This window comes from Heterocephalus glaber, unplaced genomic scaffold (assembly GCF_053883595.1).
Source record: "Heterocephalus glaber isolate CG9 unplaced genomic scaffold, H.glaber_assembly_v1.0 deba00001720, whole genome shotgun sequence".
In the NCBI taxonomy this organism is placed as follows: Eukaryota; Metazoa; Chordata; class Mammalia; order Rodentia; family Bathyergidae; genus Heterocephalus; species Heterocephalus glaber.
In genome coordinates, this window is record NW_028258433.1 from 356,587 (window position 1) to 1,510,019 (window position 1,153,433).

The following is a 1,153,433-nucleotide window of genomic DNA, read 5'->3' on the forward strand; positions in this document are numbered from 1 at the left end:
AACTGATTTTAAACAAATAGTGGTCTGGAGAAAAAATTCTAATTATCTAGTAGACTCCACATAGGCCAATTTTTTTAAATTTAAATTTCAATACAGTCATGTGACGTGATGGAAATATAATCTGAGAAATATGTTATTAGGCAATTTCATCCACGTGTATCGCAAAGTACCACACAGAGTGCCAGCTTCTAAGTGCAAACTGAAAAGGTATATGTCAATCATCTGTGATGGGCCCTTGATATTATCCAAATATGGAGTTAAACGTGAGATACACGAGGCTACCACTAGCATAGCAGCACACTGTTTTACAGTAAACTCTTTTGTATAAGTAGGGTTATGCTCTAAAGGATGAAAAGCACAGCATGTTATTATAAGTACTTAAAACAGTAACAGTCATTTATCACACTATCAAGTACAGTGTACTGTACAGAGTTGTATGTGCTTCTTCTGGAAACATACAAGAAATATATTTTAAAATGTATGAAATTACTCAGTTTTCCCCAGTGTTTACTAACCTGTTATAAATACAAAAGTATAGTTGTTATTTATAAATAATCAAATAAGGATATTTGCTAATATATGAAACAGGCCAATATATGAAACAAAAGAAAGCACCTAAATCTAACAATATTCACATCATACAGAAAGGGAAGAGGACAACATCATATACTAATACCTAATTAGTAGTTCTAATCAGAAATTTAATTCTGTCTTTCTTTTGTGCTGGCTATTTTCTGCTCGCCTCAAGTGTCTGATCTCCTCTGCCCTGTTCTGTGCTTGGGAGGCTTACTCTCCCTGGACTTCCTCGCTGACTTAACTTTCTGTCACACTTGGTCAAAGGGATGGAGGATGGTGTTTCTTCTCTGTTTCGCCCCAATCTGAGCAGCTTGCTGGCAATCTTCACACTGTCCAATCCCTATACCAACCTTCGTAGAAGTCTCTTGATTTGAGCCAGCTGAGCGGGATTGTTTCCTGATAGGACTCAGATTCAGGAACAGTGGTAACATTTGTGGGGCCCAGTGTAAGAACATAATTAGAGTCATATATATCTATCTATCTATCTCCTAAGTACAGTTAGCCCTCTGTATCTGTGGGTTCCTCTTCTGGAGTTTTAATCAATCATGGATCAAAAATTACAGTTAGGCCAATCATGGCTTCATTTGCACTGAACATGTACAGACTTTTTTCCTGTCATTATTCCCTAAATTAGAGCATGACAACTATTTCCATATTGTTTACACTGTTTTATCTATTATACATCATCTAGAGATGATTTAAAGTACACAGGAGGGTATGTGCAAGTTTATGTGCACAAACATTGTACCATTTTATATAAGGGACTCGAGCATCTGTGGATTTTGGTTGCTTTGGTTCTGAAGCCAAACCTCCTCAGATACTGAAGGACATCTATATTTAAAAGTTATAAATCTGGCTAATGAACCATTAATTTTAAGATATGTTCTCTCTCTCCATTGTGGGAAACAACCTCTGTAATAATGGAAGGCTAGGGCCAGGGATTTAGCTCAGTGGTTCCGACGCGTGCCTCACAAGCTCAAGGTCCCGAGTTCAATCCCCGATACCAAAAACCAAAACCAAAACCAAACAAAAATAATGGAATGCTAGACATAAATGTAGAATTCTTAAATGTATAAGAATTCTATGTAGAAGCTGGACATGTGGTACACAAGCACCCAAGAGACTGAAGCAGGAAGATCATGAGTTCAAGGCCAGGCTGGGCTACATAGTGCATTCAAGGACAGCCAAGACTACAAAGTGGGACTCTGTCTCGCAAAAAAAGAAAAAACAAAAACAACAACCAAAAAGTTCCATGTAGGGACTTGATGGCCCTGGGAGAGCTGGCCTGTAGCCATTCCCATTCTGTTGTATGCCTTATTCCATTTTGCTCAGAAAGAGTGATCTACACACAGGTACAGATGCCCTGGCTCTGCAATTCCAAGGTCAATCTCACCTTCCTGTGAAGGGTCTCTCCAGTGGCTGTCTACTGTGGTCCAGAAGGAGCACACAGGGACATAGTTCACAGAAGAGGATCGCATGAGCAGTCACTGGACATGAACCCAGAGCCATCTGGACTGGAAACTACAGAGATCCATGTAGCCAGTGCTGGGCAGAAGGGGAGAGTGTTGTGGGCTCCCAGAGGACACATCCACTTGGTCCTCGGTTCTCTCTCCTCTTCTCTTGGGGTGGGGGAGAGCCAGAGAAAGGGCCTTGGGCAGGGGCTCCTTTGCCTGAGCTCACCACTCAATCAAAAAGATTGGGGCAGGAGGCTGTAGAATATTCTGAAGCATCAAACATACATAGGCTTAAGTCAGAACACTCACTATATTCCTTAAACAAATTAAACTCACCTTGTTCAGTAGAACGAACCACTCTTGACATCATGGATCTCAAAACAGACAGAGGCGCAATAAGAAAAAAGAACAGCACTCTGACTGTAAGAGAAATGATTGGATAAATGATCAGATAAGGCTAGTTTGGAACACTAATGGCGAATTTTACATGGAAAATACTCTGTCTAAACATTCATTTTGTATGAGCATCCTAAGTCATTGCATCTAAAGATCAAATTAATTGTAACATTCTGTTTAAAGACTTAAAAAGATTATGGATAGGTCATTTGAAAGTTATTCTGGAATTCTTATTTCAGTATTACAAACAGATGTTCATGGAAGTTTTAGGTCCAGATGTGTATAATCTGCCAATTGAGATTGACTTGCCTTTTGTTTTGATGATGAAGTAACCTCTTTTTTTTAGGAAGTTGTGACTGCTAATTAGATTTTTGACTGTTTTTGTTCTTGTTTTCCTGGCTTGGGATTCTCAGTGTTGCATTCCTTTACTGTATGGATTTGTTTATTGGTAAACTGGCTCTTTATCATCTTGCTGTTCATCTTGTGGCTGGATAACTTCATGAACACAAAATTACCTCTGTTCATAAATTACTACTGTTAATAGGAGCATTTTTAATTATGTCATAAAATAATGATGTATTACATTTACAGTTCACTTCAAAGTTTACAAAATATTTTCAGGTGTATTAACTTCAGTGGCCTTAGCAGTTCTTAGGAAGAGGGGAAAACCCACGTTTATTGAATAGAGGAAATTGTGCTACTTGCTTTTATTATCTAATATTCATTACAATACTCTGAATAAGTTATTCCATGCTCATTTTACAAATGAGAAAATGAGGGCTCAGAGGAGTTCAGCAATTTTCCCAAGGTTACTTAGTGGACTTGGTGGAAATTAAAGCCCATTGTTTGGTCACATTGCTTCCCTGACAGGCAGCAGGAATTAATACCTCCTTCACAGAAAGGACTAAACTGGACCTTTCCCAAAGTCCCACTTGACAGTTTCACTGCCCTTTCCAATGCAGGATTTCACTCAAACCCTACAAAAAGAGTTATGAGGTACACAGTCAAGGAAGCAGTCCAATTTGCCAAACAGCAATTCATCAGAAGTCAAGTCATGAAATGACTGGTTTCCTGAAAGATCTAGTTGCAAAACCTGCTTCAAAGAACTTTCTTCCTGAAGATCTGAGAGTCACTTTTCCTGGTGCTAACAGGGACAGGACCATCAGAGCAAACCCAGAGCACCTCTTGCCTCCTTCATTTCTTTGGAAGCAGTGTTTATGTCTGATTGAATGTACAGTTCATAACAGTATTTTCCACTTAGGTTGTGACCTATTATTGTACGGTAAAATTACTTCGGTGAAGCACATTCCAAATATTTTAAAAACAGAATATGACAAATGTCAGAAGACACTGAAAAAAAAAAGAATTTTCTTTTTGAATATATTCAATGAATATAAATTTTTCTTATAAATCTTTTGGGTATACTTTATTTAATTATCATAAATATTTTTATGGAAGTAGTCTATGGAGCAGCACTGTAAGAAATGTTCACTTTGGTAATAGTTACATGGAAGAACTGACTCACATGAAGAATGGGCTTCAAAACAATTTTTTTGGCAAATTTGGAAAATTGTGGTTTTTCAGTTAAATTTGTTTCAGCAAATTTGGCTTTTAGCTCCTGGCAAAATAGCTTTTTACTTTTAATAAATTAGGGTAGGATATATAGAGTTTTACATTAAAGGTTCTCTCCCAAAAGACTGAACTCATTTTATAGAAAAGTAAATACATAGTTCTGAGGCTACATTTGTAACTCACCTAAAAACATCATCAGCGTGGTTTTGGCAAAAGCAGTCACAACTATTCCTGCCATGGTGGTAAAAATTCCAATGAAGGCAATATAAATATCTTCCATGCAGTAGGAAAAAAGCCATATTCCAAGAAAACTACTAAAAAAGGAGACACTATCCAAAGCTGATCCATACCCTATAAGAACTTCATTCCAGCAGAGAGGGGAACCCAATTCATAAAGGATAAAAACTGGGAAAATGCCAATTATCACAAAAAAATAAATGACCATTGTGAAAAGTAATAAACAGAGAAAAGACCGCTGCTCGCCAGAAGCATTTTTAAAAAGCATGTAAGTTCGCTGAAACTGGTTTTTAAAGCTTTCCATACATGACATAGTAACATTCTGAGATGAAGACTCTTTCACTGAATCACCAAGGAAAAATAAAATAAAGACCAAATTAACAGCAAGAGCCACAGCAATAATTAAAAATGACAACACAAAACCTAGTTGTCTAATAAAATAGCCAGACGACAACCCCGTTAGTCCAGAAACAATTCCAAGCATGGAGTCAATTATAGCTATTCGAATTGTTTTTTGTTTATCTTCTTTACACTGATCAACTACATAAGCAAAACAAGCTGACCAAAATGTGTTGAAACTCCCAAAAAAAGCACCAATAAAAGTAGAGGCAATCAAAAGCTGGAATGGAAAAGCAAAATAGGAAAGCAAACATAGCCAAACATTAGTTGCAAGAATACCAATACAAGATAAAATCATAGGGAATTTTCGTCCACGCTGATCACTACTAGACAAAAGTATGAATGTAGACACCAGACCAGGAATTAACCCACTTAGTTCCATCTGCAGACTAAAAAGAGACACTTTTTTCTGAACTTCCTGTAAAGAAATAAAAAAGAAGACAATGGGTTTACAGAGGTTATACAATGTGCATAAAAATATCACAACGCATGCTTTTCTGGACATTGCCAGTAGGTGAAGGGTGAGGAATCTCTGGTGCATGGGGGACCAGATATGGCTTAAATCTTCATCGAGTATGCAAAGCAGGTGTCTAAAGGTGGCATAATTACAATCATGGCATTCGAATGCATGCACAGTGGAGACTTCAAACCATGAAAGAAAAAATGTATATATCGATGGGAGTCTGTCTTGTACAAAGTACCTGTATACCCCAAGGCCTCTAGTACTGGCCAGAATATGATTTTTCTTCCTTCTGGGAAAAGTTTGCACTGAGAGATCATGACCACTTTCCTAAAGCAACAGCAACAACCTTTCCTGAGATAGGTCTTTCTGCTTATGTCAAGGGACAGAGAATACCTCATACACACACCAGCCTTGATAGCTCTTTATTTAGGAAGCTCTCCATTGATGTTTTCACTTGTGCCTCTACAAACAGATTCGTGAGAAACTTATTCCTTTATTTACTGAACTTAAAAAATTATAAAAATAAGATAAATTCCAAAGAGGACCCTCGTATTGATTAAAGACACTAGGCAGCCTGCCATGAACTGAGGAATAAGATGAATGTAACTAACTCCTGAGGACCCAAACAATGAGGACAGACAAGTACATACACACACAGATAGAGAGCTGGGAGAACTACTCTATTGGTCATTTACTGGAAAGAATTTTGGATGATTTAAAAACATCTGCTTGCCACTTTTTCATTTTCCAAATCTATTTTTAATTTTTTTCTATTAAATTTGTAGATGTTTGCAGTACATAATGTTTGCATTCCTTGTGAGGAACTGCTGCATGTATATAAAACATCATACTTCTTTCATCCATCCCCTTGCCCTCTAGTCCCTCCCCCTTCCTTCCATCTCTTGGTCCCCTTCCTCTATGAGAAAGATCCATCTCCCTACTTCCTACTATCTTTTATTTTGCTCTTTATTTATACACTGGGTTTCTCATATAAAAGAAACTATGTGATATTTAAGTTTGTGGGTCTAATTTATTTCACTTAACATTATTATCTCAAGGTGCATGCATTTTTCTACAAATGACTAGTTTATTTTTATGGCAGAGTAGTACTACTTCATTATGGGTAAATAGCACATTTTTTATCCATTCATTTGTCGAAGGACATATAGCCTGCTTCCAAGATTTAGCTATTATGAATTGTGCTGCTATAAAAATGGGTATGCATGGATCACTGTAATACAATGTCTTTAAGTCTTTCAGGACGAGATCTAGAAAGGGAATAGCTGGGTCAGATAGAATTTTTAGTTTCAGTTTTCTTTGAGGACTCTCCACACTGATTTCCATAACGGTTGTACTAATCTACATTCCACTAACAGTGTAGAAGAGTTCTTTTTTCCCACAGCCTTGCCAGTATTTTGTTATTATTTGATTTCTTGATGATAACCATTCCTTCTGGAGTAGGATGGAATCTCAGTCTTGTTTTAATTAGCGTTTCTCTAATGGCCAGGGATGTTGAGAATTTCTTCATGTAAGTTTTTGGCCATTTTGCATTTCTTCTATGAAGTTGTCTATTCCACTAATGGAGAAGCTTTTATAGATGAGTGCCCAAACTGCAACCCATGACCCACTTATCTATCACAAAGTGCCAACACTGCAATTAAACCTGAATACTGAGGTTTTACTTTATTTATTTTTATTTTTTGGTACCCGGGATCAAACTCGGGTCCTTGCACTTGCGCAGCAGGCAGCGAAACCACTGAGCTAAATCCCCGGCCCCTGAGGTTTTACTTTAGAAAAAACAATTCATACATTAACATATTTTGTTAGCCTCCCAGAGTGCTGGGATTCCAGGTATTATCCACTTTCCTGGCCGTGTGTGTATTTCAGACACTGGAGAACTGCAGTTATATATCATATAAAGGTAGATAGATATTAAGTGCTGTTTCCTATCCAAGATTAGACAGGACAATAATATACTGAGACAAGGATAAATTAAGGAAGCAGTATCAACTTTAAAGAAGTCACAATTTCATAGGGTGAAATGTGTACATTAACTCCAGCTGAGTAGAAAATATTCCACATCGTTTTTCATAAGTAGGTGTCTGCTAGTAACAAAGGATGGCTTACAAACAAATTCCAGAGAATATAACTTCAAATTTCCCTCTCCAATAGCAGAGTCCCTGTCTTAAAAGTTGTCTGAAAAGAGCAGACTCCAATCGCCAACTTATTCCTTCAAAATTAATCATTCAACAGGGGAAGGAAGAAGTAGATTTAAAAAGTAGCTTCCCTCACAAAAGTCAACAAACAAGCCTAGAAGTTCTTACCCTTTTCCTGCCTAGCCAAGAGTTTCCCTGCCACGGCTGTGCCATTTTGGTAAGGGTCCTTTTGAGATTAATGTCACTGCCCAAGAGAAGTTTGTATTTGAAGATTTGTAAAGTAGGTAAAACTAATATGCTATTTGTGAGTACATATACATGTGTGTATTAATGCAAAATGGGTTAAAAGTAAGACTTTCATTCATATAAACTTTCAAAATGTCAAAAGTAAGTGAAAGAGCTCAGTTTATTGCTGTCTATACCCTGACATTCTCAATAGTTTGCATTGTAATACATAGACACCTGTGTGCATTTGTTATGTAGGAAGGATATATAAAGGTGGTAAGGATTATTATCATAACATTTACTGTCCTCTCACACACCATTGGTTCTCTGAGAGAAATAAGAAAAAAGCTGAGCTGAAGAAATCACTTATCTATTTTACTAGGGACTCCCCCAGTGCTGTGACATCTCTTATTTTTATGGTTCCAAGAACTGCCAAGCATGCTGGCATATGCCTGTAATTACATGCCTGTAATCCCAGCACTCTAGGACGCAGGTGCAGGAGGTCTGCAAGTACAAGCCTGGCTGGGCAAATTAGCAAAAGCTTTGCTCAAAATAAAAAATAAAATAGGCCTGGGGATGTAGTGCAAAGACCGTGGGTCCCATTCCCGGTACTGAGAAAACAAACAAACAAAAAACAGTTCACAAATCCCTCCAAAGTTTAGACTCCCTTTGGAGAACAAGCGGCCAGAGCCTATCCAACAGGGCTGTGTGCTAGAGAGGAAGCTGGGGAAACAGGAACCATTGCTCTTGGATAGGGAAGGGGCTGTTTCTCAGAGGAGCAGAGCAGGGATAGGATGGAGAAGGAAGCCAAAGGAAGTGCTGCAGGTGATGGGAGTCTCTGGGCAGAAATGCCCTTTTGGAAATGCTGAGTGGCCACCCACTGTGTCCCAGCTGGGAGCGGGGTTCCTAGTTCCACACTCTGAGGAAAAGCACCAGAGCCTAAGAACACCAATTTTAAGGGGAGGGATCTGCAGTAGTAGTATGTTCTCTTGAATATTAATCTAATTTAAAACAATAATGAAAAACAGACCATCAATTTGAAAACTGGGTCCAAACCTCTGATATGAACCACTGCTCTGGGCAGTAGAGGGCTCCCCGTGGCTGGGCCAGGCCAGGCCAGGTGAGGTGGGGGGCAAAACACTCATCACCTGCTCAGTCAAAGGCCAAGGTGCCTGGACCAGGCACCCACGGTCCTGGAGGGTGGGAGCTGCAGGTTTTTCAGGCCTCTCCACCCAAGTCCCTTGAAAGGGTCCAAGAGGGCCTTCTCCTGAACTGGAGTGGGGTGAACCAAACAGAGCTGATGAGTGTAAGGATGAAGGCCATATGATGAGACGATCTTGAAGGGAGATACAACCACTCAGTGAGGCCCTGGGTCCTCTCTTTACAACCTCACTTGAGGCCATAGCCTTACTGTCTAGGTGGCAGAATCAAGCAGTTTCAAGAAAGCTTCTCCCACAGAAATGAGGAAATGGGTACATCAGGGGCTGTGCCAAACAGCCGGGCCTCGCCCTAGCCAGCTTCCACCTGACACCTGGGGGATACATTCCCGCTTGGGGCCCTCAGCCGTTCCTTACTTTAGATCATCTCTCTCACAGAGTGAGTATCAGAGCCAGGGAAGGTGGCTCAATTCCCTTTATCTCTTCTCCTCTGTGACTGGAAGGGTAGCACCACTCCTCTGCTGTCACAAACTATCTCCAAGGGGAAGAGTTCTTAGTTCCTAAGCTGGTTTGTTCTGGGGGCTTTGGAGGGAAAAGCATTTTCAAATCCGAATTGCCATCACCTTTGCATCTGGACACTGACAGACTTCTGTAAACAAAACACTGGGGCAAGGAGCTTCTGAGGGAGCAGGTAAAGCCCCATGTATCTAGCTAAAGGTTTTCAGTGTTCTGAGAGCAAAAGTGAGTGCTTCCCACTCCAGATGTCCTCAGAGGTCAACGTGTGGGAGTCAAAGCCTATAATGCCACCAAATGGCAAGTGATAAACCCACCTCACCCAGTGACAGACACTAGCCCACTATCTTCAGTGACAGCCCAGTTTTTGGAGCTCCTGAAACATGCAGATGCAGTAGAAGGGAACAAAGAGGATGGGGATGAGGGAGAAGGAGACACACCAAGCTTCATCTACCCCTGTCCACCGAGTTGCTGGTTCCAGCAGGAATCGTTTTAGGACAGAGGAAGAAGACAACCACTGAGTACATGAGACTGGGCTGAGACTGTCCAAGAGAAAGAAGAGCTAATGTCACACAGGAGAAGGGGGTGTGAAGGAGAGGGAGGCTACAGATGCCAGGAAACTTCAAATGAGATGAGGACTGAGAAAAGGCCATTTGGTTTGGGATTTGAGAGTCTGGTGGTCACCCTGAAAAGGCCAATGTATGATGACTGCACCATCCTTTCATTTAAAACATGTTCCACATTCTCTTTTTATTATGTTTTAGGGATATTTTAATTTCTTACCTTTTGGAATGCAAAAAGTGTGCTGTTTTCATTTTGTTCACACTCAGAAATATTACTATCAAATGCAAAACTGTGATTGCCTGTTTCTTCCCATATTCTCCTATACACATACTGTGTTGTCAGTGGGGTGGTCAGACTCATAGCAAATGCACTAAGGAAAACGGCAGGTTCGACAAATAAAATCTTCATATTCCTTGAGTAGGTAGCTGACTTCTATTAAAGAAAAAGGGAGAGAAGTGATCTGTTGCATTCTAATCCCAGTGGCTAGATTTTTCACAGATGGTGAAGTCAGAACAAATTTGCGGTCTGAACATAAACCAGCAAAACCGAGATCACGAAAGCAGTGACCACTTCCTAGGAAGATAGTTTACTTTGGATCTACTCTAAACCCCAGACTGTCACCCTTTTCATTTTAAAAGTAGGAATTCTTAGGACGCAAGCCACCTTTAGGATGACTCTTTGCAATAATCTGACTAAATTCTCACCCATCCAGTGGTCACTCTGAGTCCCCACATTGTATATTACCAGCTGATTTTCGCAAGGCAAACAAAGTTCCTTTTGGGTCACGACAGTTGTGCAACTGTTATTGTTATTTTGCTGCGTATTAACAAACAGGGAGGGGGCCTTTCAAAACAGAAGCTCCTAATCGGAAGGTGTTTTTGTTTTATTCTGTTCTTAAACTCACCCACGACTACAGTCTTCTTGCCAGGCAAGGCGCAGGGCTGACCCTCTGCAAGAGCAGGCTCCTCCTCGGACGCTCCGGCTGGCAGACAGCTCCCGGGTCTGGGCCAGCCAAGGACGCCCCGAGGCGGGCGGTAAATTTTCTGTTCAGCTCCACCAAATACTGTACGCTGACAGGGAAACTCAAACCCTATTTTAAGGCAAACCAAGGGATGCGCACTTCCTGCGTCCAGAGCGATACCTGTGACGTTTGCTGTGCTGCCCGCGCCTCCTTGGCTGCCCTGGGACAGCGATCTCAGCCGGCTCTGAGCTCCGCCGGCGCGGTCAGCTGCAGGTCGCTGTGCGGTCCCCCCTGGCTCGCTCTCTGCAGTGACTCGGCCGCGGTCGGACAGCCCCGAAGGCGGGGCCGGCCGCTGCCTACGCTACCATTGTACCACCCCCCCCACACTCTCCTGCGATTGGGCCCCGCGGCCGGCTCCCTGCGAGGATTGGTCCGTCGGAACGTCACTCTCGTGTCCCCGACCCCGGAAGTCCAAAGGAGTCTAGTTGCCAGCCAGCGAGATGTACCCTCGCCGCGGGCTCCCTTTGCTCCAGTTGAGAAGCAAAGAAGCATTTCTGGGTTGAAATGTATTTCGTAGAAGCAAATGTAGCATGTGTGTGCTGCAGCTCCCTGTAGTATCCTGGGCTGCCGGGCAAGTACTGTGTGCGTGCGTGTAGGGGAGGATAGTGAGCGCCCGTAGTGGGCGCAGGAAAGTGTTCTTGACAAAAGAGCCCTGGTTTGGAATGTGGTCGCTGGCTCTTGCTAGTAGTACCTTGGTCAACTTTTGAAATCTCTACATGGACCTCCATTTCTTTATCTGCCAAGCAAGGTTAATAAACTTTACAGGGGAGTTGTTGTAATTAAATCCTTATCATGCGTCCACAGCACAGCCCCTGGGGCAGCGGAGGATGGTCAGTGCCCTTTGACACCCAAAGCAGGAGCACAACTGTAGAGTTGGGATATTACTTTTTCCAGCAAGGAGGATCCACACATGGAACCGTGGGCCACCTCAGCGAGAAAGAGCCAGAATTCATTATGGGCACGTTTTCAGTGACTTGGGGAAGAGTTCAAGAAATTAAGGTCTTACTCTGAAGTGGTCGCTGTCAGGAAGTGGGGCCAATTCTATGGCTAGGTATCCAAATAAATCTTATCTAGAAGGAGTCTATGATAAAGAGGCAGCTGCCAGTAATATTAGTCATTTTATGTTCAAGTTTTGTCTGTTCAGAGTGTTAGAGTGGTCTTGTTTTTGTCTCCATCACAGTCCAAAATGGCCTTGTCTGAACAATGGTGAATGGATGTTCTGTAAAATTTTTAGTCAATAGAACACCATGATCCAGAAAAGTTCACAGCAACTTGTAGATCTAGTTGATAGTTCCAGGCTAGAGCTGCTCTTTCTTCCGCAGTACTCATTAAATAATAAATATGTCACCGAATGTAGTCAAAAGCCTTTGATTTGACTCCTAATTGCTACTTGGTAGATCATAACCTTAGACTTCCCTCTTCTAGTTTCATTAAGCATTTATGAAGGGCTTACTACGTGTTTGAAGCAGTGGAGCATGGTTGTTGAAGGAATACAACAATGAATAGGATCCTGTTTCCTAGGAAGACATATTTTAAAATTGTAGTGCACTGTGCTAAATGCTAAGTTAGGGAGAATGGAATAGATGTGTAAATGGTATGCCCATGCTAAGTGAAGACCAAACAATGTCATTGCGTGTTCAAGAGAAGTTTTCATAGTATTCTAATAAAAAATAGGATAGAATTTTTCTCCCCGATACATGAATAGACAGACACACAAGAGGTGATAAAAGGTGAATGTTTAAATAAAAAATGTATTACAATGAAAGACACATTGTCATTAATCCCCCTCAAAATATGTCCCTTCATTTTGAACACATTTATCCCATCATTCTTGGCACTTTCTGAAGCAGACCTCTTTCATGAATGTCTTTACAAAGTGTGCTCAAAGTATAGTAAATACTGTTGCCAAGTGCTGTCAATGGAAAGACAGGTTCACAAAAACATTACAATGTGTCCTCACCCATGTTGTCAGATCTGTCACCTGTGACTTCTGGCTACCCTGAAGTCAAAATTACTATGGCAGGTAAACCTTTTGAATCTGTTCAGGACATGGAGGCCACTTTCAAGAAGTGGCAAGAATGATGGGATAAATACGCTCAAAGTAAGGGAAAGTATTTTGAAGGGGATTAATGACAATGTGTCTTTTACTGTAATACATCTTAAAAATGTAAACATTCATCATGTTTCAGCCACACATGTGCTGAACTCAGAAGAACCCATACTTCAGTTAGTAGTGTCATATTCAAGAGGAAAAAGCCAAAATGGAATATAACCGCTATGAGTTTTTGTTTGTTTCAAGAAGAATATGGCTTTTTCATTTCTGATAAAATAAACTAAAATGTGATGAAAAACTTCAATTAGAGCAATTACTGCTTAATAGGTAATTGTTAACATGGTGCTGATAAGAATCTAAGATGTTTTAACTCCCAGCACAAATTGTTGAAAGAAAATGTAATCCGATCATATGATCTTAGTCAATAATTTGCCAAAAGAGACTTGAGTAGGTCTAATTTAGGTAAGAAATTAGTAACATTGGGGAATAGTCTTTCTTTCCCTCTGGATTCCAGGACCAGACCCCATCTTTCTGCTACCCGAAGGGATTCTCCTTGGTTTCTCTCTGAGCTTGCTTCTTACATGCTGCTATTCCCTAGGCTTCATCTCAGCTCCCTTCTCCTGAGTCTCACAATCTCACTTGTGTCTTACGTCACAAATGTGCTGACCATTCCCTCTACCTTAAGCCCGCCATCTTCTCTCGGATCCCACACCCAGAGCTTCCACCTGAGTTGTAGGCTGATCATTCCTTATTCAAAGTGCTGAGATACGAAGTATTTCAGATTTTAAAGGTTTTTGGAATGGGCAATAATTGCATACACTTTAAAGACTGAGGAATCTTAATCCAAAAATCTGAAATTGTTTGAGCGCTATGTTGGTGTTCAAGAAGTTTTGGATTTTGGAGCATTTCAGATTAGGGATACCCAATTTGTATTTTAAAAAAATTTATACACTTTAAATGTCCAAGGCAAACTGAGTTTGGTGGCACCAGCCTGTAATCCCAGTACTCTGGGAGGCTGAAGTAGGAGGATCACAAGTTTGAGCCCAGCTACCTAGTGTGACTGTCTCAACAAATAAGAAAAAGGGCTGAGAATGTAGTTCAGTGAGAATGCCCTGTGTTCAATCCCTAGTACCCCAAAAAAGAAAGAAAAAATTCAAACAGATACAATCTTCCTTATAAATCTGATATTCTTTTGGAATCTTGTTTCATCTCTAACTTCTTGGTCACCACATGCATCATGAATATTTTACATCTTAAGAATAACTAGCATTATCGATACTTGTTATTGGTATATCGTTGTAAGGTAAGTGCCCCCCTGGTTTTGGGATATTTACACAGAATAGGTTGGGCTAAGGGATCGGGTAGAGGGTTCTGTCTTGACATTGCTCCATAAAGTGATATTATCAGGTTGATGGAGAGGAGGTGGGCAAATATGGAAAAAACCAGGGTCAGGTAAGAGCAGAGTGAAAAAACTGTATCTCCACCACCTCAGACCTTGGGATTCTTTAAGAGAAATAACTAATTAATTGTAAGTGAAACTATCGCTAGAGTGGTAACCAGGTACCTTGTGTCCGGTGTTGTGGAGTAACCATTGAAATGACCTTTACACCTGAGAGCTAAGTTTCCTGTTTACCAGACTCACCAAAGCTGAAGAAGGAACCTTAGGCAAAGCAATAAGACTTCTCAGTTTCTTTTCTGTACAACAATAATAAGTACCAAGGACAAACTCGCGTGGATTAGTAAAGCACAGGAGGGTTTTACTGTTCAAGGATGGGAATGCTCAGAGAATGAATGGACTTTGCACAGCAGTAGAATGAAAGCTCAAATAGGGTTTATTTGTGCAGTGATATTAATGAAACCATTTACAATGATGGTTATAATTTTCCTGTTGTTGGTTCCCTTTCTTTCCCCTCTGTTTAATTGCTTGCCTTGCCTAGTGGATGCATTCTATTGGGGCTTGTGGAATTATAGTCTTGTCTCTAGAATATCCTTCAGGATATCCTCTGGGAGTGCTGGTTTAGTGGTCATGAATTTCTTCAGGTGTTCTTTGTCATGGAAATATATTATTTCTCTTATCAGTTCTGAAAAATAGTTTGTGGGGTACATCAGTCTGGGTGTATTCCATGCACACCAACGACTGTGTCCACATCTAGAGCAGTGGCCTGCCATGGTAAATCTTTGTCAAATGAATGAAGTAAGGTGGTTTATTCAGTACTCCCAAATTATGTAATTGTATATTAAATATGCCCTTTGGAACCACAAAGAATAATTACCTGTTCTATTTATTTTTCTAAGAAACTGAGTTTATGCCAACATGCTCTGCCTTATTGAATAACTTAAATGTAGACCAGAACATTCAGCAAACTATGGTAACAGACAATATTTAAATATGATTTGTAATGTCAGAAATGGGAATATTTTATTCCTAAAGCCAGTCTAAAGTGTAAGATCCCAAACTAATTATAATTCTATCTGAAATTTTATTCCCTACCAGAAAAAAAGGGGAAAAAGATGTTGGACCTCATCAGTAATCAAATAAACACACATGACAGCAATTAAGACAACATATTTTATCTTCAAAATGGGCAAAGATTTTAAGATAAAATTTATTTGCCTACCCTGAGGTGACATGAACAAGCATTATTAAATATTGCCGATAAAAATTAAATTTATAAAACTTGTTTCAGAGTAATAATTTCATATATACACTAAAGTTATTATTACACATGGTCTACCCAGCAAGTTATACTGATGAAATAATGTAAATTTACATAGCCATTTAACTAATTAGTTTTATCATAATTTCATTTAATTCACAAATACCTATAACTATACATACATATACTTATCCATAACATAGTGAAATAGTGTATATATGTATATGTAAAATTACACATTTAGAAAAGCCATTATATTTTTATCAAATATTTATAAGGAAAAAATTTCATACTATGGCAGTATGGAAACAAAAACCCAAACAACAAAAAGTACATACAGTATATCCCAATTTTGCTAAAAAGTAAGTACATATATGAATACATATTAATTTATAGACAGAAAATGTTTAATTCAAAAGAAGTGAATGAGGTAAATAAAATAGTTACATGCAATATCATTCAAATTCATTTAAAAACATTATAAAACCCCTCAAACCCAAATCTTCACAAAGGCTGACCTTTTCAAAGTGATTCTATAAGCTTTAATGTTGAATCAGCAACCACATGGCACATGACACTCTTGGACTGTCACAGGTGGCCCAAGATAAGTTAGGATGGAGACCAGTTACTAGGTTTTTTTTTAATCTATAACAATTTTAAGAATGGAAAGATAACTGTTGTAAAATATAACAAGGAACCAGGGTGGACTCTTGGGCTTCTTATCAATCTGTCACCAGATGGGGAAACTCACCAGATTAGGGGACTGACAAGATACAGAAATCCTCTAGTCCAACAGCTGAACTTTACCCTTTTTAACTGAAACAACAGTGAAATGACTGCCATTTTTCAGAGAACATATCTGCTGTCCTCTAGCACTGTGTGAAGAGTTGTGGAAAAAATGTGCTTTGGAAACTAGGCTCTATTACTACTATTTTTCCTCCTTTATTTTCCTAACAGAAAGTAGAGGTCTTAAGGAGTATAAGGTAGTAGTTTAAAAGTATAAGACATTTTTAAAGAGGAGAGGCTCACTCAGCTCCATGCACTTGCCACTAGAAGGTAAAATGTACTATCTTATCTTTCCACTGATTTAGCTGCTTTTCTTATTACTTTGATTTTAGTATGGGTATCTTCTTGGCCACTTCCTTCCCAGGGTTATGAAAAGAAGATAGTCATGCCACTGGGCTCCAACCTTGAGGGGAGCCCTGCCCTAGAGTATTTTCAAATGAAGGAAAATAGAATTTGTGTTGTCAGCATTCAGACTAATACTGACCCATTATGGTTTTTTCTATTCCTATCTTCCTGTGCTCCTGACAATAGATAGAATCCTAATACTATATGCAGAAAACCCCCAGGTAGTCAGGATGGGACCTGCAAATATTGTTAACTGTTTTGTATCTGTGAGCTCCACATCTGCAGATTCAATCAATTGTGAATTAAAATTATTTAGAAAAAACTTTCCTCAGCAATGAACACTAGAGACTTCTTTTTTCTTGTCATTATTTCCTAAGCAAATAGTGTAACAGCTATTTACCTAGCATTTACATTGTATTCGATTTTTTTTTTTGGTAACAGGAATCAAACTCAGGACCTTGCACTTGTGAGGCAGGTGTGGCACCACTGAGCTAAATCCCCAGCCCAGCATTATATTAGATATTAAAAAGATGTAAAGTACATGGGAGGAAAAATGGAAACAAAGCTTTTCTACATGGGGGGGGATGTAAGGGGAGGGGGGAATTAGATAAAATAAAATAATTTTAAAAAATAATAAATAAATAAATGCTCAACAAATATTAAATAGAAACAAACCAAAAAAGTGTATGAGAAGATACACTAGATTATAGGCACATGCTACATTTTTTCATAGAAAGAAGTGAGCATCCATGGATTTTGGTACCTGTGAGAAGGTCCTGAAACCAGGGATTCCAAGGCTTAACTGTACTCAGAACGTAACTGAGAAAAACTCTCCATTAATGACCTTTTCTGTTCTTTAAAAAAAGAACTTTGTCTTTCTTTTCTTAACTCTTCTGCTATCCAGTTGTTGTGGTTTTTTTGTATTGGGAATCGAACTCGCACTTGCCAAGCAGGCGCTGCACCGCTGAGCTACATTCCCAGCCGTCCAGTTGTATTCTTATCTAGTGCTCCACTTCTCACCCAGCCAGGCTCTGCTTCCATCCTTGACTCCTCCCTGTCATGCATTCCTCTCATAAAATTGTTCATTTAGACCTGTTTATTCTTCTTTAGTTTTTCAATAAATATACATAGACTTCTGGTTTCAGCGTGGTTATAGAAATAAATTATTCAAGACACTTGGTAATGATGGTAAGGCAGACTTTAAAGGGGCTGTGGCAGTCGGCATAGGGACCACTGCTGTGGAGTCTTGCAGTGCGGGGGCGGGGGGTGGGGGTGGGGGGTGGGGCTAGGCTCAGCTCCAACTTCAACAAGGACAAGTGGGGATTTATAACCAAGCCAGAGTAGGGTCAATGAGTGTAAAATCAGGAAATATTGTGGTTTCTGGTTAAACTGACTTGATTGAATTTGTGCTGAAGGAAGGTGGTAGATATAAATTGACTTATCAGGATTCTTGATATCAGGATTCTATTATCTACAAGGGCAGAAAAGGAAGGTCAAGATCAAGTGTAGTCAGGCAGGGATTCAGAAGAGTCTGATTAAACGCTGGGTGAAAGTGGAGAGTTCTTGTCAAATTGTATATGGGAAGAGCTTAGAAGTCCTCACTCCCAACCTCAGAGCAAGAAAAAGTTCAGCAGACTAAAATTCAGTGCCTGTTCTCAGACCATCAGAGAAGTGTAGTCACAGGGCACACCCACAGTATGTTCTGGAGAGGCAGTGTGTTAGCCAGCTTTCTATGACTGGGGCTAGATGCCTGACATAAATCAATTTTATGGAGGAAAGATTTATTTTCAGTTCACGGTCACTTGGCCCATTGTTTCTGGGCTGTGGTGAGGCAGAGCATCATGGGAGAGGGAGTGTGGCAGAGGGAAGGTGCTTACCTCGTAGCAGCCAGGAAGCAGAGAGAAACAAAAAGCCAGAGAGACTGGAGGAGGCTGGGGGAAAAGAGATACCCTTCAAAGGCACAGCTCCAGTGATGTACTTCTGCCTTTTTTTTCACCCTGGTACCACAAATTGAACTCAGGACCTTGCACTTGAGAGGCAGGCACGGCACCACTGAGCTAAATCCCCAGCCACCGTACTTCTTCCAAAGAGGTCCCATTTCCTAATAGCTGTGAACTTGTCAACAGATTAATCCATGAATGAGGTTAGTGCTCTATCCAGGCACCTCTCTAAGCTCCACTCTGATAGACTCTTTGGGAAACACTTAATATTTAAACAACAGTAGACAGAGGCAGGAGAGTACCAAGTGAGATACCTTACCTGAAGCAGAAAGCCCAAGAGCCTCCAACTAAACACAAGTACTTTCCTGGTCATTGTCATAAATTGGTGGCGATTTTGGAGCGTGAACTGTATGGAGAGTAAGAGATCCAAGGGAGTGTGCTGTCCCGGTTGAGACCCACACAGTTGTGAATTTTACCTCCAGGAAGCCCACCAGGTTCTGAGGACACAAGGTCAAGAAAGAACCCCTTGGGGCCCTGGCAGCAGGAGGGTGTAATTTACCATTTCGAAACACGCCCAGAATAATCTCTCAATAGTCCTCTCTCTGTCAAATACTTTAGTAGTGCCTTATCTCATCCCAGGAAGGACATTTTCCTGCCCAACTCTAGCCTACCTGTGTCCCTTAACTGAGGAAAACGGAGCTAATACATACTTGTGAAAGTCTCAACCCATTCCACTAAAAGACTGCTATCAATTATAAGATTATATTAGAATGGTTCACATCCCACCCCCACACCACCACTAGAAAGCTCAAGTAAAATAACAGAATACAAATAAAATTACAGATGAAAGAGCTGTAAAGCAGACTCTATTTAGAAGTCTGGCGCCTCAGGCTACAACAGGGAAGAGCCACAGCCTAATCTCTACCAGATTAACATAAAAGCTCATTCCAAGGCTCCTTTATTTAGTTTCTATTTACCTGATAAAACCAATCTACCTTTTAACCAAAAAAACAGCAAAGCCCACTAAAGGCAAATAAAAACACCCATATTAAGCATTGGAACCAGATTCCAATATTTTTGGGCAATTTAAAATAACTATAATCTGCATGTTCAGGATCCTGCTGGAAAAGTAGGTGATTTGGAAAAACAGGAGTAATATAGCATAATGTAAATGTGAATATAGAAACTCTTAGAAACAACTAAAGGAAATGAGAGAAATCCAAATCATGCTCTCAGAAATGAAGAACATGCTTTTAATAGGTTCCACAGTAGATGTACATGGCCAAAGAAAGATTCAATGAGCTTGAAGTCTGACCGAAGTGTCTCAAGCACCCCTTTGTGCCATACAGTCTTTGGCACTGGTGAAATAGACCAACAGGTGACCTCTAACCTCTCATTGCTGCCTTATTTACAGCCAAGCAGAGAATTCAGAACCAATCTGTTATGGTTTGAATGTGTCTCCTCCAAGTTCATGTGCTGGACATTTAATTCTCACGCTCAGAGTTAATGGTATTTGGGGGGCAGAGCCTTTGAGTGGTAATTAGGATTAGATGAGGTCATAAGAGTGAGGTCTCCATGTTGACACGGATGGCTTTAGAGGAAGACGAAGAGACACCTGAGCTGGTCTGCTTACTCTTTCTCACCTAGTGATGATGCCTCTGCCATCATATGTAGCCAGAAGGCCCTCACTAAATACCAGCACCTTGATATTGGACTACCCAGCCTCTAGAACTATAAGAAGTAAAATTCTATTCTTTATAAGTTACTCATTCTCAGGTGTTCAACTATAGCAACAGAAGACAGACTGACATCATCCATTCACCTCTCAAGTCTGTCTTTGTCCTGACCTTCCCTCTTCACTGCCTGCTACCGTCTTGCTCTTGGCTTTAGCTTTTAGATACTGCCTGTATTGCTCTAACACTTCCACAACTGATCTTACCTTTCAATCTTGCCCCATTACCATTAGTTCTGTACATTGTTGCCAGATAAATCAATCTCAAATATAAAACAGGTTGCTTTCTCCTCAGTTTACTGAGGACTTGTTGTTATTGGGATAAAGTTCCTTTTTCTAGGCAAACTCTGCAAGACTGATCTCTGGCAAAAGATCCAGCTTTTGCCACTTCCTGCCTACAATTTTGCGTTCAGACACACTGAACTCCGATTAAGTAACTTCACATTGTGATTTGCTGAGTTTCCTCCCCTTAATAGATTGTACCTTCTCTTGCCTTTCCCGCCTTGCTTAGTTGTCCTATTTATCCTTTTAAGACACAGGTAATTGGCCACAGGAAGCCTTTTTTATCTTCTCTCCTTTCTCACTTTATCAGTGAGATGCTTCCTCTCTCTGTCATGGCACTGTCAGTACTCTGGATTACACTCATCTGTTTTCCTGAAAATTCTGCTCTGGATTCAGCTGTGGGTTCTTTAGAGGCAAGAAGTATGTTTTCATGTCTTTAGACACTATACATTCAAAGGACCTATACTTCATTTGACATAGAAATGTTTGAAGAATGAGTGAATGAATACATGAATGAATGCTGAAGCTCACATGAAAGAAGAAAATAGGTAAACACTGGAAACCAAACTATACCAGGAACCTTGGTCAAAAACCAGTCTGGATTCCTGATAACAAACAACTGAAGTTGACTCTGGTTTGCTTAGAGATATAATTTTCTAGAACGGTATGAATCAGCAGGATGGCTGGTGATCATTGAAAGATATAGGTAAGAGCTGGCCACAGGAATGGCCCACCAGGAAGTGAGGCTGGCGTCCCTACCCTAGCAGCTTTGCCGGAGTGCTCCTGCATTGCCAGCCACATCCACACTGTTGATCTTAAATTGATGCCTCAGTCACTTTTCTATAATCCAAAGCCTCAGAGGGAGACTGACTCACCATGTTTGGATGTTGTCTGTGAGGCAATTGTGCAAGAGAGATGAGGGAAGAGCTGCTGGTTTCCCCCTATTTGGAAGGATGTTTCCATGTTAAATACCCAAAACAAGAAGTTGAAATTGTATACAGTTTTCTTGAAGACGTGTGAATCTGCTTCTTAGGGCTGCCATAACAAAGTACCACAAACTGGGCTACCTAGACAGCAAAAATTTGTTTCCTCTTAGATCTGTAGGCCAGAAGTCCAACATCAAGGGATTGTCATGGCTGTTCCTTCTTGAGCACCCTGAGAGAGAATCTGTTCCAATGCTCTCCTACCTCTGGTGGCACCTGGCAACCTTTGCATCTCTTGGCTTGTAACCTCTGCCTCCATCATCATATGGGGCTACAATGAACCTATTTCCAAATTAGGGCATGTTCTGAGGCACTGGGAGTTAGAAGTTCAACTTACCATTTTGGGGAACATAATTTAACCATAGTGCATTTTCTACATCTGTTTTTTATCTACTCTGGTCAGCAAGCATAAGGAAGTGAGAGTGTTTTCTGCCCAACATGCAAACAAGAGGAAATTGTGAACAACGTGAAAAGAAAATAACCCAAAGATAATTTTCTTTTTATTTTCAACTTGTGTCAGCAGTCTAAACAATATCAGTAAATAAAGTACCACCTACCCAACATATGTTAGCTGGTTCTAATAGTTGTTTTAAAAATATGCCCACAGGCTGGGGTTGTAGCTCAATAATAGAGTGCTTGCCTAAAATATGCCCACAAATTTTTCACTACCTCTCCTTCTAGGGTTGGAGCCTGATTCTTCTCTCATAATGTGGGCTGAGCTTAATATTTTTCTTTTCTTTTTTTAAAATTAATTTTATTGGTACATTTTAGGTGTACAATATAATGACATTGATCATTGGAAATTTGCACATTTACATGATCCAACTTGGTTCTTATTTTTTTTATTATTTTAAAAAATTCTTTTATTGGTACATTTTAGGTATACAATACATTTACATTTATCACTGGGTGCTTGTACCTGTACATTATGTATCTTGGTTCTTATTTTTTCCCCATCACCTGTGCGCCCTTCACCCCCTCAACCCCCCGATCTCCAAAGACTTTGTCTCCGTTTTTTCTTTTTCTCATATTAATTCCATTCCCTTCTTTCCTTCCCCTACCCCTCCCACTTCCCCTTTGCCCCTTTTCTTCCTATTTCACATTACCTATTATACATTTAGTCCCCATTTACACTTTCAGTTTCTCACACCAGAGACACTATTCGGTATTCACACACGTGTGTCCCATTTATTTCCCTTAAGAGTATCGCCTCAATGTGCATCCACTTAGCTACAAATGTCTCTAGTTTCTTTTCTTTATGGCTGAGTAGTACTCCATTTTATAAAAAACCCACATTTTCTTTATCCAGTCTCCAGTTGATGGGCATTTGGGCTGCTTCCAAGTTTTAGCTATTACAGATTGTGCTGCTATGAACATGGGTGTACATATATCACTATGGTATGATTCTTTTAATTCTTTGGGGAAGATCCCCAGCAGTGGAATAGCGGGGTCAAATGGGACTTCCAGTCCTAGTTCTCTGAGGTATCTCCATACTGATTTCCACAGTGGTTGCACCAGTCTACACTCCCACCAACAGTGGAGCAGGGTTCCTCTTTCCCCACAGCCCCGCCAGCATTTGTTATTGGTTGATTTCATGATAGCAGCAATTTTTTCTGGGGTGAGGTGGAATCTCAGTGTTGTTTTCATCTGCATTTCTTGAATGACCAGTGATGTTGAACATTTTTTCATGTTTCCCCCCCCCCCCATTACCTTTATTGGTACATTTTAGGTATAAAATACAGATACATTCATCATTGGGATCTTGTACCGGTACATGAGTCTCTTGGTTCTTATTTTTTTTTCCCCTTCCCTTGCCCTCCCTTCACCCCCTCCACCCTTCCCTATTTGCAAAGACCTTTTTTCCATTTTTTTCCTCTTCTCATATTTTTTCCTTTCCCTTTTTTCCCTTCCCCTACCCCTCCCAATTCCCCTGCTCTTTTAGACCTTTTCTTCCTGTTACACAATGTCAGTTATACATTTTTTAAATTACAATATTAAGATCTAGGAGACATTACCACAGATTTTACAGAATTTAAAAGGATATAGAAAGCATATTACAAAAATCTGTTTTGAAATAAATTTGACAACTTCTAAGAAGTAACTTAGAAGACAAATTAATGAAACTAACTTTGGAGGAAATATAAAATTTGAATAGCACCTATTGAAGAAAGTATATTCCTAGCTTGAAAACCTACCTATATGACAACAGCAGGCTCATAAACATTTTAACTGATAAATTATATCAAACATTTAAAGCAGAAAAAAAGAAGGAACACTTCTCCCCTCATTTTAGGAAATCAACATTGTGCTAATCCTAAAACTGGACAAAGCTAATACAAGAAAAATGTATGAACATAGATAGAAATTTGTTTAACAAAACAAACTCTTAGAAGTCAGATCTGGCAGTATGTAGAAAGTGGTTTTATTATAGGGATGGCAGTGTTGGTTCAGCATTGGAAGATCCACCCCTAGAAGTAATCATTTTAACAGAGGACAGGAAAAAGCCATATGATCCTATCACTAGTTGGAGAAAGAGTATTGGACTAAATTCTACAGCTGTTCATGGTAAAAGCTATCAGGAGCCTAGAAGTAGAGGAGAACCTTCTCAATAGATCAAAGACGTGTACTCCATACTTCCAACAAAAACTCCTTCTATGAATGGAGACCATACAATGCTTTCTCCCTAAAGTGGGGAACAAGGGCAGATATGCCTACCCTTCATCTATCCATTAGACTTTGAAACATAGGTCTAAACCAAAATAATCTGGCAATAAAATGACACAACTAGGATAGGATTGGCACGGCAGAAGCAAAATCTTTATATGTAGATGAAATGATCATCTACAGAGAAAATAGTAAGAAATCTCTAGGAGCCCCTAGAACTTGTACTTGAATTTAGCAGGATTAGAAAACATAAGGTATATATAAAAATTCAGGTCTGTGTATACTTGCTATAGATGAAGAACTGGATATTGAAATTTAAAAGTTATGTAGGAGTACAAAGGACCCAGAAAAGCCAAAAACAAAAACAAAAACAGTGTTGGAAGACATTTAGCACCCAATTTTAAGACTTCTTCTAAAGCTACAGTAATCAAGGCAGTGTTGGTGTAAGGAAAGACATATAGACCATTGGAATAAAACAGAGAATCTAGAAATAGAACCACACATATATGGTCCACTGAGTTTTGAAAGATTATTTAACATTAGCATTTTATAGAATATAAACTCTATTCAAGAGCCGAAGAAGAGATAGTGTCTTCAGCAAATGGCACTAGAACACCTGGTATCCGTATGTAAAAAATTAACCTCAACCCTTTTTTTCCATACATGAAAATAACTTGAAGGGATCTATGAACCTAAATAAGAAAGCCTAAAAGTATAAAACTTTAAGAAGAAATTATAAGGGAAAATATTTATGAATTCAGGGTAGGCAAGATCTTCCTAGGATACAAAAAACATGATGTATAAAAGAAAAAAAATTGATAAATGAGATTCCATCAAAATTTAGAACTTTAAATGACATCATTAAAATGAAAAGTAGTCCTTAAACAGACCATATTTACAATGCATATAACCTATGACCAGAATATATAAAGAATTCTTAGAGCTCATCAATAGACAACCCAATTAAAATGTAGACATAAGAAGATGATAAATAGCCAGTACAGCACAAGGAAAGGTGTGCAACGCTAGAATCAGAAAAATACTAATCAGTACAATAACAAGATTGAATTATACACTCATTAGGGAGATGAAGTTCAAAGTTTTAAAAGCCTTGTCATGACTTTTCCTTTTTGTTGGATTCTCCCACTTTGCGTTTAATTTGTCACACCCAATGGATTCATTCTGCTGGGTTTCCTGGGGTTGTGATCCTCATTGTCTTTTCCTAGGATATTGTCAAACATTTTTTTGGAGTGCCAGTTTGGTATTCATGAAGTTCCTGAAGTGCTCTTTATTATGAAACTATCTTATTTCTCCATCAATTTTGAAAGATAGTTTTGCAGGGTACATCAATCTGAGTTGGAGGCTGTTTTCCTTTAGGGCTTGAAATACATCACTCCAAGCTCTTCTTGCCTTGAGGCTTTGCATTGAGAAGTCTGCTCTGATTCTGATGGGCTTTCCTTTGTATGTGATTTGTTTCTTTTCTCTAACTGCTTGTAGAACTTTGTTCTTCTGTTGGGTTTCTGGAATCCTAACTATCATATGCCTATGTGTAGATTTTTTTTTTGATCAAGGCTAGTTGGAGTCCTATATGCCTCATTTATCTGTATGTCAAGTTCTTTTCCCCTCTTTGGGAAGTTTTCTGCCATCACTTCTGTGAAGAGTTTTTTTATGTCATCTGCACTCTCTCCTCTTTCTTCATTGACTCCAATCAGTCTTATGTTATTCTTCTTTGCATCATCTAGCAGCTGCTGGATTTATTTCTCGTGTTCCCTTACAATTTTAAAGCAATTTTTCTTTTCCTCCTCACTAATTGCAATCTTATCTTCTATATCTGAAATTCTATCCTCACATTGGTTCATTCTGCTGTGCAGACTTTCGATGGAGTTTTTAATCTCTTGGAAATCTGTTTGTATCTGTTTTATGGATTCCATTTGTTTCCTATGTTGGGATTCCATCATGTTCCTCAGATCCTCTATTTTTTATCTGTGTCCTCTCTAGATTTGTTAATCATGTGTTGCACCATGAGCAAAATCTTTGCTGTTATCTGAGTAATTATTTCTGATTTCATTTTTTCCAGATCCTCTTTTGTTGCCAGTTCAGAGAGTCCAGGTGGTTGAGTATCAGATTGTTCCATCTCGTTTCCCTTTGGGGTTTCTGTAGGTGATCCAGAAGTCTGTTTTTGAGACTTGTTTACGTGTCTTCTCATTTCCACGGGGGTGGGGGGTGCTTCTGGCACCCACGTGGCTCACCTTCTGTGCCCTAGGAGCTTGGGATGGCAGCAGGGGAGCTTCCTTCCAGGTGCTGGGACTGGCTGAGCTTCTCTGCCCTACGAGCCTGGGATGGAGGAGGGGGAGCTTCCTCCCAGATGCTGGGACCGGCTCACCTTCTTGGCCCTAGGAGCCTGGGATCGAGAGTGACTTATGACTGGATCTAGTACTCAACTAGACACAAATTCACTTAATTCTGAGTATTCGGTGGGCTCCATTACTATGCTGAGGTCAGTAATGACAGAAGATAAATTCTCCTTATTCTGTATTTCCAGAATCTGAAATTCAAGTTGAAATGTAACTACATGGCAACTTCTTGACAATCTATGTCTCTGGAGAATTTTCTTTATACTTTACGAGATGGGGCTATAGCTCAGTGGTAGAGTGCTTGCCTAGGATGCACAAGGTCCTAGGTTTGATCTCCAGCCCGTGGTCTGGTGTTCCGGTGTCCTCTGCATCTTTGTAGTGTGGAACCAGGTGGCTGCCTGTCTGCAGCGGGCTGATTCGGCGTGTTCCGCACGACTTGCGACCTTGGTAGGGCATGTGCAGACCTCCATTTTTTCATGTTTATTTGCCATTTCTACTTCTTTATCTGAAAACTGTCTGTTCATTTCAGATGCCCATTTTTGGATTGCGTCTTTAAATTTGAGAGGTCTAATTTTTTAAAGTTCTTCATAGATTCTAGATAGTAGACCTTGGTCTGAGGAACAGCAGGTGAAAATATTTTCCCACATTGTGGGTCGTCTCTTCACACTGTTGGTCATTTCTCTTGCTGTGCAGAAGTTTTTAATACGATGAGATCCCAGTTGTTGATTCTTTGTGCTAGTTCCTGTGCTACTGAGGTTTTGTTCATAAAATATTTTCCTACACCAATGTCTTCAAGAGTTCTACCTAACCTCTCTTCCAGCTGGCTTAGTGTTTCTCTTTTAATATTTAGAACTTTAATCCATTTCAATTTTAGTTTAGTGCATGGTGAGAGATATAGGTCTAGTTTTAATCTTTGGCAAGTTGAAACCCAGTTTTCCCAGCACCATCTATTAAAGAGGCTATCTTTCCTCCAGTGAGGGTGTTTGGCTCTTTTGTCAAAGATGAAGTGGCTGAGTGTGTCTAGAGTTGTTTCTGCATCTTCTAATCTGTTCCACTAGTCCTCAGGTCTGTTTATTCTGCAGTACCATGTTGTTTTTATCTCAGTAGCTTTGTAGTATACTTTTAAATTGAGGGTTGTGATATCACCTGCCAAGTCTCTGGTGCCTAGAATTGCTTTTGCTATTCTAGGTCTCTTCTTATTCTAAATGAATTTTTGGATTGTTTTCTCAAGGTCCATGTAGTATGCTGCTGGAATTAAAATTGGGATTGCAGTGAATCTGTATAGCAGTTTTGGAAGTATGGCCATTTTCACTATGTTGATTCTTCCTGCCCAGAAGCAAGGGATGTCTTTCCATTTTCTTTTTTTGGTACTGCTGATCGAACTCAGGTCCTTGCGCTTGTGCAGCAGGCAGTGAAACCACTGAGCTAAATCCCTGGCATCTCCATTTTCTTTCTTTCTTTCTTTCTTTCTTTTTTTTTTGGTACCGGTACCAGGGATTGAACTTGGGTCCTTGTACTTGCAAGGCAGGTGGTGGAATGACTGAGCTAAATCCCCAGCCCTCCATTTTCTGGTATCATCTTCAATCTCTCTTTTCAGAGTCCTATAGTTTTCAGAGAAGAGGTCTTTGATTTCTTTTGTTATGTTGACTCCTAGGTATTTCAGTTTCTTGGATGCTATTGTGAAAGGAATTGTTGGCCCTATTTCTCTCTCAGTGAGTCTGTTGTTCATGTAGAGGAAAGCTATTGATTTTTGTGTGTTGACCTAGTATCCAGCTACTTTATGAATTTTGTTATTAAGTCTAGAAGACTTTTGGTAGAGTTCTTGGGGTCTTCTATATAGAGTATCATGTCATCTGGAAATAATGACTATTTGACCTCTTCATTTCCTATCTTTATTCCTTTTATTTCTTTCTCTTGTCTAATTGCTGTGGCTAATGTTTCCAAGACTATATTGAACAGGAGTGGTGATAGTGGACATCCTTGTCTTGTTCCTGATTTCAGTGTGAAAGATTTCAGTTTTTGACCATTTAGTATAATATTGGCTGTTCGGTTTTCATAGATGGCTTTTATGAGATTGAGGTAGAGACCATCTATTTCATTTTTTGTAGGGTTTTTATCATAAATGCTTGTTGGTTTTTGTCAAATGCTTTTTCTGTATCTATTGAGATGATCATATGGTTTTTGTCCTTGACTGTATTGATATAGTGTATTACATTGATTGATTTGAGTATGTTAAACCATTCCTGCATCCCGAGGATGAATCCCACTTGGTCAGGGTGTATGATCTTCTTGATGATATTCTGAATTCTATTTGCCAGTATCTTATTAAGCATTTTTGCATCTACATTCGTTAGTGAGATTGGCCTATAGTTCTCTTTTTCGGTTGGGTCTTTCTCTGCTTTGGGGATCAAGGTGATGCTTGCTTCCAGGGATGAATTTGGGAGTATTGCTTCACTTCCAATTTCACTGAAGAGTTTGAACAGTAGCGGCAGCAGTTCCTTTCTAAATGTCTTATAGAATTCAGTGGTGAAGCCATGAGGACCCAGGGTTTTCCTAGTTGGTAAGTTTTTAATTATGTTTTCAATTTCATTGATTGATATTAGGTTGTTTAGAATTTTTAGGTCTTTTTCATTCAACTGTGGTAATTCATACATGTCTTGGAATCTGTCCATTTCTTCTGTATTTTCCATCTTATTGGTGTATAGATTCTCAAAGTAGGTATTGATGATCCTCTGGATTTCTGCTGGGTCCATTGTAATTTCATCCTTTTCATTCCTAATTGCATGGATTTGGGCCTTTTCTTTCCTTTTTCTGATAAGGTTGGCTAAGGGTTTGTCAATTTTGTTTATTCTTTCGAAGAACCAATTCTTGGCTTCATTGAGTTTTTGTATCGTTCTCTTAGTCTCCATTGCATTGATTTCTGCTCTGATCTTTACAATTTCCTCCTTGATATGAGCTTTGGGTTTGTCCTGCTCTTCTTTTCCTAGAAGTTTTAGGTTCAGCATCAGGTTGTTTAATTGGGCTTCCTCTGTTTTCCTAATATGAATATTCACTGCTATGAATTTCCCTGGTAAGTTTGCTTTCATTGTGTCCCATAGATTCCCATATGTTGTATTGTCATTGTCATTTAATTGAAGGAACTGTCTGATTTCTTCTTTAATTTCCTCTGTGACCCATTGGTTATTCAGAAGTGTGTTCAATTTCCATGTGTTTATGAAATTCTTGTGGTTTCTATTGCTATGGATCTCCAGTTTCATCGCACTATGTCTGATAACTTCAATTCCTTTGCATTTACTTAAACATGTTCTATGAGCGAGTATTGTGGTCTATTTTGGAGATGACCTGTGTACAGCTGAAAAGAATGTATTTTGATTTTGTGGTGTGGAACACTCTGTAGAAATCTGTTAAGTTTATTTGTTCAAGAGTTGGATGGGGTTCTAGTATTTCGTCGCTTATTTTTTGTCTAGTTGATCTGTCTATTTGTGACAGTGGGGTATTGAGGTCCCCCACTACTATTGTATTAATGCCTATTTGATTTTTCATGTCTGTTAGTATTTGTTTTATATAGATGGGTGCACTAGTGTTTGGTGCATATATGTTTATGATTGTCATCTCTTCCTGTTGGATTGTTCCATTTACAAGGATGTAGTGAGCTTCTTTGCCTCTGTTAATCAGTGTTGGTTTGAAATCCACTTAATCTGCAAAGCAGATAGGTGCTCCTCCTTTTTTGGGGATTCCTGTTGCATGGAGTATTGTTTTCCACCCTTTAACTTTCAATCTCTGAGTTTCTTTTTGAATTAAGTATGTTTCTTGTATGCAGCATATTGTTGAATCTTGCTTCTTGACCCATTCTGCCAGTCTATTTCTTTTGATTGGTGAATTGAGACCATTAACATTGATTATTATAACTGATATGTATTGACTTATATTTGTCATGACTTTTTCTTTTTGTTGGATTCTCCCCATTTGCATTTAATTTCTTGTCATGCCTGATGGATTCATTCTGCTTTGCTTCCTGGGGTTGTGATCCTCATTGTCTTCTCCTAGGATATTGTCTAAAATTTTTTTGAGTGCTGGTTTTGTATTCATGAAATTCCTAAACTGCTCTTTGTCATGAAAGTATCTTATTTCGCCATCAGTTTTGAAAGATAGTTTTGCAGGGTATGCCAATCTGGGTTGGAGGCTGTTTTCTTTTAGGGCTTGAAATATGTCACTCCAAGCTCTCCTTGCCGTGCGGGTTTGTGTTGTGAAGTCTGCTGTGATTCTGATGGGCTTTCACTTGTATGTGATTTGTTTCTTTTCTTTAACTGCTTGTAGGACTTTGTTGTTCTGTTGGCTTTCTGGAATCTTAACTATTATATGCCTATGTGTAGATTTTTTTTTTGATCAAGGCTAGCTGGAGTCCTATATGCCTCCCTTATCTGTATGTCAAGGTTTTTTTCCCCTGCTTGGGAAGTTTTCTGCCATCACTTCTGTGAACAGTTTTTTTTTATGTCATCTGCACTCTGTCCTTTTCTTCAATGACTCTGATCAGTCATATGTTATTCTTCTTTGCATTGTCTAGTAGCTGCTGGATTGATTTCTCATGTTTTCTTAGTATGTTAAAGAAATTTTTCTTTTCCTTGTCATTTATTGGAATCTTATTTTCTATGTCTGAAATTCTGTCCTCACATTGACTCATTCTGCTGCATAAACTTTCAATGGAGTTTTTCATCTCCTGGATATCAGTTTGCATCTGTTTTATGGATTCCATTTATTTACTATGTTGGTATTCCATCATGTTCCTTAGCTCCTCTATTTTTTTTATCTGTGTGCTCTCTAGATTTATTAATAATGTCTTGCACTGCAGACAAAATCTCTGCTGATACCTGATAAATTATTTCTGATTTCATTTTTTCCAAATCCTCTTTTGTTGCCATTTCATGGAGTCCAGGTTGTTAAGCATCAGATTGTTCCATCTTGTTTCCCTTTGGGGTTGCTTTAGGTGATCTGGAAGTCTGGTTTTGAGAACTGTTTATGTGTTTTATCTTTTCAAGTCGGGGCAGGATGTTTGCTGCTGCTGCCTGTGTGGCTCACCTCCTCAGCACTTGGGGCAGTGGTATGGTGGCCTGGAAGGTTCACCTCCTCTGCGCTGGGGGCAGCTCTGTTCCTCTGCACTCCAGCTTAATATTTTTCTTTGGTACGTGAAAGTGTTAGTTTATACATGATATACAAATACAGGATTTGAGCTCTTTATTTGCATAGAAATTTATTAATTTTATTAGATGTTTTAAGACTAAAGAAGGGCAGCCAGATGTGGTGGTGCACACCTGTACTCCCAGCTATTCAGAAGTCTAAGGTGGAGGATTATTTGAACCCAGGATATCTAGGCCTGTCTGGGCAACATACTGAAACCCTGACTCAAAAGGGGTGACACATAAAGGGGGAAGAAGCAAACTAAAGGAGGAATCAAGTAAACAAATATAGAATTAATATAAAAAATTATTTTGAAGTTGGTCCCCTATATGGGCATCATAATTTAACAAGACTCCATCTTAAAATAAAAAATATTTAAAAAGCTGGAGATCAAGCTCAGTGCATAGGCCCTGGGTTCAATGACTAGTACCACAAAAAAATTATTTTTAGTAATTACTGGAAATAATTTTGTTTCCAGATAAGAAAGTGTAAAAAAATATGATTTGGCACAGTGGTCAAATATGCTGGGTATTATTCCCTGCCTTGTGTGTGTGTGTGTGTGTGTGTGTGTGTGTGTGTGTGTATGTGTGTGTGTGTCTGATATTGAGGATTTACCCCAGAGCCTTTCAACTGAGCTATATCTCCAACTTTTTTTATTTTGAGAAGTTCTCACTAAATTGCCCAGGTGTGACTCAAACTTGTGGTCCTCCTGCCTCAGGTTCCCACTGTGCTGGTATTACAGGTGTGTGCCACTGTGTATGGTATGCCATGGCTATTATATATAAACTTGAGACTCAGGATTTAATGAGGCAGAATAACATTTATAATATGCAAAGAAATTATGGCTCTTTTCAATGTCAGAGAGGTGGCTCATATGGAGAGAGAAAATTGGTGAGTGTACATTCCTTTGCTAGAGCTGCCTTACATTACCATACACTGGGTAGTGGAAACCACAAAAAGTTATTTTTTCAGTTCTGGAGGCTGGAAGTTCAAAATCAAGGTGTCAGCAGACTGGGTTTCTGCTGAGACCTCTTTGTTTTGTTATTGTTTAGCTCCTTCTAAAAGTAGCTTGCCAAGCTCCTAGAAAAAGAAGAGCATAACAAATCCAAAGCTCCTACAAGAGAGTAAATTGTAAAGATCAGAGCAGAAATCAATGCAATGGAGACTAAGAGAATGACACACAAAAAATCAATGAATCAAAGAGTTCGTTTTTTGAAAGAATAAATAAAATCGATAAACCTTTAGCCAACCTTATCAAAAAAAGGAAAGAAAAGGCTCAAATTCATGCAATTAAGAACAAAAAAGGTGAAGTCACAACAGATACAACAGATATCCAGAGGATCATCAATACCTACTTTGAGAACCTGTACTCTAATAAAATGGAAAACATGGAAGAAATGGACAGATTCCTAGACGCATATGAATTGCCAAAGTTAAATGAAGAAGATATAGAAATTCTAAGCACCCCAATTACAATGAATGAAATTGAAAATGTAATAAAAAAATTTACCAACAAAGAAAAGGCCAGGTCCAGATGGCTTCATTGCTGAATTCTACAAGACATTTAAAGAAGAACTATTGCCATTACTCTTTAAACTCATCAAGGAAATTGAAAGGGAAGCAAGTCTTCCAAATTCATTCCTGGAACCAAGTATTACTTTGATTCCAAAACCAGGGAAAGTCCCAACCCAAAAAGAAAACTACAGGCCAATCTCCCTAATGAATATAGATGCAAAAATCCTCAACAAGATACTGGCAAACAGAAAACAGAGGGTCATCAAAAAGATCATACACCCTGACCGAGTCGGATTTATCCCAGGGATGCAAGGATGGTTCAGCATTTGTAAATCAATAAATGTAATACACCATATTAACAGAGTCAAGGACAAAAACCATATGATCATCTCAATAGATTCAGAAAAGGCATTCGACAAAATCCAACACCCATTCATGATAAAAATCCTAGAGAAAATTGGAATAGAAGGTCTTTATCTCAACCTGATTAAGGCTATATATGAAAAACCAGCAGCCAACATCATACTAAATGGTCAAAAACTGAAAACTTTCACGGTAAAATCAGGAACAAGACAAGGATGTTCACTATCACCACTCCTGTTCAATATTTTTCTGGAAACATTAGCCACAGCAATTAGAAAAGAGAAAGAAATAAAAGGAATAAAGACAGGAAAGGAAGAAGTTAAACTGTCATTATTTGCTGATGATATGATACTTTACACAGAAGACATAAATACTCAGCCAAAAGACTTCTAGACTTAATTGACAGATTCAGTAGAGTATCTGGATACAAGGTCAACACTCAAAAAACAGTAGCCTTCTTGTACACAAATAACAGACTCACTGAGAGAGAAATTAGGGAAACAATTCCTTTTACAATAGCATCCAAAAAAATGAAGTATCTAGGAATCAATCTAACAAAGGAAGCAAAAGACCTCTACACTGAAACCTACAGCACTCTGCAAAAAAGAGATCAAAGAGGATACAAGAAAATGGAAAAACATCCTTTGTTCCTGGATAGGAAGAACCAATATAGTGAAAAATGGCCATACTTCCAAAACTACTATATAGACTCAATGCAATGCCGATTGAAATTCCAACGATATACTTCACAGAACTAGAGAAAAAAATCCAAAAATTCATTTGGAAGCAGAAGAAACCTAGAATAGCACAAGCAATTCTAAGCAACAGAGACATGGCAGGGGGTATCACAATCCCCAACCTGCAACTATACTACAAAGCTACTGTGATAAAACAGCATGGTACTGCCAAAAGAACAGACCTGAGGATCAGTGGAATAGATTAGAAGATGCAGAAACAACTCCAGACATACTCAGCCACCTCATCTTTGACAAAGGAGCCAACCACCCTCATTGGAGGAAAGATAGCCTATTTAATAAATGGTGTTGGAAAAACTGGATTTCAACCTTCTAACGATTAAAACTAGAGCCATATCTATCAGCATGCACTAAACTAAAATCAAAGTGGATTAAAGATCTAAATATTAAAACAGAAACACTAAAATTGCTGGAAGATAAGTTAGGTAGAACTCTTGAAGGCATTGGCATAGGAAAAGACTTTATGAACAAAATCTCAGTAGCACGGGAACTAGCACAAAGAATCAACAACTGGGATCTCATCTTATTAAAAAGCTTCTGCACTGCAAAAGAAACCACCAACAGAGCTAAGAGACAACCTACAACGTGGGAAAAAATTTTAGCAGCTGTACCTCAGACAAAGGACTACTATCTAGAATATACAAAGAACTGAAAAAATTCAGACCCCCCCCAAATACAAATACCCAATTCAAAAATGGGCATCTGAAATGAACAGACATTTCTCAGACAAAGAAGTAAAAACAGAAAATAAATATTTGAAAAAATGTTCAACATCACTGGTTATTTGAGAGATGCAGATGAAAACAACACTGAGATTCCACCTCACCCCAGAAAGAAAGGCTGCTATCAAGAAATCAACCTGCTGGGGATTTAGCTCAGTGGTTCCGCTGCCTGCCTCACAAGCGCAAGGACCTGGGTTCGATCCCCGGTACCAAAAAAAAAAAAAAAAAAGGAAAGAAATCAACCAGTAACAAATGCTGGCGGGGGTGTGGGGTGAAAGGGGCACTTCCCCATTGCTGGTGGGAGTGCAGACTGGTGCAACCACTGTGGAAATCAGTATGGAGATACCTCAAAGAACTAGGACTAGAGGTCCCATTTGACCTTGCTATTCCCCTGCTGGGGATCTTCCCCAAAGAATTAAAAGAATCCTACCACAGTGATATATGTGCACCCATGTTCATAGCAGCACAGTTTGTAATAGCTAAAGCTTGGAAGCAGCTCAAGTGCCCATCAACTGGAAACTGGATAAAAAAGGTGTGGTTTTTTAATAAAATGGAGCCATAAAGAATGGGAAACTAGAGTCATTTTTAGCTAAATGGATGCATATCGGGGCCTTACTCTTAAGTGAAATAAATAGGACACACATGTGTAAATACCAATAGTTTCTCCAGTATGAGAAACTGAAAGTGTAAATAAGGGTTAAAATGATTAAAATGAATAATTGATAATTTGAAATAGGAAAAAAGGTCCGAAGAGGTAAGGGTTAAGGGAGGGGAAGGGGAAAGGGAAAGGAAAGAAGGGAAAGGAAAAATTATGAGAAAAGAAAAAAAAGGGAAACGATGTCTATGTAAATAGGGAAGGGTGGAGGGTGTGAAGGGCGCACAGGTAATGAGGAAAAAATAATCAAGATACATCATGTACAGGTACAAACACCCAATGATTAATGTAAATGTATTGTATACTTAAAATGTGCCAATAAAAGAACTTAAGAATAAAAAAACCCAAAAAAACTAAAATTAGCTTGCCAGGAAAACATTACCAGGTTTTAGGTTGCTCACCCCCTCCCCCTTCTGGAATTAAGATTCCAAGTTCTTCTCATCTTGAACAACGAATTGAATGAAACAAGCAAAAAGCAGTGGCAAAATTTGTTTGAAAAAGTAAAAGTAAAGAGTGAGGGAGAAACTGGCTCTGAAGAGTGAGCTTGGGCTAAGTAAAAGAGGAAAAAGCAGATAAAAGTGCATTTTGGAGAAATCAGGGCAGGCTATCCTGAGGAAAGCCATGACAGTGGGTCCCTCTTGCTGTCTGCATCCTCATATGTTGTCCAAATCTCAACAACCTGCAAGTATGTGTATATAGGGCCCTGAGTGGCAGTGCCTGAATCCCACAGCTCAGGTGGATGTCAGGTCTAGGCCATCCTATTGAAAACCTGCTGCAGTTATCCTGAAAAGTACATGTGCAGCATTTTGGGCTCTGTTCTGCACACATGTTCCAGGATTTTGTAACTAACATGTTATGACCACTTTCCCAGCCAGTTTTGCCACACTCTAATCTCCTGTGTCACTTTGGTTTGCAGATGGCTCTGTCTCCTGTGTCCTGACATGGTCTTCTAATTCACTTCCTCTTCTCTTAGGGTCACAAGTTCTGTTGGATTAGGACTCACCCTAATGACCTCATTTTTACTAAAATTACATCTCTGAGAGCTCTCTCTCCAAATCCAAAGCTTCAGCCAATGAATTTCTGGCAAGCAAAATTGAGTTCATAATTGTGTGTTAGATTACCTAGTATCATTTTAGGGATCTAATACCATAAAGCTTTAGAGCTGCATCTGATTTTAGAAGTGTTCAAATTTAATTTTCTCTAAAAGCTAGACTCCCTGGAAAACAACAGCTGTTTCACTGGAAAATTGAACTTTTCCGATGGGCAAATCTGGAATAAAAGATTAATGATTAATGGTACCAAATAAAAGGGAGGGGGAGGAGGGTAATAGGAGTGGATGGCAAAATTTTGAATTCCCAAGCAAAATGGATCTGTATTAATAAAAGGAGGAAGTACTGATAAGAGAAGTGGAAACTAACAGCACATTAAATGTAGGGTCCTGAAAGACAGACTTGGCTTTGAGTTAAGGCCAGAAATTTCAGGGCCTGCCTTAAGTCCACACCTAGCATTGACTGTCCTGGGAATGTGGCCTCCACCTCCAGGAAAGGTGTGGACAATTAAATAATTGAGATAAGAATAAAGAATAGATATGACTACCATTATAGGATATAGATGAGGAGGAAGATGATCATTTCACATATAATTTCTCTTTCTAATTTCAATGTCTGCTAAGAGCGAGAGAGGTGCTATTAATAATTACATCAAGACAACAAGTGTGCCCAGGGAAACTGGGACGTAGGGTCATGGCAGCATTCCAGGGCAATTGCCAGGGAAGGCTCAGGAATGGGCATGGGGGTGTATAGGGTGCCACTCGCAGATGTATCAAAGCCCAGGTGTCTGAGGATGTCAGAGGACACCTGAGGACACAACTCTGTCATTTAGTGCAGGTGCATGACAGACTTTGTTATAATGATAATAAATCAGCATGGATGACCATGCATGTACCACATGGCTATTCAAGGCTGTTTTGTCTGACTGTGCCTCAGAAAAGCTGATAAAGACATGAAGCTCTTGAGCTCTGGAGCTGCAGCTCTAACTCTCATCCTGTGATGCTGCCCTGTGCTGGAAATTAAAGTTGGTTCCTGCTTTTTTATAATCTCTGCTCTCTGAGTGTTCTTTTCTTTGGGAACCTCACCTGACGGGACCTCCCTTCAGCACACCAGCCCAATGGGGTGGGCACTGGGAAAGATATCTTTATGACCTCTGAAAAGCAGTGCTCTCTGTGGTGTGCCACAACCTGTCTGCTTGCCTGTGGTGGGCTGAGGATAAAGGAATTTAAGGAGATAAACCCCTATTTCTTCTGGCAGCTCCAGAAAAGCTGCTACTCTCTGTCCCCAACTTTAACTTCCACTCACTGATTATAATTCTTTTCTCCAAGCTTTTAGGTCTATGTTTTAACCCTTCAGTAGTCAAAATCAGTACTTGCTAAATCATAATTGATTGATTCATATGGAATTGAAACGTATTACCAGATTCTGTTCCTTCCTTTTTAAGATATATCACAGAAACTGAAACCATGACTAGTCGAATATCTCATGAAATGTTAATGATCAGCATAAGGACAACATGAACACACACTTATCTTACAGGTGTTGAGATGTCTATCTTAGCAGAGGAGAACAAAGGCAGCACTTTGCTGGGAGCAACTGTAAAATGACCACAGGGCAAAAGTACAGTTAGAAATGTTACCAGTAAACTGCACATTATGTAAACCTAGCAGATGGAGCTGGTTATAGATGGGTTCCTCCCTCCATCCCCACTTCTTTCCACCATGTGGAGAGCCATTCTACATAATTTTGGGGGAAAATCATTTCATAATTAAAGTATGACTATAGCTGTCTAAGGCCCAATGTCACCTTGCCCGTGAGCTGGCTATAGTATGCCGAAACACAACTCTGTGTACCTCCGGTCACAAGTTAATGCCTCAATGGTCCCATGATACTGTGATGCTCAAGGGCAAGAGTACATCAGCTGAAGACATTTTGGTTCTTTGAGAACTGAGTAGTAATAAAAAAAGAGGTTTCACCTGGGGAAAGGACGGATTCCTTTTTAGCCTGCTATCTCATCTCACTTACCATGGTACGAATGTTCTGCTCATCTCACCATCCTCATCAACCCAAGATCCTCATCAACACAGGTTTACCACTGCCCTCTGAGTCACCCCATACCTTATCCCATCCTACACCACCACATGCATTAAGCTAGCTGTTAGAGCTTGCATTTTGTTCAGATATTTATGTTTCTCCATAAGCCTTGGCTTCAAGGCCATGGTTCCTCATCCCTAATTCCAGAGGTCAAATAATTATTGATCATTCTTCTTCTCTCTGATTACTTTAACAATGGGTGTGTGCTATAATTCTAGCTCACAATGTGTGCAAAGAGCTCTGCTGAGATGCTTCAGAGTTAAAAGGGGATGTCCCTTGTTTTACCTCTGGAAGCTGTATGATTGTGAAATACGGACCTGCTACAGCTATCTTGTAACCATGAGGAGAGCTAGAAGAGGACAAACAAGCTGCTGAGGATAGAGGGCAAAGTGAAAAGATAGAATTCAGATACCTGAATGAATTGTTAACTTGCTGACTGTCCAGCAGGGAAGCATGCTTTTCTCTGGAACTTTTGCTAATTTCTTGAAACATAGCAGCCATAAATGGTTTACAACTTGTATCTGATAAGTTTTTTAAAGTATGTATAGGTCCTTTTCTGCTGTTTCTTATGTCACTGGATTTTTCTCATGGAGTCTAATTTCCTGATTTGCCATTTATATTTGTGAAAGGCCAATGCCATTGCAAAATGAAGTCTGAGGATTCCAGAAGGCCTAAGGTAGAGGTTCTTCCTCTGCAGAAGATTTGTGTTGGCTTCTGCCAGGCACCTAGGGGCTCTAATGGGCAAGGACACCTCAACCATGGGTATGCCTGGGTTGAGCTTGCAGAAGGGAGCCTGGCCTGGAATATGCCCAAGGCTCTGGTGCAGACCCCTCTAGGACAGCTTTTGCTTCCTCTTTATTTTAACTCCAGTTGAATTCAGTACAGTACCAACTCCTTCCCGAAGTCTCCTAAGGTCAAGGGCACAGGAGGTTTATTTTAGGGCTCATACCTGACGGAGTGCCCTTTGAAGTGGTAGACTAGAGAATGGTCTCTGTAAGACCCCACTGGGCACAGACTTCTCCCTTTCCTTTTGGAAGGCCTAGAAACCAAAGCCTAAGCTCCTGGTTGCAGCAGACGTCCACCTTCAGGACAACATGGCTGAGGTCCTCTCACTTCTCCAGATGTAGGGTTCCCTTAACTTTGGCCTGAGCATTTGTGAATATCTAACAGTGCTTTTTTTGGATTAAATTCTTTTATTGGTACATTGTAGGTATACAACACATTTACATTTCTCATTGGGAATTGTACCTTTACATCATGCATCTTGGTTCTTATTTTTTCCCCATTCCCAGCCCTCCCTTCACCCCCCCCACCCTTCCCTATTTCCAAAGACTTTATTTCCATTTTTTCCATTTCTCATCGTTTTTCCTTTCCCTTCTTTCCTTTCTCCTGCCCCTCCCACTACCCCTACCCCTTTGGACCTTTTCTTCCTATTTTACATTATCAATTATTCATTCTAATCATTGGTACATTTTAGGTATACAATATAATGGCATTCATCATTGGAAATTTGCACCTTTACATAGTCTCTCTTGGTTCTTATTTTTCACTCTTGCCCAGCCCTCCCTTCAACCCCTCCAGTCCTCCCTATTTACAAAGATTTTGTTCCTATTTTTCCATTTTCTCATATTAATCCCATTCCCTTCTATCCTTTCCCCTATCCCTCCCACTTCCTTCCCCTTTGCCCCTTTTCTTCCTATTTCACATTTCCTATTATACATTTAGTCCTTATTTACACTTTCAGTTTCTCCCACCAGAGAAACTATTCAGTATTTACACATGTGTGTCCTATTTATTTCACTTAAGAGTATTGCCTCAATGTGCATCCACTTAGCTATAAATGTCTCTAATTTCTCATTTTTTATGGCTGAGTAGTACTCCATTTTATTTTTAAAAAACCACATTTTCTTTATCCAGTCTCCAGTTGATGGGCATTTAGGCTGTTTCCAAGTTTTAGCTATCACAAACTGTGCTGCTATGAACATGGGCGCACATATATCACTGTGGTATGATTCTTTTAATTCTTTGGGGAAGATCCCCAGCAGTGGAATAGCGGGGTCAAATGGGACTTCCAGTCCTAGTTCTTTGAGGTATCTCCATACTGATTTCCACAGTGCTTGCACGAGTCTACACTCCCACCAGCAGTGGAGCAGTGTTCCTCTTTCCCCACAGCCCCGCCAGCATTTGTTATTGGTTGATTTCATGATAGCAGCCATTCTTTCTGGAGTGAAGTGGAATCTCAGCATTGTTTTCATTTGCATCTCTCAAATGACCAGTGATGTTGAACATTTTTTCATGTATTTATTTGCTATTTCTACTTCTTTTTCTGAGAAATGTCTGTTCATTTCAGATGCCCATTTTTGGATTGGGTCTTTAAATTTGGGAGGTCTCATCTTTTTAAGTTCTTTATAGATTCAAGATAGTAGACCTTTGTCTGAGGAAGAGCAGGTGAAGATTTTTTCCCACATTGTGGGTTGTCTCTTCACACTGCTGGTGGTTTCTCTTGCTGTGCAGAAGGTTTTTAATAAGAAGAGATCCCATTTGTTGATTGTTTGTGCTAGTTCACGGGCAACTGAGGTTTTGTTCATAAAATCTTTTCCTACACCGATGTCTTCAAGTGTTCTACCTAACCTCTGTTCCAACTGGTTCAGAGTTTCTATTTTAATATTTAGATCTTTAATCCATTTTGATTTTAGTTTAGTGCATGGCGAGAGATATAGGTCTAGTTTTAATCTTTGGCAAGTTGAAGCCCAATTTTTCCAGCACCATTTATTAAAGAGGCTATCTTTCCTCCAGTGAGGGTGTTTGGCTCCTTTGTCGAAGATGAGATGGCTGAGTATGTCTGGCATTGTTTCTGTATCTTCTAATCTGTTCCACTGGTCCTCAGGTCTGTTTCTTTGCCAGTACCATGCTGTTTTTATCACAATAGCTTTGTAGTATAGTTGCAGGTTGGGGATTGTGATACCCCCTGCCATGTCTCTGTTACCTAGAATTGCTTTTGCTATTCTGGGTCTCTTCTTGTTCCAAATGAATTTTTGGATTGTTTTCTCGAGGTCCATGAAGTATGCTGCTGGGATCTCAATTGGAATTGCATTAAATCTATATAGCAGTTTTGGAAGTATGGCCATTTTCGCTATATTAATCCTTCCTACCAGGAGCAGGGGATGCCTGTCTGCAGCGGGGTGATTCGGCATCTTCCGCATGACTCAGGACCTCGGTAGGGCCACAGTGTTTTGATTGTTAAGGTGAAGCTCTTTATATTTCACCCAGCAAAATGCTGCTTCTGCTGGCAGGCTAACTCTCCCTATAGAGTTATTGGTACAGTATTCGAGAAAATACATTTATTACTGCCAAGTGGCCTGAGTCAGGATTTTCTGCTACTTTCTGTCAATTGTGAAACTGAGGGTTAAATGCACTAATCTGCTTCACCTGCTCCTGCTTTTGGTTGACTATAGACATGTGTGTAGTGATGGTAACAGTTGAACTCTGGTGTCTTTGTGCAAACCACCAATTGCTTCCTAAGTATCTCCAAATTTTATGCTTAGGGAGGCAGATTTGAGATTTGCTCTCCCACTTCCACACTTGGTTGTCTCATGAATAAACTTTGTGTTTTGCAAACTTATTGTTTCAATGACTGTCAGACTGCAGGGTGGACAGAAGAGGTTTGGTTCAGTAATGACTGGGTCTGGTCCTGACACCTTACCATATTTCAGAGGAATTTCTGTCAAGTCACCTGAAAGTTCATATATTTGGATTGGGGATGCTCTGGTGCAGTAAGGACTTCTTAGTTACTCCGGACACATCTTGTCTTAGTTACTTTTCTCATTGCTGAGACAAAATACCCAATGCCCAAAGTTAAGATAGGAAAGGTTTATGTAGATCACAGTTTGTAGAGGTTTTGGTTCATAATTGGCTGGCTCCAAGGCAGTGTGACATCACAGAGAACACTGCCACATTTAAAGTTTGTTGTGCAATTGACATGTGACTAGATGTTTTCAAGCTGGGACCTTTCATTAAATACTGTATTTAAAGCTATTGCTTTTGTGGCAGTGTTAGCCACTAGCTGTGATTCTGCCACACTCATGTGTGGAAATCCATGTGAGACCTCAGTACACATTGTACAATCTGCCCCAAAGAAAACACTCTCACTTTCTATTGCCAGTTTGTGATCAATTAGTTGTTAACACCACTGCACTTGGACTAGTTTCTATTGCAAATCTGTTGTAGGTGGGGATAGAAGAGAACAGATCTCTCTCGCGCTCTCTCTCTCTCTCTCTCCCAACCTCCCTCCCTTCCTCCCTCCACTTTCCTTTTTCTCTCCTTCTCCTTCCCTACCACCATCACATAATGTGGATAGCTGAGGGAACTTGGCCCAGAGTTTCAGTCTAGACATAATAAATGATGCTAAAGTATCAAATACCCATGAGACTTCAAAAAATATTGCTCTTCTCTTTGTCATATATGCCTAACATCTGCTTATATATAAATATTTTTATTTTGGTCGAGATATATTATGGCTATATCTAGATATCCCCCTGAAGACTCATAGATGGGGCTTTTTCAGAGGTAGCTGGATCTAGAGTGTGTGACCCTGGAATTGATTCATGGTGCAATGCTAGGATCAAGGGCAGTAGGATTAAAGGCATGAGTTCTAGCAACCCTAAATAGTCTGGATAAGGTAAAGGGGGCAGAAAGATGCTGTTAAGGTCCTTTATCCCTTGTTGCTTTGCTACCCTGTGCCTGACATGAACTGTTCTCTGTGATGTCACACTGCCTTGGAGCCAGCCAATTATATTTCCCAGTTTCCAGGGAAGACATCCTCTCCACTTCTCCATTTCTCTTCCTGGAAGGGTTAATCCCTAGGATTACAGCTTCTTTAAAAAAGCACAGCTTCCTAGAAGGGGGATCATCATAGATGTGATTCAGGTGGAGGTGGCTTCTAAGGGCCCTTTTATTACATTTATTACATTTGCGTGCTCTGATTCCTTGTCACCTGATAGATCTCCCTTAAACAGAGAGCACAGGGCTCATTACTGTGAAAGCAAAAGTCACACGTGCCTTGGTCTGTTGTTCTTAGGCCAAATATAGCTCTCTTCCTTCCAAAGCTCCTAGTGCTTCCAGTTTTACTTTCTCCCTCTTTACGCCTCTTGTGCAAGCTAAGAAAGAATTTGGGGACACTACAAATAATCACAGAAATGAAAATTGTAACAGATGAATTTCATCCTCTTCTATGCAGGGCACTCTATCATAGGGAATACAAAAAAAGTAGATGAAAATCCCTTGTTTTAAACTCCTTACAAAACAGAGGAGAGTGAGTAATGTACAGACTGAAACTTATTGTCATGGGAGATGTGCTCAGAAAGGAAATTGTTGACTCCTCAATGGAGAATTTGGTGAAGGTGGCCTTGATTCAGAAAATCAAAGTGAAATCCATAGCCTGTCACCTAGGGTAACTGGAGCCACAAGAACCTCTTTTTCTCATCACTACCATCAGTTAAGGATTAATGATCATTTGTCCTGACCATACAGGATATAACCTCCAACCTCTGGGGAAGATGGAGAGAAGAACCACCAGTCCTGCAGGTGACTTGGGGCCAGGTTCCCCTCACCCAACTTGGTACGGGCAGTGGATCATAAAACCTCTTCTTATTGTCTGATAAAAGGCTTTTGAGCTCTTCGGGAGCAGGTATGAACTAAACAGAAAGATTATGTTTGTAATTTTTAAATAAAAAATAGCGATGACTTTCTCAGTTCTGTCTGTACCAGCAACTGCTATTGTTTACAGGACCTACAGCCTCAACAAAAAGTTAGTATATTTATGTCTGCCCTGTTTCCTCTAGGAGTCCTATGTATGTCCTTAAAAAGCTCATGTCGATACAAACACATAACTTAGGTAATGAGAACAGGAAGTTCTCAAAGATTTAGATTAGAAGGAAACCTCTTCAAATCAGATAGAGAAGCACCAAGATTTAGCTAAAGGATCCATCTCCTGGCTTCTGATGGCTCCAGATGAAACCAGAACAGAGCACCTCATGTTTCTCCTCTTCTCTGGGACAATAAAATGTCAAGGGAGGATTAAGGCAGGTAGAGATTAGTAGGCAGTCTAAGACCACAGGAGTCCTAGGACAGTTTTGAAACTAAACTCTGGAGCCCGTCACTGGGCAACGCTAGTGTGAATGGACCCACTACCACTTTCTCTGCATTTGGCCAAGGCTCGAGGTTTTGTGGTCATAGTGAAGTGGTGTTTCTAGAACTCCTTTGGGGACCAGGGGAGATTTGGCTGAATTGGGCTATCTGTTCCGAGGTCAGTTTAAATCTTAAAGAAGGCTGGAGGGGAGACTCAGTGGTAGAGTGCTTGCCTAGAATGTGTGATGTGTGCAGCCCTGGGTTCTATCCCAAGCGCTGACAAACACAATAAAATAAAATACTTAGAGAGATTTCACAGAAAGTATAAATATCTTCAGGGTTCCCCAAGTCTAGCATTTCCTAGAAGTATTTAGATCTTTGCCTATTACATACTCAACACACACCTTTGACAATTTTATACTGCTCTGTTATTAGAAGTTTTATTTAAATATTTTTGTTTGTTTGGAAGGTGAGTGCTTTTTGGCCTCTATGGGAAAATGGATTCTTTTCTGCATTGTGTAATAAGTTCTATGAAAAAGAATGCAGGCACACCACTCACTCAATGATGTGCATAGAAAATATATTGTATTTGTATGTCAGAATTTTCTTACGAAGATTACTGTCAGTCATCATTTGATTTTACAGATATAAACACATGTATATATATATATACACATATGTAGAAGTAGATTAATATCATATATAAAGGTATAGTTGTTAAATATATATATATGTATGAAAGATGTAGTACTAATGTTGTATATATGGCTAGAGTACATGAGTGTAATATATAATTGTAAAATTTAAAACAAATTATAGTACATAGATCTAAAGCAAATTATAGTATATAGTATCATTGGCTACAATATATAGTAAACTATGTCCAAGACAAAAATATATTTGTAACAGAATATTGAAATCTTTGAACAATGGATTTGAAATGATCAATGTCCTCAATTGCTAATTTCAAGCTACATTTGAAGAAACAAAAAACCAGTTGTGTGAGTTTCCCGGAACAAACACTCTTCTGAGATCCATTTCTCCTCTTGTACCTTTGGATCTTTTTATTTTTACTTTTTTATTTTTTTGGTACGGGGGATTGAACTCAGGTCCTTGCGCTTGCAGGGCAGGCGGCGTAACCACTTAGCTAAATCCCTGGCCCCTTTTGGATCTTTTAAAACTGTCCCAGAATGTCCTGAATGTGGATCTTAAGCCTGTTTGTGAACAAAGCTATATTTTCACTTTTTGAAGCCTTACAAGCTCTTGAAGACAAAGGAGAGAGGTGACAGAGAAAACGCTGGGTGTTCCATGCTGGGAATCTACAAGCTGAATGGAGTAGAGAGAGGAGCGATCCAGCCTCGGGGCGCAGCTCCTTTCCTTGTGGCCAGGGTTACCCAAGAAGTTCGGATCCAGCTGGGATGTGGTCTTCCACGGGGCTCCCAGGATCCTTGTCTCTCCCACTCACTGCTTCTCGCTGTCTGCTGTCTGAGTGCAGTTTGGGTATTCCCAGTTCTGCCTGTGACTGACTCTTGGCTTCTCTGACTTCCCCTTTCTTTCTCCTCCCTTTCCTTGCTAAGCATATCCACTGTCTGCTTCCATTTTTACTAGTTAGCCCAATAAGTTCCAAAATCCACCTCTATCTCTGTTGCTAGGCCAACATTCCCAACAGCCTGCTGTTTTCTGTCAATTCTGATGAACTAATTCAGGTTGAACCTTTTGCTCCACGCCCTCTTAACAATATACCCTCTTCTGGATTTCCCAGTTTTGTAAACTAGACTGTCTTTCAGTGACCCACATATGAAACCCCAGAGTCCTCTTGACATTTTTATTGGCCCTCACATCCAAACAGACATAAGCCAGAGGGACCCAGAGGACAGGCAAGGAAGGTCCAAGCTATCTCGAGTATTTGTTGTCTAACCCTGGCAAGTTGCTTAGCCTCTGTAATCCTGGATTCCTAAGAGAGTTTTGATTCACATTTTTCCATCTCCTGGCTGCAACACAAAATCACAGAGCTAATAATATATTGTTTGAGTAATATCCTTTCTCTTTAAGGGTATTAAATTGTTTCTTTTAAATTATTCTTTATAATTGTGGTAAAACACATAATATAGTTTGCCATCTTAACCTTTTTAAAGTATACAGTTCAGTGGCATTAAGTATATTTACATTATTATGGAAGCATCACCACTAACCACCTCCAGAACTCTTTCATCATATGAAACTCTGATCCCATTACATAACTTCTCATTCTGCTTTCCCCTGGTCTCTGATACTCCCATTCCACTCCGTATGAATCAGACTACTCTAGGTACCTACTGTATGTGGGATCATACAACATTTGTTCTTCTGTAACTGGCTTATTTGACATAGTATAACGCCTTCACAGTTTAACTGTGTTGTGATATGTATCAGAATTTCGTTCCTTTTCACCAGAGATGTAGCTCAGTGGCACAGTACCTGCCTGGCAAGTGTGAGGCCCTGAGTTTGATTTCCGGTACCAAAAAAACCAAAAAGAATTTCCTTCCTTTTTAAGGCTGAGTAATGTTCCGTTGTATCTACAAACTGTGTTTTGTTCATCCATTCATTCATAAGTAGACATGTGGGTTGATTTTACATCCTGGCCATTATGAATAATGCTGCCGTGAACAGGATCATGAAAATCTTTCCTCAAGAACCTGCTTTCAATTCTTTTGGCCATATAGCCAGGAGTGGAATTCCTGAATCTTGTGGTGATTTTATATCTAACTTTTTAAGAAACTATCTCTCTCTCTCTCTCTCTCTCTTTTTTTTTTTTTTGGTACCGGGGATCAAACTCGGGACCTTGCACTTGCGAGGCAGGTGGTGGAACCACTGAGCTAAATCCTTAGCACTTCTTAAGAAACTGCCATGCTGTTTTCCACAAGAGCTACACCATTTTACATTCTCACCAGCAATGTACAAGGTTCCAAATTTCTCCACATTCTCATCAACATTTATCTTCCCCTTCCCCTTCTTCCTCTTCTTCCTCTTCTTCCTCTTCTTCTTCCTCTTCTTCCTCTTCCTCCTCCTCTTCCTCCTCCTCCTCCTCTTCTTCTTCTTCCTCTTCTTCTTCTTCTTCTTGTATTCTAGATTTGAATGTTCTTAAAAAATACAAGAAATTTAAGAGGTTTCAATTTTTCTGTAATGTGTTCTGAAGATCACCTCTTCAGAAGTGCCTGGAGTGCTGATAAAATGGAGACTCCTAACTCCACTTCCGAGCCTGGGTATACTGCTGCCTGTACCCACGAATGATGGTGGGCTGTGGAGGAGGAAGCTGGGGGTGGAGGACCCTGCTGGTCTCCAAAACCACAGCGCTAGGAGAACTCAAGCCACACCCACCAGAGGTACTCTCATCATATGGATTCAAATCAGAGGAGGGTTGCAGTCATCCTTAATTTTTTTCAAGTGTTCCATCTTTCCAATTATGATATACTAAAAATCAAGGCCTGGAAATAGGACATTTTTAGCTAAGGAAATGCTCTTGATCAAAAACCAGATTTTTCCAGGAGATACTCGAGTGAAATACCCTATTATCAGCTTCCTACAGACCTTAGAAGAGCCAGTCTCTGGCATTAGGGAAGCAATCCTCACCAGGGCCACTTCCCTGGCCATAATGCCTGTTGTGCTATGAGTCATGCCTTTTGTCTTCTGCCTGGAATCTGGGGATGTTTATGAAAAGTTGTTGTAAATGCTAGTCATAATTCCTCTTTTCACAGATTCTTTATTTCAGAAAAATGAGTATCTCATCACGTACAAACGTCATATCACTTCCAGCCCCATTGTTACCTGGAAATATTCCCTCTGCTGTTGCACTAGAGACTATTTAAAAGTTGACGAAAACCGTGTGTCATAGAAACCTTCCAGGGAACACCATTTTTGGGTTCCTGTGAATAATATTGAAACACACATTTGTATCATCTATACTGTAAGGGAAAAGAAGGTATCTTTCTTTCCTATCTTAGGTTCATGGCTGGGGTGCCTTTAACAAAAGAACAAGAGAAAAGCTTGCAAATTTATTTAATAGAAATTTTATGTGACACAGGAGCCTTCTCAAGGAAATGAAGACCCAAGGGAAAAAACAGGCCTTGTATTATATTTTTATGCTAGTTTTTAAAAAAATGATGTTAAGGCAGACTTTATGCATGGCAAGTGATAGGTTCAGGGGCACTGTTAAGGGGTCCTTGCTTGCAGGGAGAGAGACGGGGCTCAGCTTCTTTTATGATAGTTTTGATGAAGAAGTGGACAGTCATGGAGAAGTGTGATTGGATTAAAAAAGCATGATCTAGCGTTAATGAAAAGGGGGGGATAGCAAGGCCTGTTTGTTCAGATTTTTCTCTGTGACCTTATGCCTCCAGGAATTAGGATGTTCCCTTCCTCTAGGTAGAGGAGGTCATCTCTGAGGTGAGGGTTTTAGACCCTCTCTTTTCTAGGGTTTTTTCATTTTGTTTTTTGGGTGCTGGAGGTTGAACCCAGACCTTGGTGCTCTACTCTGGGCTACACTCTTTGTCTTATTCCACTGCATTTTGTGATGACTTGCCTTTGGTGAGAAAGGTGAGGGAAGGTGAAGGTAACATTTCTGCTTTCGTTTTCTCAAAGAACTATATTTTGGGGTAGCATGTTCTGAAGCCCATTGTTTCCAACTTCATCTTCTGAGGACAGAAAGGAGAGTCTTGAAATTAAAGCAATAAATGCTAATTAAAACCAAAATATCTTATTAAATGTAGGCTCCTTGAGTTAGAGTACATCTATAGACTTGCTTCATTTAAAATCCCAAAGCAGATGGAGATATGATTGATGTATATACATCACAATGACATTTTCCATAGCACAATAAAACCTTATTTTCAAACTAAACTGCTCTGCTGCTGAGCATTGACATTTTTAAGGTAAAGCATGATGGTTCATAACTTTTTAGGAAGACAGACTAGCTCATTTGAGCTTCCTCTCCCGGTAGCATCTCTCAGCATTCTACTTTAACTCCTGATATAGATCTTAGACTGAGACAGAAGAGGACATAGGCAAAAAAGCAAAGCAGCACATAGTCCACACTGCTCAGCCAGCCTTACAGAAAAGAGACCAAAACAAAAAAGAACATTCCACTGAATCCCTGTACATTACATGTTCTATCACCTGTCCTCTATCCCTATCTGAACTTGGCAAATGTTGGTGGAGGAAGAAAAGAAAGGCAGAAATAAATGATCACATGTGTGTGCCTAATCAATATCCTGGGAGAAATAAATACACTTATTTTTCTACAGTGCTGGGGATAGAACTCAGGGCCTTGCACTTGCTAGGCAAGTAGTCCACCACTGAGTTACACACCAGCCTGAGAACATAGTTTGAAGAAGTAAGCACTTTAAACTGATTTTTTATTTTATTTTATTTATTATTATTATTTTTTTGGTTCCACACCGGGGATCAAACTTGGGTCCTCGTGCTTGTGCAGCAGGCAGTAAAACCACTGAGCTAAATCCCTGGCCCCTAAACTGATTTTTTAAAATGTATTTTTACTTGCTACAGGGACATGCTGAAATGGACTTATCATTAGGAAGTGCAGGTCCATTCATGTAAACTTTAAGTATTTCATAAAGGCCCTAAGGTCAGTACTCATTGGGTGTTCGGTACTAATTTTACTGTTTAACAAGATGAGAAGAGAAGGCAGGCTGGAAAAGGCCTTGATTCTCTTTACTTCTTAATAAAGAAGAGTAACAACAAATTCTTTCCAAGGTGCCCTAAAATTCTGGGGAACAGTTTCTCAGTTTTTAATGTAGGCTCCCATCCCTTAGGGACAGTGTAAAATGCAGACTGTGGCTCTGAAGGCTGGAGAGTCTGAAGCTCTAACATGTTCTTAGGCACTGCTGATGTAGCAGGTGGAGGCTGGCTTTAAGCAGCACTTTGCAGTGCTTTCTCCTGTCCTCTCTCTCTAGGAGGGGGAAACACACTGAATCTGTACCTCATTAAAATGACAGCTGTGAAAACAGGTGCTTGCATTCTCTCCTGGCCTCAACAGAAAGCCTTGAACACAGGAAGACAAGCTCAAGCTCTCTTAGCTGTTAACCTGTTTGGCTCTATTGTTAACTAAACTGAGTCCTCGTTTTTGTATAACGTGTGCTTTGCACTTCCCAGAGGGGTCACAGAGTGCAGACAGAGGCTTGGCATGGATGGCTGATGACTCAGCAGGAGCCTCACACACAATACAGTTTCCACACTGCAGAGAAACAGCCTTACAGACAACACCCTTTGGAGGAGCCCTGGGGCCAGTCTCAGGAGAACTGCCCTCTCACAGTGGATTCTCCTTTTCCCACCTATATTCCTGGTCCTGCATGCTGGTTTATTTCACAAAAAGCATTAGTTAAAGTGTATCAGCAATGACAGGTCACCGTGTTCCAGTGGCCTCACACAGGCAACCCAAGGGCCTCTGGATCTTCTGTGAGTCAGAGACCAGGGCCAACTCATCAAGTCCTACACAGAGATATGCACCAAACCCCACTGTCAGCTGGGGCTGAGCGTTCCATTTTCTACGTGACTATTTTCCTTGTTAGTAGATGCTTTAAGAGTCACAGAGTTAAGGGCAAAATAGTTTCAAATATTTCCTGTGCCTAGAATGCAAAAATGCCACCTGCTCTGTGACCTCAAGGCCAAGCTGGCAACCTCAGGACCCACTTGCAAGGTCTTAAGCATTAGGTTTCTGTTTTTCTTGTCTCTATATGCACTGTCAACCACCAGCTTCATCCGGCCCTTTCCCTGAGGACATATGGACCTGCTAACCATGATTATGTTAAAAGATAAACTGAAACACAGTAAGATATTAAAGTCTTTATTTGTGCAGACAGTGATTCAAGAAGGGAGCAGCTCCAGGCCTCAGACAGTCTGGGACTCTGATAAAGGGGCAGAAGTCTTTTATAAGATGAACTGGAAGCAAGAGGAAGAAAATAATTGATTTGGTAAAGTGGAGCAGTGGCCTCATTTGGGTCACTGTAATAGAGTCCCTGATCAGACATTAACTGGTGGTTTCCGATTAAACTTTCTATTTATACAGGGCACTGGTGCACAACAGCCTTCCAGTTAATATTTTTTAGAAACACCTACCATCAATCTGGAGAAAATCTTCATGTGGGTCTTTAGTTGGACGACTGTGAAGTTAAAGTTGGGCTTTTGGGGTGACAGCATGCTTTGATATTATGCCATCTACATTCTTGGTTTGTTTGTTTTTTTGCCATCTACTTTCTTTTACTCAGTAACACTTACTAGATGTCCCAGTCATTGGGGCTGTGCTAAAATGAATAGTCCAATTCTTTTCCTTAATAGGCACACGCTGAGTTTGCACTTTGTTGACTCTTAAAGTTAGGCACAGGCTAATTTGCACTGGCCCATGTAATCTACGTGGAAGTTCTGTGTTACTACCAGAAAGTGTGATTGAGAGCCTGTATTCTGTTCTGTTCCCATTGGTCCACTATCACAGAAGCATCCATCTAAAAGGACCCTCCATCAGCTCATCAGCCTGGGCTTTTGGATGGTGCTAATGAGAAGAGTGACCCCATTGTTCTCCCCCAACCTGACACACAGTGTACACTTGTAGCTCTACAGGTAAACTTTGTTGTATTAACCAATGAGATGTGTGAGTGGGTGTGTGTGTGTAGATGCACACACACGTGTGTGTGTGTGTTCATGTTACAGCAGTCTGTTTTATTCTATCTCTGATCTACTAGTGTTCAGCTGAACAGAGATGCTAGGAAGCTGTCTTTGGGTACAGTCTTAATTTCTATTTTGGGATAGGGAAGGCCAAGAGGAAGGGTGAGTTTTTTCAGGTTTACAGAAATAGTGATCACAACCAACTCGAGGGACCATTTCTTCATCTTCTCAAAGAGGTGGTTAATAGTTCAGTCAAGAACTGAAATTAATTTTTGTACATGGCAAGAACTGCATAAATATTTACTTATTAAAAAATAAACTGTCTGAGACATTCCTGTTCATTCCAGCACCCCTTAAAAAGATACATATATATAGATATATCCAATTTTCAGTGAACGCTCTTAAAAGATAGAGAGGTGTAGCCAATCAGACTCAACATCTTTCTCTCAAAGGGGGAATAACGCAAATGCACTAAAGGTTTTGTGTGAGGGGTGGGGAGGAAGAATTCTGAACTACACCAACTTGGGTATTTTGTTGTATCTGTTCCATTCACTAACTAATTTTGGAGGCCTAGCTGATGCAGAAGCTTAGGTATTTTCATCCTTCTTGTCATTGTCTACTACTTCTTTGATTTTATGACCAAATCCTCCCATACATTTTCTACTCATCACATCTCACTTCTACTGACAGTACCAGCAGCCAGGAATCACAAATATTGTTCTCTTGTGGGCGTTCTCCACCACGTCTCTCTTTGGTACATTCTGGGTTTGAATTAATGTGAATCAAGAAAATATTCATTTCCCTTATCATTTTAAATTGTTGCCTCATTCCCATAGAGTCCACATCTGATCCTTACAAAGGCAAGACAACTTTTTTCTGGCTGCATGAGATTCAGTATTGTGAAGTGATTTTGACCTCTGACCTCAAGTTCCCTGGATCTGAATCCCTCTCTGATACTCACTAGCTGGGTGATCTTGGACAGCTTACTCAGCTGGGTCTTAGCTTCTTCATCTGTGAAATGGGCTTAAAATAGCATATCTTTCATTGGATATTGTTGTGAGAATTAAAAGAATTAGTACCTGTTGAGTGCTTTGAAACGTGCTTGGGAAATTGTAAGGGCCAGGAATGATTAAGTCCTAAGTGTCCAGGAAGGAATCAGGGTAGCACAGCTGAGAATACAGGGCATTATAACTGAGTGTCTCTTAGTCAAGTAAATGACCTCTCAGCTTCTGTTTCCTTGTCTCTCAAATGGGAGCCATAAGCACTGAGCTCATAGGAGTTTTGTGAGGCACAAATGAAATACTATTGTAAAGCCCTTAGCAAATAGTACTGGGCCATATAAAATGCTTAATATATACCAGTTATTATTATTGTTGCTGTTTCTAAAGTTCTCAGAATTTAAAGAAACACTCTATGCTTTCCCCTTCTTTTGGCAGTATTTCTGTAGCAGTTTGAAAGATTGAATTCCTGTTGTCCTCTAGCTTTTCTTTGATGGGTCAGAGTCAGAGTCTTTGATCCAGGGGATGAAGTGTTTATGCTGGCTGTCAACAGGGCAAAGCTCAGGAATTCTTATTTGTTAAATGGTCTCATGTTGTTTCCCAGAAAGTCTCCAAAAAACAAATGTCTTTAGGGTTAAAATAAATTTGAGACTTCCATGAGTTCTTAAAAACTCTTTGTAATCCATCTCTCAGGCACTTACACTTCCCTACATATCCTGACCCTGTGCCAGAATTGCATGGCTCTGACATCTAAGATGCGAATTGTTTGGGTTAATTCAGTACATTCCCTTTGGTCTGAGGTATATTTTGTACTGTAAGTTTAAAGGAATTATCTTGAATCTTTTATTTAGGCTACAGCAACCTGTTTTCCTATTCTATATATCTTTTCAGGTTTGTTTCCTACTTTATTTTATAATTATCAATAGGAAATTACAAGGCTCTTTTTGGCGAGATCTCCAAGTTTTTTAGAGTTAAGCAGACATTATTTAGCATTCCTTCACACCTCCAAAATACTCCTCATTCATCTTATTTCCTGTATGGAAAAAGTCTACAAATGTTACAGGTATAGAAGTAAACAGCATTTCTTTTTTCTCTCTTAACTGTGACAACATATCATCATATTTCTTGGTTCTAGGCAAGAACTACTTTCATTTCTCTTAAAATACCAACACTCAGTTTACTCTGAAGTAGGGCTGACTTTTACCGATTTTGAGAAAGAAGCACTGTTGCGCTGAAATGCATCCTGTCTGGAGCTTCTAAGCGCTCAGAGAAGTTGCCTAATCACTGAGTCATCTCTTGCTTCCACTTAGAAACCAGTCACATGCTGGCAAAGATCAGCAGGGACCTTCTTTAACTTTCACTAGTCTTACATGTAATGGGCCATGGGTCCTTATCATAACTAGCATGGCTTATTTGGTTGAGTTTTTAAAGCTTTTGACAAATAAAAAGATCACTGGGAAGGTTACTGGTCTTGACATCAATTCTTTTTTTGTTGTTTGTTTTGGTACCAGGGATCAAACTCACGACCTTGTGCTTTCGAGGCAGGTGTGGTGCCACTGACCTAAATCCCTGGCCCTTGACATCAATTCTTTGCTTGACTAAACTTTTAGTCAGATCCCTGAACCTGTAACCAAGTCCCCATAATGAAATGAATCAATGTTTATTCCTCTTATAAGAGGCCCAAGCCATTCTTGCTCCCTGAAGTTTAAAAACCCATCAGAGCACATTCTGTCTATGAACCCCAGGGGAAACCTGAATAAACCTCCCAGTTTCATTTGTGTCCAGTTATTTACTTTTAGGACTGATTTTAGAAGTTGCCTAGCAAACAACAAACTAATAATCTCATGCTAGCTTTGCTATCAGTAGCACCTCTGACATATTCATATGGCCAACTCGATAACAAGCTATTTTTTTAGGGACTTGGAGATAGCCTTGTCTAGCTCAAACCTCTTGAAGCTACCAATCCTTCGTTTGGGCCTGCACAAGTGTTGCCTGGGTGACCTGTTTGTCCTCAGAGACCCAGAACTCCAACCACAGATAGTGCCAATGTCCTTATCATCTGAACATATGCCTTGTGAAGAGCTGTGAAGTTTGACTGCTAATGCATGGACCACTGGTTTTGCCACATTTCCTTACCTCCAATCACCTCTCCCCATGCTTCACAACACCCTGTTTCTTTATTTCATAAATAACCTTAAACTTGTAGGAACAGGGGGTCATAGAGAAGAAAAAGGATAAAATAGGACCTCATTAAGCTTGATGAAAGAAATGAATAGGAAACCTTTCGTCTCTGCAGTTAGACTCCAACAATTAGAAAGAGAAAAACCAGGCTCGGGAAGGCACCATATAACACAATCAAAATAAGAATTTAGTGAAAAGAGTTGACTCACAAAACAGGGATGTGGCCAGCAGCATGAAAGGCCAGGATACCCTGCCCCTAATACAGCTGATAAAATGTAAAGGAGATAGAGAACAGCCACCTAAAGACCCTTATTTAATATATAAAGCACATATGCCCCTTTACATAATCATTAACCCTAAGTTACCTTTCTATAAGAGCCTCCTCCCACACTTACCCATTGAAAAGGGACAGGAAGAAATGAAATGGCCAGAGAGAATGTAGACAGAGGGGCTCAGGTTAAGATGAAAGGCAGCCAGAGAGCCAATCAGATAGCGCTAACTTCCAGGTGCCCACATGGGGGTGGGGAAAATTACTAGCCCTGAATAAAAAGGAGCTGAAGATAAAAATCCATGGGTATACACTTCTGGTGCTCCCTACTCTTCCAGGTAGATGTCTATCTTCTTCTTTTTTTTTTTTTTTTTTATCTTTTCCCAAAGAAACTGTATTCATTTATTTTAGACTCTGACTCTTTAATTGATTATTAAAGCTAAGAGTTTATGATCCCCATAGGATCCCCATAACTGCAAGTTCCAGCAGAACAGTGGCATGGCATGGTGTGGAATGGCATGGTGTACACACCTCCCCCAGATGTGACATTTTGGTGCATTGGCTGGGAAGAGATAAAAGAAGATGGCTGAGTACAGTCTGTAACCAGCCCTAGAGTGTTGGCTACAGATTAGCTGGGACCAACTCTAGGATGGCCCCATAAGGGGTGAGCTATAGGAAACCCAGCTTCAAAAAAGTATGTATTTCAGCTTCCACTGAGCTCACATTGACTGCTCTGGTGGTTTGGGACTGCAGCCAAATAGTAATGTTAGAGGGCCCCCTTGTGGACTTTGAAACTTTAACTGTGATTTTGTAAAATGCTGTAAAATGGATTTTAGATAAAATCTAGTTTATAGGGAATACAACTGTCTCATAAACTCAGGACTCCTTCAGCTAATTACATGAAATTATCGCCAATTGCTGATCTTAAATCTTGGAGGACAGGTTTTACTGGGACAGTCTGGCCTGATCCCCCTTCACACCCATGGAGGGGAATGTTAAGCCCGTACCCACTCAGTTTCCTTTCTGGTTTGATCCTCCACTGCTGAGGAGACAGTCTTCACTCTTGACATCCCTCACTCTTGCCTTCCCAGGTTGAGAGTGACGATTCATGGGTGGATGGTCTTATGAACTCACCTTGGCATGTGAGGAGCAAATCCTATTTTTGTTAATCTTTTATTCCAATCTTGTCACTTTGTGCTTTCCTTTTTTTGTAGGCATGGTTTCTGCTAAAGATCAGAGGGAAGGAGAATAATAGGAAGACCCTAAAAATGCTTAGTCAGCCTTTCTCTTCTTTCCAACAACTAAAACATCATTCATGTGTATGTGTTTTTGCAAATGTATAATTAGTGCTTACTGGACAGTGGGTACAAACTTTAATCTGGGAGTTTCACTTTAATCTGTAAGCTTCTTAGACGTATTACAGATACCAAATATTCTTTTCAGAGTGGGTTTTAAATAAAACCTGCCCTATCCTGCTGTTGAAAGAAATTACCTGGGTAATCCAGGGAGGTGATAGATCTCCTCTGTAGGCCGAGATTTTCCAATGTAACTTGTCCCTTTTGCCACTGTTCTTTCAAAAATAATTTAGGCGTTAAAACAAAGCCTGGCTGGACTGCTCCTGGGAACCCAGCAGAGTGATGCTCATTCACCTTGCCTCTTCCAAACATGCCACATAGTCTGTCACCTCCCACCATGGCCCTGCTAAGCTGCACACTGCCCATTGCCCCCAGGGGTGTGGTTGTGCCAGGTTTTGCAGCCTGCTCACACCCTGGCCTCAAAACAAAGACAAAAACCTACATCCATTATTAAAATCTGACTTTCACAGCTTAGCCCCTTTACAAAAGAAAGGGCCTTCTAGGAAGCTCCCTGTATTTGAGACACAGAGTAAACATCATTACCAGGGACACAGAGAGGGCCACCAGGGCCCCAATCCAATTCCCAGGGGAGCAAGAGATTTAAAAAAGGACAAGCAGGGAGAGCTGGCTTCAAGTCTATGAATAGGTGAAGTGGATAAATCTGAAGGTGGTAGGAGCCAGGGAGAAAAGTCAAGACCACATTTGAACTTCCTGGTGAGATGAGAGACCTCCTATTTCTGCTTTACAAGACAAGAAAAGAATGTGTCGGTAGACACCTGCAGCAGGGGGCCTAGGCAAACTTTCCCACTTTAGCCTTGGAACTAAGAGAGACTGCACTAAGGGATGCCCCAAATGTAGAGAGACTCTGACACTCACTTCCTTTAGCCCAACACATTCATCCCTAAAATGTCTTCTACAGCACTAGAGAGCATTAGATTCCCAATGTTTAAGAAAAAGGCCTGTATCTTATACTATACTATACTATACTATACTATACTATACTATACTATGGCTTGGCCAGGGTATCTTATGGCAAAATGCCCTCTGGTAAAAATGGTGGCCAAATGAGGGCTGTATATTATAATATTATACACCAATTAGATCTATTTTACAAAAAAGAAAAGAACACAGGATAAAGTGGCTTATATTCAATTATTTTTTAGTCTCAATAATCATCCCAAGTAGATGTCTCAATGTAATATTGACTCTCCTCAGTTAGCTGGTTTGGGACCAATCCCCTCCCCTTGTCCCGGTGGGCCCAGTGGGCCCAACCTTAGGGCCCCAGTAAGGATAGAACACAACCCAGAGAGGCTCCCTTCACCTTCCTCTTTCTTTTTTTAAAAAAACCACAGGCACAGGAAAGAGAAAGAAAAAAAAAGAAGAGTGACAACAGCTCCAGATCTGGATTATGTCATAAACTAAAGTAACAGTTGTGCCTGATTCATAAAAAGCCAAGGACAAATACATCTGAGCAGTTTATAAACAATTGTCTTATGTGTGCTTGTCCATCTGTCTGGTCAATAACCAGTTATAACACCTACAGCTGTTTTGTTTGAGCTCAACAATTTCTTTTTTGCTTTTTTCAAGATTTCCATGGAAAACAATTTATATAGGTTAAAATATTTATGTCTACAACTTAAGTTGGCTTATAGACAAAATAAATTTCATTAAAGTTAAAAACATGCTTCCACCCAGGCTGCCAGCCAATCAAAACAATGTCAAGGCTGGTTTTGCAAATACAGTGCCTATTTTTGTCTATGTACAATAACTTGAGAGTCTTTCATTGGTCAAAAATAATGTATTAATTGTTATGATCCGGTTGTCATAGGTCATCTAAAAATTTTGTTAAGATAACTAAATGGGGACCTTTGGGTTTGAAAAAAACCCCTGCTAGACAAGACCCCCTCCGATGACTAAAAGAGCAGCTGCCCAGAAACATTTATTCCAGGGCTGGGGATTTAGCTCAATGGCACCACGCCTGCTTCATAAGCACAAGTTCCTGAGTTCAATCCCCAGTACCAAAAAAAAAAAAAAAGAAAAGAAAAAAAAGAAACACTTATCCCAGTCTTTGTTCATTAATGGGACTCCCAATAATTTCCATAACCTTATGGGAGACACACCCCAAAGAACATGGCTAAATATGTTATTATAATATGTTTACATTAATTATCATCAAAGGGTTAAGTTCTCTGTGGCTAAAACAATAAGGTTTTTTTGTTAAAAGATGCCTAAAGCTAAATTAAGAGACAGAGGTTTCCATATAGCTGTGACACTTATTATTGCTTATTTCATAGTGTACTAAATGTATTCATGCCTTCTGGTGTACAGGTCTTCAAAGATGCAAAACTAGAAAAATGTCTTATCATACTGGTGGGTCCCAGGCTAGGGTTGTTTATGGTGATAAACTTTTCTTTTAGACTCAGATATCTGCATTCTCTCACTTGTGTTCCAGCTACTTGCAATAAGAAGTGCATGTTGAGTCAACATGAGACCACCAGCTAAATGATAATTTTTTTTAAAGCTTATGTGATGTGTATGTTATGTATGTGTCACTACACTTAGAGATGCTCAGGCACTTAGCAATCTAGACAATGTCACACACTAAAAATTAAAACTTATAAGGTACATCTATAAATAGGTGCATTAAAAAACTTGTAAGGGCCTGCTGCTCCTGGCCCAGAGGAAGGGGCTTCTGGGCCCCTGTCCCACCATTCCTGGCCCAGAGATAGGGGCTTCTGGGCCACCATCCATCCTACAACTCCTGGCAAGGAGGAATGGGCTTCTGGGCTGCCATCCATCCTGTTGCTCCCAGCCCAAAGGAAGGGGCTTCCTGGGTGCAGTCCATCCCACCGCACCCAGCCCAGAGGAAGGGGCTTCTGAACCGGCATCCCACTGCTCCCAGCTCAGAGGAGGTGAGCTGCACTGCCCCCTGCCAGGGTCAAAATGAGAAGACATGTAAACAAGTCTCAAAACCAGACTTCCAGATCACCTAAAGCAACCCCAAAGTGAAATGAGATGGAACACTCTGATACTCAATCACCTGGAATCCCTGAACTGGCAACAAAAGAGGATCTGGAAAAAAGGAAATCAGAAATAATTTCTCAGATAACAGCAGAGATAGTGCTCATAGTGCAAGACATGATTAATAAATCTAGAGAGGAGCTGAGAAACATGATGGAATCCCAACATAGGAAACAAATGGAATCCACAAAACAGATGCAAATAGATTTCTAGGAGATGAAAAACTCCATTGAAAGTCTACACAGCAGAATGAGCCAAAGTGAGGACAGAATTTCAGATATAGAAGATAAGATTGTAATTACTGACCAGGAAAAGAGAAATTGCTTCAAAATTGTAAGGAACCACAAAAAAATCAATCCAGCAGCTGCTAGATGATGAAAAGAAGAATAACATAAAACTGACTGGAGTCAAAGAAGAAACAGGAGAGATTGCAGATGACATTAAAAAAACTGTTCACAGAAGTAATGGCAGAAAACTTCCCAAGCAGGGGAAAAGAACTTGACATACAGATAAGTGAGACATATAGGACTCCAAATAGCCTTGATAAAAAAAAAATCTACACATAGGCATATAACTGTTAAGATTCCAGAAACTCAACAGAAGAACAACTTCTACAAGCAGTTAGAGAAAAGAAACAAATCACATACAAAGGAAAGCCCATCAGAATCACAGCAGACTTCTCAGTGCAAACCCTCAAGGCAAGAAGAGCTTGGAGTGACATATTCTAAGCCCTAAAAGGAAACAACCTCCAACCCAGATTGATGTACCCTGCAAAACTAGCTTTCAAAATTGATGGAGAAATAAGATACTTTCATGACAGAGCACCTTAGGAACTTCATGAATACAAAACCAGCACTCCAAAAAATTTTAGACAATATCCTAGGAACAGACAATGAGGATCACAACCCCAGGAAGCCCTCCAGAATGAACTCATCGAGTGTAGCAAGAAATTAAATGTAAAGGGGGAGAATTCAAGAAAAAGAAAAAGTCATGACAATGATAAGTCAATAAATATCAGTTATAACCATCAATGTTTTTTTTTTGGTTTTTTTTAAGCCGGTTGGCAAACATTTTATTTAATGTAAAAAAAAATCCACCACTTTGAAAAGGCTTCAGGGATACAACCATCAATGTTAATGGTCTCAATTCACCAATCAAAAGAAATAGCCTGGCAGAATGGGTGAAGAAGCAAAATCCAACAGTATGCTGCATACAAGAAACACACTTAATTCAAAAGGAAACTCATAGACTGAAAGTTAAAGGGGAGAAAACAATACTCCATATGACAGGAACCTGAAAAAAAGCAGAAGTAGCTATCCTCTTTGCAGACCAAGTAGATTTCAAACCAGCACTGATTAAGAGAGAAAAAGAAGGACACTACATCCTTGTAAAGGGAACAATCCAAGAGGAAGAGATGACAATCATAAATATCTATGCAGCAAAAACTAGTGCGCCCAACTAAATAAAACAAATACTAACAGACTCGATCAGTCATATATGCACTAGTACAATTGTAGTGGGGGACCTCAATACCCCACTAACACAAATAGGTAGATCAACTAGACAAAAAATAAGTAATGAAAGACTGGAACTCAATTGAACTCTTGAACAAATGAACTTAACAGATGTTTACAGAGTGTTCCACCCTACAGAATCAGAATACACATTCTATTCAGCTACACATGGGTCATTCTCCAAAATAGACCACATACTAGCTCATAGAACATGTTTAAGTGCAAAGGAATTGAAGTTATCCCCTGTATATTATCAGACCATAGTGCGATGAAATTGGAGATCCATAGCAAAAGAAACTCAAAAAATTTCATAAACACATGGAAATTGAACAACGCGCTTCTGAATAACCAATGGGTCACAGAGGAAATTCAAGAAGAAATCAGACAGTTCCTTCAATTAAATGACAATGACAATACAACATATCGGAATCTATGGGACACAATGAAAGCAAACTTATGGGGGAAATTCATAGTAGTGAATACACATATTAGGAAAACAGAAGGAGCTCAATTAAACAACCTGATGCTGAACCTCAAGCTTCTAGAAAAAGAAGAGCAGGACAAACCCAAAGCTCATACAAGGGAGGAAATTATAAAGATGAGAGCAGAAATAAATGCAGTGGAGACCAAGAGAACAATACAAAAAAATCAATGAAGCCAAGAGTTGGTTCTTCAAAAAAATCAACAAAATTGACAAACCCTTAGCCAACCTTATCAGAAAAAGGAAAGAAAAGGCCCAAATCCATGCAATTAGGAATGAAAAGGGTGAAATTACAACTGACCCAGCAGAAATCCAGAGGATCATCAATACCTAATTCCAGAACCTATATACCAATAAGATGGACAACACAGAAGAAATGGACAGATTCCTAGATACATATGAATTACCAAAGTTGAACGAAGAAGACTTAAAAATTCTAAACAACCCAATATCAACCAATGAAATTGAAAATGTAATTAAAAACTTATCAACTAAGAAAAGCCCAGGCCCTGATGGCTTCACTGCTGAATTCTACAAGACATTTAGAGAGGAACTACTGCCACTACTGTTTAAACTCTTCAATGAAATTGAAAGGGAAGCAATACTCCCAAATTCATTCCTGGAAGCAAGCATCACCTTGATCCCCAAAGCAGAGAAAGACCCAACCAAAAAAGAGAACTATAGGCCAATCTCACTAGTGAATGTAGATGCAAAAATGCTTAATAAGATACTGACAAATAGAATGCAGAAGATCTTTAAGAAGATCATACACCCTGATCAAGTGGGATTCATCCCAGGGATGCAGGGATGGTTCAACATATGCAAATCAATCAATGTAATACCCTATGTCAATAGAGCCAAGGGCAAAAACCACATGATTATCTCCATAGATGCAGAAAAGCATTTGACAAAATCCAACACGCATTTATGATAAAACCCTACAAAAAATTCGAATAGATGGTTTCTACCTCAAACTGATAGAAGCCATCTGTGAAAAAACAACAGCCAGAATCATACTAAATGGTCAGTAACTGAAATCCTTCACACTACAATCAGAAACAAGACAAGGATGTCCACTATCACCACTCTTGTTCAATATAGCTTTGGAAACATTAGTCACAGCAATTAGACAAGAGAAAGAAATAAAAAGGAACAAAGATAGGAAATGAAGAAGTCAAGTTGTCATTATTTGCAGATGACATGATACTCTATATAGAAGACACCAAGAACTCCACCAAAAATCTTCTAGACTTAATAACCAAATTCAGTAAAGTAGCTGGATACTAGGTCAACACACAAAAATCAATAGCTTTCCTCTACATGAACAACAGACTCACTGAGAGAGAAATAGGGCAAATAATTCCTTTCACAATAGCATCCAAAAAACTGAAATACCTAGGAATCAACCTAATGAAAGAAATCAAAAACCTCTTCTCTGAAAACTATAGCACTCTGAAAAGAGAGATTGAAGATGATATCAGAAAACGGACAGACATCCCCTGCTCCTGGGTAGGAAGGATCAACATAGTGAAAATGGCCATACTTCCAAAACTGCTATGTAGATTCAATGCAATTCCAATTGAGATTCTAGCAGCATACTTCATGGACCTTGAGAAAACAATCCAAAAATTCATTTGGAACAAGAAGAGACCCAGAATAGCAAAAGCAATTCTAGGTGACCAACACGGCAGGGGGTATCACAATCCCCAACCTGCAACTATACTACAAAGCTACTGTGATAAAAACAGCATAGTACTGGGAAAGAAACAGACCTGAGGACCAGTGGAACAGATTAGAAGATGCAGAAACAACTCCAGACACACTCAGCTATCCCATCTTCAATAAAGGAGCCAAACACCCTCACTGGAGGAAAGATAGCCTCTTTAATAAATGGTGCTGGAAAAATTGGATTTCAAATTGCCAGAGATTAAAACTAGACCTATATGTTCACCATGCACTAAACTAAAATCAAAATGGATTAAAGATCTAAATATTAAAATAGAAATGCTGAACTGGCTGGAACAGAGGTTAGGTAGAACCCTTGAAGACATCGGTGTAGGAAAAGATTTTATGAACAAAACCTCAGTTGCCCATGATCTAGCACAAACAATCAATAAGTGGGATCTCTTCTTATTAAAAAGCTTCTGCACAGCAAGAGAAACCACCAGCAGTGTGAAGAGTCAACCCACAATGTGGGGAAAAATCTTTACCTGCTTTTCCTCAGAGAAAGGCCTACTATCTCGAATCTATAAAGAACTTAAAAAGATCAGACCTCCCAAATTTAAAGACCCAATCCAAAAATGGGCATCTGAAATGAACAGACATTTCTCAGAAAAAGAAGTAGAAATAGCAAATAAATACATGAAAAAATGTTCAACATCACTGGTCATTTGAGAGATGCAAATGAAAACAATGCTGAGATTCCACTTCACTCCAGAAAGAATGGCTGCTATCATGAAATCAACCAATAACAAATGCTGGCGGGGCTGTGGGGAAAGAGGAACACTGCTCCACTGCTGGTGGGAGTGTAGACTCGTGCAAGCACTGTGGAAATCAGTATGGAGATACCTCAAAGAACTAAGACTGGAAGTCTCATTTGACCCAGCTATTCCCCTGGTGGGTATCTTCCTCAACAAATTAAAAGAATCATACCACAGTGATATATGTGCACCCATGTTCATAGCAGCACAATTTGTAGTAGCTAAAATTTGGAAACAGCCCAAATGCACACCAACTAGAGACTGGTAAAGAAAATGTGTTTTTTAAAAAATAAAATGGAGTACTACTCAGCCATAAAAAATGAGAAATTAGAGACATTTATAGCTAAGTGGATGCACATTGAGGTGATACTCAAGTGAAATAAATAGGAAACACGTGTAAATTCCGAATAGTTTCTCTGATGTGAGAAACTGAAAGTGTAAATAAGGACTAAATGTATAATAGGTAATGTGAAATAGGAAGAAAAGGGGCAAAGGGCAAGGGGAATTGGAGGGGTAGGGGAAAGGATAGAAGGGAATGGGATTAATATGAGGAAATGAAATAATGGCAACAAAGTCTTTGTAAATAGGGAGGGATGGAGGTGTTGAAGGGAGGGCAGTGGAAGGGGGAAAAAAATAAGAACCCAGATGGATTATGTAAAGGTGCAAAGTTCCAATGATGAATGTCATTATATTGTATACCTAAAATATACCAATGATTAGAATGAATAATTGATAATGTAAAATAGGAAGAAAAGGTCCAAAGTGGTAGGGGAATTGGGAGGGGCAGGGGAAAGGAAAGAAGGGAAAGGAAAAATGATGAGAAATGGAAAAAATGGAAATAAAGTCTTTGTAAATAGGGAAGGGTGGAGGTGAAGGGAGGCTGGGAATGGGAAAAAAGAAGAACCAAGATGCATCATGTAAAAGTACAAGTTCCCAATGAGAAATGGAAATGTGTTGCATACCTAAAATGTACCAATAAAAGAATTTTAAAAAAAACTTACAAGGTACAGTATAGACAGGTACATTCTTCTTCAGTGCCACCCTATTAAAGGATAACAAATTAGGTAAAAGTTTCTTTATGTCATTTAATGTCTCATAATTAGATAAAAATAACTGACTATATAAAAAAAAAGCTATTCTATACTAAGATGGGCATTTAAATGTGTTTCAAAGATAATAATGTCATTATGATTGTCATGCTAAAATGCTATTTAGGCCTTGATCTCAAGTTTTCTCTGTAAAACTTTGTAATTGTTATCTGTTAACATTCATCAGAGATTCAACTTCTAAGAAAACCATGATTGGTAAAAGAAAATAAATAACAGTCCTCTGGTTATACTTTATATTTCAAAGTGCTTGATATCCAGCTGAGATTATAATAGTTAAACTCACTGATTCCATTTCAGTACTGGTGCAACTGACCTTCTGTGTGTTCAACAACTAAGGCTTAGAGACAAATAGTAAAAAGGTAATGAGCTACCCTTTAGAAAGGGCCAGTATGTTAAAGATAGCCCTGGCCCTCCGAGGTCAATAAGAACCCAAAGCATAAAGAAATCTTTCTATAAGATTATACAACTTTCATGAGTCACCCAACCTCCTAAGCAAGGAAATTGTTAGAACCCAAAAGACAAGAGTCAACCAATATATAATGTGCCAATGAAGAGGGTCATTGATAAAGAAAAAGTCTTCTTTGCTTTCACAAGAAATTATCTGGTCAAGCAAGACCGTGACCCATCCTGGCAACTGACCATTGATAGAGGAGCTGAGAGGCTCTGTACATGGTTCCAAAAACAATGCCTAAAGAGCTTTAACTGACCTTGATAAACATCAAGGGATAAATTTTGGCACACACAGGTCTCACTTTAACTTGGTCCTAAACACCCAATAGAGAGTATAACCAAAGACATATCAGAGTAAGAACAATACAGGCTAAACATTAGAAGGCTCCAATCACTGACCGCTACTGGCAATTTCTAACTACACTTGTAGACGGGTGGAGGAGCCACCAGGTTACAATTGCTATTCCAATCCCTTAAAAACAGTCTGACGAGGCTCCTTCTCCAAACTGCCTTTCCACTCTAGTGCTTATACTATGGTCATAGGTGCCTTAATCTCTTGGTAAAGTTTGTTAACTTTTGCTAACTTTATTGTCCTTTCCCCAATCTGAGCCTTGACATCCTTGTGGTCATTTGACCACAGATGGAAGGATTCATTTCTGGGCTCTCTATTCTGTTCCATCGTTCTTAAGTTTGGGTTTATGCCAGAACAATATACAGTGGTAACTCAGCTCACAAACTTAATTCATTCCATGATTCTGGAAAACATGGCCAGGTTCATGTTCATGGGGGAAAGATGGCCATGGTCCTGTTTGTCACCTGATGCAGAGTTTGCAAACAAAAGAAAAATTTGCCAAATGCTTTTATTTGCAAACCAATTGTTTGCAAACAAAAGTGGTCATGAATGGAGGCACCACTGTAGTTTTGATTACTGTAGCTCTGTCATGTAATTTGAAAGCAGAAAGTATGAGGCCTCCAGGTTTGTTCTCTTTTTTCAAGATTGTGTTGGCTATCAGACTTAGCTGAGAGATCATATAAATTTTAGGACTTCTTCTATTTCTGCAAGAAGTGTCATTAGAAATTTGATAGTGATCTCATGAATCTGTGGGTTGCTCTGGGTAGTATAGATTTTTAATAATACTATGCTTTCCAATGCATGAACATGGATGTATTCCCATTTATTTGTGTCTCTTTAATTTATTTCAACCGTGTTTATGGTTTTCAATGTGCAAGTCCTCTGTCTCCTGGATAAATTTATTCCTAAATATTTTTTCTTTAATTATGCTGTTGTAAATGGGATTATTATCTTAGTATGCTTTGTAGAATAGAAAAACAATTGATTTAATATCCTACAACTCTGTCAAATTTATTAATTCTGATTGTATTTATATAATCTTTAAGCATTTTTATGTATAAAGTCATGTCATTTGTAAACAGTTAATTTTACCTCCTCCTCTCTAATTTGGGTGGTTCATTATCCTTTTCTTTTTAACATGTTGTTAAATATGATTTGCTAGTATTTTTTCTGAGGGTTTTTCCTTCAATATTCATCAGGGAAATTGGTGTGTAATTTTCTTTTTTTATGGTGTCTTTGATTTTATTATCAAGGAAAATGCTCGTCTCTTAAAGTGAGTGTGGAAGTGTTTCTACCTCTTTCCTTTTCTGGAAGAATTTGAGGAATGGTGTTGTTTTGTAGAATGTTTTGTAGAATTCTCCAGTGAACCCATTTAGTTCTGGGTTGCCACAAGGTTTTTTTGAGAGGGATAGTAATGGGATTGAATCCAGGGCCTTCGTAGTCCTATTTATTTATTTAGACAGAATCTTACTAAGTTGCCTAGGCTGGCCTTGAACTTGCAGTCTTCCTACCTCAGCCTTCCAGGTGGCTGGGATTATAGGTGTATGCCATTGTTCCCAGCCCAGTGTGAGTTTTTGATGTTATATAATAAAATGTTTCTACATTTAGAAGGTCTACATACTAGTAAACCAAAATTTTCCAACCAAACAATGTGTGATATTATATGGTGATTAAATCGCCATTTAAAGTGCAAGAAAACCAATGGATTTTAATGCAGCTGTGTACAAAAAGTTCATTCATACAGTTTCAGATTCTATATTGCAAATAGCCAATTGATATGGTTTGGTGTAACTTCAAAAAAGTACAGTATACCCATAATTATCTCAAGAATCTAGGTTGAGTTTTTTTCATATACTTCAACTCAAACAGTCTAATTATTGTGACAACAAGAAATTGTAATTTCTTGAAAGAAGGTATTTTCACTATTTCCATTCTATTCCTCAAAGTTTAGGACCTCAATTTTTTAAATACAAGATTTTAAAAATTCTAAGCATTTAAAAAATGCTGCAAATAGAAACCAATTTCTATAAAGCCATATGACCCTGTGTGTGTCTGTGTGTGTGGGTGGGTGTGTGTGTGCGTGTGTGTGTGTGTGTGTCTATGTTTATGTTAGTATGTCCAGTAATTCCTTTGCTTTGGTTATCTTATTTCTAGAAAGGTTGTCTACTAAGTAGATTGTAAGGATACTAAGATACAAGAAAGCCAATTTGTACAAATACATGTATCATAGCATAATTCATAGAGTGAAAAACTAGATCAGGCCAAATAACCAATGAAAAGCAAATGTTAAGTTAAGTGGTAATCATGTAATAAAACACTAGGTAGCCATTTATATATAGATTTTAGTATTTATATATATATATATATATATATATATATATATATATATTTTTTTTTTGGGTACCGGGGATCGAACTCAGGTCCTTGCGCTTCCGCAGCGGGCAGTGGAACCACTGAGCTAAATCCCCGGCCCTATATAGATAATATTTAAGGAAAATGAACACAGACAATAATTTATAGCACAACCACTATTTCTAACTCAACAGAAATTCATATTTAAATATGAACCAGAATGAGAAATGTTTTAATTAGGTTTTTTTCTGTAAAGTGATTGTGTGCACATTCACATTAATAAATAATAGATAACCCCTACAAGAGTATTTGGGTCTGGACACCAGAAGGGCAATGTAACAGGCCAGTGAGAGCCATTTTAACGTTAGTGGCTGCCTCTTTGGGGACGCCCACCCCCTCTTTTGTCTCCCATCTCCTCACAGAGAGAAAGGGTGGGGTGAAGAAGAAGGAAAGCAGGGCACTTATGGGAACCAACAGGAAAAAGCGTTGGCTGGGGTTCATGAGGGGGCCAAGCAGAGACTAATGTACCAGCTGGGGGTGTTGGATTGAGTCAGCAGTGTGTCATATCTCATCTGGTCTCCCCACTTACTCCTGGATTGGCAGGACCTGGAATCTTTCAATCCAACCTAAATAGACTTACTGCACGTTATGGAGTTCCTACTTGTGCCAGTCATTACACTAAGTCTTGGAACCAAAGTCTAAATAAACCACAGGTTCTGTCCTTAAGTAGCTGTAGCCATGAAATACATGGGCATCAACGTTTTTAGATAGTTTAAGATAAGAAGCTCCACTAATGAATTTCTTTCATTATTTTAGAGCTCCTGGAAGCTAGCTCAATGCCACTGCATTCCAGATTACCTTAGATTGAAGGAAGCTCAAAAAAAGAGGAGGCTCAGAAGGGAGGAAAAGAGACCAAAGTAAAACAAAAAAGCAATAATGTAAACAGGGCAAGTTAGTCATAGATTGCATGATGTTTTGGAAGAAGATGAATGAAAATAATTCTATTTCTGAAGGGAAGTATGTTGATTTGACTCAAAATAATTGTTTCTTCCTCCAACAATAACAACAACAAAATAAAGGTAAGGCCAAATGAAACTATCTCAGGGCCGTCTTTGGGAACCCAAGAAAAGATGACCATTCACTCTTTGTCAAAAAGTATCTTCCTTGACAGATTATAGTGAGGGTAGTAAAGAGGGGTTGGAGGGCTGGGGATTTAGCTCAGTGGTGCCACTGCCTGCCTCTCAAGCACAAGGTCCTGAGTTTGATCCCCAGTGCCAAAAAAAAAAAAAAAATTAAAGAGGGGTTGGAGACTGTAAAATAGCTCACCGTGTAAGATGACCAATGCTTACTTATATCATCACCATAGAATATTTTATAGACTTGGATATTGCAATAATGAAGACACATCATATCATTCATAATTTGCGATTTGGATGGTAATTTTAGATAGAAAGTACTCTATAGTTTCAATAATGAAATACAGAGAATAAGGGTTTTTTTTCCCCTAAATTGACAGAAAGCATATTTTCCATATGGTTTGGTCCCATAATCTGCAAAATCAGTGCTTATCTAAAATATCCATTAATCTTTAGAGATAAAAATTTTTCTTTCTTCTTAGCACACAATTCATAATATCCTGCAGGTCAAGGAGAAATCCACCAAGCCTAGACCCCCTCCACAACCATGGTTTTCAAACAACGTTTTCCCCCAATGGCTCAAATCAAGAACAAGATTCTCGAATTTTGTTCTCTACCCAAAATTCTGATTAATCCTGGGTCCTGCTGTTTGGAGGGAGCAGTTTGGGTTTTTTCTGGTGATAAGTAGAACAAAATCATTAGCAAGTGCCCCGCATAGTCCTCAGCCCCATCTGGCATGATCCACTAGAGGGCGCCATGGGCACTTCGACTGCTTTCGTTTGATGCGTTAAAGACAATGGCTGTTAGGAGTTCCCGCCCACTTCAAGGAAACCAAGGGGTCACCTGGAAGGCGTTAGTAGGGAGAGCAAAGGTGGATGAAGTGGATCCAGATGGAACGAGTCAGTAATACTTTTCTGACAATCTGGCAACCTGGAACATCTCATTCTGCCAGAGCAGCTATGTGCAGCTCCCAGCTTGGTGCTGTAGAGAAGGCAACAGATCTGAGGAGGAAGAACTATAAGAAAATCTAGGTGAGGGGGCCTCTTAGACGCCCTAGATCCTTCTCTGGGGCACCGTCTTAGGTTCACGAATCAGTTACTGGAGTCTGGGACCCAGAGTCCCTTCTGTGGAACTGAAGGGACTGACCTGTGTGTGGGGCCTGGCTCTCCCAGGCACAGGGAATCCAACTGGAAGGCTAGGTAATGGCTGGGACCAGTGCCAGAGTGGGGGCAGAGTGGGCTGGGAAGGGTCTTGAACAGGCCGGACACCCGCCTGAGTGCTCTGTCAGATGTGGCTCCCGAACCGAGTGCTGCTGAGGGGAGGAGACCACGTTCTGTGAATTAAGCTGATGACTCAGATCAATTTTGTAAGCACTAGCTCGCATCATTCCAATGGCTATATTTCATATATATATTATATAAAATATATCATATATTATATATATATTGAAGAGGAGTAAAGCAGTGTTTTCTTTATTTTTAAAAAACTTTATATATCCTTTTATTGGTACATTTTAGGTATACAATATAATGACATTCATCATTGGAAATTTGCACCTTTACATAGTCTCTCTTGGTTCTTATTTTTTCCCCCTTCCCCTGCCCTCCCTTCAACCCCTCCATCCCTCCCTATTTACAGAGACTTTGTTTATGTTTTTTCATTTTCTCATATTAATTCCATTCCCTTCTTTCCTTTCCCCTACCCCTCCCTCTTCCCCTTCCCCTTTGCCCCTTTACTTCCCATTTCACATTATCTATTATACCTTTTAGTCCTTATTTACACTTTCAGTTTCTATCTCTAGAGAAACTAATCGGTATTTACACATGTGTCCTATTTATTTCACTTAAGAGTATCACCTCAATGTGCATCCATTTAGCAACAAATGTCTCTAATTTCTTGTTTTTTTTATGGCTGAGTAGTATTCCATTTTATTTAAAAAACCACATTTTCTTTATCCAGTCTCCAGTTGATGGGCATTTGGGCTGTTTCCAAGTTTTAGCTATTACAAACTGTGCTGCTATGAACATGGGTGCACATATATCACTGTGGTATGATTCTTTTAATTCTTTGGGGAAGATACCCAACAGGGAATAGCTGGGTCAAATGGGACTTCCAGTCCTAGTTCTTTGAGGTATCTCCATACTGATTTCCACAGTGGTTGCACCAGTTCCACACTCCCACCAGCAATGGAGCAGGGTTCCTCTTTCCCCACACCCCTGCCAACATTTGTTATTGATTGATTTCATGATAGCAGCCATTCTTTCTGGAGTGAAGTGGAATCTCAGCGTTGTTTTCATTTGCATCTCTCGAATGCCCAGTGATATTGAACATTTTTTCATATGTTTATTTGCCATTTCTACTTCTTTTTCTGAGAAATGTCTGTTCATTTCAGATGCTCATTTTTGGATTGGGCCTTTAAATTTGGGAGGTCTGATTTTTTAAAGTTCTTTATAGATTCGAGATAGTAGATGTTTGTCTGAGGAAGAGCAGGTGAAGATTTTTTCCCACATTGTGGGCTGTCTCTTCACACTGCTGGTGGTTTCTCTTGCTGTGCAGAAGCCTTTTAATAAGAAGAGATCCCACTTGTTGATTGTTTGTGCTAGTTCATGGGCAACTGAGGTTTTGTTCATAAAGTCTTTTCCTACACCAATGTCTTCAAGAGTTCTACCTAATCTCTGTTCCAGCAGATTCAGCGTTTCTGTTTAATATTTAGATCTTTAATCCATTTTGATTTTAGTTGAGTGCATGGTGAGAGATATAGGTCTAGTTTTAGTCTTTGGCAAGTTGAAACCCAATTTCTCCAGCACCATTCATTAAAGAGGCCATCTTTCCTCTGGTGAGGGTGTTTGGCTCCTTTGTTGAAGCTGAGGTGGCTGAGTGTGTCTGCAGTTGTTTTGGGGACTTCTAATCTGTTCCACTGATCCTTAGGTCTTTTCCTTTGCCAGCACCATGCTGTTTTTATCACTATAGCTTTGTAGTATAGTTTCAAGTTGGGGATTGTAATACCCTCTGCCATATCTCTGTTACCTAGAATTGCTTTTGCTATTCTAGGTCTCTTCTTGTTCCAAATGAATTTTTGGATTGTTTCTCAAGGTCCATGAAGTATGCTGCTGGGATTTCAATTGGGATTGCATTGAATCTATATAGCAATTGTGGAAGTATGGCCATTTTCACTATGTTGATCCTTCCTACCCAGGAGCAAGGGATGTCTTTCCATTTTCTGATATCATCTTCAATCTCTTTTCAAAGTGCTATAGTTTTCAGAGAAGAGATCTTTGATTTCTTTTGTTAAGTTGATTCTCAGGTATTTCAGTTTTTTGAATGCTATTGTGAAAGGAATTGTTTGCCCTATTTCTCTCTCAGTGAGTCTTTTGTTCGTGTAGAGGAAAGCTATTGATTTTTGTGTGTTGACCTTGTATCCAGCTACTTTACTGAATTTGGTTATTAAGTCTAGAAGACTTTTGGGGGTGTTCTTGGGGTCTTCTGTATACAGTATCATGTCATCCACAAATAATGACAATTTGACTTCTTCATTTCCTATCTTTATTCCTTTTATTTCTTTCTCTTGTCTAATTGTCGTGGCTAATGTTTCCAAAACCATACTGAACAAGAGTGGTGATAGTGGACATCCTTCTCTTGTTCCTGATTTTAGTGTGAAGGATTTCAGTTTGTGACGATTTAGTATGATTCTGGCTGTTGGTTTTTCATAGATGGCTTTTATCAGATTGAGGTAGAGACCATCTATTCCAATTTTTTTTTTTTTTTTTGGTACCGGGGATCGAACTCAGGTCCTTGCGCTTGCGCAGCTGGCGGCAAAAACCACTGAGCTAAATCCCCAGCCTATTCCAATTTTTTGTAGGGTTTTAATTGTAAATGCGTGTTGGATTTTGTCGAATGCTTTTTCTGCCTCTATGGAGATGATCATATGGTTTTTGTCCTTGGCTCTATTGATACAGTGTATTACATTGATTGATTTGCATATGTTGAACCATCCCTGCACCCTTGGAATGAATCCCACTGGGTCAGGATGTATGATCTTCTTGATGATCTTCCACATTCTATTTGCCAGTATCTTGTTAAGGATTTTTGCATCCACGTTCATTAGTGAGATTGGCCTATAGTTCTCTTTTTTGGTTGGGTCTTTCTCTGCTTTGGGGATCAAGGTGATGCTTGCTTCCAGGAATGAATTCAGGAGTATTGCTTCCCTTTCAATTTCCTTGAAGAGTTTAAACAACAGTGGCAGTAGTTCCTCTCTAAATGTTTTGTAGAATTCAGCAGTGAAGTCATCAAGATCTGGGCTTTTCTTAGTTGAGAAGTTTTTAATTGCGTTTTCAATTTCATTGGTTGGTATTGAGTTGTTTAGAATTTTTAGGTCTTCTTTGTTCAACTTTGGTAATTCATATGTATCTAGGAATCTGTCCATTTGTTCTGTGTTTTCCATCTGATTGGGATATAGGTTCTCGAAGTAGGTATTGATGATCCTCTGGATTTGTTCTGGGTCCGTTGTAATTTCATCCTTGTCATTCCTAATTGCATGGATTTTGGCCTTTCCTTTTTCTGATAAGGTTGGCTAAGGGTTTGTCAATTTTGTTGATTCTTTTGAAGAACCAACTCTTGGATTCATTGATTTTTTGTATTGTTTTCTTAGTCTCCATTGCATTGACTTCTACCCTGATCTTTATAATTTCCTCCTTTCTATGAGCTTTGGGTTTGTCCTGCTCTTCTTTTTCTAGAAGCTTGAGGCTGAGCATCAGGTTGTTTAATTGGGCTTGCTCTGTTTTCCTAACATGAGTATTTCAGTGTTTTCTTTAAAGTGTTCCAATTGATATAATTGCATATATTCATCGTGCATAGTGTGACATTTCAATACATGTTTACAATGTGTAACCACAAGATCAGGGTAATTAGCATGTTTACCACCTTAGACATATATTATTTCTTTGTGCTAGGAATATTCAAAATCCTTTCTTCTAGCTACTGTGAAATACTCAGTGAATTGTGTCAACCAATTATCCTAATGTACTACAGAAATTACAACTTATTCCTCTCATCCAGCATCACCTTGTACCTGGTAACCATCCTACCGTCCTTTCTCCATTGCGCCCCCACCCCCCACCCCCGCCACTGCCCCTTTTCCCAGCCTATGGTAACCTCTGTTCTACTGTCTGTTTCTATGAGTTACATGCAGTATTTGTCCACTTTTTTTTGTACCAGGGATTGAACTCAGGTCCTTGTGCTTGTGAGGCAAGTACAGTGACACTGAGCTAAATCCCCAGCCCACACAGTATTTGTCTTTGTATGGCTGCCATTTCCCTTAACATAATGTCCTCCATGGTGGTGTTTCTCAAAGGATTGTCCCCAGATAGGAGTATCAGAAGCACCTGGATAGACTGGATAAGAAAGCAGACTTTGGTTTTGTGGTTGTGGGTGGGGGCTCAGGCATGTGCATTTAAGTGAGGGCTCTAAGTGCTACTACTTGCGTAAAGATCCTACCCTCAAGATGGATTTCTTAGGTGTCAAGGCAAAAAGGTGAGGGAAATATTTTTGACAGTTTCTTAGATTCTTCAAGTTGAATGATGTTAGTTGTTGTTTACTCCATCAAACCTTGAGAGAAAAATGTGTTTGGTTGTAGTAGAGAGTTGCATAGTATTCCTCATTTCCTTTTTTTCTTCTCTGGTCCAGAATCTCCAATGGTAATTCCTTTCCAGTGAGCATTCCCAGTTTGAGGGTCACATGAGTATCATTTGCCTTGCCTCCTTGATTCTTACCGGGAGACAGAAAACTTTTTTTTTTGTATTAAATTCTTTTATTGGTACATTGTAGGTATACAACACAATTACATTTCTCATTGGGAATTGTACCTTTACATAATGCACCTTGCTTCTTCTTTTTTCCCCATTCCTAGCCCTCCCTTCACCTCCTCTACCCTTCCCTATTTACAAAGACTTTATTTCCATTTTTTCCATTTCTCAGCATTTTTCCTTTCCCTTCTTTACTTTCCCCTGCCCCTCCCACTACCCCTACCCCTTTGGACCTTTTCTTCCTATTTTGCATTATCGATTATTCATTCTAATCATTGGGACATTTTGGGTATACAATATAATGACATTCATCATTGGAAATTTGCACCTTTACATAGTCTCTCTTGGTTCTTATTTTTCACTCTTGCCCAGCCCTCCCTTCAACCCCTCCATTCCTCTCTATTTACAAAGATTTTGTTCCTATTTTTCCATTTTCTCTTATTAATCCCATTCCCTTCTATCCTTTCCCCTAGCCCTCCCACTTCCTTCCCCTTTGCCCCTTTTCTTCCTATTTCCCATTACCTATTATACATTTAGTCCTTATTTACACTTTCAGCTTCTCACACTAGAGGAACTATTCAGTATTTATACATGTGTGTCCTATTTATTTCACTTAAGAGTATTCCCTCAATGTGCATCCACTTAGCTATAAATGTCTCTAATTTCTCGTTCTTTATGGCTGAGTAGTACTCCATTTTATAAAAAACCCATTTTCTTTATCCAGTCTCCAGTTGATGGGCATTTGGGCTGTTTCCAAGTTTTAGCTATTACAAACTGTGCTGCTATGAACATGGGCACACATATATCACTGTGGTATGATTCTTTTAATTCTTTGGGGAAGATCCCCAGCAGTGGAATAGCGGGCTCAAATGGGACTTCCAGTCCTAGTTCTTTGAGGTATCCAGGAGACAGAAAACTTATCAGCAGGCATACATTTGTTCTCTATGCTGTGTAGCAAATACCTACAAACCTAATGGCTTAAAACACCACCTATTCATTATCTCACATTTTCTCAACTCTGGAGTCCAGGTGTGGCTTAGTGGAACCTGCTCCAGGAAGCTGTGATTGAAGCTAATTATCACTGGGAGCTTGGAGCTCCACTCCAGGCTTTCATGGTTACTGGCAGAATTCCCTTCCTTATGGTTACAGAGCTAAATGGTCTGGCTTTGGTCATCAGCATTTCTTTCCTCCAAGAAAAATCCATCATAGTTTTCATAGGAAATGCAAAAATGTAAAGCCATCCCTTACTGGATCATTCTCATTTGCTCACTTCCCCTGGCTCACTGGGGTGGGAGGATAAGGGGCCAGAGCAGCTGAAGCCCATCTCAGGGGCTCAGCTGCTCTGAGGCAGAATGAGCAGAACCATCTTTCTGTCACAGGTCCTCTCTACTCTGGCCACCTGCACAATTCCAAGGGTATCTTGGAAGAAAACAGGACTTGCATTTAGTTAGCGAGGATCAGATTGTAAATATAGGCTCACAGGCTTTTTCCCATTTCTTTTACAAGTTCATGTTTTTAAATTTTACTTATTTGTTTTTAAAGGAATAAAGTAACTTTTAAAAATCTCATTACTCCAGTGTGTCATCCCAAGGATTTGGATTTGACAACAGGATTTTTTTTAACACAGTTTTGACAGCTTCTCATGTGGTAGATACAGTTCCTGCTTCTGGAGATTCACCAATGGGAAGGGTGGATAGCAGAGGGTGTTTGGGAGGGTGGTGCTGACAGAAACATACAAGGAAATACTCCGTAAATGGTCAGGTTGAAGGCCAGGTGCACCAGGTAGAGATTTTCGTTAATAGACAATGACTTCATTTTTTTAAAAAGATAAAAGAGAGATTTCCTGGAAAGAGAGAGTTGTTCACAGAATCAAAAGCCAGGCTGAAGAACCAAGATTTGGAAGCTCCAAAACCCAAATAATTGAAGACCTAGGAATCTGGAAGTGAGCAATTATGTCTTTCAGCACCTCCACTGGAATCAACGAGCTGCTGTCCCCTTCTGGGGGCGCGGGGCGGGGAGAGAAGGGAATAATTGGTTTCTCTAGCTGGAGTCAGCAGCCTAGAGCAGGACAGATGATCTACATAATGGTCCCCCCAAGCTTCTCTTCAATGGATAGACTGCTGACACTGCAAACAAAACTGGAGTGCTACTGCAGAAGAAGGAGAGATGGCTTTGGAATAGACGAAAAGGTGCACTGTTTCCTGACTTTAAGCACTTTACATAGAAGAGGCCTGGGGGCTTTAGCTTATGCAGATTTTCCAAAATGAATGTGATTTTGATTTGCATTCCATCCATGTGGGTTTCAAGGAGGTGACAACCCCATGGTTCTCAAGTGGTGAGAAGAGGGCTACGGATTTAGGTTTAGTTATTTTGAGAAGTGCACTGAAAATTCAAACTATATCTGGAGTAAAGGATGGTGAAGGATGTAGAAAGCTTGGTCTCTAAAGAAGAATTAAAGAATTGACTATAGCCTAAAGCCTCTAAGAGAGATATTAACTGTCCCACTACTGTGATGTACTATAAATGAGTTAAATAACAAGTTTTATTTCCTCTTTGAATATAATTTATTACAGAATATTATTCTATTGAAGATCTCATTATAGTCATAACTTTAAAATAGGTATCCAAAATGCTGATCATTTGCTATTTCTGCATTTCTGCTTATTCCTCTATAAAATGAATTTGAACCAGATCACCTTTGACATCTCTCCCAGTTTTAAAAGTTCTACGTTCTATAAATCTCATCATCTTTACCAATATGTTATGAGACAGCTATGCTGTAAATACTGTTATTAATATAGTACCTTTGGGTGCCAAAGTTTATTGTATAATATTTTGATTTTTCCCCAAAAAGTGTTAAACTAATCTTTGAAATTTCCCTTTAAGTATATAAAAGTCAGGTGGAATTTCTTCTATTTTAGAGGTTAGAAAATGTGAAACTGGTTACCAATTTTGTTTAGTCCCACAGGGATGCATTATTCTTGTTTTTTTGCAATATTATTCATCAGATATTACTAATCATACTGACACAATTATTATCAAATAGGGAATTTGATATTTATTTAAAATTATAAATGATGTACAACCTACTTGGTTACTTAGTTATGTCAAGGTTTTAAAAGCAGGTAAGATAAAATGGAACATAAACTGTGACAGAACCTAAGATCTTCCTTTCAGGAGAAAGAAGCAATCACAATTTGCAATTTAATTAGGAAAATACAATTAACGGAATGCAGTGTATAGTCCCCTGCTGAATATTAAAGTTTACCACAAAGGAAACCCTCATGTGAAATGTAGTTGTGGCTAATTACCTATAGTATATCAGCTAGAACAAGTGCCTTGTTCAGGGCTTGACAGTGAACTCCACAGGGCTCAGAGATCAATGGTCATTTAGGAAGCAAGCGCTTAGAGTCACATAATTTCAAACATGCCTGTCCACTGCACTGCTTCACAGTACACAGTACAATGCTCCCCTCCACATGCTGTCCTGGACATGGGCGTCAGAGCACAGAGACCAGAAGCAAACAAGGTACACACACATCAGGGGATGGTTAAAGGGTTGGACTATGCCTGCAGGGGCTGCTATTTTGGCTGGGACACCTCCCTGATAAGGTGACATCTGAACAGATCTGAATGAAGGTAGGGCCCCAGGGCCTCTAGGGAGGACAGTTAAGGGCTTCTTGGGAGAGCAAGCTTGGGTGTTCACATACCATGGACAAGGGGAAAATGGCTGAAGCCAGCAGGAAAGAGAAGGGGCCTGGGGAGAGGCGTTTTCTGTTCATGGTGGTAGTAAGCACCACAGTGAGTAACAAATCCCTTTCTTTCAGGGTAAAGAAAGCAGAAGGGGTGCTAAATCCAGCAGTGTCTGGATTTAGGGCTATAGGAGTTTAGTGGAGGCTGGGCTCAGAGGGAACAATCCTGCAGAAAGTGTGATCAGTCCCCTTCCAGACCTCTGCTTGGGCTCTAAGGTTCTGGGGCCATCATCTTGAAGCTATTTGTGTCCAGTAAGTGAAGTCTGGCCCACAGAGCATCAGAGGCTGGGTCACCTGCTGCTGCCTGCATCCAAACAGGCACCTGGACAGGTCAACAGAGACTGCAAATCAAAGGAGAAACTCTTCCTTTTTCTTTTTGGAACAAGAGAACTGCATTTCCATTGTGCACTGGCCCCCTGGTGCCCCTCTGGGCTGGGAATTTCATGTCACTTCCTTGGTTAGCGCTCTCAGTGGATCCTCCTGCAAGCCACTTTTCAAAACTTGGCCCTCTGGCTTTGTCCTGTGCCTCCTGTTGTCCTCTGCTGGACAAAGTAGGTACTAACGCTACTTTAAATCTGTGAAGAAAGTGCTCTTACTTACATCAAGAATTTCAAAATCTGATTTAATCCTTGCAATTCTCCCTGTGGGTTTTTGAAGGCTTCTGTAGATGTAAACAGACAATTCCAAGGTGAATTTCACTTAAGTAGGTGATTTTTGCTACAAAACAATCTCAAAACTTTAGTACCCAGATCTAAGATGCAGCCACTAACATTTTGAACACTTCACGGAGACTTTTACTGTGCCACCATGTAATCTTGTTTACTGTGTCTGAGATATTATTTATAATCTTTAAAATTAGTGTAATGGGCCTACCCATTAACTGACAGCGCTGTTCATAAACCCTAGACACAATCTCAGACTCCATAATACAAAATGTTGAAATTCTGAAAGATGGAATCCCTAAAATCTAGAATCCCAGAAATCCTAACTCTGAAAGATAAAATTCTGAAAGACAAGACTCCAAAAACAGCAGTTCTCACTGGAAGCAGAAGTTCTTTCTGCTTTTTTTGTACTTTTAAAAAAAGTTTCTAAAATATGGAATCCTTCTCGAATTTGTATGTCACCCTTGCACAGGGACCACGCTAATCTTCTCTGGAAAAAGAACTTCTATGCGGCATAAGAAGCTGAATTCAAGGGAAGAGATTAGTGATTTTTTTGCTTGTACACAGGATACTTGCACCATTCTAGGTGCAGTCAATACCTAGCACCTGGTAAAGTATTATTTTAGGAGTGTCTGTGAAAGTGTTTTTAGAGGAGATCAGTGGGAAGGTTCCCCTCAGTGTGGGCAGGCACCGTCCAACTGACCAGAGCCAGAGAAAACAAATACAGAAGGCAAACTGGTCTTTCTCTGAAAGTGGGGATGGAGTTTTCTTCTGTGGTCTCTGACATCAGAATTCCAGGCTCACTGGGTACGTATGTGGTGACCCGTCATGGTTTCTGCTGGATCTTGTCAAAGACTTGAGTTTTTTGTTGTGGTAGCTCAGATGACCCCACTTGTAAAGTCAGGGGCACACAATTACCAATCATAGTGGTATGTGTTTATACTTTCCCTTTATTTCTTTGTGAATATGGTTGGTCTACTTATAACTGTCATCTGCATGGGATTGTCATTAGTGTACCTGAGTGTTTATGCTTGTATAAATATGTATGTAGTTACTGCCTATTTTATCATAGAAAGTGGCCTATGGAGTAGTCTGTTTTGTTTCTCAAAGAAATCCCTTTTAAAAAGTGTAAATACATGTCCTTAAATTTGTTTTTTTGTACCGCGGATTGAACTCGGGACCTTGAGCTTGCGAGGCAGGCAGCAGAACCACTGAGCTAAATCCCCGGCCCACATGTCCTTAAATTTTTAAAATTATCTCTTCCAGAATTATATGTTTTGAATTTTACTCTTTCAGCATTTTAGACTTTAGGGATTTTGATCTTTCAGGCTTTCAATGTTTGGCACTATGGCATTAGAATTATATCTTTTGGGATTATGGCCCAAACCCATTAGTGGTAACTTTGTCCAGGATTTTAAGGACTTCATCATTTCCATTTCCACATTCTATACATCTGGCAACTTTTTATGTTACTGGACATAGGGAAACTACCTGAGAAACATTTATTTAATGATTATAAGGCAAAAAACCTTAATAGTCAAGTCACTGATTGTATGAAATGATATGATATGCTTCTCTTTCATGGCAATAATGGTCTCAAAACCATAGGAAAAAACTTCATTAAACGTGGTGGATTTCTGCTGTCCTTACCTTTCTGTGTGTGTGTGTGTTTGTGTTGCATGGACACACATGAAGGCGGTGTAAGTGAAAGGCAAAAGATGAGTTTGTTTTGTGTATGTGCACAGGGGTATGATTTACACAACTGAAGTCCTTGTGTGGACCTCACCATGTGCTGAGCACAGTGGCACACAGTTCATCTATCTTCTCTCAGCTTGACTTTACAGCAACTTTGCAATGAACGTCTTACACTTCCCATAGAAAACTGAAGGGTAGTGAAGTTAAATCACTTGTTCAAACTTGTGAAGCTAGTACAGTAATTAACAGTTTGGACTCAATGCTCTCTGTCCTTTCACTGTGCAGTGTGGCTGCCTAATGAATGACTCTAATCCTTGTTAGTTTTGTAGAGAATTAAAATCAGAAGGATTTTGCATAATCTGACGGCACGTTCAATTTACAGATGGCAAAATTATAGCCCAGGGGAAGGATGAGACCTGCCCTAAGCGAGGTGTTACCCCATCCAATGTACTACATTGCTAGAATAACTTAATTTTAGCAACTATGGGCAATCTTTTTAAATTCTTCCTTTCTTGTCTCCTTTGGTTCTTGAACCCTCTAAAACTAGGCAGAGTGGGAGACGCAGAGGAATGACATTTTGACAAATGTTGAAAGGAGTTGTATATTAGTCATGGTCTAACTGTTCTAGAAAGAGAATAGAAGCTAAGCGAATAGGCTGCCCACTTTAATATCACCCAGTGTGACCTTCTAATCAGTTGAACATCAGTCGACCAATATTTGCTGAATGTCTTCTATATGCTAAACACAGGGACATGTGCTAAAAACTAGAAATGAGGAAGGTACAAGCTCAGCCAAAGAGGATGAACAAATAAAGTACCCTGCATGGGCTGGGGATGAAGATCAGTGAGAGAGTGCTTGCCTGACAAGGGCAAGGCCCTGAAAAGAGAGTTCATTGTAATGCAAATCCTGAATACATACTGATGTGGGGCTACACAACAAATCTCACCTGGAAGAACCAGAGAAGTCTCCATGAATGCCAGACACGCGCCCAGCATCAGTATGGAAATGGAATTCACACAACATTTTTCCAGTCCTTTTAGTAATGAAATACACATTGGTCAGTTCCAGGTTGTATAGACCAGAGGATTATATGATCATCTGGACACTGGAAATAAACAATTTTTAAAAAGCAATTACATTGTTTTGACTAATAAGAAAGAGATGGGGCCAGGGATTTAGCTCAGTGGTTCCACCACCTGCCTCGCAAGCGCAAGGACCGGAGTTCGATCCCCAGTACGCCCCCCCAAAAAGAAAGAGAGATGTAGATTACCAAGAGATCTGGTAAATTCAAATCCTTTGGAGGCAATGGGAAGCAAATGAAAGCTTACTTTCAGCTTGCTTAAACACAATGTAATTTCAATCGTTAAATTGGCATGCTAATTTAATTAAAAATTTAAAGTGAAAAACAAACATGTTAGCTAAAGGGGTAACTACTTATATAATCTTAATGAGTGTTCAACTTAAACATTTTTCCAATTGGAAATAGAATTAATTTAGGGCTCCCACATATATTGAGTTCAGGAACAATGGATTGATAAATGATGAACATGCCCCTCTTATTCCAGATAGATTACAGAATTATGTATTTAATAATTTTAGAAAAACAGAAAATGGAATTGATTATTTGTCTAATATCAGAATTGAGAAAGATTATTTAACTTAAGAAATAGAAAAATAGCTGGATGTGGGGTGCATGTCTGGGAGGCTGTGGCAGGAGGCTAGCAAGTCTGAGTCTAGTCTGAGCAGCTTAGCAATTTAGAGAGATCCTGTTTCGAAATAAACAATGAAAGGTTCTGGAGAGATAGCTCAGTGCAAAGGCCCCTAGTTCAATCCCCAACACCACATAAACACACACAAAACAAATATAACGGAAAAAAAATGGGCAAACTTGACTACAAATTAATATTTCTTTCTGTAAAATTTAAGAAACAAAATACAAGGCAAAATATAATGTATGGGGGCTAGTTATGGCAATAAGCTAGTAATTACATTTAAAATCCTGAATATTGATAAGAAATTCTCTAATTCTAATAGATATATAGTGTACTAGGCAGCTGTTGTTCCATGGAAGAGATTCCCTTAAAACTCAATGCCTTACAACGGCAGATTTATTCTCACGCAAGTCGGAAGCAAACTCGGCTTGACTGAGCTAATTGGGACTGGGTTGGGTGACTGCTTCAATCTCACTTTCAGGCATAGATGTAAAACCTCTAAGGAAAATATTGCTACATAGGGTCTAACAGTGTATAAAAAGATGGCATATTATGAGACACCCCAAAATACTTTGGCTTAAATAAAAGCTTTTAGCTTGGCTGGTCTAGCTGGGGGACAGCTCTTCTTTGATGGGTCCTCCAGAGACTGAGGCTCCTTCCTGAACCATTTCGGAGCATGTCCTGATCTGCATGCCCAAGGCCAGGTCATACTCATGTTGATGTCCTTCTGGTCAACCCCATTATGAGGAAAGGCCGAAGCTTTGTAAAGGAGTGTTAAGTCTGAGGTACTTAGAAACTGCATGGTGCTCCTGGGATGAATGGATTATCTCACTGGGTGGCCAAATGCCTGAGAAATGGTGAGTGAATTTTTTTTGGAGACAACTGGCAATCTTCCAGATGAGGAATATATCTAACATAAGATAGGTAAGACAGAACACAGGCTAACATGAAATCTTATTAGAAAACATTAAAGAATGACTACATAAAAGAAACTGTATTCACATTTTTGGAGAGGAATTCTTGATATCATGAAGTTATTAATTCTCTTCAACTTCTAAATAAAAGATAAATGTTATTTTCATTAAAATTGACAGGTTGGTTCTAAAATTTATTTGGAAAAGGGTCAAAGACAGCTTAAGGTAGATCTTTGGCATGTATGGATTGAGTACTGGTGGAGGAAGAGAAAAAATGAATAACAGAACAAAATAAAGAGCTCAGAAAGCAGCACACATCTTACAGATCTTTGATATATAAAGGAAGTAGCAGTGCAGATAACTGTAAGGAGGGACATCTGAAATGGTTCTGGAACATCTGAGTGTCCATATGGATAAAATTGAAATTGGATTCTCACCTCCCACAAAACACAAAAATCAATTCCACTTAAGTACTTAAAATGTGAAAAGCAGAAATTTAAGACTTTTAGACCAAAATATAGGAGAATATTTTTCTAACCTTGAAATTTCTTAAACAAGGCACATTAACTTGTCATGAGAGAAAAGATTAACCACTTGAAAAATTTGACTACCTGAAAAATAAAGACTTCTTTTAAAAAATGTGTAAAAAAATGAAAGTCAAGAACATATTTTAATACATGTAACTAACAAAGGATTAGTAAATAGCATATTCAGTGCACTTCTACAAACCTATAGGCTAGATAACTACACACAGCTGAAAAAAAGGCAAATGGTATGAAGTGATATTTCACAAATGAGAAAAAAAAGTACGGCACCTAAGCATGAGAAAAGATAGTCTATCTCATTAGTCACTGGAGAAACACCAAGTAGGAGCACAGTCAGATATTTTATACCCATTAGATTGCCAAAAATTAATAGTTCAGACCTTATGAAATGGTGAGGAGGAGGAAGATTAATAAGAATGCTTATGCACAGCAGGTGGAGAGGTACATTGAAACAGCCACATTGGAAAAATGTTTGCAATTTTCTTGAATAATTTTCATACATCAAGTGATTTTTATGAGATCCTCATATGGATTCACAATAACAACAAGTAGGAACAACCAACCAGGAAAAGAATGGAGTATTATGTTGTAGTGAAAATAAATCAATTCCAATTGTGAGCCAAACATAGATCAATCTTAGTAATAGGATCTTGAGCAAAAAAAGCAAGTTGCAGAACTCTCTTAAGTATGGTACCATTGTTACGAGCTAAAAAGAAACTTCACCAGTATCTTAATAACCTGTATATACATATGTGATAAAATTATTTTGAAAGAAATAGAACAATACGCATAAAATTCAGGATAAATTTACCTTGGGGATGAGTGAAAAGGATGTAAAGCGACCAAGATAGAAGAGGACTCATCAATGGATATAGTTTATTGGTTTGGGTCATGAGTTTATATGTGTTTTATTTTGTTTTATGACTTACATAGAGGTTACAAAAATTCTTCATTTTTCAGTGTTACACTTTACAATCTGACAAATAAAAGGAAAGAAATCTGATACTATTTTTATTTACAAAATTTGAAAAAGTTTTAAAAGGCGATCAAAAGACAGCTGGCATAGTTTTTCCTTTACATTGATGTTGGAAGTATAAATTGGTGCGATCTTTTTAGTTAGCCCTACCTATGAGCATATATAAACACATAGATGTTCATAAATAGGTAAGTAGACATAATATCTCATATACATATGCTCTCTATCCAAGTAATTCAATTTGGGAAAAATAAAGGCTTTAAAACCCTGAAATTAAAGGAAAAAGTGATGGCACAAAGATATAGTTATCAAGTTCTTTTTCAGCTGGAAGACTTGTTACTTTCTCTTCCCTCCTCCTTCCCCTGGGACCTGTGACATGCGGAACCAAGCCTCCAAAGCACCAGTGGAGGACATCCTCACATCCAAAGAAGACACAGCCCTCAAGTTTCTATCACATCATTCTATTTACTTTTTCCCTGGTCCCTGCATAATCTGGAGTTGCCTAAGATGTAAACTTCCTAAGAGCAAGGACCCCGGGCTGATGTGTTTCTCACTGTCACAATGGGCTGGTAAAAAGTAGGGGCCTGGAAAACACCTGTTGAAACATGACTGCCTAGTAAAAGAAGAAATAGACTTCCTTGGACCAAACTGGTGAAAATATGGAAGGTCTGAAGGAATATACCAGCACTGTGAAAATTTTTAAATCATATTTGGATTTTTTGGTCAATATTTACTATTTTCTAGAGAAACATCTTTCTGAGACCTTAGATCAAATGCTAGGGGATCCTCATTTTGTGAAGAAATCCTCTTGTAAGGTCTTTTGTGATTAGGATTTTAGGAACTATAGCATAAAATAACAAGTAGGAAATCTGAGTCATTAGGAAAACTGGTTTGAATATACAAAGCTTCCTGAGAAGGATCCTTTGTATGCTATACATTGTGTTAATATATATAATATATATTAATATATGACTATATATATTAACATATATATTAATGTGTGTGTGTATATATATATACATTAAAATATTTTGAAATTTATTTGAGATGAGATGGGGTCTCTCTCTCTGTTGCCCAGGCTGGTCTTAAACTTGGGTGCTCAAGTGTTCTTCTAGAGCTTCCTTTAGCCTTTCTAGTCCTTCAGCCTCTGGAGTAGCTGGGACTACAGGCATGCACCACCACACCTCCTCTATGGTTACACTTCAGGAAGTTTTGCCACAATAACTGTATTTATTCCACCATAAGTACACAAAACAAGCAGAGGAAAGCAAAGAACATGTCTTTAGACATGCATTATTTTACTTATATCCCTAAATTAATGTCACATTCTCAAGGGACTCATAACGCATTTGAAATTCAAATAGCATGAAAGAGGATTATAGTCATTTTTCTTTTACTGATGCTTCAGCCATGGCAAACATAATTGCCTAGGGGAATTTACCTTAGGGTTAGGGACAGAATTTATGATTTTGCATTATTTCCCATACTTTATGCTACAAGAAAATAAAAGCAGTGTCAAATGAGAGGGAAAACAGCTTCACAGCACACATAAAAAAGTATGTATCACTGAGGCAAAACCAGACAAGCCAGTCTGTGCTAGGGTCTTTAGGGTATTAACTCCTGTACTCTAAATTGCAAGTGAATTTCAAAAGAACAAAAATACATCCCTGCACTCTTTGATATTAGTGTCAAGGGCAAATCACAGACAGGTTGCAAGAACAGTTTCCAAGTTCTGCATGTACTCTACAGCAGGGTCAGGCGGCAGTGGTAGTATTCAGTAACTGTAGCTGATGCTGAATGAACTGCTGGGGAGGTGAAGACAGAGTGAAGGCTGGCTCCAGGCGACACTGTCAGCAGCCAAGGAAGTGTCCCTTTCTGCCTCTACTTGTCCTGTTCTGCCTTCCCTGCTCTGCGTGAAAGGTGTTCCCTTCTTTCCAGAGGAGCAGCTGAGTGATATGGAGTAGGTGGGAGGTCCAGAGCCCCTCACAGGTGGGCCAGGCCTTGTGGGAAACACCTAGGGGTTGGGCGGTATGTTCAGAACGGGGAAGCGCAGTCCCTGTGTCATTGCATGGTAATGTCTGAGAGCCCCTGCAAACCTTGCCCAGCTCCAGGACAAGTCCAGAACGTTGTAGATCACTTGGCCTGGAATCCTTGGTGCAGTGATTGCCATCCCTTGTGCTCTCTCAAGCTCTGCTTTCAATGGAACCTCTGCTAGGAAAGTTAGTTCTTGAAGTGGCTCTAGAAAGCAGATCTTCAGGATGGATACTGGCTATTGGATCCCTTCGTGGGTAGTCTGCAGTAAGGACTCTACTGAAGTAGAAATTGAGAGTGCTAACTCTGGGATGAAGTAGCATTAAAATTACAAGGATTCTTTTATATGGTGGAATGGACTGAGGAAAAGGTGGAAGTGGAAGTATTGAGATTTGGAATAGATTTAGCACTTAGCAGTTTGGGGAGCCTGAGGCAGAAGGAGTGCAAACTCCAGCCCTGCTGGGTCAACTTAGCAATTTAGCAAGATCCTATCTCAGGGGGGAAAAATCCTGGGGCTGTAGCTCAGTGTGAAGGTGATGTGTTCAATCATCAGTACCCCCGCCTCCAAACTCCCACACACCAAAAGACTGTAAGGATTGTGGCAGAGCTACGAAGGGATTGAAGGCACAGCCCCAGCTAGTCTCCCATGTCCAAGTTGAGGTCCTGATATAGGACACATGCAGGATCCTGATACTGGGGAAGGGTGTTTGGGCTGACAAGCCTATTTTGAATTCCTAGATTTGTTTGAGCCATCTGGACTGGTTGAAGAAGCCCACTCCCTCTGGCTTGATTTCCTGTAACAATCTCACGTAAGGCAAATGCCTTCAATATTATGCTGTGCTTCTGACTGCAAGCCCAAATCATCACAGCACTGGCTCTAGGTTGTATCCCAAGTCAGCTCTTAGCTCAGCCTGAGTTGAAAAATACAGACTGTTGGGAGCCATTCTACATAATTTTTTGGAAAAAAATACACAATTAAATTATGATTAGGGCTGTATGAGGCCCAATCTTCTTGTGGGCCAGCAATGGCATGCCGAAAAATAACTCCATTTGCCTTCGGTCACAGCTGAAGCCTCGATGGTCCCTTGATGTTGTGATGCTCAAGGGCAAGATTACATCTGCTGAAGATATCCTGGTTCTTTGAGAACTGAGTAATAATACAAAAAGAGAAAGGTTTCACCTGGGGAGGGACAAATTCCTTATCAGCTTAACTCATCCCACCTACTGTTGTAAGATCGTTTGCTCATCTAGAGATGACTTGAAGTCTACCGGAGAGTGTGCAGAGGATATATGCAAATTCTATGCCTTTTACAATAAGGGACTTAGGTGTACTTAAACTAAAACACCTGTGCAGGGCAGAGCAGAAGGGTGGGGGCACATGACATGCAGGTCCACCTCTTGGGAATGGAGGGGCAAAGGAGGAATGATGGGGGAAGAAGAGCTCCAGATGGCATGCAATCCTGGGGGATTGTGGGAGTTCCTGATTAGAGGGAACCTGCTTCAGGTGGAAACAGTGCAGCTCTAGTGTTTCCACAATGCTGGGAAAAGTGGGGAGACTTGTGCCTTGGTGTGAGCACCATAGTGGATTTTAAGGTGTGGAAGCTGCATATTGTCATTTAGTTATGCTCCTGAGATCTTAGTGCCTCACCTTTATGCTGCCACAGAGACACGTGTCTCTACATAGAAGTAGAGGCATTGGGCCATCCTTTTAGGGTTTGCTAGTCAAGTGGGCTGCCACCTCAGCCCAAACTAAGGGACAGGAGGGTGGGGGGAGATGTCAAGGATTCGGAGGGCTCACCCACTTCAAGCAAAGGAAGGTGTGCACCTGAAGAACTCTCTGGAGAGCCTGGAGTGTGGCACAAATGTGATCCCAGGGACCGCTGCCTGTGGGCCACAGAGGATGCACGGGGAGGTTGTCAGATCAGCCTCCCAGGGCCCGCTGCCCTGCAGGGTCTGTGTGAGCTGGGCTGGGGCAGGCCACCCCCACCTACTCTGGAGGATAAGAGCCTCACAAGCTAGGGAGGAGGACATAGGAAAGGAAAGTGAAGACCAACAAAAGGCTTCTCCCTGTCCATAGGTTTCTGGGCATGGATCGGGCTGGTGAATGGAGGGAGGAGAGCAGGAAAGGCTTAAGTGGGATAAGATGCAGGTTATAATGTTGATTGTTCTAGACTTTGTAGTACCAATAAATCCAACTGTTCATTAAACACCGGAAAGTGACAGGAAAAGCTATAAAATCTGCCCTAGTTTCTTGCAGAGGAAAAGGGAGATCAGATGGAATAATTTTAAGAGACAGTAGTGTGAAAAAAGTGCTGTTTCATGATTTCCTTTCACCAAGTAGCCCAGTTTGTTCAAAAAATTAACTGGTCTAAAATACTGCTAAATACAGCAGTCTAAAAAATCTAAAAATATAAAGAAATTAACCAATCCAACCTAAACAATGCAAATAACAGCGCCACAATTTCACATGTGTTTATGTGTGTGTGTGTGTGTGTGTGTGTGTGTGTGTGTGTGTGTTTTACTGGGGATCGAATCCAGGGCCTTCACAGGGCACTGCATCTCCCGCCCTTTTATAAAACTTCACCATTTGAGACAGGGTCTGAATTACCTGGGCTGGGCTTGAACTTGTGATCCTTCTACCTTGGTCTCCCAGAGGGCCACTGTGCCCGGCTCCACCACTTCATCTTTATCGCGGTAAATCTTTATTCCATTGCCGTTTGAACTGGAGGCTGCAGAAGTCTTTCCCACCCGGCTTGCATTTGAAACATTCCAGGGCATGGCACAGGGGAGAGGAGTATTTCAGGCGGCACTGGAAGGGCCTCTGAGAAGTTACTAATTTATCTACTTGTCATAAGCGAGGTCAAGGATGGTCAAGGATGTACCTTCAAACAGAGGGTAGACACGTTTGGTGCTTAGGAACCACAGACATAAGCCTGCTTCTAGAACGAAGCGCCTGCCTTTCCTGCAAGCCCTTTTAAGAGACCGTTTTGGACTCCTGTGAATCAGGAACCATAGAGCTGTTCAAAGTTCTTCCCAACGCTCACCGGCAAGGCTTCCTGCCGAGCGCAGTCCGAAGCTACTCCTCCTTCGGTCCTTAGGGAAAAAGCGCATCCCACTCCCCGAACCTTCTTCCCCTCTTCGCTGCGAAGGGGTCTCCGACGCTCAGGACCTCGGAGGAGCCCCGCAGCCACCCGCGCCGCGCCCACCGCCTCCGCAGCTGCAGCGGCCGGCCGGCAGAGGGCGCTGCAGCTCCGGGCGGCGCGGGGCGCGGGGCGCGGGGCGCGGGGCGCGGGGCGCGGGCCGCGGGCCGGGAGGAGGCGCCCGGGCTCGGCTTGTGCGACTCCCCGCGGCCGGGAGGGAGAGCGCGCCTGTGCCGCCCCGCGCCGCCCGGCCGCTGTCACCGCGGAGGAACCTCGCAGGGTGCGCAGCGCGCTCTGAGGCTTAGGCTGGGCGGCCGCCGGCCCCTGGCTTCTCTTTGTCCGGCGAGGCGGGCAGCGCCGAGGAGTCGCGTGGCGGCCCCGGCCCGGCCCGGCGGTCCCGGGCTTGGAGCGGGCGGCTCCCGGGCGGGGCTGCGAGGTGAGCGCGGGCCGGGCCGGCGGGGGCGGCGGGGCTGACGCGCCCCTCGTTCTGCACCTGCGCCACCTCGGCCGGCGGCCGCCAAGTTTGTGTGGCCTTTTGCGGAAATCCCTGAGCGGTCAGCCGGGCTCCGGACCCGTCTGTAAATGGGAAACTCCCGCGGGGAAGGAGGAGCCGGGAGGGAGCGACTGTCCACCGTGGCCCGGGACGAGCGTCTCCCGGGGGCAGCGCTGGCCTTGTGAGCATCATGCGTGGCCCTTTCTGACCCAGGTGAGCGAATCCCCTCCGCACGGTCCGGCGGGGCGGCCTGCGGCCGCGAAGACAGGTGCACAGAGTTGGGGATGCGGCGGCTGCCCAGGGCGGCGCGGCGTGGGTTGGCTCCTGTCGTCAGAGCGCTTGTTCTTTCCTGCCCGGATCACCTATTCGGCGGAGACCTCGCAGCTTGTTCGGCACCTTCGCAGGCTGCCGGGTTGAACACCCCCGTTTCAGAGGCGATGGCAGGTTAGTTAAAGCGAGTTCCCCCCCCCCTCCCCCAGCTTTGGATAATTTGGTCGTGTCTTCGTCTTAATTTAGGATGAATGTGTTATTTCCTTGGAGCCTTAGGATGGAAAAGCAGTGGAACGGCTTGTTCCGTCCATTTCTTTTCTTCTTTTTTTTCATTCTGAGCCTGTGCACAGAAGGAATTGCAGACACCCAAGTAATGTTACTACCATTCTATTTTAAATACAAACACAAAGAAGTACGCTTGGAAGGATACCAAAGGCGTCTGTACTCACTGTTATGTAAGTGCTTTAAAAATATTTGCCCATTGGTAAAGTTATGAGTGATTATTACCAAAGTATCTAAGAAGAGCACAAGAGGTCAGAACCATAATTTCTGCCTTAAACCAAAACTTTCCTTGGAGATAAGCATGGTCTTGACTTGAGATATTCCTTTAAGATAAAATAGGGCCCTTTAAAAATTCCTTAGGTAAACTGTGAGGCATTACAACACAAAAACAGATTTGAAACCTATTATGAAAATTGACGGGAATTGGTGGATAGTGATTTAAAAAAAAGATCCCATCGACATCCTTTGTGACTTTCACAATTGAATGATTTATTTTGCTATGGGATGAAAACAGTAATTGTTATTAAAGATCTGTATTTTCCCTCTCCATCCTCTACCCTCAAGCTCTGCTCACATTTATAGTTATTTTTTTCAGGTAAAAAGACTAAAATAGAAAGCATCAGATATGCCAATGTCCAGGGACCCCCTTTGCCACCCCCCCATTCTGTTCTAATTGACCTAGGGGGGTACCTTGGCATCTATTATATGTTAATAGTTTTCCTGGTAATTTTACATACAGTGGTAAGACCAATTGGAAAAGTATTGTTTCTTTTAATTTGTCACTTTATTGCCTAAAGTGTGGCTACAGTAATTTAAAGTAAATCAAAAATATGTAACATCAGGGAGAAAAATGGTGTTGGAAAGGAGATGTGCTGGTGGATTTAAGCATGTACATGCTTGTGTTTTGTCCAAATAACTCCTCTTGATTTTTCTTAGAAAGAGTAGTTGGTGTTATCCAGGACCCATAATTTTGTGCGGAACACTCACAGAATTCTTAAGTGGTTATCATGCATTGTGCACAGGGTAGCTGGGAAAGTTGAATATTGTGTCAGGATATTCCTTCATGTTTACATTCTAAAATAATCAAGTCTCATTAAAGATGATTTTCCGTATGAAATTAAAAACTTATGTAATACAGCATAAACTAGTCAGTTAAGTGCAAAAGGATTTTTATAGCTTTTAAGGTCAGAAGGAAATCTGGTTGCTGAATCACTGATTTCCATCTGCCTTATGTAATTCCAAGTATCCAAGCAAGCCTGGGAGCAGATTTTATGGATGGTTTATGAAGGCTTATGTAAGAACTACAACTGTGCTTCTACTCCATTAAACTCCTTGTTTTGGGTATTACATAATTGTCATGGATCTAGGCTGTTAAAAAACCAAACTAGGAGGAGGATGCACCAACTCAATCCGCCCCCCCCAATTTTATAATGAATTGCTGCCACCAAATTAGAGGGAACAGCAGGGATGGTGCTTTGTGAAAGAAAGATAAGAATAGTGTATGGAGGATTGATGTAATAGACTGTTACGCTTGGTGATTTTCTAGAGATCTGAATGCTGTGGTAGTAGAAGCCTCTCTAGCCTTTTAGATCTCCCAGCAGAGGCAGTTAACGGAAGCTAATGAATCTAAAGCTTCAAATCTCTCAGTGAGGCTTCTTGGAGGGGGGTGTACTAACAATATGTTCATATGGTCATACTTAAGCCTGCGTTTGTAGTTTTGAATTCTTTTTAAATAGATCTTTCCACCCTCGTACCCCTCTCCCTAATTATATAAACCTAATGCTCCATAAACCCTGAATTGGCTCCCATTTCCAAATTATGTTCAAATGTTAACTTATAAAATTGCCTCTTCTATTTTTATTTTTGTTATGAAAAAGAAAAGAAAATAAATCTGGGCAACGCTGGAGTTGACCTGTTGAGAAGATGCAGATTTCTAGAAGCTAGGGCTGTGTGAAGCTCCAGAAATCAGGTGTTTACTTGGAGGACCAGGATCTGTGCCTTGTGATCTCACATGAAGGGGACTTTTTTGGATCTGAGTGTGAACTGGAGGTGGAGAAAAGCAAAGATGGGGGTGAGAATGTGAGAACAATGGGTTAAAACTCTTCCACATCTCAAGAGGCAGGCTGCCAAGGGGGAGGAGGAAAAGACCCAACTGCTGAATGTTTCAATAATAAAAAGCTAATAGGAATAGATAGCATAGCTCCATGGGCGACCTTTTTGTAAGCTCTTTAGGATCCATCTCCGGTAGGAACTTTAAAACAGTAAGCAAACAAACTGACACTTGGAAAATATTGTGCAGGAAACAAAGCAGGTTGCAAAGGATTAGATAAATTATCAGTTTGTTCTTATTAGCAGTTTTTATAAGCAAGTGTGAACCTTATATGCATCAAACTGAGAAGGTGTTGAAAAGAGTTGAGTTTATATTTTCTCTGTAGTGATTGCCACTTGATATCCGAGTTTAATGTGCTCAGATCTTTTCATCTGGACCCTCCTACCAATGCATTTGCCTCATCCTCCCACTCATAGATCCACCTCTCCATTATCCATTCATCCACGAAGACTCCTTGGCTCAATGTTACTCAGACTCTTCCTATGAACCTTTTTCTCAACTGGGTCCTGACTGTGGTTTGTAAAAACTGCAACTTTTAGCACAAATGATCCCCTGTCCCCAGGGACATTAAAACACTCTGACAAGGCTTGTGGCAGCTGAAGGCCATGTTCCTGGATGACCCAGCCCTTCTTGAGTTCTTGCCTAGAAAAACTCAAAGCTGTCCTCAAGGAATTCAGCTAAATAATAGCTCTCGACTTTTTTTCTGAGAGCATGTATTCAAAACCACTCAACAAAAACTTGCTAGTGTAAATCCTTTCCCTGTCCCTTTGTGATGTACATGTATGTTCTACTACCCAGGATTGTCTTTCTCCAAGACCGGAAGCCCTTCCTTTGAAATGTGGTCTTTAGTCTCTGAGGGAGGATAGATCTAACTTTTGACAAGTACGAGTCAGCAGACACAAAGATGGCCTATTGGCAATGACCATCGAATAACTCTGCTTTCTATAATTTTTACTTCCTTGACTCTGTTGGAGCCTGTACTCATTCCCCACTGCCGCATTCTTTTTTTAAAAACACCTCATCACCTCTGCACCATCAGACTTGAGGTTGGCTGTGTAGGGAAGTTTCTACCCTCTAATACTGGATAAGACCTGTCCTTACTGCCTTTCATGTCCAGTTTTTTAAATATAATTTTTAAAACACCATCCAAGAAATAATGATGAGTGTCTCTATGTGCCAGGCACTGTTCTAGGAGGTGAGTGTAGGGCAGTAAACAAAACAGACAAAAAACTGTGCCCGTGGGGAACTTACAGCCTATGGGAAGAATCAAACAGACTTAAAATATTCGTCAGGTAGAGATGGTACTATGGAGAAAAAAATAAGAGATGGGGAAGAAAAGGCTGTGCAATAGAAAATTGCTAATTCAAGCAGGGTGTTTGGATTCAGTATCACTGAGAGAGGTGCTGAACCAAGCCTGAAAGGTGAGGGAAGAGTGAACCATATGGATGAAGCCCTTTGGAGAGCAGTGATGGCAGGCTTCTGACTGAACAGAGCGCAGCTGCCACGTGTGAGGGGCTCAGCAAGTGCTGTAGGCACAGTGGAAGATTCTCACTCTCTTGTCTAATTGAACTGCCACCTTGTTTTCTCACAGCGTCCCTTCTCCTCCTCACCACTCAAAGCAGTCAATGCTGGGATTGCTCTGGGCTTCTCAGGACATCTGGAACCCAGCCTGGACCAGCACCTACAGAGGAGTAGGAAGGGAGGTTGTGTGTCTTCATTGATGACTCCCACTGGCCTGTCATAAGAAAAGAGGCCAACTGGCAAGTTCCATTTCATCTGGAATCCCTGCTGTCACCCTATTGTGATAGAAAAAGGATGTTGACAGTGGGGACCACACAACTGTTCCTTAAAGAACGTCTAAATGTCTGGAACTGAGAGCACCTCTCTGAGTAAAATGGAGGCAGAGAGAACCCTTGGCCCAAAGGCAACTTGGCTTAACTAGGGTTTAAAGGAGGAGAAATTGCTATGTCTGACTGAGGCCTCTGGACACATAGATGGCTACCCTGTACCTGATAGTTAAAATACACACACACACATGCATGCACACACGTGTGAGGAGCTCAGGCTGCAATGGATTCCTCTGTGCAGAGGGTGAGTGAGCCACAGTGAGCAGCAGCCTTTAGTTGTCTGCTGGCTTTTAGTTATAGCCTTCTTGGACACGTGGTGGGTAGTAGGACAGGAATGTGGAAGCAAGAGGGTATAGCTGTTTACTTTTCAAGCCATTAGCTTGTAATCATTTTAAACTCTCAATGACCAAAGAAGAAATCTTTCTTACAGGGCAGGCAACATCATAATAGCTTGAGTGAACACATGTGAAGGTGGGATGAGAAAGGTGAGATTGCTAGGAGACTGGCATTCTTTCTGTATCTATGTAGTAAAAAATTTATGTGGTGAAACCTTGGTTTGTGAGAATAATTTGTTCCTCTCCTAATCCAAAGCACTTGTATATCAAAGCAGCGAGCAGAAAGAGACAGACTAGTTGTGATCATGGGACATTCAGTGTGAGATACTACTCTTATCACGAGACATTGCTTGTTTATCAAGTTAAAGTTTCTTAGAAGTGTTTGACCATCTCGTGGAACCCTTGTGGACCAAGTTATTCACAGTCTAAGGTTTGACTGTATATGTTTATTACATAATCTACAACTAATAATTAGTATATGGGAAGCCATTGATTTTAAGATAGTCACATGTTACCAGGCATTTTTCAAACTCTTACTCATTTTAACCTTCTTGAGATTATTTTTCTTGTATTTTTTAGGTGGACACTAACTACGTCATCTGCTCGAGAAGTATGATTAGATAAATGGCTAAATGAATCATAAATGAATTATGATTTTGATCTTTTCTCTGATTTCTATTTCATATTTTAATATCAGAGTTTAGGCTAGCTAGAAAGAGAAGAGATTGTTACATAATTTGTTGAGAGTTTGTTTTTCTAATAAGATTATTATCTTTTAGGCAAATGTACTTGCCTTTTCCCACAGAGGAGAGGTTGTATGACCCCAGAAGACTGCTCTTTATTAGCCTTGCTATCCTCTGTGTGCCTGCAGACTTACTGAAACAGTAAGTGTGGTTCCTATAGAAAAACAAAACAGTGTGTACACAGTCATTATAATAAGTCAGCAGTGTATGTGATTAGGGCCAAAATAGTATTAATGACAAGTTGGTAGTGACTCTGGGAAGTTTGATTCACCTGCACAAATGAAAAGCCAATGCAGTGCATTAATTTCCTTTAAGAACTGTAATAAAGCAAATAAATCTGTCCACAATAGGCTAATACTGATATGGTGATTTAAAATGCTCTTCAGAAATACAATAGAGAGAGCATGGAGTTTAGAGCCATGAATTAGAAGAAATGATAGTAAAACAACAGAGGCAAATAACAAACACTTAATAAAGAAGTTAAATTTCTACACTTCACCTAACTAGTACTGCAAAGCACTAATCTGAAAACTTAATATGAACACTATCTCTGTTAAATGATAGTATAGGAGAAGTAATCTCAAATCATCCAGAATTAATTGTCTTTGTACCATAAGCTATTTGAAGTTACTCACTCAAAATAGCTTCTCAACACAGGCAGTCTTTCCCTATACACAAGTGATTGTCTTCTCGGGTTGGAAATTTTGCCATGTATTATGCCAAACACATTTTTTATTCCTAATTCTTACAGTCAACTTGATTTTAGGGGAAGTCAAATTGAGAACCAAAATTGTGCACCGGAGTAATTTTAGTTGAAATTGATATTTCTAAACTTAGTACATTTTCTGTTAGTGTTGCATGATATCTTAGAAAGTTTGTATGGTGGACATGCCAAATGTTTAATTTCCTGAGTACTTTATCAAGCATTATTTAAAAAATCTACATTGTGTTAACTGACAGTAATTTTTTACTCCTTTAATTTGCTGTACTAGGAGATTTATGAAGTTATTTTGGTGCAACTACATCGTTCTCCACCCTCAAACTGCTTACTGAAAAATCTCCTTGATTTTAGGATGATACATTTGAGTATAAATGTCGAGTTAGAATGAATATCTTAGTTTAGAGAGTAAAAACAGAAGTGCCTGAAAATCATCCTTCCTAGGGTCAGCAATACGGAGAGGCTACTCAGGCACTTGATTCAGGCACAAAATTTAAGTGGGCACCAAAAACTCAGTAATAAAAATAAATTTTTCATGTATTTTAAAAATTCAAAATACAAAACCCACATAAAATATTAAAAATTTTAATGAAGACAGGTTCATATTGGAGCCTGACACAGAAAGAAAAACCAGCAGTCCTGATCCTATCTTCTCTTAAAACTTTGATATTTTGTTCTTCATGGATATTTTACATTAATTTTAATTTTTAGAAAATACTGACTTAAATTATCACTTATCTTGAAAGCACATCTCTAATAAGGTTTTCTAATGAGAAAACACAAAAATTGTCAAAATATATTACTTTTTGAATGGCAGAATTAACCAAAAGATTTCAAAAATTTGAGGAGTGTTTATTCAAGAAAAAAGGATAGAATCTTAGTAAGAACAATGAACTTTATGGCATTTCAAGTTCCCTCTCCATCTAGCTTCATGGTGACCTTGAAAACTAATAACCTAGAAGCCACTAAAGAGGATGGCACAGATTTAAAGCTCTCCAAAAACACTCTTCTGAGAAAATGGTCACTGTATGATCTGTTTAGCAACTCCATGAAAAACTCCATTCTCCATTCTTGTTTTTATTTAACCTGCTAGAACTCATTCCATGTGAATAGCCTCAGGCATTTGCTGGGAACAACTAGCAGCAGTTGTTTAACATCACGGCTGCTTGAGGTGGTGGCTGTCACTTGAGGTCAACAAGAGTTTGACCTCCCCATATTAGTGAAATACTAGGAAAGGAGGTATCTGTAGATGGCTTTACAAAACTTTTACATAGCCCTTGTAATCTGGAATGTTCAAGGCATGTGCGCATGCCAAGGAAAGACTAGCTGATACTGATCTGTGCACAGGTGGGAAGACAAGGTGAAAGCAGAGCTGCAGACTGCATGTCGAAGTATAACGTCCTAACACAGCCCATCAGCAATGGCTGGGAGATGTGTTGGTTCAAGGTATTTAGGGAAACCTTTGTTCCACCATTGGATAACCACTAAAGTTAGACTTTACCATCTGTACCCGATAAAGAAAATCAGCTTTACATACTTAGTCTAGACTATTGACAACAGAAATAGGAACAAGAAAAACAGCAAATAACAACAAAACACCTTAGTGGGGAGAGTAAAATCTGATTTCTAGAGTTATCATATTAATTAAAATACAGCTTTCAATACAGAATTGCAGCACACATAAAGACACACGTGGAAAAGAACATATGGACCAAACAGAGGAAAAAATAAAAAAAACCCTGAGAAAGTTCAGACTGGGCTTATTAGACAAACATGTAAAGCCAGCTATTATAAATATATTCAAGCTGGAAGAATTCTCTTGTAAAGGACTAAAAGTATGAAAATGATGTTTCACCAAGCAAAGCATATCAGTAAGAGAGATTACTAAAATGTAAAAATCATAGAATTGAGAAGTATGAGAATTATAATGACCAGAGTGGCTCACCAGCAGATTTGAACCAGCAAAAGAAAGAATCAGCAAACTTGAAAATAGATTAATTGAAATAATATAGTCCTAGGAATAGAAAACCAAAAGAAAAACAGAGCCTCAGACTTATAGGGTACCTTCATGAGTATTCACATATACATAATAGAGGACTGAGAAGGGGAAGAAGAGAGCGAACAGGGAGAGAAAGACTGCTCAAGGAAACGGTGGTCAAAAACTCCTCAAATTTTATTTAAATATTAATCTGCTTTTTCAAGAAACTCTGACTCTGTGTATAAACACAAAAAGATCAGCATCCAAATTCAGACTCGCAAAAGGCAAAACAGAAAGGAGCAAGAGAAAAGAGAATCAACACATGTAGGGAATCTTCAATATGATTAACAGCTGACTTGTGATCCTAAATCATGGAAGGCCAGAAGGTAGTGAGATGGTGAATTCAAAGTGAAGAAAGAAAAAGACATCAATCAAGACTTCTATATTCAGGGAAAGATTCTTTAAAAATGTGAAGACATCTCGAAAAAGGAAAAAAAGAACAAAAACAGAATTTGTCACTAGCAGACCTGCACTACAAAAAATATTAAAGGAAATGTTTTAGGCTATAACAATGATGTGAGCTAGTAACTAAAATCGATAGGAAGACACAGACTGCCAGTAAAGGTAATTACATTGGTAAATAGAAAAAGAGTGTAAAACACTAAGAAAACTAAACTATGTAGTAAAAGAAGGGAATTAAAGTGGTATACTGAAAAATATTTATTTTACACAAGGGAGGCAGAAGTAGAGGAACAAATATATATACACTAAGACCTTGGTTTGCAAGCACAATTCTTTCTGGCAACATGCTTGTCATCCAAACCACTTGTGTACCAAAGCCAATTTTCCCATGGGAAGTAATGGAAACTCAGATGATTTGTTCCACAACCCCAAAATATTCATATAAAAATGATTACAATACTGTAATATAATACAAAATAATAAAGAAAATACAGAATATAATGAAAAACAAATTAACCTATACTTACCTTTGAGAACCTTCATGGCTAGTGTGAGGGAGATGAGAGGGGTTTTTGTATAGGACAACTTTCACTATCACTAAGAGAAGCACTGCTATCTATTGGCTCAATGGAATTTTTTTCTTTGCATGCACCTTTAACAAGGAATCTATTCAATGACACTTGCTTTTGCTGCCTTTTAAAGATTTTGTAGAAATGTGACCTTGCCCTGTCATTAAACAGATTCATCATTCACACTGCTACAGTGGTACTTTCCTACAAGATTTTGCTGTTTTCCACATTTTACACATCTCTCTAATCTTGTTTGAAGTGAGGGATTCCTCTGCTTTTTTGTCCTCCTCTACAGAACAAGATCTCCTCCATAACCTCTTGCTGTTGGGAGATAATCACCCACAACCTCACAGCAAGAGAGGGAGAAGATCCATTGGTTCATTTGTGATCATGTGGCATTCAACATCATTATGTTGCTCATATTGCAAGACATTGCTTATCAAGTTAAAATTAATTAGAAATGTTTTCTATTTGCTTGTTTTGTAGAACACTTCCAGAACAAGTTACTCACAACCCAAAGTTTCACTGTATTTCATTATATATATTTATATATACATATATATATTCTATACAGCATTTGTGACATATAGAAAACAAGTGACAAAATGGCATAAGTAAATCTTATCATTAAATGTCAGTGGACTAGGTCTGGGGATTTAGTTCAGTGGTTCCACCACGTGCCTCACAAGTGGAAGGTCCGAGTTCTATTCCTGGTACCCCCTCCCAAAAAAAGTAAGTGGACTAACACTTTAATGAAAAGACAGAGATTGGCAGAATGTATTAAATATGATCCAAATAGATACTGTACAGCAGACTCACTGTATATTTAAAGATGCATATACTTTTTTTTTACACATATGTGTCCTATTTATTTCATTTAAGAGTATGGCCTCAATGTGAAGATGCATATACTTTGAAAATGAAGGAAAAAATAAGATATACCATGCAAACTGTAACCAACAGAGAGCTGGAGTAACTATATCAGGCAAAATACATATTAAGTCAAAATTATAAACGACGAGGTCATTATATATTATTAAAGAGATGAATTAATTGGGAAGTTAGTTACAAACGTGGATTTACAAATATCCCCAAAATACATGAAGCAAAAATGACAGAATTGAAAGGAGAAACATAACATTCAGCAAAAATAGTTGAAGATTTTAATATTCTATATTCAACAATGAATTGAAACTATGAAGAATATCAATAAGGAATCCTTTAAACCAACTGGGACTAACCAACACCTGTGGTACACTCCATTAAACTACAGCAGAATATGCACTGTTCTCAAGTACACATAGAAAATTCTTTACAGCGGATCACATGTCAGACTTTAGAACAAGTTTCGGTGAATTTAAAAAGATTGAAATCATACAAAGAATGTCTGACCACAGAGGAATAGCAGAAGGACATTTTAGAAATCCAGAAAATGTGGAAATTAAACAGTATAGTTCCAGATAACCAGTGTGTCAAAGAAGAAATCCTAAGGCAAGACAGTCAATACTTTGAGGTGAATGGAAACAAAAATATAACATCTGAAGCTTTATGGGATGCACGTAAATCAGTATGAAGGAGGAAACTCTTAGTTTTAGTTGCCCATGTTAGAAAAAAAATCAATAACCCCATCTTTTTCCTTATGGAGTAAGTAGAACTAAATTTTAAAAAAATGAGAAGGAAGGAAAAAAGACTAAAGCAGAAGTAAATGAAACAAAATAGAAAAGCAATAGAGAGAAATCAAGAAAACAAAAATGATCTTTTGAAAAGATCAATAAAATTGACAAACTTTTCTCTAACTGGCTAATAGAAAAATAAGGGAGACTATAGTAATGAAAATCAGAACAAAAAAGAATCAGCACTCATTTTAAAGATATAAAAAGCCATATAAACATGATTAGTTTATATAAACAAATTAGTTAATGTAAATGTACAAATTCCTAGGAAGAACATACACTACCAAACTGACTTCAGAAGAAATAGAAAACATGAAGTGACCTGTAACAAAAAAGAGATTAATAATAAAAAATTTTCTGACAAAGAAAAGTCCATACCAAGGTGGTTTCATTGGTAAAATCTACCAGTCATTTAAAAAATTAACAGCAGTTTTGTCTAATCTTCAGAAAATTGAAAAGGAAGTAACATTTCCCAACTCTTTTTTTTTTTTTTTGTACTGGGGATTGAACTGAGGACCTTGTGTTTGTGAGGCAGGCATGATGCCATTGAGCTAAATCTCCAGCCCACCCTCCCCAACCCCCAACTCATTCTTAAAGGTCATGTTTACTTTGAATTGCAAACAAGAAAAGTACAGCCCAATATTCCTTATGAGTATAGATGCAAATGTCTTCCCCAAAATATTACCAAACAGAAAATAGCAACATATAAATACAGGGTCATTAAGCAGAAGTTAATTGTGTTTCTGTAGATTTACAGTGAAAGATCTGAAAATAAAAATTAAGAAAAATCTATCCTCTTACAATACCGAAATGATAAAAATACATAGCAATGGATTTAACAAAAGACAGTCAAAGCTTATATACTGAACACTGCAAAACATTGTTAAAAGAAATTAAAGAGAACCTGAATAAATGGAAAGTTATCCTGTATTAAGCCCTTACATTTATCAACAGTGGTTTTCGACAAGAGTGATAAGGTAACTCTGTGGGAAAGAATAGTTTTTAAAATGGTGCTAGTGTAACTGGATGCCCAAGTGCAAAACTATAAAGTTGGACCTGATTCATAGCATATACAAAAATTAACGAAAAATGGCTCGTTTACCCAAATGTCAGAGGTGAGACAATGAAACTCTTAGGAAAAGCATATAAGAGTAAATCTTCAGAATTTTGGGTTAGACAGTGGTTTCTTAGATATCCTGCCAAAAGTAGAGGTGACAAAATGTATAGGTTGGGTTTCATAAAAATTATAAAATTTTCCCTTTAAAAGCTATCAAGACTGGGTAGTACTCCATTTTATAAAAAACCCCACATTTTCTTTATCCAGTCTCCAGTTGATGGGCATTTGGGCTGTTTCCAAGTTTTAGCTATTACAAATTTCATAACTTACTCTTGGAGGAGTGAACTGGGATCCCATAAGGACAACCTTAATCTCTTTTGAGCGAAAAGCTTCCAATCACCTGACTACATCTGTGAGCCCCCGCCATTTAAAGTTCTCACCATCTCAGCACCACCAAATGGAGCACTAAGCCTCCTACCTATGAACCCTTGGAGGACAGGCAACCTCCAAATGATGGCACTGAGTTTTTTAGTTCTCATTCAATTTTGTGCATCAGGCAAATACCCTACTTCACTTTGGTCCTGCCTTGATTTTCTCTTATCAGCCTATTGTCTCAGAATTCAGTAAAATATCTAGATTAGAATTATATGTGAAGTGCCAATAGCTATAGTAGAGAAGAAGTACAATGCATGGCTAGAACTCTGAAAATAGTATTCTGTGAGTGTAGGGACAAACTATATATATCCAGCCAGGCCACACTGAATAATGTTCCAAGGTAGCCTTTGATTCTATCTGTGATGGCAAACCTATGGCATATGGGTTGTTATCATTGAAAGCTCTAAATGGTTTACCATTACTGTGTAGGAAATGTTAAATTATGCTTAGCACCATGTTGACAGATTTATTAATGAGGCTATACTTTATAGAGTGTTTCTGTCCAATAGAAATATGATGTGAGCTATGTATGTAGCAGTTTCTAGTATTTGCATTAAAAATGAAAAAACAGATGGAATCAATTTTGATATATTTAACCTTATATTTAACCTAATGTATCAAGATATTTTAACCTATGAAAATATTTTGCACTTTTTTCATAATGAATCTTTAAAATTATGTATTTTATACTTTTAGCACATCTCAGTTCAGCTGAGATGCAGCTAGCTGCATTTCAAGTGCTCAGTAGCCACCTCATATTGACAGTTACAGACTTTTGTAAAAGTAGATGACAGGCTTCTAAAAATATAGCACAGTATATTTGGGTTGGATCCAGATTGAAATTTTGGCTTTGGCTGTAAGGCTGCACTTATTATTTTTGAAACATTTACTGATACCTATTTTTAAAAAATCATGCAGTCTGCTCCTATGGTCAGACATAAATACTGGAGAGAAGTGTAGTATTATTTTGTTCCAGTTACTGCAGAACCCAGTCAAGGAAGGGGTTAGTTCTGAGTCAGAAGGGCTTCATAAACAAGTGAAGTCTCTCTTGGAAGAGAAAGTAGATGAAAGGCAGAGGCATTTTAGGAAAAAACAGGAACAAAGGCAGGAAGTTTGCAACAGTGCTGCCCAGGAATTTGCTTAGGAGTTTGGTTTGCTGTGGAGCAGGGATGTGAGTGGGTGGCTGGAGAAGTGGTGAGGCTGCAGTGGAGTTGGGGCCATGTTGTTGTAGGGTACTTGGCGGAGGTTGCCCCCACAGAAGAGCTGCAAGAAGAGTGTCTTAAGGTGGGATTTGTTCTTTAGTATCTTGGGCGAGGCATTGACCTCTCTGACCTCTTCAGTCTCCTCTTCTACAAAACTGTGTTATTGAAATCTACTCTGGGTTGCTCTGAAGGCTAAGTGACTTAGTGCTTGTCACATGCCTGATGGTCCTGATCAGACTTTTGGTGAATTGAGAGACTGCTTCTCTGATAATTTTCATAGATTGGCCCAAGATGGTTCTTCGATGTGGCTGTTCTCCAGCAGTACTTATGGAAAGCTTTCAAGAATGCACGTTCTTTTTTTTTTTTTTAACATTTGTTTGTTTATTTATTTATTTATTTATTTATTTATTTTGGTACTGGGGATTGAACTTGGAACCTTGCACTTGTGAGGCAGGCGCCGGAACCACTGACCTAAATCCCTGGCCCTAGAATACACATTCTTGGAGAACAAGGATCAGCCTTAGACTGAGGCCCATCGATATCTATTCTTAACAAATTATCTCCATGGGTATTTTGCAGACTGCAGACACTTGTTTACAGTTTACTCATCAATGTGCAGAGTTTACTTTCTCAGCCTTTTTGTATAGGACATAGGGGCATTAGGGACCATCTTGTCTCTTAGGCTCTTATGCCATCTTCCATGTACTGTTGCTTCCATGTTCTGTTCTGTTGCAGACCTTAGTCTGCTCATTTAATGGACCTTCCAGTATGTGGAGCAATTATTTAAACCCTCTCTGCTCCTCTCCTTCTTAGAAGAAAATACATTTTGTGAACATGTATGTTTTAGGTACTCACATGGCTTCTCTCCTGTTTGATGGCTTCTCTCCTGTTGGTTTTAATTTCATAGTCCTGTGAGCACCATGAATTATGCTAGTTGTGGGTTGTAAGATAGATGGGTTACTAAGTATTATGATGAGCCAGGAGTAAACCTTTGCTTCATTCCAACTGGACCTGGGCTTGGATCTGCTTAATTACCTCAGTGTGGTGTGCTTTCCCCTCCCACACCAGGACTGGATTTGTAGGAGGCTTACTGTTTGCTTCCCTTTACGTCTTCCTTCCTGCATCAATTCCCTGTGTCTTGTCTTTCACTTCTCTGTCATGGTTGCCAACTAGCCAACTCCACTTAGATACCGGCATTTTTTCTCTCACCTCTTTGCCTTCCAGACCTTATCTTTTCTTTCTGCCACATGTATGTCCTTGAGAGGTATTGTTAGTTAATTAGGACTGAATGGAATGAAAGAATTAAAAGGGTGTGTAAACCTTTCCAGATTCTGGAGGGAATTCATTTATTATCTTTTAGGTACCATTGGTGATGAGGTAGAACAGCAACAGTTAATAATACTCAGATTGTTGATGCTGCTCAAAAGAATGAGCTATGTTAAACAATAGGTAGTTTTGAAAATTTAAGTTTTATAATCAGTTTTTCAAATCCTGTTTATTTACTTAGAAAATTTGTCATTTTTGTAGGTGAAAAATGGTTGAATAGTGACAGTTTTTGATGATAATCCTGTATTATCTATCTCAGTAGCATTTGGAAGGAAAATTCATGTCTTTTCAACCACTAAATAACATATCTTCCTTCTGGACAATTTGGAGAAAAAATAATTTTTGTTGATTTTTTGAAACAAAGTTTTCTTAAGGATCTAATATTGTCAATATTGTAGGATTCTTGGTTCCTCTGCCTTTAAACTTATTCTAAATTAGAAAATAAGAATCATGACCGAATATAAATTTGGTACAGTTTAAGAAAATTAAGATCTAAAAAAAAAAAAAGAAAATTAAGATCTACAAATGGACTCGATTATTCATGTGTGCGAGGTATTCTTCCCCTAACAAATCTGTGTCTTAAATCCTTAAGATAGTTCATTTGTATGGTGTATTTAAGAATCAGTTTCCAGATCATTAACTATTTGAGGGATTAAGTTAGAAAGAAAATTGAAGTCATGCAATCCATTGAAGGTTAATCTACAAATAGGATTAAGTATCTCTGAAATCTTAGACTCAGCCAATGGATAAATGGAAAAATGGTGAGTTTACAGTTGGGAAGAGTTTGTTTGTGGTACAATTACTGCAAAGTCAAGGATTTCTGAACTAATTTCATTTTTTTAATGAGAAGTATTAGAATGAAGTTACTGTTTATGCTTTCCTAAATCTTTCTTGTTTCTTCAGAATTTTCCTGTATCTTTTTCCTTTTCAAGGTTTCCATAGCTGGACTATCCATGAGGTCAGACAGTCACCAATAGCAGTAAAACTTGTTTTTCTTTTGCCGGGGAGGAGGGTTAGGGTGAGTTTATGTGACGTTTACTTGATTTATTACTGTTTGAGTTGGTTGGCAGTTGCCTTTTACATGTTTCACACTTCTTGGTACTCATAGTCAATAGCTGTTGGTCGTGTTATTATAAATGATATTATTAATGAAATAAATCAATGGAAATGAATTCTCATGTGAAAGCTTAATTTCACTTTGCTTTTTTGAAAATGTGAGGAATATATTCAGACAGCAGCTGAAACCCAAGTTCAAGCATCATGTTTTGTTAATGATTCTAAATGTGTGGAGTGTGCCTATAATAGGCATCTCTTTCTTAGTGGCAATTACCCTACTACGACAAAAGGTTATTGTGTTATCATTAACATGGGTGTAGTAGTATCAGTTGACAGAAGTGGGACAGGCGGATGCAGTAGTCTGTGGGGGCTTGCGCTGAGTAGAGGATGTACTTGACAACTGGAGTTGTGAAGGGAGAAAGACCATATGAGGCAGGGGAAGTCAGCGCCCAGCGACCAGAGTCCATTCAACTTGGAGACGATTTAGTGGACAGACCAGACCATGGAAAGTTTAAAGCACTTGAGAGGAGCTTTTCTTGAGGCTGCCACTAGCCCGTATAGCACTGTGTGAAAATGAGACGAAAGTATTCCCGCAGCAAGACATCTTACTTCTAATCGGTGGGAAATTGTTGAATTGTGGTGATTTTCAGGACAAGATACTTCACTACCATATGCTAGAGAATTGTAGTATAAATAAATTATCCATCCTTAATGGTTTTAAGAAAAATACAAACAATTTTAAAAATAATTGAGATTCTCACACTGTGGCTGATGCCTCCTTGAATGTGGTACCCTTGCATAGTACACAATCTGGACAGCTGGCAGGCTGACTCTGCTGTTTGGGATTCACCTCATTACAGATTCTATGGAAGAGAGACTTAAGTTCTGGTCCTAGGGGTCAGATGATAAAAATAAAGATTTGAGCTATGACTTTTGTTGGAAATTTAGGTGGCTTGAAAGAATCTCAGTAGGAGCACAATAGTTTCTATAGGTTTGGGTCCCCAAAAAGGTAGTTTGAGCTTTTTAGGAGGAAGTTTAGGAAAGAAAACCCTAATTATGTCATCAGCCAAATTTATGATGCATTCCTACAATTTGTGCTACATGGTACGTACTTTCAGACTTCCCACACTGGAATCAAGTAAGCTTTATTCTTTTAAGTTGCCACCTGTGTGAGATTCTTGTTTTCAAAGACTATTTAAACTGAATTTGTTTTCTAGTAAAAGAGAGTTGAGTGTGTTTGTAACATGTAGCTTTTCCTTTCTTATAATTTTTTAGGATTGATTTTCTCTATTGGGCCAATGTTAATATATACTTGGTAGATATTAATTGACAAATGCAGGGACAAAGGAGTGTGGCAAGGTTTTGGGGCCAGATACAGTGTGGCAGGTGGAGTATGTGGTTGGTTATCGAACAGTTATTGGGACCCAAAAACAAAAGAAACAAAAATCTCTGGGGACCTTCCTTCTGCAGTGTGAAGAGCTGGAGTCCTGGGCAGGGTGGTGGCTAGTGGCAGCTCGGACTGCAGCTGAAGGGCTGGCAGCAGTTGCTGTGGTGCTGAGAATGTCCACAAAGGAAAGGAATGGCAGATGGAAGAGGTCAGGGAAGAGACACAAAAAAACTGGGCCTAAGAAAAGTCTCTGGCTTTCTTGGGTGCAGAGGACAGAATTGATCAAAGGGAAATGCAAAGGGCCTCCTGCTTGTGGGGGGCTAAGGCCATTTCCTCATCATGCCATTTATCCAGCTCTCCATATTCCCCAAGGGATCCCACACTCCCTTAAGAATGACAATGAAGGGGCCGGGGATTTAGCTCAGTGGTTTCACCACCTGCTGCACAAGCGCAAGGACCCGAGTTCGATCCCTGGTACCAAAAAAAAAAAAAAAAAAAAATGACAATGAAGAGACCTTGGAGAGTAGCCATAATTCCATGAGCCTCGATGTTTATTTCCTATACTCCATCTCACGACCCAGCCCACTCTGCCCTGTTTCTGGAAGGGAACTTGATATTGTGATACAGATATACAGAAAGATGATCAATTCCGAGAATCACTTATGAGACTTAGGGTAAAAGGCTCTGAAACCTTACATCTGAAACCTCCCTTTCCTCCCAACACACAAATAGTCTGTGTACTGAAGAAAGAAATGCAGATTTTTAAAAAGTAGGTAGAGAGGGCAGAAGGAAGAGGGAAAACAGGATAGATGTAAAGGCTTACATTAGTCAGTTCCTCCCCCGGATAATTGCTTAATTGTCTGTTTAACTTTGTGAATTTATGCCTGATTTTTTCTTTGTGTTTAGAATACCAAGAAAAGACTGAGTACGTGAAGATGTTTCAGAGCTGATGTTTGGCACCTGTGATATTGAACTAAAAATTGTGGTTTTTTTTCCCTCACTTTTCGGGGTGGGGGGAAGTGCTATATGCTATTAGAAAACACTGAGGGAACATCTGTGAAAACATCAGTTGAATGAATGTTAAAATGAAATAGAATGATAGGTTTGACACTGAACTGGGCTATCATCACTATGTGGTCCAAATAATTGCCCTGATTATTTTTAAGAAGAGAAGTTTTTTGATGATTATATAAAGATATACATACTTGGTAGGAAGAGAGATTTAGTCATAAAGAGCAAGTTTGTAAAAAGGGAGGTTAGGGAGTTGTCCTGTGATGGAGACTGTTTGGTATCTGGTGTCATCTGCTTGCTGTGTACTTATGGGATGGAATGACATCTCAGGGCTCAGATGCTAACGACCTCTGTCATACAGCGAGTGCTCTTTGTTTCAGTGCAGTGCTGGGTTTAGAACACTCCTCTCATTTGCTTTTTTGGGTAACACTCTGTAAGACAGGTCTGCTACCTCCCAAGTGGGGAGTGGTGGAATTGAGGCCACAGCCCCACATGCCTGTCATCACTAGGCTTTACTGCCTGGACATACTCATCTTCCAGGTCTTTTTTCTTTCCCCTAATCTACTCATTTCAGATCAGCCTGTCTTATCCCTCAGAACCGCTGTATAATCGAGCAGATAATTCTCTCATTAGGGACACCAACTAACAAGGGCGGGAGAATCCTGGAAATAAATGTGCACCACATGATGAGATGGGAGGGAATTGTTTGTCACAATATGTTTTCTAGTGCCTTCAAAGATTTTTAAGAGGTATGGGTATTTTTTTCCACCCAAGAAGGTCCTGTGATTCTGAGATATCTAAATGTTAAATGAAACTGAAATATCACCAGATTTGGAGTCTGGGAGGAAACCTAGCAGTGTGTATGTCCTTATTTTCTGCTTTCAAATGATCATCAGGAATAGGTTGGACATACTAGGGTCTCAGAGTTCGTTATTTTAGGGAGAGTGAAGTTAATCTTTTTCTGATCCATCTTTTCCTCACATAAAAACACAGAAGAAAAGGCTCATAAGCACATTTTAATATTTTAAATCCATGGATGCCCAGAATTTTAGGAAATTGGTTGTTGTAGGGGTGGGGAGAGGCAGTCAATATCACTTTGGTGATTCTGTTAGGGTGTTGGAGCCACATAAGCGTCTTTGTGTCCATTTTTAAACGATGCCTAAGACAGAGCAATTTTCCAGCGCATAGCTCTCTACTGTGCACTACCTTCTAGTCATTTTAGTGAGGAATTAAACTAGTGGCTGTTTGATGCAAGGCCAGAATGTATTAAACTAGGTCACCAGGGCACACACGTGGGGCTGGTCATGCTGGCATGTGTCATCTTTGGTAATTAAATGGTTAGGCATGCCAGTAGGCAAAATAAATGATTTCTGCTAGTAGAAGCTGATAGCAGGGACTTTGTAATATTTGAACATGTGTCCTATTAATGATGAATTTCAGTGGGAACCTTGGAAGGGTTCCTGTGATACAGGATGTCAAAGGAGTTCACCCGATTTGAAATTATCACAGAAATTACAGAACTAAAAATGAATCGTTATTATTCAGGTATTTTACAAGTTATTGCTTCAACTTGCACATTCAAACACAACGTGGATTTCTTGTTTAGAAGCGCTGAGAGCCTGAGCCGAAATCCCTACTTTGCAGTGGCTTCCTGTGGCAGAAGCTTAGGATTGTTCATAGGGAGATCAGTTGGTGATCCATTTATAGTTCTGCTTTTGAAGGTTTAGCTTGGTTCTGTCTAACAATAGGAGAATGAACTAAATGGCTTTTCAAATTGGCTTTGAGGATCTGCTTTTGCCTGAAAATAGTTATTCACTGTACTTAGTGTCTTGATTTTTAAAATATTCTGTAATTGTGTTTCATGTTCAGCTGCTAAATGTGGGGAATATACCTCTTAGATGCCAGAAGAGGAACTGTGTTTTGTTTTGTTTTTACAGCACTTGGGATTCAACCCAGGCCTTGTGCACGCGAGGCAGGTTCATTACCACTGATTTCCATCCTCATCCCCAAGAATTTTTTTTCCAGAAGTCGTTATGGACCCCATATGTCTTGGGTATCTGTCCTGGCTGTCTCTCATCTTGTTCTTGTGTGCTGTGCTCATGAACAGAATGCAGTCTTCACAAGGGCACGGATTTTGTTTCTTTATTCACTGCTGTTTTCCTGGTATGTTGACCAGTGACTGCCTGATACATACTGGATGCTCAGAAAATGTTTCTGGGATGAATGAAGCAACCTGCAGCTTTCTCTTATTCTTTCAACAGCACAGAGAAGTATTGAGAGATTAGGGCAACATTTCACTTAAGAAACTGGAAGGAGCAAACAGTCATTACTCACGGTATATAACTAACTTCATGGAAGTTTTTTTTTTTTTTAACATAGAGAACTTGTCATCCCAATCACTCACCAGGAAATGATACACAGATCATCAACAAGTTGTGCAGAAGGGCAATATGGAATTTGAGGATACTCTGAGACATGTCTTGGCTCTGGGATTTTACAGTGTATGACCTTACTTTATTACCATTTTTTTTTTGTAAATAAATTTAACCATTTCTTTACCTTAAAATAGGATGTTACCTGGCTTGTAGCTCTGTAATGATTCAATGGCATAACAAGGGAGAATGCCCGATACTACGGTTTCTGAAGCAAAGTAATGCTGCTTTTCTCTTCCAAGGGCAGCCATGTTCAAACATCTCCTTTAAGAAGCTGACATTTCTAGATTTGTCAACTCTTTTAGCACACATACAGTGTTTCACTTTTCTGTCACAGTAGGGTGTATTAAACCGAGTCCTATGAAGGAGTGGAGCTGAGTTATGATTTGGGTTTGTGAGACATGTTCAGGTATTTGTATAACCACATCCATCTGAACTAGTTTGTTAATGACCCAGCATTCTTAAGTATGGAAGCTGCCTAAGAGACCTCAGGGAAATCTAAGCTTTTGAGGTCTATAATTCAGAGCTGCATTCACTTCAGAGTTTAAAGGAGTTGTTATGCTCTGTAATAACTAAAATGCATGAAAGCATTAGATTGGAAGCACTTAGCTACTTATAAATTCTAAGATGCATTTTGGTTCCCTGGAGCATCTACCAGAATCAATAGAAACCATCTTTAGAGTCTCTAGAGTCAAAAGCTATGTGTGTTCTTTCAATATTTTAGTGCTCTTTCCTTTTATTCTTTTTGGGAGAAATTAAATTATCTGGACAGATTCATCTCCACAGACTATAATAAATGTGCAAATAATATACCATTTATGGTGTAGTTTTAGTAGATTGGTTGTCAGGGAATTCATGTTTTCTTCTACTTCATGTAGAAGCAGTTCTTGTTATGCATTCAGAAAACAAAGCAATCTTTTTTTTTATAAAGAAAATGCACACTTAACTAAACCAATGAATTTCAATAGGAAAAGTATATCAGACTTATTCTCTTCCTCAGGAGCAGATATAACAAAAATAATAGTCACCAGTTTTTCCCAAGTCCAGAGCACTTCATCATACCACATGGATAATACATGCTATCTGATACTGTAGTTATTTGCAAACATGATGTTTCCTTATTGGACACTCTGGCTCTTGAGTGATATAATCCATGTCTTATTCTTCAAAGTGCCTTATGCTTCATTGGGCTTATTAAATATTTGGTGAATGAATGAAGATTTTCTGTCTGAGCAAAGAATAGAAGGCTGGATTTGTTTTTGGTTCTCACAGTTGGGGATGGTATGTAAGTGTTTAATGTTCTTGTTAAATTTGAGAGAGACATTGCACTATGCCATATTTAGAATGGCAGGAAGACCATCTGAAAATTACTTTCTTTGTAAAGTGGGAAGATACTGAAATTAGCATGACTGATTTGGAGTTTCTGTTAATAAAGTCAGTATCATTTGAATTTTTTTGGCATCTTTTTTTTTTTTTTTTCATGTTGGCTTTAGTACAGAAAAGAGAATGGGGAGGAGGGTGAAGTCTGAGGTTTTGTCTTCCAGAGAGGGGGTAGAGGCATAGGAGCTCTGATTTTGGGTTTGTCATCGAGAGGGGAGAAGGAGTGTGAACAGTCAAAAGAAAAAGCAAAACAACCCACAAGAGAGGTGCTCAGTGGAATCCCCCCTGGGATGAGTCCAGAGAACACTAAGGGTAACTTTTGAGACTCTTTCCCTTTTTCCTGTTATTTGCACTATGTCTTCTGTCTTGTTCTTGCTCTTTCAGATGGTGGGGAATTGGTACAGCGTTCTACGGGGCAGACCCCATTTTCTTTCCTACATGGTCTGCCTTCTTCCACATGTGACTCTCTTGTTAGCATCTTCCCAAATCTTCGGTCCTTTGTTTGTTCATCACTTGCCAGGCCCACCTCTGAATAGGACCCTGTTGCAGAAACTAGGTAGCAGCTCTGAAGATTGATGCCACCTTGGACTTATACTTTTCAGAGCAGCTGGACCTTGTATAGCTGAGGCATCCAGGTGTCCATCCGCTACAGAACTCAGCTGGTGGAAGGAGAGTGACTAACCCTGCTCAACAGGACACAGGCTGGCGTTTACCTGGGCTTCCTGCCTGTGCCATTCTCGGTCCTCCTGTTATCCATCCTCTCTCTACATCCACCTCCAGCATATGTCCAGATGCCATAACAGGAGGACAGCACCCTTCACACACTGCATGTTTTACCTACATTTACTGCCACAACCTCCTTTTTAGCTGTGTGTCAAGGTATGTTTGGAACACTTGCTTTGGGGTAGTCAGTGCACTAGATGCTGAAAACATAAAAAGGAATAAAATTTGGCTTCTGCTATCTAAAAAATTACAATCTAAAAAACAATCCAATATATAAATAATCTCAGACCAATGAGTTAAAAGAATGTTAATGGGGAGGTGCAGGGATGGGACTCAGTAGTCCCTTTTTCTCTATCCTGCTTAAGCTGCTCGTGGTAAATATGTTTGGAAATCACTCAGTGTTGGTTCTGTATTGTTGTTTTACATCTGTAGTACTGGATGGGAATAATTGCTGTTCCAGAAAGTATTTTTTGAAACTATAGGACAGTGATGGCAAACTTTTTGGAGCTTTCAATGATAACAAACAGCTGGCTGCAGCACAGATGTCATAGGTTTGCCAACACTGTTATAGGATCTACAAAAGTCAGAAGGACTCAGTTAGTGGTCCCTAGTATGACAGGAAAGGAGAGTGATATTTGGAAATATTTTCAATAACAAAAGTGTAGGATTGTGGAGTTTAAAAGAATATTATTCAGAAGTCTTTCAGTAGAAATTCCTTTTAATGACCATTTAATAACATCCCTGCCCCCTTCCCTGCTTATCCTTTTGCTATTGGCAGAAGAATATTTTTAGTCAGAATTGTCTAGATTTCTATCCTGGGTGATTTTGCTTCCTCTTTTAGTGGGTTCTTGGCACTGTCTGGAGACATTTTTGGTTGGCATAACTGGGCAGTCCTGCTAGTAATCTCATAAGATCAGAAATCATATGTGTCCCTAAAGATTAAAAAAGAAGACTTTGAATAAAGGAGTTGGAGGGCTAGGTTTTGACGTAGGAGCATGGTAGTGATTTTCCACTTTTGGCTTCTTTTATTTTGGCTTTTGCTGAGTGGTCCTCTTGTAACAACTTTGTTTTTATTATTTAATCTTTATGATAAATTGTTTTGATTATTGTTTAGCATGATTTGGAGAACTTTACTAACAGATCCCACGTCTGGCACAAATCTTGTAACGTAATTTGCAATTCACATGTATTTGTTGGGCAAATGCATGAATGCATCATTACATATATTCCTGGAGAGTGTAGGATTTATTTTGTTGGTTTTCCAAATACCCCTCTTGAAAATGGAAAATTCTTCCAGAGTTTATGAAAGTCGTTTTCATGATTCACAGTGAATGTTAGATCAATAAAAATAAGAAGCCTGCTCTCCAAAAGGGGCATTCTAGATAGTTCACTAGTTGACTCTAGTGTCAGCTTGCTTGGAAAGCTGAACAGGCAGAAATATGCAGACATTCATGGAAGCCCACTAGGTCTAGAGCTGCAGAGGAATATGGTATAAGCAAACAGCTGTACTAAAAAGCAAACTCAACACAAACCTATAATAGGAAAATAAGCAGGCATGATACAGAGCCCTTAGAGAAAAGGAAGCTTAGCTGAATGACAACAGAACCAATGGGCAGGGCCACAGACTTATGTAATAAGAGCAAGATTAGACAGCACCTTATACCTAACATGAGGCATAACCCTATGGACTCCTTTGTGCTGGTCCTGCTGGGGAAGCTGGTCTTCTGATCTTAGTTTCCCTCTTACCATTTTCCTGGATGAACTCATTGCTCCAGTCAGATTTCCTGGCTTCTCTGCACGTTCTTCCTTTACCTGTTTGCTCATGGGCTTCTTCTGTCCCGAGTGCTTCTGTGCAGAATCTCTGCCTCTGAGTTTTTAAGACTCAGCTCCAGCCCTACACTCATTGTGAAACCCTTTCCAAGTTTTTCTGCATCAGAATTTTTTCACAGTCTGAATCCATCCTTTTCCATCCTCCAAGATCAGGAAACAGCTGGCAGGCATGGTTTTTTTGCTAGGGCTTGGGGCGTGACCATTAGGACCTTGCTCCTGGCTGTGTGTCAGTGGCTAGATGGAGGGTGGAGATAAGAAAGCCAGGAAGAGGATCCATTCTATAGATTTTCAGGTATCAGGCCGTGTGTGTGCGTGTGTGTGTGTGTGTGTGTGTGTGTGTGTGTGTGTGTGGGGGGGGTAGTTCAATGGTAGAGCTTTTGCCTAGTATGTGAGTTCTCAGGTTTGATCCCCAGCACAAGAGTGGTGGTGGTGGGGAGAAGAAACCTCAGATATTTTAAAAGTTACCTGGGAACAAATTCATCCTTTTATGGTCATGGGAACAGTCAGTGAAGATAGGAGAGCATCTCCCTTCTTTTTAGCAGGAACCCATTGAATGGATGTACTTACCTCCTGGCTTAAGATGGGAGAAAAGGTTCTGACAGAGCCTATCTGGACACAGAAGAGGTTTGAAGGAGGGCTTATATCATGCCTGCAAACTCCTGATCTAGAGACAAATAAAAATGTCAGTGCCATCCTAACGTGAGACATAGGTAATAAGTTCCCTTTTATGTGGGGGCTCATCCAGTTTTTTGGATACAAGTAAAATAAAGCCAGACCTTATTTTCCCAGGGTCCAAAGTGGAAACTGTGTTTGCCTCTTGCTGTGTTCTGGCCTCCACAAGCATGGGAAGAGAGGCCAAACTTTGTGAATTGGCCAGAGCCAGCTCTTCTGAGGTAGGGTTTCTGTCAGTCTCACCAGGGACCCTTTCTCCAGATTCATCTCACAATTTTGCAATATTGTGTAGTATTCCCAGCAGCAGTGGGTTTTGATCTGCTCTATTTACAACAGCAATATTAAAAACATAAATTGCCCAGAGGGTATGCTTAACATCAAAGTGTTAAGCAGTAGAAGGGAAAAGGGACTTGTGATAATGAAGTTTAATTTTGCTACAGAGAACTTCCATTCTTTCTGTAGCATTTCTTAAGGATGTCTCTACAACATCCTGGAGACCAGTCTTTAGACAGTGATTCATTTTACAGCAAAAAATCAGATGGATATATTAAAATTAAAACCTCATGCTGGGTGCTAAATTTTCATTATCATACCTGGCCTTATTACAATTACTTGTTTGCTATTCCTGTGAAACCACTGGGTAGAGAAAATTTACCTTGATTTTTGCATTCAGAATATTCAGTTGCCTATTTACCATGATTTCATTTATTTTTAGATGACAATTTCTCTGCTTTGTGTGCAGCTGAGTGTATCTCTCAGTTGCCAAGGAGGAGGGGAATATCACTATTAAATGAGGATGATCATTTGTTTTCAAGTTAAAATGTATTCTGAAAATGATGGAAGTTTCCTCTTGCCTGAAGCTTGTTTGATTCCTGAGGGCTGTGAGGTGTCTCACAGGGCCATTTCTGGGCTGTGTGTTTGTTCTGTGTCTTAGCAGTAAGGCCTTCGCTTATGTTGATATAGAAAGTAGGGAGAGTTGATAAAAATTCCTGGAGTAGACCTAGGAGAAATAAGAAACCTACAATATTTGCATAATTTAAATGCAGGGCTAGTGATTCTGAAAGATGCGAAATTGTGTTAGTAAATGCTATTATGTAAGCGTAACACTTGGCCATTGGCCCCAGTGGAATTCACCTTAAATGACCAATGGTATCCAGAGCTTTGGTGTTGCTTATCTATAGAGAAAGGAAGAGCACTTCTTTCTAAAACAACTCATCACATGCACACAAATTCAGAAAATATGTATTGAATGACTATGTGTATGTTGGGTACTATGCAGTTGTCACAGATACAAAGGTAAAGATGATAAGGATACTTGCCCACTAGGAGCTTAGAGTCAAAGAAGAGAACCAGATGAATGAATAATTACACAGGTGAAAAGAACTGTCTCTGACCAGGGGCCTAAGGCACGCACAGTTCTGGAGGCTTTCCAAAAAGAATATTCCCATTTACAAAAAGAGAACTTGGTAGAAAAATGAATGTATATTTCAAAGGGCTTGTGCAAGTGAGTCATTCTCAAGTGTCAGCTTCCCACCTCTGGCTCATGGGTTGTATCAGGACAGGGTAGGAGCTCCTGGGAAGGACCTAGCCTAGCACTCCCCTCTGGACTGTGGGATCACCTTTGGAGAAGGCAGCACTGTGGGTACATGTCATTTCTGCCTTTGTTTCCCTAAAGTGTTCTGCATACAGTAGCCTCCATGAACCTTTAACACCGAATTCAGATGATGTTACTACCCTGCTTGCACTTGCTTTCCACCACACTGAGTTAAATCCCATGATCGTCCTCCCCCTCATTTCTACTGTGCTAACCACTGATCCCTGCATTGTTCTTTGAGAACATTGTTCTTTGTCATCTTTCCATCTCAGCATTTGCAGAAGTCCCCTCCACTTGTAGGCTTTGTTTTTGGAGGTTGCTCCTTTGCTGCCTCTCTTCTGCTGTGCTTTGGAGATGTGTCTCCCAAAGGTCCCTGTGTTATAGGCTTGGTCTGCAGGGTGATGCCCTTGGGAGGTGTCATGGACTTTTAGGAAATGGGGCCTTACAGAAGTCTTTAGGTCACTGGGCCATGTTCTTGAAGGACACTGTGGGACCTGGTCTCCTCTGTCTTTGCTGCCTGGCTGATGAGGTGAGTGGCTTTGCTTTACCATACACTCCTACTGTGATGTGCTGCCTCACCAGAAATCCAAGGCAATGGGGTTACTCAGAAACTAGAACCTCCAAAGCCATGGACCCAAATAGAACTTTTCTCTTTTTTTTTTTAAGTTAATATTCTTTTATTTTGTTATGAGGAACAGAGGGACAGGAAGCTGACTGATACACTTTCTACTCAATTGTTCTTCCTCAGAGGGATCTCTCCTGCCCATCCCATCAGGAGATCTCTGCAAACTCTGCCTAGGTCATTCTGATTCCTTTCCTTTACAGCATCACAACTATGCCACATACTTATTTGTTTGACTCTCTCCCCACTGGAATGGAGGCTCAGGGAGTATGCCACAGAGTTGTGGGTCTCTGCTACATTCCCTGCATCTCAAGTGGGTCGGCCACACAGAAAGCATGTACTAAGCATGTGCTAGGTGAAGATGGGCATGAAAGGTGTGGGGAGTGTTCTCATGGGGACAGTCCCCAGGAGGTCTGTCTTTGATTGTTTGTGAAGAACTTTCCAGGGCACCATACCACTGCCCCCAGTGACTAGGAGCAGAGCAGCCCCAAGCATAGAGGAGGTGGACCTTCCTGGCAGCCGAAATACCCACCCCCAGTGCCAAGGACGTGAGTGCCAGCAGCACCCCCTCTGCCCTGCTTCCCCCCATTGAAATATGAAAGACACATAAACAAGACTCAAAACCAGACTTCCAGATCACCTAAAGCAACTCAAAAGGGAAATGAGATTGAACAATCTGATACTCAACCACCTGGACTCCCTGAACAGACAACAAAAGAGGATCTGGAAAAAATGAAATCAGAAATAATTTCTCAGATAACAGCAGAGATTGTGCCCATAGTGAAGACATGATTAATAAATCTAGAGAGGAAACAGATTAAAAAAAATAGAGGAGCTGAGGAACATGATGGAATCCCAACATAGGAAACAAATGGAATCCATAAAACAGATGCAGACAGATTTCCAGAACATTAAAAACCCCATTGAAAGTTTATGCAGCAGAATGAGCCAGTGTGAGGACAGAATTTATGATACAGAAGATAAGATTGCAATTAGTGACCAGGAAAAGAAAAATTCCTTTAAAATTGTAAGGGACCGTGAGAAATTAATCCAGCAGCTGCTAGACGATGCAAAGAAGAATAACATAAGACTGATTGGAGTCAATGAAGAAACAGGAGAGAGTGCAGATGACATACAAAAACTGTTCACAGAAGTGATGGCAGAAAACTTTCCAAATAGAAAAGAACTTGACGTACAGATAAGTGAGACATATAGGACTCCAACTAGCCTTGATCAAAAAAATTCTGCATATAGGCTTATGATAGTTAAGACTACAGAAACCCAACAGAAGAACAAAATTCTATAAGCAGTGAGAGAAAAGAAACAAATCACATACAAAGGAAAGCCCAGCAGGACCACAGCAGACTTCTCAGTGCAAACCTTCAAGGCAAGAAGAGCTTGGAGTGATGCATTTCAAGCCCTAAAGAAAAGCAGCCTCCAACCCAGATTGACATACCCCACAAAACTATCTTTCAAAATTGATGGAGAAATAAGACACTTTCATGACAAAGAACACCTTAGGAACTTCATGAATACCAAACCAGCACACCAAAAAATCTTAGACAAAATCCTGGGAAAAGACAATGAAGATCACAACCCCAGCAAGCCCAGGAGAATGAATCCATTGGGCATGGCAAAAAATTAAATGTAAAGGGGGAGAATCCAACAAAAAGAAAAATTCATGACAAGAATAAGTCAATACATATCAGTAATAACCATCAATATTAATGGTCTCAATTCACCAATCAAAAGAAATAGACTGGCAGAATGGGTCAAGAAGCAAGATCCAACAATATGCTACATACAAGAAACACACATAATTCAAAAAGAAACTCATAGACTGAAAGATGAAGGATGGAGAACAATACTGCATGCAACAGTAACCCCCCAAAAAGCAGGCATAGGTATCATCTTTGCGGATCAAGTGGATTTCAAACCAACACTGATTGAGAGAGATAAAGAAAGACACTACATCTAAGAGGAAGAGATGACAATCATTAATATATATGCACCAAACACTAGTGTGCCCAACTATATAAAACAGATACTAATGGACATGAAAAAAATCAAGCACGGATACAATAGTAGTGGAGGACCTTAATACCCCACTATCACAAATAGATAGATCAACTAGACAAAAATAAGCAATGAAATACTAGACCTCAATCGAACTGTTGAAGAAATGAACTTAAAAGATGTTTACAGAGTGTTCTACCCCACAAAATCAGAATACACATTCTTTTCAGGTGCACATGGGTCATTCTCCAAAGTAGACTACATACTCATTCATAGAACATGTTTAACTAAGTGCAAAGGCATTGAAGTTATCCACTATATATTATTAACACCATAGTGCCGTGAAATTGGAGATCACTAGCAAAAGAAACCACAAAAATTTCATAAACACATGGAAATTGAACAACAGACTTATGAATAACCAGTGGGTCACAGAGGAAATTAAAGAAGAAATCAGACAGTTCCTACAATTAAATGACAGTGACAATACAACATATCAGAATCTATGGGACACAAAGCAGTCCTACCAGGGAAATTCATAGCAGTGAATAGTCATATTAGGAAACCAGAGCGAGCTCAATTACACAACCTAATGCTGAACCTGAAGCTTCTAGAAAAAGAAGAGCAGGACAAACCCAAAACTTATACAAGGGATGAAATTATAAAGATCAGAGCAGAAATCAATGCAATGGAGACTGAGAAAACAGTACAATAAATCAATGAAGCCAAGAGTTGGTTCTTCAAAAGAATAAACAATATTGACAGACCCTTAGCCAAGCTTATCAAAAAAAAGGAAAGAAGAGGCCCAAATCCATGCAATTAGGAATGAAAAGAGTGAAATTACAATGGACCCAGCAAAAATCCAGAGGATCATCAGTGCCTCCTTTGAGAACCTACACACCATTAAGATGAAAAGCACAGGAGAAATGGATAGATTTCTAGATACATATGAACTCCCAAAGTTGAATGAAGACCTAAAAGTTCTAAACAATCCAACATCAATCAATGAAATTGAAAACATAATTGAAAACTTACCAAGGAAGAAAAGCCTGAGTCCTGATGGCTTCACTGCTGAATTCTAGAAGACATTTAGAAAAGAACTATTGTCACCACTGTATAAACTCTTCAATGAAATTGAAGGGGAAGCTATATTCCCAAATTCATTTTTGGAAGTTCTTGATCCCCAAAGCAGAGAAAGACCCAACGGAAAAAGAGAACTCTAGGCCAATCTCACTAATGAACATAGATGCAAAAATCCTTAATAACATACTGGCAAATAGAATGCAGAAGATCATCAAGAATATCATGCACCCTGAGCAAGTGGAATTCTTCCCAGGGATGCAGGGATGGTTCAACATATGCAAAACAAATGTAATACATTATATTACAGAGCCAAGGACAAAAACCAAATGATCATATCAATAGATGCAGAAAAAGCATTTGACAAAATCCAACAGCCATTCATGATAAAAAAAAAAATCCTTCAGAAAAACTGGAATAGATAGCCTTTATCTTAATCTGATAAAAGCCATCTATGAAAAACCAATAGCCAATATCATACTAAATGGTCAAAAACTGAAATCCTTCCCACTAAAATCAGGAGCAAGCCAAGGATGTCCACTATTACCACTCCTGTTCAATATAGTTTTGGAAATAGCCACAGCAATTAGATAAGAAAAAGGAATAAAGATAGGAAATGAAGAAGTTAAATTGTCATTATTTGCATATGACATGATATTCTATATAGAAGACCCCAAGAACTCCACCAAAAGTCTTTTACTTTTTATTTTTTTTTTTGGTACCGGGGATCGAACTCAGGACCTTGCGCTTGCAAGGCAGGTGCCCGAACCACTGAGCTAAATCCCCGGCCGACCAAAATTCTTTTAGACTAAATAACCAAATTGAGTAAAGTAGCTGGATACAAGGTCAACACACAAAAATCAATAGCTTTCCTCTACACAAACAACAGACTCACTGAGAGAGAAATAGGGCAAACCCTTTCACAATAGCATCCAAAAAAATTGAAATACCTAGGAATCAATCTATCAAAAGTAATCAAAGACCTCTTCTCTGAAAACTGTAGCACTCTGAAAAGAGAGATTGAAGATGATATCAGAAAATGGAAAGAGATCCCTTGATCCTGGGCAGGAAGAATCAACATAGTGAAAATGGACATCCTTCCAAAAGTGCTATATAGATTCAATGCAATCCCAATTGAAATCCCAGCGGCATACTTCATAGACCTTGAGAAAACAATCCAAAAATTCGTTTGGGATAAGAAGAGACTTAGAATAGTAAAAGCAATTCTAGGCACCAGAGACATGGCAGGGGGTATCACAATCCCCAACTTGAAACTATACTACAAAGATACTGTGATAAAAACAGGATGGTACTGGCAAAGAAACAGACCTGAGGATCAGTGGAACAGTTTAGAAAATGCAGAATCAACTCCAGACACACTCAGCCACCTCATCTTCAACAAAGGAGCCAAACACCCTCACTAGAGGAAAGATAGCCCCTTTAATAAATTGTGTTGGAAAAATTGGGTTATACTTGCCAAAGATTAAAACTAGATCTAAATCTCTCATCATGCACTAAACTAAAATCAAAATGGATTAAAGATCTAAATATTAAAACAGAAATGCTGAACCGCCTGGAACAGAGGTTAGGTAGAACTCTTGAAGGCATTGGTGTAGGAAAAGACTTTATGAACAAAACCTCAGTTGCCTGTGAACTAGCACAAACAATCAACAAGTGGGATCTCTTCTCATTAAAAAGCTTCTGCACAGCAAGAGAAATCACCATCAGTGTGAAGAGAAAACCCACAATGTGGAAAAAATTTTTTACCAGCTCTTCGTCAGACAAAGATCTACTATCTAGAATCTGTAAAGAACTTAAAAAACATCAGACCTCCCAAATTTAAAGAGTCAGTCCTAAAATGGGGATCTGAAATGAACAGATATTTCTCAGACAAAGAAGTAGAAATAGCAAATAAACATATTAAAAAATATTCAGCATCACTGGTTATTCAAGAGATACAAGTAAAAACAATGCTGGGATTCCACCTCACCCCACAAAGAATGGCTGCTATCATGAAATCAACCAATAACAAATACTGGTGGGGCTGTGGGGAAAGAGGAACAATGGTCCACTGCTCCTGAGAATGTCGACTGGTGCAACCACTGTGGAAATCAGTATGGAGATACCTCAAAGAACTAGGACTGGATGTCCCATTTGACCCAACTATTCCCCTGCTGGGGATCTTCCTAAAAGCATTAAAAGTATTCCATAGCTATATATGTTCACCCATGTTTATAGCGGGACAGTTTGTAATAGCTAAATCTTGGAAACAGCCCAATTGCCCATCAACTGGAGACGGAATAAAGAAAATGTGGTTTTTTAATAAAATGGAGTACTACTCAACCATAAAAAGTGAGAAATTAGAGAAATTTACAGCTAAATGGATGCACATTGAGGCGATACTCTTAAGTGAAATAAATAGGGCACACGTGTAAATACCGAATAGTTTCTCTGATGTGAGAAACAAAGTGTAAATAAGGACTAAAAGGTATAATAGATAATGTGAAAGGAAAAAGTAAGGACTAAAGGGTATAATAGATAATGTAAAATAGGAAGAAAAGGTGGGAAGGGGAAGTAGGAAGGGTAGGGGAAAGAAGGCAATGGAATTAATATGAGGAAGTGAAATAATGGAAAAAAGTCTTTCTAAATAGGTAGGGGTGGAGGGGTTGAAGGGAGGGCAGAGGAATGGGGAAATAATAAGAACCCAGATGGATGATGTAAAGGTGCAAAGTTCCAATGATGAATGCCATTATATTGTATACCTTAAATGTACCAATAAAATTAATTAAAAACAGATTGTGAAAAGGGAAATTAATGGTTTCCAGGAATGTCCATATCTCAAGAAGGTGAAAATATATTTTTTCTGAGCAATATAAATACGCAAAATTTCTACCTTTGGAAAAAAATTCCCTCCCAAATTCCCATGGATAGGCAGCATCTGCTGACCTGAAATAGGTCTGATAATGTAATTAATATCTATATTAAATATTCTGTTTAGTTTCAAATGCCTGCATTTTGGATCTGATTGGAAGAAGTTTTAAATTTGAGAAGTTGAAAAGGAAATGTTCAGATTGTGTGTGTGTGTGGGAGAAATATAATTTTCAAGAGGTTAAAATATCCCCCATAATTTGTTCTGATTAAGCATTTGTTCTACTTTTTAATAATGCATTTGGTCATTTGTCAATGCATGCAAAATGTGAATGCACCCCTCTGCTTTTTCCACTTTGCTTCTTCCCTAGGACTGTAGTGTCTAATGGGAGTGCTTTGGTGCACCTCATGAAATTCCCTTGGCAGTGAATGATGGAACAGAAGCCATGCTTTCTTGTACTTTGCTGTAAGGACCAAAGCAGGTGGCCTCACCTGGTCACCTGTAACATTCTGAACTGAGGTTTCCTGAGGAAGCTCATGGGAGATTCATCACATGGAGGGGAGTTGGTAGCACCTTCACACACTTGTCCCTTTTGTGCCATATGTGTATATGGTTAAGTCAATTTATAAATCACATCATCTAGTTTTAACTAAACTAACCTTCACAAAATAGATGAGTGGCTTAAAAACCAAATTGACCATTCTACTGAAAAATAAAAGTGCAAATGAACATTAAGAAATGTGAGAAGAGAGCAAGGTGTAGTGGTGTACACCTGTAATCTCAGCATGGAAGACAGAGGCAGGAAGATTGCAGGTCCAGGCCAGCTTGGGAAAATTTGCAAGGTACTCTCAAAATTAAAAGGTCTGAGGATGTAGCTCAGCAGTGTTAGTATGTCTGAAATTAGGGACTTGTCAAAGTGGATGCATATACAATGTATGAGTAAGCAAGTGTATGCATATTAAGAATGCATACACACAGCTTAACTGTTAGTGTCCATTCAAGACAGCTCAGTGTTCACTGCTCAAGCATCTTGCTATTCAAAGGAGGCATGATCTGGAATGTTATAGTAATGGAGAATCTTAGGCCTCACTAGCCCTTTACAATCAGAACTTGTAGCTCAGCAAGGTCCCCAGGTGTTTTGTGTGCTCATTACAGTTATGGAAATGCTGTGCTAGGCATGTTTTATAGTGCACTTCCTCTGTGCATCTGGGCCCAAGACGTGATTCCTTCCCATAAGAAACTGGAATGAAATGTGTGTGGTTTTAGATTTCAGTTCTTTTATTACAAACTTGATTTTAGGCAGCTTACTGACCCTCTGAGCCTGTTTCCACATCTGTACAATAGTGCCAGTACCCCCTGCCTTTCCAGAGGGCTGTTAGGATTGCCTGCTTGTGAAGCACTCTCAGATGTTGCAGTTCTGCCCCTCTTCCTCCTCCTCCCTTCTTCTTCTTCTCCTCCTCCTCCTCCCCCCCTCCCCCTCTCCCCTGCCCCGTGATTGCATGGTGGGGGCAGCTTTTCCTGATTTTTAAATTTCCAAGCACAGGTGTTTAAACTTTTTGCTCATGCATTTCCTCAAAGTGTCATGAAAAACTATGTAGGTCCTCATATTTTAAAAAGTTGTATAAGTTTCATCATATGGGTGAGAAGTTCCAAAGCAATCCCTGGGTTACTATAAACATTGACAGTATCTTAAAACTAGAACTGGTTACATCATTCTTTTCAGTCCACCCAGTGAAATCTGGATATTAGGTGATTTAATGTGCTCTCTAAGATGCCAGAACATGACTTCCCTCCCTGTCCCTCTGACTTTGATGCTATCTCCAGTAGCAGAAGGTCCCCTGGAAGATACAGACCCTACTGGATGGGCTCACAGTGGCTCTAGCTTCCTCAGTTTCCTTCCTGGGGATGCTCGTCCTGAGGCTTTGGTGACACCAGCTCTTCTTTCCTGTGCTCAGGTTGGTGCTGGCTTCCAGCTTTGGCTCATCACAGTGTTGCTCTGAGGTTCTCATTTCAGTGTTGCTCTGAGGTTCCCAGTTGAGTTCTGAGCTCTTCCTTCAGCCATGTGACTAATTGCCAGCACTAAGTGTCTATGTGCCAAATAAAGTAGACTTGTTTTTTCCTGGTTACACTGCCTGACACATATGCCCATGTTTATCGATAAAGCTGTATGTGAAATGGTCCTGTTGTCACTGGCAGATTTTATACCTTACAGAAATGTACTGTCAAAAGATTCAAGATGTAGGAGGGATGTGCTTCTCTAATGGAGGAAGGGAAGATGTGTGGAGGAAAGATATTCCCAGGTAGAAGAATTTTGGGAAAAATTGCAAATAGAACACAAGGACCTATGAAATGATTCTCATCGAATGAATATCTTGGAAAGTCTTTGTGAGCTGCATTTTGAAGGTTGTCTTACAACACAAGCACATTGAATATTTAGGCATGCCAAATGTTGTTTGAGTGAATGGATGGTCACCTATGTACCAAGGTCCCATATTGTCCAGGAAATCTTTATGGCAGTGATGCAGAAGCCCATATGAAGCTTGCTGAGTGGTATGCATGCTCAGCATGACACATCCTGAGGCTGCAGTTCATTCTGGCTATGCTGAGCATCTGTGAGGGCTCAGCTCTTGGCTGAGCAGGTTGAGCTACTGCTAGGGGAGCAGGCAGGTTCTTGGGAACCGAAACAATAATAGGCCATGAGCCCATAGCGGGGCTGCTGTTTTCACTTTGCCAGCAACAGTGGCAGCAGTGCTGATGTTTGCAGTTGTGCACATCTGCTGCTTTGTGTTGGCATTCTGCCAGTCACCCAGGAAAATATTTTTGACATACTTGTTATCAGAACATTAAAATGTGCATTTATTGGCTGGCCAACTGTTATGGTTTGCATGTGGTTTGGAGTGTGTCCTCTAAGGATTTGTCTGTTGAAATGTATTTCCCATTGGGAGGTATTAAGAGGGTGGAAAGTTAATCTGATTATTGTATTTAGAGGTGGGGCCTTGGGAAGTGATTAGGATTAGATATGGTCATCAGGGCAGAACCCTCTATAATTGAATCCTAGACTTTTCAAGGGCGGGAGAAAAGACAGCAGGGTAGGGGAGAGAAACATCACAGAGCTCAGAGAGAGATTGCAGGACACTTGCATACTCCCTGTCTCTTGCCAAGTGACATGTGATGCCCTTCCCTGCCTAGAGTCTCAGCTAGCAAGAAGGACATCACCAGATGTGAACCCTCAAAGCTCTAGACTGGTAAGTTAAATAAACCTCTTTTCTTTGTAAAGTTATCCAGCCTCAGGTATTTAATTATAGCAACATAAAAGAGCCAACTAAACTAAAATAACCTAAAAGAAAGACTTTGCTTGCTTGGTCATAGAACAAAGTCCTTTTTCTAAAAGAGTACTATTTAGCATCTTCGTTTTCACTAGGATTTTGTTACACTGAAAATACATCATGTTTCAATTCATGTTAAATTGAATGAGAGGAATTGATCTTAAAATACCAACACCTTCACAAACAAAAAATCAGAAACAAAAAAACAAGAGAATCCCTCCTCCAAAAAAAGGCATGCATGCAGAGAGAGAGAGAGAGCATCGGCATTTGTAGTGTGCTAACTGGGTGAGGTGCCATGCTGAGTCATCAGGTGCTTCACTTCTCACTTTGAACTTGTAGGTCAGTGTGGTTACTGAGTCCATTTAACTGATGGACAAGCTGAGATTCATGTAAAATAGCTTATCCAGAGTTGCACAGCTAAAGGAGTAAGAGCTAAAACTGAACTAAGAATCCTGGCTTAAGAACACAACTTTTCTTTTCATTTGTAGTACTGGAGATTGAATCCAGGGCCTTTGCAGTGAACTGCATCCCTAGCCCTTTAAATTTTTTTCTGTTTTGAGACAGCATCTTACTAAGTTGCTGAGGTGGCTGGGCTTGAATTTGTGATCTTCCTGCCTCAGCCTCCCAGATTTTTGGGATTTTCAGGTGTGTGCCACCATACCCAGCTCAGAATACAGTTTCTTAACCACTAAATTAAAGTGTATGAGCAACCGAGCACATTAGTCACTGAGTATTCAAGGAGTTAGTCATGTTTCCTGAGGGGCTCTTTCACCTGTTGCCTGGTTTGCCTGAGAGAGAGAGGACCCTGGCATTCTGTGTGTTGAAATAAACTTTAATTTAGAGTAATATTGTTTCAAAGGCTGCCCTGGGCTTTGTAGAATGGGTGATTTCTTACAGGAAATGTACCAACTGAAGGAAATATGCAAAGACAATAGCTCTAGGAGACAAAGGCAAGTCTTTTAAATGCCGAAATTTGACCTTCCACGTCATCATTCTTTTTAAACATCCCCAAATTTAAAGTCATATAGTCCATGAGCTTTCTAGGGAAACTAAAGAGCAGTGATTGGTTTTTAGGAAAATGTCATGTGGGAATGGAGTGGAGACCCAGTTAAGAACAAAGTTGGCTCTTGAAAGAAAAAGAAAGAAAGAAAAATTTAGAGATATCAAACATATAGAATAGGGAACCCAAGAAGAAATAAGGCTTTAAACTAATATGAAGAGGCAGTAAGGACAAGGAAGCAGGCTCTTTTGGGAAAAGGGAGAAACAGATAATTGTTTTCAAAGTGAAACTACAGATTTTCCCTTTTTGAATTTTTTAATAAAGAAGGGAATAAAATTATACTTGATATAGTAATGTGGAAGCAGGGAAGGACTTGTTAATGGGATTTTGATGAATAGTGTATAAGATAACTTAAGGAATGAGGTTATAAACAAATCAAAATCAGGAAAGATGAATACTCAAGTACAAGATCGCTCCAATGCTCTGTACAGAACTTTACATTATAATTTAACGTTGGAGTTCCCAGTGTTAGTAGTCATCAAATCTCCAGCTATCTATTGATCCATCTGTCTTCTGTCTCCCCATTCATCTATCCCTTCATCCACCCACTGATCCATCTGTCCAACCATCCAACCTTCTATTATTTCCATAAATACATTTAAGCACCTGTTATGTGCCAGCCCCTGGGCTAACCACCGAGATCACACTGGTGAGCATTGCCATGCATGACCCTTGCTTATTAAATGTCATTCAAAATCTCAAGAATCCAATTATACAGCTCTAAGTACTCTACGCGGGAGAGCTATGTGGCGCTTTGGATGTATAAGAGGGATCTGACCTGGTTAAAGTAGAGGGAAAGAGTCAGTGAGTGAGGGTATGCCATTTTTGAAGAGGTGGAGTGTTCATATGTTTTTTGGGGGGCTTTAGCCTATATAGAACTCCCCTAAGGTTTGAATACAGAATTCTTGAGTGAAGGTATCTAGGAATCAAAAGCTGTTTCTACCTTCTTGTATTAAAAAATAACCTGTCTTTTTGAGGTGCTGAGGATTGAACCTGGACCCTTCACATTGAGTTAATCCCCAGCCGGACATTTTTATTTTTTTGAGGGGGGTGGTCTCGCTTAGTCATTAAGTATCCCAGCCTGGGCTCCAACTTGCAAACCTGCCTCAGCCGCCTAGAGTGTGGAGATTAGAGGTGTGTGCCACCATGCAGGCTTTTTTTTTGGTCTTAGTTTATACCAGTATATTATCCTGAGGTTATGGTTCAAAAATTAAGCCCATGACTGAAGGCTGAAGTGTGTGTATTGCAGATTTGTCTATTTCACTGATCCGCTACATAAGATGACTAACATATGCATAAGCAATTAATAATTGGCCAAGTACTTTTATGTAATTATTAAGTTGTATCCCTCTCCTGAGCCTTCTTTCTTCCCTTTCTGCATCTACCACCTCCCAGGTCAGTAAGACAGGAAGGACATTACTGTCATTATTCCCAGCAACATCAAATGCATCTTGAAGTTTTTCTGTGGTAGAGGTTAAAAATGAACTTATGACTATGTGACCACCACTTACCCCTTTCCTCTTTAGAACTCAGCATCTAGAGAGGGGTAGAGATACTTTCAAATATAATATATTAATTTCTCTTGAAATTAACATGCACAAAGTTTATCAGAAGGAGGAACCTCTAATTTAGAACATAGGCTAAGCAGCCACTCAGGTGGGGAGGTAAAGTAAAGACAGCGATGTATGGAGTAGCTTCACCCAAGAGGCAAGAAGACTTTGGTAGTTAGAAGCAGCAAATACTCAGAACACACTGTCTTTTTGGAAAAGGGGAAAATAAATAATTATATGCAGTTGTTTTCAAAGGTGTCATTTCTGGCACCTTTATTGGCTCCATGTAGTTACATTTGCTCTTTACAACAATGCTCTGAAGTAGGTGTTCTGTTCCAAATTTACAGAGGGGGAAGCTAAGGCTCTGCAGGGTGGAACCCAGGCTGGACTTTCCACGTGTCACCTGTGTCAGTGAAAAGCACTGCATGGGCAGGGGAGGCCTGGTAGGAACTGTAAGCGGCTTGTCAGTCCCCACAGTGGTCAGGTGTGGATAGATCCCTGAGGGGCACAGTGAACAACAGGACTGTGGGACTGGCTTGGAGACCCCAGCCCTTCAATCCAGTTATTCTATGGAAAATGTGTTTATAGACCATTTATAAGTGGAGGCGGTCTACATGTGCCCTTCCTTTCTGGGACTGGGGGTTCATTAGGCACATGCTGTCGCCTTAGACTCTGTGCATCTGCCAGATCTCTAAATGCCATAATGATGGCTTTTCTGAGTTTTTAAGACTCCATGTAATTGGAGAAGTATCTACTGTTAACTATAGAGATAAATATTTTCCCCCTAAAATATGTTGGATTTATAAAGGCATGAGATAAAATCATCCTATAACTAATGTGTGAGAATCTGTGCTTATTTAAGGAGCTTCACAGAAATACATCATACATAAAGAAGAGATATAATATGGGAAATTTTATGTTGTTCAAGAGTTTCTGTAGGACAATCAGGATGTAAGGTGCTGAAAATGAGTGGTAGCTTTTCTGCACCATGTTTCCTCTGAAGCTCGATTAGAGAGAGACAGACTGTTGGGTTTTATTTCAGAGTTAATCTTGCTAATCAGTACACTTTATTTTGCTTTTGGTCCCAAGTACCTAATAGGGGAGGTGGGGTGGAGGGAAGGTATTAAAATTACATTTAGTTGTGATCAGTTAGATAAAGTGGTAGAGATCTGACAGAATTTGCTTAATTGCTGTTTGCTAGGATGGTGTTCTTCCATCTGATGGGAGAGATTCCATTTGGAGATAAAATAAAAATAAAATTTCTGGATTTTTTTTTCTTAAATTCTTTTATTGGTACATTTTAGGTATATAGTATGTTTACATTTATCATTGGGTGCTTGTACCTGTACAGGATATATCTTGGTTCTTATTTTTTCCCCATTACCTGTGCGCCCTTCCCCATTTACATAGACATCGTTTCCATGTTTTTTACCTTTTCTCATAATTTTTCCTTTCCATTCTTTCCTTTCCCCATCTCCTCCCACCACCCCTACCCCTTTGGACCTTTTCCTGTTTCAAAGTATCAATTATTAGTTATTAAACCTTTTAATCCTTATTTATACTTTTAGTTTCTCACACCAGAGAAGCTATTCGGTATTTACACATGTGTGTCCTATTTATTTCACTTGAGAGTATGGCCTCAATATACATCCATTTAGCTATAAATGACTTTAGTTTCTCATTCTTTATGGCTGAGTAGTACTCCATTTTATAAAAAAACCACATCTTCTATATCCAGTTTCCAGTTGATGGGCACTTGGGCTCTTTCCAAGCTTTAGCTATTACAAACTGTGCTGCTATAAACATGGGTGCACATATATCTCTGTGGTATGATTCTTTTAATTCTTTTGGGAGGATACCCAGCAGGGGAATAGCTGGGTCAAATGGGACCTCCAGCCCTAGTTGTTTGAGGTATCTCCACACTGATTTCCACAGTGGCTGCACCAGTCTGCCCTCCCACCAACAATGAAGAAGGGTTCCTTTCTCCCAACACCCTTGGCAGCATTTGTTATTGGTTGATTTCTTGATAGCAGCCATTCTTTGTGGGGTGAGGTGGAATCTCAGTGTTGTTTTCATCTGCATCTCTCGAATGACCAGTGATGTTGAACATTTTTTCATGTGTTTCTTTGCTGCTTTTACTTCTTTGTCTGAGAAATGTCTGTTCATTTCAGATGCCTGTTTTTGAATTGGGTCTTTGAATATGGGGGGGGTGTCTGATTTTTTAAAGTACTTTATATATTCTAGATAGTAGCCCTTTGTCTGAGTTACAGCTGCTAAAAATTTTTTCCCACAGTGTAGGTTGTCTGTTAGCTCTGTTGGTGGTTTCTCTTGCAGTGCAGAAGCTCCCCGTTGTTGACTCTTTCTGCTAGTTCCTGTGCTATTGAGGTTTTGTTCATAAAGTCTTTTCCTATGCCAATATATTTAAGAGTTCTAAATAACTTATCTTCCAGCAAATTTAATGTTTCTGTCTTAATATTTAGATCTTTAATCCACTTTGATCTTAGTTTAGTGCATGGTGATAGATATGGGTCTAGTTTTAATCTCTGGCAGGTTGAAATCCAGTTTTTCCAGCACCATTTGTTAAATAGGCTATCTTTCCTCCAACAAAGGTGGTTGGCTCCTTTGTCAAAGATGAGGTGGCTGAGTATGTCTGGAGTTGTTTCTGCATCTTCTAATCTATTCCACTGATCCTTGGGACTGTTTCTTTGCTAGTACCATGCTGTTTTTATCACAGTAGCTTTGTAGTATAGTTTCAAGTTGGGTATTGTGATACCCCCAGCCATGTCTCTGTTGCCAAGAATTGCTTTTACTATTCTTGGTCTCTTCTGGTTCCAAATGAATTTTTGGAATGTTATCTCTAGTTCTGTGAAGTATATTGTTGGAATTTCAATTGGCATTGCCTTAAATCTATATAGTAGTTTTGGGACTATGGCCATTTTCACTATATTGGTTCTTCCTACCCAGGAACAAGGGATGTCTTTCCATTTTCTTATATCCTCCTCGATCTCCTTTTTTCAGGGTGCTGCAGTTTTCAGTGTAGAGGTCTTTTGCTTCCTTTGTTAGATTGATTCCTAGATATTTTATTTTTTTGGATGCTATTGTAAAAGGAATTGTTTCCCTAATTTCTCTCTCAGTGAGTCTGTTATTTGTGTATAAGAAGGCTATTGTTTTTTGAGTGTTGACCTTGTATCCAGCTACTGTACTGAATCTGTCAATTAAGTCTAGAAGTCTTTTGGCCGAGTATTTATGTCTTCTATGTAAAGTATCATAGCATCAGCAAATAATGACAGTTTCACTTCTTCCTTTCCTATCTTTATTCCTTTTATGTCTTTCTCTTTTCTAATTGCTGTGGCTAATGTTTCCAGAACTCTATTGAACAGGAGTGTGATAGTGGATATCTTTGTCTTGTTCCTGATTTTAGCGTGAAAGTTTTCAGTTTTTGACCATTTAGTATGATGTTGGCTGTTGGTTTTTCATAGATAGCCTTAATCAGGTTGAGATAAAGACCTTCTATTCCAATTTTCTGTAGGGTTTTTATCATGAATGGGTGTTGGATTTTGTCAGATGCCTTTTTTGCATCTATTGAGATGATCATATGGTTTTTTTTCTTGACTCTGTTAATATAGTGTATTACATTTATTGATTTACAAATATTGAATCATCCTTGCATCCCTGGTATAAATCCTACTTGGTCAGGGTGTCTAATCTTCTTGATGACCCTCTGTATTCTGTTTTCCAGTATCTTGTTGAGGATTTTTACATCTATGTTCATTAGGGAGATTGGCCTGTAGCTCTCTTTATTGGGTTGGGTCTTTCCCTGGTTTTGGAATCAAGGTAACACTTGCTTCCAGGAATGAATTTGGAAGCCTTGCTTCTCTTTCAATTTCCTTGATGAATTTAAAGAGTAATGGCAATAATTCTTTAAATGTCTTGTAGAATTCAACAGTGAAGCCATCAGGACCTGGGCTTTTCTTTGTTGGTAAATTTTTTATTACATTTTCAATTTCACTCATTGTAATTGGGGTGTTTAGAATTTCTATATCTTCTTCATTGAACTTTGGCAATTTGTATGTATCTAGGAATCTGTCCATTTCTTCTGCGTTTTCCATTTTGTTAGAGTACAGGTTCTTGAAGTAGGTATTGATGATCCTCTGAATTTCTGCTCGGTCTGTTGTGACTGCCCTCTTTTCATTCTTAATTGTGTGGATTTGAACCTTTTCTTTCCATTTTTTGATAAAGTTGGCTAAAGGTTTATTGATTTTATTTATTCTTTCACAAAGCCAACTCTTTGATTCATTAATTTTTGTATCATTCTCTTAGTCTCCATTGCATTGATTTCTGCTCTGATCTTTATAATTTCTTCTCTTGTGTGAGCTTTGGCTTTGTTATTCTCTTCTTTTTCTAGGAGCTTGAGGTTTGGCATTAGGGTATTTGAGTTCTCTCTGTTTTCCTAATACAGGCATTCACTTCTGTGAATTTCCCACGTAGAACTGCTTTCATTGTGTCCTATAGATTCCTTTATGTTGTACTGGCATTATCATTTACTTGTAGAAACTGTCTAATTTCTTCTTTAATTTCCTCTGAGACCTATTGGTTGTTCAGGAGGGTGTTATTCAATTTCCCTGTGTTTGTGGGAGTTTTGCAGTTTCTCATGTTATTGATCTCCAATTTTATTGCACTATGGTCTGATAATATACAGGAGGTAATTTCAGTTCTTTTACACTGACATAGACATGTCCTATGAGCTAGCATGTGGTCTATTTTGGAGAATGACCCATGTGCAGCTGAAAAGAATGTGTATTCTGATTTTGTAGGGTGGAACACTCTGTAAATATCTAAGTTCATTTGTTCAATAGCTTGGTTCAATTCTTGAATATCGTTGTTAATTTTTTGTCTAGATGACCTATCTATTTGTGATGGTGGGGTATTGAGGTCCCCCACTACAATTGTATTAGTGCTTATTTGATTTTTCATGTCCATTAATATTTGTTTTGTATAGTTGGGGGCATTCATATTTAGTGCATATATATTTAGGATTGTCATCTCTTCCTCTTGGATTGTTTCCTTCACAAGGATGTAGTGACCATCTTTGTTTCTCTTAATTAGTTTTGGTTTGAAATCTACTTTGTCTGCAAATAAGATTGCTACCCCTGTTTTTTTCTGGGTTCCTGTCACATGGAGAGCCGTTTTCGATCCTTTTAGTTTCAGTCTATGAATTTCTTTTTGAGTTAGGTGTGTTTCTTGTACACAGCATATTGCTGGATTTTGGTTCTTAATCCATTCTGTCAGTCTACTTCTTTTGATTGGTGAATTGAGGCCATTAACATTGATAGTTATGGAAAGTGTTGTTAGGCTCCTAGGGTAGAGAAGGTGAGCCGGCCCCAGCACCTGGAAGGAAGCTCCCCCACCACCATCCCAAGCTCCTAGGGCAGAGAAGGTGAGCCGCGTGGGTGCCAGAAGCACCCCCCCCCCCGTGGAAATGAGAAAACACATAAAAAAGCCTCAAAAACAGAATTCCAGATCACCTACAGCAACCCCAAAGGGAAACGAGATGGAACAATCTGATACTCAACTACCTGGACTCTCCGAACTGGCAACAAAAGAGGATCTGGGAAAAATGAAATCAGAAATAATTACTCAGATAACAGCAAAGATTTTGCTCATGGTGCAACACATGATTAACAAATCTAGAGAGGACACAGATAAAAAAATAGAGGATCTGAGGAACATGATGGAATCCCAACATAGGAAACAAATGGAATCCATAAAACAGATACAAATAGATTTCCAAGAGATTAAAAACTCCATCGAAAGTCTGCACAGCAGAATGAACCAATGTGAAGATAGAATTTCACATATAGAAGATAAGATTGCAATTAGTGAGGAGGAAAAGAGAAATTGCTTCAAAATTGTAAGGGACCACAAAAAAATCAATCCAGCAGCTGCTAGATGATGAAAAGAAGAATAACATAAAACTGACTGGAGTCAAAGAAGAAACAGGAGAGATTGCAGATGACATAAAAAAAAACTGTTCACAGAAGTAATGGCAGAAAACTTCCCAAGCAGGGGAAAAGAACTTGACATACAGATAAGTGAGACATATAGGACTCCAAATAGCCTTGATAAAAAAAAAATCTACACATAGGCATATAACTGTTAAGATTCCAGAAACTCAACAGAAGAACAACTTCTACAAGCAGTTAGAGAAAAGAAACAAATCACATACAAAGGAAAGCCCATCAGAATCACAGCAGACTTCTCAATGCAAACCCTCAAGGCAAGAAGATCTTGGAGTGACATATTCCAAGCCCTAAAAGGAAACAACCTCCAACCCAGATTGATGTACCCTGCAAAACTATCTTTCAAAATTGATTGAGAAATAAGATACTTTGATGATAAAGAGCACCTCAGGAACTTCATGAATACCAAACTGCCACTCCAAAAAATTTTAGACAATACCCTAGGAAAAGACAATGAGGATCACAGCCCCAGGAAACCCAGCAGAATGAATCCATTGGGCATGACAAATTAAACGCAAAGGGGGAGAATCCAATAAAAAGGAAAAGTCATGACAAGGCTTTTAAAACTTTTGACTTCATCTCCCTAAAGAGTGTATAATTCAATGTTATTATTGTACTGATTAGTATTTTTCTGATTCTAGAATTGCACACCATTCCTTGTGCTATACTGGCTATTTATCATTTTCTTATGTCTACATTTTAATTGGGTTGTCTATTAAAGAGCTCTAAGAATTCTTTATATACTCTGGACATAGGTTGCATGCATTGTAAATATGGTCTGTTTAAGGACTACTTTTCATTTTAATGATGTTTCAAATTCTAAATTTTGATGGAATCTCTCTTATCAATTTTTTTCTTTTATACATCATGTTTTTTGTATCCTAGGTAGTTCTTGCCTATCCTGAATTCATAAATATTTTCCTTTATAATTTCTTCTTAAAGTTTTATACTTTTAGGCTTCCTTATTTAGGTTCATAGATCCCTTCAAGTTATTTTCATGTATGGAAAAAAAGGGTTGAGGTTAATTCTTTATATATGGATTCCAGATGTTCTAGTGCCGTTTGCTGAAAACCCTATCTCTTCCTTGGCTCTTGAATTGAGTTTATATTCTATAAAATGCTAATGTTAAATAATCTTTCAAAACTCAGTGGACCATATATGTGTGGTTCTATTTCTCGATTCTCTGTTTTATTCAAATGATCTATATGTCTTTCCTTACACCAACACTGCCTTGATTACTGCAGCTTTAGAAGAAGACTTAAAATTAGGTACTAAATGTCTTCCAACAGTTTTTTTTTAAACTTTTCTAGGTCCTTTGTACTCTTGCATAACTTTTAAATTTCAATATCCAATTCTTCATTTATAGCAAGTATACACAGACCTGAATTTTTATATATACCTTGTGTTTTCTAATCCTGCTAAATTCAAGTACAAGTTCTAGGGGCTCCTAGAGATTTCTTAGTATTTTCTCTGTAGATGATCATTTCATCTACTTATAAAGATTTTGCTTCTGCCGTGCCAATCCTATCCTGGTTGTATCATTTTATTGCCAGACTATTTTGGTGGGGGCTAGGTTTCAAAGTTTAATGGACAAATAAAGAGCAAGCATATCTGCCCTTGTTCCCCACCTTAAGGAGAAAGCATTGTATGTTCTCCATTTATATAATGCATTCTCACTGGAAGTATGGAGTACATATCTTTAATCTGTTGAGAAGTTTCTGTTCTACTTCTAGTCTCCTGATAGCTTTTACCATGAACAGCTGTAGAATTTAGTCCAATAATTTTTCTCCAACTAGTGACAGGATCATATGGCTTTTTCCTTTCCTCTGTTTAAATGATGACTTTTGGGGGTGAATCTTCCAATGCTGAACCAACTCTGCCATCCCTATAACAAAATCACTTTCTACATCCTGCCAGATCTGACTTCCAATAGTTTGTTTTGTTAAACAAATTTCTATCTATGTTCATACTTTTTTCTTCTATTATCTTTATCCAGTTTTAGAATTAGCACAATGTTGAGTTCCTAATATGAGGGGAGAAGTGTTCCTTCTTTTTTCTGCTTTAATTGTTTGATATAATTTATCAGTTAAAATGTTTATGAGCCTGCTGTTGTCATATAGGTAAGTTTTCAAGCTAGGAATATACTTTCTTTAATAGGTGCTATTCAAATTTTATATTTCCTCTAGAGTTAATTTCATTAATTTGTGTTCCAAGGTACTTCTTAGAAGTTGTCAAATTTATTTCAAAACAGATTTTTGTAATATGCTTTCTGTATCCTTTTAAATTCTGTAAAATCTGTGGTAATGTCTCCTAGATCTTAATATTGTAATTTAAAAAATGTATAACTGATATTGTGTAAGAGGAAGAAAAGATCTAAAAGAGCAAGGGAATTGGGAGGGGTAGGGGAAGGGAAAAAAGGGAAAGGAAAAAATATGAGAAGAGGAAAAGAAATGGAAACAAGGTCTTTGCAAATAGGGAAGGGTGGAGGGGGTGAAGGTACGGCAAGGGAAGGGGGAAAAAAATAAGATCCAAGAGACTCGTGTAATGGTACGAGATCCCAATGATGAATGTAACTGTATTTTATACCGAAAATGTACCAATAAACTTAATGGGGGGGGAAACATTGATAGTTATAATTGATAGATATTGACTCATCCTTGTCATGATGTTTTACTGTTGTTGGATCTTATTTCTTTTTCCCCTTTCCCTTTAGTTTCTTATCTCGTCTGGTGTCTTCCCTCTGTTGAGCCTCATGGAGTTGTGATCTTCATTGCCTTTTTCTAGAATATTGCTTAGAATGTTTGGAGTGCTTGTTTGGTGTTCATGAAATTTCTCAGGTCTTCTTTGTCATGGAAGTATCTACTTTCCCCATCGATTTTGAAAGATGATTTTGCAGGATACAACAGTCTAGGTTGGAAGTTATTTTCTTTTAGGGCTTGAAATTCTTGACTCCAGTCTCTCCTTGCGTTGACGGTTTGTGTTGAGAAGTCTGCCGTGATTCTGATGGGCTTTCTTTTATAGGTGATTTGTTTTTTTTCTCTAACTGCCTGTAGGATTTTGCTCTTCTGTTGAGTTTCTGGGATCTTGACTATTATATGTCTAGGTGTAGATTTTTTTGGTCATGATTAGTTGGAGTTCTATATGCCTCACTTATCTGTATGTCCATTTCTCTACCTGTCTGGGAAGTTTTCTACTATTACTTCTATGAATAGTTTTTTTATGTCAATTGTCCTTTCTCCTGTTTTTTTGTGGACTCCTACCAGTCTTATGTTATTCTTCTTTGCATCATCTAGCAGCTGCTGAATTGATTTCTCGTGCCCCTTACTGTTTTTAAGAATTCTCTGTTTTCATGGTCCTTAACCATGATCCTGTCTTCTATATCTGATATTCTATCTTCAGATTCCCTTAATCTGCTCTGCCTGCTTTCAGTGGAGTTTTTAATCTCCTGAATATCTGTTTGAATCTGTTTCATGGATCCCTTTCTTTCTTATATTGGGCAGTCATGGTTTCCATTTCTTTCTTATGCTGGGCATTTGTGGCTTCCAGCATGATTCTGAGCTTGTCTATTTTTTTTAAATCAGTTTGTGTTCTGGAGCCTCTAATCATGTCTTTCACTCTGCTCACAATGTAGTTATCTGGGAGATTATTTCTGCTTTGAATTTTTCTAGAGCCTCATTTATCTGTTTTGTTACTTCCTGTGCTATCAGTTCAGGGTGTCCAGGTGGTTGATTATCAGACTTTTCCACCTTATTTCCCCCAGAATTTGCCTTTTGGGGGGTGGAAGTCTGAGTTTGTGACTTTCTTAAATGTCTTCTCATTTTTGTTTTTGGTACTGTCCTTGGTTTAATTCCTGGGTTGAGATTTTGAAGTTGCTTATTGTAAGTATCTTTGTTGATGTATTTCAAACCCTTATGGAATGATTGCTTCTCAGAGGTGTCTTCCAGATATAGCTGGTCTTTAGGTTTTGAGTCTCTAATGGCTCTGAGGCTATCTCATTTTCATTATACCAGGAAGGACAACTGATTAGATCAATCACAACACCTTAGCCCAAGTGATACCATCAGTAACACCATAGCATCAAATACATCATTAGAGAATGACGATTTGTGATAGTTATTAATCCATCACCTGTAAAAATGAAGGGCCTCCTTCAGGGTATGTCTCTGCTGTCACAATAGACAATGTGGGCAGCAGTGTGCAGATATAAGTCAATAAGTCTCAGTAAGCTAGTCCCGGACCTGTGAGATTCAGGCAGATTTCTGGCTGCAGGTCCCACGTTGAGCTCCCTGTCTGCCTGCAGGGTTGCACCTTGCAAGGTTCTACTGCAGGTTCCAGCTGTCTTTCCCTTGAAGAAAGTCCAGGTTCCAATGGGAGCTGATGATCCTCCAACTTACCAAGCACTGTGGTCTGGTGTGCCTTTATTGCAGAGATTCTCTTCACTTTTCCAGTGGGTTTATTTTCATCTCATGGAGCCTGAGAGAGGCCCTCTCTGTGTTGTTCACTTCTGCAGCTCAGGACAATGGCTTTTATGTCCCCCTGTGCCTCTGCAGTGTGGAACCAAGTAGCTGCACAGCCAGAAGCCCAGAGGTGGGGGTGGCGGGACCTGTTGTTGGAGGTGCCCACGGGGCCAAGCTGGGGCTGGTGGGTGTGCCTGGGGGGGTCCTCCTCACCCTATCTTGGTTGCAAGCCTGTCCTGGTTGCAAGCTGGTGGAGCAAGCCGGAGGAAGCAGGTCCCAGTCAGGCTGCAACCACTCGGCCCCACCACCAAATTTCTGGATTTTATTGAGGGTCCTTCTCCCCTAAAAAAATACCATTTTTTTCCCCAGAAAGCTACATTCATTTTCTGTGACTGTATATGACTCAGTTGCTGGAGAAATGGATCAGCATTCCTGGTAGTCTCTCCTACTGGCTTTTTGTTGAAATTAGTCTGTTGGACCTTTTTCCTTGTAAGAGGACAGTGTCTGTGATGATGTGTCGGGAACTCTGAAGGAGGCAGGCACTATCGTCATGCTAGAGGGAGCAGTTTGGAAAGGAGACCTGGGTCTTGACATTTTCAGATTCTTCATGTGAAACCAGTGGAGAAACCCAACATCTTTATACTTACAAGTGTGGAAAATGTGATTGTGGCTGGGCTGTCTTTCTTCAGTTAGTTGTACACAGAAGGCAAACTAGTGCTTGGGAGCAAATCATCTCCAGGTACTGCCCATGGCAGCTTGAAGTGGGAAGTGTACCAGGCTCACCCCTGTAGCTGTAAGCTGATTTTGGTGTCTCCCTGGACCCTCCTTGCTTGCCATCCCCTTACTGGTTTTCTGTGTATGCTGGATATTGGAGGAACTGGGACACATCATTGTTGGACTGCTTTCAGAGCAACTTACTGAGTATGCACAGATGCTCCTCCTCCTGCATGAGGTTATTTCCTGATCAACCTGTGGTAAATTGAAAATATTGTAGGTAGACAATGCACTGAATTCACCTAGTTTACTGACCTTCACAGCCAACAACAGCCCACTGCAGAGTGCTGCTGTTTCTTCTTGTTACCTTGTGTCTAACTGGGAGTTGTGGCTCCTGCTGCTCCTTAGTGTCACAAGAGAGGATGCACTAATATTACTAGTCTGGGAAAAGATTCAAATTCCCAATTCCAAGTATAGTTTCTACGGAATGCCTATTGCTTTTAAACCATTGTAAACTTGAAACATTGTAAGTTGAACATCGTAAATCAGGAACCATCTGAATGTGAAATCTCCTTCTGTACACACTCAGGTTTTGCAAATATTTGTTGTTACTTAGTGGGTTGGATGTGTCAGTGATTCAATGTGTGCATCTTACGTTTTGGCTTGGCCCTGATGAAATGCTTCAATGGACAGCTGTAACTTGGCTTGAGAAGGAAACCTTGCCAATGGCAGGCAGACTGCCTCTTGCTAAGACCATCAATTAAGAAGTGCTGTTCTTGGGCCAGGGATTTAGCTCAGTGGTTTCGCCGCCTGCCTTGCAAGTGCAAGGACCTGAGTTCGACCCCCGGTACAAAAAAAAAAGGAAGTGCTGTTCTTATTCAGTAATCAGGCTATGAGAAAATCTTATCAGTCTGTAGGACAGAGGGTCAACAACTGGGCCAATGAAGAAGGGCAGAGCTCCTTGCTAGAGATCTCTAGGGGGTCTTCTGGGGGAGTTTTCCTAGTGCTATGGCATAAACAGAGTAGCCCCTGGGGTTAGGATGGCATGTAAAATGAGAGGCACTGAGTGATAGAACATTGTGCATTTGTACTTTTAATATGTTTGTGTGAGATTATATCAATTGCTTATTTTAACAATTATTGCTGGAATTGTGCTAGAGAATTAATTGTAGGTACTCTGCACATCTGAGTGAAGTTCTACAGAATTATAGCTTACATGTAGTTGGAGGTTGTGGGGCTAGATGGGCTTGGTGTAGATATAATTCTGTCACTTAATGGCCTTATATAAGCATTGTAGCTTTTCAGAATCTCAGTTTATTTTACTCTAAAAGGAACGTAAGAGCTAGTTCAAGGTTTGCTTTGAGGATTGATGAGATTATTTTATATGTGTGTGAATAAAGAAATGCCTAGCATGTACCAGGTAATCAGTAGGCTATAGCCACTATTATATTAAGGCCCAAGGCATCTGGGGGCTTGGATCAGTCTTGTTTTTTGCACATCCTAGAACAATGCCCAGCTTACTGGGTATCTGGAAGAATCCCAGGAAAGTGAGGAGCAAATGTTTTCCATACCCAGTGGCCTGAAGATTGTATGGGTGAAAGGGAATAGCTTTGGAAGCTTGGATGGAGATGGTGACCATGTGGAGTGGTTGATTGAAAAAGGCAGCCTTTGCTTATCCTTTGAGATTCTCAGAGAACCCTTGTAGTGTCCTTCTAGTCAATTTTCGGTACAATCTTCTTGCCCATAGGTACCCAGAAATTTGGGAAAAAGAACTCTTTGAATTTTCATTCTTAACATAGGAGAGAAGGCCAACACTTAAAAAACATTATCAGAAATAGACCCTAACACTTATGTATGTGTGAGTCTTTGCATGCGTGTGCATATGCCTGTGTTCTCTTCATCCACATGTGAATTTAATATATGTGTACCACAAAGAAAATAGTACAACTCAGTCTGAATGGGATTATTCAACAATGTTGGAGATATAACTGGTTTGAAATTTGGAGATTTATTTACAGTGATACTCAAATTCTATATGATTAAATAGTAAAGAAGGTGAACAACAGCATAATTAAACCAGAAAAAATATAATTTCATGTTTATGAATTTTAGAGGACAGATAACTTCCAAGGACTGTTAATGACCAAGGTTTTTGACCAAATAATGGTAAAATCCTCTGCTATAAAGACAAATGCATCCATAGTAGGAGATACACTTGTTGCAAATATGAAAAAATATTCATACGTTTGTTATACCATGAGCTTATTCAAATGGAGTAATACATATGTTGGGCAAAGAGCATGAGAAACAATTTGGAGAAATATAACTGATAAACATTTATAAATAGGTAGGCTCAGTTAAATAAAAAAATCAATTAGAAGCCTCTTTTTATCTACTAAATTTGAAGAAATATCAATGAAAATCATACTTGGACTGGCAAAGATGTATTCTTCTGTGTTTTTGAACCTTTGAAGAGCAATTTGACAGTTAATCAAAAAATCAGTAAATGTGTGAACATCCAATAAGCCAGTGTCCCACTTCTAGGGAATTATGCTAGTAAGGTGGTACAGAAAAGAAAACTCTCTACCCACAAGTGTTGACTATGGCTTTATTTGTAATAGTGGAAGGTTGGACACATTTTAAAAACTCAAGAGAGTGGGATGCATCCTCTGAGCAAATTCTCTCATCATTGAAAGTGACAATTTTGACAATTATTGTAACATAGAATTTGATGTAATATTGATTGAAAAATAAGAATCGTATCTTTATATACAAAATGAATTTTGCTAAATGTATATAAAAAAGAAGAAATGCATAATAATAGATGCATCCCAGTAGGGCAACAGTTTCTAAGTGATTCTTTTATTTCCCAAATGGGTTAAAACTTTTATTTTATAATTTCAAATGTATGTACTTAAATAGCATTACCCTTCTAAGGGAGATCAAAAAGAAAAAAATTTACAGAAAATGGAAATATATTGAGTCATCCACATATGGTCTCATCTTCTGTCCCTAAACATTTCACTGAGGCACAGGAGGACTTTGGTGGTAAAGCTTCATCTTTATTCAAAGATAGTTAAAATACAGCAGTAAGCACACTGACTTCAAGAACAACTTTTCTGCTTCCCTTTCTGCTTCCAACTTCCTTTGTGTTTTCCAAGCAATTGGCTTTTTGGACTCTCAGGAGGAAGTCTGCAGGCTGCTTTGTCTCCCAGACAAATAGATCATTCCTTATTGAAATCCAATCCCTCTTCTAATTCCGGCATTTCAGGTCATCTGTACCCCTCCCCCTCATTGACAGTTTGTTGTTAGAGAGACACATCTAGCCCACTGAGAAACTAATGACATTGACATAAATCACGATCTGGTCCATCAGCTCCCAACCTGAACCATTATGTCGTTAATGTGTTTGTGCTAAGTCTTGTGAGCATTCTGTTATAGCTCAAGGCTGAAGAACTTTGACCTCAGACATGAGAGGTTATTAATTAGGCCTTCCTTGGCTCTGTGCCCATTCTAAGCTTTGTGCACCTGTCTGCCTACATTTGCCTGGAGTAGGCTTTCCAGTGAGGAAAGGATAACTCATTTTAGCAGAATAATGTTTCACAGGTGCCGCAAGCCATTTTAGGTTCTGGTGAAAGCCGATCTGATTTAATGTAAAATTGATTATCAGCCCCCATGTAGTTCCTCATGTGGAATTCAGAAGCCATGAGTTAGGAATCACTAATTATATTCCCACAACTCTGACTCTCCTTTTCTCTCACTTGGTGAACTTCTGGAGAATCTTTAAAGATTCATTGAAGTGAATTTCTAACTACTTGCATCTTTCTCCACCATGTATTCACAGACACAGGACACTTCCTTAGAAATATAAAACAATTGTGAGTTTGTCATATAACAGTGGTTAACTACATACTAACCATAGCAAATATAAGATCCATGGGGGAGGAATAGGGAAGTGGAATTGTTTTCTACACTGGTTTATGGGGAAGACAGGGCTGACCTGATTTGGGGACTCTTTCCTTAACCCAAAATGTGAACCCTGAGCTCTCTAGCCAGGAGTTCACCATACTTTTAAGACTGACTCATGGCAAGTGGTTGGCACCTGTAAGTACTGAAATTTCCCTGTACCTTGGCCCATCACATTGATGGGGGAAGAGAAGCTGCCATAACTTACTAGGTCTCTACTGCTGCTGTCCTCACTGCTACCCAGGTCTTACTGGGTACCTGTATGGTTTACTGGACCTGAAAGTTTGAGGGGCTGGATATGGGCACATCATAGGTTCTAAGATCCTGGCTTCATTCATTTTTACCCCATATGTTTATTGAGGTCCTGTTATCTCTCCCGGTTGACCTAGTTTTTCTTTCACACTATTTTGAACCCAGCTGCAAGAAGATTATCCCATTCAGAGGGTACTGAACTCGTGGAACTTTAGGCGGTCCCATGTGCTACTATTTGCTCCTTAACTCGAGCTAGCTTCTTTTTCATTGCTTGCAGTTGGTCACCGCAAGGCCCAAGTTGGACTACAGGCAGCTTAGTTTACTTGAGCACTATTGCTGGAAAGCACTTTTGAAGTTTCTATTGCTTTTTCATCAAGGAAAGGCACCAGCTGATTTAATATTCCATTTCAGGGTACAAATGATCCTCTATTTAAGATGAGATTACACCTAATAAATTCATCATGCATAGAAAATACTGTAAATTGAAAATACATTTAATCCACCAAACCTGCCAAACATCCTATCTGGGCAGCACAGCACACAGTAGAGTGCCTGTCGTTTGCCCTTGTGATTGTGGGGCCGACTGGGAGCCACAGCTCACTGCTGCTGCCCAGCATCCTGAAAGCGTATCATACTCCATATTGCTAGATCTTGGAAAAGATCAAATATTAAAATTTGAAGTACAGTTTCTACTTAATAGTTTACACCATTACAAAGTCAAAAACTCCTAAACTGAACCACTGTTAAGTCTGGGATATCCATAACATAATGGAAGAAGGTCTTTATGTTCTGTTGGGCTCATTTCCTTATGAATTTACCCTCTGAGTGACTAAAAGTCAAACTCCTTGATGGAGTGTTCCATGAAAACATCAAAAGGAATATGCAATCTTTTAGCTTTGCCCTCAGAACTAAACAAAACCACCTGAGAGTGCCAGCTATCAACTCAGCAGAGGTCTTCAGGATGGAAAGGGACATGGGGAAGATGTTCCTTTCCCTTTAAAAGGGCTTCTAAAAATAAAACACTTTCTTGCAATGCTGTGTGTAGGAGAGGAATACGAGGAAAAAGAATATTCTAAAGGTTTAGTAAATTGTTTTGAGCCAAAATAAATCTGAGTGCTCTAGGGATTAAATGAGCTTGTTATCCATTTGAGTGACAGAATATTTATTTACCTTAAGTAAATGCCTCAGCTGCATTTATGTAATGAAATGGACAGAGATAAATAAATAGTGATAATTATTTATTGTCATAATTCCAGAATGTAAATACTTCAAAAATCAGTGTACCATGCTTTGTGGACTTTCTGAGGATTAGAGCACAGGGTGAGAAAGTTTTGTGGTGGCTCAGCTGATGTTTTAAGATCTGCAGCAAGGAATCTTGAATCCAATTTCTTAGAATGAATCTGAGATTGCTGAATAATTTATAATGCAGCTTTTTGGTTACCTGTAAAGAATTAGAGGACTTTAGTTCTCAGTCTTATTTACAAAGCCTGTTAGTAAGCAGTGGAGCAGAAAATTTTGAAAGGACTTTTTATATTTTTTTTACCATTTGATAAAATTCAAAGAAGTCATAATTGATAAAATATAAAAATTAACAGCAAATGAGTCCACAAATTTTAAAGCTCTGTGATAGTAGCTTAACCCTGACCAAAATGGGATTTAAAAATTTCCAAATGAGAGATTTTGTTGATCAAGAAGTTGTAGAACATTAAACTTACAAACAAAAACTTCCAATTCACCCCTAAAATGACAAGCAGTTACTTTAGTACTGTGGGACATTTTCATCCCTTCCTCCTCTGGGGAAAATTGGCTGACTTTCTAGAGAGAGGGAAATGTAAGTTAGTAAGACTGGCAAATTTGAAACATGGTCTTGAGATCAGCACTTTATTTTCATTGTATTGTTCTTAAAAAATTAATTTGCCCTTATAGTTAATAGATACCAGTATTTGATTCTTTGGTTAGTAGAGACATAATGACTCTTAAAGAATGTGAAAAATATTTGTACTTTTGACTTAAAATTTTAAATAAAACATGAAATACTTTCAAGTGAATATAACTGCCATGTGTGTTCATGTGTGTATATGCATGTGTATGTGTATATATGCATGTACTTAGTGTTTGTGTGTGTGTGTATGTATCTTTGTTAGGTTAACTCACTGAAGAGGAATGCACATATCTGTGAAGTGGACTTTTTCCTCAAGCAATAGGCCAGTTGATAGCCCATGGAGTGTATTTTAATGTGTGTAAGAATTACAAGTTCAGACTCCAGGGCCAGACTCTCGGTATTTTGTTGAGTAGCTCTGGGCTGGAGTTCAGGACTTTCTACCTTTGGTAAGTCTGTTAAAGAATGGGGCTACAAGTGATGTAAAAAGACATGATTTAAAAAGACATGGCTTAGTTTTAAGGAATGAGCATGGAGCATATGGAATCCCTTTCATTTGCTTTTTGGTTGTAGCTCTTCCTTCAATATTTTAGGTCAATCCTTAATAGTACTCATGTGTCAGAGTCAAATTAGAGCCATGAAACATCCAGAAAATATGAAATCTTCGTATGAAGTCAGCAGTCTGCCATGCTCTTCTCAGCCATTTGTGCTTTCAAGCATGGTTTTATGATTCCTCTGTTAGGTGCTTGATAGTGAGAGGCCAGGCTTAGTTATTCAAATTATTTTAGCAGCAAGTATCCATCAAGGGCTACACATTTGAATGGGGTGAAAATACAACTTGTGCTAAGTGAGAGTCAGGATTCTGGCTGCTGGTAGATTATGGCATGTCTGGGGTATTCCACTGAAAATGAGCCCATTGATTGAGCCAGCAATAAGGAGGAACAGCGTCATTGGGAACAGATTGTGGGTTTTCCCCATGGTGACATTCTGGGGAGGGTTGGTGACACTAGAGTGACAGGCTTTTGCATGCTCAGCTGCTGCAGGTCTTTGTAATTGCTTTTCTCTTGTGATTTTTTTGATGAATGTGCCGAAGTAGTCAACAAAACTGAAATAAACCAGCTGAGGTTGTTAGAGAACTCTGCCTAGAGTTGGAAGTCCTACTTCTGTCCATTTCAAAAGTGAGCGGCACGTTTTTAGTGTTCCTCATTTGTCTTTAAAAGGTCAAGTGTACATGAGGAGAAGGATGTCCACTGCCAGTGTGTTTAATTTTTCATGAAGAGGGCACTTTAGTGCCTCCCCAGGTAGATGATTCAGATGCTAATTAGCAAGGAGCCATTTGCTCTGCCTGGGAGTACATGGGTGCACTGCATTCTGTGTCTGCTATGAGACAATGCCACTGTTTTGCGTGGATTTTACTGCATAATCTGATTGTTTTAACCTTGTTTGAGTTTAAATGTCAGCTGAACCCATAGTTTACCATAAGTTGCATGACATTTTCCCCCGATAGTAAAATCTAGGTGATTGAAGCATCATGTTCCTGAAGCATCATGTTCCTGAAGCATCATGTTCCTGAAGCATCACGTTCAGAAACCTAGTTGGTAAGCACAAATGCTTCTAGAAGTGCTCAGGGGAGAGTGTGTTGGCATCAGACCTGGGTGCTGCCGCAAACTTCTTGGCTTGTGGCTTTTATGCCTTTTTTGATTGGTTCCTATGGCCTCTATGCCTCTTGGGTGCTGAAAACTATGGATTAGAAGTGTTTTCCACTAAAATAGTAAAACAACTGAGACTTGATTTTTTAAAGCCAGGTTTTAAATGTTATTTGGAAATGGTTTGAAGTAAATATTTAGTTTACTATAAACACTCCTTTTGTAATTATATGATTTTAAAGATGGCTTTATATAAAATTTATAGCCCATAAAGATAGCTTTATGTATTTGTGTACTATACTGATATATTTTCATATTATATATAAATGTATGTTTGCATTTATTTATTTAGAAAATAGTTTTTAGGTAAAGTACATGTAATTTTTACTTTCCCTGTAATTTAAATTTTCTTTTTTTAAATTAATTTTATTGGTACATTTAAGGTATACAATATGATGACATTCATCATTGGAAATTTGCATCTTTACATAATCCATCTTGGTTCTTATTTTTTCCCCCTTCCCCTGCCCTCCCTTCAACCCCTCCACTGCTCCCTATCTACAAAGACTTTGTTTCCTTTTCTTTTTCTCACATTAGTTCTATTCCTTTCTTTTACTTTCACTGTAGTAGTTTTAATTTAGCTTTTACTTGGGTTTGAGAACTTGACCATATTTTCCATCTTTCATGATTTGATGAAAGGAAATCTTTCCAGATGTGACTTCCGTGTCTGCATGTCAAAGTTGCTTCATCCTCCTTGAAATATATATTTAATAATTTATTACAAGGATTGAAATTGTAAACTGAATTTACATTCAGATAAAAGTTTGTTTGGTTTTTTTTTGGTACCAGGGATTGAACTCCAAACCTTGCGCTTGCAAGGCAGGCGGCAGGACCACTGAGCTAAATCCCTGGCCCTCAGGTAAAAGTTTTAAGGACAGCAGTGGGATCATGAATAAATCAGAGTGCAACATCTTACATCTCTTACCTAAAGTAAATGTTTAAGCTACATAAATAATTCTTAAATCCCATGAAACCATAAAAAGTTTTAAATCATACCCAGTATATTTCGTGATAGTTGGTGGACATAAGAGGGCAGAATTCTGGTGAAAGAATGAGAATCATTCTAATCTTGTAAAAAGACAGTTGTTGAAAACAGAGACATTTTTAGCTTCTAAAAGACCTTTGCTCCTAGTATTAAGCAAATGTTCCATCATTGTCACTACTTGATAAAACATTTTTGTGGCTCTAGCTCTCTGGTATATGATACCTATGCTCTCTTATTCTTCTCCCCTCATATTTGATTTAATATATTTTTAAAATTTAGGAAAGATTATAAGAAAATTGTAGGGGTGGGAGATTATATTGATCTACACCACAAAGTGAGATTTTTGGACTACTCAGTGTGCTATGACACATTTATATTTAATATGTGGACATACATTTATATATAATATATAAATATATATATGCACACAAAGTATGTATACTGCACACATAAAGGCAAGGTGTTATTCAAAATGTCAGTAAATCTCTTAGGCAGAGTTTCATTGCTGATTTTATCTTCTCTGCCAAATATCACTTTGTATTGATTACAGCAAATCCAATGAGAGGAAAAATGAAAGAAAGTCTTTTATACTAGAAAACCTATGTATTTTTATTCTAATATAACTCTTAATCACTAATGTGGATTTTCTTTGGTAGTAAGAGGAATAATATTGAAATCTCCTATATCAGGCAGAAAGGGTGGTGTTTTCTAGGAAGCAGGTTGGAGAGTGTGATTTCATTCAGATATCATGAAGAAGTTGGGACCTTTCACACCTGTGTCCCAGTGTATTGATTTGCTAGTGACAGACTGTTGCAAGTCCTGTTCTTTGTTCTAAAATATTGGAACAAGGACCCAAGGGAATGATTACACTGCAGAGCTTTTGCTGTGTAGCTGCCATCCCTAAGGTGCATGTTGTTTGCTCAGGCCTCAGGGCCCTCCCTGGTGGTTTGGTCTTGGGATACTGATGATCTTTGAAGGGAAATCTGAAAAGATCAGCATCAGCAGACAATTGCATAACTTCTTGCCTGCTTCTAAGGCATTCAAAGCACTTTCTGTCCGTATTATTTGTCTTTAGCTGCTTCTACCTGAGACAAATAGATTACAAGTCTTCTTTAAAGAAAATAAAGGGGAGGAAATAGATGTTGAAGAGAGAGAGAGTTTTCTCTCAAATTAAGAACCTAGATTTTGGATATGCATTTTAGCCTATTTAGGTGAGAATTCACCTACATTGTGGTTTGATAATGTGTCACTTATTACTTTATAATGGTCTTATCCTTTCTGACAAGTTTGTTTACCTGTTTTTTTTGCCTTGGACCTTTATTTCTGTAATGGCTAAGCTTTCATTCTGAGGTACTAGAAGGTCCAACACTGTGTACACAGTGGCTTTCTGTTCAGGTATGCCAGTCTAGTGAGTATCTCTCATTTTGCCAAATTGGAGCTGCAGAAGTAGAAAGGGACAAGTCATCCACAGCGGTGTGCTGGAGGGTGAGACCCATCTACCCAGGAGTTCTTTCTGCTTGGTTTTACTGCTACTTAAGAAGCTCCTCTTATCAAGCTTTTTGTTATCAGGCTCAGGCCTTGTGAAGAGAAGGACCAGATTTGCATCCTTAGTTTTTTGGGTTTTAGGGACCAGTTATTCCTTGGAAAAATACCCCAAATTTAATTTTATGTATTTATTTATTTAATATATTTTATTTTAATGGACACATGCTTGTATGTGTGCAGTGTGATATTTCAATACATGTATACAGTGTATAATGATTAGATCAAAATAATTATGTATATAGCATCTCAAACATTTTTTGTCTCTGTGTGTTGGGACCATTTAAAATCCTCTCAACTAGGTATTTTAAAATGTGCGGTTATGTGCTGTCAACTTTTGCTTTGCTATAGAACATATGAAGTTATTCTTCCTACCCAGCTGTACCCTTGCATGTGTAACCCATCCATCCCCTACCTCAAATTTTATTTTGATAACCAAGTATCTTAAGATATTCTCAATTATCATCCACCACCATCATTGTGATTCTCTCTTTACTTTTGTTGCCCATTAGAAGGTTCATAAAAGAAGAAGCATTCTACTCCAGAAAATAAGGAGAACTAAAATCTCAGGAGTCCTTCAGAAAGAGAATAAATTTAGCTTTATGAAAAGATCATTGAATAGCATCATTTGTTATTACTATTATTTCACCATAGGCTGAAGAAAAAAAATATTCCATTGCAGTGCTCTGGAGTATTGGGCTAGGTGATCTTTGGGACTTGTGTTGGTATCTCCGTTCCATGAGTTGTCCGTGAACAATACTTTTGGTGTCCCATTGCTTGAACCCATTCCCATTGAGTTCAAGGAGAAAGGAGAAGGTTAGTGCACATGGAGTTGGTATCCAAGATGCTGGCAGAAACTTCTCTGGGATTTCTTTTCAAACTACCCAGCTGTAATGTTTATACAGTATTGATCTGATAGTCTGTAAAGCAGCTGGAAATCCTTGAAGGCAAGAAACCTTTAGAGCTGTTGAAGTGCTCTTGGAACCCTGATTCTGGCTTCCACTCTTATACTAGCTACATCTACCTCTCTTAACTTGCTCTTGTTCCTCAAAGCTTGGTAATTAAAGCAGGCTCTCCCAGATCCTAATGAATTTAACTGGATGGCTCATTGACCAGGTGACTTCATGCTGACATCGATCATGGAGCCCTTTCAAAGCTATTAAGCTGCAGTTCACTTTAACTGGTCCTTAAAGTAATTCTATAACAGCTGGATTTTGGTTTATCAGTAAATCATTATATCAGTAATAGAGCATTGTTAAAAATAAGCAGTAAACCAAGATACCAAAGGAGCATATCCCTCTATTTTATGCGTTTGTTCCCTCCCTCTCTTCCTCCTTCCCATCCTCCCTCCATTTTGGTACTAGGGATTGAACCCAGATATACTCTACTACTTAGCTACATTCCCAGCCCTTTTATTTTTTTTATTTTTGAGACAGAGTTTTCCTCAGCCATTCAGGCTGGCCTTGAATTTGAGGTCCTCCTGCCTCAGCCTCCTGAGTAGCTGGGTTTACAGGCGCATGCCACGATGCCCTGCCTATGTGTCTGTTTTCTCTGTGTTACAGAGACCACTTCATTTATCGCCATGTATTTAAATTACTTAAAAATGGACTGATACAGACCCCTAATTTCTTCGTACCTGTTGGTAGAATATTATTAGATTAGAAATTAATGAAACCTTTACTTTTTAAAAACTTAAGTGTTGAGGAGGAATTGACGTGAAATATCTTTTGATGTTTGAGTAGTAGCGAGACAAAAAAGAATCTTGATGTTATTTCCATTATCCAAATGGTTGGAAAAAATGGCCTTACTTGGAAGGTAGACAGAGGACAGAAGGAGAGGAAGGAATGCCGATTGTAGTGAAGCGCCATGTCATAGCCTTTTTAGTCTCTTCCTCATGGCGTTCTCTGCTTGGGCTGCACACCATCTAATGTTGACCACCTCTGGTTATTGGTGTGTGTGGCCCTGGTAGTGATTAGTTGGCATTTATTGTGCTTGGTTCATTTTTTAATCGGTCAGGAAAGGTGGTAGGAAGACTTAGGGGTTTGTAGGCATAGCATAGAGAGTAGGGTGGTTTGGGAGCAGAGACTGGCAGAGGAAGATCTATGGATAGATAGATAGATGTACTTTGCTTAAGTTTGGGAAGACCCTGGACTGGTTGATTTTCTGAGAGGGGAAAATGGATTACTGTGAAATCCTTCCCTCTTAGTTTCTACCCAGTTGTTAAGTTTTAGATCTCAGCACAGCTTGTACATGGAAGGAATTCTGGTTCTATATAATTTATGTCATACTTTCTATCATGTTATAATTGAATTTGACAGCAAAAAAGCAGATTTTAGCACATCATTGTCAAATATCTACCAAGGTTTTCATGTGTCCAAGACACTGTACTAAGTGTTGTGATATAAGTGATATGTTCTCAGCCAGTATTAATGATGTAATGAGTATACGTTAAGCATGCAGTCCATGTGACAATTGCTGTCTCTTTATTTTCTGTAATCCTTATAACTTCATGACACATAAATGACAGGTCACAGGAAACAAAGTTGGTAGCCCTAAGATTCTCTAACTGACAAGCCTCTTCTATATCCTTATGTTATTTCAGCTGTGTGGTTTATGTAAAGGAGAAGTGAAAGAAAAACTTCAGGGGATTGACTGTGTTCCAGTTATAAAGAGCTCTTCATAGCAGGTGTGAAATCTGGACTTCATTCTGTAGGTTATTGTAGCTTTTAGAAAATTTTGAAAAGAGGTATTAAGTAATGGACACTTGTTCTAAGGACAGGAGAGAAACAGAAGAATGAGAGAAATTATAGAGGATGTCTGAATGAGATTTACATTTATTTATTCAATAAATATTAAGTGCTTACTATATGCCAACCAATCTTTTGATCACTTAGGATGTAGTAGTGGGCAAGAAAGACAAAATTCTTGTACTCATGGAATTTATATTTTAGTGGTAGGAGTCAGGCCTTAACAAATATACATCTGGAAATGCAATTTTATGTAGTTATAACTGGCATTAAGAAAATACAGCAAGGTAAAGAGGTAGAGATGATTGCCAAAAGGGGCTGCTTTAGAGTAGTTAGGAAAGTTCTCTCTATAGAAGTGACATTTGTACAGGGACCTGCATAAATATGAAAGAGCTCATCTGTTATGGCTTATATTTAGATGTACTCCCAAAGCCTCATGCGCTCATAACATGGGGCTCTAGGGAGGTGGTTAGATCTTCAGGGTGTGATACTGGATTAAGGATGTGATAACTGCATTAGTCCACTGGTTGGTTTAGCATTGTTCTGGGTATGGATGATGGGGAGGCCCAGCCTGGGTGCCGGTGGCACCAACCAATAGACTTGTAACTTGTATGAAATAGAAAGAGAAAGGGAGGCTCACTGCTCACGTTTTTCTGCCTGTTCTGCCATGGACTGTTTCTCCTGTGCCATGCCTCTCTGCCATGTCCTCGAGCCAGCTAACTATGGGCTGAAATTTCGAAAATAAACGTCTCCTCCTTTAATTTGTGGGTGTCAGATATTTTGTCCCAGCAGTGAGAAAAGTAACAGACACCACCATTCCAATCTTGGGGGAGGAAAGGTCCAGGTAGAGAGAAGGGCAAGAATTAAGGCTGTTTAGTGGGATGAAAGGCCCATACAGAGACAAGTGGATCTGAAACAGGAGAGAGTGTAGAAGGATGAGGCCTGGTACATCATGCTTAAAAGTGGAGTTTATTCCACCTGTGAAAAGACGCAGGAGAGTTTCAGGAAGGGAAGGAGGCTTGTCAGCTGACTCATGTTGTGACAAGATCTCCATGATCATGTGTGGAGAGTAGACTGTCAGTTGGCAAGTTAGGGGGCTCCCATGAGCAGACCTGGATCAGAGCTGAGAGGAGTGTATTCTTGCTGTAGCTAGGGAGGAAGATGGTGTGAACTTAAAATGTATTCTGAAGAATATGTCGATAGATTCAACAGGAATATGAGGGGATGAGAAGAATTAAGGAGCACTTCTGGGTTTTTGCCTTGAACAATTGGGTAGATGTGATGACCTTTATTTAGTGGAGAGGCTTGGAGGATAATAAGTTTGGCGGAGAATTCAAATGTCCTGTTTTGAGTAGGTTAAATTTGAGGCCCATACTAGGCATCTGAAGGGAAGGGTCTTAGATGTCTTTTGGGGTCTTTCAGACATCAGCAATATTTGAAGAGGTGATGGGTGAGAATTTTCTAAATCTGATGAAAGACATCCTAGATTCAAGAAATTCTCCCAACTCCAAATATATAATTTCTTCAAAAAAATAAACAGTAAAATGGACAGCTGACTTCTTAAGAGAAATGACAAAAGCCTGTCAACAATGAAAGGCTTTTCAAACTAAAGGAAAACAATTACTAAATTGAAAACCTATATCCAAAGACATAGGATAAATGAAGATATTTTCAGATAGATGGAAACTGAAAATGTATTTTCAGCAGAGCCAAATGGAAGTATGGAGATGTAAAACAGAATAATATATTTCAATGACACAGTTTTGTGTTCTTGTACATGCCACGAGGAAACATTGCCTGCTTTCCAAGAGTGTTTTGGGAACATCCTGTTTCCTTTGCCTGATGTTTTCCTCACCTATCATTTGGAGAGAAGCACAAATGTCACACCCCAAAAGCCTTCTTTGATAGCCTATTTGTTTGGAATGAGGTTAAGTTTTCCTGTAAAGGGTGTCATAAATATCAAATATGATTTACTAGACTGTTCTACCGCAGAGGGTGGGGAAGTTTTAACACAAAAAATCTGTGATCTGACAGCATATAAAATTAGTTCCCACTCACAACTTTTGCCTAAACACTAGCATTCATCTTGTCAATGTGTTGTATCCATTAATCTCTTAATGCAGAGCAAATTTTCCAAAGTAAAATCTCATATATTGCCACAGTTTCATGAATTTGATAACAGTGATGTTGAACTACCAGAACTTGATGCAGTGGTAATGACCAGTAAAGATCTGGCAGAGTGACTCTTGTTCATAATTAAAGATTGCAAAATGGGCAAGGCCTTTCAACAAACATTAATTTGGAAGTAAAAGAATTACAAAGATGCATTTGAAAAATCAATTATCTTTAAAAAAATCACCTATCATCATTATAATCCTGTAATAGTTCAAAATGACAATAAAAACTATATTATCGCTAATATATTGAGGAAAAAGTTTTTATTTTATTGGTACATTTTAGGTATACAATATACTAACAGTCATCATTGGAAATTTGCACCTTTACACAATATATCTTGGTTCTCATCTTTTCCCCATTCTCCTGCCCTCCCTTCAACCCCTCCACCCCTCCCTGTGTACAAAGACTTTCTTTCCGTATTTTCCTTTTCTTATATTCCATTCCCTTCTTCCCTTTCCCTGCTCCTCCTACTTACCCTTTCTCTTTGCCCCTTTTCTTCCTATTTCACATTATCTATTATGCTTTTTAATCCTTATTTACACTTTCAGTTTCTCACACCAGAGAAATTATTTGGTATTTACACGTGTGTCCTTTTTATTTCACTTAAGAGTATGGCCTCAACATACATCCATTTAGCTAGAAATGTTTCTAGCTTCTCATTCTTTATGGCTGAATAAACTTCATTTTACAAAAAAAACACATTTTCTTTATCCAGTCTCCAGTTGATGGGCAATTGGGTAGTTTGCAAGTTTCAGCTATCATGAATTGTGCTGCTATGAACATGGGTGCACATGTATCACTGTGGTATGATTCTTTTAATTCTTTGGGGAAGATCCCCAGCAGGGAAATAGCTGGTTCAAATAGGACTTCCAGTCCTAGTTTTTTGAGGTATCTCCATACTGATTTCCACAGTGGTTGCACCAGTCTACACTCCCACCAGTGGGAAGGATTTCTCTTTCCCCACGTCCCAGCCAGCATTTGTTATTGGTTGATTTCATGATGGCAGCCATTTTTTCTGGGGTGAGGTGGAATCTCAGTGTTGTTTTCATTTGCATCTCTCGAATGACCAATGATGTTGAACATTTTTTCATGTTTATGTGCCATTTCTACTTCTTCGTCTGAAAATGCCTGTTCATTCCAGATGCCCATTTTTGAATTGGGTCTTTAAATTTGGGAGGTCTGATTTATATATTCTAGATAGTAGACCTTTGTCTGAGGAACAGCTGGTAAAATTTTTTTCCCAGACTGTGGGTTGTCTCTTCACACTGTTGGTGGTTTCTCTTACTGTGCAGAAGCTTTTTAATAAGAAGAGACGCCACTTGTTGATATTTTTGTGCTAGTTCACATGCACCTGAGGTTTTGTTCATGAAATCTTTTCCTATGCCATTGTCTTCAAGAGTTCTACCTAACCTCTTTTCCAGCTGGTTTAGTGTTTCTGTTTTAATATTTAGATCTTTAATCCTTTTTGATTTTAGTTTAGTGCATGGTGAGAGATACAGGTCTAGTTTTAATCTTTGGCAACTTGAAACCCAGTTTTTCCAACACCATTAATTAAAGAGGCTATCTTTTCTCCAGTGAGGGTGTCTGCCTCCTTTGTTGCAGATGACATGGCTGAGTGTGTCTGGAGTTGTTTTGGCATCTTCTAATCTGTTCCACTGGACCTGAGTTCTGTTTCTTTGCCAGTACCATGCCGTTTTTATCACAGTAGCTTTGTAGTATAGTTTCAAGTTGGGGATTGTGATACCCCCTGCCTTGTCTTTATTGCCTAGAATTGCTTTTGCTATTCTAGGTCTCTTCTGGTTCCAAATGAATTTTTGGATTTTTTTTTTCTCCAGGTCTGTTGTGAAGTATGCTGCTGGAGTTTCAGTTGGGATTACATTGAATCTATATAGCAATTTTGGAAGAATGGACATTTTCACTATATTGGTTCTTCCTACCCAGGAGCAAAGAATGTCTTTCCGTTTTCTGATGTCATCTTCGATCTCTTTTTCAGAGTGCTTTAGTTTTCAGAGCAGAGGTCTTTGATTTCTTTCGTTAGGTTGATTCCTAGGTATTTCATTTTTTGAGATGCTATTGTTAAGGGAGTTGTTTCTCCAGTTCCTCTTTCAGTGAGTCTGTCATTTGTGTAGAGGAAAGCTGTTGATTTTTGTGTGTTGACCTTGTATCCAGGTACTCTACTGAAATTGGTTATTAAGTCCAGAAGACTTTTAGTGGAGTTCTTGGCATCTTCTATATAGAGGATCATGTCGTCTTCAAAGAATGACAATTTAACTTCTTTGTTACCTATCTTTATTTCTTTTATTTCTTTCTGTTGTTTAATTGCTGCTGCTAATGTTTCCAAGACTGTATTGAATAGGAGTGGTTAGAGTGGACATCATTGTCTTGTTCCTGATTTTAGTGTGAAGGATTTCCTTTTTTGACCATTTAGTATGATATTGGCTGTTCATTTTTCATAGATGGCTTTTATCAGATTGAGGTAGAGTCCCATCTATTCCAGTTTTTTTGTAGTTTTTTGTAGGGTTTTTTTTTTATCATGAATACATGTTGGATTTTGTCAAATGCTTTTTTTGCATCTATTGAGATGGTCATATGGTTTTTGTCCTTGGCTCTATTATTATAGTGTATTACATTGATTGATTTGTGTATGTTGAACCATTCCTGCATCCCTGGGATGGATCCCACTCGGTCAGGATGTATGACCTTTTTGATGATCTTCTGCATTCTGTTTGCCAGTATCTTGTTAAAAAGATTTTTGCATCTATGTTAGTGAGATTGGCCCATAGTTCTCTTTTTTGATTGGGTCTTTCTCTGCATTTGGGATCAAAGTGATGCCTGCTTCTAAGAAAGAATTTGGGCGTATTGCTTCCCTTTCAATTTCATAGAAGAGTTTAAACAGTAGTGACAATAGTTCTTCTCTAAATGGTTTTTAGAATTCAGTGAATGCATCAGGAACCAGGCTTTTCTTAGTTGGTAAGTTTTAATTACATTTTCAATGTCATTGATTGATATTGGGTTGTTTAGAATTTTTAGGTCTTCATTCAACTTTGGTAATTCATACGTGTCTAGGAATCTGTCCATTTCTTTTGTGTTTTCCATCTTATTGGTGTATATGTTCTCGAAGTAGATATTGATGATCCTCTGGATATCTGTTGGGTCCATTGTAATTTCACCCTTTTCATTCCTAATTGCATGGATTTGAGCCTTTTCTTTCATTTTTCTGATAAGGTTGTCTATGGGTTTGTCAATTTTGTTGATTCTTTCGAAGAATCAACTCTTGGCTTCATTGATTTTTTGTATTGTTTTCTTAGTCTCCATTGCATTGATTTCTGTTCTGATCTTTATTGTTTCCTCCCTTGTATGGGCTTTGGGTTATTCCTGCCCTTCTTTTTCTAGAAGCTTGAGGTTGAGCATCAGGTTGTTTAATTGGGCTCGTTCTGTTTTCCTAATAGGAATACTCACTGCTATAAATTTCCCTCGTAAGTCTGCTTTCATTGTGTTCCATAGATTCTGATATGTTGTACTGTCATTGTCATTTAATTGAAGGAACTGTCTAATTTCTTCTTGAATTTCCTCTGTGACCCATTGGTTATTCAGAAGTGTGTTGTGCAGTTTTCATGTGTTGATGAGATTTTTGCAGTTTCTTTTGCTATTGATCTCTAATTTCATCACATTATAGTCTGACAATATAGAGGGGATAACTTCAGTGCCTTTGCACTTAATTAAACAAGTTCTGTGTGTAAGTATGTGGTCTATTTTGGAGAATGACCCATGTGGACCTGAAAAGAATGTGTAACCTGGTTTTGTGGGGTGGAACACTCTGTAAACATCTGTTAAATTCATTTGTTCAAGAGTTTGATTGAGTTCTAGTATTTCATTGCTTGTTTTTTGTCTAGTTGATCTATCTATTTGTGACAGTGAGGTATTGAAGTCCCCCACTACTATTGTATTAGTGCTTATGTGATTTTTCATGTCTGTTAGTATTTGTTTTATATTTTTGGGCACACTAGTGTTTGGTGCATATATATTTATGATTGTCATCTCTTCCTCTTGGATTTTTACCTTTACAAGGATGTAGTGTGTTTCTTTGTCACTCTTAATCAGTGTTGGTGTGAAATCCATTTGACCTGCAAGTGGAATAGTTTTCCTGCTCTTTTTCGGGTTGCTGTCACATGAAGTATTGTTTTCCAACCTTTGCCTTTCAGTCTATGAGTTTCTTTTTGCATTAAGTGTGTTTCTTGTATGCAGCATATTGTTGAATCTTCTTCTTAACCCATTCTGCCTATTTCTTTTGATTGGTGAATTGAGACCATTAACATTGATGGTTATAACTGATATGTATTGCCTCATCCTTGTCATAACTTTTTCATTTTGGTAGATTCCCTCTTTGTGTTTCATTTCTTGTTGTGACTGATGGATTCATTCTGCTGTGCTTCCTGTGATTGTGGTCCTCATTGTCTTTTCCTAGGATACTGTTTAAAATTTTTTGGAGTGCTGGTTTGGTATCATGAAGTTCCTCAGGTGCTCTTTTTCATGGAAGTATCTTATTTCTGCATCAATTTTGAAGGATAGTTTTGCAGGGTACATCAGTCTGGGTTGGAGGTTGTTTTTCTTTAGGGCTTGAAATATTTCACTCCAGGCTCTTCTTGCCTTGAGTGTTTGTGCTGAGAAGTCTGCTGCGATCCTGATGGGCTTTCCTTTGTATGTGATTTGTTTCTTTTTTCTAACTGTTTGTAGAATATTGTTCTGTTGAGTTTCTTGAATCTTAACTATTTTATGCCTATGTGTAGATTTTTTTTGATCATGGCTAGTTGTAGTCCTGTACTCCTCACTTATCTGTATGTCAAGTTCTTTTCCCCTCCTTGGGAAGTTTTCTGCCATTACTTCTCTGAACAGTTTTATTGTATATCATTTGCACTCTTTCCTTTTTTTTCATTGATTTTGATCAGTCCTATGTTCTTCCTTGCATCATCTTGCAGCTGCTGGATTGATTCTCTGGTCCCTTACTATTTTTAAGAAATATTTCTTTATTTAGTCACTAATTGCAATCCTTTCTTCTATACCTGAGATTCTGTCCTCACTTTGGCTCATTCTGGTGCATAAACTTGCTTTTTTTTTTTTTTTGTTAAATTCTTTTATTGGTACATTTTAGGTATACAACACAATTACATTTCTCATTGGGAATTATACCTTTACATAATGCATCTTGGTTCTTTTTTTCCCCCATTCCTAGCCCTCCCTTCACGCCCTCCACCCTTCCCTATTTACAAAGACTTTATTTCCATTTTTTCCATTTCTCATCATTTTTCCTTTCCCTTCTTTCCTTTCCCCTGCCCCTCCCACTAACCCCTTTGGACCTTTTCTTCCTATTTTGCATTATCGATTATTCATTCTAATCATGGGTACATTTCAGGTATACAATATAATGACATTCATCATTGGAAATTTGCACCTTTACATAATCTCCCTTGGTTCTTATTTTTCACCCTTGCCCAGCCTTCCCTTCAACCCCTCCATTCCTCCCTATTTACAAAGATTTTGTTCCTATTTTTCCATTTTCTCATATTAATCCCATTGCCTTTTATCCTTTCCCCTAGCCGTCCCACTTCCTTCCCTTTTGCCCCTTTTCTTCCTATTTCACATTACCTATTATACATTTTAGTCCTTATTTACACTTTCAATTTCTCACACTAGAGAAACTATTCGGTATTTATACATGTATGTCCTATTTATTTCACTTAAGAGTATTGTCTCAATGTGCATCCACTTAGCTATAAATGTCTCTAATTTCTCATTTTTTATGGCTGAGTAGTACTCCATTTTATAAAAAACCCCACATTTTCTTTATCCAGTCTCCAGTTGATGGGCATTTGGGCTGTTTCCAAGTTTTAGCTATCAAAAACTGTGCTGCTGTGAACATGGGTGCACATATATCACTGTGGTATGATTCTTTTAATTCTTTGGGGAAGATCCCCAGCAGTGGAATAGTGGGGTCAAATGGGACTTCCAGTCCTACTTCTTTGAGGTATCTCCATACTGATTTCCACAGTGCTTGCACCAGTCTACACTCCCACCAGCAGTGGAGCAGGGTTCCTCTTTCCCCACAGCCCCACCAGCATTGGTTATTGTTTGATTTCATGATAGCAGCCATTCTTTCTGGAGTGAGGTGGAATCTCAGGTACAAATCTCATTTGCATCTCTTGAATGACCAGTGATGTTGAACATTTTTTCATGTATTTATTTGGTATTTCTACTTCTTTGTCTGAGAAATATCTGTTCATTTCAGATGCCCATTTTTCGATTGGGTCTTTAAATTTGGGAGGTCTGATCTTTTTAAGTTCTTTATAGATTCGAAATAGTAGACCTTTATCTGAGGAAGAGCAGGTGAAGATTTTTTCCCACATTGTGGGTTGTCTCTTCACACTGCTGGAGGTTTCCTTGCTGTGCAGAAGCTTTTTAATAAGAAGAGATCCCACTTGTTGATTGTTTGTGCTATTTCATGGGCAACTGAGGTTTTGTTCATAAAATCTTTTCCTACACCGATGTCTTCAAGGGTTCTAACTAACCTCTGTTCCAACTGGTTCAGAGTTTCTATTTTAATATTTAGATCTTTAATCCATTTTGATTTTAGTTTAGTGCATGGTGAGAGCTATAGGTCTAGTTTTAATCTTTGGCAAGTTGAAGCCCAATTTTTCCAGCACCATTTATTAAAGAGGCTATCTTTCGTTCAGTGAGGGTGTTTGGCTACTTTATCAAAGATGAGATGGCTGAGTGTGTCTGACATTGTTTCTGCAACTTCTAATCTGTTCCACTGGTCCTCAGGTCTGTTTCTTTGCCAGTACCATGCTGTTTTTATCACAGTAGCTTTGTACTATAGTTGCAGGTTGGGGATTGTGACACCCCCTGCCATGTCTCTGTTACCTAGAATTGCTTTTGCTATTCTGGGTCTCTTCTTGTTCCAAATGAATTTTTGGATTGTTTTCTCAAGGTCTATGAAGTATGCCGCTGGGATCTCAATTGGAATTGCATTAAATCTATATAGCAGTTTTGGAAGTATGGCCATTTTCACTATATTAATCCTTCCTACCCAGGAACAGGGAATGTCTGTCCATTCTCTGATATCATCTTCAATCTGTCTTTTCAGAGTGCCATAGTTTTCAGAGAAGAGGTCTTTGATTTCTTTCGTTAGGTTGATTCCTAGTTATTTCAGTTTTTTGGATGCTATTGTGAAAGGAATTATTTGCCCTATTTCTCTCTCAGTGAGTCTGTCATTCGTGTAGAGGAAAGCTATTGATTTTTGTGTGTTGACCTTGTGACCAGCTACTTGACTGAATTTGGTTATGAAGTCTAGAAGACTTTTGGTGGAGTTCTTGGGGTGTTCTATATAGAGTATCATGTCATCTGCAAATAATGACAGTTTGACTTCTTCATTTCCTATCTGTATTCCTTATATTTCTTTCTCTTGTCTAATTGCCATGGCTAATGTTTCCAGAACTATATTGAACAAGAGTGGTGATAGTGGACATCCTTGTCTTGTTCCTGATTTTAGTGTGGAGGATTTCAGTTTTTGACCATTTAGTGTGATATTGGCTGTTGGTTTTTCATAGATGGCTTTTATCAGTTTGAGGTAGACATCATCTGTTCCAATTTTTTGTAGGGTTTTTATCATAAATGCATGTTGGATTTTGTCAAATGCTTTTTCTTTGTCTATGGAGATAATCATATGGTTTTTGTCCTTGGCTCTATTGATAGTGTATTACATTGATTGATTTGCATATATTGAACCATTCCTGCATCCCTGGGATGAATCCTACTTGATCAGGGTATATGATCTTCTCGATGATCTTCTTCATTCTGTTTGCCAGTATCTTATTAAAGATTTTTGCATCTATGTTCATTAGTGAGATTGGCCTATAGTTCTCCTTTTCAGTTGGGTCTTTCTCTGCTTTGGGGATCAAGGTGATGCTTGCTTCCAGGAATGAATTTGGGATTATTGCTTCCCTTTCAATTTCATTGAAGTGTTTAAACAGTATTGGCCTGCTGCATAAACTTTCAGTGGAGTTTTTAATGTTCTGGAAATCTGTTTGCATCTGTTTTATTGATTCCATTTGTTTCCTAGGTTGGGATTTCTTCCTGTTCCCTTGCTCTTCTATTTTTTTTATCATTTTCTGCTCTAGATTTATTAATTATGTTTTGAACTATGACCACAATTTGTGTTATTATCTGAGAAATTATTTCTGACTTCATTTTTTCCAGATCTGCTTTGTTACCAGTCCCAGGAGTCCAGGTTTTTGAGTATCAGATTATTCCATCTCATTGCCCTTTGGGGTTGCCTTAGGTGATCTGGAAATCTGGTTTTGAGAGTTGTTTACGTGTCTTGTCATTTTATCAGATACAGCTTGCTGTTCCTTTGTTGAGGAGACATTCTACTCACCCAGTAGTCTTCAATTCTTAGCAAGCCACTGAGAGGCCTTTTCTCTGCTGCTCACCCCTGCACCAGTTCCTGGGTTCAGAATGTTGGCCTTCTGGATTCCTGTGCTGCCCTGCTGTCTTGTTGGTCTTCGGTCTGGGGCCTGTGCACACTTGGGATGGTATCTGGTCTTGTCTTTTGCTGGGTTCTGCCCCGCTATGTAGCTGTTGTCTGGGAGGGCCTTTCACTGGGGGCTGTGCACCCCTATTGCTGGTGTCTGGGTAGGCTACTGGTTAGTGTGTAGGTGTCTTTACTGATGGTATCTGGGCGGGCCTCTTGCTGTTGCTTGTGTGCCTGTGCAGCTGTTTTCCAGGAAGGTTTTTGGCTGGGGTCTGTTGGTCCAAGTGGCTGGGCTTGGGGTGGGGCCATACCTGGACCTGTCTGCAGACATGCCACTCTGGTGCATACCAGATTCTCTGGGGAAAATGCTATCTCCTCCTCTAAATCACCACTCGATTCATAGTGTTTAAGCATGATTCCTTAAATATTAGATGAAATAAACTCAGTATTCTTTACCTTTTCAAGATAAATTATTCAGTTTATTTATTGTATAATAATTCACACAAAATCTTTATGGTTTAGTATAATGATTTATTTTCTCTCATAGTTTCTGTTATCCAGGAATTCAGAATGCCTTGGCTATGTAGCTGTCTTTTGGGGTGTTTCAGACATTTGCAGTTGTATATTAACTGAGGCAGTAGCCATCCATGGGTGTGACCAGGCTGTGGTGGCCCGTGTATGTTTCTGGCTTTGATTTAGGGGTCTCAGTTTTGATTTAGTTGTTTAGTCTTTCTATGGGGCTGTTGGAGCATCCTTGGCTCCCCCTGCACAAGTTATACAAGAGGACAGGATAGAAGCTGCAATCCCTTTTATGGTCTGGCATTGGAAGTCACAGACTGTTATTTGAGTCTACCATTGGTCACACAGGTCCAACCTTGATTCACCATGGGATGGAACCGCACAAGGGCAAGAATATGAGAAATCATACATCATTTTGGTCAGTCTTGGGAGTTGGATGTCACATAATCTTTTTTTGCTTATAATTTGTTATGAATATTTTACATGGATTTATTCTAAGGAGACTTGATTTGGTATCTTTTCTCCTGAGATAGAGCCTCCCAGTCATTCTTTCATTGATATTCTTACCTGTATTAGTTAGCTTTCTATCATGACAACAAAATACTTTAGGCAATTAACTTATGAAGAGAAATGGTTTATTTTAGCTCACTGTTGTGGAGGCTCCATTCCATTATGATTGTCCCCCTTTTCACCTGGGGTTGGGCAACACATCACAGTGGGAGTGTGTTGCGGAGTGGAACCACTCACCTCATGGCCAAGAAACGAAAAGAAAGAAGAGGAGACCAGTATCCCATGATCTCCTTTGAGGGCATGTCTCCAGTTACCTGAAGACCTCCCACTAGGCCTCACCTCCTGAAGGTTCCACCATCTCCCAGTAGTGCCATCCTGGAGAACAGGTATTGAACACATGAGCCTTTGGTGACATTCAAGACCAAACTGTAGTGCTACCGTTGTAATTCACATATATAGAGTTATTTTGTTGTTTCCCTCTTAAGACAGTGTTTTACAAAGGCAGGGTCCAGTTTACCATCACCAACTAACATAGTACTTGGGACATAATAGGTGCTTGGTTCAAATGTATTAAATGAATGAATAAATAAATACAGTAGATGTTATTTGTTCTCGGTTAGAGGATCTACAAACTTAGATTAAATGGATTCATTTTTGTTTTGATTATGATCACAGACATGTTCTTCCACTGCTGTTATAGGAAGCCTGTCTATTGAGTGTTCTGTATTCATATTAATGTTTATTTTATAATGAATTAATTTAGTCTGGGATATTATGGAAAGGAAAGAAAACAGTAAATATAAGATTGATAATGGATTTTAGCTTCTTCCCAGGTAGAAATTGTTCAGCTGAATTATTTTTTTCCCAAAATCTGCTTTTTTATTTGTATATGTTTGAGTCAGTTAGTGCATTTTGTTTTAAATGAGTGATTAGCAAAAAATATATTAACATTTAAAAATAACAAATATACAAAAATGTAGCTTGTAAAAAAACCACAAATGTTTAAAAATATACTGCTACAGAATTCTTAATTTGCAAATTCATCTATGAAACCTGAAGGTCAGTATTTCATAAACCTTTTCTTGAGGGAGTTATAGTATCTACTAAATAAAGCCAAAAAGGCTAAACTGCAAGACTGAGGTGTCCCCCCTGCCCAGCCAGGTTCTGTGAAGAGACCCAGGAACAGCAGTTACCAGAGATGGTCTCTTGAAAGACCAGGCTGTCACCAGGAGGGACTTGCTAACACTGGACACCTTGCCCTTGCCTGCATTGATTACTCTGTGTAACTCAAGAATATTGATATTTACTTCAGTACTTTGGAGTAAGGAAGATAAAATTATATTTTTAAGTTAAATAATACTTGGTTTCTGTTTATTGATATTAAGGATATACTGATAAGAAAAAATTATTATTAAACTTATTTACAGGTATTAAAGTGATTATTTTGTAAGCTTGCTATTTATAGTGAAAAATTTATTTTATTCATTATTTGTTTTGTTTATTAAAATCTGTTAATTTTTTAAATTTAAAAATTGATGAGACTTGGAGCTGGGAATGTAGCTCAGTGGAAGAGCATTTGTCTAGCATGTGTGAGGCCCTGGGGTTGATTCCTAGGTTCCCAATCATGAGACTTGAATGTGTGTCAGAATGCCACAAAGAATCAAATTCTGTAGCTGCCTGCACATTGTCATTTTGAAGTGCTGTTATTTAAGTGGTTTAGCCAATAGCTAAAATATGACTCATTCTGAGGAGAGTTTAGTACCTTTAATCTTTTCCCCTGGTCTCTGTCTTTCTTCTTCTTGGCAGTTGTTTTCTGAGTGTTAATGTACCAATTCTTTGCTGAGTCCCAGTTGGAGATGGAGGGACACCCATAAGTTGCCAGTAAATATTTATTAATTTGTTCCTGTATCATCTGGTTTCAATGATTACTTTTCTTTCCTGGGAGATAAACATTTATACTTTTATTCATTCCTTATTATTGTCTTACCTTTAAATGCAATGAAAAAGACATATTTTAATAGCCTCTTGTTATCTCACAATAGAATTTTTAAAATAATTTATAATTTAGACAATTTGGTAGGCATATGGTTAGACAACTTTCTTAGCATATCCTAGTCTAAGGGCTCATTAGGAAATCTAAGAAAACAAATCTTACATTACTTATAACTGTGAGAGAGTAGAAGCACAACTGAGTATGTCATATTATAATGATGGCCTATGTAGGGACCATAAAATCTCACTTGTTGACATTTGTTCAGTTAAAAGAAGTGAGCTTACTATGAGATTTCTATAAATCCTGTAACTAATACAGTGATGATGTTTCTTTGATAAATGAATCCATAAGAAGAAGATTCTTAGAAGCTTTTGCACAGATCTATGGTAATATGGATATATGTATATTTTATCTTCTGATGTCATAAACTGTAATTATATTCTTCTGGTACCACTGTTGGCATGCTTAAAATAAATTTAGCATCCTGATATAATAGATTCCTTGGCTGATTCTCTACTCTGGTGCTTGTCTGGTAGACAGCACAGGCCTCAGAAAGGGCTGGCTTCTCTATTTCACCACATCCAAAATGTTCTCCTGTGCAGTTGGCATTGAGGATACTGACCTACTAAGTACAGAGCATGGTCTTAGGTGTTTTTCTTTTTTCCATTATGGTGCAAGGTTGATCATTTGAGTAAGGTACATGCTTTGTGGCTTTGAAAAACTTTAGTTGATGTATGTGAGAATAAAAGTTACATTTTTTGGTGGTCTTTAATGGCCTGGAATATGTTCAACCATTGAGCCTCGTGTTAATGTGTTTGTTAGTGGATAGGAAGACTAAGGTGAAGATGTCCTTTTCTCTAGGTCGTTTATGGAACCAGTGGGGAACTATCTAATACTATCGCTACTGGGGATAGTTTTAAGTATATGGTATTAAGATATTATAGTATCTGTGGTATCTTAATTACTCTCTGCTGTGATTTGGATGCAGTTTCTCCTACAAAGGATATCTGTTACAGGCTTGGTTCTGAGTGTGGCATGTTGGGAGGCGATAGGACCTTTACAAGGTAGGGCTTGGTGCATGGGAATCAGGTCATTGGAGAACTGCTCTCAGTAGGGATTAAGGTAGCTCTCATGCGACCTCACTTAGTTCCTGTGAGAGTGAGTTGTTATAAAAGAGCAAGATTGGGGTCCCACCCCACTTTATGGCTTTTGGTCTTGTCAAGCGAGCTCTCCTGTCATGATGACATTTGCTATGATGTAATGTAGCTATGGGAGCTCTTGCTAGAGCTGGCACCATTGTGTTTGGACTCAACCTCCCAAACAGTAAGTTAAATAAACCTGTATTCTTTAAAGTACCCAGCCTAAGTTATTTTGTGATAGCAAAAAAATGGACTAATGCATGACATAGGCTCTTCACCCTTTTTTATTTCATGTTTACATTCCCTTGTCTTGTTAATACCAACCAGGAAGTTCACATTTTAGAACTTGAATGTAAGGTCAGACTGTCAGGGTAGAACAGGGTCTGGGGATCTCATTTTGCTTCTTAGAGTGTGTGTTTCCATGGTTGCCAGGAGACTTTTCCTGGCCCATTGTCTTATGTACAAGTGATAGAAAATGTGACATTTAAAACTTGATCTGTGGGCCCTCCTTGTTTGAAAATAATTTTGAAGCATCCTTGCTGAAAACTTGATAGAAGTGAATTTCTCCTGGACAGGGCATTTTGCTCTGTGTGCTTCAAGAGAGAGTTTTCAGTGTTCTTCATCAAATAGGAGAGTCCTTTGATGATATAGCAGAAGTTGCATATTGAAGAGAGAAAAGACTCTCTAAAATGGAGTAGAAGAGTTTCCTTTTAGTATCAAATGCCAATTAGTACCAAGTGGTTTTCAGGGCAAGCACTTAACCACCCAGTTAAAAGCAGGGGTAGGTGAATTATCTCAGCTAGGGAGACTAAAGAGCAAGAAGTTGAGGATGTTTGTACTGATAATATTTGAAGTGGTTGACCATTAGATAGTGGCAAAGAAGTAAAGCCAGGAAGGATCCAATATATTGAGAGAAGACGAATTCAGTACTTAAAACTCTTCACTGTTTCATTATAATTTTAGTCAACTTTTGGTACTATTTTATTTTACCAGTATTCAGTCTGTTTCGATCAACATGTTTTTATTAATAATGTGATTTAAGGAAAAATCAATAGTCATCATGCTTAACTCACTACACAGCAACTCTGAAAAATATGGAAAAAAAATTGTGGGTGAAATGAAATCTCATTTCTTTTTTGACTACTGGTTATCATTTCCTTTTGGCTTATTACTTGAAGCTAATGAAAAATAAAATACATTTTATTAAGATTAGAATAAATGTAGAAAGGTTGATTCATGACTATGAAACACAACAGAAAGTTACTGAAGTAAACTGAGTAGGATTTGTTGTCCTACCTTGGATTTTGTGAGATGGAAAAGCAAAGTTGTAGACTCCTGGTAAGCACTGACATATTCATGTTACCAGCTTAGATGGCAACATTGCATTTATACTCCAACAACAAAGGTTAGAAAGAAATTAAAATTGAACATTGAAGATCCATGTATTTTATAAAAGGAAGAATAAGTCTTAATATCATATGTGTATACTTCGGGAAATTTGGGAAAGTAAGTAAGAAGGAAAAAACCAGGCACCACTGATCACACTACTCAGTGATAATCACAGATAATATTTTAATACTTTAATTCAGATTTAATTTTTCTGAGTATAAATTTTTCTCCTTAATTGTGGGGTGGGATTATTTTTAGTAAGTTTCAGCCATTTCTGTGATTTGAGAAATGAGGTAGACAGCTGAAGGAGAGAAAGATAACAGTTCATCCATGGTTAAAAGTGTAATATTGTCTATTGTTGAGCAAAACTTGATAAAAGACAAAGGTCTAGAATAGACTATAGTGAGCATAACATTGGCCCTGCACATCTGTGGATTCTGAATCTGTGGCTTTAACTTACAGTAGATAAAAAATATTTGAAAAAACTAGTCTGTGCTGAACATGCATAGACTTCTTTATTCTCACTGTTCTCTAAGCAGGATAGTACAAGTACAATAACTACAGAGCACTTACATTGTATTTGGCATTATATTAATTTATATTAATAGTTTAAAGACAATTTAAAGTATATAGGAGAATATGCATGAGTTATATGCAAGTATTACATCATTTTATTTAAGAGGTTTTCACATTTGTAGATATTGGCATCCTCTAGTAGTACTGGTACCAGATAGTGAGGCATCACTGTGTTTGTTTTTAGGATTAAGTCTTTTTGATGAATTATGTATGTACATATGAAGTGCTCATGGAAGAAAAAATAACATAGAATACCTAGTATAATTTTGGAAAGAATATAATTGAACGACTTACACCACTGAGCATGATTCTGGCCTAAAGATAGATACCAGGATCAATGAAACAGAATAAGAAATCCAGAAATAAACCTACACATTTATAGTCACTTGGTTTTGGACAAAAGTGCTGAAGTATTTTAATGGAGAAAGGATAATGTTTTCAATAAGTGGTAATGGAAACAATTGGATACCCATATGCAAAACAGTGGAATCACACACACAAAAATAACTCAACATTAATTATGGACATAAATGTAAGAGTTAAGAACTCTTAATGCCTAGAAATTTATTAATGTGTGGCACCCTGGGTTAGGAGAGATTTCTTAGATATGACATCAAATGCATGACACATAAAAGAAAACATCATAAATTAGACTTTACCAAAATTAAAAACTTACGCTTTTTGAAAGACACTGTAAGAAAATGCAAATACAAGCCATAATAAAATTCTTTTGCTCTGAAAAAGATTCTCTTGAGAAGATGAAAAGTCAGTCCACAGAATGGGAGAAAGTATTTTTAATCCTCATAGCCAAAAATGGACATTATGTAGAATATAGAAATAACTCTTAAATAGTAACAAAACAATCCAATTTGAAAAATGGTCAAAGACATGAACAGGCTTCATACACATTTCCCTGGAGATGTTATCTGTATCTATACCCATAGATATATGGCAAATAAGACTTGAAAAAAATGTTCAAATCATTAACTACTAGGGAAGTGAACATTAAAACCACAATAAAATATCACTACATATGAGAATGGCTAAAATAAAAATAGCCACAATACCAAATGCTGCTAAGAATGCAGAAAACACGGATCACTGGGTTATGTCTGGTGGGAATGTAAAATAGTGAAGCTCTGGACTTCAGTTTGGCAATTTTCTACATGATTTCTCTTATATGAGAAACCCAAAAAATACCTAATTTAAGGAGCAAAGTAAAATAAAGATGGTAGGAAACAAGGACATAAACTGTAGAGATGGGAAGCAAAACTGGGGTTAGGAGTAGACAGAAGGAAGGGGAAGGTAAGAGGAAGTAAAAAATGTGATATTTATATGTACCAACACTCTATAAACCAATACTCTATAAGAATTTTATTCATTATGCATTGCAAACCTATACTAATAAAAAATTTAAAAAGAGAAATGATACACACCACTTTAAAAAACACTAAATATGTACTTACCATATGACCCAGGAATCACACTATTAGATATTTATCCCAGGGAAATGAAAATGTATGTTGGCACATAAACCTATACATAATGTTAATAGCAGCCTTAGTCTTAATAGAAAAACAAGCTTACCTACACAGATGTCCTGTAATTGATGATTAGTTGAATAACTGTGGTATATCTCTACTATGGAATACTATGCAGCAATATCGGGAGAAAGTTATTGATACATGCAGTAAGCTGGATAGATCTCCAGAGAGTTATACCTGAGTGACAAAAAGCCACTGTGGAAACATTAAATACTATTTGTTAATGCAACATTTTTGAAATAACGAAATGATAGAGATGGAGAATAGATTAGTGGTTGCCAGTGATTTAGAATGGGAAAGGGTATGTGGCTATAAAAGAGTAAGGAGTGGGAGCCTTATGGTGATGGCACTGTTCTGGATCTTGGTTGTAGCCATGGCTACATGATTCTAAACATGTTATAAAATTGCAATGAAGAGATGTTCAGCATGACTAATCATTAGTGAAAATGCGAGTCAAAATTAAAGTGATATACCACTTCATACCAATTAGAATAGCAGCTATAAAAAATTGAGTAAATAACAAGTGTTGGTGTGGATGTGGAGGAATTGGAACCCTCCTGCCTTGCATTTGTGCATTGATGGTGGAAATATAAAACAGTTTAACTTCTATGGAAAGTGGTGTGACAGTCCAGCAGGAGTTAAAAGTAGCTATTATATGATCCAGTAATTCCACCTATGTGTGTACACTCCAAAGAATTGAAAATGGGGACTGAAACAGAAATCCACTACCTATGTTTTTAGCAGCACTATTCACAATAGCTTAAAGGTAGAAACAAAACAAATGTCCATTGAAAGAAGAACATAAACTGTGGTATATACATGTATGTGATAGACTATTACTCAATCCTTAAAATAAACATAATTCTGACACACACTGAAATGTGAATGAAACTCAAGGACATGATTCTAAATGAAATAAGCTGTCACCAAAAGACAAATGCCATATAATCCCACTGATACAAGGTGCTTAAAGCATGCAGTCTTAAAGTCAGCAAGCAGAATGGCTTCCAGGGGCTGGGAGGAGGGAGAAGTGGGTACAGAATTTCAGTTTTGCAAGATGATGGGAGCTCTGTGGATGGCTGGTGGTAAACTGCACCACAATGTGAATGTGCTTAATGGCTCTGAACTTAAAATATTTTACTTAAAATGTCTACTTAAAATGTTTTAAAAGGTGTACTTCATGCTGTGTATATTTTACCACAGGAAAAAATTGCATGCATGTGTACACACACATACACACAGAGAGAGAGAGAGAGAGAGAGAGAGAGAGAGAGAGAGAGATTGAGATTTAAAACTGATGAAATTTGAATAAAGTTTATAGATTGTACTAATGCAGTTTTCTCATTTGATATTTTACTGTGGTCAAACAAGGTGTTTTTATGAGGGAAATTGGGTAAAATTTACATAGGATGGATCTCCTTTTGCTTCTTACCTCACTCTAGGATTCTATTTTGTTGTATACATCATTTGGTAAATATTTGTGAGAAAATTTGATGAAGATATAGGCATTGTGTTCAACTAGATTAAAAAATGTGTTTGGAAACCAAATGATGCCAAGAACTGCCAGGGAGGAGTGGACCTCTTCTCTGCTCATCTAGGAATCTTATCTCTTCCTTTGGCCTCGCCTGTCATCTGGGCAGTTAGTTCCCCACCCCGTGATAACCAGACTTCCTTACATCTCATCTCTGTCTGGATCTCCTCAAGGATCAATGAACTTCATGTGTCATAAACTCTGCGTCTCTTGCACATTGCCCTTTCTTGAATACAGCATATGGACTTGGAGCTCTACTTACCAATGAGCTTTTCTCCTTTCCCCCAATATCTTTTGCCCCCACTTTTGCCTGTCAAAGCCCTGTTTCAAACCTTCTTTACTGCAAAAGCTTCCTTGCCTATTTATCCTTACCTTCATCTTCACTGGTGGAGGGAATTAATCCTGGGATCCTATAAAACACTGTCCATTAGTCTATATTGTTGGTTTGTACTATTGACCATTGTATACTTGTCTGGTTCTGAATGGATTAGATCATTTTCACTTTATATCCCTGATATCTCATATAATATATAGGATTCAGTTTTATTAATAACTGTTAAATGAGCAGTTATTTAATAAACAATAGGTATTGAAGCATGGCTTCAAATAGGCCATTGAAAGTTAGGAGAAAAGAGCCATATCTGATCAAGAAAACCCATCTCTGTGGTTTTCTCCTTGGCATCCTAATTAGGGAATGTTGTCAGTTATTATTCTGGCTGGAGACCTTCCATAGATCTTGTAAAATCTGAAAAGCAAGAGGTATTTTGAGAGAGAATTGGTCCCTTGAGATATTATAGTCGATCTTTGGGTATCATGGTTTATTTGGAGAATTGCACTGTCAATGTCTAGGGCAAAGGGAAGGCGCAAGCATATAATTTGGAAAGACTGAAAAAATAAAATTGTGTTTTAACTTGACATGCCCACCCTCAGTGTAACTGACACTGTAGTCTGAGAAGAGGAACCTGCTTAGAAGTAATTAGCATTTACTGAGGGTGCTTCATAGAATTCATTTGTTTTAATTTGTTTTTAATTCCTTGTGATGATGGTGCTGACAGGCTCATTCTTCACTTGTTCTCAGCCTTCCCAGGAGGTGTAAATCTTTACCTGCTCCTAGGTCTGTATGGAGCAGGATTCAGAAAAAAAAAAGGTTTCATGTTGGTGGCATCCCATTCAAGGGAAACAAAGTGGGAGGCATTTTAGGGGTTCAGTTGACCTGCCATGATGATGGAATTAAGACATGCCTTGCTTACCCCAGAGTTACTAAGCTCATTTCCATGCTAGCATTTTTTCTCCATACCAGTGCCAGGCTTTAGGTATGTGATCATTGCTTCTGATTTCCAACTGTGGCCATCATCACAGATTTGGGTGAGCTGCCCAGTTATTAGATATAACTCTCTTGTCTGGTGTAGAACTTGCATGTGGAGTTGTGATGAAGCTCAGGTATATGCTGAGGATGGGCGTCTTTTTTTCTAAAGCTTTGACATTTTTCCTTCATTTATGTGTTTATTGCAAACAGGTATTAAACATGGAGCAGTGCTTCATGCTTTGTACTGGGATTTGCATTTCAAAAGAAGGGTGAGGGTTTTTGTTCTCTTGGAGAGAATAGTATTGGTACCCTGGGGAGAGACATGGAAAAACACTGAGATGCCCTAATTTTGTGATTCTAAGTGATTCCATAGTAACCAGTAGCAATAAGCCTAAGGACCCCAAAGAGTAGCACATAAAGAACCTGGTTTGACCCTCTAAGGTGTATGTAGGTGTTTTCTGATCATAAGTGGAATTTAAGTGTGAAAAGGCTGATCTATTCCACTACAGTGGGGGGAATGTGAGGTTGGAGCAAGGGGGTACAAGATGCAGGGTGTCCAGTGAAGTTTCATTAGGGCCTTGGCTGAATTTGCAAGCTTCCCAGTGTTTGATTTGGAGGACATAGCAGAAAGGTTTCTGTGCAGTGTAACAAGTTTTTATTGAACTATAAACACAGTATTGTCTCCAAAACATCCTTTATTTTGGCAATTCAGCTTCACTTTTGATGATTTGTACTCTCTAATCATAGAATGGTGTAAATTCGAGGAGCTCTTGGTGGTCATATCAATTCTTGAAGATGGCTCAAAATGGGCCTTATTGATGCATCTATATAAATATGTTTCAAACGTCAGTTATTTGATAGCTATATTTGTGCTTTTTTCCATATCCATGAACTGCTTGTACTGTTATTTACTTACAAATGTCTTTCTGGATCATATCCCCTGTTTAGCCTAGTCTCATCCTAAACATATTGTCCCTATTTGATAACATTGCCGTGTGGGAGTCTTGAACTTGACATCATGGATTCAAATCCCAATGCCACCTCTTCCTGGTATTGTGATCTTGAGCAAGTCTCTGTGTCTGTTTTTGCCAAGTATAAAGTGGTATAATAACAGTATGTGTCTCATAAGATTTTTAGTGAGGATTATACTTTTAAAAAGTAAAATAGTTACAATAACATGTAGAACACAGTAAGTAGTCACAAAATGTTAGTTACATAGTTTTTAATAATCATGGAAATACTTAACCATTAAAATAAAAGTTACTTTTATGCTACCTAAAATCACATTACCTGGCATTAGCTGGAAATGTGTCTTTCTGTGAGATGCATTGGTTGGTCTTGTCATGGAGTCTCATACTTTTTCTGTGCTTGATTCTTTTCCACATTATCCTGGATTAAGGCCACCAGGGATCCCACTTCACTTTAGCCAGCAGAAACTGTTAGAACAGTGGCCTTCCATGAGTTCATAGCTTCCTCCCATGGGCTTTGTTTTACCCGTTGACATCGTAGGGCCCAACTCATCTCTCTTCTCCATTACAGCCCTTTACATAGTTGAAGAAAGCTGTCATGTCTCCCAAAGTCTTCTCTTTTTCCTGCCTAGTCAGAGTCACATTTTCTCTCTGTGCAAGCCCCAGCCTGCCTGGCTTGTCTCCTGTCATCCTTTTACATGGAAGGAAACTGTAGGGGAAAAGATTGTTGAAGGACATGTAGAATAATTTTTGCTGGTAATAATTAGTATTCATTGACCCTGTGAGCACCTGGGATGTGTGCACATCCAGTATATTTTCAGGTGCAAAAATTGCAGTTGGCAAGTAAGTTCAGCCAGTATTCCCACGAAGAGCCAGAAACCTTAGATGTTTTGGAAAACCCATATGTACTGGTGGTTACCTCCGAGAAAGGGAACTGAATGGCAAGTGAGCTAAATTTTGACTGTACTGTATTCTCTTTTATCATCCCTATCTCACACATATGTAATCAGTTAAATTCATACATATAAAAAGGCAGAACTTAGACTATTAGAACTGGAAAGCATTTTAAAAAATAACATGAGGAAGTGTTTTAATCACTTAACAGTTTACCCTAAGTGTGACTAAAGCAGTGCTTTTGTTTATGTACTGATTATCCTGAGCATTGCTTGGGCAAGTGTCATTTCAACCAGTCAATTTTTGTATTAATTTGATAAAATTGTCAGTTTTATATTTCCCATTATATTATTTTATAAAATTAACAAAAACATGGCAATTTTTGGTCATCTTGTATTTAAATAATTGGACTGATAAGTGGTTAAATATGAGTTTCTGACTAAGGAAATTGAAAGACAATTAGGGGCAGTATTCTGAAAAGGGCACTCAAATAAAAATAACAATGAATGATGAAACCTTATCTCTAACCTGTCTCTCACTCAATACATATCCCATTTTGTCTGGCTAATACCTTCTTCTCCATGAGGATCCAGTTCAGGTATTTTCTCCTGAGAAGCCTTCCTTAAGCTCCTAACCTGCTCCCAATTGGTCTAGGGCATCCCTTCGTGTTTTCTGAGCATCCTGTGAAGACTTCCTGATTTCTATGAATGCATTTATCATAGCCTTTCATAATGATCTATGATCTATTTACCTCTTATCATTTTTTTATTCCGTAGTCCAAAACTCCTTGAAGAAGGTTGTCTTACTTTGTTTTCTGTTACTATAACAGAATACCTGATTCTGAGAAATTTATAAAATCGAAGAAGCTTGTTTTGCCTCAGATTTGTGGAGGCTGAGAGCTTCAAGATCTGGCAGCTGCATCTGGTGAGACCATAGTGCTCTAACATGGTAGAAGTAAGAAGGGGAAGTGGGCATATGTGCAAGAGAGGAAATGAGGATGGGCTCACTTTATAACTGTTCAGTCTCTGGGTAACTAGTCTAGTCCTGAGGGTATAGCATTAATGTTTCTTAATAACTCTTTAAGGGCCCCATCTTCCACATTCACCACAATGACACAATTTTACCATGAACATTTGAGGGTACCACCATAGTCAAACCACAGCAGAGGGGCTGTCTCATTGTTATCTGAATTCCTAGGGTCTAGGAAATGCTCAGCATGGAGAATGCTTAAGATGTAAATTTACTGAGTGAGCAAACTGCATAGGCTGGTACTGGTGGTGTGGTGTGTGGTATTAAGGTGGCTTCATGAGGCAGCTGGTGCTTGAGCCACCTGAGGTCTCAGTGAGTATTTGGCAGGCTGAGGGGAAAAGGATGGCCCTTTAGGCAAAGCAGACGGCAAGTTCAAGGGCACAGAGGCATAGTTGAGGTTTTCCTTTTGGAATAACCCTCTGTACAAATATTTTAATCCAAAGAGGCCTAACATTTTATAGCAAAGCATTCCTACTTTTTACCCAAATTAGCGAAAAAATTTGTACTATTTTGCTCTTTTAGCTTTACTTCCAAATGAAGATCACTCTAGTTCATTCTTCACTTAATTTCAGAATGTATTTGGAATCATCCAAAGTGGTTGGATGAGAGGCTTTTGGAATTGGTTATTTTCTCTTTCCTGGCTTTTCTCTTTCCCTCCCTCTTACCCTGCAGTGTTTCTTCTCTGCTCATTTCTGTAAGACTGATGTAAAAGACATTGTCCAGACATTTGAGGGACCTGAGCGAGGAGTTTAATGTCTTGCAATGAATTCAATGTACCAGACCGTAACCTAAGGCAGACAGTGATCAATGTCACAGGAGAAAAGTCACTGGGATCTGCAAGAGTTCACAGGAAGGAGGGCTTAATCCCATCTAGGGAACATCAAAGAAGGCATCATGGCAGGAATAACAACTTTTCAGTGTGTAGAATTTAGGTGTGTGCAGATGTGGATGGTGGATGTGAGGTGGGTGGATGAAGGTGATGGGCATTCCAGGGGGGCAGCATTAGCAAGTATCTGAAGCTAGGAATCCTGCAGTGTGCCCAGAAGTGACTGTGTGCCATGTGGCTGAAGAAAGGGAGTAACAAGAAGTAACCTTAGAGGGTTCATTTGTGGATTATGAAGGATGTTTAAAGGTTAGGTGAGAAATTTGGGCTGCTTCCGTGGGCAATTAAGAGCCACTAAAGATTTTTGGGTATACATTTGATGTAATACAGCTGCAGTCAGAGTCCAGTGTCCTAACTAGACAGAAAAACTAGTTTAAGGAGCTTTTTGTTAGTCACTGGGCTCAAGTTATTCATGTAGGGAGAAAAAACAGCAAAAATAAGATGGAAATCACATGAAACTTTGAGGAGATCTTTAAGGATTCTGTCTGTCCCCAGGTTAGTTCAGAAAATAGCATAGAGCAGACATAGATTGTAAATCATCAAGGAAACAATGACAGTTTATTCTTGAGTGGCGAAGGTAAAGCACTGGTCAACTAATCTGATTTGTGTTAGAAGCATCTTGAAGCTACTAGGTATAGGCTGTATTATGGTTTTGTTATGTGTGCGTCTGTTAGCTTTGATCTTCCTGGTAATTGTTTCAGGGTTTTATAATGAATAATTCTGAAATTCTTTCGGAAATATAGCAACAGAAGTGTGCCATAAAACAAGAATCTGGGCTATGCTGGTTCCCTGGAGAGTTTGGATTTCTAAAACCTCAGAGAGAAGCTGTGTGAGTATTGAGATATCATCCTAATGGTTTTTACAGCTACAGCTGACTAAGTGAGAAGATAGGTTAAACAGACTTTCCATATGAATAGAACATGATTATAATTATTTCTATCAAGTTGTGCAGCTTGGTTTCTACCATGTGCAGATTTGCAAAATTATGTGACTCAAAGAAATACGTTCCAAAGCTAGGATCCAGATCTACATTGTTTTGTCTTTGCTAAAGACTTGAGATTCTGCATATATAGCAAGTAAGTCACACTTTGTTTTATAGAGATGAGCAGCAGGCACCTTGTGTAAGTTTGTTGTCAAGAGATCGTGGGGTTGTATCATTTGGTTGTATCAATTGTATCATTGAGTCTTTCAGGGCACTCTTTGCTACTTAACTTTTCATCTCAGTCTCTGCTATGAATTGAATTGTGTCCCCTCCAAATTCATATGTTGAATCCTCAATCCCCAATCTGTATAATTAGATATAAGACCTTTGGGAAGTAATTTGTTTTAGAAAAAAATCTCCAGACACTTAACTGTTCACAATGTGGCCACATGCTGGATTAGTGTCTTTATAAGAAGAGGGAGACAGACCAAAGTTTGCTTTCTCTATCTTGTGAGAACAGCAAGAAGGTAAACCATCTGCCATCTAGGAAGAGAACCTTCACCAGAACCCAACCATGCTGGTACCCTGATCTTGAACGTTCAGCCTTTAGAAGTGAGAAAATTTCGGTTGTTTGAGCTCAGCAGCCTATAGCATTTTGTTATGGCATCCAAAGCTGGCTAAAAGAGTCCACCATGAGCAAAAGCTACAAAAAAGTACAAATAAGGGATTATGTTTACATGTGTTTACTATATAGAAATACTTCTTCAGTCTTTGACTAGACTGTGTTGTGTAATATATTTTTGTCATATAAATATCGATAAAGACAGGCTGAGGTGAAAAACTTGAATCTACTTATGTGATAAATTATAGTAAAAAAGAGGGCATACTTTGCTTAAGAATCAATAAAATTCTTCCATTCCAGTATGGTAACTTGGACATTTGCACATTTGACTAGCTTAATGTTTTAAATTTAAAAATTCGTTTCTAAAAATCTCATACATAAAAATTTTACATAATTATTGGTATTTGATGGTTTGATACATTATATAATATTTAAATCAGGGTAAAATGTATTGACTCAAACTTTTAACATTTTTTATATTAAAAACATTCAAAATCTTTTCTTCTAGCTTTAAAATGTACAGAGCACTATTATTATCTATATAGCTTTATATTCAGATACAAAAGTTCTTAGATGTACAGTGAGATTAATCGAGTAATACCAAATTTTGAGGCCACAGTCCTGTACCAATAAATAAGCACCTAAGACGAATTTTTTCTTTTTAGTTCTTTTATTGGTACATTTTAGGTATACAGTTCGTTTACATTTATCATTGGGGGCTTGTACCTGTACATGATATATCTTGGTTCTTATTTTTTTCCCCATTACCTGTGCACCCTTCACCCCCTCTGCCCTTCCCCATTTACATAGATTTCATTTCCATTTTTTTTTCTTTTCTCATAGTTTTTCCTTTCCCCTTACCCTCCCTTCACTCCTTCGTCTTTGGACCATTTTTCCAATTTCAAATTATCAATTATTCATTTTAATCATTTTAACCCTTGTTTTTTTTTTTTGGTATCGGAGATCGAACTCAGGTCCTTGTGCTTGGGAGGCAGGCAGCAGAACCACTGAGCTAAATCCCTGGCCCCTTCTTAACCCTTGTTTATACTATCAGTTTCTCACACTAGAAAAACTGTTCGGTATTTACATATGTGTGTACTATTTATTTCACTTAAGAGTATTGCCTCGATCTGCATCCATTTAGCTATAAATGACTCTAGTTTTTCGTTCCTTATGGCTGAGTAGTGCTCCATTTTATAAAAAAACCACATTTTCTTTATCCAGTTTCCAGTTGATGGGCACTTGGGCTGCTTCCAAGCTTTAGCTATTACAAACTGTGCTGCTGTGAACATGAGTGCACATATATCACTGTGGTATGATTCTTTTAATTCTTTGGGGAAGATACCCAGCAGAGGAATAGCTGGGTCAAATGAGACCTCTAGTCCTAGTTCTTTGAGGTATCTCCATACTGATTCCCACAGTGGTTGCACCAGTCTGCACTCCCACCAACAATGGAGAAGGGTTCCTTTCTCCCCACAACCCCGCCAGCATTTGTTATTTGTTGATTTCTTGCTAGCAGCCATTCTTTCTGGGGTGAGGTGGAATCTCAGTGTTGTTTTCATTAGTTTAAGAGGTTACTTCCTCATGCTGGACTTTCCATAAGACGAATTATTTAAAGCAGAATAAAAAGGTTTAAGAGAAGTGTGAAAGTATTCCAAAAATCTTAAAGTCCATCTGTCACTTTAACTTTCCTAAAATCATCCATCCACAGCGGCTGAAGGCCGGCCTCATGTGTGCTAAGCTGTGAGGAAGAAAGGAAAGAAAAGCTCATCTTCATGTAAGTAGGTGGCCCTGGCTGTGTCTTTCTGCTTCCTGCATCCTAAGTACAGTGGACTACCTGAGAACAGTTTCATGGCCCTTGGAAGATCACAGCCCACTCAGAAGAGAATACATATCATAAGAGCCTTTTATTCCACTAGCCCAATGTAGTGGCAAGGTTTCATATGAATTGTTTTTTCCCCTAATTTGCACACTAATAACCTGTACTTTTATTGGGGTTTCAGAATATGGAAAGATATTCTGAAGAGTTCTATAATCCAAAGAAAGTTATAGATAAGTTTCTTGAATTTAGAACCATATGACTTCTCAGTATTAGTTCAGGCAGTTAAGAGAATGACATGAATTCTTTTAAATTAAATAATATTGATAAATAACGTGAATCTACCAGAAATAGTTTGAGCAGAAGGGAGAATTAGTTTATAGCTTAGTGAAAGTTTTTGCCCTTAAGATTTGCCTGAGCTCCTATAAGTCTGTGAAGGTAAGAGGTACATTCTTGAAAAATCAAATAAAACAACTGAGTTATTCATTGGGCACCTGTCTGCACCAGACTGTGTGGAAGCGACAGAGACACAGTAGACCTCTGCTGTGCATCAGTGAGGCGACTATGTTCACAATAACCTATTCTATGTTTTATGAAGATCTAGAAGACAGGAGCTGCAAAAATGCCGTTACTTCTATTTGATCAGTGCATGCTCTGTGCATGTGTTGAAATAGCATACTGTACCCCATTAATATGTACAATTGTTGCATGTTAATAATTCTAAAAAGTTAAGTAGACAATAAAAAAATTCTGTCCACCAGCTACACTTCAAACGCTCATGAGCCATGAGAGCTGTTGGCTGCTCCATGTGACATTGCAGCCTTAGAACATGTCCACATTGGTAGGAAGTTCTGGTGGATAATGTGTGGGCCATTTTCTCTGCCCTTGATTAATTTTAATCTATTTGAAATTCAAGACAAAAATATGTGAAAAAGGAGAGAATGAAAGAAAACATAGTTAACATTTTATCAGCAGCATCTGAGCAGCGTGTGATTATCAGATTTTGATAATTTTGTGAGTAATAAATTATACAATATATTAGGCTGAGAGTGAGGGAAGAATTGTGGTTTTTAATGGTTTTAAAATGAACTAACTAGTAGGCTGTAATACATGGCAATGCATTTGGAAGCATTGTAGGAGATCTAAAGACAGGTGGCTGGGGAGAGGAAGGGGAATAAAAAAGAATCAAAATGTGTTAAGTACATGTACCCACTCCCAAAGATGAACATAAACATGTATTCCAAACATGGACTAAAAAAAAAAAAAGAATTGATTGAAATTTTGTTGGGGGTTGAAAGAGGACAGCATAAAATGTGTTTGAGGCAGAAACAATTCAATAATTTGCAAGACTCAGAATAAAATGAAAATGTGGATCCTTTTGTTAAAACTTTATTAAGATTTCCCACACTACAATAGAAGGGCATTAATGCTAGCATAAGGCCTTTGTAAATGCAGGTTCTGTGGGTATGAATTGGGCCCTGGCTTGAGGGATAGTGAATAAGCTAAGTTGCTTGCTTCTAATGAGTTTTACAGGTGATTAATAAGATTTATGGCCCAAAGCAATATCAAAACTTAAACACCTTTTTCTAAGTCAACTTCATTACATCACCTTCATTACATTCATTACATAGGGTGTCCTCATGGGTTTTCATTTGAAGCTACAGCCCTGTTCTTTGTCCAGCAACTGGTCTTCCCATCCTGATGTCACCGAAGGTAGTGTTATTTCTCCGGTTGTAATGAAAAGCAATAGTGCATGGTGAGCGCCTTCCTCCCTGATGATTGCAACCATTATCTCTTCAAGGAAGATGAATGATGGAGTTTAGAGAGTTCCATCCAAGAGCCACATTAGCTGGGGCTTGCAATGCATTTGTATGTTAGCAAAATTGTACCAGAACTTTCTCTTTCAGTTTGAATGCCACAAAGAATTTATCACTTCAAATAAAAAAAAAATCACCGTGGAGGCATTGTATTTTTATTTTAGACATTTAAAAAACACTATGCATGAAGCTGAGATTCTTGGCACTTGAATTCTGATTTCACATGAACTGCCATGTGTGGTGCCATCTTTGGTTAAATATGTGCTCAATCTAGGTGCAGCCTTTTGTCTGTAAAGTAGGTTGAGTTAGAGTATTTGCCTGCCATATGGATGGTTAAGAAGAATAAAAATAAAATAATGCTGATTTGATGAAGATACATATTTTTTATTTGGGAAAGAATTCAAATTCTCTTTACACCTATCTTTTTCTGCAGTCCATACCATAACCACACTGATGTGACAAGGACAATGTATCATTTTTATTCTCCTAGACAGTCAACACATTTCTCTATGATTTTTCTTGCCCTTTTCCTCAATAATAATATCTTACAAAATTTCCTCACCATAGCCAGGATATGGTCATTGATACAATCTATGAACCATGCTTAGAGTCCCTCAGTTTTACCTGTACTCATTTGTGTGTTGTGTATTCTGTGCAAGTTTGCCAAATGTATAGTTTAATGTTTCATCTCCACAGTCGAGGTTCTGAGGTTTCATCATCACCAAAGTTTTTTGTATGCCTGACCTTTCATAAACCAAGCCACTATCATCCTTCACCCTTCCTTTCCCATCATCTTTACTCCTGACAACCACTAACCTGTTTTCCATTTCTATAATATTGTCTCTTCAAGATATGGCAATAATATGGTATGTAACCATTAAGATCAACTTTTTTCACTCAGCATAATAAACTGAATATTTACCCAAGTTGTGTGTATCAAAAATTTGTTCCCTTTTACTGTTAAGTAGTGTTTGTAGTATGGATGTACTTTTTAAAAAGGTTATCTTTATTTTGGGCTATTACAAATAAAGATGCTTTGAACATTCCTTGTATTGGTTAGCTAGGCTGTCATAACTAGTGCCCATAGACTAAGTGACTTAACAGAACTTTAGGACTTCAATATATGAATTTGAAGGATGGGTCTTAATTCAGGATTTAATATTCATGCATTTTTTTTTTGTTTCTCTGGATAAATGTTAAAGAGTGCAGTTTCTGGCTTATGTGGTAATTGCACATCTAGATTTTTAAAAGCACCAAGCTATGTTGGTGTGACTATACCAGTTTACATTTCCACCCACAATGTCTGAGTGATCCAGTTTCTTCACATTCTTAGCAGAATCTAGTGGTGTTGTTACTTTTTATTTTTGCCATTCTGATAAGTTATGTCACACTGGTTTCGATTTCCATTTCCCTAAGGCTGAATGATGTTGAGTATCTTTTCATGTGCTCATTTGCCATCTGCATATATTCTTTGGAGAAGAGTCTGTGCATGTCTTTTGTTCATTTCTCAAATTCTTTTTATTGTTGACTTTTGAGATGTCTTTGATTATTCAGGCACTAATTTATTTTCAAATTTTTGGTTTGCAAATATATTCTCTTAAAGTGTAGCTTGTTTTTTCATTCTGTTTACAGGGTCTTACACAAAACAAAAGGGTTTGGATTTGATGGCGTATAAATTATTGATTTTATGGATTATACTTTTGGAAGAAAGCCTAAGAATGCTTTGCTTAGTTCGATAATGCAAAGATTTTCCTCTATGATTTTAAAAATAAAAATTTCATGTTGGGGCTGGGGATTTAGCTCAGTGTTTTTGCCGCCTGCTATGCAAGCTCAAGGACCCGAGTTTGATCTCCAGTACCAAAAAAAAAAAAAAAAATTCATGTTTTACATTTAAATCCATGATCGCACTAGAGTTAATTTTTGCTATAAAATGTGAGGTGTTAAGTTCAGGTTCTTTTTCTGCCTGTGAAAATTGGTGCAGGACCATTTGTTGGAAAGGCTGTCAGCCTTCTCTTGAATTGCTTTTGCATCATTGTCAAATATCAGTTTGGTATATTTTTGAGAGTCAAATCTTGTGTTCTCTATTCTGTTCCATTGATATATGTGTCTATTCCTCTGCCAATACCAAACCACATTGGGTTCAGAGGTGGGGATTCTGGAACCTTTGAACACGAGTCTTTTGGGGGATACTTCAGATCTTAACCATAATAGTAGATATCCAATTTTCCCTCCACCATTTTTTAAAGAGATTATCTTTTATCTAATTCTCAATGCCTTTGCAAAAAAAAATCAGGGGTGTGTGTGTGTGTGTGTGTGTGTGTGTGTGTTTAATGCCAGTACTGTGCTGGTTTGGTTACTATAGCTTTGTAGTAGAATGCTTTGAAATCAGGTATTATGAGGCCTCAGGATACATTCTTTTTGCTCAGGATTATTTTTGGCCATTCAGGATCTTTTGTGGTTCCATATGTATTTTAGGATTGTTTTTCCTATTTCTGTGAGCAGTTCCCTAGAAGATTTGTTACAGATTGCATTGAATCTGTAGATCACTTTGGGTAATATGGAAATTTTAACAATATTAATTCTTCTAATTTATGAATGTGGGATGCCTTTCTGTTTTTTATGTTGACAGTGTTTTATAATTTTTATTGTAAAGTTTTTTTTGGAGTACTGAGGATTGAAGCTAGAACTTTCACGACTTAACTACATCCTGGGGCCTTTTTAATTTTAATGAGACAGGATCTCATTAAGTCACTAGCTTTCCCATTCTGGGTTTGAACTTGTGATCCTTCTGTCTCAGCTTCCCAGTGTACAGATCTTTTACTTCCTTTGCTAAATTTAATCCTATGGTTTTTCTTTCCTTTCTTTTTAACTTAAAAAATGGGATTGCTTTCTTGATTTGTTTTCCAGTTAATTATTGATGTATAGAAACTACCAATTTTTTTTGTGTGTGTTCCGGGATCGAACTCAGGACCTTGCGCTTGCGAGGCAGGCACCGGAACCACTGAGCTAAATCCCCGGGCCCTATCAACTTTTATATATTGATTTTGTATCCTGTGACTTTACTGAATTGTTGCTTACAACAATTTTTTTTAGTGATGCCTTTAGAATTTTCTGTATATACAATGATGTCTGCACACATGCAGAATTTGATTTTCTTCTTTCCAATCTGGGTACTTTTTATTTCTTTCTGTTGCCTTTTTACTCTAACTAGGAATTTCACTACAATTTTGAATGAGAGTGGTATTACTGCTTTTGGTGTATTCCGTAGGTTTTATTATATTGTTTCCATTTTAATTTTGTAAGAAAATTTTTAGTTTCCCTTTTAAGTTCTTCATTGAAACATTGGTCATTCTGGAGCATGTTGTTTAAATTCCACATTTATTAGAGTTATCAACTATTTCTTTAAAAAAAATTTAAAGCAACTATTTCTTACAATACTCTTTTAGTCAAATCTCTCCTTCTGAGACTCGAAAGAGATGAATATTGGATCTTTGTCCTGCAGGTATCTGAGACTTTGTTAACTTTGTTAGCTAGTCATTTTCTCTCCCTTGTTGAGACTGGGTACATTTTATTAGTTTGTCTTGAAGCTCACTGATTCAGGAGCACTGTATAGAACGCTTTCTAGACTGGGTCCTTGTGAAAGATCTTTCTTTCTCGTGCTGCTGGGTTCCCAGGTGCCTCTAGGGACAAGGGACTTATTAGGCACCTTTTTGTAGTTTCATTCTCTTTTTGGAGCTGCCTCTTCCACTCTCCCCACCGTAATTCTCAGGGACATTAGTATTTTTTTCCACCTGTGAGCAGAGCACTAGAACACTTACATTAGTAGGGGCCTCATCAGTCTCTTTGGTTTATTTGGTGCATTAGTCAAAATGCCTGACATAGACTATTAAAAAGAAAAGATGTTTATTTAGCTCACAATTCTAGAGGTTCAAAGGCCAAATGACAGACCGCAGGCTTGGTGAGAGCCACTCCTTGACTTATAGGGCTTCCAGGAGCAAGCAGGTTGTATTTCAGAATAGGAGTGTAGAGATGAGAGGGTCAGGGCTTGCTTCTTGAATAGGATGTAAAAATAATGAAGTTGTGTTATATACACGTATTATCTCCCCACAATGAATGCAATCATTGTATGATTACAAACATGTACTAATTTAAAGAAAAAAGGTCTTACCAGAACTCAGGGAGTCACATGATAACCATCCTCTGAGAGCACATTTCCAGTGGGGGTTCTTCCCACTAGGTGTTACTTCCTGAAGGTTCCTCACCATTTCTCAGTAATGCCACCCTATCAACAAAGCTTCCAATCACGTGAAAGTTTGAGGACACAGTTGAACAGTATGCAAAGAGCAGCACTTGGCATTGTCAACAGGATTCCCATTTGATTCAGGGAAGGAATGAGCTGCTTGACCTTCTGTTGCTGGGTTGAGAATCAGAAAGTGCCAGGTCTGGGTAGCTTTTGGCTTCTTGGTACAAGCTTTTGATGAATGCAGGTATAGAGTGACTCAGAATTCTTCTTTTTTGACTTATGCTTTATTTCCAGAATTTATAGTTGTACTTAGCATGGAGAAGCTGTGAGAGATGAGTGTATACCATTTTGTCCAGATACGTGCAGTTTTGGGGCAGATTTATTTCTTTTCTGTATTTATGCATACCTTTTTTGTTCTTGAAAAGATTTGAGAGTGATCCTGTATCCTCTTACTCTTCAGTAGAGAGGTACAGTGCTCTGCTGGACCTAGCCAATGCCAAGTCCCAGCTGCCTGAATTTATTTTGCTGGTGTGGAGTCATGTCATTTGGTTAATTTAAGAACAAAACTGTGTCCCTGTGTACAGAAAATGAAGGTGAGGGAGCTGCTGTTGCACATTTGTGGGGATGAAGGGCTGAGCTGGCTCAGCTCCTTTCTCTCTGGCACTGTATCTTTGGTCAGTGCTCGTCCTGGCTGGCTGGGAGGGTTGTGGCCATCTGGCCTCCCAGTTTTAATCATTGGAAGCAGTTCCCAGGAGCCCTGTCAAGGAACTCTGTGTTGTCCAGAATTAATTCCTGTATTGGGCAATGACAAAGAATGGGAGAAGTGTGGAAATCACTCTAAGATTAGTGAGTATTAGTAGAGGAGCAGATGAGATCTCTAGTGGATGGCAATTTTTCCTTTAAAAAAGACATACACATTACCTTCTGTTCCCAAAGATAAACCAGCATCAAATCTGTCTTGTCAGGCAGGATATGTTTCATTAGAAAGACTGATTTCCCATGTAATGAATTGCAAAAGAAATAATTTCACTCTTTTCCCCTACTTTAGCTTCTTTCTTTAACCCTAAGAGGACAGTAAGATGAGAGATATCTTGTTTACCTTGAGGATAAAGCATGGTGGGTCATGTAGGGCAATTTTGAATCAATACAGTTCTGCATTTTGCCCAGAATTGAAATATTGTATCTGGTACCTAGTAATTTTGACCTATGAAGCTGTTGACCATCCCCACTTTCCAGAAGTCATTGGAATTGAAGTTTTCCTAGAAAAGAATTTGAACTGTATTGATTCTATCTCGATTCACTTCATGATTGAACAATTAATGAATTGCTGGTTAAATTTCTATATCTTCTGTTTTATGTCAGGCTAGTATTTTCTTTGAATGCATGAATTCCCCTGCTAGGTATCATCCCCAAAGAATTAAAAGAATCATACCACAGTGATATATGTGTATCCATGTTCATAGCAGCACAATTTGTGATAGCTAAACCTGGAAACAACACAATTGCTCATCAGCTTGAGACTGGATAAAGAAAATATGTTTATTTTTTAATAAAATGGAGTATTATTCAGCAGTAAAGAACCAGAAACTAGAGCTGGGGATTTAGCTCAGTGGTTCCGGTGCCTGCCTTGTTAAGCGCAAGGTCCTGAGTTCGATCATGGGTACCAAAAACAACAAAACAAAACAAAACAAAAAACCCTGAGAAACTAGAGACATTTATAGCTAAATGGATGCACATTGAGGCAATACCCTTAAGTGAAATAAATAGGACACACATGTGTAAATACCGAATAGTTTCTCTGGTGTGAGAAACTGAAAGTGTAAATAAGGACTAAAAGATATAATGGATAATGTGAAATAGGAAGAAAATGTGCAAAGTGGAAGGGGAAGTGGGAGGGTTAGGGGAAAAGAAAGAAAGGAATGGAATTAATATGAGAAAATGAAAAAATGGAAATAAAGTCTTTGTAGATAGGGAAGGGTGGAGAGGTTGAAGGGAGGGCAGGGGAATGGGGAAAAATAAGAACCAAGATGGATTATATAAAGGTGAAAATTTCGAATAATGAATGCCATTACATTGTGTACCTGAAATGTACCAATAAAATTAATTAAAACAAAAAGAAAATGAATTTGATAATATTATATATGCGTGAAGAATCCATTGAAGTGTGTTAAACTAATACTTGATTATTTTTCATGAAAAATATTAATATTAACTACTTTTAAGCAGTTTAAACACTTATTAAATATTTAATATTTTTATTAATTATATTGGTACATTATAATTGGTACATCACTTAAGAGTATTGCCTCAATATGCATACATTTAGTTATAAATGTCTCTAGTTTCTTGTTCTTTATGGCTGAGTAATACTCCATTATACAAAAAACCCACATTTTCTTTATCCAGTTTCCAGTTGATCGGCAATTGGGTTGTTTCCAAGTTTTAGCTACCATGAATTGTGCTGCTATGAACATGGGTACACATATATCACTGTGGTATGATTCTTTTAATTCTTTGGGGAAGGTAATCCTCAGGGAAGTAGCTGGGTGAAATGGGACATCCAGTCCTAGTTTTTTGAGGTATCTCCATACTGATTTCCACAGTGGTTGCACCAGTCTACACTCCTGCCAGCAGTGGAGCAGGGTTCCTCTTTCTCCACAGCCCGCCAGCATTTGTTATTGGTTGATTTCAGGATAGCAGCCGTTCTTTCTGGGGTGAGGTTGAATATCAGCATTGTTTTCATTTGCATTTCTTGAATAACCGGTGATGTTGAACATTTTTTCATATGTTTCTTTGTTATTTCTACTTCATTGTCTGAGAAATGTCTGTTCATTTCAGATGTCCATTTGTGGATTGGCCCCTTAAATTTGGGAGGTCTGATCTTTTTTTAAGTTCTTTATAGATTTGAGGTAGTAGACCTTTGTCTGAGGAAGAGGAGGTGAAGATTTTTTCCCACATTGTGGGTTGTCTTTTCACACTGCTGGTGGTTACTGTTGCTGTGCAGAAGCCTTTTAATAAGAAGAGATCCCACTTGTTGATTGTTTGTGCGAGTTCACAGGCAACTGAGGTTTTGTTCATAAAATCTTTTCCTACACCAGTGTATCCAAGAGTTCTACCTAACCTCTATTCCAGCAGGTTTAGTGTTTCTGTTTTAATATTTAGATCTTTAATCCATTTCAATTTTAGTTTAGTGCATGGTGAAAGATATAGGTCTAGTTTTAATCTTTGGCAAGTTGAAGCCCAATTTTTCCAGCACCATTTATTAAAGAGGCTATCTTTCGTCCAGTGAGGGTGTTTGGCTCCTTTGTCAAAGATGAGGTGGCTGAGTGTGTCTGGAGTTGTTTCTGCATCTTCTAATCTGTTCCACTGGTCCTCTGGTCTGTTTCTTTTCCAGTACTATGCTTTTTTTTTTTTTTTATCACAGTAGCTTTGTAGTATAGTTTCAAGTTGGGGATTGTGATACCCCCTACCTTGTCTTTATTGCCTAGAATTGCTTTTGCTATTCTAGGTCTCTTGTTCCAAATGAGTTTTTGGATTGTTTTCTCCACGTCTCTGAAGTGTGCTGCTAGAATTTCAATTGGGATTGCACTGAATTTATATAGCAGTTTTGGAAGTATGGCCATTTTCGCTATGTTGATCCTTCCTACCCAGGAGCAAGGGATATCTTTCCATTTTCTGACATCCTCTTCAATCTCTTTTTTCAGAGTGTGAGAGTTTTCAGAGTAGAGGTCTTTGATTTCCTTTCTTAGGTTGATTGCTAGGTATTTCAGTTTTTTGGATGCTATTGTGAAAGGAATTGATCGCCCCATTTCTCTCTCAGTGAGTCTGCTTTTTGTGTACAGAAAAGCTATTGATTTTTGTGTGTTGACCTTGTATGCAGTTACTTTACTGAATTGGTTATTAAGTCTGGAAGACTTCTGGTGGAGTTCTTGGGGTCTTTATCTATATAGAGTATCATGTCATGTGCAAATAATGACAATTTGACTTCTTCATTTCCTATCTTTGTTCCTTTTCTTTCTTTCTCTTGTCTAATTGCCATGGCTAATGTTTCCAAAGCTATATTGAACAAGAGTGGTGATAGTGGACATCCTTTTCTTGTTCCTAACTTTAGTGTGAAGGATTTCAGTATTTGACCATTTAGTATGATATTGGTTGTTGGTTTTTCATAGATGGCTTTTATCACATTGATGTAGAGTCCATCTATTCCAATTTTTGTAGGGTTTTTAAAATCATAAATGCATGTTAGATTTTGTAAAATGCTTTCTCTGCATCTATTGAAATTATCATATAATTTTGTCCTTTGTTCTATTAATATAGTGTATTACATTTATTGATTTGCATATGTTGAAGCATCCCTGCATCGCTGGGATGAATCCCACTTGGTCAGGGTATATGATCTGTTTTATGATCTTCTGAATTCTATTTGCCAGTATCTTATTAAGGATTTCTGCATCTATGTTCATTAGTGAGATTGGCCTGTAGTTCTCTTTTTCAGTTGGGTCTTTCTCTGCTTTGGGGATCAAGGTGATGCTTGCTTCCAGGAATGAATTCAGGAGTATTGCTTCCCTTTCAATTTCATTGAAGAGTTTAAACAGTAGGGGCAGTAGTTCCTCTCTAAATGTCTTGTAGAATTCAGCAGTGAAGCCATGAGGACCCAGGCATTTCTTAGTTGGTAAGTTTTTAATTACGTTTTCAATTTCATTGATTGATATTGGGTCATTTAGAATTTTTAGGTCTTCTTCATTCAACTTTGGTAATTCACACATAACGAGGAAATTGTCCGTGTTTCCTGTGTTTTCCATCTGATTGGCATATAGGTTCTTGAAGTAGGTATTGATGCGCCTCTGGATTTCTGCTGGGTCTGTTGTAATGTCACCCTTTTCATTCCTAATTGCATGGATTGGGCCTTTTCTTTCCTTTTTCTAATAAGGTTGGCTAAGGGTTTGTCAGTTTCGTTTATTTCAAAGAACCAACTCTTCGCTTTATTGATTTTTTGTGTTGTTCTCTTACTCTCTATTGCATTGATTTCTGCGCTGATCTTTAATAGTTTTCTTCCTTGTATGGGCTTTGGGTTATTCCTGCTTTTCTTTTTCTAGAAGCTTGAGTTTCAGCATTAGGTTGTGTAATTGAGCTCGCTCTGTTTTCCCAATGTGAATATTAACTGCTATGCATTTCCCCCATAAGGCTGTTTTTATTGTGTCCCATAGATTCTGATATGTTTTATTGGCATTGTCATTTAGCTGTAGGAACTGTCTGATTTCATTAATTTCCTCTGTGGCCCATTGTTAATTCAGAAGTCTGTTGTGTAGTTTCCATGTATTTATGAAATTCTTGTGGTTTCTTTTGCTGTTGATCTCCAATTTCATGGCATTGTGGTCTGGTAATATACAGGGGATAACTTCAATGCCTTTGCACTTAAATATGTTCTGTGAGTGAGTATGTGGTCTATTTTGGAGAATGACCCGTGTGCACCTGAAAAGTAGGTGTATTCTGATTTTGTGGGGTGGAACACTCTGTAAACATCTGCTAAGTTCATTTGTTCAAGAGTTTGATGGATTTCTAGTATTTCATTGCTTATTTTTTGTCTAGTTGATCTATCTATTTGTGACAGTAGGGTATTGAGGTCCCCCACTACTATTGTATTAGTGCTTATATGATTTTTCATGTCTGTTAGTATTTGTTTTATATAGTTTGGTGTACTAGTGTTTGGTGCATAAATATTAATGACTGTCATCTCTTCCTCTGGGATTGTTCCCTTTACAAGGTTGTAGGGTCTTTCTTTGCCTCTCTTAATCACTATTGGTTTGAAATCCACTTGATCTTCAAAGAGGATAGCTACCTCTGCTTTTTTTTGGGTTCCTGTCACATGGAGTATTGTTTTCCACCCTTTAACTTTCAGTCTATGAGTTTCTTTTTGAATTAAGTGTGTTTCTTGTATGCAGCATATTGTTGGAGTTTGCTTCTTGACCCATTCTGCCCATCTATTTCTTTTCATTGGTGAATTGAGACCATTAACATTGATGGTTATAATTATATGTATTGACTCATCCTTGTCATGACTTTTTTGTTTTGTCAGATTCTCCCCCTTAGCATTTAATTTCTGGTCGTGCCTGATGGATTCATTCTGAAGGGCTTCCTGGGGTTGTGATCCTCATTGTGTTTTCCTAGGATGTTGTATAAAATTTTTTGGAGTGCTGGTTTGATATGAAGTTCCTAAGGTGCTCTTTTTCATGGAAGTATCTTATTTCTCCATCAGTTTTGAAAGATAGTTTTGCAGGGTACCTCAGTCTGGGTTGGAGGCTGTTTTCCTTTAGGGCTTGAAATATGTCACTCCATGCTCTTCTTGCCTTGTGGGTTTGTATTGAGAAGTTTGCCGTGATCCTGATGGGCTTTCTTTTATATGTGATTTTTTTCTTTAACTGCTTATAGAATTTTGTTCTTCTGTTGGGCTCCTAGAATTTTAACTATTATATGCTTATGTGTAAATTTTTTTTGATCAAGGCTAGTTGGAGTCCTATATGCCTCAATTATGTGTATGTCAAGATCTTTTCCCTTGCTTGGGAAGTTTTCTGCCATTACTTCTGTGAACTGATTTTTTATGTCATCTGCACTGTCTCCTGTTTCTTCCTTGGTTCCGATCAGTCTGATGTTATTCTTCATTGCATTGTCTAGCAGCTGCTGGATTGATTTCTCATGGGCTCTTTGTGTTTTAAAGAAATTTTTCTTTTCCTGGCCAGTAATTGCAGTCCTATCTTCTATATTTGAAATTCTATCCTTGCATTGGCTCATTCTGCTGTGTAAAGGTTCAATGGATATTTTATTGTCCTAAAAATCTGTTTGCCTCTGTTTTATGAATTCCATTTATTTTCTCTGTTGGAATTCCATCATATTCCTCAGTTCCTCTATTTTTTTAAATCTGTGTCTGTTCTAGATTTATTAATCATGTCATGCTTTATGGGCACAATCTCTGCTGTTATCTGAGAAATTATTTCTAATTTCTTTTTTTCCAGGTGACCTTTCATTGCCTGGTGAGGCAGTCCAGGTCACTGAGTATCAGATTGTTCCATCTCATTGCCCTTTGTGGTTCCCTTAGGTGATCTGGAAGTGTGGTTTGGGGATTTATTTATGTGTCTTCTCATTTCAGCAGATGCAGCCTGCTGTGACTTTGTTGAGGCGACTTCTTGCTCACCCAATTTTCTTCAATTCTCAGCAAGCCACAGAGCTGCCTTTACTCTGCTGATCACCAGTACACCAATTCCTGGGTTCAGAGTGGTGGTTTTCTAGATCCCTGAGCTGACCTGTTATCTGGCTGGGGCGTGAGCACCCTTGGGATGGTATCTAGGCGTGCCTATTGCTGGGGTCCCTATGTAGCTATTGTCTGGGAGGACATTTTGTTGTTGGCTGTGCACCCCAGTTTCTGTTGTCTGTACAAGTTTTGGTTAGGGTAGCGATGCACTTATCAATGGTATGGGGGCAAGCCTCTGGGTGTTGCTTGTGTGCCTGTACAGCTTTTCTCCAGGTGGGTCCCTGGCTGTGGAAGATGGTATGGCGAGCCTCTGGCTGAAGCTTTTGTGCTGGTACAGCCCCTCTCTGGGTGGGCCTTTGGCTTGGGAGTGTATGCCGGGGCCTCTGGTGTTGGGTGGAGCCCTGGCTGGGAATGGCCTGCAGAGGCACTGGTCTGGGCCACACAGGTGCTCCTGGGATCTGCCTGCACTTAATGATGGAACGGCGGGCCTGTGGCAGGAGCCTGCATACCCATGCAGCTGTTCTCTGTGCAGGCTCCTGGCCTGTGTGTGGGGGGGTGCAGGAACCTCTGGTGTTGGGGGGACCCCCGGCTGGGATCTGCCTGCAGCTGCGCAGGTCTGGGCCACACAGCTGCACCCTGGGATCTGCATGCGCTAACTGATGGAATGGCGGGCCTCTGGAGGGTGCCCGCATGCCCTACATATTTAATATTATGTTTTGGAAATCATACCTTCCATCTGAGTGACTCACATGTCTCTGTGGTGTGGGTCTTTTTCTTCCCACACTGAGGATATTGTGAGAGAAATTCTACCTTGTGGTTAAGGACTTGGATCTGGGTTTTGGGTGTGTTGTGTCTTGGGTGTATTGTTTATAAACTTTGGGCCTCATGCTTGTTGACTCACCTCTGTGGCCTTTCCTCATGTATATACTGGGAAAATATAATAATGTATATGGGATATTGGGAGTACTAAATGGAACAATGCATGAAACACATTTAGAACAGTACTTTGCCTATAGCAAATGCAAAAGAGCTGTTAGCTTTTCTTGTGGTGGTTGGTTATTGTTATTACACAACTGTATTAGCCTTGTTAAAATTGTATTAGGTCTTGTTACAATACAGTGGAACTGTACTACCTTAATACAATATCTGAGGACCAGTAATTTGTAAAGGAGTGAAGTTTATCTAGCTTAGAGTTCTGGAGACCCAAGAGCATGGAACCACCATCTACTCACCTCTTCTAAGGGACTCCTTGACTGTGTTACACGCAAATGAGATCATGCAGGCCAGTCATACAGATAGTAAGTCAAAGAATGGGAGTGGCCAGAATTTCTCTTTTGTAACAATCTTCTGAAAGGAATTAAGTGGGGTCCCATAGGAACTACATAAATCCCTTCTGAGGGCAATGCCCCCAGTGACCTAGGCACCTCCCATTAGGCTCCACTTCTTACAGGTTTCACCATCTCACCTTTACCAAACTGAGGACCAACATCTGAAAACTTGGAAGGCAAAGCATATCCAATCCATAGCAAAAAACAAAAGTAAGCAGGTATGCCTGTGGGAATTCAAATAAACATTTAAAACCACCTAGGCATTTTAGTCTCTCACCAGGACCTTGAGTGTTCTATATTAGTAATAAAAATGAGGGCTCAAGTTGGGCATGGTGATGCATTCCCATAATCACAACACTGGGAGGATGACACAGGAAAATTGAAAGTTTGAACCCAGTCTGGGTAATTTAGTGATTGAATAAGACTGTCTCAAAATTAAAACACACACACACACACACACACACACACACACACACACACACAGACAGTGAGGATATAGCTCAGTGTGAAGGCTCCTGGGTTCAATCCTCAGTGGGCTCATATTTCTCCTGATGCTGGATTGGCTTGCCTGAATCAGCAGTACCTTGCTTTGATTGCTGACTTCTACCACTTTTGATACCATCCCTTCCTTCCCTAATCCCAAAGGTGGGAATTCTCTTCAGTTTTTCACTATTATGTTCTTCATAATAGTCAATTAGACACCAGCTATTGCAGGCAAACATCTAATGTTTCTATAAAGTATGGACTTAAAATAGTGTACATTTATGATGGTTAATTTTGTTTTACTTTGTTATTAAGAGAAGATGGTATTAATATCAAATGAGTAATAAAAAATCAATTAAAATCATTTAGGAAAGTTAAAGTGCCAGCAAGTTCTTAATAGCTTTTCTGGTTGTGAAATGAGATCGACATAGATTAACAATTGATGGTAGGCAGAAATTTGCTGAATTCATTGAAGTCTACTTCCATTTAGATGACAGCTGTGCATAAGAACCGGCACTAGGGCATTTAGTTATGGGACCCATGAGTGTGAAGGAGAGAGCTAATCAAATAAGACAATTTGTACTTAATTTTAATTAGGTAAATTCCCCTTCACATTTTAATCACATAAACTTAGTCATGGATAGTGAGGAAGCAAGCAGTCAGCTACTTTATTACCTAGCTCTGTTTTCTCTAAAATTTAAAAAATAAACAGATATTATGCATTCTGAATTAACCTCTTGAAAGGATTTTGTCAGTTGTCATTTCAGTATTTGAAAATTTTGTCTCATCCCCCAAAATCATCTTTATAAAGGTACACCAAATGATGTAGTATAATTTGCTGTATAAAATGTAATTTAATGTAGAGATGTATCAGTGAAGCCATTTAGTTGTTGAAATATCAGTTGTGTACTTCTAAGATATTATTTTCAAAGAGAATTAAAGGCTTTTTATTTTGGTATGTATTGGGGTCTTTTGGCCATGTAGATATAAATGGCATTCTACCGTGTCAGTTCATTAGATTCCTGATTCCCTAGAGTGAGGGTGCAGAAAGACAGCACACAATCAAGATTGTGTTACATTTGTGGGCTCTAAGCAAGTGCTATTAAATCAGATTTTTCTCCTACAATATTTACAGCATGTGGAGCATAAAGTTATTTTTGGTTAAGGTAAAAGGAAGCATAGTATATGGATTTTGTAGTGGCCTAGGAGATATGATTCAATAACTTTTAATTATTACTGCCTTTAAAGCTATGCTATGCTACAGAAACATAAAGGTGAAGTGACAAAAGACCCTGCTTTTAAGCTCTCTATTTTGAAAGAGACAGACAGATAAATAGTAGTACAAGCCACCAGGAATCAGTTCCTAACAGAGATAAAATTATTTCAGTAGAAAAAATCTGAGAAGGCTTGAAACACAGCATCTGAGGTTGGCCTGTGATAAAAGTGTTTCAGTACATAGAAAATGGTGGAAATGTCCTTCCAGGCCGAAAGCCTGGTTTAACACAAGGGTCGAAGAGAGAATGCCCATGCTGCAGTCAGAGAGTGTAGCAAGCTTTGGTAAAATCATGAATAAGGGAAGGAAATCATGGTGAATGCTTAGTAGGAAATGAGTCTGGAAACCCAGATTAATTTGCTCAACCGGGAACTCTTCTCAGCACTTTCTTGTTGCCAGGGATGTGCTGGCTACATGGCCTATCTCGGTGGTCCAGACAGATAAAGCCCCTGCCTTCCTGGGAGCTGAGCATATGGATGATAGCTCTGCTGTGTCGTGCGTGCGTGTGTGTGTGTGTGTGTGTGTGTGTGTGTGTGTGTGTGTGTGTCAGAGCTGTTGTGAAATTGTGAGGATGAGAGTTATAGGATTTGACAAGTGTTTTGTGTAGGGAACAGGGAGAGGGGTCGTTACTGGAACCTCTGCAGTGAGTCCTAGTCTCCTGAGAGCCACGGCAGCACAAGGCGAATTACAGGAAAGGTAGAAAAATGAGACTGAGAAGAAGCTGAGCTCTGGGTCTGATCAGTGCTGCTCTGGGCGACAAAGACGAAATCCTCTAGCTTACTGCACCTTTGATTCAGTACATCGGGAGAAACAAATGTAACAAATGACTTGCAGAGAGTTCAGTACATCCGTGTAAACAAGATGGTAACAGTCCAAGAAAAAGGAGGAACTGAGTAGATGTTTGTTCCAGGATGTTTTCAGCTCCCAGGATGTTTCTTGTCCTGGAGAATCACAGCATCACTGGATCATTGAGGTCTCAGTTGTGACCTGAGGCCAAAATGGAATTATGTCTCAGAATTCCATAGCTGGGCTGTAGGCAGGAGAACTAGGCTAACCAAATGATTTTTCCCTAAAATTATGTAGCATTGCTCCCGACATTTTGTGATGAAAAAACTGGTGAGCTGTGGACAGAAAGATTGGACAGAGAGTTAGATTCAGAAGCAGTGAGAAGAGACAAGCCTGAGGATACGGGAGTGTAGGGTGGGAAGGTGAGGAAGGTGAACAGGTATAATCTTAGATGATGCAGAGATTTATTAAGGTCTAGGTTAATTTTGAGCCATGTCTCATTATGTCAGAACCTTTGCAAGAAAATAAAAATGTATATGGGCTGTGGTCTTTCATTTTTCTTACTTCAGCGGAACTTCTTTAGTCTCATGTAGTAAAATGAATATGCTCAAAACTGAGATTATCCATTAAATAAATGATAGCCTATGGGAAAAAATAGCAGTGTTTTATCTACTAGAAGTAGGATTTTCCGGGTAGAATTGACCATGAGCAGTCTTGAGAAGCCTTCTTACCATTTTTCTTGAAGGTAGAGAGAGGAATTCTTCAGAAGATGAGTGGTGGGTTCCATGGATTGCTTTTCACTGGGTTGGCTTATGAACAAGGAGAATACTGTGTGATGAGGGGTGAGCTATCCCTGCTTTCATCTTCTTTAAGGTTAGGAATGGGGCCAAGTGTGGTCCTTCGTAGCAGTTCTGGTTTTGATGGTTTCAGTAGAAAAAACATCTCACATATCTAAGATCTTTTTACCACTTCAGGTATGGATAGGAGATTTTCATAAGACCTATGATTTTTAGTTTAGTTCAGTCAGTAGATTTTGAGGCTCTGCCTTGTTCCTCTAGTATGATTCCACCCAGAACTTCTACTGTTCACAGTAGAATCAAGAACATTTTTTCTTGGTCTGATAGAGTTAATGGTAGACAGTGATGGCCTCAGCACATCTGAAGGAAGGTGCTTCTATTAGTAGTCACAGGGTACTATTGCCTGTAGAATTGGGAAAGATGGGGGGCATGGAAGGGAGAGGGTGGTATAGCTAGCTGATGGGCCATAGTTGGCTGAAAAAAATATACAGGTAATTACAATAACTCCTACTAATGGGATTGAGAGTCATTGCTCTTTAATGGCCATTTATTGAGAAGAATTAAAGTAGTCAGGGAGAGAGGCTGGAGTCAGATGGAAGTGGGTCCTTGTTTTAATTAGCTACTGTATGACTTTGGACAAATTCCTTGTGGTAGATTGAAAAACTAAACTCAAGTTTTCATACTGTGTTGTAGAGTTATACACTCTGGCCAAGGCCTCATGCTTAATAGAACTTACTTCCTTGACTTTGGTCTCATGACCTGTCTTATGGTTTAGATCTAAAATATTTTCCCCAAAGTCTCATGGGTTCAGAGGTGGGGCTTTTTGAAGGCAATTGGCTCATGGGGATGCTATCCTCATCAGTGGGATTAATCCATTGGTAAGTTGATAGTTGAATATGCTGTTAGAAGGTGGGGCCTCATTGTAGGAGGTGGGTCACTGGGGGCCTGCCTTTGAAGACCATATATCTACTCTGCCTCTTCCATGTTTTGCTGCTTCCTGGCTGTCATGAGTTGAGCAGCTTTGCTCCACTACGCCCTTCTACCATCTTGTTTCTTCCTCAGAACCAGATGACCATAGGCTGAAACCTCTGAAAACATGAGCCAAAATATACCTTTCTTCCCTTAAATTGTGGGTGCCAAGGATTTTGTCCCATAATAAAAAGCTGATACATACATGTGTGACTTACTTTGGCTAATAAAACATTAACAGGAGAGACATAGGAAGAAGTTTAAAGGTGCCTATGTGCAGGATTCTCATAGGCTGTACATTCAGAATCAAGTGAGTTTTAAATCAAGTGGGAGAAAGATAAATGTTTGTAGTTATAATCAGTTACCATTAAACCTGATGTCAACTTCATTTGATTAAGAAATACCTAACAGATTAGTAGACTAGTCTGCTGAGTGTGTCTTAGTGGGTCATGGAGGCATAATCTTGGATACTATATTTGGTCCCTGGCCCCTTTTCTCTGATACGGTTCCCATGCTCTGCTTCCTGGCTACCATCAACTACACATCTTTATTCTACCATACCCTTCTACCAAGATGTTTCTGTCTTTGGTCAAGCTGATTATGGAGTGAATCACCAAAACCATAAGCCAAATTGAACTTCTCTTCCTTTAAGCTGTGGGTGTCAGGTATGGTATTGTCTCTCAGAAATGGGAAAGCTAATAAATACATAAACCACTGAGACTTTGGGTTTGTCATGTAGTATCATGTGGCAATTTAGAGCTCACACTGTGCTGATTTTCCCTCTGTACAACAGGAATATTATGTCCTTTCTTTCACAGGGTGCTTCTAGGAGTTTAAATAAGATTATCTTGGGCCAGGGATTTAGCTCAGTGGCACAGTGCCTGCCATGGTCCTGAGTTCGATCCCCAGTCCCCCCCTCCCCCCCCCAAATAATCTTGTCAGACCATGCTTGACTGACAGACAGTAAGCAGGATGTAACTAAGTCATGGATATTTTTAATAATTAAAACATGAGATATATACAGTACACTCAAAATAAAGGGCAGTGGAGAAATAAGTAAATAAGAAAGGTAAGGCTCTCAGATTGTGTTGTATATCTATGGTGAACTCGTTACTGTTCTAGGTGCTTTGTGTTTATTCATTAGATGCATGTAGTATGTTTTTTTGATAAATACAATACATATACACCTATACTTATACATGTACATATGCTTATCTGTTCATTTATTGATAATTGCATAATTGTGAGGGTAGCAAATCTGAGGCTAGCGGGCTATAAATTTAGGTAGGAATGGATGCTGCAGTCTTCAGTCCACTGTCTGTAGGCCAGACAGTTTGAAAACTTGGTGGGTTTCTGTGTTCCTGTCTTGGGCCAGAATACCTTCCAAATTGAGAAGCATCCATCTTTGCTCTTAAGGCCTTCCGTTGATTGGATAAGACCTATTCATATTTGGAGGGTCATCTATTTTATTAAAGTCAATTTATTGTAAATGTTAACCACATATAAAATATACCTCCATGGGTAACATGGTATTGGAATACCATAATCTGGCCAAGCTGACACATAAAACAAATCATCACAACATGTATTTATGGGATGCCTTCGATTTGATTGGGCTGGGCTTCCAGTGGTGAGACAGTATAGACAGTGCCAGCCTTCCATTTGGCTTGGAGTCTAGTGACTGTTTTATTTTAACTTTGAAGAAGCGCTATAAAGACATGTCTTATTTCCCACCACTTCAGTGAGGAAATGGAAGCCCAGGCTAACAAGTCATTTAACTAAAGTCACACATTGGTCCACTCTAGAGATCTTACCATTTCAATTTCCAGTGCTGCTTCTAAAAGGAGACCATTTCCAGAAGGTCAAGGCCCTCATTCAGTGAGTAGAAGCTTATATGGAACTCTCTAGAGGAACTTACTTGTCTTTTAAATTTTTAAAAATTAAAAAAATATCTTTGTAATATAGAGAATCAAACCAAAGGCCTCACAGTACAAGGAAAGTGCTCTGCCACTGAACTATGCTCTAGCCAGGAACTGATTTGTGATTCCTAAACTTCATGCCTGGATGACTGTTAGTCATTTAGACTAATGAAATGGGAACTTTCTTTCTTTCTTTCTTTTTTTTGGTACTGGGGATTGAACTTGGGACCTTATGCTTCGAGGCAGGCATCAGAACCACTGAGCTAAATCCCCAGCCCTGAAATGGGAACTTATTGAGGGCATCTATGTATGCACTTTTTACATTAACAGATGACACTTCCAAGGAGTGGACTTAACAGCATTAACCCTCATTCTTCTACCATATACTCTCATTCCGTGAAAGTTCTTGCCAGAACATGAAATAAATCTATTGTAATGTCTGTATAGATTAATTACATCGTGCAGCAGAAAATTAACCTGATGTTTGTAGGTAATGGAGATACTGAACATTTTCATCCATAGTTTTTTGATGAACATAAGTACTGTTTGTTTTTTTTTTTGGTTTATACTCAAGAGAGAAAATTTTAGGCCATAGGATATATCCTATGGCCTAAAATTTATATATATATATATATATATATATATATGTTTTATATGTACATATTTTTAAATTAGGAGACATTGCCAAATAGTTTTGAAAGTGATTATACCAATTTATACTATCTTGAGGGGTGTATGATATTCCGGTTGCTCTATACTCTCACCAACACTTTGTGTGTGTGTGTGTGTGTGTGTGTGTGTGTGTGTAGGGGAGGTTTACTTCACCATGTCCTTGCACATGCCGGGAAAGTGATCTCTACCACTGGGTTACATCCTCAGCCTCTTTTTAAAAAAATTATTTTGAGACAGGGTCTTACCAAGTTGCCCAGGCTGGCCTTGAATTTGGATCTTTCTGCATCAACTTCCTGAATAGTTAGGGTTATAGTGTGCACCATCACAGCTGGCTCAACACTTGTTTTTTGTTTTTGTTTTTAAATATCATAGACAAGTTCTCTTGAATACATTTAAGGAGTTGGATAAGTGACTCTACTGGCGGCAGTAATCAGCACATGCTGCCTCTTATGATTTGGTTCTAAGATTAATGCTGTACCTGTTTGTTTGTTTTTGAGGATGGATTTTATATTAGGGAAACAAAGAGGAGTCTGACTTGAAATCGCTTTTCACTGAGTTACTTTAAAACTCCTGAGGAACTTTGTTAGTTGCTGTGATGATTGTGTGATTTTATGATACTAGTATGAAAGTGGGTGTCATGCTGCCTCTGTCACCTCTAACTCAACGCCCGCCCCCCCAACCCGGTGCCCGAAAGTCAACTTGGTTTATGGCATTTTCCTTTTACAGTTATAATATGTATTTCCCTTGGCTATGTGTTTTACTTGGAGTTAAAATAAGTTATTTTTCATCCTGACCTAGTTTGGCAATGCCACCAGTTGCTCTTGTTATCGATAGGAGTCTCCAGGGTTGTCTGAGGCTCACAGCTAAGAAAGTGGCAGTGCTGGCGTCTTCCCTGTTTTCCCATGCCTGTGCCTTTTGCTGAGCTCATTGTGCTGGGACTGGAAGCTGCTTATACCTGCTTTCCCCTTCTACTTTCTCAGGACCCAGAATTGGTCCTTTCCTACCGTATCTGTGTACGAAGTGTGTTGGGTGTGAAAAGACAGCCTTTTCCTGATCAGACATTCTCCAGTGTCCCCTGAGGCTTTGGAAACCATAAGGGCAAGAATTGCCTTGGTTATTTCTGCTGCCTTCTGGAATACTGACCCTGAGGAGCTGGTGATGAGTGCCTGGCACTTGAATAAAATCCTGTGCCATAGGGAAGGATGGAGGGAAAGAATGGAGGGGGAGCCGATCTGTTAATATTTTAGAGTGGCATCACCCATTTGTAGTTCTTGTTTGTTCCTTTGTGCTATAGCAATATGATTAACTTTCTGTGTATGATGCTATTAGAGTAGTGGAGGAGAAGGGGGCCTCTGTTCCCAAACATTCTGAATGTTAAAAGGTGAAACTACCAGAGAATAATCTCTGGAACATAGAGTTTGCTGGGAGAATTAAGGGGAGCAGATTCTATGGCTTTAGACTGAAGAAAACAATCATGCCCAGGAGGAGAAAGGTGGTTTAAGCCTCCTGGTAGACTCCCTAGCTCTTTGAGACTGCTGCCATCATGGTACCATGCTGAGAGTTCCAGCTCTTTTGGGGCAGTGCACATGGACTTGTGTGTCCTGAGAACTCAGCCTGGAGTAAGACTTGGTGAGAAGCCACTGCCTGCATAGTTGCTGCAGGAGGATGATTTCTGACCTAGTGGCAGGGACAGGCTTCTGTGATCTGTGGGTCCAGGGCATGGGTTAGTCTCTAGGACTGAAACGGGAACTTGAATAGGGGAGAAGGAAGACTTTGAGTCCCATGGGTCATTGTCACCTTCCTACCTTTATTTATTTATTTATTTATTTATTTATTTATTTATTTTCTTGAGCCTTTTTTCTTTATTAAGAAAAGAACTGTCTTTCATTCCTTCCTGAAACATGATCACAGGTCAGAGTAAAGTTCATATACAAACATAATTTAAATAGAGGTCAGTCTAAAATAACTGACTTAAAAAACAGTTTTATCCAGCCTACATGGGAGGGCAGTGTTGACGTCCCTGTTATAAGTAAACATTACCTTCCTACTTTCAAAGAAGAGCAAATCATGGAGATTCCTAAGTCCTGATCTACAGCTTTCCTTTTATCCAGTAATCTCGAATGCCTAGGTTAGGGATGCTTCCTTAATCCAATCTCTGTGGACACAGGGTCCTTAGAACATGAAAATTATAGTTTAATCTATTAAATGCACCTGATAATATTACAGATATATTTTTGTTTTCCTAAGAAATTTTACTAAAAGAATGATATCTCTGATTATTGTAATATTAAAATAGAAATGTTTTCTTGCTTTCAAGCCTGTGAATTAAGAGCTTTGAGATTACTGAGACTTTCAGGTTAAGACATTAAAAACATATGAAATCATTTTATTTATATTAAAATGGGATTCCATAAAAGTGAACAAAGTTCGATACTGTGTTTTCAAATGAACCCTCTGCAATTATAAGGATCACATAGGTATTAATAAAATAAACTGAAATCAGAGTTTTACACTTGTAATTCCTTCATTCTACTTCCAGTTTCTAGACTTGCAGGAATGAACCAAAGTAACCTGGTGTGTAGCCCCGTAACTGTCTTTCTCTTCTTTGTTAACTGAGTCTATTTTTGTATTTACATTTTCTTCTTAAGCTTTATAATAGCTCACATTTTACATTTAGTTTTCATAATTCTTAAGCTCAGATTTTTCTATTGAGTTGGAAGTCTGGGTTGCTTCTGTGCAACTACTATTTCTTTTATTAAAATTTTTTCTTTACTGTCAAATGCTAATTTTCAGTAGCCAATGTTCTTGTAGCCACTGTAGTACTTTTTTAGTGTAGCAAGATAGCTGGAAACTTGGTATTTTTAATTGGAGAAATAAAAGAAAAAGTACTGAAAACTATTTGTTTTTGTGTTTTTTTAAAGGGAATTTTCAAATTAATTTGTGCTGCATATGCATCTGAACCTGAGTTGCTTTTTTTTTTTTGTACTGGGGCTCAAACTTGGGTCCTTGTGCTTGTGCAGCAGGCAGCAAAACCACTGAGTTGCTTTTTATACTACTGATTATTTATGTATTTAGGCCTGAGGCAGGTTTGGGTAATATTTAAAAAGTAGTTTCCAAATATTTACCAAATTATTTAAAATTGAATTTTTGTTTTCCACTCCAAAAAATGTCTTCCCATTTCTTATTCATACAGGATCAATTTTTTATATGCAGTTTTACAAAATAAAATTTAAATTAGAATTTTAACAGAAGTATAAAATAAAACATAAATCAAGAAAAAGTTAGGTTTGTACACACATTTTCACAGCAATGCTATTGACAATAGCCAAAAGGTGGAAATAACCCAAATGCCCATCAGCAGATTAATGGATAAGTGGATTGTGATGCGTAAATACTATTGAATATTATTAGCTATTAAAAGGGACTGATGTACTGATACATGCTGCAATGAGGATTAATCTAAAAAACATGCTCAGTGAAAGAATCCAGACATAAAAGGTCACATACTGTATACTTTCATTTCTATGAAATATCCAGGATAGGTAAATCCATTGAAAGAGCAGATTGGTGGCTGCCAGTGGCTAGGAGGAGAGTGAAAATAGGAAGTAACTGCTTAATGGATATGGGGTTTCCTTTTGGAGTGAGGGGAATATTTTGCAACTAGATAGAAGGGGTTGCACTGTGAATGTACTAAACACCATTGAATTGTTTGCTTTAAAATGGCTTATTTTATGTGAACTTCACCTCAATAATAATTGAAAACAAAACAGAACTATATTTAAGGCACTGGGGCAATGCTGCAAGGGATCATGGACCCTCCATCCCAGAGAAGGGAGCCTGGCATTTGTCAGCACTATTTCCATGTAGCTGTATACCTGTTCAAACTGAATAAAGCTCCTGGAAGTCTCATAGCTATTAAAGCATGAAAATACAGTTCAGAGTAAAAGTCAGGGGGTTTTGGTAAATATATCATGCTCTCATTTGGGAATCATAAAATATAATCTAAGAATATGTGTGAGACGAAAACTGGCCAGCCCTGAAAAAGACAGAATCCTAGCATAATCCCTTACTAAATTAAGGCAATCTTCCCTTCCTTAAATGAGCTCCAGAAGAAAAATTAATATCCTTTATGGAGAAAGATTGCATGCTTCAGAGCTTAAATTATCTTTAACATTTTAATGGATAATTTCCAGTCTTGTAAATAATTAGGATGAAAAGCAAAAGAAATGGCTGAAACAAAGACCAAAGACACAGATCCTGCTGTTGGGACACCCTGTTGTTGGAGTTATCATATAGATTTTGATATAACTGTGATTACTATATTCAGGAAATTAAATAAGATGGAGAATTGAGTGAGAGCCAGAAGTATAAGAGAGCAGAACTGGAAACTATGGGAGAGTATAAAAACCTGGATCTAAAAATTTAACTGAAATTAAAGACACAACAATGGGTTTAAGTAGAGATCAGATCAGCTGCAGAGAAAAATAGTGAATTAGAAAATAGATTAATGTCCAGGGTAAAACATGAACATTACAAGAGAATTAGAACAAAATGCCAAACAGAAAGGAGCATAGGAGATACATGGGACATGATAAAAATATTTAGTGTAAGTATATATAGAACCCCAGAAAATGAGGAAGGAGGAATGGAGGAAAGGAAAGAGAAAAAGATATAATGATTGAGCAGAGAATGGCTGAAAACATATACCCAAAACATCAGTCAAAAGAAAGCTGGGGTAGATATACTGTTACCATCTCAGTAGACTTTGAGGTAAGGGTTATTATTAGAGATAAAGAGAGAATAACCATTATTCTAAATATTTAAGTACCAGATAACTCTAAAGCAAGAACAAACAAAAACTTAAAAGAAGAAATCAACAAATCCATAATCATACTTGAAGATTTTTTTCTTTTTAATTTCTTGGTACCTGGCATCAAACTCAGGACCTTGTGCTTGAGAGGCAGGTGCGGTGCCACTGAGCTAAATCCCCAGCCCATAGTTGATTTTAACACTTCTCTTTCAATAATTGATAGAATCACTATACTAACAATTATCCACCTTTTGTGGTCTTGAGTCTCATATACACATTAAAAGATTTTATTTTGGAGACAAAGTCTCACTCTGCAATTCTGGATGGCCTGGAACTCACTATGTAGCCCAGGCTGGCCTCAATCTCATGGTGATCCTCCTGCCTCAGCCTCCCAAATGCTGGAATTGCAGGCATACACCACTACACCTGCCTACACATTGAAAGAATTTTGTGGATTTTAAAGAGCTTGTATTTATATGGGTTATATTATATTTGCTGTATTATATGCTTTTATATGGATACTCTGAAAATGGTACTATGGTACTATGGAGATTAACTTAGCAATTTCAAAATATTTATGAGCATATAACAAAAACATACTTAAAATAATAAATCAAGACATGTTTATGTTAATAATTTTTATGGAAAATTATATTTCTAAATAAAGATGTATTGAAATATATGGTAGTTATTTATGTTTTTACCAATTTTGTAAATGTCTGACTTAAGATGTACACAATGGAAGACAATATGTTTGGGGTTTTTTGAGGTATCAGGGATAATATATTTGTTTTGATATGTTGTTTCTATTGAAGTACATGAGGAAAATTTAGCCTCATAAAGACATGTGATTGGAGAGGCAGGTCTGCGCATGCCCTACCGAGGTCATGAGTCCCGCGGAACACAACGAATTGAATCAGCCTGTTGCAGACAGGCAGGTCGGCGGACACCCTGCTGCTCCCAGCTGAGAGGAAAGGGCTTTTGGGCCACCATCTGTCCTGCCGCTCCTAGCCGAGAGGAAGGGGCTTCCAGGCCACTATACCTCCCACCACTCTCAGCCCAGAGGTAGGGGCTTCTGAGCCATCACCCCACTGCTCCTGGACTAGAGGGGGCTTCCCGGCCACCATCGCTCCCGCTGCTCCCAGCCCACAGGAAAGGGCTTTTGGGCAACCATCCCTACTACTGCTCCCAGCCCCTGTCCCACCTCTCCCAGCTCAGAGGAGGTAATCCATGCAGGCGCCAACAGCCTCCACCCAGTCGAAATGAGAAAACACATAAATAAGTCTCAAAACCAGACTTCCAGATCACCTACAGCAACCCCAAAGGGAAATGAGATGGAACACTCTGATACTCAACCACCTGGACCCACTGAACTGGCAACAAAAGGGGATCTGGAAAAAATGAAATCAGAAATAATTTCTCAGATAACAGAAGAAATTGTACCCCTAGTGCAAGACATGATTAATAAATCTAGAGAGGAGCTGAGGAACATGATGGAATCTCAGGATAGGAAACAAATGGAATCCATAAAACAGATGCAAATAGATTTCCAGGACATGAAAAACTCCAGTGAAAGTCTACACAGCAGAACGAGCCAACGTGAGGACAGAATTCCAGATATAGAAGATAAGATTGCAATTAGTGAGGGGGAAAAGAAAAATTGCTTCAGAATTATAAGGGAACATGAGAAATCAATCCATCAGCTGCTAGATGATGCAAAGAAGAATAACATAAGACTGATTGGACTCAATGAAGAAACAGGAGAGAGTGGAGAAGACATAAAAAATCTCTTCACAGAAATAATGGCAGAAAACTTCCCAAGCAGGGGAAAAGAGCTTGACATACAGATAATGAGGCATATAGGACTCCAAATAGCCTTGATCAAAAAAAATCTACACATAGGCAAATAATTGTTAAGATTCCAGAAACTCAACAGAAGAACAAAGTTCTACAAGCAGTTAGAGAAAAGAAACAAATCACATAACAAAGGAAAGCCCATCAGAATCACAGCAGACTTCTCAACACAAACCATCAAGGCAAGAAGACCTTGCAGTGACATATTCCAAGCCCTAAAAGAAAACAGCCTCCAACCCAGATTGATGTACCCTGCAAAAGTGTCTTTCAAAATTGATGGAGAAATAAGATACTTTCATGACAAAGAGCACCTTAGGAACTTCGTGAATACCAAACCAGCACTCCAAAGAATTTTACACAATATCCTAGGAACAGACATTGAGGATCACAACCCCAGGGAGCAAAGCAGAATGAACCCATCTGGCATGACAAGAAATTAAATGTAAAGGGGGAGAACCCAAGAAAAAGAAAAAGTCATGGCAATGACAAGTCAATACGTTTCAGTTATAACCATCAATGTTCATGGTCTCAATTCACCAATCAAAAGAAATAGACTGGCAGAATGGGTCAAGAAGCAAAATCCAACAATATGCTGCATACAAGAAACACACTTAATTCAAAAGGAAACTCATAGACTGAAAGTTAAAGGGTGGAAAACAATACTCCATGTGACAGGAACCCGAAACAAAGCAGGAGTAGCTATCCTCTTAGCAGATCAAGTAGATTTCAAACCAACACTGATTAAGAGAGATGAAGAAGGACACTACATCCTTGTAAAGGGAAAAATCCAAGAGGAAGAGATGACAATCATAAATATCTATGGACCAAACACTAGTGCGCCCAACTATATAAAACAAATACTAATGGACATGAAAAGTCATATATGCACTAATACAATTGTAGTGAGGTGACCTCAACACCCCACTGTCACAAATAGATAGATCAACTAGACAAAAAATAAGTAATGAAATACTAGAACTCAATCGAACTCTTGAACAAATGAACTTAACAGATATTTACAGAGTCTTCCACCCAACCAAATCAGAATACACATTCTTCTCAGCTGCACATGGGTCATTCTGCAAAATAGACCACATACTCACACACAGAACATGTTTAAGTAAGTGCAAAGGAATTGAAGTTAGCCCCTGTATATTATCTGACCATAGTGCGATGAAATTGGAGATCCATAGCAAAAGAAACTCAAAAAATTTCACAAACACGTGGAAACTGAACAACACACTTCTGAATAACCAATGGGTCACAGAGGAAATTAAAGAAGAAATCAGACAGTTCCTTCAATTAAATGACAAAGACAATACAACATATCGGAATCTGTGGGACACAATGAAAGCAGTCTTGTGAGGGAAATTCATAGCTATGAATACGCATATTAGGAAAACAGAGGAAGCCCAATTAAACAACCTGATGCTGAACCTCAAGCTTCTAAAAAAAGAAGAGCAGGACAACCCCAAAGCTCATACAAGGGAGGAAATTATACAGATCAGAGGAGAAATCAATGCAATGGAGACTAAGAGAATGATACAAAAACTCAAAAAAACTCAAAGAGTTGGATTTCTGCTGGGTCTGTTGTAATTTCACCCTTTTCATTCCTAATTGCATGGATTTGGGCCTTTTCTTTCCTTTTTCTGACAAGGTTGGCTAAGGGTTTGTCAATTTTGTTGATTCTTTTGCAGAACCAACTCTTGGCTTCATTGAGTTTTTGTATTGTTCTCTTAGTCTCCATTGCATTGATTTCTCCTCTGATCTGTATAATTTCCTCCCTTGTATGAGCTTTGGGGTTGTCCTGCTCTTCTTTTTTTAGAAGCTTGAGGTTCAGCATCAGGTTGTTTAATTGGGCTTCCTCTGTTTTCCTAATATGCGTATTCACAGCTATGAATTTCCCTCACAAGACTGCTTTCATTGTGTCCCACAGATTCCGATATGTTGTATTGTCTTTGTCATTTAATTGAAGGAACTGTCTGATTTCTTCTTTAATTTCCTCTGTGACCCATTGGTTATTCAGAAGTGTGTTGTTCAGTTTCCACGTGTTTGTGAAATTTTTTGAGTTTCTTTTGCTATGGATCTCCAATTTCATCGCACTATGGTCAGATAATATACAGGGGCTAACTTCAATTCCTTTGCACTTACTTAAACATGTTCTGTGTGTGAGTATGTGGTCTATTTTGCAGAATGACCCATGTGCAGCTGAGAAGAATGTGTATTCTGATTTGGTTGGGTGGAAGACTCTGTAAATATCTGTTAAGTTCATTTGTTCAAGAGTTCGATTGAGTTCTAGTATTTCATTACTTATTTTTTGTCTAGTTGATCTATCTATTTGTGACAGTGGGGTGTTGAGGTCACCTCACTACAATTGTATTAGTGCATATATGACTTTTCATGTCCATTAGTATTTGTTTTATATAGTTGGGCGCACTAGTGTTTGGTCCATAGATATTTATGATTGTCATCTCTTCCTCTTGGATTTTTCCCTTTACAAGGATGTAGTGTCCTTCTTCATCTCTCTTAATCAGTGTTGGTTTGAAATCTACTTGATCTGCTAAGAGGATAGCTACTCCTGCTTTGTTTCGGGTTCCTGTCACATGGAGTATTGTTTTCCACCCTTTAACTTTCAGTCTATGAGTTTCCTTTTGAATTAAGTGTGTTTCTTGTATGCAGCATATTGTTGGATTTTGCTTCTTGACCCATTCTGCCAGTCTATTTCTTTTGATTGGTGAATTGAGACCATGAACATTGATGGTTATAACTGAAACGTATTGACTTGTCATTGCCATGACTTTTTCTTTTTCTTGGGTTCTCCCCCTTTACATTTAATTTCTTGTCATGCCAGATGGGTTCATTCTGCTTTGCTTCCTGGGGTTGTGATCCTCAATGTCTGTTCCTAGGATATTGTGTAAAATTCTTTGGAGTGCTGGTTTGGTATTCACGAAGTTCCTAAGGTGCTCTTTGTCATGAAAGTATCTTATTTCTCCATCAATTTTGAAAGACACTTTTGCAGGGTACATCAATCTGGGTTGGAGGCTGTTTTCTTTTAGGGCTTGGAATATGTCACTGCAAGGTCTTCTTGCCTTGATGGTTTGTGTTGAGAAGTCTGCTGTGATTCTGATGGGCTTTCCTTTGTTATGTGATTTGTTTCTTTTCTCTAACTGCTTGTAGAACTTTGTTCTTCTGTTGAGTTTCTGGAATCTTAACAATTATTTGCCTATGTGTAGATTTTTTTTGATCAAGGCTATTTGGAGTCCTATATGCCTCACTTATCTGTATGTCAAGCTCTTTTCCCCTGCTTGGGAAGTTTTCTGCCATTATTTCTGTGAAGAGATTTTTTATGTCTTCTCCACTCTCTCCTGTTTCTTCATTGAGTCCAATCAGTCTTATGTTATTCTTCTTTGCATCATCTAGCAGCTGATGGATTGATTTCTCATGTTCCCTTATAATTCTGAAGCAATTTTTCTTTTCCCCCTCACTAATTGCAATCTTATCTTCTATATCTGGAATTCTGTCCTCACGTTGGCTCGTTCTGCTGTGTAGACTTTCACTGGAGTTTTTCATGTCCTGGAAATCTATTTGCATCTGTTTTGTGGATTCCATTTGTTTCCTATCCTGAGATTCCATCATGTTCCTCAGCTCCTCTCTAGATTTATTAATCATGTCTTGCACTAGGGGTACAATTTCTTCTGTTATCTGAGAAATTATTTCTGATTTCATTTTTTCCAGATCCCCTTTTGTTGCCAGTTCAGTGGGTCCAGGTTGTTGAGTATCAGTGTTCCATCTCATTTCCCTTTGGGGTTGCTGTAGGTGATCTGGAAGTCTGGTTTTGAGACTTATTTATGTGTTTTCTCATTTCGACTGGGTGGAGGCTGTTGGCGCCTGCATGGATTACCTCCTCTGAGCTGGGAGAGGTGGGACAGGGGCTGGGAGCAGTAGTAGGGATGGTTGCCCAAAAGCCCTTTCCTGTGGGCTGGGAGCAGCGGGAGGGATGGTTGCTGGGAATCCCCTTCCTCTGGACCAGGAGCAGTGGGATGGCAGCTCAGAAGCACCTACCACTGGGCCGGGAGCGATGGAAGGTATGGTGGCCTTGAAGCCCCTTCCTCTCGGCCAGGAGGAGCGGGACAGAAGGTGGCCCAAAAGCCCTTTCCTCTGGGCTTGGAGCATCGTGAGGGATGGTGACCGGGAAGCCCCTTCCTCTGGACCAGGAGCAGTGGGTTGGCGCCTCAGAAGCCCCTACCTCTGGGCCAGGAACAGCGTGACTCAGTACTCTGGTCTGGTGGTTTGGTGTCCTCTGCATCTTTGCAGTGTGGAACCAGGTGGCTGCCTGTCTGCAGCAGGCTCATTTGGCGTGTTCAGCGTGACTCAGGACCTCGGTAGGGCGTGCCCAGACCTGCCTGTCTGTATCGGGCTGATTCAGGGTTTTCTGTGACTCAGGACCTCGGTAGGGCGCAGGCAGACCTGCCTGTCTGCAGTGGGTTGATTCGGCATCTTCTGCGTGACTCAGGACCTCACCTGTTATTCTTCTTTGCATCGTCTAGCAGCCACTGGATTGATTTCTCATAGTCCCTTACTATTTTAAACAAATTTTTCATTTCCTGGCCACTAATTACAGTCCTATCTTCTATATCTGAAATTCTATCCTCGCATTGGCTTAATCTGCTGTGTAGACTTTCAATGGATTTTTTTATGTCCTGGAAATCTGTTTGCATCTGTTTCATGAATTCCATTTGTTTCCTATGTTGGGATTCTGTCGTGTTCCTTAGCTCCTCTACTCTTTTTTGTCTGTGTCTAGATTTATTAATCATGTCTTGCACGATGGTCACAATCTCTGTTGTTATCTGAGAAATTATTTCTGGTTTCATTTTTTTCCAGATCCTCTTTTGTTGCCATTTCAGGGAGTCCAGGTGGTTGAGTATCAAATTGTTTTATCTTGTTTCCCTTTGGCGATGCTTTAGGTGATTTGGAAGTCTGGTTTTGAGACTTGTTTTCCTGTCTTTTTCAGTAAGGTGGGGATGGGTTGGGGAGGGTGTGTGCTGCTGGCTCCCATGTGGCTCGGCTCCTGGGTGGTGCTCGGGTGGGGAGGCTCTGCTCCTTGGCACTGGTGGTGGTGGTACAGCAGCCTGGAAGGCTCCTCCTCAGTGCCGGGGGCAGCTCTCCAGATCTGTTAAATGTTATTACATTTCATTGTATGATATAAATAGTTCATCACCATCAGTCTCATCAGACAATTGAGATTACATTAAAATGAGATATTCCATTGTTAGGAAATCATTGAGTATGAAATGGCAAGTCACAGAATTAGAAAAGGTATTTTTAATGTTTTCAAGAGATAAAGATCTTTTATTCAGAATATTGAAATAACTCCCTTAAAACAATGATAATTAGGAGAACTTGGTAGAAATGTAGGCAAAAGACTTGAGATGTGCTTCATAAACCAGGATATTGAAATAACCAGTAAATAAGTATAAAGATATTCACCCTCGTTAGTGATCAGGCAAAGGTAACAATGAAATAATATAGCATAGGCTCCCTAGAATTACTACAATAAAAAAGCTGAAAATATTAATATTGACAGCACTGCAGAATATAACTCATAATCTGTTGATAGGAGTGATTTTATTACAGGAATTCATAATACTGTTAGTAGCTAAATATTTGCATACCCTGTTACCTAGTAATTCCATTCTTAGGAACATATCTTTGGGAAATGCAGCACATAAAAGCATCAGAAGACATACAAGAATGTCCATGACATCTGTTCAGTATTTCTAATAGCCCCAAATTAAACAACCCAAATGTCCTTCAGTAAAAGAAAGATCAATAGCCTGTAATGTATTCTTACAATGGAATCTTATACAGCAATCAATTGCATTTGTGGCTGTGCCATGAAATGGATACATCTCACAAAGTGTATGTAGTATGTGATTTCACTTTTATCAAGGCCAAAACCAGGTAAAATGAATCTATTGTATAATGAGTTAGGATAGTGTTACCTGTAGTTAGGATGTGATGGGCGAATGTGGGAGGGAAATATTCTATTTCCCAACTTGGATGGTAGTTTCATTGGTTTATATTGATTCATTTGATTATTTAATCACTTTTCTCTGTGTATATTATACTTTAATTAAATTTTATAGAAAGATACATTAATAATAAAATGTATATTAGAAAGTTACCATATTCATATCACAAAGAGCTGGAAACGTAGTTCAAAAAACACAATACCACAATGCCTCTAGTTGACATTCTTGTGGCATTGTGGTTAGACTGTTTATTAGGGGAATATGATTGGGAGAGGCTGCTTATTTCCTTAACTTTCTTATTAGTGAAATAGGAATTATTAGAATAATAAGCATTATTATTTCATATTGGTATCTTTAAGGTCAAGTAGATAATATATTTAATGTGTTCTGTATAGTGTTTGCTTAATAATACCTGAACTTGTTCATATCATAAACATTTACTTTGTTTCTGCTCATGTGCCTGTCATTGGGCTAGTGATAGAGATATAAGGAAAAATAAGGCAAAATTAGCACCCTCTTAAAGGATGTCTGTGTTGTTGAACTCTAGCTACGTATGGCAGTTAATATTGAAATTAAACAGCTCAGGTTCTCAGTTACACTAGCTATGTTAAAAGCACTTCATAACACCACGTGGCTAAGGGCTGCCATGTTAGACAGCACATATATAGGACATTTCTGTCAGTGCAGAAAGTTCTTCAGGAGATTGCTGTACAGGCCAGATGGTAGAGGTGCCACTGGCAAGTGTTCTGAGAGGATGAGACTTGAGCCTAATTTGTCTGTTTTCGTGTGCTGATGGAGATTGAACTGAGGGTCTCCCACATGCTAGGCAGCTGCTCCATCACTGTGGTAACATCCCGGGCCCTTGAGCTGTTTGGAGAGATGAATTTTCAGGTGGAAGAATGGGGAGATGGTCATTCCTGCAGAGTGAACATACAGCAAAGCATGGCTTTGAGCAAGATTTGACTCACTGGAGGTTGTAAGTAGATCAGTGTGGTAGGAGTTCAGTGTGCAGGGAGGAGGTTGGAGGTGTGGCTGGAGGGGAAGACTGGCCGGGGTCCTGGAGAGCTGAGAAAGCCAAGTTGAGATTTTCTGTGGGAAGCTCAAGAGTGCTTTCATCTATTATAGAAATAATGCTTCTTTTATCAAAAAAGAAGTTTATTTTTATCTAACCAAAGAAACTTGACATATATGGAAAAGTATTTTTTTTCATTAATGCTATCATTTGGATTTTAAATATCCCCAGTGACCTATAAATTAAAGGCTCATCCCCAGCCTGTGGTCTTATTGGGAGGTAGAGCCTCATGGGAGAAGTCAGATCACGGGGTGTGCCCTGGAAGTGGGTGCTGGAACCCTGGCCTCTCTCTGTCTTTGCTTTCCAGCTGCCATGAGGTAAGCAGCTTTGCTCCCAGCCATGATATTCTGCTACAAGCCCAAAGACAATGGGGAAATTGACCATGGGCTGGAAACTAAAACTGTGAGCCAAAATAAACCTTTTCCCTGCATGAGTTGATCTTCCTAGATATTATAGTGACAAAAAGCTGACTCACACAATAGTCTTTTGTTTAAGTAAGCAAAATAAAACATGTGGAGGTGTTAAATTTTTATGTAGATAAGTGTGCTGCTTTGCCATTAGAAGTTCTTAGCATAAGATATCACCTGTAGAGGCTAAGAAATTTCCAGTTCTGTTTGCTTTTTATTTCCTTAAGCTTGTATTACATTTAGATATAAAATAATATCAAGTTACTTTTTGTATGCTTGGAATGAGGTATCAAATATACAGAGAGAGAGAGAGAGAGAGAGAGAGAGAGAGAGAGAGAGAGAGAGATTAATTATTAGCTACTAATTCCCAAGCCATTTATTAAACATTTGCTGTTCCTGGTGGAGGATCTTTTGTCATATCACTTTCTTGTATATAATGAGATTTAATTCTGAGTGTTTACATCTATTGCTCTTTGTTTTCTTATGTCAGTGTAATATTGTTTATAATATAGACTTTCTTATCTACCTTTCTGTGTTTTGTATATTACAACTCATGATTTTTTAGTACATGATTACTCTTTTTATGTTTGTTTAAACATCAAAACTCATGATCAGGCCCAGCATCAGTTTCAGCAGCCTCAGTAAAGTCAGGAGTAGGATGGCATTTACTACAAACACTGTTCATATATAAAAGTTGTATTTAAAAATCTATAAGTTAGTCTCTTAGTAGTTTGGAAGACATCTTTATCTCATGATGATATATTCAATAGTACATTTAGCACACAGTTACATATACATGAAAAACATTTTGTATGGAGTGTTATAATCCTTTGAGATTCGCAGCAGTGTGGTCTAATATTGCCATGTTATAATCTGTAAGTATCAGCTATAGAAAAAAGATGCGTTACTGACATATTATAGATTAGAGAATTCAGAAAACTAAAAGTAATTACTATGTGTAAAGTACTTTAAATTAACTGGTGTAGCTAGAATTTCCAATGGTGCTTTTGTTTCTTTGTCTCACCTCTATATGTCTGCCCCTGCCCCAAAACTGCACATGTGAGCTGCTGAAGAGTGGCATTGAGGGATGTAAAGGAATAGGACTTTTGAAAGCTGAGGTAACTAACAGACATACAGTACTTCTTCAGAAGTTCCCACAGAGGAAGGCATGTGTGTTAGACCAAATTGTTGCTGAGACAAAATACCTGATACCCAAAGTTAAAGGAGGAAAGGTTCATTTAGCTCACAGTTTGTGGAGGTTTCAGTCTAGAATCAACTGGCTCCAATGTAGAGTGGCACATGGCAGAGGGGCAACCGTTCATGGCAAATGGAAGACTGCAAAAGCAACAAGGGACCTCAATAACCTCTTTCTGCCCCTTTTATCCAGACTTTAGGCAGATTATCATTGATAAAATGAAAAAATATTTCAGCTTTTCAAAGTTTTCTTTAAAGAGCAATTAGTAATTTTCTCTTAACAGTTTACAATTCAGACATTATTACTTAGTTTAAATAGGATAGCATTTTTAGAAATCAGTCAACAGATCTTTAAAAAAATAATTTAATTGCTTATTTTTGATTGATATATAATATTGGTACATATTTATGGGGTACAATGCAATGTTTTCATGTATACACTGGCAATGTTTAGCTAGGGTAATTAGCATATCTGTCACCTTAAACTTCTGTCATTTCTTTATGGTGAGTACATTCAAATTCCTCTCTTCTACTTTGAGAAACATAATGTATTATTGTTAATTATAGTCATTGTGCTGTATCATAGAACACTAGAACTTGTTTCTGTTATCAAACAATGTACTTATTAATCCTCTCTCTGTTTTCACTCTGTTTGCCCCAGTCTTTGATGATATCTGTTCTCTTCTCAACTTCTACAAGAGCCACCAGTCAACAGTGTTTAACTGTTGCCCTTTATTAATTTATTGTGTATTATTCCCATGTTGAAATGATTCTCCTTTGTAGAGAGGGTTAGCATTTCCAAAGCACTTTTTAAATTTCTTATCTCATTTGCTGCTTACAGCACACCTGTGAGATGAGTCTTCACATTTAACTACAGTTCACAAATGGTACCGCTCAGGCCATAAAGTAAGAATCATCCCCAAGAAAGAATAAATTCCTTTTCTGGTCTGCCATGTGCCTCAGATTTGTTCACAGACCTGTTCCTCAGGGTTTTCTAGAAAATAAAAACAAATAGAATCACTGTAATTATAATGACAATCCATCTGTCCATGATTATTCATGCTAATAAAGATTGATAGTATAACTGTGATTCAAGTATGCCTCACTAAATATTGTTTAATTATTACTTATTTAAAAAGCCTTTCAAGTATATAACATGAAAATCACTTGAGTTATTTTCTTATATAGGGTTTTGTTCTCCTTCTGCTCGCTCCTGAGACCAGCCTATGAGTTTTGCCATCTTGTGGAAATTTTTTCCATTGCTGTGTGCTTATAGGGTAGGAGGATTATTACAGGAGGCAACCAGCAGGGAATCACATGCCTATTTGAATTGGCTGCACTAAATGTACACATGATTTCATAGATTAGGTTACTCACTTTTACTCTTTGGTATAGAAAATTTTGGTCTATCAAGTATATTTACCACCTATAACTGATTTTCTGTTGCTCAGTGGGTCTGTCTTGGCCATGTGACATTCAAGACTGACTGTGCCTTATTCTCCCTGAATATGCACCTTGACATTCTTTTGTGAACTGTGAAATTTGCCTATGAACTTTGTGAAGTGAGTCTCAAGATGAATTAAGATATAACAATGCCCATAAATATGAACATGTTTCTTTCACATCTCTGGAAAATTTTGGCCTAAATACTTAAAGTTAATTACTCATATAGCAACAACTATAAAAGAAAATGTATGGCAAAGAGGAAGAAAATAATAAAGCATAGTTGAATCTCAGAAATAAACAGTTTCTTATCAGCATCTTCTGGTCTATGTAACATGGTTCAATTTCACTGTGGCAAATGAGAAAGAAAGTGTCTCTTTAATGCACTGCAAGTGTATTTTGTGGTAAAACTGCTGCACAGCTGCCCAGAGGCAACTGCACCCACATTTAATAGACATCTTTTTGGTTAAACTTTTTTATACTGCAGCCTACAATTTTATCCTTAGCCTTGGTTAAACTCCCTTTTTTTTTTTCTGAAATAGTACATAGAAACTACTTCTACCCTGCCAAACAATGGCTTCTCAGTTAACACCAGCTGGATTAGATAATTCAGTTGCTGTAAATTTACCTCTTTACTTTTTGCTTTCTCTCCATGATTGATATTTTATTGTATTACTGCACTCAAAGACCATGGTAGTCCTCATAAAGTCCATGCTCACTTGGACCATTTGCCTGCTGAAAGGAGCAGGATTTCCTGCACATCATATCTGTGCCTCTCCATCCACCATGCTCAAGATGGTTAGGTTGAGCGAGGGTGACTGGTAAGCATTCTGTTGACTCAGAAACTTCCAGGAAGATTTTGTGGAACATGATAGTTTCTACAAGAAACTTTTCCAAGAATTTCCTATCTGGACTTCTATGTATGCACTGTGACAAGATCTTACCAAGTTTAGTATCCTTTTCTGAGTAAAAAGAAACACCTGGGTGGTGAGTGCCTGTTAATTTATGTCTAACAGTTTCTACCTGATGTGATATCATTGTCCTGGAGATTTCACCTTGAGAACCACTGACCTAGGCCACCTACCTCAAAGCTCAGATGCCCAGTGTCTGTAAAATATGCATAAGAATTCTTTACTACCTTAAGAAGTTTTGCTTTGATGTTAGAGATGACCTCATATATATAAATTTATATATATAATTTATATATATATTTATTTATATATATAAAGTGTCAGGCACTAGAGACTGAATTATGGGTAGCTCCTGCTGGTGCTGTCATTTCTGTACTGTAATTATTTTTACATTATTATTTAAATTTAAATCATTTTTGAAATGGGATAACTGTGATGTCCCTCTGCTAGTGTACTAATTGTGCTAGATGAAATAAAAGATGAATAAGATTTTCGTGCCCTTAAGGAGCTCATAGTCTAGTGAGGGATATAAACAAGCTATACAAATAAAGAATAAGGTTGTGATGATCAGGATAACAGAAATAAAGTGATTAATTTTAGATGGGGGATTGGGAATACTCCATTAAGGAAGACATTACAGAATGAGTAATATTTGGACATAGGGAAGCAGAGGAACAGGACATTCCTAACGGAGAAAGTGGCAGAAAGGGGTCTGTGGGAATACTCAGGTGGTGACATGAGTAGAGAGAGAGAGTTTGCTTTAAATTGGAGCCAAGGGAGAATAGGCGGATAGAGATCATTAAAATTAGAAAGATGGGTTCAGATCATGGAATCTTTTGGATTCTTTATTCACTTTTCCTATCTCTTTGACATTTATAATTAAGCTTTTGAAAAACTTACAAGTATTATTATGTATTTCTTCCACAGAATTCTTCCATAGAATGTATTTCCTGAGCATTATTAGTGTGGAAGATTGGTATACTTTCTTTTACAAAATTATTTCTACAAAATTATAGAATATTCCTTAAAGACTACTTTGTCATTGAGACACAAGGCTCCTTGCCACTCAGATTTACATGAATCCTGTGGGATGACATTATGGAATTTGGCTGGTCAAAAAAGAGGTCAGTAGGATGTGGGGAAAAATCATTATCTAAAGCAGAGCTGGCAAACTGCAGCCAGTAGGCCATTGAGTTTGGCCCATTTTGGTTTGCCACTTTCTTTTGTATGTACTGTTAGCTAAGAATGGTTTTACATTTTTAAATGGTTAAAAAATAAAGAATGCCATTTTATGACATATAAAATCATATATAATTCAAATGTCAGTGTCCATAAGTAAAGTTTTAGTGGAACACAGCCAGTGTCCTTTGTCTACCAATCATCTGTGGCTGTTTTCATGTTACTGTAGTAAAACTGAGTAGTTGCAAAAGAGACCAAACATCTGCAAAACCTAAATTTACTAAGTGGTCCTGGACAGAAATTTTGTCAACCCTTTATGTAAGGAAGTGGTTCTCAAAAGCTTAACACCGGAACCACCTGGAGGGCTTGTTAAAACAGATTTCTGGGTCTCACCCCCAGGTGTCCAATTTAGCAAAACATGGCTCAAGAATGTGCATTTCTAGCAATTTTCAGGTTCTGAGATCCTGCTCTCCTGGGACCACTTTGAGACCTATTGGCCCAGTGCAGTGGTGCTCAGATTTTCACATGCCTACCAATCCATTGCAGAGCTTATTAAAAATGCAGATTCTGATTGATCAGGTCTGGAGTGGAGACTGAGTCTGCATTTTAAACAGGCTCAAGAGTAAAGCCACGTAGTGAATGTCCAAGTTTGATGCACTTAGGAAAGTTTAGCTAGTTGGTCCTTTTTACCTGAAATGTTGATAGGGCCAAAGAAGCAGACTTATTTAGAAATGGAGAAAAAAAATCTATGTGACTAGGTTGTGAGTGATTTGGAAAAATAAAATCAATCAGAAACTCTAGAGTGGTAAGCAGAGAACTATGCTTGAGCTCTTTATGTCAATTTTTAGCTCATGAGGATATTTAATTGCCCTTGATACCCTCTATACAAGTCTGAATAAACAATGACTAAAATATTTTTTACTTAAGATGCTTCTTTATTGTGATTTACTTCATTCTCATTACTGTGGCTTACATAAGATTTTATATTACTTTGTATAAGTATCTTCATTTGAGCCTTTAATGTGTTAATTAAAATTTCATTGAAATTTTATTTTTGGCTAACAAGACCTGCAGCTGAAAAGTAAGATGCTTCTTGAAAACACAGGTGCTTTCTTAGGTCTGGTACTTGGTGTGTGTTTAGTGATGTGTGTGGAGTCTGGACCTACATTAAAGATTAAGGGTCTGGACTATTAGTTTGGAACATATGAACAAATGTCAGCTTTATAGAATGGTAATACTTGAGAAAAAAATTTAAGGTAATTGTATAATTTCATTTTCATGAAGCATATAAAAGGCAATAATCGACATGTTTATAAATGATTTATTTAGGCTAAGAGATTTCAAAGTGTCTAACAAGGGCACATGAGTGTTTTTAGTTTTTGCAAAAAACAGTTTGTGACTATTAATAGAAACAAATTATGAGTGAGATCCCATTTTGGACCAAAGGCAGACTCCTAATCATAATTTAGTATGCTTATAATGTACAAAGAATTTATGCTTTAGCACTTACCTCTCCAATATGTCACAGGTCTTGCCAACACTTTAATTGACCTTTAAAATTTTATATTTAAGGAAAAGATAGTCAACTTTTGTCTTATTTTACTTTTATCTTTAATCAGAGAAAGGAAAATAATAATTATGTTTATTTCATTCTTTGATAAAGAATTTGAGGACATTTCTAAAAATAAGACCCATAAACACCTTGAAAAAATGGGATATATGGATAAACAGTTAAATTTTAACCTATGATTTAAAGAAAACTTTCTAATGCTAAATTGTTGGAGATGATGGAAAGAATAATTTATTATTTTTGGCATTGTAAATTTTGGTGGGTTGACTGAGAGTATTGTTGGTTTAAGTAATATTATTTATATCTTGAAGGTGTTTTTCTGGTTCAAAGACTTCATTTCAGAGTCAGCATACTTATGCAGTAACAATCATTGAGATAGATAGTAACTACTATTTAAAATTTTAATAGTCTTACTGTTAATCTGACCTTTAGAATCTAAGCTCTGTCAGGACAGGGATCTTGTGCCCAAGTGTTACTAAAAATCTGTGTATTCATTGTGAGACGTCCACATTCCTCCAAGCAAATGACACATAACCTCTGATGGCTGATTGGAAGGTTCTCAAATGATCTACAGTTGTCTGTATAATTTTAAGTAATCTCTCTATTTTAAGAAAATGAGGCTCAGGTCCAAAGACAGAAGTTATAGGGAAATAATTTTGGGTTTTATATAAAAAGGAACTTTATAATTCTTTTGGCTGCTCAAAAATAGAACAGGCAGTCTTGTCAGGCAGTTACAGCACCTACAATTAGAAGTGCTCAAGCAGACACAGACACACACCTATCAGAGGATCTGTAGGTGGGATCCTATATTATCGAGGAAATTAGTCTTATTGATTTCTCAGATTTTTTCTTATTCCAAAATAGCTTCTGTCTATAACTCTATAAAATAGCTGCTTCCACTCTGCTTAGATGCCAGAGTTGGCTTTATAACCTTGTTGGCACTGTTACCTCCTGTGGGTGGAATCATAGAGTATTTGTCTTTGGGGACTGACTTATTTCATTTAGCATAATGTCCTTAAGCTTCACCCATCTTATAATGTGTGTCAGGATTTCCTTTCTTTCTAAGGCAGAATGATAGTCCACTGGAATATGTGTGTGTGTGTGTGTGTGTGTGTGTGTTATGTGTGTGTGTATATGTATATTCCACATTATCTGTTTATCTGTTGATAAGATTTGGGTTACTTACACTTTGGTTATTGTGAATAATACTGCTGTGAACATAGGTTACAAACATCTCTTTGAGACTTTACTGAACATCTTTTGGGCACATATTCAGAAGTAGGATTGCTAGATCATGAGGTAATTTATATGATAATTCTCCTTTTTCATTTATTGAGAAACTGCCTTACTGTTTTCCACAATGGCTGCTCCCTTTTACATTCGCCCCAATGGTGGGTAAGGGTTCCAGTCTTACCACATCCTTGTCAATAATTTTTATTGCCTATTTTTTGATGGTAGTCATCCTGATTGATATGAAGTGATATCTTATTATGGTTTTAATTTGTGTTTCCCTAATGACTAATGATGTAGAACATCTCTTTATATGCTTAGTGGCCATTTGTTCATCTTCTTTGGAGAACAGTGCATTTGAAGGCTCTGCTCATTTTTAGTCAGGTTATTTACTTTCTGTTACTGCATTGTAGGTGTTTTTTTGTATTTTCTGGATATTAACTCCATGTCAGATATATGACTTGCAAAGTATTTTCTTCCGTCTCATAGGTTACCTTTTCTGTATGATGATTAGGTCCTATGATGCATAGATTTTTTTAATTCATTAAGTTTATTGGTACATTTTAGGTATACAATATGATGACATTTATTATTGGGAATTTGTACCTTTACATGATATATCTTGATTTTAAAAAATCTAGTCTAATTTGCCTATTTTATACTTTCGTTGCCTGTGCTTTTGGTGTCATATCCAATAAATCATTTTACATCCAAAGTTATAAAGCTTTTCTCTTGTGTTTGCTTCTAAGAATTTTGTAGTGTAAATTCTTATATTTAGGTCTTTGATCCATTTTGAATTATTTTTTGTATATACTAGATAAGGGTCCAGTGTAATTCTTTTTCATGTGGATATCCAGTTTTCACAGCACCACTTGTTGAAAAGATTGTCTCTTTTCCCTTGGGTAGTCTTGGTACCCTTGTTAAAAATTATTTGACCATGTGCTTGAGAATTTATTTCTGGTCTCAACTGTTTTAGCCCATTGGCCTGTAAGTCTGTCTTGTGCTAATGCCATATGCTTTTGGTTCATATAGCTTTGTAATGAGTTTTGAAATCAGAACATGTGAAACCTCCGAATTAGTTCTTTTCAAAAATTATTGTAGCTATTTGGCATCTTTTGTAATTCCACATCAATTTTAGGATGACTTTTTCTGCTTCTGCAAGAGCTACCATTAGGGTTTTTGTTAGAGATTGCATTGTGGCTATAGATTGCTTTGGGTAATCTACTCCATAAACATAGGGTGGGTTTTCATTTATTTGTGCCTTTCAAAATTTGTTTTAGCAGGGGCTGAGGATTTAGCTCAGTGGTTCCGCCACCTGCCTCACAAGTGCAACGTCCTGAGTTCGATCCCCAGTACCGAAAAAAAATTTGTTTCATTAATATCTTGTAGATTTCAGTGTATTTGCATTTGCCTCCTTGATTAATTTCTAAATATTGTATTTTTTGTTATTATAAATAGCACTGTCTTCTTAAATTTCTTCTTGAATTATTTATTGTTCTATATTGAAATGCAACTGATTTTTTTGTGACTTCTTTGTATTCTATCACTGCTGAATTTATTCTAATTTAATTTTTATTAGAATCTTTAGGGGGTTTTGTATACAAAATCATGTCATTATCAAAGATACAATTTTACTTCCCCTCTTCCCATTTGAATGCATTTTCTTTTTCTTGTCTATTTGCTACGTCTAGTGCTTCCAGTATTATGTTTAATAGAGTGGATAGTAAGAGTGGATGTCTTTGTCTTGCAGTGATCTTAGAGGAAAAGCTTTCAGTCTTTTATCACTGAGTATGATATTCACTGTGGGCTTTACATGTATGAACTTTATAGTAGTGTAGTAGTTTCCTTCTATTTCCAATTTGTTAAGTATGTTCTCTTAATTTTTAGAATTAAAAGCTTTGCATTTTCCCAAGCATCATAATTAGGAAGCCACAGAAAAGAATCTGAGTTGGACATGATATCTGTAAGTCATTGATCCCAGTTGACAGAGCATCTGGGCAGGGCAGAGTGTCGCTTATTGAAGGTCATGGTTAAAGATGGTACACATATGTGCAGCAACACATCTTCAGTGCAACACATCTTTAATGTAAGAGTATACTATTGGTAGATGGTAGGATGATGTGAAAAAAAATCCCAGGTGTATTACCTATTTTGTGTCACCATGTTTTTCTTTTTCGAGAAAATGAATTTCTTTATTTGATATTTTAGTTGTAGAAGTAATATATACTTGCTTTACTGAGTGAAGCAAGTTGGTACAAAGATCATATCCAGGCAGAGTTATTGATCTAATTCTCTTTTGATCCATTACCACCTTGTTGAGATAATCATTGTTAATAGCCTAGAACATATATTTAAAAACCTTTCTCCACCAATTAAATAAGCTTATTTGTACATATACTGGTGCTCTGTTTTTCTTTAAACAGATTGATTTTTTCACATTACTTTGCATTTTGTCATTTCATTTTAACAATAGTCTTGCACATTCTTATAGATGGAGAAACAGATCTAATCACATTTTATTTTTTTGATATGTATATCTAGATCATTATTTTTTCCCCTCTGATTTCACTTATTTCCTTCTCAATACCTAGCTACGCCATGTTAATTACTTGGTATGTGTCCTCTTGTGCTTTCTTCTATGCTCAGATAACCACATATCAATGAGTGATTACGTAAAGAGTTGAGGATAACTGCTTTATTCAGTTATATATTAAAGCATACTTTTCTGTATCTTAATTTTCTACTTTAACAAAATTTCATAGAAATCCCTTCAGTTTAAGGTGTATTGCTCTAATTCTACAATGGCTACATAATACACACTCATATGGATCCATTACCAATTAAGAGCAAATGTATGTCTTTTGTTTTATGTTTTTGTATGGTTTGGAGTTCAATCTATATTCACCCCTAGATTGTACATATAATCCCCTTCCTGGATCTTCTTTTAGAGTGTATTGGTTTATTTTTGACATCTAACTTGTCATTTATTTTTATATATGGGGTAAGAAAAAGAACCAAATTAATTTTGTTCCAAACAGATGGGTGAAGCACCAGTACCATTTATTGAAGTCCAAAAAAATATTGGAAGAGAATTGGACACTTTCCTTATTAACCATTAAAGCACAGTATAATGTCTGCTCTGATAAAATCAGTATGATAGTCAAACGCAGTGAGCCCTCTGTATATACGGCCTCTACATTCATGTATTTAGCCAACCATGAATTGAAAATATTTGAAAAAATAATTATATGATCATGTACAGACCTTTTTCTTATTTATTCACTAAAAATACAGTACAACAACTATTTACCTATCACATTGTATTAGGTATTATAAGTGATCTACAGGTAATTTAAAGTGTACAAGAGAAGGTGTATAGGTTCAATCCAACTACTGAACCATTTCTTATAAGGGACTTGAACCTTCAGAGACTTTGGTATCTGCAAGGGGTCATGGCACCAATCCCCATGGAAACTGATGATACTGTTCATGTATCAGTGGAACAGAATGGAGATGCCAGGAGTAGATTTTAATCCAGCATAAGCAAAATTCTAATATATGATAAAATGGTACTTAAATTCTGTTGATAAAAGTGAAATATTTTAGTGATACCTATTTCTTTTAAATTTCAGAAAGAAAAGTTAGAGCTTGTAGACCATGTTCATTTTCAGTAAAAAGACAGATAATAATTTACATTATTTGCCAATAAGTTCTGTAGATAAATGCAGAATCTTTGCTCAAGATATTCTTAGTGGCCTATGTTGAATGCATTGTAGTGACTGTGACAGTTAAAGTGATTTCCTGGCTTCACACCATATGTGTGGACAAGTCTGAATGAATTTCCCACTGTGTCTTATCTTAATGTCAAGTCACTGCAGATGACACAGTGACTTACCTATAAATAAACAATAAGTGACCTTGTATTAGTTTCTCCCCATTATTTCATGTACCTAGACTGTAGGCAGCATATTCTAACCAAACATCTGGGCTGAATTAGGAGAGAGGATGAATTCCTTCCTCCATTACTGTAAAGTACCCACAGTAACCCATGTGGGGTGTGGTCAGTACTAAGAGGGGAGTAGGAAGGGATTGTGAGTGGGAATGTTCTTGAAGTGGAGCCATGAAGCAGAGGGAAGATTTTAACAGGTGTCCATTTGAGGTTGGGAGAAGGTGGCTTTCCAAGAGTGTGCATAATATAAGCAGGTGTGTATGTGCACAGGGGAAGAACTGCACCTGCGAAAGAGGGAAGAATGGCCAAGTTAGGAACAAGTGAGTACAGGGGAGCTCCTGGCATAGGAATTTACATGAGGGTTAGGGTTTGTTTCTGAAAGTTTACCTCTGTGGGCGTTAGAGTAGAGTGCATCCAGAAGTATCTGTAGGTCTGATTTCATTTGGCATGTGCTCTATTTTACTATGCCTAAAACAACTACCAGTTGCAGCTCAATGTCTGGGACCAAAGTTCATCAGGTACCTTATATCCAAGAATACTGGTGGAGCTGGAATTCAGAGTCTATTCTGCATGGATCCAAAGACTGTGCCCTTTCCATTCTGTGACACATTTCCAACTGACATGTACATCATATGCGTGGCACCTAACTTCTGCAATGCCAGCTTGGCATTAAAAATGTTTTGTGAAGTTACCCAAAATGTAGCTCACATTATGGACAATTCACCCCATGTATAATTGGATTGACTTTTAAAAATAAAATATAAATACCAACTAAAAGTAGATTTATAAGTATCTTGAGCCTTTGTGTAGCATGGTGCTTAGGAAAATACTTTTATCTCATTGTCAGCACGATGCTATGCCAGCCGGAGCCCTCCAGATAGGAATGCAGTGGCCCACTTAGATCCTCTTTAATTGTTCACTATAAATAGCCTAATGATGTTCTCATAAAAAGGCTCTGTTATAAATGAGCAGCTCCACATGTCCCATATGTGTGATGTTTTTCTAGGTGCCTGGGAAATTTGATGACCATGTATGAGATGGTTTTGTTGTTGCAATGAAAGATTTATTTCCAGGACATGCATTCCTCTCGCACCCTTGTAGATCCTGCTGTTTCAGTCTTTCCTTTCTGCATTCATCACTCTCACATACTGGAAGAATTCCAGCACCTACTTGACCTGGACCTGGAGAGAAGTGCCACCAGGCCCATACTGAGGCCTAAGAGGAGCCCTTTCTTTCCAGCAGTCTGGGAGCCTGGGTGCCTTGCTTTGCTCTAGACATCGACTATGAGTTTTCTTGATTCAGCCTAGAGCTCCTCTGCCATTGTTCTCACCAGCCTTTGGCTATGCTCATGCCCAGGTAGGAGTTTCCCTGGAAGGTCACTCTTGTCACAGGTGTGGGGTCATCCCACATCAGTTCTGTGTGGCTGGAATAACCTAGTGCTCCTTTGGTGTCTCTCCACCCCAACTCCACTGCAGACTGGCGCTCTACCTTTGTATAGGACATCCCATCACAACTTGGTTGCTTTCCCACAAAAGTCTCTCTTTTCCAAAAGAATGGAATTGGAGATTTGAAAGGGCAGGAGGATGGTATTGAAAGAGAAGGGACTGGTGGCTAAAAAGTGTACATAATAAATATCCAAACACTAGGATAGTGTGTGTGTCTGGGGAAAAACCCTGAAACAAACACTATGACTTGGAAGATGAGAGAGGGAATAAGTGAATGAGTGTTGGAGGCAGTCATAGGGTATCTGGTAGGTGAGCTAATGGGAAGAATGTGTGATGGAGACAGAGGGGAACAGGTTATTCTAGGGGAGAAACAGCCTTCCATGGCTTTGGGCTTTGCATCTGCCTTTCCACCTGTGCCAAAAGATGCACCATGAATTCTAAAAGTCGACTCAACATTTTGGCACACAGATGCTAATGACTTGGTTGTAGCATTTGGTGTCTTTCAGTTCATGGAGAGGTGATCTTATTCTTTTTTTTTCTTTCCTTAAATTCTTTTATTGGTACATTTTAGGTAAACAATACATTTACATTTATCATTGGGTCCTTGTACCTGTACGTGATGTATCTTGGTTCTTATTTTTTTCCCCATTATCTGTGCACCCTTCACCCCCTCTACCCTTCCCTATTTACATAGACTTTGTTTCCATTTTTTTTCTTTTCTCATAATGTTTCCTTTCCCTCCTTTCCTTTCCCCCTCCTCTCCTATCATTCCTACCCCTTTGGACCTTTTCTTGCTATTTGAAATTATCAATTATTCATTTTAATCATTTTAATTCTTATTTACACTTTCAGTTTCTCACACTAGAGAAACGATTTGGTATTTAAACATCAGTGTCCTATTTATTTCACTGAAGAGAATGGCCTCAATATGCATCCATTTAGCTATAAATGTCTCTAGTTTCTCATTCTTTATGGCTGAGTAGTACTCCATTTTATAAAAAAAACACATCTTCTTTATCCAGGTTCCAGTTGATGGGTGCTTGGGGTGTTTCCAAGCTTTAGCTATTACAAACTGTGCTGCTATAAACATAGGTGCACATATGATTCTGTGGTATGATTCTTTTAATTCTTTGGGGAAGATACGCAGTAGGGGAATAGCTGGGTCAAATGGGACCTCTAGTCCTAGTTCTTTGAGGTATCTCCATACTGATTTCCACAGTGGTTGCACCAGTGTGCACTCCCACCAACAATGGAGAAGGGTTCCTTTCTCTCCACACCACCACCAGCATTTGTTATTGGTAGATTTCTTGATAGCAGCCAATCTTTGTGGGGTGAGGTGGAATCTCAGTGTTGTTTTTATCTGCATCTCTTGAGTGACCAGTGATGTTGAACATTTTTTCATATATTTATTTGCTGCTTTTACTTCTTTGTCTGAGACATGTCTGTTCATTTCGGATGTCCATTTTGAATTGGGTCTTTGAATTTGGGGGGTCTGATTTTTTTCAATTCTTTATATATTCTTGATAGTAGACCTTTGTCTGAGGTACAGCTGCTAAAAATTTCTTCCCACATTGTAGATTGTCTCTTAGCTCTGTTGGTAGTTTCTCTTGCAGTGCAGAAGCTTTTTAATACAATGAGATCCCAGTTTTTGATTCTTTGTGCTAGCTCCCCTGCTACTGAAGTTTTGTTCATAAAGTCTTTTCCTATGCCAATGTCATCAAGAGTTCTACCTAATTTATCTTCCAGAAAGTTTAGTGTTTCTGTTTTAATATTTAGATCTTTAATCCACTTCGATCTTAGTTTAGTGCATGGTGATAGGTATGGGTCTAGTTTTAATCTTTGGCAGATTGAAATCCAGTTTTTCCAACACCATTTATTAAATAGACTGTCTTTCCTCAAATGAGGGTGTTTGGCTCCTTTGTCAAAAATGAGGTGGCTGAGTATGTCTGGAGTTGTTTCTGTATCTTTTAATCTATTCCACTGATCCTCGGATCTGTTTCTTTTCCAGTACCATGCTGATTTTATTATAGTAGCTTTGTAGTATAGCTTCAAGTTGGGTATTGTGATACCCCCAGCCATGTCTCTGTTGCCTAGAATTGCTTTTGCTATTCTAGGTTTCTTCTGCTTCCAAATGAATTTTTGGAATGTTTTCTCTACTTCTGTGAAATATATTGTTGGAATTTCAATTGGCATTGCATTAAATCTATATAGTAGTTTTGGAAATATGGCCATTTTCACTATATTGGTTCTTCCTATCCAGGAACAAGTGATATCTTTCCATTTTTCTTATGTCCTCTTCGATCTCCTTCTTCAGAGTGCTGTAGTTTTCAATGTAGAGGTCTTTTGCTTCCTTTGTTAGATTGATTCCTAGATATTTCATTTTTTTGGATGCTATTTTAAAAGGATTGTTTCCCTAATTTCTTTCACAGTGAGTCTGCTATTTGTGTACAAGAAGGCTATTGTTTTTTGAGTGTTGACCTTGTATCCAGCTACTGTACTGAATCTGTCAATTAAGTCTAGAAGTCTTTTGGCCGAGTATTTATGTCTTCTATGTAAAGTATCATATCATCAGCAAATAATGACAGTTTAACTTCTTCCTTTCCTATCTTTATTCCTTTTATTTCTTTCTCTTTTCTAATTGCTGTGGCTAATGTTTCCAGAATTATATTGGACAGGAGTGGGCATCTTTGTCTTGTTCCTGATTTTAGCGTGAAGGTTTTCAGTTTTTGACCATTTAGTATGGTGTTGGCTATTGGTTTTTCATAGATAGCCTTAATCAGGTTGAGATAAAGACCTTCTATTCCAATTTTCTGTAGGGTTTTTATCATGAATGGGTGTTGGATTTTGTCAAATGCCTTTTCTGCATCTCTTGAGATGATCATATGGTTTTTGTCCTTGACTCTGTTAATATAGTGAATTACATTTATTGATTTACAAATGCTGAACCATCCTTGCATCCCCGGGATGAATCCGACTTGGTCGGGGTGTATGATCTTCTTGATGACCCTCTGTATTCTGTTTGCCAGTATCATGTTGAGGAGTTTTGCATCTATGTTCATTAGGGAGATTGGCCTGTAGTTTTGCTTTTTGGGTTGGTTCTTTCCCTCACTTTAGAATCAAAGTAACACTCGCTTCCAGGAATGAACTTGGAAGCCTTGCTTCTCTTTCAATTTCCTTGATGAGTTTAAAGAGTAGTGGTGATAATTCTTCTTTAAATGTCTTGTAGAATTCAGCAGTGAAGCCATGAGGACCTGGCATTTTCTTTGTTGATAAATTTTAAATTACATTTTCAATTTCACTGATTGTAGTTGGGATGTTTAGAAATTCTGTATCTTCTTTATTTAACTTTCACAATTCTTATGTATCTAGGAATCTGTCCATTTCTTCTGTGTTTTCCATTTTATTAGAGTACAAGTTCTTGAAGTAGGTATTGATGATCCTCTGGATTTCTGCTGGGTCTGTTGTGACTTCACCTTTTTCATTCCTCATTGCATGGATTTGAGCCTTTTCTTTCCTTTTTTTGATAAGGTTGGCTAAAGATTTATCAATTTTATTTATTCTTTTGAAAAACTAACTCTTTGATTCATTGATTTTTTTTTTTGTATCATTCTCTTAGTCTCCATTGGATTGATTTCTACTCTGATCTTTATAATTTCCTCTCTTGTACGAGCTTTGGGTTTGTTGTGCTCTTCTTTTTCTAGGAGCTTGAGGTTTGGCATTAGGGTGTTTATCTGAGTTCTGTCTGTTTTCCTAATATGGGCATTCACTGCTATGAATTTCCCATGTAGAACTGCTTTCATTGTGTCGCATAGATTCCTGTACGTTGTACTGGCATTATCATTTACTTGTAGAAACTAATTTCTTCTTTAATTTCCTCTGTGACCAATTGGTTGTTCAGGAGGGTGTTATTCAATTTCCATATGTTTGTGGGAGTTTTGCGGTTTCTTATGTTATTGACTTCCAATTTTATTGCACGATGGTCTGATAGTATACAGGGGATAACTTCGATTCTTTTACATTTACTTAGACATGTTCTATGAGCTAGCATGTGGTCTATTTTGAAGAACGACCCATGTGCAGCTGAAAAGAATGTGTATTCTGATTTTGTGGGGTGGAACACTTTGTAAGCATCTATTAAGTCCATTTGTTCGATAGCTTGGTTCAGTTCTAGAATTTTGTTGTTAATTTTTTGCCTAGATGATCTGTCTGTTTGTGATAGTGGGGTATTGAAGTCCCCCACTACAATTGTATTAGTGCTTATTTGGTTTTTCATGTCCATTAATATTTATTTTGTATAGCTGGGGTCATTCGTATTTGGTGCATATATATTTAGGATTTTCATCTCTTCCTCTTGGATTGTTCCCTTCACAAGGATGTAGTGATCATCTTTGTCTCTCTTAATTAGTTTTGGTTTGAAATTTACTTTGTCTGCAAATGAGATTGCTACGCCTGTTTTTTTCTGGGTTCCTGTCAAGTGGAGAACTGTTTTCCATCCTTTTACTTTCAGTCTATGAATTTCCTTTTGAGTTAGGTGTGTTTCTTGTATACAGCATATTGCTGGATTTTGGTTCTTAATCCATTCTGTCAGTCTATTTCTTTTGATTGGTGAATTGAGGCCATTAACATTGATAGTTATAATTGATAGATATTGACTCATCCTTGTCATGATGTTTTATTGTTGTTGGCTCTTTTATTTCTTATTTTTTTCCCCTTTCCCTTTAGTGTCTTACCTTGACTGTTGGCTTCCCTCTGTTGGGCCTCATGGAATTGTGAATTGTGACCTTCATTGTCTTTTTCTAGGATATTGCTTAGAATTGTTTGGAGTGCTGGTTTGGTGTTCATGAAATTTCTCAGGTGTTCTTTGTCATGGAAGTATCTAATTTGAAAGATAATTTTGCAGGATACAACAGTCTAGGTTGGAAGTTATTTCCTTTTAGGGCTTGAAATACTTGACTCCAGGTTCTCCTTGAGTTGAGGATTTGTGTTGAGAAGTCTGCTGTGATTCTGATGGGCTTTCCTTTATAGGTGATTCATTTCCTTTTTTAACTGCCTGGAGGATTTTGCTTTTCTGTTGGGTTTCTGGGATCTTGACTATTATATGTCTAGGTGTAGATTTTTTTTTGACTGTGGCTAGGTGGAGGTCTATACGCCTCACTTATCTGTATGTTCAATTATCTACCTCTGTCTGGGAAGTTTTCTACTATTACTTCTGTGAACAGTTTTTTTATGTCAGTTGTACTTTCTCCTGTTTTTTTGTGTACTCCTATCAGTCTTATGTTATTCTTCTTTGCATTATCTAGCAGCTGCTGGATTGATTTCCGTGGTCCCTTACTATTTTTAAGAACTCTTTGTTTTCATGGTCCTTGACCACAATCCTGTCTCCTATATGTGATACTCTATCTTCAGATTCCCTTAATCTGCTCTGCATGCTTTCAGTGGAGTTTTTAATCTCCTGAATATCTGTTTGAATCTGTTTCATGGATTCCATTTCTTTCTTATGTTGGGCTATCTTGGTTTCCATTTCTTCCTTTTTTTTTCCCCTTAAATTCTTTTATTGGTACATTTTAGGTATACAATGCATTTTCATTTATCATTGGGAACTTGTACCTTTACATGATGTATATTGTTTCTTATTTTTTCCCCATTCCCTGCCCTCCCTTCACCCCCTCCACCCTTCCCTATTTACAAAGACTTTGCTTCCATTTTTTTCCATTTCTTATAATTTTTGCTTTCCCTTCTTTCCTTTCTCCTACCCCTCCCAATTACCCTACCCCTTTAGACCTTTTGTTCCTATTTAACATTATCAATTATTCCTTTTAATCATTGGTACATTTTAGGTATACAATATAATGGTGTTCATCATTGGAAATTTGCACCTTTACATAATCTTGCTTGGTTCTTATTTTTCCCCCTTCCCTTGCCCTCCCTTCAACCCCTCCATCCCTCCCTATTTACAAAGATTTTGTTTCCATTTTTTTCATTTTCTTATTATAATTCCATTCCCTTTTTTCTTTCCCCTACCCCTCCCACTTCCCCTTTGTCCCCTTTCTTCCTATTTCAAATTATGTATTATACCTTTTAGTCCTTATTTACACTTTCAGTTTCTCTCACTAGAGAAACTATTTGATATTTACATGTGTGTCCTATTTATTTCATTTAAGAGTATCCCCTCAATTTGCATCCATTTAGCTATGTCTCTAATTTCTCAGTTTTTAAAAAATTCAACCTTTATTTAAACTTTTTCCCCCTGTTTTTGACCATTTGTGTTTCTTTTTATTTTGTGTATCCTTTTATTGGTACATTTTAGGTGTACAATATAATGACATTCAGCATTGGAGATATGCACTTTTACATATTCTCTTGGTTCTTATTTTTTCCCACTTCCCCTGCCCTCCTTTCAATGCCTCTATCCCTCCCTATTTACAAAGACTTTGTTTCCATTTTTTTCATTTTCTCATATTAATTCCATTCCCTTCTTTCCTTTCCGCTACCCTTCCCACTTCTCCCTCCCCTTTGCCCCTTTTCTTACTATTTCACATTATCTATTATACCTTTTAGACCTTATTTACACTTTCAGTTTCTCACACTAGAGAAACTATGTGGTATTTACACATGTGTGTCCTGTTTATTTCACTTCAGAGTGTCACCTCAATGTGCATCCATTTAGCAATAAATGTCTCTAATTTCTCATTTTTGATGGCTCAGTAGTACTCCATTTTATTAAAAAACCCCACATTTTCTTGATCTAGTCTCCAGTTGATGGGCATTTGGGCTGTTTCCAAGTTTTAGCTATCACAAATTGTGGTGCTATGAACATGGGTGCACATATATCACTGTGATATGATTCTTTTAATTCTTTGGGGAAGATACCCAGCAGGGGAATAGCTGGGTCAAATGGGACTTCAAGTCCTAGTTCTTTGAGGTATTTGCATACTGATTTCCACAGTGGTTGCACCAGTCTACACTCCCACCAGCAGTGGAGCAGTGTTCCTCTTTCCCCACAGCCCCACCAGCATTTGTTATTGTTTGATTTCATGATAGCAGCCATTCTTTCTGGAGTGAGGTGGAATCTCAGCACTGTTTTCATTTGCATCTCTCGAATGACCAGTGATGTTGAACATTTTTTCATATGTGTATTTGCTATTTCTACTTCTTTTTCTGAGAAATGTCTGTTCATTTCAGATGCCCATTTTTGGATTGGGTCTTTAAATTTGGGAGGTCTGATTTTTTTTAAGTTCTTTATAGATTCTAGATAGTAGGACTTTGAGGATCAGTAGGTGAAGATTTTTTTTCCCACATGGTGAGTTGTCTCTTCACACTGCTGGTGGTTTCTCTTGCTGTGCAGAAGCCTTTTAATAAGAAGAGATCCCACTTGTTGATTGTTTGTGCTAGTTCACGGGCAACTGAGGTTTTGTTCATAAATCTTTTCCTACACCAATGTCTTCCAGAGTTCTACCTAACCGCTATTCCAGCCAGTTTATTGTTTCTGTTTTAATATTTAGATCTTTAATCCATTTTGATTTTAGTTTAGTGTATGGTGAGAGATATAGGTGTAGTTTTCATCTTTGACAAGTTGAAACCCAATTTTTCAAACACAATTAATTAAAGAGGCTATCTTTCCTCCAGTGAGGGTGTTCGGCTCCTTTCTGAAATATGAGGTGGCTGAGTGTGTCTGAAGTTGCATCTTTGAATCTGTTCCACTAGTCTTCAGTTCTGCTTCTTTGCCAATACCATGCTGTTTTAATCACAGTAGCTTTGTAGTATAGTTTCAAGTTGGGGATTGTGATACCCCCTGCCATGTTTCTGTTACCTAGAATTCCTTTTGTTATTCTGGGTCTCTTCTTGTTCCAAATGAATTTTTGGATTGTTTTCTCAAGGTCAGTAAAGTATACTGTTGGGATTTCAATTGGGATTGCACTGAATCTATATAGCAGTTTTGGAAGTATGGCCATTTTCACTATGTTAATCCTTCCTACCCTGGAACAGGAGATGTCTTTCCATTTTCTGGTATCATTTTCAGTCTCTCTTTTCAGAGTGCTATAGTTTTTAGGGAAAAGTTCTTTGATTACTTTTGTTAGGTTGATTCCTAGTCATTTCTGTTTTTTGGATGCTATTGTGAACGGAATTGTCTTATTTCTCTCTCAGTCAATCTGCTGTTCGTGTAGAGGACAGCTGTTGATTTTTGTGTGTTGACCTTGTAACCAGCTACTTGACTGAATTTAGTTATTAAATCTAGAAGACTTTTGGTAGAGTTCTTGGGGTCTTCTATATAGAGTATCATGTCATCTTCAAATAATGCTAATTTGATTTCTTCATTTCCTATCTGTATTTCTTTTATTTCTTTCTCTTGTCTAATTGCTGTGGCTAGTATTTCCAAACCTATATTGAAAAATAATGGTGATAGCGGACATCCTTGTCTTGTTCCTGACTTTAGTGTGAAAGTTTTCAGTTTTTGACCATTTAGTATGATATTGGCTGTTGGTTTTTCATAGATGGCTTTTATGAGATTGAGGTAGAGAACATCTATTCTAATTATTTGTAGGGTTTTTATCAGAAATGCATGTTGGATTTTGTCAAATGCTTTGTCTGCATCTATGAAGATAATCATATTGTTTTTGTCCTTGGCTCTATTGATATAGTGTATTACATTGATTGATTTGCATATGTTGAACCATCCCTGGATCCCTGGGATGAATCCCACTTGATCAGGTTGTATGATCTTCTTGATGATCTTCTGTATTCTATTTGCCAGGATCTTATTAAGGATTTTTGTATCTATGTTCATTAGTGAGATTAACCTATAGTTCTCTTTTTCAGTTGGGTCTTTCTCTGCTTTGGTGATCAAGGTGATGCTTGGATTTCCAGGAATGAATTTGGAAGTATTGCTTCCCTTTCTATTTCATTGAAGTGTTTAAACAGTAGTAGCAGTAGTTCCTCTCTAAATGTCTTGTAGAATTCAGCAGTGAAACCAGTAGGACCTATGTACATCAATCTGGGTTGGAGGCTCTTTTACTTTAGGGTTTGGAATACATCACTCCAAGGTCTTCTCGCCTTGAAGGTTTGCATTCAGAAGTCTGCTGTGATTCTGATGGGCTTTCCTTTCTATGTGATTTGTTTGTCTTCTCTAACTGCTTGTAAAACTTTGTTCTTCTGTTGGGTTTCTGGAATCTTGACAATTATATACCTATGTGTAGATTTTTTTTTTGATCAAGACAATTTGTAGTCCTATATGCCTCACTTATGTCTATGTCAAGTTCTTTTCCCCTGCTTGGGAAGTTTTCTGCCATTACTTCTGTAAACAGTTATTTTTATGTCATCTGCCCTGTCTTGTTTCTTCATTGACTACAGTCAGTCTTATGTTATTCTTCTTTGCATCATCTAGCAGCTCCTCAATTGATTTCTCATGGTCCATTGCAATTTTGGAGGAAGTTTTCTTTTCCTGGTCACTAATTCCCATCTTATCTTGTATATCTGAAATTTTGGCCTCACATTGGCTCATTCTGCTGTGTAGACTTTCAATGGAGTTTCTGATCTCCTGGAAAACTGTTTGCATCTCTTTAATGGATTCTATTTGTTTCCTGTGTTGGGATTCCATCATGTTCCCTAGCTCCTGTCTATATTTATTAATCATGTCTTGCACTAGGAGCACAATCTCTGCTGTTATCTTAGAAATTATTTCTAATTTCATTTTTTCCATTTCCTCTTTTGTTGCCAGTTCGGGGAGTCCAGGTGGTTGAGTATCAGTGTGTTCCATGTCAATTCCCTTTTGGGTTTCTTAGGTGATCTGGAAGGCTGGTTTTGAAAGTTGTTTTCCTGTCTTCTCATTTCAAGAGAAGGAGTGGTGGTTCTGTTGGTGCCCACGCAGCTCACCTCCTCTGAGCTGGGAGCAGTGGAACGGTGGCCTGGAGGCCCCTTCCTGTGGGCTGGGCATGGTAGAATGGCCTCCATTTCTTTCTTATGCTGGGCATTCTTGGCTTCCAGCATATTTCTAAGCTCATCTATTTTTTTTTATCTGTTTTTGTTCTAGAGCCTCTAATCATGTCTTTCACTCTGCTCACCATCTCTGTAGTTATCTGGGAGATTATTTCTGTTTTGAATTTTTCTAGAGCCTCATTCATCTGTTTTGTTGATTCCTGTGCTATCATTTCAGGGTATCCAGGTGGTTTATTATCTGACTTCTGCACCTCGTTTCTCCCAGACTTTGCTTTTTGTGGGTTGGAAGTCTGAGTTTGTGCCTTACTTATATGTCTCCTCATTTTTTTTTTTTTGGTGCTGTCCTTGCTTTAGTTCCTGGGTTGATGCTTTGAAGTTGCTTACTGTAAGTATCTTTGTTGATGTATTTAGAACCCTTATGGAATGATTGCTTCTCAGAAGTGTCTTCCAGATAAAACTGATCCTTAGGTTTTGAGTCTCTAATGACTCTGAGGCTATCTCATTTTCTTTATACCTGGACAACTGATTAGATTAATCACAACACCTTAGCCCAAGTGATACAATCAGCAACACAATAGCATCAAGTACCTCTTAGAAAATGACAGTTTGTGGTAGTTATTAATGTATCACCTTTAACTGTGTGAATTAGATAAAAATCAAGGACCAACCCAATGTATGTTTATAGTGAATAAACTCCTCAATATAGGAACTTTACCCTTCAGAATGAGGAGTTAGGTGGAATTGGGTATGGGGGAATAGGTAGGCAGAAGAATAGTGGAAGGTTAGCAGTGAGGCTTGAGGACTCAGTTGAGAGAAGAAAAGAGAAGAAAAGAAAAATAAAGAAGAAATACAAATTAGGGCCAGAATAGGAACACAAAGGGACATGAAGAACAGTGTGGGACAGCAAGGGAGTGAGGGAGAGAGAGAGAGAGAAAGGAAAGAGAAAATAAAAAAATAAAAAAATAAAAATTTAAAAAATTTTAAGAGCAGAAAAAGAAGAAAAAAATTAAAAGTAAGAGCAAAAAAAATATTGGTACTTTTGAAAATGACAAAAGATAAAAGTGAAGGGCCTCCTTCAGGGTATTTCTCTGCTGTCACAATAGACAACGTGGGCAGCAGTGTGCAGATATAAGTCAGTGTGTCTCAGCAAGTCAGTCACAGACCTGTGAGATTCAGGGTGATTCCTGGTTGCAAGTCCCAAGTTGACCTCCCTGTCCTCCCACAGGGTTGAACTGTGCAAGGCTCTACTGCAGGATCCAGCTGCCTTTCCCCTGAAGATAGACCAGGTTCAGATAGGAGGTGATGATCCCTCCAACTTACCAAGTATGGTGGTCTGGTGTGCCTTTATTGCAGAGATTCTCCTCACTTTTCCAGTGGACTTCAGTTTTCATCAGGGGGCCTGAGAGAGGCACTCTATTGATCACTTCTGCAGTTTAGGACAGTGGCCTTTATGTCCCCCTGTGTCCGTGTAGTGTGGAACCAGGTAGGTGGTGGGTGTGCCAGGGGTTCCTCACTGGCTCCTGGTTGCAAGTGGGTGTGGCCGGCTCCTGGTCGCAAGGTGGGCGTGGCCTGCCAGACGGAGCTGGTCTCAGTCACCCACAGGGTGCTCTGCCAGCATGGCCCTGCTGGCATGGCTCCTTGGGCGGTTGGTGCGCATGCCTGGGGGTTCCTCACTGGCTCCTGATCTTATTCTTATACATAAACCATTTAATTCACTTAATGAATACTGGTGTTTAAAAAAAAATTATTAATTTTATTGGTACATTTTAGGTATACAATATAACAACATTCATCATTGGAAATTTGTACCTTTACATATTCTATCTTGGTTCTTATCTTTTTCCCCCATTTCCCCGCCCTCCCTTCAACCCCTCCACCCCTCCCTATTTATAAACATTTTATTTCCATCTTTTCGTTTTCTTAAATTAATTCCATTCCCTTCTTTCCTTTCCCGTACCCCTCCCACTTCCCCTTCCCCTTTGCCCCTTTTCTTCCTATTTCACATTATCTATTATACCTTTTAGTCCTTATTTACACTTTCAGTTTCTCACACCAGAGAAAAAAGACACACGTGTCCTATTTATATCGGTGTTTCTTTTGCACTGTTCTTTCTCTCCAAAGTGCATTATAACTCAGTCAAGTAAGAGATAATTTCCTTATTCTAATAGAGGAAGAAAACATTCAGTAATTTGTAGTTCATAGAGGTAAATTTAGAACTGTGATATTAAACTTACTCTTAGGATCCACATCTTCTCTCCCAGAAGCACAGATGCACATGCTCTCTGCTATCTTATGTCAGGAATTGATCCAAACACCATGGTCATCAGGAATATAGTCTCTTCTACATGACGTTAAACTCTATGGTGTGTCATTCACCAATTATTAGCCTAGGTTTCTTGCAAAAGCAGGCCGCTTGGGCATGATTTCTGAGCACAGCTTATTTCCTGAGACGAACAAATGCTCTGACTCATGTTAGAATTGCCAATGCTGGTTATTCTGCAACAACGATAGAATAGGAAAAAAATTCAAAGTGCTTATTAGGCATCCACATTTAACCTGTTCTTCCTGCTTAATTAGCACAGTAGTTTGAATTCCCAGCTTCCAACTTGTCTGTGATCTCAGGCACCCCCTGGGTAGTGAGTTCATAAAGTCACTAAGAGAGGGATGATCCAGCAGTCTGCAGTTGGCACAGGCCACCTGCTTTCTCAGAAGCCTATTGCGTGCTTGATCTATCTTAATTAAGGTAAAATAAATCTATAAATATTGTGGCACTCCATGCTGTTTGAGATCTTTTATGCCCAACTTCAGCCAGTTGGAATATGAGGAAAAAATTGTTAGCCAGAAGGACCTTAGTACAGCCCAAACAAATGTTGGAAAATTTGTGTATGATGTAGAGAGTGTGTTATTCTTGGTCTGTTTACTGTTGTTTAAAAATATCTCCAAAAGATTCAACTGTCTGGTTTCTGAGTTTACACACTGTTGAAGTAAAAGATTATAAGGTATGGGGATTCTCTGGGGGCAGCAACACTGACAAGAGTGAGAAATAGAAAACAGAACCAGTAATTATAGGAACTTCCAAAACTGGGTCAATAAGTCCCATTTAACAGAATGGCAAATAAGTAGCAAACTCAGAGGGCATCCTGAGTAATAAACTTACAGTTGTGAATATCTGTATTGCAATTTTTTCAAAAAACTTAGTTTTATGAGCCTATGTTTTGAAAGAAAATGGCTGTGCATAGTTCAATTTAAAGTTACTTCTACGTTTAAGATTTCACAAATAGATTCATTTTTTAAAAATTGTATTTAAAAAACAAACTGTCCTTCTGCTTCTTGGAAGATGGTAGGGAAACTTTTCCCCCTATTCCTTAGATACTACTGGAACTGTTGGACTTTATTTATTGATTTATTTATCTTCCAAACCTAGAGAATATGGCTTCTGAGCCAAGATAACCTCTGCTATGAAGTGTAGGGGAATATATCCTAATTTATGTTTTCATTTTTTAAGACATTTTCATAGTTTATTGGTACATTTTAGGTATACAATATAATGACGTTCATCATTGGAAATTTGCACCTTTACATAGTCTCTCATGGTTCTTATTTTTCCCCCTTCCCCTGCCCTCCCTTGAACCCCTGCATCCCTCCCTATTTACAAAGACTTTGTTTCCTTTTTTTTCATTTTCATATTAATCCCATTCCCTTCTTTCCTTTCCCCTACCCCTCCTACTTCCCCTTCCCCTTTGCCGCTTTTCTTCCCATTTCACATTATCTATTATACCTTTTAGTCCTTATTTACACTTTCAGTTTCTCACACCAGAGAAACTATTCGGTATTTGCACATGTGTCCTATTTATTTCACTTAAGAGTATCACCTCAATGTGCATCCATTTAGCAATAAATGTGTCTAATTTTTCATTTTTTATGGCTGTAGTAATCCACTTTATAAAAAAACTACATTTTCTTTATCCAGTCTACAATTCCTGGGCATTTGGGCTTATTCCAAGTTTTAGCTATTACTATTGCTGCTATTGGCTGGGATTTAGCTCAGTGGTTCTGACACCTGCCTTGCAAGTGCAAGGTCCTGAGTTCAATTCCCAGTAACAAAAAAAAAAGGAAAAATAAAAACTGTGCTACTATGAACATGGTTGTACATATATCACTGTGCTGTGATTCTTTTAACTCTTTGGGGAAGATACCCAGCAGGGGAATAGCTGGGTCAAATGGGACTTCCACTCCTAGTTCTTTGAGGTATCTCCATACTGATTTCCACAGTGGTTGAACCAGTCTACACTGCCACCAGCAGTACAGGAGGGTTCCTCTTTCCTCACAGCCCTGCCAGGATTTGTTATTGGTTGATTTCATGATAGCAGCTATTCTTTCTGGGGTAAGGTGGTATCTCAGTGTTGTTTTCATTTGCATCTCTTGAAAGACTATTGATGTTGAACATTTTTTCATATGTGTATTTGCTCTTTTTACTTCTTTGTGTGAGAAATATCTGTTCTTTTCAGATGCCCATTTTTGGATTGGGTCTTTAAATTTGGGAGGTCTGATTTTTTAAGTTCTTTATAGATTCTAGATAGTAGACCTTTTTCTGAGGAACAGCAGGTGGAAATGTTTTCCCACATCGTGGGTTGTCTCCTCACATTGTTGTTGGTTTTCCTTGCTGTGCAGAAGCTTTTTAATAAGAAGAGATCCCACTTGTTGATTGTTTTTGCTGGTTCATGGGCAACTGAGGTTTTGTTCATAAAATCTTTTCCTACACCAACGTCTTTCAGATTTCTACCTAACCTCTGTTCCAGCCGGTTTATTGTTTCTGTTTTAATATTTAGATCTTTAATCCATTTTGATTTTAGTTTAGTGTATGGTGAGAGATATAGGTGTTGTTTTCATCTTTGACAAGTTGAAACCCAATTTTTCAAACACAATTAATTAAAGAGGCTATCTTTCATCCAGTGAGGGTGTTTGGCTCCTTTCTGAAATATGAAGTGGCTGAGTGTGTCTGGTGTTGCATCTTTGAATCTGTTCCATTGGTCTTCAGTTCTGCTTCTTTGCCAGTGCCATGCTGTTTTAATCACAGTAGCTTTGTTGTATAGTTTCAAGTTGTAGATTATGATGCCCTCTGCTATATCTCTGTTGCATAGAATTCGTTTTGTTATTCTGAGTCTCTTCTTGTTCCAAATAAATTTTTAGATTGTTTTCTCATGGCCTGTGAAATATGCTGCTGGGATTTCAATTGGGATTGCATGGAATCTATGTAGCAGTTTTGGAAGTATGGTCATTTTCACTATGTTGATCCTTCCTATGCAGGAGTAAGGGATGTCTTTCCATTTTCTGATATCATTTTCAAGCTCTCTTCAGAGTGCTATAGTTTTCAGAGAAGAGATCTTTGCTTTCTTTTGTTAGGTTGATTCCTAGGTTTTCCAGTTTTTTGGCTGCTATTGTGAAAGGAATTGTTTGCCCTAATTCTCTCTCAGGGAGTCTGTTGTTCGTGTAGAGGACAACTATTGATTTTTGTGTGTTGACCTTGTAACCAGCTACTTGACTGAATTTGGTTATTAAGTCTAGAAGACTTTTGGTGGAGTTCTTAGGGTCTTCTATATAGAGTATCATGTCATCTGCAAATAATGACAATTTGACTTCTTCATTTCCTATCTTTATTCCTTTTATTTCTTTCTCTTGTCTAATTGCTGTGGCTAATGTTTCCAAGACTATATTGAACAGGAGTGGCAATAGTGGACATTCTTGTCTTTTTCCTGAATTTAGTGTGAGGGATTTCAGTTTTTGACCATTTAGTATGATATTGGCTGTTGGATTTTCATAGATGGATTTCATGAGATTGAGGAAGAAACCATCTATTCCAATTTTTTGTAGGGCTTTTATCATAAATGTGTTTCGGATTTTGGTAAATGCTTTTTCTGCATCTATTGAGATAATCATATGGCTTTTGTCCTTGGCTGTTTTGATATAGTGTATTACATTGATTGATTTGCATATGTTGAACCATCCCTGGATCCCTGGGATGAATCCCACTTGGTCAGGGTGTATGATCTTCTTGATGATCTTCTGCATTCTGTTTGCTAGTATGTTGTTAAAAAGATTTTTCATCTATGTTAGTGAAGTTGGCCAATAATTCTCTTTTTTGGTTGGGTCTTTCTCTGCATTTGGGATGAAAGTGATGCTTGCTTCTAGGAAAGAATTTGGGAATATTGCTTCCCTTGAAATTTCACTGAAGGGTTTAAACAGTAGTGGCAATAGTTCTCTGTTAGAATTCAGCAGTGAAGGCATTGGAAACCAGGCTTTTCTTAGTTGGTAAGTTTTTAATTACATTTTCAATGTCATTGATTGATACTGGGTTGTTTAGAACTTTTAGGTCTTCATTCAACACTGATAATTCATAATTGTGTAGAAATCTATCCATTTTGTTCTTTGTTTTCCATCTTATTGGTGTATAGTTTAAGTAGATATTGATGATTCTCTGGATTTCTGTTGGGTCCCTTTTACATTCACCCTTTTCATTCCTAATTGTAGGATTTGGGCCTTTTCTTTCCTTTTTCTGATAAGGTTGGCTAAGGGTTTGTCAATTTTGTTTATTCTTTTGAAGAACCAACTCTTGGCTTTATTGATTTTTTTGTCTTGTTCTCTTAGTCTCCATTGCATTGATTTTTGCTCTGATCTTTGTAATTTCCTCCCTTGTATGAGCTTTGGATTTGTCCTGCTCTTCTATTTCTAGATTCTTGAGGTTCAGTGTCAAGTTGTTTAATTGGGCTCACTCTGTTTTCCTAATATTAGTATTTATTGCTATGAATTTCCCTCATAAGACTATTTTCATTGTGTTCCATAGATTCCGATATGTTGTATTGTCATTGTCATTTAATTGCAGGAATTGTCTGATTTCTTCTTTAATTTTCTCTGTGACCCCTTGGTTATTCAAAAGTGTCTTGTTCATTTTCCATGTGTTTATGTAATTATTGCAGTTTCTTTTACTATTGATTGTAGGGAACAGGGGAAGGGGATGTTACCAGAACCTCTGCAGTAAGTCCTAGTCTCCCGCGAGCCAAGGCAGCACACGGTGAATTACAGGAAAGGTAGAAAAATGAGATGAGAAGAAGGTGAGCTTTGGGTCTGATCAGTGCTACTGCTACCCCCTAGCTTGCAGCACCTTTTATTCAGTACATGGGGAAACAGATGTAACAAGTGAAATGCAGAGTTCAGTATTTCACCTTGGGATAAACAAGGTGTAACAAAAGGCTGAGGGGCAGTGGAAATCTAAGAACAATGAGGAACTATGTAGATGAAGATTTGGTTCCTCCCTGGCACCTCGGTCTAGCAGGTGTGGTCTTGTCCTGGAGCATTACAGCATTGCAGGATCACTGAGGTCTCAGTTGTGACTGGAGGCCAAAATGCAGTTATGTCTGGAATGTCATAGCTGGCCTGTAGGCAGGAGAACTAGGCCTACTCAAATGATTTTTCCCTAGAATTATGTAGCATTGCTCCCAACATATCTCCCTTTCTTTTTGTTTTATGTGAAGGTGTTTTCAGGAAAAGTTGAGCACACACAACAATAGCTTGACCCTATATATTGTGAGGATCTATAGTGTGTTTGACTGGCTTAGCTGTCTATAATAAGCATAATTTCTATTAATTGGGGCTGTAAAAGTATGAAAAATCAAATAATAAATTTTTTTTTAAACAATGTTGGCTAAAAAAACTTAAAACTTTTGTTGAACTCAAATAGCTATTGTCTTATATGGTTACACTTTTCTACTGGATGTTCAAGACCAAGTTATGGTGAGACCTAATTAAATAAAGTCAATCTCTTGCTATCTTAACAAGGTCAATTAAGTCTCCACAGGCACTGTTCTTGGAACCATGCATAGAGCCTCTTAACTCCTCTGTCAGTGTCAGCCATCCATCAGGATATGTCACGGCCTTGCTTGACCATGTTGCTTTCTGCAAAAGCATGGGAGATTTTTTTTTCCTCCAGGTGACATTCTTTTGGCACACTTTTTGTTGGATCTTACCGTTTTGGTGTTCAACAACCTCCCTGCTCAGGAGGTTGGGTGACTCACCAAAGATGTAGGATCTTGGAGAAGGTTCCCTCATGTCCTGGATCTTTTTGTAGTAGTTGACCTTGGAGGGTCAGGGCCAAAATATTGGCTACCATCTTAGCCCAGATACCTTTTTAGTTCTGGTCTCTAAACTTTGGTTATTGAACACCCAGAAAAGAAGATCAATAACATTAGTGTTGTAAGAGGAGTAGTGAACTCAATTATTATAATTTTACCTGGATATTAAGCATTTTGGAATAAAAATATAGTTTAAAAACTGTTATTATTGCCAATCATGTTTGTTCTTGTGGTTGAATCCCTAAGTAGCTATCTTTTTATAGGATGTCATCTAAGGAAAATATATCAGCCTACAAGTGTGCCTATTATCATAGGTGGCTGGAGCATAAGAGAAGGGCAACTATCTGAATCAAAAGGTTATTACCATAAACAATGTTAGAAGACCCATACAATTAGAGGGCATAAATACATTTTGTACACCAGAAAAGGAGCAGTAATAAATATTACAGTTATATAAAACATTATGTTCTTCAATGTAGTTTGGTACCAAAAGCATCTTTCTCATAACACTCTTTTGTTTATACCACAGAAATCAATCTTTTGAAGATGACCAATGTAGACATATCACAATAACATATTCAGGACTTAACCAATGTAAGGATTTTTATAATAACATATTTAGTTCTTAAATGTCAATGATAACCAATGTCATCAATTTATAATAACATTTAGAATTTAAACTTCAATGATAACCAGTGTAATCAATTTATAATAACATATTGAGACAATATTTGTTGCGGTGTGTCTCCCATAAGATTATGAAAATTACTAGGGGTTCCCTTTAGTGAATTAAGACCAGAATAATTATTTTCTGGGTGGCCACTTCTTTATTCACCAAAGGGAGTACCCGCAGTCTCTATTTACTTTGACAAACAAATAATAAAAAAAAATATATCTCCTTATTTTACAACTACTTATTGCAATTTGATTATTGGATGTTGGTGACAATACACATTACTTCTATAAAATAAATCTCGGTGGCACTTTGATCAATTAGCAACCTGGGAAGGAGGGCATGCCTTTAATAACATTTATCTGTAAGCCAATTTAATAATAGGTGAATATCTTTTAAGAAAAAAAATTTCTTTTTCAAAAGGTGAAAAGGAAAAGAGAAAACCAAAAAAATTGAGTTCAACTGTACAAACAGACAGACAACAGACAAACATATAAGACAATTTATAAAATTAGAGTGCACTCAAATATATTTGGCCAAATTGAATTATAATATCCTTTTTATGATTATTAGATTTATAATTGTATGACCGGTCAAAAACTTTGGTATAGTCAATTAACAGAGATCTCTTGAAATTAGAATCAGCAGGAATGAAAGTGCTTTTATACCTGTAAATATAAAAAGAACATTTTAAAGTTGTCCCCCCCTTTTTAAAATTTTTTACCATAAATCTATAATTATTATTCCTCTGAGGGCATCATCTCAGTCTTGGACCTCGCTGTGGATTTGTTGGTCATCGCTGGTGAGGTGGGTCACTCAGGTGCTGCTGGCTCATAGCTCTCAGCGGGGTGCTATCCCTGGTCTTTGAAATGTTGGTGGTTCCACCAGTGTGACCCACAGTCTCACGTTCTGGGAGGGCAGCCACAAGGTTTTCTCATCTGTTAGGACACAGGCAAAACCTCTCCCCCAAGTTATTAAGGCAGGAGGAATTTTTTGACATATGGCCTTTTGTAATCTTAAAAACAAGTTAATAATTTAGGTTCTAAGGTAGAGCAGACCATAAGCTCCTTCCAGTCTTTGAGTCAACCAAACTGCATAAGAGGAATCACTTAAAATATTAAGAGGTTAGGGAGGGAAGTTTTCAATCACAAATATAATGGCTAGCAACTCTGACCTCTGAGCAGAGAGTCTAGGTGTAGGTAACATACAGCTAAAGGAAGAGCTCCAAATTGCTGCTTGGCCCTGAGAGGAGCCATAGGTGAAATAGATTGAGGCACCTTGCAGTGGCTGAAATTGAGTAGTCTTGGGGAGAATAAACTCATGTCGCGAAAAAGGCTGAAACAGAGGATCACTAGGGTAATGATTATCTATGTGTCCAATGAAATCTGTAAAGGCTACTTGCCAATTTAAAGCAGTTTGTAGCAGCATCTGCATTTGAGCCTTATCAATTGGGACAATGATGAAATGAGGGTCAGCACCAAATAATTGTCGGGTACAATTAGGTCCCAAGGAAACTATTTTTGTAATTTGCTCAAGATATAATTGTAGAGATTTCACTGTCTGGGTAGATAAAAACAACCATTCCATGGGAAAGACCTGTTTCTCATACCATTGACCTATTAAACCTGTAGGTGAGTGGGGGGTATTAAGCACAAACAGATGAACTGGGTAGTTAGAACTGATAAGAAAACCTGCCAGTTATGTATCCTTTGTTCTATTAATTGTAATTTCCATTGTAAAGGCAAAGCTGCCTTGGGCAGAGAAACCTCTTCAATAGCCCCAACTAAAAATTTTTTTTCGTATCCAATTCCAAGGTGATTATTTTTCTGTTGCTGTTCTGTAGGCTGCATTCCACCCTGAAGTTGCTTGCCTAATCCTATTTCTGGTTCATATCCAATTTTAGACATCATGTGTTGACCCAGTGAGGTTTCAGGGAATCTCTGTTCTTCCAATAAATCTCTGTCCCATAAATTTATAGATATGGGAGCTATGTAAGGACAAATATGTCCCAGTTGGTCATCAGGCCCTTCATAAGGCAGGGAAATGGAGCTCTGCAAAACTTGTTGGGGGGGCGGGGTGCCAAGGCCTACCAGAGATGTTTTAGTTGTTTTTTTCCCCCAAAATGATGGCCAGAAGCATGTGCCAATCACGGACACGTTCACACCTGTGTCTATCAGTCCCGTAAAGAATTTGCCATTCAGTTTAATTTTGCACATGGGCCTGTTTTTGGAAATCTCTTGGGTGAAATAAATCTCTTCTTGAGGAATTTCTGGCCGAGGATCCTCTCAGGAATTTTTAAAGCTAACATTATTTAATTTTGGTTTAGGCAAAAGCAACAATTGTGCAATATAATCTCCTTGTTCTACTACCCAAAGTCCTGTGGAGCTAACAGGAACACACAATTCAGAGGTACAATCAGAATCAACAATAGCCGGAATAATAGTAATGTCTTTCAAAGTTAGAGAGAATTTTCCAAGTACCAAACCAATTGTTCCAGGGGGTGGGGGTGGGGTCCATGAATTCCTGTGGGGACAGATACCAGAGTCTCACCTCCCAGCAGGTGAACTCTGTGAGCAGCAGGAAGATCTATTCCTGAGCTCCCCAGTTTCCCCTGACGAGGGAAGAAATGTCCCTCCGGACACCCATGCTGTCTGATTTTGTACTTGTGCATGGGTCTGAACTGGGTACTGCTGACTCAGGGGGACTGATGTCCCCTGGCCCTGATCCCCTATTGTTTCCTGAGCCCAATTTCCATTTTCCTGGCAGCAGTGTGCCATCCTTATCATATTTGGAGTGGTAGGCTTTAGCCCAATGAATGCCTTTTTGGCATCGAGGGCAAAGGCCAGGCGATAACTTATTTTCTCTGGATGCCTGACTCAGTGGCTCTGGGTCAGCTTGTAAAGCCACTTTCATTTTGCAGCTTTTTCTGAGATGCCCCGATTTTCCACAATTAAAACATTTTAAATCGCTGTGTGTACCATGTAAATGTTGGGAGATGGCTTGAGCCGTCAGAGCCGAATTGTATAAAGGAGATCCAATATTCTGGCATGCCTTAATATATGCTCCAAGATCTTTAGAGGAGCGAACAGGATTTATTGCCTGTTTGGAATTCATATTAGCATTTTCATAGGCTAGCTGTAAGATCAGGATATCTGCTGCCTGGGAATTAGAAATCTGTCTCCTAATAGTTTGTTGTAATCTCGCTATAAATTCTGTGTAAGTTTCCAATGGTCCTTGCATGATTTGAGTAAAAGATTTCGTCAGCGCACTATCAACTGGCACAGAAGCCCAAGCCCTTTGCAGGAGGTCCTCTAGCTGGTGAAAGAGTAATGCTGGGCAACAGGCCTGCCTGCTTAAATCCGAAAAGTCACCAGTGCCTGAGAACATGTCGATGGTAACTTCTCTCCACTGAGCATCTCCCTGAGCATTTTTATGAGCCTGTTCCCTGATTAAAGAACTCAGTTCCACCTGAAAGTGGAGATACTGAGCTGGGGATAGGCACGTTTTCGCAAGGTGAAAAACATCATAAGGAACCAGAGAATAAGTCTGAAGTACATTGTCCAACAAACCAACTGTATAGGGGCTTTGGACACCATTAGTTAGCACACTCTGCCTGAGGTACTTTAGGATGTTAAAATCAAATGAGGCATGAACATACATGTCCTGAGGTCTCAGTTGTGACCCTAGGCCAAAATGCAGTTATGTCTGGAATGTCATAGCTGGCCTGTAGGCAGGAGAACTAGGCCTACTCAAATGATTTTTCCCTAGAATTATGTAGCATTACTCTCAATAGTTGATCTCCAATTTCATGGCACTATGGTGTAACAATATACAGGGGATAACTTCAATGCCTTTGCACTTAAACATGTTCTATGAGTGAATATGTGACCCATGTGCAGCTGAAAAGAATGTGTATTCTGATTTTGTGGGGTGGAACACTCTGTAAACATCTTAGTTCATGTGTTCAAGAGTTTGATTGAGTTCTAGTATTTTGTTGCTTATTTTTTGTGTAGTTGATCTATCTATTTGTGACAGTGTGGTATTGAAGTCCCACACTACTATTGTATCAGTGCTTATATGATTTTTTCATGTCCTGCAGTATATTTTTTATATAATTGGGCGCACTAGTGTTTGGTGCATACATGTTTATGATTGTCATCTCTTCCTCTTGGATTGTTCCCTCTACAAGGATGTAGTGTCCTTCTGTGTCTCTCTGCATCAGTGTTGGTTTGAAATCTACTTGATCTGCAAAGAGGATAGCTACTCCTGCTTTTTTTCAGGTTTCTGTCACATGGAGTATTGTTTTCCACCCTTTAACTTTCAGTCTATGAGTTTCTTTTTGAATTAAATGTGTTTCTTGTATGCAGCATATTGTTGCACCTTGCTTCTTGACCCGTTTTGCCAGTCTCTTTCTTTTGATTGGTGAATTGAGACCATTAACATTGATGGTTATAACTGATATGTATTGACTTATCATTGTCATAACTTTTTCTTTTTCTTGAATTCTTCCCCTTTGCATTTAATTTCTTATTGTGCCTGATGGATTCATTCTGCAGGGCTTCCTGGGGTTGTGATCCTCATTGTCTGTTCTTAGGTTATTGTGTAAAATTGTTTGGAGTGCTAGTTTGGTATTAATGAAGTTTCTAAGGTGCTCTTTTTCATGAAAGTAATCTTATTTCCCCATCAATTTTGAATGATAGTTTTGCAAAGTACATCAATCTGGGTTGGAGGCTGTTTTCCTTTAGGGCTTGGAATACGTCACTCCAAGCTCATCTTGCCTTGATGGTTTGCTTTGAGAAGTCTGCTGTGATTCTGATGGGCTTTCCTTTCTATGTGATTTGTTTCTCTTCTCTAACTGCTTATTGAACTTTGTTCTTCTGTTGGGTTTCTGGAATCTTAACAATTATATGCCTATGTGTAGTTTTTTTTTTATCATGGCTAGTTGTCATCCTATATGCCTCACTTACCTGTATGTCAACTTCTTTTCCCCTGCTTGGGAAGTTTTCTGTCATTACGTCTGTGAACGGTTTTTTTTTTTATGTCATCTTCACTCTCCTGTTTCTTCATTGACTCCGATCAGTCTTATGTTATTCTTCTTTTGATCATCTAGCATGTGCTGGGTTGATTTCAGTTTTAAAACAATTTTTCTTTTCCTGGTCACTAATTGCAATCTTATCTTCTATATCTGAAATTCTGTCCTCATATTGGCTCATTCTGCTGCCCAGATTTACAATGGAGTTTCTAATCTTCTGGAAATCTGTTTGCATGTGTTTTATGGATTCCATTTGTTTCCTTTGTTGGGATTCCATCATGTTCCTCAGCTCCTCTCTAGATTTATTAATCATGTCTTGCACTATGAGCACAGTCTGTGCCTTTATCTGAGAAATTACTTCTGATTTCATTTTTCCCAGATACCTCTTTGGTTACCAGCTCAGGGAGTCCAGGTGGTTGAGTACCAGTGTTCCATTTCGTTTCTCTTTGGGGTTTCTGTAGGTGATCTGGAAGTCTGGTTCTGAGGCTTGTTTACCTGTCTTCTCATTTCAATGCAGGGTGGTGGTGGGGTGGCTCACCTCCTCTCTGGTGGGATAGGTGGTAAGTTAGCCCAGATGCCTCCTCCTCTGTACTGGGAGTGGTGGTGTGGACTTTATGAAAAAACAGAAGAAATACCTGAAGGAGAGAAGAAGGCAGGCAAGCTCAAGCCTCGAGATCTGAGGAATGAGTGAGGTCCTTGGGTTTTCTTCCTGTCTGATATCTCTGATTCAGAGCACAAGAAGCTGGTGACCAAAATCTTCTAATGGGTACATATGGCAAAGATCCAGGAAAAGCTTATTCTCCGTAGACAAAAGAACAGCAAGAGAGGGAACTTAGATGATCACCAACTTGCTGTATCCAAATACCATGGAAATGATTGCAGCCCCCTTCCAACCAAGTGGGGAGCCTAGGCTGTAATAAATCTGTGATGTAATAAGGCTGTGATATAATAAGGCTGTATTTCAGCTGCCTCCTGCCAGGATGGTGTTAGTGGAGGGAACTTGTACTGTAGATCCCTGTGGTTAGATTCCAGTATCCTGCCCATGATATGACATAGGCCTGAGAAATGCAACTAAAAGACAGAACTAGGAGAGAAAGCTGGGTGACAGGATGACCAATGCCCGTGCAATCGACAAAGGCACTGGTCAGTCCCAGGAGCTGACTTTTATTGGCAATCAATTGGGCTAAAGGCAAGCTACATGCAGTTTCTATGAAAATTAATGTAAGCAAGGCTCATAAAGGACAAGACCAAGTGTTCTCAAATTATGAACAGAATAGACAAAATATATGGTGTAATTAGAACATTGTCCCTCTGTCAGAAGGTTTTAGTTGTGGACATGGAATTTGGGTGAGAGTTACTCTGACCTTAGCATGTAGGCTTCAGCCAGACTCACTTCTCAAAACAATCCAATTGTGGGGTTAACTCTTCACAGCCTGCTTTGGGAATAATCAATATTACAGTCCTCTGCAAACCTGGACTTCCACCCCCCATCTGCGAGTTACAATGGGTCCCTGTCCTCCAAAAGGTGCCGGTGTCAGAGGAAGCCTATGTAGCATTAGCACATTCACCATGCCCAGTGATGATGATGCCATGTACCCTGACCATGTCTCAGCGGAGGCCACCTAGAAAGTCTGAATTTGCATCCCTACAGGAAAAGTTCCTTCCTCCCACTCCAGTTTCCTCTACCAGAGCATTTTCAAAAGGTTTAACACATTCACAACAGGGCCACAATTCATATGTCTTGCTTCCAGACAGCTCTGAACCACCGATGGTATATGCATGACTGTTCCATTGGGTGGCATAGGACAGTCTTGCATGTACCACCAGTGATTCAAGCCAGCAGGAACATGTTAAATAAGAGTCAGCTTCTCACAACACAGTAATAAAGTATGCAAACTGTACAGGCTTCAATAAAGAAGCATTTGTCATACTAAGATCTAGAAAAATCTCAGACTAAAAAAGACAATTGATGCCTATCTATGTTAGTATCACCTGACAATGATTTTAAAACAGCAGCATAAAAAAATAGTTTAACAACACATGAAGATGTTCAAGGGCTTTAAGGAAATGCAAATCAAAACCACAGTGAAACATGTTACACACCCACTAGGATGACTACAGTAAAAAAAAAAGGGCAATAAGAATGTTAATGAGGATGTGGAGGAGCTAGAATCCTGTACATTGTGGGTGACTGTAAAATGATGCATCCACCTTGAAAATCAGTTCAGCTGTTCCTCAAAACTAGACATAGTTACTATATAATTCTAATCCTAGGAATGAAAGTCCATGCAAAAACTTGACTCAGATGCTGATAGCATTGTTCATCATGTTCATAACATGTTCATAGCATTGTTGAATAGTAGAAACAAGAGAAATGTCCATCATTGATGAAGGCATAAAAGAAATATCATATGCCCATATCATGAAACATCTTCCTAGCACAAAAAGGAATGAAATAATTATCCATACAGTAACATGGATGAGCTTTGAAAACATTATGTTACATAAAAGAAGCCAGACAGAATGAGAAACTAGAGACATTTATAGCTAAGTGGATGCACATTGAGACAATACTCTTAAGTGAAATAAATAGCACCCACATGTATAAATACCAAATAGTTTCTCTGGTGTGAGAAACTGAAAATGTAAATAAGGACTCAAGGGTATAACAGATAATGTGAAATAGGAAGAAAAGGTCTAAAGGAATAGGGGAAGTGGGAGTGGTAGGGCCAAGAAAAGAAGGGAAAAGAAAAAATATGAGAAAAGGAAACAAATGGAAACAAAGTCTTTGTAAATAGGGAAGGGTGGAAGGGGTGAAAGGAGGGCATGGGAATGGGGGAAAAACAAGAACCAAGATACATCATGTAAAGGTACAAGATCCCAATGATGAATGTAACTGTATTGTATACCTAAAATGTACCAATAAAGTTAATGTAAAAAACCTCAGACATAGAATGTCATATATCATATGATTCCATTTATACAAAATGATTAAAGTAGGCAAATCCAGAGACAGATAGTAGATTAATGGAAGGGACTGGAGAGAGTGGTGTGAGTGAGTGCTGACGAATATGGTGTTTGTGTTGACATGGCACAGATGTTTTGGAATTAGGTAGCGGTGATAGCTGCCTAACTGTGTGAATGTTCTAAACCCCGAGTTGTTTTAATGTTATTGTGTATAACTTATATCTCAAACGCTTTGCAGTGTTCCAGAGAGAAATTACAAACATGTTTGAAATGAATAAAATAAATATCAACAAAAAACAGAAGATATAAAGAAGAACCAAGTTGAAATTTTAGAACTGAAAAATATAACAAATTTGAATAAAAAAGCTCAGTGGATGTTCTCAATGGAAGAATGAAAGGGACAGAAAGAATCAATAAATTGGAAGATACAATAATAGAAATTATCCAATCTCAGTAATAGAGAGGAAATAAAGGAATTAATTATCAAATTGAACCGAGGGGGTGTTCACAGAGTGGGCTGAAGGTGAATACTGGAGGACTTGGATCTCAGCTAAAGGACAGTATTCCAGTTACTGAACTTGGAGCAAGTGGGCCTTTTGAAAGTCATGATCTTCTGTGGAAAGGTTTTTCTTGTGTGAAAAATGAACTGTTACCAAGTCATCCTCTTGAATTGTCAGAAAAAAATTTCCAGCTCAACCAAGATAAAATGAATTTTTCCACACTAAGGAACATCCAGGGTCTCTTTGCTCCTCTAAAATTACAAATGGAATTCAAGGCTGTACAACAGGTTCAGCGTCTTCCATTTCTTTCAAGCTCAAACCTTTCACTGGATATTTTGAGGGGTAATAATGAGACTATCAGATTTAAAGATATTTTCAATGATCCATTATAAAGTGAACTCATGGGGGAACCACATTTGATGGTGGAATATAAACTTGGTTTACTGTAATACATGTGCTGTTCATGAAGCAGAGGGGCTGCATCTTGTGATAGCTGTCTTTTGTTATAGTTTGATGTACACAACATTAAAAGTACTGACACAGGAGAATTTCTGCTTAATAATATTAGTGATGATTTAAAATTATTTGAGTCTTTGGATTGTGGCTCTGCGACAATTGAAAGCACTAAAGGTAGATGATTTTGAAGCTCCTAATTTATAGTAAAAGAGTAGCCTTCCCTATCTTTCAAAAACTGTTTCCAGTGAATATCAAAAAATTTTCCAGAGGTTCCAACTCACCTACTTTCTAGGTATTCTATCAATTGAATTTTAAATGCCCATTATCAGTATTTGAGCCTACACACTTTCTGGTAGTATCAGAATAAACATATATACAGCAATACCTTGGTTCATGAATGCAGAAGTGTTTAGCAGAGTTTTACTTCTGCTCACAAACTCCTCATTCGATGACAGACAAAACCATGGCCCTGCAGAAACACAAATGCAGCTCTCTTTTCCAAAATCGTAAAACAAATTAAGTGCATAAACCAAGGTACCACTGTAATTGATTTCAGTGGCAGCACTTAAAATTGAGTATAGTAGATGTTTGTTATGTTTTTGTGTAGCTTATTAGAATAATGTTTGCTATATTAATTGTATTTACAATTATAGCTCTACTTTGATCCTGTCATGTTGAAAAGTTCCGAGGTTTTGATTTTGGTCTTATCTTTAAAGTGAAAAAGCCACCAGCAGATGTAGACTTAACAGCTGTACTTCATAAACTTAATATGTACTTAATTTATTACCAGGCAACACTGTCAAAATAAAACTCACTTTTCCTTATTTTTTTTTAAAAAAGAAATTAATTATCAGGCACCTGTGAGTGATATTCCTGTCACTAGAGACCTGGAGAAAGAGGACAGGCAGAAAACTTCCTAAATTTGGCAAAAGTATGATTTACAGATTTAAGAAGCAGAGAAAATGCAACAAAGGATATCACAAAGAAATGCACATCAGGACATACCCTAATCAAACTTCTGAAAATGAAAGACAAGGAAAAAGTATTGCATGTCATATTAGAAAATGACACCTCATCTAAAGAGAAAAAACAAATAGACATCGGATTTCTCTTTAGGAAAAAGCTAGATGCATTATATTTTGCTCCATTATAATTATTTCTATCAACTGCCCCTTCCCATTCTGCTAAAACTTAAAATTTTAAATTATTAAATCTCTGATTATAAAAATAAAATTTCATTGTTGCTAAATTGGCAAATATGATAACATAGAGAAAATGCAAATCACCCATAATCCTACCACTGAGAAAAGCATTGTGAACTTTGTGTGTTTATAGCCAGTCTTTTTATCATACAGTTTTCAAAATTGGGATCGTCTGAGATGTATTGTTTTGCAGTACAGTATAACTTTTTAAATTTTTATGGTAAGAGTTAATCAATTCTTGTTAAATAGTCTTCAGGGACATTTTTTTTTTTTTTTGTGGTACTGGGGATCGAACCCAGGTCCTTGCACTTGTGAGGCAGGCAGCAGAACCACTGAGCTAAAACCCCAGCCCTAGGAACCTGATTTTTAATGGCTGCATAACATTCTATACTCTGGAAAAATTATTTGTTTGATCATTTTGCTCATTTGCCAATTTCTGTTATTTTATTTTTTAAAATAAAATTCATTGTGTGTATTTAAGTTCTGTAGCATGATGTTATGGGACACATAGAAAAAGAGCTACTATATTGAAACAAATTAATGTACCTATTTCACATAGCTGCACATTTTTAAAAAAAATTTTTTGAGCAAGAGCAGCAAAAATATACTCATTTACCAGGAATCCTATATACAGTACAATTTTGTTCCCTATACTCTTCATCCTCATGTTGTACATTAGATCATTAGATTTGTTCATCCTACGTATATGCTGCTTCACAAACTCTCACCTATATCTCCTTTCTTTCCCCCTCTTAATAACTACTATTTTGTTCTTTGTCTCTGTATATATATTTGCATTTTTTTAGATTTCAAATATAAGTAAGATAATGTGATATTTTTCTTTCTGTGTATAGCTTATTTCACTTAACATAATGTTCTCTAGGGCCATCCAGGATTTTGTTCTTTTTGAGACTGAGTAATATTCATATATATGTGTATATATATGTTTCTTTAACTGTTCATACATTGACAGTTGTGTTGTTTCCATATTTGGGCTACTATGCATAATATTATAATGAACATGGGTGTGGATATTCTTTTCAAAGTAGTAGTGTCAATGTCTTTGAGCATATATCCAGAAGAGGGATTACTAGACCATATGGTAGTTTTAATTTCTTTAGAAACCTCCATATTGTTTTCCAAATAGCGGTACCAGTCTACATTCCCACCAACAGTATGTAAAAGTTCCCTTTTCTTTACTACCTCACTAATGCTTGTTATCTTTTGATTTTTGGTAATAGCAATCCTAATGGGTATTAGATTATATCTCGTAGTTGCTTTCATTTGCATTTCCCTGATGCTTAATGATGTCGAACACCTTTTCATATACATGTTGGTTATTTTTACTTCATCTTTGGGGAAATATCATTTTTGTTATTTTGAATAACACTCCCATGTGCATTACTGGATATAAATCTTTGTATCTTGAAGTATTTTCCTAGGATGGGGTCTTAGTAGTAGAATTCTTTGGCTAAAGTGAATAAACATTTAAAAATCTTTGACATATTTTGACAAAGTGCTGTACTAGCTTTCATGATAGGAAAATATATGTGTGTGTGTAAATAGGTATAAACTATGTATATCTTTTATAAGAAACAAAAATGTGAAATTAAAAAATATAAAATACACTCAAAGTCAAATGAAATCTTATAAAATATAGTTATAAAATATCAGATGAAATCTTATAAAAATATACAATTATAAAAATCAAATACACTCTTCAACCAATCAAATAAAAAATATTGACATTCTTCTGTCACTCTCTCTACATTCCCTCCTGTCCTCACCAGCCATAGTCCTGGCTCCACTGTTTTGCATATTCCAGTTTTCTGGGACATTAGTTTTAAAATGTTCCTCATAATTTTTTTTGGTACCAGGGATTGAACTCAGGACTTCGAGCTTGCCAGGCTGGTGCTGTGCCACTGAGCTATATCCCACTTCTTCTCATAATTTTTAAATAATATACTTAGATTTAAGTGTGAGCTTTTTGCTATTTTGCTATTAGTTCTTCAATTAAAATCTTCCTCTTGCAACCATTCCGTTTTTTATATATCCTCTTTAAGAATCACAGATCACTCTGAAGAATGGGTGGAAATGAAACTTTTTTGTTTAAAAGGGAACAAAAAAAAATCCAGTTTAGTGTTTCTACCCAGTATTTATGACTGACCAACATAATTCCTGAAAAACAATGACAATATTTAAGCTAAAATTTCTCTGTCTCCTTTTGTCTCAGTCTTACATTTATTGGGAATTTGTAGAACATATCCAAGCTTACTGGAATTTTTAAACCAAGGTTTGGGGAGGAGTGTTGTGTTACAGGAAGGGGCAAAGCCTTCTCTACCAAGACTTTTCTGTGCTACTCAGAAGTGCTTGATACAAAGCAACAGAAGGACCTCTCTAGTCTTGTGAACCCTGAGTTTCTGCAACGCACCCCACTGGCCCTTGTCAGTGTTACTTCAGGGGATGGTGGGGGCAGATGAAATGTCCTGAAGATTCCTATGGTTCTTCTAATACAAAAAGTTCTGTAATATAAACTAAATATCCATTTTGCACTAAATGCCTAGATCCTTTCTGTGGGGGTGAACAAATTGTTCTGTTTCAAAAAGCATAAATGTGTGTGCATATATATGTACACAGAGATGTATATGTGCATGCACATGTACATAGAGATGTATATGTGCATGCACATGTACATATGTGTAATGTTTATCTCTGCATCTGTGTTACACTATGTACATTTGTGACTAATTCTTTGTTACACAAGAAAACTTCCTTGGCCCCACTTCCTCCACCCATTTTGCAGTTTTGCTTGTAGGGAGACTTTGAAAGAGATGTCTGTGGAGATTGTTCCACATTTCATCCTCTCTAACCTTTCTTCATTGCTTTCTAATTAGCTCCCTTTCCATCATACTCCAAGGACTGTTTTTGCCAGAATCCTCAATAACTTCCATTCAGCAACTCTAGTGGTCACTTTAGTTGTTATCTTTCCTAACCTTTTGGGGGCCCTTGGCACAGTGGCACACACCTCTGTATTAGTCACCTTTTTGCTGCTATGACAAAATACTGGAGAAAATCAGCTTACAAGGAAGAAAGGTTTCTTTTGGCTTATGGATTCAGAGATTTAGGTTCATGGTCACTGGTCCTGTCACTTTGGGTCTGTGGCAAGGCAGTATACATGGCAGACAGTATGTTGTGGAGGAGGACTGTTTAGCTCATGGCAGCAGGAAGCAAAGAGTGAGGTAACAGGAAGTAGCTTGGAACCCACTATGGTCTTCAAGGACATGCCCACAGTGACCTCACTTTCTTTCACTAGGCTCCACCTCCAAAAAGTTCCATCACTTCCCAGTAGTGCCGCTGACTGGGGAACAAGCCTTAAACACATGAACCTTTGAGGGACATTTAAGATTCAAACCATAATGCCCTTCTTTTTGAAAAACACTTTCTCACCTATTATGATATCTCTGGCTTTACTGCTTCCTTCTGGCCTTGTGTTTTAAGTCTCCCCTTGAGCACTGTCTGTGTGAGCATAGGATACAGTGTTTTTCCTGACTGTGAGAGTGTCCTGTGGGTCAGTCTTGGGCTTTTGATCCTTTATTTTCACTTTTCCCATATGGTCTAATCCATAGCTAGGCTATAAAAGCCAAATCTCCAAAAATTAATGTTATTCCCAATTAATGTAATTTCACTGAGCTCCATATGTATTTGGCTAATTATTTAATAACTCAGCACAGGGGTCTAATAGATATCTTGAAGTGAACATTTCCACAATACTGTTCCCAGTTCTTCCTCACTGAGTTTGTTCCTCCCTAGGCATCCCTGTTCTAGTAAATAATAACACTTGTCAGCTCTGCTGCTTGAGTCAACAACCTCAGCGTGTCCTGTTGCCTCTGCTTTAAATGGTATCTCCCACTCTTTCCTCACTTCCCATATTCTAGTTCATGCCTGCTCTTACACCTACTCTATTATTTTGGCCTTTATTCTGCAGTTAAGACAGTTTTTGAAAATCTAAATTGGCTGTCATCATTCCCTTTCCCATTGAACCTAAAATCCTGACCCCATACCTTGTTCAACCGTGCCTGTCTCTGTTTCTTGAACTCGCTAGTCTTGTCTCCCCCACCTTTTTTTTCTAACCCTAAAGAGACTTTATTGGTTCACATGGTGTCATGTTTCAGGGGAGTCTTCTCCTTCAGGTGAGGCTCTATCCAGGACACTAGCAATGTTCCAGTCCTTCCGTCAATTGGATCTGCATTGAAACAGGCTCAGATTTCATCAGCCTCTTTCTTCATGTAACATGAAAGCTCCCAGAGGCTTCCAAACTACTTTCTCCCTTATTCAAAATTGTGAAGTCTTAGATACTGTTGCCGGCATGGCAGCATCGTTGGAACTTGGTGTCTCTTCATTTTTCTTCACTTTTATTTTCTCTGAGCTTGATTTTCATGAGACACTTCCCAAAGAGAGGCTGGATGGTCCCTGCGGTTTAGGTCCCCATTCTGCTGGTTAACAGCTCCTGGAAGGTCTTCTTGACCTTCCCTCAGCCACAGTGCTTGGTAGTGCCTGCATCTCAGAGGAGGTACTCGACATTAAGGAGGAAAGTGACTGCAGTTGTGGTTACAGAATTATAAGTAATATGGAGATGCATAAGCCTGCTAGAATGTTTTGAGCATTGCTTTGCGGGCCTCAAGTGAACATGTCAGTGTTCCAGTCTCTCTGAGTTTTAGTCCCATGGAGGAAGCTTTTCTGTGTTTTTAACATGTGAGTCATAGGTAGAAGAACACCAGTGCCCTAGGCCCCGTACCTTGTCATAATGGCTGGCCTTTCTTGATGATACATATCTGAACAGGATGACTGCATTCCCAAGTTCAGCTCTGCTTCATCTGGGCACAATCTTGTGCTATGCACGTGTACATGATAGTTCCATATGTTCTCAGTTTCGATGTGGCTCCCATTTTAGAAACAAGTGCTTTGTGTATGACTGCTCCCTTTAGCTGAAGAGCAGCACAGTAATTGCAGTCACCCAGTGACATATGTGTGACACTTTGTTGTAGAAACAAAATGGGAAGCGCCTCTTGCTTTAACCCATGCCTTCATAATGAGGTTTGTGTGGGTGGTTGTGATTTATTATTTTCACCTCTCAAGCTCTTCCTGCCAGTGTGCACTTCTTTATAACTTAAAACATTCTTTCAATAGACTTCATTTTATTTAGAGCCTTGGGAGGGAAACAGTAGTGGTAGGAGGTGCCCCCATTTAGTGCACAGGGGAACTAAGGCATAGTCCCTCAATCCCTTGTTAAGCTTCAATGTTTGTCCCATTTGTCTTAAGTCAGTCTAGTGTTTGGATTTTAAAGTGGGCTTTCTGGCATTTTCCACCCTACCTGCTTGTCTGAACTGTTCAGTGATTTCTATCTGAAGTATGGAACGGGATATAACATTGGTTATGGAAAAGAAATGATCAGAAAGCCTCTTTGCATTGAATTTTTAAAGTTCATAAATATGTTCCCGAGTGATTGGTTGTATTCAGGATCTTTTGAGAAACAAAACCAATAGAATGTGGGTATAGGTTTTATAGGTGGGTAGATAGATTTGTTTTGGAATTCATTCATGCAACTGTGGACTGGAAAGTCTGGAAACTGCAGGGCAGGCTGGCAAGATGATTACTTGTAGAAGAATTAATATTTCAGTTGGCATGTGAAGGCCATCTTCAGGCAGTTTTTGTTCTTGCCCTGAGAAGCTCAGTGTTGCTTTCTTAAGGCTGTCAACTGCTTGAATGTGGCCCACTTATATTATAGAATGTAATCTGCTTTACTCAAGCTGTATTTATTTATGTGTTAATCACATCTAAAAATACTTTTGCAGCAGTGTCTGGACTGGTTCACCAAACAATTAGGCACTATGGCCTAGCCACATAGAGACATAAAAGTAACTATCACATTGGCTAAGTAGGCAATGGTTAAAGATGACATCTTTACAAAGAGATTTCTAGCATCTAATAAAAATGAAATGTTTATATTGCTCCTTGTATTGTTAATCAGATAGAAATGAAATAAAATAATAATGAAGCCTTTAATCATATTGTTATTTTTATGACCTCCAAATAGTACCTAGTTAAAGAAATGACCACTTTTTTATATTAGCACCAAAATAGAAAAAATGATTAATTCCTAGAAAATTCTATAGCTCTTCCAAAGAAGATATTCTAATTGTCACAACATTTAAGAGACTTGCGTAAAGACATTCAATTTATTTGCCCTTGTTTGATTTGGAAATGCTTAAATTTTAAGTTCTTAGATAATTTTGCATTAAAGTTTTAATTAGCACTTGGTTCAAGAGCTTATTATCCTCTTTTGAACATTAAAAAAAAAAACTCAGAAGATATTTAATGCTAGCATTGCAAACCTGGGCTTATGCCCCACGGCAGTAATAGCAAACCTTTTAGATCTTTCAGTAATAACAAACAGCCCATTGCGGCACATGTGCTCTGGGTTCACCACCACTGCCCGATGGAAATAATATTCTAAAATATTAGGAAGTTAAAAAGTTATGTAATGTTTTTGATTTGAGGGGAATTTTTAAGAATAGTAGCAAAATTCCCCTAGATTAAATGTGGTAAATGTGAGGATCACCTAACACTATTATCGTGGGAGTGATGGTATTTTAATAGCAACTTCATGCACTGGGCATTTTAATGGGGTCATGAAATACCCTAAAAGATATCTAGGTACTATACTTAACCAAGTAAGCATAATTAGAATAAATTGTTACTACCTAATTTAATTATGGGCAGGAGTTAATGATGGAACCCTCTGTTAGGAGCATCATTGATCATGAAGATGAGTATCATACAAATTTCTTTTGCTTTCATTATGAGCATTTACCTAGACTAACTATTGTATTAATATCCCATGTACAATATTCTCCTTTTTCTATTGGAGGAAGGCAGGCATTGGCTAAAACTGTCTGTTCATCAATCAGGCAGTTTCCAGTAAGGTTTAAGGTAACAAAGCACAATTATGGTTTACTGAATATTAGATTACAGTGTGTAAGAAGAAAAAGAAGAGCTCTGGTCTACTTAAAAACACTTACTTTACCAAGTACAGGATTAAATGTCATTGTTTTGTCACTGTCATCATCATCATTATGAAAAAGGCCCCTATTGTGTTGTTGCATGTTCTCAATGTTTCTTCAAAACCACTGTCCTGTCCAGTTGGCTCTAGCTTGTGGTCTTAGAAATCTGTGAGTAGAGGTAGGATCTTGGGTTAGAGCCATGTGGCCATTCCCATGTGCTTCTTCCCAAGTTGTTCACTTTACAAACACACACACACCACTGCCACCTAGACAGCATGATCTGGGCAAAACATTTTTCATCATGGGAAAAGTAGCTCAGCATATATCCTGGAACCATGAGTATGTGGACAGTAATCCTCCCCTCTCCAAGGCTTTAGTTACCCAGGATCCGTTGCAGCCCCAAAATACAGTAGAGTAGCATAAGATATTTTGAGAGAGAGATCACATTTACATAATTTTTATTACAGTATATTTTAATTTCTCCATTTAAAAATTGTCATTGGTAGCCTTTCACTGTGCCTAATTTATAACATAAACTTTATCAAAGGTATGTAAGTATAGGAAGAGTCGTGATATATAGAAGGTTCACTACTGTCCACTATCTCAGGTGTCTACTGAGGATCTTAGTATCTCTCACATATAAGGGGCACTACTACATACAGAAAAAACAGTTTATTTCAAAGCTAGTATGTGATTTGTCTTAGTTACTTTTCTCATTGCTGAGACAAAATACCCAATACCTTAAGTTAAAGGAGGAAATCTTTATTTTGGCTTACAGCTTATAGAGGCTTCAGTCCATAATTAGTGGGCTCCCAGGCAGAGTGTCATGGCAGAGGGCCATCACAGAGGAGAAATAGTTCATGGCAAAGCAGGGTTGGCAGAATGGAGCCAACAGTGAAGCAGCCAACAGTGAAGCAGCAAGCAGCAAGTGACAAGGGACAATAGCAGCCCTCTTTCTGTCCCCTATAATCTATTCAGGATTCCTGTCCTTTGGAGGGGTAGCACTCACCCCCCCCCTTAGCACCTTTAATGTTATATCACACCATGAATCAATCCCAGCATTACATCCTTGATCCCAGCGTCACACACTGTAGATCCAGCCACCTCCAAAAAGCCCCACATAGATGATCACATGAGGCTTTGGGGAAACATCTCATAACTGGTCATGGATCCTGTGGTTATGTCACCTAAAAATGTATGGCCATGAAAATGTTGTAGACATGAGAAGAATGGTGTGTTATTTACTTTAGTAACATTTATTGCTTTTTATTATTTAAATATGGCTTATTGTTTACACAAATGAAATATGAAATACATGAAAATTGTCTAGGATGCCACCATTCAAAAATATCCCTGCTAACTTTAGAGTACAAGGACTTCAAGTCTCTCTACTTTGCTTTTTGTTGCATGATTTTATAGAAATTATCCACAGTAGTAACTTTTTAAAGTTAGCATTGCCTCTCAAATATTTTTTCCAAAAAATTACATTCAAAAATTAAATTTTAATATGAATTTTTTCATTATTTGAATGAACCAAAATATATTTTATATGATGAAGCTGGGAAAAGTATCTAGGAAGCCTGTATACCCTTTACAGCCTGTACAGCCTGTACATTTAAAAGTTATAAATTGAGTCTGTTAAATAAAATATGGTCTTTTCTACCTTGACAAATCTATTGCTGCAATAGAAAATTTTGAGAAATGTATAAAGTTATTATTTTTATATAGTGAATGTCATAAGATTAAATGACAGAATTTTTTATTCTGTACTATTCTTATATTCAGAAAAATGGGCCAGTGAAACAATTAAATATTGATTTAATAAACTAAATTTTCTAGAATTTTATCCTACCAATTCAGACACTAGACTGAATAAAGATATTTTTCTTGCTATAAATGTATGTATGTATGTATATATGCATTTGTTTTATTTTTGATACAGGGTATTTTTATGTAATTCAGGCTGGCCTTGAACTCACTAGATAGCTCAGGCTGACCTCAAACTCCTGGTGATCCTCCTGCCTCAGCCTTCCAAGTGCTGAGATTAGAGGTGTGCACATCACATCTGGATTTCTTGCTCCTTTTTTAGTGCCTTGATCAGTACTCTAATCTTCATTATGTATAGATATTATCATTTCTTCTTTATGAATTTCATGTGGTGCACTCAGTTTTAACATTTAACTGATTTAACTTGATAGCTTCTTTGAAGATTTTTTTAGAACTTTATAACCTTTTTATTTTCTGAATTCTACTTTGGTAATTTCTATTTCTAAAACAATCTTCATTTGTAATTATATCTCAGTTTCCTTAGGGATTAAAAAATAATTTAATCCTATCTAAAGCATGCAAAATATAAATATATTGTAATCAAAATATAAAGAATAATTAAATTGAAAATTTTAAATTATTCTCTCTGAAAATATTCAAAATTATGCAGTAAAAAGGCAGAATACAAATCTCAATTCATATCAGTTTTAAATAAAATTATTTTAATGAAGCCATAATTTTTTTTCCATTAAATTTATTGGTACATTTTAGGTATACAATGCAGTTACATTCATCATTGGGATCTTGTACCTTTACATGATGTATCTTGGTTCTTATTTTTTCCCCATTCCCCTGCCCTCCCTTCACCCCCACCATCCTTACCTATTTACAAAGACCTTGTTTCCATTTTTTTCTTTTCTCATATTTTTTCTTTTCCCTTCTTTCCTTTTCCCTAGCCCTCCCACTTCCCCTACTCCTTTAGACCTTTTCTTCCTATTTCACAATATCAGTTATACATTTTAATCCTTATTTACACTTTTAGTTTTTCACACCAGAGAAACTATTCGGTATTTATATGTGTGTCCTACTTATTTCACTTAAGAGTATGGCCTCAATGTGCATCCACTTGGCTATAAATGTCTCTAGTTTTTCGTTCTTTATGGCTGAGTAGTACTCCATTTTATAAAAAACCCACTTCTTTGTCCAGTCTCCAGTTGATGGGCAATTGGGCTGTTTCCAAGTTTTAGTTGTTACAAACTGTGCCGCTATAAACATGGGAGAGCATATATCACTGTGGTATGATTCTTTTAATTGTTTTGGGAAGATACCCAGCAGGGGAATAGCTGGGTCAAATAGGACTTCTAATCCTAGTTGTTTGAGGTATTTCCATGTTGGTTTCCACAGTGGTTGCACCAGTTTGCACTCCTGCCAACAATGAAGGGTTGCTTTCTCCCCACACCCCTGCCAGCATTTGTTATTGGTTGATTTCTTTTTTTTTTTTTGGTACCGGGGATCGAACTCAGGTCCTTCTGCTTGTGAGGCAGGTGGTGGAACCACTGAACTAAATCCCTGGCCCCATTGGTTGATTTTTTGATAGCAGCCATTCTTTCTGGGGTGAGGTGGAATGTCAGTGTTGTTTTCCTCTACATCTCTCGAATGATCAATGATTTTGAACATTTTTTCATATGTTTATTTGCTGTGAAGACATAATTTTAATACTTTGAAATTTAAATTCTCAGGTGTTTTTATGAAAGGATTTAAAAAAAAATTCTAGTGTTCATGCTCTAATTGTCCATGTAAAAAGTCAGTATAGATCTTCTTGCATGCTGTGTCTAGATACTTACATATACAAAGGAGAGAATAATGTAAATTTTTCAATATGGTAAAACATTCCTTAGCTATTATAGAAACTGGTGAATGCTGGGCTGATCAGTGAGTGTCTCCACAGGAGGGTCTGCAGCCATGGTCTGTGTGCCACATCTGTCTTGCCACCTGCCCTTGGGAATGAAATTGTACTAGAGCCCAACTCCCTTCATCCTTCCTGTGTTGTCTGTGCTACCTTCCCTGCAACAGCAGATTTGTCACAACAGAGATTGGATGGCCTGCAAAGCCTTAAATATTCACTGTATGGCCATTTGTAGAAAAAGTTTACCACCTTTCTACTCTGGAACCATGGATCAGAACACAAAGAAATGCAAGAAAATTAAAGCTTGATCTTTCTGGGAAACAAAATCTTTCATGTAAGCGGTTCATGCTATGGGTTAGACAAGTGTCCCCTAGAGGCCTATGTGTTAGGGTTTTGTTCACTAACCTATGTGCTCTTGGAAAGTGATGGAACCTCTAGGAGGTGGGGTCCAGTAGAAGAAGGTCTAGCAGAAGTTAGGTCATGGGAGGATGCTTTGAAGGAGATATTGGGGGCCCCAGATCCTCCCTCTTTCTTTCACTTCTGTACACCATGATGTAAGCAGCTTTCTCTGGCCTGGGCACCTGCCGTGGCTGTCTGCTTCACCACAGCCCCAGCAATCAGGTCAGCCTGGAATGGACTGAAACCTCCAAAACTAAACCAGAATAGACCTTTCTTCCTTTTAAGGTATCTTAAGTATGTTAAAGCTGACCATCACGGTAAGTAATGATTACACTTGATTTGTGTCGAGACAGAAGTTTAGAAAACTTAGTTTTTTTCTGTTCTTAGTGTCCTATCATGAAAGTCTTGTGGCTCCTGTGATGCAGTGGCCACCTCCATGTTGGCAGCAGCACAACCTACAAAGGTTTAGTGCATCCTAGTGCTTTCATTTCAGTGCCGTGAGGTTAGTGACCAGAGGAGATAGATGCTTAGGGATAGAGGGCCAGCTGTGCTCATGCTGAGGCAGGACCCACTCTGACAGAGGCATCCATGTGGCATTTTATCCTGTGTATTTGTGATTTGCAAGGACATTTGATGTACATGGAAGTAAGAGCAGCACTTGATGTTTAGTTTGCTAAATCACCAGTGTTTTGATGCAGATATTGGTCACATATTATTGTATACTCCTTGTCTGGGAGACACACACTGAAAAGTAGCGCAAAGAAATGGATATGGATGTTGGATTTGCAATTTTTCAGATTGCAATGGGAAAACTACCTCATTTTCAATTATTTGAAAACATTTTAAATATCTTGGAATTTAGGGCATTTAAAAAATAGGAACACAGTATAGTAATTCATTATCAGTGATATTTTTTCCTTAATGTCGATGAGTTGAAGTCAGACACATGGTTTCAGGACACTGAAAAGCACAAAATTTAGTTGTATCATAAAAAAATATGAATACCAGGAGTTTGGTATTGCACTCCTTGCATTGGTAAGCCAGGTTCCCAGGAACCCAAAGAAATCCTTGGGTATTAACTTTGAAAAGTAATCTGAGTACTTGCTCTCTGAAGCTGTAAAAGAAATTATGTATAAGAATTTGAATTAGTAGTTGAGAGAAATGTGAAACCGATTAAGGCTTTAGCAGTAAGAGCTATAGAAAATCTAAATGGGCTATGATGTACAAATAAGGAAATAGTGCTCTCAGGTGTTTATTTACATTGTATAATAGGATATAGATATTGCATTTATTGCTATTACCACTAATAACAGCACCACCTTACATTTTATGCTTTTTATTTTACACCAAATTTCCCAGCCATACAAACTCATTAAGTTCACATGTAAACACGTGAAAAAGTACAGACAAACTGGATTTCGAAACAGTGAAGGCACTTGTCCAAAGTCAGAAAGCTTTCATGTGGCCAAAATTCAGGTGTTCTTTTCTCATTCACTGTGTTCTTTCTGTGATCCCAAAGCTTGCTTCATAAGTAAGGTAGTAGATGAAATTTGTATGTTGCGTGCAAAACTATGCTAGAGAAATGAGTCGTGGTAACACTGATTCCAAGTGTTAATAGTTTTAGTAGTCAAGGGTGAAACCAACATATGATTTATGGCTTTACTATTAATGAGAACTTCTGAATTTCATAAGCTATAGATGGAATTGAGCCTGAGGCTATTAAAACTATACACATAAAGGTGTATATTGCTTAGGTCAAACCAATTTTGAATACTGCTCAGCACCTTAGATCTGCACAGAGGTGTCTCTGAAGGGTGAGGATGGTGAAGGGGTTCACACTCAGGAGAGGGGACAGTGCCAGATCTCATAGCCACAGTAGTCACAGGCATGATAACAAATGGCTTCTCTAATAAGTGACCCTTCCGTTCTTCAGGAAACTGGACCACAGAAAATAGTCAGCATTATTAATCCACAAGGTTTCTGCACAGTCCTTCTACATTATTTTAGTAGGTGGCAGTGTAAGGAGTCAGCTAAAATCTTGTGTGTTCAGCACCAGGTGGTGTTTTAACCACCAAAGTTTCAGAATAAGCAAGGTGCATTTGGGAGTAGGACATTTTAATGCTCAGAAACCCTAAATGAGCTTAGTTTCTCGAAAGGTCCAGCTGTAAATAATTTTGAAAGCATAATCATTTAGGCTAGCTTCATTTTCTGACCCAAGGTATAGTAAATCCTAAATATTAACATCCAAGCCCCCCATTGATGCCTCTAATTCTGATATCTCCTGGCTATTAGAGAGTGATTTTCAAATCCTCCAAGTTGCTGTCTTATAGGATAAAAATGTACCTTGAAAAGGTAATCTTTTAAAATTATTTTAAATATTTATTTTTTAACTCTTAAAAATGCAGAAAATACCTTTGATATACATCTGTATTTAGGAGATGCTGGGTTTTTTGCATTTTCTAAAGAGAAAAAAATGTTTCAGACATAGCTGTAGCCTCAAACTCTTATCTCAATCCCTTCCTGATGCACCTTCCCCAGGAAAACTGCTATTGATAAGTGTGAATGTTTCTTGGATTTCATCCTTTTACTATGTATGTATACATCCAGGAAGTACATATAGTAGCTCTAGTTTGAGGTTTACAGTGTACATACAGAGTGTACATAGCTTGATTTTTTTAGTAAAAAGATAGCATTGTTTTCTGAGATTAAATGGATGCATTTAATTTATTCACTTTAATTGCTCTATGACTTGAACATGATATTAATGTGTAATTTTATTTTTCTTGGTGGTTAGAGGACATTGAGATTATTTTTAATTTTTAACTCTTAGCAAAAGTAGTGCAACAAAATTTCTGATAAGTAACTCCATAGTTACATGACAGCCATGCCCTAGGCCATTGTTTTTCAAACTGTCACTCATTAACACGTCTTGAAATTAACTTAATAGATTGCAACCAACATAAAACAATAAAGATTGTAACTTGTATATTATGTAAATAACAAAATTATTTGCACATTTTTAAGATGTTTTGTTAAGCATTTCTTTTCATTAGATGTATGTGGTTGTAATGTAAAAAGTATGTCTTACTAAAGAACAAAGGTTGAAAGGTCATACTCTGGGACATGTACTACAAGTTCCGCTGTGGGTTATGGAATAGCTGCATCATTAGCCTTCCTGAATGTTGACAGATTGATCTTGGAAGTAACTGCATTTTATTTACAAGGTTCCTTCCTATTTCACACATTCTAGCCGTGGGGTTTTATGACAAAGATTTTAATTGTAATTTTAGTTTGCTTTTCCTGATTACTAGTTAATCTGAGAACAAGTCAATTCTAAGTTTTGGAAATGAATGGGGAAGATGTCTACATTTTTCGTTTTAGCACAGTATTGTATACTCATAAAAATTTAACCAAAAAGTAGAAAATAGAAGCTACAATCCTTATTACTAGATAGAGAAGGAAAGTGAGAAATACCTAATATTTTGATTATCGACATTAAGAACTTCAGTCTTAGAAAGTGACTAGAATTATTCTTTATGCCATCTGACATATGATAAACTATACTTACAGTAAAGGGTGAAAATACAGATGCCCTTGGCAGCCCTTAGTTTCATAGAACTGAGGAAATTGTGCTGGGTGCACCATGTTTGCACATCCAGTGGGTAGGGCAGTTCTTTACGGCTTTAGGCAATTATTCTGTCATTCAGTTTTCTCCACTCAGAGTGCCCTCTGAGCTTATCACTTCTTTTCCATCTTTGAAACTTGTGCAGATGCAGAGATTTTACAGAGCTGGTGTGTGGAGGGACGTGAGGGTTAGGGTTAGGGTCCTGAAAGGGTGAGGCCTCTTCACAGGGGCAGCTACAGCTCATCTCTAGGGGGTATGTGTTCTGTGGGAATGTAAATGTTGGTAGGTAAAGTAGAGATAGCATTAAAAATCAGTTACATTTTGTGAAATTCTTGATTTGCTTTGAAAAATACTGTGTCAGACTCCTACAAACATGGTTTGGGCCAAACAAATCATATTTGAATTTAGCCTGTTGGCCAGTGATTTGCAATTTGTGTTAAGATAACAGAATTGTGAAACAGCTAAAATATAAAAAAATTGTGAACATTAAGGTTGACTCCTTGTGATCTAATTTGTCATTTTTCCTTGTTATCTCTTAGGTGGATACCTGGGTGTTGAAGGAGCTATAAAATGCCTAATTATGTTTATTTGTTTTTGTTCCCTAACATCTAACACAGTGGTTGTTGCAAAGTCAGCTCCAAATAAAGTGTTTGTCAAAAGGAATGAATAAATGAGTGATGAAAATAGACAGCCCCTATATTCCTTTAAAATTGAAAATCTTATAAGTTAAAAACATGCAGTTACTATTGGCTGGTATTATATTATTTTCTTAGAACTAATAGCAGGAGGAAATTTTTGCTGCACAAGACTCTTCCACACGTCACACTCTGACAGCTTTACTGTTCACTAGAATGCCACAGAGCTAATTCATGATTTATAAAGAAAGCTGAGCACATTAATAGATTAGTCAGGAGAATGAATAATAAATGGCAAAGCTACATATACAAAGAAAATATGCATAGGTCTTGGAAAATCATATAATGAGGGTTGGCGCATCTGGAGCCTTTGCTTCCTGAGGGGAAATGTGAGGACTGAGCGATAATCCTTCAGTCATAAAAGGATAAAATGAGGTTCCATATGGGCATTTGATCAAGCCCAGGAAATTGTAGTGCTGAGGAAATTCTAGGACAATTAACACTTTTGCTCTTAACCCAGTAGACAGCTGGGTTGGATTGGCAGCAGTAGAATGTTATTGAAAATGCAATTATTGAATGGGTTGGAATTTGAGTCACAATCCTTTCCAATGCTAATAGTCAAAACCATAAAGATATCACTTTTAAGGATCTAAAGAACAAATCCAGAGCTATCCTCAGTTCTCCTTTCTCCCTGATTTCCAGGTCCCTACCTGAGGACTTCACCTTCCACCTGCCAGCCTCTTGACAATTCTGCCTTTGACTTACTTCCCTCTTCCTTTGTACCACAGAGGCTTGGTCATGGTCAGGGGGACCCTGGCCCTGCCCTACAGTCCTAGTCTTCTCTGGGCTTCTGTGACACCTCACATGGGTTCTTTGGGCAGCTTTTGTATTGGGAGTTTCCAGTCCCAAACTTAGCATCAGTGCCATCCCTTCCAGCCTCTTGTCTTTAGCACTGTAGGAAAACTCTTCAGATGCCTCTGGTGACAGCATGATCAACCAGCCCCAATATCTTTTCTTAATCTTTATACCACAGTTTAGATCTTAAGTGTCTCTCAAAGACCCATGTGTTAAAGGCTTAGTCCCCAGCCCACAACCCTATTGGGAGGTGATGGATCTTGAAGGGTTGGTTGCTGCTGGGAGATCTTCCAGGCATTGGGGGAGTGCCTTAGAAGGGGATAGTGGGACCCTAGTCCCTTTCTTTTTTTCACTTCCCAGCTATGTAGTGATTGGTTTGCTCCACTATGTGTTCCTGCCATGATGTTTTGCCTTGCCAAAGGCCCAAAAGCAATGGAGCCAACCAAGCAATGGATCTGCCTGGTCACGGACAGGGGTCTAAAACTATGAGCCCAAAATAACATGTAAGTTGATTATCTCGGGTATTTGTTGTGGTGATGTAAAGTTGACTAACACCTTTATTCTTTTTTTGATATTGTAATAGCATCTACTGAATGCTTTCCCTCATTTAATCTTTACCACAACCCTACAGGCAAAGTATTACTAATCCTAACTTTAGTGATGATAAAACTGAGGCACAGTACCATCTTTATTATCATCATCATTTTAAAACTAACTTCTCTTGCTTTCTATACCAGATCATGTCAATGGACATGAATATGCCTACTATACTTCAGTTATAAGATGTCTTCTCTCCTGGGTCTCAGAGTGGAGGTACTATATTATGATGTCATGCAAGAGAATATTGACTCAAGCAAGGCACCTGTGGACCTCTTTGTCTGCTATGAGATTCAGAGATGACTTCCTGGCAGAGGTGGTGTTCTGCTGCCTTGAAGGCTCAGTAAAGAGTTTGTGAAATAAAATGGGAGAATGTCCAGGAGGAGAGCACAGCATGAGCCAAGCCAGGGAGATCTGAAGTTGCCTGTTACATGAAGAGTACAAACTGTTTGCTATTACTAAACCAATGTGACTGATTACAAGGAGTGGGATATTGCAACAAGCATGTATTGTGTGCTAATGAATTTGGCCTTCCTTGAATACATAGTCATGGCTATTGAAGAATTTTAGGCTCAGTACAGATAATGGAATGAATTATAATTAAGTAGTTGGTGGTGCATTTTTGAGGATGAGTAGGAAGGAGCCTAAGAATCAAGGGAGATCAGTTACAAGACGGTTGTGAAAATCCAGGGTGGGATGATGAGGCACAGATAAAGTCAGTGGGAGTATAATAGAAAACACAAGTGAGAGTGGATGTGAGAAATATTTACAGGTTAAAATCAGCAGGATTTTTTTGTAACAAAAGACTGGAAATATTTATATGACTGTTAGTGAGGGGATGATAAATGATATTACATATATACAAGGGCATATGATTTGCCGTTAAAAATAGTAAAGCAATTTTATGTGGATTATCCTGGGCAAATTTACAAGATATTGGAAGTGAATGGGGAGTAAGGCACAAAATTATCTATTATGTTGATTATGACTGTGAAGAGATACGCGTAGACTAATTCTGGAAGGTTTTCTGGGTTCCCTCTTGGGAGGATGGTTAGGTGGTTGGGGGTAGGGAGAGAGGAGGGACCTTGGGCTTTATGTGTCCTTTCCACTTTTGAATTTTGTATTGTAGGAATATGTGACTTATTGTTAACAATCTGGCTCTGAATTGGATGTGAGGACTGAGGCAGAGAAATGAGTCATATATAACCCCAGGTTCCCAAATGCAGGTGAGGGGCAGGCTTACCAGGTGCGCTGTGGGTGGAAGAGGGGAGAAGGAGTGACAAGGGAGCTTTGCTCATAGTGTGTTTAAGTAATTGTCAATCTCACCACAGTGTCTCTTTTTCATTTGCAATCACCCAAAACATTGTTGCCAGCTGGGCCATTTCAACCCAGCTGGCCATTATTTAGGCTGATTTTGAGTAAGAATTTTAGCCTAGAAAAAAAAAATTAATAGAAAAAAATATATATAGTTCTTTAATTTGGCAGAAAAATTAGACAGGAAATTTCTCTTTCTGCAGGATAGAAGACAGCTACCAGAGCTATTCTTTTAGCTACGTGACAGTGAACAGTACTTCTCCCCAACCTTCCAAGAATGCACTTGACTGCCCTTGATTGCCTCCCCTTGTGCTGTCCTTCTTGTCCCTTCTGAGATTTTGCATGGGCTGTGGTGAACCCCCAGAAGCTCTTAGCTGGTTTATGAGTCCATGATGTGGGGCTACAGTGAACCCTCAAAAACTCTTAGCTGGTCTGTGAGTCCACAGTGTGTGGCGGTGGTGAGCCCCTTAGCAGCTCTTAGCCGGTGTATTCATTCACAGTGGACAAGGGAAGAGCTATGAAAAGCTGTGCTAGCTAGAAGGATTGACCCTGGGTTGATTTAAAGCAGGGGCAGCAGGCTGTGTGGGGATCTCGGGTGCAAAATATCTTCTCGTTGATGACTTACATGCCTCTGTTCTTATTGATTACCCTCCCGAAAGTTCTGTAAATTATATCTTTTGGATTAATAGTGAACTTTTAAAAGATGTAAGTATCTTTGGGTAGATCACAATGAGGCACGTTTTATAGTATAAATGACTTGGATGAGAGTAAAGTAGGGAGATCTAGTGAATTAAGGGATCTCCAGGTCCCTTCAACTCCAGGGTTCAGTGGACCAGGTTCCTGGCCCTGGGTTTAAGAAGTCCAGGAGCTGGGCATTGGGAACCCATCCAGTTTAGTGGCTAGAAGGCTATGTTTCAAGGCACAGAACAACTCAGAGGACAGTCCAGAAGCTTTATGTGTTTCTAAACATTTTGTCCAAGCTTAACATTCTTCTTAGGAGAAGAAAAGAAAAATCGTAATGGTCAGAACTCAGCAATTATAATCCACTGTTAATGGGTTCAATAGACTTTGGGGAACTGATCTAGAAACTTTAATTCCACTTGTGTGTGTGTGTGTGTGTGTGTGTGTGTGTGTGTATGAGATAATGTTTTCCTAGTTCTTACCAACTTAATACCTATTATCTTTTGAATATAATTTACATGGTGATTGGTTTTTTTATTTGCTTCCTTTAAGCAGTTACTTGACAAAACAGACTTTAATAGACTTAGTAGTTTCACATGGACCTCAATCATGATGCTATTTTTCTATATTATCTGGTGGGGATGAAAGCCTTTATAATCAAAATAACAAGTTAAAAATGTTTTCTTCCTTGGGGTGTAGGAAGAAAAAAAAGGTAATTTTAAAAACTAGTAGTGTGCTAATTAATTTTTGACCTGGTAGACCCCACCATTTTTAAAAATGGAAACTTCAAACCTTATTTACTTAGAAGGTGATCAACTTTGCAACTTTGCCTGTTTAATGTTTTTAGTTTAAAAGTACTAATTTACAAACCTGACCTCTCTCAGCACACTTTGTCCAGTTGTAATACATGTGCTGTCTTTTCCCCAGGCTAGCACAGTCCCCTACCAGGGACTCATCACCAAGCAATGGTCATGACGATGAAAAAAATGATTTCTAAATCATAGCATTGCATGAAGTGCACTATTGCTCCTAAAAATAGAATTTCTCTGCCAAATTAAACTCTATTTTTTCTTTTATGTTCTTCTTGCCAAATGCACTCTTTCTTTAACCATTTTTATTGCACTTGACATTCATTAGTGTGTATTAAGAATGTAGAAAGTTAAGTGAATTAGGCAAATGTTTTAAGTACCTACACATAAAAAATTTCCCTGTAGTTTAAAGATCTTACATTAGAAGTTTTTTGAGACCTACGAAACTATTCAGGAAAGGATGAAATAAACTGAGCCCTGACTCTTTATTTTGTAGACACAGTTCGTATTCGTCAAAAGAGCAGAATATCTGAAGTAGTAGTCTTCAGGATGCAAACTTTGACTATTGGATTAAATATCATAAAATGAATGAACTTAAGCATGATTTGCAGGAACAGACAGACTGGGAAGCGGCAACATTTATGTATTCATTTCCTCCTTAATGTGTGGAAATAGTAGAGCTGCCTTCTTATCTACTTAGCAGCCTTACAGTTTTCATAGGAACTTAATGAAAGTAGTAATCTCCACAATATATTGGAAATTATTGCAACATTATTCTTTATGCTGTGTTTTAAAATATGTATTCATTATAGTGTGCACTTCCTGTGGATTATAATTCTTCATGATAACATCCTTTTCTTTCAAGATGGCAGCATACCTCTGAGCCCCAGAAACCTACCAATGGGCTCCACTCATGGCTGCCTGACCTTGTTACTCCCCATCTCCTGATTGATCATGGGGCTTTGCAACTGCCAGGGCTGCTCTCAAAGGCCACTGGGCTCTGTCAGCCAGGATCACTGAAAGACAGCCAGCCACTGTGGTTACTTTCTGGGATCTACCTCCACTTTTCACTCAGAATGATCTTCCCAGAGTGCCTGCCTATTTCTTTGGGCTGTAAAAAGCAGCCCCCTGGTGGGTGGCAGGTCTCTTCCCAAAGGCATCTGGACTCTGGATCCACACATTGCAAGAAATACCAGTGAACATTTACGATAACTACCTGAGTCTAAGTGGCTCTAGTAAGGCACTGATAGTTGTTGGAAGGAAGCTTAACGGAGAGAGGCACGGTTCTCATGGCTAAGTTGTTGCAGATTTCTACTTATGCTTATATATCCAATCAGAATATTAGCTAATTATTGTTGCTCTATTTTTTAAAAAAATCATTTTTATAAGCAAGAATTATCATTGAAATTTAACAGTGCCTTTTCATCTAAAAGCTATGATCAGGTCCTTTGCATTTTGAAGAATAAAATTAAGAAAACTAAAGAATACACTGGGTTTTTAAAAAGGTAAACTGGGGTTTCCCAGTTAAAAACAATTCTATTTTTTTTTTAAAAAAAGAAAAGATAGATAGATTGATCGATTTAGGAAATTATCTTGAAGCCTATACCTATAGTACCACCACTTTCGGAGTTTGAGGCAGGAAGAGCACAAGTTTGAGTCTCACATAGGCAGTTTAGTGAGACTTTGTCTCAAAGTAAGAGAGGTACCTGTGAATAAAAATATAAAAAGGGCCGAGGATGTAGCTCAGTGTGACCCTGGGTTCAATCCTCTATACCAGGGGAACAGTAGGACAACACTTAGAAATAATAAGTCTGAAGTTAATAGTTCATTGGAAAAATATGTAGTTAACTATCAGTTTAGTTTTTTATGGCTATCTTGGGGTCCAGTCTTATTAGGTCTGCTGTGGTTTTCAGATTTAAAACAGAGAAAAGAATTTGGAAAAGCAACAACTATCTATAAGGCTCTGAGTTTAGTGCCTTAGAAAATGTTCACTTTCCTGAGATACAATGTAGGCCTACCTGTCCGAATGGCCTGAGTCCCTCACACAATGATTCTTCCCACATGCCTTGTTTCACAGTGGGAATTTGCATTCTGGCTTCAACTTTGAATTATCTTCTCTCCCTTGATCCTGTTCTGTTGCAGATTGTTGCTGTACTTGTTGCTGTGACTTCACTCTTGGGGTTCATTTGCATCTCTTAACTGTCTCAGTTCACTTGCTTTAGTCTGCTTGTTGAGCCATTTCTCTTTTTTTTGTTTTTTTTTGGTTACTGGGGATCGAACTCAGGTCCTTGCACTTGTGCAGCAGGCAGCGAAACCACTGAACTAAATCCCCAGCCCATTTCTCCTCTTTAAACTACCTACTAACCCAAGGTCATTTGTGGAGTTGCCACATGTTTGGAGTAAAATACTAGGCTTTTAATATGACAGGTCCAGCTACACGTAAGTGTGTACATGTACGTCTATGCCCATTTATGTATGGGTGACACAGTTCTATATACCACACATAGAGTCAGAATTGATTGGTAATAGCTGTGTTCCACATTATTATTCATTAGACTATGAGGTTTTCAACCCACTTGCACTTTTAAAACTTAACTTTTGAGAGGTACCTGTGAATATGTTATATTTTAGGACAAAAGAGACTTGATAGACATAATTAAGATTATAGATTGTAAAGGGAGATTTTGCAAATAGGCCCGATATAATCATATAAATCCATAAAGGCAGAGAATTTTCTCTGGGTGTATTCAGAGAGATATGGTAAAAGTCAGGGAAATTCAAAGCATGAGAGGATGACCCACCATGTGGAAGGGTGAGATTAGCCCCCAAGTTGCCCGGTAAAAAACTTGATTTAGACCTTGTGAGACTATAAGCAGAGGACACACCTAAACCACATCACTCTTGAACTTAACCAGCACGCAGTCCCACAGATTTTGAGGTGTGTTTAAATTGCTAAATTTGTGAGATTTTTGTTACAGTAATTATAGAAAATTAAATACTCATCTTTTACATCCAAACATACTTAAAATGTAGTTCAGGACTTAACAAATCTCAAGAAGTCTTTTATTGTCCTTCATAGACCATTTGTGATCCTCAGCATTGTTTTTAGGCTAACATTTAATGCACAGATTGAAACAATATTAAGATAGTGTTTTTAAATCTGGAGCAACAATTTTACATTTAAAATAATTACTTTTATCAAGAAACATTGTTCCCTTAAAAGAAATGAAATGCAGTGCTGAAGAGAATTAGACATCTTTTTCTTTAGAGAATTAGACATCTTTTCCTTAAATATGTTTAGATTTAAGGCAGGTCATCTCATGCTCAGCCAAATGACATGATGAGTTTTGAGAAGGACCAACTATAGGATAAATGTTCGAAAAGAAAGGGTTTTTTTTTCCAGATATTTGAGGGCTTTTGAGTATGTTTGTTATGTAAAAGGCAAATATATTTGTTTTATGATTATTGGAAATAGATTGGTTGTAATAAAAAGTTCATACTGTTCCATTTGGCAGTTCTTTTCCCAAAGGGATATTTCACCCCATTTTTCTTTTATTTAATAGCTTTTGAAAGGCACTATAGTTACACTGTTGAAAATTTTGACAGACATTAGAATGTATATCTTGAAAAAATTTATTGCTGCCCTCCTCCGAATTGTCACCTACCTCTCCATCCATAGACAGATATGCTGGTTTCTAGGTCTCCTCCCAGGATCTTTGGAGGAGTATCTTATACAACTGTATATTGCTCCTTTCCCACCACCCCTTTTTACCCAAAAAGTAGCATACCATATATATTGTTTGTTGCTTTCCTCACTTAAGGATATATACTATAGCTTTTTGCATATCAGCCTGAATAGAATTAAAGATCAAAGTTAACCATTAAATGAGGCCAGCCTCTTACATTAAAGCCAACAATGATGATTGTACAGGATGAATATACTTAATGCCATTGAGCTTAATGCCACTTAATCATTGTTAAACTAGTAAACTTTATGTTCTATATAATTTACACAATTTAAAAAATTAAAATTGAAACAAGGAACATACTATTCATACATGTACCTATGTGGATGAATTGCAAATTATGCAAAATTAAAGGAGATAGTCTCAAGAGGATAAATATTATAAAGCTTATGCTCATAAGATATTTTGGAAAAGGGAAAGCATAAAATGATCAATAATTTCAAGGGACTGGACATTTAGGGAACGCTGACTACAAAGGAGCAGGAGAAAATTTTGGAGGATGATGGAAGTATTCTGTATCTTGATTGTGGTGTAGAGTGTTTTTCCAAGACTTAAAGAATTGTGCATTAAAAGGACTAATTTTATTGGATGTAAATTATACCTAAATAAAAATGGAAAAAGAGATGGAAAAAAATAAAGTCACCATTATTTCTTCCTGCAAGATTTGGGAAAGTGTCATGCCTAATCTGGCATAATTGGGCAAGGGCAGCATAATCTTAGTGGTACTTGCCTATGGGCCTCTTGCCCATTGGCCACTATGTCACTTGCATTTTTCTAGCTATCATCAGTGGCCCTGCTGCCTTAGGAAATTGGGACTGTGGAGATTCCTCTTGCCTGTCTTGTGGATCTAAAACATGACAAGGTCAGGCACCTGGGGAGAGCCTGGCCGACTGGCACGATGCCACAGGGCTCAGTGGGTATGAGTAGATCTGGTCCTGTTCTACTTAGAGACAGTGTGGAAGGCAGAGGACTTTGTCCCAGTGTTCCAATCTTTTTTTACATGCCCTAAGGATTCCATCATTGTGTGTGTGTGTGTATGTGTGTGTGTGTGTGGATTCTTAAGCAGTGAATCAATCTTATCTGTGACAAAGAATGCCAGCTAATTGCTAAGGTGAATATCTGCTGTTTGAAAGAAGTAATTTGAATGTATGGATGGCCAAGAACAGAGAGACCCAGGGTAAATAGAGGCCACAGTCACAAAGATAGTGAAGACAGCTGGAGGTTTCCTGGGACCAGGCTATGGAACAAATGCCCAAATCAAGACAGGTCAAGAGTGAAAAGAAGAGGAAGCTCATCGTCACTAATCACTAGTTTCCTAATCATAGTGCATTGTATAGTTAGGTACACTGATATTTGGTGCATATATATATTTACAATTGTTATATCTGATTTATTTTTCCTTTAACAAGTATGTATTAACCTTCTTTGTTTCTTTTGATCAGTCTTGGCTTGCAATTCACATTGTTTGCAAGTAAGATAGCTACCCTGCTTTTTTCTGGTTTCCTGTTGCATGGTATATTATTTTCCATCTTTTTACTTTCAGTCCATGAATTTCTTTTTGAGTTAAATGTGTTTCTTGAAAGGCAGCATAGGGTTGCATCTTGTTTCTCAATCCATTCTGCTAGCCTACTTCTTTTGGTTGGTGAATTGAGACCATTTACATTGATGGTTATAATGACATGCATCAGTTTATCCCTGCCATATTATTATTATTATTATTATTATTTTGTATTAAATTCTTTTATTGGTACATTGTAGGTATACAACACAATTACATTTCTCATTGGGAACTGTACCTTTACGTGATGCATCTTGGTTCTTATTTTTTCCCCATTCCTAGCCCTCCCTTCACGCCCTCCACCCTTCCCTATTTACAAAGACTTTATTTCCATTTTTTCCATTTCTCATCATTTTTCCTTTCCCTTCTTTTCTTTCCCCTGCCCCTCCCACTACCCCTACCCCTTTGGACCTTTTCTTCCTATTTTACATTATCGATTATTCATTCTAATCATTCTTACATTTTAGGTATACAATATAATGACATTCATCATTGGAAATTTGCACCTTTACATAGTCTCTCTTGGTTCTTATTTTTCACCCTTGCCCAGCCCTCCCTTCAACCCCTCCAGTCCTCCCTATTTACAAAGATTTTGTTCCTATTTTTCCATTTTCTCATATTAATCCCATTCCCTTCTATCCTTTCCCCAGCCCTCCCACTTCCTTCCCCTTTGCCCCTTTTCTTCCTATTTCACATTACCTATTATACATTTAGTCCTTATTTCCATTTTCAGTTTCTCACACCAGAGAAACTATTCGGTATTTACACATGCGTGTCCTATTTATTTCACTTAAGAGTATTGCCTCAATGTGCATCCACTTAGCTATAAATGTCTCTAATTTCTCATTTTTTATGGCTGAGTAGTACTCCATTTTATAAAAAAACCCACATTTTCTTTATCCAGTCTCCAGCTGATGGGCATTTGGGCTGTTTCCAAGTTTTAGCTATTATAAACTGCGCTGTAATGAACATGGGTGCACATATATCACTGTGGTATGATTCTTTTAATTCTTTGGGGAAGATCCCCAGCAGTGGAATAGCGGGGTCAAATGAGACTTCCAGTCCTAGTTCTTTGAGGTATCTCCATACTGATTTCCACAGTGGTTGCACCTGTCTATATTCCCACCAGCAGTGGAGCAGGGTTCCTCTTTCCCCACAGCCCCACCAGCATTGGTTATTGTTTGATTTCATGATAGCAGCCATTCTTTCTGGAGTGAAGTGGAATCTCAGCATTGTTTTCATTTGCATCTCTCGAATGACCAGTGATGTTGAGCATTTTTTCATGTATTTATTTGCTATTTCTACTACTTTGTCTGAGAAATGTCTGTTCATTTCAGATGCCCATTTTTGGATTGGGTCTTTAAATTTGGGAGGTCTGATCTTTTTAAGTTCTTTATAGATTCGAGATAGTAGACCTTTGTCTGAGGAAGAGCAGGTGAAGATTTTTTCCCACATTGTGGGTTGTCTCTTCACACTGCTGGTGGTTTCTCTTGCTGTGCAGAAGCTTTTTAATAAGAAGAGATCCCATTTGTTGATTATTTGTGCTAGTTCACGGGCAACTGAGGTTTTGTTCATAAAATCTTTTCCTACACCAATGTCTTCAAGGGTTCTACCTAACCTCTGTTCCAACTGGTTCAGCGTTTCTATTTTAATATTTAGATCTTTAATCCATTTTGATTTTAGTTTAGTGCATGGTGAGAGATATAGGTCTAGTTTTAATCTTTGGCAAGTTGAAGCCCAATTTTTCCAGCACCATTTATTAAAGAGGCTATCTTTCCTCCAGTGAGAGTGTTTAGCTCCTTTGTCAAAGATGAGATGGCTGAGTGTGTCTGGCATTGTTTCTGCATCTTCTAATCTGTTCCACTGGTCCTCAGGTCTGTTTCTTTGCCAGTACCATGCTGTTTTTATCACAGTAGCTTTGTAGTATAGTTGCAGGTTGGGGATTGTGATACCCCCTGCCATGTCTCTGGTGCCTAGAATTGCTTTTACTATTCTAGGTCTCTTCTTGTTCCAAATGAATTTTTGGATTGTTTTCTCAAGGTCTGTGAAGTATGCCTCTGGGATCTCAATTGGGATTGCATTGAATCTATATAGCAGTTTTGGAAGTATGGTCATTTTCACTATGTTGATTCTTCCTACCCATGAGCAAGGGATGCCTTCCCATTTTCTGATATCATCTTCAATCTCTCTTTTCAGAGTGCCATAGTTTTCAGAGAAGAGTTCTTTGATTTCTTTTGTTAGGTTGATTCCTAGGTATTTCAGTTTTTTGGATGCTATTGTGAAAAGAATTGTTGGCCCTATTTCTCTCTCAATGAATCTTTTGATCATGTAGAGGAAAGCTATTGATTTTTGTGTGTTGACCTTGTATCCAGCTACTTTACTGAATTTGGTTATTCAGTCTAGAAGACTTTTGGTGGAGTTCTTGGGGTCTTCTATATAGAGTATCATGTCATCTGCAAATAATGACATTTTAACTTCTTCATTTCCTATCTTTATTCTTTTTATTTCTTTCTCTTGCCTAATTGCCTTGGCTAATGTTTCCAAAACTGTATTGAACAGGAGTGGTGATAGTGGATATCCTTTTCTTGTTCCTGATTTTAGTGTGAAGGATTTTAGTTTTTGACCATTTAGTATGATATTGGTTGTTGGTTTTCAATAGATGGCTTTTATGAGATTGAGTTAGGGAGCATCTATTCCAATTTTTTGTAGGGTTTTTATCATAAATGCATGTTGTATTTTGTCAGATGCTTTTTCTGCATCTATTGAGATGATCATATGGTTTTTTCCTGGCTCTATTGATATAGTGTATTACAATGATTGATTTGCATATGTTGAACCATCCCTGCATCCCTTGGATGAATCCCACTTGGTCAGGGTATATGATCTTGATGATCTTCTGCATTCTATTTGCCAGTATCTTATTAAGGATTTTTGCATCCATGTTCATTAGTGAGATTGGCCTATAGTTCTCTTTTTCAGTTGGGTCTTTCTCTGCTTTGGGGATCAAGGTGATGCTTGCTTCCAGGAATGAATTTGGGAGTATTGCTTCCCTTTCAACTTCATTGAAGAGTTTAAACAGTAGTGGCAGTAGTTCCTCTCTAAATGTCTTGTAGAATTTGGTGGTGAACCCATGAGAACCCAGGCTTTTCTTAGTTGGTATATTACATTTTCAATTTCATTGACTGATGTGTAGAATTTTTAGATCTTCTTCATTCAACTTTGGTAATTCATATGTATCTGAGAATCTGTCCATTTCTTCTGTGTTTTCCTCCTTATTGGCGTATAGTTTCTCGAAGTAGGCATTGATGATCATCTGGATTTCTGCTGGGTCCATAGTAATTTTATCCTTTTCATTCCTAATTGGATGGATTTTGGCCTTTTCTTTCCTTTTTTGATAAGGTTGCCTAAGGATTTATCAATTTTGTTGATTCTTTTGAAGAACCAACTCTTGGCTTCATTGATTTTTTTTGTATCATTCTCTTTGTCTCCATTACATTGGTTTCTGCTTTGATCTTTGTAGTTTCCTCTGTTTAATGAGCTTTGGGTTTGTCCTGCTCTTCTTTTTCTAGAAGCTTGAGGTTCAACATCAGGTTGTCTAATTGGGCTCATTCTGTTTTCCTAATCTGAGTAGTCACTGCTACAAATACTGGAAGATAAGTTAAGTAGAACTCTTAAAGACGTTTTGTGCAGGAAAAGACTTTATGAGCAAAACCTCAGTAGCATGGGAATTAGCCCAAAGAATCAATAATTGGGATATCATCTTATTAAAAAGCTTCTGCACTACAAGAGAAACCACCAACAGAGCTAAGAGACAGCCTACAGAGTGGGAAAATTTTTTATCAGCTACTCCTCAGACAAAGGACTACTATCTAAAAAATATAAAGAACTTAAAAAATCAGACCCCACAAATATAAAGGCCCAATTCAAAATTCTCAGGCAAAGAAGTAAAAGCAGCAAATAAACATATTAAGAAAATTTTCAGTATCACTGGTCATTTGAGAGATGCAGATGAAAACAGCACTGATTCCACCTCACCCCAGAAAGAATGGCTACTATCATAAAATCAACCAATAACAAATGCTGGCAGGGTTTTGGGGAGAAAGGAACCCTTTTTTGTTGTTGGTGGGAGTGCAGACTGGTGCAACCACTGTGGAAATCAGTATGGAGATACCTCAAAAAACTAGGATTAGAGGTCCCATTTGACCCTGCTGTTCCTCTGTTTGTTATTGTCCCAAAACAATTAAAAGAAACATATGAGAGTGACATATGCACAGCCCATGTTTATAGTGGCATAGTTTGTAATAGGTAAAGCTTGGAAATAGCCCACATGCCCATCAACTGGAGATTGGATAAAGAAGATGTGTTGTTTTTAAAAATGGAATACTACTCAGCCATAAAGAAGGAGAAACTAGAGACATTTATAGCCAAATGGATGCACATCGAGGTGATACTCTTAAGTGAAATAAATAGGACACACATGTAAATACCGAATTGTTTTTCTGGTATGAGAAACTAAAAGTGCAAGTAAAGATCAAAATGTATCACTGATAATGTGAAATATGTTGAAAAGGTCTAAAAGGGTAGGGGAAGTGGTACAAGTAGGGGAAAGGAAAGAAGGGAAAGAAAAAAAATGAAAACAAAGTCTTTGTAAAGAGGGAGGGGTACAGGGGTTGAAGGAAGGACAGGGGAATGGGGAAAAAATATGAACCAAGATATATCATGTAAAGTTACAAGTTCCCAGTGATGAATGTAACTGTATAGTATACCTAAAGTGTACCAATAAATTTAATGAAAAAAAGGTAGTTTTTAAATTTTTATTAATTTTATTGGTACACTTTAAATATACATAATGGTCACATTCATTAAAGGGAGTTTGTATATTGCTCATGGATAGGAAGTACCAACATAGTGAAAATGGCCATACCCCCCAAATTGTTATACAGATTTAATGCAATCTTAATCAAATTACCATTAGTATACCTCACAGAATTAGAGAAAACATTCCTAAAGTTCATTTGGAACCAGAAGAGACCTAGAATAGCAAAAACAATACTGGCTAACAAAGGCAAGGCAGGAGACATCACAATCCCTGACTTGAAATTGTAATATAGAGGTACTGTGATAAAAACAGCATAATACTGGCAAAAAAACAGACCTGAGCATCAAAGGAACAGACTAGAAGAGGCATAAACAACACTGACCACACTCAGCCACTTTATCTTTGACAAAGGGGCCAAACATGTTCAGTGGAGGAAGGATAGCCTTTGTAAGTGGTGCTGGAAAAGGCAGCTTTCTACATATTGAAGATTAAACTAGACCCATGTCTCTCACCATGCACTAAAGTCTAAATGGATCAAAGATCTAAATATTAAAACAGAAACACTAAATCTGGTGGAAGAGAGAATGGAACTCTTGAGCACATAGGGGTAGGCAATGATTCCATGAACAAAACACAAAGTGCAGAGGAAATAGTGCAAAGAATCAGCAACTGGGATCTCATCTTATTAAAAAATTTTTATACCACAAAAGAAATCACCAACAGAGTGAGGAAACAACCCACAGAATGGGAAAAATTTTGTCCTTCAAAGGACTAATATCTAGAATGTAAAAAGAATTGAAAAAAAATCAGTCCCCCACCAAGTTTAAAGACCCAGTCCAAAAATGAGCGTATGAAATGAATAGATGCTTCTCAGATGAAGAAGTAGAAATAGCAAACAAATATGAGAAAAAATGTTCAGCATCACTGGTTATCCAAGAGATGCAAATTATAATAAGGCTGATATTCCATATCGCTCCAGAAAGAATGGCTGTTACCAAAAAATCAACCAACAATTGCTGGTAAAGCAGTTGTGGGGAAAAAGGAACCCTTCTTCACTATTGGTGGGAGTGTAGACTGGTGGAACCATTGTGGAAATCAGTGTGGAGTTTCTTCAAAAAATTAGGAGTAGAGGTGCCATTTGACCTCGCTATTCTTCTGCTGGGTATCTTTCCAAGAGAATTAAAAGCATCATACCACAATTATATATGCACCCGTATTTATAGTGGCACAGTTTGTAATAGCTAAATCTTGGAAACAACTCAAATGCCCATCAACTGATGAATGAATAAAAAAAGATGTGGTTTTTATATACAATAAGCCATAAAGAAAGATAAACTTGAGACATTTATAGCTAGATGGATGCAACTTGAGACTATACTCTTATGTGTAAATGTCACATTGTCTCTCAGGTGGGAGAAACAAAGGATAAATAAGGACCAAAATGTATAATAGATAACATGAAATAGGAAGAAACTGTTCAAAAGGAAAGGGAAACTGTGAAAGGGGCAAAAAGGGGAAACAGGAAGAAAAAAGGCAAAAAAAGGGAAAAAAAAGAGAAAAGGAAAAAATGAAAATAAAGCTTTTGTAAATGGGGGGAGGGGAAGTTGAAGGGAGGGAAGGGGACTGGGAGAACAAGAGGAATCAAGATATATCATGTGCATGTGTAAATATCAAATAGTTTTTCTGATGTAAGAAACAAAATGTAAATATAAAAGGTATAATAGATGATGTGAAATAGGAAAGAAAAGAATGGAATTAATTTGAGAAAATGAAAAAATGAAAACAAAGTCTTTGTAAATAGGGAGGGATGGAGGGATTGAAGGGAGGGCAGGGGAATCGGGAAAAAATAAGAACCAAGATAGATTATGTAAAGGTGCAAATTTCCAATGATGAATGTCATTTTATTGTACACCTCAAACGTACCAATCAAATTACAAAAAAAGATATATCATGTACAGGTACAAAGTCCCTTTGATGAATATGATATGTATATTGAAATTGTACCAATAAAATTAATAAAAATTAAAAATTGAAAATAAAACTACCTTCTTTCTAATAAACGTCTGTATTCTTTTCCTCATTAAAAAAAGAAAATGCAAATCAGAACATTATGAAGTACCATGTAATATCCATGAGGATGGTTCTTACAAAACAAAAGCAGCAAGAGTTGTAAGGATGCATGTGGTGAAAATGGGATACTTGTGCACTATTGGTGTGGTTATATGATGGTGCAGCTGTTATAGAAATATTGTAATGGTTCCTCAAAAAAATTAAACAGAATTACCATACGACCCATCAGTTCTACTTCTGGATATATACCCAAAAGAAATGTAGGGATTCAGAGGGGTATTTGTAGACCCACGTTTGAAGCAACATAATTCACAGTAGTCAAAGGTCAAAGGAAGCAATGAAAATGTCCATTGACAAATGGATAAATAAATCAGTGGAGTACTATTCAGCCTCAGAAGAAGAAAATTTTGACACATGCATTAGGGGATCCTTGAGCTTCAGATGCAGAACGGAATAAAGCCCCTCCATTAGAGCTTGTTAGTAATATTCCTGCCTAAGCCTCATCATAATAGCATAATAGTCCTTCTATCTAGATATTGGGTGGAGGGCCATGTCCTGGACTTCAAGAGGACCCAAGATACCCATCCTCTATCATACTGAATGATGGGTGAAGATCTCTACTCCCTTGTTCTTGGAGGTTCTCTGATTATCACACAAAGATCCCTGCAGGTCGACCTCTCCATCTCTCCAGAGAAGCCTAATTTCTCTACTTTATTGGATGACTATCACTCAGGTGTAAACTATTCTGTGTCATTATTCACATGCTGTGACCATCTTTTATAACTATGCTGTCCAGACCAGCAGCCTGAAGATGTAGCTATTAAACACTTTCAGTGTGGCTAGTACAATGAGATGTGCTGCAGTATAAAATGCACACTGAATTTTGAAAACTTTGTGAGAAAAAAATCTATTAATATTATACAAATGGACAGTAAATAAATACATGGAGAAATGCTCAATATCACTGGCCACTAGAGAAATGCAAATTAAAACAACACTGAGATTCCATCTCCAGAAAGAATGACTATCATGAATAAATCAAATAATAACATGTTGGAGAGGCAGCTGGAGAAAGGAACCCTTTTACATTGTTGGTGGGAAAGTAAAGTAGTACAACCACTGTGGAAATCAGTATGGAGATTATTCAAAAAATTGAAACTAGAAATTCATTTGATCCAGCTTTTTCCCTTTTGGGTATCTTCCTGAAAGAGTTAAAGACACCTCATATTACAGTGATACTTGCACAGCCAAGTTTATAGCTAAATCTTGGAAGTGGGCTATATGTCCATCAACAGAGGAATGGATAAAGAAAATGTGTTATTTACATACAGTGGAATACTGCTCTGCCATAAAGAAAGAGATACTTCGGTCATTTGTAGGAAAATGGATACACTTTGAAACTATAGCGTTGGTGAAATAAATCAGAAGCAAGCTTAAATACCATATGGTTTCTCTTATGTGAGAAACCCAGAGTAAAATTATAGAGCAAAATAAAAGATAGATAATAGGAAGTAGGGAGATAGATATTTCTCAAAGGGGAAGAGGAATCGAGATGCTGGGAGTGGTGGTAGGAGTGGAGGGTTAGGAGATGAAAAAATAATTGGGATGTTTTATGTCCGTGTACCAACTCCATGCAAGAAATGTAACCATTATGTGCTGCAGATATGTACAAAAGAAATAAAAAGCAAAGGACTCAAGATATGGATAGAGGGGGGTGGAAGAGAAGGGAAGGGATAGAGATGAAAAAGAAATGAAGATGTGTTATAAACGTGTGTGCTAACTTCCCACAAGGAATGTAAACATTATGAACTACATACATGTACTAATAAGCTAGAATAAAATTTCAAAATTTCAAAAATTAAGTAATTTTCTGTGTTAACATGTTGTAGTGATAACATTTATTGAGTCCAATAAAGTACTAAAATTGGTCTTCTTGGATTTTGTTTTTTAAATACAACCACTAGAAAATTTTCTATTGTATGTGCAGCACACGCTGTCTTTCTATTAGCCAATACTTTTCTAGTACCACCTAGGATCTTGTTAGAAATGCAGAATTCTTGGGCCTTTGGAATCAGAAACCCTGAAAGTAGGGCCAGATCTTTTTGGACATCCTGAGGTCATTTTGAGGCATGCTCAAAGACTATCTTATCAATGCTGCTGCACACCTTTTCTTTTAAGGCTCTCTTTAGGAAAGGCCCATGAACGAATTAGCAATGAGCAGCTCACGGCACTCCCAACTGAAGCGGTTGTTTGAGATCTCTGGCTTGGCTTCAGGGTCTCTCATCTTTCCACTGTCAGATTTTTATTGCTTCTGACCCACTCTGCTTCTTCAATGCATTTCCAGCAATTTGAGCTCAAGCTTGCCTATTTCTGCTACTCGATGCACTGTAGTTAATGCTGATTACTGGGTAACCATGTCAACTTTGGTGAATTTTATTAATTTTTACTTAGGAAGCATGGGAAGATATGGAGAATAAGCTGGGTAAGAATGCTGGATTACCAATAGTTTTTGAAATCTCATGTAGTTGACAGACTGTTGGGGAGAATTGAAAACTCTAGTTATCCTTCCCTCTCTGTTTCTTTTAGGAGAAATTTGTGGTTTCTTCCTAGAATCTGTAACATGTTTACAATGGGGTTGTAATTTCTGTGCCTCATTGTTGGGCAGCTTGCCAGTGGGATTGTGTTAAAGGTGTCTTTATGAGACTTCTGTTTTTTTGTTTTTTTGTGTTTTTTTGGTACTGGGGATCAAACTCAGGACCTTGCGCTTGTGAGGCAGGCGGTGGAACCAGTGAGCTAAATTCCCAGCCTTGCATCTGGTTTTGATGAGACCCACATATATTTTAGCAAGTCATTTACCTTCTCAGTCCTCAGAATTAGTGGCTTCCAATGCCACATGATGGCCTGTGGCCCACTTTCTATAATTGCACATAGAAATGCTGAATAGCTATGGTACGGGTCAAGAATCCCTGTCCTTGCTTTGACATCTAATGGAAGTATATTTGGGTTCTTTTCAAACCTTGGAGACCTCATATATATGGGATAATGCAGATCCTCAATGCTGTCTGTAAGATTCTTGGGACCAAATAAATTCAGGAATTTGCACAGGTTTTTAGAATGTGCCTGAATTGTATTTAACATGGCATTCCTTGTGGGGTTTAGGACAACACCTTGTATCAATTACATTAATATTTCTGAAATGAAACATAAAGACATTCATGCTAACTAAGGTTTCAAAGTAGACTACAAATGGCTTCTTATTTTAGAGGGCTTTTGGGGGCTGTCAAATGAGTTATAAAAACACTGTTTTGATATTCAATAATTTGGATAAAGGATTGTGGACTTGGGTAGTGACTGTGTTATCTAAAATAATGGAATAAGCTCAGATTAGCAAATGTACAGTTTTGGTTTATTTTGGAATGGCTGAGGAATGTTCTGGATCAGTAAACGATTCCAAAGAGGTGATGCGTGAAAACTGTTTATAGTTGCTATTGATGCCAGTAACCTAAGAGGACTGTACTTCAGTGTTCAGAAGCATATATGGACATTGCCAAGTATTATTTCTTGAGAAATAGAATACAAAGTAGTTGCAAAAATCCACCACATTAGAGATTTGTGGTGAAGACTAAATGTGTTACTATATGTAAAGCAACAAGCATGGTGTAGTTCTTTTTTTCAAAATGTAAAATTATGTTCTTAGTGTTTTTTTTTTTTCTTCTTCTTGCTGGGTATTTAGCTCAGTGGTTTCACCGCCTGCTGCACAAGCAGAAGGACCTGAGTTTGATCCCCGGTACAAAAAAAAAAAAAAAATTTATGTTCTTAGGAGAAAAAATATATATATTATATCTATAAATAATTTATTTCAGTGCCAACAATTGGACCCAGGGCCTGTGTGAATGCAAGGCAATCCCATGTGTGGTTCTTAATAACTCAATAATGTGAACTGTGTATTATAGTGTTATTATAATTATAGATGTTAATAACAAGTGGCCAAAGTTTTTATTCATGGAGAGGGGAACGAAGTTGAAGGGAGGGGAGGGAAAGTGAAAAAAAGAACTAAGATATATTATGTATGGGTACAAATTCCCTATGATGAAAGTGGTCACTATGTATGGCAAACGTACTAATAAAAATAAATTTTAAAATGGTATCACCTACTTTATGCCAGATATAAATACATTTTATCAAAATTTATTATGTTTTGAAATAGTTTTAGCAATTGAAAAAATTATATTTTTGTAGTTTTAAAAAGTTTATCATTAATTTTCCTCTGGCTTTAATTCATTGTCTGTGCTCAAATAACTTGGTGATTTGCTAATTTTATGTGTCAACTTGACTGGGCCACTGTGCCCAGATATTTGCTCAAACACAATTCTGGATATTTCTGTGGGGGCACTTTGGATAAGATTAACTTTGAAGTTGTTGGACTTTAAGTAAAGCAGATTGTCTTCCATAGGTGGGTGGGCTTCTTCATTCAGTCAAAGGACTAAATAAAAGAAAAGACTGCCACCTTTCTTCCCCCAGCAAGAAGAGTTTTGCCAGAAGATAGCTTTTGCATTTGAATTGCAACATCAGCTTTTCCCTAGTCTGCAGCTGGATGAGCTGCCCTAATGATTTTGGACTGGCCAACCTGTTTATTCACATGAACCAATTCCTTAAAATAAATCTTTCTCTGCATGCGCACACACTGTTTGTTCTGCTTCTCTAGGGAACCCTGACAAAGAACACTCTCTTGACTTTATTTTGGTTTCTTATTTTATAGGATAAGAAGATAGGAGTAGATAATTTCTGAAGTGTCCTCTAACACTGTGAGAAGTTATTTGGGTCAGAACAGCTGGGTTTGGTAGCTGTCTAGGATAGCTCAGGTGAGAGGATGAGGTAGGAAGGGGAACGGGCTCTAGGGGCAGGCAAAGATAATGAGCTCAGTTTGGAGTGTGGGGCTCTGTGAAAATCCGTGTGAAGGTGTTCAGTGGACATTTGGACTAGGCTTGGTCCCAGAGGTGATGGTGATTTGCAGAGAGATGTTAAGAGACACAAGATATATGAATTTGCCTGCTCCACAGAGCAGTTCCCAGAGCATGCTCCAGGTGGGAGGACCAGCTTATCACAGTCAGACCCCAGTTTGAAGTCTGATTGCATGGGGACCTCCAGTGGGGACCTCTGCTTGATTGTAGTGAAGTTCCATCTCCTGTCATGGCTACGTACCTACCTCTTCACTGGATGCAGATTAACAGGACAAAATAATTCCTGACTCTTACTATATCTTTGATGAATTTTGGTCACTTGGCTGAGACTAAGAACCTCTTAAGAGGATCTCAAGATTGCCAGACATTTGTTTCTGCAGAGCCTGGAGTCCATGTGGCAGGTTTGAACTGGAAAAGTTTGCTGTTATTATTTTCTTTGTTAATGGTGACAACAGCAGTAGCTGTGTTTGCTGATGCTTGTGCAGTGTTCATCACTTCAGAGCTATGCCATCCAACAGGGAGCCACTGGCTCTGTGTGATTATGCAAATTGAATTTCAAATGAATTAACAGTTTACACAATTGAAAACTTAACTCTTGGTCACAGTAGCTATATTGCCAGGGTTCAGTGGACATGTGTGAGTAGTGCATGATTCCATGTCAGATAGCACCCATAGACCTGAACAGTTCTATCTTCACAGAAAGTTCTACTGGACAGTGAAGCTCTGGTTTAGAGCTCTGTATGTTTTCACATACTCCTGTAGTTTTGGAGTGAAAGTATTTATCCTCATTGTTTAGATAAAGATATTGGAGCATAGGCTGAATAAGTGGCCCTGAATCACTGAACACTCAAACCAGATCTTTCAGACTCTCCTTGAGTCCTTGACAAATTATTATATATGAATGTGTCAGTGGATGGAATGGCCATGACCCATGAATGTGCAGGATATCGTCCCTTGCTGTATGGCAAGAGAGAACCCTGGGTACAAAGAAGAGAGGGGGGACCCAGAGAGCATAGACACAGAAACTCCAGATGGGCACAGTGTTTACGAATATCCATTGGGTATAGGGAGTTAGCATTGATCATGCTTGGAATTTGATTTGGTAGCGTGAGATCATTGATCTGGACAGGGCAGTTTCAGTGCAGCAGAGAAAGAGGAAATCAGATTTCAGGGCTTTGAGGAGTGAACGGGAGATGAGAAGAAGAAAGAAACAGAGGGAATGATTGGAAAGAGACATGGCATCAAAAGATGGGACAGTTTTAGTTGTAAAGAGATTTAGCCCTGCTATAAAATAAAGCCTTTGTATGGGAACCAGTCTGGGAAGAACTTATGATGGGGGTCAATATTGCCTTGTCCCAGCTGACTGTTGCTGGGAGGCCACATTAATATGCTTTCTGTTGCCATCCAAACGTTTGTATTTTTAAATGCAGTGTCTCTAATTACAAACATTTTTAAAATGACATGGTATGCTCCTCCACAAAAAGCATATATTCTGTTGTAGAACACTGTGCATATATTTAATGCAGAGCTTCACACTTAAAAATTGCTAAAATGGTAAATCTTATGTATATTTTACTGACAAGCAAACAGACAAACAGCATATATCTCTAGGGTACTCTTGCCCACAAGCCATCGGTTTGTGACTAGGATAGGAGGATAGATTCTGCATGACTCTCCACATTGGTTGTGTAGTAGAATCTTAAAGCCTAGCCTATAGCTCAGAATAATGGTGTCAGAATGTCCAGGAGAGAAACCCAGGCATTTTGTTGTTTAAAAAAAATGGACAAGTAGTTATAATAAGAGGCTGTAGTATGGGAGATGAAATAATTGGAAGTTGGAGATAGCAAGGAATAGTGTATGGACCTAGCTGTAGGAATCTCTCTGCTTCTGGGACTAGAGGAACAAAAGTCAGGATGTGGGAAGATTATATTTGAAACGAAAGATGCGAAGTTACTTCAGGAATAATGGAGACTTTTATCATGTACTGTACGGTAACTCAACTATCCTTTAACTTTCCAAGTGTAAAGTGAGGAATGGTATGTGCGTCTTCTTAGCCATGTCTTCATGTTTGTGAATAACTGCTCTCCTTGGGATTCATTTTGTACAAAGGTATTGAAAGCAAAAGTGTCATTTTTGTTAGTGATGATCTTCTGGGAATCACTTTACCCTTTGATTTATCTCCCTACCCCACTACCAAAAAAGTTATTAATTTATTTTGAATTAATAGAAATTATATACATGAAATTAGATAAATGGATTTGTGAACAAAGAGATCAATCAGGAAAAATATTGAAGTGTAAATATATAGAGCCTCTAATGAAGCTTTTAGTCAACTGAACATGACCAAAATGTTTATTGAATATAGGCAATTATTTCAAGTAATATAATTATCACTTTCAATCCTCAAATGTTAAAAGTCCATTTATTACCAGGTATTCAAAGAAGTGCCTTAGGAGTAGACAAAGCCTGGAGGCATTCCTTAGAGGAAGCATTTTTATTAAGGCGGAGTGTATTTATGTGTACTGAAAATTAGAAGGTTTTGAATAATTCAGGGAGGGAATGAAACTTCATTTCCCTCTTGAATGTAATGTAGTTTGAGGTGAGAGAACCTCATGTCTAAAATATTAACTTAATATGAGAACAAGCTCCTTTGCAGCAGGAAGATGTTGCTCATACAGCTTTCTGTGTAACTATAAGCGATTGTTTGTAATACAGCTTTGTAGTGCTTTGATTCAATTGGTTTAGACCAGCTGAATCAAGGGATGCAAATGCTTCCTTTCCTTTCAGCAGATTCACTGGCTTAGACCTGTCTGCTGGGGAAGATTCATACCAATTCCATGTAATTTAAGATGCTCTGTTGGGTGTGCTTGATAACATCTGTGAGGCTGGCAGAGCACGCTGGAGCTGAGATTCTACATGGGTGTCAGCTGTTAGGTTGAGGAGCAGGGCATCTAGGCAGCCTCAGGAAATTGTTGCTTAGCAATATGGACCTTTGGGAATTAATTCTCATCTTTTGCAAGACCTAACCAGTAAAAAAAAGCTCATGAAAAGGAGGCCAAGATAGGATACCTTTTTAGATGAGGGCTAAAATGTATGAGCAAATTTTAGGGATGCACAGATGGTTCAGATGCACAGCTAAAAAATTAAAACAAATTGACCTCATTAACAGACTCCCTCAGTAGCTTCTGGAAGCCAGAAAAAGATCCCCTCTGTAAATTCACAGAGGTCACAGCTGTGAACGTGCTTACTTTCAGCTTGGTGGCGGGCATGAGTCTTCCATGAATCTGGGTCACCACATATGATGAGGGTTGTCTTCTGTTGCGTGGGTTCTCTGTTCGGGGGCTTCTAGGACTTCACAGGGGGAGGCTGTTTGGGAAGATGAGGGTAGATGAAAGCCACCTTGCACCTGCTGTCAGAGAACAGTATGGAGGGTGGGTGAGGTGAACAGGAAAGTAATGCTCCTCTGGACAGGGTTCCTGTGTAGGATTACGGGGCCATTAGTGTGGGCACAGTACCCACTGAAATGTGGGTACATTCAGCAGGTACAGCACCTGCTGATTGCTGCATAGGACCACTGGGTCATCAATGCCAGGTCCTCATTTTCCATCTTAAATCAGTCATCTGGATATTTTATGTGGAATTCCCTGGTTTATGCATGTTGGTGATGAGTTCAAACCATTACATTGTGAGGGTCAAATAAAATACTTCTGTAGGACAGAATAGACTCGTGTCTGCCTCTCTGATCCCTGTCCTTCTGTCCTAATGAGGGACTTGTGAGGAAGGAAGGCACCAGCCACTTCTCTTGCATATAAAGAATTGCGAACTGGCTTAGAGGCTCATGAGTCCTTTAACATTTACTGCGTACCCACTCTGTGCTAGTACAATGGGTGTGTAGACCTGGAGAAACCCAGGCAGAGGAGATGTTAGAGGCTGGGCCTTTGGCAGGAGTTGTTGTCCTTATGAAATGAATCTTTTCTCTGTGAGTAGAGAGAGAGGGACCATGTCACACAATGACAGTGGAAAGATAGGATTTGAAAGTTCAATCATACTTGGCAATTGAAGGGTTTTATAGTTGTTTAAGAGTTCAGGTTTTGCTGTAAGTGCAAAAGGGACCACTTATCAGGGCAGTGACATGATCAGATTCACATATTTCAAAGATAGCTTCAGTTGCTGTCAGGCAGAAGAGCAAGATGAAGCAGGAGGGCCACTACATGGTTACTTGAAGGACTAAAGAAAATTGTTCATTCAAGACTGCCACTAAGTCAACTTGTGAGTTAGGTTCTGTACTGTTCTTGGTTATGCAGGATAGAATGTAAGTAAATGTCACAAATTTTATGTATGTGGGTTGGACTTGCCTTTCCTGACCAGCACAGGCTGAGCAAATGTTTTACTTGATTAAAGAGTCCATTTTCTCCATTTTATTTCCACCAAAGTAATATACCCATGATGAAATTCAGGTGGGACAATTCAGTTCCTATAACGTAATTTAATGTTGACTCAGAACTCTTTCGAACTCTGAGCTGGGAGGAGATTCAGTGTTAGCTACAGTCTTTAGCTTCTTCTTTCCTTCACTTTCATACAAAGATCCTAGGGCTAAAGGAAGCAGCTAGGTATGCAGGACATGCTCTGGTCGTGGATCCATAGCCTCAATCTAAAGATATCGTGTAATTTCCTTTCTTGGGTGAGCCAGCATGCTGTTTCTGTACTTGGGAACCTGTGGATTTTGGGAGCCCAGGCTGTGCCTAACTGCAGCTGTACCTTCCTTCCTAGGCTCTGGTGGCATAGGAAAGCTGCCAGGACAAAGCCTGCCTATCTCTAGAAACCTCAGGCCTTTCTGTTTTGTTAGCCATGGACGTTTACTTTGGAGGAATCTCTTAGTTTCCTGCTCTTCTCTGCAGATCCCACAGGGGTTCCTCCTCTTACTTTAAGTCTCTTTTTTTCCCCTTTGATTTGTTTAAAGATTTGGAAAGCAAAGCCAGCAAGGAAAATGGCTTACAGAAACTCCTGGTCTCTGCAGAGTCACCAAGCTGCCTAAGGACAGGGAAGCATTGAGCCTGCTCAGGGGAGGCAAGAAAAGGGAAAATAGAATAAAAAACAAATTAATATTTCAAATTAATAGAAGAAAAACAAATTAATGTTTCAATGGATAGTTTTCCCTGGTGACACATTGATGTTACTGTTTGGTGTTAGAGCCAAAAAGGACCAGAAGCAAGGACTGTGGGAAAGAAGGGGAGGTGAAGGGGGAGCCAAATCCTGCCTGGTGAGAGCAGTCCTTGCCAGCTGGTAGGAGGGAAGAGGCATGGGCTGAGTGGAAGGAGAGGGTTTCTGATGGCTGTTCACAGACCAGAACCAGGGAGATGTTAACAACTTTACACACTGTGCACAGAATCCACACTTGTCATATTTCAAGGAAGGTGCTAATGAATATTTTTTTAATAATTATATTTTCAGTGGTTTACAGCCACCTGCAGTAGTTTGGATTGTACCTGGTTATTTCTAGGGCTTGGTTGAGCTGTCCATCTTCTGCTCCCCCAGGCCTTTGGAAGACTCTAGTCCTAGTTGCTCCTGTTTTTAATATTCTTTCATTGTGGTGAATTACACAGGACATAAAATTTACTATCTTAATCATTTTTAAATGTATTGTTCAGTGGCATTTACATTTATATTGTTGTGCAACCAACACAAATCCACTCTAGAACTCTTTTTATTTTTGTAAAACTGAAACTGTACCCACTAAAACAACAAATCACCGTTCCATTCTCCCAGCTTCTGGCAAGTACCATTCTACTCTTCCTGTGTAAATTTACGCTAAATGTCTAATATAAGTGGAATTATATAATATTTGTCTTCTTGTGACTAGCTTATTTTTCTTAGCATAATGTCATCGAGGTTCATCCATGTTATAGCATATGTTAGAATATTATTCCTTTTAAAGCTGAATAATATGCCATTAGGTGCATACACAACATTTTGTTCATCCATTTATCCAAAAGTGGACATTTATGTTGATTCAGTGTTTTAACTGTTGTAACTAATGCTAATGTACAAATAAATCTTTGAGACTCCAATTTCAATTCTTTGTGGTATATATATCTAGAAGTAGGATTGCTGGGTTATATGGTACTTCTATTTTTAATTTTTGGAGTCACTACACAATGTTTTCCACAGCACATCAACCATTTTATGATCATTATCAATAGCACACAAGATTCCATTTGTTTGTATATTTGTTGATACTTGTCATTTTTTGTTTTTTAAAATATTAGTCAGATGTTATATTATTGTAAATTTTTACTTACATTTTCCTAATAATGAGAATGATCATGAAAATCTTTTCATGTGTGAGTGTTCATTTTTATATATTCTTCAAGGAAATAACCTATTCAAGTTCTTTGCCCATCCTTGAATCTGGTTATATCTTTTTGGTGATGTTTTAGAAGTTCTCTGTATATTCTGAGTATTAATCCCTTGTCAGGTATATAATTTATACTTTTTTTACGTTTATGGATTGCCTTTTTACTCCACTGATAGTGTCTTTAAAAAATTTTTAGAGCAGTTTTATGTTCATAGAAAAATTGAGAGATAGTTCTTTTGATGAATAGAGGTTTTAGATTTTCATGCAGTCCAACTTTTTTTTTCCTTTTGCCTGTGCTCGTTGTGTCGTATTCAAGAAATCGTTGTTAAACCCAGTGTCATGAAGCTTTTGCCTTAAAACTACTTAAAGTTTCAGATCTCATTTTTGATTCACTTTTGTCCTTTGTGAACTTTTTCAATTTAAAAGTTTATTTTCTCTGAATTCAGCATAGCTTCCCCTGATCCTTTTTGTTAACACTGTTTGCATGGGACATCTTTTCTAGTCTTTTCATTTTCAAGTTATTTGTGTCTTTGGATCACAAATCAGTCTCTTGTAAACTGTGGAGAGTTATAATACATTATTTTAAAATCTACTAAGTCATCTACTAAGTCAATCTCTGTCTTTTAATTGGAGAGTTTAGTCCATTTACAGTTAAAGTAATTATAAGGAAGGATTTCTGTCATGTTGGTATTTATTTTCTGTTTATGCCTTATGTCTTTTTTGTTCCTTGGTTCTTGTATTTCTTTTCTTTTATATTTTGTCTATTTTTAAATTGTCTTATTTCTTTTATATATATTCTATAGCCGCTGTTCCTGTGGTTACCATAGGGATTACATATATCATCCTAAATTTATGATACTCTAATTTGAATTTATATCATCTTAAATAACATTAAAATTCATTTTAATTCATTAAAATAAATAAAATTTCTTTATAGCTGTCTTCATCCCTTTCAATTTTTGATATCACACAATTCCATCTTTATAGATTATATGTTCAAATATATCAGTAGTACTTTTTAAAATGTATTTTTCTCTTATGTAGAAAAGAAAATGTGTAGTTAGAAACCAAAGTTACAGTAATACTATCATTTGTACTTACCCATTTACCTTTACTGTGATATTTATTTCTTCCTATAGCTTTGAGTTGGTGGCTAATCTTCATTTCAACCTATGAGACTCTCTTAGCATTTCTTGCAGGCTTGATTTCCTTGCTTTTTATTTATCTGAAAAATGTCTTAATTTCTTCCTTATTTTCCAAGGACAGTTTGCTAGCTTTAAGGTTCTTGATTGATAGTGTTCTTCTCTTAACACTTTGAATATATCAGCCCATTGCCTTTTAGCCTCCAATATTCCTGATGAGAAATCTGCCAAAATTATTATTGAGAATACTTTGTGATGAGTCACTATTCCTGTACCACTTTCAAGATTCTCTTTGACTTTGGTTTCCTCTGTTTTGATTTTGATGTGTCTTGATATAGGTCTCTTGGAGTTTATCTCTCTTGGAGTTTGTTGAACTTCTTGGATGTTTATATTCACTACATTGATAAAACTTGAATAATTTTGGGCCACTTCTTGTTCAAAGTCTCTTTTTCTCCTTCTCTCTTTCATGCAGGTGTGCGCACACACACACAATACATATGTTGGTCTACTTTTTGATGTCCTACAGGATCCTTAAGCTTTCTTTATTTTTCTTCAACTTTTTTCTTTTTCTCAGCCTCATTAATTTTTATTATCCTAGCTTCAGGTTCACAGTTTATATCTTATCCCTGCTCAAATCTGCCTCGGAATCCCTCTAGTGAGCTTTTAATGTTAGTTATACTTTTCAGTACAGAAGTTCTTGGTCTCTTTTCAAGTTTTCCATTTCTTTATTGATATTTTGGTTTTGTTCATACACTTTTTCTTAACTTTATGTTTTATTTTAGTTCTTTGAGCATCTTCAAAACAGATATTTGAAAGTCTTTGTCTAATAGATCTGTCATCAGATCTTTTTCAGGGAAAGTTTCTCTTGTTTTATTGTTTTCTTTTGAATTGACTGTGATTTTTTGTGTTATGAGTGTCTTATGACTTTTTTTTCTTGTTGAAAACTAATTATGTGACTATAATAATTATAGTGACTATAATAATTTAGTAACTCTGAAGTTCAGACTTATTCCTTCCTCAGGTTGGCTGGTTTTGTTTTGATCACTGAAGGCTGTCTCTCTGCCTAAGATCAGCCTGAGATATAAACATAAGGTTTTTCCAAAGCCTGTACCTTTCCCTGGACATGCACAGTGCCTTTGTAATTTTCCCTATATATTCAGTTGCTTTTGAATGTCCTAGTCTTAAACATCTGGCTCCTAGATGGGAAAAAACAGAAAAATGAAGGCTTGCCTTCTAAGAACCCAGGAAATCACTCTGGCTAAAGGTAGAAGGGCTTACCACAATGAGGAGTTGTGCAGCCATAGTGCCTGCTTCCTCTGCCTCTGCACCTCCAAGACTAGAAGGAGCAATCAATAATCAAACAGTGACCCTTGATACTTGGAGGACAGAGACTATCTGCTCCTGTCAAATGCATCCAGTCTGATCCTGAAATATGTGCATGGCTTGACTGTAATTCACCATGATTCTCTGTCCAAGCCTTCCCCTGCATGCTGGAAACCTTCAGCAATAGACTATACATTTCCAAACTAGTTACATCAAACAGATTGTACCAATGTCATTGTGTGGATGAGGAGGCGGTTCCTGGTATCTTTCTAGAATCCTACTCAGCTGTCTTTCTAGAATTCTCTCCCTGACTCCTTTTATCAATAGCTGTTCTACCACAGCAGAACACCCGCCACAGTGTATATAAAACTGTCCGTATCTTTTGGTTAGTGGCTTCTCCTCTCCTAAATGATTGGAAGCTCTTTGAGGGTAAGAGTGTCATTTTTGCCATTTTAATCCAAATGCCTTGAGAAGAGATGGGTGACGTATTTTACAGTGTCAGGGAATGGCTTTCTGAAAGGTGAAACTTGAGAAGAGACCAAATGGTGACTTTGACCACCTATTTTCTCTTCCCTTTTCAGGGATTTTACAAGTTAATAATATGTTTTTCTCTTGATGGTTTCTTCCAATGGTATTTAGCCATGGATAGCTTTGATACCTTAGAAGCGAGTAGGAAGAAAGAGAGGAAAGAAAGAAGATGAAAAGAACAAAATCTCTTTTGGATTCCTCTTCCTTTCCTCCTACTGCCCTGGTGGCCCATGTCCCCATTTAGCTATATTTCATGGACAGGTTTTTCACTCTGCCTTCTTCATACCATAGCCTACTGCAATATGGCTTGAACCCCACCAGAACTACTTTTGTCAAAATCTAACAACTGCATGACATGAAATCCAATGAAACATTTTCAGTTTCCCCACCCCCCATTTTTTTTAACTTAACCTATCAGCAGCATTTGGTAGTAGTAAATACTGTTATTTGAAATTCTGGTTTCTTTTGCATTCTATCTACAAGGGCCAATTCTACTAAGTTTTTGTTCTTAACTCTCTAGCTATTCTTTCTCATTCTCCTTTGTAGGCTTCTCTTTCTTTTAAAAGACTCATTCCTGAGCCCTCTTCTCTTTTCCTCCTATATGCACGTGCTAGGTAGTCTTACTTTTTAAAATGTATTTGTATGGTTTAAATAACCATCTGTAAACTGTAGACTTCCAAGTATATATTTCCAGCCAGTGTATCCTAACTTTTCACCAAATTCCGTGTGACAATTGTCTTTCTAGCACTCTGACTTAAACATCTGCTATACACCTTGGTTTCAGCAGATTCATCTTGTTGCTTTTCCTGCTGAGTTTCCTGTCTGGCTGGTGGGATCTCTGCTATCATAGATAGCCATGAACTTATCCTCACCAGATTTTGCCACATATGCTCCCTAAATAGCGGAATACCAGTCCACTCCCCTCTATGCTGTCATTGTTCTCTCTCTGCTGGGCTCCTCTAGCAGCCTCCCAACACTTCTCCCTTTTTCCTTCTTCCTACACTCCCCACTTTGTCCCAGTGCAGGCTGCAGTCAGAGGTATATTTCCAAAGTACAGAACTGATGATGTCACAGCTCTGCTGAATACTTGTCAGCAGCCATCTCTGGTCCCTAGAATAGGGTCAGGCTTCTTCACATGGGGTCCCAAGCCCTTCTTCATATGCCTGTATTTTTTCTAATTTTCTCTCACAGTGTTTGCTTGGACCACACAGAATGACTTTCCCTGTAATGCTTATCATGAGGACTTTGGCTTTTATGCTGATATGAGATGGAGAGACATTATAGAAGTTAGAAGAGAGGAGTGTCATGTGATATAATTTTCACTTTTCAAAGACACTCTGGCTGTAGGGTTCAGAATGAGAGAAGAGGGAAGGACTGGAAGACCATACAGGCAGCTATTCCCAGTATCAGACTGAGAGAAGAGAGCAGCGTGGACTGGTGCTAGCTGCGGATGGAGGTAGATTGAGGTAGGCAGATGCTGGATTTGTTGTTAAAAGGCTGTCTGATGGTACTTGTGACAGGTTACATGGATGTGAGAGAATGAGGAGTTGGTGATTACAGTAGGTTTTTGTCCTTAGTAGTTGGAAGAGTGAACTTGCCATCAGCTAAAATGCAGGAAAACTATGGGCTGAGCTGTTTTCAATGAGATGAAGGCAATTGAGTGAGAAGATCACCAGCTTACTTTTTTTTAACTAGCTGAGTTTTGAGATATAGTCAAAGTCTGTGCTAATGTGGTGGCAGGATAATGGCCCCCAAATACGTTTATGTCCTAATTCCTGGGATATAGTATCTCATGTAGCAAGGGAGACTTTGTAAGCATGATGAAATCAAGGATATTGAGATGAAAGAGTATCTTGGATTAGCCACATAAGTCCAGTGAAATCACAAGGGTCTTTATAGGAAGGAGGTAGGTATGTCAAAGCCAGAGAAGCACATATGATGACTGATGAAGGATTTGGAATGATATGCTTTGAAGTTGGAGGAAGAGATCACAAGCCAAACAATGCAATTGTCCTCTATTTTGTTAAATCTATTTTTTCAGCTTCTTGCTGGAAAAGGCATGGGAAGAATTGATTTTAGTCCATTAAGACCCATTTCAAACTTCTGACTCCTAGAAATGTTTGATAATAAGTTTGTATTGTCTTAAGCAATTAAATTGTGGTAATATTGTTACAGCAGAAATTATGAAACTAACACAGTAGAGATGTTGAGTAGCTGTATTATATATGTCTGGAGTTCTGGGGACTTTTACCTTCTCTTAACTTCAGTGATTACTTATCACTAATCAAAACAGTGGTGCTGTTTGGCAACTTCAGCTAGCTTAACAGCAAAAATCTGGAAACAGTTTTTAGAGTGAATGTTTCCCACAGTATGCAGTTCAATTTCCCTATTCTTCACTGGTGGCTTCTGCCCACACTGTAATTGATATACTGTGTACTGTATGCTACATAGTTTTTGCGTTATACATAATTTTAATGTGTTGCAAGTAATTACAAATTATAAAAAAAGAAAAATTATATCCTGAAGTAGAAATAGTGATGGTTGCAAGATGTACCACTTAAATAACATTGAGGGGTGGAGGGAGATGCAGAAAAAGTTAAAGTAAAAGAGATTAAAGGCTCCAGTACACTTGTCCGAGAGAGTTAATAGTTTAGAAACAAATGGATTCTTAAAGCACAGTAGTTAATCTCCAAGATCATCACTCTGTTACAGGAGTCTAATGACTGATATACAGTGGTGACTGTGGAAAAACTACCTTAGTGTTGATGCACTCTTTCAGAAAGTAGAAATCCTGCAGTATATTTTACAATCTACCTCTTAACATAATTCAAACTTTCAGTGCATTCCCTCTTAGGTGTGCTTCAGTTGCTAGAAAATTGACTTATATGGAAACTTAGTTCTCCAGTGTCACTGGATTTAGCACTGGATAAATTCACAAATACTAATGTGAGTGAGACACTTAATGATTAATCTCTGTTTGTGCTCAGACCCTATTGTGAAAGCCTTTATCTACAGAATTGTAAATAACTAAAGTAAAGTTGTCCAAGAGCAACACACTGGAAGTTCACTCCCCATGTTAAATCTAAAGCAATGAGTTTGCTGTATGAGATGATGTTTTAATATTTCTTTAACAAAATTATATCCTACTCACTAGGTTCCTAGTTCTTCCCTAAATCTTGCCTATATTAACTGATTTTAATTTTCCTAAAAACAACCCTGTGAGTGAAGTACTATTATTGTTCCCATTTTACAGATGGCAGACCTGAGACAAGAGACAAGTAACTAATTCAAGTTCCTCCATCTGGTAAGTGGAGATTCAAATATGTGGAGGCTGCCTCTGAAGTCAGTGCTCTTAACCATACTCTGCAGCCATCAGTAGACCTTTCTAGCTATACTTCTGAATCACCTCTTCTCTACTTCTGAACCTCTGAAATGTGGTTCATGCAGAAGGTGCTAATGGGATTTCTCTTTAATAGTTTTTGTCTGGGCTCAGGTCTTCCTCTTTAGCTTGGTCTGGGCCAGTGGTTTATTCTTCCCTTTCTGACTCTGGTCTATAACAATTTACAAAGCACTGACTCACTAGATGTCATTTTTCCAGTTTAAAAATTTGTACCAATTTGGTCAGGCTTGATGGCACATGCCTGTGATCTCAGCTTCTTGACAGGATGAGACCTGGAGAGACCTCCCTGTCCTCTGCAGTCTATGAAGCCATGAGGCTCTGCATAGGCTCACAGGCTTGCTTTTACATCTAACTGATTCCCAATAAATATATAGTATATGGATTGACCTTGTTTTGGCAGCAGATATCCTGTGGACTTCTGTGAGAGCTCAGTGTTGTGGACATGGCCTCCCACAGAGGCCTTCATGAGGTTGAGGGTGTGGGAGCTCGTGGGGAAGTAGTACCAGCCCAGAAGTCAGAGTGGGGATAAAATTCACAGACATGGCTTTGATGGCAGTGCTGGCCTATCCATAAATCAGAAACAAGTTTCGTCCATCAATTCTGGGGCTGGCAGGGAATCTATAGATGCTACCAGGCAAGGACTGCCCTACAGAGAAGGCCAGTTCCATGAATAAAGTAGGTCAAGAAGGAAAGGGATGAAGCATATGCAGAAATAATCATCAGTAGTAAAGATAGAAGGAGATAAGTGACATAAGTGAGACACAGAGAAGGTACAACAAGTGGCCTTGGCCACAACCAAGTAGGGAACTCCAGATTGACTTTAGCATTTTGAGTCAGCCTTGTTGTGGTATATGTATTACTCTTCTGTAGTCATGATACCAGTATCTTAAAACTCTGCACTTTCCTTAATATAATTAACTTAGTACTATTAACCTAGTGTGCCATATTCGCCAAAGCACTTGTGTGTACTAGGAAACCACTAAGCACAGTTTGCTCTCCAGAAACATGCACCATGGAGATAATACTGAAAAACAATAATATAATTTTTCTGCTTTTTCAAGATGGAACTATTTCTGTGTCCTAGCAGATGGCCCATAGTAACGATTCTTTTCTTTGCTAATGATAGCCAATTCTTTTAAAGATGAAATTCTGCCTGAAGAACACTTTTCCCAGTGCCTTACTGTAAATATAAAGAGTGGGTCTTGTAATAGGGACTAAGTTTATCATTTGTTGAGGGGTTGTACACATTTGGAATGGAGTGAGTGGATGCCATAACCAGAAAGTAGCTGGACATCGGAGCAGCTTACAAGCTGTGGTTAAGAATGGGCAGAGAAAGGGGAAAGGTCCCAGGGAAGGAGGCTCCATGCTGTGCCATAGGGAGGTGCAGGTAAGGGGCCATGCTGTAGCAGAGGTCGTTGGGAACAAGAAAAAGCAAATAGCAACAAAAGTCATTTTTATATCTGTAGGCATTACTACCTTCTGAGGCCCAGTCAGCTGTATGATAATGAGTTTGTACCTATTTTTTAATGCAGTGACACAATACTACCATTTATTTAATAACCATGTGGCAGTGAGTCTCCCTCTTCTTTAATGCAGAAGTATAATGCTACTATTTGTTTTTACTCACCGGATATGTTGCCTATGTTTTTTTCCTAATCCTCACAACAAAGCTACAGTCCACTATTTTAAGCTGCATTAAAATGTAGGCAAGGAAACAGGATGAGGTTAGTGAGTTAGTGTATATTCAGAGGAGGGCACAACTGCCATTGAAAGCAGAAAGTGCCATATCTCAGTTTATTCCAGCATATTTTCCTGTCCTTACCTTGTGTTTGTGGTGGTCATGTGAAGGTGTTCTGTGAGGCCTAACCATGGGCAGATAGTTTTAATCTTTCCAGACATGACATATAGAGCCTTTGTCTTCTAGGTAGCAGGCTTCCTGATAGAACGTGGTGGGTACTTCAGAGACATACTGAGTTGCCACCCTGCAGGTCACTATAGCATCTTAAAATTTGCTTTGCAGGTGTCAAAAAAAGTATATGTCTCTCTTCAGACGTTGTGATTTTATTTTCATCCAGCAGGCTCAGAATTTCTTCAAAATCCTTTTATTTTTCTACTCAAGAATAGAAGAGAATCACTCTTTATTTGCAGCTCATCCACTGGAGAACACAGGGCCTTCTCTGCATCAGACAAACCAGACTCTCCTGCTGATTCAGTTTCTGATCTGGATGTCATGTTATTTCAGCAATAACATCCTATCTGTAGGGTTTCCAAGCATCAAATATAGTGATCTCCCCAGATCCATGAAAATTTAAATTTTAATTTATACTTGAAAAGTCAAAGTCAGTCTTTTTAATGAGTTTGTAGTTTTAGTTCCTTGAAATGGTCTAAATCTTCAAACTTTGAAATTTTCTTTATTCTAAAAGAAAATTCTAATTTTAAATTTTCAAAGTTTTATTATAGTGATAAAAGGCTTAGAACAAGAAGTTGACATACTCTATTCTCCCTTCCCATTACAAGTCTTATTCCTCAGAGGCCACAGATTTCAAATAATTCTGCTGTCTTTTCTGATAGCCAACTCTATTGTCCTAAGAATGTGCTTCATATACATATGTGTGTGTGTGCCTGTGTGTGTGTGTGTGTGTGTGTGTGCCTGTGTGTATGGTTTTGCATTACAGCAGTGGGCAATTCAGCCCTCTTACTGAGAATCCCTCCTCCTTGCTTCCCTTTTCCCAGACTTCCAAAATTTGGTTAAGTCAGCACCAACTATTTACATTTATATGACTATGACTTGCAATTCGCTGGTGATTCTCACTAGTATACTGTGATGATCCATTTCTTTTCTCATACAACTTTTTAAAAGTTCTATTTTCCTTTACAATTAGTAAATGACACCTGAGGCAGACATCGCTTGTTGCTGCCCATCAGCCATTTCCATTCCTTGTTGCGGGGTGAATTCCAGAGTTGTTCCTGTGTCCAAGCCTTTGCTGCCTGACTCACCAACTGCTCATCATGCCAACCCAATCACTAGAGCCCCTGCCATCCTCTGTGCTTCAGGGGAAAGCCTGCACTAGTTTGATCTTAGAGAAATAAACAAAGAAAGAAACAGCTTCTCCTATCATTTGGAGAGAAGAGTTCTAAAAGTCTGCAGCACAGTTACTGAATATAAATACCCAAAGTCATCACGTGGATTTTTCTCACTGGATCTACCTTCCACAATCTTTTGCTCCAGTCAGAGCTGATTCATCTCTGGATCTCGCCACCACCTGTTTTCTCTTGGTCTACCTGTCCTGGCTCCTCTGTCATCTTGCTTCATTTACATCATCATCTTGCAGAAACATCCTCTTTAGAGGTTCAGGAAATGTACACATACAATAATTTCTATATACTGGTGATTATGCATGATCCTGTGAGGTCTGTCTCTCTAGTTCCACACATAAACATAGGCAAACCTGAGCCCCAGATGTGGAGCTGTTAAACTGAATTCCTAGAATAAATAATCCTAAAATTTTCTAGCAGAATGATTCTTCTCATGCACTGTGTAACGGCATTTCAGTCAATGATGTACCATATCTACAAAGGTAGTTTCATGAGATTATAGCAGCTGAAGACCTGGAAGCCATCTTAGTTTGAATAAATATACTTTATGATGTTTTCATAATGATGAAATCATCTAACAATGGATTTCTTCGAATATATTTGTCATTACACAAAGCATGACTGTATTTAATTATTTCATATTTGAAAACGTATTCTGTAGTTATTTCTAATGATAATTTAGCAAGGTATACAATTCTTGGTGAAAATAATGATTTCTTGCTGTGTTATCATGGCTCCCAACTTCAAATACTCATTTTACTGTTCAGAAATCAGTTGCCAGTATGATTCCTTCTATTTGTGATCTATTTTATCTTTGTGGAAGATTTAGAACTTTCTCTTTATTCCTAGAGCACTGAAATTACTTGATATTTTGCCTTAAAACATGCCAATTTTTATCTTCATGGTCCTTAATGCACCCTTTAAATCTGAAGATTTATGTTTTTCAAAATTGAAAATTTTGTTTTGTTGGTAGTTTTCTCTCTTCTTTATTCCCCTATATATCCATTAGAATTTAAAGCTTTAGGTTCATCCTCTATTTTATATTTTCTCTATTTATCCTTTTTGAGGGGTTCTAACTTCTGAGTGTTTTCTTGCACTTTATTTTTACAGCCCTTAATTTCTTCTATTGATTTTTACATTTTAATTGTAGTATTTTGATTTTTTTCCATTGAGTTCATCGGTACATTTTAGGTATACAATACAGTTAGATTCATCATTGGGATCTTGTACCTTTACATGATGTATCTTGGTTCCCACTTTTTCCCCATAACCCTGCCCTTCTTTCACCCCCTCCACCCTTCCCTATTTACAAAGACTTTGTTTCCATTTTTCCCTTTTCTCATATTTTTTCTTTTCCCTTCTTTCCTTACCCCTACCTCTCCCACTTCCCCTACTCCTTGAGACCTTTTCTTCCTATTTCACATTATTGGTTATATATTTTGATCCTTATTTACACTTTTAGTTTTTCACACCAGAGAAACTATTGAGTATTTACACATGCGTGTCCTATTTATTTCACTTGAGTATGGCCTCAGTGTGCATCCACTTAGCTATAAATGTCTCTAGTTTTTCGTTCTTTATGGCTGAGTAGTACTCCATTTTATTAAAAAACCCACATCTTCTTTATCCAGTCTCCAGTTGATGGGCAATTGGGCTGTTTCCAAGTTTTAGCTGTTACAAACTGTGCTGCTATGAACATGGGAGAGCATATATCACTGTGGTGTGATTCTTTTAATTGTTTTGGGAAGATACCCGGCAGAGGAATAGCTGAGTCAAATGGAACTTCTAATCCAAGTTGTTTGAGGTATCTCTATACTGATTTCCACAGTGACTGCACCAGTCTGCCCTCCCACCAACAATGAAAAAGGGTTCCTTTCTCCCTACACCCTTGGCAGCATTTGTTATCGGTTCATTTCTTGATAGCAGCCATTCTTTGTGGGGTGAGGTGGAATCTCAGTGTTGTTTTCCTCTGCATCTCTCGAATGACCAGTGATACTGAACATTTTTTCATAGGTTTATTTGCTGCTTTTACTTCTTTGTCTGAGAAATGTCTGTTCATTTCAGATGCCCATTTTTTAATTGGGTCTTTATATTTGGGGGTTGATTTTTTTAAAGTTATTTATATATTCTAGATAGTAGACCTTTGTCTGAGGAACAGCTGGTAAAAATTTTTCCCACATTGTAGGTTGTCTCTTAGCTCTGTTGGTGGTTTCTCTTGCGGTGCAGAAACTTTTTAATAAGTTGAGATCAATTGGTCTTTGTGCTAGTTCCCATGCTACTGAGGTTTTGTTCATAAAATCTTTTCCCATGCCATTGTCTTTGAGAGTTCTACCTAACATATCTTCCAGCAAGTTTAGTGCTCTGTTTTAATGTTTAGATCTTAAATCCACTTGGATTTTAGTTTAGTGCATGGTGAAAGATAGGGATATAGTTTTAATCTTTGGCAAGTTTTTCCAACACCATTTATTAAAGAGGCTATCTTTCCTCCAGTAAGGGTGTTTGGCTCCTTTGTCGAAGATGAGGTGGCTGAGTGTGTCTGGAGTTGTTTCTGCATCTTCTAATCTGTTCCACTGATCTTTGGGTCTGTTTCTCTGCCAATATCATGCTGTTTTTAATCACAGTGGCTTTGAGTATACTTTCAAGTTGGGGATTGTGATACCCCCTTCCATGTCTCTATTGCCTAGAATTGCTTTTGCTGTTCTAGGTCTCTTATGGTTCCTAATGAATTTTTGAATTGTTTCCTCTAGTTCTGTGAAATATACTGCTGGGATTTCAATTGGTTTTGCATTGAATCTGTATAGCAGTTTTGGAAGTATGGCCATTTTTCACTATATTGGTTCTTTCTACCAAGTAACAGGGGATGTCTTTCCATTTTGTTATATCCTCTTTGATCTGTTTTTTCAGAGTGTTATAGTTCTCAATGTAAAGGTCTTTTGCTTCCTTTGTTAGATTGATTCCTAGATATTTCATTTTTTTTGCATGCTATTGTGAAAGGGATTGTTTCCCTAATTTCTCCCTCAGTGAGTCTGTTACTTGTGTTCAAGAAGGCCATTGATTTTTGTGTGTTGACCTTCTATCCAGATACTCTACTGAATCTCTCAATTAACTCTAGAAGTCTTTTGGCAGAGTTTTTTGGGTCTTCTGTGTAGAGTATCATATCGTCAGCAAATAATGACAGTTTAACTTCTTCCTTTCTTATCTTTATTCCTTTTATTTCTTTCTCTTGTCTAATTGCTGTGGCTGTTTCCAGAACATTATTGAACAGGAGTGATAATAGTGGACATCCTTGTCTTGTTCCTGATTTTAGTGTGAAGGTTTTCAGTTTTTGACCATTTAGTACGATGTTGGCTGTTGATTTTTTCATAGATAGCCTTTATGAAGTTGAGATAAAGACCATCTATTCCAATTTTCTGTAAGGTTTTTTTTTTATCATGAATAGGTGTTAAATTTTTTTGAATGGTTTTTCTGCATCTATTGAGATGATCATATTTTTTTTGTCCTTGGCTCTATTAATATAGTGTATTACATTTATTGATTTACATATGTTGAACCATACTTGCATCCCTGGGACAAATCTGACTTTGTCAGAGTGTGTAATCTTCTTGATGACCCTCTATATTCTGTTTGCCAGTAACTTATTGAGGAGTTTTGTATCTGTGTTCATTAGGGAGAATGGCCTGTGGTTCTATTTTTTGGTTGGGTCTTTCTCTGCTTTTGGAATCAAAGTAACACTTGCTTCCAGGAATGAATTTGGAAGTATTGCTTCCCTTTAAATTTCATTGAAGAGTTTAAAGAGTAGTGACAATCGTTCTTCTCTAAATGTGTTTAAGAATTCATCAGTGAAGCCATCAGGACCTGGGCTTTTCTCTGATGATAAATTTTAAATTACATTTTCAATTTCACTGATTATAATTGGGGTGTTTAGAATTTTCATATCTTCTTCATTCAACTTTAGTAATTCCTATTTAACTAGGAATCTGTCCATTCTGTGTTTTCCATTTTATTAGAGTACAAGTTCTTCAAGTAGTTATTGATGATCCTCTGGATTTCTGCTGGAGCTGTTGTGATTTCACCTTTTTTGTTCCTAATTGCGTGGATTTGAGCCTTTTCTTTCCCTTTTTTGATAAGATTGGCTAAGGGTTTATTGATTTTATGTATTCTTTCGAAAAACCAACTCTTCAATTCGTTGATTTTTTGTATCATTCTCTTCGTCTTCTTTGCATTGATTTCAACTCTGATCTTTATAATGTCCTCCCTTTTACGAGCTTTGGGTTTGTCTTGCTCTTCTTTTTCTAAGAACTTAAGGTTCAGCATTAGGTTGTTTATTTGAGCTCGTTCTGTTTTCCTAGTATGGGCATTCTCTGCTAGGAATTACCCTCGAACTGCTTTCATCGTGTTCCATAGATTCCTGTATGTTGAATTGGCATTATCATTTAATTGCAGAACTGTCTAATTTATTCTTAATTTCCTCTATGACACATTGGTTGTTCAGGAGAGTGTTATTCAATTTCCATGTGTCTGTGGAGTTCTTGAGGTTTCTTACAGTATTGATGCCCAATTTAATTCAACTATGGTATGATAATATACATGGGATAACCTAAATTCCTTTGCATTTACTTAAACATGTCCTATAGCTAGCATGTGGTCTGTTTTGGAGAATGACTCATGTGCAGCTGAAAAGAATGTGTATTCTGATTTTGTGGGGTGGAACACTGTAGACGTCTGATAAGACCATTTGTTCAAATTCTTGGTTCATTTCTAGTATTTCATTGTTGAATTGTTGTCTAGACGATCTGTCTCTTTGTGACAGTGGGGTGTTGAGGTCCCCACTACAATTGTATTAGTGCTTATTTGGTTTCTCATGTCCACTAGTATTTGTTTTATATAGTTGGCTGCACTAGTATTTGGTAGATATGTATTTGTGATTGTCATCTCTTCCTCTTGGATTGTTCCTTTTACAAGAATGTAATGACCTTCTTTGTCTCTCTTAATTAGTTTTGGTTTGAAATCTACTTTGTCTGCAAATACGATAGCTAGCCCTGCTTTTTTCCAGGTTCCTGTCACATGGAGAACTGATTTCCATCCTTTTACTCTCAGTCTGTGAATTTCTTTTTGAACTAGGTGCATTTCTTGTATACAGCATATTGTTGGATTTTGCTTCTTAATCCATTCTGCCAGTCTATTTATTTTGATTGGTGAATTGAGGCTATTAACATTGATGGTTATAACTGATATGTATTGACTTATCCTTGTCATGTTATTTTCCTGTTGTTGGCTCTTTTATTTTTTATTTCCCCCCCTCCCCCTTTAATTTCTTGCCTTTCCTGATGGCTTTGTTCTGTTGGGCCTCATGGAGTTGTGACTTTCATTGTCTTTTTCTAGGATATTGTTTAGAATTGTTTGGAGTGCTGGTTTGGTATTCCTGAAGTTTCTCAGGTTTTCTTTGTCATGAAAGTATCTTATTTCCTCATCGATTTTGAAAGATTCTTTTGCAGGATACATCAGTCTAGGTTGTAGGTTGTTTTCTTTTAGGGCTTGAAATACCTCACTCCAGGCTCTCCTTGACTTGAGGGTTTGTGTTAAAGTCTGCTGTGATTCTGATCGGCTTTCATTTGTATGTGATTTGTTTCTTTTCTCTAACTGCCTGTAGTATTTTGTTCTTCTGTTGGGTTTCCCGGATTTTGATTATTATATGTCCAGGTATAGATTTTTTTTTTTATTATGGCTAGTTGGAGTCCTATATTCCTCACTTATCTGTATGTCAAATTCTTTTGCTCTGTTTGGGAGTTTTCTGTCATTAATTCTGTGAACAGTTTTTTTATATCATTTGTACTTTCTCCTGCTTTTTTGTGGACTCCTCTATCAGTCTTGTTATTCTTCTTTGCATTATCTAGGAGCTGTTGGATTAATTTCTCATGGTCCCTTACTATTTTTAAGAGTTCTCTCTTTTCATGGTCACTGACCACCATCCTGTCTTCTATATCTGATATTCTGTCTTCAGATTGGCCCTGTCTGCTGCAAATACTTTCAGTAGAGTTTTTAATCTGTATATCTGTTTGAATCTGTTTCATGGATTCCATTTTTTTCTTATGTTGGGCATTCATGGTTTCCTTTTCTTTCCTATCGTGGATATTCATTGCTTCCATCATGATCCTGAATTAATCTATTTTTTTTTATATTGGTTTCTGTTCTAGAGTCTCTAATCATGTCTTTCATTCTGCTCATCATCTCTGTAGTTATCTGGGAAATTAATTCTGTTTTGAATTTTTCTAGAGCCTCATTCATCTGTTTTGTTACTTCCTGTCCTATCAGTTCAGGATGTACAGGTGGTTGATTATCAGACTTCTCCACTTCCTTTCCCCCAGAATTTGCCTTTGGTGAGCTGTACGTCTGGGTTTTGCACCTTGCTTAAGTATGTTCTCATTTCTATTTTTGTTGTTGGTACAGTTTTTAGCTTAATTCCTGGGTTGATACTCCAGTATTGCTTATTGTAAGTATCTTTGTTGCTTGTCTTTAGAACCCTTATGGAATGATTGCTTCTCAGAGTTATCTTCCAGATATAGCTGGTCTTTAGGTTTTGAGTCTCTAATGACTCTGAGGCAATCTCATTTTCATTATACCAGGAAGGACAATTGATTAGATTAATCACAACACCTTAGCCCAAGTGATACCATCAGCAGCAACAATACCATCAAGCACAGGTTAGAAAATGATAATTTGTGGTAGTTATTAATCTAGCACCTTTAACCATGTGAATTAAAATTGAGGAACAGCCCAAAATATGTTTATAGTGAAAAAATTCTTCAATATAACAACTTTACCCATCAGGATGGGGACTTAGAAGGAGTTGGGGAGGGAGGGATAGATAGGTAGGATAGGCAAAAGTTAGCAGTGAGGGCAGAGAACACAGGAAGATCACGCAAACTCTAGGAAACTGTTGAAGACAAGAGGAAAAGACAGAATGAAAGAACAAAAACAAGAACAGAACAACCAGACAGCAAAAGAGAAGCTAGATACTGTATTCACTTCCTTTTAAAACTAACGACAATCGGGCCGGGGCTTTATCTCAGTGGTTCTGCTGCCTGCCTCAAAAGCGCAAGGACCCAAGTTCGATCCCCGGTACCAAAAAAAAAGCAAAAACAAAAACTAATGACAATCGAGAGAAGGAAAAAGAGAGAAGAAAAAAGAAAGAAGAAATCCAAATTAGGGTGGGAACAGGAATAAAAAGGGAGGTGAAGAACAAGGTGGGAGAGCAAGAGAGCAAGAGTGTGAGAGAGAGAGAGAAAGAAAAGAAAAAAGGAAGAAAAATTTTGAAAAGAGAAGAAAAAAATGAAAAAATTAAGAAAAAGAGAAAAAATAATTTTGAAAGTCAAAAATCAAAAATAAAAATGAAGTGCAATCTTCAGGGTATGTCTCTGCTGTCATAATAGACAATGTGGGAAGCAGTGTGCCCATCTAAGTTAATTAATCTCAGCAAGCCAGCAGCAGTCCCCTGAGATTCAGGCTGATTTCTGGCTGCACGGCCCAAGGTGAGCTCCCTAAACTCTTGCAGGGTTGAACTCTGCAAGGTTCTACTGCAAGTTCCAGCTGCCCTTCCCCTGAAGATAGTCCAGGATCAGATAGGAGGTGATGATCCCTCCAGCTTACCAAGTACAGTGGTCTGGTGTGCCTGTATTGCAGAGATTCTCTTCACTTTTCCAGTGGACTTCAATTTTCATCAAGGAGCCTCAGAGAGGCCCTGTTTCTGTTGTTCAATTTGGCTCTATCTTCTGGAGCTCAGAACGATGGCCTTTATCCCTTGTGCCTCTGTGGTGTGGATCCAGGTGCTGGCGCAGGCTGGAGGCCAGAAGCGGTGTGTCGGGAGGTGCGCAGCGGCACTGGGATGGTGCTTCAGTTGCCTGCCTCTCCTCCTCTCTCGGGGGGTGGGGTGGGGTGGGGTGGGTGGGTTGGTGACAATGGCAGCCCGTGCAGCTCAGCTCCAAGCAGATCAGGTCTGATTTTCTAATTTAAATGCAATTTAATTAATTCTCAGACTCTCCTTTGCTATAATACTTTACACTTGTTTCATAGACAGTCTTATCTTTTTAAGAGAATAAATTAAAAATTTTAAATGTTTTCTTCGTTCAACTGGAAAGTAAATTTTAAAAGCTTCATATAGTCCTATAATGAAATATTACTCAGCAATAAAAAGGAAAATTATTAACACATATGGGGTAAATCTTTGATGTAATATGAACTTTTGTACTATAAATATTAATAGAATGTACTACATCCAATTAATTATGTATTAAATTAATATAACAATATAAGTAAATATTTTCGTTAGTCTGTGTTTACAACTCAATAGCTATATTTGTTTTGAAGAATTTATATATATGAATATATACATATATGTCTGTATATATCATATCATGTACATTTTTGATCCTTTTAGCCCTCTGTCCTAACACTCCCCTATCTCCTGATTTTCTTCCCCATCATCAAATAGTCTGCCTCCCTGTTTCCTACCATCTCTCTTTTATTTTATACTTTATTTATATTTTACTTTTCAGTAATATTCATAATTTAATGTTATTATCTAAATCCATCAATATTAAAACTAAAAGTTTTCTTCTTCCTGTATATTTGAATACTTGGTCTTTTTTATTTGAAGTCTTTTTGGATATTTAGAATTTCTTTGCTGTTCATTTATATTTAAGAATGAATGCAACTGACTGGATGTAGGGCCATGTGTTACGTACATTTGCTCCAAGTTAAGTATTAAGAGTATGGAAGGTGAAAGCTATACAGTATTCACAGACACACACACACACACACACACACACACACACACACACACACACATCCCTGCATATAGTCGGAATGACAGGCAAAGAAGTAGTAAATCATGGCTTAGCATTTTCTCCTAAATCAATTATCTTTTTCTCTTTCAGTGCCTCTTGAGTTTTTCCTCTCTATTTCTTTCCTCTTGGCTCCTTGGAATCAAAATCTGATTTTTGGTGGAAAATGGAGACTTGGCATCATTTGTCCAGTGTCACTTTATTCTTTTCACATTGTTATGGTTTGGATAAAAAATGTCCCCCAAAAGACTTGTGTGTTTGAAAGTGGACCCTGGTTGCAGGAAGTAGGTAATTAGGGTCATTGCTTTGAAGAGTGTACTATATCATGTTCTTAGCCCCTTCTTCTCTGACTCTTTCTGTGTGCTGTTTCCTGGCTATCATGAGATTAGCAGCTTTCATTTACCACACAGTTCTGCCATGATCTTTTTGCCCTGGAACAAGCTGATACCAAATCCTCTGGCACCATCAACTAAAAGAAACCCTTCTGCATTTAAGCTGTGTATATCAGGTATATTTGTCCAAGTAATGGAGAGCTAATGCATACATCAATCAGAGGTATGCTGCCTCAGGGATTCTGCTTTCTTCCTCTCTCTCCAAATGTGTTCTCAGCCTATGGTGCTTTGGCCTTTTGAGGCTAGTTTCATATGCATTCCTGTCCTTGGGGTTGGGAAGGCCACCCACTGTGGGAATTTAGGACCTTGTGTTTAGCCTTTGTGGCTGCTGGGGAAGCTTTGTCCCACCACTGGCAGAAGTTCCTTCTGATTTTCTTACAATGTTGGGATTTGTGTTGATATCAGAAAGTGCTCCCACAAAGAGTTCTATGGATCTGAATTTCTGGTTTCTCCTCTTCAGAAGTGTCCTCACATTTTAGTGAGAAAGAGCCCTGCTATATCTTGGAGATTAACTAGACTAGAGGTCCCATTTGACCCAGCTATTCCCCTGCTGGGAATCTTCCCAAAAGAATTAAAAGAATCATACCACAGGGATATATGTGCACCCATGTTCATAGCAGCATAATTTGTAATAGCTAAAACTTGGAAACAGCTCAAATGCCCATCAACTGGAGACTGGATAAAGAAGATGTGGTTTTGTTTTTTTTTTTATAAAATGGAGTACTACTCAACCGTAAAGAATGAGAAGCTAGAGTCATTTATAGCTAAATGGTTGCATGTTGAGGCCATACTCTTAAGTGAAATAAATAGGACACATGTGTAAATACCGAATAGTTTCTCTAGTGTGAGAAACTGAAAGTGTAAATAAGGGTTAAAATGATTAAAATGAATAATTGATAATTTGAAATAGGAAAAAAAGCTCCAAAGAGGTAGAGGTGAAGGGAGGAGAAGGGGAAAGGAAAGAAGGGAAAGGAAAAATTATGAGAAAAGAAAGAAAAGAAATGATGTCTATATAAATAGGGAATGGTGGAGGGGGTGAAGGGCGCACAGGTAATGGGGAAAAAATAAGAACCAAGATACATCATGTACAGGTACAAGCACCCAATGATAAATGTAAAAGTATTGTATACCTAAAATGTACCAATAAAAGAATTTAAGAAAAAAAAAAGGATGAGAAAAAAAATGCCCCCCAAAGTCCCATATGTTAAATTTCTGGTCCCCATGTACTATTGGGAAGTGAAATATGCAGCCTTGTGGGAGGTCCTTAGGTCACTGGAGATGTTCTTTCAAAGGGAGTGTGATACTTCAGTCCTTTTCCCACAACCATTGCCTGGCTGGTTATGTAAGTAGTTGCTCTGTCACACATGACTGCTGTAGTGTGCCATTTAATGCAATGGGGCTGCCTGATCTTGTACTGGAAACTCTAGAACTATGAGCCAAAATGAACCCACTCTCTATAAGTTAATTGGTTCATCTATTTTATTATGATAACGGGAAGCTAACTGTTAGAAGCCCAAAGAGTAGGCCTGGAATAGATTCTGTCATTCATCAGTGTACAGACATGCTAGTCTCAGCTTTTGGATGGAAGACTGTCCAGGCTGCTGCTGCCCTGGGGAGAGAAGCTAATCCTTGGGTCAGGCACCTCCCTGGAAGTGTCAGGACCATAGGCCATGGAGGGCACATTAGCATTGTTGCTCCCCTTTCCATGCCTAACCCATAGGCATACAAGTCATACGTGTAAGTTGAGATTGTCAGTCACTACATAGAGTTGATGAATTAGCTTTGTTTAAAAGACAGTAAGTATAAGCATTATGGCATTTCTTTGAGATTCTTTGATTCAAATGGATATGTTTGGGTATTTCATATTATTTAACAGTGAATTTGTAAGCTGTGATTTTAAATATTTAAAGCATGCTTATTAAAATTAATACTTAATTCAAGTTTGTACTTTCCAGGAATGTTTGCTTTTTGCTGCTTAGGGAAATTGTCTGTTTTCATAATTAGTATGTATAGAGCATCAGCCATCTCCCAGAATTGCTATCAGGGCAGTGTCCAACCTTGGGGTTATTGACTGAGGGATACTTAACACATTTCAATGTGTTATTATTTTGAAAAGGACTCAACTTTTGTCTTGAACATAAGTATTTTTCACTATTTTCCTTCAAGATTTAGTGAAATAGTTGAGAATTCTTAAAAATTAACTAAAGTAATACTATTTATCTCAGTTGTACAGAAAAACCAGTCAATCTCTCTGTAACATTTTTCTTCTATGTTTCCAGGCTGAGATAGTTCATAACTAATATTTTTTCCTTTTCATCTGTTTTCATTTTCTTATCACTTCCTTAGAGATAAAGATTTCCAATTCCTTAGAGATAAAGATTTCCAATGATGGTGTTCCCAAATGCCTTGTTCATTACATAGTGTAATTAATGAAGATATAAAGACACTTACAAAAAATCTGGGACCTGAAAGTATATATCTTTCCATTTTTTTAACCTTTCCATTTTGCTGGAGGTTTTCCATCCATCATTTGTGTAGTGTATTTACTTTCTTTCTTGGTGTTGTATCCTCCCTCTCACCTTTTTTTTTTTTGGCATGGGCTATAACACATGGGCTATAATATTTAGCTCCATCTTTCTAGGCATCTTTTTTATTTGACAGGAAAAAAAAGGTTATGAACTTCTGATGCACAGTAAAAGAAATTCATCTTCTGGAAAAAAAGGAATTTGAAGCAGCCCCATTTATAGTGACGCAGTGGAGGCTTTTGAACTGTGGATGATCATTACTTTATCCATGATGATGCTAGAGAGATTTTTTCTTCCTTTTAGATAGCATACATCCTTGAGGATTATAGCCTGTGGTCCTGTAGATAAGCAAGGCTGCTGTGCATCCTGTTTCATTAATGTATTCTGTGGGGCTGTGGTGCACAGAAGAGTTAGCTGCATAGAGCTCGAGCAGTCCTATGCTTTGAAATAACCCCATCGGGGAGAGTGGAGCAGGGCCAAGCAGGAGAGCTTGGGAAAGTGTTCTGACTTGCACAGGCCCAGCTCCTGGCCCCTATGATCATTTGCATGGGCTCAGCTTTCCTCCCTACCTGCTCAGGTGGACTTGCGGATTCTTCTGTCAGTGCTTAGTCAGGCCTGTCCACCTTGCAGAGGAGAATTGGGCTGTCAGATTAGTGACAAAAAAGAAATGAGGGGAGTGGGTTTGTTGAGAATCTTCTTATAAAGCTTTTGGGGTTAGGAAAAAGGGAATACGTTAGTAAAATATTACAGTGCTAGGACAGGTGACTGTCCTATATATATAATATATAATAGAAGGTGACACTCACTATCTAGCAGAGAGGATCCGCCCTCAGTTGTGTTCAGGTGTCACCTGGTAGAAAAGGATAAAAAACAACCAGGTTGCATTTATAGGCCCAGCAGCCACTGCAGGAGGAGAAGGCACACACCCTTCAAAGAGACATATGCAAATCATTCTTTAAAAACTGCTACCCCTCCTCTGAAGAAACGAAAACAAAATCCTCATCTGATCCAGCCTGCGAAATGACACTTGAAGCACCTATATAAATAAATTTCCTTTTCCATAATTCAGAAATTGTTTGCTTATATCTGGATGTGAAATCCTTGTCTCTTGTTTTAGTCTTTTAATAAACATAAGCACAAAGTTCTGTTACTGGAGCAATTTGGATCTTATCTAGTATTTTGTAGATAGCATAATATTATTCAGTATGTTAGCTTTTCTCACCTGTCTCATGAAGTAATGGCAGAGAATTAATCACCAACTCTTGATGGCCAGAAGTGTTCCTGCTGCCTTTTGAAACTGTCAGTCTTTTAAACTAGATGAAAAAATTTTCTTCTTTCACCAGAATAAATAACCCCCAGTTTTTCTGGCAAGACAGATAGGGATTGCAAAGATAATTGAAATCCATAGATAATCCCCAGGCTTCATTTTAGGTATTATTTTGCCCCCTTTCCTTATAAAATCCTTTCTAGAGCAAGCAGTGTTGGACAGATTTGAGTTTCACGTGGTTTCTTTTCCTTGCCATTGCACCACTGGGGGAATAGCAAGTAAATGGAGCTTAAGGAAGTGGTAACGGGGGGAGCCAAGGGGTCCTGCATTTCCAGAATCATCCGCAAAACCAATAATGATACCTTGAATGATGCATCCCTCTGGTATCTGTAAGTATCGGATGGCCAGCCTGAGACCTTGTGAAACTCTCTCTCTGCCTCTCTGACTCTGTCTCTCTTTCTCTCTTAAATTGTCAGAGACAAAAGCCTTTTTTCCCCAACCCCTCCATTGGAATTTCTGCCTCCTTACTATGACGTGGTGCTTAGTATTTCTGTTTAACAGTTTATGTTATTACACCCTGCCTTGATTTTACCACCATGGTTATTACTTATGTGTACATTTTATCCTTTTCCCTTAGGAGTTTGTAATTTCTGTGAGGATTGTTACTTTTTCTTTTATTTCCTCTTGCTCCTTGTACTGTGTCCTTTTTAAATCTATTTGATGCTCAATACATTGGTTCCATTTCAGAGCTCCTTTGAGTCCTGTCTCTGTGGCACTTTGTTTTTTTTTTTTTTTCTTAACTTCCTAGCTTGTTCTAGGGCTAAGAAGATGAATTCAAACTATAGTGGACATGAGGATCTTGACCCTAACCCTGTTGTCCCAGGGCCTTGCCTAACTACTTCACTCTGCCTCCTAAGCCTGCAGTTTCCTCACTTCTAAAATGAGGAGGTTGAACTAATTAATATCTCAGTTCCTTCCCCGTTTTAACACTTAGTGATGAATAAACGCTTAGCCTGGCATTAAATGGAGAGCTAAATAAATTAGGAAAGATTCAGTGATGCTGCCCTATGGAATCACTCAGCAAATATTTATTGAGTGCCTTCTGAATTGTAGTCTGATCACGGGGGTCTGTAGCAAGTAGGACTTATTTCTGTCCTCTTCATGAAGCTTTCTTATATTGAGTGAGAAAGACAAAGCATAGAATAGCTGCTTGCTAAAAGCTGTGAGCAAATTGACTAGGAGCTGTCACTAGAGATAGAGGATGACATCCAAGAAAGCCTGTCTAGGGAGGGTGCTGAGACCTGAAATGTAAGAAGGGTCTCACTTGTGGAAAGCCAGGTATTGAGTAGCAAAGCTGTGAGGACAGCAGTGCATAAGCTTTGGGCAGGAAGGTGTCGGTGTGGCGGGTCCCTGTGGCCAGAGCCAAGTGTGAGGGAGCGTAGTAGAAGGTAAGGGATTTTCACAGGGCCAGAGTTCAAGGAAAGAAAGCCTTTGGAGGGTTGGAGCTTAGAAATACCTTGATCTGATTAGTCAAGATATTCCCCTGGCTCTCTTGTAGATGTAAAGGAAGGATGGCTTCTTTTTTGTTTATTTTAAAATTTTACTTAAATTTTTAATTGACACATAATTGTACATGTTTATGGAATACAGCATGATGATTGAATACATATATACAATGTAAAAGGATCAAATCAGGGTGATCATCATTTCCGTGTCCTTATACATTTATCATTTCTTTGTGCTTGGAGACTTCAAGCTCCTATCTCTGAGTTCTCAATAAAATGTAGAATATATTGTTATAAACCCAGTTCACCTAATTGTGCTGACAGAACACTAAAACTTACGTCTGCAGTGTACCTATTATCCAAACTTTCTCCTTCCTCGGACTATTCTCCCTGGCCTCTAGTGACCATTGTCTGTTATCTTCTTTGAGGTCAACAGCCCACTTTCTAGCTTTCACATATGAATTTCTCTTTAAAGATGGAAGAATGGAAGCTGGGAGACTGAGTAGGAGACTTGTGAGTGGCTCCCATGGGAGGTGACCCAAAAGGGAAAAGTAGATGAGAGTGATGAACTTTGGAAGTCAACCACATAGCTCTTGCTGATGACTTGAATTAAAGGTAGGGACAAAAGACATTTCTACATTTCTGACTTTGGTGTTAGAGAAACAGTGGTACCAATTCAAGGAAAGGAGGGTGGGAAACTGGTAGTGTGAGGTGAGCATGAGACAAGAGGTCTTTTCTCTGGTCCTAAAGCCCTGGAACAAGTCCTTAGATTTCTAATATTCCAGTTCCGCATGGTAAAATATAAATTCTGGAAATAACATATCTCCCATTTTTGCTAATAAGTTTTGAGGAAAGGGATAGAACTGTAAGTGTAGACAACTGAAAGATAGACTAAAGAGTGACACATTTTTTTTCCTGAGGGAAATATATATTTTTTCAACAAACAATTACAGAGCACCAACTATGTGCCAGGCCCTCTTAGAAATAAAAATCCATGATGGAATTTAGAGATTTGTATTGATACAAATATGCAGAGAAATTTACACAGGGATTCTGCCTTTAGAGATATATCTGCAGGAAATAAAGGATGCATCACAGTGTGTATTCATCCATTTTCTATAAATAATTATTTTAAAAAGTCGATCTTGAAAATCTAAAGTCTAACAATAGAGGAATTACTGAGTAAATTTAAGTGATCTTCAGAAAGATGGGAAGAAGCCCATGATATGCAAATTGAAAAATTGTGGTTATAGAACTCATTCTATGAATGTAAAAAAGTCTGAGATACTACATATCAAATTCTGTTTCTTGAGGTGGAGTTGAGTGATTTTGATTTTTTTAAACCTTTTTTTAATGCAATGAAAATGCATTTTAAAAAATAATTGGCAATGTATTTCTATTTTGGCAAAATGCCTTCTAAGACAAAATAAAAGAAAATTTTAATCACAACAGGGAAGGAATGATTTTTCTGGCTGAAATTCTGTCCTGGAAAGGATTTGTTTTTTTTAAGCAATTAGTTTTGTTGGCAAATGTGAATGAAGCTTCTTTTGGAAAAGCATGTAGCATTTTGCTGGGGAGACTTTAAGTATCAATGAACATAATATTTTAATTAAATGTCGGATTGCTCTAATATTTAAAAAGCTAAGTTTCTTTCTCTCCTTGACTTCCAAACAAGGTGAGACAGCAGCATTTCACTCTTTTTCCTCAAGGTAAAATAAAAATAAAATAGCCTTTTCTATCTCAAAAGAGGTATTCTGGATAGAGTCTTGTCTGTATATTTGAAAAAAATGTGATAGTTACCCATGATATGTATGGAACATAAGGAAAACAAATCAGGATCCAGAGAGCTGTTAGAGTTTGTGTTATTTCATGTTCATAGAATTCAGCACCACAGACAGCTACAGTCTTTGAATATATATTTTAAAATATCCCAACAAATAATTTGACTTTTTTCCCCATTAAGTTTATTGGTACATTTTCTGTATAAAATACAATTACATTCATCATTGGGATATTGTACCTTTACATGAGTATGTTGGTTCTTACTTTTTCCCCTTCCCTTGCCCTCCCTTCACCCCCTCCACCCTTCCCTATTTCCAAAGACCTTGTTTCCATTTCTTTTCTCTTCTCATAAATTTTCCTTTCCCTTTTTTGCCTTCCCCTACCCCTCTCAATTCCCCTGCTCTTTTAGACCTTTTCTTCCTGTTACACAATATCAGTTATACATTTTTTAAAGTACAATATTAAGATCTAGGAGATATTACCACAGATTTTACAGAATTTAAAAGGATATAGAAAACATATTACAAAAATTGTTTTTGAAATAAATTTGACAACTTCTAAGAAGTACCTTGGAACACAAATTAATGAAACTAACTCTGGAGGAAATATAAAATTTGAGTAGCACCTATTGAAAAAAGTATATTCCTAGCTTGAAAACCTACCTATATGACAACAGAAGGCTCATAAACATTTTAACTGATAAATTATATCAAACATTTAAAGCAGAAAAAAGAAGGAACACTTCTCCCCTCATTTTAGGAACTCACCATTGTGCTACTCCTAAAACTGGATAAAGATAATAGAAGAAAAAAGTATGAACATAGATAGAAATTTGTTTAACAAAACAAACTATTGGAAGTCAGATCTGGCAGGATGTAGAAAGTGATTTTGTTATAGGGATGGCAGTGTTGGTTCAGCATTGGAAGATCCACCCCCCAAAAGTAATCATTTTAACAGAGGAAAGGAGAAAGCCATATGATCCTGTCACTAGTTGGAGAAAAATTATTGGACTAAATTCTACAGCTGTTCATGGTAAAAGCTATCAGGAGACTAGAAGTAGAACAGAACCTTCTCAACAGATCAAAGACATGTACTCCATACTGCCAGCAAAAACTCCTATGAATGGAGACGATACAATGCTTTCTCGCTAAAGTGGGGAACAAGGGCATATATGCCTACTCTTCATCTGTCCATTAGACTTTGAAACATAGGTCTAAACCAAAATAGTCTGGCAATAAAATGACACAACTAGGATAGGATTGGCACGGCAGAAGCAAAATCTTTATATGTAGATGAAATGATCATCTACAGAGAAAATAGTAAGAAATCTCTAGGAGCCCCTAGAACTTGTACTTGAATTTAGCAGGATTAGTAAACACAAAGTATATATAAAAATTCAGGTCTGTGTATACTTGCTGTAAATGAAGAATTGGATATTGAAATTTAAAAGTTATGTAGGAGTACAAAGGACCTAGAAAAGTTAAAAACAAAAACAAAAACAAAAACAGTGTTGGAAGATGTTTAGTACCTAATTTTAAGACTTCTTCTAAAGCTACAGTAATCAAGGCAGTGTTGGTGTAAGGAAAGACATATAGATCATTGGAATAAAAAAGAGAATCTAGAAATAGAACCACACATATATGGTCCACTGAGTTTTGAAAGATTATTTAACATTAGCATTTTATAGAATATAAATTCAATTCAAGAGCTGAGGAAGAGATAGTGTTTTCAGCAAACGGCACTAGAACACCTGGTATCCGTATATAAAAAACTAACCTCAACCCTTTTTTTGAATACATGAAAATAACATGAAGGGATCTATGAACCTAAATAAGAAAGCCTAAAAGTATAAAAGTTTAAGAAGAAATTATAAGGGAAAATATTTATGAATTCAGGGTAGGCAAGAACTACCTAGGATACAAAAAACATGATGTATAAAAGAAAAAAATTGATAAATGAGATTCCATCAAAATTTAGAACTTTAAATGACATCATTAAAATGAAAAGTAGTCCTTAAACAGACCATATTTCCAATGCATATAACCTATGACCAGAATATATAAAGAATTCTTAGAACTCATTAATAGATAACCCAATTAAAATGTAGACATAAGAAGATGATAAATAGCCAGTATAGCACAAGGAATGGTGTGCAATTCTAGAATCAGAAAAATACTAATCAGTACAATAATAAGATTGAATTATACACTCATTAGGGAGATGAAGTTTAAAGTTTTAAAAGCCTTGTCGTGACTTTTTCTTTTTGTTGGATTCTCCCCCTTTGCGTTTAATTTGTCATGCCCAATGGATTCATTCTGCTGGGTTTCCTGGGGTTGTGATCCTCATTGTCTTTTCCTAGGGTATTGTCTAAAATTTTTTGGAGTGCCGGTTTGGTATTCATGAAATTCCTGAGGTGCTCTTTGTCATGAAAGTATCTTATTTCTCCATCAATTTTGTAAGATAGTTTTGCAGGGTACATCAATCTAGGGTGGAGGCTGTTTTCCTTTAGGGCTTGAAATACATCACTCCAAGCTCTTCTTGCCTTGAGGGTTTGCATTGAGAAGTCTGCTGTGATTCTGATGGGCTTTCCTTTGTATGTGATTTGTTTCTTTTCTCTCACTGCTTGTAGAATTTTGTTCTTCTGTTGGATTTCTGGAATCCTAACTATTTTAGGCCTATGTGTAGATATTTTTTGATTAAGGCTAGCTGGAGTCCTATATGCCTCACTTATCTGTATGTCAAGTTCTTTACCCCTCCTCGGGAAGTTTTCTGCCATCACTTCTGTGAAGAGTATTTTTATGTCATCTGCACTCTCTCCTCTTTCTTCATTGACTCCGATCAGTCTTATGTTATTCTTTTTTGCATTATCTAGCAGCTGCTGGATTGATTTCTCATGGTCCCTTACAATTTTAAAGCAATTTTTCTTTTCCTCCTCACTAATTGCAATCTTATCTTCTATATGTGAAATTCTGTCCTCACATTGGTTCATTCTGCTGTGCAGACTTTTGATGGAGTTTTTAATCTCTTGTAAATCTGTTTGTATCTGTTTTATGGATTCCATTTGTTTCCTGTGTTGGGATTCCATCATGTTCCTCAGATCCTCTCTTTTTTTATCTGTGTCCTCTCTAGATTTATTAATCATGTGTTGCACCATGAGCAAAATCTTTGCTATTATCTGAGTAATTATTTCTGATTTCATTTTTCCCAGATCCTCTTTTGTTGCCAGTTCAGAGTCCAGGTGGTTGAGTGTCAGATTGTTCCATCTCATTTCCCTTAGGGGTTTCTGTAGGTGATCCAGAAGTCTGTTTTTGAGACTTGTATATGTGTCTTCTCATTTCCACGGGAGGGGGTGCTTCTGGCGCCCACGCAGCCCACCTTCTCTGCCCTAGGAGCTTGGGATAGCAGCGGGGGATCTTCCTTCTGGGTGCTGGGACCGGCTGAGCTTCTCTGCCCTAGGAGCCTGGGATGGAGGCCGGGAGCCTACTTCCTGGTGCTGGGACCAGCTGAGCTTCTCTGCCCTAGGAGCCTGGGATGGAGGCGGGGAGCTTCCTTCTGGGTGCTGGGACTGGCTGAGCTTCTCTGCTCTAGGAGCCTGGGATGGAGGCAGGGAGCTTCCTTCTGGGTGCTGGGAATGGCTGAGCTTCTCAATAATTTGATTTTTAACCATAATGTGGAAGTGAACTTGTAAATTTCATTTGGTGAAATTTTAGATTAGCTATAATTGTTCCTGATGTATATAGGTTGAGCATCTCTGATTTGAAATACTGAAATCCAGAATATCCCAATACCTGAAAGCATGAGTGCTAATGGAATGCCAGAAGTAGAAAATCCCAGACCTGAACTAATGTGATAGGATATATTCAGGATGCAGCTGTATTAAAAATATTGTAGAAAATTTTATGTTTACACTTGGGTCCCATCCCCAAAATATGATACACATGCACACACACACACACACACACACACACACACACACACACACACACAAATATCCTAAAATCTGAAAAAGTAAAAAATCTGCAATACTTCGTCATTTTTTTTTTCTTTTGGTTCACTTTATTGATACATTTTAGGTATACAACATAATTACATTTCTCATTGGGAATTGTACCTTTAAATAATGCATCTTGGTTCTTATTTTTTCCCCATTCTTAGACCTCCCTTCACCCCCTCTACCCTTCCCTATTTACAATGACTTTATTTCCATTTTTTCCTTTTCTCATCATTTTTCCTTTCCCTTCTTTCCTTTCCCCTGCCTCTCCCACTACACCTACCCCTTTGGACCTTTTCTTCCTATTTTACATTATCAATTATTCATTCTAATCATTGGTACACTTTAGGTATACAATATAATGACATTCATCATTGGAAATTTGCACCTTTACATAATCTCTCTTGGTTCTTACCTTTCACCTTTGCCCAGCCCTCCGTTCAACCCATCCATTCCTATTTACAAAGATTTTGTTCCTATTTTTCCATTTTCTCATATTAATCCCATTCCCTTCTATCCTTTCGCCTAGCCCTCCCACTTCTTTCCCCTTTGCCTCTTTTCTTCCTATTTCACATTACCTATTATACATTTAGTCCATATTTACACTTTCACTTTCTCACACCAGAGAAACTATTCAATATTTATACATGTGTGTCCTATTTATTTCACTTAAGAGTATCGCCTCAACGTGCATCCACTTAGCTATAAATGTCTCTAATTTCTCATTTTTGATGGCTGAGTAGTACTCCATTTTATTTAAAAAAACCACATTTTCTTTATCCAGTCTCCAGTTGATGGGCATTTGGGCTGTTTCCAAGTTTTAGCTGTTACAAACTCTGCTGGTATGAACATGGATGCACATATATCACTTTGGTATGATTCTTTTAATTCTTTGGGGAAGATCCCCATCAGTGGAATAGCGGAGTCAAATGGGACTTCCAGTCCTAGTTCTTTGAGGTATCTCCATACTGATTTCTACAGTGGTTGCGCCAGTCTACACTCCTACCATCAGTGGAGCAGGGTTCCTCTTTCCCCACAGCCCCTCCAGCATTTGTTATTGGTTGATTTCATGATAGCAGCCATTCTTTCTGGAGTGAGGTGGAAACTCAGCATTGTTTTCATTTGCATCTCTCGAATGACCAGTGATGTTGAACATTTTTTCATGTATTTATTTGCTATTTCTACTTCTTTGTCTGAGAAATGTCTGTTCATTTCAGATGCCCATTTTTGGATTGGGTCTTTAAATTTGGGAGGTCTGATCTTTTTAAGTTCTTTATAGATTCAAGATAGTAGACCTTTGTCTGAGGAAGAGCAGGTGAAGATTTTTTCCCACATTGTGGGTTGTCTCTTCACACTGCTGGTGGTTTCTCTTGCTGTGCAGAAGCTTTTTAATAAGAAGAGATCCCACTTGTTGATTGTTTGTGCTATTTCATGGGCAACTGAGGTTTTGTTCATAAAATCTTTTCCTGCACCGATGTCTCCAAGGGTTCTACCCAACCTCTGTTCCAACTGGTTCAGAGTTTCTATTTTAATATTTAGATCTTTAATCCATTTTGATTTTGGTTTAGTGCATCTTGAGAGATATAGGTCTAGTTTTAATCTTTGGCAAGTTGAAGCCCAATTTTTCCAGCACCATTTATTAAAGAGGCTACCTTTCTCCAGTGAGGGTGTTTGGCTCCTTTATCAAAGATGAGATGGCTGAGTGTGTCTGGCATTGTTTCTGCATCTTCTAATCTGTTCCACTGGTCCTCAGGTCTGTTTCTTTGCCAGTACTGTGCTTTTTTTTATCACAGTAGCTTTGTAGTATAGTTGTAGGTTGGGGATTGTGATACCCCCTGCCATGTCTCTGTTACCTAGAGTAGCTTTTGCTATTCTGTGTCTCTTCTGGTTCCAAATGAATTTTTGGATTGTTTTCTCAAGGTCCATGAAGTATGCCGCTGGGATCTCAATTGGAATTGCATTAAATCTATATAGCAGTTTTAGAAGTATGGCCATTTTCATTATATTAATCCTTCCCAGCCAGGAGCAGGGGATGTCTGTCCATTTTCTGATATCATCTTCAATCTCTCTTTTCAGAGTGCCATAGTTTTCAGAGAAGAGGTCTTTGATTTCTTTCATTAGGTTGATTCCTAGGTATTTCAGTTTTTTGGATGCTATTCCAAAAGGAATTATTTGCCCTATTTCTCTCTCAGTGAGTCTGTCATTCGTGTAGAGGAAAGCTATTGATTTTTGTGTGTTGACCTTGTGACCAGCTACTTGACTGAATTTGGTTATTAAATCTAGAAGACTTTTGGTGGAGTTCTTGGTGTCTTCTATATAGAGTATCATGTCATCTGCAAATAATGACAATTTGACTTCTTCATTACCTATCTTTATTCCTTTTATTTCTTTCTCTTGTCTAATTCAATAGCTAATGTTTCCAGAACTATATTGAACAAGAGTGGTGATAGTGGACATCCTTATCTTGTTCCTGATTTTAGTGTGAAGGATTTCAGTTATTGACCATTTAGTATGATATAGGCTGTTGGTTTTTCATAGTTGGCTTTTATCAGATTGAGGTAGAGACCATCTATTCCAATTTTTTGTAGAGTTTTTTTCATAAATGCATGTTGAATTTTGTCAAATACTTTTTCTGCATCTATAGAGATAATGATATGGTTTTTGTCCTTCTCTCTATTGATATAGTGTATTACATTGATTGATTTTTGTATATTGAACCATCCCTGCATCCCTGGGATGAATCCCACTTGATCAGGGTGTATGATCTTCTTGATGATCTTCTGCACTCTGTTTGCCATTATCTTATTAAGGATTTTTGCATCTATGTTCATTAGTGAGATTGGCCTATAGTTCTCCTTTTCGGTTGGGTCTTTCTCTGCTTTGGGGATCAAGGTGATGCTTGCTTCCAGGAATGAATTTGGGAGTATTGCTTCCCTTTCAATTTCACTGAAGAGTTTAAACAGTAGTGGCAGCAGTTCCTCTCTAAATGTCTTGTAGAATTGAGCAGTGAAGCCATCAGGTCCTGGGCTTTTCTTAGTTGATAAGTTTTTAATTACATTTTCAATTTCATTGGTTGGTATTGGGTTGTTCAGAATTTTTAGGTCTTCTTCGTTCAGCTTTGGTAATTCATATGTATCTAGGAATCTGTCCATTTCTTGTGTGTTGTCCATCTTATTGGCGTATAGGTTCTGGAAGTAGGTATTGATGATCCTCTGGTTTTCTGCTGGGTCTGTTGTAATTTCACCCTTTTCATTCCTAATTGCATGGATTTGGGCCTTTTCTTTCCTTTTTCTGACAAGGTTGGCTAAGGGTTTGTCATTTTTGTTGATTCTTTTGCAGAACCAACTCTTGGCTTCATTGATTTTCTTGTATCATTCTCTTAGTCTCCATTGGATTGGTTTCTCCTCTGATCTTTATAATTTCCTCCCTTGTGTGAGCTCTGGGGTTGTCCTGCTCTTCTTTTTCTAGAAGCTTGAGTTTCAGCATCAGGTTGTTTAATTGGGCTCGTTTTGTTTTCCTAATATGCGTATTCTGCTATGAATTTCCCTCATAATACTGCTTTCATTGTGTCCCATAGATTCCAGTATGTTGTATTGTCATTGTCATTTAATTGAAGGAACTGTCTGATTTCTTCTTTAATTTCCTCTGTGACCCATTGGTTATTCAGAAATGTGTTGTTCAGTTTCCACATCTTTATGAAATTTTTCGAGTTTCTTTGGTTATGGTCTCCAATTTCATTGCAATATGGTCTGATAATATACAGGGGATAGCTTCAATTCCTTTGGACTTAAACATGTTCTGTGTGTGAGTATGTGGTCTATTTTGGAGAATGACCAGTGTATAGCTGAATAGAAAGTGTATTCTGATTTTGTGGGGTGGAAGACTCTGTAAACATCTGTTAAGTTCATTTGTTCAAGAGTTTGATTGAGTTCCAGTATTTCATTACTCATTTTTATTCTAGTTGATCTATTTGTGACAGTGGGGTGTTGAGGTCCCCCACTACAATTGTATTAGTGCATACATGACTTTTCATGTCTGTTAGTATTTGTTTTATATACTTGGGGGCCCTAGTGTATGGTGCATAGATATTTATGATTGTCATCTCTTCCTCTTGGATTGTTCCCTTTACAAGGATGTAGTGTTCTTCTTTGTCTCTCTTCATCAGTGCTGGTTTGAAATCTACTTGATCTGCAAAGAACATAGCTACTCCTGCTTTGTTTCGGGTTCCTGTCGCATGGAGTATTGTTTTCCACCTTTTAATTTCAGTCTATGAGTTTCCTTTTGAATTGTGTTTCTTGTATGCAGCATATTGTTGGATTTTGCTTCTTGACCCTTTCTGCCAGTCTATTTCTTTTGACTGAAGAATTGAGACCATTAACATTGATGGTTATAATTGAAACATATTGACATGTCATTGCCATGAGTTTTTCTTTTTGTTGGTTTCTCCCCCTTTGCATTTAATTTCTTGTCATGCCAAATGGATTCATTCTGCTTTGCTCCCTGGGGTTGTGATCCTCAATGTCTGTTCCTAGGATATTGTGTAAAATTCTTTGGAGTGCTGGTTTGGTATTCACGAAGATCCTAAGGTGCTCTTTGTCCTGAAAGTATCATATTTCTCCATCAGTTTTGGAAGATAGTTTTGCGGGGTACATCAGTCTGGGTTGGAGGCTGTTTTACGGCTTGGAATATGTCACTCCAAGCTCTTCTTGCCTTGATGGTTTGTGTTGAGAAGTCTGCTGTGATTCTAATGGGCTTTCCTTTGTATGTGATTTGTTTCTTTTCTCTAACTGCTTGTAAAACTTTGTTCTTCTGTTGAGTTTCTGGAATCTTAACAATTATATGCCTATGTGTAATTTTTTTTGATCAAGGCTATTTGGAGTCCTATATGCCTCACTTCTCTGTTTGTCAAGCTCTTTTCCCCTGCTTGGGAAGTTTTCTGCCATTATTACTGTGAAGAGATCTTTTATGTCATCTGCACTCTCTCCTGTTCCTTCATTGACTCCAATCAGTCTTATGTTATTCTTCTTTGCATCATCTAGCAGCTGCTGGATTGATTTCTCATGTTCCCTTATAATTTTGAAGCCATTTTTCTTTTCCTGGTTACTAATTGCAATCTTATCTTCTATATCTGAAATTCTGTCCTCACATTGGCTCATTCTGCTGTGTAGACTTTCAGTGGAGTTTTTCATGTCCTCAAAAACTATTTGTATCTGTTTTATGGATTCCATTTGTTTCCTATGTTGGCATTCCATCATGTTCCTCAGCTCCTCTCCAGATTTATTAATCATGTCTTGCACTGGGGGCACAATTTCTCCTGTTATCTGAGAAATTATTTCTTATTTCATTTTTTCCAGATCCCTTTTTGTTGCCAGTTCAGTGGATCCAGGTGGTTGAGTATCAGAGTGTTCCATCTCATTTCCCTTTGGGGTTGCTGTAGGTGATCTGGGAGTCTGGTTTTGAGACTTATTTACGTGTTTTCTCATTTTGACTGGGGGGGGTGCTGTTGGTACCTGCACGGATTACGTCCTCTGAGCTGGGAGAGGTGGGACAGGGGCCAGGGGCAGCGGCAGGGATGGTCGCCCAAAATCCCTTTCCTGTGGGCTGGGAGCAGTGGGAGGGATGATGGCCGGGAAGCTCTTTACTCTGGATCAGGACCTGTGTGGTGGTGGCTCAGAATCCCCTACCTCTGGGCCGGGAGTGGTGGGAGGGATGGTGGCCGGGAAGCCTCTTCCTCCAGACCAGGAGCTGTGGGATGGTGCTCAGAAGCCCCAACCCCTGGGCCAGGAGCAGCAGGACTCAGTACCATGGTCAGGTGGTCCGGTGTCCTCTGCGTCTTTGTAGTGTCGAACCAGGTGGCTGTACAAAGGAGCAGGGGTCCAGTGGATTGTTGCCAGGGCACGGGCTGATTCGGCATCTTTTGTGCGACTCCGGACCTCGGTAGGCCATGCGCGGAGTTGCCTGTCTGCAGTGGGCTGATTCAGCATACTCCGCGCAACTCAATACTTCTAGTCTTAAGAATTTTGGATAAAGGATACTTAACCTCTAAAATATTATTAAATAGCATTGGATATGGTGGTGTACACCTATAACCTCAGCATTCAATAGGCTGAGGCAGGAGGATTGTTCGTTCAAGGCCAGCCTGGATTATAGAGCAGCAAAACATTGTCTCAAAAAATATGGAACAAGACCAAGAACCTGAATATTCCTAAGTAATTACAATTGCAGAAAATGTAATTATTGCCATGAAACTTTCTAAAGCAGATTAATAAATTAATTATATGTAAATATCACATGTGAATACATATAAATTTATCCCATTCAATGTGGTAGAACATTATAGACTAAATATATATTTCATAGAGATGTCAAGTAAAATTTAAAAACCAAGATTTTGACTTTTTGCATTATTATACTTACCACTGAATTTCAGGTTCATAGCCTATACAGTTTCCTGAATCCTCAGTTCTTCGGAAGTATTAATTATTGTGTGGCAAGAGCTGCAATTGGAGCTTCTTTGACACATAAGTTTATATCAGATGTTATATCAAATAGAATTATATTTACACTCAGAGGCACAGCATTTGAACATTTGTATGTGCATGAGAATTCACAACTGATACAACATTACACAACAGACCTAGCAGGTAGGAATGCTATAAAACAATATTTCTCAGTCTTTGAAAACCTGTGCCTCTTTTAGTAATATAAAAATCTATACTTTCTAAATAAATTATTATGACAAATATACATGATTAGAATGTATTTTTTTGTAAACTATCTCCTGGGTATTTTGCTGTATCTCTGGGGAGGAGGTCACCAGTTACTCAGTTCAGTAATGTGACTTTGCAATCTCAGCCTGAACAGACTGGGGAAAAATACCCTGCTATTTTGAAAACAGTGTGAACATTTACCTCTTTGAGCTCAAACTGGGATGAGATTACTTCATCCAAAGTGCCTACTGTGTGCAAAATACTATCCCCAAAACCACACAGGAAACAGAGCCATCTGAGCTGTTAATCTAGATCACTTATAGTTTCATAAAAGAAATAAGATACACATATTAACAAGGCACTCGTAGCTGCAACAACAACAAAAAAACCCATTTAACTATAAGATGTGCAGTCAGTTCTCCATCTCCATGGGTTCCTTATCTGTGGATTCAGCCAACCACAGATTGAATATATTTAAAAATCGTGTCTGTACTGACCATGTACAGACTTTTTCTTGTTGTTATTCTCTAAAGAATGCACCAACTATTTGCATAGGATTTATATTGTATTGATTATTATAATCATCACGAAATGATATAAAGTATATAGGAGGATTTGTAAGTTTTATGTGAGTGTTATGTAATTTTAAATAAAAGACTTAAGCATCTTCAGATTTTGGTCTTCATGAAGGATCCTGGAACCAATGCCCTGTGGATACTTAGGAATATACTCTGTTGTGTATAGACACCGTATTTTCTTTACCCATTCATCTTTTGATGGGCATATAGGCTACTCTGTTCCCATTCTTAAAATGATGCTTTTTCTTTTTCTTTTTTTCAATGTGATCTGTAGGATTTCATTCACTGGAAGCTGTTCTTTTTCACATCTCCCTGTTTCTGTCTCTGTCCTTTCTCTCACTTAGCTGTGTGGCTTCAGGAATGTTACCTTTTCAATGCTTTTGCCTCTTATGTGGAAATGAAAGAAAAAAGAAAAAAAGCAAGAGAATGTGGAGGTTCATCTGTGGAGGCTGTTACAAATACCACATTGCTTAAATTAAATATTAAATTTAAGTTGTGTATTAGTCCAGTTTGTTGGTGATATGCCATACCACAGAGTAGGTAAATTATAAAGACAGGACATTTATTTTTGCTTACAGGTCTGGCTCGTGGTTGAGGAGCTGCAACTAGTGTTGTCTTCTTGCTGGCAGAGTCCTAATGTGGCTCAGGGCATCACATAGTGAACGATAGGGTGTGTGCATGTGTATGTCCTGCTCACCCTCCTCCCTTTTCCTGAAAAGCCACCAGGATTCCATCATGGGGCCTCACTTTGCTGACCTTATCTAATTCTAATCTTACCCATAGTGGCTTAAATTTCTACCCTCTTAATACTTCAAAATGGGGATTAAATTCCAACATGGATTTCAGAGGGGACAAGCCATAGCAAATTGTACAGTTATGATTTTAAAATTATAATGTATCTAGGTATAGACAATTATACCCAAAACCTAGAAGGTTCTAGTTTTCCATGCCCTTACCAATAAGCACAGGTACTATTTACTGATGGAGTTAAAGAAGGCTTATGATGAAATCCTTTAAAAATTAAAATGCAACTTCCTCTAGCAAGACAGTAAATACCAGTTTGTTATTTTCTAGCAATTATGTTTTGCCTTGTGGTTTGTGATGCTCTGATTTTGTTTATTTCTGCTGAGCAGAATTTCTTTCTTTCTCCCAGCCTTGACAGTTCAAACTAAAGAAAGCTTTTGGATTTATGTTTACCATTCTGTGGATGGCACATATTTGTGGAATTTCTGGCTCTCTTTGACTTTCTGGGACACAAAATTCTTTTAAATGACTGTCTTATTGATTTGGCTGCTTGCTATTTGTGCCCAGAGAATGTGTGTACAGTATTTTTAAGGGAGGCATGTCCAAAATTGAATGAAGAGACAAGTAGGAGTGTAGTGATTTTCCTCTGTGTCAGGAAGCTGAGGCTGGGACCAGGGATCAACCTCTTTATTGAGGACTGTGTTAAGGTCATGCTGCACTTGGGGTGCTACTGATTTACTGAAGGCAGGTTTGAAAGAAGACAGAAGGAGGGAAAGAATGTGAAGTTCAGAGGATGTGGACCACAAGTGAGATGTGAAAAGAACAGAAAAGCAGTGGGAGGGAGGAAAGCCCATTCGTTTGTGTACAAGTGTGTATTTTCCCCATAATCGCAAGGATATGGCAAAGGGAATGTGAAGATCTAGACCAGGGTGTCAGTGTGTCTTAGAGTGAAGGGGAGAAGGGACAAATAAGTTTTTCAAAAGCCTGACCTCCCTTCCAGCTTATTGGAAAAGATCTCATTCAGGTATTTAAAAATACCTACTTGTTGGAATAGGAGGAGGCCGAGAAGGAGAAGGGCTCTGGAGTATCTGTAAGATGCTTGGGCTGGGTCCTTGGGTGTTTCATTATACAGATGTCTGCCTTTATTCATGAAGAATGTATTCCAAGATCCCAATAGAGGCCTGGAACTGTGGATAGTACCAAATGCTAGGTCTGTTGTTTTCTATATATACTTACCTATTATAAAGTTTATCTTATAAATTAGGTACAGGAGCAGATTAACAATGACTACTAATCATTTGGAATGATTATAACAAAATACTGTAATAAAATTTAGGTATTGTACTGTACTCATCTTTCTTGTGGTGATTTGAGAAGATCCAGTGCCCACGCAATGAAATGAAATAAGGTGAATGATGTAGACCCTGTGGTAAAGCACTGGGGACTACATAAGAGTTGCTAGAACACAAGCAGTGTCATACTGCGAGAGTTGATTTTATAACCTAGACAGCTGCTAGTGACTAAAGGGAGGACAGTGTCTACAGTGTGGATGATTCATGTTCCCAACAGAATGGAATGCATTGGCACATGATTTCATCACATTATTCAGAATGGCACATGACTTAAAATTTATAAATTATTTATTTCTGGAATTTTCTATTTAATGTTTTTAGACCACAGTTGACCTCTGGTAGCAGAAGCCACAGAAAGCAAAACCATTGAAGAGGGGAGACTATTACAGTATTTTGCTTTATAACATATATAATGCATATATATATATTTTAATATATAAAATGACATTAAACAATAATGAAGAAAAAATGTGATATTGCCACAGAATCTATTTCAGTTGAAACATAACAACAAACTTAGTTAGCTTTCCATCATTGTGACAGAATATCTGATGGAAATAACTTTTTTTTTTTTAACAGAGAAAAGCTGCTCACCTCTTGGTGGCTGAGAAGCAGAAACAAAGGGAGAAAAAGGCCAGCGACAAATATACCCTTCAAAGTCCCCTCCCAGTGACCTACTTCCTCCATCTAGACCCCACCTCCTAAAGTTTCCACCACTTTTCAGTAGTCCCACTTGGGGACCAAACGTTGGACACACACCTTTGGGGGACACCTGTTCAAACTGTAACAGTACTCTCAGGGGTGTGTGTGTGTGTGCACTTTTAATAAATTAGAAAGAAAGTGTGGAAGGATGTTAATTTGACTCCACATTGGGGTATCTGAGGGTGGGGAAGATCCTTGTCACTGTTAAACTCTCCCAATTCCAGTACCTAGTACAATACATTCATGGTAGTGGATAAAACAACACTGACCTTGGATTTAACAGTTTAGCGGTAACTATATATTTACTTTAACAGAAAAGTAAATCTGTATGCTGTTAGATTTTAAGGTCTATGAAGCCATATATAACATTGATCTTCCTCACCATTCAGTCATTTAAATATTCATTCGTGCTACAGACATATATCAAGTGCCTAATATGCAAGACAGATGTTGGATGATAGTAATTTTTTGTGTCTAATACATCTGAGCCTTTTAAAATTCTATAAAATAAAAAATAGGATATAATGACATTCAGACAGAATGTATTCTAGTGGCTCAGGGAGTCTTCCCTGGAGGAAGTGAAAATTGTACTACAAACGGAAGAATGCAGCAAAGGTGTTTGGGGAAAGTTGGGGAGGATTCCACATGCCATGTGGATAGATGAGTATGTGGAAAGGCCCTGAAGTAGGGAGTTAGGTGTATGGTCATGTGAGGAGAGAGGGCAGAAGGTGAGGGGTGGAGTTGGGGCTGAAGAGGTGTGCAGGAGCTGCACCACGGAGATTGTGAAGATCAGAAGAAAGTGCTTCCCCCATTGTTCTATTTTGAAAAATTTCAAGCCTATAGAAAAATTACCCTAATAATAAGGTCAGGTATCCAGCTTTTTAATTGGTTAGCATTTTGCCAGTTTTATTCTCTATTCTCCCTCTCTTCTTTGTCTTTCTGTCTCTGTCTCCCCCACCCATCATGTACCCACACACAGAGAGTTTTCTTTGCTAAATCACTTAAGATCAGAGTATAGAAATCATGTTAGGCTATTGTAAATTCTAAAGCATGTGTTTTCCAAGATCAAAGATAACCTGATATATTGTAGTACTATACACATACAAGAGAGTAACATTGGTAACATACCCTTACCTGATATGCAGTCCATATCGTATCTTTATTATCCCAATAATGTCTTTTGCTGTTTTTTTTTTAATCCAGCGTCCATTGGCATTCTGGGAGCAAATTAGGCCAGTGATTTTATAGAACATCCCTCAGTTTAAATTTGTCTAATTGTTTCCTCATGATTAAATTCAGGCTGATCATTTATGGCAAGAATACTACCAAGTAAATGATGTGAGCCATGGAGGACTGCCTGGCCACAGGGGCACACAATATCAGTTTCCATTATGTTAACTTTGATCATTTAGTTGAGATGCTGTCTACCAGATTTCTGCATTATAAAAATAATATTTTCCTTTTGTTGGAAATAAAGTAATTTGAGGGGTGATACTTTCAGATTCTGTTAATATCCTATTCCACAATGCTTTTTCATGCCATATTTCTACTGTCTATTGGTGTCTCTTGCCCAAGATAATTATTATTCTGGTGACTACAATATAGTGATTTTTCAAATTCTATAATTTTTCTACATTAATGGATATTCTTCTCTGAAGATGAACCTTGCCTTCTCCATCTTTTAAAATCAGGATCATTATGGACTTTTGGACTTCTAAAATTTAAAGTGATGATAACTTGCATTTATAATTCATTTCTAACATCCATCATTTTCATGTTTCAGTTTTTCCATATTTGGCCAGCAGGAGCCCCTATATGAAAGGTTTTTGAAAAAAAATATTGAGTGGATGAAATAGTATGGAATTGAGGAACACATTTTGTATGTTTACTGTGCCTTTTTCTCCTGAGCATCTATTTGTCAATCTAACATGAATGTATTCCTGTTTCTCTCTAGGTCTCATGGATTAATTGGCTCTCATTCAGCAGCAACCTAACAGATAAATCCTTCTGCTGTGTATCAAGACAATGCTTGTGAAAATGATTAAAGCTGTGTTGCCATGTGACATTGTCAGAGGAGGACAAGCAGCTTGAGAATTTCTTGTTAGTTATATTGCAACTTGAAGGAAGCCCCTTTCCATTAAGTAAGACTCCCCCACTGAAGGATTGACAATGAGCATCCCCGTGGCTCCTAAGAAATCATGTTTCAGTCAGTTGCAGGACAACAGAAATGGATCAAAAAATAATAATGAGAGCATTCTAAGTCTGGGAGATACAAATGCCAATCAGATCATGTTGGAGGTCAGCTCTTCTCAGGATGAGTCTAAGACATGTGACCTGACTGATCAAATTGGAAATGCAAATTCAAGTGGGCTGGAACACCATGTCCACTTCCAGAAGGAGCCTCACCAACTTCAGGGATTTAGGAGAGGGTCTCAGTCTGCCTCCACAAGCTTGAAAGATTTAAAACTTTCTCCTACTTTCCCTAGGGGGCTACAGGAAGATTGTACCATGGAGAGAGGCACTGATATCTCACAGACTCCTTGGAGTGCCCAGGGGCCAACCCTGTCAAGTTGGATGAATATGACGGGTGAGGCCAGTTCAGAGGTTTTGGCTAAAAAAGACGTTGAAGTTCCCCGGCATGTTCCAAAGGACAAATTGGCCAAGACCCTTGACAATGAAGAGTTGAGAAGGCATTCTTTGGAAAGTGCAAGCAGCTCTGCAGCTGTGGCTGGGAGCTTGCCTCCACAGCATCTGCAGCTTGCAAGGCCTAATGCCCTTGAGCCATGGGGTCCTGTGCCCAGGGATGGGGAGGAGCTGCAGAGGACGCTGGCTGACTACTCTTTGGGGACAGCTTTTCCTTCAGCTGACAATACCTCAGAGAGAAAGAGTGTGCATCCTCCTAAACCATCTACCTCAGAAGCCAGGAAGACCACCCCCTCAGAGGCCCAGATGGAGGGGGCACATACACTGAATGTTTGCAATGAGCACAAGTCACATCCTGCCCATTCTGAGCCTGCTCTGAATTCAACTTTGGTGTCAAAGGAAATCCTGAGTTATACTGAAGCACAATTAGGTCAGAGAAAGGGAGAGCCAAAGCTGGAACTGAAATATGTTCAACTCAGGGCTGGGCAGGAGCTAAAGTCAAACCTGGCAGATGATCTGGGATGTCACAAGGAAGAGAGAATGTCACCCCTAGAGAGAAAGGAGCCATGTGGGGAAGCACAGCAAGAAGCCACCAGTGCCATTAGTGGTCCATCAGACAGCATCTGCCATCATTTTGGTGTTGGCAGAGGTGGCAGTGAGGATACAGGAGTCAACAAAGGTGTGGAGGAATCTCTCCAGACCACCCTCAAACAGGTCACTGCTTCCCTGGAAGTGGCTGGTAATCAGCTAACCTGCAAAATGTCACAAAGCACAGGAAGTAAATTGGATGAAATGACATCCAGCGACTTTTTGCCAGGTAACGGCCATGTAGCCATTGTTCCTAATGGCCTGCCTGAGAGCAAGCCCTCAGATGTCAGTGAGGAAAGAAGGACGCTGGATATTGGGAACAGAGAGGGTGCTGTGGTGTTCGTATCAGATCCTTCTGTGAGAGACAGGAAAACTGAGGTCCCTGAGTCCCTGGATCTTCAAAGCAGAAGCTCAGAAGTGGGGGAAAGCAAGGATACTACAACACCTGTGACTGAACCCAGGAACCTTCGAGAAAATGCAGCCAAGACTGATATTACTCCATCTAGAGCAGATTCCTTTCTCAATACCCCAGCTACCCTCCACCCAGAGATAACTGTGAACATGACCCACCAGCCCACACCACCCAGTAGCATTTTTCAGGACCCTGGTGTGTTCATTGTGGATACAGGGTCACCCTCACTGGTCCCACCCTCCACTGACAGTATGCAGCTGTTGAACACATCCCCAGAAGTGCCTGACAAGAACATCTTCCCCAGTGGGATCCCCAAGCCTTTTGTCACACATTCCAAGGGCACAACTTCCTTACAGGAAGGAATGGAGAAACATCAGGTTGAAAAAATGGAAGACAGAACAGACACAAAGCCCATCATTATGCCCAAGCCCAAGCACGTGAGGCCCAAGATCATCACCTACATCCGGAGGAATCCACAGGCCCTGGGCCCAGTGGATACTTCATTGGTTTCTGTGGGCCTTCCCTATGCCCCGCCCACATGTAGCATGCCCCTACCCCAGGAAGACAGGGTAGCAAGTGGCGACCTTAAGTCATCTGCCAACATCTATGAGAAATTCAAGCCGGACTTGCAGAAGCCCAGGGTCTTCAGTTCTGGATTGATGGTGTCTGGGATCAAGCCCCCAGGGCATCCTTTTAGTCAAATGAGTGAGAAGTTTTTACAGGAGGTAAGAACATGGGACTGCAAAAAGATCTATAAATTGGGTGTTTGTTTAGTGAATTGTGAAAACAAACTATCCTCTCTATGCAAATTGTAGATGTTAATGGATATGTTTATACTAAAGTGGGTGTTACTGACTGGAGGAGTTGTCTAGAGCAATGGGCATTTTGGACTACGTGGTCGTAATAGATTGACCACATCTAAGGAAATCCATTTATTTTTTATTATTATTTTTTGTTAAATTCTTTTATTGGTACATTGTAGGTATACAACACAATTACATTTCTCATTGGGAATTGTACCTTTACATAATGCATCTTGGTTCTTATTTTTATCCCCATTCCTAGCCCTCCCTTCACCCCTTCCACCCTTCCCTATTTACAAAGACTTTATTTGCATTTTTTCCATTTCTCATCATTTTTCCTTTCCCTTCTTTCCCTTCCCCTGTCCCTCCCACTACCCCTACCCCTTTGGACCTTTTCTTCCCATTTTGCATTATCGATTATTCATTCTAATCATTGGTACATTTTAGGTATACAATATAATGACATTCATCATTGGAAATTTGCACCTTTACATAATCTCTCTTCGTTCTTATTTTTCACCCTTGCCCAGCCCTCCCTTCAACCACTCCATTCCTCCCTATTTACAAAGATTTTGTTCCTATTTTTCCATTTTCTCATATTAATCCCATTCCCTTCTATCCTTTCCCTTAGCCCTCCCACTTCCTTCCCCTTTGCCCCTTTTCTTCCTATTTCACATGACCTATTATACATTTTAGTCCTTATTTACACTTTCAGTTTCTCACACCAGAGAAACTATTAGGTATTTATACATGTGTGTCCTATTTATTTCACTTAAGAGTATCGCCTCAACGTGCATCCACTTAGCTATAAATGTCTCTAATTTCTCATTTTTATGGCTGAGTAGTACTCCATTTTATAAAAAACCCACATTTTCTTTATCCAGTCTCCAGTTGATGGGCATTTGGGCTGTTTCCAAGTTTTAGCTATCACAAACTGTGTTGCTATGAACATTGGTGCTGCACCTATATCACTGTGGTATGATTCTTTTAATTCTTTGGGGAAGATACCCAGCAGTGGAATAGCAGAGTCAAATGGGAATTCCAGTCCTAGTTCTTTGAGGTATCTCTGTACTGATTTCCACAGTGGTTGTACCAGTCTACACTTCCACCATCAGTGGAGCAGGGTTCCTCTTTCCCCACAGCCCCACCAGCATTTGTTATTGGTTGATTTCATGATAGCAGCCATTCTTTCAGGAGTGAGGTGGAATCTCAGTGTTGTTTTCATTTGCATCTCTCGAATGACCAGTGATGTTGCACATTTTTTCATGTATTTATTTGCTATTTCTACTTCTTTGTCTGAGAAATGTCTGTTCATTTCAGATGCCCATTTTCGGATTGGGTCTTTAAATTTGGGAGGTCTGATCTTTTTAAGTTCTTTATAGATTCGAGATAGTAGACCTTTGTCTGAGGAAGAGCAGTTGAAGATTTTTTCCCACCTTGAGGGTTGTCTCTTCACACTGCTGGTGGTTTCTCTTGCTGTGCAGAAGCCTTTTAATAAGAAGAGATCCCACTTGTTGATTGTGCTAGTTCATAGGCAACTGAGGTTTTGTTCATAAAATCTTTTCCTACACCAATGTCTTCAAGAGTTCTACCTAACCTCTGTTCCAGCTGGTTCAGAGTTTCTATTTTAATATTTAGATCTGTAATCCATTTTGATTTCAATTTAGTGCATGGCGAGAGATATAGGTCTAGTTTTAATCTTTGGCAAGTTGAAACCCAGTTTTTCCAGGACCATTTATTAAAGAGGCTATCTTTCCTCCAGTGAGGGTGTTTGGCTCCTTTATCGAAGATGAGATGGCTGAGTGTGTCTGGCATTGTTTCGGCATCTTCTGATCTGTTCCACTGGTCCTCAGGTCTGTTTCTTTGCCAGTACCATGCTGTTTTTATCACAGTAACTTTGTAGTATAGTTGCAGGTTGGGGATTGTGATATCCCTGCCATGTCTCTATTACTTAGAATTGCTTTTGCTATTCTGGGTCTCTTCTTGTTCCAAATGAATTTTTGGATTGTTTTCTCAAGGTCCATGAAGTATGCCGCTGGGATCTCAATTGGAATTGCATTAAATCTATATAGCAGTTTTAGAAGTATGGCCATTTTCATTATATTAATCCTTCCTACCCAGGAGCAGGGGATGTCTGTCCATTTTCTAATATCATCTTCAATCTCTCTTTTCAGAGTGCCATAGTTTTCAGAGAAGAGATCTTTGATTTCTTTCATTAGGTTGATTCCTAGGTATTTCAGTTTTTTGGATGCTATTCCAAAAGGAATTATTTGCCCCATTTCTCAGTGAGTCTGTTTTTCGTGTAGAGGAAAGCTATTGATTTTTATGTGTTGACCTTGTAACCAGCTACTTTACTGAATTTGGTCATTAAGTCTAGAAGACTTTTGGTGGAGTTCTCGGGGTCTTCTATATAGAATATCATGTCATCTGCAAATAATGATAATTTGACTTCTTCATTTCCTATATTTATTCCTTTTATTTCTTTCTCTTATCTAATTGCTGTGACTAATGTTTCCAAAACTATATTGAACAAGAGTGGTGATAGTGGACATCCTTGTCTTCTTCCTGCTTTTAGTGTGAAGGATTTCAGTTTTTGACCATTTAGTATGATATTGGGTGTTGGTTTTTCATAGATGGCTTTTATCAGTTTGAGGTAGAGACCATCTATTGCAATTTTTTGTAGGGTTTTTTTCATAAATGCATGTTGAATTTTGTCAAATACTTTTTCTGCGTCTATGAGATAATCATATGGTTTTTGTCCTTGGCTCTATTGATATAATGTATTACATTGATTGATTTGCTTATGTTGAACCATCCCTGCATCCCTGGGATGAATCCCACTTGATCAGGGTGTATGATCTTCTTGATGATCTTCTGCATTCTGTTTGCCAGTATCTTATTAAGAATTTTTGCATCTATATTCGTTAGTGAGATTGGCCTATAGTTCTCCTTTTTGGTTGGGTCTTTCTCTGCTTTGGGGATCAAGGTGATGCTTGCTTCCAGGAATGAATTTGGGAGTATTGCTTCCCTTTCAATTTCACTGAAGAGTTTAAACAGTAGTGGCAGTAGTTCCTCTCTAAATGTCTTGTAGAATTCAGCAGTGAAGCCATTAGGGCCCGGGCTTTTCTTAGTTGATAAGTTTTTAATTACGTTTTTAATTTCATTGGTTGATATTGGGTTGTTTAGAATTTTTAGGTCTTCTTCGTTCAACTTTGGTAATTCATATGTATCTAGGAATCTGTCCATTTCTTCTGTGTTTTCCATCTTATTGGCATATAGGTTCTGGAAGTAGGTATTGATGGTCCTCTGGATTTCTGCTGGGTCTGTTGTAATTTCACCCTTTTCATTCCTAATTGCATGGATTTGGGCCTTTTCTTTTCTTTTTCTGATAAGGTTGGCTAAGGGTTTGTCAATTTTGTTGATTCTTTTGAAGAACCAACTCTTGGCTTCATTGATTTTCTTGTATTGTTCTCTTAAGTCTCCATTGCATTGATTTCTCCTCTGATCTTTACAATTTCCTCCCTTGTATGAGCTCTGGGGTTGTCCTGCTCTTCTTTTTCTAGAAGCTTGAGTTTCAGCATCAGGTTGTTTAATTGGGCTTGTTCTGTTTTCCTAATATGCATATTCACTGCTATGAATTTCCCTCGTAAGACTGCTTTCATTGTGTCCCATAAATTCTGGTATGTTGTATTGTCATTGTCATTTAATTGAAGGAACTGTCTGATTTCTTCTTTAATTTCCTCTGTGACCCATTGGTTATTCAGAAGTGTGTTGTTCAATTTCCATGTGTTTATGAATTTTTTCAGATTTCTTTTGCTATGGATCTCCAATTTCCTCACACTATGGTCTGATAATACACAGGGGATAACTTCAATTCCTTTGCAATTACTTAAACATGTTCTATGTGTGAGTATGTGGTCTATTTTGGAGAATGACCCATGTGCAGCTGAGAAGAATGTGTATTCTGATTTTGTGGGGTGGAAGACTCTGTAAACATCTGTTAAGTTCATTTGTTCAAGAGTTCGATTGAGTTCTAGTATTTCATTACTTTTTTTTTTCTAGTTGACCTATCTATTTGTGACAGTGGGGTGTTGATGTCCCCCACTACAATTGTATTAGTGCATATATGACTTTTCATGTCCGTTAGTATTTATTTTATATAGTTGGGCGCACTAGTGTTTGGTGCATAGATATTTATGATTGTCATCTCTTCCTCTTGGATTGTTCCCTTACAAGGTTGTAGTGTCCTTCTTAATCTCTCTTAATCAGCGTTGGTTTGAAATCTACTTGATCTGCAAAGAGGATAGCTACTCCTGCTTTTTTCGGGTTCCTTTGGCATGGAGTATTGTTTTCTACCCTTTAACTTTCAGTCTGTGAGTTTCCTTTTGAATTAAGTGTGTTTCTTGTATGCAGCATATTGTTGGATTTTGCTTCTTGACCCACTTTGCCAGTCTATTTCTTTTGATTGGTGAATTGAGACCATTAATGTTGATGGTTATTACTGAAACATATTGGCTTGTCATTGCCATGAGTTTTATTTTGTTGGTTTCTCCCCCTTTACATTTAATTTCTTGTCATACCAAATGGGTTCACTCAGCTGTGCTTCCTGGGGCTATGATCCTCATTGCCTGTTCCTAGGATAGTGTATAAAATTCTTTGGAGTGCTGGTTTGGTATTCACGAAGTTCCTAAGGTGTTCTTTGTCATGAAAGTATCTTATTTCTCCATCCATTTTGAAAGATAGTTTTGCAGGGTACATCAATCTGGGTTGGAGACTGTTTTCTTTTAGGGCTTGGAATATGTCACTGCAAGGTCTTCTTGCCTTGATGGTTTGTGTTGAGAAGTCTGCTGTGATTCTGATGGGCTTTCCTTTGTATGTGATTTGTTTCTTTTCTCTGACTGCTTGTAGAACTTTGTTCTTCTGTTGAGTTTCTGGAATCTTAACAATTATATGCCTATGTGTAGATTTTTTTTGATCAAGGCTATTTGGAGTCCTATATGCCTCACTTATCTGTATGTCAAGCTCTTTCCCCCTGCTTGGGAAGTTTTCTGCCATTATTTCTGTGAAGAGTTTTTTTATGTCATCTGCACTCTCTCCTGTTCCTTCATTGACTCCAATCAGTCTTATGTTATTCTCCTTTGCATCATCTAGCAACTGCTGGATTGGTTTCACATGTTCCCTATAATTTTGAAGGAATTTTTCTTTTCCCCCTCACTAACTGCAATCTTATCTTCTATATCTGAAATTCTGTCCTCACATTGGCTCATTCTGTTGTGTAGGCTTTCAGTGGAGTTGTTCATCTCCTGGAAGTCTATTTGCATCTGTTTTAGGGATTCCATTTGTTTCCTATTTTGGGATTCCATTATGTTCCTGAGCTTCTCTCTAGATTTATAATTTATAATTATATTTATATTTATTATATTTATATTTAATTATATTTATAATCATATCTTACTCTAGGAGCACAATTTCTTCTGCTATCTGAAAAATTATATCTGATTTCATTTTTTGCAGATCTCCTTTTTTTGCCAGTTCAGTGGATCCAGGTGGTTGAGTATCCGAGTGTTCCATCTCATTTCCCTTTGGGGTTGCTGTAGGTGATCTAGAAGTCTGGTTTTGAGACTTATTTATGTGTTTTCTCATTTCAACTGGGGGGTGGGCTGTTGGCACCTGCAGGGATTACCTCCTCTGAGCTGGGAGAGGTGGGACAGGGACCAGGAGCAGCGGTAGTGATGGTGGCCCAAAAGCCCTTTCCTGTGGGCTGGGAACAGCGGGAGGGATGGTGGCCAGGAAGCCCCTTCCTCTGGACCAGGAGCAGTGAGATGGTGGCTCAGAAGTGCCTATCTCTGGGTCAGGAGTGGCAGGACTCCATACCATGGTCTGGTGGCCCTGTGTCTTCTGCGTCTTTGTAGTATGGAACCAAGTGGCTGCCTGCCTGCAGCGGGCTGATTCAGCATGTCCCACACAACTTGCATCCTGGGGATGGATCTTTAAAACACTATGTTAAGTAAAATAAGCCAGACACAGGAGGAAAAATATTGTATGACTGTGTCTATATAAAGTAGGAAATCCATTTAAATTTCAATCAGTATAATACATGTAAAATTAGATAAGTATTTAATTAGATAAACATAATTATTCTGTGAGCCAGGTCAAAGCAGGAAAGAATCCAAAGTAAATATATTCTTCAAATGGATCAGACGTATTCTTTCCTGGGTAGATTCTCCTTTTTGGGAGAATCTTATATTCATACATGTGAAGAACATACTAACTAAGCAAAAAAAAATAATGTATTGGCATGGGTTGTTTATTTTTAGTAAATATAATTACCAGTAACACTTAGTTGAGTGCTTACTGTGTATTTAATGCATATAATATATAACATATATTCATCATTCTTCACTAATCTGTAGAGTCATTCTCTGAAGGTTGATACTGTAATTTTTGTCATTGCATACGTGAAGAAATGGACTAGGAGAAATTGAAGTCACTCACCTAATGCCACAAAATAGAGCATGGAGATTCTCACTCAGGCTTGTGCTATTAAACTACATTGTTCTGTAAGATTTGTCCCCTGAGTCAGTCTCTGTCTCTGTGGCCTGGGATGGTTGGTTCTAAAGAAGGCACATCAGATCAGCTTGTCTCTAATGGCCTCTGAGACATGAAGTGGAACCGATGGCTCAGCCTTTCAGATGTTCTCAGTGTACCTCCACTGCCTATCTGCTCTGGTTCCCTTTCATTCTCCCTCTCTCATTCTGCTGCTGGAGGATCTTTCTGCTTCCTTCTGTTTGGAACACTCATCTCCCAGTTATCTGAATGGCTGTCCCTCACTTTCCTTCAGTCTGTGTTTATATAAAAACAGGGAAGATTTTGTACTGTGAAGTTTGAATATGAATTACCTTTCAGGGGAGTCAGTCTGTTTTTTATTAAAGTCTTCAACTGATTAAGGTGCATCTTAGGTTATAAAGGATAGTCTGCTTTATTCTACGTCGGTTGATTTAAATGTTGTGACCATCATTGTCTTTTCCTAGCATATTGTTTAAAATTTTTGGAGTGCTGGTTTGGTAATCAGGAAGTTCCTCAGATATTCTTTGTCATGAAAGTATCTTATTTTTCCACTGATTTTGAAAAATAGTTTTGCAGTGTACATCACTCTAGGTGGGAGGTTGTTTGCTTTCAGGGCTTGAAATACTTCTCTTCAGGCCCTTCTTGACTTGAGGGTTTGTGTTGAAAGTCTGCTGTGATTCTGATGGGCTTTCCTTTGTATGTGATTTGTTTCTTTTTTCTCACTGCTTGTATTTTGTTCTTCTGTTGTTTCTGGAATCTTGACTATTATATGCCTAGGTGTAGAATTTTTTTGATCACAGTTAGTTGGAGTCCTATATGCCTCACTTATCTGAATGTCAGATTCTTTTCCCCTGCTTGGGAAGTTTTCTGCCATTACTTCTGTGAATAGATTTTTTTATGTTGTTTGCACTATCTTCTATTTCTTCATTGTCTCCAATCAGTCTTATGTTATTCTTTGCATCATCTAGCAGCTGCTAGATTGATTTCTCATGGTCCCTTCCTATTTTTAAGAAATCTTTCTTTTCCTTGTCATTAATCACAATCCTGCCTTCTAGATCTTATATTCTGTCCTCACATTGGCTCATTCTGCTGGGTAAACTTTCTTTTTTTTTCCCCCATTAACTTTATTGGTACATTTTCAGTATAAAATACAGTTATATTCATCATTGGGATCTTGTACCATTACATGAGTCTCTTGGTTTTTATTTTTTTTCCCCTTCCTTCGCCCTCCCTTCACCCCCTCCACCCATCCCTATTTGCAAAGACCTTGTTTCCATTTTTTTCCTCTTCTCATAGTTTTTCCTTTCCCTTTTTTCCCTTCCCCTACCCCTCCCAATTCCCTTGCTCTTTTAGATGTTTTCTTCCTGTTACACAATATCAGTTATACATTTTTTAAATTACAATATTAAGACCTAGGAGACATTACCACAGATTTTACAGAATTTAAAAGGATATAGAAAGCATATTACAAAAATCTGTTTTGAAATAAATTTGACAACTTCTAAGAAGTAACTTAGAAGAGAAATTAATGAAACTAACTCTGGAGGAAATATAAAATTTGAATAGCACCTATTAAAGAAAGTATATTCCTAGCTTGAAAACCTACCTATATGACAACAGCAAGCTCATAAACATTTTAACTGATAAATTATATCAAACAATTAAAGCAGAAGAAAGAAGGAACACTTCTCCCCACATTTTAGGAAATCAACATTGTGCTAATCCTAAAACTGGATAAAGATAATAGAAGAAAAAAGTATGAACATAGATAGAAATTTGTTTAACAAAACAAACTCTTAGAAGTCAGATCTGGCAGTATGTAGAAAGTGGTTTTATTATAGGGATGGCAGTGTTGGTTCAGCATTGGAAGATCCACCCCCAAAAGTAATCATTTAAACAGAGGAAAGGAGAAAGCCATATGAGCCTATCACTAGGTGGAGAAAGAGTATTGGACTAAATTCTACAGCTGTTCATGGTAAAAGCTATCAGGAGACTAGAAGTAGAACAGAACCTTCTCAACAGATCAAAGACATGTACTCCATACTTCAACAAAAACTCCTTCTATGAATGGAGATGATACAATGCTTTCTCGCTAAAGTGGGGAACAAGGCCATATATGCCTACTCTTCATCTGTCCATTAGACTTTGAAACATAGGTCTAAACCAAAATAATCTGGCAATAAAATGACACAACTAGGATAGGATTGGCACGGCAGAAGCAAAATCTTTATATGTAGATGAAATGATCATCTACAGAGAAAATAGTAAGAAATCTCTAGGAGCCCCTAGAACTTGTACTTGAATTTAGCAGGATTAGAAAACATAAGGTATATATAAAAATTCAGGTCTGTGTATACTTGCTATAGATGAAGAACTGGATATTGAAATTTAAAAGTTATGTAGGAGTACAAAGGACCTAGAAAAGTTAAAAACAAAAACAAAAACAAAAACAGTGTTGGAAGATGTTTAGTACCTAATTTTAAGACTTCTTCTAAAGCTACAGTAATCAAGGCAGTGTTGGTGTAAGGAAAGACATATAGATCATTTGAATAAAACAGAGAATCTAGAAATAGAACCACACATATATGGTCCACTGAGTTTTGAAAGATTATTTAACCTTAGCATTTTATAGAATATAAACTCACTTCAAGAGCTGAGGAAGAGATAGTGTCTTCAGCAAACAGTACTAGAACACCTGGTATCTGTATATAAAAAATTAACCTCAACCCTTTTTTTGAATACATGAAAATAACATGAAGGGATCTATGAACCTAAATAAGAAAGCCTAAAAGTATAAAAGTTTAAGAAGAAATTATAAGGGAAAATATTTATGAATTCAGGGTAGGCAAGAACTACCTAGGATACAAAACACATGATGGATAAAAGAAAAAAAATTGATAAATGAGATTCCATCAAAATTTAGAACTTTAAATGACATCATTAAAATGAAAAGTAGTCCTTAAACAGACCATATTTCCAATGCATATAACCTATCAGCAGAATATATAAAGAATTCTTAGAGCTCATTAATAGACAACCCAATTAAAATGTAGACATAAGAAGATGATAAATAGCCAGTACAGCACAAGGAATGGTGTGCAATTCTAGAATCAGAAAAATACTAATCAGTACTATAATAACATTGAATTATACACTCTTTAGGGAGATGAAGTCAAAAGTTTTAAAAGCCTTGTCATGACTTTTTCTTTTTGTTGGATTCTCCCCCTTTGCGTTTAATTTGTCACACCCAATGGATTCATTCTGCTGGGTTTCCTGGGGTTGTGATCCTCATTGTCTTTTCCTAGGGTATTGTCTAAAATTTTTTGGAGTGCCGGTTTGGTATTCATGAAGTTCCTGAGGTGCTCTTTATCATGAAAGTATCTTATTTCTTCATCCATTTTGAAAGATAGTTTTGCAGGGTACATCAATCTGGGTTGGAGGCTGTTTTCTTTTAGGGCTTGAAATACATCACTCCAAGCTCTTCTAGCCTTGAGGGTTTGCATTGAGAAGTCTGCTGTGATCCTGATGGGCTTTCCTTTGTATGTGATTTGTTTCTTTTCTCTCACTGTTTATAGAATTTTATTCTTGTGTTGAATTCCTGGAATCCTAACTATTCTATGCCTATGTGTAGATTTTTTTTGATCAAGGCTAGCTGGAGTCCTATATGCCTCACTTATCTGTATGTCAAGTTTTTTTCCCCTCCTTGGGAAGTTTTCTGCCATCACTTCTGTGGAGAGTATTTTTATGTCATCTGCACTCTCTCCTCTTTCTTCATTGACTCCGATCAGTCTTATGTTATTCTTGTTTGCATTATCTAGCAGCTGCTGGATTGATTTCTCATGTTTCTTTACAATTTTAAAGCAATTTTTCTTTTCCTCCTCACTAATTGCAATCTTATCTTCTATATGTGAAATTCTATCCTCACATTGGTTCATTCTGCTGTGCAGACTTTGGATGGAGTTTTTAATCTCTTGTAAATCTGTTTGTATCTGTTTTATGGATTCCATTTGTTTCCTATGTTGGGATTCCATCATGTTCCTCAGATCCTCTCTTTTTTTATCTGTGTCCTCTCTAGATTTATTAATCATGTGTTGCACCATGAGCAAAATCTTTGCTGTTATCTGAGTAATTATTTCTGATTTCATTTTTCCCAGATCCTCTTTTGTTGCCAGTTCAGAGAGTCCAGGTGGTTGGGTATCAGAGTGTTCCATCTTGTTTCCCTTTGGGGTTTTTGTAGGTGCTCCAGAAGTCTGTTTTTGAGGCTTGTTTATGTGTCTTCTCATTTCCACACAGGAGGGTGCTTCTGGCACCCACGCGGTTCACCTTCCCTGCCCTAGGGGCTTGGGATGGCAGCAGGGGAGCTTCCTTATGGGTGCTGTCACAGGCTGAGCTTCCCTGCTCTAGGAGCCTGGAATGGAGGTTGGGAGCTTCCTTCTGGGTGCTGGGACCGGCTGAGTTTCACTGCCTTAGTAGCCTGAGATGGAGGCGGGGAGCTTCCTTCCGGGTGCTGGGACTGGCTCAGCTTCTCTGCCCTAGGAGCCTGGGATCGAGGTGGGGATCTTCCTTCTGGGTGCTGGGAGTGGCTCACCTTCTTGGCCCTAGGAGCCTGGGATGGCATCCTGGGATCTTCCTTCCGGGTGCTGGGACTGGCTGAGTTTCACTGCCCTAGGAGCCTGGGATGGAGGCGGAGAGCTTCCTTCTGGGTGCTGGGACCGGCTCACTTTCTTGGCCCTAGGAGCCTGAGATGGCCTGTGTAAACTTTCAGTGGAGTTTTTAATCTCCTGAATATCTGTTTGCATCTGTTTTGTGGATTCTATTTGTTTCCTATGCTGGAAGTCCATCATGTTCCTCAGCTCCTCTATTTTTGTTAATCTGTGTCTGCTCCCGAGTTATTAATCATATCTTTTACTATGGATATGATTTCTGTTGTTATCTGAGAAATTATTTCTGATTTTATTTTTTCTAGATTTTTTTTTTCATTGCCAGTTCAGGGAGTCCAGGTGGTTGAATTTCAGATTGTTCTATCTCATTGCCCTTTTTGTGATCTGGAAGTCTGGTTTTGAGTCTTGTTTAGGTGTCTTCTCATTTCAACAGATGCAGACTGCTGTGCCTTTATTGAGGTGACTGTTTGCTCTCCCAGTGGGCTTAAATGCTCAACAAGCCTCAGAGAGGCCTTCTCTCTACTGCTCACAACTGCTCCAATTCTTGTGGTACCTGGGTGGGCCTCTAGCTGGGGTTTGCACACCTGCACAGCTGTTGTCCTGGTGGGCTTCTGGCTCGGGCATGCATGCACTTACCGATGATACCTGGGCAGACCTCTGGCTGGGGACTGTGGGCCTGTGCAGCTGCCTCCCAGACAGGCCTTTGGCTGGGGCCTGTTTGCCAGCTGTTTCATGGGTGGGCTTCTGGCTGGGGCCTGAGCACCCAATCCACTGGTGTCTGGATGAGGAGGGGCCCCTTCTCCTTGCAGCTATCCTAGTGGCTTCTCAGTGAAGCTCCCATATTTACCCTGTGTCTCCAGCACAAGATCTCATTGAAAATAGGACAGGGCACAAAGGAAGAGGGGCAATGCCAGCAGAATTTGCTTGTTTGTGTCCTTTGATTTTAGGAATTTGAAACATAGAATTCATTTGTTTACTTTCAAAGTTATTTCTCTAAAATACTCAATTGGAGAAGGAAAACAAGCAGCAATATTTGGGTTTGATCTCTATTTGTCTATGACTGTGCACGGTTATCTGATAATGTTCAATAGTAGAGGTGAAAGAAAAGAATGTTCAGTCTTTTGTGGATTCCCTTGTTTAATTAAAAATGTATAAACTTGGCTTCTAAGATATACTTTTCACCTTTTTGAAAAATCTGTGCTCTTATGAGAAAGCAGCTACCCAATAAAATGATAGGCACTGAAGTTATTTAAATCTTGAAAGTCATTGCTGAGAGTAGGTTTTGACCTCTAGTAACCATCCATTTCCAAAGGTCTGAGTAATTACTTAGATCAACAAAGAACAATCCTGAGAACTTTACTGTGTAGTTTGAAAAAGATATTAATTTCCTCATGAGAGTATTTGCTCAAAGAAAACTTTAACACCAAAATTTAGACATTGAAATAAAAAATAGGAGATATCTAACTAGAAGAAAGCCAGAGATACAGTGCAAAGGCAGAGAATGGTAAACATTTTATCAGAGAGCAAATGTAGAATGTTCTTTGACAAGAATATAATTTAGTGTAACCTGAATACAGTCTTTCTACTGTAACAGTCATGCATATTTTGCAATGTGTTTATAATAAAACTTTGAATGCCTAATCTTTTGTTTCAATAATGTCAGTTTTAAGGAGAACTTCATGTTATCCATTTTTAGACTGCAAGAGTATCAGATTAAAGAATTATCTCTTCAACCGCTTGGATCAGAGCTTTTAGAGCCCCTATTAAAGAGTATTGTTAAATGTTTGAGATTCTAAACAGAAGTTTGACACAAAATGTATTGTGATTTACAGCAGAATTAATTAATAGATATATCTTTTCATACATTGCCCCTAGCAATGTTTCTGTTCATTATTACTTGAAGGAAATAGATTAGTTCTGACTCATTTTTCATGTTTAATATAAAAACAAGAGGCCAGAGGTGTAGCTTAGTGCTAGAGCACTTACCCAGCATGCACAAGGCCCTGAGTGCAATCCTGAGGAAACAGTACTTTAAATGGTACCTCTAAAGTTGTATTTTAGTCTGAACTCCTAAGCATAACAGAAAGTAACAGTATTGTTACATTATTAAATTGAGAAAAGAATGGAGTTAGGACTCCTTTGTTTAACAAATTTCCGTTGACTTCAGCTGTGTGTAGACACTATTGTAGATGTTATGAATTCAGCAGCACATAAGACTCTTCCTTAGAACTTTATTCCAATGAAACTTACCCAGATGTTCCATAGAGAATCACCTTACCAGGGAAGACAGTTTTTAATGATGTAAACACAGAGTAGAGGCCCTAAAACCTCTCTAATTTCTCTAAGTAGTCGTCTCTTCCATATAACAGAATATATTTTATTTTTCTACATTGCCTATGATAGTAAAGACCATATAAATTGATAAAGTTCATCCACTAAATGGTGTCTTTTTTCCACATAAATATAAAACTTTCATAATTTCATCAATGTTTGCAAAATCATTTCTTTGCTTCATTGACATTATGTATTTAAAGACTACAACTGTCTCAAATTCCAATTATTTTGCAATAATGAAAGTAGGAAAATCTTACAGAGTTCTTTTTTCTCCAGTGGAAATGTAGGTTCATATAGCATGCTAGGAGTGGAAGGGACCTAAGAGATCATCCAGTTGTGTTTCAATTAGAGATGAGGACACTGGGTCCAGAGACAGTAAGTGATCTGTGATCAAGGAACTCATTGGAGACAGAATGGCTGTTGTTTGAATTTGGATCTCCTGACCCTGTTTAGTCTCTACTATGCTGTGAAGTTCCTAATTGAGCTTCTGGTCATTTATTATAGGTGACAGACCACTCTGGAAAAGAAGAATTTTGTTCTCCTCCCTATACACATTATGAAGTCCCTCCAACTTTCTATCGATCAGCCATGCTCCTTAAGCCCCAGCTGGGATTGGGTGCAATGTCCAGACTACCATCTGCAAAGAGCAGGATTCTGATTGCAAGTCAGCGGTCTTCAGCAAGCACCATCCATCCACCAGCACCCATCACAACAGCGACAAGTCTCTACGCTTCTGATCCTTCAGGTAATGGGTCCAATGATTGCTGCCTTTTTCTTGCTGCACATTGAAGTATTAATCATGTAAAATGTTGTAACTGTCTAAAACATAAATACCTCATCTCTTAAAAGAAGCCTTTTCTTGTTCCTCCATCTGTCTGTAGATATAAATATTGAGAAAACTCATCTGTCTGCAACATCATCCTCTATGTCACCTTTACAATGGTGGCTTTTGTTATCACCTCCTGGCTTCTTAGGGTTTTTCTCTCTCTAAAAACTCTGTAGATCAGGGTTCAGAAGACCTTTTCTGCCAAAGGCCAGATAGTAACTACTTCACAGTTTATGGGTCATAGTTATCTATGTCATAAATCCTTGAAGCTGACATTTATAGCCTGAAGGCCATTTTAGTCTGAAAGTAGCAGTAGGCTGCCTGTGAGTGAACAGGTGCATTTCAGTATAACTTAGTTTTCAAAAATAGGTGGGGGCTGGATCACCAGCCCTTGAGCTATAGTTTGGCAGAGGGATATTCCCAGGGCGTCACAGTGATCTTATTGGCTTTTCATCTGTTCATCTATCTGGAGCACCTCACATTTGCTTGCAGAGTGGCTCTGCTGCTTTTCCCGGCCCTCTGCTCCTGTTGTGCAGTGGTGGCCACGGTCATCCCTGAGGTTCTCTGCACTTCTGCTGTCTCTTTCCTCCTTTCCCTATTCCCATGGTTTCCTTGAAGACTAATATATTATTTTATCACAGAAATAATACATATTCATTATAAAAAAAATTGAATATAGACAAATATGGCAAAGGTAGACCAATATGATAAAATTCTGAATATAGGCAAATATGAAGAAGAAACAAATTATACTTGCAATTTTAACATCCAGCTGGTGTTAATACTGTGGAATATCTTCTTCTAATGTATTCTTATGCATTTTTCAATAATTGAAATGACACTAAATGCTAATTTTGGTTTTTTTCACAAATGTCATATTGTACGAATTTCCTATGTGATCAGAGTGTTTAAGAAATATTTTAAAGAGTATAATATTCTTTCTATTTTGTTCATGTAAAAATTTATTCAATAAATTTTAGATATTTATGCTCTGGAAGTTGTGGATTTAGGACTTTATTGTGAATAAAACTGAGCAGCTGCCTTTCTGCAGTATACAGTCTAATCAATGGGATAGGTAATATAATGTAGGCACAAAGATGAACATATCATTGTAAATCTAATAAATGTTATGGAAGCATGGAAGTCAGTGCTTTGAGAAGTTGTTACCAGAAGAGTCTTATGGGTCGACAGAGGTGCTTCCAGGACAGCCTCTTAGAGAAAACAGGAAAAACAGGTGGCTGTGGGGAGTAGTATCAGAGTTTATTTACCCATTTTCCATTTACTTCCAATTGGGTTCTGCTTATTTTACATTACTTTAGATAATGTGGCAGTTTGCATTTTTGCATATAATTATATCTTTATTCATATTTCCATAGGATAAATTATTTGAAGTTAATTATTGGATAAAGGCATAATATTTTTCAGACTAACTAATTTTCTAGGGGACTTCTAATGATTGTTTTTGTGCTAGTGTTTCTTGAGTGTGCTATTTTCTTGCCATTTCTTTGCCTATATTGAGCATTAACATTACTATCATTACTTTCCTTTTATTATTGCTGGGGACAAATATCTTTCATGTTTGCCATTATGTTACTTTGTGAATTGTCATTTACTTGGGTAATTCTTGATGGTCTTAATGATTGCTTTTTTAGTAAGCAGATTACTTGATGGTTCCCATGATATGTACACATTTGATGGGGTTTTTTATTGTCGGAGCTGGTACAAGTCAGTTTAATTACTCAGTAGTGGTGACTGAGGGACAGAGGGACTGTTACCAGGAGGAACTGTTATTCCAGGAGTGGGGACAAAGCAGTAAAAACAGAAAAATCTTTGTCCTGGTGTAATTTAAATTTTAGAATGTAAGGCAAACTTTTTCTTAAAAAATAACTAAATACATCATTTTGGGGGAGAAATAAACAGTACTGAAGAAAATGAAACATTGGAGAAGGGGAATAGGAGGTGTTGGACAAGAAGGAGAGCGGTTACAAGTTTGGACTGAGTGGTTGGGAAAGGTTTTCCTGAGAAGGTGACCTTTAAACTAATCCAGAAAGGAAGTGGGGGCACATGGAGTTCTGCGGTATTGCATTCCAGGCAAAGAGAAGAGCCAGTGCAAAGGCCCTGAGGTAGCAAAAAGGACAAGGAAGTGGCACAGAGTGGAGAAGAGAGTGGCAGAGGAGGAGAGTAAGAGGAAGTTTGTTTTGGGAGTGGGGGGTTGCATGGGCCTTTACTGCCACTATGTGGTTTTAACTCTTATTAAAAGTAAGAAACAAAGCCATTGGAGGGTTTGGAGCTATGGTGGCATGATCTAACTTTTGTTTAAGTGGGATCTCTCTGACTCCCTTGTTGAGAACAGATTATAAGAACACAAAAGCAAGGTCAGGAGATAATTCGGGAATCCAGGTGAGAGGGCAGGGTACTGGACCATGCAGTGGTGGAAGACTGAGAAGGTAGAGCAAAAAGGAGTTCCTCACACTAGACGTGGGCTAGGAGAGAAGAGTAATAGAAGAGGATGACAGAGTTTTAGGCTTGGTCCACAAGAAGAATGGAGGGCCATGTAGAGAGGCAGGAGTGCCTCTGGCCATCTGTGAGACAGTGGTGGTGAATGTATGGCATGTGTGTTATTTGATTTTCTTTTAAGGCAAAAGATGCAAATGCATGAGTTTCTTTTTTTAAACTAAAACCTCAGTATTCAGGTTTAATTGCAGTGTTGGCACTTTGTGATAAGTGGGTTTGGGGTTGCAGTTTGGCATTTGTCTCTGAAAGGTTCACCACTGCTGCTATAGGATGAAGCCTTTGATCTCTGGGACTAGTGTTTGGAAATCAAGACCTGGATGGAGATATAAAAGTGCTAGGCACCAGCAGGTAGGAAGTATTTAAAGCCATGATGCTCTCCTTTGCTGGGATGCCAGTGCTCTCCAACACCACTGCACCTTTATTATTAAGCTATAAACTGGATGTGAACCTGAATTTTGTGCTTTTGAAATAGTATGATGTAACACTTGCAAAACTTTTTTATGCACAAATGTGGAAAAACTTCAAATCTCTAAAAATAAACTTAGTTGTGACTTGTCTTGCAATACTCAAGGTTTCAGGAATATACCACTTGCATAAAAATATCACAAATCTGTAGAGGAAGGCAGAGCTATAAGTTTCAGTGTCAAGAGTCTCTAAAATGCAAACAGCCCTATTATTTTTCTGCCAACTTCATTTGCCTAGAAAGAAACACAGGTTGAAAGAGGAATCTGTGCCTCACACACACAACTTCAGGTCATAAGGATCATCTTGGGGAGCAGCGAGTGCCTGCCAGCTTGGAACGAAGCCTGGTACCTTCCTCCATGAACCTCATGCAAAAAGCTACAGAGAAAGAGTTTGCATCATGAGAAGATGTATTGAAAAATCAGTCCCCACTTCTACACACCCACCCCTCTCTTCATCTGCATACCAGAGGCCTGGACTTTTAGGAAACCACTTTCAGTGTTTCTCTCACTTTCTCTTATATAGTCTCAAATGACAAATTTTTATGGAAACGTCCTCAATTTTATGTTATGATTCAAAGTGAGGTTCAGAGACTGAATCTCTCCCTTAAGCAGCCTCTGGAGCCCAGATGAGCCGGCCTCAATATAGACATTGAAATAACCTCATTTCAGCCAGCAGTAGAATCAGAAACTCCAGTCTTATATGTGCTTCTTACAAAAGTGAACCAATTCTTAACCACTGTAAAAATCTTATTTCCATTTTTTCTCTTCATCTCTCATAGCCTACTTTTCTGGAGTTTCTTTCTTAATCTCTGATTCTCAGAGATCTCCCAGGAATGCTCCTGTTCTTCTCCTGACACTCACCCTGGGCAGGCATCAGAATCTTTTCTACTCCCTTTCTCCTAAAGCCAGGCCCTCCAGACATAGTTTAACCAACTACCAGTCCTTCCACTCCATTCAACCATGTCCTGTGTTCACAGAGAAAAGATGGGGCAACTCTGGAGTTTCTGCCTCGTCTTGAAAAAATCTTTGAGCGTTACCATGTGTTTCTTTTTTGGACTCTCACTCAACTTATAAGGTGATATCTTCCTGTGTCTACATGTGTTCTAGGCAGAGGAAACAACATGCACAAAGGCCCTTGAGTAGGAATGAGCTTAGCATCATCAAGAACAGGCACAAAGCCAGACATAGGTAAGAGGAAGTGAGAGGTACATTGTACCCGGCTCTCTAGGCCAGCCTTGCTCTGGGACTGAGACCTGCTACTTTATTCTTCCTGACCCGGGGCCAATGAGGATGAAAGACAAAGAGACACGGAGTGAGCTTACCCTGTGGGGAGCCAGGGATTTCATGCCTCTGCTAGGCAAAAGAGCCTCGGCCCTTGACACACCTTGCTTTCATTCACGCAGACACAGGCACAAGCAATCAAAATGAGATTTATCTGGTTTCCGATATCCATTAGTACATTTTCTGGTAAACAACTCAACCTTAGCTGACTTATCTTTTCCCTCATATGCGGTCACACTTGAATGTAGCCTTTCTCCTTGGTGCTCACAGAGGAGGCCAATTAGGCCTTAATTTTCCTCTGGTCCTCAACAGTACAGAGTCGGGAGAAAGTAGGGAAGTGATTGATGGACGGATCGCATTGGGTCTGAAGCCCAGGTAAAGCATTAAATGTGATGAGACCTCTGAAATTTTAAATGTGATTGGAGTTTTTTTAATCAAGATCATCATGGGTAGTCTTTGTAGAATAGAAGAAGAGTAGAAGCACGGAGACCAGTTGGGAGCATTCAGAATTGTGTGAAAGATGGATAGTAACACTTGATAAAATAGAAATATCTGGATGTGTTAAGATATATTTTGGAAGCAGAGCCAATAGATTGGATAGTGAAGGTGGGTAATGGGGAAAGAGAAGAACCAGTTATAACTTCTAGAATTTTAGCTTGAGTAACAAGATGGATTGTAAGACCGAGGGCCTTACCAAATGCTCCGAGGAGCTGACTGCAGCGACGAACACCCGGGAAGGAACACACCAGACAAGTTGGAAAATAAAACAGACCTTTATTAGTCTGGCCAGACGGCACTCCCAAAGCAAAGTAGCTAAGAGAGGCAACTGGCTCAGAGTCCGAGGCTCTTTTATAGGGGGTTGAGGGGGAGGTTAACATGTAGATTTACGAAAAAAAGGAACAAAGGTTAGTGGTCGACTGTCACGTACTGATGGTCAGCAGACATACACACTAATGGTCATGACTGTCACGTACTGATGGTCAGCAGACACATTGATGGATTGTTCTACAGGTAGTGGGCCTGGGAACATTCGTTCTCTGGACAAACAAGGGGTTGAGCAATTTTACTTAGGCACTCTGTTTCGTTACAGATTCTATTATCCCAGAACTAACAAGCACATTTTAACCATTAATTTACAAGTACAATAGAGGCTAGGGGAATAATTGATTTTGGAATCATGCAGTCCCACAGGATGATGATGCCATTGATTAAAATAGGCTGACTAGGGGAAAAGGAAAGACCATGGCTTGGAGGAAACACAAAGTTCTGTTTGGAAAATTCTGATGGAGTTTTCACATGCTGCATATATGATCTATAATTCTAGGAGAAGTCAGGACTAGAGATTGAATTTTGGGGTTCACTAGATGCTAATGGGGGAATGCAGCTAGATAAAGGAAACATCCCAGGATAGGCGCCTACACCATTTCGACACCTAGATATCTAGCAAAGAAGACTATAAAGGAGAAGGCAGTGCAGACGGGGGCAAATCAGAAGACTGATGTCTTCTAGACAGCTGTCTAGAAGCTACAAGAAGAAAATATCCGAAAAATACAAAGAGAGGTTAATAATTTTGAATCCCACTGAGAGTACTGGGTAGTTTAAGAGCAGAGAAGGGGTCTATGAATTTGGCAGCATGGAAACTGTTATCTTTACAAGACCAGTTTAAATGGAGTAATGGGGACAATGCTTCATTTTCCAGATGGAAGGAAGTTGACACCAACTGTAGTCAGTCCAAGCTTGGGGGATAATTAGAGGCAAATAGCAAATATGACTAGATGACACTTGGTCAGTGTTCCTGGAAAATACTTATAATTTGGGATGATCAAACTAATGTGCAGATTTTTCTTGAAAGCTGCCTCTGTATTGACTGTGACCCAAACAGATACATCACCACTGTCAGCTGTACTCAAATATGTTGTGGGCCACAAAAAAATCGATTAACTTTTCAGGTAATTGACACTTCTGTCTTATCACTGTGAACATGCAAAATATTATCCTCAGTCATTTTCCTAGGTCTATTTGCTCAGCTTTTAGAAAATTAAAATAGCTGGAAAAGGAAAGTAAGGAAAGGAATAATGAATAAGTAAGGAAAATAAACCTGAACAAAATGGAAAATTGGACAAAACATCTGAATGGCTTACTGCTTACAAGATTTTTGAAGAAGAATGAAAGTTGAGAAAGCTATTGTGCTGAGCAGTGAAAGATACTTATTTTAAGGCTGAGGGAGATGAGTTACTGTGACATTCCTTTGTGAAAAGTAATGACTTGTTTTAAGGATAAGCTTGTATACAGAATAATACTTCACAATCTAAGTATAATTATAAAGATGGCAATTAATTTTAAATTGGCAGACTATTGTATAAAACAATGTTTGGTGTAATATGAAAATGACTGTATGAGAGTTCCCTTTGTTGCTTTCTGTCCCACAGATAAGGACATTTTTTAAAGGATGAAGCTCAGGATTAATATATAACTTTTAAAGATCAGAAATCTAGTTATTCATAGAAGTAGTACTAAAATGGAGTTATTAGTCATGTTATTAATCAGGATGATAGAACACTGCCTTTCAGCTGTAAATAGATGGCCCATCTCACTCTTCCCCTGGAGCAAATAGGTAGGATATAATATTGGGAGGTTTGCTAGTCAAGGCAAAACCTAGACAAATAAATATGCCTTGTACCCACACTAATGACACAGACGCTTTGCATAATTGAAAATAATTACCAATTTCAGGCAAATACTGATCATCCTTACTGATCATCCTGAATACAATCACTATATGTTTTCTTGACTGTCATATAAATGGAATCATATGGAGCATACTATTTTTTATATAATGTCTATACATGCATTTGTAGATCATTGCTTTTATTGATGAATATTCTATGAACACACACATATCACATACACACAAAGGTAAGTACTATGGTACAAAGGAAGATACTATGTTTGTATACAGGTCTTTTTTGTGGACATATAGTTTCATTTCCTTTGGACAAATACAAAGGAATGGAATTGCTGGACTATATACTGTTTGTTTAATTTTATATTAAGCTGCAAAGCTATTCTCCAAAGTGGTTTTCCTGTCTCAGATTCCTATGATTGATCTATGAGAGTTCCAGTTCCTTCATATCCTCACTAGTATCTGATATTGTTAGTCTTTTATAATAGCCATTTTAGTGATCAATCATTATAGTTTGAAGTTGCATTTCTCTAATTACTAATGACATTAAATATCTTTTTATGAATTTATTTGTGTTTATATGTCTTCTTTGGAGAAATATATTGTCATAGCCTTTGACTACTTAAAAATGTCGTGTTTTTTGTATTCACGCATAGGCACTCTTTATAAACATATAGACACAAGTTTTCATTTAGATATATCTTTTGAAAATGTATCCATCCAATGTTTTTCTTGACTTTTCATTTCTTAGCAGTGATTTTCAAAGAGCAGACATTTTATTTTGATAAAGTACAGTTTATAATGATTTTTTAGTTGTGGTTAATTATTTTTTCTTATCGAAGTAATTTACCAACCCAGAGTTTCATATTGCTTTCTGTATTTCATAGAACTTTTGCAGTTATATTTACATGTAGGCCTATGATTTATTTTGGGTCAATTTTTAGTCTGGTATGAGATAATCTATACATTGTAGAGTATGGCAGGATATAATTTGGGTGTATGGTAAATGTACTTGAAATAAATGTACCCATCATTGCTTTTCAGAATAATGTGTATATATGAACCAGTGCAAGAAAAGAACTCCAATACTAGTTGGATAGGAAAATTGAATTGTCAGATGTTTTTAACAAATGGATGATAATACTTTTTAAATAGAGAAATTTAATCAGATAAAAAAGTTGGGACTTACCTAACTTTTCTCAACTTACCTATAATTTTGTTATAAATTCTGTATATTAAAAAATTGTTATTTTTGAGTTTGACTTCCTGTGTAAACTTTCCTCTGGCGATTTTTAAAAAGCAGGACAAATTCTACCAAACTTTGAAATATAGACAATGAAATTATTAGCATATTTTGAAGAGCAAATAAACTTTATTGGAACAGTTTAAACAAGCAAAATCTGAATGATTATGACGTTAGAAATGTAGCAAAATATAAACATGTGCTCATTAATTCTGGTATAAGCCTTCTGAAGTGGCAATGTTATTTTCTCCCCTGTCACTTTTGGTTTTTGGGGGGGTACAAACACATGTAATAATTCTGAATCATCTTTTTTTTAAACTGTATATCCTTTTATTGGTACATTTTAGGTATACAATATAATCATTATTGGAAATTTACAGCTTTACATACTGTCTTGGTTCTTATTTTTCCGCTGTCCCCTGCCCCCCCTTCAACCCCTCCATCCCTCCCTATTTATAAAGACTTTGTTTCCTTTTTTTCATTTTCTCATATTAATTCCATTCTCTTCTTTCCTTTCCTCTACACCCCTCCACTTCCCCTTCCCCTTTGCCCCTTTTCTTCCTATTTCACATTATCTATTATACCTTTTAGTCCTAATTTACACTTTGTTTCTCACACGAGAGAAACTATTCAGTATTTACATACGTGTGTCCTATTTATTTTGCGTAGGAGTATCACCTCAATGTACATCCATTGAGCAATAAGTGTCTCTAATTTCTCATATTTTATAACTGAGTAGTACTCCATTTTATAAAAAAACCATATTTACTTTATCTAGTCTCCAGTTGATGGGCATTTGGGCAGTTTTAGCTATTACAAACTGTGCTGCTATGAACATGGGTGCACATATATCACTGTGGTATGATTCTTTTAATTCTTTGGGGAAGATACACAGCAGGGGAATAGTGGGGCCAAATAGGACTTCCAGTCCTAGTTCTTTGAGATATCTCCATACTGATTTCCACAGTGGTTGCACCAGTCCACACTCCCACCAGCAGTGGAGCAGGGTTCCTCTTTCCCCACAGCCCTGCCAGCATGTGTTATTGGTTGATCTCTTGATAGCACTCATTCTTTCTGGGGTGGGGTGGAATCTCAACATTGTTTTCATTTTCATCTCTCAAATGACCAGTGATGTTGAACATTTTTTCATATGTTTATTTTTCTATTTCTTTGTGTGAGAAATGTCTGTTCATTTCAGATGTCCATTTTTGGATTGGGTCTTTAAATTTGGGAGGTCTGATCTTTTTAAATTCTTTATAGATTCTATATACTATACGTTTGTCTGAGGGACCGCTGGTGAAATTTTTTTCCTACATTGTGGGTTGTCTCTTCACACTGCTAGTGCTTTCTCTTGCTGTGCAGAAGCTTTTTAGTAAGAAGAGATCCCACTTGTTGATTGTTTGTGCTAGTTCATGGGCAACTGACATTTTCTTCATAAGATCTTTTCGTACAACAGTGTCTTTAAGAGTTCTACCTAGCCTCTGTTCCAGCTGGTTCAGCGTTTCTGTTTTAATATTTAGATCTTTAATCCATTTCAATTTTAGTTGAGTGCATGGTGAGAGATATAGGTCTAGTTTTAGTCTTTGACAAGTTGAAACACAATTTCTCCACACAATTTATTAAAGAAGCTATCTTTCCTCTGGTGAGGGTGTTTGGCTCCTTTGTCAAAGATGAGGTGGCTGAGTGTGTCTGAAGTTGTTTCTGCATCTTCTAATCTGTTCCACTAGTCCTCAGTTCTGTTTCTTTGCCAGTACCATGCTGTTTTTATTACAGTAGCTTTGTAGTATAGTTTCAAATTGGGAGTTGTAATACCTTCTGCCATGTCTCTGTTACCTAGAATTGCTTTTGTTATTCTGGGTCTCTTCTTGTTCCAAATAAATTTTTGGATTGTTTGCTCAAGGTCTGTGAAGTATGCTGCTGGGATTTCAATTTGGATTGCATTGAATCTATATAGTAATTTTGGAAGTATGGCCATTTTCACTATGTTGATCCTTCTTACCCAGGAGCAAGGGATGTCTTTCCATTTTCTGATATCATCTTTAATCTATCTTTTCAGACTGCTATAGTTTTTAGAGAAGAGGTCTTTGATTTCTTTTGTTAGGTTGATTCCTAGGTATTTCAATTTTTTGAATGCTATTATGAAAGGAATTGTTTGCCCTATTTCTCAATGAGTCTGTTCATGTAGAGGAAAGCTATTAATTTTTGTATATTGACCTTGTATCCAGCTACTTTACTGAATTTGGTTGTTAAGTCGAGAAGACTTTTAGTGGAGTTCTTGGGGTCTTCTATGTAGAGTATCATGTCATCTGCAAATAATGACAATTTGACTTCTTCATTTCCTATCTTTATTCTTTTTATTTCTTTCTCTTGTCTAATTGCAATGGCTAATGTTTCCAAAACTATATTGAACAGGAGTGATGATAGTGGACATCCTTGTATTGTTCCTGATTTTAGTGTGTAGGATTTTAGTTTTTGACCATTTGGTATGATATTGACTGTTCGTTTTCCATAGATGGCTTTTATGAGATTGAGGTATAAACCATCTATTCCAATTTTTTGTAGGGTTTTTATCGTAAATGCATGTTGGATTTTGTCAAATGCTTTTTCTGCATCTATTGAGATAATCATATAGTTTTTGTCCTTGACTCTATTGATATAGTGTATTACATTGATTGATTAGTGTATATTGAGCCATCCCTACATCCTTTGGATAAATCCCACTTGGTCAGGGTGTATGATCTTCTTGATGATCTTCTGCATTCTGTTTGCCAGTATCTTATTAAGGATTTTTGCATTTATGTTCATTAGTGAGATTGGCCTATAGTTCTCTTTTTTGGTTCAGCCTTTCTCTGTGTTTGGGATCAAGATGATGCTTACTTCCAGGAATGCAATCAGGAGTATTCCTTCTCTTTCAGTTTCATTGAAGAGCTTAAACAGTAGTGGCAGTAGTTCCCCTCTAAATGTCTTGTAAAATTTGGCAGTGAAGCCATGAGGACCCGGGCTTTTCTTAGTTGGCTAGGTTTTAATCATGTTTTCAATTTCATTGATTGATATTGGGTTGTTTAGAATTTTTAGGTCTTCTTCATTCAACTTTGGTAATTCATATGCATCTAGGAATCTGTCCATTTCTTTTGTGTTTTCCATCTTATTGGCATATATGTTCTCGAAGTAGCTATTTATGGTCCTCTGGATTTCTGCTGGGTTGCTCATAATTTCATCCTTTTCATTCCTAATTGCATGGATTTGGGCCTTTTCTTTCCTTTTTCTGATAAGGTTGGCTAAGGGTTTGTCAATTTTGTTTATGCTTTCAAAGAACCAACTAGTGGCTTCATTGATTTTTTTTTTTATTGTTTACTTAGCCTCCATTACATTGATTTCTGCCCTGATCTTTGTAATTTCCTTCTTTCTGTGGTCTTTGGTTTTGTCATACTCTTCTTTGCTAGAAGCTTGAATTTCATCATCAGATTGTTTACTTGAGCTCGCTCTGTTTTTGTAATATGAGTATTCACTGCTATGAATTTCCCTCATAAGACTGCTTTCTTTGTGTCCCATAGATTCCGATATGTTGCCCATAGATTCCGATATGTTGTATTGTCATTGTCACTTAAGTGAATAAGTAATTTCTAATTTATCTTTAACTTCCTCTGTGACCCATTTGTTATTTAGAAGTGTGTTGTTCAATTTCCATGTGTTTATGAAATTCTTGTGGTTTCTTTTGCTATTGATCTCCAATTTCATCACACTATGGTCTGATAATATACAGGGGATAACTTCAATTCCTTTGCACTTACCTAAATATGTTCTATGAGCAAGTATGTGGTCTATTTTGCAGAACGTCCCATGTGCAGCTGAGAAGAGTGTATATTCTGATTTTGTGGGGTGGAACACTCTGTAAACATCTACTCAGTTCATTGTTTAAGAGTTTGAGTTCTAGTATTTCGTTGTCTATTTTTTTGTCTAGTAGATCTATCTATTTGTGACAATGGGGTATTGAGATACCCCACTCCTATTGTATTAATGCTTATATGATTTTTCATGTCTGTTAGTATTTGTTTTATATAGTTGGGTGCACTAGTGTTTGGTGCATAGACATTTATGTTTGTCATCTCTTCCTCTTGGATTGTTCTCTTTACAAGGACGTAGTGTCCTTCTTTGCCTCTCTTCATAAGTTTGGGTTTGAAATTCACTTGGTCTGCAAAGATGATAGCTACTTCTGTTTATTTTCGTGTTCCTGTTGCATGGAGTATTGTTTTCCACCTTTTAATTTTCAGGCTATGAGTTTCTTTTTGAATTAAATGTACTTCTTGTATGCAGCATATTGTTAGATCTTTCTTCTTGACCCATTCTACCAGTCTATTTCTTATTGGTGAGTTGAGACCATTAACATTGATTGTTATAACTGATACGTATTGAGTTATCATTGTCATGACTTTTTCTTTTTCTGGGATTCTCCCCATTTGCTTTTAATTTCTTGTTGTGTATGATGGATTCATTCTGCTGGGCTTGCCGGGGTTGTGATGCTCATTTTCTTTTCCTAGCATTTTGTCTAAAATTTTTTGGAGTGTTGTTTTGTTATTCTTGAAGTTCCTATGGTGCTCTTTGTCATGAAAGTATCTTATTTTTCCATCAATTTTGAAAGATAGTTTTTCAGGGCACATCAATCTGGGTTGGAGGTTGTTTTCCTTTAGGGCTTCAAATACATCACTCCAGGCTCTTCTTGCCTTGAGGGTTTGAGTTGAGAAGTCTGCTGCGATTCTGATGGGCTTTCCTTTGTATGTGATTTGTTTCTTTTCTCTGCTTGTCTAACTTTGTTCTTCTGTTGGCTTTCTGGAACCTTAACAATTATTTGCGTATATGTAGAGTTTTTTGATCAAGGCTAGTTGGAGTCCTATGTGCCTCACTTATCTGTATGTCGTTTTTTTCCCCTAGTTGGGAAATTTTCTGCTATCACTTCTGTGAACTATTTTTTTTTATGTTATCTGCACTCTCTCCTTTTCTTAATTGACTCCAATCAGTCTTATGTTATTCTTCTTTGCATTGTCTACCAGCTGCTGGATTGATTTCTCGTGGTCCCTTACAATTGTAAAGAAAATTTTCATTTCCCGGTCACTAATTTCAATCTTATCTTCTGTATCTGAAAGTCTGTCTTCTCATTGGCTCAGTCTGCTGAATAGACATTGAATAGAGTTTTTAATCTCCTGGAAATCTGTTTGCATCTGTTTTATGGATTCCATTTGTTTCCCATGTTGGGATTCCATCATGTTCCTCAGCTCCTCTGTTTTTTTATCTGTGTCCTCTCTAGATTTATTAATCATGTCATGCACTATGGGCACAATCTCTGCTGTTATCTGAGAAATTATTTCTGATTTCATTTTTTCCAGATCTCCTTTCATTGCTAGTTCAGGGAGTCCAGATTGTTTAGCATCAGATTTTTCCATCTCATTTCCCTTTTTGGTTGCTGTAGGTGATCTGGAAGTCTGGTTCTGAGGCTTGTTTATGTGTCTTCTCATTTTGACCAGGGTGGGGGGGATGCTGGCGGTGCCCATGTGGTTCACCTCCTTTGTGGTGGGAGCAGTGGTTGGGTGGCCTGGAAGCCTCCTACTCTGCGCTGGGGGCTGTGGCATGTTAATCCAGAAGCCTCTTCTGTGCTGGGAGCTGTGGCACATTGACCCTGAGGCCTCCTCTGTGCTGGGAGCTGTGTCAAGATGACCCAGAAGCCTCCTCTGAGCTGCGAGCTGTGGCTCGCCCACTCAAAAGCCGCCTCTGTGCTGGAGGCTGTGACATGTTGACCCGGAAGCCTCCTCTGTGCTAGGAGCTATGGCATGGCTACCTGGAAGCCTCCTCTGTGCTGCAAGCTGTCACCTGGTGACCCAGAAGCCTCCTCTGTGCTGGGAGCTGTCCTGAATCATCTTATTTGTATAATAATACTAGTTTCAATGTGTAACATATTAAATAGCTATTGAGGATATTCGTGTGAAATCCTTTGAGTAAACCCTGAAAGCAGCAGGACATTCTGAACTTCTTCATATTTTAGCAGAGCTCAGTATTAGAAATAATGTGGTCTAGGAATGCATTGACTCATTCAGGAAACCTGGTTCTAGCACCATCTCTGCAGTTATTATAGGAAAAAGAATGCGAGGGGGCAGCTTATCCTGGATTGGAAAATGCCTGAGGCTTTCTATAGCAGCTGGGCCTGGAAGAATACATAGGATGATTATGGAGAAAGAACGAGCTCCATGTAGGAAGAACATGATAGAGACAGGAGAGTTTGTGGCTTCTTTAGGAAATGGGTACCAGTTTTTTTGGTGGATGGTGAGCATGTGGATTGGGTGTTACTGGAAACAAAACCAGATGGATAAGTTAGGGCCAGATTGTGTGTGTGTGTTAGGGAATTGAAAACCTTTAGATTTTTAAATAAAAATTAACATAATTATGTATTTTGAAGAGATTATTAATGATGTAGATAATGTCAGGGAGCCCATTGAGGAACGTACTACCATAGTATGAACATAAGATAATAATATATTTTATTATTATTTAGCTTTCCAGGCTGAGAAAACATAAAGGTGGAATATATACCTGTTAAAGAGAGAAGCCATCAACCAATGAGGATCCCTTCCAGGAATCACTCACTGGATTACTGGGAGATGTTTTAAAGGACTGGATGTGGTAGTGGACAGTTATTAACTCATGCAGAGTTTGGGGTTCCTGAGGTACATTTAGATATCAATTTCTAAAATGACAAAAAAAAGCCTGAAGCAATGATATAAATGTGGGGCCATTACTCCAGAGATGTGAGTTGAAGCCAGGAGAATGGATGAGCAGATTCAGAGAAAGAAATGAAGGGTAGAATAATGAGATGTTTAAGAGAGGAGCTTTACATCCACATTTAAGGGACAACTGAAGAGAAAAGTCAGCAAGAGATGGGGAGAGGGGGTGAAGAAACACCAGGAAAATACAGTGTATATGTCTAAGGAAGAAGGAGTTTCCAAAGTAGAAAACGGTCAAAATGTTCTCACAGGAGAAAACAAGCAAAAAATACAAAGGCTGTTGGGATTGGAAATTAGGCAGCAGTTTGTGGCCTAGTTTTGAATGAGCAGTTTTAGTAAAATGTGGGGGTGGAAGTCACATATTAGTAGGTTGAGAAGTGAATGAAAAGGGAGGAATTAGAAGCAATGAGAATAGATTGCTGTTTCTAAAAGTGTGTTGATAGAGAAAAGAGCCACGGGTGCTACTGAAGGGGAAGCCGGGCTAGATTTTGTTTTGATTTTTAGAGTGTGGTGGATGGGTGGGTGAGATTGGAAATGATTTCAAATATGCGATAGACAGTGACCTGTGAAGAGAGGTTGATGACAAGTGTGGCAGTGATAACTGTTAGGGTTCCCTAGAGGATCCTCTGAATATTGGGTTCAAGATCATTCTTTAAAATCATGATACACAGTATATTGTCTATTGTTATAGAATTTTGTTTTAGGTAGAAGAGTGCTTTTTATATTTTAATATCTACTTGTATTACATTAAAATTTTAGAAATCTTACATTAAAATAAAAGAGAAATCTTGGGAGATAAGTGGAATACTGATTCTTCCAAGACAAAGAATGGGAAGTATTAATGAAAAACACAGTGGGAAAAGTGTTGATTCCTGTGTTGAGAATGAGAGAAATGTATTGGCATCTTATATATGCCACTTCACTATGCCATCTACCAATGAAAATTAAACCAGGTGGCAAAATATGCCCATAAAACAAACTGGTGAATTACTGGAATAATAAAAATAAAATGGACTAATTACAATTCCTTTGGCATGTAAGGATACCAGATGACCTTGGGACTTATCTTGGAAGCTGCAAGAGAACTATTCAATATATCCCTGATGTTTGTCTTAGAACATATCTCCAGCTTTTTTTGGTACCAGGGATTGATCTCAGGACCTTGCGCTTACGAGGCAGGCACGGTGCCACTGAGCTACATCCCTTGCCAGTCTTAGAATATATCTCAATGTTTCTAATTTCTCCCTACTGTTGAAATGGATATTGGTCATGGCTATATTTTTATTTTTGCATTGACCAAACAAAGTTGTTTAACCTTTGGCTTACTTTCACTGCAACTGAGCCTGTCTAACGATGGCTTAGAGCAGAGCTGGTGAACCTTTTAGAGACTAAGTGCCAAACTGCAATCAAAAACTCACTTATTTATTGTGAAGGGCCAACACTGCAATTAAACCGGAATACTAAGGCTTTGGTTTAGAAAATACAACTTTATATTAACATCTTTTGTCCTTTTTTAACCATTTTTACTTTATATTAGAAAAACAATAGGCATTTGTTTTCATTTACAAATATAAACACATAAATATTGAAGTTTTTCTTCAAATTACACGTGCACAACCACCCCCCATCTCCCAGATTGATAGGAACTGCACATTGTGATTAGAAATTAATGAAATAAGTAAACATTGTTTAAAACATATTTCTCTTTTTTAAATAAAATTTTAAACAATTGGAATATTAGCATAGCTCATTATGTGTTTCACCAATTCCTTATAACAGAACATTTAATCTTGTTTGGAAGATCATTGCAACAGTTCCAAATAGGAGGCCTGACAATGCCATGGAAGGGTTTTTGCTTTCTCCCTGGAATGGGTGGTATTAATAATTTGCAGTGTAGAGCAAAGAATATCAAAGTTTCTGAATTCTTTTCCCAAAAGTAAACTGTAGTTTTTCTGAAAACAAATAGCATTGTTATTACTGGCTTCAGGGGTGCAGGAATCTCCTTCTAGAGGTAGTTTCTAGGTTCTTTCTGACCTGAACAAAGAATTGGTCAAGACAAATGCAAACAATAGCAAAGTTTTACATTTACTAAAGGTAGGAAAAGAATCAGGGTTTGCAGAGTGAAAAAAAAAAATCAATGAAGAGTATAATGCCAGCTCTACTTCAACTTCATGGTGAAGAGGCATTACTAATTCTATCTGACTTAGCTGAGGCATACGGACCTTGCACGTAGCGGATTTAACTAATTGTGTTTGCTTTTCAAAATGACAGTAAAGATGAGGATAAATAATCTGGATTTTTTTTCTCCTGTTATTTTTGGCCTTTGGTTGATGTGGACTTTCAAGATGTCTGTTGTGTTTCTTAGTATATATGAATATCTAGCACAAAGATTGTCTTTCTGATTTTATATAATGGAAGGGGAGTTGTCATGGTTTGGATCTTGAATGTCCTCTTAAGTTCCATGTGCTAAAGGTCTGATCCCCAATGTGGCACTATTGGAAGGTGATGCAACCTTTGAGAGGTAGAGGGAAGCAGAAGGCCCTTAGGTTATTGGGGGTATGCCCTTGAAGAGGATTGTGGGACTCCAGTTTCTTCCTCTTCCTTTTATCGCATTAAGGCCATGAGGTAAGCACCTTTTGTGCAACATGCTCCCTGTTATTGGCATCTGGTATGCTCACCAGAGGCCTAAAAGCAGTGGGTATACCCAGTCACAGACTAGAAACTCTAAAACTATGAACCAAACTAAATCTTTTGCCTTTATAAGTTGATTATCTTAGGTATTTTTGTATAGTAATGAGAAACTGACTAATACAGGAATGTATTCTTATCTTTATACATATCACTCCTCCTTTGTATTCTAAAATAATGACTTCCAAGTACAGCTTCAGAAGTGGTAAAGTATTGAGTGATTTGGGACTTCACACTGGAGTGAAGGGGTAGAACCCAGCAGTAAATGTGTATGGACCCGAACTGTGTCCTCAGCTTTTTTGGTCTCAGGGAATCCTTTCCTCCTTTTCCTGGTATCTCCTCCTGGGGGCCTTTACGGTTTCTGTTTGCCTTATCAAGCATGTGTAGTTTTTCTGGGACTTCTCATTCTCTCTGCATTCTACCTCTTTGGTTTACTCATTTGTTTTGTTGGAGTGCATCCATGGTTATTTCCTAGGAGAAGTTTTAAAAAAAACAGTTGCAGAGTTTTTGCATTTTTGAAACTGCTTTTTGTCCAGATGGGTGTACATGTATATGCAACTACATGTACACAGATATGCACATGTGCAACAGCATTTGTGTCAGAGAAAGGAGAGAGATTTATCTTGCTAAGCACTTTTTAAACTTTAAGGCTCTTTCTTCAGCTCTGCAAATCATCCCTTGTTAATTTCTTTTTTTCCTAGAATTTCTATTATTTGGTTTTACATCTCCTAAACTAATTACTCTTGTTGTTACCTTCTTTTTATTTTATTTTTTCATTAAGTTTATTGGTACATTTTAGATATACAATACGATGGCATTGATCATTGGGAATTTGTACCTTTACACGATGTATCTTGGTTTTTATTTTTCCCCATTCCCCTGCCTTCCCTTTAACCCCTTCACCTCTCCCTATTTACAAAGACTTTGTTTCCTTTTCTCATATTTTTTCCTTTCCCTTTCCTTTCCCCCACCCATCCCAGTTCCCTTTCCCCTTTAGACATTTTCTTCCTATCTCACATTATCTATTATACAATTTTGATCCTCATTTACACTTTGAGTATCTCATACCAGAGAAATGATTCAGTATTTAAACATATGTGTCCTATTTATTTCACTTAAGAGTATGGTCTCAGTGTGCATCCACTTAGCTATAAATGTCTCTAGTTTGTCATTCTTTATGGCTGAGTAGTACTCCATTTTATTAAAAAAACCCACATCTTTATCCAGTCTCCAATTCATGGGCAATTGGTCTATTTCCAGGTTTTAGGTCTTACAAATTGTCCTGCTATAAACATGGGTGCACATATATCGCTGTGGTATGATTCTTTTAATTCTTTGGGGAAGATACCCAGCAAGGGAATAGCTGGGTCAAATGGTACTTCTAGTCCTAGTTCTTTGAGGTATCTCCATACTGATTTCCACAGTGGTAGCACCAGCCTACATTACCACCAACAGTGGAGAAGGGTTCATTTTCCTCACAACCCTGCCAGCATTTGTTGTTGGCTGATTTCTTGATAGCTGCCATTCTTTCTGGAGTGAGCTGGAATCTCAGTATTGTTTTCATCTGCATCTCTTGAATGACCAGTGATATTGAACATGTTTTCATATGTTTCTTTGTTGCTTTTACTTCTTTGTCTGAGAAATGTCTGTTCATCTCAGATGCCCATTTTTGGATTGGGTCCTTAAATTTGGAGGTCTGATTTATATATTCTAGATAGTAGACCTTTGTTTGAGGAATAGCTGGTAAAAATTTTTTCCCAGATTGTGGATTGTCTCTTCATACTGTTGGTGGTTTCTCTTGCTGTGCAGAAACTTTTTAATAAGAAGAGATCCCATTTGTTGATTTTTTGTGCTAGTTCACATGCAACTGAGGTTTTGTTCATGAAATCTTTTCCTACGGCAATGTCTTCAAGATTTTTACCTCACCTCTCTTCCAGCCAGATTAGTGTTTCTGTTTTAATGTTTAGATCTTAAAATCCATTTTGATTTTAGTTTAGCACTTGCTGAGAGATGTAGGCCTAGTTTTAATCCTTGGCAAATTGAAACCCAATTTTTCCAGCACCATTTATTAAAGAGGCTATCTTTCCTCCAGTGAGGGTGTATTTCTTCTTTGTCAAAGATGAGGTGGGTGAGTGTGTCTGGAGTTATTTCTGCATCTTCTACTTTGTTCCACTAGTCCTCAGGTCTGTTTCTTTGCCAGTACCATGCTGTTCTAATCACTGGCAGTTTGTAGTATAGTTTCATGTTGGGTATTGTGATACCCTCTCTCATGTCCTTGTTGCCTAAAATTGCTTTTGCTATTCTAGGTCTCTTCTTGTTCTAAGTGAATTTTTGGATTGTTTTCTCAAGGTCTGTGAAGTATGCTGCTGTAATTTCAATTGGGATTGCAATTGAATCTATATAGCAGTTTTGGAAGTATGGCCATTTTCACTATATTGGTTCCTCCTACACAGGAGCAAGGAATGTCTTTCCATTTTCTGATATCCTCTTCAATCTCTTTTTTCAGAGTGCTGTAGTTTTCAGACTAGAGTTCTTTGAGTTCTTTCATTAGATTGATTCCTAGGTATTTCATTGTTTTGGAGGCTGTTGTGAAAGGGATTGTTTCCCCAGTTTCTCTCTCAGTGAGTCTGTTATATTTGTACAAGAAAGCTATTGATTTTTGAGTTTTGACCTTATACCCAGCCACTCTGCTAAATCTGTCAATTAAGTCTAGCAGTCTTTAAGCAGTTTTTTGGATCTTCTATGTAGAGTATCATGTCTTTGGAAAATAATGACAGTTTAACTTCTTCCTTTCCTATCTTTATTCTTTTTATTTCTTCCTCTTGTCTAATTGCTGTGGCTAATGTTTCCAGAACTATATTGAAGAGGAGTGGTGATAGTGGATATTCTTGTCTTTTTCCTGATTTTATTGTGAAATATTTTAGTTTTTGACCATTTAATATGATGTTGGATGTTGGTTTTTCATAGATAGCCTTAATCAGGTTGAGATAAAGACTATCTATTCTAATTTTCTATAGGGTTTTTATCATGACTGTGTGTTGGATTTTGTGAAATGCTTTTTCTACATCTATTGAGATGGTTATATGGTTTTTGTCCTTGACTCTGTTAATATACTTATTTACATTTGTTGATTTATGTATGCTGAACCATCCTTGAATCTCTGGGATGAATCCAACTTAGTCAGGGTGTATAATCTTCCAGATCATCCTCTGTATTCTGTTTGCCAGTATCTTATTGAGGATTTTTGCATCTGTGTTCATTATGGAGATTGGCCTGTAGTTCTCTTTTTCGCTTGTGTCTTTCTTTGCTTTTGGAATCAATGTAATGCTTGCTTCTAGGAATGAATTTGCGAGTATTGCTTCCCTTTCAACTTCATTAAAGAGTTTGAGAAGTAGTGGCTTTAGCTCTTCCCTAAATTTCTTGTAGAATTCAGCAGTGAAGCCATCAGGATGTGAGCTTTTCTTTGTTGGTGAATTTTTAATTACATTTTCAATTTCACTGATTGAAATTAGGGTGTTTAGAATTTTCATGTCTCCTTTGTTCAACTTTGGTAATTCATATTTGTCTAGAAATCTGTCCATTTCTTCTGTGTTTTCCATCTTACTGGCTTATAGGTTCTCGAAGTAGGTATTGATGATTCTCTGAATTTCTGTTGGATCTGTTGTGATTTCACCCTTTTCATTCCTGATTGCATAGATTTGAGCCTTTTCTTTCCTTTTCTTCATAAAATTGGCTAAGGGTTTGTCAATTTCATTTATTCTTTTGAAGAACCAACTCTTTGATTCATTGATTTTTTGGTATCATTCTCTTAGTCTCCATTGCAATGATCTCTGTTCTGATCTTTATAATTTCCTTCCTTGTATGAGTTTTGGGCTTGTGTTGCTCTTATTTTTCTAGGAGCTTGAGGTTCAGCATTAGGTTGTTTATTTGAGCTCATTCTGTTTTCCTAGTGTGAGCATTCACTGCTAATAATTTCCCTCATAAGACAGTTTTCATTGTGCCCCATAGATTCTTGTATGTTGTATTGGCATTATCATTTAATTGTAGAAGCTGTCTAATTTCTTCTCCAATTTCCTCTGTGACCCATTGGTTATTCAGGAGAGTGTTACTCAATTTGCATGTGTTTGTGAAGTTCTTGCAGTTTCTTATGCTATTGATCCCAATTTAATTCAACTATGGTCTGATTATATATAGAGGATAACTTCAGTTCCTTTTCATTTACTTAAACATGTTTTGTGAGCTAGTATGTTATCTATTTTGGAGAATGAGCCATGTGCAGCTAAAAAGAATGTGTATTCTGACTTTTTGGGGTGGAATACTCTGTAGGCATCTATTAAGTGCATTTGTTCAGAAATTTGGTTAAGTTCTAGTGTTTCATTGTTGATTTTCTGTCTAGATGATCTTTTTGTGACAGTGGGTTATTGAGGTCCCTCACTACAATTGTATTAGTTCTCATGTGATTTTTCATGTTCATTAATGTTTTATATAGGTGGGTGCAGTAGTATTTGGTGTATATATATTTGTGATTGCCATCACTTCCTCTTGGATTGTTCCCTCTACAAGGATGTAGTGACCTTCTTTGTCTCTCTTAATTAGTTTTGGTTTGAAATCTAATTTGTCTGCAAATAAGAAGATAGCTACCCCTGCTTTTTCCGGGTTCCTGTCACATGGAGAACTGTTTTTCATCCTTTAACTTTCAGTCTATGAATTTTTTTTGAACTAGGTGCATTTCTTATATACAGCATATTGTTGGATTTTGCTCCTGACTCCATTCTGCCAGTCTATTTCTTTTGATTGGCGAATTGAGGCCATTAACATTGATGGTTATAACTGATATGTATTGTTATCCTTGACATGATATTTTCCTGTTGTTGGCTCATTTATGTTTTTATTTTTCTCCTTTTCCTTTAATTTCTTATCTTGTCTGATGGCTTCACTCTGTTGGGCCTCATGGAGTTGTGACCCTCATTTTTTTCTAGGATATTGTTTAGAATTGTTTGGAGTGGTGGTTTGGTATTCATGAAGTTTCTCAGGTGTTCTTTGTCTTGGAAGTATCGTATTTCCCCATAGATTTTGAAAGATAGTTTTGCAGGATACATCAATCTAGTTTGGAGATTTTCTTTTGGACTTGAAATACTTCACTTCAGGCTCTTGTTTACTTGAGGGTTTGCATTGAGAAGTCTGCTGTGATTCTAATGGGCTTTCATTTGTATATGATTTGTTTCTTTTCTCTTACTGCTTGTAGAACTTTGTTCTTCTTTTGGCTTTCTGAAAACTTAACTATTATATGCCTATGTGTAGTTTTTTTTATCAAGGCTATTTGGAGTCCTATATGCCTTCCTTATCTGTATGTCAAATTCTTTTCCTCTGGTTGGGAAGTTTTCTTCCCTTGCTTCTGTGAACAATTTTTTTATGTCATTTGTAATTTCTATTCTTTTTTTCTTGACTCCTGTCAGTCTTATGTTATTCTTCGTTGCATCATCTAACAACTACTGGATTGATTTCTCATGGTCCCTTACTGTTTTCAAGAAATCTCTCTTTTCATGGTTACTAACCACAATCCTGTCTTCTACATCTGATATTCTGTCTTCACATTGGCTCATTCTGCTGTGAGTACTTTCAATAGAGTTTTTAATCTCCTGGATATCTGTTTATATCTGTTTCATGGATTCCATTTCTTTCCTATGTTGGGCATGATGGTTTTCATTTCTTTCCTATGCTGGGCATTCATGGCTTCCATCATGGTCCTGAGCTCATCTATTTTTTTTTATGTGTTTCTGTTCTAGAGTCTCTAATCATGTTTTTCATTCTGCTCACCACATCTGTCATTATCTGGGAAATTATTTCTGTTTTGAATTTTTCTAGAGCCTTGTTCATCTTTTTTGTTACTTCCTGTGTTATCAGTTCAGGGCGTCCAGGTGGTTGATTATCAGATTTGTCCACCTTGTTGCCCCTAGCATTTGCCTTTGGTGATCTGGAATTCTGGGTTTGCACCTTGTTTAGGTGTCTTCTCATTTTCATTTTTGTTGTTGGTGATGTTTTTGGTTTAATTCCTGGGTTGATACTTCAATATTGCTTATTGTTAGTATCTTTATTACTTGTATTTAGAACCCTTATGAAATGATTGCCTCTCAGAGGTGTCTTCCAGGTATAACTCTTTAGGTTTTGAGTGTGTAATGATTCTTAGGCAATCTTCTTTTCAGTATACCAGGAAGGACAACTGGTAGATCATTCACGATTACTTAGCCCAAGTGATACAGTCAGTATCAATAATAGCATCAAACACAGCTTAGAAAATGACAATTTGTGATAGCTATTAATCTGTGACCTTTAACCACATGAACTACATCAAAATCAAGGACCAGCCCAAAATATGTTTGTAGTAAATAAACCCTTCAATATAGCAAATTTATCCTTTAGGGCGAGGACTTAGAAGGAGTTGGGGAGGGAGGGATAGAGAGATAGAAGGAGAAGGAAAGGTTAGAAGTGAGGTTAGAGGACAGGAAAATCACACAAACTTAGGGAAGACAAGAGGAAAAGATAGTGAAGAAACAAAGAAAAGAACAGAACAAACTAATAGCAATAGGGAAGCTAGAAGCTATATTCACTTCCTGTGAAAATAAAGGGAAAGGAAAAAATAAGAGAAAAGGAAAAAATGGAAAAAAAGTCTGTGTAAATAGGGAGGGGTGGAGGGGTTGAAGGGAGGGCAGGGGAATGGGGAAAAAAAATAAGAACCAAGATACATCATGTAAAGGTACAAATTCCCGTGATGAATGTAACTGTATTGTATACCTATGATTTTTCTTTTGTTGTTGTTGTTGTTTTTTGGTACCGGGGATCAAACTTGGGACCTTGTGCTTTCGAGGCAGACGGCAGAACCACTGAGCTAAATCCCTGGCCCTAACCTAAGATGTACCAATAATCTTAATGAAAAAAAAAATGACAATCAAGAGAAGGAAAGAGAGAGAGAAAAAAATCTGAAATAGTACAGGAGGAAGAAAAAAAAGGAAGAGAAATGCAGAACAAGAAGGGAAAGAGAGAAAAAGAAGAAAAGAAAAAATAAAAGGGTCTACTTCAGGGTATGTCTGTGCTGTTGCAATAGACAAAGTGGGCAGTAGTGTGCAGATAAGACGATTAGTCTCAGCAGGCCAGCTGTAGTCCACTGAGATTCGGGCTGATATCTGGCTACAAGGCCCAAGTTGAGCTCCCTGACCTCCTACAGGATTAAATTCTGCAAGGTTCTATTGTAGGTTTCAGCTTCCCTTCCCCCGAAGTGAGTCCAGTTCCCATGGGAGGTGCTGATTCCACCAATTTACCGATCACCATGGTCCCGTGCACCTTTATTGCTGAGATTTTCACTTTCCCAGTAGGCTTCAAATTTCGAGGAGCCTCAGAGAGGTACTGTGTGTTGTTCACTTCTGTTCTACCTTCTGGAGCTCATAACCATGGCCTTTATGGCCCTAGCTGCCTCTGTAGTGCAGATCCAGATACCAGCCATGCCATGCAGTGGCCCAGGGGCATAGCCCTCCACTCCACTGTTCCAGTGTCGGGGCAAGGGAGGTGGTCCTCGTCCCTCCACACCTAGGTGCTGGGTGCTGGGGGCAGTGGGGTGTGGTGCTGGTCCCCTCACACTATGGTGCTGGGAGCTGGGGTGGTGGCAGGCGGTCCTACTTCTTACCTTCTTCTTGCTTTATACTTCCTAATGTTTTCTACATTTTAGACAATTTTACTTGACTTCATTTCTAACCTTTCTGTTGATTTTTTCCTTGATATTTTAAATTTCTAAGAATGCTTTCTGGGTTTCTCACTGCTTATTTTTTTAGCACCTTCTTCATTTTGTTGCAGTATGTCCCCGAATTTCTTTGAGGAAATAGATGATACATTTTTTTGGCATAGATTTGAATAGCATTTTATGTTAATAGCAATCTATTATCCACTTATTCGTTCAATGATTTTGATAACATTTATTTAGATTCTCTCTGTTTTATTGTTAAGACCTTCTTAAACTCTTCATGATCTTTTATTATTGAGTTGGGTGAACTTATTTATCTGTTCTACTTTTTTAGGAGTCTATTTCTTCCTGCTCTGGTGCTTGGAAGGGGTGTGGGCTAGGAGGTAAATACCTGGGTTCTGGTGTGCACTCCATGCCTAGAGAAGCAGGCAGTGGATGGGGGTGTACACAGTTCCTCCCTCACTTCTCAGCACACTTCTTGCTCCACCTTCCTTTGGTTCTTTCTTTGAGCCCCTGGCTGTCCTGGCTGGAGGTCAGTGGTTGCTTCCTCTACTGCAGCATTGCTGTTTCATCTGCTGCAGGCTGTGCTTCTCCTCTGCTCATCAGTCAGGGCCTCCATCTGTGTTTTGTGTTCCGAAAACTCTTGGACTCTCTGGCTCAGTAAGTACCTGTCTCTTTTCTTTCTGTTGTTTAGATTGAAATAGGTAAATTGTGTAATAAAAATCGAACAATAAATACTACCTGTGATTTTTAACTTCTTAAAATTAAATTGCTTTCATTTTCAAGGCATCTTTGATTAGAGAAGATAAAAAGATCTATCTTCTCTCTACCACCTTTAGCTAGTAATGGTCTCTTATTCTACATAAATCAAGTTAAAGTTGAGGTCCAGCCTCTCTTATGGTGCTGTGCAGTATTGCAAAATGAGCACATTATTGTTAAAGCATTAATAGAAAATGTTTTAATCACATTATTTGTAGAAGACATCTTAGGTCATCATATTTTAAGTTTTCTTTAAGCAAATAGAGCACTTGCTTTTATTCTTCCATTTTGAAATGCTAAAACCATTGGTTAGGAAACAGATGAGTCAACTGAATTCATTCCTAAAGATATTGTGCTTTTTGATTAGCTTTTGAGCTTCTGATGATTTCCCTGAAAATCACTAATATAAATAGGATCCAGGAGCGTTATCAGTCCACATTTTTAACATAACAGTTTAGTAGCATGAATGGAAGTAGAATCAGTTAATAGTTTACTAACTCTTCTAATTCTGAAAGATGAGCTAATACAAGGTCACCCTGAAATGGTTTCTGTATATAAGTAGTTTCTGCCCAGTAGCAAAGCCTGACATTGGCAATTTTTATAACATTTGTACCTTGTACTCATTTCCTACGTTGATAATGCTCTTTCTTGCTCTATTCCTGACCCCCACCCCCGTTTTGCAATTCCCTAATACAAAGGCTTTGATTCATTTCTATATGGGCAGTTGTTTTATTCTGGGTCCTGGTTATATGGAAAATAGAATAGAAAATAGAAAAAGAAAATATGTCACTGGATATTTGTATTTCTCTAGCTTAACAACAATCACATTAGGTAATATAATAAGACAAACAAAAATGCAAATGCAGGCATTCAGATCCTATTTATTCTAATAATCCCAAATTATTATACCTCAATATTTTAGTTTCAAGAAAGTAAACCCAAGATTTGGACCTCAATTACAAAGACACTGCTACTTATAAATGGAAGTTTGTCTGGTCTTGTGGTTTATTGCTCATTTAGCACAGTGTCCTGTTTTTATCTTAGACTCATTTGTTCATAACTCCAAAGCATTAACAAAACAACTCACAACAAAAAACTAATTTCCCTTTCTATCCTGGTTGTTAATGTCAGTGAACTACCATTGTCTTGTATGGTTTTCTTTTGCTCATACTTTCATTATGCTTGCATAATGAAGTTAACAAAAGTGTGTGTGTGTGTGTTTGTGTGTCTGTGTGTGCGTTTGCTTTAACTTTGCTAGACAGAATTTTAAATCAAAAGCACAGGAACTAAGCCTTTTCCATCTCTTCATAATCTTGCCTATTCATGCATCACATTTACATATGGATCTTCTTCATTATGAACCTTTCTGGGTTCACTTTGCCAGTTACAGGAAGTGACCTTCCATTCTGACCAATCACATTGTAGGAAAGCCCTGCAGAAGTCTATTCTGTCCGCTTTCCTAAAGTCCCCCAAACTGTTGTATTTTCAGGTGTGCATGGTCAGAGTGGGGCATGGTTTAACTACAGTGGTTCCCTTGGAGACCTTCCAGGTATGTAAAATTTTTTTCTGGAAAGAAAGATAAATTACCCTTTCCTTGCCACCCACCCCCCCAAACTAATCAATTAGCAAGACCTGCTGATTTGGTAACTTCAAGTCATCACTCCTCTCCTTATTTGTTCTCAGTGAATCAAGACTTCTCTCTTCACTGCCGTTCCCCACCTGATTTCCCTACCTTTTGCCTGGCTCTAATCCAAGCTATCTTCCACACATCAAATCAAATCTTGCCCTTCCTTTACAATTATTTATTGGCTTTTCATTGTACTCAGAAGAATGATCAAGAGCCCTAATGCCAATCAAATGTGGTCCAACCTGCCTCTGCTGGTTGAAATGCCCTTTCCCTAACCTGGAAGCTCCTGCTGATCCTATACAACTCAGCTCAAGGCCACTCCACCAAGAACCCCTTTCCTTGGCCAACCTAGGCTGGACTAGGGGTCCCCTCTACTTCATGCTTCCACAGCTCTGTGCTCATGCTTCTGTCATGCCACTTAGCACATTTTATTGTCATTTTCTGCATTTATGTGTCTGATGGTGGTGTTAGCAGGGACAGTGGCCTGTTGAAGACCCAGAATGGCACCTAGTATATGTTCAATCAGTGGTACTGAGTGAAGCTGGAGGAGATTCAGCCCTGCTCTCTCTTCAGTTCAGTTCTCCTAGGCTGCTTCATTTTCACTCTGCTTGACATCCTCATCCAGTGTCCCCTTGTGTTACTCTAAAGTGACCATGGCATTCACTGACACCCATTAGTTATTCAGAAGTGGGTTGTCCAATTTCCATGTGTTTATGAAATTCTTGTGGTTTCTTTTGCTATTGGTCTCCAATTTCATCTCACTATGGTCTGATAATATACAGGGGGATAACTTCAATGCTTTTGGACTTACTTAAACATGTTATAAGCTAATATGTGGTCTCTTTTGGAGAACAACTTGTGTGCAGCTGAAAAGAATGTGTATTCTGATTTTGTCAGGTGGAACACTCTGCAAACATCTGTTAAGTCCATTTGTTCAAGAGTTTGTTTGAGTTCTAGTATTTTGTTGTTTAGTTTTTGTCTAGTTGATCTGTTTGTGACAGTGGGGTATTAAGGTTTCCAATACTATTGTATTAGTGCTTATTTGAATTTTTTATGTCTGTTAGTATTTGTTTTATATAGTTGGGTGCACTAGTGTTTGGTGCGTATATATTTATGATTGTCTATCTCTTCCTCTTGGATTATTCCCTTTACAAGGATTTAGCATCTCTCTTTGTCTCTCTTAATCAGTGTTGGTTTGAAATCCATTTGGTCTTCAAAGAGGATAGCTACTCCTGCTTTTTGGGGGGTTCTTTTCACATGGAGTATTGTTTTCCACCCTTTCACTTCCAGTATATATGTTTCTTTTTAAATTTTGTGTTTTTTGTATGCAGCATAGTGTTAGATCTTGCTTCTTGACCCATTCTGCTAATCTATTTCTTTTGATTGATGAATTGAGACCATTAACATTGGTGGTTATAACTGATATGTATTGAGTTATTCATGTCATGACTTTTCCTTTTTGTTGTATTCTCCCCCTTTGCATTTAATTTCTTGTTGTGCCTGATAGATTCATTCTGCTGGGCTTCCTGGGGTTGTGATTCTCATTGTCTTTGCCTAGGACTTTGTTTATAATTTTTTGAAGTGCTGGTTAGGTATGAAGTTCCTAAGGTGCTCTTTGTCATGAAAGTATCTTATTTCTACATCAATTTTTGAAAGATAGTTTTGCAAGGTACATCAGTCTGGGTTGGAGTTTTTTTTTTCCTTTAGGGCTTGAAATACATCACTCCAATCTCTTGCCTTGAGGGTTTGTGTCTAGAAGTCTGCTGTGATTCTAATGGGCTTTCCTTTGTATGTGATTTGTTTCTTTTCTCTAACTGCTTGTAAAATTTTGTTCTTCTCTTGGGTTTCTGGAGTTTTAACTATTATATGCCTATGTGTAGTTATTTTTTGCCCATGGCTAGTTGGAGTCCTATATGCTTCACTTATCTGTATGTCAAGTCCTTTTCCCCTTCTTGGGAAGTTTTCTGCCATTACTTCTGTGAATAGATTTTTATGTCATTTGCATGCTCTCCTGTTTCTTCATTGACTCCAATCAGTCTTATGTTATTCTTCTTTGCATCATCTAGCAGTTGCTGGATTGATTTCTTGTGGTCCCTTACTATTTTTAAGAAATTTTTCTTTTCTTGGTCACTAATTGCAAGCCTATCCTCCATATCTGAAGTTCTGTCCTCACATTGGCTCATTCTCCTGTGTAAACTTTCAATTGAGTTTTTAATCTCCTGGAAATCTGTTTGCATCTATTTTATGGATTCCATTTGTTTCCTGTGTTGGGATTCCATCATGTTCCTCAGCTCCTCTATTTTGTTATCTGTTCCTGCTCTAGATTTATCATTCATGTCTTGCACTGTGGGCATAATCTCTGTTGTTATCTGAGAAATTATTTCTGATTTCATTTTTTTCCAGATCCACCTTAGTTGCCAGTTCTGGGAGTCCAGGTCCTTGAGTTTATTATTATTCCATCTTGCTTCCCTTTTGAGAATTTATCCCAGGTTAACTGCTCATTCCTTACCAATAGTATAGGTATGTCTTTCTCCTTGTACTCTCTCTTCATAATCCAGGACTTCTCCACCTGTATCCAGATTCAAACCTTTTGTATAAGTGTTGAACATGATAGTTAAATCTGAGAACTATAACTATATTAAGGTTGTTTGGTTTTCTCTATGATGAGGGATATCCCAACATGTGAGACATGCAGCCTAAAACTGGGATAGTCTCAATGTAAAGCTTAAGCATTATTTTCCTGGGGCAGCAATTGCCACATTAGATTGAGCCTTGTAGTTATATCTGGAGTCATATGTCAGGTAAGCTGTGGTCATCTGAGAGCTGGAGGCTGCAGCACCTGTTTCCAGAGTGGCTCACTCCCTTGACTGACAAGTGTTGGCTGTTGGCAAGAGGCCACAGTTCCTTCCATGTAGGTCTGTATTCAAGGCTGCTTGCGTGTTCTCATGATATGTTTGTCAGCTTCCCCCAGAATGACCAGACCAAGACCAAAGAGGAAGCTGGAATGCCTTTTTTTGATATAGCATAAGATGCCTCACACCCTCAGTGTTCTATTAGTCATACAAGTCACCTCAGCTCACTGTAGGAGGGAACTAAACAGGGTGTGAATACTAGGAGGTAAAGATCATTGTAATGGGTAGGGCAGCACCTTGGAAGCTGGATACCACTGGTTGTTTTCTGGATTTCAGTTATGTATACTTTGCCCACTTGCAAAAAAAAATTACTCTTTTTGATGTACCAGCAGAGGCTCATTTTTTATAGTCATAGATACAGTTTTTATATCAGCTCTGTGTCTAGAGTGCTATCCTCTAAGTCAGGTCTAGGCAGGAATGAACCTACTTAAAGATAGTTGAGTATGTCTCCTGGGATCCAGTTCCTCAGGAAAAAAAACTTACTATCTAAAGAGATAAATTATCTCACCGTCATACAATAGACAGTGGTTGGATAAGCAGTCTACTTTGTAATCTGTTTCTTTTAAAAAAAGAGACACAACGCGGAGGGCACACAGGAGTCACTGGCCCATGGCACTCCTGAAATGCAACAGGACACATGTTATTGGTGTCTTGATTAGAACTAAGTCATCCTACTGCCCAAATGATTTTCATGACAGTTGCCTCCATATTCTGGGCTCTTATTTCTGCTCCCTTAGTCTTCCTCCCTTTTCAATAAAAGGTTTGACTCAGAGATGTTCTCAGCCTGATTTATGCATGTAGAAGTTTGACTGTCTAAAGCTCTTCATTCAATTAGTATTATCCCTATTTTCGTCTAAGATGACAGTGTTTATGTTGGTATAATTCTCTTTAAAAGTTAGTGAGTCTCCTATGAATGTTATTGGACTCCGTTATACAAAGCCATTCCCTCCAAATCACTTTAAAATAAAACTTTCTTTATTTTGGGCTTTTGCTAAGGTCACTGATCAATGAAAACCTTAATCTTCCTAGAAGACTTATTGCTTAACAGTTATTTATTTCATCTATTCCTTAGGTCAGATTTTATAAACCTATCTTTGGTTTCATCGTTAAACCATATTTTTTCTGATAGTGGTCTGAATATGATCATTGGCCAAAAGCTATTTATTAATTTTGTTATTGCTTTTCATCTGAGAGGCCAGGAATTTTCAAACCTAGCAAGTGCTACTTCCTTTACTAGCACCTTTATGTTGAATTCTTTAGCTTAGCTCTTTACTTTGCATGTTACCGGAGAATAAAAGGAAGCTGGGCAGTGCCTTCAGCACTCTACCCAGAAATTTTAGCTACATTCCAAAATTCATTGAGTATGATCTCTGTATTCCATATTACAGCATGTAACATTGTTGCTAAATTTTCTGCCGCTGATTAGTAAGGATTCACTTCCTGTCAGTTTCTTTTTTTCTTTCTTTCTTTTTGTTTTTTATTTTTATCCAGTGGTCCCAACACCTTAGGCCAATTACAATCACCTGGAGGTGGAGGAGTCCCACATTTCTGTGCTCCTCTGTTAGAATTTCTGATTCAGAAGGGCTGGGATACCAGAATTTTTTTGTCAGTTTCTTTTTCCTTCATTAAGTTTCCACTGACAGCTTCCTCGAGAGTTATAATGTTTTCTCTAAAAGTCTCTTTGAAAAACCTCTTCAGGTTTTTCACTTGTGTTCTCCTCAAGTGCCTTACAGCTTCCATCCCCTCACTGGCTCCAAAGCTGTTTCTACATTATTTAGTTCTTGTTATGGAATCACCTCTTTTCCAAGTATAAACATCTGTACTAATTATATGTTACTGAATTATAACTGGCTTAAAGTTACAACAATAACTTACCATCTAATGGTTTTGTGCATAAGGAATTTGGTACAGCTAGGCTGGATGATCCTGGCTTGTAGCCTCTCAGGAGGTTGCGATAAGGTCTGTACTCATCAGAAGAGATTTGGTTTGGTCTCCAATCACAGAATGTTCAGTGGAGGATGCAGTCCCCAGTTCCAAGGTGAAGCAGTTTCTCACATGGCTGACAAGGTGATGCTAACTGTTGCTGGAGACTTTGCTTCCTCCTCATGTGGACCTCTGCACAGGGTTGTCTTAAATGTTCTCATAATGTGGCTTCTTGTGGCATGAGGAATCCAAGAACAAAAGAAATAATCTCCAATATACAATCTTTATGACTTAGACTCAGCAGTCACACACTGTCACAGTATTTCATTAGTCAACCAAATCAGCCCTGATTTACTGGTGAGAATCACTGGAGGGCCATCTTAAAAACTGGTTACTGTGCTTCTTGACCTATTTTTTTTTGGTAGATGCTTTTTTGTAGTTATAACAACATTGCCTTTAGTGATAGCAAATACACTGTGATAGCAGTGTATTTGGGGTATATATTATATATCAGACAATATGATAAGCTCTTTAGCAGCAATTTTCACTGAGGAAATGGAGGTTCAGAGTTCGAGTGTGATCTGAAACTAGACACTTGGCAGTAATCATAGGAAATGCAGATATGAAGTACAATCCTGAAATGTTCTACTTCCCTTGCTTTGATTATTGTGTTCTTGTCTCCATCAGGAGAGCTGTAGCCTTAATACCAAAGGATTTGCTTGCAGAATTTTGTCACAGTGTGAAAGAAGCTTGGTGGAAACAGCTGTTGTCTGTTCATATTCCCAAGCAAGGTGAGAAGCAGAACTGCTTCTCAGCTATGAGAACAAAGCAAATCATTTCTCTACAAAGTGTCTGTGAAGGGAGAAACTGTCTATAAAAGTAACTAGCACGAAATATAAGAATATCAAGAAATAATTTGACTCAAAAATTGCATTGGCCTGGATATCTCAATATTCTAGAAAAATAAACCACTTCACCTACAAAATTATACAAGAAAAAATGACCCTTGAATAAAAACCCTAAGTCATTACGCTTAATGACCTTGCTTTCACTTGGTATTTTCTTTCTGTAGCCTTCGTATTGCCTCTGTTCTTGTTCTGCTGCTCTTTATCTTAGGTTGTGGCTATCTATGATGAATATGTGCTTTTGCTCCCTCCTGTGGGTGTCAGCCACACTTGGAGACCACTCTTAGTTTGTTTCTGAATTTACCATAACATATGTGAAGTCCCTTGCCAATGTAGGCATCTGTGAATGCACATTGACTTGGACTAATATACATTTACTTTCTTAACTTCTTTATTCTACTGCTGGGATGTCAAGAATGTTGGACAATGATGGATGGATATTCATTACTATAATATTGAACCTTAAATAAGCAGTCCAATGTGATTCTAGTTGATTGAGATATTTTCATAGCCTTCTAAAGTCATAATTTAGAAATACAGAAAAGAAAGAAAACTAGAACAAATATAGTTCAATTTTCCTTAAAATCAGATGCTTTTCTTTCTTCAAAGGATTTATCTCTCAAAAGAAAAATAATATTACTTTGAAACAGCAACACATTTTACAGCTTCAATAGACAGCAAAATCTCTTTTATAGTTCAAACAGAAGTTTTTTAAAATTTTAATTTCTTTTGCAAAATCTTGTCAGAATATGCGACCATGATAAAAGTAAGTTTACTTTACCTTCTTTTCATGAAATTTGAATATTTAATTATAGAATATTTTTTAATGTTTTCAACTTTTGAATTTACTGTAATTTCCTCATTATGGTTATGTTTATTTGGAAGAGTCTTTCATCTGCTATAGAGAACATTTGTTTCACCTGCCTGCTGGAGCTGTTTTGTGGAGGACTTACAATGACAGATCAAATTCTCTGACCTAAGACCTTTAAAACTGAAGGTACTGATACCCATTGGATTGAGGTGATAGCCGAGGCTCTCTCTTAAGGTTTTATTTAATTGGAGATAAAATTATGAATTCTATTTTAATTATTTTATTTAATAAAAAGACTTTATATATAATTCACATACTAATACAACTCACCTTTTAAGCGATACGATTCAGTGATTTTTAATGTATTCACAGAATTGTGCAGTCATCACAACAATTAACTTTAGAACATTTTCATCATTTATAAAAGAAAGAAACCCTGTGACCATTAGCAGGTATTCCTCATTTCCCTCAAACCCTGGTCCTGGGAAAGTACCAGTCTGCCTTCTGTTGCTAAGGATTTGCCTATTCTGGACATTTCATATAATGGAATCATATAATACATAAATTTTAGTGTTTGGCCTTAATATTGTCAAGTTTCATCTATATTGTAGCATGTACCTTATCCCTTTTGTGGGTAAATTTTCCAGTATACAGATATCTGTTCATTTACATTGCTTTCATTTTTATCTTTTGCGAATAATGCCACTAAGAAAATTGAGGTGCCCACAGGGATGTATGTTTTCTTTGGGTATATCTAGAAAGTAGAATTACTTGTCATATAATATTTCTATATTTAACCTTTCAAGGAACTGCCAGACTATTTTCCAAGTCTCTGCACTATGTATGTATGAGGGTTTTCATCTGCAAATCCTTGCCAACACTTGTTATTATTTATGTTTCTGATTATAACTAATCTAGCAGATATGTAGCAGTATGGCATTGTGGTACTGATTTGCATTTTTCTGATAGAGATGATATTTGCATCTTTTCATGGCCATTTGTGTGGCTTTTTTTGAGAGATATTTCTTTGAACCCTTCATTAATTATAAAATTTGTTTTTTTTCTTTTTTATTGTTGAGTTAAAATAGTTCCTTATACATTTTAGGTACTAGACACTTATCAGATATGTGATTTGCAAATATTTTCTCCCATTCTTAGTTTTTTTCCTTTCTTCGAAAGTTGGAATCTTTATTACAACTCACCAATTATGTTTTACTGATGACTAAAATATACATATTTTATTTAATCATTTAATTAAATTTTAATTTGTTTTGTAAATCATTATGGTTATTTATGAGTCTTGGACCCTGAAGTATTAAGGAAGTTAAAAGTTGCGTTTAATTTCTATTTAAGAGCCCAGCATTGTGTATTCTGAAAAGCAAAATCAGTGCCTTATTACTAGCAGCAGTGACTGGAGGTCCAAATTATATGAAGAATGTTCTACTGACACCTTTGTGTTATGGCTTCACTTGATGTAGAGGCTTGTGACTTTAATTTATATTTTAAGTAACTGTGGCAAGAGAGTCCCAGAATTAGTTTTTACTCCAACAGGGCAACTTGGAATAATAAATTGTTGCCACTGTTGGCTAGCCCAGACAGCCTGGCCGTTGGCCATGGCCCAGGACCATAAAAATATGCAAATGGTAACCAACTTTGGGCCAGAGCATTGAGTGCTATACCACTGTTTGAAATTTGTCAAGTTGTGCTAATCTTTGGACCCTGTTATGTACTGTTTGTAGTTTCTTAAGTTTCATATGTTGAAACTCTACTCTCCAGTGTGTAGTATTTGGATTTGGTCCTTTGTGGTATAATTAGAATTAGGTGCAGGTCGTGATGGAAGTACAGGAAGAGGCCATGATAGTAGTGCAATAAAAGACACCAGACCATCCTTTCTCTGCCATGTGAAGACACAGCAAGCATGCTGCTATCTGAAACCCAGGAAGAGATCCCTCTCCATAACCCAACTGTATTGGCACCCTGCTTTTAGAACTCTAGCCTCCAGAACTATGAGGGATAAATTTCTGTATTTTAGGCTACCCAGTCTATCACTGTGTATTATAGAAGCTCGAACTTCCTGAGAGTGGTCCCATCTCTTATCAGAGAAGTATTGACTAATGAATGAAAAGCAGTAGCTCTCTAGTAAGGACCATCAAGTGTGATGGTGAACATCTTAGTCACTTTACCATTGGTGGGACAAAATACTCCCCCAGATACCCCACACCCATAACCTAGAGGAGAGATTTATTTTGGTTCATACTTTGAGGGCTCAGACTATGCTTGGCTGGCTCCAAGGCGGAACTAGCATGGTGGAAGGGTCTGGTGGAGGAAAGCTGTTCCACTCATGACATCCAGATATCAGAGAGAGTGGAATGAGCTGGGAACAAGAATACACCCATCCAGGTTACACCCTTAGTGATCCACATCCTACAATCAGATCTCACTTATAACAGTACATTTAGCTATGAACTCATCAGTGGATTAATCCACTGATGAATACAACGTTCCTACAATCCAGTGACATTCCAAACATATGGATCTAATAACAAGATTCCAACCCAAAAGGTTCATGTCTATTTCATTATGCAAAATGCATTCAGTCCATCTCCAAGAGTTGTCTCAACAGTTTCAGCATTGCTCAAAAGTCCAAAGTTCAAAGTCACTCTGAGACTCAAAGTAAGCTCTTAGCTTTGAGCTCCTGCAAAAATCGAAAAGAAAGTTAAATAAATACTTTCAACATGTAATTCCAAAGGGTAACTATTCCTATTCCAAAAGGGAAGAATGTAGCATAGAAAAGAACTGAACTAAAGCAAGACTGAAACTCAGCAGGGCAAATGTTAAATCCTGTTGCTCCATATGTATCATCTGGGGCATGTGATTGTGAGGGATAAGCTCCGAAGGGTTCAGCGGCCTGGCCCCTATGACCGTGCTGGTTGCAGCCCACATGGTTTCTCTCTTGGGCTCTTTCTTTTTACTCTCTGTGGCTTTTCTCAGATGTTCCACATTTCTGGCATTTCCAACTCCCTTGGGTTTCCACTATAGCTATCGCTCTTGGCTTCATGCATCACTCCTGGCAGAGATTTTGCCCTTATTATACACATTGCCTGCTATCCCAGTCCTTCCTCTGAAATCTTAGTGGAAGTCTTCATGACACCATAACGCTTGCATTCTGCATGCCTATAAAAATTGTGTTCCATGTGGATGATACCTAAATTAGCCATCAGCTCAAGCAGTAGCCAGACTCCCTTGGACCATGGCTACCACAGCTTCTGGTTTCTGAATGGCTGAATTTGTGCGAGAGAATTCCCTAGCTAGCCCTGAGTGAACAGGGTGCCCTGGGTCTCTCTTCTCAAAGCTTCTTTTTAATGAAGCTAATCTGTTCAGCAACCACACCTTCAGGGGCTCCAACTTCACAGGTACTTCCTTTCTGGATAAGCTGAAAAGGTTTCAAATCATTCAGGTCTAATATTTGATCCTGATTCTCACTTTAGAACTTAAAGCAACCAAGGATACCTTTGCCACTGTCTGCATGTTGGGCTGCCTTAAAATCTCCTCCACCCAATTAATTAGACCACCACATTTTATAAATTATTTTTCTTTATTAATTTTATTGGTACATTTTAGATATACATAATGATCACATCCATCGTAGGGAATTTGTACCAGTACATGATATATCTTAATTTTTTCCCCCATTCCCCTGCCCTCCTTTTTTTTGGGGTGGGGGTACTGGAGATCGAACTCAGGTCCTTGCGATTGCACAGCAGGCAGTGAAACCACTGAGCTAAATAAATCCCTGGCCCCCCCTACCCTCCTTTTAACCTTTCCCTCTCTCCTTATTTACAAAAGTTTCATTTCCATATTTCTGTCTTTTCTCATTTTATTATTTTCCCTTTCTTCTCCCCCAACCCTCCCTAGTTCCCCTTCCTATTTGAGCATTTTCTTCCTGTTTCATAATACCTAATATATATTTTGGTTCTTATTTACACATTTAGTTTCTAACACCAGAGAAACAATGTGATATTTACACATGTGTGTTTGATTTATTTCACTTAAGAGTATGGCCTCAAGATGCATCTATTTACCTAGAAATGTCTCAAGTTTATCCTTCTTTATGGCTGAGTAGTATTCCATTGTATAAAAAACCATATCTTCTTTATCCATTTATCAGTTGATGGGCATTTGGATTGTTTCCAAGATATAGCTATTACAAACTGTGTGGTATAAACATGGGAGGGCATATATTGCAGTGATATGATGCTTTTAATCCTTTTGGGATGATACCAAGAAGGGGAATAGCTAGGTTGAATGGAACCTCTCGTTTTAGGAATTGCTACACAGCTTTCCACAGTGCTGCACCAGTTTACAGTCCCACCAACAGTGGAGAAGGGTTCCTTCCCCCGCCCCCAGCCCCTCCAGCATTTGTTATTGGTTGATTTCTTGATAATTGATATTCTTTCTGGAGATGGAATCTCAGCATTGTTTTAATTTGCATCTCTCGGATAACCAGTGATGTTGAACATTTTTTCATATATTTATTTACCATTTTTACCTCTGAAAAAACTATAGTACTCTGAAAAAGGACATCAAAGAGGATATCAGAAAATGGAAAGATATCCTTTGCTTGTGAGTAGGAAGAACCAACATAGTAAAAATGGTCATACTCCCAAAATTGTTATACAGATTTAATACAGTCCCAATCAAAATACCAATTGCATACCCCACAGAATTAGAGAAAACAATCCTAAGATTCATTTGAAACCAGGAAAGGTCTAGAATAGCAAAAACAATTCTGGACAACAAAGGCAAGGCAGGGGGCATCACAATCTCTTACTGGAAATTATATTGCAAAAGTACTATAATAAAAACAGCATAATACTGGAAAAAAAATCCAGATCAGTGGAACAGATCAGAAGATGCAAAAACAACTCCAAACACACTCAGCTACCTTATCTTCAACAAAGGGGCTAAATACCTACACTGGAAGAAAGATAACCTCTTTAATAAATGATGCTGGAAAAGTATGGGTTTATTTTACAGAAAAAATTGTATTTACACACTTGAATGTTTGTATATAGAGTCAATTATTGATTAACTAGTTTAAGGAGGAGGTTATAGATAACTTTGTGATGGCATATCCCTAATTCAAAAATTCAGAATCCAAAACATTTTAGTTTGATACTAAAAATGTTTCAGATTTTGGAGCATTTTGGATTTCAGATTTCCAGACTAGGGATAATCAATGAGTTAATTCTCTGAAAATATTAAAAAATTTGTAAAACTTTGAATTATGAAATACTTGTGGTCCTAAGCATTTTAGAGAAGGGATATTTAACCTTTTGTAAAAAATATTGTGATAGGTTTAATGTACACTTATTGTTTAAATTGCATTTGATTTTTAGAAGGTCTTTTACAGCTCTATAGATACTCAAAATCAGTTTGATGTGAACTAATTGTGAAAATGATATCTGGTACACAGGTACCCTTTACTGTTGGATGGGCATAGTCGAGAAGTCTATAAAATAATATGAGAGTGATTTGAAGGCCTTAAACATGACATTAATTGCTGATATTAATGAGCCATTACTACGTCTTAAACAGTGCATTATTTCTTCTTTTCATAGATGAATACTTTTTCCAAGCATTAGGGTAATGTATGGTGGGAATATTTGTAGCCCCAGGTCCTGATTCCCTTTTCCTTCTGTACTTACTTGTTTTCTCCCCTTCCTTTCCTAACACAGGAGTCAGGAAACCACAGGTGTGCATATTCAAGTTGTCCTTATCTGGACAACTGGCCATGGCTTCACTTTCAAGGGGAGCTGCTGGTAGAGGAGAAGGGAATTGGAGGAGACTGTCATTGACTTGGCATGGCCTGTTCTAGTTCTCTACATATTTCTACATGTACATACTTTCTAACATATGGTTTCTTCATTGGTATTTTTAAATAAGTGGGCCATTATTTAAACTATGTTTAGTCTGAAATTTGATTCATTTTTTATTAGATAATAAAGATTTGCTTAACCAAGAATGTTACTGAATGTTCTATATGCAAACCACTCAGGGTAAATATGGCTACAGGTAAAAGTTGTTAATTGATTGTATGAAGACAATATATAGAATATTAAGAACCTTGGACTTTATAAGATTTTAATGAAAAACATTGATGTATCGATAGCTTTCAAACTCCTATCTGGTGCTGAGCGCCTTTTTGTACTGTTGTGATGATCATCACTGAGCTGTTGATGGATCCTAGCTCAGGATTAGTTGTGGTGGTGCTGACATGCCAGATTAATTGATTGACTGATTAGTACTGGGAATTGAAACCAAGGTCTTTGCACTGAGATACATCCCCAACTGTTTAAATTTTAATACATGGGTTCCCTAAGTTGCCCAGGCTATGCTGAAACTTGCTATTCTCCTACCTCAGCCTCCCAGAGTGCTGGGATTGCAAGTATGTGCCAGCATACCTGGCCAACATGCCAGATTTTATACCATGACATTCTATATCTTAAAACAAGCTGGCTTTCACATATCTGGGAACTAAATTTGAAGTTTGGGCTAACATAAAAACAGATAATGGACAAAGGAAAAACCTAACATCAATTTGGACACCCATCAAGTCCTGGGGTACAAACAGTAATGTTCTTACACCGAATCTGTGAGGCCAGGCTTGTCATCATTCTTTACAGGATGTAACTCTGGTTTTTAGTGTTAGGGTAAAGGCTTTGGGGAAATATGGTGAATAGTTGAGAGAGCCCAGATTTCAATCTGTCTAGCCCATCTCATTCCTGCACCTCTCAAAAGGTTAGTGGGATGATTCTTCATACATACTTCTATAAAGACATGCTGACTGAAATCACTAGTGAGTATTTGTTGCAAGGGTTCTTTGCCAATCATATGTCAAAATTTCAGGTGAATCTCAATTCACAAATCTAGGTAACTTGCAACAATAAGTATTCTCTTTTCATCTGACACCCTAAGCATTTTATATTTTCCTTCAGCCATATGGTAGAGTAATTTATCTGTCCTTGACATATCTGCTTAATTAGACTGTGGACTTCTCCATGGCAGGAATTTCCCCTCCTCTTTCTGATCTCTCTGAAGCCTAGCCCATGGTATAGGGCCTTTCTCTTAAAAAGATTTATTTGCAGAATTGAACTCTACAAGATTAATTTTCATCTGTTTTTGGTGGAGATGGGTTACAATTCACTATCTGTGGCATTCTCTTTTGGTGAACTGAGAATTTTTGTTTTGTTTTGTTTTGACTTCATTTTAACAGATTTAAAGAAAGCCTCCAGTTCAAATGCTGCAAAATCTAATCTACCCAAATCTGGGCTTCGTCCTCCTGGATACTCACGTCTTCCGGCTGCCAAGCTGGCGGCATTTGGCTTTGTCCGGAGCTCCAGTGTCTCCTCGGTTTCCAGCACTCAATCTGTGGACAGTGCACAGCCAGAGCAGAACCGGCCGGTCACCCGTGAGTGGGGCCAGAGGGGCGAGTGGGGTGGGCACACACCTGAGCATTCTCCAGCAGGCCTGACTCTGTGCTGAGGACCGGTCAGTATTTCTGGGTCCCTGTGCGTTGGTTTCTTTGCCTGATTAAGACTACAGATAGACTCTTTTAATCTGTCCTTGTTATTATTGTTACTGCTTTTTAATCCTCCACTTAAGGAAAGTGGCCAATTTGACCCTCTTCTTTTCTTAGTCATAGGGGATTAATGTGCTAGGAAATGATTATAACAGTCTTAAAATCTAGAAAATGATTTACTTCGGAGACTGATTCCAGAAGCCCTTTATTTCATGGGTTCTAGGTAAGAAGTGAAAGATCCATGTGCTATCATGAAACATATTAGGTATTAAGTATTCCTTGAATGAATCATTTAGTGATCTTTGTTTCCCCACAATGACTTCACGTTGATGCAGCACTCAACTAGATTTCTAAAAGTTATCTAAATGGTGTTAATATGGATAAGCATGGCGGAGCAACTTTAAATCCATGGCAGCTAGGTCTCCATAGCTGAGACAAAATCACTCTAGGTCTTGTTTCCTGAGACATGTTGTAGGCTGTATTTTAGGGTGTACATTGCTAGCCCACTAAGCAAGTCATAATAGCCATGGTTCCTAAAGGTCTGGAGATTGATTATTTGACTGAGCTTACGAACCTCATCTTAGCCTCATCAAATTCAAAGTTATTTTTATGCAACTGAAGCCATGACTCTCAGATGTTGGTGATCAACAACTGGAGAGATGGGAAAAGCTCAGATGTTTTTTGTTTTGTTTTGTTTTGGTACTGGGGATCAAACTCGGGACCTTGAGCTTGTGAGGCAGGTGGCAAAACCACTGAGCTAAATCCCTGGCCCTAGCTCAGAGGTTTTTATGTGGAGAGCTGCTTTAAAGGAATTATAGAAATTGAATTGATCTGAAGTAATGGGGGAGAAAGGGAAGAGGGAAGAGAGAAAAGAGACAGAAAATACTTTTTTTTTCAATTATACTTCTCCAAGTTTGTTCATTATCTGGCCTTTTTTGGGATTAGAGACATGATGTGTAAAGCTTTCGTACCTTTATAGTTCTAAATTTTGGTCTACCTAGTTATTCCAGAATGCCATATGTTACATTTTCCTTTACCTTGATGTGGTTTTAAGTGGCTTCTAAGGGGATTTTCTTTGCTCTCTTGGTTTTCTGAAGGTGCTATGGCTCAGATCTGTTTTCATGTAGGATTCATTTTAGGAATATCACTATAATTAAGGATAACATCATTACATAGTAGCTGCCTCAAAATCTGAAACATAAATATAATAAAGAATTTGTAAGTGTGGAATCCGTGTTTGTGTATATGCACATGCATATTAATAGTCTTAAGATTTTAAAATACAGGAGAAACTATTTCTAATCATTTTTAGTTAAAGAACTAATGACATATTTCTCTTTTAGAGAAAACATTTAAAAAATCAGGATATTTCTTTCTAAAGAAAGAGTTAAAATTTTGATATCTTATGAAAAATAAATATTCTCAAAGTAAGTTAAGCCATATCCCCAGAATAACAGCTTTTGTTAAAAAAGAGCTAAGAAGGGTGGGCTGAACAATTCTACATATGCTTAGGATAGTCCCACTTCCACTTCAAGGGATACTAGCTAAGGATCCCCTCAATGTCCAGGGAACAAGGCCTGTTATGTTCCAGAGAAAATAATGCCTATTTAAAGACTTTATATTAAAATTGATATTTGCTCCTCAGAATTGTTTTCTATTTTACCAAATAGCATTCAAGAATTGATTTATAGTTATTTGGTACTTACTATAAAAAAATTTGTGCTTTATAAATAAACCACAGAAAACCTTTGCATGTACTTAAATTGATGTCTGAGTACCATCAACCGTTATAACTAAAATTATTATTAGATTTAAAGTCAAGAAAAATTGTGTTTTCCTTCTAGTGGAGAGACAAGGTGTAAGTACAATATGAAGCTCTTTAGAGACCTGGAAATTCTTAGATCATATCCTACTAGTAAAGCTTTGTTGGTTCAACTTGTAGAAACAGCCTATGTGATATAAGATTTGGTTCTTCTTTTTCTTCTTGGACGGTTGATTACATGCAGACATTATGGTCACATAGGATTCATTTTTAGGAATACCACTGTCATTAGGAATTATATCATAGCACAGTAGACATCTCAAAATCAGACACGTGAAAATAATACAGAACTACTTGCAAGTGTGTAATCCACACTTTCAGATGCTCATTCTAATATGCGCTTCTGAATAATGTTCACACTGACTGTTGCATGCTATATTTGGGATACTTCTAAGTGATGTATTATCAATTTATTACTGTTTCCTAGGCTATCTTGGCTCAACTGCAACTTGTTGCCCAACTGTTGTCTTCCTGGGTCCTGAGGACAAGTGGTGATAAGTGTGGAGAGGGGACCTAATATAGCCCCCCACCCCCGAAACGAGGTGGCAGGGGCCATTTGGGACCCAGCTGTTCAGCATGGATTCTTCTCTCATCCTTGAGCTCAGGTTCTGTGTCATTAGTTCAATCCCGCTAGGCAGTGGCTTTGTAAGTCAAGTGCTTTTCTTTGTCTTTGCACCTTTTCCACACATTATTTGCAAATGGATCAGACATACAGAAATGAATTATGTGCACAGAGAAATGAATTACGTTCATAGGCTATTAGAACTTTAAAGTATCTTACCATCATATTTTCTCTTTGGGGTTATCTAAGACCAGAAATCATGAGGCAAAGAATTTGAAAAGAGAAGTGAAAAAGAAAAATTAAGAGTTTTGTCCTATCCCCTTTCCTGGTAAAGAAAAGCAGTAGAATGACAGGGCAAGTGGGATGCAGGTGAGGAAGTAGAAAAGAGGCTAACATTCCTGTAGGTAATCAGGGCACAGGATAAGTGTTCTTAGAGCCTAGAAAATGACAGAGTTGAGGGCTGGAGGCTGAGAGCTAATTCCTGAACAGGTACTCGCGACTTTATCAGAGAGTGTTATAAACTAGGCAGTATTTGGACGAGTGGAGGTAGGCTCTAGGAGGTCATCTGAGGAGCCAGGCTATTGGTGCATCCAGAAAGCCTTCTGCATTCTAAGGCGTTCCCATCACTGGTGCTGTTCATTGTGATGGGTCTCCATGAGCCCCATGCATCTGAGCTCCTCAAAGTTTGCTCTCAGAATTTGTGCCTTCAATCTTTGCCTTGGTTAGCTCATCCATAGCTGTCAGCACACTGGATATGTTACTCACATCCATCTCTCCAGCCCCACCTCTTTCTAGAAGCACTCATCCCAATTCTGAATGCTCAGTCACATGTCTCCATCCAGGTGACCCAAGTCACTTCCAACTGAACATTTTCCCCCCAAACCCCAAAGTATTTGTTTTCTTTTATAGACCAACACCTCATCTCGAAGCTGCTGTATCTTTTAATGATGTCTGTGATTTGGCAACTCAGGCTGAAAGTTGAGGAATAAGAATTATCTGAAAAAAAAAAAAAAAGAATTATCTGTTACCTGCATTTTTGCCTTCTTTTATACTCAATAATCAATTCTGGTTAATTATTTTTCTCTGGCATATACTATATAATTTTTTATTTTCTCATTATCTTACTTGAAATCTGTGATAGCTCTCACCTTGAGCTATTCCTGACATATCTTGGTTCTCTACTTTACAAGACACACAGTCCAAAACAGCTTTCCCTTTGACCTTGGTTTGATTGTTCCATGATGTCCCTGCATCTGCTTCAACTCCTTGCTGGACATTCTAGGTACTCCATGAGCTGGACCTGCCTGATCTGCTTCCATATTTCCAGTACACCATCTTCCAACATACAGCCTTAGTGTTAGTTAATGAGCTGTTCACATTTTTTCTGAGGGCTTTCAGTTTCCTGCATTTGAGTTTTGGATTTTTCTCTGGAACATATTTCTCTGCTGTCTCCTATCTCTCTCTCTGTAAATTTCAGGTATACTTGAAATTCCTCTAAAAAGCCAATCCAGTATGATCTTTTCTCTTGGGAATTCCTAGGGCTCTTTCCTTATATCTTTTCTTATCATGTATTTATTTATTGTAGTGATTTGTTTCATGTCTTCACTGTAGATTATAAACTCCTTGAACATAGGGGTTTACTAATTTTAGTAATTCTCACACTAAAGTATACTGTCCTTCACCTTACCAAAGTTTTAAGGTAGTTCTCTCCCAAAAGAAATGTTTCCTTTTTTTGTTTTTAATCTAAGAGTGTGGGAAAGGAAACTTTTGAAGAAAGCTCAGGTAGTTTTTAGATTAGGCTGTATTTGGACCACATTTTTATTTGGTGTGCATATTTTCATAGTGAAGTTCATAATTATCGTTTTCACAATCTTTCTAGGATCTCTAAGTTACTATTTTCATTGACTTTGATGTACCTATAGATAACTTATGTCAAAAGATAGGAAAGATAATAGACAATCTAAAGTATAATTATCTTGAAAAAAAAGTCATACAGGTTGATCTAATAGTCTTACAAATGTGTAACTATATATCTCTTGGCATAAATTAAAAGATTTTTAAATATTGGGCTAAAACTTTATAGTTGAGACTATTCATGAGAGAATTTCAGTGCTTCCAAAATTAGATATCTTGATTTGAAAAGATTAGATATCATTAAATTCTTGAGTTTTATTTCTTGTTTTAATACTGAAAATAAAAAGATCTTCTCTTAATTATTGAATAGCATTTGGGTTCTGGGGTTAATAATCCAAAGCCAAAAATCACTAGCCTCTTTGGAAGGTTAATCAATGAAAATGAGGTTTAATATGAAAGCTTTTTGCAATGTTCATTCAACATTTACACTCATGAATACTACAAAATACATTTACATACATAGTTTGATTTTCTGTGTCTGACATATGTTTTAAGTAAGATCAGAATTGATAAGAAGTGTTAGTTTCTAATAACTCCTACAGCCATTAATCTATCTCATGTTTATTGGCAAAGATGGAGTCATTTTTTATTCATGAAAAAAAAGGAGCTGAGAATGGTTTGTGAGGTAAGATTTCAGAGAAGCTATTGCCTATTTGAGATTAAGCTTTATTTACATCTTTGTTCATTCCCTTTCAAAACACTTGGACAGTGATCAAGTCTTCCCAGAGATAGGAGTAAACTTGTTTTATTTTGCTTTTAGGAAAGTTGACCATTTATGGTTGTTAAGATAAACTGCAAGTTTGTGGAGCATATTTTTATTTATATTAAAACTGTCTAATTGAATGGCTTCATTTTTCTTGGCTGTCTTATTTTATGAAAATTAGCTTATCTACTTTCTCTCCCCCAGGTCCTGCATTCTTTTAGCATCTACCACATACTAAGCAATAAGCTCAGTGCGGGAGCCTGGACTCCAGTGTCCTCACCCTTGCAGGGAACTGTGAAGATAGGATTATACACAGAAATCCATGCAGGAAAATTCTGGGTGCCTATTACTAAAGAATAGACAAAATTTGGTGCACAGGTAGGAGAAGAGGCACAGGAAGGCAAGGATATCTGATTCCCTCTGAGCTAGGGTGAAGAAAGACCTCACATCCTGAGGGCCTCTTCAGGCTGGCTCAGCGCTACTGTATTATGCCTCTGGATTCCATACTGATTTCAGGTAATGACATTCTGGGTTTGCTGTAAAATGCTACAGCAAAGAAAACTTAGTGCAGGTGGGGAAGAATAGATGAAAAATGCTTAAGGAAGCTTTGAAATTCCATGAAGCTGGATGATGAAACCATGAGGGTTATGAAAATTATACTATTCCACTTCTTGTGTATGTTTGAAAATTTCTTTTAAAGACATTTTCCCTGTACTGGCTTTTATTTCATTTTATTTTCTCATATTTTTATATTTAGCAGTCTCTAGAAAGACCTTAGATATCTTCCTTGTTTTTCTTCCACTTTTATTGAGGTATAATGAATAAACAACTGCAACAACAAAAATGTATATTTTCAGTGTACAGTGTGATGTTTGGATATATCCATACATTGTGAAATGATTACCACCATCAAGCTAATTAATATGTCTATTAGCTCATATAGGCACCTTTTAGAAATGTGTTTATTGAGAATATTTAAGATCTATTCTCTAGCAAATTTCAAATACATAATACAGTATTTAAAAGTATTGACCCAGTGCTGTACGTTAGAGTAGCAGAACTTATTCATTTTCTTTAGTTGATACTTAATACCTTTTGACCAACATCTCTCTTTTTCAACAGTACAAAAAAAAAATCACACTCTGAAGAAGATTGCCTGGGTTTAGATGCTACCTTACCATTTCCCAGCTCTGTGACTTTAGACAAGATAATTAGCTTCATTATGCCCTTTTTTCATCATAGTAAAATAATAATACTATTAATAATAATTAAAATACAGTTTTAAAACCATCAATAAGGTTGATGGTAACATTAAATGGAATTGAATAATCAGTGGGCTAAAAACAGGCTTTTTGGTATATATCTAAAATGTCCCCAGAAATCTCATGTACTATATTTAAAAGGTGATTGGATCAGGTACAGTCACAGCAAATGCCCTACTCTAGGTACTAGTTTTCTATGTCTTCCTGCTTAATGGGCAGTTCTGATTGGATGTCAGAAAACCAGAAGGCTGATTGGGATCCAGACAGTAACGAGCAGGCTCAAGAGCTTTCAGGAGGGATAAAGGAGTCCATTGGCAGTTGAATTAGAGGCCATGTGTGTTATACTTTGGCAGAAAATTTGCCTTCATTTTCACCCATGTCCTGAGACTTTGCAGAAGACTGAGATGAAGGGTAGCAGATTAATTCATCTGCTGGAGGAAATTTCACAGCATCTCAGTGTTCAGGCTGTGGCATGGCTACTGCTGGATGCTTTTAGCCCAATCTACAGTGAGAATCAGGACCAAACAGCAGAGCTAAATGATTTGACAATTTTGTAGTTTCTCCAGAATGGAATGACCTGAAAAACTGGAGCAAAGGAAAGTATGATTGTAGAAGAGATTGACATTAAAAAGAAGCCAAGTACTTTGCATCATGACAACAGGAATGATGTTTTGAGGGCATCTCAGGATCTAGCAAAGCCCCACCTATCACAGGCTCAAGCATTCAAAACTTTAAACTTTCATTTGAGAAGGAATCCATTGGTACCTACTCAAGAACAGGCTACTACTGAATTGGTTCCTCAGGATTCATATCATTGTCTTCAGCCATCCCAGCACTCAGAAGTCACTACAACCATGGCCAAGGGAGCCAAGGCTATTGCTCAAGCCAGTGGCAGACTTTAGTTTCATCCACATGATTATATTTTCTCAGGCATGCAGAATTCAAGAGTTATGGAGTCATGGAAGTTTCTACTCAGGTTTCAGATAAAAGCCTCTATCCCAGGCGAAAACATGTGACAGAGTTAAAGTACCTGCTAGGTGCCTCTGAGAGGATGATGCATGAAGCTGTGAGGGTGAAACTGAAGATGCAGTGGAAACCCCAGTAAGTTAGAGATGCCAAAAACATGGAATATCTGCTGAGGATAGCCACAGGCAGTAAGCATAGCCAGCCCAAGTAGCCAGCCTAAGAGAGGCCATATGCACTACAACTAGCAGTGCAGTGGGGACAGGGCCACTCAAGCCATTGGAGCGCTCATTTTGCCATAGCCTTTTCAGGCTCTAAACATGCACCTGCAGGATTTGATGTTTGTCCTATTGGTTTTCAGTCATGCTTTGACTTAATTCCTTTGTATTCTGCTATTTTTCCCTTTTAGAATGGGAATGTTTATCCTTGTGGCATTGTATATTGGAAGTATTTAACTTTCTTTTTGATTTTTTTCAGGGACTCATATTTAAGAGTTTGTCTTGAGGTTCAGAGGAGACTTTGGACTGGACTTTCCAGTAACACTGGAACTATTAAGACTTTGGCAACTCTTAGAGATAAACTAAGTACATTTTACATTATGAGATGTACATTAACCTTTTTAAAGCTAGTGCCAGAATATTATGGTTTAATCTAAAATGTTCCCCAAAACTCTTATGTGTTTGGAAGGTGATTGAATCATGTTGACTTTATACTAATCAGTGTATCCATGTGTTGGTGAGGTTAGTAGCTGAATATACTGTTAGGAGGTGGGGCCAGGTTGGAAGAGGTGGATTACTGGGGCTGTGACCTGGAAGGTTGTATTCTTGTTTTCAGCTTCTCACTTCTCTCTTTGCTTTCTGGCCACAGCTGTTTTATCATACCATTTCTCCCTGAAGCCTGCTGATCATGGACTGAGCCCACTGAAATTGTGAACCATGACAGGCCTCTCCTCTAATTGCAGTTTTTGGGTATTTTGGCCTAGCAAAAGAAAGGAACTGATACAAAGACTTTGCATAATAAAAACACTCTTTGTGAGACTATTTCCATCCATTGGCTCTGTGTATAAAATTCAATGTTGAGTATTCAAAAGCAGTGTTGGAAATATAGTCAGGTTGGATGAATAATGTCTGGCAGGTGTTAAAAAGTGGTAATGATAACATATAAGTCAGAGAGCTGACTTAGGTGACCATTCCAGTTCTAAAGTTTTACAGTCATCTATCACATATATAATTAATGGCTTTTTGAGTGATAGACTAAAACAAATATTATTTATGGGACATGAAGATAAAAGTTGATGAGTTATTTTCATAGGAATCTGTTAGTTTTAGGCTATAATCTTGTAGTTGTTTGGATATTTATAAATACAAGCAAGAAAGTCATGTTTTGATTTCTTTATCTGAGAGTATTCTGCCAGCTCTTTAGCATATTATCATTTAAGGAAAAACATTCAATTGAGTTCCTTTAAATGAAACATTTATGCAAGGTGACTAATACATAGCACATTAATCTAAGCTGATGGCATTTAAAACCTCTGCTCAAAATAGAACTAAGAGTTGGATCTGATTTTATTTCTATGCTTTTGCAATGTGTGCTGGAAAAGAAATGGGAACATTTGATTTCACAGTATGTAAATGACTTTGCACAGCTTCTCACTTTGCTAGACTTTAATTTTCATTGTACTGGAGTTTGTATTGTCAAATGTCTCAATCCAGTTTGAGTGGGTGAGGGAAAGAGAAGAGTGAGAACAAAATACAAAATAAACTTCTAATTTTCTCTGGAAATGTGGAAGTCGGACAGATGTCACTGATGGATTTATGTATCTAGTTCCATGGAATCTATAATTATGTGATTTAAAGTATTCTTTATTAGGAAAAAATAGAATTATTTTCATTGAATCTTGCTGTTAATTTTCCCAGTAATTTCCGTACATTCAGTTGTTTTTCTTTACTTTTTAATACACATTTACAAAAGAGAACATGATTTTTCTGAGTATTATTTATTATCGCTTGTAAGTGAAAATACTTATCGTATATGTAATCATATCTGCCTTTATCCTCTATAACTCAAGTATTTGGATGAAAATGTTAGAAATCACATTGCCCCCCATGAGGCTTGAGTTAAAAATCAGAAACATGACATATTTGCATCCATAGCATACTTCAAAACCAGAATTTATAGTAATGGGGTAATTTTTGGGAAGTCAGTTCAACCTCACTGGACTCCAATTGCTATCGTTTGGACAAATGTCCCCCTAAAACACATGCGTTAATGGCTTAGCCATCAGCCTTTGGTGCTATTAGGAGGTGGTAGAACTGTTAAGAGGTGGTGGTCTGCTGAAAGGAAGTTAGGTCATTTGAGGTGTGCCCTTGAAGGGGATATTGGGATCCCAGCCCCTTTCTGTCTCTCTTTATTTTCTGGTCTCCATGAGGTGAAGGTCTCCTCCACCATGTACTCACAACATGATGCCACAGACCTAAAGGCAATAGGGCCACATGGCCATAGATTGCATCCACTTAAACTGTGATCTCAAATAAAACATTTTTTCTTTTAAGTTCTTTGTGTACACTAATAAAATGCTGAGTAGTACAGATATTGATTATAAAGTTGGGAGAGATTACATTAAATGAATTGAGTTTTGGTTCTCAAGAACTAGAATTCTATGACTTCATTCTATAAAACATGTGGAATCATTATAGTCTCAAATGAGGAATAATCAGAATTATATTAGAGAAAATGTCATAGGATAATGGTGGGTAAAGTAGGTTGGAGAACAGAAACAGAGATCATAGTTCTGCTAAAATTACAGATGCTTTCCTTCTGAGCCAAATATTACTTTTATTCTTTCCTTGTTATAATGAGATGAAATTTCAGAACACTAATGGAGAACAGCCCAAAGATTTTACTGTGCTAGCCTTTTTCTATGAAATGCAGGGATGCGAGATATTTGGAAATTATTTACTTGCCTCTGCACTCTGCCTAATGTGGGGCATATTGGTTCAGGACCAGAACAGAGATGAGGTGAAAAGAGGAAAAGGAGAAAAATGGGTCTACAGATGTCATGAATAGGAGATTCCTTCCTTTAGCTGTGAGTTTGAACAAAATGCATAAAGGGAGAAAGCATTTTTTAAATCATTAATTAAGTTTATTTGAACAGTTTAGAGATACATAATGATCATATTCATCATATGGAATTTGTAGCTGTACATAATACATCTTGATTCTTATTTTTTCCCATTCCCCATCTCTCCCTTTTATCCCTCTTTGGCTTCCTACAAGAGCTTTGTTTCCATTTTATCTTTCTCTTCTCATTTCTTTTTCTTTTCCCTTCCTCCCTTGTGCCACTTCCTATTTGAACATTTTCTTTCCATTTCACAATCTCTATTATACATTTTGGTCCTTATTTACACTTTCCGTTTCTTACACCAGAGAAACAATGCAATGTTTACACATGTGTGCCCTATTTATTTCACTTAAGAGTATAGTCTCAAGGTACATCCTTTTACCTAGAAATGTCACAAGTTTATCCATCTTAATGGTTGAGTAGTACTCCATTGTATAAAAAAACTACACCTTTATTCATCGGTTGATGGGCATTTGGGTTGTTTCCAAGATTTAGTTTATTACAGACTGTGCTGCTGTGAACATGGATGTGCATATATCACTGTGGTATGATGCTTTTAATTCTTCAGGAAGATACTGAGAAGAGGGCTGTCTGAGTCAAATAGAACCTCTAATTATTTGTGTGTGTGTGTGTGTGTGTGTGTGTAAATGCCACACTGCTTTCCACAGTCGCTGTGTCAGTCTACACTCCCACCAACAGTGAAGAAGGCTTCCTTTTTTCCCAAGCCTCTTCAGCATTTGTTATTGATTCCTTGATGACAGCCATTCTTTCGGAAGTGAGATAGAATCTCAACATTGTTTTAATTTGCATCTCTCAAATGACCAATGATGTTAAACATTTTTTCATATACTTATTTTCCATTTGTACTTCTTCATCTGAGAAGTATCATCTCAGATGCCCATTTTTGGATTGTGTCTTTAAATTTGGGGGGTTTGAATTTTTTCAGTTCTTTAAATACTCTAGATATCAGTCTTTTGTCTGAGGAACAGCTGGCAAAATTTTTTTTTTCACTCTTTTGGTTGTCTCTTTGTTGGTGATTTCTTTTGTTGTGCAAAAACTTTTTAATAAGATGAGTTCCCAGTTGTTGATTCTTTGTGCTAGTTCCTGGACAATTGAGGTTTTGTTCATAAAGTCTTTTCCTATGCTAGTGTCTTCAAGAGTTCTACCTGTTCTATCTTCCAGCAGATTTAGTGTTTCTGTTTTAATATTTAGATCTTTGATCCATTTTGACTTTAGTGCATGTTGAAAGATATAGGTCTAGTTTAAATCTTTGGCAAGTTAAAAGCCAGTTTTTCCAGCACCATTTATTAAAGAGGGTATCTTTCTTATAGTGAAGGTGTTTGGCTCCTTTGTCAAAGACATGTGGCTGAGTATGTCTGGAGTTGTTTCTGCATCTTCTAATCTGTTTCACTGATCCTCAGGTCTATTCTTTTGCTAGTACCATGCTGTTTTTATCACAGTGGATTTGTAGTGTAATTTCAAGTTGGGGATTGTGATACCTCCTCTCATGTCTTTGTTGCCTAGAATTGCTTTTGCTATTCTTGGTCTCTTCTGGTTCCACATGTATTTTAGGAATATTTTCTGTAGTTTTGTGAGGTATGCCATTGGTATTTTGATTGGGATCACCTTAAATCTGTATAACAATTTTGGGAGTACGGCCATTTTCACAATGTTGGTTCTTCCTACCCATGAACAAGGGATGTCTTTCCATTTTCTGATATTCTCTTTGATCTCTTTTTTCAGAGTACTGTAGTTTTCAATGTAGAGATCTTTTACTTCCTTTGTTAGATTGATTTCTGATATTTCATTTTTTGGATCCTATTGTAAAAGATGTGGTTTCCCTGATTTCTTTCTCAGTAAGTTTGTTATTTTATACAGGAATGCTATTGATTTTTGAGTGTTGACTTTGTATCCAGCTGTGCAACTGAATTTAGTTATTAAATCTAGAAGTCTTTTGGTGGAGTCTTTGAGGTCTTCTATGTAGAGTATCATGTCATCAAAGGCAGAAAGCATATTATAAGGAGATAAAGAAAGTGATGGGAAAGAGTATAGACTGCAGTTGAAAAGATTGGTGGAGGAACAGAAGGGCCATAGAGGAGTCCGTAGAATAAGAGGGAAAGTTGTTTTGTTCTAAGTTTGGTTTTGTAAAAAACTTTTAAAGCATGCATAATAATGCTTATACTTTGAGGTATGATCCAGATGTGATGGGGAGATTGAATATGAAAGCAAGTAAGGATAGTAGATAGAGCAAATAGGAGGGAATGAAATAAAATATGTGAGTGGCACAGATGGCCACTTTTAGACAGAAGGGAAAGAACTCAAAGCTCTCATATTAGGTGGCCTCATTTGTCCAAAGTAATTAAAAAGTAGGGTCATTGCAAAGAGCAAACATGAATGAGTCAGGTGTGGGACTGCATTAAGTAAAAGGTGTATAATGGTTGCTTTGAGCAATACACTTCAAGTCAGCATGGAGAATTGTAGCATTGCTCAGAAGACTGAGTTGAGGTTGGAGAACGTAGTTTTATATTAGAAACAATTCAACATACTTAGTACTGTCCCTAATGATGCAACGGATCACACTTCTTTCTAGTCATTACCCCAATATTCTGTAAGTTATAGCAATTCAAGGTTCAGAATGAACATATAATGTTTCTTAGGAGTTTCTAGTAAAGTGATACCCAGCTATACTGGCTGCAGGGACCTCTGAGTCCTGTCTTTGCCTTTCTTCTCTCTTCCATCCAGCTGGACCAATTTTTGTGAGCAACACCATGAAGAACAATTGGAAATTTCTGGGTTTTATGACAACAATGTCCACTTGGCTCAAGGGAATGCACAACTACAGACAGTGCACCATTAAAATTTAAGTTCTTAGTGATCATTACCAAGTAAGACATTTTTTTAACTCACTGATTTATAATAGGGCCCTTGTCTGTCTCCAGATCAGCTGAGCCTAACAGAACTTCCCGTGATGATGAAATATTCTATATCTGCATTCTTGATATAGTAACCACTAGTCACATGGGCTACTGAGACATTGACATGTATCAGGTGTCACCAAAGAACTGAGTCCTAGATCTCATTTAATTTTAATAATTAATTTAATTTTAATAACATTTGGCCAGTGGCTCCCCTATTGAACAACTCAATTCTAGACTGTATTATAAGTTGGATTTTCTAAAAGATGTAATTCTTTTTATCAGAACATATCTAAGATTTATAATGACAAGCATTTATTTCTCCTTGTGGTGGTGTCCCACATGAATGCCTAGGAACTTTAGGGTCCTGGATGGATGATTAGAACTAATGAAGGTCTTATATTCCATCCCTTTAAATCTTTGTATAGGAGTTAGGACTGGGAAAGTTTTTCTAAAACCATAGATCATTTCTGTTCCTAATTGATTGTTCTTATAAGTTCATAGACTTAATCATAATACCAGATCATAGAAGATGGAATAAATCATCCAAAGTGACAGAGGACAGAGCCATCATCTTTCATGTATAAGAATAGCAGAGTAAATGTAAGTTAATATTTTGTTTAAGATATCTTTCATGGATTATAAGTATGACGATTCCAATTCTTTCTGGACAGAGGTAGAAAATATCCTGTGTTAAAGGAAAATGTGGGGAGCAAAAGTGAAATACATTAAGGGAAGGATGGAAGGGGAGATTTGGATAATAAGATCTCCATGATGGGATACAACAGAGGAGGGTAAGAAGCCATCTGTACTCCATTGCTTCCTTCTGGGTTTCTCAATTATCCCCTATCCAGTGGCTCTCCTGCCCTGCCTTCCTCAAGGCAGTGATGCAAGAAGAAAGAGCAAAACTAAAGTGCGAGCTAAAGATGCACAAGTCTGTCATTTCAATTACGGGAGATGCCAGACTACTGTTGCAATACTGTTCAAACAGAAAAGATTCTTAAATAGGTATTTAAGGATAAAAAGAAAATTTCAGTCCCATGAAATGCACATTGGACCTTGTGAATTTGCTCTCCAGATGAGAGAACTATTAAATCGCCTTAGGTATCTCATATTGCACATTCTTGAACAAGAAGAGCCTGGATGGAAAATAAGACAAGGTTCAAGAAAAACATACAGTATAAATGAAGTGAAACACGGATTTTTATCTGCTTGCATATACTACATGATGAAATAAAAAATGATAGATGGAGCGATTAAGAATGTCCAGATCCCTTTCATGCCGTAAATGCTGTTGATATGTCTATTCAACCAGTAGATACCGACATTGTATCTGGTGAGTGTGAAAATTTTTCAGTGTTAAACTGACACATTTTATGGAATGTTTTTGCACAGGTGAGTGCATGTTGGTTGTATATATGTGGGAGAGTTTTGGTTCCTTTGGCATCTGGAGGTTCAGTTTTGGCCATGTTGTAAGAATAATTTTGTACGTGTCAAACAGCCACCTATTCCAAGCTAACCAAACCAGAGTCACTGAGCACTAGGTATGGTTCTGTTTTCCTTTAGATTTAGTTCACCTTGTGAAAAATCATGTAGAAAGAATAACTTCTTTAAATATTAGAAAAATTGTATACACTGAAGATAATGAGTGCTTTCTTTTTTTTTTTCAAGAATCATAAAGTTTACTGTTTCGTTTCCATCGTTTGACACATACCCAAGGCACATTAGAAAATTAGAAATCATAAATTATCTTGTAGAAAAAAAACCGATCCCTGCCTTCTATACATACACGAGTATTTCCAAGAATGTGCACAAAACCATTTCCCTATTACAAAGTTATTTGAAAATGTACCAAGGACAAACCCATGTTTGTAGCTGTAGGCCAAAAACATAAAAAACTAACAGTATAATCTATAGAAATTTATAAAAAGTAATGCATGGCAATAAATTCTAACTTAAACATTGACCTGGTTTGTGCTGTAAGTTTTGAATTTGAATCAAAAGACTTAAGGAAAGATGTGCCAAATCTACCCTCTAGTAACCATCCATTCATTAGGTGTGACCTTTAAAAGGTTCTTTATTAAATTTTATTTTTTTGGTGGTGCAAGGGATTGAACCCAGGGCCTCGCTCGTCCTAGGCAAGTACCCTGCTGCTGACTGCTGTCCTCTGCCCTTAAGGGAGGAGGTTCTTAACGGAAAGGTATATTTCTGGGAACACTGTTATAGGTGCATACACGCAGTGGCCAATGTCTGCTGGAAGAGAACAGCTCTTACGTGTGCTAAGATGAACATCAGAATGGTTCAAGTGCTGCTTTGCAAAGGAACATTTTCTGGGTTCCACTTATTTCTTCATTTCGATGTGACCTTTCTGCCTGGCCTCCATGGTACCATGAAACCTAAGTTTCTTCTCTTTGGCTTATCCCAGATGAAGGGATTCTCTTTGCATATGCTTTGCTAATTTATCACAGAGATGAGCACCTTGGGGTAGGAGGACGGAATCTGACAGTGAACCCTCTACCTGCAGCCAGGAAATTCCAATACTTAGAGACACACCTCAGATGAAGGAGCTGGACACTTACCGAATTTCTCTCCATTCCTTTTCAAGTGTATTCATTAGCTTTGAAGAGGAGAGAGATGGTGAAATGTTTTTGTTGCACTCATTCTTTTAGCCACAGAAAAGTTTCTGGGAACCTTCTGAAGACAGCCTCTCAAGCCAGTTATTTCAAATATACTTAGGTGTAAGCTGAATTCATGCTGAGTGTCATCTCACATGCTCACTTGCTGGCAGCAAATTTAACCCCATTACTGTTGAGGCTGGGATATAGTGGCCTCCTGGGAGGGTGTTAGGCTACCGGCAGTCTCTGGGTCCTTGGGGACAACCACGACATCAACAGTGTGCCTGCAGAGCATTCGCCGGTTCCTGGGAGCCGACTGCTTCCGTCCGGGCCTCTCCTCAGGCAGGTCATCACTTCCCTCATCAGCCGTCTGCAGTCTGCTCTGCTCTGGCAGGCGACTGGTTCTGTGTGCCTCTTTGCCTCTCTGGCTCATGCAAACAACCTTCTGTAAAATTAGGGACACTTCTATCTCTTGCTATAATCTCCCTTGAAGTCCTTCCCTTAAATGGACCAACTGAGGGAACAAAGTAAAACTGTCTTGTAAAAGGCTCATCTGGTAGATCATACATTTTTGAGTTCCACTTTTTCCTGATCTTGACAGTCACATACTCCTTGTGCTCTGTTTCAGCAGCATCATCTAATGAGGCAACACAACTTGGTACTACTTTAAGTAACTCCATTATTTTTGAATTCTGTTCTGTGCAGTCCATAGCTGTGCGCTGCCGCTTGTTCAGGATGTGCACCGACACCCTGTGAAGCAGAAGCAGCTCCACCACGAAGATGTGCTTTTCTATCACGGCTTCGTGCAGGGCTGTGTTGTTAGAAGCATTAATGGAGGCACTATGCTGCAACAGCAGCGCTGCAACCTCGTGATGGCCCCCAGAGCAGGTGTATATGAGGGGTGTGTTCCCACTTATGTCCTTTTTATTGGGTTTTGTGTTAGAATCCAGTAGGTACTTCACCACCTGAAGGTGGCCCTTCTGGCAGGCCAGGTGGAGGGGCATGGCTTGGTTTATGTTCCTGGCACTCGGGTTGGCACCGTGCTTCAACAGGAGGGGGACAAGGTCTGCTCGACCGTGCAGGGCAGCCATGTGCAGCGGGGAGGAGCCATCCCAGTTGGTCACATTCACCCCCAGCCCACTGGCAGGAATCTTTGCCAGCTTCTTTTGGGCTGGAGCACGTTTGGGGCACTGGCACAGGGGATGACAGAATCCAAGGTCCACTGCACTGACAGCATCCTCCACTTCGTCCAGGTCCTCCTCTGTCCACTCCAAAAGGTAGCGCACCTCTCTGTAGTCCTTCTTGGGGTCCTTTTGTTTAGAGCTCACCAACACAGAGGAGAAGCTGGAGGTGGAGGAGCCCTGGATGATAGAATCCTCAGAGTGTTGAGGGGACAGTGCAGGGACCTCAGGAGGCTTTGGCCTCCTTTCAAAGGACAGATGATGGGCTTCCATTATGGACAGGATCTTTGAGTTTAACACACACTTGAGCACCGTCTCTTTCCGCCTGTTTTGGATTTCTGTGGGTGGCCCATTCTGCAGCAATGTCTCTAAGATGCCTTGGTAACCCCAGCGTGCAGCTATGTGAAGGGGTGTGTCTCCTTTCTCTCTGCCAATATCCAGTCTGCAGGACTGCACATCATAGTAGGCCAAAGCCTTCACACAATCTTCGTGCCCGTAGGTGCAGGCCTGGTGCAGGGGGGTGTTGCCGTTGTTGTCGTGTACCTCAACACTGGCCTTGTAGTGCAGCAGCAGAGTCACGCTCTGGTAGCCCCTCTGACATGCCAGGTGAAGCGGAGTGGAGCCGTGATAGTCCATGGCATTCACCACGGCACCCTTGGAAACCAGGAGGTCGATGAGGGACGCCTGCCCACAGAGAGCAGCCACATGGAGAGGCATGTGCTCCCTGTCATCTCTGGAGAACGGAGTGACAATGGATGGATTATTCAGCCTCCCAGAGACCAGTTTCTCACAGTCATCACAGAAGCATAGTGGGTGACACATCTTTTGGACAGCGTCTTTGTCATGGTCTTCTTGGCTCAGAAGTCTTTCCACTTCCTTCTGGTTACCTGAAGCGATGTGCTTAAAGAGTCAGTCAGTAGGAGTTGAGGTCATCTGAGACAGTAAGCTCATCCTCTGCTTAAGAAACAGTCTGTCATCAAAGCCCTCTGACTCAGGTGGTTTAATGGAAAGGCTTCCTTGCCGAATATATTCGATTGCAGCCTCAACTGAGGTCAGGCAGTATCCCAATTCATCTTTCGCTGAGCTGCTAAATCTGTAGCTTTTGATGTAACTCAAATTTGCCATCCAATTAGGGATCTCTGTTTTCACCAGCAAATATAACAGGACTGAGAGAAGATCATCAGTACACACGGTCTCCAAGTTCACTCTCTGGCTGGGAGACTGTGTAATGAGCTGTACCACTTTTCACAAGCAGAGCAGCTTCTGCTGGGGCGAGGTGCATTTGTTCAGCTCAGCCAGCTCTCTATTTGCACAAGGGATGTTGAAGCTGAACTCACGTTTCACCCCAATATCTTTCTGCTGGAGATCTTGAAGGCTTCTTATGATTTTGTTAAAGGCAGCATCCTCGCTTGCCTCCATGGTCCCCACGTATTTGAAGATGAGATCATAAATATGGTGATGGACGTACATCTCCACTGCCAGCTTCACCAGGGTCATCTGGGCCTCCTGCTTCGCAAGCACTTTCAGGTGAGAGTCCCTCAGAAGCTGCTGGAGGCATCTAGTGTACAGGGCATTCACCGAATCTATGTGGTGACGGAGGCTCTTCCTTTCACATTCTCGGAAGGTTTGGTTGAAGGAGGCGATGTTCCTGTCAAATTTCTCAGAGTGTGTTCCCAAAAATGCTCTCACATCTTCGATGGTTTTCAGGGTAAAAGGATCTGAGGGGGCTGAAGACTCTTCTGAACTCTCTCTCTTTTCCAAAGGATGGGCTATGCACAGGATGCTGAAACTTTCTTCTTTTTCATTGTAGAAAGTTTCTTCAAAGAGGATGGGAACAGAGAGAAGATGGGCAAAACCGGCTCCTAATTTAATCCTGTTTCCTTGCATAGACACATCCTTTCCATTTAAGGTCTGAAAATGTCCTTCCACAGGTATCAAAATGTAGGACTCGAACTGACAGGCGGACTGAACACTGCTGGACAGGCTTCCTTTGCAGGGCACTAAGACAATGCCATGCATTTGGCCACCTTGCTGCACAAGTCTGGATGCCACTTCTGCAGGGCCAGATAGAAAGGATTTTTCAGGAGATCTTCATCATACAGAGCCATATGGACTTCAAAGGGATCAAAGGGAGTTTCCTGGTGTCATTGTGAGGATTAGAAAAAGGCACCTCATCTTCCCAGCGCGTGCAGTCCTGTGCCATGGCACATGGTGTGCTAAGGAGCTCTTAGCTGTGCATTGGGCCCCGAGAAATGAATGACTTAAGAGCCACACACTCCCACTTCCCATCTTTAGGCTGAGGAGGTACCTCGCAGGTCCTTGGTTGAGATCTTATTGCCCACCTCTCCATCGTGCGTGCTTTCTATTTTTTTAGCCAGTGAGTCTTTCAGAATTTCATAGGAAAACTTCTGTTATTGCTCCCTTAAATTATCAAAATAGAGAAATATAAGGAAGGTGATCTTGACTAATAACTAGGACTTTTGAGTGAGATAATTTGTTTGAGACTAAGATTCTTCATTGGTGAAATGAAGCATTTGAACTTAGTAATGTTCAACATTCCCAACCAAGTGATAGTAAAACAAAAAATCTCGTAATTGTTAAGTTGAATGACAGAATGCATGTGTTTATTTTACTTACTGGTCATGAGGCCATAACAGAGCATGATGTCAACCAGACCAACCAGGCAGGATAGCAGTGATAGTGAACCTTTTAGAGCTTTCAGTAACAGCCTGCTGTGGCACGTGTGCCATAGGTTTACCACCATTGAGCTATTGGGTTATTACTAACTCCTTCCTGTGCCGATGTGTATCTGTGTGTGAATAGTGTGCTGTTTTACTTGGGGTACAGAGATATAAACAAAACGTGAGCCAGTCTTCCATAAATCTGCCTCCATACCTGGCCCACCAGCCTTAATATCTCTATCATGTGTAAAGGCAGTGTTGGCTTCAACTCAGATCTGCTTGTCAAGTGATTCAGGATTTTGTAAAGAAAGAAGAAATTCACTGAGAAAAGCTAAGCCCATGAGATGAAACTAGATGGATATATTTACTCTGGATTATTTTTACAATATATATTTATATGCAACAAATTTATATGATAGGTTTTGATATAAATATCTAGTTCTTCCTCTTCAAGGAGATAGTGAGAAACTTCCACTAGTATAGCTATGACATTGAGATTTTGCTTTTTTAGATCAGGGGCCCTGGTTTATGTTCTATTTATGTAGTAATCCAGAGTTGCCTCTAAGTATAAGATATCTTCACTGTGTTGCCAAGAAGGGCTACTTCTTATAAAAAGTTGTGATGAATCCCCTCATTTCTTTTTCCTTTCCACACAAGGACATTTCTTTACTGTGTCCCTGGTACTCCTCTAGTTTGGGAGCTTTGTGTTCTCTCTGTGTACTGGCATCCTGTGAGTGAAGTTATTTTACTATCCCCTTGAGTATGAAACTTCTTAGTATAGATGCAAGGTTAAGATGGATGGATTTTTGCAGAAGAAAAATGAATGTTGTGACCCCAGCATTTTGTGTCTTCCTGCCTGCTGCCATTTGTGGGGACTTCTGGTTAAATGATCCCCTGCACTGCCTGCCCATCTGCCCTGACATAGGTTCCTCATCCGTCTTATTCCCACTGTGGTATTAATATGTCTATTCAACCAGTAGACATCAAGGCCACCCACAGCTAAGAGCCATAGGATAGTGTAATTCTGCTGTAGTCCATGTCTTTTAGTAACTGTCATGGACATGGTAAGTATTAGCAGGTGCTGGTACCTCCCTACTCACTCTCCCCAGTTTTAAGGTCAAGGATTGGCTACTAAAACTGTGATAGCAGTGATGAGGGATCCTCAGTCACCTCCCTCTCTCCCTCCCCTCCTTCCACTCCCTCCCTTCCCCGTGGTATATAAATGTGTATATACAACTTACAGATTTTTCCCAAAGCTGAGGTGAAGTCTCCCCATCTTTACCTCTTGCTCTTGTCAAAATATAGTTGACCCTTTGTAGCCACAGGCTCACATCTGCAAATTGAATCAACCCCAGATCAATAATATTTGGAAAAGCATATTACATCTGTACTTAACGTGTACAGACTTTTTCTTTCCTGTCATTATTCCCTAAACAATATAATATAATATAATAACTATTGCCATAGCATTTACATTGTATTTGGTATTACAAGTCATCTAGAGAATTTTTTATAGTATACCAAAGGATGTGCATAGGTTCTATACAAATGCTAGGTCATTGTACAGATTTTGGTATCCCCAGGGGATACTGAGGAATGACTATATCACGATAGGAAAGCAGCCATCCTAGGATCTCCCACCACAGCCATTGTGACGGAAAGCTGAAGTGTGAATCCTCTTCCTAGTGCTACTTATTAACAACCATGTATGGCAGGGAGTTGATACATCAGACAGCTGCAGCTGGCAATGGCCACCACCCACTGACTCTCATTTCTTTGACTAGAAAATGAAAAATGCCAACTCATCTTGGGCTCTGTCAGCCAAGAGGTGTGCCTCTAAAGTTGATGCTGACATGGGATACTTCTGGTGCCAGGACAGTAAGGTTTGTTAATGAGGGGGAAATAAGCCCAAAAGGAATCTGTGTCACTAGTTTCTCTCAAGAAATCAAATGAATGTTAAGAGCAGCTGTTGTTTCAACCAGGTGCCATTAGTTTGTGTTCAGTGGTGGCTCTGAAAGTGCATGAGAAATAGAAGATATGGCCTCACTTGCTGGAGACTGGCTCCTTGTTGAGAAACTGTAGGTTGTCTTTGGAGACTCCTTTAAATTTCTTGGGGATCCTTCACATGCTGCATTATGCCCTTCCTATGGCCTTAGTTGCACGGCTCTTTCAGGAGCCCTTGCTTACCATCACAGGAGGCTAGAATATTGATGCACATTAGATATTTGCCACATGAGCATGATCATTCCACAGAGCAGATAGATGCAGGAGAGGTGAGAGAACTTACCACTATTCCAGGGTACATTAGTGCTGGACCTGGGGCTGGAACAGTGCTCTGATGTCCTCATCCCATGATGCACACCAAGCAAGAGGCACTAAAGGTATCTCTGGGGTTTATTGGAGGAAGGGAGACTTGTTCCACAGATAGTTTGAACCTCAGGCAGAAGAGATTCCATTGTTGAGGCCCTACACCATCAACTGACATATTTCTTTGCTGAATACCTACAGATCACTGAGGTTGGCTGTTCCAAATAAACAGAAGTCACTTAGCAAACCGGTGTGGATACTGGTTGAGATTCTGTATGTATGAGTAGTTCCTGGAGAGCCCAGGAAGTAGGATATGAGCATTTGTATGCTCAGCATGGAAATGAAGACCTGGCACTCCTTCTCAAAGATTCAAGATGGGCAGCGAGGTGGGAGGAATGGTAGCTAAGGGCTTAGGACAGCACACATTCAGGTATTGGCCTATAAATGCCATTGCCTTCCCTATAAATTAAGGGGTCAGCAGGGGGTGGGACAGTGGTCTCTGGGATGGCTTTGTGTCTTCCAGATGCACAGGATGCTCTCCTGAACAGAAAGTTCTCAGGAGGTTCCAGAAGCCCTAGAACACAAGGTTGCTTCTTGTCATGTGTTCATTCAGAAACTGTCAGGAAAGACTCTAGATTTCCCATATTTTTAAAAATCACACTTGGAGGACATATAATTTATACTGTCCATATATGTTATACATCTAGTATAGCCAATAAAATTTGATAACTTTAATAATAACTGTATACAAAAATATACAAATATTACATCTTGCCATTTATAAAAATTTAAGCTCTTTAGATAGTGCAGTCATGTACCTCATAGCTGCATTTATTTCTGTCACTGGTGAACTGCTTATAAGATAGAGGTCCCATAAGATTATAATGGAGCTAAAAAAATCCTATCTCCAGGAATGTCAAATGCATCACTCACATACTTGTGATAATGCTGGGGTAAGCAAACCTCCTGCTCTGCCAGTCATATTAAAGTGTAACACATACAGTTACGTACACCTGATAATGATAGTGAATGTCTAGTTAATGGTTTATGAATTTACTGTACTTTTTTACAATTGTTTTGGTGTGTTCAACTTATTAAAAATTGACTATAAAATAATGTACTGTGTTGCACCAGCAGAAGTCTCATCCATCTTGCATTCATTGCATCTCCTGATTACATCATTTTCGTCGGCCTTTGACTTAATCTTATGTTGTTTTGAGCTTGTTCATCATGGTGTAGGAGCATTATGCTATACTATGTATATAAATTTATAAAAACACACACACTATACAGCTTAGCTGCTTAGTAAGTTGGTGTAAATATACTCTGCAGTGTTTTCACAATGAGCTTATTAGAATGTGTCCTTGTCATTAAAGAACACATGACGGAATTACAAAGGGGACACAGTCCTTAGTCTCCATACATAAATATAGATCAGACTTCTTTGAGGAATAAATGCTCAAAACTATTTTAAAATTTTGAATAGTGATAGTTATACTGGTTTCATATAGTTTCCTTTATTGCCGTATATCATATGGACTTCATACAAAGAAAAGCAATAGATAGCCTAGTATATCCTGGAAAATAGAGATCTAATGTTACACATTTTTTTTTTTTTTGGTACCGGGGATCGAACTCAGGTCCTTGCTCTTGCGCAGCAGGCGGCAAAACCACTGAGCTAAATTGCCGGCCCTAATGTTACACATTTTGAAATTCAGGACTATATATATGACAAAAAGTGTTTTATATATTACTTTATGTATTCTTTTGAAATACATACATTTTATAACCTAAAACATTAGATTATTAACCTTTTTAACTTACAAGTTTGAAATCAATTATATGGTTGTTATTAAAGTATAAAGTTAATTAAAATTCATAGGAAAGTTGTCAATAGAAAGAAGCATCCTTTTTTTTTTGCTACCAGGGATCGAACTCGGGACCTTATGCATGCGAGGCCGGCAGTGGAACCACTAAGCTAAATCCCCGGCCCTAAGTATCCTTATTTCTGATGCGTTGTTCTCCCTCAGAACCCTGACTTCCCTGTTATGACTGAAGGTGTGTCATAGCATAAGCTCACCAACTGCTCTTCAGCATGCTACTGTGGTGGCTTGTGTAGTTTTTAAGCATATGACTGCTTAAATTTGATCCCACCCCAAAATTCTGTCTGTATTAATATTCTCAGGAGGTGAAACAAATTTACAAAGACGTGCAATTGGCAAATGTCAAGATGGCTCATCATATCTCTGGGAGATGGCTATGGCCAGATCATGCCTATGGGTGTTGGGAATGAGACAACAAAAATTTACTGTCTTCACAACTCCTTTCTCTTGTTTTAATGATGCTGACAAAAGTTAATTAAGTGAGGAAAAGGCACATACTATAAACATTTCAAAGCAAGAGACAAAATGTTGTAATCATTGTAATTATAAGATACTTCCTTAGAAAATGAAAAACTGAATCATTTTGAGAAACAATAAAGAGGTGACTTCCAATGTAGGGAATAGAAAGCAACTAATTCTCTTCTTTAGGTGATCAACATGGAAGGTGGTAGAAGAAGCTCCAAACACTAACAAAGAAGCAAAAATTCAATGAACAGTATGCAGAATCTGTGAAGGAAACTGCAGAAATTTACTGAGGGATAGAAAAAAGATTTGAATAAATGAAAATGCTTAGCTGGTTTGTGGATGGGAAGATTCTATACTGTAAATTGTTGAATCCCTCCCCATGAACTCATGTCCTATCCCTAATGGGATAGGACTTGACAGATTCATCTATAAGAATAAATGTATAGACCATCAAAAATATTTAAAAACCAAAAGAAAAGATATTTGCCTTTCCAGTTTAAAATGTATTAGAATATTTGGAATGATTAAAATATAAATATGCAATTCTATGGAGTAGAATAGAAGATCTAGAATAAGCCAATCAACTAACTATAATCTCTTCATATATGTTGTATGTATGTGTACACTTATATATGTATAGCTAATAGAACAAATATGGAAAAGTGGATTTTAAATAAATTTAATTCAGAAAAAAGGAAGTTAGAGCTCTATCTTCTATCATACAACAATAAATAACTTCAAGATGAATTATAAATATAAACTGAAAACAAAAATAAGACTATAAAACACTAGAGGAAAGTATAAGTGTTTATGTAATCTTAAAGGTCAAGGATCAAGGTATGATATGTGTATGTACTAATTCCCACAGTGAATGTATTTATCATGTACCACAAACATATACTAATAAAATATTTTTTAAAAACAAGAGAAAGAGAGCTTTCCAATCATGATGCTGAAGCAGAAGCCATAAAAGAAAAGATGAGTTTCAGTGACTTCAGTCTACCTAAAAAGATGAAATGTTCAAATTTTTTGGCCTAAATTAAACTTCAAACTTCTATAGATTATTAAAATTTTAAGGCCAAGAATGAAGTGGAAACATTTGTACCTTTTATGGATAATAGCAAGCTAGATCCTTGAAAAATGAAGACGTGAGGACCAGACACCCAGTGGGGTAGTACCTTCAATTCTGGAGGTACTGAGGACAGAACAGTGATGTTCAGCCTCAAGTGGTCAGGTGAAAGCAAATACAACCTTCCTTCTTTCATTCTACACAGAACCTCAGAGGACTGGGTGAATGATGCCTTCCAACATTGGGAAGGGTGCATGTTCTTCTAAAAACACTTGCAGAAGTACATCAGCAATAATGTTTAACTGGGCATCCTATCAAGTTGACAGAATTAGTCATCACACCTCATATGTAAAGAGCTCCTACAGATCAGTTTTAAAAGTACATAAATGAACAATGCTCAATAACAAAGATAAGCAAAGGAGAGAAACGGGCTTTCATAAGAGAAATGAAACCAATATCCAACAAAGTTGTGGTATTTTATTACCATCATGATTTAGTGAAATGAATTAAACATGATATTTTCTACTGTTATTAGTCTGGCAGATATTGGAAATGATGATAATACATAGAATGGTAGTGACCATGTGGGAAACTGGGCACTCGATACACTGAGGTAAAATTCACAAATTTATAAGATATTTAAGGAAGGTATGTCAGTAATATTTTAAAAATGAAACCCTTAGTATCATTAATACCCTTTTCCCCAAGAAATTCCATGTAAGAAATATCTTGGAGAAGTAATATAGATGCATCTAAACGATATTCCTTCATTCCTGTTATAATAGCAAAATATCATAACAATAAAGATACGTATTTATTCATAAAGCTGTATGATTATTTAAATGGGAGAAATTTAAACTATATATGCATGAGCCTAGATTTTAGAAAACAGAAGTACCTAAATTACTTTCTTTTTAGTGTTAATACTTGGAATTATGGCAGACTTTTAAAAATGTTTTTCAAGTGAGAAAAAAGTGAAGGTGAAACTATATCTCACCTTGAAAAAAAGAGAAGAATAAAAAGAAGGGGAGAGAAGAAGACTCGTTGGCCTGTGATTACCAGGGCCCTGAGATGAAGCTTAAATCTCTGTATAAAGTGAGAGAAGTGCCTACCACTTCCGGATAGCTTGGACCCCTTGGGGACTGCAATGCATTGCAATTCTCTTTATTATAGAAGTCCGTTCATTTTCACATGGAGATCAAAGTGAGGCAGAAATAAATTTCAGCAACATTCTGACAAAAATTAAAAGATGAAAGAAGACTGTATAAAATAATTGATAGAGCAAGAAAAAGCAGAGCTTGCATGTGTTCAGAAAAGACTTTGATAATAGCCACTTTCATATGCTGTGTCATGTTATGAAACTGACAATATGTGAAACAAAATGCTGGAGAAGTTTCCTAGCAAAATGTAAGAGAGTTGTAGATTTTTTAAAATTAAGATCAAGATGTTTAATAACTTGCTGTGTTGGTGAAAGTATGAAGAAACAAACATTTTTCATCCATTTCTGTGGGAAGATAAACCAATAAAATTTTATGAAGGGAAACGTGGAGATATTCATCAGATTTAAAGAGCACACAACCTTTAACTGGGCAGTTTCTCTGCAAAATATTCTATGCATTTAACTCATATCTGTGTGATATGACACATATAAAGCTACTCAATGCCGACTAGCTGCAGCACTAAATTAGGAACCTCCTAGATGCTTAATGCAGGACTAAACTATCGAGTCAAAAACAGAAGGAGTTCTTTGCATATGGATGTGAAATGTTCTTGAAGAAGCACTAGCTGGGGAAAATCAACTTGCAGTATTTGCGCAAAAAAATGGAAGCAGAAAGTTAGATTATGTATATGATGGTGCCTCTAAAGTTTGTCTCTGGAATAATATATTAGCAATTGATAGTAGGGTTGCTCTGATGATGGAAATGCAAGAGTGTAAATACAAAGAATGACTTCCCTTGCTAACTTTTATAATTTTTGAACCGAGGTCTGTGTTGCATTTTCAAAATAAATGCAAAACCAAGTCTGTATATCTTCCTCTATTTAACTAAGGTATATATTAAAGCCAGTGTGAAAATTAGTTTGTCAGGCAGCTGAATCTTCCTGGAGCCTGTTTCCTGTGACCTCTACTTTTTTTCTCCTCTTGTGTCTACTCCAGTTGTGGTCTGAATCAGAAGATGGATCAGTTAACACTTCAAACAGCCCAGCACATTTGAAATTTTGCCATCTTCCAAATTTCTCAAGGGAATGTTGTTTCAGTGATCATGAAACTTCTCATGATTCTTTATCGCTTTTTAAGAGGCAACAATGTAGATTTTTTATGAAACAACTCTAAGAAGTAGTCCTCCCTCATCCCTAAGGAAACTATCATAGTACAGATTTGATAGAAGTTGCCAGGCATGGATTCCTGAAAATGCCTTTGATCAGTCTTTTTAAAAAACAAACTCCAGAGATATTGATTAATATCCCATTGGTTTTGTTCTGTGCTGAGTGCTTGAGTAATAAGAGAAAATTAGATAAAGAAAATTAGGGCATGGGCATTAAAGAGCATATACTTACTGGTTTAAAAAAGACTTCCCTATATGCAAATATATATATGTATCTCCAGACTTCTATTCACGGATTCTGCAACCACAGATTCAACCAGCGATAGATCAAAAATATTTGAAAAAAATTGTGACTATAATGAATATGGACACACTTTTCCATCATTCCCCAAACAGCACCATATTGCAAATATTAACATAACATTTACATTGTATTAGGTATTATAAATCATCTAGAAAGTATTTAAAGTATGTGGAAGGATGTATGTAGGTACAAATGGGGAATTTTAAAAAAGAAATATAGTAATGAAATTAAGTTTCATACAAGATGTATTTCAGTCTAATGCCAGGCTGGGAAGGAGCACATAACTTCCAGCAAGAAGACCTCAGTTGAAGTCCCCACTCTGCCACTGACTTACTCATTCTCTTACTTTTGCCCTTTTCCAAGCCTCATTTCCTACTATATTAAGGGAATGAAAACATGTAATTGAGACTTCTTGGGAGGGGTTAAAGATATCATATGTAGTGCAAATTGGAATATTTATTAAATAATTAAATACCAAGCAGAAATCTGGACTCTTTCTGGATGCTAAGTCTCAGCCTCTGTACTGAGGCCATCACCCCGAGTAGGAGCCAGTTGTTTCACAAGAGCAGTTGAGGTTTTATGAAGACAGAAGGGACTGGGCCACCCTTAAGTCTTAGAGGCTAGAGGCTTTGGGTTAATGGAAATCATGGGGACTTTCCAATAGGAATGAGTTGTTAATGAGATCTGCCTGAACCAGCTCACTACCTATGGCTTCAATATCATTCATTCTCAGTGGTCATGGGAACTGTTTTTACTGATGGTGAAACTGAGAATATATTTCCCTGCTATTCAGTAGGGACACATCCTTTCTCTGCCCACATATGTAGCCACTCTGGAGAGATTTAGGTTGCAATTGACAATACACATGAGATAGATGTTTTGTTAGGGTGTTGTAGACACAGCTGTACATATTTTCACTCATTTTAGCCTCTTTGTTTAGCTAATGCAGAGGGATGGAAAAGTTAGAAACAGGCAAAAAAAAAAAACCACCCAAAGTTAATTGATTACCTCAGACTCTCTCTCTCTTTTTTTTTTTTTTTTTTTTTTTGGTACCAGGGATTGAACTCAGGACCTTACACTTCAGAGGCAGGCGATGGGACCACTGAGCTAAATCCCAGCCCTTTTAGACTCTCTTTAAGGAGTTAAAATTTCCCACTTACCCAATGATCAGAAACAGAGAATGATGCCATATTATTTACACAAATTCACATTTCTACTCATATCATTGATTCCTTCAGCCTTTTTCAATTCTTATAGTTTTATCATATGGAAAGAGAATTTTAAAATGCAGACTTTTGTGGACCCTGATTGTTAACCATTAGATCATCAGTGCCTAATTCCGAGCCTGTGCTGTACTAGGTGTTCAATAAATGTTTAAACATTGGAAATAATGTAAAAACTATAGTAAAGATCAAACTGTAATTGTTCATCTTTATCCTTGACCTTCATGTGATTCAGTTTTTTGATGCCTCTTATCCCATCAATAATATATTGTATTCAAGTTTAAAATCAGAATTCATTGTTTTAATTTCTCTACTATCTCTTTTGCTTCTTTTCTCTGTTCTTGTACTTAAAGGTTACTATTTCCTGTTTATATCACCAGCTGAATTCATTTTGTCATTTTCATGGATAGTTTACTTTGTGATTCATTTTACTATTAATTTCCATTAATTTTTTTCTCATTTTGAGTTTTTTAATCATTCCTTAACTTACCAAATTGACATTTCTATTTTAATATTCAAAGCATAGACATTGGAAATACATTTTTCTCAAGTATGTATGGAGACTCTTGTATTAAATTGACAGTTTTCTCAGAGAATAACCTCATACTGTTCTCAGAACATGGCCACAGTCCTCTCCTGAGTCCTCCCCTTTATCCCTAGGCTGCCATCTTTGTTCAGACAAGCACTGCTCCATCCTAGATATGATTGTGCAGCTAGGTAATTGGACTGTTTGACTCAAGGTGCTCTGGTCATGACAACTATTGCCAAATGTTCAACTACATCATCTTTTCACAGAAACAACAAATACTTACTCTCCCTTATTAGTGGGGTAAATATCTTAGCCTGACACCAAGATATTTGTAAATGTGCAATAAATCCTTTTCCAAAGCCTTCTTGTTCCATTAGTAATGAGAAATGGAACAGGTATTCAGGGTGTTAAAGAGTGAAGAAAAGACCTAGTTCTTGCAAATGAAGAAGGTATAAATTAGTGGAGAAAGACACAGCTATTCTATCTAATGTAAATTATAACAATACAATGCAATGCTGAAGAAGTATAGATGAAAGAAAAGCATACAAAATTCAGTGGCCACATTACATCCATTAAGATGGCTACTGTTTTTTTAAAAAAGCAGAAAACAAGTATTGGTGGACATGTGAAGAAATTGGAATCCTTATACATTACTGGCAAAGCTAGAATGGTGCAGGGATTATGAAAAACAATATGGCAGTTCCTCAATAAATTAATAATATTACCACATGGTCATATGATTATACTTCTAGGTACATACTTAAATTTTTTGAAAGCAGGATCTTGAGATATTTGTACACGTATGTTCCATAGTCACATTATTGACAATAGCTGGAAAGTAGAAGCAATGCAAATGTCCATTGATGTATGAAAGGATTAAAAAAAAACATAAATCCACACTATGGCATATTATTTAGCCTTAAAAAGGAGGGAAAATCTGATACATATTACAACAAGGATGAAGCTAGAAGACTTTACGCTAAGTGATTCCTCTTCTATGAAGTCCCTAGAGTAGTCAAATTCATGGAAACAAAACTGCTTCTGAACCATCCACTTAAAAATGATAAATTTACATTAAATGTACTTTAAAATGTTTAATCTTAGATGATAATGTATTTTAACCCAGTTAAAAGTAATTTTAAAATATTCAATGAATGCTAGTGATGTCGTAGCTAATAAGGAAATAGAAAACTAAATCAAGAGGTCACTTTGAGGACTTCAGGGAAGCTCATTGGATCAATGGGGCACAGATGTTATATCCAATAGTGGTAGCATCTTACCATTAAGACTTCTGTATAAATGTGAGGTCTGTGTATATGATAGGAATCACATTCAGCTTGTCAGTGTCATTGGTTTAAAGTCAGTAGCTGCTTGAGTACTTTGCAGTTCAACCCAAGAAACAGTTAAGGTTGCCAAGCAACATGTGATTGCTGTCAACAGAAGCAAATCTAACATTAGTTTTGCATCTCCTACAATAACAGAAGAAATATTGAATGTTTTTATTTCTCCATTCTCTACCCAATAACATGAACATTTTTCAAGAACATACTGTATTATTTGTACAAGAACAATGTTTCATGCACAATCTCATGTTTTGTTTTCCTTGCCAAAGCACATTCAGTCTTTTAAGACAGCAGAGGTAACATGTGGATACTTGCTACTGTGTTTACATCATGAGAACTAATAGCTTTATGTGGGAAGTTTTGAAGTTAGTCCATAAAATAAAGCCACTGAATGCACACTCTTTCCTTAGTGATGAGTTTCTTTAAATCCAGAGGACTTCTTTACAGTTAAGCTTAGAAAACAAAAACAGTAGTTAGATTACTCATTATACTTCTTTCATAGAGTAACAGAACACATTTATTTTTTAAATTAATTTTATTGGTACATTTTAGGTATATAATATAATGACATTCATCACTGGGAATTTGCACCTTTACATACTCTATCTGGGTTCTTATTTTTTCCCCCATTCCCCTGCCCTCCCCTCAACACCTCCATCCCTCCCTATTTACAAAGACTTCATTTCCATTTTTTCTTTTTCTCATATTAATTTCATTCCCTTCTTTCTTTTCCCCCACCCTTCCCCCTTCCCCTTCCCCTTTGCACCTTTCAGAGCACATTTAAATGAGAGGGTTTTTTGTTTGAATCACCTGCTTACAAAAGCTATAAGCTACAGAAATAAAGTCAAGTCAATAGACAATGTTAAAAAAGAAAATGTTCAACTATGTGTCTGTTTTTTGTGGCTGATAGCACAATACCACAGTCTGGTTAAATTTTAAAGAAAAGAAGTTAATTTTGGCATAGATTTCTAGTCCAGGTCAAGGAAGGTGGTGTTGGCCTTCTTGCTGGCAGAGTCCTGAGACAGCACGGAGTATCACATGCTGAGAAACAGAGTATGTGCAATATCTGACCAAACCGGCCTTTACAGTGGCCCTGATCCAAGCTAACTCATTAACCGATGTTTCTCCTTTGCTCTGACAGCTCCATGCAGCATGCATGCCGTATTTCATGGCTCAATTTTATAATGAGCAATTGAATCTGAGGGAAAGTCAGTGCAATGTGTAATACTACATCCTTGAGCATAGTGAGAATTACTCTCTCCTGGAAAATGACTCTTCTAATTGACAGGGTCCCCCAAAGCTTCATGTGCTCACAGGTGGGGCTTTTGGAAGGCTATTAGATTATAGAGGCTTATAGCTGACTTGCTATTAGGAGGTGGGGTCTGGTCTGAAGAGGTGGGTCACAGGGGAGGTTGGCCTGGGAGGGTTTCTTTCCCCTGACCCAGCTCTCTGCTTCCTGGATGCCATGCCATGAGCAGCTCTCCTCTGCTATACCCCACATATGGCTTGGAGCCACTCAGGTATGGACTAAAACCTCTACAAAGTGTGAGCCAAAATAAACCTTTCTTCCTGGGTGTTGGGTATTTTGCCCCAGAAATAAGAGAAATAATCAAGACATAGGCTGCTCCCCATCAACCCTCTAGATGGAATCCTTGAGAGTCAGTGTCTCTCGAACTTCTCTCTTCTTGTCCTAGCCACAGAGGGTCATGGCTATTATCTGCTTTTCTGCTTTGCTTGCTGGCCTCAGAGATAGAATCAGTCATTTCCAGAATAATCATCCTTACTATGAAAATTCTAATTCTAAAATACTCCAAATATCAGAACTTTTTGAGGGCCAACACAATACCACAAGTGCAAAATTCCACACCCTACCTTTTAGGACAGGCTGCAGTCAGACTGCAGGCACACTAAAATACAAAATAACTTTCAGGGTACGTATATGTGAAACATTTGAATTTTGTATTTATACTTGGGTCCCATCTCAAAGACATCTCATTGTACACATCCAAATATTCCCAAATCTGAGAAACTTGACATCTAAAGGATTTCTGGTCCCACATATATCAGATGCAAGATGCTCAGCCTGTATTGAAGATCAGGATTTTCCTTCTCACTTCTGTGCACCTCAGTTTGGGTTTTCCTATACATACATCATTTGGATGAGGATAGTTTATAACAGTTATTCAGAGTGGGGTGACTTTTGTCTCTTGTTCATCTTCTCTAGGATTTTTCTTTCAATAATAGGATTTTGTGAGATTTCTGGCAACAGGGTTGTTTTGAAACTCAGGCTGAGGCCAGATATGCTCTTGGAGATGCTGGTATAGATTAGTGATTAGTGATATGTATTTACTCTGAAGTCCCGATTTTTCCTTAATGCTACTTTATGACATTTTAATTTTCCATTTGGAAGTTGCATTGCTCAATAATTGTTTCTACTATATCTTAGTTGATAGAGTTGTCTAGCAGGAGTCCAGAGTTTGACCCTTGCTTTTCTTCTTGACGTTTACTGCCAAGAAGGCCACCAGTGCTCAAAAATCATCTCTAGATACTGGCAGATCAATAAAGATCCTATTTCTTAGCTGACATCGCGGTGCTCAGGACAACTGGAACTGGTTGGATCTCTTTCCACATGACATAATGTATTTTGTCAAAGTTAGAACACGTTGAAGCTATGAACTCAGGCAGTTTCTTGAATTGTTTGGATCTAGAGATACTTGCAGGAACTAAAAATAGCTGAATTCACAAGTAGAAATATATCAGGACATTTCTCCTTTGGAAGGAGTGGTATTCATTCTGTCTCCAGCTTCTTGAAAAACAGTGTCTCTCATTCTAGTTCCAGGGGAGATACAGTGTGCCCAGACAATAGGTCAGTGACCTGTGTCCTCTGAGGATTGTGTTCAGTCCCTATGCTACCCTTGCTACAAGAGAGAAGAGCTCAAGGGCTGGGGATTTAGCTCAGTGGCACTGTGCCTGCCTCACAAGCATAAGTCATGAGTTCAATCCCCGGTACCAGAAAAAAAAAAAAAGAAAAGAGAAGAGTTCAGTGTCAAAAAAGGATATAAAGAATGGAATCACAGGGGTTGTGAGAGGCTCATCAGTGCTGGGTTTAGTGAGCAGGAGGTGGGGTGTACCTAGGGTATATAAAGGCAAAAGGGGGCTTCATAGCAGGAGTGGACTGAATTTTGAACTTGAATCATTAAATGGAGTGTTTGACAGTATCATCCCTACTAGAATATGAGCTTTGCTGCATAAATCACTCCATGCAAGTTCATGAGAGATAGGTATAGTGATTCCCTTCTTTCAAGTCTTTTATTTTTAGTAGAATGACTTACTGAGAAGTCACACAAAGTCTGGAAGAGAGCCAGGATGTTAAATTTCCCCATCTTGGTCACAACATATACTGGTTCTTACTTGTAAAAAAGAATGTGGACATAGATAATTTGGATATGAACCCTAACTGTGTCACTAAATAGTTCTGAACCCTTGTGCATTAGTTTCTTCATGTGTACAAGGAATGATTGAAAATACAGTGAATGTTTAATTTATTACTGTAAAAGACATATTGTCATTAATCGCCCTCAAAATATTATCCCTGCTTTGATCACAGCTACTTTATTTTGTTTTTGCTACTTTCTGAAGTAGTTCTTTAAATCTTCTTTTGTGGGTGTCTTTATAAGGTGTCATCAAAATAGCAGGTGATAAAAATGCAGTGAATACTGCTGCAAAATGCCATCCAATAGAAAAGCAGACTCAAAAAATATTACAGTGTGTCCTCATCCACCTTATTCACTGGATCTGGCACTATGTGACTTGTCTTCTCCAAAGTAAAAATTAACATAAAAGGCAAACATTTTGAATCAAATCAGGACATCAAGTCAGCCATGACAGTACAACTTAGGACATTTATGAAAGAGGACTTCCAGAATTGCTTCTAAAAGTGGCAAAATGATGGGTAAGTGTGATTTGAACCAAGCAGGAGGATTTTGAGGGGGACTAATGGAAATGTGTCTTTTACTGTAATATTTAAAAATTTTTAAACATTTTTTGATCATGCCTCATAAAATGGGAAAATTCCATTCTTCCTGCTATACAGTGTGGCTTTAAAGATTAATCTCTTCAGCAAATACTTAATAAATATCTTCTGTAGCCCATATACCTTGTGAAGTGCTGTAGCCACAAAACTAGAAAGGCACTATCCTTTTTAAGGCAGACCGATGGGGAGATAACTGTAAAGCAGATGTGTATACAGTGATGCAACAAAGATGTGTCCACGTTAAGTGAGCACATTAGAAAAGTGTCTGTGTTTGCTTGGGACCTCAGAGAAGGTGGTGAAAGAGGAGATAAACCTGAGGGAGCAGTAGAGTTGTTAGATGAGGTGGGCAGAAAACAGCAGAATGAATTCATGGAGACTTTATATGTTGAGCTCTAAGATGAGGACTATACCCCATGGATGCAATGAATGGATGCAATGGGAGACTGCAGAATAGGATTCAGCAAGCTGTGAATCAGATTTGTGAGTGAGAGACCACATGATGGGTAGTATGGATTAGAGGAAGTGAAGCTAGAGAAAAGGAGACCAGGTAGGAATAGACCAGGAATGTGCAAGTAATCAGATAGTGACAGAGTGGAGAATAAATCTCAGAGTGGCTGAGAGGGATTGAGGATTATCTAATTTTATACATTGTGAAGTGCCATAAAATGTAGGCTTACAAAGCAATATCATTATATGTAACTTAAACATCAATTATGTGGTTTTTGAAAACAGAGCCATCTTATGGAATGTGAATTATATCTCAATGAAAATGAGAATAAAAAAGAACTGTCAACACTTACATGAGCAAAGATGAACAAAAATATAATTCATCTGCTAGAGTTTGGATCTGGAATGTTCCTGAAAGGGCCACATGGTAAAAGAACTGCTAGAAGGTAGAGGAACCTTTAAGAAGTGGGCCCTAGTGGGAAATTTTAGGTCAGTGTAGCATCCTTGAAGGGGACTGTGAAACACTAGTCCTTTTCTCTTTAAGTTCCTAGAAGCTATGAAGTAAATGGTTTGCTCTGCCACGTACTCCTGCCAAGATGTACTGCGCCACACGGGGTGCAAAGCAGTGGAGCTAGTTGGTCATGGACTGAAACCTCCATAACTGGTTTAGAACAAATGGTTCCTTTTTATGATTCCTAGCTATTTTGTTACAGTAATGGAAAACAAATAAATACATTCTCGAAATCACTGCTATAAACATGGTTATATATGTGTCACTATAGTTTGAAGCCCTTAATTCTTTCAGGGTCTGCCCAGGAGTGGTTTAGCTGGATCTGTTTTGTCTTTTGAGGAATCTCCATGCTGATTCTCATAGTGATAGTACTGGTTTGCATTCCCACCAACAATATAGGAGTGTTTTTCCCTGTTTTGTCTTTAGAGGAATCTCCATGCTGATTCTCATAGTAGTGGTGCTGGTTTATATTCCCACCAACAGTATAGGAGTGTTTTTCCCTGCATCTTTGCCGGCATTCATTGTCTTTGTCTTTTGGCTGACTGGGATGAGATGAAATCTCCATGTAGTTTTAATGTTCATTTCTCTGATGGCTGGAGATGTCGAACATTTTTAATATACTTTTTGGCCATTTGCATTTATTCTTTTGAGGAGTATCTATTCACTTCATTTGCCCACTTGTTTGTTGAGGTTCACTGTTTTATAGCTGTTATTTTTAGTATTTTTGTACATTCTAGGTATTCTCTATCAGAAGAGTTGCTAGCAAAGATTTTCTCCCATTCAATGGGTTGTTTCTTCACCGTAGTGTTTCCTTTTCCATGAAGAAGCTTTTTAAGTTGTTGGTTCTTGATACTATTTCTTCTACTTTTGGAGTCCTTTTCAGGAAGTCTTTGCATTTACTTGTGGCTTCAGATATGTCCCCTGTGTTGTCTTCCAGCAGCTTCAATATTTTTGATCAATTTTGATTTGATTTGATTTTACTGCACAGTAAAAGAAAGTAGTCTAGTTTCAGTTTACTGCACGTGGATGTTCACTTTTCCCAGCACTATTTCTAAAAAAGTCTGTCTTTTCTCCAGCATATGTTTTTGGCTCCTTTTCAAAAATCAGATGGCTGTACGTGCTTGGGTTTTTTTTTTGTCTTCTGTATGACTCAGTCTAAAGTTTTTGTGCTAATATTATGGGTTTTTGTTGTTGTTGTTGTTGTTGTTGTTGTTATGGCTTTCTAGTATAGATTGAAGTCCAGTATAGTGATGCCTCCAGCATTGCTCTTTTTTCTCAGGGTTGCTTTGGCAATTCTGGGTCTTTTCTGATTCCAAATGAAATTCAGAGTTGCCTTTTCTAGTTCTTCAAAGAATGTTGTTGTTATTTTAAGAGGCATTGCATTAAATCTATAGATTGTTCTTGGTAATATGGCCATTTTAATATAATTAAGTCTATAGATCCAAGAACAAGGAATATCTTTCCATTTTCTAATGTCCTTTTCAATTTCTTTCTTCAGAGTTCTGTAGTTTTTGTTATAAAAGTCTTTTACTTCCTCAGTTAGGTTGAGTCCTTGATATTTAATTACTTGAACCTATAGTGAATTGTTTTCCTGATTTCTTTCTTGGTTGTTTCATTATTTGTATATAGAAACATGATTGATTCTTGTATGTTGATTTTTTATCCTGCCACTTTGCTGAATTTGTCTGTTCTAAGTCTGGTGGAATTTTTTGATATTCTATATAAAGAATCCTATCATCTACACTAGGGGTAACTTGACTTCTTTTTCCATTAATAACCTTTTAATTTCTTTCTCTTGCTTGATTGCTCTGGCTAACATTTTGAATACTATATTGAATAGGACTGATGAAAATGGACACACTTGTCTTCTTCCAGACTTCAGAAGGATTCTTTCAGGTTTTTCCCTATTTAATATAATGTTGGCTCTGGGTTTGTCATATGTCTTTTATCATTTTGAGATAAGGCCCTTCTATAACTATTTTCATCAGAGTTTTTACTATGAAGTACTGTTGAATTTTTCCAAAGGCCTTTTCGGTATCATCAAGATGATCAAGATGTGATTTTTATCTTTGATTTAATTTATGTGGTGTATTAAATTTGTTGATTTATGTATGTTGGGCCATCCTTGATTTTTGGGGGATAAAAACAATTTGGTCATGATGTATAATCTTTGTAGTATTCTATTTGTCATGATTTTATTAAGAATTTTTACATCTGTGTTCATCAAGGTTATTAGTCTATAGTTATCATTTTTCAAAAATCTCCTCCTGATTTAGTAGCTGCATAATGCTGGCTTCTTAGAATCAATTTAGGAGAATACAGTCTCTTTTTATTAGAAAGGAAAGTTTGGTATTGTTCTTCTCTAAATGTTCATCTGGTCCTGCACTTTTCCTAGTTTAAAAATGGCTTCAGGGCTGGGAATTTAGCTCAGTGGTTCTGGCGCCTGCCTCACAAGTGCAGAGTCCTGAGTTCAATCCCCAAAAACAAACAGAACAAAACAAAACAAAAAGAAAGTAAAGAGCTCTTTTGGGCCAGGGATTTAGCTCAGTGGTTCTGCCACCTGCCTCGCAAGCGCAAAGACCCGAGTTTGATCCCTAATACCAAAAACAAAATAAGTAAAATGGCTTCAATCTCACTGTTATTGATTTGTTCAAATTTTGTTTATCTTCTTGGTTCAATTCATTTTGGTCATATGTGTCTAAGAATTTATCCATTTAATATAGATTCTCCAATTTGTTGGCAGTTAAATTTTGAAAATGATTTCTGATGACCTTCTGTATTTCAATGGTGCCTGTTATAATTTCAACTTTTTCATTTCTAATTATATTAATTTGAGCCTTCTTTCTCTTTTTTGGTAAGTTTGACTAAGGATTTATTAATCTTGTTTATCTTTTCAAAGAATCAACTCTGATTCATCAATACTGTGAATTTTTATTTCAATTTTATTAATTTCCATTCTGATGTTTGTTATTTCTTTGCTTCTACTGGTTTGGGGTTTGGTTTATTCTTTTTTCCTAGGATGTTGAGGTGCATCATTAGGTTATGTATTTGGGCTCATTCTGTTTTTCCAATGTAGGCACTGATAGCTATAAACTTTTCTCTTGGAAAAGCTTTCATTGTGTCCCAAAGATTGTGATGTATAATATTTCCATTATCATTTGATTCTAGGAATTTAAAAATTTCTCCTCTAATTTCTTCAGTGATCCATTAATTTGTGAGGTGTGTATTATTCAATCTCCATGTGTTTGTGTAGTTTCTGTAGTTTCCTTTGCTATTGATTTCTAGTTATTTCCCTTGTGATCTGATAGGATGCATAAGATCATTTCAATTATTTTATAATTTCAGACCTGCTTTATGACCTAAAATATGATCTATTTTGGAGAAACTTCTGAGGGGTGCTAAAAATAAAGTGCATTTTATGGATACTGGATGAAATACTTTATAGATACCAGTTCAATCCACTTAATCTACATGTAACTTAATTTTGATATTTCTTTGTTAATTTTTTGTCTAGTTGGCCTATTTGTGCAATAGGGTGTTGAAGTCCCTCACTATGATTGTTTTGGAATCTGTCTGTCCTTTTATGTGAAGTAATGTTTATTTTATGAAATTAGGAACATCATCATTAGGTGTATATATATTAATGTTGTCTCTTCTTCGTGAATTCTTCTCTTTACCAATATGTAGTAGCCTTCTTTGTCTCTTCTACCCAGTTTTAGTTGAAGTCTACCTTGTCAGTGAGTTTAGATTTTTTTGTCTCCCTTTTCTTCTTAGCATTATTTAAAAATTTTGATTACAGCCACCTAATACTTAGTGGTTAGTAACTCATATAAAAGAATTCAATTTTCACTTTAACCGTATTCATTGAACTGGGCTCTCTCTAAGCTTTTATTCTTCCTGGGCCTCGGTGCTTTGCTCATATCTTAAGAACTGAGCAAGTGCTAAATATATTCAGTGTTGAAATGGGAAATAAGAAAAATAAGAATATCTTTATATTCTGTATCAAAGATGACCCCAGTTTGAAAGAAATTTGCAAATGATAAAACAAAGGCACTTTTCAAACCTAGAGCCTGGTAGAAAATGTCTTTAGGGTTTTCTAAATGTTGTGGCAAGCACAGTTTCACAGACGATGGACACTGTGTGCACTTTCTATAGTTTATAAATATTTAGTACCATGATTACTCATAAATGAAGGGATTGCCATGAACAATTTTTCTCTGACAGTCTACTTTTTCATTTGGAATGACATTAAGATTCAGAAAGGACTGACTGTCATTTAGCTGTATTACTTGGGAGAATTGTAATCCTGGGTTTCTGTCATTGGGTCAGGGCCTAGATTTTGTGGAATAATATTGTGATCTTCTTCCACATATGGAGTTACATGGCAGAAAATTTGGGTTCATGATGTCAGTCTTTTTAAAGGCCACTTCTATGTGCAACAGACTGGAGTGATCTGTTTTAGAATACATTTCCTAATCAAAATGACCTTTCCTCCTCATATCACTATTGTTCACATAAAAGAGGTTTGGCCAATTCAGTGAACATGACTTCATTTTTTTTTAGTTGGTGTAAAGATTTTTTATTAGTTGGAGATTGTGAGTGAAAGGAGGATGAAATGACTCTTGGTAACAAAAGTAAGTGTCCTGTGCCTAGAATGTGAGTCCTTGGGAGCTGGCCTTTGACTTTGAGATGATATGCTCTTCTTTGCTAATTTAGTGAAGCAGAAAATAGTCTCTTTTCAGAAAGTAATGGTTAGGGTAGAATGAGTGAATTGTGGTCCATTAAGGTCAGACAGTGAAGATTAGTTTTATTTTTACACTTTGATGAAACCCCAGGACCCCTCTCCAACCTGGGATGACCCTGTCTGCTGTTTGTTAATCATTGCTGTCAGGGAATCTCTGCCCTACATGTTTTCAGAGATCTTTGCAGTCCTGAGCTTTGCTTAGCTATAAGTTGAAAAACCAGGTCATTTTACTCTTGTCCCAGTGAGGACAGAATGGAGTGAGTCTAAGTAGAGATGAGGATTTGGCTATTTCTTGGACCCCCTTGCTGAAGGAAGCAAGAACATTGTAGATTTTGAGTGAAGCATTAATTTCCCCAAAATCTCTCAAAGTAGAATGGTTATAGATGACAGACAACTGCTGGGGGGAAGTTGCAGTTGTAGTTTTCAATAAAAGACAAGCATAAAGTTCTTGGATAAGTGATCATGTTTAACACATTTAACTCACATCAATTCTCTTCTACTCTCAAATATCGCATTTTTCTTTCCATTCAGAGTCAACTCTACATCCTTTATTATGCTGGTCTTCATGGTCAGGTTATGTGGCACCCACTCCTCTAAGACCCTTCTCTTGCTCCCCCATGCTCAGCTCTGCTGATCTATTCCAACCTCTTAGTACTCCTTCTGCCTACACACAGGTTCACCCCTCCCTGAGGCCTCGAGTACTGGTCCCCAGAACTTCTCTTACTCTCAGCTGTCTCTGCTCACAGTGGCCAGCCTTGACCACCCATCCATATTAATGACAACCTGCATCCTCCCAGTTGCATACACAACCTGCATACACAATTCTCTTTTCCTTTTTCCTCTACCGCTTTTCACTTCCAGCATACTTATTTATTATATGTATTTAATTTATATATAATTTACTTATTTTTATATGTAGTGATTATTATCCATCTCCCTCTGTGTTAAGTAGGATGATCTTTGTCTTTGGATTCTAAAACTTTGGAGTGTGTGTGTGTATGTGTGTGTGCATGCTATATAAAAGGCATACGCTTTTCTTATAGGGAATGCTATCATCTTTATTGAATTGAAGTGTAACTCAGTGTAAAGGGTCTGGGTTCAATCCACAGTACATGAAAGGAAGACAGGAAGGGGGAGAAGAGAGAAAAAGAAGGAATAAAAGTAAACCTGATGAGATAGACAGGTTCAATGTCATAATGATGTCAGTTCTTCTCAGATTCTTCTATATATTCACTGTCATTTCATTCACAATGCTAGTTGGACTTTCTGTAGATTTTTGTTATGATAAATGCATATTAAAATTTACTATTTTAATCATTATAAATTTTCCCCTTAACAGTGCTTTCATTTTCCCCCTAAGTTTTGGTATATGTGGTTTTAAAATTTCATTTGTGTCTATTATTTTCTAACTTTCATTGTTATTTCTTCATTGATCTTTGTTTATTTAACAGAGTATGTTGTTTAATTTCTACAAATTTGTGAATTTTCTGGGGTTTTTTGTAACTGATTTGCAGTGTCATCCTGTTGTGGTAGGAGAAGATGCTTTCTATAATTTGTCTTTATAAATCCAAGTTTAATTTGTAGCCTAATACATGGTCTGTACTGGAAAATTTCTCACGTGTACTTGAGAAACAAGTTAATTCTTTTGTTATTGGGTAGAGTGTTCTGTATGTCTGTTAGAGCCAGATGGTTTGTGGTGTTGTTCAGGTCTTTTATTTCTGTATTTATTTGTTATGTTTTTCCTATACATTTCTGAGAGTAGGGTATTGCAATAGTTGGAGAACTATTAGTGTAGAACTATTTCTCCCTTCAATCCTGTTAATTTTGCTTTGTATATTTGGGCAATCTGTTATAAAAGTATAAATTGCTATAATTGTTATACTTTTCTGCTGTATTGAATGTTTTATTAATACGTAATATACTTCTTTGTTTTTTGTAAATTTTTTTGATTTAAAACTATTTTGCCTGATATTAGTATAGCCACTCCCATCCTTTGCTTACTGTTTGCATGGAATATCTTTTTTTCATTCTTTTACTTTCAACCTATTTATGTTTTTGGATCTAAAGCCACTCTCTTATAGGTAACATATAGTTGGATCTAACTGTTGGATTTATAATCCATTCTGTCAATGTTAGTCCTTTCATTAAAGAGTTCAATTCTCTTACATTTAATGTAATTACTGATAGAAGGGATTTCTGACATTTTGTTATTTGTTTCCTATATGCCTTATACCTTTTTTGTTTTACATTTCCTGCATTACTATATCATTGTGTTTAGATTACTTTTTTATAGTGTAGTGAAATGTTTTAACTCCTGTCTTATCTCCTTTTGTGTATAGTCTATAGCTATTTTCTTTGTGGCTACCATAGGGATTACATTAACAATCTTAAGTGCTAACACTATAATTGGAATTTATACCATTTTAACTTCAATAACATACAAAAACTCTGCTCCTTTAAAGCTCCACTCACACCTCTTTCTTTTGTTAATGCCACAAAAATTGCTTCTGTGTACATTATATGTTCAAACACATAAATTGTTTTGTATATTAATATCTGAAATTATGTAGAAAATGATTGAGTTACAAACCAATGCTATAGTAAAATTAACTTTTTGACTAATAAGTTTTTTAAAAAGTGTTAGTCTCTTAAGTCATGTAGAAAATTCAAACTGGAGTTACACATCATTGTTACAATAATGCTAACTTTTATAATTGCTAATGTATTTTTATTGAGATTTTTATTTCTTCATATGACTTCACGTTACTCTCTAGTGTCTTTTTATTTCTACTGGGAAGAATCTCTTTAGCATTTCTTGCATGGTAAATCTAGTGCTAATGAAATTTCTTCGCTTTTTTAATCTAGGAATATCTTAATTTTTCTCTTTTGAAGGACTGTTTTGCCTGGCTTAGAAGGTGATATTGTAAAATATATATTTGGTTTTGACTCTGTTCCCTGGCATATACCTTCTTAAATCCATGGACTCTTCAGAGTGGTAAGAGTGCCCTTTGAATGGTAATAAGATGACCTGTGGCTGAGGACCTTTCCATAGCTTCAGGATGGTGGTTGGTCACCTGAAATATCAAACCATGATTAAACGATTGGGATTTTCAATCTCATCATTTAACCTCTAGGGCAGTGACGGTGAAGTTTTTAGAGACCAAGTGCCCAAACTGCAACCCAAAACCAACTATTTATTACAGAGTGCCAATGCTGCAATTAAACTTGAATACTGAGGTTTTAGTTTAGAAAAAACAACTCATATATTTGGCTCATGTGCCGACAGAGAGGGCTCTGTATGCCAGCTGTGAGACGTGTGCCATACATTTGCCACCCCTTCTCTAGGGAGAAGAGATGGGCCAAAGGTTGTGTTCATCACAAGTGGCCAATAATTTAATCAATCATACCTACATAATGAAGCCTCCATAAAAACTCAAAAAAACTTTGGGCAGCTTCTGGATAGCTGAACATGTGAGATACCTTCAGGGTAATAGACCCAGAGAAGGCATGAAAGTTCCATACCCCTTCTTATTTATCTTGCCTGGTCCACATTTTCCATTTTAATATTGATCTGCATTCTTTATGAAATGCTTAACAATTGATTAATCATAAAGTGTTTCCCTATGTTCTATGAGATGATTTAGCAAGTTAATTGAACCTAAAGGTGAATTGTGAGGACCCCTGAATTATAGTTGGTCAGTCAGAGGTATAGGTGACAACATACGACTTTTGTGATTAGCATTTAAAATGAGGAGCAGTGTTCTGGGATGGAGCCTTCAGCTTGTGGGCTTTGATGCTCTCTCCAGGTGGATAGTGTTAGAAGTGTATTGGAAGAATTCAACTGTTGTCAGCTAGAGAATTAATTCATTGCTGGTGGAGAGAAATCACAGGTGAAGTTAACTATGTTTTGTTGCCTATCAGCAGTGAAGAAGGAACATTTTCCCCTATATCCTTACAAGAACTCTTGGGTGACAGGTTTTTTTCTTTTAGCATGATGAATATATTAGCCCACTTCTGTCTTACTACTTTTAAAATTCTCTTTTGGTCTTTGTCTTTTGACAGTGTGACTGTTTGGTGGTGTGGATCTCTTTGAGTTCATCTGATTTGGAGTTGATTGAGCTTCTTAGATATTTATATTCATATCTTTCATCAAGTTTGGGAAGTTTTTAATTACTGTTTAGTCAGATAGTTTCTCTGCCCTTGTCCATTTTCTCTTCTCCTGGGATTATCACAGTGCATTGTTGGTCCATTGGATGGTGTTTCATAATTCCCTTGGCCTCTGATCACTTTTCTTCAGAATTTTTCCTTCTGTTTCTTAGATTTGATAATTTCCATTGTCCTAGCTTCAAATTAACATTTTTTTCTTCTGCTTGCTCAAATTTGCTTTTGACTTTCTCTAGAGAAATTTTATGTCAATTATTATACTTTTAGCTCCAGAATTCCTTTTTGCTTTTGTTTTTTTGGTTCTCTGTCTCTAATGTTTCTATTTTATTTATACATTGTTTTCTTGACTTTTCCATGTCATCCTCTAGTTATTTGAGTATCTTTAAAACAGTTATCTTACAACTCCAGGTACATTTAGCTATCTGATCTTTGACAAAGATTCCAGAAACATAGTCTGGAGGAAAGACAGCCTTGTTAACAAACGGTGCTGGGAAAATTAGCTACTCACATGAAGAAGATTGAATCTAGACCCACATCTCTCACCATGTATAGTGCTAATCTAAAATCAAAAAGGATCAAAGAGCTAAATGTTAAAATATAAATACTTAACCTGCTGGAAGATAAAATAGATGAGACTTTTGAGGACATAGGGGTAGACAAGAACTTTCTGAACAGAGCCCTAACTATACAAGAAATAGCATCAAGAATCAACAAATGAGATCACATCAAATTAAAAGGCTTCTGCACAACATCTAGACTCTATAAAGAACTATAAAAAAGTTCAAAACCCCGAAAATAAAAGACCCAATCAAAAAAATGGGCAACTAAAATGGGTAGACAGTTCTCAGAAAAAATACAAATGGCCAATATATACATGAAAAAGTGTTCAACATCTCTGGGCATTAGCAATATGTAAGTTAAAACAACACTGTACTCCAGAAAGAATGGCTATCATTAAAAAATAAAATAATAACAAATGTTGGAGAGGCTTTGGGGGAAAAAGAACCCTTCTACATTGTTCAAAGAAGGTAAACTAGGTCAACCACTATGGAAATCAGCATGGAGATTCTTCAAAAAACTAAAATTAGAAATTCCATTTGACTCAACTATTCCCCTTCTGGGTATCTTCCCAAAAGAGTTAAAGACATCATATTGCAGTGATATGTGCATGCCTATGTTTTATAGTTGTACCTTGAGACCATAATGATAAGTGAAATAAATCAGACATGCAAGCTTAAAGATCATGTGGTTTCTCTTATATGGGAAACACATGAATAAAGAGCAAAATAAAAGATAAATAATAGGAAATAAGGAGATAGCTCTTTCGTATAAGGGAAGGGGATCAAGAGGTAGAGGGACGTAGGAGGAAGGGGAGGGAAAGGGGATAAAAAAAAGAGTTAAGATGTATTAGGTACATGTGCCACCTCCCTATGAGGAATATAATCATTACATACTAAAAACATATACCAATAAAATAAATTTTTTTAAAGTAATTGCTTTAACGACTTTATCAAATCGTTCTTCCAGGGACGGGTTTTGCTGAATTATTTTTGGCTTTGCCTGAGGTATACTTTCCTATATCTTTGTATGACCTGTAATACTTTGTTTTGTTGAAACTAGACATTTGAATCTAATAATGTGGTAATTCTAAAAAGAAATTAAAAATGTAACAATTCTGTGAATTAGATTCTACCCCTTTTCCTCACTGTTTCTGTTTTTTTAATTTTGGCTTTTGGTTTTTGGCTACTGTAGGTTGTCTCAGTGCTAACAGTTAGACTGTGGTATAACTAAACTCGAGGTCTTAGGTCTTTTCTGAGCCTATGCCTTCCTTAGGACATGTACAGTGAATTTCTAAACCATCCACATATGCTTTTGCCTAATATTTAATGTCTAGTTCCCCAGAAAGGAAAAACAGAAAAAAGAAAATAGTAATCTCTTAGAATTCACTTCAGCCAGAGAAGAAAGGACTTAAAACATTGTGAGGAAGTGGAGTAATGGCCACTGCTTCTTTATCATCTCATGATAGAGAGCAGCAGGAGATCTCCAAAATTTGTAGCATAAGGCCTCATTTGCCCACCAGCTGGTCTGCAGATTCCCAGGAACACGTGTGCAGCTTTCTGCCCTGTGGCCGAGGGGTAGAGGATGGATAGCTGCTATTATGAAGAGGTTGAATTAATCAGAAGCAGCCACAATTTACCATCTTAATCTTTTCCTGAAAGTTTCAAACTTTCAGTAGACTCCAGAGTTCCAAAATAATTCCACCAGACAGAATCTGCCTGTGCCATTTTGTCTCTGTGGGGAGACACATTCCTGGAACTTCCTGCTCTACCACCTTCCCAGAATCCTCCACATATTCTGAAATACACATCTATACATATATATTTTATGATTTAACGACAAGGCAGGAAAACTTACTAAATATTAATAAGTGGATCACAGGGGTGAGTGATGACTAATGAGTCAGAGCTTCTTTTGGAGATGATGAAAATGTTCTAAAATTAGATTATAGGGATGGTTTTACAACTCTGTAAATACTTAAACCCATTGCATTGTTCCTTTAAATGGTGCAGTGAATAGCATATAAATCACATCTCAATAAAGCTATTTTTAAAAACAACCACAGTTAACACAAAGCCTTTTAAAATGTCACTGAGTAGCTGAACATGGTGGCACATATCTGAAATCCAGTACTCAGGAAGCTAAGGCAGGGGGATCACAAGTTCATGCCCAGCCTGGGCAATTTGGTGACTTTGCAAGATTCTGTCTCAAAAAATGGGTGGAAAGCTGGGTATATAGCTCAGTGCAAAGGCCCTGGGATTAATTCAGTCTTCAGTAACACATACACACACACACACACAACCACCATATAAGCAGTTTTGCTAAAAATGAGTCAGAATCTGGCCAGGGATTTATTTAGCTCAGTGGTTCCACCACCTGCCTCGCAAGCACAAGGTCCCAAGTTCAATTCCCAGTACCAAAAAAAAAAAAAAAAGAAAGAAAGAAATGAGTTAGAACCATAGTTTTGAGTGTCCCAAAATGCTTAGCACTAGAAGTGTTTCAGATTTTGGACTTTCTTGGTCTTTAAAATATTTATATATATGCAATGAGATATGTTAGTGGTGGGAACCAAATCCAGATATAAATTTATTTTTGTTTTATGTACATCTTCTACACATAGCCTAAAGGTAACCTTATACAATACTTTTAATAATTTTATGCATGACATAAAGTTTAGTGGTATGTAGTTTTCCACTTGTGTTGTCACGTTAGTGCTTATGATGTTTTGGATTTTGTAGCATTTTGGATTTTGAATTTTTGGATTAGGGTTGCTCAACCTGTATAGGAATATTTTAGAATAAGTAGAATGAAAAATTCTCAAAATTATTTTAAAAAGAAAAAGTAAGATTGTGTTATAGTAAGTTTTAGAGTCATTTTACTTTTTTAAATTGAAAGGATCATCCAATTCCTTTGGAAACTGCCCCTCAGTAATATGTAGTAAGTGCTTGTTCATGTTCATAGATATATGAAGTACAATTACTTCTAGTGTCCTCTTTTAATTATCTGAGGACTTCTCATGTTCCCAGTATTTTGCTAGATACTTGATGTATGCTCTGTCATGTAACCTATGCTCACATATGTATTCACACAAGACAACCCTGATGAGGGAGGATGCTTTAATGCACCCCATGTTACAGATTAAAAAACTCCAGCACAAAAAAAGATTAATTCAGGCCCTTGGTGTTAGTCATTAACATTTTTTCCTTGAATTTTGCACTGGGGTCATGCTCACACAATTCTACAATTCTCTACATCACAACTTCTGTTTTCTTCCAGTATTGTACAGTCATTGTATTTAAATCTTTAGAGCTATCTAGAATTAATTTGGTGATATAATAAGATAGCATTCTGAATTTATAATAAATGGTTGGCCAGTGGTTCTAAAGCAGTATGCAAAATGATCCATTTCCCTCCATGTTTATTGTAATACTAAATTCTAATGTCTAAATGTGACATATAATGTCAAATTTAATATCTATTGATGACCCTATGTTTTTCATTGAATCAGTCCAATTTGAGACAAGACATTTGCTGCCCTTTTACTTTCTTGTCCTCTTTACTATTCTTGGACTTCATAGTTTCAGGTCTAGGTAATCATGGTATCTTCTCACCACATATGAAAAAGTGTTGCAAATGTACACTAGAATGATTTAAATTCATTTGTTTTGTCTCCTTTTGATGCTTACCCATAGTCATTTTGTACTAATATTTCCTCATTCTTGTGTGTTTAGTAGAGGTCCTGAGTTTCTGAGATAGTGGATGCATGGGGAGGGTGGGGGGAGCCACTGTCTTCCCCTTCTTGGGGCCTTGTCTCTACCAGCCAGTGTTTCTAGGTTGGCTTTTGACTATTAAGCATCACCTGCCCAGTAATAGCAACTGTTTTGCCAAGCATTTGGTTCAAATATTAGGCTGTCTTCAGTTATGGATCTTGTTGGCTCTCATCCTGTATTTTCAGGATGGGGACTGCTATCCAGATAGCATTTTAAATACTTATTTTAACTTTCCTCCATCAACATACAGTTAATTTATGTATGAATATATGCATAATATCTCTTCTGATTTCATCAAAATAAGCAGTTTCTTAAATGAAAAGATCCTCATTTAGGAATAAATGAAGAAAAACTGTTAAATTTAGAAGCTTCAGATTTTTAGCAATAAGCTATGTATAGAGTGATGCCCCTTGGAAGGTGAAGGCAATCTCTCAGAGATGGCTTGCTCCTAAAGAATCTCAGGGCTACTCCAAGCATCCAGCATTTCCTGGCACTGCTCACAAACTTATGGCCAATGCAAACATGACTTTGCCATGAGGTTGGCTTCTCTGCAATCTCATGTCTTGTCAGGCAGAATGCCAGAGTAGTGAAGGAGAACAGAAATTAGTCCTAGAGGCTGTGGCTATTTTTAGAATGTCTTCCTTTTGTAGGAAACCAAATTGCTAATGTTGAGTGGTGCTCTGAACATATTGTTCCTGGTCCTTAGCACTGGTACGAGGGCTCACTGGGCTGGAAGATGCTCCCCTCAAGGCAGTTTGTGTGTTTTTCACCACTGCCTGCCCCAATTGCCTGGTAGGTGATTAGGCAACATCCATCATTAGAAAATGACCTTTTTCTCTGTGGAGCATAATTACTGGCCATCTGCCTAATTTTTTCCATCTCTATGTATAGTTTCATTGTTATTTTATTGTTATTGTTAATTGACGTAATAGCACATATTGTGGGGGATAGTGTGGCAATTCAGTACATGCATGCAGTGTATAATGATCAAGTCAGGATAATTAGCATTTCTTTGTGTTGGGAAACTTTTCCTCCTCTCTTCTAGTTACTTTTTAGATATATAGTAAGCTTTTATACTCACTCTACTGTGCTCCTGAACAGCACTATTCATAATAGTCAAGATACAGAATCAACTGTTTGAATAGTGCTCACTAGAGGCCAGGAAAGGTAGGCAGGATGGAGTTGCTGAACAGGTACCAAAGTACAGGTAGATGGGAGGGATAAGCTCTATCATGCTTACTTTTAAAGGGAACCATGTGGTTGCCAGACAGACTTCCTCGAGGGAAGCAGCAGAATGCAAATTGTCCTTGAAAATATAACCAAGTCTGTGCTCATGCTCATCCTAAATCTGGCATTATATTTCTGGATTACTGGAATACCTGCTGATGAAAATCTGTGTTGGTAGGCACTAGAGATCAGAAGAATACAGAAACAGTTCTCAGGGGTCTCCTCTGTCCCCTTTAACCAGCAGAAATGAATTGCATTTTATTCTGAACTAGATTGCTGAAATAGCTTATATTCATGTTTACCTGAGAATATTGAACCACAGAAAACTTCATTACACTTAACATCAAAACTTGCCCAATTATTTTTTTCTAGCCTGCAAACGTTGAGCACCAACTATGTGACAAACATTGCAATATAACAACGAGAACCTGATCTCAGGTGTTTGCAAGGTAGTGGGACAGCAGATAGGTAGAAGTGCTTTCATAATACAACATAGGAAAGACTAGAAAAAGATTAGATAGAGATTATCCAAGAGAGGAGCATCTCAGTATGATAGAGTGAGGGATCAGAGAAGCTTTCTAGAAATGGCTTTGAATAATACATGAGAAATATCTAGGCAGGCAGGAGGCATTGAAAGACACTGCAGACAAAAGATACAGGCTAGAGATGCCACTGGGGACATGCAGAAAGCCCAGTGCGGCTGCAGCATGAGAGCCCTAGAGTTGGGTTATAACATAACCCATTGAGCCCCAGGACAATGAGGTTTGTGTACAGAAATATTAAACTATCCAACTTTATGTTGGATACTTGAATGATAATTAATCAAGATGGGATAAAAAGATGGAAGATAAGTGCCATTTGGCCAAATAAGAAGCATGGACAAAATATGTGCAAAATACTATTCTATGGATGTTAAAAAGGCGGTCATAATACTAGTTAAGTTTTAGCATGTCCTTCCTGGTATCGAAACAGGTTGCAGTCCCAATAAGGATTGGGGTAAGCCACAAACACTAAGACAAACAGAATGCTGTTGTCTTTTTTCTAGTTATGAGTTGATGAGGTTTGTTATCCTCGGGTTTTATGTGCAAAAATAGCAACAGAAAAAAGATCAAATGGAAGAAACATGGATAAATCTATGGGAAACCCACAATTTGATAAGACAGATAAACAGATCTGTCTTTACACTTTAAAAAAAAATACAGCACTTCATGTACTTCAGTCTTTAATAAGCTGTTCATCATCAATAATAGCTCCCAAAATATTTTTCAGCCTCTATTTTTTATCAACAAAAGGGGGTTATATAACTAGTTACCACTGTGTATCACACAGATAAACAAGATAATTGTTATAAAGTACTTTGAACATTTAAATCTAAATATGATTATTATTGCTAATCACAGAACAAGAAACCAAGTTCTCATATGAATTTAAATTGGTTCAGAGAAAGGAAATTTATACAAATCCTTTCATAGAAAGGAGCTAATGGGGTGCCTCAGGGGTTGGTACCTAGCATAGGGAATAACTAGTTGGAGAAAAGTAACTAGTTTGTTGAAGTGGCTGATGACACAAAATATATACGCTAGTAAAAACCACAGAGAATTCCACAAAATATTCCAGAAGGAGCTAATCAAACAGTATGGCCAGAAAGTAGTACAGTAGCTCCAGTTTAATGAAGATAAGTTACTTATTTAGAAAGGGAAATAATTCCAGGTGTTTTTTTAGCATGTTGATTAACCAAAAGCTGTAAGAGGCAAAAAGCAATGTGTTATGGTGGTTGACACATGTATTGGAATAATGAGTTGCGGCTTTCATTCAACCATTTGCTGAACTCTGTTCACTTACTGACTACCTGTGTTTCAGACCAGTTTGCTAAATGGCAGAGGGAAAGTAAATCAAGACACTGTTTTTGCCTTTAAAGTAGCTCACAGTCCAGTGTGAGGGAAAGAAACAAATTTAACTATGAAAAAGTAATTGTATAAGTTTTCTAGTGTAACAGTTACACAAACTCAGTGGCTTAAAATCACATACATTATCCTTCAGTTCCCTGTGTCAAAAGTCTGAGCATGGTGTCTTGGGGCCTCTGCATGGGGCCTCTGCAGGCTGCTGTGTGACTGTGTGCATCCTCATCTAGTGTCTCAACTGGGAAAGAATCTATTCCTATGTTCACTTAGGTTGTTGGTAGGATTGCTTTGTTTATGATTATGTAACCGAGGGCCCCAGCTTTTAGTTTATTGTCATCTGGAGGCCACCCTCAGCTCCTAGCACCACCTGTAGTTCTTAGGGGTTACTCATAGTTCCTTGCCACATGGGCTTCCTTAATCTCTTCCTTTCTGAAATTAGTGTGAGTGAAATCTCTCATTCCAATAGATAAATATGTATGTAATCTAACCACGGAAGTGATACTCCACCACCTTTGCTATGTTCTGTTGGTTTTAAGTAAGTCACAGGTCCCACCTGTGCTCAAGGTAAGGAGATTATGTAGGCTATAAACCCTAGGAGCCTGATATTATAGAAAGTGGGATCACACTTTAGAGTCTGTCTTCCAGTCAGCATACTAGAGATATCCTAGTAAAGAACACATTTAAGAGAAATAATTTTGAAAGGTTATCCATTTCTCTTGACACTCTTGGTTGCATCCTTGGAAGTTATTGGATGGCTTCAAAAGAGGACTGTCTTTATTAGGTTGCTCTTTATTGTTATGATGTCAACATTTATCAAAGATTACACACAATAGCAATAATAATATAATAATTACTATAAGAATTAAACAAAAAGGGCCGGGGATTTAGTTCAGTGGTTCCGCCACCTGCCTCGCATGTGGAAGGACCCGAGTTTGATCCCCGGTTCCAAAAAAAAAAAGAATTAAAGAAAAGCAAAAGTAAATATTTTAACTTAAAGTTTATAAATATGACTGTATCAACATTGTGAAACCAAGGCCATTTATAATTTCCATTTCAGGTTTCTTTTTAGCTAAGGAAGCTTATAAAGACATGTCTGAAGTAATGTGAGTAGAAAAAACATACTTCAAAGTAATGTGTTACACAACTCACCTTTGCTTTCTTACAAACTTACAAGATTCCTAGAAACTTTTACCTGCTTCTTGCCTGTGTTACATCTTTGCAAAGCACTCAACCTCTTCTTCATAGAAATTTGTGCGCCTATATTTCAGTGTTATATTTTAGTTAAATTGAGTAAGTATAATAACAAGCATGAACGACCTGAATAGTTTTGGAAGCAAGCACAACCAACTCATGGTAGAATGTAAAACATGCCTTCAAATGGAAAAAAAACACCTGGGCTGAAGTTGTTTCCTCAAGTGACAACTTGTGTTCAACCAACTCAAGAGAACACTCTTACCTGCTGTGCCTCCTACTGTCATATAAACACGTGCTTCTACATTTATTTTAAAATTTGTTGTTATTGGTGGTGGTGGTTCTTTACATATCTTGGTTCAGTATATAAAATTCTTTATGTAAATTTATTCTCAAGTAACATGCCAACACCTTTGTAATAAAGCATCACTTCCAAATACTCTTTAACCTGGCTGGAGGGTAAAATACAAGATGGAAATATTCTGGATGCATCTGAACTTTAGAAATTGGGAAATTACATTTCTTGTTTTTAATACTGATACCTACAAAGGGCATGCTTCATGTTCAATTTAGAACAAGATCATTTGAAAAATAAATTTGAGAATTAAATCTTGAGATGCTATCACTATAATTTAAATCAGATTTATACTCATTTCCTGATCCAAAGATTTAAGCTCTTCAAACAGATATTTTGAAGAAAAATAACCAAGAAATTCATACTGTAGATCCTCCTATACCTAACATTAGCAGCTGCCATCATTATTTTAGAATTACACAATGTTTTCCATTTTCAAACCCTGAATCAGTCTTCCTTATTAGTGTTCGTAAACATGGAAAGAGTAAACTATTTATGTGGAACCTGAGACAAATAAATTATCCAATGAAAAAAGATACTTACTACCTATGCAAATATCACTAATTATTAGAATGAAGCCTAATGATATTTGGTCTGTAATGTTCATATTTCTTGGTGAGATTTAGTAGAAAGGATTGCTTTAAGGGTAAAAGATAATTTTTACAGCATGCCTACCACAGTACAGGATCTATTATGTGTGCAAAATGTGTTCGTTTAGTGAATGAATGAACAAAAATAATTTTGAGTAATTGTTGTGGCAATCAGTTTTCTTTGTTTCATTAATTTTATTGGTACATTTTAGGTATACAGTATAATGATATTCATCATTGGAAATTTGTACTTTTACATAATATATCTTGGTTCTTATTTTTTCCCCATTCTCCTGCCCTCCCTTCAACACCTCTACCCCTCCCTATTTTCAAAGACTTGGTTTCTATTTTTTCATTTTCTCATATTAATTCCATTACCTTCTTTCCTTTATCCAATCCCTCCCACTTCCCCTTCCCCTTTGGACCTTTTCTTCCTATTTCACAATATCAATTATGCCTTTTGATCCTTATTTACACTTTCAGTTTCTCACACCAGAGAAACTATTCGGTATTTACACGTGTCCTATTTATTTCACTTAAGAGTATTGCTTCACTGGGGATTTAGCTCAGTGGTGCCACGTCTGCCTCGAAAACACAGGGTCCTGAGTTTGATCCCCGGTACCAAAAAAAAAAAAAAAGGGTATCACTTCAGTGTGCATCCATTCAGCTATAAGTCTCTAATTTCTCATTTTCTATGGCTGAGTAGTACTCCGTTTTATTAAAAAAAAACCCAAAAAACAGAAAACATTTTCTTCATCCAGTCTCCAGTTGATGGGCAATTGGCTTGTTTACAAGTTTTAGCTATTATAAACTGCTGCTATGAACATGGTGCACATATATGATATGATTCTCCTAATTCTTTTGGGAAGATACCCAGTAGGAAAATAGCTGGGTCAAATGAGACCTCTGATCCTAGCTTTTTGAGGTATCTCCATACTGATTTCCACAGCGGTTCAGTTTTCAATCACAGTGGAAAAAAGTCCAATGAGATATCAAACCAAGGACTAGCTGGTAGCAATTATTGTTGCAAATAGTCTTGTGTAGAAAGGTGGCAGTGGTACTGATAATATGTAAAAGAAATTCAACTAAAGGCTAGAAATCACAGGGCCAAAGCTGAATCTTCTGTGCAGTTGATTCTAAGACACATTCATTAACCATCAATGAAATATATTCAGAAGAAAATAATGTTCATCTACTAAGGCTATAGTGTGTATTCAGTTAAATTAATGGTTGGCACCTTTCAATATCCACATGTCAATTTCTCTCCTTAAAAAATAATAGTTAATAAAATGAAAGCTGTGTATAATTTATGTAGTCACAGGTATCTTTCAGACTCCAAAACTGAAACCAGACCCTTCTGTGTTCCTGGTTATATAATATTTGAGATTTTTGTATGTACAGCACTAATATTCCCGTGCTTAAATTTATAGTAATGATTTCCAATCAGTTTTCCTTCAAAAATAGTTCTGAAACTCACCATAATAAGAACTGAGCAATTAGGATACAGAGGAGTTTCTTAAAAGTATGTTTAAAGACTATTTCATTAAAAATAATCTGGAATGCCTAATACATGCAGGAAAAGTACCTACTGGTCTTAGGAGGCTGATAAATGTATGACTTGGAAAAATCCTCTAGCCTCTACTGCTAAGCTTCAAAATACCCCAGAACTTGGGCTGGGGTATAGCTCAGTGCTAGAGCACTTGCCTAACATGTACAAAGCCCTGGGTTTGACCTCCAGCACTGAAAAAATTTACCCCAAACCTTGTTTCTTAAAAAACAACCATTTGTTATCTCACACAGATTTTAGGGTCATGAATCCTAGTGTAATTTAGCTGATTGTCTCTGACTCAGACTCATGAGATTGCAGACAAACTGTCAGGCAGGGCAGTAGACTCAGGCAGGCTGCATTAACAGAGGATCCACTTTTAAGCTTGCTCTTCTGACTATTGGTAGGATTTAGTTCCTTGGGAGGCTTTGGACTGAAGGCCTCCTCAGTTGCTCATTTTCTGCTTGTCAGAAACCTTTCTCAGCTACATGTACTCTTCCACAGGGATGTCTCATGACATGGCAACTGGCTTCCCTCAGAATTAAATCAGAAAGAGAGAAAGATAGCCAGCCCCAAGATGGAAACCACAGTCTTCCTTAGCCTTATTTCAGAACAGTCATCTCAGCATTCCACTGTCTTCTGCTATATTTGTTAAGATCTTCCATAAGTCCAGCCCAATCTCAAAATGAGGGTTCACACATGGGAATGGCAGGAAGTGGGGATGGTTGGGTGCCCTTCTAGAGACTGTCTGCCATAGATAGAGAGGAGTTTATAAAAGTGCGTATGGTAAAGAGTTTTTCAGTTTTCTTATGTGGGGGCTGAATGCATGAAAAGAATACATTTGATAGATTTAGGAAACTGATAGTTTGTGTGACCAGGAAGAAAGCTCTAACCTTTCCAAACTTTAGGTTTACACACAGTATGTATCTGTGGTTGCTGGGTCTTTGTCTGTACATTTGCAAGACATTAACAAAGCAGCAGTTCTTCTAGGTCCTGACACCTGAATGCAGTACAATGAATTGCAGTGGAGACAAGACAGGGCAATCACCCTATCATTGCTTTTAACCTGCTAGCAGCCTGAGAAAACCCCAGTAGCTGGAAAAAACTCACCTGAGAGAAATAACCAATCATTTTTAACCAGCCACCTACAAATACATGATGCTGGAAACAAATTAGCAAATTCCACTCTCCCTTTCTGGCTTTTGGTTACAACCTGTGCTCTGTTACCATCTCTCAACCTTCTTAGCTCTTATTATACAGTCTTAGAGATGCACATACTTTACACGGGGCCAGGAGACCCCTCCATCACAACCGTTTTCCATTGTTTGCTATTATCTCCAGAAAGGAAAGATGCCTGGCAATGGAGTTGTCCTTATTGGTGCTGACCCCAGCTAGCCACTTGTACTGGACTGCCACAGGCTCAGTCCCACTCTGGCTCTTCTCTGGCTCTCCTGTTAGTACTTGCTGAGTGAGCTCTGGTACCCCTACCCTTCCCTCTGCTTCTCTCCACTTCTCTTTCTATTTCTTTTCTTTCTCTTGCTTGTAATTGACATATTTGTGGGACACAGTGTGATGTTTTATGTATCAGTCACTTTCCAGTTGCTAAGACCAAATATCTGATACCTGTAACTTAAAGGAAGAGAAGTTTATTTTGGTTCATAGTTTTTAAAAGATTTAGTTAATGATTAGTCAGCTCCAAGGCAGGAACCACATGGTAGAAGGGCCTGCCAGAGAAAAAGATATAGTAGCTAGGAGACAGAGAGAGAAGAGAGGAGCCTGGGACAGAATACACTCTTCCAAATCATGCCTGCCCCAGTGATTCACCACTTCCATCCAGGCCTCACCTCTGTATGTGACTTTTTGGGGAACATTTTAGATCAAAATCATAACATTCCATGCCCAGTCCCCAAAAGGCTTATGTCCATATCATTATGCAAAATGCATTTAGTCCATCTCTAAGAGTTACCAAAGTCTTAAAGTTCCAGCATCGATGAAAAGTCCAGTGCAAAAGTCTCCTCTGAGACTCAAGGCAGACTCTTGGTTGTGAGCCATTGTAAACATCAAAAAGAACCTCAAACATTTTCTACATACCATGGCACAAGGTAAACATTCCCATTCCAAAAAAGAGGAATAGTGGTACAGACAGAAATTGGAATGGAGCAAGATCAAAACTCAACACAACAAACATTAAATTCTGTAGTTTGTTGCATGTCCATTACCTGGGGAAGGATGAGGTGATATGTCAGTTCCAAAGGGCTTGAGCAGCTTTGCCCCTATCCTATGATTTTGCTGCTATAACCCTTATAGCTTCTTGGACTGACTCTACTCACTGCCTGCAACTTTTCTTGGCGATGTTCCGGTATGTCCAACTTCCTGGGCTTTCTGTTGCATTTTCAGCTTAACTCTCACAGTGCTTTGCACTGACATCTCAGGAATACACTGCTGGGCCTCTCAGGCCTTCCTCTCAAATCTGAGTGAAAGCCTTCATGACCCCATAACTCTTGTACTCTATGTGCCTGAAAAACAGGCACCATGTGGATGATGCTAAGGTCTACACCAGCTTGAGCGGTAGATAGGCTCCCTTTGATCATTGCTATAGAAGTCTGAGTATCTGGATACCTGAGCACAGTGAAATGAATCCCAGAGAATGAATTCCCTAGGTGATCCTTCTCAAGCAGACATCACAATGACTCTCTTCTCAAATGAAAGGAGAGAGCCAGTGAAGGGTAGAATCTTGAGCCAGTGAAGGATACAATTTTGCACCCTTGAGCCAGTGAAGCGTAGAATCTTGGTGATTTCTGAAATGCTTGAAGCCATCTTTCCTATTGTTCTGATGCAGAGTATTTGACTTCTTATTGATGTTAATCTTTTCAGCAACCATGTTCTCCTCTGCCCCAAATTTGCAGGTGCTTCCTTTCTGATGAAGCTGCAAACTTTTCACATATGTTTTTTGCCCCTGATTAATCTGCTTCTGTAAATCTGGCTAAAAGCAACCAGGAGTACCCATGCCACAGCCTAAACATTAGGATGCTTTGAAATTTCCTCTGCCAGATTATTTTGTCTACCACCTTTAATCTCAGTCTCTCATAAAAATCTCAAGACATTAGCAGAACGACAAATTTTCTGTCAGGGTATAATACACATGGCCTCTAGTCCTTGTAAAGGGACTTCACTACCAATGAAGTCCTCATTCCTAACTGAAACCTTCTGATCCTGGCCTTTCCCATCTGCTTTCCTGTCAGCATTCTGGTCCTCTGAGCTCAAATCAGAATTTCTCATCAAGCTCAGCTTAGCACTCTAGGGCTTCTCTAGTCAGTATCTCCAAACCTTTACACATGCCTCCTGAAAACTAGTTCCAAAAGCTTCTGAACCCCACCATTGGTGCCACTTTTCTGCATTAGTCAGTTTCCCATTGCTAGGGCAAAATACTGACACCTATAACATAAACGAGGATTTACTTTGGCTCACAATTTTGAGAGGATTCAGTTCAGGCTAGCTCTAAGGTACAAATGGAACAGTGAAGGAAAGTTGTTCACTGCATGGCAGCCAGGAAACAAAGAAGGAAGGGCGGAGCCAAGAATGAGAATACATCCTTTGAAATCATGTCCGTAGTGACCCTCCCTTCCAACCAGCCTCTGAACATGAAACTTCTAGGGGGACATTTTAGATATAAACCATAACTTTTTTTTTCAGTACTGGGGATTGAACTCAGGACCTTGCACTTGGGAGGCAGGCACAGTGCCACTGAGCTAAATCTCCAGCTCCTATAAACCATAACATTTTGATACATGTATACATTGTATAATAAACCAATGAATTTAGCATATCCATCACCTGCTCTAGTTCGGTTGAAAAGAACCAGGTGACACCACATTTTTTAACATTTTAAATCCTCCCAGTTTCTTTTGGTGTAATGGAAAGAAGGATAGAGCACGATTACCAGTCTGTTCTCCCTAGTACTCAGTTAAAAACATTTTAAGGGTCATAATGGTATTAAGGTAGCTGGAAGAAAAATTCAGCCATGATTACCTAAAACAGTTTTTCTATTTAGAAGGCTCTGAGGTGATGAATAGAGGAATACTCAAAATATTGGATTCAATTTCTTTAATACTATGTTGTTCAAATCTGGATTTTTTTTCACATTACTCACTAGTCACTGACTACCAAAATTAGAGAAAACAAAATACTACTACATTTTGTAGACTGATTTTATAGAAAGTAAATTTGTTATTGAGGATATGTAATACTCATGGGAAAATTAGTTTTAAACTCTGAATTTCTGTCATGAACTATTATTATTTTAAGATATCTGAACTCAGTTGTTTGCTTACTCTTCAATTTGCAAATGCTTTTCGGGTATTGAAAACACCATAAATTGATCCATAAAGCCATCTAACATATCTTTCCTATGATATTGCTTAAGGTCATAGTCTAACTGGAAATAGAAACAAATCAATAGGCCATCATCTTGTGCATTATGAAGCATAGCAAGTCCTGCCACTGCCTAAATCAATTGACTGTTGCCCCTCCCATAACACAATGTGTTGGGAATCAATTTCATAACTAATATACTTTTGCAGTTATAGTGCCAAATGGAATTTCTGCACAGTTATTAGAATACCAGACAAAAAGCCAAAATATTGAGATACTACTTGAAACTTCAATAGAAGTAGTGCAGGAAAATAACTCGAATTGCCTGTCATCATAACATGTGCTATATCTTTGCTTATGTAATTGTTTTACAGATTTATACAACTTGAAATTATTTAATATGGTTGAGCTGGACTGCATTTCACATGTTAACTATTACATAGTGAAATATTCTGTTTTATCAGTGATTCTGCTTCACAGTTTATAACCTTTTGTTTTTGCTTATATTCTGAGTCTACAACTTGTTAGGAACCCAATCACTTCAAAAAGAGGAGGAAAAATAGCTGTTAACACAAGATGTAAGTTACATTAAAATAGTGCCTTTCTGCATGGTAAGTTGAACAGATGGTAAGTTTAACTGATGCCGCCTCTTGCTGATGAAATAAAATGTATCCTGAGCATTTATGGTCTATAACAGGAAACCTGGACCTCATCTTTAGTGTTCCAATTTCATTTCTCTGAATTGTTTGGATGAATTCTCATGGTTAGGAAGGTTGATAAAGATAAAATATAATACCATCACAAAGGTTTATAAGATTTGAAAGGTTTTTACCTATATTTGATGAAACTGGACTCTTTCTGATAGCACTAAGCATGCTTTTTCAGCCTTGAAAAGATGTGTGGGTTTCTATAGCACCTCAATAGGAAAAAACAGACATGAGTGAACTGGGGGATGTAAGAGGATCAGAATTTCATTAAAAGAGACTGATAGCATTTGGTCTTTCCATATCACTGTATACTTTGTAATATTCTTAGCAAAATAGAAACACATACAGTAAGTACAATGCACTGATCTTATCACCCAAGACAAAGCAGAGCTATTGAGTGTCCTCTCTCAGCAGCACATTTTACTGCCTTCTCAGAGACCATGCTGTCATGGGCAGAGTGGAGGAGGGTTGAAAGGGTGGGATAGGATTGTACAGTGGCTGACTCAGGAAAGATAAGACATTCTGATATTCAGTCCCCAAATTGTAAAATTACTATAAGATTGTGGAAAATTTAAAATGTAGGGGAACAAATACCAGAAATTCTATACCCCTTGGTTGCATATGTACATGTATTTTTCTATATAAAAGCATAATCAAATTATATTACACTATTACAATCATAGAGATATGTCTAAATATGTGTGTACCTATATATCCATAGAGATATGTATAGACATATATAGATAAGTATGTACATAGATGTTCTAGGAGAGACATGGGTATATACTTATCTCTGTGAGTGTAATCATAGTATACTTTGACTTTGGTTTTTTCCTATTTAATGTGGCATCATTATCAGGATAATATTTAACATATTTTACCTTTTACAGCATAGATAGTGACCCAAGAGAGATGAGTAGTAGCTAGTCAAAATGGACCCTGACCATAAATAGCCATCCATCAAAATGGCTAAATGTTGGCTTTGATCGTAAGCATTCCTACCTATTGCTGTAGCATTCATGAGTAAACCAATAATACGTTCATCAACCACATGACCTGTTCCTTGTCCTATTGTTAAAGTTCTACTTTTTAATGTTATGAATAATTATGCAATGAACAAATTGTGCCATGTTACAATATTTTTAAGAATTGAATTATATACTATTATAAATCTAAATCTGAGTTTTAAAAAACTAGAAAGTTAAAAACTGCTAAAAAATAAATCACAATCCCTCCTGCTGCTCCCAGCCAAGAGGAAAGGGCTTTTGGGCTGCCTTCTGTCCCACCGCTCCTGGCCCAGAGGAAGGGGCTTCCCGGCCACCATGCATCCCACCACTCCCGGCCCAGAGGAAAGGGCTTCCAGGCCGCCATCCCTCCTGCCACGCCACTCCCAGCCCAGAGTAGAGGCTTCTGAGCCGCCATCCCACTGCTCCTGGTCCAGAAGAAGGGGCTTCCAGGCCACCATCCCTCCCACTGCTCCCAGCCCAGAGAAAAAATGGCTTTTGGGGCACCTTCTGTCCCACCGCTCCCGGCCTAGAGGAAGGGGCTTCCGGGCCATCATCCGTCCCATCACTCCCGGCCAGGAGATAGGGGCTTCTGAGCCACCGTCCCACTGCTTCTTGTCCAGAGGAAGAGGCTTCCTGGTCATCATCTCTCCTGCCACTCCCAGCCCAGAGGAAGGCGCTCCAAGGGCTACCATACCTACCACCACTCCTGGCCCCTGTCCCACCACTCCCAGCTCAGAGGAGGTGAGCCAAGAGCACTCACCTGCCCCCCAGTCAAAATGAGAAAACTCGTAAATAAGTCTCAAAACCTGACATCCACATCACCTCCAGCAACCCCAAAGGGAAATGAGACTCAACCACCTGGACTCACTGAACTGTCAACAAAAGAGGATCTGGAAAAAGTGAAATAAGAAATAATTTCTCAGATAACAGGAGAAATTGTGCTCCTAGTGTAAGGCATGATTAATAAATCTAGAGAGGAGCTGAGGAACATGATGGAATCCCAACATAGGAAACAAATGAAATCCATAAAATAGATTTCCAGGACATGAAAAACTCCACTGAAAGTCTACACAGCAGAAGGAGCCAATGTGAGGACAGAATTCCAGATATAGAAGATAAGATTGCAGTTAGTGACCAGGAAGAGAAAAATTGCTTCAAAATTGTAAGGGAGCATGAGAAATCAATCCAGCAGCTGCTAGATGATGGGAAGAAGAATAATGTAAGACTGATTGGAGTCAATGAAGAAACAGGAGAGAGTACAGATGACATAAAAAAAACTCTTCACAGAAATAATGGCAGAAAACTTCCCAAACAGGGGAAAAGAACTTGACATACAGATAAGTGAGGCATATAGAACTCCAAACAGCCTTGATCAAAAAAAATCTACACATAGGCATATAATTGTTAAGATTCCAGAAACTCAACAGAAGAACAAAGTTCTACAAGCAGTTAGAGAAAAGAAACAAATCACATACAAAGGAAAGCCCATCAGAATCACAGCAGACTTCTCAACACAAACCATGAAGGCAAGAAGAGCTTGGAGTGACATATTCCAAGCCCTAAAAGAAAACAGCCTCCAACCCAGATTGTTGTACCCTGCAAAACTATCTTTCAAAATTGATGGAGAAATAAGATACTTTATGACAAAGAGCACCTTAGGAACTTCGTGAATACCAAATCAGCACTCCAAGGAATTTTACACAATATCCTAGGATCAGGCAATGAGGATCACAACCTCAGGAAGCAAAGCAGACTGAACCCATCTAGCATGACAAGAAATTAATTGTAAAGGGGGAGAACCCAACAAAAAGAAAAAGTCATGGCAATGACAAGTCAATATGTTTCAGTTATAACCATCAATGTAAATGGTCTCAATTCACCAATCAAAAGAAATAGACTGGCAGAATGGGTCAAGAAGCAAAATCCAACAATATGCTGCATAGAAGAAACACAATTCAAAAGGAAACTCATAGACTGAAAGTTAAAGGGTGGAAAACAATACTCCACAGGACGAGAACCCGAAAAAAAGCAGGAGTAGCTATCCTCTTTGCAGATCAAGTAGATTTCAAACCAACACTGATTAAGAGAGATGAAGAAGGACACTACATCCTTGTAAAGAGAACAATCCAAGAGGAAGAGATGACAATCATAAATATCTATGCACCAAACACTAGTGCACACAACTATATAAAACAAATACTAATGAACATGAAAAGCCATATATGCACTAATACAATTGTAGTGGGGGACCTCAACACCCCACTGTCACAAATAGATAGATCAACTAGACTAAAAATAAGTAATGAAATACTAGAACTCAATTGAACTCTTGAACAAATGAACTTAACAGATGTTTACAGAGTCTTCCACCCCACAAAATCAGAATACACATTCTTCTCAGCTGCACATGGGTCATTCTCCAAAATAGACCACGTACACACATAGAACATGTTTAAGTAATTGCAAAGGAATTGAAGTTATCCCCTGTATATTATCAGACCATAGTGTGAGGAAATTGGAGATCCATAGCAAAAGAAACTCAAAAAATTTCATAAACACGTGGAAATTGAACAACACACTTCTGAATAACCAATGGGTCACAGAGGAAATTAAAGAAGAAATCAGACAGTTCCTTCAATTAAATGACAATGACAGTACAACATATCAGAATCTATGGGACACAATGAAAGCAGACTTACGAGGGAAATACATAGCAGTGAATACACATATTAGGAAAACAGAATGAGCTGAATTAAACAACCTGATGCTGAGCCTCAAGCTTCTAGAAAAAGAAGAGCAGGACAACCCCAAAGCTCATACAAGGGAGGAAATTATAAAGATCAGAGCAGAAATCAATGCAATGAAGACTAAGACAATGATACAAAAAAATCAATGAAGCCAAGAGTTGGATCTTTGAAAGAATCAACAAAATTGACAAACCCTTAGCCAACCTTATCAGAAAAAGGAAAGAAAAGGCCCAAATCCATGCAATTAGGAATTAAAAGGGTGAAATTACAACAGACCCAGCAGAAATCCAGATGATCATCAATACCTACTTCCAGAACCTATACACTAATAAGATGGACAACACAGAAGAAATGGACTGATTCCTAGATATATATGAATTACCAAAGTTGAATGAAGAAGACCTAAAAATTCTGAACAACCCAATATCAACCAATGAAATTGAAAACGTAATTAAAAACTTATCAACTAAGAAAAGCCCAGGCCCTGATGGCTTCACTGCTGAATTCTACAAGACATTTAGAGAGGAACTACTGCCACTACTGTTTAAACTCTTCAGTGAAATTGAAAGGGAAGCAATAGTCCCAAATTCATTCCTGGAAGCAAGCATCACCTTGATCCCCAAAGCAGAGAAAGACCCAACTGAAAAGGAGAACTATAGGCCAATCTCACTAATGAACATAGATGCAAAGATCCTTAATAAGATTCTGGCAAATAGAATGCAGTAGATCATCAAGAAGATCATACACCCTGATCAAGTGGGATTCATCCCAGGGATGCAGGGATGGTTCAACATATGCAAATCGATCAATGTAATACACTGTATAAATAGAGCCAAAGACAAAAACCATATGATTATCTCCATAGATGTAGAAAAAGCGTTTGACAAAATCCAACATGCATTTATGATAAAAACCCTGCAAAAACTGGAATAGATTGTCTCTACCTCAAACTGATAGAAGCCATCTATGAAAAACCAACAGCCAATATCATACTAAATGGTCAAAAAATGAAATCCTTCACACTAAAATCAGGAACAAGACAAGAATGTCCACTATCACCACTCTTGTTCAATATAGTTTTGGAAACATTAGCCATTGACTTAGACAAGAGAAAGAAATAAAAGGAATAAAGATAGGAAATGAAGAAGTCAAATTGTCATTATTTGCAGATGACATGATACTCTATATAGAAGACCCCAAGAACTCCACTAAAAGTCTTCTAGACTTAATAACCAAATTCAGTCAAGTAGCTGGTTACAAGGTCAACACACAAAAATCAATAGCTTTCCTCTACACGAATGACAGACTCACTGAGAGAGAAATAGGGCAAATAATTCCTTTCACAATAGCATCCAAAAAACTGATATACTTAGGAATCAACCTAACGAAAGAAATCAAAGACCTCTTCTCTGAAAACTATGGCACTCTGAAAAGAGAGATTGAAGATGATATCAGAAAATGGACAGACATCCCCTGCTCCTGGGTAGGAAGGATTAATATAGTGAAAATGGCCATACTTTCAAAACTGCTATATAGATTCAATCCAGTTCCCTTTGAGATCCCAGCAGCATACTTCATGGACCTTGAGAAAACAATCCAAAAATTCATTTGGAACAAGAAGAGACCCAGAATAGCAAAAGCAATTCTAGGTAACAGAGACATGGCAGGGGGTTTCACAATCCCCAACTTGCAACTGTACTACAAAGCTACTGTGATAAAAACAGCATGGTACTGGCAAAGAAACACACCTGAGGACTAGTGCAACAGATTAGAAGATGCAGAAACAATGCCAGACACACTCAGCCATCTCATCTTCGATAAAGGAGCCAAACACCCTCACTGGAGGAAAGATAGTCTCTTTAATAAATGGTGCTGGAAAAATTGGGCTTCAACTTGCCAAAGATTAAAACAAGACCTATATCTCTCGCCATGCACTAAACTAAAATCAAAATGAATTAAAGATCTAAATATTAAAATAGAAACTCTTAACCAGTTGGAACAGAGGTTAGGTAGAACTCTTGAAGACATTGGTGTAGGAAAAGATTTTATGAACAAAACCTCAGTTGCCTGTGAACTAGCACAATCAACAAGTGGGGTCTCTTCAGCTTCTGCACAGCAAGAGAAACCACCAGCAGTGTGAAGAGACAACCCACAATGTGGGAAAAAATCTTCACGTGCTCTTCCTCAGACAAAGGTCTACTATCTGGAATCTATAAAGAACTTAAAAAGATCAGACCTCCCAAATTTAAAGACCCAATCCAAAAATGGGCATCTGAAATGAACAGATATTTCTCAGACAAAGAAGTAGAAATACCAAATAAATACATGAAAAAATGTTCAACATCACTGGTCATTCGAGAGATGCAAATGAAAACAATGCTGAGATTCCACTTCACTCCAGAAAGAATGGCTGCTATCATGAAATCAACCAATAACAAATGCTGGAGGGGCTGTGGGGAAAGAGGAACCCTACTCCACTGCTGGTGGGAGTGTAGACTGGTGCAAGCACTGTGGAAATCAATATGGAGATACCTCAAAGAACTAGGACTGGAAGTCACATTTGACCCCGCTATTCCCCTGCTGGGGATCTTCCCCAAAGAATCAAAAGAATCATACCACAGTGATATATGTGCAGCCATGTTCATAGCAGCACAGTTTGTAATAGCTAAAACTTGGAAACAGCCCAAATGCCCATCAACTGGAGACTGGATAAAGAAAATGTGGTTTTTTTGTAAAATGGAGTACTACTCAGCCATAAAAAATGAGAAATTAGAGACATTTATAGCTAAGTGGATGCACATTGAGGCAATACTCTTAAGTGAAATAAATAGGACACACATGTATAAATACCGAATAGTTTCTCTAGTGTGAGAAACTGAAAGTGTAAGTAAGGACTAAAAGGTATAATAGATAATGTGAAATAGGAAGAAAAGGGGCAAAGGCGAAGAGGAAGTAGGGAGGAGTAGGGGAAAGGAAAGAAGGGAATGGAATTAACATGAGAAAATGGAAAAATGGAAACAAAATCTTTGTAAATAGGGAGGAATGGAGAGGTTGAAGGGAGGGCTGGGCAAGGGTGAAAAATTAGAACCAAGAGAGATTTTGTAAAGTTGCAAATTTCCAATGATGAATGTCATTATATTGTATACCTAAAATGTACCAATGATTAGAATGAATAATTGATAATGCAAAATAGGATTAAAGGTCCAAAGGGGTAGGGGTAGTGGGAGGGGCAGGGGAAAGGAAAGAAGGGAAAGGAAAAATGATGAGAAATGGAAAAAATGGAAATAAAGTCTTTGTAAATAGGGAAGGGTGGAGGGCGTGAAGGGAGGGCTGGGAATGGGGAAAAAATAAGAACCATGATACATCTTGTAAAGGTACAATTCCCAATGAGAAATGTAATTGTGTTCTATACCTAAAAGTACCAATAAAAGAATTTAAGTAATAAAAAAAAAGGCAGGGTGATGCTGGCTGAGCCGAGTGTCCCAAGATATTCTTGAGCAAGCTCTGTAGGGTCGTGCAGCCAGGATGCTCTAGTCCAGTGGTGGTGAACCTATAGTGCAAGTTCTGCAACAGGTGCACACCGCCCTCTCAGTCAGCACATGACCCAAGTTACCCTAGCAGCTGAGCACCAGACAGCAGTTGTTTTATCTAAGCTAAAACCTCAGTATTCATATTTAATTGTGGTGTTGCACTTTGCGATAAATAAGCAGATTTTGGGTTGTAGTTTGGGCACTTGGTCTCTCAAATGTTCACCATCGCTGCTATAGTCAGTCATAACTGACAGGGCAACCCATGCTTGAGACACTTCAAGACTTCACAATACGTCCAATTATATCTATTAGGTAAAGTGTTTCAAAATGATCTCCATGATCTTTTCTTCCACACCAGAAATCATGAGTCTGAAGCCCTGTCCGACTGAGGATCCCTTTGTCTTTACTTTGTGGCTCATAGTTACATCCTTTAATGGAACATTGCTGAAAACTCCATTTCACAGCCTTTCTTAACTGAATTGAAATGGATGAGACAATTATGGGTAAATCCATGGGCCTGTCCGTTATGTCTCGAGAGAATAGGAAATCCATGAAAAAAGTGTTCTGCAGTATTTTCCCCTTTCCTTGCCATAAGATCCTCCCAAAGTTGCTTTAAGATGATTAGGCTAGATAACCAGAGAATAAAATGAAGAGCAGGATTTACCAGCATGCAAACATGCTGCTGTCAGAATCCAGACCAAGGCTGGGGTTAGTGTAATGGTAGAGCTCTTGCCCAGCATATATGGTCCTGGGTTTCATTCCTTGCACCACACAAAAAATAAATAAGGGAGGGCAGAAAAAGAGAAAGAGAAAGAGGCATATTCAGCTCAAGAGTGACCTGTGCCTGTGATGGGCTGCAGGGCTTCGTCTGCCTTTGGCTGTCTTGGGCTTCGTTTAGCACTGTTTTCTTGGTCCCATTTTTGCCTTCTGCCTCTTTGTTTCCATTGTTACTTCTGTCCTAAAGTTAGCAGCCTGTGCATTGGGCTCACATTTTTTACAGCAATTTTGACAAATGTAAACCATAGTGGGAAGACAAGTAGAAGACAAGCCTTACATAAATCCTAATGATTTCAATGATCTTAAACTCCTGGGGCATTCAAAACGATGATCCATGGAGCTCAATTATTGACAGAGCGCTAGAAGAAAAGCCTTTCTATTGTCAGTCTCTCATGTGATGTGGTTTGAGATATTCTGATCCTTTATCTAAGGATGGCATATCAGTAAATTTCATCCACAGCCTTTGACTGGAGTGAGAACCTGCTTAACATAAGTTTCTTTTTATAGAAAATCAAAATTAAAGAATGTTTTCTTGAAAAATTCTGTGAAAATCCTGACACCACAAGTAATTATATTCTAGTCTTACAAAATAATTTCAAGTAGGAAATAATTTGTCCACCTTAAGTAAAAATTTTTAAAAAGGCAGATACTCTCCATATACAAACATGGGTAAAGGTTCACGAATATGAGTGATTTGGAATTTTATAAATTGTAAACTAAAACCAGAAACCAGAAAAAAATCAGATATTCTACCATTAATAATAAAATTTTTAAAATCATTATATAGATTTTTTTTTTAGACAAGGTCTTACTGTGTAGTTCGGGCTGGCCATGAACTCTACATAGCCTAGGCTGGCCTCAAATTCACTGCCAGCCTAGCCTCCCAAGTGCTAGGATTATAGGTGTGTGCCACCATGCCTGGCTTCAATTATATCGAATTTTTTTCTTCTTAAACATAAAATGATGAAAAGGACTTTTATTTAAGGTAGAAATGTATTATTCTGAAATATTGATAAAAATCTTAAATGTTGAACTTTGAGAACAGGGATGAATATTGTTCTAGATTCAAGACAATACTGAAAAGCTCGACTGTCAGTCATTTGCCATGGGTCTTAAAATAAAACTACCCTATTTGATGGGAATCCTGGATACTCTGAGCTGTGCCTTCCTCTAGTTTTCTAGTATCACCATACTGGATTACCTTCATTCTCTCCACTAGGGTGGCCCTGACCGTCTTTCAGATACTTGTGCCTGTCTGTCCCATCCTGCCCTGAAGACTGAGTATTCTATTCCCATCCCAGGGCCATCCTTCCCTTCACCTTTACACTAGTATACAGATCTCAGCCAAAGCCTGTCATCTTCAGGGGAGCATGCTCTAACCTTTCTGATTCAGTTAACTGTCATTCTACCCCAATCACACACATAATCCACCTGCCATATCCCTCTCCATTATACCTGTCAGAGTTGCACTATACAGTTACATTTGGGATTGTGTGATGATGTATCTTGACCTCTGTATAGCTCTTGAGAGCTGGAACTTAAGTTTGGTTTTACTCATCCGAGTATCCCTTTTGTTTGTCCTAAAGCCTGAATAAAACTTTTAGTATAAAGTAAAGACTGTTGACAAGGGTCAGTCCTTTAATAGCTCACATTTTAGATATAACAGAAAGGAATATTTTAAAGCTCGGTGTGTTTCAAATAGAGATTTTTGTATTTTGCTGCAGTGGACAGTGTTGCAGAGAAAAGGTTTTTTTGTATTTGTCAGACTATCATTACAATGTTTTACTATTAATGCAACAGTAGCAACATGCACATTGTGTTCTGAGTGGAAACATGTTCCGTTTGTAATTGCTGCTTTGAAACATTTTTTTCTACTAATAAGCATTAAATACCATGAGAAATTAGACTTCTACAAAATTGACACAGTGAGGAAGTATGTTTTTTATGAATGTATTCATGTCAGGATGTGAAAACAGAACTCTACTCTTACTGTCAAAAGAATGACAGGGCCACCCATCCTATTTAGAATGAGGACATAGGATCTTAAGTTTCTCGGGGCTGTGGCTTATTCTTACTCTTATTATAGGCAGCTAAGTTAGACAGAAATTAGTCTACAGTCAGAGAGGGGCTGGGCTCTCAAGGAAGTCAGCAGGAAAAAAATAGACATCAGAATTATGGCTGGAGGCACATCTGAAGAAGGCCAGGCCTCGAGCTAAAGATAAAGTGGCCAGGCTCACATGCCCCCCTAAGAGGCAGACAAGAAGTTATACTGTAATTATTACCACCTGGTCCAGGAAGTACAGCTAGGTATTGGTAGCCCAGGCGGGTGACCAGAACATCTAGACTCAGACCTTCACCAAAATGCTTTTGTTCTTTCCATGAACGTTGCTACATGACCCACTTCTCTACTGGATCAATATCAGCTAAGTGCTACACTTGTAATCCTATTGGTTGATTATAGTTTGACTCACATTGTGACTTTGCTATAGAAAGTACCCTCAACAAAGGGCCTCAGTGGTAACCCACTTCTGGGACCCCTTCTATCTCTTAGAAGCTATTTCTCAATAAATCTTTCCTACTCTTAACCTCCATTGTCCTTTGGAATTCACTCTATTCAATTTCAGGGGACATAAACTCAGCACATCTGATATCTAGCAGGTTGGGAGTTGTATTTTCCCATATCACTCATCATCACACATCTATTTCTCTGGGACTAAGATTTCATGTGCAAGTATTGCTACTCAGATGAGAAACTTACGTCATAGGAGCTGTGAAACAGTATCACTGAATCATAGAATTGAAGAGAAGACAGGAGAAATAAGTCAATCAAAGTGGAATTCCACACATGAGCCTTCTGACAGAGCCCTTCAACAACCTTCTGAATACCCTAATCTACTGTCTATCACGTAGACTTCTGGCTCCTACAGCTCCAGACATGGAATGATCCCGGAGGCTTCTTATTATTACTGATGGATAACAGCTCAAGCCCACTGTTCCCTGATCTGCCTTTCTGATATTTTCTTTATTCTCCAGAAATTCTCAGCATTGACTGCCCAAAGTTTAAGTGAACAGTCTTACCTTGATAGGTTTTTTTCATGCTTTCAAAAATCAGTCTAGTAGCTGTTTGGAGTGTGGTGTTTATCTGTAGTAAATTGTATCTTTTAAACTTGAGCTTCCTTTAACAGTTGTTCAAGGACTTATATTTAAATACTTATGAGATCAAATAAATGTCTTAGCTTTCCATTTCTATAACACAATGCTGAGGTAATCAACTTATAAGGGAAAAAATGGTTTTTTAAATTTTGACTCACAGTTTCTAAGGCTTCACTTTGTGGTTGGTTGGTCCTGTTGCTTTGGGGCCTGTGGCAAGGCAGCACATCATGTCTGGAGTGCTAGTCAGAAAACGTTGCTCATCTCATGGTGGCTTGGAAGCAAAAGAGAGAAAGAGGAAGGGTCTGGGGTGCCAATATCCCCTTCAAGGGTACAGCTCCAATGGCCTAACGTTCTTCCATTAGGTCTCACTAGGTTCCCCCCTAAAGACTCTATCACCTGCCACTAGTGCCATAGGCTAGAGACCAAGTCTTTCATACACAGGCCTTCAGGGGCCTTTCTCTAAACCATAACAATTGTCTACCATTATTTGCCATAAACTTTAAATTTATACATTTATTTGTTCTTGAAGATTTAATTGCTCTGAAAAAATTAATTTTGTTTTAAAATAAAACCCATCTCAATTGATGAATTTTTGAAAAGGAAATGAACTTCAGTTGCTTTGCAGTATGCTTGTATGTAGTTAATTCAGTTTTTCTAACTGTAATATTTGTGTCTCTATGGTACAACAGAGGAATCTTATCAAGCCTATGTTTTATACTTATATCACAGATGGGTTCTAAAGGTCTAATTCTCTCCTATTCTCTAGAACTATTCTTTTTTAAAATGAAGTAATTCTAATAATGTAACTCATTTTTTCTTTTTTTTGAAACAGCTTTCCAAATCACGCTAGTATAGTATTTTATATAAGTTGAGTTGTAAGACAGTCTCTCCCAGTAGTAAAAACTAAGCACTTTTTCATGTCTTCTAAATTCAACCATTACAAAAATTAGATTTTTTGAATTGTCTTATTTAACCAGAAAAGTTAAAATCAGAATATATTTTAGAAATAAACCACAGTAAGGTAATATTGTATTTGCCCTCTCAAATTCATGTGTGGGTAATAGTGAAGAAAACAGAGGGGATTTATGAACAGAGACAAGACGAGACCAAAACCAGTGCTTTTATGCCCTTTCTACTTGGAATACAAAAAGAACAAGGTTATATGCATAATTTTATTGAGCTAATGTCATTTTAAATTATATCAGCTGACATTTACTGTATTTATTGTGATAGATTTATTTACTGTTTATAGAAATATGCAAATTTTGAAACAAGCCAAAATAATTGACTAAATCCCAGAATATATAAAAGAAGACTTTTTTTTTCCTGAACATTATATGAAATTTTTTATGTGACTCAAAAGACTGCCCTTGACTTTAGGTCATTAAACAAGAAGTTGCTGACTTTCTAAACACGTATGAGCCCAAGAGTGTGACCTGTGCTTGTTACAAACATGTATGGTGTTTTAGGTTTCAGCTTACATCCACACACACAGCGGCTTAGAAAAGCACCTTATTCCACAGTCCCTCCATACATAATGAGATAACAGCCTTGCACTTACAAAAAGCTTTGGATTTGATAGTCTAGCAGTGTTCTTTTTGCATTATCTCTCAGAACACTTGCAAGGAAGGTAATTGCCATCAGCTTCGTATCATAGTTCAGTAGATTAAGTAACTTACCAATACATAGAAAGAATGAGGATAGGAGTCACAAATCACAGTTCACAAATCTCTATCCATGGCTTTGCTTACTTTACCCACACATCTGCTGATTTCCATAACAAACGGCGAAGCCCTCTTTTGGGGACGAAAAGATTGGATAGGCCTTCAAACCTGAGATCACTGACGGCCAAAATATTTTATTTCCAGCTTTGTGGATAAATTGCCCTTCTTTGTTCCTCTCTGAGCTTTTAGTACCTTTATTCTAGGATTACTCTATCAAAGTTCAAAGCAGAAGAAAGATCTCAGGCTGATTCTGCAATTGAAGCCTGGCCTCGGGGAGATTGCTAATATTTTACATACACTATCAGTCATATTTGGCTCCTTGTATCAATCCATGTATATGTATGAAAAGAATATTTTGCAACATGATTATTGTTTCTAGGTCTTGCAGATGTCAACTCTGTGGTATAGATAATTGGAGCACCCAGGAATGAGATGACTTTCCTTTTTAGTATGACCTGCCCAAAAGCTTTTGATAGCATATGAGCAGCCTTAGTCCTAATTTTTGTGCTCTAGGGTTGTGGAGGTAAAAAAAAAAACAACAAGAAATGACATTCAATTTAAGCCTCACTAATTTTCACAAATGGTAGAAATGTTGAAGAGATAAAATAGTTTTTGACATTTTATAGAAATTTGATTTAATAATAAAGTGGAATATTAGCCCAAGAATGGAGTCCTCTATGGGTCCTCTAGTGAAATATCATTCACTGTTACAAAAAAGTAGATGTGTAATTCTATCTATGTAATATAGTTTCTCATCATTTAAGAGCAAAATAGCAACAATTGTTTGGAAAGTAAATGATATTGAGAGTATGTTTCATTCCTTTGTATTGGAATAAATGAGGTGATACTTGCAACATTGAACTTTTATCAGAAAAAATAAGGCTGGCTTTTAGTTTTCATAGTGAAGGATCTGCTTTTTATACAGGAGATTCTACTAGGGTGAAAGAAAAATTTCAAGTAGATAGCTATTGCATATGTGTGTATATTATGATTGTAGGAATATAATTGCCTGTTTTCCAATTTAGAAATAGTCCTCATCTTACCAACCTCTGTGATGTATACATCTTTAATATGTTATCCTACTAAATTTTAAAATGCAATTGATGACATTCCTAGCCAGTTTTCAGGTGTTACACTGTGAGATTGTTTTCTTATGTCATAAGAGCTGCATCATCATACCTACAGGAAGGAAAAGAGATGCCAGAAAAAGGTCCAGATCCACCTAGGGAAGGAGGACCTGACATTCTGTCGATTTCACATCCCCTTTCCCAGAGCTCAGTCCCCTAAACTGATTATCTCGAGTATTTCCCTGTTGTGAGACCTCTGGGTACTTCACAGCCAGGAACATTTTGATATATTGAAAAAATTCCATGGAAGAATCACAATAGTGATTGATGAGAGTGTGGAAAAAGAAATAAAGGCTTGATAAGAATTGCCTGTAGAAATGAGAACTATAAAGGGGAGACCAAGCCCTGGGACACTCAAATGCAAAGGAACCAACTGACTTGAAAAGGTGCAAGAAAGCATACAAAAATGCAGTGCAGCTGAAAAAAAAGATTAGAAAAAGTACAAAAAGGGCTTTTCTTAAAGAGAGCTTCTGAAATGCAAGAAAGTGCACACTATGATTCTATCACTATTATTAATTGTTATTATCCCATTATTGGCAGCTCTATCTCCATGACTACTGGCAACCTGATACAATTATGTAAGCACTAATGAATTAAACTCCAACTGCAAGGTACACCAGTCCCATGCTTCTGGTAACCATGCTGCTGTTTACCAGCGTCTGCTTCCAAGAGATCTATAGGGTAAAGAAAACTCTAAGTCAAATGACACAATTGGTAAAAATTCTATGTGTACCCAGGCATAGTAACACAGACCTGTAATACCAGCACTCTGGCAGACTGAGGCAGGAGGGTCTCAGGTTCAAGCCTAACCTTGACAACTTAGTGACTTAGCAAGACCCTGTCTCAAAATTTTTAAAAATTAACGAAGGTCTGAGGATGTAATCCCTGAGTTCAATCCCAGGACTGCAAAAGAAAAAACAATGTGGTGTGCACTATAAAAATGAATATAAATGTCAGTAACTTTAAGGCATTTCCAGCCAACCCCTGCCATCTGGGTTTCCTTGCAGAGGTTTCCCAAGTCGGGTAAGATATTTGCTCTCAGGAGCAGGTGTGTCTGAGCAGGGCTCACACCTGGTATTGGGGCCAACAGATAAGTGATTAGAGAAATACTACAGAGCCCAGATTTTCTTCTATTCCCAGACTGGTAGGTGTTTTGCTTCTTTCCATTAAGTGTATATGTTTTATTATTGTCTTTGTTCAGTAATGTGTTTCTTTGAAACAGCTTTCTGTGTTTAGCAACCATTGACAGAAGCATCCTTCTCAGATACGGCAGCCATCCTGGGATGAAGTGGGAGCGAGCATGACTCCTTGAGTCTGTGTCAGGAAAGAACATGCTCTCTGACTATGAGTTTGACTTCCAGAAAATCGCTGTACTTTTTCCACCTTGTTTTCTCCAGGTGTACACTGTGGGGTCATGGCTTATTCTTACAAGGATAAGCAGGAAACACCATAGGACTTCATTTAGCAAAAGTGCTTGGAAGAAGTAATAGGCTGTTACATACAAAGCATGAGAAATTGGACTGAAATAGAATCTGCACTGGAACTTAGTTTTCTGAGCAAGATGTGATGAGACTTGAGAGGTGGAATAAGACAGATGTGCAGTTTTTCCGACTCATGAGGAAGGTAAAGTAGACCTAGTGTCAGAAGTAACAGAGACGAGCTCTGTACAGGAAGTCAAATGGAGAAAAAGTAAGGACATGTGGGTTATGTCAGTTAGGATTAGGATTGTTTGTATGTCACAAATCTAAGATATGTATGGCTTAATTAAATGAGACAGAGTTTCTCTTTCTCTCATGTAAAACAAATATGGAGATAAGTACTTCCAGAACTTATGTGACATGGTATAAGGGACTCATGCACCCTTTATTATATTATATTCATTATACTTCTTTTTGAGACAAGGTCTTGCTATGTAGTTCAGGCTGACCTTGAGCTCACTATGTCTCCCAGGGTGGCCTCAAACTTGCAGCAATTCTCCTGCCTCAGCCTCCCAAGTGCTGAGATTACAGATATGCACCATCACACTCAACTTTTCTTTTTTTTATCTTTTTCCCCCCTTCATTATATTTTTCTGTGAACTTTACTTTCAGTGCTTTCACCTCATGGTCCAAAACAGCTGCTTGAAATCTAGACATTATGTGAGACTTCCAGCCCATTAAAGAAAAAAATAATCTCTTTCTTTAAAAAAAAAAATCTTTCTCTTAAAAGCCACTTCTAAAAGTTGCTCACTATAGTTCTACTTAAATCTCCTGATTAGAACTTAGCCACATGGATCCACGTAGCTGCAAAGGAGGCTGGGAAGGGTCTTCTTTTGTCCAGATGGCCAAATGCGCAACTAAAATTATGGGATTGTATTCCTAAAATAGAAAGGAAAATCCCAGCAGTCTCTGCCATAGATTTGGAGACAAGGGACAGTAGTGGTCTCATGGTAGCCCCTATCAGCAGGACTCTTATGTCTGGATTCTCATGATGATTTTGCTCTTGCCTCCCCCTATGACATTGGGCAGGTCACCTGACTTCATCATGCCTCAGTCCCATAATTTTAAATCATGGGTGCTGAACTTCAAACAGACTCTTGTCTTCTCTCCTCCTGAAAATGAGTTGTCATATCAAGACCAAACTGAGTCATGGTTTAGTTATGTTGGGTTTAGTACATCAGGGATGTACTCTTGTCCAAATGAATCCTTTTTGTTCTATGAAGAGAAAACTTACACAGCAAACTCAAACCTTTAATAAACTGAACAAAATAGTGTAATGAATTAAACGATTAGTCAGACCTGATATTTCACAGGGAATTAAATGTTGAGAAGGTCCAGTTCAGTGTCTTCTTCAATTTAGAACTCTTGTCTCTGGGTGAAATTAGCATTATAATTTATTATAATAAGATTCAACTACACACTCAAGCTTGAAATCCTTCAGAGAGATAAAATTACAGAGAGAAATCCAGTCAGCGACATTGTTTATCTCAATTAAGACTTGAGTATCTACCAAGAATCTGAAACTGTATTAGGAACAGAGACATTTCTAGTCTAGTGTGAGGGCACAGACAAGCAGAGAAAAAAATCACATTAAGGTGTGATCCATGCAGTGAGTGAAGTGAGTACAAAGCAGATGACAAATGGAGGATAGAGAAAGAGGGTAAGTTTAGATCGAGGGTGGCTGTGTTTGGGATGCAATGAGCCATCTGTGTAAAATTGTGCAGGAGTCAGGTGGGTACACAGGCAGAGAGCTCTGAGTCAAGTTAATAGACAATGTGTAGACTCAAAAATTATCATCACTCATCCAACCAACCCCTGATGAGTGATGTTGTATGAATGATGGAAAAACTCATGGGAATGCCTAAGGGCACCCAGGAACAGAACCTAGACTGAGAACTCAGGATGATGACAACTCTCAGGGTAGAGAGAAATCAGTTGAAGGAATTGGAGAGGAGCCTAAATAGAGGAGAACAGCTGAGGAAATGAATGTTTCATAAAAGTCAAGAAGTCATTTTATAAAGACACAGCCCATATGTGTGTGTGTATGTGTGTGTGTATGTGTGTGTGTGTTGTTGTTGTTGTTGTTATCCTTGTCCTTATTATGGTCATAGCAACCCAGAATAACTACCTGTTGAATAAAGGAATGAATGGATGATGAAAAGATGAATGTGTATAAATATAATAAGAATAGAAAGTATCCTTTGGACTTTAAACGGAACTGAAGGTGAAGAAATTAAAGGGAGAAGCCATGTTGGAGAAGGAGAGAAATGAACAGGGTTTGGAAATGGAGATACAATTATATTCTGGATCAAGAAGGGAAGGTAAGACATAAGAGCCAAACATAAAAGAGCAGATTAGGACATGCTTCCCTGGTATGTGTTTAGAACCTGGGAAAACAGAAAAAAAAGCTGTGTTTGATCCCAGAGCCATGGTGCTCTGAAATCACTACAGAGAACCCCCTGAGGCAGTGGGGGATGATGTAGGGAGAAGCAGGACCAGCCTCACATGGGTGGTTTGTGCAGCTGTACAGAGAGCCATGCCAGAGGAGCCCTAGGCCTGGTTTAAGGCTCTCTTGTCATGATCTGGAAATGTTTGATAATTTTTAAGCAAGATGCCCTGCACTTTCACTCTGTACTGGACCTGAAAAATTATGTAGTAATCCTATATGAACCCCAATAAATTATCAAATCACATTATTTGTAGGTTTTTGAATCATTTTTTCATTCATTTTTCCATACAAAGTCTATTTTGCACCCCGTCTGTGCTAAGAACCCTTTTACACACTTAATTCTTTTATCTGGGACATATTTCTGTTTGTTGCAAAAAAATTGCATCAGTTCACTTTTTATTATAAATTATTTCATGAATAACTTATTTTTTCTTTATTTATATTTTCTATATTGTGTTAAAATTAGTATCTGTGTCCTCAGTCTTTACTTTTTGGAGTCAGCCAGTCCACTGTAAGCGTTCATTTGTGTTTGTAAATGGAAACTGAGAAAAGATGTTGTTATCTGGCAAGTTCAAGCCCAAGGATATAGAATGAAGTCAAATGTGCTTGTTGGCTTGAATTCTCCAGTCACTTGCTTCAATTTTAAACTTCATTTTGTTTTCCCTTTCATTCTAAATGTTTTCCCTTTAGTTGTAAATGTAAGAAGGTAAACAAAAATTCACAAGTCTGTAAGACACTAAATATTTTTAAAAATAGTTTACCTTCTTTTAACCCTGGATTTGTGGGATCTATTGCTTGACCATTTGTAATTTCTGTATGTGAATGGGAGGACCAAGCAGTCCAAGGTATGAAGGTCTTTTGTGTTAAAGATTTTTCTTTAGGAAAAATTATAGTGTTCAGGGTGAATAATTAGGATGGAAATAACATACTGATTCTCTCCCAGAGAAGGTTAAGATGCTGAATAGTGATGAATTAGGTGAACACTTCTGAGAAGATTAGCAGTGGGTCAGTACTGTATTCAAAGAAATTGTGTTGATCTTCTCACTTTTATTTATGACTTAATAATTTTTTTAAAAACAATCTTCCCTTTATTTCCTGAAATTAAAACTATAAAAACATATTTTTGATATATGTTAACCTTCTTTAACCTAAATTCAGGTTTTAATGGTGTACTTTATCTCCTCTCTATAAATATTTAGATATTTAGGTGATTTTTTTCCTATTTAATCCAGAGAAAACAGACTTCTACAATTCCATCAATGACATAGTACAAACTGTGAACTTGTATTCACAAGGCAGTCTGATTTCATTTGATTTTATATTAATTAGAAAAAAAATGCCTGCAAGTTAATATTTGTTTCATTCTATTTTCTTCTTAAATCTGCTTTTCTTTGTTTTATTGGAAAATATGTTTCATTTATCCCAGACTTTTCCATGCTACCTAGAAATACAATGGAATGTTTACACCATTTATTTTGCATAATGTAACATATAACATGTTAGGGTGCACCTTTAATGTATTCTGTTTACTCTGAGATCAAGAAACCAATTTACTGGTGACAAAAGGAGGATCCATAGCAGTTTGCACATTTCTATTTATTAGTTTACCCTTGAGAAATCCTTCACATTATTTAAGCCTCAACATTTAAAAGAACCAATGAGCCCTCAGAACCCACACAGTAGATTGCATGCCCTATTTATTAGTGCTTGTCATGGTTCTGCATATTGAATTATGGAATCTGAAAGTATTTTATGCCATGGAATCAGAGTTGGGTTTGGACTGTAAAAACAAATGACATATGCATAGAAGATTAGCCAAATTGCATTCTACTTTGCATTATAAAATTACCCTCGATTCCCTTAATATCTCCCCACTGATTGGGGAGTTTAATTAGGCTTATAATGGGGCCATAGATTTCTCCTAACACCAACATAGTTTATGAATATATAGATGAGAATTTCCTCTCTGCATAGTATTGTAAAACTTGGGGTAGAATAAATTGAAGGAATGTTCCTTTGTCCCAGTGGGGCACATTGTAATTATTTATGGCCAGTATCTCATGAAAATCAAATTCCCCAAGATTTACATTTTATAAGGATTAACTCTTTCCAGAGTAAATATAAAATGGCTGTGCCTAGCCAGCATCTTTTCAGTCCCTAAATTGAAGCAGCTCACTATTCTTTGCTGGTGATCATTCAACCTCTTCTTGCTTCACTTATATTTTCAGCCAATAATACATTCATAAATCAAATGGATAGTTTGATCTAAGTGGTTATATTTACCTCTCATATATAACCGGCATCTGAGAATCATAGTTTTGAGGCTCTTAATACATCATTGTTTAATTTTGTTTTTTAGAAAAATTTTATTATTTTATTACAAGCTAAAAATAATTTAAAACAAGAAATGACAAAGAAATACAGCACTGTTTGTACATTGAAAAGATAAGTCTATATTCTTCAAATGATGAAAGACATATAAGAATATGCCTATTATTTTTGGGATTCAAAGCTAATGGTCAGAAGAACATAAATATTTATGAGTGATTATAAAGGAAAGGGGTTTGATGCCATTTACCCTCAGGGGAGGTGGATTTGCTATCCTTCCCTTCATAATTATAATCATTTCCATTTGAACTTTTCATAGATAGGAATTGAGAAGAAAATAGCAATATTCCATTTTAATAGCCATTAGAAAACGCATGTTCCCCACTTGATACATGGGCTGAAAAAAATTGCTTGAGGGTGGTGAAAAAAGAAGAAACAGCCAGTGTAGATATCTGCCATTACTGCTGTATCCCGAGTGTAGTGACTTGGGAAACATTGTGACATTCCAGAGCTACAGTATCCTTAGGGCTCTGTTAGTATGCTGGATATATTGATCTCACTAATGATTACTTTCCAGCAAAACAATATGGTACATGTGGCCAACAAATATTACCTGGAAACACAAAGCTCAGTTATTCAGGCTCGCAGTAATATGCTTCATTTTTTTCTTGAAACTTATAGCATAGGTTTACTTGTATCTTCTTGTGGCTGCTAAATATTTATTTAAATATCGCACATGTTCTAAATGTGTAATTTATGGAAATGTTAAAGTACAACTGTAATAAAGACAGGCTGGCCTTGAAGGATAAACTCAGTGCATGTATTTATATGTTCTCTTTATATATTTAATAAGTTTGAAGCTTATAGTAAGCCCAGCTTGGACTGTTAGTCCAAGACAATCATAATTTTCTTCATTTTTCTATCACTGAACCCAACTTTGTCACAAGTCACCATTTCCATTGATAGCAGAGGTGATGATTTTACCAGTTCAAGGTATTTCACTTTTTGTCTTTTTGTTAATTATTCAATTAGTTCTAATTCTCCACCTTAGTTTAGTGCATATTTTAAACTCCCTGACTATATTTCTCTTTCCTCTGAATGGTTTCTCTCTGCTTCCTACTTTCATCCCCAACTCCCCAGAATAGTCCTTGGTTGTAGAGAGAGACTTATGTTGGCATCATGATGGGGGTGGTGGTATCTGGTTCATGTTTTTCCCCTAGGTCTCACCACACTGAGAAGTCTCCTCCTGTTTGGGCTGAGGTCCGCCTTCATCATCCTACTGTGGATCCATTGTCTCCACCTGGTTCAGGTAGTACCTGGTGCTGCTTCAGAGCTTGGTCAATGTCTCAGTACATTTGGGTTGCTAAAAACAAAATGCTTTAGACTGTAATATATGAACAACAGAAATTTATTGTATATTTTTCTAAAGGCCAGGAAGTCTAAAATTAAACTGCTAGCAGATAGTGTTTGATGAGGACACACTCTTTGCAGGCTGGAGAACCAGGGCAACAGGTAGCTGTTCAGTCCAGGGAACTGAAAGCCTCAGAATGACAGAGAAAGAGAAGGAGATGGAGGGGAGGGGAGGGGAAGGATGAATAAGAATGAATGCAGCCCTAGTCTGAGGCCGAAATCTTTGAAAATCCCCTGGTGAGCCACTGGTGCAAGTCTGTGTTGAAAAGCTAAAGAACCTGGAGTCTGATAGCCACAGGAGTCTGATAGCCACAGGTAACAGCAGCAGACAGACATACTCAAAGGAGAAGGGGTAAGCACTAATACAAAAGCGACCCTCCTTCTCTTTTCTCTGTAGGCACCTACTTCTGCGCTTCTGCTGGAGCCCTAGAAGTCCTGGTAGCTTTTTATTCTCAGTTGTCTTCTGTTTGCCTTAGAGAGATCACAGAGAGATTTTCAGATCTCTCATATGCCAGGATACCTGGATGAGGAGGGATGGATTATCTCTCCCCAGATTTCAGTCTAGCCATTCTAAGCTGTCACTCACATGCTCTATAGCCACCTATGTTGGTGCAGGCAATGGTTGGAAAATAAAAAGAGAAGTTCTCTCTTAAACATCTTACATTGGGATGCCCATAGGCACACAGGCAGAATAGGTAATTAAAGACAAAACTCTAGAGTTTAGAGAAGCGGTCTGGGCTTGAGATAAAAATATGTAAGTCATTGCCCTATAGGTCAGACTTAGAACCATGAAACTAAGATCATAAAGGAACTGGATGTAAACAAAAAAGAGATAAAATGGGTTCATAGAGGAAAATATAAAAGAAGTGCCTTACATAATTATCATAATTTAAAGAAAATAATTCTAGTCTGGGTGGGAAGCTAGATTTTATTCATGAGAATTGTAGTGAATAGACTCAAAGCATTTTCCTTATCTTCAGGCTTCACTAATGGAGCTAAGAACCCTTTTCTTCAAGGCCTGGAATCCTTTACTACCCTCCACAATGCTTTCCCAGTATATTGGAACTGGTACATGTTCATCAAACATTTTCCAACACTGAAAAACTTTGGTAGATGGCTTATATATGAAGGTAATAACATTTCCACCTGGGGCAATTATTTAAAACACTGTGCTATGAGCCACAGACTAATAATTCCCCTTTAATACAAAACTGGACCAATGTAGCTCCTGTCTCAGGACAATCTATAGCATCATGGCGAACCTCCAGTATATGTTCATATTAGGATCCTTAGATACACCTTCTATGGAGGAATCTAGAACCAAGGTCAGTCCAACTATTTTCTCTTAGGCTCTCTCTAATCACCCTATGTATTGATTTCTTTCCCTTTCTTCCAGGAAGAAAACAGATACTGAACCTTGAATACAATGACCATGGGATTTCTAGGATCCTAGGATCTTGTTAGCACACAGAAGGTCAAGGTCTTGGGGCAGTATTGCCATCTGCAGGTCCCAAGTGCTGGGCTGTGGTCCTTCACAAGAGTTCTTTCTACTTTGTGCATACGTGCAGAATGTACAGTGAACTGCTGGACATTTGGCTTATAGATCACATTGAATGCTAAACAGCATAAATGCTATAAAATTTGAGAGTAGTTTAATTTGGCTAAAAGAGATACATGAAACTTAAATTTGTTAAATTTTATTGCTTTTTCAGTTTTTGTTTGGTGACCTCTTTCTCCCCTAAATGACCATATTGATTTTTTCCACAAATGGATTATAATTATTTTTACAAAAGATTTGAAAATAACCTTTGAAAGTCCCTGGAAATATTCTAAGAATTGCAGAACCAGAATTAGGAACTGTCACCTAAAGCAGGATTTCCCTTGACCCTGTTGACTTTTGGGACAGGTCATTCTTTGCTCTGGGACTGTCCTATGCATTATAAGGTGTTTTGCAGTATTCCCAACCTTCATCCTCTAGATTCCGGTGGCACCTCAGCTATGGTCACGATAGTCCAAAATATCCCCAGATATTGTCACGTGTCCCCTGAGGAGAAAAATCACTTTGACTGAGAACCATGGCCAAAAGAATAGACTTTTAAAAGATACTTTTCTTCCCTATAGAAGACATGTTTAAAACAGTCTAACGTTTATATGTAACTCTCCATAAATACCTTACCATCTTTTTTTCTGTCTCAGAAGAGTGCTATGGGCCAGGAGGTTTTATTGTCAAAATCATTTGACATGGTAACATAGGAAAATCTGGTGGTCTCTTAGAACTATGTGGTAGAAAATGGTCCCCTGGGAATATAATTTAACCAGTTAGATGTTAGAATGGAGCACCAGATTTAGATAAATTAAAGTTTGGCCACAGAAGTCAGCCCTAAGAAAGATACATGTGGCAGCTATGTAGATTCTCTGAAAGGAAGTTTACCTTAGCTTCCTATCCACCACTATTTAGTTATAGAAAACTGTGCCGTGGATTGAAGATCTTTACCCAGACATTCTGAAATTCTTGTAGGGCACTTTATTTGTATTCATTGGTTTCATGTAACATAGGCCAAAACTTACAATACAAAATAACAGGTGGGTGTTGATGGCTGATTCATGAGGAAGCAGTCAAATCAGTTTCATTCCACCAAAAGGAAAAGTTAAGATGAAAAAGGCTAGGAAGAAAGGAAGTACATCTCTGATTACTGGCTGCTGTGCTTTGGATATTGTTTGACTGTGTTCCCTCAGGGTTCATGTGCTGAGAGGCTGCCCCCCCATTTGGAGGTGTTGATATTGTGGACCCTCTAAGGGAGGGAGGTAAGGCAAGGTAATGAGATGATGGAGGTATCACCTTTGGAAGGGGTTAGTACTGGCCTCCAAGTGAGTTAGTTCTTATGAGAGAAGGTTGTTATAAAATGAGGCCACTCCATCTGTTTGGCTCTTTCTACATACTTTACTTTGTATTGTGGTGCACTCAGAAGGCCTTGCTGGGACGCTGGCACCAGAATCATGGGCCAAATAAAGCTCTTGCCTTTATATTGTATTGTAGTATTGTGTTATAGAAACAAAATCTGGACCAATGCACTGCCCCTAAAGTATTCTCCACGTTAACTATATGGAAGGGATAGTTTAAAAAGAACTGGTGTAGTAAGCTCCAAAGTAAGACTGTACAAATGGAAAGAAAGAAACAAAGTTAAATGTAAAAAGCATTAAGATTTTTAGTAGGTCAATTGTTGCCCTACATCTTTGTCAAAAGAGGTGTTGTGGGGAAATGCCATTGGAAATATGAAGTAGTAACAGAGGTAAAAACTGTGGAGAGAAAGGAATTGATGATTGAGAAACTTTTTCTATACCGTGGTATCTTGGTTCATGAAGGTTCTTGTTTGTGAACAGTTTGGTTCGCAAACAGAAGCATTTGGCAAAATTTTGTTTTTGTTTGCAAACCCTGCATTGGGTGACAAACACAGCTGTGGGCATCTTTCCCACACAAACACAAATGTGACCACCTTGTCTGGAATCATGGAACGAATTAAGTTTGTGAACCAAGGTACCACTGTACCCCTTCTCAGCAAACACAGTAATATACTGTGATGCTGTGTGTGCCCAAGCAATGGGATTTTCTGTGGGCTTTTTCACTTTATCTATAAAAACAGCTGAGCCCTTTCATTTTAAAAAATCTGAAGGGATTTTTTCCTTCAGACTGAGAAGAATTTTTAAAGATGGGTTATAAATAAGCTCTTTAAAAACTAGTAACAGTTGCTGTGTTCTTAAAGCACCAATACTGTGTAGGCGGTTGAGGTGGACAAAATTCATCTAAAATTCAGAACATACAATGTGTTAAGAGAAAGCTTTTTCAGTCCTAAATTTAGATGATTAACTATATTTTCTTTGATTGGTTTCCAAAGAAAGATATTCTTTTAAAAAAGCAAAGAAAGAAAGAAGAGAATTTTAATGACTTTGAGTATTTTTTGGTAAAATCCTCTTTGAAGGAGGCTGAATAAGGTATGCATTTTTAATAATAGAGAGGGGAGGTAGTGCTTGCAGGCCAGCTTTTAACAACCACTTTGTCATGGCTGATTGATCTCTGTACTCACAGTGATATGCCTTCATGAAGCATGTGGCCCAGGGGGTCCCATGTCCTAGGACCCCAAGCACAGAAAGTGGGTCACATGAACACAGACATATGCACAACACTGATTGTCATTGCCCAACACGAGTTTTATAAGTAAAAAAGATAAAGAAAGAAGTGTAGATAAGGAAGGAAATGTAGAATGTAGGGCAGGAAGAGAAGTGTTTCATTAAAAGCCAATTAGTAGGTTGTAGCCCTGCATTGGTGAATCTTAAGGTGTCAATATCATTTGGTTTGGAGAAGAAACACATGAACTTTTTCCTTCAAGAATTAGAATTTCATAGGCATCTGTGGACATCTGTCTAGATCTTTAGATAAATCTACAGAATTTGATTCAGGGGTTTGTTGTCTATTTTCTACTTTCTTCAAGCTAAGGATGATCTCAATTCATCTCTTTGCTCTGTGTCATAGACTGCTGGCCTCCCTATGACATGCTTCCTTGAGTCTGGTGGCCACTCTGTTAGTCGGTTGTGGACAGGGTATTGGAGCGGATTCCATTGTGTAGGATTTAGCTCTTGTGAGTGGGACAGGGCCCTGAGGGAGAGATGTCACAGGATAGAGCTCTGTTTCATCAATATGGTCATCCTTTGTCCTCTGATAAAAGTGTCCTTTTCTAAAAATTGTGTTCTCTTCAATAGCTAAACATTCATTAAAGAACTTTACAGCATAATTGAAAGTAACTTTATTTATATCCATTTGATTTTAAATCTACACATTTCAATATCTCCTCCAAAAACCCTTATTACTTCTCCTGGGATGAAATACTCTCCTTGCCATCTATAGAATACAGTTGGAAGGTGTTAACATTTTCCAGAAAATATCATAAGGCAATTCAACCCTTTTCGCCATTTCACAGCCCTTGGAAACCAAATGTCAGCGAGAGATCTGGGAATGAGTGATGCTCTGAAACCACAGCCTTACTTGGCGACCACCCCAGTGGCCACAGTGCTGCTTTAGAACATCTGTTTCCTTGGTTTGAACTGTGTACCCCATCAGCTCCTGATGGGAGCAAGTGTCCTATGGATTCGTCCATCATTTGATTCCTCAGGAATATAGTGAACTGGCAACTTGACCACAATGGAGTGGGTGTCAGGGAGGCAGCTGCTGCCTTTGCTGCCTCACATCTTCAATGCAGGGACCCCTGAGCTGGACCGTTCATTCCCAATAGGATAACAGCTTCAGTACAGATAGATTGTAACTGCAGAAAGCAATTTTCTTCAGTGCATTGAAGCTCTGGTTGACAAAGTATTGCCAGTTTCAATCCTCAGAAAAATAACTATGGGGAAGACATTCTCAGTTTGGTTTCCTCATGGGTTAGGATTTAGTAGTTTTGAGGTTTAATGAGTAATTAATAGATCAAGACAATATTATCCAGTTATCAGGGCTATTTACTATAATAAAAATTCATATGAATGATTTTAATAGATTTTTCTAATAAAGAACTTTCTAAAAAGAACTTTAAAAGGCACTTCGAAATTTTTGTCATATATAGAACTTTAAAAAATCTTGTAACTTGTGCCCTATTCTGTGTGTATTAGTTTTTGATCAGGGAATTTTAAAGAAATATATTTTTTCTAATAATAGAGAATAATTATAACAAATATTCTTGCTTTGTGGTTAAATATGCCTAGGAAAGTATTCCCAAATACTTTATAAATACTTTATATATATATATGTATGTGTATATATATGTATATATATATATATATATATATATAATTACAATGATTGGATCAAGAAGAATTGTCAGTTTATTCCATTTTTCTCAGTCTCCCTTTGCCCTAAGGTAACCTGGTTAATCAGTGTGTCTGCCTTTTTCTCCCTTGGGCTTTCCTCTCCAGGGACTAATGATGGGTATATTTTTCTTGTTTCTGATATCTCTGACAAAGGTTCAAATATCTGCAACTTAGAGTGGACTTAACTTGAGGCTAAATCCTGCTAAAACAAAAACCCTGGAGTCACAGTCACTGTTCTGATTTGTTTTTCACCAGAGACTAGTGTTGCTTATTCTGAAATGTCATATAAATGAGGTCATTCAATGTACACTCTTTTGTGTCTGACTTCTTTTAATCAGCATAATTTTTGAGATTCATCTGGGTTGCATAAAACAGTTATTCCTTTTGTTGAGTGCTATTTCATTATATGAATAAACTATAGTTATTTCTCAGTTATCCTCATCAATGAACACCTATATTGTTTTCAGTTTGGGGCTACTAAAGTTTGAAATTGTGACTGAGGCAAAGAATATATGAACATTTTTGTATATTCCTTTTTGTAGACATATGCTTTATTTTGGATGAGTCTATAGGAGTAAACTGCTGGATCACGGGATAGGTATACATTTAGTTTTATAAACTTTCACACTTTTTCCAAAGGAGTTGTACCTTTTTATGCTCACAATAACAATGTATGAGAATGTTAGTACCTCCAGATTTGTGTCAATATTTATTGTTGCTGGTCTTCTTACACATTCCTAGGAATCTAGAGTAGAACTGGTCGATAGCTGTTGCTAACTAGAAGTTGGCAACTATTAGGCTTAGTCATTCCTAGCTATACCCTCATCTACAAATTCAGAAATGTCTCTCTTAAAATATGCCTTGGTTTCCACTGAAGATTTTTTTAACTCTTGCCCAAATTAATTTGATTTAATTAATGCCTGGACCTGTTTATATAAAAGCTAAATATCTATGTAAGTCTGCTTTCTATCATGACAGTATAACAAAATACCTGAGATAATCAGGTTATAAGTAGAAAGGTTTTTGGCTCATGGATTCAGAGATTTCAGTCCATGGTCACTTGTCCTGTTGCTTTGAACCTGCAGTAGCACATCATAGCAGAAACATGGGGTGGAGGAGGTCTGTTCACTTCATGGCAGCAGAGAAGCAATGACAGAGGGATGAGATTCCAATATCCCTTTCAAAAGCACACTCCCAGTGACCTAACTTCCTTCCACTATGTCCCACTTCCTAGAGGTTTAATTACCTTCCAAGGGCAAGTGACCAAGTCCTCTAGCATATTAGCCTTTGGGGGACATTTGAAATCCAAATCATAACAATATGTGTGTTGAAACATTTTGGCCCTAGTATCTTCAGTGATAGGCTTACCAATAACCAGAAGAACTAGAACTTCTTCCTTCAATTCCGTTTTAAGGTGACATTCGGCATCTGAACCTTGTTGGTGTAATTCCCTCTTGAGCTGTATGAAATAGAACAAAAATAGCCCCCGTTTTTCTGTGTTCTCGTCTGAGTGTCTTGAAACCTTCCAAGACTTTATTATGGAGGTTTTCTTTTTCTTTGCTATCCTGACACATTAATTTTTCTGTCTTCCTTTTCTATAATTTCGTTCTGTTAATAATCATTGAACCGTAGAATTGGAATTTCATTGTTGTCTATCCATATTATTAGGATTTTAAGTCTTACAATCTACACACATATATAGATGCATCTCTAAATCAATTTCCATATCCTCATTTTAATTGCTTTCCTTTTCATAGCAGTTTGTTACACTTAAGAATTAATATAGCCATGTGTGGTGGTGCTGACCTGTAGCCTCTGCAGGTCAAGAGGCTGAGGCAGGACAGTCACTTGAGGGAGGAGTTCAAGGCCAACTGAACAATACAGGTAGACCCTGTCTCTTAGAAAAGAGTTAATATAATTCTTCCACATGCTCAGTTTTATTATAGTAGAAATAGCAATAGTTTTGGAGCGACAGGAACTGAGTTAGTGTCTATAATTTCTTACTTCATTGGTATTATGTGGCCGCAGACTTTTTAGCAATTCAAGACTCCAAATCATCAACTAGAAATTAACAACTTCACTTTTCTCAAGCTATTGAAATTAGATATAAATAAAATAATTTTATGAAGTTTTTAATCTATATTCATACATCAACTAGGGGTTCATCACATGTTTGTTTTCTTTCTTTCCTGGGACAAGCCAGTTAGTACTTCATTAATTCAGTGAGATTATAAATCTCACAAAGTTTGAAAAAAAATAATATTAAAATTATTCATAAGCTCTAGGGTACTCTACCAATATAAGATATTATTCTTTTAATTTATTGCTAAAAGGTATTATTTGTTGATACCTTGTTTTAGAGAGATTTAGAAATGCATTGTGTTTAGTTATGTGTGGTAATACAATTCCTTATTCTTCTAGAGGAAGGACGGGTCACAAAATCATATAATGAAAAGAATTTAGGGCTTCTAACTTACTCATCTGTATAAAGGCTCATATTCTATGGAGGGTGTGTGTGTGTGTGCGTGCACACGTGTGTGTATAATTTTTTAGAATAAAATTTGTTGATATAGTTGACCACTCCGTTATTAGAGAGCAAAGATCTAGTATCTTGGATGAAGTCTGAATTCTAATTGTACATGTGATAAAATGCTTACATGGGTATTTACTATATTATTCCTAACCTACAGATACTATAGTACTTCCATTTAAACTTCTGTTTTACCATACTATTGTAAGTCTTGAGTACAACAAAGTTAAAATTAAGTACTGCATCCTAATTAAATATTACTTTAACAGTAATGTCCTTACCCAGGCAAACTATTGGAAGGTGGGAAGGGTGGTTATGCTACCCCAAGGAAGTGGGAAAATTTCTCATTCTCTCAAGTTGATTTTTAAAAAAGATTTTTTTAGTGAGGAAAAAAAGAAAATAATGAAAGAACCAAATAAATAGTGATTGTTAAGATTGTTAAGTGATTGTTAAGATTGTTAAGTGTTATCAAGCTGATGAAAGAGGAAAGCATTGATGAAAAGGTATCATTTTAAAGAGAAAAACTCTTTTAGTTTGCTTCTGTATAGCTGTTAAAATGTAAACATTCTTCTTAAATATCAGTAATGAGCATTTTTAACTTTTGGAGACTGTGCCTTGCATCCTGGCAGATAGACAGTATAATTATAATGTCTGCTGGGACGATAGGAAGTTTAAGCCTTGTGGATTCCTCTTGTCTCTTTCTGAGTTACTCCAAATGCATTGCTCAGGAATAATGTGATGTGAATGGGACTAGGGAGTTCCAATACCCAGAATTCTTAATTATTCAGAGATGTGACTACAAGCGCCAAAGTACCTACTTCAACTTCATATGGCTTTATAGTGTGTGTGTGTGTGTGTGTGTGTGTGTGTGTGTATCTCCATTCCCGTTTGAAGAATGGGAATCTATCTCCCTACTTCCTGTTATTTATCTTTTATTTTGGTTTTTTCATATTTTGGGTTTCTCACATAAGAGAAACCATACAATAATTAAGCTTATGTGTCAATACTTTCTGAACAGAACCCCAGTGGCACAAGAAATAGTACCAAGGGTCAACAAATGAGATCATATCAAATTAAAAAACAAAAGAAATAACCAACAGAGTGAAGAGACAGCCTACAGAATGGGTAAAAATTTTCCCAGCTAGTCCTCAGACAGAGAATTAATATCTAGAATATATACAGAACTTAAAAAATTAGACCCCCCCCAAAATAAAAGACCCAATCAAAAAAATGAGCAACTGAAATGAATAAGCACTTTTCAGAAGATGTACAAATGGTCAATAAGTACATGAAGAAATGCTGGACATCTCTGGCCATTAGAGAAATGCAAATTAAAACATCACTGGGATTCCATTTTACTCCAGAAAGAATAGTTATCATCAAAAAATCAAATTATAACAAATGCTGGAGTGGCTATGGGGAAAAGGAACCCCTCTAATCATACACATAATATACTAATTACCTAGGTATTTACTGTTTTATTCCTTAAAATGTGCAATATCTTTAAGTTCTCTATCTTTATTTCACAATAAAAATAAAATACCTCTCATAGTAGCAAAGTTGCTAAGTGACTCACTTTTCTTCTCAACACTGTGGGACATGACAAGACTTTGCATTTTAGGGTAATGCTTTGTTTACCTCACTCACCTATTATTTGATTTTTTCTTCTTTCCTGCCAGAAAGGAGAGGCCAAGATTCTCTTTTCTGACTGACACACACTCCACAGGATGGCTTCAGCCCAGCCTGCTTATCTAACGTGAGGCCCCAGGGCCTTAGAACATGCATCTGTACACCGGTCTTGTCAGCTTCCCACGGGCCCACCAAGCTTCTGTGCTCCCCTGCTCCCCTGCACCTCTGCCTTCATTCAGGATGTTTCTCTTTCTAGAACTTCACTTTTCCCAAAGTGAGATTGTTTTATTTCAACAACAAATTTCTTGGTCACTTTCTTTGTCACTGAGACACAATACCTGACACCCACAATTTAAAGGAGGAGGGGTTTATTTTGGCTCACGTTTCAGAAATTTCAGTCTCTGGTTAACAAGCTCAAACACAGAAATGGCATGGTGAAAAGGGCCTGGTGTGGCGGAAAGCTGCTCATATCCTGGTGGTCAGGATGCAGAGAGAAGGGAGGAGCCAGGGAGGGAGATAACGCCCTTGCAGGTCATGCTCCCACGGCCCACCTCCAACCAGCACCCCCCACCCCATTTAGCTGTGAACTTGAGTGTAGTGTCCTTAGGGCCCAGCCATCTTTCACCTGCCCCCCCCCAGCAAATGAGGGTTTTCAGAGACATTTTAAATCTAAAACGACAACAAAACAACACAGAAAGTTCATAGCAGCAGAGATCAAATCTTACATTACCCCAAAGAACCTCCAGAACCTGGTCTCCCGCTGCCTTTAGAACTTTAAAAAATTATTGATTTTCCCTCACCCAGGAATACAGATCTTGGTACACCTGGGGCTCAGGAATGGGAATTTTTATACAGCATCTTGATGACCCAGATGCATCTTCTGTGGGACTCACTTCAATGCCCAACAATTGAGGAAAAATGGAATAAACAGTAGAGATAGCTGAGTTTTCAGATATAGAAAGTGAAGTTCACAGAAATGATCTTGTTACTTACCAAAGGGACCAGGCTAGTAGGTCACTAGGTCAAATGATGATCCAGTAACCTAAATTATGCTAATTGGAAAGGCATGTGCCTCACAGTTCACCAGGCCTGACAGTCATGCAGTATGAATAAGCCAAAAAATGGCCTTTGCATATGGGTTTCTGTATTATTTCCTTTTAGCATGCTGGGATCTTTTCGCTCAAAAGCCCACCAGCAACAAATTAAAATTTCTACATATCCATATTATTTTCAATAAAGACTAAAGAAACAGATTTTTAGCTATGTAGATACTTCTTGCTTTGCATAGCCCACAAAACTGCACTGAAATCAGCAAGCCAAAGCTGTAAAGACCCTCAGGCCACTGCTGCCTTTCAGAACTTTGTGACCCAGAAATTCCCTGTCCTAGTGACATCTGACATCAGATAGGCACCTAAACAACTTTTCCCATTCCTTTCTTTTCTGGGAGTTCCCCTGCCCTTCTCTCCTGAGTAGGTACCCCTGTCCAGTAGTCTCAGGACAGTGGCATTCCAGGGGGGACTCCTCTCCATGCAAACCTGCCAAAGTTTCATTCAGTTCATCTGTGTGTGCTTTTGCCACCTGCTGGTCATATCTTTTCCCTGGCTCAGTCCCTAAATCCCTCAAATCCTCTACACAGGCCTCCTGGGGTAGACAGGCAACATGTAGATTCTGGATGTCAAAATAAATTAGAATAGGAAATACCAGTATCCAGATAAGATGCAGTCTGTCCAACAGGCCAGAACTCAGGAACTTGGGTGGTATAGAGGTCCTGGAATCACCAGAAACCCTCGTATAAGCCTGGCGGCTTCTCTGTGTTTTGTAAAATGCATGATATTCTCGTCTCTAGAAAGTATGGATAGAGAGTGTAGAGGTTTAGGACTTTCACAGACATTAGGTTCAGCAGTTCATACTTGAGAACTTCTAAAAAATGCCTTTAAAGGTCTTTTTTCATTGAGAAAAAAGAGACAATTGCTGTGTTTAGCATTTATCTTGCCTCAGAGGGGTAGTTCCCATGTGTTAAGCTCCCATAACAGTTCTTCATATTTTCCCCCTAATATTAAGGCTATCTTTGCTTTTAAAATGGTAACATCCACCTAGTATAGAAATGATTTTCTGTAGCAAAGGCAAAGGGACAAGAAAATAAAATTCATCAGAAAAAAAGGAAATTTTCACCTGTAACTATGTAGTTTGTCAAGTGGCATGACTAAAATTTTCTCTATTATATGGCTCCCTTGTATCTTTTTGTTTTACTTTATTTCACTTAAAATATAGTTTATCAGGCTGTGGGATTATAGTTCGGCAGAAGCGTTTGTATTGCGTGAATGAGGCCCTGGTTTTGATCTCTAGCACTTTGGATGTGCACATGCGCATGTGCGCACGTGTGGGTAAAATTTATTGCCCGCTGAATTAAACTAGGAAGATCCATTGCATAACCAAGGTAGACCCTAAGCACTCTCTCCTATAGACTGAAAGTTTCTTCAGTGAGAAGCTGCCAAAGAGCTCTCTTAATTTTTTTCTTCTCCTGTCATAATGGACTGAGGTGGGCGTCTCCCCCAGATTTACACATTAAACCTTCACACCCCAATTTGATGGTATTTGGAGGTGAGGCCTTTGGGAAGTAATTAGGTTTAAAGGAAGTCATGAACAGAAAGCTTCCATTATGATATTATGTTCTTAGAAGAAGAAGAAAAGATACCAGAGCTCTCTCACTCATGTGAGAACCGTGAGAAGGGTGGTCCACCTACAAGCCAGCAGGAGAGATCTCCCCAGGACCCATAGCTGCAGATCGTTGATCTTGGATTCCCCAGCCTTTAGAACTGTGCAAGTAAACCTTTGTCCTTTAAGCTATCCTAACCTTTGATATTTCGTTACAGCAGCTGAAGCTGGCAAAGATACCCATGTACTATAGTAAGAATGAATATGGCATAGCTGATATCTAACAAGTGTATGGTACTTTCTTGCTCTTTTTTTTTTTTTTTTTTTGATACTGGGGATTGAACTCTGGTCCTTGCGCTTGTGAGGCAGGCAACAGAACCACTGAGCTAAAACCCCAGCCCAGGTACTTTCAATACTAAATGCTTTTTAAGTATTAAATCAATTTTTACAGCCACCCTTTGAGTTAAGTCCCACTTTAATCCTGTTATTGAGATGTAAAAACTAAAGCAAAGAAAGCTTAAGAAACTTGCTCAGATTTATAAAGTCCACAAGTGGTAGAGCCGAGATTCAAGCTCGGGTCATCAGTTTTCAGAATATGTATCCCATATGCTGCCCTGCCTATGCTAAGCCCTGTGTTGTGAAATTGGCTGGGAAACACACATAACTTGCAATTCATTTGGCCTTGCAATGGCCTTAGCAGTGACTCTAAGTAGGCTCAGGGGCACATGGTAGAAAGCTCAGGAGAGAACAAAAACCAACATTGCATTAATTTGCATTGACCACACTGGGCAGAAAGAAGATGTACTTGGCATTTTTTCCTAATTACATTACAGTTCTCAAGCTAGAATATTTCATGTATATAACTGAATTTGCTGCTCCTTCAGCACTTTGGAAGTTGTTGTGGTGATGGTGTTCTGACACTCTTATCAGCAGAGGGCCAATTTCCAGGTATTTCTGGAAGGATGGCAGGATCTGGAGCTCCATTTGGCCAGTGGGCATATTCTATGACCTGCATTATCCTTGTAGTGGATGTTGGCAATATATGCTTTTTCCTTTCGTGGCGGACAATCAGACAAGATTATTAGAGAGTGGTTTTGGAATCCTGTGCAGAGGAGCAGGCAGTGTTACCTTAGAGCCACCACATGGCTACATGTGGAGAGGCTCAGGTGTTGGCCACCAGCATTTGCAGATACTCCTTCCATACCCATTCTCCAGAATCTCGTGTATCACTTCAGCTTTCCCAAATTTTATCCATCTTTAGTCAAGCTGCTCTCAGGGGCTCAGAATTTCAGCTTGAGTTTGAGGGTGTCTGTTTAGATAAGAAGTAGTAAAAAATGGAAAATATCAGAAAGAATCTGTCCCTTGATGACTTCAATATTCCATTGCCAGCTTTAGAATTTCCAAGATACATTTTTTGAACAACTTGCTTACAGGGAAACTGATCTGGAAAGAGGATTACAGGTATAAAAGCAATGATGAAAAGCAGTTGTTCAGATAGACATGTGATAATTAAAGCTGACCCTGAACCTTGTCTTCTGGGTGCTGCATGACTGAGATGTTGGCATCTGGCAGCTGTAGTATGTTCTGGTTCTCTGCCCGTGAAGCTGTTTTGCAGTGTTTCTGAAGGAGGGCCACCTACAGTGCAGGTGACGGGCCAGGGAGAATGAGTTGACTAGGCTACTGTGTCTAAGAAACCTTCTAGGGCTGGATCAAGTCAGTCTTGAATAACCAGATATCTCCTCAGATGCTGGTCCGTGAAGATCCTGGGGTATGGAGAAAACTGTCAACTCACCATTCCCTGGCTTCATATTCAGACCCAGGAAGAAACAATAAAAAATAAATAGCTCAGGGTATATTTTCCCTGAATATCTCTGTTTTAAATGGATCTGACTGTGTAGTAGCTGGTAATGACTATGAAGTTATATGACCTGCAGTTCCTATATGTCTTCTCTTTTACCATAGTGAAGTCTCCAGTACTGCATACAATAGGGCTTTATACAGCATCTGCAAAAGAATATTTGTCAGTAATGTGGTGAGTGCAATGCAGCGAGCTATTTCCCAAGTGGTATATAAAGCTTGGGAGAGATGTTAACAGCATAGGAGTGCATAAGGATGTCATAAATCTTGAAATTTGTTTTGTGCTGAAATATTTTATTACAACATTGATGGTACTTGAGAAAAATTTACCGAGTAATAAATCACTCAAATTAATTTTATTGTGTGTGTATGCTCATAAACTTCATCTAGATCTTAAATGTTTTGATCATATTTTATGAGACTTTTGCTTGGGATTTAATGAGGACATGCTTTAGTAAAGGTCTTCGTTAGTTAAATATACAAAATAGTAGGTATGTGACTCTGGTTAGGGCATGAAATGTGTTTGTTAAAAAATACTATGTCAGTCTTCCCAGTACTCAATAAATTCCAGTAATTTATTTTTCAACCCAAACTGGTGCATTGTCTTTGAGGCCCCAGTCAGGCTGCCCCTGGTATATCAGGAAATAGCACTTGTTGGTTTAAATTTATTAATTTAGAGCCAGAGTAGATGGATGATAAGTTACAATTTGAGAGAATAACAGCTGGATTCCGTGAGCCTGAGAGGAAGGGGTACAAAAAGGGTTCCAAAGAATGCTGTTTGTATTTTCGTCTAGGATTAGCTCTTTTGGCATACTTAGTCAGTAGCATGTATTTATACTTTAGGCCAGTGGTGGCAAACCTATGGCACCTGTGTTATTTGTTTTTCTTTTAAGACAAAAGATGTTAATGTATGAGTTGGTTTTTTCTAAAGTAAAACCCCAGTATTCAGGTTTAATTGCCATGTTGGCATTTTGTGCTGAATAGTGGGTTTTAGGTTGCAGTTTGGGCACTCATCTCTAGAAGGATCGCCACCACTCTTTAGTGCAATGAGCAGAACACTGGAAAGAGGTCAGGTCCAGCCTCTACCTGCAGAAATCTATTGATGTATACCTTGAAGATCTCTGATCACTGCATAGTGCAGAAGGTGATCAAAGAGCGACACCTCATTCTCTGAGTGTTTTTCTTTTTTCATAGACAGTGATGGAGTCCCAAATCACTTAGGGAGAACTAAATAAGAGGCAAGTGGTAGTAAATGTAGAACATACCATTCAATTCAGTTAGGCGCTTCTGGGCCAGCCATTGCATTATGTCTTGAGGACTACAGTAGCCAATAAGTAACAATCCTGATTGTAGTTAGTGGTGAAAGATACAAAGTGTAATGTGCCAAAGAGGAGGAAAGTCAGAGGCCCTGTGACAGCCGGATGGAGGACACAGAGGACATGGAGTCTGGCCTTTGCTGGTCAGTAGAGTCATCCTGGAGAGAAGAGGCCAGACTCATGGTCAGGAAACAGTGTCATCAGGGAAACAACCTCATGCAAAAAAAGAAAAAAAAAGGTGTGATGTGTTAATGGGTCAAAAATAAACTGATATTTTAAGAGCATTAAATAATGGAAGGAAACTGGCAGATAAGGCTGCAAATGGATTTCTAGGCAGCCTCAAAGAAAGCCTGCATGCTTGCTATGGATTGAAAGGTGACTGATGTGATCATATTTATACTATAAAGAGATCGTACTGGCAGGGGTGGGGAAATGGGTTTGAAAGGTGCAAGGTCAGAGTTGCAGAAGTTATCAGAAAACCAAGATGAGATGATACAGGCCTGATGCAAATGTTACAAGTAGAGAAGAACCCATAGACCTACATTTTATGAGTATGTAAGTCTTTTTTAAGTATGAAATTTTAAATATTTTCAATACCTTATGGTGGTAAAATGCATATAATATAAAACTTGCCATTGTAACCATTTCTAAGTATACAGGTCAGTGGTATTAAGTAAATTCATAATATTGTGAATCTATCCCAGAACTATTTTTGTCTTACAAAACTGAAGCAATAACTCCCTAAATTCCTTTCTGTTATGGTTTATATCTAGTTGTCCTCACAAAGCCTCATGCGTTCGTAGGCAGGGCTTTGGGAGGTGATTGGATTGTGAGGACAGTTTAGCTGCCTTGCTGTTAGAAGAGAAGGTTTGGCCTACAGAGGCAGGTCATGGTGGGGCGTGCCTGGAAGAGGTTATCTTCATCCTTGGCTTCTCCCTTTTCTCTCTGCTTGCTTGTTGCCATGAGGCGAGCAGCTTTCCTCCACCAGACCCTTCCATCATGCTGCACTTCTCCTCCTATAAATTTGGGTGTCAAGTTTCATGTCTCAGCAATTAAAAAGTGACTAAGACACTCTCCCATAGCCCCAGGCAGCCACCTCCTCTACTTTTTGTCTTTGTGATTTGGACTACTTTAGGAATCTCATATAAGTAGAATGATACAGTACAATACTTGCCTTTTCATGACTGGCTTATTTTACTTAATGCTTTCAGGATTTATCCTTATAGCATCTGTCAGAATTTTTTCCTTTTTAAGGGCCAACTAATATTCCATTGCGGGCATATATCACATTTTGTTCATACACTCAGGTGTCAAGAAACATTTAGGTTGATTTAATGTTTTAACTACTATAAATAAGTCTTCTTTGAACTTGGGCGTACAAATCTCTTTTTGAGACCTTGCTTTCAGTTTTTTTGTATATATATATATCCGTGTTTAATTTTTTGAGAGACTGCCATACTCTTGGTACAGTGGTTGTAACATTTTACCTTTCCAACAACAGTGTACTAAAGCAAGTTCCCCTTTCTTCATACCCTCCCTAATACTTGCTATTTTCTATGTTTTCAATAGTAGCCATCCTGATGGGTATGAGATGGTATCAGTATGAGCTGTGTTAAAGATGCAGAAAAGTATAGGAAAAGTGCAAAAACCCATGTTCCAGCCACAAAGGTTTAACAGTATTTTTCATAATTTGATTCTTAAAGAGATAAAACATTAACTGCAGTTTAATTTAATTTTCTTGTGAACCTCGTGTTAATCCCAATATGTTCTTCCATGCTGAATTTGCTTGTAATCAATTGCTTGCACGAGTTTTATATTTTACTACACATATTTGTACTTAAAGTGTCATGGTTTTTCATATACTTTCTGTTTTTATCAGTGGTATCAGTGGTATCAGTGTTAGTCAGTTTTCCATTATTATAACAAATACCTGAGATAAATAATTTTTAAAATAAGGTTAATTTTGGCTCCTGGCTTTAGAAGTTTCAATTCATGGTCAAATAGACTTATTGTTTTGGGGGCCATGGCAGGGCAACATATTTTTGCAGGGAGTATGTGGCAGAGCAGAGTCATTCACTTAATGGTCAAAATGAAAGAAACAAGTGAGGAAGAGAACAGCATCCCCGCAAACCCTCTGAGAGTATGTCCCCAGTGACCTCAAACCTCCCACTAGGCCTCAGCTTTTTTAAAGAGGACCAAAGTCTTTATCACATATATCTCTGGGGGACATTCTAAGTCCATTCTATAGTAATATCAGACAATATGCAATGTTCTGCAACTTACTTTTTCATTCACCATTATTTTTAAAAATATATTCATATTAATATGTGACACATCTTAAGTATTTCCTAATAACTATTGTAGATTGTTCTGGTGAAGTATACACTAGAGTATGTCTCTTCTTCTGTTGATGGATACATATTTTATTTAACTTTAGACTACAGGGATACCTTGGTTCACAAATGTTTTTGTTTGCAGACAATTTTGTTTTTGTTTGCAAACTCTGCATCGGGTGACAAACACAACTATCGCCATCTTTCCCACACAAGCATGGCCATCTTTTCCAAAATTGTAGAACAAATTAAGTTTGTGAACCAAGGTATTACTGCATATCCAATAGTAGGGCTGTGAATAACCTTTTACCTTGCTCCTCTCACCGCCTTTCTCATCCAGGGTTCCCTAGAGATTTAAGGCCTTGCCCCATGTCACCCACTGTATGGATGAATTACCTTCTCACCTGCTTGTGCATCTAGCATAGTTATGCACTATCTTGGGAGATTTGAGAAAGTAATCTCTCAAATCACTTTTTGTGCTCTGTGGTTCTAATGAGAACCACACATTGGGAAAGCCTTTAAGTACAATTGCTGGGTAATAGGGTTTCTACATAGTTCTTACCTCAACCAGATACAGCCCAATGTCATTCAAAGTGATTTTCCAACTCACATTCCCCAGCATTGTATAAGTTTGTTCTCATCCTTACCAATAACTGTTATTGCCAGACATTTCTCTCTTGACAAGAGTGGTGTAAATGCTATCTTATTGTTTTAATTTTTATTTCTCTCATATTTTGTCTATATGAGCTCTACACATAAACACACAGAGATACACACACACACACACACAGTCTTTAAGATTTCTTCTAAAAGTTGCCTGTTTATAGATATTCCAAATTTCTCTTTGAGTTTTATTTTATTCTTATTTTACTTATTATAGACTTCTTTATATGATCTGGTTACTAACGCCTTGTTTGTTATATGATAAAAATATATATTTACTCTGCCTTTTTGATCAAAAGTTTTCATTTTATTTTAATTTTAATCAAAATTCTTTTTCCGTATAGTTTCTGCTCTATTTCTTTAGAAATGCTTCTATATCTATTTTTTCCAATATATTTTTAAGTAAGATTGAAAGTTCCACTTTTCATATTACTGTTTTTATTTTTCCTGCGGTTGATCCACCAATTTGTATGTATAATGTAAGGTGATAACTGCTGGTCCTGAAACTATGTATTAAATTATCTTTTCAGGTATCCATGGTCTACATATATGATGTTGCATGCATTCTTTTGGTTCTGGAGCCTAGGGCCCAGGCAGTAGTGAGAGCAGCTTAGGTCCCACTTCTTTCCACAGCTGGCTCCTTCTCTTGCCTTGGACATTGGAGGTCAGAGGGTTCCCTCCTCCCTGTAGGAGCCTTAGTCCAGACTGGAATCTGAGATGCTCAAGGCTAAAGCTCTGCCCTGTGGTTTTATGTCCTGTTCCAAATCTGATTCTCAACACTGAAATATAGCCTATTTATATCTTTAATCTGTCATTGGCATGTATGTTCAGCGTAGAGGCAATCAAATATCAAAATACAATCATATTTTTCCACCTCAACTGGTCCCCAAACTTGATTTTAAAACAATAATTTGCAAAGTTATGTAGTGATATCCTAACATTTGCCTTTCAGAACAGCACAATTCTGTATCCTTTCAACCTCTGCTCCCATCTGTCCTTGCAATCATAGAATTGAGGGTGACATTCTTTTAGTGAATCATATCATGATGCACCAGCTGAAAGATTAATTCAAGAAATATGATTAGAAAGAGTCATCTGAATGTTTATCTGAGCCAAAGGCATGGATATCAGTGACAGGATTTAAATAGCTGAATGAGTTCTCTTTAGTTTTCTTGTCTTACCAAATTAGCATCAAAACGTTTTTACCAGCTTAGGTAAGGCTGTGTCAGAAAGTCTTAACTGCTTTGCTCATCATAAATTATTGTTGTATTTGTGAGCTGACTGAAAGAATACTTTCTGTTGACAAAATACATAGTTTGCCTTTTGGAACAAGAATGATACTATGACATTAATATTGTTTGGGGGATGTACCATACTCTGTGTAATGTTTATCAACAATTTGTCAACAGTCTAAGTCAATAAAAAATAGCACCTTCTCTTTACTAAATGCTCTGTACTCATTGCTTCACACTTTAAAATAATAAGGGCAACCAACCTGAAATTGATATGTCCTTTAGAGTTAGTGTTGTGTCTCAACACCGTATTAAATTTAGAGCTAGCTGTGTAACAACCTTCCCTGGACCTACAAGATAGTATTACATGCATTCTTCAGATTTACATTCATTTTAAAATAAAATTAAATGTTTAGGGATAGATATGCTATATAGCTATGCTATAGCTATGAGGCCCTGGGTTTGATCCCAGCATGCCAAACAAATAAACAACAGATGGATGTTTAAAAGATGAAAAATGGTTTAAAAGTACACAGGAATATAGTTCACTGAAGTTTTCGTCAAATAATATTTGACATGTATGGTGAAATTTAAGTGCTAAACTTTTAAGTGGCTTTTCATGTCCTCATTTATAGGATTGGGAAAAGAGGATGCAGCATTTGATTTTAAATGTTAAAATATCAAAGCATTTCAGATGAAAAACTTAGAGAGCTGACCCTCTCCCTCTGTCAGAGGCAACTGTCACTTGATACTGTAAGGAAACCTGATTTGAATTCCTAAAACAGGACTTGGATTCTTTTCTTTGATTTTTTTAAATTTTAAAGAAATAAACATTATGTTTTCCTCCAGAAGCTTTCAAAAGTGTAGAATTCAGTAAGGTTCACCAGATTTGTAGAATGCAGAAGCAAATTCTTCAAAACTTCTATTTGAAGTCTCTCTTAAATATTAAAATCTTTGCTGAAGAAAAAGAATCTATGCCTTTCAATAGCCAATGAAAGTAATTTAAATAGATAAATGTAATCAATAACTACATAGAAAGTTTTATTTTAAAATTTCCCTTCAATGCTCAACTATAGTCATGTGAAGATGACGTTTGAGTTTAGAATCCATAGAACTGTGATTACAGGTTTCAGATTGCAGGATTCCAGAATCTTCTATCTATCTAATCTGGATAGAGGTGGCTCCATCCCAAACAACAAAATTCTTGTTGTAACAAATTGAGAGATCACCCTCTAGTTGGGGGTGTCACCAGTGATTAAATACTCCTTGCTGTGATGGATGTGTCTGAGAGCTAGCACAAGTTTCCCAAGGCTCCTATTGTGTGACCCTACACAGGGACCTGAACCCTTGGCTTCTTTTCCAGGCAGAGATAAAGCCAAGAAAGTGACCGAGTCAGCTCTGCAAGTTGCTCCTAAGGCACCTTCCCCTCTATCATGCTGAGGAAAATCTGAGAGCCCTCCAGTGCTGCTTGAATTGAAATTTTCTCCTTCTGTAAAAGACAGAGAATAAAATTATAGACAGAGGCGATATCTCTCTAATAGCTAGGAAGGAAGTTACTTTATCCTTAGAATGGGACCTAGGGTGGTTGTTGTACACTGCATCAGACAAGGGTCACACACATTGCCAACAGGTTATGTACTATTTCTATCATGTAATCTAAGCTTCTCAAACTGGGCAGAGAAGAGAAAATAGATGTCCTAGACAATATTAGGGTATAGATGGCTAAAAGTCCTGTTTTTCATCAAGGTCTTAAGTGTTTTCTATACAATCATGTATGTTTTGTATTCTATCTCCAAACACATCCAATTTTATATTAATAGTATACTATTCAAACCTACATTTGTGAATTATTACAGCCTTTTTGGAAAGTAATTTGTCAGTATCTATAATACATGTACCTTTTTACCCAACAATCTTACTTTTGGACACATATCTCATAGAAATAAAGGTATCAATAGCCTAAAGATATATACATGATGATATTTATGACCACATGTCAAGGAAAAATGGGAACAAAATGAATGGCATTCAACAAGAGAGTATTTGAATACCTTTTAAATTATGGAGCTAGCATGAAATATTGTCACGAAATATTGTGCAGCCCATAAAGAGAAGGAATTGGAACTCTGCCAGATGATTTAAAGGCTTTCTATGATTAAAGCAAAATGCAACAAAAATATATGTAACAGCCAATTTTTGAGAAACAATGCTAAAATATCTCTGTATGTGTATATGTTTTATAAGATTAGCATGGGAAACTAATTCATGAGGTTAGTTGAAGCAGAAGGGATGAAGGAAGCATAGAGAATGATTAAAGTGAAAGGAGGGGGAAAGAGAGATGGAAGAAAAGGAGGAAGGATATGTAACAGTTATATAATCATATGAAATTAGCAATGTATATGTTACATGTAATAGCAATTTAAAATAAACAAATGACCTACTTTATTGTAAATTTTGAAAACACAGACTCATGCTAAGTGGCTTTGCATTCTTGCTGTGTGGTAACGAGATAGCCCTGAGAATGGTTGTAATTGACTTGAGAACCATGGACATGCAAAAAATTTCTGGGTAGAAGCCACTGGTCTGTTTCCTGCTGTTGGAGTGCCTGCACTCTGGGTTCTTCCCTGATGAGAAAAAGAAGGAACTTTTTAGCTAAAGCAGGCTATGATTATTTGTAAGGTTCCCTAGCCTTTGGTACTTTGGGTCTAAGGCTTGATCTCTGCTGGCTTCCTTATCTTTTATAAATTGCTTAATTTGTCCTCTAGCATTTGACAGTAATTGTTGATTATTGCTCAAGCTCCATCTTTGGTCATCAATTTTAATTATGTCTTGCCCTCTAGCTTTCATATAATTTCTGCATCTGAGCCACCCTTTTTGTTGTAAAGTATGTTGTTCCCAACTTTTCCCCCTCATTTTCTTGGCCTCACGTAGAATAATCTTCTTGGTTAATTTTACCATTCTCCAGAACCAAGGCCACCTTGCCTGACATAGACGAACGCATGGGCTCAGTTCCCAACACTGCAAAAAAATATATGAACACAAGTGCACGTGTGTGTGTGTGTGTGTGTGTGTGTGTGTGTGTGTGTTTAAATGCAGATTCCTTTACTTTGGGCTTTTTATAGAATATTTAAAAACAGATATGTCATTGATAATAACAGAGATTCACATGCATTGTTTCATAGTACTTTGGAAGTATGAATCCTATTTGGAAGTTTGGGGTCGATTAGCATGTCTCAATTTAGCATGTCAATTTCTTTGCCTTAAAAATAAGCTCATAAGATCTCAGTTTTGGAAGAGAATTTTAAAGGCATACACTTGTCATCCAACCACACCTCAGATACAAAGTCCTTTCTGAAGTACTTTAACAAAGTGCTTTGGCAAAACTGAAACATTTTTCTATCACTCTAGGAAAATTATTATTCCCAGGGGTGACCCGTTTTCATCTGTGGACATTTCTTCCTTATTTTTGTTAAGTTTAATCTAGCTAGTAATCTGCTCGTACTTTCACTGTTAGTCAGATAAAAATTACATCCTTTCTGCCAGATGCACTGGCACATGCCTATAGTCCCAGCTGCTTAGTAGCCTGAAGTATGAGGATTGTCTGAGCACAGGAATTCACCCACCCTAGGCACCAAAACAAGACCCAGTCTCAAAAAGTGTGTGTGTGTGTGTGTGTGTGTGTGTGTTTAGTAATTTCTGAGTTAAGATGATATCATTTAGGGGCCAGGGATTTAGCTCAGTACTTCTGCCACCTGCCTCACAAGCACAAGGTCCCAAGTTTGATCCCTGGTACAAAAAAAAAAAAAAAAAGATGCTATCATTAACAACCTCTAAAATGTTTCATACACAATGCATAGCATTCAATTTAAAATGTTACCAGGCATTCCAGGAGCAAGGACCAAATAACTAAAACCAAGAAAAAAACTGAAAATATCACCTAACAAGAATGCTGGAAGCTCTGTTTCTTCTTTATTTACTGCTTCAGTGCCCTATGCTCCAAACCAGCAAAGGACCCAAGGGTGAATGCAAACAGAAAACCTTTCTTTTGTCTCTTTTGTCGTTCTAACTACTTTCAGTGAGATGATTGGTCTGATACAAGCAACTTTCTCATACCCTGAATAGGCTGAACATGTATTGTGCAAAATGTTCTTTGTTAATTGGTTTATAAGCTTCAAAATCAGATAACACTTTGGAAGAGTTAAGATGGATATTCTACAGTTTTGGTACTAGAGTTGAGGCCTTCAGTTTCACTTCTGAGACTGATTTCAGTACGGTGGAGGTGAGTTGAATTGTTTTTGCCTGATAACCACAGTGATGAGTCACTATATTTGAAAAATGCTTGTGGGAATCTATGATGAAGGATATTCAAAGTAGTTAGGTGACATGCAACAGGTCCCAAGAACACCAAGTATTTGATCTACTTTTCACCATCAGAATTTTACCTCTGAAAATAAAGTAACTCCTTTCAATACTTTTAAATAATATCTTTAATACCACAACCTGACTTTATATAGTATAATACAATATTATGCATTTAGTTCATCATCTAATTCAGCATTTCACTGTTTGCTTTTAACATTTTCAATCACTAAGTTTATTGGTACATTTTAGGTATACAGTATGATAGCATTCATCATTGGGAATTTGTACCTTTGTATGGTATATCTTGGTTCTTATTTTTTCCCCATTCACTGCCCTCCCTTCAACCACTCTACCCCTCCCTATTTACAAAGACTTTGTTTCCATTTTTTTCCTTTTCTCATATTTTTTCCTTTCCCTCCTTTCCATTCCCCAATCCCTCCCACTTCTGCTTCCCCTTTAGACCTTTTCTTTCTATTTCACATGATCTATTATACATTTTGATCCTCATTTACACTTTTAGTTTCTCACATGAAAGAAACTATTTGGTATTTACACATGTGTGTCCTATTTATTTAACTTAAGAGTATGGCCTCAATGTGCATTCATTTAGCTATAAAAGTCTCTAGTTTCTCATTCTTTATGGCTAAGTAATACTCCATTTTATTAAAAAGTACACATTTTCTTTATTCAGTCTCCAGTTTATGGGCAGTTGGGCTGTTTCCAAATTTTAGCTCTTACAAACTGTGGTGCTATGAACATGGGTGCATGTATATCATTGTGGTATGATTCTTTCAATTCTTTTGGGAAGGTACTCAGTTGGAGAATAGCTGGGTCAAATGGGACCTCTAGTCCTAGTTCTTTGAGGTATCTCCATACTGATTGCCACAGTGGTTGCACCAGTCTACACTCCCACCAGCAGTGGAGAAAGGTCCCTTTTTCCCTACAACCCCACCAGAATTTTTTATTGGTTGATTTCTTGATAGCAGCCATTCTTTCTAGAGTGAGATGGAATCTTAGCATTGTTTTCATTTGCATCTCTCAAAGGACCAGTGATGTTGAACATTTTTTCATATGTTTATTTGCTGTTTCTACTTCGTTGCCTGAGAAATGTCTGTTCATATCAGATGCCCATTTTTGGATTGGGTCTTTAAATTTGGGAGGTCTGATTTTTAAAGTTCTATATATATTGTAGATAGTAGACCTTTGTCTGAGGAACAGCTGGTAAAAATCTTTTCTGACATTGTGGGTTGTCTCTTCATTGTGTTGGTAGATTCTTTTGCTGTGCAGAAGCTTTTTAATAAGAGATCCCACTTGTTGATTGTTTGTGCTACTTCATGTGTGACTGAGGTTTTGTTTATGAAATCCTTTCCTACACCACTATCTTCAAGAGTTCTACCTTACCTGTTTTCCAGCCTGTTTAGTGTTTCTGTTTTAATGTTTAAATCTTTGATCCATTTTGATTTTAGTTTAGTGCATGGTGAGAGATATAGGTCTAGTTTTAATCTTTGGGAAGTTGAAACCCAATTTTTCCAGAACTATTTGTTAAAGAGGCTATCTTTCCTCCAATGAGGGTGTTTGGCTCTTTTGTCAAAGATGGCTCAGTATGTCTGGAGTTATTTCTGTATCTTCTAATCTGTTCCACTGATCCTCAATTCTATTTCTTTGCCAGTACCATGCTGTTTTTATCACAGTAGCTTTGTAGTATAGCTTCAAGTTGGGTATTGTGATACCTCCTACCTTGTCTTTGTTGCCTAGAATTGCTTTTTGTAGTTCTTGTTCCAGTTGAGTGTTTGGATTGTTTTCTCAAGGTCTGTGAAGTATGCTACTGGAATTTCTGATGGGATTACATTGAATCTATATAGCAATTTTGGAAGTATGGCCATTTTCACTATATTGGTTCTTCTACCCAGGAGCAAGGGATGTCTTTCCATTTTCTGACATCCTCTTCGGTCTCTTATTTCAGAATGCTGTAGTTTTCAAAGTAGAGGTCTTTGATTTTTTTTGTTAGGTTGATTCCTAGGTATTTCAATTTTTTGGAAGCTATTGTGAAAGGAGTTGTTTCTCCAGTTACTCTCTCAGCGAGTCAGTTGTTAGTGTACAGGTAGGCCATCTATCTACTCTACTAAATTTGGTTATTAAGTCTAGAAGACTTTTGGTGGAGTTCTTGAAGTCTTGAATATAGAGTATCATGTCATCTGCAAGTAATGACAATTTAACTTCTTAGTTTCCTACCTTTATTCTTTTTATTTCTTTCTCTTGTCTAATTGCTGTGGATAGTTTCCAGAACTATACTGAACAGGAGTGGTGATAGTGGACATCCTTGTCTTGTTCCTGATTTTAGTGGGAAGGATTTCAGTTTTTGACCATTTAGTATAGTATTTAGTATTTTGACCATATTGACTGTTAGTTTTTCATAGATGGCTTTTATCAGGTTAAGATAAAGGCTATCTATTCCAGTTTTTCTGTAGGGTTTTTCTTTTTCATGAATGGCTGTTGGATTTTGTCGAATGCTTTTTCTGCATCTATTGATGCAATCATATGGTTTTTGTCCTTGGCTCTGTAATATAATGTATTACATTTATTGTTTTGCACATGTTGAACCATCCCTGCATCCCTGGGATGAATCCCACTTGGTCAGGCTGTATGATATTCCTGATGATCTTCTGCATTCTATATGCCAGTATCTTATTAAGGATTTTTTGCATCTATGTTCGTTAGTGAGATTGGCCTATAGTTCTCTTTTTTGGTTGGGTCTCTCTCTGCTTTTGGGATCAAGGACTTCCAAGAAGGAATTTGGGAATATAGCTTCCCCTTCAATTTCACTGAAAAGTTTAAACAGTGGTAACAGTAGTTCTTCTCTAAATGTCTTCTAGAATTCAGCAGTGAAGCCATCAGGACTCGGGCTTTTCTTCCTTGGTAAGTTTTTAATTATGTTTTCAATTTCATTGATTGATATTTAGAACTTTTAGGTCTTCTTCATTCAACTTTGGTAGTTCATATGTATCTAGAAATCTATCCATTTCTCCTGTGTTTTCCATCTTATTGTTGTGTAGGTTCTCAAAGTAGGCATTGATGATCCTCTGGATTTTTGCTGGGTCTGTTGTAATTTCACCCTTTTCATTCCTAATTGCATGGATCTGGGCCTTTTCTTTCCTTTTTCTGACAAGCTTGGCTAAGAGTTTGTCAGTTCTTTTTTATTCTTTTGAAGGACCAACTCTTGGCTTCATTGATTTTTTGGTATCATTTTCTTAGTCTCCATTGCATTGATTTCTGCTCTTATCTCTATAATTTCATCCCGTGTATAAGTTTTGAGTTTGTTCTACTCTTCTTTTCCTAGAAACTTGAGGTTCAGCATTAGATTGTTTATTTGAGCTCACTCAGTTTTCCTAATATGTGTATTCACTGCTATGAATTTCCCTCGTAAGACTGCTTTCATTGTGTCCCATAGATTCTGATATGTTGTATTGGATTGTCATTTAATTGTAGAAACTGTCTGGTATTTTCTTTAATTTCTTCTGTGGCCCATTGGTTGTTCGGGAGTGTGCTGCTCAATTTCCATGTGTTTATGTGGTTTCTTTTGCTATTGATATCAAATTTCATTTCATTGTAATCTGATAGTATATAGAGGATAAGTACAACTCCTTTGCATTTAGTTGAACATTTTCTATGAGCAAGTATGTGGTCTATTTTGGAGAATGACCCATGTACAGCTAAAAAGTATGTGTATTCTGATTTTGTGGGGTGGAACACTCTGTTAAGTCTATTTGTTCAAGAGTTTGATTGAGTTCTAATATTTTGTTGTTTAGTTTTTGTCTAGTTGATCTACCTATTTGTGCCAATGGGGTGTTGAGGTCCCCCACTACTATTGTATTACTGCTTATTTGATTTTTCATATCTGTTAGTATTTGTTTTATATAGTTGGGTGCACTGGTGTTTGGTGCATATATATTGATGATTGTCATCTCTTTCTCTTGGGTTGTTCCCTTTACAAGGATTTAGTGTCCCTCTTTGTCTCTCTTAATCAGTGTTGGTTTGAAATCCACTTGATTTGCAAAGAGGATAGCTACTCCTGTTTTTTGGGGGGGCGGTTCCTGTCACATGGAATATTTTTTTCTACCCTTTAACTTTCAGTCTGTGAGTTTCTTTTTGAATTAAGTGTGTTTCTTTTATGAAAAATATTGTTGGATCTTTCTTCTTGACCCATTCTGCCAGTCTATTTTTTTGATTGGTGAATTGAGACCATTAATATTGATGGTTATAAGTGACATATGTTGACCTATCTTTGTCATGACCTTCACTGTGGTTGGATTCTCCCTCTTTGCATTTAATTTCTTTTCTTGCCCAATGGATTCATTCTGCTGGACTTTGTGGCATTGCGACCCTCAATGTCTTTTCCTAGGATATTGTTTAAAGTTTTTTGGAGTGCTGGTTTGGTATTCATGAAGTTCCTAAGGTGCTCTTTGTCATGAAAGTATCTTCTTTCTCCATTAATTTTGAAAGATAGCTTTGGAGAGTACATGAATCTGGGTTGGAGGTTGTTTTCTTTTAGGGCTTGAAATACTTCACTCCAGGCATTTCTTGACTTGACTGCTTGTGTTGAGAAGTCTGCTGTGATCCTGATGGGCTTTCCTTTGTATGTGATTCATTTCTGCTTTCTAACTGCTTGTAGTATTTTTGTTCTTCTGTTGCATTTCTGGAATCTGGACTATTATACTATTATATTCCTAGGTATAGATCTTTTCATCATGGCTAGTTGGAGTCCTATATGCCTCACTTATCTGTATGTCAAATTCTTTTCTCCTGTTTGGGAAGTTTTCTGCCATTATTTCTGTGAACATTTTTTTTTTGTCCTTTGCACTATCCCCTGTTTCTTCGTTGAGTTTGACCAGACTGATGTTATTCTTTTTTGCATTATTTAGCACTTACTGGATTGATTTCTTGTGGTCCCTTACTATTTTTAAGAAATTTTTCTTTTCCTATTGCTTCTCAGTCTTTTTATCAAGTGAAGAAGTTTTTCTTTTCCTGGTTGCTAATTGCAGTCTTGTCTTCTATATCTGATATTCTGTCCTCACATTGGCTCATTCTGCTTTGAAAACCTTCAGTGGAGTTTTTAATCTCCTCAGTGTCTGTTTGCATCTGCTTTATGGATTCCATTTGTTTCCTATGATGGGATTCCATCATGTTCCTCAGCTCCTCTATTGTTTTATCTGTGCCAGCTCTAGAGTTACTAATCATGTCTTTCACTATGCACACAATCTCTGTTGTTATCTGAGAAATTATTTCTGATTTTATTTTGTCTAGATCCTCTTTTGTTGCCCGTTTGGGGAGTCCAGGTGGTTAAATATCAGATTGTTCCATCTCTTTGCCCCAAACTCTAGTTTTGAGTCTTGTTCAGGTATTTTCTCATTTCAGCAGATGCAGTCTACTGTGCCTTTTTTGTGGTGACTATTTGCTCTCCCAGTGGGCTTTAATTCTCAACTGCACTAATTACTAGGTTAAGAATGATTGCCTTCTAGATCCCCACACTGGGCTGTTGTCTGGGTGGGATTCTGGTTGGGGCCTGGCCACACATAGCAATGGTATGTGTGGGAGCCACTGGCTGGGGCCTGTGCACCCATGCCACTGTTGTCCAGGCAGGCTTCTGGCTGGGGTCTGCATGCAGTTATCTTTAGAATCTAGGTGGGCCTCTGGCTGGGGGCTGCCTGGTTTTAACATTTGAATATAAAGCCTTTTGTAGTGCGTGACTCACTGAACAGACTTCAGTGATCACTTTAAGAGGTTTTTATTGAATGTTACATAATAGAATCATGTTCTATTATAACTTACATGAAATTACCATACAGAGAACTATTTTAGATATTCTTACCACATTAAGCTTCTAAAAAATTTTAAAAACTTCTTGGCATATAAACATAATTAAATTCCTGTTTCATGGAGAACATGTCTAACAGTTCTTTAGTCATATCAAATTTCTCTTCAGATAAATAGAGCTTACAATGCATTCATCAAGCTTCAATTGAAAATGTCACAAATGATTTACCTTTTCATGTAACTCATCCTGTAAGTTTTGCATTAATTCTTCAATACCCTGAACAGCAGTGTTTCAGGTTATCTTTATGTTTACAAAGGGTCATATGTGTGTGTGTAGAATACAAAATTACAGCCACATTCAACAAATAATTTTGATGGAGTTTATCGTCATGACTCCAAGAATGTTAGAGATAGAATAACCTTTAGAGTGTATGAAAAATAAACAGCTACTGAGAGGCAGGATTGGGTTTAGATCCCAGAATTCTGACAATCCAGGGCACTACAGATTTCTTATCTACTTCATAGAAAGTATATTGACCTGCACAGTTAACACAAAACCCTTCTATAACCAGATGGTCAAAGCAGGAAGAGTTCAAAGAATGGTATTTATTTAGTTCTAAGAGGTCTTGGCTTTTTTGTGTGTGGTACTAGGGATTAAACCCAGGGCATTCAACCCTAAGCTATAACCCCAGCCCTATTTTGAGACAAGATCTCACTAAATCGCTAAGTTGCCCACACTGGGATCAAACTTGAGCTCTTCCTGACTCAAACTTGGGATCCTTCCAGAGTTTGGGGAGTATAGGTGTATCCCACCATAACTGGCCTTTTTGCCTGAATTAACTGAGCAAGTCAATTCTATCTTCTTTTTGCTTAGTTTCACAACAGATTTGAAAGCATGAGGACTGAAGGAGTTATTCAGTGGTGGTGAACCTATGGCATGCGTGCTGCAGTGGGCTGTTTGCATCATTGAAAGCTCTAAAAGGTTTGCCATGACTAGTCTAAGTTGATTTCTCTTCATATAAGTTTGATAATCTGAAGCACAAAGCTAAATAATTGCATTACCACTGATGGTTAACAGTAGTCTGCTGGAGAGGCCTAGCTACAATTCACAGCCTAATGCTGAGGGAATTGTGTCTTATTTTCACTCATCTACAAATATTTTGTATTTGTGGTGGTTAAATCTCAGCTTTTTAATTCTAAGAACTTGCTATTTCCAGAGGAACATTGGTGTGAGGGAGGGGAGGGGTCGAGATCTAACCTATACCCTGGAGAGTGCCAGGAAAAGAGGGAAAACAGCTCTTTTAAATGCTTTCGAAAAGGGAAAAATGAGTCATTTTAGTCATTCGCATTTGAGAAAGTTATTCTCATCTAAGAAAAGACATTTGACAGATTGAAATCAAATATTACCACTGCTGTATTTCACATGGTGAATAGAAGTAATAGGCAATTATTTTTGTAAGTATTTCTAAAAAAAAAATCTATATAGGATTGGGCCAACATCCCTAAGATACAGTGAAAGGACTGAGTAGTTATTAAATGAATTTCAAACAGTATCAAGAGCCAATCATAATTTTTCCCTGAAGTATTCCAGTCTCTCTTCTATCAGAATGATCATATAGTTTCATTTTTTTCTTAAAAAGTCAAATAAGATAGAAAACTAGAAAACATAATTGATTTTAAAATTTCACTTCAGCAATATCTATTGAGCATTTACTGTGCAGTCAGGTGGTAGGATTTAATAGCATACAGACAAGGATGGTCCTTGCCCCTCACACCACTGCCAAAGTAGTCCCCTGAAGAATGTTCCAGGATTTATTCTATTTTGACATACCCACCTAGGGGTTGTGGATAATATTATAGCACACTTCCAAAAAAAATTTTATAGTACACTATCCATATTATGGAAGCAGATCTGTAGCATAATGTGATCTGTCTGGGAGGTGATTTTTTACTGATGAATACAACTATATGTATTATTTATGCTCTTTAATGATTACATAGTGTTCATTATTTAGATAAAATATATTCCTATTCAAAAATATTTATATATGCTTCCAGAGTTATTCAATTTTTATTTTACTTTTTTCTTTTCTTGTTGTCACTGAAGAACATCCCGCTGTATGAACGTACCACAGTTTATCCATTCAACTATTGAAGGATATCTTATGTGCTTCTAAGTTAGGGCAGTTATTCATAAAGTTGCTATAAATATTTGTATGCAGTTTTTTATATGAACATAAGTTTTCATTACTCATTTGGGTTTAGTCTTATAAAGATATGCCAAACTGGAATCAGCCCACTGCAGACAGGCAGGTCTGCCCACGCCCTACCGAGGTTGTGAGTCACGCGGAAGACACCGAATCAGCCCGTTGCAGACAGGCAGCCACCGGGTTCCACACTACAAAGACACAGAGGACACCGGACCACCAGACCATGGTACTGAGTCCTGCTGCTCCCGGCCCAGAAGTAGGGGCTTCTGAGCCACCGTCCCACTGCTCCTGGTCCAGAGGAAGGGGCTTCCTGGCCACCATCCCTCCCGCTGCTCCCAGCCCAGAGGAAAGAGCTTTTGGGCCACCATCCCTACTGCTGCTCCTGGCCCCTGTGCCACCTCTCCCAGCTCAGAGGAGGTAATCTGTGCAGGAGCCAAGAGCCCCCACCCCACCCCCATTGAAATGAGAAAACACATAAATAAGTCTCAAAACCAGACTTCCAGATCACTCACAGCAACCCCAGAGGGAAATGAGATGGAACACTCTGATACTCAACCACCTGGACCCACTAAACTGGCAACAAAAGAGGATCTGGAAAAAATGAAATCAGAAATAATTTCTCAGATAACAGGAGAAATTGTGCTCCTAGTGCAAGACATGATTAATCAAGAGAGGAGCTGAGGAACATGATGGAGTCCCAACATAGGAAACAAATGAAATCCATAAAACAGATGCAAATAGATTTCCAGGAGATGAAAAACTCCATTGAAAGTCTACACAGCAGAATGAGCCAATGTGAGGACAGAATTTCAGATATAGAAGATAAGATTGCAATTACTGACCAGGAAAAGAAAAATTGCTTCAAAATTATGAGGGAACACGAGAAATCAATCCAGCAGCTGCTGGACGATGCAAAGAATAACATAAGACTGATCGGAGTCAATGAAGAAACAGGAGAGAGTGCAGATGACATAAAAAAAACTCTTCACAGAAATAATGGCAAAAAACTTCCCAAGCAGGGGAAAAGAAGTTGACATACAGATAATGAGGCATATAGGACTCCAAATAGCCTTGATCAAAAACAACTACACATAGGCATATAATTGTTAAGATTCCAGAAACGCAAGGGAAGAACAAAGTTCTACAAGCAGTTAGAGAAAAGAAACAAATCACATACAAAGGAAAGCCCATCAGAATCACATCAGACTTCTCAACACAAACCATGAAGGCAAGAAGAGCTTGCAGTGACATATTCCAAGCCCTAAAAGAAAACAGCCTCCAACCCAGATTGATGTACCCTGCAAAACTATCTTTTAAAACTGATGGAGAAATAAGATACTTTCATGACAAAGAACACCTTAGGAACTTCGTGAATACCAAACCAGCACTCCAAAGAATTTTACACAATATCCTAGGAACAGACATTGAGGATCACAACCCTAAGAAGCAAAGCAGAATGAAAAAATCTGGCATGACAAGAAATTAAATGTAAAGGGGGAGAACCCAACAAAAAGAAAAAGTCATGGCAATGACAAGTCAATATGTTTCAGTTATAACCATCAATGTTAATGGTCTCAATTCACCAATCAAAAGAAATAGACTGGCAGAATGGGTCAAGAAGCAAAATCCAACAATATGCTGCATACAAGAAACACACTTAATTCAAAAGGAAACTCATAGACTGAAAGTTAAAGGGTGGAAAACAATACTCCATGTGACAGGAACCCGAAACAAAGCAGGAGTAGCTATCCTCTTTGCAGATCAAGTAGATTTCAAACCAACACTGATTAAGAGAGACGAAGAAGGGCACTACATCCTTGTAAAGGGAACAATCCAAGAAGAAGAGATGACAATCATAAACGTATATGCACCAAACACTAGTGTGCCCAAATATATAAAACAAATACTAACAGACATGAAAAATCAAATAAGCACTAATACAGTAGTAGTGGGGGACCTCACTACCCAACTGTCACAAATAGATAGATCAACTAGACAAAAAATAAGCAACGAAATACTAGAACTCAAACTCTTGAACAAATGAACTGAACAGATGTTTATGGAGTGTTCCACCCCACAAAATCAGAATACACATTCTTCTCAGCTGCACATGGGTCATTCTCCAAAATAGACCACATATTCACTCATAGAACATGTTTAAGTAAGTCCAAAGGAATTGAAGTTATCCCTTGTATATTATCAGACCATAGTGGGATGAAATTGGAGATCCATAGCAAAAGAAACTGGAAAAATTTCATAAACACGTGGAAATTGGACAACACACTTCTGAATAACCAATGGGTCACAGAGGAAATTAAAGAAGAAATCAGACAGCTTCTACAATTAAATGACAATGACAGTACAACATAACAGAATCTATGGGACACAATGAAAGCAGTATTATGAGGGAAATTCATAGTAGTGAATACTCATATTAGGAAAACAGAGCGAGCCCAATTAAACAACCTGATGCTCAACCTCAAGCTTCTAGAAAAAAGAAGAGCAGGATAAACCCAAAGCTCATTCAAGGGAGGAAATTATAAAGATCAGAGCAGAAATCAATGCAATAGAGACTAAGAGAATGATACAAAAAAATCAATGAAGCCAAGAGTTGGTTCTTCAAAAGAAGCAACAAAATTGACAAACGCTTAGCCAACCTTATCAGAAAAAGGAAAGAAAAGGCCCAAATTCATGCAATTAGGAATGAAAAGGGTGAAATGACAAAAGACCCAGCAGAAATCCAGAGGATCATCAATACCTACTTCCAGAATGTCTATGCCAATAAGATGGAAAACACAGAAGAAATGGACAGATTCCTAGAAACATGTCAATAAACAAAGTTGAACAAAGAAGACCTAAAAATTCTGAACAACCCAATATCAACCAATGAAATTGAAAATGTAATTAAAAACTAATCAACTAAGAAAATCCCAGGTCCTGATGGCTTCACTGCTGAATTGTACAAGACATTTAGAGAGGAACTTCTGCCACTACTGTTTAAACTCTTCAATGAAATCGAAAGGGAAGCAATACTCCCAAATTCATTCCTGGAAGCAAGCATCACTTTGATCCCCAAAGCAGAGAAAGATGCAACCGAAAAAGAGAACTATAGGCCAATCTCACTAATGAACATAGATGCAAAAATCCTTAATAGGATACTGACAAACAGAATGCAGAAGCTCATCAAGAAGATCATACACCCTGATCAAGTGGGATTCATCCCAGGGATGCAGGGATGGTTCAATATACGAAAATCAATCAATGTAATACACTATATCAATAGAGAGAAGGACAAAAACCATATGATTATCTCCATAGATGCGGAAAAAGCATTTGACAAAATCCAACATGCATTTATGACAAAAACACTACAAAACATTGGAAGAGATGGTCTCTACCTCAAACTGATAAAAGCCACCTATGAAAAACCAACAGCCAATATCATACCAAATGGTCAGAAACCGAAATCCTTCCCACTAAAATCAGGAACAAGACAAGGATGTCCACTATCACCACTCTTGTTCGATATAGTTCTGGAAACATTACCCACGACAATTAGACAAGAGAAAGAAATAAAAGGAATAAAGATAGGAAATGAAGAAGTCAAATTGTCATTATTTGCAGATGACATGATACTCTATATAGAAGACCCCAAGAACTCCACCAGAAGTCTTCTAGACTTAATAACCAAATTCAGTCCAGGAGCTGGTTACAAGGTCAACACACAAAAATGAGTAGTTTTCCTCTACATGAATGACAGACTCACTGAGAGAGAAATAGGGCAAATAATTCCTTTCACAATAGCATCCTAAAAACTGAAATACCTAGGAATCAACCTAACAGAAGAAATCAAAGACCTCTTCTCTGAAAACTATGGCACTCTGAAAAGAGAGATTGAAGATGATATCAGAGAATGGACAGACATTCCCTGCTCCTGGGTAGGAAGGATTAATATAATGAAAATGGCCATACTTCCAAAACTGCTATATAGATTCAATCCAGTTCCCTTTGAGATCCCAGCAGCATACTTCATGGACCTTGAGAAAACAATCCAAAAATTCATTTGGAACAAGAAGAGACCCAGAACAGCAAAAGCAATTCTAGGTAACAGAGACATGGCAGTGGGTATCACAATCCCCAACCTGCAACTATACTACAAAGTTACTGTGATAAAAACAGCATGGTACTGGCAAAGAAACAGACCTGAGGACCAGTGGAACAGATTAGAAGATGCAGAAACAATGCCAGACACACTCAGCCATCTCATCTTCGATAAAGGAGCCAAACACCCTCACTGGAGGAAAGATAGCCTCTTTAATAAATGATGCTGGAAAAATTGGGTTTCAGCTTGCCAAAGATTAAAACTAGACCTATATCTCTCGCCATGCACTAAATTGAAATCAAAATGGATTAAAGATCTAAATATTAAAATAGAAACTCTGAACCAGTTCGAACAGAGGTTAGGTAGAACTCTTGAAAACATCAGTGTAGGAAAAGATTTTATGAACAAAACCTCAGTTGCCCGTGAACTAGCACAAACAATCAACAAGTGGGATCTCTTCTTATGAAAAAGCTTCTACACAGCAAGAGAAACCACCAGCAGTGTGAAGAGACAACCCACAATGTGGGAAAAAATCTTCACCTGCTCTTCCTCAGACAAAGGTCTACTATCTCGAATCTATAAAGAACTTAAAAAGATGAGACCTCCCAAATTTAAAGACCCAACCCGAAAGTGAGCATCTGAAATGAACAGACATTTCTCAGAAAAAGAAGTAGAAATAGCAAATGAATACATGAAAAAATGTTCAACATCACTGGTCATTCGAGAGATGCAAATGAAAACAACGCTGAGATTCCACTTCACTCCAGAAAGAATGGCTGCTATCATGAAATCAACCAATAACAAATGCTGGTGGGTCTGTGGGGAAAGAGGGACCCTGCTCCACTGCTGGTGGGAGTGTAGACTGGTGCAAGCACTGTGGACATCAGTATGGAGCTACCTCAAAGAACTAGGACTGCAAGTCCCTTTTGACCCTGCTATTCTCCTGCTGGGTATCTTCCCCAAAGAATTAAAAGAATCGTACCACAGTGATATATATGCACCCATGTTCATAGCAGTGCAGTTTGTGATAGCTAAAACTTGGAAACAGCCCAAATGCCCATCAACTGGAGACTGGATAAAGAAAATGTGGTTTTTTAATAAAATGGAGTACTACTGAGCCATAAAAAGTGAAAAATTAGAGACCTTTATAGCTAAATGGATGTACATTGAGAGGTGAAATAAATAGGACACACATGTATAAATACCAAATAGTTTCTCTGGTGTGAGAAACTGAAAGTGTAAATCAGGACTAAAATGTATAATAGGAAATGTGAAATAGGAAGAAAAGGGGCAAAGGGGAAGGAAGTGGGAGGGCTAGGGGAAAGGAAAGAAGGGAATGGGATTAATATGAGAAAATGGAAAACTAGGAATAAAATCTTTGTAAATAGGGAGGCCTGGAGGGGTTGAAGGGAGGGCTGGGCAAGCCTGAAAAATAAGAACCAAGAGAGATTATGTAAAGGTGCAAATTTCCAATGATGAATGTCATTATATTGTATACCTAAAATGTACCAAGGATTAGAATGAATAATCGATAATGCAAAATAGGAAGAAAAGGTCCAAAGGGGTAGGGGTAGTGGGAGGGGCAGGGGAAAGGAAAGAAGGGAAAGGAAAAATGATGAGAAATGGAAAACATGGAAATAAAGTCTTTGTAAATAGGGAAGGGTGGAGGTGAAGGGAGGGCTAGGAATGGGGAAAAAATAAGAACCAAGATGCATCATGTAAAGGTACAGTTCCCAATGAGAAGTGTAATTGTGTTTATACCTACAATGTACCAATAAAGAATTTAACAACAAAAATGATGTGCCATCCTGTCTCCCAAAGTGGCTGCAGCAGCTTGCATTCCCACTAGCAATGAGTGAGTTTCTGTTGTTCCACATCTTTGTGAGCATTTGATGTTGTCGCTGTTTTGCACTTTCATCCTTTTAACAGGTGTGAAGTGATATCTCATTGTAATTTGCATTTCTCTTATGGCATATGATATTGAGCATCTTTTCATATGCTTATTTGCCATCTCTGTTTAGCTCTGGAGGTGTGTGTTCAGGTCTTTTGCCCAGTTTTAATTGAATGATTTATTTTCTTACTATTCAATTTTAAGGATTCCTTGTACTTTTTGTATATTAGTATTTTATGAGATGTATTTTCAAATATTTTGTCTCAAACTGTGGCTCTTTTTAGTCTATGAAAACTGTCTTTCTCCGAGCCTAAGTTTTAGATTTTAATGAAGACTGTTAGGCAGCTTTCTGTAATTTTAACAAATACTTGACATTATTTGGCTTCAAGTTCAAGTCCATAATCAGTTGGCCCCATTGCTTCTGGGGCTATGGCAAGGCACGACATTATGACAGGGAGTGTGTGGCAGAAAAGAGCTGCTTACTTTGTGGCTAGGAAGCAAAAAAGAGGAAAGCAAAGAGTTCAAGCCCTACAATTCCCTTTGATGGCATGCCTCAATGACATGAAAATCTACCACTAATCCCCAGCTCTTAGATTCCACCATCTCCTTATAGCACCAAGCTGAGGACCACACCTTTAACACATGAGCCTCAGGAGACATTTAAAATCCTTTTTTCATTCATAGATTTTGCTTTTGGAGTTGTATCTAAAATGTTATTTTCATACTCAAAGTCACTTAGATATCACCTCTCTGTTATCTTCTAGGTGCTTAATAGTTTAATGTTTTATTTACATTTAGGTCTGTGATCTATTTTTAGGGTTTTTTTGTAGAGGATATGAGATCTGTATCTAGATTCACTGTTTTGTGTGTAGATATCCAGTATTTTTTCAGTAGCATTCTCCTCTGAATTACATTTGCTCTTTTGTCAAAGGTCACTTGACTGTATCTACATGGATCTTTTTCTGGGCTCCCCACTCTGTTCCATTGGTCTCCTTGTCTACTCAGCTTTTCTCAAACATCATACTGTCTTAATTATGTAGCTTTGTGATGAGTTTTACAGTCGTGTAGTAGTAGTCCCATGAATTTGCTCTCCTTGACTTTTGTGAGGCCTCTTCTGAATCTTTTGCCTTTCCATAAGCTATAAAACCATTTCATTAATAATCACAAAATAACATTCTGGTATTTCTTTAAATCTGTAGATGAAGTTGAAAAGAAAAGAACTGGGATTTTGACAATATTTTATCTTCCTACCCATATCTATGGAAGATATCTCCATCTATTTAGATTTTATTTGACTTCTTTTATCAGACTTCATTGTTTTCTTTATATGAATATTGTATATATTTTGTTAGATTTAAAAATAAGTATTTAATTTAGGTGGTTGCTAATATAAATGGTATTTTGACCAGGTGTAGTGGCGCATGCCTGTAGTCCCAGCACTCAGGGGGCTGAGGCAGGAGGACTGCCCTGAGTTTGAGGCTAGCCTGGGCTAACATGATGAATTCAAAGCCAGCCTGAACTACATAGCAAGACCCTATCTCAAAAAAAAATGGTATTGGGGCTGGAGGTTTATCTGAGTGGTGCGTCGCCTACCTTGCAAGCTCAAGGTCCCGAGTTTTGTCCTGGTACAAAAAAAAAAAAAAAAGGTATTTTGATTTTAATTTCAAATTCAGATTGTTCATTGGTGGAATATAAGAATGAAATTGACTTCTGTTTATTAACATTGTCTCATACTACTTTTCCATAATTGCTTTTTAATTCAAAAAGATTTTCTTTATTCTTTGGGATTTTCCTTATGTTATTTAGGAACAAAGACAGTTTTAATTTTTCCTTGCCAGTTAATATGTCTTTTATTTCCTGGATTAGCTAGGACTTCAAGTAAACTGTTGACAATAGATGGTGAGAGTGGACATCATTTTGTTCCTGATCTTACCCAGAAAGCATCTAATTTCTTACCATCAAGTATGGTGTTATTTGCAGGATTTTGTTGATACTCTATGTTAAGCTGAGGAAATTTTCTTCTATTTTTAGTTTTCTTAGTGTTTTTTAAAATCATGAATCATTGCTGGATTTTGTCAAATGCATTTTCTATGTGTACTGATAGTACTATATGATTTTTATTGTTTGGCTTGTTGATATGATGATAGATTATTAGTTGATTTTTAATGTACTATCTTATGTACCTTTAATAAATCATATTTGATTATTGTATCATATTTCTAAGGTCACTGTAATGAAGTACTGCCAACTGAGAGGCCTAAACAACACAAATTGATTGTTTCATTGCTCTGGAGCCAAAGGATTGAGTTGCAGGTGTCACCAGAGTTGGAGCCTTCTGAGGGCTCTAAGGGAAAATACATCTCATTCTTCTCTCCTATCTTGAGTGTTTTGCTTGAAATCTTTGGTGTTTTGTAGATGCATAACCTCCACCTTTGCTGTTATCTTCACACAGCATCCTCCTTATGTGCATGTCTGTCCAAATTTCTCCTTTTTATAAGGTAGCCAGTGATGTTGCTATAGAAGTTTGCCCTACTCCAATATGTTCTTCTGAATTAATTTCATCTCCAATAAACTTATTTCCAAATAAAGTCACATTCTGAGGCCCTGGGGGATAGGATTTCCACATATGATTTTGGAAGGGGTGAACTGATACATTTTTCCCTTTGGCCCTCTAAATTTTATATCCTTCTCACATACAAAATGCATTCATCCATCCCAACATCTCCAAAAGTTTTAGCCCATTCCAACATCAACTTTGAGTCCAAACTTTCATTGAAATATTACCTAAATCAGGTATGAAAGAGACTTAAGTTATGCTTCATCCTAGAGCAAAATTTCTCTCCATCTGTGAACCTGTAAAGCCAGACAAGTTACCTGTTTCCAAAATTCAATGGTTGGGACAGGCATAGGTTAGACATTCCCATTCCAAAAGGTGGAAATTTGGAGGGAAATAAAAGGAGTCACAGGCTGAAATGAGCCTGAAATCTAGCAAAGTCCATTAGATTTTAAGGCTTGAAAATAATCATTTTTGCCTGGACACTTTGTATTCTGAGCCCACAAGGGTGGCATCTTTGCTATTCACATTCACTGTAGATTACATATCTGACTTCAAAGCTTACAAGGTGTGATTAAAAACTATGGCAAATATTTAAATTTTACATAATTTTTACAGTAAAAGACACATTGCCGATAATCTCCCCCAATTTTCCCCAAATACACTTGTCCCATTATTCTTGCCACTTTCTGAAGCAGTTTTAGAAATCCTCTTTTGAGAGTATCTTTAGTTGTGTTGTTGTGGCTGCCTTGACCTTCATGGTGGAGCCCTGATAGGGATCCTGGGGGTAAAATTCACATTTGTGAGTCCCCAAAAGACTGGGTCTCTCTGGAGTTTTTAACTTAATGTGTCCCACTAAACCTCCAGCAATTCATCAACTATTAGTTTAGTTTCCCTATTTTCTCCTGGTTCTTGTGGTTTCTGCTTCTGGACTTTGCTCAGGTAACTTGTGGCTCTGTATCTGCCTGTCTATTTCTCCAATTCTCTGGAGTAACAGTTTGCCTTGTGACCTCAATTTCCTGATGGATCTAAGAGTTGTTGATTTTAAGTTTGTGCAGTTTTTTTAAAATTCTTGTTATGTGGATGATAGAGAAAGCTTCTAAGTTCTTTGCATGTTGGACTGGAAAATGAAGTTTCTGCTTAATTTTTACTTTTGGGTCCTTTATATGTGTTACTGTTACCAATACAGTGACCTTGTGTATATGATCCACTCCCTTCTGCAGATTGCTTCCTTGAAGTGGAATCAAAGGTCACACAAAATGCTAATTGATTACTTGGCTGAATTTCCTTATGCTAAGGACACTATGCTCAGTATAATATGGATAAATTTGCCTTTTTATACACATTCTCACCAACACTATTATCTAATTTTTGTATCTTTGTCCACTGAGTAAGCATAAAATGATATCTCATAGTTTCACTTGCTTTTCTTTGATTAACCATAAGCCTGTCTTTTCACATTATTGATCCGTGTATTTCTTCTTTTATTAATTACCTATGCGTAATTCACCTGTTTCTAAATTGGGATGTTCATCCTTTTCCTATTAATTTATAAGAAAGTTTGTTTTTACATGAAAATTTGCTTTGTAGTAAATTTTATGTATTATATTTTGTAAATGTTTTTCTCATAGGTGTGTTATTTTCAACTTTAGTTACAGTGAAATTTTTGATTTTTCCATTTGCAATAAAATATAGCCTACCTTTCTCTTGATTTTTTGATTTTTTAAATATTGCTAACAAAGACTTTCCTCGTTCCTGAAATATTGGGTAGTTTGTTTTGATTTTTGACCTTGGTTTTTGCATAGCTATCTTTTCCTCTAGTCCTCAGTTTATGTCTTTGGTTCACCTGGAATTTATACTGGTGGAAAGCCTTAAAGTGGGGTCAAGCTTGATTTGTAGCCAATTGTACAAACACTTCAGAAATAGATTCTGTTTTCTTCGTTGATTTATGATGCTACCTCTGTTCCCTGCTGGGATCTCCTTCTGGACTCCTCTCGTTATGAATGTGTCTGCTTCACACTGTCCAATACTATATAGCATTTACTCTGTGGTGGTGCACCCCCTTAACACTTCCTCTTCTTTTCCTCACAACCCCTGCTATTCTCACAGATTTATTCTTCAAAATCGCCTTTTGATATAAGTTTTTCAAGGTCATTTCTGTGCAAAATAGGAGTTAGTGCTTTTTAAAAATTATTCTCATGCACTTTCAATGAAAGTTATATGCAAGTTTTTAATTTACTTGTAAATATTTCAATTGGATCTCTTATGTTCTTTTTTTAATTAATCAAGATATTCTGTTGTTACTCATATTTTTAACTGTTTAATTGAATGCTTATTGTTTACAGTATTTTCAGTGGTTTATTTTTGGACTTGTTAGGTATGTTAGTATATTATTTGCAAATAATTTTTGCCATGTTTAATACATAAGCTATTCATTCTTTTGTTTTGGCTTTATCTACTACATAATATTAAATAATAATGGCATTAGTGAATGTTTTTATCTCATTTGGGGCTTTTTTGGGAACGACTTCAGCATTTTTAATCTTAGTGGTTTAGCTAATGTTCGGAAATATATGCTTTTTCATTTTAAGGGATTTTCTCTTCTGTGATTTTATTTGGTCCTTTTTACAATTAGGAATATATGATGAGTTTTGTCAAGTAGTCACATAAAATAATAATTCACAGACTTTCCTGGTTTTTTTCCTTGTTCATGTAATGAATTATTTAAATAGACTTTTCTCATATGGAGATATTTTTCTGTGTGCAGTTGAGCTAGTCTATTTGCATACAAGTTCTCATTTGATCATGAATACATCTTGGCCTATAGCTTTTTATAAATCAGTGACTGACGACTTTCTTTAAAAATTTCTTTTTTGCCTTTTTATACTATTTAGGTATTTCAGTTAATTTCTATTACATATTTTTCTACAAAATCACCCATTTTCCCCAAATTTCCCCATCCATTAGCATACAGTTCTTTCAGTTTTATCTGTATCTCTCTCTTCCTCTTTTATATCCAAAAATATATATGCTCACATGTGCATTTATGTCTAATTTATTAATCTACCATTTTTTCTTTTTGTTAAATTATAATTGCATTTTTATTTTTAATTCAGACTTTTGGCTTGCCTTGTGCATCTTTCTTTGCACTTTTTATAGCTTCTCATGTTGACTGCTTACTTGGTTTATTTTATTCTGTCTCACTTAAGCACAGAAGGTGTATTTTATTCGGAATATATCTTAGACTGTATCCTATAGGTTCTATTCAATCAGCAGGGAGAGATTGATGCTACTGGCTCTAATTATTTCTCAAGTATAAGGGCAGAGAATTCTGACCTCGATCTACCCATCACCATTCCCACAAGGTCCCATTGTATCTAGGCAAGAACCTAGAAAGCTTGGACAAATTGTGTAGAACACTAATTTTTCCTAGCTGGAATAGACTTTAATCGTTTATTTTATTTTATTTTTATTTTTATTAATACATATTTGCAACACACAATGATTATATTTATTGTGGGGGAGTTGGTACCTGTAAAGAACACCTCATTTCTTTTTTCATCCGCTGTCCCTCCCAGGCCTCCTGGGTTCATCTCTTGGTCTCCTTCCCATTTGCAGAAGCTCTATTTCCATTTTTTTCTTTCAGTTCCCTTTTTCCCCATGCCTTTTCCCTCCCTTCCCTCCCCTTCTTCCCCCTCCCTCTATCTTTTGTTTCCCACCCCATTTCAAAAAGATCCCTCTCTTTATTTTGCTCTTTATTGCTTTTAGTTAAAGGCAATAGTGAATCTTGTTCTGTTTTGCTCCTTTCTTTGGGCAAAGCCAAACCCAATATTAGAATATATTAGAAAAGCAGAGTGGATGAACACCTGCAGTATGAGAAATGGAAACAGAGAAAGCTACTGATGAGCAAGGAAAAGTATAGCAGTTCAGAATGCCTGGTGTAAGCTTGTTTTAGCCACAACAGTCTCCAGTGAAGGAAGAGGGAAAAGTGGGTGCTCTTTTCTTCTTTCAGTGCAGGTGGTGCTGTTATCATCCTCCAGCTTTCTGGAAGGGGGGCAGAGAACATCTAGACCTTGGAATCTGTTTTTAATATTTGCCACTGGCAGTTATATGCCACTCGGCATCCTGCAGTGTGACCAATAGTATCAGTTTTCATTCTCTGTTGATAAGAGCAGGAGAAAGGTAGAAAGAGAAACTCAGAGAAAAGCAGACTTACTCCTACAGGCCAGCTGTTTTCATGTGTCTCTTATATGTTGGTGATTATCTGTGGTTGTGCCTTTAATGTTTTTCTTGTCCCAAGAACTGTTTAGGAGATCATTTTTTTAAATTTCCAGTGGATCTGGCCTACTTCTTTTTTTTTCCAGCTTAATTCTATTGTAGGTTATTTATGTCCTGGCCATTGTTTCATGAGGATATATTTTTTTATCCCTAGCACTGTCTAATTATTGCCACCAGTATTGATACTAACAAATGATCCAGGTATAGCCTTTATAAACTCAATCCCCAACACAGGTAGAGTGTGGAGTCAGCTCTGGTCTTAGTAGCCATGTATCTCAACTGTTTAAGAATTCTAGAATTCAAAACTCTAACTACATCCTAGAGAAGTGGCACATGCCTGAAATCCTAGTACTCTGGGAAGCTGAGGCATGAGGACTGTAATCGAATCTAGCCTGGGCAATTTAGCAACTCAGACTCTGACTTGAAAAATGTTTTAAAACGGTTGGAGATGTAGCTCAGTCCAAAGGTCCTGGAGTTAATCCCTAGTACTTAAAAAAAAAAATCAACGACCAGATGTGATGCTGTAGAAGCCATCTGAAAATTTAATACTGTTGTAACAATGATAGAAAGATTCTTTCCATGATATCCAATATCTAATCCCTGCATACAAAGTTGAGTATGTCTGTTCCCATACTATTTTTCAGTCACCTTCATACTGCATGAATCATATTTGTAATGCTAAAAACAAGCTTTTGTCAGTATAAGGTAAAAAATAAAATGTTAATATTTAACTGATTCTGTATACACTATAAGAATTTCAGTGCATTATCATCAGTAGATTATTTGGTTCTGGGTGATTGTACATGATTAAAGTTCCCAAGTAGTTGGGCTGTGAGAGATGAACATTCTCAGCAAACAAATGGAGTTTTTACCTTTCTTGGGATTTTATTTTATGAAAGATATTTTTAGTGGACTACCTTTGTTTTTATCTCAAATCTATCCTTTTAACCTTTAGTTTGCTTTCATTTTGGAGGGCTAGAAGGCATGGCAGTTTTATGAAAAACCTTATGCATACAGTCCAGCCTTATAAGCTGGCCATGGTGGGGCATATTGGTAATCCCAGCTCGATGGGAAGTGAGGCAGGAGGATGGCAAGTTCAGGCCCAGCCTAGGCAGTAGCAACTTACAGAGACCCTGTCTAAAATGAGAAATGGAGAAGGACTGGGGATGTAGCTGAGAGTGAAGATCCAGGTTTCAAACCCCAAATAAGAAAATCTAATTCTGAAATTACTGAAACTTACAATTCTTTTAAATGACTAAAATGCTTCATTTTTCCTTTCTCTGCCCCTGCCACCTTCTTTAATGACATTACATATTTGTTTTTATATTATTATTGACAAAGAAGAGAAGAAAAATTTAAAAGGTACTTTACATCTAATATGAATTAAATACAAGTTACACTAAGCGTGAAATTATGAAAACTGAAAGACTTTTTGGTAGATTGAAAGAGCCTCAGTCATGGGTTCAGGTGCCTTGAGGTTGTTCCCAGATCTAGGCCTGTTCACTTTCAACATGGCCTTGAGCAACCCATTTATCTCTGTCAATTTCTCTTTTCTTGTCTATAAAAATGGACAAAGTAATGTTTTAGAGACCTTGAAAATCTAATGCCTAGCACAGCATCCCCCCACACATGCCTTAATAATTCTCTTTCTTAGTAATTGTCTCACTGTAAGCATGTGTTTGTTCTTCATTTTTCACATACCTAGCATCTAGCATGGTGCCTGACCCAGTATCTAGCTAGCTTCTCTCTTCTCTGGTCACATCCCTAGGCCTTTTCTGATCTTCCTTCCTACCACTATCAGAATTGACATCTCTGTTTCTCTTTAAGCCTCTGCCTGTCTTGTAAATATTTCCACATGCCTAGGAAAAATGGTTATAATGATAAGTGAAATAGAAAATGCAGAAGACAAAACAATTTAAGGGAAGAAATGGAAACAAAGTAAAGAGAGTTTGAGATAGATTAAATCTGAGATTCCATGGGATATTCAAGGACATGTGTTCAGTATGTGCTTATATCTACTCATTTAAAGCTGAGACTTGAAATCCAGGCTAGAAATATAAATTGAGTGTCATCAGTGTGTAAGAGGAGATACAATCATAGGAAAGGATGAAGTCACTCTCAGAGAGTGTTGAGAGTGAGAAAATCTGAAGCTGAACCTGTTGTTAGGGTTTAGACCTAAAATTTCTCCCCAAAGCCTCATGTATTCAGAGGGCTTTTGAAGGTGATTGGATCATAGGGGAACTATCATCCTAAATGGATTAATCCATTGATGAGTTCATGGCTCAATGTGCTGTTAGGAGGTGGGGCTTGGTTGGAAGTGAGTCTCTGAGGATGTGACCTGGAAAAAGGTATTCTTGTCTCTAGCTCCTCACTTGTTTCTCTGTTTCTTGACTGCCATGGATTGAGCAGCTTCCATCTGCCATGCCCTTCCACCATGCCATTTCTGCCTTGGATACTCAATCCAACCATGGACTGAAACCACTGGAAACTGTGAGCCAAATAAATCTCTCCTTTAGGTTGCCTGTATTTTGTCCCAACAAGAGGAAGTGACTGATATATCTGGGGCATACCAATGTGTATAGAAGTACTGGAGAAAGGTGACTCCACACCAAGAGGGAGCATTGATGGTTGTAAGAGAACTGAAAGAGAGTGGACCCACAAAAGCCCACATCGAGGCTAATGGTAACAGCCAATACAGCATAAAGACCCAGGAGAATGAGATCAGGAATGGCTCCTCATAAGGGAACGTGGAGACTACCGTCACATTCACCTACAAAACACTGGAGAGATTGGAAACCAGTTCTCAGTTGCTTTAGAAATTAATGGGACATGAATTTGCCTTAGCTACCTGTAGATCTTGCTGGGTTCACAGGGGAAGCAAGTCCTGCTCCCTGGAGCAAGAACATTCAAGTGACATTTCCTGGAGGTGTATATCATCATTTCTTGGGATACCCCTGACCAAAGATGCAGATTTCTAAGTAAAAATTTAAGGCGGATCCAGAAGATACTAAAGACAGAGCATCTCAGTTATTGGATGTTCCTGAAGTAGAGGAAAATGACAAAGGCCCAAGAGTCATTATCACTGGAGGATGTGGCTGTGAGGTTCACCTGGGAGGAGGGGCAGCTCCTGGGCCCTGCTCAGAAGGACCTGTACTGGGACGTGATACTGGAGAACTACAGTGGGTGAGGACAGCTGTCCTGTATCACTCGGAGGATGCCCCATCAGTGGCCTTTTCTTTCTCAGCTTCTGGAAGCTTTGTGTTTCAAGCCAGTAGGCCAGATGTCCTTTCCAAGTTGGAATGAGGAGAACCACTGTGGACATTAGAAGATGAAATCCACAATCAAGTCCATCCGGAAATTGAGAAGGCTGATGATCATCTGCAGCAGCAATTGCAAAACCAAAAAAGGCCAAAGAGGGTGGGACAATGTTATGAACAGAATGCACTTGGAAATGTTCAGAGGTGCAAACATCATTTTCCTTTAAGGCCAAATCATGACATGTTTGATTAACATGAAAAAATTTTGAAACCATATTTAGGTTTATCCAACCAGAGCAGAAGATATACCATAAAAGAGCTTGCTGAGTTAAATGCAGATAGGACATCCTTTCTCTGTGATACTCATGAGCAAACTCATACTAAAGTTAAATCTCATGAAAATAGAAAACCTGGAATTACAAGATGGCGGAGCTGTAGTAGTCACTGCGGCGGCGGGCGGCGGGAGAAAGAGCTCTGGGGGGCGAGGGGAGGGGAGGGAAGGGTGGGTGTGTACCGGGGTGAAATGAGAGGCAACGGAGGCTCCCAGCGAAGGGGTTTCGGTAACTCTTGTCGCCCCTTCTCGCGGCTGAACCTTTGGAGCCATGGTGTACTCGGGCCTCTCAGGCGCTGCCGCCGCCATTGCCACCGCCGTTACCGCCTCCGTCTCCGAAGAGCGAGGGTCCCGGACGAGGTGAGCGAGGAGGCTGCGGCCAGAACGGTGGGGTCAGCAGCTACCAACCATGTCAGATACCCGGCGACGAGTGAAGGTCTATGCCCTGAGCGAAGACCGGCAATGGGACGATCGAGGCACCGGGCGTGTCTCCTCCGCTTAGGTGGAGGAGCTCAAAGGGATGTCGCTGCTGGTTCGGGCAGAGTCCGATGGATCACTACTCTTGGAATCAAAGATAAATCCAAACACGGCGTATCAGAAACAACAGGATATGTTAATTGTTTGGTCAGAATCTGAGAACTATGATCTGGCGCTAAGTTTTCAAGAAAAAGCTGGCGGTGATGAGATCTGGGAAAAAAATCTGTCAGGTTCAAGGTAAGGACCCATCAGTAGAAGTCACACAGGACCTCACTGATGAATCAGAAGAAGAACGATTGGAAGAAATGCCTGAAACCAGTATTTGATTGACCTACCCACGTGTGAACTCAATAAACTGGAAGAGATTGCTGATTTAGTTACCTCAGTTTTCTCCTCACCTATTCGTAGGGAAAAGCTGGCTCTGGCCTTGGAAAATGAAGGCTATATTAAAAAACTACTGCAGCTGTTCCAGGCTTGTGAGAACTTAGAAAACACTGAAGGCTTACACCATTTGTATGAAATTATTAGAGGAATCTTATTTCTAAATAAAGTGACTCTTTTTGAGGTTATGTTTTCTGATGAGTGTATCATGGATGTCGTGGGATGCCTTGAATATGACCCTGCTTTGGCCCAGCCAAAAAGACACAGAATTTTTGACCAAAACTGCAAAATTAAAGGAAGTTATACCAATAACATACTCTGAACTAAGGCAAAAAATACATCAGACTTACAGGGTACAGTATATTCAGGATATCATTTTGCCTATGCCATCTGTTTTTGAAGAGAATTTTCTTTCTACTCTTAAATCTTTTATTTTCTTCAACAAAGTTGAGATAGCATGCTGCAGGAAGACGAAAAGTTTTTGTCTGAAGTTTTTGCACAATTGACAGATGAGGCTACAGATGATGATAAACGACGTGAATTGGTCAATTTTTTCAAGGAATTTTGTGCATTTTCTCAGACATCACAGCCTCATAACAGGGATGCATTTTTCAAAACTTTAGCAAAATTGGGAATTCTTCCTGCACTTGAAATCGTAATGGGCATGGATGATTTGCAAGTCAGATCAGCTGCTACAGGTATATTTTCTTATCTAGTAGAATTTAGCCCCTCTATGGTCTGAGAATTTGTAATGCAAAAAGCCCAGCAAAGTGATGATGATATCCTTCTTATTAATGTGATAATTGAACAAATGATCTGTGACACTGATCCTGAGCTAGGAGGTGCAGTTCAGTTAATGGGACTTCTTCGTACTCTAATTGATCCAGAGAACATGCTGGCTACAACTAATAAAACTGAAAAAAGTGAGTTTCTGAATTTCTTCTACAACCATTGTATGCATGTCCTCACAGCGCCACTTTTGACCAATACTTCAGAAGACAAATGTGAAAAGGATAAATTTGTTGGATCGAACAAAAACAACACAATTTGTCCTGATAATTATCAAATAGCACAGCTACTGGCCTTAATTTTAGAGTTACTCACATTTTGTGTGGAACATCACACTTACCACATAAAAAACTGTATTATGAACAAGGACTTACTAAGAAGAGTCTTGGTCTTGATGAATTCCAAGCACACTTTCCTGGCTTTGTGTGCTGTTCGTTTTATGAGATGGATAATTGGCCTTAAAGATGAATTTTACAATCGTTATATCACCAAGGGAAATCTTTTTGAGCCAGTTATTAATGCTCTACTGGATAATGGAACTCTGTACAATCTGTTGAATTCAGCAGTCATTGAGTTGTTTGAGTTTATAAGAGTGGAAGATATCAAGTCTCTTACTGCACATATAGTTGAAAATTTTTATAAAGCACTTGAATCGATTGAATATGTTCAGACATTCAAAGGATTGAAGACTAAATATGAGCAAGAAAGAGACAGACAAAATCAGAAACTAAACAGTGTACCATCTATATTGCTTAGTAACAGATTTCGCAGAGATACAAAAGCCTTGGAAGAGGACGAAGAAATGTGGTTTAATGAAGAGGAAGAGGAAGAAGGAAAATCAGTTGTGACACCAATTGAAAAATCTAAGACAGAAGATGATTTTCCAGATAGTTATGAAAAGTTTATGGTGACTAAGAAAGCAAAAGAAAGTGAAGACAAGGAAAACCTTCCCAAAAGGACATCTTCTGGTGGCTTCAAATTTACTTTCTCCCACTCTGCCGGTGCTACTAATGGAACAAACAGTACAAATAGTAAATCTGTAGTGGCTCAGACACCACCCACAGGTTCTAATGGTTCTTCTTCCAAAACTACAAACTTGGCTACATCAGTAACAGCCACCAAGGGAAGTTTGGTTGGCTTAGTGGATTATCCAGATGATGAAGAAGAAACATCCCCCAGGAAAAGACCTCGTCTGGGCTCATAAAATGTTTACTGGGGACCCCCAGCATGTGGTCTTACTAAATTGCTGCATCTGTTTCATCAGCTGAAAAATCTGAATCAGAAAGCCTTCTCACTTGAACTTATAAATACACAAGGAGTAGCAAAAGATCCTCTGTATATCAGCTAGTAGAGTTTAGTTCTGTTTAAAAAGAAAAAATCTTCCCAGGAACTTAATTGCTAATAATTAAGAGGTTTGCCTTTCAGGCTATCAAGGAAGTGAAAGAAAAGTTACTGGAGCCTGGGAGATAGCTCGTTGGAAAGTCTCAGGTTTTAGGACGATTTGCTAGAGTAAAAACATTGGTAATAGAATAATGCAAGGTTGCTCCGGGCGGGGTGGGGGTGTCCAATCTAGGCAAAGTTTATAAAACTTCATTTGCAAATCCAACAATATTACTTCTATAATGGTGCTGGCCATGTTGTTGTTTTAAACAGTTGCCTCTATTTAAAATGAATTTTTATGGACAACAAATTGATCATTAAAAATGAAGTTAGACTGTTGGGACCATTTCTTGGAGGATTTCACAAATTCAGCCTTTTGGATTGTTGGAGGGAAGTACACCCCGGATTAGAGCATATGTTGAGTTTTCTACACCAGGAATTTTCAATATGTATTTTGACAAAGACAAGCTGGATTTTCAGAATGGATAGTTTTGTTAATATAACTTTAAACTCAGCACTTTTAGAGATAAGAGTGGCCAACAAACAGTATATTGGAATTCCAAAATTACCCTCTTTAGGAAAACCTTGGGAGTGGGTAGAACAGTGTTTTCAACCACCTACCAGTACAATCTTGAGTATAATTGGAAGTCACATGCTGCTTTATTGGTAAAGTTGTGTGTCTCTTCAGAAATGGAGGCAAATGTTAAAGTAAAACTTATAAAGACAAAAAGTAGTGCTGAATACAAGCACCATTTATATCTAAAGCCATTTTGATCCAGGAAGTTACTTAAGTGTCAAAGCCACATGGACATACTAAGCTTTTCCATCAAAGGGTGTAATACAAAAGCTGCTTTTTTAAGAGTAAAAGCACATTCCATATATGTAAATGAACAAATTGAAGCAAACTGTTAAGTTTATTTTTTAGAACCGCCAGTTAACTGTAAATATTTTAATGTTAATTTGCTCATCTGTGATCAGAGATCATGGTGAGATGAGAAAAATGTCCCCAAACTACAATTTAAGGCATTGAGAAGAAAAAAAAATCTAAAAATAGTAATTCCAGCTACAGTCTTTAGATCACATTTGTAATGTGTTATGGGTCCGTTTCTCCTGGAATAGCTTAAACTGAAGCAGTTTCCCCTGTTTTGGAGATTTTGTAGTTCATTTTTATTTTGGCTGTTGTTTGGAAAAGATGGGCTGTCTGTGTAGACATGAAGTATAGTTTTTCCATAAAACAGATGTTTATTTGGTATTAAAAATACCACTGTACTTGTTTTACACCATTTGTATACATGTGGTGATATTAATGCTGAAATGTAAAATTCAGGAATTAAAATGTGACCCTGTAATTCCATGAAAAAAAAAAAAAGAAAAAGAAAATAGACAACCTACCAGCACCGAGTCACAATTCCTTAAAGACCAACAAACATACAAAATAGAGAAATCCCCTTAATGTGCTAAATGTGGGGAAGCTTTCCTCGAGAAGTCTCAGTTCACTGAACATAAGAAAATTCATTTAGGAAAGAAACCTCATGAATGTAATACCTGTGGGAAAACCTTCTACAAGAAGTTCAACCTCACTAAACATCAGAGTGTACACAAGAGAGAGAAACCCCATGAATGTGGTAAATGTGAGAAAGCCTTTTTTAAGAAAACTCAGCTTACTCAGCATCAGAAAATACATATAGGAAATAAGCCCCATGTGTGCCCCGAATGTGGGAAGAGTTTTGCCAGGAAATCACTGCTCATTGTGCATATGTGAATTTATACAGGAGAGAAACCTTATTTATGTAGTGAATATGGAAAAGAGTTCATTCAGAAGGGCAATCTTATGATACATCAACGAATTCACACTGGAGAGAAACCCTACAGATGTACTGACTGTGGTAAAGCCTTCAGCCAGAAGATCTGCCTCATAGCACATCAGAGATACCACACAGGAAAAAACGCCGTTTGTATGTACTGAATGTGGACAATCCTGTTCACAGAAGTCAGTTCTCATTAGACATCAGAGAATTCACTCTGGAAAGAAACCCTATAAATGCAGTGACTGTGGGAAAGCCTTCATTACAAAGGCAAAGCTCATTACCCATCATAGAACTCATACAGGAGAAAAACCCTATGGATGTGATGAGTATAAGAAACCCTACTCCTACATGTCTTGCCTTGGTAAACGTAAGAGAACACACAACAGGGAGAAATGCAGTGATTCAATGAAGGTAGAAAATTCTACAGTGACACACACAGTAGTACACTCCTGCAAAGGAGAAACCCTGTTGATATAACTGTGCAAATACCTTCTGTGACCCCTGATATGTCAAACATCAGTGGGCTCCTAGCAAATAGGAGTGTGGTCACTGTGGGACAGCCAATGGCCAGATGTCGGCCCGCATGAGAAAATAGAGGATTTGCACCAGAGAGAAACCTTATGAATGTAGTGAATGTGGTTGTGCCTCCAGTCATTAATTATGTATTATTTTATGTCACAAACATGTAGGAAAAAAACCCACCTGTGTATTCAATGTAGAAAAGCCTTGCTGAATATTTGCTTAAGTGTCACCTTTGAAATCCTATGAATAGAGAAACTAAGAAAGCCTTTTCTGAAATAATGGACCTTATTGTGAATAATCAGCATGGATTATCAGGGAGCATGTAATGGTGTAATGATTGTCAGGAAACCTTTGCCCTCAAGAGGTGGTGTTACATACTGGAGAGAAACTGGGAAGGTAGTACCTTGCAGGGCCTGAAGTGGTATCTTCTGCCTTTCTCATTAGCACATAAAATCATACAGAAAAAACAGTAAGCACACTAACTGTGGAGTGCCTTAAGTAAAAATATCACAGTAATTTTGAAGCAAACAAGTCCTGTGAAAGGAAGAACGTTTAAGCTTTCTGTTCATTTCCAACCTCATACTGGACAGGATACCTTGAAACATATCCCTGTGTACTATGTTAGTGATTCCATAGTTAAAAGAGCCTCAGGGACTGGGAGTACAGCTCTAATACAGCACTTGCCCTTGCCCACTATGCCCAAAGTCCTGTATTTTATCCCCAGAACTGGAAAAAATAAATAAGCTTCTGCTTCACATGAAAAAAAAGAAAAGAAAAGAAAAGAAAAGAAATTAATGGGACATGATCAGTAGGAGCCACAAGGGCTCCTCTGAATGAATTCAGAAACTAAAGCCTTAAACCCTCAGTGCATGAAAGGGAGATTTTCTTTTCAGACTTGAAAATACTTAAAAGCTTGAGGAAGGCATACCAGAAAGGAGGAGTGGGAAGGATGTAAGTGAATGAGGAATAATTCAGTGGTTCTCAATCCTGGCTGTACATTATAACCACCTGGGCTAGGAAGGGTGCAGAATCTATACTGTTTAACAAAAACAGAAGGGTGGGGATATAACTCTGAGGTTGATAGCCCCAAGGTTTTATCACCAGTGTGAAAAACAAAAAAGGAAAACCAAACATTCAACTGATCTGGCAGGGGTATTAGGTAGCTACATTTTTAGAGCTCCCTAGGTGATCCTAATTTACAGACAGAAAAGGGGAGGAGGGGGGAGGGAGAAAATTATATTCATGAGCCAGGGCTGGGGTTTTGCCAAAGCAGGCCTCAGTAAGGGTGGAAGGGTAGATCCGGAAGACCCTGTGATACAATAGTTTGGATTTTCCACCATAGATTACAGGATAAGTAGAGAAGCAAGTTAAAACAGAATGAGGCTGCTTGGGAGAAAATAAAGGATATGGATACTGTGTGAGCCACTGAGATCCCAGTGAAAGGCTGAGAGGTTAAGGGCGTGAAAATACAGGAGGAAAGGGAGCTGATATTTGGTATATAACAGGAATTCAGGGTGTCTAATATTGATCAGTTCTAATCTGCAGTGCTTTTCTGTGATTAAGTTTGAGTGAGGTAGGTTAATAAATAAAAGTGAGTTGAAGTATGAAGATGTAAAGAAACTTGTTAGTCTAGAGCAGTGGGCATATCATTCATTTTGAGACTAAAAATGTCCTGTTATTGGCACAGCCTAGACATCAGAAGATAAGCCAGATGCCAGTGTTTTTGATGAGTGAGAGGAAATAATCATGTAATTGGTTAGGATTACAGGGACCACAGGAGATGGTTGATCAGGTATAAATTTCTAAGGGAGGATTTCATAGGAAGATAGTAACTAATTCGTGGTTTAGATTAGAGTGAGGAAAGCAGAGATAACAACTTCCTTCTAACTCAGCTCTTTAATATTTGGGCTGTGGAATAGTAAGCATGTTCAGTTAGAAAAAGCTGCATGGAAAAAGGAATACTGGGAAGGGATCAGTTTGGGGTAAGCAAGGAAGTCCAAGGTGTGTTCTGAGTTGGGGCTGGTGTGAGGAGACATTTCTCCACTCTGGCATTGAGTAAATGGCAATTGAAATAAAGAATAGGGAGCCGCAGTATGCAAAATTGATTTCCATGTCAAGTCTCCTTCCATCCTACAACTCATCAAGAAGAAAGTCTAAGTTTATGCTGTACATTTGTTAAATTTTCATTTTAGCAGAGTGGACCTCAGGCATAGAGCTGGTTCTTAATATGGTCTTGTTAGCATTCCATATGTATTTCTCTCTTTTTCTTGAGATAGGGTCTTGTTTGTTGCCTGGGCTGGCATTAAACTTCTGGTCTCAAATGATCCTCCTGCCTCAATTTCTCCAGTAAGTGAGATTACGGGGTGTCCACTATCATCCCTCACTCAGCATTGATTTTAATAGTTACCTTTTGCTTATGGAAAATGATCTGGTGTGTCTATGTCATAAGATAAAATCCTATATAAAATGTTTTTAGAATTTTTAAAAGTAAACTTACTTTTTAAGTACTCAATACATAATAGCAAGCAGATGTGGCAAACATAGCAAAGATGGTATCAGAATGAGTGAAATTATGGAGGCAGCAACACAGTGGATAGTTTATGCAGGACAAGGTTCAGGGTAAAGATTTGCAAAGGAAGGAATAGTGGTAGGCAAGAATGGAAACTGAAAAGAAAGAGTGCTGACACAAGGCTATCTGAAATGAATCTTTCACAGTTTTATATAGGTCAGATCATCCATGGTTCCCCAAGTTTCCAGGGAAAGGCCCAGGAGCTCCTCCAGCCAGATCTCATGCTACTACCTTACATGGAATTCAGAGACCAGACAGAGGGCTGGCTAATCTGCATTGGTTATGATCTCTTTTCCTAGCATTGGTGAGGACCTCTTGTGTTCATTAACGAACATTCTTAAGACTAGTGAAAACCCGTGCCCACCACACTGAACCCAAATAGCACCTTGCTATGGGTTCTTCTCTCTTATTACCCATGTCAAGAGGAACAGGTTTCTAAGTGACTCTTGCTGTAATGAAGTAAAGGCAATACTGAGAGATTGTTATAGCAATGCATAGGTAAAAACAGATCACCAATAATATGTAAGCAGTGAAAGAAAGGGGAAAATGTTCAAGTTGAAATGTTCTAATTGTGTTGTGGTGACATTGACCCTGGCAGCTCTGCTGTGACTAGGGAATGTTTCTCTCTGTATGAAAATCCTGAGCAGCTTGGTACTATGTATAATTTGCAATAGGAATATGAATAAGCTTCCAGATCAATGTGCCCTCTTAATGACCTCAGAGCAGTGCTACTGCTTACAGGCCTTCAGAACAGTATGATTCTCATTGACTTGAAAAATAAAGAGTTGCTTCATCGACTTAACCAGTCTTTGGAAATCAGGCAAGCATTTCAACTCTCTTGCAAAGCTGAATTTCCATTCTGTATCATCTCAAAGAACCTTCCCTGAGTGCCACTCCTAGTAAAGTACAAAATGCAGACTTTGAGAATCAAGACAAGAGTGTCACAGCAAAAGTAAAAGCCTCACATTTCTCCCCTCTCTTTAGTTTCCACAGAGGGGAAGGAATAATTTCGATTTCAGCCCTGAAGACATTTTAGTTTAAATATATATTCTCAACGTGAAAATAATTGATCAGTGTTATTGTCTCCAGTCTCTTAGGGATAAACTCCTTTACAAATTTAATCTATGTTGGAGAAATTCTTAGTTACATGTTATTTTAAGGTTTTTCATTGCCCATAATTTCAGTTTGCCCATGAAAAAGATAATCTTCAGTGCTCAGATATGTGATCTAAGCAAACTAACTAGACGGGCCAAACTTATAAGCACCAAGGCAGCACATGCCATCTGGAACAAGTGTCACCTAGGAGGATTGTTGTGCTCAGACATGTAGACACTAATACTCTTAAGCTACATGCAACCCGCCTCCATTTACTGAAGCTCTAAAGGCAGAAAAAAAAGACAGTGACTACACAGGGACTTAACATTTAAAGTTGTGAATGCAGCCATGGTGGAAACTGCAGTGAATACTAGATCTGACCACCTTAATAAGAGCAACATCACTAGCATAAAATTAAAGAGCACAAGCTTTGGTCAAAAACTCTTGGGTTCAAACCCCAGCTCTGTCCTTACTCAAGCAAACCTCTTAAGGAGGAAGCATCAGCTTCCTCACTTATGAAACTGGGGTAGTAATAATAATAATGCCTGCCATCTAGGGTGGTTGTGAAATCTTTAGTTTGTTTTATGTACATTGTGGTAAAATGTACATGAAACAAAATTTGCCATTTTAAGTGTACAGTTCAATAGTAAGTACATTACATTGTTGTGCAGTTCTCACCATCATCAATCTCTAGACATTTTTACCATCCCAAACTGAAATTCTATGTTCATTAAAAGCTCCCCAGATGCGGCACTTTAGTCCACAGTCCCCACTTCTTTACCAGATTGAGGTTCATCCAGTATCCTCCCCCCGATGGCCCCCATCTGCCCACAGCCTCACAGTGCCATCCTTCACTCCTCTAGCTACTTTGTCCTTCCCTCCCATCATAGGCCCTTTGCATACGACACTGGACCACTGTCCTAAGCACGTCCCATCCCGTTCACTAAACTAACCTTATCCTCCAGGGTGCAATTTAAATGTGGCTTCTTTGAAGACTATTCCCACTTCCTTCCCCTAAAGATTACTCAAGATCCCATTGATTTTCTTTCTCCACATTTCATATTTTTCCTTTATAGGCTTTATCGATTTATTTATTAATCCATTGCAACAGTGTTTAGCAAACATCTTCAATGAGTCAGAGTCCTCGGAGTTTGAGGTATATCAGTTAACAAAATACACACAAATCCCCATAAGGCTTACATTCTAATGGAGGAAGCCCAAAGAATAAATAAATAAGTAAAGAAACAAACAAACAAACCTAGTAAGCCCCCAGATGACGAAATGTGTAAGAGAGTGAAAAGAAATAGGGCAACATAGGAAAGTCGACCGATGGTGAGACTAAAGGGGGTTGGATGATAAGTATGGCTAAATGTGAGCATGTTAGATGTTATTACATATTTATATCCTCCTCTTAAATGTTTAGCTTCCCTCATGCTTTCACTCTGTGGCCTTCCTCAGGCCTAGAGATGGTTTTGTTGAACGGGATGCATCTAGAAGTAGGTAGATAAATTAATGGACAAATAAGCCAACAGGAAGGCAGATGCAGATGAGTAGGACCTGGACTGGCTGTGGGATGAAAAGAGAGAAGAGATGTAAGAAATATTCTATGCAGGAATAAGAAGAGATATGTGACAATCAAGTTGACTTGATCTGCAGTTCAGTGCAGAAGTGAAGCTTAAGGGTATTGAGATTTCCAGCTTAGACAATCAGTGCCACATAGCCATCGTCTGCTGCTCTGGGGAAGCTAGACATGTCAAAAGCACTTGGTCTTCTCTGTTTCATTTACATAGGCAGTGGGATTTCCCTTCTGTAAAACATACTACCAAAGCATTCCAGGAAGAATTTCTTAGTCCTGTCTCAGTTTAGAAGTAGGTGCCTCCCCCATCTCCTAATACTTGGATCCACTTAGCTTTCTCTTTGCACCAGTGATTCCTTCCTGTGACAAGAAAATATAAGAGCACTTCACAAAAGCAGGAAAACACTGCCAGGTCAGATTACCTCCACCTCGCTTCATTCTGCAATTTTATAACTTTTTGTACTACTGATGCAGAAATACATAACTCCCCACCAAGCCACTGCTCAATCTTTCCCTTCCTCCCTTCTCCCTCCTTCCCTAGTACATAGTTTTAAAGTTAGAGAGCCCATGCCATTGGTTTTTAAAAGTGTGTTTCCCTGAACTGCTTACTTGAATGAACTGTGCATTGGGATGTTTTTCCTGAGAGATGCCAAGGTTTGAGTGTCCCCTAGCCTACAAACAAAATTTTTTTCCCATACAGTGCACACTTGCATCAGCAGTAAGCAGTTCCCAGGCAAATGTTTTCCAAATACAGCCATTGTCATTGCACCCCACATGGCTGGAGGCAGATGCGACCGAACTGGCCGAGGGAGCTGTGTCTCTGGGGTTTTGAGCAGAGTGGACACAGAAGGGTCAGATGAGGGAACGGCAGGGAGCAACTTGATGAGCCTTTGCTTTTGTGTAGAGATTAATCCTGGGATTTTTCCTTTTCAGACAAAATTGAGGAGTTCCTCCTCTGTTCAATGAGTTTCTATTAGGATTGCTTGCAGCCCCCTCAGGTTCATCTGTCACTCTGTCAAAATTGAAATTCTGACTACACATAAAATTAAAGAATTCCCCCAAGCTAAATATTGGTTCTAAATTTCCTTCTATTTCTAAATATATTTCCTTATATTCCTGTATATTCCTAAATACTGGTTCTAAATTTCATTAGTGTCATTGCACATGGTAGTTTCAGACAGGTTGAAAAACAAAATCAAGAACCACTGCCACTCTAAGAAATATACCAGGTTAAAGACATTTCTAAAGATTAAACTTTTAAAATCCCCAAACTTCCTCTATGGAAACAGAATGTACTTTATGCTTGCATATGGAAACACTTTTGTTTATTTTGCAAACACGTACCTATTGTCTGTGGGGCAGAGCCTGTGGGAATGCTAGAAGTTCCTGGGAGCTCTGGGTAAGGCCATAGTGATCTCTAGAAGGTAAATGCAGAGGCAACAGGCCCAGACTCTTGTGTGTCCAGACTCAGGAGCAGCCTTGAGTTTCTGGCAGGCTTTGTTAACCTGCTGAAAGCTCTCAGTTACAGTCAGACAGACTTGGATTCGAATCCTTAGCCCCCACGTGCCTCCTTTATAAACTAAATCAGCCTCAATTTCTACATTTGTAAAAGGAGGAGATTACACAGATTACATGAATTCATCCATCTAGGTGCTTGATAAAAGCATTTGAGAGGCATCAAGCCTCCAGACAATGTCAGTTCCTGTTTCTTTCAGGCAGGGCAATGTGACAGGGTCTGCACCTTAGAAGCATTAGCACAATATCAAGCCAATAAATCAGAAAAATAAAATACTTGTTCAGAAGTGAGACATGGTGGCATACACCTGTCGTCTGAGCACTCTGGGAGGCTGAGATAGGAGGATTGCTAGTTTGAGACCAGCCTAGGCAGCTTCATGACTTGCCAAAACCCTGTCGCAAAATTAAAAAAAAAAAAAAATTAAAAAGGGGCTGAGGGTGTAGCTCAGTGTGAGAGTCCTGGGTTAAATCCCAAGTACATTTTTCCAAAAAGTATCAGTTCAGGATTCAGCCTGTTAAGCTTACCAAATGGCAGGCAGGGAGGTAAACTAGGGGGAGCCAGCTTGGGTTGATTCTGTATCCAACAGACTCTGATTTGGGGACCAGGCTTCTGGTCGCCACCAGTGGGATATCTTGTCCCGGGCCAGCTTATTTGGGAGGTGCAGTGGTGAGGACTGCAGATAAAGTCTGTGAGACTGATGAGTACAGAACACAGGCAGAGGGAAGAAGGCCATGCCTTGTTTGGTCACCACTGTATTTTCTGGTCCTAAATCTCTTTTGTCTCTGTATATATATGTATATGGTACTGGGAGTCATTGTAAGCAGGAGAGATGAGTTATTTCTTTGGCTGAAAACAGAAAAAGAAATAGAAAGAATACTTAATTCCAGTGTTTGAAAATATGTCCCCACCCCCCATAGCAGCTTCTCTACTACTACTGAGGAATAGTTAAGTCATTTCAGTTGTTGTGATTTGGTCTTAATTGATCTTAAACCAACTTTATTGTTTTGAAATGAACTTCCCTTGTACCTGAGTCAGTGCCCTGCCATGACTTGGAGTTGGTTTAAACCAAGGCTCCTCAGCATATCTTAGCCCATTTAAGACTTTTCCACATAGGTATTCTCAAACTAATGATGGCCCATTGGTAATTATACTGACCCCTTTCATGTGCTTCCAAGAAATTACCCCCCCCCCAAGGTTGTCCTCTTGTGGCTTGGCCTCCATTGTTGTAAAACAGATGATGTAACCCCAGTACTCTTTACTATACAGATATTCACGGTAGCCACTGCTACATATCTTTTCCTCCTCTGCTTAGCCAGGATCCTTCCTTTGTTTGTCTCCTTGGCCTACTGAGATAGGTTCTGCAAAAATAAAAAAGAGGAAGAGCCCATGATCCTACCATCTCTTTGAGGGCACACCCCAGTAACTGAAGATCTCCCCATCAGGTTTCATTTCTTAAATTTTCCACTACCTCCATTTAGCACCAACAGAGTTCTCCAGGCAGGAGTGGATTGAAAAAGGCATTCCAGATAGAGTGAACCACAAGTTAAGGGTAACATGGGGATAAACAAAAAGGCATGGCCTAAATAGTCAATGGTGTTGGATCTTAAGGAGAAAGGAGAGAGGGACCTTTAATCAACTAAGAATCTTGGGTTTTATTTTATGAAGGATGAGAAAATCATTGAGAGGTTAACTGGGAATGATGAGTTTTGAATTTTAAAAAGATGATAGACAGACTTGAAGAAGGAAGATAGTTATAGTTGCTGTCGTTTATGTAAGTGTTGCCCAAAGGCCCATGCGCTAGCGGCTTGGTCTTCAGCCCTTCGTGCTTTTGGGAAGTGGTGGAAACTTTAGGAGATGGAGTCTGGTGGGAAGTCTTAGGTCACTGGGGTATGTCCTTGGAGAGGATTGTGGGACCCTGAGCTCTTCCTCTTTCTTTTCTTTTTTTTTTACTGAACCATGGATGAACATCTTTCCTCTGACTTGTGTTGTCACAAGCCTGATGCAACAGGGCCAATCAATCAAAGACTGAAACTTCCAAAATTGTGAGCCAAAATAAATCTACAGTGGACCCTTGACTTACGAACTTGATCAGTTCCTGAGGGCTGGTTGTAACTCATGTTGGTTGTAAGTCAATACAGCTGAGATCTGGATGTTTACCTGGATACATGCTATAGATAACAAGAGGCAGGTGAATCTTCCATGAGCCTAATAACCCAAGCTGTTGGTATGTCAGACCACTTGTAATTTGAGGGTTCACTTTATTTTTTTTCAATTGATTTAGCTTCAGTATCTGTTATAGTAATGAAAAGCTAGCAAAATAACATTCATTGAATACCTATTTATGTCAGGTATTCTGTCAGATGTTTCATCCACATTATTTCTGTTAATTTTTACCAGAATTCATTTTATAGATGGACACACTTAGATTCAAAAAGATTCTGAAAATTCTCTGAGACCATCTTAGCAAATATGTGGTGATACATATGCCTCTCCCTAGTGTAGACAGCCTCACAAATACATAGGAACTGGAACACTATGGGCTGGGTGTTTGTAGACTATCTCTAGGGCAGCCTCGCTTTCCCTGAGGCCCACCTACACCCCACATTATATTAAACCGGCACTGGGAGTGCCTGGTTGGTTGATGTACTAGCATTCAGTAGGAGTTTTCTATTGACATTGAATTAAGCACCACAAGCTTAGCCACCTTTACCTATTCATTAGCTCACGTATGGCAGAGCTGAGTTCTCTTCTCAGAGTCTCAAAAGCCAAAGTCAGGGCATTGGTTGAACTGTGTCTTCATGTCCAGAATCTGAGGAAGAATCATTTTCCCAGCTCATTAAATCACTAGCAGAACTCACTTTCTTGGGGGTTGTAGGACTAAGTCAGGGACTACACTCAGCAACTAGAGGCTGTCCACCTTCCTTGTTGTGTGGTCCCCTTTACCTTCAAGCTGGCAAGAGTATGCTGCCTCTTTTGTGTGCTTTGAGTGTCTGACTTTCCCTTGTGCTTCCAGCTGCAGAAAATGCTCTTTTAAAGGGGTCATGTGATTAGGTCAACCCTGGCCAGATGTTCCCATTATTTAAAGTCAGCTATGCCATAGAACGTAATCTAATCCTAGCAGTAACACCTCTCCTATTCACAGTCCTGGGCATTATTTGGAGTTTCCACTAGGGGACACAGCTCTTGAGCACCATCTCAGCATCCTGTCTACTATACATGCCTCGATTACATATGTATTCAGAATTTGCCATTTCAGATAAACATTTTCCTCCTCGGAGCAGTCCGGGTTTTTATTTCTATCTTCTGCCTAACACTTCACCAGAAGTCTCCTTAGGGAGGGAGGCCTTAGCAGATGTTGCATTTCATAAATATTTTAAGAAACAATTTATTCCATTTCTGCTTAAGCCGGAGGGCTGGAGGCTAGCTGGTCTTTCCTTTCTGTCACTTAGCCTTTGCATCTTACTATTCAGGATGGGAAACCAAGAGGGTCTTGGTTACTCTCAACCTACCTGCCCCAAAGTTACTGCCACGTAGTCAAAGAAAACTTTCTTTTTGTCTTTTACCCATGTGTTCAGACTAATAAAAAATTCAGATTCAGCTACTGTAGTTTATCAACCTTACTTTATGAGTGTTGAGCTTTATAAGTAATAAATATTTGTACATATTTTCCATTTATAGAAATTCTTCGGTTGTATGGATTTTTTTTAAACAATAGCAAAAACAAAAGGTGACAGAGAAGCCATTATCTGTCTGTTGCTCCTGTTGGGTGTTGAAAATAGAGAGAAGGCATGAATGTATCTAATTGTGCTGCCCAGGCAGACAGATGCCAGGGACAAGTGAGTGACATCAGGTGTTTGTGGTCAACACCCTCTCAATTAGCTGGCAGAAGATCTTGCCTTTGCTGGAGGACCACAGAGGAAAGGAAATGAAGAAGAAGAGTGTGCTGAAGAATTGAATTTCAAAAAGACCCCAGCTCAGTATCACAGTCATTAAATTTAGAAGCCAACAGATATACTTGTCTTCATTGCTTTGGACTTCATGTTTTCCCTTGGGGAATTTCCCTAGAAAAGGTGATAAACTTGACCCTTTGGTAATAACTCATAAAAGTGAAGAGGTTTTACAGTTCATTTGTTAGGCAGTTTATGATAACTTGAAAAAACAGTTTGAGTACTGTTTGCTTGAGTAATTTTATGATAGATTTAAAAATAGCTATGAATTTATTTTACGTGGGTGGTAGTTACAGCAGCAGACATTGGTTATAGCTTTCCCAATTAAAAAGAATGGAAGTACAGCTTTCAGCTTTTGGACTTTTGTATTTGAAAGAACTTTTAGGAAAAGGATTATGTTCATAAACCAAGGAACTAGCACAATGGTTTTCAGAGGCCAGGAGAGGGCTGTATTTTGTTAGTGCTTACCACATGTCCAATACTATATATATATGATTTTTAAGTTCCTCAGTGCTCGTTCTTCTGATGTTATAAAAGAAGATGGAGGTAAAGCAAAGAGGGCTGTCAGAGCTGCCACATGCATAGTGCTGTGGCAGCATCTATTACAGGGCTCAGTGACCACAGGTCTCAGTGACCATAGTTCCCTTTAATCAGAGCCAGCAGCCTGAGAGACACAGCCTGAGCAGAGAAATGCAGAACTCCTTCAGTTCTGTTTTGATTTATAAGCCCATTAATTTTTATTTATAAAGCCCTAGGATTCCTCCAGCAAATGAAATATTCTCCACTAAACCATGATGATTTAAACTGCTTAAAGAGTGCCATCGTCTGCTTTCTATTGAGTTTCCCCAATATAAATTCAAATGAAATCGTTGCTACTTATGTTGTCAAAAAAAATTTTTTTTAGGTTATACTTCTTTTTATTTAGTTTTTGAGTAGACATTTAATAGTATTCATTAGCAGTGTGTCATGTCTAGAATTTTTTGTTCCCATTAAGTTTATTGGTACACTTTAGGTATAAAATACAGTTACATTCATCATTGGGATCTTGTACCATTACATGAGTCTCTTGGTTTTTATTTTTTTCCCCTTCCCCTGCCCTCCCTTCACCCCCTCCACCCTTCCCTCTTTGCAAAGACTTTGTTTCCATTTTTTTCCTTTTCTCATATTTTTTCTTTTCCCTTTTTTCCTTTCCCCTAACCCTCCCACTTCCCCTGCTCCTTTAGACCTTTCCTTCCTGTTACACAATATCAATTATACATTTTTTAAATTACAATATCAAGATCTAGGAGACATTACCACAGATTTTACAGAATTTAAAAGGATATAGAAAACATATTTCAAAAATTTGTTATGAAATAAATTTGACAACTTCTAAGAAGTACCTTGGAAGACAAATTAATGAAACTAACTCTGGAGGAAATATAAAATTTGAATAGCACCTATTAAAGAAAGTATATTCCTAGCTTGAAAACCTACCTATATGACAACAGCAGGCTCATGTACATTTTAACTGATAAATTATATCAAACAATTAAAGCAGAAAAAAGAAGGAACACTTCTCCCCTCATTTTAGGAACTCAACATTGTGCTAATCCTAAAACTGGATAAAGATAATAGAAGAAAAAGGTATGAACATTGATAGAAATTTGTTTAACAAAACAAACTCTTAGAAGTCAGATCTGGCAGTATGTAGAAAGTGGTTTTGTTATAGGGATGGCGGTGTTTGTTCAGCATTGGAAGATCCACCCCCAAAAGTCATCATTTAAACAGAGGAAAGGAGAAAGCCATATGATCCTGTCACTAGTGGGAGAAAAAGTATTGGACTAAATTCCACAGCTGTTCATGGTAAAACCTATCAGGAGACTAGAAGTAGAACAGAACCTTCTCAACAGATTAAAGACATGTACTCCATACTTCCAGTGAGAACGCCTTATGTGAATGGAGAAGATACAATGCTTTCTCCTTAAGGTGGGGAACAAGGGCAGATATGCTTACTCTTTATCTGTCCATTAAACTTTGAAACCTAGGCCCCACCAAAATAGTCTGGCAATAAAATGACACAATTAGGATAGGATTGGCAAGGTAGAAGCAAAATCTTGATATGTAGATGAAATGATCATCTACAGAGAAAATACTAAGAAATCTCTAGGAGCCCCTAGAACTTGTATTTGAATTTAGCAGGATGAGAAAACACAAGGTATATATAAAAATTCAGGTCTGTGTATACTTGCTATAAATGAAGAATTGGATATTGAAATTTAAAATTTATGTAGGAGTACAAAAGACCTAGAAAAGTTAAAAAAAAACCCCACCAAAAACAGTGTTGGAAGACGTTTAGCACCTAATTTTAAGACTTCTTCTAAAGCTACAGTAATCAAGGCAGTGTTGGTGTAAGGAAAGACATATAGATCATTGGAATCAAACAGAGAATCTAGAAATAGAACCACACATATATGGTCCACTGAGTTTTGAAAGATTATTTAACCTTAGCATTTTATAGAATATAAACTCAATTCAAGAGCCAAGGAAGAGATAGTGTTTTCAGCAAACGGTACTAGAACACCTGGTATCCATATGTAAAAAAATTAACCTCAACCCTTTTTTTCCATACATGAAAATAACTTGAAGGGATCTATGAACCTAAATAAGAAAGCCTAAAAGTATAAAACTTTAAGAAGAAATTTTAAGGGAAAATATTTATGAATTCAAGGTAGGTAAGAACTACCTAGGATATAAAAAACATGATGTATAAAAGAAAAAGATTGATAAATGAGATTCCATCAAAATTTAGAACTTTAAATGACATCATTAAAATGAAAAGTAGTCCTTAAACAGACCATATTTACAATACATATAACCTATGACCAGAATATATAAAGAATTCTTAGAGATCATTAATAGACGACCCAATTAAAATGTAGACATAAGAAGATGATAAATAGCCAGTACAGCACAAGGAAAGGTGTGCAACTCTAGAATCAGAAAAATACTAATCAGTACAATAACAAGATTGAATTATACACTCATTAGGGAGATGAAGTTAAAAGTTTTAAAAGTTTTGTCATGACTTTTCCTTTTTGTTGGATTCTCCCCCTTTGCATTTAATTTGTCACGCCCAATGAATTCATTCTGCTGGGTTTCCTGGGGTTGTGATCCTCATTGTCTTTTCCTAGGGTATTGTCTACCATTTTTTGGAGTGCCGGTTTGATATTCATGAAGTTCCTGAGGTGCTTTTTATCATGAAAGTATCTTATTTCTCCATCAATTTTGAAAGATAGTTTTGCAGGGTACATCAATCTGGGTTGGAGGCTGTTTTCCTTTAGGGCTTGAAATACATCACTCCAAACTCTTCTTGCCTTGATGGTTTGCATTGAGAAGTCTGCTGTGATCCTGATGGGCTTTCCTTTGTATGTGATTTGTTTCTTTCCTCTCACTGCTTGTAGAATTTTGTTCTTCTGTTGGGTTTCTGGAATCCTAACTGTTATATGCCTATGTGTAGATTTTTTTTTGATTAAGGCTAGCTGGAGTCCTATATGCCTCACTTATCTGTATGTCAAGTTCTTTTCCCCTCCTTGGGAAGTTTTCTGCCATCACTTCTGTGAAGAGTTTTTTTATGTCATCTGCACTCTCTCCTGTTTTTTCATTGACTCCAATCAGTCTTATGTTATTCTTCTTTGCATCATCTAGCAGCTGCTGGATTGATTTCTCATGTTCCCTTATAATTTTAAAGCAATTTTTCTTTTCCTCCTCGCTAATTGCAATCTTATCTTCTATATCTGAAATTCTATCCTCACATTGGTTCATTCTGCTGTGCATACTTTTGATGGAGTTTTTAATCTCCTGGAAATCTATTTGCATCTTTTTTATGGATTCCATTTGTTTCCTATGTTGGGATTCCATCATGTTCCTCGGATCCTCTCTTTTTTTATCTGTGTCCTCTCTAGATTTATTAATCATGTCTTGCACCATGAGCAAAATCTTTGCTGTTATCTGAGTAATTATTTCTGATTTCATTTTTCCCAGATCCTCTTTTGTTGCCAGTTCAGAGAGTCCAGGTGGTTGAGTATCAGATTGTTCCATCTCATTTCCTTTTGGGGTTGCTGTAGGTGATCCAGAAGTCTGCTTTTGAGGCTTGTTTACGTGTCTTCTCATTTCCACAGTGTGTGTGTGTGTGGGGGGGTTCTTCTGGTGCCCGTGCAGCTCACCTTCTGTGCCCTAGGAGCTTGGGATGGCAGTGGGGGAGCTTCCCTCCAGGTGCTGGGACCAGCTCAGCTTCTCTGCCCTAGGAGCTTGGGCTCAAAAAAAAATTTTTAATGTAAACTGCTGTACAGATCCTGGAGATTCAAAGGTTTGGACCAGGGCTTTGAGAACTAGGAACTTCAGTCTAGCTTCTAAGATTCTGATTGGAACTGATCAGAGTAATAAATATGGAAAGCAGGGGAGGGTTGGTTCATTTATGAACAACTTTTAAAATGTTGTTTCAATTTTGAAAAAGCATATTTATACAGTCCTAGTTCACCTAAAGAATTAACCAACTAGAAAAGTGAGTGTGTTTAGCTAGAAAACCGTATTTTGACTAAATCATTTAATCTTTATTTACCTAGAGCAGTGGTTCTTATCTGGGGGTGGTTTTTCTCTAAGGAATGTTTGGCAGTGTCTGGAGACAGTTTTGATGGTCATACTTTTGAGGATGGGAACAAAGATTGGGTGCTGCTGCTGTCTAGTGGGCAGAGGCCAAAGATGTTGCTGAACATCTTGCAATGCACAGGATGGCATCCCCACAACCCCAGCAAAAAAGATCTGGTCCAAGATGTGGATAGTGCCCCTGCTGAGAGACTCTGAGCTAAAGGGAAAGAGTCCTGCATTTGTGTTGAAAAATAAAACCAGTATGTTGAGAGAGAAAAAAGAAGATTACTATCCTGTGGACCCTGGAAGAAGATAAGGGATTTTTCTATTTCCTAGGAAGGAGAGGAAATTTCTTCAAGGGAGCAATTCAAGGGAGCAAGTTCAAGGGAGAAGTATTATTTTGATATACAGGTTGACATATCTCCAGAAGGCCAATATGTTATTCATTTCCTAAGCAGCTCTTCAATTTTTTCCCCCTTAAAGGCTTCATACTCCCCAGAAGATATTGAGTATAAAGAGGTTTTTTAAATAAGTATAAAAAAATCTTATGGAGATAGTATAGACTGACTCCTGCAGTCCCTGAAATGTTTCTATGTATAGGGGAAAGGGGCTTAGGGCTCAGTTGCAATGCCCCATTTTCAACATTTGACTCAATTTCTCAGGATTTGAGCTTGGTTTGCTGCCAAAATATGACGGAGTAAAGCAGTGTTTGACATGTAATAATCTGTAAGTCCCTTGGATGCCTCAAAACAACTAATTAAACAGATATATAACACAAAAAGGCTGTTTTAGAACACAAAATCTAAGCTACAGAAATTGAGCACCTAACTTTCTTATTGCCTTATTAATAAAAGCTGATCTATACGCCCTTGATCATTTCTATACTTTCTTATTCCATGTTAATAACTTCAGCATAATTTGAGTTCAAATCAGAGGCTCTTATCTTTTAACAACTCCCATATTAAGCATATAATTAAAATGCTCCAGTTTAAATATCTTCCCCAAGGTACTAACTACTAAAAGAGTCACGCAGTGATGAACTAAAGTTAGAGTGTTCATGGATGATGGCTCAAGCTTTTAAGTGCTTCAGGTAGGAAAAAGGAACTTATTACAACTGCTCTAATTGTTTTAAAAGAGGAATGGTACAGAGTTGCTTTTAATTACTCAAAGGTCTATTGATATATCATATTAGCCTTTGGTCTTTTAAGTAACTAACCTCCATAAGTATTTGACTCTCTTCTTGCCTTTGCAAATGTGACTTAGCAAATATTAAAGAAAATTTCCCAAATCTAAAGAAAGCTTTAAATCACTTATATGCCAGGAGTTCAAAAGTCCTGGGCTGGGTAATGTTGGCTTTGATTTTTGGTGATTACGTCTATGAGTTAGAGATAGTCAGTGTAAGCACCCATTGCCTTTGCTTCTTTTGTTAGCCAGCTCTGTCTTTCTTAGAGTAGTTCTCTTATCCACATGGGAACTGCATTAGTCCATTTTCTATTGCTCTAACAGAATACCCAAGACTTGGAAATTTATTTTTAAAAAAGAGATTTGTTTTGCTCATGATTCTAGATGTCCACAGTCATGGTGCTGGTGTCTGCTCAGCTTCTGGGGAGGGCTCAGTGCTGCTCCATGCATGATGAGCAGGCAGGCAAGTGGGTATGGGCAAAAGAGGAAAAGGGACCAAACTACTTCAATATCTAACCGCATTCCAGAAAGAAAGCATTAACCCTGTGACCCAAACATCTCCCGACACTGCAATAGTAAGGAATTAACCCTCAACCTGAGTTTTGGTGAAAATAAACCAAATTCAAACCATGCAGAAACTGAGGGAACATATCATAGAGGATGTGGCACTTAATTGGTCTGTGAAGGAACAGCAGACTTTCTTACAGTTGCAAAATGTCTCGGCTTTCACCATCTAGACTTCCTTTGCCTTTTACATGTGTGTCCCTGACCTCGAGATTTTATTTTACTAGTTCATCTGCACCGCCCCCCATTTCCAGAGCAAGAATAAGGAAGATGACTCTCTTTTGCCACATTTTAGGGTGGACCTCAGAAAGAGAAATGGAGGCTTTTCTGGAGTACCTAGCTGGGTGGGGAGTGATGAATAAAGGAGGAAGAAAAAGTTTCCCCCTTTACCATTATCTAGTTGTGAAAAGTGTCAAAAGAAGTGAATTTAGAGGAATTATGAGACACTACGATTCTAAGACCATGAATCAGGCACTGGGAAAACTGCCCACTGGAGCAGCAGGAACTTGTGAAGACACAGAAGACTATCAGTGTCAAAAATCACTGCTTATAGAAGTTCTCTGCCTCAGTTGTTGGTCTGATAGAGTTAGGAGAGTCTTGAGGGTATTTCAGTGGATCCTGCTTGGACAGGATCTCATAAAATACAGTGCAGTCTAGGATCATGTGGGATTTGGGGATCTTGAAGATACGACAGTTGATGAATGAAAGCATCTTCAGCTGATGCTCATATTAATGATAATGCCTAACATTTATTAATCATGGCCCAAATTTATTGATAGTGACTAACATTTATTGATAGTGACTTACATTTATTGATGATGGCTAGCATTTACTGCTTATGTGTGACATTTATTTGCTGAGTACTAGGCACTTTGCAAAGTGCTTTGTATACATTCTTCATTTTCTTCTCAGATTAACCTAATGACAGAGGGTAAATAAAAAACTAATAAAAGAGGCTTAATTAAATTTCTTAAAAGAATGTTAATAGTTTCAAAGTTGGATTTGAGAAAGAGCCTGTGGTATTTGTGACTGTACCATATTGTACTCTTATTATTATTACCATTGTTAAGACCTCACTTTCAGAGCCCATCCAGAAGAGCTCAGGATCCAGATCCTATGACAGGAATCCAGTAATTTCCTGGGACCTAGAGGAATCTTCTTCCACACAGTCCATGACCTACAACTTGATCAAGACATTGAGTGTGGATAAGGATATGGCCTCTGGTCTAGGATTGGAACCATTTCCTGGATTCCTGAAATTCTGTGTTGAGAAAGACTCTGAGGCTACCTCTCAGCTTAGTGAGATATTAACATTTGACCCAAGTGAAGGAGGAGAGTGAAGTGAATTATTCCTCCAGTCAGAGGGACTGAAGCTGCTGGAAAAAGATGGACAAAGAGATAATCACAGTTCCCTAGTGTTGCCGCTTCAGTGTTGACTCCTTCAAGGGTGATGCCAGGTGCTACCCTGGAAAGATATGAAGCCAAGGGATATCTGTTGGGTGGAAGACAGTGGGAAGAGTGGAAAGTCTGATGGGCTTTGAACAAGGCTCAAACTTGAGTTAGTGGGCATAACAATATCACCATTTCTGAGTGCTGACTATTCTACACGTTTTAATCTAAATATGTAAAAACTCTTTTAATATAACAACTCTAACTAGTATGCTCCACTGGTATCCCATTTTGAAGATGAAGACATGAGACTCAGGGAGGTAAGCAATTTGTTGAAAGTCAGACATATAGTAGGAAGAAAAGCCAGGATTTGAACATAGGCAGTCTTAACTATTAACCTACCAAACTTTATCAAGCCCAGAGATTAATGCTTGAAACGAGAGTAAAGTAAGAACTATAATGTGTTATACAAGAAAATTATCAGGTAAATGTACCTTTCTCAGGAAGAAAGATACACATGCAAAAACCCATTAAATTTTGATAAGCACTGATTTTTATCTTTCTGTGTATTGTTTTTAAAAGCATTTCAAAACTACTGCACTACACTGTAGATAATTCCTTTTAAATAACAGATGTCTCACCTTGGCCAAGTCCATGGTGACTGCATTCTTGGGAGATGTTGTGAAACTATAAGTCATTCAGAGAGTCTGTGAGCTGAAGAATTGAGAAAAACTCATGGTATGAAAGGAAATAATGGTCTTATGGGACAGATTTGCATTCAGCACTTTATTCATGTGGACAGCAGATATTCCTTAAGCCTGGCCTTGTACCCAGTAGGACAGGAAGTCACAGGATAGAATCCTGGTTGCCTGGAATTTATGCTGCATCTCCTGAAGTGCAGGAGATATAGGGAGGGAAAGATATCCTGGGATCAGACAATGGAAAGATTCAAATGCTAGAAAATAGGCTTTGTACTTAATTCAGATGAGTACATTGAATCACTTGTGCTTTAAGGAAAGTGATGGAGGCCAAGGAGAACAATGAACAGAATAAGAGAGCTGGAGGAGGAGGGGAGCAAATGTTCTGGTCTCAACAGTAAAAGTAGAGCATAGGGCTGACCTGGATGCCAGACACAGGAGCAGGGTGGGGATTTAGATTTGAAGTCGATCATGGAAACAGGAGCACATTGAGCTGCGTGGGCTAATACAAGGGAAAGAGAGATTTGGGAATGATTCTGAGGCTTTATTTCTAGGTTTCTAGAACAATGATTGTATCAGTAGTAAAGAGTAAATGAGGCTGGGGGCAGTATAGAGTTGACAGAAGTGTTTGCTCTAGATGCTCCCCCTTCCACATATTCTTTCCCAACAATTTCATCCAAAGTGAGTTTTCGTTCCTCCACCCTGGAATTCTTCCTAACTCTGCCCCATGTTGTTTTCATAGCCAGTCACAGTTTGTGATGATTTTATTTATCTGTGCACTTGTTTGTGGTCTGTGACTCCCACTGGAATGTAAGTCTCTCCCTAGTGCAGGACTTCATGCAGGCTATCAGCAGTCATGTTAAGTAAAAGAATGAATTCAATGTGGAGTTTGAAATCTCACCAGGTGGTTCCACTAGGCACATAAAAATGCAGGACTGATTCCTTGAATATGGGCTGAGATTCTACATGACGCTTGAGACCCATTTAAGTTAATAGTTGATATTGCAGGAACCAAGGGAAGAGACCTGAAAGGAGAGGATATAAAGAAAGAAGGCAGAACCATGGGCCTGTAGGGATGCCTTCATCTGCGGGGTGGGAAAAGAAAAAATATCCAGCAAATAAGAAAGAACACAGAAGGACCACTGAGCCAAAGGCAATGGGATTGTTTTGTTCAGAAGGGAAGGTATGCCCAGAAGCTGTAAGTGCTGGGAACTGTTTAAGAAAAGGTAAAAGCAAACTTGTATTTGCAAACTAAAAGATCATTCGTACTCTCAAGGAGGATAATTTTAGTAGAATCAGACTATAAGAAATTTGGAAGAGGTTTTTTTTTGGGGGGGGGGAGTTCTGTATGTATTTGAGCTCATTTTTAGGCATAAGTCAAAGGACAAGAGACTGAGGAGGGAATCACATTCCTCCCATGACTCTCATTTTACTCCTTGTAAAAGCTGAGTCTTCACAGTGCTCTCCCAATCCACACAATTCTCCCCATTGCCATTTTCTATGCCGCGCCCCCTCTCCCCCCACTCCCAATACCTCTCTCCCCTTTGCCAGGCCCATGCCCTGCCCACCTCCTCCTCCTCCCCCTCCCCGATCACCTCAAGTCTTTGCATCAGTGTCCCTTTCTTAGTGAACCGTTTCCCAAGTCACATCCCTCCACCCCACACGCTGCTGCTTTTCATGGTATTTTGCACAGTCTGACATTCTATGTAATTAACTTCTTCACTCTGTTCCTTGCTTCTTATCTATTCCTACTCACTAGAACATCAGCTCCAGAAGATTATGATAGAGTCAGAATAGTGTCTTGGGAACTACTATTGAGTAAGAAAATTAATGAGTACAGTCAAGTCAAAATTAAATTGCACTGGATATTAGCTTAACAACTAACAGCCGTGGGCTAGGGATTTAGCTCAGTGGTTCTGCCACCTACCCAGCAAGTGCAAGGACCAGAGTTTAATCCCTAGTACCAGAAAAAAAAAAACTACTAACAGCCTTTCTCCATTACGCACTTGTTGGTAGGACATATTCCACCTATTTAAATGCTGAGATCTTGTAGATGCCAGGCAAACACTCTTGCTCCATTTCTTACAATAGAAATACCTACCTTTCCCTGCTGGACAATAGACAAGAGGTGACTGAGTTGTATTAGGCCTAACATTACTCTTTATTAAAAGGTAACTCAGGGGCCGGGGGTTTAGCTCAGTGTTTCTGCCACCTGCCTCAGAAGTGCATGGTCCCATGTTTGATCCTCAGTACAAAAAAACCCCAAACAACAAACGAAAAAGGTAACTCAGTGTAGGGAACAGGGAAAGGGGACATTACTAGAACCTCTGCAGTTAAGTCCTAGTCTCCTGCGAGCCATGGCAGTACATGGAAAATTACAGGAAAGGTAGAAAAATGAGACTGAGAAGAAGCTGAGCTTTGGGTCTGATCAGTGCTGCTCTGGGTGGCAAAGACAAAAGACCCTGGAACTTACCGCACCTTTTATTCAGTACATTGGGAGAAACAGATGTAACAAATGACCTGCAGAGAGTTCAGTACATCCACGTAAACAAGATGTAACAATCCAAGAACAATGAGGAACTGAGTAGATGTTTGTTCCTCCCAGGATGTTTTCAGCTCCCAGGATGTTTCTTGTCCTGGAGAATCACAGCATCACCGGATCATTGAGGTCTCATTTGTGACCTGAGGCCAAAATGGAATTATGTCTCGGAATTCCATAGTTGGGCTGTAGGCAGGAGAACTAGGCTAACCAAAGATTTTTCCCTAAAATTATGTAGCATTGCTCACAACAACTCAGATTAAAGGGGCTGAGAACACAAATCAATGACAGAGGTTTTTATTGGTGTTCATATTCTTCAAATTTAAAAAACTAAATGTTTATAAAGAATGAATAGATAAGGATGTCAAGGAAAGATAAGGGTAATAAAGCAAGATGAAGCCAAGCTAACATCAGTGCATCCAAATGAATGCCACACCACCCTGAGATACCTCCTCATACCTGCTAGTATAACTATTAACAAAAAAGACAAAGGTAGTGAGAGATATTGAGCATGTGGAAAAAATGGAAACCCTTGTACATTATTTTGGCCAAGTTAAATGATACAGCTGCTATGGAAAACATACAGTAGTTCCTCAGAATATAAAAGATAAAACTATTATATGATCCATCAATCCCACTTCTGAATATATGTCCCAAAGAATTATAATCAGGGTCTCAAAGAGAAATTTGTACTCACATTTACTGAAGCATTATTCATAATATAGCCAAGATGTGGAAGCAACCTAAATCTCTACCCAACACTGAAAGGATAAGGAAAATGTGTTCATATGGTGGAATGCTATTTAATCTTAAGAAGAAAAGTCTTCCATTTGCAGAAGTATAGATTACTTTGAGAACATTATACTCAATGAAATAAGTCAGACCACAAAAACACAAATACTGTATGATCTCACCCTATGAGAAGGGTCTAAAAATTCATAGAAGCAGAGAATATGATGGTGGTGGCCAGGGTTTGCAGGAAAGGGGAACTGCGGACTTGCCAGTCAATGAATATAAAGTTCCACATATGGAAGATGAGTAAGTTCTAGGGAGCTGCTGCTACAACATTGCACCTAAAGTTAACAATAATATATTGTACACTTAAAATTTAAGAAGGTGGATCTCATGTTAGGTGTTCTTATCACAAGAAAAATAAATGCCTACCACACGGAGCTTCTAGAGTTTCCCAAATAAAACAGCAAAAATGTATGTGTTGAAATATTCACAGCAGCCCTGAGCTAGAGCTCTTCTCAGCAAGTCTCTCCCAAAAGAGAACTTTGGGGTGTGAGGAACAGTATCCTCTCCCATGGAGCTGTCACAAACATGAGCAAGTTTCCAGAAGTACTGTTTCAAGTCAAGTGAGTGGAATCCAAGTACAGCTAAGTGGCAATGAATCCCTGAGGGCTTATGCAGTTCCACAAAGCAGGGATGAAAAAGGGTGGAGGTAAAGAGTTGTAAACTGGAACTCTCCTCTTTGGAGCTCCCCTTGGCATTCTCCAGAGTCTCTAGCTTGCAGGTATTTTATCTCTTCTTATGGGGAAAGGCTTGTGGGGCTTGTACAACACCTCAAAGAGTGAGCACAAGATCACTATGCAAAGAAGTTTGTGGGGCTGGCCCAAGGCTTCCTCGTTAGCACAAGGCCCTTTCTTTAGATAGCCTTTGCTCCTTGTCCTTGCTTCTTGGCACCTGACTGCAGAGAAAGCTGGCCTGGCCCGCTGACAAGCACAAAACCTCCTAAGCAGACGGCTGGGCACAGGAGCCATATCAGGGAGTTGTCATGTGCTCTTAGGGCAAGCCCCAGTGTCTCCCTTGTCACCTGTCCCCAACCTGATGTCTGTCTCTTGTGTTACTGACTTTATTCAACCTACTGTATTTGTGAACAGAAGAGCTTTAGACGTGTTCTGCTATTGAAGGTAAAGTCACAGTTAAATGCTCTATTCTCTTCTTCATTTCAAGCCATCTTGGTGGGGTCTGTAACCTCAAGTATCCTTTCAGTCTTTGACTTTACAAACGGGGTTCGAATTACATCTCTGCAATGCCTTTTGGCTTCCCTCTTCCCTAGGCCTTCACGGCATCCCCCACTGACAGCTTCTTCTAATTAGGACCTTGCTTTTACTTTCTCTTCCTGAAATCACCTCTGAGTGGAGGCGGGTGACCAAGCCACTGATGAGAGGAGAGAGGGCGCAAGACTGGGCTCCATGGGAGGAAGTGAACACATTCTGCAGTGTCTTACCAGGCCTCATTGTTTTATAATTTCCTGATCCTCTGATTAAAACTTTTACAAGCTCCTTACCATATAATCTAAGGCTTTCTATTATTTTGTTTAGTCTTTCTTGCTGAATTTTCCATTTTTCCCCTAAGTCTTATGCTTTGCCCAAATCAGACACCTTACCAAATATGTGCTTCCCTCATTCTAGTCCTTTCTGCTGTCCCCTCTACTTCACAGTTGTTTCAAATCCAAATCCCTTTCAACTGTCAAGACTCATCTTTGATTTTCTTGGTAGAACCTTTCTCTGGGCCTCCAGCCTGAGTGCTCATTGTTCTTTGCTGGTGCTTATTAAGCCGCATCTTGCTTTCCTCCTGGTCATGGTGGTTTGTGTTTCTGCCTGGCCCCATCACTGAACTAAAGAATTCGTATGTTCATCGGTGTGTGCCCCAACAGGAGAGCCTGCCACAATAACAGCAACATGGCCCTGCATTTGCTGAATGGTTACTGTGATTTTTTCTGAATTTCTGCAAATTGATATATTAACATTAAATGCAAACTTCTCAGGGTTAGAGATCATATTCTTCATCTCCTTGTGGTTGAAGTTTGGCACAATGCCTGAGATATCACGAGTGACCAATCAGTGTTCCAAGGAATGATATAAGGATTTATATGAGCACCAAAGCTTGCTCTGAGGGTTTATAGTGCTTAGGCCATCTTTTAAAACTTTCCTTAACAGTTTTTCTTTGTAAGAGATCCAGAATGTGGAATCTTCCATATCTTACCTTTCCCCTACCTTTCCTTCCTACCTTTCTTAGCCAAATATTTCATTTTGAAAAAAAAGTAGCTTTGCTAAAATGGCAAAATACCTGGTTTACATTAGCTCTTTAATATGAGAAAGAAAATATGTACACCTGTGTTGAAATATGCAGAAGATAGGAAATAGAACATTCGAGTTGATACTCTAATAATTAAACTGAATTTTGTTGCTAAGTGACAAATGCTGTTAAAACAGTGAAATATGCATCGATTAACTAATCATGCAGCCAGAACTTTATACAACTTGATTGCCTGGAATTATTAAAAAGTACCAGTGAAGAGAGTGTAATCATTATAATATGGAAAAATATTCAAAAATCAGTGAAATATGTTTTTTTTAGTTTGGCAATGATGCCATCCTATCATTAATAACTATTCCTATTTTTTTTTCCTGCAGCCTTCTCCTCCCTTCAGAATTTCATTTTAGTTTGGTTAGTATCTGTTTCCCATTACCATTATTAAATCTTTTTAAAATTCAGGCTCAGTTATTGGAATTCCCAATAAATGGCGAAATGAAGAGAGTGTTGTATATGGACCATAAACTGTAAATTTTTATCCTGACTTCAGTCATGGTTAGATTATTTTTATGAAGGAGGTTGAAAAGTCACCACTTGTCACTCTGTAAATAGTGCCAAGAATTCTATGAGCATGTCCTTCCTCCTCCCAGTGCCCAAAGTCCTACCTAAAACTTTTCTTCCCTAGCACAGGGCTTTCTAATCTGAATTTACATGTCTTCTTTTTACTGTTTTGCTGCTATAACAAAATGCCATAGACTGGATAATTACTAATGAACAGAAATTTCTCTTCTGGGTGCCAAGAAGTCCAAGATCAAGCAGCCAGTGGGTGTGGTTGTCTACCAAATGTGGATAAATGCAGTATCCTCACTGTGCAAGCTGACCAAGGTTGCATGAAGCCTCTTTCACAAGGAAGAAGCCTTGTGTCTTAATACTGTCACTTTGGAACCACCTGAGTTTCAGAGGGGAAGTGTCCAAACCATAGCACTGATGTGCACTAGAGTGGATCACAGTCACACTTACTTTGGTAAGAGGAGATGAGAAGGGTAAAGGGCTTGGTGATGAAAGGCATTTCACACGCCTCACCTAGGAGCCTGGTAATTCTGCTGTAATGAATGGGATGTGTGGTGGGTTTGGAAAAATATTCTCTTCTTTATTGTCTAAAAGTATGCACCTCTGCCACAAACTGGTTGGGGGTTAGAGTAGCCACAGTGCAGGGAGATGGAGCAGAGAATCAGAAAACTTCTGGAGAGAAGAACTTCAGGAGTTACTTAGGGTACATTTATAGAACTGAATCATGATTTAAGAAACTTGTTCCAGTGAGGAGACCCAAGAAGGAAAATGGATGCAAATAATTAACCTATTGTGGACATTTCATGTAGATGGAATTATATAATATGTGCCTTTTTGTGCCTGGCTTCCTTCATAAAGCAAAATGCTGTAGTATGCGTATTCATTCTTGTTTTTGTTTTCTTTATTAAATTCTTTTATCTGTACATTGTAGGTATTCAACACAATTACATTTCTCATTGGGAATTGTACCTTTACATGATGCATCTTGGTTCTTATTTTTTCCCCATTCCTAGCCCTCCCTTCACCCCCTCCACCCTTCCCTATTTACAAAGACTTTATTTCCATTTTTTCCATTTCTCATCATTTTTCCTTTCCCTTCTTTTCTTTCCCCTGCCCCTCCCACTACCCCTACCCCTTTGGACCTTTTCTTCCTATTTTGCATTATCAATTATTCATTGTAATCATTGGTACATTTTAGGTGTACAATATAATGACATTCACCATTGGAAATTTGCACCTTTACATAATCTCTCTTGGTTCATATTTTTCACCCTTGCCCAGCCCTCCCTTCAACCCCTCCATTCCTCCCTATTTACAAAGATTTTGTTCCTAGTTTTCCATTTTCTCATATTAATCCCATTCCCTTCTAGCCTTTCCCCTATCCCTCCCACTTCCATCCCCTTTGCCCCTTTTCTTCCTATTTCACATTATCTATTATACATTTAGTCCTTATTTACACTTTCAGTTTCTCACACCAGAGAAACTATTCGGTATTTATTCATGTGTGTCTTATTTATTTCACTTAAGAGTATCGCCTCTCAATGTGCATCCATTTAGCTATAAATGTCTCTAATTTTTCATTTTTTATGGCTCAGTAGTACTCCATTTTATTAAAAAACCACATTTTCTTTATCCAGTCTCCAGTTGATGGGCATTTGGGCTGTTTCCAAGTATTAGCTATCACAAACTGTGCTGCTATGAACATGGGCACACCTATATCACTGTGGTATGATTCTTTTAATTCTTTGGGGAAGATACCCAGAAGGGGAATAGTGCAGTCAAATGGGACTTCCAGTCCTAGTTCTTTGAGGTATCTCCATACTGATTTCCACAGTGGTTGCACCAGTCTACACTCCCACCAGCAGTGGAGCAGGGTTCCTCTTTCCCCACAGCCCCGCCAGCATTTGTTATTGGTTGATTTCATGATAGCAGCCATTCTTTCTGGAGTGAGGTGGAATCTCAGTGTTGTTTTCATTTGCATCTCTCGAATGACCAGTGATGTTGAACATTTTTTCATGTATTTACTTGCTATTTCTACTTCTTTGTCTGAGAAATGTCTGTTCATTTCAGATGCCCATTTTCGGATTGGGTCTTTAAATTTGGGAAGTCTGATCTTTTCAAGTTCTTTATAGATTCGAGATAGTAGACCTTTGTCTGAGGAAGAGCAGGTGAAGATTTTTTCCCACATTGTGGGTTGTCTCTTCACACTGCTGGTGGTTTCTCTTGCTGTGCAGAAGCTTTTTCATAAGAAGAGATCCCACTTGTTGATTGTTTGTCCTAGTTCACGGACAACTGAGGTTTTGTTCATAAAATCTTTTCCTACACTGATGTTTTCAAGAGTTCTACCTAACCTCTGTTCCAACTGGTTCAGAGTTTCTATTTTAATATTTAGATCTTGAATCCATTTTGATTTTAGTTTAGTGCATGGTGAGAGATATAGGTCTAGTTTTAATCTTTGGCAAGTTGAAACCCAATTTTTCCAGCACCATTTATTAAAGAGGCTATCTTTCCTCCAGTGAGGGTGTTTGGCTCCTTTATCGAAGATGAGATGGCTGAGTGTGTCTGGCGTTGTTTCTGCATCTTCTAATCTGTTCCACTGGTCTTTGGGTCTGTTTCTTTGCCAGTACCATGCTGTTTTTATCACAGTAGCTTTGTAGTAGAGTTGCAGGTTGGGGATTGTGATACCCCCTGCCATGTCTCTGTTACCTAGAATTGCTTTTGCTATTCTGAGTCTCTTCTTGTTCCAAATGAATTTTTGGATTGTTTTCTCAAGGTCCATGAAGTATGCTGCTGGAATCTCAATTGGAATTGCATTGAATCTATATAGCAGTTTTGGAAGTATGGCCATTTTCACTATATTGATCCTTCCTACCCAGGAACAGGGGATGTCTGTCCATTTTCTGATATCATTTTCAATGTCTCTTTTCAGAGTGCTATAGTTTTCAGAGAAGAGGTCTTTGATTTCTTTCATTAGGTTGATTCCTAGGTATTTCAGTTGTTTGGATGCTATTGTGAAAGGAATTATTTTCCCTATTTCTCTCTCAGTGAGTCTGTTTTTTGTGTAGAGGAAAGCTATTGATTTGTGTCCAGCTGCTTTACTGAATTTGTTGGTTAAGTCTAGGAGACTTTTGATGGAGTTCCTGGGGTCTTCTATATAGAGTATCATGTCATCTGCAAATAATGACAATTTGACTTCTTCATTTCCTATCTTTATTCCTTTTATTTCTTTCTCTTGTCTAACTGTTGTGGCTAATGTTTCCAAAACTATATTGAGCAAGAGTGGTGATAGTGGACATCCTTGTCTTGTTCCTGATTTTAGTGTGAAGGATTTCAGTTGTGACCATCTAGTATGATACTCGATGTTAGTTTTTCATAGATGGCTTCTATCAGTTTGAGGTAGAGACCATTTATTTCAGTTTTTGAAGGGTTTTTATTATAAATGCATGTTGGATTTTGTGAAATGCTTTTTCTGCATCTATAGAGATAATCATATGGTTTTTGTCCTTGGCTCTATTGATATAGTGTATTACATTGATTGATTTGCATATGTTGAACCATCCCTGCATCCCTGGGATGAATCCCACTTGATTAGGATGTATGATCTTCTTGATGATCTTCTGCATTCTGTTTGCCAGTATCTTATTAAGGATTTTTGCATCTATGTTCATTAGTGAGATTGGCCTATAGTTCTCTTTTTCAGTTGGGTCTTTCTCTGCTTTGGGGATCAAGGTGATGCTTGCTTCCAGAAATGAATTTGGGAGTATTGCTTCCCTTTCAATCATTGAAGAGTTTAAACAGTAGTGGCAGTAGCTCCTCTCTAAATGTCTTGTAGAACTCAGTGGTGAAGCCATCAGAACCTGGGCTTTTCTTAGTTGGTGAGTTTTTAATTACGTTTTCAATTTCATTGGTTGATATTGGGTTGTTTAGCAAGCATATTCTTTAATCTGTGTCCAAGAATAAAGGTCCAGATGTAGCCAAGATAATTGAGAACACTTGTCTTGTAACCTATACTATAGTAAATAAATGCAGAAAGGTATTGGCATAGTGATAGACAAATAGATCAGTGAAACAAAATAGAGAGCTCAAAAATGGAGCCTTCTATTGCAGAGAGTAGATATATATTCATCAAACCATCTTCCTTTCCCCTGGATATAAATTAAACTACATTTCTCAGCCTGACTTGCTGGCCCTGTGACTGCATTCCAACCAATGGACTGAAGACATAAATGATACATCTCATTCTCAGCCATGACCCATAAAGTGTTCCCCTGAACAATTTACTTTTTCCTCATCTAACAGCTGAATGCTGTTAACTTCTCTTGAGAACCTCAGGGAAGGGCAAAAAGAGTGGGGTCCCTGAATTCTACCCAGAGGACATCTTCCTAAAACAGCAGACCATCCATATCATCTGGGTTAGATGGTCCATGACCCAAAAAGAAACTTTTCTTATGTGAAGTTATTGAGACTTGAGAGCTTGATTGTGTACCTTCCCTAATACATCATACCTGAGTGGAAACCTGGCTGTGCAGATAATGCAGAGAAGACAGACAATGCAATGTCCAGGGCTGGGAGAATTGTCTGTGTAGAAAACAATTGCAAATTTTGTTCCTATTACATTCCTCATTCCAGATAGATTATGTAAAAACAAAATAAAATTAAAGAAAAGCTTTTAGAACAATACATAGAAGAGCATCTTTATGATATCAGGATAGGGAATGGAAGTGTAAGACACACAAAGTACAAATCAGGGAGGAAAAGAGTGATAAAAATCAACTCCATTAAAATTTAAAAAAATTCTCAGTGGTACCATAAGTATGAATTTAAGCCAGAGGTGGGAGAACATTTAAAAAAAAACTCAACCCTATGACTGACTCAGAAACTGAAAACCAATTAATATCATGCCCATCTGATTCCCAGAATTAAAGTCCAGTGATGCTACATTTGCTACTGTAGTTAGTGTGACTCTCAACATGGAATTTGAGATGCAGTTTTGAAAATCTAGGAAAGTTGAACAGACTTTCATATAGCCCAGAAATTCACTGGCAGTGGAATTGATAATGTTTTATACATCTTAATCTTGGTGGTCCATTGTGTTAATAACCTTTTCCAGACCTTTCTCTAGGTCTGAAATTGTTCATCATATTTTTAAAGGTAGCCATATCCTCATTCTTCTCGTTAGTCCCATCACCTGCAGGTACGATGCAATTTCCTTCTGTTCTTTCCTTTCTTCTCATGTAGAACTACCCATCTGAAAAATTTTCCAAGTTACTTTGAAAAACTGATTTGCTTTGATGATTATCTGTAGAACTTAAATTTAGCATGTGAGTTAATAATTAACAATCAGCATATACAATATGCCATACTCCATTTTCCTTCTTAACTCTTGCATCAACTTTTTAAACTCACTTACATTAGATCTTTTAATTCTCACAACAGCTCTATGAAGCAGATTATCATTTCCCACTGATAAATGAAGAAACTGAAGGGATATGGTAGGTGTGGGAGGTGGTGCTCAGGCCTTGGTCATCTTACTACCCTGTCTGTACTTTGCCAATATTTCTGCTGCTCTGTGGCCAAGCTGTGGGGTGGATAAACTGTCTAGAACATTGGGGCCAGAGTAAGACGGGATTGCTTGGGAAGGAGATGACTGAATAGCCACGTGAACCATTTTGACTCTTTAATTCTCCACTTTTTTCTGGCTCATATAAGTAGTTTATTTAGTTGTTGTCTTCCTCTTCTCAAGCAGTGGTTTAATGTTGTCATCATTGGTATGAAGTACTTGGAGTATTTATAGAATTTAACAGCCATTTCCAAATTCAGAGTACTTTTACTGAATAATGCGGCTTTAATTACTGGCCAACTGAAATTGGTCTCTAAAAAATGGAACTGTTTATTGCTAGCTGTATCTCACAGTAATAAAAAAGACAAGGTTTTTATTATTTCATTTTATTTCATGTTTTAATAATGCAAGCCTCTCTCAAGTGCATAGCTTCCCTGACAATGTACTTCACAGACAGATTTCTTCCCAGCCTGGAAAGCAGCCAAATCTCAAAATTGACATGTTCACTGAATAATAAATTGCGTGTATTAAAATGATACCAGATGCAAAAGGATTTGATAAAAGGCTATTTGAATTCTGCAAATGATACAAAACATTTCTCTTCTTAAGACATTTTAATAAATTGTTAAATAAAAGACTGTGTGTGAACAGTTTTGTGCTCAATTCAGCTTTACACATTTCAGTGAATAGCTTATTCTGGCAGTGTGTCAGCAGTAAGCTAGCCATTAGATAATTCCATGCAAAATATTTCCAGTGACCAAGCCCTTCTCTCATCTGAAATATAATACAAACTTCCAGAGACTCTCTGTTTTCTAGCACTGGGGACTGGTGAACCTGCTTGATAATTCAAAAGCAATGGCTGTCTGAGTTGCAAGCTTCTGGTGCTACTTTTTCTGACTGAGTTTGGATCAAACACATGCATGCTTCTTTTTGTGACACCCAAGACAAAGCAGACCCCTTTCTGTGGAGTCTCAGCATGTTTGTTTGGCATGAGGTGGTCAACTGCATTTCCCTAACAGTTTACAATTCTTAAAATCATTGCACAGCACCTCAAAAGAACTGTAGGGCATAAACTCTGAGAAAATAGTACATTCTATATTTTCCCTTCCAACAACATATCCTTTTCCTCAGAAACAACATAAATCTCACAGATTTTAAATAGACTTTCAAGTTTTCAGAGGGAGAAAATCAACAATCTCTTACTCTAAATAGTTGATGAAACCTCTGGTTGTAGTGAACACTGCACAGCATTTTACTAATGATACCATTTTAATGCAGGCCCTCTCTCAATAGAATATTATGACCATCCTTTTAAAATGATGGAAACAAAAAATTTAATTTTTCACTCCAATTGTGTCGTTATCCAATCTTCTCCAGATGTCATTGCTTATTTTTCATGGTAGATGGTCATGATCCTACAACTGGACAGGTTTGTTCCAAACAAATAGCAATGTCAGCACAACCAGACTCTCTAAATTATTAGATTAGGCTTCACAGGTGTACTCAGACATGTATATAAAAGATTTTGCTTTTAACAGGAAATATATGGTGGTGTCATTACCTTTAAGAGTTTGCAAATATGTAAATCACAAAAGATCTGGAAGAAAAGTTTGTATCACAACAATTTTTCATATTTAAATCTGACACAAGACAAAAAAGATACACATCCCAATATGCAGTATCTTTAAAATGTCAGAGCAGTTGATTGTGAGGAGATGTCTTGTAGACAAAAAAAAAAGGGTTTTATATTGAGTAGTAAATTGTAATTATTCATACATGTCTTCTGCTTGTGAATTTAATGAGGCTGGAATGCAAGGTCCTCCAAGATTGAAGAGGCCTTCACTTCCCAAACAAAAAATATTTGTGAGTTTCAAAAAGATTCTCTGTCTTATCCTCCTTACCTTAATTGCAGTCCTCCTATTCTGGAGGTAATTGAGCTACATTTCTAGGATCTCTGAACAAATATCCTGGGCTATGTCCACACTATTCACATTTCTGAATTCAACCAAATGTTGATCAAAATTATTCAGAGGTTTGGAGTATAACTCAGTGGTAGAGAACTTGTCTCACCTGGGCAGGGCCCAGAATTCAATCCCCAGCCCCACAGTAAAGGGTGAAGAAAAACATTGCCTCTGTGCTGAACGTGCACAAACATACAGACTCTTATTCTTGTCATTATTTCCTATACAAAACAATATAACAACTATTCACATAGAATTTACATTGTATTAAGTATTATAAGTCATTTAGAAATTATTAAAAGCAGAGAATGCCTATAGGTTCTATGTAAATACTATGGCATTTTTTTTAAGGGACTTAGGCATTTGCAGATTTTGATATCCACAGCGGGTTCTGGAACCAATCCCCCACTGATATCAAGGGATGATTGAATTTTTATTCTCATCTCCCCTGGGTCACTCACATTCTATTTCAAAAAACAACTGCTCATCCTCTGGGAATTATCCGGTTGATGCTTGTCATAATCACATACAATTCTACATACACATAAGCAAAGTGTGTGTGTTCACGTGTGTACAATTTCAGAGGAGAGAGGCTGCTCTGTCTTCAGTGTAGGAGATTTGAGTGACAGACTATTTGTGCTTTAGCTAAAGGGAGTTCTTTTCCATAACCTGTTCTTGAAGAATACTTTTCAAGGCCATTCATCAAGAGGTCAACTTCTAAAGTCAACACAGCCTGAGGATTGGTTGGCAAGTGCCAAAGGCGAGGAGGAGGGCATCCATTTTTCATGAAGTTTTGACTAACACAAATACTGTCTGATTCCCACAGGTTCAACCTTCGGGAGTGAAGAACAGATAGCTCAGAAGGCAGCTGTGCCTTTTAAGGACACACCTAAGGGGCCCAGCCGGGTGGCCTCTGCAGCATCCTCCAGTGTGACAACGCCCCGCAGGAGTTTACTTCCAGCACCCAAATCCACTTCCACACCTGCTGGTAAGACTTCTGCCTGGGAGAAGCTCCATAGGGAAGAGCCCTTTCTGCATTAATTAAAAAGTTCTTTGAAAGTCCTCATGTACATCTGCTGGGATGACAGATGAGTTTTAAATAGCATTTAAAATTAATAATATCACTATTTTCAGTGCACTTTCGTATATTCATATGTTTAAATTTTCACAGCTGCCTCACACTCCTCCCCCTGCCTGCTTACCCTTTGAATCACACAGTTGCACTTTCAGAAAGCAAGAACCAAGCTATTTTAAGCAGACTGACACTAGGCTTAGAGAAGCGGGTGTGCATGAAATCATTTGGAAGTCTGCCTGTGCCTCCAGAAATGCCCCAGAACCTGGTGAGGGAACTGTTGCCCCTTGCTGGGTCCTGGCTTGCAGCTGCAAAGCTGGGTGTGTGACCCCTCTAGGGACCTGCTGCTACTATAGCATGGTTGACTCCAGAGCCTCGCTGTATACCCTAGATCCACACCAGCAGCACATGACACGAGTGGCTGGACATGGGGAGTTCAGTCAGGCAAAGATGAGAGCAACGAAGGTGCTTGTCCACACTGCAGAGGGAGTCTACCCGAGTCCACCCTGCCACCGTCTTTCTTTCCATATCTGCCTACAGTGATGTTTGAGCATGTCGTCCTTAGCTTTCTATCTGCACTGTGGAAAGCACACAATCAGGATAGTAGAGTAGCTGCCGCGTCCTGGCCATCATAGAGGCTCACTGAGATTGGTATTTATTCCTTCATATTTTCTTCTATAATCATATATCAATATATATGTACATACATGTATGAATTTTGTGAGTATTTTGAAAAAGAGATGACATTACAGGTTGAGCATCCCTTATCTGAAAAACTAACATCTGAACTGCTCCAAAATCAGAAATTTTTTAAATGCTGAGATGACAAATAGAAAATTCCACAACTTGTCCTCATGTGGTGGGTCACAGTCAAAACTCAGGTACACTAAAAATATTGTTTAAAATTATCTCCAGGCTCTGTGCATAAGGATATATGAAATATAAATGAATTTTGTGCTTAGATTTGAGTCTTATCTCCATGATATATACACAACCACATACATATGCACACACATATGTAAATATTCCAGAATATGAAATATAAAACACTTCTCTTGTCCTGAGGACTTTGGATGAGGGATATTCAACCTGTATACCCATTTTTCTACATATTGTTTGCTTATTCTAAGTATGTCATAGAAAGACTTTCAAACCAGTGATATGGCTTATTTGTACCAGTGCCTTCAGGATGTAGATACATGATGATTTATTAAACCATCCCCTACCATGGGGCATTTATTCTTTTGTAACTAGTGTTTGGTGCACCAAACAGTGCCACAGGAAAAATCCTTGAATGGACACATTCTTCCAATGGGATCAGTATCTAGGAGTGGAATTGCTATGCTTGAAGCATTAATAGAACCACCTAGATTCCTTTTCAAAGAGGCTGCAATCTTTCATGCTTCCACCCATATACCTGGGGGAAATAGGTATTCCTTTCTAAAATTTTGGTCCACTCGATGGGAGTGAAGACTTAACTCACTGTTTTTTTCAATTTGTACCTCCTTGAGCACTAGGCTAGCTGAAGTCCCCTGCTCTGTGCCATAGCAGCACCTTGTGATTCACTTTGGTAAGACTTAAATTGGCTTGTCTAGTTTCATTCTTCCTCAAGGGATAGTGAGCTTCTGGGAGCAGTGACCGTGTCTCTTTGATGAAACAAAAAGACATTGCCTGCTACAGTGACTGATTCATGCAGGGACTTAACATCTATTTGTTAATTGTTGAATTAATCAACTAAAGAATGAATTAGTGTCACATGGCCTTTGAATCTTCAGTTTGGCATTATTTTAATTATAAAATAATCAGACAAACCTATGGGAGTTAAAATACAGTGGTCAGGTCAACTCTACAGACCAGTGCTTCCCAAACTGTGGTGAATCAGAGTTGTCTGTGAGGTTTTGAAAACATAGGTTCCTGTGCTTTCTCCCTAGAGTTTCTGATTCAGTGAGTTTGGATTGGGGTCTAAAACTTTGCATTTCTAAAAAAAAAAATCCCAGATTATGTTGCAAGGTTACTAGCATACAAGGCTCACACTTTGTGAACCACTATTACAGAAAACCTGGCTACAATTTTTAACAGCCAGTTCTTAGAGAAAGAAATGTTAATAAATCTTAACTTACTCATAATAAGGAAAATGTAAAATAAAACTACAATGGATTACAATATTCCACCTATCAGACACTGAAATCTAGGTTTGACAACATACTACATTTGCCTGCCAGGAAACAGGCAGTCTCACACATTTTTGGTAGGAGTATAAAATAATACAACTCCTGTGAATGGGAATTAGGCAGTAGCCTACAAAATTATATGTGAATATATTCTTTGACTTGGTACAGCCACCCCTATGAATCTTTCCTGAAGGTACACGGTCAAAAATCCAGGTCATTAAGTGATTCATTAAAGTACTGTTTCAAGTAACAAAAAACTAAAAATAACTCAAATTCCCATTAATCGGGCTTTGGCTGAATAGATTGAGAAATACACAGTTACTTCTCAGCTGTTATGTGAATAGGGAAATATCTCTGTTTGGTACTAGAAAATGATTCCCAAAAGATATCATTAATTAATAAGAAGAAAGGTGGAGAAAATGTGTATAGTATATGTAAACAATAGGAACACTTTACATTGTACCTGCACTTATATTAATAGAAAGCAACAGAAGAATAACTTGTGAATTTTAAAATAATGATTGCCCTTAAAGAAAAAGAAGGAAGAAGAGGTTAATGATAGTCTTTGATTACATCTTATTTATAGTTTTGACTTTGAAGTCCTGTAACATTTTACACAATTATACATTAACATTAAATTTTAAAAGATGATATCTAAAAACTAAAAAGTGAAATTAAACAGATGAAAGTAATTATATAGCCTTTTGGTGGCATAACCACACAGAAAAGAACTATTCCAAGTGACTTTAAAACCCAGTAATTTGATGCACGCCCCTAGAAGAATAAGGTGACTTCCCAACATATGAAATTTGAATTGGAAACTTTCACAGGAGTCCTGTATAAGATTTACAGGTGTACTGTATAAGACTCACTTTGTCAGATTACAAAGGAATCCAACTTCTGAACATTCTCCTGGAACAGAACTTGTTTATAAGTCAGGAACTTGATGTATACTCTAGGTTCAGAAAGAATTCCAACAAAAATTGTAAACTGTTTTCAGTAATTATATTATTGGTGGTGGTGTTAGTATTATGATTCCACATCTGCTTATATTCCAAATTTGTGTCTTAGGGGATAAATGTGATATGGGATAACATATGAAGTCATCTGTTGATTATATTTTTTAAAAGATAGATTCCCAGCTCTGTCCATAGGAAAGTTATAAACAATGACTAAACCAATAGTAGTGTACACCTCTTATATCCAGATTGTGATCTCTAAATACATTTCCCACTAAAGGAAGATGAGGCTCCTTGAAGAAATAGCTGATTCCAAGTCTAAGACCAGAAATACAGACCCCAGAACAACTAACTGCAGTGAAATAATACTCATCAAAATGTATGTATATTCGTGAGTTATGCAGTAAAACAAACATAAGCAAGGATAGTCAGGATGCTAGGAAATAACCTCATTATTTTGAAATCTGGTAAATAAAAAAATAAAACATTTAACTACTTCTCCAGTTTATACCTCAACCAAATAGTTGATGAGAGGGAAGTTTGTCTTCATAAAAGTAGTCAATCTAATAAAGAAGGAATGATTAAAATACATTACCAGCTTTTTGTGGCTTGTCATGAGTCAGTGGATGAAGGCATTGATCATTGATTGAAAGACAACCAGATGTTATGAACTATACTGATGGAAGTATATACAAATTATCTGTGAATCAGTCTTAGGGGGGAAATAAATCTGCTTTAGTCTCTAGATTTAAATACTAATTTACTGGAAATACAAAAGAATACAGCAAAGTATGTTAAGTAACACTGGTGATAGAATCGGACTCTGAGAAACCATTATAAGTAAACGAGTTACTTTACTCAACAACAGCAACAACAAAATTTAAAAAAAAAAAGGAAAAAAATCTTTGGGAAGAATGAAGGACATGGAGTGGAAGTGTATAGATGACCAAAACCAGACATACCAACCAGTTCTAAAATATGAGTTTAATTTTGGATCTTAATTCAAACACATCAAAAAATTTTGAAGCTAATTGGGAAAATGTGAACACTCCCTATTTGATGATATTAAGGAATCTGTTAATAGGTTAGCCTTGTAGTATTTTTAAGTCATATTTTAGAAATTCACACATCTGAAATTGTATATCATTCACATATATGAAATTTGTAGTTAGCTTTTAGCACTGGGGATTGCCCCCGGCACCTTTCTACTGAGCTAAACCCTAGCCCCCAACCCTGCCCTTTTACTCTGAGACAGGTTCCCACTAAATCACTAAATTTCCAGGCAGTGGTGGAACTTGCATTCCTTCTGTCTCAGCTTCCAGAGTGGTGGGATTAGAGGCAATAAGCTTATTTGCCCTCACAGTTTTGGAGATGACAATCCATGATCAAGTAGTCTTGTTCCTTTGGGATTATGACAGGAGCATATGGCAAACAAAGCTTCTCACCTCATAGCTTTAGAAAAATGATGAAGAGGAAGGAGTCTAGGGTTCCACTGTCCCCTCCAAGGGTATATCCAAAGTGCCTAGAAGACCTTCTCTTAGGCCTGACCTCTTTAAGTTTCTCCCACCTCCCAAAGGTACCATGCTTGGAACTAAACCTGTAATAGAAAGACTTTGGGGGACATTTAAGATCCAAACTATTGAATATGTTATCTGGGATTTCCTTCAAAATAATGCAGGATGGTAGTGAGCAGAATAGGTGTGTTATACAAGAGGAAACAATGTTGGCCACACGTCATTTATTGTAGAAGTTGGGTAATGGAATACAGAAGTTGGCTGGACCAATCTCTCCAATCGATGTTGGAAGTTTTGCATAATAGCATAGTAAAATGTGTAGCGATAGTGGCTGTTTTAGTGGAAGCAGAATTAAATAGAAATAAGATATTTTACTTGGGGAGAACTGTTATGGTTTACGTCTCCTCGAAGTCTCATGTGCCCGTAGGTGAGGCCTTTGGGAGGTGAATGAATCATGGTGTGTGACACTTATCAGTGGATTAGTCCACTGATGGGTTTATGGCTAAGTGTGATGTGGGGAGGTGAAGCCTAGTCTGAAGAGAGTTCTCCAGCATCACAGTGACTCACTCTTGTAGGACCTTCTGCTAGAAATATCCCTTACCCTACATGTCTGTCTTGCTGTAATCTGAATGTGCGTGTTCCCCAAACTTCCTGTGTTGAAACATAACCCCCAAAGTGTGGTATTAAGAGGTGAAGGTTTGGGGAGGTGCTGCCCTCATAAATGATATTCGTACTGTATTAAGAACCCAAAGAGAGCTTGTTTGTCTCCTCTGCCACTTGAGAGCACATAGAAGGTGCTTCCTAAGAGAAGTGAGCCCTCCGGAGGCATGGAATCTGTTGACTCCTTGTTCTTAGACTTCCCAGCCTCTAGCACTCTGAGAAACAAGTTTTATTCTCTACAAATAAGCAATATAAAGTATTTTTACAGCAGCCTAAATGAACTAAGTCAGGGGCCATTCCCTACACAGCCCTGTTTCTTCCTCTGGTTAACATCTGTCTGTCCTTTAGCCCCTAAATGAATATTGTGTCTTCAGGGACCTTCCCCTTTGTAGCTCTTCTCGCAAGTATAGTTGCCAAAGGATTTTCATGTCTGGCATCTCTCAGCCCCTCATCCATGAAGTCCTGTGGGTCTTCCAACCCCAACTCCTTATCACTAACAAGGTGTCTGGCAATAGACAGTCCTCAGCAAATGCCTGCTGGAAGAAAGAAAGTCGTAACTCTCCTAATAGTTTGGGGCACATATAACAGTGAGTGCTAAGAAAGTATTTGGGACTTGCTATATGTAGGTGGCTACATAATGAAGCAGTGAAACCAACCTGTTTCTCACAGGGGAGAGATATCCCTTTTCCTTTTTGCTAGTTCCTTACAGACACTTAAACACCCACTTCCCCAGTCTCTTGTAGAACTGAGTTGGCTTCTTAATTGCCAGTAGCAAATTATAGACGCTCATCAGGTAGCCACAGCTAACAGCTGCCTCCAACGTGTCTTGATCTCCTGGAATCCTCTCTTCATTATTCTGGACTCTGCCAGACTCGCCCTCAAGCCCCAGCATCCTCCTCCAGGGTCAACAGTGAGGGGCAGCCCCCACCATGAAATGGATGGGGAGACACAAGGCAGAGTTTGTGAATCTTAACTACTCAGAAACTTATTGCAGTGGTATCCAAAGGCTTTGCATTTGATTTTCAAAAGGCATAAAACTTTATACATTGTCCTACCATTGACAAAAGGAGAGGAGCCAAGTGTTTTAGAATAAGCATTAGCAACAGCCCCTCCCATGTACTTGGCAGCAAATCCCACTCCAATCCTTGTGTCAGCTCTGTGGCCCTGTAGGTGCTGCAGGCTGGCTGCTACCTGCCTTCTCCAGCCACCAAGCTGAGCTCAGAGTTGATTGTCACCATCGACCTCCATCTTGCCACCAAGAGGAGAAGTCAGCTGCCTGGTGCAAGATGTATGTTGCCCTTCATTCTCCATCATCAGGAAACTAAAATCCATGAGGGAGTGACCTTGTTTGTTTTGGAACCCAGCTTAGGTTAAGGAGAGGGCCTCAAATATTGCCTAAAATCTCAGAAAATGAATTGGGTTATTAGGGCAGGATGTGTGTTAGAAAAACAAAACAGAAAGCTCATTTTAAATGTATTCAGGACTTTTCTACTTCCAATCTGACTGTAACATCTAAGGCCTCCTTGAATTTCAAAATTGTTGTTAAAAGATAAATTTTAATACAGAATATAAGCTTTGCATATATTTCATGGTTTGGATTTCTAATTTAAATAAAATCTTGTTTTCATTGTACTTTGTTCTGTCATCAAGCTAGCTAAGCAGCAGAAAGTAGGCATAAGATTGCAGTTAAATCCAAAATAATTGGATTTCTTGGGAATGTGAGGTTTGGTTTATTTTAATTACTTAAGTACCACAGCACTGTTGTAACACTTGTTGTTGCAAACATTTTTTTCCTGCAGTACTAGGCAAACACTTTCTTTACCTCTGAGCTCTACCCCAGCCTTGGAAGCATTCTAACCTATGATTTCCTGTCTCCTTCCCTTGGTTACTGTGTGCTCATGATGATGATGGGAGACTGTAGTGACTCAGTCTCATTGCTCAGTGACCTCCATGTACTGTTGGAGATTCAGGATAGGCCAACAGTAGAATGAACCCTGGATCTTTCCTTTAACCTAGATTTCTAATGTGAGGGTTTTTTTGTTTTGTTTTGTTTTTTCTGGTTCACTTATTCAACAAATTCTTGAGTGCTTGCTTTAAGGCAAAGGTGAGTTGAATGCAACGATAATTAAACAACCATTACCCTTGAAAGACTCAAAATAAGATAAGTGGACTTGTAGCCTAATAATTAGAAAGAGGGATCAGGAGGACAATAATTCATTATCTGAATTCTGTTTAGTTTTAGCTGACTAGAAATTCATAGTAGAATAGGTAAGAAAAGAATAATGTGGAAATATTTAAATTAAATGTAATAGGTTTTATTGATATTTACTTACTCATATTCTAATTGTTTAATCGCTTTCCAATATATTTATTGTTTGCTCACTTTCTAATTTCAAAAAAGATTCAGATCAGTTTTCAGGAAAGGTCACAGAAAAACACAGGCCCAGGCTAAAAATACAAGTAATAAAAAAGAGAAAAGGGTGACAAAAACTAGACTCAGAGCTTCTTGGCTATAGGGAAAAGTAAGAAACACAGTCGGGGAAAAGGAGCCTGTCATTTTCTCAAAAGATGAAAACATACTTCTGAGCACAAATTTTTAAAATCTTAATTCTGTGACTTTTAAAAAACTACATTGAACAACATAATTGACAATAAATTAAACTGTATGTATTTAAATATTTTTCTGATAATAAAGCCATTAGAAAATAGTTTAAAAGTTTGGAATTAAGAGGACATGAAATGTGAAGACATTTTTTTTTTTTTTTTTGGTACTGGGGATCAAACTCAGGACCTTGTACCACTGAGCTAAATCCCCAGCCCTGGAAATATTTTTTAAATGACAGATTTAACAACATAGAAATTTAAAACTGTATACAAAGAAAGGCATCATAGAGTTGAGAAGGATGATAAACTGATAGAAAATGCTGTCACACAATGTTAATATGTACACAGTTTAAAGAACTCCTGAAAATCAATAGGAAAAATAATTTGAAAAATATGTAAAAGATATAAATGACTTTTTCACATATTAAGAGGACAAAGTGGTCTATGGGTAGAATAGTGAAAAGATGTTCAAATTCAATAATAACTAGATACATTCAGTTTTTAAAATGACATACTATCTTTTGAATTTTCATATCTAATTAGAAAAAATTGAAAAGATCTATAATCATTGTTGGTAAGAGTATGGCAAATGATCACTGTCTTATAGCATTAGTGGGAATGAAAATAAGTACAATCTTTTGGAGAGCAATTTATTAATATCCATGAAAATTTAAGTATGTATAACATGTAATCCAATAGTTTTACTCCTAGAACTCTTACAGAAGTACCTTTCAAGGAACATTGATGCACAAAAGGAACTTTTTAGGCAACATTATGATAATACTAAAAAATTAGGAACAATATAAAAAATCTCTGTCAATATGGAAATGCATTAATAAACATTGATTCAGTAGACACACAAGTCATTTTAAAATGACATATGAATTAAGTGGAAGATGTCCAAATATGTTATTGAAGGGAAAAGGCTGCAGAACATGATCCTATTTCTGTAAAACCTGAAACAAAATAAATCATTTTTAATGTATGCCTTTTTTTAATTTACAGAAAAAAGTGGAAAATGTCATTTAAATTGTTAGTAGCTATAGTCAGTATGATGTCCAGTTGGAGGAAAGCTTGTGATGGGGAAAAGAACTTTGATTTTTAAATTGTGTTCTTTCTGTGTTACCAGAATTATTCCAAATATGTTTTAACTTTTGCTCTAAAATATGTAAAATAACGGAGTAAAATTAGAATAATAATTTATTCTGAGAAAAAATCATAAAAATATGGAAAAATGAAACAACAAACAATATCTCAAAATCTCACAATTGATCAGTAGCCACTAATAACATATATTGACATATCTCTTTCCAGTATTTTTTTCTATATGGATATGAATTTTTCATACTTAAGTTAATGCTTTCCATATAACTTTATATCCTACTTTTACACAGTTTTCTAATGTCATTATAAATTCATAAAAATGTTATTTTAAATGACATTTTATTAATTTTAGGTTGATTAATCAGATTTATGGAACTGTATATCGTTTCAACATTTAAGTTATTTTCAATGCTTCAGTATAAACTAGTAAATTATAATGTGCATAATGCTTTATACACTGTACTATTTTAATCCTAGAAGAAAGTAGAATTTAGAGAAATTAAGTAAATCCCCCAGAGTTATATAACTTCCTTGTAGTACAGCAGGAGTCAACTTACATCTGTCAGACTTTAAAACATGCAGACCTCGCCTCTGTGCTACACTACTTCAATATTCTTACTCAGATGTAGGCCAGATACTATATATTTTTTGAAATGCACCATAGGTATTTGGTTCTTCTTTCTTGTTATATCCCAAGTCACTTCCCAGTTCCTTTAAAGTAATTTTGTAACCTGTCTGTGCCCCTTTCTCCCAGAGTTTTCAGATGATGGCTGAGAACTAATGTGTGTACTATACGTGTTTGCAGGTGTAAAATAGTATTGTCTTGCAAGTTAATTACCATTGCCTTCTTGACATCAATGTGATAACAATGGAAAGAGATATGGGCTTAGTGCGAAAAATTAAAAAAGCAGATGTATTAACAGTCCTATCCATAACTGTGTAAATAGAAGGTTCCTGCATATTTTAGAAACTTAGCCTCAGTCTTTTGGGGTTTTTTTGTAAATATTCCAATGAGAAGCTTTTTTTTTTGTATTAAATTCTTTTATTGGTACATTGTAGGTATACAACACAATTACATTTCTCATTGGGAATTGTACCTTTACATAATGCATCTTGGTTCTTCTTTTTTCCCCATTCCTAGCTCTCCCTTCACGCCCTCTACCCTTCCCTATTTACAGACTTTATTTCCATTTTTTCCATTTCTCATCATTTTTCCTTTCCCTTCTTTCCTTTCCCCTGCCCCTCCCACTACCCCTACCCCGTTGGACCTTTTCTTCCTATTTGACATTTTCGATTATTCATTCTAATCATTGGGACATTTTAGGTACACAATATAATGACATTCATCATTGGAAATTTGTACCTTTACATAATCTCTCTTGGTTCATATTTTTCACCCTTGCCCAGCCCTCCCTTCAACCCCTCCAGTCCTATTTACAAAGATTTTGTTCCTCTTTTTCCATTTTCTCATATTAATCCCATTCCTTTCTATCCTTTCCCGTAGCCCTCCCAATTCCTTCCCCTTTGCCCCTTTTCTTCCTATTTCACATTACCCATTTAGTCCTTATTTACACTTTCAGTTTCTCACACCAGAGAAACTATTTGGTATTTATACATGTGTGTCCTATTTATTTCACTTAAGAGTATCGCCTCTCAATGTGCATCCACTTAGCTATAAATGTCTCTAATTTCTCATTTTTGATGGCTGAGTAGTACTCCATTTTATTAAAAAACCACATTTTCTTTATCCAGTCTCCAGTTGATGGGCATTTGGGCTGTTTCCAAGTTTTAGCTATTACAAACTGCACTGCTATGAACATAGGCGCACCTATATCACTGTGGTATGATTCTTTTAACTCTTTGGGGAAGATCCCCAGCAGTGGAATAGCGGGGTCAAATGGGACTTCCAGTCCTAGTTCTTTGAAGTATCTCCATATTGATTTCCACAGTGCTTGCACCAGTCTACACTCCCACCAGCAGTGGAGCAGGGTTCCTTTTTCCCCACAGCCCCGCCAGCATTTGTTATTGGTTGATTTCATGATAGCAGCCATTCTTTCTGGAGTGAAGTGGAATCTCAGCGTTGTTTTCATTTGCATCTCTCGAATGACCAGTGATGCTGCACATTTTTTCATGTATTAATTTGCTATTTCTACTTCTTTGTCTGACAAATGTCTGTTCATTTCAGATGCCCACTTTTGGATTGGGTCTTTAAATTTGGGAGGTCTGATCTTTTTAAGTTCTTTACAGATTCAAGATAGTAGACCTTTGTCTGAGGAAGAGCACGTGAAGATTTTTTCCCACATCATGGGCTGCCTCTTCACACTGCTGGTGGTTTCTCTTGCTGTGCAGAAGCTTTTTCATAAGAAGAGATCCCACTTGTTAATTGTTTGTGCTAGTTCACAGGCCACTGAGGTTTTGTTCATAAAATCTTTTCCTACACCGATATCTTCAAGGGTTCTACCTAACCTCTGTTTCAACTGGTTCAGAGTTTCTATTTTAATATTTAGATCTTTAATCCATTTTGATTTTAGTTTAGTGCATGGTGAGAGATACAGGTCTAGTTTTAATCTTTGGCAAGTTGAAGCCCAATTTTTCCAGCACCATTTATTAAAGAGGCTATCTTTCCTCCAGTGAGGGTGTTTGGCTCCTTTATTGAAGATGAGATGGCTGAGTGTGACTGGCGTTGTTTCTGTATCTTCTAATCTGTTCCACTGGTCCTCAAGTCTGTTTCTTGGCCAGTACCATGCTGTTTTTCTCACAGTAGCTTTGTAGTATAGTTGCAGGTTGGGGATTGTGATACCCCCTGCCATGTCTCTGTTACCTAGAATGGCTTTTGCTATTCTGAGTCTCTTCTTATTCCAAATGAATTTTTGGATTGTTTTCTCGAGGTCTATGAAGTATGCTGCTGGGATCTCAATTGGAATTGCATTAAATCTATATAGCAGTTTTGGACGTATGGCCATTTTCACTCTATTAATCCTTCCTACCCAGGAGCAGGGGATGTCTGTCCATTTTCTAATATCATCTTCAATCTCTCTTTTCAGAGTGCTACAGTTTTCAGAGAAGAGGTCTTTGATTTCTTTCGTTAGGATGATTCCTGGGTATTTCAGTTTTTAGGATGCTATTGTGAAAGGAATTATTTGCCTTATTTCTCTCTCAGTGAGTCTGTCATTGGTGTAGAGGAAAGCTATTGATTTTTGTGTGTTGACCTTGTAACCAGCTACTTGACTAAATTTGGTTATTAAGTCTAGAAGACTTTTGGTGGAGTTCTTGGGGTCTTCTATACAGAGTATCATGTCATCTGCAAATAATGACAATTTGACTTCTTCATTTCCTATCTTTATTCCTTTTATTTCTTTCTCTTGTCTAATTGTCATGGCTAATGTTTCCAGAACTATATTGAACAAGAGTGGTGATAGTGGACATCCTTGTCTTGTTCCTGATTTTAGTGGGAAGGATTTCAGTTTTTGACCATTTAGTATGATATTGGCTTTTGGTTTTTCATAGATGGCTTCTATCAGTTGGAGTTAGAGACCATCTATTCTAATTTTTTGTAGGGTTTTTATCATAAATGCATGTTGGATTTTGTCAAATGCTTTTTCTGCATCTATGGAGATAATCATATGGTTGTTGTCCTTGGCTGTATTGATATAGTGTATTACATTGATTGATTTTTATATATTGAACCATCCCTGCATCTCTGGGATGAATCCCACTTGATCAGGGTGTATGATCTTCTTGATCTTCTGCATTCTATTTGCCGTTATCTTATTAAGGATTTTTGCATCTATGTTCATTAGTGAGATTGGCCTATAGTTCTTCTTTTCAGTTGGATCTTTCTCTGCTTTGGGGATCAAGGTGATGCTTGCTTCCAGGAATGAATTTGGGAGTATTGCTTCCCTTTCAATTTCACTGAAGAGTTTAAACAGTAGTGGCAGCAGTTCCTCTCTAAATGTCTTGTAGAATTCAGCAGTGAAGCCATCCGGGCCCGGGCTTTTCTTAGTTGATAAGTTTTTAATTACATTTTCAATTTCATTGGTTGATATTGGGTTGTTCAGAATTTTTAGGTCTTCTTCGTTCAACTTTGGTAATTCATATGTATCTAGGAATCTGTCCATTTCTTCTGTGTTGTCCATCTTATTGTTGTATAGGTTCTGGAAGTAGGTATTGATGATCCTCTGGATTTCTGCTGGGTCTGTTGTCATTTCACCCTTTTCATGCCTAATTGCATGGATTTGGGCCTTTTCTTTCCTTTTTCTGACAAGGTTGGCGAAAGGTTTGTCAATTTTGTTGATTCTTTCGAAGAAACAACTCTTGGCTTCATTGATTTTTTTGTATCATTCTCTTAGTCTCCATTGCATTGATTTCTCCTCTGATCTTTATAATTTCCTCCCTTGTATGAGCTCTGGGGTTGTCCTGCTCTTCTTTTTCTAGAGGCTTGAGGTTCAGCATCAGGTTGTTTAATTGGGTTCCTTCTGTTTTCCTAATATGTGTATTCACTGCTATGAATTTCCCTCGTAAGACTGCTTTCATTGTGCCCCATAGATTCCGATATGTTGTATTGTCATTGTCATTTAATTGAAGGAACTGTCTGATTTCTTCTTTAATTTCCTCTGTGACCCATTGGTTATTCAGAAGTGTGTTGTCCAATTTCCACGTGTTTATGAAATTTTTCCAGTTTCTTTTGCTATGGATCTCCAATTTCATTGCACTATGGTCTAATAATATACAAGGGATAATTTCAATTCCTTTGCACTTACTTAAACATGTTCTATGTGTGAGTATGTGGTCTATTTTGGAGAATGACCCATGTGCAGCTGAGAAGAATGTGTATTCTGATTTTGTGGGGTGGAAGACTCTGTAAACATCTGTTAAGTTCATTTGTTCAAGAGTTCGATTGAGTTCTTATATTTCATTACTTATTTTTAGCCTAGTTGATCTATCTATTTGTGACAGTGGGGTGTTGAGGTCCCCCACTACAATTGTATTAGTGCATATATGACTTTTCATGTCCGTTAGTATTTGTTTTATATAGTTGTGTGCACTAGTGTTTGGTGCATAGATATTTACGATTGTCATCTCTTCCTCTTGGATTCTTCCCTTTACAAGGATGTAGTGTCCTTCTTCATCTCTCTTAATCAGTGTTGGTTTGAAATCTACTTGATCTGCAAAGAGGATAGCTACTCCTGCTTTTTTTCAGGTTCCTGTTGCATGGAGTATTATTTTCCACCCTTTAACTTTCAGTCTATGAGTTTCCTTTTGAATTAAATGTGTTTCTTCTATGCAGCATATTGTTGGATTTTGCTTCTTGACCCATTCTGCCAGTCTATTTCTTTTGATTGGTGAATTGAGACCATTAACATTGATGGTTATAACTGAAACATATTGACTTGTCATTGCCATGACTTTTTCTTTTTGTTGGATTCTCCCCCTTTACATTTAATTTCTTGTCATGCCAGATCGGTTCATTCTGCTTTGCTTCCTGGGGTTGTGATCCACAGTGTCTGCTCCTAGGCTATTGTGTAAAATTCTTTGGAGTGCTGGTTTGGTATTCACGAAGTTCCTAAGGTGCTCTTTGTCATGAAAGTATCTTATTTCTCCATCCATTTTGAAAGACACTTTTGCAGGGTACATCAATCTGGGTTGGAGGCTGTTTTCTTTTAGGGCTTGGAATATGTCACTGCAAGGTCTTCTTGCCTTGATGGTTTGTGTTGAGAAGTCTGCTGTGATTCTGATGGGCTTTCCCTTGTATGTGATTTGTTTCTTTTCTCTGACTGCTTGGAGAATTTTGTTCTTTTGTTGAGTTTCTGGAATCTTAACAATTATATGCCTATGTGTAAATTTTTTTTGATCAAGGCTATTTGGAGTCCTATATGCCTCACTTATCTGTAGGTCAAGCTGTTTTCTCCTGTTTGGGAAGTTTTCTGCTATTATTTCTGTGAAGAGATTTTTTTATGTCATCTGCACTCTCTCCTGTTTCTTCATTGAGCCCAATCAGTCTTATGTTATTCTTCTTTGCGTCATCTAGCAGCTGCTGGATTGATTTCTCATGTTCCCTTATAATTTTGAAACAATTTTTCTTTTCCTGGTCACTAATTGCAATCTTATCTTCTATATCTGAAATTCTGTCCTCACATTGGCTCATTCTGCTGTGTAGACTTTCAATGGAGTTTTTCATGTCCTGGAAGTCTATTTGCATCTGTTTTATGGATTCCATTTTTTTTTATGTTGGGATTCCATCATATTCCCGAGCTCCTCTCTAGATTTATTAATCATGTCTTGCACTAAAGGCACAATTTCTCCTGTTATCTGAGAAATTATTTCTGATTTCATTTTTTCCAGATCCCCTTTTATTGCCAGTTCAGTGGGTCCAGGTGGTTGAGTATCAGAGTGTTCCATCTCATTTCCCTTTGAGGTTGCTGTAGGTGATCTGGGAGTCTGGTTTGGAGACTTATTTATATGTTTTCTCATTTCAACTGGGGCGGGTGGCTGTTAGCACCTGCACGGATTACCTCCTCTGAGCTGGGAGAGATGGGACAGGGGCCAGGAGCAGCGGTAAGGATGGTGGCCCAAAAGCCCTTTCCTGTGGGCTGGGAGCAGGGGGACGGATGGTGGCCAGGAAGCCCCTTCCTCTGGACCAGGAGCCACTGGATGGTGGCTCAGAAGCCCCTCCCTCTGGGCCGGGAGCGGTGGGAGTGATGGTGGCCTGGGAAGCCCCTTCCTCTGGGCCAGGAGCAGTGGGACAATGGCTCAGTAGCCCCTACCTCTGGGCCAGGAACCGCGGGACTCAGTACCTTGGTCTGGTGGTCTGGTGTCCTCTGTGTCTTTGTAGTGTGGAACCAGGTGGCTCCCTGTTTGCAGCGGGCTGATTTGGTGTGTTCTGTGTGACTCAGGACCTCGGTAGGGTGTGCACAGACCTGCCTGTCTGCAGCGGGCTGATTCCGTGTGTTCTGTGTGACTCTGAGAAGCTTTTTTTCTGTTCATGTATCAAATATAAATCTCCTCAATGCATTGATCCATGTAATTTAAAACAAATAATTGGCCATCACTCATTGACTCTTCTTACTGGTTTGCAGCCATTGGAGCAAAAAGGAAAATATTTTCAAGTGAAAATATTGATTTGAAGATAGATTACTTCTTGGTCAGTGTGCCCTCTGATTCTGTCATGTTCCTATCAGATAGCATAGAAAATAAAACTCCTCTTTTCAGACTAAGGCATGGAAAGATTTCCTGCAGTTGTATAGAAAATGAACAGCTGGTGACTTCTTACTTGGATTTCCCTCTACTTAACCAGAAAAATCCCCTGAATTAGGGGATTAGGTTCCTAAGCATTGAACTACAGGCACTCTACTTATGCTATTAAAATTAATAGTGTGTCTTTAAAAGCAAATTGTTATCTCTGAATTAATTTTCAAATATTTGGGTATTTCTGGGCATACTACAATTTTTGAAATATCAGTAACTTGTCAGCATCATAAAAATGGTTTATGAAGCATTTTGTTGTGCACATGTGCCAGATGGATCTGCATCACAAGTTCCCCCTGCCCTCCTTCAGAGGCTCAGGCCTGGCCTCCTCTTTCTGGCCACATCTTAAATGAAGAAATTGAGAAAGAGCTGACTGGAAAAAATATTCAGTTTTAGCAAAAGACAGGGCAAGCAAAAGGATTACTTAACTGCTGATGAGACCTTGATTGTCAATGATGGGGGAATTATTCTTACTGTACCTTACTATATTTCCTTTGATGACAAAGCTTTAAGAGCAGATTGCTTTCTGATAATGAAAGAATCAGAGTGCCCTACAATATGACTACAGAGTAACTACTGATGACTCAGGAGTGTTCAGAAGTGTCCCAGGAGTGGGACCAGAAGGAGGCAAGTTCAAAGCAATTAGGTGGTGCTAGGCCCTTCGGTGCATGTGCTGTTATTGCTTGGTGTGGACTATTCTCCCTGAGGCTGAATCTGAATTGCTATCACAGCCTCACCTTATTTGTCATTCTGAGGCCAAGAGGAACTAGTGATACGTTTGGGGATAAAGGATATTGAGGAGAGTAGAAGTATTTAAAAAGAATCTTTGTAGGAGAAAAATGAAAGCAATAAATATGAGAGCCATTCCTTTGCATGAGGTCACAGAGATAGGACATTGTGATGTGGATAATGCATGTGATATCTTTCGAGAGGATCTGCTCACTTCATCCTTAAGAGAAAGCCACAGAAATGAGTGTCATATGTGGATAGCCTGTAGCTGGCCAGAAGGAAGGGGCCAGGAAGCACTGTGAATCAGAGCTCTGACACCAAAGCCAACCCTCATTCCCTCCTAGGGAGTGAGAACAGCCGACATGAGGGTGGCTGTCCCTTCATTCAACAGATATTTACTAAGCACCTTCTTTTAGTTGAGCATAATGCTAGATACCTGGGGAAATCCCAGTGAATGAGATAGACACAGCCCGTTTTCCCTGTGGAATTGATGGTGTCACAGGAAACCAGCACATACGTACAGATCTAATTATTTTATTAAAGTTATGCTAAACACTGTAAAAGGGAAATGAGTGTGCAAGAAAGGCATGGCATAGAGAGATGTGATGCAGTGTGCAGAAGACACACAGGTAGAAACCTGAAGTTTTGGCAGAAGTTGCCAGACAGTAATGGTGGGGAAGAGCATTTCCCCGAGCCTCTTATACTTTAAAATCTTGGACTGTGGCTACTTCCCATTAGATACCTTGTTGATTTGGGTGGATATCCTCTTTCTTTTGGCTTTTAATTCTTTTATGAAGGAATTTACAGCCCATGAAATGATCAAAATAAAGCATTAAAAAAATCATACCTGAAACGCACAGCTACTTCATCATCAGTCTCTAATTTTACTGTAAGTCCAGTAAAACTCAATGGGTTTTTTTGTTGTTGTTGTTGTTAGGATCTGTTTTTGTTTTTAGGGCACTCCAGTTTAAAACCCTGATAACTTCATCTTCTATTGCCAGTTTAATGGCCCTGAGTGCTATTTAGCCATAATAATTGAAATACCACAAAAGAAGCCAAGTAAGGGGAAAGAAATAGTGTTTTTCTCTGGTCTTCCTTTCTAATATTTCTGTTGAAACAACAGCAAGAATAATGTTTTAGATATTTTGGGAAGCATTTTAGGACATACCCATAGTGGGAGAGGAGAATTCATACAACTCTGTGATTGATGTTGTTATTAAGCCATCTATAGGCTGGTGTGAAACCTTCTATTTTATAGAGGATCTTCAAAAGTAGGACATGAGGGCCGGGGATTTAACTCAGTGGTTTCGCCTCCTACTACACAAGTGCAAGGACCCAAGTTTGATCCCTGGTACCAAAAAAAAAAAAAAAAAAGTAGGGCATGAAAATCCTAACTGTTATTTAAGAGGTCATACGTACCTTTTAACTAAAAGGTTACATATCTGGTATTCTGCATACTCTACTTTCAACCCTAAGGAGCTGTGGGAGCTAGTACAGCAGTAATTAATACAAATGGTCTTTTGGAGCTGTGATTTCTGATATTTGCATGTTTCAGAAATCTGCCTACTATGCTATTAATGTATTGTTATGCAAAATTGCTACCATGATGCCATCCAATCTGTTAGTATGATAAGCATGGAACTTTTGATTACATATCATTATTTTAAAACTCTACATTTCTTTTCAGATTTATGTGTTCCACTATGTTACAATGATGAAATTCCAAATAATAACAGTAGTATTTGAAGTACTTGAAGACAGTAATCTTCATGAGGTGTAGAAAAAAGTGAAAGTGTAAAAAGACAAATACCAGCTATGCATCTTATAAGATAAACAGAAAAGAATAACATATTCCCTGGACACTGCACAACCTTCATATTTTTCAACTTTAATCCATCAATCAACAATTAGTGGTGCTGAGAGCCATTTTGGACCTGACACTTTGATAATCAATAGTCATCCAACCAGCCTAGCTCATATGAGTGGAAAGCCAGCCAGCTCAGCCTTCTACACTGCTGCTAGAGGACTTTTAACTCATTAAAAACACATCTGGTCCTGTTACTCCCCTGCTTAGAACTCTTTAATGGCTTCGTATTGCCTGTAATGTGCCTGCCTATCACCCACCATATGCCTTCTCTCCTACAATGGCACCTCCACTCGTGGAGAGCCACGAGTCCCTTTCTGGCCTAGGCATTTGGCCATTTGATTACTGCAACCATCATCTTAAGCATAATTGCTGCAGTTTATGGCACTATTGCATGACAGAGTCTTCCCTAAGAGCTCTTAGCTTTATAAATGCCGAAGCAACATTGTGTACCACTTCTTTTCCCATATTTAAAGATGAAAAAAAAAAAGATGTGGCTTTTGCAGTGTCAGAGTGACTTTGCAGCTGACCCAAGACTTGGGTTGAGATCTGCCTTTCTCCAAAGCCTCTTATCTTCCTAATATACCTAATTCACTTATGTATTGAAAGGCTGGCTGATTAAATATGACTTGACCATGACCTAAGACTACTGGATGTGACGTTGACTTCAGACTCCAGAATACATATCATGAGAAGATCTATTAGAATGTCTCTTAGAAAGAATCCCCATTTGTTTTGTAAAATGTTTACCATGAAAGATGAGACCCCAGATGAATGTGACTAGGATTGTCCTTGTGTCTGATTAAGAAATGTAATTTGCCTGAAATCATGTATCTCCTTTCTCCATGGCTCCACCATGGTAGCCTGGACACATCAGAAGTCAACATATGACCAAAGATGAGACCCTAAAACACAAAGTCCTCTGGACTAGAAGTGGCTTTGACTCTGCAGAGTCTACACATTGGAGTGGAGATAGGGAATGAATGAGAGTGGAATGCCTAATTATTCTGTGCATGTGATTTAAAACATTGTGACAAAATCAGGCCGGGTATCTGATCCAGGATAATGTGATAAATTACATTAAACAGGCCCAATTGATATGATAATTTCTTGATGAGAAATTGTGATAATAATAGCCTTTATTAAGCACTTACTGTCTGTCCATTGTCTCACTTCATCCTCCCTCTTGTATCTATGATCCACAGGTTCCATCCTAAACCTGCTTTATAGATCAGGAGACACTGGATTAGAGAGATCAAGTAATTTGCTCAAGATAACAAAACTAGGAGATTACAGAGTTGTAGTTAAGCCTGGGCATCTGACTTCTAAACTCATACTTATACCCAGTGCCTTTTCCTGGAACAGGATGATCCTGACAGTTATGGCCTCTGTCATACCAGAGGTCACCCAACAGAGGATGAGCCAGCAGGCAGCACTTTTGTGCCTATGATCTGGAGGAAAAATGGCATTTTATTAAGACCCTGTTCATTTGGAATAAATAAATAAATAATAATCCCCCTCTTTGAGGGGTTTATTTTTTAAAAGCCACATTAAATATATTTTCATTTCCACATGATATTCAAAAGAGGAGAACAAATTTATTAATAAGCCACAGTGAACTGTTTGTTTCTACCAAGTGGAATTTAGATAGCAGAAGAAACAAGGAACAAGCTTTGAAATTAGACCCAGATTCTGACTATGGTGGTATTACTAAGAGCTATATGTCCTTGATTCAGTTATTTAACTTCTCTAATCTTCAGATCTCTCATTATTAAAAAGGAGAATAACAGCAACCTCGTTGGATTTGATTGTATTAGCACATTGCTTATAAACCACAGGTTCTATCTTAGTCCATTAGTCCTCTGACAATATACCATAGACTGGGAGGCTTATAAACAGTAGATATTTATTTCTTGCAGTTCTGAAGCCTAGGAAGTTCAAAATCAAGTCACTGGAAGATTCTGTGTTGGTGAAGGCCTGCTTCTTAATAGAAGCACAATTGAAACCTCTTGAACTTGACCTTGGCTGTCTGCATTCCTATCAGCATTCTGTTCCTTTGAGCTTCATTGGCAGAAGTGCTTGTTGGCACATTGACATTGGCTTGTTGTGTCCTCACATGGCAGAAGGGGTGACCAAGCTTCCTTGGGCCTGCTTTGTAAGGACATTAATTCTGCTCATCCAGGGAGTACCCTTATGACATAATCACTTTTAAAGCCCCACTTCTCAATACCTTCATATTGGGGACTAAGTTTAAACATTTAAACATAATGAATCAGAGCAGGGATTAGGGAGAACACCAGTTGGCAGGCTCTAAACAAAACTTATAATGAATAATATTGTTAATATGTCTTTGGGCATGTGTGATGACTGCCATTATGCTAAGCACCTTCAACGTAGTAGCCCTTTTTTTTCTCACAACTCTATAGGGTAGTTACTGTTATTATCATCTATTTACACGGGAAGAAACAAAGTTTTAGAGGGGTTAAATAACCTCCCCGAGGTCACACAACTATGGACACAATAGCTGAGGATCTGGGCCCTTAACCTCATGCACAACAACTTCCCTATTTTGTCTTAAATTTCATCTCCAACTTGGAAATAATATTTATAACATTTTAATTTATTTTGTTTTTGTTTTTTATTTGTGGTGCTGGGCATTGAATCTGGGGCCTTGCACATACTAGGCAAGTGCTGTACCACTAAGCTATGTCCCAAGCCCAACACTACTTCATTTTTATAGTGGCTGTTGTCTTAATTTGTGAGTTATCACTGAAACTGCTAAATTAGTAATTTGCTTACATTGTTTACATTTGAAACACATTGTAGATGAAATAGTATCATGAAAGATGATCATAATATAATCAAGTTTTTTAAAAAAAATTGCAAAATTGTATTGTGTCCCTGACAAGTCAGGGGGAGGGGGAGACAAAAAAAGAACAAAAAAGTTGGCCAGTATTCCACAAAAGAAAAAAATGAGATGGCCAATAAATATGTGGTAATTATCTTGAACTTCATCAGTAACCAGGAAAATGCAACTCAAATCACAATGAGTTATGCATCTATCAGAAGGCAATAGTTTATTATCTGACTATGTACATGTCAATGATGATAAAGCAAATGAGGAACTCACACAATAACAGAGGGAAATGGGGAAATGGGAACAGACACTTTGGAACATAAGTGTGATGTTATCTAGTTAAGTTTCACTGAAGGATTTCATTCATAAGTATGGGAGAAGTTCACACATGTGCACCATGGGACATGTACAAGTCTGTCCAAAGCAACATTGTTCAGAATTTTAAAAAACTATTAGAAGCAACTCAAACTTTTCCACCAATGGTAGAATGAGTGAATACATTGTGATATATGTACATGATGGATCACTGTTTGGCAAAAAAAGTGAACCAGGACTGTGGGCTACAGAATGGATGAAAATTACAAGCATGATGTTGAGTAAACATTGCAAGACCATAGATATGTATGAATTCATTGATAAAACATTTATAAACTGGAAGACATTGTGTAAGAGGATGGTAAAACTATAAAGAAAAGCAAGAAATGATGACTAAAAGCATCTTGGCAGCAGTGTCCTTGAATGGGAAAGGGAGGTTGAGCAGTGGTGTGCTCCTGGCTACTGGTGCTTCCCAATGGTCTGTTCCTTCTCTGGGTAGAAATTCATGGCCATCAGCTTTATAGTTACTGCTAAACTCTACAGAGAAGTTACAAATATTACATTTCACAACAAGAAGTGCTTAAAACTGCATTATAGTATTTCATTAAGAAAATCTATATAAATACATATAATGTAAGCTGATATAATGCATTCCAACAGGTTCATAGTGATTAGGACGGAGTAAGACCATGATGAAAATGAAGGGAAGTATGTTTTTTCATTTTTCTGCAATGAATGTGTATCCTTTTATTTTTAAAAAAGTAGAGGTTTATTTATATATTTATATAACTTTGATGGCTGAGTCTTTATCTGTCATCTTAGCCAAATAATTTCATTTAAACTAAAAGCAGCAGCAGGCAAAACCAATTTTAACTTCCTGTTTATCTTTTTTTCTTGGGCATAATTCCCATTCACTGGCAATTTCAATCATAAAGTGCACCATTTTTATTTTTTTTTTATTTATATATTTATTGGTACATTTTAGGTATACAATACATTTACATTTATGATTGGGTGTTTGTACCTGAACATGATATATCTTAGTTCTTACTTTTTCCCCATTACCTGTGCACCCTTCACCCGCTCCACCCTTCCCTATTTACACAGACTTTGGTTCCATTTTTTTCTTTCTCATAATTTTTCCTTTCCCTTCTTCCCTTTCCCCTCCCCCTCCTGCCACCCCCAAACCCTTGGACCTTTTCCTATTTCAAATATCAGTTATTCATTTTAATCATTTTCATCCTTATTTACACTTTCAGTTTCTCACACTAGAGAAACTATTTGTTATTTACACATGTGTGTCCTATTTATTTCACTTAAGAGTATGGCCTCAATATGCATCCATTTAGCTATAAATATCTCTAGTTTCTCATTCTTTATGGCTGAATACTACTCCATTATATAAAAAAAACACATCTTCTTTATCCAGTTTCCAGTCGATGGGCACTTGGGCTGTTTCCAAGATTTAGCTATTAAAAACTGAAGTGCACCATTTTTAAAAAGAAAGGAAAGGTGAAATGATAATACAGTAAGTATTTCATCAAACTTAGGATTAAACTAGATTTTCAGAGGAGTTCTGATACATTAGAGGGAAACTGAGTAATAATGATCTGGTGACCTTGGACATCATTGAGGACTGAAGATAGTGTAGGCTGGATTTAAGAAACAAGCCCTCCATTGTGTCCTGAACCCTTTCCCTGAATGCTGTCCCTTTACACCCAGGACCTTTGCACTTGATTCCCTTCCCTGTGAGACCTCCTTCTGGGAGTGTCTTGTGTATATTCCATGTCTTAGCCCAAACATTACCTTCTTCTGGGAAGTCCTACCTGGCTCCTGCTCTAAACTCCCAGAAAAAAATCTTTACCCAGAGCTCTAGGCTGGGACTTGCTACATTATCTTGTTGTCATTTATTTATATGTCCCACAATTGGTGAATTTCTGGAGTCAAGGACTTTGTCTCTTCACTTTAATAGCAAATAAGTACAATGAAGCTACCCAATAAATATATGATGAATGAGTAAAGGAATGAATACTTAGGGTAGATCAAGAAAGGATAGTTCAGAAAACAACAGAAGATGATGCAGCCTTTGGGGTAAAACTACAGGATAGTAACATCAGGACACTTCATTGTAAGTAGACCATATTAAAGATTTTTCATTTATATGGGGAAAATGTGAGCTCTGATAAGCACCATTTTATTATGTTCTTCAATTAACTTGAAATTTAAGTGACTGAGTGGAATGAGACAAATAATCCAGACCATTTCTTTCATTTTGGCTTACCTAAATGAAACTGCCACAATGAATAAGGATCAACTATCTATTTGTGTAGTTTCAAAAATACAAAGTAATTTTTCCACCACTACTTACTTATTCACATTTTCTCAGTAGCTAATAGATCATACAGTGTCCTGAATCCCCAGGAGAACTGGATTATTTTCTTCTCACAAATCCATCATATTCAGAGCTTTACTCATTTGGTTTCAAACAGTGTATTCAGTGATCTCTCATTACTCACTTAGGACATTGCTGTTTATAACAAGGGAGGAGAGAAGTACTGGAGAAGAAATGAGAAAATAAGAATATGTTTCAGTAGTCAGAAATTTCCTTAATTTTAGGGTTGATTTTATTTTCCACAGAGAAAAAACATTATTTGTTAATAATAATCAACTCATTTATAATATTTACTGAGTAAGTGATTCTCATGTAATGGATTGTCTAATAGTGAATGTGGATAAGTAAAAATGCGTTCAACTCTTAGTGTGGGTAATGTAACTCAGAGCCTGACAACAGAGGCCTCCAGGCTGAGATCCAAAGGATGAGATTCAACTGGAGAAAAGAAAAGTTAGGAGGCTGATGCCAAGAAAGGTGATACTGATCTATTAGGAAATTGCAGTAACTATGAAAAAAAGTAGTGGAATTCCAGCATGACAGTGCATGTCTGTAATCCCATGTTGCCTAGACCTGTAGAATCAGAGTTTCCAGCTATTTGGGAGTATCAGACAGGAGGATCTGAAGTTCAAGCCCAGCTTGGGCAATTAGCAAAATACTGTCTCAAAAAAGAAGAGCTGGGGATATAGCTCAGTGTGAAGGCCCTGAGTGCAATCCCAGTACCACAAAAGAAAACAAAGAGAAAAAAGAGTGGACTAAACATAAGATGCAAGATGTACGTTTGCAAGATCCGGCATTCTATTTCATGTAAAGAAGTAAAAGGGGAGAAATCAATATTTCTGGGTTAGACAAAAGACATATTTACTGAGTTAGGGAAGATGTGATTGAGAAGAATTTTTGTTAGGTGACAGTGAATTCAATTTCAGGTATAGTTAGAACACCTATATTTAGAATATAGGAACTATCCAAAGAAAGCTATTCATATATAGATTGGAGCTTAACGATCACAATTTTCATGAAATAGAACAAAGAAATTAGAAGGGAAGAATTTGTCAGAACAACATTTGACCTATGGGATCAGAGTTGGCAGATTAAAAGGGTCCACCAAATGGCTAGAATAGTGGATGAAAAAAGGACCCACACCAAGGCACAACACCATGGAACTTCCCACTGTGGGGAAAAGAGAAGGTAGCAAGGGCTTCCTTGAAGAGCAAACAGATCACTGACAAAAGGCTGGGATTTAAGCATCAAGCTTGTCAGTAGCAACCCTGGAAGCTAAGAGAAACAATTGCCTTCATATTTCTGGGGAAATTATTGTCATATTAAGATTTTGAATTAAGCCAAATGTTCAATTATATAAAGAAATTTTGAGCCATTGAAGATGTCATATAATTTATCTGCCATGCAACTTTCTCTAGCAACTCAAAGAAATGTACTCTGAAAGTAAGGAAGCAGATGAAAACAGAGGAAGACACGGGAGTCTGGAAAACAGGAGTTCATGATAGGGCAAAGGCAAAGGAAACTGCCGTAAAGATGGTGAAGATTCCAGGATGACAGCTGTACCACAGTCCTAGAAATAGCTAGTCTAGAATAAATGGAGAATTGAAGGCTCCAGGAAGAACGACTTTAAGAAAAAAATGAAACTAAGTGTACCCTTACATATTATAATTGTGAAAGGAAAGAAGACCTTTACCACCTATGTCTTCCTGCTCTACCCCTTCAAATCCAAATCCCCTTTGTTTTCTGACCCCTCCACCATCTTTCTTCCCTTCAAACTCATATGAAGTCAGATTTACCAGGATTCATTGTGATTTCCAGAGCAGGAGGGCAGACAGGCAGTAGAAAATAATACTCACCAAAGCCACAGTGGAGTAGTGAAATACAGGCTAGAATTTGGGCAGAAACTCCCAGGTTCAGATCTTGATTCAGCCATGGGCTGACAAATGTAAATGTGTTACAGCCTCTATATCATCTGTTCCTTCATTTACAAAGTAAATTCTGAGTGTCCCTTATCTGAAATACTTTCTATCATAAGTGTTTGAGATTTCTGATTATTTTATTTTGGAATATTTACACACACATACATATATATACATGTATATATACATGTATATATATACATGTGTGTGCATATATATATATATATATAAAATAAAATGTCATAGGGATGAGACCCACGTCTAAATGTGAAATTCACATATGTTTTATATATACCTTATACACATAACCCTAAAGGTTATTTTCAATAAAATTTTAGGACATCAATGTGTTACACAGCCCATCCATGATGTCAGTAGTAGACTTTCCCCACTATACTGTAATGGGTGTTTAAAAAGTTTGGGGTTTTGGAGCATTTTATATTTTGGAATTTTGCATTAGGGATGCTCAACCTGCACCAATGATAATACCAACAGATGCTGGTGCACACCTGTAATCCCAGCACTTGGGAGACAAAGCTAGGATTACTGAAAGTTCAAGGCCAGCCTGAGTTACATAGTGAGTTCAGGGCTGGCCTGAACTACATAAAAAGACTCTGTCCTAAAACATCAAATAATAATAGTAATAATAATAATAATAATAATAATAATAATAATAATAATACCAACAGAGTCTGGAAAGTGAGTGAAGTAAGATACATCAAAACAACTGTATACTGCTACCTGGCATTTATAAATACAGGACTTATGATAAATACACTGCAAGAAAATGTGACCTCTGTAACAGTTTATACGTCTTTCTTCACAAAGATGATGCCAGACATGTCCTTGATTCTTAATAATGAGAAAATCAGTAAATTTATTGATGGGAGGGGATTATAAAGCTTTTATACACATGTTTTTTTAAAAAAAACAAAAACAGCTTCACTCTTCTACCCTTATCTTTTCGTAATTAATTCAAAATTACTTTGGTCTTATCCCAGGGAATACTTAGGCCTCTGTTTTAGGTCTAATTTGTGCAGGCCTGTATTTGAGAACAAACACCGCCTTTATTCGCCTTTATATTCACAGCTTCAATTATACCCTTGTAATGTAGAGGTCTGTTGCTTCCTTCATTAGATTGATTTCATTTTTTTGCATGCTATTGTGAAAGGAATTGTTTCCCTAATTTCTCTCTCAGTGAGTCTGTTATTTGTGTACAAGAAGGCTATTGTTTTTTGAGTGTTGACCTTGTATCCAGCTACTCTACTGAATCTGTCGATTAAGTCTAGAAGTCTTTTGGCGGAGTTTTTTGGGTCTTCTGTGTAAAGTATCATATCATCAGGAAATAATGACAGATTAACTTCTTCCTATCTTTATTCCTTTTATTTCTTTCTCTTTTCTAATTACTATGGCTAATGTTTCCAGAACTATATTGAACAGGAGTGGTGATAGTGGGCATCCTTGTCTTGTTCCTGATTTTAGCGTGAAAATTTTCAGTTTTTGACCGTTTAGTATGATGTTGGCTGTTGGTTTTTCATAGCCTTAATCAGGTTGAGATAAAGTCCATCTATTCCAGTTTTCTATAGGGACTTTATCATGAATGGGTGTTGGATTTTGTCCGCATCTATTGAGATGATCACATGGTTTTTGACCTTGGCCCTGTTAATATGGTATTTTACATTTATTGATTTATGAATGTTGAACCATCCTTGCATCCCTGGGATAAATCCAACTTGGTCAGGGTGTATGATCTTTTTGATGATCCTCTATATTCTGTTTGCCAGTATCTTGTTGAGGATTTTTGCATCTATGTTCATTAGGGAGATTGGCTTGTAGTTCTCTTTTTGGGTTGGGTCTTTCCTGGTTTTGGAATCAAAGTAACACTTGCTTCCAGGAATGAATTTGAAAGTATTGCTTCCCTTTCAATTTCCTTGATGAGTTTAAAGAGTAAAGGTGATAGTTCTTCTTTAAATGTCTTATAGAATTCAACAATGAAGCCATCAAGACCTGGGCTTTTCTTTGTTGGTAAATTTTTTATTACATTTTCAATTTCACTCATTGTAATTGGGGTGTTTAGAATTTCTATATCTTCTTCATTTAACTTCGGCAATTCATATGTGTCTAGGAATCTGTGCATTTCTTCTGTGTTTTCCATTTTATTAGAGTACAGGTTCTTGAAATAGGTATTGATGATCCTCTGGATTTCTGCTGGGTCTGTTCTGACTTCACCATTTTTATTCTTAATCACATGGATTTGAGCCTTTTCTTTCCTTTTTTTGATAAGTTTGGCTAAAGGTTTATTGATTTTATTTATTCTTTTGAAAAACCAACTCTTTGATTCATTGATTTTCTGTATCATTCTCTTAGTTTCCATTGCATTGATTTCTGCTCTGATCTTTATAATTTCTTCTCTTGTACTAGCTTTGAGTTTGTTATGTTGTTCTTTTTCTAGGAGCTTGGGGTTCTGCATTAGGTTATTTATTTGAGTTCTGTCTGTTTTCCTAATATGGGCATTCACTGCTATGAATTTCCGCATAGAACTGCTTTCATTGTGTCCCATAGATTCCTGTATGTTGTACTGGCATTATCACTTACTTGTAGAAACAGTCTAATTTCTTCATTAATTTCTTCTGTGACCCATTGGTTGTTCAGGAAGGTGTTATTCAATTTCCATGCGTTCGTGGGGCTTTTGTGGTTTCTTATGTTATTGATCTCCAATTGTATTGCACTATGGTCTGATAATATACAGGGGGTAACTTCAATTCTTTTACATTGACTTAGACATGTCCTATGAGCTAGCATGTAATCTCTTTGGAGAATCACCCGTGTGCAGCTGAAAAGAATGTGTATGCTGATTTTGTAGGGTGGACCACTCTGTAAACATCTATCAAGTCCATTAGTTCAATAGCTTGGTTCAGTTCTAGAATTTCCTTGTTAATTTTTTGCCTAGATGATCTGTCTGTTTGTGATAGTAGGGTATTGAAATCCCCCACTACAATTGTATTAGTGCTTATTTGGTTTTTCATGTCCATTAATATTTGTTTTGTGTAGTTGGGGGCATTCATATTTGGTGCATATATATTTAGGATTATCATCTCATCCTCTTGGATTGTTCCCTTCACAAGGATGTAGTGACCATCTTTGTCTCTCTTAATTAGTTTTGGTTTGAAATCTACTTTGTCTGCAAATAAGATTGCTACCCCAGGTTTTTTCTGGGTTCCTGTCACATGGAGAACTGTTTTCCATCCTTTTACTTTCAGTCTATGAATTTCCTTTTGAGTTAGGTTTGTTTCTTATACAGCATTTTGCTGGATTTTGCTTCTTAATCCATTCTGCCAGTCTATTTGTTTTGATTGGTGAATTGAGGTTGAATTAACATTGATGGTTATAATTGATAGATACTGACTCATCCTTGTCATGATGTTTTACTTTTGTTGGCTCTTTTATTTCTTATTTTTCCCCCTTTCCCTTTAGTTTCTTCCCTTGGCTGGTGGCTTCCCTCTGTTGGGCCTCATGGAATTGTGACCTTCATTGCATTTTTCTAGGATATTGTTTAGAATTGTTTGGAGTGCTGGTTTGGTGTTCATGAAATTTCTCAGGTGTTCTTTGTCGTGGCGGTATCTAATTTCCCCATCAATTTTGAAAGATAATTTTGCAGGATATAACAGTCTATGTTGGAAGTTATTTTCTTTTAGGGCTTGAAATACTTCACTGAAGGATGTCCTTGATTTGAGGGTTTGTGTTGAAAAGTCTGCTGTGATTCTGATGGGCTTTCCTTTGTAGGTGATTTGTTTCTTTTCTCTAATTGCTTGTAGGATTTTGTTCTTCTTTTGGGTTTCTGGGATCTTGACTATTATATGTCTAGGTGTAGGGTTTTTTTTTTGATCATGGCTAGTTGGAGTTCTATATGCCTCCCTTATCTGGATGTCCAATTCTATACCTCTGTCTGGGAAGTTTTCTACTATTACTTCTGTGAACAATTTTTTTAAGTCAATTGTACTTTCTTCTGTTTTTTTGTGCACTCCTATCAGTCTAATGTTATTCTCCTTTGCATCTAGCAGCTGCTGGATTGATTTCTTGTGGTCCCATACTATTTTTAAGAAATCTCTGTTTTCATGGCCATTAACCACAATTCTGTCTTCTGTATCTGATATTCTATCTTCACATTCCCTTAATCTGCTGTGCATACACTTTCAGGAGTTTTTAATCTCCTGAATATCTGAATCTGTTTCATGAATTTCATTTCTTTCTTATGTTGGGCAATCATGGTTTCCATTTCTTTCTTATGCTGGGCATTCATGGCTTCCAGCATGTTTCTGAGCTCATCTATTTTTTAAATCTGTTTCTGTTCTAGAGCTTCTAATCATGTCTTTCACTCTGCTCACCATCTCTGTAGTTATCTGGGAGATTATTTCTGCTTTGAATTTTTCTAGAGCCTCATTCATCTGTTTTGTTACTTCCTGTGCTATCGGTTCATGGTGTCCAGGTAGTTGATTATCAGACTTTTCCACCTTGTTTCCCCCAGAATTTGCCTTTTGTGGGGTGGAAGTCTGAGTTTGTGCCTTCTTAAAAGTCTTCTCATTTTTGTTTTTGGTATGGTCCTTGGTTCAATTCCTGGGTTGATACTCCAAAGTTCCTTATTGTAAGTATCTTTGTTGTTTGTATTTAGAACCCTTATAGAATGATTGCTTCTCAGAGGTGTCTTTCAGATATAGCTGGTCTTTAGGTTTTGATTTTCTAATGGGTCTGAGGTTGTGTCATTTTCATTATACCAGGAAGGACAACTGATAACTGATTAGATCAATCACAACACTTTAGCCCAAGTGATACCATCAGCAACACAATAGCATCAAGTACCTCTTAGAAAATGACAATTTGTGGTAGTTATTAATCTATCACCTTTAACTGTGTGAATTAAATCAAAATCGAGGACCAACCAAACATATGTTTATAGTGAATAAACTCTTCAGTATAGTAACTTCATCCTTCGGGATGGAGAGTTAGAAGGAGTTGGGAGGGAGGGGTAGTTAGAAGATTAGCAGTGAGCCTGGAGGACACAGGTGAGAGAAAGAAAAATAAAGAAGAAATATGAATTAGGAACATAAAGGGAGATGAAGAACAATGTTGGACAGCAAGGGAGCAATTGAGAGAAAGAGAGAAAGGAAGAAAAAAAGAAAAAAAAGAGGAAAAAATTTGAAGAGTAGAAAAAAATAAAAACTAAAAATAAGAGCAAAAAGAAATACTAATAATAATTTTGAAAATAACAAATAAAAGATAAAAATGAAGAGCCCCCTTCAGAGTATGTCTCTGCTGTCACAATAGACAATGTAGGCACCAGTGTGCAGACATAAGTCAATTAGTCTTAGCAAGCCAGTCGCAGACCCATGAAATTCAGGCAGATTTCTTGGTGCAAGTCCCAGGTTGAGCTCCCTGTCCTCCTGCTAGGTTGAACTCTGCAAGGCTCTACTGCAGGTTCCAGCTGCCCTTTCCCTGAAGAGAGTCCAGGTTCCAATGGGAGGTGATGATCCCTCCAACTTACCAAGTACAGTGGTCTGGTGTGCCTTTATTGCAGAGATTCTCTTCACTTTTCCAATGGGCTTCAGTTTTCATCAAGTAGCCTGAGAGAGGGCCTCTATCTGTTGTTCACTTCTGGAGCTCAGGACAATGGCCTTTATTATGTCCTGTGCCTCTGTAGTGTGGAACCAGGTAGCAAAACAGCCAGCCCAGAGGCAGCGGGCGGCAGGGCTGCTTACTGGTGGGAATGCTGAGGGATACTCACCTTCTCGCTGGTCACAGGTGGGCATGGTGAGCCTGACTTAATGGGGCTTCTGACAGCCACAGGCCTCTCAGCCCACATGCCTAGCTGCTTGCCGGTGGGTGTGCCGAGGGGGTCCTCACCCTGAGTGTTGACCTTTTATCCAGCTACTCTATTGAATCTGTCAGTTAAGTCTAAAGTCTTTTGGTGGGGTTTTTTTGCGTCTTCTATGCAGAGTACGATGTCATCAGCAAATAATGACAGTTTAACATCTTCCTTTCCTATCTTTATTCTTTTTATTTCTTTCTCTTTTCTAATTACTATGGCTAATGTTTCCAGAACTATAATGAACAGAAGTGGTGATAGTGGACATTCTTGTCTTATTCCTAAGTTTAGCATGAAAATTTTCAGTTTTTGACCATTTAGTATGATGTTGGCTGTTGGTTTTTCATAGATAGTCTTAATCAGGTTGAGATAAAGCGCATCTATTCCAATTTTCTGTAGGGATTTTATCACAAATGGGAGTTGGATGTTGTCAAATGCTTTCCCTGCATCTATTGAGATGATCATATGGTTTTTGTCCTTGGCTCTGTTAATATAGTATATTACATTTATTGATTTATGAATGTTGAACCATCCTTGCATCCCTGGGATAAATCTGACTTGGTCAGGGTGTATGATCTTTTTGTTCATCCTCTGTATTCTATTTGCCAGTATCTTATTGAGGATTTTTAAATCAGTGTTCATTAGGGAGATTGTCCTGTAGTTCTCTTTTTCGGTTGGCTCTTTCTATGCTTTTGGAATCAAAGTAATACTTGCTTCCAGGAATGAATTTTGGAAGTATTGCTTCCCTTTCAATTTCACTGAAGAGTTTAAAGAGTAGTGGGAATAGTTATTCTCTAACTAAATGTCTTGTGGAATTCAGCAGTGAAGCCATCAGGACCTGGGCTTTTCTTTGTTGGTAAATTTTTAATTACATTTTCAGTTTCACTGATTGTAATTGGGGTGTTTAGAATTGTTATATCTTCTTTGCTCAACTTTGGTAATTCATATGTATCTAGGAATCTGTCCATTTCTTCTGTGGTTTCCATTTTATTAGAGCACAGGTTCTCAAAGTAGGTATTGATGATCCTGTGGATTTCTGCTGGATCTGTTATGACTTCACCTCTTTCATTCCTAATTGCATGGATTTAAGCCTTTTCTTTCCTTTTTTTGATAAGATTGGCTGAGGGTTTATCAATTTTATTTATTCTTTCAAAAAACCAACTCTGATTCATTGAGTTTTTTGTATCATTCACTTAGTCTCCATTGCATTGATTTCTGCTCTGATCTTTATAATTTCCTCCCTTATATGAGCTTTGGGTTTGTTATGCTCTTCTTTTTCTAGGAGCTTAAGATTCAGCATTAGGTTGTTTATTTGAGCTCACCCTGTTTTCCTAATATGGGCATTCACTGCTGTGAATTTTCCTCATAGAACTGCTTTCATTGTGTCCCATAGATTCCTATATGTTGTATTGGGATTATCATTTAATTGTAGAAGTTGTCCAATTTCCTCTTTAATTTCCTCTGTGACCCAGTGGTTGTTCAAGAGAGTGTTACTCAATTTCCATTTGTTTGTGGTGTTCTTGCAGTTTCTTATACTATTGATCTCCAATTTAATTGTACTATGGTCTGATAATATACAGGGTATAACCTTAATTCCTTTGCATTTAATTAAACATTTTCTATGCTAGCATGTGGTCTATTCTGGAGAGTGACCTGTGTGCAGCCAAAAAAAATATGTATTCTGATTTTGTGGGGGTGGAACACTCTGTAGACATCTATTAAGTTCATTTATTCAAAAGCTTGATTCAGTTCTATAATTCCGTTGTTGATTTTTTGTCTATATTATCTGTCTTTTTTTTTTTTTGGTACCAGGGATTGAACTCGGAACCTTGTGCTTGCGAGGCAGGTGGTAGAACAACTGAGCTAAAATCCCCGGCCCTGGTCTGTCTGTCTATTTGTCACAGTGGGGTATTGAGGTCCCCCACTACAATTCCATTAGTGCTTGTTTGGTTTTTCATGTCCATTAATATTTGTTTTGTATAGTTAGGGGCATTAGTATTTGGTACATGTATATTTATGATTGTAATCTCTTCCTCTTTGATTGTTCCCTTTACAAGGATGTAGTGACCTTCTTTGTCTATTTTAATTAGTTTTGGTTTGAAATCTACTTTGTCTACAAATAAGATAGCTGCCCCTGCTTTTTTTCGGGTTCACATGGAGAACTGTTTTCTATCCTTTTACTTTCAGTCTACGAATTTCTTTTTGAATTAAGTGTGTTTCTTGTATACAGCATATTGCTGGATTTTGCTTCTTAATCCATTCTGCCAGTCTATTTCTTTTGATTGGTGAATTGAGGCCATTAACATTGATGTTTGTAACTGATATGTATTGACTTAGCCTTGTCATGTTATTTTCCTATTGTTGGCTCTTTTATTTTTTATTTTCCTCCCTCCCACTTTAGTTTCTTGCCTTTCCTTGGCTTTGTTCTGTTGAGTCTTATGGAGTTGTGACCTTCTTTGTCTTTTTCTAGGATATTGTTTAGAATTGTTTGGAGTGCTAGTTTGGTATTCATGAAGTTTCTCAGGTTTTCTTTGTCATGAAAGTATCTTATTTCCCCATCAATTTTGAAAGATAGTTTTGCAGGATACATCAATCTAAGTTGGAAGCTGTTTACTTTTAGGGCTTGAAATACCTCACTCCAGGCTCTCCTTGACTTGATGGGTGGGTTGAAAAGTCTACTGTGATTCTGATAGGCTTTCCTTTGTATGTGATTTGTTTCTTTTCTCTAACTGCTCTTCTGTTGGGCTTCTGGGATCTTGACTGTTATATGTGTAGATGTAGATTTTTTTTTGATCCGTGGCTAGTTGGAGTCCTATATGCCTCCCTTATCTATATGTCAAATTCTTTTGCTCTGTAGTTTAAGACCTGATGTGCAGAAATTTGTCTGCATCAGGTGAATATTATCAAGGACAATATTTCAAATAAAACTTTTCTGAGATCAGACTGAGGCTGGCATTTTATCCCTTCATTGCTGCTTTCTTCCTATGCCAGAAGCCATAGTGCACTTATTTGGTTCTCAGTCTCAGCGTAGATAAGATACAACAGGAGTATTTTTAACCAATATACAACCCAGAAGAAGTTGGTTGTATTTATTTAGTTGAGTGTACTTTTTTAACAGCTATTTTTTCAGCTGGCATTATATAATTTCGGTCTTCTTTTTTTTTTTTAACTTAGGTCTTCTTTAGTTCAGTGTTTCAGAAACCTAATTCAGACTGCCATGGCCACAGGGATGTTGGTTCACAGCACCAAGGCTTTCAGGCGGTATGCTAGTGGGAGGCACACGGGGAGACCCAGGAGCTCAGCAGGGGCATCCTCCTGCTGCTCCAGCTCCTGGGCCCTTCTTTTCCCTCTGTCAGTTTCTTCCTCAGAAAAGTTGTCCCCACCTGGGGACAAAGATGGTTGTGATGGTTAATTTGGGGTGTCAACAAAACTGGATTGAAGGATGCCTGGAGCACCAGTACAGCATCTTTCTGGTGTGTGCGTGCGTGCGTGCGTGCGTGTGTGTGTGTGTGTGTGTGTGTTTCCTGAAAAGAATGGCAGGTGGGTCAGCAAACTGGGAGTGAAATTCCCACTCCTATGTGGGTGACACTGTCCAATTAGCTGGAAGCCCCAATGGAACTGAAGAAGTAGAAGCAGTTTCTTTCAGTGTACTGAAGAAGGAGAAACAGTTTCCTCCCTAAGGAAGGCACAGTTTTTTTCTGTTGCTGCCTTTGCTTGTCACACCACAGGTTCTTGAGCCTTTGGACTCTGGGATTTGCACCAGTGTCCACCATAGCACAGGGGCTACACATTGGCCTTGCTGAGTGTAGGTTGAAGAAAGCTGCAAGAAGAAGGAAAGGTTTTTGACTAATTGCTCTAATTCTTTGGTCTATCAAGAATTCCAGAGCCACATGATTCTCTCAGGCAGCCTTATGTTCCTACAGGGAGGTTTGTTGGCAGAGAGATGGTGAAACTTTCCATCCAATTATTCTTCTGAGATTACACTGGATTGGTGTCTCCTATCCTTCCATGATCAGACAAATTATTTTCATTTTAGTTTTGGTTTTTCTGCTTTTATTGTTTTTATTTCTTATCATACAAGTAATGTGTGCTGTCATAAAAATATAAATAATACAGAAGCACATTAGAACAAATTATAAAAGCCCTTCAATCCTACTATTCAAAAATAACCATTATTAAAAATTTGATATTTGTCTTTTAGATATTTTATGTATTTTAACCCAATATAGATGATATTTTGTGTTATAAATATGGAATAATATTATACTGTTCAAAAACTAGCTTTTTGCTTATTATGGATGTCATTGCATGCTTGTACAACATAGACTAATCTCATTCTTTTTGATGGCAGATAGTACTTCATGGTTTGATTACAGGATGATTTGTTTAACCATTCCCTGATGTGCATTTGGATCATTTACACATTTCTGTTGTTATAAACCATGTAATAAATGTCTCTGAGTTTATATCTTTGGACACTTGTGGAAGTGTTCCAAAGAGAGATGTGTACAAATGGGATTACAAGATCAAAGCTATCAATATTTAAGTTTCTGATTGAGACTGCAAATTGTACTCCATTAAAGCTGAGTAGAAAACTCTGAAAGACTAAATAAATATTTATGTTTAGATTTCCTTTGAAGTAGAAAATGTGTTTGGTGAATTTTTGGTCTTTAACATTTCTCTTCCCAGTTCCCAAGAGTCTCAATACCTTTCCACTTTTGTTAAGACTTAAAATCAAAAAAGAAGAAATAGAAGGGTGAGATTAGCCCTGTATTGGGAGCACTGAGGGTGCCTGTGACTTTGGTGGATCAGAATGGTGGCTGGGCTTAGAAGACTGTGAAGTTCCAGCCATCTGTAAGTCCTAACAGCCTCAGCAGACCTGCTATGCATTTCCTGCTCATGTACATTTACATTTGTAATGGTGTTTTTAAAGCTGTGAAAGGAAAAAAAATCAATATTTAGGGACATATTAAAATTTAAAAACTACAGTTAAAGATACTGTAAGTTTTTAAAAAATGGTATACTGGAAAATGTAATTTATGACAAGGAAATTATCAAGAAAAGGACTGATATCCAGAACAATAAAGAGTTCTTATAAATCAATAAGAAAAGGTCATGCCCACTTAACTGTTTTTATTTAAGTGACTTCAAAGATGCATGTTTGGTGTCTTGCAAAAATTATATGATTGTGACTTCAGTGTCAGTAGGGGATTGGCATTTAAAAAGAATTGTTTTCATCCATTGCCAACTGGGAGTATGAATCAGTGGTTCCTTTCAGTGGACAATTTGAGCTCTGTTTAGCAACTGAAAATGAGCAAATTCATAACCTATCAGAAATGCAGCTATGCTTTTTCCTCTAAAGGTGCTGGCACATGTGACAGATAAAAATAGAAGAATGCCTGTTGTAGCATATTTAGCTATTTTAATGGCTAAAACTTGTAAACAGTCTCAATGTTCATCCATCGAAGGATGGTAAAATCAATTATAGTATATCATTGCCTGTTAATACAATGTGGCAATTTTAAAAGTCTGTGAACTAACTGATAAAAAAGTTACCCCTAAATATATGTAGGTTGAAAGAAGTGACAGTCTTTGGTTATTTATTTAACTAATAACTGTATTTGAATATGTGTATATACTTATAAATACCTAGAAAATATTTGGGAGAATAATCATCAAATTATTAGTAGTTACCTCTGGAAAGAAGACTTTGATCACAGGGTTTGGGGAATATCCATGTTCTCTTTCTGAGAAACCATTGCAAGCTTTGTTTTTGAATTGATGTAATAGCACCTGGAAGCAGAGGCAAGTGTAGGGATGTCTTGGTCAATGTGGTTTCTCTAATCTTCCATCCACTGTTGTTTGACTTTCCAGGGAAGGTGAGGAGAAGGTGAGTGCTGTGCCCAGCACATAGGGAGATGTCACACTGTACCCTGTGTGCCACCAGACATCACCTGAGGGGCATCCACATGCTGTTCCTAGATATGGCCCACACTCAGGTTATGCCTTCTGCAGTGCCAGCTTGCGGCAGCTTCCACAAAGGCTCAGCTGCAGCTGAGAGGGCTGGAAGACTCTCCAGGTCACTTCTGTGACCAGCTGCATGGAAATTAGAGTCAGACCGTGTCCCCTGTGGCTCAGCTCAGTATGACGCTGAAGTCATTAGCAGTGTATGTTCAGCTACAACTTCCTTCCATGTCTTCTGAAAAATTGTTTCATCAGAGAGAGGCAGCCAGACCACATTGGTAGTGAAGGACAATAAAATTTTAATTCCTACTTTGTGAGGGTCACTGAGGTGGCAGAGAAGGGAGGGGTTTTCATCAAACCAGAGACAGCCCAGTGCTTATTCCCCTGACCACTTAAAACTAAATTCCCTTTACTATAAAAATGTGTCATTCCTCAGCCCAGGGGGTGGTGACCATAGCAACAAACTATCCGAATATTCTGTTTTTGTTTTTTGTTTGCCTTTTTTAAAGCTGTCCTTTCCACAGTTTATCTTACCATTTGAATTATAACTAGCTTTTATTTCTTTTTCTCTTTTCAAACTATATATAGGAATAAAGAAAGAAGCACAAAAAGATCAAGATGCTAGTAAACCTACTGTTTCATCTCCTAAAAGAATAGCAACTTCCACCTCCAAGCTTCATTCACCAGGTATTTAAGAAATGTGATCTGTGTTGTTTGGAGAAAATACTTGATCTTCGAGTTCATTTCACTGACATGGCATTAATGGTGAAATGCCAGCCCATGTGGTATTAATGTATTAATGATTATTCCAGGGGTTGACATATATAGGCTGTTTCCTGACTCTAGATGAAATGAACCAGTTGTTGACAAAGCAAGATGTTATGCCATGCATTTAGGTGGAAAAATTTCTTTGCATAGGAGTATCTGCTATTCCAACAGCATCTAAAAATAATTTACAATTGAAAATCAGGTTTTGAAGATCTAACCTCAAGGAATAATATTTTCTAAAAGGAAGAAAAGCAGACACACTGGATATCAAATGATGGTTAGTTTGTCAATGAGGAAACCATTTATTTACATTGAGATATGAATAAGCTATGTAAGGTCACTTGAAATTTGAAAATTATTATGAATATTAATAAGACATTGACCCCTTTGTAGAATAGTATACATTATAGCCTTAAAACAGTTTCTTTAAGGGCCAAGGATTTAGCTCAGTGGTTCCGCCGCCAGCCGTGCAAGCGCAAGGTCCCAAGTTCGAACCCCGGTGCAAAAAAACAGTTTCTTTAAGCATAAAAATAGAGGCTGTAATAGCAGCTAATATTTGAGTTCTAATTATATGCCAAGCACTGTTCTAAGCTCTTTAAATACATTAACCTATCTAGTGCTTCTTTAACTCCACAAGGCAGGTACTATAGTCATCCCTCCCTTTACATGTGAGGAAACTGAGGCACAGAGATTTTAATTAAAATTTGCCCAAAGCCTCGAGGGCCTACCCCTATCTGACTGCCTAGAATATTTTTACATAACTTAGCTGTCTGTAATAACAGTTCACGCCTTTTTATTGGTACATAGTTTTATGTGTATTAACACACTTTATCCATTTACAGTACTTGTAGATGGCCGTTTGAGGATTTTTTTTTCCTGTGCCATATTATAAGTAAAGCTGCTATCATATTTATTCAAGTCTTGGTTTTGATATCTGCTTTCATTTCCCTTGAGTAAATATATGGAATTGGTATGGCTGAGTCATGTAATAACTTTGCTGAATTCAAAATATTTTCACATTTCCCTTTTATATTTCTTCTTTTATATAATTATTTAGAATTGTATTTTCTGATTATAAATATTTGTAAACTTTACATAAGTTTTTCTGTTATTGATTTCTAATGTATAATTCCATCGTGGCTGGAAAATATACTTCAGATGGCAAAAGAAAACATCATGTACAGGTACAGGTACAAGTACCCAATGATAAATGTAAACGTATTGTACACCTAAAATGTACCAATAAAAGAATTTAAGCCAAAAAAAAAAAAAAAAAAGAAAATCCTATCCCTATACTCACACTTGTGACACCAAGTGTATGGGTTTTCTACACCAGCAATTCTCCACTTCTCTCTGAATACCACTGAGTGTCTTATGTTTTAATTCAGTTCTGACACTAACTAGCCAGAGTCATCATAGACCTGATAAATTAAAGGCTCAATCCCATGGGATTGCCCACTTCAATTGCCAATTGCTCCCCAATTTGGCTATAAACTTGGGATATCCACAAACCCCTCTTTAGATTAGTCTGATAATTTTCTATGACAGCTTACAGAAATCAAAGATACATTTTACTTATGTTTGCCTGTGTATTATGAAGGATATAGATGAACAAGTAAGTATGTAAGTTGAGATTCAGAAAGGTTCCAAACATAGGAGTCTCTGTCCCCGTGGAGTTGGAGTGTGCCACATGGATGTGTTTAGCCAACCCAGAAGCTCCCCAAACTTCCTAGTTTAGAGATGTTTATGGAAGCTTCATGCATAGGTATAAGTGGTTATTAACACAATCTCTAGCCCCGCTTATGTCTACAGAGGGTGAGGGGGTGGAGCCGAATATTCGAAGCTTGTAAACATGGCTTGGTCTCTCTGGTGACCAGCCCCATTCTGAAGCTCTTCTGTTCTCCGTTTTATAAATGTGCCTATCCTGGACATTTCATTCAAATGGAATCATTTAATATGTGCCCTGTTGTATCTGTTTATTTCACTTAACATAGTGTTTTCAAAGATTACCTGTCATAGTATGAAATAGTATTCCTTTCCTTTTATTGCTGAATAATAGCCACTGTACAGATATACCATATTTTGTTTATCCATGAATCAAATGACAAGTATTTAGGTTTTTCCACTTTTTGGCTACCATTATGCTGTCATGGACATTTGTGTCACTAATCTTTTCCTTTTTTTGTCTCAATCACATTTATTTTTTATTTAAAATTAATTTTGTTGGTACATTTTAGGTATACAATGATGTTGTATAATGACATTCATCATTGGAGGTTTGTACCTTTACATAATATATCTTGATTCTTATTTTTTCCAGTTCCCCTGCCCTCTCTTCAACCCCTCCACCCCTCTCTATTTACAAAGACTTTGTTTCCATTTTTTCAGTTTCTCATGTTAATTCCCTTCCCTTCTTTCCTTTTCCCTACCCCTCACACTTCCCCTTTGCCCATTTTCTTCCTATTTCCCATTATCTATTATGCATTTTGATTCTTATTTACACTTTCAGTTTCTCACACCAGAGAAACTATTTGGTATTTACACATGTGTGTCCTATGTATTTCACTTAAGAGTATGGCCTCAATGTGCATCCATTTAGCTATAAATGTGTCTAGTTTCTCACTCTTTATGGGTGAATAGTACTCCATTTTATAAAGAACACAGCTTCTTTATCTAGACTCCAGTTGATGAACAACCGGGCTGTTTCTAAGTTTTAGCTATCACAAACTGCATTGCTATGAACTGTGGACAACCCACAATGTGGGAAAATAGTCTTAGCAGCTATTCCTCAAACAAAGGTCCACTATCTAGAATATACAAAGAACTTTAAAAAAAATCAGACCTCCCAAATGTAAAGGCCCAATCCAAAAATGGACATCCAAAATGAACAGACATTTCTCAAACAAAGAAGTAGAAATAGCAAATAAACATGTGAAAAAATGTTCATACATCACAGGTCATTCGAGAGATGCAAAGGAAAACAACACAGATTCCACCTCACTCCAGAAAGAATGGCTGCTATCATGAAATCAACCAACAACACATGCTGGTGGGGCTGTAGGGAAAGAGGAACACTGCTCCACTGTTGGTGGGAATGTAGACTGGTGCAACCACTGTGGAAATCAGCATGAAGATACCTCAAAGAACTCGGACTGGAAGTCCCATTTGACCCAGCTATTCCTCCACTGAGTATCTTCCCAAAAGAATCAATCACATTTCTTAATATGCAGCTCTTACTGTAGTGAAGAAAACCCCCCAAAACATATAATATTATTAAAGGCCTCAGTTTAGATTTCCCACCTTATCATACAAATTTCCTGGGTTTCTTTTGTCATCCTCATCACTGCTGTCCTCCACAGGTGGATTTTCCCTTTTCATGTCATCGCCCAAATAGTGCTCAAAAACATTGGAGAAGGCAGTTGCAGACAGCATACAGATGACTGGAGTCAAAGTCAACATCAGCCATACCATCACTCCAGCAAAGTAGACAGCACTGATTGCATAAAGAGCAACAAATACTCTTTTCTCATTGATATTTTTGATGCAGAATCATAGGCCTGCTGGGAAGGTACATACAAGAATATGTAGATCAAAGAAGAAAGACACCCAAGTCGTAGGTTGATGCTCGGACACTGATGCAATAATTGGAATGTGTATTTTTTGCATACGCAGTATCCCATAATAAATAAAATCTGCCACTCCACGGTGCAATGTAACCTGTGTAAGTCAAATAGATGACACTAAGGAACACAGCACCTGCAGCTAGTGACACATCCAAAAAGAAAAGAGTCTGGAACTCTTGTTTTGTTAATCAGTCTCTCAGATACTGCAAGAAAGCATAAGCTTGCAGCAACGCAAAAACACGTGCAGCTGCCATGTGTTCACTTGTTCTGATTGGCTGAAATCCCACAAAAGGTATCTGCATGGATAATATTAAACCCACAATGTAGAAAGTGCTATATGCTGTGTAGACTTTCTTGCTGAATCTCTGCATCAGTAACAGCACAAATAAATGCAGTGGAATAAGGTTGATGATAAACACATACCCACCTCAAGTAGAGACCATATAGAAGTATGATAAACAGCAGCACATTGTCCAAAAAATGGATCCCGTTTTTACTGATTTAACCCACAAGTAGTTTGTGAACTGAAGTGCAAAAATAGCAATGCCTTCATTATCAAAGGATCCACCTCACTAATCTTTTCTTAAGGGTAGTATTCATTCTACTCTTAATTGTATCAAAAGTATTTTTCATCTCAGACAGTGAGATTTTAATTCCTAGAATCTTTATTTAGGTCATTTTTATCTTCCTTATATTTCATTGATATGTTTAGTCATTCTACTTCTTAAGCATATTAATATAGCAGTTATAAGTATTTTAGTATCCTTGTCAAGCAATTCCATCATCTGCTATATCTTGGTCAGTGTTAATGGATCAAAACTTTCTCCTCATTGTGGTTTGTATGCTCCTGCTTCTTTACATGCCTGAGAAATATTTTAGTTGGCACACATTGTGAATTTTTCCTTTGTGGGTTCTAGATATTACACTTGATCTTAACCAAAAGGCCAAGAAGCGATGTGGGTCCTAGATCTACAGTATTTTGTTTCTATAATATTTTTGAGCTTTGTTCCTGGATAAAGTTGTGTTGCTTAGAAAAAGTTTGATCACTCTGGGTCATGCACTTTATTGTGAAGCTACTGACCAGCAAGTAGTTTCAGAATAATTATACCATTCTATTGAGGCAAAACCCTCCTGAGCGCTCTCCTTGATCCTGATAAATTATGAGGTATTTCACCTCTAGCTGCTGGGAACAGGATCTATTTCTGGTCTTCTGTGACCTCTAAGAATTTTCTCTCTTTGCAGGACTCTTTCCTCAGTCTATGGTGCTTTCTTCCCTATTATGCACAGATCAGAAACTGGCTGAAATCTGAGGGACCCTCTTCAAGTCTCTAGAGTTCTGTCTCTCAGTGGAGCCCCTCCCTCTTTGGTACCCTATCTCATAAACTCTGATCTCTTGACCTCCCCGAACCCCCACCCTCACAATGCCTGCTATTTGCCTCTCCCCATAACCAGCCAATCCTGGACAAACAACTACTGATAAGTAGGAAAAGTGTGCCACCAGGCAAAATTTCCTGATATAAGTTTAGATTGGTTTAACAAAAATCAAGCTCTGTCCAAGTCCACAAAGAATTAAGCACACGTACCCCCTGGGATGTCTTGCTGTCTGTTAGGATGTTGACTAAACACATGAAGTGCTCTTCTTAAACTGAGAAGCTATCAAAGCTATGTCCTATAATTACTCCTTCTTGTTTACAAGTGTGAAGGTCATGGGCCTTCACTGATATAAATATCCAGGTTCTGATGCTGCACTGTTTGTTACTATGTCTCCTAAGCTTTCCAACTTTAAAATTAAACTAAGCTCTTCCATCCATTCCAATCCTCTGGGCAGTGACTAGATGGCTTCAGATGAATTTTTAATATTCTGTTTCCATTTTCAAACACTGTGTCCTCCTCAGTGCTCAACCTTTGCAAGCAAACCATTTGCATTCACTTTTGTGAAAATGACAAATTACTAGCTTTTTCCCAGGGGCCTCTGAGTTGCCACTTGTCATTGGGATCAGCATAGATTTGTTCTGCTCTAACCAGATTTATGCAGCCAGATGGATGGTTAGAAAGAAGTTAGGATCAGATCAAGATTTGAACAATGGGAAGGTGTTCTGAATTTAGAGCATATCCACCAAATCTGTGATGTCTTAGAGATGTAGACAGGTCCCAGCAGTGTGCTGAAGTGGGAAGAATCCTGAGAGAGAGGGAGTCACAAGATCTAAGATGCTGACCTGGCTGGACCCCTGGACAATGGATGGTCCAGGTCAAAAATAAATCTTATTCTTGTGAACACTGCGCTGTGACTTGAATGCTGTCAGTTAAACAGCATGTATTCAATAAAAATAGCCAAATATTTTGGTTCCCTTCAAAGAATGTGACATGGAGTATATATATGAATTCAGCTGCTTGTAGACTATAGCAAGATACTGCTCATATAGTTCATCCAAAAGAGGTAAACTAGGATAAGACCAGTTAATGATTGGGAAAAAGGAAAATTTGCACAATGTTGGTGGAAATGTAAATTAGTCCAGCCATTATGAAAACCAATATGAAGGGTCCTTAAGAAATTAAAAATAAAATTGTTGAGTCACACGGGAGATGCCAAATCAGCCTACTGCAGACAGGCAGGTCTGTGCATGCCCTACCGAGGTCCCAAGTCACGTGGAAGATGCCGAATCACCGGGCTGCAGAAAGGCAGCCACCTGGTTCCACACTACAAAGATGCATAGGACACCAGACCACCAGACTAAGGTACTGAGTCCTGCTGTTCCTGGCCCAGAGGTAGGGGCTTCTGAGCCGCCATCCCACTGCTCCTGGTCCAGAGGAAGGGGCTTCCTGGCCACCATCCCTCCCCCTGCTCCCAGCCCACAGGAAAGGGCTTTTGGGTCACCATCCCTACTGCTGCTCCTGGCCCCTGTCCCACCCCTCCCAGCTCAGAGGAGGTAATCCGTGCAGGCACTAATAGCCCCCTGCCCCAGTCAAAATGAGAAAACACATAAATAAGTCTCCAAACCAGACTTCCAGATCACCTACAGCAACCCCAAAGGGAAATGAGATGGAACACTCTGATACTCAACCACCTGGACCCACTGAACTGGCAATAAAAGGGGATCTGGAAAAAATGAAATCAGAAATAATTTCTCAGATAACAGAAGAAATTGTGCCCCTAGTGCAAGACATGATTAATAAATCTAGACAGGAGCTCAGGAACATGATGGAATCCCAACATAAGAAACAAATGGAATCCATAAAACAGATGCAAATAGACTTCCAGGACATGAAAAACTCCATTGAAAGTCTACACAGCAAAATGAGCCAATCTGAGGACAGAATTTCAGATATAGAAGATAAGATTGCAATTACTGACCAGGAAAAGAAAAATTGCTTCAAAATTATAAGGGAACATGAGAAATCAATCCAGCAGCTGCTAGATGATGCAAAGAAGAATAACATAAGACTGACTGGACTCAATGAAGAAACAGGAGAGAGTGGAGATGACATAAAAAATCTCTTCATAGAAATAATGGCAGAAAACTTCCCAAGCAGGGGAAAAGAGCTTGACACACAGATAAGTGAGGCATATAGGACTCCAAATAGCCTTGATCAAAAACAACTACACATAGGCATATAATTGTTAAGATTCCAGAAACTCAAGAGAAGAACAAAGTTCTCCAAGCAGTTAGAGAAAAGAAACAAATCACATACAAAGGAAAGCCCATCAGAATCACAGCAGACTTCTCAACACAAACCATCAAGGCAAGAAGAGCTTGGAGTGACATATTCCAAGCCCTAAAAGAAAACAGCCTCCAACCCAGACTGATGTACCCTGCAAAACTATCTTTCAAAATGGATGGAGAAATAAGATACTTTCATGACAAAGAACACCTTAGGAACTCCATGAATGCCAAACCAGCACTCCAAAGAATTTTACACAATATCCTAGGAGCAGACATTGAGGATCACAACCCCAGGAAGCAAAGCAGAATGAACCCATCTACGTGACAAGAAATTAAATGTAAAGTGGGAGAATCCAACAAAAAGAAAAAGTCATGGCAATGACAAGTCATTATGTTTCAGTTATAACCATCAATGTTAATGGTCTCAATTCACCAATCAAAAGAAATAGCCTGGCAGAATGGATCAAGAAGCAAAATCCAACAATATGCCGCAGACAAGAAACACACTTAATTCAAAAGGAAACTCATAGACTGAAAGTTAAAGGGTGGAAAACAATACTGCATGTGACAGGAACCTCAAAAAAAGCAGGAGTAGCTATCCTGTTTGCAGATCAAGTAGATTTCAAACCAACACTGATTAAGAGAGACGAAGAAGGACACTACATCCTTGTAAAGGGAAGAATCCAAGAGGAAGAGATGACAGTCATAAATATCTATGCACCAAACACTAGTGCACACAACTATATAAAACAAATACTAACGGACATGAAAAGTCATATATGCACTAATACAATTGTAGTGGGGGACCTCAACACCCCACTGTCACAAATAGATAAGATCAACTAGACAAAAAATAAGTAATGAAATACTAGAACTCAATCGAACTCTTGAACAAATGAGCTTAACAGATGTTTACAGAGTCTTCCACCCCACAAAATCAGAATACACATTCTTTTCAGCTTCACATGGGTCATTCTCCAAAATAGACCACATACTCACACACAGAACATGTTTAAGTAAGTGCAAAGGAATTGAAGTTATCCCCTGTATATTATCAGACCGTAGGGCAATGAAATTGGAGATCCATAGCAAAAAAACTCAAAAAATTTCATAAACACATGGAAATTGAACAATACACTTCTGAATAACCAATGGGTCACAGAAGAAATTCAAGAAGAAATCAGACAGTTCCTTCAATTAAATGACAATGACAATACAACATATTGGAATCTATCGGACACAATGAAAGCAGCCTTGCAAGGGAAATTCATAACAGTGAATACGCATATTAAGAAAACAGAACAAGCTCAATTAAACAACCTGATGCTGCACCTCAAGCTTCTAGAAAAAGAAGAACAGGACAACCCCAGAGCTCATACAAGGGAGGAAATTATAAGGATCAGAGGAGAAATCAATGCAATGGAGACTAAGAGAACGATACAGAAAATCAATGAAGCCAAGAGTTGTTTCTTCGAAAGAATCAACAAAATTGACAAACCCTTAGCCAAACTTGTCAGAAAAAGGAAAGAAAAGGCCCAAATCCATGCAATTAGGAATGGAAAGGATGAAATTACAACAGACCCAAGAGAAGTCCAGAGGATCATCAATACCTACTTCTAGAACCTATACGCCAATAAGATGGACAACACAGAAGAAATGGACAGATTCCCAGATACATATGAATTACCAAAGTTGAACGAAGAAGACCTACAAATTCTGAACAACCCAATATCAACCAATGAAATTGAAAACGTAATTAAAAACTTATCAACTAAGAAAAGCCTGGGCCCTGATGGCTTCACTGCTCAATTCTACAAGACATTTAGAGAGGAACTGCTGCCACTACTGTTTAAACACGTCAATGAAATTGAAAGGGAAGCAATACTCCCAAATTCATTCCTGGAAGCAAGCATCACCTAGATCCCCAAAGCAGAGAAAGACCCAACTGAAAAAGAGAACTATAGGCCAATCTCACTAATGAACATAGATGCAAAAATCCTTAATAAGATAATGGCAAACAGAATGCAGAAGAACATCAAGAAGATCATACACCCTGATCAAGTGGGATTCATCCCAGAGATGCAGGGATGGTTCAATATACACAAATCAATCAATGTAATACACTATATCAATAGAGCCAAGGACAAAAACCATATGATTATCTCATAGACGCAGAAAAAGCATTTAACAAAATCCAACATGCATTTATGATAAAAACCCTACAAAAAATTGGAATAGATGGTCTCTGCCTCAAACTGATAGAAGCCATCTATGAAAAACCAACAGCCAATATCGTACTAAATGGTCAAAAATTGAAATCCTTCACACTAAAATCAGGAACAAGACAAGGATGTCCACTATCACCACTCTTATTCAATATAGTTCTGGAAACATTAGCCACGACAATTAGACAAGAGAAAGAAATAAAAGGAATAAAGATAGGAAATGAAGAAGTCAAATTGTCATTATTTGCAGATGACATGATACTCTATATAGAAGACCCCAAGAACTCCACCAAAAGTCTTCTAGACTTAATAACCAAATTCAGTCAAGTAGCTGGTTACAAGGTCAACACACAAAAATCAATAGCTTTCCTCTACACCAATGACAGACTCACTGAGAGAGAAATAAGGCAAATAATTCCTTTCACAATAGCATCCAAACAACTGAAATACCTAGGAATCAACCTAACAAAAGAAATCAAAGACCTCTTCTCTGAAGACTATGGCACTCTGAAAAGAGAGATTGAAGATGATATCAGAAAATGGACAGACATTCCCTGCCCCTGGGTAGGAAGGATTAATAGAGTGAAAATGGCCATACTTCCAAAACTGCTATATAAATTTAATGCGATTGCCATTGAGATCCCAGCAGCATACTCCATGGACCTTGAGAAAACCAAAAATTCATTTGGAACAAGAAGAGACCCAGAATAGCAAAAGCAATTCTAGGTAACAGAGACATGGCAGGGGGTATCACAATCCCCAACCTGCAACTCTACTACAAAGCTACTGTGAGAAAAACAGCATGGTACTTGCAAAGAAACAGACCTGAGGACCAGTGGAACAGATTAGAAGATGCAGAAACAACGCCAGTCACACTCAGCCATCTCATCTCCGATAAAGGAGCCAAACACCCTCACTGGAGGAAAGATAGCCTCTTTAATAAATGATGCTGGAAAAATTGGGCTTCAACTTGCCAAAGATTAAAACTAGACCTGTATCTCTCACCATGCACTAAACTAAAATCAAAATGGATTAAAGATCTAAATCTTAAAATAGAAACTCTGAACCAGTTGAAACAGAGGTTAGGTAGAACCCTTGAAGACATCGGTGTAGGAAAAGATTTTATGAACAAAACCTCAGTTGCCTGTGAACTAGCACAAACAATCAACAAGTGGGATCTCTTCTTATTAAAAGGCTTCTGCACAGCAAGAGAAACCACCAGCAGTGTGAAGAGGCAACCCATGATGTGGGAAAAAATCTTCACGTGCTCTTCCTCAGACAAAGGTCTACTATCTTGAATCTGTAAAGAACTTTATCAGACCTCCCAAATTTAAAGACCCAATCCAAAAGTGGGCATCTGAAATGAACAGATATTTCTCAGAAAAAGAAGTAGAAATAGCAAATGAATACATGAAAAAATGTGCAGCATCACTGGTCATTTGAGAGATGCAAATGAAAACAACGCTGAGATTCCACTTCACTCCAGAAAGAATGGCTGCTATCATGAAATCAACCAATAACAAATGCTGGCGGGGCTGTGGGTAAAAAGGACCCCTGCTCCACTGCTGGTGGGAGTGTAGACTGGTGCAAGCACTGTGGAAATCAATATGGAGATACCTCAAAGAACTAGGACTGGAAGTCCCATTTGACCCCGCTATTCCACTGCTGGGGATCTTCCCCAAAGAGTTAAAAGAATCATACCACAGTGATATATGTGCGCCTATGTTCATAGCAGCACAGTTTGTAATAGCTAAAACTGGGAAACAGCCCAAATGCCCATCAACTGGAGACTGGATAAAGAAAATGGGTTTTTTATAAAATGGAGTACTACTCAGCCATAAAAAGTGAGAAATTAGAGACATTTATAGCTAAGTGGATTCACATTGAGGCGATACTCTTAAGTGTAATAAATAGGGCACACATGAATAAATACCGAATAGTTTCTCTGGTATGAGAAACTGAAAGTGAAAATAAGGACTAAATGTATAATAGATAATGTGAAATAGGAAGAAAAGGGGCAAAGTGGAAGGAAGTGGGAGGGCTAGGGGAAAGGCTAGAAGGGAATGGGATTAATATGAGAAAATGGAAAAATAGGAACAAAATCTTTGTAAATAGGGAGGACTGGAGGGGTTGAAGGGAGGGCTGGGCAAGGGTGAAAAATAAAAACCAAGAGAGACTATGTAAAGGTGCAAATTTCCAATGGTGAATGTCATTATATTGTATACCTAAAATGTACCAATGATTAGAATGAATAATCGATAATGCAAAATATGAAGAAAAGGTCCAACAGGGTAGGGGTAGTGGGAGGGGCAGGGGAAAGGAAAGAAGGGAAAGGGAAAATGATGAGAAATGGAAAAAATGGAAATAAAGTCTTTGTAAATAGGGAAGGAGGGAGGGTGTGAAGGGAGGGCTAGGAATGGGGAAAAAATAAGAACCAAGATGCATTATGTAAAGGTACAATTCCCAGTGAGAAATGTAATTGTGTTGTATACCTACAATGTACCAATAAAAGAATTTAATTTAAAAAAAGTCCAACAATTCTAACACTGAGTAAATATCCAAAGGAAATGAAATCATTATCCTGAAGCAATATCTTCACTCCTATGTTCATTTTAGCACTATTTATTATAGCCAAGAAATGGAATCAACCTAAGTGTTTATCTGGTAATGAGTGGATAAAGAAAATTTGATACATATATATCATGGAATACTCTTCATCCATGAAAATAATAAAATCTTATCATTTGCAACACATGTACAGAACTGCATATCATCGTGTTAAGTAAAATAATCCAGGCACAGAAAGATAAGTACTGCATGATCTCACTCATATATGGAAGTAACTATCAAAAGAGTTGATCCCATAGAAGTTTAAAGTATAGTAGTGGTTACCAGAGACTGAGAGAGAAAGTGGGTAGCAGCAATGAGGAGAATTTGATCAATGGATACAAAGTTTAGTTAATTAGGAGTAAGAAGTTCCAGTGTGCACCATAGGAAAACTATAGATAATAACCAGGTTTGTTCATTTCAAAACACTAGAAGAAAAAATTTTGACTGTTTTCACCAGAAATAAACGCTAAATATTTGAGATAATGTTTAATTTGATTTAAATATTAAGCCTTTATACGTGTATCAAAATATCACATGGAGGCCAGGGTTGTAGTTCCATGTCAAACTCTTACCTGGCATGTAGGAGGCCCTGGGTTCTATCCCTAACACTGCAAAAACAAAACAAAGAAAACTACATTGTACCTCTACTACCTAAGTGTATACAGTTTTGTGTTTTTGTATATGTTAAAATAAATTCAAATTTAAAAATACTTGGGAAGTGTAAGAGTCAGTCAAGTCCTGGTCTGTCCACTCCATTTTCCCCTCCATTTGAAGGCTCCAAAACCATCGACATACCTTCTGTTGAAGGTCTTTACTCACTAATCTGTTCCTTAGTCCCACTGGCTGGAAACCAGAAAGATGTTACGGGAGGCTCGAGCTTTGGTTCCTTGGCAAGAGACTAAAGAGGCTATGAGTAGGCTATGCCTGGCTGCATGACTGCTTTCCCCTTAGCAGAAGCAACATCAGTACCATAAACAGCAGTGAGGAGGTGGCATCAAGTACAGTATGCCAGCATCTGCAGGTTTCCTCAGGGGACTAAGCGCATCCACTTAAGGCAGCATGATGGCTCTTCCCAAGAACTGCAAGTGTCAGTGTTCCGGAGTGAGCCATTGTTATCACTTCTTACCTCAGCATCCCTGTGAGCTCTGTGCAGCCATCACTCTCCAGAGGCTTTCCATGCTCATCCCCTGAACCTCTTACTCCCTGTGGGGATAGCATTTCCACTTGCATGCTGACTTCCAAGAGAAGACATCAAAACAAGCACTGCTCTGCCATATAGATGAGGCTGCCTGTCTCTGCTATCTACTTTCAACCTAAGTTCATTGTCCCCCAGGTGGCACAGGAGCCTGTGCCACTGGCTTTGAGGACCACCTTGGGACAGTCTGACGCGTGAGCAGACAGTAAAGTTGATGACCTAACAGTACTTTAAGGAGTTAACTGTAAGAGTAGTTAACGTACTTGAAAATGCAAGAATAAAGGGCTGGGGATTTAGCTCAGTGGTTCCACTACCTGCCTTACAAGCACAAGGACCCGAGTTCAATCCCCGGTACCAAAAAAAACACAACAACAACAAAAAAGAAAACACAAGAAAAACTACTGCTTTTAGTGAAGATTGAAAATATGTTAGCAATAGTAAAGTGATTATTAGTCCTAGGCAGAGGTCAATTTGATATGCATTCATCCCTCAGTATCCATGGGAGGTTAGTCCCAGGACTCCCCCCAGATACCAAAGTGTGTGGATGCTCGTGTGCCTTATAGAAAATGGCATAGTATTTCTGGAGAACCTACACATCCTCCTGTATAATTTAAGTCATCTCTAGATTATTTCAAGTATCTAGTACAATGTCAGTATTATGTAAACAGCTGTCATACTATATTGCTTAGGTAATAATGACAAGGAGAAAAAAGCTCAATTTGCAGTTTATTAAATTCTTGGATGAAGAACTCATGGATGCAGAGGAACGATTATAGTTTAAAACGGTAAGACACTTTTCTATCAGAAGCAATGGAGAACTCCACAGCTAATCTTATTTCTCAGCTTTTCCTTCCTGAAGTCTTGGCTCTGGGCACTGGGCCTTGGGCACCAACTGACAGGCATTGAGAACCATGGTGTAACCACCAAGGAGTCCCAAACAAGAACTGATTTCATAAGGTAGTTTAAATTCACACAGCACTAAGCTTGTACTTGCTGTGTTAATACCAAAGTAGAAATGTATTATGTACTACATTCTTGTTCAATAGAACCCTGGAATTTTTAATGTGTGAATAAAATCAGTATAATAATGATGCAGTATCAAAGCACAAATAATAGGATTTTACTGAATCCTTTTATATTGTTCATTTACCATTGATTATAATTTCTAACCTGATAATAATTATGATGGTGGTAATGATAATAATAATAATTCCTAAGAGTCAGGAATAAATCTGGCAACTGAAAATACAGGGCAGTATAGTGCAGTAAAGTCCACAAGCTCAGAGGTGACCCCATACATAATAGATGGCAATTAGCTTTAATTCACTGAGCCATAAATAAGTTTTACTTATTATCTCATTTAGATTTCGAAAAGAAGTGCTTACTGTTGTAACAACATCAGACACTTGGTTCCTCAACACATTAATTAAGACATTGGAATGTTTTACAAATTCACCAGCCACAATGATAAAATAACAAACAGTAAATGTGGAAGAAAAATATCTATTTTAGGTCTTAGGCTCCGTCTTAGACTTTATGTGGGGAGCAAAATCCTCTTACCTTTTGATATTGTTATTGGTACTTACATTTACTTTGTTTCCAGTATCTGAGAATGTTGAGATGTAGTACATATCAAGATTGACTTGCCTATAATATGCAAGTGAATTCCCTAGAATATCATGTTCTCTGACTTCATAAAGGCAGTTTCTAATAAGCAATAATTTCACATTCTGCTATTCCAGTAAATTGCGGTGACTTAAGATATGTCCCATGTGAGGGCACATTAAAATCTCTGATGACTTGTTAAGAGAGGGAGATTTAATTAAAATTAACAGGCATTGCTAGGACACAATCCCCAACACCCACAACGTAAAGGAGGAGAAGTGTAATTTAGCTCACAGTTCCAGTATCAGGAGGCTCAGTCCATGGTCAGCAGGCTCCAAGGCAGGAACATCATGATGAAAGGACATGGTGGAGCAAAAGTGCTTAGTTTGTTGTGGCAGAGAAGCAGAGCAGGGGAGCAGCCCTGGAGAGGAAGGGTGAGGGAAGAGGTAGGCCAATGCCTCCATGACACACCCAGACACACTGTCAAGATTAGCCATTAAAGTAAGTCAGGATCATCATTAAATTAACAATCAGAAATATTTAGATCCATAAACAACTTTTTTCCTTAAAAGATGTGGCCACTTGTATATTCACAAGCCCATTACTGTTAGGACTCTGTATATCGGATACTGAAGAGACTACCATTTTCTGATATTTTGGAGATGGAGAAAAATGACAAAAGAAAAAAAATCATTTGAAATATTAAAGGTGATTAATGATCACAATGATCAGTGTTCATGTCATATCCTCTAAAAGGGAAACCTACTTAAGGAAAGAAAGAATGTGCCTTTAGGATGTAAGTCCACGGCCAACCACAGAGATTCTACCTGTTGGGAACAGTCTGTCTGAGCCTCATTAGAATGACAGTGGTCCTGGGAAGACACCTGCACATTTGTGGGTCTTTGACCATGATGGACTCATTACCTCTGTGCTTTTTCCTGGGGTCTTACCATTCTTTCAAACTTCACCCTCAAAGTTACCTTTCCTTAACCACCCCCCCCAAATAAAACCTCTCAGTACCAGGCAGAACCCCTGATTTCTGCTTCTGTGGTCCTGCAGCACCTCAGATTTGCCTGGTGAGAGCTTTGTGAGCCAGGATAAGGAACGTGGGCTTTTTTCTTACTGCAGTGGAGAGTAGTAAAAAGGATCGCACCAGTGAACTACCTTACTTCTGTGACGGTCATTCTGAACACAGAGTAGGACCTTTTTTAGCCACTGAGGTGGTGTCAATTCACATGGGGGAAATGTTGGAGGGGGCTTGCCAGGTCATTGGAATTTAAAATTAGAAGTCCTGGAGCAGAGGTGATGCAGTTTGGGACTTGAAGAAAGGTCCACCAGAGTGGCCGTCAAAAGGGAGGGATAGGGCCATGGAGGCATAACACTTTAGTGCCCAGTGCCCAGCTGCTACATTGTGTAAGCCTGCCTTCTGTCCAGATTGACTGATTTCCATCTGACATTTTCCAATCCCCTATAAGAAAGAGAAGAAAAAGCTATTTCAGTCTCTCCAAGCAGGCCTAGAAAAAACGTTGGAATCTGAGAGGAATTTGGCGATTTTACCTATGCTTCTCTTTCAAAGCATAAATCATTGTACTTAGAACCACATAAAGTGGAACAAATAATTTAAGACGTTTTTTCCTTTTTAGTACTTAAAATGACACAGGCAATTCCTTCTTTGTGAGTTGTTCTTCGTGTACTACTGTAATGAGCTATTGTGCTGAAGGTCTTTCCATCAATGACTGGGTGTGTTTCTTTTAAACAGGATACCCGAAGCAGAGGACTGCAGCTCCTCGAAATGGGTTTGTGCCCAAGCCTGACCCACAGGCCCGCGAGGCTGAGCGGCAGCTGGTCCAGCGGCTGAAGGACAGATGTGAGCGACAGGCCCGGCATCTTAGCCTCATTCAAGGGGAGCTGAGGAGAGCCATCTGTGGCTTCGATGCTGTGGCTGTATCCATGCAGTATTTCTTTGGAAAGGTGAGGCCATGTTTGGTGAATGCCGAAGGGGTTCTTGTTGGGGGTATTGAGGAGAGGACAGTGATGGTGACAATGGTTGTGAGTGTGTCGTAGTTTGGATTTGGGATTATGGGTGTCAGACGGTGATATGGAATCTCCTGCAGCATCCTATAATGTTTAGGGAGTTAAGTTTATCCTCACGCATCAATGAAACTGGTCTTGGAAAAATGATGAGTAATCTTGATTCCAAAAGAGAAAAATTATATAAAAAGAAAAAAAAAGGGTACACATAAACATTTTTGGAAATGGGATTTTTGAAGAAAATTAAGTATAGAATTATTTGCATTTTCTAAAGGAGATGGGCATATTCTGAAATGTCTGCTCATTTCACATGACAGAGAGGCAGAGCCACAGCACTACTGCTGGGCTGCCTACACAAGTAGAATGTGCAGGCCTCAGGGGCCCTCATCAGGGCCCTCCTCAGTGTTCAGAAAGGAACATGGGGTGGGCTGGCAGTCCTCCCTGCAGACTTGGGTTTTCTGAAAATGCAGAGACTATTGGTTTCTTCTCAGTGAATGTCTGGCGTTTCTAGGGCCAGGTCTGTTATCAGCCATGGAGCAGTAAGCTTCCCAGCTTCTCACCACTGGACAGAGGATGGTGGCAGCCTGGTGTCTAACTGCATTTGAGCTCTTACTTCAAGTAGCTAAGGTGTGCTTGGCAGCAAAAGTGAGCATTTACCTTAGAGATTAATATTATGAATGTCTTAGGCCATTTTTTTTTTTTAGTCAGGTCTCGCTATGTAGTTCAGGTTGATCTTGAACTCACTAGCCGAGGCTGGCCTCGAACTCCTGGCAATCCTCCTGCCTCAGCCTCCTGCAGGTGGGGATTACAGGCATGCACCACCATGCCCAATTATTAGTCCACTTTTTGTTGCTATAGCAAAACATATGATAATTTTTTTAATTATGAAAAAAACTTATTTGGGGCTCACAGTTCTGAAGGCTGGCAAGTCTAAGAGTACGGGACCAGCGTTCACTTGGCTTCTAGTGAAGACCTTGAGCTGCCTCATATTATGGCAGAAAGCAGAAGGGAAACAAGCACATGCAAATGAGCTAATCTGCTGTGACAACTCACTCTCTCAACAATGAATCTATTCCTATGAAAATTTATGCAATCTGGACAGAAAGACAGGAATCACTTTCAAGGGCTTTACTTCCCAATGTCACTTCGTTGGCAACCAAATTTCAACATGAATTTTGGAGAGAATCAAACCAAATCCATACCATAGCAATGAATGAGGGATTTTGGTTTATATGTGAAACTTCTGATATTTATAAGAAAGAAAAAGTAGAAATATAATTTAAATGTCCTCTAAATAAGAAAGTAAACTACCTAGAGGCCTGGAAAATTTAAAGAAGAAAAAAGAAGATTATTAATTAGCACCATGTCTTCTGGTTTCTTCCTTTATTTATCATCTTTATTCATCAGCCTTGAAGGACAGAGAACTTTTTAGCTTTTGTGATATGTTGTCCTTTCCTGCTCCAATATGGAAGCCTGAGCTACTCTTTTTGTTATCCTTTCTAAAAGCTTTCAGTAAAAAGAGTTCTTTATCCATTTGTTGTTGTAAGGGATGATAAGATGAATACATAGCACTAAAATTTCAGTTTCACTAATAGCTTCAACTTCCTTCCCAGCCAAAATTTGAACACCAGCAGTAAATGATGAATTTAGATTTTATATCTTTCTTTCTGGTCTAGTAATGTTAGTGTCAACTATGAGGTACTGAAATGGCCATGAATTAAATGAACATACACATTTTTGAGATGCCAAAGAGGCCTAGCTTGCTGTGTGGTAAATACAGAGCATTTTTCCTTTTAAAGAAGGAGTTAGATGGTTTTAGACCTTCAACTGGATATATATTTTCCAATAACTGTTAAGTCTATAATAAAGAAAATAAAACAGGTTTGCTCATTGAAACACTATGATCTCATTTATATTGTTACTCTGTCTGCTTTAGGATTCTTCCTTCCAGATTTTGTCCACAGAGTCCTATTAAATCCTTGATAAAAGTTTCATGTGGATGGGTGAATCAATAGACACTGATACAAGATATCGGTAATATGTATTATGTTTTATAAGTTGGAGCTTTTGGATACCACTTATGACATCATAACAAGTATGAGAGTTATTGTGCCAAAAATAAGGGCTAGGCCCCACAGTTTTGCACTTCTGTGCCCCAGGAAAGTTCTGTGTTGGCTCATGGACCATGAATTCATTTCTCCGCAGATTGCACATTTCTCTTAAATCAGAAACCAAGTGGGGCCAGCAGATGATTTGTAGCCTTCTCCATTAGACCACACTACGACTTGAGCTGTATTTGGCATGTCTGCAATGTGTATGGGGCGTATGAATTTCACTTGCTTCTCAATAAATCACTACCATCAACTCCAAGGAGACCTCTCAAATGATTGTGGCATTTCACCACCCCTACCATACATTCATTTCTCTATCTTTCTGATTTCTGCTCTATCTCTAGATAAATCTCAGAAGAAAAAGGAGACATAGTTTTTTTCTAAGTCCTAAACTGAGCATAATCAATGGCTTCTACACAGGCTATATTCCACATCACTTTCCAATAATACCAGAGTAGACCAGGAGATGTGACATGGTATGGAACATCTGGAAAAGCAGAGGTAGAGAAGCCTTGAACCTCCAATGATGGAGTCCTCTGAGGATTTGAGGGCTAGGAAGCCTGAAGTGGCCATGTCATTCCTGTGGGAAACATACTGTTATTATATGTGAGATATGCTCAGAGTTGAGCACGACAGCTATGAAGAAGTACAACATCTATAGCCAATTAAAAAATAAAGTCTGTTTTTGTTACCCAGTTACCCACCAGAACTCCATTCTGTAAGGGATCTGCCTGCCTCTTTTGTACATTGCCGTATATGCATCTACAAAGCACAATTGGGCACCATGTGCTAGCAAAAGCAAATGCCACCTCTGCCTCTGCCCAGCAGTGGGTTCTGGAGCAAGTTCATGGCCCTCTGTGATCCCTTCATCATCACCGATAGGAACAAAATCCTTATCTGCCCCTAGTCAAGTCTCTTCTGACCTGTATTGTTCACTTTCAGCTTCCTCCACTTCAAACAGGATTAATGATGCCTCTTCACAAGATTATTATGAGGAGGTGATGAATCAGTGGGCAAGGGTACTTTGAGCAAATAGTCAATAAAATGTTCTTCAAGTGGAAGGGAATCTGGAAAGATCTACCTTAAGGATTCTGTTCTCAAACCAGATGAGGTGAGATATATAAAGGGAACACTTAGTCCAAGCCACTCATATTTCATTATCCATGTTAAGTTCTCTAATCTGAAAATCTGAAATCCAGACTGTTCCAAGTCTGAAACCTTTTGAGTATTGACAAATGGAAAATTCTACGTATGACCTCAAAGGATGGTCACAGGCACACTTTAAATGTATTGTATAAAATTACCTTCTGCCTATATGTGTAGGGGGTAAATAAAACAAATGAATTTCATTTTTAGACTTGGACCCCATCTCCAAAATAAGTCATTATGTAGGTGAAACTATTTTAAAATATGAAAAAAAATTAAAATACACAAAAAATTCAATCCAAAACACTGGTGGTCTCAAACATTTTGAATAAGGGCTACTCAAACTTTATATGTACGTAAAGGGTTTAGCCTGGAGTGTTCTTGAAGAATAGAAATAATTTTTCTAGGCTAGCTCTTCAGTTGCTCTAATTTTTTTCCCTGCTTGTGCTGATGCCTATAAAGTAGAAATAGAATGAAAAAATGGGGAAAAAAGAGAAAGTATTAGAAATAAGTCTCATCCTTGTACTTTTATAAATATATAAACTCAGACAAGAATCTTCAATTTCTGCTCCACACTTACAGTTCCTGTCATGGTGACTGTGAAAGTTGTCAGCTTTGACGTAGCCTCAGCCCAGCTCAGGGACTTTAAAATGCCACCTTGAGATGCAGACGCCAGCCTTGGGCTTGAGCCGGCTCCAGGCAACCATGCCCCTGCAGCAAGCCAAGTTCCTCACAGGCTGAACAGACCTGCTGCAGTCCATGGTCCCAGATCTCTAGGTGGTGTAGTAATGAGCGTGACTCTCTGGGACTGGCAGTTCCTCTGGATCGAGTTAAATGATTTGAATCTTTCTCTTGCTACATGGTTCCTGGGAATGCTACTCTTTAGCAACCTCTGGTGGTTTATCCATGAAACAGTCCAGAGAATGGTCCTGCTGTTCAGAGTGGTATGGTTCATCGAACAGCGTGGAGTTTTGTATTAGTGACATGTGAGGGTTATTTATTTTCATTTTATTTTAGTGAAATGCATCCTGTTTGTTATGGTTTAGATCTAAAATGTCCCCCAAAAGTCTCATGTGTGCAGAGGTGAGATTTTCAGAAGGTGATTATGTCATGGTCTTGGGGGCACTATACTTGTCAGTGGATTGAAGGAAGAGGAGGTGATGGCTCAGCATGCTGTGAGGAGGTGAGGTCTGGCTGAAGGAGATGCATCACTGGCGTGTGCCTCCGGAAGGCATAGCTCTTGCTGTGGCTCTTCTCCCCTATCTGCTTCCTGGCTGCCATGGGTTGAATAGCTTCCTTCACCAGGTTCTTCCACCATGCCATTTCTGCCTTGGAGCCAGCAACCAAATTCTGAACCTTCTAAAGCCATAAGCCAAAATAAACCACCCCCTCCTTTAACCCACAGCTGTCAGATATTTGTCCCAGAGACAGAAAAATCACTAATACAATATGTATCTGATACTTTAGGTTTATTTGTTGTCATTGTTATCATTAACTTTATGAATGTGACAGTACATGATGACTTTTGCTTTTTAGTTATTTTTAGTTTAGACAGAAAAGAGATGAAAATTAATGTCAAACAGGCCGAGGATTTAGCTCAGTGGTTCTGCCGCCTGCCTGCAAGTGCAAGGACCCAAGTTCGATCCCTAGTACCAAAAAGAAAATTAATGTCAAACATATCTGTATTGTGTTAGCTTTCCATTACTATGATAAGATATCTGAGAAAATCAAGTTAGAAAGAGACAGGTTACTCAGGGTCACAGTTTTGGATGGTGCTTTGGGCCTGAATGGAGGAAGCACATAATGTGTAAGTATAGGATGGAACAAAACTACCCATGTCCCATGTCATGAGCCAGGAGGAAAAAAAGAGAAAGGAACGGGCCAGGGTCCTACAGTCCCCACAGTGGCATGCCCCCAATTACAGTGGACCCTCGAGTTACGACTGGCCTGACATATGAACAACTTGAGTTACAACCAGAATTTTAGTTTCAACTTACAACCAAAGTCTTGAGTTAAGACCAAAATGCTGGCCACTTGTGCTTCCAGATGGTCTAAGATAGAGATTTAATCCTTAAATAGTTCTGGAAGAAACATTACAACATCCTTTGCTGTGTGGAAATCCTGGACCACTGTCTCTCTAAGGACACTGAGATATGGAAGAAAGTGTGGCATAAAATTATACAGGAGAGACTTTGAAGGCTGTGTAGAGGAGCCTGGGCCTTCAATTGACCAACTTGAGTTACAACCAGCTCTCACAAGCAAATTGAGTTTGGAAGTCAAGGGTCCACTGTACCTAAGAACCCCCCCACTAGACTCCACCTCTTAAAAGTTCCACCACCTTCCTGTAGCACCCCCGTGTGGACAAAACACATGGGCTTTTGGGAACTTTCCAGATCCACACTGTACTGTACCATGTACTTTCTAAACTTAATACAAAATTAATAATCCCCAACTTCCTTCTTCCCAAAATGCATAATGTATTGATTTTACTACTTGATTTTTGTTACAAAAATTTTAAATACAGAAGAGTGGAAATAATGACGTAAATTCGCATTTTCTGTTTTTAACATTTATTACATTTTACCACATTCACTTTACCTGGACTTTGTTGTTCGTTAGGGGTCTATATTAATATTTAATATTTTATATATTTCAGCCTCAATTCACTTATGTTAGCAGAAGATGGGCCTATGGAGAACTAAAAATATAGAAAAGCAGAGTTTCTTTATAACAATAGACCTCCAGGGCCGAGGATGTTGCTCAGTGGTGCTGCCGCTTGCCTCACAAGTGCAAGGACCCAAGTTCAATCCCCCGTATCAAAGAAAATAAAATAAAATAAACAATAGACCTCCCGTTGATTGACTATCTACAGTGACCTAAACTTGTTAATACATTATTTTAACTTTAAACTCTATAACTGGTGTAGATGTCATTCTACTGTGATAGGCAGGGAAACTGAGGCTCAGGGAGATTGCACAGCCCTCTGAAGACAGCATAATTAGAAAATGATGGAGCCAAGATAAAAATACAGGTCAGTCCACATCTAACAGCTGAGTTTTCCCACTATATGATGATGCTACTTCTCCTTTTCCCCTCAATCCTCAAAGTGTTTTGTTGTAGTAAAGATAAAAAAACATAATTGGAAAATAAGAGAAACAGTAATCTAAAAGCTAAACATTTACACAACATGCAAACAGAAAATAACAAAGCAATCTTTGACCTGTTGCTGTAAAAAAAAAGAAAGAAATAAAAAGTTATATTCTCAAAGGAAAGCAAGATTATTATGAATTAGAAGACTTGAGGAGCCACAATGGAGTCAGGGGTTGGATTTGGGGTTAGTAAAGATGAAGGAAAAGCATACCTCGGAAGGCATGGCCAGGGCCTGCTCTCTGAAAATGAGGTCCTCCTATCTCTAACTTCTTGAAAAATTGGTTAATTGTTTATTAACAGAGAATTTGGCCCAGAGAATGCTTTTTAAAAGCATGGTACTTTCTCTGTAAGGGATGGCAGGCTGCTTTATCTTTCATGCTTGCTCCCCACTACCTGCCTCTGTTCTTTGGTCAGGGAAGTGTGTGTGATAGAGGGGAAGAGAGAAGAGACAGAGGTAGAATCCTTTTATAAAATAAATATTTCCTTACTTTAGCCATTGAAAGCATTTGGATTTTGAATTCAGGGATTCATCAGGATGCCTGTCTACCCTAGAGCTCCAACAGCAGGAGAGAAGCCATTATATTCACCAGACACAGGACTTCCTTTTTCAGCAGTGGTGCTCCTGAGCAGGGCTCTCAGAGCAGTAATTACACCTGATCAGAATGGGAAACAGTAAGCTCCCTAAATCCTAAAGAGGGGCCTGTAAAGATAGTGTTCTGTGCCCCATTGCCTTATGAACAGGGACCTGTGGTTATCTGCTCTTCTCTTAATTTCCCTCAAATAACTAAAGGCTTAAAGAACATGTGAGCACTTGAATTGGCGTCACTGATAGTGATTCAGCACAAGATGTGTTCTGAAATGTTGATGAAGTGGTAAATGCAAGGCAAATTGATGATTCCAATGATCATTATTCTGAAAGGATGCTACGTGTCATAGATATGATACCTGGCAGTGGAAGGTTTGCTTTTACTCTCAGGACTCTAGCTGAAGAAATTTCATAGTATAAGCCCCAAATATCAAAATATCTTCCAAATCAGGGGATAGAATCCCTTAGATGTACCCTATCTTTGGGCGCCAATAATGGAAAACATCATGGCAGTTTGGATATAAAACACAGGAGCAGAGGCTTCTCAATATTTATGGAAGATCTTCATTTCCAGAGCCTGATAAAACCCAACCTCATTGATAATAATATAAATTTCATAATAAGCTGCAATAAGATCAGAATCAATAAGGTAAAAACTAATTGGCCCTGTTACTGGATCTTATCTTTTATGCTTTGTCATAAATGGTTCATTTTTTTTTCAAATGTAGTAATTCACTTTTGAAGGCAGGTGGACACTTTAAGGGGGGTGGGGAATGATTTTAACTTGTTGCTTTGGGAAGGCAGTCAACTACTGGCATAGTCCAGGACTTTCTGAACAGAGCCCCAGTTGCCTTCCCAGTTGTATAAGGAAATAATACAAAGAATCAATAAATGAGATTATATCAAATTAAAAACCCTCTGCATAGCAAAGAAACAACAGAGTGATAATCTAGAGAATGAGGAAAAATTCTTGCCAGCAGGTCCTCAGACAGAAGATTAATAACCAGAATATATTTAAAAAACCTCAAAGACCCCCCCAAATAAAAGACTCAATCAAAAACTGGGCAATTGAAATAAATAGACACTTCTCAGAAAAGAGTAATACAAATGGCTAATAAATACATGAAAAAATGCTCAGCATCTTTGGCCACTAGAGAAACGCAAATTAAAACAACACTGAGATTCCATCTTACTCTGGAGAGAGTGGCCATCATCAGGAACTCAAAAACAACGAATGCTGGAGAGGCTATAGAGAAAATGAAACCTTTCTACCTTGTTGCTAGGAATGTAAACTGGTACAACCACTATGGAGATCAGTATGGAGATTCCTCAAAAAACTAAAAATAGAAATTCCATTTGACTCAGCTATTCCACTTCTGTGTATTTTCCCAAGAGTTAAATACATCATGTTACAATGACACATGTATACACATGTTTCTAGCAACACAAATCATAACAGCTAAATCTTGGAAGTGGCCTATATGTCAACAGAGAGATGGATTTTTTTAAAAGGTGGTATATATACACAATGGAGTACTACTCAACCATAAAAAGAATAAATTTGAGTCATTTGTGGGAAAATGGATGCACCTTGAGACCATAATGCTAAGTGAAATAAATCAAACACAGAAGATTAAATATCATATGATTTCTCTTATATGAAAAACCCAAAGTATAAATAATTTGAAGAGCAAAATAAAAGATAGATTATAGGAAACAGAGAGGGAGACCTTTTACAGATGGGAAGGGGATCTCGGGATGGAGGGAGGAGAGAGGAAGGAGATAAAAAGGGTTAATATACAATGTATGCATACCAACTCCCCGCAATGAATGTACTCATTGTGTGGCACAAATACATATTAATAAAAGGGACAAAAGCTAGAAAGGCAGTCTGTACACTTTCCCCAGACTCAAGTGAACAGTTGGTTAAAACTGCTCACAATAAAAATACATGCCTTGAATATACCTTGGGAGGCAAAATTCAGTATTGTCTTCCTTCAGGCCAGAGGCAGCAGAGTGGGGCAGGACTGGCATTTCAAATGCCAAACCACCCAACCCTTCTAGACCCATGGCTTCTACAAATACCACAGTGTGCACTTAAATGTCATTGGAAACTTTCTTTCATCAGTCAAGTGCTAAAAACTCATCAAATTCAAACAAATGATCATGTTAAAGACTAATTACTGTGAGATACGGATAGCCTCTGCCCCAGAACCTCGTCCCAGTGAGAAGTGCATTCATTAGCTTTCCTAAAACTCAAAGTTTTTAGAAAATAGTTCCTAAAGATCCAACTCCAGCTGTTTGTTTTTGCTTGTTGGTTTGGTTTTGGTAAAGTGCAGTTACTAACAGCCCCATCTCAGGGCTGACGGGAGTGAAGGGGCCCTAGGGCCCTGGGGCTGCAGTTTCGTTCCGCGCCTCTAATGCTAAGAGGCCATGGTATCATTAAATGCCAGGAATGGCTCCACTCCTCCTTGGTGACACAGTGTGCCTGTTCGTCTGCCTAGTACTCATACCTGAGATGTAATGATCACAGTTTTAAAAATACGACTATTCTTTCTAGGAAAATCATTTAAATAATAAACTTCCGTGGAGCATCTACAACCTGACTCAGTCTCTAAGGACACCGTCATTTCCTACAGCTCAGGAGAATGACCAACACAAAGGCAGAGAGATAGCTCGCAGTGGTAACCTGACAAAGCTGAGCCCTCTCCTCGCCACCTTCTGGGGTCTGGTCTCTGAAGGCATAAGTGACATAGTGGCTTTTACTATTGCTTTTCATCTGGGACTAGAACTGGCCCCTCACTGCAGACAGCAAGTCAGGAGGTAAGCCCCCGTCCAAGAGTCCATATCCCTCCTCTTCATCAATACATGCACTCTAAATCCATCTTTGATCCTGAAGATAGGAAAGTGTCTACTGTAATCATGGTGCTTAATTCAACACCCACTTGTTAAATGGAAGATATGAAAACTTGGTCGCAGGCCCTGACTTCCAGTTCCGAAGATTAAAACAGTTACTCAAATCATTGGAACGTGTGGGTGGAATGTGGTGGGTGTGATGTGGAGCTGAGGGAGCCCAGAAGAAGGAGGGTTTCCTCTAGCCAGAGTAACTGGGCACCTTCACAGAGCAGGGATGCATATGAGCTCACTCTGGAAGAATAAATAAGACTGCAGAGAGCAGAGAGGGAAGAATCAGGCACCGCACACAGCAGAATGTGAGCAGAGGCTGGCACAGCTCAGGGGAAGGGCGAGTCCTTACTGCAGAGGGTAATGAGTCCAATTTGCCTAAAACTGGAGGCATGAAGCAGGAACAAAAATGAGGCTGAAAAGTTTGGTGCTTTGACTAGCGAAGTAAACAGGTTCATTATTTGAGGCAGTCAGGATCTCTGAGAGCATGAAACAGAACACTATTGTAAGCTGCATCTTAGGAAGATGAATATGGTAGCTGGGTATGAGATGGATGATAGGAGGAAAATTCCAAGTAAAGAAAAAAATGGCAGGCTTGGTGGAAGAATAATAATCTAGCCAATAGGTGAGAAGGGTCATAGAATCCCAGGTTTTGATGGAAAGGAGACAGCAGCGGCAGGACTTGAGGACCCAGTTGTGAGCCTGACAGTTAAGTTAGATAAGAGGTGTTTAACAGGTATGAAATCCCTCAGTGAATTCTCAACAATATCCACGTAGAAATCACAAAACTGGAAAGTCAGTTCTAAGAATTTAGGAATTGTGTGTATAGAGAGCTCAGAAATTTATTAACGGGTCATGGGTTGCCTGTAGGCAATTTCTGGAACTGCACATTTTATGACCCTGTGAACCCTGAAGGTTGAGGAACAAATAAAGGAACAACAATAGAGATGGACATTTCTCCAGAACTACACTTCTAGCCCAAATATCATTCATCCTTTTGAAATTCAGGAGCTATAGTGTGGAGCTTAATCCCATATTCCAGGGGTATTGTTGTCTCTCCCATCTTCTCCAGAAATTTTATTGAGGCTCTAAATTGCTGCTTCTCTTATATTTATTTAGCGATGACATTGCTGTTCTGTGTGTGCAGACTATGTTTAGGTTCATGTCCCTCCAGGGCTGGGACAGTGGCCCGTGTGATTTCCAGGATACTTTCTATGTGGTGATGCTGGAATCTCAAAAGAGGAGTTAAACAGAGATCTAGGTGTCAGGAAAAAAATGGGGCACTCTAGAAAAATAAACTTGGAATCATTTACGTACAAGTGACAAAGAAAGGGATGAGATTGATAAAGTGTGTAACGAGTCAAGACCAGTGTTTTGGGAAACATCTGTGCTTCCCATGTAGGAAGCAGGGCACAAGCAGGGCCCCAGAGGAGACAGAAGATATTGAGAAAGGTTGGGGGAACAGAGTAGCCCACCTCACTCACAGTGGCCCACCAGGAAGGGACCTCTGAACCCTGACAATGATTACATAACCAGGCATCAATGGACAAAAAGGAAACAGATTGAGACAGTGCCCTGGCCTTTGGCAGTTTGAAAGGGGTATCTATGAAGAGGTAAAAACAGTCAAATTTTCCTGATTTCTCTGTGAGTAAGTGGTTTAGCAGTTTGTCTTCCCTTCAGCCCAGGGTGAAGCCAGCATCTTCCCCTATGAGAAGTGACAATGGCGCCATCTACAGGGAAATGTTTAAGAAATGGAAGTCTGTGCTTAAATCACACCAAACATTACCTTCAAATCCAAGGAATTGTACAAAAAATAAGCGCTGCTCTTCTCCCCCTTGTTCAATATTGTGTGAACCACAAGCTCACTTATCCCACAATCTTAATTGAAACTAAGTTTGAAACTAAAAACACACAACTCCTTTCATTTTTCATTTTATTGCTGATAATCAAATTACTAAGACAGCAAGAAAAAGATTTATGTAGTACCTTGAAAGCAGCTTGCCTATGATATAGTTCATAAAAGCAATTATATATTGCACAAACTTAACAGCCCAAACGATTTATACCTGTAATTTAGTGTCTGAAGAGAATGAAAGCCCGTTACTTCTACCTTCCCAGGAATAAAAAGAGAAACATTTAAAGTCTCAAAGTAATGAAATTCTATTACCTGAAAATATTCTCTTGAAAACAAAAACTAATCATAACTAATGTGTTGATAGAAGAGCTATGAAGTGATACTTTCTCAAATTTTTCTTCAATAGTATTTTCCCAACTTTTACTTCTATTTCAAAGACATTCAAAGCTAGGATGCGGGATCTATAGTTGTTTTAAATCCATGAAGGAGGCAGAACAAGAAGTGAGTAGTGAGAGGAGAGCATTTGAAATGAATGAACAATGGCTGCGTAGATAGCCATTGTTGTTATACTCGATCTTAGCCAAAAGGCTGAGAAGCGATTGTTGTTAATCTGACTATATTAATAATTACTGTGAGTGGGTTAGATATAACAATTAAAGGGCAGAGATACTCAAAAGACTTAAGAACCCAACTTTGATGACTAATCTTGATTGTAAACTTGATTGATTTGAAAGTTGTCTAGGAGATGAGTAAAGTATATTTCTGGGTAGGTCATGGGCACTGTATCTGATCCCTGGCCCCTTCCTGTCTGGCTCTCTTTCTTCTCTATCTGCTCTGGCCACCATAAGGTGAGTAGCTTTCTTCTCCCACACTCTTCTGCCATAATACTTCTGTCTTGGAGTCAGCTGACCTTGGACTAAAACTTCTAAAACTATAAGCCAAAATAAACCTTTCTCTTTTAGGTTATGGATGTCAAGTATGTTGGCCTAGAGATAAAAATCTATCTGATATACCAACTATATGTTTTCTACAAAAAATCCAATTTAAATCTAATGTTCTGAATAAAAGTAAAGAGCTAGAGAAAGAGATGTTTTATTCACACCAAGCAAGAGAGCTGGAATAACTATTTAATTTTAGATGAATAAAACATCAGAAATAAAGAACATTATCAATGATCAAGAAGAGCAATGTGTAATGATAAAGGGGTCAGTTCTCCAAGAAGACATACAATGCATAAATATATCTATTGATGTTTTAGACCTACTCTGTTGAGTTCCAGTGACTTGTACATTCAGGTGATGTTCAATTATTGTAGTTCTGTGAGCCCTGTTGCTTCAAACTCAGAAATCTCCTTAAGAACTTCCAAGATGTAGGGGGAAATATTTGTAAATACCTGCTGTATCCTGGGCATTCCTATGCCTTCATTTTTTATGCATATTGTCTCATTTGATCTTTATATTATCCTTTTGGTGTAGGTATTTTGGTGTCCATTTTCTAAATAATTCGGGTTGCTTTTGTCAAATAATTATTATTTTATCCATCAGATATTTTTCAAATACCTGCTAGGTGTTAGAATAATAACCTGCATATGACCCAGAGCCTCCCTACAAGAAAATTCCAGTCAAATATCACATTTACTAATTATAAAACACCTCCTTCAATCCTTCTAACATCATCAAAAGACAGTCACCAAAGGAGAGCTTTTGGTGTGCCAGTTTTCTAGGTAAATAAATAGAGGAAGAGAAGTTGTTACTTGCCTGAGGTCTCATGGTCTGTAAGCAGTAGACTAAAGACTTGACACAGACTATTCCGGAGACCTGATGTACAAAATGATGACTATAGTTAATAATTTTATATTGTACACTTGAAATTTGTTAAGAGAGTAGATTTCAATCCATTTCTCCTTTGCCCCACGATCAGTTGCCAGCAGTGTTTTTGGCTGCAGCAATTATGCCATGGTAATTTCTGGATTACAGTCCTAACTTTATCTCCAATTTGCCCCAAAATATGTTACTTTCATTATGATTTTCACATTACTTTAGTACATCAATAGTCTTTGGAAACAAAAGTCATAATTCTGCTTATAGTATTCTATTTTTAGTAGTGGTAATTCTATTTACAAAATACAGTAATTCTTGATAGCTGAAAATTGAATGAATGTTGGAAGTGAGATGCACTTTTTCTATAAATGAAAAATGGTTCTTAAGTGTTCTCACCCAATATATACGAAAAAGGTAACTATTGAGATGAAGGATTTGTTAATTAGCTTAATCACAGTAGTGATTTCACAATGCAAACATATGTCAATACATCACATTGTATGCTCTAAATGTATTTAATTTTTGTCTCCTAATAAAACTGGAAAAATATTTTATGTGGGCCTGCCGCTAAATGTAGTATGCTGTTCCAACTATGGTATTTTATTGACAAATATGTGAGATTGATTTGCCATGTAAAATTCACCAGTGGTTAGAATGATGAAGAGGAAAGTTTTGCCTATGAGCATAGCCGTATGAAGCCATGTGGACCATTTATTCCCAATCCCTTCCTGTGGCCAGAGCTGCATAGAATGTGACAAGTCTCTAAAATTCCCTATGGGTGTTAACACATGACCTTTTCTTGTGTGATGGTGAAAGAATTTCTGCTTTGATTTCCTTTGTCCCCATATCAGCCTATCAATATCAAGAGAACAAGAGAACAAAATCTCAATGCAAAATAGTTAATCTCATACTAAACGTGTCAGTTCTGGCAGTGAAGCACCATCTTCATTATCTGCAGCAGTAAGCCAGACTCCATGCAACATTTGGTGCTGTAAGTGAAGAAGAAATATTATTGATTATTCTTGATGCTCTACATTACCAAATCATAGATAATAGTGGTAGGTACTATGTTGAGATGAACTATGAAGTTGGTCAAAAGCATGGTACTCTGCCTCACATCTGCAGACAAAATACTCATCTATGTAAGACTGTCCACCATGGCCACGGCAAACCATGAAAGATATTTGGGTGTCACAGCAGGTGTCCATTAAATAAGAACACATGAAATGCTATGTTTCCCTCAAAGGTAAATATTTGAGCAGTTTTCTAGACCAAAGATATCAGAATCTTTATATTATTACATATACATATATGTGCATACACTTGGCAATAGACAGCCCTCAGAATGAGCTCCTCCTCAGAGTGACCATTTCTTTGTTTTAACAGTGCTAGGGATTGAACTCAGGGGGTCACACATGCTAGGCCACCTCTGAGTTACCTCCAAAACCCCCAGAACTATTTCTTATATGAAGATCCAATACACAAACTTAGCACATGGTTTTCACTGAGTTTCAGGTCTAGGTAAGATGGTGGGTGCATGATCCACCTTGCCTTTCCCACTGAAAACAGTAAAACATGGCCAGAATTCAAGGAGGAATCCAAAAAGGAATGCATAGGCATACTGGGAAGAATACAATTTGAAGTATCATAGAACTGATGGGGAAATTATAGGTTTTTCTCTCCAGTATCCCCTAGCTGAACTTGGTGCAGCTTGATGTCTGGGACACCACCTGCATATCACAGGAGAAGCCTTGAGTTTTGGCTTGAGAGGTGGGGAGAGGAATCCCTAGCACTCACAGAGAGCTAGGGAAATCTCTCTCTTCCTTCTTTATTTTCTCATGCCCTAACCTGTGAGCAGCTTCACAGTGGCAGCACCAGAAACTTGGCAAAGCCATACACTTAAGGAAAGACAACTTTCCTCTCTACTAGGATGAGCTGTGGAGGAAATCCCCAACAGGGTGGAGGAAATCCCCATTGCCTTTATCCTTTCTCTGTTCTTCCTCCACTTAGCCACATATATGACCACAGTGGGGGCGATAACTGTAGTATAAGATTTCTGGCTGAAAGACAAGCGAGTGGATCAAACCCCAAAGAACTAGAAAGGAGTGAAGAGATTGAATTTGGGAAGAACTTAGGATAAAGACTACATAAATTGCTAATGAACCTCTGGGCTCATTCCTGAGATTATATATATGAATTTCACCCAATAAACACATATAGACTTTGAGAATGAACTGCAGGATAGAATACCACCCAAGTCCCATATTGGCCAGAGTGTGGTTCAAATGTGGGACAGATCCTGTTAGCACTTCAAAAGTTTTGAAAACAACTGGCATTGGGAGTGTAGCCTACGGAAAACTGAATGGAACCAGTGACCTGAACTCTACCTGATAGTTGCCTGCTCTTGATTCTTGTAGGATAGAAACAAGACCCATGGTTTTATAATGTAATATTCAAAATGCCCACCATACAGTCAGAAATTACTCACCATACAGAGAACTGTATGACAAAAGGCAATGAACACAACAAAGTGAACATGATAGACATCATATTTATTTGACAAAGCTATTAATTACAGCCATTTTTACAGTTCTCCAAGAAGTAAGGAGGAGTATTCTTGAGTAGAAAGTTTGAAAATCTTATGAAAGAAATAAGATATAATAAAGACCTAAATGGAAAATAATAGAACTAAAAAATATAAATTATCAAAGTAAGCTCACTGGATGTAGATAATAGAGAAGAGTCAGTGAACTTGAAGATAGATCAATAGACATTGTCCAATCTGAACAACAAAAAACATTATAATTTTAAAAATGGATCCCAGGAGCCTGTGAGACAATATAAAAGTCTAATATTTCTATTATTGGGCACCTAGAAAAAAAGAATGTGATACAGAAATGTAGTTAAGAAATAATGGTTGAAAACTTCCCCGAATGGTGAAAAAACATGAGCCTCAAACAGGATAAGCCCGAAGAAATCCATGCCCAGATATACAGTCAAACTGATAAAAAGATAAAGAAAAAATACTGAAAGCTATTGAAGGAAACTACCTTTGGTGGAACAACAATTGTAATGACTTTAAGTTTCTTAGCAAATTATGGAGGCCAGAAACTGGAAAAATTTCAAAGTGCTAAAAGGACCATCAACCCAGAATTCCCTATCTAGTGAAAATAGAATTTTAAAATGAAGATAAACACATTCTCTGATGAAGGAAAACTAAATTCTTTGTTAGCAGTCTTAGTCTAAAAGAACCATTAATGAAGTTTTACTTCATTAGGGAAGATGGGAAGTAATACCAGAAGAAAAATTAGAATAACAGAAATAGCAACAGAATTAGTAAATATCTGCAACTGGGTATGGTAGCACATTTTGTAATCCCAGCACTCTGTGAGGCTAGGATTACAAGTTAGCAACTTAATGAGACCCTGACTTAAAATAAGAAGTAAATAAAGAGCTAGAGATGTAGCTCAGTACAAAGGCTCTGGATTCAATCCCTAGTACCACAAAAACAACAACAAAATAAACATAATAGACTATCCTTTCCTTATTGAGTTTTTTTAATGACATTGGTTGGATGGAGTTCACAGTGTACATATGTGTGATTCATAAAATGTCTACAAAGGGGTGAGTGGAAAGGAACCATTGTAATGGCAAGGTTTCTACATTCCACTCATGATAGCCAGATTTCAGTTCCAATTAGATTGCAAAAAGTTAAGTTTTCATACTACATTCCCAGACCAAAACCAGAAAATTATTTGAGATATAATAAATACGATAAATAAATGAAAGTGGAATACTAAAGAATGTTTACATAACCCAGAAGATGGGAGGAGGGCCAGGGATTTAGCTCAGTGGTTCTGCCGCCTGCCTCACAAGCACAAGGTCCTGAGTTCGAGCCCCAGTACCAAAAAAACCCACAAAAAAATACAAAAGATGGGAGGAAAGGAGAAAAAGAGGACCAAAAGCAGAAAGTACAGCAGTCCCATGTGCCATGCTGTACCTCCTTGTGCAGCCCACCGCTAGCATGGTGTGACACAACTCCACACAACAGTGAGATCATCTCCCAAGGTGGGGTTGGGGCTGGGGGACAAATTCAGAAACGGGATTGCTGCCCTTGTCCACCTTACTGTAGTGTGAATATTTTCACATGACCATCTTCTTTCTTTAGGACTTTATTGACCGAATATTATCAAAGACTCAACTAAAGACTCCAGCAATTATTTATAAACATTACCAAATTCACGATATTAGACATTTTGTATGAGAAATGTCAAATTTACTCAATGGACTTTTTTACAGACTCAGATTGTAATGGAATTCCAAAAATACATGATATTCATCTATTTTATGCTTATTTGATGGTAATTCTTTAAGACAAGTATCACTGCAAATTTGCTTAGGACAATTAAATATTGCCAAAAATTTGAAGGACAATGAGCGAAAGATTTTGTGTGGCTTATGAAATATGGTGATTCTTTCTACTACTGCTAGCAGCTGGAGTGTGCTACCCTCAGATGAATGGATACTATTATCAAGCAACAGAGCAGGCTTTGGAATACACAGAACAAGTGCAACTACATTTGTCTCACTTGCCAACCATTCACTCAAATGCAGAGACTATGCTTCTGTGTGGATACCCTATGTTGGGAAATCCAGCTACGTCAGTAAGGTGATGAGAGCAGAAGTAGTTGTCCAGCTCTATGTGTTTATAAGCAAGTATCTGTTGGGCACATGAAAATGCAGCCATCACAGCCCTGGCTACAGAATCACTTCTGCACTGCAGTTCTGTAGGTGATGGATTTGTCTGACCAGTATGGACACAGGTCAAGGCAGCAACTAGAACTCTTCAGAATGTCCAACCTGTCTTAATCAACAAGCTTCTTTTGGTCATAGCAAACAAACACGATGTAACAAGAATAGCTCGACTTCCTCAAGATGATCAGAAAATATTTATGGATTGGCAAGCTGAAGGATTCTCTATAAAAGAGACTAGCACCCTGACTAAGGATGCTTTTATTAAAGTAAAATAGAGGCTTGTGACAGATTTTTAGTTTGTCAAGTGGAAATCAAAATGAAAAGCAGTAGAATCAATGAGATGCCAAATTGATTGCAATTAAGTTTGTCAAAGAGAAATGACAAGGAGTCCACTTTTTGTCCCAGAAGAAGAGAATCTGGATGGAAGAGGGAGGTCTCTGGGGGTGTGACTTGGAAGGGTATATCTCCCTCCCCACCTCCTTCCTTCCTTCTACTTTCCGGCTGCTATGGAATGAGCAGCTGCTCTCTGAATTTATACATGTTTTTAAATTTATAAAACTGTACACAAATATGTCACACACACACAACAACACAAATGTAGTGTTCATGTTAATTTAAAACATGAACTTAAAAAGTAAGTCACAATGCAGGTCATTTTCATATTCTCCATTGAGTCTTATTCATTTGCAATTTACAAAAAAGGAAATAAATTAGTGGTTGATAGGTGGATTTCTCATTTACGAGAACAGATTGAGACACACTGCAGTGCGGTGTTGATTTGAGATGAGTAGTGTTCACAAACTTCCCTAATGTTCTTGTCTCCCTGTGATGTGGATGACAGGCACACAGGCACCTCTTACTGTAGCAGTGACCACAGAGCTCAGCTTCATACTGAAAAGGCTTAGAGACTTAAAAATACTTTCAAAGGGCAGTGAATCCTGGCAGAAACCTACCTCCAGTGTCCACTTGCACTTAGTTGGAAATGATTCAAACTTGGAAAGGGGAGTGGATGCATCTGACTAAAATGAAATACCCAAAGGCGAATACTTCAAAAGAAAAGAAGTTTATTTAAGTCACAACTTTGGAGGTATGAAGTGCAAACAACATAGCATTGGCTGCATCACTTAATGGTAGATGGCATCATGGCAGAAGCATATGGTAGAGAGTGATTACATGGCAACACAGGAAATCAAAGAGTGTCCAGGTCCCATGAGAACTATGAGCATTGCCTTTCCAAGGGCACAACCCCAGTGACCTCCCACTGGGCTCTATCTGTTAAAGGTCCCAATATTTCTTAACACTGTCGCAAAACTTCCAACACACTTATCCTTGGGGCACACATTTAACTAATATCTAAACCATAACAGGACGAGTGTTCCAGATGAGTCTGTTTTGAACCTGCCTCAGGCTGAGTCCAAGGATGGAAAACAACACTGATACAAACCCTATGCCTTGGATAGAGGGCACGGAGGGGGACATCAGATATGGAGAAGAATTGGATCTAAACAGGATGGAACAGGGGACCCATAGAGACCAGCAGCCAAAGGTTACCTCACAGGGCACTGTGGGTAGGTGATTATGCACTGTGGTAGGTGTGGTGTAAAGGACATCCACCCAGATGAGTCATGGCTCAAAAGCTGACAGCCCAGGAGCCAGCTGAAAAGAGAGCCAGAAGCAAACACATGACTGCTCCCGCTAGCACCCATTACATGAATCCCTTGTAGCATGGAGTCAGCCCAGGGAGAAACATAAAAGAAGGAAAAACCAGAGACCATTGTGAAACTAAAAAGTGGTGGATTTACAAAAACCAAAACTGAGAAATTATGGGATTTAACTCTGTCTAAAAGCAACTAGATTATGTTGTCCAAAACTGAGGAAAAACAGAGGCTTACAGCTAAAGATTAAGGGCAGTGAAAGATAAAGAAAAGTATACTTTTGAATACTTTGGAACTTACTATGTTGATAGTATATTATTGTTCCCATTATATATAATATACCTTTTTAAAATGCTTATAACTGAAAAAAGGAAGGACTAGAGGTATTAGTGGTTTTTAACCTGGTAATACAGTGGCCCCTTGTATTCTTAAGGACTTGTTTCCAGGCCCCTCTGGATACTTGCGTACATGGAAGCTCAGATCCTTTGTATAAAATGGCATAATATTGGCATAGGACCTATACACATCTTCCTGATTATCTTAAATCATCTCTAGATTACTCATAATAATGAATATGATATTCTATGCAAATAATTATACTCCATTGTTTATGGAATATTGACAAGAAAGAAAAGTGTGTGCATATTCAGTGTAGACATAATGTGTTTAGTTTGGGGGTTTTTCGGCTGGGGATCAAACCCACCACCTCACCTCACATTTGCTATGTTTGTTAAAGTTCTCTAGAGGAACAGAATTGACAGAAGGGGGTGAATATATATATGTATGTAAAATTGTGCAAGGGTTCTATTAAGCAGGATTACAGGATTCGAAGTGGGGGAGAATGCATTGCAATGCCAGAGGATCCAGTAGCTACTTGGTCCAAGAAATTGGAAGCTGAAGAACAAGAGGGATCAAGGATGCAGGGCCAGTCTGAGCCTGAGGGCCCTGAGAACTCCCTGGAGAGTGGCTGGTGTGAGTCCACATAAAAAGGCTGAAGAAGCTGTAGTGTGATATCCATATCTGATGATAGTTGCAAAAAACCCTTGCTCAGGGCCAGGGATTTAGCTCAGTGGTTCCACTGCCTGCCTCACAAGTGCAAGGTCCCAAGTTCAATCCCTGGTACAAAAAGAAATCAAAACAAAAAAACCCTTGCTCAAGCAGAATGAAACTGCTCAAATGAGCACCAAAGTCCTCCTTTATTTTCTTTTATCCCAACCTATTCTGGAAACATCCCACAGACATATCCAGAAGTTTGCTTTACTAATCTGTGAGATGTTTACTAATTCAATCAAATTGACATCGTGACTAACAGTCACACCAGCTCTACCACGGACACAACTTCTAGACACAATTTTTTAAATTAAATCTGAAGTTGGATCAATCTGTGAGTGAAGAATCGATAGGTTGCAGAACCTGGAGACAAAGGCTGACTATACATTCTGGTCTCCAGGTGAGGCCCCAGAGCTGTAACAGGCTGTCTATGAAATAATCTAGATGGAAAGTGGGTGCTCCGAGAAGCTGAGACTGCACAGCTGAGAAGTAGCAGCACACAGACTGGGAGGCATCTGGTTATCGGCCCGTGCTCTTTCCCTCTGCTCCTGCTGTCTCTCACAATGAGAAGTGACAACAGTGGCCCAGTGGCTCAGTTTTCAGGGCATCCTGTACCCCATGGCAAGGGAAGTAGAGCACCATGGAGAGACAGTCTCCCACTCAGGGAATGTGGCATTGGCATGGCCCCCTGGCCCTGACATGGAACAGTTGTGACTCAATTGGCATTAGAGGAGAGTTTCAGATGATACACTCATTTCTGCTTCTGTGAGTTTGTGTTGTTGTTCAAAGCGACATATGTTAGCACTTGCTTCATTTTTACAAACAAAGCTTTAAATGCGGAGCTCCCAGGAAGAAGGGGATTTCCCCCATCCACACTCATTTATTTGGGGATTTGATCTGGGATAACCGGTGAGTTGTAATGAGTTGGTCATCTCATTAACTTCTTTTTTATTTGTTTGTTTGTTTTGGTTTTTGGGGGGTTTTGGGTACCGGGTATCCAACTTGGGTCCTTATGCTTGTGAGGCAGACAGCAGAACCACTGAGCTAAATCCCTGGCCTTCATTAACTTCTAATAGGTTAAAATGTGCTACAAAAAGAAATGTTCTTGAGGAGAAGGGTTCATGGGTACACTGTCTTTATCAGTGAAGAAGAAATGGATGCTACAGAAAGTTCCCATCCTGGGGAACCCCTGTGACTGTCCACTTCTGCATCCCCTTCTAGGAAAATCTACACTGATTGAAGGAGGATTATAATGTAGTGATGGAAGGGGTGGTGAAATGACCCAAATCAGAATCTTCAGGTGGTTATCCATAGCTGGGGTTGTAAAGGAACAGACATTTGGGCTTATGCCCAGATGCAGTAGCTGTGCTGAGGTGAAGAGAGGCAGCCCTGTGCTAAGAAAAAGTCTGGGGCAGTCAAAGACTAGACAGGCTGATGAGAAAGCTTGAAGCTGTGGCAAGCAAAGAGGGCAAAGGGCTAAAATTGTTAGTATAATGAGGTGGAAGTGTTTGGTGCTCCATAATCAGAGACTACAATCCTTATAGCCCATAGCAAAGTCACAATACAAGAAATAATCTGGCAAAGTTTAAGAATTCCTTATAGTTATGAAACTAAAAGGAACTCATACACTATTTCCTCCTCATTATTATTAGCTAACATTTTTCTATGCTTACGGTGTGGCAGTCATTTAGGAAGATACTAATCACACATTGTTCCATTTAATTGTTTGATGAACCCTGTTATGGGTACTTCATTAGCTTAGAGAGATGGATTCCTCTGTCTAAAAGTCACACTAGTAAATCAAAGCAGTGTTGGGATCTGAAGCAAGGTAGATCTAACATTGAAGTCTGTGTTTATCATGACATTTTGCTGCCTCCTTAGAGTCTATATTTGGAATGATACTACAATACTGTGAAAAAAAACTCAATGTACAAAAAGAGCAGAATTGGGGATCAGAAATCTGTGTCCGCTCTGATCAATCACCCCAACTTCTCTCTGTTTCAATTAACAAGTCTATTGTGAGGGTGATTTGACATAATATACATGAAAATGGTTTGAAATATTCTTGGTCTGTGATGATGACTGTTTATTCAAACACAGTCATCTCACTGAGTGCCTGCTCTTGGCTGGAAACCATGTTCAGCACTGTGGGTACCACACCGAGCAAGCAGGACCAATTTCTGTGTACTGTCAGTACTGTGTACTGGGGTCTGGTAGAGAGTTTGATCCAGTCACCTCAAATACAAATACAGTAAGAGAGAGTGTGACTTAGTCCAGAAAGTCAGGGAGGGGAGCTGATCACTTCCAGAGAAAATATGTATGCTCTCTGATGGAAGAAAACAGCTCAGGAGCAATGCTGCCAGCAGGTGTGGGTGAAGGGGTCTGCATTTGAAATGCACTGTGGAGCAGAGGGTGATGGTAAGTTCACAGAGCTGGAAGGAGCAGGGGACAACGGAGCCTGAGGGTGAGAAGGGGGTCAACAGGCCAGGCCTTGGAGAGCCTGACAGTTATGGGTCCTTATTTGAGAAAAACAGGACACCTCTGGGTGGGCAGAGATGTGAGCAGACCTGCAGTGCACAGCAGGTGGACGTTGAGACCAACAGGAGCCCATGGCAGTAGATGATGTGGGACAAAGTGACAGAGCCTGGATGTGTAGGTGAAGAGAAGTTTATGGGTGGTTGAAGAGATGTTCAGGGGATAATTTGGGTAAGTGTGACAGTGTGTTTGAGTAGAAAATAAAGAAAAGGTAGCTGTCAAGGATGAGGTTGAGGTTTTTGGGGGAAGGACCTCAATGAAGGGGAACAGCCCTCATTGAGATAGAAATGGTGAGAGGAAGCTGAGGGTGGTGGCATGTGCCTGTGATCACTCCTCGGAGGCTGAAGCAGAAGGATTGCAAATTGAGGCCAGCCTGGGCAACTTAGCACAAATCCTTTCTCCAAATCAAAAGGGTTATGGATATACCTCAATTGTAGTGTTTGACTAGCATGTGTGAGGCTCTGGGTGCAATCCCCAGCAGAGAGAGACAGACAGAGAGAGACACACACAGAGAGAGAGAGAGAGAGAGAGAGAGAGAGAGAGAGACAGACAGACAGACAGACAGAGAGAGACAGAGAGAGAGACAGAGAGGGGAAGGGAGAGAGAGACAGAGGAAGGGAGAGACAGACACAGAGAGAAAGAGACAGAGACAGACAGAGAGATACAGAGAGGAAGGAGGAGGAGGAAGAGAGGAGAGAGACAAGGTGAAAAAACTGGAATCCATGGAGACTCAGGAATTGGACTCTTAGATGGGAAAACTGGAGATAGCTTTGAAACAAGTGAGAATAAAAAGTAGGCTAGGTAGGACTGGCACTCCTAAAACCATTAGCTACCACATTTTATCTTTATCTGACTTTTACTTTAAGAAGTGACTGAGCATCTGTTGCAAGCCTTCACAGGGTGGGTAGAGATTCCTCTCCAGTAGCACTTTCCTTTGTAGAGTTGGACTCTTTGTGAGATTAGATGAACATGTGTTATGATAAAAAAAAAAAATGGAAGTCCTCAGATGACTAATTACCAAAAATCAGAGTATGCTGGCAAAGAGTGGAGAGGCTTGCTGGGAAAAGTGAGGCTCATATAAGAGAAATCTGGCAGTCGAGAAGGACAGGTGGGAGGAAAGACACAATACAGCATCGTGAGAAAGAGAACAGAGAATAAATCCTCTGCTCTTTTGGGAGTCAATGAAGTTATAGATTGTAGATTGCAGTGTATTTATCACGTAATATGGGCTACAGAATCTAGTCACATAATGCAGAAATGTATTGAAGATGTGATATATTTTCTTTGTATTATTGGCTTTCTGTTTCATTGGCTTCTTATGATCTTGTTAAAGGACAGACCAGTCAAGGCAAATAACTATATGTCCAAATGACATGACCATTGAGTGTCATTTGGGGGAGTGAACATATATCTCTCCCCCTGTGAATGGCCTTAATATAGTATTTTAATAGCCATCTTAGCAAAAATGACATTTTAAAATAGATATGAGGATCTAAAGGAAAAGGGAAATATAATGTCACTTTTGACTGTCTTAGTTGGTTTTGTGCTACTGTAGCAGAACATCTGAGAATGGGGAATTTATAATAAAGATAAATTCATTTCTCCGGGTTCTAGAGGCTAGGAAATCAAAGATTACAGTACTGACATATGGCAAAGGCTCTCTTAATGTGTCATCACAAGACACATGAATGCAGGACAGACAGAGCCCACTCACCAAAACCATTTTTATAGCAGTGTTAATTGATGAGACCAGTGCTCTTGTGACCTAAATGTCTCCCATTAAGCCCCGCCTCCCAATGCTGTTGCATTATGGATTAAGTTTCCAGCATATGAATTTGGGGTGGATGTAAGGAGTACATTCAAACCCTAGCAGACTCCTTTTCAATCTCAGGTACTGAGGTATCGATGGTAACCCTGTAAGTGGGGCCTTTACCACTTAGGCCTTTGGAGTCCACTTCCAAACCATGGCACTCCATATAGGGAGGACTTCTCATCTTGGGGCTTTCAGTTTGACATTCCTGCCATATCAGGCCTGCTGTCTCCCCACTAGAAGGTGCTTATAGGGAGTCTGGAGAGAAGGACTCCTACCACTGCTCCCCACTCTCTCCCCACCCTTCACCTCTCCCCACCTCCACTTTCAGGACATGAGGAAGGGTTCACATCCCAAATCTGCTGGAAGAGAAGACACAGTATAGGCAGTTCAGTCTATCCCAGTTCCACCTGCTTCTTACTTCCCTAGAAAACTATCCCCAGGCTACTTGCATAGAGGAAACATTTGTCTTTAGCTTCTAACTGTCCACTTTTTCTTTGTAATTGGGAAACTTACACAAAACATAGAAAGTAGTTCAGGGACAGCCACTTCAGGGCCTATTTAAAATAAGGTGACCTAAATTGTATATAATTAAACCTGGAATAGAGTTGCATTTTGAAAAATTCTTTTAAGATAATGAATGTTTTCTAGTCCATTAAAAGGAAATCCCCAAAGTAAAGGAGAAAAAAATCTGGTTGTATTTATAAAACATCCTCCTTGTATGAATATATTTTGTCAGAGGTAGACAATAAGGAGAAATGTACAGTCAAAAGGATAAACTTCTCTTCCAGTAGAAGAGATGTTTTCACAATGAAACAAAGTAATGAGCAATTCCACTTACCTATCCAGGCTCAGGAGAAATCCTGTGACCTTTAGATGTCTGATATTATCTGTACTTTCTGATAGAATACCTGCTTTTCCTGACCCAGAATCTATCCTATTTCATTCTCTCCAGAGAAAATAGCATTGAATGCAGAACTTTGCACGTGGATTCACACTCTGGATGCTGTGTTAGCACATAGAGGGAACTCAAACAGATGATAAGAAGAGTTTGGCCCAAATCATATCCTGAATTCCTATGTCCATTAACAAAGTCTGGGTGTATCAAGAGCACCTTCTATTTGTGATTGTCAAGAATCATGTTCTGTACTGTGTGTTCCTCTTTTCTTCAGCCCTGACAAGGCTGAGGTCCTTGAAAGCTCTCTGTGCAGCTGCTGCACCTCGCCAGCACACACACTGCAGAAATCCAATGTCCCCAAGAGACACAGCCTTGTCTGTCAGCCTGAAGGTCTTTCAAACATGGCAGCCCCACCCTGAGACCCCAGCCTGAGACCCCAGCCAGCAGTATTCCTAGCCTGTCTGCATTTAAATCACTTGTGTTTAACAGTTATTTCTAGCTGAAAACAGACCATAGCTCTGGCTCAGGTATTGTTGGTGGCCTCAAAGCTGTAGTTTTAAAAATGCAATAGGGCAGACTGCCATATCAGTTTGTGACACTTGTGTTGGGATCCAGTTTAAATTGCCATTTCAGTTAGATTCATCCCTTTTGACATTTTTCTTCAAAGTCTGTGGTAGGCCAGACACTCTGCTGGACTCCAGGATCTTCCAGGATATAGCTGGGTAGGGTAAAATAAACATGTTCTCAGCAGTATGATAAGGCAAGAGGAAATATACCAACATTTGTAAGGAATAATAGGCAATGCTGCAGAAATACTATCCCAACACATGTTCCCTTGTGGCCTAACCAGAAGATCATGTGTAATTTCACTGTCCCTGTGCCCAAAAGTAGCTCTTCTGGCCTGTCCCTGCCCTCTGAGGAACAGTGCTCAGAGGAGGCCTGGCTGCTGGGTCTCTACATCCACAGAATCCTGAGATGTTCTTGTGGCCCAGCCAGAGAGGTAGTCAGAAAGGAGAAATGGCAGGGATAACTAAGAAGCATCCCATTGCTTCCATCCTTTTATTACTTATCTCTCTCTACCCTTCAGGAAAGAGGAGAAAGAGGGATAGGAAATTCCTTTAGCCACCCCATCCCTTCTCATCCACACTTGGCAGTTGCCTCATCACTGAAGTCTTTAAACCAAGTTACTGGTTGCCTACTGTTGCTGCAGCCCTCCACTCACTCTTGGCTGTTTGTCCTTTTATCTGTACTTAGGAACAGGTGAACTGTGTCATAGAGCTAGTGTGTGCCAAGTCAATAGGTGATCCAACCAGCAGCATCCAGAACACTGTCTTTTCCAGATGTGAGCCAAAGTGACCATTTACCAGACAAGAAAGAGGCTCAGTCTTTTACAGTAAGTTTTCTGATCAAACCTTTCCATTCTTTCACACTAGGTGAGGTCAACCCTGTCCCTCTCAGTCTCAAACAGGGATCCCCATTTCAGTGCCTATAGGACATTTTATGAAGAAGCCTATGATATAGCACAGGAAGCCTCAGTAAATGTGGGAATGATAAAGAAATCATCTACTCAGAATGCTTTAAATGAATGAGTTGAATGAACAAATTTAAAATTCATTTTGAATACTACATGGTTAGAATGAACAAAAGAACAAATGAAAGAACATGTCAAGGTATAGGGCCTGTAACAGATAAAATCATTCCTTTTGTTAAAGAAAAGAAATTATTCTGACACTTGTTAAGATGATAAGGAAGATTATTCGAGACTATTGTGATAAGCATCAGGATTTTTGCACCAGGGTAAAGAGATTGGGCTTGACTCTAATCACAGCAAAGAAATGGGATTAATAGCCACCAAGTGGAGTGAGGGGATCAGTGGGTGAATAATTACTAAAAAGAGGAGAGCAAGGGTAGGGGGATTCTTGCTAAAGTGATTTGACAGGATTCTTGGAGAAGGCAGGTTAGGTGATCAGATATCAAGGGAGGAGGGGATCTTTGCTGTCTATTCCTAGGATGAAGACAAGACCCAAGGACAAGGTCTAGGTGAAAAGAGGGCTCAAAGAAGCCCGTCTAGAGTTTGTTCAAGAGAGCCCTATCCAAGAATGGTGGCACATACCTGTAGTCTTAGCTACTCAGGAGGCTGAAGCAGAGGGACCACAAGTTCAAGGCTAGCCTGGGCAACTTAGTGAGACCTTTTCTAAAAAAGAAAGAGAAAAAAAATACATATATATATATGTCTTTGTTACTTTATACTTGTCAACAAATCTAAATTAATTAATGTTCTTCTGTTTCTATTCAAATACATACATATTTGAGCAACTGACTCCAAATGCCCAATTATTTCCTAAAAGAGTAACTCCAATAAACAAGCTTTGAATAGCAGATATTTTAGAAATGGCAATATATGACCACTCTTTCCTGGTTGGTCTACAAAGGTCAGAGCTACTTTGAGAGCAGATTCCTGGCCCCTGGTAAAGCAAATCCCTCCAAACACCAAGGGCTTAGAAAAGACTCCTTTTGCTAATAGATCTTGCCATTTGTGTCTTGGTAGATTTTTTACTCCAAAGGTTTAAAGGTTTAAGGGCCTAGGATCTTGAAGATTTTATTCATTCTACAAATACTTAACAAGCATCTACTGTGGGCTAGTCTAGGTACTGGGATGGCATGTGGAGATCAGGGTTACAGGCCTTGCCTTCACCGAATTTACATAGAACTTTACAGATACTTAAATATGTCCCCCAAAAAGCATGTGCTGGAGATTTAATCCTCAGTGTAACATCATTGGGAAGTGGGGCCTAATGAAAGGTGTTTAGGTCATAAGGGCTGCAACACACATGAATGGAATAGTTCTGATTATAAAAGGGCTGGAGCCCATGTGTTTGATCTTTTTTTCCTTTTCCAGTCTCTCTTTGTGATTCTGCCATGGGAAGGCCTTCATCAGATGAGGAGCCTGAAATCCAGGACTCACCAGCCTCCAAAACTGAGCCATTGTAATTCATGTTTACCATAAATTATCCAGTCTCAGGTATTCTGTTATAGCAGCATGAAATGGACTAAGATGCCTGTAAAATCAGAACTTTACAGATACATAAAATAAATGGTCCAACGGAGAGGAGCACTATGGACAAAAGTAGAGCAAGAGAGAAGCATGGAATTAGGAGATGCATGAAAGTAAAAGTTAGAAGGACCTAGTGGAAAATGGAGTACAGAGAGGGCAAAGTTAGGAAATGTTTTTAGAGAGAGATTGGCTTTGGATTACTCTAATAAGGTGGATGTAAAACCACATACAGACTAATGTGGTAGCTTCTGAATCTAATGACTGAGATCCTAGGAATGATTTTTATATCACGTTAGTGATGATCACAGTTATTAACATAAAAACTAAAACTCTTGTCCTTTCATAACTAGAAATATAGCAATGTGTACATGGTGGAATTACTGCTTCATTCTGAACACATATTTATCAGAGCACAAAACATTGCCTATTTTACTGCCCTGTGAAATTGTAACCTGTGGCTCTGAGGACCCAACATGAACTCTCATCCCAAAGCTCATAATGAATTTTCCTTCAACTCTACAGCCTAGTTAACTAGGCTGGGCAGACAATCAGGAAGGGAATTTACAACCCATTCCAGGTCTAGTTGATCAACACCAGTGGGTTTCTCTAGTTGACATTTAGTTGAGAGGCCACGTGAAGTTGCTATCACCCGTGGAAAAATTAAGATAAAGTTGGAGGTGACTTTGGCATTTATAATTTATCTGATTGACTTTATAGGTGAAATAAGGTACCATTAGATAAAATATAGACATTGAGCTTCCTAAATGCAGGAATCCAGCAAAATAACCTCTAGCTATCTTCCTTTGTACTCTCCCTAGGCAGAAAAATGACTAAGACTAAATTTTTTTGTCTAGGGCCCAAGCCTAACTTCTGTTCTTACAGAGTGAGCTTGAATTCAATCCCCGTTATATTTTGGTTTCATATACAGGTATATCAAAAGAGCTAAAACTCAGCATTATTTATAAATATCAAAGTCAGTTTTTATTTTACTGCTAGGAATCATTTTATTAAAAGTGAAAAATACTAAGCCACTTTTGCAGGCATTGCAAACTGGGCTAAAATTATGAAAATGTCTTAAAGCCCATGGTGTGTAAGTCACTCATATTAGATTATCACCTCTCAGCAGAGGCTCCCTGGGTATGTGATAGATGATTGCCACATTCTCAACTTTTGTATCTATTTGAACTGAAAAAGGTCTATTTCCCTTTTGTCTCACTGTATATAACTTGTCCAAGGCTATTGTCTTGCCCCACCAGTATTTCCTAATGGAACTTCCATTTAAAAAGACCCTGAATCCATCTACCCTTTTCCTTTTCCTATAGAAGTGATAAGTTATAAATTAAGCTAACATTTCACAGACAGTGTCACATATCTGATGCCTCCGTTCTCACTGAAGATGACCTGGGTTTTTTTAAATCATAGTCTTTCTTTCTTTCTTTCTTTCTTTTCTTTTCTTTTTTTTTTTTTTTTTTTTTTTTTTTTGTACTAGGGATCAAACTCTGGACCTTGCACTTGCAAGGCAGGCGGCAGCACCACTGAGCTAAATCCCTGGCCCAATCATAGTATTTCTTTAGTAATACAAAAAAACTAAAGATTGTTTTCCTTATATATACTATATATTTTTTTCTAATAAAGACAAACAACTAGAAGGAATAAGATAAAGGTTTATGAGGCCCAAATTATTTGTAGGGTTAGGGATGTAAAAGAGAGGACTAGGGGTAGCTTGTCAGTCAACTCAGTTGATGTGTTGGAGGTAAAGTGGATTTGTAAGATCTGCTTGCATTAAGCCTGAAAAGATTTCCTGTAGTTCCTTAGGGGCTTAGAAATAGAGCTGGTACATATACCATACTTGAGAACTTTCTGAAGATCTGTTTATATTTATAATATGGTGTAGGCTCATTGGAACCCTAAAGATTCTGGTCACAACTGGACTGGGTATTCACAATATAAATGTGTCTTCACCACTGTCACAGTATGACAAGAATTATATAGTAAGGTATGATGTGGAGTGCCCAGATAGAATGTTAAGGCAGACAGATCTAATTCCCTACTCCACAGGGCTTTATGTGCAATATCAGAATGGAGTATCCTCAGTGAGTATAGGAAATCTTCCTAATTTTCTCACATTCTTAATCTTTTTTGTATGTCTTGGTTTTGCTTTTTACGGTGTTTTCATTTTCAAAATTTTTATTGGTGGTAAAATCTGAATATAATAAATTAATAAAATACATGTAAAATTTTGTCATCTTAATCATTTTAGTATGAATCATTAATCTAGTAACATTAAATAAATTCATACTGTACGATTGTTTCTCCATCCACCTCTAAAATTTCCTTATCTTGCAAAACTGAAACTCTGTACCTATTAAATAATAACCACTCATCCCTTCCTACTCCCGGTTCTTGGCCACTTCACTCATACTCTCTGTCCCTATGAGTTTGGTCATTCTTGGTCATATGAGTGGGATCACATAGTTTGGCCTTTGTGGCTGTGAATTTCACCAGTACAATGTCTTCAAGGTTCGTCTTCATTGCAGTATGTGCTGTTTTGGTTTTGAGATACATATAGAATATTGAGAAAAACAGAGCTGAATTCCCCAAATCACAGGAACCTACAACTGAGATGACAACTCCTCCCTGTCCCTCTCTGGGTGGCTCTTGTCCTGGGTAAATTAAAGAGTAAGTGGTTTTAGAATCAGGTATATTGAATATTTCTTTATATATAGTAAGGCTCACGCTTTGGGTACATATTTTTGAGTTTTTATAGAGCAATGTTTGAAGTGCTCCTAGCCAGGCAGTTAATACAAAAAACAAGATGCTATTGTAGGTACCTAGGATAATCAAATTCATAAGTACAGAAGTGTCATAGTCTAGCATGTTTCCTCCTTCAGTTATCATGGTATTTAGTACAAATTTATACAAACTGAGGCATTTAACACAAATTCACACCATAAAAGCTTCAACTGGAAAAATAAGAGAAAATAAATGAGGGAACAATTTTGATAAAGATCAAGTCTTCCCCCTAACAAAGGAAAGTGAGAGAAAATAGGGAAATGACTTCAGCTTGAGGAACTGAAGGAGGCCCAGATCTGAAGAGAAGGATCAAACTGGCCCCTTCACAAAAGTAAAGAACTAGTTTTATGAGGTGCTATGGTGGGCTGGAATCTAGTTGATCATTGTCTCAGTTCTGGTTTTGTAGATCCAGGACAATCTTTATGGGTTGAGAGGCAGTTCAGTTACCAGGTGATGATTATTCTTGCTTGGTGGGGGGCAACCTTAGTTCCAATTGTGGAGTAATTAGGGGATGATCACATTTTGGGGTGATCTTGAGGCTCTGCCTTTTCTGGAATCCAAAGTGATTTCATCACTAGGACAATGTCTGGAAATTTCTAGTCATCACTCCAGCGGGGTCTGGAACTGGACCTTGTAAAAGTTGGTAATTGGGTGTCTCTGTACATCCTGAAAATTACTTTAGTTACTCTTATTTTGGTATTTTAGTCTTGCAGATTGTCTTAGTTACTTTTCTCGTCGCTGAGACAAAATACCCAACACCCAAAGTTAAAGGATGAAGGGTTCCTTTGGCTCACAGTTTGTAGATGTTTCAGTCCATAGTTGGCTGGCTCTAAGGCAGGGTAGCAAGGCAGAGGGGCATGGCAGAGCAGACAGGAGGCAGCAGCTGAGAAGTAGTGATATAGCAGAAGCAGCAATGAAATAGCGAAAAAGTAGCAGTAGCAGCAGTAGAAGCAAATAACGAAGCCTACCTTTATATTTCATCCAGGCTACCCACCCTGTGTGGTGCCACCTACATCCATGGTGGGGCACCCTTAATCCCAGCATTTCATTCCTAATCTCAGCATCACACACCCTGTATCCAGCCACCTCCGAAAAGCCCCATCTATGACCACATGAGGTTTTTGGGGGAGAGATATCTAAATACAAGCCATAATGATGGGGGATGAGGTAGGCTAGGAAAATTTTAGGCTAATAAACCTTGTAATACTGGCACTTCTTAAGTGATTACAGGCCTAAGCAGGGATCTGACCCGAACTTTTAAGGTAATAAAGGATACATCATAAATGAAGGCAAAGATGCTAAGCTTTTTCCTGCTTTTACTTACCCTTTGGGCATCTGCAAATCCAGTTTCTACATTCCTGATTGCCACAGAAGAAAACAGAGATCATGTTTTTAATGAATAACAGGTTAAGAGCCTAGGAGTTTACTTGACCTCTGTAAAGTTGGAGTAAAGGAGAGCTTGGTCACTGAAAAGATTAGCATTAAAAAGAACCCAAGTACTTTACAACAGACAAAAGAAAAATGGCTTGAGGATTTGTAATTTGTAAGATCCCAGCCTTCACAGGCTTCAGCATCCAAAAGTGAAAATCTTTGCTTTGAGAAGAGAGCTCCAGGGCACTGTGTTCCTGAAGGGCCACCTAGGGAATGAGATTTCAGTTCATAGCGCTCAGCCGTCCAAGCACTCAGAGGTCTCTTCAACTATAATGCAAAGAGGCCTGGCTACTGCTCAAGCTGGGTAGACCTTGAAATCATTCACATGGTGCTGGTTTCACAGACATGCAAAATGCAAGTGTTGTGAGGTCAAGAAGGCTTCCACCTAGATTTTATAAGGCCTGAGAGACCAGGCAGTATGCCCCTGAGGGGGCAGTGTATGAAGCTGTGAGAGTGGAGCCAAAAGTGCAATGGAGTCCCCAGAAAGTTATAGAAGCTAGAAATGAACATCCAAAGAAAGTGACAAGGAGTAAGCAAAAAGACCAAAAGACCACCTACGCCCTTCAGAGTTTACATCTTGTCACCACAACTTGCTCTGGGTGGTGGACATGGAATTACACGATTTAATGTTTGTTCTGCTGGGGTTTGGTCTTGTTTTGGTCCAGCTGCTTTCTATCTCCACTTTTCTCCCTTTTGGAATGGGAATGTTTATCTTGTGCCATTGTATGTTAGCAGTGTTTATCTTCCTGATTTTTATAGGAGCTCAGGAGTTTGCCTCAAGTCTCAGAGGAGAATATGGACTTGGGCTTTCCAGCAGTGCTGGAGCTGTTAGGATTTTGGCAACTCTTAAAGATGGACTCAACATATTTTGCATAAAGAGATTCACATGAGTCTTTTGGGGGCTGGGGCAGAATGTTATGTTTTGTAGGTAGATGTCCCACTAAAGCCTCATGTACTCAAGGGTGGGGCTTTGGAAAGTGATTGGATTATGGGGGTTACAGCTGACTTGCTCTTAGAGGTGAAATCTGGTCAGATGGGATACTGGGGTGGGGGTGGGGGTGGCCTGGAAAGATTTCTCTCCTTTCTTGTTTCTTTCCTTTGCTATCTGCTTTCTGTCTACCATTCCATGAGCAGCTCTCCTTCACCATCACCCTTTGCTATGGCATCCTGCCTTGGTGCTGGCCAATTATGAAAGAACTGAAGCTTCTAAAACATGAGCCAAAATAAACTTCTCTTACTTTAAGTTGTGATATCAGGTATTGTGTCCCAGCCTCCAAATATTTTTCTTATTATTTTGATATGTTCCTATTTCTACCTATTCTTAGGGTTCCCCAAAACAATGTGTGCCAAACTCCAGACTAGAAAATAACACACTGATACCAAAACCATATACCATTTGTTTTCCCTTTTCTGAGAATAATCTCTGATGTGAATTTGAGCTAATCTCCTTTTTTTTTTGCCGGTTTCCTGGCTACCAACTAGATCTTTTACCTCTGAAATCTGTCACTTCAGCATCTTTTCTTTTCCCAAAATAGACACTCATGTGCTCCCTAACATCCTGATTAAAACCAGTGGGATAGCCATTTTCCCTGTCATGGAAGTTCTTGCTCAGAATCATAAGAAGATGTTAGGGTTTTTCCTCCCTTCACCTATAGCCAACTAGTCTTCATATCTCAGGAGCTACCCAGAGATAAGGCTTCTTGGATGACACTGAAGACAAGACTCAAAATGTCTTTCTATAAAATTTTATCCATAATGACAATGTCATGGTGAGCATATGGTAGCTACACAATACAGTAAGTCCCTCTTAAATTTAATTTTATTAAAAACATGTATCTATATCAATCATTGTGAAAGTCACAATCTTTATTCCTAATATTACATTTTTAATTTTGATTACAAATTGTATGGTAGTTTGTAATACAAATTGAACACTCTAATATGAAAATCTAAAATGCTCCAAAATCTGAAACATTTTTGGTGTCAACATGACACCACAATTGGAAAATTTCATACCTGACCTCATGGGAGAGAATGCAGTCACAGGCAAACTAAAAAAAAAAAATTATATAAAATTACATTCAAGCTATGTGTATAAGATATATATGAAATATAGATGATGATTATGATATACATATAGATGATGATATGATATATATGACATATGAAATATAGATTATGTTTAGGATCAGGTTCCATTCCCAAGAGATCCAAACTCTGAAACACTTCTAGTCACAAGGATTTTGGATAAAATATACTCTATCCATAATTCTTTTCATGATATAAATTTATTCAACAAATACTTCCGCATGCCTAGAATATCCCAAGCACAATTGTAGGCTCTGGAGGTATAAGTATACCAGTGTGATCTTCTATCCAGTAGGGAAGACATAAATGCATGCATAATACAAAGAATGTCTTATAAGTGCTCTGAAGACAATAAAGCTAGGGTAAGGGCACGAGGAGTGAGTGGGGTGAGTGGGACTCTGTGTTTGGGATAATCTGGGAAGGTCCATCTGAAGAAGTGACTGGAATGATGTAGAAAAGACAGACTTGTGAAAATACAAAGGAAAGAATGTGAGAGCTGAAGGGGTTACAAAATGCACGGATTCTGGGACAGTGATGGTTTTCATGTGTTAGATAAATAGCAGAAAGCTGTGGTTATGACTCCAGGACCAAGGAGGAGAATAGAAGGGAGTAAAGCCCAAGAGTTACACAGGACTTATCATCCATGGGGTGGCTTATATGGTAAGTGACATCAGAAATGGCATTTAATGTGGCTAGTATATGACTTGGTTTCTATGTGTAAAAGATCACCCTAACTATTCTCTATAGGATGGATAATAGAAAGCCAGAGGGAACAAGAAAGGTCATTTCAGAGGCTTTTGACATAACTCAGACAATTGGTCTGGTGGTCTCAACTGTCATAGTGAAGAAAGTATGATGGGGTTATGTCCTCATAAACCCACTGTAAGTTGAAAAGATCATAAGTCAAAAGTGCATTTAATATACCTAACCTACTGAATGTCCTAGGGTAGCAAATGGAATACCAGCTGTTTCCCCCTTGTGAACACAGAGCTGACTGGGAACTGCAGTCATTGTTGCTGCCCAGCATCACAGCTGAGGATTGGACCACATAGTGCTAGCCTGGGGAAAAAATTCAAATTTAAATTTTTAAGTATGATTTCTACTGAATGCATATTGTTTTTGCACCACTGCAAAATAAAAATTTATAGGTTGAATCATTATAAATTGGGGACTGTCTGTATTTTGAAAGTAGAGCACAATGTTGCTGGATTAGATTTGGGGAAGGCAGTGGAAGGAAAAAGGAATTGGACATGCCTCCTTGGTTGTCAGTCTGGACAGAAAGTGAACTGTGAAGCTATTATCTAAGATCAAGAAAGCTAGGGGGATGCCACTTGTGAAAGTGGGATCGCCTCTGTCTACAGTTACACTGAGAATCACAGCCAGGTTTTGCCTTATCAAACAAATTAACAATGTTTATGTATGGCAGGGTCAGGCTGATTAATCAGAAGCCCTTAAATCCACATTTATAATCAGGCTATGAGACTGTGCTGTACTGCAATTCAATAAGCCTTTTTGGGGTCCTTACTTGATTTGCTTAAATGGTTGTTTGAAGAAGATAAGAACATAACTCTTTTTGTCAGAATTCATTAATATATTCATTATGTAGGGGAACATTGTCATTTAAAGCTTTTAAAATATGATGTCTTTCTGGGTTTTTAAAAATTGATACCCAGCAAAATTTATCATCAGTACACCAAGAAAGGGGAAAAAATATCTTTGCTGATGTCTCATACTGTCAGGTTTGAAATAAAATTTAAAAACCCTGCAAGTACTTTTACACTGAAACAGTTTCAGGGCCTTGCTTTAAAAGGTTCATGAAGCCAGGCATGGTGGTGCACGCCTGTAGTTCCAGCACTTGGGAAGCTGAGGCAGGATGATTGCCATGAGTTTGGGGCCAGCCTGGACTACATAGTGAGTTCAGGGCCAGCCTACAGATGGAGACCCTGCCTCAAAAAACCACAAGGTTCATAAAACTAATCTCACTTGTTTGCAAGCCAAGAAACTTGTATTTTTATATGGTTGTGCTCAGCTGTGGTTAGGTTGTCACTCAGTCACCAGCATTTGTTCGACACCCACTGTGAGATGCCAACTAGGATGAAAAGACTTTCTTTTTTTAAATTAATTAATTATATTGGTACATTTTAGGTATACAATATGCTGACATTTATTATTGGGAATTGTACATTTACATGAGTATCTTGACTTTTATTTTTTCCCCATTCCCCTGCCCTCCCTTCACCCCCTCCACCCCTCCCTATTTACAAAGACTTTGTTTCCATTTTTTCCTTTTCTCATATTTATTCCTTTCCCTTCTTTCCTTTCCCCTACATTTCCTACTTCCCCTTCCCCTTTGGAACTTTTCTTCCTATTTCACATTATCTATTACAAATTTTGATCCTTATTTACACTTTGAGCTTCTCACACCAGAACAATTATTCAGTATTTACACATGTGTCTTATTTATTTCACTTAAGAGTATCGCCTCAATGTGCAACCATTTAGCTATAAATGTCTCTAGTTTCTCATTCTTTATGGCTGAGTAGTGCTCCATTTTATTTAAAAAAACACATTTTCTTTATCTGGTCTCCAGTTGATGGGTAATTGGGCTGTTTCCAAGTTTTGGCTCTTACAAACTGTGCCGCTATGAACATGGGTGCACATATATCACTGTTGTATGATTCTTTTAATTATTTTGGGAAGATACCCAGTAGGTGAATAGCTGGGTCAAATAGGTCTAATCCTAATTTTTTTGAGGTATCTCCATACTGATTACCACAGTGGTTGCACCAGTCTACACTCCCACCAACAGTGGAGCAGGGTTCCTTTTTCTCCACATCCCCACCAGCATTTGTTATTGGTTGATTTCATGATAGCAGTCATTCTTTCTGGGGTGAGGTGGAATCTCAGCGTTGTTTTCATTTGCATCTCTCGAATGACCAGTGATGTCAAACATTTTTTCATATGTTTTTTCGCTATTTGTACTTCTTTGTCTGAGAAATGTCTGATCATTTCAGATGCCTGTATTTTGGGTTGGATCTTTAAATTTGAGGAGTCTGATTTTTTAAAGTTCTTTATATATTCTAGATAGTAGATGGTGCTGGAAAAATTGGATTTCAGCTTGCCAAAGATTAAAACTAAACTTATATCTCTCACCATGCACTAAACTAAAATCGAAATTGATTAAAGATCTAAATATTAAATCAGAAGCTAAATCGGCTGGAACAGAAGTTAGGTAGAACTCTTGAAGACATTGGCGTAGGAAAAGAATTCATGAACAAAACCTCAGTTTTATATGAACTAGTACAAAGAATAAACATGTGGGATCTCTTCCTATTAAAAACCTTCTGCACAGAAAGAGAAACCACCAACAATGTGAAGAGACAACCCACAGTGCAGAAAAAATTTTTTATCAGTTGTTGTTCCTCAGAAAAGACTTTTAAAAGAATAGTCACAGGATCTGCCTCATCTAGAAGCTTGTAACCCAAAGAGAGAAAGAATGCCACCTCCCAGGACATTCAAAAACATAAACACACTTCACAGGTCATCAATAAGGAATAACTGTTGGTATATATTTTTTCAATTTTCTGGCATTTAAGGGCATATGGGTCAATGATATGTTGGAAAAAAATCCTAGAGTTACTATTAGCTTAGCCTAGAATAGTGCCTAGCACATAGTAGGCATCAAATAATATGTGTTAGATGGATTTATGTCATTAAAAATTTGTGTTATACAACTTGTAACATACATTTATTTAATATTAGGAATTAAGGTTATGACTATTACAGTGGTTGAAACAGGTCTGTTTTTTAATGAAATTAAATCCAGGAAGGATTGACTTTGTAGCTACCATTGTGTGCCTGCATGGAATTTGAGCAGAGAATCCAAGTCAACTACATTCTTTATTTTATTTTATTTTATTTTATTTTATTTTATTTTATTTTATTTTATTGGTACTAGGAATCAAACTCAGGACCTCAAGCTTGCCAGGCAGGTACTATGCTGCTGAACTAAATCCCTGGCCAGGTGACAACATTCTTAAGCTATACTATTGTTTGGAAAACTTGTAGTACCTCATATCAAAAATATTTCTCTGCCTGGGTATATAACTCAGTAACAGAGCTAATGCTTAGAATGATCAAGTCCTTGAATTCTATTCTCAACACCACCAAAGATAACATATATTTTAATATTTTTATATATTATATATACACATTACATAATTATAATATTCATTGTATTTATAATTTATAATACATAATACTGTACCTTATCTATCATTTGATATAACAAATTTTTTCCTCCAAATATGTGCACTATATATCTGCAGTTCTCCAGATCAAACATTTCTGGGGAGATGATAAACCAGTGCCTATGGGGTGGAACAAAGCTTTCGTCCTTGTTTAATTCACAGTGAGGTAGTCCTCAGGCGGTGTTACAGGGCAGCCTGGTTGTTACTCTAAGATCAGTCATTGTCTAGGATCAGCATCTGTCTAGGATATTTGAGGCCAGTCATACTTACTCATGATTTTTATCCTTGCCAACAAATAAAAGGCATCCCCCCTCCCTTGCCCATAACTACCTCATCCCTTTTATGAACCTGTTTTAAGTTGAGTTCCCAAGAAACAGACAGTGAGACAGGGATCTTGAGGCACCTGAGCTTGAAAGCACAGTGCTCTAGGAAAACCTATGAAAGAGCAGGAAGCAGGATAGGAAGCTGGCAGGACTGCAGAGCTTTTTCTTGCTAGGAATCCTACTCAATACTAGCAGCCTTCCACATCTCCTAAAAAAATAGGCCACAAATTTCTTGTGTGAAACATACTACTTCCAAAATATAAAATGGGCTACCAACTGGTATTTTTCTTCATAGATTTCCTCTTTAGTATTGGGAAGTACAAGGTACAGTAATTTCTCCTTTATATTTGAGATGTGCCATCTTCCACAGGCCACTGGACCCTCCAAAATTTCACTGATGCATCCAGCCCCTGCAGTTTTTAAAAGTTTCTCTTTTATCTTTGAGAGTATAGGTATCTTAACAAGATCAAAGCACTTGCCACTTGTTATGGCTTGTATCTAGATGTCCTCCCAAAAAGCCTAATGTGCTTATAGGAGAGGCTTTTGGGAGGTGGCTGTATCATGGGTATGTGATACTGGGATTTAGAGTATGTGATAACTAAATTAGTCCACTGATTGGCTTAGCATAGTTCTGGATGTAGATAATGGGAAGCCCCACCTTGGGTGCAAGTGGCACTATCCAGTAGGCTTGTAGCCCGGAAGACACCAAAGAGAAGGGAAGGCTTGATGCGGCTGCTTGCTGCCTTTTATTTGCCATACCATAGACTGTTTTTCCTCTGCAATGCTCCTCTATGAGCCCACCTTGCCTTTGAACCAGCCAACTCTGGATTAAAACCTTTACAAACTGTAAGCTGAAATAAACCTTTCCTCCTTTAACTTTTGGTGTAGGATATTGTGTCTCCGTAATGAGAAAGTAACTAAGACACCATTTTTTGTTCATACAGTCAGATTAACATGATTTTGTTAATGTAGTGGGCCAGTGTGTTCACGTACCCTGCATCCTTTCAGTCTCTGTGGCAGAGAGCAGAAGAAGGAACATGGCCTTGGGACAAGGCTTTAGTGCATAATGTTTTTAATCACATGTGTTTTTTTATTAAATTCTTTTATTGGTACATTGTAGGTATACAACACAATTACATTTCTCATTGGGAACTTGTACCTTTACATAATGCATCTTGGTTCTTATTTTTTCCCCATTCCCAGCCCTCCCTTCACCCCCTCCACCCTTCCCTATTTACAAAGACTTTATTTCCATTTTTTTCCATTTCTCATCATTTTTCCTTTTCCTTCTTTCCTTTCCTCTGCCCCTCCCACTACCCCTACCCTTTTGGACCTTTTCTTCCTATTTTACATTATCAATTATTCATTCTAATCAATGGTACATTTTAGGCATACAATATAATGACATTCATCAGTGGAAATTTGCACCTTTACATAGTCTCTCTTGGTTCTTATTTTTCACCCTTGCCCAGCCCTCCCTTCACCCCCTCCATTCCTCCCTATTTACAAAGATTTTGTTCCTATTTTTCCATTTTTTCGTATTAATCCCATTCCCTTCTGTCCTTTCCCCTAGCCCTCCCACTTCAGTATGGAGATACCTCAAAGAACTAGGACTGGAAGTCCCATTTGACCCCGCTATTCCACTGCTGGGGATCTTCCCCAAAGAATTAAAAGAATCATACCACAATGATATAGGTGCACCCGTATTCATAGCAGCACAGTTTGTAATAGCTAAAACTTGGAAACAGCCCAAATGCCCGTCAACTGGAGACTGGATAAAGAAAATGTGGTATTTTTATAAAATGGAGTACTACTCAGCCATAAAAAATGAGAAATTAGAGACATTTATAGCTAAATGGATGCACATTGAGGTGATACTCTTAAGTGAAATAAATAGGACACATGTATAAATATTGAATAGTTTTCTCTAGTGTGAGAAACTGAAAGTGTAAATAAGGACTAAATGTATAATAGGTCATGTGAAATAGGAAGAAAAGGGGCAAAGGGGAAGGAAGTATCACATGTGATATTAACTGCTCCTGATCCACCTTTCTAATTGCCATGGAGAAGAGTACATTTGCCAAATTAATATTCACATGCCACATAGCAGAGTCTGTGTCTACCTGTTCTAACAGTTGGTTAGGTCTGTAGGTGGAGCATTGTCATCCACCTTGATCTATCCAGTTTACAAGGGCCATATTGGTGAATTAAATCAGCCTATAATGAGAACTATGAGCCTTCCATCCTTTAAGTCTGTGATTGTAGCACTAACCTCTGCTGTCCCTTCTAGGATGCAGTAGTGCTTATAATTTACTGTTTTACCTGGAGTGAGAGGGGAAATTTTAGGGACTGCCAGTTTGGCTTTCCCATTACAATAGTTCTTACTCTACAGGCTAAGGAACCAATGTGAGGGTCCTACCAGTACTCAGTATGTACATCTTAATTACATTTGAGAATTAAGAAAATAGTTGCTTAGGTCCAAGAACTCAAGGGACCCACTTTGATTTGGACATGGGCCAGGACCCCATGATTTACCTAGCCCCATATACTCCTACTCTAATAGCAGGCCATAATAGATGATAGAACCAGGATAGTGGTCATCAGTGTCTACAATATCCTTGTGTCTAATATCCCCTCTAGAAAGGCTTAGGTATCCCCTCCACAATATATAGTCAGCCAAGTCAACACAGTAGATTCCTTTGGTGAACTGGAGAATATCTGTTGTACATACTTGCCATGATTTTGTAGAATCCTGCGGATCTAGTTTCTTCTTTGATAAATACATTTTGTGTATGAAATTTGACTTGAGTCTGAAAACTGGACAAGGAATCTTGACTTTCCATTGGAATGGCTTGCCTCCATCTTTCATTTCTGATCATATATATATTATATATTAATATTATATATTATATATACCTATATGGTCTCTCCCTATGTCCTGCCTCAGGGAATACCATGCTCTCTCCAGTAGATCCCTACAGGCAGTCCATTATACTGTCATTCCAATTGGGTTGATGGTTCTATGCTATCACATGGCTTTAGATATTCTGGGATCCTCGCATCTCTCTTTATACTACAAAGGCCTGTGTCATATGTACATCCTACTAACAGCCCTGGCTCAGAGACCCTCTGCTGAGCTTCTCAGTGATCTGATGTAACCCTCACATTCCTCATCTGACCTGAGTAAAAGATATGCCCTTGGGACCCTTTCTGAGAAACAGAGTCAGCCAAGCTGGTCTTCCAATCTTATATAAAATATCCATTCCACATGCTTACTCCCCTGGCCTTTTGTTTCCCTCCTCCATATTCTAACATAGTAATTTTGCCATCCTTACTTCATTTATTGTGGGCCATCACTTTTTCCAAGTTTCTGGAAACATTTCAGAATATCATAACAACGGCTATGGTCCTTCCCAGGACATTAAGTTCTTTGTCATGGAAAGTAGCCTATATCTACAACCTCTCCCTTACCTAGCTTTATATTCTGTTCCTTTCCTTGATCGAACACCCTCGGGATCCACTCTCAGCTACACTGGTTAATCGGATTCTGCAGCAACTTTGCTTAATGTATGTTCTTCCTTAACACACCAAGCTCTTTCCCTTTAGGTCATGCCTTGACTCAATGCTATTATTGATCAGGTTGCTAATAGGAAAGGTATGGCAGGTCCTGAGGAGGACAGACGTGGTCCTCCAAAGCACTTGTTTCATCTGAGGTCTCCACATGATCTTCGGACAAGAAGGTGGAGGTTGTACAATTCACCAACCCAAAGGTGATAATCAATCCTATAGACAGTAGGGTTTAGGGAAACTTGTGATTTCAAGATTTTTAAATGAATCTACCTAGATATCCTCATCCTGAGTTCCAGGATGGGTACCACTCCTTCCTTCTTAGGGCCTTGCATTTAGTGTAAGAGACTCACCAGAGCCAATAATTCTTCCTTTTCTGAAAGGATATGACTGCTCCTGTTAGGTGAGGTCCTGAGCCTGCTTGATGGAGATGAGGGATTCCTTATATACTGCCAAGAAAACCCTCTGCCTTTCACACTTCTTTAATTAATGCTCGATTGCCCTTAATCTGTCATCTTCTCTGGAAAGCATCCACTACCTACTTGCATTGTCTTTAAAAGTCCTTTCCTTTTTCCTCCCAGTTGCCAAAAACAATGTACAAGCCCATGTGGTGTGCTCCTTTCTCTTTGACTGTCCTCAGTTCACCACAGGTGCTACAGTATCCCTGGTACCATCTGCTGCCCCATCATTGTCCTGGCCTATTATGCTCTGGTGAATGATTCAGCTCCAAATCCATCCTTAATGTGTGTTTCCAGGATGACTTCTGGGACCACTTGCCTGAGGTCAGGATCCCTGGAAGTAGAGCTATGACAGAGATTCAGGCATGTGTGATTGATCAAGAGAATGCTTTTCAAAAAAATTGTAAGAGTATTAGGGAAATACAACAAGAAACAGCAAGGAGGTGAGTAAGGATGTGATCTCAGTGAAGTCCTGGACATAGTCTGATCCACAAGGAGCCTCTGGGGCATAAATAACATGCAGAATTGCCCTGTCCAGGGATAAAGAGTATTAGTGTTCCCACATCAGTCAGTTACTGGCCTCCACTCAGGACTGGAGAATGTCACCTCCCAAGCAGCTCTGAGCAGGATGATTTGCCCACCCCCAACAACCCTTCTTCTCTGGAAATGGTCATAGGTGTAAATTGTCACATCTGCTGGGGATGAGTGTGCCAACCAGTGAAGAGATCTGGGCAAAGAACTACCAAGTGTCTCCTCCAGACTCGTTCCCTCCCTGTTAACCCTCAGTTCTTCCCACTAATGACCTCATTCCACTTTAAACAAAGTCCTTCCTTTATCAACCTTTTTCAAAAATGTTCTGCTTCTTTTCCTTACCTGACCATCCTGACTTTGCATATACCAACTACTCATTGTGTTTTTGCCTCATCTTCAAAGTTCATCCTCTTTTGAGACTATGTCCTGTTTCCTCCTTTCTAGGGTCAACTGAAAACTTCCCAAATGCTCTTTCTCCGTCTCCATCCAGTTCCACTGATTAAGACTGATGAAGGCATCTTTTCTACCCCAGCTTTTCCTCAAATTACTATGTTTCATTTGATTGACTTCCCAATCGACAACTGACAATTAAGCCTTTAATTCCTAGACCTTCTGAACACCGGACACCTTTACATCTTTGCCGAGCTACCCATCCCATCAGGTGTGTCCTGGATTCTGTCCCCGGAACTGCTCAACACAAACACTGAACTGTCACTCCTCCTTCCCTGCCCAGTCTCTTTTCATTGTCCACCTCTTGTGCCTAAGTCCTCTGCATCAAAACTTTGCTCCAGTTCCTTGACCTCTCTCCTTTTTTCTACTGCATAAGGACTCTTCTGTTTTCATTCCCTCCATAATCAGGAAAAAGTGGCTATTCAGAGCAGTAATCCCCAGAACACCAGCATGGGTAGTGCCTAGGAAAATTTTGAAAATATGTGATCTCAGCCCTATCCAGAACTACTGATTCAGAATCTGCACTGAAACAACATCCCCAGAAGATTATGTATGTTAAATCTAATAAGCACTGACATTAACTACCTGAGGGCTTCTGAACTTTTTGTCCTTGAGCCACACTCATAAAACAGAACTCCAGACAAAGTAGACACTGCAGCATGTGTACTCACAGTTGCTAGCATTACTATTACTGATTTGTGCCTCCAACTAAAGTCAAGCTCTCACAGCTTTCATTTGTTTTTATCATGTCCATCCACTTTCTCTCAATTATTCCACCTATTTACCATTTCCTTCAAGTCCTGGTTCAAACCACTAATCCTCTTTATAAATTAAACTAGATTTATTTAATATGTATAAGAGTAAAACTATTGTAGTCTCTCATGTTTTTAATCTTTTGGAACATTATTGTTATGTTTTGTTGATACAAATTGACCCATTTTTTTCAAGAGAGACTCCTGAAATGATTAGAAATTAGAAAGAACTATAAAATAAATAAAGCAAAAGCCATGTATTTTACCTTGGCATTGAATATATACATATATGTTATATTGTCTTGGTTACTTTCTCATTGCTGGAGCAAAATACCTGACATCCACAAGTTAAAGGAGGAAGGGTTTATTTCAGTTCACAGTTTGTGGAGGTTTCAGTCTATAGTTGACTGGCTCCAAGGCAGGAAGGGCAGAAGGGCGTGGCTGTGGAAAAACAGTCCATCACAGGGAATGCAGAAGACAGCAGCAGCAAGCTTCCCTTTCCTTTTTATCCTATCTAGGCTACAAGCCTTCTGGGTGATGCCACCCACACTCAGGGTGGACCTTCCCATTATCCACACCCAGACCTATGATAAACCAATCAGTGGACTAATTTAGTTATCACACCCTTAATCCAGCCACCTCCAAAGAGCCCCACCTATGAGTACATGAGGCTTTGGGGGAACATCTAGATATGAGCCGTAACAATTACTATATTTTTATGTGTGCTTGGTATGTTTTATAATTTTAAAATAAAACTTAAAAGGTCATGCCAGTGCAAAGAGAAATTAAGAAAATTTCCCCTGTTCATTTGTAAGTGCTAGCCAACCCACATATCTCTCATTTTATTGCTTGCCTAGTCTGAAAAACTGTAAGCTAAAAATTTACATTTGAAATGAACTTGAATCTGAAGAGCTCTTGCAGAATAAATAAAATAAAATCTCCCATGAGAAATGTGTTCTTAAACCAGGCCTCAAAGATTTCCTACACACAAAGTTCCCAAAAAGGACATTTTTATAGAATCACAATGTACACACACACACACACACACACACACACACACACACATGCCTGCACGCACACACAGGCTAGCATTATAGTCAGCAGAAACAATAACAGAACCACATACGAAACACTTCTGATAGTAGAATTATTATAAATGGTACTCAAAATAAATGTGTACAGTATACATGTTTTCAGAGAGGTCTATTGATTCATTTTGTGCTGCTATAACAGAATATTTGAGGCTGGATAATTTATAAAAAGCAACGATTTCTTTTTCACAGTTCTTGAGGCTGTGAAGTCCAAGACTGAGGGCCTAGCATCTGGTAAGAATCTTTTGCTTTGTGGTCCCATGGTAGAAGTAGAAAGGATAATCACCACCTGAACACCTCCTATTAGGCTCCACTCCCGTCACTATTGCTTTGAGGGTTGATTTTCCAGCACATGAAATTCGTGGTACATATTCAAACCATAGAAAAATGGAATTTAAAATAAAGACTCAAAAATGATTATTAAAGATTCAAGTAGAAATTCTAGAACTTGAAAACATAATAATTAAAGTTAAAACATAGTAGAATTAAAACACAACATAGATAACCCTTAAACTGAATATTAGAAGAAATTATACATAACCCAGAAAAATAAAGAGAAAAAATATCAAAGATGTTAAGAGACACATGAGATGGTCTGACATATGTAAAGAGAGTTCTAGAAAGAAAGAAGAGAGAGAAATGAGAGAAACATTATTAAAAATGATAACACTCAGTACTTTCTCAGAAATAAATGATATGAATAACCACATTTAAAAATAATGAATCAATGTCAATAAAGAGAAATTCTCACCCAATAATCTGTGATAAAATTGGAGAACACACACCAACATTATAGCAACCATAGAAACTAAGAGTACCTACAAAAGGAACCATCTATAGACTGAGAAATAATTCCTGAGCAACAACAGTGTAGAGCAGAGGATAATGGAAAGAAAATAACTGTCAGTTGATAACAGGACTCCCAAGTGAAAACTATCTGTCCAAACTGCAGGTAAAATAACACATTTTTAGGCAAAGACTGAAAGATTTACCCACCTTCAGACTCTCAGTTGTGAGTGAAATATTCTCAGAAAGGTCTGGAAAGATTAATGTTTCAGTCAGCATTCATGAGGTATGTGTGGAGAGCTACAGTAGATCAGTGGTTGGCAATAAAGATGAAATATGGAAGTAAATTTTGCCCCTGAGAGATTTGTGAATCAGCTGAGATCTTAAGAACACCTCTAAGCTACACAGAAATTGTAAATTGATAGACTGGAAATTTTGAAAAAAAGCAGATGGTACATACTTATTGTGAAACTTGTGCAATAAATTAAAAAGACCTCATATCTAATCATAGCAAACAATAAACTATCTTGGAATCCGTTATATGATATTTTACTCTTTCATGGATGAAATATGCGCCTTTCATGGATGGAATACAGGGTCCTTGATGGCCCCTTGCCAAGATTAGCTAGGGTTGGCTAATTTACTAACATTAGTTATTCATTTTTATGTGTTAAGAAGCCCTCTTCCAAGGAAATGGATACTTCATAGTTTAGACTTATACATGTTAATTTGGCAGAGTGGGCACAAATACACTTTTTAAAAATTTCAAATCTTATGTCCTTTGCTATTCTTCAAAAGAGACAGATCATTTCCACATCCTCTTCATTTTCCTCCCTTAAGTTATATTTTGCATATTGATTCATAATACATTATATATCGGAGATGCTGGAAATTTGTCTTTCGTATGTGTGGCAAATATCAACCTACAGTTTCTTTTTAATTTGGTTGTGCTGTCTTTTAGCACATATAATTTTTTTAATCTAGTGATATCTATGGCTATTTCTTTTATGTTGTGTGGATTTCATTCATAGATAGGAAGACCCTTACCCCCTTAGATTATAATGATACTAATATATATTTGCCTCTGATATCTTGATAGTGTTAATTTTAATGTTTAGACTTAAGTCTCATATGAAATTTATTTTGCGACAATTTGAGTAGAGGGTTTATCCACATAAGCAGCCTCTTGTCTACACACACTGCTGATTGGATATTCCATCACTCTCCATGGATTTGAAGCACCACTTTTATTATTTTATTGAGTCCCAAAATATTCACAATTCTGTTTCCAGCATTCTATTTTTTGTTTCTTGGGTCAATTTCACAATATTTGTGGCAGGACCACACCAATTTAATTGCTGTAGTTTTTATAATAAGTTATATATGTCAAGCATTTTCTCTTCATCGTTACTAATGAAAAATTTTCATGGCTATTCACATATGTGATCTTCCAGTTGAACTGTTAAAATAATCTGTCAAGTTTAAAAGAAAATCTCACTGAGATTTACATTTTAATTGCACTGAATTTATAGATAAATTTGCAAGGAATTGGTATCTTGGCATCTTTGCTATATGGCCATTTAACTCAGAGCAAGAAATTATATTACCTCATACTCAGGACTCAAGTTACACTTACACACACATGCGCACATGCACACAAACACACACACAGTTGATCAAAAATACAGTGAATTTTAATTTTTTAAAAATAATTTTTTAAAAGATATATTGTCATTAATCCCCCTCACAATACTTCCCCTCATATCAAACACACTTAACCCATCATTCTTGCCACTTTTTGAAGCAGTTCTTTTGTAAGTGTCCTTATAAGGTATGATCAAAAATATGATGACTGCTGCTGCCACGTGCCTTCCAATGAAATGGCAAGCTTGTAAAGCCATTATAACGTGTTCTTAACCACCTCTTCCACCAGATCTGGCACCATGAAACTTCTGGTTCTTCCCCCAAATCGAAATGACCATGAAAGGTAAATGTTTTGAATTGATTCAGGACATCAAGGCAGCCACAATAGCACAACTAAAGACATAAAATACACATGCACATAATATATACAGTTGTCCATTGGTGCTCAGGGGGATTGGTTTCAGGACCCCCTACAAATGCCAAAATCTGTGGATACAGACCCTTATGAAAAATGGCTTAGCATTTTCATGGAACCTATGTAAATCCCCCTGTTCCTTTTTAATGACTTCAACCTGTAACCTAGTACATTGTAAATGCCATGGTAGCAGTTGTTATTAAGGGATTGATGACAAGAAAAAAATGTGAACATATTGAGTACAGATGCAAAAAATTTCCCAAATACTTTTGATCCATAATTAGTTGAATGCAAACACGCCAAACCCACAAATACAAAGGGCTGTTTATATCTGTGTACATCCATATGGATATGTATATATGGATATATATATGGATATATATTCATACTTTTACTGCTTTATGGTTTTTAAATATCCAAATATACATGAATATTCACTTCAACTTTTTCTCCACGACTACTTATGTATGAGAGTTGCCCATGACACCTGAGTTTCAATTGTGCCACTGCTCCTGGTACACAAACTCTATCACCTTGGCCTCCAAAAATCGGACCCAGTAGCACCCTTTGAACCAGACAAGCCTTTCTCTTAGGAACTTTGCTTCTATGATGGAAGGCAGTAATATAGTGAGAAGTTGAAAAAGAGACAGGAGTAAGCCAATTCCAAAAGACAATGAAATGAATGAGTAAGCATAGAATGTGAGGGAGAAAAGAGTACAGAGATAGTAGTGGCCAGTAGCCACAAACATGTGGAAATTGTAGGAAAAACTTGAATCATTACTCTGGGAGAGTTGCAAAAGTGAGAAACAAAGAACACCTGTTGACAAGATTACTGCAGTCCCTCTGGAATAATTCACATTATTGAGCCATCAGAACTGTTTTGGCACCTATATGACATTCCAGGTCTTTTTTTAAAAACTTAATTATATTGGTATATTTTAGGTATACAATATAATGACATTCATCATTGGAAACTTGCACCTTTTCATAATCTCTCTTTCTTCTTATTTTTCCCCCCTTCCCCTGCCCTCCCTTCAACCACTCCATCCTTCCCTATTTACAAAGACTTTGTTTTTGTTTCTTCATTTGCTCCTATTAATTCCATTCTCTTCTTTCCTTTCCCCTACCCCTCCCACTTCCCCTTCCCCTTTGCCCCTTTTCTTCCTATTTCACATTATCTATTATACCTTTTAGTCCTTATTTACACTTTCAGTTTCTTACACTAGAGAAGCTATTCAGTATTTACATATGTGTAAAACATATTTACATATGTTTATTTCACTTAAGAGTATCACCTCAATATGCATCCATTTAGCTACAAGGGTCTCTAATTTCTCATTTTTTATGGCTGAGTAGTACTCCATTTCATTTTTTAAAACCACATTTTCTTTATCCAGTCTCCAGTTGATGGACATTTGGGCTGGTTCCAAGTTTTAGCCATTGCAAATTGTGCTGCTATGAACATGGATGTACATATATCACTATGGTATGATTCTTTTAATTCTTTGGGGGAGATACCCAGCAGGGGAATAGCTGGGTCAAATGGGACTTCCACTCCTAGTTCTTTGAGGTATCTCCATACTGATTTCCACAGTGGTTGCACCAGTCTACACTCCCACCAGCAGTGGAGCAGTGTTCCTCTTTCCCCACAGCCCCACCAGCATTTGTTATTTGTTCATTTCATGATAGCCATGCTTTCTGGAGTGGGGTGGAATCTCAGCGTTGTTTTCATTTGCATATCTCTAAAGGCCCATGATGTAGAACATTTTTTTCATATATTTATTTGCCATTTGTACTTGTTTGTCTGAGAAATGTCTTTTCATTTCAGATGTCCGTGTTTGGATTGGGTCTTTAAATTTGGGAGGTCTGATTTTTTTAAGTTCTTTATAGATTCTAGGTAGTAGACCTTTGTCTGAGGAACAGCAGGTGAAAATTTTTTCCTGCATTGAGGGATGTCTCTTCACACTGTTGGTGGTTTCTCTTGCTGTGCAGAACCTTTTTAATAGGAAGAGATCCGATATGGTTGATTGTTTGTGCTAGTTCACGGGCAGCTGAGGTTTTGTTCATAAAATCTTTTCCTACACCAATGTCTCCGAGAGTTCTACCTAACCTCTGCTCCAGCCAGTTCAGCATTTCTATTTTAATATTTAGATCTTTAATCCATTTTGATTTTAGTTTAGTGCATTATGAGAGATATAGGTCTACTTTTAATCTTTGGCAAGTTGAAACTCAATTTTTCCAGCACCATTTATTAAAGAGGCTATCTTTCCTCCAGTGAGGGTGTTTGGATCCATTGTTAAAAATGAGTTGGCTGAGTGTGTCTGGAGTTGTTTCTGCATCTTCTGATCTGTTCCACTGGTTCTCAGGTCTGTTTCTTTGCCAGTACCATGCTGTTTTTATCACAGTAGCTTTGTTTTATAGTTTCAAGTTGGAGATTGTGATACCCCCTGCCATGTCTCTGTTACCTAGAATTGCTTTTGCTATTCTGGGTCTCTTCTTGTTCCAAATGAATTTTTGGATTGTTTTCTCAAGGTCCCTGGAGTATGCTGCTGGGATTTCAATTGGTATTGCATTGGATGTATATAGCAGTTTTGGAAGTATGGCCATTTGATTCTTCCTACCCAGGAGTAGGGGATGCCTTTCCATTTTCTGATATTGCCTTCAGTCTCTCTTTTCAGAGTGCTGTAATTTTCAGAGAAGAGGTCTTTGATTTCTTTCATTAGGTTGATTTGTAAGTATTTCAGTTTTTTGGATGCTATTGTGAAAGGAATTGTTTGCCCTCTTTCTCTCTCCATGAGTCTGTTGTTCATGTAGAGGAAAGCTATTAATTTTTGTGTGTTGACCTTATATCCAGCTACTTTAGTGAATTTGGTTATTAAGTCTAGAAGACTTTTGGTGGAGTTCTTGGGGTCTTCTGTATAGAGTACCATGTCATTTGCAAATAATGACAGTTTGACTTCTTCATTTGCTATCTTTATTCCTTTTATCTTTATTCCTTTATTCTTTTAACCTTATTCCTTTCTCTTGTATGATTGCTGTGGCTCATGTTTCTAAGACTATATTGAACAAGAGTGGTGATCGTGGACATCCTTGTCTTGTTCCTGATTTTAGTGTGAAGGATTTTAGTTTTCGACCATTTAGTATGATATTGGCTCTTGGTTTTCAATAGATGGCTTTTATCAGATTGAGGTAGAGACCCTCTATTACAGTATTTTGTAGGGTTTTTATCATAAATGCCTGTTGGATTTTGTCAAATGCTTTTTTTGCATCTATTGAGATGATCATATGGTTTTTGTCCTTCGCTCTATTAATACAGTGTATTACATTGATTGATTTGCATATGTTGAACCATCCCTGCATCCCTGGGATGAATTCCACTTGGTCAGGGTGTATGATCTTCTTGATGATCTTCTGCATTCTATTTGCCAGTAGTTTGTTAAGGATTTTTGCATCATCTATGTTCATTAGGGAGATTGGCTTAGAGTTCTCTTTTTCGATTGTGTCTTTCTCTGCTTTGGGGATCAAGGTGATACTTGCTTCCAGGAATGAATTTGGGAGAATTGCTTCCCTTTCAATTTCACTGAAGAGTTTAAACAGTAGTGGCAGCAGTTCCTCTCAAAATGTCTTGTAGAATTCAGTGGTGAAGCCATCAGGACTCGGGCTTTACTTAGTTGGTAAGTTTTTAATTATGTTTTCAATTTCATTGATTGATATTGGGTTGTTTACAATTTTTAGGTCTTCTTCATTCAACTTTGGTAATTCATGCGTGTCTGGGAATCTGTCCATTTATTCTGTGTTTTCCATCTTATTGGTGTATAGGTTCTCAAAGTAAGATGATCCTCTGGATTTCTGCTGGGTCTGTTTCAGTTTCATCCTTTTCGTTCCCAATTGCATAGATTTGGGCCTTTTCTTCCTTTTCCTGATAAGGTTGGCTAAGCGTTTGTCAATTTTGTTGATTCTTTCAAAGAACCAACTGTTTGCTTCATTGATTTTTTTGTATCATTCTCTTAGTCTCCATTGCATTGATTTCTGCTCTGATCTTTATAATTTCCTCCCTTGAATGAGCTTTGGGTTTGTCCTGCTCTTCTTTTTTCTAGAAGCTTGAGGTTGAGCATCAGGTTGTTTAATTGGGCTCGCTCTGTTTTCCTAATATGAGTATTCACTACTATGAATTTCCCTCATAATACTGCTTTCATTGTGTCCCATAGATTCTGTTATGTTGTACTGTCATTGTCATTTAATTGTAGAAGCTGTCTGATTTCTTCTTTAATTTCCTCTGTGACCCATTGGTTATTCAAAAGTGTGTTGTTCAGTTTCCATGTGTTTATGAAATTCTTGCTGTTTCTTTTGCTATTGATCTCCACTTTCATCGCACTATGGTCTGATAATATACAAGGGATAACTTCAGTTCCTTTGCACTTACTTAAACATGTTGTATAAGTGAATATGTGGTCTATTTTGGAGAATGACCCATGTGCAGCTGAAAAGAATGTGTATTCTGCTTTTGTGGGGTGGAACACTCTGCAAACATCTGTTCAGTTCATTTGTTCAAGAGTTTGAGTTCAAGTATTTCGTTGCTTATTTTTTGTCTAGTTGATCTATCTATTTGTGACAGTTGGGTAGTGAGGTCCCCCACTACTACTGTATTAGTGCTTATTTGATTTTTTATGTCTGTTAGTGTTTGTTTTATATATTTGGGCGCACTAGTGTTTGGTGCATATATGTTTATGATTGTCATCTCTTCCTCTTGGATTGTTCCCTTTACAGTAGTGTCCTTCTTTGTCTCTCTTGATCAGTGTTGGCTTGAAATTCACTTGAACTGCAAAGAGGATAGCTACTCCTGCTTTTTTGGGGGCACCTAACAAATGGAATATTGTTTTCCACCATTTAACTTTCAGTCTATGCGTTTCTTTTTGAATTAAGTATGTTTGTTGAATGCAGCATATTGTTGGATCTTGCCTCTTGACCCATTCTGCCAGTCTATTTCTTTTCATTGGTCAATTGAGACCATTAACATTGGTGGTTATAACTGTTATGTATTGAGCTATCATTGTCATGACTTTTCTTTTCGTTGGATTCTCCCTCTTTGCTTTTAATTTCTTGTTGTGCCTGATGGATTCATTCTGCTGGGCTTCCTGGGGTTGTGATCCTCCTTGTCTTTTCCTAGGATTTTGTCTAAAATTTTTTGGAGTGCTGGTTTGGTATTCATGAAGTTCCTAAGGTGCTCTTTTTCATGAAAGTATCTTATTTCTCCATCAATTTTGAAAGATAGTTTTGCAGAATACATCAATCTGGGTTGGAGGCTGTTTTCCTTTAGGGCTTGAAATACATCACTCCAAGCTCTTCTTGCCTTGAGGGTTTGCATTGAGAAGTCTGCTGTGATCCTGATGGGCTTTCCTTTGTATGTGATTTGTTTCTTTTCTCTCACTGCTTATAGAATTTTGTTCTTCTGTTGAGTTTCTGGAATCCTAACTATTATATGCCTATGTGTAGATTTTTTTTTTGATCAAGGCTAGTTGGAGTCCTATATGCCTCACTTATCTGTATGTCAAGTTCTTTTCCCCTTCTTGGGAAGTTTTCTGCCATCACTTCTGTGAACAGTTTTTTATGTCATCTGCACTCTCTCCTGTTTCTTCATTGACTCCCATCAGTCTTATGTTATTCTTCTTTGCATTGTCTAGCAGCTGCTGGATTGATTTTTCATTTTCCCTTACAATTTTAAAGCAATTTTTCTTTTCCTGTTCACTAATTGCAATCTTATCTTCTATATGTGAAATTCTGTCCTCACGTTGGTTCATTTTGCTGTGCAGACATTTGATAGAGTTTTTAATCTCCTGGAAATCTGTTTGCATCTATTTTATGGATTCTATTTGTTTCCTATGTTGGGATTCCATCATCTTCCTCAGCTCCTCTTTTTTTTATCTGTGTCCTCTCTAGATTTATTAATCACGTCTTGCACTATGGGCACAATCTTTGCTGTTATCTGAGAAATTATTTCTGATTTCATTTTTCCCAGATCCTCTTTTGTTGCCAGTTCAGGGAGTCCAGGTGGTTGAGTATCAGAGTGTTCCATCTCGTTTCCCTTTGGGGTTGCTGTAGGTGATCTGGAAGTCTGTTTTTGAGGTTTGTTTACATGTCTTCTCATTTCCATGGGGGGGGTAGGGGAGGGGGGTGCTTCTGGCCCCCGTGCAGCTCACCTTCTCTACCCTAGGAGCATGGAACGGCAGCGGGGGAGCCTCCTTCCAGGTGCTTGGACTGGCTCACCTTCTCTGCCCTAGGAGCATGGAATGGTGGCAGGGGAGCCTCCTTCCAGGTGCTTGGACTGGCTCACCTTCTCTGCCCTAGGAGCATGGAATGATGGCAGGGGAGCCTCCTTCCAGGTGCTAGGACTGGCTCCCCTTCTCTGCCCTAGGTGCATGGAATGGCCAGGATAGCCCATATCTAAAAAAGTAGTTTTTTTTATAAATGCTAAAATAACAACAGAAATAAGAATCAAAATTTTCACCCAGTTGTTACGACATTAAAGCAGAGCTTCCATCCAGTTCCCTCTACATAGGTATCACTGTCTCTTTTCGAGTAGCCACACAGTTTCCCCCTGTGGAGAATACACCTGCCTGTCCAGCAAGGTTCCCACTGTGGCCTACACAATTGCCTGTCCAAAGCCTTGAAGACTGTTGCTCCCTCCTAACTCAGGTCTTGGTTTCGAGCTCCAGGCATACCCCCCTGCAGACCTCTGTGGATCTGATTATTTTGGTCAATTTGGGGAATAAGTATCTCAAAGTTCTCTGTGACGTCCCTCCCAAGTTTTTCCTTGCCTAATAATCTATGGCCAAAAAGCTCCTGGCCCAGCTGCTGCAGATGTCTATCTGTTTAAACCCTGCTCATAGAAACAGTAGGATGGTGCTTTCTCTCTCTTGGTTCTACTGAGTCCTGACTTGTGGAGTCACTGAGTTGTTCTCTGATGTTGTTGGTCCATATATTTGTCACAGAACCCGTTTTCCCTCCCTTTTGCTGTTCTCTACTAGGCTTTCTTTGCTGGATGCCCTCTGCCATGTGAGCCTGCTGACAGTTGTGGGCAGAGTGATAAATGTTCCACATACAGCACTCTAGTGTGTGTGGGAGGAATGGGTGGCTTATTATTATTACTATAGTACTTTGTTGTCTGTGTTGGTGAAACCTCTCTCCCCGGCCCAACAGCACTGGCACTTGAGTGCCACCTGCTGGTCCTGGAGGCAGGAGCATAGAAGTGTAGCAATTAAATTTTATCCTGTTCGCTTTTGGCTTGAGTGCCTGGGTTGGAAATATCTCATGTCCTCATACCCAGTGGAGAGAATAGCATGACTGTGTGTCTGTTCAGTCTGCTAAGCTGTCACTGACAGCCAGGTTGCTCCCTCCCTCAGACTGGCCCTTTGCCAAGATGGTGTATGCATCAGGTCTGTGGTGCAGGATAGTGGACTGTGATCCAGAAGTGGACCATTTCCTCTCTCTCACCCTCTAAACACTGGATTTTAGTCCAGCTGGATTTTCTTTTCACTTATGCTCCTATATCATACTTTATCTTTTGCCCCCACCCCTGGGTAACTGCTTTTCTTCCAGACCAAGTCAGACACTGTGGCTGCCGCCCCCTGGCCAGCCCATCGTGGATCTCCTGCTTTGTTCTTTTCTCCAACTGTGCTCTGTTTCTCCAGCTTCTCTGTAGTTTCTAATTTTTCTGTCAATTCCTTCTCAGTTTCAGGACATCTCCTTTTTTTTTCTCTTCACCCAGTTGTTATTTTCCAGATGTCTGGATTCTGGGTCTCAGAGAGGCTGTATTTTACTGCTGAATGCTACTCTGCCATTTTCCAGCCTTTGGACTCAAACTGGAGCATCAGGGTTTTTTTCTGAGTCTTGAACTTTCCAGCTTTTGGACTAGTACCAATCTGACCATGACCTTTCTCTATCTCAAATTATCTCTCAACTTTCCAAGGTCACAAAGTCAACAAAATAAAGGACAAGCTCCTTGATTTGAGATACAAGGCCATTATTTGTTCCCTGCCTACCTCCTTAGCCTTGTCTTTCTCTACAGAGATACCATTTCAACCTTGTTCTTAGAGCTGGGAATAGATTTTGTCACTTATATTCCCCAGCTGCACCACTTGTCTGGTAGATTAAATGCTGAACAAACACCTGAGTCAGCTCTGTGCAGCATCATGGTCAACAGCATCCTAAAGCAACTCCAGAGTTTAAGTCTACATTGCAGTGAAATGAGAAAGGGATGAAAGTTGGGTAGAGGAAAGATAGGCTTTATCCTTCTCCCTTAGGGATTGGCCTCATTGCAAAACAAAATAGATGACAAAAGCTTGCTGTTCAATCACCAATGTGAACATAGGCTCAAAGTGGAGTTTTAAAAAGCTAAATGTGCAATAATGGAGAAAGCCTGATTTCCCACTCCCTCTTTGTAACCCTGAATGTGCTTTGAATGGGAGGTCACTAGAGATGTGCAATAATGATGAATTATTATTTTTTTAGTTATAGTTATTAAGCTTCAAGGAACTTTTCTTATTTTTCAACATCTCAAGATAAGAAGGGATAGGGAAGGGAAAGGGGATGAAAACAAAACTTAAAATATGTTATGTACCAACTACCCACAAGGAATGTAATCATTATGTAATATAAACATGTACTAATAAAAAATAAAAACTGAAATTAATCCTCATATTGCTTGTGGAACTATCTGTGGACATTGTCCAGTAAACTTCATTTGTTTTCCTATGTTTAGCATTTATTCACTGTAAGAGTAAAATCACCTGTGTATCAACCACTTGGAAGTAACTTAATATTCTTGGGGAATTTGTGACTAATTAATTTCATTTGATAACCAGGACTCATAATTCACAATAAATAGTGATGGCTTAAGCATTTTTGTTTACTTATTAATTAAATCATTTTACCAGGACCTATACAAAATTTTTCAGCTTTAAAAGACACCGACAACCTGTTTTGACTTATTATCCAAACATGAGGGCTTTTAGAAAGTTTGTAAGTATCATAAATTTTTAAATAAAAATATTAACTTCAGTTCTGTTTCTCACTTGCACTATGAGAAACCCAAATTACATACTGCAGGCCCACTCAGAATAGCCCAGCTTCTGAAATTCTAGTTTTAATCCTGCTGAATATGAGTGACCTATGACCCTTTCAGAAAAATCTTGGCATATTTAGTAAATAGAAGGCAAAATCACCTCTGTCAAGGTACCATGGTGGTGGGGAGCATCTTGCTACCATCAAGGTGCAACACCTGCAAAGCCCTGGTGTTCTGAATATGAAATACACCAAACATGCAGAAAATTATAAAGGATAATATATAATGATAACCATTTGTGCTAATTAACTACATTTTATAAACTACATTTTATAAACCTAAATATCTTGCCATATATTCTTTAGATATTTAATTTGAAAATGGAGTATTTCAGATAGAGGTGATTGTCCCTCTATTCACCTCTCCATGACCTTGTGACCATCCTCCCCAAGAAGAAATCTACATATTAAATGACAGCTTTTCATCACTGTAATAAGTACCTGAGATAACCAACTTATAAGGAGAAAGAAGTTATTTTATCTCACATGTTTGGAGGTTTCAATTCACAATTGATTAGCCCCATTGCTTTGGGCCTGTGGAGAGTGAGCATATCATGGTGGGGGCAGGCATGGTGGAGCCACAGGGCTCACCTCATGGCCAAGGAGCGAAAGTAGAAAGAAAGAAGGAGCTGTGGTCCCACAGTCTCCTAACCCAAAATATAAATAAAGATCAAAATAAAAAATGAATAATAAAAAATAGAAGACAGATCTTTTGCAAAAGGGAAGTGGTCCAAGAGATGGAGGGAGGGGGAGAAAGGGAGAGGGGATGAAAAAAGGATTAAGATGTGTTACGCACATGTACCATCTCCACCAGGAATGTGATCATTATGGAGTGCAATCATGTACTAATAAAAATAAAAATTTAATTTTAAAAAGGGAACAACCCCAGTAAACTGAGGACCACCTTTTAGACCCCATCTCTTAAAGGTTCTACTCCCTCCTAATAGTGCTGCAGACCTTTGAGGGGCATTCTGGATCCAAACTGTAGCACCTCTTTGTGCATTTTCTTTACAGAGGCTTTGTGGTATGTTTTAAAGTCTTATAGAGCAAGTCTTCTGGCAAAGATTTTCTTCTTTTAGTCTTCTTTTAGTGTTTCCTTAGACATTCTTACGTTTGTTTTGCCAAAAGAACTTTATATTCACTCTGTAAAACAAAAGTTTGTTAGTGTTTTCACTGATAATTTTATTAAATGAAAAACTAACATCATGAGAACTGACATCTTTGTGATGCTCACTGATCTCTCTAAGAACAGGAAATGCTATCCACCTGCCTTAGTCTACTTTTGTGTCTTTCTAAGCTCATTTAACATTTTCTACATGGAAATTTTACATATTTGGGGGTAGATTTGTTCCAATGTATTTTAATTTTTTTGGCTATTGTAAATTGGGATTTCTCTTCCACTGTATTCTCTAAATAGTTAATGTTTCTGTATGTGAAGGTTATTGGTCCTATAGTGAATTCTTCTTTGAGTCAGTTGTGTTATTCACCATTGATTTTTCTACTGCTTTCAAGGTATATCATATCATGTAAAAATAAAGATTTTTTACTTTTTAGAAGTAAATTTCTCTTTTCTAAATGCATTGGGTAGTGCTACTATTACAATATTGAATACTGGTAGAGATAGTAAATATCCTTGTCTTGTCCCTGATTTGAATTGAAATTATTTAGATGTTTCTGCATTAAATAAAATAGTGGCTTTAGGAATAAGGACTTATCATGTTAAAATGTTTTGTCATGTTAAAAATTTTTTCAATTCTTATTTTCTTGAGTGTTGTTAAGAGGAATGGATACTGAACTTTTTTTTTTTGCTTAAATTCTTTTATTGGTACATTTTAGGTATACAATACATTTACATTTATCATTGGGTGCTTGTACCTATACATGATGTATTGTGGTTCTTATTTTTTCCCCATTACCTGTGCACCCTTTTAGCATCTGTAGAAATAATCATCTTTTTCCACTTATATCTACCAACGTTAATTTCCTAATATTGAATCAACCTTCAATTACTGAAATAATTCCCAATGGGTCATAGAATATTATTTTCTTTCTATGGGCTGGACTCTATTTATTAATGTGTTATTTAGTCCTTTTGTGTCAATATTCATTAATGATACTGGGCTCCAGTTTTCTTTTACTTTTTCCCTAAGTTTTGTGGTCTTTTTCTGATTTAGGTATCATAATTTATTAAAATAATAAGGAAGTTTTCCATTATTTGTGTTTTAGTATTTTATACTAGTTTTTTCTGCTGTAGCAAATCAACCCAAACTTTGTGGCCTAAACAACAGAAATAAATGTATTTATTTTATTGAGTTATAATATTTGTATATGTTTATGGCATACATCATGGTAAGTCAATATATGTATACAATATATAATAATCAAATCAGAATGCTAAGCTTTTCCAACTCCTCAAACAGTAATCATCTCTATGTGTAGGGACTTTTCTGCCCTTCTAGTCATTTTAAAATATATTATTTTATCATATAGTTACATTATTGTGCTGTACAAAAACTGGAACTTCCTTCTCTAGCTGTGTTTTAGGCCCCTTATTGTTTCACACCCCCCCTTGTCCTACCCAGTCTCTAATGACCGCTATTGCATTCCATTCTTCTACGAGATTGACTTACTTTTCCCACAAACAAGCAAGAGTATGTGTACATATCTGTCTACCTGTATCTGGCTATTTCACTTAACATAATGACCTCCATTCCATCCATGTTGCTATAAATGATAGGATTTTATTCTTTTTATGGCTGAATAATATTCCATTGAATGAAACAGATTTATTATGTAACTGTTTTGGAGGTCAGAAATCCAAAGTGGACTTATATCAGTGTTAATCCCTTTCAAGAGTGGTCTTCCTAGGCCTAACACCTTCCACTCTCTTGAAGTTTCCACCGCCTCAGCCTTCCACGCTTGGGACCAGTTTTTAAGCACATGAACTTCTACAGAAGTACATCCAAACTACAGGACTATTTTTGTTGTACTTGTTAATAATTTCTACTCTTATTATATACTGATCAGAGTCTTATTTGTATTGTTTCTAATTTATGGAACTTATATTTTGTATGAGATAAATTTTTATGAATGTTTTAACAGTACTTGATAAAAAGTATATTCACTAGTTCTAAAATGTGTGTGTATTTTACACAACAAGATCTACCTAATTAATTATATTTGTTTTTCGTGTACTTTATTCAACCAACAGTGGTAAAATATCTTCATAAAGTGGCCTTCTACGTTACTGGAATCATATTCATAAGTGTTATATCTTCATTGGGGTTTTGGTTTTTAGCAAACTTCTTGTCCTTGTAGATTAGGTAATATTTTTGCTCAGAGATCTTTCTGGGGTTTTTTTGTTTTTGTTTTTGGCATCACTGGGTTGCCCGTGCTGACCTCAAACTCATAGGATTTGAGTGCCTCACTGGCCAAATAGCTGAAACTGTAGGCGTGATCCATTGTGCCTTGGTTTCCTAATTTTATTTCAAATCTCTGAAATCTGTCAGGTTTAATACGGTAAGTCTTGGAGTTGCTAAATGTAGGTGAACTTTCCCTGATATATAATGGAGCCTAACAAAATAAAGCTTCAATTCTCTTAAAAATTTGCTTACATTATAGTTCTAAAGCATTGTTTCCTTTTTGTTTTTCCTCTTAAGAGAGCATAATAAAATGAGTATTAATCATTTTTATGTTACCTGTTATTTTTTCTATGACCCTTTCTCCTTTCTTTTTCTCATTTTTATTTCTGTTGTTTTCCTACCTTTTAAAATTCCTCTTAGTAAATTTTTATCTTATCTTTTGAACCTCTTATAATTTAATCATCATTTCTGAAATAATTTTGGAGTTTAGGCTTTTTCTTCCATTTCTTTTCTGAATTCATTCAATTCTCTTTTTATTAATCTCTGTTTCATCCATTTCTATTCTTATTTTTTTATCTCATTTTCAAGATCTATTTTTCCTTTAATATTCAAGGTGCTAGTTTTAGTATATTTAATTAGGCTTTCAGTATTCTTGCTTTTTGTTTTCCTAGGAAAATTTTTATCTGTTGAAGCACTTTACATCTTATTTTTTGATTTTTAAATCATAATTCTTTATCTGCTTGTTTAATTTTTTCCATTCTCATAGCATTGAGCTGATTTTCAAGATTGTTGGTTTGGTGCCTTCTTTTGTCAGCATAACAAACTCCCTATTTTTTAGTGAATTTAGGGAGTAATTGTTGCAAGGGAATTGTGACCTCTGATTTTTCAATACTCTTATCTTGCAGGATAAGAGTATTTTCTGACCTGACCTAAAACTCCATTGATCATGTGGTCTCTATAAGCCCTACTCAGAATGTGAGCCATAGTGATATTTTTGGATCTCCCGGACTTAATGTTAATTCAGACCCAATGTCTAGTAGTTCTTAAAAAGTCTGCTTATTTCTTTTTCCCCAATAAACAGTTACTTTGGTAAAAATCTGTAGGTCTCTGTGGAGAAAATTAAGAAGAAAGAGTAAATTTTTTCAGTGTCAGTTTTCAGTAGAGTACTGAGGTCCTTCTTCAAAGGGATGCAACATATTCATTCAAAGTATTCCGTGTCTGTAAACTGGCTCAAGTCTGTCATTTTAAATTTGTCTTTGTTTTTGTTTTGTTGTTATTTGCTTTTTGAAACAGGGTCTCACTCTGTAGCCCAGGCTGACCTTGTGCTCACGGCAAGTCTCCTGCCTCAGCCTCGCAAGTGCTAGGATTAAAAAGGCATGTGCCACAATCCCTGGCTTGTCAACCTAAATCTTTTTAAAATTAGAGAGAAATTCTTCAAATAACAATATTTATTTGAGAATGCATGTGCCTTAAAAGCATAGGCATATTTAAAGGGGTGAGGCAGGGTAAGTTATAAATACAAAAATCAGGAGGACTGTATCAGATAATTTGAAACAATCTTTGGACAAAATGAATAAAAATGGGTGTCATTCAAGGTTGAAAAGATAGTTGTTGGCAAATTGCTTGTAGAAGTACTTTTGTATAAGATTGTTGTGGTATCTGTGCAACTTGCAGTTCTGGCAGAGTCTTTTGGGATGGTTATCAGGCAATCAATCATGTGTAAGAATACTTCCTTTTTAGCTATCCATGTTTATTTCCCTTTTCATTAAGGTTGACAGAAGCAGCTTGATTTTCATTTTTACAACTTTCACATTTCAGAAGCTTAGGAATGAAACTCTGTTAGGCTATAATTCTGTTTTTATGATTTTTTTGCACTTTATTAAATTATTTTATTGGTACGTTGTAGCTATACAACAAAATTACATTTCTCATTGGAATTGTACCTTTACATAATGCATCTTGGTTCTTATTTTTTGCCCATTCCTAGCCCTCCCTTCACCCCCTCCACCCTTCCCTATTTACAAAGACTTTATTTCCATTTTTTCCATGTCTCATCATTTTTCCTTTCCCTTCTTTCCCTTCTCCTGCCCCTCCCACTACCCTACCCCTTTGGACTTTTTCTTCCTATTTTACATTATCGATTATTCATTCTAATCATTGGTACATTTTAGGTATACAATATAATGACATTCATCATTGGAAATTTGCACCTTTACATAGTTTATCTTGGTTCTTATTTTTCACCCTTGCCCAGCCCTCCCTTCAACACCTCCATTCCTCCCTATTTACAAAGATTTTGTTCCTATTTTTCCATTTCCTCATATGAATCCCATTCCCTTCTATCCTTTCCCCTAGCCCTCCCACTTCCTTCCCTTTGCCCTTTTCTTCCTATTTCACATTACCTATTATACATTTAGTCCTTATTTACACTTTCAGTTTCGCACACCAGAAAAACGATAGGCTATTTATACATGTGTGTCCTATTTATTTCACTTAAGAGTATTGCCTCAATGTGCATCCACTTGCTATAAATATCTCCAATTTCTCATTTTTTATGATGGCTGAGTAGTACTCCATTTTATTGAAAAAAAAAAAACCCATTTTCTTTATCCAGTCTCCAGTTGATGGGCATTTGGGCTGTTTCCAAGTTTTAGCTATCACAAACTGTGCTGCTATGAACATGGGCACACCTATATCACTGTGGTATGATTCTTTTAACTCTTTGGGGAAGATCCCCAGCAGTGGAATAGCGGGGTCAAATGGGACTTCCAGTCCTAGTTCTTTGAGGTATCTCCATACTGATTTCCACAGCTCTTGCACCAGTCTACACGCCCACCAGCAGTGGAGCAGGGTTCCTCTTTCCCCACAGCCCCACCAGCATTTGTTATTGGTTGATTTCATGATAGCAGCCATTCTTTCTGGAGTGAAGTGGAATCTCAGCATTGTTTTCATTGGCATCTCTCGAATGACCAGTGATGTTGAACATTTTTTCATGTATTTACTTGCTATTTCTACTTCTTTGTCTGAGAAATGTCTGTTCATTTCAGATGCCCACTTTCAGATTGGGTCTTTCAATTTGGGAGGTCTGATCTTTTTCAGTTCTTTATAGATTCGAGATAGTAGACCTTTGTCTGAGGAAGAGCAGGTGAAGATTTTTTCCCAGATTGTGGGTTGTCTCTTCACACTGCTGGTGGTTTCTCTTGCTGTGCAGAAGCCTTTTAATAAGAAGAGATCCTACTTGTTGATTGTTTGTGCTAGTTCATGGGCAACTGAGGTTTTGTTCATAAAATCTTTTCCTACACTGAAGTCTTCAAGGGTTCTACCTAACCTCTGTTCCAACTGGTTCAGAATTTCTATTTTAATATTTAGATCTTTAATCCATTTTGATTTTAGTTTAGTGCATGGTGAGAGATACAGGTCTAGTTTTAATCCTTGGCAAGTTGAAGCCCAATTTTTCCAGCACCATTTATTAAAGAGGCTATCTTTCCTCCAATGAGGGTGTTTGGCTCCTTTATCGAAGATGAGATGGCTGAGTGTGTCTGCCATTGTTTCTGTATCTTCTAATCTTTTCCACTGGTCTTCAGGTCTGTTTCTTTGCCAGTACCATGCTGTTTTTCATTACAGTAGCTTTGTAGTATAGTTGCAGGTTGGGGATTGTGATACCCCCTGCCATGTCTCTGTTACCTAGAATTGCTTTTGCTATTCTGGGTCTCTTCTTGTTCCAAATGAATTTTTGGATTGTTTTCTCAAGGTCCATGAAGTATGCTGGTGGGATCTCAATTGGAATTGCATTAAATCTATATAGCAGTTTTGGAAGTATGGCCATTTTCACTCTATTAATCCTTCCTACCCAGGAGCAGGCAATGTCTGTCCATTTTCTGATATCATCTTCAATCTCTCTTTTCAGAGTGCCATAGTTTTCAGAGAAGAGGTCTTTGATTTCTTTCATTAGGTTGATTCCTAGATATTTCAGTTTTTTGGATGCTATTGTGAAAGGAATTATTTGCCCTATTTCTCTTTCAGTGAGTCTGTCATTGGTGTAGAGGAAAGCTATTGATTTTTGTGTGTTGATCTTGTAACCAGCTACTTGACTGAATTTGGTTATTAAGTCTAGAAGACTTTTGGTGGAGTTCTTGGGGTCTTCTATATAGAGTATCATGTCATCTGAAAATAATGACAGTTTGACTTCTTCATTTCCTATCTTTATTCCTTTTATTTCTTTCTCTTGTCTAATTGCCGTGGCTAATGTTTCCAGAACTATATTGAACAAGAGTGGCAATAGTGGACATCCTTGTCTTGTTCCTGATTTTAGTGTGAAGGATTTCAGTTTTTGACCATTTAGGGTGATATTGACTGTTGGTTTTTCATAGATGGCTTCTATCAGTTTGAGGTAGAGACCATCTATTCCAATTTTTTGTAGGGTTTTTATCATAAATGCATGTTGGATTTTGTCAAATGCTTTTTCTGCATCTATGGAGATAATTATATGGTTTTTGTCCTTGGCTTTATTGATATAGTGTATTACATTGATTGATTTGCATATATTGAACTATCCCTGCATCCCTGGGATGAATCCCACTTGATCAGGGTGTATGATCTTCTTCATGATCTTCTGCATTCTGTTTGCCAGTATCTTATTAAGGATTTTTGCATCTATGTTCATTAGTGAGATTGGCCTATAGTTCTCTTTTTCAGTTGGGTCTTTCTCTGCTTCAGGGATCAAGGTGATGCTTGGATTTCCAGGAATGAATTTGGGAGTATTGCTTCCCTTTCAATTTCATTGAAGAGTTTAAACAGTAGTGGCAGTAGTTCCTCTCTAAATGTCTTATAGAATTCAGCAGTGAAGCCATCCGGGCCCGGGCTTTTCTTAGATGATAAGTTTTTAATTACATTTTCAATTTCATTGGTTGATATTGGGTTGTTCAGAATTTTTAGGTCTTCTTCGTTCAACTTTGGTAATTCATATGTATCTAGGAATCTGTCCATTTCTTCTATGTTTTCCATCTTATTGGAGTATAGGTTCTGGAAGTAGGTATTGATGATCCTCTGGATTTCTGCTGGGTCTGTTGTAATTTCACCCTTTTCATTCCTAATTGCATGGATTTGGGCCTTTTCTTTCCTTTTTCTGATAAGGTTGGCTAAGCATTTTCAATTTTGTTGATTCTTTCAAAGAACCAACTCTTGGCTTCGTTGATTTTTTGTGTCATTCTCTTAGTCTCCATTGCATTGATTTCTCCTCTGATCTTTATAATTTCCTCCCTTGTATGAACTCTGGGGTTGTCCTGCTCTTCGTTTTCTAGAAGCTTGAGGTTCAGCATCAGGTTGTTTAATTGGGCTTCCTCTGTTTTCCTAATATGTGTATTCACTGCTATGAATTTCCCTCATAAGACTGCTTTCATTGTGTCCGATAGATTCTGATATGTTGTATTGTCATTGTCATTTAATTGAAGGAACTGTCTGATTTCTTCTTGAATTTCCTCTGTGACCCATTGGTTATTCAGAAGTGTGTTGTCCAATTTCCACGTGTTTATGAAATTTTTCCAGTTTCTTTTGCTATGGATCTCCAATTTCATTGCACTATGGTCTAATAATATACAAGGGATAATTTCAATTCCTTTGCACTTACTTAAACATGTTCTATGTGTGAGTATGTGGTCTGTTTTTGAGAATGACCCATGTGCAGCTGAGAAGAATGTGTATTCTGCTTTTGTGGGGCGGAAGACTCTGTAAACATCTGTTAAGTTCATTTGTTCAAGAGTTCGATTGACTTCTAGTATTTCATTACTTATTTTTTGTCTAGTTGATCTATCTATTTGTGACAGTGGGGTGTTGAGGTCCCCCACTACAATTGTATTAGTGCATATATGACTTTTCATGTCCGTTAGTATTTGTTTTATATAGTTGTGTGCACTAGTGTTTGGTGCATAGATATTTATGATTGTCATCTCTTCCTCTTGGATTCTTCCCTTTACAAGGATGTAGTGTCCTTCTTCATCTCTCTTAAGCAGTGTTGGTTTGAAATCTACTTGATCTGCAAAGAGGATAGCTACTCCTGCTTTTTTTCATGTTCCCATCACATGGAGTATTGTTTTCCACCCTTTAACTTTCAGTCTATGAGTTTCCTTTTGAATTAAGTGTGTTTCTTGTATGCAGCATATTGTTGGATTTTGCTTCTTGAGCCATTCTGCCAAGCTATTTCTTTTGATTGGTGAATTGAGACCATTAGCATTGATGGTTATAACTGAAATGTATTGACTTGTCATTGCCATGACTTTTTCTTTTTGTTGGGTTCTCCCCCTTTACATTTAATTTCTTGTCAAGCCAGTTGGGTTCATTCTGCTTTGCTTCCTGGGGTTGTGATCCTCAATGTTTGTTCCTAGGATATTGTGTAAAATTCTTTGGCGTGCTGGTTTGGTATTCACGAAGTTCCTAAGGTGCTCTTTGTCATGAAAGTATCTTATTTCTCCATCAGTTTTGAAAGATAGTTTGCAGGGTACATCAATCTGGGTTGGAGACTGTTTTCTTTTAGGGCTTGGAATATGTCACTGCAAGGTCTTCTTGCCTTGATGGTTTGTGTTGAGAAGTCTGCTGTGATTCTGATGGGCTTTCCTTTGTATGTGATTTGTTTCTTTTCTCTGACTGCTTGTAGAACTTTGTTCTTCTGTTGAGTTTCTGGAATCTTAACAATTATATGCCTATGTGTAGATTTTTTTTGATCAAGGCTATTTGGAGTCCTATATGCCTCACTTATCTGTATGCCAATTTCTTTTCCCCTGCTTGGGAAGTTTTCTGCCATTATTTCTGTGAAGAGTTTTTTATGTCATCTGCACCCTCTCCTGTTTCTTCATTGAGCCCAATCAGTCTTATGTTATTCTCCTTTGCATCATCTAGCAGCTGCTGGATTGATTTCTCATGGTCCCTTATAATTTTGAAGCAATTTTTCTTTTCATGGTCACTAATTGCAATCTTATCTTCTATATCTGTAATTCTGTCCTCACATTGGTCATTTTGCTGTGTAGACTTTCAATGGAGTTTTTCATGTCCTGGAAATCTATTTGCATCTGTTTTATGGATTCCATTTTTTTCTTATGTTGGGATTCCATCATGTTCCTGAGCTCCTCTCTAGATTTATTAATCATGTCTTACACTAGGAGCACAATTTCTCCTGTTATCTGAGAAATTATTTCTGATTTCATTTTTTCCAGATCCTCTTTTGTTGCCAGTTCAGTGGGTCCAGGTTGTTGAGTATCAGAGTGTTCCATCTCATTTCCCTTTGTGGTTTCTGTAGGTGATCTGGAAGTCTGGTTTTGAGACTTATTTACATGTGTTCTCATTTCGACTGGGGGAGGGGGAGCTGTTGGTGCCTGCACGGATTACCTCCTCTGAGCTGGGAGAGGTGGGACAGGGGCCAGGAGCAGTGGTAGGGATGGTTGCCCAAAATCCCTTTCCTGTGGGCTGGGAGCAGTGGGAGAGATGGTGGCCAGGAAGCCCCTTCTTCTGGGCCAGGAGCAGTGGGATGTTGGCTCAGAAGCCTCTACCTCTGGGCTGGGAGTGGTGGGAGGGATGGTGGCCCAGAAGTCCCTTCCTCTGGGCCAGGAGTGGTGGGACAGAAGGTGGCCCAAAAGCCCTTTCCTCTGGTCTGGGAGCAGCGGGAGGGATGGTGGCCAGGAAGCCCCTTCCTCTGGACCAGGAGCAGTGGGACGGTGGCTCAGAAGCCCCTACCTCTGGGCCGGGAGCAGCAGGACTCAGTACCGTAGCCTCCTGTTTTTATGATTAAGATTAGATTCTCTTTATTTGATCCAGAACTTTTCTGCTTATAAAGGTCAAGTAATAATTTGGTAGGCTTCCTATTTAACTTCTAGGAACACCATGGTAAATTAGCCAGTGCCATCACTCAGTCCAAGTCAAACTATTCTGATTGCTGCTATGACTCTGCTGTTCCTTATGTTAACCACTCCCACCTGCCCAGTAGGAGTTCAGTGCCAACACTTGGTCCATGCCAACCTGGGATCCAGTTACTCCTGTTGTGTTTAGATTTCCCAATGTGATGACTGCAGTTCCCACTATGAGCTCTGGTTTATAGAAGAGAGTGATCACAGAGCACTTCAAGAACACTGAGGCTTGCCTTGCAAATTTTCTTCTTACCATGTTGGTGAAAGTTATGTCTTCTAAACCCTCTCAGTGTAGGTGAGTAGGTCTTAAGTAACATATCAACTCTAACATTCCAATCTCTCTAAGCCTTCAAATCCCTTCCACATTAAACTAAGGCATGTTCAGCATTTTGATTTGGCTCACTGTGGACCACTTTTCTTCCATGTTTTTGCCAATCAACCACCCAAACTGTAGAGCCCTTTCTAACTCCCCAAGGTACAGCATTAAATGCAAAATCTGTGCTTAGGAACCCATGTCAATAAATTTAGCTTGTTCAAATTTCTGTCACTTTCACCATTGCTCCATATTTTTAGTATCCATTCCCACACATATTCCTCAGATTTCTGTGTGTATAAATTTTTTAAATCAAATCAAGCAATTTTTTGAAGCTTAATGCCTCTCACAATGGATCACACTTCATTAACCCCATCTCCTTTAGGAGGAATTGAGTTTAGATAGGTAGAAAAGCAAGGAGGGTTGGAGGTGGGTCCTGAGGAGAGTTAACATTGTCTTAGTCTTACATGGCAGCTCACTGAGTGGGAGGTGAATTAATTTCCTCAGACAAGTTAGGGTCAATCCCTTCAGAGTATAAGTAGAGGGAAGAAGGCACTTCCTCTGAGTTAGGGGAAACTACTTCTATTGGAGGTAGGAAGACTTCTTCCTTTAGCAATAAAGAGGTTTACAGTTTAAATATAAATTGTCCCCCAATGATTTCATGTATGTGGGAGGTGTTTGGGTCATAGAGGCACCATACTAATCAGTAGCTGAATGTGTTGTTAAGAGGTAGGGCTTGGTTGGAGGTAGGTCACAGGGATGCAGGACCTTGAAGGATGAATTCTGTTCCCTGGATCTTTCCTTCTCTCTCTGCTTCCTCTTTGCATGAGAATAGCACCTTTCCTCTGCCATGAGCTTCTTCTGTGCCATTTCTGCCTTGAGCCAACCAACCATAGATTGCATCCTCTAAAAAGTGTGAGCTAAAATAAATCTCTTCTACATTAAGCTTTTGGTGTCAGATATTTTGGCCCAGCTCTGAGAATTCTGACTAATACAGAAAATTGGTACCTAGAGTTGAAGTTGTTGCTGTGACTGAATCTGACCATGTGATTTAGAAGCCTTTGGAACTGATTTGCAGGAGTTTGGAAAGCTTTTGAGATATAGGCTACAGAAGCCCTAGAATACTGTAAAACAGTACATGATGGGTCTACTGATCAGAGCTCAGAAAATAAGAAGGCTGATAGGAATCTGGATGATATAGGCCAGACTCATGAGGTTTCTGTTGGGAACAAGAACTTCATCAGAAACTAAACTAGTTGTCATGTGTGTTTCATTCTGGCAAGAATTTCCTCCATGTCCTAAGACTGTATAAGAATGGATTTAAAGGTGGTGATTTACTTGACTCAGCAGAGGAAATTTCAAAGCAGCCCAATGTTCAGACTGTGGTAGTGCTGGCTGCTCTTAGCCAGATCTCCAGTGTGAATCAGAAGAAAAAAAGCAAGAGGTGGATGATTTGAAAAGTTTACAGTTTCACCAGAAAGGAATTGTCTGCAATGAAAGAGTCCAAGAGTCTTTTGAGCAGAGTTGCTCAAAAGATTAACATTACAAAGAAGTCAAGTACTTTCCTTCAGAACAAGAGGAGAGATGGCTTAAAGGCATCTCAAGAACTAACCAGACTCAACCTTTGCATTTTCAAGGATTAAAAGGATAAACATCTTTAAAAGACTTTGCTTTAAGAAGAAAGGCTCTGGGCTGGGGATTTAGCTCAGTGGTTTTGCTGCCTGCTGCACAAGCTCAAGGACCTGAGTTCAATCCCTAGTACCAAAAGAAGAAGAAGAAGAAGAAGAAGAAGAAGAAGAAGAAGAAGAAGAAGAGGAGGAGGAGGAGGAGGAGGAGGAGGAGGAGGAGGAGGAGGAGGAGGAGGAGGAGGAGGAGGAAGCCCCAAGCAAGGAACCTATCTCATTCAGGGTGTTTCTTGGAGTTCACCCATCCAAGCACTTAGAGGCTACTGTAGCCATGGTCCAAGGGGGCCCAGCTACTATTCCCACTAGTGGAAGAAATTAGTGTCATCCACATGGTGTTAGTTTTTCAGGCATGCAGAATGCAAGAATTGTGGGGTCAGAAAAGCTTCCACATGGATTTCAGGAAAAGGCCTGGGAAACTAAGTACTTTGCCCTGAGAGGATAATGTGTGAAGCTATGAGAAAAAAGTCAAAAGTTCACTGGAGATTCCAGGAAGTAGAAGAAGTCAGGAATGTGGATTGTCTTCTGAAGAAAACTGCAGGGAGAGCATAACCACCCCAAGAGAGAAGCTGTGTGGGCTGCAACTAACAAGGCTACAGGAGCAGGACTGACCAAGTCCTTTGAAGTCTGAATCTCACCACAACATGCCCTGAGTGCTGGACATGGCGCTATAAGATTTAATGTTTGCCCTGTGGGGTTTCAGTCCTACTTTGGACTCATTCCTTTCTATCTCTAAAGATATTTCTATCTTTTGGAATGGAAATGTTTACTTGTGCCATTATATGTTGAAGTGTTTAAGTTTCTTTTCCATTTTTACAGGGGCTTACAGATAACAGATTGCCTTGAGTCTCAGAGGAGACTTTGGACTTGGACTTTCAACAGTGTTGGAACTGTTAAGACTTTGACTCTTAGGGGTAAATTAAATGCATTTTGCATAATGATATAGACATGAATTTTTTGGAGGCCAGGGGCAGAATGTTGTTTATATTTAATATGTCCCCCCAAATTCTCATGTGTGTGGAAGGTGATTGGATTGTGTGTTCATTATAGTCACCAATGAATTTATCCTTGATTAGCTTAGTAGCTAAATGTGCTATTAGGTGGTAGGGTTTTGTCATAGGCAAGTCATTGAGGGTGCCCTTGGAAGGATGTATTTTTTGGCTGGCTCCTCTCCTCTCTCTATGTTTCCTGGCTCCCATAGGATGAGCACTTTTCCTCTACCATGACCTTCTGCCATCCCATTTCTGCCTTGGATCCAACCAACTATACATGAATTCTCTAAAAACCAAGAGCTGAAATAAACTTGTCCTCCTTTAAGTTGTGGGTGTTGAGTATTTTGTCCCCATCATGGAAAATATGAATGACTAATACAAAAATTCATCAAAATTTAGAGGCTTAATGCCTCTAGTTTCCTGCATGTCCCCACCTAAATTATAGGATCCCATTCTTTCCCAAGTAATGTTCTCACTTTAAGTGACATCATACAAGGCCAGGAATTCAGCCTGTGTTTTCACTCAGCCTCTCAGGGAATGATATTCTACAATTTGATTTTCAGCAATTTCAGCTACAGGGAACAGGGTCTCCTTCAAGGTACACATTAGAGGCTCTTAGATTGTCTATCTGACACTTAGCTAAGAACTTGAATTCCTGAGCTCATCTTTTCTTACCTTACTTGTTCTCCTGATATTAGGATTTTCAACAGTGCTGGAACCAGCCAACATCATGCTATTCATTAGTTTTCTGAAAATATTTGAAAGTATCATTTACAGTCACCCAGCTCCTTGCTTCTTATAACTGTTGATTAGGAGTATCCAATGCAGATATTTTGTGTATCTCTATAAGCAATTCAGCTCTGGACTATCAGCATTCTCTTTATTTATTACTAGAAATAAAATCACTAGTATTTTTTAATCTGACCAAATTAGAGAGTCAATTTTAGAAGTCTTACAGGTTAGAAAATTTTAATCTTCATTTTACAGAGGAGAAAATGGAAGCTCAGAGAGTAAGTGATCCAACCAAGATTCAAACTGAAATCTCACTTCAATGTTATAACTGCTTTTTCTTTCTCCATAGTAGTAGTCACATTGTTAATTGATATCCAGCTTATGGTTCACTAGTGTCATCCTTCCCATCTAATAAATGTCAAATAGACAAATGTGCTTTGCGTATTTGTCACCTTTTCCCCATTTCTTTATCTAATTTGACCTATCAATTGTCCAACCATTTCAAACCTGTTTATTCAAGTAGTAAAGATGATTTTGAAATTAATTTCTCTTATGAGAATAGTCAGTTCTCTTCTATATATAATGCAGAAATATATAGAAGGTATTTCTCCTGAAATCATGCTAGTCATTGGCTTAAAAGAAAAATAAATAAAGATACTGTCAAAGACTAGTAGACTAGCAAATACATTATCTTGTATGAATAGGGACATTACTACTTTATTATTATACAAAAGTGCATTTTTAAAGTTTTCTTTCAATAAGTATCTAAGGATATATCTAAAAGCAAAAGCACACATTTCAGTTGTTTCTTCTTTTTTCTTAGTTTTTTAAGTGCATGTTGTTACATCAAAGGTGTTTCAAAGCCACTATTGTCTATATGTAGATGATCATAGACACCAATCACTTCTAGCTCAATGATTTTTATTTTGTATCTTCCCTTCTCAGTCCCTTTTTGCCTCATTCAAATCTCTGGATATGAAAGTTTATTCATGTTTTCCTGGCAGTGCTCTTTGTAGTATTAGAGCCCAAGCTCATATTTTAGATGCATGGAAAAAGGAGGGGTATAGATGGTGGAAACAAAATAAATAGATGGTTGCCTTGACAATCTATAGGAGACTTTCGTGATTATTTTTCATAGTTTTCTTTTTCAATAAATAGTGACACAGGGATATATTTTGTATCTTAACAACCTCCTGCAAATGGTAACGGGCTCACAGATTGTGCAAAACACGAAATACCTCTGTCCCAAAGCCACCTTCAGTGCATTTGACTCCTCTCAAGTTCCCTTCACATCACTTCAGAAAGTGTTCCTTGAGTCCAGTTCTCAAAGCAGATCAGTAGTGTTAAGGGGTGGACTTCAGAGAGGCACAGCAGATATACTGTGATATTTGGTGGGAGACAAATGTGAACCATTATTATTTCATGAAGTAGGATGTTACAGTGCAAGAGCATATAGAATGACATGAAATAATGGAGGTGAAAAGTCACTCAGGTGGGAGGGGCAGGCAAAAGCCTGGAGAGGTGAGATGATGCCGCCTGGGAAGCTGAGTTTGAGCCAACTTTGAGCTGAAGTGACTTGGGTCTGACAGGGTAATTGATGGTGGGAGATGGTTAAGGAGTTCTCAATTTAAGGAAGACTATAATTTTATTATAAATAATAAAATTGAACATTTTAACTTTGACTTGCACATAGTTTTTACTATGTTTTTAAATTGTACATTTTTTGTAAACGTACTGTAGAAAACAATACAGAGACTCCTTTCTAAGCTGTGAAAATATATATGTTTGAATTTCTTTTTTACATGTTCATATGTTCACATCCTTACCCAGGTGAGAGCACAAACTTACTGTTCTGTAGGGCTTATAGATGGGAGGCTTAACAATAACAGTGCAGTTAGTGAAGTCCAGTAGCTTAGGACACGAGCTTGAGAGGCAGAAATGAAAGCCCCAGTGTCACTTCCTAGCTTATCTGGAAGTTGTGAAGTCTCTGAGCCTTAATTTTCTCATCTGTGAAATGGAGGTGACGATAGTGTTTACTTCATATGGTTTTGGAAAAATTGCATGAGATATTTTGTGCAAAACCTAAGCAGTGTGCCTGACATCTGTTGTGAATTACTTATTACTCCAAAACACAGTGTTCATAAGCTCTTCTCCAGCAAAATATCCCACTAAGCCTTCGTATGACTTTTCTGAATGCTTGTTCCTATTCCAGTGCAGGAAAACATGCCAGGAATAAAAAATCATATCAAAATTTTTACTGTATTGGGAGCCAAAATGCACCTTATTTTAGGAGCCTATGAGGTCACAGTTTCCTTTCATGCCAAATTCCAGCAGTCTAAACCTTTGTTCTATTTGCCTTTAAAAAGTTTAATCTTTTTCCCAGGTATCCAAGCATTTTGGGGACTCCTTGGAGAATTTTTTTCTTTTTTGATGCTAGGGATCAAACCCAGGGCCTCATACTTGTTAAGTACACACTGTAGCGCTGAGCTACAGCCCCAGCTCCTGGAGAATGTTTATGCAGGGTATCTCCATTCCTGACCCTTACCTTGCCACATATTACAGGGGCCAATTTATCTTCACAAAATGAGTTTCATTGAGCATTTTCCTCTACCTGGAGTCCAAGCCCCAGCTTCTGAAGTAGTATTAGAGCTTCTGAAGGTCCCCAAAGAAGGAACAGTTTTCTTCTCACCCCAGCCCAAATCCCTACCTTGATTTCTTCTTTAGGGGACATTTCTCTGTGGGAAGGATCACTTCCTTCATGGGAAACCTCACTCCCTCCAGAGAGCCTTCACAAGACAACAAATAGCACCCGTTTTCTGTTGTATCTAATTGTCATCCCCATCTAGAAGGAAGCAAGACCTCTAGAAAGGACAAATGATTCCACATCTGTGGCAGGTAATATACAAGATGAGCTTAGGGTATCTTTTTATTGTCAGGAAGTAAGGAGGACAGACCAATGAGTGACACAGGGACCAATAAGAAGGAGCTCCCATAGGCTGAAGAGGGGATTCACTGAGCATCTAAACAAATAAATGCAGATGACTGAAACATATTGTGTATATTAAAATAAAAACAGTACATAATTTATGTTTTGAAAAATAAAAGAAAGTGAATGACAACCCCTAAAATAGTTTCATCGGATACTATTGCAATGCCAAGTCTTTATCAGAAAATTGGCATTTAAAAGGAAAGGAGTAAACATTTAGCCTTCCCTCCTGTACAAAGTATGGTGCATGGAATAGAAATTACCCTAATTGATGAAGAAAAAATTATGATTATGATTATTTGTAGTGCCAAGGATCAAACCCAGGGCTTTGCACATGTTCAGCAAGTACTCTACCACTGAGCTACATTTCCAACTCCAAAATTATTTTTTACATAAAAATTCCAGCTAATAAATGTAAAAAGACAAAATCAATCAGAGCATCATGTTGCAACCTCAATGAAATAATCAGCTCACATAATTAGTAACAGATGAAACCATTAGATGAAAGGTTGATGGGAAACTTTACAGTTGAGGAGATAGAGCCATCACTTCCTGATTCATTCCAGCTCACTAAAAATGAAACACTAAGACACTGTGTGCTTCCTGACTAAATAAAGTATGGTTCCTACAGCATCACATCTGAGGATTATTATGTCCTAGCATTGAACTTGAATCTAGCCCAGACTTGGGAACTAAATTGCACTTAAAGGGATGTAGGAATGAGTGAAATGATGCTGCAAGGATGAAACAAGGCAAATCCATCTTGTGGGACATTCTACAGGGCAGGTGGCCAGTTCTGACGAGTCAGTGGCAGAAGAGAGAAAGGACAGAGTGGGAATTGTCTGTAAGGGAGCCAAGAGACCTAAAACCCAGTATAATACCTGAGACCCAGTTTGGGTCCTGGTTCTAACAAACAAACTATAAGAAAGGAGAGAAAGACACACAGAAAGAGAAGAGAGAGGGAAAGGAAGAGGGAGAGAGACAGACAGAGACAGGAGAAAGGGGAAAAAAGTGACAAAATCTTAATAATTATGGAATCTGGGTGACAGATAAATGAAAAAGTAAAAAATGAGATAGATGAAACCAATGTGCCTAAATCTTGAAAACTGTTGAAACTGGAAATGGCTACATGAAGATACTTTGTATTTATCTCTATTTTGAGTAAGTATAACATTTTTATACTATTTAAAGATAGCAAAGAAGACAAAATTCTACACTACTGAATCATGTCTCAGAGTCTGGGTTATATGCCCAGACTCATACCATGTGTGTAATTTCTGGGCCAACTAAGCCAACTGTAGTAGTCCTGAGGGCTTTAGTGCCCTCTTTGCCCAAGTGAAGAAGGTGAACCTGAACTTTCTTGGTGTAGAGTCTGTAGTCCCATCCTCAGCCCTTGCTGTCATGTACATTAACTAGCCCTGATGCATTTCCCAAGAGTAAGCAGCAATTTCCTAGGAAAGTGCATATACACTCTTAGAAAGAAACCATCTCCTCAGGCACACTGTCTTCAGGAAGATAATTTTTCCTGAAGAAAACATTCTGGAAAGAGTTTTAGTTTTGTGAACCCTCCCCAACCCCTCTATCTTCTTCCAAAAATAGGAACTGTCCTCTATCATGACTTCATCCATACCTGTTGGGCAGGCACTGTTTGCCTTTAGGTGAATTCAAGCTACTACTTTTTTACTGTGGAAAATACACACAAAACTTTTATCAGGTTAACTATTTTTAAATGCACAAGGTGGTATCTTTAAATATACTCACATTGTTGCAGTCTCCAGAAATGTCTAAAATCTTGAAAAATTGCAACATGGTATCTATTAAACAATTGTAGGTACGGTGTATAAGTGGATTCATACAGCATTTGTCATTTTGTATCTAGCTATTTTACCTAAAATAATATCTTCAAGGTTTATCCATATTGCAGCACATATCAAATTTCCTCAGTGGTGGAGTGTGTGCCTACTGTGTGCAAGGCCCTGGGCTTCATCCCTGGCACTGGGAAAAAAACACTTCCTTTTAAGGCTAAATAACATTTCATTGCACATATATACCACATTTTCTACATCCATGCATGTATCAGCAGACACTCGAGCTGCTTCCACCTTTTGCCTGTTGTGAATAACACTATGATCATGGGTGCATCTAGCCACCACTTGTTTAAATATACTTTTCCCCCTAAGGATTCAAAAGTCTCATGGGCCAGGGCTTTAGCTCAGTGGTTCTGCCACCTGCCTCGCAAGCGCAAGGTACTGAGTTCAATATCTGGTACCAAAAAAAAAAGTCTCGTGAATAGCTCTCAGCCTCCAGGTTCAAACTCAAGGTGTTATGAGTGTCTCTCTCTTGAAGAGGTCTGCCCAATCTCACTTCCTAGGACCCTAAGCCTGTGCCAGGAAGAGATAGCTCTGTTCTTCCCAATATCCCAGAGCCACAGGCAGGGAGCTACACCGTCTCCCTAATAGACTTTCTTTTTAAAAGACAAAAATAAAACATGCTGGCAAGAGACTAAAAAGTAGAAATTAGCTCCTTTCCCCCATTTCCCATTCTGCAAGGATTGGCTACTGTTTTGTGAACAGTGTGTTTCCAAAGCTACATTCCAGACATATATTTCTTTTTTGATAGAAGTTGACATTCTCACTACCCTCTATTACATTTCATACAGTGGGAAAGTTTCAAAATCTAGGGTGTTTCCTATTTTCATACCATTACAAGCAGGGCTAAATTGAATATTCTTTTGTGTATATCTTTGCATATCATTATAGGTCAGAAATGAAAGTGTTGGGTCAAAGTGAGTGGATATTTAAAAAATTAATAGGTACAGCCAAACTGCCTTCCTAAAGGATTATGCTAACTTTACCTGTTAGTTTTAAGGAAAGATTTGTACTTATTCTTTCAAGTTTAGAGCAAACATTCCAAACATTTTACTTTATCCTTATTCTTAGGAAATGAATATAAATAAACTAATAATGAATAATATAAATAAACTAATAATAAACTAATAATAATAAACTGAATATTCTTGGGCTTTCTATAAGTGCACACTTGTAAACCAACAGATACTATACTACTTAATTAAAATCTGCCTGGGGGAACCTGCCCCATCCAGCCCTCCCCAGCCGGGCCCAGCCGTGGAAGTCGCAGAGGGGTCCGTGGTTGCAGGGAACCCGCCCCATCCAGCCCGCACCCCTTGCAGCGATCCACTTAGCTGCGTGGGCACCTGCAGGACAACCCCCCCCCCCCCAGCTCCTCTGGCCTCTTGGCTGTACTGCCACCTAGTTCCACACTACAAAGACACGGGACACTGGACCACCAGACTGCTGTACTGGCTAAGTTGGAGGGATCATCACCTCCCATGGGAACCGGAACTATCTTCAGGGGAAGGGCAGCTGGAACCTGCAGTACAACCCTGCAGAGTTCAACCCTACAGGACGACAGGGAGCTCAACTTGGGACTTGCAGCCAGAAATCTGCCTGAATCTCACGGGTCTGTGACTGGCTTGCTGAGACTCATTGACTTATATCTGCACACTGCTACCCATGTTGTCTATTGTGACAGGAGAGACATACACTGTAGGAGGCCCTTCATTTTCATTTTTATTTTTTATTTCCAAAATTAGTATTATTGGCTTGTTTTTTTTTCTGCTCTTATCTCCAATTTTTTTCCCTACTATTTGCAAATTTTTGTTTTTCTCTCCTGTTTTTTCTTCTTTCCTTTCTCTTTCCTTGCCCTCTCTCTTACACTCACTCTCTTGCTGTCCCACATTGTTTATCTCCCTTTTTGTTCCTGTTCTGGCCCTCATTTGGATATCTTCTTTATTTTTCTATTATTCTCTTTTTCCTTCTCTTGCCTGTGTCCTCTGGCCTCACTGTTAATCACCCCCTATCCTTCTACCTATCTATCCCTCCCTCCCCAACTCCTTCTAACTCCCCATCCCCAAGGGTAAAGTTGTTATATTGAAGAGTTTATTCACTGTAAACATATGTTGGATTGGTCCTCGATTTTGATTTAATTCACACAGTTAAAGGTGATAGATTAATAACTACCACAAAATGTCATTTTTCTAAGACATACTTGATGCTGTGGTGTTGCTGATTGTATCATTTGGGCTAAGGTGTTCTTATTGATCCTCTCAGTGGTCCTTCCTGGTATAATGAAAATGAGATAGCCTCAGAGTCATTAGAGACTCAAAATTTAAAGACCAGCTATATCTGGAAGACACCTCTGAGAAGCAATCATTCCATAAGGGTTCTAATTACAAGCAACAAAAATACTTACAATAAGCAATTTTGAAGTATCAATCCAGGAGTTAAACCAAGGAGAGTAACAAAAACAAAAATGAGAAGACATTTAAGCGAGGCACAAACTCAGACTTCCACCCCACCAAGGGTAAATCCCGGGGGAAACAAGGTGGAAAAGTCCAATAATCAACCACCTGGACACCCTGAACTGATAGCACATGAAGTAACAAAACAGATGAATGAGGCTCTAGAAAAATTCAAAGCAGAAATAATCTCCCAGATATCTACAGAGATGGCGAGTAGAGTGAAAGACATGATTAGAGGCACTAGAACAGAAACAGAAAAAAAAAAAAAAATAGATGAACTCAGAAACATGCTGGAAGCCATAGATAGCCAGCATAAGAAAGAAATGGAATCCATGAAACAGATTCAAACAGATATTCAGGAGATTAAAAACTCCATTAAAGTATCCATAGCATATTAAGGGAATCTGAAGATAGAATATCAGATATAGAAGACAGGACTGTGGTTAAGGACCATAAAAACAGAGATTTCTTAAAAATAGGGACCACAAGAAATCAATCCAACAACTGCTACGTGATGCAAAGAAGAATAACATAAGACTGATAGGAGTCCATGAAAACAACAGGCAAAAGTACAATTGACATAAAAAAGTGTTCACAGAAGTAATAGTGGAAAACTTCCCAGACAGAGGTAGAGAATTGAACATACATTTAAGTGAGGCATACTGAACTCCAGCTAGCCATGATCAAAAAGAATCTACATCTAGACATATAATAGTCAAGATCCCAGAAACCCAACAGAAGAACAAAATCCTACAAGCAGTTAGAGAAAAGAAACAAATCACTTACAAAGGAAAGCCCATCAGAATAACAGCAGATTTCTCAACACAAACCCTCAAGTCAAGGACAGCCTGGAGTGAAGTATTTCAAGCCCTAAAAGAGAATAACTACCAACCTAGACTGTTGTATCCTGCAAAATTATCTTTCAAAATTGATGGGGAAATTAGATACTTCCATGACAAAGAACACCTGAGCAATTTCATGAACCAAACCAGCACTACAAGCAATTCTAAACAATATCCTAGAAAAAAAAATGAAGGTCACAACTCCATGAGGCCCAACAGAGGGAAGCCACCAGGCAAGGTAAGAAACTAAAGGGAAAGGGGGAAAAATAAATAAAAGAGCCAACAGAAGTAAAACATCATGACAAGGATGAATCAATATTTATCAATTATAACCATCAATGTTAATGGCCTCAATTCACCAATTAAAAGAAATAGACTGGCAGAATGGATTAAGAAGCAAAATCCTAGGGCTGGAGATTTAGCTCAGTGGTTTCTCCGCCTGCTATGGAGGCGCAGAGACCCAAGTTCCATCCCCAGTACCAAAAAAAAGAAGCAAAATCCAACAATATGCTATATACAAGAAACACAGCTAACTCAAAAAGAAATTCATAGACTGAAAGTAAAAGGATGGAAAACAGTTCACCACACCCCAGGAACACAGAAAAAGGCAGGGATAGCAATATTATTTGCATACAAAGTAGATTTCAAACCAAAACTAATTAAGAGAGACAAAGATAGTCACTACATCCTTGTGAAGGGAACAATCCAATAGGAAGAGATGATAATCATAAATACATATGCACCAAATAAAAATGCCACCAACTATACAAAACAAATATTAATGGACATGAAAAGCCAAATAAACACTAACACAGTTGTAGCGGGGAAAATTCAATACCCCACTATCACGAATAGATAGATCATCTAGACAAAAAATTAACAAGGAAATTCTAGAACTGAGCCAAGTTTTTGAACAAGTAGACTTAATAGATGTTTACAGAGTGTTCCACCCACAGAATCAGAATACACATTCTTTTCAGCTGCACACGGGTCATTCTCCAGAAAAGACCACATGCTACCTCATAGGACATGTCTAAGTAAATGTTAAAGAATTGAAGTTACCCCCTTTATATTATCAGACCATAATCCAATAAAATTGGAGATAAATAACATAAGAAACCGTAACCCCCCCCCAACACATGGAAACTGAATAACACCCTCCTGAACAACCAATGGGTCACAGAGGAAATTAAAGAAGAAATTAAACCGTTTCTACAAGTACATGATAATGCCAGTACAACATACAGGAATCTATGGGACACAATGAAAGCAGTTCTACATGGGAAATTCATAACAGTGAATGCCCATATTAAGAAAACAGAGAACTCAGATAAATAACCTAATGCAGAACCTCAAGCTCCTAGAAAATGAAGAGCATAACAAATCCAAAGCTTGTACAAGAGAGGAAATTATAAAGATCAGAGCAGAAATCAATGCAATGGAGACTAAGAGAATGATAAAAAAAATCAATGAATCAAAGAGTTGGTTTTTCAAAAGAATAAATAAAATTGATAAACCGTTAGCCAACCTTATCAAAAAAAAGAAAGAAAAGGCACAAATCCATGCAATTAAGAATGAAAAAGGTGAAGTCACAACAGATCCAACAAAAATCCAGAGGATCATCAATACCTACTTTGAGAAACTGTAAATAAAATGGAAAACACAGAAGAAATGGACAGATTCCTAGATACATACGAATTGCCAAATTTAAATGAAGAAGACATAGAAATTCTAAACACCTCAATAACAATGAGTAAAATTGAAAAGGTAATAAATTTACCAGCAAAGAAAAGCCCAGGTCCTTATGGCTTCACTGCTGAATTCTACAAGACATTTAAAGAAGAACTATTGCCATTACTCTTTAAATTCATCAAGGAAATTGAAAGGGAAACAAGGCTTCCAAATTCATTTCTGGAAACAAATATTACTTTGATTCCAAAACCAGGGAAAGACCCAATCCAAAAAGAGAACTACAGGCCAATCTCCCTAATGAACATAGATGCAAAACTCCTCAACAAGATACTGACAAACAGAATACAGAGGGTCATCGAGAAGATCATACACCCTGACCAAGTCAGATTCATCTCAGGGATGCAAGGATGGTTCAACATTCGTAAATCAATAAATGTAATTCACCATATTAACAGAGTCAAGGACAAAAACCATATGATCATCTCAATAGATGCAGAAGAGGCATTTGACAATATCCAACACCCATTTATGATTAAAAAAAAATCCTACAGAAAATTGGAATAGAAGGTGTTTATGTCAACATTAAGGTTATCTATGAAAAACCAACAGCCAACATCATACTAAATGGTCAAAAATTGAAAACTTTCACGCTAAAATCAGGAACAAGACAAGGATGCCCCCTATCTGCACTCCTGTTCAATATAATTCTGGAAACATTATCCACAGCAATTAGAAAAGAGAAAGAAATAAAAGGAATAAAGATAGGAAAGAAGTTAAACTAGCATTATTTGCTGATGATATGATACTTTACATAGAAGACCAAAAAAATTTCACCAAAAGACTTATAGACTTAATTGACAGACTCAGTAGAGTAGCTGGATACAAGGTCAACACTCAAAAAACAATAGCCTTCTTGTACACAAATAACAGACTCACTGAGAGAGAAATTAGGGAAACAATTCCTTTTACAATAGCATCCAAAAATATGAAATATCTAGGAATCAATCTAACAAAGGTAGCATAAGACCTCTGCACTGAAAACTACAGCACTCTGAAAAAAGACACCGAGGAGGATACAAGAAAATGGAAAGACATCCCTTGCTCCTGGGTAGAAGAACCAATGTAGTGAAAATGGCCATACTTCTGAAACTACTATATAGATTCAATGCAATGCAAATTGAAATTCCAACAATATACTTCACAGAACTAGAGAAAATAATCCAAAAATTCATTTGGAACCAGAAGAGACCTAGAATAGCAAAAGCAATTCTAAGCAACACAGACATGGCAGAGGGTATCAGAATCCCCAACTTGAAATTATACTACAAAGCTACTGTGATAAAGGCACTGGCAAAAGACCAGACCTGAGGATCAGTGGAATAAATTAGAAGATCCAGAACTCCAGACATACTCAGCCACCTCATCATTGACAAAGGAGCCAACCACCATCATTGGAGAAAAGATAGCCTATTTAATAAATGGTTTTAGAAAAACTGGATTTCAACCTGCCAAACATTAAAACTAGACCCATACCTATCACCATGCACTAAACTAAGAACGAATTGGATTAAAGATCTAAATATTAAAACAGAAACACTGAACTTGCTAGAAAATAAGTTAGGTAGAACTCTTGAAGACATTGGCATAGGAAAAGACTTTATGAACAAAACCTCAGGAGCACGGGAGCTAGCACGAAGAATCAACAACTGGGATCTCATCTTATTAAAAAGCTTCTGCAGTGCAACAGAAACCACCAACAGAGCTAACAGACAACATACAATGTGGGAAAAATTTTTAGCAGCTGTACCTCAGACAAAGGGCTACTATCTAGAATATTTAAAGAACTGAAAAAAATAAGACCCCCCCAAATTCAAAGACCCCATTCAAAAATGGGCATCTGAAATGAACAGACATTTCTCAGACAAGTAAAAGCAGCAAATAAATATATGAAAAAATTTGCAACATCACTGGTCATTCAAGAGATGCAGATGAAAACAACACTGAGATTCCACCTTACCCCAGAAAGAATGGCTGCTATCAAGAAATCAACCAATTACAAATACTAGTGGGGGTGTGGAGAGAAAGAACCCTTTTCCATTGTTGGTGGAGTGCAGATTGGTGCAACCACTGTGGAAATCAGTATGGAGATACCTCAAAGAACTAGGACTAGAGGTCCCATTTGACCTATGTATTCCCCGAGGGGTATCTTCCCAAAAGAATTAAAAGAATCATACCACAGGGATATATGTGCGCCCATGTTCATAGCAGCACAGTTTGTAATAGCTAAAGCTTGGAAACAGCCCAAATGCCCATCAACTGGAAATTGGATAAAGAAGTTGTGGTTTTTTTTTAATAAAATTGAGTACTACTCAGCCATAAAGAATGAGAAACTAGGGGCCGGGGATTAGCTCAGTGGTTTCACCGCCTGCTGCGCAAGCGCAAGCACCCGAGTTCGATCCCAGGTACCCAAAAAAAAAAAAAAAGAATGAGAAACTAGAGTCATTTATAGCTAAATGGATGCATATCAAGGCCATACTCTTAAGTGAAATAAATAGGACACACATGTGTAAATACTGAATAGTTTCTCTAGTGTGAGAAACTGAAAGTGTAAATAAGGGTTAAAATGATTAAAATGAATAATCAATAATTTGAAATAGGAAAAAAGGTCCAAAGAGGTAAGGGTGAAGGGAGGGGAAGGGGAAAGGGAAGGGAAAGGAAAAATTATGAGAAAAGAAAAACAATGGAAATGAAGTCTATGTAAATAGGGAAGGGCAGAGGGTGTGAAGGGCGCACAGGTAATGGGGAAAAAATAAGAACCAAGATACATCATGTACAGGTACAAACACCCAATGATAAGTGTAAATGTATTGTATACCTAAAATGTGCCAATAAAAGAACTTAAGAATTAAAAAAATAAATAAAATCTGCCTGAAAGATCTGTTAAGTTACTAAAATCACCTAATTTTAGCAACTCTTATCTGTGTATAGCCTCAGGCATAATATAGTTGTGTACTGCTGATAATAAATTTCAGGATTTCTCATCTGAGGTATCAGAACATATAAAATTAATCTTATATCTCTTACTTTCAGGATTACATAAATATATGTATTTTTAATTACCAAGTATCTTTTAAAGAAAAAATTTTGCTCCCTTTCCCCTTTCCTTTTTAATCTTTGACTTTCAAAAGTTATAAATTGCCTAAAATAATCAAGTCTTTAAAGCTTTTATGTCCATTTTCCTAGGAGAAATACTTGTCCCAAGCCTCAATTTTAATTACTTAAACCACTCGCATGGGTATATCAGCCGAGGCAAGCGATTTCACAATTATATTTTGAATGTAAAAATTTCATCAGTTATGGCCAAAAAGAAATTGTTTGCGGCATGCAAATTTGAAAAGAGCGGTTCTGCTCATTGACAACAAATGCTTCCAGCTGGAGTTCCAGGGAAAGACAGGCTATATCCATCATGCTTATAAATATGTTTACTTCTTCAAAGGACAGAAAGCAAGGATGCGCACAGAGGCGAACCCCTTTCCGCCCAGGCGGCGGCTCAGTCCAGTATCTTGGTGCGGGGCGCTCCTTTTGTGTGCGTCCTGCGTCCTCTCCAGGCGTGTCTGCGTGGTGCACAGGAGCATCCTGGGAGTGGCTGCCGGCTCAGAGCAGCTGGCTGTCCTCTTAGGGAGGTGGCATCAGTAAACGCTCTGTTGTTATGCGACTATTGATTTGCCTCATTCTGAGGATTCCAGGGGCGAAGTGGCCCTCCCTCCCTCCGGCCTGTAGCCTCCCGCCTGGCGCCGCCCTCTCTCCCTCCCTCAGCAGCAGGATCTGAACGCTGCCGTGGGGCCCTCCCCCTCCTTTCATTCCTCGGGCTCCTGGATTCCTGAAGTTATTAGGAGAAATAAGGTAGCCAAGGGGACCACATGGAGGTTGTGACAGCTCCCAGTGGCGCGCCCCTATCACGAGTGGCAGCACCTCGGCTTAGGAGTTACCGCTGACACCCTGAATGCAGGAGGTCCCCCTGCCAGCCAGCCTCCCGGGATGGGCCACTGCTGCTGCAAGCCTTATAACTGCCTTCAGTGCCTGGACAAGACGGTACTTTGCTTCTCTCTCTCTTCTCCCCCCTCCTTCTTTGCCAGGGCAGAGAGAAGGCGCTAGCCAACCACCTCTGTCCCTCGTCTCCTAGCATGCGTGTGCGCTTTGTTGGAGCACAGGAGTCTCCTTTACTCCTTCCAGTGTACTGAATGGTACTGAGTGGTGCTCACAGAAACATTGGGTCTCACATACTCTGCAGTGCTGCCTTACATAATTCTGTATTCCTGCAGTCTCGATGGAACTGTTGCATTCGCCTGAAATAGGAACATCTTGAAATACAAACTGCTGAGAAATTCTTGGAATATTCTTAATGCATTTGACTGTACCTGCGAAACCTAACCATTTTGGTGGGGAATGTAGATTAGCTAGGCGTGTTTTTCTTCACTAAGCTGGAACTTTGAAAGTTTACCACCCTTTTTTAAAACCATCTGTGTGTGTGTGTGTGTGTGTGTGTGTGTGTGTGTGTGTATTCTTTATGAGCGAGAAGAAAGCACATCGGTCTAGTTCTTGCTTCTGTACTCTTTGCATCGCAGAGGCGTGAATAACATAGAGGTGAAATTTTGAAAGCCAGGGAGTCTGAAGGTGTGTTTAAGTATTCACTAGAAGGAAAATTCACAGCCAGGGAACTAAAAACAGAATATACTCCAGAATGCTGTGGCAGTTCCAAGACAAAGCCTTTCTTTGCTTTTGACACTTGCATGCTCTGTGAGCTTGCAGAGAGATTAAGACATGCTTTTAATTTCAATTTCACCACTAGGTAACTGCTGGTAAGAACTCTTGTTTCTGTGATATATTTTATTATCATGCACATTTAAATTTCTCAAAGATGCATGAAATGGAATTTCATATAGCGCTGAAATTGCCTTCTTTCTGCTCACATGGGCACTAGATAGCTTGAGGTAGAGTACATGACCGGGTGAAGGGAAATATATGGCTTAATTTAAAACTCATTACAGTGTAGTCACTGGAGAACATCTTAGGTATCAGTTCTGCTTATGAACTTTGACCTAAAGTAGGTTAACATATCACCTGGAAAATTAAACTGATACCTTAAAAGTCACTTAGTACTCTTGTTCCAAAGCAAATAACTATTCAGTGGGTTCGGTTTTGCAACTCTGAGTATGAACTAAAATATTTACATACACATTTATGTAATTGTAAGAGAAATACAAAAGAGTTGTACATTGATGATCTGCAAATCCTACATGGAAGTAGTTAAGCCCCTTTTCAAGAAAAGTGATCACGAAAAGGAGTCAAATGAAGCTCTATAACAATAGTTACAATAAAAGGGAAAGCTAAGCCACATGTTTATAAAGTTTGTATTATAAAGTTTGTATTTCCTAAACTCTGACACAAAAGTTTTAGAAATAGAGAAAATATGTTTAAAAATGAATCTGTCCTCATTTTCTTTCAAATCAAGTTTCTGAAAATAGCCATCTCTTGATCATTCTTGAATTTAGAAAGTTTGGAAAATAATTCAATGTTGTCTCATTTCTTTAGCCCTGTGATGTTTCAGTAGCTTTCAGTTCTTTTAGCTTTGAAATGTTAAACTCAGTAAAAATTAGTCTTTACAGATGAAAACTTTAAAACTTTACCTTGCATTTATGAACTATTTCATTGTGTTACCACCCACCTTCTTGGAAGGCAGCTGTGTTCACACTATATCACCAGTGCAATGCAACTCACCCGTACTTCTTGGTTTTTCTTTGCTGTAGTTCAGAAAAGTATTCTTGTTTGAAGTTATATATATATATGCACACTCACAGGTGCTCTTTTGAGAATTGAGGGTTTTCTTTTTTAAAATAAAAGAGGCATTGTTTGTTTGGTTGCTTGCTTTTCAGAATAACACAGGCATCACGCGAAAATCATTTATTTATTCAGTAGTTAACTATTGTACCTGGAATTGTATAGGAAGACCGTCGGAATCCACTGCAGTCTCAGACTTTGTCTGAGTTCCCAGAGAACTCAATACTCCTGTAAATTCCACAAGAAGACCCTTCAGTGTCTTTATCAGCTCTGAAAACCCAACATCAAAAATAGTTTGAAGGGGGCCTGATAATATTGTTGATAAACTTTTTCTGATTACTTTAGCCCAGATTAATAATCCTTGTAAAATGAATACTTCCTCAGTCATACAGATAAATAATATTTTCTTAATTTTATTTTGAGAAATCCATACAATGTTATTTTTTACAGTTTGGTCATGGTACAGCTAAACATCGGTGGGAGGATTAAAGAAACTTTAATTAGTTTCAGAGGAGAAGCTCAGAAATAGGAATCTGAAGATGCTTCTTTAGTATTAATTTGTTGGGGAAAAAACTGTAGAAACTTGCCTAGAGTATAAAATGAAGAACCCTTTTTATTAAAGTAACGCATGATTTTTTAAAGCTGTTTGTGTTTTTGTGCTCCCAATTTACAAAAACCTATCCAGTTAACAATATTTACTTTTGGTTTACCCTTGCCTAGTTTCTATGGTGACTGTGAAAAAAAAAATCTTAAAAGGCATGGATAGCTATTCTGGAGTTTACCACTTACTGGTTTGTTTGTACTTCTGCCTTTTCCAGAGAAAGTACAAGTAGGGTAGGCAACAATAATACACATAGAGCAATAGACATTAGTAAAAGATTGGAGTGCTAAATTAATTGAAAGCTCTTTGGTACTGACCATACCTGCTTCTAGAATTTAGTAAAAGGAAAAGTTAGGAAAGAGCCATTGGCAAGATTACTTGGAAAAAGTGGAACATGAATTACACTTTGAATAGGTTGGAATTGTATTAAGCTGAAGAGGAGAAGCATTGTTATTCCAAGCAAGGAATACATGAGGAAAAGTGTTTTAGACCAATCTGATGAAATATGAGAGCAAATTTTCATGGTCAGCACAGTGGGAAAAGCACTAAGTAGGGAGTATGGGTGGATTTTCTAGGGTGAAAACCAGACTTAACATTTTTTTAACTTGAATTAATTAAAAGGTAGGGATTTACTTTGGTTTTTTGGTTTTTTTAATGGAAATTCAGTCTGTAGCAAGACTCAGCTATAGGTATTTTGAAAGTAAAGGCATAGCCCCGAAGGCCACTGGGACATTCCAGTGGATCCCAAAGGATCTGCTAACCTGTGGACTCAGCGAGGTCTGGCATGAAGCAGTAGCTCTGCAAGCACAAAAGCTCCTCATTCTTAACCTTCCAGAAGTGATCCATTTTATGAAGCCTGAGTTAAGAGAAAGAAAATAGATGTGTGATCTAGAATGTTAATCTTTTTTTTAACAATCAGAACTCTGACAAGCAAACAAATGATAACAAGCCTGATAAACATGTTATTTCTTTTCAGAGTCAGAAGTCTAGCTTTGAGAAGTTATGATGTGAATAGAATCTGACCCAGCAAGTTATGTTACTTAAGAATCCAGTGGCTTGAGAGCCTGACAGGTCTGTGTCCCTTCGCCTCCCTCATCTGGTGTGCACTTCGCAGAGCTGTGTGATTGTTGCTGACCCTGGAAACTGTCCTCCCTAGGCTCCTTTTGCTGAGTAGTTCCTCTGGTGATGGACTTGTCCTTTCTTGTACTGTGTTAATAGACTGAGTTTGATGCCAAGTCTTGCTGGGTTAGGAATTATCTTGTTCCTTTAGGGCTACTTACATATCTCTACTCTAACCTGTTATGTGCTGATTATAATCTTGATTATAATCAGAGGCTAATCTCATGTACTTTTTCTCTAAATTCTTTGTAGAGGTGAGAGTTGGAAGAAGTCACCTTGCTGTTCCTTTCAGGTTCGTGTAGGTACTCTGACACTAATGCATTAGGGTAGATGATTCAAGGAAGGTAGAATTCAACAAAGGTCAAGAAACTCCTTAAGTGCAACATAAATAGATAAAAAATCACAGTGTTGGCTAATTTCCCTTTCTGGGACCTAGAATTTCCCAGCATTACTTTCTTGGATTGGCATTCCTTCTCCTCTGCTCCATTAGTCTCTGTCCTTTCCAATTGCTCATTAATTCTCCAGGTATGTATTTCCCTTATTATCTCTCAGATATGATGTTTCCCCCATTAATTACACTCTCTTAGGTAAACCAGATGTTTTCATTTAACCAGTGACTCAGCCCAGCATGTTCAAGGATTAAGACTAGAATTATACACATTTAAGGTTTGTCACTCTGATTTCTTTTAAGACAAGGTTTGGCTTTGCTCATTATTTGTACAATTAGACATTGAAATAAATATATTGAAGAATATTAAATGTGAATAATAATTTTCCTTTGCTGGGTTTATATGAAATTTCAGTTTAGAGTAGAAAAGCAGGTCATTATACAAAACATTGGGCCATAGTGTTAATTATATATGAAAAAATAATACTTATTGATTAATTCAGACACAGAATCAGTGCTGCCTTAAAGCCATAATAACTGAAATGAAAAACAAAAGGTCAGCTTACCTCCCAAGGGATTTTTCTGTAGAGCTATATTATGACTCTGGCCAATCTTCATAATATTAATGTTGAGAATGAATGCAGTATTTACAAAAGGTGCCATGAAAACAACTCTGAAGACTTATCTGTTTTGTGGATGTCACCTTGTGACTGGATCATTTGGAAGGACAAAGGAACATATTTCCCTAGTAAGATAGAGTTCTACCATACTCAATTAAACCCTAACCTGAATTTATAGGTGAAAAGCAATACTGTTTCTGGGAAGAGTGAAAAATTCCTTAACTTCCTTGCAATTAACCGTGTGTGTGTGTGTGTGTGTGTGTGTGTGTGTGTGTGTGTGTGTGTGTGTGTGTGTATATATATATGTGTGTGTGTGTTTTATGTGAATTTTAAAAATTCACAGTGAAAATAATTTAGATATTTTCCCAAATACCAGAATTCCATAGATTTCTTAATTTAATCCCTCCTTGTGGTTCTTTTGTTTAGCTTGGGGGGAGAATGCCCTGCTCATATGGCTTGATTTTCCTGGTCTGCAAACCAAAACGTAGGAAAGATTAGTTGAGAGTCTTTGGGCTTGCATGCATATTTTTTTTTAACGTATATATGTATCTTCTTTTAAAAAATTAAATGATGGGGGAAATAGGGCTGACAATGCTTAGAACTACAAGTGAATTTTATGAAATTGTCCTTAGTGTCCCTTGCAGACAACCAAGAATTCTTCAGGAGTATCACAGACCAGAATCAGGAAGTTGGAAAGAAAAATTCAGGGCCTCTCTGGTGAGGTAACAGAGGTTTCCAGAAAGCTCTGGGGGGTATTTTGTGTCACAGCTTTTCCTGGCCTCTGCTCTCAGGTGCTCCCTGCTTAATCCCCTGCTTATTTATCCTCTGGCCTCAGTTTAAATCTCCAAAACAGCCGTGCCCCACTGAATTCAGTCCCATTGTTTTATAATTGCTCATCCATTGACTGACTCTCTGAGAGAAAAGGTCCTTGAATCCAGAAATATTCTGCCTGTCACATAGTAAGCACTCCTTAAGTACACACTGTATTGTTTTGTGTAAGTTTCCTATTTCTGGATTGATTGGGGATGATGACACCTCAGAATCACCTAGTATTGCATTTTAATAATAAACAGGCTAGTTGGTTGGTTTCCCATTCAGGGAGGAGCATAGCTGGCTGATGCCCAAGTGTAGAATCATCCAGGTAATGCTAACAAGGAGAGGCATTTTCGCTTCTTACTTCCACCAAGTTCCCAGGGTAGCATCAACCATCTGAACAGATAACACTTGCTGGCCAAGCATCTTAATATAATAGAATGTGGCAAGCATGCTTGGGGCTTGGCCACATGTCTTAGTTGCTTGAAGTTAAGGGAATAATGAGTATGTTATGTTGCATGCTTTTCAGGGCTTCTCTAGCCAGGAAAGATAAAAGGGAACATTTCCCAGGAGTCTGTGGAAGGCCCTGGCCTTGGGAGCCATGTCTAAAAAGCAGGGTAGGCTACCCTGAAGCAGATCTGCAGTGGGATGCTTAGGAGTACAGGCAGATGAGGTGAGCTGGATGTGTCTCGAGACTAGCTCATCTTGGATTCTTTGAATAATATATGTATTCATCTTTGCATAACATATGTAGACCATATTGAAACAAAGAGCTGAGAGTATAGAGGAGAGAGTACATGACTAAGAGAATGCAGCTGCTGGTTTGGGACACAGATGAGTGTCTCAGTGCATCCATTTCCAATTAACCCTGCTATAAACAGCCACTGTAGGGCAATGGCCTTCTTTGGCTTTGTGATTTCTGGACAGTGTCACTGGGATAGTTTGGATGGTTAATACTGAGTTCTATTTTTAGCCCTTTTGAGAAAACACAGGAGCTCTCATGGTTGGTACCGGTTAGGAATTTTCCACTCATCCCCTGTTTAGGGAAGTGCTGATCTAACCCTGGCCGTCAGAGGAGAACTTGCTCATTCCAGCCATCCCACCCTGTCATCACCCAGGACCTAGCTTAGTTTCAGGAATGAGGGAGAAGAGCACCTTGAGATCCTTTTATTTATTTATTTATTTTTGTTTGTTTGTTTGTTTTCTCACTTGACACCTACTCCTTTTATATTTTTATTTTTTTTCTTTACTCTGTGTCTTAATAGACCTTTAGCTCTTCTTTTTTTATAGCAAAAGGTTTGTTGGTATGTTTTAGGCATACATAGTGATAAACACTCATCGTAGGGAATTTGCACCTGTACATGTACATCCCACCTCTTTCCCCTCCCCCCATTGCCCCCCCCATGAACAAAAGCTTTGTTTCCATTTTTTCCATCTACTTTCTCCTTTTTTTCTTGGCCTTCCTTCATTTCTCCCTCCTTCCTCCCTTGTTCCCCTTCCCATTTGAACATTTTCTTCTCATTTCCCAAAATAGATATTTTAGTCCTTATTTCCACTTTCAGTTTCTCACACCAGAGAAACAATGCAGTATTTAAATATGTGTGTTCCATTTATTTCACTTAAGAGCAGAGTCTCAAGGTCCATGCATTTAGCTATATATGTCTATGGCTCATCCTTCTTTGTGGCAGAGTAGTACTCCGTTATATTTTTAAAAATCACACACATCTTCTTTCTCTGCTCGTTGGTTGGTAGGCATTTGGGTTGTTTCCAAGATTTAGCTATTACAAACTGTGCCATTATAAACATATATCACTGTGGTATGATGCGTTTAATTCTTTCAGGAAGATACTAAGAAGGGGAATAGCTGGATCAAATGGAGCCTCTAGTTTTAGTTTTTTGAGAAATATTCACACTGATTTCCACAGTAATTTCCACAGTAATTTCACCAGTTTGCAATGCCACAGACAGTAGAGAAGGGTTCCTTTTTCCCCACAGCCCCACCAGCATTTGTTGTTGGTTGATTTCTTGATAGCAGCCATTCTTTCTGGATTGAGATGGAGTCTCAGCATTGTTTTCATTTGCATCTCTTGAATGACCAGTGATGTTGAACACTTTTTCATATATTTATTTGCCATTTCTATTATATCTGAGAAGTGTCTTTATTTCAGATGCCCATTTTTGGATTGGGCCTTTAAATTTGGGGGGTTTGATTTTTTTGAGTTCTTTATATGTTCTAGGTCGTAATCCTTTGATGAATAGCTGGCAAAATTTTTTCCCGCTCTGTGAGTTATCTCTTCACTCTGTTGGTGGTTTCTCTTGCTGTACAAAAGCTTTTTAATAAGATGAGATCCCAGTTGTTGATTCTTTGTAGTATATCCCTTGCAGTCTGAGTTTTTTCATGAAGTCTTTGCCTACTCCTATGTCCTCAAGCATTCTACCTATTATCTCTTCCAGCAGATTTAGTGTTTCTGTTTTAATATTTAGATCTTTGATCCATTTAGATTTTAGGTTAGTACGTGTTGAAAGATATGGGTCTAGTTTCAATTTTAAGCATGAGGAAAGCCAGTTTTTCCAGCACCATTTATTAAAGAGATTATCTTTCTTCCACTGAAGATGTTTGGCTCCTTTGTCAAAGACAAGGTGGGCTGAGTATGTCTGGAGTTGTTTCTGTATCTTCTATTCTTTCACTGATCCTCAGGTCTATTCTTTTGCCAGAACCATGCTGTTTTTTATCACAGTAGCTTAGTAGTATAATTTCAGGTCAGGGATTGTGATACCCCCTGCCTTGTCTTTGCTGCCCAGAATTGCCTTTGCTATTCTAGGTCTCTTCTGGTTGCAAATGAATTTTAGGATTGTTTTTTCTAATTCTGTGAGATATGGTGTTGGAATTTTTATTGGGATTGCATTAAATCTGTATAACAATTTTAGAAGTATGGCCATTTTCACTATATTGGTTCTTTCTATCCAAGAACAGAGGATGTCTTTCCATTTTCTGATATCCTCTTCGATCTCTTTTTTCAGAGTACTGTAGTTTTCAATGTAAAGTTCTTTTACTTCCTTTGTTAGATTGATTCCTAGGTATTTCATTTTTTTGGATGCTACTGTGAAAGGTTTCCCTAATTTCTTTGTCAGTGAGTTTGTTATTTGTGTACAGGAAGGCTATTGATTTCGAGTGTTGACTTTGTATCCGGCTATGCTATTGAATTTGGTTATCAAATCTAGAATTCTTTTGGTGGAGTTTTTGGGGTTTGAGATCCCTTTAGAAAGAATCTTGGGTGCTCCCCAGAATCCAGGGACATCACAAGATCAAGACCAACACTGGATTCTGTTGTGCCACAACAGATGGGGAATAGCATTTTGGCAAGGAGTAGCAAGTGGAAGTTTCCTTGAAGTTCACCTCCTGCCTTAGGAGCACTGGTTCTGCTGTCATTGCTGTTGACTCATTTCATTACAGGGTAGCACTACATCATTCTGGTTTGGCTGGCAGGAAACAAAAAGGAACTTTACTTGATGCAGAGAATTTATAAATTAGAAAGGTTGATATCATTTCAAAAGAAGCACTTAAGGAAGAAGGGTTGTCACCAAACTGCATAGGCTGGCTGTCCTTGAGGAGCTAGGGTAGACCTGTGAAGGCAACTTCAGCAGGAAAGTGTTCTGGGGATCATCGGAATGGCCCTTCTCAGGCCTTAGGGAAAAGTAAACAGATAACACTATCGAAAATTTCAACCTGTGGAGACTGTACTGAAAAGGGTCCAACCAGTGGAAGTATACCACATTCAACCTGCAAATCAAGGCCTACGGTAAATGCAGGGGGCACAGGCTGTGAGGCAGAGTGAGCACAGCCAGGGAACTTTCCAGGGAGCCAGATCAGTCAGTCCAGGGCTGACTCTGCCTCTCTTCCAGCCGAATGTGAAAAGCTGCATGTTAAGAAGTGCTCAATCCAGCCTGAGGACCAGTACAATTTGGATCTTGAGTTTACATCTATCTAAACTGAAGAGGAGAGATTCTTGGTGTGTTAGCATTTGATGAAGAATGTAGGTGCTGGGTTATAACTGCCATCTTTGCCATTGCCAGGAAGGTTGTGCAGGGGCTGCTTACTTCACCATAAAGCTCCAGTTTTCTCCCCCATTAAAGGGAAATAAAACTCAGGAACCAATGAATGGTATAGTCAGCTCTCCTATCTGCAGATTCAGCCAATGGCAGATTGATATTACTTGGGGGAAAAAAATGTATGAATACTGATCATGTACAGACTTTATATGGTCATTTCCTCAATAATACAGTATTAACAACTATTTTAATAGTATTTACATTGCATTAGGTATTATAAATAATCTAGAAATGATTTAAAGTCTGCAGGAGAATGTGCACAGGTTCTATGCAACTACTACATCATTTTGTGTAAGACTTCAGCATCCCAGATTTTGGTACCCTGGGGTGGGAGCAGGGATCCTGAAAGCAGTCCCTGTCAGTACTGAGAAACCACTATACTTGGAAAAATAAATTGAGGACTTGTCTAACTCTGTGTATGGCCTACAAAAAGTGTTTGGTAGAAGTTAGCATTGCAAATCTTTATTAATTAGTAAATAATCTTTAAACAGAACCTACTTGTGTTACCTCCCCCACACCTATCTCTTTTTTCTTTGCAATGCTAGGGCTGGGACCCTAGGCCTTGTGTATATTAAGCAAGTACTCTACCACTGAGCTGCACCCACAGTCCTCTCAGTCTTCCTGATCTCTCTTGGGGTGTGTGTGGCTCAATGGTAAAGCACTTGCCCAGCATGCTTGAGACTCTAGGTTCAGTATTCAGCACCACACACACAAAAAAAAATCTTAAGAGTCAGAGCAGACCCAGGAAGGTGCTCAAGAAACCAGAGCATAAAATTGATATGCATATTCTAAACAGTTAGATAATTAACACAGAAAAGCAGCTATTATAAGATGTTATCCAGTTGCAAATAAAATTTTAAAAAACCATGAAACTATAATAACACCTAGCATTTGTATGAGCTAGCTGAATACTGGACACTTTTTGACTAGGTCACATATATTAATTCACTGAACCTTCATGATAGCCCTGTGCAGTGGGCTTGGCATTGAGGCAGCATCATTTAATGATAAAGAAACATACTCTCAGTTGTAATTGCTAATGCTGAACCCATAGGGAAGAGCGTCACAAATGAGGCTTCAGCAGATTTGGTATCTGGTGTGTGCCTGCTCTCTCAGTGCCAGCGCCTTCTTGCTGGTGTCCTTTCATACTGAAGGGGCTAGGCTATTCTCTGGAGCTTCTTTTATAAGGCCACTCATCCCATTCATGAAGGCTCCACCTTCATGACCTGATCACCCCAAAGGCCCGCTTCCTCATAGCTGCACCTTTACGAGTATTAAGATTACAACATATGAATTTGGGGGGATACAAACATTCAGACCATTTTAAGGCCCATTGTCTCTCAAAGGATGGCTCTGTTGCTCCTTTTTTTTTTTTTCAGAGAATCATTAGCTAATAATTGTTGGCAACTGTATCTACTGTAGCTCTCAGTTTATTATGAAAATTGAGTTTTACTTTTGGAATTGTGAATATTACGACATCACTGAACACAGGCCTTTTGGATAACCTGAGACTCTCCCTGGCACCCAAAATAGCACCCTTGTTGCCTGTGTCTGGTTGAGCCAGTCCCAGAAACAAGAATGTGAGAGCTGCCTATAGTCATTCGTGCATCTAAGGTGCTGAAACTAAAGCCAAAGGTGGTCAATAAAGAACATTGTATTAGTCTGTTTTCCATAACTGTAATGAAATACCTGAGACAATTAACTTCTAAAAAGAAAAGGTTTATTTTGGCTCACAGTTTTGGAAGTTCTAGTCCAAGACCAGGTGGACCCACCACTTTGGAACGATGGTGGGTGTGCCAGATGACAAGGGTGGGGAGTAACCGGCAGAGCAAACTTCTTACTTCATGGCAAGGAAGCAGAAGTGAAAGAGGGAGAGGCTGGAGTTCCACAGTCTCCTTGTAAAACATGCCTCCAATAACCTAAGCACTTCCCAGTAGGTCCCTCCTTTTCAAGGATCCACAGCACCTCCGAAGAGCACCACCTTGGGAATCAAGCCTTTAACACATAGACGTTTTGGGGACATTAAATGTGCCAACTCTAATAAACATTCACAAGTCTCTGATGATATCTGTGCTAGGGTTATCATCTACATTTGAGCAAAAAAATTCTGTCTCTCAAAATTGGTTTGCTTTGCTTTGGGAGTACATTTTATTGAATGACACAGACTTTCTTTGAAAGTCTGATATCTGTGACTTTTGTTATTAGTATTTCATCATTATTAGTAGTATTATTTAGCAATAAAATCTTAATAAACTCTTTATGGTATCTTAATAAACTCTTTATTGAGCTTTTGTAACTCAGGTTACAAATTCAGCATATCTTCCACTATTTCTTTTTTTTAATGTCACAATATATTTGATTTGAAAACAACTTAGACATCATTAAGTGAGATTCTTTGCACTAGGTAATTCTTCAAATATACAGTTTCCTCTTGTGCCTTCTATGGATGGCAATAGTAGAAGAAAAAAACTTGGAAGCCTTAACTGCTGTGGTTGGTCTTGTTACAAAGATAAATGTTTCATGTCAAGGGTTCAGCTCTGATCTTTGTCATTCATTAAGTAGCTAACCAGGTATGGCCAGAAGAGTAAGTTTAAGGGGAAAGTGGTAAAACAAGGCTTTGTCCTTCAGAGAAAAGTAACATGTTCAAAAAGTGGAAAGGAAATGTATCGTAATATAAGACAGTACATTGATGTGTAGGACACGTATGTGCAAAGAATTATTGCAGGATGATCTACAAGGGTATAGTATGCTCATAGAAAAAAGCACAGTTATGGGTATTTAAATATTATATTACAAAGTTTGATATTTGAATGAATACAAATTAATGAGTCAGACTTGGCTTCTAAGTTTTCATATGCTTATATAATGAGAAAAATTATCTCCTTAAGGGCTGGGCTTATAAATATTTGCTTAATATGATTCATTAATTAAACATGTGAAAGTACTTATCTAGCATAAAACTAGGGGACTCTTGGTATCCGTTTTGTTTTTTCAGAATGAAAGTGCCCTTGTGAAAGAAAAAGAGCTGTCAATCGAACTTGCAAACATCAGGGATGAAGTTGGTAAGTAGGGCATTGAAAATGAGGACCATAAAAAATGTATTTTCCTGATTCCGTGGATGTGTAACAAAAGCAATTATGTCTTCTGTAATAAGCCAGAGAAAACCTGCCTAGATGTGTGAAGTGTCTCACCCTGCACAGCGGTGGGCTGCTGGAGCCTTGTAGGGAGCCATAATTTTTATGTGTCTGTTGTCCTAAAAACACCATCACAACAACAACTAGCAGTAGAACTAATGAAGCTGTGACTCTGGTATTCACAGATGGCAGCACGTACATCAATCTGTATTGCTGGCTGTGACAAGTGCCCCCTCATCCAGGCACCTCTGATAACATGTGGTGCTGTCTGTAAGATGCAGATGTGTGGCTTCTTGCCACTGTGTATTCCCTGCCATGAAATATTCTATGAACCAGAAATATGAGGGTTCATATTGAAATGCCTTAACCTTCAGCCCATGGCATGGTCTAGTTCAGTCAGAGCCAGAAGAGACCTTACCCATAAGAGGATGCTCCTGAGCTGGGGATGTGCTAGGAAGACAAGCTTTTCCTAGATCAAGGACCAGGCTGGGTAGTGGCCATGTTCTCAGTCCCACTTTGTTACTCTGTTTCTTTAGGAATCAATCAGCAAAAGTAAAATAAAAATGGCCTCTTCCCATTGGTCTGCCATTCTTCTCTTTGCCAGTGAGTTTCTTGCCCTCTAGTGTGGCCCTGGGAACATCCTACTTGTGCAGGTGTGGTCTCATCCATGAATGAAAGGATGTGAACTATCCTGGCTATTTTTGGCAGGTGGCCACCCGTACATTTGGGCAGAGGCCAACCTTCCCCAGGGACCACCGGCCCCTGGCTGTGCAGGACAGAGTACTGAATTTCAAACTCAGCTTTCCCTTGCTCTTCTGTTCTCTTTAAAAATTTTTCTGTTCCCTGTGAATTTTGTGACTTCTTTTGTCATTGAAATAGGTCAGCAATGGCCACTTCCCCACTCTAAGGAAAGCAGGCCCCTGTGGAAGGCAGTAGTAACAGTGTTCCATGCCAGCCACACCTATGTGTGGCCCACAGCTGCTCCTGGCCACCCACTGATGAGTAGCCAGGAGTAACCACATGTTGGTTTTTCTGAGCAAGGCCAGGCAGTGTGTGGGGAAGTGCCTGAGAAGCTGAGGTCCGTGACAGCAGTGCTAACCCTGGATAGAAGAGTAACCACCAGGGAGGGAGAGGTGATGGTCCCCCTGCTCCCTTGGGCTTCCTGCTGGAAAAGCCTTGTCCTTTCTTTTTGTTATTGTTATTGTTTTCATGGATATTGAGTCTCATTTCTTGGAGTTATCACCACCCCTTCCAACCTGCTGTTTGTTGGTTATCACCATCCCCAGGCACTCTCAGCCACAGCCTTCTCACGACTTCATTGCCAAGTATGCAATCTGTGTGGCTCCCCCAGGAGCCAGATCCTACTTAGAGCCTCAAAGACTCGCACTGAGAGTGACCCCAATTTTTTCATGAAGGGAAGCCTCTGGAGCACTTGCTGATGGTGAACCTACTTTGGACATTTTTTATTCCACTACAAAGAGGTATCACCATTCATTCAGCGATGGGGCTATTGGTCTCTATATGACTGGGGTGATTATCTTGTATATGTGCATATTATACACATAAACACACACACACACACACACACACACACACACACACACCCCTCCTCATAGATTTCCTTAGTCTCTCTAAGAGAATTGAGCTGATCCAGCTGAGCACAGTGGCACATGCCTGTTACAATCCCAGTCACTCTGAGGCAGGGGGATCACAAGTTCTAGGCCAGCCTAGGCAAATTAGTGAGACCTTGTCTCAGAATAAAATAGAGAGAGAGTTGGGGTTTTATCTCAATGGTAGAGCACTTGCATGGCATGCATGAGGCACTGGGTTCAATCCTCAATACTGCTGAAACAAAAAGAACGTTTCTTTCATTGATATAGACCAGCATATTAAAAAGGAGTTCCTCATTCCTTGACGTTTTAACTGCAAAGACCCCTTCCCTAGCCTTACTCACCTCAGTCCCTGCACTCAGTAATGTGATTCTGAAGCCCCTTCTTCCCAGTGAATGGGCAAAAGAACAAGTCTGACCTTCGCTGATCTTCAGATCAGTTCCCACCTCAGTGGCCGCAAGATTTTAACATGAAGATAGGTGAGTTTTCAGAGACACAGGACCTGAAAGTTGCTGCTGAAAGGGTGTGATCTTGTCCTGTGTAAATTACACCTCCTTCCATCTTCTCTTCTTTGAGCAACACATATTGGTTTTAACTTAGGGAGTTGCATTAATAGATTTTTCTCCGGAGTTTTCATTTGGGGCTATCAGGACAGTACCCCTGAAATGCTGTAAGCCAGTCTCTGTGTGTGTTTCTCCAAAAATGGATGAGTCTGTAAGTAATTTCAAGATGTGCTGTTTCCCAACATGAGCTTTATAGGGAGAATTGATTGATCTTTCTGTCCTTCAGGAACCTTTTCATAAAATGGAAAGCCAATGAAAAGAAATCTGATAAAGCACCCAGTGAAGATGACTCTTGGAACTGTTAGGTATAGCACATTGAATGAAAAAATAGAGGACGGAATTCTCCTCTTGAGGGTGAATTCTCCCCAGGGAGACCTCCACACTTCCACGGGCAGGCTTTGAATCTGTATCTGACACAGTCCAGTGTGTCACGTCCAGTGCCACTGCCTCCTGCACTTTCCTGAAACCTCTAGATACAGCAGGCACTACTCAAGGACTGCACTGAGTTTCTTGCTTAAGTCATATGATTTCTGCATTAGTACTGAAAATAGAACCAGAATTCATCTGCCTGATGAAGAAAGCTACCAGAGGCAGGGCAGAAGGGCCTGGCAAGTCAGCCCCGTGTTCATCCCCAAAGAGACTTCAGTAGCACATTCCCAGTCCACTCTCAAGATTGCACTGTGAGAGAAGACAGAGGGGAATAAGGGAACTGACTGCCAACTATAACACCCATAGATTCTGCAGTCCTGACTCACAGTGTACTCTCTTGAAGAAGAGAGTGAAGCTTATAGACCTTATTTTTGAATGGTCCTGAGGGAAATCATGTCAGTCCTACCCCTTTACGGACTGCCCTACTCTTGTTTACATCCCCAGCTGAGTCCAGTGGGAGTCATGGAGGTGGAGGGTGTGGGAAAGGCTGGGCAGAGGAGATGGACTTCCTAAAGGCTGGGAATTCAAACATGGGACAAAGGAAGAAACTTCCAAAAGTCAGTTTGGGTATATTTATTGCAGACTCCAGAAGATTGGCCCATCCCCCACATCTAAAACTTGAGGCTTAAACTTTTTCATATCCCATTAAGCTGCTACTCTATATTCTACCAACATATGTTAATAAGTATTCATCAGTTGTCCACACCCTTGAAGGGAATAAATTCAGTCACAGGCATTTAGCGTCTAGTCAACATCAGCTTTACAAGTGGTCCTCAGTCCTAAGGCATATTAGTCACCTAGAGAGCTACCCTAGACAAAAGAATCAAAATAAAGACTTACTCAGACAACAGAATCAAAGTACTGTATTTGAGAATAAGCTCTAGGCATTTTTTAAATCACCCAGTTGTTTATTAAATACAGTGCTGTTTGAGACTCAGCAAAGTCATTGAAGGAAGGGCTTTTTATTTGGGTCACAAACAAGAGGGGAGGGATAGTAGGTGATTCCAGATGGGCTGAGAGGATGGAGTCCTCTAGTTAGGGCGCTGGGCAGAGAGAGAGGCCAAGGAGGAGAGGCACAGGTAGGGGCAAAGGGGTACAGAAAAGGAAGATGCAAAAGACAAATGCTCGCTGTTGGAAATGACGCACAGTTCTGGCCTGGCTCCTGGGAAATGGGAGAGGACGATCCTGTTTCTTCTCCCTCTTCCTTCTTTCACCTTTGCCTGCCAGGGTAGGGAAGTCAGTTCTTAAATCATCTACCAGTCAGCTACCTTTGGAGCTTTCAGGATCTAACCATAGAAAGTAATGCATTTGGTGACAGGTCACATTTACAATACCTTCCTATTTTTGACTTTTCAGTGAAGTCACAACAGAATTTTTCAGAAGGTGTATAGTTGACTAGTGCCCTCTACTAGACTTTTAAGATGTATCATCCCACACTGATAGAGAATTCCTGATAGTTCTTAAGTAGGAATTATCTAGCAACTGATATATAAGAAAATTTCTAGAATATTCCCTAGTGAGTGATGGTGTCTCTTTCTTTCTCCCTTCCTCTCTCTTCCTTCCTTCCTGCCTTTCTTTTTTCTTTCTTTTCCTTTCTTTCTTCTTTCTCTCTCCTCTTCCTTCCTCTCTCCCTCCCTTCTTCTTTCCTTCCTTCCTTTCTCTTTCTTTGTTTCTTTCTTTGTTTCTTTCTTTGTTTCTTTCTTTGTTTCTTTCTTTCTTTCTTTCTTTCTTTCTTTCTTTCTTTCTTTCTTTCTTTCTTTCTTTCTGTGTGTGTGATATTTTCTTATGCCAAATATAGGAGAGGATTTTTCCACACCAACACCAATTTTCCAACATCAAATTGGATGTCCAACAATTCTATTCAATTCCAACTCTACCCAGAGTTGGCACAACCCAAGTTAAAGGCTTAAGACCCCAGTCCTAATGCCACTTCAGACCCCAGTCCTACATCTCAGGGGCCGCCTGTAATTGTTACCAATGGGCTAAAAACCCTGAGATTCGTACAAACCCCTCCTCAGGTTCTGTACTTTGCCAGAATGACGCAAAGGCAAGGTGGGTCAGGGTGGGAGGATGTGAAGCTTCCATGCTCCCTCTGAGCATACCTTCCCAGCCTCTTGTTTTTATCAGCCCAGAAGCTCTCTGAATCTTACTGTTCAAGGGTTTTTAGAACCCTGTTCTCTCCTTGGAGGTCAGTAGTGTAGCTAAAATTTCCACCCCTCTAGTCACGAGGTATTGCTAGTGACCAGCCTATCCTGAGGCTACCTAGGGACCCCACCTTAAGCATAAACTCAGCTGTAATAGAAGATGCCTCAAAATCACAAAAGTTGCCCCCATCACTCAGGAAATTCCAAGGGTTTGAGTCAATTCCAAGGAGATTGTGTCAGAAACAAGGACAAAGATCAATATATTATTATACCACACCTAGATGAGGTACTACAGTTATGGAGAATGTTTCATATGACAGGGTCTCATCATTTTGCATGTAGCAGGCATGGAAGTCCTACCATTTTAGAGCTGACCTGCATCTTACTGACTATACCCTAGCCATTGCATTTTGGAGACTGGTAAACAGACTTGTTCAAAGATCTTGGGTAAAACTACAAAGAGCTCCAAGAAGAAAACCTTAGTTTTCCTTAGTCTCAGTCCATTCATTCATTGCCAGATATTTCTTGAGCATCTTCTGTGTGCCAGACAGATACCAGGCAGGGTCCCCGTGGATGGTAGAGTAAGTTAAACCCTGTATTGGGGCACCCTTTTGAGTGGGGCAGAAATGTGACCACACTGTAGCCCTCGCTGAGTTTTATGCCCCAGCATAGGGCTACTGCCACTAAGAAGAAGGGGTATTTTCTTTTTCTAATTTGCACAAAGCGTGGCACTGTGAGCTAGCTTGACCTAGTGCTTTGTATTAATGATTCTATGGTGAATAAGACTAAGATGAAATCCTTGTGAAGTTTACAACTCAAGGCTCCATGGAGGAGTTGTAGCTAAGATGGGCCTTGTATGCTGATGAAGATGTAGGCAGGAAAAGAAAGCACAGTTATGAGCACTTACTGACACTTGCAGCCCACAGTGACTTTGTTCTGAACCAATGGATGCCATTAGTCATTTCCAGGGAGCACTCATTCTCCACACCTAAGGAAAGACTATACTGTTTGTTTTCCTTTCCCTCTTTCCTTGTATCTAACAAGGTTTTCATACTTATCATTTCAGTTATAGTGCTAACAAGCTAGAATAAACTACTCACTTTTGAGCATTTGGATTTTTACTTTTTTTGCTACTATGCAGTAACAAGTATGTTTGCAAAGTACAGTAAAACCTTGGTTTAAGAACATAATTCATTCCAGATACATGTATGTAATCCAAAGCACTTGTATGTCAAAGCAAATTTCCACAAGAAATAATGGAAACTCAGATTTGTTCCACAACGCAAAAACATTCATACAAAAATGAGTACAATATGGTAATATAATGCAGAATAAAAACAAAAATACAAAACATAAAGAAAAATAAACTAATCTACACTTACCTTTGAAAACCTTTATGGCTGGTGTGAGGGAGACAAGAGAGAGGAGAGTCATTGTGTAGGACAACTTTCACTATCATTAGTGGAATCACCACCATCTGTTGGCTCAATGGAATCTTTGGAGGAGCAGAGGCCCCCAGTGCCGAGGAGGTAAGCCTTTCAGGCCACTGTTCATGCAACTTTAACAAGGAACCTACCCAATGGCACTAGCTTTTGACTCCTTTTGAAGATTTTGTGGAAATGTGACATTGCATTGTCTTTAACCAAATTCGTTGCTCACACTGCTACAGCCTTATGCAAGTGGTGCTTTTCTACAAAATTTTACAGTTTCTCACATTTTATACATCTCTACTCTCATTTGAAGTGAGGGATTCCTTTACATTTTTCTCCTCCACCTTTGCAGATGAGATCTCCTCCATAACCTCTTGCTGTTGGGAGATGATCACCCGCAATCCTGCAGCAAGACCGAGAGCGAGAGAGGCTGAGGGAGAGAGAAGAACCATTGGTTTAGTTGTAATTGTGTGATGTTTGGCATCACATACTACTGGTATTGCAAAACATTGCTTGTTTATCAAGTTAAAATTTATTAGAAATCTTTGCCCATTTTGCAGAACACTCACAGAGGAAGTTATTCATAATCCAAGGTTTTATTGTACTTTTTTCCTCTTGTGTTATTTTCTTGGGAATATATTTTCAAAAGCATGGACCAATAATTCCAAAAGATTCGCATTGATTCTAAGGTCGTACATGTGTGAAATATCCTTGATATTTATTCTATGAATACAGATAAAAGATTATAATGGATTTAATCTCAGGTTTGCTAGGATTCATTATAGACAGGAAATTAAATCTGTTTCTGTCTCACATATCACACACATAAACAGACTTCTGAGAAGAGGTGCATAGTATCCAATTCTGTACCAAGGTGTGGCTTGGGATGGAGCTTTTTGTACATAGTTGGAGTAGAGTGTTATGGATCCAGCAGCAGAAGTTGCTAATACCTGTGTTATATTTTACTGTATTTCCCCAGGACCAGTGCTTCTTGATGTCAAAAATGAAATCAGATCAAGTTAGAATTTTTAGAGTTGATACTGTGATACAAAAGAACAGTTCATGAACTGTGAGACCTCAAGCTGAATAATGGCACCAAGTCTCCATGTTTCTATGCTTTATAAAGCACACAGGATGGGCTGTCATAGGTCATTCTTTAAGTCAGATAGAGCAGTTTAAGCTGCTGTGTTAATAGATGATTGATTTGATTGCATTCAATCATGCCAATAAGGATATTAATATTTGACTTTCTTTTCTTCTTTTTTTGTACTGGGGATTAAATCCAGGGTCTTCTCACTGACCTACACCCTTAGCCCTTTGAAAAATTTTTATTCTGAGACAGGGTTTCACTAAATCACCAAGTTTCCCAAGTTGGGCTCAAAATTGCAATCCTCCTGCCTCAGTCTCCAGAAGTTCTGGGATCAGAAGCTTACACTACCATGCCTGACTAACATTTGACTTTTTAAAATCACATTTGAAACTTTTCTAGAAAATGTAATTTTGAAAAAAAGACCTTTGATGGATTTAAAGATGTACTTCCTAGAAAGGATTAGTGTATTTCTATTGAGGAGCTCATGCCTCCAGTTTTCTTTGCTTTCATCAATCAAGAGGGTGTTTATGCTGACAGAGTGACATAGTTCTGCCTTACTAGAAAATTTCATCATTAAAAATCATTGTGGAGGGCTGGGGATTTAGCTCAGTAGTTCTGCCACCTGCCTCGCAAGCACAAGGTCCCGAGTTCGATCCCCAGTACCAAAAAAAACAAAAAAAAGGTGAAAAATCATTGCGGAGCTCAGCACAGTGGCAGCACCAGTGTTCCCAGCTCCAAGGGAGGGTTGAGGCAGGGGGAATCACTTGAGCCCAGGAATTTAAGACCAGCCTGGGCAAAGTGACAAGGCCCTGCCAAAAAAACCAAAAAGCAAAAAACAAAAAAACCAATATAAATTAGAGCAACTCCACCACACAGAAAATCATGCATTGTACACCTGGTTCAAATGGAGCCTTCTGCCTGGCTTTCCTCATTAACCCCAGTGCTCTGCCACCCAGACTGAAGCTGGGACTCTGAATGGAGTGTGGAGTTGGCTCTTATCTCTAACATTCTCAGTCAGTCAGGTGCCCTCCTCCTGCCACTGTCCCCAGGCCCACTGTCCCATGGACAGAGCTGCCTTCTGCTTCTGCTTCCTGTCACAGCCTCCTCTTAACAGGCACATTAAGGCCTCCCTTCTGGCTGTTACCACCCAAGCTTTTATCTTTCTGTTGAATTCAGACTTAATATAGACTTTGTTTTTTATCTCTACTGAACACTTTAAAAATAGTAAAAATGAAATGTAGTTTTAAGACAGAAAGCAAATACAGGAATTGGCTCTAGGACCCCTGAGGATACCAACATCCTGTGGACCTTCGAGTCCCTTATATAAAATAGCACAGTATTTGCATAAACCTGTGTGTAGCTTCCCACAGGCTTTAAATTATCTCCATGTTACTCATAATGCCTAAGATAAATGCTATAGAAATAATTGTTATTATAATGTATTGTTTAAGGGAATAATGGCAAGAAAAAAGTCTACATGTTCAGTACAGAAGCAGTATTTTCAGTCTTCATTTGGTTGAATCTAGAAATGCTGAAGCCACAAATATAGAGGGTTGACTTTATTTAACAAAGCTCTTGTTCTAACATAGTTTCTCAGGTATTGTACAGAAATATAAATGATTAAATCTACATTTGGACTAAGGTCAGCTTATTAAAATATAGCAAAAGACACATTTGAATGTTTAATATAAAATAAAGATATTAAAAATGTAGAGAACTTTGATATAAAGGTACATCAGAATCTGTGTCAATAAGCACTGAATTGTTTATTATGTTCTAAGTTCTAGCTAGCATTAATTTCAGTTTTTTATTTTATAACTAGCAACTCACACATATATTTACCAATAGAAGAGTATTTGTGAGATGATATTTTACATTTTACAGTTACACATAAAATTTCTCTTCTGTATTATGATCACAGTCCCTTATATTTACATAGTGCTTAGTATTACCTACTAAACTTTGCCACATGAAATGTCTTATTTATTCAAACAACTCAATAAAATAAGTTTGATATCTTTATTTTACAGATAAGGAAATTGAGGTTCCAAGAGATCAAGTGATTTTCTGGTAGTATTCAGCTGGTAGGGACAGAGTTGGTTCTTAAACTTCTTCTGCATACAGTATATAAGATTATTGTAATGTCCCTACCTCTATCACCAAGGGTTTTTCCCCAGGTTTTAATTTGATGAATTAAAATATCAGGTAAATAAAATAAAATAGCTGTTTCTTTTTCTAGTTCTATATGACTTCCACCTAAAACCATAATAGGTACTAGTATGAATCTGTCCAAACATGGGTAGAATGTAATTACATAACATAGTGTGTGATATTAATTGGTCCTATTTTGGGTCTATTAGAATTGGGTTCAGATGCAAATACCCAAATCCCCAAACAGTGGTAGCTTAATTAAGGTAGCTGCTTATCTCTGTCTCTTACACAGAGTAAGGAAGTGAGTACCTAGGGCAAGTGTGGCTCTGCTTCTTATTCTTCCAGGGACCCATGCTTCTTACAGTTCACTGTCCTGCAATCCCAAAACTGTGGTCTTCCTTCTCATGGCAAATGTGGCAGTTGGTGCTATGGACATCGTATTTATATCCTAGATAGCAGGATAGAGAAAAGAATGAGCAGAGAACCAGACAGAATGAGTCAGCTCTCTTTGGGGGAAAGTTTCTGGGAGCTGCATTTCACTTTTCATTGGCCAGAATTAATTCAAAAAAGAGAATGGGAAATAAGCTGTTTGGTTTTTTCTTGGTGATCACACCCAGATATTGTTTATTACCATGGAAGAAGGGGGAAATATATGCTAGTGTTACCAGATTCTGGGGCTCTGGGACTCCTTCTAGAGATTCTTTCTTGGTTCTTCTTGCCCTGAACAAAGAATTGGACAAAATAAGCACAAAAGGTAGAGAGGTTTTACATTTATTAAAGTTAGGAAAAGAAATGTGCTCTGCAAAACAAGTGTGAGCCAATTAAAAGTAGGAAAAGAAAAACACTCTACAGGGTGAGAGTGGATCACTGTTAAACAAAAAGCACAGTGGCCACTAGGAAAATGGCCACAGTCTTTTGTATCCCCCACTCCTAAGACTGATCGTCCTATCACAGACCTGCTTGAGGTCACTTAAGATGATGGCACTCTCTGGTTGGTCCCAGGTGCAGGGCTTTGGGAACTGTTTTTCTGAGCATGTCTAGGATTTCTGTGCAGCTGGCTCGCCACACCCTAATCTCCTCCCTCACTAGCAGCCTGTGTCATCAAGCCCCAATCACCGTATTAGTAAAAGGCAAGTAATGGTCCTATCCCATGAGGTGGGGAAAAGCAAAGGATCCTTTAAATTTCATATTACGTTCTTCCTAGCTTTAAAAATGTTGATTAAAAATGAAGAAAACAAGAAGGTAACTCAAAAAAATAGTCAATTCTAGTGATATAAAACTAGTGTACATTTTCTGATTTCTAAAAATATTTCTTCTAAGCACACCAATTAAAAGACAGTTTGTCAGACTGGATAAAAAAGCCAGACTGTTATGTACTGTCTAAGAAACCTAAATCAAATAAGAAGACAGATAACGTATGTAAAAGCATGGGAAAAAATGGAGTGTCTGTATTCAAATCACACAAAGCAGATTTCAGACCCAGGAACATTGCTAGGGATGAAGATAGATATTACACAATAAATTTACCAAATTTTGCTACTATTCACCAATTTATCAAAAAGACAAAAGAATAACAAATATCTATGTACCTAATAATAGAGCTTCAAGACACATTAAGCAAACACTTGGAGAAGTGAAAGGAGAAATAGATCCACAATTATGGTAACAGAATTCAACGCTCCTCTCTCAGTAGGCATAGAATAAGCAGATAGAAAACCAATAGGGTATTGAAGATCTGAGCAATACAGCCTACCAGCTTGACCTAATTGACTTTTATAGAACACACTGTTTAGCACCAGTAGAATACATATCCTTTTCAAATGCACATGGAACATTCAGCAAAACAGACCATATTCTAGTCTGTAAAACCTCAACAAATAAAAAGGAATTTAAATCATACAAGACATTTTGTAATATAACAATTAGTTTATAAATCAATAGATAGAAGCATCTGAGAAAACTATAAACATTTGGAAATTAAACAAAATACTCCTAAATAACACATGGGTCAAAGAGGCAGGCAAAAGGTAAATTAGAAAATATGTCCTCCGCCTGCCTCACAAGCAAAAAGTCCCAAGTTTGATCCCCGGTACCAAAAAAAAAAAAAAGAAAGAAAATATGTTTAATTGAATAAAAATTGAAATACAACATTAAAAATTGTGGGATGTAAAATGCTCTTGTCATCAGTATTGAATCTTGTCATTCAATTTTTCCATCAAAAATGGGGCACTCAAAATATACTAAGCACTTTCATCTGTTATCAGACAGTGAGGTGGGGAGTTATATTTGAAAAAACATTTTGATCTAGAAGGTATAGTCTCCTTGCAGACATTTTACTATGACAGTATTGCTTCAAATATTATGATTTCCTTACCAGCTGGACCATCCAGCATGACTAGGTTTGGGAACCCTCCCTCTCTTCTATGAAAATGATATCATTCTAAGCTGCAAAAATTCAAACCAATGATGTCAACTGCAATTATTAAATTTTATTCTGGTAAATGTAATTTTCCTAAGTCATTTTAGTTTCTCCCTCAGATGGGTGCTTACCCATGCACTGTAATATCAAAACTGCCAAATCCTTTAAATATATCAGAGATTAGATTTTGTTGCCATGGAAAAAACATTATCAGCCACAATTCCATAAAATTGCTAAAGTTTCTCTGAGAAAATGATTTATTCTAGGTGACAGCAACACATTTTTTGATATTTGTAAAAACCTGTTACATCTATATGCATAGCACATTCTAGTTATTTTATGTGGAGATGTTTGTGATCTTCTAAAATACTTAGTCTTTTATAATTAAAGATAATTTTGCTTCCTTATATATATTAATGTTAGTATTTTGAAGCCTGCAGGTTTAGGGCTAGGGTGAAGCTCAGTGGTAGAGCACATAATTACCATGCTTGAGGTCCTGCGTTCAATCCCAGCATTAGACACACAAAAAAAATGTCATTGGGTTTAATTCTTAATGAGTTTGCCTGACTTGAGTAACTCAGACAGCAAGGGCTGCCTCTAAATCAACCTGGGAACAAGCAGCTTCTCAAAATGCAGATCCAGCTGTCTCTGTGGATTTGGGGTTCCATAAATCTAATATATAAATAGCAGTATATGGTTTACCAAACCCTTTCATATATATTATTTCATCTGTTGCTGACAACCATGAGAGATAGGAAAGTTAGGTAATACCACCACCATTTTTAACAGTAAATAAATTGTGGTTATAGAGAGTTGAAGCAAATCCCAAATCACACAGATATGAAAAGTAACAGAGCTGACTCCTTATCTTTTTCCACCATAATCCACACCAGGCTACCTTCTTGTTAGAAAATCTAAATGGTGTCTGAGGAAGTTAATAAATAGCCAAGAAAAAATATAGCACATTACAAATTTAACCTGAAACGTTCTGAAGAAAATTTTGCAAAATATATGTTGCAAACTGTAGTCATGTACAACTTAGGGAGACATAAGCACCTTCTACTTGTAGGTGCCCATGCAGATCCCTTCTTATTTCTATGTGTATTTTGAGCCCATGGTTCAGAGCTTAGCACAAGGAATGGAGATCATTCACTGCTTTACTCAAGTTTATAAACTTGGCTGAATCCAGAGTGTGTACTCTTTATGTGAAGGGAAAAAAGGAGGGCTGGGTCACAGGCTCTGCAGAGACAGACACATATTCAGTTGCACTCATCCCTCCATAGTCACAGGCTCAGCATCCACATTCGGTCCCCTGAAGATCAAAAATATTTGGGAAAAAAATTACATCTTTACTGAAAACGTACAGACATTTTTCTTATCATGATTCCCCAAATAATATATTATAACAATTATTTCCACAACGTTTAGGTTGTATTAGGTATTATAACTCAGCCAGAGATGATTTAAAGTCTATGGGAGGATCTACATAGATTCTATGTAAATACTGCACCTTTTATATAAGGGACTTGAGCATTCTTAGATTTTGGTATCCTTGGAGATTCTGGAACCAGTCCCTCACTTATACTAATGAACAGCTACAATCAAGATCCAGTGTGGGCAGGTGATGGGTTCCAAGAGTTCAGAGGATGATTTTTAATCCAGTCAGAGGTCCAGAAAACACTTGAAGGGAAAAATAGCTGAGCCTCAAGGAAGTGTAGGAGTCCATGACATAATTGTTCCATCCACTTTATCTTTTACAAAGACAGCATTAATGACACCATTGACTTAACCTCTGTCTTAGTTACTTTCTCGTTACTGTGGTACAATACCTGACACTCAAGACTTGCAGGAGGAAAGGTTTATTTTGGCTCACATTTTATAGAGGTTTTAGACCCATAGTCTGCTGGTTCCAAGGCAGGACATCATGGCAGAGAGGCATAGTAGAGAAGAAACAGTCAGTGGGAGGCAAAGCAAAGATCAGGGAGAAGGAGGGATATACCCATCCAGGCCACATGCACAGTTACCCACATCTTCCTACCAGGCTTCACCTCCTAACATCACATCCAGCTATAAACTCATCAGGAGATTAATCCAGTGATGAATATCACACACCTATGATCCAGTCACCTCCCAAAATTCCACCTGTAAGTTCATGAGGCTATGAGAGACATTTTAGATAGAAACCCTAATGGCCTCACTATGGCAAAGTGGGATAAATAGTGAAGACAGTTATATTTTCCATATGGCTGTCCCTAAGTAAGAGCAGTAAACACACAAATGAGTGTGTGTTTATGAAACTCTTTAAATTGCTTTCATAAAAGGCAGAGCCAGTATTTGGGATATAAGAGTCAAATGATTTTTTAACAGTTGCCTATTTTTAACAGTTGACTATTCTTGTTATGCCTAATGCCATTGTGAAATTCTCTTTCAAAGAACCACAGATCCCACCAGGGCAATATTCAGACATTCAAGAGTACTGTCCATCTATTTAATTTGTTAATTTATCTAAGCAAAATAATGTATGAATTGCAGTACATGCCTATACAATATTCAGGTCACTCTCTTTGACTAAAAAATGCAGTTTTTCAGCCAAACATCTAGACTTTGAGAAGTTAGTTCTATTGAAGAAAACAATAACTAGATAAATGCTGCTTTGCAAGTAACCATGCAAGACTTACTCAGGTTCTGTAATGATAAATCTGATAAAGACTCTACAGCTCCCAGAACTGGGATAGCTCAGTGGTAGATTGCTTGCCTAGGCATATCCCCTGGGGTCAATCCCTGGCACCTGGGCTAGGGCTTCTTAACACAGCTATTTTGTTTTTTTTTAAGTTCTTGATGAAGAGTGTGGTCAAAGTTTAGCCATCAGAGTGATAGTTCCAGCTGAGGCATCATCCTAAGAGACGAGGCTGGCAGCTAAGTGTGGGCATTTACCTTGCAGGATTCACTGTGATCCTGCTTTTTAAATTTGCTTTGTTAGTACACCAAGAATGGCTCTGGCTTTCACAGAAACACCCTTTAACTAAACTAACTGGAGCCTGATATAGAAAACCAAGACACCAACTTCTTAATATGGAATGAAAAATATATCTATCTCCTTATATGCATGTCTATCTAGAAAGCCAAAATTATCATCAGAGGCTTCTCAGTGAGCCAACATCAATTGTTATGCTATAAATACTAATAGCGCCTCTCTGAGATGTCCTTGGGCATCCATCTGCATAACCTTTTTTTCTCTAGGCCCTCAGTCCATAACCAGGAATCCCCATGGGAGGAGATACAAGCCTACTAGAATCACCTTGAAGATTTTAGCAACTCCCCATGGTCTGCCTTCCACTTTCAGCCATGATACAGTGACTGTGGCTGGGCATAAAGCCCCATAGTGCACGGCTATAAGACAGACACAGTACAGGCGGCACCCTTCCAAGCAATGGACAGTAAGTAGACACTGCAGATCTGTGATCCCTGAGCAAAGAGAAACAAACTGAGTCTCCTGGTGGTCCCAGCTTTCTGTCTTGGCCTGCTTTCCAGACCAGGCCAACAGAGGGTGCTCCTGGAAGTGGCCACCGTGTCCCTGAAATGAAATAAGTAGAGTTAGGGTGATAGAAGTGACTAGAAAGTGTGGAGCAAGCACTGGAGAGCAGTAAGCTAAGGAAAGGAGGGCTCAGAAATTTGTACTGGTTTCAAGTGTTCTTAGAAGGGTAAGCTGCATTTATGCCAAGAGACCTACAGAGGGCGCTGCTGCCACTAAGTACCAGATGGGTGGTGCTAGGAGACACCGGAGCCCCAGCTCTGACACTGGAACAGATCTCACTGAGCACCCTGAGCAATCAATCCGATCCGTGCGGACTTAAGGAAGGCCAGTCCTTAGGAGCAAGGACCACGACCTAGAATAAGGTGTCTCTAGGACTAAAGATAGACTGGAATATATCTACCCAACAAAGAATAAAAACAGGTCTGACAAGCTGAGTTCAGGAATTTAACCGTCCTCCAGAACAAGACTAGGCACCTGTTAAGGGAACACAGTTAATACAGCCTCCTTACAGTGTGTCACCTACAATGTTTGGTTTTAAAAAATTTTTTTAAACTTTTTAAAAAAATTATTTAAAAATTTTTTTAAACTTTTAAAAAATTATTAAAATATTTTTTTCTTTTTAAAAAAATTATTTAAAATTTTTTAAAGTTTTAAAAAATTATTAAATTTTTTTTAAATATTAAAAAATTTTTTAAACTTTTTAAAAAATTAGATGACAAAGAAGCACAATCAATCTATAATCAAGACCAAAAAAAGTAGTAAATAGAAATCAGTATTTAAGTGACCTAGATGTTAGGATTAGCAGAAATTTTAAAAGCTGGGCTAGGGATGTAGCTCAAATACATACATGCAAAAAGAATTAAAAGAATCATACCACAGTGATATATGTGCACCCATGTTCATAGCAGCACAATTTGTAATAGCTGAAACTTGGAAGCAGCCCAATTACCCATCAGCTGGAGACTGGATCAAGAAAATGTGTTTTTTCTTTTATAAAATGGAGTACTACTCAGCCATAAAAAATGAGAAATTAGAGACATTTATAGCTAAATGGATGCACACTGAAGCGATACTCTAAGTGAAATAAATAGGACACACATGTATAAATACCGAATAGTTTCTCTAGTGTGAGAAACTGACAGTGTAAATAAGGACTAAAAGGTATAATGGATAATGTGAAATAGGAAGAAAGGGGACAAAGGGGAAGGGGATGTGGGGGGGGGGAAAGAAGGGAATGGAATTAATATGAGAAAATGAAAAAATGGAAACAAAGTCTTTGTAAATAGGGAGGAATGGAGAGGTTGAAGGGAGGGCAGGGGAAGGGGGAAAAATTAAGAACCAAGAGAAATTATGTAAAGGTGCAAATTTTCAATGATGAATGTAACTGTATTGTATACCTAAAATGTACCAATAAAATTAATTTAAGAATACATATATGCAAGGTCCTGAGTTCAATCCCCAGCACCGTTTAAAAAAGTTGACTCAGAATAAACAAATTATTTGTCATTAGATGGGAAAATAGAAAGCAAATCCATACCTAAGATATAAATAATTTTAAGTTTTACTAGCGCTCTTCTTAAGATGATTTTGAAGGCCTGTTTTGCATAAATATATTCTAGGTGTTTTATTCACACCTTCCATGGTGTCTCTGGTGCTTTCATCTCCCTATGGCTTTGGCTTCTGCCTCTAAGCCAGTCCCTCCAAAGCCCACATTTCCAGCCCTCACCTGTCACTGGAGCTCAGCTCTTGTGAACCACAAGCAGCACAAGCCTTCGTGGTTGAAATAGTTTCATTTCTACCCACTGCATACCTCAAAGGAGAAAAGAACTTTGTTTCTCCTCCTATATAGCTATCTTGGTTCAAGTGCAAGTTAAGCTTCTGTAAAAATGAGACACCCCTCAACACAATGAAATAATACAAAAGAGGGATTTTCTTCATGTAATGGTCCAAAGATGAGAGACAGCAGCGGGCGGGGGTGGGGGGGGTAATATCCTTGCTCCACAAGAATATCTGGGACTGGCTCCACCATCCCAAGGCTGTAGTCCCATGTGGCTGGTTGAGGGTGATACACTCAAAGAGCATATTTCAACCTAAAGGAGAAGGAAAGAGAGAAAGTAAAGGCCTAGAAATACACTAAAAGAATCCGACCCATTTGGTTTCCAGCAGTACACACACATACACACACAAAATGTAGAAGTTGCCCATTTTATTGCTTCACATCCGTTTGGCCCAAACAGAGTCACATGGCCTCATATAGCTGCAGAGAAAGAGAGAACTCTTCATCAAAGAAAGAGAGGGGAGAGCTGAGAGGCTCAACCACAGGTTTTTAGCACTATTGACACACCACAATCCACAGAGCCACCTTATAGATTCTCCCTTTGCTGCTGCTTCCCTCTATATCCAGTGAGCAACAGGTCCTATGCTATAATTCGGAAGTATATTCTAATTCTATTTTCTCCTCATTTCTACAGTTACTTAATCTCTCTGTCTTACTCACTTCTCCACCACTGAGACGCAATACCCAACACCTGGAATTTAAAGGAAGGCAGATTGATTTTGGCTCACAGTATTCAGAGGATTCAGTCCATGATCTGGCTGCAAGACAGGAAGGGTATGGTGGAAGGGTCTGGTGGAGCAAAACTGCCCCTATCATGGTGAGCAGGAAGCAGAGAGCAAGCCGGAAGTCGAGGAAGGAGATAAACCTTTCCAAGTCACACCTCCAGTGACCCACCTCTTCCAATAGGACCTCACCTCCAGACAGCACATTTCTTTCTGAATTCATCAGTGGATTGACCCTCACCAGTCCCCTTACCTCCCCACTTCATTCCCCTCACTGTATCACTGGCAACATTTGCAATACAACTCTGGCTTCACCTCCCCAGTTAAAGCCCTTCAATAACTGAAAATGTGAACCTCCAACCAAAATAGTGGTTGTCTCTAGATAGAGGTTTTGGGGTAAGAGGAGAAATAACTTTTCACTGCATTCCCTTTCATAGTGCTAGAACTTTACTTTTTTGCACACACACAAAAAAACTGAAGCATTATGATACCAAGATTCTTCACGCACTTTCCATCATTCATGGAATGTAGAATTCAAGCTTTCAGCAAGGCTTACTGGGCCTTCTTTCTGCTCTCCCAAGTATAACTCCTTGTGTTAGTCAGACTGGTGTCACTGTGACAAAATACCTGAGATAAATCAATTTAAAAGAGAAGATGATGATTGGCTGATGATTTTAAAGGTTTTAGTTCCTGGTGACTTGAGCCTGTTGCTGTGGGCCTGGGGTAAGGCTGTATATCATAGAGGGAGCTCATGGTGCAGCAAAGCCTCTCCTCTCCTGTCCACCCAGAAACAGAGAGAAAGGGACTGGGTCTCCATATCCCCTTCAAGGACACACCCCCAGTTAACTAACTTCCTTTTTATACTAGGCCCCAGCTCCTAGAGGTTCCACCTTCCAGCAGCCTCATGAGTTGGGGACCAAGCCTTCAACACATGGCCTTTGGGGGCCATTTGAAATCCATACTTTAGCATTTCTGCTGCTCCCTATCCACATCCCCCATGCAGGTTCTGCCAACTTCCTACTCTCCTTGACTTGTTCTCTTCCTATTGTCCCTTCATCCTCCCCAGGCTTCCTGGAAGGCTCAAGCCTGCCATCCCCTCCTTCTCACCCTGCCTGGGCCATTCCTCAAAGGAGGAGCTTCTATGCATAGCCTCTCTCTGTCTGCTTGCATAGCACACTAGGATAGCACTTGTCATACTGCTGTCACTGCTCATGAAACCATTCACTTTCCTTCCTACCACTAGGCTGGGGCCCTTCAAGGAAAAACCTGTGTTTAATAGTGAAGGTTAGTTTCCTAAATATTGTATGTGGAAGATTTTATATTTCAGGGATTTAAGAGCATGTGGGGAAAATTATTTGGAAAGCTAGAGCTCACAGAAAAATTCTTAAAAGTATCTTTTGGGTTCACCAAAATAAAATAATGCATTAGACTAAATGAAAAAATATATATGTGACATTCTACAAATTTGCATTAATTCCTATGTCTGTTGCTTATGACAAGTGCCCCAGGGTCTTCTTGCCTATGAGTTTCACCAGATGCTTGCAGGTTATGCGTATATTACTTATAAATGAAAGGAATAAAACTTTCAAAATAACCCAACCCTTATAGGCTCATACTTGGGATAGATTCATTCAACCAAAAACAGATTAACAAGAAAAAACCAAGAAATGTATTGATGTATGCAGTACACACATCACATAGGAGAAAAGTAACTCAAAGCAGTGGCTTAGAGTCTGGTTTATATATGTCTTCAACAAAGAACAATAAATTTCAGAGAAGTAACAAGATGAAAAGAAGCAGTCCAATACCAGGAAAACTGTGGAAAGGAAAATATATGACAGATGAATCAATAGCTCCAGATTCTACTACTCCTGCACCTTCTCTGCCTGAAAAAGGTTGTGAAGGAAAATTTACATCCTCTCTCTTAAAAAGAGGGACAGGAGGGTAGAAAGACCTTGATCTTATAAATATCTGTCGTGCTTCAAACAGATAGGAGAGGAAGAGAACTCTCTAGCCTCTTGATTGTCTTTAGCTCAACAATTCTTCATATTTTAGATAGAAATATTTTGGTTTCCTTCATAAACAAAGCTGCCATTTATTGAGTGTCTGTGGAATGTCAGGGTATCAACATGTGATTTCTCATGCTCACAGTAATCTTGCAAATTAAGTCATAATTCTGTTTTACAGATAAGAATATCAAGGCTCAGAGAAACAAACAAGTGACTTCCCCAAAGCTAAACATTGTTGAATTGAGATTACCAGTTTCCAAAACTAGGCCTGAATTTCGTAAAAGCACTCTGCCTCTCATGCCTGCTCAGAGTTTGTGTTTTGTATTATTTTGGTCTTGGAGTCTCCAATCTCAGGTTAATGATTCCCAATGCCATGGTTAGATCTGTTGATCCCCCCATGGTGCCAGAGACACAGTCCTAAAAATCACAGGCACTGGCAACTCATTCTTCTTTTAGCTCCCTCCTCCTAGCAGTCTGGGCATTTAATGATTAAGTCCAAGTTTCCTTTTTTTCAGTTGATTTTTCTCATCAAAGATCTAAGGTAAATGGTTCTATTTTTTCTTATTCATTCTATTCTCTCTCCCTTTTCTATCCTCAAACCTTGTTTACTCTTTCTAAATTACTACCAGAAGCAATGAGCTCATGAAAAGCATAATATGTTACATGAGGAAGCATGTCCTCCATTCTCAGATGACGAGGAGTTATGAAGTGTTGCCAGAATCTTAGACTACGCAATATGGTGGAGATGGGGTGGGGTGGCTGACTCTGGAAGTCCCAAGAGACCAGGTCCAACTACATACACCATAACCAAATGGAAAAGTGGTAAAGTAGGAAAGAAGTGTATTCAATATAGCCATACTGGGAAGGACCAGGGGAACCAGGCATCCTCACCTCTGTCTTTGAGGAGCTAACAAGAGCTTTGAGGTTCTATGGGGAAAGAATGAAGGCAGGGGTAAGAAGCATGCATAGCCAAGCAGTCTTGATCCATCTGCATTCTGGTTGATGATTATTTCACTGCAATTTTAACTCAAAATCCCTGGCTCTAGGGGTTCCAACAAATCAGCCTTGGCTATGAATCCCACAATGGCCATCAAGGAGAATAGCAGCGGTGAAGGGCAGGAAAGGAGCTGTTATCAGTATGGCCACACTTGGAAAGATAGATACAGAGGTTTCAGATATGTCTTTGAGGGATGGAAAAAATATTTGGGGATTTACAGAAAAGAGGAACAAAGACAAGTGTTGGGAGCTTACGTAGCTGGAGGATTTACAATGCTGGCAGGGTAGGAAATCCTGGTCAAACTTTATTTCAGGAGTAGTTCTTAAAGGTTGCTCTGGAGAAGTCTGTATGGCTTGAGGGGGCACTCTGGTTCCCTCGAGATGACAGCTCCTGTTTGGAGAACAGCCTCAGTTCCAGTCACGGCATGATTTCATCATAGGGTCATCTGTCCTGGAGGGTCTGGAATCCAAAGTGACTGCAGGTTTAGGGTAATGACTAGAGACTTTTCACACTGCTCCAGGGCATCTGGAACAGGGCGGTGTGAAAACTGGGAATTGACTGTCCCTGAAAATACCTTAGTGACCCTTATCTTGCTGTCCTCGGTCTGAAAGGGGATAAGATAGGTTAGGTAGATGTAGGGCTAAGAAACTATGTGTATTGCCCATTTTTAGAGAGACACTCTTTAAGGGATTGAGTGAGCAGGGATCTAACCCAAAGTGTTCACATGATAAAGGAAACAGGTGTAAAGTGAAGGTGCACATGTCAAGCTTCATCCCACTCTTGGTTACCCATCGGGCAACCATGGGTCCAGCCTCTAAGTTACTATTACAATTTATCAGTATCAGCCAGGAGAAGCCTTGTCAGAAACAAGAAATGTGCCGCTGCCTGGGGTTAGTTTTGATTTCTTTTGCAGGGTGTTTATGTCAGACCCATGATCCTGGAATCCAAGGTGACTAAAGGAGAGAGTGACTCAGTGAAAGAGTGAGTCAGAAAGGCAAGATGGTGTTAGGAGAGATCGAGTCCCCTTTTAGGTTTCATGGCAGTGATGGGAGATGTCTCGGCACCACACCAATGGGCTGGAAGAGAACATGTAAAAGCTGGCAGTTGGCAGTCCTTTGGTCTGTTGATTATGATTATCACTGTAGATCTTGAAAATAATTTAATTACTCTAATCTTGGTATCTTCCCCCTTGAAGGGGAAGGATTACCAGTTTTAGATAAACATTCCTTAAATTATAAACATGTCTGCATACAGGGTTGAGCAGGAATCTAACCTGAAGTACAAGGTAGTAAAGGAGATAGTTATAAAATGAAAGCAGAGAGCATTCCACCACTCCCAGCACAGAGGAAGTGGCCTCCTGGCCGATGTTTTACTCTGCCCAGCCCAGAGGAAGGGGCTTCTGGGCTGCCATTCCACTGCTCCCAGTGCAGAGGTAGGGGGTTCCAGGCCACCATTCCACTACTTCCAGCCCAGAGGAAGGGCCTCCGGGCCACCATTTCACCACTCCCAGCCCAGAGGAATGGGCTTCTGGGCTGCCATTCCACTGCTCCCAGCACAGAGGAAGGGGCCTCCCAGCTGCCATTCCACTGCTCTCAGCCTAGAGGAAGGGGCTTCCAGGCCACCATCTCACTCCTCCCAGCCCATAGGAAGGGGTCTCCAGGCTGCCATTCCACCTCTCCCAGCCCAGAGGAAGGGGCTTCTGGGCCACTGTTCCACCACTCTCAGTGCAAAGGAAGGGGCCTCCTGGCTGCCATTCCACTGTTCCCAGCCTAGAGGAAGGGGCTTCTGGGCCACCATCTCACCCCTCCCAGCCCATAGGAAGGGGTCTCTGGGCCGCCATTCCACCTCTCCCAGCCCAAAGGTAGGGGCCTCCAGGCCACTGTTCCACCACTCCCAGCACAGAGGAAGGAAGGGGCTTCTGGGCTACCATGCCATCACTCCCAGTGCAGAGGAGGTGAGCCGCATGGGCCCGAACAGCACCCCTACCCCCGTCAAAATAAGAAGACATGTATATAAGTCTCAATAACAAACTTCCAGATCACCTACAGCAACCCCAAAGGGAAATGAGATGGAATACTCTAATGCTCAACCACCTGGACTCCCTGAACTGGCAACAAAAGAATCTGGAAAAAATGAAATCAGAAATAATTTCTCAGATAACAGCAGAGATTGTGCTCATAGTGCAAGACATGACTGATAAATCTAGAGAGGAGCTGAGAAACATGTTGAAATCCCAACATAGGAAACAAATGGAATCCACAAAACAGATGCAAACATATTTCCAGGAGATTAAAAACTCCGTTAAAAGTCTACACAGCAGAATGAGCCAATGTGAGGGCAGAATTTCAGATATAGAAGAGAAGATTGCAATTAGTGACGAGGAAAAGAAAAATTCCTTCAAAATTATAAGGGACCATGAGAAATGAATACAGTACCTGCTAGATGATCTACAGAAGAACAACATAAGACTGATTGGAGTCACCAAAGAAACAGGAGAGAGTGCAGACAACATAAAAAAACTGTTTACAGAAGTAATGGCAGAAAACTTCCCAAGAAGGGGAAAAGAACTTGACATACAGATAAGGGAGGAATATAGGACTCCAAATAGCCTTGACCCAAAAAAATCTACACATAAGCATATAATAGTTAAGATTCCAGAAACCCAGCAGAAGAATAAAATTCTACAAGCAGTTACAGAAATGAATCAAATCACACACAAAGGAAAGCCCATCAGAATCACATCAGACTTCTCAACACAAACCCTCAAGGCAAGAAGAGCTTGGAGTGATATATTCCAAGCCCTATTGGAAAACAGCCTCCAACCCAGGTTGATGTACCCTGCAAAACTATCTTCCAAAATTGATGGAGAAATAAGATACTTTCATGACAAAGAGCACCTTAGGAACTTCATGAATACCAAACCAGCACTCCAAAAAGATTTAGACAATACCCTAGGAAAAGACAATGAGGATGACAACCCGAGAAATACAGCAGAATGATTCCATCAGGCACAACAAGAAATTAAATATAAAAGGGGAGAATCAAACACAAACAAAAAGTCATGACAATAGTAAGTCAATACATATAAGTTACAACCATCAATGTTAATGGTCTCAACTCACCAGTCAAAAGAAATAGACTGGAAGAATGGGTCAAGAAGCAAAATCCAACAATATGCTGTGTATAAGAAACACAATTCAAAAAGAAACTCATGCACTGAGAGTTAAAGGGTAGAAAACAATACTCCATGTGACAAGAACCCAAAAAAAAGTAGGAGTAGCTATCCTCTTTGAAGATCAAGTGGATTTCAAACCAACACTGATGAAGAGAGGCAAAGAAGGACACTACATTCTTGTAAAGGGAACAATCCAACAGGAAGAGATGACAATCATAAATATCTATGCACCAAACACTAGTGTGCCCAACTATATAAAACAAATACTAATGGACATGAAAAATCATATAAGCACTAACACAATAGTAGTGGGGGACCTCAATACCCCACTGTCACAAATAGATAGATCAACTAGACAAACAATGAGTAATGAAATACTAGAACTCCATCAAACTCTTGAACAAATGAACTGAACAGATGTTTACAGAGTTCCACCCCACAAAATCAGAATACACATTCTATTCAGCTGCACATGGGTCATTCTCCAAAATACACCACATACTTGCTCATAGAACACGTTTAAGTAAGTGCAAAGGAATTGAAGTTAGCCTTTGTATATTATCAGACCATAGTATGATGAAATTGGAGATCAATAACAAAATAAACCACAAGAATTTCATAAATGTGTGGAAATTGAACAGCACAGTTCTGAATAACCAATGGGTCACAGAGGAAACTAAAGACAACAGACAGTTCCTTCAATTAAATGATAATGACAATACAACATATTGGAATCTATGGGACACAATTAAAGCAGTCTTGTGAGGGAAATTCATAGCAGTGAATACTCAATATAGGAAAACAGAGCAAGCCCAATTAAACAACCTGATGCTCAACCTCAAGCATCTAGAAAAAGAAGAGCAGGACAACCCCAAAACTCATAAAAGGGAGGAAATTATAAAGATCAGACCAGAAATCAATGCAATGGAGATGAAGAGAATGATACAAAAATCAAAGAAGCCAAGAGGTGGTTCTTCGAAAGAAGAAACAAAATTAACAAACCCTTAGCCAACCTTATCAGAAAAAAGAAAGAAAAGGCCCAAATGCATGCAATTAGGTATGAAAAGGATGCAATTACAATGGACCCCACAGAAATCCAGAGGATCAACAATACCTACATCCAGAACCTGTATGCCAATAAGATGGAAAACACAGAAGAAATGGACAGATTCCCAGATAAGTATGAATTACCAGAGTTTAATGGAGAAGATCTAAAAATTCTAAACAACCCAATATCAGTCAATGAAATTGGAAACGTAATTAAAAAACTTACCAACTAAGAAAAGCCCAAGCCCTAATGGCTTCCCTGGTGAATTTTACAAGACATTTAGAGAGGAACTACTGCCACTACTGTTTAAACTCTTCAATGAAATTGAAAGGGAAGCAATACTCCCAAATTCATTCCTGGAAGCAAGCATCACCTTGATCCCCAAAGCAGAGAAAGACCCAACTGAAAAAGAGAACTAAAGGCCAATCTCACTAATAAACAGAGATGCAAAAATCCTTAATAAGATCCTGGCAAATAGAATGCAGAAGATCATCAAGAAGATCATACACCCTGACCAAGTGGGATTCATCCCAGGGATGCAGGGATGATTCAACATACACAAATCAATCAATGTAGTATACTATATCAATAGAGCCAAGGACAAAAACCATATGATTATCTCAATGGATGCAGAAAAAGCATTTGACAAATCCAACATGCATTTATAATAAAAAAAACCCTTCAAAAAATTGGAATAGATGATCTCTACCTCAATCTAATAAAAACTATCTATAAAAAACCAACAGCCAGTATCATATTAAATGGTCAAAAACTGAAATCCCTCATACTAAAATCAGGAACAAGACAAGGATGTCCACTATCACCACTCCTGTTCAATATAGTTTTGGTAACATTAGCCACAGCAATTAGACAAGAGAAAGAAATAAAAGGGATAAAGATGGGAAATAAAGAAGTCAAACTGTTATTATTTGCAGATGACATGATACTCTATATAGAAGACCCCAAGAACTCCACCAAAAGTCTTCTAGACTTAATAACCAAATTCAGTAGAGTAGCTGGATACAAGGTCAACACACAAAAATCAATAGTTCTTCTCTACATGAACAGTAGACTCACTGAGACAGAAATAGGGCAAACAATTCACAGTAGCATCCAAGAAACTTAAATACCTAGGAATCAACCTAACAAAAGAAATCAAAGGCCTCTTCTCTGAAAACTATAGCACTCTGAAAAGAGAGATTGAAGATGATATCAGAAAATGGAAAGACATCCCTTGCTCCTGGGTAGGAAGGATCAACATGGTGAAAATGGCCATACTTCCAAAACTGCTATATAGATTCAATGCAATCTCAATTGAAATCCCAGCAGCATACTTCATGGGCCTTGAGAAAACAATCTAAAAATTCATTTGGAACAAGAAGAGATCCAGAATAGCAGAAGCAATTCTAGGTAACAGAGACATGGCAGGGGTATCACAATCCCCAACTTGAAAATATACTACAAAGCTACTGTAATGAAAAACAGCATGGTACTGGCAAAGATACCAACCTGAGGACCAGTGAAACAGATTAGAAGATGCAGAAACAACTCCAGACACACTCAGCCATCTCATCTTTGATAATGGATCCAAACACTCTCACTGGAGGAAAGATAGCCTCTTTAATAAATGGTGCTGGAAAAATTGGGTTTCAACTTGTCAAAGATTAGAACTAGACCTATATCTCTCACCATGCACTAAACTGAAATTGAAATGGATTAAAGATCTAAATATTAAAATAGAAATGCTGAATCAGCTGAAACAGAGGTTAGGTAGAACTCTTGAAGACATTGGTGTAGGAAAAGATTTTTGTGAACAAAACCTCAGTTGCCCATGAACTAGCACAAACAATCAACAAGTGAGATCTCTTCTTATTAACAATCTTCTGCACAGCAAGAGAAACCACCAGCAGTATGAAGAGACAACCCACAATGTGGGAAAAAAATCTTCACTTGCTGTTCCTCAGACAAAGGCCTACTATCTCGAATCTATAAAGAACTTTAAAAAATCAGACCTCCCAAATTAAAGACCCAATCCAAAAATGGGCATCTGAAATGAACAGACATTTCTCAGACAAAGAAGTAGAAATAGCAAATAAACACATGAAAAAATGTTCAACATCACTGGTCATTCAAGAGATGCAAATGAAAGCAACACTGAGATTCCACCTCATTCCAGAAAGAATGACTGCTATCATGAAATCAACCAATAGCAAATGCTGGCGGGGCTGTGGGGAAAGAGGAACACTGCTCCACTGCTGGTGGGAGTGTAGACTGATGCAACTACTGTGGAAATCAGTATGGAGATACCTCAAAGAACTAGGAGTGAAAGTCCCATTTGACCCAGCTATTTCCCTGCTGGGTATCTTGTCCAAAGAACTGAAAGACTCATACCACAGTGATATATGTGCACCCATGTTCGTAGAAACACAATTTGAAATAGCTAAAACTTCGAAGCAGCCCAAATGCCCATCAACTGGAAACTGGATAAAGAAACTGTGGTGGGTTTTTTTGTAAAATGGAGTACTACTCAGCCATAAAAAATGAGAAATTAGAGACATTTATAGATAAATGGATGCACATTGAGGTGATACTCTTAAGTGATATAAATAGGATACACATGTGTAAATGCCAAATAGTTTCTCTAGGGTGAGAAACTGAAAGTGTAAATAAGGACTAAATGGTATAATAGATAATGTGAAATAGGAAGAAAAGGGGCAAAGGGGAAGGGGAAGTGGGAGGGGTTGGGGAAAGGAAGGAAGGGTATAGAATTAATATGAGAAAATGAAAAAATGGAAACAAAGTCTTTGTAAATAGGGGGGTATGGAGGGGTTGAAGGGAAGGCTAGGGAAGTGGGAAAAATAAGTACCAAGAGAGATTATGTAAAGGTGAAAATTTCCAATGATGAATGTCATTATATTGTATACCTAAAATGTACCAATAAAATAAAAATTTAAAAAAATGAAAGCAGAGCTGCCAAGGTATTATCCTGCTTTTAGTTACTCACCTGATATCCAGTGGGTAAGAGTGAAGAGTCAGTGCTTTTTGGCAGCTAGAGTCCTCAGGACGTGGTTGGAATTATTAAAACCCTGGCTAAGGCACTTCATGGAGCTGAATCTTAGACCACAAACAAGGAAGCCCCAGTCTCCTGGTGCTCGTATCTCAGAGTTTGGTGGAGGGTCTGAGATCTAGATCCAAGAGAGAGAGCAGGTGTCTGGTGAGGGAGCTGCAGAAGGGGTTTCCATGTGGCAAAAATTGCAAGTACAAAGGCCCTAAGGCAGTAAGGTGAGGTCAGCAGTGGGCCGCATCCTTCAGATTGGAATCACCTGGAGGGCTTGTGAAACTGCAGCTGGCCATACCTCGCCCCCCCGCAGAGTTTTAATCCAGTAAGAAGTGGGGGGGATTTATATTTTAACAAGTTTTCCAGTCTTGTTGATGCAGGTAGTCTGGAGATAATATTTTGAGAACCACAGGTTTAAAGGAATTTGTGAAACCACAAAGAGAATAGCTGGAGCTGAGTAAACAAAGGGAGGGTGCCGAGGGACAAGGCAAGGAGGCATCAGGGCTGAGGGGCAACAGAACTCTGTGAGTGATGTGATGGCTTGGCCTTGGTTATGAGTAAGGTGAAGGCTCTGAGAAGAGCAGCTGCACACTCACCTTCAGTCTGCATGGCTTTCTCAGCAGCTGAATTGAGACTAAATGGTCCAGGGGCAAGGACTGGAGCAGTGAGGACAGCTCCGGGCTGCTGCAGTGACCAGAGGAGATAGGGTGGTAGCTACACTGAAGTGGTGATAGTGAGCACTGAGACGTGGACAAACTCCAGACACACTGAGAAAGCAGACCTGACATTGCCTCTTGCAGTGGTTTGAAAAGCAAGTAGAAGATAAAAAGTTGAAGGAAGGGACTCATATTTGTTTTGGGAGCTCAGCTATGAAGAGGAAGGGAAACAGAGTAAGTAGGACATCATGAAGGAAGGCTGTACTTTTTTGTGGTTTTCTTGCTTGATGAAGATAGGAGAGACTCCACCATGTGTAGAGGTTGGAGCCAGTGAAGGAAGATCCTAGCAAGAGAAAAATAGGAGACGAGGCTGGAAGAAGCTGAGAAGGTGCAGCAGTGCAATGATGCCACCAACAATGTCCTCATTCTGATTTCCAGGACTTGTGAGTATATCACTGCTCATAGTAAAGGGACTTCACAGATGTGATCAAGTTAAGGATCTTGATATGGGGAGATTATTCTTTGGGCCCAGTGGCATTAATAAGGGCCTTTATAAGAAGGAGGCTTAGAGATAGATAGAAAAGGGTATGTAACCAAAGAAGCTGAATTTAGAGAGGGATTTGCAGACGGTGTGCTGTTGGCCACGAAGGTGGAGGCAGGAACCATGAGCCACAGAGTATGGGTGGCCTTTATAAGCTGGCAAAGGCAGGGGATAGATTCTCAGAGTCTCCAAAAATACCTTGATTTTAGTCTGGTGAAACCCATTTTGGACTTCTGACCTCCAGAACTGTGAAATAATGCATTTTAGTTGTTGGAAGCTAATGAGTTTGTGGTAATTTGCTCTAGCAGCCAACAAGAAGCACATGTAGGAGCATGCATATAAGAATGCAGAGAAGCAGTCATCACAGAATGCCACATCAAGCAAGACATACCCTCCAGGGGGAAGTGGTTTTTATTTTGAAGTTTGAAACTGAGGAACAAGAGAGCTTTGTGCCTGCTGCCCTCCATTTTCTCAGTGAAAGAGGTGTCCAGGCCACACCTTGGGAGGGCATCTTCTGGAAGAGGAAGTCAGTACGGAGCTGGATGACTTGCCCAGGGTCACAGGTGCTGCAGAGTGGAACCTGACTTGAACCCAGGTGGCCTGACCACACAGCCCAGCTCTGGACCACTTCACTGCCCATTTCTGAGCAGAGAAAGAGAATTTCCTAAGGGGTAGATGTTGGCTTGTGGAGTGGCCACAGTGGAGTTGCTCCCAGGGGTGCCAAAGGCCAATGGAGGGCATGCCCGTGATTACAGGTGTGAAGTGCTTGGTGGCTGCAGCTGCTAACTCTGGATGGGACCTGAAGTCCAGGTACAGAACAGAACATTCCGGTGAATGCCACAGTGCCTGTGAGGTGGGTGGAAATGGATTGGAGAGGATGGCTGTGATCAGGTCCCAGTCTCTTACTGTCTGCATGCACTGTGGGGAATGAGGTTGCCATTAGATGCTCTAAGAGGTATGGAGAATGGGAAGCTCAAGGTGGGAACCTCAAAGGAAATTCGGTGTCCTGAGATTCAGTCTAGGCAGGAGGGTACAGTCTGAAGGTCAAGATCAGAACTGGGAACTCTAGCCATGGGAAAGAGAAAAAGCAAGCCTAGAAAGCACACAGGTAGGTGGGTCATGATAATCAGTGATTCACACTGCATTAGGGCATTTTCTGGTGCTATAACAAAATATCTGAGGCTGAGTAGTTTATAAAGAAAAAGGGTTTATTTAGCTCACAGTTTTGGAAGCTAACAAAAACAGATCCAAAGCCTGGATCTGTTTAATTGTGAGGTCACCCACCTAAATGACTACCGAGAGAGCGTCTTCAAGCTCTTGCCCCAACTAAGCTACCTGGACAGCTAGACAGAGAGGACCGGGAAGCCCCAGACTCAGATGCAGAGGTGGATGGTGGAGATGAGGAGGAGGAGGATGAAGAAGGAGAAGAGGAGGAGGACGAGGAAGATGAGGATGGTGAGGAAGAAGAATTTGATGAAGAAGAGGATGAAGGTGAAGATGAAGACGTAGAAGGAGATGAAGAGGAAGTCAGTGAGGAAGAAGAATTTGGACACGATGGAGAAAGTGATGAAGGTGAGGAGGAGGAGGATGAAGAGGAGGACGAAGAGGAGGAAGAAAGTGGAAAAGGTGAAAAGAGGAAGAGAGAAACAGATGATGAAGGAGAAGATGATTAAGACCCCAAATAACCTGCAAAAACAGAGCTGTTCGGTACTGGTTGGACTGCTCATGGATTTGGTAGCTGTTTAAACAAACAAACAAAAAAAGGCAGCTGTGATACAAACCCCAGGACACCCACCCACCCCAAGAGCCAAAGAATAGTTCCTGTCACATTCCACCTTCCTCCATTTAGTCCCTCTTGGTAATCACACCAAGCCTGGGGACTTTGCCCCAACAAAATTGTAAGCGTTGTTAGGTTTTTGTGTAAGACTCTTGCTGTAGCGTGGAGAGCGGTGATTGGTGAGTCGATCATCCGTGGCTACCAGTTACACTGAGATTGTAACAGCATTTTTACTTTCTGTACAACAAAAAGGCTTTGTAACAGCTTTGTCCATCTGTTTGGCCTTTGGTGGGGGCCTCACGGTAGATGGCTCGAAGATGGTGGGTTACCTGCCAAAGAGATCACAGGGCAAAACAGGAAGCCACAAGAAGAGCTGAAACAGCCATGCTTGCCTTATAACAACCTATATTCAAAAGAACTAACCAGCTCCTCAAGACCAGCATCAATTTCTCCTGGCCCCAGTGAGTTAATTGCCTCCCATGAAACTCCATGTCCTACAGCTTCCACCACCCCAACACCAGCATGCTGGTGACCAAGTTTCCAGCACTTAAGCTTTTATGGAACACAATCAAACCACATCCAAACCAGAGGAGACACTGTTGGCCTTGTGCTCTGTTTTTTTTTTTTTTGTTTTTTGTTTTGTTTGTACTGGGGATCGAACTCAAGACCTTGCACTTGCGAGGCAGACAGCGGAACCACTGAGCTCAATCCCTGGCCCCTTGTGCTCTGTTTTTAGGCAGTGTTCCTGATGCATTGGTAAAGGCTGGTGGTCTCCTGTGTCTAAGTGCTCTGTAGTCAGCCCTGGGGTCACACTACCCCAGGAGTGGTCCCTACATCAACATGTCTGAAATGCAGAATCTCAGGCTGCTCAACCTGATTGAGTATATGCACTTTATCAAGATCCTCTGATCATTTGTGTAAAAGTTTAACATGTGCTGTCTTTGCTTACAGCAGGGGTTCACTGGAGCAGCAGCAGCTTCGCTTGGGAACTTGTTAGGAATGTGGATTCTCAGGCTTCCCCTCCAGTCAGTCAAATCAGAAACCTTGAGTGAAGGGCCTAGCAGGCTGTGTTTCAACAAGCCCTGCTTACTCATGATTCTGATGCATGCTCGTTTGACAACCACTAGTGAGGGATAGAATGAAGAGGCAGTAATAGGCATGGACTTGAGAGTTGCATAGATTGGAGTTGACTTGGTTCTGTTGCTTAGCTTCCTCTTCTGAAAGATGGAAACATGAAGTCCAAATCATTCCTACCTCCTAGAGTTTTTGTGAAGTTCAACAATAGATTATGCAGCATGCAGTGAGCACTTAATACTATTCATTAGCCATTAGTGTTATCTAGAGTGAATGCCTTGGGCCGGGGATTTAGCTTAGTGGTTCCACCACCTGCCTTGCAAGTGCAAGGACCCAAGTTCGATCCCTGGTACCCCCCCAAAAAAGAGTGAATGCCTTAGAGAACAGCATGGTATTGACTGTTAGTTATCCCATGTAAATCTCACACTAGCCTACAAAGTTAGCTCTAGTGCAAGTTCCATATTACAGATGAGGACACCTAGGCTTAGAGAGATTAATCCCCTGCCCCAGAGCATTAGCTGATAAACAGTGAGCTAAAGCCCATGTTCTTAACACTGCACCTGGCTCAGAGACCCAGTGAGAGAAATGCCAGTTGAAGATGTCCCTGCTAATACATTCACACCTGGCAGTCATATAGGCGACTCTTAAATTTGTTGTCTTTGCATGCTATTATTCTGACCCTCTTCAGGATTGTATGTCTGGCCTTATGTCTTAACCCCAAAAGGGATCAGTGTGATTCATCATCTGTCCTTGATCTTTTGTTTTCTTTAACTTGCCATTCTTCCTAGCCTTGCATTCTGAAGCTCTTCAGTGACACCTTGCATGTGGCCATCAGTGACCTCAGTGAGGGGCAGGTTTGAGTAAGTCTAGCACCAAGCTGGATGCTTCAGGAGTATGGATCCATTTAACCCCAGCTTCCACTGGTTTCCAAGTTAAAGATCACATCTCTAAGAGTCCTCTCTGTCTTGGTGACTGGAGGTTGAAACAATCTGCATGTTAGCAGGCAGCCAGGACTCCCAGAGAAACCATCAGGGTGCACAGTTCCCATGAAAGCTGTGAGGGGCTCTTCTATGCTAGATGCATCCCAGTGGGAGATAGTTACCAGTTCAGGGGGATCCACCCCTGCAACGGGGACATAAACCCTTCAGCCAGAACAGTCCACTTTCTCAAGTATCTTACAAGAGGTGTAGCTCTTCCACATTGTTGTCCTAGACATGCCAGCTGCCTGAGAGGAAGATGGTTCCATCGATTTCCTCAACTGAATGAAGACTCGCGACTCTGCAGGAAGTGATTTCCTGCTTTATTTCAAGTTAGCACATACTTATGGAAAAGCGTCATGGGCCTGGCATTGTGCTAAATGATGAGGATCTCTAGAGGGAGCCAGCCCAGCCAAAGCCTAGCCAGGGTGTTGAATGGACATTTCTGTTGCTCACTGTTATTAGTGTTAGGCAGACTCTTAGTAACCTGAACTATTAGCTTATATACAAACACACCCTTGGGCTATGGTTAACTGCCTAAACATCTTGCTTCTTCCGTGGCTGTGCCTATAGGGTGGAAACAATTCTAGATGGTCTGCTTTGTTCCTTGGGAGCCAGTTGATGTGTTCAGAAGTAATGTGGAGAGGCTAGGATGAGTTGATGGGGAAATTCACACTTTTATGCTCAATTTAAAACACTTATCCTTCATTCCATACAAAACTAAAGGAGTAAACCCATGAACACCAAATAATAGCAATTGTAGGACTGGGAAAACCAGAGAGTTATCTCCCTGTGGAAAACACAGGCTATCCAGGATATGGTGCTCATTGCACTGCACTGCCTGGAAAAAGGAGTGAAAAAAATACAAGCCTGTTACCATCAAATGCATTCAAATTCATTATCCACCAGCCACTCCATCTCCCTACCCAGCTAAGAGCAAGGAAAGGGAATGGAGCCATCCAGACTGTGGAAATAGAAGACTGAGCTTAGCAACTTGCGATGGAATGGGGCCCCTGAAAACTGTGAAGTTTATTCAATGACTGGGTCATAGAAGTTCAGTTTTTAGAACTCACCAGGGTAAAACTATGCAGTGAAGAAGGATCTGGAATGAAATCTCTGCCTCTGTCTAAATATTTTTCAATAATTTATTAAAAGCCCTTTCTAAAGGAGATGTTCAATGTGGAGATGATGATACCTGGATACTTCATGGTACTAATATGTACTTGAGATAAAATTAAAAGGGTCATCTTTTGATGCCACTTTGCACAGAAAAAGAAAAGATTAAAAGAAGTAAATCCTCAGTCACCACAACCACATGAAGTCATTATCTGCCCTTTCCGAAGCCCAGGCCTCAGAATGGTCCCTAGGTAGTGCATTATGTGTGAGTGCCATAGAGATGCTTTGAAAGCTCTAAAAGCCTGAAATAACCAGGAAGAAAGGAAGGAACAGGCTCCAAGCAAAACCATCCCCTGAAAGCGATTTCCTATTATGGGCAGTGATGTTGTTAGCTGTCATTTGAATGCCATTATTTTTCTTTTCAAAAACTTATGACCACCTTCTTAAATCCATTTCCGCTTTCCTCCTTTGCCCTATAAATTACTCTTGTAATTTTCTCCTCTCAGGCCAAGAAAGTAACTTAAGCATTGCAGTTATATTCTCACACAAGATCAGTCATTACCCATTTATTGAAATGCTCATTCTTTATCTTAATAAAGAAAACATAAAAGTGCACAAAATACTTATTACTATACAAGGACTCTTAAATTAGTTGGGATTCATGTATCTGTTTCTTTGCTTTTCTTCCAAAATGTAAGGCAGAAGGACAGTATTATTACTGTTCAGAGGAGCAGTACTGAGATACAGAAACCCTGGATCTAAGCTAGTGTCACCGAAACAAGTTCCTTTACTTCTCCAAGTCTCCATATCCTCTTCTATAAATTCAGAGAAGAAATGTCTGCTTCAGCTCACTTTATAATTTACTGTGACGATTAATGAAATTAATATTGTGCCTTAAAGAATTTTTATGGGGGGGCGGGGTGCCAGGAATCAGGTCCAGGGCCCTGCACATGCTAGACAAACACTGTACCACTGAGCCACACTCCTGCCCCTTTAAGAAATTTTAAACTATTAAAACATATACAAATGCCAAACACTGATATTTCTACTAATTTCTCAGGTCCCTGGGGCATAAGTGATTCTGCACAAACAAGTTTTCCCTATAATTGAAGCTTACCTCTTTAATAATAGTAGGAGGAGGTCATAATTTAAAAAGTGGTACACCTCTCCATGTCTTCTTTAACAGAAAACAGTGCACAAAATGTAATCCTTCTGGGTGACCCTGGTCATCATCATGATACTCATGGAATGCTGGAGCAGGGAACAGGCTGAACAACAAAGGTGCCCAACTCCCTCCTTTGGCAGATGAGCCATTGAGACTCAAAGAGTCTGAGTGACTTGCAGAACCCCCTGTGGCTAGTGTTGATCCTTCCTGGACCAGAGGCCCAGCCCAGCCCAGCCCAGCACAGAGTCTCTCCTTCCTGGCTTTTACCTTTTACCCCTCCTCTCCTCTCATCTGACCACTTTCCTTCCTGGACTTTCACTTCTTCCTCCTACTTCTTCTAATCCAGTTATCTAGAAACTCGGCCCTTCAGGATTCAGTGTACAATAAAGTATTTCTTTATTGTGCACTGCTAGGGATGGAACCCAGGGCCTGGCACACACTAGGAAGGGGCTCTATCACTGAACTGCATCTCCAGCCAGTTAATGATTTAATAACCCTCTGTGTGACAGAAGTAAGGGATGGGACTTTAGGCCAGCACCTTTGATATCTATTTGGGGATCTTGAGGCCTCTGTAAGCCAGAGCTGAATTCCCAAAATTAGATGCACAGGTGATTAAAATGTCAGTGCTTTTTAAAATGCCACCTTTATAAGAACTCTTTGTCTTTGTTACAAAGTATTCAAAACTTCTGTGGCCAAAAAGTGCTCTTCACCTTACTATAGCCACATCTTGCATATTCTTCCACAAACCACTTACAAACCCTCAACAGGGAAAAACATATCTTCCAGTTTTAATATCTAAAGTCTATCCTAAAGTGCCATACTTTGAGGATCTGAATACTATTGTAAACAGAACACACAGCCTATGAACATGCATAGAAATTCATCATTCATCATTAAAGTGTTACAGAGCCTGTCAAACCCACCAGTCTTGAATTTTATATTTTGCATACTAATCAACATTATCCAAAATCCAGAAAGGCCTTTCTGAGTATGGTGAACCAGAGGTGAATTAATTTGTGAATGCTGGGCTTCTAATTGTATATTAGTTAATCTGTTAATTCAGTGAAGATTACATGGGGCCAAATGTGCAGTGTTGGTCCCTAGCTAGACTCCTTCAATCTTCCTATTTCCTTAAAGGGCACCACCATCCCCAGTTGCTCCAACATCGTGAGTCATTCTGGATTCCTGTCTGGCCCTCATCTTCTTGTCCAATCCATGCATAAATTAGGTCACCCTTGCCTCCCAAATGTATCTCCAGTCAATCCATTCCTCCCCATGCTGTAGCTCTGGTCAAAATCAGCATCAAATCTTAATGCCTGGACTCAAAAACACACCCTGCACAGATTTCATGGCCTCATGCAGTCTATTTTCCATGCAGTTATCAGAGGGATTTAAATGCTTAATTTATTCTAGTCATTCTCTGTTTGAGACTCTCTAGGGGCTTCCACTGTCATCATACTTTAACCCTTGTTCCCTCCAGGGACAATGATTCCTGTGTGATCTGTCCCTGCCTGCTGTAGACATCACTCACCTTCCTCTACTCACTGCTCCATGAATCCTAGGGCCCCACTGGTGGTCTTTCTGTTCTTAGTACACCAGAATCATTCCATCTCAGGACATTTGCAGTTGGTGGTTCCATCTACCTGAAACTCCTTTTCCCTCTCTCCATTCTTTCTCTTTCTTGGCATTCAAATCTGTTAGAATGGCATCTTCTTGGAGTGGCCTTTCTCATCCACTCTCGCTAACACAAGCTTCCTCTTTCCCCACTCCTCCTTTAACATTTTCTCCTTGTGACTTTCTTTACTCCCAAGATATAAAGTTTTCAGCTATCTAAAATGTTTACTCTCTTATTTTCCCCCAGTGACAGCATGTCTGTTTGCCACTGTGCCTAGAGCTATTCCTGGCACTCAGCAAGTACTCCCTAAATCCAATGACTATTTTATTTTATTTTCTAGGTGCTGGTGATCTTTCTGTTCTTAGTACACCGGAATCATTCCAGGGCCTTACACCTGTTGCACATGTGTTCTACCACTGAGCTGCAACCCTCCAGCTCAATAATTTTATTGACTTCCAGGCTAATTATCTGACTCCAAAATACAAAAATGAGTATGACACTAGCCTTGCCTACTGGTGAGGGAGACAGGCAAAGTGAAGGGACATGTTACAGTTCAAAAGGGGAGTGTTTAAGGAAGATGAGCCAAAGCATTATCTCACCTCTGAGATACTGCAATGCTGTGCCTCATGGAGGCTGCCTCAGTCATGCTCCAGCCTCTGCTGTGTAGGGCCTTGACCTCCCAACCTTGTCTTTGGCTTAGTTAGTTACCCTTTCTGCAGCCTTCATCTAACAGACATTAGGCTACCTGCTGGATACCTAGTAGGTAGAGTTGCTGTGGAAAGCAGTACCTGTCTAGGTGAGACAAGGGCTTGTTCCCAAGTCACAAGCTACAGATGTACTAGCTGTCACTCAGTCCCGAAAACCTGGAGGTGAACTGTGGGTCTGCAGAGACAAGATACCCAGTGACTTTGACTTTTCACTCTCATGTCCACCTTCGCCCATGAATAGTGCATTCTTCATCTTCAGCCAGTCCTTTTCCCACTTAGCATTTTCATCAAAAAGAACAGAGAGACAGACAGACAGGCAGGCAGGCAGTACTGGGCAATGTGTTCAGGATCCTGGGCAGCTGTGTTTCTTGAGATCCAACCTGTTCACTTAACAGATGTTACTGTGATCTAACAAGTTTGGTCAAAGACAGTGGCCACCAGAGGGCATTTTCCGGTACCATACCTCCCCCTGGTGGCCATAGATTTGTTACAGGATCACTGCCACAAAAACAGAAAAGTAAAAGCACAGCTCACTGCAAGGATGCTCATATTCTTCAATACCATGTGAATTCCACTCCTAGGAATTTATTCTAATGAAAAAGAAAAATGGCACGTGGGAGAATATGTTTGTTATATTATACATAACAGTGAATCTTGGAGGTAAACTAAATGTCTAATAATAAGGAAGTGTATGCTATGTTGCATCACCAAGAGAATATAAGGTAGTCATAAGAACGTTAAATGGGAAGCCATGGAAAATTCCTAACAAATATTAAGAATTCATACCACTTCAGTGCAGTGGAAGGATTATGCAATTGAAAATTCCATTTTCTTTGTGTAGTGAGATTATGGGTCATTTTTATTTTCTTTTTATAATTTTTTTATTTTATTAGTGCATGTTTGAAATTCATGCAGTTTACAATCATCTTGGGGAGTAGTTACATACACATATCACAGTTTCTTTTTAAATCACCTTCCCCTTCCCTTCCCCTCCTCTCTCCTCCTCCAGTTCCCCTATCATTTTTATTTTCTGCTTCTATGTAGGTAGGTAGGTAGGTGTTTTTGTGATGATGAGAGTAGAACCCAGACCTTGCACATGCTAAGCAAATGCTCTACTTCTGACCACTCCGTATTTTTTAATTAAAATTTTTCTTAATATCTATTTTGTCATTCCACTTACCCCCCATCTTCTGAGGAAAAACTTAATATTTCTAAAAGCAGTATTGCTTTCCATCAATATGTCATAATAGTTACTATTTATAGTAATATATATTGCAGGTATGCATGTGATACATACTGTATGTGTATATAATATGTGCATATTATAAACTATGGGTATATATGTAATAGATATTGTAGAAAAAAGTAACATATACATCTATAGTATTATTTCATATTTTGATTATTTGTTTTTAAAATTATTGTATCATTCATTATGACATGAAAGGCAGTATATTACTAATGCCTTAATCATGAGCTGTAGAGCCAGACAGTTCTCCTTACTTTATATCTAGTGTTCTGACCATTTATATTTGCTACCTCTTTTTTAAACTAATAAAAAGTTATAATTATTCAAGAGATATTTGTGGCAGTTCTTTTAAGCAAGTTGATAAACTTATCAAGTATTCTACTCACTTGATTTATGAACTGTGGTTGAAATTAAGCTCATCTTATAAATGGTTCCAGTACCAATTTTACTTTGCTATTGTCTCAAGAATCATACTGAAGCTTAATGGATTACATTCACAATGGAAGGAGATTGGTTTATTTATTAGGATGTTCCACATAGAGCTTTGATAAACATTAAGTATTTGTTATGTCTCAGATTTATCCACACACATACAGACATGAAGATCAATTACTTAAAACTGTACAGGTCCTAATGAATTAGAAATGTTATATTATCTTGGCCAATCATAATCCTGTTAATTAAAAAATTATATTCTCAGCTTCTTGGGTTCTAGGGATTTACAGTGGTGTTAGCTTTTTACTATAATATACCAAGTGTTTTCACAAGAACAGAAATAAAGAAATAAAGTAAGACTCTGATCTTGTCTAATGCTATTGAATTAACCTATATTACTTTCTGTCTGAAAAATATCTAATTAGATACATTTTTAGAGTTTTGCCAGTGGCTGTTTCTTTAGATATTCTAGTGTTGGTGCCTTGGACCTCAGTGCTCCACCTGGTTTTATTATCCAATATCTTTAGCAGGCCTGGGCCTGAAACACAGGGTCACTGGAAGAATTTAAGGATCACCTCTCTTGTCATATGTAATATCAAGTTGGAATTGGAGATTGGAACTATATGTGAAAAAAGTAATTACTTTGTCACTTTATGGACAGCACAACTGATGCATACATAGTATGTGGTTTATTTAGGACACTAGTAGTGCAGTTTGAGGACAGTTCTAAGATAAAAAGCAGTCATTACTAACTTCCCAAGTAATGTTTTAAGGCCTATCAATTACCCTGAAACTAACATGAATACAACTGCATGGAAAACAAAAAAGTCTGCCTGCTGAATACTATAACCTTTCAAAACCCAGTATTCTCCTTAATTATGATACTAGTTTTAAAAAAATCTCTTTATTCATAGAGTATGAAAATAGGATTTTATTACGTACATATTATTCTAGGTGTTCGATGTGCAGTGATCATAACATGGTCTCTTAATGGATGGGTAGAGATATAGACACATTTTATTACAAATAGAATTAGGCAATCATACTATTTCTGTATCTTGACCCTTTTTGGTTCAACAGTATATTACAAATATCATTCCATGACACTGCAAAAAGATTTAGTTTATCTTTTACAGACTACTTATGTCTCATTGTATATAAGATTTATCCTACATGTATATTAATTTATCATCATTTATTTAACCAGCCCCCTACTCTTTTTCCTGACGCTAGTTGTGCTATAATGGTCATCCTTAACTATGACTTTTGTGCATTTGTGAAACAGTCATGTTAAAAAGTGTCATTTATTTTTTCACCAATATAACTGATTTGTTTTCATTCATTTCTTTACCATTTTGTCTGTCTTATTCCACTTATATAATCATTAAAGTCAACTTACTACCTTAATTTTCTGGAGTCAAAGATACTGATAGTAGTATATGACAACTTTTCCCATACAAAATACAACTTTGCAAAGCCAAGATAAATGATTAGCATTTTTTATTATTTTCATTTCAGTTGTATGTCTTCAATATATCTGTAGTTAAGAAACAGGAAAAATTGCTGGTTGTGGTCCCACATGCCTAAAATCTCAGCTCTTTAGGAGGCTGAGGTCAGAGTGTGTTGGGAGGCCAGACTGGACGTTGCAAGACCTTCTCTCAAAATAAAATTAAAAGGGCTGAGAATGTGGCTCAGTGATCCCTGAGTTCAATCTCTGGTAGCACGTGCATGCACACACACACAAAAGAATTATTATTCTTAGGTTCTACATATATCCATATGTCCATATGTGTGTGTTTATATATGCAGGTGTAGCGGCTAGGTTTTCTCTTTTGTTTTATTTTGCAACCATATATCTTCTTTATTATATAGAGTTTTAAAATATGAATATGGATTTCCCTCCTATGAAACATCTAAATTTGTCCTCTGATATATCTTCTGTCATTTTTTCTTTACTTTCATTTTTCTTTCTTTTTTATTGAAATATAATTCTCATACCATACAATTCACTCATTTAAAGTATACAATTCAGTATATTCACAAGTTGTGGAACTAATGCCGCGTCTATTTTAGAACATTTTCCTCACTCCAAAAGGAAACCCAGACATTTCCTAAATGTTCCCATGTCTGTCATTTAAATTGTGAAAAAGGTCTTTGCCCTGTGAGGCACCTCTGTCAATTACATCTCTATCACCGGCCCATGGTGATAGTTTCCTCATACCATTTGTATGTATCAGAATATCTCATCTTTACCAGCTTTATAGATGGTAAGTTATTTCTCACTCTGCTTTTCATATATTTAATCGTGAGTGGCACCAACCCTCTTTTCATATTTTCTTAGCCATTTGTGTGTTTTCTCTGTGAATTTCTTTGTAGATTTATTCTCAATACAAGCAAGCTTGTCAGTGTTGTGGCTTTATTTTAGTCAATCCACTAGTACGTGACACATGGGGCAAAGGCCACTATAAGGTTAGTACTTTCTGAATTACAGAAATCTAAAGGGCCCTCCCATAGACCCACATGTACTCAGATATCCTGGGGTTTCCATACCTAGGGCTGCCCCTGTTGAGAGTAGAGGGGTTCATGCATTTGTAGGGTGACTGTGCTTTTCCCCAATGCAGACATAATACTTGCTCATCTATTTGCTTCAATTAGCCTCTGTATAATCCATCAGTTTTTTAATGTGTGTGGTACTGGGGGTCAAACCCACAGGTACTCTGCTGCTGAACTACATTCCTGGACCCCTTTATTTTTTTATTTTGAGACAGAGTCTTTTTAAGTTGACCTGGTGGGACTTGAATTTGTAACCCTACTGGCTCAGCCTCCCAAAGTGCTGGGATTACAGTTGTGTGCCACTGCAGTCAGCTCCGCCAATTATTATGTTTTATTGACAGTCCATGGCCTTTGTGCCATTAAAGTCCCATCGGCCCAAGATAAAGAGGTGTACACCTCTTACCAGTCTGTGGATCCTGGTCACTTTTCTCACTAGCCCAATTCTCTGGTAAAATTCCTGATAACTTTCCTTAGTAGGAGGATCTTGGGAGAAGCGGGAACCAGGAGCCCAAGAACTGGAAACAGGAATTTCCTCCCTCATGCCACCAGACCTGGACCAATTTTGCCCAACCCTCTTTGTTAACTGAGTCCCTTTGGGAGGGACCAGAGCCACAAGGGATGAGAGGTAGGAGAGGACCCCAGGGGTCCACAACTTCACTACCAGGTACCACAAAATTCTGATCAAGCCGGCCTTTTATCAGCAAGTGACCAAATGCTGTCTTACTACCTGTGGTCATAAGCTCAGTGCCTCCCCAGAAGCAGGTGTGATGATAATAAAGATACCTATGGGTCATACCCGATGTATTTGACGCCTAGAATGGAGTATTTTTAATATCCCTTCTGTGTGCCACAAAACTATTTTTAGTATCACCATGAATCAAAAAGCAGTAATATGCCTTATTTTCCTGATTCACTAACCAATTAGAAAAAGGAGAAATTTACATTTTAAAGATGTTGTTCAAATTTATGATTAGTTTTATCAAAAAGAACATGGTGGGGCAAGGGATTTAGCTCAGTGGTTCTGCTGCCTGCCTCGCAAGCACTAGGTCCCAAGTTTGATCCCCAATACCCGCCCCCAAAAAAGAACATAGTGCCAGTTCTGTGATATTCCTGCCAAACATGCATGATCAGGATTTATTAAGGAGAAATCATGAGACATAATAAATTGAGAGACATTCTACAAAATACCAGGCCTTCAAAAGTATCAAGGTCCTAAAAACTAAAGAGATACTGAGGAAATGTCTCACATGGAAGAAGACAAAGGAAACAGGACAACTAGAGGAAATTTGTGATTCAGAACTGGATCCATTTTCTAGAAAGGACATTACTGGAACAATTGATGAAACTTAAACAAACCTGAGCATGGGATGGCACTATGGTATCAATGTTTATTTCTTCCCTTTGATAACTGTCTTGTACTTAGTAGGAGAAATGTTTGTGTTTGTAGAGAATATATATTATGGAATTCGAGGTTGATGGAATGGCAGGTCAGCATCTTATTCTTTTACAATAATATTTTTGGACTGTACTTCCAAATTTTATATGTTTATAATTTTATTTTTATGTATTATTTTTGTGGTATTGGTGATCAATCCTAGGGCCTTATGCATGCCAGGCAAGTGCTCTACCCATGAACTTCACTCCAAACCCTGAGGTTTTTATTTCAGCACAAAGATTATTTTTTAAAAACTCCACAGTAATTGTAGAAATTGTTGAGAATGTAAACTAAAAAAAAGCTTTTTTAGAGGGGAGCATTTTTTCACAATATTGTTTGAAATTTTTGGCAATAGGTAGTAATAAGTTGGTGTGGGTTTTGCTTTTAAATACTTCATAGGGCACCCCCTTATTACCCACATGTGGAGTAGACATGAGTGGTAGACCTCAACAGACCCTGATTACACTGGCAGATCAGGATCCCCAAGTAAATGGTGGGACACAGGACACTGGGCACCCTGAAGCCCTGAGCTAAGAGAACCTTTGGGAACAGCGTTGGGCTGCTGAGCCAGAGAGCTTCTTACATACTGTTCACACAAAGGTAAGGTGCTAGTACAAAATCTAGCCAATCCACCATACATTTCACCAGGGGAGGATTTTCTTGTACTATCTCTCCTGCTAACTAAGCTCTGTTAGAGCAGAATGTGACAAAGAAGTCCTTGCATTAGCTGCTTCTACAGGGCAGGTACTTCTAATTAGGGTGTTCCAAATGCTATCCAATGACTGGGATGTATTTTCCTGATCAGAGCCATCACCCCCAAGTGTAGATTATAGTTAACCAGCACATATATGTGCTTGCTTTATTTTAAAGTAAATGACAGTGTCTCCCTAGTTTGTACTATAGAGCAGAAAGCATGGGCACTTGATCTTTGTGAAGTCAAAATGCTGTGTATGTGCACCTTTGTCTAGTGTTTTCCCCCTTCTTGGAAGCAGGGTTGAGTCCAGAAAGAGATCTTTAAGATGAGAATACTCCACTCTAGCTCTTAGTGTGGAGCGAGTTGGGGAACAAACACAGAGCAGGCCTATAGGAGGAGCTGAGCATGGAAGCAGAGGTGGCTGCTGTCTTTGTCTTGTGTCCTGGCTGTGTGCACACTTGATGAAACTATGACTGAGTGGTAGGGCCAAATACCTATGCCAAGGGGTAACAGGTGACTCATTGTCCTTCTGCACCCCCTGAACAAGCTGGTGGAGAACAGATTACCCTGAGAAAGGTGTCAGTAAAGCTTCAGGTCACCTGAAAGGGTGCCTCATGCCTTCCCTGGGAATGTCCCATGTGGCTTTTCAGCCAGGAGAAAAGAGCTTTGGGTGTGGGTCCCTAACCCTGTCTCCAGTTCCATGCATGAATTTACAGCCATCAAAGCCTAAAGAATGTAACAGTCACCCATTGTCCTTAGAAGTTTAGGTCCTGGGCTTCTGGACCAGGGGTTCTGCTTCTCCCAAGGTGCACCTGGGAGTCTGCATTTTTGATGCCTGTGGTCCGTGGACCATCTGAGAAGCTTCTGTATGGGCAGGTGCGAGGGCTTAGTGGTCAGAAAGCCTACATGTGCCTTCCCAGCTACTTCATCTCCTGGGCAAGTCTCTGGAGCTCCATGGGCTCCAGTCTTACCTCAGCATCCAGGGTCCCTTATGAGTATTAAATGCTCTTCACCAGAAGGACTTTGGATGTTAGCATGCTGCCTGGGTGGAGTCCTTCCCATGCCCCTTCCCAGTGTGTTTATAAGCTCTTGTGCTGTCTCCCAGCCTTCAACACAGCCAAGTGTGAGAAGCTGCAGAAGGAGAAGGAGGACCTGGAGCGGCGGTTTGAGGAGGAGCTGAGGAGGATGGGCTGGCAGCAGCAGGCCGAACTCCAGGAGCTACAAGAGCGGCTACAGCTACAGTTTGAGGCGGAGATGGCCCGCCTGCAGGAGGAGCACCACGGTCAGCTGCTGCGGATTCGGTGCCAGCACCAGGAACAGGTCGGTCTGTGGCACGGGCATGGGCTCTGCTATTGGGTGAGACAGGTGGCACTTGAGCAGGGAACCTATCCTGTTCAGTGGGTGAGCTTCTGGTCAAGATCGCACTCTGACTTCACCTTTTCCCTCTGACCCTCTCTGCTTCTCTTCCAGCTGCTCTGGCCTCCCTAGCTCTTTCTCAGTGCTTTTACATTTGCTCTGCCTGGAATCCTCTCCCTCTAAACACTGTACGGCTTCCACTCTCTCATCTTTCCTGGCTTTTCTCCAACATCATTTTCTCGTCATTTCTCAGTGAGGTCTTTTCTCATCTGAAATTATACTTCCTTCCCCTTTGAAATGCACACACTTCCTGTCCCCTTTCCTGCTTTAGTGTTTCTTTGGCACTTATGACTAACATAAAGTTTGCTTCTTACCTGCATATTCTATGGGAGCAGAGATGATAACAGGCAAACTCGTACTTAGCCCTGCTTCTGCACCAGGCACTGCTTTCAACTGTATATACATTGACTTACTGAATCCTCATAATCACCCTACTGGGTAGGTACCATCCGTATCCCCATTTTACAGGTGAGAAAACTGAGTCCATAGGGTTAAATAAGAATTCACGGAGCTGTTTATGGAAAAGCCATGATGGAATTCAGTCTCAAGCACTGACTTAGAATTTTCTGCCAAACTTCCTGTGCATCTTCCTCCCTGGAACTGTGCCTGTGGAAGTGAGGCACAAAACACATATTTGTTGAATGAAATAATGAATGCTGATTGTTAACCTTAGCCCAGCAACCTTTCTGGGCAGAGAAATTCACCCAAGGAATAATGAGGGAATAATTCCCATGGGGTCTGTTAGGGTAAAAGTGGATAGGAGCCAGATGTGCCCACCCCACAGCCAGCTACTGGTGCCTATTACTTCTATAAGTGCTGATGAGAGACAGGCAGAACAAACCAGCCTGCTTCCATAAACTCTGCTCCTTGCATTTCTCTTCTTTCTAAATGCCCAAGCTCAGATGCCTGGGTCCCCTCCTTCTAACTGGTATGTTATTTTATAGTCTTCCTGTGTTCAGGGTAAATTACCATTGATGAGTAGTGCTCTTTAAATCTCAGCTGACACTCACCCTTCATTATCACCAACCTATGGGTTGACCTCCTTAGGCTGCTTCCAAATAGCTATCCCAGGTGGCAGTACCAGCATCACCTCCCCCCTGCCCCAGAGGCTTGTGAATCCTGAGGCACATGGGACACATTTCGGACTAATAATAAGTACAATTATAGTAACAAAGAGCCTCTTTTTTACTACAGTTTACCTTACACAGCAAGCACCTCAGGTTGGTCATCATCCCATTCTAGAGGCTGATAAAAAGCAGATGCACCTGTCTGCTTGAGGTAGCTCAGACTTGCCAACTAGGACGTAGAAGGAATCACAACTAAAATTACCTGCTGATGTTAAGAATAGAAATGAAAGCCCAAGCATCTCATCTCACAAGCTTTCTAAGAGTAACCCCTGGCTTTGGACATTAGCACCTGCTGCAGTGTCGTCTGACTTCTTTCAGGGTCTCAGACCTGGTGCAAATATCACCTTGCCCTATGCCTCTGTATTCTTGAACTATTCATCTCCAGTATTACACAGAAAACATGTCTATAACCTTTATCAAAGACTTTCAGTCCACATGTCTGGGCCAGCAAAGAAAATGCCAGGAGTGGGAGGTGAGCAGGAGGTGTGCAGCAGGTAGGGGAAGAGCCCCTGGATGAAGGTTCACAGAGTGATGCCACATTTCCAGGGCCACTGTCGAGGGGACCTGCCACTTAGTGGGGCACAGTTCCTGGGCAGGCCTCACCAAGCCTTCTGTGTTCAGAGACACATTATCATCTGCGTGTTTTGTGATAGCAGAGATAGGAACAGGCTGGGAGGTGTGCTCTTGCCTCTTAGCTAAGCTGGGACACAACAGTCTATTGCAGATTTCAAACTCAGAGGGATTGGAAAGGGAAAAAATCCCTTGACTTCTTCACATGGGTATGAATTCCATTAACTACCTATGTATGTTTTAAAAGCACTCAGTCTTATGAGGGCACCAAGTTCTGTTCTTCTTGGTCCTTTATGGTCATTAAAACCATCTATTTATTTATTCATTCCCCTGTGCAAAGAATACATATTGAAAGCTCACTGTGACAGGGTACTACAGGAGATACCAAGATTTATAAAATGTGGGCTTGCTTATTTCATTGAAGAAGTTCAGGGAACTATAACCTGGGGTGAGAAATACAGATATGTGTTCAGAAATTGAGTCAACTTTCACCTGTGAGTATAGGAGAAGGTGCTGTGGTGGAAGCAGCATCTGAATGCTTTGCAGTTGAGTGGATCTTCCTTCCAGTAGCAGCCCAGTGGTTTGGAGGACCAGCCACTCAAATCTCTGGTGGATTCAGGAACCTGGTTCTACTCCTGCTGTCAAGTGTTTGCAGATTCCTTAACCTTCCACTTCTACAGTACAGCATGTAGGATATGAGGAAGATGAGGAAATACACATCTGCCCAGGACTCTGAGTGCCAGGTGCTGTAGATGCCCATTGGTCTGGGAGAGAGGAGACTGAAGTGGAAAGTGAAGTGGAGATCCAATCTGTGGTTTCAGTTACTCCAGCCTGCAATCTCCAGCCCTGGGTCTTCCTTCTCATGGACAGTCACTTTGGCAGGGCTAACCCCACAGTTAGTGGCATCACTGTCTGTCTGGCCTCTCCTCATGACCTGACCCCCTACAGCCAGCAGCATGGCGTGAGGGCTGCTTCGGTTCTGACACAGAGGATCCTTTGGGGGTTTAGGTAACAGCCTTCACTCAAACTGGGAGTTGCTTGCAAAACAGGGTGACCTCTGGCTTCCCTGTAGGATATTTCTGGGAACAAATTCATCCAAGTCCTTCATCTTGCCTAACTGTCCACTACCTCAAGGGTCTCTGCTTTAGGAACCTGTGGGAATCAATTGGTGGAATGACACAACAGAACACCCACACTGATTGAATGAGAATTGCTGAGTGGAGCCTACCATGGGACTTTTATATTTTTATGTATTTATTTACTTATTTTGTGGTACTTGAAATTGAGCCCAGGCACTTGCAAAAGCTAGGCAAGTGCTCTGCCACTGAACCACACTCCACAAAAGTAGTTTTTTTGTGTGGGTGTTTTGTAACAGGGTTCTCTCTATGACACCCAGAGTGGCCTTGAACTCAGATCCTCCTGCCTCAGCCTCACAAGTTCTGGGTTGTAAGCATGTGCCACTGTGCCTAGAAGGGCTGTTACTCGGAGCTCCCAGTGAGATTCCAGCATGCAGCCTACGTGTGTCCAGGGAGGTGCAGGACCTGGTTCCTCAGCCCAGCGGGTGCTATGTACGGGGGGCTTGGACAGTTGGGGAGGATGGGTAAGAGGATGAGCTTTCATCTTGCCCTTAAGTTAGTTTACAGATATGATAGAAGGCTTCTCTTAAAATTATGATGATCAAAGTATTTAATCAAAATCAGCTCTCATTTTTTAGCGATCTACAGATGCTAGATTCCACACTTACCCATAATGAAAGCACACAAAACAGATCTTCACCATAAACAAGTGTGCTTCTCTTTTCTTGCTCCAAATGTTGTTGCCTCTCAGCCCAGCTTCCCATCCTCCTTTCTTCACTGTCTTTGATTATTTCCCAAATATATGTAGCTACAGAGCCTGGTATTCAAGGGTTAGGCCTGTGAACTTTATCCCCACACCTCCAAGACCAAAGAAGTTTGTTTCTTCCACCATCTGCCCTGAAGTCAGTTGCCCGGACCTCACATTCCTGGATACATGATGGATTCTTCCCCTGGAGTCTGAGCAGAGATTCCTGCCCTTGGAGAGATGCTCATCCTTTGGAATTTATTTTTTGCTTTTTCTCAGACCCAGGACATTCTTCCTACCCTTTCTTAAAGAAATCCTCTGTTTAGACCAAAAGGCAGGAATAGCAGCTCCACAATTAGTCTGAATGCACAGAGACCACTTAGTCTATCATTCTGCATTATGTCTCCTTAACCTGCCTGTCCTGCAGGCTCCCAGCTGTCACACAGCGGAAACTACATTCTCTTTAATCAAATAGAATCAGATCCCAAGAGCCCTCACCCGCCAGAGCTTCTTATGCTGGGAGGAGGTCATGCAGGGCACAGGGGCCTCTGTTGACACCCACCCTTGTGGTGGGCTGCAGAGAGGGCAAAGATAATTTCGTAACGTGACAGAGTTGACCCAAGAGCTCTGAAGTGGCTAACCATCTGGACACTGTAGCAGTGAAGAAGTGAAGGAGGGTTTCCTAGTTATTGGGAAAGGAAAGGCATTAGGAGGCAGTAAGGATGAGCCAGATCCCTGTGTATCATCTATTATAGATACATATCTGAGATGGGGGCGAATGAGAGTTTAAGCTGGTTTGGGTTTAATGAGAGAAGCCAAGACGGTATAGAACACATGCTTCTTCATTTGAAATGTAAGTCTTCTCTAAGTGGATTACCAAAGCCCCAGATAATTGCATTTTGCAAATGGCTGAATGGAGTAAAGCCCACAGCTCTGTTCTTCCCCATCTGGGGGGATGGTTTTCCACTGCTGAAACCAGCCCAGCTAAATAGCAAGCAGCAGCAGGAATGAAGTCAGGGGAATTGCTGTTTTCCCAACCACTGGGGCTGTGTTATGGGCAAACTCACAGACTCCTCCACAGCACAGCCCAAAACTCTGACTTAGTGCAGGAAGGTGGAGAGTGGACCAGCAGTACTTCAAGGGGGCCGTACACAGGTTTCCAACAGAAGGAGAGGATGTTTCAGCCAGCATAAGCTCTCAAGAGCTTGACAGTTCTGTTTCTGATTTCATAATCTACAGTGCATAAAATCATCCTGTGTTTCCCTTGGGCCACATTGCCTAAATCTGTTCAAGTGGCCTCAGAAAGCTCTGAGGTCTTCTCGGGCTGGGGATTCTTACTGTCTGCTTCATAATCGTAAGCCTGTGCTCCAGGAAGAAGCCAGGACCCATAGGAGAAGTCATGGGGATTAATACTATAACAAGAAAGAGGATAGCCCATAGGAGACTGCATCCCTTCCTCACTGAGGGAACATTTTTTAAAAACACAAAGAGGCTTGAAACCTGAATTACTGAAGAACAAGGATGATTATGTCCAACTTTTGGCTCGTGCTTTCTTTGGGTTCCTGCCAAACATACTGGTCATTCCTCTAATTCTGTGTGGAGTTTTTTAGTTAGAAGGTCAATATTTCATTAATAAACACACTTCCTAGAGGCTGTGGTAGATATATCATGCCCTTACATCTTCCTTAATATATTGAATGTGGAATTCCATCACCACTAAATCCAAAAATGTCTTCCAACAAACTAGAAAAGCATACATGTCAGCCACAAACACACTATGTAGTATTACCACTCAGGGCATCTTACACCTCCAGGGACCTTTCTGTGACTTAGCCCTTCCATCTGTTTCTCTTTCCTGAACCCTCCCATGGTAGTTATGTAAGAGCCTAATAAATTAGAATCATGCCAAGGACTGATGAAAGGTGTTTTGCTATACTGATCTGTGTAACATAACTTCAGACAGCATGAGGGTACTTGTTTCTAAACATGTATGCTTGTGTTTAACTGACATCAGTAATGAAGCAGAAAAAAGGATATTTCCTTTTCCTTTTTTAAAATAGTGATTTATTTTTCCAACAGATGAAAGGCTTTGGACAAAGATTCCATTAAAACCTCATATAAAGGGAATTGAACAGTTAAATAGTGCTGTAATGAGCCTTTCTGCTGAGTGGATTCATAACTCTGAACCTCAAGTAAAATGTTTAATCAAGAATGTCAAGTAAAAGTGAATCACTGCATACCAATCCATTTTACACTGTCCTGAGTAATGTTGTGGGCTCTGTTTGGGTTTTATCCAATGTTTCTCCTATTTTAGAAAATGAAGATCTCATTCTAAGAGAGAGAAGCCAGGCAGATTTACCCATAAAATTGTACCATCCAGAATGGAAATGTACCTATTGTAAAGTAAAAATACCTCCATGTATTGATGAGCCCTTCGAGAGAGCCCCTCTTCACTCTAGATCACAGAAGAAATCATGCAAATCATCCCCAAAGCAATGAGGTACTCTTAGAAGTATCTGAATATTACTAGCTAGGCAACATGTTTCTAACTAGTCCACCAAATAGCTTTAGGACCTGGGTCCACTGTCTAGATCTGTGTTTTTCAAATGTCAGATTTTGACACATTTATAGGTTGTGGAATAAATTTAGTAGATGGTCACTAGCATTATGTAAGATAAAGTAAAATTTTAAAAAGTGTAAAACCAGATTATGACAAGTGAAAAGGAGAAGTATTTCTGTGAAACTGGAGTTTCAGATGTGGAGGTGTGAGTGCATGTTTGTATGTATATTTACTGTGTTACAATGTACAATGGAATATTTTACAGTGGATCATTGACCAAGAATTGGGATAAACACTGTTCGTGTGCTATATCCAAGAGAGGTTGGCTATAGTGAGAGGTTGTTTTATGCAATTACTTCCAAGCATCATACATTTGAAATTAAGCAACACAGTAGCCACAGTAACAAAAAGAATAAATATGATAGTCAAGAGGGGCTTGAGGGATTGTAGGTAGAGGAATCAAGAAGTATCAAAATAAAAAGCCCAGGACTGGCTGTGCCAGTTGTGATGAAACTCCTGAAATGTACCCTCAGCCGGGGAATCAGTGGCCCTTCACAGGAGCAACTCTAAATTATCTGGGCAGGAAAGAAGTCCAAAGGCAAGTCTAAGGGCAGGTTTATGCTTAGGAATCTGGTGCAGTGGGCACGTGCACATCTCCCAGCCTCACTCAGGTATGGGTGAGAGGATGCGGAAATGTTACTGACCTTTTCTTGATGGAGGCTGGGTGGGGAGCACAGTGGTGTGTTTGCTAGAGCTTCACCTTTGGAATCAGACAAATCTGGGGACCATTGCCAGCTCTGCTATTTACTCAACCTTGGGTAAACATTTTAAACTTCTATAAGCCTCAGTTTCCTCATATCTAAATTGGGCATAAAATATTTACTTCATGAAGATATTCAAAGGATTGAGTAGCTAATAGTAGGGAGCCTAGTAATTTTTAGACCCTTCATTTACCTGGTATAGTATACTCCCACCTGACACTGGAAAACAGAGAATAGACCATTTCATTGGGAGGACCCTTTTCTTTCCCTTCTTCATCATTACCTCGTAGAGTGACTGCTGTAAGAGGAAGGAATGGGAATGGGAAGAAAGATGGGATGGTCCAGCAGCCAGGCCAGGGCTCTAAGAGGTGGCCTGGAAAGCCAAACGTGGATAGAGACTTTCCCGTAACTCCAGATGAAGCAGAAAACTATGAGGACCCAGGACATACCACTCTTAACATGAAGATAGGAGCACAAAGCAGCTTTTAATGCTGGCGGCTCAGGAAGTGATTCCTGTCAGGATTGAGAGCGCCGAATAGAAGTTTGTTCTTTTTTATTACCTCTTTTTACATCTATGAGGCTTACTTTCATTGGCATTTCCCTAGGAATATAGCAAACAGGATTTACACAAAGCAGAGCAGGATTCTGGCAGGATTTTCTGAGCCCGTTATTCTCCTTTGGTGACAGATTACAGAAATTGACATGGCTACTCAGGTACATTCTTCAAAGAACACAGTTACCTACATAACCCATAGTTGCCTAATAATACAGTTAACCCAAAGTTGACCAATTCCATATGGTAGGGTGGTCTCCTCTCTCACAGAGACTGCCACATCACTAGCAGATCGTGACTCTGCTTTGGTACCAGGCTCAGGGTGGCCATCACTTGTCCTTCCCATTCAGGACCACTGACTTTTTCTTCTCATTGAATTACACCTCTTTTCTCCAAGCAGCAAGCAGTTGTTGTCAAGTTGCTGACAACAACTTCCTAGTTCTCTGGATGACCAGTAACTGTGACTCTCCTCAGGTTGAAGATATCACCACCAGCCATGAGGCTGCATTCCTGGAGATGGAGAATAACCACACGGTTGCCATTGCGATCCTGCAGGATGACCATGACCACAAAGTTCAAGGTAGATACCAGCCTTGTATGAAGCAGGCAGGAGTGGGCCATGCAAGCTGAACCCTTTCTGCTGTGGAGCAAGGAGACCTCCTCTCCCTTGTTTCCTTCCTTTTCTTCCTGGTGCAACTTTTCTGTTTGTTTCTATGAAGACAATAAATAGAAATTAAGAATTCAGGTAGGACTAGGGATAAAGCACTTGCCTAGCATGCATTAGGCCCAAGGTTCCACCTCAGCACTGGAAAAAAAAAATCAGTACCTACAGTATTCTTCTCCTCCAAAGAAGTTATTCTCATTCTTCCCTGAATATTGGAACACCTGGAAAAGTTGTAACAGCCTTGGCTTCACACCCAGGATTCTGATGTAGTTGGTCTGCGATGCAGCAAGGGCGTCCTGATTTTTCATAGCTCATTGGATGGTTCTAATGTGGACCTAAACTGAGGACCACTTTTCTAAAGTAGGCACAGAAGCCTTGTGCTTTGTCTTGTATTTTAGCCTTATAAAACTAAACAGAACTCCAGTCTGGGTGCTCTTCTCATATTTGTGATGTTTTCTAGGCCCTAGGGGCTCATCTGCTCCCCACCATGGTAGTGTGAAAGGTGATGGGGCTTCTAGGAGGTGGGGCTTGGTGAGAGGTCCTCAGGTCATGGTGGAGGTGGCTCTTAGAAGGGAATGCATGATCTCAGTCTCTCTGGCTTCCTGTTTGCTGATTTGATCTCCTTCTTGTATGTGTACTGTGTTAAGTAGCTTTCCATCACTATCCCGAAATACCTGAAGTAACCAACTTCCAAAGAGGAAAGTTTTATTTTGGTTCACAGTTTTGGGAGTTCCAATCCATGATCAGTTGACCTCATTGCTCTGTGACAAGGCAGCACATTGTGGCAGTCATATGTTATCGTGCACAGTCTCTCACCTCATGACCAGGAAGCAAAAGAGAACAAGGGGAAGGCTAGGGTCCCCCTCCCCCATGACCTAAAAGCCTCCTACCAGGCCCCACCTCTTAAAAGATCCACCATCTCTCACAGCACTACACTAGGGGCCACACATTTAGCCTATGGGCCTTTTTTTTTTCTCTTAAATTCTTTTATTGGTATATTTTAGGTATACAACACAATTACATTTCTTATTGGGAACTTGTACTTTTACATGGTGCATCTTGGTTCTTATTTTTTCCCCATTCCTAGCCCTCCCTTCACCTCCTCCACCCTTCCCTATTTACAAAGACTTTATTTCCGTTTTTTCCATTTCTCAGCATTTTTCCTTTCCCTTCTTTTCTTTCCCCTGCCCCTTCCCACTACCCCTACCCCTTTGGACCTTTTCTTCCTATTTTACGTTATCGATTATTCATTCTAATCATTGCTACATTTTAGGTATACAATACAATGACATTCATCATTGGAAATTTGCACCTTTACATAGTCTCTCTTGGTTCTTATTTTTCCCCCTTCCCCTGCTCTCCCTTCAACCCCTCCATTCCTCCCTATTTACAAAGATTTTTTCCTATTTTTCCATTTTCTCATATTAATCCTATTCCCTTCTATCCTTTCCCCTACCCCTCCCACTTCCTTCCCCTTTGCCCCTTATCTTCCTATTTCACATTACCTATTATACATTTTAGTCCTTATTTACACTTTCAGTTTCTCACACCAGAGAAACTACTTGGTATTTATACATGTGTGTCCTATTTATTTCCCTTAAGAGTATTGCCTCAATGTGCATCCACTTAGCTATAAATGTCTCTAATTTCTCATTTTTTGTGGCTGAGTAGTACTCCATTTTATAAAAAAACCATGAGCCTTTGAGGGACATTCAAGATCCAAATTGGAGCAGCTCCCACATGAAACCTGCACTGGAGCTGAACGGATGCTGGTGCCAAGCCTGTAAAACTCCAGAACTGTGTGCAAAATATGCCTCTTTTCTTTATAAATTTAGCCTGCCTCAGGTATTTAATTATAGTAACAACACGGACTAATATACTTCAGGTACTTAGGGGTTTTTATAAATCAATAACAACAATGATACTAAGTTTTACTAAGATTTTCCTTTATGAAGGCAGATACTTTTTACTCTTTCATGTGCACTTACATTAATATGTACAATTTATGTTTTCATTTTCCTTCCCTTTACTATCCCCTCCATCAGATGGTTGTTAAAGTATATATTAAAAACAGTGAAATTTAGCAATGAATTAATAAATTTTTTAAAATCTGAGAATTAACATCAGAAGGGTTTTTTTATTATTTTAAAAATGTTCTTTGTAAAGAATAAAATCCACTGTGCAATAACCACTGCCCATGCTGTTGCCTCCCTCAAGCACCATATCTGGGAACTGTTAGTAAGGATAAAGTCCCAGCTAGAGGTAAGAGAGAATAATTTCCTGAGAACTAGTTAAATGTATTATCTGTGTCCTTGGATTACTGGTTCCCACCCTTAGCTACCCAATGGGACTACAGGGAGAGTTAAGAAAAAAGAAAAAAGATGTGTAGATCCTACTGTAGAGATTCCAATTTAATTACACTAGGGTACAGCCCAGGCATCAGAAGTTTTTAAAACTCCCCAGGTGATTCTAATATGCTGCAAAATTTGAGAACCATTGTTTTAAAGCACAATATTAAGATAGAAGGGAGTGTCATGACCTTAAAATAAAGAACTATATAAAGAACTATATCATGGGGACACAGATATTGTATAATAAGCAGTGCCTTATATCATCTTCAAACTAGATATTGGCTTTTCTTTTCCCTTGGGTTATTGAGGTCATCTGAAAATGCCCATTACTGCACTGTAGAAACTTGGTCTCAGGAAAGTAAATATGAATACAAATGGTACAATAAGCCATAGGATTGCTTTTTGTTTCTGGATTCTCACATAAGTAGACATGGTGGGTTTTTTCTGAAAAAAAAAGTCTTACTTAGGCACCACATACAAGGCCTTTGAATTGTATATAATATCAAGACAATGTGGTTATATGTAATAAGAGCTTAAAGAAATTCATTACCATGGTCAGGATGATGCTCTCAGTGTCTATTAAAACTAATCATTTACACAGAGGCAGGTAGGCCAGAAGTCACTTGGTTTTATGTCAATGAAATCAGCACAAACTTTTTTTACATGTAAATTTCAGCTATGACAACTAGATTTTTTTCAGCAACCCTTCCACCATTAGTTAAAAGCTTTGGGTCAATGAAAACCACCAAATTTTTTTTCCTAACTGCGTCTCATGCAGACAAAATGGTAATTGCTGGACTCCAGCACTCTCCTGTTCTCAGCATATGAACTGGGCTGATTAATGAGACCTTTTCTCCCTCTAGTTATAACATGACAACAAATTGCTTGTGTAGCCAGAATGAGATGGGCTTCACCACGTTAATACAACTCTTCCCATCTGGAAGAAAATAGAATCCTTTTGCTTAATAACTGCTACATGACATTTCTTTCTGCCTAACTTGCAAATTATTGCTGCGGTGACACTTTTCACAGAACAGAATTGTTCCAAACCCTCTGAGAAGAACCAGTCCAATTAGTTCTTCCTTCTGTCTGAGTGTCTTCACCCCACACCTTGGCTCCAGCAAATCCTAGCAATCTTAGTTCTCAGTGTGGCCACCAAAGGTATCCTTGTAGGTCTGCATCCTATCCCCCCCCCCATTTATTCTTAGCAGTGTGGCTCACCGCATACCCACTCTCCTTGGTAAGGTCTTTCCTCAGCCAGATGGCTGCTTCACACTGGGAAGACAAGTCCTGGGAGGGAATAAATGGGCATTGAACATCAGTTACTCAATTGTTTTTTCTATTAGGAAAAATAGGAGGATCAATGGGTGCTATGAGCAAAGGACCTAAATAAGGGAGGGGAGTGGTACAGCAGGATGCAGAATTGTCAGTGTATGGGTGAGCATGTGTGTGTGAGCATGTGTGTGTGAGCATGCACAGATGTGCCTGTGGGTTCTGTTGGCTTCCCTCCTTCATTTCTTTCTTCTTTCCCTTTATCTCTCCCTTTCTCTTAGTCCCTTCTTTCTGGCTCTCTCCTAAGTCACAACCTGATCATCAGATACCATTTCAAACTATTGGAGGAGTCTCTTTAGCTTTGAGTCTGCTATAGCCAGGATCATTTATGTATTTATTTAAAGTCACTACTTTTATTCTTTTATTCTACTTTTATTCTATTTAGTCTTGTTTTATTCTTTTCAAAAGACCAACCTAACAATCTTTTATGTTTGTTTTTTGGCTTTTTTTTTTAGTACTCAGGATTGAACTCGGGACCTTGCGCTTGCAAGGCAGGTGGCAGAACCCCTGAGCTAAATCCCTGGCCCCCAATCTAACAGTCTGATTCTTCTCTCTAGAATTGGTGTCTGCTCATGAACTTGAAAAGAAAGAATTGGAAGAAAATTTTGAAAAACTGCGACTGTCATTACAGGTTAGATTTTCTTTAGTTTTCTTCAGGAACATCATTATTCCTGCTCACAAAGATTTATACAGCACCCACTGTATACTTGATCCTGAACAAAACACTTAAATAAAAAGGCAGATAAGACATATTCTTGGCCCTTTAGGAATTGGCTGGCTACCCAGAGTGCTGTGCCACAAATAGGAGCAGACAGCAGCAAAAAGTAACACATACTTAGGTCAAATGAAGAATACAGTTAGGGACACTACAGAAGTTCAGGGGAGTTTCTTAGCATTTGATATGATCAGAGATGTTGGCAGAGTAACTGAGCTGTGTTTGGAGAAGGAGGAGGGTGTGAGGAAGAGAACATCCTAGCAGGGAAGTGATTCAAGGAAGGTTGTGAAGTCAGAATGTGTTTACCACACTTTAGAAACATTAGGAGTGTGCTGTAGTTTTCAGTGTAGAGGTCTTTTGCTTCCTTTGTTAGATTGATTCCTAGATATTTCTCTTTTTTGGATGCTATTGTGAAAGGAATTGTTTCCCTAATTTCTCTCTCAGTGAGCCTGTACAAGAAGGCTATTGATGTTTTGAGTGTTGACTTTGTATCCAGATATTCTACTGAATTTGATTAAGTCTAGACGTCTTTTGGTGGAGTTCTTGGGGTCTTCTATATAGAGTATCATGTCATCTGCAAATAATGCCAGTTTAACTTCTTCATTTTCTATCTTTATTTCTTTTATTTCTTTCACTTGTCTAATTCCTGTGGCTAATGTTTCCAGAACTATATTGATCAGGAGTGCTGATAGTGGGCATCCTTGCTTTGTTCCTGATTTTAGTGTGAAAGATTTCAGTTTTTGACCATTTAGTATGATGTTGGCTGTTGGTTTTTCATAGATGGCTTTTATCAGGTTGAGATAAAGACCTTCTATTCCAATTTTCTGTAGCGTTTTTATCATGAATGAGTGTTGGATTTTGTCAAATGCTTTTTCTGCATCTATTGAGATGATCATATGGTTTTTGTCCTTGACTCTGTTAATATAGTGTATTATATTTATTGATTTACATATGTCGAACCATCCTTGCATCCCTGGGTTGAATCCCACTTGGTCAGAATGTATGATCTTCTTGATGATCTTCTGCATTCTGTTTAAGAGTGTCTTATTAAGGATTTTTGCATCTATGTTCATTAGGGAGATTGGCCTGTAATTCTCTTTTTCAGTTGGGTCTTTCTTAGCTTTTGGAATCAAAGTAATGGTTGCTTCTAGGAAAGAATTTGAGAGTATTGCTTTTCTTTCAATTTCATTAAAGAGTTTGAGTATTAGTGGCATTAGCTCTTGTTGTCTCTCACTGCCACCTAAACAAAATGTTGGTCTCAGATGCTAGCAGAGCTGCCCAGCTTCCCAGTGGTCTCTTTCAAGAAGAATATAAGTTCTCTCAGGGTTCGTGATCTCCAGAGACCCAGAACAGTTGGCCTGGGTCACTGACAGCCCCCAAGCCTAGGGAGGAGCCACCTGGAACCAAGGGTGAGGTGGCTGGCCCAGTTTTGTTTCCAAGTATAGAAATTTTGATCGTATCCAGATTGTTTTTTAAATATTAAGAACAATTATATCTGGAAATTCTGGAAGAAAATTACCATAACCACAGTATATAGTAAGGGATCTTTCTTCTTTGAGGATGGCTCATTCCCCTGGCAGCATGTATCACACAGGACTGCCCTGCCAGAAGAGAATCCAGAATTGTGGCGTACACCATATCACAGCCATCCAGTGCACTATTCAAACTCTTTAGAGGTTGGGAGGGTAGCTCAGTGGCAGAGAGCTTGCCTAACATCCATGAGGCCCTGGACCCAATCCTTAGGGAAGAAAAAGTGAAAGTTTTGTTTCATCACTGAGTCTTCATTGTGCTGCTAGCATCAAATGCATATTTTAATCATAACTTTCTACCCAGGAGAATCCATTGGGGCTGGAGACTTGCCCCAAGGTCAGGGTGGACTTGCTCAGATCAACTTATTTGGGTTACTAACAGCAGGAAAAAATAGCTAGTTGGAGCACTTAGAGATTTGAGCTATGAGTTTAAATCCCTGCTGTGGCTGCTCTTTTTAGCTTTGAGATCTTGGACAGTTGCATAGGCTCCATAAACTTTAGTTTACTCACCCTTGAAATGGGAATGATAACAGTACTTTTCCCAAGACAGAGCATATTAAGAGAAAGAAGGTGTCAAAAGTAAATAGCACTCAGGTGGGGTGGCACATGACTGTAATCCTAGCCACTTGGGAGGCTGAGGCAGGAAGATCACAAGTTTGAGGCCAGCCTAGCTGCTTAGTGAGATCCTGTCTCAAACTTAAAAATAAAAAGGACTGGGGCTTTAGCTCAGTGGTAGAGCACCCCTGGGTTCAATCCCCAGTATGAAAGAAAGAAAAGAAAGAAAAGAAGGAAGGGAGGAAGGAAGGAAGGAAGCGGGGCAGTTAATAGCCCTGGGCTGGCTTATGGAAAGTGCTAGTAAGTCTAAGTGGCAGCCATTGCTATTACAATAGCTACAAGAATTGTTACATTTATGATTATCATTATTATCTGCCATTTGTCGATTTCTGAGTGGCCTATACCAGATCTGGCCATCAGCTGGGTCTTTGTGCCCCTTAGCCTGACATAAAATAGCCAGTGAAGTTGAAAAGCAGTCTGTCCTGTCTGACTACAGCAGCATCATTCTGTCCCTGTGGGTTTGTTTTAAATAATGGCAAACAAGGCAAGAAAACCTCAGCTTGCTATTTTAGAGCCATCCTGGGTAGTAACTGCCTGATGAGATTTTTGTTGCTTTGCTTTGTGGGATAGGGGTTTCAAAGACACATTTCCTTGAACGACACTCAGGAGGTATGGTGTGGAAGCCAGGTAGTGACATGGGCATTTTTATACTAACAATGTAGCAGGTAACTGCTGAGTGCTGTGGACCTGAGTCAGGCCCAGTGGGGGTGCTCTGGGCCATGATTTCTAGACTGCTGTGCACACAAACCCCCACTGACAACTCTATTGCTCCATACACCAGCATTTGCATTGAATAGCACTGTGGGGACTTTTATTTCCTAAAAATGAAGTGGAAGTAACTGGGAGAAAAAGAATCAGGAAAAGGAACCTGCCCCAGAAGGTTTGCAAATCAGGAGCCTCTGCCAAATGAATGAAGAAAGCAGGGCAGCTGACCTTCAGGTGTCACAGCAATACTGTGCAGAGATGCAGAATTGACAATGCCCTGCTCCTACTGATTCTTTCCTATAGGCAAAAGAGCAATCATGTAGTGCTGGGTAGGAGGCCAGGAAGGAGCCAGTGGAGAGGCTCTTAACCGGAAAAGGGAGTAGGAGTGGGAGGGAGAGGCTGTGGATTCCTGAAATGCGAAGCAGGCAAATTGGCAAGACTTGACTGATCATTGACTCATTTGTTTTGGTGCTGGTGATAGGAGGGGCCTCAGAGAAAGAAATCCAGGCTGATGTGAAACCTTCTGGCTTAATCTTTATATCTGAGAACAATTATTTTTGTGGTAGAGGAACTGTGGTCCTTCAAAAATCAGGACTGGCTGCCTTCTGGGTACCTCTCTCTACAGACTATCTGCATCTGGAAAGCAGATGTTACATGCCCTCTGTTCACAAGCCTAAGAATTCATCTTATGTTTTTGTGTCTGTTCTAGTCAAGGCACCAAGAAGGGTCAGCCAGTGGCATCTCACTCCATCATGTGGATGTGGGGCTCCCCCGACCCCTCTTTGTTGAGCTCGAGGCAAAGCCCCAAAGCCCCAGGTGCCTCATCGAGCGCCGCTGAAGAGCTCCAGGGTGAGGTGGCAGGTCCTCCTGCTCTGGCTTCACAGACCGAGGTGTCTTTCTGTCATGGCCCAGTCTGGACATCTCGTGTCATTACTTGCAGGACCAGGTGGACACACTGACCTTCCAGAGCCAGTCTCTGCGGGACCGAGCGCGGCGCTTTGAGGAGGCTTTGAGGAAAAACACAGAAGAGCAGCTGGAGGTAGTCACAGCTTTCAAGGCTCCCTAAACTGCAAGGTCCTTGGCCTCCTCCTCAGTCCTACACAAGAACAAGGCCTTCATGCTGACCTGCTGAGAAGTGATGGCTGGCCACAGCCTCCCCGGGGTGTTGAGACTGTCTATCAGCACCTCTTTCCGGAGACAGACCATCAGCCTGTTCCTTAGACTACACCCCACCATGCTCCCCACACAGGCTCCCTGAGTTCCCATGACATGTAGAGTCTGGAAACTTGTCGTCCTGGCCATTGTCACCCCTCGATACTGTTCTCCCAACTGCACTTTAGGCTGGCATGGGACACAAGTAGGGCAAGGGGGAGCTTTTCCAGAAAAACTAGGAAAACGCTTTCCCTTTAATGGAGCATTTCCAGATAAAATACACAACACTCCATTAAATTTGAATTACAGAAAGACAGAAATTTGAAGATAAGTATCTCATAATTAAATACTTTCACTAAAAATAAATTGTAATGTTATTTATCTGATATCAAAATTTAATGGATATCCTGTGTTTTAATGGATTATATCCATCAACACTATTCTACTATGCCTTTTTCTTTAGTGACTTTATGCTTTTTAAGCCAGTTTGCTCTTCTCATATGCATGGGAGCAGGGCCTCTCATGGGCTCAGGTGGGACCCATGAGACCCCAGCTTCCTGATGAATCACATCATCAGGGAGAATGTTAAAAGCTGGTGTTGGGTTTCCTGTCTTGACCCCACGAGCTCCCTTCTGGGGACGCACTGGCAGTGTCCAGCAGTTCTCACTTCTAGACTTTCCAGTGGATATGGCCATGCCTTATTCCCCACTCTCCATCCTTGAGTTGGATTTGTAGGGGACTTCAGTGGTAAGCTAGCAGGACACCTTGTCAAGGTTTTGGTGAGCATCCTCTGTCTCACTGGGTCTGGAGCTGCCCGCTGAGTAGCTGGTTGCAGAAGGCCAAATTTAGCTGGACTCACAACATTGGGCCATTCTTGGCTTTGCTGGGAACCCTGGCAATAGTAGGTTACTCTCTGCCCCTATAGGTTGCACTGGCTCCTTATCAGCACTTGGAAGAAGACATGAAGAGTTTGAAGCAAGTGTTAGAGATGAAGAATCAGCAAATACACCAGCAGGAAAAGAAGATTATTGAGCTAGAAAAGCTGGTGAGTTGCTCCACTTGCTCAGGAGAATAGGCACTGTGGTTTTCCTACTGTCATCATTGATGTCATCACCACTGATAGTGTTCAGTGAGGCATGCCTCTTCCCTGACTCTTGCTCACACTGGAGCAGAAAATTTCATGATAGTTAAGCCTCAATGCCTTCCTCAAGAGGTGGGGAGTTCTGATCAGGAATTTCAGAGGTGGCCTCCTTTCGTCCAACTCTGAGCTACTCCCTTGATTGCCTGCCTCTTCTTTCCTCACTCCGGTTTTCTGTGGAAAGGCTGTCCTCCCCCTTCCTGAGAGGATGTATCGTGAGCTGGCATGCATCATTAATGTGTTCCAGGCCTTGTCAAAGCCTTTGTTCTTTTCACCAACTCACAGGGCAGTAGGTGTCGTCTGTGTAGCCATGAGCCATCTTACAGATATAAGATGGAGGCCTGAGGAGGGGAACAAGTATTTCACCCATAGCTAATAAGTGGACAAGTGCTCCAAATACCCACATGACAGACGGAGCAGGAGAGCTCTCTGGCGCTCCTTTTATAAGGGTAATAATGCCAGTCATGAGGATACAATCACTTCCTAAGAACCCTACTTCTGAATACCGTCACCTGAGGATAAAGTTTCAACATACACATTTTGGAGGGACATGAACATGAACATGCAGCTATAACAAAGTCCTTGTTCTCACCAACCCCTCACCTCAGCCCACTAAGCAGGGCTCCTGTGGAAAGAGCCAAGGGCTCCCATAGGGAAACAGCACTTGGGATTTCTCTCCCTACCCTGAGGCTCAAGGCCCAGGCTCAGTTTAGAGTCCGAGGATCAGAGATGATGCCAGCCTTCATGAGATGCATGCCTTCTTCACTGTAAGTTGACCAATGGTCTAGGTAGATTCATATTTTTTTCTTTATTAGTGCTATTTTAAAAATAAACATTTGCGGGCTGGGGATATAGCTCAGCAGCACAGCACCTGCCTAGCAAGCACAAGGCCCTGAGTTCAATTCCTGGTACCAAAACTAAATAAATAATAATAATAAAATAAACATTTGCTAATATAAAGGAAATTATAGAAAATTATAAAATAAGGTAAACAAAACTAAGAAAATTAAATCGCATTCCTACTACTGTTAACACTTCCAGGACTACTTCTTGGTGACACACACATGTACAATGCACACACACAAACATTATTGCACTGTACAAGAGTTCTGCAGCCTACTTTCTTTCAGTTAACAAGTCTAACTTGTCATCTCTGGTCTCATTTTTTAAATTTCCCAGTTTATCTCTGGAATATCCTTTGCAGCTGGCTTTTTTAAACCAGAAGCTGATCCAGGAGCACCTGTTATATTTGGTGCTCAAGCCCCCTCTGCTTAGCAATGTCTCATTTTGCAGACATCTCTAACTGCAGGAGTGCTTAGCAGGCAGCAGCCAAACTGGACTGCAGTGTGCCCATTACCAGCATCCTGGGTGATGTGGGCTGCCTGACACATGCCAGCAGCCCTAAACTTCCAGCCACCTGCCAGAGCCCACGGGAAACACACAGAAGAACCCATCCCCTCCTGGCCTTGCCCCAAAGTCTGCCTACTGTGGGGACTTAAGAGCCACTGGTCATTCTTCTCCTTCTGGCCAGACTGTCTGTATTGGGCCCCTCATGTGCTCCTGGGTTTATCAAGTTATTTTTAGCCATAGTTTGGTTTTACCACAAGCATGCATGACTTCTCCTTCCTGCCTTTCCAGGCTAATGAAACTATTTGCTCATTTCCCATTTCCTGGAAGCAAAGATGAGGGCCAGGTGGGGTGCCTTGCAAAAGATTAGGGACAGAGGCCATCCCTGTGGCTACAGTTCCCAACCCCTAATCACGAGTAAGTGGCAGTTTTCTTTACAGATTAACTACATGAACAGTGAATGTGTCAGGGTCTTTCAAAAATAATTTATTTCTAAATACATCTTAGAATGGAACTGCACTTCAGCTAGGTCTCAGGCCCTAGGGGACACAGATAGGGAAAATAGCATAAATTGTGGGGGAAATAACAACCATAGGAAAAAATGTGCCCACATTGTTCATAATGCTATGCCTCCATTTATTTTTTTAAATTTTATTAATTTTGTTGTTACATTTTAGGTATATAATATGGTGACATTCATCATTGGAGATTGGCACCTTTACATAATTTCTCTTGGTTCTTATTTTTTCCCCATTCCCCTTCCCTCCCTTCAACCCCTCCATCCCTCCCTATTTACAGAGACTTTGTTTCCATTTTTTCATTTTCTCATATTAATTCCATTCCCTTCTTTCCTTTCCCCTACCCATCCCTCTTCCTCTTCTCCTTTGCCCCTTTTCATCCTATTTCACATTATCTATTATAGCTTTTAATCCTTATTTACACTTTCAGTTTCTTACACCAGAGAAACTGTTTGGTATTTGCACATTTGTGTCCTGTTTATTTCACTTAAGAGTATCGATTCAATATGCATCCGTTTAGCTATAAATGTCTCTAATTTCTCATTTTTTATGGCTGAGTAGTACTCCATTTTATTAAAAAAACACATTTTTTTATCCAGTCTCCAGTTGATGGGCAGTTGGGCTGCTTCCAAGTTTTAGCTGTTACAATTTGTGCTGCTATCAACATGGGTCCACATATACCACTGTGGTATGATTTTTCTAATTCTTGAGGAAGATACCCAGAAGAAGAATAGCTGGGTCAAATGGGACTTGCAGTCCTAGTTCTTTGAGGTATCTCCATACTGATTTCCACAGTGCTTGCACCAGGCTACACTCCCACCAGGAGTAGAGCAGGGTTTCTCTTTCCCCACAGCCCCGCGAGCATTTGTTATTGGTTGATTTCATGATAGCAGCCATTCTTTCTGGAGTGAGGAGGAATCTCAGCATTGTTTTCATTTACATCTCTCAATTGATCTGTGATGTTGAACATTTTTTCATATGTTTATTTGCTATTTCTACTTCTTTGTCTGAGAAATGCATGTTCATTTCAGATGCCAATTTTTGGATTGGGTCTTTCAATTTGGGAGGTCTGATCTTTTTAAATTCTTTATAGATTCTAGATAGTAGACTGTTGTCTGAGGAACAGCAAGTGAAAATTTTTTCCCACATTGTGGGTTGTCTCTTCACACTTTTAGTGGTTTCTCTTGCTGTGCAGAAGCTTTCTAATAAGAAGAGATCCCACTTGTTGTTTGTACTAGTTCACAGGCAACTGAGGTTTTGTTCATAAAATCTTTTCCTACACCAGTGTCTTCAAGAGTTCTACCTAACCTCTTTTCCAGCCGATTCAGCAATTTCTATTTTAATATTTAGATCTTTAATCCATTTCAATTTTAGTTTAGTTCATGGTGAGAGATATAGGTCTAGTTTTAATCTTTGGCAAGTTGAAACCCACTTTTCCAGCACCATTTATTAAAGAGGCTATCTTTCCTCCAGTGAGGGTCTTTGGCTCCTTTGTCAAAGATGAGATGGCTGAGTGTGTCTGGCGTTGTTTCTGCATCTTCTAATCTGTTCCACTGGTCCTCAGGTCTGTTTCTTTGCCACTACCATGCCATTTTTACCACAGTAGTTTTGTAGTATAGTTTCAACTTGGGGATTATGATACCCCCTGCCATGTCTCTGTTGCCTAAAATTGCTTTTGCTATTCTACATCTCTTCTTATACCAAATGGATTTTTGGATTATTTTCTCAAGGTCCATGAAGTATGCTGCTGGGATTTCAATTGGGATTACATTGAATCTATATAGCAGTTTTGGAAGTATGGCCATTTTCACTATGTTGATCCTTCCTACCCAGGAGCAGGGGATGTCTTTCCATTTTCTGATATCATCTTCAATCTCTCTTTTCAGAGTGCTTTAGTTTTCAGAGGAGAGGCCTTTGATTTCTTTTATTAGGTTGATTCCTAGGTATTTCAGGTTTTTTGGATGCTATTGTGAAAGGAATTGCCCTATTTCTGTCTCAGTGAATCTGTCATTTGTGTACAGGAAAGCTATTGACTTTTGTGTGTTGACCTAGTATCCAGCTACTTTACTGAATTTGGTTATTAAGTCTAGAAGCCTTTTGGTGGAGTTCTTGGGGTCTTATATATAATGTATCATGTCATCTGCAAATAATGACAATTTGACTTCTTCATTTCCTATATTTATTCTTTTTATTTCTTTCTCTTGTCTAATTGCTGTGGCTAATGTTTCCAAAACTACATTGCACAGGAGGGGTGATAGTGGACGTCCTTGTCTTGTTCCTGATTTTAGTGTGTAGGATTTCACTTTTTTACCATTAAGTATGATATTGGCTGTTGGTTATTCATAGATAGCTTTTATCAGTTTGAGGTGGAGAACTTCTATTCCAGTTTTTGTAGGGTTTTTAGCATGAATGCATGTTGGATTTTGTCAAATGCTTTTTCTGCATTTATGGAGATAATCACATGGTTTTTGTCCTTGGCTCTATTGATATATTGTATTACATTGATTGATTTGCGTATGTTGAACCATCCCTGCATCCCTGGGATGAATCCCACTTGGTCAGGGTGTATGATCTTCTTGATGATCTTCTGCATTCTATTTGCCAGGATCTTATTAAGGATTTTTGCATCTCTGTTTATTAGTGAGATTGGCCTATAGTTCTCCTTTTCAGTTGGGTCTTTCTCTGCTTTGGGGATCAAGGTGATGCTTGCTTCCAGGAATGAATTTGGGAGTATTGCTTCCCTTTCAATTTCATTGAAGAGTTTAAACAGTAGTGGCAGTAGTTCCTCTCTAAATGTCTTGTAGAATTCAGCAGGGAAGCCATTAGGGCTTGGACTTTTCTTAGTTGGTAAGTTTTTAATTATGTTTTCAATTTCATTGATTTATATTGGGTTGTTTACAATTTTTAGGTCTTCTTCATTCAACTTTGGTAATTCATACTTATCTGGGAATCTGTCCATTTCTTCTGTGTTTTCCATCTTATTGGCATATAGGTTCTGGAAGCAGGTATTGATGATCCTCTGGATTTCTGCTGGGTCCATTGTAATTTCATCCTTGTTCATACCTAATCGCATGGATTTGGGCCTTTTTTTTCCTTTTTCTGATAAGGTTGGCAAAGGGTTTGTCAATTTTGTTGATTCTTTCGCAGAGCCAACTCTTGGCTTCATTGATTTTTTTGTATCATTCTCTTAGTCCCCATTGCATTGATTTCTGCTCTGAGCTTTATAATTTCTTCCCTTGTATGAGCTTTGGGTTTGTCCTGCTCTTCTTTTTCTAGAAGCTTGAGGTTGAGCATCAGGTTGTTTAATTGGGCTTGCTCTGTTTTCCTATAATGAGTATTCACTGCTATGAATTTCCCTCATAAGACTGCTTTCATTGTGTCCCACAGATTCTGATATGTTGTATTGTCATTGTCATTTAATTGTAGAAACTGTCTGATATCTTCTTTAATTTCCTCTGTGACCCATTGGTTATTTAGAAGTGTGTTGTTCAATTTCCATGTGTTTATGAAATTTTGCGATTTCTTTTGCCATTGATCTCCAATTTCATGGCACTATGGTCTGATAATATACAGGGGATAACTTCAGTTCCTTTGCACTTACTTAAACATGTTCTATGTGTGAGTATGTGGTCTATTTGTAGAATGACCTGTGTGCAGCTGAAAATAATGTTTATTCTGATTTGTGGGGTGGAAGACTCTGTAAACATCTGTTCAGTTCATTTGTTCAAGAGTTTGAGTTCTAGTATTTTATTGCTTATTTTTTGTCTAGTTTATCTATCTGTTTGTGACAGTGGAGTATTGAAGTCCATCATTATTATTGTATTAGGGCTTATTTGATTTTTCATGTCCATTAGTATTTGTTTTATATAGTTGCATGCAGTAGTGTTTGGTGCATACATGGTTTTGATTGTCATCTCTTCCTCTTGGATTGTTTTACAAGGATGTAGTGTCCTTCTTTGTCTCTCTTAATCACTGTTGGTTTGAAATCCACTTGATCTGCAAAGGGGATAACTACTCCTGCTTTTTTTCGGGTTCCTTATGCACGGAGTATTGTTTTCCACCCTTTAACTTTCAGTCTATGAATTTCTTTTTGAATTAAGTGTGTTTCTTGAATGCAGCATATTGTTAGATCTTGCTTCTTAATCCATTCTGCCAGTCTATTTCTTTTCACCAGTGAATTGACACCATTAACATTAATGGTTATAACTGATATGTATTGACTTATCATTGTCATGACTTTTTCTTTTTGGTGGATTCTCCCCCTTTGCATTTAATTTCTTGTCGTGCCTGATGGATTTATTCTGCTGGGCTTCCTGGGGTTGTGATCCTCATTTTCTTTTCCTAGGATATTGTCTGAAATTTTTTGGAGTGCTGGTTTGGTATTAGTGAAGTTTCTAAAGTGCTCTTTGTTATGAAAGTATCTTACTTCTCCATTAATTTTGAAAGATAGTTTTGCAGGGTACATCAACCTGGATTGGAGGCTGTTTTCCTTTAGGGCTTGAAATATGTCACTCCAAGCTCTTCTTGCCTTGAGGGTTTGCATTGAGAAGTCTGCTGTGATCCTGATGGGCTTTCCTTTGTATGTGATTTGTTTCTTTTCTGTAACTGCTTGTAAAATTTTGTTCTTCTGTTGAGTTTCTGGAATCTTAACTATTATATGCCTATGTGTAGATTTTTTTTTTTTGATCAAGGCTAGTTGGAGTCCTATATGCCTCACTTATCTGTATTTCAAGTTCTTTTCCCCTGCTTGGGAAGTTTTCTGCCATCACTTCTGTGAATGTTTCTTTTCTGTTGTCTGCACTCTCTCCTGTTTCTTCCTTGACTCCAATCAGTCTTATGTTATTCTTCTTTGCATCATCTAGCACCTGCCAGATTGATGTCTCATGGTCCCTTATTATTTTAAAGAAATTTTTCTTTTCCTCATCACTAATTGCAATCTTATCTTCTATATCTGAAATTCTGTCCTCACATTGGCTCATTTTGCTGTGTAGACTTCCAGTGGAGTTTTTCATCTCCTGGAAATCTGTTTTATGGATTCCATTTGTTTCCTATGTTGGGATTCCATGATGTTCCTCATCTCTTCTATTTTTTTAACTGTATCCCCTCTAGTTATATTAATCATGTCTTCCATTATGGGCATAATCTCTGCTGTTATCTGAGAAATTATTTCTGATTTCATTTTTTCTAGATCCTTTTTTGTTGCCGTTCAGGGAGTTCAGGTGGTTGAGTGTAAGATTGTTCTATGTTATTTCCCTTTGGGGTTGCTTTAGGTGATCTGGAAGTCTTGTTTTGAGACTTGTTTATGTGTCTTCACATTTCAAAGTCGGTGGGGTGAGGGGTGTGCTGCTGGCACCCAAGTGGCTCACCTCCTCGGCACTGGGGGTAGCTCTGCTCCTCAGCACTGGGGGCAGTGGTACAGTGGACTGGAAGGTTCACCTCCTCTGTGCTGGGTTATGCCTCCATTCATTCAGGAGACTATGAACAGGATAGTGTGTCCAACCCTGATCAGAGCTACTGATGCAGTGTGACTGACACATCAGAAAAACCACAGGATCTGCAGGTCAAACCAGGTCCTTGTGTTATCTGTGGTTTATCTCTGAAATATATGGAATAAATGTACATCATTTACACAGGATCTCAATACAAACACATTCACACACACAAAAATAAAAATAAAATAAAAATATATATCCAAAATGTATATAGCAATGCTCACTTTTATTATATACAGTACATCCTGGCATTTTTTATTGTTTTACTTTTGTTAAAAAAGAAATAGCGGTCACATCCTTCCAACCTGATTTTACAACCCAAGAGTGCACTGCAAACTGCAGTTTGAAAAATACTGTTCTTGATAATTCTCCAAAGCCCAGAAGCCGAGGGTGCTGGTGTACTGCCTACCCTATGACCTTGCTGAGAACCTCTACAAACCATCTGCTTTATAGGCTGAAAAGAACATTATCCTGGAAGAAAGGATCCAAGTCCTCCAGCAGCAAAATGAAGACCTCAAAGCAAGGATTGATCAGAACACAGTTGTCACCAGGTATGTGGGCCTGGCATCTAGGCTTAGAGAATATGTGTCACCCTGGAAGTAGCCTTGCCCTTGAGCTTTCTCTTGTCCTTGGTCCAATTTGCCTTACTCTGAGCTGAAAGGCTTCCCTGCAGTCCTTCAGCTTCGCCCAAAGCCAGAAGAACAGAAGTACACAGGTATAGCCACCTAGTCTATGCATGGGCTGCACAGCAGTCCTGCCCCCAGGAATGAGTACAGTCAACAAAAGAGCCAGTAGGACTTCCAACAGCACTAGGGGGTGCAAGGATTTATTTCTGGAAGAGATTAGGAGAAGAGCAGCGGTGGGATGTTCCCAGACAAAGTGGAGTCCCCATTGGGTGATACCCCCAGACTTCCAGAAACCTGCCACTTCCATTTTGGTCCTGCCTGTCCCTGTAGGATCTGCTCTGGGGAGCCCTGATTTCTCAGGGAGGGTGTGTGCTCTTCCCTCCTCTTACAGCTCAGAATTGGGTAAAAGTGTTGTTTCCACTTCCTCTGCCAGCTAGAGGTAATTACATCCACGAGGGCTGAGCCACAGGGGTGCACCCCAAGCTTGAGACCTGGCCCTCTCCACTGGACTGGGCTCCTGGGTGCACCTGTAGCATGTGTAGTGTGTCATTCTGTGTGCATACACACCCAGGCAAGACATGGTCATGTGCATACATTCACCTACACACACACTCATGCATGCCTACACTTATGTACACTAATGCATGCATGCTTCCGTTCACCACCACTCATCCCTACTCTCATGTGCCTTCATACTTTCAGGCTTACATGCTCATGCGCTCACACACATGCATGCTCCTGCACACACAGGCATACCACAAGTGAGGCCCCAGTGTTGACACTTTGTTCCCACCTCAGAGGCACACAGGCAGGGGCAGCAGGCGCCATCATCTCTGCTCCATGGGTCCCCAGGCCCTGGGCTGGGGATGACAGTCTCACCAGCCTTCCCCAGGCACAGTCTCTGAGTGGGAGAGAGTGCCTGAGTGGCACTGGACCCTGGAACTCTTTAAAGTGCTTTTGTCAGTGCTGGCTTTGTCTCAGAGAATTACTTTTTCCTGGCCTAAGTTTGCCCAGCTGTAAAATGTATATGTACTTGTATTTGTCAATTCTTTAAAGGTGCTGTTATTTCAAAAATATGCAACAAAGCTAGGAACTCAGACTTTATGTCAGAAGAAAGCACAAAAAGCACTGATTGGTTTTTCATTCATGATTCTTTATCAGCAAGCATTAACCATGCATCTATTATGTGCCAGGTACCATGTTGGCTGTTAGAAAGTCAATATACAGAGCCTTGGTCCTGACTTCTCGGGCTCACGGTACAGCAGACAGCCAGATACACAGACCAGCCTCTACATCAGGACAGACACCTGCTGTCACAGAGGCACGTGTTGGGGCGGGAGGCCGAGGAAAGGCATCCCCAGCTGCCTGCTGGCCACCACCTCCCTGTGCAATGGTCCCCAGGCTCCTGGTCCCAAGCCTGCTGGCAGCACCCCCACACCGCTGCCCACTACCCTTTCCTCTCCAGCCTTTGGCCTTGGCTCCGCCACTGAACAGCCTCTGACCCGACAGAGGACCTATGAGAGGATTTGGGGTAAGCAGACAGGCTCTGGCAGTGGATGTCTCAGCCGTCCGGAGATGACAATCCACCAGAGTTCCCGGTCTCCGGGGTACACTGGTCCTGTTCTGCATGCAGGCAGTGGCTACCTCCTGGCTCACCATGCACCCGTGGGCCTGATCTCAAGTTAAGTGTCAGTAGCATTCCTTCTGCTTGACTACTTGTTATTCTTCCCCATGCAGACAGCTGTCAGAGGAAAACGCTAATCTCCAGGAATACGTGGAAAAAGAAACCCAGGAGAAGAAGAGATTGAGCAGAACCAACGAAGAGCTGCTTTGGAAGCTTCAAACGGGGGACCCAACGAGTCCTATTAAACTCTCCCCCACCTCCCCAGTTTACCGAGGCTCCTCGTCCGGGCCCTCCTCTCCGGCCAGAGTCAGCACGATGCCTAGATGACGTCACCACGCAGTCTGCGGGCGCTCCGGCTTCTGTCCACCCAGGGAGTGCTGACCAGGTGCTGGCAGGTGCCGGCCGGCCACCCTGTGTGCATGCTCAGTAGCTGCATATTGTATCCTCTTCTGACCCCTGTGTAGACTGACCCGGTACTGGCACTTAGGAAGGTGTAAACAGTAATCTGACGTGCAGAAACGTTTTACCATAGTTAGAGCCAAAAGAAAGACAATTCCAGTTGTTCTTGAATGATGAACTTACACTGCAGCATTTCAGGTTAGTTACAAATAGCTCAGTTTTGAATATACATTGAGTAATCATTGTGTACTGCACCGATATGTGTATATATTTAGATATACATATATACACATGCGGCAGTTCTGAATTGCATTTTTTATAATGTGATGTGCTGACATATTTTAGTGAAGATCAGCAGTTTTCTAACTTGTGCCTAAGAATTATTGGGAAATGAAAATGCATTTCTATCTAACTTCCTAGGAATATTTCTACCCAAAATAGAAAAAGGAAAAAAAAATCCAGATAGAGAAGCGCCTTTCAACCTGCCACCAAGTGGTACTCTGTTTAACACAAACACCAGCGATTTGTGGACGGTAACTGCCTTTGGAACAATCAGCTTCTTAGTCAACATGACGTGAGGTCATTATCACTCCATTCACAAGATTTAATTATGAATCCTTCTGTCGCGACTGTAAGGATAGAAGTGGGAAACCCTAGGGGGTTGAGCAGTTTTTCTGAATGTTACTCACGATAGCGACTCATCTGTAGTCATGTAAACACAGCTTTGCTTTTTTTTCTAAATGTCATCTTGGAATCAGTCGCTGAGGTATTTTTGTACCCTTGGGAAAATGTAGACAAGCATGACCTTTTGGAGTGAGGATGAGGATGACTTTGGAGATGACCAAGACCATCATGTTCTATCCTCATGAAGGGGAACTGCCGATAAGGTACATATTTGACCAGGTACAGAGTTAGACAGTATCCAGCATTATTCCATTTGGTTTGCTCTGATATGATGTTGTGCATGGTCAACTCATTGAAATGTGACCCTCAGGCCCATATTTCATAGGCAACTCCCTTTCAATTCTGTTGTACAACTCAACCCCACCACTGCATATGGAGATGGCTCAGGGGTTTTGGCAGGGACTTCCAGAAAGCCAGCCTTTCTGTCCTGGGGAACCAGTTCTGAAAAGTGCTAGGTCATCACACAGCCTCTCAGAAACTCAGTCATACTTTCTGCTGAATGATCAAGGAACATCTTAGCCCTAGGAGGTTCTCCCAAACAGAGGAGCTGATGGAGCAGCCAGCCAGCTGTCATGAGCTACTGGACTGGCATTTGTCTCTGAAATGGTAAAATTAGAATGTGAAAGGTATTTATTTAGTGCTGTGCAAGACTAGGAGCATGTTACACAAAAGAAGTAGTTTTAACAGTCAATGGGGTGAGGATAATAATGTCTTTGTTTCCTGTATGTGACAAAGACCCCTGCACTTTTCTCCCTAAGACCTCTGAAAATCTTCTGAGCACAGGCCAGTCTTTGAGCATGTCCAAGGCAAGAAAACCCATGGAGCCTGAAGAAATGGCCCATGGAAGGGGTTGGCTTGCCTAAAGTTACAAGTGTGGTGACACAGAGGCAGATGTGGTCTGTGCTCCTCATGTAACTTGAAGTTGATCTTCCTGGCCTCAGATACACCTTATTTCTAGCAAAACTCCAAGGGTCTTGCTCATCCTGGAGACATGCCCAGTAGATACACATTGAAGAAACAATTATTTTCCTTTAGTGGCCCTGCATGATACTGTGATAATGCGCTGGGCATTCTCTTAGAGTAGTTCAGGCCACATCAACTAAATACACAATACTTTATTCTTCTAGCAGGTACAACCTGCAAACACAAGTTTGGTTGTAGCTTAGCTCTCTGAATTAGGACTGCTTCTATAACCGTGCCTGCTAAATGCAGTTACACAGCAATACAGACTTCAGTGTGATGTTAGAATGTGGTACAGTGTGTTAGGGTGTTGCGGTCAAAATTGTAGTGACGTTAGAACTAAGTAATCCCTCATTAGGTGGACTAGAGCCTTGCCCTGACTGGCCCTGACCTTGGGCACTTGAGCTACTTTCCATGTGGACCTGACTTTGATTTTTTCATCACGAACACCCATCATGTATGGCTCCCTGTCTAAGTCATTACTGCTCCCAAATCACAGGTGATGGTAGTTGCTGCACCTCCTCCTCAATACTTCTACCCCTCACTCTTAGCATCTTGACCTCTCTCAACGTAGAAATCCACCTGTATCTCAGGCTGGCGCACTGTATCGTCTATAAATGCTGCAGCCTCCCCGCCTGCTTCAGACAGACCCAGCAAACAGCACCAGTGTCTTCGTGCCCTTGGGAGACCTGGGCTGGCCAGTCCCCACCCTCTGCTTGCCACAGGCTGGCCCGAGGCTCTGGCTGGATGTCAGAATGGGTGGGATGAGGGGGGCTGGCACTCTCTGGGATTAATGGGATGAGTTCACAACGTTCCTTTTCCTGCCCCTCCAGTTTCTGTGTTGCATATTTGTATTTAACTCTGAAACCTATTAAAATGAACTTGAGGGACTTTCTGTGATATCAACCTGATGGAACTGGAGACTTGTCGCTGACCGGCTGGGCATTCCTGGCAGGGAGGCCAGGGAGGTGTTTCTCGGGCTGGGTTCCTTTTCTGTGTGCCCATGGGCAGGGTCAGGAGATTGTCACTGAGAGAAGACTAGAGACCCCTATATTTGCAAACTCAGCAGGTTCAAGGTCCCTGTATCTACCCCTTGAGGCCTGAGTCTTCAGCAGCCCACTCCCTGGACTTGGGGATCTCAGTGGCTCTTCTCTGCCCAGCTAGGGTAGGCTGGAGTTGGTTGGAAAGAGGACACAAAAAATTAAGTAAAATCCTTCATTATTTATTTCAAGTTCAGACCCAGGCTCTCTGCCCCAAAGAGAGTTTGATTTATCCACCTGTATCCGTTTCTCCTATCATGGCCCTCCGGGTGGGGTGTAGTATCCACCTACATCTGAGGGATACTCTCCGTCTGTGGCCATCTCTCCCACCCCCAAATGCAGCTGGGATACCTGTTCACTCATTTCAGCCTGAAAGTGCTCACTCACTCCCATCCGACCAGCCTTCAGTTTGGGCTGTGTGGCCTCAGTGTCCCACAGGTAGATTCCCAAGGGAGATCCCTGGGTTTGTAGTTCCTTGTGGTGGCTTTGTAGGGCATGAGAGTGGAAGCTACTTTACGTAAAGTGTGGCAATTCTGCCCTCAGGAGAAATGGCTGTACAGCCACTGTGTAGAACACACCTCCATGTCACTTCTTGACCTCATGAGGGACACCTCAGGGTACCTTCCCCCAATCATCTATGCTTCCCAGATTATCCATAGTGACAACATTGACAAATGCTTTTATCTGTCAACATGCCCCAATGTATTAGTTTTTTAGGGAATGTCTTGAATGCCCTCCACTTCCATGGTAGCCACTGTCCCTACCACCACCCTGTGCAGTACACAGGCAGATGTCAGCACCTCCATTTAACAAAGGAGCCGAGTGGTGACTCATTACCTGGCACACGGAGGTAACGAGATTAGTGCCAATTCTCTCCTATCCGTGGAGAACCTTCCCCTCTCCCACTGGTGATTTGCAAGAGGCAGAGAAGACCTTTGAAATCGACTCACTTGTAAACTTCTCTGCACCAAGGAACCTTAGTGAGCCCAGCTCTCCTGTGTGGTAGATTTGTATCAATCACCAGAAAGAGTGCTAGGGTGGAGCTGGATGACTTCCCACCAGGAGCTGGAGTTGAAGGTCATTCTCAAAGCTGGTGTTGCATCAGTGCATGGACATCAAGCAGTGACTGACTTCAGGTGACACCCTCCTGCCCTCTCATCCATGATGGCCAGGAGGTGAGGATCTTGTCCACATCTGCGACTCCATCAAATGTTTAAACATGTGCACAAACATCACCACCACCACCACGACCACCACCAAAGACTGGCAAGCTGCTCTAGTTGTGAAGACTGGGAGTTAGTTCACTTAAATCACGTTTGCTAAATATCTTTTAAAAGCTAATCTGCTCTCAAACCTCTAGCCCCAAACCTCATAAAAACAATGGGGTTTCTGAATGCCAAACTGTTCATTTCTCATCTCAGCATGAGATGTCTCCATTTGCATCTGGAAGTGTTTCCAGCACCAGCAGGGTAGGAAGGCTGTGCAGCACTAAGCACCTGTGTGTGGGACCCTCCCCTCCTAGCAGCCCCTCCCTCCTTTTCTCTTGGGCATTAACACCACAGACACCAGAGCAAGCTCCACTGCACAGCCACTGTGCCCACCTAGTGGTTTCTGTTTGCACCCGTTAAAATGGCAGGGAGTGAGTGAGCTGTTTCTCCACCTCCCCACTGTACTGGTGGAATCATGTTGTCCCATTACTGAGAATTTAAAAGCATTGCTGGTAAAGTCACCCAAGGCCAGCTCCTGCCTGCTTCCCCACTCATTCCTCAGTCCCCTGGGATTAGGTGTTTGGACTCACTGAGATGCCAAAGAGCTTGCTGGGGCTGTTCATTTTGTGAGCAAAGGCACTGCCTGTTTTACTCCTCCTGAACCCTTGCTCACCTTGCATTTTTTATGGCTGTATTTATGGCTTGGTGGACAGGCTTAATTTAGTAAAATTTAGTTTGAACAGGGACTGACAGGCTTATCTACAGTTGTTCCACCCTTCCCCCCCTGCAGCCCCCATGCCTAGGTCTGTGAAAGGCCAGGACGGTTTCCCTGGCTATAGTTTCTTAGGACTCTTGTTACCTTGTATGCTGAGCTGTTTGAGGGCAGCCTTTGATTCACCAGAAATGTTTCATAACCACATGGTGTGAGAAGGCTTGCTTCAAGTGATATCCCCTCGGGCCTCCATAATGGAATTACTCCACAGGGGTTGAGGGAGCCTCATCATTGTTTTCCAAGAAACTACTGAAAATCTGCAGCACTTCAAGCAGCCCACGCAGCACCCCAGGTCAGCCACTAGATGACAGTGTAGCGCTGTGGGAACCAGGGTTTCACCTTGCACTTGGCCCAAATCTGGTTCAATGACCAGAGGTCACCTTCTTACAGGATACAAGAGGTCAGCCAGGAATGTGGCATGCCCTATGCCTATTTTCCAATTCCAGAATGCAGGGGAACTCTGGGATTCTTTGTGAAGCCAGCCCATTCTGTAAGGTAGAGGCTAGACTCTGGTTCTCATCTCAAAGTTGTATCCATCGATAATGGCACTGGGGGTGGGGTGTCCTTGTTCCCCAGACACACTGAGGCTTGTTTCCACACCACCCACACTCTGGGGTCTGGTTCCCCAAGCGGCCAGAGAACAAGAGATGTGTGTAGTGTGCTCTGGTACGGATTCTTGTCACATAGTCTTCATCATAAACATGCCGGGTGCCAGGAAGACAGCAGCGGGCTGCCCTTCTCTGTCCAGCCGCCTGGGTGTCTGCCTCCAATGCTATCCATCACGCGAACAAACTCAAAGGTTAACCCTTATCTTCCAGGCAACAGGTCTCCCAGTCCCTATGGCTCGTGGCTCTCGGTTTTGGGGAATTATGGCCACCTCATTTAATCTGCTTCCTGTGCAAAAACTACTTTGCTCCGGAGAGCTGAGGAAGTGCGATACCAACAACTGCCAGGATAGCTACAATCCTTGTGCCCATGCCTCTGCTCCCTGCACACAACGTGTTTCCCCTAACAAATGACGCAATGTGTGCCAATGAGTGAGGGGGTCCAGCTGAGACCCACGTCCTCCAGGACATGCCTGATGGCCAGTGACCACTGGGGCCCCAGCTCCAGGCAGGCCTGGACCCAGGGTGGGAAGTGGGGGAGAGAGAGCAGCACAATGCCTAAAAGGAGGGTTTGAGGGATTCCTTGGTTGAGGTCCAAGGAGTTGGGATGAGGATTTCTCCCAATAGCCAGAAGAACACAAGGCCCTGTGAGTAAAGCCACCAGGTGGTGGGAAAGCTGGAAGACGCTGAGACTTTTGTGGCAGGGCAGGCTTGGGATCCAGCCAAGAACAGATAGAATTCCCGAGATTACACAGTACACCTGGAAGCCATAGATAGAATTTATTAGAATTTGCAGAAGCATGAGATAATGTACCAAAAAATAGTTTGATTTTACAACATAAGGTATGGTAGGAAGTTGTCAATTTACAAGTGTGGTCAGCAAAAAGGGGAAAGAGCAGTTTCACATTTTTTAAAGGTGATGGATAACACCTGCACTAGTCCTTAAAATAAAAATAAAATATAATAAATGGAGGGGCCCAGCAGAGACCAACGTGATTTGCCATTAGCATCAGAATCTAAATCTAGTATCACATTATAAGAAACTATAAAGAAAACTATTAGAAAAATAGAACATCAAACAAGCAAAAAATATCATAAAATTTACATAATAAAAAACACATAACTTTTAATAATGGCTCCATGTTCAGTAGAAGAAAAAAATGTACTAGAGAAACCACAGCTGTCCAGGTTTGATAATAAACCAACCCTCATTATTAATATGACCCTTTGTGATCCTTTACCCATTGTCGCTGAAAGGCACAACTGAAGCAGGAAACTTATCTGAAATATATATTATAACTTCTCACGTGGGAAAATAAGTCCCAAGCTTAGAAAATCTGTCATCAAGAAACACGAAATCATCATACGCCTTGTTAACAAGTTAACAAAGTCTGAACGCATCTCCCAGCCCTGCTTCCCGACCCTGCTGGAGGCGCTGATACCCTGAGAACATCTGCTGGGACTGTTCTTTCTTCTCCTGGAGTTGTGCCCCTGGCACACACACAGGACGACCACGAGAGCTCTTTGGTAACTGTGAGAGCCTTGGCTGCACCAGGTCCCTCTGGGAAGAGCCTGTGGTTCAATCAAGCAACGGGCACAAAACAGCTCTGGATTAGTGATGAACATGAAAGCAAGGTGCATTTTTTGCCCTAAAAATCCAGCAGGCATCATAACCACTGTGACATCTGGAGTGTCGCATCTTGCACCACTGCATCAATAAAGCACTTCATGGCCCCATAAAAGTCTGGCAAAATGTACATTTTGCTCTCCCTTGGGAGCCTTACATAGAATACTCTCAAGACGGCAAACAGGTAGAGTTTAAATGATACATAACAATTATACATAACACATATTCAGTTCTGTTTGAGTTTGAACTCTGTAACAGTTCCACACACGGTGCCATGCACCCTCTGCCCAATGACTCCATTGTCCTGGCAGCTCAGGAACCCACCACAGTGTGGGCCCAGGCATACTTCTCCATAGAGAGGGACAGGCACCCTGGCACCTAGGCCCCTCACTGTCTTTGTGGCATTGGCTCTTGGGTGCCAACAGAACCATCAGATCTTGTAAAGAAATGTGTCCATGTGAACAAGGAGCATTCAAGTCAGGCAAATGGGCCCTGGCACACAGCCAGGCAGGTTTTCTCTAGCATTGAGGTTAACATCTGCCAGTGCCCCTGCCCTTGCCTCCAAGTCTGGGTGGGGCCTCTATAGGGTGTATCCACACACCCCAGAAACCCCACTTCCTGCCTATTCTTCACAGCTGTCTCTAAGCTTCACCCCACCTTAGGCAAGAGCAGGATTACAGCCTGCTTGGGGATGGGGCAAGGGGACTAAGCAGCTATTCCCACCTGTTTCCCCAGCCACACAGATGAAGCACAGCAGATGCAATGGACAAGGTGGGGATAGGCCGCATGTCACCTCTGGGGTGCACTGTTGGTGGGGAGTGTGCCGGTGCCTCGGGCATGAGGGGTGGAGAAGCCTGGGAGCCCGTCAGTCACTTCCGGCTGCCACATCACAGGAGGGCGGGTACCCGAACCACCACATCGGCCAATGGGACCGGGTGGCTGACTGCCTGACAGAGATAAGAGACTCAATGGAAAGAGGTTTTGCTATTGCAAAAATAAAATCCAAACTGGGGGAAAATGTGGGCAATCCTAACAGTATAAATTTAGTAATCTTTCTGAATCAGCCCAGAAAAGAAAGTGTACCATTCTTTCCTCTTGGTTTGAAAGACAGTCTGACCCACAAGGGCCTGCTTAAGGGGTGTGTGTGCGTGTGTGTGTGTACAGAGGCCCCACGTCTCCTGGGACAGTTCCCTCCCTGTGGTGAGGGCCCCCACCTACTGGGGCTCTACTGCTGCCCTGGAGGTGCCCTTTACCCCCACTTTTTAGCAGAGTTCCTGGGAGACAGAGCTCTTCATGAATTGGGTTCCTCACGAATTTATGCCCAGAGACAGGAAAGATGCTTACTAATTGAAAACGTCTCTCTAAGGTGACTCTTTGGAGCTGAGGCAAGATGAAAGTGTATTCCTGCAGGATGTGTGTGTCTTCAGAATGTGTAAATTCTGACCGCAGGAAAATACTGTCCCAGCCACGCAGCTCTGAATGATATTCTTATTTGGGCAGAGGGTTAAGAGAGGTGAAACTACTGGTCACTGTTGAGGCTTAGGGGAGGGAGGCTGTGTGTTTTTACTTCAGGAGAAAGAGTGAGGGATGCAATAAGAAAGTATATTGAATTTGTGAGGCTTACTCCAAGACATCACCGTCCTGGTACACAGGTGGGAAGGCCCCTGGCCACAGTATGCACCTGTTCTTAAGGAAACCACAGTGACCAATAAACTATTCACATAAGTCACCTTTCCTAGGTGACTAGGAAGTCATTCTGCCAACAAGGGAGGATGCAAGAATCCCACATTCCCCCTCCTAGTGCCTGTGTGAGCTCCTATGTCCCATGCTGAGGCACCTGAGAGGGAGAGGAGGAGGGATCTCCTATCAGCATGTCCATATGATAGAGTCCATGGAGGGGTAAACCCAAAATTTATGTTTCAACTTTCTAGAACAATGCAGGTTGCTAACTGAATGTCAAGTGTAAATAGACTACTGGGTGCTGTCTTGTACAGAAATTTTAGCCAGAAAAAAATTAAAGTTAAGAAAAAAACAAAAATTTTCTCCCCATTACCTACCTCACTGGATACCCTCTTTGCCTTATATTTTCTTTGTCTGCATAGAAAAATAACCACAAAAAATCAGGCAAACAAATAGCTGTTGTAAGAAGACAACAGATAACCAAAACCCAACAAAATAAGTTAATATTTATCGAAATATTTTATAGCACCAATCTACATGAATTTAAATACATTTCTTTGGACGCCCAAGCTTGGGGTGGGGCTTATGATACTCTGTGAAATACAGCTGATCTTTAGAAAGCTTCCAGCCAGAGGTCCAGGTCCGGTACAAAGGCCCGGCTCTTGGCCGTGTGGCCACCCTCTTCCGGCTGCCCAGACCTCTAGGCTATTAGACTAATTTATTCGCTAGCACTGAGGGTGAAACCCAGAGCCTTGCCTGCCACCAATCCCCATCCCCAGCTCACTTTCACTAACTCGTGCATTTCTCTCCAAGAACCTTCTGCAGCAGAGGGAAGAAGCCAACTGCCCCCAGGCTAATTGTATCGAAGGCTAGGCAGGGACAGAATGGAAGGCTAGGCTTCAAAAGCACCACTTTCCTCCCCATGGTGTCTCCCTCACCCCATCCAAGCCAGTCTTGGTGGCTCTGAATGGTACTCTATGTGGAAATGAGGCTCCATCTCTTCTGTCTCGTCCCATGGCTTCAATCTACAAGGAGTGTTAGAACATGCTGTGGGCTGTGGGCCGCACCTAACTACAGGGAAGAGGAAGGGGTGCAGCGTGTACACAGAGGGACACTGGCATCCCAGCTAGACCTACAGCTCCCAGGCCTCTGGAGGCACAAGGTCCAAGTCATGGATACAATCTCACCAGTTTACCAAGCCACAGCCCTTGGAAGACAGATACATGAGAGGGACAGCAATAGGACTGCAAGTCATCTCCCTTGTGGGCCACACAGCCTAAACCATGTGCCAATGGCATGTGGAATTATTTGGCCATTTGTCAAGTTAACGTTAGGGCCCAACTTAACTGGGTGGAGTGATTCATGGCAACTAACAGGAGGATTCCATTTCATCACATGTAGCAGGCCACATAGGCCATGTCGGGGCCAGAAGCATCACGACCCCGCACCGGGTTGCCACTTGTCCTGAGGATTTTCCAAGACCCGTGCAACTCAGTGAATGGCAACGACCCAAGGAAAACAGGGTTCTCGGCTCTGCCAACTTGAGACCAGTGCTACACGAACACAGCCTCGTGTTCCAGTTACTCAGAACACACAGGCAGTGGTGACAGACAAAAAAGCATCAGGGACTGTCCCAGTCCTGGAGGGAAGAGGACTAGAGAATGCCCCCGGTTTATGCACACACACACACTCACACACTCACTCACATGTGAGCAGTCAGCCCTCCCCCACCTTGATGCTCCTGCTCCCACAAGAGCCTCCCCTCTCCCATGCGAAGACAAATCACCTGCCCTCAGTCCTGCTGCTGTGCCACGGAACGGGATCCACTCATCACCGAGTCAGAGCAAAGCCCTGCTTGGAGGGGAGATGGTGGGGAGAAGCCCCATCCTAACAACCCATCTGGAAGCAACTCAGAGGGCAGAAGTGGCTCTGGGTATGGCATAGCCGGGGTTTTGTGCTACTCATCGTGATCTATGGCCAGCTGTTCAGGGCTGAAGGGGAAGATGGCTGCTAAAGATCAGGGGTCTGTACATTTGCAATACCAGAGCAGTCCAGGAAGGGAGGTCTGTTTCCAAGGCAGGAGACAAGGGATCTCCCTTCTGCCCAGGGGTGCAGCAGCAAGGCTGAGCTGATGAGGGGAGGGGTTTATTTCTTTGTTCAGAGGAAAATGAGGAGACAGGTGCCCAGACACAGCCAGGTGGTCTGGGCCAGAGAGCTGTCAGAGGTGACCAGGGCCTTGTGAGCTGGCTGCAGGGCCAGGGCCAGCCAGGCACGTTGGCTGTGGCTGAGGCTGGAGTTTAGCTGGCTGCACCTTTGGTGTCATTGGAGGTGTCACAAATATGGGTGGTTTCTGTTGCATCAGGAGAGAAAGGGAGGTACCTCCCTGTCCTCTACAGCCATCCCTTGGGGCTGCTGCCACCTCCGGCGGGCAGGGCTGCAGGTCATTTGCACTGGTCCAAATTGCCATCTGTAGTCCTTGCCTGGTCAGCAGCCAGGGATGCCTCCTCACTGTGCCACAGCCCATAGCCGAAGTAGATGCTGAAGCCTGCAAGGCAAGACAGAGAAGAGCCATGAGCAGAGCAAGCAGTGCACCCCGTATAGGAGGCTGGACTCAGAACCAGAGGGCTGCCAGGGCTGCCTTCCACAGCTGTAGAAACATGGCTCTTCAAAGTTCAGCCAAAGTGACAGTGTTGCTTCTACTATGGCAAAGCACGCACATCATTTCGGAGAGCCTCACATGGTGGCCTTCCTAAGCAGCCAGGTGGAGGCCATGAAGGGCACTGGGCCCTTTGGGCACTGGGCTTAACACCTGTCCACCCCGGAGGGCCTAGGAGAATCACAAAATCATGCTGCTTCCTGGTAAGATGGGATTTCCAGTGGGTACCAGAGGTCCCCAGGCTCTGTGCTTAGACAGTCTGCATGGGCCCTAATTTTTCTAAATAAGTGATAGTCACATTGCAGGAAACATTTTAGTGCCCAGAAATGTACTTAATACAAAAATCCACACCTCTGTTCCAGCGTTCAAGACTTTAAAGGTCTGTAGTGGAGCCTGGAACCTGTGCTTCTAACTACCCACTGAGGAATCACGAACAGATGGCCAGGGGTACCTTGTATAGCTGACACTGGACAGCCATGGATAGCAGGAGCCCAGGAAGTGACTTCATGCTCTAGAATATAAGGATTTGTATGGGAATAGTGGGAAGAGGTGTCCACTCTACCAAGAAGTGACCATAGTGAGCTGTGAGCAAGTCTGTCTAATTAGACATGGACTACATTTTGCTGAGAATGAGGACCAGTCCTGCGATTACAGAGCAGAGTAGCCCTCGAGAAAAAGTACCACTCATGAGCCCCAGGAGGCCAAGAGGCAGCAGCTATCAGCCCCATAGCATCTGAACCCATGGCTGAGGAGCTTGGCTAGGACAGTCCTCAGGGCCAAAGGTCAAAGCCAGTCCCCTTGGCATCAGTACAAGAACTAAGACACTAAGGGGAAGAATCTGAGTCTGGCCCATCCAGCCCCAGAGGGAGGAGGATACAAACAGTCATAGAGATGTTTACCAGCACCCAAGCAGCTGGGCCTCAAACTAGGTTGCAGCCTCCAAACGCTGTACCTACCCCTGGTCATCTACTATCAGAAGTAAGACAGCTGCTGTCCCTTTAAGAGCCCTGGCCATTCCTCCCCCAGGCTCAAAATTCTGTCTTTCTACAGAGAAGCCATGGGAGTCTGGATCCTGCAGCCCACAGACCAGGTGCTGGGCAGGTGGAGGGAGGCATAGCCTCTACTTTCCTATCGGGGGAAATGTGTGCCTTATTGACAGTACTCATGACCTTGTGCTCAAGCTCGGGCCTGATGAGATAACTAGCTTGGGCAATGGGCTATTAAGATGAAAAGGGAGGGAGGACCCACAATCTACTAGGAGTTTAAGGTAGTTTTCCTTGTGTTATGAAATCTTGAACAAGGGAGGTTCTATGACAGTAAGGATGCAGTCAAGTAGCAGGGAAGACAGATGAGCAATCCCTGCACAGTCTCAGAAGGCTGGGGGCAAGAGAAACAAGACTACTGAATGTGTTCGTTGCAGTAAAACCCATGACTCAACATACCTATCAGCATCCAGACTGCAAACCGGACCCATGTGCCCTGGTCTAGCTGCATCATGAGATAGATGTTCACAAAAATGCTCAGGATGGGGAGCACTGGCAAGAAGGGCACCTGCAGAGACAGAAGGTGGCATCAGATCTGACAAAGGCTGGCCAACCCAACATAAATCCCCACACTCCCAAACACATGCAAATCAAGTGGGAGTCTGGTTCTAAGCTACCAATTGTCAAAGTGAGTGTTCCATTCTAATTTTCCTCTGGTTATTCTCCTGCTAAAGAAAGGACTAGAAGAGGGGTTTCCATTTCATTTCTAAGGATGAATTATTTTCGTATTCGTACAATCTAAAAATACAGAAGCCTGGTCATCTCCAAGGCTTGGCAGTGATATGTGATGCCCCTGTGGGTGTACCCATCCCCTGAGAGCCAGGGGCAGAGAGGGGCCCACCCTGGCCTTCCAGAATCAGGCCCCTGCTCAGCAGGCCCCCTCTGGGCTGGTAGCACCCCATCCCATATTCCCTGAGATTGGCTGGCAAGAAGGCTCTGTGTGGAGCACCCATGCAGGGTTGGCTCCCAGCAGGAAGGCCAGATCTGTGGCCTACCAGGAGCTTCCCACAGGCCCATTAGGCCAAGCTGCTCACCTTAAATGAAAGCTTGGTCTTGCTCTCAGGCTGCCTCCAGATGATGCCCATGACCGCTGCACTGAGAAGGGTCGATCCTGTGACCACAAGGATTGCCCACAGCTCCCCTTTGCCTAGAGCCTCTCTTCCAATCACGGCCACAATGCATATAGTGATGATAAAAATAGCTAAGGGGGAGAAAAGAGAGAGTAGTCCAAAGTCAACCATTTCTCTAGTCTCCACAGTTACCCTTGGTTCTCCCTAAAACCTGGCAAGAAGGTGGTACCGACTACAGTTACAGAAACACTGTTGTCAGTCACAGCCTGGTAACAAAACAGACACTCATCTCCAGCAACATCCCCTACTCCACTTCCATGCCCACTGACAAGAGAATCAGCAATGCCAACAGCAAGACCCCAAACCCTTAACATGGAAGAGTCAAGCACTTACCTATGAGGCTGGCTGAAATGTTCACAATGAGTCCAGATAATTTGGAAGGCTCCATATTTTTAGGTGTGAGTATGCTTTTCAAAGATAACTTTTCTGCTTTTGGTAAAAAGCCTGTCTGGGAATCGCTGGTGCTCACCAGCTCATTCTGGTCGACTTGATCTAGCTCATCAGTTGTTCTGGCCATTTGGTATACCAGGTTAGGCTGTTCTGGCTGATACCTGTAAGGAAATGGAGGGTATGTGACCACTGTAATATGCTTGCATTAAGCAAAAGGACATGCACCAGTTTAAGTTCTTAGAAAGCCATCAGAGGAAAACTGCCTGGGACACAAGGCATAAAATAGGAAAGAGGGAGTTGAAAGGGTAAGTCTCTAGCAATGCAGAGGTGGAGGAGGAGACACCTGAGTCCTCCTTCCTGCTTCTGGGCAACACCCTCGCTTGATGTCCCTGTTCTGGGAGGAGCATAAGCTCCACTGTGAAGCAGCCTAGGGCAATGTCCTGAGAGGATTTCTTTTGCTCTGTGAAGCAACAGTGGCCGTGGAATGTTAAGGTATTAGGTCACTTCCCACAAAACTATGGTCACAAGTGAGCTAAATGAAAGGCCAGAAATAGAAAGCAATAATACTGGGATCCTATTTGCTGCAGTGAGCTAGAGAATTGTGTCCATAGGCTGATGGATTTGAGATTTTGTGTGTGTGTGACATAATTTGATCAATTTAGTCTAAAACTTCAAATGGCTTGGAGTAAATAACTCTAGAGCTGGGTGAAGGATGTAGCCTGTGGCATTATTTCCAAGAAACAAGCTGCCTGCAAATAAAGCATCTGTTTTAAATGAGATGTCTCATCTTCCAACCCAAAATGAACAGAGTACAAATCTTCTCCACTAGCTTTGAAAAACAAAGTGCTTTCTGAATTATTTTTCGTAACATCAACTTCAACAGTGACCCTAAAAACAGTTAACCATTTTTGCACTGATTCACTTGTGTAACATGACTCAGTCAGTTAAGAAAGTGGAGACACCTCAGAGAACACTCTAGTGCTCAGCCTGAGGAGAGATGAGGAGCCCACCAGTTTTGCTGATTCTACAGAGCCACTGCTCAGGCTCAGCCTAAGTTTTATTAAAGTAGGAGCTGAATACAGCAGAAATGGAATCAGCGGCCTTGAAAGTACAAATTCCTCAAAAGAGATAAGAAGGCTCTTGCGGGGTGGCCAACACAACAAATGCTATTTCAGACCATCCCTAAAGTGGAGACCTTTCCGCAGAGCAAAGAATAATGAGAGTCTAGGCGCATGCTTTGAGAGGGTGCCTGGAATGGATGAGAATACCAAGACACCAAGTCTAAGACCAGGAGCTGCTTACTGTTTCAAAACACAAACAGCCAAAACCTGTAAAATGTCTGTGAACCTCACCTAGGCCATTCTGCACCGTAGACCAGGATTCATTCCCCCATCCACAGGGAAACCAGGCTACCGAAGCATCATACTGACCTAACTGCACAGGCCTTGGTCTTCCAATTTCCTCCAAGTTCAGCCCCTAACCCCCTCTGGACCAGCCACAGCCATTGGGTTACCTCAAAAATTGTGATCCCAGGACTCAGACTCAACAGTGGAGTTGAGAAGCTGTTATCTTCCTAACAGCTAGCTGGAAGTATAAGGGCACATTACAGAAGGAAGTAGGAGTGACCCTTGACTCTTTTCTAGTACATCCTCCCAACCAGGCTCTCAATTACCACATCCCATCCTCTCCTTGGGACCTCCCAATGAAGCTATTACCAATGTAAAAGTTACACAGCGACCGTGGCATACTTACGTTTGTCATGGAGCCCGGGAAAACTACACATACCTTAAGACCAATACACAGGCAGCCACCAAAGAGTAAGCCAGGAGAGTGCCAATGGACATGAGGTCCACCAAGTCCTTCAGGTCAAAGAGGAAGGCCATCACAGCTAGGAAGAGAGACATCGGGATTTATGAATGGTCCTCTGCACACATCAATAGCCAGGACCACTGACTATCTGTGGCCCAGGGTATCCAAGGGATGCTACTTATTCCCAGTCCAACCACCAGCCTTTCCATGGAAAAATACTTCTTTCAGGGAAGACAACTTCTGGGTTAAAACACACGCACAATCCTCAACAGACAATAACAATAATAAATATTTATATAAAAATACTTTTATTCTTTTTTGATCCTCACAACTTTGCAAACCACACCTACACAATAGATGAAGGAATTAAGTTCAGACAGGATTAAAAACCTTATCCCAGGTTAAACAAGCTACAAACAGAAGAGCCAGGATCCACCCACCCATCTATTCTCCATCCACTCAATTATACATCTACCCAGCAATTCATCCATCCATCCATCCATCCATCCATCCATCCATCCATTCTCCATCCATCTTCTACATATGAATCATCCATCCATCATCTATCTAGCCACTGCCCATCCATCACCCACTCACCCACGCACCTTCCATACAACACTGATTGAGAGTGTGCCAGTCCCTTAGGGTACGCACTATTAAATAAGGGAGACCGCAGTCCCTGGCCTCACCGACAGTATCTGCTCCAGACATATGCATCAATAGGTGACAGTGAAGGGAAGGTGAAGGAGGGCAAATCTGGTTGTTACAAGGCCTCAGAGGGGCTCCTAACTCAGACAGGTGAGTAGGGAAAGCAGAATTGTTTTTCATATATAAAGTCACTTCACAAGCAAGACATCTGCAGAGCTATCCCCTAATGATATCAGCCCCTTCACACACACACACAAGCTTTATTTTTTGGGGGGGGTGGGGGGTACCAGGGATTGAACTCGGAACCTTGCAATTGCAAGGCAGGCGGCAGAACCACTGAGCGAAATCCCTGGTCCACACACACCAGCTTCACGGATTAAACATGCATGCTTGAGGTAAGGGTGTAACTCAGTGGTACAGCACTTGTCTCATGTGCAGAAGACCCTGCGTTCAATCCCCAGCACTGCAAATGATGATGATGATGTATACATGTTGATTTGAAAATCTTTTTATAAGCATACATGCTTCTATTTATGTTGATATGTATGTCAAACTTCACATTTAAATAATAACTTGGCAAGTCCTACTTTAAAATATTTTCAAAACACATGGAATTAATACAAGTTAAAACATACACATGAAACCACTATTTTTCCACAAATATCTCTAAAGCCACGCTTGATCACTACAAGTCAAACACACTTAAATTAAGGATAAATAATATGATTAAAGAGTAATGAAGGCCTCTGGATAATTAGAGAAGTATCCTACTGTGCATGCCATGAATGCCTACATTTCTCTTCACAGAGAAATCCGAAACAAATTTCTTCCATGTGAGGAGATTTTAGAAAACCAGAAACTTGTATTTCCACCAAATGAAAAGAGAGAGCAAATCCTTGGTTTGATGAATGGCATGTACTTTATAATCACTTGAAAGATTACAGTTCAATCTCCTTTTATTGGCACAGAAAGGAAATTGAGGCTAGTCTTTAGGATGACCAAATTACATATAAACACTAAAAAAATTTACTATTTCCAATTACTTAATCCCTTAATTATGCTGCATATATTCTAACATACAGCACCCTTCAATCTGAACATTGTGATCACTCACAAAAGTGGAGAATTATTCCAAAAACTTGTTACATACATAAAAATTGCTTTCTTTTTTCTTATAACAGTAATCCACAAAACTAAGCACACATGAATAATTAGTTCATTTCAGATGGTTGAGGGTCACTGTGGTGTACACTGTGACTGGTACCCCATGCCCTAATTTACTAAAAACACTCACCACTGAACTCAGACCCTGGAAGAAACCTGGCTGCTTTTGGTATAACACAAATCGGGAATCAGGAGCTAGCTCTGCCCTCTTGAGTGTGCATCCTCTCTGCGTCTCTCTTGCCTCTACTTCTCCACTTGTACAGTGGGCTGGTTCCTGGTTCTTGGGGCTCTAACATGCAGTCACCAAACAAGGAAACCTAAAACAGTACATAGCAGTGTGTATGAGCTCCACCTCAGCTCCCTATTTCCTTCATCGGGGATGCTGGACCATCACACAGCTCAGAGCTCTCCTTCGTGACTTCACTGGTCCTCTCAGGGGTAAACCTGACTAGAAAAAGAAACCTCCTCTAGGTGTGCTATTATTTATAAACTCAGGGGCAAATAGCACCCTCCACATGCCCTGTGGAATTGGTGGCACATTTTATAAAACACTGACTGTGAGGGACACTCATTTGCTAGAGAATCCAGGAGTGAAGATATGGATTCGCAGGGACTAACCAAAAGTCCCACTTGGCTTGTGTAATACAAGATGTCAACCTGCTGAAGTGTACTCAGGGAGATGTTCAAACGGAGAAAGGTGGACGGTTTAAAGGGACAGTGTGTGTTTTAAGCTCTATCTGTGGAGAGGGTAATGAGTTCAGACTCTGAGAATTCCATCACATCCTCTGTAAAACTGGCTTCTCTGTCTTTTGTCAGAGGGGCAGTTATCTTTCAAAAATCAGGTTCCAAGTGTAAAAACCAAGGGTTAAAAAGGCAAATTACAATTTCTCACAGAGCTGCCCAAGTTAAGATGTCTCCCTGAGGAGTGATAACTGTTGTTAAAATACTGACAGATGAAACTACAGTAGTTCTGGTACTTACCAGCAATAGCACCTGAGGCTAGTGTGGCGATTACTGGTGTTTTGGTTCTATCATTGATTCTGGCCAGAAACTTAAACAGCAGTCCATCTTCGGCCATGGCGTAGATAACTCGTGGCATGGGAAACATGGAACCTAGAAGACTAGGTGGGAAGAAAGGGCAAAATGCATGAGTGAAACTAGCTTATCAGGACCAGAGGCACCGAATGAGACTATGTATGGTTTACCATCGAAAGGGGTCAGTTTCTCATCAAGAACTGGTTCTTCTCCAAACTGTGTAAATCCCCCATCTATGAGACTCAGTACTTGGTCTATCGACCCAGAAAAAACACATACTCTTAAGTGTGGACAAAGGTAAGCTGGGCACATAGCTCAGTGGTACAGTGCTTGCCTAGTATGTGCAAGGTCCTAGGTTCAATCCCCAGTGCTTTACGTGTGGATAAAGGTAAAGAAAAGGGAACATCTATGTTAAGTTGGCACGCAATCTAGACATAACTGAATGGAAAGGAAATTTTATATTTATTCTTATAATTATGTCTAGCTGAATCAAACAGGAAACAAAAGCATCATTGCATTCACAAGGATTTCTCTGTGGGAAATTAATAGTTAGCAAGTAGCTCCTGTTTATACAGGTTAGCATCAAATACCAGTAAAAGGTTTGCTTTTACAAAGTAGTCCCTCCTTTACAACCAAATTAAGGGCCAGAATATGGTGGTCAAGAGAAGGCCTGGACCAGAGGTCAATGGTTAGGCACACAGAACCTGTCGCTTATTAATCAGATCACGTCCAAAAGGTGGTCCTGGGAGCTTAGTGGTAAAAAATACGATAGTCTCTCTTTCTCCATGGTTTAGCTTTCTGTCGTTTTAGTTACTTGTGGTTAATCACAGTCCAAAAATATTAAATGGAAATTTCCTGAAATAAACAGTTGAAAATTTTGACCAGCTTTTATTATAATATATTGTTATAACTGTTCCACATTATTATTAGATATTGTTCATCTCTTACCCCAGGCCTATGTTGTAAATTAAAGTTCATCACAGGTATGTATATGTTAGGAAAACATCTTCCACAGGGGGTCTTAGAGTAGATCTCCCTATAAATGGGAGAAACTACCTTACTAGTAATACAAGTAACCCTTGGGATTGATTAATAGCTACAGAGCATGGGAAAAGGCACACATCCAGAGTTGTTGCGCTGGTCTGAATGCAAGGAGAAAAGGGAGCACCAGGCTGTGTACCGCTTCCCACTGGCCTCGCTAGCCTGACACCTTCAGCAGAACCAGCCCCATGAGGAGTGAGGAGTGGCACTGGGAAGCTGCTCACCTGGTGGAAAGTGCACAGAGAGAACCGACAGCCACTGCATACTTGGCACCTTCCCAGCCCACATGCTTGAAGGCATCAGGCAGGGGGCTGTTTGTGTCCAGGCAGAAGTAGGGCATCATGAGTGTGAGAGCAGCAGACACTCCGAAGTATGCGATGAAGCAGATCAGAAGGGATGCAACGATGCCCACGGGGATGGCCTTTTGGGGGTTCTTGACTTCCTCACCTGGAATGAGCAAGAGTCAGATGGCAGGAGCCACTGCGCCCACCCACACAACATCAAGGACAGCCACCCGAGAATGTCCAGCCTGCAGGAACTGGGGTCTGCAGCTTCCTAATGCAGAGGAGGCCCTTGGTAACACACCATAGGCAGCCCCAGGGGGCCCCAGTCCTGGGATGGCCCTCCACCATTGCAATAATATCCAGCTAAGGGAAAGACTTGTTTCCCTTGGCTGAGAACATCCAGGAAGCTCAAGGGAGCCCAGCCTATTCAATCAACCAGACTGACATTATTTTCAAAGTTCTCATTTCTCCCAGATGACACAGGAGGGCAATCAGGCTGGAGCCATGCTGTTATTATACTGGTCTAACACCAGAGACCAGAGCTCTTAGTTATGTTCAAGACACAGTATCCTGTCAGGTACCACCACTCCGGGAAGTGATGAAAGAGGTAGAAGGAGATCAGTAGCAAGCTGCAACTCCTTACATTATTGGCATGTGCAAGAGTGGCAACTGGAGCAGGAAGTGAAGTTTTGGCTATGGGTAGTAGGAGCCTCTCATGTCTTCCAGGCAGGGGGGCAAGGGAGTAGTGGGGGGCAGGGCATACCAGTGGTAGCAATGCAGTCGAAACCCACGAAGGCATAGAAGCAGGTCGCTGCCCCCGAAAGGACACCAGAAAACCCAAAGGGCATGAATCCACCAACACCATGTTTCTCTATTTTTGTGTCACTAGGAAAAAAAAAAAGCCACAGTCAAAGATCGCAATTAAGCGCAGCACTCAAGTCCTGAAGAGAAGCAATACCAGATAGTCACCCTACCCTGTTAGGGTGCTGCCAGGCCCAGGGGCTTCAGACCCTGAATCATGGTCTGACAACTCCATGGGCAGCAGGCCTCCCTGTATTTCAGGGCCCAGAGCCATGATGGCACATACTATCACTGGTCCAGAAGCATCTTGTACATAATGACTTGCAGAGAGAGGTGGGGGAGTGGAGGGGCCCGACCACTGGGGCTGGCCCCATACCCTCCTCCCCAAGACCTCTGGGGACATGGAGACACAAAGCTGCCACCCAGAGGCACCATCCCCACCCAACATCCTGTACTTATCAGAAACTCAAGGCTCCCACACAGAAACTATGGCTAAAAAAAGAGAACTGTTTTAGTCAACCACGGCATCTCTCAAGTGCCCCTACACAGGAGGTCAACAACTGCCGAGATAGCTATGAATAGAAACAACCGATTGTCACCTTTGATGGTTCGATTTCAGCAGCTGTGAAGCAGGAGTGCCTCGGGAGGCTGGAGAATTGCAGTTAAGAGGGAAGAGAAATGTGAAGACTGAATCACTGACCAGAGAGAGGAGCCTGGCAGAAGGGTAGTGAGGGCTAGATCGCATCTTAGTCATGCAGATGAAAGAAAATAAGAAAAACACACGGAAGAGGAGCTTTGGATGACTGGCTGAGGGAGGGGGCAAAGGAAAAGGCATCTTACTGGCTCTTCGGGACTGACACAAGGTGGGTCAGACACCCCCAAGTGGGAGCTTCTGGAGCTGTGAACCAGGTGAGCCAGCTCCCTTGACAATGGCATCCACTGCACCTGCTCCTTGGACCTCAGTGGAGAGATCCTGATATACAAAGGCCCAACTGCAGGGAGGGCTGGTAAGAGAACAAGGCCAGGGGCAGAAAAATGGGGGGGGGGGTGGTAAATACACACATTTGCTTGTTTTATATAGAGAAAAACTAGAAGCCTCCCCACCAAACGTGATGAAAAAGACCACTCACTGTGGGAGTGGGGCTGAAGTACATGAAGAAAGGAATGGGAACAAGATCTCTTCACGAAAAGCTCTTAGAAACATTATGACACATGAACTGTGTGATTATTTTATTTACTCAAAAAGTTAAATTCAACTTTGAAGTTTGGGAGTTTCTGATCTCGGTTACAGAGTATGAATGTAAAATATCTACAGAATGTACTCTACAGGGCCTTGAACTAAAACATTTAGAAATAGTTTTCAAAGGCTCTTCATAGGTAACCAACACTTTAACCTGGTGAATGGATGTGGTGGTGGGTCCGCAAGCCACTGGCTTGTCCAGGAAGGACTGGGGAAACTGCCCTGGTCACCTCCTGGCAAAGGTCAGCTCGTGACACAGTGGAGCTAAATCCAGGCTTTAGTGCAATACTCTCTCCTCTGCAGTTTGGGTGACCGGCCCTGCTGATTCCACTCCACTGGTCTTTAGCAAGGAAAATGACTGGCAAAGTAGGGTGCGAGAGCAGGGACAGGTCTCCCATGCATGGCCTGCCCCCATCCAGCTAGCAGTAAATGTGTCTTACCAAGCCTCCAAAGTAAGAGCAGCCACCTGCTACCCTGATAGAAGCTGTCAGTCACCCCTAAGAGCCTCATTTCCCCCTTTTACATAGGAACGACAGCCTTAGTTATTTTAGCCAGAAACATGAGCGGTGAGAATCAAGCCTATGCCTCTCAGACTCTAGATGTGGGCACAGCGATGGGACCAAAGCAGACGTGGTACAGGCATCTCCTGAGTAATGTGTGGGGATGAGGGCAGGGAAGGCGCTCTTGTACGCTTCCCTCTTCCTTCTGCTAACAGAAGCAGAAAGAGCAGCCACCGTGAGGCCAGGTAGTCGTGGAAACATGGGCCACGGAAAAGGCCATGAGATGGAAGGACTAGATTCCTGACACAGGCTATTGACCATGTCCACCGTTCACTGAAGAGAACTAACCCTTTATCTTATGAGATCAACATTATTTTGGAGTTTCTGTCCTAATGGATACACACTGTCGTACAAAACCCCATCAGACTTCCACATAGCATAAGTTTGTGTCACTCTTACTTCCCCTGTTATCTATTTCCAGGATACTGGATAAGAAGGCCAGAGGCAGCACAGGTCAAGGCAGGGAGAAGCCCGCTGGAACTGTAGTGTGATACTACAAGCCCAAACCCAGAGACAGACTAACCCAGGCTAAAAGGGTTCCCTGAAAGCCATGGAAGGAAAAAGATATCAGAAAATTCCAAACTCAGTGCAGGCAAAGCAGCCTCCCAATTCTGCAGGCTGATGCTCCCACATGATATATGATTTGGTCAGGAAATGCCTTGCTATTTCAGAGGGAAAGCAATTTCATGCAAGACTACATGGCTGTTCTCGGAAACACAAATCTACAGCTGGCAAAAACAAAAGCCATGTGCAGATTTTAATGAAATGAAAGAGCCAGCTATACTCCAGGCCTGCAGAACTTCACCTCTTCAAATGGCTGATCCTGAGACACGCCCCGCCCCACCCCCCAACAGCAGTGTCCCAGAACTTCGGTTGGAAATGAAGGGCCCCACCTGCGGCCAAAGGTCTGGGGTGACAAAAACCACCTTATCTGGATGGCCAGCACAGTTCAGTCAGTGCTAGGGCACTCAGTTCAAGGATGACTGGTGAAAACAAATACCACTGGAAGGCACAATCTCTTGATAGAAATAATGATGCTAACTCTCAACTGGCAACCAGGAAGCAAGAGGAGCCCTCAGTATTTCATTCCTAACCTGGGAACAGTAACTAGTAAAATCCACTCTCAAAGTTTTCAAAGTCTACAGCGGTACTTCAAAGCATATTTTGAGTTGGCTACATTGCACCTTGAATTAATGGGTACCAATAAATTTGGCATACAGAGGACTCTGGAATGCTTAGAAATGATACATTAAAAATCCTTGTTTCTCTGATACAGAGTTTAAGAGAGAAAGGCTTATTTTCATTCGAATTCAAGAGTTTAGGAGAGGCTTATTTTTATCTGAGTTCATAACCACATAATTGTAACATTAGTGAGATCTCTTGCATCTAATTCAACACTTTGCTGCTCTAAGGAATGGAGTGGTCACACACACTGCCTGTTCACTGATCAGAGCACTGGAGGAGGTGGCCGGACACCTGCCCCTGAACTAGTCACTGACTTGGTGGCTCTGAGGTGACTCCTGAGGTCTCCTGTCCCACACAGGGCAGCGAGACGTGGCCAGCCACTGAGCTGTCGCCAAGGGAATGCAGACAGTGGGACAGTGTATCTTCGTGGTCTCTTCTCAGAAGCCCTGAGTGCGCTCCCCTCCCATACTCTCTTTTCACTTCCGAAAAGCTGGGGCGTGCTTGTGCCCACAGGCTAGCACTGACCAGGCAGTGGAGGACAACACCGCTGATGTCAGGGATGAGAGAACAAGATGGAAGACGTTTGAGTCTCCAAGATGGCCATGACCGCATCTCGGAAGGTGTCTGTATCATAGCATTTTAGCCTTTGGCCTTGAAGAAAATAGAATCACAGACAAACCCAATTCCCCATTCTCCATCCTGGGACACGAAAACTCACCTGAAAATCTGACAGAGAAGATCTGACAGACAAATTACAATTATTTGGCTTTGTTTCCTACATAACAGGAGCATATTGGGGAGGGCTCCCTCAGGGGCCCAAGAGAGCCCAGGATAGACAGCCGGCCTTCAAGTGTCTCAACCTCTGAATGTCCTGAATCAGAAACATCAGGGTGAAGGGGCCTCTCCGTGCTCCACCAAATGGGTGGAAAGAGTCCTTTAGTAAAAGTTCCACCTATTGCTTCTTCCCTGTACATTACTCATGTTATAGAAAGGCCTTTTAAAATAGGATATCTTTTGAACATAAAATTTAAAGGTTGATCAGATAACCAAATATGAGGCAAATGATTCTTTAAGTAATGTGACAACTATTTGGAGTTGAAATGATGGTTTTGTTTTCCTGAAACCTTCCTTATCATGCAAAGTGCTGTCCAGTTCAGGGGAATAAATCTTAGCACACATTCCAAACCTGCAAAACACCCTGTGACTTCACTGCAGAAAAGCAAAGCAAAACAAATCAACAAAATAAATTTGAATTGTGTATTTTTAGGGCACATATTATCCTAGCCAATTATATCCCCAAATATCCAAATATGTGTGCATGGCACTAAATATCAAATATGGAGAATTGTCACATGCCAAGAGACAGAAGAAGACTCACTTGTTGAGACACAGATGGCTGGATGCATTCGAGATATCCTGTTCTGTGAGCTGCCAGTTTTTAATGGATCCCTTCACAAAGCCTGACACCACAATGAAGCCCAGGACCAGAACATTGATGCAGGTGAATATTTTGTTGACCATGGCTGACTCTTTCACACCAAGAGTTAAAAGTCCTGAGAAAGGCACAAACAAAAATCCTGAATGTTAACCACATACCAGATAGGTCACTTTGAGGATGGCAATGCGGATAGGAATAAGAAGATGACAGAAAAAGAATGCAAACAGTGTTGAACCTCCAAAGACATACATGACCCTAGTGGCAGGGACTTAAATAACTGAAGTTCATGGGGTGCTTCCCAAGCTCCCCGATCTCCTTGGGAATTGAGAAAACCACCCACAGAGCACCAAGGGGCTGCAGAGATCTGGAATGTGACAGTCAACCTCCTAGGGAGAGGAAGTGCCTGGCAGAGGACAGACAGGGCCTCAACATGCACAGGAAGCCACCCCCTCTCTTGGAAGGGACGTAACTTTATTTTCTCCAAGAAGGATATACCTGTACAGTTTCCTGGTAGAATGAGAGTTTTTCAGATGAGGAAATTATTCACATTTACTCTGGGATGTTAGTCATAGTGGCAGCAACAAGTGTTCTGGTTCTGAAACCACTAACACATGATTCCTCACTGGCCTCAGTGCATATAGAGGAATGTCTAAGCCGGGTGTGGTGGTGCATGCCCATAACCCCAGCACTCAAGGAAACTGAGGCAGGAGGATCACAAGCTCTGTCTGGGCAACTTAACAACTTAGAGAAACCCTGGTTTAAATTAAAAAATAAAAAGGTCTGTGGATGTAGCTCAGTGTGAAAGCCCTGGGTTCAAGCCCCAGCATATACACACACACAAAAGTCTAAGCCACATTAGCTCTGGTTTGTGAACTCACATTTAAAATCAAAACAAGACACAACAAAAAATCAACAAAGTGATAAAAGGGCACGGGAACCTCATGACAACATTGTCTTTGAGGAGTACCCACATTAGGGTGCTCGTGCCATTTAGGGACTTCCATGTTCTACAGTTTGGATTTTAAGTGTTTGCCAAGGTGTCTTCCCAAGGTGGCACGATTGGGAGATGGCGGAGCTTCGGGAGGAGTGGTCTAGCAGGAGGTCTTTAGGTATTTTGGGCATGTGCCCTGCAAGGGGACCGTGGGGCCCCAGTCCCTCCCTCTTCCTTTCACATTCTGGCCATGAGGTGAATGGTTTTGCTCAACCACGCGCACCCACCGTGATAGATGAGACGATTATCTCAGGTATGTGCCATTGTAATAGGAAGCTGACTAACACACATGGCTAAACTCTAGGGTGGGCATGAAAAGAGGCCAAGCACTACTCAAACAGTCATGATTTGAGACTCCTTCCCTGCCATGGATTCCTTCTATACATCTTAAAATAGAAACTGCTGTACATACTAGATTGAATTCTGAAATACAGATGTTAGAAGAGAATTGAGTAATTAATCGTGGGGTGAAGATGTCATCAGGCTCCAATATATTTTTTCTTTAGTGTCCCTCCCTCTCATGTTTATGAAAATGAGAGTCTCACTATAGTAGACCAAAATTATTTTCTGACACACATTTCTGCCAGCTAGACCAGAAATACTGCCGAGACTGGCCTGTGCAAAATTATTTCAATTACTCAGTGTGGAAGGTAAGGCATGTTGTTTTTAAAACTGAGCCAAGATTTTCTAGACTCAGATGAAAATTCATCAGCATTTCAGTCTCATGTACATATAGTAAAAGTTCCAAGAAGGAAAACTCCCATCTTAGTGGCTGAGACACAGACAAAGGTCATGAACAAGAAGATGGCATAAACTGCGTCAAACAATATCTGGAGTTTAAAAATTCTGTAGCCATGACTTATTTATTAAAAGGGTGTTTTGTGATTGCTCAGTGCACAAGCACTTGAGATGTCTTTAGACATGCAGGCAAACATTAATGTTCCAGACAGAGTTCAGCCCTCCACATGTTCCTGAAGGACAAATGACCATTTTCCTTTCCAAATGGTCATCCACTGAGTCAAAAGGATTTTTAGTCCTGAGTCATTTGTACAAAGAACCTTCAGTGCTGACAAAATCTCACTCCACAAACAATTATTCTCAACACCTGAGATTCCTTTTAATTAAATGGCACAGAACTCAGACAACTATGTGTGAATCTACAAGTCTTTAGGGCTTGGACAGATGAACAGAAATGTCTGCATGTCTTATAAAGACAAACAAAAAGTGTATGTGGAGGGGGGCTAAAGATAAGAAAAGAAACACAAAGGTCCTGGGAGTGTAGCTCAGTGGCACAGCACTTCCCTTGCATGCACAAGGCCCTAGATTCCAGCTCCAGCATAAACAAACAAAAAAAAGAGACAGACAGACAAAAAGGAAGCCTAATAGGAGCCTGTCATGAAACATTTACCCAATGCTCCAAACCAGTCTCTTTGTCAACGTGTGGCTTTACCTGTTAAGATGAGAATTATGATCACAGCAAGTATGTCAGGAGTTTCAGCCAGCACTCCGGGAGCATTCAGGGCCATGTGTTTTCGTGAGAACTCCCCGATGGGTTTGCCAAGCAGCTCATCAAAGGTTGCGCTCCAGGCTCTTGCTACACTTGAAGTACCTGCCACAAAACACACAGCTGTCATTCAAACAGTTAACAGAGTGGCTGTCACCAAGCGTGACATTTATGGCATCCACAAAGGGGTTCGCAGATGGCATAAATCCCCCCAGTGGCAGCCAGACCACTGTCAATGCTAAGCCAGTGGGAGCATCAACCAGTGTTTGGAGTGAGTAAAAAGAATAGATTCATGGGGCTGGAAGGAAATGCATTTTATATCTCAACCCAATATGTATGTATGTCGCATGTTTTGGATGTATATTTACCCTGATTCATAAATGTTCAATGTAGGATTTTTCAACTTTAAGATGATATGTAACAACATGCATTCAATGAAAACTGTACTTGAATTCTGAATTTGGATCTTTTCTGGGGTTAGCAATATTTGGTATGAACCCTGTCTCAGTGCTGGGCAGCAGCAGCAATCATAGCTCCCAGTCAGCCCCAGGATCGGAAGGGTTCACAAGCAGGCTATGCTGCTGACTAGGCTGTAGAGTGAGTCAGGGGTAGTGCTGCATTTCCAACTCACAGTAGTCTTATCTTATGATGGGTTTATCAGGGTATAAGCCCACTGTAAACTGAGAGACATTTGTCTGTGTATTAGAAAATTACGATTATATATCTATATATCTATAGATATATAGATATATATACACATAGCAAAACAAGTTTCCCTTTCCACCTAAGAGGTGGTACTGTGATAGCATTTATTCAATTCTAACTATTGAAAACTAGTAAATACTAGTGACAACTCAGAACTGATTCACATGCACCCCGGAGCACACAGTCAGTCTGGAGAAACTCTGCTTAGGAAGAAACTTTCCCAAAAACCCATGGCAGCAGAGCTTATGGTACCTGTCCCCAAAACTCCTCTCTGAGGAGATCTGTGAGGAGGCTGAGCACCATCTCGGGACAAAGCCACCACTCCTATCAGAGTAGCTATCAGCCACTTGCCACTCTGGGCCTAAACTGGGGTTCATATCACCTGACCCAGAGGGTCTCTACAGCTCAGGACCATAGTAAAAGCAGCCCCATTTCCATGAATCCCCTGCTCCCAGCCACAAGAGACACAAGCAGAGGCTGTACCGCAAATGGCCTCCTCTCTCCCTCTCTCTCATTTAATTCTGAAGAGAGCTATTGCTCTTCCAGTAGTGTTTGACAGGAAATGTCACTAAAATTCCAATACGTGCATATAGCATTTTCCTTTCTTTTCAAAAGGCCTTGCTGGTCCCTCTCGTCTGGAAGTATCCATAGAATTTTTCCAAAGTGATCTGAACAGAAATCTAATTTCATTATTTGTTCCTCATGCTAAGAGTTTTTCCAAAACTTAAAAATTTAACTATTTTTTTTTATCTCGAACAGCGATCTATTATGAATTTTTTTTTTTTTTTGGTACCAGGGATCGAACTCGGGTCCTTGCGCTTGCGCAGCAGGCAGCGGAACCACTAAGCTAAATCCCCAGCCCCTATTATGAATTCTTTCCATGAAGGCCACAACCTAATGCAGAAAAATGGTCTCACTGTACCTCTAAGTCACCCAGCTCACGATACTAGGACTCCCAAACAAGCCTGACTGTGCTGGATGCCAGGGGCTACCTAGCCTTTCTTCTTGGCTGATCCCCTTCCCATTTCTGAATCATGGCTTTAAAAAATGGCAGGAAAAATCATTCTTCCCAGTAGCTAACACTAAAAATAAATTTCCATAATACATGCATGAGTTTTACATAGGCAACTAGCATTCTGGAAAAGACTCCTTATGTGCTGGGTCTAGAAGCAGCAAGCATTTCATGCCAAATGTTTTGTTTTACACCCAGGTAAAACCTCTGGAAACATAATGGTCCATTTAGAATAGCCTCATTCCCACTGAGGGACTTCAGTGTGTGAGAGCCATTCGTGGTTACAAATTTTGATGTTCCACTGAAAAAATATCATGAATTTTATTTACAGCTCCAAAGAAGAAGCTCCATTTGCTCTCAGCAGACACTACAGTTGAGAAAAGAGAAGGTGCCCCACAGAGTCTGAGCACAAGTTCTGCCAGCTGCCTGGTGAAGTGGAAGTGGTGGCTCTTACTCAAGAGGTGAGGGCGCAGGATTTCAAGGTCCCTTCCTCAAACACTCAGAGCCACACATGGAGTACAGAAAGCACCCAGCGTCACACATAGGGCCGCGCAAGAGAACAGACAGAGAAGTGAGCAGGAGTCACATGGCTTCGGTTAGCACATCTCACAAGTTTTTGGGCAATATTAAAGAAAGCCTGATAAAAAACAAACTGTCATCTGTATTTCTACTTCTGTGAGGTAGTCATTCACATGCTCCGCCAATTCTTATATTTGGGTACTTTTCTCTTTTACACTGATGTGGCCAACTTCGGTTACAATCACAATACACAAAGCACGAAGAGAGTGAGAGCCCCAAGTTTTCATGGCACATGTCTTGACTGTATTCCTAGCATTCGAATCTATCCTTTTCCAATGTAGAGGGAACTTTTTTTTCTCAACACTAATAGCTAATAATATTGTACTACATTGTTATGAAGGAGTTCTTGTTTAATAAATGGATGAGAGACACACACAGCGAAAAAAAGAGAGAGAATTTTTACCTACCAAACTGAAGAGACTTTATTTTTGGTTCTCTGCTGCATGGCTGTTTTAACCCTAATGTCCAGCATTGGGAAGAAAGGGACCCAGGCCAGGATGAAAACTCAGCACTGACAAAGGCCTTAAAAATATGCAAGTGCTCTGACCTACTTATTTTGCTTTTTAGGTAGTTTTAAGGGAAAAAAATTATAGTCATGTCTAAAAACAAGTAATTAATTGTTTGCAATAATACCAACACATCTGGAAGCAATCTCGATATCCTGTAAGGCCATCCAGTGAATTATGCTGTTGATAAATTTATATAATGGGATGCAACTATTAGGACTATTACTATGGAAAAATAGCTAATGATAGGAGAATATAATTTCTTGCTTTATAAAAAGACACACTGTACAAAAATATAAATTCACAAAAATATTAACAATAGTTTTACCCTTTACAGTAAACTCTTATGAACTCTTAAGAGACTCTCTTACTCCCCTGTTTTACCCCTAACATCCAGCAAAATACTCAGCACAGGGGAAGCACTTAATAAATACTGTATTTATTAAAATAAGGAAAGAATGAATGAATGAAGAATATTCTCTGGGTGGTTGGGTTGGATATTTCTATTTTCTTCTTTGTGCTTTTGATTATATTTCCTAAATTTTTCTGTTGGTGATGTATTTAATAATCTGGAAAAAATACTACACAAATAAGTTACTTTCTAGTTACTTAGAAGCATCCTACTAATTCTGTCTTGAGTTACAGGAATGGACTCCTCACTGGCCTGTCTTGGTCCTCCTGTGCCAATGCTACAGTGATTCACACAGGCAGCACAGAACCTTTCCTAAAAGTAAAAGGCAGCATGTGAGGCAGTCAGGCTAAGAGGATCACTGGGGAGCAGGGCCACCCCTGGAGGTGGGAATGAACAGGAGCGGGTGAAAGGCAGGAGCTGCAGGCTGGCTGGGACCTACCGATGATGTAAGAGAGGATCAAGTTCCAGCCGGTGATGAAGGCCCAGAGCTCGCCCACAGTTACGTAGCTGTACAGGTAGGCCGAGCCGGTCTTGGGGACACGAGCACCAAACTCGCCATAGCACAGGCCGGCCAGCACTGAGGCCAGCGCGGCAATCAGAAAGGAGATGACAATGGCGGGGCCGGCATCCTCCCGGGCCACAGCTCCAGCCAGGACATAGACACCAGCCCCCAGCGTACTGCCCACCCCGAGAGCCACCAGGTCAAAGGTGTTCAAGCAGCGGGACAGCCGGCTCTCTTCCCTGCTGCAGTCCACCACCTTCCGTCGCAGCATCTGCTGACCAAGGCCGTGCAGGACTTTGCACCCCATCGCGCTGTTCAAGTCTGTCAAAAAGAAGAGAGAAAAGAACAAAGGTGTTTCACCACTGCCACATGCTTCCCCATTAACCTCATCATATGTGTAACTGGAACGCAGTGAGGAGGTCCTTTATAACCATTGCCTGCCAAGATGTCTTAAATTCTTAGCATTCTACCATCAGGTGCCAGAACCTAAGACTTCTCTAACGTGAACAGAAACGCTCCAGGAGGCCCATACACCCAGCTGCCTTTATTCTGAGGTCTCTGATCTTCCAATTTTTTCAGTTCTCAAGGGAGAACCTTCTATGGGCAGAAGTTGTGTTGTACAGGAAACACAAATTAATGACATGTTTCTACCCTTAGTAATCATAAAACTTACAGGAAAAACAAGATGTTATTTCAAGTATACTGTACTACAGTATGGTAATTTAGAAGGCAAACCAAACTGTACCTCAATTTAATTAAAATTCAGAGGGCTTGAATAGTAATGACAATACTTTCCAGATCTTTCTAAGATCTTGTGAAGGCAAGAACCATGTTTACCACTTTTAGGTTAACATCGAGTTGAATCCAGCACAGAAAAATGTTGAATTATTTCAAGTGAGGGCTTGTTAAAACTGTCAGTAGTCCAGGAAGCCCTCTCTCCTGCACCCAAGTATTGGTGCAGTGTGCTATATGACATGTTCTTGAGTATTCATGGAAAGATGAGACATGTGCACCCATGTCACATGGAACATGTCCCACCAGGTATACTGTGGAACTATGACACCTGGGCAGCTTTCAACTGCTTTAGTGTCACCTACACACCCACCTTCCCCAGGTGGCACTAGTGACACCTGGGACAGATGTGCCAGCAGCCACCCTCAGAGAGGAAGAGGTCCCCTCCTCACTCCTGAGAAACATGGTCTCATTCAGGAGATCAAGGTCAGCATCACCAGTGCAAAGCCACGCTAAGAGTACAATGGGACAGTGTTATAGTTGACATCCAGATGTCCCCCCAAGAGCCTCGTGTGCACATAGGTGGGGTTTTGGGAAGTGACTGGATTATCAGGGCTTACTGCTAACTCCCTGTTAGGAGATCCGGTCTAGTCAGAAGAGAATGGCCATTGGGGATCTAACCTGGAAAGGCTTGTCTCCCTCTCCGGCTCCTCCCCTTTCTCTCTGGTTCTGGTTGGCTAGGCCCCCTGTGTCATGCTATCCTGCCTTGGAGCCAGCAGACTATGATCTAAAACCTCTATAAATCATGAGCCAAAAATAAACCTCTTCTCTTTTAAGTTGTGGATACTGGGTATTGTGTCGCAGCAACAAGAACAGTGACTAGGACAGATGTGAAGGGCTTTTGTGTGATTCCTTGCTTCCCCCAAACCCATGATCCCAGTCTAATCATAGGAAACTACCAGATAAACCACAGCTGAGGGACATTCTACGAAACACCAATAGATACTTCTCAGACACAGTGGCCTAATGGATAAGGCATCAAATACTTCTCAAAACCGTCAAGGCCAACAAAAACAAGGAAAGCCCAAAACTCCCAGAGCGAAGAAGATCTCAAAGAAGTGTGATAACCTAATGTAATGTGGGATCCTGTCTGGGATCCTGGAATGGAAAAAGGAGCTATAGGGGAAACTAAGGAAATCTGAGTACAGGATGCACATTGGCTAACAATAATGTATCAACACTCTTTCATCAGTTTTAAGACATGTTAATAACAGGAAACTGGGTGCAAGATATATGGAAATTTTCTGTACTAGCCTCACCATTTTTATGTAAATTTAAAACCATTATCAGTTTATTAAAAAATCATCACCACCCAGCATCTGCACAGATAAGCAATCATCGTGGCTTTTGGCTACTAAGCTACAAAACAACCCAAATCACTGATTTTTCATCTTTATCATCAAATGATATGTTGTTGACCTAATTTAGCTATAATTAAGTCACTGATAAACACTCAGTGGAGAGTATAGGTCTGGAAAAGTCCATGCCTATTCAGTGACCTAAGACACTTCAATGCCTGCCCATGAGCTGGTACCCACCAGGGCCTCTGGGTCAGGTGCCCTGTGCACTGGTCAGATCATTGGCTCCAGGGCTTACAGGAACTGGGAGTGGTTCTTCCTGTATTTTGTCTAACAGTCTCAGAGAAGAGAAAACTCTCAAGACTTGTAAAATTTTTAGCTATACCAGGGAATCCCCTTGTTATACAGATAAGGAAAAGTAACTCAGAGAGCCAAGTGTCAGAGAAGGTCACAAAGCTCTGAAGCCATGGGCATCTAACTGCTCTTCTAGGGTTCTGGCAGCCCTGCAGGTGGAAAGGAAATAACATCTTGGTGTAGCCAGCTGGGGAGGAAATGAGGAATGAGCGATGTTTATAGAATATTAGCAGGATGGGAAAAATAATAGCTAGCCAGAGTCAGAGGACACACATAAGAGAACGAGCAGAGGGATCAATGGATTCTGAATGTGCCTTTTTTAAACAATGCACTGGACTGTTTCTCAAAGCATTCGTGCCAGGAGCAGATTCGAGGTGTTTCAGCAAGGCAGGCAGTGGTGCCTAGGGAGAAGTAGCTTTCCTAGACAGTGAAGACAAGACTCTGGGTGGCACAAAGGAGGAGCCCTAAGGTCATTGCTGGACTGCAGGGCCTGCAGAAGGTTCTAGAAAGCTCTAGCACTCTCTCTCCTCTCTCTCCTCTCTCTCTCTCTCTCTCTGAGTCCAGGCTAATTTCTTCTGGAACTGCCTTTTCCTTTCCTTTGTTACAGAATTTAACCTGATTTGTTCAAGTCAAATTGTAAATCACAATAAAATGATTAATGAACAGTTGCTTGGATAAGTGTTTTGACAGGGAAGAGGCAACTCTACAACACAGTTCTCAGTGGAAAAGGCTGTGTCCAAAGGATATATAAAGACTGCTGTAGAGATGGAGGGTAGCTCAGTGGTGCCTAGCATGTGCAAGGCCCTGGGTTCAACAGTTCCACTGTTGTTAATTTGGCTGTAAATGTGACTGCCAGATGGACTGAGACAGTCCTGCCTGTTCCTCTCCTAGATGACATTTCCAGTTAATAATGAGAAGATTCTCCCTTTAAAACACTAAAAGCCAAGTGCAAGGCAAAGACAGCACCATTCAATAGTATCAGGAGACAGAAGACAGACTGGTCTACATTTGTACCAGGCTAAAGAAACAATGTCGCTACAGGGTGATGGTATTCTGGGATACCACAAATGGTAGGTACAGGATCATCAGAGTCCTTTCAGTATCCCTAAGGCAAAAGCAGCCAGCCAACCACATAGCTGGTATTCATGTACTGCCTTGGGAGCCCCTGGCAGGTTCTAGAGGGAGGGCACAGCTATTTTAACGAGGAGAGACACAACACTCACAACACAGTGACCACAGTGGGACCAGGAGTCCAAAAATGAACATTCTAGGATACTGGCCCTTGTGGGGGAAGAGGAGGCTCAGAAGAGAAAAAGCTGTGTTGAAGGAAGTGACCTCAAAGTAGGCTCCACTTCCCCCCAGATGTTAGGAAGTCCAGGTGCAAGAACTTGAATTTTTTTAAAAAGTCAGGGTGCAGATGGACTGGTCCGACACTAAGGATAGGACCACAGAGGCAGGTAGGCATGGTGTCACAAAAGGTCCCAGGAAGGGGCCATCAAGGTCACCTGACAAACAGAAAGAGACAAAGGGAAGAAAGGTGAGTGACAATGGTCAGTGCCTAAAACTATCAAAGGACAGATTAAGAACTAATCTTACAGGGATTCACTCAAGCTCCCTGGGAAATGTAAGTGTTTATAAGTCACTGTGTTGTTGAGGGAAGGTTCTAAGAGAACAAAACAAAGTTCAAGTACTGGGACCCACTGCCAGTTTGAAGAGGGGACTAACATGCGGAGGACGAATCTCAGCAAGTTTAATATATATCACAAGGAAAACTTCATTCACAAAGATCTAATCCATACACAATGTATAGAAGATATCAACTGATAAGAACAATGTAATTGGGAGAAGCAAGAGGAGCATGCTCACAAATGCTGAATAAAATTTAATTTAAAATCATCCTGAGTATCATAAAATGAAAAAAAAAAAAATAGTAAGGAAAGCCTTGCTGTCCAATAGTAGGAAAAACTGTGAAGAATTTATAGTAAAATACGATGAAATAATGTGGCCATTAAAAACTAACTTACAGAGTAGCTCTAGGAGCAAGGAGACAAGGCAACAGGGTCCAGAGGAAGAGTGTGGGTCAGAACAAGACTCAGCTGTCTGTCTCAAAGGCCACTATTTTCATGTGGAACAAAATAAGCAGCATTTTCATCAGGAATAGAGGCATAAGACAGAAAGTCCACCTGGGTGTTTCTTGACCTCTAGCTACCATAGAAGCTGCAGTGCTGAGACACTATACTCTCCCAAACTCCATAAGCTGCAGGGAATGTAACTTCTCAAGCCTGGCACCAGTGAGCACAAGCGCCAACAGATGCTAAATTCCACTGTGCCTACTGACTCTCCAAGCCTTCCTGACTCAGGCCATTTCAGTCATATCAGAAACCCTGCCAACGACCTGTATCTTCTCACTGACTCACCAGGGGCCAACTGCAGAAAGTTCTCATAGAGGTTTATGGTCCCAAAACAGCAATGCTTACAGCTCTCCACACCAGACTTAAGGCCCTACAGCAAAGCCAAAAGTGCACAGAGGAGTGCAGGAGCAGGACCATGGGAACCCAGCACATGTTCCGCACTGAAAGGATGGCTTCCAGGCATGGTGGGGAATCAATCAGCCAAAGAGCAACTATTCAAAGGGGACCCAATGCAGGGGTGGCAGAGACCACAAACACAGCCTCACTTCTCAGCCAGGTAAGAAGCCACTCAAGATCAGGGTACTTTGTGGCTCCAAGATGACAGTGAACAGTCTCAGTACCCAACATGCCCTTTGCAGATGCCCAAACAAGTAACTCTCTGGGTGGAAGCTGCCAACACTGGACCAAAGAAACACCTTTAACATGGGAATTGATGGCTAGGTGGTTATTGATCAACCATTTCTAACCCCTGTAATGTCACAGGGACACGTCAGTGAGCCCCAAACAACATCCTAGTGAGTGTGTACAGGGCACATCTGTGGGTTCAAGGCACTGAAATATTAGCGGAGACTGTCTTTGGAATGCAGGTATTTTTCTTTTTGTCCTTTTCTCCTTACCTATATTTGTCATGCTGTTTATAACGAGATGTCACTTTTAAAATCAGAAAACAATAATAATGATGATGAACAGCTGACATCTTGGGCACCAGCCAAATGACAAGTCCTATACAGAATTTGTTTTATTTAATCTTCATGTCACCTCACCAAGCAGGCAACATCTTGTGTTCTAGAGATGAAGAGATCCAGACTTAACTGGGCCTGAGTAACTCTCAGCCCTGGCTGCATGTGAAGATCATCTGAGGAAGTTTATAAAATAGCAATGCTGAACCCCAGCCCAGATCAGACACTTTCTGAAAAGGTCTCTCAGGTGGACATGGCCAGGAAAGCCGCAGCTCAGACCACGCCTGCCCACCTCCAAAGCCCTGAACTGCCCTGTGACTAGCATCAACAAGTCTAGGGGGCTGGCATGGGTGGGTGGGGACAGACGGCACCGTGGCCAGGGGAGTCAGATTACCCCTGCCTCCTAAGGGGGCCAGGCCTCTCAGACCCACTGAACCAACACAGTGGACTCTTGCGTAAGGCCCATAAGGGGCACCCAAAAATTACCAGGTGAGTTACCTTAAATTCAGGAAACTAAGAAAATACTGATTTTGTTTTAGGGAGACATCACCGTTAGTATCACCAACTTAGGAGAGTCTCTACCAAAGGACAGTCATTAGCTCAATACTTGATACTACGATTGGCCAAGGAATACCTTTCTATTAATGAATACAAAAGTAGAACAATGCTAGTTAGATTAAAATCTAACCCAGCCAATACAGTCTCATCGCCAAGGCCTCATAGCACTTCTTAACAGGTAACTTCTGTTGTGGGTTGAGCTCTGTCTCCACCCACCTCACCCCATCTTCATTCAAGGAGCCAACATTCCACCTATCCCAGGTTACCGTAACGCCCAAATTCACTCTCTCAAGTCTAAGTGCTTAGGCTGTCAGGTTTCCCATCTGTAGGGTGGGGATGTTCCATCTTAACACTGTAGGGTACTTATGAGGGTCACATGAGATAACACAAAGGCAGACATTTGCTCTTTTTCACATGTGAAGAACCATTATTATCACACCCATGTGTGGCCATTAACTCCTCGATTTTTTTTTCTTTTAAATCTCAGTTACAAACAGGTGCACACCTAGAGGATCACCTGAGCCCAGCAGTTCAAGATCAGCCCAGGCATCACAGTGAGACTCTTAAAAAATAAATATAAAAATAAATAGAACTCAATTACAACTGGTGGGTCAGCCGTCTCTCTCCCATCCCAGTCAGCTCTCTGGGTCTCGTCGTTGGTGTCTTCATTCACCCAGGCTTTGCCACAGATACTGTTAAGTCTGTTTACCTAACTATACTCGAGTCTTTGCAATGCTGTTTGCCCACATAAGAAAATGACATGAAAACAAGAAGCCAGAAGAACTATCAAGTGCATCTTCACAAACATAGGATAAAACCCAAGAGACGTTTCCTCTGCTTAAGCCAACAGGATGTAAGTAAAGAGTATTTATTTCTCTGGGTGGTGTTTTCCACCGTCACTCAGGAGATGACTGGCCCTGAGCACGGTTATGCATTAGGACATTCTCCAGAGTGCAGAGCTCCTCTGACCTATGTCCCTCGGCCCATCTCAAGATTCTACCTAGGAGATGCTGGTAATTAGGAGTACCTGGTACGTGGGGTTTCATTGTGCTTTTCTCAACAATTATGTCTGCTTGGGAATTTCTAAAATTAAAAGCAAAATGAAAGTAATTCACCTAGCTGACCCAGAAAGCCATGAGAAAACTCTACCATCTACACAACGTACTCCACCCCCCACCCCAGTGACAGGACAACTGGGAAATGCTATAAGCCACCGCCATGTATTGAGTTAAATACTAAATAATATTTTATATAGAATCATATGACACTGTCAATATTCAACCATTTTTTTATTGGACTTAGCAAAAGAACCAAGAGTCAAGGGTCTACAATGAGCAGACCCAGCATTAGGTCTCCCTAGCTGTGTTTCTAGACATCCCTTCGAGCCTCAGCCTGAATAGAGGAGGGACTGAACTGAGGAGCCAACCGTCTCCTACACAAACCTGTATTGGAAATGCCAACATGAGCTCTATAGAACAGATTTCTTAAAAGAGGAAGGTTCATAAGTTAATCAAGAGCTGATGGCTGGAGAGAGAGGAAGGGAGAGAGGAAGAGAGGCACAGAGGAGGGGAGGGAAGACAGGAGAGACGGACAGATAGACAGACAGTTGTTAAACACAGGGCTGGGTGGAATGGCCCCTCAGGAGAACACTGCATGACCAAGCTAAGGGCATCAATAAAATAATATGACAATCGGGTCATCTTGTGAAAGATACTGGAAGGAAAACTAGGTCCACTGACTTCCAATTGCTTGAAGCTCAGGCTCTCCTTCTTGGTAAAAAATCAACATGTTTGCCTTTAAGCAAAATATATTAATCTGACTAATAAAGCACCCTAGCACAAGCAAATCCCTTAATCTATCATTTTTACCTACCATTTGTTCCCAAATCTGTTTTTTCCTCAAAGAGCCCTGAAGTACATATAACACTAACACACACACACGCACACACACACACACACACACCTCTGGTTACCATGGGAATTATCTCCTCACTAAATAACTCCCAAGCAGGAAATGCCACATTTTATGGTAGATATTCTTGCCCTATTCACAACCATACTTCACTGGCAGCCAAAATCTCAGACACTCACTACAGAAGAAAAGCATTTACAATCTGAAAGTGTCACAGCCTGCTGGCACAGGCCACCACCTTGCCTGGCTTTAATCTTCAACAACTGCCTGCTCTATCTATTCTAGCCAGGAGGTTTCCTCTTTGTGTAATGTATGTAGAGCAGGCATCATAGAAACCAGAAACAGAATAGCCTCAAATTCAGAGAAAGATGTGATTCGACTGGCTTGAAATTCTTTCAAAGAATTGGGAAGTAAATGGTCAATTACATGAAGGACTTTGAGTATCAGAATGTTTGACAGACTGATGAAAGACCAGAAGACACCAGAGGAGCAGGTAGACCCAGAGATGGGCAAGACAAGCCAGGATGCTACTGAATACGACACAGCTCTTATTACCCAAGAGAGCACTGGGCAGTGTGAAGTGTGAAGAACTCTTTCAGGATGTCATGTGATCAACCACACTTTATCATACAGCACAGCTGTGGTATCTGCTTTGATTTAACAGAAGGCTCTGTGCAACACCATAACCACAGATGTCACTCCAGAACCTACCCAAACTTGACTCCAGAGCCGTTCCATACACCAATGTTCAACTCCCCAATCCATTAAATACATGAATAATTAAAATCTCCCTTTTTTGTTACTGCTTTACAATTAGACTCCATTCTGAGAATGAGGAGAGTGCACAGATTACTTCTATTGTTTTGTAGGGCACTTTGCTGTTTGTTTGTTTGTTTGTTTTGAAGGGAATCAAACCCAGGGCCTCAGGCATGGTAGGCACACACTCCACCATTAACATTACATCCCTAGCCCACTTAATAAATCCTTTTCTTTTTTTCAAGGTAGTGGGAGTTGAACCCAGGCCCTCACTCATGCTAGGCACATCCCCTAGGCACATCCACTGAGCTATGTCCCCAGCCTTTTCTGTTCTAAATTTTATTTTGAGGTGGAGTTCCTCTAAGTTACCCCAGCTGGCCTCAAACTTGTGATCCTATTGAGTAGCTGAATTACAGGCTTGAACACCTGGCTTCCTTTATTGAATTCCTAAAGGTTGAAAACAGGCATCAATTCATGCCTTCTAGAGTCCCCACTGCCACAGCAAAACCTACTTTGAGGATATCTCGCCTGCTATAAGTTCATCAATGAGAAAGTCATTTAAGACTCAGAACTACATTTTGCTACACAATGAAACAAAACTACAGCTGGATCCTAAGGCAGCTGCTCCTTACGTGTAACTGAGTATCTGGAAACAGCCTGGTAGCAGCCAGTGGCTCAGTGAGCACAGGGACATCTATGATGGCTAGAGAAGAAACGGACCTGTAGAGCTGTGTCCTTTAAGAGATACAAAATCGGGCCCATTGTAGAAAAACAGATCAGAATAGTAAACAGACCTCAGATGGGAACTGCTTTTCAATCTGCCCTCTTAAGAGACTAGGAAAGATGTTCTGCACTGGGCAGCCACTGAGGTGGCCTAAGAACCCCATCTCCTGGGATCCCTGTGTGGGTGGGGGCTGCAGCTTGCCTTGGACCCAGAGACTATGGCAAAGGTGACAGGACGTGGCTCTCACTGTTAGGCAGCCTTACACAGGGCTCCAATGCACTGGCAGCCCCCACATCCTGGCCTGATGAAGCAAGTAGACAAGCTGAGAAGGCCCTCAAGGGACAGGCTGCAGGAGGCCTCTGTGAGCTGGGGGTGGCCTCCAGGTCAGCCTGGCCAGCCTTGGTCCTATACCACGAAGAAATGGGTTTGGCCAACCCCGCGAGGGAGCTTGGAAGTGGGTTACTCTCCACTTGAGGCTCCACATAAGAACTAAGCCCTGATCGTCACCTTAGCTACAGCCTCATGGGCCCAAAACAAAATCTAGCTAAGCTGTGCTGACTCCTGACCCACAGGAACTGTGAGATGTGGGTTGTTTTAAGCCATAGCAATGGATGACTTAACGCATGGTCCAAACACTCATAGGCAACAATAAGTGAGTTTGAATTTTTTCTCTTGCTAAACAATCATGGAGCTAAAAACCAGAGTCCCAAACTTTCTTTCAGGGCTTCTCCTTCGAAGGTGGCTACAATCCTTACTTCATTTAAAATTATCTTTTCTTGGTTAAGGTTAAAGGACTTGAAAATAATTTCTTCCTTCTGGGAAAATGTCATACATCAAATGGCTGTTTCCTTTAAAAAAAAAACCAAAAACTATCTCTACCCTGGGTGACTGTTCTAGGCTCACAGGAGCCACAGAAAATGAGCCACATGTTGTCCCTGCCCTCACAGTGCTTGGAGTCTGGAAAGAAAGAAGAAAACAAGTAATTATTCCAATCATCTATCCACACAACTTGTGTTTATTTTGCACAAACTACACGCTCTCCCTCCTTCTAGGTGCTGAGGAAGGAGCAGTGGACAGAACAGAGAAGCTCTCTGCCCTCAAGGCAAAAGACCGGACATGACAAAACAGGGACTGTAAACAAGCATGGCCGGGAGTATAAGGCCTCCTGGAGATGCACCATTTACTCTGCCGTCTGGCACTTGCTCTGTACCTTTTCTCCCAATACAGGATGAAGGTCATGGTGCTGAACTACCCCAATGAGCAGGCTGTGCATGCCCGCATTCAGGCACCAATCAGGATCTGCCTGAGGACCACCCAAGGGCTTCCCTTACACCCTTGGCACAACACCGCCCAACTGGAGGAACAGAAGCATCTGACTCAGGCTTTTCCATTGGACATCAACACTCAGCCCCCATATTAGGTAATGAAGAGGATGCTCTCAAATAGTCTGTTAAGACAGCAGAAACACATGTGACTGTTACAGCAGGAAAAATCACCCAGAATGAACACACTCTAAGCAATTTTACTAAATAAGCACCTGAAGTGAGAAGGAAAGAAAAGGATTCTGGAGCCCCACATGGCCCAGCACACAGTGGCTCTGGCCTAGGCAGACCATCCTCCCACCTCCCCACTGGTGAGGATCTAATTTATCTCCTATCTTCAGGAAAACATACCAGGAAATTCTGCACCTTTGTCTCTGACATTTACCAGGTTGCAACAGCCTCATAAACAAGATGCTTAAGTACAGCTTAATCCTCCAAAGGAACCTGCAGCTTATACAGGAGGGGGCTTCTTCCTTCCTTCTTAATTCTCACTTCAAGGCAGCCTGCTCAAAGTTGCTCACGTGTAGCAGAGGTCACTGGCTATATCCCCCACAAAGTCCTTCTGATTAAGGACTTGGAGTGGGCTGCTGAGCCTGATTATGTGTGCTTCTTAATACAGCTACACTCAGAATTAAAGAGACAGACGGACACAAATGACTGTCAGAATTCGAGAGAGGAGAATGGTCAGGTGGGGCTCATTATACAATCTCTCTCTCTCTCTCTCTCTCTCTCTCTCTCTCATTCATTTACTCCTCCCACCACTCCAAGGCTCTTTCTCTCCAAAATGAAGAAAAATTACCCCTATATTTTCTGGTGAATAGAACAGCAACAATGGTGACATCTCCATACTCAGTAAACCTTTTTAGTTTAGTGAAAAATAACTAGAGCAATAGTTTTAAAAAGTATTTTTACAGTGAAATTCTTTTTTCTACACCTTATGCCAAGCCCAACTATAAAAATCAGGTAAAAGCAGAGCTGCTCTTATTTGGAGGAGGGATACAGTCTCCCTGGCCAACCTTGACCTCAGAGCCTCACGCTCCAAAGGTTGAAACATAATGACCTAAAGCAGAATGTTACAGCCCCAAAACTCAAGAATAAGGCACCGTAAAATGTTCAAGTGAAAGGGTGAAAGTCAAAGAGAAGAGTGAGAGGAATAGGAACGAGACAACAAGTTCTACAGCAGGAAGGAAACAGGAGCCAGCCCTTGACCCCGAGGAACAAAGACTCTGGGAGTCATAGGCAGCACTATGCACCCCTGACACTGTGCCTCACAGAAGAGCTAAAGGCTCAGAGCAGAATGACATAGCACTGCCCAAGCACCTGCTCAGGGATGAGTGGGGACAGCTTCAAGCTGACCCTGTCCCCACAGCATGAAGTGGTGACCAGGCCTCAGGGAAAAAGCCGTGCCAGCCACAGAATATAAAGAGTTTTGTGTGAAGGAAATGGAAGGATGTAAGATACACTGATGAAAGGCAACCCTGTTTTTTGATAAGTCCAAGAGAATGAATGGGCTTGATGAGTCTGAAAAAAGATTGCCACTGAGAACTTCGATGAAGTCGGAGCTGGGGGTGTGGCCCAGTTTGTGAGCCCTTGCCTAGCATGTCTGAGGCCCAGGATTCCATCCCCAGCATTGGAAGGAAAGGACAGGAAAGGAAAAGAAAGAGGGTGGGGGAAAGGATGTAAGGCCACTCTTGTCAGTTAACTTCAGGTTAAAATGAATAACATATTTTAGTACCTGCTGGGGTACTGACAGGCAGGCTGTACCCGGACTAGGACGTGAGAACTCAACAACACCTTCTTGCAGAAGATCTCCCAGGCCTGGGGGCCAAGATGTCTTGAGAGGGCTCCAATGGAGGCTTCAGGCTCCTGGAAGGCAAGGAAGAACTGTCAGAGGCATTTTATTTTGGTCCCAGAACCTCCAAGTATGGGCTGGCAGTGGAAGGAGTGATTCAGCTTAACAACATGGCAGGCAGGGGACCCCAACTATAAAGCCAAGAGAAGACAGGGGACATGATAGGGTCCCACTGACCAGGCATGAGGGGAGCCATGAGAGAGAAGATGAGAAACCAGCCTAGATAATCTCCCAGCCAGAAATTCCACCATTTCACCTTGTTGAATGGAGTCTCCTGTGTAGAAGAGGCTGACATGGAAGTGTTACATAGGCTACTTCCACAATTTATGGAACAGAGGTGGATATGCATAAGCTCGAGGCTTCTGCTATGGATCAAGAAAGGGCAGCACATCCTCTCCTGATACTGGTGTTGAGATGCAAGGTCAGCAGGGGCAGAAAATCTTGTACTGTTTCTTCAATCAAATAGCATGTGGTGATAGTCTCCCAAAGGTATCAGCTGACGAATCAGCTGACCTCAATACCAGCAGTCTGATGACTAAAAACAGAACTTGGTTCCTGGAGAGTGGCCTGCAGCCCCAGCAGGAATGGGATGGAAATAGGCCTGGAAAGTGACCGGTACAAGTTCTTATGAGAGGATACTGGAAGGATCCTACCAGATGCATGGTACTGAAAGCCCCTTGCTCTCAAAACATTTCCATTAAGACTTGCAGACTCCCGCACTCACCCAGGAGCTGGAAGAGGTTTAATTAAGCTGAGTACAATTTGCACCTAGTGTGAACCCAGAGAAGATTTTCACTACACCAAAAACACACATAACGATGCTAATCAACAACTAGAGTTGCTCTTTAACAGCAGCCAACCAGAATCCCAACAATGGGAATCCTGTTTCCTTATCACCAACACCTTTTGGACACTCTTCTACATTGATATTTCATTCCTCTCCACTTTCTGTTTTGAAAAATGCCCAATCTACAGAAAAGTTGAATGAAATTCTTCATCTATATGTATAAATATTTAACATTTTTCCATAATTGTTTTATCTTTCTTTTAGATACACACTTTCTGCATGAACCATGTGGTCAGTGAGCTATAGCTATTATGACATATGACCTCTAAGTATTTCATTACCTCCTAAAAATGTTACCAGCCTGCATAACTGTGATGCCATTATCATACCAAAGAAACTGAGCATTCATTCTTTCAATGGTATGTAAACACAGCCCATGATCAATTGTCCCTAAACGTCAATCCAGTGCCATTTCTTGATGAGCTATCTTGTGCCATTAGAGCACTGAGGGACGAAGGCTAATGAGGTTAGGTTCACAGTCCAACGGGGAAACAGAACTCCAGGTGCCTACTGTGGTGTGCGTGCCCATGCGGGATTCACATGCCAGCCTCAGCCTAGGTAGATTAGAAAGTATCAGGAGACCCAGGGACAGCTTCTGCAACGAGGTGATGTTCAAAGGACAAGTTTACCAAACACAGAAGAAGGTAGGAAGAAATGTTCCAGACAGTGGAAACTGACTATAAAGATGTAGAGGCCCCCAAAGAGGTGCACGTCCTGTGCATACGCCGGGCCCCAGAACATATTTAGGCTCCAGAGGGGATGAGGTACTTGGCAGTTGGCCTGGAGGGAGAGACATTTTCCAGGATGTGCTAGTATCATCACAGGGTTCCTGAAGGAGGGGAGAGGGAGCAGAAGAGCCAGTGACAGAGGGAAGTGCCCTGAGAGAGACTCAGCATAAGGAAACCAAAAGCCAAGGAATACCGACGGCCTGTGGGGCAGGGAAAGGCAGGGACCAGAATTCTCCTCTAGAGCACCTGTAACAGATCTGCCTCCCAGGGTAAAAGCATTCAAAAGAGCTACCTCTCTTCCCGAATGTTCTTTTACTGGTCCTTAAACTACCCACCCTTTTGTATTCTACTTTCTACAGAAGAATCTGTAAGCATCCCCTCCTGTCCTAAGCTCTAGTGAATGGACTTGAGAAACTATCAGAAAAGTAGCATAACCACCTAAAAGGGTCATGCAGATGCTGGCCCCTGGTCAAGGTCTCATTCCATTTCAAGGAAAGAAGAAGAGAACAAAGGGAGAAGAGCTCTGAGATGGAACAGCCCCTCCCACCACCACCCGGATGGGGATTTCCCTGTGCATTATCTCGCATATTCCTCACAATAAAAATCCTTTGCGCACCTGAGCTTGGGGAGGGAAACCCAAAAGCCATGATGGGGATCTGTCTTTCAAGCAGGTAACTATGGAACTATGGATAACATAGATAACAATGGAATAAAAAGGAACAGCTGACATTTGTTGCCAAAAAATAAAATGTGAGTTTAAAAGAAAAATAAATGCCAGAATTGTGGAAAATTTGTGTCTGTCAAGGGGATTTGAACAGCTTTAAAAATCTGAGTTTTTCTGATGACACTAGAGATGATATTAGTGATATTTTAAAAAATACATGCTGAAATGTGCCAACATTTGGAAGACCTATGTAATTTAAGAAAACAATTTAGTACAAAGGAACTGTGCCTGGGTGAAAGATTGATTCAAAGTATAAAAAATACCTATGTGTACAAAAACGTAATTGATCTGGTTTCAAATTCCATAGAGGAACCAACTACTGCCCTTGAAATTTGGTATAGTATCAAAAAAGAGTATCTACGATTATCTAAAAAGGCTCCTATGAGCTGGGGTGCAGTAGAGCACTCCTACAGCCCTGGTTCAATCCTCAGAAATATTAGAAAAGCAGTGGGGTGGCGAATAAATTATTTCTCCATTTCTAAGGACATTCCTGGGAGGCCATTTTCTTTACATTCTTCAGCAAAGCAACACATCAAAACTGACTAAATGCAGAAGCAGATATAGCTAAACATTAAGCAAATTAAGCTAAAGAGATTTATGAATAATATAAAATGATGCCATGCTTTCTCATTAGATTTTTGTCTTGGAAAATTGTTCTTTTTCTTGAAAATGTTATTTATATTAACATAATACGGGTTTTTAAAAATTTTAGGGGGACTAATATACAAATATTTCAAATTGTTCTAAATTTTAATTTTGGAGTGGCAAAAAAGGAAAGATGCTAGCCACATAAGCGAAAGCCCCTTGAGGTCCTTCATGCTCTTTAATGGAGAAAAAAAGGGGGTTCTGAGACTAAACAGTTTGAAAGGTTGCCCGATAAAATGTATGCAGCCAAGCTCAATGTACACTGGACATCAGGAAGAATGCTCTCCTGTTTCATTTGTTAGGCATGACTTTAACAACTTGCAATTAGGGCTTCTTGCTTTAGTTATATTTTCCTGTCATGGCATAGAAGCAGTTAATGCAAACTTAAGTCAAGGAAAGGTAATGCTATGCCTTAATCCAGGATGAGCACATCAGGATTAATGGAACTGGAATGCATAGTGAATAAATTCATTTGGACTGCTTTTCTTTAATCCAAGAATGTTCCAACTGATTCATTCTAATTTTCTAGACTTGAAAATTCCTATGTTAAAAGCAGAATAACAAAAATGCTACACCTCATACCCAAAGAATTCAATTTCATTAATTTTGTACATACAGCAAGCAGCACTCCAAAACTATCCGTGCTGTGCTTCCAGGAGCAAAAGGGACTCTGAGTGTGCCTGTGACTGACACCATGTGGCTGTATTATATTCACCATGAACACCTGGCACATGCAGGGAAAATATAAAAAGTAACTGAAAACATCACTAAATACATTACGCTGATAACTGATAAGTCAAAGGGAGTCAGATCTTCTGTTAAGTACATTGGTAGGCCCAGAAAAAATGTATTTCAATTTATTAAACACGGTGCCCAACTTTCTGGTGACTTACTGGCTGCTTGGCCTGTGAATGAGTTCTGACACTATTTGTCATTCCCTAAATAAGTACTGAGTGTCCCAGGTGCAGTGGTAGAGGCGGAGGAGGCAGTGGTGAACCACCTGGACCAAGATCCCTGTCTCTGAGGAGTTTACACTGCATTACTGGGAAATGAGTGAGGTCCTACCTGGAGGTGGCACACCCCCGATGTCCTAAAGCAAGGACACAGAATCATGACAAATGAGGCATCGCCAAAGAATCTACAACTGTCCCCTGCGTCTCCCACAATCTGGGGGCTTCTGTCTTTCCCGTCATTAGCCTGCACCAAACATACTGCATGACCACATTGGATGACCACCCTGCAGCTGTGCCTGGAGTTCACAATGACAAAAGGCTTCCCTTCCTGAACCACAGGAACTAGGGAGTGATCCCTTTTGTTCTTCAGCCTTCAGTCTTGAAACAAACACAGTGCCATAGTTTGAAACTTAAATGTCCCCCCAAAAGACCATTTGTTAAAGGATGGGTCCCAGGTTCTCAGCCCGTGGCCTTCAGGGGGTATTGGAACCTTTAAGAGGTGGGACCTAACAAGAGGACGTGAGGCTATTGGTGGTCATCCCCTTGAAGGGACAGTGGAATCTCAGCCCCTTTCTCTCTTTTGCCTCCCAGACATGAAGTGAACAGTTCTGTCCCACCACACACTTCTAACATGTGCTGCCTCACTACAGGTACAAAGAATGGGTCAACTGATCATGGACTGAAATCCCTAAAACTGTGAGTCAAAACAAACCTTTTCTCATTACAAGTATGTCACTGCAGGTACTTTGTTACATAACAGAAAGCTGACTAACACATGCTGCATTTTAAATTAATCCAGAATCTTGTTAACTGAAATAATAAACTTGAAAAGGACAGATCTGGATGGTACCAGAACCAAAACTCTTACTTATCACATTTTGACTGACCCACACTTCCTGGCTTCCATAGTTCTATCACAGCACAACATATGCCTGCTCACCAGTTTCCCAGTGATAAAGTACTTTTACATGGCAATAGGTTTTGCACCTTTCACTCCTGCTTCCAGGGCAAACTCACAGAATCAATTTCAGTGTCCACTTGAATGTCAGTTCTCACCTCTTCTCCTTTTTATTATTTTATTTCATGTTTTACATTGACAGATAAAATATACATGTTATTACTGCACACAACATATTTTGAAGTATATATACATTATGGAATAACTGAATCTGGCCAATTAACATATGTATTCCTTCAAACATTATCATTTTTGTGGTACTCTCCTAATCCCAGCGTCACTCCTAATTTCACCTTTGTTTGGGACCCATACCGGTTTCTATCCACTCCCTAAGCCAGCAATAAAATTTAAATGTCAAAGCTGTTTTAGAGATCACACTACCTTATAGAGACATTTGTGGTTCTACAATACTTATTCGTGGGTAAAAATGACAAACTCTAAAGGAAATATGGTCAAGAAAATAATAGCAAGATATTTACCCTACCCCCAACCCTTCAATAATTAAAATTATCCAGCCCATTCTGCACCAAGCCCCTGGCTCAAAATTTGATGATTCATTCCTCCTTCAAGAAGCAAAATGCTATATGATCCTCTATTGCTGTGCACTGCAAAAGGCCAGTGGAGGCCATACCTACCAATGGCAGAATCTGATATGGTTCAAATAAGAAGGGGCAGCTGGAGACACTGGGAAGGGGTGGGTCAGGGGTGGAAAGTACCAGTTCTCAGTTGGGATTTTGCCCCCAAATGGACATCTGGCAATGTCTGAAGACATTTTTGGTTGCCACTTCGAGGGACAGAGTCGCTTATAGTGCCAAACATCTCACAATGCACAGGGCAACTCTCCCTCAAAGAATTATCCACAATAGGGAGGTAGAAAAACGCCAGCTTAGTGTTTGGAATGCAAAACATCCCAGGGATTTAAACTGGCAGAATTATTAAATGTTTTAATATCTAAAATTTTAAAACAACATCTATAAAAAAAAAGTCTACAAATGAGCAAAACCTTGCTATCACATCCCTAGAGAACCCTGGACGTCCCCAAACCAGAACAGAGAGTAACTACCAGGCAAGCAGAGGAAGAAAAGGAAAGGGTTAGAAGATGGAGGGTGGACAAAGACATATTTCTTAGACTAATCTGGGTTCCTATTTCTAAGAGTGAATCTTCTTTCTTGTAGCACTGCTGGAGAGAAGGCATAGCCTGAAGAGATGGGATTGCTAGGTGCCACCTATGCTGAGGGCCTGACAGCCTCTTCAAGTGGAGCTCTCGAGATCCCACCCACACTGTGCAATGAGGTGCTGCTGCCCGGAGCAGGGAAGTAACTCGACCTTGGAAGTCAGCTCCACTGCCATTTTATTAAAAAGTCCTCTTCTCACAGTGCTTCACTGGGGAGTGGGAGGCCGCCTTTAGTGAGAGGCAATGTTCCTAGAGTGGAGATGGCAGCTTCTTTCCCAGCAACACTCCCTTGCCAATGAGCCATGAACCTCTTAATTTAATGCCTAATAATCTGAAAAACAAAATCATGCATTCTAAGAGGTAGAAGGGACCAATTAGCCACCTAATGCAGCAATCAGCTTGGACTGTAAAAGGAAAAAATGACTAGGGCAGGAAAACAAAGGGGAGAAAGAGGAAGGGAGGGCTGGGACTTAGAGGAGGGGAAGGCATGGAAGGATACATTGCTTTTCCACTCAGTCATTTTCCTCCCTATGTTTGCAAGCTCTCACCATCTAGCCTCCTATTTCCATGTCTGGCCCAGTGAGGATAAATGTATATCTCCAGTCAGCCATAGCCCCACTGATATTATTAATAATAAAGGCTAACAGTGACACAACACACCTATTATATGCCCTCTCCTAAAGCAACACAGGTTTGTAATCTCATTTCATACCCAAATCAAACCTGTGAAATTACACGACTATTACACCCACTTTGTATATTAAAAGGCCAGTTGGATACAGTAGGTATAAAGCAAAAGCTTCCCTCAAACTTCAGCATGTCTAACACTCCATTATTTTTAATACTCCTAAAAGTCCTCTGGAGACTTTTAATAGGTCCCCTAAGACAGTAGGGCATAATGCAATTACAGAAAAGTTTAATTAGACAGGAGGATGATCGTCCCACTTAGCAGACACAGTGAAATGCAATGGAGCACAGAGACAAAGGTTTAGGTGATATTGGTATCAGTCCAAATTAACCATTGACTAGCTGAATGAGCACAGACAACTCATTCTGAACCTCTATTCCCTCACTTCTCCAACAAGGAAATGACTTCCAACCTCACAAAATTGTTCAAAAATGATGAATTGAGATGATGCGCATAAATATATTAAGCAATTTTTGAAATAAATATATCCTCTGAAAATTTCTTTGAATAGATGACATAATTCTAGAAGCACTTTGTTTCTTCATTTCATTCTATTCTACTGCCCTGGCTGCTAGCTGGCATTTTGAGATTTCTCTGCCAAATAGCTAATGAGCTACACAAATAGATATACACAGCCAGGGGGAGCTGCTATTTAAGGAAATTCTCCAGTCTAAGTGAAGAATTGTTTGATGTGTGAATAATCAGCTCTTAATTACATGGGTTGTCAATATTTTTAAAGAATTATCTCATTAACAAGCTGCTCAGGTAACTGTGGTTCCCATCCTGAATTTAGACATTTGATGTGTCTGTCAGTCAGTGCCTTAACCAAGAGTACAAAAAGTCTTTGTAAGCGAGAAAGTGTCAGTGTAACTGAGGTTAAGAAAGCTACTTGTGAAACAGGGGAACACACTATGCACATTGCAGTGTGTCCAAAACGAACATGAGAGATAGAAAGGAGGCCTGGGGGAATTGCAGGGCAGAGCCAAAGACCTAGTCAGGGGAGATGAAGGCAGGCATTTCCTGGATGGGAGCCAGAAGAATGAAGGTGCTCAAAGCCTCCAGGTATAGCGAGGGCCCCAGTCTCCTAGGAGCCAGGCAAGGAGGGAGCTGAGGCCAGAGCTTTGCAGTGGAGGTTCTAGGCCAGTGGTGGCTAACCAAAAGATGTTAATGGATGTTGTTTCTAAACTAAAACCTCAGTGTTCAGATTTAATTATAGTGTTGGCACTCTGTGATTAATAAGTGGGTTTTGGGCTACGGCTTGGGCATTTGTCTCTAAAAGGGTCACCATCACTGGTCTAGGCCAACCTTCTTTAAGATCTCTTCTAGCTTACAGATGGTTTCCCCTAAAAGCAAAGGGTTAAACTTCAGCCCGTGCTCATCTACTCCCCTGTAAATCAAGGACCTTATGCCACCTGCCAGGGCCTAAGTGGATAGAAAATTGATCTACATGAAAATAAGCCTCCTTCACCTCTATTTGTGCCTTGGAGAGGCACCTGGGAAGAAGTTCCTCAAACACACCTAGTGGGATCTCCCTAGGAAGCAGAAGGTGGCCCTCTCCCAGTTCTTGGTCAGCCTCTTTAAGTCACTCCCACCCTTTTCCTCTTATCCGATGTTTTTATTCTTCTTTTTAAACAGCCGAATCTGAGAGGGACCCTGTGGTTATAGGCCAGGGATCCATTTCTGTATCTAGACCCTCACAGTTCCCCCAAATCACCAAGTTTGTGTATTATTAACTCACCCTTTTGTCAAGTGAAACCCCAAGTTATCTTCCCTTTCTGGGGCCCAAGAAATGGTGGGGATTGTTTCATCCAAACCAGAGAAGAGGGGGCTGGCAATGTGGTTTAGTGGCAGAGTGCTTGCCTACCATGCATGAGGCCTTGGATTCCATCCCCAGAAATGCAAAATAAAACTATATATTTAAAAAAGTAAAAGTAAAAACCCAAGAGGAAGATGGTGATGACAGTTACAAGAGTGTCGATGCACTTACTGACACTCAATCACGCACTTAAAAATGGTTAAGATGATACATCTTTGTGTATTTTACCACAATTTTAAAGTACTTACAATTCAACAAACAAAGAAACAAAACTAAGCAGATTCCTCAAAAGGTTAAATATAAAGGTTTAACTCAGATTTGGCTCATATGACCCAGCAATTCCACTCTAGGGATGTACTCAAAATGAATGAAAGCCTGTATTTACACAAATGTTCACAGCAGCATGATTCATAATAGAGCCAAAAAGTGAATACCTAAATGTCCATCAATTGAACAGAAAAACAAATTGTGGTATACTCATATCATGGAATACTATTTATCAACAAAAAGTAAAGAAGTATGTACCAACACATGTCACAACATGAACAGGCCTTGAAAATACTATGCTAAGTGAAAGCCAGTCACAAAAGACCACAAGTTGGGTTATTCCATGTATGTGAAGTGTCCCACACAGACAGAAAAGGAGAGTCCTGGCTGCCCGGGATGGAGAGAAGGGAAAGGGAAGTGACTGAGAAGGAGTAGGTGGGGGCTGAGGAATGAAAAAGTTCTAAAACTACCGTGATGGTACCATAACCCTGTGCATATACTAAAAACCACTGAACTTACACTGCTTTAAATGGGTAAACTTTATAGTATGTAAACTGTATTTAATAACATTGTTGGAAAAGCTAAGAGGAACCCACTCCACAGGAGACCACAGTATAGTTTTCCTATTGATCCCACCATATGGACTCAAACAGTTCAGTTGCTACATCAGTACTTCCTCCCACATACTTTAATTCTGCTTCAAGTCAAATCACTCACCCACTCCCCCAAAATCAATAATTACAACTCCCAGAGCAGATGGTAAGAGGCTTGCCACTCCATTCACATAAGCCATTTATTATATGAAATAGCCATTTTGCTTTGAGAGTTTTAGGGTTGTGGCATTAGCTCCTAGTTAATAAACCCTGCCCACCAGCCTGCCTCATCTTCTGTGGTTCTGTGACACTCCGAACATAAGCTCCAGTCTTAATACTTGAGGATTTTATGGAGTCCTGTAAACAGGATAATAAAATGACGGCAGATTGAAGCATATGCTGGTTTAAATGATGTAATATACTTAGTTTCTAAGCTTTCAGCTCCAAACAGGATGCAGGGCAGAGGGACCCTTCTACTCAGGATGTGCCTGTGGTCCAGGCTCTTACAGCGAAAGGCCTGCCTTTGAGGTAATGGGGAATTAATGGCTCATCAGGCAGTGAGAGAAGACAAGTCTCTTAGCCCCAGTACAGTACTGTTTCCTAAAGACTCCAGAGTGGCTATCAAGGCTAATAAGTCACCAGCAAGGCTGGGAAGCCATGCCTAGCTCAGTGAGGGGGAGGCAAATTTAGGGACACTTCCTAAGCTGAATGTTCAAAATGTGCACAAGGTTTGGGTGCCACATTTTGGTGGCCTTTGGGCTGCTCAGGCACACCTAACAGGTGATTTCCTATGGCACTCCTGGGCATGTGGAGCTGCTAGGTACAAGTCCATGCCTTTGCTCCCACAGAGGTGTCTAGGACTGCAGGGCAGTGGCTCTAAAGACACCCACAGAGACAAATGAGCCTTGGATGTAGCCTGGAGCCCATGAGGGTGGCACAGGTCCAGGAAGGAGAAAGTTGCCTGTGCCAGGCCTGTAATTACCAAACGGAGTTAAGCAAGAACTCACAAGTCTTGGCCTCTGGATTTCTGTATTTTCATAGACTGAAGAGAAACTTGCTAAGTTGCCAGCTGGTTGCTGCAGGTCCACACAGGAGCACAGGTAGGACACAGAATGTGCACTCATGCAGGCTGAAGTGCCCCTAAGCTTGGGAGTGGTTTAAGCCTCAGCGCTCCCACCAGGGACTGCTCTTCCCTGGGGTCTGTGGGTGGGCTGGGCACTCCATGCACCTGGCACTGGGGACCTGGGAATGGGGGAAACAGGAGGGTGGCGAGAGGAAGTAAAAATGATTAAGATGTATGTGTAGCAATTCCCCGAGATGAATGTAATTATGTATTGCAAACATATACTAATTAAAAAAGAAAAAAATAGCTCTGCCCTCTTGTGTGAAACAGTCCCAACAAGCTACCTATGAAATATGAAATAAGGGAGGAATGCAGTGAGGGGAAGGAAGGAAAAGATGATCTAATCCACTCTGACCTACAGTGTGTGGCATACACAGTAATTAATATTTTTTTCCTGAAAAATTATATATTACTCTCAAATGAAGCACACCCAAACTGTTGAAAGCCAGATAATAAACTCACCTCTATGATACAATTTGAGAGCCAGTTGCCTCCTACAGGGATCCTGAAGGCTATAAGCTATGGACAGGGCCTTCCTGATGTGTCTGTTATCTACTTTTTCCTAATTCACATTAGAATTTAGGGCACCACGGAAACAGAACCGCTTGTTTGTGTATTCCCTACAATCAAACACAGCACACTCAGAAAAACCACACTATGGCTCTTGGCCCATTTTTGTATCAATCTCGAGTTAAAAACGATTTTTTTTAAGTTTGTAGAGAAGAATTAAAAAGGAGAGGATGAGGAAGAAGAAAAACATGATGATGATTATGCATAGAGACTACACGCAGCCTGCAAAACCTAAAATATTTACGATACAACACTTTACAGAACCTGTGTGCTAAGCCCTGAGCTAGTCTACACTTTTATTTCACCAGGAGGTAACTCAAGTGCAAGTGTACTGAATGACTTAAACACTTTAACTCAGGTCTTCAGGCTTCTAAGTAAAGAAGCAGACTATGAAAGAAGCCATTAACTTCAATGCTTTTAAAATGGGCCTCTGTCCAGTCACTTTGACATTTTTAGAATTAAGTCTTGTCTAAAGCAAACAGAAAGTCTGGGCTGCCACTAACCTGTTTTTGTCCTCAGCTCAGCCAAAATCAGATCTTATTTGCCCTTGGAGCTGCTCAGCCTTTACCGGCCTTCTCCACATTGAGGCTCACCTGTGTGGTTCTCCACTCCGAGACTCACCTGTCTGCAGCCAAGCTTGCTGATACAGGAGGAAGGAGAATGACTGAAGCCTTCCACTTCCAGGTGCCAATGGATGACTGCCCACTCACACAGCCAGGTGTGGCCACCAAACCCTCTCTTCTCCTACAGGCTGGAGGTTCTGGGGTGCTCAGGGCCTCTCTCTCACAACTCTGGATTACTAACATCCTGCCCTGCCTTTGTAATAGCTGCTTCGTTAAACTCAACTCAAACTGCCCAGTTTGAAAATGTCACAGGGCCACTGATGGCTATAGCCATTAGGACAGTGAGCTTCAGACATCTGCAGCTATTAACGTCAACTCCCCAAATGCAAGTTCTAAATCCACTCCTAAGGAGAATGGCTTGACTCTATAATCTTGCCCTTGGCAGGAACCTTGAACAGACCTCCTCACTCCAATATGAGCTGCTCCCAAGTAACGCTACACTAATAACTACTATCCTACTCTCAGAAATATGCACAGAATCTAGGTATCCAATACAAGAATACATTGCTCTATCAAAACAAACTGTTTTTTAAATATTCTTCAATTTAATGACATCTAAGCAGCTAGTATGTTGCAGACACTGTGCTAAGTCTAACCAACAATCTCCATTTCATAAAGGAAAAAACAGAACCTCAGATGGTGGTCATCTGAGCTCGAAGTGGCTGGGCGGCCATCCACCAAAGCTCTTTTCACAGGAGCTAGCCAGATTCTGACCACTGAGCGAGGTTATCACCTTGTCTGTCCACAGACATCCCAGACATGTTACACAAATAAAGGGGAAAATTCTCTGCAGCATAAAATGAAATGCCTACTATGCTATGCACAGTAGACCCCCTCCTGAGCCTCCTCTGCTCTGAACTGAGCAGGGAAGAGGAGGCCAGGGCCTGCCTTGGGCCCAGCTGCATCACTGATTTGTCAAACTGAGTGAACCCTGAATGGAAAAATTTTTGTGTAGTATTTTACGTCTTCTCAGTGCTCTGATGAGGAACCTGAAACCCTGGCTGTCCCTGGCTGTGTGATCTCAGCTCCACAACTCTGTTCCGTATGAATCATGATAATGACTCACATCAGCCACACCAACATCCCCGCCCCATGCCCACCTTGTTCCTTCTGTGAAGATGAAGAGAGGCAAGATAGAGTTGGAAATCTCAGAATGCACTAGGCTCAAAATGTAAGGAAGTTATTTAACTTCTTTCACTTTCCTTTGTCTCCTCTGCAAGACAAAGAAATTTAAATGAATAATCTATATAGAGCATTGAAGAGTACCTGGCACATAGTGCTATATGTTTGTGATATTATTATGTTTCTTAATCTATGAGATCTTACTAGTAGCCAATGTATAAAGTGCTATGATGATTAAGTACTTAGCATAACTGTTTCATGATAGGCAGGTATTTTGTAGTGGACAAAGCACTAGAAAAGCATATGTTTTAAAAAATAAGGTTACTAATGATAGAGCACTTGCTTAGCATGCACAAGGCTCAGGTTTTGATCCCCAGTTCCACAAAAATAAATAAGTAAATATGTTTTCTATTTATTTCCATCTGTCTTAATTCTGATGATGAAAGATTTGAAGGCTGCTGTACAGAAATATTAAAATTGTCTTCAAAGTTTTAAAAATATAAACAAAATGGGAAAACTGTAAATGCATAAACAATGACTGTTTTTACCCTCGGGTTTTTATTTTTAAATTTTTCAATGTTTGAATGCCCCAGTGTGTAAAGCAATAACAAACAAAGCCTTTGCCTATACACTTGTGCTGGAAGAGGTTAACAGTATTCACAGCCTTTGTGGATTTCACCGAGTAACATTTAAACTTCGTGAAGCAAACACACATTGTCCACTGTGGGTCACGCCCCACCACAGACTTCATCTCAGTTTGGCTCCTGGCCAAATTTGGATGCTTTAACTTCTCATTAAAAGAGGAAATGTGTGCTGGGGTTGTAGCTCAGTGGTAGAGCTCTTGCCGTGTGCACATACAAGCCCTGGGCCAGCCCCAGCACAGCAAAAATAAAAGCAATGCTTTGGCTTTACCTATGCAACCATAGCTGCTTCTTCCACTCTGAACTCAGAAAGAAAAAGGATGCCCAGCCAAGAGAGGCCACTTTACAGGAGGTCTGGACCCTCTGAAAGCCCAGGTATTTGTTTTACTCAACTATGTATACACTGAATGGAAATGTTTATTTTCCATGTCCCATTTTACATCTCCAAAGGCAAATGATTAAAGGATAATTTCAAGGGCTTTTTTTTTTTGCTCATCCCTTCCAACCTGGTTATATTAAGCAACTTGGCTTCCTGCCTTTCAACTTACACTTCTGTCGACATATTATCTACTCTTTCTTGTTGACCTTTATGTGGACAGTGTTGCTTTAGAAACCTTTTTCAAAGGAAAGGTCAAAATGAAATGTCACTGGGAAGGATTTTTGCCAGGTGGTTAGCAGCCACAAAGGCACCCAGTGCCCAGACCTAAGCCTACCTGTGACATGGGTGACAGGTGGACAGAGCTCGGAAGCTGCCTATAGACCCCTGGCATGCAAGTGCAACATACTCTCTGGGCCACCTGGTCTACCTGCACTCAGAACAGCCCAGTGGACAAGCCTAGGGCCCCCACTCCCCCAAGGGCAAAGCTGGGATCCTTTATCCAAGAGTTCCTTACTAGGTTTTCTCCTCCATATACATACTCTGTTAGAAACTGTGGGCAACAGATAAAGGTGAAGATGTGATTTAACGGACAGTAAAGACTTTTACAGAAAGGCACAGAGACCACTTGGGAGGATATCTTAAAAATGAAGGGTTGGGAAACTGGAAGACACCACTTTGGAGTAACTGCACTAGTGTGGTAAAAGGAGAAGGAAAAGAGGATGCAAAAGACTGGGAAGGATTGACAGGATGCAATTAGTTACTGAACATGAAAGACATGGGGACAAGCAAAGATTAACTCTCAAACCTCATGTCTATGAATGGAAAAAACCCTCGGTTTGAATTTGGAAGTACTAAGCTTGGGCTGAGGACAAAGACCTATTAGGTATGAGAAAAAAAATGCAATGAATATTTATATTTTTAAAAATTATTACAATAAAAAATACACTGTCATTTATTCTCCCTTTCACTTCAAACACACTTATCCCATCACTCTTGCCAATTTCTGAAGCAGTCCTCTTCTGTGAGTGTCTTTAGTTGCACTACTGTAGCTACCTCAATGTCCTGCATCATTCAAAATATTTACTTTTCATAGTCATTTTGACTTGGGGAAGAGCCAAAACTCAAATGACGCCAGATCTAGTGAATAGTGAATGAGGACACACTGTAATGTTTTTATAAGCCTGCCTTTCCATTGGATGACCCTTGGCAGCAGCATTTGCTATATTCTTGATCATATTTTGTACAGACACTCAGGAAAGAGGACTTCCAGAACTGCTTCAGAAAGTGACAAAAATGATGGGCTACGTGAGTTCAAAGCAAAGGGGAGTATTTTGAGGGGGATTCATGGCAATGTGTCTTTTAGTATAATAATTTCTTTTAAACATGCATCACATAATTAAATCATATCTTATAAGACAGACACTGTGCTCCTGCCATTTGGACTCCACTGTACACTCTTTGCTCTGACTTATAATTTACAAATGAGCAAAAGCTTGTAAAAGACATAAATGAGCAACATGGTAGATCAATATGCTGGTCAATGAAGGTGACCCAGGCACTCTCAATGCAACTGCTCTCAGCACTTCAAAGACCAGCCTATCAACCAAACCACCGCACAACTGACACACACAGCGGGCAAGACCAACTCTATGCAGTGAAAACATGATGGAGGGACTTTGAAAGAATGAGAGGCACAAAAGAAAACAACGGCAGGAGCTAAGGTCCACCATAGTTATTTGCTATGGACAAATGGCTGGTAAATATAGAAAAAACTTCCTTGAAATTTTGAATTTAAAAAACCCTGGTAATTAACAATCTCACAATGGTAAATAATTATGCTGAGAGTAGTTTCATTTAAAAATGGACAACTTAACCAACATCTGTGCTCTAAAAAGTTGATGACTCAAACTGAAGTTCAGTCAGAAAAATACTGTCATTAATAATTCAAGGTGATAACCTAATTCTGATAAAACATTTATGTTCCTAAATTAGTCAAAATATCCTCAAGATCAAAAAAAGTCTTGTCACAATGTACTGTGTCCAGCAAAGCAGTTAGAAATACCTGGCATGTAGCTGGATGTGTGAGAACCCAAAACCAGGGCTAAAGATATGGCTCACTCAGAGGAAAGGGCTTTTTGGAGGAGGTTTCTCAGGAGGCAAGAAGGCTGTTAAAAGAACCATGGGAACAGCCACGCTCTGGGAACCAACCGAAGGAGGAAGGGCCACACTAAGGAATGGGAGAAGAGCAACTCTGAAGAGTCCAGAGGCAGATGGGCTTCTGTGAAGCCAAGGAGTGCTCGACTGCACTTGTCTCCCTCAAGCCTGCACCTCATTTTTCAAAGTGTGCCAGGTGCCAAGCATAGCATGTCTTGGTAGTTGCTCACCATGCAGCTGATACATCAAATAAAGGACTGCCAGATTGAATATGAATTGCATGTCAATAATAAGTAATTGTTTAATATAATTATGCCCCAAATAGATTATCATTATGTCCCAAGTATTGTCAACAAATAATTTTTATTATTCTTATACTAAATAATTTTCCATTGCTAATGTACAATTCAAATTTAACTTGGCATTCAGTATCTCTGTTTGCTACATCTGGGCGTTGACATGTACACCTTCCTCGGACCACGCCATTGGCCCCAACTTCCACAGATAGCCTCTCTGCAAAGATGCTCTGCAGACCAAGTGAATAAGGAACAGCATTCTTACTTAATAGGCCGTCTCACTGCTGAGCACACTGAAAGCTTTCAACAGACTCAAAAAGGGAAGAATAGGTAGGAAAAGGGAATGGCCAACCATAGGAAAGATTCAGGCACAAGAGGGAGTTGAGGATTAGAACAGATCACTAAACTGGACAATTAGAGAAAGAGGCACCAGTGAGCATCTTTAGCGTAACAGTTGCAGGTTAGTTTGCAAAGGAATGAAAATCAGTGGCAAGAGTGTAACATTTTCCCTCTTATTGATTCTGCAGCAACTGCTGTGTTATCAGAACTGCTGTGTATCTGCAGAACCCCAAGGAATATGGCTCATAAAGGTGAGAATTTGGTAACAGAGACAGCACCTGTAGAGAACTCAACCAATGTTTGTTACGGGAAAGAATAAATGAATGGATTTTGTACTTCTCAAAGAGCCTGACTTGAAATTTGAGATATTATTTAACAACTGAAAACAAGTCTTAAAAAAGCTTAACATTTCATAGTACTGCCCAGAACACTGAATATTCTTTACTCTACAACCAGTCTATCTGGTGAGGGTTATTTGCAGTACACATCACAAGTGCCTGTGCTGGTCTTAAACCAAACAGATGATCAAAAAAATCTGCTACCCCATGGGATGGAGCACATGGTAAGATTCACATAAATAAAGAAGGCTACCGCCTCCCACCTAGAGCACAGCTGGTTCCAAGAGCATTTGTTCTATCCCCATTTATGTAACCGTTGGCTACATAGTTCGGGAAGCAGGAGCATATAACCAAACAAACATCTGAGAACACCACAAATTTCTCAAGTATAAATAAAATTATTATTTGGTCCAGTGCCAATTTCCCTTTATCCATAATAGAAGAATTCCCAGGGACATCTTATGAAAACAATAAACTCAAAAAAGATGACTTTTTTTTTTAAATAGTGCTTCATACTGCTTCAAACCTATGATAAATCTCCCATACATTTTCAATTTTTAAAAAGAAACCTTTATTTGTTTTGCTACTATGAACTACCCATTCTGCCAAAGAGCCCAAATTTAAATATTCACAAATAACAGAGCCTGAACCAATAAAAAGTGCACTTAGCTTTTCCATAAGCTATTAAATATCAGTTGGCATGAAACAAACATGCCACACCTTTATCCCTACATTGTTAGGTGTTTTATGACACTGTTAAAACAGTTCAGCTAAAAGCAAATTTATATACGAGCTAATTCATGGGTTTTTCATGCTATTGCCCCAAAACTTTAGATTTCAAAGGTAGTTTATGTTCTTTGTACTAATGTTTTCAAACTTGGCTCAAATGAAGAGATTTCTGTCCTCACTTGCAGGACACTGGTGGCTGCCGTGGCTGCCGTGGCCATCTGCCACTGCCTTGCGACTTTCAAGGAAGGATCCAACAACTCCAGCTCCCCACTCAGAACTGCAGATAAGTTTGTATTCATTCTCACCAAATATCACCGATGCTCAATCATGTGCAGTGCTTCCACAAACGAATATGAGCTCCTGGGAATGGTGGGGCCACGATGAAATACAAAACTTTCTGCAGGCAGAAAGAACCACACAACTCTCTGAGATAAGACTGGCCAATTTTCTAAGCAAGGAACTACACAGTTAATGCAACTGATATGGTTTTAAAAACAAGAACTAGTTACTTGCATTATATCATTGCTTCCGGGGGTCATAACAAATGCTCCTTAGTTTTGAAAGGCTGATACCAGCAACATCAAGTTCAAATCCAACCTATACTTCAAGGAGCAGCAGACAGAGAAGGGAGGAAAGAAGATATTCTGGGCTATTTGCTGCCCCCATTCGGATTGTTAGCCTTATCCTTGCATTTGCAAAGGATCTTGGTAGGATTGCACCCAGAGAGCTTTCTAGACAAGAGAAGCACCACTAAAAAAGAAATGGAGGAATGAGGAGAGACATAAAGAGGGAACTAGAGCCTACTGCCTAGTTGCTCAGTATCCTGCTAGGAACTGGCCGACCATCTCTTGGTTCCCAGGCACCCCCGAAGATGGCAGAGGAAGGCGGTGAGCCACAGCCAAAGACAGAATCCAAGTCTGTCTGACACCAACACCCCTATACTTCCACCACCCACCCAGGTATCTCTAAGTCAGAGGAGCCTTCACACTGATTTGTCACTTCCCCTGCTGGATTTTCTTTCAATTACCTAAGTTTAAGTGCCCGTATGAAATCTTACAGATTATTTCATCCAGAGTACGACACAAGGCCAATTCTAGAATGTGAATAAAATTCCATACATGACATGATCTTCTTTCACTATATCTGGGTACAAAGGGCACAGTAAACTTGATAGTCAATGGGCTTGAAGCTTCCCTTTCCCAGCACCTCAGCGGCCACCTGCTCTCTGGCTGACTTTGTTCCTGACAGGTTTTTTTTCTGAAGCTCTGGCCAGTACCCTGGCTGGAATCCAGCTCTCATTCTGCACTCCCACCCAGTGAGGTCAAAGTCAGCCCAAGCAGGCTGCCAGATTCCACAGACTCCCAAAGCACCTCGCTGGGGATAGGCAGGGTTGTGGAAGAAGCAGGATATGCAGGACAGGAAGGGTGACACTGACTGCAGGGTAGCAGACAGCAGTGTCTCCCAGGAGTGTGGCTCTGCAAAATCTCAAGTAAGAAGAGGACAAGGGGGAGTAAATATGCCAAATAGGGCAGAGGAATCTCCAAGGAGGCGATCCTAAGTCAGAAGTGGTACAGGGTAGCTTCTTTAGAAATGGTTCACCAATCAAAAGTATGCCAGGTCCTTCTTGCCTCAAAGAATTGGATGAGATAGGCCAATAATGGTGCCAAAAAGTTTATTTGAAAAGTGCGAGGTAAATGGGTATGGGAGAAACCGGCTCTACAGAGCAAACTTTGGCCAAACAAAGAGAAAAGAGGGTAAAAGCAAAAATGAAAGTACACGTAGCCTGTGAGAAAAGTGGCGTGGGCTATCCTGCAAACGCACACACTATAGCGGCTTTCCATGATGGCTGCTCTTCCTTTCTGTCATCTACATCTTGTGGGAGCTCAGGAGAAGTTCTGCACACAGGGTTCTCACGGTGCCCTGGGATCTTGTAATTGACAGGTCCCACTCATTTTCCGAGCCAGCTTTGCCAAGCCTATCTCTTATAGCAGAAGTGGGCAGTGACCATCTGGGTGCAATTCACTTTATAGAATGTGAACAAGACAGCTCAGACAGATGACTTGGGTACCAAATGTGCCCTACTCCTCTCTGAAACGCCATGCAACCTGCGTTTGGGGAGCCAAGAACATCAGAAATACTATCCCAGTCAAACTTAGTCTACTCTGGCCAAATGCCCTGTCTTGGGAGAAACTCACAAAGCAAGCTTTGTGAGCAGGCATATCCTGTGATAGCACTATCAAAAGGTTGGTGATAAACCCCAAACACTCAGCCCCTGTGTGTTCTGCAATTACTGATACTCATGTTCTTCTTTGGGGAGCCCATTCCCCTTGCCTCCCTCTAACCACCCCCCACCCCAGTTCAGTCAATTTGTTACATGCACAGTCCTATTTGCTTTATTTATTCCAGAACAATGGCCAAGTCCTGACAAGGGACATGTGACAACTTCAGAGCCAGCTAGCAATTCTATGGTTTGCTTCCACCATGGCCTATGGCAGTTTGAAACACTGACCACATCTCTGATCCTTGGTCACTCAAGTCTTTCAATCAACCCTGTTAGGAACAGTCTGCTGTCCCCCAAAAAAGTCAAGGCTTCTTTGGGACTGGCAAATTGGGAATTTCCTCCCTTCTGAAACACAACCCTTATCAGATTTCTGCCCAGAGAGCAGATATTGGAGACATCTGAACTTGAGCTACACAACTGAAGTTTTTCGTTTCTTTTTTTTTTTTTTAATCTGACTGTTTGTCATCCTTTGTCCTTCTGAGAACCTTCTGTGAACTGGGGACTCAGCTCAGCACATATTGTTCAATACAAGGGTGTGTTGTTTTCACATATACACATCTGCCACATCTGCCACATCTGCGTGTATAAGTAACAATGCCAGCCCATAGCTGGATCTTGCCTCTTCAGGAAACGTAAAGGATCTTGGGCAGAATGTTTAGGCCAGTGAAAGGAGCCAGTCTCCCACAATCTCTGTCTCTCTAGGCTGAGAAGACCCCAGAATCCAGGAAAAGCCAGAGAGTAGCTGCGATGGCTGCTGGGAGAAAGATGAATCAGCACAATCGACTCTGAACTACTATTTCTGCCTGAAAAAGACAAACAGTGAGAAGGCTGAGGATGTAGCTCAGGGGTAAAGTGCTTGCCTGGCATATAGAAAGTCCTAAGTTCCATCCCAGCACCGCAAAAAGAAAAAGGACACAGATATTAAGTCTACTGTGGGTATCCTGAGAAGCCGCTCACCTCACACTTTTTACCCAGGCACTCTGAGGACTCCACGTGCGCCAGAGGACCTGCCAATGCCAGTGCAAGATAGCGATCCTGCACACCTCTAGTCCCTTTTGCTACCTGGGGCTGTCAAGAGTCCTCCTGTGCTGAGCTTCAAGCCTTCCATATACTTGCCTTTCTCTCTTGGTGTAGTCTGGTAGCAAGCAACCCCTTCTCTTACCTTTTAACAGTGCCTTTTTTTGTTCCACTAGGGAAAAGTATGTTTCTCAAGCGGGGAGGGGAGGAACACGAGCAAGAACACCTCGAAGCAGGGCCAGGGATTTGGCTCAGTGGTTTCGCCGCCTGCTGCCCAAGCACAAGGACCAGAGTTCGATCCCCGGTACCAAAAAAAAAAAAAAAAGAACACCTGGAAGCATATTCCGAAAGAACCATTTCAAGCAGAAGACACAGCTCTGTCTAGGCATCTCAAGTCAGAGCGTCAGCTGTGCCTGGCTGCTGCTTTCAAATGCTTCACTAACCCAAACGGGGTGGGTTGACACAGGCAAGACTTCTTTCCGTTTCCTTTGATGAGGCCTGTAGCCTGTATATATTTTGATGTGAATGTCTGGCTAATAAGCCTTTTGAAAAGTAACTTCTCAGGCTTCCTCCCTGGTGAGATAGTTTGGGACAGAAACTTCTCATGGCCTATCCCGACATTCCAACTCTTCCCCCAGGACAGCCCACACAACAGGACACCGCTGCCGTGGACCCGACACCAGGAAATGGCAAGCCTTGCCGCGAATGGATAAGCGTCCACCAGAGTTCCCTCAGGCCACAACATGCTGGGACCCAGGCCACTCGCTCGTGCGCTTTACACAGCTGCACTGATGGAATGTATCATTCCACTTGGCAGCAGCTCTTCTGGAGTATTCCTCGGAGGGAACACAAATCTCATGGGCCATGTAGATGCTGGTACTAAGCGTTTGCTTCTTTTTTAATCACCAAGAGCTATTCTGCCGCCTCCAGTCACACCAATAACCTGCTCAAGGTTTCTAGGCTAGCACAGGGAAAGCAATGAATGCTTCTCAGTTGTAATCTGTCACCACTGTGCCCAACTGACATGCACTTTTTACAGTATGGTCAGCACACCATGGGTGCTCTTTGATGGATCCAGTTGTGGAATGTCACTAATTTCCTTTTGAAAGCTGGGAACCCCACTTCCCTAGCATACTAATGTAATCCTTTCCAAACACAGAAGCAGAAGACTTGGGCCTGAGCATGTGTGCTCTGCTCAAGGTCACCAGAGCCCAAGGGCAGGCTAGTGGCACAGAAGTCTCTGAGCTCCCAGGCCCCGCCACTGATAGGGTAAGTGTAGGGTAGAAGCAACCCTGAGTTTGCCTCACTCGGGAAGAGCTGCTGAGTCCCTAGCAGATCCTCCTCCATGGCTGTGGAGTTGAGGACAACAGAGGTGAACTCTCTGGATTCTCAGGTTCTAAGAGCACCTCAAACCCCATTAGGCATCTGGGACTCCCACACAAAGCTTCTTCTTTGCTTCACTACAACTGGTTTCCTAGTACCTTCATTAATACCTCCCCTTCTTTTTTTTGTTTTTGTTAAATTCTTTTATTGGTACATTGTAGGTATACAACACAATTACATTTCTCATTGGGAACTGTACCTTTACATGATGCATCTTGGTTCTTATTTTTTCCCCATTCCTAGCCCTCCCTTCACCCCCTCCACCTTTCCCTATTTATAAAGACTTTATTTCCATTTTTTCCATTTCTCAGCATTTTTCCTTTCCCTTCTTTCCTTTCCCCTGCCCCTCCCACTACCCCTACCCATTTGGACCTTTTCTTCCTATTTTGCATTATCGTTTATTCATTCTAGTAATTGGTACATTTTAGGTATACAATATAATGACATTCATCATTGGAAATTTGCACCTTTACATAGTCTCTCTTGGTTCTCATTTTTCACCCTTGCCCAGCCCTCCCTTCAACCCCTCCACTCCTTCCTATTTACAAAGATTTTGTTCCTATTTTTCCATTTTCTCATATTAATCCCATTCCCCTCTATCCTTTCCCCAGCCCTCCCACTTCCTTCCCCTTTGCCCCTTTTCCTCCTATTTCACATTACCTATTATACATTTTAGTCCTTATTTACACTTTCAGTTTCTCACACCAGAGAAACTATTTGGTATTTACACATGTGGGTCCTATTTATTTCACTTAAGAATATTGCCTCAATGTGCATCCACTTAGCTATAAATGTCTCTAATTTCTCATTGTTTATGGCTGAGTAGTTCTCCATTTTATAAAAAAACACATTTTCTTTATCCAGTCTACAGTTGATGGACATTTGGGCTGTTTCCAAGTTTTAGCTATCACAAATTGTGCTGCTATGAACATGGAGGCACATATATCACTGTGGTATGATTCTTTTAATTCTTTGGGGAAGATCCCTAGCAGTGGAATAGCTCCCCTTCTTAAGATCCATTCCACCTCACCCTGTCCATGCTCAGACAATCCACAAACACTTATGGAGTACCTACCTCAAGATGGGTGGCCTAACTTCTTCCTTTGCAGGCATTTTTCACACCTTTAAACATGTCTCAATTTCCTCACCTGGCTGCTTCCCTGAACAATCTCAACACATTTTTTTTTGTTTTTGGTGCCAGGGATTGAACTCGAGACCTTGCACTTGCGAAGCAGGCACCGGAACCACTGAGCTAAATCCCCAGCCCACAACACATTTTTTCAGTTGACCCAGCTTTACTCCCCAGCAAGGTGATGAGTGCTATAATGGAGAGTGATTATTCGTGAGCCCAACTGCAAATCTTAAATGCCCACTGAGGTGAATGATGTGTATATTTCTAGTGACTAAAAAACATAAAAATGTGTTTATAAACTACCTCTAAATTCCTACAAGTATCATAAAAACTAATCCAATTTCTCCCCCAAAAAGCAAGACCATGATGAGATTTCCATAAAGTCAACACATGCATGGATGCCACAAAAAATTCACAAGTGTACCAAAGGCCACAAAGCAAAATCTCCTAAATCCCCTCTATCCACTGACTCCACCATCACCACCAACATCCAGAGAAATACCTGGAAGGTCTAATTTGGGTTCATATTTCACAGAAGTGAAATGACATTTATTTTGTTGTTGTCTTATTTGTGTATATGTATAAGTAAGTGTATGTATACGTGTCTAGGACATTTCTGTATCCTGTTTAATGAAAAGCCGTCTAATGAGCATATGAATCAATGAACCCAAGGACGCAGCAAGGATAAACTTCACATACCTACATTTCATAACACTCCATTCCCTTGCTTCCCCCTCCCCTTTATTTTTCCTGTGGAAGGCACAAGAAAATCACTTAAGTTAGGGAGGTTCAGAGGACTTCTGGACTTTTCCATAGGCACATGCAGTAAAACCTTGGGGACGATTAGCCATGCCAAGGCTCTTTGAAAAACTAATCTGCTTCAGCCCCTGTCTTACTTTAATTTCTCTACATCTGCTCATGTGCCAGGCAGACATCTGTGAACTCAACATCAGGCAAACACAGCCAAGGGTCAGTCTGAGTATCCCAAGTCAAAACTCTCTGCCTTGGCAAAGTCCAGTGCCTCTGGGATGCAACGAGGGGTGGGAACTATGCCTGAGTAGCCCTTGCCCCCTGGCCATCCCTTCCTGGGACTTCTTAAGAACCAAGCATGAGTAAACTGCAAGGAGCCTTAGCCACCCAAGCAACACCAAACTGTGTGCCAGCTCTTCCAGGCAGCACCAGGTCTAAGGTCTTCTGAGAAGGGAACCCTGAAACCTGGCATCCCACACAAACCCTGGCAGCACTATGCCCGTCCACCTCTGGGCCCAATTCCAAGCCAAGTTCATCTTCCCCCTGCTACCCTTAATTAGAAAGCTCCTGACATCCACCTCTTCCATGAAGAATTTTTTGACTAAAAGGGAACAAGTACCAGCCTCTCCTTAGCTTGTTCTGGAAAAATCACTTTGCATGTTAATCGACACCTACCTACCCCTTTACCACCAAAACAAGGACACATTTATGTGCAACCTCAGGAATGGGGTTAACCGTAACCACGTCAATCCCAATTACAGCTCACATCTTCAACACTGCCTACAAACTTGGGGCCATGATTTATCCACTTTCAAACGAGGAAACTGGGGTATGGACTGTACCTGGTCACATAACACAGACCTCCTGAAATAGGAAGGGCTGCTTGCGACTCAGCTCAATAACCCCAGACACAGTGGTTATCAAGTTTCTGTGTTTCTTTCTGTGTCAGGTCTTGCTGCCCCTTTCCCTACTGCCAATCCTTCCCTAGTCTATCACTTCTCACCACTGTCAGGAGCTCCACCTTTGCCATCAAACTTACTTTTTCCTATCTGCAGGCAATGCTAAACAGATATCCAGGCTATCGGGAATGAGTACATAGACTACAAAAGGAGCACCACAGCCTGCCCAACCCAAGACACTAAAGTCAATGGGTGATAAGACAACAATTTCTTCTATTTCACTGAAAAGACTTTTTGAGCATCTACTGTATATTAGCCACTGTACAAAGAGATACAAAGGCAGATATGGCCTGAGATCTGAGTCATTCCTCATTTTGATTTGGGGGCTGCACTGCTTGCTCCCTGAAAGCATCAGAACTAAGAGCCCATCCTTTCCCTCTGTCTCTACTCCAAGTGCCTCTCGAGGTAAAATGGTAGCTCCTTCCTTTGCATACCTGGACACCTTGCTGGAAAGAGACCCCTCTGAGGTCAGGGCCAGCAGCCCTTACAAGATCCTAACTTTCCCAGCTACTCAAAGGTTATGCAGGGTGACTCAGTAAGACCTCTTGTGCAGATGCTCAACACAGTACAGTCAGAGGGCAGCCAAGAGTAACAGGTAAGTGACTCCAATGTGTACAAAGTATTCTCCCTTATCACTCCTACTCAAAATCACCCCCTAAAAACAAGATGACCATACCTTCATCTTAACTCATCAGATCATAGGCTCAAAGAGACTTTTAGTAATTAGGCCTAAATCCAGTGCAAATTAGATCTGAGAACTTTCTAAAATTTTTGACTGCATCAAACTGGGATTGTAAGATGGACATGTGTCCCAGTTCAATGCAATTACTCCAAGAATTAATGGGGAAGGGAAGGGATGAGAACAATTGGGAAGAAAATAATCAAAATATGTTATATGCATGTATCAAAATACCCAAAGGAATGTCATTATTCTGTATTATTAATATGCACTAAACAAACAAACAGAAAAATAATGAAGTCTCTTGCTTAATCTCCCAAGATTGCTAGTTAGGAAAAAAATCAAGCTGAAAAAGAAATGCCTTCCCACAAAATTGTTTTTTGAAAAGCTAAATTACCACTAAAAATTTTAGGTAATTGATTTGTGGGGAAATGTTATCCAATTACAGTTAAAGATAATCACTTGTTTCAAACAGCATCACTAATATAAATAACAACATAAAATCAGGTTAATGAGGTTTCTTCTCAAATACAAAGAACTGTGGCAATATTTATAACTTATACATGCATTTTTAAAGCCTGTAAATTAAGTACTTTGAATTCTTACAGGAATTTTATTTTAACTGAAAAGCATAGTAAATAAAATAAGTTTGCAAGGAACAAGGACAGATATTTATTTGTACATTGTTTCAAAAAACTGAAATTTAGCTTGTACTAGATGTGTTATGTCACTATGCCCTTGTTCAGTAGAATCAATTCTCCTGATGTACAATTGTTTAAAGAATTACATACAAATGTGTTACTTTAAAAATATTCATTTGCTATTTAAAAAAAGAGAGCTCAAACATTTCCAAAGCAAAAATCCATTCAAACTTTTCAAGAACTATGTAATGGTACGATTGCTATTGCTAACACTGCATTTTCTATATTGTGTTCTACATTTTAATACATCAGACTCGGCTGTCCAGAAATCAACATTTCTATAAAAGGACCTTTTCCCTCTTCTTACAAATTCTTAACTCTGAAAGAGAAGGTTAACCTTTCAGATAGGGACTTCCTCAAGTTACAATGAATAAAACAAACTCAAGGAAATTCAAAGCACTGAAATTAACACAGCCACCCTCTAGGAAAGAATTTTACACGCACATAGACACACACACACACACGCACACACACACACACACACACACACACACACCCCTTGACCAAGCCATCTGTGAAACAGTTAAAGACAAAGCTAGGCAGGTTTGCATTCTCAAAGCACACTGGGAAATTCATCTGCTTGCCCTGGAAACCTGCTCACCTTCTTGGGAATCATCAGAGAATAATGTTCACTTCCGTCAGAAACTCTCAAATCACCATAAGAAAACTCTACAGCCCTACTTTCTTTACTCAGACTGGTCTGGACAGAGAATTACTCCTATCCTTTAATGCCAGCAGCGGGCCTGAAATTCAGAACACCACTAGTGGAGTTCCGGGCTAAATGTGCCCAAGTCTAGCAGTATTTTGCAAACTATAAGTCGGCACTAGTATCTTTTTTGTTTTTAAATGAAACAGAAAAGAAAACAAATTATCATAGAGCTGGGGACGTAGCTCAGAGGCAGAACACTTGTGTGCAAGGACCTGAGCTCCATAGGTAGGAAGAGTACCCTGAAAACTCTCATTTCAATGTATTTATCACTGTGTAGCCTTGTGTGTATTTTTGATCACAACATAAATTTAGTTCTTATTGTAGACTGTAATCAAAGAAGTTTGAAAGCCACTGCCATTGAGAACACGAGTGTGCAGATACCAGCATCCCATCCCAAACCACCCAGAAGAGGGCCAAGACCCAGCTTCTGGAACCTTGTGCTAATAGCACAGACAAGCACCAGCAGGGCTCTGAACCCTGTGTGTCTACATTTGCCTGTTACCAGCAACAGGCAGAAGGTTGCAAACCACTGACCCCGAACAAGCTAATATACATGGCAGGCAGGAATGAGAAAATGCATTTGTACAAAACTTCATAAATTTAGAAAACAGGATAAAACATAGCCAGTGTGTCTTTGTAGTCCTAATGCTCAACGATGACAAATTCTGGACAAATTAAGCAAAAATTCTCCGAAAAAAATGAGACAGGCTGGCCCAATGGTATTTAGCTATAGGGTGAAAAGGAGTTGTTACTTTTACCCACTATGTGGAGGTGTCTACTAACCCACCTAGTAGAAATGCAATTTCCTGAGACTTTGACTTCAATAGGACTTGATTACCCCAAAAACCAAAATGAGAGAGTCATGCATTCACCATATGATTTATACCAAAGCACAAAATGTGGTACCCATTTGTACCAAAGAAAAAAATAAACACCAAACTAAGATACCAGCGCATAATTATAAAAGAATATTTAAATAATGTGCTCTATTAACCTGCCAAGATATTACCATTTATCTCAAAGACATTCTTCTTTTTTTTTTTTTGGTACTGGGGATTGAACTTGGGTCCTTGTGCTTGCGAGGCAGGCGGCGGAACCACTGAGCTAAATCCCTGGCCCGACATTCTTCTTTTGAAATACATTTTTACTAATCCTATCAATACATTCATTCACCAAGTATTTGAGCATATATTAGGTGCTACAAACAGTGGTGAACAAAAGAAAAGTCTATTAGTTTTATTTTGGAGTGCTAGGGATTGAATCCAAGCCCTCTTAACTGCCAAACTACATCCTCAGTCCCAAATTCCCATTTAAATGGTATTTTTTATTTGTGCAAATATATTGATCTCATTAAGATAATACGGAATGTGGGAAAAATCAGCCATATTTTTTTTCTTTTCAACAGCAGTTTTCCCAACAAGATCAAATGTTGTCCTGAAAACACCATTTTTATTGGCTACATTATGTTCTAAGGTAGAGATAGTATCATAATTCATAAAAAAACATTTCTAAAGGCTTACTAGACATTTCCAAAAACACAGACAAAATGAGACAAAAATGAGACAGTTAAATATAACACGTTATCCCTAGATTTGGGAACTTAAGGAAAATTTCATCTTACCAATCTCAGAAATCCCACTCGACAGTGATGGCCGACTACGTGCACCCACCTTGGCCAAGTCAAGGTCTCATCTGTCAATCTCCCTTTATAAACCCCACTCTCTCTTTGATCGAAGAGAACATTGTCTACGCAGAACAATACGTTTTCATTTCAATTTCCCTTCTTTTCAGGAAAGGAAACGTTTGTACTTCAAAGGGCTTCTTTGAAGAGCAGCCCTCCGGCCAGGTTAGGAGTTGCTGGGCTCAGTGGGGTGTGCGGATTCTGGGAGGCTGCCCACCAGAGCCACTGTCAAGGCCAGTTCCTTCAAGGAGAGGGTCTAGGGCAGGAGAAGAACAAATAAACACATGGAAAAATACGCGAGGTGTTTGATCCCAGCCTTTGGAGGCCTCTTTCGCCCAGAGTGTAGACTTACAGCTGAGGGAAACTGAGGTACAAATGATGAAAAATCGGGGGTGGTAAAATAGGAATTTCATTCCAGAAATCAGAGTCACTTAGCAAAGACCTGTACCAGGCCAGGAAAAATGGGAGCCATTTTCAGTAAGAGGTGGTGAAGGCGAAGGGGAGAGCTAAGTAGATGAAACTGAGAGGCAACATCCAAACCAGCGCACAAGGCAGCTTTGAGACCACCCCATAGCGGGCAGTCTGAGTTTGGGTAGCACAGCCACCTCATAATTTTTTTAAATTTCTCCAGTGACCAGCTGGAAGGGCCAGGAAGTCCACCCAAAGGCAAGTCTTTTTTTTCTTACGCATTTTTATTTATTTTTTTTTTATTATTACATGTTTTTAATTTTCTTGGTACACTTAAGGTATACAATATAATGACATTCATCACTGGAAATCTGCACCTTTACATGATGCATCTTGGTTCTTATTTTTTCCCCATTTTCCTGCCCTCCCTTCAACCCCTCCACCCCTTCCTATCTACAAAGACTTTGTTTCCATTTTCTTTTCTCATATTAATTCCATTCCCTTCTTTCTTTTCCCCTACCCCTCCCACTTCCCCTTCTTTGCACCTTTTCTTCAAACCCAAGTCTAATAACCCTATGAGGAGCAAAAACACAATGGACAAGAGGCCAAGGCCATGGCCCTCAGTCAGGCCCTATGCAAATCCTTAACTTCTACCAGGTCCAGGAAATGAGGGGTACGGAGCAGACAAGAGAGGACCTGCAACATTACAAGTCCCAAACAAGTTCTGGATATTTAAGAAGAATCTCTCTCTGCCCTTCCCTACCCTGAGGATATGCACGTAAAACAGTGCTGCCAAGGTGGTTGTCTGCCCACTCGAGGGGGCAACTATGCAAGGGCTTGAAAGCCTGAGGACGTGGCTGCGGGGCTCTTGCCAAGTATGGAGGGGACCAGGGACCACAGGTCTGGGTGGCCAGGTCCCATGGAGCTGAAGTCTTCCAACCACCTTTTGTACAAAGATTTTACCTGGCCTAGCACCAAGGCTTTGTGCACAAATCATGGGCGTTTTTTATTCACTCTTCTTTTACTTTACTGTAGTTTCCAACTTTTTCACACTGTGCCTTTTCACTTTTAGAAATATTTTTTCTTACAGAAACTTGTGAGGTAGAAAATGACTAGAGCTCCTTTGCAAGACCACCCTCAACTACCCAGAAGATATGTGGATATCTGTAAAGGACATCACATGAATAATTCAAAATTGAACATGGACTGTGGGTTAGATAACACGGTTATATGAAAGTTAAATTTCTTGATTTTTATGTCATACTACCGACTGGGAGATGTAGTTCAGTGGTATAGTACTTGCTGTGTGGAGCTCTGGTTTAATTCCCAACATTTCAAAAAAAAGGGGGGGGGATCAAACTTATAATGCTGTAGTTATGTAAGCAGCCGTCCTTGTCTTTAGAAAATACATGCTTAAATATGGAGGGGCAAGTCAAAGGGCAGGCCTCGTGCCTCCATAATCTCAGCACTCCGCTTGGAGGTTGAAGCAGGGGGACTGCAAATCCAAGCCTACTCTGGGTAACTTAGCTAGGCTAACTTAGCAAGACTCTGTCTCAAAGTAATTGCCGGGGATCTAGCTCAGTCCATAGGCTGGGGACAAAACGGGGTGGCTGGTTCAGAAAAATACTCATGTGTGTGCATGCACATATGTGGGTGGGGAGGGTGTGATCTGGTGCACTAGAGAAAACTCTTTAATGCTGAAATACTATCCAAGAAGTGGAAGAAAAAAAGGAGAAAGATGGAGCGGGGTGGGAAGAGTTTTTCTAACAACTCCATCCCAGAAGGCCTCTGATGGTACCAAGGGCCTGCTTTCCAAAGCTCCAGACTTTCTGGACACAGCCTCATACCAAGGGAAGCAGGAGGCATCCCTGCCACAGCGAAATTCTGGGAGCCCCAAGAAAGCACTCCTGAGAACCCTTGATGCAGGGCCCCTGTCCAGATAGCTCCTGGACCAGGACTTCTAAGGGTGTCAAGGAAGTGTCCTCTAAGAAAGGGGACATTCCTCTAGTGTCACTACATGGCAGAAACCACCCAAGAAAAGATGGGGGGTTGGCCTTGAGAAAAATAGTGGATAAGCAGCCTCTAGTTCTCACAAGAGCCCTCTCCCCCATGGAGGGGTCTCACTACAGCAAAGTGGAGGGGGGTGGGGCTCCAGTCCACTGGATGGAGATAAATCACACACAGCACCCCTGTGGTCAGGGATAGGAAGCACTGTGTCCAGCCAGAAGCTGAATGCCAAACTACTAAAACAGAGAGAAAGCAGCCCAGTCTCTCCACACATGCTGCTTGCAGGTCTGGCCCAGCCCAGCTCCACCTGTACCAGGAAGAGGCACATTCAGTGACTTAGGGAGAAACCAGGCCAAGAAGGGAGGCAGGGTGCTGGCCAGTGAGGAGAGAGGGGCTTCAAGGACCATGAACTGCTAAGAAGCAAAGTGGTCTCCAGCCAGTGCCAGGGCTGTGTGTGCTGCCATCTCTGCAAGCATGTGGCAAGCCAGAGCCATGTTCGGCTCCCTTCCCATCTTACTGTTGCCTGCTCCCCCCAGGGATGTGCCCACCATCCCTAGGCCACACAGAGATATTACCACTTACTTCACAGAAGGGATGAAGAAAAGAGGAAACAGAGACAGCCTCAAGTTTTGGATTTTGGCTTTTCTCAAACCCAAGGCCTTCAGGGTAATCACAGCAAAACACTGGAAATCACCATGACTAGGGTGTCCATAGCCACCATATCCAGCCCCAGCAAACACACCCATACACACCACATGCACATGTGCAGGCACACAAGCAGCAAATGCTCACAGAGGGGCTTCCCAGAGGTGCTCACAGTGGCTAAGGCCAACACAAACCTGAGGAACCTGCACCCCCACACCCAGGATGGTACCTGGATCCCAAAAAGGAACATCCAGGCAGTCAGAGCCAATGCCCCAAAGCCTCACATTCCTCCCCAAGCCCAGGCCCAGAGGAAAAAGGAAACTTGCCAGCAGATGCCTAAAAGGACCAGATGCACCCCCTACACACACACACCTAATTTAGATACAATCAGAAGGACCAGCAACTACATTTTAATGCCATGGCAAAATGGCAGCAAAGTTAAGTTGTTATAAAAATTGTTTTTCTGTTGGGGCCATGGATTTAGCTCGGTGGTGCCATCACCTGCCCTGAAAGCTCAAGGTTCCAAGTTCAATCCCTGGTACCAAAAAAATTATTTTTCCCCCACACCTAAATCAAAGAACTGACCTTACTCTCCTGAACAATTAACATTTACATTAAATGTGTGTGGTGTGTGTCAGATGCTCTGTTGAGTGTGTATCATGGATTATCTAATTTTTATCCTCTACATCTTGAAAAGTAGACACTGAAAGCCAGTTGTAAAGCTAGGTGCAGTGGTGCACACCTATAGCGCCAGCTACTTGGTAGGCTGAGGCAGGAGGATCACTTGAGCCCAGGAGTTAGAGGCCAGCCTGGGCAATACAACAAGATCCAATCTCAAAAGGAAATAAAAACTACATAAAAGCCAGTTGTTATGCAAGCAATATGGAAAAGAATTGACATGTGTCTTCAGGAAATAACTAAGAAAAGGCATTCCTACAATTTAAGTAGCCAGCTCTAGGATTCAGCCTTTTCTCTGGGAAGAGATCACAGCATCTTCTTTGACCCCCAATTAGAGATGAAACAGGGATTAATAAACTCAGGCTGGCCATACCAAGCACAAGCCATTTGGACTCATAGATGGTCTCAGAATGCAGAACTCAGACCAGCTACTAAGCACATGAGAAAAGCATCTGGTTGTCTTTATGGTCAAGAATCCAGGGAAATGCAAATTAAAACTACACTTTGATTTCTTCTCAACCCAGACAAAATAGCTATCATCAAGAATACAAAAAAAAAACAAATGTTGGCAAGGATGCAGAACAGGATCCCTTCTTCACTGTTGGTGGGGATGTAAATTAGTATAGCACCTATGTCTGGTGGTTCCCCTCAAAACTAAAAACTAAAAGGTTCCCCCAAAACTGCAGACACTTATCAACAGACGAATGAACAAAGAAAATGTGGTGTATATCCACAATGGATATATATTTTATTCAGCCATAAAAAGAGCAAAACTTTGTTATTTGCAGAAAAATGGATGGATCTGGAGATCATCATTTTTTAGCAAAACAAGCCAGACTCACAAAGACAAATATCTCATGTTCTTTCCAATATGTAGAATCTAAAAAATAATAATAATAATAATAAAGCAGAAGGGAGACTATTATTACACTACACAAGAGGAAGGGAAGGAGGGGTGTGAAGGCAGGTAATCGGGGGATGAATATGATCGAATGGATTATATGCATAGAAACCCCCCAAAAATGTGAAACCAGGGAGTGTACCAAGAGGAGGTGATGGGGTAAATGATTAAATTATGTTATGTGCACACACAAATCTGCCAAAATGAAACCCATTAATCTGTATGACCAAAATGTAACCATAAAAATAAACAAAAGTAGTATTTCTTCTAAAAAACACTCATGTGAGATGAGACTAAAGGTACTATTTCTAAATCAAGAAATGATTTTATGTAAGTGGATATTTTTTAAACTTTTGTGTATTTAAATAAATTTTAACAAATAATCTTATCTGACCAAACACCCTGAACAAAGTACTGCGGTCAGAATGTGGAAAGGTGAGGAAATACAACAGCTCATGCCTTCTATGCCTCCAAAAATGACAATCTTCCAAGGAAAAATAAGGTAGACGGACAGTCCTAAGAGAAGGATCTTCTTTCTCCCAGCCCTGTATAATCCAACCAAGCCGCCGCTTTAAAAGTTTCGCTGCACTTGATTTCTGGTAACAATTGTCAGAGTTACAGGCTGGACACAGAAAGAAGTTATTTCAAAAAAAGAAATCTAATTGCACGGATTGAGCACGTCTGTCCTCTCAAAGGACATTATGCACTTCAAGTTCCCTACTGAGGCTGAGAAAGACAGGCTCCCCCAATCCACAAGTGTGCAGAGTTCAGAAAATCTAAATCACTTTCCAGAGGCTGCACACAGAGGCAAAGCTAGGCACCCAGAAGTCAAAAGTGGCACTGTCCCCAGCCCCAGTGCCACTTCCCACGGGCTCCTTGGAGCAGTGGCATCTCAACTTGCACTGGAGCTGGGGAGAGGGAGGTCTCTTCCCTCAGTCACGGCTTACACTCTGGTTTGGCATCACCAAATGCATCATCTGCAGGTCCCCACCGTCCATGACAATAACTGGAGAGAAAAAACCCAACACAAACTGCTGTGTGTGGCAAGAGGGATGGATCCTGCAATGTCCAGCATTTCCAGTGTTATTCCTGCACCCATGCTCTGGTGAGGACCAAATCCTGACCACTGGATTGGGGAAAATGCAAACCCAGTCTGCCAATGCTACAATGAACCAATGCCTTGGGAGAGAAATGGACATAAGTAGCAGGCCCCCAAATTGCTTCCCCTATTTGTGCCCATCCACTGGTAAGCAAATGCACTAATTCTCCCTTCACAAATTTTAACTGGCTCTGAACTGCACTGGTAGTTATTTTCAAGACTGCTTTGGATTTGGGGGAGGGGAGGGGATTATAGAGGAACAGAAAGAGAAGTCACTGAAGTTTACCACAAGGCTGAAAAACTGCCCAGAAAGGTGCTTGTACTCAATTCTCTGATTCGAGGAAGCCTAAAAGCTGGGGTAGGTAGAACCTTGGCCTGGGATCTGATGCCACTGGTCCAAAGTCCCAGGAAACCATAGGGCAGCAGAATCCCAAGCTCAGAGGGGCCCCACCCCACAGGCAAACTTCCCATTAGGCTGCCCAAACAAGGAGTAGGGGAGCCAAGGGAGGTGGTGGACAGCACAGACACAGCTTTGTTGTGGGGTGAGCCGGACGTGGCAGGTGGCTGTCATAGCTTCACACCTGGAAAGGGCCCAAGATGATCCACCTAGTCCAGGCCTTCATTCCCTCAAGATGCCCTTTGCCCAGCTTTCCCATCTCCATAAGTAAGGTGACTCTGATATGTGTGCACTCCTACTTGATCTCTCACTCCTCACAGGCCAGGCTTGTAAAGTTTACTTTTAAAACTGATTCAGACCATGGGCTGGGGGTGTAGCATATACTCAGCAGGCAAGAGTTCCTGAGCTTGTCCCCAGCACCACACAAAATAATTTACCCAAGCATCAGGGGCCAATCATATAGGAAACAGCACGGTCTCATCCTTGATCCTGGTGGCAGTGAGGTCTAAGGGCCATGTGAAACCATGGAGTTCTCAGGAGATGCCTCTAGGCAAGATGACACAGAGGCCCAGGTATTCACAAGGTTACAGGAAACATTTCTCTCCATCACAAGGATTTTTCATGCTTCAGATTTTTCCACAGGATTAATAAACAATACCTCCAAACACATGCTTAATGTCACTTCATTGCACATAATTCTGGGCACTTAAACATACTTACCTATTTTTACTGGGCTTGGAAAAAAAACACTAGACTTGATAATCGATGAACATGTTTTTAATTCCATCAAAGAATCCAACCATGGGCTGGGGATTTAGCTCAGTGGTGCCAACACCTGCCTCGCAAGCTCAAGGTCCTGAGTTCAATCCCCAGTACCAAAAAAAAAAAAACGAAAAAAAAAAAAGAATGCAATCTTCTTCTACCAAATGTAATGAACATACATGTCTTAGAATGCAAGCTCCCTGAGTCATGCTTCTTTTTTCCACCTAAAGCCAATAATCATATATATAAAAGCAGCCAGTTGGCTCTAAAATTCAAATCCAGCCAAGTTTACTCAAAACTACTTTGACACTTACTGAATTTTACTTTACAATGATTTTAATACGCTAAACCTTGAAAAATTATTTCAATTCAAATTATGTTGACCTTCCCCCTAAGGTTCTATTCTGATTGTGTGACTTAAATAAGACCTTTTGTTATAATGACATAAGGGTGTGCTCATAAAAAGATAATCATTTTCACCAAGACCAACTAAAAATATCAAGGGAATAAATGTATCATAGTTTCCTATTACGTGAGCCACACACAAAAGGCAAGAAATTATAAGATATATCCCAAATGAATTATAACTCAAATTATATGGAATTCAGCCAGAAGATAATGTACACAATTCTAGTGAAATTTTACTTAGAGAGTACATTGTTAGGGAAATACGCCTGGAATTGAAATCCCAACCCTGTCCTCTCGCGTCTGGAAGAAAAAACAGCACGTGAGAGTAGGACTAGGGTTACTGGGAAGTGTAGTTTCTTTTCCGAAGGCACATGTCTGTGTAAACTAACTACACACATCAAACACACCCGTGTGGTGCCCACAGCCCCGTGCAGGAGGAGCTGACATAGCAGACTGCGGTACTACGGAACGGCTGCCATTCTGGGCACACGGAGAGCTCGCTGGGTGACCTGCCAGTGCCCGGGAAGTTTTCTATTATGCAGCGGGAACACGTGAGAATAGGTTCTTTATGAAGGCGGAAGAACTTCCTCCCACTCCAAACCATCTGGAAGGCTTTGGAACGTAGGCTTTTCTGGGCAAATGGGGTCCCAAGGAAGTACACCATGAGAGGACCTTCCGAAAGTAACCCGAGGGACCGGGGGGGGGGGGGGGGGCGGGACGGGGCGGGTCCCCGGGTCTAGGTAAGAGGGAGTAGAGGCAAGCTTCGCAACCATCGGTGAAGGGTGCGCGGCGCTGTCCCCAGGCCAGCCACCTGCGGGACCACCCTGGGAGCAGCCAGGCGGGGGCCCCACCGCGTATGATGACATATCCTCGACCTCGTGGCGGGGCGGGGTGCTCTGCACAGCGCCATGTAAGGCAAGGTCTCCTCGCTGCCGGCGGGCTCTGACGCCTCCCAGGCCACCCCCGTGCCCGCCGCCCGCCGCTGCCCACCCGGACCCCCTGGTCCTCGGACAGGAGCGCGGGGCCGGCATCTCAGGGCGTCAGGTCCCTCCCGCTGACTCGGCCGGTGTTGCATCATGCACCACGCCGCGCCCTCAGGGAAGCAAAATGGACTCCGTGGAGGCGACAGCAGCATGGGAACGGGCCCCGGGCGCACATCCCCGGGCCCGCCCTGTCATCGCCATCCCGGAGGATGCTGGCGACCCCCGCGCCCGACCCTTGCCGTGTCCGCGACCCCCTTCCGCGACCCCAAGCGACTCAAAAACTCCCTCCAAGGTGACCCGAGCGCAGGGGGCTGGCGGGTGCCGGACACTCACCGAGCGGACGGCAGCGGGCACTGGGATGCGGGCAGATAGGCGGGTGGACCGACGGACGCTCTGGCCGAGGCGTGGGGCGCGGAGAGTTCAGTGGGCTCCGGGGAAGGGTCTGGCCGGCCGCTCGCGTGCTCGGCCGCCTGCTGTGTGTGGATCTGTCGCTCACACCTGGCCGCGCGCAGTGAATGGGTACTGAGGGCTGGCGGGATCTGCGCGGGTTTCATCAGCCGTGGGCCCGACCCCGCCCCTCGCACAGCCCTCCGGGGGCCAGACAGCCCCCGCCACTCTGCGCGTCACCGCCAGCAGCCAATAGTAGCGCCGCGCGGCAGCCGGGACGGGCGCGCCCGGGGTGGGCGGGGCGGGAACTCTTCGCGCGCCTCAACCTGGGGTTCCCCGGCCGGTGGGTGGTACCGCTGCGTGGGGCCGTTTCTCCGCCAATCCGAGCCCGCGGCTCTACAGCATCTCTGGTCCCCTGCAGCTTCGCGCGCCGCCCAGGTATAGTGCGGCAGACCCAGCGGTGCCGACTCCGAAAACCAAGCAAGAACAACAATCTATAAAGATCCTATCAGTAGGAACAAGAGATAGGTAAGCAGGTCATAGATTAATATTGTCACCCTCCCTTTATCATTGTGGGAAAACAGAAAAACGGTGAGTGGTATCCACAACCCTAATTCTCTGGTCAGTAATGGAGGCTCACTGTTAGCTGCTGATCTTACTACATTCCCTTAGAATTATACTAGCAATCTACAAAGTACGTTAGTACATAACTTCAAGAAAAAGTGTTGCTTTTGTTTTTGAGAACGATTCTCACTAAGTTGCACAGGTTGACCCCAAACTCCTGGACTCGAGGGATCCTCCTGCCTCATCCTTAGGAGTAGCTGGGACTACAGACCTTCCTACCGCTATGGGGGCTCAGAAAGAGTTGTAATGAATCCATAGAGATAGGTTAATATTTGTAAATCATTCTGAACAGTGTTTGAAGTCGTTATAGGTCACTATTTTTTTTAAAAAACAATGATTTTCAGTATGAAATGATACTGAATCAGTACTGAAATGATGCCCCCATCATGTACAGAGCTCTCTGAGTATAGCACAACCTTCTTTACCTGTTAACACTTCTGTCAAAGATTGCCCACTTCTCACAGGGGAAGTGTTGGTGTCATTCAAAGTCCACCTGCTTTGCTTTTGGCACCAGATGCGAATTGGAACTGTGCCACTTCATTTACTGTGAGATCTACTACAAACTATTTCACTTCTGTTTGAAGCTTATAAACCTTATTTTCTATTAAATAAAAATTACAGGTGGCTATTGCTTTGGACTCAGCTCCCATGATAGGCCCCAACAGACCAGGCTACAAGTTGAAACAGAGTCACTGCCACTAGTGTTCCATGTCACTAAGTTGGACATCAGTGGTTTATCTGACTTCCCAAAAAATTAGAATTAAAGAGACAGCCAAATTTCCCAAACAGGCCAGTTTCAAAGGGTATGATAATGAAGTTCTTTCTGCCTTAATCCTTAGAAAAATATAACCTGAACTAAACTACTGTTAACCAGTCAGTTATTTTTCTGTTGTTCTGTCTCCCTATCCCTGCCATATAAGAAAAGTAACTTCGACATAGCCAATCCACTTTTTGTTTCTTGTTTCTACTTCCTTCAGCCCTTTTCTGTCTATTAAACCAACTTCCTTTTCTTGGCTTATTGGAACACACTGTATTTTAGGAATGAAATGTTGCCCCATTCTAGAATTGCCAATAAAACCAATTAAGATCTTCAAACGAAATTGTTGTGATTTTGTCCTTTGACAATTCTGATCAAAGTACCATCCATTGGTGTTAGAAATATGATTGTAGGATCTTTTAAAACCTCAATTTTGACATTAAAATAGAACTTGGTAGACTGTAGAGATATTCTACCTGGGCAACACAGAGAGCCAACAGAGGGTTAATTTTACCCAGGAGATTCTTAGCACTGTGCTCTGTAAAACAGTCTCACTCAGCAGGTTTTGCCTTCAGAAAGACTAGGAATCCCTCAATGACAAGGCGAATGAGAAAGGGACTTCTCAGCAAAATGGATCAGTGCAAACGAGGAAAAAAATAATTATGCTTAAAGTCACACACACATACACAGTAAAATGGGCTCAATATTTTAGCAAAAGGTAAATTTTAGATCATAGTTCATGCCATAGGCCCAAAGGAGCCGTGAGTGATATGCTATCTTGATTATAACCAAGGTGCAGTTGAGCCAGGATTCCAAAGACCATTAAGGAAAGGAGATGCTAGTGTTAGCCCCCGGAGAGTGCTGTCTCAGGTTGAAGTTGGCTATTTAGGTTCCAGTCCTGCACCATTTGCAGGATGAGGCACAGAAAGAACATAATATCACTCAAGCAGATGTGGATTTGGATTCTGACTCTACTTCCTGCTAGCTGTTAGCTTGGGAAGAGAGTGTTTGTTCACTCTGATTTTCAATATCTTCATCTTCAAAATAAGCATTTTGGTTCCTGATGAATAGATGCAAACTCCTTTGTAAGTCTGAAAAAAATATATGACCCATCAGTGGTGGTGCATGCCTATAATCCCAGTTCTCAGGAGGCTGAGGCAGGACCATTGCTATGAGTTCAAGGCTACAAAGTGAGATCAAGCCTGGACTACAAAGTGAGATCAAGGCCAGCCTGAACTACATAGCAAGACCCTGTCTCAAAAAAATAAAAATAAAACAAATAAAAATATATTTTAAAATATACATATATTGACAAAATAAATAGTCCAGAAATATATCCATACAAATGGACTCCATACAAATGGAGTCGTATCTCTGATAGAGGGACAAAGGCAATTCAATGGACAGAGGACAGTGTCTTCAACAAATGATGCCAGAATAACAACATCCACATGCAAAAAAAAAAAAATTAGATGCAGACCTTATGCCACCTTACATAAAGAATAAATCAAAATAGACCATGCACTTTAATATAAAACTATAAATCTCCTACAAGGCAACATGGGTAAAATCTAGGATTTTAAAACCTTGGATTGGGGATGACTGTTGTTTCCATTGCAGTGTTGTGTACAAGTGCTCTACACCCTCAGCCGTGGTGATGACCTTTTAGATATGACACCAAAAACATAAGCCTTGAAAGAAATAATTGATAAATTGGACTGCTTTGGTGATGCTGGAAATTGAACCCAGGGACTTTGCACTTAGCTACATCCCCAGCTCTTTTAAAACTTTTTTATTTTGAGACAAAGTCTCACTAAACCATTAAATTACTCAGGCTGAGCTCAAACTTTTGATCCTCCTGCCTTAGGCTCCCAAAGTGCTGGGATTCCAGACATGTGCCAGCATACCTGGCTGATAAATTTGACTCTGTTAAAATTAAGGGCCTCTCCTGAAAACACAGTCATGAGAATGAAAAGCAAGCCACAGACTTCGAGAAAAGTCTTTGCAAACCATTTATCTGATAAAGGACTAGTATCCAACATATACAAAGAACTCAACAATAACAAACACCTGAGGATATAGGAAAAAAGCAAACTTAATCTCTCTCCTACTATCCCTCAACAATTAACACAGGAGACTTCTATGACTAAATGTGTGATATTTTATTTGCCCACACACAAAACAGTCAATTCTGCAGAAGACACCTTCATGGCCTCTAATCCAATTGGGTTCTGACACTATCTATATGGGGAAAGGGCCAGATCCCACCAATGTAGGGCTCAGTCCCCATGACTAACTTCCTCCCCCTGCACTTTCCTCCCATGCCAACCACAAGCCTAGGTAAATCAGGTAAAATAAATAAAATAAATATTTACCTAGGTATATAGGTAAAATCTGTAACCCTTTTGGGTTCAATTAATTTGCTTGAGCAACTCACAGACCTCACCTTTTGTCTACTGATTTATTATAAAGGACATTACAAAGACAGAAATGGAAGAGATCCATAAGGTTAGGCATGTGGGAAGTAGTATGCAACTTCGATGCTCTCTGGATGAGCCACCCTCCAGAACCTCCACATGTTCAGCTCACCAGAAAATTCTCTTTTTTTGAATGTTTATGAAGTTTCATTACATAGTCGTGATTAATTAAATCACTGCTTATTGGTGAATAGCTCAGCTTCCAGCCACTCTCCCTCCCCTGGAGGTCAACCCTTTAATCCTGCTTTGGTCTTTCTGGTGACCTGCCCCTCATCCTGAAGTTACCAAGACCTGCCAGGCACAAGTCATCTCTTTGGCATATAAGGGACACCACTTTGAAGTTTCCAAGGATTTTAAGAGTTGTATGGGATGAAGACTAAATACTTTTTACTGTCTCACAAAACCTAATTAACAAATAGGCAAATAATCTGAACAGACACCTCCCAAAGAAGATATACAGACGGTAAATTAGTTATACAACAAGTATACTGAGCATCATATGCTGTTGGGAATTGCAAATGAACACAACAATGAAGTATAACCATACACCTAACAAATGACTAAAATCCAAAACACTGACAACACAAAATGCTAGTGAAAATATGGAGCAAGAGGAATTGCTGTTGGAAATCAAAAGTGGTGAAAATATTCCCAGCATTCATTGCTAGTGTGAATATAAAATAGTATGGCCAAAGTTCCTTCAAAAAGACACTTTGGCAGGCTCTTACAAAATGGAACATAATCTTACCATACAATCCAGCAATGACATTCCTTGATGATTACCCAGGTGAGTTGAAAACTATGTCCACACAAAAACCTGCTGCTATAGTTTAGATGTGAATGGTCTTCAAAGGCCTATATATTAAAGGTTTGGCCTTCAACTTGGTGCTATTGGAAGGTGATGGAACATTTACAAGGTGAGTGTCTAGTGGAAGGAAGTTAGGCCACTGTGGGTGTACAATGAAGGGAATATTGAGACCCTGGACCTTTCTTGTCTGTTTCTTGGACACCGTGAGGTGAACAAGCCTCCTCTGCCAATGCACTCCCACCATGATGAATTGTGCAGCCACAGGCCCAAAGCAGTAGCACACAAAGACTATAGATTAAAAAAAAAAAAAAAAGACTAAGGACTGAAACCTCTGAAACTGTGAACCAAAATAAACTTTTCCTGTATTAAGTTCACTATCACAGGTACTTTTACTTTGTTACAGAAATGCAAAGCTGACTAACACACTTGTACATCAGTGTTTATAGCAGTTTTATTCAGAAGTGCCCAAACTGGGAAGTAACCATGATGTTATTCAACAGGTGAATGGATAAGCAAATTGTAGTACATCCATACAATGGAATAGTATTCAGCAATAGAAAGAAATGAGCTATTTAATCATGAAAAAAATCGAGGAACCATGGAGACTGCTAAATGAAACAAGGCAATCTGAAAAAGTTTCATACTTTATGATTTCAACAACATGATATTGTAAGGCAAAACTATTTAGACAATAAAAATATCTGCTATTGCCAGGGGTTGGGAGGGGTAATGAATTTTACAGGAATTTTAGATTTAGCGTAACAGTTTTTGTATGTTACTGCAATGGATAACTGACATCATGCATTTGTCAATACCCATAGAATGCATAAAAGAATAAACAATATAAACTATGGAATTTGGCTAATAATATATCAATATTGGTTTATCAATTATAATAAATGTACCACATGAATGCAAGATGTTAATAGCAGGGGAATGGTGGGGGCAGTGAGGGGATATATAGAATCTGGACTTTCTGATGAACTTTTTTGTAAGCCCAAAACACTCTCTACCTCTCCATCCTCTCTCTCTCTCTCCTTCTCTCTCTCTCTATATATAGATATAGATATATCTATCTGAATATATATGTTCATATATATCATTCATATATATTCATATAAATACGTCACCTATTATAGGTCTAAAAGTAGAAAGTGGTCTATGAATATTATTTCCATTGAACAGATTAAAGAAATGGAGCTCTCCATTTCTGGAATGTTTTAAGTCAATATATTACATAAAGTCAGCCTGTAGACTTTCAAGTAGAAGACATGGGTTCAAATGCTGACTTTGCAACTTCTAAGCCAATTTGTCATATTTCTTTAACTTTCTTCAAGGGTCGGTTCCTTTATTTCTAAGATAGAAATAGTAGTCCCTATGATGAATAAATGACAATATTCACATAAAGCATTTAGCACCATGCCTGACACATGACAAATACACAATGAACATCATTATTATGTACAATACTAGACTAATTTGTGAGGTCACATGAAATGCTAAGGTGAGAACATTTCTTTTTCCATAATAAATGGGCATTCTTTTTGTCCTTTACAATGAACTAGTGGCTGCCTTTGTTAGTAGTTGGCCTTGCAAAGATTGCATGGTGAGTCCTCCCCACTGGGTACAGGTGGGGAGGCAGGACACAGCCATTGCTGCCTTCTTCAGGGGAAGTTTACTATTGACCAGGTGGCTCCCTTTCACTCTTCTGAAACCCAGACTACTTTCTCTCTCCGAGGAGATTTTTGTTTTTCTGATCTCCCACTATTGTGGCATCAAGAGGAATTTCCATTTCACAAAACTCCATGACCTTCAACACAGAGATTGCATCAATCATGTACTTTTAAAACTGGAATGAAAAGAAGCCTCTTTTCTCCCTATGGGCAAAGCTGGGCAGTAGCCAGACACGTGCTACCAGCAGCCACCACTCTATCCCCAAGGAAAAATAATCAGTTAGAGATCAGAGAATGAAGTAGACACACAGAGAAATCAAAGGAGAGCGACCAAGTGAGTGTCAGTAATCCTGACTCTCCATACCCGTGCTCACTGAGATCATCCTTTCTGGAAATATGAGCCAGTGTGCTGCTCATTTTTGTTGAAGCCACCTCATCTTGGGTGTTTGTTGCTTGTGTCCAAAGAAGTCCTGATTTATATGGCTTTTCTCTCCCAGGAATTTTCTGTCCTGGCTCAAACAAGAAGAATTGGAAACACCATGACAATGGATTGCTCCAGCAGAAAGGACAGTGAGAACCACTTGACAAGCACTCTGTCAAAAAGTACTGCATTAAGCTTAAGGCATCTGACTATTATTGGTCAGTTAATAGAGAAAAATATTAGATTTCTGCAAAAAATTTTAGAAGGTCTTTGAAATTAGCTGCTTGTATGCCTGTGGCATGGTAGAAATTGATTCCTCTCCACCACAAAAACCATGTGTCTACCTTCAAGGAGAAAGCCTTTCACACAATGGATGTTGTCCTAAGAAAACAGAACTATGCAAGTGATAAGAGATGCTCATAAAGGTTTATGTGCAAGTATATTCATCACAGTAAAAGAAGAAACCTTATAAATGTCAAAACTAAAGTCTTGATTAAGTACATGGGGATGCATTTATAAAATAGAATATTAAACAGACATTTAAGTTGAGTTTTCAAATAATAGTTAATCTTATGGAATGTACTCAGACTATATTATGAGAAAATTATTTTATTTTGTCTGCAATATGCTTCCTATATATATTTGATATTATATATATTCATTTAAAGATATGAACATGTTCTGAGAAATGTGTCAGGTGATTTAGTCATTCTAGAAACATCAAATAGTGCACTTACACAAACTAAGATAGCTAAACATCACTAGATGACAAAATCTTATATATTCAATCCATCACTAGAGGAAAAGTCACACATGACTACATACACTCACACATTGCTATATTTTGTATATGCTATATCTGCATATCTACATATATATAATCAGGATGAAAACATATAAAAATGCTGTCCCTCCAGGGAATTTTAATTGTTAGGTATACTTCCCTCAATTTTCTACATTGAAAATTTACAATAAGCTCATTAGATCTTTTTAAAAATCAGAATTGCACCAATAAGATAAAATTTTGTGCCACTCTTTTCTTCCCCACAAAATCTGTGTGGCCAAAGAACATCCAGCCTTCAATCTTATCCAGAGCTACCACGGGTTAATATATCTCAATATATGAACTGAGGAGAGGGCACATAATTTAGTCCATAGCATACCATATATTCCAGAATGCTCTGGTGTGTTTCTTAAATTTAAATGCCAGTAGGGCTGGGGATTTAGCTCCGTGGTGCCACCGCCTGCCTCACAAGTGCAAGGTCCAGAGTTCAATCACCGGTACCAATAAATAAATAAATGCCAGTGAAACAGCATAAATGTTAAGGAGCCCAGCAAAGTTGTGCTCTAAGCTTTCATTCTCAGTTCCCATTGTCCTTGTGGTTTGTCAGAAAAGAGATTCAGGCCTGGATCCAGTATTGACAAGACTGTTAATATAGATAACCTGGTAAGGCAGAGCAATTAACTTTGAAAAGATGATGATAAATGATGATGCTGTATCTTGCCAATAAGTAATTCAAAATAAACAAAATCTGTTTCCAATTTGAAGGCCAATGACACATGTTTCCTACTGGGTTTTTTTTTTTTACTACCATATTTTTTTTTTCAGAAGAGGCAAAGAAGGTCATTATATATTGATTAAAGGAACAACTCAACAGAAAGAGATGGCAATCATAAACATATATGCACTGATTCCTGGCACACTCAACTTAATAAAACAAACACCACTGAACATAAAAGATCTGATAAACATCAACATATTCAGAGTAGGGGACCTCATTACCCCTTTACTGGGTTTTCATAGTGTCTTGTTTTTGTGCCCATGAAAAAGTCTTTAATTTGCCATACCTTTGCTATTTTAACATATGACTGCTATATCCATTTACATTTAAATTTAGGGAACATGTGAGAAAATTCTGGAATATATAGTATGTTATGGGCTGATATGTGCTCTCTGCCACCCCACCCCTCCCACCTAACAAATTCATATATTGAAGTCCTAACCCCCAGGACCTCAGAATGTGATTGTATTTGGAGATGAGAGCTTTAAAGAGGTACTGAAATAAATGGGCAGGCTTTAATCCAATCTGGTTGGTGTCCTTATAAGAAGAGATCAGAGCTGGAGAGGTAGCTCAGTTGTAGAGCATCTGGCTAGCATTCTGTTGGCTCTAGGTGTAAACCCCAGCACAGAAGAAAAAGAAGGGGGTGGGGTGGTGGGAGAAGAAAAAAGAGGAGAAAAGCTGGGGGAGAGGAAGAAGGAGAAATTCAGAAACACAGAGAAAGATGCCTGTTTCATGTGAAGACCCAATGAGAAGACAGCTCTCTGCAAGTCAAAGACAGAGGCCTTAGAAGAAACTAAACCTACTAACACTTTAATCTTCAGCCTCCAGAATTGTGAAACAATAAACAAATGCTGCTTATACCCTGTAGTCTGTGGTGTTTCATTATGGCAGCACTAACCAACTAATATGGTAGAAATCCTTTTTTGCAAAGAAGATTTACTGTCAAAGCTGAAAGAGATCCAAGCCAACAATGGCCAGAGCAAGCCTGACTTTACAGTCCCCAGGGGCCAGGCAGTCCTCAAGGTCACAGGCCCAAGTAGAGGCAGAACCACACCTTGGGCTTATAGAACTGGACTCTCTTCACAGCCCAACAATGAAATCTCCATTTGCTTATTTATCACTTTGTTGCTCTTCAAATGTTTGCCTCAATTTTCTCCCTGTTCTGGCTCACATGCCCAGTATGTGGAAGGTAAGAAAGCCTTGGAGATTCTCTATCTCATATGGGTCTCTATTATTCACAGTGTCATAGATGTCCTCCCAAGCTCAGCTCTCCAATGTTATAATTCACAGCATGGACAGAAGTAGAGCAGGATTTTTTATTGTTTATTTTTTGGTACCAGGGATCAAACTCAGGACCTTGCACTTGCAAGACAGGCGGCGGAACCACTGAGCTAAATCCCTGGGAGGATTTTTTAGATTCACTATTAACATTTTGGGCCAGGTAATACATTCTTGTAGGTGATTTTCCTATTCAATATAGGATCATTAGCAGGATCCCCAAGTTCTATTCACAGATGCCAGTTGTACCTTCCTGCAACTAAACACGTCTCCAAACATTGCCAGTTTTTGAGCAAAATCACCCCCAAATTGAAAGCCACTGGCCTGCAGGAATATCTGGTTGTTTTTTAATGGGTATCAGATGCTGTGACTTGGATTAAAAAGAAATCATGATCCCAACAGATGGGGCTGAGAGTCAGTAGCTGTTCAGTGGAACCATTATTTGTAGCCCAGCATTTTATTAAATGTGTTTTATAATTCCTACATTGTGGTGAGTCTTTTGGTTGAGGTCTCTTCAAAGCAGTAAAGTCAAAGTTCATTCTAAGAGCTGTGTGGTAGTCAGGTGATTGTTACTCTCCCTCTAAGGTATCCAACAAGCCCCCAGTGTTGCCTTGAAGGCATCCAGCAGTGCCCGCAGAACTCTCAGTGGTATTTCCACGCTTGTTATCTTCTCCCCATCTTTCCCAATCATAGCACAGAAAGGTATTTCAGATGGCCAGACCGAAATGATGACCTTAAACTACTTACCCAGCTCTAGACTTTTGGGGAGCCAGTTTTAAGAGATACTTCCCCACTCCGTGTCCCTATAAATAGAACGATACCATTTCTGATGCTGTGTCTTCGTGCTCTGGGCTAGTGTGCATGCACAGTGTGGTTTCTCTACAGGATCGCCTCAGACTTGGGGTCCCCTAGTCCTTGCAGTGGGGATGGTGACATGTTATTAACATGAGAGACATCCAGAAGTACAGCCTCTTGTATTTGATCTCTGTCTGGAAGAGTGGAACAAACAAACAAATACAAATAAAAGACCTAGCCACTGGAATACTAATAAATTCAAGACCAAGGGAAAGATTACTGATAAATTAGATTGATTGGCTGTATTTCTTAAGATTATCTAGCTTGCCAAGTAGATTTACAAAACTGCAACCAGCAACAATACATTTGTTCCAATGCTATTAAAACTGTTGAAAGAATAGGCCATACAGGGTAAACTTTCTCCAAACACCAATTTTAATCAAGATATCTTTTTTGTCAGAATACTGGGCCTCATTTCTGAAAATGAGCCAAGAATTAGATGCAGTTTATCATCCAGATTGTTGGTCAAGCTGACTGGGGCTATCAGACTCTGAAAACAGTGCTCTGAAAGTACAGGTAAGGAAGGATGCTGTGGTGCCCAACTTGCTCATGTCTACTGAGGCTTCCCACCCAGAGCTCCTTTTCTTCTTGGAGTCCAGGCTATGGTCAGTTCTTCCAAGAGACTTCTGAGTTTTTCCACGTGTGATTCCTCACCTGGAGCATTTCCTTTTCCGTTTAGTTTATGTAACACTCTATCCATTTACTACCTGTGAGGTTTGCAAGATGTTAATCTCTCTGTGCTTCAACTTTATTTTTTCTGAAGTGAGCAGTAAGTATATTGGTTCCTATAACAGAGGTGGTGGTGAAGACTAAATGAGATCATGTATGTGAAGTGCTTAGCACAGTGCCTGGCACAGAGCAAAGATTCAATAAATAGTAGCTATGGTTACAAGGAATGACTTCTCATGTCAGCTTCCAAAAATGAAACTGTCTTGATGCCATACAGGGGTCTTTTGTGCTGCTTTGTGTTCCCACAGCCCAGTGTGACATACGCATATTGTCCTTAAGGGCTGCCTCCCAAATCTTCAAGAATATATCTCCTAAATTCTTAGAAGACACAAGATGCTCCCATAAGCCAGACCAGCTATAATTAATAAGAAATCTCTGGGCACAGTTGTTGATCCAGGGGTAAGCACGGACTGAAAAGAGTCCATCCAAATAACTGAAAGGATTGCTATGAAGACTGAGAAAGAAGGTTTCTCTTTTTATTGAGATGTCGTGTACTAAGAATGGGTACATTTCTGGGTCCATCTTTGCTAGCAGGAAAGACTACCTGAGAATGGAGCTGATTTAAAAGACAGTAGAGGTGAGAAAAAGAGATCGAGAATGAGGGGTAGGGGTTTACATCACTGGCATCCTGAATCCAGCCACATGTGAAGACACCTGTACTGACAACTATTAGGCAGTAAATACTCATTCTTTATTTAATCTTTAAATTAAAACGCTTACTACAGAAAAAGACACATTGCCGTTAATTCCCCTCAAAATACTCCTTTCACTTTGAACACATTTATCCCATTGTTCTTTCCACTTTCTGAAGCAGTTCTGGAAGTCCTCTTTCCCGAGGGTCTTTATGAGTTGTAATAAAAACTATGGTGAATGCAGTTGCTGAATGTCATCGAATGAAAAATTAGGCTCATAAAAACATTGCAGTATTTCTTTATCCACCTTATTCACCAGATCTGGCGCCATGCAAATTTTGGCTCTTCTTCAAAGTCAAAATGACCATAAAAGTTAAACATTTTCAATTGATTCAAGGCATCAAGGCAGCAACAATGGCACAACTAAAGACACTCATGAAAGAAGACCTTCAGAACTGCTTCAGAAAGTGACAATAATGATGGGATAAGTGTATTTTTGCAGGGGGCTGATGGCAATATGTTTTGTATAATAAATTTTTTAAAAACTTTTAAACATTTGCCATATTATTTATCACAACTTATTTTTGGTTTCTCTCAGTTTCACTAAGAATCTTGATGGATATGTGATCATATTGCCCAATCTGTAACACATATCACATTGATCATTGATCTATCTTTCAAAATCAGGATGTAAATTCCATAAAGGCAAGGACCTTGGCCTATCTGTCTATCACTGTGCACCAAGCAGAGTAGCTGCCCAGAATAGGCACTCAAACATTGTCTAAAGAATACCCTAAGGGGACTCCAAATGAGATCCCAGACACTACATAAAGCAAGGATGGCAAAAGAAAGCCCCAGGCTCTTCTCTTGACTCTTACCCAACTGTATACAGGTCAAAAATCTCATGACCCCTGAATTGGGGATTTAGATCAGTGGTTCTGCTGCTTGCCTCACAAGTGCAAGGTCCCGAGTTGGATCCCCGGAACCAAAAAAAAAAAAAAAATCTCATGACTCCTAAAGACAGCTCCTCATTTCATTTTCATTCATTCCCTTCATTTCTCATAGAAATGGATACTATGAGATCACTGTAGTGTCCATTCTGTTTTTTGCTTTTTTTTTTTTTTTTGGTACCAGGGATCGAACTTGGGTCCTTGTGCTTACACAGCAGGCAGCAAAACCACTGAGCTAAATCCCCAGCCCTGTAGTGTCCATTCTTGAGAAGGAAAATGTGAACACATCAAATGTACATCAGATTTATCAGTTACCATAAAATAAAACTTTTGAGAATTTTCAAAGATCCATATTGGTGTGTGCTACTAACAATTTCCCTAAAACTGTCAGAGACATTGGGTATACAATTGAGGAAGACATTGTTTTTCCTTAGTTTTCTTTTTCTCTATTTCTTTCTTCCCTTCTTTCTTCCTTTCTTTCTTCCTTCCTTTTTCTGTCTCTGTTTCTCTCTCTCTCTCTCTCTCTCTCTCTCTCTCTCTCTCTCTCTCTCTCTCTCTCTGTCTCTCTTTTTCTTTCTTTCTTTCTTTCTTTCTTTCTTTCTTTCTTTTTTTCTTTCCTTACTTACATTTTTGGTAGTGCTGGGACTGAAACCCAGGGGCTTGCACATGCTAAGGATATGCTCTAACACTGAGCTATGCACTCAGCCTTCTAGATGTTTTTTCTTCGAGATTTGTTTTTCCAAGGGTCACAGAATCTCCACATTGTTGTTTTTTATAAGTTTGTTATGTTTAATTTTATAATGCTGGAGATCAAACCCAGGGACTCGTCCATGCTAAGCTGATGATCTGCTGAGCAATGTCTCGTCTCCTAATCCCACAGTTTTTAATGGTTAGAACCAGAACCAAATAACTACTCCTCTGTGCCAGGAAGCACTCAGCTGCATCTACAAGATTCTTACATGGTGCAGCACAATTTTTAAAATTTTGAAATTTTAATATATGTACCTTAAAAGTTTAGGATTTGAGCTTGATAGACATGTTGCTGGAGCCAGGTCCTTAAAATCCATCCCATCTCTCTCCATCTTACAGTTTTTCTAATGATTTTATTATCTGTCAAATTTCTCCATTAACAGAAAAAATGATCTTTGCAGATTGTGGCACAGAATAGGGCCCCTTCAAGATCCATTTCAACCCAACAAAGGCCTTGGATTGTCTCTGCTCAGGTCAGATGCCCAAGCACCCTGCCTCTTGCTGATTCTACACAACGGTATTCTTTTGCTTGCTGACCTGGTTCACACACCTACCTCTGTGGGGCACAGGGGTGATGAGTGGAGAAGTACTGGCAGCTCCACCAGAACTACAGAGGTAGAGGCAGTTCCCAGAGGACAGGAATGTGAACAGACACGTAAGAACCAGCTGTCCACCACACATCTTCCCTGATTGCTCCAAGGTCTGGCAACCCATTCCCAGAAGGCTCTGGGGGATCTGTACCATATCTCCCATCCACTCCAGTGGTCTGTTCAGCGATAGCTATTCTAGGCTCTCACGTTGCTCTGCAAGAACACATACCTGCCATCTTGCGCTCCTGCTTTCTGGAGAGACTTGTCAGGCTTTTCCCTCTCTTCTTCTTGGTATGCTCTTTCTTTGGGGAGATTTGATTTGTCTGTCTCTATTCCCATCTAAGAAATCATGAGTTTTTTCAGAGTCAACACATAAAACAACAATATAACTGATTGACTATGTGTAGACTTTTTAAAATTGAAGGATAAAACCCTGAATAGAATATACAGTAACCTAAGTGTGTTTGCACTGGTGCCTGACCTTCTCTCTGTATCAAAGAAATTTTCACATACACAGGATACAATGGCAATCAAAAGGAACAATCTATGCAAATAGCTGTTGGCAGATACCACTGGCAACACATGGTTTCAACCCCTTCTCGGACACATTCAGCCCTAACAAGCATGCACACTCATGTTGGGCCAGGTTCTCATCCAATCTCATCCTCTTCTCCTGCCTTCTCATACACATGCCATCACTGCCCCATTATCTGTATCTTTCCTCCTGGCAGGTCTCATCACTTCCATGCATTTCTGCCACTGATTTCTATCTGCCCATCCTGAATAATCACTCAGGGAACAACTCAGGAGCCCCTTTCCCCAACAAGGATACACATTCTCTGTCTCACAATAAGCCAGCAGCTGCCTGACTGACATTAGCATTCTAAGCAGTGTAAAGGAATGGAAGAGATAATTTGGAAACCTTGTTTATCTCTTGCAGTTATGACATTGATATTTTTCTGGCACTAAAACTTACACATAGATAAAGAACCAAGACCTAAGCAAACACTTGTTAGATTAAACCCCTGACAACTGAGTAGAGATAACTGCAAGGCATCAATCATGACACTACTTTTGGTCTGCTTTTTGGTTCCCCTGTAGTGGAGTATATATTACAATATGTAGATTGCTAATTTTGCATATTCTCTGTGGGCCCTAAACATTTCACAATAAAGATTAATGAGCTAGTTCATGTGCCTCCAGGTCAAGAAAGAAGCTATTGATCAATTCCAGCTGGCATAACTTTGTCCACTGGTCTTGCCAACTCTATCAAACCTGGGGGCCATCCTGGGAGCTTTTCTTGTGCTTCCTCTGTTTAAATCCAACAAAAGAATATATGCATTCCTTGTAGGCTTTGCTTTTTGCTGGATCATGTGATAAATGAGTCTTTTAGGAAGTCATTCCAGGATAATTGATTATATATATGCATTTTGACTGAGTCTTTCTATAGAAATGTTTTCTACTAAATAATGCCCACCATTTGCTTATACTTTTTTAAATCCTTTATAAACACCACACCACTTAACTATCAAGGAAATCTCACAAGCTTAAGATAATAATTTCTCCTCCTGCAGAAGAGGAAACTGAAATTCTGAATGGTTAAATAATTTTCCCAAAGAGCCTTATCGCCCATGGGAGGCATACCAAAGCCCAGCCCCTTTGGGACAGTATGTTGCTGGAAGACAAACTCTGCTCTGTTTGAAAATCACACACTCAGCAGAAAAAGATCTACTGAGAAATAATGCAGAAAATGGCAAAACTTTTCCAAACTTGATGAAAAACTCTACTTACATTTGAGAACCTCAGCAAACCAGAAGCAGGGAAAATAAGAATAAAAGCATACCTAACACAACATACTCAAGTTACATAAAACCAAGGAGAAATCTTTGAAAACAGCCTGAGGGGCAGAAGGTAGACAGTGGAGGCCAGACTCATGGGATGACATACATTTGTTTGTGTCTTTGTTTGCTTTTGTTTGTTTGTTAGGTGATGCAGATTGAGCCCAGGGCCTTGTACATACTAAATATATGCTCTACCCTGAACTACACTTTCAATTCCAGGATGATGTTTTTAAAGGTGGGAGGATGAACCCTGTTCATCCCAAACTCTGTGTCTGCCAAAAAAATCCTAAGGGTGAAATAAAGACATTTTCCATTAAGTGAGAGCTGAGAGAATTTGTTGTCAGTAAATTTGCACTATAGTAAATGCTAAAGGATGGTCTTCTGGCTTCAGGGAAATTGTAACAGATGGAAACTTGGATCAACAGGAGGTAAAGAAGGGCATCATATTAAGAGTCTTGCCAGGCTACTGGACACATTTCTGACGCCTGTAGAAAGCATTTTGAGGGCTGCATAAGACAGTCTGAAGACAGAAGTAGAAACAAAAGTATTTTAAAGTAATGAAGTGATAGCTTATGTCAAAAGGACAAAGAGATTGTTTTCCTTTTTTTTATATTATTTTAGGATTTTTACATAGGTGGTTGTAAGGTTTTTAATTTTGAGTTATCTTTCTGTCTCTGTGACAATTACATGAGATAAATCAACTTAAAAGGAGGAAAGGTTTATTTTGGGTAGTAGTTTCAGAGGTGTCAGTCCATCATTGCTTGGCTCCATTGCTTTGGGCCTGTGGTTGCACAGTATATCATGACAGGAAGGTGTGGCAGAGGAGGCTTATTTACCTCATAATGGCCAGAAAGCAAAGAAAGACAGGATGGGGAGGATTAAAAATGGCAGAGTAAAGACCTGGAGCAAAATACAGGCTCTCTGGGACCTAGAATTGAGATACTTGGAAAACAACAAGCTAATGAAGGAAAGAAGGATTAGATTTCCAGGGATCTGGAGCAAGCTGACAGAAAACTTAGAAACTACAATGATGCTAGAGAAATGGAGCCCAATGTAGAAGAAAGAATGAAGCCAGCTGAAAAGGTACATCCAGCAGTCTGGTAGGGGACTTGTCTCCACTAACATAAGGAAAGCCTACAGAAGGTCAGCAGCTCCAGGGAGAAAGAGTGGAACAAGCCAGCAGTGCTAACCACAAGAAAAGCCAACAGTTATTGTAAACTACAAAACACAACAGATGATTTTACTCTGAAAATGACTCCTTCTGCATGGAAGTCTAGAGTTCATAAGAAGTCCAGTGCAGTGCCTGTCATACAGTGGTACCTTGGTTCACAAACTTAATTCATTCATTAATTCATTCATTAACTTAATTCGTTTTGGTCACAAACTGAATTGGTGGTGAACCAAATCAAATTTCCCCATAAGGTCCAATGTAAATAAGGTTAATCCACTCTGAACCATATGTATTTTTTTAACCACAAATATATGAAACAAAGTACAATCCAATATAGAATAAAGAGAGAGAACACTAACATTGTTTGAGGCAACTTCTGGCATGGAGGACAGGAAGGTGAGCAGGGAGGAGGTTATTGTTTGGAAGGAGAGACTGTTCCATAAGGACATTCGGGAGATCTCCTGCAGGGGTTTTCTCTCTTCTTTGTCTCTTAGCTGCAGGATCAATTTTGATGAAAAATCTGTCTAATGTCATTTTTTTTTTCTGCACCGCATAACTTTTCAGAAATGAGAGACCACCCACATTATTATTCATTAGAGTCAACACTGTTCATTACAGTTATGTTGGGGTGGTTCTTCTCAAAGAAATCCTAGCATTTAATACAATTTTCCATAATGGATTTTATCATATCACTGCTAACCTCTTCCCTGTCTTCCTCTTCCTCAGTAGAATGCTCCACAAACATCTTCTGCTGCTCACTCTGGAGTCCAACAAGTTCTTCTGCTGTCAGCTCCTCCTTATGATCCTGAACAAGCAAGCTCCTCTGTGCCTGCACCATTGACATCCAGATTCATAGTCTTGCCCATGGACACAATCTCCGCCACTACCTGTGGATCAAACCCATTAAAGTCACATTCAGTGAGTGATACATTCTGGTCAGAGTTTCCTCCGGGCTGAGTTTAAGGTCCATTGTTTCTCCCTGGAGCTGCTGACCTTCTGTAGGCTTTCCTTATGTTAGTGGAAACAAGTTCCCTACTTGGGAGCTGGATGTACCTTTTCAGCCTGCTTCACTCTTTCCACTGCATTATGCTCCATTTCTCTAGCTTCTCTGTAGTTTCTAATTTTCCTGTCAGCTTGCTCCAGGTTTTGTCAATGAGGTTGATCCAGTGCTGGACATTGAAATATTTCTTCTGGAACTCTTTCAGAGTCCAGGATGTCTCTTCAGTGACATTAAAACACCTGGTTCCTGGGTAGAAAGAACCAATACAGTGAAAATGGCCATACTTCCAAAACTGCTATACAGATTCAATGCAATCCTGATTGAAATCTCAACAGTATATTTCACAGAACTAGAGAAAACAATCCAAAAATTCATTTGGAACCAGAAGAGACCTAGAATAGCAAAAGCAATTCTAGGCAACAAAGACATGGCAGAGGGTATCGCAATCCCCAACTTGAAACTATACTACAAAGGCACTGTGATGAAAACAGCATGGTACTGGCAAAGGAACAGACCTGAGGATCAGTGGAATAGATTAGAAGATGCAGAAACAACTCCAGACACACTCAGCCACCTCATCTTTGACAAAGGAGCCAACCACCCTCATTGGAGAAAAGATAGCCTGTTCAATACATGGTGTTGGAAAAACTGGATTTCAACCTGCCAAAGATTAAAACTAGACCCATACCTATCATCATGCACTAAACTAAGATCGAAGTGGATTAAAGAGCTAAATATCAAGACAGAAACAGTAGACTTGCTGGAAGATAAGTTAGGTAGAACTCTCAATGACACTAGCATAGGAAAAGACTTTATGAACAAAACTTCAGTAGCATGGGAACTAGCACAAAGAATCAACAACTGGGACTTCATCTTATTAAAAAGCTTCTGCACTGCAAGAGAAACTACCAACAGAGTTAAGAGACAACCTACAATGTGGGAGAAGAAATTTTTAGCAGCTGTACCTCAGAGAAAGGTGTACTATCTAGAATATATAAAGAATTGAAAAAAATCAGATCCCCCAAATTCAAAGACCCCATTCAAAAATGGGCATCTGAAATGAACAGACATTTCTCAGACAAAGAAGTAAAAACAGCAAATAAATATATGAAAAATTGTTCAACATCATTGATCATTCAAGAGATGCAGATGAAAACAACACTGAGATTCCACCTCACCCCACAAAGAATGGCTGCTATCAAGAAATCAACCAATAACAAATGCTGGTGGGGATGTGGAGAGAAAGGAACCCTTCTCCATTGTTGGTGGAGTGCAGATTGGTGCAACCACTGTGGAAATCAGTATGGAGATACCTCAAAGAACTAGGACTAGAGGTCCCATTTGACCTAGCTATTCCCCTGCTGGGTATCTTCCCCAAAGAATTAAAAGAATCATACCACAGTGATATATGTGCACGTATGTTTATAGCGGCATAATTTGTAATAGCTAAGGATTGGAAACAGCCCAAGTGCCCATCAACTGGAAACTAGATAAAGAAGATGTGTTTTTTTTATAAAATGGAGTACTACTCAGCCATAAAAAACGAGAAACTAGAGTCATTTATAGCTAAATGGATGCATATTGAGGCCATACTTTTTTTTTAAGATATGATGGTTGTCAATGAAAGATTTAATACATTAAATTATTAAAAAAAAATTCAAGAACTAAAAAACTTCCCAGATACTTAAGTTTCATGATTGAAACAGCCTACCTCATGACATTAGTTCAAAATGCACAAAAAGTAATGGTAATACGGAATTTTATGAAGCCACCAATAAAAATGATGTGTTCTAGGTAGAAAGGCTAAAAGAAGAACAAGACTGACACAATTTTATAATTTAAATTGGGGAATTAAAAGTCAAGATACATGTTCATTGAAAAAATCTGGAGGAAAATAAACCTGGACAGAAAATATGAATACAATTTTATACAGAAATAATTAGGACAAAAGAAATTTTTGTTCCAACATTCAAAGATTCAGAACTGTTAACACCCTACCTTTGTAAAAGTGCAATTTAAATACAAAGTAGAAAGTGAGTTTTCTTTTGAAAACAGCTATGCAAATGACAAACATACAGACATATTTTGAAAAGAAATGTGAATATGCTTATGAGCTTAGTTGGGGCAAATATTTTTATGGATACAGAAATCACATCAAGATTTGCAACTTACCTACGTATAATTTTCACTGTCACTTGTACCTAAATAAAGCTGGAGAAAAACAGAGGTAGCCTCCTCAGTGATGAAACATTGAAAGTTGAGATATATCAGGCATCAGAGGAGGTTGAGCCACATCTAGACCTTCACCAGGGACATGAGCTCTCAATGACAGGAGGTCTGTGGTGCCAAACACCACATGCTTCTGCCAGGAGCAGTAAGTTCAGAGATGTAGTGAACCTGATGTGCTGTTGTTCCAGTTCTAGACAGGGACAAAATGGGTACCAGTGCCTCAATCCTGAGGTTTTCCTAGAGAGGGCTTCTAGATGAAACAGCTGAAGTATTTGGGACTCACATCTGTATTTGAACCACTAGGATTCTGGTTCAGCTCTTCAGAGTCAGATAGATAAAATGCTTTCCATTATGAGTAAATCCAAGTGTACATGCTACTTGAGAAAAATTTAGCTCACATGAAGCATCATCTGCTACTCGATAGCAGTCATTGTTCCATATGTCTCCATGTTACACTCTGAATCTTGTTCTTCATTACTGTCAAGGTTTGAGTGAATCAAAATGATGCACATTTTCATCCATAGCAAAGGGAGAATCCAAAAGTTTCCAAACAACAATACTTCGAATTTCAGCTTTTTTCATGTGTCCTAATTTTCATTGAATGAATTAAAAACATTTTAGAAGATGAAGCAGAAGGGGCTGGTGAGAGTCTCAGTGTTGATCACCCCATTGTGTCCTCAGTTCTTCACTGTCCCCCTGTCTAATCTCCTTGTCTCATCATAGCCTGAGTGGAAGAGTGAGTGCAAAGAGCACAGTGCAGACGGCAGGGTCTTCTCACAGGACCACTAAGCATGCTTCTCCAGGTTGGTCAGATCCAGCACCTGAGGATCTCTCAAGAGCACAGGTGTCTGTTAAGGTGGAACATGTAATGCATGCCCTTCTCCTTATGGGGCCTGATTTTGTTCTTAGCTGAGAGTAATCCCACATATTTTCAAAACATATGTGTGCTAGACATCTAGTGTTTCATGAAATGGGTATAAAATATATAACATATATCGAATACCCAGCAAGGAAAATAACTACTTAAGCATAGCAAGAACAGATGAGAAAATATATAAAGAAATCTAAAATAGATAATTCACAGGTGTTGCTTGTAATGTAAGAAAATACAGCAAATAAATTAAATCACTTGCATCTGACACGTTCCTATTCATGTTTTAGTCAAGAAAATCTTTGACTGTGAACTGAGAATATCTGTGGAACATCCTTTACAGAGCAGTATTGATCTCCCTATTGCATAGATGGTAGATGATGGTGTTCACAAATGGGGGCACCGTGCAGAAGAACATGCTAATCAGTAGATTCCTTTTTTTTTTTATCAGCAGATCCTTAAGGGATGGTTTCTTTGGAATGAGACCGAAGTGAGCTATTGCCCCTGAAATGAGCAACAGCAGAAGAATGGCCAACTGTGGAGTACAAGTGGAAAGGGCTTTGTTTCAGGATTCCACAGAATGCATATTAAGCACTTTTAAAAGTATGTTAATATATGACATAAACATAAAGGAAAAACAGAGTAACACAAGACAAATGCTTGTAGGAATGATTACAAATTCTGAAAACTGGACATCTGAAGATGAAATCCTTAGAATTTGAGGTACATCCCAGAAATATTGCTGGATCACATTGGGCTTGGGCTCGGTGAAGGGAAGCCTGAACAGAGCACCTGTGTGGCTAGCAGAGTAGACCAGACCAGGTGCCCAGGAGGCAGTGGCTGCTTGGGAGTGCAGAGTTGGGGTGATGATGAGCCTGTAGTGCAGAGGGTGGCAAATGGCCACATAGAGGTCATAGCACATGACCACCAAGAACCCAAATTCTACCTCTGCAAAAAGAAGATAGAGGAAAATCTTTGCAACACACTCTGTCAGGGAGGTTGACGTACTACCAGTCATGGAATTCACTATGGCTCTGGGAATAATATCTGAGATTGTGCCGAGGTCTAGGAGGGGCACATTGATTACAAAAATGTACACAGGAGAGTGCAGAAGTGTATCTGCCATGATGACAGTGACAGTCACAAGCTTCCCTGTTGGTGCTCCCAGATAAATCATTAAGGACAGCACACCTTGCAGAACCTGGAGCTCCCGGGTGCCTGTGACATCCTTGAGGAGGAAATCTGTGAAGATGGTGAGGTTGTCCATGTCTGCCCACCTGCCATGGTCTCTACAGAGTCAAAGGTTAAAGTGACCTGATGATGGTACAAGCAGATTGTGGAGCACCTGGTAAAACTACAGCATGACTCTTAATCAGGAAATCAGAATAGAATAAATGGATAAAATAAAATATGCTGAAATACAGTAAATGTGTATATTTCTTTTCCTTTCCCAAACTGCTGAAGGATATCCTATTAGATTCTACATGCATAGTCTGAGAATGACATGAACTAGTCACCCAACACCATGCTCCCCCTTCAGGTGCTCTCAATAGGTGTGTGTGAGAGCACTTTCATTCCAACTTTGCATCATCATCTATGACATTTGATTCAGGTCATAGAAATTCTCCTTTCCTGTTGATGATGCATAGACTGTTCCTATCTTGTGCTTTCTTGTCTGCATGTTTTAACTTAAAACAGACAAACAAACAAACAAAACTTCTTGAAGTATGCCTCTGAAATGCAACCTTCTGCTATTTATGCATTCTAATATTTATTTAGGTGCCAATTTTCTCTCCTGACCTTCTGTCTACTTGATCTCAAACCTTTTGATAAAATCTTCTCATTGTATAATTATTATTATAAATGTAACTTACATACCTGAGCTTATTTGAAGCATTCCAAATAATAAGTAACTTCTTTAGAAATTATTTTTCAGTACTAAAATTAGTTATATAAAGATCTTATTTCAGTATTATTTTATTTTTTGTTGAGAAACAAAATTGAACTGTTATATAACTATTAGCATCTATATATTTGTTAATATTATATATGTAATTTGCCATTACAGAAACATAATTTTTCTTTTTTTCATGCATAATATTATTATTTGCTTAGTCACACATTCATATGGCTTTCCAGTCTTTTACAGAATATTTTATATGAATGGATTTCTCTAACATGTGGTTACTTCTTTTCAATACAGAAAGTTACTATCAAAATCAATAACTGCTAATTTGATACTATTAACATCCAGTAGGTTACTCCTGCAAACCACACTTACTCCTATTTTTACTTTCCTTTATCAAAATAACAGATATGGGCCATAAAAGTCTCCATTCTATTCTCCATCTCTTCTTATTGCATATACTAAATGCTAAATTCATTTCTATTTTCTTTTTTGGTACCAGAGATCAAATTTGGGACCTTGCACTTGAGAGACAGTTGGCAGAACCACTGAGCTAAATCCCCAGCCAACATTTCTATTCTTTTTTTTTTTTGAGATCATGATAAGTACCAATTTATTGAGTTTTTTAAAATAAAATTTCTATGTTTAAAACACAGAGAAAATTGAAAATAGTATAAAGATTTCCATATACCCTGCATCCAGTTTCCTATATTATTTATGTCCTATTAAAAGTGTATTTGTCACAATTAATGAATACGTTACTAATCTTTTAATCATGTGACAAAATATATGAGCAAAGAAACTTAAAATGAAGAAAGGTTTAATCTGGCTCACAGTTCTGGTCTTTCTTTTTGTTTTCTTTTATTGCCTTTTGGTACTGGGAATTGAACTCAGGGTCTCTTGCTTGTCAGGCAGGCACTGCACCGCTAAGCTACATCCCCAGCCCTGGAGGCCATACTCTTAAGTGAAATAAATAGGACACCCATGTATAAATACTGAATAGTATATCTAGTGTGAGAAACTATAAGTGTATATAAGGATGAAAATGATTAAAATGAATAATTGATAATTTGAAATAGGAAAAGGTCCAAAGGTGGAGGGGTGGCAGGAGGGGAAGGGGAAAGGGAAGAAGGGAAAGGAAAAATTATGAGAAAGAAAAAAATATAGAAACAAAGTCTATGTGAATAGGGAAGGGTGGTGGGGGTGAAGGGCACATAGGTAAGGGGGAAAAAAATAAGAACTAAGATACATCATGTTCAGGTACAAACACTCAATGATAAATGTAAATGTATTGTATACCTAAAATGTAGCAATTAATATATAAATTAAAAAAACAAAAACAGAAACTAAAATAAAAAAAATAAAAAGCATCTTCACTGCAAGAGAAACCACCAACAGAGCTAAGAGACAATCTATAAACACAACCTACAATGTGGGAAAAAATTTTTATCACCTGTTTCTCAGACAAAGGTCTACTAACTAGAATATATAAAGAACTCAAAAAAATCATACCCCCCAAATACAAAGACCCAATTCAAAAATGGGCATCTGAAATGAACAGACATTTCTCAGACAAAGAAGTGAAAGCAGCAAATAAACATAGGAAAAAATGTTCAACAACTCTGGTCATTTGAGAGGTGCAGATGAAAACAACACTGAGATTCCACCTCACCCCACAAAGAATGGCTGCTATCAAGAAATCAATCAATAACAAATGCTGGTGGGGATGTGGAGAGAAAGGAACTTTTCTTCATTGTTGGTGAGAGTGCAGGAAGGTGCAACCACTGTGGAAATCAGTATGGAGATACCTCAAACAACAAGGACTGGAAGTCCCATTTGACCCAGATATTCCCCTGCTGGATAGCTTCCCAAAAGAATTAAAAGAATCATACCACAGTGATATATGCTCACCCATGTTTATAGTGGCACAGTTTTTAATAGCTAAAGCTCGGAAACAGCCCAAGTGCCCATCAACTGGAAACTGGATAGAGAAGATGTGGTTTTTTTATAAAATGGAGTACTACTCAGCCATAAAGAACAAAAAATTAGAGACATTTATAGCTAAGTGGATGCACATTGAGGCCATACTCTTAAGTGAAATAAATAGGACACACATGCGTAAATACTGAATAGTTTCTCTGGTGTGAAAAACTAAAAGTGTAAATAAGGATCAAAATGTATAATTGATATTTTGTAATAGGAAGAAAAGGTCTAAAGGAGAAGGGGAAGTGGGAGGGGTAGGGGAAATGAAAGAAGAGAAAAGAAAAAATATGAGAAAAGGAAAAAATGGAAATAAAGTCTTTGTAAATAGGGAAGGGTAGAGAGGATGAAGGGAGGGCAGGGGAATGGGGAAAAAATAAGGACCAAGATACGTCATGTAAAGGTACAAGATCCCAGTGACGAATGTAACTGTATTGTATACCTAAAATGTACTTAACAACTTAACAACAACAACAACAAAAACACCTGGTGAAGAGTGCCTTTGTGCACAGCTTCTTGAAGTTGCAGATCACTTCCTGGCCTACGGGCTACAGAAGAGGTGTTGTGTTGGGAGGGAGAAACCTGACTGTTATGAAGTCATACTCAGCGTCCATATCATCCAGCAAGGCTGGAGGATGTGCAGGGGCATTGTCTGTCAGAAGAAGGCACTTTTCAGGCAGTTGGCCATCAGAAAGATATTACTTTATATCTGGGTGGGTACAAACACCTCATGTAGCATTCCATGAAAAATTGTCTTGTGACTCAAGCTTTTGCATTGGCCCTCCACATGACAGGCAGTCTGGCCTTGTTCACAGTCTGTTCCTTGAATGCATGAAGGGCCTGGTAATGGCACACCAGTAGTGGCTTAATCTTCAGATTGAGACTTGCGATTGCACACAGCAAAGGGGTCCATATGTCCTTCATGGGCTTGTCCCCCACAGTGCCTTTTCCTCCTGCAATATATAAGTTCTGTTCATTATGTTCTTCCAGAAGATCCCTGTTTCATTCCAGCTGATTACGTGTTGATCAACATATCATTCAGCCTTCATGAATTCTCCAAATTCTTTCTTGTAGGCTTCTGCAGTGGGTTGGTGAGAACTGAAAGGCTCGTCATGTCTTATTACACTGTGGATGCCCCTTCTCTTGTGGAATTTATCAAACCACTCTCTACTGTCTTTAAATTAATCACTTGTTGCACTTGTACAGGGGTTTTCTCACAGTAAATCACTGTGCAATTTCCTGGCTTTTTCACAGATCATAGCTTCATTAATGTTATCACTGGACAACTGTTTCTCACTCAATCACACTAACCAATGTTTTTCCACCTCTTTCAGCACTTATGTCCTCTGCTTGGTTAACATTCTTACTTTTGTCACATCAACTCCTTTGATGACATCTTTATTCTTCAAAATAGTCATGATTGTCAACTCTGCCATCTTGTACTCCAAGGCCAGATCAGTCACATGAACATCATGCTCATGTTTTTCTACAATTTCCTTCTTCAATTCAATGATTATTTTCTTCAAAACCTTCTTACCATTCTTACTCTGCAATTTCTTGTTGCCTTCATTATTTCTCTGCATTCTTTGAGTACATTTTTTTTTTTTTTTTGGTACCGGGGATCGAACTCGGGTCCTTGCGCTTGCACAGTTTTCTCTGCATTCTTGTCACCTTCACTACTGCTCTGCATATTTTGGTTACTTTCATTACTGCTCTACACTTTCTTTTTACCACCATGCTTGCTCTGCACTTTCTTTGGAGCCATGGTGGATTAAATAATATTGTACAGTACTGTATGTGCTAAAAAGCACACAAAAAACTTCATAGCAAATGTGCACAGTTTTGTTGGCAACCACAGTCCCAATTAAAGGAAACCATGATCATATGTCAGAGAAGGGAAGATGGTTGCAGTTGTGTTTGTCACCTGATGTGGAGTTTGCAAATGGAAGCAAAATTTTGCTGAATGCTTCCATTTGTGAACTAAATTGTTCACAAACAGAAATGTTTGTGAGCCAAGGTATTACTGTATTCCAGAGGGTTTAATCAGGAGTCATTTGGGGATGGGGTTAATTACTTAAGACTGAGCCACAGAAGAACATCAGAAAAACTACACTTCAAGGTTTCTACCACAGTGACTGGGTGGGACATGGCCACAAGGGACAGTCACAGAAAGAGCACAGGTTAGACATAGACCCCCACAGCCCGAGAAGTTTAAGCTCAGACCAGAAAGGACACATCAGAAAAGGAAAATAATTCAATGACAGGAATAAGCCAATACCTTTCAGTAATAACTTTTAATGTGAATGGTCTCAATTCCCCAATCAAAAGAAACAGATTAGCAAATTAGATAAAAAAACAAAACTCAATGGTATACTGTATACAAGAAATACATTTAATCCAAAAACATTCATAGACCAAAAATCAAAAGATGGAAAACAATATTCCATGCAACAGGAGCCTGAAAACAAGGAGAAGTAGCTAACCTATTTTCAGCCACAGTAGACTTCAAGCCAAAACTGATTAGAAGAGGCAAAAGAAGTCACTATATATTAGCTAAGGGGAAAATTCAATAGGATGAGATAACAATTGCAAACATATATGCACCATACACTGGTGCACCCAACTCATAAAATAATTGTCAGGTAAAAGGGCCGAAGACCAAGACCAGACCAGGCCACAGCAAGCCTTTATTAGGGGAATAGATCTGCCGGGCTGTCTCTGAACAAAGGAGAGACAAAAGCAATATGGCTGGGGCAGGGAGAGTCTTTTATAGAGACTGGGGTGGGATTTGTAGGGGCTGAGGTGGGGTTGAGTGAGGTAATGACTAGGGAATGGAGGAGCCGGTGATGTCACTAGTTGGTAGGAGGTGAGCGAGTATTAGGTTACTTTCTAGGCGGGAACAGGGCCATGCTGGGAAGAAGGGTTTATTCTTTGGTGGGAGCAACCATCTTGGCATGATGTCACACAGGGGAGGGGGCAAGGTACCATAGGAAGAGGGCAGCTACTATACTTAATAGCTGCTGAGGTGGTGGGAGACCTATCATTCCAGGCTTTTGTTTTATGATAGTTGGGCGAAGGTCTCTTCTTCTGGAGCTGCTTCCTGCTGACAAGGGGCGAAGATTGGGGCTAGACCTGGATCTGATGAGGCCCGTGGCAAGTGGGGACCTCTTCCTTTTGTCGTACTGGTTGGTACCCTGCCATGATGAACTCCGTGACTGTCTGATTGGTGAATGCCCTCAACTGTTCCTGCAAGAAATTTTGAAAACAGCGAACCAGGCACAGTCCAAAACAGAGAATTAAACAGATAATACTGAGGGGTCCCAAGAGTAGTAATAGCCAGGTGAGCCATGAGCTCCAGGAACCAAACGTACCCCACCATTGATTAGTACCTTGGGGGGCATATCTATCTGGCCCATTGAGTTTTAATTTTTTTCATTTGATATGTACTTTTTAATTTATTATTTGCGTAGGTTTTACAGAGACAGCTGGATGTTTAGGGGCTCATTTGTTATAGAAGTAAGAGACTGTTATGGAAGAGATCATAGCTCCTGATCTAAGGGCCCCTGTGTCATGTCCTTGCTCTTAGAGAATGAGTGGAAAAGTGATAAACACAATTTATATAATCTTTATAATCCTTTTTTTTTTTTTGGAATATAAAAGGTGTATGTAACTGAGCAAATGTCTTTTGGAGGCCAACCTACCGATGTGTGTAGTGTTACTATGAACCTGACTTCTCCTTTCAATTCAAGGCCAGGACAGTTTTATTCCTGTATCTCTCAGTTTTTGGAAGCCCCCTAGATATATTTAAAAATAAAGAGAACTGATAACCTCAACAAGGACACTGGCCAACTTAAGGCGATCAAGTGTAACATAAAAGGCTTGATCTTTTTAGACATGGGTAGGTATCCAGGAAATATGAGCACAATGAGAAGAGGCATCATAAACAGAGAACAAGGATGTACATTACTTTAAAAGGAATGAATCTTGTAGCTGCTTGGTATAGAACTTATCCTGACTGTGGCTGACAAGCAGGTGATTTTTTTCCCAATCCTCTTACTTTATGGTTTTTTTTTTTTGATCACTACATGATAGTTAATTAGTTATCACAGAATCAGAAAAACACTTATCTAAAAGGAGAGATCTGGAGACCAGTGGTTTCCAGGATTGGGTACCTGCAAAGAACTTCTTTTAATTTTTTTGAAAAGAATCTGTACACACTTGTAGCTAATTAATGATTTTCACTTCTATTTAGTACCCAAAGTTTTGTCTTTTTGAAATGGCTGTGTCATGAGTGAACCAAAAGATTTTAATGGGTGGGCTATGTCTTAATTTTTCTGAAGTCTAGCTTTATTATTATGTCATTGTTTTATACCTCTTTTGGTTATTTTTTCTGCTGGGTGTTTAAGACCAAGTTAAAGTGAGACCTGTGTCAATCAATATGAACCTCTTGTTATCTATTAAGGTCAGTTAAGTCTCCCCAGGCCATTACTTTGGAACCATGCATAGTGCCTCTCTGCTTTTCTGTCAGTGTCAGCTGTCAGGATGGGTCATGGCCTTGCTTGACCAAGTTGCTTTCAGTGAAATCATTGGAGATTTTTTTCTTGGTGACCCTCCTTTGGCATACAGTACATTGTCCTCTGGTGTCCAGCAATCTCCCAGTTTAGGAGGTTGAGTGACTTACCAAAGATGTAGGACCCTGTAGAGAAGGTTTTCTCATGTCCTGGAACTTTGTTGACCTTGAGGGGCCAGGGCCAAAATATTGGCTGTCCTCATAGCCCAGTTACCTTTTAGTTTTGGTCTCCAAACTTTAGTTGTTGAACACCCAGAAGAGAAGGTCAATAGCATTAGCATTGTAACAAGAGTAATGAACTTAACTATTACAGTTTTACCTGAATAACAAGCATTTTGGAATTTAAAATATAGAGAACTGTTACTGTTATCAGTCATGGTTGTTTTTTAGTAGTTGAATTCCTGTAGAATATTAACAGAAAAAGAGCCACAAATAATATTTTAACATGACAATTATGATGACTTTACCTTTGTAACACATTTAAATGTCCATCTTGATATAAAATAGCCATCCTTAAATGTAATCATTTTTTAAAAACACCAAAAGTTTTTACCTAAATTATCTTTAAATAAATAAATAATCTTTTGATAGGATACCATCTAAAGAAAATAGCCCATATATGTATCTGTTATCATAAATAGCTAGAGTGTATGAAAAGGCAAATACTGAATCAAAAAGAGGTTATTATCATAAACAAATATTAGAAAACCTGTACAGTCAGAAAGTACAAATACATTTAGTACACTAGAAAAAATAAAACCTTGTTATTGTTGTTTTTTACAGGATATTTAGTCCTTTGAAAATGACCAGTTAAGCACACCATAATAACATATTTAGAATTTATCCCTTTGATGACAATTGATATAAACAGTATAATAATATATTTAAATAATATTTATTCCTGTAAGTCTTTTATAAGGCTATGAAAACTATCGGGTCAGTCTGTTGTAAGATGAAAACTGTTGAGGTCCCCCTAGTGAACAAAGATTGGAAAATATTTCCATGCAGCCACTCCTTTTTTCACCAAGGGGAGCATGCCTTGAACTTAATAACCTTTATCTATAAACAAAACAGCTGTACGATTGGACAAAAAACAAAGATATAAGACAATTTCTAAAACTAGAGTGCACTCAAATATATTTAGCCCAATGGAATTATAATCTCTTTATAATTTTAGGTTTATAATTATAAATAAGACTATTTAAAACTTTTTGTAAGTCAGTTAGCAGAGATCTCTTATAGAATTAAAATCAGAAGGAATGAAACCTCTATTCCTGTAAACCTTTTATAACAAACTTGAAACCAACAAGTAAACATATATATTTCCTTTATAAATCACTTCCGCACACCTTCTTGACATACCTAGGCCTTTTGGTCTTGTCCTGCTAACAAGACAAACACATAAAATCCTTTTATATCAAAAATATGTCTTTTACTTATAGCTTTTTAAATATTTTGTCTCCAACTCACTATAAACATTTTATACTTTTGTCAGTCATTATCTCATCCCTAGTGGCGTTTGTTAAGTAAATAAAGTTCCAATTCCTATTTAATGGTTAGACACAGGTGGTTTCTGCCACTGATGACAGCCCTAAACACATGACAGTTAAGGCACATATATCACAAGTTTGTTCAAGGATTCCCACTTCGTTCTTTAGTTAGGATGTTATCTACAGTGGAGCTACAAATCAAAGAAGCTATATAACCTTCACTTTGAACAGGAGAAGCAATGGGCTAAGGCAAGTTTTTAAAGGGATACACTACCTAGTTTGCTTCCACATCTACTTTAATAGCTAATCTATTAAACTTTAAAACTTTTTCCTATCAACAGAGTTATAAAGTGGGGGAGGTATGAGCAGTGAGTGATCGGCTCAGGCTAGGAGTACTTGAGAAGGAGAACAGGTTTGACAGAGGGAGAGTTAAGAGCATAGGTAGAAAAGGCTTGTATGTAGGGGATCTCTGACCATTTGCCATTGCATTGACCGAAGTTGTGTAAATCACACAGTATGTTAAAATTGAAAGTGCCATTTTTGGGGCATGGAAACCCATTATCTAATTTATACTGAGGTCAAACCTGATTGCAATAGAAAACAAGTCTTTTTGGCTTAAAGTCTGGTCCCAACAATCCGAGGGGTTTGAGTTGTGCCAGAAGGCAGCCCAGAGGCGTTGAGGGGCGGGGTTTGGATTGTTGGGCCCCCTGATTAGAGCGGGTGAGGAGGAGGCAGCCCCTGGGGAGAAAGACAGGGGGAGAAATGTCCTTGTCTCCTTTGACAATTTCCGAGTGAGTCCCCAAAGGGAGAGAGCGAGAGGAGGCAGGCCTATGGGACGTCTCCCAGGGGCACGGTCCTGGGCCCAGAGGCCGTGGGGGCTTCTCTGACCAAGTGCTTCTTCTTCTCAGAAGAAGTCCCCAGAGGGGGAGAGAACGAGACAGAGAACCCGATGAGAGGGAGGCTGAACTCCCTACTCACCCAGACATTGGTGACCGGTGTGGATGTGTAGCATCATCAATGGCAAAGGTAGGAAGCCCCGGAGGGTCCTGGCAATGGCAGATAGGTCCGTTGGAGATGGCCAAAAGGCCAATCAACCCCGTCCTGAGGGGGATCGTCCATTAATGGACCATCGACCATCCGAGTCACGGCACCAGAAATGTCAGGTAAAAGGGCCGAAGACCAAGACCAGACCAGGCCACAACAAGCCTTTATTAGGGGAATAGATCTGCCGGGCTGTCTCTGAACAAAGGAGAGACAAAAGCAATATGGCTGGGGTAGGGAGAGTCTTTTATAGAGACTGGGGTGGGGTTTGTAGGGGCTGAGGTGGGGTTGAGTGAGGTAGTGACTAGGGAATGGAGGAGCTGGTGATGTCACTAGGTGGTAGGAGGTGAGAGAGTATTAGGTTACTCTCTAGGTGGGAACAGGGGCATGCTGGGAAGAAGGGTTTATTCTTTGGTGGGAGCAACCATCTTGGCATGATGTCACACAGGGGAGGGGGCAAGGCACCATAGAAAGAGGGCAGCTACTATACATAATAGCTGCTGAGGTGGTGGGAGACCTATCAATAATCACTACTGGACATAAAAAAAACTAGTTAAGGACCTAAACAGAAAAAGAAGGAACTTTAGACCCAAAGACCAATCTCTTTAATGAACATACATAGATACAGAGATCTTCAACAACACATAGGCAAACAGAATTCAATAAATCATCACAAATATCATATATCAGTAAATGTGATAGTGTATACTTGGAGGACCTTTGTGTAATCCCAGGACTTAAGAGCCTGAGGCAAAAGTTCAAAGCCAGCCTGATCAATATAGTGAGCCCATGTCTGAAAAAACAAATAAACAAACAAGCAAACATCGTACATCATGACCACATAGCCTTCATCCCAGGGATGCATGGATGATTCCACATATGCAGATTGATGAATGTAATATATCACACAAATAGAAGCAAGGACAAAAATCACATGATCATCTCATAGACACAGAAAAAGTCTTGACAAAACCCAATATCCATTCATAATAAAAACCCTGAAGAAGATACATATAGCAGGATCTCAATCTGATAAATGCCATTTATGACACCTATTAACAACATATTAAATGGGGAAACACTAAAAGCTTTTCATCTAAAATCAGGAATAAGACAAGTATGTCCAATATTACCACTCCTGTTGAATATAGTACCAAAAACATTAGCCAGAGCAATCAGGCAAAAGAAAGAAATAAATAGGATACATGTAGGAGAAGAAGTCAACCAATCCTTATTCACAAATGAAATGATCTTTATATAGAAAACTCAAAAAATTCCATCTAAAGACTCCTACAACTAAGAAAAAATTAACCAAAGGATTCAAAATCAACAGAAAAATCAATAGCATTCCTCTATACCAATCATGAAACCACTAAGAAAGAAATTAGGAAAACAATACCACTCACAATAACTTCAAGAAAAATGAAATATTTAGGAATTAACCTAACAAAGAAGTGAAAGATCTCTATAACAAAAACTATAGTACTCTGAAAAGGGAGATCAAAGAGGACATTAGAAAATGGAAAGATATCCCTTGTTCCTGGATAGGCAGAATCAATACTGTCAAAATGGCCATATTTCAAAAGCTGATATATAGGTTTACTACAATCCCAATCAAAATACCAACAACATCTCTTAGAGAACTAGTGAAAACAATCCTACAATCCCTATGGAACCAGAAGATACCCAGAATAGCAAAAGCAATTCTGGGCAAAAAGAGCAAAGCAGGGGGCATTACTATCCTGATTTCAAGTTAAATTACAAAACTACAATGATAAAGACAACATGTACTGTACTGGCACAAAAACAGACATATGGATCAAGGAAACAGAATAGAGGATGCAGAAACAATGCCAAGCAATTCAGCCATCTGATTTTGACAAAAGGGTCAAAAGATAGCCTCTTTAACAAATGGTCTAGGAAAACTGGCTATCCATATGCAGAACTTGAATCTTGACTAATATATTTCACCATGTACCATGTAAAATCAAAATGGATCAAAGACCTAAATATTAAAACAGAAACACTTAACCTGATGGAAGATAAAATAGGCAGAACTCTCGAAGACAGGCAAAGGCAAGGACTTTCTGAACAGAATCCTAATGGCACGAGAAATAACAAGAGTCAACAAATGCAATTATATCAAATTTAAAAGCTTCTGGCAGCAAAGTAAACAACCAGCAGAGTGAAGAAACTACCTTAACAATAGAAAAACATTTTTCCAGCTGTTTTTCAGACAGAGGACTAATATCTAGAATACATAAAGAAATCAAAAAAATTAGATCCCCCAAAATAAAAGACTCAATCAAAAGGTGAACAACTGAAATGAACAGACACTTCTCAGAAGTACAAATGTCCAATAAATACATGAAAAATGTTCAACATCTCTGGCCATTAGAGAAAGCAAAGTAAAACAGCACTGAGATTCCATCATAGTCCAGAAAGAATGGCTATCATCAAGAAATCAAAGAATAACAAATGCTGGCAAGGCTGCAGGGAACATTTCTACATTGTTGGTAGTAATGTAAATTAGTACAACCACCATGGAAATCAGTATGAAGATTCCTTACAAAACTAAAAACAAATTCCATTCAACTCAAATACTCCTAGGTATCTTTCTTAGGGTGTTAATAACATCATATTACAAAAAACAAACAAGCTCAAGTATACCCATGTTTACAGCTAAATCTTCAGTGGCCTCATTCATCAGCAGATGAATGAATAAAGAAATTTAGACACAATAGAGTACTGCTCTCCCCACCCTCAACTCAGCAGCCTAACTTCTATTGTAGGTTTAAAGCCAGCAAACTTCCTCATTCCATTCCCACACCCATGCTCTGCCTCTTATCCCAGGCTTAAAAGCTGTTGCCATGGTCTTTGGAGCAGGCTGAAGTCTCTACTGTACATGCTGCTGTACTTGTGTAAATAAATCTTTCTGCCTTGATCAGTTATCTCTGGGCCTTGAATCTAACCTAACATTTGGGATGAAAACCTGGGAGGCCTTTGTGAGGTGACAGATCTATAAGGACACCCTTGACATTGCTGTCCTTCCACTCAACACCAGCCATCCTCTGTGGTCCAGCCGCTTGTCTCCTCTGGTTGGTAAACCTCTAGGTCTCCTCCAAAAGACCTTGCTGTTTTCTCCATCTGTCCATCCATCTGAAAAATCCTATAACGATAGGTCTTGGTCCTTCCCAGCCTAGGGATCTGTCCTGGTTCCTTAGGAGGCACCATATTTCCGTTTGCTGCTGGTGAGACCACTATTAGTGTTGTAGGAAAATGCAGCCCTGTAGGCAGGGAAAAAATAGGATAAGGTCCTCCTTAACCTTTATTTTAAAAAAATAATAGAAAAAAATCTTACGAAAAGCAGCTTTTGCCTCCACAGTTATAGCAATCAGAAAGACAAAGGTAGAGAAGAGAGAAACCAGACCCAGAAAGGTGCCAGGTAACACAATTACCATACAAATTTATCAGAAAAATATTTAACAAACCACAGAGGAAGCCAGGAACATAAGAGGCAAGGGTAACCTGGCCCCTCACTCACCTCTGATAAAATACAGAGGAGACAAGGGGTGGCCACCTATACTTATTTGGTATAGGCCTACTAATCTTCTTTAGTATCTAAAAAGACACACACCTATACATATATACATATATGCATATTCTCACTTTAGCGTCATTATATTACTGCACCAGATACTCACATATTCCCCTTTACATAATCATTAACCAGGAGGAATGTAAAGAAAGGTGCCCAGGTTAGGGCTGAAGACAGCCAGAGAACCAGACTATGACAAGTTCCAGGTTCCCAAATGGAAGGAAGAGCCATTAGTCCTAATAAAAGGAGCCAGAGACAAGGGCTCAGGGGTATTCACCTTTCAGAAGCCCCCTACTCTTCCAGAGAAGCTGTCTATCTTCTCCTTTTCCCATATTTTTCCAAACCAATCATCTTCCTTATTTTAAACTCCGCCTCTTTAATTCCTTACTGGTGCTGAGGGTTTACAGTCTCAGCTAGCTGTAGGTCCCAGCGGAGCAAGGTAACATGGTGAGAATACTGGGGTGCATGGAGACACCTGTCTTTCTGTTCTCCTCCACTTTGCAACCCCACCAGCTCCACTGTGGGCAAGCCCAATCTGGCCCTCCAACCACCCAAAGTCTCACCTTTTGTTCTGTCTCCTTAAAAACCTAAAAATCCTCTATCCAGGAGAAGGAGACATCAAAACAAAAAACTTATTTTCTTCTCTAACACAGGTTCATACATAATAATCAGTAACCTAAAAACATAGGACCTTTGGCTACCAAATTCTTCAAGACTGGAGCAGATTTATCCAGCACAATGGCAAATGGTCCAAAGTTCCTTATGTGTAAGGTTCCCTTTACTGTTTCAGTCAACTTTCTGTTAATCCTGTACTACCTTCCAAATTCTCCTTCCTTGTGATCAACCTAGACTTGACTCTAACTCTGTCCTTGAACCTGAATTCAGTCCTGCCAACAGTGCACCCCTATGGCCGTATGCCCCTCGCCCCTTGCCCCTTCTTCCTCACTTCCGCCATTTCTCGGCCTATTACACATTCTCCTAACCACCAACTCCCTCCTAAACCACAACTTCAGCCAGCTCAGTCCTCCACCTCCAGAAGGTGGTGGGCCAGAGGGTATTATCTCACATTCACGTTCCTCTCCCTTTTTGATTTTTCCCAAATTAAAAGTGCCTGGGTTTCAGCTACCCTTGGGGCCCCAGTTCATCCTCCAGTCTCTCCCCCACCAGGTAACTCTCTTCTAGTCTCTCTCACCTTCCGTATTCCAGTGCCTTTTCTGCCTTCTAACTCTACTGGTGTAACTCCATCCTTTTTTTTCTTTTTGGTACCGGGGATCAAACTTGGCTCCCTGTGTTTGCGAGGCAGGTGGTGGAACCACTGAGCTAAATCCCTGGCCCCTAACTCCATACTATTAAAACACCAGAAATAGTATAAGAGAGCTCTATTATGATTTACCTGAAACAATGCTCTGGTACTCTTGTATCTCATCTGTTTGTCTGTCTGTTAATCTGTGTTTATAATAATCAGTCTTGGACATGGGAAATTACTGAACAAGATTCTCTCTGTGTCCAAAAAACCCTGAACCAATTTACTTCAGTTTTTTCCATTATGGGTCACTTCTCTGGTTTTTCCCAAGGTCCCTATCCCCCAAGATTAGGAGAAATACTACTGTTTGTTAGTAAACATTATAACTTAAAATAAAAGGATTTGTGTAAGACCAGTGGGCATGGGGTACCTGCCCCATGGCAGCAACAACAGAGACTAAACTCCAAACTCCAAACCCATACCTAGTAAATACAGGGGGGTGGAAAGAAGGAAATAAAATACTAATGCCAAAGAAAAACACAGCCAAAAAGATAATTTTTTAAAAGGGGGTCTAAATTACCAAATTGAGTTCAAGCTAACATCTAAGTCCAAGTGGGTATAGAGAATAAGTCAAACTACAAAGCTGAATATCAGGTAAAAAGTAGCTCTAGAGTTACACACAGCCTACACTGGGTCCTGACAGATACCAAAGACTGACTCCTATCCTGGATGCCAGAAGATAAATCAGCCTTCCTGACCTTCCATAACAAGGTAATGAAGTCCCATTACAAAATATCTTAACTGATTGGTAACATCCTGATTGGCAAATTTACTTTGAATTCTGTGGTTTAAGTTAATATTTTTGACTGACCAATGTGCCTAAAACATTTTTATCAACATTGGGATAATTTTTGAACTACAATTACAGGGCTGACTTGCTCTTTTGTTGGTCTCTGCTTATACTATGTTAATTTGTCATTTATGTTCATATAAAGTCTTAAGGAGTTGTCAGCCCTAGCTAAAAGGTAACATCTTGGCTCTTCTTTCTACTTTCAACTAGTAATAACATAAGTCATTTTTCAAGGTTACTAAAAAGTCTGTTTTTCAGCCAGTTCCCATGAAAATGTAACATCTGTGAGTTAACTCACAGATAAAAATGAACCAGAACATTTTAAAATCCAAGCAGCTACCAGGCTTATTAGAAAAAAAAGAGTGAAAAGGACAAAAACATATTAAAAAGGTTATAAGTATAAAAATATATTTTTGATATCAAAACTGGGCAATCCAGGGCTGAGGATTTAGCTCAGTGGTGCTCTGCCTGTCTCGCAAGTGAAAGTTCCTGGGTTTGATCCCAGGTACCAGAAAAAAACAAACAAAAAACTAGGAGATCCAGGTATGTCAAAAAATTCAGAGCATGAGGCTTATAAAAGGAAGTATATGTTTGGCTATTCTAAGTTTTTACTCTTGTTGGTTTGGTTAGGCCTAAGATCTATTTCTTTTAAGCCTGTTTGTTGCTCAAATGTAGCTAAAAGGGGCTACGACATTAACTCTAAATCATCAATTACTTCCCTTCCAACATGGGACTACATAAGACCAACAACGTGAACAGCATCCTGGAAATGAGGGACAATAATAAACAATGATTAATCAATAATGCCTTCAGATCAAGAGGGGATATTTAAAAAAAAACATTTTGACAAGCTATCAAAATCAAAATATTTGTGTCAATGCCACCAAAAGAGTGGAGAAGTTATAAGGAAAGGTTCTTAAGCATAAGTCCCTAATTATAATTACCACAAACGATATTATTTGGATCTGGCTTTCAAGCTATTCCTGGCAAAAATGGCCACTAATAATTATTCTTAAATAATTCTCTTTAGTTCATGTTTGTACAACTATCTTCCCCAGTTATTTCCTCCAGAATCCGACAGCTCTCAGTCATAGGTATCAGACCAATGCCTAAGCCTACTACAGAACCCATTTGGATCTCCACTCAGTTTAGGTCTCAATTCTGAGCTCAAAGTCACTTTGCCTCTGAGGATCAGCAAACTCAAAAAAGGCTTCTAATGATGTCCCCATTCAGCTCAAAGCAGGTACAGATGTGACGGCTTTGTTCCTTGTCAATGACTTGACTTTGCTGATTGATCAGGAAAAATATGTGACAAAAGGGTTAAAATTCTCAGCACCCAAACTTCTTTGATAACATACTTCTGCCTACCACCTACTGAGCAGTCATAAAACACTACTAATGGGGACTAAAAACAGCACAAGATAAAAGTAAATACAAACATCATCTTTTCCTCACCTGGGCTAAGGGGACAAATAGCCAGATTGTCCCTGGAGCTCTGGGAATAGGGTCAACCATTCCAAATCCAAGATCAACTCCTACCTGTCCTTTCCCAGTCTTCAGGGGATTGCTGCTGACAACTGACTAGGCCCCAGTTCTAAAGCTCCTGTGACCTCCATCACCAAAACAGAACCCGGGATTTGCCTAAAGGTAGCCGGTAGGCCCATCTCTTTTCTTTTGGACACAGGAACAACAGTGGTACCTCTGGTCATGAACACTTTTGTTTGTGAATAATTTGGCTTATAAACAGAGGCATTTGGCAAAATTTTGTTTTTGTTTGTGAACTCTGCAACAGGTGATGAACACAACCATGACCATCTTTTCCAGAATCATGGAATTAATTTTCAAGAACCTAGGTACCAATATATTCAGTTTTTAAAAATTTTATGAAGATTTTAGTTCCTTCCTCTTATCTTCAAACTGCTCTATATCAAGCCTCTGCCTTGCACCTTACAAACAACAATTTTCATACATTCCTTTCCAGTACTTCTAACCTGTCCTACTCCATTTAATGGGATGAGATATACTTTCAAAATTATATTCCACCATTACCAATATTAGCTACTTTCTTCCCTTTAGCCCACTCCCTTCTCAATCCAGATTACACAAACTTTACCTCACATTTATCTCCAACAAATCAACCCCATCATGTGGGACACTAAACACCCCTCAGTTGCTTCTTATCACATTCCTATCACGATTACCCTTAACCCACAATATCCTCTTCATCTACAGGCCATTCAGGGACTCCAACCAGCCATGGGCAAATTCCTCTGTGTCACACTCTTAAATCCACAAGTTCTCCTTACAACACTCCTATCCTAGGCATAAAAAAACCCCAAATGGAACTTACTGTCTAGTCCAGGACCTACACATTATCAGTGAAGCCTTCCTCCCTCCCTTCTTAGTGCTTAACTCACACAACATTCTTTTCTCATTACTGAAGATACCTCTCATTTTAGAGTTCTTGACCTCAAAGAAACTTTTTTCCTTATCTCTCTTGACCTCAGTTACCCAAGTCCTTTTACCTTTACCTGGATAGGTCCTGATACCAAAATCACCCATCCCAACAATTCACTTAAACTGTCCTTCAGGAATTCTGTAACAGCTTACACCCTTTTAGACAAACACTAGCCAAATATCTCTTGTTTCTTCCTCCAAACCCTAGCTGCCTTATCCAATATGTTGATGACCTTTTACTGTACAGCCCTTCTCTGAATCTGTGCATAATGGACATTGTTCAGTTACTTAACGTCCTAACAATAAAGAGATACTGGGTATCTCCAGAAAATGGCCAGTTCCTATCAACTGAGGTCACCTGCTTTGGATTTAGCATCACCCCTACTCATAAAGGAATCACACAAGACCAAAACCCCTCATCTCTCAAATCCCCTTACCCCAATCAAAATCTGATGTCTTTTCCTTTTGGAGGCTAACTAATCACTTTCATCTTAGACACTAAATCTTGGTCTTTTTTTTTTCCCCCTTAAATTCTTTTATTGATACATTTTAGGTATACAGTACGTTTACATTTATCATTGGGTGCTTGTACCTGTACATGATGTATCTTGGTTCTTATTTTTTTCCCCATTACCTGTGCGCCCTTCACCCCCTCCACCATTCCCTATTTACATAAATTTCATTTCCATTTTTTTCTTTTCTCATAATTTTTCCTTTCCCTTCTTTCCTTTCCCCTTTCCCTCCCACCACCCCTACACCTTTGGATCTTTTCCTATTTCAAATTATCAATTATTCATTTTCATCCTTTTAATCCTTGTTTAGACTTTCAGTTTCTCACACTAGAGAAACTATTTGGTATTTACATGTGTGTCCTATTTATTTCACTTAAGAGTATGGCCTCAATATGCATCCCTTTAGCTATCAATGTCTCTAGTTTCTCATTCTTTCTGGCTGAGTAGTACTCCATCTTATTAAAAAATCACATCTTCTTTATCTAGTTTCTCGTTGATGGGCACTTGGGCTGTTTCCAAGTTTTAGCTATTATAAACTGTGCCACTATAAACATGGGTGAGCATATATCTCTGTGCTATGATTCTTTTCATTCTTTGGGGAAGATACCCAGCAGGGGAATAGCTGGGTCAAATGAGACCTCTAGTACTAGTTCTTTGAGGTATCTCCATACTGATTTCCACAGTGGTTGCATCAGTCTGCACTCCCACCAACAATGGAGAAGGGTTCCTTTCTCTCCACACCCCTGCCAGCATTTGTTATTGGTTGATTTCTTGATAGCAGCCACTCTTTCTGGGGTGAGGTGGAATCTCAGTGTTGTTTTCATTTGCATCTCTCAAATGACCAGTGATGTTGAACATTTTTTCATATATTTATTTGCTGTTTTTACTTCTTTGTCTGAGAAATGTCTGTTCATTTTAGATGCCCATTTTTGAATTGGGTCTTTATGAACAAAACCTCAGTAGCACGGGAACTAGCAGAAAGAATCAACAACTGGGATCTCATCTTATTAAAAAGCTTCTGCACTGCAAGAGAAACCACTAACAGAGCTAAGAGACAACCTGCAATCTGGGAAAAAATTTTTAGCAGCTGTACCTCAGACAAAGGACTACTATCTAGAACATATAAAGAACTGAAAAAATTCAGGCCCCCCAATTCTAAATCTTAGTGTTATATAGGTAAACCTCTATATGAGGCTCCTCAGGGGACTTCAGTCACCTTTACTTTCCCCTTCCTCTCTGTCTCCTGCTTTCAACCATCTCAAATTGGCTCCCACTTCCATGCTGGTTCTCAATCTCTCTAACTCCAATAAACTTTTCTACCATATGTAAATGGCAAAAAGGGATTGACTTTTGGACTCCTAGCTCAACATCTTGACACAAAAATACAACTTATAGCCTTCTTCTTAAAGCAACTAAAAGAAATGATCCTGGAGTGGCTGAGCTGTCTACATATATTAGTGGCAGGAGCTCTCCTAATTATAAAATACTCCAAATTTGTTCTATTCCAACATCTTACAATCTACACTTCTCATTTCTTACAGCCTATACTAATACATCACACTCATGCTACAAACTCAAAAGATTTGAGTAGATCTGCCCATTACCCTTCTGCACATCTGAGCTATCCCTTGTTTGCCCCATCTCCTCAGCCCATTAAAACTAATGCTTGGGCATCTTTTCATTCTTGGCAACACTGCCCCCATTACATTCTCTTTTGGAGACTATCTAATTTGCTAATTTCTGCAAAACTGCTAAATTTCACTCCCAAAACCTAATGACAAGCCCACTCCTTTATGAATCCTGCCAGGAGACAGGGACTACCTCAAAACCCTCAACCCCAAACCCTTACAACCAAAATGTCAGGAGCTGTACAGTTATCCATACCACATTAAACAGCCACAAAACTTACGGGTCTTAACTCTTTTTTAAAAAAATTATTAATTTTATTGGTACATTTTAGACATGCTGACATTCATTATTGAAAATTTCTACCTTTACATAATATATCTTGGTTCTTATTTTTTTTCCCCCATTCTCCTTCCCTCCCTTCAAACCCTCCACCCCTCCTTATTTACAAAGACTTTGTTTCCATTTTTTCCTTTTCTCATATTTATTCCTTTCCCTTCTTTCCTTTCCCCTACCCCTCCCACTTCCCTTTCCCCTTTGGACCTTTTCTTCCTATTTCACATTACCTATTATACATTTTAATCCTTATTTACACTTTCAGTTTCTCACACCAGAGAAACTATTTGGCCTTTACACATGTGTGTCCTATTTATTTCAGTTAAGAGTATGGCCCCAATGTCCATCTATTTAGCTATAAATGACTCTAGTTTCTCATTCTTTGTGGCTGAGTAATACTCCATTTTATTAAAAAAAAAAAAAAACCCACATTTTCTTTATCCAGTCTCCAGTCCATGGGCAACTTGGCTGTTTCCAAGTTTTAGCTGAAAGTTAAAGGGTGGAAAACATTACTCCACGCCACAGGAACCACCAAAAAAGCAGGAGTAGCTATCCTATTTCCAGACAGATGGATTTCAAACCACACTAATTAAGAGAGACAAAGAAGGCTACTACATCCTTGTAAAGGAAACAATTCAAGAGGAAGAGATGACAATCATAAATATATATGCACCAAACACTAATGCTCCCAACTATATAAAACAAATATTAATAGATATGAAAAATCAAATAAACACTAATACAATAGTAGTGGGGGACCTCAATACACCACTGTCACAGATAGATCAACTAACAAAAAATAAACAACAAAATACTAGAACTCAACCAAACTTTTGAACAAATGGACTTAACAGATGTTTACAGAGTGTTCCACCCCACAAAATCACAATACACATTCTTTTTGGCTGCACACAGGTTGTTCTCCAAGATAGACCACATACTTGCTCATAGAACATGTTTAAGTAAGTGCAAAGGAACTGAAGTTATCCCCTGTATATTACCAGACCATAGTGCAGTAAAATTGGAGACCAATAGCAAAAGAAACCACAAGAATTTCATAAACACATGGAAATTGAACAACACACTTCTGAACAACCAATAGGTCACAGAGAAAATTAAAGAATAAATCAGATAGTTTCTACAATTAAATTATAATGCCAGTACAACATACAGGAATCTATGGGACACAATGAAAGCAGTTCTATGAGGAAAATTCATAGCCGTGAATGCCCATACTAGGAAAACAGTGAGCTCAAATAAACAACCTAATGCTGAACCTCAAAGTCCTAGAAAAAAGAGGAACAAGACAAACACAAAGCTCATACAATAGAGGAAATTATAAAGATCAGAGCAGAAATCAATGCAATGGAGACTAAGAGAATGATACAAAAAATCAGTGAAGCCAAGGGTTGGTTCTTCAGGTCTTCCCTCTTAAATCCATTTGTCTGTAATAAAATTTGTCTCAAAGAAAAATAAATAAATAAATAAATAAATAAATAAATAAATAAGCCTAACCCCACACATTTCTCACAGGTGGAAATCCCAACTTCTGACTTCTGTGTCTCTTTGCCTCACATCCTTCTCAAAAGAAACTGATCAACATGATCAAACTGACAACCATAAGCCCATTCAAGACCAGTCTCCTACTATTCTATGACTTTATTCTGCTACTCCTCAAAGACTCCCAACCAGAGATTTCATAGATTTTTTTTCCTTTTAATAATCTTGAGACCTGGCTACTGTCCCCTCTATACCACAGGGTCTCAATCCACCCCAAAATATACTATAATCTAACTAGTCTTCACAACACCTCTCTTTTTCTTCTGCATAGCACCAGCCTTATAAAAGATCTACTGGTAGCCCAACAATACCCCCTCAACTTCACCTTCAAACAGGTCAAATCCCTCTCTGTCCCAAGACTGCTGGCTCTGCCTCTCTCTATCATCTTCAGCTTACATGGCAATACCTACCTCCAAATCAGCCTGGATAAACACTCAGACACAATTTGTTTTACAAAAGGACTTAGGCCCTACCCTCCTTAATTCAGATCCTTAATTCCTACTCCACAGCCTTGGCAGATAGGGCCACCAAACTCTTTCAGACATATTTCAGTAACTTCTCTACAACTACTCCTACAATTATCGGTCCCATTACCCTTGGGACATCTCTCTTATACCAAGCAAACACTTAACAGTCCCTTTATAGGAAACACTTCTCAATGCAGCCAAACCTTCATTCTCAAGAGCCCCCAAGATTATCAGTTGCATCAGGTTAATTATGACATCTCCTCTGAGACAAATAAAAAGTCCAAGGAACCCCTCCATTTCTCTGGGCCACCCATAATCTCAGTCTCTTCCATGGGTCTAATTACTCATAGAACCTCTAAGCTCTTCTCATGGGATCTCAGGAACATCTAACCCTCCTATAACTCCATGTCAATTCAACCTGTCACAGAGACCTTGACTGGTTCCATCTTGATCTAGAAAAGGGAGCCACGCCTTCCAATCCCAGGGACCTCTACTGTACAACACCTCTTCTCCCTGAACCTCATGACTTGCCTTTTCCAATCAGGAATCTTTTTCTTTTGTGCCCAGCAATCCTACCTGTGCCTGCCTACTAATTAGACAGAGACAAACACCTTAGACTATTTGTCCTCCAATATCAGTGTGGACCCAACAACCCTCCCCATCCGCATCACTGACCCCATCTGCCAAGAAAAGGGCAGTCACTCTAATCCCCCTTCTAACAACATTAGAGATAACCACAGGTATGGCCACTGGGGTGGGAGAACTGACCACTTCTCTCATCTTCTCCCAGATCTCCTCATCACAGGACACACAGGAGAGTCTTGATGAAATCTCACCATGGCTAATCAAGATGCAGGACTAGTGAGACCATTCCTGTTCTGCAGTATGGCGGGCTCCATCTGAACAACAGTCTAAAACCTCACTCAATCCCAGGTGGACAACATCCTTCTACTAAAAAAAAAAAAAAAAGAAGCCAGGCATAGTGATGCACGCCTGTAATCTCAGCACTCAGGAGGCCCAGGCTAAACCAGGAGGATTGCTGTGAGTTCGGAGCCATCAGGGGCTATGTAGTGAGTTCAAGCCTGAACTACACACTGAAATGCTTTCTCAAAAAAAAAAAAGAGTCTAAAAACACAGTAGAGGCCAACCAATCTTTTGTCGGGGGGCGGGGGGCACCCATGACCCAAATGATGCCCCAACACAGCAGAAAGTAGCCAAAAGAATGCGAGGTCCCATTTCCAATCTTCCTTTTCCTGTCCCCAACACCCTCACTTTGTTATTTATTTATTTTATTCTTTATTATTATTTTTCCTATTTCTCTATAACAAAAGACTGAAATGTTAATTTAAAGCCCCCCCCACCCTAGCAGCCTAACTACTATTCTGAGTTTAAAGCTTGATAACTTCCTCATTCCATCCCTCATTCCATTCTTCATTCCATTCCCTGCTCTAGCTCCACCCCCCACCCCAGGTTTAAAAGCTGCTGTCCTGCTTCTCCCACTTGTCATTATCCTGGCCCTTTTATCTATATGCATTCTGGATTCAATGTAAACAACTGCTGCCTTCCTTCCCCAAATTCTTATTAAAATGTTGTTAGCCGCAGACAACCTACAATATGGGAAAAAAATTTTAGCAGCTGTACCTCAGACAAAGGACTACTATCTAGAATATATAAAGAACTGAAAAAAATCAGACCCCCCAAATTCAAAGACCCAATTCATCTGAGGGCTGGGGATTTAGCTCGGTGGTTCTGGCGCCTGCCTCGCAAGGTCCCGAGTTTGATCCCCGGTACCAAAAAAAAAAAAAAAAAAAAAAAAAAAGGGCATCTGAAATGAACAGACATTTCTAGACAGATAAATGGAGAAAGAGAATGTGGTATATATACACAATGGAGCACTACACAGCCACAAAAAGTAAATTTGAGTGATTTTTAAGAAAATGGATGCACCTTGAGGCCATAGTGTTGAATGAAATGAATCAGACTCAGAAGGTTAAATATTACATGATATCTCTTATATGAAAAACCCAAAGTGTAAACAATTAAAAAAAAATAAAAAATAGACTTGAGGAATCATGAAGGTACAGCTTTTGCAGATTGGAAGGGGATCTAAGGTTGGAAAAAGAGTGTGGGGGAGTAAAAAGGATTAAGATGTGATATGTATGTGTACCAACTTCCCACAATGAATGTACTGATTGTCTTTCACAAATATATACTAATAAAAAAACTATAATAAAAATATATAGAAAAATATCCTAAATAAAATATCTCAGAGACAAAAAGAAATTGTTAGCAAAGACACTCATAAATATAGATGGTATAAAATAATAAAAGTAATAGTCTAATTTGAGGATGGGGTTGACAGGCTAGAACTAAAGTCCTGAACAATTAGTTGGGTGGTATAATGGTTTAGATCTAAATTTCCCTCAAAAGTCTCATGCCTTTGGAAGGTGATTGAATTATGAGTATGATACACTTATCAGTAGATTAATAAGTTTATGATTAAATGTGCTATTAGGATGTGGAGCCTTTGGGGAAAATTGGGGTTGCTGAGGATGTGACCTAGCAGGCTGGGTTTTGTCCCTGGCTCTCCCTGCTTTCTCTCTGTTTCCTGGCTGCCATGATGTAGCATCTTTCCTCTGTGTGCCCTACTGCCATATCATTTTGTCTTGAACCCAAACAACTTCAGATTGAAAATCTCTGAAATCATGATCCAAATAAATTTCTCCTCCTTTCTACCAGAGATGGGAAAACTAATACCTGCCCCCCTCCCCCATTCCACCACCCAAGAAAGGTATCTGAGAAGTGGGGTTGTTTCTGTGACTGATCTGACTATGTGGTTTAGAAGCCATTGAAACTGGCTTGCAGGGGATTTTTGGAAAATTTTGGAGATGTGGGCTAGAGAAAACTTAAAATGCTATAAGCAAAGCCTGATTGGCGATTCTGATCAGAGCTCAGAAGACCAGAATGCTGATAGGAATGTAAGATAGTAAAGGACAGGCTTATGAGTTCTAGTTGTGAATGAACATTCTGTTGGGAATAGGACTAGAGACCATGCATGTTACACTCTGGTTTTTAAAAAATTGTCTACATTTGCCTGTGTCTTGATACTTTGTGTGAGGCTGAGTTGTTTGTTTTGCACTTTATTAAATTCTTTTATTGGTACATTGTAGGTATACAACACAATTACATTTCTCATTGGGAATTGTACCTTTATATAATGCATCTTGTTTCTTATTTTTAGTATCATGAAATGGCCTTTCCTTTTTTTTTTTTTTTTTTTGGTACCGGGGATCGAACTCTGGACCTTGTGCTTGCAAAGCAGGCAGCGGAACCACCGAGCTAAATCCCCAGCCAGTGTGAGGTTGAGTTTAAGGATGACAGACTAGTTGTTCTGCCAAAGGAAGCTTTAAGGTAGCCTAATGTTCAGGCTGTGGTATGAGTATCTCTTGCTGCTTTTGGCCAGATTTATATAAGAATCAGGATCAATAAGCAGAGCTGAAGGATTTGAAAAACTTGTAGTTTAGCCAATCAGGAAATTTGTATAAAGTTCAGACACTGTGGTTATTAAAAAGACTTATGCCATTTAAAAGAAAACAAGTATTTTGTACCGGAAAATAGGAAAGATGCCTTGATTTGGCCAACTTCACCCACTGCAGCCCTGGGAATGTAAAAGGGCAAACTCCTTTGAAAGACTTTAGTTGAGAAGAGAGCTCCAGATTGCCCTGCTCACTCAGAGATTCCCAGAGAAGGGTATCCTTGAGTTCAACCATCCAGGCAGTCAGAGGCCTCTGCAGCCATGGTCAATGAGGGTTCAGCTACTCCTGGAGCTGGCAGAAGACCGTGCTGATCCACATGATGTCAGTTTTAGAGGCATGTAGAACTCAAGAATTATGGGATCAGGAGGCTTCTACCCAAATTTCAGAGGAAGGCCTGGGAGGCCAGGCAGTGTGCGCCTGAGAAAGTGATACATGAAGATGTGAGAGTGAAGTGAAAGTCCAGTAGAGACTCCAGGGAGTTGGAGATATCACAAATGTGGAATGTCTACTGAGGAAGCCTCAGGCAGAAAACAGAGCCAGCCTAAGAGAGAGGCCACATGGGCTGCAACCAGCAAGGCCATAGGGGGTGGGGCTTCCAAAGCTCTTTGGAGGTCATACCTCACCACTACATGCCCCAAGTGCTGGACATGGAGCTATAAGATTTAATGTTTCTCCTGATGAGTCCTTTAATGTTTTTGTCTTGCTTCAGCCTGATTCCTTTTTATTCCTTTATGTTATGGCTTGTGTTTAGCTGTACCACATAGGTAGGGCTTTTTCAGAGGTGGCAGGATTTAGGGTATGTGTGATTAATTCATGTTGCATTGCTGGGCTTAAGGGTATGTGATTATTAAATCAGTACACTCATTGGTTTGGCACCATCCTAATCCTGATGGCCTAAATAGACTATAAGAGGGGCAGAAAAAAGATGCTAAGGCCCCTTGTTGCTTTGCTACCTTCTTTCCGCCATGAACTCTTTCTCCTCTGCAATGCCTGTCTGTCATGCTACTGTGCCTTGGAGCCATCCAATTATGGAATGGAACCTCTACAAACTGTAAGCTAAATAATCCTTTCCTCCTTTAACTTTGGGTGCTGGGTATTTTGTCTCAGCAATGAGAGAAGAGTAACTAAAACACCTTACTCCTCCCTTTTGAAATGGGAATGTTTACCCTGTAGTATTGTATATAAGAAGTATTTAACTTTCTTTTTGACTTTTATGGGAGTTTTTGACTTTTATAGGACAACTAACAGTCTGCTTTGAGTCTCAGATGAGACTTTGGATCTGGACTTTTGAGAAATGTTGGAACTACTAAGACATTGGCAACTCTTAGAGATATAAAAAAAAATTCATTTTTCATGATGAGATGGACATGAATCTTTTGGGGACCAGAGGTGGAATGTTACAATTTAGATCAAAAATGTTCCCTAGAAATCTCATGGGTTCACCTTTTGGAAGGTGAGTGGGTAATGGGAGTGCTATAGTCATCAGTGGATTAATCCATTGATGAGTTCATAGCTCAAGGGGCTGTTTGGAGACAGGGCCTGTTGGAAAAGGCAGATCACTGGGATGTGACATAGAGGTGGTATGAATGTGTCCCACAAACGTTCCTGTGCTGGAAGCTTAGTTCCCAATGTGCCAGTGTTGAAGTAGTGAAAAAACCTTTAAAAGATAGATCCTAGTAGAAGGTAATTAGATAGCAAAGGATTAATACTGATCTCACAGAGTAAGTCTGGTCTCATTGGAGTGAGTGAGTGAGTTCCCATGAGAATAGGGTATTGTAAAACGTGGTCACTTCCTGGTCTTGCGTCCAGTCTTGTCATGTGATCTCTCCATTGTGCAAATACTCCTACCATTGTGATGCTGTCTTCCACAAGAGCCTCAGAAGACCTGAGCAGATTTTGCCATCATGTTTTGAACCTCCCAACTGTGAACTACGTGAAATTCTTTTCCTTGTAAAGTACCCACCTTCAGGTATTTTGTTATAGCAGCACAAAACAAACTAATACAAACGGTAATGTATCCAGCAAAAAGAATTTCCCAAATATTCCCACAGTTGTATGACATACTCCTGGTCCCTGGTATATATGTGGAAGTCATTGATTAGAATTTCTGGAAAACTTTCTCTAACCTTTCTGCTTTTAAAGTAAATGTACCTTGAACCAAATGTCTTCTGTCCTTTGGCTGTGCATACGTTGGCACATTCCTTCAAAGCTCCTATAAGCAGTTGGGAACTGTATTTTAACTTTCACTTATTACTGGCCCATAGACTCAAGTTCAGCCCAAAGTGAGAGCTAATAGCCTTCTCAGGTCTTTCATAGGCATGTGTACAGCCCTAAGTATGCATGTGGCTTTCCAGAGTCTGAGTAATATGTAGGTGCTTTTCAATGCCTCTGTGAATTTACTCCAAATAATCTACTTATTCAACAAGATCTCACTAAAAATCTCAGGCACTTAAAAAAATGAATTTTGACAAGCTGTTTCCTGAAATTGGACAAGAACAACAACAAAAAAAGAGATTTCTATGTTAGGTATCGAAATACAATATAAAACTATGGTAATTACAGTAGGTGGTATTATTATAGAAATATATAGCATGATGAAAAAGTATAGAAACATTCTGTACATAATACAAGTTAAATTTTAAATTAGTTGGGAAAAGATAAATTATTCCATCAAAAAGTTAAAATGATTAGCAAGCCACTTGGGGAACAAATATATTTTTATGTCTTTTTTTCACACAAGAATAAATTACAAATTGGTTAAATACACATGTATTTAAAAGAATACACATATAGTTAAATGTATTTAATAATCTTAGGATGGGGAAGGATTTTTTAGGGTGAATGGAACCAGAAAATATGAAGGGATATCTTGACAAATTTGACTATATAAAATTAAACACTTCCTCACAATGAACATCACTACAGAGAAAATCAAAGGCAAACAACAACTTGAAGGACAACTCTTAGGAAATATGCAACAGAAAAAGGGCATTCAGGTGAAATAAAGCTATTCTATTATTAACTATTAGATTGACCAAAGAGAAACAAGTTTTTAAGAATTTGATACCATGCAAAATTAATGTGGATATGAAGATATAGTTGTGCTCATATATTCAGAGTGAGAATACTAGGTGGTAGAGATGTTTGGGAGACAATCTGGCAGGATCTAGACTGATTTTGAATGTTCGTCATTCTATCATGCTATTTTCACTTCTAGATATGCATCCTGTCAAATATTCATACATGCACAAAAGTCTATATACATGAGGCTGTTTGCTGCAGGACCATCTGTGAGAGCTAGGGAACTAAATGTCTTTCAGCAGTGTGTGTGTGTGTGTGTGTGTGTGTGTGTGTGTGTAAAAAGAAAGAGGAAGGGAAAGAGTAACAGAAAAACAGATTGCAATAAAGATTAAAAGGCTTTGTAGTTATTTATGTGATGATTTTTTTCTTCTATTTTTTTTTTCCTTTTTAGTGACCCAGCATGCTGACAGGACAGTTTGGCTTCCTGAATAAATATACTATGAGCGGCCTTTAATGTTTTGTAACATAGTCTTCTAAACTGCTTACACTTTTCAAGCAATTTTTAAAATAGTGAAAGAGAAAAGAACAAGCTCCAGAACTCTGGAACATAGTCACATTTGGATAAAAGGACCCCACAGAAATAGATACATGTTTGCAATGTAGCATTATAATGTCTGATTAGAAAAAAAAAAAAAAAAAATATATATATATATATATATATACACACCCTGAGCAGGGAGCAGCAGCTACCATGTGGCAGTCATGAGATACTGGGAGAGGAAATGGAGAGCTTTTTATTTATACACTTCAGTTCTGTTGATTTGCTACAAGCTTGTATTAGGCTTTTGCAATTAAAAAATGAATACATGGATAGATATGCACTCAAAAAAGGGCAGAAAGAGGAAGGCAGTAGCTTTCAGGCTCAGAAGGTGGAAAAGTGTTTCAAGTTGGGCAGTGGAGGAGTCAAAGGAATGGCTGCCAAGGCATTGAGGAGGTGGGAAGTCGATGTTGCACTGTTCTGGGAGGATTGCATGGCACAGGGGAATCAGGGAAGAGAGAGTGGGAAGAAATGGATTTGCAGATTGGTAGTAGGGGGCAGGCAAGCAGTGGCTTCCAGCTATAAAGAGCCTAGAAAGGGTATTGATTGCATAACATAGGATATTGAAGATGTTCTACATTTTAAATGTTTACTCCTAAAACTCTATTTGCAATTATATTTCTGTGAAAATCAAAGTAATTTTCTTCAGTTAGCAATGTATTCTTTAAAACCTGCTTCCAGGCCATATGTGCCTCAGCTAATGTGATTCATAATGAATAACCCTTCAAAGCAATTGGATATCTTTATTATTTTATATTTCTGCATTAGGATTTGGGGTTTAACCCTTGTCCTAGAGGGAATGAATAATTGTAGAGAGAGAACATGTATATGACATAGACTCAAAAGGAGTAACATGAGTTTAATTTGCAGAAAACCAAAGACAATTACAAAGTAATTGCAGAGGGAGCACATTATTTGTGAGGATAGCCTTAAGGTCTATACTAAATCTGTACTTTCTTCCTGGATATGATACATACAGACATCCTGAGAGTGCACACCAAGTTAAAACAAGCTAAATGGGAATAAACTGGGATGAATTTGCTTTTGGGAGAGACAAACATAGTAGACAAGAATTTAGGAACAGCCAAGCCCTTGCTGAAGGAAACACATAGAGTCACTGTGGAGCAAGAGTACAATGATTATATTTTTTGCTCTTCAAAAACCTCTGGTTGAAAAACAAAACAAAACAAAGCAAAAACCTTCTGGTTGCTGTTTTCTGATGCAATTGGCTTACATAGGAAGAGGAAGATTCAGGAGATGAAGTCTCCCTCACCTCCTGCCTCAGGGCAGAGGTGAAAGATTCTAAAATCCTGCACTGTGAGGCTGTAAATCCCCCTAGGACACATTGTTTGGAAAATATGTGTGCTGTGGCAGCTTCTTTTGCTGCTGGATTGCATCCAAAACTTTGCTCTGCGGGGACTACTTTGTTCTTATTCTTGTCATCTGTCCAACCACAAACAGGTCTAACTTGATTCTCAAAGAAAAGCAGACAATTTCTGGTTTTAAAATAGGAAAATCTAAAATATAAGACTGCAATGAGAAGAAATCTGTTAGTTTCAAATAAATGTGAGGTCAGCATGCCTTCGAGTATCTTGGGGGAACTTAGAAAACAAAATTGATGATCTTGATAAATAATCAGTTCACATTCAGAAATTATAGAGTCTTAGAAGATTATTGTCCCTTTTTTCAAAAGGCAAGTTTTCCAGAATTTTGCTTCTATGAAGCCTGAATCTATAAACATTTCTTCCAAAGGATGAAAATGATTTGCTTTGAAACTTTGACATGTTCTCCAGCTCTCTATGCTTCAGTAATTTCTACTCTCTTCTGATTTCCAAATGCTATTGTTCTGTTAGTCAGCTTCCTATCAGTATACTGAAATGTCTGGGATACTTATAGAGAGAAAAGGCTTACTTTGGTTCACAGATTTGAAAGTTCCAGTCCATGACCAATTGGCCCCATTGTTTTGGCCCTGTTGCATATTTCTTAGAAAAGATGTGAGACAGTGCACGTGGCAGAAGCATGTGGCAGAGAAAAGCCACCTCACAGGCAGGAAACAGAGGAGAGAGAGGGTGCCACAATCCCTTTCCAATCCCCCAATGACCTAAAGACCTCCTGCCATACCCCACCTCTTTGTCTCCAACATCTCCCAGTGGTGCCATCCTGGGGACCAAGCCTTGAACATATGGACCTTTGAAAGACATTCAGCAAACAAACCACAGCATCTTCCATGGTGAGCTTGGTCTTATTTGTGAACCAAGGGCCGTAAGTTACAACAACATTTTACTCAATAGAATTAAAATAGTTAAAAGTAATACTACCCAAACTTCAGCTACAAAAGCATTCTTATGTATTGGTAGATACATGAATTGTATGACATTTTTTGGAAAGCAGTGGACAATATCTATAACATTGAATGAATTACTTGTATCCCACATAAAGGAGGTCACCCAAAGCTATAACTAGAAACCAACCCTTTCCAAAAGCATTACAGGTTTCTTTTATGATTTCTTCCCTTGTCCCTGCTAGAAATCTCAGTTAGTATACATAACCTTTCTCCATGCTGTTAGATTAAAATATGTATCTCGTGACCTTTATTCACAAAGCAGTCTCAGTTTCAACGCTGAAAATGGCTGGTGCCAATGTAAAAGTTAAACTCTGGATTTTCCTCAAAGCCACTCTGCCCTGGGTACTGTGGGGAAAAAGAAACAGGCACTGGCTCTGCTACATCCCAACTTGGGCATCTTATTCATTCCTACAGCCTGGCCAAGTTTTCTGATAGCTCCATATTGGGTGTTGGGGAAAGTATTGGTTGTTTGCTTCTGTTAGGAATTGGAGGTGGACAAGCTTTGGACTTTGTAAGTCCTTAGAGTCAACGCCCCTTCCTAAGCAGAGAACTTTCCCTGCTATGAGGGAAACTGCTAGGAAAATCTCAGTTTTTAGTTCTATGAACTGCCAAATGCAGACCACACAGCCACTTTTGATTTCTTCCTCTGCACTGAGGGCATCTTCCACAAATAGCCCCTGTGTGCGAATCATGGCACCCTTCCACACACATTTTGAGTGGGTGGTGGTGGGAACTGAACCAAAGGCCTTGTATATTCTAGGTAAGTGCTCTACCACTGAGCTGTATCCCCAGCCCCAGGCATCTCTTGAGTGGAATTCAAAATTGCTCTCATCTGCCTCTGACTTGTGTGGGCCACATTTGGACACATCCATTCTTCCTTGTCCACAGTCCACAGTCAGTGGAAATATTCATAGGCAGTAGAAGTATGGCCTGTGGCAAAGCACATTTTTGTTTTGTTACTTTAGGGAGTCTCAGTCAGCCCCTCATCTGCAGACTTACTTTGGAGGCAAAAGTCAGAAACCAGTTTGTTGTGATCTCAAACTTGGAAGAAAGCATGCAGAGTCCTGTCTGTGGTCTCCTGAAGCACTTACCACTGCAGGCTACCTTCTATACAGAGTGGTGGATCCCACTATCAGGACACCAAAATTTGCATATGCTCAAGTTCTTTATATAAAATGGCATAGTATCTGCATACACACATCCCCCTGAAGACTTTAAATCATTTCTAGATGACTTCTAATACCTAATCCAATGTAAATAATTATTATACTCTATTGTTTTAGGGAATGATGTCAAGAAAAAAATCTATGCATGTTCAGTACAGACACAACCACAAGAGGCCTAATTACATAGTACACACAGGATTTGAGGGAAGCAAAGCTTGAACAATGAGTGCTGGAGACTGAGATCTATGAGATGGCAGGAGTCCACGAGTCTGCCCACACATTCGTTTATTGGATTCAGCATGAGGCTCAGCACAAGGCAAATCCAAATTTTCTTTCTGGAAATTTCTGGGTTTTTTTCTGCATAGCTTTGATCAGCAGTTGGTTGACTCTATGTATGTGGAAAACAGAATACAAAGGGCCAACTCTCATTTGAGATGAGGGAGAAATGTTGTCCTTGGATCCCCCTGGGGCCCTGAGAAAGAAGCTCCCACAAACTTATCCCCAAAGAAATTCTTCCTCTGCCCCAGCCCCTTCTACTTCAACTTTTTTTTTTAATGAATTTTATTGGTACATTTTAGGTATACAATATAATGACATTCATCATTGGAAATGTGCACCTTTACATAGTCTCTCTTGGTTCTTATTTTTCCCCATTCCCTTGCTCTCCCTTCAACCCCTTACCTCAACTCTTGACTCTTAAGACTTTTGAAACCAGCTGCTGGCCATTTTCTCTGCAAGCCCCACAGATATAGCAAGACCCTGTAGGATGAGAAAGGCCTTCTCTGCTTAGACTCTTGAGGCCTCAGGCTAAGCTTGAGTCCTGTTTTACATCGTTGGTTTACATTTCCTTTGTCTAGTATATTGGTCAGCTTTTTGTTGCTGGACAAAATACTCAATATACAGAGCTTAAAGGAAGAAAGGTTTATTTTTGCTCATAGTTTTATACGGTTCAATCCATGGTTAGCTGGCTTTAAGGAAGAAACAGTGTGGTGGAAGGACTTCTTGGAGGAAGGCTACTCATCTCATGGCAACCAGGAAGCAGATCAGGAGGACTGTCCCAGCAAGAAATGTCACCAGGAGGTGGATATTGGTTTTAGGGCTACAAATACATTTTAGCATTGGTTTTACAAATATGGCATTATGAATAATGAGAATCAACTTCATGAAAAAATTCTTCTTAAATTATGCTATTTCAAAATGCCATCGCATTTTTATTGGAAGTGTGATTTAATAACTGTATATGCCATAAAGCTACTGCAAATATCCTATTGAATGATGAAAGATTAGAAGTATTTCTATAAAAGGAACAGAGAAAGGCTGCTATGTCATGCATTGTGCTAGACAGCTTTGACCAATATAATGAAAAAAAGAAAGAAAAGAAACAAGACATGAATATTGAGAAGGAAAGGCAACAATGCCTTTGATTCAGAGTGACATGATTACTCACCCATAAAACCTAAGAGGATAAATTAAGAGCTATTTAACCAATAAGAGAGTTCATCAGCATGCATGGGTATAAAATTGATATATGAAAAGTAATAGCATCCCAATACTCTAACCAAAACCAATTAGAAAATGTAATTGAAAAATAATGCCATACACACCACTAACACAACCTCCATAATTCCTGACAATAAACCCTACTACAAAATGTAACGCAAGAATAAAATAAAACTTATTAAAGAACAAAAAAGAATATGTGAATAATTGAAGAGTTATACCATGTTCCAAGTTTGGATGATTCAATATTTTAAAAAATATCAGTTGTCCCCAAATTAGTCCATTTTTTAACAGACAGGATCTCATTATGCTTCCTAGCTTGGCCTCAAATTTCTGCTTTCAAGGGATCCTTCAGCTTTAGCCTCCCAGGTAGCTGGAAATATAGGTACTTGCCACCACACTTCGCTGTCCCCAGATTAATCTCTAAATTTTTTGCAATATTAGTCCAGTCAAAACATCTTCTCCAATACATGGCAAATATTTTAAAGCATTCATTTAGGACAGAGTATGGACCAGGTCAGCTATGTCTATTTTGACATAGAAGACTAAGAAGGGTTTCAAATTACACTTCAAGTTATAGTAATTGTAAAAGTATGACATACAGAGAAAGGATAAATAAAGATGGATGAAATATGATACAAAGTCCAGATACAGGCCTTTGTATATATACAAATGAAGTAAATGACAAAAATTAAACTTTGGGGCTCCTAAGTGAAAAGACTAGTATATAGTGTTGGAAAATAGAAGCAAGAAGGTATTTACAACATACATAATAAGAGACAAGCAATGAATATTTAAGCAATTTTTACAAATCTGTAGGAGGAAGTTCAAAAGAAAAATAGGCAAAGAATGTAAGAAAACAATTCAGAGGAAAACAAACAAATGACCAGAAACTAGATGGAAAGATCCTCAAGGTCTATAGCAATCAGAGAAATTCAAATTAAAGTGTCAATGAGAAGTCATATAGAACCATCAGACTGGCAAGACTTAGAGACTTATATTAGCAAGTATCACTGAGAAGCAGGGGAATGACATTTTCCTGTTTTGCAGATGACTCAACATTTTGGAGAACAGCGTAGCTACATAATTAAAACATTGAAGACACATATTGGATGGTTCACATATCTGCTTCTTGTCATCCAATGTAGAGTGATATCATCATCTAATGTAGAATAATAGTGTATATAAGCTCAAAGAGATATTGAAAAATTGGAAACCAATTTAAATATCCATTAAAAGCAAAATGATGAAATAATCTATTAGTCTCTTTTTTTGGTGCTGGGTACTGAACCTAGGGCCTCAAATGTTTTAAGCACATATTCTACCACTGAGCCCCTATATTTTGATATCATATATATACATATATATCAATTATATACACCTTTTTATTTTTTGAGGTAATTTTTAAAAGAAAGGTTTTTTTCACTATGTACCAGCATTGAAATATCTCTAAAATAACTATCACATGAACAAAGCATATTGCTTAAAAATATACTCAATGCCACGTAATATACATTAAAATCCAGAATAAATGATTTTCTATCTTTATCTATGTTTGTATGTATGTAAATATATTTCCTAAATGTCTGTATGGATATTTGCCAAATTCAAAAGCAGATGTTAATCTGAGGAGGTGAATGAGAACAGAGAGTGGTCATAGAGAAGATTCTTGTGTTGTTTTTTTACTTTAAAATTTAAAACACTTTAATTTTTGTTTAAAAAACACATAAAATTTATTATCTTAACAGTTTCCAAGTGTATAGATCATTTAACTATACAACGTATCCCCAAAACATTTTCATTTTCTAAAAAACTCTATACCCATTAAACAAATCCCCATTTCCCTCTGTCTTACTTACTTTTCCCTTATAGCTGAGACAAAATACCTGACACCCAAAGTTAAAGGAGGAAAGGGTTTATTTAGCTCACAGTTTGTAGAGGTTTTAGTTCATAATCATCTGGCTCCAAGGAAGGATGGCATGGCAGACAGGCATTGTAGGGGAGAAATAGTTCATGGAAGGCAGAAAGTAGAAAAGCAAGCAAGAGGCACCTTAGAAGCTTCTTGCTGCCCCTTTTATGCTCTATCTGGGCTACTGGGCTTAAGGTGGTGCCAAACCAATCAGTGGGCTAATTTAGTAGTCACACGTTCTTAATCTCAGCATTGCACACTCTATATCCAGCCACTCTGAAAAAGCCCCACCTATGATCTCATGAGGCTGTGGGAGGACACCTAGACACAAACAATAACACCCTCTTTCCCCAGTCCTGGGACTACTATTTACTTTCTAATTCTATAATTTGATCATTTTAGACACTCCAGAGAAATGAATTCATACAGTGTCTATCTTTTTGTGTCTAGTTTACTTCTCTTGGCATGATGTCTTCAAGGTTCAACTATGTTGTAGCATGTGTCAAAATTTCCTTTTGAAGGCCAAATAGTATTTTGTTGTATATATGGTCCACATTTTCTTTATCCATTTGTCTATAAGTGAACACTTGTGTTTCTTCCTCCTCCTGTTTATTGTGACTAATGGTATTATGAACAGGGATCTACAAATGTCAGTTTAAGACTAATTTCAATTCTTTTGGAGAATATATATATCCAATAATAAGATTGCTGGATCACATGGTAGTTATATTTTTAATTTTTTGAGAAACTGCTATATTGTTCTTATTTTATTTTTATCATTTGAATCATTTACCTACATATATGTGTATGTATATATATATATGTATATATATATGGAAAAATTAGGATATATATATTATGATAAAGGGAAATAACTTAATTCATATAGATGTAATTCAAAGGAGCCAAATATCAGATAGCTAATATTAGCTAAGAATGGTCAGGCTTGGTGGTCTCTGGTTTTCCTAATTTCTTTGAACTGAAGTGCTGCAAACTATAGGGAGCATTATTGAATGTTTTATTGTTCACAAAATATCCACTAATCTTGTTTCATGGAGGTTTATACCCCACAAGAAAAGATCCCCGGTAGTCACACGAGTTGCTTTGGCCAATGAAATCTGAGAAGTGCACAAGCAAATGTTTTAAGGTTCTGTGTGTGATTTTCTGGTCATATTTCCCCTCTGCCTAGATAAATAACCAGCAATATCTGAAATATAGGCTGCAATGGACATTACATATGATGCTGAGGATAGAACCCAGGACCTCATGCTTGTTAAGCACGTACTCTACCACTGAGCTACATCCTCAGCCTGGCAGTCAACTTTTAATGCACATGAAACATGAGGAGGAAATCAGTTTCCATGGTTAAAAATGACTGAATTTAGTTTTGATACTACAAAATTATCCGGTGTGTCTCATGCAAGGTATTTTCTTAAACCCCTCATCTAGATGAGAACATGGCCTTGGAGTGGGAACAGGAATCTTTAAATTTCAGATCTCTTCTCTAGCAGCCCCCAGGCTTCTTCTGAAGACACGTGTGCATTGCCCCATGCCAGGAAGCACTGCCAACACTACACATCTATGCAGCATTTCTGGAAAGAGGCTTGCAAAACAGAACCTGAGCCCTCAGCAATCACTCAGAGCCCTGATCTCCTGCAGGAGGTAAAAGGGGGCAGCTCTGAGCCCTCTCTAGGTTCTATTCTATCATCTGGACTGGCTCTAGATGTAATAGGAATGAACCAGAGGAGGGCACACCCCTTCTCTCTCACCAAAACCTTTTCACCTTAAGGTAGAGGGGTAATTGGCCCATCCATGAATGATCTGTGAGTTGTGACTATACTAGTTATGGGGCTCAACCAATTCATTGCTGTTGGAGCAATGACAAGTGTGGATATGGTCATTGAATCCTAAGTACCCCTTCCAATGGAAAAAGACAATTAGATTCATGCCGAAAGAATAGTACTTCTTGCTTTGTTGGCAGTTTTGCCTCATTGGCATTAGTCCAATTCAAGGAGAATGTAAAACTGGGCCCTGAGGTTAATCTCCCTCCATGGAAATCACTAAAAATTCCATTTATGTTTATATGTTGTCTTAGAATTTTTTAACTAGAAGAGTTTTAACAGGTGATTATGTAAGCTAAGAATTTTAGACAAGTTGTGGCAGAAGAAAACTGAATTAATCATCACTGGTCAAAAAAGCCTGATGCTAACTGCATGAAAGCAATTATTAAATCAAGACCATTGAAGTCTCCTAGCTAATTTTCTCTTTTTCTGGCTTATCTCCAGCTAGCCTGAAATGCTAACATGATTTCTGAGAAATCGATGGCAAATTCAAACACAATACAAATCCATAGGAGTTCAAATTTGAAACAGACATCTGTGCTAGCAAGAGCCAATCCTTAAATATCAGTAGAAACAACTCAAAAATATGACTGTATGTCTCTAGGAAGATATCTGATGCAAAGATGAGGCCTGTGGAATGGATGTTTCCTTCTGACCCTTTATATGCTACTTGTCATGGTGAAATTTCCTCTTTGGGCACCAGTTAATTAGCATTATCCTAATTAGTGTTTTTCAATCTTAATTAGAAGAATGCTGTACTGGGAGCTCAGATTTCAGAATTTTAGCTCTCACTTCACCACTGACTTACAGGATCTTGGGCAAGTCATAGCATCCCTGGCCTCATTTTTTTCTGTCCATAAAAATGAAGACAGAATTATGGCTCATATATTAGCTGATTTGTTAGGATCAATGTCATGACCACATCAGCATGAAATGTGGAAGAAATTAAGACTGAGAAGTGAATCAAAAACGATAAGAATGGTGAAAGAGGAAAATAGTTGGAATTGGGGTGGAAAATCATCCCCACCTTATCCCCATGGTTGGGGGTAGGGAGTAGAAGTTGGTGGTAGAGTCATTTTGAAAACATAACTGTTGTTTGACATTTATGGTAAGTTGACTTTTGGTAAAGTATACAATGTATTATGATTTAGATGGTTCTATGCCATATAAACACTGCACCTGTTTTTAGACAATGTCTGTGTCATAGTTTAGGTACCATTATGAGGACTATGTGAGCCTTCACACTTGGCACCGACATACAGTTATACGAACATATTTAGCTTAATTGACAGTGCTTTTCTTTCAGTAAAACAAATAACAGTAAGAACCCCAAACACTAAGTAGCAATGAATGAAGGATATATTGTCATTGTCATTTGGAAAAAATTCAGTTTATGTTTCTTGTTTTTCCATCTTGTTATTCCATCTTTGTGAGCATTCTTTAATTTATTTACATAAAATCAACTTGGTCTTCACCAACTCTGTCGAAGAAAAGAAGATAAAACTCACATTGTTGCTACTAGCAAGCTATATGGAATGGACAGATTCCTTAAATCCATCATTAATTTCCAAAGACCTGTCTATCATACTTGATCTTGCAGAATGTAAAAGTATATTGAAGAAAATCTTGTTTCAAGTGCTAATGAAAAAAACAAAAACAAAAGATTTCATTCACCAGCTTCTTTTGATTCATGACTGTTAGGAAACAGCAGTGTCATTCAAGGGGAGGATCACAGAGCCAGTGGGATGCTGGTTGGATGGCCTGACCTGAGGTATGTAGATGAGTGACAGGCAAGTCTTCCTCACCATGGGTGGGGCAGATACCACCGCCATGGAGAATGTGTTCATAGGAGGCAGAGTTAATCACTGGGCAGCTGCTAGGGTCTGCTGCTCGCAGAGCATGGGGCTGGATTTATTATGGACATCTTCTCAACTAACACCCCTGTGTCAAAGGAAGAAAACAAGACGGCAAGATTGACACAAAGTGGTCAATCATCAGCCTGAGGCTGTTCTCAAATCTCTCTGCTTCCCTGAGAAGCATTTTCTAAAATTCTGTCCTAGGGAACATAGGACAATTCTATGTCAGTGACGGTGTCAGTCACAGATGATGAGCAATTCTCACTTCTCTTAGAATTACTGGTATTTCACCACTGTCTTCCATCTCCATGAAGTGAATGGGGGCACATTTACCATGGACAGTGTTTTCTTTCTCCAGCGGGTAAAGAAGACATGAGTGGCACTCTGTTTTTCTTTATCTTTTCTTTCTTTTAAACATATCTTAAATATTGCATAGAATATTATTTTTGAGAAAAGCAGACTCAAATACGAAAGCTTTGGGGACTAATTTCAATCCTCTTAAATGATTTATGGATGTGTACCCTTTTCTGCTCCAGGCAAGAATTATTTCATGCAATTAAAATTTTCTCCGCTTATCAAGTACTTTTTGCGATTTTTAAAACAATAAAGATTTACATTTTAAAAGCAGAGCAGAGCACTAGTTCCTTTTGGGCTCCCTCGTCCAGCTTTATGCCCCTCTTTTCTTTTTGGTTTACTGTACATCCTCCCAGACCATATAACAATATGTATATATATTTACACATTGCACTTCTCTTCAAATTTTATTTTATTTTTGGTGCAGAGATTAAACTCAAGGCCTTTTGTGTGCTATGTACAAATCCTCTGCTGAGCTACATCCTAGTACTACACATTGAACCTTTAAATGTAATGTCAGTTTTCTCCTGGACACGTTTCCCAGGAGTTGATCACTTACGGTCAGCAAGAAACAAGAACTGATGTCCTGGGTTAGAAGAGATAGAAATATTTGAAAGGAAAACTCCAATGATTCAAGGGGCAGCACTGATCTTAAAAGAAAAATATTTGACAGGCAGTATACTTGCTAAACTTGACTTAGACCTTATGCCCAGAGACCTGTGCCAGACATTCAAAGCTTGGAAACAGAGGGACAGCATTCACTGGCTGGGAACCTTAGGACCCTCTCAATCAGCTCTACTTGGAGAACCAGCTCGTCACTTGGCTCCAGGGCTGGGGAGTGAGACATGGAGCTGAATGACTAAGTCACAAATAGGAGAAAGCTGGCCAAAGAAGCTAGATTTATGATTTAAATTGACTCCATAGAGGCTGTACATGTGATTTACTTATAAATGAGATGTAGTAGGCTTTTTTTAAGGGCTGTCACAGAGTTTTGTGAGTTGGGCAGTTCATGGCTGAGCAGAGGCATAAATCACACATGAAAAACAGGCTATTGTCCTGTAGTGCTATGGTTTAGATGTGGTTTGTCCCCCCGGCCCAAGAATTCATATGCTTGAAGATTGAGCCTCATTGTGGCAGTATTGGGAAGTGATACAACCTTAGGCGTACAGCCAAGCCCCTCCCTGTCTTGCCATGTGATAGCACCTCTCTCTCTTTCTCTCTCTCTCTCTCTCTCTCTTTCTCCCACCCTCCCTCTCCCTTTCCCTCTCCCCCTCCCTCTCTCTCTCATGCTTTCACTATTGTAACTCCATCTGTAATGATATTCTCACCAGAGTTGACCCATTACTGATATCATGCCCTTGAACCTTGAGAAATGTAAGCTAAATAAACTTTTTAAAATAAACTTTTTAAAATAAAATTACCCAGCCTCAGGTATTTCACTATAGTAATAGGAACAGATTAATACATATATAGTTCCAACCTGAAGGGGATATGTTAGTTGGCTATTCATGACCTACTTCTTCTTGTCAGACTTCCATTTTAGAGTTTCTACCACCTCCCAACAGCACCATCAGCTGGGAACCAAACTTTGAACATATAAGTTTTGAGGGACATTTAAGGTCCAGACCACAACAAGGGGTTTTTCTTTCACCCCTTGGGCAGTAGTAGAAGATACAAAAGTTAAATCTTGGGTATCCTGCCATTTTATGGTTACTTTAGGAAGCACAGTTCTTTCATTTTTGGGAATAGGGATCTCCTATTGTTTGGTAAGACATGTGGTCTGTGTTGAGCCTGTGTGGGCACATGCAATCTGCAGACACAGAACTCTTTGAGCCAGTCTGCTCTTTCTTTATACTGAGGTAGTCTCTCACTTGGTGCTTTCAGATTCTTCATGCATGTGTGTGTATGCACACATTCTTATTCTTTCCTTATCTTGTGGGTCTGGGGTCTAGGGGCCCCCAGACTTAACCTTGCCAGGCTTGTGTTAGACATAGAAAGAGGAAGAAGAGTCAGAAGACCAATGCAAAGCAAAAGTAACTTTATTGTAGGTGTTGCAAGAGGAAGCAGTACAAAGCCACTTTGGAAGAGAGGGGGGCTCAGAGCTGGGACACCGCTGAGTGTGGGCCAGCAATGTCACTTTTACAGGGTTGGGGTCCCTTCTTCACACCCCGCCCCCAGGATTAATACTTGATTGGTTGTTAGGCTAGGGGTTGCTAGGGGTTTGGGTTAGGTGGGCTAATAGGGGAAATCCAGTAACTTACTTTAGGGGAAGTAACCTATATAAAAAGGAATTTAGGAATGGCAGTAACAGCTTCACAGATACAAGTGTCAAACTGCGGACTGTCACCTTGGCGGCTTATTGTATTATTTCTCTTCTACTTCTAAGTGGGCCCAGTTCCCTAACATAACCTTACCTAAAGGTCCCATCTGTCTCTACATTTACATCTTTCTTTTCCTTCTTTGGGTATCTAAAATGGAATCTCTCTCTCTGTCTTTTTTCCCCTGGTACTGGGAATTTAATCCAGGGTCTCTGCACTCAGCTAAATCCAGAGCCTGCCTGCATTTGTTTATTTATTTATTTGAAACAGGGTCTCATTAAGTCACTATTTTTTTTTCTTTTTTACTCTACCAATTTGCTACAATTACACCTGGGGAACAGCATCTGCAATCGGAAACCCCACCTAATTAAGCTGACAATAATTTAGTCATTCTCAAAGGCCCATCTGTCCTCAAAACTGGTCAAATCAGGCATCTAAATAGGCTGAAGTCACTATTTCTTAATGTAAATTTTTTTCTAACCTCATTTTTTAATATTGAGAATAACAATTCACACACCACAAAATCTGCCTTTTACAACTCAGTGGCTTTAACATAGATTTGTTCATTCAGTAGGGCCTGCATTATGTGTGGGTGCTACAGGCTATTCTCTGTCAAGGATCTTTTTGGGGAGCCATGTTCATCTTCCATTTGTTTGCTTCTGATAAAGAAGAACAAGGATGAGCAGAAGGCTTGCTCTACACGGTAGCCTCCATCCCCGTGCTGATGTCATTCTCCTGCTTGGGATGCTGCTATGGACTGGCATCCAGGTGCTCATGGGCTCCCAGTGCAGACCATACAGTTGTAGTCAGTGCTTGCAAGAGAACAGATTTAATGCAGAACACCGAAATTTACAAGAGAAGCTTACAACACTTGCTCACAGAGTCAAATGTAGAAGAGTGCAAGAGATCTGTCCAGGCACTAGAGATCCGAAGAATCCAGGCAAGGGCCTGGATTACATGGCAATGTCCTACGCAAGTCCATCTCAGGAGGTTGAGGAATCTGCAGTGGAAGACCGAAGGATCTGTGCCGGGCAGGAGGGGGCGGGGGCGGGGGAGCCCAAGGGCTGGTACCCGAGGCTAGAATCTGTGCCAAGGACCAGGAGACAGTGCTCAAGCTGAAGGTGAAGACCAGACTTCTCCCAATAGAACAGCAGCCATTCATGGCAAAGGTGAAGACCGAAGTGCAGTTGAAGAGAATAGCAGAAGCTTCTCCAAAGAAAGGCAGCCAGAATGAAAATTAGCAGCAATGAAGCTCTTCCAAGGGAAATCACCATACAATCCTCCCTTCCTGTTCTCCCCTTATACCATTCCGACAACCATGCTGACTCAAATCGGCTGAGTGTTCCCACTCAAGTTGACCATTAATTAATTAACCGCAACAATACATTTCAGCTCAGCCCAGGTATCCGATGGAGGGGGGAGCTAATTAATGTAGTCTCTATTACTTTTTTTTTTTTTTTTTTTTTACCATTTTCTTTATTCCTCTTACTCCCTTTTTTTCCCCTGGAGAAAGAGTTTGGAAACTAGCTAACAATCCTTGAAGTAAAAGTGAGTTTCTGAATTTGATGCCTTCCTAAAGTAGTGGAAAAGAAATTTTAAAATTGGGCTTCAAAAATATCACATAGAAGCAAATTATATTCCTGTCTGCTTTTGAAGCATTTCAGTTAATCCATATCTTCAGGGATATGACATATACTGAGAAAGAATATTTTTGATGTTAAGAAAATAATAGACTAGCTCATACAAGCGAATATCTTTCTCAATGAAACAAATTAGTTCAGGAGATATAGTTGAGGAATATCTGGTATTTGTCCAATTTCCTGTAAGAAATGATAATTCAATAGCCCCAAGTAATTATGAGTGCACACAACTTGAGGAGAATACAATAAACAGAATTCCATATTGAAAAAAAATTAAGAATTAAGTAGTTATAGAATTTTCAAAAATAATTGTATATTTTTATGGTGTTAATATATTGTTCTATTGGATGCAGCTAATAACAACTGAGGCAGAAACTGCAGAGAATCCCTTGCTAGTAATTCTCATACTCAAATATGAATACCTAAGTATGTAGAGGAAGACAAAGTCTCGGAACCAAGGACCACTGTGGTTGTGTGATTATTTAGGATGATGTGCCCAGAGGTGATTTTAAGGTTTGAAATTGATGTTGCTGGAAACTTTCCTCATAAAAGCTGATAAAAATTACAGAGAAGTTGAAAGAATAAGAAAGATGTTAAATTAGTTTTCTAATCTCAGGTATCTACTTATCTACTCATGAATACTGAAAAACCATGAGATAAGAAAACTTTCTTAGCCGAGCCTCATGGACAAGGAGGGTGGTGTAAATTGGCATTTCTTGGACCATATGATCATTTATTCAGTAGATCTTGGATAGGATAGAGGCCTCTAATGCAATTTTACCCAGCTCCCTAGATGACTGCACTGCATACCAGTATTTGAGAACCTTGAATAGTGAAAAATGTGTGAGTTTTGAAATCCAGCACATACTTCAGGTTCAGAGTCCAGCACTGTGTGACCTTGAGCCAGTTGCTTCTCTGTGGTCTTGAGTTTTCTTGACTTTGACTACCTTGTGGGGCTACTATGAGGAGTAAGTTAATGACATTTGCTAAGTGTTACCTCAGTGCTTGTCACCTAGTGGTTGATTAATAAATATAACTTCCTGTATCAGTCTACTTAGGTTGTCATAACAAAGTACTATAATGCAAACTGGAGTGCTTAAACAACAGTTTTATTTTCTCACACTTCTTGAGGTTGGAAAGCAGAGATCAAGGTGTCGGCAACATCAATTTTTCCAGAGGCCTCCATCTTTGACCAAGAAAGGAGATAGCCACCTTCTCACTGTATCCCCATGTGGCCTTTCCTCTGTGCATAGCCATCCTGGTGTCCCTTCCTCTTCTGCTTATAAGGGCACCAGTCCTATTGGATTAGGGGCTCATCCTGAGAGCTCTTTTAACCATATTTATCTCTTTAAAGGTATTTATTTCCAAATCCAGTCACATTGAGGGTTAGAGTTTCAACCTATAAATTTTGGGGGAACACAATTCAGTCTGACATTTACCTTCACCATTTTTTCTATGTTCCTTTCCTTTTCCTGTCAACACTACAGTGGTGTACCTTTGAGTTATCTCTAACTCAAAAAAATACTTTTATAATATTTATTGGATAAAAGCAGTAGTTAAAAGTATGGATGAAGACAGAGTGGGAGTATCATGTACAGGGAACAGGCTTTTACAGGAAGCCAGATCACACACCCCCAGGCTAAGAATACAACAGAGACTCAACTTTTATATAAGGATTTGATTACTCTTGATAGTTCAAGTTCATTTAAAATAAATACTGACCCAAATGCAGAAGACATAGAATTCTCCAGTGTCCAAACTCTGAGTTCTTGCATTTCCATTCTCTGAAGGTTTTGATCTCTTTCTTTCTTTCTTTCTTTCTTTCTTTCTTTCTTTCTTTCTTTCTTTCTTTCTTTCTTTCTTTCTTTCTTTCTCTTTCTTTCTTTCTTTCTTTCTTTCCTCCCTCCCTCCCTCCCTCCCTCCTTTCCTTCCTTCCTTCCTTCCTTCCTCCCTTAAGACAGATCACAGCAAAATTTATTTTAACACTTTCAAATTTCCTAAATATAAAGCTTAACATTGTGGCTTATTTCCTAACAGAGTGGTTACTTAGCACTTATTTTTAGAGTCCATAGAAATGAGTTTCAGACTTGTGATGCTTCCTATAAAGCCTGCTGCCTCTTCTCTGTTTCAAACATCTTCATGTTTGCAGACAAACCTCCATAGAGGCTGGCAGCCTCCTAACAGAATCTGGGATGTTACATGCAACACCTTGCTGCCTCAGAACCCATCTCCTGTGTAACTGGCAATGCACTGAAATGAGTCAGCCTATGAATCACTCGAGACAAAGCTAGAAGTCTTCAACCACAGCATTACTCTCTTATTCATATTAGAATGAATTAAATTTTCTGGTCTAGACTATGAATTTTGCTATATGTTTAATTTCTCACATTCCTTGCTTATGTGTTTCCCCCACTGGACTGAAGGAGTCTTCTAGAAATATATGCTATAGGTCCATAGGTACACACACACACACACAGACACACACACACACACACACACACACACACACACAGAGTCCTCTGCTTGATTTAAAATGTGATACTATGATTACTCTGAATTTTATGAGAAATTGAATACAGGAGTCTGGCTAGAACTACTTACTTAAAACATAAACATTGTTATGACATTCTGAATATTTTTCTTTGGCAACTTATAGATTCAGGTTCCAGTTAAGATACCTCTGATATATTATTGTCAGGCCCATTCTGACCACTTCTGTGGCCTGAAGCTGTCAAAATACCTACTCTTTCACTCTTGTGCATCCCACTCTTCGGGAAAATGTTATAAAGTTAAATTATAGAATGTTACAGTCCAAAGAGTTCTTAGCATCTGAGAATCCAATCCCTTCTCTATTCCTCAACTTTAAACAAAAGTCAAACCACATCATTTTCCAGGGCCTTCTCACAGTGAGGTAAGTCACAATTTACTGCTCTTGGGCCCAGCTGCATGAGATATTGTGGTCAATAGGATGATGTCTTGGTAAATAGCTTAATACCTGACACCCACATCTTAAAAGAGGAGAGGTTTATTTTGCAGAAGTGGCATGGTGGAAGGAGCATGTCAGAAGATAGCTGCTTACCTCACAGCAGCCAGGAAGCAGAGATAAGTAAGGAGCATGGAAAGGAGATATATCTTTCTAAAGGTCATGCCTGCAGTGACCCATCTGCCAAACATAAACACAAGCTTTGGAATCATTTTAGATCTAAACTATAATGGATGGTGATATTGCAAGAATGTCACGTGGTATTGGTCATCTTTCCTGTTACCGGGACAAAATACCCGACACCCTTAACTTAAAGGAAAAGAGATTTAATTTGGCTCATGGCTTCAGATATTTCAGTCCATGGTTAGCTTGCTCCAAAACAAAAACATCTTGGCAGAAGGGCATAGTGAAGGAGCAGAGGGGTAGAGTTACAGATAGAAATATATCCTCCTAAGGCATACTTCCTGTGACACATCTCCAACCAGGCCCCACCTCCTAATAGAACATGCAACTATGAACATTACTGGATTAATCCATTGGTGAGGATAGCACCCCATAATCCAATCACCTCTCCAGGAATCTCTTAATCCAAGCAAGTTGGCAATTAAGATTCACTGACACAAGTCTCCCCCTTATCAACTTGACACCTAAAACATCACATCAAACCATACTTAATCTCTAAATATGCAATAATAAGTTCATACTTCCACTTACCATGATATAAATGTCTTTCTTACAATACAAAATACAATAATACTTCCCTCAAAGTCTCAAAAGTTCCAACATTGATCAAAAGTCTAAGTACAAGTCACCTCTGAGACTCAAGCACCTATCTGTGAATTCTTGCAAAAGTAAAAAACAAGTTACACATTCCCAAGATGCAAAGGCATAGGATTCCTATTACAAAGTGAGGAATCGAGGGATATAAAAGACCCAGACCAAAGGAAGACTGAAATCCATCAGGGCAAACATTAAGTCTTGTAGTTATATCCCAAACACCCTGGGGCACATGGTGATAAGATGTGAGTTCCAGAAGGCTTGGATAACAAACAGCCCCATGGTCTTGCTGATTGGAGGCCACGTGGTCTCTCTGTTGGGCTGGGTCCACTCACTGCCTGTGCCTTTCCTCAGGAGATGTTCTACATTCCTGGCATCTTCAACTTCCGGGGGTCTTCAGGGAAGCTGTGCCTCACTCCCACATCATGCCTCACATTACCATGGGCTCCTGTCAGGGATTCTGACCTGGTCACACATTTTTGCCCAGCCTCCCAGGCCTTCCTTGGAAATTTAAATAGAAACCTGCATGACCGCATAACTCTTCCATTTTGCATACCTATAAAACCAGCACTATGTGGACAATGCCAAGGTCTACCACTAGTACCAGCAGTAGCCAGACCCCATTGCACCATGGCTGCAGCAGCCTCAGAGTGCCTGAATGGTCTAGTATAGTGAAATGAATCCCAGGTATCCAATTTCCTAGATGTCTTTTCTTAAGCAGGAGGTGCTTTCCAAATGAAAGGTATATATACCTTTGTACCCATGAGCCTGCGATGGGTGGGATCTTGCTAATCCCTGAGTTGCCCTCAAATAACCATTTTTTTGTTCCTATTCAAAGTTTTTGGTTTCTTTTCAATGGCACTAATCTCTTCAGCAACCACATCTTCTCTGGCCCCCACTTTTCACGTGAGTCTATTTTTGGGGGGAGTGCACAATTTAATTTTTCAAATTAATCTTTCTGCTCTGCTTTTTGCTCCCAGCTCTCAATATAAATCTGTCTAAAAGCTACCAATAGTACTCATTCCATAGCCTGACTGTTGAGCTCCTGATTGATTAGTCCATCATATTTATTTGTTTGTTTGTTTTTGGTACCAGGGATCGAACTTGGGTCCTTGCACTTGCGAGGCAGGTGATGGAACCACTGAGCTAAATCCCCAGCCCTAGTCCATCATATTTAAATTCAGCCTCACTAGGAAGATTTTTTTTTCTTTTTTTTCTTTTTTCTTTCTTAAATTCTTTTATTGGTACAATTTAGGTATTCAACGCAATTACATTTCTCATTGGGAACTTGTACCTTTACATGATGCATCTTGGCTCTTATTTTTTCCCCATTTCTAGCCCTCCCTTCACACCCTCCACCCTTCCCTAGTTACAATGACTTTATTTCCATTTATTCCATTTCTCATCATTTTTCCTTTCCCTTCTTTCCTTTCCCCTGCCCCTCGCACTACCCCTACCCCTTTGGACATTTTCTTCCTATTTTATATTATCGATTATTCATTCTAATCATTGGTACATTTTAGGTATACAATATAATGACATTCATCATTGGAAATTTGCACCTTTACATAATCTCTCTTCGTTCTTATTTTTCACCCTTGCCCAGCCCTCCCTTCAACCCCTCCATTCCTCCCTATTTGCAAAGATTTTGTTCCTATTTTTCCATTTTCTCATATTAATCCCATTCCCTTCTATCCTTTCCCCTATCCCTCCCACTTCCTTCCCCTTTGCCCCTTTTCTTCCTATTTCACATGACCTATTATACATTTTAGTCCTTCTTTACACTTGCAGTTTCTCACACCAGAGAAACTATTTGGCATTTGTACATGTGTGCCCTATTTATTTCACTTAGGAGTATTGCCTCAATGTGCATCCATTTAGCTATAACTGTCTCTAATTTCTCATTTTTTATGGCTGAGTAGTACTCCATTTTATTTTAAAAACCCACATTTTCTTCATCCAGTCTCCAGTTGATGGGCATTTGGGCTGTTTCCAAGTTTTAGCTATTACAAACTGTGCTGCTATGAACATGAGTGCACATATATCACTGTGGTATGATTCTTCTAATTCTTTGGGGAAGATCCCCATCAGTGGAATAGTGGGGTCAAATGGGACTTCCAGTCCTAGTTCTTTGAAGTATCTCCATACTGATTTCCACAGTGGTTGCACCAGTCTACACTCCCACCAGCAGTGGAGCAGGGTTCCTCTTTCCCCACAGCCCCACCAGCATTTGTTATTGGTTGATTTCATGATAGCAGCCATTCTTTCAGGAGTGAAGTGGAATCTCAGCATTGTTTTCATTTGCATCTCTCAAATGACCAGTGATGTTGAACATTTTTTCATGTATTTATTTGCTATTTCTACTTGTTTGTCTGAGGAATGTCTTCATTTCAGATGCCCATTTTTGGATTGGGTCTTTAAATTTGGGAGGTCTGATCTTTTTAAGTTCTTTATAGATTCGAGATAGTAGACCTTTGTCTGAGGAAGAACAGGTAAAATTTTTTCCCACATTGTGGGTTGTCTCTTCACACTGCTGGTGGTTTCTCTTGCTCTGCAGAAGCCTGTTAATAAGAAGAGATCCCACTTGTGGACTGTTTGTGCTAGTTCACAGGCAACTGAGGTTTTGTTCATAAAATCTTTTCCTACACCAATGTCTTCAAGGGTTCTACCTAACCTCTGTTCGAACTGGTTCAGAGTTTCTATTTTAATATTTAGATCCTTAATCCATTTTGATTTTAGTTTAGTGCATGACGAGAGATATAGGTCTAGTTTTAATCTTTGGCAAATTGAAGCCCAATGTTTCCAGCACCATTTATTAAAGAGGCTATCTTTCCTCCAGTGAGGATGTTTGGCTCTTTTATCAAAGACAAGATGGTTGAGTGTGTCTGGCTTAGTTTCTGCATCTTCTAATCTGTTTCACTGGTCCTCAGGTCTGTTTCTTTGCCAGTACCATGCTGTCTCTATCACAGTAGCTTTGAAGTATAGTTGCAGGTTGGGGATTGTGATACCCCCTGTCATGTCTCTGTTACCTAGAATTGCTTTTGCTATTCTGGGTCTCTTCTTGTTCCAAATGAATTTTTGGATTGTTTTCTCAAAGTCCATGAAGTATGCTGCTGGGATCTCAATTGGAATTGCATTAAATCTATATAGCAGTTTTGGAAGTATGGCCATTTTCACTATATTAATCCTTCCTACCCTGGAGCAGGGGATGTCTGTCCATTTTCTGATATCATCTTCAATCTCTCTTTTCAGAGTGCCATAGTTTTCAGAGAAGAGGTCTTTGATGTCTTTCCTTAGGTTGATTCCTAGGTATTTCAGATTTTGGGTGCCATTGTGAAAGGAATTATTGCCCTGTTTCTCACTCAGTGAGTCTGTCATTTGTGTAGAGGAAAGCTTTTGATTTTTGTGCATTGACTTTGTAACCGGCTACTTGACTGAATTTGGTTATTAAGTCTAGAAGCCTTTTGGTGGAGTTCTTGGGGTCTTCTATATAGAGTATCATGTCATCTGCAAATAATGACAATTTGACTTTTTCATTTCCTATCTTTATTCCTTTTATTTCTTTCTCTTGTCTAATTGCCATGGCTAATGCTTCCAGCACTACATTGAACAAGACTGGTGATAGTGGACATCCTTGTCTTGTTCCTGATTTTAGTGTGAAGGATTTCAGTTTTTGACCATTTAGTATGATATTGGCTATTGGTTTTTCATAGATGGCTCCTATCAGTTTGAGATAAAGACCATCTATTCCAATTTTTTGTAGGGTTTTTACCATAAATGCATGTTGGATTTTGTCAAATGCTTTTTCTGCATCTATGGAGATGATCATATAATTTTTGTCCTTGGCTCTATTGATATAGTGTATTACATTGATTGATTTGCATATATTGAACCATCCCTGCATCCCTGGGATGAATCCCACTTGATCAGGGTGTATGATCTTCTTGATGATCTTCTGCATTCTGTTTGCCATTATCTTATTAAGGATTTTTGCATCTATGTTCATTAGTGAGATTGGGCTATAGTTCTCCTTTTTGGTTGGGTCTTTCTCTGCTTTGGGGATCAAGGTGATGCTTGCTTCCAGGAATGAATTTGGGAGTATTGCTTCCCTTTCAATTTCATTGAAGAGTTGAAACAGTTGTGGCAGTAGTTCCTCTCTAAATGTCTTATAGAATTCAGCAGTGAAGCCATCAGGGCCTGGGGTTTTCTTAGTTGAAAAGTTTTTAATTACCTTTTCAATTTCATTGGCTGATAATGGGTTGTTCAGAAGTTTTAGGTCTTCTTCATTCAACTTTGGTAATTCATGTGTATCTAGGAATCTGTCTATTTCTTCTGTGTTTTCCATCTTATTGGTGCATAGGTTCTGGAAGTAGGTATTGATGATCCTCTGGATTTCTGCTAGGTCTGTTGTAATTTCACCCTTTTCATTCCTAATTGCATGGATTTGGGCCTTTTCTTTCCTTTTTCTGACAAGGTTGGCTAAGGGTTTGTCAATTTTGTTGATTCTTTCAAAGAACCAACTCTTGGCTTCATTGATTTTTTGTATCATTGTCTTAGTCTCCATTGCATTGATTTCTCCTCTGATCTTTATAATTTCCTCCCCTGTATGAGCTTTGGGATTTTCCTGTTCTTCTTCTTCCTGAAGCTTGAGGTTCAGCATCAGGTTGTTTAATTGGGCTCATTCTGTTTTCCTAATATGCGTATTCAGTGCTATGAATTTCCCTTGTAAGACTGCTTTCATTGTGTCCCATAGATTCTGATATGTTGTATTGTCATTGTCATTTAATTGAAGGAACTGTCTGAGTTCTTCTTTAATTTCCTCTATGACCCATTGGTTATTCAGAAGTGTGTTGTTCAATTTCCATGTGTTTATGAAATTTTTTGAGTTTCTTTTGCTATGGATCTCCATCATCGCAGTATGGTCTGATAATATACAGGGGATAACTTCAATTCCTTTGCACTTACTTAAACATGTTCTATGTATGAGTATGTGGTCTATTTTGGAGAATGACCCATGTGCAGCTGAGAAGAATGTGTATTCTGATTTTGTGGGGTGGAAGACTCTGTAAACATCTGTTCAGTTCATTTGTTCAAGAGTTCAATTGAGTTCTAGTATTTCATTACTTATTTTTTGTCTAGTTGATCTATCTATTTGTGACACTGGGGTGTTGAGGTCCCCCACTACAATTGTATTAGTGCATATATGACTTTTCATGTCCATTAGTATTTGTTTTATATAGTTGGGCGCACTTGTGTTTGGTGCATATATATTTATGATTGGCATCTCTTTCTGTTGGATTGTTCCCTTTACAAGGATGTAGTGTCCTTCTTCATCTTTCTTAATCAGTGTTGGTTTGAAATCTACTTGATCTGCAAACAGGATAGCTACTCCTGCTTTTTTTCATGTTTTCCACCCTTTAACTTTCAGTCTATGAGTTTCCTTTTGAATTAAGTGTGTTTCTTGTATGCAGTGTATTGTTGGATTTTGCTTCTTGACCCATTCTGCCAGTCTATTTCTTTTGATTGGTGAATTGAGACCATTAATGTTGATGGTTATAACTGAAACGTATTGACTTGTCATTGCCATGACTTTTTCTTTTTGTTGGGTTCTCCCTCTTTACATTTAATTTCTTGTCATGCCAGATGGGTTCATTCTGCTTTGCTTCCTGGAGTTGTGATCCTTAATGTCTGTTCCTAGGATATTGTGTAAAATTCTTTGGAGTGCTGGTTTGGTATTCACGAAGTTCCTAAGGTGCTCTTTTTCATGAAAGTATCTTATTTCTCCATCAATTTTAAAAGATAGTTTTACAGGGTACATCAATCTGGGTTGGAGGCTGTTTTCTTTTAGAGCTTGGAATATGTCACTGCAAGGTCTTCTTGCCTTGATGGTTTGTGTTGAGAAGTCTGCTGTGATTCTGATGGGCTCTCCTTTGTATGTGATTTGTTTCTTTTCTCTAACTGCTTGTAGAACTTTGTTCTTCTGTTGAATTTCTGGGATCTTAACAATTATATGCCTATGTGTAGATTTTTTTGATCTAGGCTATTTGGAGTCCTATGTGCCTCAGTTATCTGTATGTCAAGCTCTTTTCCCCTGCTTGGGAAGTTTTCTGCCATTATTTCTGTGAAGAGATTTTTTTATGTCATCTGTACTCTCTCCTGTTTCTTCATTGACTCCAATCAGTCTTATGTTAGTCTTCTTTGCATCATCTAGCAGCTGCTGGATTGATTTCTCATGTTCCCTTATAATTTTGAAGCAATTTTTCTTTTCCTGGTCACTAATTGCAATCTTATCTTCTATATCTGAAATGCCATCCTCATATTGGCTCATTCTGCTGTGTAGACTTTCAATGGAGTTTTTCATCTCCTGGAAATCTGTTTGCATCTGTTTTATGGATTCCATTTGTTTCCTATTTTGGGATTCCATCATATTCCTGAGCTCTTCTCTAGATTTATGAATCATGTCTTGCACTAGGGGCACAATTTCTCCTGTTATCTGAGAAATAATTTCTGATTTCCTTTTTTCCAGATCCCCTTTTGTTGCCAGTTCAGTGGGTCCAGGTGGTTGAGTATCAGAGTGTTCCATCTCATTTCCCTTTGGGGTTGCTGTAGGTGATCTGGAAGTCTGGTTTTGAGACTTATTTACATGTTTTCTCATTTTGAGTGGGGGGAGGGGCCTGTTGGCGCCTACATAGATTACCTCCTCTGAGCTGGGAGATGTGGGACAGGGGCCAGGAGCAGCGGTAGGGATGGTGACCCAAAAGCCCTTTCCTGTGGGCTGGGAGCAGGGGGAGTGATGGTGGCCAGGAAGTCCCTTCTTCTGGACCAGGAGCAGTGGGATGGCTGCTCAGAAGCCCCTACCTCTGGGCCGGGAGCAGTGTGACTCAGTACCATGGTCTGGTGGTCCAGTGTCCTCTGCATCTTTGCAGTGTGGAACCAGGTGGCTGTACAGAGGAGTGGGGGTTGAGGGTCCAGTGTGATTCTGGTTTTTGTTTCATAAATTTTTGGCTTTTGTTTTGGCTTTTGTCTCAAAAGTGTCTTAATTTTCAGATGTGTTTTAAATATTTGGAAGTTTCTTATTTTTCTTATACATTGTCTTTTGTTAAAATTGCATTTTATTCTTTTAAAAAAATTTTTTTTGGTACCGGGGATCAAACTCAGGACCTTGTGCTTGCAAGGCAGGGGCTGAAACCACTGAGCTAAATCCAGGGCCTTACATTTTATTCTTATTTTGTATGTGTTGCATTTGGTCTTAGTTGCTTAAAAATGTTGTAAAATCCGTCTCTTATGATATCATCTCCGATAAAGACAGCTCAGGCTTTTATCTGTCCCCTGTAGAATGCCAAACAGTGGTTACTCTGCCAGATAGTAATTGCATTTAGCGTAGCTGGCACTCTCAAAGCAGAGGACAGGTTTCTCCCATTGCCCTCTGGTGAATCCCCACTCCCATTGACACTAATGGCGTGTGGAATGTTGACCAGATAGGCAATTGGCTTCCTTTTGGAGACAGATCTCTGATTGTGTGGAACTAGTGGAAACTGAGGTGACAAGTGAGAGGTCATGGCCAGGGCTACTCTCTGGTGGATGCCCAAAGGTCCCTTGGAAGAAACTAGCTCCTGACAGCCCGTCTGGGTAATCAGCAGAAAATCTTCATATCATGTCCCTATCAGGACTCCTCAGTGAGGTGAAAGGGGAACTCTGTCAGTGATCATCAGATATCCTCTGTCTCCGAGTGATCTGAAACGATGCTGGCAGAGCCCTTTCTTAAGCCTCCATTAAGAATTGAGCTACAGGTTTGGACTGCCTTCTCTACTAGTAAGATAGGATCCTATGTCAGACATAAAATACAAATCTTTGATAGATTAAAAGCTACCTGAAACTCTCCCCCCAGGCATAGTCTTCATCTTTTATGTGTGTAGGGGAAAAATGCCTTTTCTGATAGGTGATGGACTTTGGGACATTGACTGTGGACTTATAAAATGCTGTATGATTTTTGGATGTTTAACCAGTTTGAGCTTTATTTGGACTTTTTCTCTGCTAGTGAGTTAAAAAATTCCCCTTAAACTTTTCTCTAACTTATTGGGATTTCATTTAAGAATCACTTGCAGTCAGACCGCTCCTCCTTCCAGAAAGGCAGACTAAGGCAACTTGCAACAACTGTTTTGTTCTACAATAGGGAAAATAGCAATCAATAACTTGCCTCTGTATTTTTACATGCTAGCTAGAATATGGGACTATTTTGGTCAGCCTTTCTCTTCCTTCATGCATGCACATAAGAAGTTGATAGAGGTGCCTTTTCTAATGTGGACTGTGGCTGCTAGGAAGACCTGAGTTACAAATACTTAGTGAATTTAAAATGGACCCTAAAGGAGTAGCCTTGTGTTGCTAATAAGAGTTGTCTAAATGACTGGATAGACAATGGAAATTTCTCAGAGCTTTCTCTGCCCTAGGGCCCAAGGCAGAATCTCTGACTTACCATCTCTGGAGGTGATCTCTTTTGCAGGAAAAGTGCCCTAATTTGACTGTTGACTTACTTTCCTCTCTCTCTTTCATAGAACTAGACAGCAGTGGTATAAATCCCCTGGTTTGCTAGCGATACTTCCTTCTCTAAACATGACTGTTATGGCTGAAGTCAATTGTAACTTGCACTTTAAAAGTACCTACTAGAGGCTGTGGATTTAGCTCAGTGGTTCTGCCACCTGCCTCACAAGTGTGAGGTCCCAAGTTCAATCCTCAGTACAAAAAAAAAAATAAATAAAAATAAGAGTACCTACTAGAGTAAGGATATCAATTACCTCAGGAAGATAAGATCATACCCTGGTAAAGGGTAGATAGTCCAGTCTGGTTTTATTTTCTGGTTCTCTCTCCAGATAGTAGCTACTTACACTGGAATGGTATAAACCTTGGGGATATCCTAGGGTGCACAGGAATCAAGCAGAGATTTATGGGATGCCATATTTGTTTCTCTTGTTTCAGATTAGGAACTCCATATCTGAATCTCTTAGTATTTCTCTACACTGTGTGTGGTGTGCTTACCTCCTAAAGCCAAGTACACAGAGGAAAGTACTATGATGCTATGTCATAATTAGAATTATACTGTAAAAGAGAGAAAACAGTCGAAATCATCTTATGTTGAGGTTTTCTTTACATTAAGAAGTAATTCTTGCTTGTGTTCAAATGTAAATGTGGGACATAAAAAAATGAGAGACACCTCACCCTTAAGTCCTTCAGTACCTCTAAGCCTGAGGCTACTCCTCACCCTTTAGAACCTAAGAACAAAGTTTCCAAGACAACTTTAAGCCTTGACCATGAGGCGCAGAGGGTGGAGTTTCTAGGCCAGCCATAATTGAAACCTCCATGAGGCCATATCCATCTTTAGCAAAGTTGTTCAGGTCCCTCAAAGACAACATCCCTTGTAGGAAGTAAATGGCAAATATGGGACTACCTGTGTTCATGTGTCTTTTTCTCTCCGTAATCTAAGACAGATCAAATGAGACCTAAGAAGGTTTTCAGATGACCCTGATATGAACATTGAGGTCTTTACAGGACTTATTCAGATCTATGGACTAGATTGTAAAGATGAGAAGTTGCTCTTAAATCAAACATTGATTTCTAATGAGAGACAAGTAGTATTACAAGTTGCTACTACATGTAGAGACAAATATTATCTTACCTTTGGAAGCTCAAAAGACAGACAACCAGAGGAACAACTGGTTCCTACTGGAACACAAGCAGTTCCCATAAAGCTTCCACTGACCTGCCAATCAGATAGGAGATTAAATGGAAGACATTTTCAGGCATGTATTCTTGAAGGTCTAAGTAACATGAAAACTAAGTTTTTCAGTTATTTTAAATTGTCAACTATTTATCAGGAAAAAGATGAGGACATCCCTAGATCCTGATTTTGATAAAAGGAATACTATAGTTTTTTCCAAGTTAGTCTTGCAATATGTAGATGGTATGCTGTTATGTGCCCCCTCAGAAGAGCTTTCTAGCCAAGACATCTGCTCTGCTGAATTTTCTAATAGACAGGGGTTATAATGTTTCTAGATCTAAGGCACAGCTTTGCAGCCTTGAGGTAAAATATTTAGGCCTTATTATATCTAAAGGGAACCCAAAGATGGGGGGAAGAAAGAATTAAACCAATTCTTTCCTTTCCATAGCCTGAGACTCTAAAATAGCCAAGGAGATTCCTAAAAAGTACAGGCTTTTGTTGCCTTTAGATAGCAGGATATAGTGAGATTGTGTGACCCCCTCGATCAGCTTATAAAAAAACCCCCAAAAGACAGATACCCATATTTTAACCTGAGAACCTGGTTCTGAGGCCACATTCCAGAAACTGAAACAAGCACTTCAAAGTGCCTGCCTACAGGACACCATCTCAGTTTGTATGTTAATAATAGGTAAAACTTGCCTTTGGGAGTGTTTCTACAAGATCAGGGACCTGCTCCACAGACTGTAGGGTATTTAAATCATAAATTAGATATTATAGATTCAGAGTAATTCATTAAAAGGGTAAGCCCTAAAAAATATAGTTTGAACACTTTTATTCTCTTTCAAGAGGCAAAAAGCAGTCTTTTGTGTTCTTTGATTATTGGTTTGATTTTTCTGCTTGGCAATGCAGTTGGAGTCAATCATAGCTTTTGTCTCTAGAGACATGTTTTGCTAAGTATTGCAAATCCACTCTGGAAAAGCTCCTGATCTTAATTGTCCTTCTACACCTGAGATGGTTAAGATTTAGTTCTTGTGCCATACTTAAAGGCACTCTTCTGTCCCTTCTCCACTGCCCTGACCCTGAGAAGTAACACAGTTTGATTCAAGGTATTTCCCTCCTCTGTGGCTGCTGGATTTCAAGACAAAGCTTCCAGAATGGTGAGTTTCCCCTCCCTGGAATCCATCCAGAGTAAAGCTGACCTTCATTTGTCTCTAGGCCATACAGAAAACTGGTCTGGGTTTAATTCTGAAACTCAAAAAATAAATGTAAAAGTTTTAGTCCAGATTTATCTGGCTTTCAGCACTTAGGCAAAATTAGAGAATAGTAAGAACAGCTAACCTGGCTCTGGCCACTTCCTTGCACCTCTAGTCAGCCACCACTGGCACTGGATGAGATAAAGTCTAAGAGAAACCTTAGATTGGGCACAGAACAAGAAGGATAGACAGGGATGCCTTCTTTCCTTTGTTTCTTTTCAAAATAGAAAAAAACTGTCCTAGGTAGACATCTGCAGCACAGCAGATTGGAGCCTTGGCAGGCCTTCTTCCCTGACTGCTTAGCTCCAAAGAGTGTCACCTAGTGTCTTCTACATGCAAAGCTGCCCTGAGCAGACCCCCACTGGAGATAGTTAGAATTACCTTTAATGGTCTGTCCCTTCAGAGGGAACAATTACATGTGGCTATCAAACAACTATGGTTCTCAAAGTAACAATGAGAAGCCTGTATAGCTGGGTATTACAGTCAGATAAACCATCAGTTTAGGGCCCATCTGAAAACTGTTTTTGCTCTCACAGGTGTAGAAGATTTATATTCCTTTTGATTCTTATTACAAGAGATCTCTGTTAATTGATCTACAAAGTTCTGACTAGTCTTTTTTATAATTATAAACCTAGAAATTATAAAATTATTATAATTCAACTTGGTCAAATACATCTGAGTCCATTTATAACAAGTTGTCTTATGTGTATGTCTGTCTGTTTGTTACAACATGTACAGCTTTTATGTTTGAGCTTTTTTCTTTTGGCATTTTGGATTTTTAAAGATGTTTACCTGTAACTCAAGTTGGGTTATAGATAAATATAATTAAAGACATGCTTCCCCCAGGTTGCCAGATGATCCAAATAATGTCAATTGGTTTTACAAATACAGTACATATTGTTGTCTATGTATAACTTGAGAATCTTTCATTGGTCAAAATAATGTGTTAATTGTTATGATCTGGCTCTCATAGGTCATCTAGAAATTTGTTAAGATAATAAAATAAAGACTTTTGGGCTTAGGAAAACTACTGGACAGGACTCCCCTTGGTAAATTAAAGAGCAGATGCCTGGAGAAAATTTATTCCAGCCTTTCTTCACAGAAAGGACCCCAATAATTTCCACAGCTTCATGGGAAATACATTGCTAAACATATCATTGTGATATGTATACATTGGTCATGGTCCAACTTTTCTGTGGGAAAACAAGGTTCCATTTAAAATGCTCTTGGTACAAAACAAAATTAAGGGACAAAGGGTTTCATGTAACTGATACTCATTGTTATTTCATGGTATATATATTCATGCCTTCCAGGCATACAAGTCTTCTAGGATATTGTTTATGGTAATGATCTTTTTTGATTCAAGTGTCTGTCTTTCTCTTGCACTCCAACTACTTGTGATAAGAGGTACATGTCAAGCCAGCATGAGATAGCCAGTCAAATGGTAGTTTTCTTAAAAGCTTATCTGATATATGTTATATGTGTCACCACACTTAGGGATATTCAGTTGCCAAACAGTTGAAACAAGGTCACACACTAAAATTAGAGGCTAAATATTATGAACTTGAAAGGTACATTTATAGGGCAATATGTATGTTCTCTTTAGATGACATCCTACTAAAGGATAACAAATAAGAGTTTTCCTTATGTCATTTAAAGTCTTGTGATCAGATGGAGGTGTTTGACTGAAAGAACACTCTGTACTAAGATGGACATGTGTTACAAAGAAAATGTCATCATGATTGCCATGCTAAAATACCATGTGTAGCACTTAATCTTAAGTTTCTCTATAATATATAACTGTTGTCTGTTATCATTCTGCAGGGATTCTACAGCTCCTAAGGCACAGGAGGTGAGCCAATCCCAGTGCCCAGGAGGAGGCTCCCCTCTGCCATTCCACCACTCCTAGGTCAAAGGAGGTGAACACCCAGGAAGATGCTCCCCTCCTCCATTCCACCACTCCTAGGACACAGGAGGTGAGACAATCCCAGCACCCAAGAAGAGGCTCCCTGCTGCCATTCCACTGCTCCTAGGGTAGAGAAAGTGAGCCAATCCCAACTCCCAGGAGGAGGCTCGACACTGCCATTATACCACTCCTAGAGCAGAGGAGGTGAGCCCCTAGGGCACCAGCAGCAAACCCTCTCCCCCATAGAAATGAGAAGACACATAAACAAGCCTCAAAAACAGACTTCCAGATCACCTACACCAACCTCAAAGGGAAAGGAGATGGAAAAATCTGATACTCAACCACCTGGACTCCCTGAACTGGCAACAAAAGAGGATCAGGAAAGAATAAAATCAGAAATAATTTCTCAGAAATAATTTCTCAGATAACAGCAAAGATTGTGCCCATAGGGCAAGACATGATTAATAAATCTGGAGAGGACACAGATAAAAAATAAAGGAGCTGAGGAACATGATGGAATCCCAACATAGGAAACAAATGGAATCCATAAAACAGATTTCCAGGAGATTAAAAACTCCACTGAAAGTCTACCCAGCAGAATGAACCAATGCCAGGGCAGAATTTCAAATATAGAAGATAAGATTGCAATTAGTGACCAGGAAAAGAAAAATTGCTTCAAAATTGTAAGGGACCATAAGAAAGCAATCCAGCAGCTGCTAGATGATGCAAAGAAGAATAACATAAGACTGATTGGAGTCAATGAAGAAACAGGAGAGAATGCAGATGACATAAAAAACTCTTCACAGAAGTGATGCCAGAAAACTTCCCAAGCAAGGGAAAAGAGCTTGACATACAGATAACTGAGGCATATAGGACTCCAAATAGCCTAGATCAAAAAAATCTACACATAGGCATATAATAGTTAGGATTCCAGAAACCCAACAGAAGAACAAAATTCTACAAGCAGTTAGAGAAAAGAAACAAATCACATACAAAGGAGAGCCCATCAGAATCACAGCAGACTTCTCAATGCAAACCCTCAAGGCAAGAAGAGCTTGGAGTGATGTATTCCAAGCCCTAAAAGAAAACAGCCTCCAACCCAGATTGATGTACCCTGCAAAGCTATCTTTTAAAATTGATGGAGAAATAAGATACTTTCATGAGAAAGAGAACCTTAGGAACTTCATGAATACCAAACCAACACTCCAAACAATTTTAGACAATATCCTAGGAAAAGACAATGAGGATCACAACCCCAGGAAACCCAGCAGAATGAATCCTTTGGGTGTGACAAATTAAAAACAAAGGGGGAAAAGCCAACAAGAAGAAAAAGTCATGACAAGGCTTTTAAAACTTTTAACTTCATCTCCCTAAATGAGTGTATAATTCAATCTTGTTATTGTACGGATTAGTATTTTTCTGATTCTAGTGTTGCACACCTTTCCTTGTGCTGTACTGGGTATTTATCATCTTGTGTCTACTTTTTAATTGGGTTGTCTATTAATGAGCTGTAAGAGTTCTTTATATGTTGTGGTCATAGGTTATATGCATGGTAAATATGGTTTGTTTAAGGACTACTTTTCATTTTAACAAGGTCATTTAAAGTTCTAAATTTTGATGGAATCTCATTTATCAATTTTTTTATTTTCTTTTATTTATTTTTTCTTCTTTTATTAAATTCTTTTATTGGTACATAGTAGGTATACAACACAATTACATTTCTCGTTGGGAATTGTACCTTTACATAATGCATCTTGGTTTTTATTTTTTCCCCATTCCTAGCCCTCCCTTCACGCCCTCCACCCTTCCCTATTTACAAAGACTTTATTTCCATTTTTTCCACTTCTCAGCATTTTTTCTTTCCCTTCTTTCCTTTCCCCTGCCCCTCCCACTACCCCTACCCCTTTGGACCTTTTCTTCCTATTTTACATTATCGATTATTCATTCTAATCCTTGGTACATTTTAGGTATACAATATAATGACATTCATCATTGGAAATTTGCACCTTTACATAGTCTCTCTTGGTTCTTATTTTTCACCCTTGCCCAGCCCTCCCTTCACCTCCTCCATTCCTCCCTGTTTACAAAGATTTTGTTCCTATTTTTCCATTTTCTCATATTAATCTCATTCCCTTCTATCCTTTAATTTTTTCTTTTATGCATCATGTTTTTTGTATCCTAGGAAGTTCTTGCCTACCCTAAATTCATAAATATTTTCCCTTATAATTTCTTCTTAAAGTGTTATACTTTTAGGCTTTCTTATTTAGGTTCATAGATCCTTTTAAGTTATTTTTATGTATGGAAATAAAGGGTCGAGGTTAATTTTTTATATACAGATACTAGCTGTTCTAGTGCCATTTGCTGAAAACACTATCTTTTCCTCGACTCTTGAATTGAGTTTATATTCTATAAAATGTTAATATTAAATGATCTTTCAAAATTCAGTGGGCCATATATGTGTGGTTCTATTTCTGGATTCTCTGTTTTATTCCAATGATCTATATTTCTTTCCTTACACCAAAACTGCCTTGATTACTATAGCTTTAGAGGAAGTCTTAAAATTAGGTACTAAATGTCTTCCAACACTGGTTTTTTTTCTTTTTCTTTTTACTTTTCTAGGTCCTTTGTACACCTACTTAACTTTTAAATTTCAATATCCAATTCTTCATTTATAGCATGTATACATAGACCTGAATTTTTATATCTACCTTGTGTTTTCTAATCCTGCTAAATTCAAATACAAGTTCTAAGGGCTCTTAGAGATGTCTTAGTATTTACTCTGTAGATGATCATTTCATCTACATATACAGATTTTGGTTCTACCTTGCCAATCCTATCCTAGTTGTGTCATTTTATTGCCAGACTATTTTGGTTTAGGCCTATATTTCAAAGTTTAATGGACAGATGAAGAGTAAGCATATCTGCCCTTGTTCCCCACCTTAAGGAGAAAGCATTGTATCTTCTCCATTCATATAAGGCATTTTGCTGAAAGTATGGAGTACATGTCTTTAATCTGTTGAGAAGGTTTGGTTCTACTTCCAGTCTCCTGATAGCTTTTACCATGAACAGCTGTGGAATTTAGTCCAATACTTTTTCTCCAACTAGTGACAGGATCATATGGCTTTCTCCTTTCCCCTGTTAAAATGATGACTTTTGGGGGTGGATCTTCCAATGCTGAACCAACACTGCCATCCCTATAACAACACCACTTCCTACATCCTGCCAGATCTGACTTCCAATAGTTTGTTTTGTTAAACAAATTTCTATCTATGTTCATACTTTTTCTCCTATTATCTTTATCCAGTTTTAGGATTAGCACAATGCTGAGTTCCTAAAATGAGGGTAGAAGTGTTCCTTTTTATTTCTGCTTTAAATGTTTGATATAATTTATCAGTTAAAATGTATATGAGCCTGTTGTTGTCATATAGGTAGGTTTTTAAGCTAGGAATATACTTTCTTTAATAGGTGCTATTCAAATTTTATATTTCCTCCAGAGTTAGTTTCATTAATTTGTCTTCCAAGATACTTAGAAGTTGTCAAATTGATTTCTAAACAGATTTTTTGTAATATGCTTTCTATATCCTTTTAAATTCTGTAAAATCTGTGGTAATGTCTCCTAGATCTTGATATTGTAATTTAAAAATGTATAATTGATATTGTGTAATAGGAAGTAAAGGTCTAAAGGAGCAGGGGAAGTGGGAGGGGTAGGGGAAAGGAAAGAAAGGAAAAGAAAAAATATGAGAAAAGGAAAAAAATGGAAACAAAGTCTTTGCAAATAGGGAAGGGTGGAGGGGGTGAAGGGAGGGCAGGGGAAGGGGAAAAAAATTAGAAGCAAGATACTCATGTAATGGTACAAGATCCCAATGATGTATGTAATTGCATTGTATACCTAAAATGTGCCAATAAACTTAATGGGGGAAAAAACATTCTCCAGGGATTCAACTACTAAAACAACCATGGTTGATAAGAAATAATAGCCCTTTAACTATGCTTTATGCTTCAAAAGTGCTTGATGTTTTAACTATTATAATAGTTAAGCTCACTGCTCCTACTGAAATACTTATGTCACTGAGTGTTCTCAGTTGTAGGTGTTCAACAACTAATGTTGGGAGAACAAAACTAGAAAAGTAACTGGGCAATGAGGACAGCCAATATTTTGGCCCTGGCCCCTCAAGGTCAACAAAGAATCCAGGACATGAGGGAAGCTTTTCTATGGGATCCTACATCTTTGGTAAGTCACTCAACCTCCTGAGCAGGGAGATTGCTGGGCACCAGAGGACAAATGTACCTTGTGCCAAAGGAGGGTCACAAAGAGAAAAAATCTCCCATGCTTTCACGGAAAACAAAATGGTCAAGCAAAGCCACAACCCATCCTGATGGCTCACACTGAAAGAGGAGCTTAGAGGCTCTATGCATGGTTCCAAAGTAGTGCCTGAGGAGACTTAACTGACCTTGATAGATAAATAGAAGTTCATACTAATTGACACAGGTCTCACTTTAACTTGGTCTTAAACACCCAGCAGAAAAGAATAACCAAAAGAGGTACAAAATAATGCCATAGTAATAAAGCTAAATATAAAAAGGGACTCCACTCACTGACCCCTTCTGGCAGTATCTAGTTACACCAGTAGCTGACCACAGTTAAGGATCATTAGGAAAAAAATCTATGGTAAAATCTATAAGAGCTCAGCTAGAGTTTTATATTTCTTAGTTTATTCTTAAAATTGTATCTTATCTTCTTACAGCTAAAACTAGAGAGACTTATGACAAAGCTTCAGCCTTATAGGTAACCTCTATCAATGAAAGAATCTAAGACCCAGCAGGTTACAATCACTGTTTCAATTTCTAAGTGCGATTTTCTCCCCAACCTGCCCTCTCATTCTAGTATGCTTATGCTTAGATTATGCATGCTCTAATTTCTTAAAAGTTTTGTTTATTAGGATGGAAAACAGTTCTCCACATGACAGGATCCCAGAAAAAGCAGAGGTAGCAATCTTATTTGCAGACTATTAGATTTCAAACCAAAACTAATTAAGAGAGACAAAGATGGTCACTACATCCTTGTGAAGGGAAGAATCCAAGAGGAAGACATGATAATCATAAATATATATCCACCAAATACAAATGCTCCCAACTATACAAAACAAATATTAATGGATATGAAAAACCAAATAAGCACTAATACAATTGTAGCGGGGGACCTCAATACCCCACTATCACAAATAGACAGATCATCTAGGCAAAAAATCAACAACAAAATTCTAGAACTGAACCAAACTATTCAACAAATGGGCTTAATAGATGTTTACAGAGTGTTCCACTACACAAAATCAGAATACACATTCTTTTCAGCTGCACACAGGTCATTCTCCAAAAGAGATCACATACTAGCTCATAGGACATGTCTAAGAAAATGTGAAAGAACTGAAGTTACTCCCTGTATATTATCAGACCATAGTGCAATAAAATTGGAGATCAATAACATATGAAACAACAAAACCCCCACAAACACATGGAAATTGAATAACACCCTCCTGAACAACCAATGGGTCACAGAGGAAATTAAAGAAGAAATTAGACAGTTTCTACAAGTAAATGATAATGCCAGTACAACATATAGGAATCCATGGGACACAATGAAAGCAGTTCTATGTGGGAAATTCAAAGCAGTGAATGCTCATATTAGGAAAACAGAGAGAACCCAAATAAATAACCTAATGCAGAACCTCAAACTCCTAGAAAAAGAAGAGAATAACAAACCTAAAGCTCATACAAGAGAGGAAATTATAAAGATCAGAGCAGAAATCAATAAAATGGAGACTAAGAGAAAAATACAAAAAAATCAATGAATCAAAGAGTTGGTTTTTTGAAAGAATAAATAAAATCAACAAATCTTTAGCCAACCTTATCAAAAAAAGGAAAGAAAAGGCTCAAATCCATGCAATTAAGAACAAAAAAGGTGACAACACAGAGACTGACAGACCCAACAGAAATCCAGAGGATCATCAATACCTACTTCGCGAACCTGTACTCTAATAAAATGGAAAACACAGAAGAAATGAACAGATTCCTAGATACATATGAATTGCCAAAGTTAAATGAAGAAGATATAGAAATTCTAAACACCCCAATTACAATGAGTGAAATTGAAAATGTAATAAAAAATTTACCAACAAAGAAAAGCCCAGGTCCTGATGGCTTCACTGCTGAATTCTACAAGACACTTAAAGAATTATCACCATTACTCTTTAAACTCATCAAGGAAATTGAAAGGGAAACAATATTTCCAAACTCATTCCTGAAAGGGTTACTTTGATTCCAAAACCAGGGAAAGATCCAACCCCAAAAGAGAACTATAGGCCAATCTCCCTAATGAACATAGATGCAAAAATCCTCAACAAGATACTGGCAAACAGAATACAGAGGGTCATCAAGAAGATCATACACCCTGACCCAGTCAGATTTATCCCAGGGATGCAGGGATGGTTCAACATACATAAATCAATAAATGTAGTACATGATATTAACAGAGCCAAGGACAAAAACCACATGATCATCTCAATAGATGCAGAAAAAGCATTTGACAAAATCCAACATGCATTAATTCAAAATCCAACACCCATTAATGATAAAATTAATGATAAAAATCCTACAGTCAGGGCCAGGGATTTAGCTCAGGGGTTCCAGTGCCCACCTTGCAAGTGCAAGTGCCCGAGTTCGATACCTGGTACAAAAAAAAAAAAAAAAACTTACAGAAAATTGGAATAGAAGGTCTTTATCTCAACCTGATTAAGGCTATCTATGAAAAACCAACAGCCAACATCATACTAAATGGTCAAAAACTGAAAACTTTCATGCTAAAATCAGGAACAAGACAAGGATAACCACTATCTCCACTCCTATTCGATATAGTTCTGGAAACATTAGCCACAGCAATTAGAGAAGAGAAAGAAATAAAAGAAATAAAGATAGGAAAGGAAGAAGTGAAACTGTCATTATTTGCTGATGATATGATACATTATATAGAAGATCCAAAAAGCTCCACCAAAAGACTTCTAGACTTAATTGACAGATTCAGCAGAGTAGCTGGATGCAAGGTCAACACTCAAAAAACAATAGCCTTTTTTTACACAAATAAGACACTCACTGAGAGAGAAATTAGGGAAACAATTCCTTTTACAATAGCATCCCAAAGAATGAAATATCTAGGAATCAATCTAAAAGTGGAAGCAAAAAGATCTTTACACTGAAAACTACAGCACTCTGAAAAAAGAGATTGAAGAGGATATAAGAAAATGGAAAGGCATTCCTTGTTTCTGGATAGGAAGAACCAATATAGTGAAAATGGCCATACTTCCAAAACTGCTATATAGATTTAATGCAATGCTGATTGAAATTCCAACAATGTACTTCACAGAACTAGATGAAACAATCCAAAAATTCATTTGGAATCAGAAGATACCTATAAAAGCAAAAGCAATTCTAGGCAACAGAGACTTGGCTGGGGGTATCACAATTCCCAACTTGAAACTATACTACAAAGCTACTGTGATAAAAACAGCATGGTACTGGCAAAGAAACAGACCCAAGGATCAGTGGAACAGATTAGATGATCCAGAAACAACTCTAGACATACTCAACCACCTCATCTTTGACAAAGGAGCCAACCACACTCACTGGAGGAAAGATAGCCTCTTTAATAAATGGTGTTGGAAAAACTGGATTTCAACCTGCCAAAGATTAAAACTAGACCCATATCTATCACCATGCACTAAACTAAGATCAAAGTAGATTAAAGATCTAAATATTAAAACAGAAACAGTAAACTTGCTGGAAGATAAGTTAGGTAGTATTCTTGAAGACATTGGCATAGGAAAAGACTTTATGAACAAAACCTCAGTAGCATGAAAGCTATCACAAAGAATCAACAACTGGGATCTCATCTTATTAAAAAGCTTCTGTACTGCAAGAAAAACCACCAACAGAGCTAAGAGACAACCTACAATGTGGGAAAAAATTTTTAGCAGTTGTACCTCAGACAAAGGACTACTACCTCGAATATATAAAGAACTAAAAAAATCAGACCCCCCAAATATAAAGACCCAATTCAAAATTGGAAATCTGAAATGAACAGATATTTCTCAGACAAAGAAGTAAAAACAGCAAATAAATATATGAAAAAATGTTCAACATCACTGGTCATTTGAGAGAAGCAGATGAGAACAACACTGAGATTCCACCTCACCCCAGAAAGAATGGCTGCTATCAAGAAATCAACCAATAACAAATGCTACCAGGGGGGTGGGGAGAAAGGAACCCTTCTGCATTGTTGGTGGGAGTGCAGACTGTTGCAAGCACTGTGGAAATCAGTATGGAGATACCTCAAAGAACTAGGACTAGAGGTCTCATTTTACCCAGCTAGTCCCCTGCTGAATATCTTCCCAAAAGAATTAAAAGAATCACACCACAGTGATATATGTGCACTCATGTTTATAGTGGCACAGTTTGTAATAGCGAAAGCTTGGAAACAGCCCAAGTGCCTATCAACTGGAAACTGGATAAAGAAGATGTGGTTTTTTAATAAAATGGAGTACTACTCAGCCATAAAGAATGAGAAACAAGAGACATTTATAGCTAAACGGATGCATATTGAGGCCATACTCTTAAGTGAAATAAATAGAACACACATTTGTAAATACCAAGTAGTGTCTCTATTGTGAGAAACTGAAAGTGTAAATAAGGATTAAAACAATTAAAATGAATAATTGATAATTTGACATAGGAAGAAAACGTCCAAAGTGGTAAAGGAAGTGGGAAGGGAAGGAGAGAGGAAAGAAAAGAAAGGAAAAATTATGAGAAAAAAAAATATGGAAACAAAGTCTATGTAAATAGGGAAGGGGAGGGGGTGAAGGGTGCACAGGTAATGGGGAAAAAATAAGAACCAAGATACATCATGTACAGGTACAAGCACCCAATGATAAATGTAAACATATTGTATACCTAAATGTACCAATAAAAGAATTTTCGTTTGTTTGTTTTTTATTTTTTTTGGTACCAGAGATTGAACTTGGGTCCTTGTGCTTGCGAGGCAGGCAGCAGAACCACTGAGCTAAATCCCTGGACCTACCGATAAAAGAATTTAAACAACAACAACAAAAGTTTTGTTTATTCTTGCCTAGGTGCTGCCAAACTCCAAGCAGTCATACAAATGGAACCAATGACAAATGTGCTAGATTTCTTTTACTGGGATTCACCAGATTAACATTGTAAACAGCTCATAACTGCTAAATTATACAATATGACTTCTATGTTGGATCCTGAAATCCCCTGGACCTTCTCCTTTTCCTCTTTGTGGGAAGAAATTCCTCCCGGTGGAAACTGTTGTTGGCTATATTCATAGCAATCCTGCTGACCTTATAATTTGGCCCATGTATTAACTATTTCTTTGGCTTTGTCTCCTCCAGTCTGAAAGCTATATGGCTACCAAGATGACAATGCCTGGCACCTATAGAAGGCCTTTAGATAGACCCTCTGTAGAGTAACTCTGACTGCTGATCATAAGTACAACCCTCTTCAGTCAGAAGTAGCCAGATTGGTCTTCGCCCTTTGCCCCCTCACAGCAGTTAGGGGTACTTCTTCAGAGGGGGAAATATTGCAGATAGGTAAGTTAGTTAGATATCTTGTAGGCAGTTAGACAGGGCCAGCCCACAAGGAGCCAACATGGAGGAGAGTGAAGACACATTCACTGAAGGCCAGCATTGTAAAAGGAGAGAAATTAGCACAGCCATGTAGGATGAATAGCAGTGACTGATATTCTAAACAGGTGTCAATCACCTGGGTAGGGGGGCCAAGGTCTTAACCCAGCCTCTCCAGGAAATCCTTGACCCCCAGCCTTACTGAAAATCCTCGTATGCTTGCTACGTGACTTGCTTCCCTATTTGATCCCCATTTAATCAACATTACCTGGGTTACTATACTTCCAATCTTGTTGGTTGGTCATGGTTTTGTTGCACCTCATGCCTGTCTTGTAAATTTCCATTGGGTCTTATAGTTTTGTCCCACTTTGTACCTGCCTCACCACATGGCTTTGCTCTATAAAACATCTTTGAACTGTGTGGTGGGCGGGCAACCCACTTTCCAGTCCCCCTTCTGTCTCTCTTAGGCAGAAGCTTTCTTTCACTCGATAAATTTTTCCTAATCTTAAAAAGAAATAGGCAACTGAAATGAATAGACATTTCTCTGAAGAAGTGCACATGGTCAACAAACACACACACACAAAATGGTCAACATCGCCAGCCATTAAAGAAATGCAGATTAAAACAACACTTAGATACCATCTCACTCCAGAAAGAATGACTACCATAAAAAATCAAATAATAAATACCAGCGAGGCTGCTAGGAAAATGAACCCTTCTACAATGTTAGTGGGGATATGAACTAGTACAAACATTATGGAAATCAGTGCGGAGATGCCTCAAAAAACTAAAAATAGAAATTCCATTTGACTAAACTATTTCCTTTCTAGGTATTTTCCAAAAAGGTTAAATTATTATTTAAAAATTATTACAGGGAAACATGTATAGCCATGTTTATAGCATCACAATTTATAATAGCTAAATCTTGGAAACAGCCTATATGCCCTCATCAGATAAATGGATAAAGAAAAATGTGATATTTATACACAAGGGAGTACTACTCTGCCATCAAGAAAGATAAAATTGAGACATTTATAAGTGAATGGATGCTCCTTGAGACCATAATATTAAATGAAATAAATCAGACACACAAGCTTAAATACTGAATGCCTTCTCTTGTAAGAGAAACCCAAAATATAAATAGAAAGCAAAATAAAAGATAAATAATAGTAAGTAGGGGAATCCTTTTTTAAATGGGGAAGGTAACCAGAGCTCAAATGAGAGGGAGGTAGGACATGGAAATGGGATGGGAAAAAAAGAATTTAAGGTTAAAAAATATACATAGAGCTTTTAAAAATGGAAAAGAGTCCAAGAGTTGGAAAGAATAGAGAGGGATGGGAGGGGGAGGGGATGAAAAAATTAGGATTATGTACATGAACCAATTCCCTATGATAAGTGTAATCATTATGTACTGCAAGCATGTACTACTTTTTTAAAAGGTAGCTCATTCCTTCCTGTGTAAGAGTCCTTAAGACTTTAGGCATTAGTTTAGAGCTGGTTTAACAAAATTTTGAGGGATACAAGCTTCTTCCAAATCACTACTCTACCAAACCCAGGAGAAGCTCTTCATTTTCATAGTACAGGATGGTTCACATCTTAGACCACAGAATGAAAGAAGGGGCAAAGAAGAAGTAGCAGAAGTGATGCTCCAGGAGACTGTTAGGAAAGGTTCCTGGACTGCTACATGCTCAGCATTTCTTTTTAGGTATCATTACATTAGTCAAAACGCAGGCACATGCCCATACTTCCTAGAAGAGAAGTTAGAATATGTGGTCTTCATTTGCATAATGGTAAGAAAATAAGTCTGGGATGTCCTCAGTTCAGATATTGGTTGGAAAATGGAGGACAGGAAAAGATAAGTGTTTATTTTAACTGACTGCTTTGGGCTAAACAAATAAAGAGAAAGAACTGCTCCATGCTCCTTCCTCTAGGCTGAAGATTAGCCACCAAAGGCTCCATTGCATTTTATTTGCAAAACCAACAAACCAGGAAGCAGCAAGAACTTTTTGTATAGGCTATCTTCCTATCCCAAGATTTTATATTCTTCTAAGAGTCCTGCCCCCCTTATCTGTAGCCAGTGTGGGCTCAATGTCAGCAATTTATGCTTTCTTCTCCCTGATGTTTCTTTATCAAATAGTCTGGTCTTTTTGATACAACAAAGGTTTTTTTCCAGCTGCTATTTAGCTATACTCAGGGAATTTATTCCAGAATCACTCTTTCATTTTTGGCTAACATCTGTAACAACTCAATAAAACCCTTTTGTTTCAGAGATCTCTTGGTATCAAAAATTTTATCAACAGCAATGTGCCTATCTAACACTTTATTCCTGTGGAAGAAGGGGAAACCACATACTAGGGAATCATTTTCAGTTATTAAATGGTAAAGACCTGAAAAGGCATAGTGCATGTGTGGAAATGGTAACAAGAATTCTGAAGTTGGATTGCAGTATGGATGAGGTATAGTAGGAAGAGATGTAATTCACAAACCTACTAGACATCAGATACACTGAGTTCAAGTTCCCTGAAGTTAAAGAATTAATTTTAAGGAACAACAGAGGTTAAGAGTAGGAAAATTTATTGGGGAATAGGAATGAGGAATAGGTATGGGGAATAGAAATAGCTCCTGAGAGACAGGAGGAGTCTTGAATGGGCTGCCAATGAGCCCCCTTCTCAAAGGAAGTATTATACAACAAAGTCACGAGGGGTGGGTACAATGTGAGTAAAAACTATAATCGACCAATAAGATTACAAGTATAGCTGCTTAGGTAATATTGATCCAATGGTAACATAGGCATGTGGATAACATCATTAACCTTGGTCAAAAATCTGTAGTCTTAGTTTTAAATCTCAGTCTCAGTGGTTTTAGTCTTAGTGGGTGGAGGAGGATGGGCCACCCCCAATGAGATAACGGTCTATCTATACAGAAAAGCCCAAAGTGGTGATATGGATAATCTCAACTTCTGTTCACCCCTTTAGGAAGTAAGGAAATCTGTCCATTGTGACTTTAACTTTCTTTAGATCCACCTCCAGCCACAGCTTTGATGTGTTCTCCTCCTTTGCATTGACTTCCTTGGGGGCCCAGCCCTGTCTGATTGGCTACAATATTTCTACCTGATTTAGCTGTCTATATCAGTATCATAGTAGATCAGCTAGAAAGATGGGGGGCTAGATTGTGAAGACTCTCAGTAATGCTAAGACTAGATATTATCCTGTTGATTATTTTTACCAGTTAAGGCTTTGAGAGAAAACGGATGGCACTCTTTAAAGGAGTGAAGTGAGTTCAATGATAGAACCATTCAAAAGGTGGGCAAGATTGAGGAAAATGAGAAAAGGATAGTGAAGGACTCCAGAGCCAGCAACAGCAGGAAGCTACCTTCACTCCTAAACTACTTAAAAGTCTTCTGACCTTTGCCTATGCTTCCTGTTGTTGCATCCACATAGCAGTAAATGTCAAAGGGCTGGGTTGAAGTGGTCCATGATGGTCAGTTCTGAATGAGAACATGAATATTAAGCTGACAGAGTCTATCTGGCTTAGCTATGGAGAGCCATTAGAGACCTGTAAGCAGAATGAAATATCTAATTTATTTTTAGGAAGAACTTTTTGGCAATAGTGTAGAGAATGGATTGAAGAGCTTGCAGTCTATTATGATAGTTCCATGGTTTCTTTTCTCTTTTTTTCTAGCACAACTCACAGTAAGAAATTAATTTTATATTTATATTGGTAACTAGTAGCATATACACAGATGCAAAAGAAATCCAAGGTCTATGAAATAGCATTTAAACATTTACTTGATAAAAAGTCTTATTAGAAGCAAAGTGCCCTCATTTTATTGTAAAATGCTGGTTACAAACTATGAAGTTGATAGTATGTGTCACTAATGAGGCAAAACTTAAACTTTAAAAAACTTTGGCCTACAGAGCATGGTAGGTAGCATAATGTCCCCAACCCCAAGCTGTCCTAATTCATGGAACCTGAGAATATAGTACCTTACATGGCAGAGGGATGATTTCTGTTAGGGGTCTTGAGATAGGAAGGATATCCTGGATTATCCAGATGTCAGTGTAATCACAAAAGTGCTTTTAAGTGAAAGAGGGAAACAGGAGAGTCAGTTTTAAAACATGTGATGGAGAAAGTAAGAGTAAGAGTAATGTAGTTCCTATTGCTGGCTTTAACAATGGCGAAAGGGGCCAAAGAATATGAGCAAACTCTAAGCACAGATCCTGCCCTGGAAGCTCCAAAAGGACACATCCCTGTCAATACATTGATTTTAGCTCAATCAAACCAGAGGAACTTCTGACCTCCAGAACTGTAAGATAAAAATTTGTATTGCTTAAGCTGTCAAGTTGTAGTGATCTGTCACAAGAGTGATAATAAACTACTACAGGAAGGGAGACAAAAGTAAAGGCAGGGTCAGTGTGAGAGGGATGGGGGTGAGAGGGCATAATATTCTAGCAAGACCTTTTCCTTCTGAGAGATTAGGGCCCAGGGCTCCTCTGGCAGTAGAGAACAACAGCCTCAAAACAAAGAACAAATTTTCTTTCTTCAGTGTTTTATATTCATGGAAAAGTTTAAATGAGTATCAAAGACTGAGAAGGGGATAAAAACCATTTTAGTGACATGAATGCATGTATTCAGAGCAGTTAAATAGAATGTGATGTAAACCTGTGAGCTTTTCTGGAAAATGAAATGTGCAGCCTATCTTGTTCTTTTACTCAGTCCTTGCACCTGGAAGAGGTTAGTTCAGTCAGCAGTCTCTCATAGGTGACCCCTGGTTGTATGTAGAACTTGCCAAGCAAAGCAGACAGTATTGATTTTTGTACAAGTCAAAGAAGAAACTTCTCTGATATATAAGGAGTTATCAGATAACACTAGCTAAGTGTTTTTTGTAAAGGAAGCAGACAAGCCTCTGAGTTAGTGCAAGATTGCTTATTCAGTTGTTGAATGCTGGACAGGCAAATCAATAATAAGATTTGGTGAAGATTCACTCATATTTATAATGATCAATCCATATTTATAAGTATTCTTGTTCTAAAGGCACAAATCACCTGAAAAATCTAATACAACCTAGCAAGTGTAATTTAAAATCATTTGCAATAACAATAGAAAATAAAAGATGCCTTAAAAATCTAAAGATGCAATGCACTTACATAGAAAAATTTAAAACTTTCTAGAAAGATGAAAGACCTAATGAATGAAAAGCTATTCCATGTTTGAGGATGAGATGCTTATTTTAAAGGTGCAAACTTCCCCCAGATTATTCTATAGGTTTAGTACAGTGGAAACCATTTCAGTGAGTGTGTGTGTGTGTGTGTGTATAACTTGACAAGATGATTCCAGAGTTTATGCAGAAAAGCCAAGTGTGAAGAATGTCCAGGCTATTGGAAGTGTTGCCCCCTCAGCTGTTCTCCCTTGTTAAAGTCTTGTCAGTAGGACAGTGTGACCTAGGAGCAGGAAAAGACACACGAGCTAACAGGACAGAAAAGCAACAGACTGTGACCTGTGCAATCTTGACCTATGGGCAAAGTGACACTATAACTCAGAGAAAAAGAATATCCAATAAATGGTTATGGTAAAACAGATTGTCAATATGAGAAAAGATAAAATCAGATCCAAATGCAAAGCCCAAAACTGAAATCTTTGGCAGAAAAATGGAAGATATCATTATAATATCAGTGCAGGGAGTAAAATCCCAGGTATATGTACAAAACAAAAAAGGGAAACATGAACTTTTTCAATCATACTAAAACTTGAAATTTAAGTACAAAAAAGATACCATAAATAACATGAATAAGACAACCAAAGCCTGGGAGAAAAACTATAGATACAGGGAACTGACCAAGGAATAGTGTCCAGAATATATTACTAATTGTTATACCAAGATGCTTGAGGCATAGGACTCTGAAATAAAAGAGTTTATTGAACTGTTGTTACAGGTGCCAACCAGAAAAGGACCATGTCCTGGGACAAGTTCCCCCAACTACCAGCAGCAGGGCTCATTGTAATTGGAAAAATGTCCACTGGATCTAGAGTCAAGAATTTTTTTAGAATGAAAATTTGGGAGAAGGAAAGCATAAATCTTTTACATTGAACCTACATTGGCTGTAGATGGGAGGAGCAAGATAATGTGAAGTGGGGAAATTTTGGGGACAAGAAGACAGTCCACAAAATAGTACTTGTTCTTCCTAGACTGTTTGGCACTAATAGTCCAAAAATCTCAGTCATAAGCAGGACATGGGGACATCTGAGGGTTGACAGACTGAGGTCCAGGTTGTTACCTACATTCAGCAATGTGGAACAGTCTTGTTGGTTTGATCCACTAATATTAATGGATCAACCTCCCTTATCTCTCCTTCCTTGCATTCTCCAGCCCTTATAATTAAATTTAGAACATTTTGAAATTTTCTTTAATCAACTCTCTACATCATATGTGTCTTAGTTTGTTGTTTTTGTTGTTGAGACAAAATACCTAACATACAAAGTTAAAGGGGGAAAGGTTTACTTAGCTAAAAGTTTTTAGTCTACACTTGGCTGGCTCTAAGGCAGGGTGGCATGGCAGATAGGCATTGTAAAGGAGAAACAGTTTATAGTGGGCAGAAGACAGCAAAGCAACAAGGGATGACCACAGCTTTTTAAAATCTCTTATATCTTATTTAGGCTATTTAGGGTGAGTAGCCCTTATACCCTTAATCTTAGTGCCCTTGATTTTAGCATTGTACCATGAGTCAATTTCAGGGTTAGACATTCTAGATCTAGCCACCTCTGAAAAAGTCCCACCTATGACTGCAAGAGGCTTTGTGGGGACATCTAAACACAAACTATCACATTTTCCCCCTGCACCCCCAAAGACTTATGTATATCTCTTTAAATGAAAGGCGTTTAATCTATCTTTAAAGAGAGTTGATAAAGTCTTAACAGTTTTAGCATTGTTGAAAAGTCTAACTCTAAAGTTTCTTCTGGGTTTAATGCAAAATTTTAGCTGTAGGCCCCTGTAGAAATGAAAAGAAAGTTAAACATTTTAAAGTCTTAATGGCACAAGATAGACATTTTATTTTAACAGTTATAAACAGGGGCATAGCAAGGAATGGGAACAAAGCAAGACTAAAATCTAGCAAGGCAAACTTTGAATTTCACAGTTTTACTTCTAGCATCCCCAGCAATCTATGGCAAGTTGTGAACACTAAAGAGCTTGGGTAGTTCTGCCCCTATGGCACTTCCAGTTGTAGCACTCATGGCTTCTTTCTGGAGCTGGCTTTGTTCTCCCCTTGTAGTTTTTTTTCAGATGATCTATCTTTTTAGCTTTTTTAAACTTTTGGGATCTCTACTAGATCTTTGGCTCTACATTCACAGGTTTATGCACTGCCCTTCTCAGGGGCACACTGCCTGGCCTCTCAGACCTTCTTCTGAAATCTGAGTGGAAGCCTTTTTGACTCCACAACTCTTGTATTTCACTAAAACCAGCATCACAGCAAGAGAAACCACCAGCAGCATGAAGAGACAACCCACAATGTGGGAAAAAATTTTCGCCTACTATTCCTCAGACCAAAGTCTACTATCTTGAATCTATAAAGAACTTAAAAAAATCAGACCTCCGAATTTTAAAGACCCAATCCGAAAATGGGCATCTGCAATGAACAGATATTTCTCAGACAAACAAGTAGAAATAGCAAATAAATACAAGAAAAAATGCTCAACATCACTGGTCATTCGAGAGATGCAAATGAAAACAATGCTGAGATTCCACCTCACTCCAGAAAGAATGGCTGCTATCATGAAATCAATCAATAACAAATGCTGGCGGGGCTGTGGGGAAAGAGGAACCCTGCTCCACTGCTGGTGGGATTGTAGACTGGTGCAAGCACTGTGGAAATCAGTATGGAGATACCTCAAAGAACTAGGACTGGAAGTCCCATTTGACCCTGCTATTCCCCTGCTGGGGATCTTCCCCAAAGAATTAAAAGAATCATACCACAGGGATATATGTGCACCCATGTTCATAGTGACACAATTTGTAATAGCTAAATCTTGGAAGCATCCCAATTGCCCATCAACTGGAGACTGGATAAAGAAAATGTCGTTTTTAAAAAATAAAATAAAAAATGAGAAATTAGAGACACTTATAGCTAAATGGATGCACATTGAAGTGATACTCTAAGTGAAATAAATAGACACACATGTAAATACCGAATAGTGTCTCTGGTGTGAGAAACTGAAAGTGTAAATAAGGACTAAATGGTGTAATAGATAATGTGAAATAGGAAGAAAAGGGGCAAAGGGGAAGAGGAAGTGGGAGGGGTAGGGGAAAGGAAAGAAGGGAGTGGAATTAATACGAGAAAATGAAAAAATGGAAACAAAGTCTTTGTAAATAAGGAGGGATGGAGGGGTTGAAGGGAGGGCAGGAGAAGGGGTAAAAATAAGAACCAAGAGAGATTATGTAAAGGTGCAAATTTCCAATGATGAATGTCATTATATCGTATACCTAAAATGTACCAGTAAAATAATATTTTTTAAAAAACAGCACCACATGGATGATGCCAAGGCCTGCCACCAGTTGGAGCAGTAGCCAGGCTTTTTTTTCTCTTGGTGTAGTGGTCGAGTTTCTATGAATTAAATTTTGAGGAACAACTTTGTTAGGCTGTGGCTATTCTGGAACATGGTGCTCTGGCGTTTTTTTACTTTTTGGTACCAGGGATTAAACTCAGGGCCTTGCACTTTTGAGGCAGGTGGCAGAACCACTGAGCTAAATCCCTGGTCCCTGGGGCTTTTTTTTTTTTTAAGTAAAGCTTTTTTAACCTTTTAACTCTGAAACTGTAGAGGCTGGAATCTTGTTGGTTCTTATGATGTCTTCAGGCCATCTTTTTTTTAATACTTGGCTTTTTAGCAATCAATTTTTTCTGTTTTATCTTTGCAGACTGTAACTTTATTGGAACTTTTTTGGGGGCCAAACTTAAAATGCTTTAAATCATTTTGTTGGGCTCTTTGCTCTTGATTTTCAACATAAATCCTGCAAAAAGCCCCCAACAGTATTTGTGCCACTGCCTCAATGTTAGATTGCTTTGAAATTTCTTTTATAAGATTAATTAGTTTGCTGCCCTTAGTCTCAGTCTCAGGCAAAGTCTCTGAACACGAGTAAAATACAGACAAACTCTGTTAAGCCATAACACACATTGTCTGAAGTCTAACAGCCAATACAGTCCTTCCCAGGAGAAACTTCCCAAGCCTGGTCTATATTGGCAGCATTTTTATCAGCATTTTGGTTTTCTGGGCTCTGACCAGAATTTCTCATCAAGTACAGCCTTGGGTGTTTTAGCTGTACTTTTTTTGGCTGGTGTCTCTAAACCTTTCTTAACTCTTTCCCTTTCCACAAGCCCATTCTAAAGGCTTCTAAACCACATGATCTGGTACAGTCAGAGCAACAACCCCACTCTCCACACCAAAATCTGTCTTAGTTATTTTTTTCTTGTTGCTGAGACAAAATACCTGGCACCCAAAGTTAAGGGAGAAAAGTTTATATAGCTCACAGTTTGTAAAGGTTTTAGTCTATAATTTGCTGGCTCTAAGGCAGGGTGGCATGGCAGATAGGCATTGTAGAGGAGAAAGAGTTTATGGTGGGCAGAAGACAGCAAAGCAACAAGGGATGACCACAGATCTATCCCTTATATCTTATTTAGGCTACTTAGGGTGGGTGGCACTTACACCCTTAATCTTAGTGCCCTTGATCTTAGCATTGCACCATGAATGAATTTTAGCATCAGACATTCTAGATCCAGCCACCTCTGAAAAAGCCCCCCCTATGACTGCATAAAGCTTTGGGAGGACATCTATTCACAAAGCACAACAGTACGAGTCAACCAACCTAACAGATAAATGGGCAATGAGTATAAATTGGCAATTCACAAAAGAGGAAACCTAATTAGTCAATAAATACACAATATGCTTAACTTTACTATTGGTTGAGAAAATGGAAACAAATATGAGATGACATCCCACTCTTATCACCCTGGCAAATATTTTTAATACGACAAATCCGGTGGTGGTGAAGATGTGAAGAGACAGAGGCAGTCATACTTCCTGTTAGGAGTGTAAATTGATGAAAACATTTGGAGAACAATCTGACAGTATTACCAAAGGTGAAGATATGTATATCCATGAACCTGTAACTCTATTCCTAGACATATTCCCTAGAGAAGCTCAAATATGTGCATAAGGAGACCCATAGTACTCTCATTTAAGCTTTGCTTATACTGGAAACAACAAAATATCCATCGCTGGGAGAATAGACAGTTACATATTCAACTATTATTCAGTTAAAAATGAATTAACCATGAGGCTGGGACTGTAGTTCAGTAGAAGAGTACATGTGTAGCATGTGCAAGCCCTGGGTTCCTTAGCACAACAAACAAACCAACAAACACCCACCAGAGATTTATATATAGATAAATCTCAAAAAGCATAATGTTGAACTAGAAAATTGTGTACATAGTAAAATATGCACTAGTACTATACCATGAAAACAACCCTATTGTTTTCTATTGTGCAAACATATGCATAAATATTATAATAGCATTCATGAAAATGGTAAAAATGAAACTCAAGATAGTAGTTAGGTCCAGGAAGATCAGAGATGAATGGAAAGGGAGTAAGTGAGAATACACAGGAGGCTGTACCTGTAATGTTTGATTTATACTTTATACTCTCTATTTATACTTTTTATTTATACATTTTAAAGTTTTATTTTAAAAAAGCAAACCCACAATTGAGCTTCCCCTCTCTAAGACTGTTTTTGTTGACCTTGGCATTCCCCTCATTGACCTCTCTGTATACCAGTGGGCACTCAACATACAAAAAATTTGGATTGTTTCCTAAGTATATCTGTGTTCTAAGCTCCATGCCCTTGCATATGGGATCTTCTCCTAGCACCTTCCCTTTTGACTCCATCTAAAAAGCTATTTTTCCTTCCAGATTCACTGCATCTATCATTCAGTGTGAAAGCTGCTAATTCTTCAGTGCAATGCTTCTCAAACTTGAAGTATAGAGGACTCATCTGGAGTCTTGTTAAAATACTGAGGGAAAGGGGCCTGATTCCCAGGTCTGGGCAGAAACAAATTCTCAGGCAGCACTGACAGGGTAGGCTAGGATCATATGACCAGTAGCCAGGTGCTCATGATCCCAGTGGCTTCCTGGGGAACATAAAGACCTCCAGGCACTGGACTGTCACAGCCTTCTTTACATTCTTTCCTCACAATATTCATTGCACAAGGCCATGAGTTCAATACCTAGCATCACCCTCCACACCAAAAAAAAAGTCAATATAACATTCATTATATTGTTCTGGGTCTGTTTTTTCGTCAAATTCTTAAGAGTAGTAATCTCTTTGGGTAGCAATTCTGTCCTGTACCTCATCGTTACTACCAAAACCTAGCATTCATTTGCTGAATGTCTGGAGCAGTCTAATGTTGAAAGTACAATTGCATGTTGCATCTCTGGTAAAACCTTATTAAATCTGGTAAAGCAATTCTGTTTAAATTGCATTTAATGTCCCAAGCCAGTAGCAACAGGTAGGCAAAGCAGTCAATGTATATTGTTTGCAGATCAGCCTGAATCATTTCTTAATTACACTGCTCAATTGAACAGGGAACTGGAAATCCTTAAAAAGGTTCCGAACCTTCAGGGCAGAGAAACCTTTAGAATTCAGGGGATTTTGTGACTTAGTCACAGAGCACAGAATTTGCTCTAAGCATTAGGATGACTTAGAGGAGGATTGCAGACCTATTCTAAGTATGCCTCTGAGAGCACATAGATTGAAAGGATAGTTGAAGTTTCCCTGAGATTAACTGTAGTGGCCCAGCCAAGGATCCACCCCAGCAAGTCCTTTCACTGTTGGCTGAGAGCCCAGCTGCCCACCTGCAGAAGCAACAAACCCTGGTCACGGACCTAGCAGAGACCACATGGTGGCTATGATCTCTTGGGCAATTTACTTCACCCTTCTGGACCTCAGAATGACAGGTTTAACAAATAAAATGTTGCATGGAATGTTCTGACACTTTAAAAAGTATGTTTTATCTGCAACTGAAATATAATTGGGCATCTAGTGGTTTATCTGACAACCTTATCTGGGCACTCTCTCTTCATTTCTAAAATAAGATGCTAATTGTACCTACCTTGTAAGATTGTGAGGATGGAAATATTTAATAAAGAGAAAGTACTTAGAATATAACCTGGTGCTGACCACATGCTTGAGAAGATCACTTCCCTGCTACTTCATCATCATAGAGATCTACATCTCTTGTCAGACTGCTAGGTTACAGTCAGTCCTACCTGGTCACTGTGGCTCCCACTTCTCCTGCCTCCAGCCTACCCTCCGTGTGGCTTGCCAAAGATATTTGAAAATATCAACTTGACCATAAACTTTAAATATGATTTAAAATCTTTGACTGGCTATTTCCCACATGCTCAAATCCATAGTCTTCAGTCTGGCATGACCCTTCAAGACTTGCAACCACTTTCCTTTACAGTCCCCATTTCCACCACCCATGCTTCTGTGATTCCAGTTTCTAACTGTCACCACCCTCTCTCCTGCCTGTCTCCCCTCTCTTGGCTGTTTCGTCCATCTGGGATGCTTTTCTCCCCTTAGAGCCTGATGGATATCCCTTTATCCTGTCAAGTTCCACTTAAGATTGCTCCTTCTAGAAATTTCTCCAATGCCTCACTGTTAGTCTCATTCACATCTACATTTGGGTTCTTCTCCATTTTGAGTTCTCCCCACTGCACACCCTCTTTGTTCCCCTCTCCTCCCATCCCTTTCTCTTCCCTTTATTTCCCTCCTTTCTCCTATTCTGGAGAGAACCCAGAGCTTCCTACTATACTGGGCAAGTCCTCTACACCTGAGCTAACAGTATAAAAACAGGGCTGGAGGGGAAGATCATTGGCTGTTGATTTTCTTGTTGTGGCTGGTTTTCCTGATGTGAACTAGCCTGTTCTTGTCAAAGGTGGAGCTCAGGTCCTTGCTGTCACTGGGAATGGCTGCTATTCTTGTCAGGGGAGCTCTGATCTTCACCTTGAGCATTGCTTCCTAGCTCCCGTGTAGATCCCTCAGCCTGGTGGCACAAATCCTTCACTCTACAGGCATAGGCTTTTTAGCTCCCACTACTGGTCTTTGGGCCTTCCCAGTACAGGTCCTTAATAAGGATTTGCATGAGACATTGCCACAGGCTCTAGGGCTCTGGCTGGACGCATGGAGGACATTGTCTTGGGCTCTAGGCCTTGAGCTGGACTTGTGCCTGACGTTGTTGTGGGATCCAGGCTCTCAGCTGGATTCTTCAGGTCTCTAGTGTGCGGACAAATCTATTGCATTCCTCTGCATTTGACTTTTGGGGTGAATATTATAAAATAATCCTATAAATTATGTGTCTTATATTAATTCTTTTTGCTAGGAAACCCTGACTACAACATAATTTGGTACCAGAGAAGTGGGGTTTTTGCTGTGACATTACCTGGCCATGTGGCTCAAGAGCCTTTGGAACTGGCTTGTGGGAAGGGGAAGGTTAGGAAAGATTCAGAGAGGCTGTATTGTATGGGAGATTCTGGTCAGAGCTCAGAAGACCAGAAAGCTGGTAAAGACCAGGCTCAGGAGGTTTCTGCTGGGAAGGACTGCAGTGGCTGCTGGACTCCAGACAATGTGTGTCATGCCTTGGCAGAAACTTTGTCTGCATTTTGCTCCTGTGCAGAGACTTTGCCTGAGACTGAGACTAGGGGTGATGGACTAATTAATCTGGCCAGATAAATTTCAAGACAGTCTGATGTTCAGGCAGTGGCATGGCTACTATTGGGTGCTTTTAGCCAGATTTATCTTGAGAATCAAGAGCAAAGAGCCCACCAGAATGATTTAAAATGTTCTGAGTTTGGCCAGAAAGGAATCTCCAACAAAAGCGCAGCCTACAAAGATAGAGCAGAGGAGATCTTGATTGCTGAGAAGGAACAGGAGAATAGAAAAGATGGCAGGAGGAGTCCACTCTTTGCAGCCTCAAAATTGCAAAAGTGAAAGACTTAGCTCTGAGAAGAAAGCCTCAGAGAACCATATTGCAGAATGGTGGTGGCCTAGAGAATTTGCTTCTTGGAATTGGATTCAGAGTGCTCAGCAATCCAGGCACTTGGCCCCTACAGCCAAGAGAGAGGGAAGACTAGCTATTGCTCTAGCTGGCAGCAGACTTTGGCATCATCCACGTGGTGCTGGTTTTAGATGCATGAAGAATGCAAGAGTTGTGAGGTCAGGAAGGCTTCCACCCAGATTTCAGAAGAAGGCCTGGGAGGCCAGGCAATGTGCCCCTGAGAGGGCGGTGGGTAAAACTGTGAGTGTGAAGCTGAAGGTGCAGTGAAGACCCCAGAAGTTTGTAGAATTCAAGAGCATAGATCATCTGAAGAAAACTGTAAGGAGGAAGCAGAGCTGCCCCCTAAGGGAAGCCACAGGAGCTACAACCACCATCAGTGACTTAGGGGTTGAGCTACTCAAGCCCTTGGGAGTTCACAACTTGCCACAGATTGCCCAGGGTGCTGGAAGTGGAGCTTTGGGATTTAATGTTTGCCCTGCTGGATTTTGATCTGGCTTTGTTCCCATTCCTTGCTATCCCCGTTTGTACCTTTTGGAATGGAAATGTCTATCTTGGGCCATTGAATGTTGGAAGTGTTTACCTTTCTTTTCATTTGTACAGGGGCTTAAAGCTAAGAGTTTGCCTTAAATCTCAGAGGAGTCTTTGGGCTTGGACTTTTCAGCAATGCTGAAACTGTCAGGACTTTGGCAGCTCTTGGAGACGGACTGCATGCTTTTTTGCATAAAGGGATGTGCATGAGTCTCAGGGGGCCAGGGGCAGAATGTTATGGCTCATGCTTATACATCCCCCTGAGCCCTCATGCTTTTTACAGACATGGCTGAATCTAGAGCATGTGATTGATTCATGGTGGGCTAGGCCCTAGGGCACTAGGATTAAGGGCATGAGTGCCTCCTGCCTTAAGTAGTCTGAACAAGATAAAAGGAGCAGAAAGATGCTGTTAATGTCCCTTGTCTTTGCTGTGTTCCACTGCCTTGACCTGCTGCCATGTGCCATTGCTTTGGAGCCAGCCAATTATCCACTGAAATGTCTACAAACTGTGAACAAATAAACCCTTTCCCCTTTAACTTTGGGTGTTGTTTTGTCTCAGCAATGATAGAAAAGTAAGACAAGGTGGTGGTTGTACAGGAGTTATCTGTACCCTTCTAGGTGCCCTGATCATTGGAAGCCCCTGTCATTCACCAAAAAGGACCTGACAGTCAAGAAGCCAAATGAGTTTAGATCCATTTGCAATGCCTTTGAGATCTCAACTAAAGGGGAGCTGGGGAGTAAGGTCCCATGTTAATCATCTTGTGAAGCCAGCCTCTCTTTCTGCCCCTAGCTAACAGGAGGTGCTTCTCTAAGGAAGAAAGTCAGAGATTCTTTATTGCTGAGCCAGCTTTAAAATGTTGAGAATAAACTAAGACAGACATCCGATTAGAAAATATGATTGGTCTAAAAAACATATAGGAAACAAAAGCTACCTTAGCAAAGTATCTTTTGACTTTTTTTCCCCTTGAAATTTGTTCTGTAAGAAATACCTTGCCATAGAGAATGGGGATTTAGCTCAGTGGTGCCGCAGCCTGCCTTGAAAGTGCAAGGTCCCAAGTTTGATCCCTGGTACCAAAAATAAAAAACTGAGAAAAAAAAAAAAAAAGAAATACCTTCCCCTCTTGAAAATTCAATGTGTATCATCACATTAGCACCAAAGGCACCAAAAGTGTGTTAAAAAAATAAAATAAAATCCCTGTCAGGTGCTTCCTTATTGAATCTTCTTCCTCAAAACCCATAATCACAGTATAATCATGATAAAACAGGAGAAAAATTCTATAAAGTACCTGCCTCCCACTTGTCAAAACTATTGAGGCCGTGATAAACAAGTAAAGGCTGGGAAAATGTCAGAGATTGGAGACTAAGGAGACCTGATGATTAAATGCAGTGTGGAGCTGTGGGTGGGATCCTGGAACAGGAAAAGGGCATTAGGGGGAAAATCTGATGAAATCCAAATAATACCTGGTGATAAATATACCACACAGTCATGAAAGATGTTAACATTAGAAACTGGGTGGGAGGTTTATGGGAACTCTCTGTACTATATTTGCAACTTTTCTGTAAAACTAAACTTATACCCAAATGAAAAGTTTATTTAAAAAAGAAATATAATTTATTTTATGTTTTATTTATTTATCAGCTTGTTTGTTTTGTACTACTGAGGCTGGAAGCCAAGTAGTCATGCATGCTAGGTAAGTACTCTACCACTGAGCTACATCCCTTAGCTTCAGGAATATATTTTACAACAAAGGTAAATTTTGACTGATTGAATTTGTTTTATAGGGAGGGATCTTGTTCTTGATAATAGAAAAGTAGAAAATGAAAAGCTAAGTCATAGTGTGCCAGGCAGGGACATCTCCCCTCAGAAGTGCAATCTGGGTTGGACCTGATCCTGATCATTTGGCCCATAAGGTTTCTACCAGATGTTCAGCCAAGAGATGTGGAAACTTGATTTAGCTATCCTGTAGCCACCTAGCCACCTTTGCTGTGTGAATGGGTGGATACCTGTTATGTAAAAGCAGCATTTGGTAAAGTGGGGCAACATCTTCAGATTTGAGTGTGCAAACTAAAAGCATGGGGAATGGCAAACATCACAACAGCAAAACTCTTCTTTGGACAAAATATTAAATACCATAGCTTATTTCCCTTGCTTGTTCACTACAGTACATGGTACACTAGTGGGGACCATAAAGGGTTGCTGAGTGCTGAAAGTTACTGTAGTCCATTTCAGCACAGTGCACACTTACTCTGATAGGAAAATAACATAAACAAACTGGGGAAAAGTGCAGCTCTTTTTGCTGATATTGGCTTTGGGCTCAGATTTAAGTCTGAGATGAGGGGATTAGAATTTACCTACTAACTATACCAATTCCAGTGTAGCTAGGTCACACATTTATGGATGTTAAGAACTAAACTAAATGAGCATTCAATATTACAAACAGATGTTTGTAAATTAACTTATTATTTTTCTTATTATAAATTAATAATTCTTTATATAAAACATTGATATCATAAAAGTAGAAAGAAAAAACAATAGTCCTGTCTCATAAATCCATAATCTAGAGACAAATAATATTAAAATAATGATAAACTTTCTTTGTACAGATATATAATTTTTTTAGATAACTGGAATCATACCATATACCAATAGTTTTTGGTCAGTGATTTCTTTTATTGTATCTATTTCTTATTCAAACAATTTATTAATTAAATTTTTAAATAGATAAATACCTTTGTAAAGATGTGAACAGTCTGACACAGAACTTCTGTGTCTAGGCATATAATCTAGAGAAGAACTTAAAATATGCACAATAAAACATGTAGTAAAATGTATAATAAGTTTTAAATGATTGTTCCAGATCCCTTTGTGGCTCATAAGCATGATTGGTCTTTCTCAACTTTGTATGAGATGTGCCTTCCTCAAATTTTCTATGACACCAGCACATTACTCACCTGATATGAAAATAATAAATAAATAAATGGTTATTCCATTAATCAGTTCTCTGATTTCATCTCATGTTTATTTTTATTTTTTGGTTTTTTGAGACAGGGTCTTGGTATGTATCTCAGGCTTGCCTCAAATTCACTTTGTAGCCCAGGCTGACCTCAAACTCATGGTGATCTTCCTGCCTCAGCCTCCCAAGTGCTGGGACTACAGAAGTGCATTACAGAAGAAGCACGCCCGGCTTCATCTTATTTTTAATAATTTTATTTATTTATTCATTTGTTTTGCAGTGTTTGGGGATCAAATCCAGAGCCTTGTGCTTTCTAGGAAAATGCTATACTGCTGAGCTACACTGTAGTCCTGCTCTCTGATTTACAAAGTAATAGATAATAATAATACGAATATAGCACTTGTCATGGGCCAGAGGTATGTTAGGGATTTACATATACTAACTCACAGAATCCTCCCAACAATTCTGTAAGCTGACTACTATCCTCATTCTTATTTTATAAATGAAGAGATTGAGACACATATTGGTTAAGTGTGCTATTCAGGATTATATAAATCTTGATATGAGGAATAGATGAACTCACATTTGAATGAGGCAGTCTGGCTCCAGAATCTCTACTTCTTATCATGATACTACATGTCTCACGTTGGTTCACATACAAAGTTTGAAATTGTGGCACCTGACTCCAAGATGATGTGCATCCTCTTGTATAGTCTTTTCCCATGAACCAAGATTGGTGTGGCAGATTAGAATACTGAGGAAGTGACAGTGTGTGACATTTGAGAGTAAATTACAAAAGACATGGCAGCTTCTCTCTTGGTCTCTCAGCACGTTTTTTTTTTTTTGTAAAATTTTTTTATTGCTACATTTTAGGTATAAAACACATTTACATTTCTCACTGGGAATTGTACCTTTACATAATGCATCTTGGTTCTTATTTTTTCCCCATTCCTAGCCCTCCCTTCACCCCCTCCACCCTTCCCTATTTACAAAGACTTTATTTCTGTTTTTTCCATTTCTCAGCATTTTTCCTTTCCCTTCTTTCCTTTCCCCTGCCCCTCCCACTACCCCTACCCCTTTGGACCTTTTCTTCCTATTTTGCGTTATCGATTATTCATTCTAATCATTGGTACATTTTAGGTATACAATATAATGACATTCATCATTGGAAATTTGCACCTTTCCATAGTCTCTCTTGGTTCTTATTTTTCACCCTTGCCCAGCCCTCCCTTCAGCCCCTCCACTCCTCCCTATTTACAAAGATTTTGTTCCTATTTTTCCATTTTCTCATATTAATCCCATTCCCTTCTATCCTTTCCCCTAGCCCTCCCACTTCCTTCCCCTTTGCCCCTTTTCTTCCTATTTCACATTATCTATTATACATTTAGTCCTTATTTACACTTTCAGTTTCTCACACCAGAGAACATATTCGGTATTTACACATGTGTGTCCTATTTATTTCACTTAAGAGTATCACCTCAATGTGAATCCACTTAGCTATAAATGTCTCTAATTTCTTATTTTTATGTCTGAGTAGTACTCCATTTTATTTTTTTAAAAACCCCACATTTTCTTTATCCAGTCTCCAGTTGATGGGCATTTGGGCTGTTTCCAAGTTTCAGCTATCACGAACTGTGCTGCTATGAACATGGGTGCACAAATATCCCTGTGGTATGATTCTTTTAATTCTTTGGGGAAGATCCCCAGCAGGGGAATAGCAGGGTCAAATGGGACTTCCAGTCCTTGTTCTTTGAGGTATCTCCATACTGATTTCCACAGTGCTTGCACCAGTCTACACTCCCACCAGCAGGGGAGCAGGGTTCCTCTTTCCCCACAGCCCCGCCAGCATTTGTTATTGGTTGATTTCATGATAGCAGCCATTCTTTCTGGAGTGAAGTGGAATCTCACCAATGTTTTCATTTGCATCTCTCGAATGCCCAGTGATGTTGAACATTTTTTCATGTATTTATTTGCTATTTCTACTTCTTTGTCTGAGAAATGTCTGTTCATTTCAGATGCCCATTTTCCGATTGGGTCTTTAAATTTGGGAGGTCTGATCTTTTTAAGTTCTTTATAGATTCGAGATAGTAGACCTTCGTCTGAGGAAAATCAGGTGAAGATTTTTTCCCACATTGTGGGTTGTCTCTTCACGCTGCTGGTGGTTTCTCTTGCTGTGCAGAAGCCTTTTAATGAGAAGAGATTCCACTTGTTGATTGTTTGTGCTAGTTCATGGGCAACTGAGGTTTTGTTCATAAAATCTTTTCCTACACCGATGTCTTCAAGAGTTCTACCTAACCTCTGTTCGAACTGGTTCAGAGTTTCTATTTTAATATTTAGATCTTTAATCCATTTTGATTTTAGTTTAGTACATGGCGAGAGATATAGGTCTAGTTTTAATCTTTGGCAAGTTGAAGCCCAATGTTTCCAGCACCATTTATTAAAGAGGCTATCTTTCCTCCAGTGAGGGTGTTTGGCTCCTTTATCAAAGATGAGATGGCTGAGTGTGTCTGGCGTTGTTTCTGCATCTTGTAATCTGTTCCACTGGTCTTCAGGTCTGTTTCTTTGCCATTACCATGCTGTGTTTTTTTATCACAGTAGCTTTGTAGTATAGTTTCAAGTTGGGGATTGTGCCATGTCTCTGTTGCCTAGAATTTCTTTTGCTATTCTGGGTCTCTTCTTGTTCCAAATGAATTTTTGGATTGTTTTCTCAAGGTCCATGAAGTATGCTGCTGGGATCTCAATCGGAATTGCATTGAATCTATATAACAGTTTTGGAAGTATGGCCATTTCCACTATATTAATCCTTCCTACCCAAGAGCAGAGGATGTCTGTCCATTTTCTGATATCATCTTCAATCTCTTTTCAGAGTGCTATAGTTTTCAGAGAAGAGGTCTTTGATTTCTTTTGTTAGGTTGATTCCTAGGTATTTCAGTTTTCTGGATGCTATTGTGAAAGGAATTATTTGCCCTATTTCTCTCTCAGTGAGTCTGTCATTCGTGTAGAGGAAAGCTATTGATTTTTGTGTTTACCTTTTAACCAGCTACTTTACTGAATTTGGTTATTAAGTCTAGAAGACTTTTGATGCAGTTCTTGGGGTCTTCTAAATAGAGTATCATGTCATCTGCAAATAATGACAATTTGACTTCTTCATTACCTATCTTTATTCCTTTTATTTCTCTCTCTTGTCTAATTGCCATGGCTAATGTTTCCAGCACTACATTGAACAAGAGTGGTGATAGTGGACATCCTTGTCTTGTTCCTGATTTTAGTGTGAAGGATTTCGGGTTTTGACCATTTAGTATGATATTGGCTGTTGGTTTTTCATAGATGGCTTTTATCAGTTTGAGGTAGAGACAATCTATTAGAATTTTTTGTAGGGTTTTTATCATAAATGCATGTTGGATTTTGTGAAATGCTTTTTCTGCATCTATGGAGATAATCATATGGTTTTTGTCCTTGGCTCTATTGATATAGTGTATTACATTGATTGATTTGTGTATGTTGAACCATCCCTGCATCCCTGGGATGAATCCCACTTGATCAGGGTGTATGATCTTCTTCATGATCTTCTGCATTCTATTTGCCAGTATCTTATTAAGGATTTGAACTCAGGACCCTATGCTTGCGAGGCAGGCAGCGGAACCACTGAGCTAAATCCCTGGCTGTACAGGAATTTTTGAAGGGTGATAAAAGTGTTCTGGAATTAGTAGGGGTGTCAATTGTATGAACTTGTCTGAATCTTTGGTAATTGAATTGTATGCTTTATACAGTAATGAATTTAATGGCATTATGGTTTATATCCTTTTTTTTTTTAAGTGTAGAAAGAAGTGCTTTCCTGTTTATTTTGAGTAGCCAGCATAATGTTGGGATGGTCTTTTTTGTTTTTTTCTCCTGAGGAAATGGTGATTGAACCCTGCATCTTCTCAGGAGGTTGTATCCCCCTCCCTTACTTATTTGTTGAGACTAGGTCTTGCTAAGTTGCCGGGGTGGTTCAAGCTTTCTATCTAAACTTTCCTGCCTCACTCATCCAGACTCTTGGGATTACATGCCTGTGCCACCACATCCAGCTACCGTGAGATAGACTTTTGATGTATCAAACACTCATCTAGGTGTGCTATGAGGGTGTTTTAAAAATGTATTTAAAGTCTGTAATCAGTGAGGGATTTTCTGTTTTTGTTTTTGTTTTCCCTTTGCCACGCTGGAGATCAAACCCGGGCCTTGAAAATGCTAGGCCAAGAGCTCTACCACTGAGCCAGCCCATCATTGGTTTGACTCTAGGTGAGGGAGGTGATCCTGAATGACCTGAGTAAGCCTGGCTCAGTGAGCTGAAATAACAGACCTCTTGGCTTTGGCTTCCCTGAAGAGGAAATTTTCCCTGTACACAGCAGCTTCAGCTCACGACCACCTCCCTGATGACCTATCTTTCAGAGATACCTAGCCAGCCTCTATGATTTCATATTCCTTACAACAAACACAGTTTCATGCAATAAATCCCTTACTATATCTCCCACTAGTTTTGTTTCTCTAACTCAATCTGGATTGATACATACCAGTGTCAAAACCAGATTGTGAGATTACCAGAGTATAAATACAAAGAACTATGGCCGTTTTAGACATAAAAATTCTTGTAAAATATTAGCAAGGTAAATTAAACAATATATGAAAGAATAAAAACTGAGGTTTATTCCAGGAATTAAAGTTTGGTTTATTATTATAAAATCGACCAGTACAATTCCTCTCATGAGAGAAAGAAATTTTTTCAATAGAAACAACAACAAAAAAGCATTGAGAAAATTAAACATTTATTCATGACTTTTAAACACTCAAACTCTCAACAAACTAGGAACAAAAATTTTCTCCATTTTTATCAAGGTATCCATGAACAGCTTTCATTTTCCATCATATTAATAGTGCAAAATTGAATGCTTTTCCCCTAAATTGGAGATTAAGACAAGATTTACACTCTACTATTTCTATTTAACATTGTACTAAAGGTCCTAGACAGTGTAATAATAGAAAGGATAAAGATAAGAAAAAAGATTATAGTCATGTTTCTTCACAGTTAACATGATTGCATACAGAGAAAATGCCAAGGAATCCACCACAAAATTATCCCAAAAAATTTATTCACACTTATAAGCAAATTTGACATCTCTAGATACCAAGTTATTACACACACACACACACACACACACACACACACACACAAAACTCTCTAAAAATCAATAGATGCCAGGCATGGTGGTACACACTTGTAATAATCCCAGCACTCCAGAGGCTGAGGCAGGAGAGTTGCTGTGAGTTTGAGGCCAGCCTGGGCTACATAGTGAGTTCAAGGCCAGCCTGAACTACAAGGCAAGATCCTGTCTCAAAAAAAAATTCAATATATAAGCCATAGATTAGGCAAAACATTATATATATATGTATATGTATATATATATATATGCATACACATATGTGACAAAGGATCTGTGTCTAGAACATAACAAGAATTCCACAACTGGATAATTAAACAACCCAATGAGCGAACATCATTAAGATTCTGGGGCAGAGTTTCCGTTTTGTCTCTGGAGGCTAAGAAATGAAAGTGGAACTATGCTGCCAGAAAATCCAGTCCATTATTAATCGGCAAGGCTCTTTAAGGTTTGCAGAAGAAAATAGCCATGCAGACTCAAAATACAGCATCACTATTCCAGCAACCATTAGTATGTTCTATATAGTGGAAGATCTCCACAGAGCTTTGGAAAGATTAAGCAGATAATTCTTGCTCTTTCCTTCAGAGACAGGTGAGAGAGGGAGCAGTTCAGCATAATCCCACAAAGAGAAAAAGACAAGAAAAGGCCTGTTCCTGGGTTGCAGCCAAAGGCTGAGCCAGGAACCCAGGGCCCTCAGCTTCTTCAGTGGGTCAGCACTGTAAAAGTTGTCTTCTGCCTGACTCACCCCACCTGTCAGTTAGCAGGGCATTATTAAATATTACCTTCCTCTCGGAAAAGTCAGGGCTTGTAGCTTTGTTATGGTGCTCGCTTCAGAGGGTGTCCTGCCTGGCTCCTTCTGGGAGCCTGCAGTGATTCATTTCCTGCTCCTGGGCTTGTGCTGAGGCATGCAGCAATGACCCCAGGGTCTCTGCTCTTGGCCACTACTGTTCTATGGCTTCTGCAAGTTTCCAGAGCTTCATGATTCCCCTCTAGGCTGAATTCTTCATCTGGTTCCCATGGCCCCTTGCCTTGGAAGAGCTGGAAGCTGCTAGAGTAATACAATGGTATAAAATCTCATTGACTTAGACCTACTAGGAGCCCTCAGTGCCAAAGTTTTGTCATCATTCTGGCCTGTTTCCTCACTTGGAATGCTTTTCCCACTCTTCTTCAGCCATGCAAACAATGCCCATCATTCAACAACCACCATGTCCATGAAACCTCTCAACATTTCCCTTCTCCTTATTCTCTTTGTCCTCTTCATTCAGAAACTTGACAATAGGACTCCTTACTGAGACACTTTGCATCTTTGCAAGTCCTTGGAAGAGACATAAAAATAAGATGATTTAAAAAAAGAAAGTGCAATGAAGAAAACAGAACAGGCTCATCGATGAGTGAGTGAAGTGGAAGGGATATTTATTTAGATCATACAACCTCTGCTGAGGTAATGTCTGAGTTGAGAGTTGAGCAATAAAGCAGAAGCAGCCTTCCAAAGGTGTGAGGAAGAAGGTATTTGACAGGAGGAATTGCACATTCAAAGGCCCTGGGGTGTGAACAACTTGGCATTTGAAAGAAAGAGAATAAGGAGTGAGACCTGGGTGGGGGCTGGTAAATAAATGGAGAGTGGAGTGAGGTCAAACTGCTCAGGACTTCGTGGGTGTTGGTAAGAGGCAGGCTCCACCCTAATGGCTTTCTCTTTGTTGAAGGAGGATAGTGTCACCAGCCTGGGTCTGTGAGGTTCCCGAGGCTGAAATAAAGAACCTATCCCACTCTTTTAAAATAAATTTGCAGATTTGATGACTCTTATTGTGGTGAAAGAATTTTCAGGATGTGCTAGTAAAAAGACACATGAACGGGTTTATTTTAGGACAAACTCAAAGAAAGCAATGTAGGTGCTCAGAGAAATGAGACAGTTAGAAGGTGAAGTGGGGTACATTGAAGGGCTGTCTTCAAGATGGGTGACCCAGATGATCTGTCAGGTTACAATGCAGGTCATCCACATATGTTTTGAAGTTGAGCTATGCTTCCTGCCAATATTGCTGCTTCCTTGGGTGGAGGAAGCGTGATTTATAGGTGAAAAGGACAGGTCTATCCTTGGGGTGTAGGAAGCTCACAACTTGCAGGTAAAAATAACAAGAAATTTACAGGTGAAAAGGGCATTTAGAAATTTTTTTGAGTGAGTTTCCTTGAAGGGAAATAGGCGTGTTTTCAAGCCTGTTGCACTTCAGTTTCATTTTAAAATCTTGATTTCCTTGTCTCCTTGATGCCTACTTTTTATTTCTTCTATTCCACCTCGATAGGAGCAAATGCTGTGTATGACAGTCCCTGTCCTACTGAAATCACTGGGAAACCACTTGTGAGAGGCATTTGGCCTTCTCCCCCTTAGACCCGAAAGTTGAGCTCTGCTGGCCAAGATTTCTGTCAAATGTTCCATGGGCTTCACTGGAAATTTTCATTGGAAAGAAATTAGTTCCTGTTCAGGGCACACAATGAGAGAGCTGCAGATGGAAAAGGCTATGTGTGGAAACTCTCAGACATACAGGACCATTCTTGGGAGACAATGGTAGAGCTTTTCTAATAAATTCCTTCCCGCTGGCTCCTTGTATCTAGAAAACCAACCTTGCATTTTACATAAATTAGATCATCCAGAAAATTCTCTGTGCAATTGAAAAAAGCCTTTACAATGTCAAAATAGGCTAGAAAGTGAGGAGTTCAAGAGGTGGAGGTGAATAGTTCACATTTCTGTTTCCAGTCCAGTAGTGCTGACCTTTGAGGGGTGGGAAGAATGGGTGTGATAAGCCAATTTCCTTCCTTTCCCTAACAATAACTTTAACAAACATCTATTGAACACAGGCTGTGAGCCAGGCACACACAGTAACGTGTACCTGGAAAACTTTTCAATCTCTACAATCACTCATTTTTTTTAGATGAGGCTCAGAGAGGTTAAGGAATTTGCCCATCATCGAGTTGTTGTCCAGTGGTAGTAGCGCTGTTGATATAGGGGGAATAAATGTAGCTCCTAACCTGCTAGATGTCAGATACACTGCATTCGTGTTCCCCAAAATCAAAGAATGACTTTTAAGGAATCACAGATGTTAGGGGTAGGAAAAATTTATTGAGGGAGATAGCTTCTGAGAGCCAGGAGGGGACCCAAAAGTGGGTTGCCAACGAACCTGCTTCTCAAAGGAGGTTTTATAGAGCAAAATCAGGAGGTATGTACAAAATCATGAGGTGGGTAAAACGTGGGTCAAAACTATGATCAACTGATAAGATTATAAGTATAGATGCTTAGGTAATATTGATCCAATGAGAAAGCAGCTCACATAAGTATACATGAGAAAAAAAGACCTTTTTAAAAAGAGATAGATCAAGAGGTCCTGGTCACCCACCTGGGTGACCAATATCTATCTAGGCTTTATTAAACCAGATGATACCACTTATCTTATCCCCTGGGGAGGTATGTAGGCCTAGTCATTCTGCTTTATCTTGAGGCCTTGCCTTCAACATGAGCCTCCAGCCACAGCTATAATGTGTTCTCATCCTCTGCACTGACGCCCTTGAGGGCCTACCCCTGCTGACTGTCTATGATATTTCTACCTAACTTAGCTCTCTATAATGCTGTGATTCTGAAGTCTCAGATCTGAGCCACTGTGTAGATCATGTACTCCTTGAGGCTGAGCATTTGTTTGGAGGGGAGACCAGGGCTAGCCAGGCAGACTCTCAGGTGCTTTCTCAGATGAAATGGCAGAATGTGAGTGGCCAGCAAATTTAGTTTAAAATAATAGCCAGATGTGGCAGCCAGGGATATCCTTTGCCTCTGGACCTTCATCCACTGTGAAAGTTTGCACTCTCCAAGGCCAGCCCAGCATGAGTAGCCAGGGATTCTGGAAGTGGTTGCTGTAATGGGTTGAATTATGACCCCCAAGAGGAAAGGTCAAGTCCTAACCATTGGAACCTGTGAATGTGACTGTATTTGGAAAAAGGGTCTTTGCAAATATAATTAAGGATCTTGAGACAAAATCATCCTAGGTTTAGGATGGACCCTAAAACCAATGACATCTTTATCAGAGAAAGGAGGGGAGATTTGAGACACACAGAGGAGAAGACCACATGGAGATGGAAGCAGGAAGTAGAATGGTGCAGCTCAGGGACAAGAATACCTGGAGCCACCAGAAGCTGGAAGAGGCTTTCAGAGGGAGTGTGGCCTTCTGACATCTTGGTTTCTGATTTTTGGCCTCTAGAACTCTGAAAAGAATAAACTTTTGTTGATGGGCACTTGGGCTGTTTCCAAGCTTTAGCTATTACAAACTGTGCCGTTATGAATGTGGGTGCACATATATCGCTGTGGTAGGATTCTTTTAATTCTTTGGGGAAGATACCCAGGAGAGGAATAGCTGGGTCAAATGGGACCTCAAGTCCTAGTTCTTTGAGGTATCTCCATACTGATTTCCACAGTGGTTGCACCAGTCTGCACTCCCACCAGCAATGGAGAAGGGTTCCTTTCTCCCCACAACCCTGACAGCATTTGTTATTGGTTGATTTCTTGATAGCAGCCACACTTTCTGGGGTGAGGTGGAATCATGTGGGTTTTTTTTATAAAATGGAGTACTACTCAGCCATAAAGAATGAGTAACCAGAGACATTTATAGCTAAATGGATGCCTATTGAGGCCATACTCTTAAGTGAAATAAATAGGACACACGTGTAAATACCGAATAGTTTCTCTAGTGTGAGAAACTGAAAGTGTAAATAAGGATTAAAAGGATGAAAATGAATAACTGATAATTTGAAATAGGAAGAAAAGGTCCAAAGAGGTAGGGGAAGTGGGAAGGGAAGGGGAAAGGAAAGAAGGGAAAGGAAAAAATATGAGAAAAGAAAAAATGGAAACAAAGTCTTTGTAAATAGGGAAAGGCGGAGGGGGTGAAGGGTGCACAGGGAATGGGGAAAAAATAAGAACCAAAATACATCATGTACAGGTCCAAGCACCCAATGATAAATGTAAACATATTGTATACCTAAAATGTACCAATAAAAGAATTTAAGCAAAAAAAAAAAAAAAAAAGAATAAACTTCTGTTATAAGTTACCAAGCTTGTTGTCACTTATTACAGCAGCCGCAGGAAACCAGGGGACCATTGTTCTTTGTCTGTTTTGCTGGCTACATTCACCCATTCCCAGAACATACTCTCACTGCCCAGTCCATTCTCCCCTTCCAGGCAGAAAATCAGATGCTGGTGATGGATCTTCAGAAATTTTTCTAGCTCAGGCACAGGACTCCCTGCTGGTTCTGGAGATGGCTTTGCTGGCATAGCACCCTCAGTCCCTGCAGGGGACACACAGCCACTTTGGCTTTCCTGATTTCCTCTTCTCTCCATGCCTTAGGCCTACAGTGCCATTTCATGATTCTCACCACCTTTCATGATCAAGATCCCAGTTGCAGCTAGGCGTGGTGGCAAACACCTGTGGGAGGCTATGGCAGAAGGACGTCAAGTTAGAGTTCAGCCTGGGCAAGTTAGCAATTTAGAAACACTCTGTTTCCAAATAAATAAATAAGGCTACAGATGTTGCTCAGTGCGAAGGCCTTGAGTTCAATACCCAGCACCACAGAAAGGAAAGGAAGAGAAGAGAGGAGGAGAAAAAAAGAAAAGAAGAAAAGAGAAAAAATACCACTTGCTGCATTATATTCACATGTCTCTTTCCTCTTTGAGTCATTTTGGGTTTTAGACAATTCCGATCACATAACACGTGTTTACCAATGATTCTCAGTAACTTCCTGCAAATGGTTAATCCCATTTTGTATGGGTGGATTTTTAAAAAATTAATTTTATTGGTACACTTTTGATATACATAATGATCACATTGATCACAGGGAATTTACACCTGTACATAATATCTTAATTATTTTTTCCCCATTTCCTTCCTTTCCCTTCATCCTTCATTCCCTCTCTATTTACCAAATTTTGTTTCCATTGTTTTCCCTCTATTCCTTTTTAATTTTTTATCTTTATTTTTCCCTCCCTGCCCCCCCCCCTTTCCTAGTTCTCCTTCCCATTTGAACATTTTCTTCCTACATTCTGATATCTAATATCAATTTAGTCCTTATTTACTCTTTGGGTTTCTCACACATGAGAAACAATGCAATATTTAAATATGTGTGTCTAATTTATTTCACTTAAAATTACATTCTCAAAGTTCATCCATTTGCCTAAAAATGTCTAAGTTTATCCTTCTTTATGGCAGAGTTGTATTCCATTGCATATAAAAACCACATTTTCTTTACCCGTTCATCTGTTGATGGGCATATGGGCTGTTTCCAAGACTTAGCTATTACAAATTGTGCAGCTATAAACATGGGGGTGTGTATATATCACTGTGGTATGATGCTTTTAACTCTTTCGGGAAGATACCTAGAAGGGGAATAGCTGGGTCAAATGGAACTTCTACTTTTAGTTTTTTGAGTAATCTCCATACTGATTTCCATATTGGTGTATCAAATTACACTCTCACCAATTGTTCCAAAGGTTCCTTTCCCCCCATGTCCTTGCCAACATTTGTTATTGGTTGATTTCTTGATGATGGCCATTATTTCTGGAGTGAGATGGAATCTCAGTGTTTTCTTTTGCATTTCTTGAATGGCCAGTAATCTTGAACATTTTTTCATATATTTATTTGTTGTTTGTACATCTTCATCTGAGAAGTGTCTATTCATTTCAGATGCCTTTTTTTTTTTACTGCATCTTTAAATTTGGGGCACCTGATTTTTTTTAATTCTTCATGTATTCTAGATATTAGACCTTTGTCTGAGGAATAACTAGTACATTTTTTTCCCATTTTGTGGGTTGTCTCTTTTCTCTGCTAGTAGTTTCTTTTGCTATGAAAAAGTTTTTTAATTTGATGAAATCCCAGTTGTTGATTCTTTGTAGTATTTCCTATGCAATTAGGGTTTTGTTCACAAAAATCTTTGCCTACACCTATGTCTTCAAGACTTTTACCTATTCTATCTTCCAGAAGATTTTTTCTGTTTTAATATTGAGATCTTTGATTCATTTGGATTTTTAGTTTAGTGCATGGTGAGAGATATAGGTCTAGGGTTAATCTTCATCATATGGAAATTCAATTTTCCCAGCACATTTGTTAAAGAGGCTATTTTCCTTCCAGTGAACATGTTTGGCCCCTTTGTCAAACATAAGATAGCTGAGTGTGTTTGGAGTTGTTTCTGCGTCTTCCGTTCTGTTCCATTGATTCCCAGATCTGTTTTTTGTTTGTTTTGTTTTGTGTTGCCGGTACTATGCTGTTTTTATCATGATAGCTTTCAAGTTGGGAGTTGTGATGCCCCCTGATTGCCTTTGTTGCCCAGCATTGCTTATGCTCTTCTAGGTCTCTTCTGGTTCTAAATGAATTTTAGGCTTTTTTTGTCTAGTTCTGTGAAGTACGATATTAGTATTTTGAATGGGATTGCATTAAATCTGTATAACAGTTTTGGATATATGGCCATTTTCACTCTACTGGTTCTGCCTATCCAAGAGTAAGGGATGTCTTTCCATTTTCTGATATCCTCTTCAATCTCCTTTTTCAGAGTACTGTAGTTTTTATTTTCAAAGGTTTTTTTTTACATCCTTTGTTAGATTGATTCCTACATTTTCATTTTTCTTGATACTACTGGTAAAGCTTTTTTTACTTAATTTCTCTTAGTGATTTTGTTATTTGTAGACAAGAATGCTATTGATTTTTGAGTGTTGGCTTTGTATCCTGCTGTGCTACTGAATTTCATAATTAAATCCAAGAGTCTTTTGGTGTGATCTTTTCCTCTTGGATTGTTTCCTTAACAAGTATGTAGTGATCTTCTTTGTTCTGACCAGTCTTGGCTTGAAATCTATTTTGTTTGCAAATAGAGTAACTACCCCTGCTTTTTTCTGGGTTCTTGTCACATGGAGTATTTTTTTTCACCCTTTGACTCTCAGTTTATGAATTTCTTTTTGAGTTAAATGTGTTTCTTGGCTGAGGATTTAGCTCAGTGGTGCCATTGCCTGCCTCAAAAGTGCAAGGTCCTGAATTCAATCCCTGGTACCAAAAAAAAAAAAAATGTGTTTCTTGTATGCAGCATATTGTTGGATCTTATTTCTTGATCCATTCTACTAATCTATTTCTTTTGACTGGTGATACATTGATGGTTATAATGGATATGTATTGACTTATTCTTGTCATATTATTTTTTTGTTTCCCTTTCTTTCCCTTCTGTTTAATTGCTTACTTTGCCTGGTAGTTTCATTCTACTGGGATTCTTGGAATTGTTGTCTTAGTTGTCTTTTTTCTAGAATATAACTTAAGAAATTTTTTAAGTGCTAGTTTGGTGGTCATGGAGTTCTTCAGGTGTTCTTTATTATGAAAGTATATTATTTTTCCATCAATTTTGAAAGATAATATTGCAGGGTACATCAATCTGGGCTGTTTTCTTTTAGGGCTTGAAATATTTTACTCCAAGCTCTCCTTGATTTAAGGGTTTGAGTTAAGAGTCTGCTGTGATTCTGATGGGTTTTCCCTTATAGGTGATTTGTTTCTTTTCTCTAACCACTTGTAATATTCTATTCTTGTGCTGAATTTCTAGAATCTTTTTGGGGGGGGCGGGGGTACCAGGGAGTGAACTTGGGACCTTGTGCTTGCAAGGCAGGCAACGGAACCACTGAGCTAAATCCCTGGCCCTTCTAGAATCTTGACTATTATATTCCCTGGTGTAGTTTTTTTTTTCTGATCATGGCTAATTTTGCAGTAGTGTCCAGCTCAGGGTGTATCTTCACTGTAACTAGTAGAAAAAAGAGGCAGACAGAACCTAGATCAATGCTGTATGATCCCAGCAAGCCTGCAATAGGATTAGGACAGAGAGCTGGATTTTTCCCACCAAGCTTTCAGAAGATTTAGGGCAGAGTGTCAGTTCTGCTGCTTTCGACTCCACAGAAGTTCAGGATGATCCTGGCCCCTGGCTGTGATATTGTGGCCTGAGTTGTTCACCCTATAGTACTATAGGTGTCTCTTGCTGGCCTGACTACAGCTCTCTGACCTAGGATGTCTCCTGTGGTTGTCCCTCACCCAGTCACTGTGGGATTTCAACACTGGGCACCATGAGATGAAGCTAACTCATGAGTGCTCTGAGTCCTGGGTTCAGTTGGCCCCTCCCTAAAATGGTGCCTGATCAAGCACCCTGTCCAGGGCACCCAGCAGTCACTTGGACTGGAGTTACCCACTTGTGTGTTGCAACACACAGCATCCGCTGCTCTGCTCCACTGGTGTGTTTCTCCCTGGAGGCCTCTGCAGTCACCCACCCTCACTGTGTCTCTGTAAATTTGATCCTTCTCTTCCATGCAGTGAGCCAGGAGGTAGGGAGAAAGTAGAATTTGCCCCTCCTTTTTCTGCATTGTGGTCTGTCTTTTCTCTTTCTCTGTGGGCCCCAATTTTCCCTTTAGATGCTTCCTGGGCCTAGGGGAGTCACCTCCTTTCTTCTTTTCTTCCCCAAGTTGTTATTTTCCATAGGTGGATTTTTCTAGGTCCATTCTAAGAAGAATTTACAGGTTCTCCAGAAATGGGGAAAGTGCCACGTGGTTCAGACTCCACTCGTGGCAAGGTGGCTGCCAGGGCTCCAGTGAGTTCTATGGCCCTGTGAGAGCTGGTCCTCTGGATGTAAGCTATGCAACCACAAATGAATTGACAAAGTGAGGTCCTTCAGTTGATGTTTAACATAGGGCCGAGTTGTCTTTACTACTCTCATTTCCTTCTCTCTCTCTCTCTCTCTGTATGTGTTGAGCTCAATTACTAACCACCCAAAATTTTGGCTTTCTTCAACTCTAAGTATAAGAGAGACTCTGAAGGTCTGATTCTTCCACCCCCTCCCCTTAGCTCTAAAATTCTACTATGCTATACAATTCATCCAGGAGAATATAACACAAAATAAAGAGTAAAGAGTTCATAAGCTCTTTCAACAGCTCAGGCGCCTAAGGAAACTTCAAAACCGCAGGAAAGAAAGGAAGTTTCCTATCCTCTTCCTCATCAATTCACCACCCACTGCACCCAAACTTTTTTGCAGAATTGTCTGCTATGAGGAACACAAACATCACAAGCTTTTTGGATTTGCTCTTACAATATTTGTTCTTAAGCAACCTTCCAGGTGGCAAGACTGCTGCTCACAGGGAGGATGCCTGAGGGTGGGTTTGTGTTTCACTGATGATTCCAGGGGAAAAGCTCCTAGGCTTCCTCTCAGAAGAGCAGCTTTTCCTTGTCTTCTCTGGCATTCCTACTGCTTCCTGGGTGTCTTTTGGGGTGGGGTGGTGGGGGAGATTTCCTTCATCACAACAAAGAGAGACAATAAAACCAAGGACTCACAGCAAAAAAATACATAGAGACAGAGATCTGAAAAAGCAGAAAATAATACAATGAGTAGCTATATAGTAGTTGTATCCAGCTCCACATTGTTCATTCCTGGTTGCCTCTCTGAGCCCAACAGGCCAATCTCAGACTCTCAAAGTATCAAATAGATGCTCTCATCTGTAGAAGTTGTGACCTAATATATTATCCTTCTACAGGGGAGCTTTGATCTCATTTTGGCATTGTATCTTCTTTGCCTTGTCTACTCTATGTGGACTTGATTTGGAGAGTAGGGAGGGTGTATCCTCCTGGAAATCTTCCTTCTTTCAAGGCTAATTAGCCTCACTACTTGGACTTCATCGATATCAACATTAATCCAGGGAAAAGAATAGCCTAGAACAGGCATCACTGAGAGGTCTACAGGAATTTATGTGTAGCTCTGGTTTCCAAAACACACCAGGCAAAGACCAGAGATACAGCCTAAGGTAACATCACCAGCCCGCATTCAGGGTTTCCTAGATTCAATCATTTTCTTGCCCACCTTCTCTGTGCCAGGGATTGCACAGGGAATACCCCAGTGAACAGAGCTGACATGGATTCTTTTCTCAACTGACTCTAGTGGTTGATTTTCTTTTCTTAATGCTGAGGAAATGCCCAAGCAGGGAACAGGACTGTTTCCTCCCTGCCCCACACAGGTGGTATTGGGCTCCATGCCTGCCCCAGCTCCTATATTTAAATGCTCCATTTCTGTTTCTTGACTGCAATGAGCAAATAGCTTCCTCACCCTGTTTTCAATCGGTTCTAGCCCTGGGGACCCAGTCTTGCTCTTTCAGGTGTAGAGCACCCTCTGTTGGTGACCTAGAGTGAATACCTGGGCTTGGGTGGGAAACCATGGAGTCAGGGTATTGAACATTTTGTGTTGTCTGTGCATCCATCCACCCACCTAAATGCCTCTTGCTGAGAGTTGAGGATGTAAAAATGTACAGGGTAAATTTTTGGTCTTCTTACAGTTTTCAGTTCAACTCCATTCCTTTAAAGGAGGCTCCCAATGTTGGCAGATGGATTGAGAATGAGGCTCATTCAAAGCATCCTGTTTCTTTTCAGAGGACCAGGGCTAGAGTTCCAAGGGTCAAGTGGTTCCTTTGTGGTCATTGTTTGCTTTCCAGTGTTTCTGACTTAAGTGAACAGATCTGGCCCCATTCTGGCCCTTGAAATGCTGGGCTTGATTCCCCTAGGGGAGACTGAAACTCCCATCTTCCCATACCAACCTCCACTCATTGCCCTGTGACTCCTCCCTTCCTCCTCTAATGGGGAACTCATTTGTGTTGGGCAAGACTGGTGAATAACAAGTCCCTACCAGAGTCTTTCGCCCCCTTTTTTCAGCAAAACTACCATTCCTGGGCTCTTGGTGTACCAGCCACCCACCCCCCCACACACTCCCACAATGTTAAGCCCAATCCATACACATTGATTCCTAGCAATGATCTCATGCAAATCCCTTTTCCTATTGCAGCAAAGGTCATAGATATACAGAAGTTGTGTGCAAGGGGCCCTCCACAGACCAACAAGTGTCACCGCTCCCTCCAGTGAGTTACCCTCTTCTGGAGGTACCACCCATCCTTCTGCTGAGTCCTAACTGGCAGAAAGACAGAGAATACCCTTTTTCATTTTCCTTTTCTGGTATTTCTGTGGCTTAACTATTTTTAAACTTTTGTTTTAATAAAGCATTTTTATTGAGCTATAACTCATACACCATACAATTTACCCATTTAAAATGGTCAATGCAATGGGTTTTAGCATAGTGACATCACCACAATCAATTTTAGACCATTTTCCTTACCCCCAAAGAAATCCTATCCCTATTAGCAGTCACTCCCCATTTTCCCCAGGGTCTCCCAGCCACTGACATCTACTAAGCTACTGTCTGCATGGTTTTGTCCATCCTAGACAGTTCATATAAATGGAGTCATACAATAGATGGTCTTTTTGTCTGGCTTCTTTCACAAAACAAACTTGGTTTTGCTTCTTACTTTATTTGCACTTTAATCAGAGTGACAATATAATTTATTGTCCAAACTGGGACACTTTCAGAAAGAGAGAGATATTCTTAATAGTAAATTACACTGTGACAACCAGCATAAAACTGGGGCCACCCTAGCTGAGCCATAAGGTGGGGACAGGCCACCTTAGATTGGCATGGTAAGTAATTCACCTCTCTTGGCCTGTCCCAAACTGCCCACCTCCTCTCCCTAAACCCAAATCACTAAATCATCCTCAGTAACCTCAGATCTCTCCGGGAACTGATGTTAATTTACTTCCACAGTTGCTAATGCTCTGTTTACAGCTGAAGCATGCTTATGATTTATGGGAGAAATAAGACTAATTTTCCCCAAAGAGATGAGAACTGGAAGTTTTATTTTTTATTATAGAAGCATGAAATTTGACTACACGGGGTGCAAACTGCAAAGGAAAACAGATGTCGAAAACAAAGCTTTTGTGACAAATGCGTTAGGGATGTTGTGAATGACAGGCCATCAGAATTAGAGTCAGAGAGGCTTAATTTGGAGGGTCATGCATTGCAGATCTGAAAAGGGCAACATAATTATTTATTGTTGTGCTACTAAACAGAACTGGCTTCATGTGATCTCTTACTATGATGGTCTCTCTCAGGATCTTTTTGGGGAAAATGTCAGTGTTTGTAAGCAGATGCAAAATTTATTATTTTTAAATTATAAGTATCTAAGAGGTTGAGACAAAGGTTAAGCCTGATTGGCAATGCCCTGTCCCTGTACAGTTGACAAATGAATACAAGATGCAGTTCAGCCACAGATGCTTTTACCTACTGATTCCTTCCTCGCTGAGGAGGCTTGATCGAATAAGAACATCTCTCCATCAACAAACAACATTGTTGGTTCACTACATGCACCACACTCCACAACATGAAAGATGCTTTACTACACTCAGCTGGAACTGCAAACTTGCTCTGGACTATGACTATGCAGAAGGAAAAATTATGGATAGTAACCAAGAAATAATCTTCCCCTCAGCTTCAGCTCTGATCAGACCCCTGCATCAGCTTTGAGCTTAAATTCCCTAAGGAACTGAATAATTTGTAGAAGAGTTGTCTGTGTTCTGAAGTCACTAACAAGGTCATTTTTGACCACCTGTCACAGTGTGGTCAGAGATCACCCGACATGAGCTGGGTGTTCGGGTACAGGCTCTGCCCTGAGAGCTGGGTCTAGGTCCCTGCAAGCCAAGGTCTTGTGTCCATCAGGTCTGCACACCACATGCAAATGTGCCCTCCTAGCAGCTTTTGTTTGTGTTTGTTTTGTGTCTGGGCTCATCCATCTGGCTCCCCTTCTGCCACCTTGTCTTCTGTTTACACCCACTATTCTCAATTTGTCTTCTAGCTCTTTCTGCACCAATTATACAATAGACAGATTTAGTCGATTTCTGGGCCAGATGCTCAAACACATCATTCTTTGCATTGAAGATATTCAAAGTAAGCTCCCAGCCAGCCACAGGATTTACAGATCCTTGCAATTCTAGGAGAAATCCATAGAAACTTTTCTGATCCTAACACAATCCCCAAATTCATTCATCAGAAACAAAGGAAAAAACCATTGATTTCATAAGAATAGGAAAAAACATCTAGATGCTGGTAAGAGGCCCCTGTCTTTGACACAAACGATGCTGACTAGCCAATTTGGACATGTCTTACCTAATAGTGTTCTCCACTGCTTGGCTGATCACCACTTCTGGGAAGGGGAAGCCACTTTGAATGGTGTGGCCAGAACCACTCCTCTAGCCTCATGCACGCTATGTTCCCACAGTGTGGCTGATTGGCTGTTCTTTGTACAGATTTCTCCATATTCCCAAGGGATGCAGCATGCTCAAGATAGGACCATTATCTTGCTTCATCTTTAAGGTCTAGGACAGGGGGTGCCCATGAAATAGTTGTGGCATTCCAAGGAGGAAAATCTGCTCCATCCCACCACCAGAAGGAAACCAATTCTTTAGCTATGATTCAATGAGTCCTTACAGTGCAAGTGTTCATGACACTGAGAAAAAAAGAAATACAAATGCTCTTAAGATTTCTTGTTCCCAAGAAAGCTGCCCATCACTTTGACCCAAAGGCAGATACATCTTTGCCATTTGTGCTCACAAAGCCCTCCCTTGGCTTCCCACAGAGAAATAAGTCTCAAAATTCAGCATGAAAATAGAGTCCAATTTGCTCCCAGGAATTTCAATTCAGCTGGTCTCAGGAGTCTGCATTTGAACAAGCACCCAGGTGAATTCAATGCAGGGAATCACAGACTCCAAAATACTCACCACCACCCATTGGCTTGGCTTCCCTTTATCTCCTAGGACTCTTGGTTCAATAGACAACTGCTAATCAAGCTGCCTGGGAAGCTGCATGCAGAATACTCCACCTAGCTGCCAGTTATGAATCCAGCAAGAGTCCCAGGCAGAGGAACCGAGGGAAGATTCATTATTGCTGGGGCCAGGTGGAGCCCTGTGCATATAACATACGGTAGTATGAAGATTTCCTGGTCAAACATGAAAGCAAAAGATAAAACCCAGTTTTCCCTTGACCCAGGTCACCCAGGGGCATTGATCAGAGGCTTGAGGAAGACAGGGATCAAATGTCAATTGTCCCACTGCCATAGGTTAACTCAGATCAAACCTCCTAAAACTTGCTCCCTTGTAATGTTCCCCAAACTACATGATATATTATGTATTATATGCTCAATATTATTTTAATAAACTTTTACTCTGTGCCAGAAGGTGGGACTCCTTCCTTTGGGAGGGAACAACATTTGTGTAGATGCTGCATATGACAGAGCTCTAGCCACTTGCTACTCAAAGTAGGGTTCGTGGATTAACCATGTCATTGTGTTACGTGGAGGTGTGATACAAATGGAGACTCTCAGGCCTAGACTTCCTGAATCACAGTCTGCATTTTAACCAAACATTTGGATGATCTCTAGGCATGTTAAAGATCAAGAGGGCTGGGAATTTAGCTCAGTGGTTTTGCTGCCTGCTGTGCAAGCTCAAGGACCCAAGTTTGATCACTGGTACCAAAAAAAAAAAATCTAGAGGTACTGCTCTGCTCTTCACAAAACCCTGCAGGTTAGGATTCCCAGAGCCTCAACAAGGTTATATAACCTGCCCATATTTCACCACAGTGATAGCAGCAGCATTTTAACCGGTCTGTTTCCTACATCAGTACTCTTAGTGGTTTTTGTCTTAATAGGTATGTGTGCCTTAGTCTATGTCTTTTGTTTCTATTAAAAATACAAGCACAGATTTCTATTAAATGAATTCCAAGTAAAAAGTGATATCCAAATCCAGAGCTGGCCATGCACCGCTGTGCTCCTTTGGGGAAGGACAGGAACTGCAGGCAAATACAGACTCCCTGGTAAGTCCAAGGCAAGTCCTGTTAGCCAGGGCACCCCACTGCTCAAAGGGAGTCTCTGGAAATTGTAAGCATACTGCTCACACCTCTCACCCCCAGTCTGCACTCTGGGTTTGGGGTAACAAGACGGCTTTAAAACCTCAGCTGGTCAGTGGTAACGCTTGGACTGGAAGAACAGATGTGGTTGTTTCTTTACGTGGTCTTAGGGCAAAGCATTTGGCTCTCTCTGATTGCCACAGCCCATTGGGATATGTAATTGTCAGGCACACCAGCTCTGCTACTGAGGGCCCTCAGCTCTGTAGCAAAACCACTTGATAGCAGGTCCCTGCATTTTCAGGTTTTAACCACAGTGGAGATGGCAAAAATAGAAAGATGCTTCTGCCCCTGCCTGGGCTTGGCTCAAGTAATGATGATAGCTCAGGCAGCCCAAGGGGAATTTGCAGGGAATCTTCCAAAGGGATTTCTTGTGCCCAATAGAGCCTACCCACCACCTCCCCTACCCATATTCTTAGATCTTTGCAACTTCAGAGTTACCATTGGAGAACAGAAGGGGTCTAGTGATGTACAGTATCTTGAAGATGTGCTTTGTAAATGGCAACTCCAACCCCTTATTAATCTGCTGCCACCAATAGGCCTAGTTACAGAAATTTAAGGCCTGTATTTCCTGACACCACAGAATGGTGAGCCCCAAAATAAAATAAGTACTTGGGGACCCAGCCTTGCACACTGTGGAATGTCTGTGCCTTTCTGCCTAGGGTATTTGAAACTGGTAGAGGATGATGCCATCAACTGAGCTGCAATAGGATGCCAGTCATCCAGACTTCTAGTTCAAAGTTTCATCCAGAATAAAGCATCTTTGAGTTTTACCATCTCCCTAAATAACAAGAGCGTTAAGTGTGACTAATTGGTTGAAGTGCTAGTTGCAAGCTGGCAGGGGGAAGGCTTCTGTACTAGCTTTGGAGCTGTAGTCATTGTGTCTTAACCATCTGCCCACACTGAGGGCATTCTGTTGACCTCTCCAGCTGCTCCACCAAAGAATAAAAAGAACCTCTGGGCTATGAATTTCAAACACTTCCCTGTGGCTTGACAGAATGCCCTCTCGTCCTAATGCAGTCTTGGTTAGTTTTCCTTGGTTGTGAATACTCTTGAAATATTTTAAGTCATCGGTGAGAGATGACATGGAGGAAAGAAGCCTGTGAACAAAAGCATGGGTGTCAGATATAGAAACTGTTCAAGGATAGATGCCATCGCTGGGGCTGAGGCTTATGGAGTAGGGAGGCCATGAACTTGTCTTGGGTTGTGGACAGAATTGAGGCAGGTGGAGGGGAAGGGAGGAGTAATGCTCTGAACTGGACATGTGGATAGACTCCAGAAGGCTGTTGTGCTTATCTTCCCATTGGAAGGTATGGCTTAAGTTGGGGTGAAATGTAGGTACCACTTGGAATTTTCCAGTGGTCAGCTTTGTACTACATCTTTACCATCTAGGCTTGTTCTCCTGCTTTTCATGGCACACAACTTCCTTCTGGTGCCCACTCTCTCCTAAATATGTACAGTGACAGGCTACTTCCTCAGCTTCTAGGGCCCGTAGCCCCTGTTTAAGAGAATTTAATTCTCACCATATGTATAAGATGCAGCCATCAGTCCCTGTTTAAGAGAATTTAATTCCTGCCAGATGTGTAAGGGTTGACTTATTCATCTTGCAAGCATTATTTAAGCATTTTGGAAATTTTTTTTTTTGGTACCAGGGATCAAACTCAGGACCTTGTGATTGCCAGGCAGGCACAGTACCACTGAGCTACATTCCCAGCCCTTTTGTTGAATATTTTTTAAAGATCAGTTTCTTTTCTTTTCTTTTCTTTTTTTTTTTTTTTCTTGGTACCGGGGATCGAACTTGGGACCTTGGGCTTTCGAGGCAGGTGGCAGAACCTCAAAGATCATTTCTTACTTCCAGACCATGACAATAACTTGGGAAAAAGGGGAGATTTACTAGGGTACAACTCACATACTATGAAATTCACCCTTTAACAGTGTTTTATTAATAAAGTCATCCCTCATTACCTGAAGGGGACTGGTTACATGACTCCCATGATACCAATTCCAAGGATACTCAAGTCCTTTATAAAAAAAGATATATAGTGAGTGATCAAAATATAAAGTGAATGCTTACATTTTAAAAAATTTATTATAGTAAAAGACACATTGTCATTAACACACTGCCCCTCAAAAATATTCCCTCTCACTTTAAACACTCTCTTATCCTATCATCCTTTTTACTTTTTGAAGCAGTTCTGGAAATCTTGTTTCATGATTATTTTTATGAGGTGTGATCAAAAATACAGTGAATGTTGCTGCCAAATACCACCCAATGGAAAGGGAGGCTCATAAAAATGTTACAGTGTGTCCTCATCCACCTTATGCACCAGATCTGGCATCATGTAATCTCTGGCTCATCCCCAAAGTCAAAGTGACCATGAAAGATAAATGTTTTGAATCAATTCAGATGATGAAGGCAGCCACAGTGCCATTAGACACTCATGAAAGAGGACTTCCAGAACTGCTTCAGATAATAGCAAGAGTGATGGGATAAGTGTGCTAAAAGTGAGGTGGAGTATTTTAAGGGTGGTCAATGCCATTGTGTCTTTTACCGTAATAAATTTTTAAAAAATCTAAATTCACCAAATTTTCCAGTTGCTCTGCATACATGGTTATTTGCATTTGACCTATGCAATTTTTTGTAGATTTTGAAGTATTTCTAGATGACTTATATAATACTTACTACTAAATGCTAGGTAAACAGTTGTATTGTTTAGTGAATAATGACAACAAAAACGTCTGTATATGTTTGGTATCAATGCAAGTTTAAAAAAATTTTGTAGAAATAAAATTCTCTGTTGGCAACAAAGAATGAGGTTTTATTCCTCCTAGGGCCAATTCAGTTTTATTATAGAAGTATTGATTTAACATAAAGATTTATTTTATTTTCTAATTATGACTAGATTGAATTCTTGTCATAAAATATTTTCAATCCATTGTTGATTGAATCCAAGAATGTGGAACTTACAAATGTCAGGACAGACTGGATAGCCACACACTTCTGTAATCATCGCTGTTATCTGATTCTAGAATAGTTTCTTTGTTCCCAGAAGAGGTCCTGAACATAGGCTTTTTAGCTAGTCTTAATGCTGCTGGTGATCTTTTCACTTGATAAACTATACTTAAGGTGGCTAGAGGGTTCACATTGTCTGGTTCAAATCTTGCTTGTGCTGGTTTCCCTACGGGATGAAACTGGTACTCAGAGGTCCATCCCAGCTCTACCTCATTTGTAAAATAGGACAATGGTATAGATGAGCTAAAAAGCAGACAAATTAACTGGCATGATCAGAGGACTCAATAAACATAAGTTACTGTTTTATAAACTTCTCATCCAACAAATAACTATAATGCACCTTTTTAAATTAAAGTTTTAATTTGAAGGTTTGCTCATGTAATTACAGGAAATAATATAGGAGGATTATTCAGTTTTCCCTAATAGTGTTTTATTGCACAACTATAGTACAATTTCACAACAAAGATTTTTATTTATTTATTTTTGCTTAAATTCTTTTATTGGTACATTTTAGGTATACAATACGTTTACATTTATCATTGGGTGTTTGTACCTGAACATGATGTATCTTAGTTCTTATTTTTTTTCCCCATTACCTGTGCACCCTTCACCCCCTCCACCCTTCCCTATTTACATAGAATTCATTTCCTTTTTTTTTCTTTTCTCATAAAATTTTCCTTCCACTCTTTCCTTTCCCCATCTCCTCCCACCACCCCTACCCCTTTGGACCTTTTTCTATTTCAAAGTATCAATTATTAGTTATTAATCCTTTTAATCCTTATTTACACTCTCAGTTTCTCACACTAGAGAAACTATTTGGTATTTACACATGTGTGTCCTATTTATTTCACTTAAGAGTATGGCCTCGATATGCAACTGTTTAGATAAAAAATGACTCTAGTTTCTTGTTCTTTATGACTGAATAGTCCTCCATTTTATTGAAAAACCACATCTTCTTTATCCAGTTTCCAGTTGATGGGCATTTGGGCTGTTTCCAAGCTTTAGCTATTACAAACTGTGCCACTATAAAGATGGGTGCACATATATCTCTGTGGTATGATTCTTTTAATTCTTTTGGGAAGATACCCATCAGGGGAATAGCTGGGTCAAATGGGACCTCCAGCTCTAGTTCTTTGAGGTATTTCCACACTGTTTTCCATAGTGGTCGCACCAGTCTGCACTCCCACCAACAATGGAGAAGGGTTCCTTTCTCTCCACACCCCCGACAGCATTTGTTATTTGTTGATTTCTTGATAGCAGCCATTCTTTGTGGGGTGAGGTGGAATCTCAGTGTTGTTTTCATCTACATCTCTAAAATGACCAGAGATGTTGAACATTTTTTTATATGTTTATTTGCTGCTTTTACTTCTGTGTCTGAGAAATGTCTGTTCACTTCAGATGCCAGTTTTTGAATTGGGTCTTTAAATTTGGGGGGTCTGATTTTTTTCAGTTCTTTATATATTCTAGATAGTAGCCCGTTGTCTGAGTTACAGCTGCTAAATTTTTTCCCACATTGTAGGTTGTCTGTTAGCTCTGTTGGTGGTTTATCTTGCAGTACAGAAGATTTTAATAAGATGAAATACCAGTTATTGATTCTTTCTGCTAGTTCCCATGCTACTGAGGTTTTGTTCATAAAGTCTTTTCCTATGCCAATATCTTCAAGAATTTTACCCAACTTATCTTCCAGCAAGTTTAGTGTTTCTGTCTTAATATTTAGATCTTTAATCCACTTAGATCTTAGTTTAGTGCATGGTGATAGATATGGGTCTAGTTTTAATCTCTGGCAGGTTGGAATCCAGTTTTTCCAACACCATTTATTAAAGAAGCTATCTTTCCTCCAGTGAGGGTGGTTGGCTCCTTTGTCAAAGATGAGGTGGCTGAGTATGTCTGGAGTTGTTTCTGGATCATCTAATCTATTCCACTGATCCTCAGGTCTGTTTCTTTGCCATTACCATGCTGATTTTATCACAGTAGCTTTGTAGTATAGTTTCAAGTTGGGAATTGTGATACCCCCAGCCAAGTCTCTGTTGCCTAGAATTGCTTTTGCTTTTATAGGTATCTTCTGATTCCAAATGAATTTTTGGATTGTTTTCTCTAGTTCTGTGAAGTATATTGTTGGAATGTCAATCAGCATTGCATTAAATCTATATAGTAATTTTGGAATTATGGCCTTTTTCTATTGGTTCTATATTGGTTCTTCCTACTCTGGAACAAGGGATGTATTTCCATTTTCTTATATCCTCCTTGATCTCCTTTTTCAGTATGCTGTAGTTTTCAGTGTAGAGGTCTTTTGCTTCCTTTGTTAGATTGATTCCTAGATATTGTTTTTTTTGGATGCTACTGTAAAAGGAATTGTTTCCCTAATTTCTCTCTCAGTGAGTCTGTTATTTGTGTATAAGAAGGCTATCGTTTTCTGAGTGTTGCTCTTGTGTCCAGCCACTCTACTGAATCTGTCAATTAAGTCTAGAAGTCTTTTGGTAGAGTTTTTTGGGTCTTCTATGTAAAGTATCATATCATCAGCAAAAAATGACAGTTTAACTTCTTCCTTTTCTATATTTATTCCTTTATTTCTTTCTCTTTTTTAATTGCTGTGGCTAATTTTTCCAGAACTATATTGAACAGGGGTGGTGACAGTGGGCATCCTTGTCTTGTTCCTGATTTTAGCATGAAAGTTTTCAGTTTTTGACCATTTAGTATGATGTTGGCTGTTGGTTTTTCATAGATAGCCTTAATCAGGTTGAGATAAACACCTTCTATTCCAATTTTTCTGTAGTGTTTTTATCATGAATGGGTGTTGGATTTTGTCGAATGGCTTTTCTGTATCTATTGAGATGATCATATGGTTTTTATCCTTGACTCTGTTAATATAGTGTATTACATTTACTGATTTACAAATATTGAATGATCCTTACATCCTTGGGATAAATCTGACTTGGTCAGGGTGTATGATCTTCTTGATGTCCCTCTGTATTCTGTTTGCCAGTATCTTGTTGAGGATTTTTGCATCTATGTTCATTAGGGAAATTGGCCTGTAGTTCTCTTTTTGGGTTGGGTCTTTCCCTGGTTTTGGAATCAAAGTAACACTTCCTCCCAGGAATGAATTTGGAAGCTTTGCTTCCCTTTCAATTTCCTTGATGAATTTAAAGAGTAATGGCAATAGTTCTTTAAATGTCTTATAGAATTCAGCAGTGAAGCCATTAGGACCTGGGCTTTTCTTTGTTGGTAAATTTTTTATTACATTTTCAATTTCATATATTGTAATTGGGGTGTTTAGAATTTCTATTTCTTCTTCATTTAACTTTGGCAATTCATATGTATCTACGAATCTGTCCATTTCTTCTGTGTTTTCCATTTTATTAGAGTACAGGTTCTTGAAGTAGGTATTGATGATCCTCTGGATTTCTGCCAGGTCTGTTGTGACTTCACCTTTTTTGTTCTTAATTGCATGGATTTGAGCCTTTTCTTTCCTTTTTTTGATAAGGTTGGCTAAAGGTTTGTTGATTTTATTTATTCTTTCAAAAAACCAACTCTTTGATTCATTGATTTTTTGTATCATTCTCTTTGTCTCCATTGCATTGATTTCTGCTCTGATCTTTATAATTTCCTCTCTTGTATGAGCTTTGGGTTTTTATGCTTTTCTTTTTCCAGGAATTTGAGGTTCTGCATTAGGTTATTTATTTGAGTTCTCTCTGTTTTCCTAATATGGACATTCACTGCTTTGAATTTCCCGCAAAGAACTACTTTCATTGTGTCCCATAGATTCCTATATGTTGTACTGGCATTATCATTTACTTGTAGAAACTGTCTAATTTCTTCTTTAATTTCCTCTGTGACCCATTGGTTGTTCAGGAGGGTGTTATTCAATTTCCAGGTGTTTGTGGGAGTTTTGCAGTTTCTCATGTTATTGATCTCCAATTTTATTGCACTATGGTCTGATAGTATACAGGGGGTAATTTCAATTCTCTTACATTGACTTAGACATGTCCTATGAGCTAGCATGTGGTCTATTTTGGAGAATGACCCTTGTGCAGCTGAAAAGAATGTGCATTCTGATCTTGTGGGGTGGAACACTCTGTAAACATCTATTAAGTCCATTTGTTCAATAGCTTGATTCAGTTCTTGAATTTCGTTGTTAATTTTTTGCCTAGATGATCTGTCTATTTATGATAGTGGGGTATTGAGGTCCCTCACTACAATTGTATTAGTGTTTATTTGGTTTTTCATATCCATTAATATTTGTGTTGTATAGTTGGGGGCATTTGTATTTGGTGCACATATATTTAGGATTGTCATCTTTTCCTCTTGGATTCTTCCCTTCACAAGGATGTAATGAACATCTTTGTCTCTCTTAATTAGTTTTGGTTTGAAATCTACTTTGTCAGCAAATAAGATTGCTACCCCTGCTTTTTTCTGGGTTCCTGTGGCATGGAGAGCCATTTTCCATCCTTTTACTTTCAGTCTATGAATTTCTTTTTGAGTTAGGTGTGTTTCTTGTATACAGCATATTCCTGGATTTTGCTTATTAATCCATTCTGTCAGTCTACTTCTTTTGATTGGTGAATTGAGGCCATTAACATTGATAGTTATAATTGATAGATATTAACTCATCCTTGTCATGATGTTTTACTGTTGTTGGCTCTTATTTCTTTTTCCCCCTTTCCATTTAGTTTCTTACCTTGTCTGGTGGCTTCCCTCTGTTGAGCCTCATGGAGTTGTGACCTTCGTTGCCTTTTTCTAGGATATTGCTTAGAATTGTTTGGAGTGCTGGTTTGGTGTTCATGAAATTTCTCAGGTGTTCTTTGTCATGGAAGTATCTACTTTCCCCATCGATTATGAAAGATAATTTTGCAGGATACAACAGTCTAGGTTGGAAGTTATTTTCTTTTAGGGCTCGAAATACTTGACTCCCGGATCCCCTTGAGTTGAGGGTTTGTGTTGAGAAGTCTGCCATGATTCTGATCGGCTTTCCTTTATAGGTGATTTGTTTCTTTTCTCTAATTGCCTGTAGGATTTTGTTCTTCTGTTGGGTTTCTGGGATCTTGACTATTATATGTCTAGGTATAGATTTTTTTTGATCATGGCTAGGTGGAGTTCTAGATGCCTCACTTATCTGTATGTCCAGTTCTCTACCTCTGTCTGGGAAGTTTTCTACTATTACTTCTGTGAACAGTTTTTTTATGTCAATTGTACTTTCTCCTATTTTTTCGTGGACTCCTATCAGTCTTATGTTATTCTTCTTTGCATCATCTAGCAGCTGCTGAATTGATCTCTCATAGTCCCTTACTATTTTTAAGAAATCTCTGTTTTCATGGTCCTTAACCACAATCCTATCTTCTATATCTGATATTCTATCTTCAGATTCCCTTAATCTGCTCTGCATGCTTTCAATGGAGTTTTTAATCTCCTGAATATCAGTTTGAATCTGTTTCATGGATTCCATTTCTTTCTTATGCTAGGCATTCATGGCTTCCAGCATGATTCTGAGCTCATGTACTTTTTTTTATCAGTTTCTGTTCTAGAGCCTCTAATCATGTCTTTCACTCTACTCGCCATCTCTGTAGATATCTGGGAGATTATTTCTGCTTTGAATTTTTCTAGAGCCTCATTCATCTGTTTTGTTACTTCATGTGCTATCAGTTCAGGGTGTCCAGGTGGTTGATTATCAGACTTTTCCACCTCATTTCCTCCAGAATTTGTCTTTTGGGGGGGTGGAATTCTGAGTCTATGCCTTTCTTAAATGTCTTCTCATTTTTGTTTTTGGTACTGTCCTTGGTTTAGTTCCTGGGTTGAAATTTTGAAGTTGTTTATTGTAAGTATCTTTGTTGATTTATTTAGAACCCTTATGGAATGATTGCTTCTCAGAGGTGTCTTCCAGATATAGCTGGTCTTTAGGTTTTGAATCTCTAATGGCTCTGAGGCTATCTCATTTTCATTATACCAAGAAGGACAACTGATTGGATCAATCACAACACCTTAGCCCAAGTGATACCATCAGCAACACCATAGCATCAAATACATCATTAGAGAATGATAGTTTGTGGTAGTTATTAATCCATCACCTTTAAAAATGAAGGGCCTCCTTCAGGGTATGTCTCTGCTGTCACAGTAGACAACATGGGCAGCAGTGTGCAGATATAAGTCAATGAGTCCCAGTAAGCTAGTCCCAGACCCGTTAGATTCAGGCAGATTTCTGGCTGCAAGTCTCAAGTTGAGCTCTCTGTCCTCCTGCAGGGTTGCACTCTGCAAGGTTGTACTACAGGTTCCAGCTGCCTTTCCCTTGAAGAAAGTCCAGGTTCCAATGGGAGCTGATGATCCCTCCAACTTACCAAGCACTGTGGTCTGGTGTGCCTTTATTGCAGAGATTCTCTTCACTTTTCCAGTGGGCTTGTTTCCATCAGGGAGCCTGAGAGAGGCCCTCTCTCTGTTGTTCACTTCTGCAGCTCAGGACAGTGGCTTTTATGGCCCCCTGTGCCTCTGCAGTGTGGAACCAAGTAGCTGCACAGCCAGGCCAGAGGCGGGGAGCAGGAGGCGGGGGGCGGGGGGCAGGGGGCGGGTTGGGGCGGGGCGGAGGGCGGGGCCTGTTGTTGGAGGCACCCGCGCAGCCAAGCTGGCTGCTGGAAGGTGTGCCCAGGGGGCTCCTCCTCACCCTGTCTTGGTCGCAAGCTTATCTCGGTTGCAAGCTGGTGGAGCAAGCCGGAGGAAGGAGGTTCCAGTCAGGCTGCAACTGCTCGGCCCCGCTCGGCCAAGCTGGTGGCTGGTAGGCTTGACCGGTGTGTGGGGGGGTCCTCCTCACCCTGTCTTGGTAGCAAGCCTGTCTTGGTCACAAGCTGGTGGAGCAAGACGAACAAAGATTTTTATATCGATGCAGTCAAGATAATGAGGTGACACTGGGATCATCTGAACAAATACCCTGTGTTCTTCTATTATTTCACTTTGCTTCGTCATAGAAATTCAATCAACAAATATTTCCAGAGTACCAAGTTCTAGAGACACAAAGATGATATAATACTGCCCTTGAAGGGCTTGCTGTATAGTAGTCAGCCGCCCAAATAACAAATATAATAAACATAACAACACTGATAGTTACCATACTGTTGAAGGCAGGACCTGGGGGGAAGCTGTGTATGTCTATATATTTTGGACAGCTAAGCAAAGTGCTGTGTGTCACTGGCACAGGGAGCTAGAGACAGATGTAAATACCAGGGAAAGGAGGAGGGTGGATCCCCTGCTGTGCAGAACAGCTTTGCTGAAATTTTCCAAGAGTGACCATCCCCTGAAAGTCATGGGTCTATGACAGATAAAGGCTCATTTCATATTCTCATTTGTGTGACCATTCAAATCGCAAGACAAGTGGAGCCCAGTACACAGAGACCCAGAGAACTATGGATTTCCAAAGGTAGCTTTGGTGAGTGGAGGGAGGAAAACGTGTGTTGACCAAAGATACCCAAATCTGAGGTGCTGGGGATAAAGGAAAGTGAATACATATGTTGCAGACCGACTACTAGGCTGATGTTGGGAAACGGGCACCGCTGTTCTTCTGGTGCCCTGGTTGGGGATGTCAGAGCCACGGGAGCCCCCTGACACACATGACCATGACAAGCAGCCCCATCCTGAGGAAGCTTTGAGGGTGGGGAGAGTGCTGGTGGCTGACACTTAGAATTTGTGATGGGTCAGGCAGTGGGCAAAGTGCCACCCATTTACTGTGTCACTTGATCCCCTGTCATCTCCAATTTTCAGAGAGGAAATAGAGGTTGGAACATTGTCCATCACCACTTAGACATCAGGTGGACCTGTGAGCTGCTGGCCATTTCACAGACACCTGGAGAGAGGTGGAGAGAGCATGACAGTGAGGGTGCTTGGCTGGTCCAGATGTGCCTGGCCATACTGGAGACAGATGGGGCCGGGGTCACTGGGCCACACACGTGATGGGGCTTCCACGACACACACCCTGCAGATGCCAAGGACATCGGCAGAACTCGGGCCTGAGAAACGGTGGATTCTAAGAGGAGAGTCATTGGATGTATTTCTATTCAAACTTGTCGCCCCACAGTGACCCACAACGGTCTGCAGTGGGACAGAGATGTCAACAGTGACCTGTCAGGGACCTGACTATGGTCTTGGATACTCTCCTTGTCATGGCAGGGAGGTGGCAGAGATCAGGACCCTGACACCACTGTGGCATGCTGGCCTTGGTGAACTTCCCTAGGACAGCATGCGTGCCGCCTTCCCAGGTACACGAGAGAGTGGCTACATTAATGTCCAGCTACATTAAGAGGCCGGGAATTCTGACTTGGACCCATTTCTGGAAGGCTTTTTTCTGTGATCACCCTTGTCCACAAACAAGGGAAAGAGGAGGTGATATGGCGTAATAAGGCCAGGAGTGAGGCTTCTAGGTAGCCCAGCTCCTCCACTCTGAGGAAAGTGAAGCCAGAACAGTTACTGCGAGGGCCTTGGAGCCAGGAGGCTGGGGCTACCTGAGAATCTGTCCATTGAAGGCAGCTCCCCACCCTGCTCTGAGTGTGGTGCATTTCTACCCCCTGCTGGGAGAGCAGCACCACAGCCAGGCTGTGTCCACAGAGAAGGATTTAGAGACTGGACTGACTGATTATTTGTGAGCATATCTTCCAGGGATTGAGAAAAGGCACTCTGAGGCATGTCAGGCTGGATGTGATCCACGCTCCCCTGCTTACAGTCTGTGTGATCTGTGGCGAATCACCTAGCCTTCCCAAACCTGAAATTTTTCCTCTGTTCTTCATGAGGACATAACTTGAATGAAACACTCATGTCCTAGGAGTAGTACTATGGATGTAATGGGGAACTACAAGCTGGCTTCAGGCCTGGCCCAGGTACCAGCTCAGCAAGTGGTTATTATGTGGATGTAGACATTTTTTTTCCCTCCAGAAAAGCTACCATAGCTGCCTCTTTTCCACTTTGACTTGGCCAATCCAAAATTTCTGTAGATTGTAGGTTTGTGGGTCACAGTTCTGCCTGTTTTACTGTCTGTGGAGGAAGTGAGCCCTGGGAAGTGGGAAGTGAGCCTGCTCTGGTTCAGTAACTTGCTGGAAGCTGTGGTTGGATGACTCAGTTCTGTGCAGTCCCAGCCACGTGAACATTGGTGGGGGGCTGAGCAGAATATGACCCTGAGGTAGATGGACAAGCAATCCTCAAGGCTCAAGGCTCTTCTGGGACCACTGGGCAGTTTCAGGGCTCTGCTCAGAAGGGCCCAGGAGAAGACTGGGTTAAAGAATAAAGACACCAGTTATCCAGTTGAGGTGGCTCATGCCTGCATTCTCAGCATTAGGGAGACAGGCTAAAACAGGCTAAGATAGGAGGGTCACAAGTTTGAACCCACTTTCAATTTAGCAAGGAGGGGGGTGGCCTAGAAATGCAGCTCAGTAAAAATGCTCTGAGTTTAATCCCCAGTACTGCAAAAAGAAAAAAGGAAAGTAAAGACATCATCATTATTCACCAAACTGATTCTGAGACCATTGAATGGTGTATGGTGTGTGTGTGTGTATGTGTGTGTGTGTGTGTGTGTAAAACAAAAGTATCACTGGGATTTATCTGTTCACCAAATATTTATATACTTTCCAGGCCATGGATTCAGACATGAATCCAAGAGCATTATCTTCTTCTGGAGCAGGGAAACAGAACAATTAAACACAGTCTGTAACAGAGAAGCAGTTCTGGGGACCACAGACTAATGACATGTGACAGCCATCCTGCAGGGTAGAGTGTCCACTGAAAGGAAGGTAAGGGGAGTTTAGAGGTAACACAGTGTTACCACATACCAAAAGTTTATTGTCCCCCGTGGCCTGCCCTGTTCTTACCTCGTCACACACACAGGAAAGCAGGCAGGCCGGACTGCCAGCCTACAGTGTGCTCAGAGCACATGTCTGCACACTTCAGGCCACTCTCAGCAAAGCATAGCACAGCAGAAGCAGTTTCTATGGGGGCACTGCCCATGGGAGCCAGGAGGGCTGACTTTGTCCCCCACCCTTCATCTGTCAAGCACAGAGGAGAGCCTTCTGTGGGTCAGGATGGCAGCAGTTACTAGCTACATAAAATAAGTAAGTCTCAGCTTAGTGGGCCAGATAGATGGATAGGTGCCTAAACCATGCTGTGTGGGGCTCAACAGTGAGGATGGGCACACCAAAGGAAGAACAGGGCAAGGTCCCCTGTGGGAGGGCTCAGGAGAGTCTCCATTGAGAAGGTGACCTCAGAGGGCATCACCAAAGGGCTGAAGCTTCCTGTGCATGTAGGGTTGGCTGCATCTGGGTGCCTGAAGTTAACAGAGACCAGAAAACCTCAGGGGAGAAGGGCAGCTGTCACTGCAACCCACAGTCTTCCTGCCACTAAAAGCTGCAGAGGCTACTGCCTGGCAGCATTACACAGAAAGTCCCCATGTTCTTGTTCATCAAGAAACAGTGAAACTTTTTCCTGCAGATTCTATTAAAGTTCATTCTCTGTAAGGCGTTTTTGCTGGAAGTATGGAGTACATGTCTTTGATCTGTTGAGGAGGTTCTGTTCTACTTCTAGTCTCCTGATAGCTTTTACCATGAACAGCTGTAGAATTTAGTCCAAAACTTTTTCTCCAACTAGTGACAGGATCATATGGCTTTTTCCTTTCCTCTGTTAAAATGATGGCTTTAGGGGATGGATCTTCCAATGCTGAACCAACACTTCCATCCCTGTAATAAAACCACTTTCTACATACTGCCAAAAAAACCCATTTATTCTCCTCTGACATTCAGTGAGTGTGGCTCCAGCTCTCATCACTGAGACTGATGGCCACCCATGGGCCAAGCTGTGGATCTCCTCAGTCACTAGCCTGGACCATCAGATCACTAAGTGGTTGGGCACATGCAGGATGAACACAGTGCTTTGAGTCAACAGTGCATCCCATTGGGTTCTTTCCTCCCCTCTTGACTACTATTCCTTAGCAAAGTAAGGGAGGTTATCTGTCGGCCAAATCCTATACCTTCACCCAGATTTGGCCTGATGCGAGGTCAAATTCCTGTTTACACCCACGCCATAAGGTTTGTCTTTTTCTTTTGCCTTTTTAAAAGTGTGGTCGAGGCACATTGTTCTTATGTCTTCCATCCTCTGTCCCCTCTGGAGGCTGATACCACTTCTGATCCCATTCTATCCCAGTCCTCTGTCTCTATGCATGCATTTGCTTGCTGATGTCCCCTGATAATGCAATGTGGCAGTCTCTGTTGGTCACCTGCCCAGTAGCTCCGTGGTCACAGAACCCCTTGCTTACAGAATCCTGTATAGGGTGATGTGTCTGAGGAGACAAAGCTTGAATACTTTAAGATGAAGCCAGTCATGGAAACTGCTAGTTTATGAGTGGACCTCAAGTTCACCTCTGCCCACTGAGACATAAGCAGTCTGCTATAGGGTCGCTTGGAAAACTCAAAAAGACAGAAAAAGCAATGCTTTCTCCTTGCTTGGTACATGATTATGGGCTCGATGCTTGGTGCATGATCATGTTAGGGTGCAATGTTAGGGTGTATGACCATGAGGGAACTGGCCTGAGAACAAAAAAACCCCACAAAATTATTGATGACAAAAGAGAAAGTTTCAAAGAATCTAGATTTGTGCTGATACTGCTGATCCATTGAGTTAATCACTCTCATTTGTCAACACAACAGTAGTCCCTTCATTGTTTAAACTATGGAAGGAGTCAGAAAACTATGGTCCATGGATCCAATAGGTCTGCTATCTATTTTTATAAACAGTTCTACTGAAAAAAAATTTGTGCTCATTTGTTTATATATTGAGTATCACTGCCTCTGTGCTGTAATTGCAGTTGGGTATCTGCAACAAAGGCAAAGCCTAAATTATTTCTATCTGACTCTTGAGCAAAAGCAGACAAATAAATAAATTTACCAACCCCCAATTTAAGCTATTTCCTGGTAGTTTATCTAGTACTCAAAACCTACATCCACACTGATTACCCTGTAACTTGGCAGAGTTCTTTATTGTATTATTTCCTTGAAGAATTCTCAGCTGTACAGAATTCAGTCACAAATTCAATAAATATGCACGGAGGACCTAACAAACTCCTTCAAAACTTGGTGTCACAGAGCAGCAACGTCTGATCATCTCTTTTGGTCTGTGAGTTGACTGGGCTCTGTGGTTGGTTCTCACCTGGCTCTTTCATGCAGCTTTGGTAGAGTGTTGGCCAGGGCTTCAGTCATCTGAATGGCTAACCAGGGCTGAACTTTCAAGACATTGCCTCCACACCTATGGCACTTGATGTTAGCTGTTGGGTGTGGCCTCTCCATGTGGAGGGGGCTTCTCACACCATGGTGGCTGGGTTTGGAAAAGGAGTCTGGAGATTACCCTGCTAGACCAGTTAAGGACTATGCCTCAAACAAGAAAAGCATCCTTGCTGTCATAGCCTGTTGGTCAAAGCAGACACATAGCCTTTCTCAATGGAAGGAGGCTTAGAAAAATAATCTTCACCTCTTAATGAGGGAGGGGCAAGTTCACAATGTAGAAGAGTTTGTGGAATGGAATTGCTGTCGTGGTTGTCTCTGGAAAATGTAATCTATCATAATATGTCTTTTGGGCACAATAATTCTCATCCTTTCAACATTTCAAAAGGTTATCAGATTCATATTGGAGGGCCAGGATCTTGTCATCTACCTCAGGGAAAGGTGCACATGAGGTTCCCAAGGTGGGATTCCTCAAAGAGTTTGCTCTCAATGTGAGCCCCCACCCACCTGCATCCAACATACAGTCTGGTTGATAGGGCCACTGTATTAGACAAGGGGAAGGGAGGAAATAACAGGTGCATAGCAGTCACTTGTCATAGCAGTTCTTAAATCCAGCTAGGTATTTGTTTCCAGTTCTAAGAGAAAATCCTTGCCTTCAGGGAGTTATTCTCCATGATTCTTGACTCTGCGCTGTTGGTCCTGGCTTTGCATATTTGCTGCCATATCACTTCCTCAAGTTGCCTACTAACCATATGAATCTGGAAGTTGAGAGATTTTTAAAATCCATTTTTTAACCATCACTGCCATATTTAATTCAAACTGATGGTTCATCCATCAAGTCAAATCTCCTAAAAATATTGTGGGTGCCCAGGAGTTAACCAAAGTAACATTCACAAGTATTTATGAGACAGAGACCTACCTGGATTAGGATAAGATTTAGGATGCTGTAAAAATAGTTTTATGGTTCTTAGAAGACTTTGACTAGCTGAGAGGTCTGGAAGCCATGCCCTTAAATCCCTCTCAAGTCTTAAAATAGAGCCACATCCTTAAGAGTCTTACTTTCAGGCTATCTTACTTTGAGGATAATTTTCTGTGTAGGGAAACTGGGAATATGAAACATTTAATTTTGAACCCAGAAAACTACAACTTCTTTATATGTTTTCAAAATTGTATTTGAAAACAGGATTCTTGGGATTTTAGCTCATTTCTCTCTATCCATCTTTTAATATACATGATAAAAATAAATTAGTTAACATTTCCAACATTCTGCCTGAAATTTCATTAGCCAAACCCCCATCCATGAGGCATATTTTTTATTTTCCATATTACTACAATTGAAAGCTTTGGTAAATTTTATAACCCTGTACCACTCAAGCCTTCCTAACTTCCAGTAACAACTTTCTCATTGTTTTTCCAGTCCTCAGGTAGTTTGGGACTCTGTAAGTCATGATGTAGAGTGCATATCATAGGTCTAAGTTGTGTGTGCGTGTGTGTGTGTGTGTGTGTGGTAATGGGGTTAGAACCCAGGGCCTCACACATGCTAAGAAATGCTCTACCACTGAGCCACACAACCTGAGCCGCAGTCCTTGAGACACTCCATTTTGTGTCCATGACATCCTGTTCTAGTTTTCCTTCTGTGTCTCTGCCTGTTTTCTGGCCCATTGTAGATGTGTCTCATCTGCTCAGTCCTTATTCTTTGGTTCCTCAAAGCTTGGTACTCAACTCTCCTTGGAAACTTGGTTCTAAAATCAAGGACTTCCAATACTCCTCTGTTCCCATGTTGTTTGTAACAGCTAGAACTGGATTTGACTGCAGATGACAGGGAAAAAAACCCAAATATCAGTAACTTAAATGTTACAAAAGTATATTATTTTTGATCAGAGATGTTAAAAGTGCAGGACTTAACATAACTGTTGGATAGTCTCTTTTTGTCTTGTTGCTCTGCCATTGTTAACACAGGAATTTTACCTCATTGTCCACCATGACTTTGTAGGGTCCAGTCATTGCAGCCATGGAAGGAATAAGGCAGGAGAATGGATACAGTCTTTCCTTTAAGGATACTTTGTGGAAATTGCACATGACACCTGTGATATCTTTGGCTGAAGGGAGACATGATTACCAGTAAATGAGAAGAGGAAATAGATGGATATTAGGAGAGAAACAGCCTTTTTTACCACTCCTAGCCAAACTTTTTTGTAGCTCCTGCCACTGTGGCATGCAAAGGCATCCCGAACCAAAATGTTCGTCTGAGCTCACTGTCTCTCCCACCCCTGTTTCACTTCCAGTGCTCCTTTTCTTAGTGAGGAGCACGACAATCTATCCAGCCAGGCAAACCAGAACCCTCAGGACTAACTCATTCTTTGTTCACAACTCATCTTTGCTGTGGCTTCTCTAGGGCTTTCCCCTTTGGCATCCTTTGGCCAATGGGATATGAGAAAATACATTTTTGGCCTTGTCCAGAAGGAGACACTGGATGTTCTATGAGCTTGGCCTCTTGCCCTTCTTGCATCTGCCAGGGGAACACTTGCCTGCACATAGCTGTGGGTCCTAGAATGAGAGACACATGAGAATACCCTGAACCTCACCTGCAATCTAAAATTAAAATGCCCCAGCAACCTGCAGATCTATTAACACAAAAAATAAATAACTATTGTAAGTCACTGGAAATGTAAGGTTATTATTCAGCATTATGGTAGAAACTTAATTTGTAGTGGAAACAATTACCTTGTACTTTCATGTCTACTCTTTTATCAAATCCTCTCACTGTATCATAGTGACATCTGAGAATACAATCCTTCTATCTCCAGTGCTGCCACCGTCTCAGCCTAAGCTCACATCACTTTAGGCCACTGCAATCACCTCCTGTCTATTCTCACATCTCCTCTCTAGCCACTGGGCATTCAGCTCTCCTTCCAGCAACCAGGGAGAACTTCAGAAAAAGCCACCGTTATTTGTATCAGGAATGAGTCTTGCCAGTATCTTGGTCCAGGTGGTTCTATTGTTCTAACCCATGTTCAGATAATTAGGGGCTTTCCCATCTGCAGCATCAGTATCCCATTTGGCTGTTTCATCTTTACTATGACCTCTTAGGGAAGGGAATTTTCATATGTTATGAAGCATTTAAGTGGAGTGACAGTTTGGGTGTGCTGAATGTATGATGATGTCACTCCAGATGGGCAAATAATTAATGAACTTCAGATGGCCAGAAAGATAGTCCCTGTTATGATTAGGATTCAATATATCTGCCCAAAAGCTCATTGAAAGCTTAGTTGCCAATGGGTTTTTAGAAAGTGATTGGACCATGAGGGGTCTAGCTTCATCAGTTGGTTAATCATTGATGAGATCATACTTGGATGACATTACTAGGAAGCAATGGAAGGGAATGGATCATGAGTTTGTGACCTTGAGGACTATATCTGGTCCATGACCCCTTCCTTTATGGCTTTCTTGCTCTGCTTATTGGTTGCCACTAAGCAAGGAGCTTTCCTCTGCCACACCCTTCTGCTCTAATATATCTAACTTGTTACAGGCCTTAAAGCAATGGAGCCAGCTGACCACGAATGGATGGATACCTCTCAAACCGTGGGCTAAAATAAATCTTTCCTCCTTTGAGTTGTCTCAGGTCACAGTAACAAAAAGTTGATTAACACAGCCTCTTAGCTCCTTAACAGAGCTATTTGCTCTCCATTAGGCACAGTCTTCAGGTGTCGGCTGGGTGCTTCCCTGGAGGTGTAGCCAGTCTGTAGTATTTTCTGGGTCCCCACATGGTGCTCCAACACTGGCTGAGGCAGATGGTGGGTGGTTTTCCCAGGCAGTCCCTTCTCTGCTCACCATGTGGCTCTTGTCGTAACCATAAGGCCTCTGGGCTCAGCATTCACCTTCCTAATCCAAACCTTCTTCCCCCCATATACTCCAGTTTATTACCTTCTCACTTTGAATGATCTTCATTGCCCTCCTCTCTTTAGAACTCACCTTTTGATTCACTAAAAGCTCTGCTTACAAATCAGAGTTTGGACTTTCTATTTCTATTATCTTTGAAGTGGAAGTCAATGACAGAAGCTTGATCCTGTCTTTGTCATTGCTTTCCAGGAAAGCAGTCTTAATGCTCCCTAGGAATAGCTGCTCTCCCCTTGCAGTGCAAAAGAAAACAAAGCGCAGCTGTAGATGAATATACTTTAACATGTTTCAGTGTGTTAGAATGCCACTGCCCCTCCCACTGGAAACTAGTCAATGGCTTCTTATTGCTCTTAAGATAATGCTATAGTTTGGATCTAATGTTATAGTTTGCACCCCCCCCCCCAAGATTCATGTGTGGAAGGCTTGTTACCCAGCACTGTTGAGATAAGGCAGAACCTTTAGGAGATGGGGCCTGGTGGAAAGAAATTAGGTCACTGGAGGTGTGTCCTTCATTTTCCTCTCCCTCTTCCCTATCTCCTTCCCAGCAGTCATGAGGTAGCACCTTTGCTCTACCAGGTGCTCTCCACCATGATGTTCTGCCTTGCCATAGGCACAAAACACGATAGAGCCAAGTGACCATGAACTGGAAACTCTGAAACTATGAGCCAAAATCAACCTTTTCCTCTATTAAGTTGATTTTCTTTGGGAATTTGTCACAGTGATGGAAAGCTGACAAACATAGATTTAAAAAAAAGAAGAAGAAAAACAACAGAATCTTAAATATGGCTCAAGCAATTCCATGTGGTTTGGATTTTGCCTTTTGCTAATTGTTTGCCTGAACTTTTGAACGCCAGGTTGCTTTGTGGGAGTTATTGCCTTTCTTCATTGAGTCTCCTCTTCCCTCTTTCCATCTTTACTCTTACTCCTCCTTCCTCAGGAAAGTCTCTTGACAACCCTCTCCTCCCACTTCTGTGGTTCTCCTGGTATGCAACTCTAAGCCTGTCTCCTTTGACCTGAGGTGTTTTATTCACTCATTAGATTGTTTGGTTACTGTCTCTCCTTCCCTCTGAGCCTGTAAGCATCTGGATAACTGATGTGTAGCTCTCTCTCTCTCCACTGGTCTTCATTGAATGAATAAATGAAATAGATGGGTGAGTGAATGGATGTGAGGATGGTAGTTTCTTCTGAAAGGCAATCTTACAACTCTGAGTTCTAATCCTATCTGGTTCATCAGAGTGATCACTGAGCAGGTACAGCCTCACAAAAGGCCAAAACATATAGCTGCCTACTTAGAATGAGGTAAGTAGAAGGATTAGGTCCTCCTAAATCACATCCTCCAAGATCTCTCTGGAAGATAGATCCACTCTGTTATCCCTTTCCATTGGTACTCAAGAATCTTCTACTCAAATTCAAATAATTCTTGGTGAGCTCAATCCTCAGAAACTGCCCTTTAGGCAGTGGAATTGACAGCTAAACCATGGAGATCAGGGGAGTAGGTTGGGGAATGAGGAGAAAGGAGGGAGAAAAGAGAGCTGGAGACTAGGGATGGAGACAGGAACTGTGGCTGAGACCCTGAGAGGATAGTCAAAACATCGAAGGTGCATCTGCCTCCCAGACTTTCTGCACTGTGATCCTTTTATTTTTCACGCTTTGTGATCCAGCAAAAAGTCTTTCAACATTTTTATTCCATACCCCCTTAAGGAATAAAAATACAAAAATAAGCAGAAAACACTTCTTTTGAGGCAAACAGAAGCATACAAGCATATGGGTATAGAGACTATTTAGCATGTGAATGTACCATTTTGGAAAGCTTCATTCATTCTTCCATTTATTCATTTAAGAAATGCTATCGTCTATGATGAGCCAAGCACTGGAAATACAGAATGAACTAAGTAGACACTGCTTTACCCCCATAGAATAGTGGCAACTTCCCACAACCCATGTAGAGAAATAGGCACATGCTCTCCTGGGTCTGCCCTGCTCCTTAAGGGTTGTTGTTCCCTGGCAATGGTGGAAAATAGGGACTTTCAGAAAGTTGAAGAATAAATCGTATTGTTGGGGGTATAAAAAGCATTGAAGGGAAAAGGAAACAATTTTCATGTCTGGTGATAGGATGTGGGATGATGAGAGGACAAAGGGATGTGGGCTACATGCTGGGCTTCAGGAAATGTCTTCCCTGTAGTTTGCAACAGCCTGGTGGCCTGATGCCAGCCTGAAGCTTAGCTGCAGTAGAGAAAAGACATCTGATTTGCAGAGGAGAGTTTAAGTGGCTGGTGATGGGAAAATCTACATTTTATTTCATTTATTTTCTTCTATTCCTGATCTCCAATTTCTACCCCTCTTCAGTTACTTAAGAGCTGGAACCTTCATTCCTAGCATTCTACTCGTAAGGAAACTCTTTTGTTCCTTTTCTTATTTATTACACACCTTTCCCCTGCACAGGCCATTACAGAGAGCATGTACAAAATAAAGCTATTTGGCAATTTCAATAAAAGCCATGTACTCTCTTTCTAAAGCACCACTCTGCTTTGAAAAGTCAATATTCCTCCATTGGCAATTTCCCATAATGCAGTTAGTATAACAAACTAAAATTTGAAACCTTCAAGTGTTGTGAGAACAATTGCCTTCTTACGTGCTCTCCTTAATTTCCTGCTCTACAACATTTCTAAGACTTTTTCGGGTTTTAACTCATTGTTGGCTAAATAAGAAAGCCCAGAAAGCTGGCTTGGAATCATTGGAGAAAAAAGGGTGAATTATTTAGTCTCTTGATTGCAGGCGATAGAAACTCAATTTGACCTGGTCAGCATCAAAAGAATTGTGGGCCAAAAGAATAAACGGGGGTGTTGGACAGCACAATTCACAGATGTCCTCCAGAGAGGTTAAAATCAGTAGCTTCTTCCTGCTCCAGTCTCACCCAGACAATTAGGAGAAAGGCATGGATGACCCAGCAGAAAAGGCTTTCGCTGCTGGGGAAAGGTGTCTGAGAGGCTGAGGGCCATTCACCGGGGAGAATGAACCTTCATCCTGACAGTGTCGCACGCTGTACTGCACTCCCTGCTTCGAGAACAGAAAATGCTTTCAAAAGTGCTGTCTGCACTTCTCCAGCCCACTTCCATGTGATTATCATCTCATCTATATGCTTACTTCTGCCCTGAAACCACGGGTAACTGGATCAACAGTGACCTCTGGGTTGCCAACTCCAGTGGACGTTTTGGTCCTTAAGTGGCTCTATTGGACATACTTGACTGCTCTTCTCAAAATATTATTCTCTTGTGAGCAGCTGAGCATGTCCTTTGGCACCCACGACATTATATTGTCCCTGTTTTTGTTCTGGTTTTCAGGTTTTTATTAGTACATATGTTCAATACATAATGATTACACTCCTGTGGGAAGTTGGTACATGTACATAATACAACTCTTTTTCATCCCCTTTTTCTTCCCTCCCTCCCTTTCTCTCCATCTCTTGATCCCATTCTCATTTGAAAGAGATCCACCTCCCTACTTCCTGTTATCTATCTTTATTTTGCTCTTTAGTTATATTTTCAGTTTCTCATATAAGAGAAACCATGGGATATTTAAGCTTGTGTGTCTGATTTATTTTACTTAACATTATGGTCTCAAGATGCATCCCTTTTCCTACAAATCACATTGTCTTTGTTTTGCTCTTATTACCTGGTGTCTGTCTTTCATTCTCCCACTCCCTTTGTTTCCTAGATGTGGGACCTCCTCAATTCTTGGTTCTGGTTCTCTTCTCTACTCCCTCGTTAAGTAGCTTCATTTATCAATATTCCCACTTGATGTGCCATAGACATCTTAAATGAAGATGTGAAAACAGAACAGATGTAAAAACAGAAACCTCTCCCCAAGTCCAAATCTGACCTCCTACTCTTTTCTGGCTGGGCAAGAGGCACCAGGATCTATCTGATTTCTAAAGTCCTTCCTTGGTTTCCAAGTACCATCATCTACCTGGTACCAGCATCAACTCAGTTACTGAAATCCTTAGTTGCTGGGCACCATCCTAGACTCCCTGGATGTCTGTCCTCCTCTATCTAACTCAGTAATGAGTACTGTTGGCCATATTTCAAAATATATCTGGTACAAATGTATCTCTTTTTGTCTCCACCACAACCATCTGAGTTCAAGCCACTGTCATGTCTCATGTGGTTGATGGCCCATCCTCTCCTGCCTCCTCTATCAGCTTTCCACATTCTTTGAAAGGCAAATTATGTCACCCTACTTAAGAAGTTCCAGTGCCCTAAGGATAAATGCCCACTAAGTTCTGCTTGTTCTGGCCTGACTCAACTTTACAACTTCATCCCGTGACTGTCTCCTGCTCTCTCATTCTGTACTGGTCACAGGGCCATCCATAACACACGCTTCCTGTGTATATTTTCTGCTCTAAGTCCTTTGCACTCACTCATTGTCCTGCCTGGAACACCCATCTCTATTTTCTTGGTTAGTAATTTTTTAATCTTATCACTTCATGTCTCAGCTCAGCGCAAATGTTACCTCCTCAGAAAGACCATTGTTGATGACTCTATCCTCTGCTCTAGCACTCAGTTATTTCTCTCCAAGTACAAATCACCATTTCCAATCATGTATTTGTTTATTAAGTCTTACCTTAAACCATAAGTACCCCCAAAATCAGAGATAATAACATGTCATGTTCTACATTTATCCTTAATGACTAGCAGAAGGGCTGGCCGATAATATGTGCTCAAGGAATGATCTTTAAATGAATGCATACAAATAACATTGATGATCACAAATAATGTATCATTCAGATCTCTGATATGGATTACTTAACTATACACATTTTTGGTGGTGACTTTTTTAATATTTAAGTGATCTGGAGTAAGGATCACATTATGTCTTAAGACACACTCAGAATTCCATCCTGCATTCATTTTCAAATGGAACACTCTGTGTGTGTGTGTGTGTGTGTGTAGGTGTGGGCACATGCATATGCATGTGTGTGCATGTGTATAGTGCTGGGGATCAAACCCAGATCAAATCTCATATCCTGAAAAAAGCTCTGAGAATTATTCTAGAAGACTTTTTCAAAGTTATCCATCAAAGATGAAAGTCTTTGAAGCTGGAGTCTAAGAAGGCATTTGGAGTTAACTGTCTCCTCACAATTTCTCTAACTAATGTAAGGAGAAAAAGAACTTTTTCAATGGTTGCAAATTTCTAAAAAAAATATGTTCACTGTTAAATAATGTCATATTTAGCCATTTTGTTTTTTAATACTGAACTCTGAGGAAAGATGAAAGGATATTTTTCGGTTATACATGATTAAATAAATGCTCTTTGTTCTATGTAATTTTACCTTTACTTTTCAACATTTCATTTTAATGAATTTATCTTTAATATTTTAATAATGATAGGTAAAATGTAATGATTATAAATGTCTCTTGGTATTTGTAATATGTTCATAATTCTTCTCATGTGTAAATGAGCAAATACTCATTTTTCTTTGTGGGAGACCAGAGGATAATTGAGGCCTAATTGACTCTGTGAGCACAAAGGAGAAAGGCTGCACTCACATATGGCAGGTTCTAGGGAAAAGTTAAAACAGCGTTTACCTGAGCATGTACTAATGGCTGTTGGAAAGCAGATGAATCTCATGTTACTCTGATTGCTTGAACCCATGTTTGGGTGAATAAAGGTAAGATGAGCCAGACCTGAGAGCTCCTCTTCCTACTAGAGCCAAGAGCTCCCCGGCTGCCGCTTGTTAAACTGACTCCATGTCTCTTTATCATTCATTCTCATTTTGCCCCTGGGTCAGGAAGAACGGAGTAGCAGGTCTAAGTCCCACGCAAGTGGGGCCTGGTTTGGGAATGCTTGGAGGAGTGTGCTGGCTCCCCACGGGTGGCACCTGGGGCAGGAGGGACCTGAGACCTGCAGTGAAGGCCTGCCTGTGGGTTGGCTACAGATGGCACTGAAACAGGGACTTGAGACCCAGGTCGGCTACATTCTCTGGATTTTTTTGTTTTATAAATTGCACACTCTTAAAAATATGAGTATTAATGCATATTTTCTGTTATAAATTGAAGCATACTTTGGCAATGACAACCTTGTGGTTTTGTTCCATTATTGTGATGAGGGTCTGTTACACAGTGCTTCATGTCAATCAAGGGTGACAAATCCAGTGTTTACAGCCTCCTCCTTCCTTGTTCTGCTGACTGGTGTGCCTGACCCACACTGAGTTCACGTGGTTTCCTGTCCAGGGAAAGAGGATGAGCCTTCATGGATGTGTGGCATGTATCTCTGGTAACCACCTTAGTTGGTAACCACTGTGTTGTGGGTAGTATTGACACACTTTCTCAACCAAGAACAGACACTAGGTTTCAGAAAGGTTAAATAATTTCTCCAGACCCCACAGAGAGCACATGTGAGAACCAAGTGCTGAGCCCAGGCTTGTATGCCACAAAATCCTCTCCTCCATGCCTTTCTCATGGCAGGAACCACCAGAAACTATATTTTGCAACAACCAAGCTCCATCATTTTTGAGAGAGAAGGGTCAAAGTGATTTGGGGCTGTGCTGGAACTGGGATAGAATTTCAGGGCCAAGTTCAGGTCCTCATTAGGCCGAAATAGCAATCCAACCACTGAGCACCCGGGTACCATTCAGAAGACCCTGCCTTCTGCACTTGCCCCTGGCTGGAAAAGGAAAACAGAAAAGGGTGGTCTTTTTCTTGCTCTTGCCTTCAAAGATGTTTGACCCTGAGGAGGAAAGAAAAGAACCTCATGTATGAGAACATCTATGGAGGTTTTTCCATAAGTTCAAATTCCTGTAAGTACCAAAAATTCTAGAAAATTAATTGCAGATATTTCATTTATTAAACTGGGTAAGCACTCTTCCTATCAATACTCTTACCATTGTTTCTACTATTGGTTAATGTTTTTGGAGGCCTAACTCAACTATCCTCAATCACAGCTTCATGGTATATTCAACATCTGCAGGGAACCTAACAAAGCTTTGGAGGGAAGGATGAGAGTATTGATCTAAAATAAAAGCTTTTATTGTTTTTTCTGCTCAGAACCACAAGGTTCACATTTGAATTGATACTGGAAATATTTGAAAGAATTCTCTTTAAGTCACTACTACTTTTAATTAAAGTTGAACATTTTAACTACAATCTAATAGATATTTAACACTGTATTAACTTGAATTGGGACATTCTGTATGCCATTTATCTTAAATTGATTTTTAAATGTAATTCCTAGACTTTTTAATTCAGCACACATCCTATCAGATTATTGTTTTTGCTTTTTTACTTTAGACTTCAAATGAAAGCTATTTGTTGCTAAATTGAGGGGATAAAATGTACAAGTAATAACTGACTAAACCTCCACAGCTATAGTTAAAGTAAAACTCCTTTGGAAATAGATTAAAACAATTCTATGCTCCAAAAGTATTGGAAAAAATTTAGAATTAAATCTGTCAGAGGTAATGGCACACTGGGGGCGCTATCACATCTAGTATGTCATTCAAAGCCTGAAACAAATTATATCAGCCTTTCTTAGCCCAGAGGTCAATTTTAATTAAAAACAATCCAAAGCCATGCTGGGTTGGAATAAAATGCAAATGGTCACCAGGCCTTGGACATTGGATTCTAGCCAGAACCCAAAGGAGCAGACACTTCTCAAAGCCTTGTTGGCAATATTTAATCCACATTTTAGGGAATCAAACACTAATAAATCAGAAATCCATCTAGGTTTGATTATAAGTTCTATGTGCTGAAAAAAGTAACATTGTTCTAGTGGAGGGTGTTTAAGAGATACTATAAAATTAAACAATATGACTTTTAAATAATAAGAAACTGAGGACTTCAGTTATTTATGTGATTTTCTGAAGCATAGACAGTTTATTCAAGATAACCATTCTATTCTCTATGCAATTATAAAGAAACTAGGCTATTCATACTGTCGACAAGACCTACAGAGTTATTTTTTAAATAAAGACTTTAATAGCAAGCACTAGAAACTATTTAAAAGTACATCAATAAAGAAAATATTCAAGTATAGAAAGATCTCAGAGCTACATTATTAAGTAAAAAAAAGAGCACAGTTGCAGAATCATATGTGCAATACTGTTATTTATTCACATTTCAAACTAGAAAGAGAAAATGAAGTTTGGATAGAAAGGGGATGTATTTATGTATGATTTAAAGCTAAACAATAAAAAAAAAAACCCAGAACCAAACAAGCAAACAAAAATCCCACAAAGATTCTAAACTAAAAACATTACATGTGAGCCTGCTAAGCCTGCCAGAGCCAGACACCACAGCCTAGGTGGCCTGACCAGCAGAGCTCCACTCTCTCACAGTTCTGGAGGCTATGAGTCCAAGATCAAGGCCTCAGCTGGGTGATTTCTTTGGAGGCCTCTCGCCTGGACTTGTAGATGGTCATCTTCTCGCTGTGTGTGAGCATCCTGTTATCTCTCTTCAAGTGTGTCTTTATCTCCTTGTTTTACAAGTACACCGACCATACTGGAGTAAGGTCCACCATAAAGACCTCATTTTAGCTTACTCACTCCTTTAAAACTTTATCTCCTTATCACAATTATATTCTGTGAAGTACTAGGAATTAAGACTTCAACATAAATATTTTGAGGGATACAATTCAGGCCATAACACAGGTTACTATTTTCCATTCATATCAATTAGTTATGCTCCATAACATATTAGTTTAATGATAATTTTATAATTTTAAGCCATAAATAGACCTCTGACTTTGAAAATATATTGTGGTAAACAAAATCTTGGATACTAAAATCTCTCTGGCTTCACTAGGATATAATTTTAAAGTTGTTCTTCTCTACCCAATATTCTACCCAATACTCAAATGTCATTTCTCTAAGATACTTTCCTTCATGTCCCATAAAACTTTGTTCATATTTCCATTATTCTCTTCACCAACTGCCTTCTGGCTTGCACAATATTCTACTGGATGGGTCCACTCTATTGCAGGTAAATTGTGTACAGATTACTTATCAACTCATCTTAATATCTCTCAACATTTAGCACAGGCTTGCCATATAGTGGGTGTTAAGAGTTTGTGTTCACTCTCAAATCCACATGTTGAAGTCCTAACCCCCAGTACCGCCAAGTGTGACCTGAACTGGGCACAGTTCCACAGTAACATTGTTTTATTGTTGTCATACTTTAAGATTTTGGGGGGGGGGGGTAACCAGGGATCGAACTCGGAACCTTGAGCTTACAAGGCAGGAGGCGGCACCACTGAGCTAAATCCCCAGCCCCATACTTTAAGATTTTGCATTGGATTGTTACCAATTGGGCCTCAGCTGTGACCAGGAGGTCTCACTAGACAAGATCTTGCAGACCCTGCTCAACAATGTATAGCTATACCTGGATGCTAGTCTTGGGAGTCTCCATAGCAGTTTTGAGTAACTGAGACCAGAAAAAAATTTGCATTTGTGGTTTGTACACCTACTTCATCTGTCAAGTGACAGCTTCTGCCTCTCTTGTTGCTTAATTGTTGGATATCCTAGCAGCTCTGCATCAAGCAACACAAAGCCTCAATTTTATTGTTTCTTTCTTTGATATGGATGCCCTGCTTACCTCTGAAATGAACACATAAGCAAAAAAGAAAATAGCTAGGATGAGCCCATTTTTAAAAAGGAAGAGGAAAGGGAATTCCCATGCTGGGAGCATTTATTACGTGTCAAGTCCTATACAGAGTTAGCTCACGGAATCTCAACAGTAATGAAACCCGCTAGAAGACCAGATGCAATATCAATACTTTCACCTGGAGAAATGGATATCTGGAGGAGTTAAATAATGTGTACACATTCATATAACTAATTTGTGATATGCCTGAGATTCAGAAAAACACAGCTATCTGCCTGTTGCTCTTGTGTTTTTCCAGTGGTATCCACAGAGATATGTAAGGCTGGTGGGTGTATAGACAATAAACAGAAACCTGGCTAGGGACATTTGCTGCAAATAGGTAGGAAACAGGGGTCAGACTTGCCAGGCAACCAAGGAACCGATTGTTGAGCTCTCAGCTGCTAAGTAGGTCAAAACAATTCTGTTTTGCCTCTCAAGGATTTATGTGTTAGAAGCTTGGTCCTTAGTGTGGCAATGTCGAAGTGGTGAACTTTTAAAAAGGAGAGACTATGGGTGGTCCCTTGGGTTTCTGCTCTGGGAAAGAATTAAGGTGCTAGTTCTAGGGGGACCCCTGGGCTCCTGTCAGTGGGAGTGTTGTAAGAATGCACCAACCTCTGATCACTCTCCATCTCTCTATTTGGCAATGTGATCTCCCCCTGTCCCATGAACTCCTGCTGTCCTCTGTGAGATCTTCACCAGCTGATGCCAGCACCATGCCCTTGAATCTCCAGAACTGTGAAATGAATAAATCTCTTTTCTTAAACTTACCCTGTTTCCGGTCCAGTGGTGCCTCAGTTCACAAACTTGATTTTTTTCACAATTCTGGTTGCAAACAGAGTTGGATGAGAACTGAATCAGATTCAGTGGTTAGGTTCAATGTTAACCTTATGGGAAAATTTGATTTGGTTCTCGTCCAGTTTGGTTTGCAACCAGAATCATGCAAACAATTGAGTTCGTGAACCAAAGCACCACTGTATTTCATTGTACAAAGACAGCAATTTACCAAGAAAAATAAACTTCTTAAACTTGCTTCAAAATTGTTTTGTAATTATGAGAACAATGTAATTATATGCAATGTTTTCTGCCATGCAGGAACTTTTCAATCTCCCTCTTTTGGGAAGTGTGGGACAAGATGATAGAACCCAGCTGTGAGAGTGGCAATTACTAGAAGCAGGACCCCAAGAAGAGGCCAGGCCAACATCAAGGTGAAGCAGCCAAGGCCAGGCCTCCAAGCTGCATGACTGAATTATTCAATTAAAGGCAAGACTGCAATTAGTCCTGTGCAGGCATTCCACTGGGTGGTTAAATATCACGATGTAGGGGTGTAACTCTTGGATAAAAAGTTGGCTAAGAGTAGTTGGGAAGGTAGGTATTAAAAAATAGGTGATGAGCTGGGGATTTAGCTCAGTGGTTCTACTGCCTGCCTCGAAAGCACAAGGTCCTGAATTCAATCCCTGGTACCAAAAAAACCCCAAAAACCCAAAACCAAAAAACAACAGCTGAGCACTTCCTAGGTTCCATGACCTTGGAAGGCCTAAAGAAAGCCTAGGTTTGCTTCTTTGTGGAAACTTGACCACTGGATGATCATGACAGCCTCTGTTGTGGCTTGAAACCGAGTGCATCTTCTTTCTTACTCTGAGGGAAAAGGCTAGGTATGATCTCACACAATGGCCTAATTGTTCTGCCAAGTCAATCAACCCCCAAGCTCCATAAGCATTTGCTCCGTGGCACTGACTGGCAGAGCCTCTAATGGAGCCCAGCGTGGCCCCACACTCTGTCCTGTGGGCCTGGTCATCTGCCCTCTCTGGAATGTGTGCTGACAGCTTGTTTTGGATCATCATCAGTCAGGCCTTAGCTGTGGCCAGGAGGTCTCAGTAGACAAGCCAAGTAATTGAACATATGCAAGTTGTTTACTTTGTCCATAAAGCGGTGACCACACTCTTTGGAGGAATGGCCTCGTTAAAGAAATGATTCTGCTCCTCATCACTCAGTGCCTGGCTCTGCCTGGGGCACAGACTTTCTCACCGGCAATTAAAATAAGCAATTCCACATGTGCACAGTCAACCTTGTGGAAAAAGGTATCAGGAAATAGAGATGTCACAGAATTTAAAATGCCATGTCTTTAAGAGTACTGTGGCTTTCTTGAGTTGGGAAGTGGCTTACCATGGAGTTTTTGAGCCTTAATTTTAGAAGTGGAAGGTAACATAGTGGTGAGTGGTCCAACCTGCACATTTTGAAGTGAGGGAAACTGAGGATGAGTTTTTCCAGTATCGTAGTTGGTGAGTGGAAGGGCTCGTGCCTTGCTGACCAGTGGCATGATCAGTGGGAAGCAGAGGGAGGCTCTGAGGAGCCAGATCTAGTTCTAGCCAGGGGTCACAGGTCAGGTGAAAAGTAAGGGCAGGAGCAGCAATGAGGAGAGTGTGCTTCTGGAGAGTGTGCTCCAGCAAAAGAGACTAGCCTGATGGATTCTGGGGAAAAAAGAGAATTGAAGGTGGAGAGTATATCAGTCCCAGTTCATTTTCTGACTGGTCCCTTGGTATTCCTGGGGGAGTGATTTCAGGAGCTCCTACAGACACCAGAATCTGCAGAAGCTCACATCCCTTAAGGTATAGAATCTGCCTAGAACTTATGCACATCCTCCTATGCACTCTAAATCTTCTCTAGATGACTTACAATACCCAGTGCAATGTAAATGTTATGTAAATAGTTGTTATTTAGAAAATGACCACAAAGAATAAAAAGTCTGTACTTGTTTATTACAGTCACAATTCTCATTTCAGTCCATGGTTGATTGAATCTACAGATCCGGAACCCACAGATATGCAGAGCCACCTCCATCTGCAGAAGCCAGGCCCCATGCTAGCTAGTACAAGCAGAAAAGACTCAGCAGAATATATCACTCTACAGTGGAGAGGACAAACAATGTTCTGAGCTCCCAGACAGACTCCCTGGACCATGCTGTAGAACAAGGTCAACAGGAGGGTTGAGTCTTGGTGATGATCAGCAAGCTGACACATTAAGAAGCTCCATAGGGCTGGTTGTGCAACTTGTAATCCCAGCTACTCATAGGCTAAGGCAAAAGGTTCACAACTTGGAGGACAGCTTGGACAACTGGGCAAGACCCTATTTATGAATATATGAATGAAGGAATGAATGAATCATGTGCACCAGCCAGGAAGTCACTGCTTCCAAACCAGAACCTGATGACCTGGCCTCAATCCACATCAGCAAAATGGATGCCTGTGCCCACTTTCTCTTTCACGTATTCAGTTGTGAATCAAAATCTCATATGGGGGCAACTGACAGGAGAAACTTGAATCTCAGCAGGAATCCTGGCTGCATGAGAGTTGGGATGATGTGTTTTAGCTTTCATGTACACAGGCTGTGAAAGAATGCCAGCAGGGTTTAGAAAGGATGATGAGCAAGCTGATCCACAACATTCAAGATGCCAGAAGAGCTTGGAACAGCAGGATGGGGATCTGCGCTTGGGAGCTCTGGAGGTTTGATCAGAAACAAAGACGTGCTGAGAATTTCTTGGCCAGAGAAAAGCCATGAAGAAAGTAATTTTGAAAAGATTTCTCTGAACACATGATACAGGCTACATTTGTCACCAAGGGGTCCCAGGGAGAAAGGGGAGTGTTGGAGAGAATGGCTATAACACATGTGAGAGATAAGGAAGCCTTGGGACCAGGTAGCAGGTGCAGAGAGGAAGCGGGCAATGACCAACAGCAAACTGAGAGCACCGGCTGACTGATGAAATGGGTAATGAGACAAACCATAAACTCCACAAGCAGAGACTGTCGCTCGTCACTGATTTCCTTGTACCGATCCTATTGCTTGTTTTGGTTTGGTTTAGTTGGTTCGTTTGTTGTTTTTTGAGATGAGGTCTCCCTATGTGGTTCAGGCTGGCCTTGAACTCATTCTATAACCCAGGCTGCCCTCGAACTCATAGCAATCCTCATGCTTCAGCCTCCTCAGTGCTGAGGTTACAGGCATGTGCCGCCACACCAGCACAATACCTCTCCATTGTAGGGCATTCGTTCAGTGCCAAGCGAGTGATAGACAGCAAGAAGTGCGAAGAACCAATCAAGGGTGGCAAGTGATTAAATGACTACATGAACCAATGAATCAACAGAATGCTGTTTCTTCCTCTCTGTGCCCAGCAGCCTGAAGAGTAAATGCTGAAAGAGCACTTTACAAAGTGTCCCGGGAGACACTGGGGAGCTTGAGGGGTCAAGGAATGGGGAACATGGGAGAAAGTGAAAAATAGTGCTGCTTCTCCAGCAGAAATGAGGGCTCTGGGACCAGACCTGGAAGTCTGAGGGCACCCTATATGAGACTGTTAGCCCTGAGCCCCCAAACCAAGTGGAGGGGCCCTGACGCCAGACCCTGGGCCCCACACGGGCAGAGGGAGCAGGGCCCATCTTCTGAAGCAGGAACTGCACACTGCCACAGCTGAACTGGCTTCTTTTCTCTGCCTGCACCCCATTTCCTCAAACTCCAGAACCAAAGTGTACCTTTAAAATTAAAACCCAAAGGACTAGACATTGCTGAAAATCAAAGTGCTGACATAGAAGAAAGACTTGTGGTTATCTCAGTGAATGCAAACGAAGAAGACAGTGAAGACGGCACAGAAGGTAAGAGCCAGAGAGTAACGGGTGTCCTTGAAGTAGGGGATTAGTGAGTGGAATAGATGTGCTCAAAGATACTTATACAGAAGCTAGGCATGGTGGCACACATCCATAGTCCTAGTTCTCGGTAGGCTGAGACAGGAGAATTGCCTGAGTTCAAGAGTTTGGGACCAGCCTAGGCAGCATAGTGAGACCTTGTCTTAAAAAAAGGGAAAAAAATGTATATATGTATATGAAATCTCCCAGACAAAATTGAATCTTCCTATATTTTTGGAGATTTGATACTGAAGTTTCTATGCCGATACAAGGTAAGAAATCTCCAGGTACCCAGAAAAATGCAAATCAACTGCAATAGAAACAAATTTGACCAGCTTCAGCCCTCTTCACCACTACAATCAAAGCCAGAAAACAATGGAATAATGTCTACCAAGTTCTGGAGAAAAGTGTGACCCGAGCTTATTACACAGTCATGATACCATTCACATGGTAAGGCAAAGGCGGGGATCTACAGACAAATTTAGGAGTCTTCTTGAAAAAGATTTTACTATGAAATCTTACCAACTGATAGCTCAATCATGATATTAAAATAAAAACCATCAGGAATAGGGCAACCTTGACTGACAAGTAAAAATGGAATGAATCTACAGCAATGTAGAGTTAGTATGAAATAACTATGAGAACATATAATTACAGAACCTTGTGAAAGTGCTTGAAACCTGGAAAATATTAAAAATAAGTAAGTATGCTACAAAATTTAAAATGAGTCAGGCAGACAAAAGAGTATTGTCTGAAATTGATAAGGAAAGTTACAAAAACAAACAATATCTTCACCATCCTTCCTCTTCCCCAACCCCATTCCCTTTCCCCTTGTGTTTTCTTCTTTTCAAAATTATTCTTTCTTTAATCCTGGAGAGACTTTAGGGAATAGGCCTCTTGTGTTGAAGAAACTTTTATGTGATAATAATTCCTTTAGTTTCACTTTGGTTTCTTTTGTAAATTCAACTAAAATCAAATGCCTGAAAAATTAAGAACAGCTGCTATTACATGAGTCCAAGCGTTTGAAAAGCGATTTTGCTTGTTAACCATTTCACCTATCTATATGAATAGAAAATGTGCAGTTGGTGTTCACATTTGTGAGTGATCCTCTTGTAACATGAATGACTTTTATCTCTTTATGTCTAGGACTATTTGAATTCTTTATAATAAGCATTTTATAAGGTCAACTAATTTATAATATATTACAAGAGAGGCTGGAGAAAAGTAGGCCAAGATGACGCCAGAGTTCACACCGAGTGATGTAAACAGGGATGATACTTGTGTAATGGTCTTCGGAAAAGGTCCAGACTTCAAGGCCATTGGCTGGGCTTCCACGGTTCATCTTGACATGTTCCCTGCTCACTTTTCCACCCTCAAATTGATGCGTTCCATGTTCCAGCCTTATTGAGCTGTTCATGATTTCCTGGCAGCTCAGCCTCTCACACTTGTGGGCCTTGGTTTGCATTTGTTTCTTTTTGCCACTGCCCTCTGCCCCTTTCTTCTGCCCCTTCCTCAGGCTGTGATTCAAGGTTAGGACCTACTTGGGCTTTAAAAAAAATATTAATGGGCTGGGGATGTGGCTTAGTGGTAGAGTGCTTGCCGACCATGCCTCAGACCTTGGGTTCAATCCTCAGCATCAGAGGATGGCACAAAGGAAGGAAGGGAGGGAGGGAGGAAGGGAGGGAGGAAGGGAGGGAGGGATCACATGCCTGGGACCTGTTAAGAGACTTTCCTTCATGTTGCCAAGTCTTTAAAATTTTTCCAATTAGAAGTTATGGTGTATTAGTCAGTGTTCCCCAGAGAAACAGAACCAATAGGATGTGTAGAAAAGGAAGGGATTTATTGCAGATCATTGGCTCATGCAATCTGGCAAGTTCTGAGGTCTGCAGTCAGCAGGCTGGAGCCCCAGGAGACATGGTAGTGCAATTCTGGCCCAAAGTTTAAGCCAGGAAGAGCCAATGTTGCAGTTTGAGTCCAGAGACAGGATTAAGCCCACGTCCCAGTTTGAACACCATCAAGCAGGAAGATTCTCTTACCAGAGAGGATCATCAGCCTTTTGTTCTGTTTGTATCCTCGGATTAGATGAGGCCCACCTATCTGGGAGAGGGCCATCTGCTTCACACCGTCTACTGGTTTAGCTGTTACTCTCATTTGAAACCATCCTCACAGAAACCAAGAATCCTATTTGATTAAATATCTGGGCTCCCTGTCACCTCATCAAATTGAGACATAAGATTTCCCATCACACATAGCTTCCTAAGTCATGGACCTTCCTGGTTTTCTGAACAAACATGAAGATGGGATGTGGAAATAACATCCAGAGGGAAACCAGCCCCCACCTTTAGGAGGTGGATGGTGCTGCCCTTGGGAACATGGACCTTTGTGAACTCACCATGACTTCTTGCATAAGCTGCCTTCAAGCCTAAGGGCTGGGTGCTGATGAGTGCAACTCACTAAGAAAACTCACCTAAAAATAGCAAATGAAGCACCCCAAAGCATTATTACTGCTTGGAAATTTTATTTGGAGAAAATGATATTCTAAAGCTGAGATAAGCGAAACTGGAAGACAGTGTAATTAAAACAAAGTCATGGAATATATAACCATGAATGCTTACACTTTAAAAAAATTTTCCTCGAGGAATGCGTCCAAGCCTACCGGCCGTCGTCGGCCTGCCCCGGAGGTGGAGGAGCAAACGGGCCCCACAGGCGTCACCTCAGCCCTGCGAGCGCAGCCGGATTGCAGATTTGATAATGGCCTTCATTAAAAGTAAGGAAGACAAAAGTCCAGGCATCAAATACAGAACTGAAAACACACCAGAGCCTGTCAGTACCGGGGTCGGCCATTATGGAGCAGAGAACACAGCGGCGGCCCCGTCCTCTTCAGTGAAGGACGCATCGGCGAACTTCAGCAGCCTCTCCCTAACACCATTTGGGGGATCCTCAGGGGTGACTCCTTTTGGGGGAGCGTCTTCCTCATTCTCGGTGGTGCCCAGTTCTTATCCTGCTGGTTTAACAGGTGGTGTTATTATATTTGTGGCCTTATATGATTATGAAGCTACAACTACAGAAGACCTTTCATTTAAGAACGTTGAAAGATTTCATTGACAATAGGGAAGGAAACTGGTGGGAAGCGAGATCGATCGCAACAGGAAAGAACGGCTACATCCCCAGCAATTACGTGGCACCTGCTGATTCCACTCAGGCAGAAGAATGGTATTTTGACAAAATGGGGAGAAAAGATGCTGAACGATTACTTCTGAATCCTGGGAATCAACAAGGTATATTCTTAGTAAGAGAAAGTGAAACTACTAAAGGTGCTTACTCCCTCTCTATTCCTGATTAGGGTGAGGTATGGGGTGGCAATGTGAAACACTACAAAATTAGGAAACTTGACAATGGTGGATATTATGTCACACCCAGAGCACAATTTGAAAAGCTGCAGAAATTGGTGAAACACTACACAGAACATGCTGATGGTTTATGCCACAAGTTAACAACTGTGTGTACAACTGTGAAACCCCAGACTCAAGGTCTAGCAAAAGATGCTTGGGAAATTCCTCGGGAGTCTTTGCTACTAGAAGTTAAACTAGGACAAGGGTGCTTCAGTGAAATATGGATGGGAACATGGAATGGAAGCACAAAAGTAGCAATCAAAACACTAAAACCAGGCACAATGATGCCAGAAGCTTTCCTTCAAGAAGCGCAGATAATGAAAAAACTAAGACATGACAAACTTGTTCCACTCTATGCTATTGTTTCCGAAGAGCCAATTTACATTGTCACTGAGTTTATGTCCAAAGGGAGCTTATTAGATTTCCTTAAGGAAGGAGATGGAAAGTATTTGAAGCTTCCACAGCTGGTAGATATGGCTGCTCACATTGCCAATGGTATGACATACATTGAAAGAATGAACTACATCCACCGAGATCTTCGGGCTGCTAATATTCTTGTAGGAGAAAATCTTGTGTGCAAAATAGCAGATTTTGGTTTAGCAAGATTAGTTGAAGACAATGAATACACTGCAAGACAAGGTACAAGATTTCCAATCAAATGGACAGCTCCTGAGGCTGCACTTTATGGTCAATTTACGATAAAGTCTGATGTATGGTCATGTGGAATTCTACAGACTGAACTTGTCACAAAGAGGAGAGTGCCATATCCAGGTATGGTCAACCATGAAGAGCTGGAGCAGGTGGAGCGGGGATACAGAATGCCCTGCCCTCAGGGCTTCCCAGAGTCACTCCATGAATTGAACCTTTGCTGGAAGAAGGACCCTGATGAAAGACCAACATTTGAATATATTCAGTCCTTCTTGGAAGACTACTTCACTGCTACAGAGCCAGTACCAGCCAGGAGAAAATTTATAATCCAAATAGCCTATTTTATATGCACAGATCTGCCAAAATGTAAAGAACTCGTGTAGAGTTCCTTGTGTACAGGAATCCAAAGAAGGTCTTCTTCACTCTGCATGTTTTTAATGGTAAACTGGAATTCCAGGTATGGTTGCACAAAACCACTTTTATTTTCTCTCCAAGTGTTAAACTTTAAAGTACCAATGATGAATTTTTCAACTTATTTCAGGGTTCAAAGACAGTAGAGCTAAGATACTGATGACAATGTGAGTGATAGAATGGTAGGGAAGAGCAGTAAGGCTACTGTTTTAAAGCATTTCCTTTCTTTTCTTCCCCAAACTCAGAATTATTTTCTATAGTAGAAATTATTTCTCATAATTTTAAGAGGAATATTTATTATTAAAGACAAAACTTGGGAGGTAAAAAGTTATACCATAAGTATAATCTAAAGAATTCCATTCCAGTTTTTTTTTAAAAAAATCTGTTGCATTTATTATTCTCAAAAGTTTTTTTCTATGTTAAACAGTCAATCTGCGGTCTTAACATATGACTCCTTTTGTGTGGAAATGGTCTAGGCTTTTCAAAAGCAAAAAAAAGAGAAGGATTTTAAACAGGATTTAAAAAAATGTTAGAGCACAGCAGTGTAATGAACTATGTTTATACTCAGATTCTTGGAACTGGAAAGTAGAAAAAGAAATTTTTCACTGCAGACGTTTTCTGAGTAGTTCAGTGTAGAATAATGAAGGTAACCTGAAAAGTGAGTTAATCTTTTATAAGGTTGCATTGATTTTTTTTAAAGGCAATATATAACTGAAATTGTACTATCCAATCCAAGGAGAAATCTTTTAATCTTTAGATGGCATGAAAAGTAAGACCCAACATTTGAGCAGTCCATTCTTTAAAAATAGACTTGGGTACTGTGAGATGTTGCTGTTGTGTTCTTATGGTGATGGGTGCCACAAATAGAAAAATCACTAGATCAGGGACTTGAATGCACTTTGCTTGTTTTAAATATAGATTGAGAGAGAGGGAAAATGTATTTAAAAGAAATATGAGAAAAGAATATGTGAAAGTTTTACAGGTAGAAGGCTGGAATGGAATGTTTAATGTTGATGTCATAGGGGACAAAGTGCCTTTGCTGGCACTCAAAGCTCCTCACTTAGTTGTTTTCTGAGACTTAAAGAGTTACAAGGTATATCTGTAAAACTAATTTTTCTTAATATACACACTACATGAGTGTTACATCCTCAAAATAGTGAAGTGAAAGCTTCACACTAATTCCAGTGACACGGCTTTTACGCACAATCTTTTTAGAACCCTTTTCAAACCAAGTTTGAATCTTCATTCTTTTTAAAAATATACTTCATGGTTATTTTTCCCTTTAGGAATATAGTTGATTAGGGGAGGAAAACTTACTCAAAATAATAACAGTAGTTCAAACAAGGCCAGTTTTTGACTATTTGAAATGTAAAATGAAACATGCAAAGTCAGACTGATTTTTCCAACTAACTTAGAAATTCCAAGATGTGAATTTGAATAGCAGCATTAATGGCTTAAGAGTCTAGCAGAGAAAAGCTGAACTTGATAGATGAGTTTAGTATTCATGTTTTTAAAGAGTTTTATAGTCACACATTAAACTGTTATATAAGGGTCTTGTATTTTCAGCATATAATTTGTAGCTACCATCACTCATCTGATTTAATTATGAAATTAGAAATTCTGTGCCACGGTATAGATGTTCACATTCAAGCCATTTTAAAATGTGCAAGTTGGCAACAGGACTAAAGTGTGGTTGTGTCCTCTGTTTACATAGTACACTAACTCTGTTAGGGTTGAATCCCCTGACCAAGAGGGGCTTCCTGGGAAGAGCGGCGTCGTTATTTCCCCTAACATAGACAACCTGTGACGTGAGTTTTTAAAAGGGCTTTATGTGAACTGTGATATTGTAATTTTTGTAAGCATCTTCAAAGGGGTGGCAAAGTTATATTTACTTACTAATTCTGATCGGGAAAATTGATAGTATTCATTAGATTTTAACTGGAGCAGTTCCTTCTGATCACAATTGTACAGTCAGGATAAAACACTAACTTAATGTGTGTTCATTTTAAATTGTTATGTATTTTTACATTGCCAAGAAAAATAAACTGTTTTGTGTATTTGAAGCTTTTTCCAACAGCTTTCCTCTTCAGTGTCTCAGTGTGGAACTTAACCCTTACCAAAAACAGAAGTTGGCAAAAACAGCCTTCTAGCAGACGTTTTTTAATGAATAATGATAGCCTAAAATTTAATATTTTTATAAAGTACTATATTGTTTTGTGGATAATTGAAATAAAAATTCTCATTGAATGTGCCTGTTTGTCTTTTCCAGTTGCTGTTCATATATTTTCTCATTACTTTTTAAAGAAAATTGATATATCCTAAATTTATTCTTCCATTGGAAAATTTAGTTACGTATAACTTCTGAGCAGAGTTAAGTCAACTCTTTATTACATTTATTATATTATTAATGAACTTATTCCATGTGATTAGTTTTCCATGTCAGATGAGTGTCACATTTTTTATAAGTACTTCTTTTTTAAAAAATTACACCAGCAAATACAGTCAGTGTGTCACATAAAGAAAATTCAGTGACTTGAGGTAAGCTGTTCATAGAGGACCTATGTGAAGGACATAAAACAGAGTGACTGCTTTTGACTATAAGAGACTTAATTTTCTAAAAATGCATAATGTGTGAGCCATATCTCTATGTGTGATGTACTATGTTTAATGAAAATAAAACTATCTAATATTCAATTTTACAAAATTTTAAAAAAAAATTTATTACAGTGAAAGATGCATCGCCATTAAATCCCCTCAAAATACTCTCCCTTACTTCAAATGCACTTATCCTATTGTTCTTGCCATTTTCTGAAGCAGTTCTGGAAGTCCTCTTTCATGAGTGTCTTTAGCTGCACTGTCTTGACTGTCTTGAAGTCCTGAATCCATTCAAAATGTTGACCTTTCATGGTCATTTTGGCTTTGGAGAAAAGCCAGAAGTTGCACAATGCCATATCCAGTGAATAAGGTGGATGAAATCACACTGTAATATTTTATTTGACAGACATTGCTGTAAATGTTTTGAATCATTTCAGGACATGGAGAAAGGACTCTCAGGAAAGAGGACGTCCAGAACTGCTTCAGAAAGTGGAAAGAACAATAGGTTGAATGTGTTGAAAGCAAGGGAGAATATTTTGAGGGGAATTAATGGCAATGTGTCTATTACTGTAATAAATGTTTTTAAATTTTTATTTAAACATTAGCCACAGTTTTTGATTATGCTTTGTAAAGAGCCTAGCTTTCTATGTGGAGCTAGGTTTATATATATTTTGTTTGTACACCATTTCCCTTTACTTGATTCCTGGCCACTGGATGCAGAACATCTATATTGAGTGGAACAATTAGTTTACTTGTTCTTAGAGACTGAAAATTCAGAAATACAAAACTAGAGTTTTCTGTTGGAGAAAGTGTTTGTATTTTTGCCCTGTAAATAAAGAAAGGGAGAAAGGGTGAGCAGAGAAGATTTAAAGCTTCATCTTTTCTTCTAGGAATTTGAAGAGTCAATAAACATTTTATTTGAAAAAGGCAGGGGAGAAAAATCTGGAAAAGAAAGAAGTTCAATATTATTCAAATAAGCAAATGAGCTGGAAGTTGTGATCTTTTGGAGAAGTGTCTCCCAGAGGTCCCTATGTGAAAGACTTGGTCCCAGGTGGCAAAATTGGGAGGTGGTGGACCCTCCAGAAGGTGGGGCCTGTGAGATGCCTTTTGGTCACTTGTTCCTGAAGAGGACGTTGTGTCTTTAGCCTACCCAGTCTCTCTCTTTGCTCCCTGGCAGTTTTGCTTTGCCATGTGCTCCTGATGTGATGTGCTGCTACATCAGAAGCCCAAAGCAATAGGGTCTCTCCACTGTGCATTGGAACCTTCAGAACTGTAAGCCAAAATCAAACTTTCCTCTTATAAGTGGATTATTTCAGGTATTTTGTTAGAGTGACAGAAAGCTAATACAGAAGTTAAAAAGACGAAAGTTGCATTTGAGGGATAAGAAATATTTGTAGGCTATACAAAGGGAAAAGAACAAGAATAAAACAGAGTTTAAAGAATATAAGGAAAGTCAGTTCAGAAAAATCTTATTCTCCTGGGAGACAGTTTTATTTGAAAAGATCCCTGGAACTTGGGAAGCTACTGAAGGGGATAGAACATCTATTGAGCACATAAAAAGTGCTGCACATTTTGGGAGCATCATACCCTCCATCTCCAGCAACCTGGTAAAATGGACATTATCTTCCTTATTTTACTGAGGGGTATCTATGTAATTTACCTGAGTTTATCTCACTGGTTGATCCTTGAACCAGGCTTCAAGCTAAGTATGCTTCTTTTTTTAAAAAAAATTATTTATTGGTACATTTTAGGTATACAATACATTGACATTTCTCATTGAGAAACTGTACCTGTACACAATGCATCTTGGTTCTAATTTTTTCCCCATTCCTAGCCCTCCCTTCAACCCTCCACCCTTCGCTATTTACAAAGAATTTGTTTCCATTTTTTCCATTTCTCATCATTTTTCCTTTCTCTTCTTTCCTTTCCCCTACCCCTCCCACTACGCCTACCCCTTTGGACCTTTTCATCCTATTTTACATTATCGGTTACTTATTCTAATCATTGGTACATTTTAGGTATACAATATAATGACATTCATCAATGGAAATTTGTACCTTTACATGGTCTCTCTTGGTTCTTATTTTTCACCCTTGCCCAGCCCTCCCTTCAACCCCTCCATCCCTCCCTATTTACAAAGACTTTGTTTCCATTTTTCCATTTTCTCATATTAATTCCATTCCCTTCTTTCCTTTCCCCTACCCCTCCCACTCCCACTTCCCCTTCCCTGTTGCTTCTCTTCCTATTTCACATTGTCTATTATACCTTTTAGTCCTTATTTACACTGTCAGTTTCTCACGCTAGAGAAACTATTTAGTATTTCCACATGTGTCCTATTTATTTCACTTAAGAGTACCACTTCAATGTGCATCCATTTAGTTTTTTTTTTTTTAATGGCTCATTTTTATGGCTGAGTAGTACTGCATTTTATTAAAAAAAGTTTCTTCATCCAGTCTCCAGTTGATGGGCATCTGGGCTGCTTCCAAGTTTTAGCTATCACAAACTGTGCTGCTATGAACATGGGTGCACATATATCCCTGTGGTATGATTCTTTTAAATCTTTGGGGAAGATCCCCAGCAGTGGAATAGCGGGGTCAGATGGGACTTCCAGTCCTAGTTCTTCGAGGTCTCTCCATACTGATTTCCACAGTGGTTGCACCAGTCTACACTCCCAAGAGCAGTGGAGCAGGGTTCCTCTTTCCCCACAGCCCCGCCAACATTTGTCATTGTTTGATTTCATGATAGCAGCCATTCTTTCTGGAGTGAGATGGAGTCTCAGAGTTGTTTTCATTTGCATCTCTTGAATGACCAGTTGTTGAACATTTTGTTGAACATTTTTGTTGAACCAGTTGTTGATGTTGAACATTTTTTCATATATTTATTTGCTATTTCTACTTCTTTGTGTGAGAAATGTCTGTTCATTTCAGATGCCCATTTTCAGATTGGGTCTTTCAATTTGGGAGGTCTGATCTTTTTAAGTTCTTTATAGATTCGAGATAGTAGACCTTTGTCTGAGGAACAGCAGGTGAAGATTTTTTCCCACATTATGGGTTGTCTCTTCACACTGCTGGGGGTTTCTCTTGTGGTGCAGAAGTTTTTTAGTAAGAAGAAATCCCACCTACTGATTGTTTCTGCTAGTTCATGGGCAACTGAGATTTTGTTCATAAAATCTTTTCCTACACCAATGTCTTCAAGAGTTCTACCTAACCTCGGTTCCAGCCGGTTCAGTGTTTCTATTTTAATATTTAGATCTTTAATCCCTTTGGATTTTAGTTTAGTGCATGGTGAGAGATATAGGTCTAGTTTTAATCTCTGACAAGTTGAAACCCAATTTTCCAGCACCATTTATTAAAGAGGCTCTCTTTCCTCCAGTGAGGGTGTTTGGCTCCTTTATCGAAGATGCAATGGCTGAGTGTGTCTGGAATTGTTTCTGCATCTTCTAACCTGTTCCACTGGTTCTCAGGTCTGTTTCTTTGCCAGTACCATGCTGTTTTTTATCACAGTAGCTTTGTAGTATAGTTTCAAGTAGGGGATTGTGATACCCTCTACCATGTCTCTGTTGCCTCGAATTGCTTTTGATAGTCTATGTCTCTTCTTATTCCAAATGAATTTTTGGATTGTTTTCTCAAGGTCCATGAAGTATGCTGCTGGGATTTCAATTGAGATTGCATTGAATCTATATAGCAGTTTTGGAAGTATGGCCATTTTCACTATATTAATCCTTCCTACCCAGGAGCAAGGGATGTCTTTCCATTTTCTGATATTTTCTTCAATCTCTCTTTTCAGAGTGCTATAGTTTTCAGAGAAGATGTCTTTGATTTCTTTTGTTAGGTTTCTTCCTAGGTATTTCAGTTTTTTAGATGCTATTGTGAAAGGAAGTATTTGCCCTGTTTCTCTCTGAGTCAGTCTGTTGTTCATGTAGAGGAAAGCTATTGATTTTTGTTTGTTGACCTTGTGTCCAGCTACTTGACTGAATTTGTTTATTAAGTCTAGAAGACTTTTGGTGAAGTTCTTGGGGTCTTCTATATAGAGTATCATGTCATCTGCAAATAATGACAGTTTGACTTCATTTCCTATCATTATTCCTTTTATTTCTTTCTCTTGTCTAATTGCTGTGGCTAATGTTTCCAAAACTATATTGAACAAGAGTGGTGATAGTGAACATCCTTGTCTTGTTCCTGATTTTAGTGTGAAGGATTTCAGTTTTTGACCATTTAGTATGTTATTGGCTGTTGGTTTTTCATGGATAGCTTCTATCAGTTTGAGGTAGAGACCATCTATTCCAATTTTTTTGTAGGGTTTTTATCACAAATGCATGTTGGATTTTGTGAAATGCTTTTTCTGCATCTATGGAGATAATCATATGGTTTTTGTCCTTCTCTCTATTGATATAGTGTATTACATTGATTGATTTGCATATGTTGAACCATCCCTGTATCCCTGGGATGAATCCCACTTGATCAAAGTGTATGATCTTCTCGATGATCTTCTGCATTCTATTTGCCAGTATCTTATTAAGGATTTTTGCATCTATGTTCATTAGTGAGATTGGCCTATAGTTCTATAGTTTTTCAGTTAGGTCTTTCTCTGCTTTGGGGATCAAGGTGATGCTTGCTTCCAGGAATGAATTTGGGAGCATTGCTTCCCTTTTCATTTCATTGAAGAGTTTAAACAGTAGGGGCAATAGTTCCTCTCTAGTCTTGTAGAATTCAGTAGTGAAGGCATCAGGACCCAGGCTTTTCATAGTTGGTAAGTTTTTAATTATGTTTTCAATTTCATTGGTTGATATTGGGTTGATTAGAATTTGTAGGTCTTCTTTGTTCAACTTTGGTAATTCATATGTATCTAGGAATCTGTCCATTTCTTCTGTGTTGTCCATCTTATTGGTGTGTAGGTTCTGGAAGTAGGTATTGATGATCCTCTGGATTTCTGCTAGGTCTGTTGTAATTTCACCCTTTTCATTCCTAATTACATGGATTTGGGCCTTTTCTTTCCTTTTTCTGATAAGGTTGGCTAAGGGTTTGTCAATTTTGTTGATTCTTTCAAAGAACCAACTCTTGGCTTCATTGATTTTTTGTGTCATTCTCTTAGTCTCCATTGCATTGATTTCTCCTCTGATCTTTATAATTTCCTCCCTCATATGAGCTTTGGGTTTGTCCTGCTCTTCTTTTTCTAGAAGCTTGAGGTTGATCATGAGGTTGTTTAATTGGGCTCGCTCTGTTTTCCTAGTATAAGTATTCACTGCTATGAATTTCCCTCGTAAGACTGCTTTCATTGTGTCCCATAGATTCCATTATGTTGTATTGTCATTGTTATTTAATTGTAGAAGTTGTCTGATATCTTCTTTAATTTCCTCTGTGACCCACTGGTTATTTAAAAGTGTGTTGTTCAGTTTCCATGTGTTTATGAAATTCTTGCTGTTTCTTTTATATATATATATATATATATATATATATATATATATATATATAATTGGTACATTTTAGGTATACAATACATTTACATTTATCATTGGGTGTTTGTACCTGAACATGATATATCTTAGTTCTTATTTTTTTCCACATTACTTGCGTGCCATTCACCCCCACCACCCTTCCCTATTTACATAGACTTTATTTCCATTTATTTTTCTGTCACATAATTTTTCCTTTCCTTTCTTCCCTTTCCCCTTCCTCTCCCACCACCCCTCCACCTTTGGACCTTTTCCTATTTCAAATTATCAATTATTCATTTTAATCATTTTCATCCTTATTTACACTTTCCGTTTCTCACACTAGAGATACTGTTCGGTATTTACACATGTGTGTCCTATTTATTTCACTTAAGAGTATGGCCTCAATATGCACCCATTTAGCTATAAATGACTCTAGTTTCTCATTCTTTATGGCTGAGTAGTACTCCATTTTATTAAAAAACCCACATCTTCTTTATCCAGTTTCCAGTTGATGGGCACTTGGGCTGTTTCCTTGCTGTTTCTTTTGCTGGTGATCTCCACTTTCATCACACTGTGGTCTGATAATATACAGGGGATAACTTCAATTCCTTTGCACTTACTTAAACATGTTCTATGAGCAATGTGATATGAGTATGTGATCTCTTTTGGAGAATGACCCATGTGCAGCTGAAAAGAATGTGTATTCTGATTTTATGGGGTGGAACACTCTGTAAACATCTGTTCAGTTCATTTGTTCAAGAGTTTGATTGAGTTCTAGTATTTTGTTGCTTATTTTTTGTCTAGTTGATCTATCTGTTTGTGACAGTCGGTTAGTGAGGTCCCCCACTACTATTGTATTAGTGCTTATTTGATTTTTCATGTCCATTAGTATGTTTTATATAGTTGGGCGCACTAGTGTTGGTGCATATATATTTATGATTGTAATCTCTTCCTGTTGGATTGCTCCCTTTACAAGGATATAGTGTCCTTCTTTGTCTCTCTTCATCAGTGTTGGTTTCATATCCACTTGATCTGTAAAGAGGATAGCTACTCCTGCTTTTTTTCAGGTTCCTGTTGCATAACTTTCAGTGTATGAGTTTCTTTTTGAATTAAGTGTGTTTCTTGTATGCAGCATAGTGTTGAATCTTGTTTCTTGACCCATTCCACCATCCTATTTCTTTTGATTGGTGAATTCAGACCACTAACACTGATGGTTATAACTGATACGTATTGACTTATCATTGGCATAACTTGTTCTTTTTGTTGGACTCTCCCCCTTTGCATTTAATTTCTCCTTGTGCCCAAAGGATTCATTCTGCTGGGTTTCCTGGGGTTGTGATCCTCATTGTCTTTTCCTAGGATATTGTCTAAAAATTTTTGGAGTGCTTGTTTGGTATTCATGAAGTTCCTCAGGTCCTCTTTGTCATGAAACTATCTTATTTCTCCATCATTTTGAAAGATAGTTTTACAGGGTACATCAATCTGGGTTGGAGGCCATTTTCCTTTAGGGCTTGAAATACAAGCCAAGCTCTCAATACAAGTCACTCCAAGTTCTTCTTGCCTTGAGGGTTTGTGTTGAGAAGTCTGGTGTGATTCTGATGGGCTTTCCTTTGTATGTGATTTGTTTCTTTTCTCTCACTGCTTGTAGAATTTTGTTCTTCTGTTGGGTTTCTGGAATCTTAACTATTATATGCCTATGTGAAGATTTTTTTTGACCAAGGCTAATTGGAGTTCCTATATGCCTCACTTTTCTGTATGTCAAGTTCTTTTTCCCTACTTGGGAAGTTTTCTGCCATTACTTCTGTGGACAGTTTTTTAATGTCATCTGCACTTTCCTTTTTCTTCATTGACTCTGATCAGTCTTATGCTATTCTTCTTTGCATCGTCTAGCAGCTGCTCCATTGATGTCTCATGGTCCCTGAGTATTTTAAAGAAATTTTTCTTTTCCTGGTCACTAATTGCAATCTTGTCTTCTATATCGAAATTCTGTCCTCACATTGGCTCATTCTGCTGTGTAAACTTTCAATGGAGTTTTTAATCTCCTGGAAATCTGTTTGCATCTGTTTTATGGATTCCATTTGTTTCCTGTGTTGGGATTCCATCCTGTTCCTCGAATCCTCTATTTTTTTTTTTATCTTTGTCTGCTCTAGATTTACTAACCATATCTTGCACTATGGGCACAATCTCTGCTGTTATCTGAGAAATTATTTCTGATTTCATTTCTTCCAGATTCTCTTTTTTTGCCAGTTCAGGAAGTCCAGGTGTTTGAGTATCAGAGTGTTCCATCTCGTTTCCCTTTGGTGTTGCCTTAGGTGATCTGGAAGTCTCTCTTCGAGATTTGTTTACATGCCTTCTCATTTCAGTGGGTGGGGGATGTGTTGCTAGAATCCATGAGGGTCACCTCCTCAGTGCTGGTGGTGGCTCTGCTCCTCGGTCCTGGGGACAGTGGTATGGCAGCCTGGAAGGCTCCTCCTCAGCTGTGCTCCTTGGCACTGGGGGCCAAGGGCTCTAAAGAATAATCTTTACATAGGAAAATGAACCTTTTTTGCTCCAAAAAATAGTTATAGGCTGGGGATTTTCATAGTGTAAGCATTCCATAACTTTCGCAATGCTGGAGGTATTGTTTTGGCAATGCTGATGGTATCTCCCCTTAGGGGAGAGTTAGGGATCAGAGCGAGAAAGTGGTGGGAATCTCCAAAGAAAAGGTTGGAGATAAGACCAAGACTCTGTGGAAGGTTCTAGTGGAGGCCAAATTCCAGAGGCACAGGGTCATGGTTTCTGGGATGAAGGCGGGTATAGTGGAAAACAGGAACAGAAAAGTGGACTCCTTCGTAGGGATTCCATTGAGGATCCAGGTGACCTGGGGTTTACTATGGTCTCATTACAGATGCTGGTGAGGTGGTGGGAGGGCCAGTAGGAAGGAGAAGAGTCTGGGATCCTCATCAGACAAGAAGACCAGAAGGTGGGCAGAAGGACAGCACTAGTCAGAATGAATGAGTTCCTTTATGGTCCTGAGCTAGAATTCCTCTGGTCTTGCAATATGAACCCAAAGTAGCTGGACAACTGCCCTTGGGCTAGCAACACTTTGGATAGCAAGGTGGCAGTCACATTTTCAAACATCACATCCAGAGAAAATAATGTCCAGTGGAAAAAATAAAATCTCTTGCAAGTCTCCTTGGGAATGGGTTTTCCCAGAATCACCTTCAGCAGAGGTATTTTGTCTCATCTTCCAGGGTGGGGGTCTCTGCTCACTTCCAAACCAGTCACACCAAAAGGAATGGGCTTTCTGGGGCCGGAAAAAGGTCATACTCTCCTGAGACTAATAGGTTGGGGATAACAGTACCCTCTCATCCAGTAAAGTCAGAGTTCAGCCAGGAAGAAAGAAGGTGGATTGCTGAAGAAGCAACCACCGGTGTCTGCCTTTAGATAGATCATTAGGAAAATCTAAGAGGATATGACTGTTCCTCAGTAGGCTTCTAACATTTCTACTAGAATCATTCTTTCCCTCTAAACCAAAATGAATACACACATGGTAGTTTTGTCATTTCTGATACCTTGATGGGATGGCATCATAAGCAGGTCAAGAATTAATCAGACTTTGAACAATTTGGGGATGAAAAGAGGAAGTGGATCCCAAGGACCCAGAGAAAGACCTTGAAAAGATAGACCTCAATGAAGAAAAAGGGTGTGTGTGTGGGAGGGAGCAAAATTGCACTTTCTCCTGGGCTCCCAGCTTGTGGTGTGAGGGAGGAGTATCGAATCTACAGAAACACAGTCAGGGCAGGTCTCTTCCAGAGGCCTCCAGGGAGAAACACGCTGGTGGAAAAGAGCAGTGGGTGCTGTGAGCTACCATGGCTAGTGATTGACTCCAGTCCAAGCAAGTGGCATGTCCCCTGGAGAGGGTGCTTGGCTGAAGGGGGCAACTGAACCTTGGAGTTGGAGCTGTTATGGCTTGGCTTCATCTCAGGGTGCCCAGTGTTGAAATCCCACAGTGACTGGATGAGGGACAACCATGGGAGATGTCCAGGGTCAGAGAGCCACGGTCAGGCTGGCAAAGACACCCATAGTGTTGTAGGCTAAACAACTCAGGCCCCAAGCCCAGGACCAGATGCCAGGATCAGCCTGTACCTCTGTTGACTTGAAAGTACTGTACCAGAATCAGCACCCTATTCTAGTATTACTGCAGGCTTGCTGGGATTATTCAGCACAGACCTGGGCTCTGCAACAGCAGTCACACCCTGAATTGGACACTATCACAAAATTGTAGGGTCCAGAAAATAACTAAAGCCTTGAAGTCAGAGAAATTCCTTTTTTCCCTTTGTTTTTTTTTTTATGAATGTGAATATTGTTTTTAGTTTTTTGGTTTTGTTCTTGTTGTTTCTCTCTTTCTTTCCTGTGTTCTTCACTAGTTTCCCAAGGTTTGGGTAATCTTCCTTTGTCCTTTAGCCTTACTTCCAACCCTCTTCTTTATTTCTTATTTGTCTCTTTCTCTTCTCTATTTTTCCTTCTTATCCCTTTTACATCTTCTCCCCTGAGGGTAAAATCATTCTATTGAGTAGGTATTTACTGTATATAATTCCTGTATTTTCTTAGACTTTGTTATACAGCTGCAAATCTTCTCTCTATGGTTAAAAGGTGGCAAGTTATTGTCATTTTGTCATTTTCTAGTCTGTGCTTGATGCTATTGTTATTGATTGTACTAGGCAAGGTGACATAGTTGCTGTGATCAATTAATCTTCCTTGTATGCTGATACCTAGATTGTCTGGGGATCATAAACAGTATTATAATCCAGGACCAAGAAGAGAGTTTTAAACCAAACAGGCACCAACTTGTCATCTCTAATAAATTGAAGAGGCAGGATCTGGGGACAGAGACAAAAGCCAGCTATGACTAAAAGACATTTCTGAAAAGTAGTCATTTCCTAAAGAGGTTTTGATACTAGTAAGAAAGCTACCTACCATAAGCAATTTACAAGCCTTGACACAGAAAACAACAATAACAGAAAATAGAAAATTAGAAAACTCAGAAGCAAGCTGTAACCCATATTCTCCAACTTGCTCAAGGCAAATAAAGGGGGCATCAAAGTGGATGACATAAAAAAACTCCTAGCTGAATTTTATGAAATGGTAGTAGTAGAAGTAACAAATCAACGTCTCTTGACAAACACAAAAGAGATAATTAAAGAGATAATGACCATAATGAAGGAAATGATTAGTGAATCTTGAGAAGATACAGATTAGGAAAGTGATGGAAACCATGAATGCCCAACACAGAAAAAAACTGGATTTCATAAAACAGACTCAAATAGAAATTTAGGAGATTAGGATTTCTACTGAAAGTATACATAGCAGAGTCAACCAATATGAAGATAGAATATCAGATCTAGATGACAGGGTCATGGTTGGTGATCATCAAATGTCAGACCTCTTAAAAATAGCAAGGGACCATAAAAAATCAATCTACTAGATATTGCAAAGAAGACAAATGTAAGATTAATTGTGGCCTGGGGATGTAGCTCAGTGGCACAGTGCCTTCCTGGCAAGCACAAGACCCTGAGTTCAATTCCTGGTACCAAACCAAAAAAAAAGATTAATTGAAATCAATGAAGAATCAGAACATAGCACAAAGGGCATAAAAAACCTGTTAACAGAAGAGTAAAAATTTTACAAGCATGGAGAAAAAAACAAAACCTTTGAGATACACATAAGTGAGGTATATAGAACTCCATTTATCCATGATCAGAAAAAAATCTACACCAAGGTATATAATAGTCATAATTCCAGAAATTCAACACAACAGAATACTAAAAGCTGTTAGAGAAAAGAAACAAATCACCTATACAGGAAAATCCATCAGAGTCACAGCAGACTTCTCAACTAAACCCTTAAGTCAAGGAGAGCTTGGAGTGAAGTATTTCAAACCCTAAAAGAAAACAATTTCCAATCCAGATTGACGTGATCCACAAAATTATTTTTCAAGTTTATAAAGAAGATACTTTCCATGATAACACTTGAAGAAATTCATGACTACCAAACCAGCAGTCCAAAGATTTCCAAAGGATATTCTAGAATAAGACAATTCCAAGACTCTCAATAGAATGAATACAAAAGGCAAGACAAGCAATTAAACAGAAGGGAAGAAAAGGAACCAACAATATTTCTATATAATATAATATAATATGACAAGGATAAGTCAATACATATCCACTATAACCATCAATCTAAGTGGTCTCCACTCAACAATTAAAGGAAACAGATTGGCAGAATGGATCAAGAAACAAAATCTAACAATATGCTACATACAAGAAACACATTTAACTAAAAAAAAAAAAATTCATAGACTGAAAGCCAAAGGATGGAAAGGAATACTTCATGTGACAGGAACCTGGAAAAAAGCAGGGGTCGCTATTCTATTTGCAGACAAAGTGGATTTCAAGCTAAGACTGATCAGAAAAGACGAAGAGCACTACATAGTTGTTAAGGGAACAATCCAAAAGGAAGAGATAATGATCATAAATATATGTGCACCAAATACCAGTATACCCAACTATATAAAACAAACATTAATGGACATGAAAAATCTAATACAATTGTAATAGGGGACCTCAATACCTCACTGTTACAAATAGATCAAACTGGACAAAAAAATCAACAAGGAAACAAACTTTTGAACAAATGGATTTAGTAGATATTTACAGTGTTTCACCCAATAACAGAATACACATTCTTCTGAGCAGCACATCAGACTTCCTCCAAAACAGACCTCATACTATCTCATAGAACACGCTTAAGTAAATAAAAAGGAACTGAAATTATCCCATGCCTATTATCAGATCATACTGCAATGAAGTTGGAAATCAATGGTAAAAGAAATCACAAAAACTACATAAGCCAAGGAAATTAAATAACATCCTCCTGAACAATCAAAGGGTCACAGTTGGAATTTAAAAAGAAATTACACAGTTTCTACAATTAAATGATGTCAATACAACATACTGAAACTTATGGGCTGCAATGAAAGCAGTCCTATGAGGGAAATGTATAATAGTGAATTCCCAAATCAGAAAAACAGAGAGTTCAAATAACCTAATGTTGAACCTCAAGCTTCTAGAAAAAGAAGAGCAAGTTAAACCCAAAGCATGTACAAGGGAGAAAATTATAAAGATCAGAGCAGAAATAATGCAACTGAGACTAAGAAAATAATACAAAGAATCAATGAATTGAAGAGTTGGTTCTTTGAAAGATTAAATAGACAAGCCCTTAACTAAAACCTATCAAAAAAAAGGAGACTCAAATCCATGCAATAAGAAATGAAAAGGGCAAATTCACAATGGATTCTACAGAAATCCAGTTCATCAATACCTAGTTTGAGAACCTGTACTCCAAGATAAAAAACTCAGAAGAAAATGGAGAGATTCCTAGATACATATGAATTACCACAGCTGAATCGAGAAGATATAAAATTCCAAATAATGCAATATCAGTTAATGAAATGGAATAATAAAAAAAATAACAACCGACAAAGAAAAGCCCAGGTCCTGACAGATTCACTGCTGAATTCTACAAGAACCCCAAACTCTTTAATGAAATAGAAAGGAAAGTAATACTCCCAAACTCATTCCTGGAAGCAAGCATTGCCCTGATACCAAAACCAGAGAAGGATCCAACCAAAAAAAAGAACCACAGGCCAATTTCCTTAATGATCATACATGCAAAAATCCTCAATAATATACTGGCAAACAGAATATAACAAATCATCAAGATTATACACCATGACCAAGAAGACTTTGTCTCAGGAATGCAGGGATGCTTCTACATACACAAATCAATGAATGCAATACACCACATTAACAGAACCAAAAACAAAAACCACATGATCATCCCAATACATACAGAAAAAGCATTTGACAAAGTTCAACACCTATTCATGGTAAAAACCTACAGAAAATTGGAATAGGTCTTTATCTCAATCCAATAAAAGCCTTCTGTGACAAATCAATAGGCAACATTATACTAAATGGACAAAATCTGAAAGCTTCCACTCTAAAATCAGGAACAAGACAAAGATGACTACTATCACCACTTCTGTTCAATATAATTCTGGCAACATCAGTCAGAGAGCAATTATACAAGAGAAAGAAATAAAAGGAATATGGCTAGGAAAGAAAGAAGTTAAATTATCATTATTTACTGATGATATATGATACTCTACAAAGAAGACCCCAAAACCTCCACCAAAAGATTCCTAAAATTAATAACCAAATTTGACAGTGCAGCAGGACACAAACAATCAAAACTTAATAGCATTCCTGTACACAAATAACAAACTCAGAGAGAAATTAGAGAAACACCATCTTTCAAAATAGTATTGAAAAAAATGAAAAACTTAGGAATCAATCTAACAAAGGAAAAGATCTATACATTGAAATAGAATAGTATATCAGAAAATGGAAAGGTGTTCCTTGTTCTTGGGTAGAATCAACATAGTGAAAATGGCCATAATTCCAAAACTGTTATACAGATTTAATGCAACCCCAATCAAAATACTAATAGCATACCTCAAGAAACTAGACAAAACAATCTTAAAATTCATATGGAACCAGAAGAGACATAGAATAGCAAAAGCAACTCTGAGCAACTCAAAAGCAACTCAGGGGCAGGGAAGGAGGCATCACAATGCCCAATTTGAAGTTATACTACAAAGCTACCATAATAAAAACAGCATGATACTAACAAAACCAGACCTGTGGATCAGTGGAACAGAAGGTGCAGAAATAACTCCAAGCACACTCAGCTATTTTTGTCTTTGACAGAGGCCAAACACCTTCACCAGAAGAAAGATAGCCTCTTCAATAAGTGGTGCTGAGAAAGCTGGATTTCCATATTCTTAAAATTGAACCTAGACCCATATTTCTAATCATGTACTAAACTAAAATCAAAATGGATCAAAGATCTACATATAAATCGCTTCTCGGCCTTTTGGCTAAGATCAAGTGAAAGATCTACATATAAATACAGAAACACTTATCTGCTGGTAAAATACAGAATATAGAATAGGTAAAAGTCTTGAAGACATAGGTGTAGGCAAAGACTCTATGAACAAAACCCTGATCACATAGGAAAAAATTACAAAGAATCAAAACTGGGATTACATCCAATTAAAAAGCTTTTTCTAAAAAAACCAAAACAAAAACAAAATAAAACAAGCCAGATGTGGTGGCACACAGCTGTAATCCCAGCACTCAGGAAGCTGTGGCAGGAGGATAGCCATGAGTTCCAGGCCAGCCTGGGCCAAATAGTGCTTGGCCAGCCTGAACCACAAAATGAGACCCTGTCTTAAAATTAATCAATCAACAAAAATAAACAGCTTTTACACAGTAAAAGAAACCATCAACAGAGTGAAGAGACAACTAATAAGAAAAAAATTTACAAACTATTTCTCAAAGGATTAACATCTGAAGAACTAAAAAAAAAAGACCCCCAAATTTAAAGACCCAATCCAAAAATGGGCATCTAAAATGAATACACATTTCTCAAAGAAGTACAGACAGCAAATAAATACATGAAAAAAATGTTCAACATCACTTGCTGTTCAAGAAATGCAACACTGAGACTCTCACTCCAGAAAGAATGACTATCATCAAAAAATCAACCATTAACAAATGCTGGCAAGGCTGTGGGGGAAAAGGAATGCTTCTCCATTGCTGGTGGGAGTGTAAACTTGTACAACCACTATGGAAATCTATATGGAGACACCCCAAAGAACTAAAACTAGAGGTTCCATTTGATTCAGCTGTTCTAAGTATCTTCCTCAGAGTTAAAAGCATCATACCACAGTGATATATGCATACCCATGTTTATAGCAGCATAATTTATAATAGCTAAATCTTGGAAACAGTCAATATGCCCATCAACAGATGATTGGGTAAAGAAAATGTGGTATTTGTATACAATGGAGTACTACTCTGCCATAAAGGAGGATAAACTTGAGACTCTTGAAGAAAAATGGATGCATCTTGAGACCATCATTTTAAGTGAAATAATCAGATACACAAGTTTAAAAATTGCATTGTCTCCTGTGTGAGATACCCAAAGGGTAAATGAGCAGCATGATGGAGGACAGATATTGGGAAGTGGGAAGAATATGTTCAAATGGGAAGGGGAACAAGGGAGCAGGGAGGAGAAAGGGGAGGAAAAGGGAAAAACAGAAAATAGAAAAAAAAGTGAAATATAGCTTTTGTAGATGGAGAGCTGAAGAAGGGTTGGAGGGGAGTGGAATGGGAATAAATAATTTATATTATTTACAGGTACAAATTTCCTATGATGAATGTGATCAATATGTATATGTACAAATAAAAAATTAAAGTTAAAAAGAATTAATCAGACTTAGCAAGTAAGGAACAGAGTGTCTTCAAACCACTGCATCACTTCAGTATCTTGCCTCAAGTGTTTCCTGATGTAGTCATGTGCAAGTCAACAGCTGTAACCTGAAGAAACATACAGTATCATCTCATGATCATGTTGTCTCTTTCATCATTAATCACTCCTTGCTCACTCACCTCCCTAGGTTTTTGAAGTTCCATACAGTGCTGTTTCTCACTTTGATCAGATCTGTTTGAATAATGTAATCATGTAATCCCATCACAAGTTTCAAAGTCAGGTTTATGTCCGTATGTTAATACAACCAATTTTTATTGTCCATGCTCTACAGCTTGGTATGTAAATAAGAGGTTGTGTCTCATTGATGATTTGCAGGATCTTCTATTTTTCTTCTAATGAGATTTTCCCATTCTTTCTTCCTTTTGAATGTGTTTGAACATCATCATCATCCACATTTTCTCTGACCTTTTTAAAGCTACTTTAAACAAGTTTGGAGTACCCATTGATGTCTAGCTCTGTATTTACAACATAAAGTCTTCTAACAGGTTTGCCATATAAGTTCTTGGGCAAAGTGGTGTTGTAAAGATTTAAAAATAATCCTTACACCAAACCTACAAGTATTATATTAATATTGTATATGAAAAACGGTGGTCAAATATTAAGTAACCTGTTCAAAGTCACCAGGCTCAAAAGCAGGCATGACTCCAAAGCCCAGCTGTTCTCAGGGTACTGAATTTTGAGAACTGAATAATATGAATCAAGTTGGAGATAACGGTCAGATGAAAAAGAATGCTTAGTGGAACCCAGTTAAGTAGTGTCCCCAAGGAAAACTACCATGTGACTCTCCTGAGTGTGAGGGGAGCCAGGCTCCAGAATGCAGGGGAAAAACTTCTATCTTATTTGGCAGATGCCTGAGAATGGAACAAGCCCCAAATTGTCTTCCTCTATGTAGGGTCTGGACAGACTAAAAAGCTTGAGGTTCCAGGGTTGCTAAGGATCAGTCTCTTTTCCCTCTGAATTCTGTGACCCCCCTTGTATTGTGACAGCAGTTTTCCCCACTGCATGGCAGACTTCCCTACACCAAATCAGCTTCAAGAAATGTTTGTAGAAAACAAATTTGGATGTATAATAATTGCATCCTAAAACTGTTAAGACTCTGTACCTAAGACATCCAAAAAACCAATTCACTTCTGGAGCCACTTTAGGAAACTATGTTTACCCAACTCCTTCATTATTGGTTGAATCATATGAAGGAGACTGAGATTTACTATTCCCAAATGTTTTACTATGTCTACTCCATATTTCCTGAAAGCTGTCATTTTGAAAAAGAAAGGAGAATATTAAAAATAGTTTAAATAGCAAACATTTGACACCCCTTTCAAAAACCATAAGCTTTGATGGCAAAGAATCAGATGTTTCTCACACTGTCCATGAAGTCTTTCAGTTCTTTTGGGCACAAGAGAGCCACATCTTTATAGCCTTCTGAAGAAAGCACGCTGGTTGCAGGATATGCCAGGAGTCAGCCTTGATCACCTAATGCCATGTCCAAGAACCCTGCTCCATCTTGGCTCTGGACATGGTGCCTGGTAACTGCCAGAACCTGAAATCTTGTTTCAACTATGCTCTCTTTCAAGCCTTCCTCCCATGCAACCACTCTGTTTGGCTAACAAGTGACTATATTACAAAACAGTACTGGCAAAAAGATAGAAACCCCAACAGTCAACAATGTGTTTGACACGAAAGCATTTGGTAAAATATAGCGGAGTACTATGCTGGTACCAATGTTGAATGTTATCATGCTGGTGCCATAGGCTGGTACCAACATAGGCTGGTACCATGTTGAATGTTACTGGAGAATAAACTGGAAAGAAGAAAAAAGAGAAAATGAGTAGAGACAAAGATGAGAAAACGACACCAAAGTTATGAATGGAAGTTATTTAAAAGAAGAGAAATATTCTACCACAGATGAAGAAAGTTTTAATTTCTTTGCACATTAAACACTTTACCACACCTAGCTAACAGAAATTACTGTAACATCGGTGAAAATAAGTTCATAAAACTGAAGATAGATGTTTGTCATGAGAAAACCTCATTTAATATGATGTCAGATACTATATTTTTCATGATAAGATACAACTTATCCTGAAGAGAAAGCAAATAGTTCAGATCAGGGAGACATGCTGAGGTTTTAATAAAGAAAAGCTTTGCCTTGTTCAGAACACTTAAAGATGAGTTAGATACCAAGTGCTGGGCAAGGGCACAGGCCCATAATTCAGGCTTTATTTTCATTACTGGATCCATGCAGCTCTCACTTTTAGGTAAGTGCACTGCTGCTTTTGGCAGAGGGATCTTCAATAGTAGCCTTGGATATGATCAATCATATTTTAACCATCAGGCAGTCCATAGAAGTGTTTCAGAGGGATAGTTGAGTGCTTTTATGTATACACACTATTAAGGCATCTAAAGTTTTGGTGTTTTCAGTACATAATTTTACTGCTATTTTTATTCTTATTTTTCAACTTTTACAACTATGATATTAGTTATTGAGTGACCTAATTCTTTTCTACTAGAACAAGTTTATCCCACTGAGAAAACTCTTGGTCTTATGAAAGGGAAATATATGATATGGGAACCACAGAAAGATATATTAAAAACCAATAGGGAATATTTTTTGTTTTTGTGTTTTTGGTACCAGGAATCAAACTCAGGACCTTGCGCTTGCCAGGCAGGCACAGAATCACTGAGCTACATCCCTGGCCACAACAGGGAATATTTTTAACCATCATAAAAATGCAATCACAATTAACTGACAGTCTTTAACTTTGGAAAAACTGGAGAGTAATTAGAATCAAAATAGGTACTAAAAACGTAATTACTAGTGGTTTGTTTTACAAAAAAAGAATACAGCCATATAGGCTAATGGCTCAATTAGGTAATTATCAGATTCTTCTTTAGTCAACACTAACAGAATTCACATTTGAGCTAGTCAACAAAGCATATAAATATTTAACATCTCTTGAAATAACATTGTAGCAATAACAGAGACTACATAATTCTATTCATTGTTGTAACTAAGAACAAACTAACCAGGTTAAATATCAAAGATACACTGGGAATACTCCCAAACCAAGAAGAGAATATTAATTAACTTCAAAAGATTCAGAAATAAAAGTAGAAAACATTTTTTAACATGGATGAAGCAGTGCTTAAACAATTATCGACCTAATCAAGACCTTTAAAGTGATCACGAAAATGCACTACAATATCTTTTTTATTTAGTTTACAGAAAGAGTCTGTAAGTACAGGTTGCAGAAAGAAAATGTTTAGTGCTATTTACATTCATTTTAAAACTCTGCTCTATACAAATTTAATTCTCATCAGTATGAACAATATTTTTGTAGATCTACTGCATATAAAGCCTTTTCATCAAAGCATTAACAATGAATAAAATAACCTGATTGCATTTAAAGAAAGCTGACCATTTGAAACCTTTTATACTTAATGCTTGAAGGGTCATGAACACTTATTAAATATAGAACATAATGTCAGCTTGCAACTTCATTTTTAAAAAGGCTAAAGTTATTTATATGGAATATTGTTCTATGTACTACACGCCAAACTTTATGTAAGTTCTATAGTTAGTTATTTTATAAGACTTTTATTAAATATATTCTACACATATTTGTAATTTCATCCAGGAAGATTTCTTCCTAGTGAAAAAAATATAAAATCTTTCATATTTTTTACAGGTTTAGATGAAACTAGTTCATGCTTTAGTGCTGTGCAAATTGTTTTTAGCATATCAATCTTTAAATTATTGGTATAAAATAAAAGTGGCATCCTTAATCATGTATGCCTTGTATGCCTAAAAAAAAAAAATCAGCTTTTGATTTTCATACAGTTGCAAGCACTAATATCAAATGCAAACTACATAAAGAAACAAAACTAGTACTGAGCTTTTTTTTTGTAATTTTAAGAGTTCATCTGAACTCTCTAAGTAAGCATAACATTGGACAGTCACAGTTGGGCAGTAATTATGGAAATGTCCAATTTTCTGGTATTCAAATACATAAAACTGATCAGTCAGTGAGGTTTTCTACTATTTCTGCGTGAGAATGAAAGCCTCTGTGCCCCTGGCACGCTCCTACATTAAGGCTAGAAAACGCACTCTCACCCCTCCCTTGCGCTGTCTGAATAAGCACTCAGCAACGGCAGGACTCGAGAGTGCATGGGTTAAAGGAAAAAATTAGTTTCATCAGCCCTCTACTGAGTGCTTTAAACAACAGGCACATTTTGTTTTTTCATTTGTTGCAGTGAAAATAGTCACCCTCAGATTAATATTCTGTGCCAGTACAGCCATTGTGGCTGACTTTGGTAGAATTCAACCAACATTTTAGTTTCTTTTCCATTTTTCCTCTCAAGTTGGCCCAGTAATTAACTTCATTAATTGCTGGGTGTCTTCCAATGTGGAATTGTATATATGAGTATTTCTAGATACTATAAACTATTATAATTCTGCTGATGAGGAAAATAATGATCTTTTTTAGTGCAAACTGTATTTGGAATACTTGATTTGTTAGTTCTGGTAATGAAAATTTTTGTGGCAGCAAAATCGTTTCTGCTATTGAAAGATAACTTGTTAACTTTTTTTGGGAGATCAACTGCATTCAAAAGCCAATATATTTTAAAAGTGTTCAACATAAAAATACAAGAAATAAAAAATCATAGTGAAAAATGTTCTTGGTTCATTTTACTTTCATGAGAAAAGATGACAGTGTTCATGGGATAATTCAGTCCATGGATTTGCAGGCAGGCTGTTCCTAAAGGTTTCTGAAGCTATGTTGGGTCTCTTCTGTCCCAGCAGCATGAAAGACAAAGACTGTATCACACCACACTAGGCAGACAGTGTTTACAGGATTATACAACAATTACTCTCTCCCGTCTTTTCACGATTCCTCTGACCTAGACAAAACGAAGAAAAGCTTGTTTATGAATAAGAACACTAGAATGGGGGCACCAAAGTATAATAGCAGTTTTTTTTTTAAAGGTCTGCATTTTTTAAATTAAAAGGCTGTAATGAATGCTCTTTTAATTTTAGCATATTCCAAAAATGTGTGATTGTTTGCTTGCCAAGCTCTACTCATAAGCCATGAAATCTTCCCCTCCTTCAGAATGTCTTAAGAAAAACCTAGCCATTTTTGAATGCCTATCTTAGTGGCTCAAGTAAGATATTTCTCCAGTGCATGGCTTACCTTGAGAGTTTGGTTCTGGCAATGTCTCCCTGGCCACCAAATGCATTACTGTTGTTTTGCCAAAAGGAAGTTTTAATGCTAGAGAAAAAGCAGAAGACAATTTATTACATATACTTTGACCTGTTAAAAAAATCACTATCCATTTTAAAGATGGAATTGCTTTTTGTATGATTTCCTCAACAGACAGAACTTCTTAACAAAGAAAAGATCTCTACAAGCTGAGATTAAGTTAGTATTACCAGAGATAACTTTCACAATTTAAAAGTGATTGTTTCCACCTATGGCCACTATTAGTTTGACACATATATCTGTATTATTTAAAGAAGGAGCTAAGAGAAAATATACAATTAATTGGTTAATATCAGTGATCACCTTTTATAGACACAAAAAACATTTTTAAGCGTAAAAGTTTGGATTAAGAGATACTCTAAGTACATCATCTACTTTATGTAGAAATAGGAAATAAACTTAATTTTAAATATCTACTTTCAATCTGTTAGAAAATAATTTTCCAAAAAGGTTAGATTCACTGCTTCAGTATTAGTAATGATAGTTTTCTAATCAAGTCTTTAAAAGTTTTTCTCATTTATTCTTTGAATAAAACCAGAAGCAGCCAGTACATGTAACTTGTGGCATTGTTTCCAGAGTTGTACTGTTTTGATACATAAAACTACTTTCTCTTTGCTAACTACAAACTACAAACAGTAAATACTGATGCAAACAATACTAAAGGTGAAGGAAAAATAACAGAATCTAAAATGCTTTCTCTTCTCTTGAGTGTGGATGCTTTGTCATTCTACCATGACACTATACAATATCTAGAAGAGAGGTTTCAGCCTTTAATGTATATAAAAAATCACCTGTAAGTAAAACTGGGATATAGTGATGCATCTGCATTTTAAAATGAGTACCTCAGAGGCTGGGGGTGTAGCTCCATGGTAGAGCACTTGTCCAACATGCACACGGCCCTACATTACATTACCAGCACCACAACCAATCAATATTAAAAAGATAAAAATGTATATTTAGCAGAGGTGATTCTCGCATTTGTCATCTCAGAAGCACACTTTGGGAAGCACAGAGCTAGAATGCACTGACCACCAAAGCTCTGGCTGATCATCTTTTTCACCCTCCTATCACTAAGGCTGTTGACCACACTTCCTTTAGTGAACTGAAATTCCATGGGACTTCAAGGCTACACCTCAAAAAAGAAACTCGATAACCAGAAATTTAAACCTGAAACTTAGCCACAGAATTTTAAGAATGGCAGAGAAACTGGGGACAGTGGCACGTGCCTATAGTCTCAGCTACTTGGGAAACTGAGGCAGGAAGACTGATTAAACTTAGGAGTTCAAGGCCAGCCTGGGCAACACAGTAAGACCTTGTGAAAGCAAGAAAAGAGAGAAAGAGAAAAGGGGAACAGAGTATCCACACCTCCATTAGCCATTCATAGAACGACTGTATCCCCACCTTGGCTGAATCCCCACTACTTTATATCACTCACTACTTAAACACTTCCTAAGACAAGGATCTCACTCCTTCCCATAGTGAGCCATTCTTTCTCTGGACAGCTCAATGTATTCACATATTCTTTCTTTTTTTTTTTTTTTTTGCTACCAGGCATCAAACTCAGGACCTTGCACTTGCGAGGCAGGCGTCAGAATACATATTTTTTCTTACATTGAATTTAAAAAATTGTCTGCCTTTGATTTTCAGTTATTGGTCCTGAGTCTAATTTTCTCAGGGCTAGTTTTCGTGTACAATAGCCATTCAAATATTTGAAGATAGCTGCTATCACTGTGTGTGATATCATCTTTTTTATGGATATTTAAGAACACAGGGAGACTGAAAAGACAAACAGTTGAACAGTATTTTTCAAATCTGATCAAATATCCAGCTGTAATGATTAAATGAATAGTCCAGGCTCCCATACTATCTAAATCACTAAGGCCAGAGGTGGTTCACTGTACTTCTGGAAAGACTTATAGTAACAGAATGACAATAATGACATAAGTCAATCTGGTATATTCTAAAACAAATACCAAAAAATTACAGGTAAAAATTCATAATTTAATGGGAGTCAATGATTTTGATTGAATGCAAATTCTGTATCTTTAATATGATATTGGAACACTGGGGCCATAACATTATTAATGAGTGGAGTTGATGGAAAATTGTTCCCATATATCAAAACATAGAAAGAGATAGTGAATCTCAAGATTCACTCATCTAGTCAGATTAAATTCAAGCAACATTTATCAATTTTAACTCAAGATCTTAAAGCCACACAGAATTTTTAAAAAGGTTAGAAAATGGCTCCATTTTTAATGATTGTACAATATAGCCAGGGAGCTAAAGGGTAATTTGTACATCAAGACTGGTCCACCTAACTAAATGAAAACTATGGAAAAAACTAGAGGTGAAAAAAGGTCTAGTGTATTGTTTTGTTTCGTTTTTTGGAGACAAGAGTCTCGTTGCATAGTCCAGGCTGGCCTTGAACTGAACTCACTATGTAGCCTAGGCTAGTCTTGAACTTGTGGTGATCTTCTTGCCTTAGCCTCCTGAGTGCAGAGATTAAAGAAGTGCGCCACCATGATCAACTAAAGCTCTAGTTTTAAATGGTAGCTATCTCTTATAGACAACAGCATTTGTTAGATCAATTATAACAACACTGTACCAGAACTTGGTTATATGTGAGACTACACAGTGAAATGTCCTACCAACTTGACACTGTTAAAATCATTTTATTCATCTGTTCTAGCCCCCCTAACACAGTAGATTTTATCTTTTGTCCTATGTAATACTCAAAGACCTTCATGGGAGATTTTTGTCTTATTTTCCCTGTATATCTAAGTCATGGTATTAGAACAGAAGAAGAGTTCAATAAATGTATGTTTAAAAAAATGAATGAAGTATTCTACCTTTAAAGAAAAACAGATTAAATATTTCATTGTCAAGTTTAGAAGGAAAAGCTTGACTATATAGAAACAAAGATATATTTAAGCGACTATTTAATTTGCCTACAAATTTCCAATTATCTGAATATATTTAAAATGCATATAGTAAATGCAAAATCAACCCTAAGCATGGTAGAAAATGTCCCATAAGAGGGCACTATTGAGCTATACTTCCCCAATCACATATAAAGAAGAGCTAATAATTAAAGTGTTTGCCATGTGTCAATCACTCTTCTAAGTACTCTATATAAACTAATTCATTCTTCCCAAATTATGAGGTAGGCACTATTGTAACCCCTATTACTGATGAAGAAACTGGGACACAGACATTTTGTTAACCAAGGTTCTTGCCTGAGTTTCCTGATGGGCAAGCAGTGGAGGGAAGACACAATTTACAGTTTGGTTCCTAAATCTGTCTTTGCAATCACTAACACCAGACTGCTACACTCATGGCAATCGTTTACCTTTATTCTCACATGATTAGTAATCATATTAGTTGGAGTCAAACTGAAAACACTTCTTCATATATTTAAAAACCAATTATCATAAACCTTTCCTACTTTATATATCAAATTTTAACCCTAAAATATAACTAAATTATCCAGAAGTACAATAAAATTACATTTGTAAAATGGCAGGTATGGACTCCTACTATACTCTGATAGTTTATTTCATAAGGTGCTAATATTAATTTTAATGAAATGCAAAATGTAAAGAGGTATGCACACCAAAAATAGGCAGAATTCAAAGTCAAATTTACTAGGATTTTTACAATAAATTAAAAGATATTAGCATGTAAAATAAAAGAGTAATAATGCAACATTTGTAATGCATGATACAAACATTAAATCCGTTACAAATTTGATTATTACCTCCTAATGTGACATTTCCATGTAGAAATCGTCCTTGATAAATAAGTCGTAGAATATTTGGACTGCTGACCTGCTCTTCTTCCCAGTCTGAAAAGAATTCAGGGAACTGATTAGGTGCATTTCAACATATAATTGAGGCACTACTGCACTGTTTTAAAAATCTGAACCCAAATCAGTTGCATTCACTGCAGCCTTTCTTTTGGACTCCTTAGATACCAGGAGATGCAAAAGAGACTAACTAGCTTTTGTTTCTTACAGAAAGAGTGCCATATTACAGGCCTACAGATTAAACAACTAAACCAAATAGTTGGGAAAAATCTAATCCTAGTAAAAAAATATACCATTTGAAAATTAGTTTCAATTACCAATAATCAGCAGACAATATTACAATGTTCCAATAGTTGTACTTGTAAAAATGTATATGCAAAAGCTAGAAACAAGTCTAACAAAGACTTTAAAAAGAACTTAAATGTATTAGATAGTGGTGATATATTATCTTTTTTTAGGTCAACTGGCAAACAATACAGAAGACATAACTTTACCTCATCTTATTCATGATGACTACCCAGAAGAAATCCCCAAAATAACACATATTAGAAGGTATTATATAAATATGCAATCTAGAAAACTGTACAAAGAAAATAAAAGACAATCAGGAAATAGCTTTGGTATTAGTATTAATAAATATTTACATTTGCTGAACTTACATGATAAATGTAGACCTAAGTATATTTAAATTTAATTTAAATATTTTACATAAAATAAAATAATTTCTTTTTTGAAGTATCTAAATTTGCTGAATAGATTTGGCAAACTAAGGAAAGAGTAGACATTAAAAAGTTTTTTCATGCAAGTAACTTCTAACTGATACAATCAATTTTCAATACTGATATGATTGTTCACTTGGGATCTTTTTAAATGGCAAAGACATGTTCTGTACTTGATGAATCAAGAGTTACACTGATTTTAGTAACTAAGTGAAATAATTAAGAAATAAAAGTATTTCTTCTATCTCAAGTTGAACTATTGCCCAAATAAAATTTTTGAGAGGGGTTATCTCTTTTGTCTTACATTACCTTTTCTACAATATATCAAAAGCTATCTTCAAGCTCCCTGCTTTCCTCCAAAAAAGACTCATAAAAGTAATCTTTTGTAATACACCTATCACAAAATCACTCTGGCACTTAAAATGCTTTTCATACTGATCATTATCCTGGCCTGTCTATAAAGAACACCCAGTATTCTTACAGCCTCAAGCTTTTCTGCGATTCCTTCTCAGTTGTGACTTTTAGTTTCAGTTCCTCTCTCATTTAGGAACTAGCTTCTTGGTTACCAACTGAACAAAAATATCTACTAGTTTAAAGTATTTGCCTAAATTAGTTATTTCTCAAACTCAGGCCTATGAACCCACAAAGACATGTTCTTACGGTCGGAAAGTCCTATTTAAGAACTTTCAAATTGTTTTCATTTTGATGATTTGGAAGTGACCTCTAGATGATTCAAATGACCACTGGATAACCAAAGGTAGATGGGATTTTAGTGCCCATGTATGCATCAGGTTTATGACTGTAATGTTGTCAAGCAGTCAGTACTTCTTTAATTGTCAAGAGATTAATGAAAAAAGAGCAGGAGCCGACTTAAGACATAAATGATGCATTCTTTCTAAAAGAAACTGGATGACAATGGTGCAGTGTATGAATAAAGACTGTAGTAAGTGCAGACAACTGGGTCACCATGCACCATGCAGGAACACAGGCATTCATGATGCAAGCAGTAAAGTAGCTTTAGCAAAAATACACCACTAGCAAATCAGTGTCATTACTGTGAACACTATCAGTTTTAGAGTTATATTTGCATTTTCCTTATAGATCCATTTTAGTTTTATGGTTTTTATGAGTTAACAAAGATGAATAATTTTAACTGGGCTTTATGTTTCTACATTTTAAAATGTACATCATAATAAAAATAATTTAAGTACTAAGGGGTCTAAAAGAGATTTCTACCTCTAAAAATGGTTCCCTATGATATTTAAAGTTGAGAAATACTGATCTAATTGATTCATTTTGTACACACTATGTTCTTTGTTGAAGCAAGTCCTATCCTTTAAAAGTTCAAATTGCTTTTGCTAATAAAATTACATAAAATCAGCTGAAACAGTCTTATCTTTACTGTGCATACCATTTAAAGGGTCACAATGACACTTGAGGAAGTTCACAGGAAAGGGAGGTAAGACCGTTTTACTAGATAGAAAAAAGTAGAGAAAGGAAGGAATACCAAACATACTCTCCAAAACTATTTGGCCTTTCTTGACCCTGTCGGGAACACGTGCAATGACATGAATTAAAAGTTACCTTTATTTCCGATTTAATTTTAAGCAGGCTATTTATAGAATAGACCAAAGAAACTATTTTAATTTGTTAAAGATAGTTTTTTTTCTTTCTTTTTTGTTTGGTAAAAATAAGTTTAATGGGGAAAAAATAAGAACCAAGATATATTATGTAAAGGTACAAATTGCCAATGATGAATGTCATTATATTGTATACCTAAAATGTACCAATCAAATTAATTTTAAAAAAAGAAATTATTGGGCCAGGGATTTAGCTCAGTGGTGCCATCACCTGCCTCACAAGTATAAGGTCCTAAGTTTGATCCCTGGTACCAAAAAAAAAAAGAAATTATTAGTAGATCATTATCCTCATGCTAAAATAAATAAGTTTAACAGTATGAAAGCGTTATGTGTATCAACTATTATTTTTTCTTTTAAAAAAATATTTTTGGCTTACACTAACAATTCTACTGAGTTTCTTTACTATTTCAGAGTGAGAAAGCTGAAGGGCAAAGTCCAAGAAAGGATACAGAGATTCCTTTTAAGTCTGAGCATGACACCCTCAGGTATTTCTGTTCTTTTTCATTTTATAGATTTATAACTTTTTCAGATTGGTTTTGTGAAAAAAGGTAAGGAATAGAGAATTAGCACTGTTCATCCTTGAGAGAAAAATATCACTCACCCATTGGCCAATTGTCATATACATGCTTGGCGATGTCAGAAGCAGAATCATTAGGAGAAAACAGGAACTCCTTTGTTTTTCCACTCACCAAGATGAGTCGCAAATTTATCTGAAAGATAAGGATTCTCTTAACATAAATTCTAAAATTTTTAAAACACAGAAATAGCTTACATCAACTTTTCATTTCAATAATACTCATAAGTTATTATTACTTCCACATTGTGGTTATTTACTTCAAATCTATCAAGCTTTTTTAAAAAAAAGAGTAACAATTTGGCATATGATTTTATTTCTTATCATTTCAGTTTGTGTGTGTTACAGATGCCATAATAAATGAACAAATAAAACCAAAATTCACTTACGCTTTTAAATTTCTATGGTTTTAAATTATGCTTTTAATGCTTTTAAAATTTATTTTTAAATCTTATGCTTTTAAATTTCTTTCTTAAAAATTCACTTAATGCTTTTAAATTTACTCCAACAACACTCAGAATTAGACTTTTGTAGGTATCACTATTACTACAGAATATAATTTTTAATTTTAAATCTAATAAAAGTATTAACCCTACAGGTCTTATCAACTAAACAGGATAAAAAATATTTTAGTTAGGGATCCCAGGATTCACATTTCCAAGAGATAGAAAGATAGATAGATGGAAAGAAAGAAATAAAGAAAGAAAGGAAGGAAGGAAGGAAGGAAGGAAGGAAGGAAAAGAAAGAGAGAGAGAGAAAGTTAGTTGCTTACATAATTCCAAACACTTTCCAAAATGTTCACTTTTTACAGTTTTTAGCTTTTATCTGTCTTAAACCACTGGCAGTACATGCATGCCTGTCCCATCAGGCAGCTTGTATCACTAATGGTGTAAACGGATCTAATCACTTTTACTGGTCTTTTTAGTAATAAAATAAAGAGCCGCCCAATGGGATCATCATGCATGCACCGCTGGTGGTTCAAGCCACCTGGCAGTGAGACATATGCATTATGGCCCCATCATGAATGTGTTAGCTTGATATTATTTTTTAAAATCACCGTAAGTCACAAATACAAGCATGGCTTTCTACAGCTCTTGCCCTCTGTTAAAGAGTCAAAAAAGACCTTACTAAAAGTTGGGTCTGGTCCAGAGATAAGCCCTAGGACTAGTAATCTAGCTTAGCTTCTTTATATATAAATAACAGAGAATGTCATTGTACCAAGTTGCATAGTGCCAAGTTCCAGATTACCCTAGCTCTCCTCTTTATTAACAATGTATATTTTTTCTTATTAAACATACTAGAAAAACTTTAATATGCTAGAGTCTACAATGAATAAACTGGTATCTACCACAATACCATCATGACTCTGACAGAACTACTATATCTTGTTTGTTTGGTTTTTTGGGACAGGATCTTGCTGTGTAGTTCTAGCTGGCCTTGAACTCATTATGTAGCCCAGGCTAGCCTTGAACTTGCAGCAATCCTCCTGCCTCTGCCTCTCAAATGCTGGGATTACAGGTGTGCACCACTATACCCGACAAGATACTGATATACTTAATCACAATCACAGATGATGCCAGTCCTAGCATCTCACCCCTAGGTTGAAAGCCTAACTCCCAAAGAGAATGTATCTGGAGACAGGGTCTTTAGGAGGTAAAGTTAAATGAGGTCCATAGGGAGAGGCTGTAATCAGTAGGACTGTGATCTTCTAAGAGGAAAGAGAGGAAGAGGAAGAACTTGTGTACTCAACTGGTATTTCCTGTCTCTGTGCCCACCAACACACATACAGAGTAGGCGGTCTTCACCAGAATCTAATCATATTGGGATCCTGATCTTGGACTTTCAGCTTCCACAACTGTGAGAAATAAATTCTTACTAGTTAAGCCATCCAGACTAAGATATTTTGTTATGGCAACCTGAGCAGCCAAATACTCTCAAGAAAGAAAAATATAAAATAAGAAATGTGAAGCTACCTTTAGGAAGCAGCTTTTTATAAAATAGAAACTATGAACCAAATTACCTAGATCTGAAACCATTACATTTATTCACTACAGTGAAATACAGAATTTTTAGGGGTTGCTAAACAAATTATTTATTGATACGGCTTGAAAAGGGTGTAAAGCAAGACTAAACTTACACTGTTTTATCTTAAGCGGCACATTTTTCTATTTTGTTTTTCTGTCATTTGATTTAAAGACATCAGGATTCTCTTCCTACCAAGGTCTCAGAATTTTACTATTTTAAAACTGACACACAAAAGCTGCACAGGGTGGCATATTCCTGTGATTCCAACACTGGTTAGGTGGTTGAGGCAGATGGATAACAAGTTCGAGCCCAGCCCGGGAAACTCTAAGATCCTGTGTTAAAATAAAAATAAAAATAAAAATAAAAATAAAAATAAAAATAAAAATAAATAAAAAGGCTTGGGATGTAGCTCAGAGGTAGATAATTTGTGTGAGGTGCTAGGTTCCATCCCCAACAGCACAAAGAGAGGAAAACTGACACATATCAACACATTATTTAAATTAATAATATTCTTTCATATTTCAAAACTCTATATATTGAGAATATTGAAAACTTTTGATCTCTTGGTATGTTTAACATAGGTTTAAAAGAATTAAAAATGTGTTCTTTAAAGTTTATAGGTGGTCATGAACTTTTGGGTTGACACAGACCCTACTAATCCTTCCTTACACAGGCCTGCTTCACACAATTCACAGCAGAATTTGACGATGGCTCTGAGCTACAGAATGAAAACAAAAAGCAGAAGTAAGATTTTAAAATTGTCTACCCTGTGGGAACCTAAGAATCTCAATGAGTAGGGAAAGGAAGAATATGACAATTGTAAATCTGAGAATGTATTAAGTCTGGCAGTTAAAAATATCTAAAATCAACAGTTAAAAAGACTGCTTCAGGAAAGAAGCTTATGACAAAAATAGCAATAGCTCCAAATATTAGGTTGTTGAATAAAGTAACCCACTGCCTAAAACATTTCCAGTTCCTGATGCAGTGTCTGGCACAGAGCTGCTTAACCAATATTTGCCAACATTTGAATGTCTTCAGCAGTACTAAGATGCAAGTGAACGTGCAGCCCAGGCTTCAGCATTCTGGGGACTGTATTGAATGAACAGTGCAGCATGTGGAATGGTACTGAACAACTTCTTGGTAGCACTGTGGATGTGTGGGTAATTCAAACAGGTACCTCATTCTCTTAAAATCACAGGGACCTGGATCTTTACTGTCAGCAACACGAAACAGTTAATGTAAATACTACCACTTAGTAAGGCTTTTTGAAAAATAGAATTCTGACCTGTTATATTAACATATACTTTAATATATATTGGCTTTAGTTTTCAAATGAAGATAAGATGGGTTACTGACTTGATCCTATACTTCCATCCATAAAACAAACTTGCTCTCAGGCTAGAAACACGAAATATACAGTCAAGAATATTTTATGACTGTAACAACAATGGAAGAAAACATTGAATTCCCATAATTTCCTTTAGAAGAAATCTTAAAAGCAATCACCCAGATAAACAACTGGATACAAAGGCTGGTCAGCAGTTAACTGTCCCTATATTATAGTAAGAATCTTTCAGGCTTACTCAAGATAAACAGTATCAATTATAACCTTCTCACTAAATGTATGACGTCTATAAATGTGAGCCAGTTATCTTTAAAATATCATGCACTTTTCATCTAAGTATTCGCTAATGAAAGACCTTTTCACTTCTTTAATGCCAAGCTAACTGCAGCACTCTGGGAGGCTGAGGCAAGTTCAAACCCAGCCTGGGTAACTTAGTCAGGTTCTTGTTTTACAATAAGAAAAATTTTTAGAAAGGGCTGGGTATATAGCTCAGTGTGAAGGCCCTGGGTTCAATCAACCTTGCTGGACAACAATGACCCAAAAAAACATATGGGTATAACAGTCCTGAGAAGGGTAAGGTACAGTGAATTGAGAGAGAAAGAGAGAGAGCAAGCAGAGAAGGGCAGAAGGGAAGCGAAGGGAGGGGAGGGGAAGGGAGAGGAAGGGAGGAGAGCTGGAGAAGGGGATCATGAGGACTTAATGCTTAATGGATAGAAAGTTTCAATTTTTCAAGATGAAAGGTGTTGAGAAGTGGGTGGGGGTGATGTTTGTTACCATTATGAATGTATTAATACCACTGAACTGTAACTTTAAAATGTTCCACATGGTAAGTTTTCTATTTTGTCTGCTTCACCACAATTTAAACAAAAATACCACAAATTCAAATAAATTTCTTCACTGGAAAACTTTTCAGAATCCTTCATATACCATAATCTCCATGGGGGAAGGATGCCTGTAGTGTTCAGCTGACATATCAGAAGACTGAATAATAAATGAATGCATGTGGCAAGGCACTAGGCTAGATGCTGTAAAAAATACAAAAATGATCAAAACACAGTTGCTAACTCCACAGTACTCCGGGTTTGCTATAATGTACTCGATACCTCAGGAGGCAGTGCAGCACAAACAGGTGGCTGAAATTCAAGTTGGTTTACTGATGTTCAAATTTGTTCGGTACAATGTATTGACATGAAGACAAATTTTACTTGGAAAGTAAGCTATAAGTCCTACAGTATGCATTATATCTTTTTTAAAATGTTGAAATTGCTGTACTTAAAATAATTTTAGACTTACTGTCAAAGGATATAAAAGTGACTTTCTCCCTTTTACAGCATAATTGTGAATTAAATATTTCTATCATTTTGTATAAAAGAGCAGAATACACCCAAAGATAGTCTTTAAGTATTAGGCTAAGATTCATATAAAATGGAAATCCTAGAAATACACAAATGATTAAGGGTTATCTTTCTCATATGCTTTTAAGAAAACACAGAAGAAATGGTGTAGATTTGATGCTGTGGCTAGAAAAAAACATTTTTTTTTGGTACCAGTTATCAAATCCAGGACCTTGTGCTTCCCAGGCAAGTGTGGTGCCACTGAGTTAAATCTCTGGCCCGAAAATATTTTTAATGTGTGCTTTCACCTTATGAAAACTAGTAGTTCTCAGAGATTGTGTGATAGACGACTATTAAAAGTCTCTTCCAAGACCTAGGATAGCAAAAGCAATTCTAGGCAACAGAGACATGACAGGGAGTATCACAGTCCTGACCTGAAACTATACTACAAAGCCACTGTGATAAAAACAGCGTGGTAATGGCAAAGAAACAGACCCGAGGATCAGTGAAATAGATTAGAAGATGCAAAAACAATTCTAGACATACTCAGCCACCTTGTCTTTGACAAAGGAGCCAACCACCATCATTGGAGGAAAGATAGCCTCTTTAATAAATGGTGTTGGAAAAACTGGATTTCAACCTGCCAAAGATGAAAACTAGACCCATGCACTAAACTAAAATTGAAGTAGATTAAAGATCTAAATATTAAAACAGAAACACTAAACTTGCTGGAAGATAAATTAGCTAGAACTCTCAAAGACCTTGGCATAGGAAAAGACTTTATAAACAAAACCTCAGTAGCACGAGAATTAACACAAAGAATCAACAACTGGGATCTTATCTTATTAAAAAGCTCCTGCATACAAGAGAAACCACCAATAGAGCTAACAGACAACCTACAATGTGGGAAAAAATTTTTACCAGCTATTCCTCAAAGGTCTACTATCTAAAATACATAAAGAACTCAAAAATATCAGACACACCAAATATAAAGACCCAATCCAAAAATGGGCATCTGAAATGAACAAACATTTCTCAGACAAGTAAAAGCAGCAAATAAATATATGAAAAAATGTTCAATATCACTGGTCATTGGAGAGATGCAGATGAAAACAACACTGAGATTCCACTTCACCCCAGAAAGAATGGCTGCTATCAAGAAATCAACCAACAACAAATGCTGGTTGGGGTGTGGGAAGAAAGGAACCCTTCTCCATTGCTGGTGGGAGTACAGACTGGTGCAACCACTGTGGAAACAATATAGAGATACCTCAAAAAACGAGGACTAGAGGTCCCATTTGACCCAGCTATTCCCCTGCTGGGTATCTTCCCAAAAGAATTAAAAGTATCATACCACAGCAATATATCCGCACCCATGTTTATAGTAGCACAATTTGTAATAGCTAAAATTTGGAAACAGCCCAACTGCCCATCAACTGGAGACTGGATAAAGATGTGGGTTTTTTAATAAAATGGAGTACTAGTCAACCATAAAGAACACGCAACTAGAGACAGTTATAGCTAAACGTATGTACACTGAGGCCATACTCTTAAGTGAAATAAATAGGACATACATGTGTAAATAATGAATAGTTTCTCAGGCATGAAAAACTGAAAGTGTAAATAAAGATCAAAATGTATAACTGATAACTGAAATAGGAAGAAAAGGTCCAAAGGCATAGGAGAAGTGGGAGGGTATGGAAAAAGAAAGGAAAAGAAAAAAACATGAGAAAAGGAAAAAATGGAAACAAAGTCTTTGTAAATAGGGAAGGGTAGAGGGGGTGAAGGGAGGGCAGGGGACCGGGGAAAAAATAAGAACCAAGATACATCATATAAAGGTACAAGATCCAAATGATGAATGTAACTCTACTGCATATCTAAAATGTACCAATAAACTTAATTTAAAAAAAAAAAGTTCTCTTCCAGGGCCTGAAATTTAGCTCAGTGGTGCCACTGCCTGCCTTACAAGTGCAAGGTCCTGAGTTCGATCCCCGGTACCAAAAAAAAGAGTCTCTTCCAGCATTAACACCACGAGATCTGCATTTACAAAAAGGCATATTATTTAGAAATGCAACAATTTTGTTATGCACATTAAAAATACATGCAGGACACATAAACATTTAGTAACAGCCAAGTTATTCCTATCAGTCAAACTATATCTGAATAGAGGTGGAATGATGAAAATCCAGTGCCTTTATTTCCTCATCACTAGCTCTATCTTTGATTCCCTATAAACCATTGCCTAATGAAGCCACGCTACTTAAGCATTCTCTTAAAGGACACTTATGATCACCTAATAAAATCATCAAAAAACTCCTTACTTCTTATCTTCTTCAGTCTCTCTGCAATACCTCAAAAATTTAACCCTTTCTTTCTTGAAAATGTTTTCTCACTGGGTTTCTATAATTCTCAAAGCATGTGTTCTGGGACACTAGCCGCTTCTATAAGATACTAAGAGTTCTGTGCTCAGATAAATCTGTGAAACAAAATTTCACATACCCCCTTAAAGAGATATGCCAAGTACATTTCACATGTTAAAAGGCCAGAAAACAGTGAATATATTTGTTTAACACACTGTAATATTTAGCTAGAGCACCAATTTTCTTTCCTATATTACCTATTTCCATCCCACAGATCCTGGTGTTTGGTAAAACATACTTTGGGATGACTATTCAGCTTCTTTGACCTTCTTTTTCAGTTGTGCCCCTCCAATAATACAAACATTGGCTTTTTCAATGTTCTCTCATGTATCACTCCACCCCTTTCCCCACACCCTATACTCTATCACCAAGATATATCCATCCACTCTCAAGGTTTCAATGCCACCTGTTTGGAACAGTCACACAAAATACATAAATACCAATCTGACCAGTGATGGACAGTCCCATAAGACTGTAATGGAGCTGGAAAAAAATCCTTCTACCTTGTGATGTCTCATCCATCACAACATGCAGCATAGCATAGTAGCAATCACTCATATTGTGGTGATACTGATGTAAACAAAAGTTAAGCTGCCAGTCATACACAAGTACAGCATATATAATTACGTACAGTATGACTGGATAATCTTAAATGACTATGTTACTGGTTTATACATTTAATATACAGTATTTTATCATTATTTCAGTGTAGTCCTCCTACTTATTAAAAGAAAAGGTTTACTTTAAACAGCATACTGTGTTCCACAGGCAGTGCCCTCATACATCTTGTGCTAATCACATCTCTTAATTGCACATTTTCTCTTGTGCTTTATTTATTCTCCTTTGCTTTGTTTACTGTGGCCTTAGCAGCAACGGGCTATACCATATGGTACATATGTCTTAGGACTATCCTTGCTATATACACACACAATACCCCTGTATAGCTAGGTGTACACATTTGTGTAAATACATTCTATGATGTTCACATGTGACAAAACTGCCTCACAGCACTTCTCAGAACATATACCCATCAAGTGACACATGGCTATATTCCCAAACAAATTCTCCAACTGCCAGATGATCATTTCTCATTGGGTGTTCTGCTGTCTCCTCAAAATTGGTATTTTAAAAATTGAATTTGTATTTTTCTAATAACAGGTAACTTATTTCTGCTGACTTCTTTTGCCTAGTCACTTAGGCGAAAAAAGCTTAGTCATCATTTCCTCCCACCCTTTTTTCTTCCTTTTTCTTACTCAGTCTCTAACTCTCACATTCTGTCTGCTGTCAATCTCTCAGCCCAATCCATCTTGTACATCACCAAACACTCTCAAAAGTTTAAAATTTTGTCAGTATGTTCTGGAGAGCTAACATTTACTAATCAACTTGTGTTGCACAGTATAACAGTACTTTTTTGCGTAAAATATAGAATTAGGCATCATACAACTGTAGGAGGTAATAACTATTATTGCTATTTTATAGATGATAGTAAACTAGGACATCTTATTTCACAATCCAAACTCTTCCGGCCAACTCCTACTATCTCCCTACCCAAATTTCTACTTCCACCAAATTGATACATTCATTATAGATCTCCTCCTGGTAAAAATCACCAGAATGACTTTTGAATTGCTGCTGGTCAATTCTAATGCCACTTTTCGTTGGCCTGTGTGACCAATTAGACCTCTGTACTATTTATTCCTTACTTAGAATTCCCATCAATCACTGGTGACCTTATATAATTGCTGCCTGGGACAATTTTGATTTATATCTGTCATGTCACTATTACTATATGAATACTAACTCCTTTTACTTCACCCTTCCCCCAGTGCCTCAATTTAGAAGTTCATTATAAGGTCATCCTATATACACAATATGAATTATTGTATGTAGCAAGATACAGTTTATGGATCTTAACTCTAAAATTAAATTGTAGGTCCTTCAACGTAGAAAAATCAATCTTAAAACTTACTTCTCTTAGCAAGAAGCATGACATAATGTGTGTGAATACAAAACAATTTTGGTGATGAGGTACGTTTTCACAGCTTTCTCAGTTAAATCTTGTTTTTAGATCAAACAAGAAAAAGAAAGTATTTTAAATTAATTTATACAATTAACTTCAGTCACAGTGCCTGAAAAGGGTATTTAATATATTGAAAGGATGAATGAAGACTGTACCAAAATATGTCAGACTATAGCCAATGTTCCTAAAGCAGTTCAGTAATGTACATATAAGAGGATACTTTATGTATAACTACCAAAAGAAGAAAAAATGTTTTCTAGTATTTCTAGTGTTATGTAGTCAGGCAAATAATAGACTATTTTCCACACACAACAATCATGAAATACAAGCTCTGAAACAGACGGGTGAATATAAAGCACAGTTGCCCTGAAAAAGGAAGAAGAAAAAAATCAGTTTAAAATCATCCCATTCTTTACAATATGTTTGTTAGTCAACTCATTATTCAAAGTGACAGCAAGCTCTCCAGTTTAAGAAGAATACATTCTGTCTGCCTATGAAGAAAACGATTGTTTATGCTGCCTGTGCTTTGCAGTCCCATTCAGCTTGCACAATTTGCATCAACCTGTGACTAGTGATACCGTCACTTAGTGGTGATCCAGATAGCCATGACCTCATGTGGACTTGAGGTTCTCATTTATAAATTAACGTTTCCAGAATATCATGAATTCTTACTTGAATACAATTATATCTATTAAAATTTTAAATATGAATAAATAATGTATCAATTTACTTAGGATTGGTGTAACAAGTTGTTTGGCAGGAGAGCAATCCATAACAAGAAGAAACAAATGAAAGTGATAAATGCATTAATGCTACTGAATATCAAATACAATTAGCAATAAAATATAGCATAAAATTCTGCATCCATGCATACTTTCTAAGCTAAGAATGATAATTAGCATAGTCATTGGAGATGAATACTTCATACTGTAAACATTTTTTTAAAAATCTAAATGTTCATAAACTATGGATGTTACATAATATAAATCTAGCAGCATCAACACATGCGTATTATAATACAGAAAGCAAAACAAACAGCAACACATGGTTTCAAAGAGAGAAAATGAAGAGATGAGTCCATCAGAGTAACTTTTATTGTAAGAGTCTCAAACTTTCTATAATGAAAACTAAAAAGAAAGAAATCGAGACAGTTTTTCCAAGTGAAAGGAGAATTTTTGACTCAAGCACCAGAGAGTAAAGCATGGATTACTTGCTAGCTCCATAATTTTCGGACAACTGAGTTGAACAATTCTGGATACTTGTGCCACTCCATGTGTGAACAGGACTGTGAAAGAAGCCGTTTTCCTTCTGACCAAGATGAAGTGAACAGGCCAGTTGGAAATTTCCTCCCAAGTGGAACTGCAGTGGACATGATGCTATTATTACACAGTGTGAGCCCTCAAATTAAGTCCCTCTTTTCTGTTGGCCCAGGCTTTAGAGTAATCAAATCTCTCTAAAAATGCTGTGTAGCTCCTTGTGAATCACAGATTGGCATTACTGAAATTGCATTTGTTATAAGTAAATAACGTGCCCAAGATTGCTCCAATTCAGTTGGTCCAAGAACAAGTTAAAGTAAAATGTCAAAGTGTATAAAAAGGTTAAAACTTTCAATCATATTTAAATCAGTATTTAGGATAATTTTTTAAGAGGTACTTTTCAAAGAAGGAATAATTTTAAAGTTTTTACTCACTAATGAGGGGGAGGTGTTGTTGGAGATTGAACCCAGGGCACTGAGCATGCTAAAGTTTCTCCACTGAGCTACACCCTCAGCACCCAAAGTTGCTATCCTTTTAAAAAAATGAGTTGTTGTTTAATTCTTATGAGAGAAGGCCAACAAAGAACAGAAGACAAAACTTACAAGATCCATTAAACAATAGGCATGTTAGAGCTGGCCTTATAGAAATAATTAGATGATAAATTAAGCCATTTACCAAAAGGCTTAAGAGGCACCTTTCTTTTCGGAGAGCCCCAGGAGGTTGCTTTTGTGCCAGTAGGAGTTTTTGTGCACTATCCAGAAGTTAAAGTTTAACTTATGAAAGTTACAAATTTTAAGTTAGTACACTGTAATCGTTTTTAAAGTTAGCTTTATGTTTCTGTTCAACTTACAAAACTGTCAAATATCAATGACCTTTAATTAGTTGGCCTCTTTGTCAATGAGTTCTGCATTCCTGAACTGCACCACCCATGGATCAGAAAGTATTCAGGAAAACACCTGCATCTGCACTGAACATTTAAGACATTTTTTTCCTTGTTATTATCTCCTTAGATAATAGAGTATAGCAACTATTTACACAATGTTTACATTGTACTAGGTACTGTAAGTAATCCAGAGACAATGTGAAATACACAGAAGGATATGGTAGGTTGTATGCATTACTATGCCATTTTATATAAAAGATTCATCACCAAATTCTGGTATCCACAGGGCATCCTGGAACCATCTCCCCTTACCCTCACCCCTAAGGACAACTGTACTTAGATTTTAAACTACAATTATAAATTGAATAGATTCTCTTTCCCTTTTAGATATTTCAACTACCTCATAGCAAATCTTCTCAATTACCTAATAATCCTTATAAATCCAATAAACTAAATATATTAAAATGGTGAGCATATAATTCTCGTAAACATTACAAACTTTAAATATCCTTGTAAGCCCTCTTCCTAAAGGTTACAAGCAAAATCAATATTTAATTATATATATTCTTTTTATTTCATGAAAAAATAAAAATTTCATAACAAAATAAGAATAATAGTTAACATACTGTGGATCATTATCTTCACAGTAGTTACTAAGAGTACAAGACATAAACCAAAAAGGTTCTTACAAAAAATAAACAATAACATAAAACTTCTTTTCAACAAAGATAAACTAGTAGTATAAATGAAATAAATTAGCATATATAGACTAATTTTTGAAACAACTGAATATGAAATTTGAGGAATATTTGAACTTTTCCCTATTTCCTATTTATCTCTCTTCTATTTTGCTTTATCTATGTGTGTAAGAAATCATGAAATAACTGAGCTTGTGTGCCTGACTTATTCACTTAACATGTTCTCAAATCCATTAATAGGTGAATGGATGAGGAAAATGTGGTATTTATACACAACAGAATACTACACTGCCAAAAAGAAAGATAAAGTTGAGGCATTCATAAGTAAATCAATTACATATTTTAAATTGAAGTGCTTGCACACAGAACAGAAAGCACATGAAGGGATGCTCGGAATCATTTATCTGAATCTTTGAGTTGGCAACCCTGATTAGATTTGGTATTTATTTGAATTTTAAGATGGGTATCTTCCCATATAACTACACAAGAACTTTGAATTTTCTAGAACATGTACTTTTTCATTACTCAATTCTTTTATATGATAAGATGATAAACGATTTAATCTTTTCTCTCTCAAAACATGATCTGAATTCTGATCACAGCAGGTAAGGCCATCCCACTAAAAGGGATTATTTGCAGTTTCTTTTTAACTTTTCACTAGATATTCTGAATTTAGTTGTTATTCTTCAAAGGCTTCCTACTCTACATTTAGAGAAATTACAGGAAGACTTTGGAGAAAACTTTAGATGAAGAAGTGTTGAGTGTGTAAAGAGAACATTATTAGATGTCTCTTCTTTAGCCAATAATATGTCGATTACTGTGCCATAGAATAAATAATGTACTTATAATTATTTAAAAATAATTAGTAGAAATGCTTTATGAAAACACAACCATATCAAACATGTTCTAAAGAAAATATAGATTTTCTGGTGCAGTAGTACTGGAGATTGAACCCAGGACCTTCACACTGAGCCCTTTTTAAAATTATTAACTTTTAAAATTTTATTTATATACGTTTGAAGTTCAGGAAGTTTACAATCATCTTGGGGAATGGTTATATGTACATATTACAGCATGTTTCTTTGTTTTAAATCCACATCCCCTTCCCTTCCCCTCCCTCCTCCTCCAGTTACCCTATCCCATTTTTCATTCTTGTTCATATTATTTATCTTAGCTCATATTATAGCTTATAATGTTTATACTAATTTTGGTTATTAGGTTCCTGTACATGGCATATCTTTACTCTTATTTCCCTTTCCCCCTCTCAATTGTTCCCTTGGACCACTTCCCCGTTGCAAGAAACCCACCCTCTTGTCTCCTTCTATCCATCTTTTATCATTGTCTTTATTCATACTTTGCCTCACTCAAATGAGAGATACCATATGGTATTTAAGCTTGTGTGTCTGGCTCATTTCACTCAACATTATATTTTCCAGGTGCTTCCATTTTCCTACAAATGTCTCAAATGTGTCATTCATTATAGCTGAGTAGTGGTCTATTATATATAGATACCACATTTTCTTTATCCAGTCATCTGTTGGTGGGTATAAGGCTGCTTCCAGGATTCAGCTATTACAAATTGTGCTGCTATAAACAATAGTATACATGTATCCCTGTAGTATGATGACTTGAGCTCTTTGGGGAAGATATCTAGAAGGGGGATAGCTGAGTCATATGGAATTTCTAATTTCAGTTCTTTGAGAAATTTCCATACTGATTTCCATAACGTCATTGTACTAGTTTGCATTCCCACCAAAGGAAGGTTCCTTTTTCACTACACCCATGCCAGTATTTGTTATTTTTTGATTTCTTAATGATTGTCATTCTTTCTGGAGTAAGATGGAAGCTGAGCCTTGTTTTAATTTGCATTTCTCTAATGGCCAGAGATGCTGAATATTTTTTTCATATATTTGTTGACCATTTGTATTTCTTCCTCTGTAAAGTGTCCATTTTTCTTGCCCATTTCTTTTTCCTTTTTGTTTTTTTTTGGTATCGGGGATTGAACTCAGGTCCTTGCACTTGCACAGCAAGGGGCGAAACCACTGAGCTAAATCCCCAGCCCTCTTGCCCATTTCTTGACTGAGTCTTTAATTTTTGGTGGTTTAATTTTTTTGAGTTCTTAGTATATTATTTTTTTATTTTGAGACAGGGTCTCATTAAGTAGCTAAGTTTCCCGGGCTGGGCTTGAACTTACAATCTTCCTGCCTCACTCTGACAGAAGGCTGAGATTAAAGGCACATGCCACCACACCCGGCCAAGAAAAATATTATTTTGTATTTTTGTTCTCTACATTTTATTAACCCACTTTCTAATATTTTGCCTTTTTCTTTTTTGGCCCCAATAGCAAAACTGTATTTCTTCAGGTCAGAAAAAGGAAAGGAGAAAGAAAATCACACGCTAGGTAATTTACTACCTTTCGAAAAGATACGATGCTTACAGTCATGGAAATAGGCTTGGTAGGTGAGAAAATGTGGTCTGAAGAATATTCAAACAAAGGAATTTAAAAACTCTCTATATTTTTATTGTAATGTGGTTATCTAGTGAATCCTCTAATCTTTCTTAAGGCTTCCCAATACATTCATTTCCATAGCCAGGACAGTGCTGGAAAAACATTTTTAATTCCACACTGACATTCTCCAATGTATTTTCACAACCTCAACATTTTTCAAATGTAGAATTTCACTGTTATTACATATATTACCCACATACATTTAGAGATACTTTATATATGTTATTTTACCTTTTACGACAACTGCAAAGACTATAGAAAATAAAAACGAACATTTAAATCTTAAGCCCTTAAACTGCAATTAGTCTTGGATTATGTGAAGAATAATCAGCTTCAATCAAAGAAAATGGCTGTCCTTGATTTGTCCTTTTCTTAACTTTGTCTGGTTACTTCTACCTTATATGTATATATTTGTCATACATTTGGCCTATAAATCCTCTGAGTATTAATTAAACATGCATGTAAGTTAAACCTCAACTTGACTGTAAACTCCTCAAGGGCAGAATCAGAATGCCTTAGATTCCTTCTGTGTCATTGCTTCATTCTACATATTTTCTCCCCCATTAGCCAGTTTTTCATGGTAGTTATTTGTGTTAGCACATTAAATATCCTTAAGGAAGGCACAGTACAGGTCCTAAACTAGCTGATCATCCTCCCTAAAGTGCGTCAATAAAATCATCAGGGGGCTATTAGAGAGGAAGAGAAAAAGCCATGACTACCACATTCACAGACAGTCTCTTGACAAACCACAAAACACTGCTGCAGAGAGGTAACCCTGAAAGGTGGCTTAGTGTACATGCTTAGCAGCAGTTCTTATTCAAAAGACACAAGGTTTTCTAAATGTCTACAATTATTCTACAAATTTTTCACAGTATTGAAATTATTATTATTTTGATAAATTTAAGTGTGACTAAAGTAGGCTGAAGCATATATAATTAGAAAATATTGGAAGACAAAAACTTCTAAGTGGTCTTACTTGCCACAATAAAGTATATGTGAATTGTTTCTCAAATAAGGGAAATTGGCAAAGAAATGCCCAAATTTTAAGACACTTGTAGTAAGTGCTCATCAGGCTTTATCATCCTAGTAATTTTTGACAAAACTGATACTATTATTGGTGGTGATAATAAGAGAAACAATAACATTTACTGACTGCTTACTATGTGTCAGGTAAAATACAAGGTAGATACTGCTATCTTTATTTTTCCATGTGAAAAAAATTAGGCTGAACTGAGGTTAATCATCTTGCCAAAGTAGAAGACTTAATAAATACAGCTATATTTGTGAGCTCAAGATTTAGGATAAGATAGGGTTTCTCAATCTCAGAATGAATAACATTTTCAATGGAACAGTTCATCGTGGGGGTTGTATTTTTTTGTGTATTGTAGGTGTCTCGTATCCCTCTTCTGTACCAAGCAGATGCATCAGTGGCATTCTACCCCACTGGCAATAAAAGTCATGGCAATAAAAACATGTCTCTAGATATTTCCAAATGTTTTCTAAGGGAGCAAAAATCACCTCGATATAAAGTTCAATAGGCTAAGCCCTTTAACTTGTTGAATCATCAATACCACATTCTTGGAGAAATCTAGGGCAAAAGAATAATTTCACATTTTAAACTATTCATAAAAAAGGGTATTTTCAGTCATTTGAAAATATGACTGATATTACAATAAATCATGTTATATATTATTTTCTTTGCTTCTAATTCAAAGACTATACAATTATGATCCTATAACATAAATAAAACTTTTAACAGGCATGAGTGTAGTTTTTTAAAAGTAGTCCCTTTGGACAAGGTATACACAATTAGTGGCCACTTGTGGAGGGGTGGAGAGAGTGAAATCTTGTATTTGGGGAGTATTTTCATACCTAGGTTAGTACTATTTTCTTCTTGCTCTTCAGCACCTCTTTGTCACACTGTGTTCATATTATTACTTTAGAAATCACATTTGGATTTTTCTTTTAGAAAGAACAATATTATGCATTTTTAAAAATCACCTTTTTATTTGACTTTATTTTTAATTATTTTAGCTGATTTTCAAAATACATCCAAATATCAAAGGACAAAATTTGCCACAATTGTGAACACTGAAAAAATAAAAAGTCCAAAACATGGAAGCATTTTATGTAACGGCAGAATCACTGGATTGAGAATTAAATTTTCTAAGCTGAACAGGGAGAGGAGGATAGGAATATTGAATTCATATCCAAAGTCTTCAGTTTATTTTAAAATACAACTGCTGGAGCCCGTGCCAAGCACACCAGCTGGGACCAGCCAGAAGGTGAGGACCCCTTGTCACTGGCCACGCCCACGGCAGTGAACACCCCCACCCCTTCTTCCTCTGGCCTCTTGGCTGTACCGCCCGCTACCTGGTTCCACACTACAAAGACACAGGGGACACCAGGCCACTGTATGGGGTAAGTTGGAGGGATCATCACCTCCCATCGGAACCTGGTCTATCTTCAGAGGAAGGGGAGCTGGAACCTGTAGTACAACCTTGCAGAGTTCAACCCTACAGGAGGACAGGGAGTTCAACTTGGGACTTGCAGCCAGAAATCTGCCTGAATCTCATGGGTCTGCGACTGGCTTGCTGAGACTCACTGACTTATATCTGCACACTGCTGCCCACGTTGTTCATTGTGACAGCAGAGACATACCCTGAAGAAGGCCCTTCATTTTCATTTTTATTTTTATTTCCAAAATTATTATTATTGGGGATTTTTTGGGTCTTATTTCTAATTTTTCTTTTTTCCTACTCTTTTCAAATTTTTATTTTTCTCTTCTTTTTTTTTTCTTTTCTCTTTCCTTTCCCTCACACTCACTCTCTTGCTGTCCCACATTGTTCTTCATCTCCCTTTTTGTTCCTATTCTGGCACTAATTCAGATTTCTTCTTTATTTTTCTTTTATTCTCTTTTTCCTTCTCTCACCTGTGTCCTCTGGCCTCACTGATAACCTTCCTCTATCCTTCTACCTATCTATCCCTCCCTCCACAACTCCTTCTAACTCCCCATCCCAAAGGGTAAAGTTGTTATATTGAAGAGTTTATTCACTATAAACATATGTCGGGTAGGTCCTGGATTTTGATTTAATTCACACAGTTAAAGGTGATAGATTAATAATTTTCACAATTTCTCATTTTCTAAGATATACTTGATGCTAGGGTGTTGCAGATTGTATCACTTGGGCTAAGGTGTTGTGATTGATCTAGTTAGTGGTTGTTCCTGGTATAATGAAAATGAGATACCCTCAGAGTCATTAGAGACGCAAAACCTAAAGACCAGCTATATCTGGAACATACCTCTGAGACGCAATCATTCCATAAGAGTTCTAATTATAAGCAACAAAGATACAATAAGCAATTTTGAAGTATCAATCCAGGAATTAAACCAAGGACAGTACCAAAAAAAAAAAAAAGTGAGAAGACATTTAAGTAAGGAACAAACTCAGACTTCCACCCCACAAAAGGCAAATTCTGGAGGAAATGAGGTGGAAAAGTCTGATAATCAACCACCTGGACCTCCTGAACTGATAGCACAGCAAGTAACAAAACAGATGAATGAGGCTCTAGAAAAATTCAAAGCAGAAATAATCTCCCAGATAACTACACAGATGGTGAGCAGAGTGAAAGACATGATTAGAGGCTCCAGAACAGAAACAGATAAAAAAAACAGATGTGCTCAAAAACATGCTGGAAGCCATGAATGCCCAGCATAAGAACGAAATGGAAACCATGATCACCCAACATAAGAAAGAAATGGAATCCATGAAACAGATTCAAACAGATATTCAGGAGATTAAAAACTCCATTGAAAGCATGCACAGCAGATTAAGAGAATCAGAAGATAGAGTATCAGATATAGAAGATAGGATTGTGGTTAAGGACCATGAAAACAGAGATTTCTTAAAAATAGTAAGGGACCATGAGAAATCAATTCAGCAGCTGCTAGATGATGCAAACAATAATAACATAAGACTGATAGGAGTCCATGAAAAAACAGGAGAAAGTACAGTTGACATAAAGAAACTTTTGACAGAAATAATAGTTGAAAACTTCCCAGACAGAGGTAGAGAACTGGACATACAGAAGTGAGACATATAGTGATCCTGGCCAGGATCAAAAAAAAATCTATACTTAGACATATAATAGTCAAGATCCCAGAAACCCAACAGAAGAACAAAATCCTACAAGCAGAGTAAAGAAACAAATCACCTACAAAGGAAAGCCCATCAGAATCATGGCAGACTTCTCACAAACCCTCAAGTCAAGGAGAGCCTGGAGTGAAGTATTTCAAGCCCTAAAAGAAAATAACTTCCAACCTAGAAAGTTGTATCCTACAAAATTATCTTTCAAAATCAATGGGGAAATTAGATACTTCCACGACAAAGAACACCTGAGAAATTTCAATAACACCAAACCAGCACTCCAAACAATTCTAAACAATGTCCTCGAAAAAAACAATGAAGGGTCACAACTCCATTAGGTACAACAGAGGGAAGCTACCAGGGAGGGAAGAAACTAAAGGGAAGGGAAAAAATAAGAAATAAAGGAGCCAACAAAAGTAAAACATCATGACAAGGATGAGTCAATATCTATCAATTATAACTATCAATGTTAATTCAACCTCAACTCACCAATCAAAAGAAATAGACTGACAGAATGGATTAAGAAGCAAAATCCAGGAATATGCTGTATACAAGAAACACACCTAACTCAAAAAGAAATTCACAGACTGAAAGTAAAAGGATGGAAAACAGTTCTCCACGCCACAGGAATCCAGAAAAAAATCAGGTGTTGCAATCTTATTTGCAGACAAAGGAGATTTCAAACCAATACTAATTAAGAGAGAGAAAGATGGTCACTACATCCTTGTGAAGGGAACAATCCAAGAGAAGAGGAGACAATCATAAATGTATATGCACCAAATACGAATGCCCCCAACTATTCAAAACAAATATTAATGGATATGAAAAACCAAATAAGCAATAATACAATTGTAGTGGCGGACCTCAATACCCCACTATCACAAATAGACAGATCATCCAGACAAAAAATTAACAACGAAATTCTAGAACTGAACCAAGCTATTGAACAAATGGACTTAATAGATGTTTACAGATTGTTCCACCCCACAAAATCAGAATACACATGTTTTTCAGCTGCACACGGGTCATTCTTCAAAAGAAACCAGATGCTAGCTCATAGGACATGTCTAAGTAAATGTAAAAGAATTGAAGTTACCTCCTGTACATTATCAGAACATAGTGCGATAAAATTAGAGATGAATAACATAAGAAGCCACAAAAACCCCACAAACACATGGAAACTGAACAACACCCTCCTGAACAACCAATGGGTCACAGAGGAAATTAGACAGTTTCCACAAGTAAATGATAACGCCAGTACAACATATAGGAATCTATGGGACACAATGAAAGCAGACCTATGTGGGAAAATCATAAAAGTGAATATCCATATTCGAAAAACAGAGAGAACTCAAAAAAACAACCTAATGCAGAACGTCAAGCTCCTAGAAAAAGAAGAGAATAACAAACCCAAAGCTCATACAAGAGAGGAAAGTATAAAGATCAGAGCAGAAATCAATGCAATGGAGACTAAGAGAATGATACAAAAAAAAAAATCAATAAATCAAAGAGTTGGTTTTTTGAAAGAATAAATAAAATCAATAAACCTTTAGCCAATCTTATCAAAAAAAAGGAAAGAAAAGGCTCAAATCCATGCAATTAAGAACAAAAAAGGTGAAGTCACAACAGACCCAGCAGAAATCCAGAGGCTCATCAATACCTCCTTCGAGAACCTGTATTCTAATAAAATGGAAAACACAGAAGGAATGGACAGATTCCTAGATACATATGAACTGACAAAGTTAAATGAAGAAGATATAGAAATTCTAAACACCCCAATTACAATGAGTGAAATTGAAAATGTAATAAAAAATTTACCAACAAAGAAAAGTCCAGGTCCTGATGGCTTCACTGCTAAATTCTACAAGACATTTAAAGAAGAAATAGCACCATTACTCTTTAAACTCATCAAGGAAATTGAAAGGAAAGCACAGCTTCCAAATTCATTCCTAGAAGCAAGTGTTACTTTGACTCCAAAACCAGGGAAAGACCCAACCCAAAAAGAGAACTACAGGCCAATGTCCCTAATGAACATAGATGCAAAAATCCTCAACAAGATACTGGGAAACAGAATACAGAGGGTCATCAAGAAGATCATACACCCTGACCAAGCAGGATTTATCCCAGGGATGCAAGGATGGTTCAACATATGTAAATCAATAAATGTAATGCGCTCTATTAACAGAACCAAGGACAAAAACCATATGATCATCTCAATAGATGCAGGAAAAGCATTCAAGAAAATCCAACACCCATTCATGATAAAAGATCCTATAGAAAATTGGAATACAAGATCTTTATCTCAACCTGATTAAGGCTATCTATGAAAAATCAACAGCCAACATCATACTAAATGGTCAAAAACTGAAAACTTTCATGCTAAAATCAGGAACAAGACAAAGATGCCCACTATCACCACTCCTGTTCAAGACAGTTCTGGAAACACTAGTCACAGCAATTAGAAAAGAGAAAGAAAAAAATAAAAGGAATAAAGATAGGAAAGAGGGAAGTTAAACTGTCATTATTTGCTGATGATATGATACTTCACACAGAAGGCCCAAAAAGCTCCCCCAAAAGACTTCTAGACTTAATGGACAGATTCAGTAGAGTAGCTAGATACAAGGTCAACACTCAAAAAATAACCTTCACAAATAACAGACTCACTAAGAGACAACTTAGGGAAACAATTTCTTTTACAATAGTATCAAAAAAAATGAAATATCTAGGAATCAATCTAACAAAGGAAGCAAAAGACCTCTACACTGAAAACTACAGCACTCTGAAAAAAAGAGATCGAAGAGGATATAAGAAAATGGAAAGATATCCCTTGTTCCTGGGTAGGAAGAATCAATATAATGAAAAAGGCCAAAGATCAAAGATACTCACATTAAAAGTACTTTACCCAACTTTGAAATTCATTCCTAACCTCCTGAACAAATAAATCTATAATGATCAAAAGCCAAAGCATGCATTACATATAACCCATAACTAAACAAAAATAAACCCCCCAAAAATCCTCATTTTATTTTTGCTTTTCTGAATGCCATTGTATCCCCAAATATGTTTTTCCCAGGCCAGAACCAAAAAGAAAACTTCAAGCAATGCTTCTGACATTGTGGGAAATTCTCAGTATGCTTCTCACATTACTTACAAATAAATATACCTTCAAGTTACCAAATGAGTTTTCACACCTAAGGCAACAACTGGCTATTTCACTCATAGAGAAATTGAAGCGATTCCAATCCAAACAGAAAACCATTCAATGGAAGATGTCTGGAACTCCCTTACTACTATGAAAGAACTGAATTTATGGATTCTTATATTAACTTTATCCTTTAGAAATACCTCGATTTATGAACAGTTGAATATTTAGACATTGCTAATACAGGTAATGTTAGCACCCTTCAATGTCTTTCAAATAATCAGTTTCTATAGTGGAACCATCCTAAATATTTACCACACAATGATGCCCTTGGCATCTATTAGGTTAAGTGCACAGGGATATTTTCCCCTAAACTTTCAACATATTATGCTAGGAATTGTCAGCTTTTTTTTTTAAACTTTCTTCCCCCACTGTCAGCAGACTCTCACTTAGAAAAAAATGATGTATGAGTGAAATATGAATGAAAGCATTTTAACTGTGAGGCATTCTGTAAATATACTCCAATTATATTAGCAGTACTTAATAATATTAATATTACTTTGTGCAGAGTCCCTTCTTTCCCTCAAAGCAATGTAGTATTAAAATTGTCTAGATTACAGAATATAATCACAGAGTTTAAGGTATCTACTTCTGGAACCAATCTGTGATTGCTAAAGCAAATATTTTGTTACAAACTAAAATAATAAGCTTTAAATTATCTAAAGTACCACAAGTGTGCTTAAATAAGAGCAAATATACCCTCCATATTGAACTCTAGAAAATATATAGGAGTGAAATCTATAAATTTGGTTACAAGAATCTGTTAATATTTTTGCTATTTGGTGACCTTTGTTATTTCCTTAGTCTTGGCTAAACTCTAGGGGAGCAGAGACAGATGTGTAGATGACCACAGGGTAAATCAGTGGTTATCTAAGATGTGGAACACAAGTTATACTGGCTGCATGCAACAATCCCCTAAAAACAAAAACATGTTTTTGTTTGTTATTTTTTAAAGTATAATCTGTAATCTAACTCTAAAAGCAGAAAATAATCATAGGTAACAAAAACAATCCAATCAGCAGAAGATTGATGTTAAAATCAAGTCTGCTAAATGGAATATTTAAATACAAGTATACGTGTACATGTGTGCATACATATATAAACTTGTGCATGTGGTCAGTCCCAATTCCAATCCCAAAAAGAATCCCCAAGGGTTCTGATAGGTAGGAGAGCAGAGAGCTGGGTAAATGACAGTGGATATAAAGAAATATTTTCTCTATAAGCTTAGATTTGATCCAGAGAATGTTTTGAACTCATGCTTTTATTGAGTTAATAGAAAATAACTTGTTCTAGTTTAAATTGTTGGCAAAAGTTTATTTTTTAAATTTGACACAAATGCCAGTTTAGCAAATTAGTGTGGCTTATTCAGAAATTATATTTTAGCCCTTTGTTTCAAGTCCCTGGCATAGAACTTATTATGTGTAAATGCTCAAGCCCACAAGCTGCTTCACACAAGCATTTAACTCTGCATTTAACCTTAACTCCATGGCGCGCGGGGCGGGGGGGGGGGGGGGGCGGTGCAGGGAGGAAGGTGGGGGAGTTAGTTCAGGAGCAAAAAAAAAAAAAAAGGAAAAAATGATATTCTACTACTTACAAGCTTTCTAATTCATGATTTAAAAGTCTAATTTTAGACTGAGGGAAAAAAGTATTATCATACACATCCTTTTCACTCAGGAAGAGAAAGTTAATATATGTAAAGCCTTTAAGCCACAGGAATTTAGAGACACTTAACATCAATTATTTAAAAAACTACTAATCTATTACAGAGCAAATGAAAAAAAGAACTATTTAGATCACTTGACCAGAAGTAGGAATACTACTTGTTTCTTCCTTTACATTCCAATAAAAAAGGAAAGCACAAGCTTAATTGCTCAAATGAAGACAATCAATCACCTGAAGGATATTTCTCTGTTTTAGATCTATTTCTAAGTGTTGATGCACTTTCTCTAGCCTTTAAAAAAGTTTGTTACTGTTTTTAAGAGTTTCTCATACTTCACATAACATGGATGTTACAAAAGTATGTGATCAACATTAGTAGCCAATGTATACAAGCTTGTATATTCTGATTTAGTGTAAGATGGAAAAATAAAGAACCATCTCAGGATTAAAAGAAAACTTTTCCCATACTTTCTTCCTTTCTCAATGTTCATAAGACAAAAACTAAATATTAAACACATTTTGAAATGTTAAATTTTCAAAGCCTTTGTTTCAAATTGCTAAATAACAGCATAAAAATTTGCCTTTATATGCTTTATACATACACATTTGATATTAGGTAATCACTGTTAACTTTTACAATGTGATGAGTATTATAGTTGGTTTTAAAAACAACTGCAATATATGTAATATATAATATGAAAAACAACTGCAATATATGATGAATAATATGAAAAACAACTGCAATATATTTAACATATAATATGTAGCATGTTATGTTTTATATCTACAAATATTTGTGAAATAAATCAGTAGTATTTATTTCAAAATAATCCAGGAGGAGCAAATAGAACAGGTATGAGTAATGGGGGTTTCATTATAACATTCTCTCTACTTCTACATATGTTTAACATTTTTTCAAAAAATAAAAATGTTTACAAAATTCCACCTTGGTAACTCTAAATCTAAGAGATTTGAATCAAATTCTATGAAAAGATGGTCATTTACTTTTGACAAAGGAAAGAGAAATATGCAATGTACGGAGATAGGAGATATATGAGGGGAGAGAAAGGCCATGTAAGGTAATTTTTTTGATGTAACCATACTAGAATTTCTGGAATTCAGAAACATGGTTACAGAGTTCAAAGGAAACAGGTAACTGTGAATACAAGTTAAGTGAACACAAAGTTACAATGCTTCTGCTAATCCATAAGACTGAAGGACCTAATACAGTAATTATTTTGTCACTGAGCCTGTGTAATTATTACTTACAATGATGAAGTAAAATACTAGGATGCCTGTAAACTCCTTTTTATGAACATCTTTCAAAAATAAAATGTGCTCTTCCATCAAGATGACCATCTTGCCAGGTGTGGTGGTGCATGCTTGTAATCCTAGCACTTGTGAAGCTGAGACAGGAGGACTGCCATGAGTTCGAGTCCACCCTGGACTACATAGCAAGACCCTGTCTCACACCACCCACTCCCAATAACAACAAAAAAAGACCATCTTTTAAAAAGGAATAGTTAGAAAAGAAACATATTAGCAAATCAGAAACAATTTAGAAAGAATCCAAGAATGCTTCCCCATCCATAAAAATTAATGAACAACATTCATTACTCTCATAGAGCAGATGTTTTTTTTCTCATAGAGCAGATTTAAAGACCAGAAAACTCAGTTTACCACTCTCTACTCCTACTTTTTAAAAATTTGGTACTTGGGATTGAACCCAAGCTATATGCCTAGTCCTCTAGTTTTTATTTTGAGACAAGGTGTCACTAAATCACTAAACTGCCCAAGCTGGGCTCACACCTGTGATCTTCCCACCTCAGCTTCCCACACTGGTGAACAGCCCCAAAATGTTTTTTTATGGACAAGCTCAGGATAAAATGTCAATGTCGACTACTTCAGAAATGCAAAAGGTTCTACAAATAAATTTTATAGGATTATTTATAGCATCTGGATAAGCCTACAATATCTTACAATAGTTCCAACACCTTGCACTGTATTACTTTTCTGCACAGAAGCTTTTCTAATGAAGTCCCTAGTAATAGTGTATGTTAATGACCTTGCAAAAGAGATGTACCAAAAATTAGCAGATTCTCAGTAAGAGATCTACAGCCTTTTTATAGTAACATATAATGGACCCTAGGTTTAGAAAACTCAGATGCCTTGCAATCCTGAAGTTTTTCAATCATGGTATTTAAAATGGTATTTATTAAACACTTAAAAATACTGTATCTAGATTTTTCCTCCATGAGTTATTTTCCACTCTACTTTTGTTCCTTCACACTAAAGAATTAATTATGAATACTGCTCAAAATCAATAAATTAGGTTATAACTATGATACAAACAGTAAATTTAATGACATAGTAAAGATACTTTGATTCTATAACTTACAATTATTTGTTAAATAAATACTGTTTTCTCTATAATTTTACCACCTACATATATAAAATCAACTTCCTCATTTCTAACATAGGTAGTATTTAAGTACATAACTCCTTAGAATTCAAGAGATGTTACACTGTCACACTAATAGGCTCTGGACTTCTGGAAAGATGGTAGAGTGGTGAACAACAAAGAAACAGCCTCTTTGTTATTTAGTGTCCAGATGGTGGAATATAGCAACATGAGGAAGACAAGAAGGAGGGAAGTGGGTCCCCAGGACCCAGCAAGGATTTAAAGTGAGAACTGTAGCCCACCGGGAGAGCAAGAAGAGAGATTCAACAAAGAAGGAGGTGGCAAGTGGGGCTATCTCCCTGAGCCCTGATTCATGGTGCGGGAAGGATGGCTTGAATCTGCAGATGCATGCGGACTACTGACCACCCCAGAGGCCTCCATGGAGAAATGCACCAATGGAACAGAGCAGTGGACACAGCAGACAGTAGCTGGTGAGTTATTTGGTTTAACTGTTCCCCCAGGAGAGGGTGACCGGCTGGTAGTCATCTTGGAGAGGAGCCAACTGAGATCCGCACTGAGAGCAGATGTGGGTTGGCTCCATCAGGGTGAGATAGAACTGAGGTCAACTTGGAAGGAGTTCAAGAAGCCAAGTTCAAGCTGGCAGGGAGCTGAGTTCAACTTGACAGGAGGCAAAGGAAGTGTTGCAGGCTGAACAAAATGGATTCCAGCCTCACAGACAGAAACTAGCTTGAGCTTCAGGACTAAAGGTGCTGGCTTGCTAGGATTATCCCTACCATGAATCTATAGCTGGCTTGTTGGGATTAATCAACAGGACCTAGGCTGTGTGCCCAATTTGTCTACCAGTGACAGCAGAGACATGCTTTGAAGTTGACAATTTTTTTCTTCTTTTCTTGTTTGTTCTTGCTTTTATATAAGTACAAACATTGTCTCTAGTTTTTTTGTTGTTGTTGTTCTGTTCTTGTTTATATTTCTTCCGTCTTTCCCTCCTGTCTTCTTTACCAATTTCTCAAAGTTTGTGTTATCCTTTGTCCTCCAGCCTTGCTTCTAATCTCTTCCTCCTCTTCTTTTCTAATTTTCCCCCCTAACCTCTTTTAAATTTTCTCTCTTGAGGGTAAAATCACTATAATGAGGGCATATTTACTGTACACAATTTTCTGGTTTGTTTTAGATTTTGTTATATAACCACAAATCTAGTTCATATGGTTAAAGGGGGAAAATTAATAGCTGCCACAGTTTGTCAATTTCTGTGTTTGATGCTATTGTTACTGCTGATTGTACTACTTTAGCCAAGGTGACATAATTGTTCTAATCAGCTTTTCTTCCTGGTAAGCCACAACTGAGATCGCCTAACGGTCATAAACAATACTATAGGCCAGTGCCAAAGAACTAGGAGATAGGCCAAATTGGCAGCAACTTCTCACCCCCAATAAATTGAAAAGGTATGATCTGGCAACAGACTTAAAACGCAGATATAGAAGGCAGGATTGTGGTTAGCAATCATGAAAAGAAAGATATCTTAAAAATAGTAAAAGACTATGAAAAACCAATCCAACAGCTGCTAGAGGATGCAAAGAAGAATAAAAAGATTGATAAACCTGTTCACAGAAGTAATGGCAGAAAACTTCACAAGTAGGGAAAAAGAATTTGAAATACAGGTAGGTGAGGTATATAGAACTCCAGTTAGCCATGACAAAAAAAAATCCACACCAAGGCATATAATACTCAAGATTCCATAAATGCAACAAAAGAACAAAATATTAAAAGCTGTTAAGAGAAAAGAAAGAAATCACCTATAAAGGAAAGCCCATCAGAATCACAGCAGACTTCTCAACAGAAACCCTCAAGACAGGGAAAGCTTGGAGTGAAATATTTCAAGCCCTAATAGAAAACAACCTCCCACCCAGATTGATGTACCCTGCAAAACTATCTTTCCACATTGATAAATAAGATACTTCCATGACAAAGAACATCTGAAGAAATTCATGACCACCAAACCAGACTCCAAAATGTTCTGAAGGACATTCTAGAAAGAGATAACAAGGATTACAACTCCATGAACCCTGACAGAATGAACCTACCAGGCGAGGCAAGCAATGTTTAAACAGAGGGAGAAAAAAGGGAACAAGAACATAACATGACAAGAATAAGTCAATACGTATCAGTTATATCAATCAAATGTTCTCAATTCACCAGTCAAAAGAAACAAACTGGCAGAATGGATCAAGAAGCAAGATCCAATAATATGCTGCACACAACAAACACATTTAATTCAAAAACAAATTCACAGACTGAAATGAAGGAGAAGTTCAGGTCTGGCTGGGTCAAGTATGCTGCACTCCAGTCTCTTGAGCATGCTCAGAGACAAAAAACAGAGTTGAGAAAGCTCACTCCAGTGTGTAGAAACTAGATCAAGTCGACCATACCTCCTCACTCTTTGGGTCATGACTCCTTTGCCTCGCCCAGACGATCACCCCATATGGTTTAAAATAAATTTAACTAATAAGAGGATGTCATATGTTTTCCATTGTGTATAATTATATCCCTTTCCATCCAATTAAATTATGCCAAGGCTAAAGCTGTTATAACCCTGCCTATGTAACTACCCTTTTATTTCGCTATAGTTCTTCAATAAAGCAGAAGCGTTCCTGAAACCTCCCCGGAGTCGGCTGGTGACTCTGCGCCTTACCCTCCCGGTCCGGGCTCCCGAACCTAGGTCTGCGAGCGGGCTTGAGGACGACAGCACTGAAAGCCAAAGGATAGAAAACAATATTCCATGTGACAGGAACCCAGAAAAAAGCAGGGATGGCGATCCTATTTGCAGACAAAGTGGATTTCAAGCCAAGACTGATTAAGAGAGACAAAGAAGGCCACTACATCCTTGTAAAGGGAACAATCCTAGAGGAAGAAATAACAAATATATATGCACCAAATACCAGAGCACCCAACTGTATAAACAAGTATTAATCAGCATGAAAAATCAAATAAGCATTAACACAATTGTAATGGGGGACCTCAATACACCACAAACAGATCAGCTAGATAAAACATCCACAAAGAAATATAAGAACTGAACCAAATTTCTGAACAAATGGACTCAGTAGATGTCTAGTGTTCCACCCCACAATATCGAAATACACATTCTTCTCAGCTGCACATGAGACATTCTCCAAAAGAGACCACATACTAGCTCATAGAACATGCTTATGTAAATGCAAAGGAACTGAAAATATCCCATGCATATTATCAGAAGATAGGGCAATGAAATTGGAAATCAATGGCAAAAGAAACTACCAGAACTTCATAAAGGAAATTAACACCCTCTTGAACAACCAATGGGTCACAAATGAAATTAAAACAGAAATTAGACCGTTTCTACAACTTAACGATAATGCCAATACAACATACCAGAACTTAGAGGATGCAATGAAAGCAGTTCTACGAGGGAAATTTATAGTGGTGAATTCTCATAGGAAAACAGAGCGAGCTCAAATAAAAAACCTAATGTTGAATCTCAAGATTCTAGAAAAGGAGCAAGTTAAGCCCAAATTTTGTACAGGGGAGGAAATTATAAAGATCAGAGCAGAAACTAATGTAATGGAGACTAAGAAAATTCAGAGAATAAGTAAATCGAGTTGGTTCCTCGAAAGATTAAATAAAACTGACAAATCTTTAGCCAACCTTATATCAAAAAATGCATGCAATTAGGGATGAAGTGTGAAATCAGAATAGATCCTGCAGAAATCCAGATAATCAATACCTACTTCAAGAACCTGTACTCTACAAAGATAGAAAACTCAGAAGAAAATGGACAGATTCCTAAACACACATGAATTACCAAAGCTGATTCAAGATCTAGAAATTCTAAATAAACCAATGTCAGTCAATGAAATTGAAGATCTAATTAAAAACTTATCAATAAAGAAAAGCCCCATGAGAACTAACTGTTAAAGAGAGCAAGATTCTATACTCTTCTTGCCCTTTCACCTCACAAATTCTGACTGCCAGGCACTCAACCATTGAGAATGGCCGGCTGACTCATTAGGGGCAAGGAGGTCTGTTACATCTCCTAACTTCAGCTTTCGGGGTGTTGTTCGGATTGGGCAGGAAAAGGTTAGTGAGGAAGGAATGGAGAGAGCAGGATCCCTGGCCTCTCTCCCCCAAACTCCCTGACTGTCACTTGTAATTGCATATAATTTTTGTGTTTCTTGCTCCATTCCCTCATGTTGTCATCCTTTATCTAAAGTCCATGTGGGAAGGGGAGAACACCGAATGTCACTGTATAGTTTCCTCAACTGTCCCGGCCATGTTGTACATAGATATGTCATGTTATACTATATATAAATATATTTTTAAAAATAAAATAAAGAAAAGCCCAAGCCCTGACAAATTCACGGCTGAATTCTGTAAGAAATTTAAAGACCTAATGCCACTACTTCTCAAGCTCTTTAATGAAATTGAAAGGGAAGCAATACTCCCAAATTCATTCCTGGAAGCAAGTACTACCCTGCTACCAAAACCAGAGAAGGATCCAACCAAAAACGAGAACTACAGGCCAATCTCCCTAATAAACATAAGATGCAAAACTCCTCAGTAAAATACTGGCAAACAAAACAGAGCAAGACATCACAAAGATTATACACCATGAACAAGCAGGATTCATCCCAGGGATGCAGGGATGTTCAACATAGGCCAATGAATTAATGTAATATACCATATTGGAAACAAGGACCAAAATGTATAGTAGATATTGGGAAATGGGAAGAAAATGTTCAAATGAGAAGCAGAACAAGGGAGAGGGAAGGAAAGAAAGGACAAGAAAAAAAAGAGAACAGAAGAAAAAAATGAAAACAAAGCTTTTGTAAATAAGGAGAGGAAGAGGGGTCGAAGGGAGGGGAAAAATGGGAAAAAAGAAGCAAGATATATTATGTACAGATACAAATTCCCTATGATGAATGATATCATTATGTATATCTAAAACACACCAATAAATGTTTTGCTAAAATAATAATAATAATAGGCTTGAAACAGAATGCCTGGGTTTGAATTTTGGGTCCACTAGTTACCAGAAAACTATTTAAAAATCTCCACATTTCTGCTTCCTTATCTGTGAACTAGAAATAATAATATCTACCTTATAACTCTGTAGACAAATTTTATTGAGTCAATATGTGCAAAGCACTTAGAATAGTGCTCAGCTGGGGAATCAGTACAAGGTTTACTGACTTAGGTACCAAATGGACCTATTATTAAGTACTATAAAATTTGATCAATGTTTCCATTTGTTACAATTTATTTGCAAAAAATAAAATGTCTTCTTTGTTTCTTTATAATACTAAATTCATCACAGAGAGATGCTTTCTTTGTGACACAGCAAAGGTATATACATACTTGGACTGAACTATGAACTACATCATTTCATAATAATCACAGTTCCAGGGTAGTAATCAAATTGCTCAGGAAGCCAGATGTAGTCTTTTGCAGTTATTTGCAGAATTGCTAGATCTAATATTAAAAGCTTTCAAGAAAGTGAACAAGATACTATTGCTTTTAGGTTTACCAGGAACACAAAAACACTGTCTTTTGGAAGGAAGCTCCCCCACCACCATCTCAAGCTCCTAGGGCAGAGAAGGTGAGCTGGTACCAGCACCTGGAAGGAAGCTCCCTCGCCGCCATCCCATGCTCCTAGGGCAGAGAAGGTGAGCCGGTCCCAGCACCCAGAAGGAAGCTCCCCAGCCACCATCCCATGCTCCTAGGACAGAGAAAGTGAGCCAGTCCCAGCATCCGGAAGGAAGCTCCCCGGCCGCCATCCCAAGCTCCTAGGGCAGAGGTGGTGAGCTGCACGGGCACCAGAAGCACCCCCGCCCCCCCTGTGGAAATGAGAAGACACTTAAACAAGCCTCAAAAACAGACTTCCAGATCACCTACAGCAATCCCAAAGGGAAACAAGATGGAACAATCTGATACTCAACAACCTGGACTCTCTGAACTGGCAACAAAAGAGGATCTGGGAAAAATGAAATCAGAAATAATTACTCAGATAACAGCAAAGATTTTGCTCATGGTGCAAGACATGATTAATAAATCTCAGGAAAAAAAGAGAAATAAATAAATAAATAAATCTAGAGAGGACACAGATAAAAAAAATAGAGGAGCTGAGGGACGTGATGGAATCCCAACATAGGAAACAAATGGAATCCATAAAACAGATACAAACAGATTTCCAGGAAATTAAAAACTCTATCAAAAGTCTGCACAGCAGAATGAACCAATGTGAGGATAGAATTTCACATATAGAAGATAAGATTGCAATTAGTGACCAGGAAAAGAAAAATTGCTTTAAAATTGTAAAGGAACAGGAGAAATCAATCCAGCAGCTGCTAGATGATGCAAAGAAGAATAGTAAAACTGATCAGAATCAATGAAGAAATGGGAGAGAGTGCAGATGATGAAAAAACTGTTCACAGAAGTGATGGCAGAAAACTTCCCAAGCAGGGGAAAAGAACTTCACATACAGATAAGTGAGTCATATAGGACTCCAAATAGCCTTGATCAAAAAAAAAAAATCTACACATAGGCATATAATTGTTAAGATTCCAGAAACTCAACAGGACAACAAAATTCTACAAGCAGTTAGGGAAAAGAAACAAATCACATACAAAGGAAAGCCCATCAGAATCACAGCAGACTTCTCAATGCAAACCCTCAAGGCAAGAAGAGCTTGGAGTGATGTATTTCATGGCCTAAAGGAAAACAGCCTCCAAACCAGATTGATGTACCCTGCAAAACTATCTTTCAAAACTGATGGAGAAATAAGATACTTTCATGATAAAGAGCACCTCAGGGACTTCATGAATATCAAACCGGCACTCCAAAAAATTTTAGACAATACCCCAGGAAAAGACAGTGAGGATCACAACCCCAGGAAACCCAGCAGAATGAATCCAATGGGTGTGACAAATTAAACGCAAAGGGAGAGAATCCAACAAAAAGAAAAAGTCATGACAAGGCTTTTAAAACTTAACTTCATCTCCCTAATGAGTATATAATTCAATCTTGCTATTGTACTGATTAGTATTTTTCTGATTCTAGAATTGCACACCATTCCTGGTGCTATCCTGGCTATTTATCATCTTCTTATGTCTACTTTTTAATTGGGTTGTCTATTAATGAGCTCTAAGATATATTCTGGTCATAGGTTATATGCATTGTAAATATGGTCTGTTTAAGGACTACTTTTCATTTTAATGATGTCATTTAAAGTTCTAAATTTTGATGGAATCTCATTTATCAATTTTTTTCTTTTATACATCATGTCTTTTGTATCCTAGGTAGTTCTTGCCTACCCTGAATTCATAATCATTTTCCCTTATAATTTCTTCTTAAAGTTTTATACTTTTAGGCTTTCATATTTAGGTTCATAGATCCCTTCGAGTTATTTTCATGTATGGAAATAAAGGGTTGAGGTTAATTTTTTATATACGGATACCAGGTGTTCCAGTGCCATTTGCTGAAAACACTGTCTCTTCCTCGGCTCTTGAATTGAGTTTATAGTCTATAAAATGCTAATGTTAAATAATCTTTCAAAACTCAGTGGACCATATATGTGTGGTTCTATTTCTAGATTCTTTGTTTGATTCCAATGATCTTTATGTCTTTCCTTACACCAACACTGCCTTGATTACTGTAGCTTTAGAAGAAGTCTTAAAATTAAGTACTAAATGTCCTCCAACACTGTTTTGGTTTTTTGGTTTTTTTAACTTTTCTAGGTCCTTTGTACTCCTACATAACTTTTAAATTTCAATATCCAATTCTTCATTTATAGCAAGTATACACAGACCTGAATTTTTATATATACCTTGTGTTTTCTAATCCTGCTAAATTCAAATACAAGTTCTAGGGGCTCCTAGAGATTTCTTAGTATTTTCTCTGTAGATGTTCATTTCATCTACATATAAAGATTTTGCTTCTACCTTGCCAATCCTATCCTAATTGTGTCATTTTATTGCCAGACTATTTTGGTGAGGCCTAGGTTTCAAAGTTTAATGGACAGATAAAGAGTAAGCATATTTGCCCTTGTTCCCCACCTTAAGGAGAAAGCATTGTATCTTCTCCATTCATATAAGGCATTCTTGCTGGAAGTATGGAGTACATATCTTTAATCTGTTGAGAAGGTTCTGTTCTACTTCTAGTCTCCAGATAGCTTTTACCATGAACAGCTGTAGAATTTAGTCCAATACTTTTCCTCCAACTAGTGACAGGATCATATGGCTTTTTCCTTTCCTCTGTTTAAATGATGACTTTTGGGGTTGGATCTTCCAATGCTGAACCAACACTGCCATCCTTATAACAAAACCACTTTCTACATCCTGCCAGATCTGACTTCTAATAGTTTGTTTTGTTAAACAAATTTCTATCTATGTTCATACTTTTTTCTTCTATTATCTTTATCCAATTTTAGGATTAGCACAATGTTGAGTTCCTAAAATGAGGGGAGAAGTGTTCCTTTTTTCTGCTTTAATTGTTTGATATAATTTATCAGTTAAAATGTATATAAGCCTGCTGTTGTCATATAGGTAGGTTTTCAAGCTAGGAATATACTTTCTTTAATAGGTGCTATTCAAATTTTATATTTCCTCCAGAGTTAGTTTCATTAATTTGTCTTCCAAGGTACTTCTTAGAAGTTGTCAAATTTATTTCAAAACAGATTTTTGTAATATGCTTTCTATATCCTTTTAAATTCTGTAAAATCTGTGGTAATGTCTCCTAGATCTTGATATTGTAATTTTAAAAATGTATAACTGATATTATGTAACAGGAAGAAAAGGTCTAAAGGAGCACGGGAAATGGGAGGGGTAGGGGAAAGGAAAAAAGGGAAAAGAAAAAATATGAGAAAAGGAAATAAATGGAAACAAAGTCTTTGCAAATAGGGAAGGGTGGAGGGGGTGAAGGGAGGGCAAGGGAAGGGGGAAAAAAAAAAAAGAACCAAGATACTCATGTAATGGTACAAGATCCCAATGATGAATGTAACTGTATTTTATACCTAAAATGTACCAATAAACTTAATGGGGAAAGAAAAAAGAAAACAGAAAAAAAAAGAAAACACTGTCTTTTCTAAAGAAGTATTCTAACCTTCTTGGTTGAGTTTTTTAACATTTTCTCTTTTTTAGTTGAGATTTCTGACATTTTCTCTGTGTATCATTTATTCCACAGGGGGTAAAATTTAGTATGCCAACAAAAACTCTTTATTTGCTTTATATTTCTCTAATTAATAAAAACCCATATAAATTATTTTTATTTTCTTTTAATATACTTCTGGTTATGGTGTTCTACTGCTACATACACTGAGCTACCTGATTGCATATATCCCCAAAATAAAAATCATCAACAAAAAGTGGGTCTAAGAAAATTAGATGATCTTAATAATTTTACACGTAGCTGCCAAGTAGCTGCAACTGATCTTTTAAACCCCTCTGTTAAATTACTTAAATTAGCTTATCAACTGGCAACTAACAATGAATTCAATTAACTTTTCACAAATGTGATTTCTGAAAAGTAAACTGAATATAAATTTTGTAAATTATACATTTACAGATTTTTCTTTTTGTTTTTATACAGATTTGTTTTTACTTTATTTACATTTGGTAGATGGAAGGGGAGTAAATGAGATATAAAAAAAATTTAAAGTATAACCTCTTTGAAAAATCTTGTCCAGCCAAGGAATTAGCTCCATGGCACTGTGCCTGCAAGGCAAGCAGAAGGTCTTTAGTTTGATTCCTTTTACCAAAAAAAAAAAAAAATCTTGCACACTATCAATGTTTATAGAAATCCCATAGATGTATTTTCAAACCTAGAAATATAATACAAAATGTTGAGGTAAAAAAAGTTGAGTGTTTTTACAATATCAAAAATTCTTTAAAATAACCACTCCTCCAAGTCTCAAATATAAATAAACTCCTCCTTTTGATTCTACAGGAATAAAGTCATTTGATTTAGGTTAAGTTCTTATTGTGCTTTGGGTTTAGTAGAACAACTGAACTAACATTACAAAAATGTTTATATGCCCTGATATAGCATATTAGACTACAGAATTTCCAGAAAGACTGAATTTTAAAAAGGAAATGGTAAGTTATGATATGACAACTTCCCCAAATGAACATTTCAAAATGAATCAGCTATATACATCATTCACATAAACATCACACAGAAAATGGTCTAAAGTATATCCAAGAAATAGCATATTATAAATAGTATTTTCCTTAAAATGTTTCACTATAAACCTATCAACTAGTTAGAAAATTAGGATGATAAGACAAATATTTTTATTTTAGATTTTTAAATGCAGACAGATAAAATGAATAAGAGTGTGGCCAGCAAAAGGCAAAATGGACAAGCCCATTTGCACTTCCCTTTGGGAGCTAACAAGTGACATGTGCTGAGAGGGCTGGTAATCACAATTACAATTACCATTCCTTCTAAAGTTTATTTTTAAAAATATTAAATTATTCTAAGTTTATCATGTTGAAATATCACATTTATGTAAATTCTAACTATAATGACTCATATTAAGTTAAATTATTTTTTAAATTACTAAATACTGAGACAAGTACAGTCAAATTAGAAAAGTTACTCTTCTAACTAAAATTAATAATATATAACCACATACATACTATGTTTTCAAGTAGAGTAGAAGTGGGTACCTCTGTTCCTGTTTGTAATACAGGATGACACAATGTACCTACTCAGGTACATCACTTGTGGTTAGTCTTGATATTTTACTAGGTAATTATATCTTATGCAAGTTATAAAAGTTTCATTTGGGAAACAACAAAAGGTCTTACAATTTCAAGATAGACTGCTATCTCTTTTGTTCATCCTAGGATGGCCATCTAAACTATTTCAGGGAGATTCAGCTGTCTTTCTAGTGGTTCTAAATGAGAAATTGAACACATAAGCATTAAAAAACAAAAATACAATAATAAGCTTACATCCGCACTCTGTACCATATACAGCCTATCAGTGAACCCACAAGAAAGATTATTTAGGGAAATGTTCTCCCAATTTCTTGTTTTTCTTGGCTGCATGTCCACTGCCAAAGGAGTAAGAGAGACAGTACGTTGAGGGATGAAAAGAGCCATTTATTTGCTTGCTTCCTATGCCAGCTGGGAACCAGACAGCACCTCTAAAGAGCAAGATGTTCCAAAAGTATCTTTCTCCTAGTATGGAGAACTTAACTAAAAGTCTTTAAGTAAACCCTGCATCAAAACCGGTTACTATATAACCGTAAGCCCCCTTATTTGGTAATGCTACCTGTGTAGAATTTTTATTTTTGTGGTACCAGGGATCGACCTCAGGACCTTGCCCTTGCGTGCCACTGAGCTAAAATCCCCGGCCCTCTGTGTAGGATTTTTAAAGGATCAATTTCAAAGCAAAATGCAAGCACTATTAATACTTGCCCAGATTACATACAGCAGCAAAGCAAAATATTTTGACAATCAGAAAAGGTTAGGAAAAGTTAAAATACAGGCATAAAAATTGGGAAAAAATGACTTTTAAAAAGTGAATATACTGAATCTATATCGACCACACCAATAGGGAAAATGTAATAATTATATTAAAAACATTGAGCACATCAGAATACTTGGCAATGTGTCAGACCCAAATCACACAAAATGGACTTTAGTCTTTATTATTCTCTCTGTATTATCTGTTGATACTGACTGCCTATCCTTCAATTTCTCCTTGTATAGCTCATGAAAATCTAGCCCTGCTTTTTTTCTTTTTTTTAATGCTTTTTTTCCTTTACTTTTCCTGTAACTCTTCATTTTTTGTATTTTTTATTCCTCTGTCCCACGCAAGGCACTATACTTTTGGGTTATCCTGCCCCCTTCGTGAATTCATCTATTCTCAGATTGATGTTATTTTTTTTTCTTCAACTCAGTGTATACTCCTGTGTTTTTTAGCTTTTTCTCTTTCCTGTTGGCTAATTTAACATTTAACTCTCTCTTCTTTACTTTCTTTTTTTCCTCCCTGAGGCTCAGGCTGACCTCAAACTTGTAAGGATCCTCCTTTCTCTTCTCCTGTGAGCTGGGATTGCAGATGTATTCCATCACACACAGCAAATTTCACATTCTTACTGGAGTTAAGCTCTAAGATAATTCTCAGGTTCCCAAACTGCTTATTCTTTTTTGAAAGATAATTTTACAAGCTTGATTATATGTCTTTCTATATCATCATAAACTTAAATCCAAAATCAAAAGAAAAGCTAATGACAGCGTACATACTGATAGAAGCAAAAAAACGATGTGACAAAGTAAAACACCTAGAATAATTTTAAAAACCCAAAAGTTTAGTAATCTACAATTATTATTAATACAAGTTTTAAAAAGTCAGATGTTTAGTCCACTGAGAAAATCACGTAACTACCCTGTCCAATATAGTGGCCACTAGGCATATATAGTTATTTTCTTTAAAATTATGTTTTAATTCAGTTTTCTCAGTCATATTAATCATATTACAAGTGCCTGATAGCCACCAGTAGCTAATGGATACCTAATGGCATAATGTCATCATTAGATCTAGACTGCCCCTCAAAAGCCTCATGTGTTCAGTGGTGGTGCTTTTTGGAGGTGACTGGATCATGCATGGATGGGGTTGCTATACCCATCAGTGGATTCATCTACTAATGAGTTCAGCAGCTGAATGTGCTGACAGGAGGTGGGGTATGGCTGGAACTACAAGGGTATAAATTTCTTCCTGGCTCCTCCCTTTACTCTATGCTTCCAAGGTATGAGCAGCTGTCCTCTGCCCAGACCCTTCCACTGTGCCACTTCTGCTTTGGAGCCAGCTGACCATGGACTGAAAATGTGAGCCAAAACAACCTCTCCTCCTTTAAGTTATGGATGTCAAGTACTGTGTCCCAGGGACAGGAAAGTGACTAAGATAACATTTCCATCATGATGCAAAGTTTTATTAGAAAGAGCTTTAGAGCTCACTCAACACTGAGTATTCTCCATATGATAGATATAAAGGTATAGAAAGAAAAGACCACTCTGCCCTACAAAGTTTGTCTAGTAGGAAAAACAGATTAAAATATTTACAATTGCTACAGAACAGCTAACTATATTTCTCAGCAAGCAACTGATTTTGCAGCACTATTCTGAATTTCAGACCAATTAGCTAAGATTCCAACCTTCTTATCTAGCTTCTAAAATTTACCTTCTCTGCAGACTTGGCCTTGTTCATCTAGCTTTATGATGATATAGGAACTAACGCCAAACTCATAACTATCCAGAAACCCCTGGGACATTAGAACATCTGCAGTTGGTCCTTTACACTGTTGGCAACCCTTTCACTCTGGATATTTTCTTCTTGGTCCCTTAAAAAAGATAGCTTTTTCTCAACTGTTGCTTTTAGTTTAGAGTTCCCAGCATGTGTTACATTTACAGTGACTGGCCAAGTTATAAAACATCACCAACAAATTAGTACTATAATTGGGGACAACCCTCAAGAGCCAATGAAGAGGGGAGCGTCACATTCTAGGCAGAAAAGGCAGGCAGCACAAGGATGAAAGAGAGGAGCATAAACATTAACAAAAAGATGTGTGGACAAGCAAGGGTTCATTACAATACACAGAACACACAAGGGGGCAATAGCAACAAATGAGTTGTGATGCAGCCCACTGCCAGCCACGAACCTAAATGCCACCATGGTAAGGAGTTTGGTGATAACTAGTGATTATTAGTGATAACAGCAGTGATAAAGAGCTGTTATTAAGTAGAATAGTCAGATAATGAGATCTCTATTTTCCAAAGACATGTATGGGAAAGCAGATAGTAAATACATAAAGGGGGGAAAAGTCTGAATGGAGACCTAGTTGAATAGAGTGGAGCTATAGATGAGGAAACTGACTTGAGAGATATTAGAGAAAAATAACTTCAACTACTGACAGGATCTCGGGACCACCAACATCCAAAGAACATTTGCTGCCTAAATTACTGAGGAAGACAAGACCACTTTAGATCACACAGGTCAGAAAACAGAAAACACAAGCAACACAAAAATTTAAAGGGCAGAAAAAACAGAGAGCTTGAAAAGAAACCAAATCAAATGAGGAAATAGTCCCCCTTCTGCCTAGAATACAATTCCCCAAGACAACCTTAGGCTAGTTGCAGTCTCTCTTCAGACCCTTGTAAAAGACTGCTTAGTAATCTGTCCCTAGTCACACTATTTAAAACTGTACAACACAAACATATTCTTAGCATTACTCAGTCCCTTTTCCTTCCCTCTTTCCTGCTTTATTTTTCACTAAAAGGACTGAACAGAGTGAGAACTAGTCATCTATAGCAAAAAATGGCAAAAAATAAAATCGAGGCACAAAAAGAGTATAAATCAGACCAGACTTCCCACTGAAAAAGAAAACTATAAACTGATATAAAATATCTCCCCTCCAACCCAGGGGCCAGAACTTGAGGAGCCAAGATTCCTCAGAGAAGTAAAACACTGAGAGGATCCCCATGGGTTCCCCCCTGACATATTTACTACAGGAAAAAAAAACGAAAAAAGAAACCAGCACCCTAGAGATTCTATCAGTCCCACTGGGTGGGGAAGAAAAAACTGGAATTTTGTACTACCAAAGTAGCCTGAATAGAGAGTTCCAGATAAAAAGGAATGGGCCCAACATTCTACTCAACTTTTGTCCTCCAAGAATTTCTAACTAACTCAGCTATCTACAATACTTTTTTTTTAGAAAATATCTCATTCAACCTGTCAATCATATTTTTATAACTTTTGACACATTTCATCCAGTTAGTTGTCTAGTTTGACCAAACCCTAATTTCTTACCTCATGATTACTGAGTTCTTAATTTCAGGTTTTGTATTTTAAGTCCTAAAGTTTATGTAGGTTTAACCTATGTTGGTTTTCTTGGGTATATTAGTTATTGCTATAAAATTCCTATGTGATGACTCTTAATATCTGGATTATCTGTGGGCCTAATTCTGTTGTCTGGTTTTTATTATTTGATCTTTTTTTTCTTGGATGTCTAGTAATATTTTAACATCATGGAGAATTATAGAGAATTTGAATGATAGCTATTTTTTTTCCAGGTAAGATTTAATGTTCTGTGGCAGGCAGAAAAACAGCTACTTTGATACATAAATAATTGATAGTATTGTAGACAGCTAAGTTAGTTAGAAATATTATAGGCAGTCAGACAGGACTGGGCTCTCAAAAGAAGTCAATGCAGAAGATAAGAACAAATCACAGCTGTGGCTGGAGGCCCATTCACTGAAGGCCATAGGCTTCTAGATCAAGAGAATTTACTACACCCCTACAATCCTAGGGATGAAAAGCAGTAATTGATATTCTAAATAGGCATCAGTCAACCCTGTGGAGGATCAAGACCTTAACCCAGCCCTTCCAGGAAAGGTCCCCTGACCCATGCCTTCCACGAAAAATCCTTGTTCCTTCCCTGTATGCCTGCTATGCCTGCTATGTGACTTGCTTCCCCATTTGATCCCCATTTAATCAATACTGATACAGAAAATAATACTGGAAATGAAATATGAAATATTTTATCTCCCAAACCTGCTAGCTGTCTGATACACAGAGCTCTTGTTCTCTAAAATCAAAGAATGAATTCTAGGAACAATGGAGGTTAAGAGTAGGAAGATATTTATTGATAGGATTGCTCCCGAGAGACAGGATAGAACCCAAGTAGGTAGCCCAGAAACTGCACTTTACAGAGGAGTTTTATAGAGAAAAACCTCACATGGGTATAATGTGGGCCACAGCCATGATCAACCAATAAGGTTCCAAGTATAGTCGCTTAGTTAATAGTGGTCCATTTGGGAAACAAGTAACATAACAAGTGTGGATGGAAAGAACAAAGATTTCTCCCAGAAAATGGTGGGTTCAGAGGTCTCTGGTCACCCACCCCAGTGGCTGATGCCTATTTAGAGTTCACTAGGCATAGTGTTTGTCCTCTGAGGAAGTATACAAGTCTAGTCATCCTGTCTTTATCTTGAGGCCTGGTCTCCAACAGATGTGTCTTCTACCACAGTTGTGGTGATTCACCTTTGTCTTGATTCTCTTGAAAATCTAGCCCTATTTGACCACCTATAATATTTTTACCTAACTCAGTTGTCTATATTACCTAAGCGATTATATTTGTAATCTTATTGGTTGACCATAGTTTGTCCCACCTTGTGATTTTTCCATTGGATCAGTATTACCCAAGCGACTATACTTGTAATCTTATTGACTATAGTCTTTATCCCATTTTATACCTGCCTCACCTCCTGGTTTTGCTCTATAACACTCCCTTGAAAAATGGGGTCTGCGGACAAACCCACTTTCTGGGCCCCTTTCTGTCTCTCTTAGGCAGAAGCTATCTTTCTCTCAATAAATTCTTCCAACCATTAATCTCCGTTTTTCCTAGAATTCATTCTTAAGATTTTAGAGAACACAAACTCTATGTATCGGACATTTAGCAGGCTGGGAGTTATAATATTTTCCTTATATTATTTGGAGGTCCACATATCATCCCTATGCATATATGACATATGCAGAACCAAAATGACAACAGGCTTATGGCTAAAAGCTGTGGATTAATCAAGAAAGTCCTATTTTTAATCTTTCATTTGAATCTGATGTTATTCACAGCAACCAACCAGAAGACACTATTTTCAATCCTTCATTTGAATGTGGGCACAACCTATCAAAAGACACTAAGCTGGGTACGGTGGCACATGTCTGTAATCCCAGCACCCAAGAGGCTCACTGTAAGTTTGAGGCCCGCCTGGGCTTCACAGTGAGTTCAAGGCCAATCTGAACTATATAGCAAGACCATCTCAAAAAACGAAAAAGGAGACTGTTCCAGATCCTTCATTTACATCTAGCAAGAAGTCAACTGAGTCTTTCTACAGGGCAGTTTAAATCTAGTGCAGGGTCAAGTGAGTTTTTGATAAAATAAATGTTCTAATGCCCCATTTGCATGAGAAATTTTCAATACAAAAGGGCCCTTCTCTTAACATCAGGGCATGGCCTGGTCTGACCCTGCGGAGCAAACCTCTTTTCCACATTCAATTCTTTGTGTCTTATCCAATTCTTTGTTCAGAACACCAAGAACCTAAAAAAAAAATACCCTATAGGACTTATCATCTGGTAATAACTGGGTACAGCTGGTCATTGGACAGGGGAGACAGAATTGAACATGTAGATAGGTTCATAGAAAATATCCAAACTGACACAAAGGGAGAAGCGAAAAAGATGAAAACAGTGAAATGACCTAAAATGTATATAACTATAATAATCCCAAAGGGAAAGAGAGCTAAATAGAAATAACAAAGAACATAAGCTAAGAAAATTTCCAAAATGACAAAGGATGACAAGGCACTGACAGACTCAAGACACTCTATAAACTCCATGCAAAATAATTTTTTTAAAAAACTAGACACACACACACACACACACACACACACACACACACACACACGGCCGGGGATTTAGCTCAGTGGTTCCAGTGCCTGCCTCACAAGTGCAAGGCCCCAAGTTTGATCCCTGGTACCCACCCCCCAAAAAAAGAAAAGAACCTGTAAAAAAGCTACACACAAGCACACAATAGTAAAACTACTGAAAACAAAAGCCAAGATAAAAATCTCTAAAAGAGCCAACAGCCAGTGGAAAACACGCTAACTTCAAAGGAACAATAAAACCAAAAGTTGACTTAAGAACAGTGGGAGCTAGAATACATTTAAAACCATCTAAAAGGTGGTAGGAGTAAAGATCCTTTAAAAGTGAAAGTAAAATGAACACATTTTTCAGGCAAACAAAACCAGAATTTATTATCTGAAGAGTGCACTAAAAGTAATATTAAAGGAAAACTACCCAGATAAAAATACAGTAAAATAGAAAGAAATTAATAATTCCAGAAGGGTAAATGTGAGGACAAAATGAAATAAGTATGATTAATAACTTTTGAAAAACAGTAACATTATTATTATTGCCACTATTTCAACAACAATAATGATAGTGTCTTTGGGGTTTAAAATAAAGCAAAGAATAGAAGAGGAATAAATGTGGTTAAAGTGTTATAAGGCCCTTTCATTTTCTTGAAAGTGGTAAAGGCAGCAAATTATGACAGACTGAAATAAGTCAAAGATACAAGCCATAATCCCTGGAATAAATCAAAGATACAAGCCATAATCCCTTAGTGAAAATAATAACAGAATTTACAACAAACAAGCTAAAATGGGGATATGAAATGAATTATGATTTATCCAAAAGAAAGCAAAAAATAGGAAGGGAAATTACAAAGATGGTAAAAGTAGAAAACAAATGTAAAAGAGTGAATTCAAACCCAAATAATGTAGTGTAGTAATTAGACATAAAACAACAGAGATTATCAAACTTAGTTTTAAAAAATCCAACTATATAATGCACAAAGAGATAAGAGATTAATCTTAAGTATAAGGTCAAAGAAAGGTATAAAGGGAAAGGATAAAAGGAGATGATAAAGATAACAGAACAGACCTACTAGGACGATACAACAATGATAAATTCATTTATAACTAATAACTTAGCCTCAAAGTATGTAAGGCAAAATGAGAGATCTGAAAGAACATATAGAAAAGTCCTCAGACAGTTGCAAATTTAATATACTTGCAAATGAGAGATTAAAAAAAAGACAAGACAGGAGTGAGTTACAGGTATAGCTCAGTGGTAAAGCACTTGCCATGAGCATACATAACACCCTAGGTTTGATCCATAGCACAGGAAAAAAAAAGTCAGTAGTGATACAGTAGATTAAACATGATTAAACTTGACTTATACTTATGGCATACCACATTCAATGTCCTAAAACTGGCTATAAAGCAGGTGTTGAAATCATCCACAACTGAAGTTACAGAATAGTCCCAGAAGAATATAGCTAGAAAAAAATCTCAAATGCTTAAAGATTAAGATTAAAAAATGTATCTCTAAATTAGCCATGGGTCAAAAAGGGAAATTTAAAACTATTTTTAATTAAATAACAAAAATAATATATATTGGACTTGCAAGATTTAGGTAAAGTTACATTCAGAGGGAAATTTCATGCACAATTTTTTAAATAAAGGCTTATAAGTAATAACTGAGGTGCCCATCTCAAGAATCTTGAACAGCAAATTAAATTTGGCAAGGCGGAGACGGGTGCCAGGGATCAAACTCAGGACCTTGTGCTTGCTAGGCAGGCACAGTGCCACTGAGCTAAACACTTGGCCCAGGAAATTAAATCTTTGAAAAGTAGAAATACAGGAATAAAGGTAAAAGTTGAAACCAATACAAAGTAAAGACATTTTTAAATCTATGAACTGGCTCTTATAAAAGACTAAGGCACAAATTACCAACAAGCAGATTTTAAAAACAAGTATCATCACAGATACTATAAACAGCAAAATTATAGTAAAAGAATGTGAAAATTTTCAAGTCAAATTGGAAAATTTAAATGAAATGAAAAAAACCCTTAAAAAGTAAAACTTGCCAAAACTGACAAAGAAAAAGAAAATGTGAATAGTCCTGCATGTACTGAAAAAACAGAACCAATAATCTCCAGCAGAAAACTCCAGATAGCTTCCCCAGTGAATCTTCCTGAACATTTATGGATGAAATATATTCAATATGCACAAACTCTTCCAAAGAATTAAATATTCCCCAGCTCAATTTATGAGGTCAGCTTAACCTTGTTACCTAAATCTGCCAAAGTTTTTTACAAGAAATTAAAATTGCTAGTCAATCTTTTCCATGAATAAAAATGCAAACATTTTAAATGCGGCATATCAAAAGGACGATGCATAATGAAAAGGCCAGGTGTAGCTAGAATTTGAAGGATGCTTTTAAATTGGGAAATGCGTATCCCTTTCTCACCCTCCCCTCAAAATTACATATCTTTGGCACAGCAACCACATCCCTAGGAATTTTAGCCTAAAAGAATACTCAGACAAGGCACAAAGATATATTTAAGAATGTCTACCACACAAATGTTTATCACAGCTTTTGAATGCCTGGTTTAAATGGTTTAAATGTGTCCCCAAAAATTTATATGTTGAAAACCTAGCACTTTGGTACTTTTTTTTTCCTTTCTTTTTTTTTTTTTTTTGCTACCGGTGATCGAACTCGGGTCCTTGTGCTTGCGCAGCAGGCAGTGAAACCACTGAGCTAAATCCCGGGCCCAAACCTAGCACTTTGAAGAAGTGACTAGTAACTGAGGCACTGCCCTCTTGAGTGGACTAAAGCCATTATCAAGTAGTAGATCAGTTACATCTCCCCTTTCCTCTCCCTTTTCCCCTCCAGTCTCTTCCTTCTTTCCATTCTTCCCTCCTTTTGCCCAGTATGTGGTATTGTGTTACAGATTCCAGATTAAGACAATGCTCATGAATATATATTTTGTTAAAAACTTGTTTATCTACCAGAATCAGATCAAAATTACAATATAGTTCTATACAATACTTATACAATATGGCTCTATATTTGTATAGATGATGTTCATAATATATAACTAAATTTTAAAAACAGTATTTCTCAGGTAAAACCAGTAATTTTATATTAAAGAACTTTAAACACATATCATGAGAACATTTTGTCTAAAAACAATGAATTGCCATCTGAATTTAGGTACATAAATAAGATATAATGCCAAACTTTGACAATTTTCTTTAGCAAGAACACTTTGTTCTTAAAGTATAGTCATAAAGTAATAAAAAGAAATAGTCATAGAAAATTGCCCGTAGAAAAGACCATAAAAATGCTACTAGATTTGAATCAATCAACAGAGAGTATGTATAGAACCAGTATATGAAGACCAAAACAAAATGCCCTGAAAGCACTAAATCCTTTACAAGTCAATCTATTTGTTATACATATATTCAAAGATGTGTGTTTATGGGCAAATTCTATTGTAGAAGAGATATGTATACACGAGGATCCAAAATTACAAGCTTAAAGTAAACTCCTTTAATTTTAGCAATTAGACAACTACGCTTCATTAAAATCATTTCAATCCAGAGGTTCCGCAGTATATAGTAAGGATATAGGCAGTGAGTTTCATCTCTTCTCTACCATGCTAACTCAGAGTGTCAGCAGTGACTGCCAGCAGGAAGGTGTGAAAATGGAATCTGAAGCGTTCTACTCAGGACAATGTACCAGAGGGATTTGTAATGTTTGCTCAGGTATGGCGGGGGAAAGGTACAGGATATTTATCACTGCCCTCATCTCCAAATTTCTATTCTAAATAATTTTCCCTACCTTTGTGATCTCAAATAAGTTCTTTACCCTTTCCGAACCTACGTTGTGAGAAAGTGAAAATGAGTTCTGTTGATAATCAGACTGTGAAGTCTGAAAGACACAGACAAGGCTAACAAGAGACCAACAGGTAACAAAGTTTCACCCAAGGCCACACTACAATTCCAAAATGACTAACAACATGATTATAGCTTTCCGCCAATGACTTCCCCAGGCTCCTTCATTTCTCCAGCCTTCTAAACGAGAGCAGAGAAACCCAATTACTAGCCCATCTCCACTTCATGCATGATAGATAACATTCAATCTAGGAGTCTCCATTTCCCCACTCTTTCATTACAATCACTCAGCATGGCCCAAACCCTATGGAGAACTCCTGCCCTTCCCTGAGACTTTGCAGGGTTCCTCTCACAAGGGTTCTTCACTGATGCAAATCACTAAACCTAAATATTTTCAATGCAGATGTATTCCAGATGATCTTCACCTGGTGGACATTAGCAGTTTCGTCATTCATACATCAATTATATTTATGCAGGGTCACTGTGAGGATTAAATAAAATGCTACATTGTAAAATGTCAAACATCTGCTTAATAGCAAGCACAAAACAAGCATTAGTTCTCTATCAGCTCAAAGTAAAGCTATACATACAATTTTATTTTTTAAAATCATCTATGTAGTTCTTCACAATCAATAATCTGTATTCTGGTGCTTGCAGTTCCAGCTACTGGGAGGCTAAGGCAAGAGAGCAGTCCAGGAGCTCAATGCCAGCCTGAGCAATATAGTATGACCTCTTCTCAAAAAAACATGCTTAAATGCACCAGGCTCAGGGTTCAATCCTCAGTCCCTAATATATATATCAGTACATATGCAAAACACAGCTAAAAGCCAAAATATAAGCTCTCAAAACAGATAGCACTCTAAGCAAACTAAATATGATCAAGTCCAGGAAATAAAGACAATGGGCTAGCATGATGGTGCATGCCTGTACTCCCAGCCCTCAGGAGGCTGAGGCAGGAGGACTGCCACAAGTTCGAGGCTAGCCTGGACTACATAGTGAGTTCGAGGCCAGCCTGAACTACATAGTAAGACCCTGCCCCCCCTCCCCACCAAAAAGAGAAAAAAAAGAAAAAGAAACAAAGACAATGCTGCAGGACATTTTACTTTACTGTAGAGCAACTCCAGATGTCACTTGCTCAATTTTATCATGCATATGTTAGAAGGCTGGTTTCTACACTCACAATAAATTAGAATCAGCAACTGTAAACAGAGAAAGCAAATATAATGACCATAGAAAGAAATAACTGCTTAGTAAGACCGAAGACAGAAAAACAATAAATACCAAACACAAATTAAAATCCTCAGAAATCTTAGTCATTTACAATAGTGGCTTCTAAATTTTTTAAGTGAGCACCCCAATTATAAAATACATGAGCACATACCTCCATTTGTATCATTTATAAATCATATATACATATTATAGAATACACACTAAAACAGGAATTAAAAGATTAAAATGTTTTAAGTCTTAGTTATTTAAAATGATTTTTTGATTTTGCAATCACTAAGAATATTATTACTATTAACATATTAAGTGAGAGCACTTTTATTGAATATGCCTCATTTTTTAAATTCTTGCTTTCCCAGTTTGTGAAGTTCAATCTGTTTTGACACTTGCTTTAAAGGCTGTTGCAAATCACACCTGAAAAACTTAGCTTACAAAAATACATAGGTAGATCCCAAAAGAAGAACATGTTACTAGCTTACTAAATCATGACACTACTTTTCTATCACCAAATATGCAAAAGTTTTAGAGTCAGCCACTTGATGTCAATGTTATTAAAAGTTAGTTTTCCTGGCCTAATGTTTTTTTGCCTTTTTTTATTTCCAATGAACGGGCCAAAAGTCCACTGGAATTCTTTGCAAGGAAGATTTTTCAACAGACTTGAAATATATAAACATGCTTTCAAAATATTCTCTCCACAATATTACAGTTGCTTCTGAAAAGCAGGTACTTTATCACTTAGGATTTAAAATGCTGATTTTGCCACAGAGACAACTTAGTGTTTGTTTTCTCAGAAATATCTGATATATCTTAGTAATTTTAGCCTCTTACCAGTATTTAGAACTATCACCTTTTGTAATAAAAATGTGTAAAGTATCTGCATTCTAAAACTCTTCGAACTCTTTGATGGTAAACCTCTTTCTGCCATCTCAATATTAAGTATCACAGATTCAATTTTAAGTTTTTTAAAAGTAACTGTATACTACAATAGAAAGTTGCAAAAACTTTGAGAAACTCAGTGTTGCTATGGGGTCTCTAGGTTACTGAATTCCCTCACTTTCAGTCAGCAAGCCACAGGCACTGTGACCTGAATGTGAGTCTAGAAGAGCCTCAAATCCAATCCATATGGTAATACAAAAGCTCACCCCTTTCTTTTGGGGCATAAAATTTAAAAAAAAGTTCTAATATTTTTATTCTTCCACTTCAATTCACTTGCCTCACTTCACTACTGATCTAGTAAAATAGTAAAGTTTTAGTGACAAGGTTCTCACAGTTACAGCTTATAGAATAGTAACACAATATTACCCAGGCATACAATAAACACTGACCAGAATCATTATTATTCAAATGGTGACTCTAAGTCACCAAAAAGAAGTTAAACTGTACAAGTATATTCTATTTAAACATATAGTAATCCAAAACTGTTAGGATGGGGTATTTCAAAGCACAACCTTTTTGTGTTCAAAAAATTCATTTATTCAGAATGACATTACCCAACGTGTTCAAGCAAAACAATTTAGAGAAACAGATTATTTAAGCTATTCAAAGTCATACACATGTATGTCAATAGCATTTAATCTACCCTTTAGCTTCATAAACCTTCCAACCTAAACTTGAAATAAAAAATCTAGCAAAAGAAAGTAAACAGGAACTGTAAGTAACGAAGAAAGTTTTTTTGGCATTAAATCAGCACACTTTTCTCAATGTTAAAAATTTTCTATTCTCTAGATCTTTTTCTACATGGCATTTTTTCCTGGTATATTTTACATGTTATTTTACCTGGAAAAGTGTTAAAAGTTCACTTTGAAAGGAAATTTGTTTTAGTAATTTCCTGTCCACAAGAGGGCTCCAATATTTCTTCCATGAATGGAAGAGATAACAAAAATTACAATTAAAATGTTCTAGTATTAAGCAAATAAAATGTACTAAAAACCTTGAATTGTCATTATCTCATTTAAACCCAGACTACAAATTGTCACATCTACAATAATTTCTACATGAATTATTTGGAAAGATTCAGAAGTATTAACTGTTTCATAAACTAAAATGTTTCAAATACCAGCAATGCTTTGCTATTGTCTTCAGTTTCCTTCTTTCAACATAATAGATATCAGAAAGTCTAATTTTTGGTCTAAAGTCCTAAATAGTTCTAATCATATAAAACTCATAAATACAAGAATGTTTCTCTTGATAACTTTACCAATCCAAGAAAGCAATTTTACTACCTTGTCCACTCAGTCTCAGGTTTTATTTCTAACACTGAAAATAAATATTTTCTTGAACAAAACCTATACTTGTAAACATAAATTATGCTACAATTATACACAATGAATACTGCCCCAGAGTAAACTATGACGGTTTTAAAAAAGGAAATGAATCATTTAAATACAATGTCTTAGAATGATATTCTATACAGATATTTTTAGATATTTTATACAAATATTACTACACTAAGATGTTAGTAAACCTATTTCAAACTCTTAGTGAAAGAAAAACCAGCATTTCATATAAATATTTCATATAAACATATAACATATACAGGACATATATTAAAGAATGGTGACTGGAAAAGTACCAACTGAAAATTATTTTTTTAAGAATACAGCAAATTCATTCACTAAAGGTGCCACTCCCCCTTCAAAAAAAATCATCTAAATTTGGATTTAAAAAATTAGACCCCTTATGATAAACACAAAACTATTGAATGTTTTAAAATAAATTTTAAATGTGAGTTCTATTTACAAAACAAAAACCAATGCTAAAAAATCGATTTTACAGTGAGTCACAATCACTGCCATAAGTCTACCAAAAACATCTATTGATTTAACAATTACCATAGCTCATGGAAGAATTACTGCTAATGAAAACATGACAGGGGTTATAACTTCATCACCTGACCTCAACTCCTGGATTGGATTTTCCTTCAACTGACAAGCACCATTAAAATGTAAAAGAGCATAACATTTGTTTCTAAATAGCAGACTAACGGTAAACTCTTAGAAAGCTTAACATTTTACAGCACCAAGTAAAAATGTATGTATTCCTACTTGCAAATTTAGAGGAATATACACTATGTATTTGAATCAATTTAGAGTTACGCTGCGAGAAAAATATTAGTTATGGAAAGACATGGGAGTTGTGAGACCAGCTTTTCAAATTCAGAGTGGTAAACTGTTCTCATTTTGTCAGGAATGTACACTCAAATTAACTGTCAATTGTTAGTATAAAGAGTTTAACAAACATGAAGAATTTTACCAACAACTTCTAACAAAGATTTATATATCCAAAAGTTGGGAATTCTAAGCATTTATCAAAAGAAGGCACTCTGATTAAGCAAAACTGCAATGTAAGTAACAGAAAATGAAGGTTTAAAAAGCTTTCGTAAAGAGAAAATTTTAGTCTCCGACAAGTTGAACATGAGACATAAAAAATACTCAGAACTGTAACCTCTGCTGTACCTCAGTACATACTCTGAAATAGCATCACCAGGGCATTATGTGTTTATTACATAATACTACTTTGCCCTTGCATATCACCTTTAATCAAGGGATCTCAAAGCACCACAGAATCATCAAGGCCTTAGCATATAGTGTAAACAGATAGTTATATTTTATAACTGCAGCAATTAATAAAACCTTGCCCTTACTTCCCAATCTCCAGGATCTCAACGGGAGCTTCCAATCCCTCTACCTGACATAGAAACAGTATTCCCACCCCCCATCACCTCGATTTATGACTGATGTTAGGTACATCCCCCAGCTTTCCTTCATCAGGCCTAAAGAAAGTAGTGGCACTATTTTAATGACAATGATCAATTTTATTACAACTTCTCAGATGGAATAAATGGTACGAAGGTGAACACATCTTGCACTGTGCAGGATGATATAAAATGGAGGCTTTAGAGAGAGCAAATCTTTGCCAGAGGCGATAAGCTTACAGATCACTCATCAAACGGGAAATAGCATTTCCAAGCTCTGTCTAGAGACCTCTCTTTGCAACTTCCAGAGCAGTGTAGAGGAAACCATGTCAGCCACTCTTACCAGGTAGGAGATTACACTAGTGCGTGCACACCAGGAGGGAAGTAAAAACTAAAAGGACAATACATGAGTTTGAAGACTCAAGAAGAAAAAGTGTAAAGTTGCTGGGTAGCCACCCCAGAGACAGAACACTGTGGTTCCTTTGCATTTAAATAGCACATTAAATGGGAAATCAAAGGTAAGCACAATGTCTTTAAACCAAGGTCAAAATCTGTTGTCTAGGCTCGTTTCTCTTATTTTAAAGTCTGCAGAGATTTCCTCCTATAGAAATACTTGACATTTTAAAATTTAATCATCAGCAAAGTTCATTTTTGTTTTTTTACTGGAATACACAAACACTGAAATGTCAACTTGATAAGTGAGCATAATTACATTAATTTCAATTCTCCCATATACAGGATTATTCATCTTCCTGTTAACTGCATCACGTTTGTCCTTAGGACTACGAAGTGTAAAGTGTAATTCCACACTCTCACACCCCCTCCCCCAGCACTGTAAGGCTACACAGTGACTGTTAAGTCAACAGACTCACAACCTTAACCTTTGTAAACCCAAATCAAAAGCGTCAATAAACAAGGTTACTTTTTGTTTCAAGTTCTCAATACTCAGTGATCCAGGCGCATTAACATGTTTCATTAGCTTTTCAAAGTCTAAAATGTATACCACTAAATATTTTTCAGTACAAAGCCCTGGAAAATATATAAATAAGACATTTACGTATTAGTGTAAATTCTAAAACATCTTAATGTTTCTGTTGTCGTATTTGTTCACCAAAACATTTCAAAGAGCTCGCAGCAAATTCTATAGCATACTTTTTTTTGGAGATGAACATCTTTGCTCTTAAAAAATATCAATTGTGTGCCTACACACTAATCATCTCGCCTATGTCACAGTCCAGATTCCCGTTTCCCTGTCTACCTTTGCACCCAGCACGAACGTCCATTCTCAGCTCTGCCCACCTCACTGACGTTTTCGGAAGCGTTAGAACACAAGTGTCGAGAGCCTTCAAGCAAACAGGGAGCTTGTTTTCTCCACTTCAAACCCCGGCCACACTTCCTTACTTCCCCCACGGTCTTCGGTGACTTAGAACACACAGCCAAGTGAGAAAACCCATATTAAAAACAGTACTTTTTTAAAAAGGGAGGAACCAGAAGCGCCAACTTCTCCAAATCTGCCAGCACATTGGCTCTTCGGCAGTCTCCTGCAAACCTTCACGCCTGTTACCCTTCTGACTGATTAAACAGGACTGGAAACCACAATTAAATCAGAGTGTCACAACTTATCGCTCACTTACCATATCCGCCGGGACATTACTGGACATCTTGCCGTTTGGATATATATCCAGACGTTTACGCAGAAAACAAAGACAGCCAAAGTCTTCAAGCTACAGAAATGAACCTTCGCAATTCTGAATGGTTGGCGATGTGCTTTCCAAAATAATAATACTAAGTTCTTTCGGAGCCAAAGCGCCGCCCGGTCGAGGTTCTAGTGCGAAGAGGAACAATCCCCAGGAGCTGTGCGGCCGGAGCGAGGAAACTCACGGGACAGCAGCGGCGGCCCCCGTCGTCGTCGTCAGCAGCAGCAGTAGTCAGTGGCAGCCCCAGGACCGGCCGCGCCAGGTGGACCGAGCCGAGTGACACACAGACATGGAGCGGGGTGGGAGGGGGTTAAATCCGCCTTCCTCCTTTCCCAGCCCCGGCAATGATTCACACTCGCTCCCGAGTCAAGTCCTCATTAAGCAGGTGAAAAAATGCCCCGGCGTGGATGTACATAGATAACTATGTGGCTACACATCGACACGTGAGCCCTGAGTGGCGGCCGAGCTGTGGCCGGCCGCCGGCCGCGCACCTAGCCCAGGAGCCCCGCGGAAAACTGCTCAACTCGCACTGCCGGGGCAGAGAGCCGGGCCGCGGAAACCCGCGCTCAAGGGCATTTAACTCGTTGAGAGCCAAAGCGAAAGCCGGGGGCGGCGATGCCGGGCGGGACACCCCACGGCCCCTCGGGGCTCAGGCCGAGGGCGCCTTCGGATTGCAGTGGGGGTCGGGGCGCATCTTCTGGAGCTCCTCCGCGTTCCTCTGCGGCCTCCGCCTCCCTCGCCGTTGCCTGCCCCCGTCTCCGCCTTCCCCTCCCCTCCCCAGCCTCGCGGGCGTCGCCGACTTCGGCTGGTCCCGGAAGCGGCCGGGTCCTCCCTCCCCTCTGCCCAAGAATGGTTCCCTCTCCAAGCTTTGTCTCCTCCTCTCCTCCTCCACTTATCAGTCCCACAGGCCGCGGACGCCTCCTGTCATCGCTTCTCAAACCAACATGGCGGAGGCTGCCAGAGTCCGAGTAAGGGACGCGAGGCGAGAGAGTCCCCCCCCCCGCGCCACAGCCCGCAGCCGCCGCCACCCCTGCCTTCACTCTCTGCCTCCCTCCCTCACTTCGCGGACACCAAGTGCGTCACTACGGAGACCACCCTCGAGCATCACGGGAAGTGTAGTCCACACAGGTGGGGGGGAAGGGGCACCCTAGGGCGTCCTCACCCGACTCCAAAGCCACACCCCCTAGCAACCGTTGCTAGGAAAGAAGAGCTCCCTTTTCCTGCTTTAGCTCAGCTTCTGCCCAGGAGTTAGGTGTACCTGCTACTAGGAGTGCTGTGATCTTGCGAACTGTTGGGGGAAAATAATTCTGCATGGAGAAATTCCCTCATACACAGTATGCACACAGTTAAACTATGATAAGCCTCCAAGCAGAAGCATTCGTTTTAATTACAGCACGCTTTCCACATCCTGCAATCTCAAACCATTTTGTAGAGTGATTTAATCTAGGTCTGTCTCCTCAGCATTACATTTTGAAGATCAGAAGCAATTATTGATTTCCAATAAGGTCATAGAAGTTCAACAGGAACAAGGATCTCATTAAGCAGTGAGAATGTTTGAACATGTGTTTCTTGAAAACCCAGGGCCATAAAACTAAGATCTAGTTAGACAAAATTACCAAAAATTGTATTAGATGCAATCTTGATATCATGCCAAATCTATATTAGGAAATATCTACTACAAACTACATGTGAATTTACCGGGCAAGCCTCTAAATTCTGTTTAACTCATAATGTAATTGAATCGGGAGTTTAAAATAGAAAATACTGCCATTATTGAGAGAATTAGGTGAAAAATATGTTTACCCCAGATTTATAGGAAGAGGATACATTTGAATCCTTATCCGTAGCTCTCTTAGTCTTGGGAAGGGCAGTCTCAGTAAAATACCTGTATAAAAAACACCAGTGGATTTAGTCTGAAAGCCACCTCTCCAACCAACAGCTATGTGACCTCATGTGTAAAACAGTCTTGCCTGCCTTCCATGGCTAAAGTAGGGGCACTTGTGAGGATCCGTTCATCATGCAAGAGAAATAAATCACTTTGTAAATAACAAGGCGTCATTTGATGTGAAATGTTACTACTCATTCTTTCATTCAGCAAACAAATGTGCCAAGCATTTGCTAGGCACTAGGAGCTTAAAAATGAATGATCCAGTCACTGTCCTCAGAGGGCTCATTGTCTGGGAGCCTGTGTCATTCCCCACAGCAGTCTTTCTGGTCAGGTTTGTCTCATCCAATGAAAACCCACAGGACGTTTAGAGTACCTGCCTCCTGACTGGCCTGGCTGTAGGAATTCCAAGCACTTCCAGGGCCCAATACCACCCTGAGGAAGACAGATCAAATTACCAGACTCCAAAGAGCCGAAGAAATGAGGCTCAGTCTCACTTACCATGATTAGGCCTCAGTATGTGTCTACTTATTTCTGAGTTGTAGTGACATGATTTTCCAGCCTCAGTTTCTCACTCCAGCAGAACCCCTTGTTCTCCAGCAGTTCTCCAGGAAATTAGGGCTATTGAAAATAGCTTTGAATGATGGATTCAAAAGGAATACTGGAACACTTTTTTTTTTTTCACCAGAAGGAGTGGAACCTAGGGGCCCTCTACCACTGAACTACATCCTCAGCCCTTTTTATTTTAACACACAGTCTCATGAAGTTGTCCAGGCTGGCCTTGAACTTGTGATCTTCCTGCCTCAGCCACCTGAGTAGCTAAGATGCACTACTGGAACACATTTTGAAGACACTCACTGACAAAATGAGTTCCCCAACCTGTTCGACCCCAACTTGTTTCCAATGAATGACCGATCTCGCCAATACTTAGGCTCTGCTGGGCCTAAGTACTTTTGTAAGTAAGAAGGAAAGAAGCATAAAATGGAAGGACATATCAAAGCATCAACCCCGTCATCTTCTGCTGCTTTCCATCAGCCCCATGACTGCCCAAGGCCTTGGTGTTACTGCCACATGGTGTTACTATTGCTACGGTTACATCTGCCATCTCTGTAAAAGGCCACATCATTTGAAAGCAGAGTCACTGCACCTAGCTGTGTTTCCAGTTACTCCCTAAGAAAAGCTGAGACATTATTCTTTTTTTGTTTTTTTTGTTTTTGTGAGACATTATTCTTTTTTTTTTTTTTTTGGTACCAGGGATTGAAGTCGGATCCTTCTGCTTGCAAGGCAGGCGGCGGAACCACTGAGCTAAATCCCCGGCCCCGTGAGACATTATTCTTAATGAACCTCAGTGTAACTCTTCTCTGACATAGTTAAGGCATGAGGGAACATCCTTGAATGCAATTGCAAATTTTTCTACTCTCCTCCTTTACGCTCCACTTTCCAGCTCAGAAGGATGAGATGGGAGGCTGCAGAAAGGAGCCCAGCTGTCCACAGCAGGAAAGGGTAACATCTTCCCCTTACCAGAAATCTATTGTCAGCATCAGTTGGAAGGAAGTGAATGACACAGCATTTTCATTTTTGTTATGGGAAAAAATAACTTCAAAAGAAATCAAAACCTCACTCTGCCATGAATTGATTGTGTGACATTTGCTGAGACACTTTCTGCTTCCTGAGCCTCAATTTTTTCATCTGAGGAGCTTGTACTAAATCTTTAAGGACTCTTCTAAGAGATGATAGTATCAAGTCCTAAAAAACAGAGCATGGCATCCTTGGGCTATTAAAAATATCTTCCTCAGCTGGGCATGGTGACATATACCTATAATCCCAGCACTCTGGGAGGCTGAGGTAGGAGGAATGCAAATTCAAGGCCAGCCTGGACAATTTAGCAACTTAACAAGACCCTGTCTTAGAATGAAAATTTTTTAAAAGGGCTGGGAATGAGGGCTGAGTACAAAGGCTCTGGGTTCGATCATGTGTTTGAAGGGGCTTTCATATGGGGGTAAGAATGTAATGAAATTAGGTTATGGCATGTTGTACAACTGTATTTTATTTTGTTTATTTATTTTTTGTACTGGGGCTCAAATTTAGGACCTTGTGCTTGCTAGGCAGGCTGAGGCGCCACTGAGCTAAATCCGCAGCTGTACAACTATGTTTTAGAAACCACTGAATCATGTACTTTAAACAAATGATTTTTTAGATTGCGAAAAAATGTATATAACATAAAATTTACCATCTTAATCTGTTTTGGTGTACAGTTCAGTGACATTAAGCACATTTGCAATGTTGTAGAACTGTCCCCTCGGTCCATCCATACAGCTCTTTAATCTTACAAAACTGAAACTCTGCTCTTTAAACAACGGCTTCCTCTTCCACCTCAACTATCATTTTACTTTCTGTTTCTACATTGTTTTTTACTCTATTAGGTACCTCATATAGGTGGAACTGTACAATATTTGTCTTCTTGCAACTGGCTTTTTTTACTTAGCATAATTTCTTCAAAGTTCATCCACGTTGTAGCATGTATCAAAACTCTCTGCACATATTTAGGGCTGAATAGTATTCCATTGAATGTATGTCCATGGACAGACACCTGAATTGCTTTGCCTTTGAGCTACTGAGAAATTGTCAATATTATATAAATTATATTTCAATAAAAATGCTTCAAAACTCTTTCCCCCCAATCTGCCATGTAAGCAGTCTAAAATGATTCTCATTTTAGAATAATTCCTTAGGTGTCTTCTAAAGGAAAGTCATGATTTAAACTACATGAAAGCATTACTCTCTATGAATTCAGTAACCTTTCGTCAGGTATTGCCTTAGTTATCTCATTATGCCATCCATTGTCATTCACAAAAGATTAGAGAGAAAGAAAATGCCATAGAGGCAGAGAAAGGCTGCAACAATGCCTGGAGGGATGGAAACCCCATGAATACACCCTGCACTGCCAAGGAGATGGGGTCAGGCCTTGAGAATGATTTTGACCTTGGCAGCCACCTCCTGGTTTTGCCCTGGTCTGGTCTGCAGGTGCTCAGAACCCCAGGTATAGTCTGGGATTTTTCATCAAAGAGCAGCCAGGACCCTTTGTGGCTTAGGGGCAGGGGCCCAGTGTGAAGATAATCACAATTCTGGCCATACCTAAAGTTCTTTGTTGGCCGTTTCTTCTTTGGTTCCAGCCAGTGGAAGAGTCACTTCCAAGAGTCACTGTGCGAAATCATGCTGAACTCTAGCTGTGGTGGCTCATGCCTGTAATCCCAGTACTCTGGAAGGCAGAGGTGAGAAGATTGCAAGTTTGAGTCCAGCCTGGGCAACTTAGGGACTTAGTGAGACCTTGTTTCGAAATGAAAACTAAAAGAGGTCTGAGGATATGGTTTAACACAAAGGCCCTATGTTCAATATCCATACTACAGATAAATCTATGAATCATATTAGGCCTAGAAACATGACAACTGACCCAAAACATACAAGCAGAGGCACTCTTGGCATTCAAAAGCCTTTTTCCATCCTATTATGAAAACAAATCTCATCAAGACAGTTTCCACCTCGAAACTTTTCAATGGCTCCCATTGCTATCACAGGAAATGCAAACTGTTCAGCCTAATTCACAAAGCCTTTGGTTATTTGGCTCCAGGACAGCCTCCTGCCCTTTCCTGCCCTCATTCTGCCCCAACTGACAAGCAGCTATCTGAACCTAAGCCACTTCCCATCCCTGTGCCCCTCCGCCTTGAGTCTGAGCTCAGGTGTTCCCACCTTGTTCATCTGGCCTTCACCTGCCTAAACTCCACATATCTCAAGGCTAGCAGGCTATGTCTCCTATGTGATTTCAAAGTGCCCAACACTTATTTCATGGGAGGGTTTATCGATATATCACATGATATTTTAATTTCCATCTTACCTCTTTGTATCTCTTAGTAGACTGAACAAAGGAAGGAGGGACCTCTTGGAATAGAGGCTGAAGCTGCACCAAGGACAGGTCAATGTCTTCTATGTAGATATAGTGGAGTGTGGAGGGGAGAGAGCAGTGCCCTGTTATTATTCCTTAAACCAGTGACCCTGTGGCCATAAGTCACCTTTATGTACAAATGGTATAAATTGAACAGTTTAAGAATTCATAAACCACCAGAAAAGTTCCTGTGTTTTGTCTCCTACTGATCCCTCATGATGTCTTTCTTCCAGACCTGACCCTGTTGAGAGCCATTCCACATAATGGAGGAAAATTCATTTCATAATTAAAGTATGATTATAGTTGTCTAAGGCCCAATGTCACCTTGCCTGAGAGCTGGCTATGGCATGCGGAAACATAACCCCACATAACCTCGTTTGGCTTCTGGTCACAAGTTGAGGCCTCAATGGTCTCACGATACTGTGACGCTCAAAGGCAAGTGTACCTCAACTGAAGACATCCTGGTTCTTCAAAAACTGGCTAGTAATAAAATGAGAGAGAGAGAGAGAGAGGGAGAGAGAGAGGAGAGAGAGAGAGAGAGAAAGGTTTCAGCTGGGGGAAGGACAAGTTTTTTATTAGCCTGCTATCTTGGCCCATCTACTATTATAAGAATGCTCTCCTTACCTCCCTCAACAACATAAGATTCTCATGACCTAAGATCCTCATCAGCCTAAGATCTTCATCAACATAGGATTACCAGCCAACCCCTAAGTCACCTGATGCCCTCTCCAATCATTGTGTGTACTCAATAAATAATGGCTAGCTTGGAGTGTCATATGACCTCCCGGGCCCCCATATACTTTGAAATTACACAAGTCTCTATTGTCTTTCTTTCTTTAGGCCTCTCTGTCCCCCTTTTAGGCAGTCAGAGGACTGATCACCTTCTGATATGACCTAACTTTCACCATGGAATCATCAAATGTTGGAGCTAGAAGGAAGCTCAGAAATGATATCATCTGCATCATTTTCTTTTTTACAAATGAGGGAGCAAACAATTCTTGAAGAGTAGCCACACTTTCTTTGTAATTTTCAAATGTACATTAGAATGAATTTCTTCTAAGATATTCCAAGAAACAAACAAGATAATGATTCCTAGCAGAATTATGTAATCATTGAATTATTACATAATTTTATGTTAAATTGTGACAAGTAGGGCAAAGAAGTATAGAATATATTATCAAACTGATATCATAAATCATAACCATTCTTCATACTTTTAATTGTCATGGAAGTCAACCCACAATTATAGGATTATTCAAAGAAAAAATATTTTAAATTTGTCTAAAGCAATAAAACCCTATTCAAAAAATTATAAATAAAACAGAATAGCATAAAGAATCAAAAAATTTCTCCAAAGCCTCAAGCTTACTCTCAATGGCTTCCACACTGAGGCTGGTCAGCACACTCAGACCATGGCTGCAGGCAGGAGGTAGTCTCTGCTTGTTTTCTATGGGTCAGGCCTTACTGGGCAAGTGTCCACATGGTTCGATTTCATGACTGGTTTCCTGAACTGAATAATCCACTTAGCATGCACCTCCTCCAGCGTGCTGACTAGACACACCAGGAAAGAGCTGGGGGTCCTTGCTGTTTTACAGCAGTAGCAATAATGTAAAGAACTGATTACCCTGTTTGACTTGGCATCCAGTCTAGCATGCCAGGAACCCTCATATCAGATTACTGGCTCAGCTTTTTTGAAAGACTCAGACATGATTAATTTATCACAATGACAACCTTTAACTTAATACCACAGAGAAAAAGGAGGCCTGAAATGAACTTAAATAGATTGGAGAGAGAAATAACATATTGGGTGGGAATGTGGGCCCTGTATTCGAATCCAGAAAGCTGAGATAAATTACTCATTAAAGAAAAGGAGGGGTTGCCCATGGAGGGGGAGAAGAAAAGAAAAGGAGGGGAAATAATAAAATTAAAAATAGAAAAATGCATACATATATCAAAAGGTAAATTTAAAACTTAAAACAGAATATCTTCTAGCACATTATAAGCTCTCACTGAGCTACTGTTATAATTATCCTAATGAAATGGGATGCTACTATCTGCATGAGATAGGAACACTGCTAAGCCAACTACTCTTAGAGCATGAGTTTTCAGTTATTTGTTCAGGCTTAGCCCAGTTCTGTCCACTTTTCTCATAGAGACCATGGAAATTTGGCTCTACAGCTACCAGAGTACAGCAAACTGAGGCTAGAAACTTAAACTCTAAACTAACCACATAATCACTTACTTTACAGAGAAAAAGGATTGAATAAGGAATCTGACAAATTTGTATCCATCCTCTTATCCATTGGCTTCAATGCTTATTGTTACCTTATCATCCTCATGATCTACAAGAAACCTGTTACCCTCTCTCCTCCAGGTCCCAGGCCCTTATCTGCCCAAGAGTCACCCAGAAACTTGTTCCAACAAACAATCCTCCCTCTTATATACTCCTGCTTCTACCTCTCCCATGGTTCTTGTCTGCAGTTAACCATCTACTATATGGTCCAAACCAGGAAAGGATGGAGGAATGGGCACATTATTAATAAATATCAAGGGAAAAAAACAGGTAAGCTGGGGCTATGGCAGGCAAACCAATCTACTTCTTACAATGGAGACGTGTTGAAATCTCTCCCATCTTAAACCAGGCCATCTCATTTCTCACTGTTCTTCCTCAACTCCTACCCTGTCTTGTTTCTTCCCTTAACATCAAACTGTTTTCAAGTTCAGTCACCTTCCTTATCTGTAGGTTCCACTTCTGCAGGTTCTACATGCATAGATTCATAACTGCAGACAGAAAATTTTTTTAAAGAGAACATTTACATCCGTCCAGAACATACAGACTTTTTTCTTCTTGTCCTTGTTCTCTAGACAATATAGCTTAACAACTATTTACACAGCATTTACTTTGTTTTAGGTATTAGAAGTCATCTAGAGATATTTTAAGAGTAAAGGAGAATTGTGTAGATTCTAAGCAAATACCACAGCATTTTTATAGAAGGTACTTGATCATCTGAAGACCTACTATCCATGGGAGGGTCATTCCCCATGAGTACTTCAGGATGACTATATGTGGGAATGTGTCCCATGTGTCACACTTTACCCTCACAAAAGGCTGCTGCATCTGACTGTGCAGACATATACCACACAACTCCAGGAGTGGTTCATACTGTCATGGATGTGAATGGTGACCCTGGAGTTGTGCAATGCACATTTATCAAGGCCATTCATGAGAGCCCTGTCCACTTCAATGCAACATCCTATTACCCAACTCTTAAACTAAGATTTTCAACTGATGAATATCAAGGAGACCTTCTAGGCCTTGTCACCCTTGATCAATGCTCTCATTCCTGGACACTGCAGGCCACTCCCTCACCTGTGCACGGGTCCTAGAGACTGGATTCCAGCTCTACCAATCACCAGCACTGTGGGCATGCTTATTTAATCTGAGTGACATGTGAGGACCTCAACCATAAAATATGCCTAATAACAGTGTCTACTTTATAGGGCCATTGTGAGGTGCATAGAAAGTAGGGTTTGTGAAGCACTTAGCACAGTACCTAATAGACATAAGACACTTTCAAAATACTCATGGTCTCTATTATTTTTTAAAATGATACCGTTTTCTATAAGATCACCCTTAGCAGATTTTCTCACCATGTCTTTGCTCCCTCTCCATCTCCTTCACTCATTTCTATACTATATCTGACTCTCACACGCTGATGTTCTCCAGGTAGCTAATTCTAGCCTCTTTTTCATCCCTTCCCCTTCTTTCCTTGTCTCATTCCGCACATCTTCCACTCCAATGGTTTCTAATGCCTCACTGAAGCTAGCGAGGTGCATCACAGACACAGACTGCTGCTCCCTTAGGCTCCAAGCCATCCTTCCCACCTGCCCATTAGACCTTTCTATGGAGTCATCCAGAGAGAACTCCAAAGCCAACATAATGCAAACCAAAGCATCACAGGTTTGTCCTCCAGACCCCCTCTTCCTCCTTGTTGTACTCCCTTCTTCCCATTTTCTATCCTTGATTTTTCCCACCACTCAGCCCCAATACCCTCATCTCAGTGAGTCTCCCTTTTCAATATTTTTGAGTTAATCATCCATGTTTCCATACCTATTTCCATATCCTTAGTTCTCTTCTTCATAAATTCTTCTTGGAACAAACTGCCACCAATGCTGCCTATCTGTACCCAGGTTCATACTCTCTGATAAAGTCTGAATATCAGAGGATCAAGAATACTCAGCCACAGCAGAATATTCAGTAGGCTGTAGGAAAATATGGGAAATATTATGATCTGTCCAGTGGAGAGAACGATATTTTTTAAGTTGCCTGTCCTACATTGATTAGCAAAATTTCTAAAAAACTTTTTGTCAGATCATATGCTTAAACAGTGTATTATGCAGTTTATTGTGCATTAATTATAATTTAATAAAGTAATTTAAAACTGTTTTTCTGGTCGTAAAACCTGTACACCTCTCAAGATCTGCTTTGTGCTTACATTAGAAGGTTCTTTCTAAAACATAAAACAATCATGTTATCTCCAGTAATAATAATCAAAGCTAAAAGCTATTGAATGCTTGTATATGCCTAGCACAGGGCTAAATAACTTTGCAAGTATTACTTTGCTTGTTTTGGTTGTTTTTTTTGGTACTGGGGATCGAACTCGGGACCTTGCGCTTTTGAGGCAGGCACCGGAACCACTGAGCTAAATCTCAGACCCTGCAGGTATTACTCTTTACAATAAATGTGTGAGATGGGTTCTGGTATTATACTCATTTTCCATATGAAGAAACTGAGAAACAGACATTGGATCATATAGCTTGTAAGTAGGAGAACTGGGATTTAGACCCAGGTTTGACTGACTCCAAAGCCACTGATTGGTCTTTACCACTATATTTTCTTGCTTCATTTCTTAAAAGCCTTTTAATCACATCCCAAATATCTTAGTTTCTCTCTCTCCATATTTCGTCTCTCTTTCTCCTCTCCCTCTCTCTTTTACCTCTTTTCACCCTTCCACAGCTGCTTTAGTTATACCAAAAATCTTACAAATCTGACAACGTGCTTTGTTTTTCTAGGGTAGCATGTCTTTTCATGAGCTGTTCTCTCTATCAGTGTGTCTTCCTCCTGGTTACCTGGCTAACTCTCACCTGTCCTCTGGAAGTCAGTACCCTCTATGAAGTAGCCCATAACCTTCCTCAAACCTTGACCAATCTTATTCTTAGCTTCAGAAGGACCAAGGGGGAAGACATTTGAGTTTAGCCATGACCTTGTGACATTCCTTGAGTGATACCACTTTGGCAGGTGTGCCCTTGTTTTTGCAACCATTTGTGTACTGTGTGCCAGGCATCTGGTAAGGACACAGATCAGGACAGGCAAGGCTCAATGCCATGCAGCTTGTATTTTACAAGAAAGACAGCTAATAAACTAAACAAGTACACAAATAAATATACAAGACAACGTTTGGTAATCATAAGTCTGTAATGAAAATAAAATTGAGCCATTTAAGGAACAGTGACAGGTCAGGGTGCAGCAGCTCAAGGGTGGATGGTCAGAGAAAGTCCTAGAAAAGATATTTTTCCAAAGAGCTGAGTGAAAAGAAGACATCAGTTGAGTAAAGAGTAAAGGAACAGATGTGTCTAGAT

General features: G+C 39.0%; 4 protein-coding genes, 1 non-coding gene and 7 pseudogenes across 19 annotated transcripts in view; 7 read left to right on the forward strand and 5 right to left on the reverse strand.

Moving 5' to 3' along the window:
* The window catches only part of Slc46a3 (solute carrier family 46 member 3), a 20,625-nt gene extending 9,164 nt beyond the window's left edge, over window positions 1–11,461 (reverse strand). Inside the window, exons 1-3 of the mRNA XM_087199532.1 lie at window positions 11,180–11,461; window positions 10,617–11,034; window positions 2,367–2,450 (exon numbers count right to left, since the gene is read on the reverse strand). Of these exons, the coding sequence (XP_087055658.1) occupies window positions 2,367–2,450; window positions 10,617–11,034; window positions 11,180–11,461 (784 nt within the window). The remainder of the gene's footprint in view (window positions 1–2,366; window positions 2,451–10,616; window positions 11,035–11,179) is intronic.
* Window positions 11,462–80,972: 69,511 nt separating this feature from the next.
* Window positions 80,973–81,067, reverse strand: LOC147821668 (U6 spliceosomal RNA; annotated as a pseudogene).
* Window positions 81,068–91,995: 10,928 nt separating this feature from the next.
* Window positions 91,996–808,837, forward strand: Mtus2 (microtubule associated scaffold protein 2). 9 transcript variants are annotated; one of them, XM_087199498.1, is made up of 17 exons: window positions 92,002–92,495; window positions 311,206–311,256; window positions 329,453–329,592; window positions 346,791–349,204; window positions 363,349–363,589; window positions 405,259–405,453; window positions 576,477–576,638; window positions 615,465–615,563; window positions 632,324–632,535; window positions 732,923–732,989; window positions 778,378–778,592; window positions 786,555–786,660; window positions 790,985–791,058; window positions 794,932–795,030; window positions 796,069–796,188; window positions 804,092–804,189; window positions 806,002–808,837. In XM_087199498.1, exons 4-17 carry the CDS (start codon window positions 347,006–347,008, stop codon window positions 806,213–806,215), a joined length of 4,101 nt encoding a protein of 1,366 aa, XP_087055624.1. In that variant the 5' UTR covers window positions 92,002–92,495; window positions 311,206–311,256; window positions 329,453–329,592; window positions 346,791–347,005; the 3' UTR covers window positions 806,216–808,837. The 9 variants fall into 9 exon arrangements, with proteins under 9 accessions (XP_087055630.1, XP_087055629.1, XP_087055624.1 ...); XM_087199501.1 differs by having other exon boundaries at window positions 92,002–92,264; XM_004854793.3 differs by lacking the exon at window positions 329,453–329,592.
* Window positions 92,336–261,423, forward strand: LOC147821669 (proteasome maturation protein pseudogene; annotated as a pseudogene).
* LOC106010223 (ankyrin repeat domain-containing protein 27 pseudogene) lies at window positions 421,077–424,774 on the reverse strand (annotated as a pseudogene).
* On the forward strand, window positions 537,869–543,750 carry LOC101709049 (serine/threonine-protein phosphatase 4 regulatory subunit 3B pseudogene; annotated as a pseudogene).
* LOC147821670 (uncharacterized) lies at window positions 541,177–543,750 on the forward strand (annotated as a pseudogene).
* On the forward strand, window positions 632,608–670,406 carry LOC110343929 (GTP-binding protein 4-like; annotated as a pseudogene). The gene is made up of 2 exons (XR_015446671.1): window positions 632,608–632,613; window positions 650,336–670,406. The product of XR_015446671.1 is annotated as a GTP-binding protein 4-like (transcript).
* Window positions 808,838–812,321: 3,484 nt separating the features above from the next.
* On the reverse strand, window positions 812,322–888,047 carry Slc7a1 (solute carrier family 7 member 1). 4 transcript variants are annotated; one of them, XM_004854790.3, is made up of 13 exons: window positions 887,777–887,810; window positions 850,040–850,170; window positions 837,436–837,819; window positions 833,729–833,887; window positions 831,228–831,402; window positions 826,827–826,948; window positions 826,004–826,226; window positions 824,685–824,824; window positions 821,868–821,970; window positions 820,026–820,243; window positions 819,597–819,763; window positions 818,962–819,070; window positions 812,322–817,408 (listed from the first exon to the last, which is right to left on the reverse strand). In XM_004854790.3, the coding sequence occupies exons 3-13, from the start codon at window positions 837,803–837,805 to the stop codon at window positions 817,305–817,307; spliced, it is 1,890 nt and encodes a 629-aa protein (XP_004854847.1). In that variant the 5' UTR covers window positions 837,806–837,819; window positions 850,040–850,170; window positions 887,777–887,810; the 3' UTR covers window positions 812,322–817,304. The 4 variants fall into 4 exon arrangements, with proteins under 4 accessions (XP_004854847.1, XP_004854849.1, XP_021091976.2 ...); XM_004854792.3 differs by lacking the exon at window positions 887,777–887,810 and adding an exon at window positions 879,096–879,989; XM_021236317.2 differs by lacking the exon at window positions 850,040–850,170 and having other exon boundaries at window positions 837,436–837,809; window positions 887,777–888,047.
* Window positions 888,048–998,584: 110,537 nt separating this feature from the next.
* On the forward strand, window positions 998,585–998,684 carry LOC147821671 (small nucleolar RNA U13). Its single transcript, XR_015446704.1, has one exon. It is a non-coding gene; the product is annotated as a small nucleolar RNA U13 (small nucleolar RNA).
* Window positions 998,685–1,055,830: 57,146 nt separating this feature from the next.
* On the forward strand, window positions 1,055,831–1,057,609 carry LOC101707869 (tyrosine-protein kinase Yes pseudogene; annotated as a pseudogene).
* Window positions 1,057,610–1,078,103: 20,494 nt separating this feature from the next.
* Ubl3 (ubiquitin like 3) lies at window positions 1,078,104–1,142,236 on the reverse strand. Of its 3 annotated transcripts, none has more exons than XM_004854789.4 (5): window positions 1,141,906–1,142,236; window positions 1,088,125–1,088,233; window positions 1,085,117–1,085,203; window positions 1,081,288–1,081,365; window positions 1,078,104–1,080,997 (listed from the first exon to the last, which is right to left on the reverse strand). In XM_004854789.4, the coding sequence occupies exons 1-5, from the start codon at window positions 1,141,930–1,141,932 to the stop codon at window positions 1,080,945–1,080,947; spliced, it is 354 nt and encodes a 117-aa protein (XP_004854846.1). In that variant the 5' UTR covers window positions 1,141,933–1,142,236; the 3' UTR covers window positions 1,078,104–1,080,944. The 3 variants fall into 3 exon arrangements, with proteins under 3 accessions (XP_004854846.1, XP_087055673.1, XP_087055674.1); XM_087199547.1 differs by lacking the exon at window positions 1,141,906–1,142,236 and adding an exon at window positions 1,141,571–1,141,769; XM_087199548.1 differs by lacking the exon at window positions 1,141,906–1,142,236 and adding an exon at window positions 1,141,530–1,141,592.
* Window positions 1,142,237–1,153,433: the final 11,197 nt, after the last annotated feature.

Coding starts and splice junctions, on each gene's coding strand:
- Mtus2 (XM_087199498.1), top strand. CDS start 347,006: ATGAGCATCCCCGTGGCTCCTAAGAAATCATGTTTCAGTCAGTTGCAG. Junction 778,593..786,554: donor GGTGCCAGCACCAGGAACAG/GTCGGTCTGTGG, acceptor GACTCTCCTCAG/GTTGAAGATATCACCACCAG. Junction 791,059..794,931: donor AACTGCGACTGTCATTACAG/GTTAGATTTTCT, acceptor CATTACTTGCAG/GACCAGGTGGACACACTGAC.
- Slc7a1 (XM_021236317.2), bottom strand. CDS start 887,997: ATGAAACCCGCGCAGATCCCGCCAGCCCTCAGTACCCATTCACTGCGC. Junction 837,810..887,776: donor TGCCCGCTGCCGTCCGCTCG/GTGAGTGTCCGG, acceptor AGACTTGAACAG/CGCGATGGGGTGCAAAGTCC. Junction 831,403..833,728: donor CATAATTCTCATCTTAACAG/GTAAAGCCACAC, acceptor TGCCTTTCTCAG/GACTTTTAACTCTTGGTGTG.
- Ubl3 (XM_004854789.4), bottom strand. CDS start 1,141,932: ATGTCCAGTAATGTCCCGGCGGATATG. Junction 1,088,234..1,141,905: donor GTAATGTCCCGGCGGATATG/GTAAGTGAGCGA, acceptor CTTATCTTTCAG/ATAAATTTGCGACTCATCTT. Junction 1,085,204..1,088,124: donor ATATGACAATTGGCCAATGG/GTGAGTGATATT, acceptor AATTCTTTTCAG/ACTGGGAAGAAGAGCAGGTC.